The following is a 1,153,433-nucleotide window of genomic DNA, read 5'->3' on the forward strand; positions in this document are numbered from 1 at the left end:
AGCCAGAAATTACAAGGACAGGGTCCAGATACAGGGACTATGACTTGATAAAATTTTGGCATTGGTTACTACCTAATGTAAACCGTAGGAATTAGATAGTCAGTTGACTAGTGTTTTAAGGGAAATGTATTAGCAGAGAAACTATGACTCTTGTAAATAAGGACTTGTAGTTGGCTCAAAGCCTTAGGCCATCTCTTATGCAATCCCTATGCCCTCTGAACACACCAATAAGAATTCTCTTCAATATTGATTTAAGATATGGCCATGGTGGTAATGGACATGAACATTATTCCATCAAGTAGAATTGTTACAGTCAGATTGCAGACCAAGAAAAATCACCTCTGCTGCCAGGGAAAGAAGTCTTTATAAGCCCTGCCCAACAGGAAATGGTATTTGCTGTGCACTGACTGTGACTTCTGTTGGTTATTTCCTCCTTTTCTCATTTTTAAATGTGAATTTTTATTGCAATCCGCCTGGTTTTCTTCCCACCACTATGTGTTGAGCCTGTTGGGTTAGATAAATTTATAATTTATCCATAGACTATTAGATCACAATGAGCCACATTCAGGAAATGTGGTACACAAAGCAGGATGTATAAACGATGTCTGTCTTGGGGTTGTCTCCCACTAAAGAGTGAGTGGCATGTTTTCACTTGAGTGTGGTTCAGTTGAGTTGTTAGATTAAATCGCTTTTTGAATTAATTATAGAAAGAAAGGTATGTGTTTGTGTCTGCATCTTAGAGGTCAAGGAAAAGATCGTGTCATGTAGCTGTCATTCCACACTGTTTCCCCTGCATGCATACTTCTTCTGATTTCCAGTATCAGCCTCCACCTCTGGCCACAGGGATCAGCACGTGATGCTGGACCAGCATATGACAGAATCACATCTTTTTGGCTAAAGTCATTCTTTTTGGGGACCCAAACTAGGCAATCTGAATAATTCATTTGATTTTACTGACTGCAGCTAGTAGGAAAGATGTCTGATCTTTGAGTCATAAGCCATGAAAATGTGAATCAGTAAATGCTGGTGGCCACTCTCCCTGCCTCCTCCCTACCCTCTGAAGAAACCTGTGTGTAGTAAGAGAATGAGGGCTACAAAAGAGAAACGGAGCCAAGGACTAGAAAGAGGCCTGATGATGACTTTACCGGGGTTTCTACATTCAACTGTGTCCAAAGCCAAAGTTACCCCTGGACTTTCCAGTTACATGAGCCTATACATCACCTTTGTACTTAAGCTAGTTTGAGAGAGGTTTTTACTGCTTGCACTAGGAAAAAGCCTGGCTTAGGTTTTGGATAGGACCACCATTCTCCCTGGTGTTAGGTTTAATTTTTTTTTTTCTTAGATCCCAGGATGGACTGAATAGGTTTAATTCTTTAACAGCATGTTTCCTCTAAACATGAGTAAATGTGTATTCTTTATTCTTATTATTATTTAAATGTTTTAATTAATTCTCTGTGTTATCATTTCTTTTTATCATTTTGTTGATTATAACTTCATTACCCTTTTTTTTTTTTTTTTTGTGAGATGGAGTTTCACTCTCGTTGCCCAGGCTGGAGTACAATGGCACTATCCCAGCTCACTGCAACCTCTGCCTCCCGGGTTCAAGCGATTCTCCTGCTTCAGCCTCCCAAGTAGCTAGGATTACAGGCATGCACCACCACGCCCGGCTAATCTTGTATTTTTAGTAGAGACAGGGTTTCTCCATATTGGTCAGGCTGGTCTCGAACTCGTGACCTCAGGTGATCCGCCCGCCTCGGCCTCCCAAAGTGCTGGGATTTCAGGCATGAGCCACCGCGCCTGGCCAACTTCATTACTTTTTTTAAAATGAAGCATTAAAAATGCTGAAAGATTAAAACAACTAATTAGTATTCCAGAGTTTCAACAAAAGGGCCGGGTGCAGTGGCCCATGTCTGTAATCCTAGCACTTTGGGAGGCTGAGTTGGGCAGATCATTTGAGGTCAGGAGTTCGAGACTAGCCTGACCAACATGGTGAAACCCCAACTCTACTAAAAATACAAAAACTAGTTGGGCGTGGTGACGTCCGCCTATAATCCCATCTACTCAGTAGGCTGAAGCAGGAGAATCGCTTGAACCCAGGAGGCAGAGGTTGCAGTGAGGAGAGATCATGCCACTGCACTCCAGCCTGGGCAACAGAGCAAGACTCCATCTAAAAAAAAAAAAAAAAAGAGGGAGCAAGTCAAGGATAAGTGAACTTTAAAAAAAATCAGATTTTTTTTTGTTTTTTCATTTTAAATTCAAATGACAAAATCAGATATATTCTAAATTGAAACTAACATATCAAAGATATTCCACAGCAAAATAGTGCAAAGGTTAAGGAAGGACACCACAGGGCAAAGTTGAAACGGCCTGCCGACCAAGGGGCTTGGAAATAAGACTTTCAAAAATAAAAGTCTATAAGCCGGGCACAGTGGCTCACACCTGTAATCTCAGCACTTTGGGAGGCCGAGGCCGGGAGATCACTTGAGGCAGATCACAGGAGTTCGAGACCAGCCTGGCCAACATGGTGAGACCCCTTGTCTACTAAAAATACAAAAATTAGCCAGGTGTGGTGGTACATGCTTGTAATTCCAGCCACTTGGGAGGCTGAGGTGAGAGGATTCCTCGAACTCAGGAGGCAAAGGTTGCAGTTGGGCCGAGACTGCAACACTGAACTCTAGCCTGGGCGACGGAGCAAGACTCTATCTCAATAAATAAATAAATAAATAAATAAATCTCAATTAAATTCTACACTGCACACTACCACTGTCTCCCCAGATATAATTAGATGCTCTAGAGGCCTTAGTTTCTTCAATTTCCACAGATCCCATAACATATGTAACATATGTATTATATGAACTCCCCAGGTGATTCTGTTGCACACTGAATTACAAATTGATTGAGCATATTATGTAAATTAACTCATAAGAGTTAATTTACATAATACCTGAATTCTATTACTAACCACTTTTTACAAATGAGGAAACTTAGGTACAGAAAGGATAGGTTGCTCAAGATCACACAGCTTAAGTGGCTGAGCCAAGTTTGAAACCTTGGCAGGCTGGTTCCAAAGCCAATGAGTTTAACCACTACAAAGTACCGTTTGGAAATAATGGCCTTAATGCAAAGGCACAGCATTAATGATGACAACTGCAGGTAGGCCAGTAGAAGACATATTTGGGTTCGTTTGGGGTCATTCATTTAACATTTTATTAGTCCCCCTTTTATTCAGTTAGTCCTGCCTTCTCAACTATATCAGAGTTCCTGAGAACACAGGTCCAGTTTTACTTCTCTCCTTGCTTATAACACCCAGTGCAGTACACTGTTAGGTGTTGGCCAGATTTGGAAGTGCTAAATTGGCTTTAGAAATCTGTAAGTTGGATGGGCATGGTGGCTCACACCTGTAATCCCAACACTTTGGGAGGCCGAGGCGGGCGGATCACCTGAGGTAATGACCCCAGGTGGAGGGAGTTCGAGACCAGCCTGACCAACATGGAGAAACCCCATCTCTACTAAAAATACAAAATCAGCCAGGAGTGGTGGCACATGCTTGTAATCCCAGCTGCTTGGGAGACTGAGGCAGGAGAATAGCTTGAACCTGGGAGGTGGAGGTTGCAGTAAGCCGAGATAGTGCCAATGCACTCCAGTCTGGGCAGTAAGAGCAAAACTCTGTCTCAAGAAAAAAAAAAAAAGACAAGAAAAGAAAAAAAGAAATCTGTAAATTTTAGATTCACTGGGGCCTAAAATAATGAGATTTATATTACATGTGATCAGTTCCTACCTTTTTGCAATTTTAGATGTTTAGCTAGATACTTTCTTCCCTTAGTCACATCAGATATCCTTTTGTTCATCTGCATTACTCAAAATTCACATTAATTTTACCAAGTTGGTGCAAGAACGTTCCCTTCCTGCAGCTGAAAGCAGTTCTTGAAAGATTTTTCTTTTGAGAAAGCTTCCAACAAGCTCTTTGCTCTTTGACTTTTGTTTGCTTCCTAGAAATGCACACGCTTGGACAAAATTACTTTATCCAAATGCCAGTGATTGAAAAGACATTCTAATTATCTGTTGATGGTAAATCGTAAAAGTTGTTTGGGAACCCATTTGTTGAGCTTGTGAATGTTCAGAGGAAAGAATGGTCTACCTAGTACCTCTAAAATAAGTCTGGTATTTGTAACTGCTGTAGGCTTGATTGCATTGAATTATAAATTGAATCATTACTAACTTAACCTCTGGGAGGTTTTCAGTGATTGTTTTATTCATCTGTACTGACTATGCTGCCCACAGCAACTCTGGCAATGATTCCCCTAGTGGTACGAAGGGGCTGCCCAGCCCTGCTGCAGAAATTCATGATGGCTGCATTTGCCTGCAGAATTTGGAAAGATCTAAGGTCTTTGGAGACTAGAAATGTGTTTTTTTCCTTGTCTTAACTGGCAGTATGAGCCTCTGGCATTTCAAAGTGCAAGTCATTAGTGTCCACCAGGGTGATGTTAATCTGTCTGTGTTTCAGTCTCAGGACATTTTCCAGTTGCTTCTGCCACAGCAATCTCTGCCATCTCAGTGCTTTTGATGCCCCTTGTGAATTCAGGAAGTTCCACAGTGCTAGCAGGACTTCACAAAAACTAGTTGCTCACCGATCTTTCTCTTCCATCGTTCAAAGTCATCCTTAAAGAAGCCTTGATGCTTGCTTAAAAGGTGGTGCTTTTGTTGGGCATTTAAAAATATAAGCTGAGAGAAAGCTGTGTTTTCAGACAGTTTCATTCTGTCGCCCAGGCTGGAGTGCAGTGATGTGATCTCTGCTCACTGCAAACTCTGCCTCCCAGGTTCAAGCGATTCTCATGCCTCAGCCTCCCAAGTAGCTGGGATTACAGGCACGCACCACCACGCCTGGCTAATTTTTGTATTCTTATTAATAGTAGAGATAGAGTTTCACCACATTGGCCAGGCTGGTCTCGAACTCCTTACCTCAAGTGATCTGCCTGCCTCGGCCTCCCAAAATGCTGGGATTATAGGCATCAGCCATAGCGCCTAGCCTGTTGTTGTTTTTAAATTCTCAGGGGAAAGAAGACTTTTTTGTTTTGTATTTAGGGCTTGAGTCACGTAGTCTGGGGAAGTTAAGCTGATGTTGATAACATTCTACTGGAGCAGAAAGATGTGGGATTGCCAGAAGGCAAACACAAACAAGGCACTTGAATAGTTGGAAGGGACTCAGGAAAGCCAGAGGGTCCAGGTGACACTGAAAATGGGTGTGAGGGGCAGGAATTGCCAGGACATCCTTTCTTCCTCCATCTTCCTGGCATGACTGAGCTAAATCTCCTGCTGTCTGAGCTGTGGTTTGGTGGGGGACCGAAAGCGGGGAGAGTGCTCTCCTCCTGTCAGATCTTTCCAGACTCCCCAGTGCGTTAATATGACATGAAGCCAAACCAAGCCGAAGAGCTAGCTGGCAATTGTGAAGAGCCTTGGCCTTTTATTTAATCATCAGAAAAACCAAGGCTCGTAAGTGCTGGTAAAGTGCCAGATTAATTATTCAGAAACGAGTGACTGAGATTGGACCAAGTATTGTCTCATTAGCATGCAGTGTCCATGCTGGAGTCTGGTTAGAAAAGCCACAGAGACTACAGGAGGGGTCGATGGGAAGGGAACCAGAAGAAAAATAAAACTTTCTCTTTCTTGTACTGTGAAATCTCACACTATTGGAATATTCCCCTGCCCCCAAATATAGGGTACTCTCCAGTAATATGCCTTGGCCCAGACCCTGTTCTGAAAGAGGCAAGACAATTATTCTGCCAGCCCCTTGCATCTGTGCCCATAAACTTGGCCTTCTTTCCTCTTATAATGCATTGTGTTTAAGGCCAGCGCCCCTCTCATTTACATTCAGATCTCACCTCCTCCTCTTGCTTACTGAAGGACATACTTTGCTTCTGAAATTCTCTTTCTCCTGCACAATTCATTCCTCCTCTTTGTTAAGTGATCGCCATCAGCATGCATTCTCAATTTCTATCTTTAAAAAAACCTCTTTAGCTAGGTGAAGTTGCACACCTGTAGTACTAGCTACTCAGGAGAGAGGTTGAGGCAGAAGGATCACTTGAGCCCATGAGTTCAAGGCTGTAGTGTGCTATGGTCACACACCACACTTTAGCCTGGACAACACAGCAAGACCCCACCTCTAAAAAAAAAGAAAAATTTAAAACTCTTTAGACTCTATTTCTTCCTCTAGAAACTCCTCCTTTTTCCCTCTTTACAGTGAAAGTCCTGAAAAGAGTTTTCTCTACTGGTTTATCCTCTGCTTCCATTCACTCTTTTTTGGGGGGTGGGTGGTGGGGGACAGAGTCTCTCTTTGTCGCCCAGGCTGGAGTGTGATGGCGCCATCTCGGCTGACTGCAAACTCTGCCTCCTGGTTTCAACCGATTCTCCTGCCTCAGCCTCCCAAGTAGCTGGGATTACAGGCACACACCACCACACCTGGCTAATTTTTGTATTTTTAGTAGAAACGGGGTTTCACCATGTTGGCCAGGCTGTTTTTGATCTCCTGACCTCAAGTGATACACCCACCCCAGCCTCCCAAAGAGCTGGGATTACAGGCGTGAGCTACCACGCCCTGCTCTCCATTCACTCTTGAACTTACTCCAAGCAGACATTTGTCCCCGCCATTCCACAAATAACCTTCATGTAGCCAACTCCAGGAGTGAATACTTTTCCTAAGTCTGTTTACTGGATTTCATCCTTTTTTCAACCTCTAAAAATTTCAGTGCCCTGGGATCTCTGGGTTTCTTTCCCTTGACAATTTCCTCTAATGCTGTGGCTTTTTAGACCACCTTTATGATGATGACATCAAAATTCCTATCCCACTTCTCCTCTGAGGTCCAGTCCCCAATCCCCACTGGAATGTTTAATAGATATATTAAACCTCATGTTCGAAGCAGAACTCTTCATTCCCCACTCTCCCTGACTCAAACTGCTTCTCCCACAATTTTCTCTTTCTCATTCATGGCTCTTCCTTTGTTTTGTTTGTGTGTTTGTTTTTTGAGACGGAGTCTCACTCTGTCACCCAGGCTCACTCTGTCACAATCTTAGCTTACTGCAACCTCTGCCTCCTGAGTTCAAGTGATTCTTCTACCTCAGCCTCCCGAGTAGCTGGGATTACAGGCACCTGCCACCATGCCCAGCTAATTTTTTATATTTTTAGTAGAGACGGGGGTTTCACCATGTTGGCCAGGCTGGTCTCGAACTCCTGACCTCAAGTGATCCACCCGCCTTGGCCTCCCAAAGTGCTGGGATTACAGGTGTGAGCCACCGCACCCGGCCACATTCAGGACTCTTTCCTTCTCCCACTTGCCACAGGCAAAAACCTAAAAATCATCTCTTTCCTCCCCTCTCTCACACCCAGTGCATCCTATTTTTCAGTCTGTCAGCTCTACCATGAAGACACCATTCCATTCCAAAACACTTCTGACTCTCTGATCATCATCTCCCACCACTGTCAGCTCTCACCTGGACTACTGGAATAGCCTCCTAACTGCTCACCTACAGTCTATTTTCCATATGGCAACCAGTCTTGTGTTTTGTTTGTTTGCTTTGAGAAGGAGTTTTGCTCTTGTTGCCCAGGCTAGAGTGCAAGGGCATGATCTTGGCTCACTGCAACCTCCTCCTCCTGGGTTCAAGTGATTCTCTTGCCTCAGCCTCCGGAGCAGCTGGGATTACAGGGGCCCACCACCATGCCTGGCTAATTTTTTTGTATTTTTAGTAGAGACGGGGTTTCATCATGTTGGCCAGGCTGGTCTCAAACTCCTGGCCTCAGGTGATCCATGCCCCTCGACCTCCCAAAGTGCTGGGATTACAGGCGTGAGCCACTGTGCCTGGCCCAAAGTAATATTTTAATTACATAAATTTAATAATTTTATTCCTCTGGTCAAAACTCCTTATGGCTTTTCTATCACAATTGGAACAAAAAGTCCCCCAAGGTTGCATGAGATGCCACGTCATGTGCTTCCTGTTCATTTCTCCATTCTCACCAACTTGCTAGCTGTTGCCACCTCTTCCTACTCGCTGTAGCCTTCCTGTGGTATCTCCAACACTTAAAGTTTGTGTGTCAGATGACATAGTATCAGTTTTCATTTATAATAACAGCATGTTGAGCTTCAACTATGTGCAAGCCACTATACTAGGCATTTTACATACATAATTTTTAATCCTAACCATGAGTTTTCAGTGTAGACATTACTATCTCCTCTTTGCAAATGAGCAAACTGAGGCTCAGACAGGTTAGGTAATTTGTCCAAAGTAGTACAGCTAGATAGACAGTGGTAGAGCTGGAATTCACATCTACGTGTTTGCGATTTTATTTTATTTTATTTTATTTTATTTATTTTATTTTATTTTACTTTATTTTATATTTTATTTTATTTTATTTTATTTTATTTTATTTTATTTTATTTTATTTTATTTTATTTTATTTTATTTTATTTTATTGAGACAGGGTCTCACTCTGTCACCCAGGCTGGAGTGCAATGGCACGATCTTGGCTCACTGCAACCTCTGCCTCTTAGGCTTAAGTGATCCTCCCACCTCAGCCTGCCTAGTAGCAGGGACTACATGCATGCACCACAGTACCCAGCTAAATTTTCAGTCTTTTTTTGTAGAGACAGGAATCTCGCCATGTTGCCCAGCCTGGTTTTCAACTCCAGGACTCAAGCAATCCACCCACCTCAGCCTCCCAAAGTGCTGGGATTACAGGCATGAGCCACTGCACCCAGCCTTGTGTTCATGATTTTAAAGTCTAAACCCTTTCCATTGCATTATACTACCTGTTTGTGACCAGGATACTGACTTAATCCTCTCAGGAAAATTTCACTTTTTTCTTTCAGGATTGGGGGCTGGGTTTATGTCTGGGTGCTCACCATAAGGCTGACCTACAAGCCTTTGAAAGAGTTTGCTGAGGTAATTGATCCTGTTTGTAAAATCCTTGGATCTCCAGGAGAGAATGTGGAGGAAAGTAGAACATCTTCCCACCTGAGTGATGGGGCCTGCAGGACTGGGGAAAACAAGCTCCTGGGGAACGGCTGCATTGAAGGCTCTCTTTTGTCTCTAAATGCTAATAGTTCTGGATTCAGAATCTTTTCTCTCTTTGACTGGACCCAGAAATAATAAAACAAAAACCTTACAGCATATAATTTGGCAATTTACTGGTATGGTAAGCTCACAAGAATTTTGTTCTCCTTGACAAGGCTCAGCTAATTCTATCAAAATAAATCTCTGAAGGAAAAAAGCTTTCTTTTAAAGTCAATGAGAAGCTTTTTAAAGAACAAAAATAACACTTTAAAACTGATATTCTGTGTATCTTCTTTCTCTTCTCTTTTTCAGAAGAAATCCTGTCCTTTTTGATAATAGAAAATAAGAAATGTCCGGGAGAAAAATGTCAAAATTTGGCATGCTATGAAGAGTGGAAATTTCTTCCAACATTACATTTTGAATTTTAAAGCGTTTTGAGCACAGATTATGCAGGGGTCAGGTTTCCACAGCCACATGTATCCTTTGTCAGTGACCATGCCCATGAATGGCCTCACAGTATTTTTCACTCAGCAGACCTTGACTAAGAAGAAAACCATTATGAAAGCCAAGTATTTTAGCATCTTCTCCAACTGGTCTCTCTTATGTTTGCTCTCTCAGGCTTCATGGACACTTCTCTGTTGTAAATGTGTTTGATCAGAGATGTTTTTCCTGCAGGTAAATCGCACAGCAAGGTTGAGCAGACAAGCTGAATTTTGTATTTCAGTAAAGCCACATCGACTGTGTATGTGTTCAACATTGTGCTAGGTGGTATAAACGCTACAGTGCAGAAGAGGAAGATAGCAAAAACACGTTTATGAAGAGTCTGTTGTGTGCCAAATAATTTATACGATATATAATTTTATAACATATTGGGTAAACATTATTCTTCATGGTTAGAGAAGAAAGGAAGCTGTGACAAATTAACTCACTCATAGGCAAGCTAGAGTGAGGAGGAATGGAGGAGCTAGGACTGAAGTCTAGAATTGCCTGATACAAAAACACCCCACCCTTTCCATTATACTACATTAGTACAAAATCTAAGTTGAGATTCCCTTCCAAATGTGCTATGCTCCAATAAAATTTTGCCAAATTTGCCAAATGCCACTGATAAAGTCTGAAGGAAATTGGAAAAGAGGAAGATGCAAACATGTCTGGATTTCCAAGGAAGGTTTCATGGAGGAGGCAGGGTAGGGGCTGGGCCTCAAAACCTGGCGGGGCTTGTATGACGAGGGAGGAAAGTCACAGCAAAGGAGGGGAATTACAGGCTGGGAATCAGAAGTTGCCAAGAAGTAGAGGGGAATTACAGTGGCATGTGAAGAGTGAAGAGGTCATTGCTGTCACTGCTGCTGAGGGTGCGTGCTGAAAGCAGTAGCAGATAAGGATATGCAGGTATTAGGACCAGATTGCAGAGGACTTTCAAAGCCAGGTGGAGTTTTAAGTAGAGATATGGTGGAAGGTAGTGCAATCAACTGAATGATTGTGTAACTTGCCAATTCGTGTGTTGAAATTTAATTCCCAATATGATGGTACTTAGAGGTGGGGCCTTTGTGAGGTGACTAGGTCATGAGGGTGGGGCCCAAAAGAATGAGATCCATACTCTTATGAGAAGATGCCCGAGGGCTGGGCATGGTGGCTTACGCCTGTAATCCCAGCACTTTGGGAGGCTGAGGCAGGTGGATGGCTTGAGCTCAGGAGTTCAAGACCAGCCTGGCCAACATGGCGAGACTTCATCCCTACTAAAAATATAAAAAATTAGCCAGGTGTGGTGGCATGTGCCTATTTTCCCAGCTACTCCAGAGGCTGAGGTGGGAGGATCTCTTGAGCCCAGGAGGCAGAAGTTGCAGTGAGCTGAGATCATGCCACTGCACTCCAGCCTGGATGACAGAGGGGAGCCCTATCTCAAAAAAAAAAAAAAAAAAAAAAAGAGAGAGAGTCCAGAGAGCTAGCTTGCCCATCTCCATCATGTGAAGATATTATGGGAAGTTGGCAGTACACAACCCAGAAGAAGGTCCTCACCAGAACCCAACCATGCTGTCGCCCTTATCTTAGAACTGTGAAAAATACATTCATGTTGTTTATAAGCCACCCAGTCTATGGTACTTTGTTATAGCTTCCCAAACTGGCTAGGGTGGATAGAACATATGACTTTCAGAGGGGAAAGTTTTATAATTAACTGAACATGATAGAATTCTCAGTGTATGTGAATCTTTTACACACATTGGAATACATATATCATAATTTTGTTTGGTTCTGCAATATAGTAAAGTTATTCTTCAGATAGAATATAAAATATACACAACTATGACCACTTTGACATAAGCGCTCAACAGGACCTTCAATCCATCATCACCAGGGTCCCAGAGTTAAGAGAAACAACTGTGTCTACTTAGCCGATGGTGGTGTGTCAGCACCATGGACAGCGAGGCAGTAGCGACAGACTGCATCTACAGGCAGAGGAATTTAGACTTCTGTAAGGTAGTAGGTCTTTCGCATAAAAGCAGTGGAATGGAATCTTTCAGTGAATTTCAAAGACTAATCTTTTTCCCAGGCTTCCTTTTCTTTGGATTCCCACCAGGGAAAGGAGAACCTCACGTGTGCTGACTCTGAGGATCTGGTGTACAGATGCACACATGTGAACATGCTAGTGTGTGCACACATGCAACTGAAAGCTTTCAGAAAATTAAAACAAATTCATTTTACAAAGACTAAGGACCCTGGAGGAAGAAAATAGGGAAATTTTAAATTGGCACTTTTGCCCTCCTGAACACAGCCTTCCCTGAGTACCAATGCGTAGAACCAAATTGGCCGTGATGTTGAGCATCCTGAGATCAGACAATTCTCCCTGGTCTGAAGCCCTCAGCTTGCCTTTGGCTGAGGCCCAAGATGGAAAAGGACAAAAACAAAACAAAACAAAACTGCAGAGGTTAGGTGGCCTAATTCTTTTTTTTTTTTTTTTTTGAGATGGAGTCTCACTTTGTCACCCAGGCTGGAGTGCAGTGGAGAAATCTTGGCTCACTGCAACCTTCGCCTCCTGGGTTCAAATGATTCTCCTGCCTCAGCCTCCTGAGTAGCTGGGATTACAGCTGTCCCGCACCACGCCTGGATAATTTTTGTATTTTTAGTAGAGATGGGGTTTCACCATAATTGGCCAGGCTGGTCTCGAAATCCTGACCTCATGATCCACCCACCTATGCCTCCCAAAGTGTTGGGATTACAGGCGTGACCCACCGGGCCCAACTTTTTTCTTTTTTGTTTTGGTTTCTTAAGTCTCATTTGCAAACTTCTTGACCAGGCCTAGCTTGAGGTTGAGCCTAAAGAACATCTCAGGGGAAGTGTATAAAATAAAAGGATTTGAGGCCAGGTGCAGTGGCTCACTCCTGTAATTCCAGCAATTTAGGAGGCTGAGGCAGGCAGATTACTTGAGCTCAGGAGATCGAGACCAGCCTGGGCAACACGACAAAACTCTGTCTCTACAAAAAATACAAAAATTAGCTGAGCATGGTGGTGCACACCTGTAGACCCAGCTAGTTGAGGGGCTGAGGCGGGAGGATAGCCTGAGCCCAAGAGGTAGAAGTTGCAGTGAGCCAAGATCATGCCACTGCACTCCAGCCTGGGTGACAAAGTGAGATATTATATCAGAAAAAAATAAAAAGGATTTGAAAGAGGAGTGTAAAGTGATTTACAGTCTACAAAAAGGCATCTGCAGCACATCTCATTAAAAATCAGGGCGGGGTATACAAAAAATTAGCCGGGCGTGGTGGTGGGCGCCTGTAGTCCCAGCTACTCGGTAGGCTAAGGCAGGAGAATGGCGTGAACCCGGGAGGCAGAGCTTGCAGTGAGCAGAGATCACGCCACTGCACTCCAGCCTGGGTGACAGAGTGAGACTCCATCAAAGAAAAAAAATCAGGGCAGGGTGGGCAATTCTGTCACTGAGGGCATTATCAGTTCTGCTGTTGTTGAAGACATTAACACAACTACGATAGGACCACTTTCTGATAATAAACCCTCAGTGGATAATGCAGTCTTATTGTTTTAAGTCTTTAGCATGGCATTCATGGGCTATTGTTCCAGTCTTTGTCTCCGGGCCAGCCTCATACTCATCACAAGTTTCTACTACTTTCCTCTAGAGCTTTGCCCCAATCAGACCTTATGGGCCTCCATGCCATAGTTCTTTCTTTCTTTTTCTTTCTTTTTTTTTTTTTTTCAGACAGTTTTGCTCTTGTTGCCCAGGCTGGAGTGCAATGGCGAGATCTCAGCTCACTGCAACCTCTGCCTCTTGGGTTCAAGCAATTCTCCTGCCTTAGCCTCCTGAGTATCTGGGATTACAGGTGCCCACCACCTTGCCCAACTAATTTTTGTGTGTGTGTGTGGTGGATTATCATAGGCGGTGGAGTTAAGAGCAATGTTTTGCGGGTGGGGGTGGATCTCACAAAGTACATTCTCAAGGGTGGGGAGAATTACAAACAACCTTCTTAAGGGTGGGGGAGATTACAAAGTACACTGATCAGTTAGGTTGGGGCAGAAATAAATCACAATCATGGAATGTCATCAGTTAAGGCTATTTTCACTTCTTTTGTGGATCTTCAGTTGCTTCAGGCCATCTGGATGTATATGTGCTAGTCACAGGGGATATGATGGCTTAGCTTGGGCTCAGAGGCCTGATATTCCTGTCTTCTTATATTGATAAGAAAAACAAAACAAAATGGTGGTGAAGTGTTGAGGTGGCGAAAATTTTGGGGGGAGGTATGGAGAGATAATGGGCGGTGTTTCTCAGGGCTGCTTCAAGCGGGATTACGGGCGGCGAGGGAACCTAGAGTGGGAGAGATTAAACTGAAGAAAGATTTTGGGGCAAGGGGTGATATTGTGGGGCTGTTAGAAGGAGCATTTATCGTATAGAATTATTGGTGATGGTCTGGATGCGATTTTGTATGAATTGAGAAACTAAATGAAAGACACAAGGTCCAAATAAGAGAAGGAGAAAAACAGGTGTTAAAGGACAAAGAATTGGGAGTACCCAGGACATCCAATTACAAAGCGTCCAAGGGGGTTCAGCATAATTACTTGCTTGGTTGGCACAAGTTTAGGCTCTATCCTTGAGTTTTTTTATGTTGTCATATACCATGCCAGATTGATTTAGGTAAAAACAGCATTCTTCATTTAAAAATATACAGTCTTCTTTTTTTAGCAGTGACTAAGTCGAGGCCTTGGCAATTTTGGAGGAAAGAGAAATGCAAAGCCAGCAATTGTTTGTTAAAGAAGGATTAGAAATGGCTAGGAAAGAGTGAGTTTGATATTGTGGTGGAGATAGCTGGGGAGAGGTAGAGGGTGTCATAAGAACGGGAATGAGAATTAGAGTAAGTATAAAAGTAAAGTATAGGACTTCATCAGGGTGAAAGTATTGGAGTGTACTTTGTCACTGAAGATATTCTATCCACTTAAAGAGAGACTTAAGGGTGGCAGTTTGAGGTAAAACCAGGCGCCACTGAATACCAAGAGACTGATAAACTGCTTCGGTGATTTCACTAATAAAGGCCGGTGTGTTATCAGATTGTATCAAGGTGGGAAGGCCAAACCAAGGAATTATGTCTGACAGACGGGAAGAAATGACCGCGGTGGCCTTCTCAGACCCTGTGGAAAAGGCCTCTACCCATCCAGTGAAAGTGTCTACCCAGACCGAGAGGTATTTTAGTTTTCTGACTCGGAGCATGTGAGTAAAGTCAATTTGCCAGTCCTGGGCAGGGGCAAATCCCTGAGCTTGATGTGTAGGAAAGGGAGGGGTCCTGAACAATACCTGAGGGGTAGTAGAATAGCAGATGGAACACTGAGAAGTGATTTCCTTGAGGATAGATTTCCATGATGGAAAGGAAATGAGAGGTTCTAAGAGATGGGCTAGCAGCTTGTAACCTACATGGAAGAGGTTATGAAATGACGACAGAATAGAATGGGCCTGTGAGGCTGGAATGAGATATTTTCCTTGGTCTAAGAACCATTTGCCTTGTGTGGGAAGAGATTGATAGGTGGAAGTTTCAGCGGGGGAGTAGGTGGGAGTGACCTATGATGAGGAGAAAAACTGGCCATGAGGGACAGAAGTTTGAATTCTAGCTGCTTCTTTAGCTACCTTATCAGCATAAGCGTTGCCCTGAGCGATGGGATCTGATGCCTTTTGGTGGCCCTTGCAGTGTATGACTCCAGCTTCCTTTGGAAGTAAAGTGGACTTGAGAAGAGTTTTTATTAAAGAGGCATTAATGATGGAGGACCCTTGTGTAGTGAGGAAACCTCTTTCAGCCCCTATAATAGCATGGTGGTGCAAGATAAGGAAGGCATATTTAGAGTCAGTATAAATATTGACACATAGTCCCTTTGCAAGGGTGAGGCTCCGAGTTAAGGCAATGAGTTCGGCTTGCTGAGAGATAGTGGAGGGGGGCAGAGTGGTAGCCTCAATGATAGATGTGGAAGATACTATAGCACAGCCTGCCTTTGCTAGTGCGTGGCGATTAGGCCGGGTGGAACTGCCATCAATAAGCCAAATGTGATCAGGGTGAGGAACAGGAAAGAAGGAAATATGGGGAAATGGGGTGAGTGTCAGGTGGATCAGAGAGATACAGTCATGGGGGTCAGGTGTGGTATCCGGAATAATGTAGGAGGCCGGATTGAAGACTGGGCCAGGAGCAATGGTAATGTGGGAGACTCAACAAAGAGTGAGTATAGCTGAAGGAGCCAGGGAGCAGAAAGTATATGCGTCAGGTGTGAGGAGGAAAATAGATTTTGGAAGTTATGAGAGCTGTAGAGAGTGAGTTGACCATATTTTGTGATTTTTAGGGCCTCTAAAAGTATTAGGGTGGCGGCGGCCACCACATGCAGACATGAGGGCTAGGCTAAAACAGTTAGGTCAAATTGTTTGGACAGAAAGGCTACAGGGCACGGTCCTGGCTCTTGTGTAAGAACTCTGCACAGCCCTGCAATTCGGCTGTGTGTAATGAAAAGTGTTGGGATGAGTTAGGGAGATCTAGTGTGGGGGCAGCTTCTAGGGCTCTTTTTAAGGAACAGAAAGAGGAGTGGCGAAAGGATTTAGGATCTATGGGGTCAGCTAGGTTTGGTTTTGTGAGTTGATATATTGGTTTTGTTAGGATGGCAAAACCAGGTATCTAAAGGCGAAAGTATCCTACCATGCCCAGGAAGGAAAGGAGTTGTTGCTTTGTAGAAGCGTTTGGGAGATTAGCCGGACACAATCAGCAGAGAGAGCACATTTGTTTTCATGAAGAATTATGTCGAGATAGGTAATGGATGAGGAAGAAATTTGGGCTTGACTGAAATAATGGGGGCTGTCTGTGAAACCTTGCAGTAGTATAGCCCAGGTATTTTGCTGAGCCTGATGGGTGTCAGGGTCAGTTCGAGTGAAAGTGAAGAGAGGCTGGGATGAAGGGTGCAAAGGAATAGTAAAGAAAGCATGTTTGAGATCCAGAACAGAATAATGGGTTATGGAGGGGTTGTGGAGGGATGTATTGAGGATAGGAGAGTATATGGGTTTGACACCACAGGGTGGGTAGGCAAAACAACTTGGTTGATAAGTTGCAGATCCTGAACTAATTGTAAGACTTGTCCAGTTTTTGAACAGGTAAAATGGAATTCTAAGGAGAGTTTATAGGCTTTAAAAGACCATGCTGTAACAGGTGAGTGATAACAGGCTTTAATCCTTTTAAAGCGTGCTGTGGGATGGGATATTGGCATTGAGTGGGGTAAGGGTGATTAGGTTTTAGTGGGATGGTAAGGGGTGCATGATCGGTTGCCAAGGAGGGAGTAGAGGCATCCTATACTTGTGGTTTAAGGTGGGGAGATACAAGGAGAGAATGTGAAGGAGGCTTTGAACCGGGGCAAAAGGCAGCAATGAGGTGTGGCTGTAACCCAGGAATAGTCAGGGAAGCAGATAATTTAGTTAAAATGTCTTGACCTAATAAAGGAACTGGGCAGGTGGGGATAACTAAAAAGGAGTGCATAAAAGAATATTGTTCAAGTTGGCACCAGAGTTGGGGAGTTTTAAGGGGTTTAGAAGCCTGGCCGTCAATACTCACAACAGTTATGGAGGCAAAGGAAACAGGCCTTTGAAAAGAAGGTAATGGGGAGTTAGTAGCCTCCGTGTTGATTAAGAAGGGGTCGGACTTACCCTCCACTGTAAGAGTTACCCAAAGTGTCTGTGATGGTCCAGGAGGCTTCCGAGGTGATTGGGCAGCGTCAGTCTTCAGCCGCTAAGCCAAGAAGATCTGGGAAGGAGTCAGTCAGAGAGCCTTGGGCCAGAGTTCCAGGGGCTCTGGGAGTGGCTGCCGGGCGAGTTGGAGAGTCTGATTTCCACTGGGGTCCCACACAGATGGGACACGGCTTAGGAGGAATTCCAGGCTGCGGGCATTCCTTGGCCCAGTGGCCAGATTTCCGGCACTGGAAGCAAGATCCTGGGGGAGGCGGTCCTGGAGGAACACCTGGCCGCTGTGGTTCAGGCGTTTTGAAGTTCTTGTGTGCTGGAGATGTGGCTGGGGTTTCTCTCACAGTGGAGGCAAGTAATTGCAACTCAGAAATACGTTGCCTCTACTCTATTATTGTACACCTTGAAGGCTAGGTTAATTAAGTCCTGTTGTGGGGTTTGAGGGCCGGAATCTAATTTTTAGAGCTTTTTCTAATGCTGGGAGGGGATTGGGTAATAAAATGCATATTAAGAGTAAGGCAGCCTTCAGGAACTTCTGGGTCTAGGGTGGTAAAGCGTCTAAGGGTTGCTGCTAATGGGCCATGAACTGGGTTGAGTTCTTATATTTGATAAAAAAGAGCCTAAACGCTAACTGATTTGGGAGAGGTCGGATAAAGAAAAAGGAGCATTAACCTTGACTACGCCTTTAGCTCCAGCCACCTCTTTAAGGGGAAATTTTTGGACAGGTTGGGGAGGGCTAGTCGCGGAACAAAACTTTAAGCCAGACCAGATGTGAGGAGGGAAGGTGATAGAAGGATTTTAGGGTGGGGGGAGCAGAGGCTGAGGAAGAATTGGGACCTGGCTTGGCCTGGCCAGGAGCAGCCTGGGGAGAAGGGGAGAGGTCAGATGAGTCCATAGAAAAGAAGGATTCAAAGGACTCAGAGCTTGGGGTGGAGACTGAAGGAACAGACAGGAGAGAAAGAAGAAAGATTTGGGATGAGTCTCACTGGGAGCAGAGACTCGGGCGGGACCAATGTGTAAAAGAATGCCTGGATGTCAGGCACCTCAGACCATTTCCCCATTTTTTTGACAAAAATTATCTAGATCTTGTAGGATAGACAAATCGAAAGTGCCATTCTCTGGCCACTTGGAACTACTGTCAAGTTTGTATTGGGGCCAAGCGGTATTGCAGAAGAAAATAAGACGCTCAGATTTTAGGTCAGGTGAGAGTTGAAGAGGTTTTAAGTTCTTGAGAACACAGGCTAAGGGAGAAGAAGGAGGAATGGAGGGTGGAAGGTTGCCCATAGTGAAGGAGGCAAGTTTAAAGAGAAGGGTAGAGACACGGAGAAGGGGGGTGGGGAGCAGCTCTGGGCTGCAACGTGGGTGAGCAGCCAAAGCAGGCGTCCCCGCAGTTGACTTGCCACCAAGGGAATGTGGGTGAATGACCAAGGCAGGCATCCCCGTGGAAATCAGACACCAATGGAACGTGGGTGAATATCAGAGAGGCATCTCTGCAATGATTAAACACCAAGGGAAGGCTGCCTTCCCAAGTCCGTGACCGGTACTGGAGTTTTGGGTCCACGGATAAAATGTGTGTCCTTTGTCTCTACCAGAAAATGAAAAGAATTGAAATTAAGAGAAGGGAGAGGCCGGGTGCAGTGGCTCACACCTGTAATCCCAGCACTTTGGGAGGTCGAGGTGGGTGGATCACAAGGTCAGGAGTTTGAGACCAGCCTGGCCAATATGGTGAAACGCTGTCTGTACTAAAAATACAAAAAAATTAGCCGGGCGTGGTGGCACATGCCTGTAATCCCAGCTACTCTGGAGGCTGAGGCAGGAGAATTGCTTGAATCCGGGAGGCAGAGGTTGCAGTGAGCCCAGATCGCGCCACTGCACTCCAGCCTGGGTGACAGAGCGAGACTCCGTCTCAAAAAAAAAAAAGAGAAGGGAGAGATTGAAGGGTGGTGCCAAGATTGAAAGGAGAAAGAAGTTGAGGGATAGTGAGAGAGGTTGGAGAAGAGAGTAAAATGAGGCTGCTTACCCGAATTAAAATCGGTGAGATGTTCCTTGGGCTGGTTGGTCTGAGGACCTGAGGTCGTAGGTGGATCTCTTCATGGAGTGAGGGTGAGGACAGGGGACTGGTCTCCTGAAGGAGTCCCACTGACCTGGGTCTTCAGCGCCAAATGTCTCACGTGTCCATGTGAAGAGACAACAAAACAGACTTTGTGTGAGCAACATGGCTGTTTATTTCACCTGGGCGCAGGCGGGCTGAGTCCGAAAAGAGAGTCAGTCATTTTTTATAATTTTAGTAAAGATGGGGTTTCACCATGTTGGCCAGACTGGTCTTGAACTCCTGACCTCAGGTGATCCACCCACCTCGGCCTCCCAAAATGCTGGGATTACAGGCATGAGCCACCTTGCCTGACCATAGTTCTTGCTCTTTGGCCCCTTTGACTGGCATGGTCTAAATACACCACATCTTTGTCTCTTCATAAGGGTTTTACTCATCTTTTAAGCCTTTTGTTTTCATTTACTTCTACTAATCCTTCCACTAAATCAGGACTTTTAAGGCACCAATCAATAATGCATAGCTTTGTATATTGGTACTCTGTGCATTTGAATTACTCTAGCACTAGATTGTTAACTCTTTGAGAGCAGTAATTGTGACTTATGTTGTATGTCTGTTGGGAAAGTTCTGTGTATCAAGCTACACATGCATACCAGTTGTCCAATTAGACCTTCAACATAGACTGTGAAAGCTGAGAACTTCTTAGAAGTGAAGGAAAAAAAGACAGGACCTGAGTGGATTGCCACCAGTCACCCTCTTCTTTCTGCCTCTCTTGAATTTCTTTGCGCAAAAAGAATGCAGTGTTGGTGTCCTCATTTAATCATTACTATGGTTTTTGAGGCTCTTAAAATTAACTTTACCCTAATGCTTTTCTAAAATGCCACTTGACAACAGTGTACAGGTATTTTACATAACTACTGTATACTGGAGGTGTCTTCCATAGAATGTAGTGATCAAAATCCAGATCATACTTATATCCCGTCAGTGTTTCCATTCTAAGCTCCTCTCCGGAAGGATTTGTTACTTATTTTTTAATTTGTATCAGGCTCCAGCCTGACATTGGAGTTCTCGGTCCTGCTATAATGTAAGAATCCTTTTCTGCCTCAAAATGTATATTTTAATCACTACAGCAATTCAACGTGGAATGCTGTGTTTCTCTGCTGGGGAAGCCAATTCAATCACCCACACCTTCTGGGGGCAACTTTGATGGTCAAGGCTGTGGGACTGCTCAGGATCCCCTGTGAGGCATCCTATGGGTTGGATGTCATCCTTGAACCCAAGTGACTCAAGGGCTCTCAGCAACATAAGCCACGTGTATTTCCTCACCCTGAGTCCTCATTGGTTTATTTTTTGTTTTGTTTTGTTTTTGTTTATTTTTGGGTTTGTTTTGTATTCTTTTTTGAAACAGGGTCTCACTCTGTCACCCAGGCCAGAGTGCAGTGGTACTATCACAGCTTATTGCAGCCTTTACCTCCTGGGCTCAAGCCTCCTCCGATCTCAGCCTCCTGAGTGGCTGGAACTACAGGTACATGCCACCATGCCGGGTTAATTTTTTAATTTTTTTTTGTTTTGTAGAGTTGGGGGTCTCACAAAGTTGTCCGGGCTGGTCTCAAACTCCTAGGCTTAAGCAATCCTCCCACCTCAGTCTCCCAAGTAGGTAGGACTACAGGTGCATGCCACTTTGCTTGGCTAGTTTTTTTTTTTTTTTAATTTTTATTTTGTAGACATAAGGGTCTCACTATGTTGCCCAGGCTGGTCTTGAACTCCTGGGCCGAAGCAATCCTTCCACCTCGGCCTTCCAAAGTGCTGGGATTACAGGTGTAAGCCACCACGCCCAGCTGAATTCGCGTGTTAAAGTGCTAAAGACAAGAGACCTCCAGACATTTCCTGGACAGGAGGCCTGAGCTCTTCTCTTTTGATACATGCTGACCTGGGCTAGCAGTGGACTCTCAGGAAAACTGGACACTCTCTGATCCTCACTCTAGGAGTCAGTCTTGTCTTTTCTTTCCTCTAGGTTTTTTTTTGGGGTGGCCTTTGAAGACCCAAGTTTATTATCCCTTCACTCCTCCTAATTCTGAGAACTTTGTCCCCAGCAGGGTCAGGGAGTAAGAAGGGAAGTGCTTGCTTCTCATAGGTCTACTTTAGGGTCAAGGGCATTTCCTATACCTCATCTTCTCTTTTCCCCCAATCCCTATTCCCTTCTGGTATTCAATTTGTTTTTAGGCATCTCTAGTGGATTTTCACCTTCTTTATCTTTACATTGATTTTCCTGTGGTACCTCTGTGGTATCAGAGGGTAGAGAGAGGCAGGGATTGAAAGAATAGAAGGACCAGGTGCGATGGCTCCGACCTGTAATCCCAGCACTGTGGGAGGCCAAGGCAGCAGATTGCTTGAGCTCAGGAGCACAAGGCCAGCCTGGGCAACATGGTGAAACCTTCTCTCTACAAAAAATACAAAAATTAGCCAGGTGTGATGGTGTGCACCTGTACACCCAGCTATTAGGGAGGCTGAGGTGGGAGGATTGCTTGAGCCTAGGAGGCTGAGGCTGCAGTGAGCCATGATCACCTCTCAGCACTCCAGCCTGGGTGACAGAAGAAAGAAGGAAGGAAGGAAGGAAAGAAAGAAAGAAAGAAAAGAAAGAAAAAAAGAAGAAAGAAAGAAAGACAAAGAAAAAAGAAAGAAAGAAAGAGAGAGAGAGAGACAGAGGGAGGGAGGGAGGGAGGGAGGAAGGAAGGAAGGAAGAAAGAAAGGAAGGAAGGAAAGGAAGAAAGGAAAGGGAAAGAATAGAGGGAAGGTAACATTGGCTCTATGGACCAGGTGTGGTGGCTCATGTCTGTAATCCCAGCACTTTGGAAGGCCAAGGCAGGTGGATCACTTGAGGTCAAGAGTTTAAGATCAGGCTGGCCAACGTGGTGAAACCCCGTCTCTACTAAAAATATAGAAACTAGCTGGGCGTGGTGGCAGGTGCCTGTAGTCCCAACTACCCAGGAGCCTGAGTCAGGAGAATCACTTGAACTGGGAGGCGGAGGCTGCAGTGAGCTGAGATTGTGCCACTATTCTCCAGCCTGGGTGACAGAGGGAAACTTGGTCTCAAAAAAAAAAAAAAAAAAAAAAAACCAGTTGGCTCTATTGATTGTTACAACACAAGCCTGCTGTGGGAATTTCTATATTTAGAGGCTTCTTGCTTTGGGAATTTTATCCAAAGACTCACTGTGTAGCTAACGCCAATTACTTACTTGCTTTGTTTCCTCAAATGTCATGGGAGGCGATTCATAATTTAGTGCACTCAACAAACATTTATTGAGTAAACAAGATACAGACCCTTTCCTTATGCCACTCACAAGCTAGCCATGGTAATAAACAATTGAACAAACACTGACGATACAAAAAGGAAGTATAGGCCCAGAGGAAAATGTAACAGGGGCTCTGACTGGAAAAGGCTTAAAGGTGTTTTCCCAGAAGAAATATCATTTTAGCTAAGGCCTGAGGATGAGTGGAGGTTACTTGACAAGAAATGGGGGGAAAAATCGAGGCTGAGGTCCTGAGGCTGAGCAAGTCTGTTCTGTGGAGTGTATTTAATGAGTTGGGTATTCAGAGCAGATTCTTTTTAAATGCCCCCTTCTCTATTCCACAAAATTATTTGGTAAGAATCATAAGATAAAAGAAAGAAAATAATGGCTAGAAAAATGAAAATAGTGAAAAATTTCTTTTATATAATATCATATATATATAATGATGCCTGTAAATTTTATTTATTTATTTATTTATAGAGACGGGGTTTGGCCACGTTGCCCAGGCTGGTCTCAAACTCCTGGATTCAAGTGATCCACTCGCCCTGGCCTCCCGAAGTGCTGGTATTACAAGCGTGAGCCACTGCACCTGGCCTGTAAAATGTAAAGAAATAAAATTAAATAGATACTATGACAGAAAAAGGAAAAGAGTAATAAAATGATGTTTAAAATTCATAATGTATTTTTCAAAGGGGAAAAACTAATACCTATGTATTGTTCTGTAGCTGAATAATAATATTATAATTTCTGTTTTTGAGATTTAACTTCTGCAGATTTATCAATGACTACATCAAAACTGGTTTTATTTGCATGTTCCCATCCAACAATCAGTATAGCTAGATTTTTCAACCCACCTTCACCTACAGTTGATCAAGGAACATTTTTATTCATTTTATTGAAAAGTTTCTTTCACATGAAGCAACAAAAATCAAATAGGGTAAAGATTCATAAAAATTCCACTTCATAATAAATTCCACAAGGTGCAATACTTTTCATGTCTTTTGCCCTCTGACTCTAGACACTTCTGAATGTTTCCATTTGGAGCTTTTGTGTTAAAAATTGTGTTTCTTAGACTTGACAGTCACTGTACTGTTATTGTTATTTCAAGTCTACTGACAAGAGAGGTTGGTACTTTGTACATGTGGACAATTTCTCCTTTCACTAGAATATGTAGTAAGATACATATTCACAGAAATATGTAGTATGCTGGGAGCTGAAGACTTGAGAGCAAGAATGATTCCAAATGATTGTAAACTTACTCTTGAGACAAATACATAGAGCTGAGCTCATATGCATGGGACTTGACTGTATACTTGAGTGTTCCAAAGTACCTTTTACAAAGACTGCAATGATTATTAAGAGATAAGTAATAAAATTGGGCTAATTTGAAAGTTATATATATTAATTATATACATATAATTAAAATTAACAGTAATTGCAGCAATTGTTTAGTACTTAAGACTTACGAAAGATTTGTTGTTTGTATTTTATGAATTCCCTTCAGCCAAAAATGACAAGGGACACAAATTAGCTGGGCGTGATGGTGCACACCTGAAGTTCCAGCTACTTGAGAGGCTGAGACTACGGGCACACATCATCAGCTAATCTGTAATTGAACAAGTTGGGTTTATTATTTGTTTGCATAGAGGGAGGACACACACCATGAGAACCCATGGGATGTCTCAGAAATAGGATATTAGAAAAAACCTATTTGGTTTGGATCTGGGCTTTAGTTGGGTAATTTGCAGGAGGGTCTAAGGAAGCAGGGGTTTACTCTGGATTGGGTGCCATTAGAAAGTGGACGCAATTCTATGATTTGACATTTTAATAAGTCTTATAGTGGGAGAGACCAAAGACCAAAACTGTAATTGATAAAGAAGCTGGAGAGTGGGATATATGGTGCTCTGTGTTGCACAGTGACCATGTCTGAAGTGGATGTTCTGTGAAACAATGCATCCCATTCCTGCCCTCACCCAGGCAGATTGCTCTCACCATTCCACTCTTGGTTCACCACTGCTGATCTGTTTGAAAAATGAATAGTTTCTTTTGTCGGATCAAGAGGTCAAGGAGATGGGGAAGTAGATGACAGAAATTGGTCATGAAGGGCCTAGTCTGTCAAATTAAGTCAATTAAACTACATCTAAAAATAATATGGAACCATGAGAAGGTTTATGTAAAGATTATTAGATTACTATTTTAGAAAAATCCCTCTGTAAGGAAAATGGACTGGGGAGGAGGTTAAGACTAGAGGAATCTTTTCTGCAATAATCCAGGCAACCAGGTGTGGTGGCTCACGCCTGTAATCTCAGCACTTTGGGAGGCTGAGGTGGGTAGATCACCTGAGGTCAGGAGTTTGAGACCAGCCTGGCGAACATGGTGAAACCCCGTCTCTACTAAAAATACAAAAAAATTAGTTGCGTGTCATGGTGCATGCCTGTAATCCCAGCTACTCAGGAGGTTGAGACAGGAGAACTGCTTGAACCCGGGAGGTGGAGGTTACAGTGAGCCAAGATCACGCCATTGCACTCCAGCCTGGGCAACAGAGTGAGACTTCATCTCAAATAATAATAATAATCCAGGCAAGAGATAATGATGAGTTGAACTAAGATGCTGGAGAAATGAGGACAGATTTGAGAGCTGGATGACGGGTAGAATGAAAAAGCCTTAGTGGCTGGCAGTATATAGATTTGGGGGAGTCAAGGATGACTCCAACCTGAGCAGCAGGGTGGTTGGTGAGTCTATTTTCCAAGCCATGGAACACTGGAAGAAGACACGGTTTGGGCTGAGATGGGAGAAATGATGAGCTCAATCTTGGACGTAAGTTTAAAGTTCCCATGAGGCATTTCAATGGAAGTGGGTAGTGGGTAACAGAGTCAGGATATCAGAAGCCATTTCCCAACTGGAGAAACATTAATTAATATGACAACTATTTTTTTTTTTGCATTTGCTATACTATACACCATACCTGCCACAGTCCTGATAAAGACACAGCAGTTAACAAAACAAAATTCCTATCTTTATTGACAAATAAGCGAATAGTACGTCAGATGGTGATAGAAAAACAAAGCAGAGAGAGGGGATAGGGAGAATTAGTAGGATATAGGTCTGAGATATAAGTTTAGAATTAGTTCCTTGGCTTCAAGAATTTGTGATAAATACAAATTCTGATGACCTTCAAGAAATGTCAGGATCCAGTCTCCAGTGGCAAGGTCCTTTCTATTTAAATCCATAACAGGGTCCACTCTGCTATTCGCCAGACTTCCCAGATCATAAGAATCACCCAGGAGGCAGAGGTTGCAGTGAGCTGAGATTGCCTCACTGCACTCCAGCCTGGGCAACACAGCCAGATTCTGTCTCAAAAAATAAACAAACAACAATAACAAAAAAACCTAAAGTGGCTTGGAAATTGCCACTTAGTGATTGGGAAGATTCCAGGAAATATTAATTTTTAAGAACATGGTTTATTCTCTTAGTTTCTTTGTCACAACCCCAAGTAATTTGGCAAAAAATTCTTCCTCCAGGCTAGATCCTATAGGTTGCAAGAGATGATATGCTAACTGCCCTCACAGAACTTACAGTTTAGTTGGGAGAAATGACTTCTGCACATGAAACCAAGAGCAGAGCTTAGATTTAAAATGAAAATAATCACACTTGGACATTGCTGGGTTGTCTCAGTTCCCAGGGGGATTACAATGAAGTGCACCCACTCCAGAACTAAAATGTATAGGACTGAATTGATGAGACTAGCCATCTAGAGAGAGACCCTTTAGTCTGAAGATGGGTGGCCAAACACTGTCAGATACCCTCAGCCTGAAACAGAATCCCCAGAAAAACATTGGGATGGATGGAGCCAATCAGAAAACAACAACAAAAAGAAAAGCAGTGATTTTCCTGGAATCTGGAAAATGGCATGAGGAGAATGGAGGATATACAAGATAAATAAATTCTTACCAAGTGTCTACCAAAGGCCAGGTTTGGGACTACTAGGCAACTGATGTTTCAACCCACGACAAGCTTGTGAGGCTGATTGTGCCTTTCTGCTTTATAGATGAGGAAGCCACCTCAGAAAAATTTAGTAGCTAACCCAAAATAAAGAAATTGCTTAAAGTCTATTTGACTTCAAATGCCAAGGATAACTAGGTAAGATTAACTCAAAGACAAATTTTTAAAGCTACAAGCTTTTTGTCTATGATAGTTTCTCTCTTTCTCTCCTCCCACCCTCAGACTCTTTTAAATATTTTTATTATTTATTTATTTATTTATTGATTTATTTATTTATTTAGAGACAGAGTCTTGCTCTTTCGCCCAGGCTAGAGTGCAGTGGCGATCTCGGCTCACTGCAAATCTACCCCCCAGGTTCAAGCGATTCTCCTGCCTCAGCCTCCCAAATAGCTGGGATTACAGGCGCCCGCCACCACACCCGGCTGATTTTTGTATTTTTAGTAGAGACGGGGTTTCACCGTGTTAGCCAGGATGGTCTTGATCTCCTGACCTCGTAGTCTGCCTGCCTCAGCCTCCCAAAGTGCTAGGATTACAGGCATGAGCCACTGCACCCGGCATATTTATTTATTTATTTATTTTTGAGACAGAGTCTTGTTCTGTCGCCCAGACTGGAGTGCAGTGGCACATTCTTGGTTCACTGCAACCTCCACCTCCCGGCTTCAAAGGATTCTCACGCCCCAGACTCCTGAGTAGTTGGGACTACAGGTGTGCACCACCACGCCCGGCTAATTTTTGTATTTTTAGTAGAGACAGGATTTCTTCCTGTTGGCCAGACTGGTCTCAAACTCCTGACCTCAAGCGATCAGCCTGCCTTGGCCTCCCAAAGTGCTGGGATTATAGGCGTGAATCACCATGCCCAGTCTCCTTTAAATATTCTTGATACTCCTATAGTGTCTGTTGACACGCATGCACTGGCTGTGGGAGCAATTCGGAGCTAGGACATGCAGCAGTTTCTCCGCCAGCTGAGTTGACAGCCTGGTGGACACACTTTTCCCACTTGTTTTTGTGGGACCAGTAGCTGTCAGAGACCTCCACCTCAAAAGCGTGACTTCTCCTGTCATAGGGTAAGGCTGCCAGGAGTCAGATTTTGAGATGAAGTTTAGCAGTGAGTTGATTGATTAAGGAGTGCTCTCATGATCAGTATTTACAGAAAGAAGGAGAAGAAACTGGGATTGGGTAGAAGTCGAGTTGTAATGCCATCCCAACAAAGGCCTCAGTTGATGCCACGGGGAACTCTTTAAGCACTAGGATGACCTCTCAGAGTTGTCCCAACTTAGGCTGATCTTAATACCCCACACTGATAAAAAAAAATCCTGGCAGGAAGTGTGACCTCAGGAGAGGCAATTTTGTTCACGCAAGTGCAATCTTCCTAGGGGACTAACAGCCGACGGCCAAGTTCCAGTAGCACTGCCAGTGGCTAGGGGAAAAAGACCTTCACTCCTAGAGGGGAATCTGGACCATGCATCACAGCGTTCACTACAACTTGCAAAAATTGTAGAGGATCGGCCAGAGTTAAGACTTTAGCCCAAATGACTGTTGCCGCTTTCCATCCATTTCCCATTTCCCATGATTTATCAGTTCATATTTGTCCATCTCATTTTATTTCAGAATACGGCAAATCAAAGCTGATTTTCATTCCTATGCTAAGAGGAGAGGTGTTGTCCAGAAGAATAAACCATCTCACCGAAGAGAAGGGTAAAAATAAGGGAAAATTATACAAGACTGACCCCATTGTTACAGTTGATTGGTTTACAGTGGCAAGACATCAGAACCACATGATGGGTCCACTTAATGGATGGGTTTTTGAGAATGGCTGGTAAGCGGGTGCCATGTTAGTTCTGGGTCAGATTGAAAGGTCATGCCTAGTTCCTTTTCCAGCCACTGTGCGACTCTCTTCAAAATATAGAGAAATCATTGGGGGGAAAAGCAAAGAACACACCCTCACACCGTGACCATTCTCCCACTTGGTTGTCAGAGTCCCACTTTTCTAACCACAGGGTCTCCAGTGCAAGCTCAGAGATGAGAGAGAGGAATAAAATATCTTTTTACAATGATCATAATAATCCCCAATCTCTGCTCTCCCTGGAGGCTTATTTTGAAAATCACAGCGATTTAACTTGTTAGCAGTTTAATTCACTTTTAAAAGATTAACCAGACTAATTATTCATCAGATTTCACCATCATTGTCAGCCTCAATAAGGATCTTTTGTTACAATGATTAATGTGTTTTAATTGTATCTTCTCTCAGAGCAATAATTCGATCGCACAGTATTTGCCGAATCTATGGAAATCTTGGAAATGCTTTGACAGCTGAGCTATTCTTGGGAAATGAAAGTAAAGGAATATATGTAACTAACAAAAAGTGTTTTATAGTGTATCATTAATATGGATTTTCTTCCTCTCTGACAGAGACCTTGCTCTACCAGCTTCAGTCCATGAAGCTGCCTGCTGTTCAGTCAGTTTGCCATTCAGGGACATCATAGATCAACTAATACAGCTGACTAAACTGTCTCCAGTTGGTGTCTTCAAATATATGCTAGTCATAGTAATACTCAGAGCAAATATATCTAGGTCACAGGGAAAGTTAGTCAACTAGCCAGTGTCCATAAATAATCATCCAACTAAGAGACTGGATCCTGTGTTGACCATTTTGTTTTCTACCTAATGCTTCATCCTCATTCATTTAACTGGTGGCTGCTGTCCAAGTTAAGGGTTTTTAGAACAGCAAAAAGGTTTGGAGAACCTGATAGAGAGATGAATTATATGTGGCCAATACTAATTTCAAACTTAAAATGTGTTTTAATATTCTTATTTTTTAAAGCACAGTGGTTCTAAGAGCTTTGGGATCAGATCTGAATTTTATTCTTGGCACTACTACTTATTAATTATGAGAGCTTGCTGGAAATTAGCAGGACCTAGCCTCCCTGAGCCTTGGTTTCCTCATCTCTAAACTAGGTATAATAATATCCACCTCATAGTGAGAATTAAAATGAAGTGTTACATGTAAGACTTAGTATACTTCCTGGACTACAGTAAGCATTCAATAAATTGTTTTTGAAAAAGCGATAGGCCTTCATAGTGCAAGACAATCATATGTACATGAGCATTTCAGATGATAACAATTACCCTGAGATCAGTAAGAAAGGTGTGCTGTTATTGTTTTTGTTTGTTGTTTTCAGACAGGAAAACTGGGCACAAAGAGATGTGGTAATCTTTGTAAATTGGTCATGTATGTTCATCAATAAACTACTTGATCAAGCACGAAGTGTGCTCTACAACCCACAGAGGCTGACTTCCATTCCTGCTTTTTCAACTGCATCCTTGGAGGCACCAAGGGCTCTGAATGAGCAGAGTGGTTGAGAACAGAAGTAATTCATTATTTGTTGACAGACTTTAGCCCTGCTGTTGTGATTACATGAATGTAGTAATTTTTTAAAGCACAGTGGTTCTAAGAGCTTTGGGATCAGACCAACAAAACCAGGCATAACTTCACTTAACTCATGTCAAGCCAAGGAGGTAAGTATCACTCTTCCCCAAATTTGACAGCTGAGGATACTGAGGCTTAGAGATATTTAGTAATGTGCTTTGACGGATTCAAACCCAGATCTGTCTGATTCCAGAGTCTGTTTTAACCATACACTATTTTGCCTCCTGCCAGTCCCACTTAGAAAAATGCAGTTTTAAACAGGGTCTAACTGAGACCTATGAGGTCTATATAGTAACCAATGACCATTTTTTGAATTATTGTGCTAGTGCTTCATACACCCTGACTCCAAATTTTATTTTCTTTTTTTTTGTTGAAACAGAGTCTTGCTCTGTTGCCTAGCCTGAACCGTAGTGGCACAATCACAGCTCACTGTAGCCTCCTTCTCCCAGGTTCAAAAGATCCCCTCACCCCAGTCTCCCAAGTAGCTGGGATTACAGGTGTGCACCACCATGCCTGGCTAATTTTTAAATTTTTTGTAGAGATGAGGTCTCCCTGTGTTGCCCAGGCTGGTCTTGAACTCCTGGACTCAAATAATCCTCCTGCCTTGGCCTCCCAAAGTACTGGGATTAGAGGAGTGAGCCACCATGCCAGGCCTAACATTTTCCTTAATTTCAGGGCCACAGTTTGGGAAACCCATTGTTCCCTCACTTGGGCATCAGCACTGTCTGTGAAAAAGGATTACATGGTCAAACATTAGAGGGTCAATTCTTCCTTAGATATTTGTAACACAAATTTGCATAGTAAAGGCTCTGAGAAACACTATTATTAAAACAAATTGTGTCAGCCGGGTGCGGTGGCTCATGCCTATAATCCCAGCACTTTGGGAGGCCAAGGCTGGCAGACCATGAGGTCAAGAGATCAAGACCATCCTGGCCAACATGGTGAAACCCTGTCTCTACTAAAACACAAAAATTAGCCAGACATGGTGGCGGGGGCCTGTAGTCCCAGCTACTTAGGAGGCTGAGGCAGGAGAATCGCTTGAACCCAGGAGGCGGAAGTTGCAGTGAGCCAAGATCCTGCCACTGCACTCCAGCCTGGCAACAGAGCAAGACTCTGTCTCAAAAAAATTAAAAAAAAAGTGTTAAACCTGATTCCTCAACTTATTTGACCACAAAACCCTTCTTTTTAGTTATAATAATTAAGAACCTATGGGAACTCATTTAGATTCATTTAAATAAAAATCATTGTGAAATTTTTTAGCACCCAGTATACCCCAGACTGCTCTCAGAACTTCATATGTATTAACTCACGTTATAATATTCTTAATGAGGCAGGTATTTTAAAAATAATCTTTTCAGGTAGGTATTTTTATTAAGCAGCTTTCCCAAGATCACCAACTAGTAAGTGGCAGAGCCAGGACCTGAACTGAGGTTGCCTCTCTCTAAAGCCTATGCTTCCTCAGCTTCCATGGAAGAGCTAAGAAATAGTCAGTCATACGCAAAGGTATGCTGTGTTTTTTCCTACTTTAAATCTAGGATAAATATGCAACACCAAATTACCATCTGATCACATGGACCCAACTAAAGGGGAAAAACAACAGGCAAAGCCACTTCTCTGAATCGGACACTCAAAACCATCCGATTTGTCTGTTTGATCTTAATAACAACATTCTCCCCTATAGTGTTGTTTAATTCTTAAATACTTTTCATTTGTTCCAGCTATAGAGGTCTACTTATATTTTTGTAGATGTATTTTGAAGCAGAGGTAACACCCTCTTATCACCGTATCTTTTCCTGGGTAATAATCACTTCAATTTTCCTCCAGGCCAAATGGACCAAGATCAGACAGATAAAAATTCTTACTTAGAAACAATCAGGTGATCACCCATCAGAATTAGGAAAGATATAATTTTCTCCAGGAAGGCAAAAGGCACTCGAATTTTCCTTTCTTTTCTCTTCACTGCTTTTCCTTTTCTTCCTTTTCTTTTACTTTATTCAGTTTCAGGTGGAATAATGCCTTGAGGGATGACAGAGTTTGGGACTCACTCACTTAACAGAAGGTACCCCAGCCTAGAAGGAGGACCAGGAGGAAAGACAGACCTCCAAAAGGGACAGAACACCCCAAGAAAGTTTTCAAGTACTATTGTTGCCTTTTTCTTTTGATCCTTTCTCCCCACAGAGTGGCTTTTATTTTTAAGCATACTTTTCCAAGTTGTTACATTAACAAATTTGCACTGGTTTCTTTATCCTTGTCATCTAAAAGACCACCTTGTCTGTGGATGGTGAACTTTTTCTTCATGCCAGGCCTGCTGTACTGTCTAATGTCACAAGTGTCTGCTCACATTAGCTCCTGGAGACTGGAGAAGATTCCGCATGGGGCCTTTCCAGCAAGTTGATTTGACAGAATGAGTCCCCATGCTAGCTCATGGCACTTATCAGTTAGTCAGCCTTCCGCAGGGACAGGAATTTAGAGTGCACCATATTCCACTTCCAAATCAACTGCTGTCCCCTCAGGAAGCTGTGTGTTGCATTATTAAAAGAGATGCCTTCAACCACAGGACCATACTTAAACATTCATCCACATTAAAAAAAAAAGTAGAGAGTTGGGGAGAGACAACAAAACAATGCCCCAAACCCTTCACTGTGTTAACTCTTTCCCTCCAGGGTTCCTGCCTCCGTCAATGAACAGTCCTGGAACTTTTACTAGTGAGCATGAACATTTGTAATATTGTGAATGTTACCTTTATTCAAAGGGAGTGCTTTTGCATTACTTTGGATGGCTATGAAACATTCCCCGAAATTCTGAGATCTTGGAGGTGAGGTCCCCATCATCTTTGATTTCTCCTTTTTGCTGAGCTCCTGTTACAAAATGAAACACAAAAATGCAGCTGCAAGAAACAGCAGTGACTTTGATTTACTTGTTACCTACTTCTCCTAGTTCAGATAAAATGAGGGAATTAGTGCTTCATTGAAAATCAACAGATCTAAAACTCACACTTTAATAATTAAAACTTCAGATCTTTCTAATTTTAAAAAAATAATATATGTGCCCATTTTACCTTTATCTTTCCAAATGAGAAATTGATGAGATTGCTGGAGAAAAAGAGAGATCCTTTTTAAAGCTGTATGTTGATATAAATATGAAAATGGATTAAACTCTGCTTCCAATTTCCAAACATGTGTACTTCAATGAATATTAAATGGCAGGCCCCTATCACCATCATGACTTATTTACTCACTGGAGTTTTTATCAAAAAGGGACCGGAGTTGCCTGTGGAGCATGAAAGTCTCCTGTAATTGAGTTTAGAGTGGTAAATCCACTAAACAGGCCACAGCCCCAGAGACACCCCCGAAACCCACCTGTCAGCTGGTGTTAGATCACAGCTCAAACAAGGCATGGCTGCCTGCTCCTGCTAAATACCACTGTGGCCCAAAACAAAAAAAAGAGACGTCATTCCCCAGGGGGTGAAGGAGGGCTGGGGGCAAGCCACGGGAGTTGGGAGGGCAGGCGAAAAACTCTCATCTAACAGCTGCCCCATGTCAGCTGGAATCATGATCTGAAACTCAGCTTGGGAGGGGGACAGGCTAGGGCCTTTTTTGGTAAGGTGTCATTTCTTTATTTCAACATCCATTATGTGTGAGCGTAATAGAGTGGACAAGAAGCTTTTTTTTTTTTTTTTAATCATGATTGAGCCATGGAAATCAAAGCCCAGAATTTCAAGGGGGATAAAGATACAGCAGGCTTAAGACTCGTGCAGAAAGGTCCACATCTGGAAAGGGAGAGAAGCCCCAGATGAAGACATGCTGGGTCAGCAACGTTCAGCTCGAGCGTATGAACATTTTAAGCTAAAGAACCATCATTCACCCAATAAACATTTATTAATTGTTTACTAGTGCAGATTACTGTATCAGTTGCTGAGTGTATCAAGATAAATAAGACATAGTCCTTGCCCTGAAAGAACTTAAAATGTAGTTGGGGAAAACATGCAGGTAAGTCAATTTAACAATAAAGCGTCAATGGCTGTGGGAACAAAATTATGTGCTCAAGTTGGTAAGTTAGGAAGGCCTCTTGGAGGAGATGACATCTTTTATGTTTTTGTGTTTTTTTTTTTTTTTTTTTTTTTTTTTTTTTGAGATGGAGTCTCTCTCTCCCAGGCTGGAGTATAGTGGCACAATCTTGGCTCACTGCAACCTCCGCCTCCTGGGTTCAGGTAATTCTCCTGCCTCAGCCTCCTGAGTAGCTGAGATTACAGGCACACACCACCATGCCCAGCTAATTTTCGTATTTTTAGTAGAGACGGGGTTTCACCATGTAGGCCAGACTGGTCTCGAACTCCTGACCTCAAGTGATCCGCCTTCCTTAGCCTCCCAAAGTGCTGGGATTACAGGCATGAGCCACCTGAGGAGGTGACATCTAAGCTGGGTTTTTCAGAATGGGTAGGATTTTGCCGAGCAAAGGAGAAGGGTAGGGTGGGTGTGGGGATGGCGATAGGAATGAGAAGCCCTTACTGTATAGAAAAGACATAATATCAAAAGGGATAGAAGCCAGGTGTGATGGCTTACGGCTATAATCCCAGCTACTCAGGAGGCTGAGGCAGGAGGATCATTTGAGCCCAGGAGTTCAAGGCCAGCCTGGGGAACATAGTGAGACCCTGTTTCTAAAAATAAAAAAAAAAAAATAAAAAAGATAGAATATGGTGCCCTCACAGGACTCTCAGAGGCTTGACATGGCAGGGGCATAGGTGATGGGAATGGAATACAGCTTCAGGGAGATGGGGCTAGAATGGGAGACAGAGAGACGTCAAATGATCAAAGGTTTTAGCAACCTGGCTAATACATTTGAGGTTTATTCTGAAAGCCATGCGGAGCAATGGAAGGAGGTAAAGCAGGGGAGTGACATGGTCAGATTTGCCTGTTAGGAAGGCCCATTTACCTGCTTTGTGAAGCATTTTGTTAAAGAGGCAAGGCTGGAAACGGGAAGGCCAGGCAGGAGGCAGCTCCAGGAGTCTGAGAGAAAGGATGATGGCCTGAACCAGTGATGGAGGGGAGGGGACAAATTGAGAAATATTACAGAAAAGAGTCAGTAGAACTTGGAAGGCAATTGAAAAGGGGACAAGAAGGAGGAATCCAGATGGCTCCAAGGTCCCTGGCTTGCCTCTAGGATTGCTAGATTTAGCACATGAAAATACATGCAATATTTGGGACGTAACGATACTATGACATTATTCCTTGTTTATCTGAAATTTGAATTTAACTAGGAATCCTGTATTTACTCTGGCAACCCTACTTTGGTGACTGGTAAATGGTGGGTCATTTTTCAATCTGGGGATGGCAAAAGGCACAGTTGTGGGAGAGGGGGCCAAAAAGATCATTTTACTTTTATTTATATTCAGTTTGTGATATCTGAGGGATATAGTAGACATCCCATTATCCCTCAATACCTTCCTGCCCTTTTTCTATAACAATGGTTTTAACTGCACATGGCCAGTCAGCTAAAGACTTTACTTCCCAGCGTCCCTTACAGTAAGTGTGGCCATGTGACCAAACTCTGGCCAATGGGATGTAAGAAAAAGCAATGTATGCTTTGCCCTTAGAAGAAGTAGGCACAAGCTCCCTTGACCCTTTTTTCCTTTCCACTGGTTGAAAGATAAATCAGAACTAACGCAGCCACCTTGGGCCTAGAGAGGAGAAGCACAAGTTGAGGACAGCAGTGTCATCTAACTTGCCCTGGGCCGCCTATCTCTGAATTTTAGAAATAAGCTTAGCCTGTACCCTAACTACGATAAAACATCCAAGAAGAAATGTCCAGTAGGCAGTTGGATACACCAGTCTACAGCTTAGGAGAGGGCGTGAGCTAGAGAGAAAGAATTGGGGGTGATTTAGTATGTAGGCACTGAGTGAGGCTTAGTTTAGATGAGCACTCCTAGGAGAAATGTGAGGTGTGAGATGAATGAAGGACAAGAAAGCCAAATACTATCATCTTTTTTTCTTTTGATGCTTTTTTTTGAGATAACCTTAAACTTTATCCTCAAGTAAATACAGATGTTCCAGGAATCCTAGGATGATTTTTGAGCGTTTTGTTTTCATTTCATTTCCTCTATATAGCCATGCGTTAATATTCAGTGCTACTGAATTCATTTGTTTATTTATTTGTTTGTTTGTTTTTGAGACAGAGTCTCCCTCTGTCACCCAGGCTGGAGTGCAGTGGTGCGATCTCAGCTCACTGCAACCTCTGCCTCCCAGGTTCAAGTGATTCTCCTGCCTCAGCCTCCCAAGTAGTGGGGATTACAGGCACCTACCACCATGCCCGGCTAACTTTTGTATATCTAGTAGAGACAGGGTTGCCCAGGCTGGTCTCGAACTCCTGACCTCAAGTGGTCCGCCCACCTCAGCCTCCCAAAGTGGAGTGGCATTCCTGCCAAAGTGGAATTACAGGTGTGAGCCATCACGCCAGGCCCTCATTTGATTTTATTTGGATTTATATTTCAGCACCGGCTGGGAAGAGAATGTGTTCTCATGCCCTGTGGGCATTTGGACACTCTCACAGGTCCTGGTGGGTGTGCTAGGGTCTGTGTGAGGGTCAGGTTATGTGTGTGTGATTTTGCATGTGCCTCTGTGGGTGTGTCAGTGCGACACGTGCCTTCGTTTCTCTGTTCTCGCAGTTGTCTTTTCAAATCTAAAGTGTTTGAAGGAAGGAATCTCCCAAACTTCCCCAAAGATATTTCTTGCCTCTTCTCTATAAGTCTTCCTATTCTCAGACACCAGACTGAGGCTGAATTTTACATAATATGAAATAACCATGATCTGCATGAGGGTCAAGGGCACCATGAAGAGTGTGTGTGTGTGTGTGTGTGTGTGTGTGTGTGTGTGTGTGTGTTATGGAAATTTCTAAATATACTCAAAAAATCAGAATAAAAAGAATCTCCATGTATCCATCACCCAGCCTCAATCATTATCAACATTTGGCCAATCTTGCTTCCTCTCCCCCAACTCTTTTTTCCTTCTAGTGTATATTAAAGCAAATATTAGGTAGTTTGACATTTCGTTTGGAACACTTAAGTTTTAATCTGTAATTGATAAGACTTTTTAATACATTTCACAATGTCATTGTTTACTTAAAAAAAAGAACAATTCCTCAATATCATCTAAACTCAATCCATATTCAAATTACCTGATTATCTCAAAGACATCTTTTTTCAGTTGTTTTTTAAAACTCCACATATTGCATATGGTTGTGTCTTTTTCGTTTCTTTTATTCTGAAGCAGTTCACCCTTGTCACTGATTTGACAGGGAATCAGGTAATTTGTTCTGTATAATGTCTTAAGTTCCGTATCTGTCTGCTTCACTGTGGAGTGGTTAACATATTCTTCCATCCTCCATATTTTCTGTAAACTGATAGTTATATCTGGGCCTTGATTAGATTCAAGGTCAATGTTTTTAGGCACCTATACTTTCTAGGGTGGCATTACTGTGAGACATATAATATTAATATCTTTTTTTTCACTTTTAATACTAATAGGATTGATCAATGGGTTTAGGTAGCATCATCCCATAAAGTTCTCCATTAACCTTTCACCTGATGATTTTAGCATTTGTTGATTGTGACCTAAGTCCATTATGTCATTTCAAGTCTTAGTGATTTAAAAAAATTTTTTTCAGGCCAGGCACGGTGGCTCATGCCTGTAAATCCAGCACTTTGGGAGGCTGAGGCAGGCGGATCACGAGGTCAAGAGATCGAGACCATCCTGGCCAACATGGTGAAATCCCATCTCTACTAAAAATACAAAAATTAGCTGGGTGTGTTGGCACGCGCCTATAGTCCCAGCTACTCGGGAGGCTGAGGCAGGAGAATCACTTGAACTCAGGAGGCAGAGGTTGCAGTGAGCCAAGATCGTGCCACTGCACTCCAGCCTGGCGACAGAGTGAGACTCTGCCTCAAAAAAAAAAAATTTTTTTTCTTCCTTCTGCATATATTATCTGGTATTCTTCGAGCTCTAGAATTTTGCTAATCAAAGGGAATAGTGGAGTTGCCAGGCTCTCAAGGCCAAATGAGGGCCCTGTTTTCTTGGCCTCTTTCCATGTTAAAAAGATTAATCCACCCTCCCCAAAGTGGCCACACCTAAATCCTAGTCTCTAACCGAAGGCAACTCTTTGTGCTCAGATAAGGTGGAAGTCAGCAAGGATCCTAGTAGAGGGGTCTACCCTTTGCTCCAGGAAAAAAGGGGCTCTAGGAGTAGCAGCAAGGCCTTCCCAGGACACAGGGAACTCAAGGCTGCTCAGGAACTGAGGCCTGATCTCCAGAGATCATCATTAGTTTGGGGAGGGCTCCCTTTGTCCACCCCCTTACCCTACCCCGGTCAGGCTCATTCTGGGGCCCTGGATTTCTGCTCTTCTCCAGGGAAGCAGCAGCATTCAGCCACTCACACCAGAAACAAATATCTGGGACTGTGGCTTTGACTTTCTGGTGCTTTTCCCTGTATCCTCAGATGAGCTCCACGTCCTTTGCCACCCTTGGCTTGGGCACTGGGCTGCATACCTCCTGCAGTTGCCCTTCTTTGAGGAGCAGGGACAGAGCTGATCTCCTGTTCCATGTCCCTCCATTAGCCCTTTCCTAGATCTAAGTCTTCCCCAAAAAGCCCTGGGACAAACAGTCCCAAAGGCAGGGCCCAATTGCTGGATTAAATGCTTAACTCCGAAGGTCCAGGATATATTTTATTTATATATATCTCGATTATTAACTCTATCCCAGGCTCCATCCCCGGCTCAGTGTGGATAACTCTCCCCTCAGCAGCCGAATAAATCAGACCATTCTTCCTCTCCTGTAGAAGTTAGGTCTGCATGGAAAAGATAGCACTTACACTCATTTCTAAGAGGAAGATGTACTTTAAGTTCTGTATGAAAACATTGAGTTCCATGGTATACACTGTTGGCATGAAAACAATGAGACTTTTAATTGCTCCCGAAACTCTAATATATATATTAGAGTTAATAATTAATATATAATATAATAGATATTATTATATGTAATATATATATATATATATATATATATATATATATATATATATAAATACTTGAAAATAGTCACCTGCCTTTAGACAGTTGTAAGCCACAGGGGAAACTCTTTGAATTCCCACCAATAACCATTTGGCTTAGAACGACTTTCAGCTGTTTCTAAAAATCAAATTCACCCTGAAACGAGGGTGGTTTGCTCTCACCTCACGATGGTGGGGAGAAGGTGGGCAGCAGTTAAATATGCCGTGGGGCTGAATGTGACCAACACGACAGTGCAGGGAAAGCTCCTTTGTCCCTGCGCGGCCCAGACTGGGACGCTAGATGGCAGGCTCACCTTCTAGATGGAAGCTTCCGGCTCCTTCTAGAGGGAAGCAGCCAGCCCTGGCAGCCCGGCCTCTGCTGGCAGTAGCCACACACTCCTGAGCAGTTCCCAGGGGCCTCCAGTGGGCTCCCCAGGGAGGGTGTGACCGATCCTCAGTGGAAGGCCCCAGAAGTGTCTGATGTGAGAACAGGGAACGCCTGCCTGTCTCCTGCAGCTGCAGTGGGATCAGGGTTAGGGCCCACTTGATCCCAAACCTCATGGTTTGTGGCTATGGTGACTCCACTGGGCTGCCAGCCACACCCTCCTCCCACCTGCCTGTCCCCGTATGGGGGTGAGAAATGTCTCCAGCTTTCTTGGGCTGGCCCAAGGTTCGAGGTCTTTCAGGATGTCTGAAACTTGAGGTTACGCTTTATGCAACCTATTATCAAATAGAGGGTCTGGTGGGGTGTGGTGGCTCATGCCTGTAATCCCAGCACTCTGGGAGGCCGAGGCGGGCAGATCACCTGAGGTCAGGAGTTCTAGACCAGCCTGGCCAACATGGCGTAACCCTGTCTCTAGTAAAAATACCAAAAAAAAAAAATAGAAAAAAAAATAGCGGGGTGTAGTGGTGCGCACCTGTAGTCCCAGCTACTCGGGAGGCTGAGGCAGGAGAATCACTTGAACCTGGGAGGCGGAGGTTGCAGTGAGCCAAGATCATGCCACTGCACTCCAGCCTGGATGACAGAGCGAGACTGTCTCAAAAAAAAAAAACAAAAAAAACAAAAAAAAAAAAAACAGAGGGTTCTACTCTGGGTGTGGGCACTGCTGAGTGCCAGGAAACACTGCTAAGTGCCAGGAAAGAAATGTACAAGCCTGGGCTGACCACTGGGCTTGGGGTCTGTGTTTTCATTAATGTTCACGCCTCAGAGCATTCTTCACCCTTCTTCTTTTGGCTGCCCCTGCCCTCCTCCCATCCTACCCAGGGTTTACCAATAAGTACAAGTTCTCTAAAGGGCAAGAACCTTCAAGGACTTGCTTCTGGATTCCTGTGCCTGCTGCGTGGTGAGGCTCAGTGAATGTCTGCTAAATGAGTGATTGATTGAATAAATTAATGTTGGGATCCAGAAATCATCTGGCTTAGCCTCCTCCTTTTAGAAAGGGTATCAACTAATTGGAAATGTATTATGTTTTCTAGGATGCCTGCTTTCATCTTTACCCTCCTTCCCCTCTCCCATTTGAGATCCCACTCCCAGGGTCTCCATTTGGGAGTGCCTGAACCTTTCTTACATCTAGCTGAAATCCCACACACTGCAATTTGAGACTGATCTTTTTTGCTCTGACTTCAGTGTAAGTCGATGATGGAATTGGGGAATAATATTGTTATGGGCTGAACTCTGTCCCCTATAAATTTTCTACTGGGAAATTTGAGGTACTCCCAGTATCTCAGAATGTGATGGTATTTGGAGACAGGGCCTTTAGTTAAAGTGGGGCCATTAGAAGGTGGCCTAATCCAGTCTGACTGATGTCCTTGTAAGAGGAAATTTGGACTAAAAGATACCACAGAATCACACACAGAGGAAAGACCAAGTGAGGAGACAGCAATCGGGTCAACATTTGCAAGCCACGAGTGGAGGTCTCGGAAGAAACCAAACCTGCTGACACCTCAACGTTGGACTTCCAGCCTCCAGAACTGTGAGCAAATAAGTATCTGTTGCTTAAGCATTCCCCCTCCCCCAAGACTGTAGTATGTTGTTAGGGCAGTCCTAGCAAACTAAGACAAATATGACAGCTACATGATTATGCATGATACCTGATTATGATAGAAAGATACATGATTATAATAGAATATAATAAAAATGCTATGATACAGAATACTTTGCCCCTTTGTCGGCATGTCCAGCATCTATAGAACTATTATCCAGCTGATGTGATGGTAACTGAGGTTTCCACCCCCACCTCTGGCTGCTGGCTCTTGCCAGACAGGCAGAGAGGAGGGAGAAAGACCCCTTAAGAAAGGAGAGATGTTCATAGCTTTAGTCAGCGTGGGCTGCCTGCCTGTCTAGGTTTTTTTTTTTTTTTAGAAAACCAGGCTCAAATGTGATGAAAAATAGGTTGGTACAGCTCCCAGGAGAGGGGGTTACCTAGTAGGACAAAAGCCAAGCTCCCCGAAGAGGTCAGCACAGCCTCAGTGGCCCAAAGGTTGACACATCAAGATATATTAGGTTTGTGGAGAGAGAAAGGAGCAAAAGAGGCAGCTTGTTGGAGATTAGATTAGACCAGAGAAGACTGTGTAAAGGCTACACAACGGGGGGACTGAGGAGATGGGACGAAAAGAGGGAGGGCACAGGGCTGGCTGAGGAAACGACAAAGAGAAGCTGAAACTTTGAAGCAAAATCAGCCCAGTGAACACAGAGCACCTTGGGGTCAGAGATGAGCCAGGGGAAAGCTGTGAAAATCAAGGCAATGTCTCTCTCCTACCTGGGTCACATTTAAGTGGTAGGATTTGGTCTTTTGAGAACTGACTAAAAGTAATTGACTCTCTTTAAAGTGGAAATTCTTTTTTTTTTTTTTTTTTGAGACAGAGTCTCACTCTGTTGCCCAGACTGGAGTGTAAAGGTGCAATCTCAGCTCACTGCAACCTCCGCCTCCCGGATTCAAGCGATTCTCCTGCCTCAGCCTCCCAAGTATCTGGGATTACAGGCACCCACCACCATGCCCAGCTAATTTTTGTATTTTTTTTTAGTAGAGACAGAGTTTCACCATGTTGGTCAGGCTGGTCTTGAATTCCTGACCTCAGTTAATCTACCCACCTCGGCCTCCCAAAGTGCTGGGATTACAGGCATGAGCCACCGTACCTGGCCTAAGGTGGAACTTCTGGAGCACACTGAGAGTGAAGGGGGAGGATGGATGGAGAAAGCTAAAACTGAGAACCTGCTCTCCTGGACACGTAGCCACAGGACATTTCTGGGGCACAGTCAGACCCTCCCTTTCCTTATGCTTCCAGAGACCATTTCTCTCCTCCCGTAAATGTCACAGTAAGATATCATTGGGAAAAAGAGAGAAATTCCCCAACAGGAGCACATGTAGAGGTGAGACCATCATCCACAGACTGTCTCCCGCCTGGCACAGACCTGCAAGAAGGAAATCAGGGAAAGGGGGATAAAATTCAGATGTCCCCTTTGTCCATCCTCTCTCCTCTGCCCCCAATTTCCACCAACTTAGCCTGGCTCAGATGAGGAAACAAAGAATGGGCCTTGGCTCTGCCTCTCAGTGCCCTTGGTCTCTTGGTCCTGGATTTAGAGAAGTGACCACGCTCCCACCCCCAATGCCCTTTCCCTCCTTCTCACCATATTCCTCACTCAGGGAAAGGGATGGAGGAAAACCTGGTCTTGCAGCTCCAACCATGTGTGCACGGGTAGCAGAGTTGGGAGGTTGCACTTTAGTTTTAGTAATACTTGGGTCCCTAAGGAAAAAGAACAAATCTCGAAAAGCTTAGAGATCATCAAAATAACTCCCCCACTTTCTTCATAAAGTTGTTGCATTAGTCCGTTTTCATGCTGCTGAGAAAGACATACCCAAGACTGGGTAATTTATAGAGAAAAAGAAGTTTAATGTACTCACAGCTCCACGTGGGTGGGGAGGCCTCACAGTCATGGTGGAAGGTGAAAGGCACATCTTATATGGCGGCAGACAAGAGATAATGAGAGCCAAACAAAAGGGGAAAATTCCTTATAAGATCATCAGATCTTGTGAGACTTGTTTACTACCATGAGAACAGTATGGGGGAAACCAGCCCCATGATTCTATTATCTCCCAGTGAGTCCCTCCCACAACACGTGGGAATTATGGGAGCTACAATTCAAGATGAGACTTGGGTGGGGATGTAGCCGAACCATATCAGTTGTTGAGACCCACAATGGGGAAAGGACCTACTGAAGGTCACACAGGACCGATCATATTGTCCAATAGGTTTTCCCAAATATATCAAAGCCATGTAGTTCATTTAAAAACATGTCCCATAGAGGCCAGGCACTGTGGCTCACACTTGTAATCCCAGCACTTTGGGAAGCCAAGGTGGGAGGATTGCTTGAGCCTAGGAGTTTGAGACCAGCCTGGCAACATGGCGAAACCCCATTTCTAAAAAAAAAGTACAAAAAATTAGCCAGGTGTGGTGGTGCTTGCCTGTAGTTCCAGCTACTTGGAAGGCTGAGGTGGGAGAATCAACTAAGCCAGGGAGGGCCAGACTGCAGTGAGCCATGATCGTGCCACTGCACTCCAGCCTGGGTGATGGAGTGAGACCCTGTCCCAAAACAAACAACAATGACAACAAAAACCTAACACCATGTCCCATAGAGCAATAGCTTAAATCCAGTCTATTTTCAAAAGGCCAGTTCTTGAAGCACATTATAATCCCCATAACTACTTTATGCCAAATAAAATTGTAACATGCCAAGAAAATAGATGGAATCTGCTCCCATGTAACTGCATCTGGGTGAATGTTCACCTCTGGCCTTGGGTTTTATAAGGGACATCAACGTGGTAGATGAGGGGTGGCTTGACTATGGTGGTGAGGAGTTCAGAAACTAGGTCATACGAGAGCACAGAAGAGAAACTACGGAAATCCAGCCTGTAGAAGAAAATACTGAAGAGAACCATGATGATGAGCTATAGCAGGTGAAGGTTGAATGTAGGAGAGCCGTGGCAAAACTAGAAGTCAGATTCGGATCAAGTGTAAAGAACTTTCCAGGTTAGAGTGTGATAGAATGAGATTTTCTTTCCTCCTCACTCCTCTCTGGAAAGGAAAGGGTCTTTGGTAAGATGTAACTGAAATTCACAAGAGAAAGGCTGTGACCTTGTAGATGATTCCCTCTGAGGGACCCAGAGCCACCTCAGAGACCTCAAGGAACTGCAGTCTTTCCATGGTGGAACCAGCATTCTGTGCAGAGGGCAGATAAGAAGATGGCAGAGCAGGAGAGGAGTGGAGAAAGAGGGGCTCCAGAATCCATGAGTGCTGTGGTACTGCTGAAGCAGCGGGAGCTGGTGGTGCAGTTCAGTCTCAGCTGGAGGTGTGCAGTATGTGAGTGCTCTGAGTACAATGACGTTCCAGTGCTCTCTGTTCAGGGACATGGGAGCCATTTTGCTGGGCACATAGATCTGAAGGTTGGATTGGGGTTTCCTTTGTGCATCACGGTTGCAAATGCAGCAGTCGATATCACGCACACAATATTTTTGAATGGGTTGATGGAGGTTGCACGTTGAGTGCCCTCAGCCCTTTTCAGTGGAGGAGAGTGGAGAGGGACTCAGTGGCAGTAAAGGCAAGGCCACCGTAGGGGAAGAAACACAAAGTACTTGCACCGTCGTTTTACGTACGTTCTCTTTTGCCTTGAAGCCTGGCTGCAGCATGTAGTTGTGTAGGTTGTGCACTGCACCACTCCAGGAGGCATTATTTACAACCTGTGCAACTCTAACTGGCAGGGACTATGTAAAAGCCAATAGCCAGTCCCAAATTGCCATTCAAAAAGACTCATTGCCTTGAGGGGGACAACTAGCCTTTTCACAGACATTGGGATGAGATTAACAAGATTCCACCCACACCTCTGATGAAAGAGGAGTGGCCCTTCCAGTTATTTTCCCACTGGAGAAGACCTTCAGGAAAATCACAATGTCAGTTGTTCTCGAGTTCTAACTTTTTTATTTTTTTGAGATGGAGCCTCACTCTGTCGCCCAGGCTGGAGTGCAGTAGCACAATCTCGGCTTACCTCTGCCTCCCAGGCTTAAGCAATTCTCATGCTTCAGCCTCCCGAGTAGCTGGGAATACAGGCACGCACCACCACGCCCGGCTAATTTTTGTATTTTTAGTAGAGACAGGTTTTCGCCATGTTGGCCAGGCTGGTCTTGAACTCCTGACCTCAAGTGATCCACCCGCCTCAGCCTCCCAAAGTGCTGGGATTACAGGCGTGAGCCACCACCCCCGGCCTCAAGTTCTAACTCTTGATATTTCTATTTTATTTTTTATTTACAACACTCAGAAGCAACTTAACCAGAATGATATGCGGATGGAAAATGTTGCAGACTTGGACCCCAAAGTATAAGTTATAGGCCTAATTTTGGCCTAATGTGATTTGAAATGGGAAACCATAGTTGCAAATAGCCCTGAATGTGATTAAACCCCAATGGGGGTTGGAAATGATGGAGACATGACAGATCCCTTGCAATAGCTCACCCCACACAATAGGCTAATGAAATTACGTGCCCGACACACAGAGTATTTTCTGAAAACTGAAAATGCATCTCTGCAGTTCATATGCTGGGTATTTTTTTCCTATGGAGAACAATAAATTTCGAAAAATTACTTGTTATATCTTTTTAACTTGCAGGAAGAACTGATTTGCCAGTTCTGTTTCCTAGAGAATATACAGTTCTCCTGAAAAAACGTCCACCTTCCTTCATAGGTTAATAAGAGAAATCTGGAAGGAAGAATGATAAATTGGCCAGAATGTTGGGGAAGGAGAAAGTTTGATGTGGACAAAGTCACAAGACTGGGATTAAAATAAGGCATAAGCTGGCCTGGTTTTCACAGAAACTTGGGGTGGAGATTCCTTCAACCACTGAAAGCTCTAGAGTAGACTTAATTTTGGTACAATCTTGACATATTGTGAGCAAATGTGTTTTGAAGACAGTTTTTACACCCCATTTTAAAAAAATCCTTTTTTAATCCTACTACTTTATCTCATTGATCTGTTTCCCTGTATTGCAAAGTTTCTTAAAAGTTCACCATTCCTATTGAAACCACTTCAATGCAAGCTTTTGCCTCTACGACTTCACAAAAACCATGCTGCCTAAGGTCACCAATGGTCACCATGTAATGGAATGTATAATGGAATGTGATAGTTCTTAGTCCCTCTCTTCCTTTTCCTGTTTTTTTTTTTTTTTTTTTTTTTTTTTTTTTTTTTGAGAGGGAGTCTCACTGTGTCACCCAGGCTGGAGTGCAGTGGTACCATCTTGGCTCATTACCACCTCCGCCTCCCAGGTTCAAGCGATTCTCCTGCCTCAGCCTCCTAAGCAGCTGGGATTATAGGCGTGCGCCATCACGCCTAGCTAATTTTTGTATTTTCAGTAGAGATGTGGTTTCACCATGTTGGCCAGGCCTACCTCAGCCGCCCAAAGTGCTCAGAGACCAGCACAGTGCCCACTGGGGTGGACATCTGACCTTCGTGTTGGGAAATGCCTAGCAAGATAGATTTGGGTCAGATGGTGGAGGCCCTTGAATGCCTGTCTCAGGAGTTTGGCCTTGATCCTGCATTTTCCAGTAGGCTTCAGCTTAAGGGGAGTGGGAGCAACTATGAAATTCACTTAGCATAGTTATCTCAGCTGCCTGCCAAGTAGTCTATTTAGTCCAATTCACAGGCAGAGCTTTGTTGAGCATTGAGAAGTCACTTGCTCCATATGAATCCAATCACCACGGCAGGCACACCTCAAAGAGGGAACACACAGCAGCCTCTGAAAAGCCTGCCCCATACTTCAGCAACTCAATTCATGAATATGCTTTTCCAATGTCTGACGCTGCTGCTTAGCAAAGATATTATGGGACAAATCCTTGATTTGACCTTTTGTATCTCTATCCATCCCACTGTGCTAAAAGCAATTATGTGCATCTTGTGTGTGGCTGTTGGAATGGGGAGTCACTTAGCGATGGGTCCTTTTCACACTCCAACTGTCCTCTCGCTCATTCCTTTCCCTCTCTCAAGCTGGCCCGCACAGCAGGCCTCCTCGGCTGCTTGGCAGAGTCTAAAATGGCATCAGGGGGAGGCAAGCAGGGATGTAAACAGGTGGAAACAGTTCCTGTCATGGTGATTAGCATTCTTCTTGGCCAGGCACAGCTATGGATGAAAGAATGGGGCCACAGGGGGAACAGGGAGGAGGAAGCTGCCCAGGGAGCGGGAGACAGAGGAGAGATGAACTCTTTGTCAAAGGCACAGACAACTTCCTGCAAAAACTTCCTAGGAAACAAAGCAATCCCAGTGTCAGGGTGGGTAGTAGTGGTCTCTGCTGGGGACAGATCACTTGTCACTGTCTTCTTTGCCTGTACTAAGTAGACTCGTGTATGCTTATGTCTGTGTGATTAAATACGAAGATTGACGTCTGTGTATGATAGAATGTACAGCTATGTCTTTGCGTATCTTACGTTGATAACAATGTTTGAATGTCTGTATAATGCCTGTGTGTTATACATTTATATACTGTGTCTATATACTTATATGTATATGATGCCTATGTCTATATATTTATATGTATGGGTGCCTCAGAGAGCTCATGTCGGTGTGTGTCTACATATGTGTTAGAGTGTGTATATGGCGCATGAATGCATGCATGACTGTGCGCATGTCATTTCCAGATGTGTTGAATTCCTTTATGTATATGCGTGCGTGGGTGTGCATGCTGGAATGAAGTACTAGAAAAGGACTGAGTGGGAAAGAGCTCCCGTATCCTCTTGCTGGAGCAGTACAGCATGACTACAGAGGACACTCCAATCCTGTCCAGAGAGAGGAGCCCTGATCTTGCTAAATAGGATGAGGGTCTGGATCTTCAGGAACTGGTATCGTTTACTCAGTTCCCCACTTCCCCCAAACGCCAGGCCTAAAAAGTAGGGGGAAGACCCCAGAGCTAAGGAAGATATCCAGCAAGACAACAGAGGGAGAGAGTTAAAATGCTGGAGGCAAGACTCTGGAGGAATTGGGGGAAGATCAAGGATTTTTTCTGAGCTTTTGAATATAAATAATTTACCATGGGAAAGTGAGCCGGACTCTTGGGCAAGAGGTAAATGCAGATATAATAGTGAGTAAAGTGATCTGCTCTCAGCTGAGGCTCACTCCTGATTGAGTTGGGACTTGGCTGCAGAAGGAGAGTAAATAAAACCGGTGCTTGGTGGGGAGTTATCTGAGCTGACCTAGACCAGCACTGCTGTTTGAAAGAGCTGAGGACACAGGAGTTGGTCCCAGGTAAAGTCACCTGATGGAGTCACCATTGACTCTGGAAACTAGGGCAGAAAGGAGAAAATTAGCAATGTCTACAGCCAGAATTATGCCTTGTTACCCAAAAAACTTCCTTGGCCAAGAACTCTGGGAGGCTGATGTGGGTAGATCGCTTGAGCCTAGGAGTTCAAGACCAGCATTGGCAACATGACAAAACTCCATCTCTATAAAAATACAAAAATTAGCCGGGCATAGTGGTGCATGCCTGTGGACCCAGCTACTGGGGAGGCTGAGTGGGAGGATGAATTGAGCCCACGAGGCCGAGGCTGCAGTGAGCTGTGATTGCTCACTGCACTCCAGCCTGACAGAGCAAGACCTTGTCTCAAAACAAAAACAAAAACAACAAAAAACCTCCCAAGCACAGCAGATTTTACTGCAATTGGCAGCTTTCTGCCATACCAACTTCCAGCCATGTGTGACCTGGCATGATCTTACCACCTATTACAGATCACCTTTGGGCCACTCAGGTTATTCTCAAAGTAAGAAGGGAGTGATGAAACCCCAGGGTCCGGCCATTCACTTTAAAAATCATCCAAGAGGCTCATTGAGACAGGCCTTTTATGATTACTCATTAATTGTATGCACATTAAGAATGGAGATATAAAATAAAAATTATCCATGAGTGCCTGTAATCCCAGCACTTTGGGAAGCTGAGGTGGGTGAATCATGTGAGGTTAGGAGTTCAAGGCTAGCCTGGCCAACATGGTGAAAACCCGTCTCTACCAAAAGTATAAAAATTAGCTGGGCGTGGTGGCAGATGCCTGTAATCCCAGCTACTTGGGAGGCTGAGGTGGAGGCTGCAGTGAGCTGAGATTGCACCACTGCACTCCAGCCTGGGCAACAGAGCAAGACTCTGTCTCAAAAAAAAAAAAATTATCCATGAGGATATAACCTGGCAATAACCAACATTTAACATTCTGACAGATAGCTTCCCAGGCTTTTTCCCACCTTCCTTTGTTTTCTGTGTATATAGCTATTCACATGTACATATATATCTATAAGCTATAACTTATTTTCTTCACTTATTAATACATCAAATATCTTTTCGTATCAATACAAATATACATTATATTTATTTTATTTTATTTTATTATTTTAAGACAGGGTCTCGCTCTGCTGCCGAGCCTGAAGTGCAGTGGCCCCATCACAGCTCGCCGCAGCCTTGACTTCCCAGGCTCAAGCGATCCTCCCAGCTCAGCCTCCTGAGCAGCTTGAGCTACAGGCATGCACCACCATGCCCAGCTTTTTTTTTAATTTTTAGTTTTTGTAGAAACAGGCTGATCCTGAACTCCTGGGCCCAAGCGATCCTCCTACCTTGGCCTCTCAAAGTGCTAGGATTATAGGGGTGAACCATACACTGTCAGTTTATTTTATTTGTTTGTTTGTTTGTTTGTTTATTTATTTTTGAGATGGAGTCTCCTTCTGTTGCCCAGGCTAGAGTGCAGTGGTGCCATCTTGGCTCACTGCAACCTCCACCTTCCGGCTTCAAACGATTCTCCTGCCTCGGCCTCCCAAGTAGCTGGGATTACAGGTGCCTGCCACCACACTCAGCTAATTTTTTGTATTTGTAGTAGAAATGGGGTTTCACCATGTTGCCCAGGCTGGTCTGAAACTTCTGACCTCAAGTGTTCCATCTGCCTCGGCCTCCCAAAGTGCTGAGATTACAGGTGTGAGCCACTGCGCCCAGCCTTATACACTGTCATTTTAAATGGCTGCTAAATATCTCTTTGCATGGGCACATTATAATTTATTTAACAGATCTTCATTTGTTAGATATTTACGGTTTTTTCTTTTTTTTTGGTCTGGATTTTGAAACTTGTGAATAATGATAATCCATAATTTAAAACAATAGTTCTTTTATAGTCCCCTAGGTGGTACTGGTGGCAAAGGTGACATTCGAAGCAGAATGTTTGACTCTGGGGTTTTATCACCCCCTCCTCAACTCGAGAATAATCTAAGGAGGTCTGAAGGTGACCTGGGATGATGATAAGATCATGCAGGTCCCATACCACTAGCTTGAAGCTGCAGTTGCAGGAAGCCACCAGCTGCCATGCAATCTGCAGTGTTTGGAGGGTTTCAGAGTGATGGATCTTATCTGATTGTAGACACTGCTAACTTTCTCTAGGAAGCAGCCTTCTTGTTCTGGTTCCATGCACAATGGCAGCATCACTGAGAACCCTATGGAGAACTACCACTCTCTGCCTTCAGCCCTTGCAGACAGCAGAGAAGGCCAGGGCACAGAGCAGAGACTTCAGCAGACTTGCTCAATCTCGGCAAAGAGTTTCATATAGAGGGTGTTTTTCCTGTTCTGGATCAGTCTGGTTGCTATTTCTACCTGGATCTCCTGAAATTTGTTTTGCCTGCTTTGGCCTTCAAGTATTTTCTGAACAGAAGGAGGAAGCAGAGATTAAGAGATACCACAGCTCTCACTCTTCCAGACCCAGGTGAACGCTTCATGTCTCCATAAATCCTCCCAGGCAGGGGGCGGGATTTCTCCGTCTTGGCTCCCACACCTCAGCCCGTACTGCTCTTACCACAGGACTGTCTGCACCTGAGACTGAGAGCCTCTCAAGGCCAGGGACTAGATTCTACTTACCTGCTTGCACGCAACACCTGGCCTAGTGTTGTACACATGGCACAATGCTTAATGAGTGCTGCATAGAAGGGTACGTAGCAGCACGAACCCACCCCAGTTCCACTGCATCATCATTCCAGCCAACCCCCGATGACCAGTCCCCTCTGCTCCTGCGGACGATCTCAGCTAAGTAAGCCTGTAGACTCTGAAGCCAGGGCATGTGGGTTCAGATCTCTTCTCCATTTACTAGTATGATCTTGGGTTACTCACCTAACATAGCTGTGCTTCAGTGTCCTCATCTGTCAAATAGAGGTAACAATAGGACCTACCTCATTATTAGGCAGGGTGAAGATTATTTGGCTAGTGTGTGTAAAGCACTAAGAGCAGTAGCGGGTACACGGGAAGTTCTCAGTCATGGCTAGCTGTGGCCATTCTTTCAAAACAAAAGAAGTGTTCCTTGAGTGAGCCTTATAGCCAACCTTGGAAGACTTGGCTTCTTGTGATTACATCTCTTCTGACTGTTTAAAAGTAGCTCTGCTCTTTCAAGTTTCTCTCTTCCTCTCTCTAGGGGCCTAAACCATGGCTCTCTGGAAGCCATTAAGCATAGCATGACCTGTGCTGTCCATGTTTATCCAATGAAGAGTACCTGGACTTTATTACTCTACTGCATCAGAGGTTTGTTTTTTTGTTTGTTTTTTTTTTTTTGAGACAGGGTCTCACTCCTGTTGCCCAGGCTGGAATGCAGTGGTGCCATCACAGCTCACTGAACCCTCGACTTTCTGGGCTTAAGTGATTCTCCCATCTCAGCCTCCTGAGTAACTGGGATTACAGGTGCTTTTGTAGAGATGAAGTTTCACCATGTTGCCCAGACTGGTCTCAAACTCCTGGGCTCAAGTGATCCACACACCTTGGCCTCCCAAAGTTCTCAGATTATAGGTGTGAGCCACGGCACCCGGCCCAGAGGTGGGTCTCTCTCAAGCACATGTTTCAGGGATTAAAGGATAATCTTTGTCCCCTGACCTTACACAATCAAAATCTGATGCTTGGTTCCAAACTCACCTTTGTAATTTCCCCCCAGGACCCTGGAAGCCCCATTCATGCCAGTAGGGTGTTGGTGGCCTATAGTGACACCAAGACTGTTTGAGGTAGACACAGTGACTCATTGGCACATTGGCTTTCATCAGAAGAAAATGACACATGCTCTAAATTGTACATGGAGGCTTGGGTATGGGCTCATGGAATTGTTCACATTCTCAGAGTCCTTTGTAATATCTAGTACCTTACATTTCTTAAAAAGAGCTTTTCTGGGGCCGAGCATGGTGCCTCATGTCTGTAACCCCAGCACCTTGGGAGGCCGAGGTGGGTGGATCACTTGAGGTCAGGAGCTTGAGACCAACCTGGCCAATATGGTGAAACCTATCTATGAAAAGTACAAAAAATTAGTCAGGCATGGTGGCAGGCACCTGTAATCCCAGTTACTCAGGAGGCTGAGGCAAGAGAATGACTTGAATCCCGGAGGCAGAGGTTGCAGTGAGCCAAGATTGCGTCACTGCACTCCAGCCTGGGTGACAGAGTAAGACCCCACCTCAATAAAAAAATAAAAAATAAAATTTAAAAATTGACTTTTCTGGAATTAGAAAAACCGTGTGGGTCTCAAGCAAGGCAAGTCTTTCACAACATGTGGAGGAGGTAAACTCTGTCCCTAGTACATTCATCTGTTCATTCAAGCCCTGTTTACTGATTCATGCTGTATTTGTTGAGTGACTATTATGCTGGGCAGTGTCATAGCCAAAAGTCAGACATGGAACTTGTGCCCTGGGGGCTCACAGTTAACCGGAGGATACAGGCAATACATGTAGTACAGTGCATAATATGCTCCAATGAAGGAAGTACAAGGAACTATGGGGATATGAGGCTGGGCCATCAAACTCTGACTGAGATGAGTGGGGAAGTGTTCCTGGAGGACTGATGTCTGAAATGAAATCTGAAGAATGAATAGGAGTTAGGCAGTCAAAGGAGTGGGTGCAACATGTTTAAAGCAAAGGTCAGAAAGCAAATGAGAGCAGGGAATGGGGAAGGGCATGAAAGATGTTGGGTGTTGCACGATTCTAGTGTTACAATGGCAAGGGTGATGAGAGATAAAGCTGGGAAGGCAGGCAAGGGCCAGAGCATGACGGGTATTGTGAGCCAGGTAAGGAACTGGACTGTTCTCCCCATTCCATAAATATTGTCCTGTGTCCCATTCTTCCTGATTCCCAGTTACTGTCAGCTGATAAGGCCTAATACTCACTGGGAAGGTGGGGAGGTGCTGCATTTTAGAAAGGACCACAGAGGAGAAGTAAAACATTTTGCCCAAGACAATGAGACTATAATGGTGTAATGACAGGCAGTGGGATGGACATTCCGAAAGTGGGGAATTTGACTGAAATCCTCTTCAAGCAGCACTTTTTAAGTAATTGGCTGCTGCTGAGACTCAGGAGACTGAGTTCTTTGTTTTCGTTTTTCCTAAGAGTCAAGTGGACTAATTTTTGCCTCGTAAGAACACAGAAGCCTTAACTTTGTGCATTGTGCCCAGGCAGTAGCCAGCAAGCACACAGGAGCAGTTTAAATAGACTGAAAGCAAGGGGACATGTGTCACAGGGCCTCTCACAGCAGACAGCACAGAGTAGACACTAAATAAACACTTCCTGAACTTGACACCCTTTTGACTAGCCATCCTCAGATGCTCACTGGCCCCTCCCGAGCACCAGGCATAGTGTGCAGTAAGTGGTACTAAGAAGTACAAAGACAAATTAAGACCCAGGAGTGTGTGGTCCAGTTCAGGAGTTCAGACATCTCCACTTTAAATGCACATGGCACCACATGGCAGTATTGAGGCCCAACAAATGGATGGCTGAGACAAGCAGGGCTTTGGGTGCTGTCTTCTGGAAAGTTTCCTGGAGGAGACAGGACTTGAGGAGGTATATTAGTCTGTTCTCATGCTGCTATGAAGAAATACCCAAGACTGGGTAATTTATAAAGGAAAGAAATTTAATTGACTCACAGTTCTGCATGGCTGGGGAGGCCTCAAGAAACTTACAATCATGGTGGAAGGCACCTTTTCATAGGGCGGCAGGAGAGAGAATGAGTGCAAGTAGGGGAAATGCCAGACGCTTATAAAACCGTCAGATCTCGTGAGAACTCATTCACTATCACAAGAACAGCATGGAAGTAACCACCCCCATGATTCAATTACCTCCCACCGGGTCCCTCCCACGACACATGGGGATTATGGGAACTACAATTTGAGATGAGATTTGAGTAGGGACACAGCCAAACCATATCAGTCTGCCCCTGGCCCCTCCCAAACTTCCTGTCCTCATATTTCAAAACACAATCATGCCTTCCCAACAGTCCCACAAACTCTTAACTCATTCCAGGGCACATTGGCTCACACCTGTAATCCCAGCACTTTGGGAGGCAGAGGTGGGTGGATCAACTGAGGTCAGGAGTTTGAGACCAGCCTGGCCAACATGGTGAAACCTGTCTCTACTAAAAATACAAAAATTAGTCAGGTGTGGTGGCAGGTGCCTGTAATCTCAGCTACTTGGGAGGCTGAGGTAGGGGAATGGCTTGAATCCAGGAGGTGGAGGTTGCAGTGAGCCGAGATTGCACCACTGCACTCCAGCCTGGGTGACAGAGTGGGACTCTGTCTCAAAATAAAAAAAAAAAAAAGAAAAAAAAGTCTGAGTTCATTCCAGCATTAACCCAAAAGTCCAAGTCCAAAGTCTCATCTGAGACAAGGCAAGTCCATCCTGCCTATGAGCCTGTAAAATCAAAATCAAATTAGTTACTTCCTAGATACAATGGGGGTCCAGGCATTGGATAAACACACCCACTCCAAATGGGAGAAATTGGCCAAAACAAAGGGGATACTGGCCCCATGAAAGTCCAAAATCCATAGGGCAGGCATTAAACCTTAAAGGTGCAAAATAATCTCCTTTGACTCCATGTCTCACATCCAGGCCGTGCTGATGCAACAGGTGGGCTCCCACAGCCTTGGGCAGTTCCACCCCTGTGGCTTTGCAGGTTACATCCCCGCTCCTGGCTGCTTTCACAGGCTGGTGTTGAGTGTCTGCAGCTCTTCCAGGCGCATGGTGCAAGCTGTTGGTAGATCTACCATTCTGGGGTCTGGAGGATGGTGGACCTTTTCTCACAGCTCCATTAGGCAGTGCCCCAGTGGGGACTTTGTGTGGGGACTCCAACTCTACATTTCCCTTCCTCACTGCCCTAGCAGAGGTTCTCCATGAGGGTTCTGCCCCTGCAGCAAACTTCTGCCTGGACATCCAGGCATTTTCATACATCCTCTGAAATCTAGGCAAAGGTTCCCAAACCTCAGTTCTTGACTTCTGTGCACCAACAGACTCAACACCACATGGAAGTTGCTAAGGCTTGAGGCTTCCACTCTCTGAAGCCATGGCCTGAGCTGTACCTTGGCCCCTTTTAGGCACAGCTGGAGTGGCTGAGATGCAGGGCACCAAGTCCCTAGGCTAACACACAGCAGGGGGTCCCTGGGCCTGACCTAAGAAACCATTTCCTTCCTCCTAGGTCTCTGGGCCAGAGATGGGAGAGGCTGCTGTGAAGGTCTCTAACAGGCCCTGGAGACATTTTCCCCATTGTCTTGGTGATTAACATTTGGCACCTCGTTACTTATGCAAATTTCTGCAGCTGGCTTGAATTTCTCCCCAGAAAATGGGGTTTTTGTTTCTATTGCATCAGCAGGCTGCAAATTTTCCAAACTTTTATGCTCTGCCTCCTCTTGAGTACTTTGCCGCTTAGGAATTTCTTCTACCAGATACCCTAAAACATCTCTCTCAAGTTCAAAGTTCCAAAGATCTCTAGGGCAGAGGCAAAATTCCAGCAGTCTCATTGCATAGCAAGAGTCACCTTTACTCCAGTTCCCAAGAAGTTCTTCATCTCCATCTGAGACCACCTCAGCCTGGACTTCATCATCCTTATCACTATCAGCACTTTGATCAAAGCCATTCATCAAGTCTTTAGGAAGTTCCAAACTTTCCCACATCTTCCTGTCTTCTGAGCTCTCTAAGTCTCTAGGAGTAAAAAGAGTAGAGAAAGGGGAGGTGACACCAAGGTTCATTAAGGTATATTGACCTGCAGGTGATGAGAAGTCAATATTGATTTCTAGTGGAAAGTTTTACTGTGAATCAAAATCCAAAGTACAAAAGAGTTGTTTGATGTTTTCTATCACAATACAGCTCACTGATGTGTAGGCTTGGCTATAATTTCATTTTGCCTCCTGGGGCAAAGTTTATAACAAGTACATTTGAAGGCAGAAACATGTTCTTTTCCCTAGGTGGGTTGAAAGGGTTGCCTCAGGTCTGGCTGTGTCAGTGAGGGCTGTCATGCAAAAAAGGAAAACACAGGTAACCAATCCTGCGTCTTCCTCCCCGTTGCTCTGCGCTGCTCCGAAAAGTCCCCATTCTGGCTCCCTTTTTCTTCTTTTTTTTAAAAAAAATTTAAAAGTAAACTTTAATGTCAAAAATGAAAACTTGGGGAGGGCAGAAAGATCACACACACGGCAGCCACTTCACACTTGGAGGGTTGCACAGCAGCCGGGCAGAGGTGCTCCTCACTTCCCAGGCAGGGTGGCCTCTGGGCAGAGGGGCCACTTCCCAGACGGTGTGGCGGCCGGGCGAGGCGCTCCTCTCTTCCCAGACGGAGCGGCGACTGGGCAGAGGCGCTTCTCACTTGCCAGATGGTGGGGCGGCCGGGCAGAGGCTCTCCTCACTTCAGAAATAAGTCCCAGAACCAATGTCTCTCTCTGTTCTTTGCCCCAACCTCCCTGTCGCTCTGGTCCTTTTTCCCGAAGAAGCAATAGAAGGGACCCTCTCTGGAATTTGCTTATCTGACTTCTAAGAACGCTTAAATGCAATTGTCTTAAGACTCCCTCCCTGGGGATCTCATCAACTAACCAGGAATGATCAACCATGAGAGAAGAGACTCAAGTCATCACCATGCCGAGGCTGACTTTTCCTCTGTTATGCGGGTAGCTCCAAGAGATTACCCGCAGCGGGGAACTTTAGTTGCATAATAAGACAACCTTTGTTCCTGTGAAGCAACCTCTGTTCCTTACGTTTCTGTACTGGTGGCCTCCCAACGCCATTCGTTCTCCCTAATGATTTACTACCCCTTCAAAGAATTGTCTACAATTCCCATCTCCCCCCTCCCTTATGAAAAAAGGGGAGCTTCTGGACTGCACTGTTTTTTGGGTGATCAGTCTGTAATTTCCTCCCATGCATGTTAATGTTTTTATGCCTTTTCTCCAATGAATCTACCTTTAGTCAGTTGGTTTTCAGTGAATTTTCAGACACTTCCCTGGAGGAGACATGAGGGCTTTAGGTGGCAACCTAGGGAGGTTACAGGGAGCTGCTCTTGGCAACTATAACTGTAAGGGAGTAAGGACTAAGCAGAGAGAGAAACTGAGCTCTGGCACTGTTAATAAAGGCCTCCATTGATCCCGTGGGGAGCTCTGAAGCTGGGATAGTCTTTTAGAATTGCTCTCAAATGGCTGCGTGCAGTGGCTCATGCCTGTAATCCCAGCACTTTGAAAAGCCAAGGCAGACGGATCACTTGAGGTCAAGAGTTCAAGACCAGCCTGACCAACAGGGTGAAACCCCGTCTCCACTAAAAAATACAAAAAATTAGCTCAGCATGGTGGCATGCGCCTGTAATCCCAGCTACTCGGGAGGCTGAGGCAGGATAATCGCTTGAACCCAGGAGGCAGAGGTTGCAGTGAACTGAGATCGCAACACTGTACTCCAGCCTGAGTGACAGAGTGAGACTCCATCTCAAATAAATAAATAAATAGTTCCGAATTGAGGCAAGGGAGCTGAATCCTTGTATCCCTATTTTGACCACTCATTAGATGCATTCCCGTCCCCCCTCCAGGAGGGGTATACCTGAGAAAGAACTCAGCTATATGACTTCTGTGCCCAACATTCCTGGCAGATCTAAAGGGCAAATCTAGATGGTGCACTGCAGTCTCTACTCTGAGGGTCATCATGGAGAGAGAGGTACAGAGTCATCTGTAGAGGAGTCCAAGCTGGTGACTGGTTGGGAGTTGCAGCCTGACCTCAGAAGATCTGCAGAACCAGTATGAGGAGAGGTGGAGCCAAGTCACTACGGAGGAGGTGGCAGCATTCCGGGGGGAACAGGGCTGTGCATTTCCCAAGCGAAGGGAACACATTGTGCTTCATGCCACCCATGATGCCTCAGCAGCAGAGGCAGAGAACCAAAGCCAATGCCTGGAGATAAGTAGGAGAAGGCAGCTCAGCTGGAGAGCACGTGTACAGCAGCAGCCCTTCCCACAAGGCCATGAGGTTCTGTAGGGCCTTACTGCTCTCAGCTACTATCTTGGAAGGGAGGAAGGGAAGCCTTCTCTGGAGGAGAGATTTTAGGGGATATTTGGAAGACTGAGCAATTTACATTTGAACGACTGTAATTTCTCAGCAAAAACTGAGTTAACAACTCTCAATCCCGCCATTTTTTTAAAGCTAGATGTAATAGAATTCGCCTATTTATTTATTTATTTTTGAGACGGAGTCTCTCTTTCGCCAAGGCTGGAGTGCAGTGGTGCGATATCGTCTCACTGCAACCTCCACCTCCTGGATTCAAGTGATTCTCCTGCCTCAGCCTCCCGAGTAGCTGGGATTACAGGCGTATGCCACCACACCCAGATGATTTTTTTTTTTTTTTTTTTTGAGATGGAGTCTCACTCTGTCACCCAGGCTAGAATGCAGTGGCGCGATCTCGGCTCACTGCAAGCTCTGGCTCCTGGGTTCACGCCATTCTCCTGCCTCAGCCTCCCGACTAGCTGGGACTACAGGCGCCCGCCACCACACCTGGCTAATTTTTTATATTTTTAGTAGAGACGGGGTTTCACCATGTTAGCCAGGATCGTCTCGATCTCCTGACCTTGTGATCCACCCACCTCGGCCTCTCAAAGTGCAGGGATTACAGGTGTGAGCCACCATGCCCGGCCCACACCCAGCTGATTTTTATATTTTTAGTAGAGACGGGGTTTCACCATGTTGGCCAGGCTGGTATTGAACTCCTGACCTCAGGCGATCCACTTGCCTCAGCCTCCCAAAGTCCTGGGATTACAGGTGTGAGCCACTGCACCTGGCCAGAATTAGCTTCAATTGGGAAGCTTAAGTCGTCACCTCATCGTAACCATTAGAGGAACTGGGGTCTTTTATTTTTTGTTTTTTGAGACAGAGTTTTTGCTCTTGTTGCTCAGGCTGGAGTACAATGGCGCAATCTCAGCTCAACACAACCTCTGCCCCCCGGGTTCAAGCGATTCTCCTGCCTCAGCCTCCAAGTAGCTGGGATTACAGGCATGCACCACCATGCCCAGCTAATTTTTTTGTGTTTTTAGTAGAGCTGGGGTTTCTCCATGTTGGTCAGGCTGGTCTCAAACTTCCGACCTCAGATGATCCGCCTGCCTCAGCCTTCCGAAGTGCTGGGATTACAGGCGTGAGCCACTGCACCTGGCCTGAGGAATGGGGTCAAGAGAGAAAGAAAAAGTAAGTTACAAGGAGTAAAGAAGCAGGCCTGTGCAGTGTCCCACACCTGTAATCCCAGCATTTTGGGAGACTGAGGTGGGAGGATCCCTTGAGGCCAGGAGTTTCAGACTAGCCTAGGCAATGCAGAGAGACTCTGTCTCTAAAAGAAACTAAAGAATTAGCCAGATGTGGTGGTGTGTGCCTGTAATCCCAGCTACTAGAGAGGCTGAGGGGGAGAGGATTCCTTGAGCTCAGGAGTTCAAGGCTGCAGTGCTTATTTATGCACTCCAGCCTGGGCAACAGAGCAAGACCCTGTTTAAAAAAAAAAGTGAAGAAGCTAATTTTTTCCCCCAGCTGAATTCTGATATGTAAATTTCATCCCTCCCAGTTCCCTCTTTCCCTCAAGCCTTATCCTAAACAACTACTTCCAAAGTTATCTTTAGGAAACACAGGTTTGATCATGATGCTTCCCTGTTCAAACCATTGATGGCACTCCAATTGCATGTAGAACACTACACTTGATCTTAGCCAAAAGGCTGAGAAGCAATTGCCTATAAAATAAAGTTAAAACTGCTAAGCTTTTCATACCCTGTCTATTCCCACCTACCATTTCCAGAGATATCAGCCCTGTCTCAAGACAGGGTTTTGCCATGTTGGCCAGGCTGGTCTCGAACTCCTGACCTCAGGTGATCCGCCCACCTCAGCCTCCCAAAGTGCTGGAATTACAGGCGTGACCTACTGTGCCCAGCCTTGGCTACTTTTTCTTTAAAGTTTTTGTAGAGATGAAGTCTTGCTATGTTGCCCAGCCTGGTATCAAACTCCTGGACTCAACAAACCCTCCAGTGCTGGCCCCCCAAAACACTAGGATTACAGGCATGAGACACCACGCCTGGCCCTAGCACAGTTTTTTGGGTTTTTTTTTCACTGTGTAAGGAATTTTTATTAAAGCAAGAATTTTATAATCCAAATTACGTTTCCTTGCTCAGTTATCAATTCTGTTACTTAAAACAGAACTGACATTTTGAGCTATTTCACAGTAAATAATTATAAAATTAAAGAAAGGAATGCTTTAAATTTTTGTACTTTGCTGAAAATTCTTTTTCCCGGGGTCTATAAAAGATTAATTTGTTTTTATATTTTACTACTTTTTGTGGTTTTTTTTGTTTGTTTTTAAATCAATAAGTAATCTAGGACTAGCATTATGTTTGCTAGACCTGGCATTTGCTCAGTACATAAGGTTCAAAGTTTCCTTTCCTTTTCTTATTTGTTTTATAGTTTGCAATTTTTTTCCATAATATTTAAGTTTTCTGATGTTTAGATATTTCTCTTCGGTGCAGCACAAGTTTCTTTTCATGGTTCCTGATCAATTTTAAACAGTTGAACAGCAGTGGCACTGTTAACTGCTTTCTGGGCAGCCTCTTTAGCTCGGTGGGCTTGTAGTACAGCTACAGCTTCAACAACCTTAGAATGGAGTGACTCTGGAGACTCGAGCATATGAAGAAGTTCTGAATTATCAGTCTCCAACCACATGCCAGTGATTTTACCAGCAAGAGTAGGGTGCATAGCTTGAATAAGAGGAAACAGCCGTTCACCCAATATTCGCTTTTGCTCCTGAGGAGGGGCAGATGCCAACATGGAAGCAAAGGTTCCTTACCTTGTACATGAACAGCAGCAGGCTGTTGCATTGTAACTTGAAGCACAGTTTTGTTTTTTGTTTTTGTTTTGTTTTTTTTTTACCATGTCTTTAAAGGGGTTTATTAACATTGGTAATGGCTGCATTAATTCAGGTGGCAACTTTTATTTATTTTTATTTATTTATTTATTTATTTATTTATTTATTTATTTATTTTTTATTGATCATTCTTGGGTGTTTCTCGCAGAGGGGGATTTGGCAGGGTCATAGGACAATAGTGGAGGGAAGGTCAGCAGATAAACAAGTGAACAAAGGTCTCTGGTTTTCCTAGGCAGAGGACCCTGCGGCCTTCCGCAGTGTTTGTGTCCCTGGGTACTTGAGATTAGGGAGTGGTGATGACTCTTAACGAGCATGCTGACTTCAAGCATCTGTTTAACAAAGCACATCTTGCACCGCCTTTAATCCATGTAACCCTGAGTGGACACAGCACATGTTTCAGAGAGCACAGGGTTGGGGGTAAGGTCACAGATCAACAGGATCCCAAGGCAGAAGAATTTTTCTTAGTACAGAACAAAATGAAAAGTCTCCCATGTCTACTTCTTTCTACACAGACACGGCAACCATCCGATTTCTCAATCTTTTCCCCACCTTTCCCCCCTTTCTATTCCACAAAACCACCATTGTCATCATGGCCCGTTCTCAATGAGCTGTTGGGTACACCTCCCAGATGGGGTGGTGGCCGGGCAGAGGGGCTCCTCACTTCCCAGTAGGGGCGGCCGGGAAGAGGCGCCCCTCACCTCCCGGACTGGGCGGCTGGCCGGGCGGGGGGCTGACCCCCCACCTCCCTCCCGGATGGGGCGGCTGGCCGGGCGGGGGACTGACCCCCCCACCTCCCTCCTAGACGGGGCGGCTGGTGGGGCAGAGGGGCTCCTCACTTCCCAGTAGGGGCGGCCGGGCAGAGGCGCCCCTCACCTCCCAGACAAGGCGGCTGGCCGGGCGGGGGGCTGACCCCCCCCACCTCCCTCCCAGACGGGGCGGCTGGCCAGGCGGGGGGCTGACCCCCCCCACCTCCCTCCCAGACGGGGCGGCTGGCCAGGCAGGGGGCTGACCCCCCCCACCTCCCTCTCGGACAGGGCGGCTGGCTGGGCGGGGGGCTGACCCGCCCACCTCCCTCCCGGACGGGGCGGCTGGCCGGGCAGAGGGGCTCCTCACTTCCCAGTAGGGGCGGCTGGGCAGAGGCGCCCCTCACCTCCCGGACGGGGTGGCTGGCCGGGCGGGGGGCTGACCCCCCCACCTCCCTCCCAGACGGGGCAGCTGGCCTGGCGGGGGCTGACCCCCACCTCCCTCCCGGACGGGGTGGCTGCCGGGCGGAGACGCTCCTCACTTCCCAGATGGGGTGGCTGCCGGCCGGAGGCGCTCCTCACTTCTCAGACGGGGCGGTTGCCAGGCGGAGGGTCTCCTCACTTCTCAGACGGGGCGGCCGGGCAGAGACGCTCCTCACCTCCCAGACGGGGTCGCGGCCAGGCAGAGGCGCTCCTCACATTGCAGACCGGGCGGCGGGGCAGAGGCGCTCCCCACATCTCAGAGGATGGGAGGCCGGGCAGAGACGCTCCTCACTTCCTAGATGGGATGGCGGCAGGGAGGAGGCGCTCCTCACTTCCTAGATGGGATGGCGGCCGGGCAGAGACGCTCCTCACTTTCCAGACTGGGCAGCCAGGCAGAGGGGCTCCTCACGTCCCAGACGATGGGCAGCCAGGCAGAGACGCTCCTCACTTCCCAGACGGGGTGGCGGCCGGGCAGAGGCTGCACTCAGCACTTTGGGAGGCCAAGGCAGGCGGCTGGGAGGTGGAGGTTGTAGCGAGCCAAGATCACGCCACTGCACTCCAGCCTGGGCACCATTGAGCACTGAGTGAACGAGGCTCCGTTTGCAATCCCTGCACCTCGGGAGGCCGAGGCTGGCAGATCACTCGCGGTTAGGAGCTGGAGACCAGCCTGGCCAACACAGCGAAATCCCGTCTCCACCAAAAAAATACGAAAACCAGTCAGGCGTGGCGGCGCGCGCCTGCAATCGCAGGCACTTGGCAGGCTGAGGCAGGAGAATCAGGCAGGGAGGTTGCAGTGAGCCGAGATGGCAGCAGTACAGTCCAGCTTTGGCTCGGCATCAGAGGGAGACCGTGTAAAGAGAGGGAGAGGGAGACCGTGGGGAGAGGGAGAGGGAGAGGGAGAGGGAGAGCAGTTTTGTTTTTTTTTTTAACCTCCCTCTTTTTTTTAACTTCCCCAAAGTGCCTATAGGATTCACTGCTCCCTCTACCATGATTCTATAACACTTTGTAAAGATCTGTTACAAATCCTGACACACTGTAATATCATTTGCTGTGAAGATGCCTGTATCTGTACTCACCCTTAGATTATGAATCCTACGCATCCTTCAAATCCTCACCTCCTTTTTATAGCTTTGTTGTTTGTCTCCTGAATGACTCTGCTGTTCTTACGTACCTTGTCCTAACCTTGGCACACTTAGGCAGGGGAGCAACAGAGTCACTGTAACTGCGATGGGATAAGAGATTTAATTCCATAGATTAAAGAGTTAGAATTTACAAAAGAGCTGGGGAACTGAAGATCCAGAACAGGAAGTTAGAGAATCAGAGAAAGAGTCACCCACCTGTCCATCCAAAGAGCCAACTCTATCTAGTCACTGAGGCAGAGGCATCCATGGGAAGCTGTTGCCTCTAGGTAGCTACCCTCTGTGTCAATTCACAACCAATAATTTGGTGTTGGGGAGGGGCCACTGTTGGTCAGTGGGGCCAGACTGGTCACAGAGAGGGAGAGTGAGAACAAGCTGGAAACTGCTGGGCAACTCTGTGTCTGTTGGTCATCTCATCTTACCATCAAATGACTCTCAGAGAAATGACTCCTCTTCCAAATCTCATGCAAGTTCTTTTGCCCAACTTTAACTCAGAACCATACAGAGAAGGAGACCCTGGGAACACCAGTGTAGCCAACTTGACACAGCACAAACAACCATGACATTGTATTATAGCCATCATTTACTTCTGTCTGTCTGCCCCTCAGCAAGGCTGAGAACTCCCCAGTGTGAGCAAGAATTCACTTACTTTTTTTTTTTTTTTTTTTTGAGACTGAGTCTTGCTCTATTGCCCAGGCTGGAGTGCAGTAGCACAATCTCGGCTCACTGCAACCTCCACCTCCTGGGTTCAAGTGATTCTTGTGCCTTAGCCTCCTGAGTAGCTGGGATTACAGGAGCGCTCCACCATGCCTGGCTAATTTTTGTATTTTTTTTTTTTTTTTTTAGAGACAGGATTTCACCATGTTGGCCAGGCTGGTCTCGAACTCCTGACCTCAGGTGATCCGCCTGCCTTGGCCTCCCAAAGTTTGGGGATTACAGGCATGAGCCACCATGCTCAGCCTGTCTTCCTTTTTTAAAAACTTTTTTTTGGTGTAGTCAAAGCCTAGGACATTATTGGCAGCATTGTAGACTAGATATCAATGGCTATTTTTGGAATTAAATTCAAAATGAAATACACTGAATTGAATAGACAGCAACTGAGTCTTATCCTTGTGTCTACAGCTCGGAGCACAGTACCTGAGGGCTCATGCTTCTCAATGGTGAGCGTCAAGTGGATATTTGTTAACACATGGAATTTCCCGGAGAGTTTGTTTCAGAAGGAAGATGGAATACACTTTGAGTGGAGGGTGAATCTGAGGATAAGTTCCAGCTGTTTCTATTGTTCATTGTTTGATTTTTTGATACTAGCCATTCTATTAGAAGAAAACATAGGAGATATGCTTCAGGACATAGACTTTTTTCATTCAAGATTAATAGAAGACATGGGCAGAGGGGTATGTGTGCGGGGGTGGAGGAATTATGCCCTTTTCCATGGGAATGAGAGAATGTGGAGAATGGTGCCTTGTGCAGAACAGAGCTCAGGGAAGAGAGAGGTAATTGAAACACCTGGTGATACCAAACCGTCATCTCAAGATTTTCTTATTGCTAAGCGCATGTTTAACTTCTTTTTGGTAATTTGGCTGGGAATCTGCCTCTACGGCAGTAGTTTGTCCACTTAAGTATATCTATATAAAATCAGCAGTGCCTTGTTGTTTTAATAACCTGTTTCACTCGACCAAATGAAAAGCCAGATTTTGACAGATTCCTTCTTGATTGGGGGATGTGTGCTGCTGTCTATCTGTAGAGATGGAGAATTGTGATTGGTGTTTTGTTTTTTTTTTTCGCCCCCACAGTTAAAGCATGCTCCTGGCTTAGGAACGGCAAGAAGCCACAGTGTCTTGCAGCTGCTCCTAAAGACTTCTTATCTGGGTGTGGGGGCTCACACGTATAATCCCAGCACTTTGGGAGGCAGAGGCAGGCAATGGCTTGAGCCCAGGAGTTCGAGAACAGCCTGGGCAACATAGTGAGACCCCCCCCATCTCTATTAATAATAATAATAATAATAAAACAAAACCTTCTAATTCTGGGTCAACCCTATACTTCCCCTGACCAGCTGTGGAGCTTTCTTCATCTAGGGCAGCAAGACGTCAAAGGCAGAGGAGAGGTTGACGCTTCCTGAAATCAGAATTTGTCCTCATACAGCAACTCTTGCCAGGCCTAGAAGAGAAAAACCTCTCAAAATTTACCTGCAAAAAAGGGAGAGAAAGAGTAAGAAAAAGTTTACTCACACTGGAAAAATGCCATGGTTAGCAATGACCAACAAAAGCTCTTCCTGGATTAGGAGTGCAGACCTAGATACTTTGGCCTGACCATTGACTGAAATCTCTCTAGTCTGATCTCTTAATACACACACACACACACACACACACACACACACACACACACAAACTCGTACTAGATACATAAGAGTATATTGGCCAGTTGCAGTGGCTCACCCCTGTAATTCCAGCACTTTGGCTGAGATGGGTGGATCACCTGAGGTCAGGAGTTCAAGACCAGCCTAGCCGACATGGCAAAACCCTGTCTCTACTAAAAATACAAAACTTAACCAGTCAAATAATAAAAAGTGTTGGTGAGGATGTGAAAATATTGAAAACTTCATATACTGCTGATAGAAATATAAAATGGTGCCATCACTTTGGAAACCAGTCTAACAGCTCATCAAAAATTTAAACATAGACTTTGCATTTGGTCCAGCAATTCCAGTCCTAGTTGTATACCCAAAAGGAACAAAAATAGGGCCAGATGTGGTAGCTCACGCCTATAATCCCAGCACTTTGGGAGGCCGAGGCAGGTGGATCACTTGAGGCCAGGAGTTTGAGACTAGCCTGGCCAACACGGCAAAAACCTGTCTCTACTAAAAATACAAAACTTAGGCTGGCATGGTGGCACATACCTATAGTCCCAGCTACTCAGGAGGCTGAGGCAGGAGACTCACTTTAACCTGGGAGGCGAAGGTTGCACTGAGCCGAGATTGCACCACTATATTCCAGCCTGGGTGACAGAGTGAGACTTTGTCTCAAAAAAAGAGTATATTGCCTGTGTTATGAGAAGAACCAGTTGTACTTCTTATAAGAGGCTTCAATTTGCATTTCCTTAATGATTAGTAATATTGAGCATTTTTTCATATATTTGTTGCCCATTTATGTGTCTTTTAAGAAATGTTCATTTCAGTTTCTTTGCCTATTTTTAAATCAGATTATTTGGGGATTTTTGCTGTTGAGTTGTTTGAGTTCCTTGTGTATTCTAGATATTAGCCACTTGTCAGATGAATCATTTTCCCCCACTCTCCAGGTTGTCTCTGTACTTTGTTGATTGCTTCCTTTGCTATGCAGAAGCTTTGCCATTTAATACAGTCCCATTTGGCTGCTTTTGTTTTTGTTGCTTGTGTTTTTGAAGTCTTAGCTCAAAGCTTTGCCTAGACCAATCTCCTGAAGCATATCCCCTATGTTTTCTTCTAATAGAATGGCTGTTATCAAACAAACAGCAACAGATACTGGCAAGGATATGGAGAAAAGGGAACTCTTATATACTGTTGGTGGGAATGTAAATTAGTATAGCCATATGGAAAAGAATATAGTGGTTTCTTAAAAAAAAAAAACAACTACAACTAAAAATAGAGCTACCATATGATCCGTCAGTCCTACTACTGGGTATTTATACAAAGGAAAGAAAATCAGTATAACAAAGGGATACCTGAAACCTCATGTCTATTGCAGAACTATTCACAATAGCTATGATAGTTTGGGCAAAGTGGCTTACACCTGTAATACCAACACTTTGGGAGGCCGAGGTGGGTGGCTCACTTGAGGTCAGCCTGGTCAACATGGTAAAACCCTGTCTCTACTAAAAATACAAAAATTAGCCCGGTGTGGTGGTGCATGCCTATAATCCCAGCTACTGGGGAGGCTGAGGTACAAGAACTTGAACCTGGGAGGTGAGGTTGCACTGAGCTGAGATAGCGCCATTGCAACCCAGCCTGGGTGACAGAGGGAGACAAAAAAAAAAAAAAACCTCACAATAGCTATGATATGGGATCAACTTAAATGACCATCAACAGATGAATGGATGAAGAAAATGTGGTATATACACAATGGAATACTAGTCAGCCTTAAAAAATGAATGAAATCCTGGCGTTCACAGCAAATGGATGAGCCTGGGGAACGTTATGTTAAATGAAACAAGGCAGGCACAGAAAGATAAATACTGCATGTTCCCACTCACATGTGGAAGCTAAAAAAACTTTTTTGAGCTCATGAAAGTAGAGAGGAGATCGTGGTATTAGAAGTTAGGAAGGGTAGGAAGAAAGGAAGGATGCAGAGAGGTTGGTTAAAAGATAACAAAATTACAGCTAGTTAGGAGGAATGAGTTCTAATGTTCTTCAGCACTGTAGAGTGAATATAATTTATTGTGTATCTTCAAAAAGCTAGAAGAGAGGATTCTGAATGTTCACAACACAAAAAATAATAAATATTTGAGATGATGGGTATGCGAATTACCCTGATTTGATCATTATACATTGAATACATGTATCAAAATATCACTCTGTATCCATTAATATGTACAATTATTGCATGCCAACTAAAAATAAAGGGAGCAGGGAAGAGCTTTCATTTATAAGGCACTTTTTGCAAACATTATCTTGTTTCATCCTCACATGAGAAAACCGAGGGTCAGAAAATAGCTTGTCCAATGTCACATAGATGTCAAGTGCTGGAGTCTTTTTACTCCAAAACCCATGCTATTTCAGCACCTCAAAAGTGCCTCACACACACACAGGGAGCCAAAGCCACCGGAGGGTTTGTTAGAGGAAAAAAATATTAAAACTATATTTATATGGCTGGGCACGGTGGCTCATGCCTGTAATCCCAGCACTTTGAGAGACTGAGGCAGGTAGATCTCCTGAGGTCAGGAGTCTGAGACCAGCCTGGCCAACATGGTGGAACCTCATGTCTACTAAAAATACAAAAATTAGCAGGGCATGGTGGCATGTACCTGTAATCCCAGCTACTCGGGAGTCTGAGGCAGGAGACTCAATTGAACCTAGGCGACGGAGTTTTCAGTGAGCCGAGATCACACTGCTGCACTCCAACCTGGGCAACAGAGCAAGACTCTGTCTCGAAAAAACAAAAACAAAAACAAACAAACAAAAAACAATATTTATAGCTGGGCATGATAATTATGTGGGGCCTGAGACAAGAGGATCATTTGAGCCCAGAAGTTTGAGGCTGTAGTGCACTATGATTGTGCCTATGAATAGCCACTACACTCTAGCCTGGGCAACATAGCAAGACCCCAACTCTAAAAAAGTTTTTTTAACTTAAAAAACAATATGCTAGGCCAGGTGTAGTGGCTCATGCCTGTAATCCCAACACTTTGGGAGGCCAAGGCGGGTGGATCACCTGAGGTCAGGAGTTTGAGACCAGCCTGGTCTAAATGGTGAAACCCCATCTCTACTAAAAATACAAAAAGCCAGATGTGGTGGCATGTGCCTGTAATCCTAGATACTCAGGAGGCTGAGGCAGGAGAATCACTTGAACTTGGGAGACAGAAGTTGCAGTGAGCCTAGATTTTGCCACTGCACTCCAGCCTTTGCAACAGGGTGAGACTGTGTCTCAAAACACACATGCACACACACACACGCACACGCACACAAAACTATATTTATAACTGGGCACGATGATTATGTGGGGCCTGAGGAAACAAAAAACCCACTATGCTAATAGTGTGACCTTCATCTGTATGAAAACATATTTATATGTATATACACCTGCACAGAAAACAGGAGGGCACAATACATTGAAATAGATGGGTATATTGGTGACTTGTTCTTTTTGACTCTCAGTATAACCTAGAGCAGCAATGTCCAATAGAGCTGTCTGCCATGATGGAAACGTCTGTGTTGTCCAATATGACTAGCCACTAGTGACATGGGTTTATTGGGCCCTTGATGATGTGCTATATCTGTGAAGTACACACTGGGTTTTTAAGACTTGGTCTGAAAAGCAAAATGTGAAATATCTAATTAGTTATTTTTTATATTGGTTAAATGTTGAAATAATAATATTTTGAATATATTGGGCTAAATGAACCAGTGTCAAAATTAATCTTATTTATTTCTTTTTTCTTCTTTTAATGTGGCTATTAGAAAATTTTAAATGATATATGTGGCTCACACAGTATATTTCTATTGAACAGCACTGGTCTAGAGTGCTTTTTTTTTTTTTTTTTTTTTGAGACAAGGTCTTACTCTGTCGCCCAGACTGGAGTGCAGTGGCATGATCTCGGCTCACCACAACCTCCGCCTCCCAGGCTCAAGTGATTCTCCTGCCTCAGCCTCCTGAACAGCTAGGATTACAGGCGCATGCCACTACGCCCGGCTAACTTTTGTATTTTTAGTAGAGATAGTGTTTCGCCATGTTGGCCAGGCTGGTCTTGAACTCCTGACCTCAAATGATCCACCCACCTCGGCCTCCCAAAGCACTGGGATTACAGGCATGAATTACCGCACCCGGCCTAGAGTGCTTTTTGTTGTTGTTTTTTCTTTTAGTCAACTGATCATATCACATGGTCTAGAGTTTAAGTGCATGAAATTTGAAATCAGACAAACTGGAGTTTAATTCCCAGTCTTCACTTTTCTAACTAGGTGACCTTGAGCTGGTTACTTAATCCCCAACCCTTGTTTTTTTTTTAGTTGTCAAACAGGGGTAATGGCTGAACCTAACTCAGATAGTTCTGTGAGGATTAAATGAGTCGCTCTTGTAAAGGGCCTATTACAGGGAATACCTGCCATATATTAACTGCTCAATAAAAATTAATAGTTATTCTGATTTCTAAATTTTCTATGGTGAATATGAATTTTTTATGTAATAAAGAGTAAAAAGAAAATCAAAACAATTAAATTTAATATTAAAGCAATTTATCCTTAACTACAATCAGAAGATAAATATGTTGTTCTAAAGCTGTGTGATAATGTTTGCTTTGTCATGTATTGGGGGTGTGTGTGTGTGTGTGTGTGTGTGTGCGCGCGCAACCCTTGGATGGGAGTGGAGTTGAGGACCGTGACGTGACCATTTATTAGGTAATCTCATTCTTCCCTCTGACCCTGGTCCTCTCTATTCCATCAAGGGGAGGGGATAATTGCATCATGGTTCTCCCTGGCACTCACAACACACCATGTGTTCGCCTATATTTAGCCAACATGAAGTCACTGAAACTCTATGCCCACTGGAGGCAATTTGTGCTTTGTTGTTTGTGGCTCACATGGCTTCTATCCTGACTGCTCTGCATAGTTTATGTCCTTAGATGAATTTAAAGGACTGAAAACCTTTTGTTGGTGGAAAAACTGTGTTTGGGGAGTCAAAACTGAAATACCAAATCAATGAGATCCTTGGAAGCGTCCCTGAGATGAATACCTGATGTTTCTTGCAAGCCAGGGAGACCTCAATTATCCTCTTCTTTGACAGAAGGAGAAGGACCAGGGTGAGCAGGCTGGGGAGGGAGGAATTGTCTATATTCCACTCAAATGGTAAAAGCAACACGTCCATTCAGCGGCTCCCAGTTACAATGCCAACTCTACTCTCCTTCCAGCAATTAGAAACGACACATGGAGGCCCGGCACAGTGGCTCATGCCTGTAATCCCAGCCCTTTGGGAGGCTGAGGCAGGTGGATCACTTGAGGCCAGGAGTTCGAGACCAGCTTGGCCAACTTGGCTAAACCCTGTCTCTACTAAAACAAAATATTAGCTGGGTGTGGTGGTGCATGCTTGTAATTCCAGCTACTCGGGAGGCTGAAGCACAAGAATCACTTGAACCTGGAAGGCAGAGGCTGCAGTGAGCTGAGATCTCACCATTGCACTCCAGCCTGGGTGACAGAGCGAGACCCTGTTTCAGGAAAAAATAAAAATAAAAAACATAAGGGCTGGGCGCAGTGGCTCATGCCTATAATCCCAGCACTTTGGGAGGCCGAGACGGGTGGATCACTTGAGGTCAGGAGTTTGAGACCAGCCTGGCCAATATGCTGTAACCCTGTCTCTACTAAAAATATAAAAATTAGTGGGGCATGGTGGTGCACACCTGTAATCTCAGCTACTCAGGAAGCTAAGGCAGGAGAATTGCTTGAATTGCTTCAACCTGGGAGGTGGAGGTTGCAGTCTGGGCAACAGATTAAGACTCCGTCTAAAAAAAGAAAAAAAAAAAGAAATGACACACAGAATGAAGACACATAGCAGCTCAACAAGCCTAATATTACAAGAGGACAAGAGATGGAGGGGCTGCCCACAAGGTGTGGTTTCAGAAGTTCAACCTGTTGGCTGCTACTTAGATTTTACTCTCAGTGTCTCCTTCCTCTAGCTTGAGGCTCTGAACGTGTGTGTGTGTGTGTGTGTGTGTGTGTGTGTGTGTGTGTGTAGGCAGGTAAACATTGGGAACCTCAGCTTAGCATCTCAATTCTCAATTTTTTGTCTGTCACTTTGGATGAAAATTGTAGAAGAGACTTACTCCTATCAGAGAATACAGTTTTGTTTAACAAACAAAATAGTTTCAAGGGAGTGGGCAAAGAAATAAGGCAAACACTATTATGTATATTTTTGAGACAGGGTCTCGCTCTGTCACGCAGGCTGGAGTACAGTGGTTCCATCATAGCTCACTGCAGCCTCGACCTCTTGGGCTCAAGCGATCCTCCCACCTCAGCCTCCCAAACTGTTGGGACTGCAGATGTAAGCCAGTGTGCCCAGCCAATAAGTTTTAAATAGTCATTTAGTCATTAATTCAACAAATATTTATTGAGTACTCAGTGTGAATAATACTAGTTACATTTCACTTGTGTCATTGCTTTATCTGTTTCTATTAATCATAATTATTTATATATTTTTATTACAAATTAACAATTTATAATTGTATATATCTATAGGGTAAAAAGTGATGTTATGATTTATGAATACAATGTGGAATACGTAAGCCAAGCTAATTACCATATCCATCACCTCAAATATTTATCATTTTTTGTAGTTAGAACATTTGAAATTTACTGTCTTAATTTTGAATTAATTATAATGTTTATAGTTTTACTAAAAAACATGTTTCCAGTCTCATTCTTCTTCACTTCCACTATAGATTTGGTAAGCTTATTAAAAATGTATCCTTGGGTAACATTAAAAAGAAAACAAAAACAACCACATAAGCTCAACTCACTCACAAGGCAATTTGAAGAGGGCCCTGGCTTTAATGCTCTATCATTATATCCCTATGGGCTGTAACAAAGAGGTTATGGACAATTACCAGCACACCTGTTTTCTCTTACAAAGGACGCAAGCAAATAAGAGTCAGGTGAATTCATTTCAGGAGAAACAGTGAGTTAACTCAGATTTATTAAAAAGTAAATTATTTCAAACTTCGGCACTTTATTATTAGTAACAAGTTAATTTCCACATACCTCACACTCTAATGAGAATGTCTGTGTTGGACAGCAACCAGTCATCAACACCTCAGTGTGAATGAGGATCTGAGAGTAGATTGTAAGAGGTGGAATGAGGCACAGAAAACAATGGGTCCTTGGAGTAGGGAGTGGACAACCAGGGGACAAAATGTCTCTAACTTCCTAATTTTGCACAGGGACCTTGTCTCAGGAGTAACTTCCCTATGTCCTTGTCCTACTGGCCTCAAAATCACAGAAACTGAGTTCTTTAAAATTGTGGTTTATATTTTACTGCCGCTAATTGCTATGATTATCGCTACTAATTACCATGATAGAAAAGGAAAGTCTGCTCTTTCTGAAGCTTTTATACATTGACAGTCATTATAGTCACCACTTACGGTAAATTTTTGAATGCTTTAATTGGTTATAGTGAGGCTGGGGGTAAATACTGTTACTATGTTTTTAAGATATAAATACATAAAAATAATAATTCCATTAGTACAACAGTCTCAAATGTGCCACAGTATAATTATCAATAGCTTTTACCGCTATAACTGCATAACAGGGTACTTTTTCAAGAATGTTCTGTAAAGATGATGTATTCCAAATCTGTGTAAAAAATAGATTATTCATTAAATGGGGTACCCACCTGAAAAAGAAAATGAAAGTGAATCTCTATCTTGATCCTCATAAAATACATTTCAAACAATGTATGATTTAAAAATAAAATAAATGAATCACTTCTAGAAGGTAAACTGAGCAAATATTTTTATAGTCTTGGAGTAACGACATTCTTTTTTAGCTGAAATCCTCAAGGAAGATTGTCAGTTGGGGCTTTTTTTTTTTTAAGTGGAAATGTCTTCAAAACAAAATACATAAGAAACAAGGTTGCATCAATGCTGGGGAAAATATTGCAATATTTGTGACAGAGGGATATGATACGATATACATAAATTTACATATAATGACCACAATAACTTTTACATGTAAGAACAAACAATCCTGCCTGGGCGTGGTAGCACACGCCTGTAATCCCAGCACTTTGGGAGGCCGAGGTGGGCAGATCACTTGAGGTCAGGAGTTCAAGACCAGCCTGGCTAACATAGTGAAACCCTGTCTCTACAAAAAATACAAAAAATTAGCCAGATGTGGTGGCGGGTGCCTGTAATCCCAGCTACTCGGGAGGCTGAGGCAAGAGAATTGCTTGAACCCAGGAGGTGGAGATTGTAGTTAGCTGAGATGGAGCCACTGCACCCCAGCCCAGGTGATAGAGCAAGACTTTGTCTCAAAAAAATAAAATAAAATAAAGAACAAACAATCCTAAAAATAGGTGGGGGCGGGTGTAAAAAAAATGACAAACAATCCTAAAAATAAATGGGCAAGGGGCTTGAATAAGGAGTGCACAGAAGTACAATGGTCGCCAAACTATTCAGCACAGTAAGATGTGAGAGCCAGAAACACTTTGGAGATGACCAGCCTAACCCACTGCTTTACACAGGAGGAAACAGAGGCTCGGAGATGTTTGGTGATGTGCCTTATGTCACCTCACCAGTTGGTGCAGATTTAATTCAACTTCACATTGAAACAGTCTACAGGATCTTTACACATCGAATGTGAGGAAAAGCAGATCTAGTTGCAGCCCCCACATTCAGACTTCCACATGTCGCCCTTGGAAAGCATCAGGGACAACACCTGGAAAGAAAATGGAGATCCCAAGGCCCCATTTGCACTCTTGGTTGCAGAACACGTGAGATGTGAGCTCATTTGGCCTGGGCCAGTCACGTAGCAGCTTCAGAGGCTGGGATGTGAGACACTGAGTTAAAAAGACATTCCAGGTCAGCCACCATTTGTTTGGATGACAGCCTCTAGCCCAGCTCTGCTAAAGGTCACTACCTGCAGGGCAAGGCTTTGCTGACAATGGATGCAAAGACCTGGCCAGCAGTCCAGGGCTGGACACTGATACAATCTGAATAGAAGTCAAGAGGGAGGCAAAGAAAGCAAAGGATGTGTCATCCTAGTGGCTGCCACTATCACCCAGGTCAGGGGTTCCCCAAGTCTGGACTGCACACAACTGAGGGCATGGGAAATAATTATTTTAGGTAGCATCCAGATACTTTATATTTAATGGGCTTGTATTTGTTTTAATGTGTGTAAAAACATAACTGGAACATCAAAATCATGATTTCATATATATGGGGTTTTTTTGGTGGTGTTTTTTGTTTTTTGTTTTGTTTTGTTTTCTTTATTTTTTTAGGATGAGGCTGCAGTAGGTATTTAGGTTAAAAAGTGACTTGACTTAGGCCGGGCATGGTGGCTCACGCGTGTAATACCAGCACTTTGGGAGACTGAGGTGGGCAGATCACTTGAGGTCAGGAGTTCGAGACCAGCCTGGCCAACATCGTGAAACCCCATCTCTATTAAAAATACAAAAATTAGCTGGGTGCAGTGGTGCATGCCTGTAATCCCAGCTGCTCTAGAGGCTGAGGCAGGAGAATCACTTGAACCCTGGAGGTGGAGGTTGCAGTGAGCCGAGATGGCGCCACTGCACTCCAGCCTGGGCAACAAATAGAGACTTTGTCTCAAAAAAAAAAAAAAATTGACTTCATTTAAAGAACAATACTAGGCCAGGCAAGGTGGCTCATGCCTGTAACCCCAGCACCTTGGGACGCCAAAGCAGGAGGATGACTTAAGCCCAGGAGTTTGAGACCAGCCTGGGCAACATAGGGAGACCCCATGTCTACGAAATTAAAAAAAAAAAAATTAGCTGTGTGTGGTGGCATGCACCTCTAGTCCCAACTACTCTGGAGGCTGAGGTGGGAGGATCATTTGAGCCCAGGAGGTCGAGGCTGTAGTGAGTTCAGATCACATCACTACACTCCATCCTGAGCAACACAGCGATACCCTGCCTCAAACAAACAAACAAACAAACAACAAAATAAAGCACAACACTAAGCAATTAATGGTGCAGGTGTTATTTGAATACGGTCACAATTGTGAATGAGTTATGCAAATGACTGAAGTTTGGGAAACACTGATATAGTCCATGTTGTATAATTTTTTTTTTATCACCCTGGAAAGAAATGCAGTTATTATTATTATTATTTTTTTTTTTTGAGACAGAGTCTTGCTCTGTTGCCCAGACTGGAGTGCAGTGGTGCGATCTTGGCTCACTGCAACCTCTGCCTCCCGGGTTCAAGCGATTCTTCTACCTCAGCCTCCCGAGTAGCTGGGACTACAAGTACGCACCACCATGCCCGGCTAATTTTCGTATTTTTAGTACAGACAGAGTTTCACCATATTGGCCAGGCTGGTGTTGAATTCCTGACCTCGTGATCCGCCCGCCTCAGCCTCCCAAAGTGCTGGGATTACAGGTGTGAGCCACTGCGCCTGGTCAAGAGATATATTTTATAATGCCTGCCAACCCATACATACATACATTTATGCAGGAGTACAAAGCTTTTGTGAAACAACATTATTCCTGTTTGTGTGATGCACTCTGGACCCTAGATGCATTTGACTTTCACTTTCCCTTTCTTTCCCCTTCTCCTCATATCTCTAAATCCTTTCTGTCAGTTCTGCCGCTGCTGCCTTTTTTTTTTTTTTTTCCGAAAAAGAGTCTTGCTCTGTCGCCCAAGCTGGAGTGCAGTGGTGCCATCTCAGCTCACTGCAACCTCTACCTCCGTGGTTCAAGCGATTCTCCTGCCTCAGCTTACCAAGTAGCTGGGATTACAGGTGCACGCCACCCCGCTTGGCTTTTTTTCTTTTCAGAAACAGGTTCTCACTCTGTCACCCAGGCTGAAATGCAGTGGCACAGTTATGGCTCACTGCAGCATCGACCTCCTGTGCTCAAGCAATCCTCCCACCTCTGTCTCCTAAAGCACTGGGATTACAAGCATGTGCCACCATACCCAGGCCAGTTCTCCTTCTAAAAGGTCTTTATTCATTCTCTTTCTCATCTCCAGTGCTTCAGTCCTGGTCTATGCCCCATCACCTTTCACTTGGACTATATCTTAACTCATCTTGTCACTTCCAATCCAATTTTTCCCCTTCAATAAACCCTCCACACTATTGCCAAAAAGATCTTTCAAAAACTCTGATTTGGTGGGCATGGTGGCTCACGCCTGTTATCCTAGCACTTTGGAAGGCCGAGGCAGGCAGATGGCTTCAACACAAGAGTTCAAGACCAGCCTAGGCAACATGGTGAAACCCTGTCTCTACAAAAAATAAAAAAAATTAGCCAGGCATAGTGGCACATATCTGTAATCCCAGCTACCCGGGAGGCTGAGGTGGGAGGATCGCTTGAGCCCAGGAGTTTGAGGCCACTGGGATCATGCCACTGCACTACAGACTAGGCAACAGAGCGAGACCCTGTCTCAGTAAAAAAAACACAAACTCTGATTTGGCCCTGTCATGCCCCAGGGCACAGGAGAAAGTCCAAGCTACTCAGTAAGACTTTAAAGGAATTTGGTTGCTGGTGCCTGCTGACCTTCCCATACTCAAATGCTGGCACATCAGGACTTGAAACCCTTCTAGATTCTCGAATCGAGTGCTCTTCTCAAGACATCATACTGCCTCCTCAAAGACACTCTCCTGGTTGTTCTCATTCCACATGTGATACCTGCAGAGGTGACTCCTGCCTCTCTGGCACAGGGCATTTTGAGTAAACCCTGTTCTGAAATAAACAGAATGTCACAAAGTAGGTTGGACATGAAGGGTATTGTGTCTTTGAACACATAATATAATCAGTGGAGGTCACAGAATGAACTAGTGATCAAAGTGAATCAAAAGGAAATTAAAAGTGGACCGGGCGCAGTGGCTCACATCTGTAATCCCAGCACTTTGGGAGGCTGAAGTGGGTGGATTACCTGAGGTCAGAAGTTTGAGACCAGCCTGGACAACATGGTGAAACCCCGTCTCTACTAAAAATACAAAAATTAGCCAGGCGTGGTGGCCGGCGCCTGTAATCTCAGCTACTCGGGAGGCTAAGGCAGAATTGCTTGAACCCGGGAGGTAGATATTGCAGTGAGCCAAGATCCTGCCGCTACACTCCAGCCTGGGTGACACAGCCAGAGTCCATCTCAAAAAGAAAAAAAAAAGGGAAATTAGAAGTGTTTATTAGGCAACACTGCACTCACACTGGAGCCCGCCAATACTGCACAATGATCTGTGCCAGCCCCACTTTGCAATTCTCCCACAAGAAGCCAATGTCTCCAGGGAGCAGACAATGACCCACTGCTTATATTTCAGTCTGGATTAGTTCACAACTGAGCTGTCACTTCCAGCGGTCTTCTGTGGGGTTTGATGTGCCCCCTTGCCAAGGACAGCAATGTGAGTCCTGAGACTTTTGGCCCACTGCTGTCCCAGCGGCCTTGGGCATTTCTGGTACAAAGGGTAAGAGTGTCAGAAACCTGTGAGATTGAAAGGCCTTTAACAGCTTCTATTAAATGTTTGCTTATTCATTTATCTAAAAAATATTTATCCAAAAAATATTTATCCAGCATATACTACATGTCAGGCACTAGACTACGTGTGAAGAGATAATGGTGAGCAAGACAGGTGGGGTCTGGCTTTGGTACTCTTGATGCTTCTAGTTAGCTTAGGGTTTAAACAAGTGATTTTCATAAATCATGATTCCAGCTTTGATAAGGGACATATAGAATGGTATGGAAACACAGTGCAAGAACAGCCAAAGCCAGGGGGCTGCGGTAGGAACACTGAGGCCAGGAATTTGAGACTGCAATGTGCTGTGATCACCCATATGAATAGCCAGTATACTTTAACCTGGGCAACATAGAGAGACTCTTTAAAAAAAAGTTAGGGCCGGGCGCGGTGGCTCACTCTTGTAATTCTAGCATTTTGGGAGGCCGAGGCGGGCAGATCACTTGAGGTCAGGAGTTCGAGACTAGCCTGGCTAACATACAGGCTGGTCTCTACTAAAAATACACGTGCCTGTAATCCCAGCTACTTGGGAGGCTGAGGCAGGAGAATCACTTGAACCAAAGAGGCAGAGATTGCAGTGAGCCATGATCGCACTGAGCCAAGATCGCGCCACTGCACTACAGCCTGGGCGACAGAGCTATACTCTGTCTCAAGAGTGGAAAAAAAAATAGGAAAAAATATAATAAAAGAATAGTTAACCAAGTGTGGAAGGAGTAAGAGGTGGCTTCCAGGAAGAAATGATTCTTAACCTAAGACCTCAAGGATGGTGTGTAGGAACTAGTCAGAAAAGGATAGCGGCAGCTATAGCCAGTAGAGGTGCTAGCATGTGCAATGTGCAGAAATTGGCAGCCAGAGAAACAGTTTCAGACTGCATATCTGATTATATCAACCCACACCCTCATAGTGCACACTTTTTGCTGCCTCTCCAAAAGACCGTTTCCCTCTCCCTCCCTCCTTGCTGGCAGAAAACTCCTTCTATGAGACAGGCTCCCTAGTTCCTTCTACTAGGCCTTGGGCACATAACCTAATTGTGGCCAGTGAGGCTGACATAAATTCTCTGCTTGGCCAAACTCTAGTCAGCCTTCTGAACTTTCTCCTAGGCCCATCTGTATACTTCCTTGTAAAATCCAGTTTTAGCAAAAACCCCGCTAAGTCAATTTGGCAAGAATATCCCACTCTCAATGTCTGATCGCCTTTAATATCTGACTGAGTTCCTCATTCTCCATCATCTTCCAGATGATAACTGATAACCATGGGCTGCCTTCAACAAGAATCCTGTCAGGTCAGTTTAGCCAGAATTTCCCCTAACCCACTCGGATGCCTTTCTCTCTCCCTCCCTCCCTCCCTCCCTCCCTTCCTTCCTTCCTCTCTCTCTTTTCTTTCTTTCCTTCTTTCTCTCTCTCCTTTCTTTCTTTCCTTATTTCTCTCTCTCTTTCTTTTCTTTTCCTTTTTTTTGGTCTTTCTTTCCTCCCTTCTTCCTTCCTTTCTTCCTTTCCTTCCTTTCTTCCTCCCTTCCTTCCCTTCCTTTCTATTCTCAGGGTCTCACTCTGTTGCCCAGTCAGGAGTGCAGTGACGCGATTGTAGTTTACTGTAACCTTGAACTTCTGGGCTCAAGCGATCATCCCACCTCAGCCACCTGAGCAGCTGGGACTACAGGCGTGCACCACCATGCCCAGCTAATTTTTTTAGTTTATGTAGAGATGAAGTCTTGCTACCTTGCCCAGGCCAGTCTTGAACTCCTGGCGTCAAGCCTCCCACCTCAGGCTCTCAAAGTGCTGGGATTACAGGTGATAGCCACTGTGTCCAGCTTATGTTTTCTCTTAGTAATTTTCCATCCACTGCCCCCCCAACCACAACCCTGCTTCTTAGCTTAAATTCCCAGTGGCCCTTGCTGTCAGAGTTGAGCTCAATCTCACTTGCACTGGAAAATCCCATTTCAGTAGTCCCTACACCTATGACAATGGTCCTGAATAAAGTCTTCCTTACTGTGCTTTAACCAGTATCATTAAATAATTTTTTTTTGTTAACAGGGCCTGAGGGCAAGTCTGTTTGGGGGTTTCTGGGAAAGGTTTTCCTCCTTTGTAAAAAGTTGCGAGGAAAAAAAATTTAACTTTCTTTGGCTAGATGGAGTCATGTCTATACGATACCTGGGACTGAGGCAGCTACTTTGTGGCCATAAGGTAACAAACCTAAGGACAAGTCCAATAGGCTAAGGATAGTGAAGATAAAAGGATCCTTCATGACAATATTGACCACCCCAAACTACTCTGGAAGCACCTGTCTTTTGCTTTTTGTTATATGAGATAATAAATATCCTTATGTTTAAGTCACTTCTAGTTGGGTCTTCTGTTATATGTAGCTAAAAAACCTTCTCACCAATACAGCCCTTAAATAGTTGGCTGGGCGCAGTGGCTCACGCCTGTAATCCCAGCAATTTAGGAGGCCGAGGCAGGTAGATCACCTGAGGTCAGGAGTTCGAGACCAACCTGGACAATATAGTGAAACCCCATCTCTACTAAAAATACAAAAATTAGGCCAGGCGTGGTGGCTCACGCCTGCAATCCCAGCACTTTGGGAGGCCAAGGTGGACAGATCACTTGAGGTCAGGAGTTTGAGACCAGCCTGGCCAAGATGGCAAAACCCCGTCTCTACCAAACATACAAAAATTAGCCGGACATGCTGGCGGACGCCTGTAATCCCAGCTACTCCGGAGGCTGAGGCAGGAGAATCACTTGAACCCCAGTGGCAGAGGTTGCAGTGAGCAGAGATCCTGCCACTGCACTTCAGCCTGGGTGACAGAGTGAAACTCTGTCTCAAAAAAAAAAAAAAAAAAAAAACCTTTAAATTATGTATGTATGTATTTATTTATTTTAGTAGACACGGGGTCTCAATATGTGGCCCAGGCTAGTCTTCAACTCCTGGGCTCAAGCAATCCTTCCACCTTTGGCTTCCCAAACCCATTATTTTTAGAATGAAGAAGGAATTCTCTTGTGACTCCCAAGGCCCTACTTGACCCCTGGGAAGTGTGCTCTTCTGTTTTCCCCCGCGCTCTAGCACCACTCGCCTTCTTTCACCTCCCTCTCCCCTGCAAGAAAAAACCTTTCATACCCGCGGCTCTCTCTGCCAGGAGAACCCTTCCTCCTCCATTCCCCTACCTGGTTCTCAGCACTTTGAGGTGGTTTGTAACGCAGCAAAACTGATCCAAAAGTAAAATGAGTTTGTGTTTGTTTTCATCAAGTTAAAAACCAACTCATTTTCCTTTTGTGTATCATCTGCAGGGGAAAAGCAATAATGCGCAGTTGACCTTCCCCGACCCCGGGCCCAGCGCATTTCTGGGGCATCTCCCAGCATGCTGCTTGTGTCCTGCAGAAAGCTCCGCAGCCTCCTTCTCGCATTAGCCTGACGGGAAAGTAAATTAGGGCTATTCCACCCCTGCACTCCCTCCCCCGCCCCAGTCCCAGCGAAGCCCGAAGCAAAACCCCAAATCTTGTAGCCCTCTGCGATTAGCCTGGCCATGCCACTGCTTCTCCCTCCAGGACTGGAAATCTGGGAACTGCTTTCATTAAGGGTGCCCAGCCTTGAGGATTGTGTCCCCGCCCAGTTTTAGCTAGAAGTTATTCTGGCAAGAGTTCACGGTGTCTGACTCCTTTTATAAAAAGAAGGCTCCCAGGAATCAGAAGCCAGACGGGACAGCGCAGTAACGCCCAATGGCCCGGATTACGCAGCCCTCGTTTTCCTCTAGCTGAGGTCACGGAGGAGCTTCTTGCCCCTCTGTGGGTTTCTTCCCTTCCCCGCGCCTTTCCAGCGCCGGCCAGTTCTCCCCCAGTTCCCTTCCAGCCGTCCCAGGTCCGCTTCCCCTGGGCCCGGAGCCGCCGCGCCATTGAGGACACTCTCCTCGAGGTGGCAGTAGAGAGCCGTTCACTGCCCAGTCCGCTGACGTCACCTTGTTTACCCGGCTCCGGGTCATTTTTAGATCTAAGATCACAGGATGTTAATTGGGCCAATGATTTCCCATTCATTTGGGCAAAAGGCCCTCCTACTGGGCGTTCGGACAAGTACGATGTCCTTCTTGATACATATTGCTGCGGGGAGTATTTATTTGCAAACACTTGTAGTTTCATCTTCAGGAGATAAGGGTGCTACCAGTGGCTCCATGCTATGGGCTTTTTAGGGTCACTTGAGTTTTGGAGCCTGAATGAGGGTGGCATTAACTGGGGAGAGAAGAAAGGGTAGATATTACAGTGGTGTTTGGGGAGGCATCCTTAGAGCCAGCAGAGAGCCTCCAGAGGGAATCTGCCTTTTTACTTCACCTTCCCTTCCCCTTGTAAAGTAACCACTGCAGTCAGTCAGCAGGAAAGCCTTTGGACTTTGGAACTTGGAGGGAGAAGGAAAGCAGCTGATTTGGCCTAATTGTGTCCTGATTAGTCGTGGGAAGACACCTTGTAACTTAGGGGCCAAGAGGCCCCTGCTTTGGATGCTCTCACCCAGGAATTGGGTCTGAATGCCTCAGAGCCATAAATCACACGTTTCACACACTGGAACTTTTCATCCCAACAGTAGCAAGCACACACTATTTCTTACGGGTCACTCCTAGCTACCCAGCTGCGGATGAGGAAAGGTGAGGCACACAGCAGCTGAATGACCGAGCTCACTCTCTCATCTCCAGGCCCTGCCTAGTTTTAGCAAAAGTAAAAGCATCAAAAGCACCGGGACGCCTGCTCTTCCAGCGCCAGGTTTGGTGGGTGGGGAATGGAAGGAGCTGGGAGTTTGTCTCCGACTGTTCCAGAGGCAAAATAAGCAAATACAAGCAAAAAGGATCAGCTGTGAGATCCTTTACAAGACAGCAGAAGCGTCTTATGCTAAGGAGAAGAAAGAGAAAAGCTATAATGTTAAAAACAAATGAGCCTTAGAAGTTTTTAAAGTGCCTGCTCCTTCCTCTCTACCTCCCATTCCACCTTTTTACATGCTGCTGCAGCTGCCATATGAATACCAACTCCCAGAAAGGGCAAAAGCGCTCTTCCTAGTTTGCAGTCCACTGGAGTGATCAGGCTAGGCTGAAGAGATAGATGGTTTTCATGCAGGCAAGAAGAGAAGGAAAATTCGATTCAGTTCAATTCAACAACCATTTCTTGAGCTCCTATTCTGCGTCAACTACTCAGACAGGCAATTTAGCTTATGAAAACATGGAAAGATACCATTCCTGCCACTGTGGAACTTTGAGTCTTGATGAGTGTATAGACATGGGGAGCTTTTTGTTCCCTTGGTAAAGCACAGGATGAAAGAAGGATGGAGAGAGACATTACATTGCAATAGAAAGGGAGAATGCCAAGTGAATGGCTTTGAAAAGCATTTCTCCACTCTGCTGTGGCATCTGCTTAAAAGTAGTGTTGAGGACAGAACCTGGAAACAGTGGGAGAGCTGCTTGGCAGAGAACAGGAGTCCCACACTACAGGCACTCGGACCTCTAAGGAGGCTGAGAGAGGCTGAAAGAGAAGAGAGGAAGCCACTTGCTCAGAGATCAAACTGGACATTGAAGGGCAGGGATTTTGGCAAAAGTTAAGAAGCATCACAGAACCATGCAAGGAAAGTACAGGGGTGTGGAGCATCCCCTATAGCTGTCCCAGGTGTACGTTCAGGAAAAGCATTTAGACCCAGCCTGAGTTTCTTGCATCTGTGAATAGGAAGAAATATGTGACCAGGAAGAAATAAGTGCTCCCAGGTCCCCTCGTCACCAATAATATCATCTTTTCAAAGGCCTTTTGTTGAGAACCTGGTGATAATTCAGATCCATCCTAACCACAGGGAGGTAGAGAGGAAGGAGCAGGCACTTTAAAAACAAGGAGAAAGCAGACAATGAAAAGTTTTTATTTTTCATGGTTATATGAAATTTTGAAAATATTTCTGAAGCTCTTAAATTGTTAAATTTAAAACAAATACAGACAACAGCATAAAACAAATATACAGCTTCAAAATGCATAAAGCAAACATTCTAGTAACCTTGTAACCACCCATGAGAAGAGATAGGACCATGTCAACCACCCCAGCAAGAACTTTTTAAACCATAGTAACTGCTGTAGGCTCCAAGACTGGGCGGATTACTTCCAGGATGTTATGAAGCCTCCAAGGAAGGAAAGGGCCTTTCAACTATCAATCAGGCAATATGATCAAGTGCATATAATAGTGTCACATACAAAGTGTAGGACCCTATCCCCACACATTTACCTCAGAGAGGTAAGGAAGGAAGAGGACGAAAGAAGAGAGAAAGGACAGGAAGGAGACAAGGAAGACAAGAAAGGATTCAGTATTCATAGAGTGCCTGCTATATGCTAAGTGCTTCACCTACGTTCTCTGTCCCTTTTAATTTTTAATTTTTTTTTTTTTTTTTTAGTGGGGGACAGAGTCTTGCTCTGTATTCCAGGCTGGAGTGCAATGGCATGATCTTGGCTCACTGCAACCTCCACCTCCGGGGTTCAAGTGAGTCTCCTGCCTCAGCCTACCCAGTAGCTGGGAATACTGGCGCGGGCCACCATGCCTGGCTAATTTTTGTGTTTTCAGTAGAGATGGGATTTCACCACGTTGGCCAAGCTGGTCTCAAACTCCTGACCTCCAGTGATCCACCTGCCTCAGCTTCCCAAAGTGCTGGGATTATAGGCATGAGCCACTGCGCTCGGCCTGTATGTTATCTCTGAAGGAGATACATGAAACATTAATCCTTACTACAGTTCTGAGGTTAGTGTTGTTAGGCCTACTTTACAGATGAGGACACTGATGCACAGAGAGGTTAAGTAACTTGTGCAGAGTCACATGGCAAGAATGGGGCAGAGTCGCTCCAGAGCTCCAGTCTTCCTCCCCACTCTAAATAGTGTTATGTATTAACACTATTAGTTAGTGTTAGTTATGTTAGTTAGTGTTAGTTAGGTTAGTATGCTGGATGCTTCAGTTTGCCTTTCTAAATCGACTCGTGATTCTTTTCTACTCTGCCCTATGCCACTAACGGTATCAATGGGCTTGGTTACTCTTTGGCTTCTAGTTGGGTTTAGCCAGTGGGTATCCTAGGTAGGAGATCAGAGGGAAGAAAAGGTGTGGGAGCCCTGGGGGATCACCTCTGGGCTGGCTGTATCCTTTGACACATGGTCACAGCTCTTCTCAGGTGCTGCTAAACATGCAGGGCATACTCTACAGGTTCTGGTGACTGCACCACTCCTGACCCCTTGAGGCCTAGGGTGGCCAAGTTGCTGTTACTTATTACACTACCCCTGTGGTTTCCCTACATCCTGCCTGCACCTTTGTAAATAGCCCCTTTATTCAACTCTTCTCAAATTACTCAATTTGAGTGTGCCATCTGTTTCCTGCCCAGGTCTGGCCTGATATAAATAGAAAGTCAGGAAAGCAGCAGCCCAGAGGCCTCCCCGCTAAGTGGGCAGCATTCCTCAAGGGTACAGGACCAGTCACAGGTGAATCAAGACACCCTCTCATGTGAAGGGCTTCAGGACGCGCTCTGTCTCTCTCCCTCTCTCTCTCCCTCTCTCTCGCTCTGTGTGTGTGTGTGTGTGTGTGTGTGTGTGTGTGTGTGTGAACACATCTTTGGCTTCCATGTAAGCCTAGACATCCTCCCACTGTTTCAGGTTTCTCAGTGTTATGCCAAGGAGCTCTTGCAGTGTCTGTTCATTGATTCAGAGATTCGTTCATTGATCAGGCCTTCACAGTGTTTCAGGAAATGTGAAGAAAATTCCATCTTTGGGTGACCATTAGATGCATGAGACTAATAGGAATTGGAGAAGGAAGAGGTGGTAAGCCAAGGATAAACACTGCAGATGGTGCCGGAATGGTCTCTAATCTGTCTCAACTAGCAGCTCTGGGGGTTTATGGCAGTTGTCTCTGGGTTTTTATGGTCAACTGCCATCCTCGTTTTACAAGGGAAGAAAATGGAAGCTGGAGGGTATGGGATTTATTCATTTCCTTGGGCAAGGTCAACAAGGAGAGGCAGTGCTTGATAGGAACTGAAGAAACCCCCACACTTTCCTACCCGTGTCCTGCAGAGTCTCCAGAAAATAATATTCAGTCTATAACACCTTCCAAGCTTTTACCAGAATCAGTCCTCTCTTGAGCAAGCCAGGATCAGAATAGGGCCAGCGCTCAGTCCCAAGAGCTTAGTACCACCATTCTCTGTCTTTACTGGGCACCACGTGCGTGTGTGTTTGGGGAAAGTATCTGGGGAGGTGATGGGGAAGGGAGAGGCAAACACAGGAAACAGCTCTTTTTGAGCTTGTCTGCAGAGACTGTATTATGAATATGAGAGATAGGATTTCCCTCAGTGAGAAATGCATGAGAGAAGCCAGTGTCAAGAGTTTTAGCCTTTCCCAATTCCAAATGCCATGGCAAGGTTTGCAGGACCAATCCAGACACCCAGTATCAAAATGTCCAAGGGTGTTTCCCATTCCTCCTTCTTGCTTAGAAGCAGCATCCAGGACCTCTCATAATGGCTGCTTTGGATGAGGACAATGGCTTCATTACCCATCCAGGCAGTTTCAGGAGATGGGGTTTCTCCTTTTTGTTTCTTCTATGCCATACCATCAAACCAACTAGTCTTCCTCAGTATGCTTGTCCTCATTTCTTCCATTGTGTGGAAGCTAAGAAGAGGTGGAAAGTAGAGAAAAACATGGAGGCAGACTAGATCTGGGTTTGAATCTGTGTTGCAGGACATAACAACTGGGCAACTTATATAAATTTACCTATGGCTTTAGAGTCTCAGTTTCCTCATCTGTAAAAAGCAAATAATAAAAATCACCTCAGGGAGTTATTGTGAGGATTAAAGTCAATGGTTGTATGGTCCTGGTGCATGGTTGGTGCTCACTAAACAGTATCTGTTATAATAAGGTTCCCACTAAGCTGGCCTTTCACCTAAATACCTCCTATACAAAAAGATCTGTTTAACTAATTTTGTCAATTAGGATGATTTCAGCTATAATAAACAAAAAATCCAACTGAGAATAGCTTAACAATAAGGAACACAGTATTTATTTAGTAAGAAATCCAGAGGTAGCCTCAGGGTTGGCTGATCCATAGCTTAACAATATCATGGATCCCACACATTCTTTCATCTCTCTGCTCTACATCCTCAACCTGTCTGCATTGTCCCCAGGTAGTCTTCTTGTGGTTTCAAGATAATGGGCACAGTTCTAGGAGTCACACGGAAACACAACACTGAAAGATGTCTTTCTTTCTTTCCTTTCTCTTTCCTTTCTTTCCTTTCTCTTTCCTTTCTTTCCTTTCTTTCTTTCCTTTCTTTCTTTCTTGATGGAGTTTCACTCTTGTTGCCCAGGCTAGAGTGCAATGGTGTGATCTTGGCTCACCGCAACCTCTGCCTCCGCAGTTCAAGCAATTCTCTGGCCTCAGCCTCCTGAGTAGCTGGGATTACAGGCTTGTGCCACCACGCCCGGCTAATTTTGTGTTTTTGGTAGAGATGGGGTTTCTCCATGTTGGTCAGGCTGGTCTCGAACTCCTGACCTCAGGTGATCCGCCCACCTCGGCCTCCCAAAGTGATGGGATTACAGGCATAAGCCACCACACCCCACCCAGGACTGTCTCTTTCTATGTCTACCTTTTAAAGCAAGGAAATCCTTCCGGAATCTCCCCAGCAAACTTTTGATCGTACCTCATTCGTCAGAATTATCTCATTTACTTATGTTTGATCAAGAAGAATATGATTACTGCAACTGATTGTTTCAATCAGGTTTTATTGCTGAAACAGGGAGGATGATTATTAGATACCAAATGCCAGGTTTGAGTGTGTCCTCCGGAATTCAAGTGATGGAAATTTGGTCACTGATGGGGAAGTGTTGGGATGTGGGGCCTTAAGAGATGATTAGGTTGTAAAGAGGGATTGATGCCATTCTCACAGGACTGAGTTCATTCTTGAAGGAGTGAGTGAGTTCTCATTATTACAGGACCGGGTTCGTTACTATGAGAGTGTGTTGTCATAAAGTGAGGCTGCCCCTTGTGTTTTGCCAGTTTTGCCTGTGCCCACTTCTCCTGCTGCTTCTCTGTCATGTTATGATGCAGCACGAGGCCCTTACCAGAAGCTGATCACATGTGGTCACCCTGTCTTGGACTTTCCAGCCTCCAGAAACATGAAACCAAACAAACCTCTTTCTTTATAAATTATACAGTCTGTGGTATTCCATTATAGCAACAGAAAATGGACTAAGACATCATTTAACCAATGATCTGCTCCATTTTTTGTCTACAATATCACCACCTCCAAATTTATTGAGCACCTATTATGTTCTCAGGCTTTGGAGGTACAGACACAATAGTTTAATGTCAACCACTGCAAATTTAGAATCTAAATAATGGATTTTAACTCACAGAGAGGGGACTCCCAGAAATTTCCTGTGAAGCAAGGAGCTAAAGGGCAAGGCTGAGGTGCCTGGGCCAAGTTCATAAGTATTTATGGCCAGGCAGCTGCAGTTTTGAAGGCATGGCTTGCTAAGGAGGTGAGGAGCTCCCAATGTTTCAAGCTGGCACTCAGCTCCCAATTACGATTCCACAATTATTAGCTTTGATTCTGTGAGAAAGGAACACATCAAAGCCAGAATCCGATGAATTAAAATGTTGACTAATAGAGCTAATTATAGTTCAGTCATCTGAATTTTCACACAATGAGCTGAGTTCTCATGAAAGCCTTCTCTTGGGCAGGAGGCTTTGATGATGAAGCAGCTATTTATGTCCCAGACCTAGTCCTCCTCACTCTGGCCAGGGGATCTTCACTGAAGTGCCTTTGGTCAACTCAATCCCTTTATGAGTTTGGCCCCAGGTTTCTTAAAAGCTAAGGAAACACAGTTGAGGTGGAGATTACGAAGATGTTGGGAGCAAGACTGCCCTGCCTGGAGAAACATCTAACCAGTGTGTCAGGATGTCATGAAAGGATTCTTTTCATTTTCAATTTTATTCCAGATTTTAAAATACTTAGGTAATTTACATCACCTAATTATACTTTAGGGAGAATCTTCTCAACATGTCTCAGTTGTCAGATGCAGAGTGGTATAATAAATTTTAATCACTGTTTAGATGTTCTTTGCTGCAGAGTTAATAATATAGACTAAGCCTAAATCTTTGATGAGCTAGAATAGGAGAATTCCAGCTATAAGGTAGCTCTTCCAAGAGAGAATTCACTAATTTTAAGCATCAGTTGGGTACCAGAAAAAATGATGTGTTAAGGAGTGGTTCTCAACTGGGGAAAATTTTTGGACCCCTCCTCCCTTTACCCCCTGCCAGGGACATTTGTCAATGTCTGAAGACAGTTTGGGTTGTCACAACTGGGGAGGTGGCAGAATACTATTGGCATCTAAAGGACAGAGATGGTGCTAAATATCCCCCCAATGCACAGTTCAGGCCCTCACAATAAAGAACGGTCGGACCCAAAATGTTGATAATGCCAAGGTTGAAAAACCCTGTGTTACAGGGTGAAAGTTTTCTACTCAACATTAGTCATACATTAAGGTGACAGCATCTTTGCTTAAATGGTGTTACATGCCACCAAAAGATATATTTGGGCAGACTTCTTTACATTTAGCATTTCTAAAAGAGAGCTAAGAATAAAGAAGTGGGTTGAAGACATGACTGTCGTAGTCTTGAGTCTTATGGGAGATGATTAATTCTTCCTACTCAATATGCTTGCTCCTCAGGTAGCCTGTACTTGATGAATGACAGTGATGTCTGTTTATGGATGCACAGGCCCACTGATTAGGCATTCTTCCTGTCTGGATAATTTTAAAAGTAGGTATATAGAACATGATCCACCCAGTATATTTCTGTCCCCAAAATACCTCTTTATTAAGGAAGTTTTTATTAATCTCTATTATAAATATAATATATAAGCAACAAGAAGGTTTAAAATAACACAAGGCCTAGGTACAAATAAATACCCTTGTAATCAGCTGTTATCGAACAGTGCCTACATCAACCAAGACATTTTTACCTTATTCCTGACTCTAATCCCTTCCTATGTTATCCATTGTATTTAGAACTTGAAGTTAATTTATCTTTCTACACATTCTTAACGGTAAAGACTTTCTGTTTTGTCTTATCCTTTTGGAGAAAGGTTACTTCAAAATTGTTTTAATAAATACATAAATATAATTTTAAAAGTTCAATAGTATTAAAAGACCAGTGAAATTCAGCTGTTTCCTTTTTTATTCTTTCTCCCTCTCCCCAGTCTTGTTTCTTCAGGCATTTACACATTGCCATATGTTAAATAATATGCATGTACTATTCTCTTTTGATTAGATAATTTAGATATATGATTTTCCTATTACGGTAAATGAGAATTTAGCACTCTTTTCAGCCATCTCTTCTGTTTTCTCTCCCTAATTCTCCCTACATAATTATATTATAATTTTTGGTTAATTCACTGTGTGTTTACATTATCATATACATGTAAAAAAAGTGGAGCATTGTAGTGTATTATGATTAAATTTCTTTGTTGCATTTTGTTTTTCCTGAAGTTAATAATTGCCTTGTGTTTTCATTAGTGACTACTTTAAATTTCTTCCTTTGCAGTCACTTTGATCAAAAGTATTATACTGACTGGGTGCAGTGGCTCATGCCTGTAATCCCAGCACTTTGGGAGGCTGAGGCAGGAGGATCACTTGAGGTCAGGAGTTCAAGACCAACCTGGGCAACACAGGGAGACCCTGTCTCTACAAATAATTTTAAAAATTAGCCGGACATAGTGGCACATTCCTGTGGTTCCAGGTACTTAGGAGGTCAGGAGGAGTGCCTGAGCCTGGGAGGTTGAGGCTGCAGTGAGCTGCGATCTTGCCACCGCACTCTAGCCTGGGTGACAGAGTAAAATGCTGTCTCCAAAAAAAAAAAAAAAAAAAAAGCATTGTACTTGTCACGTAATTTCTCTTTATCTAGCTGACATTTAGCTAACATTTTAAAGTTTTGGCCCCTGGATGTCATCTCTCTCATGAATCACTAAAAAGAGACTAACCTAGAGGCACAGCCCATTTGCCATATTAGCTTTATTTTCCCGAAATGGGTCATTCTTCAATCAGGGGTTTTCATTGCCATTTAAAAACCTACCTCTGCCAGGCAATGTGGTTGATGCCTATAATCCCTGCACTTTGGGAGGCTGAGGCAGATGGATTGCTTGAGGCCAGGAGTTCGAGACCACCCTTGGCAACATGGCAAAACCCCATCTCTACAAAAAATACAAAACTTAGCTGGGTGTGGTGATGCACGCCTGTAGTCCCAGCTACTCAGGAGGCTGAGATGGGAGGATCACTTGAGTCCAGGAGGTTGAGGCTGTGGTGAGCCATGACTGAGACACTGCGCTCCAGCCTGGATGACAGCAGGAGAGCCTGTCTCAAAAAAAATAATAATAATGACGTTAAAGAAGTAGCAACCCTCTTCTGGCTTCTGGCTTCATTGAGAATGGTCTATCACATCCTCAGGATTTATTGCCCTATTCCTACAGTCTGCTCTATTAGGATCTATGCGGTTGCCAATATCTGAACCCCCAAGCTGGTATTCCTGGCCCCAAGTGCGAGAGGATCTGTCATAGAAGATGAGAACTCCGATATTGAGGAGATGGAACCTCACTAAAAATAGGCATGTTTCAATTCCTCCAGAGAAAAGGCCTCATTCAGCAGAGCATCTCCATCAGAAGAGCTCCTCTCCTGAAGTATGCTGGCGTCTCATGGTGCTGATGGCGGCTTCCTGACTTAGCTGATTTAGCTCTGATCTGCCCACTCTTGGAGAATGCTTGATCATGGATCATGGCAGCTTCTTGGTGATAACTGGCCTTAGTCTGCCAAGCCTATGTCTATTCCTGTACCCCTTCTTATAAAATTTCTTCCCATCCAAAATCAAGTAGTTGAGGGAGGAAGTCAAGCAGTCTACCTTAAAAAATTTTAAAGCATCCAGGTCTTCCCCCAAACTCAATAACGCTTGCTTCTAACAGAACAACAGGCACACACACGCACGCTGAGGCTCAGTAACACTATCTCTTCCTCAGCGATGACCCTGGGTTTCTACTTCTGTATCTCTGCTCACTTCTCAACACAGAACAAAGGGATTTTTGTGGGGGCAGACACACCCCACATTCCTAGTTTACAGAATTTATTTTTGGCCAGAGCTGCATTTAGCAATATATGAGCAACTCTACTAGTAATAAGGAGAGGAAGAAGAGAAGGCGTATGTGTGGATTTATCTTCCTAGGGCTGTGTGGCTCAGGTTAATATTTAAAATGGTCTTGCATTCTCTGAGCACACACTGACTGTCTGATGGGGGAGGCGATGAGGAGAGGGACAGGTGGCATGGGGAAAGCTGACCTAGGATTAAAAATTAATTGTGCTCAATTTTCAAATCAGATCATTGTAGACAGATGGCTATGAATTTTAATGTGATTTCATGTTTAACTTTTTTTTGAGGAGATTTAAACTCTATTATTCACCAGCTAGGCAATTTATGAACTCACATTTCAGCTTTAATTCTACCCCATCACAAGCAGAATTATAGGGCTGGAAAAACTCCACCAATCATCCTCTGTTTGAAAGAACCACACCCAAAGCCAACCAAGGCAACAGGGATCCCTAACACATCTTCTATGCCTTCTAATTTAAGGTATTCCACAGCCAGTTTCTCTTAGGAGCAAATTCTGGTGTTCTGCATTTCTATTCTGTCAGCCTCTGCTATGTTCCCTCTTCCCCTGCTCCATGAAGCTGGGTAGACAGAGAAGGCTTCCACCCACCCCAAGGCTTCATCAGTTTCAGCCTCAGCCTTAACATCGCATGGGGCCTGACATCCTGTTCTGTGGGCTGTGAAGTCAGTCATGCTGAATCGGGCCACAACCCTGCAACAAAAGGGAGGGAGAGTAAACAGGGAGAATCCTGCCCACTTAGGGTATAGGACTTGGGCTGGAAGGAACGAACCCAATCCCAGAGACTGGCCTCCAACAGAACTTGGCCTATTCAAGATGTGGTACCCAAAGGGCAAAGAAAGCTTTGGACAAACAGTGATATTAGGGGGTCCTATTTGGATGGTGGTGTATAGCAGGGAGGGATTCCAGGCGGCAGCAATAAGGCAGGAATTAAATGCAGCAGAGTTGTGGTTCTGGAAGAGCTGAACACTCATGGAGTATATTGGCAAGTAGATGAGGGCACAGAGAGAAATATGTTTTTTGTTTTTAGTTTTTGAGACAGTCTCATTCTGTTGCCCAGGCTGGAGTACAGTGGTGCGATCTCGGCTCACTGCAACCTCTGCCTCCCAGGTTCAAGCTATTCTCCTACCTCAACCTCCCAAGTAGGTGGGATTACAGGCGCCGGCCACCACACCAAGCTAATTTTTGTATTTTTAGTAGAGACGAGGTTTCACCATGTTGGCCAGGCTGCTCTTGAACTCCTGACTTCAAGTGATCCGCCTGCCTTGGCCTCCCAAAGTGCTAGGATTACAGGCGTGAGTCACCACGCCTGGCCGAAATATGTGTTCTTTAAGGAAAAGAAACTGGCAAGAACAAGGCAGGGTATCAGGGCCATGAATAAGTAAGCAGGGGATCAAAATAGCCTTCAAGCTCTGGAGGGAAAGTGGGGCCCCTTGGAGCAGTCATTATAGATGCAGCGCTGCTCATCCTGCCTACTCTGCCTGAGTGCCTCATTACATCGTTGAAGTCAGTGACCTCCAGGATAACTGCCTTTTTTTAGATCTCCAGTCTAGGCCCTTTCCTGGACTTCAGCCCTTCATATCCAGCTGCCCACTGGGCCCTTTCACTTACATGTCCAAAGAAACTCACTCGTTTTTTCCAACCTGCTCCTCTTCCTATACTCTTTATTTTTTTATTTTTTTATTTTTTTTTTTGAGACGGAGTTTCGCTCTGTCACCCACGCTGGAGTGCAATGGCGCGATCTCAGCTCACTGCAGCCTCCACCTCCCAGGTTCAAGCAATTCTCCTGCCTCAGCCTCCCGAGTAGCTGGGATTACAGGCGTGCACCACCATGCCCGGCCAATTTTGTATTTTTAGTGGAGATGGGGTTTCACCATGTTGGTCAGGCTGGTCTCAAACTCCTGACCTCAGATGATCCACCTGCTTCGGCCTCATGAAGTGCTAGGATTACAGGTGTGAGCCACCGCACCCGGCTACTCTTAAGAGAAGCAGTCATTCTTGTCTCTTCCTTCTTCACACCCACTATATTTAGTCTTTGGTCAATTTCAGTTGCTTTGGCCTCCTAAACTGCTCCTACTTCCATTCCCTCTCTGCTATTTCAGTACTAATGTCTTCATTCCAGTCACCATTACCTCTCACCAGAATTTGCACTACAACCTCTTAACTATTCTCCCTGCCTCTAGTGGTGCATGCCCTTTGCCAGTCCTTCCTCCTCAATGCAATCCCAGTTTGATGTCTCTTTTGCTCATACTCCTTCACTGCTACCCATTGTCCCCAGGATAAAGTGCAAAACATATTAGTATAACTTAAATGCTCATGACCTGCCCCTCTTGCCTGTCCATCTTCACCTCTTGTCCCTTCCTACACCCTCCACTTCATTGTCCAGCCATGTCATTGTCTAGTAGGTCCCTGAAGAGCCTTGAAGTCTCCACAGCTGTGCACCTGGGGTTCTCACTGTTTTCATCTGGGCAACTTTTACTCATCTTGTGGGATTCCATGCAAAGGATTATCTTCCCCAGGAACCCTTCTCTGGATAGGGCACCTCCTACATGCTCCCATACCTGCTCAGTCTCCCTCTGACCTCATGCCTGTGTCTATCTCCCTGACTAGACCGGGAACACTTTGAGGTAGAAACCGGGTTTGTTTTTTTTTTGCTGAGGAGCAGTTCTGCAATGGCGAGATGATGGCCTTCGGAATCAACCAGATCTGTGTTTGAAAACCAAATGTAGGTTAACACTCCCTGGGCATGAGTATCATCTCAGGATCTCTGTCTCATTAACTATGAAATAATAGCACTTCCTCCTAAGCAGTTGTCAGGATTAAATGTGGTAATAACACAAAGCACTTGGCATTGAGCCTGACACATCGTAGATGCTCAATATCGTTGGATGAAAAAGTTCAGGAGGAGAAGCTCCAAATAGGCTTATGGGCTTGTGGTCAGTCATGAGAGAGGCTTATGTGAGTCACCGTGGCCTTGGCCAGCAAGGCAGAGAGACAGCAGAGCTGGGTGGAGTTGAGGTCAGAGCCTTTGTCTAGGGAGGAAATGCTAACTGAGCAGGAGCCAGGCAGCAACCAAGACTGATGAAGAGCAAGACAGGGAAGACAGAAAGTTAATGCAGGAGGCCTCGGTGAGATTGCATGGCAGCATCTGGCTGGGCCCTTACTGAAGGTTCATGGCCCAGCTCAAAAGGGCAGGCTTGCCAAATGCTTTAAGCCAGCACTGGGCATTAGGAAGCACATTCTCACCCTCAGTCTTGAAGCTTTGGCCAACACTCTTGCCTGATCCCCATCTCCAGAGGTTTGGCTTCAGGTGCTCTAAGGTAGGCCCAGGATCGGGCATTTTTAGAAGCTCTTCAGAGAATTCACGTGCATTGAAGGCTAAGAATCATCACTCTAGAGTGAAGGCAGCCCTGTACAGATTGGGGAAGGAAGCACCACATCTCAAAGGCTACATGGTCACTGGGTTTGCCCCTGGGCCTCTAGGCTGTTTTCACTGATGATAACTGAGGGGATCAAGAGTGGAAGGTGGCTGCTACTCACTCACCTACCCTGGTGAGGACTAGCTTAGCTAGATCAAGTGTGAGGGAGCAGAGGAAGACAGAGAAGAAACAACGAGGCTGGGATGAATGCACATCCTTCCTTATCTCAGAATCCCAGCCTGCCTGCCCAGCCCCTCCCCAGAGGAGATCAGTTGCTCTTTGAGAGGTAGGAAATCCTTTGGGAGGTGATGGGATGGAGAAACACCTTCTCTTCCTTTGTATTTATTCCAGTGGTAGAGGGGGAGGCCAACGGGAAGTTGCTTTTACTTCTCCTGGGGAATAGCTCAGAGATAGCAGTTTAGAACTCAAGGCCATTCAGATAATTTAAAGAATTTTTTAAGATAAGAAATGAATCCCCAGCCAGATGCAGTGTACTCTTAGTTTGAAGAGGTCATAAAACAGAATGAGAACAAAGTCTTATTAGAAAATTAGAATCAACTGACATTTATTTGAAAAATGCCTACTTCTCTGCTCTGTGGATTTCTACAATCTGTGTATCTGCTCTTTTCAAAAGTAATCCAGAAGATACATATATTATAGTTCACAAGGAACAGACCCACGAAGAAGTGGCATCGCAAAGCGACTTTCAGTAAAACTATCCTTTATTCGACCACCTTGGTTCTCACTAGACCCTGCAAATGTTTGATCATGCAAACATGATCAAGCATCATTGATCATGGGTCTATGCAATTCAAGCAGTCTCTTTCTTAATCCCAGCATAGAAAAGATGAAAAGAATAGCCATGAATCAGTAAGAAGTACAAGTGGGCCCGGCACGGTGGCTGACGCCTGTAATCTCAGCACTTTGGGAGGCTGAGCGGGTGGATCACAAGGTCAGGAGTTCAAGAACAGTGTGGCCAAGATGGTGAAACCCCATCTCTACTAAAAATACAAAAATTAGCCAGGTGTGGTGGTGGGCGCCTGTAATCCTGTCTACTCGGGAGGCTGAGGCAGAGAAGTGCTTGAACCCAGGAGGCGGAAGTTGTAGTGAGCAGAGACCACACCACTGCACTCCAGCCTAGGCGACAGAGCAAGACTCCATCTCAAAAATAAATAAACAAATAAGAAGTACAAGTGGGCTGGACATGGTGGCTCACACCTGCAATCTTAGCACTTTGGAAGGCCAAGGCAGGAAAATCACCTGAGCCCAGGAGTTCAAGACCAGCCTGGGTAACATAGCGAGACCCCATCTCTACAAAAAAATTTTTTAAATTAGCCAGATGTGATGGCGCACACCTGTGGTCCCAGCTACTTGGGAGGCTGAGGTGTGCAGATTGCTTGGGCCCGAGGGGTTGAGGCTGCAATTGTGCCACTGCACTCTGCCTGGGCAACAGAGTGAGACCCTGTATCAAAGAAAAAAAGAAGAAGAAGAAGTACAAGTGGCATCCCCTCCCATCAGCCGTCAGTGCAGAGGCAAAGCCCTGAGCGGGAGAGCACATGAAATAAAAAGTAACACAAGGCATGAGGTCTACTTGTTTCTAACTTCTATGTGTGTTTCTATCTCCCCAGCCCCCTACCCTCAACACCCTTCACCGATGTGCACCTATATAAACACCTATTCCTCTTACCACCTTACACTAAAATCCCTTCTATACAAGAACTATAGCTTTGTGTCAACAAAGCATTGCACCCCTATGCCAAAAACAAACAAACAAACAAAAAACCTTAGAAATGTTGTCATGTGGTTCGTAATCTTCCTGGAACTTACCTAATTGTAAAAAGACCCGAAAATAAAAGGACTTCTGTTCCCTATGGGCAGAGAAGTGACGTAGACTATTTTATAGTTCAATCATCTCTTCCTTTCTGGAAATTAACAGCTCGAGTCTCTATTGATTTAACATGCTGTCCCTGTGATACAGTGGGGGGTTCACACAAGTAATGAGGACAGGCCGTTCTGTGATTATTGAATCCTTCTTGTTCTTTGTTTTGTAATTTTCTCTACATGATAACAACTCCAATACATGGAATAATCTACTAAAGGGAACGAGACCAACATCTGCATGTCCTCTTGTATTTTGAAGATATAGACTGAAACATACTGTAGAAATAAGGAGATTTCAGTCTGTGTCATTGCATTGTGCTTCTGAACCACAGATATTCTTGTGAAAGAGCAGGCTCTGCAATACATTAGGACAATAAGCAAGTGCCTGGGCAGGAAATAGAGGGAGGAATGAATATACTCCTTGATTTTCTTTCCTGGGTCTCTGACTCTTTGTTTCAGAGTACTCTGAGGCTGTGTTTGCTGGGGATGATATCAACTTGCTGTGGGTAGAAATTATGACGGTGGCCTAAATTAGGCACCATGACTTCAGTGTTGGGATGAAGCGGAGGAGGGAGGAGAGGAGGCCAGAGCTGCTGTTTAAAGTACACTAAATGGAGTAACTGTCAGGATCGATCAGTTACTTTGTACCAAATTGAATCTTCAGGGATGATTCTTCCCTTTGTTTTGAGGAAGGAAGAAGCAAAGTCCTTTATTCCTCATGATTTTAAGGACAAGGGAAAGTCTTCCAAATTGTGAGAGGGGAGAAAATAAAAAGAGAAGCCTCGTTACCCTGACTACTTAGCAAATGTTCAATGAGCATCTTCTATGTGCGGAAGCCTGAGCTGGCAATGCAGGAGAAGCCCTGTCTCTGCTGTGGAACGGGGAATCGTGTGGGTGGAGAGGTCACCATGACATCCTGGCTTGTACCATGTTTGGACAGTGTTTCAGTCTCACACACTATTACAAGTCAGTAAAATTGGCTTCCGCAATCCTCCTCCCCACGCTTACCTTGTCTGGGGTCATCCCTGTGTGGTCTTCAGGTTTTGCCCCATTGCCTCCCAACCTGGACCCTCCCCTTTCATTTTCCCCTCCCTGAGTGCACCATCATTCTTTCTCTCACTTAAATGCTGCATGGGGCAGTGGAAAGAACATCGGTCTGCCCTCACTGGCTAAACTTTGATAAGTCGTTTCATTTCTTTGAGGTTCAATATTTCCTGTAAATAACAATAGCAACACTTGTGAGGATTACATGAAATAATGATTGTGAAATTCATTATAGCTAACCTTTTTTTCACTTTTAAAAAAATAGGCCGGGCGCAGTGGCTCACGCCTGTAATCCCAGAGCTTTGGGAGGCTGAGGTGGGTAGATCACTTGAGGTCAGGAGTTTGAGACCAGCCTGGTCAACATGGTGAAACCCAGTCTCTACTAAAAGTACAAAAATTAGCCGGGCATGGTGGTATGAACCTGTGAGCCCGGGTACTTGGGAGGCTGAGGCACGAGAATCGTTTGAACCCGGGAGGCGGAGTCTGTGGTGAGCCAAATGCCACTGCACTCCAGCCTGGGTGACAGAGTAAGACTCTGTCTCAAAAAAAAAAATTATATATATAGAGAGAGAGACTGAGAGAGAGAGAGAGAGAGAGAGAGAGACTCTGGTCTCCAACTTCTGAGCTCAAGTGATCCTCCCACCTTGGCCTCCCAAAGTGCTGGGATTACAGGCATGAACCACTGCACCAGGCCATGATAGTTAATCTTTACAGAAGATTTGGCACATGCAGACATCATGCTGAATGCTCGGTGTACAATATCCCATGTCATCCTCCCAACAGTCAGTAATGCAGGCATTCTCTTCCTCATTTACAGGGAGGAAACTGAGGCTGAGACTCAGTAACTTTCTCAAGTCACACAGCCAGTTTGTGGAAGTGTCAAGATTGAATCAGTTTGTGTCTTATTCCAAAGTCCATGCTAGTAACCACAATACCACACTGCCTCTGTAAATGACCCTGTAAAATGTTATGTCAACAGAAGATAATTTTTACTAGAATCACAGCTAACACATAGTACCATTCCTTTGTAGACAAATTTGAATGTACCAAAGATCACATCATTTACAGATTTTTTTTAAATTCAGGGCAATTAATTTACATACAACCACAGGCTTGTACAGGTGAAAGGGACCTTTGAGATGATCTAGGCTTGTGGTTTTCAAATTTTGCTTCTCAGAGGCCACATATCAAGCTCGGCTTTGATCTGTTTTAGAATGCAGTGTTATTTGTAAGCAGCATTTTGTCTGAAGAATGGTTCTATAGCTTATTCTTTTCTAATCCACACTATTGTTATACAGTGGCCTTTTTTGTGGCATTTTACTGAAGTCTTTAAAGACAAAAAGAGGCCCAAGTTTTCCTGACTTCTGATCCAGGAGTCTCTCCATTCCTCAGCCCTATCTCTTGACACACTGTGTCCAATGCAGTAAAGCATTGAGAATATTAAAAATTAATAATCAAGAAGGACTTTTGGAAAGAAATCTCTCTCTCTCTTTTTTTTTTTTTTTTTTGAGACAGAGTTTCACTCTTGTTGCCCAGGCTAGAGTGCAGTGGCGTGATCTCGGCTCATCGCAACCTCTGCCTCCCTGGTCCTTGTTGAAGCAGTTCTCCGCCTCAGCCTCCTGAGTAGCTGGGATTACAGGCACGCGCCACCATGCCCAGCTAATTTTTGTATTTTTAGTAGAGACGGGGTTTCACCATGTTGGCCAGGCTGGTCTCGGACTCCTGACCTCGTGATCCGCCCGCTTCAGCCTCCCAAAGTGCTGAGATTACAGGCGTGAGCCACCGCACCTGGCCCGGAAAGAAATATCTTAAGAGAGCAAATAGGTCTTGCTGATCTAAGTAAAGGCAATGTAAGTCTCAACCACAAGAAAATGAGGCATGGTAATGGGAATAAGAAAAAAAGATTCTGAGGAGGCTTGGAAATGATGGCAGCAACGAGTATTATGGAAGTTGTGTCCTATGAGAATAAACAGAAAAATACCATTTTGTTACAGGAAAGGGGTCCAGGTACAGACCCCAGGAGAGGGTCCTTGGATCTCGCTGAAGAAAGAATTCAGGGCGAGTCCACAGAGTAAATTGAAAGCAAGTTTATTAAGAAAGTAGAGGAATAAAAGAATGGCTACTCCAAAGGCAGAGGGCTGCTGGTTGCCCATTTTTACGGTTATTTCTTGATTATATGCTAAACAAGGGGTGGATTATTTATGCCTCCCCTTTTCAGACAATACAAGGTAATTTCCTGATGTAGCCATGGCATTTGTAAACCGTAATGGCACTGGTAGGAGTGTAGCAGTGAAGACGACCAGAGGTTACTCTGTGGCCATCTTGGTTTTGGTGGGTTTTAGCCAGCTTCTTTACTGTAACCAGTTTTATCAGCAAGGCCTTTTTGTTGTTGTTGAGGAGGAGTCTCCCTCTTGTTGCCCAGGCTGGAGTGCAGTGGCGCAATCTCGGCTCACTGCAACCTCTGCCTCCAGGGTTCAAGCCATTCTCCTGCCTCAGCCTCCTGACTAGCTGGGATTACAGGCACCGGCCACCAAGCCCTGTTAACTTTTTGTATTTTTAGTAGAGATGGGGTTTCATCATGTTGGTCAGGCTGGTCTCAAACTCCTGGCCTCAGGTGGTCCACCCACCTCGGCCTCCCAAAGTGCTAAGATTACAGGCGTGAGCCACCACGCCCGGCCTATCAGCAAGGTCTTTATGACCTGTATCTTGTGCTGACTAAGTCCTGTGACTTAGAATGCTTTAACCATCTGGGAACGCAGCCAATTGGTCTCAGCCTCGTTTCACTCAGCCCCTATTCAAGATGCAGTTGCTCTGGTTCAAACGCCTCTGACAATTTCATGAGGTCTTTAGGTTCATCCATTCATTCCACCATCATTTATAAACCGTCTGCTGTATGCCAGGCACTGTCGTAGGCAGAGGGACCAAAAGGTGAATAAAACAGTGTCCCTGGCCGGGCACGGTGGCTCTCACCTGTAATCCCAGCACTTTGGGAGGCTGAGGTGGGCGGATCACCTAAGCTCAGGAGTTTGAGACCAGCCTGGCCAACATGGTGAAACCCTGTCTCTACTAAAAATACCAAAAATTAGCCGGGGATCGTGGCAGGCACCTGTAATCTCAGCTACTCAGGAGGCTGAGACAGGAGAATCACTTGAATCCAGGAGGCAGAGGTTGCAGTGAGCCGAGGTCGTGCCATTACACTCTGTTGCCTAGGCAACAAGAGCGAAACTCTGTCTGAAACAAACAAACAAAAAAACAAAAAACAAAACAGTGTCCCTGAGCTCACAAATGGGTGTAGGGTTGGCCATGAGGCTGAGGGGTTGTGCAGTAAAACCAATGATAGGGATCTACAAAGAATCTTAGAGGTACTTAGAGAAGGAACAGATGTTCCTTCTCTCTCATCCAGCCATTAGTGGGGAGAGGTGGTGGTCAGGAAACACTTCCTGGAAGACAGAACACCTGAGAGAATTCAAAATGAGAGGAGATCCACGTGGGTGAGTAGCCTTGTTTTGGCCTTAGGTAGAACAGAATTTAGTTTCTACTTTCTCTGATGAGGCAGAGACGGGCAAGATGGCAAGTCTTCTTGACTGTAAGTCACAAACTGATAAACCCAAACCACATTGTCTCAGGGCAATTGCTAACTAGAATTTCTGCTTTCAATTACTAAAAATAGTTTCTTCTAATAATTTTTTCTCACAGAGATGAAAACAGCTATTCCTCAGAGTCAGAGCTGGGGAGTATCTTCCTCAGTGATCACTTAGATTTTAGCCCCTTTGGATGGCTTCTAAATAAGTGTATGCTGTGGTAGCTACACTACATATCTATGGGATGCTTGCAAGAATACAAAAATGAACTTTACTAGTTATGAGAGACTACATTGCTGAAGCCAATGGACTCTAAAGTACAGTGGTTCAAACCCAATAGAAGATTATCACACATAAAGCAGGGTGAATATTCCAAGTCAGCTGCAACGGTCTTCCGCATGGAAAATCAGGACTGCGAGCTCCTCCATCTGAGATTCAGCTTTCCTAAGGTCTTGATGTCTCTTTGGTCCAGTTAAAGGAAGTGGGGTGGGGAAGGAAGGTGTGGACACTTTCTTAAAGGGCTACGCTAGGGACTGGTACACCATATTTCTCCTTATATTTTGTTGGCAAAAATTAATCACATGGCCACAGACAGCTGCAAGAGCTGCTGGGAAAGTTAGTTCCAGGTTGCGCAACTGCTTCCAGTCATAACTCTATTTCTATGGACGAGGAAGATCTTGGTGAGCAGCTATTGTCTTACTCACAAAAGCTGAGAGAAAGAAAATGGATAAAATGGATAGCCACAGAAAATCTAAGTTAAGTCACTAATAAAAATGCCTCTCTGCTCCAGAATGTTTTATTATTATTTGCTTGGTAATATAAATACCTGACCAGAAATACCCTTCTTAAAAGCTTCAGATACAAGCCCATCCATATATGAGCAACAACCAGGTGATTATATATTGTTCATTAGTTAAAACCCTGGTTCCTTTTTTTTTAATTCCATGAATCTGATAATGAGATAGTATTCACAGCAGGAAGTCATGGGAAGCTGTCAGATTTTTCTAATCAGAGCAATTTAAAAACATAAATATTTTTCAATGCCTTTCCTACACTAAATATTTTGGGGTAATAGTTTTAAAAAACACTGTCATAAATAGATATATTTATATACATACACACACAATTAAGACCGAAATACAAGTGATGTAACTCAGTAATATTACTGATTGCTAAAGGGGTTGTTCAGGAAAAAATGTAGGTCAGAAGGCATGGTGAAAGGAAGATTAGTGCAAAGCCTGAGCTATGGGTAAAATGTTGATAGGTATAACGGATGGGGATATAGATTGGATGTTTGTCCCCCCTTCAAATCTCATGTTGAGATGTGATCCCCAATATTGGAGGTGGGGCCTGGTGGGAGGTGATCGGATCACAGGGGCGGATCCCTCATGAATGGTTTAGCACCATCCTTTTGGTGATAAGTGAGTTCTTACTCTGAGTTAATGAGATACCTGGTTGTTTAAAAAGTGTGTGGCACCATCCCCCTCAACTCTCTGTTGCTACCACTCTCACCATGTGAGACATCACTTCTCCCCTTCACCTTCCGCCATGATCAGAATCTTCCTGAGACCGTCACCAGAAGCCAAGCAGATGTTGGTGCCATGCTTGTACAGCCTGCAGAATTGTGAGCCAATTAAACCGCTTTTCTTTATTAATTATCCAGTCTCAGTATTCCTTTATGGTAACACCAGAATGGCCTAACATGAATGGGAAGTCATTACATGTATCAGAGTTTCAGAAGCAGATGAGAACAAAACATATGCAGGGCAGAGGGGAGATCATCATCATGAATGCAGAAGTTGATAACAGTGACTCATTATGATGGAGATTTTCCATGAATGAGATGAGGGTCGGAGAACAGGAGTTAACCTTCTATTCCCTAGGTGAAGATGAGGCAAAAAGTAGTATGTGTAGCTTAAAAACAGACCGATGACATTCTGTTACTGTCTTCATTGAAACATTATGAAACATCAGTTTAAATATGTTATATTTAATCATTTATTGAAAATGTTTGCTGGGCATGGTGGCTCATGCCTGTTATCCCAGCACTTTGGGAGGCCAAGGTGGGCAGATTACTTGAAGTCAGGCATTCCAGACCAGCCTGGGCAACATGGTGTAACTCTGTCTCTACTAAAATAACAAAAACTAGCCAGACAGGGTGGCACGTGCCTGTAGTCCCAGCTACTCAGGAGGCTGAGGCAGGAGAATAGCTTGAACTCGGGAGGCGGAGGTTGCAGTGAGCTAAGATCACACCACTGCACTCCAGCCTGGGCAACAGAGCGAGACTCCATAAAAAAAAAAAAAAAAAAAAAAAAAAGAAAGGAAGGAAGGAGGAAAGAAGAAAGAAAGAAAGAAATGAAAAGAAAAGAAGAAAAAAAAGTTTGACTTAAAAAAATTTTTTAGCCTGGGATAGATTTCAGGTTTGAAGCACCTGAAACAATTTTCAGATGAAAAATAAGATTCTGGCCGGGCAAGGTGGCTCACGCCTGTAATCCCAGCATTTTGGGAGACAGAGGAGGACCGATCACAAGGCCAGGAGTTCGAGACCAGTCTGACCAACATGATGAAACCCTGTCTCTACTAAAAATACAAAAATTAGTCAGGCATGGAGGCGCGCACCTATAATCCCAGCTACTTGGGAGGCTGGGGCAGGAGAATCGCTTGAACCCGGGAGGCGGAGGTTGCAGTGAGCGAAGATCATACCACTGCACTCTAGCCTGGGTGACAGGGCGAGACTCCATCTCAAAAAAAAAAAAAAAAAGAAGATTCCATTTAGTATAAGTGTGACTGATGTGATGTACTTAGTAAAAGGCCAATAAATAATTGTTATTTAATTGATAAACATTGACAAGCACCTTAAGATAGATTCATAGAATCTATGTAGTAGGCAGAATTTTAAAAGTAGCCACTAAGATTCCTATCCCCTGGCTCTTCAACCAAACACAAATCTAGGCAATGCTATGAAGCAATTTTGCAGGGATAATTACAGTCCCAAGTTAGTTGACTTTAAGATATGGAGGCAGTGAGTTATCTCTGGCTGAGAGCAAAAGATGATGTCGGAGAGATCGACAAGGCATGAGAAGAACTTATTGGGCTATTCCTGACTTTGAAGATAGAGCAGACCACATGAAAAAGAATGTGGATGGCCTTTAGAAGCAGCAAGTGGCCTCTGAGTGGCAGCCACCAAGGAAACAAAACCTCAGTTGCAAGGAACTAGATGCTACCAACAACCTGAATGGAGTTGGAAGATTCTTTCTGAAAGCTTCCACATAAGAGCCCAGTCTGGCCAACACTTTGATTTCAGCCTTGTGAGACTCTAAGCAGAGAGCCCGGTTGAGCCCCTCCAGACTTCTGACCCTCAGAACTATGAGCTAATATGTAAATGTTGCTTTGAGCTGCTAAGCATGTGGCGATTTGTTATATAGCAGTAGAAAACTAATACACATAGATATGTGAATGAGATTCAAGCAGATGGCCAGATGTGGTGGCTCACACCTGTAATCCCAGCGCTTTGGAAGGTCAAGGCAGGGGCATCACTTGAGGCCAGGAGTTCGAGACCAGCCTGGCCAACATGGTGAAACCCTGTCTCTACTAAAAATACAAAAATTAGCCAGGTGTGGTGGTGGGAGCTTGTAATCCCAGCTACTGGGGAGCCTGAGGAAAGAAAATCACTTGAACCCAAGAGGCAGAGGCTACAGTGAGCTGAGATTGCACCAGTGCACTCCAGCCTGGGCGACAGAGCAAGACTCTGTCTCAAAAAACAAACAAACAAAAAAACAAATTTAAGCACAGTGTGGTGGCTCACGCCTGTAATCCCAGCACTTTGGGAAGCTGAGGTCAGCTGATCACTTGAGACCAGCATGGGCAACATGGCGAAACTCCATTCTCTACAAAAAATACAAAAATTAGCCAGGTGTGGTGGCACATGCCTGTAATCCCAGCTGCCCAGGAGGCTGAGGCGGGAGAATCACTTGAGTCCAGGAGGTGAAGGTTACAGTGAGCCAAGATCATGCCACTGCACTCCAGCCTGGTGACAGAGCCAGACCCTGTTAAAATAAATAAATAAATATATATATATATATATATATATATATATATATAGTACAATCTCTGCTTATTTTATATATATATAATTTATATAATATAATATAATATATAATTATAATATATAACATAATATATATTATATAATATAATATATAAATATGTATATTTATATATATATAAATTATATATATATATATATATAAAAATAAGCAGAGATTGTACAATTCAAGACCCAGTTTTAATCTTCCATGAAATCCTTCCTGATCACCCCAGAGTGATCCTTTTTTCCTCTCTACTTTTACAGGACTTAGTTTTTTATCATTCTGGAATCAGATATCACAAATTACCTGGTACTTTGTGTACCTAACTTGTTTTATCCCCCCAGATGATGAGCTCCTTGATGGCAAGAATCAAGTCTTTGCAATTTCTGCTTCTAAGAGTTCGAGATTATAGGAGGAGGTGGTATGCAAGCCAGATTTTCAAGAATTTTCTATCAAAAAATACAAATGAAATGTTCTTGAGGATGAGCAAATGGCTATTGATTTCTCTCAATAAATAAGAACCTGAGACAATACTCAGTTGCTAAGATCAATGTTAAAGATCTGTGAGTGCTAGCCTGACCAGGGTACTATTGCTACATAATGGGCAAACCAGAATGACTGGTTTGACTCATAAAGGTATAATTGAGACCCTCCTCCATTTATGAGTCTGTTTTATTCTTAGTGCCAGTTATTACTCCATAACCATGCTTTCACCCTGTTCCTGTTTGCTGCTGAAGCTGTGATCCTGGCAGGGCATTAAAGCCTGGCTTGCAAATTCTAATGTTTTTTTCTTAGGTAATCATGTGAAAACAGTCCTACCAGCCTCTAGATGCAATATCATTTATTTCCAAGAAGCTCCTTAATTCACATCTTTTTGATGCACATCTATTATAAGTGGATTTCATCCATGTACTTTTATGCATAAGCCACTAATGCAAATAATTTAAATATTTTTAATGTCCACATGTTATAAACTGGTAGACTGATTCTGTAAAGGATTGGCAATGCACTCACATAGTTCTGGAAGGAGTGTGAGAGCCTTCTTGGGACAGATAATTCATTTCTTCTTCCTTCCCCCATGGGTAGCAAAGGAAAAATTATCCCTTTTGAGGAAACCTGCAGTGATAGAGCGAGTGAGGGAGTGATCAGACAATCCCTGAAACAGAATATTTTGCTTGGGATCAGTGGGTTTGTGTGTGTGTGTTTGCTTTTTGTCTTTTTTTTTTTTTTTTTTTTTTTTTTTTGATACAGGGTCTCACTCTGTCACCCAGCCTGGAGTGCAGTGGTGCAATCTCAGCTCACTGCAACCTCCAACTCCCAGGTTCAAGCGATTCTTCTGCCTCAGCCCCCCAAATAGCTGGAATTACAGGTGTGTGCCATCACACCTGGCTAATTTTTGTATTTTTAGTAGAGATGGGGTTTGGCCATGTTGGTCAGGCTGGTCTAGAGCTCCTGACCTCAGGTGATCTGCCCGCGTCGACCTCCCAAAGTGCTGGGATTACAGGTGTAAGCCACTGCACCTGGCCAGGGACCAGTGTTTAACCTGAGGTTAGAATGCCTGGCCAGGTGTGGTGGCTCACGCCTGTAATCCTAGCACTGTGGGAGGCCCAGGTGGGCAGATAACCTAAGGTCAGGAGTTTGAGACCAGCCTGGCTAACATGGTGAAACCCCGTCTCTACTAATACACAAAAATTAGCTGGGCTTGGTGGCGTGTGCCTGTAATCCCAGCTACCCAGGAGGCTGAGGCAGGAGAATCGCTAGAAACCGGGAAGTGGAGGCTGCAGTGAGCCGAGACCGGGCCACTGCACTCCAGCCTGAGCAACAGAGCGAGACTCCATCTCACAAAAAAAAAAAAAAAAAAAGCCTGATTTTAGGAAACTGTCATGGCATTCAATGGTGACTGGACCTGGTAAGTTTAGGAACAAAATCAAATGTGGTTTTCTTTTTCTTTTTTCAGTTAAAAAAAGATTTTAAGATTTGCCAGCAATATTTTTACTGGATCCTCAGCCTCAAGTACCCTACAATTGTTCTTCTACTTTTAGACTAATCTATTCACCCCTTTTCCCGTTTTGCAGTAATTCAGAAAGTATCTTAAAGTCCTACTCAGTCCCTTCCACCACTGCCATATTCAAGTACGTATTGAACAAATCCAGGATATTCTACCTCCAAAATATCTTTCTTTCTTTCTTTTTTATTATTTATTTTTTTGAGATGGAGTTTTGCTCTTGTTGCCCAGGCTGAAGTGCAATGGCACAAACTCGGCTCACCACAGCCTCCATCTCCACCTCCCGTGTTCAAGCGATTCTCCTGCCTCAGCCTCCCGAGTAGCTGGGATTGTAGGCACGCGCCGCCACCATGCCCAGCTAATTTTGTGTTTTTAGTAGAGACAGGGTTTCTCCATGTTGGTCAGGCTGGTCTTGAACTCCCCACCTCAGGTGATCCGCCCGCCTCAGCCTCCCAAACTGTTGGGATTACAAGCGTGAGCCACCGCGCCCAGCCTCTCAAAATATCTTTCAAAATCATTCTCATGTCTCCATCTTCATCCCCCTCCTTTGGTTAAGATCTCCAGTCTCCTGGCCTTTCTTCCCTGCAAACTTGAGCTGAAATGATTTTTCTAAAACATCAACCTAGTCATAACTCTCACTGTTTTGCTTAAAATCCTCCATATCATTTCCATCAGGGTATACTTTAAACTCATGAGCTAGACAGACCATGCCTTTGCCTGCTTTGCCAACTTTAACTCCTGTCTTCTCCCCCTTCTTTTGCTTCAGTATTTCTCAAAGTATAGTCTTTGGACCATCCCCAAAAGAATTGCCACTTATTAAAATTACAGATTTGGCCAGGAGCAGTGGCTCATGCCTGTACTCCCAGCACTTTGGGACGGGGAGGCCGGTGGATCTCTTGAGCTCAGGAATTCAAGACCAACCTGAGCAACATAGTGAGACCTCATCCCTACAAAAAAATTTAAAAATTACTCAGGTGGGGTGGCATGCACCTGTGGTCCTAGCTACTCAGGAGGCTGAGGCGGAAGATCACTTAAGCCCAGGAGGTCAAGACTGGAGTGAGCCGTGATTGCACCATTGCACTCCAGCCTGGGTGAGAGAGGAAGGCCCTGTCTCCAAAAACATTAAGTAAATAAATAAAATTACAGATCACTGGGCCCTGTCTGAGGCCTGTAGAATCTGAAACCATGAAGGTAGGATCCAGAAATCTTTCTGGTTAACAAGCATCACCTCTGAATTGATTCTTAGGCAACATGAAAACAGAATAGCTGCTAGTAGCTACTTCTTCAGTGCCTCACATTCTCTCTTCTTCTTGCCTTTGATGGGATTGAAAATATGCTTCCCCAAAATATGGCACCTTGACATGTAACGAAACAGCAGAAGCAAGCCATAGAAACTAGAAAGAATTCCCTCTGCCCCTTCTCGCCTGATGTGCGCCATAAAACCCAGCTGACCTTCCCTGAAAATAGGTCATAAAACCTCATTCCAGATATTCTGCGGATAGACCCTTTCCTATACCCAGAGGAGAAGACTATCCTTACTCTGGAAGACACACAGAGATGCCAAGAAGACTCTAAGCAAACAGGCCTTGCTTACCTCCCCACAGTGCATTGCCATTGGCTCATACCTTCTGTCCTCTGATCATATTTCTGCAACACTGTCCATAAAAATATAATTTTTCCTCTTTCTTTGGGTCTTCATTTCTGAAGGCTTCTGTGTCACATAAATTTAAATTAAATAAATGTGTATGCTTTTCTCTTGTTAATCTGTCTTGTTATAGGGGCCTCAGCCATGAAGTTTGTGATGGGTGAGGAAAAGCTATCACTGGTCCCCAACACCTTTCTTTGTGCTGTGTGCCCCGCACACAACACATGCTTCTTTGCCTGGCTGACTTTGGACTGCCTTTCTAGAATAGTTTAAATCCTCCCTAAGAGTCACCTCGAGAGGCTGGGCACTGTGGCTCATGCCTGTAATCCCAGCACTTTGGGAGGCTGAGGCAGGCGGATCACCTGAGGTCAGGAGTTCGAGACCAGCCTGACCAACATGGAGAAACTCCATCTCTACTAAAAATACAAAAAATTAGCCAGATGTGGTGGCGCATGCCTGTAATCCCAGCTACTCGGGAGGCTGAGGCAGGAGAATCGCTTGAACCCGGGAGGTGGAGGTTGTGGTGAGCCAAGATCGCGCCATTACACTCCAGCCTGGGCAACAAGAGCTAAACTCCATTTAAAAAAAAAAAAAAGAGTCACCTCGGGAAGCCTTCCCTGACCCTGCTAGGCTGTCTAAGGAACTAGCTTCTGCATTGCCCTTATCAATATTATCAAAAAATAACAATATTTGTTATTGTTGGTGATGATTCTTTTACCACCAGATTAGATGCTTATAAATGGGGACTGTTTCTTTCATCTCTGTCCACAGAGTTTGGCAGAGTTCTGCGGATGTTGTGGTTCCTAGTAAGTATTTGTACATTTGTGAATAAATAAATGTACAATTTTCAGATCTTAGTATCTTCAGTATCTTCACATAATTTGATACGAGGAAAAAATTAAGAGTTTCTTAAACTCAGGGAATTTTGCTTTTTTCTAGTAGACAGTCATTGATTGTAACTCATAGCATCAATAATTCCAATCACTGGTAGACAACAGTTTTGTAGATAAAAACACTTGTTTCTCTGAATTTTTCATTTTTTCCCGAGGATGCCCTGAGCTCTGATGTACTGTGCTATAGGAAAGACAGATGGATCTGGGAGTTGGACAGTCCTGGATTTCAATCTCAGCTCCGCCAAGCGCTAGCTGTGTGACTTTTAGCAAGTTTTTAAATTTCTCTGAGTCTGTTTCCTCATTGTGTGAGTCAGAGAAGCCTTTCTACACATGAACAGAAGTAATGATAGTATGCAGTCATAGAGGGAAAATGGTATGGAACAAAATACAGTGTGTAAGACAATAGCAGGTAGTGAAAAAAGATCATTCTCTTTTCTTTATAGTAAAAAAGGAACTTAAATTGTTACTGCATTTCTGTTGTTTGTTAAGTGTTTTGTTAGATGTTGGAGATGGAAGAGTAATGGATAAAAATAGAGAGATTATATACTTTCTAATTCAAGAGATAGTATTTTTGAGAGAGCTTGTAAGGTATTGAGCATTATAAACAAATTAATAAACCAATTTTATTAATTTTTATACACAAAAAAGTCTCAGCTACAAGGAGACTGCCAGTTGTCCTCTAGAATCCGTTCTCTCCTTCTTCTACAGTAGTAGAATCCTTAACTTTAAGCCAAGTACATGGCCACCTGGAATAAAAAGGTTACAGTTACATGTGACCATATGTCTTACTTTTGGCTAATGTAGTATGAATATAATGTAAGGAAATTCCAGGAAGCATCCTTAAAGAGAAGAATGCTCTTCTTCCATTTTCTTATTTATTTGTTTATTTATTTATTTGTTTGTTTGTTTGTTTATTTGAGACTGAGTCTCACTCTGTTGCCCAGGCTGAAGTGCAGTGGCTCAATCTCAGCTCGCTGCAAACTCTGCCTCCCGGTTCAAGTGATTCTCATGCCTCAGCCTCCCGAGTAGCTGGGATTACAGGCACATGCCATCACGCCCAGCTAATTTTTGTATTTTTAGTAGACGCAGGGTTTCACCATGTTGTCCAGGCTGGTCACGAACTCCTGACCTCAAGTGATCCGCCTGCCTCAGCCTCCCAAGGTGCTGGGATTACAGGCGTGAGCCACCTCTCCTGGCCCCATTTTCTTCTTTTTGCTGATAGATGGTGGACTTGATAATTGGAGTAAGAAAAGTCACTGGGGCCATAATGTAGAAGCTATGTGTTGAGGATGGAGAAGCAGCAAAACTCAAGGAGCTTGGTCCCTGATGGTCTCAAGATGCTATCATATTAGACATATATTGCCTGTGTTTATCTGAGAGACAAATAAACTTTAACTCACTGTTTGGGGGGGGCTTTCTATCACTCACAGCTGAAGTTAATCCTAATGCAAACTAATAGGTATTTACAAAACTTCAAGCTGCCTTTCCAGTCTGGTCTCGAACTCCTGGCCTCAAGCAGTCCTCCCACCTTGGCCTCCCAGAGTGTTGAGATTACAGGCATGAGCCACTGTGCCTGGTCCTTTTTTTGAGTTTTTAATGCAGAAAGGGTTATGTCATAATGGTGAGTTAAAACAATGCAGGAGACAACGTTGTGTGTGCAAAAATACATAGAAGACATATAGGAAGAAAATATACCGAAGTATTAATTTATTGGCTTAAGATAATAGAAAAATGGGTAGGTTTTTTTCCAGTTTCATATTTCTGTATTTCCCCCCAGTTTTTAATTAAAAATTATATTTTCCTTTTTTTTGAGACAGAGTCTCACTCTGTCGCCCAGGCTGGAGTGCAGTGGCGCGACCTCGGCTCACTGCAAGCTCCGCCCTCCCGGGTTCACGCCATTCTCCTGCCTCAGCCTCCCGAGTAGCTGGGACTACACGCGCCCACCACCACGCCCGGCTAATTTTTTGTATTTTTAGTAGAGACGGGGTTTCACCGTGGTCTCGATCTCCTGACCTCGTGATCTGCTCGCCTCGGCCTCCCAAAGTGCTGGGATTACAAGCGTGAGCCACCGTGCCCGGCCTATTTTCCATTTTTTTAGTGGATATACATTTCAGTTCAATTAGTAGTAGTCATTGTACACATCTCAGTGCTTTTGTTATCCTGTAGTTCTAAAAACTTGACGTCATTTCCTATATCTGGAGTTGATCACAGCAAAGTGGTTGAGAGCATGACTCTTGAGTCAGCCAGTCCTGGGTTCAGTATTGCATTCTGACTGTTTGACCTCTGGCAAGTTACTTATCTGGGCTGGTCGCGGTGGCTCACGCCTGTAATCTCAGCACTTTGGGAGGCCGAAGCGGGTGGATTGCTTGAGGCCAGGAGTTCGAGACTAGCCTGGCCAAATGGTGAAACCCCATCTCTACTAAAAATACAAAAGTTAGCCAAGTGTGATGGCGGGCCCCTGTAATACCAGCTACTCAGGAGGCTGAGGCAGGAGAATTGCTTGAACCCGGGAAGCAGAGGGTGCAGTGAGCCGAGATGGTGCAACTGCACTCCAGCCTGGGCAACAGAGTGAGACTCTGACTCAAAAAAAAAAAAAAAAAGAACTCAGGTAAGTTACTTATCTGAACCCCAGTTTCTTTATCTGTAAACTAGGCATGATAATTTTACCTATTTCATAAGATTATGGCCTGAATTAAATAAGGTAATGGGTATAAAAACTGCTTAGCACCATGTGCATAGTAAGCAGTCAATACATTCTGCATAATATAGTTATTATATCTATTTCTATGTATCAATAGAGTCTACTTACTGGCATTTTCACCAGCCACATAATGTCAGTATTTTATAGCTTGCTTAGCTCTGTCCTTACTACTAGAAATGGATGTTGTTTTCAATTTTTCATTAGTAGATGAAATAGACTTGAATTATTCAAGAGAAGAGGCTCTCCCTAGCCAGAGAGTCATGGGTGAAAGCTAAGGTGACTATCTATGATCTGCTAATAAGAAAACTATAGCATTTAAAATCAGGACTGTTTCAGAAATCCTGGAATATTATTACTGATAACAATTTAGCAAGTGGTTAAAAAACAAATGGCATGGTGTTCCAATAAATATGTATTAATTTGTTTTAAATAAAAAATTGTTTCAGTGAGAGCAAAAAAAGCCTTATTTTCAGACAAGTAAGATAATAGGCTAGAGAAGTGTGTGTGTGTGTGTGTGTGTGTGTGTGTGTGTGTGTGTGTGGTGGCATGATTATCGAGGAAGGATCTTGAGGGGTAGTCTGAAGAGTTTGAATTAGATACAAAAAGAGTTCTGGGCCAAGTGTGGTGGCTCATGCCTATAATCCCAGGATTTTGGGAGGTCAAGGCAGGAAGATTGCTTAAGGCTAGGAGTTTGAGACCAGCCTGGGCAACATAATGAGACTGAGTCTCTAACAACAATAACAGCAGAAGTGTTCTGGAATAAATATGAATTCAACTAGTAAGCTTTTCAGTTTTTTCTAGTGTTCCCCTCAGGGTGGTCAAGGGTTTATTTTTATTGGAAATTATATTGTAACAGAAGTACAAAGTAACACATGCTCAATTATAAAAGAAAAATCATAAAAGAAACATCAGGAGGGTTAAAAGTAAAACAAGGAAAGAAATCAGCATGTATTCTTTTGAAACAATAGAAAGAATTCCTATTCATTTTAAATTAAATACTAATAAAGTCTTGCTTTCCATAAAGGGATAAATAAATCTGTTACTATTTTTATTAAGAGACAATCTGGATGATTGGAGAGCTATACTTATTTAACCAGATCCTAAGATAAATTAGTAGTTGTTCACCCAGTATTTCATGTTTCCCAATACCTCCCAGCCTCCTTGTCAGTTTAGGGCCATATGACCAGTCCTTCCTGGTAGACTGTGAGCAGAAGTGATTATGTTTGGGCCACTATACTTAAGCCTGGGCAACATAGCAAGACACCATCTCTTTTTTTTAAAAAAAAAAAGGGATATGAAAGACTTTTATTCACTATGAATACTTTATCATATATATATAATGAACTTCCTCCATTTGATAGAGTACAGGGAAAATTTATTGAGAACTTAATTCAGTGCCAAGCCCTGTTAAAAATATACCATTCTAATATAGTACATTAAATTCTAAGTGAATTATATGTATTAACATTAACTCATTATAGCCTTAAAATAACCCTACAAAATGGATGCTATTATTATCCATTTTACAGATGAGGACAGTAGGCACAGATGGGTTAAAGACCTGCCCAAGAGTACACAGATGGTGAATGATGAAGCCAGAATTTGAACCCAGGCAGTCTTTCTGGAGCTGCATGTACAGCCTTTACTAATTCCAAGCAACAACGTTTTGAATCTATGAATTCTGTGGTTAGATTTTGTGGTTTGCTTTTTTCCCCATGCCTTGCATGCAGTGCTTGAGTCACGTTTCCTCTTTGATGCCTTTGAAAAGTGACTCTTTGGTTTGGAAACCAGTTAAAATTCTTGCCCTAAGAAATGGTATATTTCAAAACATGAGTAAACATAGTATGAGCTGAGGATCAGTGCTTTAATTGCAACCAATTCAATTCAACAAAGTGTTTGTTGAGTAACTACTATATGCCAAGCTCTGTATTGTGTACTGGGGATACAATAGAGACGCTATCCTTGCCTCATAGGACCAAGCCACCATTACTGAGGGGTTTATGGTATTTTCCTCAGGTGTGTTAGTGAGGAAAAAAATCAGGACCATGGTGTTTTCTATCTATACTAAGCTACTAAGGAGGAACTTAGAAATTAAAACTCAGAATTTAATAATGTTTATTTACTCGTTTAAAATGCTAATAAATCAGCCAGTTGCGGTGGCTCGTGCCTGTAGTTCCAGCACTTTTGGAGGCCGAGGCAAGTGGATCACCTGAGGTCAGGAGTTTGAGACCAGCTTGTCCAATATGGTGAAACCCCATCTCTACTAAAAATGCAAAAAGTAGCCAGTCGTGGTGGCATATGCTTATAGTCCTAGCTACTCGGGAGGCTGAGGCAGGAGAATTGCTTGAACCCGGGAGGCGGGGGTTGCAGTAAGCCAAGATTGCGCCACTGCACTCCAGCCTGGGCAATGGAGGGAGACTCTGTCTCAAAACACTAAATAAATAAAATAAAATAAAATACTAATAAACCCATTATATAAACAGGTTGACAATAATGATATGTTTGATGAAAACAATTATTTCCAAAACAAAAAAAAAATGGTGAAAAGAGTGGCATTGGTTTTCTCTTCTTTTGGCTAGTCTCCATAATATCTTACTTAATAGAAGACAGGTAGGTTGTCATACCCACTTCTGCATTCGATCTATTGCAATATGTTGTTTTAGTTGAAATATATGAAGAACATCTGGCCTCACACAGGTAGTTGGAAAAGGAGGGACATTTTAGTAGTCATTTCAGATTCCGATAAGTGTGGATATTCTTATTTGATATTACACCAAAACTTGACAAGTTGTAGTTTCCTAAAGGTTAGTAGCAATTTGAGATCTGACCTTCACATGCTGTTATATTAAAATCAACTTATCTGGCCGAGCGCAGTGGCTCATGCTTGTAATCCCAGGGCTTTGGGAGGCCAAGGAGGGTAGATCACCTGAGATCAGGAGTTTGAGGCCAGCCTGGCCAACATCATGAAACCCCATCTCCACTAAAAATACAAAAATTATCTGGGCGTGGTTGTGCATGCCTCTAGTCCTGGCTACTTGGGAGGCTGAGGCAGGAGAATCACTTGAACTCAGGAGGCAGAGGTTGCAGTCAGCCGAGATCATGCCACTGCACTACAGCCTGAGTGACAAAGTGAGACTCCATCTCAAAAAAAAAAAAAAAAAACAATTTATCTGTCATGCTTTGAATAAGTATTTCACCACTGCATGATTGTACAATATCACACATTGTTCATTCAGAAAACATTGGTCTATTGAGTTATACAGATCTTCCCAATGTTGACACATCTCACTATACAAAACCCAGAAAAATCATGTTCATTAACATCACCACCAATCTCATTGGAAAGGACTTTAAATACGGTGAAGCTGTCAAGTTCACAGTAGCAAACACAGGTTTTCGAAAATTCAGATTTTTTTACTTGAAAGCTCCAATTCGATCACTGGTAAATTTGGAAATACTGTCAATTGTTTTCCCTGAAGTGACAGGCCCACTTTGTTCATTTTTGAAAAAATATCTGCCAAATACCCAAGCATGAATAACTGTAATTCGTCCATCAGTCATTGTTTTAAATCAAAATGGTGTTCCATTAAAAAACAGTTAGTTCACCTTGCCCCTCAAACCACAGGTGCTTTTCCTCAAGATAGCTCCCTAGCTCAGTATTCAGCATGAGGACTTGATGTGTGCTTCCCATTTTGTCACACAACACATTAAAAAGACATGTACTTTAGGACCAAGGTTTAATAAAATTGAAAATTTTACTGCTTCCCCAAGTACTTTTGTTGTTGTTGTTTTTGTTGAGACAGAGCCTCGGTCTGTCACCCAGGCTAGAGTACAGTGGCGAGATCTCGGCTCATTGCAACCTCCGCCTCCCTGGTTCAAGTCATTCTCCTGCCTCAGCCTCCTGAGTAGCTGGGATTACAGGCACCCACCACCATGCACGGCTAATTTTTGTATTTTTAGTAGAGACGGGGTTTCGCCATGTTGGCCAGGCTGGTCTCAAACTCCTGACTTCAGGTGATCCACCCACGTCGGCCTCCCAAAGTGCTGGGATTACTGGCATGAGCCATCACGCTCGGCCCCCCAAGTACATTCTTAAGTGAAACTTGTATTTTAAATTTAATTCATTGTATTTATTTGCTACTAGTGCTTGGCAATAAACAATGTAATGACTGTTATTACAGTTTGGTGCAACTGCCTTCATTGGTGCTAAGGCACCAGCAGTTTTACCCACCATTGGTTTGGTACCATCAATGTTAATATCGACACAATGAAAAAGGCAAACACTGTTTTAGTATAAAGAATAGTTTTGACTTCATGGATTTCCTGAAAGTGTTTTGGTGGCCTCGAGGGGGTTGCAGACCATATTTTTAGAACTGTCATGCTAGAAAATAACTGTATTTCCTCACGAAGACTTTAATATCTGAAATAGAACACCGGGGTAGATCACTGATTACTATACATGCCCTTTTAATAAGATAAACACTATAAAATCACAGACATAAGAAAACAAAAGGATTTAGTACTCATTTAGCTTTTCTAGTGGATGTGCTTAGAAAGCAAACTTAGATTCAAAAGTTTAGAGACTTTAGGCCAGGCACGGTGTCTCACGCCTGTCATCCCGGCACTTTGGGAGGCTGAGGCAGGTGGATCACCTGAGGTCAGGAGTTCTAGACCAGCCTGGCAAACATGGCAAAACCATGTCTCTACTAAAAATACAAAAATTAGCCGGGTGTGGTGGCGGTGCCTATAATCCCAGCTACCTGGGAGCTGAGGCAGGAGAATTGTAAAAGTTTACAGACTTTAAATTTAGATTAGTTAATTCTTTTTGTTTTTAAGCATTAGAAGATCTATTAGTGAGATGGTTTTCTCTCTCTTGTTACTTGTTCTCTAAAAAATAATTATATTAATGAGAAAGGATCCAAATGGACATTTCTCCAAAGAAGACATATGAATGGCCAATAAACATATGAAAAGATGCTCAACATCACTAATCACGAGGGAAATGCAAATCAAAATCACAATGAGATACCACTTCCTACCCACTAGGATGGCTAGAAATTATGAAGTCAGACAACAATAAGTATCGGTGAGGATGTGGTGAAATTATAATCCTCATACACTGCTGGTGAGAATACTTAATTGTCCAGCTACTTTGGAAAACAATTTGGCAGTTCCGTAAACAATTAAACATAGTTACTGGCTGGTTGCAGTGGCTCACACCTGTAATCCCAGCATCTTGGGAGGTCGAGGTGGGAGGATTGCTTGAGACCAGGAGTTTGAGACCAGCCTGGCCAATATGGTAAAACCCCATCTCTGCTAAAAACACAAAAATTAGCCAGACATGATGGCACACGCTTGTAATCACAGCTACTCAGGAGGCTGAGGCAGGAGAATCACTTGAAGCTGAGGCAGAGGTTGCAGTGAGCCGAGTCATGCCACTGCATTCCAGCCTGGGCAACAGACCAAGACTCCATCTCAAAAAAAAAAAAAAATAGAGTTACCATATGATCCAGCCATTCCTTACCCAGGTACATACCCAAAAGAAAGGAAAACATATGTCCGCACAAAAACTTGTATACAAATGTTTATGGTAGCATTATTCATAATAATAAAAATGTGAAAATAACCAAAATGTTCATCAACAGACAAATGAATGAACAAAATTTGGTATATCCATTCGATGACCTATTATTTAGCCACAAAAAGGAATGAAGTACTAATATATGCTACAACATGGATGAACCTTGAAAACATTACGTTGCCTGAAAGAAGTCAGTCACAGACCACATACTAATACAGTTTGACTCATATAAAAGCCCAAAATAGGGAAATCTGTAGAGACAGAAAGTAGATTGGTGATTACTTCGGAGTAGGGTGGCGTGGGGCATGTGGGAGAATGTGCTAGCCAAAGGGATATGTGATTTCTTCTTGAGGTGATTAAAATGTTCTAAACCATCTAAAAGATGGTTGCACACATAAAAAAAAAAAACATTGCGTTGTACACTTTAAATGGGTTAATTGTATGGAATGTGACTCATATCTCAATAAAGCTGTTAAAACTAATTACAGTATAGAAAAAATTAGCGATAAGGTTTTTTTTAGAGAAACTATTTTCTTTTCTGTTTCTTTTTGAGACGGAGTCTCGCTCTGTTGCCAGGCTGGAGTGCAGTGGCGCTATCTCGGCTCACTGCAACCTCCGCCTCCCAGGTTCAAGCAATTCTTCTGCCTCAGCCTCCCAAGTAGCTGGGACTACATGCGCACGCCACCATGCCCAGCTAATTTTTGTATTTTTAGTAGAGATGGGGTTTCACCATGTTGGCCAGGCTGGTCTCAAGCTCCTGACCTCATGATCCACCCGCCTCGGCCTCCCAAAGTGCTGGGATTACAGGCGTAAGTCACCGCACCTAGCGAGAAATCATTTTATAGATGGGAAGACTGATCCCCAGAGAGATGAGGGGACTGACCCAAAGTCACAAAAACCTGGGAAAAGAACCCAGGTTTCTCTTTTTTTTTTTTTTTTTGAGACATAGTCTCACTCTGTCGCCCAAGCTGGAGTGCAGTGGTGCGATCTTGGCTCACTGCAACCACCACCTCCTGCGTTCAAGTGATTCTCCTGACTTAGCCTACTGAGTAACTGAGTAGCTGGGACTACAGGCATGTGTCACCACGTCCAGATAATTTTTGAATTTTTAGTAGAGACAAGGTTTTTCCATGTTGGCCAGGCTGGTCTTGAACTCCTGACCTCAGGTGACCCACCCACCTCGGCCTCCCAAAGTGCTGGGATTACAGGTGTGAGCCACTGTGTTCCGACGAGAACGCAGGTTTCTAATTCCTGTAGTAGAGTACATTTCCTCCCCCAGAATAGTAATACAATGCCCTTTCTTTCACTCCTGCGGTGAAAATGACAATGATCTTACCAAATGCATTCAAACTGGAGTCAGCCTAAGAGGTGAAAAGAAAGTATCTACAAGTACTCTGTCTACAATTCTGCTCTGAACAATGTCACCCTTTGTGGAAAGAAATAGGAAACTGCAGAAAAGCTGAGCAGAATAAGAGAGGAAAAATGAACATCACCTTCTCACTTTCAACACCAAACCACTTATGGGTGGTCTTATAAATGTTGTCATACCAGTGGCATAGGCTTTTGTCAACTCATCTTAAAATAGCTGTCCATAAAAATAGTAGACAAAATACAGCACAAATATTTTGGTACGTCCACTGGGCTAGTAAGTATCATACCCATTCATGTTCAAAGATATAAAGGACAGCAATAGCGCTTTTCTCACAAATGCTTGGGTTGCAATGCTAGTCAGAACTACGGTAATACCTCTGATGTATCATACTTTGAGTTTCAACTTACTTTTACACAATCACATCTGACCCTCAAAACAGCCTTGTGAAATCAATAGGGCAGGTATTATTAGCCCCATTTTGCAGATAGGAAACTATTTTTAGGAAAGTAGGACAAGGTTTATTACCATCCTCATTTTATGAATGAGGAGACTTATTTTACATGAGCAACGTGCTATAAATAGCAACAGGAGAGAGCTTAAACCTGTAGCTGGTACATGAAATTTGGGGAACTATTTAAAACTGGAAACTAAGAGAACAGAGTATGCAGCTGGGATACTCACGAAAATGACAGGTTTATTGCTGCTTTTTATTTATTGCATTCCATAAACTGCTTTTAGGCAGATCAGAACCTGCACTTCCAAGCCCTGGTATGATAGAGAATGATTGACAGGGCTCTGCCTTGCACAACTTCAGGGGACAGCATTCAGATGAAGTGATGCCATCCCCAGAGCATTTGTTACTCAAGTGGAGCCTTGACCCTAAATCAGAGATGCTATATAGATGTCTCAGACACGAATCAGGAAAATCTCTAGACCCATCACAAACTGCACCTCCTCCATGAAATTTCCGATAACTTTTCCTGTCCTAACAGAGTCCATTGTATGCATCATATATTTTGGTATTCAAGTATATTCCATTTTAACTAAAATTTATCTTTTATATTATTCCTCAATGTTTCATCTTTATTTGACTTGTAGTACAAGTTTTATCTTCTTCAAAAGATTCTAACTCTTTGAGGGCAAAAACCATGCTATTTTCCATTTCTTTATGCTTCAAACTTTCTTCTGCATAACGGTAAGTACAGTAGTCAGTAATTCAGTTGAATTCATCAATTTGCCCTCAACAATTTAGTCATTTGATATCATAAGTACAGTAAAAGAATATAAGTAAATCTAGAAATATGTCAATTATTCCATGAATAATATTTGCCTTTGAATTTACTAATTTATTTATACTTCATTTGTATAGCTTTCTCGTGTTTAGATTACTGCCTTAAATCTTTGTGCCCTTATTGGTGAACCATATGGACAAACAAATTTGAATTCTATTCACTAATGCTATTAAGTTTCAAGAGCCAACTGCTGGTAGAACAATTACCTAGTCATTCAAAGGTGTATCTGAATTGCATTTTCTAAGTAAGGAGATGTACATCGCTTATAATTCCAAATAGCTTATCTAAAAGCCATGACTTTAAGGAAAAGTCTAAATTAATTTAAAACAAATAACTCTTTTTAAAAAGTGTATCAGCGGCCAGGTGCTGTGACCACCTGAGGTCAGGAGTTTGAGACCAGCCTGACCAACATGGTGAAACCCTATCTTTATTAAATACAAAATTAGCTGGGCATGGTGGTGGGTGCCTGTAGTCTCAGCTACTCCTTGGGAGGCTGAGACAGGAGAATTGTTTGAACCCGGGAACTGGAGACTCCGTCTCATAAAACAACAACAAGAAAAATGTATCAGCTGGGCACAGTGGTTCATGCCTGTAATCCAGGCATTTTGGGAGGCCAAGGCAGGCGGTTAGCTTGAGTCCAGAGTTCAAGACCAATCTGGGCAACATGGTGAAGACCTGTCTACAAAAAATTAGCCTGGTGCCATGGCACATGCCTGTAGTGACAGCTACTCAGGAGGCTGAAGTGGGAGGATTGCTTGAGTCCAAGAGGTCAAGGCCGCAATGAGCCATGATCATGCCACTGCACTCCAGCCTGGGTGACAGAGTGAGACCCCATCTAAAAAAACAAAGAGAGGCCGGGTGCGGTGGCTCACGCCTATAATCCCAGCACTTTGGGAGGCCGAGGTGGGCAGATCACTTGAGGTCAGGAGTTCAAGACCAGCCTGGCCGAGATGGTGAAACCCCGTCTCTACTAAAAATACAACAACAAAAAAAAAATTAGCCGGGCATGGTGGTGGGTGCCTGTAATCCCAGCTACTTGGGAGGCTGAGGCAGAGAATTGCTTGAACCCAGGAGGCGGAGGTTGCAGTGAGCCAAGATCGTGCCAGTCCACTCCCGCCTGGGCAACAGAGCGAGACTCCGTCTCAAAAAAAAAAACCAAATAGAAAAACAAAACAAAAAGTGTATCAGTGAGAGGTTGACTTTAGCTGCATCTATTATAAATTTGATGTCACTGGTAATCCTAACCAAACAAGGTTTTAGTGTTTTCACATAACAAGATGTCTAGAGGCAGACAGGGTAGCCAACTTTAGGAAATAGAAAGCAGTGAACCCAGTTAAATTTGAATTTCAGATAAACAACAAATAATTTTTTAGTGTAAGTATGTTGCACATACAAGTTTAACTGGGCAACATGCATTTTATCTGGCAATCCTAGGAGCAGGCATGGCTGGTGCAGTTGTTCAAGGATGTCTGCAGACTTCTTTCATTCTATCCTACTGTCCTTTCTTTGTGATTTTACCCTCATGGTTGTAAGATGGATGCTCCACCTCCACATATCAAATTTGTGTTTTAGGTGGGATGAATGGCAAAAGAAAAATGGGAAGGACAATAGAAGTAAGCCAGGTTTTCTGACCCCAGAAAATAAAAGATTCTCTGGAGCTCTCTTTGAATCAGGAAAACAGTACCTTCTCTGGAAACTCCATGCAATAGACATCCACTTACATTTTATCTGCTGGAACTGGGTTGCATGGCCACTACTAGCTGCAAAGGCGACCAGGGAGGTAAATATTTTTAATTGGGTACTCTGCCAATCTGAACAAATTGAGTTTTCATTAGGAAGAAGGAAGAGAAGAGTAGATGAGGGTAGGCAACTTCCAATATCTACAATGAAAGATGAATGTCATTTTCAATGTCCAGTTTCTAATGTTGTGTTCTTATATTTTGTAGTTTATATACACATATATGCATTGTGAATTTTGGAAGATGAAAGACACCCCAAAGGTAGAATTTCCCATTTTTAGTCTTAACTACCTTAGGACCCTCTAACTTTCTAAGAAATTATTGCCCACAGTTTTAAGGATAGTCTTGACTCTAGAAAATTTGTGGGAGGGCTGGGCATGGTGGCTCATGCCTATAATCCCAGCACTTTGGGAGGCCGAGGCAGGTGGATGACCTGAGGTCAGGAGTTTAAGTCCAGCATGGCCAACATGGTGAAACCCCGTCTCTACTAAAAATACAAAAATTATCCTGGCGTGGCGGCACGCCTGTAATTCCAGCTACTTGGGAGGCTGAGGCAGGAGAATTGCTTGAACCCAGGAGGCGGAGGTTGCAGTGAGCTGAAATCGCGCCACTGCACTCCAGCCTGAGCAAAAGAGTGGAACTCCATCTCAAAAAAAAAAAAGGTAAAGAAAAGAAAGAAAGAAAGAAAGAAAGAAAGAAAGAAAGAAAGAAAGAAAGAAAGAAAGAAAGAAAGAAAGAAAATTAGTGGAAAAAAGATTTTGCTGGTAGGCATGACCCGAAAGTGGAAATGGGGTCTCTAGAACCATACTTCAAAGGCTATTGCTAGGAAGATGTGTCTGTTGCCTGGAAGATCCATAATAACTATGTTACTTTGCTGAAGTCTTCAAAGGAAATTCATCTAAAAAATATCGATTAATGATTCCAACTCCACGGTCAAAAATTCTTAGACTTGATAAACTGAAGTCCTCTTATCCTACACAATTTTACGATGAGACTTTGTCCCTGATCTAAAAGTATCATGTGTATGATTTTCTTATCAAGAGACAATTAACTAACACCAGACACCAGCACCTCTCTCAACCTCTTTAAACAATTAGCATCAAATTATGTCTTTTCTTTTGGAAATTAAAAAGGAAATCACTAACAAATGCTACCCAATTACCAATTACAAGATTTTGTTTTTCCTATTTGATAGTGGGCTTACAAATACTAGTGGGTTGTTGTTGTTGTTTTTGTTGTTGTTGTTGTTTTTCCTGGCTATACCATCAGGAGTCTGACAATTTTGATGGAACATTTTCCATCAGCAACAAAAGTATTGGTTCACCTAATTTGACACTATCAAAAGCAGTATCATGTGATGACCTTAGTTTTGTTTTTCTGTACAGATAGAGAGCTATATGTAAAACAAGCATGCAATTTGTGCCATGAGCAATATATTACCATTATTATTACTATATAGATAAATTCTCAAAGAAAAATAGAAATTTCTTTTTACTAAGCTTTTGTTCATTTTGTTTTGTTTTTACAACTTGGCTGCCTGTCTGCCTTTATTAAGATAATACTTATTCAATATCTAGTTAAAATAAAAGATTTATGTCTAACTGAATAAGCAGCATAATTATTTTGTCAGAGAGTCATGAAAATGAACATCTTCTTAATTTTTTGGAATGGTATAGTTTTTACAAGGTATCATTCAGATAAGGTCAGACCAAATAGAAGTTTTGCTCATTGGATTAAAAATAGATCAGCTCAGTGACTCAGCATGTAGCTTATTGCAGTTGCCTACTGAGAACATCCTAATTCTTCCTTGTACTACATTACAGTGGAGTACTCATGTGGCTTTATGGGGATTAGCTTATTTAGCTATTAGAAATAAGATCGCAGTATATCTAGGACATTTTGTGAGACACGACACTGAGTATTACGGGTCAAATTCTGGTTAAGTATACATAGGCGTATATTCAACCTATCTATTTAAATTCCTTTTACTAAGAGTGTTATGGGTAACATTCTGGTTAAATATAAGCAAGCACATAGTCAAAATAATAATTTAAGTTTCTTTTAATAAATTTACAGTAATATTATGGCTAAATTAAAAGTGAAAGGTGGAATCAGGTTACAGAGAGAACTTGACTGTGCTCTGATTTCTAGAGCAATGCCTGCTTTATTATTTCATGAAACTTCCTACCTGATTCTGCTGCTGTGTGGGAAACTTTGGTAGGGGAAGGGGGCTTTAATACCTCTCTTTTGTTTTAAATACCACTGAAGGGAATCAGAATATGCCACCTCAATATGCCACTTTGGCATAAGGACTACTTGAGCTCAACACAATTGAGAAATAGCAGAAACAGGAGAAGCTCTTTGCCTTTCCCCTATCTGCCTAAAAGCAGGGCATTAAATTTTCATTTGTAAAAGTGTCCCACTCTCCCATATAAGGGAGAGGAGAATGACTCCAGAGACAACTCTTATCACCAGGGACAACTTGAATCTGCATAACAAACCTTACTAAACAACCCTTATCTACCACACATTTCCTAGTCACTTTCCCACAGTTTACCTCTCTATAACCCAAATGCCCTTTTTCTTTGTCTAGTCACTTGTCCACAGTTTATTGCCCTTTGTTAAAATGGTATATAAGCCCCCAGGTCTAATCACCTGTTTGGGTTTTCACTTCTTTGCTGTGAATCCCCTTGCACATAAAATAAAATTTGTAGGCCTTTTCTACTGTTAATCTGCTTTTGTCAGTTTAATTTGCATATTCCAAGTAAGGAACCCAAGAGTTCAGAGGAAAAGTTTTTTCTACTTCTATATCCACATTCAGGCAGTGACCAGGAAAAGTTATCTCTAGTCCCAATCAGATAATCTTATGCACAAATGGAAGTTCTCCTAAAAGGAGACAGGAGGAATAGAAGACCCATCCTCCCTCCAAAATATCTCCCTCCAAATTATTGGCTATCAATAGAGAAACACTGGGCCAGGCATGGTTGCTCATGCCGGTAATCCCAGCACTTCAGGAAGCCAAGGCAAGAGGATTGCTTGAAGCCAGGAGTTCGAGACCAGCATTCACTTAAAAATCACCTTTGGGCGGGGTACTGTGGCTCACACCTGTAACCCCAGCACTTTGGGAGGCTGAGGTAGGAGGATCACTTGAGGTCAGGAGTTCAAGATCAGCTTGGCCAACATGGTGAAACCCCATCTCTACTAAAAATACAAAAATTAGGCAGGCATGGTGGCATGCGCCTGTAATCCCAACTACTTGGGAGACTGAGGCAGGAGAATCGCTTGAACAGAGGAGGCAGAGCTTGCAGTGAGCCAAGATTGTGCCCTTGCACTACAGTCTGGGCAACAGAGCAAGACTCCATCTCAAAAAAAAAAATCACCTTTGTACAGCCATCCTATGTTACATGCCAAAGATAAAAAAATGACGCTTCCTTGAGCTCCTGATTTATCAGATCCCTGAGTAAATAGACAGGTAAGTTGTGATGTGAGGGGGAAAAAAAGTATGAATATGAGAAGTAGGAGAATGCAGGTCTTGCATAGCCCTAAAGTGGAGCATCACCTTGAGTCAGCCAGGATAGCAGGCCTAGAAGGAGCAGTTTGAGGGCTCTAGAGGCTTTGAAGAGAGGCATAAAATCAACATGGGGTTCTGAGAGGGGCAGAAAATGAGCTTCATTCTCACAAAATTTGGCCTTGAGCTAACTTTGGAAATATCATCTGGTTTAGTCCATCCTCTCTTAGGTTAGGCCTTCAACAAAACAGAGGTAACTAAACCTATCTTTGGCAGGCAGTCTATATTCCTTTAATATGGCTATTTTTCCTCCAGAATTGAATTTACTGTAATTTCCTCCCACTCCCTGTGGCGTGGAGACCTTTCTTCTCTGCTAATATTATTAATTGATAGCAAGAAGTTATGGAACACTTAATTGATAAGGACTTAAAGTGAGTTCCTTGCTAGTAATATTTGCATTTTAACTCTTCAAAGGAGACCCCTAAAACTGCAATCTAAAATCAGACTATAAGGTTAACTTATAAGGTTATTCTTATTCACTATCTCAAGTCTCTGTCCTAGGTCATAGCCCCCTAAAGTTTCATTGAAAAATAACAGACATATTAAGTAGGTAGTTAGGCAGAGAGGAGTAGGGCAGTAGAGAGCCTCCCTGACCCCCTACCCAGGAATGTCAGGTGACCATCAGGTGATGGTCAGGTGGTTGTTAAGCTGTCTCTCTGAAATAATAATTGGTTGCAGCCAGTCCCAGGGAAAGGCAGTCTCCCAATAGATAGAAAATACCTGACACTGGTGATCAGCAACTTCCCGATAAGATCTCAGGAGCTGGGCAAATGGGCTCAAGCATGCGCACTGAGGCAAAATGGTGGAGTTTAACTACTGTATGACATTCCTCTAGGAACACTTGACCGGTAAGGAAAAAATGCCTCAAATGAGCATGCACGCAATTTCAGTAAACACACTGCACATGCAGACAGCCCACCCCAAGGGAAGAATAAGGGACAAAGAGATGTAAGACCGCGGAAGCATGCCAATGTATAAAACCCAAGTCAGAGGTCAAAAAGTGGCCAGGTGCAGTGGTTCATGCCTGTAATCCCAGCACTTTGGGAGGCCAAGGCAAGTGAATCACTTGAGGTCAGGAGTTTGAGACCAGCCTGGCCAACATGGTGAAACCCTATCTCTACCAAAAATACAAAAATTAACCACACGTGGTGGCAGGCACCTGTAATCCCAGCTGCTCAGGAAGCTAAGGCAGGAGAATCACTTGAACCCAGGAGCTAAAGGTTGCAGTGAGCCGAGATGGTGCCACTGCAGTCCAGCCTGGGCAACAGAGCAAGACTCCATCTCAAAAAAAAAAAAAAAAAATCAAACAGCTCAGCTGAATCTCTCAAGTCACCTGCTTGGCCCTCTTCCAAGTGTGCTTAACTCCTTTTGTTCCTGCTCTAAAACTTTTTAATAAACTTTCACTCCTGCTCTAAAACTTGCCTCAGTCTCTCACTTTGCGTTATGCCCCTTGGACGAATTATTTCTTCTGAGGAGGCAAGAATTGAGGTTGCTGCAGACCTGTATGGATTTGCCACTGCCAACAACATGAGGCAGACTGATTAACAGGAGAAAAAGCACACAAATTTATTTAACATGTATATACATACATAGAAACCTTCCCAGTGAAGACCCAACCTGCTAATGAGGTACAGAAGCTCATATACCATCTTCAAGTTACAGAAAGAATGTGGACTCAGAGTGTGGCCAAAAACAGATTTTAGTGGCAAGATAGGTAATGGGAGGGTGAAAGGAAGAGGCTTGGCTAGTAAAGTTGGTCTTGTTTTTTTTTGTTGTTTTTTTTTTTTTTTTTTTTTTTGAGACAGAGTTTCGCTCTGTCACCCAGGCTGGAGTGCAGTGGCACAATCTTGGCTCACTGCAAGGTCCGCCTCCCGGGCTCACACCATTCTCCCGCCTCAGCCTCCTGAGTGGCTGGGACTATGGGTGCCTGCGACCACACCTGGCTAATTTTTTTGTGTTTTCAGTAGAGACGGGGTTTCACCGTGTTAGCCAGGATGGTCTCGATCTCCTGACCTCGTGATCTGCCCGCCTCAGCCTCCCAAAGTGCTGGGATTACAGGCGTGAGCCACCATGCCCAGCAAGTTGGTCTTGTTATAAAGATGAAGGCTCCTAGGTAGCAGCCCTCAGAGACAATAGATGGTAAATCTTTTTTTTTTTTTTTTTTTTTTTTTTTTTTTTTCAGATTTTGAAAGGTGTCAGATTCTCAGTTAATCTCTCCTAGATCTGGGAAAGGCCTAGAAAGGAGGGCCTGGATGAATAATGGAGACTTTCTAGAGATGCAAATTTTCCCAGTGAAAAATAGTTTCAGAGGGCTACCTTAGTTGGATGGCTTGGCAGCAGCCATTTCAAAATATATTTGGGGGGAAAATATTTTTATTTCCTTCAGCCTCCTAATTTTACTTCTTTCATTATATATCAGTTAGCTTTGTAAATGACTTAAACTAACAAACAAAACAAAACAAACAGACAGGACCTTGCTCTGTCACCCAGGCTGGAGTGCAGTGGTGTGATCATACCTCACTGCAGCCTCGAACTCCTGAACTCAAATGATCCTCCTCTCTCAGCCCTGCAAATACAGGCAAGCACCACCATGCTTGGCTAATTTTTTTTGTTTTTATTGTTTGTAGAGGTGGTATCTCCCTCTGTTCCAGGCTAGTCTTGAACTTCTGGCCTCAAGCAATCCTCCTGCCTCAGCCTCCCAAAGTGCTGGGATTACAGGTGTGAGCTACAGCTGTGTAGGGGAGAAAAAATAATTTTCTTTCTACCTTTCATAATTATTAACAGGGAGTCCCTATAACAAAAGACAGATTACCAAGAGAAAATCAAACAGAAGTTTATTAACATGCATGCCTCATGGATACATGGTGGGAGCCAGGGGCAGAATGCAGCACAAACCCCAAGAAATTAATAAATCTTCAGAGTGGATCTCAAAGAAAGTTTAAACTTCAGGCTTAAATATTACCTTTTTCTGAAACAAAGAAAGAAGGGAAAAATGAGATGGCCAGGAAAAGTACATTAAACAAAGGTAGTATTTATTATGCAGATTTAAATCCATGCCTTCTCCATTGTTCAAGAGTCTCTCATGATTTAGTCACCCTTTTCTTCCTGGTGCAGAGGAGACAGTCTTACAAATGGAGATTTCCTTTACAAATGTAAATTTCTCTTACAAAAGGATAACTATGTCTATAGTTTCTCAAAATAATCAATATGCTAAAGAGACATATTTTGGGGTGGCATATTCTGGTCTTCTACATTTGTTGGGCTGTAGTGTCCTGAGCCACATGAGTTGAGTATAAAAAAAAATAGTTGAGTAGGTAATTTTCTAAACTGTATTTAAAGGTTTATCTATCTAACTTGCCTGGGAACTACTGCTAAGGTAGACTTAAATATATTCTCTGCTCACAAATTCTTTGGGACAGAATTGCTCATAACTTCCAAAAGGCAGACTCATGTGTTGTCTTTGGGCCCCAGACCATTTCTCTTGCCTGACTCTGCTCTGGTTGTCAATGGATTGAACTCCAACAACTTCACATTTTGCTCCTACGTTCTTGGAGCTGAAAGCTGTAATCATTTCATAAGATTTTCTACGTCCTTCTTCTTGGCAAAGGAATTACAAGTTTATATAAATAGAGTTTATATCAGTCCAAGAAAATGACTTGCAAAAATTTACAAAGCAACATAAAATTAGACATAAATAAATACAGGGAAAAAATAGTGTATGATGCAAGTCTGAGAATATTGACTGATCTTTCATGCTAGATGAAATGTAAGGGCAAATGCAAAATTTCCTTCGGTAGAAAAATAAGGGAAGAGTATTTTCTCTCACTTCTTCCTTTTCTTTTGGAGTTTATTTCTCTGTCCTTGTCAAAAGTATGTAAATTATTTTAATGGCTAAATAAGCCACTGGCCAGTCTCACAACTCAGGAATGTTTCCTCAAGGAGTTGGGAGTCATCGCTTTGAAATGTTATCATTTAAGAAGATAACGCACCACCTGATGCCACTCCCATCTTTTAGTTTTGTGGGAAATGATGGACCTGCCTACATTGTCACCTGATTCCAAATTGCAAAACCTATCTAACAGTTTGCATGGATTGGGCTATGGTTCGAATGTTTCCTCCAAAACTCATGTTGAAACTTAATAGCCATTGTGACAGTATTAAGATGAGAGACCTTTAAGAGGTGGTTGGATCATGTGGGCTCTGCCTTCCTTCGTTAGTGGATCGATGCGTTATTGCAGGAGTGTGTTCCTAATGAAAGGATAAAGTTTGGCTCCCATTCCCTCTCTGTCTCTCGTGCTTGCTTGCCCTTCTACCTTCCCTGGTGAGATAACGCAGCACAAAGGCCCTTGCCAGATCCCAGTACCATGTTCTTGGGTTTTCTGGCCTCCAGAACTGTGAGAAAGAAATGTCTTTACTTTCCAATTATCCAGTCTCTGATATTCTATTACTGCAGCAGAGAACAGACTAAGAGAGTTTGTATCCACTTAGCTATAAAAAGAGTCAAATTCCTTTCTAACTTTGCAAACCCTTTAGCAGGTTTCCTGTATTGTGCATCACATTCTGGTTTAATGCTTTTTCGATAATAAAATCATTGTCTTTCTCTTCTACCTTTACGGAGAGGTTTTCTGGGTTGGGAGAAGACTTTGTTTTTAATTATATTTCTCTCAACACAGGATGAGCTGAGCTTTTCTGGCAGCTGTGATATTGATGCCAGGTAGTTTCAATCATGACATTAATCCTCTCTGTTTTCTCTAAGTAATAGAGAATAATTGCAGCATGGTGGTCAAGAATGTGGACTCTGGAATGAAAACCCTTGCCTTCAAATTCTCGCTGTGATTCACCAACAATGTAACTGTGTGCCAATCAATTAGATGTTACGCTGAACTGTCCCCAGTCTAAATTTTCTCATCAGCTCTTCTTAGCCGCAGTTTTCTCATCTCTAAAATGCTGAATTATGAATAGTGCTCACTCTGTAGGGTTGTAAAAATTGGGTGAAACAGCATATGCTTGGTACAGTGCCTGGCATACAGTAAGCACTCAAAAACATGTTAGCTGTTATTTAAATTCTGACAAAGGAATTCATATTAATTATTGCTGTATAACTAGATTATTCTCAAAATGACATTTTTATTCTTAAGAAAGTGTTTACAATTCATTTTATTTTTAAATTTTAATTTTTAACACTGAGCGCTAGTGTTATAAAAAGGAGTAATTGTTTCATCTAAGTAACAAATCTCTCACAGAGATCTAATTAAAAATAGAAACAAGTTTTTATAGTTTTTCCCCTTCCTTTGTACTTTATTCTTAAAACAGGTCTTTTTTAAACCCCAGGTTCTAGGGGTAACTATTAACAGTTTGATGTGCATCCTTCTAGACATATAAGTCCAGTTCCCCACTCCACCTGGATCATACTACACATAGCAATTTGCTTTAAAGACCTAGCAATATATCATTGATATAGTTCCATGTGAGATGATATTGTAACTGTAATAGGTTCATTGCCCAATGCGTGGCAAGTCAATACGCTGAGACACCAGGTTGCAGCAGAGGAAATGGTTTACTCACAGGGCCACCAAACAAGGAGATAGGAGGAAACCTCAAATCCATCTCCCCAGGGAGTTTGGAGCTAGGGATCTTAAGGGTTTTGGAATTGGCCAAACTGTGGAGATCATTCATTGGTTGAAGAATGCAGGGTAAAGTCATGGAACAGGGAAATGAAGAAACTGTATTCTCATGCTGATTTAGTATCTCTATGGGGGTCTTCAAACTGGTTGGTATCAGCTGTTCCAGTGGATTTCAGAATCTGAAACACATTCTAAGTAGTTTTTTTTTTCCTTCTTTCTTTCTCTCTTTTTTTTTTTTTTTTTTTTTGAGAGTCTTTGTCATTTAGGCTGGAGTGCAGTGATGCAATCTCAGCTCACTGCAATCTCTGTCTTGCAGGTTCAAGTGATTCTCATGCCTCAGCCTCCTGAGTAGATGGGACTACAGGCATATGCCACCACGCCTGGCTACTGTGTGTATTTTTAGTAGAGATGGGGTTTTGCCATGTTGCCCAGGCTGGTCTTGAACTCCTGGTCTCAACTGATCCACCCGCCTTGGCCTCCCAAAGTGCTAGGATTACAGGCATGAGCCACTGTACCCGGCCCTAAGCAGTTTTCAAACAAAAACCTTATGATTCCAACATCAGACATCTTATCTATTGGAGCAATGGGGATCCAAATCATCAGTATCTAGTGCTACATGATTTTACAAGGATGTGGGCCAACTTGCAGCCTCATTAATGCTTAATTATAACTATATTTCTGTCCAGAATTCTTGTTAACCCTGTGAGGACAGCTTCAATATAGATAAATTTCATTCTTTATGGCTATGTGGTATCCAATAAGACAAATGTACTTTGATTTACTTAACCATTCAATATTAACAGATATTAAGGTTATTTCCAATCTTCAGCTATTTTAAACCATGCTACTGTATGTCCTTGGAGGAGCATTTCCTTATTTTAGTTTCCAAGGCCGAGCATTTGAAACCATCTGTCAAATTACACACCCATAAATTGTGTACGAACAGAGTAGTTTCCCTTATCGCCATTGCTCGATCTTATTTATTTTCATTGTTGCCAATTGGAAAAACCAATAGTATCTCCTAATTTTTTAAATTTTCATTTCTTTGATTATTCATGATTTAGAATTTTTTGTATTTTTTGGTCACTTGTTCTTATTCTGTGAAATGCCTATTTGTATCATTTGCTTTCTCTCGCTTATGATTTGTCTATTTCTTAATGATTTGTAGGATTCTCTTTTTTTTTTTTTTTTTTTTTTTGGAGACAGAGTCTCATTCTGTCGCCCAGGCTAGAGTGCAGTGTCTCTATCTCGGCTCACTGCAACCGCCACCTCCTGGGTTCAAGCGATTCTCCTGCCTCAGCCTCCTGAGTAGCTGGGATTACAGGTGCCCGCTACCAGGCCTGGCTATTTTTTTTTTTTTTTTTTTTTTTTGTATTTTTAGTAGAGACGGGGTTTCACCATGTTGGCCAGGCTGGTCTCAAAATCCTGACCTCAGGTGATCCGCCCGCCTTCGCCTCCCAAAGTGTTGGGATTACAGGTGTGAGCCACGGTGCCTGGCCTGTAGGATTCTTTATATAGAACATCATTAATGTGTTATCTGCCCTTTAGCTCTGTTTCTGGAACTGCTGTTTGCCTGACTTTGGATCAGTGCTCACCCCTATAACTTTGCAACCTACTTCTGGTCTTCACTTTTCCTTGCCCTCAACTCAGTTTTCCCAACTCTCCCCTCTTGGACCTATTTGGGGCACTCCTTGTGAATTCCCAGTCTTGATCTTACCCTTGTATTTTTCTCACTGAGAACTGTGAAGAGGGAAAGAGTGGGATTACAGAAGGTAGAGATGAAAGTACCAGGAAGGTGGTGAAGGTAGAGATTTGTAATATCTATACCATTGCTCATGTGACTTCCTTTTTTTATGTGCTTCAAAGATGGCACTTTGTTGTGGTGTCCTCACATGGCAGAAGAGACGAACACTGTGCCCTCATATGATGGAATGGGCAAGAAAGCTTTCTCAAGCCTCTTTTATAAGGGCACTAAATCTAGTTTATGAGGGGAAACCCTCATGACTTAATCACTTCCCAAAAGCCCCATATCCTATTACTATCACATTGAGTATTAGGTTCCAACATATGAATATTGAGGGGACACCAACATTTAGACTGTAGCAGACTCCTTCCTGGAGGCACAGCCTAGAATCTGCATACAATCCCTTCCAATATTTTTGCAAGCACTTAATTCCTTAGATTATGTTCCATTTCATGTATTACCATTTACTAGTAAAGTCACCTCAATTATCTGCAAAGTAAGTCCTGATTAATTCATCCCAATTAATTCATAAAACATAGTAAGAATTTTGGATTTTATTTAGTGAAAGGATGGAAGCTTCTCTGAGGAAGCAATGCTTGAGCTGATTTCTAAAAGATATATATATGTTAATTAGTGAAATGAAAGGGGGAGAATATTCCTGGCAGAGGACTTAGTGTAGACACTGTTGTTTAGGAGGGAACTTGGAGAGAGAAAAAATGGCTGTAAGAAGCCTGTGTGGCTGGAGCATAGAGAGTGAAAGGGAGGGAGGCACCAAATGAGGATGGACAATAGGAAGAATGGGAAAGTAATAAGGGAGGAGGTAATAATTTGATCAGATTTGCATTTTGAAAATATTACTCTAGCTTTGGTGGAAAAGGAGATTGGATAGGGTCCAGAGATGATGAAGATACATCAGTGTGTTGGAGCCTCCCAAAAAATACATGAGAAGATTTTGGATTAGCAGCTCACTAGCAGGTGATGAAAGAAGTGGATGGTTGAGGGATTTTGATAAGACTTGGCGATGGGGCCAGGCACGTTGGCTCACACCTATAATCCCAGCACTTTGGGAGGCCGAGGCGGGGTATCACCTGAGGTCAGGAGTTCAAGACCAGCCTGGGCAAAATGGTGAAACCCCATCTCTACTAAAAACACAAAAATTAGCTGGGCACGGTGGCACGTGCCTGTAATCTCAGCTACTCAAGAGGCTGAGGCAGGAGAATCACTTGAGCCCAGGAGGCAGAGGTTGCAGTGAGCCAAGATTTTGCCATTGCACTCCAGCCTGGGTGACAGAGTGAGACTCCATCTCAAAAAAAAGAGACTTGTTGATGGACTGGAGATGGGGGTGAGAAAGAAGCAAGTGTTCAGGATAACTCCTCGGGGTCTAGTTTGCCAGTTGTATGGAGAGCAGTGACATTCACTGAGACAGAAAACCCTTGGAGAGCGCAGGGTTGCTTAGAAAGGAATTTGGGGCTTAAATAACTAATAATTCCGGGGGGTAATTTTGGGATTTACCTCAGGAATAACTGGCTCCAAGGGCTCAAAAAATTACAGTAGAATACACTATATCTGTCTGTCCCTAGGACAGGCTCTCTCCCCATGTGGCAGAGACTATTGCCACCAAATGTCCAAGACATGTTCTCTCTCGCCTTTTTTTTCTTTTCTGTAGGGTTGAGGTCTTACTATAGTGCCCAGGCTGATCTTGAACTCCTGACCTCAAGTGATCCTTCTGCCATGGCCTCCTAAAGTATTGGGATTACAGGTGTGAGCCACTGCACCCAACTAAGACATGTTCTAACAGCTTGGTAACCCTAGTGCACAGCAGAAAAGTTCAAGGTTTGCATTCTGATTGGCCTGGCTTGGATCCCATTCCCACCCCCAAACCAATCAGTGTAGCCAGAGAAAGATGGTGTACTTGACTGATCAGGCCTGGATTATGCGTTCAGCCCTTTAATGGTAGGAAGAGGAAGTTTGGGAAGGTCAGTCCTAGATGAATCTTATGGAAATTATTTTCCAAAGTAGAAAAGTAGATGGGGATGCTAGACAGGCCATAGCAACTGTTGGCAAGACCACTGATAATCTTCTACCACTCAATGTTAAGCTCCTTGAAGGCAGGAGCCATGTCTCACTTAATAGCTTCAATGCCAAAAATAGTACCTAATATTTAATAAGTGTTCAATAAATATTTGCTGAATGAATACATAAGGAATAAATAAATATCATAGGCAAAGTTTCAGAGGTCACAAAGTTGGAACAAGTAATGTAGAGAGTAGCAGTGGGAAATATGACTGAGGTATAGGTTAAGGCCGTATAGTAGGAATGCTTAAAAGGAATTTGTGGATTACTATGTAGACGGGAGGGAACCACTAAAGGGAGATAATAGGATCAGAGCTAAACATTAAGAAGACTAAACCAGTAGAAAGGTCTGGAATGATTTGGTGGTAGGACCCCAACAAATAGGAAGATCTTTCTAATAGAAGGCTATGGCAATTATTTGGTTAGAGCAGTAGCTCTCAACTGGGGATTAAGATTTTTTTCCTCAGGGGATATTTGGCAATGTCTGGGGATATATTTGATTTTCACAACTGAGGGGGGTGCAATTATCAGTGGGTAGAGGTCAAAGATGCTGTTAAACATCCTACAATGCATGGAACAGCTTCTCACAATAAAGAATGATCTTGTCCAAAATATCTATTGCACTCTACTTGGGAAAACCCTGGGTTAGAGGTAATTAGAGTAGATAACAGGAAGTGAAAGAATGGAGCAAACCTGCATGGCACCATGGAAGTAGAACACACAGAATTTTGAAAACATATAGGGCAGAGAGAAGGCAGGATTAAAAAGAAAATTCTAAGGGTTAGAGCTGATAACTGAGAAGATGATGGTGTCACGAACAGAAACAGAGAAATTAGAAGGAGAATCAAATCTTAAGGGGGGCCAGGTGTGATGGCTCATGCCTGTAATCCCAGAACATTGGGAGGCCAAGGCAGGCAGATCACTTGAGGTCAGGAGTTCAACACCAGCCTGGCCAACATGGCAAAACCATATCTCTACTAAATATACAAAAATTATCCTGGTGTGGTGGCACGTGCCCATTCTCCCAGCTACTCGGAAGGCAGAGGTTGCAGTAAGCTGAGACGGTGCCACTGCACTCCACCCTGGGTGACAGGGTGAGAGTCCATCTTAAAAAGAAAAAAATCTTAAGGGAGGATGACGAATTTGTTTTAAGATGGCAACTGGATACCCTAGCGCATATCCAGAGGCAGTTGAAAATGTACTTGCAAAGCCTAGCAAGAGCTTAACACCAGAGATACAGATTTTAGGAGACATTGGCATTGAGTTATTGGATAAGGAAAGGGGAGCATATGAGAGGCTGAGAAAGAGCAAAGAGGAGAAGAGGTCTGAGAACAGACTTGTGAAACACTGGGCAAGAAATGCAAAGATCTGTCAGTCAGTGTAAGGCAGTGATGTTTATAAAATCATATTGTTTTTCAGAATAATTATTTGCTTCAGTGATTAATTTTTCCCCACAAATTTTTCATACTAATTAGACTACCTGGAAGTGAGTCTTTCCTAACTGTTCCTAAAGTCTTGTTAAATCCATATCAAAGAGCCTCTTGTTCTCTTGTTTTTAAATCACGGTTTTATTAAATCCTCAAATCCTCTTATAAATCTCAAACATATTTTCAAGCTTGGCTCAATGGAACAGTGTTTTTAAAGCATTCTTTTCCTTTTTTTTCTGTGACCATCTTTAGTATTTAAGAATTGTTTCAAAATTATTTTTAAGGTCGACCCTCTGCAAAATTGGGAAGTAGGTTATTTGATTTCGGAGCATAACAAGCCTGAGGCTTTTTACCTCTCCATAAAGGAAGGGAGTGTGAGCATGAGAGTTTCTATCTCAGCTCTGCCACCAGTAAGCTATGTGACCTTTGGTAATTTTTTCTCTCTCTCTCTGTTTTTTACAGCTTTTAATTGAATAATACCACACCTACAAAAAAAATCACAAGCTTTGTAAGAGAATGACATAAACATTTAATGTGGTAGTTTCCCATCACTGTGTAATTCATTGCTTGTCTCTTCAGTGTAAATTCCAAGGCGCAATTCAGAAGCATGACAGATTTTCACAAACTTTCCAAAGTATTTTTTGTTTTGTTTTCTCTTTTCCTTTTTTAGGTCTCCCAGGCTCGAGTGCAGTGGTACAATCATAGCTCACTATAATCATGAACTTCTGGCCTCAAGAGACTCTCCTGCCTCAGCCTACCTAGCAGCTGGGACTACAGGCGTGCACCACCACACCTAGATAACTTTATTTTTTCACTTTTTTTTTTTGAGACGAGTCTTGCTCTGTCCCCCAGGCTGGAGTGCAGTGGCGCAATCTCGGCTCACTGCCAGTTCCGCCTCGTGGGTTCACACCATTCTCCTGCCTCAGCCTCCTCAGTAGCTGGAACTACAGGCGCCTGCCACCACGCCAGGCTAATTTTTTATATTTTTAGCAGAAACGGGGTTTCACTGTGTTAGCCAGGATGGTCTCGATCTCCTGACCTTGTGATCCGCCCTCCTTGGCCTCCCAGAGTGCTGGGATTACAGGTGTGAGCCATCACGCCTGGTCTTATTTTTTCACTTTTGTAGAGACAGGATCTTGCTATGTTGCTCAGACTTGTCTCAAACTCTTGAATTCCTGGTCTCAAGTGATCCTCCCACCTTGGCATCCCAAAGCGCTGGGATTACAGGTATAAACCACTGCGCCTGGCCTTCCAAATTTTTTATTTTGAAAAATGCCAAATCTATAAAAAGTTGAAAACAATAATACAACGAGTACTGATATACCATTCACCTAGACTCACCTATCATTAACTTTTATAGCATTTGCTTATCTATCTGCCTCTAACTATCTGTATTTTTTTGTTAAATCACTTGAAAGTAAGTTAAAGATATCATGAAACTTTACCCCTAAGCACCGAGTATATATCTCCTAAGAATTAGAACATTTTACTATATAACCACAATATTATTATCTCACACAAAAAAATTGTGCGTTAATAAAGTAGTATTATCTAATATGTATTCAAAAATTTTAAATTGTTCCCCAGATAAGTTTTATTTATTTATTTATTTTTATTTTTTGAGACAGAGTCTCACGCTGTTGCCCAGGCTGGAGTGCAGTGGTGTGATCTTTGCTCACTGCAACCTCAGCCTCCTGGGTTCAAGTGATTCTTCTGCCTCAGCCTCCTGAGTAGCTGGGATTATAGGATGCGTGCCACCACGTCCAGCTAATTTTTGTATTTTTAGTAGAGACAGGGTTTCTGCCATGTTGGCCAGGCTGGTCTTGACCTCCTGATCTCAAGTGATCTGCCTGCCTTGGCTTCCCAAAGTGCTGGAATTACAGATGTGAGCCACTGTGCCCTGCCATGAAGGCACCATCTTTGAAGCAGAGAGCAGCCCTTATTAGACACCAAATTTGCTGGCACCTTGATCTTGGACTTCCCAGCCTCTAGAACTGTGAGTAACAAATTTCTGTTGTTTATAAACTACCCAGTCTAAGGTATTTTATTATAGCATCAGAAATGGACTAAGACACTTGAGTGTGTTTGTTAATGTAATAGCTATGGTAGGCCAGACATGGTGGCTCATTCTTGTAATCTCAGCACTTAGGGAGACCAAGGGAGGAGGACTGCTTGAGCCCAGGAGTTCAATTCCAGCCTGGGCAACATAGCAAGACCCCGTCTCTACAAAAATAAAAATAAATCCCCACTTGGAGTTATCTGCAGTGCTGTTAAGGGACTGCAGATGCTAGAGGAGTTGCAGTCACCCTACATTCCCAGGCAGATGTTCTCTACTCTCTTTGCCTTCTTTGACCTCACTGCTGCAAACTTCCACTTGTATTAAACATATTTATTGAATATATGTTGAGGAGTGCTACAACATTTTACTTGAATATATGTTGATGAATGCTACATTTCACTGGGGCCTCAATTCACTCCTCTGCAAGATAACTTCAGTAATTTAGAAGCATTATCACTAGTTTTGTAATGTTTCTTTAGAAATGTTAAAGGCATCTATAGGTAGTCACTGAATTGTGAAGAGTATGAGATCAATATTTAGATGAAGCTGAGGTCAGCATGTGTCATTATGAAAGTAATCCTATTCATCATCATATATATATATATTTTTTTTTCGAGATGGAGTTTTGCTTTTGTTGCCCAGGATGGAGTGCAATGGTGCGGTCTCAGCTCACTGCGACCTCCTCCTCCAGGGTTCAAGTGATTCTCCTGCCTCAGCCTCCCAAGTAGCTGGGATTACAGGCACCCGCCACCATGCCCAGCTAATTTTTGTATTTTTAGTAGAGATGGGGTTTCACCGTGTTGGCCAGGCTGGTGGCAAACTCCTTACTTCAGGTCATTCACCCACCTCGGCTTCCCAAAGTGATGGGATTACAGGCGTGAGCCACCGCGCCCAGCCTTGTTATCATATTTTACAGACTCTGTCCATGTGAAAACTAAGCCATTATACCCAGTTACTCCAAGATAACAAAAGTCATTGGGTCTCTTTCAAACATGAAGGGGTCTACTTCAGATTTCCAGAAGTATGTGTGCCCAGGAGAAAAGTGACACAGGTTTGGTGAGTAGTCAAAGGGCTATAAAAGGTTTGATAAATCCCCACTTGGGGTTTTTCCTGGAACAAATGAACAAAAAGCAATATTTAAATATTTAAAAGGTCTTCCTGACTGCTGTGTTACAAGGAAACCTACTGAGGCCTAAACTGAAGTGAAAGCAGGAATCTTAAGAGGTAAAGTGAGTACCAAAGATGGCTTAGTCCTAAGGTTTCTGAAGAACTGTGGAGAACTTGAACTTCTACTCTGAAGGCTGCACAGCGTTTGGGGGACAGAAGATAATACCTAGGGCCTACCCAAGTAGAGAGTCTACTACAGGATCCCCATAAAGCTGAGAACTCCCTGCCCCAAATCCCAGAGAGAAATAGACTTACCACTTAGAAGTGAACAGCAGGCTGGGCGCAGTGGCTCATGCCTGTAATTCCAGCACTTTGGGAGGCCGAGGTGGGTGGATCACCTGAGGTCAGGAGTTCAAGACCAGCCTGACCAACATAGTGAAACCCTGTCTCTACTAAAATACAAAAATTAGCCAGACATGGTGGCGGGTGCCTGTAATCTCAGCTACTTGGGAGGCTGAGGCAGGATAATCGCTTGAACCCAGGAGGCAGAGGTCACAGTGAACTGAGATCATGCCATTGCACTCCAGTCTGGGCAGCAAGAGCAAAACTCCGTCTCAGAAAAAAAAAAAAAAAAAAGTGGTGAACAGCAAACAATTTGCTTATCTTGAACTTGACTCTGGGTAAGGAGAACAAGATAGAAAAATTCCCCCCTGGGCATTTGCTACCACAGACTGGCCTCCAAGTGGATTTTTAGTCCAATAGCATGCTCCCTATGAGGTTTGAAAACCTAAAATGATCATTTATATGGTTTGGCTCTGTGTCCCTACCCAAATCTCATCTCAAATTATAATCCCTATGTGTCAGGGGAGGCAGCTGGTGGGAAGTAATTGGATCATGGTGGCAGATTTCCCCCATGCTGTTCTTATGATAGTAAGTTCTCATGAGATCTGATGGTTTAAAAGTGTGGCACTCCCCACCCCTGCCCCCACCACCTCCTGCCACCATGTAAGATGTGCCTTGCTTCCCCTCCTGCCATGACTATAAGTTTCCTGAGGCCTCCCCAGCCACGTGGAACTGCAAGTCAACTAAACCTCTTTTTTTATAAATTACCCAGTCTCAGGTCTGCCATATTCTCAGGTCTGAGACTGGGTAATTTATAAAGAAAAGAGGTTTAATTGACTCACAGCTGTATAGCAATGTGAAAACAGACTAATAGAGTCATATAACTTGAAGTGGTCCCAGGCTGGTAGTTCCTTCAGTAAATAGGCAAGAGGATTGCAATTTCAACCTGGACCTCAAAGAAATCCTGCCAATAAAATGCTAAGGCTGGCCAGTCGCAGTGGCTCATGCCTGTAATCCCAGCACTTTGCGAGGCCAAGGCGGGCGGATCACGAGGTCAGGAGATTGAGACCATCCTGGCTAACATGGTGAAACCCCGTCTCTAATAAAAATACAAAAAAAATTAACCAGGGCGTGGTGGCGGGCACCTGTAGTCCCAGCTACTCGGGAGGCTGAGGCAGGAGAATGGCGTGAGCCCAGGAGATAGAGCTTGCAGTGAGCCGAGATTGCGCCACTGCACTCCAGTGTGGGTGACAGAGCGAGACTGTCTCAAAAAAAAAAAAAAAAAAAAAAGCTACAGCCAGTGATTCAGCTCACAGTGAAAGATCTAATGACACAAGGAAATAAGGCACTCAAAGCCAAGAAATAGCCAAAACTAAAGAGCAAAATCGGCTGGGCTAGGTGGCTCATGCCTGTAATCCCAGCACTTTGGGAGGCCAAGGCAGGTGGATCACCTGAGGTCTGGGGTTCGAGACCAGCCTGGCCAACATGGTGAAACCCCATCTCTACTAAAAGTACAAAAATTAGCCGGGCGTAGTGGCAGGTGCCTGTAATCCCAGCTACTTGGGAGACTGAGGCAGGAGAATCTCTTGAACCTGGGGGGCGGAGATTGCAGTGAGCCATTGCACTCCAGGCTGGGCAACAAGAGAGCGAAACTCCGTCTCAAAAAAACAAAAAAAAACAAAAAAACAAAAAACAAAACAAACAAACAAAAAAACACTAAACAGCAAAATCAAATCTGCAAAGACTTCAGATGTTGAAATTGTCAGATCCGACATCAAATTACTGTTTTGTATATTTAAAGAAATAAAAGGGTGTTTCAAAATATGAGCAAGGAACAAAAGACTATAAAAATAGTTAAGCCAATATGATAAAGAGCCAAAGAGAATTTCTAGAGATGAAAATTTTAATCATTGAAATTGAAAACTCAATAGATGGATTAAGCCTCAGAATAGAAACAGCTGAGAAGAGAATTTGTAGAAGAGTCCAGTCCAGGGTTATAGTCACATAACTCCAGTTTTGTCCAGGGCAGTTTCAAAATTCCAAATGTGTTCAAAGCTAAATCTTCTCTGATTCTCCAGCTCAGGGCTGCCTCGAGCATCAGAGCCAGAGGTAGGAGAGGCAGCCTTGTCAGCCACTCCTCTCCTCCCATACCACCTCCTGAACTTGCTAACTGCTGTTTCTGACCTCTCCACCCTGTACCAGTGGGGAAAGGGGATTAGGGGAAAAGGCAAACAGTCTTTTATACCTAGTGCAGTGTCCTCTGGCATCAGTGCCCTCTGGGAATGGAAAATGCCCAAAGCTGACTCTCTCTCCCAGGTCACCCCTCTCTCCCCACCTACCCTGACTGCAGTTCCCTGATGCAGACAACACTTCTCTGGCTGTCAGCTTTTGATGACTTCCTCAATTTGGGCTTCTGGTGGTTCCTTCACTCCTTGAGGAGCGAGGAGGCAAGATTCCTCTTCAGTTCATCCCAGGTGCAATGGTTTGAATGTCTCTTCCAACATTCATGTTGAAATGTAATTGCCATTAATCCAGATTAGGTCATGGACTAATGCCATTATCACAGGAGTAGATTAGTTATTATAGGCTTGCAGGCTCCCTTTTCTCTCTGTCTCTTGCACTCTCTTGCTCTTCCACCTTCTGACAAGCGATAATGCAGCAAGAAGACCTTGACCAGATGCAGCCCCTCAGTCTTGGACTTCCCAGCCTCTAGAACCATGAGCCAAATAAATCTCCTTCCCTGATACATTACCCAGTCTGTGGTATTCTGTTATAGCTGTGGAAAACAGACTACAAAAATTGGTACCAAGAAGTGGAGCTGTTGCTATAACAAATGCTTGAAAATTTGGAAGTGTCTTTGGAACTGGATGATGAGTAGAGGCTTGAAGAATTTGGAGGAACAGACTAGAAAAAGCCTGGATTGCTGTGAATGGAGCATAAAGGGAGATTCTGATGAGGACTCAGGAGAAGAGCTGTAGGGAAAACTCTTTGAGATTAATCGATGGCTGTGATCAGAACGTTGGTAGAAATATGAATGGTAAAGCCCATTTTGATGAGGTCTCAGGCGGAAATGAGGAAGAAGGTGATGGAAACTGAAGTAAAGGCCATTCTTGTTATGCAGTTACAAAAATTTGGCAAAATTGTGTTAGTGTCCAAGAACTTTATGGAACGCAGATCTTAAGAGCAATGAACTAGGATATCTGGCAGGAAAAAATATCTGAACAGCAAAGCATCTGGGCTGCTATGTGTCTACTTTTAGTCACATACAGTGAGATGCAAGAGGAAAGACATTAACTTAAATTTATAATTTTTTTTTGGAGATGGAGTCTCTCTGTCATGCAGGCTGGAGTGCAGCTGCACAATCTCAGCTTACTGCAACCTCTGCCTCCCAGGTTCAGGTGATTCTCCTGCCTCAGCCTCCCAAGCAGCTGGGATTAAAGGCGCATGCCACCAAGTCCAGCTAATTTTTGTATTTTTAGTAGAGATGGGGTTTCGTCAGGTTGGCCAGGCTGGTCTCAAACTCCTGACCTCAAGTGATCCGTTCGCCTCGGCCTCCCAAAGTGCTGGAATTACAGGCGTGAGCCACTGCATGCAGCCAGGAATTTATATTTAAAAGCGAAGCAGAATAGAAAAATTTGGAAAATTTGTAGGCTGGTCATGTAGAGAGTGAAAAGGCATTTTTTAGGAGAGCAAACCAATGCTGTGGCCAAGCAACCATTTGCTAAAGAGCTTACTGTAGATAGAAGGGAGCCAGGTGCTAGTTACCAAAACAGTGGGAAAAATACCCTGAAGGCATCTCAGAGAGTTACAAGGCTGCCCCTTACAGCACAGGCCCAGAGCTGTAGGAGGTTTCAGGGGATAGGCCTGGGACACCTTCCGCAAGCTCCTTCCCACGGCTGCCACAGGTCTCTGATCCCAATAGCCTTCCTCAGCTGCCCCAGCTACGGCTCAAGTGGGCCCAGGTGTGGCTCCACCCACTGCTTCAGAGTCTATAACTGGTAAGCCTTGACAGCATCCACATGCTGCTCATTCAACAGATGCATAGAATGCAAGAGTTATAAGGGCATAGCTTCCTCCACCTAGATTCCAAAGGATGTCATGGACAGTCTGTGGGTCCAGGCAGAGACTTGTCATAGGGCTGAGCCACCGCAGAGTCCCCACTAGAGTAATGCCTAGTGGAGCTGTGGGAGCAGGACCACCAATGAGGCCCCAGAACTGTAGAGCTACAAATGTACAATGCCAGCCTGAGAGAGTCACGAGCACAAGACTTCAACCTGTGAGACCTGCTGAGTGGACTGAGCCCACGAAAGCCACAGGGGTGGGGCTGCCTGAGGTCTTGAGGGCCAACCCACACATCAGTGTGTCCAGAATATGGGACATGAAGTCAAAGGAGATTATTCTTTGAGACTTAATGTTGTTTTTTTCTGATGGGTTTTGTGCTTGCTTAGGACCAGTTAACCCTCCTTTTTTGTCTATTTCTTCCCTCTAGAATGGGAATGTGTATTTATGTGTGTCGCACCATTGTATTTTGGAAAAAGATAATGTTGTGATTTCCCAGGCTCACAGCTGGAGGGAATTTGCCTCAGAATGAATTGTGCCTTGAGTCTCATTCATATCTAATTTATTTCATTTTATTTATTTATTTATTGAGACAGGGTTTCACTCTTGTCACCCAGGTTGCAGTGCAATGGTGCCATCTCAGCTCATTGCAACCTCTACCTCCCGTGCTCAAGCAATTGTCCTGCCTCAGCTCCTGCATACCTGGGACTACAGGTGCACGCCACCACACCCAGCTAATTTTTGTATTTTTCGTAGAGACAGGGTTTCACCATGTTGCCCAGGTTGGTCTCACACTCCTGAGCTCAAGTGATGCACTTGCCTCAGCCTCCCAAAGTGCTGGGATTACAGGTGTAAGCCACCACACCTGGCTTTCATTCACATCTAATTTAGATGAGACTCTTTGGAATTTTGAGTTGATGCTGAAATTAGTTAAGACTTTTGGGACTTTGGTGATAGAATGAAAGTGTTTTGTTTATAAGAAGGACACGAAGTTTGAGGGGCCGGGGGAGTGCTATGGTTTACATGTCTCCTCCAAAACTCATGTTGAAACATTTTCTTCCAATTACCCGGTTTCGGGTACTCATGTTGAAATTTAATTGCCAGTGTAACAGTGTTGAAAGGTGGGAACTTCAACAGGCGTTAGTCCTCATGAGTTGATTAATGCAGATGACAGTAGTGGGCTCGTTATCACAGGAGTTTGGCTCCCTTTCTGTGTCTCATGAACTCTCTTGCCCTTTCACCTTCTGCCAGGGGATAAAATGGCAAGACCCTCCCCAGATGTGGCCTCTCCACCTCAGACTTCCCAGCCTCCAGAACCGTGAGCCAAATAAATCTTTTTTCTTTATAAATCACTCAATGTGGTATTATATTATAGCAACAGACAACAAACTGAGGCTGGGTGTGGTGGCTCACGCCTGTAATCCCAGTACTTCAGGAGGCCGAAGCAGGCGAATCACTTGAGATAAGTAGTTTGAGACCAGCCTGGCCAACATGGTGAAACCCCATCTCTACTGAAAATACAAAAAGTAGCCAGGCATGGTGGCACATGCCTGTAATCCCAGCTACTCGGGAGGCTGAGACAGGAGAATCGCTTGATCTGGGAGGTGGAGCTTGCAGTCAGCAGAGGTTGGACCACTGTACTCCAGCCTGGGCGAAGAGTAAGACTGTCTCAAAAACAACAACAACAACAACAACAAAACAGAGACATCCAGCACTTTTTGTGGATTCCACTTTGTTCCCTGGGAATATTTTCCTTTACCCACTATAAATGAAAGTCCACCAGCCTGGCCAACATGGTGAAACCCTGTCTCTACTAAAAATACAAAAATTAGTTGGGCGTGGTGGCAGGTGCCTGTAGTCTCCATTACTCAGGAGGCTAAGGCGGAAGAATTGCTTGAACCTTGGAGGCAGAGGTTGTAGTCAGCTGAGATCATACCACTGCACTACAGGCTGGGTGACAGTGAGACTCTGTCTCAAAAAACAAAAAAAGAAAAGAAAGTCCAGTTTACACCCAATGTGACCTTGCGAACAGGTGAACCTTTGGCCATTTTTTCTACCTTCATACTTGGCAAGGATCAGACCCAAGTCTTTCTTCCTGAAACTCCAGGGGACAAATTCTGGGAGGTCTCCTTGAGGCACCTTTCCTTTGGCGTGAGGTGAGGAGAGGAGGCAACTTTCTCCCTGCCCGCATGTGAAAGTCAGGGGAGGAGAAAGCACTTTCTAAAGAAATCCTCACTCTCGCTCTTTCTACCTCAACCTCCTCATACTTTGAAGGTCAATGATGGGTTCATGAAAGCCAGAAGTGTGTTTATGATCTTAACAGGTCCAGAGTGACTGTGGGAGTACTAGTCCCCAATGGATTGGTCTCAGCTTTTGGGGCCTGACTAAAACAGAGAGAGAAATGCCATTTGAGCATATGGTTCCATTGGATTTTATCCCAAGTAATCAAAATCATTATGTTTTTAAAAGAAGTAGAAAAATGCAAATAAGATGTCTCCATTTCTTTGAAGTCAAAAATTCAAAGCTAAAAATGCAAACCACAGAGGAAGAGAAGATATTTACAATGCATATTACAAAGAGCTTATGTTCAGAATACATAAAGAATTCCTATAAACCAGTAGAAAAATGGGCAAAATCTTGAATAGGCTCTTCACAAAAGAGGATAGTCAAATGACCAATGAACATAAAAATGTACTCAAACTCATTAGAAATCAGGGAAAAGCCGGGCGCGGTGGCTCATGCCTGTAATCCTAACATTTTGGGAGGCCCAGGCGGGTGGATCACTAGGTCAGGAGATCGAGACTATCCTGGCTAACATGGTGAAACCCCATCTGTACTAAAAATACAAAAAATTAGCCAGGCATGGTGGCGGGCGCCTGTAATCCCAGTTACTCAGGAGGCTGAGGCAGGAGAATGGCATGAACCCGGGAGGCGGAGCTGGCAGTGAGCCGAGATTGCGCCACTGCACTCCAGCCTGGGCGACAGAGCAAGACTCCATCTCAAAATAAATAAATAAATAAATAAATAAATAAATAAATAAATAAATAAATAAATATAAATAAAATAAAATAAAATAAAATAAAATAAACACTGAAGCAGCCGGGCGCGGTGGCTCACGCCTGTAATCCCAGCACTTTGGGAGGCCGAGGCAGGCACATCATGAGGTTAGCAGATCGAGACCATCCTGGCTAACATGCTGAAACCCCGTCTCTACTAAAAATACAAAAATTAGCTGGGCGTGGTGGTGGGCGCCTGTAGTCCCAGCTACTCGGGAGGCTGAGACAGGAGAATGGCGTGAACCTGGGAGGTGGAGCTTGCAGTGAGCCGAGTTCACGGCATTGCACTCCAGCCTAGGCGACAGAGCGAGACTCCGTCTCAAAAAAAAAAAAAAAAAAGAGAAATCAGGGAAAAGCAAGTTTAAATTATACTGAGATATACCATTACACACTCACTAGGATGGCTAAAGTTAAAAGCAGAAAACACCAAGTGTTGATGAGAATATGGAGCAACTGAAATTTTTCTATATCAGAGGAGTGGAAGCATAAATTGATCTAACCACGTTGGAAAACTGCCAGGAGTAGCTATTAAGTCTGAACTTTTGACTTAGCAATTTCATTCCTAGGTACTTACTTAATAGGGCATATATGTGGTGTACTAAAAGATATATTCATGAATGACCATAGCAGTATCATTCATTATAGCCCCAAACTGGAAACAGTTCAAGTATTTATAGATAATAGAATGGATGCATACATCATACTGTATTCATAAAATGGAATACAATGTAGGAATAGAAATTAATGTACTGTTAACCACTTAAATGCAAGCAAATCTCACATGAATAAAAGAAGTTGAACACAAAAGTATCCATAATGCATGATTCCATTTATTTATTTATATATATATTTATTTATTTTTTAATGAATGCTTCATAAATTTGCATGTCATTCTTGCACAGGGGCCATGCTACTCTTCTCTGTATGCATGATTCCATTTATATAAAGTTTGTAAACAGGCAAATCTATGATATTAAAAATCAAGAAGGTGATTTCCTTTGGGGAAGAAGGAGAGAATAGCTATTGGGAGGGGGCAGAAGGGGAGTTCTGGGGTGCCAGTCATGACCAATTTCATGCCTTGTTGGTGGTTACATGGTGTGTACACTTTGTGATAATTCATTGAGCTTTATACACTTATGATTTGTGCACTTTTTGGTATCCATTTTATACTTCAATAGAAAAAAATAGTTTCTAAAGGGAAAACAAAAACCAGAACCATCTTAAAACCCCTGCTATAAGAAGACAAAGATGAAATATGAGTACAGAAACAACACTGGTTTTGAGTCGGTGTTGTATCCTTGTTAGATTAATGACATTAAACTTGATCAGTGTCACTGATCACTTGATCATACTTGATGTCGCTGAGCCTCAGTTTCTTCATTTATGAAATAGGAATGATATCACAATACTTTCTTAGAGGACTATTGTGAAGGTCAAATGAGAGAATGTGTACAAATGTGCTTTGAAAACTAAAATATTTGTTTATGAGTAGTCATGCCAAAAAAATCTAAAACAAACATCACATATAATAATACATATATTAAATGACAAAAAATTCAAGGCCATTTTTCCTTCACAATTTGTTCTCTCAAGAAATCATCTATCCCAAGCACAGCTGCTTTTTTTTTTGTTTTGAGACAGGATCTCTCTGTGTCACCTAGGCTGGAGTGTGGTGGCACTATCAGAGCTTACTGCAACTTCCACCTCCCGAGCTCAAGTGATCCTCCCACCTTAGCCTTCCGAGTAGCTGGGACTGTAAATGTGCACCACCACATCTGGCTAATTTTTTATTTTTTTAGAGGTAGGATCTCCCAGTCTTGCCTAGGCTGGTCTCGAACTTCTGGGCTCAAGCTATCCTCTCGCATTGGCTTTCCAAAGGGCCGGGATTACAGGCATGAGCCACCACACTCAGCCCTCACAGCTGCATTTTTAAAAAGAAAAGAAATAATCTAACATCCAATTAAGAATCAGGTAACAAAGGCCTCCCATACTATTTAATCCTCATGAGTCACCAACAGATGTACTGTATAGCCATGCAGATATGTGAGTCTACAGATAAATTTAGAAACTTTTCATGGCCATGAAATAGTGGCATCTTGATACAACTGACTTGTCTCAGTGGACAAGTGTAGGAAGCCTTTTTCTTACTTTTAATCTGGATGTCTCAGTTACAACTATTTTGGTTGCAAATAACGGAAATCAACTCAAGCTAATTTAAGCAAAGAAAGAATGTGGAGATATCTCACAAAACTCAAGGGCTTCTGGAATCAGAAACTCTCAGCCTTGGAGAATCCAGGCAGAGCTGGCTCCTTTCTCTCAGCCCTACCCCTTTAAGTCTCTCTGCTTCATTCTTCTCTCACAACTAACTGGCTCTCTCTCCTTCCCTGGGCACAGAATGGGGAAAGGTGGCCTGAAAGCTCTCTGAGTTGACAGCATTTCCTCTCAAAAGACAAGCTTAGCCTGATGGACATTTTCTTGGTCTCAAATCAAATTTCCCAGGGGAAAAAAAAAATAGTTTGGTCTGACTTAGGAAGAGTGACCACTGTGGTCTGGTCAAATGACCAGACCTCCAGTGTCATTTAGTACCAATGTGTCTGTAGGAGACCCATCCCACTGGGCAGTGGGTAAAATTTTCAGAGGAAGGGGGTTATTATCTGGGAATACACCCACAAAAGTTTTTTCTCCAGACTTTAACTGTAGTAGTTGCATCGATCAAGTTGCCTGGCTTCTGTGTCTTTTCTGTACTTTGAGGGTTGTTTCCACAACCCTTAAAGCCTATCAGATGGCAAAGGCCTTGCTATCCAGGTGATGGCTGATTGGGCCAGGGATTAATATGTAACCCATTATAGGCCAATTATATTTTTTCTGCCAGAAATTTGGAAATGGGATGTAAAGGCTGGGTCAGTTACCCATGGGTCTTGGGTAAGGTAGAAAGTGGATGCTGGAGTAGCCATGCTGATACACATACAGAGGAGAGAAACCAGCCTCCGTCTATGCGTGAGGCAGAAGCAGCTGGACAGAGAAATGGAGAGAAGAGAGACTATGTCAGCTTTTAGAAAAAGAGACTGGTTTCTGACCTCCCAGTTCCCAGTTGCAGAGACATGCAGTCTTAATTACCAACCTGTAGTTGGGTTCTATGAAATCCTCCTGTCTGTTTATTACAGATGCCTATGTAGCTAAACCAACTTAATTAGATTTATGCTCACTGTAACCAGAGGATCTGAATTAATTTGAAAACATCAATGCCTAGTGAGGGTCCTTTTTTTTTTTTAGATGGAGCCTCGCTCTGTCGCCCAGGCTGGTGTACAGTGGTGCAATCTCGGCTCACTGCAACCTCCACCTCCCTGGTTCAAGCAATTCCCCTGCCTCAGCCTCCCTGGGATTACAGGTGCACGTCACCATGCCTGGCTAATTTTTTTGTATTTTTAGCAGAGACGGGGTTTCACCATGTTGGCCAGACTGGTCTCGAACTCCTGACCTCAGGCAATCCACCCGCCCGCCTTAGCCTCCCAAAGTGCTGGGATTACAGGCATGAGCCACCGTATCTGGCCTAGTGAGAGTCCTTTCTACCCCACACAGAAATGAAGTCATTTGCTTTGAGCTCTAGCCATAGTTGTACAAAAGCAATTGCTCTTTCTGGATTTTCCCCATAAATAATCAACAAGATATGAATGGGTGCCTACCATGTTTAGCATAAAAAGCCATAACAGAAGTATGATACATGGTCCTAGCCTCTGGGACTACAGTCTAGTTGAGAAGAGACTACATAACATACCTAATACAATTAGAGACTAGCACAAAACAGTATATAATTAAGTATAAAATTGCACAGCACAAAAACATTACTACTGTAGCTCAGGAAAGAGAGAGGAGATCCTGTAATCTGTTGTGATCAGCAGAGATGATAGAGGAGGGAGAGAGGGGGCTATAGTGAGCAAACTAGCAGGATTGCAGAAGGTGGTTCAGGTTGTTAATTGGTAGGAAATTTGCTTAAAAATATTTCTCTTATGTCTGATTACTAGCTTCCAGTTGGTGTTGAGTTCTGTTGAAGTGTTGGGAAATTATAAGACACATTGCTTTAATTTAAGTTGTTCTTTTCTATAATCTTATAGCATTTTCTATCCAATATACTTTCACTCACTTCAGCTTGAGATACAGAGATTAGGTTTCCTGGGGCCATTCAGCTGTTTGTCCCCATTGAGAAAGTATTTTGCAAAAAATCTAGCAATCATGTCTAATACTTTATGTTGGTTATTCTATATTGTCCTGAATGATGGTGATTAATAGCAAACAAACCATAATACAGTTGCCCAAATATGAACAAATGTGCATATTCATGTAGCAACTGAAATTCACAAAAGTGCTTAACTTTATAATATAATCACCCCACAGTAAGTAAATAAAAGTAACACTGCAAAGTTATCGTAAAAGAAAATTGTTTCAGTGGTTGTATGTAATCTTCTAAAGCACACAAAGAAACATGTCCAGGAGAAAGTAACAAAAATATAAATACATGCTTTTATGACTTATGAAATTATTATAATTATAAAATTGACCTATAAAATTATGAACAATGACCTTTATTTGGTGTATATCCTTGCTATAAATTGTATGATTTGGTATTACAAAATCACCAAAATAGTTGTCCTTCGTGGATAGACATAACTATGATAGAGTTTGAAAATTATACTCAATTTATTGTTTTTTTTTTTTCGAGACAGACTCTTGCTCTGTCGCCCAGGCTGGAGTGCAGTGGCATGATATTGGCTCACTGCAACCTCCGCCTCCCAGGTTCAAGCGATTCTCATGCCTCAGCCTCACAAGTAGCTGGGATTACAGGTGTGCACCACCATGCCCAGCTAATTTTTTGTAGTTTTAGTGGAGACAGGGTTTCACCATGTTGGCTAGGCCGGTCTCGGCCTCCTGACCTCAGGCAATCTGCCCACCTCAGCCTCCCTCCCAAAGTACTGGGATTACAGGCATGAGCCACTGTGCCCATCCCAATTTATTGATAGACAATTGAGTTCCAAAATAATACAATGAAAAACAAGCTTTGGCAGATGGCTTTCTCCCTCTCTATAGCTATTTACTGGGTCAAATTTAACCTTAAGATATAGTGATAAATATAAATCTACGTAGAGAATTTTCTCACCTAGTCTATCCATTTTGCATCGTTTTCTAAATAGTACTCTGAAAATAATCATTTTTTAATTTTTATTTTAAGTTTGGGATACGTGTGAAGGTTTGTTACATAGCTAAACATGTCAAGGGGGTTTGTTGTACATATTATTATATCACCCAAGTATTAAGCCCAGTACTCAATAGTTATCTTTTCTGAAGAATTTTTTTTTTTTTTTTTGTCTTTTTTTAGGCAGAGTCTCACTCTTGTTGCCCAGGCTGGAGTGCAATGGCATGATCTCGGCTCACCGCAACCTCCGCCTCCCACGTTCAAGTGATTCTCCTGCCTCAGCCTCCCGAGTAGCTGGGATTACAGGTGTGCGCCACCATGCCTGGCTAATTTTGTATTTTTAGTAGAGACGGGGTTTCGCCACGTTGGCCAGGCTGGTTTCAAACCCCTGAACTCAGGTAATCCGCCTGCCTTGGCCTCCCAAAGTGCTGGGATTATAGACATGGCCACCACGCCCGGCCAGAATTTTTCTTTTTTTTTTGAGTCAGGATTACGCTTTGTGATTTAGACTAGAGTGCAGTGGTGCAATCATAGCTCACTGTAACCTCAAACTCCCAGACTCAAGCAATCCTCCTGCCTCAGCCCCCAGAGTGGTTGTGACCACAGGTGTGCATCATCATACTTGGCTAATTTTTAAGTTTTCTGTAGAGACTGGGTCTCGTTGTGTGGCCCAGGCTGGTCTCAAACTCCTGGGCTCAAGTGATCCCCCATCCTTGGCCTCCCAAAGGACTAGGATTACAGGCATGAGCCACTATGCCCAGCCTGAAAAGAATTATTCTTTTTTTCTTTTTTTGAGACGGAGTTTCACTCTTGTCGCCCAGGCTGGGGTGCAATGGCACGATCTCAGCTCACTGCAACCTCAGCCTTCCAGATTCAAGCGATTCTCCTGCCTCAGCCTCCCCAGTAGCGGGGATTACAGGCACCCGCTACCATGCCTGGCTAATTTTTGTATTTTTTAGTAAAGATGGGGTTTCACCATGTTGGCCAGGCTAGTCTTGAACTCCTGACTTCAGGTGATCCACCCACCTTGGCTTCCCAAAGTGCTGGGATTATAGGCATGAGCCACCGCACCTGGCCAAGAATTATTCTTTTAATCTTTAATGTCTTATTTTATCTTTCCACTTCAAAGATAATGAGGGCAATTTCAAGGCATTAGCCGGACAATTTTTTTTTTTTTTTTTGAGACGGAGTCTCACTCTGTCACCAGGCTGGAGTGCAGTGGCATGATCTCGGCTCACTGCAACCTCCGCCTCCCGGGTTCAAGCAATTCTCCTGCCTCAGCCTCCTGAGTAGATGGGACTATAGGCGTGTGTCACCATGCCCAGACAATTTTTGTATTTTTAGTAGGAGTGGGGTTTCACCATGTTGGCCAGGGTGGTCTTCATCTGTTGACCTTGTGATCCGCCCACATTGGCCTCCCAAAGTGTTGGGATTATAAGCGTGAGCCACTGTGCCCACCCTAGCTGGACTACTTTATTTTGGTTTTGCCACTAACAGTAATTTTTTTAGTGGAGAGAATGAAAAAGTTGGAAGGAAACATTGATAAAACTGGCTAGATATGGGGAATTATATAGGAGGCTGAATGGGGAAACTGTTATGTCTTGACAGAGGTAATAAACTAGAGTGAGCTTTGGGAAGAGAAATTTTGGTTTAGGGTGTATGTATCAATCAGGATGCTTTTGGTTGCAAGTAACAGAAAATTCAACCAAAAATGCTGGGCACAGTGGCTCACACCTGTAATCCCAGCACTTTGGGAGGCTGAGGTAGGCTGATCACTTGAGGTCAAGAGTTCAAGACCAGCCTGGCCAACATGGTGAACCCCATCTCTACTGAAAATACAAAAATTAGCTAAGCATGGTCCCAGCTACTTGGGAGGCTGAGATAGAAGAATTGCTTGAACCCGGGAGACAGAGGTTGCAGTGAGTGGAGATCGCACCACTGCATTCCAGCCTGGGCGACAGAGGGAGACCCTGTTTAAAAAAAAAAAAAAGAAAACAAAATTCAACCAAAAGAGGCACATAAAATAAGGAAAATTACTATCACGCTTAATGAGAAATTCAAGAGTAGAGTGGTTCCAAGGTTGTTTAATTCAATAGCTTGACAGTATCATCAATGGTGAAGGTCCTTTCCACATTTTCACTCTTTCATGCATAGTGACTTGCTCTTTGTCCTCTAGTTTGGTCCCTTCATGGTCACAAATGGCTGTCATAGCTGCAAGCATCACATCCTTACAAAATAATAATATAGCTAAAATTTGCACAGTAGTTTTGATAAGCAAAAGACTGCTCTAAGTACTTTACATATATTAATTCTTTTGGTCCTCACAGCAACCCTATGAGTTGGTTCTATTATCCTGTTTTACAGATGAGGAAACCAAGGTACAGGGATATTAAATAATTTGCCCAGAGTCACTAGGTAGTGAGTGGCATCACTGAGATATGCTGCAGGAATCTGGGTCCAAGAAAGGAAGAGTGGGTATCTTTTCTCATAGTCCTCATTCTTATGAGGATTATGAGGAACTATTCTTACGAGGATTATGAGGAACTATTCAGGATCCTCCACCTCCAGCATATTCCCTATCAAGTGTCATTAGCCTGACTTGCCTCGCATGCACATTCCTAAACCAATCACCCGAAAGGGGGAATGATATTATCATAGATAGCTTAGACTGAGTAAGATTAATCTCTGGGGCTGGAGAGCAGCTCAGTCTCCCCCAGAGCATACCTCAATTAAGTGAGGCTCTATAGCGGGATACAAGATCGATTTAGGGGGGCTGCCAAGAAGGCAACCAATAGGAGAGAAGTGCCATGGGATGTTGAAATGGACAAATCCAGTAGGTAGCTGAGGACACATCAAGAGGATGGAGCTGGTGCTCCACACTTGGAGCTCAGATGCATTGAGGCAGTAGTTGAAGTCATGAGAATGGGACACATTTCCAAGGAAGATATCAAAATCAGCAGACTAAAAACTGAACCTTAAAAAAATTGGTGGGAGGGATGTTTGAAGCAATAAAACAAAATGTTCAGAATTGTTTAAGCTATGTGATAGGTACACAGGGTATATTATATAATACTACTCTCTAGTTTTGTGTGTGTCTGAAATTTGGAATAAAATGGTTTGAAAAAAACAAATTCAATCCCAGAGGCTTTGCAAACTCTCTCTCAATATGAAGGAGCCCCCTGTCCTTGGTCCCCAACCTCTCGGTAGACTTGTAATTCAACCCTTGTAGAAGGTTTATATCTACCCCCATATTTTGGGACAAGTTCTGGTCCCAGGCGGGGAGACAATAAGAAGCCCTAGTGTGCCCTCTTACTGGCTCATTTTCCAGCCGTTTTTGCTGCTGGTTGGTTCTGGTAACTCAGCTGGGAGTCTCTTGCATCCTCTCCTGTAACCATTTCTATCTGGCCTCAGAGCCTGAACTTTTCAACCCTGATCTCCAATCTTCCTATGCCCAGGTCCTGATAAGTTACCTGCCTCCAGACCAGTTACCTAATTGCGAGGATCTCTGCTTACTTGCCAGAATTAGGCCTCTATGTAAAGGACATTAAATATGGGCCTTAATACAAAACCTTTTTCTTTTTTTTTTTTTTTTTGAGGCGGAGTTTCGCTCTTGTTGCCCAGGCTGGAGTGCAATGGCGCAATCTCGGCTCACTGCATCCTCTGCCTCCCAGGTTCAAGCGATTCTCCTACCTCAGCCTCCTGAGTAGCTGGGGTTATAGGCACCTGCCACCACGCCCAGCTAATTTTTTTGTATTTTTAGTAGAGATGGGGTTTCACTATGTTGGCCAGGCTGGTCTCAAACTCCTCACCTCAGGTGATCCACCCGCCTCAGCCTCCCAAAGTGCTGGGATTACAGGCGTGAGCCACCCGGCCCAATATGAAACCTTTTAAACTAATTGCACTGAAGTCCTGCATGACTCTTTCACCAAGAATTTTCGATTTGCAGGTTTCCTACAACTATATCCCTGCATACTTGTCGAATAATAGACTTGTGATTTTACTCCTATGTTCATCTCCTTGATGTCTGCTCCATGGTGAGTCCGCTGAGATTCCTTTTTTGTTTTTTTGAGATGGAGTCTCGCTCTGTCGTCCAGGCTGGAATGCAGTGGCTCAATCTCGGCTCACTGCAAGCTCCGCCTCCTGGGTTCACGCCATTCTCCTGCCTCAGCCTCCTGAGTAGCTGGAACTGCAGGCGCCCACCACCACAACCAGGTAATTTTTTGTGTTTTTAGTAGAGACGGGGTTTCACCATGTTAGCCAGGATGGTCTTGATCTCCTGACCTTGTGATCCGCCAGCCTCGGCCTACCAAAGGGCTGGGATTACAGGCGTGAGCCACCGCGCCCGGCCGAGCACAGTTTCACTAGCAGGAGAAAAAGAGCTTTCAGACAAGCAAACAGGAAGAGTTGCTGCAGATGTGGAAGGAACATAAGGGAAAAGTAGCGCAATGTTGCCTTTAGGTTTTTGAAGCATGAGCAAACCACCACATTGGATGAGCAAATGGCAATGCTATGATAAAGCAAAGATGAAGAGTTGGCAGAAATGTATACTTTATTGTAAAAAAAAAAATAACAAAATCAATGAATAATGTAAATGAATTTGGGCATAAATGCTAAACTGCTTACACAAATGGCTGTTATTAGAGTTTTCCACAGCCAAGCATATTTAAACATTTAGTAATGTTGCACCATTTATAGTTGGGCTCCATGTGAATAGTTTTCCTGATACCACCCACTGTGTTATAATCATAATCTCAATCATCTTATGTGTATGACACTCACTTTAAAACACAAAGGAGGATCTGGTTCTGAGGAAGCCAGTTTTGGCCTCCTAGGCTGTGGGGATTGCATGTAAGATGGTGATAGCTTGATCAACTTCCTCTCTAAGGAGGAAGCAGGGTTGGGGGACAGGCCCAGGCTTCAGGTCGTAGAACTGAGAAAAGGAAAAATGTCCAGCAAACTACTTGAGATCCTCCAAATGCAATTCAAGAAATACTTATCAAGCATCTATTGTGTATGATTTACAACAAAAGAAACGATGTCCTTGCTGAATTGGAGGTTATAGTCCACAGCAGGGGTACGACCTCCTCCATGCCTTTTTTTGGGCAAAGGGTCCCTTTGGTGAATCCTGTGGATTTCTTCTCAGAATAACATTTAAAAATACATAAAGCTCATTAAGATTATAAAGGAAAACCAATTATAATTAAAGACAGTTATGAAACAAGTACATTTGTGATATGCTTCTTTTTTTTTTTGAGACAGAGTCTCACTCTGTCACCCAGGCCAGAGTGCAATGGCATGGTCTCGGCTCACTGCAACCTCCGACTCCCAGGTTCAGGTGATTCTCCCGCCTCAGCCTCCCGAGTAGCTGGGACTACAGGCACGTGCCTCCACACCTGGCTAATTTTTGTATTTAGTAGAGACGGGGTTTCACTAGGTTGGCCAGGCTGGTCTCAAACTCCTGACCTCGTGATCCACCCGCCTCAGCCTCCCAAAGTGCTGGGATTACAGGCATGAGCCACCACGCCCAGCCTATGCTTCTTTATTAATGCATGAAATAACAAGATCTAGTGATGAGTATAATAATTATAATAATTTCAAAAGAGTGGTGAGTATAAATGACATCTAAAGAGATTGTGATGCTTGGTAAAGACTGGGAATCTCTGCTCTAAGCAACTTGTGACCTCGCAGTTCCCTGATTGTTTGGGCTCCCTTGCAGCTAGGGGTGATCATGTGATTTCCTCACCCAACTTTTTCTACATTACATTTAATATTGTTTTTATTTAAAACTATATATTGGGGAATGATTTGCATTACTAAGAGACTCTAAAACTCTTCATGTGGCTCTGGAGAAAGATGTTACGATTCCCATTTTGCAGAACAAACCAAGGCTCAGATAGCTTAGTTACTAGCTCAAGTCACACAGCTAGTTCGTAGCAGAGCACATTATGATGGTACTCAGGGTTTATGACACATTATGTTTATGATGGTAAACAGCAGTTTTCAAAGTTGTGACTCTTGTTGGGCTTTCTTTAATGGTTTAGTATTTTAAGCAAATAAAGCATACAACAAAGTTAACCTTCAAATCTGTTCTGGGGTGTCTCCATACTTTTTTTTTTTTTGCTCTTGGTGATTGAAAGTATGAATGATATGGAATTATCAGCCCACCTAAATGACTGAGCTTTGTATTTGTTTTTGGGTCAACCAAGGGAAGGTGAGAAGGAAGTCAAGCAAGCCAAGAAACTGTTCTCATGCCTTTCTGTAGTTGCTTGTATTCACAGGACAAGGGTCCCTAAATGTCTTCAGTTTTTTATCCTTAGCATGGTTCCCATTTTAGAAGCTGAGGTCTCAGACTCCCTTCTGCTTACATAAGGGGTGTCAGGCAATGGAGTGTGATTAAAGAAAATTTAATTTTTTTATAAGTCACTTCAATAATACTTCCTGCGGACTGTATGATCTCACGCTGATAATAAAGGGGACAGTGGAAATGTGAGATATACATATGTTCTCCCAACATGCAAAAGTGAGGAAATTAATTTACTTTACATCTGCCTCCATTATCCTGTGCCAGAGGGTCTCAAACATTGATGCGCATAAAAATCATCTGCAGGTCAGGTGCGGTGGCTCACGCCTGTAATCCCAGCACTTTGGGAGGCTGAGGCGGGAGGATCACTTGAGGTCAGGAGTTTGTGACCAGCCTGACCAACATGGTGAAACCCCGTCTCTACTAAAAATACAAAAATTAGCCAGGCGTGGTGGTGGGTGCCTGCAATCCCAGCTACTCGGGAGGCTGAGGCAGGAGAATCACTTGAACCTGGGAGGCGGAGGTTGCACTGAACCGAGATTGCACTACTGCACTCCAGCCTGGGCGTCAGAGTGAGACTCCGTCTCAAAAAAAAAAAAAAAAAAATCATCTGGGGAGCTATTTTAAAATTCACCTTTCTGAGCCTTGTCCCCAGAGTCCCTGATTTGTAGGCATGAGTGGACCTGGGAATCTCTATCCCAGAATCCCAGATGATTCGGATGCTGGTGGTCTATTCACCATGCTGTAAGAAACACCATTCTCACACAAACTTGATGAGTAGGTTTTAAAAATCTGAATTGCAGAGGCGGAGCCGCCACCCTGCCGCGACTTTCAGTCTCCGACCATGGCCTCACGCTGGTGGCGGTGTGCCCGGCTCCCCCGGCCTTGCAGGGCCTCCAGGGCCGCGCGCCGCTGCCGGCGCCCGCGCTCAGGCTCATAGGCGGAAGGGATTCGGCTTGTCTCAGATACCCTATTTTAGTCTTGTGAAGCGCTTAACATCTGCCTGTCCAAATGTATACAGTATATCACGGTTTTATCACACAACCCCGGACAGTAAAACACACAGTGGTGAGAAATATACAGATCACCGATCCTTTCAAATTCGGTTGCAGAGACTTGAAAGGTCTGTATGAGGACATTAGAAAGGAACTGCTCATATCAACAACAGAACTTCAGGAAATGTCTGAGTACTACTTTGATGGAAAAGGAAAAGCCTTTCGACCAATTATTGGGGTGCTAATGGCCCGAGCATGTAATATCCATCATAACAACTCCCGATCCGATGTCCAATTTTCACAAGCTGATTGCTGAGAAGGTTCTAGGCGGCGTCTGTTAAAAAGCATTGCTGTCTGTTAATTTGACATGTGCAAGCCAGCCACCGCGCCATAGCCTTAATTGCAGAAATGATCCACACTGCTAGTCTGGTTCACGATGACGTTATTGACGATACAAGTTCTCGAAGAGGAAAACACACAGTTAATAAGATCTGGGGTGAAAAGAAGATACGGTTTTTTGGTTTTTTAAAATCTCTCTTACCGAATCACATGCTTTTTGGACCGCGTTTGCTTTTTCAGATTTGTCTTATTAAAAAGTAAAATATGCTTGCTCAAAAAACAAAAAAACCCGAATTGCAATTAAGTCTTTGTTTCTGCCGTCCTTATGACGGCCTGGACAATTGTCCTATTACTAAATTTGCCCTTTTCTATAAAACATTGACAGCCCCTAACCTGAATAGCACTCTGTTGGGTCTAAGCTTAAATTGTCTGCCCAAACCATTTTACACCAAAGTAGGAAATAGGTTTAAGTTCTTTTAGGACATTCGGATTAAAAAAAAAATATATATATATATATATATCCTAAGGTAAGTATTAGAATACCTCTATTACACTTTTGTTTCTCGTTTGGAGAATTAACATGGCAGCATCGTCTAATTTGATAGCTGGAGGAGTCATGTCCACTTTCCCCATCGGCCTGTTAAACCCCTATCATTCATTCTTGACTCATCCTGTGTCTTTGTGAAGCCTTTCTTGGTAAACCTATGCACAAGGAAGACCCTTTATGTCGTCACCAGCCCTTGTGCATGTTTCAATTGTAGTACCTATCATCTTGTACTGCGATTGCCTAATTTATTTTTGTATCTCCAGTTCTACATACAGTACCTGGCAAACAGTAGGCGCTCAATAACTGCGAAATGAACAAGTCCATGTCAAGAGACTAGGCTGGGAGTTTTAATATCAATGCCGACTGAGAAACAAAATACGGAAATGTCAAGGGCTGGTATAAAAATAATCTCTAATAGCACAAAATCCTCCTGAAGGGAACACCTGTCCCACTTTCTCACGTTGCTTTCCAGGTTCTTCCGACACCCCAATTTCCCGCCCACTCTTCTCCCTCCGGGGTACAGGTCAGGCAGGTATCCCAGCTCGGCGGCTCTGATAGGTCGGCGATGATTTCATTGTTAGGGAACATCCGGGCCTTTCCCCTCCCCGCAACACCTCCCCAGAGCCCGGCCTTCCCAGTTTCCCACTCTCGCCTGCGCCCCACCCGCGGCTGAAGCAAAACAACCGCCTCTCCCCTGCCCACTTCTTGTCCTCGTCTGAGTCGTCCCTTCCCGTCTCCACGCCGAAGAGAGGCGTTTAGATCCTCCAATGAGGGCCTAGGAGGACTTTCTTAGCCAATCAGTAGCCAAGCCCCTGCAATTCCGGGTGGGACCAGGCGTCCACACCTATAGCTGGACTGCTCGTTGGTCCCTTATGGCGCTTCTTTTACGCGAGGCTTAGAGGTCAAATACAAGGGGGCACGGTCCTCACAGAACGGAAAGGATCCGTACAGACTCTCCGGGTTTGACCGTTTTCTAGGACGAACCAATCGCTTTCCAGATACTTCCCCGCCTTTTGCGCGTTCATTTGAAAAAAGCCGGTGTGACGGACTTGGAAATTGGCTCAGTGACTGACCCGCAAGAAAGCCAGTGACTGGGGGTTCGGATCACGAGTTGGACCAATAAGAAAAGACAATCGCTGGGGCCGGGGCTTTGCTAGGAGGAGCGCAGGTGGGCGTTATTTGATTGACGGAGGGCTCTACTTATGGCTGGTAGCGGGGGCTGGTCCCTGACGTTCGGGAGGTAGGACCTAGCGGAGGCGGGGCCGAATAAAGTAAATGGTAATAAAGGGTTGGGTCTCACTTAGTGGGCGGTGTTTGATGGACAGCTGACCTTGCCTATTGAAAGTAGCCACTGATGCCCAATGGGAAATTAGAAACCCAGAGGCGGGGCCGGGTGGGCGGGGTAAACGAAGTACGGAGGTGCCGAGGGAGCAGCACGGGGAGGGGGAGCGGTGATTGACAAGACTCCCAGCAAACCGGGGGCCGTGAGAGGGCGCGCGGCATCCCAGTGGGTGGCAGCTGGAGGCGGGGCACCCTGAGGGGCGGGGAAGGACTAGGGTGCGGGGAGGGGGTTGCAAAAGGAGCCGAGCGGCTTCTGCTCAATGGCGGAAAAGCCGCCGGTGCTCTGACGGCCTCGTTCCCCTAGCAGTTGCGGGGGAGTTTCCTGCCGGCGCGGCTGGAGTCTCTGATTCTCAGGGTTCGGTGGTTGGAAGATGCTCCAGAGAGACGAGGCTGCGGCGGAGGAGGTGGCGGCGGCCGAATCGGCAACGGCGCTAGGGTGGAGAGAAGGCGGCATCGGCGGCGGCGGCGGCGTGAGGGGCCGGGCGGTGTAAACAGCCCCGGAGGCGGCGGTCGAGACCCCGAGGGGGAAGCGGCGGCTGAGTCAGGGTCGCGCCTCCGTTGGAAACTTGGGCTGAGTACCGCGGCGGGCGCGAGCGAGGCGCCCTAGACATCTTCTCCCTCCCTTGCCTCAGGTAAGGCCGCCCGGCACCCCGCCGGAGGGGAAGCGGCTGACCGGCCGCGCCGCCGAGGCCCCGGGCCCTGGGCAGGTTTTCGCGGTGCTGCCGAGCCGCGGCCGGGGCCTCTGTCCTTCCGAATCCTCGCTGCTTTCCCTGCTGCCGCGGAGCCTAGGCAGGGGAACGCCGGGCCTGGCTCTCGGGTATAGGCCCCTTCCCCGGCCGCCGCCTCCGCTGGGCTGAGGTCTGGGAGAGGCGCAGGGAGAGAATGGGAGTTTGCTGGAACGCCTGGAAGCTGACTGATTCTCTCTTCCCTCCGCTTCAGTCTGCAAGCATCTCTTTCACACGAAAGCACTGGGGCTACCCCAAGCCTTGGCGCTTCTCTTCCTGGTGCATGCCCTGTTTGAAAACACTATCTTTTACCATTCGTTTCCTCATCAGCTTCTGCCCTACTCTGCGCTCCACTTCACTTCCTTGTTAAATCGTCTTTCTCTGCTGTCTATGCGTTCTACCCTCGCCTTCCCTCCTTAGTGGCTTTAAATTGTGTGTTTCTCTTTTCTTCGTACCCCGGCATCTCTTGCCTGTCTTCCCTAGCACCATCCTTTTCGGATGTCATTCCTAACAGTGAAGTTCTTAATTGAAACTGCCACTTATTGTCAGTACCCCAAATCTACCGGAGCCCCATTAAGAGTATAGACTGACTAGCCATATGTGGTAAATCAGTTTTTCATAGTTTAAGCCTAACAACCTTGAAAAAATTGTATTATTAAACGTAAAGTGTGAAAATAACACCGAAAATAATTTTTTAAATGAAGGACTCAGTGAGTGTTGGAAATAGTTATTTCTTCATTTTTTAAACTTGCATGACCTCTCATATCAGATTTAGCAGATCTGGGACGTTTGCCCATCTTATTCGGCAAAAAAAGTGCTTCTTAGGCGTTTGATAGCAGCCCAAATTCATCAATATTCAATTTCTTCTAAGAACAACTTGAAAACTTTTTTAAAAAGAGACGTTAATAACTGGGAAGTTGTTTTGATAGTCACAGTTAAAGAGCTTTTAAAATAGGCTCCACATGTTTAATGTATCAAAATAAAGTTGGCAGGCATGTTGTAAAAGGATTATTTAGGAATTTGAGTAGTCTTAGTGTTATGTAGCTATTTTAGGAAAAACATTCTTTTTCTGTTAACAAACGTTTACAACTACGGTGATGTGAGAATTACTGAGGCTTACTGTGGGATTAACACAGGAACTGTCTTTATTTGAGCTACTGCATGGATGAAGAAGTGGTAAATTGTTCAGAGTAGACAGTGTAAGTCACAGTATGTTCTAGGAGATGGAGAAACATGCCATGGACGCTGAATGTTAATAGATGTTATTTCATTTACTTTCTCTGTTGTGCAATAGCAAAGTTCCTATTGTTGGCCTACTTTTAAATGGGGCATTTCTAAGTAAATAGTGAGACAAGTTATTCTAATTATTATGATAGTCTTTTCCAAGTGTACAGGCCTTTTAAAAATATAGTTGAAGTAATGGTAATTTTTTAAGGAAATGTTTTTGTAGGTCTGCCAAATGGACAGTGTGTTGTTCTAATCGAAATTTTAAAATTAAGTATTTAGAACAGAATATTTTAGTCCACACATTTTCAGGGATAATCTTTATTTTGTGCTTCTTCTCTCAATGCCTTCTTTGTCTTTTTTTTTGTCTTAATGGTTGTTGTGTTTTCGCCTCTTCATTTGTTTTTGCTCTCATGAAGTCTTACAACAGTTTCTGCAGTGGTTCTTTTTGTTGCTGTATATTAGCACGAGTATTTTTATTTGAGCTTTCATACTGTAAGATTTCCCCAGTTTCTAGTACATTATCCTCTGGATTTGTTGAAGTGATTGTTCTCTTTGAAGTGACCAGCAGAGCTTTCAACACCGTTTTCTTACACTGGGTGTCTGATTTCTGTGAAGACTCTAGGAATAGGTGAAAGGCCTTTCAATTTAGTCATGTCAGTAAATACTGTTTTATGTTAGTAATTCACCTAATTACTAAATTCCTTAAGATTACATCATCTGAAGGAATAGTGTAGTGTCCAAGTAACTGTGCTTCTAAGAACAGCTGATTCACAGGTTGACAGGGTCAGAAAAAGTGGCTCTTGTTGAAAGTTATCTTTTCTATAACAAACATTTTTTATGGAATCTTTTGAATTAAAATATGATGCTGATTATGTCTTGGCAGTCTTGGAAGCTTAGAATTGGCCACGGTATCACTTAGTGATTGTGGTGATTCATTAAAAAGAGGCTATATAGGCCAGGTGCGGTGGCTCATGCCTGTAATCTCAGCACTTTGGGAGGCTGAGGCGTGTGGATCACTTGAGGTTAGGAGTTCATGACCAGCCTGGCCAACATGGTGAAACACCATCTCTACTGAAAATACAAAAATTAGCCAGGTGCGGTGGCGCGTGCTTGTAATCCCAGCTACTCAGGAGGATGAGGCAGGAGAATCACTTGGACTCACGAGGTGGAGGTTGCAGTGAGCCGAGATTGTGCCACTGCACTCTAGCCTGGGTGCCAGAGTAAGACTCTGTCTCAAAAAAAAAAAAAAAAAAAAAAAGCTGTATTTCATGAATATTTTTATATGTAACTATTTTAAAGTATTTTGTGACATTACCTAGCATAGAAAGTAGTTAAGTAGTATAATTCTAACTCTCGCTTTTAAAAATGCAACATACAGTATTTTATATTTTCTGTGAAATATGCCTTTCACAATTCACTGATTTTAGTAAAAATTAGCAAACAAATAACTGGTGGCATCAGAATAATAAAAGTTTGTTTAATCCAAAATTATAATAGCAAAATTTATTCAAGTAATAGCATAAAATGTGAAATCATGATTATGGTAAGATAATTTTCAGGAGTATGATATTCCTGAATTTTCAGTTATTCTTCACACTGTACCTGATTTCTTTTTGTTTTTCCCTTGCTGAATTAATTTCAGAATTGGAATGAAATGGAATACTGCTATTATATTAGCAGCTTTAAAGTTTTATTGTAAAATGTATCGTATATTAGCAGAATTGATGGTTAAGTGTACTGACATTTCACTATGCTATACTCAAACATTGATGGTGAAATAGAGTTTTGGGAACTATTTAATTTTTGTAGTTTGTAGTTGGCTGTCATAAAATTTGCAGAATGACAGAACTGATCATCAGCTTCTAGTGGCTGATCTAACAAGAACAGGTGAAGAAAAAGGTACATGAGCTTCATAATGTGTATTTTTTCTTTGTTTTTGTTGGTGTTTACTTACATCAATACATTGAGTTAAAAAAATGGGTTTTCATCTTTTGGATTAATTTAAGTATGCTAAAGCCATTTTAGAATCTTTACAAGTAAAATGTTTCTAGGCCGGGCACAGTGGCTCACTCCTGTCCCAACATTTTGGGAGGCTGAGGCAGATGGATTGTTTGAGACCAGCCTGGGCAACATAGCAAGACCCTGTCTCTACAAAAAATAAAGTTAGCTGGGCTTGGTGGTGTGTGCACCTGTAGTTAGCTGCTTGGGAGGCTGAGGTGGGAGGATCGCTTGAGCCAGGGAGGTCAAAGCTGCAGCGAGCTGTGATTGCACCAGTTTGCTCCAGCCTGGATGACAGAGTGAAACCACGCCTCTATTTTTTAAAAAATTCTGATGTGACTTAATCTCTTTGTGTCCATTTGATTTGAGATGATTGACACTTTTGAACATTTCCATCCATATTCCTTTTCTTAAAGACTACCTAGAAGACTAACAAGCGTGGCCAGGCGTGGTGGCTCACGCCCATAATCCCAGCACTTTGGGAAGCCAAGGCAGGCAGATCACTTGAGAACAGCCTGGCCTGGCCAACGTGGTAAAACCCAGTCCCTACTAAAAATACAGAATTTAGCCAGGTGTACTGGCCGGCCAAAAAAGACTAACAGACCAGATACTGGAATCAGCGTTATGGTGAAAAGAACCCTTTACTAAATTCTTGATGATGTTACAAAATTTTCCAAAAGTGTAATCTATATAGTGTATTTATTTCTCAGAGTATTTAAAGATTTTGAGATTTAGTTTTTAGTAACATATAACATCCTAGGAAACATAAATACTGTACAATAACTTATATACTTTTTTTCTTTTTAGTTTTCTTTTTTCATTTCTTTTTTGCCCCTCGAGATCTCATACTTCGTAGTTTTCCTTCAAATTACAGGGTGCTTTATTTCTCCCCTTTGGTTTAACTTTAATAACAACCATAAACACTTTACTTCTGAATTAATGGTAAACCATGACACAGAAGAGTGCTTAAATACATTTTTTTCTTTTTGTTTTACTATAACTAATCACATCTACAATATCTTGTTATTGCTTGGCATAACATATACCTTTTATAATAATACTCTTCATGGCCGGGCACAGTGGCTCATGCCTGTAATCCCAGTACTTTGGGAGCCCGAGGTTGGTGAATCACTTGAGGTCAGGAGTTCGAGACTAGCCTGGCCAACATGATGAAACCCTGTCTTTACCAAAAAATACAAAAATTAGCCGGGTGTGGTGGCACATGCCTGTAGTCCCAGCTACCCCGGAGGCTGTGGTGGAGAATTGCTTGTACCCGAGAGGTGAAGGTTGTAGTAAGCCAAGATCACGCCACTGCACTCCAGATTGGGCGAAAGAGTGAGACCCTGTCTCGAAACAAAAATAATAATACTCTTTGTAATAACTTGTTTAACCTCAAGAACCTTGTAGCTTAATCAATTGTAGTATTTTAATTTGTTAGTTCATATATTATACATTTGACATGGTTTATAACATTTAAAACACACTTTACTAATTTAAAACTTTTGATTTATCACACAGTTTAATATTAACTTGTAAATATAAAATGGATTCAAACTTTTCTCTTGGAGAATGTTTAAGTATCATCAGTATTCTATTTTTTAGCTTTAAATTGATTCATTTCTTGAAAATTAAAAATCTTAAAGTTTAGAAACATAACACTTCTTGGAAAATTGTTTTGCATCCTTGTGAACAAAAGAAGATCCAGTTAAATCCGATCTCATACTTAGAGGAGACAGACAAACTTTGGAAGCCATGTATTGACTATTAAGGAACTTGTCTTTCTCTTAGAGATGGTACCAATTACTGGTAGTGATATAGGGAGGATAAGACTTGTCTCTAGGATTGCTGTGATTATTGTCTACGTAGAATGGCCTTCACTTCAGAATCAGTTGTGAATGAAAAGTACATTTGTGTGCTAGAAATAGGAAAAAACCTTGTCTTTTATAGAAAACTTTTAAAATGCAGTTATGTTATCAGGTAGATTCAAACGTATAATATACAAGAAAATAAAACAAATGAATAAGTGTTGTTTGCCAGAGAAGAAGCAGTTCTGATCAATAATATGTAGAGTAATTTGTAAGAGTTTGAAGGCTTGCGAAGCGCTTTTAAGCCTGAGAGTAATGTCAACTCATTTTTAAATCTAATCGCATTTTATTTTCTTGATTGTAGGTATCAAGAGCACTCCTCGCATTGAAAAGGGCTGGTTACTGGATGTTCTTATGAGTAGGAGAATCTAGAAGTGTCAGCATGGGTGTTTAACCTATTTGGGCAGTGTTTTTCCTTTTCCTTGTTCTGACTAAAGCATTTATCTCTGAGGTGGGGAAATGGCATTTTCTGTTGAACACAGGTGGCCTTTCTTAGTCCCTTAAAAAGAGGACATGACTGGGCCTGGTGGCTCACGCCTATAATCCTAGCACTTTGGGAGGCCGAGGTGGGCGGATTGTCTGAGCTCAGGAGTTCGAGACCAGCCTGGCAGCACGGTGAAACCCCATCTCTACTAAAATACAGAAAATTAGCTGGGTGTGGCGGCATGTGCCTGTAATCCTAGCTACTCAGGAGGCTGAGACAGGAGAATCGCTTGAACCCAGGAGGTGGAGGTTCAACCCAGCTGAAATCGCGCCACTGCATTCCAGCCTGGGCAAAAGTGAGACTCCGTCTCAAAAAAAACAAAAGTGGGGGTGGGGGAACATAATTAATTCAAAGCACTCCAAATGTTAAGATTATATAGGAGATTTTGTTGAGCTTTGGGAGGCTTTCTGCTTTTATTTACTCTGAGCTACCAACCCACTGAGAAGTAAAGAATTCAGAACAGTCTAATAGTATTTAGTCTGTAACCCTCCAGCCAATTCTTATGTTCACTGAGTGCCTTCTGTGTGCAAAGGCCCCCATTTCATGCCAGTATCTGAACAAAACAGACAAAATCCCAAATCCTTGTCGTTGACGATCTTGCATTCTGTTAACCAGCAACTCACAGTTTACATTACAGCTGAACTCCTTATGTGGCTGGCTTAAAAACTTGAGTGGAAGATTTGGGGTGTGTGTGTTTTGTACACTAAACTTAAAAGCTGTGATTAGAGCTTTACTATTTTTAACAAAAGGAAAGGAAGAGGTTTTCTGTAATTGGATAAAAACTAGACTGAAAAGAGGAAAGAGGAAATATTGTTGTGCCTTAGAGAAAGACATTGGTTTGAGATTTTTTTTTTTTTTTTTTGAGACGGAGTCTCACTCTGTCACCCAGGCTGGAGTGCAGTGGTATGATCTCGGCTCACTGCAACCTCCGCCTCCCAGGTTCAGACAATTCTCCTGCCTCAGTCTCCCGAGTAGCTGGGATCACAGGCATGCACCACCACACCTGGCTAATTTTTGTACTTTTAGTAGAGATGGGGTTTCACTATGTTGGTCATGCTGGTCTGGAACTCCTGACCTCATGATCCACCTGCCTCGGCCTCCCCAAGTGCTGGGATTACAGGCGTGAGTCACCATGCCCTGCCTGGTTTAAGATTAAAAGATGACCCAAAGAGAGAAAAAGAGATCCCTGCATTAGACAGACATGAGGGAAATTTGGGGCCTTCAGGTGTTTCCATTTACTGTACATCCTTGGATAGATGAGTTCCTGGAAAGGAGGATGGGAGTAAAGGTGGAACAATAGGAGAAGGGTGAACAGGATTTTTTAAGTCTGATTTAAATAATTGGGATATACCTATAAAATATATGTTGTCATTTATGTTTAAAAAGCTTTCTGTTCTTACGTGAGTATAGCTGAAGGATTAGTGGTTGACCAATAGTGCCTGGTACTGATTTGTAATGGCTACTTTTGTGCTCTTAGCAAAGATGGCTAATGGAGCCAATTTGTCTCTTGGTTTATTGTGCACAACTTGGTCTATATATTTATCACTGCTTCTCCTTCCATAGCTTTGTTGTATTACTTAACGTCGTGCCTTTGTTTTTTCTGCATGTGAGATGGGCGTATTGCACTTAGATGTGTGAAGCAGGTGCTTAATTTTTGCTTTCTGTTCTTTCTATTGCTTTCCTACTGAACCAGTTTGGTAAAGAGGCCTCTTCTTCAGTTTATACAAACATTGCAAACTTAAGCATAAAAGATCTTTCATCTTTTTGTTCTTATTTTAATGCTTGGTGGTCTTGTGCTTTCATTTATGAGTCAGTTTCATTTGATCTTCATTGCTAAAGTGAATCAAGATTGATTTTTTTAATTTTAAAGCAAATCAACCAACTGGCTGGGGTGCAGTGGTGCAATCTCGGCTCATTGCAGCCGCCACCTCCCAGTTCAAGCGATTCTCCTGCCTCAGCCTCCCAAGTAGCTGGGATTACAGGCCTGCGGCACCACGCCCAGCTAATTTTGTATTTTTCGTAGAGACGGGGTTTCACCATGTTGGCCAAGCTGGTCTCAAACTCCTGACCTCAGGTGATCTGCCCGCCTCAGCCTTCCAAAGTGCTGGGATTACAGGCATGAGCCACCGTGCCCGGCCTAGTTTCATTTTTAATGTATTTTTGTAATTCTGTTACTTTATCAAAATGCTGATATGCAAGAGAACTTGAAATTTTGGAATATATTAAATTTAGTACTGTAATTCAGACCAGATTCATTAAGTTGTTCAACATTTGGCCATCTATCTTAGATTTAAAAATAACCAAAAACAACCTTACTTGAATTTAAAAAAATTATCTCTTGTAACTGGTTTTGTTTATATAATCTAACATTTTATTAAGTCTTTGGTGGTTGCTAGTCCTAAACTTAAGGAAATTGAGTTTGTTTCTATTCATCTGTTCTGGAGTGTTTGGAATTGCAATGTGAAAGTGAAATAACCTTTTTTTTTTTTTTTTTGAGACGGAGTTTTGCTCTTGTTGCCCAGGCTGGAGTGTAGTGGCATGATCTCGGCTCACTGCAGCCTCCGCCTTCAGGTTTTAAGTAATTCTCCTGTCTCAGCCTCGTGAGTAGCTGAGATTACAGGCACGTGCCACCACGCTCAGCTAATTTTTGTATTTTTAGTAGAGACAGGGGTCTCACCATGTTGGCCAGGCTGGTCTCGAACTCCTGACCTCAAGATCTGCCCGCCTCGGCCTCCCAAAGTGCTGGGATTACAGACATGAGCCACCGCGCCCGGCCTACATGTATGTATTTCTAAATAGCATATAGTACTGTTTTAAGAGGTGTATGTACATGACCATATACAGAATTTTTTTTTTTTTTACAATTTGTTCTTGTCACTTAATATTTTTGCAGTTCTTTTTTTGTTCTAGTCCCTTTTTTCCATAGTATTGCATATATATTGCATAGTATTCCATTGTATGATTAGAACAGTTCTTTTTTTTTTTTTTTTTTTAATAAGACAGTCCGGCTCTGTTGCTCAGGCAAGAGTGCAGTGGCTCAATCTTGGCTCACTGCAGCCTTGCCCTCCCAGGCTCCAGTGATCCTCCCACCTCAGCCTCCCAAATACCTGGAACTACAGGCGTGCACCAACACATCTGGCTAATTTTTGTGTTTTTTTTGTAGAGATGAGGTTTCACCATGCTGCCCAGGCTGGCCTCTAATCCCTGAGCTCAAGTGATCCACCTCCTTTGGCCTCCTAAAGTGTTGTGATTACAGGCGTGAGCCACCACAGGCAGCTAGAACACATTTTGTCTAGTCTTTTTTGGAAGGACATTTGGATTATTTTTGTAATTTTAATCAATGGTCTAAAACCATTTACATGCCATATATATATGCGAGAATTTCTCTAGGGAGTAAAATGGCTGAACTGTAGGCCATCCTTATCTTATAGCCCTAACTAGATATTTCCAAAATTCTCTCCAATGTTGCTATACTAATTTATACTCCTACCAGTGGTGTATTTTATATATGTATATATATATATATATATATATTTTTTTTTTTAGACAGAGTTTCGCTCTTGTCACCCAGGCTGGAGTGCAATGATGCAATCTTGGCTCATTGCAACCTCCACTTCCTGGGTTCAAGCGATACTCCTGTTTCAGCCTCCTGAAGTAGCTGGGATTACAGGCACCTGCCACCACACCCAGCTAATTTTTTTGTATTTTTAGTAGAGATGGGGTTTCACCATGTTGGCCAGGGTGGTCTGAACTCCTGACCTCAGGTGATCCTCCCGCCATGGCCTCCCAAAGTGCTGGGATTACAGGCATGAGCCACCATGCCCAGCCAAAAGTTTCTGTTGTTTTAATTTAGTGCTGTCCTATATAAATGTAAGGTAATTTAAATTTTTCTAGTAGCCACATTAATAAAAAAGACATAGGCAAAGTTAATTTTAGTAATGTATTTTATTTAATCCAGTATTTCCAAAATGATTCAATATATAAACAATGAAGTTAATTAGATATTTTGCATTCTTTTAAAAAATATTAAATGGTGTGATTGGGCTGTGTCCCCACCCAAGTCTCATCTTGAATTCCCAGGTGTTCTGAGAGGGACCCCATGGGAGGTAATTGAATCATGGGGACAGGTCTTTCCTGTGCTGTTCTCATGATAATGAGTAAGTCTCATGAGATCTGATGGTTTTATAATGGAGAGCTTCCCTACACAAGCTCTCTCTTTGCCTGCTGCCATCTATGTAAGATGTGACCTGCTTCTCCTTGCCTTCAGCAGTGATCATGAGGCCTCCCTGGCCACATAGAACTGAAAGTCCATTAAACCTCTCTTTCTTTTGTAAATTGCACAGTCTTGGGTATGTCTTTATCTGCAGTGTGAAAAAGTACTAATAAATTAAATATTTAAAATCCATTGTGTATTTTACACTTACAGCAAATCTCTATTAGCATTAGCCTCATTTAACATTCCTACTAGCCCCGAGTGGTTAGTGGCTACTATACCAAACAGCAAAGCTCTGTGTTCTTGTCTGTGTTTGATATTGAGAGTCTCTCTCTCTCTCTTTTTTTTAATCTAAGGAGAGAGAAATGGTGTTTTATTTTGACTTTAATTTTCCATCTTCCTATTAGTTTTCCTAATGACAAAATCTTACAGGCATAAATATGGAATTACTTTGCCGTTGGAATGCAGGTGTTTATTTTGTTAATTGTGTTTAAGAGTTTTTAGATATTAGATATTAGATTTAGATGTTAGTGTGTCTATAAAATGATGGTGCTAATTAAAGACTTTAACCTGGCCGGGCATGGTGGCTCATGCCTGTAATCCCAGCACTTTGGGAGGCCGAGGCGGGTGGATCACCTGAGGTCAGAAGTTCAAGACCAGCCTGGTCAACATGGTGAAACTCCGTCTCTACTAAATATACAAAAATTAGCCAGGTGTGGTGGTGGGTGCCTGTAATCCCAGCTACTCAGGAGGCTGAGGCAGGAGAATCGCTTGAACCCGGGAGGCAGAGGTTGCAGTGAGCCGAGATCCTACCATTGCACCACAGCCTGGGCAACAAGAGCGAAACTTCGTTCCAAAAAAAAAAAAAAAAAAAGACTTTAACCTCAAGTCAACTCTTAAAATATTCCCCAAAATGTGTATTTGGATTGAAATGAATGCTTGGAAGGACAGTACTTGAATGGCAATAATAGGGGTAGGAACAAGGCAATTGCTTAATACTTAAGGGAAACAATCCTTTGTATGTATTTCTTTTCCTTCATATATTTCTCCCTTTGTTTTGCTTAATCTTGATCTTTCTTTCCTCACTTAGGAAGAGTTGGCTGAATGGATCTGATCTAGAGCCAAAGATGTTCTCAAAAAGGGCTACAGGGATAGACTGACTTTGGGAGTTGGGGATACTCTATGCCCATCATCAGGAAACAAACCAAGTAATATAAATTCATTAGTGTGTCGTCTGTCCACAGTAAGTAGGTGTAATTGGCTAGGTGATTTAAATGAATCAGCAGAAATAAAATTGCTGGAAATCAAGGACTGCTTGTACTTAGTAAATGTTGCAGTGGATAATAGAGGTTAATCAGCATTCCAATAGATTTTTAGGTCTCTGCCAATTTAATATTTCTGGGAATGTTGAAAAATTTAACTAGGACATTCTTTCTTGAAGAAGGATCTTTTTAAATTACTTTTGTTTTTTTTTGAGATGGTGTCTCACTCTGTTGTCCAGGCTAGAGTGCAGGAGTGTGATCATATCTCACTGCAGCCTTAAACTTCTGGGCTCAAGCTATCCTTCTGCCTCAGCTTCTCGAGGAGCTAGGACTACAGGCGTGGGGCACCATACCTGGCTAAGAAGTGTCTTTTAAGTTAACACATATTTTATTTAGTACCTACTAGATGCCAAGGTCACGAATTAGGGTGGGAAAGGAGCTAAGAAGAGCAAAAATGTTAAAAGGAATCCAAATGATTTTATAGGAGTGGTGAGATGGTGGTAGGAAGAGTTGGGATGACATCAAGGTGGAAGAAGTGTTTTGTTTTGTTTTGGAGACAGGGACTTGCTCTTTTGCCCAGGCTGGAGTGCAGATCACAGCTCACTGCAGCCTCGATCTCCTAGGTTCAAGCAGTCGTCCTACCCCAGCCTCCCAAGCAGCCGGGACCACGGATGTGTGTCACCATACCTGGCTAATTTTTAAATTGTTTGTATAGACAGAGTCTCAGTATGTTGCCCAAGCTGATTGGTCTCCGACTCCTGTGCTCAAGTGATCTTCCCATTTTGGCCTCCAGAAGTGCTGGGATTACAGGCATGAGGCACCATACCCAGCCTAGGAAATATTATTTCACAGGCACCTTGAAGGATTTGGCTAGCTAAATAAAGTAGAAAAAACTGACTGTGAGGTGGGAATGACCATGATGAAGTTGAGCTGTGTAGAGCCTAGGCATGACAAATTAGAGAAGGTTCTTGATAAGGGTGTAAAAAACCACTGCATCTTTTAGGGACATTTAAGGTGTGTTTTAGGGAAATGAAGCTCATGATAATCTGTAGGTGGATTAGAGGAAGATGGGGTTGAAGTCAGGGAGATCCACTAGGAAGAAGTTAGATAATCAATGCATTATGTGATGATGCTAAAATTAGGATGGTAGGGTGAGAGAGACACTGAAAAACAAGATTGATGGAACATAGTGATTTAATGGTGGTTGAATATATATCAAAAGATTTATGGCTTCTGTCCTGGATTAATACTAGAGGAATGCTGTTACTAATACAAATAGGTGGGTAGGCATATGAAGGTGGCTTGGGTGCAGAGATGAAGTTTTTGATTATGTTATATTTGAAGAGAGATGTAGCATAACCAAGCTTTGTGTTTAAAATCTAGACTAAAATTCATCTGAAGTCAGTGTAGACATAGCTTAAGCCATGAGATTGCATCAGAGGGCAGATACTGTGTTTTGGGTTGAAGGTTAATTATTATCTTGGGACCCCACTTCCCTTTTTCAGAGGGTACAGAAAAAAGAATAAAGAATAAAGAAAAAAGAATAAAGTTTTTTTGATTTGAGAGTGTTTTGAAAGTCAACACAACTGTTAAGAGTTTCCAGAATCGAGGCGTTACCAATAGTTTGAAATGCCACAAAGTACCTTATTTTGAGAAGCTTCTTCTTACGACTGATAGTTGGCTAATTCTACCACACAGGACATCAGTGTTTGAGCTGTTTGGTCAGGAATATTGGTGTTTTGGGTTCTGAAATGGCTGTATGTTATATCGTGAGAAACATTCTCTATGGACGATACTCCAGACATATGGGAAATACTAGTAATTTCTTTTTTTTCTTAATTTTTATTTATTTATTTTTTTGACACAGAGTTTTGCTCTTGTTGCCCAGGCTGGAGTGCAATGACATGATCTTGGCTCATCGCCACCTCCGCCTCCTGGGTTCAAGTGATTCTCCTGCCTCAGCCTCCTGAGTAGCTGGGATTACAGGCATGCACCACCATGCCTGGCTAATTTTTTGTATTTTTAGTAGAGATGGGGTTTCTCCATGTTGGTCAGGCTGGTCTCAAACTCCCCACCTCAGGTGATCCACCTGCCTCGGCCTCCCAAAGTACTGGGATTACAGGAGTGAACCACAGTGCCTGGCCAATACTAGTAATTTATAATTACTTTGTTCTTGATTACCTAATATTTAAGTTTTCTAATTGTGATTTGCTTTTCTTTTTTTACTTTTCTCTTTAGTTTGTTTTGAAATAATAGGTTACAGGTTTCCTCTGTTTAGTAGGCACTTTTTCCTAGTTATGCTTTCTTTGACTCTAGGGGCTTTATTTTTCATACTTTTTTTCTTTCTTATAATTACTTTGTGTAGAATTGGACCGTGATGTTTTCCTGAACTTTTAGGAAGGTAGGGTATGTGTGGATTTTTTTGTAATTTAGATTTTCTTCTTAGCAGTTTTTCTTTAGTGTAGAGCTTCGTCTAACAAGGGAGCATTTATTTCAGAGTTTATGGGATCTAGATTGCTCCAGCACTATCAGATCTTGTTGTATATTGGTCCCTTTGCATGACCCCAGCAGTTGGGTCTTGCAGAATTCCCTTTCAGTTTTAGCTGTTACTAGATTATCCTGTCACACTTTTCAGTGAGTAGCTATTGGTGATGTTGGAGTTTCTCTCATCTCAGGATCTTCAGAAGCCTGTTTTCCTTTTGCTTCCTTTTGCACAAATGCTAATACCACTTGGGTCTTATAACAGTTTGTAGTTTATGGGGGAATAATACCTTTGTTGTTGGATTGCTTTGTCTGGGGGAGGATATTAAAAACCTCTGCTGTGACCACCACTACCATCTTAGACTGTCCCATGTGCATGTTCTTAACTACTGTGTTGTATTACTTGCCAAGTGACATTCGATGAAATCAGACCATTTAGATGAGGAATATCCACATTTTGCCTTGAACATTCTTCCCGTGTGGTTTTGGAAACAAATATCTGCACAGAGTAGGATAAGTAAGACAGAATAATAGGCATTTAACTGGATGGAGAGTCAGTCTCCAGAATCAAGTACAGCTGGATACTGGGATAAGGTTTACATAAGTTGTTAGGTAGGCCTGAATGACCTAAAACCAGAGGAAGCCAAAAGGCCTGCCTCCTCATCACCACCCAGTAAAGCCTAAAGCTTCAGCTTCTTTATTACATAAGTACATTGAAGGGCATACCAGTGAGCCCCAGGAGGAAGGGAGAGAATTAGCCAGAGAGCTTTTTGACCCAACTTTGAGCCTGAGGATGAGATTTGGCTTTGGAATTGGACTGCATGATTTGGTATCTTAGTTTTTTTTTCTTCTTTTTTTCAAGACAGAGTCTCGCTCAGTCGCCCAGGCTGGAGTGCAGTGGCGCGATCTCGGCTCACTGCAAGCTCCGCCTTCCGGGTTCACACCATTCTCCTGCCTCAGCCTCCAGAGTAGCTGGGACTACAGGCATCCGCCACCGTCCCTGGCTAATTTTTTGTGTCTTTATTAGAGATGGGGTTTCACCGTGTTAGCCAGTATGGTCTCGATCTCCTGACCTCGTGATCCGCCCGCCTCGGCCTCCCAAAGTGCTGGGATTACAGGCGTGAGCCACTGTGCCTGGCCTAGTTCTTAGTTTTACCACTTGATAGTTGTGTGTCTTTGGCAAGTTCTTAACCTCATTGTATGTTTCCTTATTTGTAATGTAGTGATTATAATAGTACCTTCCTCATAGGATTATTGTGAGGATTAAATGAGTTCATGCCTGTAAATACGTTGAAACAATTCTTAGCACACAGAAAATGTCTGCTGCTCTAATAGGTATCCAGTGGTTGTTCTTTTTGATAGGACATTGACCTGTTAGCAGCATTTGACGCAGTTTATCACTTCCTCCTCTGTAAGCACATTTTTCTTTGTTGTCAGGGGTACCACACTGTTGGTTTTCCTCCCACAACTCTGGTTGCTGATTCTCAGTAATTTTTACTGCATTTTTTTTCGTCTCTTGACCTTTAAATGTTGGAGTGCTCAAGAACTTAGTTCTTTAGTGTCTTCTCTTTTTAAATTATATTTACTCTGTTCTCAAGGGGTTTAAGTGGAGATTTAATTATCATATAAATGCCCCCGAATTTATGTCTTCATTCTTGATCCCACTCCTGAATGCTTTATTTCTAGATCCACCTTCCTGCAGTATCTCCACTGGACATATAATAGACATCTCTAACTGAACATGTTCAAAACTGACTACTTGATAGATTATGCCTCCCTTCTTCTCCCCTAAGTTGCTGTTGGCACAGACTAAATCAGGGATTCTTAAGCTGGAGCCCACAGACCCACATAGGGATCTATCAGTAAAATTCAGGAGAATCATGTTTTTATTTTCACTAATCTCTAACTGAATTTTAACATTTTCTTCAATTATCAATGTAGTATAGCAATACTTTTTTACTTGTCTTCTTTAGAAGTCAGATATTTCTATATCACTTTATAGTTGTTGCAGGTATCTTAAAATATTATTAAACTCACCACTACTTCAGAATTATGACACTTATTAGACCGGCCACTAGATACTGTTGTGTTAGTGAAGAAGACATGTATTACTATGCCAAGTTTTAAAAAATATTTTGATAATGACTTTAATATTATTGGGTTTTATAGTAATCCTAATTATTGTATACATTTTATGCTTACCTGGCTTCTAAACTGTTTTGCCTGTTTTTACATTTCATTTAAATGGAATCATACATTGTATACTCTTTGATTTCTAGTTTCTTTCAGCATTGTTAATGAGATTCATCTAAGTTCCTGCCTATAGTTGTGTCTTGTAGAATTTGGAAAAGCATGACAAGTGACGTTAAATTAATTCCTCTTGTATGATACCTTGCCCTATGTTGAGAACTGCTACTTTAAAGTTGATTAAGTGGTAATTTTCTGTTTTTGATATAGCCTGAATAAATACTTTTCATAGGTCTGCATGTAGTTTGGTTTTTAGAGCACACTGTATGTATTCAGTGTGATAGATTTTTTTTCTCAGATTAAATTTGCGACTAAAGCAAAATACCACTGTCAACAAAGCTATTTCCATTTTATGAACTATATTTTTCTTGTTGAAAGGCTTGGAGAGGGGTAAGTTACACTGTTGTCCTGAGTTTGAAATTTCTAGCTGAGCTTTTGATTTAGGACAAGAAAATCTAAATTATTCTTGTATCTGGGGTCTCTCACTTATGATTTCAGAGAATCTGATTTACTGAATAAATTTGTTTTCATAATCTTGCTCTAATGTAGAGCTATAGTTTCCAGCTTTTGGAGAATTATTGAAAGTGACTAGCCTATTTTTATCAGTAACATCTCCTTGCCATTGGACCTGGGTGTGGTCAATGCCAATGTTATTCAGCAATTATAATGAAAACTGTAAAATATCTCTTAAACAATTATTCAAGCCCTTTTGAATGTCAGTTATGATTTTGAAAATCTGAAGTGAATGCCACTGATACTACAGTTCATCAGAATTGATTTGGAAGAGGGGAGGACTTAAATAATTTAATTCTGATGATACTAAGAATTGGAAGAAAGGATGTGAGCTACATGTTCTGTTTCTGTGAGTTTACTGATGGGTGGAGTTGTTTTTCTTTTGCTTCTCATTCAAGCAGTATAGGATTTGATGCAGGTGTTTGTGAATGAGTATGTTCTGTAAGGTCCTGGAATGGTGTTATTAGTATGTGACTTTTCAAGCATCTCTTTGAACTTAAGCTGGTTATTAGATTTTATTACTACTATCATTTATTTTAGCAATGTTTTATAATAATGAAAGCCATTAATCTACACATTGTCTAGGAACAGGCTGGAAGTGAAGAGTACTTGGCTATATCATAGAAATATTTCTTGGTAACACTTTGGAGTATATGTGGCATCAGTTAAATTTTGAAGATAGAAGCACATTATTTTAAATATTTCATGTGTACAAGCTTTTTTTCTTTTGAGACAGGGTCTTGCTCTGTCATCGAGGCTGGAACGCAGTCATATCATCTCAGCTCACTGCACCCTCCACCTCCTGGGCTCAAGCAATCCTCCCGCCTCAGCCTCCCAGGTAGCTGGGGCTACAGGCGCACACCACCGTGCCCAGTTAATTTTTGAAGTTTTTTTTTTTATAGAGACAGGGTCTCACTATGTTGCCCAGGCTGGTCTCAAACTGCTGGACTCAGGCAATCCACCCGCCTGAGCCTCCCAAACTGCTGGGATTATTGGCGTGAGCCATTGTGCCTGGCCTGATTTTTAACTAAAAGGTTTATACAACTATTTAATGATTTTTCATTTAGACATTATCATTTGATTTTCTGCTATGGAATGTCAAAGGAATTTTCTGTGGTCTAGTTTTGTTGATGAGAAGTCTCGTGCTATTTGGATTCTTCTTTTTGTGTAGATGACTTTCTAGCTCTACTCTTACCCCCAAAAGCTTAAATAAAATTTAATTGTAGTACAAAAAGCACATAATACAACATAACCATCTTAACCATTTTTAAGTGTACAGTTCCTATCAGGCCATGGTTGCTGCAAAAAAGAAAAATAAGCATACACTGCAGTAGTGTTAAGTATATTCACATTATTGTGCAACAAATCTCCAGAACTTTTTCATCTTGCAAAACTGAAACTCTATGCCCATTAAACAACAGCTTCCCCTTTCCCCTTCTACCTCCAGTCCATGGTAACTATCACTCTGCTTTCTTTTTCTATGAATTTGACTGTTTTAGATACCCCATGTAAGTGGAATCATGTAGTATTTGTCTTTTTGTGACTGACATGTTGTCCATGTTGTAGCATGTGACGGTATTTGCTTCACTTTTTTTAAGGCTGAAGAATAATTCATTCTGTGTATATACTACATTTTGTTTATCCATTCGTTTGTCATTGGACATTTGGGTTGCTTCTACCTCTTGGCTGTTATGCATAATATGGGTACTACGATCATGGGTGTACAAATAGAAATGTCTCTTTGAGATCCCACTGTCATTTTTTTGGATACATACACAGAAGTGGCATTGCTGGATCATATGGTTGTTTTATTTATAATTTTTTGAAGAAGCGCCATACTGCTTCCAAAAGCTTTTAAGTTTCTTTTAATTCTTGGCCATCTGAAAGTCCATAATGATCTGTCTAAACATGGGATCTCTCCCCTACTCTGCCTCTCCGCCAAGCAGTAGGCTTTGAGTCTGAGTATTTGTATCTTCCCTCAGCTCTGAAAAATTATTTTTGTTTTATTGTTTCTTTGATAATTTCATTTCTTCTCAATTTCTGGAATATTTGGTCCAGCATTGCATTTCCTGGATTGAACCTCTGTGATGTTCACCTTTACTTTTTTTTTGAAATGGAGTCTTGCTCTGTCGCCCAGGCTGGAGTGCAGTGGTGCGATCTTGGCTGACTGCAAGCTCCGCCTCCCGGGTTCACGCCATTCTCCTGCCTCATCCTCCCTAGTAGCTGGGACTTACAGGTGCCCGCCACCATGCCCGGCTAACTTTTTGTATTTTTATTAGAGACGGGGTTTCACCATGTTAGCCAGGATGGTCTCAATCTCCTGACCTCGCCATCTGCCCACCTCGGCCTCCCAAGGTGCTAGGATTACAGGCGTGAGACACCGCACCCAGCCTTCACCTTTAAATTTTTTAATTTGATACACAGTCCAGGAGATTGCTTTGGCTTACTTTAACTTTCAAAAACCATCAAGAATTTTTGGGTTTTGTTTGTTTGTTTGTTTTTAAGAAGGGGGATGGATTGAGGCAGTCATGTTTAAATCTGAAAAGCAGTTTTTTTGTACTATGTTCCATTTGTTAACATCCTGTTATTCTATGGAAGCCAGATGAAGTATCTTTTTGAATCTGAGGATTCTGATTTCTGATTTAAAAGAAGAAGTCTTCTTTGATTTAGTTTTTTCCTTCTCTTCTCCCAGTGTTTATCATGGCTTTAGTGCTGCTGAGTTTCTTTCTTTCTTTCTTTTTTTTTTTTTTTTTTTTGAGACAGGGTCTTGCTTTGTTGCTCAGGCTGGAATACAACAGTACGATCATGGCTCACTGCAGCCTCAACCTCCCAGGCTTAAGCAGTCCACCCATCTCAGCCTCCTGAATTGGCTGGGATCACAGGCACGCGCCAGCATGACTGGTTAATTTTTTAATCTTTCGTAGAGTTGGGACTTGCTGTGTTCCCTGGGCTGGTCTTCAACTCCTGGCCTCAAGTGATCCTCCTGCCTCAGCCTTCCAAAGTGCTAGGATTACAGGCATGAGCCACTATGCCCAGTTTGCCTGCCTGCCTGCCTGCTTTCCTTCCTTCCTTCCTTCCTTCTTTCCTTCCTTCCTTCCTTCCTTCTTTCCTTCCTTCCTTCCTTCCCTCCTTCCCTCCCCTTCCCACTCCCCTCCCCCTCCCCCTACCTCCTCCCCCTCCCGCTCTTTTCTTTCTTTTACTGGGATCACATAGCAACAGAGGAAGCAAGATAGAGAGGGGAGGTGCCAATTTGGGTTTTTTGTTGTTGTTGTTTTTCCCCCAAGCACTTCAGCCTTGATCTTCTGGGCTAAGGTAATCTTCCCACTTCAGTCTCCCGGGTAGCTGGGACTACAGGCATGCCGCCACCACACCTGGCTAATCTTTTTGTATTTTTTATGGAGATGAGGTTTCACCATATTGCCCAGGCTGGTCTTGAACTCCTGGGCTCAAGTAGTCCACCTACTTCAGCCTCCCAAAGTGGTGGGATTACAGGTGTGAGCCACCATGCCCAGCCAGCTGCCTTTGTTTCTTCACATGCCTCATTATCCTTAGCTGTTTATACTTATCCTTAAATATGAATAGAGAATTCATCTTAAGTTTCTTGAGAAAAGACAGAACACTTCTGCTTTTTGTCTGTATGAGAGGAGACTGGGGTCGATGGTTCTCTATAACTTAGTTTCACCCTCATTCTTACTTGCAGGCATGATCCTATTTTACTACATCTGTGAACGTACTATGAGTTCTCAAACTGTCTAGGATTCCCTCCGCAGTTCTAACTTGCTAAGCTGCTGGTCCTTCCATTCTTTTTTATTTTTATTTATTTATTGATTTTCGAGAGCCTCTGTTGCCAGGCTGGAGTGCAATGGCGCGATCTCAGCTCACTGCAACCTCTGCCTGCCAGGTTCAAGCAATTCTCCTGCCTCAGCCTCCCAAGTAGCTGGGATTACAGGTGCCTGCCACCACGCCTGGCTAATTTTTTGTATTTTTAGTAGAGATGGGGTTTCGCCATGTTGGCCAGGCTGGTCTCGAACTCCTGACCTCAGTTTATCCACCTGCCTTGGCCTCCCAAAGTGCTGGGATTACAGGCATGAGCCACTGTAGCCTGCCCATTGTTTTTTATTAATCACTGCTTCTATCTGCTTTATGGCTTCCAAAGGCTTTTGATATCTCTACCCATTGATGGCATACCTCTTGCCCCCATTTCCTGCTCTTAATTTTTCATTGCTTCGTGTTTTACACCTTTTTAAAATTTTTCCTTTACTAACATTTTGATGGCATGTTGGGAGGGATTAGAGATAAATGGCTTTGTTCCACCTGTCTTGAACTAGAAACACTTTTATCATGTGGATTATATCGTGTGAATGTGAATGTTTTCATTACAAAAATATTTCACAAAAGATTAAGCTACCATTGGGCATTGTGGACAGATCATTATTTGATACTAGTAGAGTGGACAGATCATTATTTGATACTAGTAGAGAAATTTGAGTTTATTTGATTTTTTTTTTTTTTTTTTTTGAGACCGTCTTGCCCTGTTGCCCAGGCTGGAGTGCAATGGCCCAATCTCAGCTCACTGCAACCTCTGCCCCCAGGTTCAAGCAAGTCTCCTGCCTCAGCCTCTCGAGTAGCTGGGACTATAGGTGCCCGCCACCACATCCAGCTAGTTTTTTTGTGTATTTTTAGTAGAGATGGAGTTTCACCATGTTGGCCAGGCTGGTCTCAAACTCTTGAAGTCACGTGATCTGCCCGTCTCAGCCTCCCAAAGTGTTGGGATTACAGGCGTGAGCCACTGTGCCTGGCCAAGTATATTTGATTTTGAGAAAATATTGAAACTTACTCTCATGTCTTTTTTTCCTGTATCACTTTTTGAAGCTTTTCTCCCCTTTGCTTGTTCTTACTTTTTAAGGCATTTTTTTCCATTTCTTTTGAAAGTAATTTTAAAGAACTCTAAAAAAATTTAGTAGGCAGATACATTTAAATGAGTTGATCTTTTATTTGTAAGCGTTAGACCAGGCGTCTGTTAAAACAGAAGTGACATTTATTTTGGCTAAACAGTTTCTGTTCTACATATGTGTTTACATTGCATTTTCACACTCCATAAATTGAACAGCGCAAGTACCCATATTTTTGTTGACTAAGTTTTACTGTAATATTTATCAAGGAAATGGGTATTTAATGACCATTTAATAATAAAATAAATTGTACAATTATTGTGTTGAAATAAGATTTTACTGAGACATGAACTGTTGTTATATCAGTGTGTGCAGCTTATTTGAATAGTCTTGCAGCATGAACATTTTTGCTTCTTAACATAAGGATCCATGTTCTCATCACTAAGATTTAACAGACATTAACATTTTGCTGTTTGCTTCAAATTGATCTCAGAGGCATGTTAACCAACTTTAAATATTGCCACTTCACTATTTCCCTAGAAGTAAGTACTATCAAGTTGGTCTTAGTAGTTTTAGTGTTTATACAACTCAAGCATGTTTTTAAATACTTTTGCCACATATTCATGTATGTAAACTAATCTGTTGCTTTGTAAATTTTATTTGTTTTTGTTTTTGTTTTTTTGACACGGAGTCTCGTTCTGTTGCCCAGGCTGGAGTGCAGTGGAGTGATCTCGGCTCACTGCAACCTCTGCATCCCAGGTTCAAGCTATTCTCCTGCCTCAGCCTGCCGAACAGCTGAGATTACAGGTGCCCGCCACTATGCCTGGTTAATTTTTTTCTATTTTTAGTAGAGATGGGGTTTCACCATGTTGGCCAGGCTGGTGTCGAACTCCTGACCTTATGATTCGCCTGCCTCAGCCTCCCAAAGTGCTGGGATTACAGGCGTGAGCCACCGCTCCCAGCTTCTGCTTTGTAAGTTTTATAACTTTGCATAATGGCATCACACTGTATGTATCATTTTCCAGCTACTTTGTTTTGATTTACTCATGGTGATACAAGTTAATGTAGTCTATACTTTTAAATTCTGTAGAGATTTACATTGTATCAGCATTATTGTATGCTTCTGCTTGTATATATGTGAAAATTTCTCTGGGTGGATACTCTATAACCAACAATTCTCCAGGAAATTATATGCATTTTTATTCTACCAAATATCACTCTGGAGATTTCTCATGCTGTTTGGGTTCCTAATTCTTTATGTGTGACTTATTTTTTCCCCTTTTTTCCCTCTGGGAAATGTTAGGTTTTATCTTTATCACCAGTGTTTTGAAATTTCAGTTGCTTTTTGTGTCTCTGTATGTGTGTGTGGTTGGTTCTACTTTCAGTCCTGACACTTAGGGTGTTTAGTTCTCTTTCCTTTTCTTGTTCTTTCTCTAATAGCTGTTAGTTTCAGGACTGATCCTGCAGCTTTCTTAGTTTTATTCTTTACTACTTTGAGTCTGTTTGGTTTTTGTGAAGGGGAGGGGTCTGGGGGATTTTACTTTTGATTTTTTTTTTTTCAGTTTGATTTTCTAAACTTTTATTGACAATTTTCTGTCATTTTAATTATTTTTATTTTATGTTATGTTATGTTATGTTATGGTATTGTATTGTATTGTATTGTATTGTATTGTATTGTATTGTATTGAGATGGAGTTTCGCTCTGTCGCCCAGGCTGGAGTGCAGTGGCACGATCTCGGCTCACTGCAACCTCCATCTCCTGGATTCAAGCGATTTTCCTGTCTCAGCCTCCCGAGTAGCTGGGATTACAGCCCACAAACCATGCCCGGCTAATTTTTGTATTTTCAGTAGAGATGGGGTTTCGCCATGTTGGCCAGGGTGGTCTCAAACTCCTGACCTCAGGTGATTTGCCTGCCTCGGCCTCCCAAAGTACTGGGATTACAGGTGTGAGTCACTGTGCCTGGCCTGTCATTTTTATTTTTAAAATGTTTTCTTTAACTTGACATTATAATCTTACATATGTATTAGGTATAAAATGATGTTATAACATATGTATGCAGTGTAAAATGATTGAATCAAGCTAATGAACATATCTATCACCTTACATAATTATTATTTATTTCACCTGTCTAACCACAACTTTCTATCCTTTGACCAACATCTCCCCATTTTGCACCACCCTCCCAGCCTCTGGTAACTACCATTCTACTCTCTGCTTCTATGAGTTTGATTGTTTTAGATGTCACATGCAAGTGAGAATATACAATATTTGTCTTTCTATTCCTGGCTTCTTTTACTTAGCATAATATCCTCCAGGTTCATCCATGTTGTTGTAAATGACAGAATTTCCTTCTTTTTTTAAGGCTGAACAGTATTCCATTGTGTATATATACACCACATTTTCTTTATCCATTCATTCATTGATGGACACTTAGGTTGATTGCATAACTTGGTTTTGGTAAATAATGCCACAGTGAACATGGGAGTGCCGATACTTCTTCCACATACTGAATTCAGTTCCTTAGGGTTATATACCCAGAAGTGGGATTGCTGGATCATATGGTAATTCTGGTTTTAGTTTTTTGAGGAATAGATAGTTGTCCAGAATTACTGTAATAATTTACATAACCACCATCAGTGTACAAAGGTTCACTTTTCTCCATATCCTTACCAATACCTGTTATCTTTTCCTAATAGCCATTCTGACAGGTGTGAGATGATATGTCATTGTGCCTTTAATTTGCATTTCCCTGATGATTAGTGAGGTTGAGCATTTTTTCACATATCTATTGGCCATTTGTATGCCATTTTAATTTCAAAAAGCACTTTTCTTTCCTCTGAATTTTTTTATTTTGAAAAAAATTTTTTTAGAGACATGTTGTCACTCTGTTACCCAGGCTGAAGTACAGTGGCCCATCACTACAGTCTTGAACTCCTGGGCTAAGGCAGTCCTCCCGCTGTAGCTTCCCTAGTAGCTAGGACTACATGTGCTTGCTACTGTACCCAGCTAATTAAAATTTTTTTTCTTTTTTTTTTTTTTTTTTTTGAGAGACAGAGTCTCGCTCCATTGCCCAGGCTGGAGTGCAGTGCTACGATCTCAGCTCACTGTAACCTCTGTCTCTCAGGTTCAAGTGATCCTGCTGCTTCAGCCCCCCAGTAGCTGGGATTACAGGCACGTGCCACCATGCCCGGCTAATTTTTGTAATTTTAGTAGAGATGGGGTTTTACCGTGTTGGCCAGGCTGGTCTCGAACTCCTGACGTAAGGTGATCCACCCGCCTCGGCCTCCCACAGTGCTGGGATTACAGGCGTGAGCCACTGTGCCCAGCATAAAAAATTTTTTTTTATAGAGACAGAGTCTCACTTTGTTGTCCAGGCTGGTCTCGAGCTACTGGCCTCAAGCAATCCTCCTACCTTGAACTCCCAAAGCCCTGGGGTTGCAGGCATGAACTACTGCATCACCCAGCCTGGTTTTGTTTATTTGTTTGTTTGTTTGTTTGTTTTTAATATCTTTTTGGTTCATGAATAGAATACTTTTTTATTTCTCTTAAGGATTTTTTTTTCCCTAGTCCTTGCATGGTTTTTTCCTTCTGATTCCTTTTTCTTTGTTTGATTTATTTTGCTTTTCATGTTGTATGTTTCCTTTCAGTATCTGGTAATCTTTGGATAGCTCCTCATATTTAAGTGTAACCCTGACAGCCTTGACAGGGATGTCATTTGATAGGCCTCGCTGTGGGATGATTGTGGAGACCAAGCATTTTATGGAGTATTCCTGTGTGTAAGTAATCTGTGGGTACTTTCTCTGGGACTAGTGAATTTCCTCAGAGAGCAATAGAGCTGTTGCCTGCTTGTGGTTTCCTTGATTTCTGGGAGTTGGTAAAGAAGGCTGAGCAGGCCGGGCGTGTTGGCTCATGCCTGTAATCCCAGCACTTTGGGAGGCCGAGGCGGGCGGATCACGATGTCAGGAGATCGAGACCTTCCTAGCTAACACGGTGAAACCCCGTCTCTACTAAAAATAGAAAAAATTAGCCAGGCGTGGTGGCGGGCGCCTGTAGTCCCAGCTACTTGGGAGGCTGAGGCAGGAGAATGGTGTGAACCTGGGAGGCGGAGCTTGCAGTGAGCCGAGATCGCGCTACTGCACTCCAGCCTGGGCGACAGAGGAAGACTCCATCTCAAAAAAAAGAAGAAGGCTGAGCAGGCTGAGCATATCAGCATTCATTATGCAAATTTATAGTTTATATCACTGGTTTTCTGTAAGGCTTCTTGCTCTGGTCCTCAGCTAAATCTGCTGTCTCTAAACCCAGAGTCTCTATAGTTCACTCTTTGCAAGATAGACCTCCAGTCTTTTGCTTTTTTTTTTTTTTTTTTGAGACGGAATCTTACTCTGTCACCCAGGCTGGAGTGCGGTGGCGCAATCACTGCAGCCTCCACCTCTCAGGTTCAAGTGATCTTCCTGCTTCAGCCTCCTAAGTAGCTGGGATGACAGGCGCTTGCCACCACACCAGGGCTAATTTTTGTATTTTTAGTAGAGACAGGGTTTCACCATATTGGCCAGGCTGATCTCAAACTCCTGACCTCAGGTGATCTGCCCGTCTCGGCCTCCCAAAGTGCTGGGATTACAGGCGTGAGCCACCCCACCTGGCCTTTTCTTTCTTTCTTTTTTTTTTTTTCAAGAGACAGGGACTCACTGTGTCGCTCAGGCTAGAGTATAGTGGCATGATCATAGTTCACTACAGCCTCAATCTCTTGGGCTCAAGTGATCCTCCTGCCTCAGCCTCCCAAGTAGCTGGTGCTGCAGGCATACGCCACCATGCTAGGCTAATATTTTTCCCCAATTTTTTTTGGTAGAGATAGGGTCTTGCTATGTTGCCCAGGCGGTCTTGAACTCCTGGCCTCCAGTGATCCTCCCAGCTAGGCGTCCCAAAGTGCTTGGATTCCAGGCATGAGCCACCATGCCCAGCCCAGACATGTATTAAAACTACCAAACAGGCCAGGTGTGGTGGCTCACACCTGTAATTCCAGCACTTTTGATGTGGGAGGATTGCTGGACGCCAGGAGTTCAAGGCTGCAGTGGGCTATGATTGTACCACTGCACTCCAACATGGGTGACAGAGCAAGATCCTGTCTCTAAAAATAAAAAATACATGTCTGCAACCTATTTAGTAATCTTCTCCTTTGAGTGGTGGGGTCTACGTTCCTTTGTCTTCAATCTGAACAAGACTTAGTGACTTTCTTGTAACCAATAATGCAGCAGAAGTGACTTCTGAGGGTGGGTCAGAAAATACCATGTAGCTCTGCCTGGGAAACCAGGTGACATGTAAGAAGCCTGACCGTGTTGAAATCCTCAAACTGGAGAGGCCACATACAGAAGATACTCCTTGGGACAGTCTCAGCTAAATTCCTAGCCAGCATCCCTCATCAGCTGCCTATCATGTTAAGTGAGCTTTCAGGTGACCTTCTCCCCAGCCAGTATTTGTATGCAGTAATATGAGAAAACCCAAGTGAGAACTGTCCACTTGAACCCTTACAATTAATGAGCCAATACTGATACATTGTTAACTAAAGCCCATAAAGCCCATTCTTTATTTGCATTTTCTTAGTTTTAACCTAATGTCCTTTTTCTATCCAAGATCCCATTAAGGATGTACCACGTTACATTTAGTCATCATGTCTCCTTAGGCCCCTGTTGGCTGTGGCAGTTTCTCAGGCTTTCCTTGTTTTTTATCGCCTTGAAAATTTTGAGGAGTACTGGTCAGATATTTTGTAGGATATCCTTCTATTGGAGTTTCTCTAATGCTTTTCTTATGATTAGACTGGGGTTATTATGGATTTTGTTTTGGAGGAAGACCACTGAGGTAAAGTGCCTTTCTCATTAGATTATGCCAAGAATATAAACCGTTGATGTCAAGTTTGATTACCTGGCTGAGGTAGTGTTTGTCAGATTTCTCCACTGTAGAGTTATTCTCTCCCTCGTTTTCATTTTGTACTTTTTGAAAAGAAAATAACTGCCCAATCCACCCTTATGGGGTGGGAAGTTGTGCTTGACCTATTTGAAGGTGGAAGATCTACATAAACTGTCTGGCATTCTTCTGCATTAAAGGTTTGTCTGGTATCCCCATTCATTTACGTATTCAGTCCTTTATTTTTATCAGCAAAGACTCATGAATGTTTGTACTATGGGTTATAATCCAATATTACGTTATTTTGTTGCTCAGATTGTTTATCCATTAAAAAAGAAAATGATCTGTCATAGACCAAGAGTGGTTATAACATCTCAGAAATAGAATCACTGGATCGGAATTTCCAATTATTATATAATCTTGGTATTTTTAGGATACATTTCTAAGCCACCTTAGCATGTTTGGCAAAATCACAGGTGGAGAGATTTTCCATAGCCAGTCTACCTTGCTTGTACTACACTGTACTTGGAATGACTTAACTGAGGCTTACCTTTTAGTTTTCATTTTTTAAATAAACTTTTAATGTTGAAATAATTTCAGATTTACAGAAAAGTTTGCAAAGGTAGTACAGAGTCTTCCCCATCTACCCCCTACCCAGTTTCCACTAACGTTAACTTTTTTTTTGAGACAGGGTCTTGCTGTGTCACCTGTCATACCACTGGAGTGCAGTGGTATAATCAGGGCTCACTGCAGCCTCAACCTCCCAGGCTCAGGAGATCTCCCACCCCAGCCTCCTGAGTAACCCAGGCTACAGCCGTGCGCCACCATGTCTGGCTAATTTTTAATTTTTTGTAGAAATGGAGTCTCATTATGTTGTCCAGGCTGATCTCGAACTCCTGGGCCCAAGTGATTCTCCTACCTTGGCCTCCCAAAGTGTTGAGATTACAGGCATGAGCTACCACACTTGGCCACTAATGTTAACTTTTTGCATTTACTGTAGTGCGTTTATCAAAAACTAAAAAAAACTAACATTACTCTTCTGTTAACTAAACTCTAGTCTTTGGATTTCACCAGTTTTTCTAGTAATTCTGTTTATCTGTGTCAGTATCCAGTCAGGGATATGACATTGAGTTGCCTTTTGAGCCCCTGAACATTTATATAACTATTATTTATTTTTTAAAAGGAAGAAAAAAGCTTGCGATACATTAGCCACTGAAGCCCAGAGTTTGAGAATGCAAGATTTAGGCTAGTCTTAATAGGTTCGATTTCTGATTAGCCACTTAGTTGTGTTGTCTGGATACCCTAGGTATCCCAGTTTTCTCAAGGTAAAATGAGAATATAAATAGTGCTAACCTTACTAAGTTGTTATTAGAATTAAATGATATAGTGTATATCAGTATCTTAGTGTAGTGCCTGACATATAGAACTCATTAAAAAATGAGGCATTGTTATCGCTATTTATGTTACTTTTCTAGTCGAAAGAGCAACTTACTAGCCTTCAGAAACCTTTGGGAAAAATTTTATCCATGAGCCTGAAGCATCCCTAACACCACCGCATTTTCTTTGATAGGAAGCAGATGGGATTGACAGATTGTGCTGTTCTTAAGCCACGCTTGCCAATGTCCATGTGCCCCCTCTAAAAAAGTGTGCCAAGTGCAGTAAGGAGGAGAATTTTGAAGTATTTGGTCGTCTTTTCTTGAAGTTTTATGATTTTTTGTTTGTTTGTTTTTGAGACGGAGTCTTGCTCTGTTGCCCAGGCTAGAGTACAGTGGCACGATCCCGGCTCACCACAACCTCTGCCTCCCAGGTTCAAGCAATTCTCCTGTCTCAGCCCCCCGAGTAGCTGGGATCACAGGCACCCACCACCATGCCCGGCCAATTTTTGTATTTTTAATAGAGACGAGGTTTCACCATGTTGACCAGGCTGGTCTCAAACTCTTTGCCTCAAGTGATCCGCCCGCCTCAGCCTCCCAAAGTGTTGGGATTACAGGCATGAGCCACCGCACCCAGCCTGAAGATTTTTTATTAAAGGTTTCCCTGATAATTGTTTGCTTTTTTGATATTTGTTTTTCTAAAGAGTAGAATTTAAATAAGTTAATGTTTGTGAAGCATTTAAGACAGAGCCTACCACAGAACAGGCACTACAGAAGTATTTGCTTGTTCCTTGGTCCCTCAAATAAGATAAAAGCGTAACATAATGTGCCTCTGTTACAAAAATGAAACGAAATAATAAGAGGTACGAGGGCCATTAACTCTCTCAGATTACTTCCCTGGTTGTCTCTGCAGGGGCTTGGTTTCGGACCAGACCTATGTGCAGTCTGCCCCATCATGCTCTTAAGACTGTTGAAGATTCTTACTTTTGGTCATAGGGCTGGTAAAAGTGCAGGTAGTGTCTGGCATTTGTAATTACTAGGGAATAAAGGGAGAATGAATTAGTTTAAGCAGTTTTTTCACTACGTATTTTGCAGTTGAAAATTTCATTACAATCACAAGTATCCCATATATGGCTACTAGGAAGAAATGGTCATGGCCGGGCGTGGTGGCTCATGCCTGTGATCCTAGCACTTTGGGAGGCCGAGGTGGGCAGATCACAAGGTCAGGAGTTCAAGACCAATCTGGCCAACATAGTGAAACCCCATCTCTACTAAAAATACAAAAAATTAGCTGGGTATGGTGGCGCGTGCCTGTAACCCCAGCTACCCGGGAGGCTGAGGCAGGAGAGTGGTGTGAACCTGGGAGGCGGAGGTTGCAGTGAGCCGAGATTGTGCCGTTGCACTCCAGCCTGGGCGATAAAGCGAGATTCCATCTCAAAAAAAAAAAAGAGCCGGGTGTGGTGGCACGTGCCTGTAGATCTCAAAAAAAAAAAAAATAAAAATAAAAAAAAAAAAAATTGAGCCAGGTATGGTGGCACGTGCCTGTAGTCCCAGCTACTTGGGTGGCTGAAGCAGGAGAATGGCTTGTGAACCTGGGAGGCAGAGGTTACAGTGAGATGGCACCATTCAACAGAGTGAGACTGTATCCCCTCACCCCCCAAAAAAGAAAGAAAAGTGATTTAGTAAATACAGCCAACAATTCTGTTTCATTTGCATTTAAGTATCTTTTAAAGTTGCCTTTCAGATGAAATAGCCTATACAAGCAAGCATATAAAAATGTACTTAGAACTAGGCTTTAAAATCATTGTATCACAGAGAATTAAACCAGCATGTTCAAAAGTAATCAAGCATATTCTGTTACATTGCTCTCAGTACAAAATATGACATTCTACTGATAGAATGAAAAATAATTTTTACATGATTTTAATCTTATCCTTTCAGGACTCTTTTTCTATAAATACATTTGTAATTTATTAATACAGTATCACATATAACCCAGGAAAATTATAAAACTGGTATGTAACTTATAAATATTTACATATATATATCGAGTGGTTCATCAGATTTTTTTAAATGGCGATATGTAATTTTATTGTAAAGTTCAATAATGATCATACCTGGAAAAAATCTCACAAAGATACGTAGACCCAAATGGAGGTAAATTGATCTAGACCAGTGTCTCTCAAAACTTTAAATCACCAGCATGCTTTTTTGATGATTCCATCTAAGATCTATTGAAAAAAATCCTTAGGTGTGGGAATAGGGCTATGGAGTCTGCATTTTGAGCAGATATAACAGCAAACATTTTATGGTGTTTATTGTGTTTTAAGTGCTGTTTTAAGCACTTTACATTGACTCATTCTTCACAGCAGCCCTATGAGGTATAGGTACAGGTGACTAAGAAATTTGCCCAAGGTCACCTAGTTAGAGTGTAGGGTTAGCATTGTATGTAGAAAACATACCAGAGAATTCTTTTGCATACTTTTGGGAACCATTACTCTAAGTCTAATCTAAGTCATTTGAAATTGGGAAAGCTTTATTCTATAAAATAGTAAAGTTGGGTAGGCGGGGAGAGGGTGATGCATAGTAGTACTTTCCAATTCTAAGGATTTTAAGTCTTTGTCAGTCAACACTGGGTAGCTACTTCATGGATTTTAAGTTCAGCAAAGTGAAGTCCATTTTTTAGCACCATGTTAAAGGTATGTTTTTAACAGAATCAAAGTAATGATAAGGTTTTCAGTTTTATAGATATATAGTAAAAGTGATAAAACCAAATGTGTGTAGAATGGAGATTTTTATGTTTTAATTGAATTTTGGGGTTGTCTTTAGGTTCACTGGGAGGAGAAATCTTGATTTCAATACTTGCTTTTGAAAGTCTTCTAAAGTATATTAGTATACCTTCCTACCTTGATTTATTGAACAAGATGACTCACTGTTTTGAATATTCTCATTGTCCAGTCTTCTGTAAACTTACATGTCGAACCCTAGACTCACCTTGTAAATTAAATCAGAATGAAATTATTAATGAAGTTTTATTTCTTGTTTTTTCCTTTCTCCTAGAACAGTGGTCTCAACGTGGCTGCACATACAAGTCACCAGAGAGGCTTTTAAAAGATGATATCTGTGTCCCATCCCTAGGGATTCTGATTTAATTGGTCTGATTATTCTTACGCGCTAGGGCTGAGAAACCACTGTTCTGTAGGATGTAGGGGAGGAAATTTCTTGGGCTTTTGTTGTTGCTCCCGTAAATTAGGATAATACTAAAAAAAATACTTGAGGTAGGAGTTACTAGACTATAGAGGGAATATTGTACATACATTTTCTGTCAAATTTAAACATTTAACACCTGCATTTTTTATTTCAGATTTATTGCTAAACATGGGTGCATTTTTGGATAAACCCAAAACTGAAAAACATAATGCTCATGGTGCTGGGAATGGTTTACGTTATGGCCTGAGCAGCATGCAAGGATGGAGAGTGGAAATGGAAGATGCACACACAGCTGTTGTAGGTATTCCTCACGGCTTGGAAGACTGGTCATTTTTTGCAGTTTATGATGGTCATGCTGGATCCCGAGTGGCAAATTACTGCTCAACACATTTATTAGAACACATCACTACTAACGAAGACTTTAGGGCAGCTGGAAAATCAGGATCTGCTCTTGAGCTTTCAGTGGAAAATGTTAAGAATGGTATCAGAACTGGATTTTTGAAAATTGATGAATACATGCGTAACTTTTCAGACCTCAGAAACGGGATGGACAGGAGTGGTTCAACTGCAGTGGGAGTTATGATTTCACCTAAGCATATCTACTTTATCAACTGTGGTGATTCACGTGCTGTTCTGTATAGGAATGGACAAGTCTGCTTTTCTACCCAGGATCACAAACCTTGCAATCCAAGGGAAAAGGAGCGAATCCAAAATGCAGGAGGCAGCGTGATGATACAACGTGTTAATGGTTCATTAGCAGTATCTCGTGCTCTGGGGGACTATGATTACAAGTGTGTTGATGGCAAGGGCCCAACAGAACAACTTGTTTCTCCAGAGCCTGAGGTTTATGAAATTTTAAGAGCAGAAGAGGATGAATTTATCATCTTGGCTTGTGATGGGATCTGGGATGTTATGAGTAATGAGGAGCTCTGTGAATATGTTAAATCTAGGCTTGAGGTATCTGATGACCTGGAAAATGTGTGCAATTGGGTAGTGGACACTTGTTTACACAAGGTATGTAAACTTTTTTGTCATTAAAATAACATGTTAATTTTGAAAAGTTACGGTAGGTAAAGTTAAGCTAACTTAAAATTTTAAAACTTTTAATATTTTCACAGAAGCTGTATATTTTGAAGTACTTTACCAGAAATGAAACCATTGTTTTCTTTGCCATCCTTGTTTGTCCCAGCCTTCTAATTTGAAAATTAAGCTTGATAAATTTGAGGCATTTGTTGTCATTTAAGTACTTCATAGCTTGTTGCTGTAGCAAAAGCATTTACACAGAGTGACTTTTTCTTGACATTGGCAGTAACCATCTTATGCCTGATTATGAAGCAGCTTGATAAAATATGTATATAGTAGAATTCTGTACTAGATATTACTAAAAGATCAAGAGCCATGTGAAATATTGGAAGATGTACTAGATGCCTAGCCTGTATAAAATTTAGTCCTGAGCCTCCTAGCAGTGAAGACAAAAACTGAAATAAAAATATGGGTTGTATATTTCTCATTGTCTTCTAAAAGCAGCTCTTATCTGGCAATACAATCTAAAAAGGATTTACATGTGGCTCTCTAAGTAATACATGACTTGGATAGTATCTTTTGTAGAAGATAAAATTCTTTTCATATAGATGTTTTTATTATTTCTGATTAAAAACCAAAGGCTTCTATAAAACATAATCTTGTGAAAAATTCCTGTGGAACACTAAAGTTTATTTAGATTTGTAATTTTGTATGAATCATTGCTTGATACAGTAATAGAAAAAAAGTCCAGAGTAATAGATAATTGGCAATCCTTTGAATATCTTTAAAATACTCAGTTGTTTCAAGTGGGTTTTTGACAGCATCTATATATAATTCAATTAAAATTTGAGTTATCTGGCCAGTGTCTGGAGTGTGTAAGTATTTGACTGAAAAGATACCAAGGTAAAACTGACCTTTAGTTACATGAAATAAATAAAGGGTTTGACTTATTTATTCTGTCTAGATTAGAACCACTGTATCTCCCTACTCCAAAATGTACTGTGGAAGGTATGGGCATAACCAGAAAGTTTTTCAGAAAGGATCTCTGGGTCTCTGGAAATGCCCAGATTTTGGTTAAATACCGATTTCTTTTTAATAGAATGGAAAGAGGCAGTTTTAAAAACAGAAGATTTAAAGGCCGTTCTTGTCAGTGGACAGCCTTTTTCTGAAAGGATTTTAATGATGGTACCTCTAGCTCCTCTGATTTTTATTTTTAACACACTGTATCTTTTTACTTCTGGATGAGTTAAGTAAAGAAGTATTGATGGTTGTCAGTGATCAAATAGTAAGTGGGTCTAAAATTATGTATTTGTCTTTGAACTCTAAATGAAGCAATTCTGACCTGTAGATTTTTGAGACAAGCATAGGCATATGTTTGTTGCCTGACTAGCTAATGAAAACAGCATTTTCCCCAATTATAAAAAAAAGGTATATACTTACTATTGGAAAAAAAATCCAGATGATGAAGAAAATATAGAGAAACACCCAAAATTTTGCCATCCACCCTAAGTCAGCTACTTTCATTGTTGTGGTGTATATTGTTCCAGTCTTTTCTGCCTGCCTGTGAGTGTGTGTATTTTTATAAAACCGAGATGATTATACTTGTTATTCTACAGCCTGCCTTTTCCAACAATATATTGTAGAGAGATCTCCATGCCTATAAGTATTGATCTGTATCATTTTTCTTGGCTGCGTAGTATTTTATTGAAAGAATGAGGTTGTGAGGGAATAGCCAAAAAATCTATTAGGTCTGTAATTTGGACTAAGGAAAGAAGTTTGTGTTAGTAGATTAACTCACTTATCCATTGAAAGGATGCTAGTTTTTGAGAATTTTGACTCGACCCTTCTGAATGAGGTTTAAATATTTCTGGTGGTATATCTTCACTTGCTAGCTTTTATCAATTTAGAGTGATTAAATGTTCATGTTGATGGTGTTAAAAGATTCTAGATGGCATCCTAGAATCTCAGAAATGAGGAATGATAATAACAGACAAGAAGTTGGGGCCCATGATTCATTCAATGTTAATGGAAGCTGACCATCATAGTTCCTTCTAATGGAGCTGCATTCAAATTGAAATCAGTTTGGAGGTTTGAATTGAAACAAAACAGACTTAAAATTATTTTTGAACCTTTGAAAGTTACTTATGGAAACCTTCATTTCTGTTTAACTTCGTAATTTTGTCTTTCCATTTATTTGTATTGTAAAAGCAAGGGTTAGCAATAAGATCAAATATAATTACTTTGAATTTACTCAGAAAAATTGTAAGTTAAAAATTCATGGAAAGCACTTAGCGATTGCACAGTAGTTACCTGCTGTAAGAGGAGAGGAAACATTAATAAGTAGATGTTTCCCTGATAAGAGATTTAAATGAAGTCCTAGTTTTTTCTAACACCTCCATCACTTGTCATACTTTCATAATTTATAAGCACTTTTATCTTAACTCATTAAATCTTGGGAGGTTATCATAATCATAATCGTGGTAGTATTAGTAAATTATTGCTTTCTGTAAGCCAAACACTATTCTAAATACTTTACATATTTTAACTCATGTAATTTTCACAACCATATGAGGTAGTTAAGATGACGAGGTCAGGAGATCGAGACCATCCTGGCTAACGCAGTGAAACCCCGTCTCTATTAAAAAATAGAAAAAATCGGCCGGGCGTTGTGGTGGGCGCTTGTAGTCCCAGCTACTCAGGAGGCTGAGGCAGGAGAATGACTTGAACCCGGGAGGCAGAGCTTGCAGTGAGCCGAGATCACGCCACTGCACTCCAGTCTGGGTGACAGAGCGAGACTCCGTCTCAAAAAAAAAAAAAAAAAAAAAAAAAAGATAAGCATTTTTCAGGGTTGCCAGTTAATATTAATCTGTAAGTGTTGTATGACTGTGGTCAGGTATTATCCTATTTAAATTAGGTATTTAACTCGAGGGGAGAATGGGAGCTAAGAAAGCAACCCTCCCATTTTATTTGCAATGCTGGCATTTATGGTGTTTACTGCCAACTAATTTCGGGTTGCTTAAAATATGTAACTGCCACGTGCATAGCTTTTCATAACTTGTAAATGATACATACTTATTAATCCTCATAGTAACTTTCTGAGGTGAACAAAATAAAAAGTTTTTTTAATTTGCAAGTAAGGAAATGGAGGTTGTTTGATATTAAAAGATATCCATAAGTCATATACTTGGTGAGTATTGAGGCTGAGACTAGTTTTCTGACTCAAGTTTAGTATTTTTGTTAACAATATTTCCCAGAAGGGCCTGATAAAATAAAGAAGAGTGGGTGTGGGTGTGGGTGTGGGTGTGTGTGTGTGTGTGTGTGTGTGTAAGTGTCTGTCTGTTTCGGTTTTCATGGTCTGAGAAATTTTTCCCCAAGGGAAACATTAAGACTAAATTTTTTTTGTAACAAATACAGAGATGTTTGAAGTAAAGTGATTCCCCTTGATGTTTCTGCTTTCCAGTCTCATCTCACTTAGGGAACCACTGCTCATGGTTTGCTGTATATCTTTCCAAATGGTTCTCTGTGATTATTGATAGAAATGTATAAACGTAAAATAGGATTTTTTCTTTTTTTGTATTTTATAGAAAAAGATCATGCTATGTTTGTTACTTTGTCACCTGTTTTGTTTTTCTTAAATTATAAAAGTCGGTATTCTTTTAAATTGTTCTTTTAAAACATTATTTGATTTTCCAAAATTTCATTTATATACCATCTACCAGAAGCCTATTTATTTTAAAACATGAGATAGTACCTCATAGTTGGATAAAATTGAGGGAAATTATCATTTTCCAAAGGCAACATCATTCTATATTAATTTATATAACATAGAAAATGTAACCCCCTCAATAATTGTTTAGTTCTAAACTCAGGAGAATTGCTTGAACCTGGGATGCAGAGGTTGCAGTGAGCTGAGATCGCGCCATTGCACTCCAGCCTGGGCGACAGAGTGAGACTCCGTGTCAAAAAAACAAAAACAAACAAAAAACTGTATCAGATTGTTTTCTGTTTAAGTTTAGATGCCCTTATTTATGGCAGGGGCACTGGCGTCTTTGATCTGGTACTATGATTATTAAGAGTGTTAACTGCTGTGCTGTTGTAAAAAGTAAAAAGAACATGTAATAATCAATTTTTATATGCAGAGCTAATTTCTTTAGTTATCCAAACTGGATTTAGAAAAAAAAATGTTTTATTTATGGACTTAGTGAAAACTTTATACTGATTATACAAGGATGTTTTGTCTCTAAAAAACAATGGCACAAAGGAAAGGACCTTTTCTGTTGCTGTATAACAGCTACTGAAACATATTCATACTTGGTGTTTAGGGGAAAGCCATCTTTACATAGAAATAGAAGCAAGCCAGGCAAGGTGGCTAAGAAGCAACATCACTGAAATCACACATGCCTGAGATGTAAATATAAATTATTTCCCTTAAATGTCTTTGGAGAACCATAAATTTATTGGAACTCTCTTTCAATTAATTTTCCAAAAGTATTTATATTTTATAACTTACAAAAATCGAATGGAAATTAGATAAGGAAATGTTCCACAATGCTCATGTTGTTGTTACCAAAAACTCAAAAGGGTTAAAAGAAATTAGATTTCTAAAAGTGTAAGGTGTTAATTCCGTTTATGCATAAAATTGCTTTATAAAGTGTAATTATGCTTGATTCTTTTTTTGTTGTTGTGTTTTAGAAAGGGTGTCTCACTGTGTTGCCCGGGCTAGTCTCAAACTCCTGGCCTTAAATGATCCTCCTGCCTCAGCCTCCCAAACTGCGGGGATTACAGGCAGCCACCATGCCCAGCTGTTTGATTCTTGAATATCCATGGTGTACTTTAAAATTATTTTTAATTAAAAATTTTTGCTTGAACTGCCCTTATGACATTTATACAAGTATATTCATATAACCAAACACATACAGTATTTCTAATATAAAAGTTTTGGTGGGTTTCATTAAGGAATGAATTAATTTGGCCAATTTGGAAATGGTTTTTCCAGATAACCGGGAATCTAATGAAATACTCAAGTTGGTTCCTTGTTCCAAAGCACAACAATCTGTGACAAGTTAATTTATTTTGAAGTCTTCTGAAGACCCAACCTTCACTGCCTTCAAACTTTACTCCCATTGAATTAGGAGGTGAAGGCAGAAGTTATTCAAGGCCACCTGTCTTTTGGGCTGTGTCATGTAGGTTCTGAAAGGCATAAGTCTGAACCGAGCCATGCCTGCCTAGATTCTAGTCATAATAACTGAAAAGACTAGAAAGGGTGTGGTCTTGGTTTCTTTCACTTGAGTTGGCAAATTTGGCAAACACTATCAGACAAAATAGCCTACCACCTCCACTGACTTTGTTTTTTAGAGTGAACAGAAAAAGAAAGTTTGAAAAAAATCGTTATTCCAAGAACAGTTTCATCTGCTCCTGCTCTTAGAAACTCAGTTAAAGTAATATACCTTTAGAAAAAGTAATGAGAACGTATTTTTAATTGATTGCACATAATCTCATGGTACTAGAGTAGTATATATGATATGCTTTTTTTTTTTTTGAGAGAGAGTCTTGCTCTGTTGCCCAGGCTAGAGTGCAGTGGTGTCATCACGGCTCACTGCAATCTCCACTTCCCAGGCTTAAGCGATCCTTCCACCTTAGCCTCCCGAGTAGCTGGGACCTGGGACTACAGGTGTGTGCCACTAAGCCCAGTTAATTTTTGTGTTTTTTGAAGAGACAAGGTTTTGCCATGATGCCCAGGCTGGTCTGGAACTCTTGGGCTAAAATAGTCTGCTCACCGAGGCCTCCCGAAGTGCTGGGATTATAGCCATGAGTCACAGTGCCTGGCTTTATGCTTTTTTTTTTTTTTTTTTTGGAGACAGTCTCACTCTGTTGCCCAGGCTGGAGTACAGTGGTGCAATCTCAGCTCACTGCAACCTCCACCTCCCGGGTTCAAGTGATTCTCCTGCCTCAGCCTCCTGAGTAGCTGGTATTACAGGTGCGCGCCACCACGCCTGGATAATTTTTGTATATTTGTGTAGAGATGGGGTTTCACCATGTTAGTCAGGCTGGTCTTGAACCCCTCACCTTGTGATCTGCCCTCCTCAGCCTCCCAAAGTGCTGGGATTACAGGCGTGAGCCACCGTGCCCAGTGTATGCTTCCTTTTTAACATAGGTAATTTGTGATGGTGTGGTTAAAAGGGAGAAATAAAATATGTCCTTAAATTAGCTATTTTAGCCACTTTATAAAGATTCTGAAACTACTTGCGACTATATAGCAATCTGATGTCTTTTCTTTTAAAAGTTATCACATGACTACAGTTGGATCTCAGTTGTCCAGTTACAGTCCCCCCTGTTACTGTGCCCTCTGAATAGTTTCTTGTATTAATAGTTGTGGGGCTGGGCGCGGTGGCTCATGCCTATAATCCCAGCACTTTGGGAGGCTGAGGTGGGTGGATCACCTGAGGTCAGAAGTTCAAGACCAGCCTGGTCAACATGGTGAAACCCCATCTCTACTAAATATAAAAAAATTAGCCGGGCCTGGTGGCCGTCACCTGTAATGCCAGCTACTCAGGAGGCTGAGGCAGGAGAATTGCTTGAACCTGGGAGGCGGAGGTTGCAGTGAGCCAAGATTGCGCCATTGTGCTCCAGCCTGGGCAACAAGAGCGAAACTTTGTCTCAAATAGTAATAATAATAATTGTTTAGTTTAGTATTTTGGGTATTCTGCCGAATAACAATTTTCAGCTATGTTAAATTCATGGAGTCGTAGCATTGCTCTGAGGCAGTTTAAAAGCTAAGCTGGAAAACATTTGCATATGTGTTTGGGAGGATCCATTGTGGACTTAAGCCAGTTTGGGAATAGACAATCTTGAGTGGGAAATAGTTTAGAAGATTTAATATGTATTGAAGATATCTTCATTTCTCAGACTGGAATGGCTGTGGGTAATAATAGTTCACCAGAATTAAAAATACAGAAATGCTTACAGATATACCCATACCTAGACACCTTGTTTCTTCAAGTTGTGTTTTTAGTAATTCATTGGAATAAAAATGAATGTGTTAAACATAAACGTTCTGGATGATTAAATAAACTATAATTGCTTAAAGTATTTTGAAGTAAATAATAGTTGATTGTAGAAATACAATTTTTTTTCTTTTTTTTCTTTAATACACAGGGAAGTCGAGATAACATGAGTATTGTACTAGTTTGCTTTTCAAATGCTCCCAAGGTCTCAGATGAAGCGGTGAAAAAAGATTCAGAGTTGGATAAGCACTTGGAATCACGGGTTGAAGGTAAGACAAATGCTTTTTAAAAATATAGACAGGCCAGGCACGGTAGCTCATGCCTGTAATCCTAGCACTTTTGTCGCCTGGGCGACACACCAAGGCTCTGTCTCAAAAAAAAAAAAATTTAGAGAGGGAAAGTATTCTTTTTGTTTATCAAATGATTATTTTAAAATTTCCTGGTCAGGCGCAGTGGCTCACACCTGTAATCCCAGCACTTTGGCAGGCTGAGGCGGGCAGATCATGAGGTCAGATCGACACCATCCTGGCTACACGGTGAAACCCCGTCTCTGCTAAAAATACAGAAAATTAGCCGGGCATGGTGGCACACACCTGTAGTCCCAGCTACTCGGGAGGCTGAGGCAGGAGCATTGCTTGAATCTGGGAGGTGGAGGTTGCAGTGAGCCGAGATTGCACCACTGCACTCCAGCCTGGGCAACAGAGTGAGACTCCGTCTCCAAAAAAAAAAAAAAAAAATTCCATAGGACAAACAAGTATTTCAAAACAAGTCCTTGAAAAAACACATCTATCTGTCTAAAATTTACTGTCTTGGACCAATTTCTGGGGATTGATTGACAGGGAGAAGACAAATATGTCTGTTTCACCACCAAAGAGAAACATAATTTGAAGGTAGTTCGTTAGAGCTTGCTGGTTTATTTTTTCTTTCTTTTTCTTTCCCTGCGTACATTCCTAGTAGTAAGTGGAGAATCCAGTGAAATTTCCCCTAACAGTGTCATGAAAACAAGTACTCTTAATTCCGCTAATACTAATTCTCCCTTTTCGGGTTAATTATCATTGGAATTCATTACGGTATCCTTTCCCTTTTATTGATAGAGTTAACATTAGTGTTTCAAAAGATTATTTTACATATTTTTTTAAACTTCATTTGGCAATAAATTTTTTTTTTTTTTTTTTTGAGATAGGGTCTTGCTCTGTTGCCTAGGCTGGAGTACAGTGGCATGATCTCGGCTCACTACAGCCTCAACTCCCTGGGCTCAAGTGATCCTCTCACCTCAGCCTCTCCCAAGTAGCTGGAACTACAGGCACGTGCCACCACAGCTGGCTAGTTTTCTTTATTTTTTGTAAAGATGAGGTCTCACTGTGTTGCCCAGGGTGGTCTCAAACTCCTGGACTCAAGCAGTCCTCCCACATTGGCCTACCAAAGTGCTGGGATTACAGGCATGAGCCAGCACAGCCAGCCTAATAATTTTAAACATACAGAAAAGTTGCAGAAGTATTACAGGATCTCCCATGTACATGTAGTGTCCTTTACCTAGATTCCTTATTTGTTTATGTAATACCACGTTTGGCTTATCTCTATATATACTTTCTGTAACATTCTCATTTTCTGTCTCCCTCCTTCCTTCCTTCCCTCTCCACCTCTCTCTCCTCTTATTCCCCTGCCCCCCATATTACTAACCTTTTTCCTGAGCCAAATCAATTGAAAGTTGCAAATATGATATATCAGTACTACTTAATAAAACGAAGATTACATGACACTACATAACTGTAGTATATCCATAAAAATTAGGAAATTGACCCAGCACGGTGGCTCACACCTATAATCCCAGCACTTTGGGAGGCTGAGGTGCACGGCTCACGAGGTCAAGAGTTGGAGACCAGCCTGGCCAACATGGTGAAATCCCATCTGTACTAAAAATACAAAAATTAGTCGGGCGTGGTGGCAGGTGCCTGTAATCCCAGCTACTCCGGAGGCTGAGGCGGGAGAACTGCTTGAACCTGGAAGGTGGAGATTGCAGTGAGCCGAGATCATGCCACTGTACTCTAGCCTGGATGACAGAGCAAGACTCCATCTCGGGAAAAAAAAATTAAGAAATTAACGTTGATACAATATTACTTTGTAATCCACAGATCCCATTTAAATTTCCCTAATTATCCCAGTAATGTCATATGTAGGTCCAGGATGCAGTCTAGAGCATGTGTGCTGCATTTAGCTGTCATGCCTCTTTAGTCTCCCTCAATGGAAAAAGTTCCATAGTCTTTTTTATTTCTGTTGACCTTGACATTTTTCAAGAGTACAGGTTTGTGGAATGTGCAGCTTGGGTTGGCTGATGTTTCCTCTTGATAAGATTTAGGTTATACATTGGCAGGAATACTGTGGAAGTGATTCTAGATTCTTCTCAGTGCATCACAATCAGGGAGGCATGTGATGTTGATTTATAATGTTAACATCTTTTGTGACTTGCTTGGGTTGTTGTCTTTCAGGTTACTTAATTAATAATTATGTTATACCTAATAAGTATTTAATAAATATGTTATACTTATTCATAAGTATTCTATGGGGAGGCACTTTGAGATTGTTAATAACCTATTGCTCATTAAGATTTTAGCAGATAGTTTTAGCATCCATTTGCGATTTTTGCCTGAAGAATGATAGCCAACTGGTGATTTTCTGATTCTGTCTTTTTTTTTTTTTTTTTTTTTTTTATGATGGAGTTTCGCTGTTGTTGCCCAGGCTGGAGTGCAATGGCATGATCTTGGCTTACCGCAGTCTCTGCCTCCGGGGTTCAAGTGATTCTCCTGCCTCACCCTTCTGAGTAGCTGGGATTACAGGCATGTGCCACCACACCCGGCCAATTTTGTATGTTTAGTAGAGAGGGGGTTTCTCCATGTTGGTCAGGCTGATCTCGAACTTTCTGACCTCAGGTGATCCGCCCGCCTTGGCCTCCCAAAGTGCTGGGATTACAGGCGTGAATCACCGCGCCTGGTTTAGTCATTCTTTTTATATGTATTAGCATTTTACTGCAAGGAAAAATGTTCTTTTCTGCCTGTTTGTTTATATGAGCACAGACTCACGGATTCCTGTTCTATTCATTGTATTATCAACTGTTTCAGGCAATGAGAGCCTCTTAAAACTTGTTGTAGCGTCTTTTTGTCCTGCCTGCAGCTATACAGTACTACAGGATTTATTATAGTTTTCTCCCTTTTCATATTTATAACTCTCTTCTACAGAAAGAAACCTGTCCTCTACTGTCAACCCAACAAATCTGTCACGGCTAACTCTCATGCATATGCCTTCCTCACTCCAAATTGCCCATCCCAGTTCACCCTATAGCCATCCTAAAGCTATGCTTACTGTGGTTAGGCATGAATATCCCATTCTGGATCAATTTGTGGCCACTATTTCCCCCTCCACTCCCTGAAAGATTTGTTTTGCTTAGCTAAGCAAATCCAATCGTGTTGGACAAAATTATTCAGGAACATGAGAAGGGAGAAGCTAGTCTGTTTATCTTTAACATAATTGCTGATATGTTTGAGTTTAAATCTGCCGTCTTTCGTGTTTCATCTATTTTTTTTTATCCTCCATTCTTGCCTTCTTTTAGATGTATTCCAGTTCATCCTAGGATTTGCTTATTAGTTACACATTCTTTAAAAAATTCCGTTTAGTAGGCCAGTCATGGTGGCTCACGCCTGTAATCCCAGCACTTTGGGAGACCGAGGCGGGCAGATCACGAGGTCTGGAGATTGAGACCATCCTGGCTAACACGGTGAAAACCTGTAACTACTAAAAATACAAAAAGAAATTAGCTGGGCGTGGTGGTGGGCGCCTGTAGTCCCAGCTACTCAGGAGGCTGAGGCAGGAGAATGGTGTGAACCTGGGAGGTGGAGCTTGCAGTGAGCCAAGATCCTGCCACTGCACTCCAGGCTGGGCGACAGAGCAAGACTCCGTTTCCAAAAAAAAAAAAAAAAAAAATTCCATTTAGTAAAAAGGAAAAAATTTAGTGGTTACCCTGAGAAAATGAAAATTTTTCAGTCTTAAGGCCCTTTTTTTTTTTTTTTTTCTTTTCCACTTTCAACCCTGAGAAGCTAAGTATCATAATCTTAATATAACCTTTTGGTTTTATATATGCTGTTTTTAAGATATGAAATTACTTTTTATAAAGTTAGATTGTCAATCTTTTTTCTTTTCTTTGTGGGAGGACTTTGATATCATACCAAGCTCTTCCACTCAAGGTTACATAGTTACCTGTATTTTCTCCTAACACTTTTATGTTTTGATTCTTTTTTTTTTTTTTGGAGAAAATACATTTGAATGATATAACTTACGATGATGGTATAATAGTTCGTTGAATTTGGCCATTTTGTATATAGTATAATAGCTTTGTTGAATTTGGTCATTTTGTATATAGTAGGCCACAGTAATTGGTGAGAGTTTTGAAGTGTGAAGATGTGTGATTTCTAATATGTAATTACAATTAAAAGTATAAAACCAAGAAGAGAGTCTTTTGCAAATTTGGAGAATGGGGATTTATCTTTTCTGTCTCTACAACTATCTAGCTATGCACCCTAAACAATGTGCTTAAAGTTTTTTTTGCACCTACAATTTCCTCAGCCCTAAATTAATCTTGTTTTTAGGTCTCAATGCTTTTGAGTTTCAATGAGTCCTGCTTTGAGGGTGATGAAAACGTGAGAAACATGTAAGAACACATTGAAGATTATGTCAGATGCGGTCATATTCCTATTGATAATATCATTAAGAGGAGCTGTTTTTATAGGAGTTAATATTTAATGATAAATTGTAGTATATTGGGGTTGCAGATTGCTGACTATAGTTTATCAGAAGGTGGGAGGAATTCTCTTAGTTTCCTTCTTCCTCATTCATAAAGAAACTGGGTAGTTTTTATTTTAGGAAGAGCTCTCTAGTTTGGTCAGCTGGCTGTTATGTGAACTTATCCAACTTGCTTAACCCCTCAAGGCACCAGTTTCTTTATTGGAAACTAAAGATAAAAACACCAACCATAGAGTTTTTTGTTTTTTGAGACAGAGTCTCGCACTGTCACCCAGGCTGGAATGCAGTGGCGCGATCTCGGCTCACTGCAAGCTTAGCTGCCCGGGTTCACACCATTCTTCTGCCTCAGCCTCCGAAGTAGCTGGGACTACAGATGCCCGCCACCATGCCTGGCTAATTTTTTGTATTTTTAGTAGAGATGGGGTTTCACTGTATTAGCTCAATCTCGTGACCTCGTGATCTGCCCGCCTCGGCCTCCCAAAGTGCTGGGATTACAGGCGTGAGCCACTGCGCCCGACCCCATAGAGTTTTTTTTTTTCTTAAATAAATTGTTACAAAAAAAGCTTATTGATGACACTTGTTAAAGATGGTAAGGCAGATATTTTTTCGGGGGTGGGGGGGGCATGGCAGTAGATATAGGGACCACTATGATAGAATCTTGCAGTGGCAGAAAGAAATTAAACTCAACTTGGGGTCCCATAAAGATAAGTGGAATTTATAACTAAGGAGCTGAGTGCTTGAAGGGAGTGTCAGTGGATGGAAAATTATTACTAAGAGGAAGCATCAACATAAGGGGTTTCTGGCTAAACTGACTTGATAGCATGGCAGGCCAGGCTAAAATATCCAGAGTGGTCCTATATCAAGTGTGTGGGGGTTTTCAGTAAACTGACTGAGCAGGATTCTCATTCAGCCTGGTTTCTACAAGGACAGAGAGGGAGCCTAAAGTTCTCCTAGTCAGAAAGAACTCAAGAGTCTTGCTGAAGGTTTGGTCCAAGCAAAGAGTTTTTGTCAAAATAAATGAGAATTATGTTTGTTAAGCACCTATTATGGTGCCTAGCACGTAAGTCCTCAGCAAACTGTAACTTTATATGAACTCTTAACTTCTGTAATAGCCACATTTTAATTTCTTAAAGGTGTGGTCAATTCAGTTTAACATGAGTTAATAATTTAATATTAATTTTCTTCTGCATAGTTAGTAACTTTCTAAAGTATATATTATATAGGAGAGATAACAAATATGTAATATGATCTCTAGGGCCTGTAGCAAATAGTTATTATTAATCAGGAGACAAAATTGTTAGCTAGGCAGCCACTACAAATCAATTTAAGTTGGTACTTAAAATGTAACTTCACAGTAGCTTACACCTATAATTCTTGGGATGCCGAGGCAGAAGGATTGCTTGAGACTAGGAGTTCAAGACCAGCCTCGGCATCATAGAGCTACAAAAAAGTTTTAAAGATTAGCTGAGCATGGTGGTGCACACCTGTAGTTCCAGCTACTTGAAGACTGAAGCAGGAGGATCACTTGAGTCCAGGAGTTTGGTGTTACAGTGAGCTATGATGGCACCACTGCACTCCAGCCTGGGCCACAGAGTAAGAACATGTCTTTAAGAAAAAAAAAAAAGTAACTTTTTATTTGTAAAGCAGTGTTCTTCAGGAGCATTATGTTTCTTCTGGGGTTTTAAATCATGTAATATGACATTAAATTTTGTGGTAAATACATTCTGGTGTACTTGGTAAATCTGTGTGTATGCTTTTAATGATGACTGGTCAGGTGGGAAAGGAATAATATTAAAATAAACAGGGAATAGTAGTTCACCTGAATTGATGAATTATATATTTAATGATTGCTTTCTACATACAGGTTTACTCAGTGTTTATTGAACATGTGTCACTGAGGATATAGCAGAAAAAGAAATCTCATAGAATTTGTATTCTAGTAAAAACCTATTTTTTTTTAATAGAGAAATAAAATAGAGTAAGTAGAGAGCAACAAGGAATATTGGTTAGAAATGTCTCTGTGAGGAAGGATGTTTGAGCAGCCGTGCTTGGAGAGAGAATATCTGAGGGAAGAACATTCCAGGCAATGACAACAGCAAAGACTAGGAGGGAATGTTCTTAGTGAGTGCAGCTGGGTTAGAATAAGCCAGTAGAAAACTAGAGGAAAATTAAGAGGTTTGTAGGAGGCATATCATGTGAGGACTTTGGACTTTGACTTGTGGGAATTCATTGGAAGATTTTGAGTACAAGAGTGATTTGTTCTTTTTTCCAAAGGATCTCTCTTAGTTGCTGTATGGAGAAGAGATTGTATAAAAGGGACAAGAGAAGCCAAAATACCGATTAGAAATTATGCATTAATGCATGGTAGTGGTAAATTGGACTAGAGTAGAGGGGTGTAAAAATGTCTGGTGACATTTTTGGTGTCATAGCTGAGGGGGTGCCACTGGCATCTAGTGAATGGAGGCCAGGGATGCTGCTTAATATTCCACAGCACACAGGACAGCCCCCACAACAAAAAAATTGTCTGGTGTAAAATGTCGGTGTTGTTGATGTTGAGAAGCCTTATACTATAAGACACAGATTTAAGGTAGAAAACTTACAGTCCTGCTTTCATGAAGCTTGCAGTCTATGACCCAATAAACATCGTGTATGTGGGAGTATATAGCATTATGGTATACAGTACATGTCATGCATATGGGAGTGTATTGCAGTGTACCTACTCAGACTTAGGTCAGAGAAGGATTTGAGAATGTGACATATAAAATTGAAACCTCAAGGATGAAAATAGGCATTCATAGCTGGGCGTGGTGGCTCAGGCCTCTAATCCCAGCATTTTGAGAGGCTGAGGTGGGTGGATCACGAGGTCAGGAATTCAAGACCAGCCTGGCCAACATGGTGAAACCCCATCTCTACTAAAATACAAAAATTAGCTGGGTGTGGTGGCACATGCCTGTAATCCCAGCTACTTGGGAGGCTGAGGCAGGAGAATCGCTTGAACCAGGGAGTCAGAGGTTGCAGTGAGCTGAGATAGTGCCACTGCACTCCAGTGTCTCAAAAAAAAAAAAAGGGACATTCACCATACAGAGGGGTTGGATTAGAGTGAAAAGTGTTCCCAAACCAACGAAAAGAGTATGTGAAGATCTAGAAGTAGAAGTCTTTGAATGGATCCTTTGGAGATGAGGGAGGCGGGCAGAGTTGAAAGAGTAGTGGAAGTCAACGTAAGGGTCTTGTGAGGCATGGTAAACAGTTGTTTTGAAAGTAAGGCCTGGGCTGGGTGTGGTGGCTCATGCCTGTAATCCCAGCACTTTGGGAGGCCGAGGTGGGTGGATCACCTGAGGTTGGGAGTTTGAGATCAGCCTGACCAACATGGAGAAACCCCATCTCTACTAAAAATACAAAATTAGCCAGGCATGGTAGCACATGCCTGTAATCCCAGCTACTCGGGAGGCTGAGGCAGGAGAATTGCTTGAACCCAGGAGGCAGAGGTTGCAGTGAGCCAAGATCACGCCATTGCACTCCAGCCTGGGCAACAAGAGTGAAACTCCGTCTCAAAAAAAAAAAAAAAGCTGTAGAATGTAACTATTTCAGGTAAGTATCAACTTGTAAAAATGATTTTTAATTTCTCCCCTTTTTCTTATAATTCTTATCTAGCTAAACTTTTATTATCCTTTAGTAATGGCATTCATAACTTTTATATTGTTTTTACTTAATATTAGATCAGAAGTATTTTTCCATATAGCTGTTACTGTATTCATCAAGACACCTATTTCGTAATTTTTAGTGATTATAAACCATTTCACTCAATGGCTACACCAAAGTTTTTAACTGTCCTCTTGTTGGTGAACATTTAGTTTGTTCCAGTTTTTGCTTTTTATGAATAATGCTGGAATGAACATACATATGCAAATAACTGTTTTTTCTTTTTTCCCCCTGCATAGCAATGTTTCAGTCAATAAGTAGCTTTTTGTATTACTTCTTAAAAATTTTTTGTGTGTTGATGGTAATTTTTTTTAATATATTTTAAAATAGGTACTACCAAATAGTATCTCTTGTTTCACTTCTTGGTGAGTACTGGCTTATCACATTAATTTAGGAACTTTTTTTAAAAAACCTACAGAGATTATGGAGAAGTCTGGCGAGGAAGGAATGCCTGATCTTGCCCATGTCATGCGCATCTTGTCTGCAGAAAATATCCCAAATTTGCCTCCTGGGGGAGGTCTTGCTGGCAAGTAAGTAGAACAAAAAGCTAATTTTGAGTTCGTTCATAATTAGTAATTAAATAATTTGGGGTAAAAAAACTTAAATCAGAAGTACATCAATTATCTAGAGGTGAAATGGGTTAGTGTTTCTTATACTAGAGAAGAACTCTTAAAACTTCAACCAAAAACGATTTTTTAAAAGGAATTATCTATCATACTCTTTGAGTATGAAGGTCCTTCTTTCCTTGCTAAGGAGTACAAATGGATTGTGCAAAATCAGATTCTGAGAGTAAAGTGTAGAAGGTATGTTCTTGACAAGTATAGAGTGTACCAGTTACTTTTTTAGTGTGGTCAGGATGAAATATTGAGATATTCACAAGCTTAAAATTCTGTGTAATTTAATAAAACTAAAGCATGTTTTTTTTTTTTAGGCGTAATGTTATTGAAGCTGTTTATAGTAGACTGAATCCACATAGAGAAAGTGATGGGGTAAGTTTTATTTTATTTCATAAGCATTTGAAGTAATTTCACAATATAAATACTAAATATGAATACATTCACATTAACGAAGTCTATAATAAATTATAGTCTGTAGTAAATTACTACTGCTTTTCATTTTAAAGTGTCAGTTAAAGTTTAAGAAAATGTATTGAAATGAAGGTAGAGATAAAATTTTGTTTTGTAGATAGTTTTGTTGTCACTTTCTGGGCATCAAATGACCTTTTTTGTTTGGGCTGTCTTTATTTCTTCTCTATATGTCTGCTTTTCCTTCTTCTCCTTTAAACCTTAATTTTGAGGCAAGAATGCTCTTTTAAATATCTCAATTTCTCCTCCAGCAGGCTGCTGCCATCACCAGAAGTTAGTGATAGTGAGTGAGTTGTTATTTTAATAACTAGACCTTTCAGTACCCCTGTATGCCCACTTGGAATACCCGAGGATAGTTTTTTTCTAATATTATTGTTGTATTATGGGTACATGAGTGTTGAGCTGAGATAACCATTTCTGTTGTACCTTGCTGTACTTCATCAGAGCAAGACTCTATGCCCTTACCTTTTATTTTGCTTTTCTTCGAAATGTCAGTGAGCTGCCAGCTGCCCCTCTATATTGTTTTGTTTTGTTTTAGTACTATTACCAGGAGACAGAAGTGTCCTTTTTTTTTTTTTAAATCCAAGTTAGTTCAAATAAGTATTTTTCTCTTGGGTTTTCAAGTTTTTATGTCTAAAAATAAATTATTTAATTTTTAATATATATGCTTCAAAGCTTTAAGGGAACCAAACAGAAATGAAACTGATTGGGAGGAAGAGTCCACCTCCAGTCTCCAGCTCCTCTTGGCAGATTGAGAGAGAGAGTATCCATTGGCTAGAAATCATATGTCATCTCAATTGCATTATTTGCTAGGATTCATTGTTGCACAGCAATATAATATGATTTCTTTTCCTTAACAGTAAAAGTTATCCTGGCAAAAAGGAAAATTTAATAATTAATATAATTTTAGTGAGTCATATAAAAGTGATGCTATATATTGCTAATTATAATTTATATCTTGGTCTAGAGCAGTGATTCTGAGTCTTTTTTTGTGGCAGGTTCCTCAGAGTATTAAGAATTGTACCCAAGGCCGGGCACGGTGGCTCATGCCTGTAATCCCAGCAGTTTGGGAGGCCGAGGCGGGCGGATCACCTGAGGTTGGGAGTTCGAGACCAGCCTGACCAACATGGAGAAACCCCGTCTCTACTAAACATACGATATTAACTGGGCATGGTGGCGCATGTCTGTAATCCCAGCTACTCGGGAGGCTGAGGCAGGAGAATCGCTTGAACCCGGGAGGCGGAGGTTGTGGTGAGCCGAGATCATGCCATTGCACTCCACCCTGGGCAACAAGAGCGAAACTCCGTCTCAAAAAAAAAAAAAAATTGACCCAAAGCTGAGAAAATTAATTTAAAAATCCAAATATTTTATGTGATCCATCAGAGAACCCTCAAAGAAATGAGTATAGGATGTTGACATATGACTAAAAGGATGGTGGTAATTTGGAAGGTTGAGAGAAGAGAATCTTAACTCTTCAGCTAGATTATAGATTCTTCAGGGCATCCACTACCTTGATTAGAGGAAATAAGCCCTCAGAAGACAGTTATTGATTCATTATTAGCCATAGAAGTACTCCCATTTCCTCAGGTGTTTCAAAGTGTCAACCCTCATGTGTAATCTTTAAAAATACATATATATATATATATATACCTTGCTGGATTTTGGGGTCCTTCATAGTCTATTTTTACTCCAAACAAGGTTTTCTGTTTAACATATACCAAGGATAACTTTTAAATTTTTTAAAAAGAAAAAATGATTACACATAGTAGCTACATAAACAGGGAATAAATAGGCAACGGAACTATGAAACTGGGGGGAAATGCTCAATATATAAACCTTACCTTAAATAGATTATTATTTGGCTATAGAAATGGGATATATGTACTTAATTACCTTTATACATAAATGTTCTATCAACATCAGCAGATCAAACACTGACAGTGTGTTGTATAGTGGATTCACAGAGGGAGAAGACTAGAAAACGTAAGACGTGACCCCACCTGTGTGTCTAGTGCAGCTTACACTGTAGTTATAAACACACCTTAAATGATCAAAATATTTCGTATAGCTTGGTAACAAATAAATGACAAAATCCAGAATGTGACCATTGCCATGTGACTTGGACAGTGATTGCTGTAAAAGTTCAGCTGCTTAAGCAGGGGGAAAGTCAGCTTCTTAGAGAAAAGATAGTATTTGAAGAATGATTTGAATGGTAGAAATGACATGAGGATGATGACCTTTCAAGTGGACTAGAGAGGCAAGGACAAAGTATAAGATATCTTCAAAAGAAAGGACATCTTTTTTGGCTAAAGCAGAGAACTGTTGTGGTGAAAAATAAGAATTTAGGTTGCAGAGGTACTTGCTAAGAGACCAGCCTTTTGAACATCATTTTAGGGTAATGGACCACCTTATGTTTAGAGCATAAGAATGATAGATTCAAAAAAATATCTGTGGTATTTTAATCTGTTAGAAACATTTACCATATTAGATTAAAGAGATGCAGGCAGTCAGGTAGTTGTGAAATAATTACAGAGACCAAATGGTAACTGTAGACTTATTATCATTACATAGATATGTGGATTAAAGGAACTTTCCTTGTTTACTGTGAAAACTGACTTTACAGCCTAGAATTTTAAATGGGGAAATATTATATGCCTTTCACAATAATCACTAACTTAGAAAAATGTTGAACTATAATTGCAAGTAGCAGAAATGTGCTGAAAAATACCGCAGAAGGAGAGAGAATGAAGAAAATACAGACGTGATTAAATTCTGAGCTCTTAACTTGACCCACTGTAGCAAAAAGCTAGCCGCAAAGGTGCTCCATAAATGCTTCTTAACAGTGTGGATGATGTCGCCGGGAGCTGGATGTTAACTTGCGGGGTGGGAAAGATGAAAGTATGCTAGAATTACAGAAGAGGAGAAAGTTGGAAGGTATTATAAAAATTAAGTTTTTTTAAATAACAAAAATTATTTTTGTTTAGATATTTAAACAAAGAATTCTAGCCAGAGTTAAATCAGAGGGTTTCTTTAGACTCCTGAATGTCTGCTTTATGTCGGAGAGAATTGTTCTGTTGTAAATGATTATAAGTAGTACCACTAGAAATAGGGATTCATTCATTTTTCTTATAATTAAGACATCTTTTAAATAAATATTTTTCAGAAAGTAGAGTTGAGTATAAGTCATAAATTAAGTAATTTTAATATATATTCAGAAAGGTTACTATTTAGGGGAAACTTCTTAAGTTCTTTACTAAATTTGTTTTTTAGTATGTGTTCCATACTAAACTAACTTTTTAGAATGTGTTCCATCTTCTTACCACAAACAATATTGATATTTTCCCAACTTTTAAAATACAAATTTGTAACAAAGGGTTTAGCCAGGGATTCTTAGTCTAGGGATTCACGAATCCCCAGAAATCTTTTGGAAAATTTCCAGAAAAAGCAAAACTACATTTTGCTGTAAGTTGTCTTTATATTAGACAGGGCTCTGGGATCATACTCCTTCCCTTTTTCTAAAATGCTAGTTTGTGTTTTATAATTAGAATATAAATTCTGTGAGATCTGGGACTTGATCTGATTCATTTGTGTCTATAGTCCAAGCACAATCCTGGCATACGGTGAAAGCTCAGTAAATATTTTTTGAATAGGAAATATTTGTATTTATTCATTTCTAGTAATTTTCTTAAGGCTGTCCTTAAGTCATATATTTAAAAATTAATTTGAGGTTACTAATTGGTATGAAAGTCTGTATTTATAGAGTTTTATACTTTCATGCAAAAAGTTCTTCCCTTGAAAAAGACTCATAATGCTTTTGAATTAGTATGCCACTGATCAAGTAGTTGCACAAGTTGGTAATTTTCCAAGGGTAAAGTTGAGCAGGGGGGTGACCTGTATTTACCCAGCTCCTACTTGTGCCAGGCCCCTTATTTATACACACACAGAGTCATAGGTAATCTTCTCAGCACCCTTCTTTTACACATGAGACTTACAGAGATGAGGTAGTTTGCACAGGTCACAAAGCTAAATAAATCATGCAGCCAGAATTTGAATTAGTCTGACTCCTATTCTCTTTACATTATTCCATGTGGCCTCTTTAAGGTAGAGATTATGTATGTCTGTACCCCACCTGTGTCTACCATGCAGGAAAAATCATTTCCCATTCTTTTGTAAATATCATGTTTATCAGTCTTAAGATACTCTATTTTATTGATTGAGACAGGGTCTCATTCTTTGTCCCAGGCTGGAGTGCTATGGCACCATCATGGCTCTCTGTAGCCTCAACCTCCCAGGCTCAAGCGATCCTCCCAGCTCAGCCTCCTGAGTAGCTGGGATTACAGGCACACAGCACCACACTCGGCTAATTTTTTGTATTTTTTGTAGGGATAGGGTCTCGCTTCATTGCCAGGGCTAGTCTTGAACTCCTGGGCTCAAGTTATCTTCCTACCTCAGCCTCCCAAAGTTCTGGGATTACAGACGTGAGCCACTGCATCCAACCACAAGATAATCTGTTTTTAATGGTAAATATTTTATAAAGTTGTTGAAAGGAATGAGTTAAGCCCAATTCCTTGTCAGTTATTTTTCACTTAAATACACATATTTATCTTAATCCAAAAACGGTTTAAGGCATTTTGATCTTAGAGAAGGGAAGGAAAAACAGGATAGATTAGTCTCTTTTTGAGCCCAAAAGAATCTCTGTATTGTTTTCAGATTATTAAATTTTGCATGCATTTTTCTGTTTTACTTTAAACGGATAAATGCAATACCCATAGCTGCTTTTACATTTTTATATCACAGTTTTTAGAACTATGTGAATATTAGTTTTTTCATATTTACTTTTTATTCACTTGTCAAAGCATTGCTATGGAGAAGACCTATACTGTTTGAAAATGCAGGCCGGGCGCGGTGGCTCATGCCTGTAATGCCAGCACTTTGGGAGGGCGAGGCAGGAGGATCACGAGGTCAGGAGATCAAGACCATCCTGGCTAACATGGTGAAACCCCGTCTCTACTAAAAATACAAAAAAAACAAAATTAGCCAGGCGTGGTGGTGGGCGCCTGTAGTCTCAGCTACTCGGGAGGTTGGGGCAGGAGAATGGTGTGAACCTGGGAGGTGGAGCTTGCGGTGAGCCAAGATTGCACCACTGCACTCCAGCCTGGGCAACAGAGTGGGACTCTGTCTAAAAAAAAAAAAAAAAAAAAAAAAAAAAAAGAGAGAGAGAGAGAAAATGCACTAACATTAGTCACTATGTTTTTAAGGTATGATTGACATAACACTTACCTTTGCTATGTGGTCTTGACCATTCAAATGACACTGTCTAAAATTATTCATTAAATTTGACATGATTCTTCAAGTAACATGTAATTTATTAGAGTCTTCATTAGTCATCAATTGTATCACATTTTGTCATACTGGAGAATTTTTAGTTTAAAAATTTTTTTGTCTGACAAGCAGCACGTAGGACTTCATAAGAAACATTTTTACTAGTGTTTACTTTTTCTCTACTGTTATAAGTAGTCATTTTAAGAATTTTGGTTATGGGCCGGGCACAGTGGCTCACGCCTGTAATCCCAACACTTTGGGAGGCCGAGGTGGGCGGATCACAAGGTCAGGAGATTGAGACCATCCTGGCTAACATGGTGATACCCTGCCTCTACTAAAAATACAAAAAATTAGCCGGGCGTGGTGGCGGGCGCCTGTAGTCCCAGCTACTCGGGAGGCTGAGGCAGGAGAATGGCGTGAACCCGGGAGGCAGAGCTTTCAGTGAGCTGAAATCGTGCCACTGCACTCCAGCCTGGGTGACAGAGCAAGACTCCGTCTCCAAAAAAAAAAAAAAAAAAAAGAATTTTGGTTATGAGAGCTGTGTTTCAAAAGATAAATATTGCTGCAAATAAATATTAGCTGGTTAAATTTTATTTTTTAAAATGTGCTTAGTTCCCTTCCCCCTCCTATTACTACTCTCTGCTTGATTTATCTAATTTCTATGTCTTATTTGGTGTAAGTTAGTATTTTCATCATGAGAGATTCGACTTTTAAGCTATGTTAGTCTAGCTGATAGTAAAAGCTTAAAAACTAGGGTGGATGGGAGATGTCCTGAATTCTCATCTCAGTAATTGCCTTCAATTTACTTTACAGAATAATTGTAAACATCCCAGCTGATATGATAGTTTAATCAACATAACTAGTGTTCTATAGTTTTATTAATTTTACTATATTAAGGAAATATAAACTTCAATATGAAATAACCTGTGGTGTTCTATAATAATTTCACCAATATTTCTTTAGTAAGAGTCTTACCTGTATGAGGTACTTCCTATGCAAAAAAGGTCACTCGCCATAATGTATTCAACAGAGCGCAAAGATAGACATTGATGTTAATTATACCTGTGCACAAATCAGAGCCCTGCCATTTACTAAGATTGTCACCGTGACAAATAACTTAAATCTCTCTGAGCTTTAGTTTCATCACTTATAAAAATGATAACTGGAATCCTTACTTTGTAGGGTACCTGTGAGGATTCAGTAAGATTATGTATATAAAGTTCTTAGCACAAATATTATTTTTCCTTCCTTAGATGGTAGGAGGACATAGAATGGAATATGAAATTGTCTTTACTCTAAAAGAGTTTGCAGTCTAAGTGGAGAGTCTTGTGAACCGTTGCAAGGTAGAGTTAATTGCTATAATAGATGTGTAAAAATAGGTGTGCTATATCAACTGTACGAGTTCAGATAAAGAAAGTGCAGGAACCTAGATAATAGGTTTCTCTTCTAATATTAATGAAAGCCCATGAGAGAGTTACATAACAGTGTTTGGAAAAATCAAATATAATGGCTGCGGAAGAGGTTTCAGTCCTCTATTGTCTATCCAGAGTGATGAGAAAATGTAATTTGCCATAAGATAAAATGACTTTTAAGTGTGGTCATTAGCTAAAGTTCTTCTCAATTTAGTGATTCTGTAATGTCAGCCATTGCAAATCCGTGTCTACTTGATTTATTGGTTTGGTTTTCTTTTGCTTTTTATTTTTTTATTTTTCATTTTTTGAGACGGAGTCTCACCCTGTCACCGAGGCTGTAATGCAGTGGTGCAATCTCGGCTCACTGTAACCTCTGCCTTCCAGGTTCAAGCGATTCTCCTGCCTCACCCTCCCAAGTAGCTGGGACTACAGGCATGCACCACCACGCCTGGCTAATTTTTCTATTTTTAGTTGAGATGGGTTTCACCATGTTGATCAGGCTAGTCTCAAACTCCTGAACTAAAGTGATCCACCTACCTCGGCCTCCAAAAGTACTGGGATTACAGGCATGAGCCACCGTGCCTGGCTATGGTTTGGTTTTAGTATGTCTTTTTTTTTTTTTTTTTGAGAGAGAGTCTTGCTCTGTCGCCCAGGCTGGAGTGCAGTGGTGCCATCTCAGCTCACTGCAAGCTCCGTCTCCCAGGTTCACGCCATTCTCCTGCCTCAGCCTCCTAAGTAGCTGGGACGACAGGTGCCCGCCACCACGCCCAGCTAACTTTTTGTATTTTTAGTAGAGACAGGGTTTCACTGTGTTAGCCAGGATGGTGTCCATCTCTTGACCTCATGATCTGCCTGCCTCAGCCTCCCAAAGTGCTGGGATTACAGACCTGAGCCACTGCGCCCGACCTAGTATATCTTTTAAAAAGCAACTTCTCTTCCCCAACTGTCACTACTATAGCAATTCACAGAAATACAGGTGATTAATAATGTAAGTGTCAGTTGGAAAGCGAGAGGTACTTTATCTGTTGAACTTGCCAAAATTGACCCAAATACGACAAATGGAACAACCTTTCATCCAACCTTATTAATAAGTCCACCTCCAAATTGAGTCATGCCATTTAGTCTATATCAGTGATTCTCAACCCTGGCTGTATATCAGAATTACCTGTCAGGCTTTAAAAGAACAACCCAAATCCACTGAATCTGTGTATTTTGAAATGGAACTTTGGCATGTGTGCAATTTTAAAAGCTCCACAGGTAATTCCAATGTGGAGCAAGGGTTGATAATCACTTTATGTGTAAATCTTTGAAGCAGATTTTGTTTTAATGTCCTGTAATTTTTTTTTAATAAAATGGTAGGTTTTTATCTTTTTTTTTTTTTTTTTTTTTTTTGGTTTGGGGGTTTTCGGGGGAAGAGGGTTGTAGGCCCTGCATTAAAAGGTCTTTGTGATATACCGTAAAGTAGAAAATTTCCTCTTAAAGACTGACAAGGTTTATCATTAGAGTATACTTATCACATGTTGTTCCATCTCAACCCTTCCTGAATAGATTAAAATGGGAAACTTTTTATTTATTTATTTATTTATTTATTTATTTATTTATTTATGAATGAATGAATGAATGAATGACAGGGTCTTCCTCCATTGCCCAGGCTGGAGTGTAGAGGCATGAACATGGCTTACTGTAATCTCAACCTCCTGGGCTCAAGTGATCCTCCCACCTTAGCTTCCCAAGTAGCTGGGACCAGAGGTGTGTGCTGCCACACCTAATTTTTTAAATTTTTGTTTTGTAGAGACGGGGTCTCCCCGTGTTGCTCAGGCTGGTCTCAAACTCCTGGGCTCAAGTGATCCTTTGACCTTGGCCTCCCAAAGTGCTGGGATTACAGGCATGAGCCACCAGCCCTGGATGAGAAACTTTATTTAGGGAAACATGTTTTAAGTCCACATAATAAATTTTGCAATTAAATGACAGCTAATATGCTTGTTGTGGAAAATTGGAAAATTCAAAGAAAATAAAGTATCTAGAACTCCCTACCCATTATCATTATATTGCTGTATTTCCTTTCTTTCCAGGTATTTTTACATATGCTAACATGAACAGATACACAGACGTATATGTATCCAAAAAGCATGGGCCATACACAGTATCATCTTTTTTTTTTTTTTTTGGAGATGGAGTCTTGCTCTGTCGCCTAGGCTGGAGTGCAGTGGGTGTGATCTTGGCTCACTGCAACCTCCACCTCCTGAGTTCAAGCAATTCTCCTGCCTCAGCCTCCCGAGTAGCTGAGATTACTGATGCACACACACCATACCTGGCTAATTTTTGTATTTTTAGTAGAGATGGGGTTTCACCATGTTGGTCAGGCTGATCTCGAACTGCTGACCTCAGGTGATCCACCCATCTCAGCCTCCCAAAGTGCTGCGATTACAGGCATGAGCTACTGTGCCCGGCCCAGTATCATCCATTTTTTGCCATGAGGATACTTCCCCGCCCCATCCCCACCACCACCCCGTCTGAGGCAGGAAAACAAGCACTTTTTTTTTCTTTTTCTTTTCTTTTTTTTTTTTTTTTTGAGATAGAGTCTCACTTTGTCACCCAGGCTGGAGTGCAGTGGTGCGATCTCGGGTCACTGCAACCTCCGCCCTCCGAGTTCAAGCGATTCTCCTGCCTCAGCCTCCCGGAGTAGCTGGGATTGCAGGCACTTGCCACTGCGTGCTGCTAATTTTTTGTATTTTTAGTAGAGATAGGGTTTCACCATCTTGGCCAGGCTGGTCTTGAATTCCTGACCTCGTGATCCACCCGCCTCAGCCTAACAAGCCCTTTTTTTTTTTTTTTTTTTTAAGAGGGTCTCACTCTGTCGTTCAGACTGGTGTTCATTGGTATGGTCATGGGTCACTGAAGCCTCAACCTCCTCGACTTAGCTCAACCTCTCGCCTCAGTTCCCCAAGTAGTTGGGACTATGGGCGTGTTCCTTTTAAACATTTTTTGTAGAGATAGGGTCTCATTGTGTTTCCCAGGCTGGCCTAGAACTCCTGACCTCAAGGAATCCTCCTACCCGTCTCCCAAAGTGGTGAAATTGCATACACGAGTCACTGCTCCTGGCCAATGAGGGCAACTTTTTAAAAAATAACATTCATCTGCTCTCATTTTTCTAATAAAACATTGCCATTTATTATATGGCTTTATTAGTGTTATCTTTGTTGCAAAAGTATATGTAATAGTCTCTAAAGATGGTTAAGAGTTTGTGTCACATCAACTGTATCAATAACCTATTTTGTATTTTATTTTCCCAATATTTTAAGATGAAAACTTCCAAATGTATTTAAAAAGGGGATATGATATGTTGGAACAGCTGTATATTGTCTCTCTAGATTCAACAACTGTTAACATTTTGCCATAGTTGCTTTATTTTTCTTTTTATATCTACTGTTTTTTTTCTTTCTTTGACTGAACCCTTTGAGAGAAAATTGCAGACATCATATTTTACCTGTAAACATTTAAGCATGCAGCTCTTAAGAATGAAGATATTTTTCAGCCAGGCACGGTAGCTCACACCTGTAATCCCAGCACTTTGGGAGGCCGATGCAGGCAGATCACCTGAGGTTGGGAGTTCGAGACCAGCCTGACCAACATGGAGAAACCCTGTCTCTACTAAAAATACAAAATTAGCCGGGCATGGTGTCACATGCCTGTAATCCCAGCTACTCGGGAGGCTGAGGCAGGAGAATCGCTTAAATCCTCGAGGTGGAGGTTGTGGTGAGCCGAGAACATGCCATTGCCCTCCAGCCTGGGCAACAAGAGTGAAACTCCATCCCAAAAAAAAAAAAAGAACGAAGACATTTTTCTGTATAACCATAATACCATTATTATACCTAAGAAAATTCATTTTTTTAAATTTATTTTTAATTTTTGTGGGTACACTGTAGGTGTATAAAAAAATAAATTGTATAATATTGAATATCAAGTTTAAATTTCCCTAGTTGTCACTAGAGTGACTATTGTAATTGTTATTTTGAATCCCAGTCTAATCAAGTTTATCAATCAAGCACATTAAACAAGTCTTTAATCAGTCAAGCCCCTCACCTGTTTTTTTCCCCTTGAAACTGACTTTGAAGAATCTGAGCCAGTTTTTTACAATACGTCCTGCATTCTGAATTCATATGATTGTTTTCTCATGTGTGCTCTAACTTGATCCTCTATTCCCTTTTTTCCTGTAAACTGGGAATTAGCATTATTAGATTCATTCTAAACATTTTTTGGCACGAATACAGGACATGACTGTACTTTATAATGCATCATATCAAGAGGCACATACTGTAAAGATATCTTTATTTTAGTCTGTCGGCTTAACTGTGATCAGCTTGGATGATTAGAGCTTGTTCTGTACAGTATTAAGTAGTTACTATTGTAGAAACCTGTAGATTTTCCAAAATTCACTAAAATATGAAAGGATTGAGTAGTTTATTATTCATACTGAGAATACTTAATTTATTTTTATCTAGAGATGTTTTTATCAAAATAAGAGCAAAAAGTAAATACAATTTTTATCCGTAAAAACTCTAAAATCTTTCAAAAATCTGTTTAAATCTATATAGTTTTATGTTTTGTATTTCCTACTTATTTAGCAGAAATGATGAAGAAACTGTTCTGATGGCCTGCTTTTCTGTCCTTTTCCTACTGCTTTAAACATTGATTTTCTTTTGTACTAAATCATATAGCCAAATATTGTTTAAGTAAGTCAGTTTTAGGAAATGCTTGTGTTGCTGTTGAATTATAAAAGCTGAGTAAATTTCAGATTAAACTTTAAATGACTGTGAAATAAGACATAAACTAGTTAATGGTAATTTGCTTAAAATGACTTGAGATTATTATTGGAAGTTTTTATTAATTGATACAGGTAAGAATTGATATTTAATAAAATGTTCTCATGCTTAGACTATATTACTTTTCGGTAGAGAAATTAGTATTTTGCTGTAATGTGTTATGAAATACATGTGATATCCTAGTTTGTCTACTGACACTGGGGTCTTGAATCTTAAAAAAAGGCCTCCGATGAAGCAGAGGAAAGTGGATCACAGGGAAAATTGGTGGAAGCTCTCAGGCAAATGAGAATTAATCATAGGGGAAACTACCGACAACTTCTGGAGGAGATGCTGACTAGTTACAGGCTAGCTAAAGTAGAGGGAGAAGAAAGCCCTGCTGAACCAGCTGCCACAGCTACTTCTTCGAACAGTGATGCTGGAAACCCAGTGACAATGCAGGAAAGCCATACTGAATCAGAAAGTGGTCTTGCTGAATTAGACAGCTCTAATGAAGATGCAGGGACAAAGATGAGTGGTGAAAAAATATGACTTTCCTTTTTGGTAATATTTTTGTGATCTTTGATGGTTTTTAACCTAGGAAGTGTAATGTATGCATTTATATAACTGTTTTGTTATTTGAATCTTGGAAAACTAGTTTTATTATATTCAGATAGCCTTGTTTTTTAAAAAGGCCTTTGCATACACCTTTATGAGATAGTGTAAAATTGACTATTTATAGTACTATGGATTTAATGAAATTATATGTCATTTCACATTGTATGCCAGAAATTAGGCTACCAATTATGAATTAAAGTCAGTAGTTAAATTAATACTAGATAGAATTAGAAATTTTGATTAGAGAGATTATGCTATATTATGGAAAAACTTGTTAATGTAGAATTATACTGCTTCATATTATTTTACCTATTAGTACACTCATAGTTAGCTTTGTAATAAATTTATGTTTTCTTTAATAATTTTAGTTCTTCAAAGAATGGCTGATGCTGGCCTGTAATTTTTCTTTCAAGGATGATAATTTGTGTGTTGTTTGATTTGTTTATATTTTACATCTCTGTAGTTTTATTTTTAGAAGTTGTGAGATATTGGATGTGTGGCTATTTTTCCTTTCTCTGTATTCTTTATGAAACATAACTTTTGAAAAACCTATGTATTATTCATACAGCTTTGGTTTGTATATTCTGTATAGCCTAACTACACACATCAAAATGTATGTCAACCAAGTGTTTAGAATGAAATTATAAGTGTTTAAGTCCAAATAAAGCATGTGATGTGGAATAATCTATGCATGTTGTACTTATTTTTGAATTAATTTTTTAAAAACAACCAAGTTTGGTATATTGGAAGAATACCCATTAGAAATTCATTTGTATTTATATAACATTTAGAACACTTTTGGCTTACCTTTTTTCATTAACAAAAAGGAAAAGTTTAATATTAAAATATATGTGTTGCATACTTAAATCTATTCTTTTTCTTATCCATCTTTTGTGGTACAAAATATTAATCTTTGGACATTATGGGCACACATTAGACATGTGAGAAAATTGCCACAGTGAGCATTTTAAAGATTGCAGAATTGTCCATTTTGTTACAAATTTTTGTTAGTTATTAAGAAATTGAACAATTATGGGCTATTTTTAAAATAGTGGCAGATGAGAGTTTTTGTTTAAAGGGATTTTTAAATTATAGATTTGTCACATAGGGAAAAATATTTTTTAAAAATTATTTTATAACTGTAGAACATTAACTTTTCGTCTTTACGTTTATATTTATATCATGTGTCTAAAGTTGCTTTAAGTTACCATAAATTGAAACTTCGGAATCTTTGGATGTTATAGCTGATGTTTTGATGTATTTTTCCAATGCCAGAATATTTTTAAGTGCTTTGAGAAAGGAAGGCATTTGATGGAGAGGGGAGGAAAATAACCCAACCCAGTTATCTATCCATATTAGATACACGTGTACACACACAATATGCAATACACAACATCTCTCTGTAAAAGTACCCTTTTCAGACAAAGAAAGGAAGGTAATTTGTTCATCAATTTTGTTTTCTTTTGAAATTCAATCCAATCTGGAAGTGGCATAGGTAAATAATAATATTCTTCCTTTTCTCTTCCTGTAGGGTGCTGGAGATCTAGAAGACCCATGGTAGCCTTAAAAACCTTCTAAAATGCTTTTGATTCTGAAAATTGGGGGAAAAAACTTTTAATCACAATTTTCTTCAATACAAGGGGAAAATATTCTTGCGGATTCCCAACGTTTTGTGATATGAGCAGAAAATCATTAGCATTTCCCATCATTTGTTCATATTTGTGTTTTCTGACAGTTGCCACTTGTAGCATTGCCTGTACTACAGTATTTTTTGCCAACCTCAGGCATACTCGTTACATCTGTATTGAACTTTCGGCCCTAGAAACCAGTGGAGTTATTTCACCACAAATCAACAATGTGCCTGAGGTGCATGGGAAATATAGTTAGCTATACTCTGAAAATACATTATGTTTTTTTTCTTTAAACAAAACACACAACATGTAAGCATGTAAGAGTAAAGAATTGTATGATATGTTCCTTTTTTCAGTTCACCAAGTTGGAAGCCTTTTGCAGCTCTGTGGCTTGGAATTTCATTTGAGCAATTTCTATAGGATATGTATTTATTATTGATTGTTATTTAATTTTTTTCCAATTTTACCTGTATTACCAAACTGGGTTCTCCAATAATGTCCAAATTGTAATGTTGCCTTGCTTCAAGATAAAGTGTATTTGGGAATAATATTATAAACCCTTACAAATTTTATGCATGTATCTACTGCATCCTTCAACTCTCACTAGAAAATCTTTTGAAACCAAATGGATTAATTTATGGCTATTTATAATTTGCTTTGACATCTCACTGTTGGAAATTTTTTAAAGATGAGATTTGCCTTTATAATGTAAATTGTGATTTTTGTTTTACATGTGGGTTTCTATAGTTTTAATTTTTTCAGCTTTTAAGATACGAGTTTTGTGTAATTTGGTATTTTTAATCATTTATGTTATTTTAAAAGCTCAGAATATCACATTGAAATTACTATAAATACATTTAAAATTATCTATTTTAGATCTAAGGAAATACTACAGAGATATTTTCATGGGTTCAGTAACTTTTCATTTTATAACATTGGGCACGGTACAGAGTGATTGTCACATAAGGTACTTGAAGATTTATTAGTTTAATTCTATTTTTACAGTAACCTTGAATTCTTCTGAGTTTTGCATGTATTAAATTCAATTAATGCTGAACATGAAGAGTAAAGTATTTATCTGAAAGAAGTTTCTGGGTTAGGAGAAGTAATGAATGTATCCATTTGTACATGGTTTACATGTTGTGGATGCTTTGTAAACATTTTCCTGTATGTTTAAATTGTGTTTCAGCAGGATGTAATTGCCCTTGTGTGTAGTTAAAATGAGTCATCATCTGGTCCTTTGTGAAATGGAATTCATGGTATTTTCTGTAACGTTTTCCTGAAGCTGTTTCTGGAGAGCCACACATTTAAATACAGACAGCTTTCCTGATCATTTGATTTATTGTGCACCTGATTTTTGGTCTAAAAGGAATTATTGCCACAATATATTTTATTTATTCTTTAGATTTTAGCCTTGTAAGTTAAAGTGCTTTACATGATGATGTGAAAAGCTGTTTGTCCCTTTACTGGGTTTGGGGGGTTGTTAAAAGATAGGGAATGAAGAATGCAAAATGGTTTATCGTTCAAACTGTCCACTCTGATCCAACCCTGTACTGATAGTACTTCCCAGTATGATATTGTGATGTTTCATACAATGCAGTGAACATAACCAACTTGTTACCTAAATAAAGAATTGATAAAAACAGTGTGACATATTACTATTTGGTATGATTCAGTTTTTAATGTTATTTTAAACTTCTTATATGGTTGGCATATTTCTGAAAATTTAATTCCAAAGAGGAATTAACCAAACTGTACAGGACAATATTAACCCCTTCTGTACTCTAGAAATATTTATACTCCTTTTAAAAAAACCTGCCTTTGGCCGGGTGCATTGGCTCACACCTGTAATCCCAGCACTTTGGGAGGCCAAGGCGGGTGGATCACGAGGTCAAGAGATCGTGACCATCCTGGCCAACACGGTGAAACCCTGCCTCTACTAAAAATACAAAGATTAGCTGGGCATGGTGGTGCTTGCCTGTAATCCCAGCTGCTTGGGAGGCTGAGGCAGAAGAATTGCTTGAACCCAGGAGGCGGAGGTTGCAGTGAGCTAAGATCGCGCCACTGCACTCCAGCCTGGCGACAGAGCGAGACTCCGTCTCAAAAAAAAAAAAAAAGAAAAAAAAAAACTTTTCCGGCAGGGGGCAGGGTGGGGGTTACTGGTGCTTGAAACAGAAATAATGTATGAGTTAGTAAAAGAAAAACCCATATTCAGTGTTGACTCATCTGAATTTCCTAGCCTGGCTATTCTCAAGTATTTTGGTCTGAGGACCCACTTATACTCTTACAAATTGTATACTCCAGTGAACTTTTGCTTTTGTGGATACTATCGATATTTACTATATTAGAAATTAAAGCTGAGAAATTATACATACTGTTTTAATTTGTTAACAAAACAATTACATGTTAATATATAAACCATTTTATGAAAAATAATTGTCTTATAAGTTAGGATACAAAAATTCAGTGTAAAAAGGACCATTTTTCATTTTTGTGAGCCCTTTAATGTTGAACTGAATTCTTGTTTGTGCTTTTGCGTTCAGTCTGTTGAAGTGTGGTATGGCCCGATGGTTGAAGTTTATGAAGAAACCTGGCCTCACACAGATAGGTAGTTGGAAAACAGGAATATTTTAGTCACTTCAGATAACTGTGGATATCAAAACTTGACAACTGATAGTTTCTTGAAGATTGGTTGCAATGTGAAATCGGAAAGTTTATTAGAGGACTTTTCTTAGTTTGTTATGTTAAAATCCACTGGGTCTGTCTTGCATTTTGAATGGACCTTCTGGCTATGCATGATTTTGTCACATCATGAATTAGTCATTTGGAAAATACTGGTTCACTGAATTATGCAGTTCTTCTAAATATTGATCCGTTATTCTGCAATGATTAAAGTTTTTTGTTAAGGGTAGGCACAGTGATTCATGCCTGTAATCCCAGCACTTTGGGAGGCCGAGGCAGGCAGATCACCTGAGATCGGGAGTTTGAGACCAGCCTGACCAACATGGAGAAACCCTGTCTTTACTAAAAATACAAAATTAGCCAGGCATGGTGGCGCATGCCCGTAATCCCAGCTACTCGGGAGGCTGAGCCAGGATAATTGCTTGAACCCAGGTGACGGAGGTTGCAGTGAGCTGAGATCGTGCCATTGCACTCCAGCCTGGGCAACAAAAGCAAAATTCCATCTCAAAAAAAAAAAAAAAAAAAAAGACTGCTTAGCTGAATGTGGTAGCTTATGCCTGTAATAAAGCAGGAGGATTGCTTGAGGCCAGGAGTTCAAGACCCGCCTGGACAACATAGCAAGACCTGGTTTCTACACACAAAAAAATTCTAAGTACTCTAGCATGGTGTCACATGCCTATAGTCCCAGCTAGTTGGGAAACTGAGGCAGGAGGATTGCTTGAGTTCAGGAGTTCAAGGCTGCAGTGAGCTATGATCCAGCCACTGCACAGCAGCCTGGGCAACAGCGAGACTCCATCTCAAATTTTAAATATATGTCTCTTTTATATTAAAAAAAACTCAAATTTTAAAATAACATTGTGAAGGAATAAACAATCTAAGCAACAAATGCTTCCAAGCTGCTTCACCGTTAGTTTATTAACCTGAGTAGAATTTACCACCAAGAGTCATAATTTCTTAATGCTAAAAGTAGAAATCCACTGGGAGTTGCATTGTCATTGAAAAAAAATTATAATGAAGGCCAGGCGCAGTGGCTCACGCCTGTAATCCCAGCACTTTGGCAGGCCAAGGCGGGCAGATCACTTGAGGTCAACAGTTTGAGACCAGCCTGGCTAAAATGGTGAAACCTGTCTCTACTTAAAAAATAAAAATAAAAAAATTAACTTGGTGTGGTGCTGCGTGCCTGTAGTCCTAGCTACTCGGGAGTTTGAGGCAGGAGAATCGCTTGAACCTGGGAGGTGGAGATTGCAGTGAGCCGAGATCGCGCCACTGCACTACAGCCTGGGCGACAGAGGGAGACTCCGTCTCAAAAAAAAAAAAAAAAAAAAAAAAAGTTGTAATGAACTGGTCTTCCTATATGAAAATAATGGCGCTGTCTTGCTAGTTGTGATTCTTCTTTCTACCCAGGCTTTAAAATGGTTTTTAATAACAGGAGAAATAATATTAGTCGGGGAAAAATGTTTCTATAATCATATTAGCCGTATATTTGAGCCAGGAATTGACAGCCTCATTAGTTTACTTTTCAAACTGCCTGATATATTTTCTGAAACCTTGGAAAATACGCAAACCAGAGGAATATATGGTGCCCAAGTCTTTATCCAGCTTCAATACTTGAAATTAACTGGAACATGTCCATCAAATATCTTTTGCTGACCAAATATTATTCTTCCTTGTCTTGAATTTAAGGTTATATTTTTTAAATGACATCTCACACTGACATTTCCTCTTCCAAATTGCCTTCATTTGTGTTTTGAAGTTCATCTGGTTTAAGTATTAAGGGAAAACGTGATAAGATTTCTTGTGGAACACATTTTGTTTTGAGAAGCTAAATAGTATTTAGTGAAAAATAGCAAAGTGTGATGTTTTTCACATATTAGACAATTCCTAGTTGTGCAAAAAATCCATTATATATGTAAAATAGTCAAATGTTAACATAATTGTTAAGATGAATTCAAGCAATGATTTAATTTCAAAGCAATTCTGAAGTTACTTTTTAAATTCTGTACTAGAAAATGCACTGAAATGAAGTTACTTGCTTTTAGTTCATAATGGGCATTATAACAATTTGCACTGTCGTTTTTATGCTAAATTGCTTTTAAGTTTTTTTCTGTTCAACTTTGGGAGTTATTTTGTAAACCCTAAAGAAAATGCTAAACAAGTGTTTGTTTTTGCCTGTTGTTTTGATGATTCGTGTATGTTACATTATGGTCTAGAAGTAAATAGGTGTAGCTACTAATAGAGAATACATTGCTTTTCAGGCAGCATCACCGCCATTTCTCACTTCCTGCTGGCTTTTCTGGCTGTGGTATTTTCTCCCCCTTATTTCCTGTTTCAGTTTTATTTTACCTGCAAACACCACTTACTAGTACACTGTTTTGTGCTCAGATGTAACTGGCAGATATGCTCTTCTAATTCAGAGGTGAGGGGCACTTAGGAAGTCAGTATTTCTGCTATCTTGTAAGTATCCACAACTCCAGTGGGACACAAAAGAGCCATACCTTTTATGGAAAGGTAGAATGAAAGACTGGGCTTTACTTCTTTTAACTAGTAGACCTAGTCTATAATATTGGCAACAGTGATTTTTTTTAATGATTAAATCTGTGCAACAAATGTATTCTTTCCATATAACATTCACCTATAATGCATTTAAGATGAAGAGGACCAGTACCACCCAGGAGTTACCCTAATGGTGGGTCTGATACCTTCTTTCCCTCTCCTGAGTCGTTTACACTTACTTTTTTGGGCACTGATTATGAAGAGGTGGTTTTGCTTCATTCCTAAGTCTTGAAGTTATGAAATGCAATTTATTATTTATTATTATTTGAGATGGAGTTTCATGTTTGTTGCCCAGGCTGGAGTGCAATGGCACGATCTCGGCTCACTGCAACCTCCACCTCCCGGGTTCAAGCGATTCTTCTGCCTCAGCCTCATGAGTAGCTGGGATTACAGGTGTCCACCACCATGCCCAGCTAATTTTTTTGTATTTTTAGTAGAGATGGAGTTTCACCATGTTGGCCAGGCTAGTCTTGAACTCCTGACCTTGGGTGATCCGCCCGCCTTGGCCTCCTGAAGTGCTGGGATTCCAGGCGTGACCCACCGCACCCAGCCTGAAATGCAATTTATCTTAACAATTAATTCCACAGTGACATGATATAGAGTACCATGGGGTTTATTTTCATGAGATTTTGCCTATGAATAATAATTATATAGTATAAAGCTTATTTTAAATATTTAATATTTGCTATTAAAATTGTAATTAAGACTGCTTATAATTGGTATAGCACTTTGGTTCTACTGAAGTATACTCTTGAAAGTTACTGGGTTCTGCTGGGCACAGTGCCTCACGCCTGTAATCCCAGCAGTTTGGGAGGCCGAGGTGGGTGGATCACCTGAGGTCAGGAGTTAGAGACCGGCCTGGCCAACCTGGTGAAACCCCGTCTCTACTAAAAATAGAAAAATTAGCTGAGCCTGGTGGCGGGTGCCTATAGGCCTAGCTACTCAGGAGGCTGAGACAGGAAAATCTCTTGAACCTGGGAGGCGGAGGTTGCAGTGAGCCAAAATCGTGCCACTGCACTCCAGCCTGGGCGACAGAGCGAGAATCTGTCTCAAAAAAAGGAAAAAAAAAAACATTTTAGGGGGAGCTTGAGCTACATAAACATTCTTAAGTCTAGTTTACTTCGGACTGTAACTAATTTTAAAATGCGAAGTCTTCATGAAAGTTCTGTAGGCTCCTAAAGATCCTATACTCCAAGAGTTAATTAAATCCAATAACTTTAAAATGTATTTTAAATGGTTGTAATAATATATTTTACATGTACAATCAAAAGCCTTAATGTAAACTGAAATTATTTCACTAAAAATCCTAACTGAAAAAAGGAGGGGAGAGGAGGGAGAGGGAGAGAGAGAGGAGGAAAACAAACAAAACAGAAAATTGGCTGGACGTGGTGGCGTGTACCTGTAGTCCTAGCTACTTGGAGGCTGAAGCAGGAGGATCCCTTAAGCCCAGGAGTTCAAGTCTGCAGTGAGCTACAAATGGATCACTGCATGCCAGCCTGGGTAACAGAATGAGACCCTGTCTCTAATACAAAAAAAAAAAAAAAAAAAAAAATCCGGTTGGATAAGCATGAAATAGTATATAATTTGCATTTCTGATTACATGTGAGAAAAACATCTTTCCTATATATATTGGCCATTTGAGTTTCCTCTTTTCTGAATTGAATGCTCACACCACTTGTCCATTTTTCCATTGGGTTTGTCTTTTTCTAATTGATTTGTCTTTTTCTATATAGTCTAGATACCAATCCTTTGTTATGCGAGCTGCAAAACCTCTCAGACTGTTTTTCTTTTTTTCTTTGTTTATGCAGTCTTGCTATTTGTCATTTTTTTGCTGTATGTTTTTCTTGTTTAGGAAATCATCCTCATCCCAAGTTCATATAGTCTCTAATTTTTTTAATTTATATATTTTCATTTTCATATCAGGTGGATAATGTAGTAACAAGGCTGAGGGGAGGCACATCTCATGTAAGTGTGAAAACCCAATCATCATGCTTGTGAACTACAGAAGGATCTCTAATGTTACCTTCCAGCCATTTTAGAAGTCTACCTCCCAAGCACATATATTTAGGTTTTTAATCATTCTTGAATTTCTTGTTACATAGTATGTGAACTAAGGAATCTTTATTTTCCATCCAGCTAGCTAATTGTGCCAACACCATGCCACCCCTGTCAGATTCCCATTCCCCAAATATGTGTGGTCCATTTCTAGTTTCTTCTGCTCTATTGTTTTTTTGTTTTTGTTTTTGTTTTTTTTTTTTGTCTAACCCTGTGGAAATATCACATCATTTAGATTACTATAGCCTCTTAAGTGCTGACATCTAGCAGGTATACATTGTCTTCACCATATTTAAATTTAGTTCCTTTTATTTTTCATTTTCAAGACAAGGTCTCACTCTGTTGCCCAGGCTGGAGTGTAGTGGCACCATAGCGCACTGCAGCATCGAACTCCTGTCCTCAAGCAATCCTCCTGCCTCGGCCTCCCAAAGTACTGGGAGTACAGACATGAGCCACCGCACATGGCCTAAATCTAGTTCCTTCTAATAAAATGCAACTAATAATCCACATTCTAATATAAAGAGCTTGCATCCATTTGGGGATATAATATTGAAAATTGTTCGCCCTTCCTATAATTATTTTGTGTGTTTCTGTTGTACATTTACATTTTTAATTGTACTCTGGGACCATGTTGCTCACTCATTTTAACCTATCACTCCCTTTCCTCCCCCTGTAAAACAGGATTAGTAACTATACCATGCCAAGTCATGTGGGAGCCTAAGGCAAATGGAAAACTCTGTAATGATTATTTTTTTCCCTTTTTCTTTTTTTCAGCAGAGAGTAGATTCTGTCTTATTTAAAATGTTTATATTATGTTCGTCATTTTGCATTAGTTTTGACTTTTTTAATGTTGCATTAAAATATCTAAAATTTAAAAAAAAATTTATCTTGATTACTTGCCATTCCTTAAATTTTGTCCCCAAAGCAAGTGCTTCACCCTGGTCCCAGATGATATGTGAATTCCTGGGCCTTTGAAAAGACAATTTTCCTGATTTAAGGCAGATGTTCCCAAGAAGGAATAACTCCTTAGCCTACTAGTACCCATTAGCATGAAACAGCGTTTTCTGGGGTGGCTCAGTAAAATGGAGGGAGCGCTAAGCTAAGAGAGTCCCGAGCTCCAGCAGCAGCCAGGTGCTGTTGGCTTCCTTACGCAGTGAGCTGTCTCTTAATACTTTGAAAACATGATGCTGAGAGAAAGCAAGTTATAAGGGGATGTCTTGTATGTAAATTTGTCTCCAAAATTAATTCCAAAACACTTCATATTTTAATTTCTTTGAAATTGGGAAGCATCTTTATTTTTATTTTTTTTTTTTTTGAGACGGAGTTTCACTCTTGTCGCCCAGGCTGCAGTGCAATGGCGCGATCTTGGCTCACTGCAACTTCCGCCTCCCGGGTTCAAGTGATTCTCCTGCCTCAGCGTCCCAAGTAGCTGGGATTACAGGAATGCGTCACCACGCCCGGCTGATTTTGTATTTTCAGTAGGGTGGGGGTTTCTCCATGTTGGCCAGGCTGGTCTCGAACTCCCGACCTCAGGTGATCCGCCCCCCTTGGCCTCCCAAAGTGCTGGGATTACAGGTGTGAGCCACCGTGCCCGGCCAGGAAGCATCTTAACAATTGTCTTTGACTAAGGCAGCCATCATGGCATAGTTGCACCAGCTTGGTCATATCTCAATTCACAATTGGGTTTTGTACTGTGTCGGGAATACATGTGTTAATATTTAAGTGCTGTTTAAAATGTCTTCAAGGCCAGGCTCGGTGGCTCACACCTGTAATCCCGGCACTATGGGAGGGCCACCTGGAGAGATCACTTGAGGTCAAGAGTTCGAGACCAGCCTGGCCAGCATGGTGAAACCCCATCTCTACTAAAAATACAAAAATTAGCCAGGCGTGGTGGTGTGCACCTGTAATCCCAGCTACCTGGGAGGCTGAGGCAGGAGAATCGCTTGAATCCAGGAGGCAGAGGCTTCAGTGAGCTGAGATCATGTCACTGCACTCCAGCTTGGATGACAGAGCAAGACCCTGTCTCAAAACATAAAATGTCTTCAAAATGATTATATTATGATTTGGCATATAACACAGAAATAATAGCATATGTAAGATTAAAAAAAGATCTGTCCTAAAAACCTGTTATAATAAGTATTAGAAAATAATCTTTTTTTTTTTTTTTTTTTGAGACGGAGTCTCGCACTCTCGTCCAGGCTGGAGAGCAGTGGCGCGATCTCAGCTCACTGCGAGCTCCGCCTCCCAGGTTCACGCCATTCTCCTGCCCCAGCCTTCCGAGTAGCTGGGAGTACAGGCACCTGCCACCACGCCCGGCTAATTTTTTGTATTTTTAGTAGAGACGGGGTTTCACAGTGTTAGCCAAGATGGTCTCGATCTCCTGACCTTGTGATCCACCCACCTCGGCCTCCCAAAGTGCTGGGATTACAGGCGTGAGCCACCACGCCTGGCCAGAAAATAATCTTAAATGTTAACAAAACATTATTTCGTAGTTTAATTGGCAGCATTTTTTCTTAACATATAAAAGAATGGTACGTAAAATAATGGAATCTTAGAGTTGATGAAATATGATAGGTACAATTTATGGATAGTAGTATGTACATATAAAACACACATGAAAATAATACACATTAACTTTAGAACAGTGGTTACTTTTTTAAAGATATTGGGAAAAGGAGCTTTTTATTTTCTCCTTAAAAAAGGTAAAGATGTCAAAATGTGAAATCTGGGCAATAGGTAAAATTGTTGTATTTTTCTCTAATTTTCCATATGTTTGAATTTTTCATAAAATCTTGAGTTAAATAAAATACAGAAACAAAATTCAGTGTCCTAAATTGCCTTTCAGGAAGAGGGTACACATTTACAATCTTAATAGTATACAAGAGTAGCTATGTTTTTCACTTTCTTACCAGTGTTGCACATTGCCAAGCTGCTGGGTAAAATATTGTAACCTACATTTTCTTGATTTAATTCCCAATTATTTGATTACTAGTGAGTGAAAATGTTTTTCTCATATTTGCTTATTCTTTTATTGTAAGCCTGCTCACACATGTTAATTGGCAGCATTTTTTCTTAACATTAAAGGATATTCTGTTTACATATTTATAATTTTTCTTGATTTGTGAGAGCTCTTTATACATGTAGGATTTTAACCATTATTCTGTTACCTATGTCATGGATTATTTTCCTGAGTTCGCCATTTGCCTTTCAATACTGTAATACTGTGTATGGTTTGTTGTTGTTGTTTTTAAGGAAAGATATTCACAGATTGGACTAAGACCAAAGGACATCTAGCCATACTGAAATGACCTAATTTTTGAAAAAAACACAATCTCAACCTCATAGGGATTTCCCCCCCAAAAAAATCACATCATGCAACTTCTGAGCTTTTTCTTACACAATAACTTTTTGTTTCGATGCCAGCTTTTCCTACAGGCAGAATAAGGGCTTTCTACTCACTATGATTGGAGCGGTACTAGAGAGAGGGCTAAGATGCTCAGAGCTGAAGAGTATAAGAGAGCTCTCCTTGGTCAAAAATATTCCCTTTTACCCTTCATATACACTTTTAAATCAAATAGGATTTATTTTGTTTTATTTTACTTTAAAAGAATTGAAAATTTACATACAGTAAACTACAAAGAGCTTTTGTGTTAAATTTGATATGTTTCAACAAGTGTCATACTTTTACATTCAAAATTTTCAGAATTTTCTTTAACAGTTTCATCAACCTTCAGTTGCATACAAAGACAATTTTTTATATCCTAAGTAAATATTTACATATATTTTAAGACATTGGCCTTTTGAATATTTGTACTTTAATACAACTGGAACTTATTTCTGAGGTAAAAATCTAATATAACATTTTCCTATAGATTTTTCCATTATCCCTTTATACCAGCTGTTACATAAGCCAATCTTTTCTCATTATTTGAAGTTGTCCTTTATGACATATTCATGTATATGCTTGTATTTTTATAAGCATTCTATTTTATCGTTTTGTGTTGTGTGTCAGTACCATGTCATCTTAATTATCATAGTTTTACTATACATTTTATTATCTGATAGGGAAAATGCCCCTTATTATTCTACATTTACAAAAATTGAATGTGTTTATTTTTCCAGATGAATTTTTCAATAACTTGGCCAAGATATCCCTGCCAAATAAAAATCTCATTAATGTGTTGATTGAATTGTTGTATGTGTAGATTAATGTAGGGGTCATTGGTATCTTTAGCCAAGGTGAGTTCCACCAGGAAGATGCTACATCTTTCTATTTATACAAGTGTTTTTAATGTCCCCAGTACAGTTTTGTAATTTTCTCCATATGATCTACACCGTTCTTAAATTAATTCCTTGTTATTTTATATTTCTTATTGCTGTGATGAGTGAACCCCCCTCCTCAGTATATTTTAAATGTATACCTTCTTAGACAACTAGTTTTATTTACTTACCAACCCCAATCCTGCAAGAAAAAAAAAAACCATATATATATATATATTTCAATTTCTATCATATCCACCAGATGGCAGTCTTGGGCACGTCCATCTGTAAACCTGCTGAGAGCTCTGGTGACAAGAAAGGCAGTGGCTGGCAGACCTTCCAAGCACTCAGAAGCACGCGGACAAAAAGGTTTTTTTGTAAACCCGAACGAAAAATAAACCCAGCATTATATAATTATAGTATTTGTACTGCTGTTAACCTTTAATCTTATAACCCATTAGTGGAGACAGAGAAGGACTGTCACTGTGCCCTTCAAAATCATATTTTTTCCTGTCCATGTGATAAACACCTGTGGCTTCTTGGCAGCACTTTTGGTTTGATTCCAGGGACTCTTATGGTTAAAGGCAGGCTTTAATCTGGCGTTGTTTTCCTTCTCCTAAAAGCACCATTTAAATCGGAAGTTACTGGATTTCTAAACGGTTAAGACCGTCTTCCGACTGGTTTTTATCATTCCCAGATCTCTTCTGAAAGGAGGTGGTGTGCATAGTTAATATGAAAGGAACTGGCTTGTTCTACGCGAATACAAATCTGAATAACTCTTATATATTAGACCTTTTTTTTTTTTTACTTTAGTGACTTCCAGTATCTATATTTAGAAGTGTATAATTACTTGAGATATATATATATATATATACACACACACACACATATATAGTGTGTGTGTGTGTATCTATGTGTATATATATACATATACACATGTATTTTTAGGGCTTTTGGCTTTTTTAGGGCGGGACACGTGAATCTGGCAGTTGAGACAGAATTTTTCCTATAGCGGTGTAACAGTGTACAATACTAAACTAATGAAATGTCTTTCACTATCAACAATTTACGTATCCATGCTGATTGCTTTAACACTAGAAAAAATATGCCAAAATAAACTACATTTTCTAGGCGCTTTCACACCAAAAACACACACACACAGCTGCTTGCCCATTTGAGAACAGCCAATAAAGCAAACTCTTTGAATGATTTGTGGTTTTGTGTCCCCAGAAGTTTTAACAGTAGTTCTGAAGATTTGTCATTTGTGTGTGCTTCAAAGATAGAGTAATACATTTTATAGCTGGGCAGATCTCTAACTATATAGTTATAAAATCTCAAAGCTGAGAAAACCCTGAATGCCAGATGATCTTTCAGCAGCCTCTAGTGTGAGTGTCAGGAATGAGTTCATTTCCATCTTTGATCAGCTCTGCCTGTCGTGTTGCATCTCTGCTTCTTCTCCTCAGTTGTCTTATTAACCCTCGGGGCTATGAAAATAAGTATTTAAAAGCTCCTGGAACCCACAAAAAACACTAAGCCTTGAGAGAGATGTAGTTGATCTGAGTCACATATGCTAACAACTTTTTATTTCCCTGATTATTCTTCCTGTTCTGTACAATGACTAGAGAGAATAAAACTACATCAGGTACAAAAACCACCTGCCTTCTTAATTAATGACCTTTGTTATAGATTAACTTCTCCTTTGTTGTCCTGCTTCACTTAGATCAGATGACAGAAAACCCATGACTACACCCTCTGTAAAAGGTGTTCAGTGTACCTTTCCCAAGAGAAACACTGCCTGTAACCAAATTGCTGTAACTATGTGCCAACCTTGTATGAAAAATGTTGCAATCCTGCCAAAAACTCCTGTCTCTGCCTATGGAAATGAAACCTTGAGCTTCCTTCCTTCAGCACGCTGACTCCATTCCTTTGGAGCTGGTGCTCCTGGGTGGGCTGTCCTCAAACTCTGCGCTTGAATTATCTGTTTAAATTAGATTCTGACCTTTTTGATTATTTTAGGTTGATAGGGCCAAAATTTAACCCCACCTATTAGGATGACTTCCAGCATATTCTCTTTTCTGTCCCCCATTATTTCATTGATTACCATTATATATCCTAACGCCAACTGTATTCACCATCCAGGACCCTTTTCTCCCAATGTGCTCTCATTTTCTTGATCATTCTTAAAGTATGCAACCCAGAACTGAACATTTATGGGTAGCAGAACTGTCTCCTCCTTTATTCTCATTAATACTTTTCTGTTCTTCTATTTAACACCGAAATATTGAACTAGATTTTCTGGCAACTGCATGATACTGTTTGAGTCCTTCGAGCTTATTTTTGGTTGGTGTTTTGGTTAACCTATTTTGCAGGACCTTTATTTGTTCCTATTAAGTTTTCTTGGGTAAAATTTATTAACCTTTTGAGTTGGTTGTGGATTTATCTAAGATATGTTAGCTATCTTCTTCTTTCCAGTAACTCCAAAATTTCATACATAAACCTCCCATACTGAATGAAACAGGTCCAAGTACTGAGGCCCTGTGGGAGGCCTCAGAAACTTCTCTTCAGTAGGATGCAAATTGACCAATCTTTTACTCAACACCCATTAGGTAAGAATTTCAGCAATGTACTGATCCACTTATCTGCTCATATTTCTCCAGTTTATCTACAAGGATATCATAGGATTTTACATTCTTTGCAGAAGTCACTTGCATATAACCCAGCTTAAGCGGAGGCTTCACTTTGACCTATTCCTCTAGGTCCTTGCAAATTTTTGGTGTTGGTTTTTGCTTGTGGTATTGCTTGCATCATTTATGCATTTTAAAAATCCTGAGCTTGTTACAATTCTTCCTGTGTAACTGCTGATTTCTTGGTTTTGTTTTTATTGTTGTTTTATTATTTTTAGGTACCTCTGCCTTTTTATTCTGTATGTATGTTATACTTCAATTAAAATATTTTTAAAAATATCCCTGATGCATTGAAAAAAATCAAAACTACAAGTTGCTCTGCAACCTGAAGGCCAACTGTAGCAGTGTAGGTTGGTTAAGGTAGAACAGTGCCTCATCCACAGACACCAGTCGCATCACAGACACGTGGACTTAGATGTTGCAACCACTCTCCAGCAAGTGGCAGGAAAGTGTTCTAATTCTAATGAAACTAGTATAGTTATATTGCAACAAATACCTGACAGGTGGAAGTAACATGACTTGCAAAAAAAGTGCTTTTTTTGGAAGTGGTTTTTCCAATTTACCAAATCTGCCACATGGGCCAGCAGCAGCCCTGGAGCCTTGAATTCCTCTGGGAGAGGAGACGAGGTAGCTCTGCACCCTACATTCTCCCCTACCTGATATATATCCTCTTTCTTAAATAAAAAAAATAAAAAAAAAAAAAGAACAATGGAAAAAGGCGACACTGTAGGACTGTGGCACAGGAATTAAGCAGCATCTGAGCAATCTTAAAGGACCAGTTTTGGTTTCCTAGGCTGGAGTTCAGCCTTTTTGGAAGGGCCTGTGACACACTCAGTATGTCCTTCTACAACTCTTATTCTCTTGACTTCCTCAGTCACCAGGCTGAAAAAATAGCAAATGAGAAAAAGTAGAAAGGAAGGGAATGCCCCAGATGTAGATAGCATTGTAAATTTCTGCAGATATATGTGTTATTTATAATGTGTATATAGATAGTGTATATTTTTGTGCACATTTCGGTATATATGCTATACTTCAATAAAATTTTAAAGAACCTTGAATAATGCAATAAACCTTCATATATATTTATTTATATGAGGTTTCTGTTGGTGGAAAACATGGAAACAGTTGAATAGATGTGGATATGCTTCGGAGAATATGGATTAAAATATAAATTACATGTATGAAAAAGTCACTTTCAGGGAAGGAGGGCACACCTTCCAAGAGACAGGCAACAGTTTAGTCAGGGTAAGCTAACTTGCTATAACAGAACCAAATCTGTAATGTTCAAACATAACAGAAGTTTATTTCTTGTTCATCTATAGACCAGGCTAGGTGTTCCAGGTCAGAGGCTTCTTCTCTTCCATGTGGTGACTCAGGTTTGAGGCATTTTGCATCTGGTGGCTACTATCACCCAGGGCCTTATTGTTATATATATCCCACCAGCACAAGGGGAAAGAGAGCAAGGGAAGGGTACCCCTGCTTCTTCAAAGCCTCAACCTGAAGGTGGTGCACTTTGTTGCTATTCGCACTTCGTTGATGAGAACATGGCCACACTTAGCTGTAGGTGCAAGGTGTGGGGCTGAGAAACTATTCCTGGTTAGTAGCTGCATCGCAGCTACAACTCAGTTACTATGGAAGACAGGAAGCACAGTGTGAGAGCAACTCCTGTGTCTGCCACAGGCAGCCATTCTCCAGAGCAGGTAAACAGGGTCCACCACTTCGGAGAGATGAGGCATACATATTAAGGCACTGTGGACAGAGAAAACGAATGATTCAAACACAAACTTCAAAAATGAGATACTCCACGCACCCACCAGAATTACTAAGATTAAAAAGACTGATAATACCATATGTTGGCGAAGGTTTGTAACAACCAGAACTGTTGGCATTACTGGTGGAAGCATAATGACATAATCATGTTGGGAAAAGTTTTGGAGTTTCTTTTTTTCTTTTTTTTTAATTACACTTAAGTTCTAGGGTACATGTGCACAACGTGCAGTTTTGTTACATAGGTATACATGTGCCATGTTGGTTTGCTGCACCCATCAACTCATCATTTACATTAGGCATTTCTCCTAATGCTATCCCTCCCTCAGCCCCCCCACCCCCCGACATGCCCCAGTGTGTGATGTTCCCCTCCCTGTGTCCATGTGTTCTTGTTGTTCAGCTCCCACCTATGAGTGAGAACATGCTGTGTTTGGTTTTCTGTCCTTGTGATAGTTTGCTTAGAATGATAGTTTCCAGCTTCATCCATGTCTCTGCAAAGGACATGAACTCATCCTTTTTATGGCTGCAGAGTATTCCATGGTATATATGTGCCACATTTTCCTAATCCAGTCTTTCATTGATGGACATTTGGGTGGGTTCCAAGTCTTTGCTATTGTGACTAGTGCCACAGTAAGCATACGTGTGCATGTGTCTTTATCATAGAATGATGTATAATCCTTTGGGTATATGCCCAGTAATGGGATTGCTGGGTCAAATGGTATTTCTTATAAAACAAAACATACACCTACATTATGTCCCATCATTTCCATGCCTAGGTATTTACCTAAGAGAAATAAAACATATGTCCTGCCTAGTGCAGTAGCTCACACCTGTAATCCCAGCATTTTGGAAGGCCAAGGCAGGCAGATTGCTTGAACCCGGGAGTTTGAGACCAGCCTGGGCAACATGACAAAACCCCATCTCTACTAAAAATACAAAAAATGAGCCAAGCGTGGTGACACGTGCCTGTGGTCCCAGCTACTCAGGAGGCTGAGGTGGGAGGATCACCTGAGCCCAGGAGGTCAAACCTGCAGTGAGCCATGATTACATTACTGCATTCCAGCCTGGGCAATGGAGTGTGACCCTGTCTCAACAAAGTAAATAGGCCAGGCGCAGTGGCTCACGGCTGTAATCCCAGCACTTTGGGAGGCAAGGTGGTGGATCACCTGAAGTTAGGAGTTCAAGACCAGCCTGGCCAACATGGCGAAACCAACCCCATCTCTACTAAAAATACAAAAATCACCCAGGTGTGGTGGTGGGTGCCTGTAATCCCAGCTACTTGGGAGGCAGAGGCAGAAGAATTGCTCGAACCCGGCAGGCGGAGGTTGCAGTGAGCCGAGATCGCACCATTGAACTCCAGCCTGGGTAACAGAGCAAGACTCTGTCTCAAAAAAAAAAAAAAAAAAAAAAAAAAAAAGAAAGAAAGAAAACAACATACGTCCACAAAAAGACTTGTACAGGAATGTTCCGAACAGCTCTATTCCTAACAGTGTCAGAAGGAGGACAGCCCAGCTATCCACCAGTAGGAGAATAGATCACTGCAGTATAATCACAAAATAGAATGCTACTCAACAATAGAAAGAAAAGAACTATCACTCTATGCAATGGCGTGGATGAATCCCACAACATTAAGCTGAATAAAAGGAGCTTTACCCAAAGAGTGTACAGCATATGACTATGACTACGTGACTTTTTAGAAGAGGCAAAACTATGATGAAGAAGAATCAGCCTGGTGGGTGCTTCAGTTGGGCAGGGGAGCTGGAGGTTGACTAGGAAGGGGCATGAGGGAACTTTCTGGGATGACAGGAATGTTCTGTATTGTGATAAGAGGCTTGGGCTACACAGGTAGATGCATTTGTCAAAATGTAGCACATGTTCACTTAAGATGTATTCATTTCATTGTATATAAATTTTATCTCAAAGGATAAAATTTATAAATGAATTTTAATCATATGCTTGTTGAAGTATTTAGGGGGGAATGCAGTGTTACCTGAAGTTTATCTTGAAATGCATAAAGAAATAAGAGGGCTGGGTGGATAGAGAGATGTATAGATGGATAGGTCTGTGATAAAACGTTATGAGACATCCAGACTGCTCAAAATGGAGAAACAGGAACTGGACTGAGTCTTTCACATTATGCAAATAGAAAACCAGGCAAAATACCCGAAACAAAGGCTTATAGACACTAGGCTATAGGCAATGTGAAAATGAGATTGCTGATTGAAGGTTAAAAAATGAAGTGTGTCCTTTGGTTTCACCAGCTTCCTGTCTAGAAGCAGTTTCCAGGCCATGGCACAGAGTATGGGAACCCAGACAGAACTGGGTAGTCTTACTGAGTTAGCAAAGAGAAATCCGAATTTAGAGAGCCCACAGTGCTATATTTCAGCCAGAGAGCAGTGAGCTGCATGGAGAGAAAGGACCCTAGAAACCTGCAGAGGTTTCCTTCAAGTTTTTACTTTTTTTTTTTTTTTTTTGAGATGGAGTTTCATTCTTGTCGCCCAGGCTCAAGTGCAATGGCACAGTCTCAGCTCACTGCAACCTCTGCCTCTCGGGTTCAAGCGATTCTCCTGCCTCAGCCTCCTGAGTAGCTGGGATTACAGCCACCACGCCTGGCTAATTTTTTTGTATTTGGGTTTCACCATGTTGGCCAGGCTGGTCTCGAACTCCTGAGCTCAAGCAGTTCTTCTGCCTTGGCCTCCCAAAGTGCTGGGATTATAGGCATGAGCCACCATACCTAGCTTCCTTAAAGTTTGGCTGAGTACTGAGATCCTATACAGGTGAGAGGAAACCCCACCTGAGGCCTGAAACAACTACAGGCAGACCTTGTTTCCTTGTGCTTCACTTTATTGCACTCCACAGACCCTGCATCAAGCAAGTCTTATGAATGAGCAAAGAAAGTGGTTTCTTGAGATGGAATCTACTCCTGGTGAAGAAGCTGTGAACACTGTTGAAATTACAGCAAAGAATTTAGAATATTCCATAAACTTAGTTGATAAAGCAGTGGCAGGGTTTGAGAGGACCAATTTCAATTTTGAACATTTTACTTTGGGTAAAATGCTACCAAACAGCATTGAATGCTACAGAGAACTCTTTCATGAAAGGAAGAGTCCAATGATATAGCAAACTTCATTGTTGTCTTAGTTTAAGAAGTTGCCACAGCTACCCTAACCTTCAGCAACTCCCACCGTGATCACCCAGCAGCCATCAACATCAAGGCAAGACCCTCCACCAGCAAAAAGCTTAGGATTCACTGAGGGCTCAGATCAATTATTAAAACACGTTAGCAAAAAGCATTTTTAAATAAGATGTGTCCTTTTTTAGACATAATGACATAATGCTATTGCACACATAATAGACTACAGTATAGTGCAAACATAACTTTTATATGCACAGGGAAACCAAAATGTTTGTGTGGCTCTCTTTATTGTGATATTCACTTTATTGTGATGGTCTGGAACTGAGTCCACAACATCTCCAAGGTGTGTCTGTACTTGAAAGAAGTAGGCAGAACAATGAATAAAATATACACAGGTCTAGGAGGAGTTTGTGTCCCCATAAGCCAGAGTGAAACAACTTCATAAGACAAGGGGCATCGAGAAGAATCCTTAGAAGAGTGTGGACTTAATAATGGGACTAAGTTAGCCCTAGACAAAGTGTATCTATGGATACATCCTAACAATTCTTTTTTTTTTTCCTTTTTTTTCTTTTTTTGAGACGGAGTCTCGCTCTGTCACCCAGGCTGGAGTGTAGTGGTGTGATCTCGGCTCACTGCAACCTCCGCCTCCTGGGTTCAAGTGATTCTCCTGGCTCAGCCTCCCAAGTAGCTGGAATTACAGGCATGTGCCACCACGCCCGGCTTATTTTTGTATTTTTAGTAGAGACAGGGTTTCATCATGTTGGCCAGGCTGGTCTCGAACTCCTGACCTCAGGTAATCCACCTGCCTCGGCCTCCCAAAGTGCTGGGATTACAGGCGTGAGCCACCGTGCCCAGCAGATCCATCCTAACAATTCTTAAAGTCAAGTCTCAAAAAGTTCAAACCACTGTGAACCAGAACCAAATCTAACACTATTTAAAGGAATACAACAAAACCCAGCAACTACCAATGTAAAAGTCTCCATTTCCAGCATCCAATAACAAACTACCAGGCATGCAGAGAAGCAGAAAAAATATAACCGATAGGCAAGAGACAAGCCAGTCAATAGAGACTGAGAAATGGCAAAGGTGATGGAACTATCAACAGGTAAGTTAACATGGCTACTATTAAATATGGTCCATTTCTTCAAGAAGACAGAGGAAAATATAAGCATGATGAGGAGAGTTGCAGAAAAAAATTTAAAATACAGTATTAGAAATTCTAGAGAAGAAAAATATAATATCTGAAATAAAAATCCGTTGGAATGGATTAACATTAGATTAGATACTGCAGGACAAAAGATTGGTGAGCTTGAAGAAATAGCAATAGAAATTATCCAAAATGAAGCACAGAGAGAAAAATGATAGGAAAAACAAAACAAAAGAAGAAAACATTAGCAACCAGTGAGAAAATATCAAGTGATCTAACATATATGCAGTTGGAGCATCAGAAGAAAGGATGGTGAAAAAATAAGGCCTAAAATTTTGTCAAAGCTGAGAACTATAAACCCTCAGATACAAGAAGTCCAAAGAACCATAGCTGGATAAATAGGAAGAAAACAACACCACATCACATCATAATCAAATTGCTAAAAACCAGTGATAAAGAAAATCCCTTAAAAGACAGTGAAAGACAAATTATGTATAGAGAACAAAGGAAAGAATGACAGTATATTTCTCATCGGAAGCTTCACAAACCTGAAGACACTGAAGAGACATCTTTAAAGCCCTGAATAATCTGCCAGTGTAGAATTCCTTACCTACCAAAAATAACTTTCCAGTGTTATTTGGACAACAACTCTTTCAGATAAACAAAAGCTTAGAAAATTCAAAAACTTTATAATTTTTCTCATTTTTGATTATTTGAAAGAAAATTATTGGCCAGGTGCAGTGGCTCACACCTGTAATTCTAGCACTTTGGGAGACCAAGGTGGGTGGATCACGAGGTCAGGGGTTCGAGACCAGCCATGACCAATATGGTGAAACCCTGTCTCTACTAAAAATACAAAAATTAGCCAGGTGTGGTGGCACACACCTGTAATCCCAGCTACTCAGGAGGCTGAGGCAGGGGAATTGCTTGAACCCGGGAAGCAGAGGTTGCAGTGAGCCGAGATCGCGCCACTGCACTCCAGCCTGAGCAACGGAGTGAGACTCCATCTCAAAAAAAAAAAAGAAAAAGAAAATTCTCTGTTCAATCAAATATAATGTAGGTTGTGTAGCATATTTTTAAGTAAAATGTACGACAAAAATGACAAAAGATAGGAAAGAGGAAATGGAGGTATGAGATTCTTACATAATACATGAAGCTGTATAATATTATTTAAAGGTGGAATGTGATAAGACAAAAGTGTATATTGTAAAATTCAGAGCAATTGATTAAAAAATAAAGAGATATGGCTATAATGGCATTTAATGAAGATAAAATTAAATCATACAAATCAATTCAAAAGAAAGCAGAAAAAGGAAAAAATAAAGAGCAGGTACAACAAATGAAAAACAAATAGATTCATAGTGGGCACAAACCCAACCATATCCATGATTAGACCAAATGTAAATGGTCTAAACACTTCTGTAAAAGGCAGAGATTATCACCTGATGCAGTGGCATGTCCTGCAGTCCCAGCTACTCAGAGGCTGAGGCGGGAGGATTGCTTGAGGTTGGCAGTTCAAGGCTACAGTGTGCTATGACTGTGCCAGTGAATAACCGCTGCATTCCAACCTGACTGACATAGCAAGACCCAATCTCTTAAAAAAAGAAAAAGGGCAGAGGTTATCTAGTTAGATAATATAATCATTTATGGAAAGTTCAACTATATATTACCTACAAGAAAACTTCCTTAAAAATAAAGACACAGATAAAGTAAAAGGATAGGAGAAAATGTACCATAAAAAATACTAATCAAAGGAAAGCTAGAGAAGAACAAAATTGAAGGACTCATGCTTACTAATTTCAAAACCTTACAAACAAAGCTAACAGTAATCAAAACAATGTGATACTGATATAAAAATAGGCATATAGGCTGGGCGCGATGGCTCACGCCTGTAATCCCACCACTTTGGGAGGCGAAGGTGGGGGATCACAAGGTCAGGAGTTCGAGACCAGCCTGGCCAACATGGTGAAACCCGTCTCTACTAAAAATAGGAAAATTAGCCAGCCTTTGTGGTGCACACCTGTAGTCCCAGCTACTCAGGAGGCTGAGGCAGAAGAATCACTTGAACCCGGGGGGCAGAGGTTGCAGTAAGCTGAGATCGTGCCGCTGCACTCAAGCCTGGGTGACAGAGCAAGACTCCGTCTCAAAAAAAAAAAAAAAAAAAAAAAGGCATATAGATCAATGGAATAGAATTCAGAGTCCATAAATAAACCCATACATCTATGGTCAATTGATTATCACCCAGGGTGAAAAGGCCATCAAACGGGGAAAGAATACTCTGTTCAATAAATGGTGCTGGGACAACTGGATATACACATGCAGAAGAATGAAGTTGGATTCCTATTCACACCATATACAAAAATTAACTCAAAATGGATCAACTTAAATATAAGAGCTAAAACCATAAAATTCTTACAAAAAAAAACATAGGGGCAAATCTTTATGATCATGGATTTGGCAGTGAAAGATAGGACATCAAAACACATGAAACTAAAGAAAAATAGATAAATTGAGCTTCATCAAAATTAAATACTTTAGTGCAACAAAGGACACCATGAAGAAAGTGAAAAGAGTCTACATAATGAGAGAAAATATTTGCAAATCATATAGCTGATAAGGGGCTAACATCAGAATATATAAATAATGCTTACAACTCACCAAAAAGACAAAACAGCACCATTTAAAAATAGGCAAAACCCAGTTAAAAATTTGAATAGACATCTCTCCAAAGAAGATATTAAATGGCCAACATGCATACATAGGGATGCTCAACATCATTAGTCATTAGGAAAATGCAGATCAAAACCACATTGAGATATCACTTCACACCTACAAGAATGGCTACGGTTGAAGTGGGGAAAGTGTTGGAGGATGTCTTAGTCCGTTTGTGTTGCCATACAGGAATACTTGAGGCTGGGTAATTTATAAAGAAAAGAGGCTTATTTGTCTCATGTTTCTGCAGGCTGTACAAGAAGCATGGTGCCAGTATCTGCTTCTGGTGAGGGCTTCAGATTGCTTCTGCTCATGGTGGAAGGTAAAGCTGAAGTGACATGTGCAGGGATCACATGGAAGAAATAGAGAGGGGGAAATGCCTAGTTTTTTTCATTTATGTTTGTTTTTGAGACAAAGGGCAAGGTCTTGCTCTGTCACTCAGGCTGGAGTGCAGTGGCATGTTCACAGCTCACTGCAGCCTTGACCTCCTGGGGTCAAGTGATCCTCCTGCCTCAGCCTCCTAAGTAGCTGGGACCACAGGCGTACACCACCACGCCCAACTAAGTAAAAAACAATTTTTTTTTGTAGAGATGGGGTCTCCCTATGTTGCTCAGGCTGGTCTCAAACTCCTGGGCTCAAGTGATCTCCCGCCTTGGCCTCCCAAAGTGCTGGGATTACAGGCATGAGTCACCACAACTGGCCCCAAATTTTTTTTAACAACCAGCTCTTGCGGGAACTAATAGAGCAAGAGCTCATTCATTACTGCAAGAAAGGCAGCAAGACATTCATGAGGGATCCGCCCCTATAACCAGAAACACCTCCCATTAGGCCCCACCTCCAGCATTGGGAATGAAATTTCAACCTGAAGCTTGAGGGGACTTAACATCCAAACTGCAGCAGGAGGATGTGGAAAAATTGGAACCCTTGTACATTGCTGATAGGGATGGAAAATTGTGCAGCCACAGCAGAAAACAATGTGATGGTTCTCAATAAGTTAATCGTAGAATTACCATATGACCCAGCAGTTGCAGCCCTGCACACTTACCCAAAATTGTAGAAAACATTTTGGCTATTCACAATAACCAAAAAGTGGAGATAATACAAATTTTCATTTACTGATGAAGGGGTAAACAAAATGCAGCATATATATACAATGGAATATTATTCGTACATAAAAAGGAATAAGGTACCAATATGTACTACAACATGGATAAACCTTGAAAACATTATAAATGAAATAAGTCAGACACAAAAGGCAAAATGCTGTATGATTCCATTTTTACGCAGTGTCCAGAAGAGGCAAATCCATAAAGATAGAAAGCAAATTAGTGCTTGCCAGGGGAAGAGGGGAGTGGGGAAGGGGAGTGGCTGTTTAAAGGGTTGTGGGTTTGTTTTTGGTGTTATGAAAAGATTCTGGAACTAGATAGTGGTGATGGGTACACAACACTGTTAAAGTACTAAATGTTACTAATTGTAAATATTACATATATCACAAGAAAAAATAAAAGAAAGCTAGGTAGCTATATTAATATCAGATGAAGTAGATATTAGGACAATGACTGATACCAGGGAGAAAGAGAGACATATCATAATGATAAAAGGCTCAATTAATTGGCCGGGCACAGTGGCTAACACCTGTAACCCCAGCCCTTTGGGAGGCTGAGGCTGGCAGTTCACATGAGGTCAGGAGTTCAAGACCAGCCTGGCCAACATGGTGAAACCCCATCTCTACTAAAAATACAAAAAGTTAGCTGGGCATGGTGGTGCACACCTGTAGTCCTAGCTACTCAGGAGGCTGAGGCAGGAGAACCGCTTGAACCCAGGAGGCAGAGGCTGCAGTGAAACAAGATTGCACTACCGCACTCCAGCCTGGGTGACAGAGTGAGACTCCATCTCAAAAAAAAAAAAAAAAAAGACTCAACTAATCAAAAGGATTATAAATATAAACATGTGTGTATCTAATAACAGTTTCAAAATACACAAGGCAAAAGCTGATAGAAGTAAGAAGAGAACTGGACAAATTCACCTTTATAGTTGGAGGTCTCAACACTTCTCTGTCAATAATTGATAGAACAAGTAGACAAAAAATGGATAAGGATATAGAAGACTTGGCCGGGCACGGTGGCTCACGCCTGTAATGGGGAGGCCAAGGCAGGTGGATCATGAGGTCAGGAGTTCAAGACCAACCTGGCCAACATGATGAATCCCCGTCTCTACGAAAAATACAAAAATTAGCTGGACGTGGTTGTGGACCTGTAATCCCAGCTATTCGGGAGGCTGAGGCAGGAGAATTGCTTGAATCCAGGAGGCAGAGGTTGCAGTGAGCCAAGATCGTGGCACTGCACTCCAGCCTGGGTAACAGTGAGACTCTGTCTCAGAAAAAAAAACACAACACCACCAATCAACTTGCCTAAAATGACATTTATACAATACTCCACCCAACAACATGAGACTACATATTCTTTTTAAATGCCCACAAAACATCCACAAAGATGGACTATGTTCTGGGCTATACAGGGAGTCTCACTAAATGTAAGGAAGGTTGTAATTATACAAGGCATGTTTCTGGTCATGGGGAGGATCCCTCATGACTGTCTTGTGCCTTTCTTGCAGTAATGAATGAGCTCTTGCTCTATTAGTTCCCACAAGAACTGGTTGTTAAAAAAAACTTGGGGCCAGGCGTGGTGACTCATGCCTGTAATCTCAGCACTTTGGGAGGCCAAGGTGGGAGGATCACTTGAGCCCAGGAGTTTGAGACCAGCCTGAGCAACATAGGGAGACCCCATCTCTACAAAAAAAAAATCGTTTTTTACTTAGTTGGGCGTGGTGGTGTGCACCTGTGGTCCCAGCTACTAAGGAGGCTGAGGCAGGAGGATCACTTGACCCCAGGAGGTCAAGGCTGCAGTGAGCTGTGATCATGCCACAGCGCTCCAGCCTGAGTGACAGAGCAAGACCTTGTCCTTTGTCTCAAAAACAAAAACAAATGAAAAAAACTAGGCATATCCCCCCTCTCTCTTGCTTCTATGTGATCCCTGCACATGTCAGTTCAGCTTTACCTTCCACCATGAGCAGAAGCAGTCTGAAGCCCTCACCAGAAGCAGATACTGGCACCATGCTTCTTGTACAGCCTGCAGAAACATGAGACAAATAAGCCTCTTTTCTTTATAAATTACCCAGCCTCAAGTATTCCTGTATGGCAACACAAACGGACTAAGACATCCTCCAACACTTTCCCTACTTCAAATGTAGCCATTCTTTTAGGTGTGATTTCCATGTTAGAATTAACCTAGTAATAACTGAAGGATAAAAACAACACACTGCTAAATAATTCATGTGCAAAGAATATATTACAAGTGAAATTAGAAAATACCTTGACTAGCATGAAAATGAAAACAATTTATCAAAATCTGTGGGCTGCAGCTAAGGCAGTGTTTACAGGGAAATTTATAACTTGAAACACATATTAGTCCAGTTGTGGTGCCTCACGCCTATAATCCTAACACTTTGCGAGGCCGAGGCAGGCGGAGTACTTGAACTCAGGAGTTAGAGACCAGCCAGGGCAACGTGGCAAAACCCCGTCTCTACTAAAAATACAAAAAATTAGCCGGGCAGGGTGGCACGGGCCTGTAATCCCAGCTACACGGGAGGCTGAGTCATGAGAATAGCTTGAACCTGGGAGGTGGAGATTACAGTGAGCCGAAATCATGCCACTGCACTCCAGCCTGGGTGACAGACTCTGTCTCCAAAAAGAAAAAAGTAAAAGAAAAAACACATATCAGAAAAAATGTAAGATCACAGATTAATGATTTACCAACTTAAGAATTAAGTACAAGTGCAAGAAAGGAAGGAAACAATAAGAGTAGAAATGGATGGCATAGAATATGGAAAATAGAGGAAAATCAAAACCTGGCTCTTTGAAAAATATGAATAGCATTAATAAACCTCTCTAACCAGACCAAATCAGGAAAAAAGAAAGACACACATTATTAATATCAGGAATGAAAGGGAAGATATCACGACAAACCTGACAGACATTTTTTTTCTTGAGACAGGGTCTCACTCTGTTGTCCAGGCTAGAGTGCAGTGGCACCATCATAGCTTCCTGCAGTTTTTTTTTTTTTTCTCTTTTGAAACGGAGTTTCCACTCTTGTTGCACAGGCTGGAGTTCAGTGGCGCAATCTCAGCTCACTGCAACCTCCACCTCCTGGGTTCAAGCTATTCTCCTGCCTCAGCCTCCCGAGTAGTTGGGATTACAGGCACGCACCACCACACCCGGCTAACTTTTTGTATTTTTAGTAGAGATGGGGTTTTACCATGTTGGCCAGGCTGGTCTCAAACTCCTGACTTCAAGTGATCTGCCCTTCTCAGCCTCCCAAAGTGTTGGGATTACAGGTGTGAGCCACTGCACCCAGTATAGCTTCCTGCAGGCTTGACCTCCCAGTCTTGAGTGATCCTCCCACCTCAGCCTCCTGAGTAGCTGGGTCTACAGAAGTGTGCACCCATTTCTAGCTAATTTTTGTATTTTTAATATAAACAGGGTTTCACTGTGTTGCCTAGGCTATCTGGAACTCCTGGGCTCAAGGGATCCTCCTGCCTTGGCCTCTCAAAGTGCTGGGATTACAGGCATGAGCCACCATGCCTGGGCTAGACATTTTTTTAAAGTTAAAGGAATACCATGAAAATGTTTATACTAATAAATTTGACACCTTAAAGGAAATGAACAAATCCCTTGAAAGGCATAAACTACCAAATTTCACTCAAGAAAAAACAGGTAACTTGAATAGCCCTGTGTTTTTTGAAGAAATTGAATTCATAATTGGATAGCCCTATATCTATTACAGAAATAATTGCCTAGATATAATACTAAATATACATAAAGTCTCCCAGAGAATTGAAGAGGAGGGAGTCCCTCCAAAACCATTTTATAAAATTACCGTTACTTTGATATGAAACCAGACAAATCTATTACAAGGAGAAAAAACTACAGACCAATATCTCTAATAAATATTGTTGCAATAATTTTTAACAAAATTTCAGCAAACTGAATCTAGCACAATACAGCAAGAATAACAGCTTATGACCAAGTGGGATGCATCCCAAGAATGCAAGATAAGTTTAACATTTGGAAGTCAATCAATGCAATTCGACATGTGAAGTTGAAAAAAATCAAAAAACAAAACCATTTCATTGCCTCGTTAGATTCAGAAAAAGCATTTGACAAATATGGGACCCAGTCAAGACAGAAATTCTCAGCAAACTACCAATAAAAGAAAAACTGGAAGCATTCCCTTTGAAAACTGGCACAAGACAGGGATGCCCTCTCTCACCACTCCTATTCAACATAGTGTTGGAAGTTCTGGCCAGGGCAATTAGGCAGGAGAAGGAAATAAAGGGTATTCAATTAGGAAAAGAGGAATTCAAATTGTCCCTGTTTGCAGATGACATGATTGTATATCTAGAAAACCCCATTGTCTCAGCCCAAAATCTCCTTAAGCTGATAAGCAACTTCAGCAAAGTCTCAGGATACAAAATCAATGTACAAAAATCACAAGCATTCTTATACACCAATAACAGACAAACAGAGAGCCAAATCATGAGTGAACTCCCATTCACAATTGCTTCAAAGAGAATAAAATACCTAGGAATCCAACTTACAAGGGATCTGAAGGACCTCTTCAAGGAGAACTACAAACCACTGCTCAATGAAATAAAAGAGGATACAAACAAATGGAAGAACATTCCATGCTCATGGGTAGGAAGAATCAATATCGTGAAAATGGCCATACTGCCCAAGGTAATTTAGAGATTCAATGCCATCCCCATCAAGCTACCAATGACTTTCTTCACAGAATTGGAAAAAACTACTTTAAAGTTCATATGGAACCAAAAAAGAGCCCGCATCGCCAAGTCAATCCTAAGCCAAAAGAACAAAGCCAGAGGCATCACGCTACCTGACTTCAAACTACACTACAAGGCTACAGTAACCAAAACAGCATGGTACTGGTACCAAAACAGAGATATAGATCAATGGAACAGAACAGAGCCCTCAGAAATCATGCCGCATATCTAAGACCATCTGATCTTTGACAAACCTGAGAAAAACAAGCAATGGGGAAAGGATTCCCTATTTAATAAATGGTGCTGGGAAAACTGGCTAGCCATATGTAGAAAGCTGAAACTGGATCCCTTCCTTACACCTTATACAAAAATTAATTCAAGATGGATTAAAGACTTACATGTTAGACCTAAAACCATAAAAACCGTAGAAGAAAACCTAGGCAATACCATTCAGGACATAGGCATGGGCAAGGACTTCATGTCTAAAACACAAAAAGCAATGGCAACAAAAGCCAAAATTGACAAATGGGATCTAATTAAACTAAAGAGCTTCTGCACAGCAAAAGAAACTACCATCAGAGTGAACAGGCAACCTACAAAATGGGAGAAAATTATCTCAACCTACTCATCTGACAAAGGGCTAATATCCAGAATCTACAATGAACTCAAACAAATTTACAAGAAAAAAACAAACAACCCCATCAAAAAGTGGGCGAAGGATATGAACAGACACTTCTCAAAAGAAGACATTTATGCAGCCAAAAAACACATGAAAAAATGCTCATCATCACTGGCCATCAGAGAAATGCAAATAAAAACCACAATGAGATACCATCTCACACCAGTTAGAATGGTGATCATTAAAAAGTCAGGAAACAACAGGTGCTGGAGAGGATGTGGAGAAATAGGAACACTTTTACACTGTTGGTGGGACTGTAAACTAGTTCAACCATTGTGGAAGTCAGTGTGGTGATTCCTCAGGGATCTAGAACTAGAAATACCATTTGACCCAGCCATCCCATTACTGGGTATATACCCAAAGGATTGTAAATCATGCTGCTATAAAGACACATGCACACGTATGTTTATTGTGGCACTATTCACAATAGCAAAGACTTGGAACCAACCCAAATGTCCAACAACGATAGACTGGATTAAGAAAAGGTGGCACATATACACCATGGAATACTATGCAGCCATAAAAAATGATGAGTTCATGTCCTTTGTAGGGACATGGATGAAACTGGAAACCATCATTCTTAGCAAACTATCGCAAGGACAAAAAACCAAACACCGCATGTTCTCACTCATAGGTGGGAACTGAACAATGAGAACACATGGACACAGGTAGGGGAACATCACACTCTGGGGACTGTTGTGGGGTGGGGGGAGAGGGGAGGGATAGCATTAGGAGATATACCTAATATTAAATGACAAGTTAATGGGTGCAGCACACCAACATGGCACATGTATACATATGTAACTAACCTGCACATTGTGCACATGTACCCTAAAACTTAAAGTGTAATAATAATAAAATTTAAAAAAAAACACACAGGAAAACAAATAAACAAAAGAAACCGTAGAAGGTATTTAGGTGGGGTGGGGGAAGGGGTTGTCACTTTTTATTTCATACACTTCTGTATCATTTGAATTTCTAAAAAAAGTTTGTATCAGGATTGTTAACAAAAAATGAATAAGAGAAAATAAATAAGTTTAGAAGGGTCAAAAAAAAAGAGAGAAACTGCTCAACTTGATAAAGGATAACTGTGTTACGACTAAACCTAACATCATGCTGGGTGGTGAATCCATAAGGGTCTGCAGCAACCTCAGTTCTTGCCTCCTCAGATGAAATAATTCGACTAAGTGACAGAAGGCAGAGTGTGAGACTGAGGCAAGTTTTAGAGCAGGAGTGAAAGCTTATTAAAAAGCTTTAGAGCAGGAATGCAAGGAAGTAAAGTACACTTGGAAGAGGGTCAAGTGGGTGACTTGAGAGATCAAGTGCAGTTTCACCTTTGACTTGGGATTTTATACATTTGTGTGCTTCTGGGGTCTTGCATCCCTTCTCTGATTCTTCCCTTGAGGTGGGCTGTCCAAGTGCGCAGTGGCCTGTCAGCGCTTCGAAGGGGTCACACGTGCAGTGTGTTTACTGGAGTTGTATGCATGCTCACTTGAGGCATTCTTCCCTTACCAAAGGTTCCTAGGTCATAGGCCAGTTAAATGCCGCCATTTTTGCCTTCAGTGCACATATGTGAGCCCACTCGCCCTACTCCTGAGATTTTATTGGGAAGCTGCTGATCGCATTTCAGGTTTTTTCTGTCTATTGGGAGGCTGCCCCTTCCTGGTGCCAGTTGCAACCAATTATTATTTTAGAGTGACAGTTAACAACCATCTGACCATCACCTGCTGGTTGCCTGATATTCCTGGGGGAGGGCAAGGGGCCCTCTCCTGCCCTGCTCATGCCTGACCAGCTACCTACTGTAACAATACTTAATGGTAAAAGACTGAATGTTCCCTCTAACACAGGGAACAAGGCAAGAATGTCTGTCTGCTCTCGCCACTTGTATTCAGTATTGACTGGAGATCAACTGCCAGTATAGTAAGGCAAAACAAATAAATAAAAGGAAATAAAAGGCATAAATATTGGAAAGAAACAAAATGGTCTTTATTTGCAGATGACATGATTATGTAAATAGAAATTCATAAAGAATCTATAAATAAGGTATTAATAAGCTTAGCAAGGTCACAGGATTCAAGGTCAATGTACCAGTATGCATTTCTATATATTAGGATCAAACAGTTAAAAATTGAAATTAAAAAATCAATACCATTTACGATAGCATTCAAAACTATGAAATACGGCCAGGTGCAGTGGCTCACGCCTGTAATGTCAGCACTTTAGGAGGCCGAGGCAGGTGGATCACCTGAGGTCAGGAGTTCAAGACCAGCCTGGCCAACAAGGCAAAACCCCATCTCTACTAAAAATACAAAAATTAGCTGGGTGTGGTGGCGGTCACCTATAGTCCCAGCTACTCAGGAAGCTGAGGCAAGAGAATCACTTGAACCCGTGAGGCAGAGGTTGCAGTGAACCAAGATCACACCACTGCACTCCAGCCTGGGTGACAGAGCGAGACCCCATCTCAAAAAAACAAAAAACAAAAAAACCTATGAAATATTAAAGATAAATTTAACAAAATATGTGCAAGACCTGAACCTGGGAAACTACAAACCTTTTTGAGAGAAATTAAAGAAGACCTAGATAAACGAAAAGAGATACCATGTTCTTGGATGTAAGATTAATATTGTTAAGATGTCAATTATCCACAAATTGATTTATAGATAAAATAAAATTCTTGACAGAGTCTCACTCTGTCGCCCAGGCTGGAGTGCAAAGGCATGATCTCAGCTCACTGCAAGTTCTGCCTCCTGGGTTCAAGCAATTCTCCTGCCTTAGCCTCCCAAGTAGCTGGGGTTACAGGCACCTGCTATCACCCCCGGCTAATTTGTTGTATTTTTAGTAGAGACAGGGTTTCACCATGATGGCCAGGTTGGTCTTGAACTCCTGACCTCAAGTGATTCGCCTGCCTTGTTCTCCCAAAGTGCTGGGATTATGTGAGCCACTGCGCCTGGCCAATTTATAGATTAAATAAAATCTAATGAAAATTCTACTAGCCATTTTTTTGGGGTAGAGTTTGACAAGCTGATTGTAAAATGTATTTTAAATCTTAAATAATGCAAGTGACCTTGAATAGCCAAAACAACTTTGATAAAGGGATTAAATTGGTGGATTCATATTACTGGATTACAAGAATTCCTATAAAGTTGTGGCAATTAAGATAATGTGGTTTTGGTGTCAGGATCTATATATCAAGGGAACACAATAGAGAATCTTGAAATAGACCTGTACATATATGGTCACTTGAGTTTTAACAAAAATGACATGGGAATTCAATAGCAGAAAGGAAAGTTCTTTATTTTTTAATTTTTGAGACAGAGTCTTGCTCTACTGCCCAGGCTGGAGTGCAGTGATGCGATCTTGGCTCACTGCAGACTGGTCCTCTGGGGTTCAAGTGATCTTCCCACTTTAGTCTCCCAAGTAGCTGGGACTACAGGCATGCACCACCACACTGGCTAACTTTCATATTTTTTGTAGAGATGCATTTTCCCTGTGTTGCCCAGGCTGTTCTCAAACTCCTGGGCTCAAGTGATCTGCCCACCTCAGCCTCCCGGAGTGCTGGGATTACATGTGTGAGCTACCACGCCCAGCTGAAAAGTCTTTTTAACAAATGGTTTTGGAACAAATGTGTAGCCATATGCAACTACAACAGTAACAGCAAAATCAACCTTGACCTTCTTATCTCATGCCACACAAGAATTAACTAGCAATTAATCACAGACTTAATGACAAGAGCTAAAACTAAAATTTCTAGATGATAACAGTGGAGGAAATCTTTGTGACCTTGAGTTAGGCAACACTCAGGTAAGATACAGAAAACATAAGAATAAGTACCATAAAAGAAATTACTGGTGAATTCGATTTAATAAAAATTAGAAACTTCTACTCTTCAAGAGAAACTGTCAAGAAAATTAAAAGTCAAGCCTTAGGCAACACATATCTGATAAATAACTCATACTTATAAGAAACAACTTTTACAACTCAGTAACAAAAAGCAGAAATAGGTAAAATATTGCAAAATTGAATGAGCATTTCACTAAGGAAGATATACAAATGGCAAATAAACGCTAATGTTCAAAGTTATTGGCCTTTAAGGAAGCACAAATTATAATTTTGCTCACTAGAATGCCTAAAGTTACAAAAACTGGCATTGCCTGTTGTCAGCGAGAATGTGGAGCAATGGATCTTTCACACATTGCTCATGGGAATGTAAAAAGGTCCAAACCTTTTAGGAAACACTATGGCAGTTTCTTGTAAAGTTGAACATTACACTATATACTGGTCTTATGATCCAGTAATTCTATTCCTCAGCATTTACCCAAAATAAATAAAAACATAGCCAGGCACGGTGGCTCATGCCCGTAATCCCAGCACTTTTGGAGGCCAAGGCGGGCAGATCATTTGAGGTCAGGAGTTTGAGACCAGCCTGGCCAACATGGTGAAACCCTGTCTCTACTAAAATTACAAAAATTAGCCAGGTGTGGTGGTGGGTGCTTGTAATCCCAGCTACTTGGGAGGCTGAGGCAGAAGATTGGCTTGAACCCGGGAGGCGGAGGTTGTGGTGAGCTGAGACTGTGCCACTGCACTCCAGCCTGGGTGACAGAGTGAGAGACTCTGTCTCAAAAAATAAATAAATAGCTGGGCGCGGTGGCTCACGCCTGTAATTCCAGCACTTTGAGAGGCTGAGGAGGGCAGATCACAAGGTCAGGAGTTCAAGACGAGCCTGACCAACATGGTTGAAACCTGGTCTCTATAAAAATACAAAAACTAGCTGGGTGTGGTGGCATGTCCCTGTAATCCCAGCTACTCCAGAGGCTGAGGCAGGAGAATCGCCTGAACCCGGGAGGTGGAGGTTGCAGCGAGCCAAGATCGCATCACTGCAATGGGTGAGCCTGGGTGACAGAGTGAGACTCTGTCTCAAAAAAAATAAAAAATAAAAATAAATAATAAAAACGTATGTCCACACAAAAACCTATCTGTACATAAATGTTCACGAGACCCATTATTCATAATAGTCCAAAACTGGAAACACCCCAAAACACCTCCCAAGTAGCTGGGATTACAGGAGTGCACTACCATGCCCAGCTAATTTTTTTTATTTTTATTATTTTTTGAGATGGAGTCTCGCTCTGTCTCCCAGGCTGGAGTGCAGTGGCATGAGCTTGGCTCACTGAAACCCCGTCTCTACTAAAAATACAAAAAAATTAGCTGGGCACGGTGATGTGCGCCTGTAGTCCCAGCTACTCGGAAACTGAGGAAGGAGAATTGTTTGAACCTGGAGGCAGAGGTTGCAGTGAGCCAAGATCATGCCACTGCACTCCAGCCTGGGTGACAGAGTGAGACCCTGTCACAAAAAAAAAAAAAAAAAAAAAAAAAAAGGAAAGAAAAAAGAAAGCTACCATTATAAGGATGAATGTACAAATATATGATGCAGACTGGGCTGGATCAGTGTCTCCTGGTCTGAGGGTGGTGGTAGGGGGATGGAGGCTGGAGCTGGGCCTCAAAGACAGGAGGGAGAAACTGTCCAGAATGAGGTGCTCACGGTCTGTAGTGAGGGAACCCTCGGCAGTGCTGATCGGCTGGAGCACAGAGCCTGATTTGGAAATACTAAGATAGCAAAAAGATTGGAAATATATTTTGAGCATAAACTGTAGCTTAGACTTCTATACTAAGATATTGGCATTTGTTCTCTTTATAATGAGAAGCCATTGATAGCTTTAGAGGTGTGAAATGAGTGTTTTGAGGTTAACAGTCTGACAGATTGTGCAGGGTCAGTGGGTTTTATGTTAAAGTGACACATTCAGAATGGTTTTATACACAAGCCTAGATGTGAATAAAGCAAATTCCTTAAGGTATGATACATTTTGTGTCTTTCCCACCTATATTGGCATGCGTTTCTCTGATATGTGTACTCAGAGTCCCTGACCCAGCACCCAAAGTCATGATGAATCTTTCCTGGCTTTTTATCAGGCCTTGCCATGAGAGTGACCATTAAAGGTCAGAGAGCCATACGGCCTCTCCCAGGGATACTGGGCTGGCCTGGGAATTGAGGAATTCACTCTGCATCCAAGAACCACATTTCCCCAGCTGTAAGATGGCAGAGAATAATGTTTGTGTCCCAATGAAGTTCTAACACACAGTGTTCTCAGATGACGGGCAGCATTTTGAAAGTAACATGTGACTGTGTAATTTATGCTCTTTGAATTTGCAGTGAGACTATTTGTGGCAGTACAATGTCTATCCATGCTCCTAATTAGAAGTTTTCCAGAACAGCTCATGTGTCTGAATTAGAAATATTTGTCACGGGGCATTAAATGCGGTATTTAGCTGTTAGGTGATTTTTTCAATAGAACTTTGTTAAAGACCAGATATAATGTGTCATTGTTTCTTTTGTGATTCTGGATTCTTTTTGAGAACTAAATGTTTAAGCAGTAAAGAGCTGAGACACCCTATGGGTAAGATCCTTTATAAATCAGCCCATTACACCGTGAATTCACTTACATTGTTGGTCAATGACGTCATGTAAGGATCAGATTATGCTTTTCTGTTTGGGTGTGTTTTGTGTTGATTTGTCAAGCCTGGAGGGTTGGCCACCAGGAAGAAGTTGAAATGGTCACTGAAATCCCCTGGCTGTGATTGTCACAAACTTGGGTCTGAGATACACAGAAACACTTGCCTGTCATCAGGCTGAAGCTTTCAGCTCAGACTGTACCAGTGCCTGTTGGAAACATAAATGAAAGCATTTTTACAAGTCATCAACAAAATATCCAATAGCCTAATAAAAAGATGGGCAAAAGACTCGAACAGACATTTCTCCAAAGATGATATCCTAATAGCCAATGAGGACACATGAAAAGATGCTCAACTTCCCCAATTTCATTAGAGAAATGCAAATCAAAACCACACTGAGCTATCACCTCACACTCATTGGGATGGCTACCATCAAAATACAAAACAAAACAAAACAAAAAACGGAAAATAACAAGTGTTGATGAGGATGTTGCAAAATTGAAGCCCCCGTGCACTGTTAGTGGGATTGTAAAATGGGGTAACTGCTATAGAAAACAGTATGAACAGTCCTCAAAAAATTAAAAATAGAACTACCATATGGCACAGCAATCTCACTTTTGAATATATATCCAAAAGAATTGAAAGCAGCATCTCAAAGAAATATTTGCACACTCATGTTCATAGCAGTGTTATTCACAATAGCCAAAAGATGGAAGCAAACCAAGTGTTTGACTGATAAACGGATAAACAAAATGTAGTATATACATACAATGGAATATTATCCAGCCTTAAAAAGGAAAGGCCAGACACAGTGGCTCATGCCTATGATTCTAGCACTTTGGGATGCCAAGGCAGGAGGACTGCCTGAGGCCAGGAGTTTGAGACCAGCCTGGGCAACATAGTGACAGCCCCCCATCTCTGCAAAAAACAAAAATTAGCTGGATGTGGTGGTGCATGCCTGTAGTCCCAGCTACTTAGGAGGCTGAGGCAGGAGGATGGCTTGAGCCCAGGAGTTCAAGACTACAGTGAGCTATGATTGTGCCACTGCACTCCAGCCTAGGCAACAGAGCAAGATCTTGTTTTTAAGAAAAAAATAAAAAGGAAAGAAATCCTGTCACATGCTACAACATGTATGAACCTTGAAGACATTGTGCTAAGTGAAATAAGCCAATCACAAAAGACAAATGCTATAGGATTGCACTTATATATCTACAGTCGTCAATTCATAGAAACAAAGTAGAATGTTGGTTACCCTGGGCTGAGGGGAGGCAAGGGGGAGTTGTTTAAAGGATATATACAGTTTCAGATTTGCAAGATGAAAAACTTCTGGAGATTGGTTTCACAGCAATGTGAATATACTTAACACACTGAACCATTTAATTAAAAATGATTAAGATGATAAATTTTATATGTTTCTACTACAATAAAAATTGCACAATAGATAATTGCATTAATAGCCCAATTTGTAGCCTCCTGTATTTATGTCCTTTGCCTTATAACTTCTTAGTCCCTTCACACACTGCCTCTGGGCTTGGCACATAAAGTACAGTCAAAAACAAGCTATGTAACTTCTGAGGCTAGGTCACAAAAAGGGTATTGTTTCTGCCTTGCCTGCTTTCTCAACTGGGACACTAACATTTGGTACCAAGCCAGCATGCTATGAAGACGCCCACAGTAGCCAACATGGAGACTACATTGAAGCAGTACAGGTATTGAGAACAGAGATGCCCCCAGCCCCACTCCCCACCCAGCTGGCTGCCAGCATCAGCTGCACCAAGGAAGATGTATGGATGGCAAATAAGCACATGAAAAGATACTCATCACCATTAGTCTTTACAGAAGTACAAATTAAAACCACAATGAGACACTGCTACTTACCTACTAGAATCACTGAAATTAAACAGACAACAGAGCAAGTGCTGGCAAGAATGTGGAAGAATTCACACTCTCATACACCAATGAAGGCAACCCAAAATGGTACTGTCACCGGTAGAGGGACGTGACTGCAAATTGTCCAGGTTCTTGGCGTTTTGAACAAAGAATTGGACAAAACACGCAGCAAAGAAAGAATGAAGCAACAAAAGAACGAAAGCAGCTCTCTCGGCTTTCGGCTCGGAGGAGGCCAAGGTGCAACTTTCTTCGGTCGTCTCGAATCCGGGTTCATCCGACACCAGCCGCCTCCACCATGCCGCCGAAGTTCCACCCCAATGAGATCAAAGTCGTATACTTCACGTGCACTGGAGTTGAAGTCGGTGCCACTTCTGCTCTGGCCCCCAAGATTGGCCCCGCGGGTCTGTCTCCAAAAGAGGTTGGTGATGACATTGCCAAGGTAACGGGTGACTGGAAGGGCCTGAGGATTACAGTGAAACTGACCATTCAGAACAGACAGGCCCAGATTGAAGTGGTACCTTCTGCCTCCGCCCTGATCATCAAAAGGAACTACCAAGAGACAGAAAGAAACAGAAAAACATTAAACACAGGGGGAATATCACTTTTTATGAGATCGTCAACATTGCTCGACAGATGCAGCACTGATCCTTAGCCAGAGAACTCTCTGGAACCATTAAAGAGATCCTGGGGACTGCCCAGTCTGTGGGCTGTAATGTTGATGGCCGCCACCCTCAGGACATCATAGATGACATCTACAGTGGTGCTGTGGAATGACCAGCCAGTTAAGCACAAAGGAAAATATTTCAATAAAGGATCATTTGACAACTGGTTAAAAAAGAACGAAAGCAGGGATTTATTGAAAATGAAAGTACACTCCACAGTGCGAGAGCGTGCTGAGCAGTGGCTCAAGGGCCCCGGATACAGAATCTTCTTGGGTCCAAATACCCTCTAGAAGTTTCCCATTGGCTACTTCATGCCCACCTCAGGTAAATGAAGTGGTAGCCCACAATCAGTCTGATTGATTGCAGAAAGCAGCCAACCAGAGGATGACGTGGTTACAAAAGTGACACTCCTGTGCAAACGTATGATTGGTTGCAGAAAGCAACCAATCAGAGGCTAGGGTGAAGTTACAAATTTATACTTCTATGCAAACGAAGACTCCGCCCGCAATCAGTCTGATTGGTTGTGGACAGCAACCAACCATTCGGAGGCTGGAGTGAAGTTACAAAGTTGCAAAGGAAGACTCAACCCGCAATCAGTCTGATTGGTTGCCAATTTCCCATGCCTGGCAGAAAAGGTGGGGGGTTTGCAAAGGGAGTAGCCTCTGGTCCTTTTGTGATTTAGGCATGTAAAGTTAGGGTTTTCCTTTCAGTTTAGTTCTAGGAATGCTGCGTGAAACAGCCTTAGGTTCCCTGCCTCCAATCCCTATATTCTCCTGCCTCAATACAACTACTTTCCAAAACAGTTTGGCAGTTTCTTAAACATTAATTATACACTTACCATATTATCCAGCTATTTCACTGCTAGTTGGTTCCTAAGAGAGAAGGAAGCTATATCCTTAGAAAGAGTTGTACATGATTGCTCGTAGCAATTTTATTTATAATAGCCAAAAACAAACGAAAAAAATCCCACATGCCCACTTATAAACTGTGGTGTATATTCTTTTTTTGTTTTGAACCTCACTCTGTCACCTAGGCTGGAGTGCAGTGGGGTGATCACAGCTCACTGCAGTCTTGGCCTCCTGGGCTCAAGCAATCCTGCCTTAGCCTCCTGAGTAGCTGGGATTACAGGCGCACGCCACCCCGCCCAGCTAATTTTGTATTTTTGAGTAGAGACAGGGTTTCCTCATGTTTGTCAGGCTTGTCCTCAACTCCTGACCTCAGGTGATCTGCCCGCCTTGGCCTCCAAAAGTGCTGGGATTACAGGCCTGAGCCACGGCGCCTGGCCAGGAGCAGAGGTTTAATAGGCGGAAGAAGGAGAAAGACAAAGGAAAATAGCTCTCTCTCTAGTGAGAAAGAAGGGACTTCCAAGAGGAAAAGGTCAGCTGGTGGATACGCCAGATTTTATAGTCCAGCTTGAGGAGGCCGTGTCTGATTTAGGTAGGGCTCACAGGTTTTTTGGGTCAGGTGTGACGTTTACATAGCACACAGGGAAGGCTGGTGGCCCCACTCTAATCTTATTATGCAAATGAACTCTCCACTTGGCCGGTGCCATCTTGTCTGCTCCTTACTGTACACGTGGCTGGCAGAGAAGGGGAGGTGCAGCCGCCATTTTGAACATGTCTAGTCCCAGGTAGTTCTTTCCTGTCGCATCCACCTGTGCAAGCTCCCGGCTTGCTTGTCTATGTCTGCAGCTTGACTTTACTGGCTGCTCTTTGTTAGAAAATGATTTGGGGCATGGCATGGTGGCTCACGCCTATAATCCCAGCACTTTGGGAGGCCGAGTCAGGTGGATCACCTGAGGTCAGGAGTCGGAGAGCAGTCTGGCCAACTTAGTGAAACCCTGTCTCTACTGAAAATACAAAAAATTAGCTGGGTGTGTTGGCGGGCACCTGTAATCCCAGCTGCACAGCAGGCTGAGGCAGGAGAATCGGTTGAACCCGGGAGGTGGAGGTTGTGGGTGAGCTGAGATCACGCCATTGCACTCCAGCCTGGGCAATAAGAGTGAAACTCCATCTCAAAAAATAAAAATAAAAAATATTCAATGGGCATAATTAATAATAATGAGAGGTATCACTGGGTGCATTCAATGAGCCAAGTATTGGGATTTACTCAGTTTTAAATGTAATTTGTCCAAGATCAAGTAGCTCATTCCTCCATACCTCTATACTATACAATGCTTCTAAGCCACTCCACAAAGAGACACTAAGATTAGGGCCCCAGATAACTATCATCATTTAAAAGAAAAAAAAGTCTCATTATCAGATCAAACGATTCATAGGACTGTATGTGCTCCTGATGAAAGGGACATCATAAATCATTACATTCCTTTTTGTTGTTGTTGAGACAGAATCTTGCTCTGTCACCCAGGCTGGAGTGCAGTGGCGTGATCTCAGCTCACTGCAACCTCTGTCTCCTCGGCTCATCTCAGCTCACTGCAACCTCTGCCTCCTGGGCTCAAGTGATCCTCCCACATCAGCCTGCCTCCTGAGTAATTGGGACTACATGGGTGCACCACCATGTTCAGCTAATTTTAAATTTCTTTTGTAGAGATGAGGTGTTACTATATTGTCCAGGCTGGTCTCCAACTCCTGGGCTTAAGCTATCTTCCCACTTTCTCTATTTAACCATGTATAAGAAAAATAATTTCCCCCCAAAGTCATTTTTCTTATACCTGGCTAAATAGAGAAAGCTTTAAGCTTTAAAAAAAGTTGTGGTAAAACATCTGTAACATTTCAGTGGCATTACGTATGTTTATACTGTTATGCAACCATCACCACTATCATCTCAGGAATACTTTTCATCATCCCAAACTGAAATTCTCTGCCCAATGAACAATAACTCCCCATTATTCCCTTCCTCCAACCTCCAGTAACCACGTTTCTATTTTCTGTTCCTATGAATCCTACTACTCAAGATACCTCATCTAAGTGAAATCACACTTGCCCTTTTGGGTCTGGCTTATTGCACTTAGCATAATGTCCTCCAGGTTCATCTATGTTGCAGCATGTGTCAGAATTTCAGTCCTTTATTTATGTATTGGAGACAGTCTCACTCCATCACCCAAGCTGGAGTGCAGTGGTGCTATCTCAGCTCATTGCAACTTCTGCCTCCTGGGTTCAAGCGATTCTCCTGCCTCAGCCTCCCAAGTAGCTGGAATTACAGCATATGTCCCCATGCCCAGCTATTTTTTTTTTTTTTTTTTTTGAGATGGAGTTTCACTCTTGTTGCCCAGGCTGGACCGCAATGGCGTGATCTCCATTCACCGCAACCTCCGCCTTCCAGGTTCAACCGATTCTCCTGCCTCAGCCTCCCAAGTAGCTGGGACTACAGGCATGCGCCACCACACCTGGCTAATTTTGTATTTTTAGTAGAGACGGGGTTTCTCCATGTTGGTCAGGCTGGTCTTGAACTCCCAACCTCAGGTGATTCACTGGCCTCGGCCTCCTAAAGTATTGAGATTACAGGCGTGAGCCACCGCGCCTGGCCTAATTTTTGTATTTTTAATAGAGATGGGTTTTGCCATGTTGGCCAGGCTGGTCTCCAATTCCTGACCTCAAGTGATCCACCCGCCTTGTCCTCCCAAAGTGTTGGGATTACAGGCGTGATCCACCATGCCCAGCCTTCATTCCTTTTCAAAGCTGAATAATATTTCACTATATGTATAACCACATTGTTTATCTATCCATCTGATGATAGCTACCTGGGTTGTTTCCAATTTTTAATTTTTTAATTTATTTTTAGTTTCATTTTATTTTTATTTTCTTTCTTATTTATTTATTTTATTTTTTGAGACAGAGTCTCCCTCTGTCACCCAGGGTGGAGTGCCATGGCTCGATGTCAGCTCACTGCAACCTCTGCCTCCTGGGTTCAAGTGATTCTCCTGCCTCAGCCTCCTGAGTAGCTGGGATTACAGGCATGCACCACCACGCCCGGCTAATTTTTGTATTTTTAGTAGAGACGGGGTTTCACCATGTTGGCCAGGCTGGTCTTAAACTCTTGACCTCGGGTGACCTGCCTGCCTCAGCCTCCCAAACTGCTGGGATTACAGGTGTGAGCCAAGATGCCCAGTGGAGATTTTTTTTTTTTTTGTGGGATGGATTCTCGCTCTTGTCGCCCAGGCTGGAGTGCAGTGGTACGATCTCGGCTCACTGCAACGTCTGTCTTCCGGGGTCAAACGATTCTCCTGCCTCAGCCTCCCGAGCAGCTGGGATTACAGGTGCACACCACCACGCCTGGCTAATTTTTATACCTTTAGTAGAGACGGGGTTTGGCCATGTTGGCCAGGCTAGTCTCAAACTCCTGCCCTTGGTGATCTGCCCGCCTCGGCCTCCCAAAGTGCTGGGATTACAGGCATGAACCACCGCGCCAGTCCCGAGATTTTTTTTTTAAACCTCTGTACTTTTACCCTTTCTTCCTTGGCTGGACTTTGTCCAGCTAGGTTTATTTATAAACCACACAAAGTTCATTAACAAGACCAAGCATTCAGCAAGCCACTCTTCCACCTCCCTTACTGCAGGAAGGCACTCCGAAGACATAAGTCGGTGAGACATGGCTGAAGATAAAAGCAAGAGAGACTCCATCGAGATGAGTATGAAGGGATGCCAGACAAACAACGGGTTTGTCCATAATGAAGACATTCTGGAGCAGACCCCGGATCCAGGAAGCTCAACAGACAACCTGAAGCACAGCACCAGGGGCATCCTTGGCTCCCAGGAGCCCGACTTCAAGGGCGTCCAGCCCTATGCGGGGATGCCCAAGGAGGTGCTGTTCCAGTTCTCTGGCCAGGCCCGCTACCGCATACCTCGGGAGATCCTCTTCTGGCTCACAGTGGCTTCTGTGCTGGTGCTCATCGCGGCCACCATAGCCATCATTGCCCTCTCTCCAAAGTGCCTAGACTGGTGGCAGGAGGGGCCCATGTACCAGATCTACCCAAGGTCTTTCAAGGACAGTAACAAGGATGGGAACGGAGATCTGAAAGGTACATGCCCAGAGATCATTTAGGGTGGGTGCCAGGATGAGATTGGTTTATGGTTCTTTTGTTCTTCAGAACCAAATTATGCCTGGGTTGTTCAGTAAGCACATTCCATTATGACTGGTCATGCCAAGTTGCTCCTTGTTTATGATATTCTTAGAAAATCACTCAGCAGAACCCAGCAGTTATTTTACTAGCTGAAGGGCTATTTGCTGAAGGCCTTTGAGCCAAACGAGTTGTTTAATTTATTGCCCACTAAGTACATACAGTTGTTCAGTCATCAATTCTAACTTCTTAGAGCAGCCTTCCTTCTAAAATCTATGTCCTGTTTCTGGGGACTTTATAGTTGAATATGTCAGGGTGGCAGTTGGGAATTGCTTTCCCAGTATACGAAGCAGCTAGTTTGGCTGTGTGGCTGGGAGTGTATTAGTGAATAAAGCATAAATAATATTTTTTTAAAAATCAAGTGATATCTGTAAAAAGTATAGGCTGAGTCTTAAAGTTTAAATTCTAAAAAAGGAAGGGAAGTAGAAAAGGGGTAGCAGTATGCATTCGTCATTACTTGAATTAAGGATTGTTTAAAACCATGTCCGTATTAGTATAAAACAAGTAAAGAATTAACCAGGGGTAGTGGCGCATGACTGTAGTTGCAGCTACTTGGGAGGCTGAGGTGGGAGGATCGCTTGAGCCCAGGAGCTCTCAGCCAGCCAGCTTAGGCAACATAGGGAGACCCCGTCTCCAAAAAGAAAAAAAAAAAAGTGAAAAATTATTTTTTAAAAGCTAAGTTAATTTCTTGGTGGGTTATGTGTAAAACATCCTTACAATATATTGCTCAAACCAGAACATACTTCAGAGTAAAATTATGCCAGATGGCAGGCATACACTGGGAACTTCTGAGCAAATTGGTTGGTATGGTCACTCTACTTCAAGGCAACAATAGGAAACAAATAAGGAAACTAACAAACTAATGTTTTACAATGATAATTGGTTTGAAGAAAACAAAACAGGATGATATGAATGTGGAAAGTAGGAATGGGCTTAATGTATCTTTAAAATGCTACAAATGAATTCTTGAAACCTGCAGCTTTCTTTAATCACTAGTAGAAGGCTTTTCTTTTTCACGCTCCTATCATTCTCTCTCTTCTTTTTTTTTTTTTTTTTTTTTGTGATGGAGTTTCACTCTTGTTGCCCAGGCTGGAGTGCAATGGCATAATCTCAGCTCACTGCAACCTCCGTCACCTGGGTTCAAGCAATTCTCTCGGCTCAGCGTTCCGAGTAGCAGGGATTACAGGCATGCACCATCATGCCTGGCTAATTTTGTATTTTTAATAGAGACGAGGGTTCTCCATGTTGGTCAGGCTAGTCTCGAACTCCTGACCTCAGGTGATTTGCCCCCCCTTGGCCTCCCAAAACTCTGGGATTACAGGCATGAGCCACCGCATCCGGCTGTATCATTCTCGTTTTAAAAATCATCCTGCATTGTCACTCATTGAAGAAGAGTGTATCTGTCCTTCATGGTGCAGCTCAAACCCATTGCCTTCATTACTCTTTCTTTAGCCTCCCTAATCAGACCATGGGCTCCCCACCCCAGATCTTCGGCTTTGGATGTGTTTCTAGCATCCTTTAATCCTGCCTTGAGTGACTCCCTTTCCCCTGACTCATGACCTATGACCTGCTGCCTTTTGCACATTGAGTGCTTAGGAAAAGCAATGCTCTGACTGCATAGACCTAAAGCCCTAAATCCAGAGATATGTTTACCACTTCCTGGCCCTGCCTTCTTAATAATCTCCTTCTGGATAGGTCCAACATTCCTGTAAACATGGTGGTTTCTAATCAGCTCTGATGTTTGTCATTTCCAATACCTGTTCTTGGAGGAATGTTTTACTTCCTGCAATCCATAGGCATTTGTCTTTGAGGTTGAAGGGATTTCATTGTTGTTATTATGAAGATCCCATTCCAGCTTTGAGTCTGGTTTTGGTGATTGCCCTCTCTCCTTCTAAAATGTGGGGTGGGATCCCTTGTTTACTTTCTCCAGCCACTTTGTTTTCATCCTCATGTTCCTTTGTGCCTCATCATAAGATATATTTTGTTGCTGTGCTGGCTTAGATCAAAACCCTCTTGCTGCCTGTTGATACCGTGTGAGATCTTGCAGCTACCCATATGGGGGAACTGGGGTACAGAGACAGAAATAAGCAGCCTGTCAGGCCAGGCGTGGTGGCTCACGCCTGTAATCCCAGCACTTTGGGAGGCCGAGGCAGGTGGATCACGAGGTCAGGAGATTGAGACCATCCTGGCTAACACGGTGAAACCCCGTCTCTACTAAAAAAATACAAAAAAAATCAGCTGGGCGTGGTGGCGGGTGCCTGTATTCCCAGCTATTTGGGTGGCTGAGGCAGGAGAATGGCGTGAACCCAGGAGGCGGAGGTTGCAGTGAGCTAAGATCGCACCACTGCACTCCAGCCTGGGCGACAGAGCGAGACTCCATCTCAAAAATAAATAAATAAATAAATAAATAAAATAAAATAAAATAAATAAGCAGTGTGTTATAGGGGAAAAGCCCAGATCCCAGGTGTCGAATGACTCTGTGCTTTGGAATTAGTGACCTTCAGCCTGCGGTGTGGCCTCTGACAGTCTAATTCTAGGAAGTCACATCAGGATTACACAGAAAGTTACTGGAGATTGAATTCTAGACTCAAGTTGCTGAATATGCATTTGGGACTCTGAACTAGAAGGAGAAAACACATTATCTGCTCATTATCCTACAAAGTTCTAAATACAAAGTTTCATTTCCACATGTCTTCTCAGCCAAGCCTAGAATTCTCTTCTGTATAAATTCCTGGGTTCCTATATAAGTGAACAAGGGAAATAGTCCAAATTTAGCAAGTTCAAAGGCAGTCTGAGAGTGGAAACAAAGACTCCTCAAATATTGGCACAAACTTACCTTCTGTGTTGAGGTTGCACTCCTTCTCAGACCCCGTGCACTGACAACATTTATCACCTTTTTAAATTAATTGATGCATTTACTTATTTATTTATATTTATTATTTTTTTTTTTTTGAGATGGAGTCTCACTCTGTCACCTAGGCTGGAGTGCAGTGGCACAATCTCACCTCACTACAACCTCCGCCTCCCAGGTTCAAGCAATTCTCCTGCCTCAGCCTCCCGAGTAGCTGGGATTACAGGAATGCACCATCGTCCCCAGCTAATTTTTGTATTTTTTAGTAGAAATGGGGTTTCACCATGTTGGCCAGGCTGGTCTTGACCTCCTGACCTCAAGTGATCCACCTGTCTCAGCCTCCCTAAGTGTTGGGATTACAGGCGTAAGCCACTGTGTCCTGCCTTCTCACCCTTTTTTAGACATGCCCTGTCTATTCTTGCTCCCTCCTTTCCTTTGCTGTGCCTGGAAGCCCTTCACTCTGATCCCCTTTGCCCACACCATCCTGGACCTTCTCTGTCCTTACCCTCAGGGGTCATCAGCTTCCTCTGCCCCTGGGGGTCAAGGGCCAATGCCCTGATGCCCTTAAAGCACTTTCTGCAGCTCTTCCTTAGCTCTTCAGTCTGATCATCATCCCACCCCTGCCTGCAGACACTTCCGAGACCAACACCGCCCAAAAGAAATACAATGGGAGCCACATAAGAAATTGTAAATTTTGTAGTAGCCACATTAAAAAAAGGAAAAAAGAAGCAGGTGAAATTAATTTTCATATGTTCTGTTTAATCCAATGTATCATTTCAACACATAATCAGTATAAAAATATATACATATTGTTATTTTTTTTTGTATTTTAAGACGGGGTTTTATCATGTTACCCAGACTGGTCTCGAACACCTGAGCCCAAACAATCTGCCCACCATGGCCTCCCAAAGTGCTGGGATTACAGGCACGTGCCACCATGCCCGGCCCAGTATAAAAATATTAATGAGATTTTTACATTCTTTCTTTTTGTACAGGGTCTTCAAAATCCAATACATGTTGTTCCCTTACAGCACATCTCAATTCCAACCAGCCACCCTGCAAGTGCTCAGTAGCCACATGTGGCTCTTAGACAGAACAGTGCAGTGTAGACCACATGACCGACAGGGGCCATGCGTTACTCTGCTCTGTTCCTTGACACTTAGCCCAGCAGCTGGCATAGATTAGCTGCTCAAAAACCATGTGTAGAATAAATGAACAATACCACAGTCTTGGTTTTAAATATAAAATATGAGTAAGTCACAGAGATTTTTTTTAATGCTATGTTAAATGTCATCGATTACTGATAGATGACTAATTTGATTTTCTCTTTCTTTTTTTTTTGAGAAAGGGTCTTGCTCTGTCGCCCAGGCTAGAGTACAGTGGTGTGATCTTGAGTCATTGTAGCCTCCGATTCCCAGGTTCAAGAGATTCTCCTGCCTCAGCCTCCCAGGTAGCTGGGATCATAGGCATGTGGTACTGTACCCAGCTAATTTTTGTATTTTTAATAGAGACGGGGTTTTGTCATGTTGGCCAGGATGGTCTCGAGCTCTTGACCTTAGGTATCCTCCCACCTTGGCCTCCCAAAGTGCTGGGATTACAGGCGTGAACCACTACACCCGACCTAATTTGATATTTTTTGTAGAGCTAGATCTTCCTATTTGAATTATACTCAAATTCAACAAAATTCTAAGTATTTTTGCCTTCATGTAAATATTTCTATCTTAGGCATATTTGTTATATTTTTTGTCCTTTAACTAAAACAAAGTAGGGTTTATTCATGACTTTGACTTTTTTCTTCAGGTATTCAAGATAAACTGGACTACATCACAGCTTTAAATATAAAAACTGTTTGGATTACTTCATTTTATAAATCGTCCCTTAAAGATTTCAGATATGGTGTTGAAGATTTCCGGGAAGTTGATCCCATTTTTGGAACGATGGAAGATTTTGAGAATCTGGTTGCAGCCATACATGATAAAGGTAAGTTGAATGGAAAGTGGGCAAGATGGGGATGAGGTTTGAGAGAAGCACTTTTTCAAATGTTTACTTAAAGCATTTCTTCTCCTTAACTGTCATATACTATTTCTTTCCCTCCCTCCCTCCCTTCCTTCTTTCTTTCCTTCCCGCTTTCTCTTTCTTCCTTTCCTTCCCTTCCCTTCTGTTTCCTTTTTTCCTTTCTCCTTTCCTTTTTCCTTCCCTATCTCCTTTCTTCCCCTCCCCTCCCCTCCCCTCTCCTTTCCCTGCTTTTTTTTTTTTTTTTCCAGGCAGGGTCTTGCTCTGTCTCCCAGGCTGGAGTGCAGTGGTGCAATCATGGCTCACTTCAGCCTCCACCTCCTGGGCTCAAGCAATCCTCCTACCTTAGCCTCCCAGTGTATTGGGGTTACAGGCGTTAGCCATTACTGTGCCTGGCCTGTCATATGTTATTCTAATACAATCTTTCCCTAGCATTTGAAATGTCTTTTACTCATTAGGTTTAAAATTAATCATCGATTTCATACCAAACCACACGAGTGATAAACATATTTGGTTTCAATTGAGTCGGACACGGACAGGAAAATATACTGATTATTATATCTGGCATGACTGTACCCATGAAAATGGCAAAACCATTCCACCCAACAACTGGGTAAGTATCAACCTGTCTGACTTACAAAGGGGTAAAAGGCAGATATGTAGTGATTGAACTGATTTAGTAAAACCCTTTTGAGGGAAAAATGAATGAATATAGTTTATCGGAAGGGGGCAAGTTTCTGAAAGAAATAGAAATAAGGTTTCCAGTTGTTATTTACTCAGGCTTCCAATTATTATTTAGATTTCTGATTTCATCATAGAGATGATGTGTTCTAGCAAATTCAAACCTATTTTCTCTCCTTCCACCCTTCCTTCACTTCCTACCCGGTCCAACTTGGATTCCATGTCCCATTAGTTTGATAACCATTTTTCTACTATCCATACCCCTTTGCATTTTTTTTTCTTGAGATGTAGTTTTGCTCTTGTCTCCCAGGCTGGAGTGCAATAGCACAATCTCAGCTCACTGCAAACTCCACCTGGGTTCAAGCAATTCTCTTGCCTCAGCCTTACCAGTAGCTATGATTACAGGCGCGCGTCATCATACTCGGCTAATTTTTGTATTTTTAGTAGAGGTAGGGTTTCACCATGTTGGCCACTCTGGTCTTGAACTCCTGACCTCAGGTGATCCACCTGCCTCGGCCTCCCAAAGCGCTGGGATTACAGGTGTAAGCCACCGCTCCTGGCCCCCTTTGCCTTTCTGACTTTTTGTCTCCTCTGTCTGACAAAACCCTAGCCATGAATGAACCCAATTATCTATTTTCTTTTTGCCTAAACCTTAGTAGTTGAGTCTCTGGAGACATCACACCTTCATTGTCCCCACCTGAACTGAGCCATCCACTCTTCTTGGGAATTTTGCTAATTTCAACCGATCAACTTTCCCTCCCTCCCTCATTTCAAACATCGTATCTGCCTCTACCCCATCTTATCACTCTCAGCAGCAAACTCGACTTCACAGAGAAAACAGAAGCCATCAAGCCTGCCTGCCCCATTCCCACCCTCTTCCTACTCACTCCTTTTACAACAGAAGCCAGATCCCTCCTTTCTGGGGTGACCAGATTTAGCAAATAAAAATTCAGAATGCCCAGTTAAATCTGAATTTTGGACAAGCAGTGCATAAAAAATTTTTTAGTGTGGACCATACTTTCTTTTTTATTTTTATTTTTCAGAGACAGGGTCTTGCTCTTTCTCCCAGGCTGGAGTGCAGTGGCTTGATCATGGCTTACTGCAGTGGCTTGATCATGGCTCACCGCAGTCTTTGCCTCCTGGGCTCAAGCAATCCTCCCAGCTATTCCTCCCAAGTAGCTGGGACCACAAATGTGTGCCACCATGCCCAGCTAATATTTTATTTTTTTGTAAAGACAGGGCCTCACTCTGTTGTCCAGGCTGGTCTTGAACTCCTGGGCTCAAGTGATCCTCCCGCTTCGGCCTTGCAAAGTGCTGGGATTACAGGTGTAAGCCACTGTGCCCGGCCACATGAGTAATACTTATACTCAACAATATGCGTGTTGATCTGAATTCAGATGTAACTGGGCATCCTGCACTTCATCTGGCAGTTCTGCTTCTGTCTCAGGCCAGAGCTTCCCCTTGCCCGGGTTTGTGTTCTCTCCTGCCTTTATTCTGGATCATCCCTCCCTCCTCCAGTCCCTCCTTCTCTCTTCTGGACCTTCTCCATAAATATTTAAACATCAACTTTTAGGTGATCCAAGGACACTCAGAATTGATATATTTGCAGGTCAACTTTGTGATGTGTGATTTTCTCCCTATAACCTTCCGTCTCCCAGGTTCAGTGAATGGTACTACCATGCAGCCTGAGGAACAGGCTGTCAGCAAGTCCTGGCAGTTTCACCTCTTTTTTTCCTCCAGTTCACTGACTTGTTAAAATTGCAATGACATTAGCAAACATTTACAAAATACTTACTCTGTGCCAGGCTCTGTGCTAAGTGTTTTATATTCATTAATTTAGTTAATCCACTCTATAATCCTATGAGTCTGGTGTAATTCCTGTTTTGCAGATAGGCAGACTGAGGTTACTCAGCTAATAAATGACAGGGCTAAAGATGGGATCTAGTCATTTCAGCTCCATAGTCTGCTTTTAAAAATTGCTGCCATACTCAAACTATATCATTTCTTGCTTATAGAATGATCACAGCTGCCTTGTGATCCAGTTTTTCCATTGCTTTTTTAGTTCTCCACTATAGTCAAGGTTGCATTTTCTAATGTAATAGTTAATATGTTCAAAAATATGTATATGTATATGATGGATAAACACCTTGTAGTATATCATATATATAACCATATATTGCAAGACTTCGACTCTAAAAAAATTATTTTTTAGTTTCCTCTATTTTGAACTTTATGAAAAGTGTCATGCTAGGTATAGTCTTCTTAACTAACTTTTTCATGATTTATTCATGTAACTTCAGGTAGCTATGGTTCATACATTTTCATTGTTGTATATTTCACAGTGTGAACAATCCATGGTTTACTTATCCACTCTTCAGTTGATGGGAAGTTGGGCTACTTCCGTTTTTTTTATTATGAACAATGTTACTATAAACACTGTCATTAATCTATCTTGGGGTACATGTGCAAGGGCTTCTTTTTTTTATTTTTGAGATGGTCTTGCTCTGTCGCCCAGGCTGGACTGCAGTGGCGTGATCTTGGCTCACTGCAACCTCTGCCTCCTCAGTTCAAGCGATTCTCCTGCCTCAGCCTCTCAAGTAGCTGGAACTACAGGCACCCATCACCATGCCCACCTAATTTTTGTATCTTTAGTAGAGACAGGGTTTCACCATATTGGCCAGGCTGGTCTTGAACTCCTGACCTTGTGATCTGCCCACGTCGGCTTCCCAGAGTGCTAGGATTACAGGCGTGAGCCACCACGCCCAACCAAGGGCTTCTTTTAGGTAAATAACTAGGAGTAAAATTGCTGTGCAGGATATCGCATGCTCAGCTCTACAGGATAGTGTCAAATTCATTATCAAAATGGTTGTACCAATTTATATCCCCCACAGAAGTATAAAAAATACACATTCTCATTAATTCCTGATATTGCCCAACTTTGTAATTTTTATTTAAAAATTATTATTATTTTGTGTCAGGGTCTCATTCTGTCACCCAGGCTGAAGCATAGTGGCTCAATCATAGCTTACTGCAGTCTCGAGCTCCTAGGCTCAAGCAATCCTCGCCACCTCAGCCTCCTTAGTAGCTGGGACCACAGGCACACACCATCATGTGTGGCTGAGTTTTTTTATTTTTTTGTAAATATGGGCTCTCACTATGTTGCCCAAGCTGGTCTTGAACTTCTGGCCTCAAGCAGTCCTCCCGCTTCAGCTCTCAAAGTGCTGTGATTACTGGCATGAGCTACCATGCCCAGCCCAGACTTAAAACAATATTGCCTTGAGATCTTAATTTTATATTTATTTAATTACTAATGATGATGTGTCTAATTCCTAATACAGTAATTATCTAATTCCTAATGATGTTGAACATCTTTTCTTACATTTATTCATTTAAGTGTCCATTTCTGTGAAACACCTCTTTATGGTTTCTTTCCCCTACTTTCTTTTGAATTATTTATCCCTTTGAAATTGCTTTCTTCAGTTCCTTTTGTATTCTGGATACTGATTTTTTATTGTTTATGTACACTAAAAATCTCTTGCCCTGGTTGTGTCCAGGTGGGCTGTGTGTTGAATTGGAAAGGGTGCATGTCCTTGAAAGGCAGCAGCTACTACTCAGCATCTGCCTGTGTTGCCATGGACATGTGGACTCAGTGTAACTACGTCTTCCAACTCAAAAAGATTTATGTAAAATCTCCCAGTTGTTAAATGTTTTCCAGATGTTCTCTTTAACATGAAATGGACAAAAGGCCTAGGACAGAGCCCCATGAAACTCTCACATTCAAGGGCCCACAGCGTTGACTTAAGGAGTGGCCAGAGATGTGGGAGGGCAGCCGGGAGAGTCATACCATGGGGCCATAAATGTGAGCATTTCCAGACAGAGGAGACCAGCGACATCGTCAACTATTGCTGAGTACCAACACTTGAAGTTGCTTTTTATTCTTGGAGACTGGTAGAGATTTTAAGTGAAGGATTCTAATAATTTTCTGGGGATATAATTTAAATATTCAGTCTATCTGGGCTCAAGCTCCAAGATGAGCGGAATGTTTCTTTCTTCCAAATTGACTACCATTTTGCTTCTCTTCACAAACAAGAGTTTGGATCCTGGACAGAAGATTCAAGAAAATACATTAGTAATGTCAGTTCCTTAAGTTGACCTTGTCTTGGGTTTGAGAACATTGGTTTGCTGTTGCAGTTGTTACAAACAGCATCTACTGTAAAAATACGTTGCAACCATGTTTGTGAGGCATTAGGCCAATGGGGTGGGGGGTATTTGGAAGGGGTTTCTTTAACCTGCTGCTCTCTGTAGAAGGAAAACTCTCAGGATTTACATACTCTGCCTGCAAAGGATCAGGGAGGGCAATGATCTTTATTTGTGGGCAATACCATTATAGGTCACTGATGTGCTGTTTTCTTTGTTTGCCAGTTAAGTGTGTATGGAAACTCCAGTTGGCACTTTGACGAAGTGCGAAACCAATGTTATTTTCATCAGTTTATGAAAGAGCAACCTGATTTAAATTTCCGCAATCCTGATGTTCAAGAAGAAATAAAAGTGAGTATAGATACCCACACAGACTTCTCCATTAATGGAGGTTTAGGTATTTATTTAAAACACTTTATATTGCACAGTAATTGTGTAGGCAAAATCAAGTCTTTAATTATTTGAAATACTCTATAGTTATTTGAAACACTTTATATTGCACAATAATTGTGTAGGCAATAATCAAGCCTGAATTAAATCCCAGGATTAAGCTCTCTGGTGCAAATGTAGACTCTCAGACATGTCTGTGACTCCTTCCTTCATCTAACTCAGAGTACCCTAAATGGAAGGAGTCAGAAACACCTGCCACCCTAGCTCCAAGTTGCCCCGCCACCTGTGACAGTGAGCTGTACGGTGCCTGTGACGGTGAGCTGTGCGGTGCCTGTGACGGTGAGCTGTGCGGTGCCTGTGACGGTGAGCTGTGCGGTGCCTGTGACGGTGAGCTGTGCGGTGTCTGTGACGGTGAGCTGTGCGGTGTCTGTGACTGAGCTGTGCACTGTCTGTGACGGTGAGCTGTGCGGTGTCTGTGACGGTGAGCTGTGCGGTGCCTGTGACTGAGCTGTGCGGTGTCTGTGACTGAGCTGTGCAGTGCCTGTGACTGAGCTGTGCGGTGTCTGTGACGGTGAGCTGTGCGGTGCCTGTGACGGTGAGCTGTGCGGTGCCTGTGACGGTGAGCTGTGCGGTGCCTGTGATGGTGAGCTGTGCGGTGTCTGTGACAGTGAGCTGCTGCAGGGAGGTGGGTCATTTGGGGTCTGGCTCCTGCATCTAAAATGGGCTTCTTGATGGTTATTTGGCTTTCATGTCTTAGCTGTCTCATCTATGAAACACAGTTGGTGGCAATATTTGTCTCATAGGGCTGTTTGGAAGATTAGATGAGATAACACATGCACGACACTTCTGTACTCATTGAGTAAATATTAACATATTGCCTACTCCGTGCCAGGCCCTGTTCTAAGCACTGGGAATGCAGCAGTGAATAAAAGAAGCCTTACCCTCAAGGAGTCTCCAATATACTGAGGGGAAAGCAGGCAATTAGCCACTAAATATATATATGTTAGGTGGTGGTGAATGCCAAGGGGAAGGGGCATCGGAGTGTCAGGTAGAAGTGGCTCTTCTATATAAAGTGTGTAGGAGACACCTTCTTATGATGAGATGCTGTTTGGACAAAAACCTGAAGTGAGAAAGGAACCATGTGACTATCTGGGGGAAGAGAATTTCGGGCAGAAAGAAGAACAAATGGAAAGGTCCCGAGGTGAGAGTGTGGTTCATGTGTTTCAGGGATGGCATGGAGGCCAGAGTGTAGGGTTGCCAAACTTAGCAAAGAAAAATACAGGATGTCCAGTTAAATTTTAAATGAATGATGCAACATTTGAGACATACTGCTACCAAAAAATTGTTCATTGATTACCTGAAATTGAAATGTAATTGAGTGTCTTGTATTTTATCTGGCAACCCTACCAGTATGCTGGAGTGAAATGGGTTAGGGCGCTGAAGTAAGAGGTGGGGGCTGATCATTTCTCACAATACAATTCACAAAACATATCAGCTATGTTCTTGTTCTTGTTCTTGCTGCTCCTATGGCTACAGTGGGCAGAAACTTAGGGGAGTAGGGGAGTCCTCTGAGCCAAGTAGGTGGGAAGGAGACCCTAACAGAACGGGGAGCATTGGGTGCCTTTCCACAGCTCACCACGTCAGCCAGATAGAGTGGATGCAAGCTGTCATGCTGGAGTCACTAGGGGCACCTAGAACCCTTGGTTTAGTTTAATTTTGAAATAACAGTTTAATTGACATATAATTCACATACCATAAAATTCACCCCTTTTGAGTGTGTAATTCAGTGGTTTTAGTATCTTCACAGAGTTTCACAATCACTACTAATTTCTGAACTTTTTTTTTTTTTTTGAGACAGTCTTGCTCTGTCGCCCAGGCTGGAGTGTAGTGGCATGATCTTGGCTCACTGCAACTTGTGCCTCCCAGGTTCAAGCGATTCTCCTGCCTCAGCCTCCGAGTAGCTGGGACTACAGGCATGTACCACCATGCCCGGCTAATTTTTGTATTTTTGTAGAGACAGGGTTTTGCCATGTTGGCCAGGCTGGTCTCAAACTCCTGGCCTCAAATGATCCACCCGTCTCAGCTTCCCAAAATGCTGGGATTACAGGTATGAGCCACTGCACCTGGCCTAATTTCAGAACACTTTTATCTTCTCAAAAAGAAACCCCATATCCATCAACAGTCACTCCTTATGGCCCCCTCCCTTTCTTCCCCCACCCCCTGGGAAACCACAAATCTACTTTCTATCTTTTTACCCACCTAAGCCTCAGTTAGATAGGTTTTGCCTATTCTGGACACTTTGTACAACAGAATCATGCTGTATCTGTATATCCCTGGTAGGTGTCTGTATCTGTGTTTATTTGAGAAACTGCCAAGTTGTTTTTCAAAGCAGCTGCATAATTTTACATTTCCATTAACAATGGGTAAGCGTTCTAATTTCTCCACATTCTCACCAACACTTGTTATTGCATATATTTTTTATTACAGTCACCCTAGTGGGTATGAAGTGGCATCTCACTGGTTGTATTTGCCAAATGGCTAAAGACGTTGAACATCTTTTTATGTGCTTATAGTTCATTTGTATATCTGCATTGTAGAAATGTCTATTTAAATCCTTTGCCCATTTTTATTTCATTTTTATTTATTTATTTTTTTTGAGATAGAGTTTCACTCTGTCACCCAGGCTGGAGTGCAGTGGTGCAGTCTCGGCTCACTGCAACCCCAGTCTCCCAGGCTCAAGTGATTCTTGCGCCTCAGCTTCCTGAGTACCTGGGACTATAGGCACGTGCCACCATGCCCAACTAATTTTTGTATTTTTTGTAGAGATGGGGTTTCTCCATGTTGGCCAGGCTGGTCTCGAGCTCCTGGTCTCAAGCAATCCTCCCTCCTTGGCCTCCCACAGTGCTGGGATTACAGGTGTGAGCCACCGCACCTGGCCCTTTGCCCATTGTTAAACAGGGTTGTCTTTTTATTATTGGGTTGTAAAAGTTCTTACATATTCTTTTTCTTTTTCTTTTTTTCTTTTTTTTTTTGAGACAGGGTCTCACTCTGTTACCCAGGCTGGAGTGCAGTGGCGTGATCTCGGCTCACTGCAACCTCCACCTCCTGGGTTCAAGTGACTCTCCTACCTCAGCCACCCAAGTAGCTGAGATTACAGGTGCGCATCACCATACCTGGCAAATTTTTGTATTTTTAGTAGAGACGGGGTTTCACCATGTTGGCCAGGCTGGTCTCGAACTCGTGGTCTCAAGCAATCCTCCTGCCTCAGCCTCCCAAAGTGCTGGGATTATAGGCATGAGCCACCACACCTGGCCTCTTTTCATATTCTTGATACATGATTTACAAATAATTTTTCCTATTCTGTTGGTTGTCTTTTTACTTTCTTGATGGTGCCTTTTGAAGCACAAGCGTTTTTAATTTTGATGATGTCCTATTTATTTATTTGTTTTTTGAGACAGAGTTATGCTCTTGTTACCCAGGCTGGGGTGCAGTGGCGCAATCTCAGCTCACTGCAACCTCCGCCTCCTGGGTTCAAGTGATTTTCCTGCTGCAGCCTCCTGAGTAGCTGGGATTATAGGTGCGCACCACCATGCCCAGCTAATTTTTTGTATTTTTAGTAGAGACGCGTTTTATCATGTTGGCTAGGCTGGTCTCGAACTCCTGACCTCAGGTGATCCACCCGCCTCGGCCTCCCAAAGTGCAGGGATTACAGGCATGAGCCACTGCGCCTGGCCCAATTTATTTATTTTTTTCTTTTGTTGCTTGTGCCTTTAGTGTCGTATCTAAGAACCATTGCTTAATCCAAGGTCATGAAGATTTACTCCTATGTTTTCTTCTCAGTTTCACAGTTTTAGTCTTACATTTTAGATTGTCTGTGATCCATTTTTTGTTAATTTTTATATAGGGTGTGAAGGTAAGCTGTCCGACTTTTTTTTTTTTTTTTTGCATGTGGCTATTCAGTTATTCCAATCACGTATGTTTAAAAATACTATTCTTTCCCTACTGAATTGTCTGGCAACTTTTGTTGAAAATCAATTGACCATAAATGCATGGGTTTATTTCTGGACTCTCAGTTCTGTTCCATTCATCTATATGTCTGTCCTTATGTCAGTACCACACACTGTCTGAATTACTAGCGCTTTGTAGTAAGTTTTGAAATCGGGAAGTGAGAATCCTACAACTTTGTTCTTTTTCAGTATTGTTTCACTATTCCAAGTCCTTTGGATTTCCATGTGAATTTCTGAGTCAGCTTGACAATGTTTGCAAAGAAGCCTGCTGTGGTTTTGATAGGGATTGCATTGAATCTGTGGTTCACTCTGGGGAACATAGCCATCTTATGTTAAGTCTTCCAATTCATGAACATGAGATGTCTTTCCATTTATTTACGTGTTCTTTCATTTCTTTCAACAATGTTTTGCAGTTCTCAGAGTACATGTCTTGTACTTCTTTCGTTAAATGTATTCCTATAGACTACTTATTTTTAAGACTTTTTTTTTTTTTACTGTATATGTTTGGTGTTTCCAGAATTTGTATGAATTGTTTTGGAATTGGTTCTGGAAGTAAGCACCATGAGTGAGGGCACCTTGCCTCCATGGGGTTGTGGGGTTGTGGGGTTGTGGGGTGGGTAGTTGTAGACATGGTCAGCAGACTAACTAGGGGTTAGTTTTAAACTTCTCTGGTAGCCTGTGGACTCTCCTCTTCTTCATCACCAAAACTCCTTATCACCCACGCCTCATGCTCTCCCCACACATTCTATGTGCTAAGTGCTGTTCCTGGATAATTTAATGCTCAGAATAAGCCTAATTTACGAGGTTTTGTGATCATTTTACAGAGAAGGAAATTGAGGCTTAGATAGGTAAAGTCACCATCCTTGGGAGTCATGGAGCAGGACTGAAATCCAGACACTCGGACTTGAGTTCATGCTCTTAACCACAATCCTACACCTGCTTTGAGGCAATGTATGTGTTTCCCTCTCCATGCTTCACTTTTTCTGCACAGATTTGTCAAGGAGGTTTTCAGTTATAAATTGATAAATGTGAGTATAAACCAGCTGGTTTACAGTTGGTTTATCAGGCAGTAGATTTTTCCAGGCTCCTTGTGGCAATAGTGATGAATTGTCTGGGGATGTTTAGACAAGTGTGATAAATTCTGCAAAAATGTGCCAGCCAATACATTAATTATTTTTTTGACTAACCCAGCTGTGCTCTTCCAGATACCCAAGCCGTGGAGTGTGTGGACAGGATCCTTATTTACTGGTCTTCTGGCTGAAATCCCTCATGTGATGAATCATTAATGCCTCCGGTTGAGAGATTAGACTTTATTTGCAAGACTGGTTTAGAAGATTTACTATTAGAAGTAAATAAGAAATGCTGAGAAGCTGAGAGGAAAGCCTCTTTGCTCCTGGAAAGGGACCTTTGGCATGAAGGAGACTTCTGTCACCCTCCTCCCCACCTTACCCCCAGCAGCGCTTGTTTCTGCAATAGAGTTAAGCAGGTTAATAATTTGCAGCTCAGAGGGTTTGTGTGGAGGCGGCGTTTGGAATGACTTGCTTGCATACCAACTTGTACTCCTGGAGCCTGAGCCCACTTCCTCCCCGCTCCTATCAGATTTTGCTTTATCTGCACAGTGGGAAGCTGGCATGCTGGGGAAATCCAGCAGAGAGCACCCTCTGCTGTCCTTCTCTTTCTCCTCCTCTTTGTACTGGCCATCAGGGGACTTGGCTCTGCTCTGAACCTCTTGGGGCTTGAGTGCTTTCAGCTGAAGAAGTCAGAAAACCTTCTCTGAGGTATCAGGGGTATATATTTGTATAATACTTTATACTTTCCCAATCACTTTGGTTTTTACTGGTCCTCCACATTTCTTATTTGACAAATGAGGAAACTGAGACACAGAGAGGTGAAGTAACCCAGCGGGTTAGCAGCATGGCAAGGAAGAGACTCCAGATGGCCTGGCCTCGTATCTGGGGTTTGGAGTGATCCTACACCTGCCATATGGGAATGCTGAGCCCCAGGGTAGGGACTGCTGGGGAGACCCAGCTGAGAGGGAACCCAGAGCACAGGCGTAGGCTCCGTTCTGTCCCTACTAAGCATGATACTGCTGGAGGCAGCAGCTCAATTCAAAACACAATTCGCTCACTACCTGCTTGATTAGCCATCTCTATGCTTGATAATAATAATTGTGCCATTTATTGCACCTCCTCTATGCCAGGCACTTTATTATAATCATTCACTCATTTAATGATAGGTATTGTGTGTCTTGACCATGTGCTAAGGGTGTGGGGGCTGGTAAGATAGATACCTCTTGTGGCCATCCTGGGGCTTATATTCTGGGGTGGGAGGTGGACAATTAAACAGGCGATTACAATAAAATGTGCCAAGCGGTCATGACAGTAGGAGGTAGGAATACACAGGGCAAGCGCCTAACCTGGACACATTTGCAGAGGAGGTGAGATACCTGAGGAACAGGCATGAGCTAAGTGAAGAGGCATGGGTGGGAGTGTTTCCAGCAGAGGAAAGCGTGGATCGTGACACATTAGAGGTGCTGGGAGTTGTCCAGTATCACTGGGATGTGATATATAGAGCAGGGAGTGACCCGATGAGACTAGAGAGGTCACTGGGGGTGAGGTCAGGAGCACCACTGAAGGCCCTGGTAAGGATTTGGGCTTAAAAGGTCTTAGGTATTTATTTTTTATTTTTATTTTTTTTCAATTTGAGAAATCAGTCTGGTTTTGGAGAAGGGGTTTGAGTAGGGCAGGTTTGGAGGCTTTGGGGCCAGGGAGGAGGATGGTGCAGTAATCGGGAAAGAAATTCTGGTGGCTTTAGGCCAGTGATGGAGGCATAGAGGTGCAGAGAAATCATCAGGGCTCTGAGAGGAGTCCCCTGTGAATCCCAGGTTTCAGATTTGAATATGGGGTGGGTGGCAGAACCATTGTCTGAGATGGGAGACACAGGAAGAGAGAGGGAAATATCTTAGGTATGTAGAGTTGGAGCTGCCTGTGACACATCCAAGTGTTCAGTGGACAGTTAGATATAAGGACACTGGGCTGGGCACAGTGGCTTATGCCTGTAATCCCAGCACTTTGGGAGGCTGAGGCAGGTGGATCACATGGTCAGGAGTTCAAGACCAGCCTGGCCAACATGGTGAAACCCCATCTCTCCTAAAAATACAAAAATTAGCCAGGCATGGTGGTGGGCACCTGTAATCCCAACTACTTGGGACGCTGAGGCAGGAGAATTGCTTGAGCCCATGAGGCAGAGGTTGCAGTGAGCCGAGATCATGCCACTGCACTCCAGCCTGGGCAACAGAGCAAGACACCGTTTTAGGGGGGAAAAAAAAAAGATATAAGGACACGGAGCTCAGGGAAAAGTCTAGTCTAGAGATAAAACTTTGGGACTTGTTGATGTGGCTGATGTCTACAGAGCTCAGGCAGGTGTTTGGTGAGAGAAGCAGGCTGGGTAAGGTGAGCAAGAGGGCCAACTGCAACGTAGCTGGAGCGAATTGCTCACATGTGAATGAGGGCCTGGTGTTGGTAGACCTTCCAATTAAAAGAAAAATCCAAGGGAGCCAGGCTAGCAAATAAGTCAGGGCGCCGTACAGTTGCAATTCTGCTGCCACCACTTACCAACCATGACCTTGTCAAAGGCACATCATCTTCCTGAGCCACAGTTTCCTCACTGGTAAAGGGGGAACAATAATGGTACGTACCTAATGGGGTTACTTGAAGATTAAATGGTTTAACCTTTGTAAAGCACTTAGGATGCTATTTTTTTTACTGTATACAGTACTTGTTAAATAGTCAGTAAATTGGTAAGTAAATAAATACTATTGTGAAGTGCAATGTCGAGAGGGTGTAAGATGGAGCCCCAAGGAGCACTGACATCAAAGAGCTGCAGAAGAGACAGAGAAGGGAGACAAACCAAGGGGCAGGGTATAACGGAGCTAAGGTATCTGAGTGTTTCCAGAAGACGAGATTGGTCAACAGTGTCAAATGATGCAGAGAGATTGGGTAATATAAAGACTGAAAGGGGTCTGGGCGTGGTGGCTCATGCCTGTAATCTCAGCACTTTGGGAGGCTGAGGTGGGTGGATCACTTGAGGTCAGGAGTTCGAGATGAGCCTGGTCAACATGGTGAAACTCCATCTCTACTAAAAATACAAAAATTAGCCAGATGTGGTGACGGGCACCTGTAATCCCAGCTACTCAGGAGGCTGAGGCAGGAGAATTGCTTGAACCCGGGAGGCAAAGGTTGCAGAGCTGAGATCACACCACTGTACGCCAGCCTGGGTGACAGAGTGAGACTCCATCTCAAAAAAAAAAAAAAAAAATTGAAAAGTCAATTGACTCTGGCAGCAATACCTTATTTACTCCATACAGAAACCCTCCATACTATGTTATTGATGGAGACACTGAGGCTTAGCTGGTCTTGCAGATGCCCTATGTCATGCAGCTGGACAGCGAGAGAGCTGGGTTGTACCCAGAGGGTCAAATTCTGAAGTCCTTGATCTTTCCTCTACTTCCTGCTTCTGGAGGAGTTAGCAAAGAATTTTTCCAAGATTTCTGAACATGAGTAGGGTCAGTTTTCTTTCTCTTGCCTCTAAGTAGAGAACCAGTTTCCTCTGTACTCTGAAACATCCTTTCTCATTCCTTCTTGAGATGGACAACCTGTGATTTATGACATTTTCAAGATGATGTCTTCTGTTTGTTTTTTTGGTTTGTTTTTGTTTTCTTAATAGAGACAGGGTCTCACTTTGTTGCCCAGGCTGGTCTTGAACTCCTGAGCTTAAGTGATCCTCCCACCTCGGTCTCTGAAAGTGCTAGGATTACAGGCATGAGCCACCACACCTGGCTTAAGAGGATGTCTTCTCTATCATCCCATGTAAGAGTAGACAGAGCTTTTCCCAAACATGGGTTTTTAGGTAAACGGGCCCCCAAATGTCAGCCATCTGAAAAGGAAAGGCTTGGCTCAAGGTTCCATGTATTTGGATATGTTAACTTGCTTCCTTAATGTTGACTTGCTTTCTTTTCACTCAGAGCAGCGAGCTATTTAAAGAGAAAGGAGTTAAAAGGTGCCCAGTGGAAAAACCAGGAGTGCGTGATGTCATGGGAGTCAGACAGGAGTCAAGGACGTAGTGTATAGTCCAGTTCCCAGAGTCCACGGCACCTACATGGGTCACTAGACCTAGCTGACCCAGGCTCTGTGCCCATTTTTGCATCTGGAACCCTGAGAGACCTTCATGGGAGTAAAGAGGGTTAACAATTAAAATCTGAAGCTCTCTTTTCCCTCCTGGTTGAGAGAATAAATAGCATGAAGCAAATATTTTTCAAGAGCAAACTTTGGATTATCTTGGTGATAATCTGAATTATCAGCATTTAAAATGACTTTCAGAAAATGTCCATCAAGCTTTTACTGTTTTGTCTCATTAAACAATGATATTATTTCTGATTATGCTAGGGCCATAAACCTTCTGTGCGGTACAAGTTTCTCATGTTTAATGTCAGGTCAACATTTCACAATGCTGAGATCCGGACTCCGTAAAGAAAAGGACTGGCTTTATTTTAGGAAATCAGTGCCCAAAAGCTTGATGTTTACACAGAATGGTGCTTAATGTTTTCCCACATTTTTGTCAGAGGCCGCTTGGATGCCTTCAGTTATTCGTGCTCTGCCCCAACCAATGTTCACACTTTTAAAGAACAGCACCACCTGGGTGTGGACCCAGGTTGCGCGGGGTCTGAAGCTGATAGTAAATTAGGGCCTTCTTAAAATAGAGCACAAAATTAAGTACAGAAAAGTTGGTATTTACTTAAAATGAGCAAAGAAGGGGAGTTAGATGAGTGCAAGTGAGAGGTCTTGAAGCTTAAGTTTGGTTAGCTTCATAGTAAGGTCACTCCTGAAGCCACTGAAAACCTGTTCTAGAAATGAGGTGCCTTTCTTTGCCCCACCAGACTTCTCTAGCCCATTCTCTGATGAATGGCTGTCACTTCCTGTTTGCCAGCTGCAAACCCTCCCCAGGGTGAATTGCTGTTTTACCCTCTTGTATTACCATGTTTCTCTCCTTTGTCTCAGCTGTGATTTAAATATTTTTGTGTTGCTATTTGTCTAGCTGGAGATTCTAAAATAATCCGGGAGACCTAGGACTGTGTCTGTTGTATTTTTCTTGTGGTTGTAGTTCCAGGGCTTGCCTAAGTGCCTGGTATACACTAGGAGTTCAAATACTTATTGAATGAATGAATTTGGTAAAAGATAAAGGCACTAGTAAGAACAAATTTGTTTTTTATGCCCCAGAGAAAAATTCCACTGGGTAGAGATTACTGGAGGTTATTTGGGTCACCTGTGCCCATGATAAGAGTTATTCACCCCAGAACTTGCTCTTAGGCATAAAAAATTGATTCAAGCTTCACCATTCAAAATCTCAGCTTAAAGTGAATTGACAGGAGCAGTATTAACCCTTGCATTTAGCTGTTGAGACCCTTGACTTGACTTGAAACCTCCATATTCACGTGCAGATAGAAACGCACTTCAAGTCAAACAAGTTGATATGGTTTGGCTGTGTCCTCACCCCAGTCTCATCTTGAATTGTAATTCTCATAATCCCCATGTGTTGTGGGGTGGAGCAGGTGGAGATAATTGAATCATGGGTGTGGTTTCCTCCATCCTGTTCTCGTGATAGTGAGTTCTGATGGTTTTATAAGTGGGAGTTCTTCTGCACAAACTCTCTCGCCTGCTGTCATGTAAGATGTGACTTTGCTCCTCATTCGCCTTCTGCCATGATTGTGAGGCCTCCCCAGCCCTGTGAAACTGTGAGTCAATTAAACAGCTTTACAAATTACCCAGTCTTAGATATGTCTCTATTAGCAGCATGAGAACAAACTCTAATACACAAGTGAACTGTGGGATAGTTGTCATTTGGGATCTGTGGCTCTGTTTCCCTCCATAGGTGAAAATTGGCTGTTTAGTACTTTACAGATGGTTCTGCTCTAAAATGATATATACATTCCTGTGAAACCTTCCATACAGCAAGGGATGAGAAAAGTAGGGAGAGCCACTGTTCCTTTGCAGAGCTTGTGAGCAGGTGCCGGAGCCGGAGCAGGCCTTGCTGGGAGAGGCTGGCTGTGGGGTTGAGGCAGGTAGCTGAGGCTCAGGACCTCTGCTTTTCACGGTCACCTGGTCCTCCCACCTGTCCCAGTACAGGCCAGCCTCTGCCTCCACACTTGGCTCATGTTGTCCCATTCCCACCCTCCATTGAAATCCCACCAGGTCATCTAGGTCAAGTTCAAGCTCTAGCTCTTCCTTCTCCTGCTGTGCCCACCCACATATTTTGAAATGTCTTGAAGCTCTTGCAGCCCTGTAGGCAGAGGTGTCTCCTCTCATGAGGACCTGCATTATTAGGTAACCATCCCTTGTCCCACATGTCCCCAACTGTTCTGTAGACCTGAAGCCAGGGAACATGCTGTACTTCTGTAATGTTTGGTCATTCAGGCTCAATATGTCATTCTTTCATGCTACAATTTGTTCACTAAGTACCAGGTGCTGTTTCAGAGGCCTACAGACATGTACCACCACACGCAGCTAATTTTTCATTTTTTGTAGAGACAGGGTTTTGTCATGTTGCCCGGCTGGTCTAGAACTCCTGGGCTCAAGCGATCCTCCCACCTCAGCCTCCTAAATTGCTGAGATTACAGGTGTGAGCCGTCACACCTGGCTAGAAAAATCTTTTCAAGGTTCATCCATGTCGTAGCATGTGTCAGCACATTGTTCCTTTCCATGGCCAAATATTCATCGTATGGATAGACCATTGGGTTGTTTCCACTTTCTGGCTATTATGAATAATGCTGCTATGAATATTTGTGAACAAGTTTTTGCGTGGACATAAGTTTTCATTTCTCTCGGGTATATACCTATGCGTGAAATTGCTGGGTCTTATGGTAACTTGATGTTTAACCTTTTGAGGAAATGCCATACTATACAGTTGATTCTTCATACATCAGATCTTTAAAAAAAATGTTAAGTCAGCCCACAGCCTTTTCTGATTAAAAATCCCTCCAGGGGTTTCCCATCACCCTCACAAAAATCCCAGATCTTTCCTGTTAACTACAAAGCTGAGCATGATGAGTTAGTTTTCTTTACCTCCTCCTACTCTTACTTATGCTCCTCTGGCCACACTGGCCACCCCCCTATCCCTGCCACTGCCTTTTTTTTTCTTGAAACAGGATCTCCTTCTGCCACCCAGGCTGGAGTGCAGTGGCATGATCTTGGCTCACTGCAACCTCCGATTTTTAGGTTCAAGCAATTCTCATGCTCAGCCTCCCAAGTAGCTGGGACTACAGGTGCATGGCTCCATGCCCAACTAATTTTTGTATGTTTAGTAGAGGCGGGGTTTTACCATGTTGGCCAGGCTGGTCACAAACTCCTGGCCTCAAGTGATCCACTTGCCTCGGCCTCCCAAAGTGCTGGGATTATAGGCGTGAGCCGCTGCGCCCGGACTAACCACTTATTTGCACCAGTCTTCATCTCTCTAATCTTTGGCTTCAGCATTAAAAATGCCTGGGAACAAGGCAGCCCACGATGATGCTCTCAGGAGCAGGTGAGGCAGGGGAGAGGCTGAGCAGGCAATGACTACCTTCTCTCTAGCAAGGTGTGTTGGAAGAGTAGGGCAGGAGAGGAGAGTGAGCCAGGGGCAGTCATACAATAATTGGGTTTCTAGCACACACCTTTGGAAGAAAGTCTGTCACCAAAGAATAAAATTAAATGTATGAGAACCTGGATTTTTAGCTTAACCATTTGTGTTTGGGATCAATTTATTTGTGAAATTAAAGCCAGTGGAATAATGTAGATTCCTTTTTTTTTTTTTTTTTTTTTTAAAAGACAGAGTTTTGCTCTTGTTGCCCAGGCTGGAGTGCAATGGCCCAATCTCGGCTCACCACAACTTCCACCTCCCGGGTTCAAGTGATTCTCCTGCCTCGGCCTCCCGAGTAGCTGGGATTATGGGCACCCGCCACCATGCCTGGCTACTTTTTGTATTTTTAGTAGAGACAGGGTTTCATCATGTTGGCCAGGCTGGTGTCAAACTCCTGACCTCAGGTGATCCGCCTGCCTCGGCCTCCCAGAGTGCTGGGATTACAGGCATGAGCCACTGTGCCCAGCCCATTTCATCTTTTATTATCTGAGTGTATTCAAGACAACACTAGTATCTGAGTTTTACCACAGGATCGTCACTATTCTTAGTTATTTACTTGGTTGATGGTTGATTCTATTTTTTTTCTGTGTGTTCCTTCCATATTACTCCTAGCAGGAGATCCTTTAATATCTAAGCACTTCACCTCTCATCTGCCTTCCTAGTAAGGAGTGAAATATTTAACTATTGAACAATGTGTTATTTTCTTTGAGTTTGCAGTGACAGTTAAGGAGTTGGGCATGAGGGAGATGAGAAACTTTCCTAGTTTATTCTGAGTCCTATCTTTTCTTATGGTTTCATTCTTTCATTTTTAGTAGACTCTCTAAACTTTGAAAACATCCTTATAACATCCATTACAAATGTAACTAATTGTAATTCTGAATTCACATATGAAGGAGGTGTGGGAGTCGCTAAATGCAGTTAGAGTGCATTTTAGTAAGACAGTTATGCTAAATAGATAAAAATAGACTGTGAATACTGTGCTTGTTCTGTATGTAGATATCTGTTTTATGATGCCAAGTTGTTAACAGTCAAAACTTTGATTAAACGTTGTGATAATAACGTAGTTAATGTAACCAAGCATTTTGCTTCTTCATCTTTAGGAAATTTTACGGTTCTGGCTCACAAAGGGTGTTGATGGTTTTAGTTTGGATGCTGTTAAATTCCTCCTAGAAGCAAAGCACCTGAGAGATGAGATCCAAGTAAATAAGACCCAAATCCCGGTAAAGTTTTATTTTAAACGTTTTTCTTTTGCCTTTTCTGAAAATGTCATCAGAGTGTTTTCTTTCTCAGCCTGAGATACCAGTTACAAAGATGAGTTTTGTCCTGTGTCTAGCAAGTACCCTGATTTATTTCTTTAGGAAATGTGCAAGAGTTTGAAATGCATATGCACTCGATGTTTTTTTCCACTGGTTCCCTCCAGAGCGAGGGATCCCTTGAGGAGTCCTTCAGTGACAAGGGTTCTGAAGACATGGACAGTGTGGGCTCTACCAAGGGCCACAAAATAGAGGACATTTACTCCTGCAATTTTATCATCTGACATAGGCTCAAGTGAGGAGGCCTTGGCTTGGATGAGATGTAATTTTTTGTTTTGATTCTAGGAGATTATTGTCATCCTAGAAAGACATAGAAATGAGACACTGACATAGAAATCCTACAAAGATACAGAAACTAGGAAAAATTTACTGAAACCCCGAGAAAGTATAACAGTTAGGAGAAAGGATAGTGATGGTAAAGAAACAAATTTAAGTGCATGATGTTAATAGTTTTGTGAGCAGATAAAGTATACATGTAATAATGAGCTCTATAACCACTAAGATCTTTTTTTTTGTTTTTAAAAGGGTCTGAAACATTTTGACAATTACGTGTTGAGAACTTTGTAATCAGTGTTTTGCTTGGTAAAATTTATTTGCTAAAATGGGTGACAGTTTATTAGAGAAATATTGCTTAGTAGATTTATAAAGTTAACAACTTGAGCATCAAATGAAGCATTCTTCTCCATCCACAAAACCATGTTTGAGTGTGCGTCTCGCTTGGCTTGAGCCCTTTGAAGAGGTTGTCTACATTCATATAGAGCGAGCTGTGGGCATGCAATGTATGAAATGAGGGTAACCATGTCGTCCTGGTTTTCAAAGGACACGGTCACACAATACTCGGAGCTGTACCATGACTTCACCACCACGCAGGTGGGAATGCACGACATTGTCCGCAGCTTCCGGCAGACCATGGACCAATACAGCACGGAGCCCGGCAGATACAGGTTGACCACGGCATATGCTCTCATTTCTTCCCAGGCTTAGTGTGTGATCTGCAGTGTATCCCTCACAACCAAGTGTATTTGGAGGTTCAAGTAATAATGTAACAAGCCTGCATAACTCTAATTGATTACAGTTTGGTTGTACCAGGGCCTGCCATATTCCTTTCCTGTTTGCTTATTTTGCTGACTTTCAGTTTCCTCTTTTGTAAAATGATGCAGATCACACTACGTACTTCACAGGAGTTTTGTGAAAATTAGGTTAATGAAAAAGAGATTATATTAGCTAAATGTTAGCCATGAGCTATTATTTTTTCTTTTTCAAAAACCAGTTCCAGGCCGGGCACAGTGGCTCACGCCTGTAAACCCAGCACTGTAGGAGGCCAAGGCAGGCGGATCACGAGGTCAGGAGTTTGAGACCAGCCTGGCCAACATGGTGAAACCCCATCTCTACTAAAAATACAAAAATTAGCTGGGTGTGGTGGTGGGTGCCTGTAATCCCAGCTACTTGGGAGGCTGAGGCAGGAGAATCACTTGAACCCGGGAAGCAGAGGTTGCAGCGAGTCAAGATTGCACCACTGCACTCCAGCCTGGGCGACAGAGCGAGACTCCATCACAAAAAAAAAAAAAAAAAAGAACCAAAAAAACAAAACCAGCTCCACCTGGGTGCGGTAGCTCATGCCTGTAATCCCAGCACTGTGTGAGGTCGAGGCTGGTGGATCACCTGACGGTGTTCGAGACCAGCCTGGGCAACATGGCGAAACCCCTCCTCTACTAGAACTACAAAAATGGGCAAGGTGGCACATGCCTGTAATACCAGCTACTCGGGAGGCTGAGGCAGGAGAATTGCTTGAACCGGGGAGGTGGAGGTTGCAGTGAGCTGAGATCATGCCACTGTGCTCCAGTCTGGGCAACAGAGCAATACTCCATCTCAAGAAAAAAATAAAAATACCAGCTCCTTCTCTGCAGTATTATTTTTATCATTGTTATTGGATCTATAGTTTCCTAGTACAGTATATAAATCCATATGTTTCAGCTAAAGTATCAGGAACACAGCTTTGGAATCAGGTAGGTCTGAAGGAGTCCTGCTCTGTAGCTGTGTGACCTAGGGCCAGTTAATTAACATAAGTCTCAGTTGTCTCATCAATAAAAAAGTGATAGCAATAACCTCTATAAGGCTGTTGTGAGATTAAATTAGATAATGTATATAAAGTAGTGCCTGGATCATAGTAAACACTCAATAAAATTACCCATCATTAAGTTTACATAGATCACTCAACAGAATCAATAGGAAGGAATTAAAGAAATTTCATCTCCTTAAAGTAGGTACTCCGATTACTCTGTCTCCATTTTATAGACAAGGAAACTGAGGCTCTGAGCATGTAAGTAATGTCCACAGGTAGGAGTGGCAGCTATGGGATTTGAACTGAAGCAGTTGGGCTCCAGAGACCATGCACTTATCCATAAATATGCTGCCTCAAATAGCTAAAGCCAGCATTGATCGGAGTCATTTCAGGTGAATGTGTCTTCCCCCAGGGTTTTGCTTTCAGCAATTGAGAGTGCACACCAATAATAAGGCAAGATGTTATAGGGACTCCAATACAAGGGGGAAGTTCTTTTGAAGAAAATACCCCACCTAATTTGCAGACATAAACTTTAGATTCTAAATGGAGTGATGAGAATTGCTAAAGAAAGTCTTCATGGATGTCAACGAGTTTTAGTGTCAGGATGTTACTGAATTTTGATTCTAGGAGATTATTTCTCCTAGGATTCTAGGTTTAGAAAGAAAAGAACAGGCTTGGTGCGGTGGCTCATGCCTGTAATCCCAATAGTTTGGGAGGCCAAGGCAGGCACATCATCAGAGGTCAGGAGTTTGAGACCAGCCTGGCCAACATGGTGAAACCCTGTGTCTACTAAAAACACAAAAAAATTAGCTGGGCGTGGTGGCGGGTGCCTGTAATCCTAGCTACTCGGGAGGCTGAGGCAGGAGAATCACTTGCACCTGGGAGGTGGAGGTTGCAGTAAGCCAAGATCATGCCATTGCACTCCAGCCTGGGCAATAAGAGTAAAACTCTGTCTCAAGAAACAATAACAAAAAAACAACCAATATAGACTGAGATCCAATTTTTTTTTTTTTTTTTAAAGACATTCTCACTTTGTTGCCCAGGCTGGAGTGTGGTGGCATGATCTCATCTCACTGCAACCTTCACCTCCCAAATTCAAGTGATTCTCCTGCCTTGGCCTTCCGAGTAGCTGGGATTACAGGCGCATATCACCACACCTAATTTTTGTATATTTGGTAGAGATGTTTCTCCACGTTGGCCAGGCTGGTCTCAAACTCCTGACCTCAAGTTATCCACCTGCCTCGGCCTCCCAAAGTGTTGGGATTACAGGTGTGAGCCACTGCACCTGGCACCCAAATGTGTTTCATTTTTTTTGGGGGGGGTGGATTTTTCTGCCTTATTTTTTATTATTATACTTTTAGTTCTGGGGTACATGTGTACAACATGCAGGTTTGTTACATAGGTATACATGTGCCATGTTGGTTTGCTGCACCCATCAACTTGTCATTTACATTAGGTATTTCTCCTAATGCTATCCTTCCCTTAGCCCCCCACCCACTGACAGGCCCCGGTGTGTGATGTTCCCTGCCCTGTGTCCATGTGTTCTCGTTATTCAACTCCCACCTATGAGTGAGAACATGCGGTGTTTGGTTTTCTGTCCTTGTGATAGTTTGCTTAGAATGATGGTTTCCAGCTTCATCCATGTCCCTGCAAAGGACATGGACTCATCCTTTTTTATGGCTGCATAGTATTCCATGGTGTGTATGTGCCACATTTTCTTAATCCAGTCTAACATTTGGTGACAGCTTGATTATGCTTTCTAGAAGGTGCTAGTCCTATATGGTTAATAGTGTGCATTCAGCCCCTACATCTTGTACATGCAAGATAAGCAGCTGTGGAGTGCCTTCCCAGTCTTCTGACAGGCCCCGATGACACTGAACCTTGTCAACTCTTATAGGTTCATGGGGACTGAAGCCTATGCAGAGAGTATTGACAGGACCGTGATGTACTATGGATTGCCATTTATCCAAGAAGCTGATTTTCCCTTCAACAATTACCTCAGCATGCTAGACACTGTTTCTGGGAACAGCGTGTATGAGGTTATCACATCCTGGATGGAAAACATGCCAGAAGGAAAATGGCCTAACTGGATGGTAAGTCCTCATGACAGCAGAGTACATAATGTGCTGCTGTTGCCTTTGCTGTCCAGTTATCTCTAAAATGCAATGGACCTTTGTCTCTAAGTGACCATCACCTCTGCCTTATTTGGTGATTGTTCAGTGGTCAGGCCTGTCACAGCCTCTGCCAGGTTCTTTTCATTAAGGGAGGGAGACTGCCCACTGAATGGAATGAATATTGAATGAGTGCTTGTCTATGCTCAGAACACTGCTAGGCTTTTTGGGGATGGATATCAAACCATAATTTCTCCCCACATATCTCAGAGTTTATGATGTCAATGGGAAGAAAGAGGATTTCGGGTGTAGAAGAGGTACACAGCAATTCAGGGCAACATAAAACTGTGACAAAACACCAATTTGTGGGGCAGGATGCACTGCAAAAAGCATTTAAACTACAGAGATTGTCGGAGAAAGAATTTCTCCCCCTTCTGTACTACACTCTTGAAAACAATTTTTTTTTTTTTTTTTTTTTTTTTTTGAGACAGGGGCTCACTCTGCACCCAGCCTGGAGTGCAATGGTGCAGTCATGGCTCACTGCAGCCTCGACCTCTGAGGCTCAAGCAATCCTCCCACCTCAGCCTCCTGAGTAGCTGGGACTACAGGTGCATGCCACCATGGCTGGCTAATTATTTTTGTTTTTGTATTTTTAGTAGGGAGGGAGTTTCACCATGTTGGCCAGGCTTGTCTTAAACTCCTGACCTCAGGTGATCTGCCTGCCCACCTTGGTCTCCCAAAGTGCTGGGAATACAGGCATGAGCTACCACGCCCAGCACTAACATTTTTCAAGACTGGCAATACATTACTTCAGTGAAGAACAGAAGATACAGCAATACATACCTGTGGTAACAGACCAGTATTCTCACTTCCACACCCATCAGGGTTGCTTTCCCTGATCTGATTTTTCTGTCTTTGGGTTTGAGTTAGAGGTCAATATTAGGCTCCTTCGTAAGATGTCTGTAGTATTATAGATGTAAGCCCTGCTGCTTCAAAGTCCCACGGTAATAGTGGTTTAAACAAAATGCAAGTTTCTTTCTCTCATATAAAAGACAACCTTTCTTTTCTTACTTTTTTTTTTTTTTTTTTTGAGACGGAGCCTCCCTCTGTTGCCCAGGCTGGAGTGCATGGCGTGATCTTGGCTTACTGCAACCTCCACCTCCTGGGTTCAAGCAATTTTTCTGCCTCAGCCTCCTGAGTAGCTGGGATTACAGGTGCACGCCACCATGCCTGGCTAATTTTTTTATTTTTAGTACAGACGGGGTTTTACCATGTTTGTCAGGCTGTTCTTGAACTCCTGACCTCGTGATCCACCCCCACCTCAGCCTCCCAAAAGTGCTGGGATTATGGGCATGAGCCACCACTCCTGGCCCTTCCTTTCTTTAATATATTATAAATGTAAACTCTAAAATGCCTCTTTAGTCTCGATAATCCTCCATCTCTCTGTATCTCTACCACCTTAGACTGTTTCTGTGGTCTCATCGTTTAGGTCTCAGGTAGGTGTCACCACAGGAAGCCTTCTGGAGCCCCCAAATGAGGTGTCAGGTCTACCTATTGTATACTATAGCACCCGTTCATTCTCTTTCCTTAAAGTCCACACAATTCCACGATGTCTGCTTTCCCCACTAGACAGTTCACTGGTTAAGGGCAGAGGCAGGTTCCCAGCATCCTTGCACGGTGCCCACCTCACACGGAGGTGCTCAGGCTCAGGGTTTGTTTGTTACTGGTGCTGTTGTTATTCGTATGCAGTTCAGCGACTTACCAAAGGTGTGCCTTATATATAGAGAGAGAGTTGCCTTACACTAGTCAATATCTTCTGTTGTACCCCCACAATACCTGTAGGTTTGATCTGGGCCCTGAAAAGTGGTATGATTTTGATACTTTTCGCACAGATCCTGCCAGCTATCTTACACAGCCTGATGAAAACCTGAAAGGATAAAGGAGAAAATGCAGCCTAGGCAGAAAAACACTGGCAGAATCTGTGAACCACAATTAAGCTTATTTCAATCTTTTCTGATGCTTTAATAGGCAGGAATGTGTGTTTCCATTGCCAGAGCCTTTCTCCGTCTGGTGAGGGGAAAGAGGCTCAAATTTTTAGGCATGGTAAAAGCTTTAATTTGTTAAATGTAAGTATTAAAACTATACAATTTTTAAATAACAGCTTTGTCGAGATATAATTCACATACCATAAAACTTTTTTTTTTTTTTTTTTTTTTGAGACGGAGTTTTGCTCGTTACCCAGGCTGGGGTGCAGTGGTGTGATCCCGGCTCACTTCAACCTCTGCCTCCTGGGTTCAAGTAATTCTCCTGCCTCAGCCTTTAGAGTAGCTGGGATTACAGGTGCCCACCACCACACCCAGCTAATTTTTTGTATTTTTAGTAGGGACACGGGGTTTCATCATGTTGGCCAGGCTGGTCTCGAACTCCTGACCTCAGGTGATCCACCCATCTTGGCCTCCCAAAGTGCTGGGATTACAGGTGTGAGCCACTGAGCCCAGCCAAAATTTACCGTTATTAAAGTATATAATTAAGTGGATTTTCGGTATATTCACAGAATTATGCAACCATCACCAATGTCTCATTCCAGAGCATTTTCATCACCCCCAAAATAAACCACATCTCCACTAGCAATAACTGCGCATGGCCCCTCCCTCTCTGTCCTCAGTCTCTGGCAACCACTCACCTACTTTCCGTGTCTATGGATTTGCCTATTCAGGGCATTTCATATAAATGGAGCTATACGATATGGGACTTTTGTGTCTAGCTTCTTTCACTTAACATAGTGTTTTCAAGGTTTATCCATGTTGTAGTATGTCTCAGTACATCGTTCCTTTTTATGGCTGAATAGTAACTTCCATAAAGCCCATTTTGTTTATCTGATCATGAATTGACAGAGATTTGTTTTCACTTTTGGACTATTACGAATAGTGATGCTATGGACATTTGTGTACAAGTTTTTATAAAAACATGTTTTCAATTCTCTCTGATATATATCCAGGAGTGGAATTGCTCCACTGGGCATATGGTAAGTCTACATTTAACTATTTGAGGAACTGCCAAACTGTTTTCCAAAGTAGTTACTCCATTTTACATTCCCACCAGCAATGTTACGAGGGTTCCAATTTTTCCACATCTCATCAAGCCTTGTGATGGTCTGCCTTTCTGATGATGGCCTTCCTACTGAGTGTCAAGTTGTTATCTCATTGCATTTTTTTTTTTTTTTTTGCATTTCCCTGATGGCTAATTTTGTTGAGGGTATTTTCATGTGCTTATTGGACATCTGCATGTCTTATTTGGAGTAATGTCTGTTCAGATTCTTTGCCTATAATTAAATTTGGTTGTCTTTTTATTGTTTAGTTGTAAGAATTCCTGATATATACTGGATAGGTGATTTGCAAGTATTTTCTCCCATTCTGTGGGCTTTCATGTCACTTTCTTGATAGTGTCCCTTGAAAAGCACAGAAGTTTTTAATTTTTATGAAGTCCAGTTGTTTTGTTGTTGTTGTTACTTGTACTTTTAGTGTTATATTAGAAACCATTGCCTGGTCTATTTATTCCAGCACCACATGCTAAAAAGACTATTCTTTGCTTCATTGGATTATCATGGAATCTTTGTTGAAAAATCAACTGATTGTAGGCTGGGCGTGGTGGCTCACATCTGAAATCCCAGCACTTTGGGAGGCTGAGGTGGGAGTTGAGCCCAGGAGTTCAAGTTTGCCTTGAGCCATGATTACACTCCAGGGTGAACTCCAGCCTGGGTGACAGAGTGAGACCCCGTCTCTAAATGTAAAACAAAACAAAAAAAAGAAAATCAGTTGATTAGATTTCCAGACTCTCAGTTCTGTTCATCTATATGTCTGTCTCTATGCCTGAACACCCTGAGTTGATTAGTGTAGCTTAGTAAGTTTTGACATAGAGAAGTATGGGTCCTCCAACTTTGTTATTTTTCAAGATTGTTTTAGCTGTTCTGGGTACCTTATATTTCCATGTGAATTTTAGGATTTCCATATAAATTTTAGAATAGCCAACTGGGATTTTGATAGGGATTGCATTGAATCTGTTTATCATTTTTGGCAATCATGCCATCTTGTCTTCTAATCCATGAAGACAGATGTATCTTATTTAGGTCTTTAATTTCTTTTGATGATGTTTTGTATTTTTCATTGTACAAGTCTTAGACTTTTTGTTCAGTTTATTCCTAAGTATTTTGTTCTTTTGATATTATTGTAAACTGAAGTGTTTGCTTAATTTCATTATTGGATTCTTCATTATTAGTGTATAGAAATACAATAGATTTGTGTATATTGATCTTGTATCCTAAAACATTGCTGAACTTGTTTTTCGTTTCTAATAGTTTATTGTGAATTCCTGAAGAATTTTTTTTTTTTTAATTTGAGGCAGAGTCTTGCTCTGTTGCCCAGGCTGGAGTGCAGTGGTGTGATCTCAGCTCATTGCAAGCTCCGCCTCCCGGGTTCATGCCATTCTCCTGTATCAGCCTCCCAAATAGCTGGGACTACAGGTGCCTGCCACCATGCCTGGCTAACTTCTTGTATTTTTAGTAGAGACGGGGTTTCACCGTGTTAGCCAAGATGGCCTCGGTCTCCTGACCTCATGATCTGCCTGCCTCAGCCTCCCAAAGTGCTGGGATTACAGGCGTGAGCTACTGTGCCTGGCCTTCTGAGGAATTTTTTGTTTTAAAATTATTGCAAAATATACATAAAACAATTTTAAACATTCAAAAGTGTGTAATTCAATGCATTAAATACATTCAAAATGTTGTACAACCATCACCATTATCAGTTTCTAGAACTTTTATCATCCCAAACAGAAAATCTGTACCCACTAAACAATAATTCCTCACTTCCACCACTAACCCCTGATATCCTCCATTCTATTTTCAGCCTCTATAAATTTGCCTATTCTAGGTACCTCATATAAGTGGAATCATAACAATATTTGTCCTTTTGTGTCTGCCTCATTTCACTTAGCTTAATGTTTTCAACTTTCCTTCATACATACAATAGCATGTATGAGATCTTACTCCTTCTTATGACTGAATAACATTCCATGGTACCTATGTAACACGTTATCTATTCATCTGTTGGTGACGTTTGTGGTTTTGCCTCCTTTTGGCTGTTGGAATAATGTTACAAACCAATGGTGTACAAGTATCTGTTTAAGCCCCAGATTTCAATTCTTTTGGATCTATACCATGGAGTGGAATTGCTGGATCACATAATACTTCTTTTGTTTTGTTTTTTGAGATGGAGTCTCACTGTATCACCCAGGCTAGAGTGCAGTGGTATGATCTCGGCTCACTGCAACCTCTGCCTCTGGGTTCAAGCAATTCTTATGCCTTAGCCTCCTGTGTAGCTTGGATTACAGGCATGTGCCAACATGACTGGCTAATTTTTGTATTTTTAGTAGAAATGGGGTTTTACCATGTTGGCCAGGCTGGTCTGGAACTCCTGGCCTCAAGTGATTTGCTGCCTTGGCCTCCCAAAGTGCTGGGATTACAGGCATAAGCCACTGTGCCCAGGCTTTTTTTTTGAGACAGGGTCTCACTTTGTCATCACCTAGGCTGGAGCACTGTGGTGTGAACATGGCTCACTGCAGCCTTGACCTCCTGGGCTCAAGCAATCCTCCTGCATTAGCTCCCACAAAGTAGCTGGGACTATAGGTGCATACCACCATACCTGGATAATTTTTGTATTTTTTGTGGAGATGGGGTTTTGCCATGTTGTCCAAGCTGGTCTTGAACTCCTGAGCTCAAGTGATCTTCCCACCTTGGCCCTTAAAGTGTTAGGATTACAGGTGTGAGCCACTGTGCCCAGCCTTGGATCATATAGTACTTCTGTGATTTTGAGGAACTACCAAACTGTTTTCCATAGTGACTTCTCCGTTTTACATTCCCATCAGCCATGTACGAAGGTTCCAATTTCTTTTCATCCTCACCAACACTTTTCTGTCTTGATTTAAAAAATTATACTCATCATAGTACAAATGAAGTGGTATCTCATTTTTTCATTATTGAATAACAGTTTTGCTGGATATAGAAATCTTGGTTTACAGTTCTTTCTTTCATCACTTTGAATATGTCATCCCATTGCCCTCTGGCCTTCATGGTTTCTGATAAGAAGTCAGTTGCTAATCTTATTGAGACTCCTTACATGTGATGTACCAATTTTCTTTGCTCCTTTAAAGATTCTGTGTCTTTTAACGGTTTGACTGATATGTCTAAGTGTGGGTTTTTAAAAATTTTGTCCTACTTGGAGTTCATTGAGGTTCTTAGATACACAATTTTTAAAAAAATCAAATTTGGGAAGTTGTTGGCTATTTTTTTTTTAAATATTGTTTCTGACCATTTCTCTTCCTTCTCTCCTTTTGAGACTCCCATTATGCATATGTTGGTATGCATGATAGTATCCCACAGGTCTCTGAGAGTCTGGTTTTTTTTTTTGAGACAGGGTTTTGCTCTGTTGCCCAGGCTGGAGTGCAGTGGTGTAAACATGGCTCACTGCAACCTTGATGTCCTGTGCTCAATTTTCCCATCTCAGCTTCTTGAGTAGCTGAGACTACAGGTGCATGCCACCATGCCTGGCTAAATTTTTAATTTTTTTGTAGACATGGGGTCTCACCATGTTGCCCAGGCTGGTTTAGAACTCCTGAGCTCAAGCATCTTCCTGCCTTGGCATCCCAAAGCACTGGGATTACAGGTGGGAGCCACAGTGCCTGGCCTCATTCTTCTTTTTCTTTCTGGTTCTCAGGCCAGATACTCTCAATTGAGTCTTCAAGTTTTCTGATTCCTTTGCTAGTTCAAATTTGTCAAGTCCCTCTAGTAAACGTCTCACTTTAGCTATTGTACTTTTTAACTCTAACAGTTTTATTTTTTCATAATTTCTCTTATCTATTTGATAACTGTTCATATACTTTAAATTCTTCAGGCACAGGTTTTTTCTTTGAATATCAAAATATTAGCTGGTTTAAAATCTTTGTCTAGTAAGTCCAATGTTTGGTCTTCCTAAGCAATATTTGCTATTGACTCCCCCCACCATTATATGAGCCATATTTTCCTGTTTTCTTTGACTGTTTTGTATATTTGTTGTTGTTGTTAAAAACCGGACATTTTAAGTAGTATGACAATTCTGGAAATCACATTCTTCCTTTCCCAGTGTTTGTTGTGCTCTATGTCCAGAAGTCTTGAGAAATCAAAGGGTTTCTTGTCAGAAGATCTCATGACAGTGAAAAGAATAAAAGGATGGAGGCAAAAATTGACCTAATTTTCTGGCCATAAACATAGAAAAATACTTCACAATGGTCTATAAAAACGTAATTATAAAGATCATTTTCATACAGCTAAGGAAGTTAAAAAAAAAAAAACCCAACCTCCTATTTCTTGAATTGTAGCAATTAAGTCTTGTCCTAAGACTCAAGTTCGAACGCTAGTTCTGTCTTAGACTACTACTTGAATAAATGATGTAATTTCTCAGAGCTTGTTTCCTCATTTGTAAAACGGAGATAGTACTTGCTAGCACTGTTGTGTGAAGGAGGGAAATATAGGTGTGAAAGTACTTTTTAAAAAGTAAAGTGCCATGCTCAGCGTATGCACATGAGGGTTTGAGTTGTGGGTTATGGAGAGAGTTGTCAGGTGATTTAAATAAATTCTTATTTAAACAAACTTATTTAAATAAGGGCTAGAATATACCTAGAACGTTTAACATGGAAATATATTTACAAATAGAAAACACTTTATAAAATTTCATCTTGGAGTATGTAAATTCTTTCTAAAAGTTGATTTACTTTAAAAATTTTGTCTGAATAATTCATAAGTCAAAACAATTTTTTAAAAGAGGACACATCAGAAGTCTCTCATGCCTGTCCCTTTCACCTGGGTTCCCTTGTCTTGCTCTCTGCCACAGTTTTGCTTCCTTTCCTGTCAATATTCTCTTATCCAAATATGAGAAAATATGACTATGTACCCTCTGAGTTTTATTTGCAATATCATTGTACAATAAATTCTTATCACCCTTTTCTTGCTCATCAGTGGCCAAGATAATAAATTGGTCAGTTACACAGCAAATAGCAGGCCTAGGACTCAAGTCCAGGCTTGCTAGTACCAAGGTACCACATCTACTTTGTTTTGCTACGTTGTGAACTTTCTGTGAAATAGGGTAAATCTTTCAGAAAACTGTGTATACAGCTGTGTTCTTAAAAATATCTGCCTTTCAGATTGGTGGACCAGACAGTTCACGGCTGACTTCGCGTTTGGGGAATCAGTATGTCAACGTGATGAACATGCTTCTTTTCACACTCCCTGGAACTCCTATAACTTACTATGGAGAAGAAATTGGAATGGGAAATATTGTAGCCGCAAATCTCAATGAAAGCTATGATATTGTAAGTTGAATACAACTTGACTATTCATCACAGCTATAAAACCAAGTATTCATTTTTTATTTTTTGCCAAATCAGAGAACTTACTATCTCTCTATTGCATTGCTGAAAATCATGGTTACTTTGCTTTTCTTTCTTACTGTTAGTAAGAATTCTCAGCTTTCTTGGTGGTCTGAGAGCTTATTTTAAAAATGCTTTGGAGCCATACAACTAAAAGTTTCTTGGGTAGGGCATTTTAAAGATGTTTTCTACCTGATAGGCACATTAAAATTTATTTATTTATTTTGCCAGGAATACTGTGTTGAGAGGCACACTAAAATTGGAGAACCGGTGGTTTAGTTTAGAATATGACTCATTTCCCTCTACTTGAAATGTGGAGTTAGGAACACTTATTTCTTTAGTTCTCATTTGTCCTGTTTGGTCTTGGGTGACCACAGCACAAGGACCCTTTTCTTTTCTGTTATCAGGTGCAGTGCACAGCCTCAGAGTTAAGCAGTTTTTATTTTGTAGCTACAGATTTCAGAATTGTGTTGCTGGGTAGACGACTATCTTGCAACTTTAATTGCCTAGTTAGCTTTCAACTATATGAGATCCAATTTCCCTAATATTTGATTAAGGTGAAGCTTTTTTCCCTCTATCAGCTCCTACATTTGTGTGTGTGCACTCATGAGCAATAATCAGGCTGAATAAACGAGTAGGACAGAATTCATACTCACTTGTACATGGCAGTGTTCTTAAATTCACCAACACTGTACCATAGTAGAAGTCGTGTAAACTGGCAATAGCACATTTTGAAATCCTGTATTATTGATTTTTAGGAAAAAGCAGCAGAGATTTCAAGCATGTATTAAAGTTCGATTAGTATTGTCTATTCAAACTCAAAATGTTATTAGGTACTTTCTAGTTAAAAGGGTGAAACTGGTTTATGTACCGAAAGTTGAGGCCTTTTCATCACAAATGCTAATGAGTACAAACACTAGCTAAGAACTATGGGGAATTAAATAATTATGAAGTAAATCAGGACCAAAGCACATTTCTTCTAATAACCAAACCACTGTTTTCCCTTTCTGGTCTTTTGACATAGAATACCCTTCGCTCAAAGTCACCAATGCAGTGGGACAATAGTTCAAATGCTGGTTTTTCTGAAGCTAGTAACACCTGGTTACCTACCAATTCAGATTACCACACTGTGAATGTTGATGTAAGTATCAGTGAAAATTTTATGTTGATTCTAGAAACAAAGAAATGGGTTTCTACTGAAAGTACACACTCACCCTGAATGTGTCTAAACCTTAACGGATACTCTTTAAATCAATCACAGACTTCCTTGCAGTTTTCCATTTGTAAGGAGTTTGTAAATCATGCCTTTGTGAAAATACAAACTGGTACAAATCTACCAAGTGAAGTGAAGTATCATATAGAATATACAAGTCTTCATTGCAATGACCTTTACTAAGGCCTTTGAGCTATGAAGGAAATTTTATGAAGTTTTTTAGCTAGCCCAGCTGCCTTTCCTCCTCTCTTCCCCTCAAAAGGCAGGGAGAGAGGCGAGTGGATAGGCAGCCATGCAGGCAGTAAGGAGATCAATCAATCAACCCAGAGCAAGGCTCAAATCCACACTACTGTTCTGAAGAAACAGAAGCCATACATGATCCTTAAAGTGGTTGCTCTGGCATACTAATACAACTTTGGCTTTTACCCTTTTTTCTGTTCCCATAGTGATCAAGCACTAATGTCATTCACTAGTGAAAACTTCACTGGAAAACAAACTAAACCAATTTAGGGGAAATGAAATTATAGATGCCACATGGAGATAGTTAAGAAATGCATAGCACCCTCTGCCACACACACACACACACCATGCCCATCCCACTCTACTGAGTAATCTGAGGAAACTCCCCAGGATATTCAGATATAGAAAGCCACACAAACCCTCCTGCTCCCACAGCTCCCTGCTACAAGCACCACTGAGAATTCTTGGATAGTATAAGCTTTGTTTTATATAGTTGTAAGTCTTGAAGACACAAAATATATATGGGTTGAATGCCTCTTGATTCTCATTATGTCTAAAATATTCCCATAGGCCAAGGCCAATCTGAATACAGTATGTAGGAAGTCCTACATAAAAATGCATACCAGCAAAGATGGAGAAAATGCAAATTAAAACAGTGATTTTTTTTTTTTTTTTTTTTTTTTTTGAGATGGAGTTTTGCTTTTGTTGCCCGGGCTAGAGTGCAATGGTGTGGTCTTGGCTCACCGCAACCTCCATCTCCTGGGTTCAAGCGATTCTCCTACCTTGGCCTCCCAAGTATCTGGGATTACAGGTGCCCGCCAGGCGCCTGCCACCATGTATGGCTAATTTTTGTATTTTTAGTGGAGACGGGGTTTCACCATGTTGGGCAGGCTGGTTTCAAACTCCTGATCTCAAGTGATCCGCCCACCTCGGCCTCCCAAAGTGTTGGGATTACAGGCGTGAGCCACTACGCCCAGCCAACAATGACACTTTTTTCTAAGTCATAAATCCCAGACAATGCCATTTTAATAAAATACATCCAAATGACCCTGGAAAGGAACAGAAAATTTAAGTAATTTCTAAAATACATAAAGTAAAATTAGGGCTGGGCACCATGGCTCACAGCTGTAATCCCAGCATTTTGGGAGGCAAAAGCCAGAGGAATGCTTGAGCACAGGAGTTTGAGACCAGCCTAGGCAATATAGTGAGACCTTGTTTCTACCTTCCCCCTACCCCCGCCAAAAAAAAAAAAAAAGGGAAATTAGCTGGGCCTGGTGACATGTGCCTGTCATCCCAGCTACTCAGGAGGCTGAGCCCAAGAGATCAAGGTTGCAGTGAGTTGTGATTACCCCAATGCACTCCAGCCTGGGTGCCAGAGTAAGACCGCCTCAAAAAAAAAAAAAAAAAAAAAAGCAGAGAATAGAAGTGGGAGTCTAAAACATACAGGAGAAAAACAGTTCTAACAGAGACAGCACTGTAGGAATTTCCTGAACTCCTGCAATTTGCCATGGCATAATTTCCCTAAGGAAAAAAAAATCTAGAACTGTTTGGTGATCACATGCATGGCAGAATTAGTAGAACAAAGCCTGAAGCTTCTACAAGTGCATCAAAGAAAGAAAAGAAGGAAAACAAGACCTAACTCTAGCACTGTCCCCTGGCGAGAATTCACTGTGGAATGCTCTCAGAAAGGAGAGCTTTTACTACTCAGCTCAGAGTCACAGACACCAGGAGAAAAAAGGTGGGAATCTAGAAAGCTTATCACCTTCAAGTAGGAAAAGAACCCTACATCCCAATGTCCCAAAGACAAGTCAGACCCACATCCAACTTGGCTTCCCATTATGAGAGGCAGGCAACCAAAGACAGGCAAACAAGGAAGGTCAAAACACAAAAGCAAACAGATCAAGAATCACACAGCATCTGAGAAAAACCAAGGCCATAAAAGGGAGACACCATTCCTAACAGAACACTGTAGAAAGCAGAGAAAATTATAGCAAACATAAGACTTAAATATAAGTATAAATACCCCCAGTAGATTGCTGTTTAATGGAGCTCCTTGACATTCTTTCAAGAAGTGATTAGATCTCTCAGAAGTATAAAAGACTGTCAAACAATGAAATAAAATAGAACATAAGTGCTAATTAGTGTGCTGAAAAATTGATCCAGGGGCTTGTCCAGAACGTACTGAAAAAGACAAAGAATTAAGAGCATAAGAAAAAATCGGGATACATGGAAGATAGATACAGAATTCCGTACATGCAGTAACAACAATTGCACAGGAGAACAGACTGGAGGAAACATACAAAGAAATAAAATACATAACCCAGAGATAAAGGAAGACTTTGTCTTCTTTCAGAACAGGTAGGATAAAGAGAACTCCAAAACTACTCAGAAAGAAACCAAACCTGAAAATAGATTGCCTGAGAAAAGGGTTGAGAATTGGACTAGCATCAGACTTCTCAATTGGATACTACACCACATTAGAACTCTATCTTCAAAGTTGTAATGGAAACGGAATTCTGTATCCATTCAAAGAGCAAAACAGAGATGGAAAAGCAAGGACCCACATTTTACCATGTGTGGCCACTTTCTGAAAGAATAGTCAAGGGACTATCCAACAAAACATAACAATTCTAAGAGATACAATGTATTAAAGAAGGAAAAGGAAATAACTTGATTTAAATAATTTTTGATACACAATGTAAAACAAGGTATTCTGGAACAAAAATCTTAGTGATTTGATTCTATATGGGAAATGTTAGCAGGGAGGGTGTGTGGGTGGGAGGGGGCACACAGGAGCAAGCAAATGAGAGAGCAGTGTTTGTTTTGCACAGGAAAAAGAGTAACTCTAGATTTGAGCTGTTCAGTAGCCATTAACCACTGTGACTATTACATTAAATAGAATTAAACATTTAGTTCCTGCTGGGTATGGTGGCTCACGCCTATAATCCCAGCACTTTGGGAGGCCAAGACTGGAGGATCACTTGATCCTAGGAGTTTGAGACCAGCCTAGGCAACATAGTAAGACCCTATCTATCTCTTAAGAAAAAAATTAGCTGGGCATAGTGGCACACACCTGTAGTCCCAACTACTCAGGAGGCTGAGGTGGGAGGATCACTTGAGCCCAGGATGTTGAGGCTGCAGTGAGCCATGATCATGCCACTGCACTCCAGCTTGGGCAACAGAGGGAGATTGTGTCAAAAAAAAAAAAAAAATTCAGTTCCCATGTCATAGCAACACTTCAAGTGCTCATTAGCTGCCATATTGGATGGCTCTGATATAGAACATTTCCAGCATTACAGAAAGTTCTATTGGCCAGCATTGTTCTAGACATTGAGAAACATTATTTTCAAGTGGTCATAATTTTAATGGTAAAATTAGGACATAAAAATAATTTTCAAAGAATTATTTTCAAAGAACACTAGACATAAAATATAACAATTTTCAAATTTTCAAAGAATACTAGAAGAAAAAAATTATACAGTCAATCCAACAAAAAGCTTAATAGAAAAAAACCCTAAACAATAGTATAACTACAAATAAAATAGGGCTTCCGAATTATGTCTAAATAATACAATAATTACAAATATGAATGGGTTAAATTAGCCTATTAAAAGATAAAACCACTCAGATAACAAAAACAGACATAAGAAACACTAACATAAAACACAAAGAATTAAAATGAAGATATAGCAAGCAAATAATAGAAAGCTTGCAACCCAGCTATAGCTATAAACACAAAAAATGAAGTTATCTTTTGACCTAATAATTCCATTCCTAATACTTAGAAATATTTGCACATGTGCACAATAATACTTAAAGGATCTCAACACTGTTTTTTTTTTTTTTTGAGACAGTCTTGCTCCGTCACCCATGCTCGAGTGCAGTGGCGTGATCTCGGCACACTGCAGCCTCTGCTTCCTGGGTTCAAGTGATTCTCCTGCTGCAGCCTCCCAAGTAGCTGGGATTACAGGTGCACGTCATTATGCCCGGGTAATTTCTGTATTTTTTAGTAGAGATGGTGTTTCACCATGTTGGCCAGGCTGGTCTTGAACTCCTGACCTCTGGTGATCTGTCTGCCTTGCCTCCCAAAGTGCTAGGATTACGGGCCTGAGCCACCTTGCCTGGCCTGCAAAATTTGTTTTTAATAGAAGACACAAGAAATGATTTAAATATTTTATCAACAGAAAACCAGTTCTATCAACTATGGGCCCAGTATGCAGCTTTTAAAAATGACAGTTCTATATACATTGATATGAGACCATTTCAAACAGGTATTCAATAAAGTATAGAATGGTAACATATCACCAACTGTGTAAAGAAAAATATATAAACATATGAAATGATACATTCTGTGCCTATGCAAACATATGATACATTAAAAACAAAAGAACATATAGTGCCTGTCTCTGAGGGGAACTGTGAAGCTATGGAAAGGTGTTGAAGAAAACCTTTTTATAGTATGTATTCTTGTAATTGAATAAAAAATAAAATTACAAAAATCAGGCTTGGAAGTATTTAATAGCAGACAAAATATAGTTCAATATGAAAAGCATTATATGAGACAAAGGCAATTTTCAAAAATTGATAAAACATTCCACCAAAAATCATGACTACGCATCTAACAGCTTCAAAATATAGAAAATACTCAAATGCAAAATCAACAAATCTGCAATTACAGAAAAAGACTTCAACATACTTTTAGAAAGTAGTAACTCAAGTAGACAATAATAGCTAACACTTACCGGGCACTTCTTATGTGAGTGGCACTGAAACATGTGCTTTCATGCATTACCTAAGGCTAGAGAAAATGTTAATAACTTAGACAAGTCATACATGTATCATAAATATCTTTGTACCTGACAAACAGAATAAACATCTTTTTAAACACCATTAGATAATTATTTAAAGACCACATATTGGGAACCTACCCCTAAAGAACAATAACAACCACAATAACAACTATCACCCCAGTAAACATGGCTGGCAAGAATACAATTAAATGAACATTATCACTGATTTGGCAACAGCTCTTATGAAGAATAATTTGGCATTATGTATCAAGTGCCCATACTCTTTGACAAAGTAACTGTCTTTCTGATAATCTATCTTAAGTAATACAAAAATGGGGGGAGGGGAATAAAAATACAAAATATTAGAAACACTATCGTCAAAATGAAAGGGCATGGCTGAGTATGGTACAACCGTTCAACAGAATATTGTCATTAAAAACATTTATGGAGGCTATATTATATAGTCAATAACAGAAAATGCTTGAAAGGTTAGAAGTACATCATCAAATTATGTTTTATATAGCTGTAAAATAAACCCAAATCATCTTTAATGAACACATACTATTATGGTAAAAAAAAGTCTACAATTTCTAACTTTCACCTTAGGCAGCTTTTTATTTTGCATCCTTTTTTTCAACTTTGTCTTCTATTAGCTGTGCAAGAAATACATGTCTGCTAAAGTTACACGATCTTCGCACAACAGCAACCTACACATTAGTCTACAAAGGGGAACAAACCCAAATTCCTCAGAAGTCTGAGTCCACTGTTGCCTTCTTTCTGGCCATCTGGCAGTTACAATATAGCACAGAATGACTATGCAAGTTAAATATTCATCTTAGACATGGACATTTGCTTTGGGACTCCTAAAGTGGAGTCAAATTTGATCTCTACAGAAACTCTACAATGTAGCAGAGCACTGTGCGTACTTATTGACTCCCAGACAAGCCGAAACCCCGAATTTGTCATTTCTATCAGTTTTTATATAAATTGTTCTTACCTACTTATTGATGCTTACAATTTGGCAATTATAAGGGGCAAAATTGGAGCAAGTGTTTTGGGTAAATAACTCCTTACAATATATTAAAAATACTTACAAACAATTCTTAGAATCAAACACTTACGTAAATACTTTTTTAAAAAAATAGGTCCAAAAGACTCAGCCCAGATCGGCTTTGAAGTTATATCAAGATTTAAGTCTACTTCATGCCAATGAGCTACTCCTCAACAGGGGCTGGTTTTGCCATTTGAGGAATGACAGCCACTATGTTGTGTACACAAGAGAGCTGGATGGCATCGACAGAATCTTTATCGTGGTTCTGAATTTTGGAGAATCAACACTGTTAAATCTACATAATATGATTTCGGGCCTTCCCGCTAAAATGAGAATAAGGTTAAGTACCAATTCTGCCGACAAAGGCAGTAAAGTTGATACAAGTGGCATTTTTCTGGACAAGGGAGAGGGACTCATCTTTGAACACAACACGAAGAATCTCCTTCATCGCCAAACAGCTTTCAGAGATAGATGCTTTGTTTCCAATCGAGCATGCTATTCCAGTGTACTGAACATACTGTATACCTCGTGTTAGGCACCTTTATGAAGAGATGAAGACACTGGCATTTCAGTGGGATTGTAAGCATTTGTAATAGCTTCATGTACAGCATGCTGCTTGGTGAACAATCATTAATTCTTCGATATTTCTGTAGCTTGAATGTAACTGCTTTAAGAAAGGTTCTCAAATGTTTTGAAAAAAATAAAATGTTTAAAAGTAAATTATGGCTTATAGGAGCTTATAACTTTATTCAGATAGCATCAATCAGGGATGACCAGAACACATTAGGACCCCAGATTATTCAAAAACTTTAACGAATTTTAAGGGGAAGAATTTTATCTTTTCCCTTAAAATGCAGTCATAGAAATTAGAGGATGACTCACTGCCACAGTGTCTAAAAGCATTTGCTAGCAAAGAGGCAGGACACTAATTTGTAAACTGCTCAACTGTTCTGACTGGAAGGGAGGCCTGGAGCTCTGCTATCACCAATCCTTCCCTTCCCTCTACTCCACATCCTTCTAAGGAGCATGATTTGAAAATTACTTTCCTAGGTTAATGGGCATGTGCATCAATGGAGAGAATAGTATAAGCAAGTGAGATGTAGACTAAGCAAAATTTAGATGGAGAAGCACATTTTAAAAAATTAATAACTTAAAAGTCTCAAGTTATTAATTTTTTTTTTGCTAACTCAATTGGAAGTAAGACTATGAAATATTTCAGTGTGTTTCCAATTCCCAGTTGAATGCAGTGTTTCAGAATTTCAGGTATTTCTTAAGATCCTCGAAAACACTGGTGCTGTCAAGTCCAAGTTCCTCGTACAGGAATTTAATTTGGGCTGTAATCTAAAAGAAACACATTAAAAAAATTAAATAGAAGGCCTTTGTAGTAAAATGCCACTGTTTAAGCTTCTCTTTATCTATCCATCTTTACCTAACCGTGAAGTCAGCAATTTATGGCAAGAATACTTTCATTCGAGAGAGAGGCAGAAGGCTTCCAACAATTAAGATTAAATTATTTTCTTTAACAGAGCTCACGTATCAAGTACAAGAGAGAGACATTTCTCTTGATTGACACAGTGTCCCTCCCTCCCCTCCTGGGTCTCACCCATAGATAGGACATTTGTGAAGTGGCTTTGTCATAAACCTGCTGCAACCACTGAAAATGTGAAAACAACATGTATCTAGTTCGGGAATCTGTCCACTGAGAGGGCCTTGATAACATACCTTTTTGTGAGAATCCTCAATTACATGATTGCCTCCAGGCTGAATATCTAGAATAATATTAGGGGTCTGATAGCCTGGAAGAGTTAACATGTAGAACAATTAGAAGATTGTATGGGATCTTCTTTGGAAGATCGAGACCCATTCCTCCCCTCTTCTTTGAGTACTCAGTTCAAATAATAGTAAAGGAATAAAAAGCAAAAACCACCATCATCAACAAAAAGATGGGAGGGGACAAGCAACAGAAGACAAACTTCTGACACAGCGAAAGCAGGAAGAGGCCGTATGGAAAAGACTATATGGTGCCACACGGACAAGGTTGAAACCCAGGAGATCATCAACCTGCCCTGTGGAATCTGAGAGTCTTATGCCCTGGAAACACCAACTACAGCAATGGATGGGGGTGACAAATGGAGATGAATACAGGGAGACTGATATGGCATGTAGTTTCAAGGCAAAAGGGAGGGATTCTTATCTCATAAAGCTGAAACAGCTAGCTAGAGGAAATTCATGCAGCTAAACAGTTTGGGCACTGATGGCCCAAAACAAAAATCTCAGAATCTGTCTTTTAGAGATTCCCAAGAATAACGGCTCAATAAATATTGTTAAATGAATTAATAATTGTATGGCAGTGCATCTCCAAGTTATATCTGATTCTTAAATTTCCTGTTTCCTTTGTGTCCTGCCTATCTATTTTAATACTGTCCTTTGAAAAAGAGGTGAGGCAGTGTATGTATAGACATGTAGTTACGTACACTTTAACTGGGGAGTCAACATAGCAAAATAATTGTTTGCCCTAAATCCTGGGCAGATGATTTGGCTACAGCCTGAAATATATTCCTCTGAGCAGTGTGCTGTGGGTAGTAGTCTGTTTGGCCATGTTCCCTGCTTCTAGGGGGTCTCCTACCTTCACCTGTGTCCTTAGCATGCTCCGCGATGGCTTCCTTGAGTTTCTCAGTATAACTTACAATTCCTTTCAGAGGTACCCGTTCATCGTTTTCATATGCCGTTATGTGAATTGAAGGATAATGCTGAAAGAAAATACATGCACGAAGAGTTTACATTATTTCTTATGGTCCCTTGCCACTATAGAGACTATGAAAAATAATTACCTCCAATTTTTCCCTGTAAGTGCTCTATGCTTTTTCTCACTTGCTATCTTGAGAGCGCCTCAGTATTACAGTAGTAGACTACTTGTTATCTGGAATAGCCTTTTCTTGACTAAAGGACCTTAGCTAATTTAGTAATTAAGGCATGATAAGTCTATTCCCCTGAGGTATTAAACATGGAGCATGAGCAGAGATGGTGCTGAAGATATTTGGGCATCATAAGTAGAAACATCTCTAAAGCTCCTATTTTTGCTTCAGCTTGGATAAGTTTTTTTTTTATTATCTTCTGTGTAAATTCAGGATAATCTAACACAATTGTCTTTCACTACCTGAGGTTTAATATTTTGATAGGGACAGTAACGTTTTATGTAGTTCTTGTGTTTTTCATCAGATGAAGGATTCCCCCATTCTTCTAATTCTTCTAATGTCAGAGGAAGTGTAGTGTCCATCATGGTGTTGAGAACATCCAAGAAAGGTGCCTAAAAAAAAGGCAAAGAAACTTATACTTCAAGTAAGAGGTTGGTAAGTGAGTTTCAGAAAAACATTCTATTTTATGAATATACATACTAATATGAGAGAAAATAACTCAAGCCATGTAGATTCCTAGGAGCTAGAATACTCAGTCCTTAACCAGGGCCTGTAATTTATAACCTACTTTTAAAGTCTTCAGATTCCTTAAATGACATATAACAAGAAATGGTTTATCTTCTAATTTCACAATATTTATTTTTAGCTTAGTACCTTTTATTCATTTATATTTTTTCTTATATAAAAGCAATAAATGCTACTGTCTCATACCAATTAGGACAGTTAGTTATTATATTAAAACAACAACAACAACAACAAGTATTGGCAGTAATGTGGAGAAACCGGAATCCTGATACACTGGTGGTTGGAATGTAAAATGGGGGAGCTGCTTTGGAAAACAGTATGGTGGTTCATCAAAGAGTTAAGCTTAAGATTACCATATGATCCAGCAATTCCACTCCTGGCATATAATCCCCAAAACTGAAAGCAGGGTCTTAAAGAGATCTGCATACCTATGTTCACAGCAGCATATTCACAACAGCCAAAAGGTGGAAGCAACTCAAGTGTCCATTAACCAAAGAACGAATAAGCAAAATGTGGTATACACATGCAATATTACATGGAATATTATTCAGCCTTAAAAATGAATAAAATTCTGATCCACGCTACAATATGGATGAACCTCAAGGATATAATCTAAGTGAAATAAGCCAGTCACAAAAAATTTTGTATGACTCCACCTATGTGAGGTGTTTGAGTAGTCAAATTCACAGAGACAGAGGCTGTGGGAAGAAGCAAATGGAGAGCTGTTTAATCGGTACAGGGTTTCAGTTTTGTTAAGATGAAAAACGAGTTCTGGAGATTGACTGCATAAGCCTATGAGTGCACTTACCACTACTGAACTATTCACTTAAAAATGGTTGAGATGGTAAATTTTATGGTATTTTACCATAATTAAAAATTTTTAAATGAAAAAAATACACAAGGAATAAAGTCTTTTTGACCAGTTGGACATTTTATATTAAAAGCAAAAAACGCTAAGTAAAGAAACTCTGCAAAATACCCAAGGTGAAAGAAGAGAAAACAACCCATTGGCTTATAATTAGTGTTACAAAATTTAATAAAACGAAGGCTGGGTCGCACATGGTGGCTCATGCCTGTAATCCCAGCACATTGGGAGGCTGAGGTGGGCAAATCACTTGAGCCCAGGAGTTTGAAACTAGCCTGGGTAGCATGGTAAAACCACATCTCTACAAAACAACAACAAACCACAAAAATTAGCAGGGCATGGTGGCACATGCCTGTAGTCCCAGATACTCAGGAGGCTGAGGTGGGAGGATCACCTGAGCCCCAGAGGTCGAGGCTGTAGTGAGCTGTGTTCGTGTGCCATTGCATTCCAGCCTGGGTGAAAGAGCAAAACTCTGACTCAAAAAACAAAACAAAACAAAACAAAAAAACAAAAACCCCACAAAAACAACAAAACAAAAATGAAGGCTGTATTTTTCACTTAGCTTTATTTTCTTCTGTTAACATACTTTTTAGCTTTCCCTCATATTAACATTAACCAAGTATAGTGAGTCATCTGTAATTCTTTTTGGCTGCCTACCATATGAACTTTTTTGCATTTGAAAAACCTCCAACCTTATCAGCTAGAGCCTGCCTCTCACTGTGGAGATACTAAGTGCTAGACTTCTCTTTCCCATTTTTCCCTGCAGCTTGGGAGTAGCTGTGTGACCCATGTGTGACTTGGGTCTATCAACCAGACACATGTGCTTTACACTCTGCATGGAAAGTTAGTGATTCAAAGAAGCAGTGATCACAGATAATTTATTCTGGCAAAAGTGCCACAGCTATATCCAGCTCTAGAAGTTGCACTGGCAGTGTGAGGTGATTTGTGCTTGGCAGTGGCGGCAGTAATAGTTTCATTGGGCCAATTCTATGCCTTTGGCTCTGAAGCCTCTAACACTGGTCTGAAGACACCTACATTTTCCTAATGCCCTTTAATCCCTTTTCTGCTTAAATTAGGGTTGATTTTTGGTGCTTATAAGAAGAATTTGACTTATACATGTATAAAAGGTTGTCTCCTAGTCTTCACTATAATAAGCAACCTAGCATAAATATCCTTCTCATCATTTCCTTTTAAATTTCTAAAAGTCAAAATCTAGTTGCTTTGTCTTTAAACTGTAAATAATTCTGCCATTATCTTTGTGCATAGGCTATTCTCCACATTTTTCTGTTTTTAAAAAATAGACTTACAGGTGACTACTATTTAACACTTATTTACAAGCCCACAGTATAAACTCCCCAACCTCAAAATAAAAAATCCTGAAAATAATTTACTCTCTCCCATCTCAGTCATTATTTTTCAGAGTAACCTAGAAGTAGGAGAATGATAGCAGTGAAACCAACTGCTACAATGTAACTTCGTAATTTCTGACACTGGGAAAAGATAATCATTTTCAGAACAGGGTAAGATATTTCAATTAAAATACGGAAAAACTATGCCCAAACGACCATTAAGAATGGACTATCTAAAAATAAAGAGCCTATAAATCTAGGACTGAAATGTTGATGGGCAGTAGCCTGTCAAGGTGACCAGGAGCCAAAGGACTCAGTGCATTCCAGAGTCACAGCGTGCTTTGCCTGGCTTTCTCAACTGGGACTCATATATGCTTCAGTGCTTTTTCACCAATTCTAAATGTCCTTACAAATACAAATGAGCAATGGAAATAGCCATTAATATCTTTCAGTGGAAAGCCTTAAAGATAATAAAGAACACTGTATCAGAGAAGAATAACGGTTAATAGTTGGATTAAAATAACTTTAGAAGTTCTCCTCAAGCTATAATTCTGAGTTTAAAACTTAAAAGCTTTGTTATACTCCTATGCTATGGTAAAACTGTAACAGAAATGTTTTTCTTTCCTTTTTTTTTTTTTTTTTTGACAATGTCTCACTCTGTTGCCCAGGCTGGAGCACAGTGGTCCACTGCAGCCTCAACCTCTTAAGAGATCCTCTTACCAACAAGCCTGGGTAGGTTTTTTTTTTTTTTTAATTTCTTGCAGAGACAGGGTCTCGCCATGTTGCCCAGGCTGGTCTCGAGCTCCTGGTAAGCAATCTGCCCACCTCAGTTTCCCGAAGTGCTGGGATTACAGGCATGAGCCGCTGTGCCAGCCCAAAAACATTTTTCTTAGAGTAGCCTATGGCTTCACACCTCCCCCATTCTATAAACAGTAGAGACAGAGCGTACTCACCTCCAAAGTCACCGCTCTCACCAGCTCTGGATTAGAATTACACAATGCTCCTGCAAGCACCCCTCCAGCACTGAAAGCAGTCAGGGTTGTTAGACTTGGCTGAGAAAAGCCTTGGCCATGAAGCGTCTTAATGCAAGCCTCTAAATCAGCAAGGCCATTGAGTTTTTTAGTTAGGCGGCCATCAGCGTGCCACTGGAGGCCTAACTCACCACCACCTCTGAAATTGAAGGGCAAAAAAGTTTTAGTGGAAAAAAAAAGTTAATACTGTAGGCTGGGGTCAGCGAACTACACCTGGAGGCCTGTTTTTTGTGTGGCCCTGGAGCTAAGACTGGTTTTTGCTTTTTAAAGGTTGAGTGAAAACAAGGAATGTGCAACAGAAACTGTACGCGGCCTGCAAAGCTTAAAATGTGACTATGTAGCTCTTTAGAGAAAAAGGTTTGCCAACTCCTGATATAGACAATCCAGAATTGATTCAACGAATATATTTTGAGTGCCTGCCCATTTATCAGGGATTAAGTACAGACCTTAAAAGTAGAAACAAACGAAAATCCCCTACCGTGGAGAAGACAGTAATTTTGTGGGGTAAGAAAACAACGACTTACCCAGCAATGTGGTGTCATTGCTACAATACAAGTGTATTTAAGGTATTACAGGAGCAGAGGAAAGAACATCCATCTGCCAGGTGAGGGGTATATACACGAGTCAGGAACACAAATGCTTTTAAGGAGATGATGCCTAAACTGAGTTGTGAAGGAAAAATTTGAGTTTCCAGAGGGCAAAGAAAAGGCATTAAGACACAGATACGACACAGCATGTATAAGGGCAAGGAGGTGACAGAGCATGTCATTTAAAAGACATGACTTTGGGGGCTGGACACAGTGCCTCAAGCCTGTCATCTCAGCATTTTGGTAGGCTGAGGTGAGCAGGTCACTTGAGGTCAGGAGTTTGAGACCAGACTGGCCAACATGGTGAAACCCCCGTCTCTCCTAAAAATAGAAAAAATTAGCCAGGTGTGGTGGTGCGTGCCTATAAGCCCAACTACTCGGGAGGCTGAGGCAAGAGAATTACTTGAACCTGGGAGGCGGAGGTTGCAGTGAGCGGAGATTGCGCCACTGCACTCTAGCCTGGGAGACAGAGTGAGACTCCATCTCAAAAAAATACAAAACAAAATAAAAAAAATAAAAGGACATGATTTTGGAAGGCTGAGGCGGGCGGACTGCTTGAGCTCAGGAGTTCGAGACCAGCCTGGGCAACATTGGAAAACCCTGTCTCTACTAAAATACAAAAAAATCGGGCTGGTACGGTGGCTCATGCCTGTAATCCCAGCACTTTGGGAGGCTGAGGCGGGCGGATCACTTGAGGTCAGGAGTTCGAGACCAGCCTGGCCAACATGGTGAAACCCCATCGCTACAAAAATTTCAAAAATTAGTCAGGAGTTATGGCAGGCACCTGTAATCCCAGCTACTCAGGAGGCTGAGGCAGGAGAATCGCTTGAACCCTGGCCAAGATCATGCCACTGCACACTCCAGCCTGGGCGACAGAGCAAGATTCTATCTCAAAAAAAAAAAAAAAAAAATTCAGACAGTGTGGTGGTGTGCGCCTGTAGTCCCAGCTACTCAGGAGCCTGAAGCATGAGAATCACTTGAACCTGGGAGGCAGAGGTTGCAGTGAGCCGAGATTGTGCCACTGCACTCCAGCCTGGGCGACAAAGCAAAACTGTCTCAAACAAAAAAAAAAAAAAAAAAAAAAAAAGGGTCTGATGCTAAATGCCGCTACAGAGATCCATCAGACCATTAGGAGTATTATACTGGGGAATCTGGACTGTGTTCTAGAGATGGGGAGGTGGAGAAGAATTTTAAGCAGAAATACAAAATAATATTTGTGTCTTGAAAACAGCTGAAATAAAATGGAAGTTAAATGGAAAACAGTTCAGATTCAGAGGCTACTTAAACCTGAATTCAGGAGAACTGAAAGGAAATAATAATATTACTAAATAAGTACAGAGTCTGGTACCTCTATGCAAAAATCCTAAAAACCTATCCTTTTGCTTTTTGGATCAACTAATCTGTTAAAGAATCAAGTTTCACCAGTGCTGGTTTAGGAATACAAAAATTGAATAATAAGAATGAAAAAAATAAGCTTTTGTTCCCTGATATATATTGTTATTCTTGACATCTCTCACAATGGTCTAGCACTTACATGCCAGGTAAAATATACTGACTCACCGAACATGGCAGTATGCTAATATCCATCCATCATCCACCAGGACCCGCCTCTCAGGCCTGAAATTCATTTTCAAATCCATTCCATAAGCTCCATATACATGTACCAAGAGAGGTTTCTTCTGCAAGTCCTCAGAGTCAGTTTTGTGGAAAACAGTCATTGGCACTAATTTTCCATCCTAGAAATGAAGAATTACTATGTATGTAAAGAAGAGTCTTTTATAATAACTGTTTTATCCCAATTTAAAATACATTGAGGTGCACTGTCCCCACTTGTGTGCTACCTACTGATGTTGAGCACAAATTTGTTTAAGAAAAAGAATTATGGTCTCTAAAAATAAATCATGGCTTTTGGTTTCAGCTACCTTGCTGTCCTACAGTATTAACCAGAAAAGAGCAGCAAGACTGGCCTGAAAACATTTTATTAAATGCAGCTTTTCATGACAATAATGTAATTTTAAAGAGTTCTTCACTACCTACTATAATTTTAAATTTTCAGATGAAACCAAAATACTTACCAAGGTTAGAAGTCCTAGTATAGCACTCTTCCTATGCCTAAGAGCTAGATATTGGCATTTTTCACTTTTGAGTATCTACAAATATGCTGACTAAAGTCTTACCAGCTCAATTTTCTATATCCTCTGTAGTCGGAATTCTCAACCATTAAGACCTGAAATCTTACTGATGTTACTGATAACTACCACAATCCTCTTCAAAGGCCCATTTAACTTTATTAAAAAAAATTTAAAGTGGTCTTAAAATTTTTCGGTAAAATTCTTTGTAGGGTTAAAGTAAGTTAAATTATTTGTAAGGTTACTAAGTTACTTGTAGGTTATGTAACCATCCCCCAATGTAGCTCAAACTCATCAGTTCCAGTTGATTGAAACTAGGCAGTCTCTGAACAGACAAAAGAACTAATTCTGATCTACCTTTCACACAAAAAAGATAAAGAAATTGGTTTTCACCCTGCTTAAACTAATGAAATAGCACCGTTTACATAAAGAAAATAAATAATACATCCAAGTCACTCTTCATATTTTCATTCTCATTTTGAAAACTTCACTTTGGGGCAATAACTGGAGACAGCAAAATGTAATCAAATAAGGAGGAAATTCTCCTCTCATTCTTCTTTAAAATACCCAAGTTGTTATGACATTGTTAACTTTCACTTTTAGTAAGATTCACTTTTATAAAACTTGATGTAGATTAATTTCTATAAAACACTCTTGGTCTTTTCACTTCCCAACTCTTCCCCAACTTCAATTATACAATCAGAAAAAGTTGCTTGTTGAAAAGTTTTGAAAGGAAGAGGTAAAACAGTAGCTACTCCTGTGATGGGCTGGATCTGGGTTTGCCAGCAGTACTAAAATGCCTGTGGAAAGGTATAGCGCTTCCATTCAGCAGCTGCTTCCCTTCTCCCCTCTTGGCTCTCCAAGAACATGGTGCTTAACTGTTCTTTCCATCTCGGGTCCAATAATTGCAACATTTTGATAGACTAGTCTAATTCCATGTTTGTAAAACCAAATAAAACCTATCTAAAAGATAATACACTAAGTGGGTAACAATGATTATTTCTAAGAGGTGCAGCAAGCAAATGGTACTGAGAAGTAGTCATTTAAGATTTGTTCTGTATTTTTGCATCTGTTCAACAAGCATGTATTGCTTTTGTAATATAAAAATATTAATATTTACTTAAAGATTGTCAGAGAAAAATAAATGAATTAAAGAAAAAAATTCCTAAGAATAAAAGGCTTGTGTTGTAATTCATTGTGTCAGCACATGTGAAATTATCTGATATATGATATGCTAAAGTCTGAGGTTTCCTTAAATTCAAGGCTATAGTTTACATATTAATTTGTTCCCTACTTGCATAAATTTGTATATTCTGTATATTGAGTATACCTGGAATATGGATATTTGTTATTTCCTTTTCTGTGTCTCATCTCTCTCTACTCCTCACCCTGCCAATCTTCCCTCTTTTACTTGATTTTGGCCATAATGGCCTCCTTTATATTTGTTCTTTTTCTGAGACAGGATCTTACTCTGTCACACAGGCTGGAATGCAATGGCGCAATCACAACTCACTGCAGCCTCAACCTCCTGGGCTCAAGCAATCCTCCCACATCAGGTTCCCAAGAAGCAGGGACTACAAGCATATGCCACCATGCCTGGCTAATATTTTTGGTTTTTGTAGAGATGAGGTCTCACTATATTGCCCAGGTTGGTTTCTAACTTCTGGGCTCAAGTGATCCTCCCAGCTTGGCCTCCCAAAGTGTTGGGATTACAAGTTTGAGCCACTGTGCCTAGCCCTACACTTCTTCTGTAGGCTGGAGAGCAGTGGTGAGGTCTTGGCTCACTGCAACCTCTGCCTCCTGGGTTCAAAGGATTCTCCTGCCTCAGCCTCCTGAGTAGCTGACATTACAGGCACCTGCCACCACACCCGGCTAATTTTTTGTATTTTTAGTAGAGATGGGGTTTCACCATATTGGCCAGGCTGGTCTCGACCTCGTGATCTGCCCGCCTCAGCCTCCCAAAGTGCTGGGATTATAGGTGTGAGCCACTGTGCCCGGCCAGCCCTACACTTCTTGAATTGTATAATTTCTCCCCAAATTCAGGGCCTCTATACAAAATGGAATCCCCTATCTCCTTTCTAGTTTACTCTTAATCATCCTAGTGGTCTTACCTGAGACATAACTTCCTTGGAGAAAACTTCCCTGATCTCTCTAGACTAGGTAAAATCCCTTTGCTCTATGCTCCCACTGTACTCAGTATGTCCTCCTTTGCAGCAGTCAGTACATTATTAATGACTTTTTAAACATGTCATCTTTCCTGCTAGATGTATGCTCCATGAGGGCAGGGACTGTATCAGTCTAGTTTACTCTAGTCAACTACCACCTTCACTATTTTTGCCATAACTACATACCAACTCTATTAATTTTTTCTTAAAATCAACTTTAAAAAATCAGACATAAACAACATGTAAAATAAAAAGTTTGACATGCTATAAATTTTCTTTTTTTTTTTTTTTTTTGAGACGGAGTCTTGCTCTGTAGCCCAGGCTGGAGTGCAGTGGCACGATCTAGGCTCACTGCATGCTCCGCCTCCTGGGTTCACGCCATTCTCCTGCCTCAGCCTCCCAAGTAGCTGGGACTACAGGCGCCCGCCACCATGCCCAGCTAATTTTGTGTATTTTTAGTAGAGATGGGGTTTCACCGTGTTAGCCAGGATGGTCTCGATCTCCTGACCTCGTGATCCACCCGCCTCGGCCTCCCAAAGTGCTGGGATTACAGGCGTGAGCCACCGTGCCCGGCCGACATGCTATAAATTTTCTAATCCATGTTAAAACAAACATGAATATTAAGGTTAAAAAAAATTCACCTATCCCTAAAGTCACTTGGGTATTACTGTGGTCTAAGAAATCTACATTAGGAAACCGTGCTAATGTAACTCCAACAACTGCATGGCATCTGGCAAACGGTATGCTTTCAGTAAATGGGAGCTGAAAGTGAAGATTATAAGACCTACCTTGCTTTTGGCTTCTAGACGTAAAACGCGACTAGTCTTTGTGATTGGGTCTTCATGCCCAGTTTCCTCAAACAGTTTGCCTTCTGCAAACTTGTATGTGTAATATTTTGGGGGACGTATTGGAGAGCAAAGTTGAAAGGGGCAGTTCTTTGGGTCAGAATTTGTATCCATTATGAATCCACAGGCCCAAGGAGGGAGCTAAAGAAATACAACAGCTATTTTTATTCTTTATTTAGGCCACCAAGTATCATTAATTAAATTTCTAAGTCTTCTCCAAACAAGATGATGTGGATATCTCGTTTACTTTTTGTTACCACGTCATGCCTCATTCAAGGATTACTTTATCACAACAACATACATTTCAAATAAAAAACAAAACTGTACATTAATGACCAATAAAATAAGACAAACTATAGGAAAATGATTTATCATGATTCTAGCTTTACATGAAATTGCCTTTAACATAAAAGTTTATTTTGGGGTATAATCTTGGATAATAAAATAGTAAAATGGAAGAATAAGAGCAAATCAAATAGTAATTCCAGAACCCACCGACACTGCCAAGATCTCTGTTCTCAAAGAACGTGAAATTCCTCACATGCGTGTGTTTTTCATAATTTACCCACTAGTCCTTACCCTGCTGCCTGGACAGCCACAGTGATGACAGTTATTATTTCAGGGCTATAAACGGGCTCAGCAGCATTAAGGCATTTGCAATTTGTTTCTAACTTTTAGCTCCTAGGCTAACCATTGTGCAGAACAAAACCTCTTCTGGCACATCTACTCTGAGAGACTCACAGCTATTATACTCAAGGTTCTTAACTTTAAGAAAAAAGGAAAGGAATCAAAATTTATTCTCTCAGAGCAGCAGGGTCCAGCTTCAAGCCTTGCACTAACATCCCTCTTACACCTTTTAAAGAACTCTGGTAAGCAGGTTGACAGAGCGTTAGAAATGGTACCGAGAGGCAGAACATTAAAAGAAAATTGCCTTTCTTTTCCTGAGTAATTGTAGAAAGAGCAAATTCCTTAGAAAATCAGAGGCACAGAAACATCACTGGTGGGCACTATTGAAAAAGGGCAGCCGGGGATTTGTGCGTAAAGGGGATACCATTCCACCTGCAGCAACTACAGCCAGAGTTTACGTTCTCTGAGCAAATCTCTTATTAATAAAAAAAAAAAATCTATTTTCATGAAACACTAGTAAGGACACACATCTGCAATCTCTAAAAGCTCCTAATGTATGCTTCTCACATTGAGGGTTGTTTTAAAGGATAACTTGTCTATTTAAATTTAAGCCATAACTGGAGAGTAAAATGTAAACAAAAATTGAGAAATCTGGTAGCATAGTTATAAGCAAGCAAACTGAGACTTGAGAGGGGAAAAAAAGGAAGCACTGCTACAAACCTCATAACCAGGCCTCAGAGCGAGGGTACAAGGTTCCTTAGCCCATGGAAGCTCAAGTTTTTCTGCCCTTTGATGAGACTTCAGGACAGTCTCTATGTGACCCACGCAGTAAGCTGTCTTAGCTTTAGACCAAGTGGTTCCAATAAATCAAAAAGTATTTTTGGTGTTTTTCTAAAACTAATGGGACCAACATTAATGTTTTAATCATAATAAAAACTGTTTCAAGGCTATGGACTTTTAGAAGTTCATCCAGCTAATGCAGATATAAGTATTAACTAACTCAAGGATATCTTAAGCCACATTTCCTATTCAGATAAGCCTGCAGTGTATCTGTGTATATTAATGGACAGCACCAGAGAGTAAGTAGGCCAGGAGATAGGGAGACATTCCTTAGATACCTGAGAGAAACAGGTTCAGTTTTAGCACTCTACCAGCAAACTATAGTTATTTCATCAAAAGAATAAGACATACATGCCGAAAGAAAATTGGCCTGAATATGCAGACTCCTCCTCTAAATAAAACTGATGTTAGCATACAGCAAAAAACGTCCCAACTGGCCTAAATTAAATATCATAACTTCTTTTTGTGACAAAAAAAAATACTTCCAGAAAATACTGATGGCATGGTGACCAAGGATACGAGGCAAATATGTGAAGGGTTTTACATTTCTGTTGCTAAGATAGAATTTATTTATTTATTTAGAGACGGAGTCTTGCTCTTGCACCCAGGCTGGAATGCAGTGGCGTGATCTCGGCTCACTGCAGCCTCCAGCTCTCGGCTTCAAGTGACTCTCCTGCCTCAGCCTCCAGAATAGCTCGGACTATAGGCACCTGCCACCACGCCTGGCTAGTTTTTGTATTTTTAGTATTCTTTGTATTTTATATTTTTTGTATTTTTAGTAGAGACAGGGTTTTGCCATGTTGGCCAGGGTGGTCTTGAACTCCTGACCTCAGGTGATCCGCCTGCCTTGGTCTCCCAAAGTGCTGGGATTACAGGCTGAGATTGAATTTAAAAAGATCTTTTAATCAAGTGCCCACCAGGCAGAGATACTGCATAAAGAAATATTTTATAATGCACTCACGCTATGGTTAAAGATTTTGTCTTTCGTGTATGGATGGCACTGTCTATGTATATTAATTAATATTATTCAGGCTCATAAAAAGGGTCTGATCTATAAAATTCTCTTTATTATATACCAGGTACTAACCAGAAAGATCAAGAAGTATTTAATTCCACTTGATGATGACTAGAACATTATAAAAGTCGTAATAGGTACTATCATTTGGGAAGGGTCAGAAAATGAAGAGATAGAAGATACAGAATAAATTAAAGACATAATGTTTGTTCCAGTGGAATTTAAAACCATGGAAACTGGGGCATATCTTTAAAATAAGAATACTTACAAAAAATATAAAAGGTCATATTTACTTAGAAGTCAAATCATATAGCAGAGTAAACTCCACATGACATTTCTAACTTTCCTGACATAGAATTTTGTTCTAACAAGTGCATTGCTAGAAATTACATATTCTCTCCCATTCTTATTCATACAGACTGAAATAATAATAGATGCTCCACCAGTTTCCCAACTGAAGATGTCTAAATTTGGCACCAGTTAACATGTAAATGGTTAGCCATAGGCAGAAGATTGAAAACTGGACCCCTTCCTTACACCATATATACAAATCAACTCAAGATGAATTAAAGACTTAAATGTAAAACCTAAGACTATAAAAACCCTTGAAGAAAACCTAGGAAATATAATTCTACAGAAAGGCAAAGATTTTATGACAAAGATGCCAAAAGCAATTGCAACAAAAACAAAAATCAGCAACTGGAAACTAAAGAGTTCCTGCACAGCAAAATAAACTATCAACAGAGTAAATAGACAACCTACAGAATGGGAGAAAATATTTACAAACTATGCATCTGACAAAGATCTAGTATCCAGAATTTATAAGGAACTTATATTAACAAGCAAAACAAACAAAAACAGAAAAAAACCCCAACACCATAAAAAAGTGGGCAAAGGACATGAACAGATATTTTTAAAAGAAGACATACATGCAGCCAACAAGCATATGAAAAAAATGCTCAACATCACTAACCATTAGAGGAATGCAAATCTAAACCACAACGAGATACCATCTCACATCAGTTAGAATGACTGTAGTTAAAAAGTCAAAATATAACAGATGCTGGTGAGGCTGTAGAAAAAAGGGAAAGCTTATACACTGCTAGTGGAAATGTAAGTTCAGCCACTGTGGAAAGCAGTTTGGGAATTTCTCAAAGAATGTAAAACAGAACTACTATTTGACTCAGCAATCCCATTATTGGATATATAACCAAAGGAATACAAATCGCTCTACCATAAAGACACATGCACACATTATGTTCATCACAATAGCAAAGACATGGAATCAACCTAAATGTCCATCAATGATAGACTGGATACAGAAAATGTGGTACATATATACCATAGAATACTACACAGCCATAAAAAAGAGATAATGTTCTTTGCAGCAACATGGATGAAGCTGGAGGCCATTATCCTAAGCAAGCCAACAGAGGAACAGAAAATCAAACACCCCATGTTCTCACTTATAAGTGGGAGCTAAACATTGTGTCCACATGGACACAAGGAAGAGAATAACAGACACTGGGGCCTACCTGAGGGTTGAAGGAGGGTGAGGATTGAAAAACTACCTATTGGGTACTATACTTATTACCTGGGTGACAAAATAATACGTATATCAAACCCCTGTGGCAGACAATTTATCTATTAAACCAACCTGCACATGTACCCCTGAAAGTAAAAGTTAAAAAAAAAGAAATGCTATCTAAAATAATAATATTAAAATTTTTAAAATTAGCAAGTGAAAAGAAATACTTTGCACTCCAGCAGATGAAGACAATAAGGACATCCCTCCAAGTCAGTCACCATTTTGGTTTTAGGACACTTACATAGTGTTCTAAGAGACTGGACATTACATTTGATCTTTTGATTTTAGGGAGTAGCTGGAGATTTCAGTTATTTCAGGCCCTTGTTATTTCTTATTTATACCAATAAAACAATCTCAAAACTAGCTTCCTGCCCCTTACTTCTTTTTGGTTTAGTGTATCCTAATATGGCTGCCACTCCTCAAACCATTCCCCTGCTCAAAAACTTCAAATGTTACCTTTCATAATTAATAAATTCCTCATATTGACACTCACAAAAAGTCAAATCATGACTTCATCCCCCAGAAATGTATAGCGCTTTAATAAAACAGAATAATTAACAGTTTCCTGAACATTTTCTGAATGTCAGAGCATACAGCTTCATTTGATGGCTTTCTCATCTTGGAATACCATCCCCTCTCCACCTGTCAAAATCCTATCTCTCTTCTCTGGTTTATTTCACATTCAACCAACTTTACCAAAAGCTTTCCTGGGCCTTCTTCTCTAGTTTGAGCCCCACAGCACATTTTATGTTTTTGATACTACTTATTCAAATCCATGATACACTTAACCTTTATGTACTAGTTTAATCTTGTGATTAACTATATCTTCCTTAAGGCTAGGATATTCTGCTTTAACAGCTTTCGATTCTATAATGCCCGATACAGTATTGTGCACATGAAAGTTCAATAAAAAGCCACTGAATTGACTGAAATTGCATTTTTACAGGAGTTTTAAGAATATTGGAGTTAGGGAGGTATAAATGGTCTATGCTGTTTGCTCATCAACTGGCTCAGTAACTCTTTTCATATCAAACAAAATGGAAGCCATCCTCTTCCCTTCAGTGCCTACTACCTCAACTCACATGTTAATGCTGCTTTAAAACTAGGCAATAAGGTTGTCATTCACCAATTTTAGGAAGTTCACTTGTGAAGGCAGGTTATCTTTCCTGGTAGCCACAAGCAGTATCAACTAGTCAGCTTGCCAAGCAGTCTTGCCACTATTAGCCTTCTGTGCTGCTGTGGAGACCACTGCTACTCCTACACTGAAAGAAACCAAAGTTTGTTCCCTGCATCCCCTGCGGATAAGAAAACTGGCAGACAGAAGATGATGCAGACAAAAGCATGTAGTGGCTAAAAACACAGTGGATACCACTACTGTCCCTGTTGGGGATGTGGGATGGGGGAACAGCAGTCAGTGTTTAGGCACTAGCTACCAACTTTGGCCTGAGTTTTTACTATATCTCAAGTTGCAGAGATATGTGAGGTAGAGAGATATACAGAAAGAGAAATATTAGCACTCAACTCTACTTGTGAAGTCCATGCCATAAGACACTATCTTAAGTAAAACTGCATAAAAAGCAAGATCCTCTAAGTAATTCTAAGATAACCCTCCTAAACCCAAGAGTGACTTTGCTAAATTCCATTTAAGTTACATTCCTTTCAAGAAAAAGAACACTGCTGCCACTATTCAAAATGTGATGTTCTGTTAAGCTAAACTGCATAAATATTTTGATTAACAGTATTAACTTCTGAAAATTAAACATACCTTTAGAGACCGAACTGAATCATCAGCCAGACCAATCACATTAACATAAAGGAGATTGCTGTGCTTCAGAAATAGAACACAGTGATCCTTAAACATGTCCAAGTCTATCACTTTTGTATTTCTCTTCATTGTAAAAAATAAATCCCAATTCATAATTGCAGGGGTATCAGCCGCTGTTCTCATTAGCTACGTGGAACAAAGTTAGAAGACATATAGGTAAGAAAACACGAAGGCTGCAGCATCCAGAGATGCAATCACTGAGAACTAGACCATACTAGTCCTCACTGTTTTATGAAGAGCTGAAGGAACTAACGCTGCATCAGGGATAAAGTGTGACCATCAACCATATGAATGAGTCCTGACTAGCCTGCTGGGTGGTGAGACAGTATATCCAGTGCTTAGCCAACCACTGGACATTTGAGTGAGGGCACTGACAGCTAGCTGACTACAGATACATCAGTGAGCTTAGCTGATATCAGCAGAAGAACTGCCTAGCTGAGATCAATCCAAATTGCCAACTCATAAAATCACGAGTTTGTAAGTTTGCTCTTTTAAGCTACTAAGTTTGATTTTGTTAACATAAACTCAGGACAGAATATGTTTTATTTACTAACTTTTTAGGCACAATTAAAATATGTAGAGGCATTAGCTCTAAGGGAAAAGAAATGGGATTGGTTATACATAGGAAGGTGGCATCAATTTATAAAACAATGAGCTCTTGGAGCAAGAAATGTTGTTGATCGAAGTGTGACACTTCTTAACAGCCCAAATAGGAACAACGAGCATCCAGGATTACCTTAAATTCTGTAGGTTCTCCAACATTAGTGAGAATGTATAATTCATCATCTCTGTGTTCAACATAGTAAAGGACCCCATGTATTCGCTTCTGGATAAGTACTGGTGGGTCCCAAGGGCTCAGGCCATCTATCAACCACACTTCAGAAGTAGTCTTGTTCATAATATTTATGGTGAGGAAACGACTGTCTTTTGTAAGATAAAGGAAAACAAAGTAGCTAGAGAGAGAGAGAGAGACATGAGATCACAGTTTATTTCAGATGCATGCTACCTTGTTAAGGACAGTATCTCAGAGGTGGTCAGTATACATGTTGATTTATAATGCAGATAGGAAATTAAAATAATTCCTTAGTGAATATCACTTGTAACTTTAACAATTAGCTATTATTTTTCTCATTTTCTCCTAAAGGGCATTCAAAATAATTTACTTCTAACATTTTATCATAAATGTTTTTCAAAAATACAGAAAAGTTGAAAAAACCATCTTGATTCCATCATTGCTAACATTTTGCTACATTTACTTTATTACATATCTATGCACCTATTAATCCATCTTTATTTGGATGCATTTCAAGGTAAACTACAAACGTCATTTCTCAATCACATGAGTAGATAACATAGCTTTTTGCTGAGAAGAGGAAATAAACTTTCTATAGGAGACACAAATAGGGAATAAAAGGGACACGGAGTTATTTTTATTTTCTTCTTTCTCTGCATGCATTTTGGATTTTTTTTTCCTTTCTCCCAGTTTTTACAACAAAATAGAATAGGAAGAAAACCCCTCACAATCTTACTAACGTAACACATTTAAAACATTAACATAGCTATTTTACTTTTTAAATTTTTCCTTCTAAGTTATATTTATATTTCATGTGTGTCTTTAAATAGATGTAATTATAGATACAATTTTTGATTCTGTATTTCTTACTTCATATATCAATTTTCTCCCTACATGAGTTGAAAGTCTTTGTGATTATTATTTTTAAAGGCTACCTAATATTATAACAGGTTTAATGGCTACCTAATATATCATAATTCTTAAAAATTTAGATTTTAATGTTTCATTATAATAAACAATATAACAAGAAACATATTCATGAAGATATTTTCCCCTTCCATGATCTTCACAATTATTTTCCCAAGACAAATTTTTAGAAATGGAAATACTAATTTAATAAGTGTATTTTTATGACTTGATGAATATAATCAAATAATATCCTAGAAGCACTATACTAACATAATGAGTGGCTTTAAATGTTATATTTATATTTTTCCTTATTATAAAAGTAATTTATACTGAAACTACTGAAAAACGTAAAGAATCCCAATGCCCCCAAATAACAACTGCTTATAGTTTGGTAAAATTTCTTCTGTATTGGATCACATTACCATGTTTATTTGTCAATCGTTATTTCTTTTGTGAAATGTGTGTCTATTTTAAACTTTGAATGTAGCTTAAATTATTAGTATGTAAATAGCTCTTTAAAAATTAAGAATATTGGCTGGGCACAGTGGCTCACAACTGTAATCCCAGCACTCTGGGAGGCCAAAGCTGGCAGATCACCTGAGATCAGGAGTTCAAGACCACCCTGGCCAACATGGTGAAACCCCGTCTCCACAAAAAATACAAAAATTAGCCAGGCATGGTGGCAGGTGCCTGTAATCCCAGCTACTTGGGAGGCTGAGGTAGAAGAATCACTTGAACCTGGGACGCAGAGGTTGCAGTGAGCTGAGATTGCGCCACTGCACTCCAGTCTGGGTGACAGAGTGAGACTCTGTTTCAAAAAAAAAAAAAAAAAATTAAGAACATTAACTTGTCTTTTTGTTGAAAACACTTTCCTCCATTTTGTTACCTAGATTTTAACTATTTACAATAGTTTTTGTGGTTTTTGACTTGAGTTTAATATTTTACGTAATCGAGACTGCTACTACCCTTTGTAATTTCTTATATTGATTTTATGTTTCAAAAATATTCCAACCAAGCTGACTAAAAAGCTTATATTTTCATCTTATTAAAAAATTATTTTTCTCAATGGGTTCTTTAAATCTCTTAGGAATGTATGCTGACATATACAATGATGAAAATTATTTTTTCCCAAATAGTATTTCCCATTGCATTATAAAATAACACCGATTCATTTTTCATTAGTTTGTGATGCCTTTTATCATATAAATTTTCACATAGACTAGGATCTATGTTTTAGAGTTATTCTAAGCTCTATTATTTGTCTATCAATTTGTATTATTTTTACTGTTATTGCTTTATATGCTTTAATATATAATTGTAGGGCAAGTCCCCTACCCTACTTTGCTCTTTATTTTCAACACTTTCTTCGCTGTTTTTATATATTTTTGTTTGCTTAGTTTGGTGATGACAAATTAAAAATAAACTACTTGACCAAATAGTTGTTAGATATGTGGTTACAGGAAGTGAGAACACAAGTGGCTCTAGGGTAAAATGTGTCTAAGAGAATATACGAAATATAAAGAACTAGACATTAATCTTTTTTTCCAATTATTTCTATCGACAATTATTTTTAAATTTAAAATGTATTATAAAAATAATAATGCTTATTACAAAAAGAAAAAAAGAAAAGTAAAAAAAAAACCATTGTTAGTACTTTGGGTGTATTTCCTTTCAATCTTTTAAAAATGCATCTTTTTTCCTTGATACCCAATTGAAACCATAGCATATATTTAATTTTTTCACCTAGCACAATAATACATTTTTGAGTTAGTTTTAATTTATAATTTAGTAGCAACACATACTTTAAATTCTTCTATATATTACTAAGAATTTAATGGTTAAAAGGTACTCAACAATCATCAGGAACAAGGGGTTTTAGTTTGAAAGAGAGATACCTATCTAAGTATATACCATTTATTTAAGCAATAGATACTGACTAAATAGCACTATACAAACCTGGCACCCTGCTTATCAATTAAGATGCAAAGGTGAAACAGACTCAGTCTGTTCACAATCTAGCAGTTCTAGGTCATCTTTATGAATTTACATGAATGAACTATGTTGTAATTCACAAAATCAATTTCAGTTTTTAATAAAATATTAGTGATATATCTGTATTTACTCTGATTTTGAATATTACCAGACTCCAATTTTGAATACAAACAACTAATAAAAGAATGATCGTTTTAGCCTTATTATTCCTGGTTCCAACCAAAATAAACGTTTTAAGTCAACCAAAGTCAGTACTTTAAATAACTGGAGGAAGGTTCTGGAGAGAAAGATTTAATTATATTATTCTAGTACCTTGGGTCTTTTTCTGTGTAAAAGCGTTCATTACGTTTGTTATCACCAAAAGTGGCTCGATATACGTCATGACAGCGAAGGTTCCTCTGGAAGGTGTAGAATAAAACATCTTCATCTTCCTCGTCCTTTACCCATTCTGAAAGAAAATAATGAGATAATTATACATAATCACCTACACTCCATTAAAAAAAAAAAAAAAGCACAGCACATTCTAATTTTGAATGCCAGTGAGAACATGTGCAAGTTTATCCCTGGAAATCTAAATATTTGACTGTATCTAATCTGTGCTGTATATAAGCCAGAGAGCTTTCCTGAGAATAAACCACTACTACACCATTCCAAGGTTTCAAGTAGTTATCAGTCTCAGGGTACTCAGGTTTCTAAATAAGAGCTAAATGCTCAATATTTAGGAAAGACATTGGTAAAGTCACATTTGCTTTTAGGAGGTGAATTCCGTCTCAATCTACAACTTGAAACTGTAAGTCTGAAGGAATATTGCATCTTTCTCTCATGTGTAAACCTTCTCTGTCTGCTTTCAAGCCACAGGATATCTCCAACTACCAAACACAATTTAATGCTGATTCTTGATCCCACCAGAAGCTGTCAACAGAAGTTTGCACACAATTACACCATGACTGCCACCTGGCTGACAGTGATTGTAAGTCATCATTGTATAATATGCACCATGATTTTAAAGGTTATAAAATGTACAAAATATATGTCTTAGAATTCAATAGTTAGGGTATAATTTCAATTCACTGCAACAACATTTAGTTAAACAATGGAGAAAATGATGGCTGAAAATGAAAAGGGAGGACAAAATGTAACATATGTACCACTCAATGATAAATTTAAAGTTAGTTCTATTACTAAAAATGTCACAGCTTCCATTGATAAACAGGTTAGTTCAACACATACCAAGTTCTTTGGTAGTGACTTTATGCTGTAACAGCTCTATAAGATAACATGAAATTAAAAAAATACATTCAAGCTTAAAGTTGAATAAAATATTAAGATGCAACTTACGTGTAAAAATTTATTCTAGATAATAATTTGGCAAATAATTCTGATAAATCAAAACATATTGTATGACATGGACTCTAATTATAACACTTTTAAAAACATGAGTATTTTAAAATTACCCATCTAGATATATAATTAAATAAGGGAAGGTCTCCTGAATAAGAGGTACATAGGAAGATGTATAGTCCATAGGGATACATGAATCAGGCATTCACCTTCTCCCTCCCTCACATGCGACAAAAAAATGTTTCAAAAGTGTTACCGTTGCCTTTCAACACAGAGGACTATTTTGGTTGGTGGCTTACCAAAACTGGACACATTCGGGAAAGAAGCTTCCATTACGGGCTGATCGCTGAGCTTTATAATTACACAGGTAGATGCTTCAGAATCTTCAGTTCTTATCTTGGCAGCCACATATTTTTCATCTGGAGCAACTCTGATACAATCAATGAAGGGCTGGTCTAACTTAAGTTCCTCCAAATTGAATAAAACTTCATAATTATCATTGTCTGCTGTATAAAGAAAAATACGAAAGTGATAACTTCAAAGGATGTACTTTAAAAAATTAAAACTGTATTTTAATGTTTTAAATTAGAATTCCCATTCTGTAAGAGGCCATATCCTAGCTTCTTTCAACAATGATGGCAGCTTAACTTGCACATCAACTGACAATAAGTTATTTAATATTACCTTATACTATTCAATACTATTCTGTGCATCAACCTATGAGACATTATTTGATATTGTTATAGTCTAGTTTAGTATTTACAGACCATACAGAACCTAGAAAGTAAGTGAATATAAATGACAATCAACAATATATGCCAAGTGCCTAGCATAGTACCCAAGACACAGCAGATGCTCAAAAAATGCTGGATGCCGTCTCCATTCTCCCTGCCAAAGCTTCTGAGTCTAACTATATCTTACACAAACCCAGATATTAAAAACTAGTCATTAAAAAAAAATTCAGAAATAATCTTTAAAAAAATCTTTTCTCTATCTTTGAGAAATTAATAAATTTCCTATAAAAAATATGAAATCTGAAAATTAGAGCACGTAAAAAGAAAAATTGTGGTGTACCTTCTTCATCTTTGGAACGAACCAAGCAACAACCTTCTTGGTAATAAACAAAACCACCATGTTTAACCTGACAAAAGAAACATGCAGTTTACTTAATAATAATTTAATTAACCTTTTCATAGTCTGACTATTCAAGATGAAGATGAAATGAAGACTCTTATAAAAAACAGACCTGTTGAAGTATATGAATGAACACATATGAAATATAAAATTGACCATTTTTACAATGTAGTTGATAAGATATGGTTTTCGTATGTTCATAACCACTAGAGGGGTTTTTAATACATAAATACAAGAGGCAATAAAGAAAAGGTATAACAAAATCTGTCAGTTCTCACAACTGTACAAACCACTTCTGCTACATTTTAGAAACATCTGATACCTGTACAGTGGGAGTCAATTAACAGAAATCAAGTGGCATCTTTAAGACAATCCAAAATGATGCAGATGAGGAAACTGTGGCTCAGACTAGCCTGAAAACCCAGTCTATAACTTTCTGAGACTCCTTCCTTTAAAATATGCTGTCACCAACAACTATACACAGTCTTGACTTAACACAAACTATTTCACCTGCTGTAGGGTGACAAATACAATTTGAAATTGAGAGAATTAATATTACCCAAATATAAATAGTGTTCTTGTCTAATGCCTACATATTAAATGTAATTGATTGGTTGATATGATTTCAGTGGCTTACGTTTATTATCTGTTAGTTGGTGGCGTAATTTGAATCTGGAGATCCTTATTCTTAACCTACTATTTCCACTCTACTATGTATGTGATTTTCACCTATTGCGGTTCAATTTTCCAATCTTATTGAAAAATTCAATTCATTTTTTCTTTTTTTTTTGAGACAGAGTCTTGCTCTGTCACCCAGGCTGGAGTGCAGTGGTGCAATCTTGGCTCAGGGCAACCTCTGCATCCTGAGTTCAAGTGATTCTCCTGCCTCGGCCTCCTGAGTGGCTGGGACTACAGGCGCCTGCCACCATGCCTAATTTTTGTATTTTTAGTAGAGATGGGGTTTCACCATGTTGGCTAGGCTGGTCTTGAACTCTTGACCTCAGGTGATCTGCCCACCTTGACCTCCCAAAGTGCTGGGATTACAGGCGTGAGCCACTGCACGCACAGCCCTCAATTCATTTCGACTGACTATTTATGACTGTGATAACCATAAAATGGTTAAACAGATACTTGGCTTTCATGGTATTATACTACTTAAAGTGAATTCCTTTTATTAAAAAATTTAGACAAAACAATCAAGTAATTTTCAAATAATAACAAAGTATGAACTACTTTCATTTGAACTTCTCCTTAGAATGATTAAAAAATTTTTAAATCAGTGCTGGGCATGGTGGCTCACACCTATAATCTCAGCACTTTGGGAGGCTGAGGTGGGAGGGTTGCTTGAGCCCAGGAGTTCAAGATCAGCCAGGGCAACACAGTGAGACCCTGTCTCTTGAAATTTTTTTTTTTTAAATCGGAACTGATTGTTTGCAAAAACCAGAATTAATATATTACAGTTGAAAATTCATCTTACTTTCGATCTTTACATTTATTAAAAGATGTAAAGGATCACATTCTGTGATCACAATCTCTGAAATCTTTGCTTTTTAAGTTTTTCAGCATATTTTAAAGGCCAAAAGCAGTATAATCTTGATGTGGACTATGTCTCTAAATCACCAAGTATCTCATTTGCATCTTGATTGGTAATATCAAAAATTTTTTTTTAAAGACATGAGATATCTTACTTCCACATTGATGATTTCATATTCTTCTTGTGGCTGTGTTTCTAATTTTGTTCTCACTTTTTCAAATGCATCCATGTTTTCTGGAAGGGGTTTTTCGTTTTCTTGTTTAACAGGCTGAAGATCCTGGAAAAAGTTTTGTTATGATCAAAATATTTCAAACTAGGGAAAAAAAACTTTTGCTTTTTAAAGATAAGTAGGTCTATACCGTAGACTTAACGTTGTACAAAAAAGAAATAAGATTAAATAGTAGGTATTTCACAGATTGTAAATGTTCTTTCCTAGGCTCATCAATAAAATGATCTTTTTCGTTAAAAAAAGTAAACAAAGTAAGATAGACATTTGATGGTTATACTATTATTTTAGATGAATAAGTCCTTAAGAAGCAGGAATACTAAGAAGCTCAGAAGAATGTTCAGAAATACTATGGGGAAAATTTATACACAATTAAGGAGAAAATAAAATTCCATGAACTTTTACATATTTAATAGGAAAATCAGGTAGAGAAAAAAATCTTTCGCGTTTAGGAAGTACTGAAGTACTTCCTAAAAGAAGGGAAATATCAAAGAAGTGGAAGACATTATCACTACTAATAAATGTTCACTATTATTTTATTCACAGCCAGAGTGATAAGAAATATTTCCCTACTTCATTAACTATAATTTTTTACTTTTTAAATTTTTTAAATTTAAATGGGTCTGAGAACCAAGGGATATAATTTTCTTTTCTTGTGGGAATAACTAAGCCCCAAAACAGAACTGTTTATCACATCAAAAAGTAAACTGGCGAGGCGCAGTGGCTCATGCCTGTAACCCCAGCATTTTGGGAGGCCAAGGAGAATGGATCACTTGAGCCCAGGAGCTCAAGACCAGCCTGGGCAACATAGCGAGACCCCGTCTCTATAAAAAAATACAAAAAAATTTAGCCAGGTGTGGTGGCACACACCTGTAGTCCCAGCTACTTGGGAAGCTGAGGTGGGAGGGATCACCTGAGCCCAGGAGGTTGAGGCTGCAGTGAAGCATGATCATGCCATTGCACTCCAGCATGCAGAGTGAGACCCTGTCTCAACAACAACAAAAAAAAGGGAATTAATGCCTAATGAAACAGAGCTTCTTTTTCAGTTTCTTTGAGGAAAAATAACATGTTCACTTTATGAAAGGAAGAACCAGGAAAAATAATAGAAAATAATGAACATGAGTGGAGATATAGATGAAAGCTAAATAAGCATTCACTGTGTCTTATCAAGAGTGACTAATAAGCTGACAGCTTTATTTGAGTTCTGGTAAGCAAATTAATATCATATAAATCATTACAATTTGGATAAAGCAAAACCTGTTATCAAATTTAAAAACTGTTTAATAATTCAACACTCCAGTGGTTTGCCTTGTTTAAGCAAAAGGATTCTGGCCAAGATATTTTACTTCAGCTCTCTGCCAAAGATGACAATTGTACAGTGATTTGTACCAGAGGGGGGACTTAAGTCTTTGGTAAGGATCGCCAACAGCTGGAAAGTATTTATTGCATAAAATATGTCCATGATACTTTACCAACATTGTAGAGAATGTAAGCTATAAATACAGTTTATATTACAAAGAGTTTACAATCTAAAATTAAACACAAGAATATAACGGAAAAATCACCAAAACAAATTAAATGGAAAATAATCATTTTCACAAAGGTTTTCCTTTTAGATTTTTTTGGGACACATTATTATTTGAATTAGATTAAAATTAGCAATAATGGTTGTTATGATAGTCTCAATCATTTAGCCTCTACTTACTATCATATAATTTTCTGAATTTTTTTTAAGAGACAGGGTCTCACTATGTTGCCCAGGCTGGACTCAAACTCCTGGGCTCAAGCAATCTTCCTGCCTCAGCCTCCCAAGTAGATGGGACTATAGATAGGTGTGTGCCTCCTCATTCCATACAGTTAATTTTTTGAGTAATTATTTGAAGATCAAATACTGGAGGCTTATATATTTATTTTTCATTCATTTTTAAAGCATTTCTACAAAATCTACAGTTGATCTTTAAAGTGGTGAGACATGATATCTGTATCAATAATCCCCTCATATCACCATCATAAGTCAGAAGATGACTAAAAATCTATTCTGAAACTGTAAAATAGCAATAGGAGCTGCCTTTGCATTTCTAGATTCAGGATTGTCTGTTCTGTAATTTCCATTAAAACTTTTGAAGTAGAGTCAGGATTATCTCTCTACTACCCTGTAGCTTCTAGCACATTCTAGGTCATGGAGCTGGGTTCTGTCACTTTTAAATACTCATTCTTACTGAGAGTCATAGCCAACACAGAGCCAAAAGCAACAGAGCGGGCTCCAAAACTCATCTTCTTAACTTTACATTCCTTCCTGATTAACATTTTTTCTGTCATATATCCAAATAAACTGAGCTTATCTGAACCAAAATAACTCTGAAAGCAATAGGATTTTTGACTCCCTTAACGAAATTCAAGCAGAACTCAACAGCTTTCTAAGTAACTCTTCTAAAGGAATTACTCCCATGGAAACTGAGGTTTTATATAATATTCATTAAGTACTCCAGGTTACTTTTGGTTTTTGTTGCGTCCCAGGGATACCTGCTCAGTGTTTTAAGCTTTCATTTCAATTTCAGCTAGCAATATCATTAGCGTACACAGCTAAAGCCATCCATTTTAGCCAGGTATCTTAGTCCAGTTGTTTCAAAGGCATATACTACCCAATGGAGCTGAGGTAAGGATGGCTTTACCTTCAGATTTTGAGAAGGTTACTGGTACAGTATCACTCCATTAGTGGTAAAAAGAAGCACTCCTTCCCACTCCCCAAGTGACCCACCACTAAATCATTTTAACAATGAAAGCTGTTATAAAATAGAAGGAGAATGATATGTGTTAACTTTATCATGGCAAAGATGCTGAACTCTAAAGATAGAAAAAATGGTGAAGTAGAAAGACACCGGACAGCCCTTCAGTCAAGACTAATTAGCCATTAGTAAATGGCTAATTCTAAGGCTAGAGCAGGGAGAAAATACATGGTAGGTTTGGGAAATCTTATGCCAGAAAATAAGGAAGTGCTCAAAGTTTAATGGAGACATGTCAAAAGAATACAAGTGTCAACTGAAGGGGTTTCTACAGGCCACATTTTGGACAACTGGAGCCTCAAAAAGAATAATAAATAATAAATAATACATTGAAAAAACATAAATCCACAGCAATTGAAAAACAGAATGCAATATGAAGCATTTCAATTTAGGAAAACAGAAAAAGAGTAAGTCTTAAGGAAGTAGAAGAAAGGTAAGAAAATTAATTTTTGAAATTAAATTGATAACAAAGAAACTAAAGAGAATCAAATTAAAAGTTGGTTCTTTTAGAAACCTATTAAAAAACAAACATCACAAAACTGATAGAAAAAAGAATACGAGGCCGGGCGCGGTGGCTCACGCCTGTAATCTCGGCACTTCGGGAGGCCAAGGCGGGTGGATCACGAGGTCAAGAAAAAAGAATACGAGGAGAGAAAAAGGCATAATTACAGATACAACAGAGATTTTTAAAAATTACAATAAGCTTTATGTGAATCTATTTGAAAATAAATGAAATGGGTAATTTTCCAGGAAGAAAAATTACCAAAATTGACCCAAGAAATAGAAAAGCTATATAAGTCACTAACTCTTAAAGAAATTAAATTGCTAACTAAATGTCCCCTTCTTGAAAGAAACACCAAGCCCAGATGCTTTCAAATGTAGCTTTCTTGGATCTTCAAGAAACAGCTAATCTTTTCATACGTCAACTATTTAAAAAAATAGTAAAAGAGGTAAAACTACTCATTTTATTAGGCTAATATAACCTTGACATCAAAATTAGACAATGATGATATGAGACAATTAAAAAAATCAATCTTATTCTAAAATAAAACTTGATAAAATCAAATTTTTAATTTTAAAAAGCACAAAATAAGAACAGTAATAGTAATACCAATTAAACTTAATGTGACCAAGAAGGATTTTTTCCTAAGAATGAAAGGATGGTCCAACATCAGAAAAAAATCTATCAATGTAATCTAACACAAATAAAGGAGATAAATCTTAGAGCCATTTTTGATAAATGCAGGGAAAAAATAAAAAATAATCACACTTTAAAAAAATGATAAAACCTTAAATTAGGAATAGAGAGGAACTTCCTTAATAGTTTCTGTCAGTTATCTTACACAGAAATATACTAAATCTGTAATCAAAATACCTGAAATTAATTCATATTAGCATATACATGGTATTTAGCAACCATGAAACACCAATGAGATTTCCAAAATTTTAATAATGTTCATGTAAAACAACTAATTGTATTTGCTGTTAACTCATTTTATTTTTTAAAAGCAACTGTTAAATGAAGGAAACTTGTTCCTTTCATCTTCTGCCTCCAATTCTTCTCCTTACCCCTTCTCTAGAGCCCAGACTTTTGCTCTTCTTATGCCACTGACTGCTCCTGTCAAGGTCACTCAATGGCTACCACATTGCAAAGTGCAAAAGTTAATGTTCAGTATTCATATTACTTGACCTGTCAGGATCATGATACAATTGATCACTTCCTCCTCCTAAAAACACTTTTCTTTACTTGGCTTCCAGGACACCTCATTCTCCTTGTTTTCCTCTTACTTCACTGGCCCTTCCTTCTCAGTATCTTTAGCTAGTTCCTTCTCAACTCCCTGGCTTTTTTTTTGTTTGAGATGGGATTTCGGCTCCCTGCAACCTCTGCCTCCTGGGTTCAAGCGATTCTCCTGCCTCCGCCTCCTGAGTAGCTGGGATTACAGGCACTTGCTCACCACGCTGGCTAATTTTTTTTTTTTTTTTTGTATTTTTAGTAGAGATGGGGTTTCACCATATTGGCTAGGCTGGTCTGAAACTCCTGACCTCAGGTGAACCACCCGCCTCAGCCTCCCGAAGTGCTGGGATTACAGGCGTGAGCCACTGGGCCTGGCATCTCCCTGGCTTTTTAACACTGGCAGAGCTCAATTCCTGCACTAAGTACTTCTCTTCTTTGCAGTCTGCACTAATTCCCTTGGTGATCTCATCCAGTCATGACCTTAAATACCATTTATATGCTAAGGACTCCCAAATTTACAGCTGTAGCCTGAACAATCCTGACCAAGATGAACTTGTATATCCAACTGACTACCCAACATTTTTACTTAGATGTCTAATATGCCAAAAAATGTCCGAATCTGAACTTTAAATCTCCCCATATATCCCTCGCCCTATTAAAAAAAAAAAAAACAAAACCCTGTTCTCCAGGCAATCTTTCCAATTTACATAAATGACAAATCTGTCCTCCCAGCTACTCAGGCTTAAAAACATTACAGTTGGATTTGTCTTTTTCTCTTGCCACAAACAACTGGTCTGCTAAATCCTCTCAATTCTACTTTCAACATATATTTAGAATCTGACCACTTCTCACACTTGGACTGGACTACTTGGCTAGTATCATCATCATTTCTCCCTTGGATTACTGCAAAAGCCCAAAAGCTTTCTCTGCTTCTGCGCTTGCCTCCTGGTCTATTTTCAACAAAGGAGCTTGTGTGAGTCTGAAGTCAGATTATGTTACTCCACTCAAAACCCTCCAGTGGTTTCCCATCTTGCTCAAGAGGAAAAGCAAAAATTCTTACAATGGTCTACAAAGTCCTAAAGAATCTTGTCCCATTACATTGCTGACCTAATCTACTGCTACACGCCAAGCCCACTTATTCCAGTTAATCCATACTTGATGTTTCTTGAACATATCAAGCTTGCTCCCATATCAGTTTCTTAGAACTTGGGCCCTATGCCCAAATACCTCCTTAAAGCTATTGCTCAAATGTCATCTTCTAAGTTAGGCCTTTCCTAACCATTTTACTAAAATAACACCCCTCCCTATCCCCACACTGCCTATTCACATCTTCCCCGTCTTTTTTTTCTTTTCTTCTTCGCCATAACTATCGCTTTTGACCCACTTTGTATTTCATTCATGTAATTCTTTTTATTTTTTTGAGAGATGAGGACTTGCTTGTGTCCACCTCAGCTGGAGTGCAGTGGCATGATCTCGGCTCATTGCAACCTCTGCCTCCTGGGCTCAAGCAATTGATCCTTGATCTCAGCTCTCAAGTAGCTGAGACTACAGGCGCCACCATGCCCAGCTAATTTTTGCATTGTTTGTAGAGACAGGGTTTTGCCATGTTGCCCAGGCTGTTCTTGAACTTCTGGGCTCAAGCAATGAGCCCACCTCAGCCTCCCAAAGTATATTACAGGCATGACCCATTGCACCTAGCCTTGTTCATGTAATTCTTTATTCTTTCTCTTTTCCTTTCTCAAGTAGGATGGTAAGCTTCACAAAGGCAGGGATTTTTGTTTATTTTGTTCAGTGTTATATCTCCAGTGCCTAGAATGGTGCATAGCAGGTGTTCAACAAATATTTGCTGAGTTGAATAAAATTCAGACAGCATAAAACATAAAATGAAAAAAACATATTTAACAAAAGATATCACAAAGTGAAAAAAATAATAATAGAACAAATATGGAGAAGATATCTACAGCACATATAAAAGACAAAGGACACGTAAAGAAATCTTATGAATCAGTAAGAAAAGGACAGACAATTAAAAGAAGGTCAAAAGACAAGAATAGGCATTCAAGAAGAAAAACTATAGGATCAATAAGTGTAAGAAAAGATGCTCACTGGCCATGAGTGGCAGCTCATGCCTGTAATCCCAGCACTTTGGGAAGCTGAGACAGGAGGATTGCTTGAGCCCAAGAGCTTCAGACCAGCCTGGGCAACATAGCAAGACTCTGTCTCTATTTAAAAAAGTTTTGGATTTTGGAGCATTTCAGATTTTGTATTAGGGATGGTCTACCTGTACTACAAGATATTAAAAAAGAAAGGTACTGTGAATGAGGCTAACTTAGGTCTACTTCTGACTCTACTAGTTTTCTTACTTAACTTTAGGCTCTGTGGCTTTAGTTTCTTCATTTGTTTAGAAAGAATACACACGCTTCCTGATTTTAAGACTTATTACAGGCCAGGCGCAGTGGCTCATGCCTGTAATCCCAGCACTTTGGGAGGCCAAGTTGGGCAGATCACCCTGAGGTCAGGAGTTTGAGACCAGCCTGGCCAACATGGTGAAACCCTGTCTCTACTAAAAATAAAAAAAAAATTAGCTGGGCATGGTGGCAGGCACCTGTAATCCCAGCTACTCGGGGGGCCTTGGCAGGAGAATTGTTTGAATCTGGGAGGCAGAGGTTGCAGTGAGCTGAGATGGCACCACTGCACTCCAACCTGGGCGACAGAGCGAGACTCCATCTCAAAAAATAAATAAATAAATAAATAAAACTTATTACAAAGCTATAGTAATTAAATGTGTAGTACTGGCATAACGACAGACATATACAAAAATGAGATGAAAGTGAGAGTCAAGAATAAACCATTGAATTTATGGTCAGTTGATTTTCAGAAAGGACACCAAGACAATTCAATGGAAAAAGAACACTCTTTTCAACAAATGTTGCTCAGACAATGGATATCCACAAGCAAAATAATAAAGTTGTACCCCAATCCCTTGCACTATAAACAAAATGAACTCAAAATGGGTCATAGGGCTGGGCATGGTGGGTCACACATGTAATGCCAGCACTCTGGGAGGCTGAGGCAGGAGGATTACTTGAGCTTAGGAGTTTGAGACAAGCCCGCACAACAAAGTGAGACCCTGTCTCCACACACACAAAAAATCAAAAAATTAGCTGGGCATAGTTGTGGGCCCAGCTACTTGCAAGGTAAGGCAGGAAGACAGCACGAGCCCAGGAGGTTGAGGCTGCAGTAAGCCATGTTTGTGCCTCTGCACTCCAGCCTGAGCAACAGAGTGAGGCCCTCTCTCAACAACAACAACAACAAAAAAAGTATCAAAGACCTAAAGAAAGAGCTCAGATGGGATGATTTCTGGGGTATGTTTTCTAGCAATAAAATTTATGGTTATATGAAAAGAAAAAATGCATTAATTTAACTATTAATTCATTCTATAAACACGTTGCTTATCTACAATGTGGCAGTCGTTATGCTATGTGCTGGCAAGATGTGTATTATAAAATTCTTGTCTTTAAGGACCTCCCAATATAATGGGGAGACAGGAAAAGTTTAAAATGATGTAGTAATAGCAGAGAGGTAAATATAGTGATTTGACTCCTATGGCTTCAACTACTATCTACATGTAACAACTCTCCCCAAATTCCAGACTCATATATCCAACTGCTACTGAAATCTCCACTTTACTAGTGAGTTATATTTATCCTTTCCTCCTCTCTTTTTTTTTTTTGAGATGGAGCCTCGCTCCCATCACACCAGGCTGGAGTGCAGTGGCACGATCTCAGATCACTGCAATCTCCACCTCCCGGGTTCAAGTGATTCTCCTTCCTCAGCGTCCCGAGTAGCTGGGATTACAGGCATGCGCCACCAGGCCCGGCTAAAATTTTTGGATTTTCAGTAGCAATGGGGTTCTGCCATGTTGGTCAGGCTGGTCTTGAACTTCTGACCTCAGGCAATCCACCCGCCTCAGCCTCCCAAAGTGCTAGGATTATAGGCGTGAGGCGCCACGCCCGGCCTTCTTCACCCTTAAGATCTGAATATCAGTAAGATTACATACATGACTGTGAAATAAGTCCATCTGAAACATAAAGATAAACCAGGTACGTTTTAGAATTTTGAGATTTTGGAATGTTAACTGGGTACCTTATCTCAGTTTACAGGGGAACAACACTCTAATCAAATGCAGTAACATTTTAGAGCTAAACATCTACTAATTGGGATAAAGATCATAATAGCTTTGTGTCAGTTTAGGTCAGGTTTTGCCCATTCTCAACAGCCTCCAATCAGTTAAAAAAAATCATTTGTTTTCTAACAGGCTTTTGGATTTTAGAATCCAAAGAGATGAGGAATTATCACTCAAGCTCTCTAGTCTTCCATTAAGATGTCTCAAATAAAATGTAATCAGGGCCAGCTGCGGTGGCTCATGCCTGTAATCCCAGCACTTTGAGAGGGCAAGGCAGGTGGATTGCTTGAGGCTGGGCTTCCAGACCAGCCTAGCCAACATGGCGAAACCCTGTCTCTACTTAAAATATAAAAAAATTAGCTGGGTGTGGTGGCACATGCCTGTAATTCCAGTTACTCAGGAGGCTAAGGCACGAGAATCACTTGAGCCTGGGAGGTGGAGGTTGCAGTGAGCAGAGACTGTGCCACTGCACTACAGACTGGGTGACAGAGTGAGACACTGTCTCAAAAAAAAGCAATCACCCTGTAAAGACTCTCATCTTCACTCATCTGAGTTACTGACAAGGCTTCCTACTTCCAATTTATTCTCTATTCTGTCAGAGTGATTCTTCTAAAATGCAAATCTGATTGCGCCTACATTTTTCAATAACATTCTATTGCTTAAAAGGATGTAGCTCAAACTTTTTGCAAGATATACAAAACTACATATTATATATATATATATATATATATATATACACACACACACACATATGAATATGAGACTATTGCAGGAGCTGCTAACCTGTATTGTAGAAATAGGCAAATGACATGTTTAACCAAAGGATTTAGTCTTCTCTCTTTAATTATACAATTTCATTTTGTATCTTGTTCAAATTATCACTATTAAAGATTTTGGGAATTATTTTTTAGGCAGAGCAGAGCAGGATGATGTGGAAGATAAAGAAATGTGATATCTGGATGGATGGATGCTAGTCTTTGAATATCACTGGCTGGCTTGTAAGTATAATAGAGTAAGTTCATCTTGCCATCTGGCTAATGTAAAATGGAAAGCAGAGGTACTTGCCAATAAGAACTGCAGAACTGAATGAATTCAATAAGGTTTAGATCGGCAACACTTGATCATCAAACATTTCCAATTTCTAAATTCAGGTCCAGTGTCAGTCAAGTTGTGAGTTCCAGAATTACCTGATGTGAACTTCAAAAAACAGATCTGGGGCCGGGCATGGTGGCTCACTCCTGTAATCCCAGCACTTTGGGAGGCCGAGGCAGGTGGATCACCTGAAGTCAGGAGTTCGAGACCAGCCTGACCAACGTGGTGAAACCCTGTCTCTACTAAAAAATACAAAAAAATTTAGCTGGGCATGGTGGTGGACGCCTGTAATCCCAGCTACTTGGCAGCTGAGGCAGGAGAATTGCCTGAATCTGGGAGGTGGAGGTTGCAGTGAGCCAAGATCATGCCATTGCACTCCGGCCTGGGCAACAAAGCAAGACTCCGTCTCAAACAAACAAACAAACAAACAAACAACAGATGTGTAGGCCTCAACCATAGAGATTTTCATTACGCAGATGTGGGGTGAGATCCAGGAATCCGCATTTCTAAAAAGCTCTCCAGGATTTCTGATATACAGTTAGACTGCAGAAGTTGATACTGAAGAGTCCCCAAACTTTTAGGCAGTAATTTGTTGCTAAGGTAACAAGAGGTATAGAATCATGAAATTTTAGCACCTCTAAGACTTTCTACAGAATGACAAGTTGAAACTCCCTATTTTTTTTTTTTTGAGACAGGGTATCCTTCTGTCACCCAGGCTGAAGATCTCACTGTGCCTCAACCTCACTGCAGCCTCGACCTCCCAGGCTGAATCAATCATCCCACATCAGCCTTCCAAGCAGCTGGGATTACAGGCGTGCGCCACCATACCCAGCTAATTTTTAGTCTTTTTGGTAGAGTTGGGGTTTTGCCATGTTGCCAAGGCTGGTCTCGAATTCCTGAGCTCGGACAATCTGCTCGCCTTGGCCTCCCAATGTTCTGGGATTACTGGCGTGAGCCAGTATGCCTGATCAGAACTCCCTATTTTTTTCAGTCAGGAAAATTAGGAGTCCTGATTAGTTCAGTCACACCAATCGTGGCTGGATCTTTTGCCTTCTAACATTCCCACTACACATGCTACTTTTCTGTTCCTTAGTTAACTTATATAGGTAATAGCTCTTTAAGCAGACATTTTAATTTACCTAAAAGCAGTAACTACTTTTTCTACTTTATTACACCCTATAAAAGTGGACAGAGTTGGAAATCAGTGGATGCTTGCTGAAAGAAGGAAATGTGCATTCTTCTCTACAGGTGTTTTCACAGCTGCCGGGGCATCTTTATAAAGCTTCCCCAGGTCTCAGTGATAAAGACCATGGCTTTTACATTACATCATTTCTCATAGAGGGAATGGTTGATACATGACATGTGACAGCAGGATTACTTTATCAGGTAAAGGAATTACTAAATGAACTATTAATACTTGGAGTTATTGAGTCAGGTTAAAGTTTCCAGGTAGTGGGAATCTATAAAAGAGAACGGAAAAGTTGCTTCAGGAACAAATGGAGGGAAGAAATAGTCAACCTTCTGTTTAGAATGTGAGCTAATATCACAGCTGTTACTCTGATGGTAATTCCTGTCTACTATTTATAAACTAAGTGTTAAGACAAAGTACGACATGACAAAATGTTCTAAACACAATGCAAAATAAAATAACCTAAAGGTCCAAAATTTAGTTCAATAGGTGAAATTAAAAATTTTATCTTTCTGAAGTAGGAAAGATGTACAAAAAACACAAAAATGAAATAAAAAGAAGTTATAAAGAATTTCTAAATGAGTAAAGAAAGTACTAAACTAAGGCAAGACACTACAAAAAGGAAAAGAATTTCAAAGACTAAAACATAAACAGTAAAAGTCTAGGAAGACTAGGGGGCTAACATATAAAATGTTAAAAGCAAAAGAGACACACACAACACCTAAATAGGTATCAGCTAAGATAGCGGCAAAAATTGAACAAAAACTAGAAAAACTGAGAAAAATTAGATTGAAAAGATAGTTTCTAAAATGAGAAGAATCTGCCCAAGTGTCCATCAATTACAGGAATGGATAAACAAAATGTGGTTTATACATACAAAGGAATATTATTCAACTATAAAAAGAAATGAAGTTATGATACATGCATACAACACAGATGAACTTTGAAAGCCACTGAATTGCATACTTTAAAATGGATCAAGTGGAAAACTTTGTTATACATATATTTTACCCGAAGAAAGGAGGAAGCCAAAACAGACTAAAAGAAAAATCAGTATGCGACAAAACCAGAAATTAAAATAAAAAAAATATTAAAATCATAAATTTGTGAAACTATTGCAAGAATACCACCCCCAAATATCATTAAGGAACCTAAGGAACATAAGAAGTAAAAGGTAGGAGAGGGATGTCAAAGCAGCAGCAGCACAAATAGATCATTTAATCCTACTTACTGTAGGATGACCATATAATTTACCATTCTAACCAGGACACTTTTGAGAGGAAAGGGGACACTATTAATAATTACACAGGGACAACAGGTGTAGGCTGGAGCTGTGCCAGGCAAAAGTGGTTATGTGGTTACTCTCTATATAAGGGCAATCAGGTCCTTAAGGTTGAGTTCACGCCCACAGCTTGGGGTCTGGCAGAAGTACAATACTCTGACAGTGTCTTCCTGAATGACTCAAGTGGTCAAAAACGCAAGATTATTTTTCATTTTTTTACAGAGAAATAAAATACAATTCATGGCCTTTACTGAAGTTTACTGATTTGTGATTCATAAAACAATTAGCGTATCATTAGATTTTATTAAGAGCTATAATTTAGTGTTCTAGGAAATTTAGAAGGCCGAATTATACTTTGAAATGCACTGGCAGGCATACTAAGGAAGTCCTGAGGTGAATCATTTTTTATAAACCTACATTTTTATATATTACATTAGAGCCCTATAAATATATGTATACACTTTTTTTTTTTTTTTTTTTTTCAGACAGAGTCTCCCTGTCACCCAGGCTGGAGTGCTGTGGTGCGATCTCAGCTCACCGCAACCTCTGCCTCCTGGGTTCAAGAGATTCTCTGCCTCAGCCTCCCAAGTAGCTGGGATTACAGGTGGGTGCCATGACGCCTAGCTAACTTTTGTATTTTTAGTAGAGACAGGGTTTTACCATGTTGGCCAGGCTGGTCTCGAACTCCTGACCTCAGGTGATCTGCCTGCCTCGATGTATATACTCTTTTATACTTACTTTTGACTAGAGACAATTGAGACTTGAAAATTAGAAAAATCAAGTTAGAATTACTGAGAAAATTAGTAGCTCTGATATTCTACCCATTCTTTATTTTTAAATTAAAATTAATCTTAATGACCTACAAATAGGTTAACTTAAACAGTCCATACCTTACATGAGAAGCTCCGACTTGGGATGTTTCTTGCTAACTCTGATATCTTGGGTTTATTCTGAAGACACTTGGTTAGGTGATATTTTTTCAATTTTATTCTATTGTAACAATGATCAGCGAAGTTATAGTGATTCAAATGCTGTTTCTGCATGCATTTTCCAAGGTGAGGAATACTATACTTCAAAGCTTGGAGAAATAATTTGGTCTTCTGCTGCATGATATCAAAGTCCCTGGTTTATGCTCCTTTTGGGGCTGCCAGCACACGAATGATTTTATAGGTATGATTACAGAGTAGTGGGTTCTCAGAGTAACTAAGATCAGCAGTTCTCATCCCTCCTTTTCAGGGCCATGCCCCACTTAGGTTATGAATAACTTCAGACAGCTGATAACTTAGGCTAACTAAATCTAAAAACCTGTGTAAGTTAAAGTTTCATTCAAATCATAATTCTTGGCAGATGTGACTTAAATGTCTCATTTGTAAAGTTAATCCTATCAGGCTCAAACTATGCAGCACTGACTCTGGCACACATAGGGGTTAAACTAAAACAAAAAACAAAACAAGAAACAAAATATAAATTTGCAAATAAGTACACAGACTTAATGGGGTATCTCAGGAACTCAGGGCTGTAAAAGGTAAAAAGCCCTTTGGTCTTACATAATTATGAACGTATCTTTGGTATATATGTGGAAGATAAACTGGAAAAGCCTAATTATTTAATAAAGGTGGGGGAGGGAAGATTAATTATTGTTGAGTGTTAACTAACTGCCAGGTGCTTTTATCTTGTTTGTCTAATTTAAATTTTATATGGACTTAATAAAGTAGATATTACCATGCACATTTTACAGGTTGCCAAACTGTGGCTGTGGGAGGTTCTAAGCAACTGTTCCAGGTCACTTGTACAGTAAGCTGTATAGCAAAAAATCCAATTTGGTTCGGTTCCAAATACTGGACATACTCAACTTCGGATTTTTAATGTTAAAAAGGTATTTAGCGCTTTAATTAAAAACAACAAAAAACCCCTGCAAGATGCACAAATAAAATGTAAGGCCATCTCTGGTTTGTCAGGAGGTAGCTTTTATTAACCTTGATTGCTAATAAGTAGTTAAGAGTCAGAGAGACCTGGGTTGAGGTCTTAGCTCCTACACTTAACTGTGTCTCCGGGCCTCAGTTTCTTCATCTGCAAAAATGAAATGACACCATTTACCTTCTAGGGTTGTTGTTGTAAAGACAAAATGAGACAGCTTAACATTAAGACCATACAGTGCCTGGCACATAGTGACCACTCAATAAATGGCAGTTGCTATTATTTACGACAGGAATAATCTAGGTATGTTGCACACCGCTGAATGTCATTATGGAAGTCTTCCACAAAATGCCCCCTGGTATCAAAGGTAGAATGCTGCGTCAAATTTACCATAGATCAGATGCGCTACGACGCCCCCGCCCCCCTTAATCCCTTTCCATGTCGCAGCAAAATAATGGGCGATTGGGGGTAGGGGAGCAACACTAGTTTACTAGCCGACACTAGTAAAAAAAGGGGAAAAAAGACCCGAATAACAAGGACCTGCAAAGGTCCTACATCACCACGTTCCCACAGCCTTTATCCATCCATCTTTCATCCCCAAGAAGACAGTATGCAAGGCTAGGATGGGGGTGGGGTAGATAAATGGGTGTTCTCAGGAGAACCTATTCGTTTACCCCGTGCAACTCTCCACCCCAGGGATGAGGCGATCTGAATGCAACAGGGAGAGGGACCAGGTGACACGCACGCAGTGCCGGGACATTAGTCAAAAAGCGAGGACCTGGGGACTGAGGGGTGGGTGGCTGGGCGGGGGGAGAAAGGGGAGAAGGAAAGAGACCAGCACACCCCCCATACATACGCAAATTGAGAGAATCAGTCCGGCTCTGGACACAAACCAGTGAAGGCAGGCCGGAGAACCTGAAGCTCTCAGAGGGGAGCAGGTGTCACCGCAGGCAAGTCCAGCCGAAGTCTGCGTTCCGCAGCCCACAGAACGACAACTTACCCAGAGCCGCCTAGAGCTGGTTTGCAGCACGCCAATCTACGTAACCTCAATCTAGCACGAGCAACAGGCAGATTTCGCCATCTTTGTTGTGGTCAAGGAGTCTTCTTGGGTTCCTGGGTTCTTTAGTCTCGAAATATATAAGACTTTTCGTTCTTCGCTAGTCTTCTGAGCTCGAGATGAAGCACAGAAGGCTAAAACAATGAGGGACAGCGTTCCAGTAGCCCTGCCACAGCTCTCTCATCCTCTGGTCCGCCCTCACTCAAGATGGCTACCAGCAAGAATGGTGCAATGGCGTGACAGCTCGGCCCTGGTTGCCAAGGAGATGCGAGTACCGGAAATGCGGAATTCGGGGAGAGCGCGCATGCCTGGTCCGGTGGAGGGAGGGTGCCGGGCGTCACAGGTCCTGACAGGGAAGAAGTTGGCAGGTCCTGGCAGGGGACGAGCTGCGGCGGTGGCACCTCCGGGTGTGGAAGGCTCCAGTGAGATGGAGTCGCGAGTCGCGGACGCTGGGACCGGCGAGACCGCGCGAGCAGCGGGCGGGAGTCCGGCAGTTGGCTGCACCACTCGGGGGCCCGTAGTCTCGGCGCCCCTGGGAGCCGCCCGGTGGAAGCTCCTGCGGCAGGTAAGGGAGAACCTGCTCGCCTCACCTTTGCCTCTGGTCACTCCTCTCTCACGTACCGGGGGAGCGACTGTTCGCAGTTCTTTCCTCTTGGCAGCTCTGGGAGACCCTTCTCAGTTTGCCGGGAGCCACCTGCGAAGCTCCCCCTCGCTTCACCTAAGCGTCCCATCCAAGAGGAGGAATCATGTGGGGTTGGGTGGGGAGCGGGACAGCCAAGGCTGAGCTCCTGGGAAACTCAGATCGAAGTAGAAGAACCCCTTCTAGACATTTTTGTGCGTCTGGGGGACTTTTCCCCTTCTCGCCAGTCTCTGGTGCGCCCGCCGCTCCCCACTGCTCTTTTCCTGCTTCTGTTTTGCCTCCTTCCCCAGTTTCTTCTAGCTTAACTCCCAGCCTGGTTCGAGTTACCGATATTCGTCTGCACCCTCTGGCCCCGTCTTTTGCCCAGCGTGGTTGACTATGCCGGGACTGAGACACGGCATGCGTTCCCTCGGCATCTTCCGTACAGCGGAGCGTGCAAGGAGTAGGAAAAGCTGATACCCTCTCTCACTGAGGTCTCAAAGTTAAATGATTATCTTGTAGTTTGTAGTGATCAGCGAGATTCTCCGTGTCCAAGGTGGGCTAGTCAAAGTGTGTTCGTTTTTGAATGATGGTATCTTCTGGTACTTCAAAGTTTCTGCTGTTACTTACAACTCCACTCGTGCAAGCTTGACGGAAGTTCTGATTTATGATCACTCACATTCTTCGCTCACTTCTTGAAGTGAAGTCTGGTTATTGTTTTTGCATAGCAGTGTTATGCCTCTGCCTGAAGTTTTCTGCCGAAAACTTTACTCAGGAGGACATTTTTCCATTTCTGACAGTTGTGTTTGGAAAAGAGTTTCCCAGCTATTGCCACTTTACTTGAGATTGTGCTTTTAGTATTTTGGGGATCACTTTGTTTGCAGTTGCCTTGAGTCACCTTTTCATACAGTGGTCTTTTAGTGCTTTTAGAGTTATGAGTTAAGTAGATCATCAGAGTTAATTAAGATTTATTTGCTGATACATTGACAGTCTTTCCAGACCAGTAATGATCTGGTTTTGCTATTGTTACAAATGGTATTACAGGATAAGAAAATGCATGTCCTCACAGATCATCATAGGAAGTATCTATAATAAAGTAAATATCTAATTTTTTTTAATAGTGACCACTGAAATGAGATCTGGCGTGAGCTGGGGAGAGTGGACTCAACCCCCCTTCCCCCCTCCTTTTTTTTTGAAATGGAGTTTCCCTCTTGTTGCCCAGGCTGGACTGCAATGGCTGCCATCTCCGCTCACCACAACCTCCGCCTCTAGGGTTCAAATGATTCTCCTTCCTCAGTCTCCCCAGTAGCTGGGATTACAGGCATGCACCACCACGCCTGGCTAATTTTTTTTTTTTTTAAGTAGAGACGGGGTTTCTCCATGTTTGTCAAGCTGGTCTCGAACTCCCCACCTCAGGTGATCCACCCACCTCGGCTTCCCAAAGTACTGGGATTACAGGCATGAGCCACCGTGCCCGGCAACCCCCTTCTTTTTTTTTTTTTTTTTTCGATACAGAGCCTTACTGTGTTGCCCAGACGTGAGTGCAATGGCGCAATCTCGGCTCACTGCAGCCTCCGCCTCCCTGGTTCAAGCAATTCTCCCGTACTCAGCCTTCCGAATAGCTGGGATTACAGGTGCTCGCCATTACGCCCAGCTAATTTTTGTGTTTTTAGTAGAGACGGAGTTTCGCCATGTTGGCCAGGCTGGTCTCAAACTCCTGACCTCAGGTGATTCACTTGCCTCGCCTCCCGAAGTGCTGGGATTACAGGTATCAGCCACCATGCCTGCCACGCCCACCGCCCCCACCCTTCCTTTTTTTTTTTTTTTTTTTTTTAAATAAGATAGAGTCTTGCTTGTTGCCCAGGCAGGTAACTCCTGGGCTCAAGCAATCCTCCCACCTCAGCCTCCTGAGTAGTTGGAATTACAGGGGTATGCCATGATACCTGGCTTTCAGTGATTCTCAGTATAGTAAAAACTACAGCACTTATGTTCATTCTAAATTGCGGTCTAAATGAAAACAGTGACAAGTTTCAGCTGTGGCTGTTACATGAAGTCCCCACACGTTCTGACATCGAAACTTTTGGTATATATCTGCCTGCTTATAGTCTTTTTATCTTCTCTACTTGGTGAATGATTGTTCATTCTTCACACTTCCATTTCAAACTACTCTTCTGTGAAGCCACCCCTAATGCCTCTGGGCTAAGTTAGACCCTCAGCCAACTCTACCAATGAGCCCTTTATATTATTTTATGATCATGTGATCAGGGTCTCTTTTTCTTACTAGAATGGGCATTCACCCTGGGAAAAGGTGATGTTTTATTAATTTACATCCTCTGCACCTAGCACAGGGCCTGGTTAATTGATTTTTAGTAGATGTTGTTCAGTGTCTGTGGAAAGCCTGAGAGTAAGGACAGTCTTTAAGTGGCGCATAGCACCTAGTCCTTAGTGTATTTTATCAGTAAGCTATTGCTAAGTAAGAACCGCAACATCACAGTGGCATACAACAGTTAGTATTTATTTTGTTGGTGCATCTGGGGGCCACCTGGGAGCTGACCGACATAGGCTGTAGTCATCTGGGTATCTCTATGATGCACATGTGGTCCATATGTCTCTAATCTTTGGACTAGTGGGCTGAAGTCCTCATGGTGATAGCAGAGGTATAAGAGCAAGCCCAACCACAGAGACACATTTTAAACCCCTGCTCACATCATGTGTTTATTTCCTATTGGCCAAAGTAAGATATTTGGCAAAGGCCAAATTCAAGGGGCAGGGAAATACAACTCCTTCCTTGGAGGTGACAAAGAGGAAGTGAATATTTTTCTATTACAATTTAATCGATCACATATATTAAACATTTACAAGCTCTTAGTAAATGTATTTCAAATGAATGAACCATTCCTATCCTATATGCATCTAGTACTGGAAAACTATAAGGAATCTAAGCAGTGCTAGAGATATGTGACTCCTTTTCTCGCTCGTGGGACATCTGAAGAACATCTGCTCTGTCTACTTGTTTTTTCCTTTAAAATTCTGTCTTTCCATTACCCTATAGAGCTCCAAGGCTGTCTCATGGCCTTTTACTTTATGTTAACTATTCAGTATTTTCTGTGTTTTGTAATTAACAAAACATAGGTTTTGAGAGAAAACCTGGTTGACCTAGTGCATCATTTGGTTCCAGGTTACATGGTAAGTTGCCAAGATTTGAGTCAAGCGAGTACTTAAATTAGATGAGGTCTGGAAGATGATGAATCAATATCAGTAGAGGTTATGGATGTTGTTCTGTTTTCCTCTTTGTTGAGTCTCATTACATGTTGACGAAGATGGCCACTGGCAACTCCGGGCTTTCATATCCATCCAGCTAGTAATCCAGAAGAAATAACTCTTTTCCCCAACATCCAAATCATTTCCTCCAAAGGACTCTGATAGGCCAAGGTTAGACCAATTGCTGTGTCCAGAATGGGGCACTTTGGCTAACCTGGGTTATCAGCCTACCCTGTGGCAGGTAAGGTAACAACCTCACTAGAATTACATAGAGTGAGAGAGGGGCAGTTCCTAAAAGGAGGCAATGTAGGGCAGATGAAAAAGTAGCAATGACTGTTACACACGTATTTACAAACCACCTACCGAATGAAAAATGTTGCCTAGAGGTATGAATACTTGGCTGAAGAATCTGATTATGGAATATTTCACAGTTCAGTTTATATCAAAGCAGGATGCTTTTTCCTGGATTGGCTAATTGAAAAAGTTGGTTAAGAGGTGAATTGTAATAACGATACATATTCCAAGTGAAGTTATTTTCTGAGTGTCAAATCTTTCTAGGTATTTGTAATTCTTCAAATGTTTATAGTTGGCTTCCAACACCTAAACTGATAGTAAACTTTTAAGCAACTTACCTTTATCTTTCTCAAACATTCAACTTGGCTTTTAGGGTAACGTTAACTCCCTTTCAGCTCTATGTTATTAGTTTTGTAATATTTAATTAATGACAAGTTAAATATTTAATTGATGACAAATTTAATTTGTTATTTTGAAGAATAAGTAGAATAAAAAGGTTTGTGAAGAAGCACAGTTAACTTGGCAAGCATACAACTTGACACTGGCGTCAGATGCATCTAAGTCTTGATCCAGTCCTAGGTCTACTACCACGTACTGGATGCTCTTCACTGATCTATATCAAGTATTTAGATTGTTTTGGAATGTATTTTTGTTTCACCTTTATTCTTGACTTTGTTTTATATGCTTACTTTTGCTTTCTCTTTTTCTTCATAAATGTTATCTTGTTGTATTGTTCATCTTTTTAAGCCATCTTGAATCCTTTTGGTAATAGTTGTCATATAAGTCTTCCATAAGTTGTTGGAATTTGGACAACTTTTTACTTTCTAACCTCAGTTTTCTCTTCACTTAATGGGAGTGATAACACATACTTTGGAAGGTTGTTTTGAGTATTTGAGATAATATTTGTAAAATGTTTAGCTTGGAATCTGCCACATCATAGACTCAAAATAAATAGCAGCTATTGTTATTATTATTATTATTATTTGAGACAAAGTCTCACTCCATCATCCAGGCTGAAGTGCAGCAGTGTGATCTCGGCTCACTGCAACCTCCATGTCCTGGGTTCAAACGATTCTTGTGCCTTAGTCTTCTGAGTAGCTGGGACTACAGGTGCACACCACCACGCCTGGCTAATTTTTGTATTTTTTTTGGCAGGGATGGGGTTTTGCCATGTTGCCCAGGCAGGTCTCGAACTCCTGAGCTCAAGCAATCTGCCCACCTCAGCCTCCCAAAGTGCTGGGATTACACGTGTGAGCCACCATGCCCGGCCTGTTGCTGTGTCTTAAAAACGGGAAACACTATAGCTTCCGCATGTAAAGGATAAGGTTTTCTGGTTTTTACTTGCATCCCTGAGCATAGATTCATATATAAATATAGGGATTCAGAATTCTGTTAACTGTCCTTTTAACTGTAGGGTAACTGGAATTGGCCATTTTTGTTGAGTGGATCCCAAATGTCAGTATCTACAGGTCTTTTTTTCTTGTTCCAATATCCGAGAAAGGAAACCTGGTTAAGTATCCCTAATACAAAAATTAAAGATCTTAAATGCTTCAATATCCGAAACTTTTTGAGAGCCGACATGTTGCCACGAATGGAAAATTCCATGCTTGACCTCATGTGACAAGTCGCAATTAAAATACAGTCAAAACTTTGTTTTATGCATAAAATTATTTTAAAAATTATATAAATTGCCTTCAGGCTATGTGTATAAGGTATATATGAAAAACAAATGAATTTCATGTTTAGACTTGGGTCCCATCCCAAGCCTTCTCTTTATGTTTTGCAAATATTCCCAAATCCAAACAAATCCAAAATCTGAACAAATTCAAAATCCAAAACACTTCTGGTTCCATTTTGGATAAGGGGTACTCATTCTATATTGCACTCTCCTCTCTGGCAGGCAGATATAAGACTAGCTGCCTATTATCTGGAAGCTAAGTGAAGGAAAGGGATATTGATCAGAATGAAGAGCCTGTTATACTACTTTAAGCTGTACTCGATGTTTAAGATCAGAACTGTTACTCATCTTCTCTAGAAATGTATCTATCAAAGTACCATTGTGGGGAAGTGTAGTTGCCTGGTGTTGATGATGTAATCAGGGCATCTAGCTACTCTTCTAAAAGATTTTCAACCAATACTTTTGTGTTTAGCCTTACTCCTCTACCCATCTGGTCTTCATAAGTGTTTCTGTATAGTTATGATCAGTTTAGTTAGTTCTGGAGTAAACAAACATTTCAGGTTAATAAATGGGTCTTTGACTTCCATTGTGTTCAGTTGCATACGTTGTTTACCTAATGGGTTTAGGGACCTTAGGACTTGATGTCTTTTTTTTCTTCTTCTGATACTTAATCTTTTGACATGAACTTATTTGGTATATAGCATTGATATTTGACTAAATAGCTCATTGACTTACTTAGGAGAATGAGAAAATGCCTTGACTATTCCTTCACCCCAGATAATTTCATTTGAATATTATTTAATTATATAACATGGGTATTTGAAGGAGGTCTTCTAAAAGTGGTAGATGATAAGGTTATAACTTGATGGGAGATTTGAGCATCCCTTCAGTTCATTAAACTACCAATATTATTGATGGCCTTAAAATAACTGAATCTTCTTTTTAAAGCAATGTCAAAAGTAATTTGACTTGATCTCCTATTGCAATTACTTTTACCTAACATGGATTATATAAATGTCTTATTTGTTCTAAATATGTTGCCTGTTACTTTCATTGAGTATTAGCTTGTTGTCGTATTGTCGATCATGTAGATCACGTTGTCATACTGTAGATCATGCAGATCATACTAAACTATGTAAGCCCCTTCCAGTATTATACATGTGGTGACTTAAATTATTTTTTACATTAGCGGTTTATGGTACCATTACCTTGACATCAGAGTACCTTGGTGCCATTACCTTGACATCAGAGTAATTTAGACTATTAAAAGGTATTTACTGTTTGGAGTTTAATTGGGCAAGATTGAAGATAATTTATAATGTCTACATTTTATATTTTTAAAAATTTAATACTTTGTTTTTTCCTAAGAGTAAGCTCTGTTGAGTAGTTTGTTTTTCTTCCTGTTGCCCATAGTTGACAGACTATAATAAGACCCTGTATTATTATTATTATTTTTAAACAGAATCTTGCTCTGTTGCCTGCGCTGGAGTGCAGTAGTGCAGTCTGGCTCAAACAATTCTCATGCCTTCTGTGCCTTCTGCCTCCCAGGCTCAAGCAGTTCTCGTGCCTCAGCCTCTCAAGAACCTGGGATTACAGGTGCATGCCATGCACCACCTAATTTTTGTATTTTTAGTAGAGATGGGGTTTCATCATGTTGGCCAGGCTGGTATCGAACTCCTGGCCTCCAGTGATCTACCCACCTTTGCCTCTGAAAGTGCTGGGATTACAGGCATGAGCCACCATGCCTGAACAAGACCCTGCTTTTGATTAAGTCTTTTAAACAATTAAAAATAAAGAAAACCTTCAAAGAGAGACTACCTTTTCCGATCCTCCATTTAAAAAACTAACCTTCTAAAACTTCTACATAGTATATAAAATTTAAACATTTTTCCTATGAAATATATTCATACTGATATATTTTCTTGATTATTTTGATCTCAGTTTGCCCTTCTACACATAAGAATTATGCATCTTTGGAATAAGTGTTCCTTTTTTGAAAATAGAAACCACTCTAGCTACTTTAAGCAGAAATGGGTTTAGCATAGTGAATTAAGTGCTTACAAAATCACTGGAGAAACAGTCTAAGAGTGAATCCCAGAACAACAGAGTGCCAGAACAGTATAAAGCTGCAACTGGCCAGCCAAGTGAAATACTACCTCTACCACAATAAAGAACCTGAAGCTGTCTCCAGGATTATATCACTTTAGCTGTGATCTTTGGTGAACAGGAAGCTGCTGTGCCATAACTATAGATTCTAGAAGCAAAGTATGCCATAACTATAGATTCTAGAAGCAACCAGGAGAAGTGATGCCACTTGTGCTCCCTCTCACTCTCCATTAAATTAGAGAGTCAACACTGGAACCTCTGTTAAAGCTGCTTCAGAAAAACCAAGTATCTTTACAACTATTCTAAGCAGCACAAGTTGGTTGTGAATTATAGTTAACACCATCTTTCCTTGTTTCAAATCTCATGTTAGTGCATCTGATTAGTTAAACCAAAATCACATCTGAAACTTTGGCTGCTACGGATTCCAGGAAATACAGCTTCTAGCTTTCCAACTCTATAAAATAGAAAGGTATCTTGGAAGCTGGAATGGATAGGTGATGCCGGTTTATCATATTCTCTACAAGCAGAGGTGTTAAGAGTTTAGGGTCTGTAGTCAGGCAGCCTGGATTTTAACCTTGGGTTTGACTCTTGTGAGCTCTCTGACGTTGGGCAAATTGCTTAACTGCCCTGTGTTCTAGTTTTTTCTCTCACGTAGTAGGTATCTATCCCATAGTGTTGTTTGAGTATTTAATGAAGAATGTGGTAAGACTTGCATTAATTCTTACTCAGACATGTAATGTAATTTTCTTGTAAGCAATCTGGGCCTGGAGTTTTCTTTGTGGTAAGTTTTATATTTATGAATTCAGTTTTTGAAATAGTTTAGACTATTCGGATTTTCCGTTTCTTCTTGTGTCAGTTTTAGTAGTTGTGTTTTTCTAGGAATTTGTCCATTTCATCTAAATTTTTAAAGTTAGTTTTCATAAATATCCCTTTATTATTATTTTTTAATGTCTGCAGGATTTATAGTAACCTCCCTGTATCACATTGATAGTTCTTCCTTTTTTCTTATTAGTCTTATTAAGGATTTATCAGTTTTATCAATCTTTTCAAAGAAACAACGTTTAGTATTATCGATCCTCTCTCCTGTGTTTGTTTTCTACTTCATTAACCTGTACTCTTTTAGGGATCTATTTTGCTTATTTTTCAAATTTTTGCAATGAATGCTTATTAACTTTTGGCCTTTCTGTATTTTTTTCTGTAAGCCTGGATTTAGCTGCATGTCATATGTTTTGAAATGTATTTCTATTGTCATTCAATTCAAAATACTTTATAATTTTCTTTGTTTTTTCAGAGATAGAGCCTCACTCTGTTCCCCAATTTGGAGTGCAATGGCTTCATCATTGCTCACTACAACCTCAAACTCCTATGCTCAAGCAATCCTCTTGCCTCAGCTTCCTGAGTAGCTAGGACTACAGGCAGACACCACCACATCCTACTAATTATTTTTATTTTAAAATTTTTTTGAGGCAGAGTCTCGCTGTTGTCAACCAGGCTGGAGTGCAATGGCACAATCTCGGCTTACTGCAACCTCTGCCTCCTGGGTTCAAGCGATTCTCCTGCCTCAGCCTCCCCATCAGCTGGGATTACAGGCCCCCGCCACCACACCTGGCTAATTTTTGTATTTTTAGTAAGGATGGGGTTTCACCATGTTGGCCAGGCTGGTCTCAAACTCCTGACCTCTGGTGATCTACCCACCTCAGCCTCCCCAAAGTGCTGGGATTACAGGCGTGAGCCACTGTGCCCAGCCTATTTTTATTTTTTGTAGATATGGGGTCTTGCCATGTTGCTCAGGCTGGTCTGGAATTCCTGGCCTCAAGCAGTCCTCCTGCCTCAGCCTTCCAAAGTGTTAGGATTACAGACATGAGCCACTGCACCTGGCCTATAGTTTTTATTATGTGTTCTTTTTCTGTTTCACAGGTTATTTATAAGTACATTGCCTAGTTTCCAAATATATTTGGCTTTTCAAATATCTTTTTCTTTATTTTTGTTTGCTTATGAGTCTGAAGTTATTTTATATCTAAGATTTTTCTATCATGGGAAATATAAAACATATATAAAGCTAGAGAGAACAATACAATAATCATTCAGGTACTGATAAGCTTCAACACTGTTAACTCATGAACAGCTGTGTTTATTCTCACTTCTCCCATTGCCCCACCACCATTATTTTGAAGCAAATCTCAGATGTCATTTTTTCTTTAAATATTTCATTATGAACTTATAAAAATGACATTAAAAAATCACAATACCACATCAACCCAGAATAATTAATTGATGTCATGAAATATCTGATCAGTTTTCAAATTTTCCCCATTTTGTCATAATTTTTCTTTATAATTTGATTATTTTGGAGGAGGATCCAAATAAAATCCAAGCATTATTATTGGTTGATATGCCCCACACTTAAAAACCTGGCTTTTAGCAACACCAGCAAAATTATTCATTATGCTAAAACATACATACCTTGCATACTCAATATACCTCCCCATTCCTAGGTAAGCTTTGAAATTCAACTTTTCTCTCCTAGCTCCATAGGTTGTTAAAGAAGCAGCTTATCTTCTTGGTTCTTTCTTTTAGAATTGACACATATCCCCAGGAGAAAAGTGGTTGCAAAAGTCAGAGTAACCTTTGTAGGTTTTCTCCTTTTAAAGATATAAGACTGCAAGCCAAGTGCTGTGGCTCACTTCTGTAATCCCAGCACTTTGGGAGGCCAGGGTTGAAGATCACTTGAGCCCAGGAGTTTGAATCCAGCCTGGGTAATATAGGGAGACCCCATCTCTACAAAAAATTTAAAAAATTAACCAGACGTGGTGGTGCATACTTTTAGTTCCAGCTGCTAGGGAGCCTGAGGTAGGAGGATCGCCTGAACCCAGCTGGGTGACAGGCTGGGTGACAGTGAGGCTGCGTGACAAAGTAAGATCCTGTCTCAAAAAAAAAAAAAAAAGATATCAGACTTGTAAATCTTCACTGTCTTTGCTCTCTGATGTCTTCAAGTAATGCTTTAAAATATTTTGTTCATCTTTTATAGTTATCTTCAGTAGGAGATATATCTGAATTATCTAATCTGTCATTATTAGAAGGGAAAGTCCCCTTACCACTTAAATTTTGAACATTTTGAACACTAAACTTACTATATGTTTAGATAACATGACTGCAATATTTGGCTTTATTTCAAAGGTTCTGAAGCAAAAACACCTGGATGATTGCCTGCGACATGTATCTGTAAGAAGATTTGAATCATTTAATCTGTTTTCAGTAACAGAAGGCAAAGAAAGGGAAACTGAAGAGGAGGTTGGTGCATGGGTCCAATATACAAGCATCTTCTGTCCTGAATACAGTATCTCCTTAAGGTAACCATTATTCTAGTTAAGATTTTGTAAACACTAGATTTCTCTTGGATAAGAAAAACAATCTAATAAGAATCATCATTATTTATTCTATTGAGTTTACGGGCAATCTTTTTCAGAACTTAGGTTTTACAACTTGTTTTAGGAAATCCTGCTATTTTAACTGGGTCTTGCTGTATTATCAGACTAAAGGAAACAAGTTCTCACAAATATAGTGGCATTTGAAGATAAGGTGGTTGCAAATCAAAGGGTTCATTTAAACATTCTGTCATAACATTTGTTTATGACAAAAAGCCATGTTTGTTCTGAGGCAAAGAAGGGGCTGAAAGTGAAAACAGAATTTTTCCAAACTACCCTTCAAGTAATAATCTGAAAAATCAAGCTTTGGTATTTTTTCCATTTATTTATTTTTTTATTACTTTCAGAATAGAATCAATCTTAAGACTAAAGGAGAAAATTCAACTGAAAACACTGATATTGTAAGAAGCATATGGACTGTTCTGACTTTAAAAATCATTAGAAAAGAGACAAGAGAGTTACAGACTGCAATAACAAGATACCATTTTACTGAATTAATTTTCTCTCACAGTTATGTTCTAGCATGTTGCAATATTACTGTAGGTGTTTGATTTTATAAAATCTGCCTTTTCTGACAGTATTTCACATTTTGAAAGGGAGGGAGGAGCACATTTACAGTAACTGTAAGAAGAGCAAAAAACATTTTAAGTGTAAATGTGACTGAATAAGGTTTAGGTGAGGCTAGGAATAATTTTAAGAAAAAAATTTTCACAAAGGGTATCTTTTTATAGTATATGTTTCTCGAGCTATTTTAGTTTAGAATATCTAAGCTTTAAAACATAATAGCTAAAAATTGGGATTTGGATAAAAATTGACTAGGTTGGGCAGGAAAGAACAATTAGAATCTGGTTTTATAATACTATTTTACTGAAAATGCCGGCTGGGCGCAGTGGCTCATGCCTGTAATCCTAGCACTTCAGGAGGCCAAGGTGGGTGGATCACTTGACCCTAGGAGTTCAAGACCAGCCTGGGCAACATGGCAAAACCCCACCTTTACAAAAAATACAAAAATTAATTGGGCATGGTGGCATGTGCCTATGGTCTTAGCTACTCCAGAGGCTGAGGTGGAAAGATTGATTGAGCCCGGGAGGTTGAGGCTGCTGTGAGCTGTGCCATTGCATTCTAGCCTGGATGACAGAGTAAGACTCTGCCTCAAAAAAAAAAAAAAAAAAAAAAAAAATCAAAGTAAAGAAAATGCCAAATAAAATATATAAACTTACAGATTTTGGGGTGTACCTGTACATTAATTATGAGATTCTCATTAGGATACCCCAACTGCTTTGCCTTTTGATGGAGATAATCAGTTTTGTCCTTGGTTAGAAAGGAAAGAAAGGTATATGCTTACTCTGTGTCAGGTACAGAGCTAGGTGTTTTGATGTATTCCATTTCAAGTGATCCTTACAATAACTTTGTGAAGCAGGAATGGAAATGATTAAACATTTAGAAGGAAATGAAAGACAAGAAAGGACAGAGTGATCCAGTAGGGGTCTTTAGGTATAAAGTTCTAAAACTTATCTTCTGCATCCACTGGTGAAAAGAGACAATAAGTATAAATTATAGCAAGAATAATTTCCTGACATCTTCAAGGCCCTGGTAAGGGTTAGCCAGTGAGAATGTGAAATAGTCTCTTCTTGAGATCTTTCAAAGCAAGTCATGGTTATCCACTTGTAGAGATGATCCTCATGTAGTACTATCCAGAGCCCAAGCTATAGAGTAAACTGGGACTCCTTTCCAACAGCATTGTTCTTTGTGATATATCTTCTTGTGATATATGAAAGAATAAATGTATATCTATACAAATATGACATTGAGTTGGAAAAAAGACACGTGACTGAGCTAAAGTGTTGGCTTCATTGGCTGCCAAGATTTTTTTTTTCAAACTAGTTAGTATCTGTCCACATTAGTGCAAAAATAACAGTACTTTGGGAGGCCGAAGCAAGACGATCACTTGAGGCCAGGAGTTCAAGACTAGCCTTGGCAACATAGGGAAACCCTGTCTCTACAAAAAATTTTAAAAATTAGCCAGGGGTGGTGGTATGTGCTTGTAGTCCCAGGCACTCAGGAGGCTGAGGCAGGAGAATCCTTACAGCCCAGGATTTCAAGGCTGCAGTGAGCCATAATCATGCCACTGCACTCCAGTTTGGGCGATAGAGTGAGACCCCTTTAGGGATTACAGGCTTGAGCCACCATGCCTGGCCAGGGTTTCTGTTTTTTTTTTGTTTTGTTTTTTAATATTACTTGGAATAGCCCAAAGCAGTGGTTTAGAAGTAGTTTTGCAATGAAGTGGAGTACTCTCATCTTCCTCTATATTTTTTAAGTTTGTTTAATCAGCAGTAATGATGATTGAAAAAAAAGGGATGAATAGTGTTAAATTCAAACCAATAAATATTTAATAGCACCTTCTATATATATATAAAAAAACAGAAATAAATATAAATATACAATACTATGCTTAAGGAGCTGAAATAGATAAAAGTTAAATAATAAAAATAATTAAATAAGGAAAGTTAACTATTCAGTGTAAGAACTCTCACCAGGCTGTGCATAAGTACTTTCAAAATGAGTGGAATACTCACACTTAATAGAAGTTTAGAGGTAGGAGTGAGTTTTGGAAATGATTTTTAAAAAAACTGGATCTGGAAGTACTTGAAAGTTCTGGGAGAAGGGGATGCCCAGATGATGGCAAAGATACTAGAAAATACACAGGGTAAGAAAGAGCAAGACAGAATCATCAGAGGCTACTGAGAAGAGGCCATTGCAGTCTTTAGCTGGAGGAATGATTATCAATATATATTATATGGTGGATCTGCTCCAGGTTCTTGGTTTTTTTTTTCTTTTTAGAGAAGGAGTCTCAATCTGTCACCCAGGCTGGAGTGCAGTAGCCCATTCTCAGCTTACTGCAACCTTTACCTCCAGGGTTCAAGTGACTCTCCTGCCTCAGCCTCCTGAGTAGCTGGGATTACAGGTGTGTGCCATCACACCTGGCTAATTTTTTTGTATATTTAATAGAGACAGGGTTTCACCATGTTGGGCAGGCTGGTTTTGAACTCCTGAAATCAAGTGATCCACCTGCCTTGGCCTCCCAAAGTGCTGGGATTACAGGTGTGAGCCACCACGCCCAGCCTGCTCCAGGTTCTATTAAGGGGCTAAGCATTGGAGATTTTGGGCTGGGCACAGTGGCTCATGCCTGTAGTTTCAGCACTTTGGGAGGCTGAGAAGGGTGGATCACTTGAGCCTAGGAGTTTGAGACCAGCCTGGCCAACATGCTGAAACCCTGTCTCTACTAAAAATACAAAAAAAATTAGCTGGACATGGTGGTTCATGCCTGTAATCCCAGTATCCCAGTTACTCGGTGGCTAACACATGAGAATAGCTTGAACGTGGGAGGTGGAGGTTGCAGTCAGATGAGATTGTGCCACTGAACTCCAGCCTGGTGACGAAGTGAGACTCTGTATCAAAAAAAAAAAAAAAAAATAGACACTGGGGATGTTACAAGTTCCTCACAAATCATAATTGTAAACCCCATTTTCACTTTCTCAGTTCTTATCGCCTAAGATCACCTGCCACAGCTTAACAGAGATAACACACACAGGGTGATCAGCACTTGTTATCAATACCTATTAGTTTTGTCTATCTTAAACTTTTGCTACCCATTCATTTCTGTCTCCTTAAAGTTTTATTAGAGTTGAAGTGAATACCCCCAAGAGGGTTAATGCCTAGGTATTTGTGAATTCAAAATACCTAGTTGTATCTTGTTTATATAAGCAGTGACCTTAAAAACTTTGACCATTATTTTCTGTCAGCCTTACATGATAATAATTAAAATGAAGGAATAATTTTCCCTTAGTGACTTTTCATCTGAAGCTAAAGTTTAAACAATGTAAAAGTTAGGTTACAAAACTCCCAAGGTTTGTTGTCGTCTTTGTCTACCTGTGGATGGTGACTCTTTGTTTCAAATTACGTGTTGAGAGTTATGAAATGAAAATCCAGGGTATGACTCCTGGATTTTGTTCCTTGACAAACTATTCTTGCCTTTCTGGTACTTTCTTTCTTCCTCTTTTTTGAGACGGTCTCACTCTGTTGCCCAGGCTGGTATGCAGTGGCATGATCATAGCTCACTGAAGCCTTGACCTCCCAGGCTTAAGCAATCCGCCCGCCTTAGTCTCCCAAGTGGCTAGGACTACAGTTACATGCCACCATGCCCAGCTAATTTTTGTATATTTTGTAGAGATGGGGTTTTGCTGTGTTGCCCAGGCTGGTCTCAAACTGCTGGGGTCAAGGGATCTGCCTGCCTTGACCTCCCAAAGTGCTGGGATTACAGGCGTAAGCCACTATGCCTGGACTTTGGTACTTTGTTTCTTAGAACTTTGTAGAAGAGGCTCTTGTTATTAGATAGATGCAAGTATATAAGCTAAGAGACACCAGGAGATGTTTATACCAAAATTCTTTGATTAAAATTTCCTTTTCCCTATCTCATAAACTATAATATATTGTTGTATAAAGCTTGCTGTGTAGATACAAGAAATTGTTCCTATCTCCCATATTTCAACTTAATTCCAGCACAGCAGGAATTTGCATATTCTGGAAGCTTTAAATTGCTTCCATTATATATGGAACCATAGAAGTGCCTGAGTTATTCATTTATAAGTGTATACGTGTCTTAGGTATAGAGAAAGCTGAGAGGCCTGAACTGTCCTTCTTTGTTTGAAGAAGACTACTGTTACTATGGTAATTGCTGAATTAGAAGGCTAGAACTCTTGACTTTTGCCTTGTCCTGGGAACTTAGAATGGGCAAAAAGTCAAGAATGACTTTGTCTTTGACTGTGTTGCATCTTTCTATTATAACAAATGCACTACACCGAGATCATACCTTCCATTTCTAGGGAAAGAAAAAGACAAACCAAACCCTCACCTCATTATTTTAGTTATATAGCTTGTGAATGTTCAGTAAATAAAAACTAGTGATTAGATGGTTTGCTTATGAAATTAGATGTATGGCAGATTATTTTTGTATGTGTAGTATAACCTAGGTACGTATATAGAGCTTGGCGAGGCTGGCATCTAAGACAAATACGAATACTGCATCTATATTTAAAAGCATAGTTTTATTGTTAGTAGTGATATTAACAACAGAGGTGATTATAGCAATAAAACAACGTTTTTTAGGACCTTTAAAATATGATCCGTAGTTTCCAGAAAACTGTGAATTCCATTGTGTCACATTTTTATGGATCTTAAATCATAGATATGGGCTAGTATAACTTAGTTTTCTAATTTGTTTTAAATTTCATTGCAATTTTTTATGTAACGTGCTTACATATAAATATACTGTTTCAGTAAATTGAAATGTTCCCTTAAACATTTTCCAAATCCCAATATAGTACATGTAGAAACCATCTACTAATTTCCTAAAACCCATGAGACTGGAAAACATCTCTTTAGCTATTTTTAAAATTTGTAATTTTTAAGCACTTATTTTTGAAAGAACTCCAAAGCATCTAGAATTAAGTTTGTTTGTTTGTTTGTTTGTTTGTTTGTTTGTTTGTTTTGAGACAGAGTCTTGCTCTGTCACCAGGCTGGAGTGCAGTGGTGCAATCTTGGCTCACTGCAACCTCCGCCTCCCGGGTTCAAGCGATTCTCCTGCCTCAGCCTCCTGATTAGCTGGGACTACAGGCATGTGCCACCACGCCCAGCTAATTTTTGTATTTTTAGTAGAGACGGGGTTTCACCATGTTGGCCAGGATGGTCTCGATCTCTTGACCTCATGATCCACCCACCTTGGCCTCCCAAAGTGCTGGTATTACAGGCGTGAGCCACCGCGCCTGGCCTAGAATTAAGTTTTTAAAACCTTCTGAAAACCTCTCCTCTTTGTTCTTCTGCAGCCTTTTAGGACCCACTCCACTCTCTGGCTTACTTTGTATTTTTGGATCAATTTTCTTTTACTCACAATACAATTTACATAACAAAATTTGCTATTTTAATCACTTTAAAGTATGCAATTCAGTGGTTTTAAGTATATTTACAATGTTGTACAGCCTTCACCACTATTCCAGAACTTTTTCATTACCCTGAAAAGAAACCCCATATACATTGGCTGTAACTCCCCATTCTCCTTCTTCCTCTAGTCCCTGGCAACCAGTACTTGACTTTCTGTCTCTATGTGTTGTCTGTTCTGGACACTTTATGTAAATGGAATCCTACAATATGTGGCCCTGTATGTCTGTCTTCTTTCACTGAGCGTAATCTTTTTAAATTTAAGATTCAGCCATATTGTACCACATAACAGTACCTCATACTTTTTTTATGGCATCCCACTGTATGGCTAATGTATTTTGTTTTTTTCATCAGTTGATGAACATTTGGATTGTTTCTAATTTTGGGCTATTATGAATAATGCCACTATGAATATGCATGTACAAGTTTTTGTGTGAACATATGCTTTTAATTCTCTTGGGTATGTACCCAGGAGTGGAATTGCTGGGTCATGTGGTATCTCTATGTTTAACTTTTTGAGGAATAGCCAACTATTTTTCATAGGGCTGTACCATTTTATATTCTAGGAATGTATGAGTGTTTTAGTTTCTCCCCATACTTATCAGTGAAGCACTTGTTAATTTTTCTTCTTTTTTAAAAAATATTACAACCCTTATAGTGGATATGAAGTGATATCTCACTGTGGCTTTGATATGCATTTCTCTATTGTCTAATGATGTTGAGTATCTTTTCATGTGCTTATTGGCCATTTGTATTTTTTTTCTTTTTTTTGAGAAATGCCTATTCAAGTTCTCTGCCTGCTTTTTTTTTAATGTTTTATTTTCTTTCCAATGGGACTTTTGCACTCCTGTCTTTGTGTTTTTAATTGAGCTGTCTCTTTTTATTGTCAGAGTTATTTTTATATATTCTGGATATTAGACCCTATCATACATGTGATATTTGCAAATATTTTCTCCTAGCCTGTGCATTTTCTTTTAACTTTCTTGATATGTAGTATCTTTTGATGCACAAAATTTTTAATTTTGATGAGGTGTAACATGTCTATTTTTTCATTTGTTATCTATAATTTTAATGTCATATTTATCCATGGCTTGCTTTTCACCTCTAGTTTCAACCTCTTGGCATGTTTAGGCTTCAGATTTTTCCTCTAGCAGCTTTTCTTTTTCCCTCTTCAAATAATTATCTGCCCCAATGACTCGTTCCTCAGTCCTTACTCAGCAGGCCATTTTTAGGAAGAAACTCAAAGTTCCTCAGTTCTAGGATAGCTTTAGGTGCTTGTGAAAAAAATGGTTTGGCCCTGGGGAGAAGAATCTGGCCATTGTTAATGGTTTGGGATAAAGCTTTGAAGTTTAGGACAAAGATAGAGTGAACTTTTTATACTCTGAGTATGTTGGCAAAAAATCGTAGTTGTCACATAACATTAATTACAAGTATAATGCTAAGACTGAAGTTTTTAAGAATTTAAGTTTGAGCAGTTTCTTTTGTTATAGGCATTACTAGCGAACCACAGAGATCAGACAGGACCTAGGTAAATAGTTGAAAAACTAAGACTAGACAAGAGCTTGTAGACTTGACGCTTGAATAAAGTAGATGACTCAGTGAAAAAGAACAGTCCTTAAGTTTGGAACAAATGAAATGGAACTTGAAGTAACCAAACTGAATCTTTGTCATACTATATTGATAGCAGTTTTCCTATAATTAGAACTAACTTCTTATAGTTTTGAAAATAGTGATTATTAACATTATTCTTTCATAAGATGCCATCTTTTAGGGTTTTTAAACCCTGATAACTTCATGGATAATTGATTTCATTTTTATAAGTATCTTAGAGGTATAGGATGAGGTTTACTGTTTCTCCACTGCCTACCCCCTTAAAAAGGTCATATGGTAAGCATTCTGTTTCTTTAAGAAATAATGCTTTCGGCCGGGCATGGTGGCTCACACCTGTAATCCCAGCACTTTGGGAGGCTGAGGTGGGTGGGTCACGAGGTCAGGAGTTTGAGACCAGCCTGGCCAACATAGTGAAACCCCATCTCTACTAAAAATACAAAAATTAGCCGGGAGTGGTGGCAGACACCTGTAATCCCAGCTACTCGGGAGGCTGAGGCAGGAGAATCGCTTGAACCCGGGAGACAGAGGTTGCAGTGAGCTAAGATTGCGCCATTGCACTCCACCCTGGGTGACAGTGCAAGACTCCATCTCAAAAAAGAAATAATGCTTTCCAGAATGACAAGTTTTGCTTCAGTGATAAGTTGAAATCAAATTTTTTATTTTGAATAGTGTTTTTAACTTTTAAAACATGTACTTAACTTCTATTATCTCAGTTTGTTTTTTAGAAATTAAAAAAAATTACCATTATTACAAAATATGTGCATGTTATTTCTACTTGTTTCAGATTTAATTACAAGTATTTATTTCATCCTGATATATGAGAGACAGAGAGGGAGAGAGACAGATGCAAGAAGAAGAGAATATTCTTATTAAAATTAGGCCATAAAACAATTCCACTTTTAGCAATGTATCTTAAGTAAACAATCAGAAATAGATTTGATGTTTTCCACAAGAATGTTCACTGCAGCAGTGTGCACAATAGTACAAAATTGGGCACAATCTTAAAATCCAACATAAAGTTCTGGTTCAATAAATTATGGTGCAGACATCCATTGAACTTGGCAGCCATTAAAATCATATTATGGGATATTACTTAATGATGTGGGAAACTGTTTATAATACATACTTTGTTATAATTGGTGAATAACAAATTGCAAAACAATATGGACAAGTGCTTTCAGTTCTTTAATAAAAGGAATATGTGAACATAGAATAAGATTTGAAGGCTGCGTACCAAAATTCTCATGTTATCTCTCCATGTTAGGATTATGAGCAGTTTTTTCTTGAAGGAACCGTATATTGCTTTTATATTAAAACTTTTTTTGGATTTCAATACTGTATTGTTGATAATTTTAATAGTTTTATCTTACACTTTTTTTTTTTTTTTTTTGAGATGGAGTTTCGCTCTTGTCACCCAGGCTGGAATGCAATGGCACGATCTCGGCTCACAGCAGCCTCTGTCTCCTGGGTTCAAGCGATTCTCCTGCCTCAGCCTCCTGAGTAGTTGGGATTACAGACGCCTGCCACTACACCTGGCTAATTTTTGTATTTTTAGTAGAGACAGGGTTTCACCATGTTGGCCAGGCTGATCTTGAACTCCTGACCTTAGGTGATTCTACCTGCGTCAACCTCCTAAAGTGCTGGGATTATAGGCGTGAGTCATCTTGCATTTTGGAGGTTAAATATTTTGCTCATTTTCATCTTTTCTTAGTATTTACTGTAGTTTTCCATATTAGTGTAAATAACCTCATCTCTACCTAGAATCTTATAGGCCCAGAGAAGACAAAGAATCATTATGTTATTATGATTGTTTTATTTGTGATTGGTGACTTTGTTTTTTCAGATTATGATACTTTGGGGCCTAGTGCTTATTTGGTCAGTCATATTGCAAATAACTTTTTTCTTTTTCTTTTTCTTTTTTTTTTTTTGAGACAGAGTCTCGCTCTGTCACCCAGGCTGGAGTACAGTGGCGCGATCTCCACTCACTGCAAGCTCCGCCTCCCGGGTTCATGCCGATCTTCTGCCTCAGCTTCCTGAGTAGCTGGGACTACAGGTGCCTGCCACCACGCCCAGCTAATCTTTTTGTATTTTTAGTAGATACAGGGTTTCACTGTGTTAGCCTGGATGGTCTCGATCTCCTGACCTGGTGATCCACCCGCCTTGGCCTCCCAAAGTGCTGGGATTACAGGCGTGAGCCACCACGCCCGGCCAACTTTTTTCATCTCATTTAATTACCCTGTCAAAGGACTGGGCCTCTGTGGCAGAAATAAAGAAAAGCTCTATTTTTATGGAAAGGGTAATACAGTTTACACGTATTCTCTTACTATGTTTTAGTTTGCTTGGCTGCCAAAACAAAACACCACATACTGGGGGGCTTAAACAAGAGAAATTTAGTTTCTTGCAGCTCTGGGAGCTAGAAATCTGAGATCAAGGTGTTGGCAGGTTTGGTTTCTTCTGAGGCCTCTTCCCTTTGGCTTGCAGATGGCCGCCCTCACACTGCCTTTTCGGAGGCCATTCCTCTGTGCATGCATGACCCTGATGTCTCTCTGTGTCCTACCTCCTCTTTTTTTTTTCAGTTGATAATTTATTTTATTTTATTTTAGTTTTATTTTTTGAGGCAGAATCTCGCTCTGTCACCCAGGCTGGAGTGCAGTGGCGTGATCTCAGCTCACTGCATCCTTCACCTCCCAGGTTCAAGCAATTCTCCTGCCTCAGCCTCCCGAGAGGCTGGGACTACAGGCGCATGCCACCACACCCGGCTAATTTTTGTATTTTTATTAGAGATGAGGTTTCACCATACTGGCCAAGCTGGTCTCAAACTCCTGATCTTGTGATCCGCCTGCCTCGGCCTCCCAAAGTGCTGGGATTACAGGCATGAGCCACTGCACCTGACCCCTTTTTTTAATTTGTAATTTCAATTTTCATTTTTTTCCATAAGTTATTGGGGTATAGGTGGTATTTGGTTGCATAAGTAAGTTCTTTTGTGGTGTTCTGTGAGATTTTGGTTCACCCATCAGCTGAGCAGTATACAGTGTACCATATTTGTTTATCCCTTGTACCCCTCCCACTCTTCCCCGCAAGTCCCCAAAGTCCATTGTATCATTCTTATGCCTTTGCATCCTCATAGCTTAGCTCCCACATATCAGTGAGAATATATGATGTTTGATTTTCCATTCCCGAGTTACTTCATTTAGAATAATAGTCTCCAATCCCATCCAGGTCACTGCAAATGCCCTTAATTCATTCCTTTGTGTAGTATTCCATTGTATATATATATATACCACAGTTTCTTTATCCACTCGTTGATTGATGGGCATTTGGGTTGGTTCCACGATTTTGCAATTGTGAATTGTGCTGCTATAAACATGAGTGTGCAAGGGTCTTTTTCGAATAATGACTTATTTTCCTCTGGGTAGATACCAAGTAGTGGGATTGCTGGACCAAATGGTAGTTCTACTTTTAGTTCTTTAAGGAATCTCCACACTGTTTCCATAGTGGTTGTACTAGTTTTCATTCCCACCAGCAGTGTAGAGGTGTTCCCTGATCACAGCATCCACGCCAGTATCTATTGTTTTTTGACTTTTTGATTATAGCCATTCTTGCAGGAGTAAGGTGGTATTGCATTGTGCTTTTGATTTGCTTTTCCCTGATCACTAGTGATGTTGAGCATTTTTTTCATATATTTGTTGGCCATTTGTATATCTTCTTTTGAGAATTGTCTATTCATGTCCTTAGTCCACTTTTTGATGGGATTGTTTGTTTTTTTCTTACTGATTCGTTTGAGTTCGTTGTGGATTCTGAATATTAGGCCTTTGTCAGATGTTTAGATTGTGAAGATTTTCTCCCACTCTCTGGGTTGTCTGTTTACTCTGCTGACTGTTCCTTTTGCTGTACAAAAGCTCCTTAGTTTAATTAGATCTCAGCTATTTATCTTTTTTTTTTTTTTTTTTTTGCATTTGCTTTTGGGTTCTTGGTCATGAAATCCTTGCCTAAGACAATGTCTAGAAGAGTTTTTCCAATGTTATCTTCTAGAATTTTGATAGTTTCAGGTCTTAGATTTAAGTCCTCAATCCATCCTAAGTTGATTTTTTATAAGGTGATATGAGTATCCAGTTTCATTCTCTGCATATAGCTAGCCAATTATTCCAGCACCATTTGTTGAAAAGGGTGTCCTTTCCCCCACTTTTTGTTTTGTTTACTTTGTCAAAGATCAGTTGGCTGTAAGTATTTGGATTTATTTCTGGTTTCTCTATTCTGTTCCAGTGGTCTCTGTGCTTATTTTTATATCAGTACCACGCTGTTTTAGTGACTGTGGCTTTATAGTATAGTTGAAATCAGGTAGTGTGATGCCTCCAGATTTGTTCTTTTTGCTTAGTCTTGCTTTGGCTATGCAGGTTCTTTTTTGGTTCCATATAAATTTTAGAATTGTTTTTTCTAATTCGGTGAAGAATGATGGTGGTATTTTGATGGGGATTGAATTGAATTTGTAGATTGCTTTTGGCAGTATGGTCATTTTCACCATATTGATTCTACCTATCCATGAGCATGGGATGTGTTTCCAATTGTTTGTGTCGTCTGTGATTTCTTTCAGCTGTGTTTTGTAGTTTTCCTTGTAGAGGTCTTTTGACGTCTTGGTTAGGTATATTCCTAAGTATTCCTTTTTTTTTTGCAGCTGTTGCAAAAAGGGTTGAGTTCTTGATTTGATTCTCTACTTGGTTGCCGTTGGTGTATAGAAAAACTATTGATTTGTGTACATTAACCTTGTATTTGGAAATTTTGCTGAATTCTTTTATCAGTTCTAGGAGCTTTCTGGAGGAGTCTTTAGGGTTGTCGAGGTAAACAATCATATCATCAGCAAACAGTGACAGTTTGACTTCCTCTTTACTGATGCCCTTTCTTTCTTTCTCTTGTGATTGCTCTGGCTAGGACTTCCAGTACTATGTTGAAGAGCAGTGGTGAGAGTGGGCATCCTTGTCTTGTTCCTGTTCTCAGAGGGACTGCTTTCAGCTTTTCCCCATTCAGTATTATGTTGGCTGTGGGTTTATCATAGATGGCTTTTATTACATTAAGGAATGTCCCTTGTATGCCAGTTTTGCTGAGAGTTTTAATCATAAAGCAATGCTGGATTTTGTCGAATGCTTTTTCTGCATCTATTGAGATGATCATGTGATTTTTGTTTTTAATTCTGTTTATGTGGTGTATCACATTTATTGATTTGCATATGTTAAGGCATCCCTGCATCCCTGATATGAAACCCACTTGATCATGGTGGATTATCTTTTTGATATGTTGTTGGATTCAGTTAACTGGTATTTTGTTAAAGATTTCAACATCTGTGTTCATCAAGGATATCAGTCTGTAGTTTTCTTTTTTGGTTATGTCTGTCCCTGGTTTTGGTATTAGAGTGATGCTGGCTTCATAGAATGAATTAGGGAGGGTTTCTTATTTCTTTAGCTTGTGGAATAGTGTTAAAAGGATTGGTACCAATTCTTCTTTCAATGTCTGGTAGAATTCTGCTGTGAATCCATCTGGTCCTGGACTTTTTTTTGTTGGTAATTTTAAAATTACCATTTCAGTCTCGCTGCTTGTTATTGTTCTGTTCAGGGTATCTAATTCTCATGCTTTACTGACTGGGCTAGCTGGGTGCCTCAGGGTATCTAATTTTTCCTGATTTAAGCTAGGAGGGTTATATTTTTCCAGGAATTTATCCATCTCTTCTAGGTTTTCTAGTTTATGTGTGTAAATATAGTAGCCTTGAATGATCTTTTGTGTTTCAGTGGTGTCATTTGCAGTATCTCCTGTTTCCTAGTGAGGTTATTTGGATTTTCTCTCTTCTTTTCTTGGTTAATCTTGCTAATGGTCTATCAATTTTATTTATCTTTTCAAAGAACCAGCTTTTTCTTTCATTTGTCTTTTGTATTTTGTTGTTGTTGTTTCAATTTCATTTAGTTCTGCTCTGATCTTGGTTATTTTCTTTCTTCTGCTGTGTTTAGGTTTGGTTTGTTCTTGTTTCTCTAGTTCCTTGAGGTGTGACCTTAGACTGTCAGTTTGTGCTCTTTCAGTCATTTTGATGTAGGCATTTAGGGCTATGAACTTTCCTCTTAGCATCACCTTTGCTGTATCCCATAGATTTTGATAGGTTGTGTCATTATTGTCATTCAGTTCGAAGAATTTTTTAATTTCCACCTTGATTTCGTTTTTGGCCCAGTGCTTATTTAGTAGCAGGTTATTTAATTTTCATATATTTGCATGGTTTTGAAGGTTCCTTTTGGAGTTGATTTCCACTTTTATTCCACCATGGTCTGAGAGGGTGCTTGATATAATTCCAGTTTTCTTAAATGTATTTAGGCTCGTTTTATGGCCTATCATATGGTCTGTCTTGGAGAAAGTTCCATGTGCTGTTGAATAAAAAGTTTATTCTGCAGTTGTTGGACAAAATGTTCTGTATGTATCTGTTAAGTCCATTTGTTCCAAGGTATAGTTTAAATCTATTGTTTCCTTGTTGACTTTCTGTCTTGATGACCTGTCTAGTGCTGTCAGTGGAGTATTGAAGTCCTCTACTATTATTGTGTTGCTGTCTATCTCATTTCTTAGGCATTAGTAATTGTTTTATAAATTTGGGAGCTCCAGTGTTAGGTACATATATGTTTAGGATCGTGATATTTTCCTGTTGGACAAGGCCTTTTACCATTATGTAATGTCCCTCTTTGTCTCTTTTAACTGCTGTTGCTTTAAGGTTTGTTTTGTCTGATATAAGAATAGCTACGCCTGCTAGTTTTTGGTATCCATTTGCATGAAATGCCTTTTTCCACCCCTTTAAGTTAAGTGTGAGTCCTTATGTGTTAGATGAGTCTCTTGAAGGCAGCAGATAGTTGGTTGGTGAGTTTTGATCTATTTTACGGTTCTGTGTCTTTTAAGTGGAGCGTTTAGGCTATTTACATTCATTGTTAGTATCGAAATGTGAGGTACCCTTGCATTAATTGTACTCTTTGTTGCCTGAGTACTTTGTTTTTTTTTGTTTTTGCTTTTTAACTTGTATTTTTGTTTTATAGGTCCTGTGTGATTTATGCTTTAAAGAGGTTCTACTTTGATGTGTTTCCAGGATTTGCTTCAATATTTAGAGCTCTTTTTAGCAGTTCTTGTGGTGGTGGCTTGGTAATGGTGAATTCTCTCAGTATTTGTCTGAAAAAGACTGTAATTTCCTTCATATATGATGCCTACTTATATGATGCCTTGTTTCACTGGATACAAAATTCTTGGCTGACAATTGTTTTGTTTGTTTGAGAGGCCCCAGTCCCTTCCGCATTGTAGGGTTTCTGCTGAGAAATCTGCTGTTGATCTGATAGGATTTTCTTTATAGGTTACCTGGTGCTTTTGCCTCACAGCTCTTAAGAGTCTTTCCTTCATCTTAACTTTTGATAATCGATGGCAGTGTGCCTGGGTGATGATCCTTTTGTGATGAATTTCCCAGAGCTTCTTGTAGTTGGATGTCTAGGTCTCTAGCAAGGCCGGGAAAATTTTCCTTGATTATTCCCCCAAATATGTTTTCCAAGCTTCTTCCTCAGGAACACCGATTATTCTTCAGTTTGGTCATTTAACATAATCCCAGACTTCTTGGAGGCTTTGTTCATATTTTCTTATTCTTTTTCTCTTTGTTGGATTGGGTTAATTTGAAGATCTTGTTCTTGAGCTCGGAATTTCTTTCTTCTACTTATTCAATTCTATTGTTGAGACTTTCCAGAGCATTTCACATTTCTAAAAGTGTGTCTGAAGTTTTCTGACATTTTGACTGTTTTTTCTTAATGCTATCTATTTCCTTGAATGTTTCTGCCTTCACTTCTTATATTGTTCTTTTGGATTTGCTTGCATTGGGCTTTGCCTTTCTCTGGTGCCTCCCTGATTAGCTTAATAACTAACCTCCTGAATTCTTTTTCAGGTAAATCAGGGATTTCTTCTTGGTCCGGATCCGTTGCTGGTTAACTAGTGTGATTTTTTTGGGGGTGCTAAAGAGCCTTGTTTAGTCACATTAACAGGGTTGTTTTTCTGGTTCCTTCTCATTTGGGTAGGCTCCGTCAGAGGGAAGGTCTAGGGCTGAAGGCTGTTGTTCAGATTCTTTTGTCCCACTGGGTGTTCCCTTGATGTAGTACTCTCCCCGTTTTCCTATGGATGTGGCTTCCTATGAGCAGAACTGCTGTGATGTCTCTCCTGGGTTCTAGCTACCCAGTGAGTCTACCTGGCCCTGGGCTGGTACTGGAGGTTGTCTGCACAGAGTCCTGTGATGTGAACTGTCTATGGGTCTCTTAGCTGTGGATACTAGTGCCTGTTCTGGTGGAGGTGGCGGGGTGGGGGGTACAATGGAGTCCGTGAGGGTTCTTAGCTTTGGTGGTTTAATGCTCTCTTTTTGTGCTGGTTGACCTCCTGCTGGGAGGTGGTGCTTTCCAGAGAGCATCAACTGTAGTAATACGGAGAGGAACTGGTGGTGGGCGGGGCCCTAGACCTCCCAAGAGTATATGCCCTTTGTCTTCAGCTACCAGGCTGGGTAGGGAAGGACCATCATGTAGGGGCAGGGCTAGGCCTGTCTGAGCTCAGAATCTCCTTGGGTGGGTCTTGCTGTAGCTGCTGTGGGGGATGGGGGTGAGATTCCCAATACCTCCTCTTCTTATAAAGAAACCAGTCACATTGCATTAGGGCCCACCCTAATGACCCTATTTTAACTAAATTACCTTTAAAAGCCCTATTGCTAAATATAGTCACCTTTCGAGGTACCAGGGTTAGGGCTTCAGCATAAGAATTTGGGGAAAGTGGGAGGCACACTTCAGTCCGTAATTCTATATATCACTTATGACAAGTTTTAAATGACAAAGTGAATGTTGAAGTAAATTTTTATGAATTATCAATGGTTATTACAAACTTTTATAACATTCTAAAGAACTTCAGCTGTAAATTATATGGGAGAGAATGTAGAGGATTGTAGATGGATTAGCACTAATTTTTTTTTTCCCCTGAGAAACTCAAACTCTATGACCTATTGCACAATTGAGTCTATTTGTATATAACAAATAGTATTTTTCATAGGTATTAATAAAATATCAGTGTCAAGTCAAATATTTAAAAGAGTTGTTAACTGAAGCGGGATTAGAATTAAAGGCATTAGAATTAAGATTAGTGGGCAAAAGATACAAAAACTTTGCTCCCTGACATTCATAACTGTCTGTAGATGGAATAGCAGACCTGAAGATTGGCTATTTCTTTGTGACTGAAGTTCTGAATTTTTTGTGCTGTTATAGAGTAAATTTATGTATTGTTGAGTGTGGTTCTGGAAGGTGATGATTTTTCAGCTTGATTCTCTAAGTATACTGTGTGGGTTTTTGGCTTTAAAAAGGTTAAGAACTTCCCTTTACATAATGAAAACCCAACAAGTAAATATTATTTGTTAGTACTTTAAGATGTAGATTAATCATTTAAAAAGTCATTATGTTAAATATTCTGAGGACCATACTGTTATTTCTTTCCTTCTCCCTCTAGTGGGCAGAAAATATTCTTAAAATATAGCATGGAATAATTTATTGCTATTGGGTATACCATAATATACAGTCTCAGTCTCAGCTTTTTTGAATACTAAAAATGTTAACATTTCAGAATCATTAAAGCAAACGCTTTACTCCTTTCTAGGCATAATAGTGGATCCTTGAATGTTGAAGATGTCCTTACCAGCTTTGACAATACAGGAAATGTTTGTAAGTTATACATTCACTCTATAGAAATATATTTAGTGTTTTACAAAGTGAATTTATAGTTGATGTTTTCTTCTCACTAATATTTATTATACTCACTAAATGTATGCATATATGTATATATAATAGAAAGTTTGACTGTCTTTAGCTGCAAAATAAGCCTTGTATAAGGTACACCGACAAAATGGGATACTGCAGTTTCTAAACTTCGCAGGTGTGTGTGTGTGGGGGGGAGGTGGGGGAGGGAGAGAGAGAGGGAGATGGAGAGAGTAGGTCAGAAAGAACACTGGACACTGAAGTACTGTCCCTTTTATTTTTGTTTCCATTTTGACCTCAGTTAATTCAGTAGTGGGGCTGTTTCTTCCTTCTTTGCTTTGTTTCGGGTGCTTTCTTTGCCATTCCCTGCTTCTTTACTTTCACTGTAGAATAAACCCAGAACATATTTTTCTTGATGCTACTATACATTAATACCAGAGTGTTTTTGTTTGATGCAGTATTACAATATTACAGAATATATTGCCTTTTCATCAAAGCTTCTGATTAATTGGTGATAGATTTGTCCACTGAGAAAATCACTTAAATATTTCTTATAATTCTTGTAATTAATTTCATGTGATGAAAGACATCAGCCAAGAATACCTTTATGTCACTGAGTTAAACAGCATACCATCATAGGAGCTATGGACTTTTTATGTTTTTTGTATAGGACATTTCTCTTAAGATAGTGAATTGTCAATGAAATATGAGCATTTTAAATGTAAAAATAGTACTCATACTCTTTTTCTCAAAGAAAATTTCAGAACTGTTAACTTTTGGCTGAATTTAGGTAGTGTCTTTGGCTTAACAATGCAGTTTTATCAAATAAATAGATTTGCATAGAATTGTGTTCAGTAATACTCAGACAACACTTTTGTTCTTATGTCCACATTATGATAAGCTTTTGATTTTATAGAAAAATATTTGTGGTTCACTAAGGAATCTATAAATGTCCTTAAATTATCCTAAATACCTAAAATAATGTAGGTTTCTTTTTTATGGATAGTGACTGATGTGCCTTTTAGTTTCTTTCTTTTTTTTTAAATTTTCCAAACACCAACTTGAACCCGAATGCCTTTTAGTTTTTCCATGTTGGCATTTAGTGAATTCTCTCCCACTTAGGTGTATCTCATATTTTTATTAGGTCTAGGCAAGGACTGGGCAAAGCATACCAATGATGGTTGAGGATACATACTCTTTTAGTTCTGGGGTAATGTTAAATATCATTGAGTCAGGCTTAAACATATGTAATTTCAGAAAATGATTCTAGAATGTTAAATGTGGAATTTTTGATTCAGTAATGTAAAAGTCAAGTATTGTTCCCAGTTGGCTCCGTATGAAATAGGGCCACTAGCTGACAGCATTATGTAAAATAAAAATAATTTCCTAAAGGCATCAATTATTATTTTAGGCATGAATGACTGTCTTAGCCTTCTCTAACATTTTTTCCCATCAACTTGTTCCATACCCCGTGTTGTTGTTGCATGAACAAACGGAAATATTGCATATTCAGGGTGTTTTTTCACTGTTGTCTCTTGTTTGGTAGAAAGGTTTAAGACTTTGGAATGATACTCACCTGCATTTGACTTCTGGCTCTGAAATTCATCTTGAGCAATTTGTATCATCTCTATGAACCTCAACTGTTTTCATCTCTTAGGGCTGGCTGTGTTATAAAGAAAGTACGTACATACTGCATGGCTGAGAGTTGATATGCAATAAAAGTTATTAATTATTACTGGCGATGAGTACCTATATAACCTCTTTTGGTTTTTTCCTAATAAAGAAGATAATATTATTAGGATTATTCTGTCTTATACTATTTTAATTGAACTAACAGGGCAGAAAAATTAGATAAAATTAGCAAAATAGCTGTTTATTAAAATGCCTCATTATAAATGTTGCCTTAAAAACCTGGATATATTGCTGAGTGATAGAAGTGGTGACAAAAATAAGACCTCTTAAAATATGTTGTTTTGTGTACCTTTTATGTTTACTTTTTATTTTAACAGAAAAATCTATATAGATGTTTCATTTAATGATAAATTGGTAAAGTCCTGTTCCAATAAAGTAAATATTGATTATGACTTTTATATAATCTTGGACGTAAAGTAACCATGGACTGAAAAAGTGATTTTTCACTTGATGCCTCAAAAATTTGATTTTATTATGCCAATAGTGATATTGAGTTTGTGACTAGAAAACCCAGCAGAGGGCGCCACAATCATAATTCTTTGTCATAGCCCAATATAATTAGGATAAATAGCTCAAATAATAACCCTAAGCTTTTACCATGTAGACATATAAAGATGTGTCTAAACATTTCTATTTGATTCATTTATAATATATTTAATATATTCAGTAATTCAAAAATACAAAAAAATAGATTTTTCCTGGCCGATTTTTTAATTTTTAAAAATATCAGTTTAATTTTTCTACTTCTAGCTTTAAATAAAGAAGTACTTTTGATAGAGAGTGAAAGTTCCATACAAGAGTATCAGTTCATAAATCACCACCATGGTAGTATGTTAAAGGACAATTAGAATGAGGAAAAAAGTTTCTAATAGATGAGAGAACCAAGAGATGGAATTATCTATTTATTTTAAGAATTTGTTTCTAGGTTAATAATGCTTCCTAGTAATAGAAAAAACAGCTTAACTAAAACATTTTCTAGTCACAAAAACCTGATATGTGTAGATACAGTAAAAAAAGGTATGGTCATGGTTTAGTAGAACCATTAATTTCAATTGTAAGTTCATTTTGAATATCAGGGGATGATTATATTCATTGCAAATTTTCAGAGATGAAAGGATCAGTCTTACCTTCTGAATTGGTTTATGCTCTAAGTGAAAAGACGTGGAAAAATCTCTTTAATTTTGGAAAATAAACCTCTAGATAACTTATTTACTATTAGAAAAGATAATTTTTTTGTATTTACTTTTTTGTATAGAAGTTTTGTGGTTTTAAATGTATGAACTGCAAAGTGTTTTATATTTTTGAGGTAACTTTTCATTGCTTGAATTTCTTCGAATGTTGTGGGAAGAAATTAAGAGGAATCTCGTACAGAATGAATCACGTCTGCGTATTGATTTATTGCTGTGTGATATACGACCCAACCTTCTTTTTATATATTTATATTTACTATGGTGGAAAACAAACCATTTTGAAAGTGCTTACCTTTAACTAGGAATAGGTATGTATATTTCATTATTTGGTTTCTACTACTTGAGAACCTACTTTCTTTTGAGATATCAAAGCTTCTTGGTCAGGAGGTTGTGTCTACTATTGATTCATTGTGCCCAGAAAGACATGCTGACAAGCTACCTAGGGAAGAGTATAGGATGACATCTTTCACCTCAGATGAGGTACTGGCTGCTTCTGTGTCTCCTTTGATATGTCGCTCAGATACCTTGGGTAACAAGGGAGTGCTCTATAAGCATTGTAGCAGATTTCTTGCTTCTGCTTTTTCTGTGGGCAGGGACTCCTTTCTAGCTTGTCCTCTGACCTCTGGTCAAAGAAGCTGCACCATGCTGTCTCTTCCAAAATCATTTTCCTTTTCTCCAAAGTTATTTCGTTCCACTACTGAAAGGAATTTTTAAAAATGTAATTCTCAGTGCTTACTTGATCCAAATTTGGATACCATAGTATCTAATTTAACTATTTGTTGTTTATAACATCTCATCTTATGCTTGGGTCTGTAGTAGATTCATTGGAACATTTTAAGCACATCATCCTTTGTTGAGTAGTATGAACAGAAGTGTTAGTACTTCGTATAATTTATTATAAACTATGTACAATATAATGTATATAATCCTTTAAAGGATAGGAGGTCAGCAGTTAAATCATTTCAGTAATATCATTGTGAAGCAGGATTCCTGGCAAATGTTGCAGCTTAAGTCTGGGGGATGTATTGGTAAAACTTCTCTACTATTCTTTGAAAAAAATTTTTTTTCTTGGTTGAGCTCCATGACAGGACCCTGTGGTAGTTGGTGTCACATTATCTCCTGGAGGAATTTGTAGACCCTCTGCCATATATACTTGTACATGTGACAGTGGTGATTTTTGTTTTCCCTAGTGAATTCTAAGACTGACCAGGATTTTTTTTTTTTTTAATGGAGTTTCACTCTTGTCCCCCAGGCTAGAGTGCAATGGTGCAATCTTGGCTCACTGCAACCTCTGCCTCCCAGGTTCAAGTGATTCTCCTGCCTCAGCCTCCCGAGTAGCTGGGATTACAGGCGCCTGCTACTATGTCCAGCTAATTTTTGTCTTTTTAGTAGAGACGGAGTTTCACCATGTTGGCCAGGCTGGTCTCGAACTGCTGACCTCAGGTGATTTACCCGCCACAGCCTCCCAAAGTGCTGGGATTATAGGCAAGAGCCACTGTGCCTGACCTGACCAGGATTTTTAATGCACACAGCTATAGACTTTGCTTCCTAGTGGTCTGATAGCAGAATCTGTTTGTCTGTTTGTGATGTATCTAAAACTGATCTCTTTTGGGGTGGTAATCAGTTATTATTGAAAGCAAGACTCATTAAAATAAAAGTCAGGTGTGGAGGTATGTTCCTGTAGTCCCAGCTACTCAGAAGGCTAAGGCTGGATGATTGCTTGAGCCCAAGAATTTGAGGCAAGCCTGGGCAATATAGCAAGACTTTTCCTGTAAAAAAAAGACAATCAAATATTTATCTTCCTGGTTTTTCTAGAGGAAAAAAAATTATATGTTTTCACTTTTTACTTGTATTTAGGAAACCAAAGGTAATAGTTTCTTTGGAAATATGGTCTAAATTTTTAGTTTTTCTGTTTCATTGTTGTTATGTTATAAAGTTAGGGTTTGGAATGTTGGTGAAATTATCAAAGCTTCAAGAATGTCAGCTTGGATTTTAAAATGCTATTCTTATTCAAATAAAGATGTCTATATATGTAATGCATATGTATGTGTATATGTATATGTAGTTATATAATGCATATATGTAGCATGTGTGTATACATATGCATATATACATATATGTAGTATATGTGTATACATGTACATATGCAGATATATAATGCATCTATGTAGTGTATGTGTATACATATGCATTATATATACATGTATGCATTGTATATCTATATTTATATACAGATATATACATATACACAGTACAGTGGTTTGATTAAAAAATGAAAAAGTTGGGCTTTTATGGGTCATTGCTCTGTTTTTAATTTAGAGTGGTTATGGAAGGTACATGGGATATGAAGTTCAGGTTTTAGCTCTGCGGGTTATTAGCTGTGTAATTGTAGACGAGTCTTTGTACAAGTCTTAACTCCTTATGTAAAATTGAATAGGAAACAATAAGTACTTTATAGTGAGGTGAACATAATATTAGATAATGTGAAAGTACCAAGTAAACTGTAAATAGTATTTGTATTTTTTATGGTTAGTAATATCATCTGCCTCATTCTTGAATTTTTTCAGTACCTTTGTTATTCAAAATAATACAAGATAGAAGATATTTTTGGTATGTGCCATTCTGTTTTAATATCATACATTATTTTGTTATGTGAAAACAATGTAAAGCTACACAATTAAAATAGTGTGGCATTATTGCAGAAATACACATATAAATCAATATTTTTAGAATAAAGTGTTCACAAAGACCTAAATATATGTGACTTAACATATGATGAAGATACAATTTTAGTAAGAGAGGAAAGGATGGATTCTTTAATAAATAGTATTGGGACCATTGCCTAGGAATTTAGGAAACTAATAAAGCTGACTCCCTCCTATATACTATATGCCAAAATAAATTTAATATGGGTTAAGTATTTAATTAAAAACATAACACTCTTAGATATTTCAGATGAATAATTTTAATATATTGAAATCAAGAAGGTCCTTCTAAGTGCGAGTCAAACACCATGAATTTAAAGGTTAATAGATTGACTAATTTAAGATTTAAAGACCCTTTATTCAAAAAGCGCATCAAAAAAATTGAAATACAAATTACACACTGGCAATTATTATTTATGACATATATTCAGATGAAGATGTATTTTCTTTATAAAGAGCTCTTACAAATCCATAATAAAAAGACAATCTGAAAACCTGTAAGATAGAGAAAAACGTAGCCAAAAATTTAAGAAGAGGTATTTCACAAGAGAAATAGCAATGTTCTGTATGTACATCAAATGGTTATTTTATTAGGAATTGAAGGAATGATTTTTAAAAGTGAGATAATTTTTGCTTATCAGGTTGGCAAAGATGAAAGAAGTTAAGCAGTAATCAGTAAATTGTAGGGAACTGGGTATTCTCATACACTGTTGGTGGAGGGGGGTAGGTAAATTAATTCTACTTTTCCAGAGGCAGTCTGATTATATCTTTCATAATTTTAAATATCCATATCTTTCAACTAATGATTACCTTTCTAAAAAAAAAAAAAAGAAAGAAAGAAAGAAAGGAACCAGGATGGGAACTGTGGCTCACACCTGTAATCCCAGCACTTTGGGAAGCCAAGGTGGGCGGATCACAAGGTCAGGAGATCGAGACCATCCTGGCCAACATGGTGAAACCCTGTCTCTACTAAAAATACAAAAATTAGCTGGGCGTAGTGGCGTGAGGCTGTAGTCTCAGCTACTCAGGAGGCTGAGGCAGTAGAATCGCTTGAACCCAGGAGGCGAAGGTTGCAGTGAGCCGAGATTGCACCACTGCCCTTCAGCCCAGGCGACAGAGTGAGACTCCATCTCAAAAAAAAAAAAAAAAAGAAAAAGTACACAATATTTTGTTTTAAAATAATACTTTTCTTGAAGGAGCTCACAGCATGTTAGATGTTAATGTATTAGTCCCCCATTACACTTATGAGATAAGGAATCAGAGATCAAATCATTTTAACCCTTTCTTAGGTTGGGAAAGTACAAAGAGGTTAAAGTCAGTCAGTGGCAGAATATTGAGCTTTGGGAATAGAAAATTTATAAGTTGTGTTACAAAATAAATATTTAAGGTCATCAATGCATTATGTGGTTAGAACGCATGGGTAATGATCAGCAGCCCTGAGAGTATAGGGGACCTGAAAGCCAGTGGAGCACTGATGGTATGCAGCATGGCAGTGGATTCTTAGTCCCTCTTTAGCATCGTAATGTACATGTAGTCTTTGATTCTTAGTCTGTGTTAGAATTTTTGAAGGTTGGCTTCGGTTGCTAGATGGCAATTTCCCTAGCCATGTGTCTCCAACTTCTTAGCTCCACAGTTGTCAGGACGGTTTTTTCTTTTGGCTCAAAATCAGGTAAGCGTGCCCCTAATTCATAAACAGAGCCCTACACGTTTGTTATCAATTACCAGAGAAGGAAAAAGACACATTTGTTATCAATTACCAGAGAAGGAAAAAGACACATTTGTTATCAATTACCAAAGAAGGAAAAAGAAGTCTCTTTTTAATGTATTTTAAAAATTTCTATTTGAAATAAGAAACCACAGAATTGGAATGATTCTTTGACAGTAGAACTTGGTGCTATCATGGGAACTGACTGAAATAAACCCTATAATCCTTTGTAGATTCATATGCCTTAATCAGTGCAATAATATAGAGAGGTAGCTCATGTCTTTGTCATAAACCTGCTAGTTTCTCCCTCTTTTAAATATCTAAAGGGATGTTTCTAATTTAGGTACTTCCAAGTTTTAGCACAAGATATGCCAAGAAAGTCTTTTTATTTTTCCCCCGAGCAAATACTGAGTAGTTTTCCTTTGTCTGTCTTTTAAATAGCTACCATTACTTTTGCATCCTTTACAGTATTTGTCAGGAGCTTTGTAAGTACTGTCCCGTTTAATAATCTTAACGTCTTTACAAGGGGTGAGGAAACTGATGTCCAGAACAAGGTAATTTGCTTAAAGATTTAGTAGGTGGTGGCACAGGAATTTAACTATTCTACTTTATTTCTTAAAGGCTACATTTCTCCAAAACGGCGAGAAATGAATTTTAAAAGTTTGTGATGGGAATTGAAACAGAAAGTGGTAACTTGAAGGGCTAGAAAATAACTTTGGCAAATGGAATTCTGTGCAGCAGATTGTGTCTCAGAGGAGACTGATTAAAGGTCAAGAAAAATGGGCTCTCCAGGGTTTCTGCAAGGTAGTTGACAATCTAATGGAATGGGGATTTGGGGAGTGTGGATAAGGGACAAAGAATGCGTTTTCTTTTAATAGTCTTAAACCAAATGCGGGCTTTGTTTTACTTCAGTTTCTTTCTTTTTTCTTTTCTTTTCTTTTTTTTTTTTTTTGAGAAGTGCTGATTTTTGTAACGATAATACAATAGTAATAACAAGTTATGTTTTAACATAGCCCCTTCTCTAAGGTACTTCTCAAGCTTATGGCTATATATTTTAAAAGTGCTTACATAAACGTAAATCACCCAAAGAGCTCAACTAAAAGGATGTTCTTGATTTTTAACAAAGTTGTTTGGATTGTGGATAGCCTTTCCACAGAGAATTGTTATATTTGACATTTATATGAACTGTGTATATTGCACTGCTCTTGTTAATGCTTGATAAGAACAAAATATTTGATGATTGAATGAATTTAGTGTTTGTGTGTATATACTCCATGTTAAAAAAAATTTTCTCTTCTCTGAACTTTTACTCTCCACTCAGCCCTGAGTCTGAATATTTTCATTATTTTCTGGGAGGTGGGAACAGTTTGCAGGAAGGAATAAGGAAAAGTTTCCAATCATTCTGTGTGTATGAGATTGAAAAGGCGCATGTTTTGTGTAATTATAGATACGTCACATGCTCACAATCTGCTTGTCCTGGTATACTGGATCAGGTGTAGTCTTTGCTGCACATGGTAAATTCATAGTTCGTCTTAAGCCTTTGCCCTTCCAGGGTTTTGAAGATCAGACTTCTGTATCACTTAATTTCTGATTGATTTTCTACAAAAAAGTATTGTTTTTAATTGTGTGATAGTCAAACACAGACAAATAATATTTTGGTTAATCCTGGACTTTGTTTTTATTTTAATACTTGGTGACTTAATCAGAATTTAGTGGGGATTGACTGCACTGCCATTAGATACAAGTAAGAAATGATATGTGTGGGATGAAAACCACAAGTTCTCCTCTGCTTGTGCCTATCCTCTGAATTTCTTTAAAAGAGAAATTAATGTAACAATAAATTTGTTGGGGGAGGGGGCATTGATTCTTATTGCCCTCTTTGATCTTTCTCTTATTTCCCACAGATTTGTTACCATTTCCCTTTTTTCCCTCTCTCATCTCCTGCCATCTCACATTGCTACTGGTTCTACACCTCTTAAATACAAAATAATCAAGAAAAAAAAAAAGCTAAGAAAAAATTCTAACTCTTGTATCCATCATAAGAAAACTCTTGTCTTCCATTTTATCCCCTTTCCTTCTGATTTCGTCATGATAGAATTGAGGAAGACGGCTGTCAATGTAGGATTTTTCTTGCAGGAGGTGAGCCTGGGGTAGGTAGACTGGAAGAAGAAGAGACAGAAACAGACCAGGTTCTTTTAGTTAGGGTGACTGTACAGCCTCGTTTGCCTCCAGTGGTCGCAGTTGTTCTTATCATAATTATTAACAATGCTTACTTTCACTCCCAAAAGTGCTCTGATTTGGATGATAAATTATATGTGTATGTTTAGAAGACAAGGAAAGAGAAAGATTGGAAGCTTAATTATTTATAGTCATTTATAACTCTTTATCCCAGCATAGTACCTTTCACAAAGCCTGACCCAAGTGGTATTCAGTAAGTATGCATTGATTCATTTGAATCCCAAGTCATACCCAAACAAATCTGTTCATTCTACACAAGTGTATTTATATTTGATATGTTAATATGTTCTATATAATGGAGAGGTAAATCTAAGTTTCAATTTTAGAGGACATATACCACAAGCCCTATAAACTAATAGAAACTGAGTTCAGAACACATACATTTTTTATTTAGGTAATACAATAATTTTTAAAAAATTACAACCAGGATTTAAAAATCAGAAATATTCACATAAAAATGTCGATTTTTCAGTTTCTTTTAGAGAAAAAAAAAATGATCTAATGGCCCGAGTCTGAGCTCACATGGTAATTATTATATGGAATGAGCAGGGTCTTTATTTTGCCTTGGCACTCACCACTCTACCCATGGACATTCAGATTTGCAATCCCTGATGCATATTGTATATTTGGAAGCATTTAAGATGTTAAACTTTGTATATTTAGTTATCTACTTAAGATGAGCCAATTCTCATTAGTCATGTTGTTTATCAAAGCTATTTAAATGAAATACTTAAAAATTCTTTTGGTGATAAGCCTTTTTAAAAAAATTCAACAAGTTAATCATTAATCTTTGGGAAATATTTTTTCCCATACCATCCATGAATGGCAACAGCTATTAACAAATATTTATATTATTTTATTGAATAAAAAATAAGCTAACACTATTTTAAATATTTTTCAACAGCCAGTATCTTCGAGAAAGCGTATTTTTGAAACATACTTATTTGAGTTAAAATTGTGAAATGCATTTAAAAATTGAAATTGAAAGTAGAACTACTGGAGAAGTTTTAAATATTTGTGAGTACATGTATGTGTGTATGTGCATGTATACTTATGTGTGTGTATATATATATATATATATATATATATATATGTATGTACATAAAATACATAGTTAACTTGTTCTTCATTTGGTTCTTGTTTATTTATAGATTGGAACAGAAAGAGCAATCTCCACAAGTGTTTATTAAGTTCCTATTATGTGCTGTCCTGCATTTTCAATTCTCAAATGATTTATCAACTTTGAAGTACAAAGTAGTAAAACATTCTTTCTACACATGTTGAAGAAACTACTGCAAGTTAAATTTGGATAAATATCTCAGTATCTGATGCATCCAGGTACTTGGATGATTTCTGTGAACTATATCTGACTTCTCACCAGCAAACATGTTTTAAAAATAATACAAAGACGGGGCACAGTGGCTCACGCCTGTAATCTCAGCACTTTGGGAGGTGAGGCGGGTGGATCACCTGAGGTCAGGAGTTTGAGACCAGCCTGGCCAACATGGTGAAACTCCATCTCTACTAAAAACAGAAAAATTAGCCAGGCATGGTGGCGGACGCCTGTAGTCTTAGCTATTCAAGAGGCTGAGGCAGGTGAATCTATTGAACCCGGGAGGCGGAGGTTGCAGTGAGCTGAGATTGTGTCACTGCACTCCAGACTGGGTGACAGAGACTCTGTCTCAAAAAAAAAAATAAAATAAAATTTAAAATAGCTACATTGCTTCACCAATGAAGAATTTACCCTGCTAACAATTTTTAGAATTTTGGCAAAAAAATGGCTTGAATAACTACATTAAATATGAATTTAATGGCTTGAACATATTGTCTCAGGACATGATTTTATTTGTACATTTTTAAGGTTTAATATATTTTCAGTTAAAATTATCTATATGTAGATCAATTTCTTGCTTTCGGAGTCTTTTCTGAAGCCTTCTGATGTCTTCCAGTTTGACCTCTACACCAGCAACAAGCATCTTGACATCTTCCCTCACTATCATCTTGAGGATTCATTTCATTTCTTTTGTTTTGTATCTCGTTCTAAATTCCATGGCTTCCTTTTTGTTTGGTCTGTTGTTTTGGAGGATTATAAACTCCAGTAGCTTCCTGAGAAAGTAAGGGGAAGTAATTTTTTGAGAACTTGTGATACTTTGGTTGGATATAAAATGATAGAATTGGCCGGGCGCGGTGGCTCACGCCTATAGTCCCAGGACTTTGGGAGGCCAAGGCGGGTGGATCACCTGAGGTTGGGCGTTCGAGACCAGCCTGGCCAACATGGTGAAACCCCGTCTCTACTAAAGATACAAAAAAATTAGCCAGGCCTGGTGGCAGGTGCCTGTAATCATAGCTACTCGGGAGGCTGAGGCAGAAGAATTGCTTGAACCCGGGAGGCAGAGCTTGCAGTGAGCCAATATCGCACCATTGCACCCCAGCTTGGGTGACACAGCAAGACTCTGTCTAAAAAAAAAAAAAAAAAAAAAGATAGAATTTAAAACAATTTCCCCTTCAAAGTTTTACAGTAATGTGTCATAGCTTCTAGAGTTGCATTTGAGTAGTCCAATGCTATTCTAACTTATCATTTTTATGAAACTTGTTAATTCTCTGTTGATTGAATCTTCTGTTATTCCCATTATTCCAATATTTTATGATAAAATATCTTTGTGTGGCTGTATTTTCAAACATTGTGTTGGACATTTCTTGGGCACTTTTCAGTTTAGAAAGTCATATTTTTCAGTCTGGAAAATTTTTTTGAATTACTCTTTTAATGACTTTCTTCCATCTGTTTTCTCTGTTTCTTTCAGAAACTTCCATTTTTTGAATGTTGTGCATCCTGGACAGTTCTCTAATTATCTTTTCATCTTTTGTTTTGCTGTTTTTTTTTTTTTTTTTTTACTTTTTCTTTACTTTTAACCTTTCTGTTGAGTTTTTTATTTCTATTTTTACGCTTTTTAATGTCCAAAAGTTCTTTTTCTCTTTTCTTAGCTTTTTCCCCCATAGCATTCTTTTCATATTTCTTAATTGCCTTTCTTGCTTTTTTTGAAGATATTACTGAAAGTTTTTTTTTTTTTTCTGTCTTTATAGTCTTTGTTTCCTTTAAATCGCTTTTTCTGTTTCTTTTCTTTGGTCTCTGTCTGTTACAGTAGAGGCTTTCATTACATTTCTGATGATCCTTAAGAGTTGTGTACTACAAAACTGATTGGAAGGGACACTGATATTACAGTTTCCTCTGTGGGATGATCTGGTTGGGTTGATTCTTAGGGAACCCTGGCTGTCCATATGGTGTTTCCCTTGAGCTGGCCAGTTTATCAGAGAAAACACTTTTGAGTTTGCTGCTTTGGGCAGTATGTATACCTTAGCAGCTAGCATTTTGGAAGATGGATAAGAAGAGTCCTCAGTTACTCAACCCCCTGATTCAGTTACTCCACCCCCAATTAAAAAGTATTTTACCTTCCTTACCACCACCCTCCTTGAGCTGCACGAATGCCTTCCAGTCTGGAGAGACTAGACCCGAAGACATCTGACAGGATGGAGCAAGGGTAGTTGCACAAATCTTTGGAATAAGAGATGAGATTTCAAGATCTAATTGTTTTGTAAGTAGATTTTCAACAAATTCTTCTGTGTTTAGTCCATCCTTGTACTCTACTCGTAGACATGTAACTCCGGTTGCTTCTTAGCTTCTCACTACTGCTGATTTAAGATTCAGCTTTTTGTGCCTTTATGAACCTTCATTTTGTTTCTAAATGTACTTACTTTTATTTTAGGTGGGGTGTCAGGAAGAGAGGGAAGCTAATAGGTAGATTCACTCTAACATCTTTAGCTGCCATCTTTAACGCATACACACATATATGCACTCATATACATTAATTTCACATAAATGCTATAATCACTTAAAAATAAGGTAATAAAATTTTTAATACTTCATTTAATTAGACTACATATGGTTCTTGTCAAATCTACACTAGAACAGCATTTCCAGTTTACATGTATTGAGATAAATCACCAAGGCTTTGCATAAATTTTAGAAATTCTTTCTTCCCTAATTTCTGAATTCTTCAGCCTTCAAGATTCAACTCAGATGTCACCTATAAAGCTTTTCCTGACTCTCCTAAGCTATAGTTTATTGGTCCTTTCTATGTTTACCTATAGACTTTTTAATTTAATATACCATTAAAACATATCACATTGTGTTATAACTATGTCTAAATCACTTACTAGACTGTAAGCTTCCAGAAGGCAGGAGTGATGTTTTGTTTGTACAGTGCCTGGCATATAATGAATACCCAATATATGCTTTGTGGATTAGTGAACTTATTATTTAAAAAAGCAAACCACACTTTAAGTAAATAAATTAGGATATGATTATTTTAGAAAATATTCACTATACAAAATAATTTACAATGCATTTAAAATTTCATTACATGGCTTGTTTTCCCCTCCAGGAACATGTTCATATTAGTATCATTTTTGCATATGTGTGTACATATGTATGCATTTTCCATTGTTCTTCTTTAGTAGGGGTGTTACTCGTCTTTTAAAATACATACGTGTTATTTTGTTACATATTGGCGATATTTTCCCCTCCAGATATCTTTTGCTAGGAGAGCACTAAGTTGCTATTCATCTAGTTTTTTGATCAGTGCAATATATTTTAAGCAACTAGTTCAAAAATACATTCAAATAGCATGCCCTATTCCTCATGAATTGCTATTTCTTTGCTTAAATTTCCCACTCAGACCACCAGCAATCCCTTAAGTACTTTTCCTACCAGCTAATGCTAGCTTTTAAAAATCTACTTAATGTTTCTCTTTTCTTTCTCTTTGTTGCCTCTGTCACTTAATATACCTGTGTGCCTGTCTCGATATTGTTCCTTCTCAAGGTCTTTTTATGCTTTTAGGATGATCTTTCCTAGTTTCTTTTTCTACTGTCTTAGATGCTTTGATTCTGCTGTTTCTCCATTGCAGAGAGCTTAGTGGAAGGAGGAAGTGAATATTAAGAGTGTCTTTTTAAAAAAAGATGTTATGTATAATATTAAAGAGAATATAAATGCTGGTGGTTACTATATAACTAGTGCTCCAAAAAGGATTTTGATAAACTTTTAGAGTCTTTCATGGAGGCAAAAATACGAAAATGCGTTGTGTTTAAATTTCTTAGACAAGGGGAAAAGGGAGCATTGAAATTGGGCAATTGTAAAAAATGAATGATAGATACATGGGAGTTCATTATTTTCTATCTCTATGTTTTTGTGTATATTAAAATCTATCTAAATACAAGGTTTAAAAGAGGTTAAGTATCATTTTTCATTTCTTTTGACCCAATAATCCCACTTTTGGGTGTCAGTCCTCTAGCTCATAAAGACAGATGAGCAAGGATGTTAAATATAGCACTATTTGGACTGGAAAGGAACATAACTTGAAAACAGTCTGACAGCTGTACTTCCATTACTAATGGAATTGTTGGATAAATTATAGTGTGTCCATACAATATTATATAGCAATCAAAAAGAATGGATTGAGTTATATGCTATATTCTGGAGGGATGTCCAAGATGTATTTTTAGGTGTTGAGTAATGCATAAAATGTAATTTCATTTTAATAAAAAGAAGCTATGAATATTGCAAAAAGCTGTGAAGGCATATATACCAATTTATCAAAGTTGCTTATTTTAGGAAATCGGAACTTGAAGGAATGGGGTAGAAGAAAAATTAACTTTATTAATCTTTGTACTTAATTTGTTTCAAGTATGTGTTACTTTTGGGGAAAATGTAATGAAGATTTGAAAAAAATTTAAAAATAAAATATTTAAAAAATGAATGTCAATTCATCCAAGATAATAATAACTCATTTTTAAAGCTGTAAAGAGACACAGAAAGTGATATGCATAAGAAACTAAATGATGAATTAGATCATAATTTGCCTTTGGAAAGAAACATAAATGGATTGATAGCTCATGCCTATGAAATGTATATTCAACTCTGATTCTATTCCCAAACTTCTAACAGAAATTGCTGGGTAATAATTAGAAAGGAGACTTTGGCCTTTTATATATTAATTCAGTATTCTCCTAAAATCTGTGCCTAAACTTTAAGCCTTTTTGTTATGGTAACTGAACCAATCAATTTCATAGTTAAAGATGTCCCATTTTCAACAGACCATATTTAACTTGGAACCAAGGGTATCTAGTTATATCAGTTAGGGTTCTTTGGTTGTGAGCAACAGAAACTGAGTCTAGCCAACTTAGACAAAAAGAAATGTATTGGAAAGATACTAAGCAGGTAATAGAATTCATGTTTCACCTGACAGTTGGGCATTTCTTTTTGTGTTTTAGTATGCCTCTAATTATATTCTCTGCTTTCAATTATAGCATTGCTCCAAAAGTTCCTAACCAAGCGCCTTTGTCATTTTGCCTTAAGTCTTTTTTTTTTAATTACCATTTTTTAAAAGGGGAATTTATATAACATCTGTTGTTCAAATTGTGCCCTAGTAAATGTTGAGTTTGGAGTTATAATAAGTTTGATTTATTATAAGAGATATTCCTATTCAGATACTTACAGATAGTTTCAACCTACATATTTTATTTTAGAATTGTCACCCTTGAGTTTCTCTTTAATACCACCCCAGTGTCTTTGTGTGTGTGTGTGTTTAGCACATTTGTTTTGTTTATCTTTTTTGTTGTTGTTGTTTTATTGGTAAGTTTTCTGGGGAGATTAATTGTAAAATGTTTATTAACATTAAATTATTATTATTTTTGAGACAACGTCTCACTCTGTTGCCCAGGCTGGAATGCAGTGGCACCATCATGGCCTACTGCATCCGCAACTTCCTGGACCCAGGTGATCCTCCCACCTCAGCCTCCCAAGTAGCTGGGACTATGGAAGCGCACTACCAGGCCCTGCTTGTTTTTTGTATGGTTTTGTAGGAACGAGGTTTCTCCATGTTGCCCAGCCAGGCTGGTCTAGAACTCCTGGGCTCAAGCAATCCGCCCACCACACCACATCTTCCCAAAGTGCTGGGATTACAGGCGTGAGCCATTGCGCCCAGCCAAATTATTTTTTTATATCTATGCTATTCTTTATAATTTCTGTCTACTTAACTGGAACAGTCTCTTGTGCTTTTTAATTGGATTCCAGACATCGTGTGTAAAAGGACAGCAGGGACTAAGGTAATAAGATTCATGCCCAAAAGTGGTCATGCCTCTTCTGTTAGGTCATTAGTGTAGGAGATTAAGTCAATTTAGGCAGTAGTGAAACTGAGTTTGGTTTTGTTGTTGCTGTAGTTATCTGCAGTTGTTCTGGTGGGCTATCATTATCTTGTGCTTAGTTTAGAGCCTGGGGTCTTAGAGAGTTTTTTTCAATAATTTTGCTCCCTTCACAGCTTTCAGCAGACTTTGCACCCCTGTATGACAGATCTCTGTGCTCCTGAGCCTCTCTAGAAGTAGACTGTTAAGTTGGTTCAAGGCTTGTGGTAGGGCCTGGAGGGCTCATTCTTGGCCATACCCTGTGCACATGAGTCTCAGGGGTTAGACGTTTTCAATGTTTGTGCTTCTCCCCAGACGGCAATACACTTTTGCTTTGTATTAGTGCAGGATCCTTGGCATGAGTGGGTTTTCTCCCCTTTCACAGCAGCAGGTGTCTTTTGCCTAGTGTCAGGGCAAGGTAAGAATGAGGTGGAGATTGTCTTGGCCAAGTTAACCTTATGAACCTCTGCAGTAAAATGGAAATGATACTACTATCTGATGTAGCAGTGAAACATTTAGTTTACTTTATTTGGTACTATACAGATGTTTGTTAATTAGGTAATATTTAATGCAGAAGATATGGGTTGAGCCATGGCTAAAAGGATTAGGACTTAGATGGGCAGACTGAAGGCAAGAGGGCATCTTGGGTAGGTTAAGATAAAATAATGATAGGCAGCTGCAATTTGATGTGAAAGTATTTTTTCTTAAATCAGTTATTCTATACCTCAAGATGTCATTCATTCATTCAGTTAGTCAGTCATTGTCTCTTGCTGCACTTTACTAAAAGTTGGGGCTTCAGAAGCATATGGCTCAACTGTAATAGTAAGTTGTACTAATAGATTTCCCAGTATACTGGGAATGATCAGGGAAACTTAATTGAGGCCTGGGTTGGTTTAGAGGCAGAAGACAACAGTAGAGCATGTCTTTTTTTTTTTTTTTTTTTGAGATGGAGTCTCACTCTGTCCCCAGGCTGGAGTGCAGTGACGTGATCTCGGCTCACTGCAACCTCCACCTCCCAGGTTCAAGCGATTTTCCTGCCTCAGCCTCCCGAGTAGCTGGGACTACAGGTGCACACCACCACGTCCAGCTAATTTTTGTATTTTTAATAAAGATGGGGTTTCACCATATTGGCTAGGCTGGTCTCGATCTACTAACCTTGTGATCCACCCACCTCGGCCTCCCAAAGTTCTGGGATTACAGGCGTGAGCCACCGCGCCTGGCCGTCTTTTACTCTTTATAGATTGCTATAAAGAGTTACTTGTAAGTAAAGTAAAGATAATGACAATAACAGTAAAATGATAATAGTAGCTCTAGTTTATAGAAAGGTTTCTTGTTTTTTATTGTTTGTTTTTGTCTAGGCATTGACCTCTTTTATTAAAGCCCTGCAATACATAAATTATTATTTCCTATTTATTTCTTTACATCTTCAGATGAAGAAACTGTATCTCAGAAGAGTTAAGTGAGTTGCTCAAGGCCACTCAGCTAGTTTAAATTAGAGCATGACTTTGAATAAGGTTAGTATAACTTCAAAGTCTGAACTCATTTTGTTTTATTACTCTGCCTCCCAAGACTCAGATATCTAGTAAGGAAAGCTAGTATTCAGAAACATCCAATCAAGAAGCTCCTATGTTAAATTTAATTAATTAATTAATTTTTTTGAGACAGGGTCTTGCTCTGTCACCCAGGCCAGAGTATAGTGGCATGATCATGGCTCACTGCAGCCTCAACTTTCTGGGCCCAAGCAATTCTCCCACCCCAGCCTCCTGGGTAGCTGGGACTACAGGTGCACACCACCACACCTGGCTAATATTTGTATTTTTTATAGAGACAGTGTTTTGCCACGTTGCCCAGGCTGGTCTTGAACTCCTGAGCTCAAGCGATTTGCCTGCCTCGGCCTCCCAAAGAGTCAGGATTACAGGCATGAGCCACCGCACCCAGCCTGCTTCTATATTTTTAATTTTTAGTTGTTATTTCAGCCGATATATATATATATATATATATATATATATATATATATATATATATATATATATATATATATATATATATATATATATATATATATATATATATATATATATGTATATTGCTACATAAAGACAACTAGCCAAAATTCAACGTAGTATCCAGCCAGTGCTTTGTTATGAATCCGGCATTCTTGCAGGTATGTATTATCTTAATAGTTAGTTGACATTTGGACTCCTAGAGATAATCATGACTTACTGGTGATTTCTACCGTGACATTTGTTATGTTCTTCAGACTCAGAAACATTTACACTTTCATATCATGTGGGGTTGTATGATTTACAAATTAGGTATTGGCTGGTTTTTTATCTCCTCTTGAAATTTCACATGAATCTTGGTTTGATTCTAAAAGTAGATGTTATTGCGTTATCACAAATAAGTAAATTTGGAATTTTGTCAAGTTTTTATATACTTCTTTGGCCTCAAAGCATATCTTAAAGCCATTTTATAGTAAGACTAGCAACTCTTACAGTGGCAGATTTGGATGGCTAAATATTAAAAAACATAGAAGACTTGACATTGTTGTAAAAATGTGAGATCATACATTATGTCTTAAGATGGTAATAGAAAACATTTTATCTTTAATTGTGGAATACTCTGTAATTTATAGATATTTTAATAAAATAATTCATATGGAAAATCACTGTTTTTTTAATTGTCAAAATGCAGAGAAGCAATATGATGGAGATGTATGTAAGGACTGTGTCGTTTGTTCATTCAGTAATTCAGTTAACCAATATTTACCATGCTAGACAATCTGTTAGGTCCTGGGGTATAAAGAGAAATAATATCTGGTCCTTGTTCTCAAATGGTTTAGAGTTTAATGAAATAGACAAATAATTTGATGAACTATAATATGTTTTAATAAAAGTAGGAAATAACTGCTGTGGAAGTATAGAGAAGAGCTGAGAGCTGTGTATAGTTTTTAGTATGTTTTCTTTATGTAGCATGGTTTTTATATATCTGTAGAAAAGTATGAAACTGGTAGGGGGTATTTTTCAGCAGTTTCTTACCATGTACTACCAAAGAAGCAGAATGTGAGAGACCAGTAATCCAGTAGTAATACGTGTATCCTGACAAACTTAAGTAATTAGTCAGGTATCAGTATATATATATATATATTTTTTTTTTTTTTTTTTTTTTTTTTTGAGACGGAGTCTTGCTCTGTCGCCCACGCTGGAGTGCAGTGGCGCGATCTTGGCTCACTGCAGGCTCTGCCCCCAGGGGTTCACCCCCTTCTCCTGCCTCAGCCTCCCGAGTAGCTGGGACTACAGGTGCCCGCCACCTCGCCCAGCTAATTTTTTTTGTATTTTTAGTAAAGATGGGGTTTCACCTTGTTAGCCAGGAAGTATATTTTACAAGACTCTTTTTGTGATTTATCAGCATACTTTCATGCCAATGTAAAATGTGGGAGATCTTAAAATTGAGAGGTACAATCAACCCTGAAATTCCAAATCTATTGAAAGCCCAACATAGACTCTGATGACTGTCATTTCACCTAAAGGGAACATATTCTAATTAATTCAAAGCAATATGTCAGTTGCCTGTTCTTTAATATGCTAAAAGACGGATATAGTAATTTGGAGAAATAACTTCATTAACAAGTGAAGGATTGCTGAAGCAAAGAGTAATTGTCTGATACTAATGGGATAGCAATATACCCAGAGATTAAAGAGTTTTAAGAGGTTAAAAACAAACAAATTCTGTTTAAGGATTGGTGAATTTTAGCTCCCCACCCCCCATCTAAAAATGAAGCAATTACTTTTTAAAATGAAATGTATCATTATGTATAAAATTAATTTTTAAAAGTAATTGATAGTTCTAAAGTAATAAATAACTTTTGGTTAAGATGTTCCTATTGGGATTATATACCTTAATAAAGGAAATGTAATCTTTTGAATACCCATCTTGAGTGTTATCAGAAATGGCCTTTACTGTCATACCCATTAGTTCCTACTTGTAGAATTTCTAAAAGTTGAAAATTTGATTTAGTTTTTTAAAATACTTCTCTTGTTTGAACAAATGTAATTTGCGGTCTTTATAGACAAAACCTTGTACATTATATTCCTGGGCATCCAGATTTGTTAGGGTAGGTATTTTTGTGAGTAATATTCTGGCTAGCTGAGCATTCATTCGTTTACTCATTACATATTTGAGTGACTATTGCGTGGCAAGTACTAGGCTAAGCACTGGGGATACAAAGGTGAAAAAAAGACATTGTCTTATAGAAAAGTGACATTTGGTTTATAAAGTTTCTGAAGATTTAGACTCCAAGGAAATGTATACTTTATACTCAATTGCATGTATTAGAAAATTTGACCTTGGTCATATGTTATCTCTAGATTTTAGCTCCCTCATTTATGAAGTGAATGCATCTGGATTAGGTAACCTACAGATTCTCAGAGAGATTTTAATAGTCTGTCGGTGCCTCATGATTCTGAATAAGGGTTAAAATTTAGAAAAAAATCCTGAGTACCAGACTTTTTTTCATATTTTATTCATTAGTATATTGAATATGCAAATAAATACTGCCTTGGACAATGTAACATTATTGTCTTTCTCTTATGTATTGTATCCTTTCCCCAAGTTTTGTCTCAAGTATTTTTGTAAAATTCCATTCATCAAACTATTTTTTAAATGGTTTCCACCAGTTGCCTTAGTTTTTTTAAAGTCATCATTCAAGGTAGTCTTTTTAATTTTTTTTAAATTGGCATCCTGGGGGCTTCAATTTCAGCTAAATCTTTAACCTCTCTTTCATTGTTGATTCATTGCCCAAAGTATCATTAACATTATTAAGAAACTTTGGCTTTGGATACATAACCAATTAATATGTAACATGAACATTCTCTTCAATTTTTTTTTTTTTTTTTTTTTTTTTTTTTTTAGCAGACAGTGTAGATTTGCACTGAATCCTCCGTAATTCTTCAGCCAGGACTCTTCTAGGATAAAGACATTATCAGAGAAAACACAGCATATAAAAGTAACCACAAGGAGATGGAACTGCTTGTCACGCGCATTACGTTTCAATGTATTGACTCCAATAGCTAGTGATAACCCACAAAGAGTCTGTCCATTTATTCTGTACACCCCCTGCGATGCCTGTTCTACTCCCGTACATACAATGGGGGTTCAAACCAAAATAATGGCTAGCATATCTTTGACACAAATTGTTTTTGGGCCATTATAATGTTTGTTTAAGTTTTTTTTGTTTGTTTGTTTTTGTTTTTGAGACAGAGTCTGGCTCTGTCGCCTAGGCTGAAGTACAATGGCACAATCTTGGCTCACTGCAACCTCTGCCTCCCAGGTTCAAGCAATTCTCCTGCCTCGGCTTCCCGAGTGGCTGGGATTACAGGTGCCTGCCACCACGCCCAGCTAATTTTTTGTATTTTTAGTAGAGACAGCTTTTGCCATATTGGCCAGGCTGGTCTTAAATTCCTGACCTCAGGTGATCCACCCATCTTGGCCTCCCAAAGTGCTGTGTTTACAGGCGTGAGCCACTGGGCCCAGCCAGGTGAGTCTTTTGACTCAATACATTTCATTGAATTACTTACAAGCCTTCTAAAACTATTTTGACACTGAATAAGTAAATAAGCAGTAACTTAAGCAATAGGAAACATCCTCAAAATATCCTAAAAATTCAATTTGGAATGTAGTTTAAAAATAAAGAGGCTGGGCACGGTGGCTCACGCCTGTAATCCCAGCACTTTGGGAGGCGGAGGTGGGCAGATTACCTGAGGTCAGGAGTTTGAGACCAGCTTGACCAACATGGTGAAACCCCGTCTCCACTAAAAATACAAAAATTAGCCAGGTGTGGTGGCGTGCGCCTGTAAACCCAGCTATTAGGGGGGCGGAGGCAGGAGAATGGCTTGAACCCGGGAAGCAGAGGTTGCAGGGAGCTGAGATTGTGCCACCACACTCCAGCCTGAGCAACAGAGCAGGACTCCATCTCAAAAAAAATAAAATAAAATAAATTAAATAAATAAATAAATAAATAATAAACTAATGGTGTTATCTATTCTGTACAGTTCTCTGGGGGCTGATTACAAGTGCTGAATGGCAGTATTAATCTCTGTTGTTTTTCACTTGAGTGATCCTATACATTAAAGTCACAGTGTACATTGTTTCTCTGCTTGATTTCTCCTCATCTCAAAATGTAGGGTCAAATGAAAGAGGCAGGTAGATATTTAGAGAAGAGCATTTTAATCTAAATATAACCATCACGTACTATTAGTAAAGAAATTAAGAGGCCAGGCATGGTGGCTCATGCCTGTAATCCCAGCACTTTGGGAGGCCAAGGCGGGTGGATCATGAGGTCAGGAGTTCAAGACCAGCCTGGACAACGTAGTGAAACCCCGTGTCTACTAAAAATACAAAAATTAGCCGGGCAGGGTGGCATGCGCCTATAATCCTAGCTTCTTGGGAGGCTGAGGCAGGAGAATCGGTTGAACTGGGGCGGTAGAGGTCACAGTGAGCCAAGATTGCGCCACTGCACTTAAGTCAGGGTGACAGAGTGAGACTCCGTCTCAAAAAAAAAAAAAAGAAAAGAAAAAGAAATTTAAGAAATGGATCCATGGGAAATATATACATTTGTTGAATTGAAAATTATTTTTCAACACTTGGCTTATATCTACTGTGTTGTTCACTTAAAAAGCAGGCAAAATGAAGATGATGCTTTAAAAGGAGTTATAGTTAGAAATTTGGAACTACCATACTGTTCCAGAAGACTTGATTTAATATCTGGTCATGAGTTGCACAATTAATAAATTTTAGACCTCATTCAATATATTTTCATGCCTGATTTATCCTTGTTTGAGAACTCAATACAAGATTCATAGTAATATTTTAGCTTTCTAGACAGGATATTTAGTAGCCAGGCTCAGGGTGGCATTGTATTGGTATGCCAGTTGGTAGGCCTTTTGACTATACATTGGCAGGATAACTTGAATGATACCCTCTCCCAAACCTGTCCCACATCCTCATATCTCTGGCAACTCTATTGTAGAGTAGTTAGCCAGAGGTGATTGCTTGTAGGGGAATATAATGGTTATTTTCTGGTTGTTCCAAAGGAAAGAAAATATTATCTCCATGTATTATTTATTGCTATATAGCACATTGCCCCAAATTTAGCAGCTTAAAACAAATATTTATTATCTAACAAAGTTCCTGAAGATCAGGAATTTGGGTATGAATGGTTCCTATGGTTCTGGCCCAGGGTGTCTTTATCAGGTTGCAGTTAAGCTGTCAGCTGAGGTTGCCGTTATCTCAGTGCTTGACTGGGACTGGAAAATCTTTCCGGGGTCACTCACATGGTTGTTGGCAGGCCTCAGTTTCTTGCTAACTGTTGATTAGATGCTTCAGTTTTTCACCCTGTGGGCCTTCCATGAGGTTCACAATATGGCAGCTTCCACTAGAGTGTAAGATCAGAGAGACAGAGAGTGGACACCCAAGATGAGAGTCATAGTCTTTTATAACCTAATTTCAGAAGTGACATACCATTACTGCAGCCATGTGGTGATCATACAGACCAACCCTAATCCCCTGAGAGAGGGGACTACACAGGGTGGAAATATGAAGATGCAAAGATCATTGAGGACCATCTTGGAGGCTGGCCACCAAACTCCTCGTGATGGATATCATCATTGGTAGTTCTCTAGCTGGCTATCTGTAAGTCTCCAAAGCTACACTTGAACTGTCTAGCATTTAGATTAGTACAGCTAGAGGAGCTAAGTTTGAATTTTTAAAAAATCGGCCAGGCGTGGTGGCTTATGCCTGTAATCCCAGCATGCTGGGAGGCCGAGGCGGGCGGATCACGAGGTCAAGAGATGGAGACCATCCTGGCCAACATGGTAAAACCCCATCTCTACTAAAAATACAAACATTATCTGGGCATGGCGGTGTGCCTGTAGTCCTAGCTACTCAGGAGGCTGAGGCAGGAAATCACTTGAACCCGGGAGGCAGAGAATGCAGTGAGCTGAGATGGCGCCACTGCACTCCAGCCTGGTGATAGAGTGAGACTCCGTCTCGGAAAAAAGAAAAAAAATTCTGGGTATTATTCTTACTAGATATGTGTCAGATTATCAGATCACTTGGTGTTAGGCCTGGTATGTACAACTGAGTTACTAAAAGATTTCATCAAGTAGGTAGCAGATATTTAGGAAGAGTACTTAAAGAAAATGACTTGTTTTTAAATTTTCCTTCTTTATAGGTCCAGGTTTAGTTCACTACAGAGGATAATTTTGTTTGCTTTGCAAGACAGCCAGACTAGAGGTTAAATGTTTTTTTTGACAGTATGTGGTTACAAATCAGTCTTGCCAGTCCTATGTTAATTCGTTATTTCCACTGTCTCCAGACTCTGGTGATAGTGATACAAATTAAGATAATCACATGAATAAATTAGTGGCAATAATTTCTTTGAGTCTTTTTCTTGGCCTTTAAGTTGGTCACTTTGCATTACTTGTATAAATTTCTAATGTAAACAGAGAGCAAATTGTGTGTGTGTGTATGCACATGAGTGAAATCTATAATGAAATCACAGTTTAGAGAAGGAATTATACGTTTAAAGTCTTCAATTTTATGAAAACAATGATTCCACATTTCTTCAAGTGGCTGCCATAGAATGGAAATTGAAATCCCTGGGTGGGAAGTGTGCTAGAAATCATAGTATTCCTTTTCAAAGTATTTTGCATCCCCTTATACATATATTCAGTACTTCATTTCTAACCCCTACACACTAAATCATGCTGTGATTCATAATACTCTGTTATGTTTTAAATTCAAATATTGTTTTTAAAGGGAAATTGCTACTAATGTTGGCTAAGCTGCACGTAATAGTTTAGTAAATGGTTGTAGGTTTGATTCTTCTCATGTCAATCTAAATGTGAACTAACATTATTCAAAATCCTTTTAAGATACTGAATAATTGTTTCAGTTAACTAAATGCTTCATCAAGTAATATCAATTTATGAAGTATGGTTGGGTTTAGGGCATTTATTATTTAAAGAAAAAAGCAATAGGTACATACCTACGTAACAATGTTAATGGATATGTTTTGGGTGCCATGTGTTTGAAGAAAGAGGGATTTTCATATCTTAACAGAACAAGTATAGATCATTGAAAAAATTTAAAAGTAATGTATGATTTAGTTTACTCTTATTTAATTTGTTAAAATATCAGCTTTAATGAGATATAATTTACAGAAATGCACCAATTTTGATGTACATTTTAATGAGTTTTGAAAGTTTTATACATTCATGTAACCTATGGAACATTTCTATCACCCCAGAATGTTTTCTTCTGTTTTTCTTCCAGTCAAATACTACTTCTCGGGTAAAAACTGATCTACTCTCTGTCACTATTGATTAGATTAAACTCTTCTCGTGTTTCATATAAATGCATTCTTATATGTTCTCTTTTTTTTCCCTAATATATTTCACTTAGCATGATTTTTTTTTTTTTTTTTTTTTTTGAGATGGAGTCTTGCTCTGTCGCCTAGGCTGGAGTGCAATGGTGTGATCTTGGCTCACTGCAACCTGTGCCTCCTGGGTTCAAGTGATTCTCCCTGCCTCAGCCTCCTAAGTAGCTGTGATTACAGGTGCCCACAACCACACCCGGCTAATTTTTGTATTTTTAGTAGGGACAGGGTTTCACTATGTTGGCCAGGCTGGTCTCTAACTCCTAACCTCAGGTGATCCACCCGCCTCAGCCTCCCAAATTGTTGGTATTACAGGTGTGAGCCACCGCACCTGGCCAGCATGATGTTTTTGAGATTCATCCATATTGTGGTGTGTATCTGTTGTTCGTTTCTTTATTTTTTTCACTTTTTTTAGAGACAGGGTCTCCCTCTGTTGCCCAGGCTGGAGTGTAGTGGCCTGATCATGGCTCACTGAAACCTGAAAATCCTGGGCTTAAGTGATCCTCCTACCTTAGCCTCCTGGGTTGCTGGGATTACAGACATGTATCATCATGCCTGGCTTTGTTTCCTTTTTATTCCCGAGTAGTATTGCGTTGTATAAATATGGCCACACTTTGGGAGGCTGAGGCGCGGATCACGAGGTCAGGAGTTCAAGACCAGCCTGACCAACATGGTGAAACCCTGTCACTACTAAAAATACAAAAAAAATTAGCTGGGCGTGGTAGTGCACACCTGTAATCCCAGCTACTCAGGAGGCTGAGGCAGGAGAATTGCTTGAATCCGGGAGGCAGAGGTTGCAGTGAGGTGAGATTGCACCACTGCACTCCAGCCTGGGTGAAAGAGGAAGACTCTGTCTCAAAAAATAAAAAATAAAAATGAAAAATAAATATGCCCACAATTCATTTATGTATTCATCTATTGATAGACATTCAGGTTGTTTCCGGTTTTGGGCTGTTTTGCATAAAACTAGTGTGAACATTCATATACAAGTTTTTGTGTGTGTGGACATGTGTTTTTCTTTCTCTTGGGTAAATACCTAGGAGTAGAATTGTTAGATTGTATAAGTGTACATTTAACTTTGTAAGATATTACCAAACTGTTTTCCCAAGTGGTTGTACTATTTTACATTGCCACTAATAATGTATGAGAGTTCCAGTTGCTTCACATTTTTGCTAATGCTTGGTACTGTCAATTATCTTTAACCATTCTGCTAGGTGTGTAGTGTATCTCATTGCGGTTCTATGCAGATTCCTGATGACGATGACGTTGAACATCTTTTCATGTGCTTATTGGTCATTCATATATCTTCATCTGTGAAGTGTATGTCAAATGTTTTGCCCATTTTAAAAATCAGATTGTCTTAATGAGTTGTAGGCCGGGCATTGTGGCTCATGCCTGTAATCCCAGCACTTTGGGAAGCCGAGGCGGGTAGATACCTGAGGTCAGGAATTTGAGACCAGCCTGACCAACATGGCGAAACCCCATCTCTACCAAAAATATAAAAAGTAGTCGGGCATGGTGGCACGTGCCTATAATCCCAAATACTCTGGAGGCTGAGGCGGGAGAATCGATTGAACCTGGGAGGCAGAGGTTGCAGTGAGCCAAGATCGCGCCATTGCACTCTAGCCTGGGCGACAAGAGCGGAACTCTGTCTCAAAAAAAAAAAAAAAAAGAATTGTAAGAGCTTATTATATACTCTGAAGACAAGTCTTTTGTCAGGCATGTACTAAGAGTATTTCCTCCTTTGTGTATCCTGTTTAAAAAAATCTATGAATTTTTTTTTTTATGTGTTCTTCTAGAAGTTTTATAGTTCTGGCTTTTATATTTTTAGTCTATGGTCCATTTTGAGTTAATATATACATATAACATGAGGTAGAAGTTAAGGTTCTTTTGTTGTTGTTTTTGTTGTTGTTGTTTTTCACGTGGGTATTTGGTTGTTTTGGTATCATTGATTGAAAACACTGTCATTTCTCCATTAACTTACTGTTGCACATCCTTTTTGAAAATCATTTACCCAAATACGTGTTAGTCTTTTCTAGAGTCTGTATTCTGTTTCATTGATCCATCTTTTATGCCAATGGCACTACATTGTCATGATTATTATAGCTTCATAGTGAGTCTGGAAATGGGATAATGTAAGTCCTCTGAATTTGTTTTCGTTTTTTCAAAATTGTTTTGTCCATTCTAGGTTCTTGCATTTCCATACAAATTTTAGGCTAAACTTATCAATGTCTGCTAAGAAGTCTACTACAATTTTGATTGGATGGCACTAAATTTGTAGCTGAATTTGGGGAGAATTGACATTTTAACAATATTTGGTCATCCAATCTATAAACCTGATATGGTTGTCTCTTTATGTAGGTATTCCTTAATTTCTCTTAGTAAAGTTTTGTATTTTTCATTTTACAGGTCTTGCCTATATTTTGTTAAATTTATTCCTAAATATTGCATTTTAAAAATAATATTTTAAATAATCTTTTAAACATTTTAATTTCCTGGTTTTTGTTGCTAGAAATCAGTTATTGAAACAAGGAAATATATTTCAAGCTAAATTATTAGAAAAAGCCCTTTTGATTTAAAGTATGTGCTATTTATGAGATCTGAAGAAGCAGGCAAACTAAAACTACTTTTCCAGATTCCGTCGCAGCTAAGGTGCTAAATATGAATTAGGTTGTACCACTTAGATGCACTTAGATGAGATTTGAAATGTGGACCTAAGATGATGCCTTGGCCAGCTCTTTCTGCTGGAAAGCACAGTGATGGACATGTTGAATGTTTCTACAAAAGCATTCCAGTGTTTGGTCATTAGCTTCATGGGTGAAAGTGGAAGGTACGATGGCAGCTTCCTGATCCCTAAATCTCAGGTATGTATTCTTGAACTCAGCAGTTCTAGTGGTGGCCTCCTATTCCCCCATCTGGAAGAGGAAAGAAGGCAGCAGTGAGCCAAAGGATGTTCGCAGCTTCTAGAAGCTTGTAATGGCAAGGAAATAGATTCTCCTCTAGGCCTCTAGAACAGATAGTAATTTGCATACATCTTGATTTTAACCCAATGTTGTTGTTAAAAGACAGTCTCGCTCTGTCACCCAGCCTGGAGTGCAGTGGCACAGTCATCACCGTAACCCTGAACTTCTGGGCTCAAGTAATCTTTCTGCCTTAAACTCCCAGGTAGCTAGGACACAGGCGCATGCTAAAAATGTTATTTTTCCAAGAGGCAGAGGCTGAGGTAGGAGGATCACTTGAGCCCAAGAATTCAAAGCTATTGTGCACAATGATCACACCTGTGAATAGCCACTGCACTCTAGCCTGGGCAATATGGTGAGACCTCCCCTCTTTAAAAAAATTTTTTTTTTCTTCTGTGGTTGCTAATATCTTTTTTAAAGTGCAAAGAGTCGTCTCACAGTCATTAGACACAATAGATGATGTAATGCCATTGTTTCTTTTTTTAGTATTTAGAGCTTTTTGCCATCTGAAAAATACTCATACAAGATTGCTGATCGCCCAAGTTTAGGTGAATACTCAGGAGAGGAAATTACACAATTATTTTAGATAATTATATGTAAAGATTTATTAATTGTGTAAATGTAATGTGAGTTTAATAATAGGATATAGCTTAAATCTCTGGCTTCTATTTGAAAAATTTCTAAGGATCACATCCAGGCATATGAAATAAAAAGGTGACATGTTAATCTGTGTATAATTTGTATATTTCTGCATAATTATATGGTCAAGTCTCAGACTGTTTTCTAATTAATATTTACTGTTGCTTTCATATTGTTTTTATCTTTCTTTAATCTTAGAATCCAACCAATACTTTTCTCTACATTGCTAGAGGGGCAATATATATGTAGAGATAAATAATAAAGTTGACTCTTGAACAATGCAGGGGTTAGGAGTGCTGACTCCTCCCTAATCAAAAATTTGCATATAACTTTTGACTATTAATAAACCTACAGTTGACTTTTTTATTGATGAAAATCCATGTATATGTGGACCTGTGCAGTTCAAACATGTGTTGTTCAAGAGTCAACTATATATATATATATTTTTTTCTCTTCTTTTTGTGAAAACTGTCCAGGAGTCAACTGTGTATAAAACCTGGGAGCAGTGAGGCACCTCCCAGACAATATCTGCATTATTACTAAACCCTAGAAGATAGTGTGGATAATTTGGAGCTAAAATAATTTAATTATATTTTTTAAAATATTTGTTGATAGGTTTGTACCCAGGGCTTTCATTCAAGATAGAGTATCATTTATTTCATAGCCTATATTCCACTAGCAGAAGCTTACTTTTTTTTTTTCCCCCCTTGGGTAATTTTTTTTAATTGTCTAAGGGATTAACTGTCACCTCATTATCTTTGTTAATCACTTTCAGAGCTTTTCGCTATTGTTCATCACAGTAGTCAAGAGGATCACAAAGAAAGTGCTAAATCCTTATTTACAAAGAAAATTGATTCTCAGCTTTGCTTATATCTGCTATATATTTCCTTTGAATATTTGTTAGGGTAGCAATGGTTAAAATTAAATATTTATTGAGAAGTGATTTTTAATGTTGTGGGAAAATATTTTATGTCAGAAAAATATTGAATTTCAAAACCATGGAAAATAGAAAAAAATCATTAAGAGACTTGACTAATGTCTCCTCAGAATGGTTTACAATATTCTGCTATTCATTTACTTTCTTCATGAGCAGTGATCTTGAAAGTTTTGAAGAAAGACTTTTGTCTTTTGTTAAATACTTTGGAATTTTTTTGGCAATGTGAAGAAATTTTATTTACATGTTTGATAAGAACATCCACAGACATCTCTTTTAAAGATAAAAAACTTCAATATGAAAATTGAAGTTATAAACTAAAGATCCTCTCTCAGCTAAGAATTCCTTTTTAGAAATGTATAAATACAATTATCCTTTAATAAATAAACATATCTTCAAATTTTCTCAGTAATGTGTCACTGAAACACATTAAAAGATGACATCGCTACTCACAATAACAGTACAAAATGAAGAAAATAATTGAAACATAGATCAAGGATGTTAAAGATGGGTGAAAAAAATTATCTTGCTTTTTATAACTAAAGTTTGTTTAATATTCATAACAGGCTTATAGAATTCTTAATTGTTCCAGGTAAAATACCTAATTTTCTTTGTTTTGAAAGCATTCTCTTTTTCTTACTAAATCAAAAACAGAGAAAACTTAGGGTACACGAATCAATTATGGTTTTTAGAACAACAATGGATAAGAATGTTTTAAAGATTTAGGAATCTTTTAATCTCTGTGACGTTTCATCATTTCCATTCTGTGTCGAGTTTTTGGTTGCAAAGTAATAGAAACTGATGTTGAATAACTTGAGTAGAAATAAATTCATTGGATATCAAGCAATTCTCAGAGTATATTTTGAAGGCTGGAAAATGGGACTTGGGAAATAAAGAGGAACCAAGGCAGGCTAGGCCCAGGAACCTCTACACAGATCAACCTGCATGATACAGTTTGGATATATGTCCCTGTCAAATCTCACATTGAAATGTAATCCCCAGTGTTGGAGGTGGGGCCTGGTGGGAGGTGTTTGAGTCATGGAGGTGGAGTCCTCATTGCTTGGTGCCGTCCTTGTAATAGTGAGTACTTACAGAATCTGGTTGTTTAAAAGTGTGTAGCTCCTCGCTTGCACTGTCTCATGAGTAAAAGCTCCCTGAGGCCTCACCGGAAGCTGAGCAGATGCTGGTGCAATACTTATACAGCCTGTAGAACTGTGAGCCAATTAAACTTCTTTTCTTTATAAATTACCCAGTCTCAGGTATTTCTTTATAGCAATGCAAGAATGGACTAGCACATTAATGTTGACTAACTTATGTAGAAATAAATTTGCTGAATATTGGGCAATTCTCAGAACCTGGGAAGGCTAGAAAATGGGGCTTGGGAAATACAGAGGGACCCAGCCAGGAACCTCTACACAGATCAACGTGCAGGATCAGTCTTGTTGTATGGATGCTCCTCTCAGACACACATCAGTGCTAGCACTACTGGATTCTTAATGCTACTTCTGCTGTTGCTGCTGCAAATACTTTATCACCTGTATCTGTATTTTGCCTTACTCCCTCAAGATTCAAAGTCCAGAATTGGACTATCCAAATATATTGGTCATTAGTTGGAACATAAATTTCTTTTTTTTTTTTTAATTTTCAAACATCTCAACAGCCAGATGGAGCATAAATTTTATCTTGTAGATCAGTGTTTTACTCTCACAAAGTTTTGTCTCCCAGTTGACACTCTAATGGAGTTTCCAGTTCAGCTTCTCTAAGAGGTGAGCTGCTTTTTGATGAAGAGATACATAGAACCAGTGAATTCTCTGGGTTATCAGCTCATGGCTTTATTTTTATCACTGTAAGGTGAGCTCCTTGTTCAGAATCAACGTGGTATGGTATACCAAATGTCCATTACACCTTCAGTCTCAGATTTTCTTTCTCATCTTCACTCTGTATCTTCCACCTGCAGCAGCAATAAAGGTATCACAAACAATTATTTTTTAGAATTCCTCAAGAGGAATAATATTTGTTCTACTGATCATCCTGGTTTCAGTAGAATTATCCTAGGAGTGAGCAGTAATCATATGCACAGATTCAGACATCAGGACTCTATTTTATTTTATTTTATTTATTTATTTTGAGACAGAGTCTCCCTCTGTCACCCAGGCTGCAGTGCAATGGTGCGATCTCGGCTCACTGCAACCTCTACCTCCTGGGTTCAAGTGATTCTCCTGCCTCAGCCTCCTGAGTAGCTGGGATTACAGTCATGCACCACCACTCCTGTCTAATTTTTGTATTTGTAGTAGAGACGGGGTGTTACCATATTGGCCACACTGGTCTCGAACTCCTGACCTCAAGTGATCCACCTGCCTGCCTTGGCCTCCCGAAGTGCTGGCATTACAGGCATGAGCCATCGCGCTGGGCCAAAACCCTTAACTCAAATAGCACTTCAAGCATCAGTTCTCTGTCTCCTCCCTTTCTGTTTTCCTGTGCTGCAGAGATGCCATCTTATAAATAATTCTGTGAGCCTAGTTATCACAATGAATTGTAATTTTGTTTTGTACATCATCTTCCTCATGGACTATGAACTGCTGGAGAGCAGGAAGTTTTAATTTGTCTTTGTGTTTTCTGCACTTAACACTACATTTGGGACACAGTAATGGCTCAGTTTTTAAAATCAAAGTAAAATATACATACAGTTAAAATAAAATATATTGAAGGCTTTATAATGAAAATCAACAGTCTCCTTTTCTAACCTGTCCTGCTTCTTAGAGGCCAACATTTTTAACTTTTCTAAGTAGTCTTCTGGCAGTTATTTCCATATTTCTTTAAAAATATGTTTATCATGGTATTTCTTGATTCATCAATTTTAGAAAATTTATTGACCACCCGCCAACATTCCTGAGATATGTATGTATGTATGTGGGTGTGTATGTAGCTGTTTTTGTTTTTATGAATAATTAGCATGTATATTATTTGAACTATGCAAATTACATTCATTACAGAGCCAAGTAGTGTTTTGTAATTATATTTTCCATCTTACACAGCTTTCTTTTCTCGTCCTCTTATACTATTTGCTATTATATTTCCTTTCTTATGCCACTTCTATACCTTATATATTATCTAATGTTTCTGTACCGTATGTATTTCTTAATTTTTTTCAAGCCCTCCTGTAGTGGGAGCGGTCGCAGACAAAACCTCTTGGACACCGGTTTTAGGAAGGAATGGGCTTTAGTCAGCTGGGAGCATCGGTAGACGCTCATCTCAAGGTCCAAGCTCCCCAAAGTAAAGATTCCTGTCCCTTTTATGGGCTTACAACTCTAAGGGGTCCATGTGAAAGGGCCGTGATACATTGCGCAAGTGGGGGCTATGTGACTGAGGGCTACATGCATCAGTGATGGGGGCTAGCAGAACAGAACAGAAGGTTTCACAATGTTTCCTCATACAATATCTGGAATCTATAGATAACACAAGCAGTTAGGTCAGGAGTTGATCTTTAACTACCAGGCCTGACGGAATACTTCTCAGCCATAAAAAGGAACGAATTAATGGCATTCACAGCAACCTGGATGAGATTGGAGACTATTATTCTAAGTGAAGCAACTCAGGAATGGAAAACCAAACATCATATGTTCTCACTCATAAGTGGGAGCTAAGCTATGAGGATGCAAAGAATGACACAGTGCACTTTGGGGACTTAGGGGGAAAGGGTGAGACGGGAGTAAGGGATAAAAGACTACAAATTGGGTGCAGTGTATACTGCTCGGGTGATGGGTGTGCCAAAATCTCACAAACCACCACTAAAGAACTTACTCATGTAACCAAACACCACCTGTTCCCCAATAACTTATAGAAATAAAAAAATTAGAAAAAGAACACAGAGTGGAATGGGGACAAAACTGTAAAGTTTTTGGGATATACATGATCTAGAACATGAAACAAAAAAGTACCCGTTTTGATAAATAGATTTCATATCCTCCTGTAATATTCACAATTAGAACACATTCAATATTGTGACTCAAAGTTAAAGAATAAAATGTTGCATATTTTCAAATTGCATGGACTCCTTTAGAGATTCTGAATCAGAATAATAAAATAATTAAAAATAAACATAAAGAATAATGAAAAATAAAGCTATCTAACAATAGTTAATGGCTGGGTTTTTAAATGAATAAAACATTATCTTATCATTATCTTACCAAAAGACAACAATATTTCAAATCTACTTATGAAGACATTAATGATATGACTATCTAGTGTCTACTAACCATTATTATAACAACCATTTTGGTGGAGATTTACTACCTTGTTAGAAGAATATCATGGCTAAAAGAAGAGAAATAGCAATTGCAAGTTATCGTAGAAGTATAAAGACAAGGTCATTATAGACTGATAGTTAATAGAGCAATAGAAAAATGACATTTGATATGAACTGTTTTGATTACAGAAAAGGCTGAGACTCATTTTTACATTCATATATTTATAAGAAAATTCCAGGTTTATAAGATTGATCCTTCAATTATTTTTTTCTTTTTTGTAACATACAATGAGTAATTGATGTTACATTTTTCAAAGGGCAAAAGATTTGTTAAATCAAAAGCCGTATGTATAAGGTAGAGAGTATTTCAGGGAGACCAGTGTATTATCTCTCTGGTTCTATGTAGTATTCTATCTTTTTTTTTTTTTTCCGAGACAGAGTTTCACTCTTGTTGCCCAGGCTGGAGTGCAATAGCATGATCTTGGCTCACTGCAACCTCCACCTCCCGAGTTTAAGCCATTCTCCTGCCTCAGCCTCCCAAGTAGCTGGGATTACATGCATGTGCCACCATATCTGGCTAATTTTTGTATTTTTAGTAGAGAGGTGATTTCACCATGTTGGTCAGGCTGGTCTCGAACTCCTGACCTCAGGTGATCCACCCGCCTTGGCCTCCCAAAGTGCTGGGATTACAGGCGTGAGCCACTGTGCCCAGCCAGGATTGTATCTTTTAAGCAGAAAACTTAATAGCTTTGTTCATGACTTAAAAAAAATACCATGAGAATCATTTTACCAAGTAATTTACTTTATACAAATAATTAGAAATTATGCTATCACTAAAACATAGTTTAAATATTTTTGAAAATAACTTAGTGTTGTCATAAAATAGAATTGGAAAAGGCGGGTAAATCAACATAATTGGTAACTGGCAAAAGTTTCAAGCATTCTGCCTAAGAACTGGAGCAAGACAAGGATGCCCATTCTTACCACTCCTATTCAATTTAGTACTGGAAGTCTTAACCAGAGCAATCAGGCAAGAGAAAGAAAGAAAAGGCATATAGATGGGAAAAAATGAAGTTAAATTGTCTCTCTTCATTGACCATGTGGTTCTGTACCTAGAAAACCCTGAAGATTCTGCTCAAAGACTCCTAGACCTGATAAATGACTTCAGTAAGGTCTCAGGATACAAAAGCAATGTACAAAAATCTGTAGCATTTCTATGTACCAATAACATTCAAGCTGAGAACCAAAACAAGAATGCAGTCCCATTTACAATACACATACCTAGGAATACTTGTAACCAAGGAGGTGAAAAATCTCTATGAGGAGAACTTAAAACACTGCTGAAAGAAATTATAGATGACACAAACAAATGGAAAAACATTCCATGCTCATGTACTGGAAGAATCGATATCATTAAAATGCCCATACTGCCCAAAGCAATTTACAGATTCAATGCTATTTCTATGAAATTACCAATGTCACTTTTCACAGTATTAGAAAAACTATCTAAAATTCATATGGAACCAAAAAAGAGCCCAAGTAGCCAAAGCAAGCCTAAGCAAAAAGAACAAAACCAGAGGCATCACATTACACAATTTTAAACTAAACTACAGGGCTACAGTAACCAAAACAGCATGGAACTGGTACAAAAATAGACACATAGACCAATGGAACAGAATAGAGAATCCTGAAATAAAGCCATATACCTACAACCAACTGATGTTCTACAATGTCAACAATGGGGGAAGGATACCCTATTCAATAAATGGTGCTGGGAAAACTGGTTAACCATATGCAGAAGAATGAAATGACATCTACCTCTGACCATATACAAAAACTAACTTAAGATGGATTAAAGATTTAAATATAAGATCTCGAACCATAAAAATTCTAGTAGAAAACCTAGGAAATACTCTTCTGGACATTGGCCTAGGCAAATAATGTACGACCAAGTCCTCAAAAACAAATGCAACAAAAAAATTGACAATTGGTCCTAATTAGACAAAAGAACTTCTGCACAGCAAAATAAACTATCAACAGATTAAACAGACAACATACAGAATGGGAGAAAATATTTGAAAGCTACACATTTGACAAAAGACTAGTATCCAGAATCTATAAGGAATGTAAACAAATCAACAAGAAAAAAAATGCCATTGAAAAGTGGGCAAAGGACACGAACAGATACTTCTCAAAAGAAGACATCCAAGTGGCCAACAAACATGAAAAAATTCTCAACTTCGTGAATCTAGAGGGATGCACATCGAAAACACAATGAGATACCAAACCTTAGCACCATACAATATACTCATGTCACAAACCACCACAAGTATCCCCTGTATCTTAAAATGTGTATATGTATTTTTTTTTAGCCTTCAAATGTAAATTAACATGGAGCCCAAGAGGCCAAAAAACAGCTGCTACAAAATATACCAGATTTGTATTATATTGAATTTGTGGCCCAAACCAGACCATATATTTTTCTGCTTGGTAAAAATGTGATAGTGAAATGGGAGAGTTCCTTTGACCCCCTCATGGGACTTGCGACAGGGTTGGCTCGTTTGCTCAGCTGCCGTGCCCAAACCCCTTGTGGGAAAGGGAGCATACAGGTGAGGGGGTGCAGTCTCTGGGGTGAATGTCTTTGGGCACTGGCAGGAACAAACCTGCAGCAGCCTCTAGGGGTTGCCCACAACCTCTGGAGCCCCTAAGGGTGTGTGTTACAAACAATGCTCTTTTAGCATTTGCCTTCTACTGTTGGCTAAGTGTTAACCAGCTCAGTGGAGGGTCAGGGTGACAGCTTTTTACACCCTGCCCTCTTGGTACCTAGGTTCTTGTCCAGTGTCCAGGAAGAATCAGATCACACGGACTTGAAGGATGGTGAATGCGGAGATTTCATTGAGTGGTGGAAGTGGCTCTCAGCAGGATGGAGAGTTGGAAATGGGGTGGAGTGAGAAGATAATCTTCCCCTAGAGTTCGGTCGTTCCCAGCCCAACTCCTCTTTGACCATAGTCTCTGATGTTCAGCTGCCTCTTCTCTTCTCGACGTTCAGACACATCTTCTCTTCTTTCCTTCTCTGTTGTGCTGCCCTGCTCCTCTGCCAATGGAGGTTGTGATTTTTATGGGCACATGATAGGAAGTGTGGGGGGCAAAAAGGCAGCACTAGGGTAGGAAAGCGGAGATGTGAAGTTCTCATTTAGGGCCGCAGGTCCAGGCTCGAGGGTGGAACCCTCGCCAGGGACCCCACCCTTTTCTACTCAGTATTTCCCTGCCTCCTGTCCATATCAATAGATGTTGGCAGTTCTTTTAGTTAACATAGTCCAAGGTTTTTCTTGAATTTTTGTATGTTTGTGTATATGTATATTTTATATGTATGTATGTCTGTATGTATGTATATATATCTTCAATTTTCTCAGACTTCATACCACAGCTTAGAGTTATGCAGTCACGTTAACCATAATAACTCAAATTCCACCAGATACAACTCCAAATGCAAGTTTATGATGACTCCATGAGTTTGTAAAACTGTTACAGACTTTCAAGGATCTCAAAGCACGGGCAGAAGGCATTTGTTTCTGGGCAATGTGCTCTGCTTGTTGGAGTGACCCAGCTAAACAGAGCAAGAAGTTATTTTGCCTTTTCCTGCCATTTCTCCATGCATTTGGGGGCTTTAAGAGTGCTTTGAGTCTAAGAAATATATTTGAAATATAGGTTGGAATCATCTTTGTTCCAGTCATGTTGAACTTAAGGCTAAAGTCAAAGAGCCCAACTCTTCTTACAGGGCTCCTTGAGCCCCACCAGTGAAATTGTTTCTTATCTGACCAGCCTAGACATACCAGAATCTCACTTAGACTCAAACTGACATCCCTACCCTACAAGCTGTGAAGCTGACTTTGAAGCAATGTGGAATGTGTTTGCTTTGGTGACTCAGGAGGTTTTATATATATGTGTGTGTGTGTGTGTATGTGTGTGTGTGTGTGTGTGTGTGTGTGTGTATGTCTTATGGATGGTGAATTATACTGTTAATTCAAACTAATATTTCTGGATAATACATATTATATTCCTACTACTGTTTCGGTTTGTTCAATCTGAAATAGCCCTAGCTGGACCTGTATCTCTTTGCTTCTTTCCTGGTCTCTATGTTATCATACTTACTTCAACATCATTTAACATAATGGAGCTACTAATGACTCTTCCAAGGTTTTTGTTGTTGTTGTTTGAGATTGTTACTTTAATGGGACCAAAAGAAGAACGTATAAGACAAAAGAATAAGGTCAGGAGATCGAGACCATCCTGGCTAACAAGGTGAAACCCCGTCTCTACTAAAAATACAAAAAATTAGCCGGGCGCGGTGGCGGGCGCCTGTAGTCCCAGCTACTCGGGAGGCTGAGGCAGGAGAATGGCGTGAACCCGGGAAGCGGAGCTTGCAGTGAGCCGAGATTGCGCCACTGCAGTCCGCAGTCCGGCCTGGGCGACAGAGCGAGACTCCGTCTCAAAAAAAAAAAAAAAAAAAAAAAGACAAAAGAATAAAACCTATCAGAGTCAGGTGCTAATTTACCCATAATTATGTAGGGTCTCATTATATGATCTTGTTAAAGTTTGTGATAGTGATTATATATATGTGTATATATATGTATTGAGACAAAAATCTCTAAATGATAAAAATAATTAGTAATCCAGGACTCTTTATAGAGAAGCTCTCTATAAAGATGAGAGAATTTTGGGGGGAAATTATGACTTCTTGATACTTTCAATGGGCTTTCGGCTATGAATGTTTGAGATTCTCATGGTGCTGCATTAAGTCAAAGTATTCCATGTAAAACAGTGGTACTCTTGGTGGAAGCTAAAGAATAACCTGCCTTGTAGTCTCTGATGTTTCAAAAGAATCTGCCCAAACATATGATCTCCATCAACTGTAAAGTTAGGGCCTGGAATCACACCTTTCATTTTCTTTTTGTCTCCTTTAGCAGCCCTGAAGAGTTTTCACCAAATTGCAAACTGGAGTCAGGTAATAATGTTTGTTTCTGAGCTTTCAGAGGAAGCTGTTTATTTTAGTAGGCAATTTTCATGTGTGATGAAGTGAAATGTTGAGAAGGCAGCCTCTCATCAGTGGACAAACAATGCCTAAGAATTTAGCTAATGGCCCCCCTTCAGTGCAGAGAATAGATGGTAACAATTGGACTTGCATACTAGACCCAGAGCTACTTGTTTGGCTGCTAGGTGTTAATGCAAATTTGTTCTTCAGCTCATTCAACCCTGGGGCTCCCATCCTTTGATTTAATTAAATGTAATTGGTTACATTGCTCCTCCCAGGCCCCCGAGGTGTTTTTGTTTATTGCTTACTCTTTGCAATAAAACTTCAATTCATGGCACAAAATGCTGGATAAATAAGAGTCTTTTTTTCCTGTGTTGGATTTGTTGGGAGATTATTTCTTTCAAATAGTTTGGCTTTACTGTTAAAAGTAAATGACCAGTGAAATAAACTCATTGGGTGGCAAATGTAGCATATCCAGAAGCAAGGAATTAAGTAGGGTAAATTACATGAGATTAGGAAAAGATAGGAAGTTGTAATGTTAAATTAGTAAAGATTTGCAAAAGTACTATAAGAGCTATCAACACTGTAAACAAAGCTTTAATAAGTGAGATTATCATTTTTGTAGCACGTTATTAAAAAGTTACTTTAAAATTTCAGTTATGAAATACTCAATTTATTTTGTAATCATACATAATTCTCTTACAAATATGCAGGTGGCATTGATTCAGGATAAAAGTGAGAATAATATTGATTTAAATTAGGTCAGCACAATTAACCTATTCTTTTTAATGAGAGATATTTTCCCTCTGAAGTAAGTATATATATTTTTTCTACCTGAAGATATTATAAATAACATTTTTTGGTAAACTGATACTTTTTTTTCCCCTTTCAAGTTTTAATCTTAATTTGAGAAGTGGGGTAAATTAACTTTGTATTAACTTCTGAGGAATAACTCAGAAACTTAGGAAAATTGAGAAAATATTATTAGCACTTCCCAATTCAATTTTAAGTACCAAATTGTATAAATGACTTTTTTCCCTTTTTGTTACTGTCAATGGGATAAAATGGCCTCCAGAAGCTGCCATTTATTATAGTGCTAACTGGTTAGTTCCTTTGTTGCTTTCTTCTTTCCCTGGTCTTTATTTTTCCCTTTTTTACTGTAGAGGTAACATCAGTGACATTTTCATTAGTGCAATAGACTTTCTAAATCTTGCTGTGTCACAGGCCTAACTCATATCTCTTCTGATGGAAAAAATGAAAAATCTGTGATAAGAACCTAGGTATTCCCAGTGCAATATGAAGCTTCAGTTTCCCACAATAGGATTGTTTTGCAGAAATTTTTTTCTAGGCTCCTCTCACATTCTATTGTTGAGATACTGGGGTTTTAGGCTTATCATCTTGTGCTGTCGGGTTAGGCCTTTCTTCTGGTGGATGCCCCTGATGAAAACCAAGTGGTAATAGACAACTAGAAAACACTCCCATTGGGAAATGGGGAACTAGTCTAAGATGTTAGCTCAATTGTAAGTGTTCAGAGAAGAAATCAAGTACCCAATTTACTTCCTGGAAATGAGCTGTTAAAAAGGCTGTGCTTCACTTTCAGAGCAAGCTTTGTTCAGCTCCTACCAGCTCAGGTATAGGCAGAAAACCCAACTGTGGTCCTGGGTCCAAAAATCTTGGATGGAAATTACAGGCTTTCTTGACAGCAAGGCCAGGATGATTTAACTTCTTGGCTGGTTTAGTCGCATCTTAAAATAACTCTTGCCCCACATACAGAGAAATAAGAATGTTTAAAATATTATAATGTAGTGGTTACTGAGGGTTTCCTTTGTAAATGAATGTAATGTCATAGACAAAAGGGAGAGAAATGTTCCAGTGGTCTTTTAGATAAAACCAGATACTCCTGTACTTGAGTAATTTTCCTCCCTGCACACGGGTAATAATAAGCCCATTGCCCATCCCCTGACTCTCCTGTGACTCTCCTGAATCCACAGCTTTGATTGGAAACTCTCAACCCCTGACCAGCCTTGGGAGCACTGATTACGAAGGCACCCCACATACTTCCTTCATAAACATTTGGCAGATCAGGAAGTGCTGAAAAGCAATGCCCCTGGGTCTCAGAAGAGAATACTGGTGGGAGAAGAAATAGAACATTTTCCCTCTTGCAGCTGTCAAAGAGTGATTATGTCAAATGGGTTTTCAAGGAGCCACGAAGTAATTACAGGGTAACTTCTTGACATTATTTTCCAATGTTTGACTCAGCAGATGATGATGAATTGATGCATATTATTTTATGGCTCTCTGAAACTTTGTTTGATACTTCAGATAGAGGCAGAGCTAAGTCTTCACTTAGACTAACATAACAAAGTTGCCTTAAATTTTAACATGTTAACTCTTTCTTTGTAATAGATGATTTCCTAAACTAACTGGTCTTCTGGTTGCTAATAGAGACTGTGTTTGAGCTAACTTTTCATGTAAATTAAAAAAAAAAAAAACATATGCTTTCCAAGTAGTGTTTCATTCTTTTACTAAGATGTTACTGTTAATTTTCCGTGGCTATTGTGAGAATTAAATGAGTTAAATAATGAAAAGAGCTTAATAGTTGGCACATGGTAAATGCTCAGTAAATATCAGCTATAATAAAACATGACATAGTAATCATTAAACTCAGAAACGTATTTCCTTATATTCTCTCTCAAATGTTGTCCTTTTGGCAGAGAGGAATTTGAACACCCAGCTCATTTTCTTGTGTAGTTATGTTACATTAGAGCTGGTCTATCTATTGGTTTATATCTTTTTACAAATTTTAGTTCAAGTTAAAATAGTTGGGAGTATTTAAATACAGTGGACTTGAAATACATATATATATCCTTTTCCAGGGTGTATTTTATATATGAATGTCTAATATTATTTGATTCCAAGCAAGTAATTGATTCAGGTAAGCCAAGATCTGGACATTCATGACTGATGCAATAGAAGTGAAGAAAGATGAATTAACATAGTAAGTAATACATATCGTGGAACTTTTACTGAGTTTGTAAGCTTTAAGTGTATTTTTTTTTCAAATCCAAGTTGTCAATGATATAAGCATTTTGTGATCTTAGGGTTTTCATAAGTTTGTATACGAAAAGATGTTTTGTAGCCAGAATGTTTCTTATAAGAAAAATGGAAGTGTCTGACATTATGAGAATTTGTAACACTTTTTGCTTAGTCTAAATTAAAAAAAGTCTTAAGTTTTATTTTTGCCTTTGTTTCATGCAAAATAAGTTCTATATGCTGACCCTAAACTGTTGATTAAAAAATAATTATACTGAGCATGATAATGTCATATGAATGACTTGGTATAGCATGAACCACTAATATTTGATTAACTTTTGAAAACATGCTTACATATGGCTTATGCAAGTAAGTGCTTTTGAGTAGAATTTTTTAAAAATTCAGTTATCAATGTTTATTCAAAGTATTATTTTTCCTCAATTTAAGAGAAATCTTTTAGAATCAAAGATCTTGCTATAGTGGGATCTCACCATGCCCTTTTACATACCAAATACATTCATCTGTCTGGTGGTGTGTCTGTGTGCCGTGGTTTGTAAATAAATGTGTGTTTTGTAAACAAATGGAGTAGGTGAGTTGTTTGTAAGCTGTGCTGCTTCTGCCTGCCAACTAGATGTATCATCAACATTCCAGGTACAAAAGATGTTTAACCAGTTCAACTGAATAGTCCTCCTTTGTGTCCACACGTATTTCACAAAGAAAAGATGCTGCTTTCATGGTAACAGAAGGATGGTAGTCTAGGGTTTGCAGTGCCGTCTTCATTATGTGTATGCTGAATGAAAAGAAACCAAGTATTCAACTGTGGGCTGCTGTACGTTTGTGAGGGATTTTTTTTTTTTTGGTGTTGGTTGAGGTTTCCATTGATAGAATATTTTAGACTTTTAAAAAACCATCTGTTTATCTGAAGCACAGGAAGTGCATCCGTCTGTTGACTTTATTAAGTGTATTGCAAATAACAGATGGCTTAGTATTAGGTTTGCTCTTCTGTAGGAATTTGTTGCTTCTAAAAGTAACAAATTTTTGTCTTTCAATATTAACTCATTTAGGATATTTGGACTGATGTTTGATTTCATTCTAAAATAAAGCTTTCATTGACAATCTGACCTAAGCTCTCCATTTATGCCCTAATTGTAATATTGTCCTACTGTATGGTAATTATCTGCTTACTTGGCAATGTCCTTAGCAAAGAAGGTAGTGACTTTGTCTTATTCAATATTGTCTCCCCAAGATCAATTAACACAAGTATGTTGAATGAATGAAGCAGCTTTGTGTGTGTGTGTATGTGTCTGTGACAATCCAGAAGAAACATCCAGAGATGCTGTAAATTCCTCTGATTTAGGGATTGGTGAAATTCAGCTATTTTGTGAAAGCTCTCCTCCCATTTTTAGATAAAGGTTGCTAATAGGTTTCCAACAAAAAATGGCAGAAACCTAGACTGCTAATTTACTGTTTATGTTTGCATATATTAAACTAGGACCCTAAATGAAAATATCAGAGTAGCATGTTAATCACAATTTGAGGTCAAGTCAATTAGAAAACATTATAAGTAAGTTTGCTGTTATTTCCAACTTCATATAATGGCATCATTGTCTCTGGGGCACGTATGTTTTCAAATATGAGCATCGTTAGGTTCTTTTGAACAACAGTACACCATCTAATGAATTTACATACGTAAATACTACTAATTAACATTGGTTTATTATTTTGCATTTCACTGCTATTTACTAACAGATTTCAAGACAATGGACAATTTTGTAACCTCGATTTTATAAAAACCACTAGTATTTTTGGTCCCTAGCAACCATTTAGTATGTAAATTAGGTATTCTCAGGCTTAATGTACTTCATTTTTATAAAACAAATACATCATTAATCTGATTAAGTTCTTGGGTGGAAGTGCTGTCCTCAGATCATTGTGGATTATTTATTGTTGGGCACGCATCCAAAAAAAAATTCAAGCATGGCACTTACAGTCTAGATTTAGGAGAATTGTTGAAACCCCCTAAATGACATTTTCCAGAAGAATAGAAAGGCACTGCTTACTTACAATTGCAAGCATTACCTAAAACTTAATGATGTTCTTATCCTTAATTACAACTCAGTTGGATGATGATTCAGTGCCTGAAATTATGCCATGTTTTGCTTTGATGTTATAAAATGTATAATGAAATAAAGGTGATCCGAGTGAATCAAAAATAGATTCTGGCTTTCCAGTAGTGACTTAATCACTATGTTTCTGACTTCACAACTTGCTTGACTGTCATGGCTATTATTTGGTATGTCTTTAGCTTTTAGTCAAATTTACTACTTAAGAAGTGAGAATGTTTAATTTTAAGGTTAAGGAAAGTTCATGATGTTCTCATTCACATAGCAGAAGGACCTTTTAAAGAAAGCTTAAAATTATTTGAATTCTGCCTTTTTAGTTCATAGTTTACCAAGTTGTATATCTTCCTTTTGGAGGTAGTCTTTGTCTAATGGAGCACGACATAATAATGGTTTTCATTTACTGAATGTCTCCCATAGTACGTCATTCATTTTGCCTAGAAATCCTGTGAAGTTCGTTATGTTTATACCCATTTTACAAATGATTAAACAAAGGCTCTGTGAGGTTAAGGAGATACCCAAGGTCATTATAGATAGCATGTGCTTAATCTAGGAATCAAACCAATTCTTTTTTTCTTTTTTCTTGTTTTTTGAGACAGAGTCTCCCTCTGTCACCCAGGCTGGAGTGCAGTGGCGCAATCTCAGCTCACTGCAACCTCCACCTCCCAGGTTCAAGCGATTCTCGTGCCTCAGCCACCTGAGTAACTGGGACTACGGATGTGCGCCACCATGCCCAGCAAATTTTTTTGTATTTTTAGTAGAGACAGGGTTTCACCATGTTGGCCAGGCTGGTCTCGAACTCCTGACCTCAAATGATCTGCCCACCTCAGCCTCCCAAAGTGCTGGGATTATAGGTATGAGCCCCTGGTCCGGCCAAACTCAATTCTCACTTCAGAGCCTCTGCCTCCTCAGATAGGGCAGATAAAGAAAGGGGACACCAATTTCCAAGGCATGCTAGGCTGGGATCATTTCAGACAAGGATTGGGAAACTTTTTCTGTAAAAGGTCAGATAGTAAATATTTTAGGTTTTGAGGACCACACAGGGTTTTTGTCAAATATTCTTATTTTTAATTTTTTTTTTTTTACAAACTTTAAAAAATATAAAACCACTCTTAACTCCAGGGCCATACAAAAACATTCTGAGGGCCAGATTTGACCAAAAGTACTTAGTTTGCCAACCTCAGATTTAGGACTGTGTCAGTAAGCCCTATAGGTATCTATTCTCTCAGGACTATGTGATTACAGTCAACAATAAAATAACTTATATCCATAATAGTGACTTTTAAACACTAAGAAAATGGATAAATTATGGTTCTCTATGCCCTATTTAAGAAGGCTTGCAAGTATTACATCTTAGATTTTCATCAAAAAAATAAAAATAAGGTTTTGGTGTTTATAATGATATTTTAGGTACCTGAAAGATTCAACTTTTTGAAACACTTCATTTCATAACAGATAAAATGAAAGGTATTATTACAAGTGGATTTTGACAGTTACAGAATTTATAACATACCATTTTAGTTTCATACCTGAGCGTTTAATTTTATTTTTAAAAATCTTACCTCCTTGATATTTGAGTGCTTACTATTCTGTCCAGATTTTTCATATTGCAGACTGTTACTTCCTTACCCACCCCCCAACAGTATACATTTTATTGAAGAATACAAAGGAGTAGCTGAGAAAATGGTTCTTTATCCTTCTTAAGAAAAAAGCATTTTATAACAATAGGTATCAGTTATCTGAGATTTTTGCTGATAGATTAATGTTTATATACATATGAATGTTTCTTTCTCCAACTCCTTAATTCATTAACCATCTATTTTTGACAGGCTAAAGTGAATCAGACTTCTGCTTCAATCCCTTTGCTTAAAGAGGCCCCAAGCAGGGTTACTGGGGGGATAGTTGTTCTGTTGGGGAATAGGGGATGGCAAGGGACCTGGGGCCGTCAAACCAGTAGTTGAAAACGTTTTTTATTTAATTCCTTTATGTCCATGTTTTTCTGATTTCTTTGTTTTTCTTCAAGCCATAAGCCGTTAGTAGTGTTCTTTTGAAAAAGTCAGTATTGGCTGATCACAGTGGCTCACGCCTGTAATCCCAGCACTTTGGGAGGCTGAGGTGGTTGGATCATTTGCACTCAGGAGTTCAAGTCCAGTCTGGGCAACATGGTGAAACCCCCGTCTCTACAATAATTATAAAAATCATTTGGGCGTGGTGCATACTTGTAGACCCAGCTACTCGGGAGGTTGAGGTAGGAGGATTGCTTGAGCCCAGGAGTTTGAAGCTGCAGTGATTCAGCCACTGTACTTTGGCTCAGGCAACAGAGCAAGACTCTGCTACAAAAAAAAAAAAAAAAAAATGATCAAACAGGATTCAGATTCAGAGAACTACTACCTTCTCTGAGTCTTCTTTTCTATGTTTGCTCCTCCAGAGATCCACCAAGTAATGTGTGTTTTTTTTTCCTGCCACCTCTACTGGTTTTTTAATAAAGTAAAAAATACAGACAGCTTCTTATTCCATGTTCTAAGCTCTTTATATGTATTAGTTTACATTATCTTGGCAGTAACTCTTTGAGAAAGGTACTTATAGCCGCATGAGAAAACTAAGGCACCAAGAGGTTAAGTAATTTCTTAACTAGATCAAGGTCACTCAGCTAGTAAAATGGGGAGCTGGGAGTTGAACTCAGGCAGGCTAGCTCCAGTGTTCATGCTCTTAACCATTCCTCTAAACTCTTTCTCAACTATAATACTAGACTTGCATCTTCCTACTATTAAATTCAATATGAGTGAATTTGTTTCAGTAAAACAACATTATTCATTACATTAAATTGATAAGTTAAGTTTGAATATAATTGGTTTTGAAATTTCATTTGTGTTTAGTTTATAAACTTGTTTTGGTTTCATGGTTATATAAAAGCTATAACTTTGAGGAAGTTTTACTTGTTTTTGTGCATAATAATTATAATTACAAAAATAATAAGAGTTAAAGAGTAGTCCTCAACAACTATAAATTTTTTCCTATTCATTTACATAACATTGCTTAAGTTTAGGAAACACTAGTCTGTGACGTAAAGTTAGGCTCTTAATGCAGTATAGAGTTCCTTAAAGATATGATCCCTACCTGTCTTCAGTTTGATTTCTCACCATTTCCACCTTTATACTTTTTGACACTGAACTACTCAGGTGTGTGTTTTTTGTTTGTTTGTTTTGTTTTTTTTGAGATGGAGTCTCACTCTGCAGTGCAGGTTGGAGTGCAGTGGCACAATCACGGCTCGCTGCAGCCTTTGCCTCCCAGGTTCAAGTGATTCTCCTGCCTCAGCCTCTTGAGTACCAGGTGTGCTTTTTGTTTGCTTCAACTCACCCTTGCATAGGACTGTCTCCTCTTATCTGCCCCTCCTACTGGGAAAATGGACACGGCATCCCCTTAACCCCTTGCCTGATCTTGGTTGGTGCCCTTTTTTGGTAACCGCATAGTGTCCTGTGCACCCTTCTCTCATTTTACTCACCACATTGTTTCATAATTTTTGTACCTGTTTTAATTAAACTGATGACCTGAGCAAAGGGACAGGTACAGAAGAAACAGCTATAGTGAAAAGTAACCATACTTTCCTGGCCAGTTAGTTTCATTTTCTTGAAGCCACCATCTTTTTTTTCTCACTGTCTTTTGGAACCCAAATTGAAACCACCATCACTTGTTATTAAAACATTAAGAACTCTCATTGGGACACAGTTTATTATACTACATTCTTTCTCGTATAATTAGATCCTTCTCTTACCACCCCAATGACTTTATCCTACAATTAATCCTCTCTCTCTCCTACATCCTTAATTCCTCCTTCTTTGTAGAGTCATTTCCATCAGCAAACAAACATGTAGTACTTCCCTTCTTAAAAATAATTCTCTCTTGACCCCATTTCCAATCTAGTTGTTGTTCCACTTCCCTGCCACCCACCTCCTCTTTTGATTCCTTTTTATAGAAAAACTTTTTGGTAGAGTTAGTTCTAGTTGCTTCCCCTCACATTCTTTCTGCTGATACTGGATTCAAGAAATGCCAATATGGGCCGGGCGCAGTGGCTCACACCTGTAATCCCAGCACTTTGGGAGGCTGAAGCAGGTGGATCACGAGGTCAGGAGATCGAGACCATCCTGGCTAACACGGTGAAACCCCGTCTCTACTAAAAATACAAAAAATCAGCCGGGCGTCGTGGCGGGCGCCTGTAGTCCCAGCTACTCGGGAGGCTGAGGTAGGAGAATGGCATGAACCCGGGAGAGCAAGACTCCATCTCATAAAATAAATAAATAAATAAATAAATAAATAAATAAATAAATAAGAAATGCCGATATGCTGGGAGGACTTACATCCATCTGAAAACGTTTCCAGGGCTTATGAATGCTATAAGTCAAGAAATGTCAGGAGCCAACAACAGAGTTACTGAATGAAACCCCTGAAGATAAATATTTTCTACTTGGAGACAAAGGTCTCATTGGCAGGCTCAAGCCTCTCATCTTTTCTGACAGTGCCTCCATCTCATGGGATATGGCTTCTTATGGCGCAGGTCAGAATGAGAAAGGAGAGTGCTTAGAGGTAAAGAGTGTTGAATTAGAAAGGGTTTTATTTGTTGTTGTTTGTGTTTACTTATACAGGTCTTATAAAAATGTACTCATTTGAGCTGGACTTGGGATGCTGCATCCTCTAGTCCCATGATTCTAGTGCAGCCCATGATTTCCTTGAGTTTCCTGAGGTTCTAAAAGCCAACTTGGGCTCTTGATGTAACCTCGGGACCTCAGGGAAATCACACAAAGAGTGGGTCTTGATAGCAGTAATAGAAAATACGGTATTATTTTATTTTTTGGATGAAGAACCCAACATTCAGATTGTCCCCAGGGCACCATGCTAGTAAATACTAGTAAATGTCAATGCTGGCATTTGAAAACCAGATCCTACCTCATAGCATGTGCTCTTCCCACTCTTTCACCTATAAAAGATACACAAACACTTTAAGTCTTAAGCTGCACTATCCAATATGGTAGCCACTAACTCTATGGCTTTTTAAATTCTAAATTTAATGAATTATGATAAAATTTAATTTAATAAATTAAATCAAAATTTCAGCTCCCCATTTCACATTTCAATGCACATTTCAAGGGCTCAGTAGCCACATGTGGCTACTATATTGGACAGGAATGATATAGAGTATTTCTATCAGAAAGATGTATTAAGACAGTGCTACTTCCTTTCCAAGACATTAATTTTCCACAGTAGTATCACATACTCTTAGAATTCTGTGCTATTGGTATTGATCGTAATTGTAGAACCTTTTATCCCTTATTTTTTTTATTATCCATTTTTAATATCATGGTATTATTTTTCACAGAATCCCTCTTTTACTTGGTGTAGTCAGAATTCTCCATTCCTCCTCTTAACTTACATTTTCTCTTTTCTTAAAATGGCCTGTTTGGAATTAGCCTTGCCACCCCTACTAATTTGAATTCCACATCATGAAATGAAAGTTCCTACTTTGTGCTTACCTGGCCAGTACCTGGGGGAATTCACCTATTAAATCATATTCTTCCCCTTAATATATTCCTTTGGTTCCTCTTCCTTAACAATTTTTTTCTCACTTATTTGGTGTCTGTTAAATATCAAAACACTTTTCCTGTGACTCAATATATGTTTATATGCCAAGTCTTTTTTTCAGTTTGAGGTACTTGAAGTTCGTGCCTTTTCATTTGACTTGCTGGAAAATAGTTATTCCTTCCCTACATCATGAGTTTTCAGGATTAAAAGGTTTTTTGACCTTTAAATTGTAACTAATAATTTGCCTAAATCAGTGTTGCTGGGTGATAACATCTAGGATAACAAGTGAGTTACAGGTTCACAGTGATGACTCGGAATTAATCCTTAGCCTGTGTCATCAAGCTTGCAAATAGAGGAGTCTTTAGAACTAAGACTCTATCTGCTTTCTCTCATGGCACACGGCATAGTACCAAGCATTTCATCTTGTGCACTCAATAGATGTAGATGATTAACTGTATAAAAAGACTGCGCTATCTTAGGGTAGGGTTAACTATCTCTTGATACTTCTTTTTTTTTTTAAACCCAACACAGACTGAATAATATAGTGCCTTCGAATATCTTTCAGATTGGTGCATTGATATTTGTAGATATAATTTCAAATTTAGAAAGTGCTTGGTCTTCTGCCATATCACTCTGTAGGTATGTATTCTCCTTATATAACTAGTTGTACTGTAGAAGGTGATTTGGAGCCTTACAGCTTTAAATCATTCTTGCCTTTTTAATATTTATAAGGAACCACAGTTTTCTGTGCATTTTGACATGGTAGCTTTTATACTTGAAATAATATAATGGCAAGGAAAATATCCTCTTTTATCTAGACTTCTAAGGCTTAAGCTTTGTTTTTTGTTTTTTCATTTTCTTTCAGCACCTGCGGTATGCAGCTATATACAAGGCTGATGGAGAGCAAAAGAGGCTGCCCGATAGCACTTTAAAGAAAAGTTATTAGGCTGGTCTTCAAATTGGCCCTTGAGAAGCAGGTAGCTCCCTTGCTACTAAACAGATGTGCTGGTAGCAGCTTGGGAATAAAGAGCAGCAGCAGAGTCTGGCCCAAATACTCATTTTTACCCAAGCAAGACTCCAGTCTGAGAGAAAAAGAACTGCTTAGATAAGGTGAATGAAAGAGAAGTATGTATGACTCAGTTCTTTCATTTGCCTTGCAAACCCATCTGTGGCTCTAGTGGAGAGCAGGTCAGAAGCCCAAGAGCAATGGTTATCATTTCCCATAGAGTTGTGTGTATATATATACACACATATATAAAGCAAAATTATATACATAAAAATGATATATATCTCTCTATACATACATGTTCGTATACATATTTTACATCTGCTCATTTTGCTTTGTTAGTCTAATGCCAAGGTTTCTATGAGTATGGCACCCTTGTAGTCCTTCACAGAACAGACTTGAAACCTATGGTTTCTAGGCACTAAACGTTATCTCTTGCTACTAAGCCATATTGTATTCCTCACATTCTCAGGTCAAACCTTTTGATGACTCCTTGCATTTCAATATAATGTTAGCTCTGTCTTCAAGGGCTCCTCTTAATTCTCTGACCGACTTCTACTGATGTTTCTAAATACAATTGAAATGCTACCTTCTTGTTAAAGCCTTTCCAAATTCCTTCAGGCCAGTGGTTCTATCCCTTGTGCTCCCAAAGTACTTAGTTCATCCTGCTGTTGCAGCACTAGGCATCTACTGTAATTATCACTTTATTTGTCTGTCATCCCTCTTTCTGATGAGCTGCTGGAGCAGGGATTGTTTTCATATCCTTAACATCTAGCACAGACCTAGACTTCTTAATAGGTGCTCAATAAATGAGTGACTGCAAGAATAAATGAATGAATAAAATATACCACCTCATGTTTGAAATGTACTTGAATTCTTCCAACCAGCCTTTTCTTTTGTGCTGCTTTTCTTTATCTTCTTCCCGGCAGCACGTTCTTCTGTCCTACCTGGTAGATTTTAGAGCTTAGGAAATACGTGTTTGAAGATTTAAAATATAGTTCTTTGAACTCCTTAGAGGAAAAGTCTATGAATAAATAATTAGACTCATTTCACATCAAAATCTAAAGTGTGAAAAAATGTTCGTATCATTTGGTGCTTTATTCACTTGTATGGTAATCTAATGGCATACCCATTGTTAACACTGAACTGTACTGAAATATTTTACTCTCAGGGCTTTTCATCTGACAAAGGAGGCTTTTTGAAAATGAAAAATCACAGCTCCTGTCCCTGGTATGCTATGGGGAAATTTATTAGTTTTGTAATGCATGGGTTAATATTACCATTTTTTTATATTGAATATTACTTGAAAAAATTACTATTAATATCACTGCAGCATGTATGTATATAAGTCCTGTCATCTTTGGGGTATGTAAATCAGGAATGTTGCTGAAGAACTACTTAGCATTTTCTTGGGGGTGAAGTGCTTAGTTTTGGAATTTAATTGTAGGTTTTACATTTAAGCTGCTCAGTATTACTCTTCTAAAGGTTCTATAAATTTCTTGCTTTGTAGTTTAACAGGTTTAGTCACCACAGTTGAAAGGCATCATCCTCATAATGAAGCCAGAGAAGAATAAAGGTTGATCATGCAGGGCTGGCTGGCTGTGACATTGAACAATAGAGCTTGACTTCTTCATGTCTGTTAAATTAGACTATGGGGTGTGCTTATCTTGCTGCAATGATACTGAATTGTAACATGAAAATGTTATGTTGTGCAGCTCTGCGAAGGGAGTTCATCCGTTCTCACCTCATATGTATGGCAAAAGCTTTAAAATACTACTGAAGCTGCCTAGTGGGCTTAAAGTCTAATGGCACAGAATTGGGCATAATAATGAAACAAATAAAGAAAAAGTGCAAAGGCTTTTAAATGTCTTGTACAATTTTATTTATAGTAGTCTTTTAAGGGTCTAAGGCAGAACACAAGAAGGGTATGCTGGAAAAATTCCATTTGGAAGAGGTCTTTGAAGGAGATAAGTGTTACGGCCTGAAGGAAAAGTAAGAAGATATGTTGCGTAGGTGAGTGATTTATTCTAAACTTTTCTACACGTGTACTTGATACATACAACTCAATTCTTTAAATATTGATAAAATACCTACTATGTTCCCAGCACCGTGTTGGATACCATAGGAGATTTTGAAAGAGCATTAAATTCAGTCCTGCCTTGAGCAATTTAGTATTTTTTGAGGCGACAGAAATGAAATCCATGAAATAATTTCTTAGAATTGTCGGATATGTGAATGACAGTATTATAAGCTGTCAAGATCATGTAAAATTTTGATTCTGTTATTATATGTATCATTCCCAGATGTGTCACATGAGCTTTTGATAGGCATACCTTTTATGTTTTCAAGTCTCTGATAAAAATGTTAAAAAGTCAAGGCCATGGTTAGGTTAGGGGCAAGAAAGAGCCTTCTGACACTTCCCATACTTGTTCTTCACACATGCTTTTTGTCTACTTTTGAACCTGTGTTATTTTCTAAATGTGTATAAGCCACAAATTAGTAATCTGTTACAAAATTTTATCGTGGATGTTAAGCTACTGTTCAAGTTATACACACATACATGTGTGTGTAAAAATCTGGATTAATATTCTAGTTCTTTCAGAGCAATTATCCTGCAAATCCTGCCAGGTGATGGGAATAAATAGGGTGCCCATCACCCAGAGGTTTCCTTTTAGGGGAAGTAAGAGCATGGGAGCTAACCAACACCAAGCACCATGTACCCAAATCTTAGCAAGCATAACTATAGCTACCAGTTATCTGGGCATGTCACAGGACATCCAAGGAGGACTCAATTCCACAGTTTCACCTGGGCATTCGGCTTATGAAAAGGAGTCCATGCAACCCCCCAAGACACATTTTTGTCCCAAATTCAATTCCAAGCTTTGGGTCAAAGCCCTGGGAAAGAAAACTGGATCTAAGGGATCTAGAGGCAGATGATAATAGAGGTTAAAAGGCACAGTGCAGGTGAGCATGGCTAGTTTCTGCCAATTAAGCCAAGCCTCCCATTTCATGGATAAAGGTCAAGCTAATATTCATGGCATAAATGAGGTCCCGGGAACTCCAAGGCTACTGACAGTAGCAGGGATAGAGACATAGGTGAGAGCAGATAATTCCTATTCTCTAGGCCCTCCCTGCTTCATGGCTACAAACTGCTTTGGCACCCATGAGTGGCACCTGTTATGGTTTCTAGGACTCAGGGATGCAAGGATGGAAGAGGGAAAGAGGACTCACTTCCTTCTTTCCCTCACATACCCCAGGTATTTGCTAGGAAGAGAAGGGAACCAGGGATGCCTGCTCCCCTCTTTCTAGATGAGTAGCCATTCATCTTCAGTTTGTATCCCTTTCAAATGCATCCCGAACCCCTGGGATTCCCTTGAAAAATGCCCTCTTTTTTCTTTTCTCCTCCTTGGTTCTCTCTTCACAGATAGGTAATTGTGTCTCCATACTACGGGACATTCCCCTAAGATGCACCCTCCAAACTGGGAAAAGTTAATTTCCCAAACCTTAAACTGGTTGGCTTAGGACTGGGCTCAGGGGAAGTCCAACATGTCGGCAAAAGGGTAGTTTTTTTTTTTTTTTTTTTTTTTTTTTTTTTTTTTTTTTTTTTTTTTTACCAGTTGGGCTTTTGGTCTTCCTCTCCCCATGCAAACTGGTAAAAGGCCTCAGGATTTTTGAGTTGTCCTCAGCCCCCTCCTCTTGTTTCATTTTAATACATGTTTTCTAATAACCCAGTTTGTCTCTTCTTACTTTCAGACCATCAAACTCCAAATGGTCATGCAACCAAAGTCTTGAAGTCTCGGACAATGACCCCTTCTGCCAGGAACTCTTAGATAGGCTTCTGACTGCCATTTTCCCCAAAACAAGACCCTCTGTCAGCAGGAAGCAGTTAAGATCTGTCTTCATCCTTATCTTTATCCTTATTCTAATGTCAGTTAGACATACTTCTTTAGAGGGGGGAATGTGACAGCCAAGTATAAAGGGGTCGCTAGAGAACCTCTGGGACTACAGGTGTGTGCTACCACACCCGGCTAATTTTTTGTATTTTTAGTAGAGATGGAGTTTCAGCATGTTCGCCAGGCTGGTCTCGAATTCTTGACCTCAGGTGATCGGCTCACCTTGGCCTCCCAAAATGCTGGGATTACAGGTGTGAGCCACTGCGCCTGGCAACAGATATTTACTGAATGCCAGTTATGTGTCAGGTTCAGTTGCGTTGATTATTCACTCTCAGAGCCTCCCAGATTTGGTCTTTCCCTTATATTATTTATTTATTTATTTATTTATTTGAAACACAGTCTCGCTGTGTCACCCAGGCTGGAGTGTAGTGTTGTGATCTCAGTTCACTGCAACCTCTGCCTCCTGGGTTCAAGCAATTCTCATGCCTCAGTCACCGAGTAGCTTGGATTACAGGTGTGTGCCACCATGTCCAGCTAATTTTTGTATTTTTAGTAGAGACGGGGTTTTGCCATGTTGGCCAGGCTGGTCTTGAACTCCTGGCCTCAAGTGATCCACCCACCTCTGCCTCCCAAAGTGCTGGGATTACAGGCCGCGCCACTATGCCCAGCCTTTTCCCTTATATTCTCATTCACTTCAACAACTTAAGTTCCGACCTAGAGGCCTCCATCTCAGTCTTCCACCACACTGTATACCTTGTTGTGCTGCCACAGGGTTTGTGGTGTCAAAGCAGGCATCTCAGTCCAGCATTGAGGCCTTTCATCATCACAGTCTTTCTATCTGAAGTTTATCTTCTGTCATTCCTCATCATACCCACAAGATTTGGCCATACCTGTGTCATTACCTTTGTTGTTGTTGTACATACACATGTTATGATTTACATTTGGGCTTTTCCTTATTCCTTTTCCACGTTAGCATTTATGAAGGTAGTCTATACTTGATTACCCAGGTGTTCTTTATTTAATGTAACTCGTATTCCTGACAAGCTTATCTGCACAAAATTTTGGTACATTGGACCATTTAAGACAAGAGTAAATAATCAATTTTAATTTATCTTTGTTTAAAGTTGGAGTTTTATTTAGTGGAGATATGATGCATCTGTATATTGCTTTGTGCTTTGTTAATGTTCAGATAAGGAAACTGAGGTTCCTAGTGGTTAAGAGATTGGCATAGGACATTTGGCTAGTAAATAGAGAGAGTAGGATTAAAACTCACATTTTATAACTCATTGTCGAGTATGCTTTTCACTAGAATAGTTGATTTCCTTTTATTCTCCTCGTTTTATGTAATTCTGTTATAATATCCCTAAAGGTAAGAGCTGTATTTTGTATCATACCCCTCCTCCAAATATTCATAACATTAGTGCCTACCGTAGTTTTGGATAAAGAGATTTAATTGCCATGTTGATATATGTGAATGTATCAGTCATAGTGGGATAGGTTATGTTGCAATAATAAACAGCCCATCCCCCCCAACCTCAGTGGCTTACAACACTAACATTTCTTTCATGTTGCATGTTTATCTTGGGTTTATTGTGGCTATGTTTCATGTTGTCTGCAATGTGCAACCTGGGATCAGTAAGCAACTTCTTGAACACTTGTAGTGGATAGAAAAAGGGCACAGTAACCCATGTACTACTTCTCAAACAGTAATGTTTTCACATCTTATTGGCCAGAGCAATTTACATGGTGAAGCCTGTTGTCAGTAGGGCATAAAAGTATAATCCTTCTGTAGGTAGGGGCAGCAAATATTTTTGAAAAATAATACTCCGCCCAAAAAATCTGTGACCTTACATACAGAGCATTGAGCAACTTGTATTTTTCAGTTTATGGCATACTATCATCATTGGTCCCTGTCTGGCCACTTTGTTTTTTAATTCATTTGTCTGTCTGTTTTAATGTATTCTTATAAAATGCATTCTATTGTTTGGGATATGTATTTTAAATTTATAAGTGGTATAATGCTAGAGATTGTATTCTGTTTCTTAATTTTTTTTCACTTAACATTTATTACAAGATTTATTCACGTTGCTGCACATTCATCCAGTTTGTTGCATCTGGTGAATATAGTTGTCCCTTGGTACATGTGGGGAACTAACCAGTTCTATACCAAAATCCACACACAGTCACATCTGAAAGTTGACCCTGCAGAAACTGCATATATGAAAAGCACCCCACCACCCACTGCTCCTTACGCACGGGTTTGCATCTGGGGAATGTTGTATTTTCCATCTGCCTTTAGTTGAAAAAAAATCCACATATAAGTGTATCTGCACATTTCAAACCTGTGTTGTTCAAGGGTCAGCTATCTATAGTATTGCATGATAAATATCCACTACACTTTACCTGTCCACTTCCCTAGAGGGTCTTCAATTCTGTACTACAATAAATGGTGCTGCGTGAGAATTTCTTTGGGCTGTACACCCAGGTATAAGATTGCTGGGTCTTTGGACATACATATATTTAACTATTTAAGTATTGCTTTCTTATTGTTTTTGCTAAGTCTTCACAGCTATTAAGCCTTGGTATTATGAGAGTTTAGTAATTGTGTATTCTATCTTGTAAGTTAACCTTACTAATTCTGTAAAAAAAGTCCACCCAACTAAGAACACACGTGTAAGTAATGTGACATGTAATTCACCTCTGTAAACATATTTTTCACTAATGATTATGTATATGCGTATGTTATAAACTGTTATTCTGAGGCATTATTTTGTATCTCTGTAAATCAGTGAGTGGATAAACAAAATGTAGTATATTTATTCAATGGAATATTTTTCAGCAATAAAAATGAATGAATTAATGATACAACCTGGATGAACCTCAGAAACATTGTGCTAAGTATAAGAATCCAGTCACAAAAGACTATTTTAAGATAGCATTTATATGAACGGTCTAGGACAGGCAAATCTGTAGAGACAGTAGATTAGTAGTTGCCTCGTGCAGGAAACTAGGGAGTATGGACGGAATGGGGTTTCTTTTGGGGGTGATGAAAATGTTGAAAAATTGATTGCGACAATGTTTGCACACCTGTGTAAATACACAAAAAACTATTAAGTTGTACCATTTAACTGGGTGAACTTTGTGGCATGTAAATTATGTCTTAATAAACCTGTTAAAGACAAAACAAAACTTCAATCAGATCGTTTTCCAAGAAGCAGGCTAGAAATGAGTTAAATGTTGACCCCTTCATGTAGGGGGAAGATTTTCTCCCCTTGTGAGAACCTGAAGGGAAAAAATTGGGACAGTTTTATTCCCAAACTCTATCCTCAAGTTGTTTGAAAATAAACCCATGCATGTTATTTCAACTGACTATCTCTGTGCTGATATACCCTCAGCCCTGATAATTTGTTTAACTGTTTAGTTATCTTCAGGATATTTTTACTTGTATAACCCACCACTAATTTTCTTCCCAATTATCCAATTTCTGCTGTCCTTTCGGTTTTTTATATCTCAGTAGTTTATATCTCCATAAATCTTGGTGATCTCTTTCTTTTTTCTCATTTCTAGATTAACCTTTTATCATGTCATATCATATTATCTTGAAATTATTTTTCACATATGCTTCTTTTTATTCTTTAGACTTTACTCTGCCCAAAAGGAGAAAATAATTTCTTTCTTCAATGTTTTAGAAACAATAGCATTGGCAGATGTATGCTAATTAATACTTGCTTAAAAACAGCAAGGAAATTTCTTCTTTCAACACTATTAACAAGTATCTGACATGAAATAACACTTTCACAAGTAAAAGGGATTCTGATATTTTACGTTCCTTAGTAAATCTTTGGGGAGGGGGTTAGTACTAGAAATTTTTTTCCTTTGGAGGACTGGTAAATTCAGTTCTAATTTTTACATTGTTTTACATATGTCCTTTTATGATCACTATAACATTTGTGTTTATCAAATAAGTTAAAGTATAGTAATTTTTAAGTTAAGTAGCGAAATCCATGATAATCCAGAGATGCTCAAGTGACTTGAATGCTTCAACTTGAGATGGGTCAGCTTTAGGGGTGAAGTTGTGAAGAGAAAGCCATCACACACACTTCATCAACACTGTGGAATGAGGGACCGATGCTTTTACTGAGCAGTGGATTTCCAGTGAGCATATAAACTAATTGGTGGGTGAACATACCCCAGGAGCAATGATTTTAAGGTCATAGCAGGCTCAGTGAATAATGCTGACTTACACTGCGTCTCACTGATAGCTGATCTTACCAATGAGCAGTTTAGAGGCATTCAAGCCTGAGCTGTCTTCCATGTGCCTTGAATGGCATGTCAGTGGTCACTGTTTTTGACATCCTTTATATTTGTCCAGTCAGCTCTAAATCTTTAGGTTCAGCTTCAGAGTACTCAGGAAAGAAAAGAGAGAAGCAATTATTTTCAGTCATTGAGTTTTGAAGATCTTAGCGTTAATTATGCCAAACATTGTTGGTTCATCAACAAATACAAACCTTAAAAGGGGTTATGAAGCATTCTGAACTTGCTTAAACATAGTTTATGGTGATTAAGAGAATCTTGTATACACTAATATATTTTTAGTTACACTTTCACCCATATATTTTCATATACAGTTTCAAAACCAAATATTCAAATTAAAGCTAATTTCAGTTTTGGTTAATAAATTTTGAAATGCTTATTCACTTTAATTAGCATTTCTTTCGTATTTGAAAAAAGAGGAATAAAAAAGTACAATTCACTATTTCTCTGTGGAGTCCAGAGTAATTTTGGGTGTGAAAAATATTTCAATAAAACAAAAATCACAATGTCATAGCTCTAGTAATGCTATTTAAAAATTGATTTAATAGTGGGCTTTGAGATTTAGAAATTTTCTCCCACTTAAATCTTTAATTTATCAAAGATTATTTGAGCATTAAAAATGTGCTTTGCCTATTGTTTTCCAACTCTCTGTGCTCTCTGACTTGTTGAAGTTTTGCAGGAAGTGCCCAATCAAAGGATTTGAGGAAGCAGTACTGGACATTCTTTGGAAGTGTTCATCTGAGAAAATGAAAGTTAGAGGCTAAACTAGTTTTCTTGTTTGCAACTCAAATTTTAAATCTAATTTCCCATGTAAATAAAATAAGTGAAAAGCACAAAGGATGTAAACTTCCTAAATCTGCCAGAATCTTGTGTCTTAATTAAAAAATAATTTTATCATAGCAAAAGAAACACATTTAGTTCCTAAAGAAAATACCATGGGTGGTATTCTTTTGTTGTATTAGAGGTTTGAAGTAGAATAGTTGTTTCTCATGTACATGTATTACAGTAGACAAAGTGTTGAATAGTTTTCATTTCTGATACATTAATGATTAGAAAAATCGTTACCCTAATCCTTTTTTTATAACTCAAAAACAAACTAAAAAGGTTTTTGTTTTTTTGGAGGATCTGTTCTTTCCAAGAGGCTGGTGTTCTTCTACCTTTACTGTCCTAACCTTGCCTTTCAAATTAAGATATAATAGTTAGAATCTACTATAGAATTAATTTAGATTCAGTTGTCTCTATTAACAGAAAGTGATATGGTTTTAAAAAATGCAGATGATCATTTATGAGAATCTGGCTGTAATCAAAAGCAGTAACTACTATCCTTAGCAGTTCTTTATTCAGTAAAGAGTTATCCTCTTTTTGCTATTCTTTATTTCATTTATTCTTGTGAAATATGTTTACCTTTTTAACAAAACTTTCTATTTTACGTGGCTAGATATGTGATAAAACAAACACGGTAAAATGTTAAGGATAGAATCTAGGTGGTAGGTATATGGTCTTCTCTGTAAAATTTGCTTCTCTTTCACATTTGCTGTATGTTTGAAATTTTCATGAGACAATTTTAGAGAAAAAAAGCTTTCTATTTTGATTGTAATAGCCAATAGCCAAAAACCTTATTCCATTTTTGAAAAAAAACCTAGATATTTTAAGTTTCTTTTACTTATCTAAGCATAACAATGCAAATACCATATAATATATATTGATAATATCACACATTTAGTGAGTTAGAAAATATAAAACTGGCTTTTAATTGTTAAATATGTATACTATATACCATTCATATTTTAGCTGGTGGTTTAAAAAGCTAACTTAGGCATTATTTAAACTGAATTAGGGTAATTACATCAAAAGTAGTTTCTTAGCCAGAATAATTTTCCATTTTGTTAAAGGAGCCATGATGAAATGAAGTGTTTAGAGAGTTTTAGGAATAAAATGTGGGTGTGTATTCTTTAACATAGAATGAATATGCTTTCCAGTGGACTTTGGAATGGGAAAAGTATCAATAAATAATGCTTATTAAGCTTCTAACTAGGCATAGCGCCAGTTATCTCATACTTGAGAGAGAATTTTTTCCTTAAATAAATGCAACCATTGCATTTTGGGGGTGCTTTTCTTACTGTCTTCATTCAACTGTTTGCCACATGTGTGCCTGATACATTATTGAATCATAGAAATAATGTTTAAATATATGTGGGCTCCCCACCTACCTCCTTTTTAAAGAAATAGATATTAAACACACAAAAAAATATTACTATTGTTTCTTCCCTGAAATCTTTCATGGCACACTTGGCTTACAGAGTTTAATTTTGCTGAAATAAGAGTTTATAAGTCATTTTACCTTTGATATTCCAAAGTTGGAAACCTAGAGATAATTTTTAAGTAAAATTTATCTTTAACCTTTGTATTATAATCTGTATTTACATGAGTGTGCAAGTAGCCTCTCTTTATTAATGAAAATAAAGACTAGTGAAAAAATTTTACAAATGATTAACCTAGTTCTTGCATTCATTAGGTATATTTACAAGTCATCTGTGATCAGTTTAGTTACCATCCCTTTGATATCCTGCAGCCATTATTGGATGCCTTTGGGGTTGTGATATCATGCTGGGGAAGAATGGTTCGGCTGCAGGTTTTATGTGTCTTTTTATAGTTGTTCACAATATCCCATGCTAAATTATATGGTGAATTATTATACATTTGCTAGTTTAAAAGATGTCTAATTGATTTACTATGCTAAAATATCAAAGACTATATGCTGCAGGAGTGATGCTTCCAGTTAACAACTTATCATGTATTCATGGAGACGACAATGCTTGCTCACATATTGGCACTATTGTCTAATTTGGTGTGCCTTGTGTTGTAATTCAATCATCTATTATTAAAAGTAGATGTGGCTGTAGGGAGCAAAACCACATACAAATCCATAAACATACATATGTGCATATTTACTTATACTCACATATATGTTCAATAAGGTTTTTGTTTTACCTGCTATTAATGTTTGTACTAGTGAGTCATAAATGGAAAATATCTATTAGCTCTAAGGTAAAATAAAATAGGTTTTGATTTAGTTCAAGTGAACCATCTCATTTAAAATTAGCCCAGGGGTCTTGTAAAGAATGCAAGTAATCTAAACATAATAATGCACATTGCCCAATTGCTTCTGTGTATGATACAGGTTCAGTGCTGTAGTGCTTTGACAGCCCATTACTGAATGTAATGAACAGCTATTTTTAAACAGAAGAAATTCAAGTTGACAGCTTGGCAATGAAATTCAGCTAGTGGGATAATTTTTGTCATCTTTAGTATAGAGAATGGATTCAGTTTGGTTTAAGCAAATTTGTATCATGTAGTTTATAGCGCAAACATTTTTATTAAAAGATAATTTTATTGTCCATTTTGTGGAGAGGGGCAGATGTTACTGTTAAGAATATGTAATCAGCTTTTAATGAATACTTTAATGAATTACTGAAACATCATTTCTAGAACCTAGGTTTAAAATGAAATTTCTCATTTTTCTTTCCTGCCATGGGTGAAATAGTCTAATAAAACGACTATAAGATTAAGAGGTGTTTTTCTATGCTGCTTTTTAGTCTTTCAGAGTTTAAAACAAGTAGTTTTAAGAAATAAGATAGTCTTTGGAAATGGATATAAAGCTTGAGGCAGTGTTGTCTTAATGGAAGTAAGAATTAGACAAAATACCATTGAGAGAGAGAAGGAAAATGTCTGCCTGACTATATTTTAGAGAAATTCTTTTACTAAGAATAAGGAGACGGTAACATCTGATTTTGACAACTCTTAAAAAATAAGTTGGAGAAGCTTCGTCTGCAATTCTTAAATAAAACATATATTTTTAACTCATACTATGAAAAATAATAGGGTAAGTCAGAGTGAGTTATTTCATTCTCTTCTGTTTACAGCAGAAATTGTTTGAGAATTCTAATTGCTATTTTTTCTAAGTTGAGCTAATTGCCAGAGCTTTTAAAATAGAGACTTCAGGTTCAACGTTGTGCATTGTGTTAAATGTGGCTTGAAAAATACATTACTCAACGAAATCTGGGTGAACAAAGTAAGTAAACTGAGTACTTTACCCAATATCCAATAATGTTTCTGACCCTACCAGTAAAATAAACTAAATATATAGCAGTGGTGAAAATTTTAAAATTGTCAGAAATCCCCCTCTAAATGCATTGCCAGAAAGCTTTGTTCATGGGTCTTCATTACCCCTTCATGCTTCCAGGGCACCTCCTCTGGGTTCCCAAGGCACTGGGAACTTAAAAGTTAGCTTTGCTTAGTAACTATGCCTTGAAGTAGGATAATAAAACAAATCATTTTTAATAGTCAGTAGATTTTTTTTCCATTTCTGATCTGTTTCTCTATTTTACTTATCTCTTGGACGGCATAATGGCCCCAAACCTAATATAGCAATGAATCTGTGTAGAAGTCAAGCATTTTTGGAGAGGCTTTCATGTTAGGTCACTACTGTACTCTTTAGAATTGTATTGTATCAGTGAATCAAAAGAATTTCTTGACATGAAAGAATTGGTACACATCTATAAACATTTTATTTAAACCTAGAGAGGATATTATTTATCTAACAGAATCCAGCTTACTTCTAGCAACAGTACCATCAGTTTGTAGCCTGGTCTTTGAACTCTTGATTTTGTTGTGAAGTGACCCTCTTGAAATCTTAATTTACCCATGGATAGAGGACGTTGTATGAGGCAGAAGGGCATCATCACATTAGCCCTGCTTCTCTATGGCATCATGAGATGCTAAGATAAGCACTTGAAAGGTATTTTAACTTTCTTGATCTCAGAATAACTTGAGAAGAAATTCATGGTACCCACATACTGGGTTAACAAAATAATTAGTCGCATTTGGTTATTTGTGAGGAGGAAACTGTGAAACGTGAAAGTAGGACTGGGGATTCCAGGACGAAGCCTAGAGATAGATTTTTTTTAGAAGGAGGCTTATCTCTGAAGATGGGCAGGATGAAAGAAGTCACCAGCGATTCCAGTGGATGCTTTCTGTGTTATGTGACTACATTTTTCTTTCTGCTTGCCCTTTGAACTTTGAGGTCTGAGCAGTGCAGGAAGAAGAGAAGAAATTGCGTTGCCATGATACACTGTAAGGGCTTCAGGAAAATGGGATATGGCAGTGGTTTGAAAGATATTGAGAAGGTTTCCAACCCAATTGTCATTCATTGCAGCTGTAAGAATTTAATGGGATATGGTCTAATGAAGCATACCCATTGAAAAATTCTTAAACTAGTGTCTTGAGAGTCAAAATTGTTTGCTGGTTAAGACACATTCTGTCTGGAGCTTGACTGCCTGGGCTTAAGCCCTATCACTAGCTGTGTAACTTTGACCAAGTTATTTAACCACTTTGTGCCATTGTTTCTTTATTTGCAACAAAAATCACAACTCCCAGGGTTAGTATAAGGATCACATGGGTTAAACATTTAAAATTCTTAAAAAGCTATTTTTTTTAATGCAAAAAGAGCTTAATTTGTGTAATCTATTGTTGTTGTTTTAGAATTCATTGTAGTTGGAATGCTGTGTGTCAAAAACGTTGGTCCTTAATTAAAGGTTAAAGTTATCAGGAATCCTAACTTTGAAAAAGGAAAGTCTAAATGAGAATTCAATTCCATTTGGTTAATATTTATCATTCATAAATATTAAGTAGCATGGGATGGGATTTATAAAATATTGAAATCATAGCTTCTACCCTACTAATAAACTCTTTGAGGATAGGGAACATGCTGTATGCTACCAGTCTTGTAACCTAAATGGTGCCTTGTGTAATTCAAATATTTGTTCAGTAAAAGTCAGGTCAACATGAATCCAAATATATTGCTAGTACATATTAGATACTTAATATGTGTAACTTAAGTGAAAGGATTTATTTATGTGCGTGAGTATGAAAACAAGTGTTCATTTTCACTAGTGATGAAGGACTTGAATTACAACAAAAGAGTTACAGGTTATAAATAGAAGTAATCTGACTATAGGGTTGGTAAACATCCTAGTTCTTTCCTAAGAGAAATAACAGAATCTATATATTGTAAAGAATAGGTTATCAGGTGACATTTAACTGTCTTTATTTGTTGTAGAAGAATATTTAGGTCTTTTAGCCCTCTTACCCTCTATTTCTCAGAATTATTATATAAATATGTACATTCTTGTGAAAGAAGAAACAAAAAGACCTTGGAATGAAAAGCTTTAACTACAGCCAAGTTTACCTTTTCTATACATGTCATCCTTTCTCTTTTAGGGGAAGCAACCAGGGGAAAATGAAGATATCACCATCAGTAGTAACTCTTCCTTTTTTGTTTAAATGGTAAATATGCCTGGGGAGATGGGACTTATAAGAAAAGATGTTTTGGCCAAGGCATCCTACCTCTGCTTGTCTTCATGATCTTCATTACAATCATAGCAGAAATCCTCATGCTAAATGTTTTTCTTTTCCTTCTTTTCTGGGAGATCATTAATCAGCTATCCTATTTTCCTATTTTACGATTTCTCCTTCTCCAGCCCAATTATGTTTTCTACAAAGCTAGTGTCTGGGATACTAACTCTTAACTCATTCAAGCAAGCTTCTCGGCTATATCATTACAATAAATTCTATTTAAAATACTTAGTGAAGTACAGTATTCATAAGCCAGTTATTGCATTAGGTGTAGCTGCAGTGACACTGATTAGCATTCATCATAAAGATAGTTGAATATGATTTATTTATATTTGTATGTAAGTATATATATTTTGAATATGTACTATGCTCATATGATTCAAAGTTCAAAATGGCCTCAAGAGTATAAACTGTGAAAAGTCTCCTTTCCATCTGTCCTTCATCAACCCAGTTTCCCTCTCTGGAAATAACCACAATGACTAATTTCTTTTGTATTCTTCCAGAGTTATTTTCTGCATACAAATAAAAACATGTATGGTTGCATATATTTCTGTATACTTAAAAAATGGAGATGACTCTTTTGTTTTTTGGTTAACATCACTTTCTGGAAGGCAAAAGATGATCATAAATTCCTTCTGAGAGTACCAACTTGCCAACTTACCTTAAGTCATATTTCTTTCTTTTTATTTTCTTTCTCTCTTTTTTTTTTTTTTTGAGACAGAATCTTGCTCTGTCACCCAGGCTGGAGTGCAGTGGCATGATCTTGGCTCACTGCAACCTCCACCCCCCGGGTTCAAGCGATTCTCCCACCTCAGCCTCCCGAGTAGCTGGGACTACAGGTGCGTGTCACCACGCCCGGCTAATTTTTGTATTTTTAGTAGAGATGGGGTTTCACCATGTTGGCCAGGCTGGTCTCAAACTCCTGACCTCGTGATCCACCCGCCTTGGCCTCCCAAAAGTGCTAGGATTACAGGCATGAGCCACCGTGCCCGGCCCTTAAGTCATATTTCTTAAAAGTGCCTAGTGTACAAGAGTCTTTGAAACTAGAAATAAGTAAGAAGAGAAAGCAAAGATAGATTAGAAACCCTCAATATTTGTTTTCTTCTTTTGGAAATTCTCAACAGAAATTCCAGATGTTACAAAGTTGAATTAGCTAGTTCCTCCATGGCTGCTTGGTGATGGATAAGCCATTCCCCTGCAAATGAATAGTGAACCCTCAGATTCTCTTGGAAGCATGGAACAGCCTGCACATTAGTGTAAAGAACATCCCCCATTTTGGAGTCAGATTAATCTGGGTTTGGAGACACAGATCTAGCATTAGGACTTTGTAGCTTTGTGACTTTTTTTTTTTTTTTTTTTTTTTTGCCAGAGTCTCGCTCTGTTGCTCAGGCTTGAGTGCAGTGGTGCATTCTCGGCTCACTGCAACCTCTGCCTCCCCGGTTCAAACGATCTTCCCACCTCAGCCTCCCACATAGCTGGAATTACAGGCATGTGCCATCATGCCCGGCTAATTTTTGTATTTTTAGTAGAGACAGGGTTTCACCATGTTGGCTAGGCTAGTCTCGAACTCCTGATCTCAAGTGATCCGCCCGCCTCGGCCTCCCAGAGTGCTGGGATAACAGGTGTGAGCCACTGCGCCCTGCCAGCTTTGACTTTTAGCAAATGACTGAGTCACCTCGTGAAAACTCTGTAAATAGAGAGTAATCAAACCAAACCTGTGGTATATTTCACACGGTTAAATGAGATCATGTAAGTGAATACTGTCTGGACAAAAAGTAGGTGCTCAATAAATGTCAGCTTCTTTATTCGCCATTCTGCCAGTACATTTAAGATGAAAAGGTCTGCTTTCAGGGGTTTGTGCTGTTCAGTCTTACTGTGCTTCTCAGAATTGAAAACAGCATTTAGAAAGACGTTTTTATATAATTATTCATCTTGTAAGGATGCAAGTGTCAGAATCTATTTTTAATCCAACAACCAGCTTTTCTGTAGTGTTTTAACAGTTTACAAATGTTAACTTTCCATTCTCTCTAGGGAGATGAGAGAAATCGATAAAAGGCGATTACAAGTGAATACTCCTATAGCAATACTTGATACATTAAATTGTTTAAAAGTGTTTTTTTTCTTCTTCCTCTTCTAGTTGCAGTAATACGAGGTTTCTAAAGGCCATACGTAACTGTGTACATAAAGAGGAAAGCTACTTGGGATAGAAGGACTCTCAGATTGGGTTTTAACTTCTCAAGTATAAAAATAAGACAAGTAGGCAAAAATATCACATTCTGAAGTTTTAAGTGACAGATAAACAAATTCAACATGCACCACCAACTTTTTGAGTTTTAGGTACACTAACTTATTGTGGGATCTGGGCCAGCTGCTCTACCTCTGTAGACATTTCTAAGTGGGAAAAAAAAAAAAGATTTAGGAATAGTACCCTTTTCAGATTCTCTCAGAATTATAGTTGTAAGCACTATGTAAATTCATAGAACATAGTTTTGAAGACCAGCTTTAGAATTTCAATAGTTATTGTATATTCAAAACAGCTACACAAGCACTTTATTTTCATTTTAAAGATTTACAATTAAAGTCATTTTATGTATACCTCAAATGCCTGATTATACACAAACCCATTACAGGGTTTATACACACATTAAATCCCTTCTTATTATGGGGTTTTGTGCACATTAAATGCCTGGTTGTTATAGATTGTTGTTTTTCTTGTTACCATTAAATGTAACATTTCCCTAGGTGATGAAATGTATTATTATTTAGAACATTTATTTTAGTGTGTGTTCTGTATTTTAAAAGAGAAAGGTATTTAAGCAGCAAAGATGTAACTGTTATGAAATTTATTTTTATAAATAGCTTTCAGCAGAAATCAGAACAGTGCTTTAAAATTACAGTTAAAAAATCATTTAATCATCACACTCCTTGATGGCTAATAGAGTAGTAAGTGACTCCCCCATATCCCCCGCAATAGGCTATTCTCGATATGCTCACTTAAGTGGCCCTAAGAATAGTACTAGTATATTTTATGTTAGCAAGCCTTGATAGCAAAGTGCCAAAAGTTCAGGGGGCATTTGTCTCCTTTCTCAAAAATTCATTTAAGTCTTGCTGGAGCTTTAACTGGGGCAGACAGCCATACAAATGACTTGAGATAAAATGAAAATAATGGACTGAGCTGGGTGCTGGGGATGGTAGTTATGCTGAGCACACATCAATAAGCTTGGAGTGTGATTCTATGCTAATGCAAGCCTGATGGATCAGCTTTCTCTTTTAGCCTGGAGGACCATTAAGCTCTGGAAGCTGAGTCAAACTGATAGAGTTGGCAAATACAGCCCATCAGTTAGCAGCAATAGTTAACTGACTGTGATTCCTAATATGCGAAACTAACATTGCTTAAAAACCCTCCATGTTCAGGACATAGATCAGAAAGGAGATAATAGATTCTGCTTTAATTTGCATAATCAAAGCTTCTCATTTTCCCACCTTATAGTTAACAGAAGAGGGAAAAAAAGCCATGGCTACCTTCATTTTGTTGTTAGTCTTGAATCATAGCAAATAATTTTCATAAAAATGTAAATAACTTGTTTCAAAATAAAAGAGTATATTTGAAAGATTCTCTGTGTTATTTCTTTGGAATTAAACTGTAGGCACAGTTACATGGGTTGGGTAGTAAGTGTCTTGGGGATATGAAAAGTAACAAAGTCTTAAAAAATTGTGAGTCTTTTTAGTGATTGATTATTTTCATATATAATTTATAAAGTTCTATACTTTTACTTGAGGATATTGGCTTTGCAAACTTATCAAAAACAGTTCAAATTCTGTTGAATTCATATTTTTGTGTTGTGAGGACTTTCTGTTCATTTAAAAACATTTGTTGAGCACCCATTTATTTCAGGCACTGCATTGGACACTGGTGATGTGGTTGTCCTCTTGGAGCTTACTTTTTTTTCTTTACAGGGGAGGTAATAAACTAGTAAACAAAGACATAATACAGTTTCAGTGAGTGATAGATTCTTTTTTTTTTTTTTTTTTTTTTGAGACAGAGTCTTGCTCTGTCACCCAGGCTGGAGTGTGCAGTGGCATGATCTCCACTTACTGCAACCTCCACTTCCCAGGTTCACACGATTCTCCAGCCTCAGCCTCCCGAGTAGCTGAGATCACAGGCGCATACCACCACACCCAGCTAATTTTTGTACTTTTGGTAAAGATGGCTTTTTGCCATGTTGGCCAGGCTGGTCTCGAACTCCTGGCCTCAAAGTGATCCACCCGCCTCAGCCTCCCAAAGTGCTGGGATTATAGGCATGAGCCACCATGCCTGCCCTGAGTGACAGATTCTTAAGTAGAGCCTTCTCCATCTGAGAGATTCTACTCTGACCAAGTTTTTGCCAAATAGACTCAAACATTAAATATGCTGTTTTCAATCACAGGTTTCCAGACGGTCTAAAAAATTTGTAAATGTAAGGAAAATAATAAATAAATTTGTGTTGAAGAAAAATTAAGGGCTTTTGTGTATACCTCGTTGTAATCCAGACTGACATCTCTGTGAAAACCCTAATAAAAGTCTATATGCACGACTTTCTGAGTGTTTAATATGTGCTGGCTCTCTTCTAAGCAGTTTACTCATTAAATATCTCATTAAAAAAAACCTCTAAAGAAGGTACTATTATTCCCAGATGAGGAAATTGAGACAATAAATGTTAAATAACTTGCTCAAAGTTATATAGCTAGTAAGTGGGTGAGGTGGGATTAAAACCTAGGCAGTTTGGCTCCAGAGTAAGTGTTCTTAATCACTGTTACTCTATGGCAACCTGAAGAAATTTGTTTAGCTGAAAATGTATTGCTACTTTAGAATGCAAGGTTTGAGAGGACAGGGAATGCATCTGTCTTGTTCACCTCTAACTCTGCACTTAGCACTGAACCTGGGTTATAGAGGGTGGCCAATAAGTATTTCTTGAATAAGTGAGTGTAAATGACTACTATTATATGTTTAAATTGAATAATATTTCATACAAATTCTTTTCAAAATTTATTTTGCTACATATGTTTTTCTGGTGCCCTAAATTAGTATATGCCTTATATGTACATTCCAGTGCTAGTTAGAATGATAATACGATCAATTCCTATGGATGGGGTAAGGGTAGGGCCAGAATTCCTTGACCTACATCATTTCTATAGCCTATCTACCCTAGGTATATGGGATTTCTCAGTGGATCACATCACATCGAGCTCATACTGTGTTCTTGTATAATACCTGCTACCCTTGACTCACAGAATGTTTTGTGTGATGTCAAGTAGCAAATGCTTACATATTTCTACTTCCAATTATGTTTCCTTTCTCCTTATATCTTTGGAGAAGACAATAACATTATTCTGTAAGTATCAAACTGATATTAAATGATTGAATGAATGGGGCTTTCTCCTGTACATGGTTTGTTTTTAGAATATAAAAATGAAAAATAATTTTTCTAAATATAATACACAGGACAACTCATGTAGAAAATTCAAATAATAAAGAAAAGGGTAATAAAGTAAAAATAAAACATATTCTCATTACTCAAAATAATTTATGTTATCACTTACATGTATTAATTCTCAGTTAACATTTTGGTAATCATCCTTTCAGATAACTCTATGTATACATAGACACTTACACATGATTTTAAATAAATGAGTTTATAATGTGCATATGATTGGATAACCTGCATTTTTTCACTCAATAATGAAACTTGGAAATTTTTTTTCATGTCAATGAACATTATTATAGTTTTTAATGACCTACTCTGTTGTTTGGATTTATGATTATTTAATTGGCCTTATAATAATAGATCTAAATTCCTTTTTTTGCTTTTATTTTTGATGTTCCAAACAAAACTGTAGTGAATATGTATTCATATATCTATATGAATTGTTGCTGGGTCAAAGGTTTTATTTTTTGGGTCATGTGTAATCTGACAGTTTAAAATTATACAAAAATGTGCTGAAGTCCTTGCGTTCATTGCTTAGGGAGTATCTGTGTGCAAGAGGAACATTATATGAATGAATAGAAATATAATTCAGGTCTCAGCTATTTAGAAAAAAAAATGCTTCTTAATTCTCTTAATCTAAAGATTTCTTCTTTATCTCCTTTTGCTTTTTCTCCTTGCACTTTGTTAAAGAAACTATTGTTCTGTAGGTTTTCCTGTAGAGTCTGAGTTTTGCTGATTGCATCCCCATATTGTCATTTAACATGAACTGCTACCTTCTGTATTTCCTATACATTGATCGTTAAATCTAGAGGCTTGAGCCAATTCAAGTTTGATTTTATTTACTTATTTATTCAAAGCTACTTCATAGGGAGAGCTTTTCTTCTCTGCCAGAAGGCCACAGTATCAATCTTATTGTAGTATTGTAGTACTTACAGCCATTCTTGATCAATGCCATGGATACCTATGTTAATGTCTTTGCAGTCCTTTAAGTTGTTCCAGTTTGGATTTGCATAACACACCACTTCAAAACTTAATGGCTTACAGTAATGTCAGCAAGAATAGGAAGCCCTAGACCTTGTTTTCCCACAAAGACACTGACTTAACAATATATGACCCAAAAACATTTAGGATAGCTCCAGAAGCCAGTTGTGAATTCACAGCACCCTAGGCAGGATCAAAGCCATGAATAGTTCTATTGAAAGAGATAAGACAAGTAGTTCCATTTGAATGATGTCAGCCCCTCTCTTAAGCCAGCATAGCTCATAATAGGGAGGAAAAGCCCAACTCATGGCTTCTGCCTTGAGAGGAAAACAGAAAAGTGAAATGTACATGCAATATACTAGCTTTTTAGGGGGTGAAAAAGTAAGGGGTTGGGTGGGAGTTGGGCTGCCCAGAATGTTGATTTCAGTCTTGCCTGACTCAGAGTGCTAGCTGAACCAGCATACCTTGGATACCTGGGGTCTACAGTGAACAAAAGAGAACTTAGTAGCTTTTTGCAGCACCAAGAACCCTGCCAGTACCACAGACAGGCGCAAGAGGGAGGAAGAAACTATAAACCGAAAAAGAAACTGACAAACTTCTCTAATTGGGAATTTACATGCAGAGAGTGAGAGAAGATACATCTCCCCATAAAAGGATTGAGAGGCTGTCAGATTCTCTGGCTGTGCTGTTTGGTGAAGGTCTTCCCCTATAGAAAGCCAGTATGTAAAGATTGGGAGAGGTGGCTGTTTTTCAAATGCAAAAATCACAACAAAAAATAACAAGGCACACAAAGAAACAGGGAAATCAGTCAAAGAAACAAAATAAATCTCCATTAACTGACTCCGAAGAAACAGAGATCTATTAGTTACCTGAAAAAGAATTTATGATAATCTTAAAGAAGCTCAATGTGTTACAAGAGAATACAGATAGACAGCTAAATGAAATCAGGCAAACAAAGCATGAACAGAATGAGGATATGAACAAAGATATAGAAACTATAAAAAAGAACAAACTAGAAATTCTGGAGCTGAAGAAAACAACTGGTTAGGAAAATTCACTGTGGAAGACCAACAAGAGACTTGATCAAACAGGAAAGAATCAGCTAACTCAAAGACAAGTCATTTGAAATTATTGAGTCAGAGTAACAACAGCAACACAAGAATGAAGAAAAGTAAAGAAAGCCTGAAGGACTTATGGTGTACCATCTGGCTGACCAATATATACATTATGGGAGTTCTAGAAGGAGAAGAGAGAATAGGACAGAGAGCTTATTTGAAGAAATAATGGTCAAAAACTTCCAAAATCTGAGGAAGAAAATGGACATTCAAATTCAAAAAACTCAACAGACTGTAGATATGATGAATCAGAAGAGGTGCACACTGTGACACATTATAAACTGTCGAATGTCAAAGACAGAATCTGCAAAGCAGCAAGAGAAAAGCAACTTGACACATACAAGGGAGCTCCCATAAGTTATCAGTGGATTTCTATCAGAAATGTTACAGGTCAGAAAGAGTTGGAAGATATACTAAAAGTGCTGAAAGAAAAAAAACTGCCAATAATACTGTATCTGGCAAAATTATCATTTAAAGATGAAGGAGAAATAAAGACCTTCTTGGATAAACAAAAGCTGAGGGAATTCATCATTTATCATCACTAGACCTTCTTTACAAGAAATGCTAAAAGGAATCTTTCAAGTTGAAACAAAAGGATGCTAGACAGCAACACAAAAACATATGAAAATGTAAAGCTCTCTAGTGAAGGAAAATATATAGATAAATACAGAATCCTATAATCTGTTATGAAGTGCATAAATCACTTAATTCCAAAGTGATTCCAATTTAAAATTGGATATTTATCTTTTAAATTGGATTATCTTTTAAATTCCAATTTAAAAGATAAAAGCACTGAAAATAGCTAACTATAAAACTATGTTAATGAATATAAAATATAAAAAGATACGTAATTTGTGACACTGGTAACATAGAGGGAAGAGATGTAAAGGAATGAAATATTTATATGTGATTTAAGTTATCAGTTTAAAAGAGATCATTATAACTATGTTTTATGTAATCCTCATAGTAACCACAAAGAAAATACCTACAGAAGCTGCACAAAAAAAATGAGAACAGAATAAAAACACATCACTAAAAAAATCAATGAAACAGGCTGGACGCAGTAGATCACTCCTGTAATCCCAGCACTTTGGTAGGCCAAGGCAGGTAGATCGCTTGAGGTTAGGAGTTCAAGACCAGCCTGACCAATATGGTGAAACCCCGTCTCTACTAAAAATACAAAAATTAGCTGGGTGGTGGCGCATGCCTGTACTCCCAGCTACTCGGGAGGCTGAGGCACGAGAATTGCTGGAACCTGGGAGGCAGAGGCTGCAGTGAGCCAAGTTTGTGCCACTGTACTCTGTCAAAAAAAAAAAAAAAATCAATGAAACATAAAGGGAGACAGCAAGAGAGAAAAGGAGAGACAAAATAACTGGAAAATATAGAAATAGTAAGTTCCATGGGAACGGTGAGAGCTTCTCTATCAGAAGTTACTTCAAATGTGAATGTTTACTTTAAACTCCTTAATCAAAGAACAGAGAGTAGCTGATTTAATTATAAAAACTTCAAACAATAAATGCTGTTTATAAGGCACTCACTGTAGATATGAAGACTTAGGCTGAAAGTGAAAGGATGGAAAAAGATACTCCATGCAAATAGCAACCAAAGGAAAAAGGAGGTTAGCCCTACTTAGACAAAATAAACTTTAAGTCAAAAACTCACAAGAGACAAAGAAGGACATTATATAATGATAAAAGGATCAGTTCTCCAGGAACTCAAAACAAGTCTAAATATATATGCATCTAACAGTAGAGCACCCAAATATATAAAGCAAACACTAGCAGAATTGAAGGAAGAAATAGTAACGCAGTTAACAGTAGGATATTTAAATATTTCACTTTTCATAAGGGATAGATCAACTAGACAGAAGATCATAAGGAAACAAAGGACTTCAATAACATTATAGTCCAATTGGATCTAACAGATATACAGAACACTCCACTCAACAACAGCATAACACACATTTTTCTCAAGCACATATAGAACGTTTTCCAGTATAAATCATGTTAGGCCATCAAAAGCGGTCTTAACAAATTTAAGTAGATTGAAATCACTTTATGTATTTTTTCTGACCACACTGAAATAAAACTAGAAATCAACATCAAAAGGGAAACTGGAAAATTCATAAATATGTGGTGATTAATCAACACACTCTTGAACAACCACTGTGTCAAAAAAATCACCAGAGAAATTAGAAAACATCTGAAGGCAAATGAAAACGAATACACAACATATTAAAACTTACGGAATGCAGCAAAAGCAGTACTCAGAGGAAAGTTTATAGTGGTAGACACATTAAAAAAGAAGGCTCTCATATCAACAAAATAACTTTACACTCAAGGAACCAGAAAAAGAACAAACTAATCCCGAAGCTAGTAGAAGGAAGGATATAATAAAGATTTGAACAGAAATAAATAAAAAGAGAATAAAAATGATTTTAAAAAATTAACAAAACTAAGATGGCTTTTAGAAAATATCAACAAAATTGACTAGCCATTAGCTAGACTTAAATAAAAAAAGACAAGACTCCAATAACAAAAATCAGAAATGAAAGAGCAGACAAAACAACGGATGCCACAGAACTGAAAAGGACTATAAGAGACTACTATGAACAATTACACAGCAACACATTTGATAACCTAGAAATGGATAAATTTCTAGAAACATATAACCTACCAAGACTGAATCACTAAGAAATAAAAATAGGCCAGTCACGGTGGCTCACACCTGTAATCCCAGCACCTTGGGAGGCCAATACAGGAGGATTGCTTGAGTCCAGGAGTTTGAGATCAGCCTGGGCAACATAGTGAGACCCTGTCTATACAAAAAATAAAAGCAAAATTAGCCAGGCATGGTGGCACATAGCTGCAGTCTCAGCTACTCAGGAGGCTGAGGTGGGAGGATTGCTTGAGCCTGGGAGGTCAAGGCTGCAGCAGTGAGCTGTGATCATGACACTGTACTCAGCAAGACCCTGTCTCCAAAAACAAAAACAAACAGGTGGCTCACGCCTGTAATCCCAGCACTTTGGGAGGCCAAGGCAGGCAGACCACCTGAGATCAGGAGTTCGAGACCAGCCTGGCCAACATGGTGAAACCCTGTCTCTACTAAAAATACAAAAATTAGCCAGGCATGGTGGTGGGTGCCTGTAATCCCAGCTGCTAGGGAGGATGAGACAGGAGAATCCCTTGAACATGGGAGGCAGAGGTTGTAGTGAGCTGTGAGCTGTGATTGCACCACTGCACTCCAGCCTGGGTGACAAGAGCGAAACTCTGTCTCAGAAAAAAAAACAAAAAAAAACAAAGCCAAACCAACAAACAAAAACTCACCACCACCACCACCAAAATATACTACAAAGCGACAGTCAGCAAAACAATATGGTACTGGCATGAAAACTAACATGTAGACCAATAGAATACAGAACCAAGAAATAAGTTTGTGTATCTATAGCCAACTGATTTTTGAGAAAGGTATTCCAAAAATATGTTGAGGGGAAGGACAGTCTCTTCAGTAAATAGTGGTGGGAAAACTGGATATCCATATGTAGAAGAATGAAACTAGACTCCTAGTTCTCACCATGCACAAAAATCATCTCAAGATGGATTACGGACTCAAATATAAGACCCAAAACTATGAAACTACCAGAAGAAAGTATGGGAGAAATGCTTCAGGGCATTGGTCTGGGCAAAGATTTTATGGCTAAGACCTCAAAAACATAGGCAACAAAAGCAAAAATAGACAAATAGTATTATATAAAACTAAAAAGCTTTTGCACAACAGAATAAACAATCAACAGAGTGAAAAGACAACTGGAAGAATGGGAGACAATATTTGCAAACTATCCAACAAGAGTTTAATATCCAGAATATACAAGGAACTCAACAATTCAACAGCAAAAAAGCAAATAATCTAACAAAAATGAGGCTATAATCTGAATAGATATTTTTCAGCAGAAGTCATATTAAAGGCCAACAAGTATATGAAACAATGTTCCACATCACTGGTCATCAGGAAAGTATAAATCAAAACCATGATGATATATCATCTCTCACTCCAGGTACAATGGCTGTCAACGAAAAGACAAAAAATAACAAATGCTGGTGAGGATACAGAGAAGGGGGAGCTCATACACTGCTGGTGGGAATGTAGATTAATACAGCCATTATGGAAAACAGTATGGAGTTTCCTCAGAAAACTAAAAATGGAACTATCATATGATTCACCAGTATCACTGCTGGGTATATATCCAAAGTAATTGAAATCAGTATATTGAAGAGCTATCTGCACTCCCATGTTTATTGCAGCACTGTTCATAGTAGCCAAGATATGGAATCAATCTGTGTTCATCTAGAGATGGATAGATAAAGAAAATATAAGGCCAGGTGTGGTGGCTTATGCCTGTAATCCCAGCACTTTGGGAGGCTGAGGAGAGAGGATTGTTTGAACCTAGAAGTTTGAGACCAGCCTGAGCAACAAAGCAAGACCCAGTCTCTACAAAAATTACAAAAATTATTTGGGTATGGTGGTACATGCCTATAATCCTAGGTACTCAGGAGGCTGAGGTGGGAGGATTGCTTGAGCTGGGAGGTTGAGGCTGTGGTGAGCCATGATTGCTCCATTGTACTACAGCCTGGATGACAGAGTGTGAGACCCTGTCTCAAAAACAACAACAAAAAAACAAAGGAAAAGAAAGAAAAATGTATGTTCTCACTCGTGTGGAAGCTAAAAATGTTGATCTCATGGAAGTAGGGAATGGAAGGCTAGGAAGAGTAGGGTGAAGGAAGGTATTGGGAGAGGTTGGTTAATGTATACAATATTAAAGCTAGATGAGAGGAATCAGTTCTAGTGTTCTACAGCACTGTAGAGTGACTATCGTTAACAAAGAAATGATATATGTTTGAGGTAAGATATACTAATTACCCTGATTTGATCATTACACATTGTACATATATATCAAAGTATCATACTGTATCCATAAATGTGTACAATTACTATGTGTTAGTTAAATATAATAATAATTTTTTAAAAATTAGCTTATTTTTTCATTGAGTGTCTTAATCTATTTGGCTGTTGAATCTTATTAAACCTGATTTTTTTTTTGTTATAAATAATTTGGTCATGTTGTCTGAAAATCCAAAGATTGTGTATTTGGTGTGTGCCCTTTCAATGCGTAGCTTTAAGTATATTTCTTTGTTTATAAATTTTAGAAACATTTTCTTGGATGATAATTCCACATTTGTTGTAATCCATTACTTTTCTTTTTCAGGAGCTCCTCTTACATGTATGTTAAATCTTCTTCTTTGTGTTTCTTTATATGTTACTTTATCTCATGTTTATAATTGCTTTCTTAATTTGTTTTCTTTCCAAATTTTTTATTGTGTTAAAATGCACCTATCACAAAATTTACCATCTTAACCATTTTTTAGTATTCAGTGGTATTGAATACATACATAATGTTGTACGCTTATCATCACCATGCATCTGTCTCCTCACATTTTCAGTTTTTATTTTGTCTTTAATTGTATCCTTTTCATCTTCTATTACTTTTAAGGTATTATCAGTTACGTTTGTTTGCTCTCATGTTCCTTCTGGTTTTGTTTTCATTTTTGAAAAAAATTTCTTTCATTTCTAATTTTTTTTTGCATTTTATCACCTTATTTCTGGGTTTTCTAATTCTGATTTATATATTTAAATATCTTCTATTGCTTTCTTAATTTCTTCTAGCTTGTTTGGACATAATAAGTTAGATTTTCTATATAGATATTTTCTGTATCTATCCATAGATATAATTTTTCCCTTTATCTTTTTTTTTCTCTCTAATAAGAACTTTCCATGAGATTCAACTGTAATATTTCCTGCGGCTCATTTTAATGTAAAAGTAGTTATTCTAAATATTTAGGTAGGAGGGTTGTGTCAATATAGCTTTTGTAGCTTTCCAGTTCTAACATTCTCAATTCTGTTTTTAAAACTATGGCCTCATACTGTGAAGTTTCCTGGGTTTTCTCCTCTCCCATTTTTACCTGGGTCATTTCTTTGCTTTAATTCTATTGCCCCATCCTGCCCAATTTGCATTCCACTACCAGCCACTTGTCCTTTGTGAGGGCAGCTTCAGACCCTTTGTACTCTCACCTGTGAGTTGGAATGGGCAGTAGTGTCTCTCATTTTCAGTTGCTGTTCTCAAATTGGCCCTCCATGCTTCTCAAGGAATACCTTGGAAGGAGTTTACAATTTGGAGGTGTCTGGTTTCTTCCCACCTGTTTGTATTTTGTCATTCATGGAGATACCTTGTTATAGCTTTGTTGTAGATTGTCAAGGGGGTTTTGGTTATTCTACTTAAAAAGTACGTTTACTGTCTTTATTTAAGAAGCTGATTATTGAATTTTGCTATACATTAATAAAATGATATCCAGACAAAGTCATTGCTAATATATATGCATGTCTGTTTTTTCCTTCTCCAACAACCTTGCGTATTATCTGTCTTTTGAAATTGTCAGTTGGCAAAAAGTAATACCTTATTGAGTTCTTATTTACATTTATTGATTACTTATGAGATTAACCACTTTTCATGTATTTGAGGTCCACTTGCATTTTTTTCTATTGTAAATTAATTGTTCTTTTGTCAGTTTATCTGCTATGTTTATCTTTTTCTTATTGGATTTTGAGAGCTCTTTGAATATTAGGAATATTAATGTTTTGTTTTTCACTATTGTTAATGTTTCTTCTCTCTCTCTCTCTTTTTTTTTTTTTTTTTTTTGAGACAGTTTCGCTCTCTCACCCAGGCTGGAGTGCAGTGGTGCGATCTTGGCTCACTGCAACCTCCGCCTTCCGATTTCAAGCAATTCTCCTGCCTCAGCCTCCCAAGTATCTGGGATTACAGGCACCCGCCATCACACCTAAGTTTTGTATTTTTAGTAGAGACGGGGTTTCACCATGTTGGCCAGGCTGGTCTGAAACTCCTGACCTCAGGTGGTCTGCCTGCCTTGGCCTCCCAAAGTGCTGGCATTACAGGGGTGAGCCACCGCGCCCGGCTCTAATGTTTCTTCTCTAGCTGTTTGCTTTTAATGCTTTAAAAACATTTTTTTATAAAATTTTATGGAATAGCCAGGCACAGTGGATCACTTGAGTCTAGGAGTTTGAGACCAGCCAAGGCAACATAGCAAAACCCCGTCTCTAAAAAATATATACAAAATTTAGCTGGTGGTGGTGGTGGGTGCCTGTCGTCCCAGTTACTAGGGAGGTTGAGGTAGGTGGATCGCTTGAGTCAAGGAGGTGGAGGCTGCAGAGAGCCATGATTGTGCCAATACACTCTAGCCTGAGTAACAGAGCAAGACCCTGTCTCAGAAAAAAAATTAACTAACAAAAGAAAGAACATGACCTTGGAGTCAAGTAGTTAGATGGTATAGCTTAAGCATTTACTAGCTATGTGAGTTGAGTCAAATCACTCTTCTCTGATTCTTGATGTAAAGTATGGAGTCTCACTCTGTTGCCCAGACTGTCTGCAGCCTCCACCTCCCGGTTCAAGTAATTCTTGTGCCTCAGCCTCCCGTGTGGCTGAGATTAGAGGTGTGCACCACCACGCCTGGGTAATTTTTGTATTTTTAGTAGAAATGGGGTTTCTCCACATAGAGAAGACTGGTCTCAAACTACTGACCTCAAGTGATCCACCTGCCTGGGGCTCCCAAAGTGCTGGGATTACAGGCGTGAGCCACCATGCCTGGCCTAAAGTACTATTTTCAAATAGTACTTTAAGGGGTTGGTATGAAGATTTTCAAAAGAACTATTTATGATTCTTCCTAAAAGAATTAAATGGGCAATTATTTTTTGCTTTGAGATGGAGTCTCGCTCTGTTGCCCCGGCTGGAGTGCAGTGGTACAATCTCGGCTAACTGCAAGCTCCGCTCCCTGGGTTCACGCCATTCTTCTGCCTCAGCATCCCGAGTAGCTGGGACTACAGGTGCCCGCCACCACACCTGGCTAATTTTTTTGTGTGTTTTTAGTAGAGATGGGGTTTCACTCTGTTAGCCAGGATATTAAATGGGCAATTCTTTTTTAATCAGTGTATGAAATTTGCTTTGGAATTTCATTTGAATGATTATTTTTTATTGTGAAGAATAAATGAGATAATGTATATAAAGTACATACCATAGTAGTCAGCGAATAAATTGTAGCTATTACTACTGTTGCTGTGAGGCTCAATCTAATAACTTGTCTAAGGTTCGAACTTTTGCATCAGCCCCCAAAATCCTGTTTGTACTAAAATATACTATCTAAAAACATTCATAATACAAATATTCCATATATCCTCTTTCATTTTTAACAAAAATTTATGGATGATACAATGTAAGCAAGAACCTGAGGATACAAAAAAGTAAGACTTGGTGCCTGTCACCTAGGAGCCCACAGTTGGTAGAGAGGACGGGCAGATATAGGAAAGAAGAAATTGCTTTTCCTAAATTATGCATCCCAGAAAATAGCATTCTGGAGTGTGGTTTTGAACAGAATTCTATTCTGCAGATAGCAAAACATAAGTTACATGTTGATGAGATTAAATGTTCAAATCAAATAATGAAATATATTTATTTAGATACATTTAATGTCTTCTTATATAAGTTATCAAGTTGCATTTTTTCTAGCTGCATTTAAATCTATGTGCATTTCCTTCCTACTTCTCCTGAGATTGATATGCAGCCAGCATTTCAGTTACCAGCGTGAGGAATAAACCGGGAGAGAGGAAAGATAGTGAAGCAGCTGTCTTCCATTACAACGTGTCTAAATGGATAGTTCTACCATGATGTTTCTTTCAATTCCTTCCGGGTTTGGGTGAGAGGGGTGGAAGGAATGTTTCCATTGGTGAAATGGTAGCTGAACTGCCAAATGGTATGACCTGCTATCAACACTACTAAAAAGAAAATCAGAGACATGGATTATTATTGGCCAACATATGTTTTTTTGTGGGCATTTCCTTTGTGTTTCATTTTATGAAAAATGATAGGTATCGCATTAAAAAATCAAATAATTTATAATAATTGGAACCTCATTAGTAGATTTTACATTTTATATACCAAAATGTTAACAATCTATGTTTTAAAAATTAAACCTCCAACCACTAACAAATCAGAGCTAAAGAAATAATCCCATTATTGAAGAAGGATCATTGTGGTAGATTGAGTGCCAGAATTTTTTTTAAAAACAGTGCTATGTTTAGTACATTTTAGAAATAATTCCATAAAATGGTATGTTTTATAAGCGTGGATTTAGAGATAAATTATCTTGGGAAGGTAAGTTAACGAAGACAAATTCTGTTTAATATGTAATAACCAACTCTGGACAATGAAACCTTTCCATCCATGACTTTACTCTGTGTGGAATTTTTTAGTAGATACCTGAAGTTACAAAATATAAAAACAATCCTCTCTCCTTGGGGAAGTTACAGTTTAATGTGGAATAAGTAAACTCCACATTTAATGTAGAATAAGTATGGTAGAAACCCAATTGACAAAAGTTAAAACAGTTTATGCGGTGAGAATTCAACTACCTAGAGACTTGTGGACTTTCTAGAATCATTGTCTTCTGTGCCTGATCTTTGGTTATTACTGGGATACCCGTCATTTATCTCTGCCCTTCTTTTACAAACCTTTCAATCCGTAAACTGGGACCAGTTGTTCTATTTAGAGATTACCCATGAGGCACCATCCAAATTGAATACTACTAAGCAGCAATTACATGATTTATAGCAGAGATTATTTGGCTATTTGCAGCACAAGGCAAAGGAGAAGGAATATAATCTCCATTCACATATACCTGTGTGCATATACATGGTATATGTGCATCATAATAAACATCACAGTTCTTCTTTGGAATTGTGAAATATCCTCTGAACTTAATAGAAATTTAGTAAGCATTGGGCCGGGCGTCGTGGCTCACACCTGTAATCCCAGCACTTTGGGAGGCCGAGGCAGGCGGATCACCTGAGGTTAGGAGTTCATGACTAGCCTGGCAAACATAGTGAAACCCCATCTCTACTAAAAATACAAAAAATTAGCCGGGTGTGGTGGCAGGTGCCTATAATACCAGCTACTCGGGAGGCTGAGGCAGGAGAATTGCTTGAACCCAGGAGATGGAGGTTGCAGTGGGCTGAGATTGTGCCATTGCACTCCAGCCTGGGTGACAGAGCGAGACTCCGTCTCAAAAAAAAAAAAAAAAAGAAAAAGAAAAAAGAAATGTAGTAAGTATCGAGAGGTAAGTAGTGAGTAAGAGAGAGATAAAGAGGGAGAGCGAAATGCTAATTTTTTTCAAAGGAAATATAACCAAGTCAACATGAAAATCATTCTGTTACTATTTAATTCCTATATGTCTATCAACCCAACTAGACCTATAATCTCTAAGGCAGTGACTGCTTCCTTTCAGATTCAAATTCAGCAAACAACTGTGTTAAATGTTATTCCTGACCTTCCTCACTATGCCAGACCAAATGCTCCTCCCTGTACTCCAAATAACATTGCTTGATATCTCTATTAATTGCACTAACAGCACTGTAAATACATGGAAACCCTCTATGCTGCAATTCTCTATTTCCGTTTTTGCTCTCTATTCTGCTAAAATGTAAGCTCCTCATACTAATAACTTTTCTTTATTCAGTGCCTGGTATGTAGAACTGAGTAATATTTATGACATTCATCGTGAAAGACTGGCCAGACACAAGAATGACAAGAAAAGACCTGAGACATAGTGATAGATGAAACTCGAGAATGTATTATTATTTGAACAAACTTGATTCTAATATTTACCAAAATGATACAGTTGAAAAGAGTCAAAATGTAATCCTTCTATAGCATGTGGCTTAGTTTAATATCCATGTTCCATTATTTCTTTTGTATCCTCTTGAGTATTTAATAAATTTTATTAATATCTGATTTAAATTTTAAAGTAGATAAATTAGGCTTTAATAAAAACAAATGGAAACTTTTAGTAAGTGGTTGGACTTGTTCTGAATAAAGGAATATAGAATGGACCTTATTTGAAAAGTTGAAGTTTTTAAATAGTAAGAATATAGGTTGAAATTTTTTTTTTTTTTTTGAGATGGAGTCTTGCTCTGTCACCCAGGCTGGAGTGCAGTGGCGTCATCTTGGCTCATTGCAACCTCCGCCTCCTGGGTTCTAGTGATTCTCCTGTCTCAGCTTCCTGAGTAGCTAGGATTACAGGTGCGTGCCACCACACCCAGCTAATTTTTGTTGTTTTAGTAGAGATGGGGTTTCACCATGTTGGCCAGGATGGTCTTGATCTCTTCACCTTGTGATCCGCCCGTCTTGGCTCCCAAAGTGCTGGGATTACAGGCATGAGCCACCGCGCCTGGCCTATAAGTAGAAATTTTTGAAAGGAATAACTGGTGTGGCAAGTAGAGCTGGCAACATTGTGTATATTACAAGGATGGCCTTCAAAAGGCAGAGGACTGTTGGATACCTCACTATTTTAAAGAGAAATTTTATTTAAAAAAGAAATCTTATGCATGATCTCATTTCAGTGTTGATTTACTAGAAGCATATGATGGACCTACGAACAGGACCCTTCAAATCAAAATGTATCGTTTAGGAATATTCTGAAGGGGAAAGTCTGTGACTGCATTCTCTGAGAACCATCTGCTCACCTACTTATGTCCCTTAAAACTGAAGCTTTAGGATATCCTTTGAAACCTTTTTGTTTCTTATCATATAATGTATGGTACCATAAATACCATTGCATTTGATTTTTGTGTGAAACAACACTAAATCACTATTAAAAAGGAAAGAATGAGGTTATCTTGCTGACAATTTAAAGAAAAGACTTCTTCATAATATATTTACGACATCTAAAATGCCTTTTGTCCTCAGGGTAGCACTGTAGTTCTTCGGTGCTTGAGTTGATACTGCAATTTAATACTGTACCTACAAAGAAAATTACAGTTTTTAAACTGTTTATTCCAAGTGCTTTCAAAATGAAGACACTACTAAAGTGGTGAAAGCATGTGGTTGGAAAAAAAAAAGTAGTAGGAGATTATTAATTTCTTAAAGGTAAAGATTATTGCAAATTCAAAAGATCCCACTCATTATCAATATGTGGTCCTTCTACAGTTTTGCATAGTATAACATATTCTTAAAATGGGATACATAGTGACTTTGTAGCATCAACTATTTAAATTTTCTAGCTCCTGAGTCCTTTTCTTGCTGTGAAATGTGTTCATTTTATTGTGTGATGATATTAACATATATCAAGAATATAAGTGAAATATTAAATCTTGTCATGTTCAGGGTTTTAGGGTTCTTAAAAATGTGTAAAGGTGTTTTTACACTGTGTAAAAAAAAACTTTATATGTTTGTGAGATTTTGAGTTACCTAATTTTATAAACTAAATTACTTTGTGAAAAAAAAAATGCTTAGAATCATATGTTCCATGTAGCTCAATATTGTTTTCTGGAATTGAATTAAATTATATCTACAGTTGCTTAACAGAAAGAGCACTTAATTTGTAATCCACAGACCTCGTGGTCTTAGGCAAGCCATGTAATTTACTTGTCTTTCAATTTCCTCATCTGTAAAATGGGGATAATAACTCAAAGGATTGGTCTAAGGATCAATGCTTATGAATAAAAAGCACCTAGTACATGACACATGGTGGGTGCTATATCCCAGCTATTATTATTATCCAAATGGCTTATTACTGAAGTAATGAAAGAAAGCTTTTATACAGTCATATCAATGGTAGTTCTGGGTTATAGTCTCAGAGACATCATTACTATGAGGATATAGAGAATTTAGGAAAATTTTAAAAATTATTTAAACAAAATTTGAAAAACATTGTAGGCATGTATTACCACATACAATTATATCTGCCTACCTATGTATTTAATCACTATCTTTTAGAAAACACACAACAAAAGTTCAGTTTGCCGTAGTTCATTATAGAGTTAATAGGAGCTTGGAGATTTGATCTAATAACATGCACTTCATAGTAGAGCAAACCCATGATGTTATCAGAAATTTTGGAGAAGTCCAGGATTGGGGTGTACAGGTGTACCCACCCTGAGAACCAGTGGATCTATATAAGTCTGGTGTATTGGTTTCAGTACAATGATATTTATATACAACTTTGTATCAAATAAGTTTGCTAAGCCCTATTATAAGTTAAAACTATTTTTAAACCATATTTCCCCACCCTGGTTTGGAAATTGATAAAACAGTTTAAAGCTGAAAAACATAAACTACAGTAACTCAATAAACAATTTAAAAATAAGTTGTGTAGGTAGCTGGAAAAAATTATAAATCTCAAAAGTATAGATTTAAGATAAAGCCCAGTTATCTAGAATTATAAGGTTATAGTACATTTTTGGTTGAGCACATTTAGCTTTTTCTATTCCTCCATTTTGCCTAGCTGCCATTTCTTAACTATGAAAGGAATTGAAGAGTCCATCAGAGCTTTTGTTCGCACTAAAGAATAGTCATTTGAAGAAAATGGTGCCAGGCCAGACATGTAAAGATATTTAAAGAAAAGAAGGAAGGTGATAGGCCTAAATTCAGGACTATTAGCATATTCACAATGGTACAGGTATAGGCTAAGCTTGGTCACAGGTGAAAGGCAGTAGTGTGAGAACTCATGGAATTAACAAAGCTACTTCACACAAAGGGACGGATGGTACTTCCTCCATGTCCATTCCTTTCTAAGATTTCAGTGGCAAACAGCGTATGTAAGGCTGCAGTGACAATTTGTTTCAGTGGCCCTAAAAAATACCTATATGTACCATAGATTTAATGTGTAAAATTAAAAGCAATGTATATTAAATATTTTCTAGGAATCTGTGATTTTGTGACCAAAGATCTGAATATACTTAAAAACAAATCCTAATTTTTTTCTAAAGAAACATGATAAATATCTGGATAGCTGGCTACATTTTGAAATATTCACCCAATATTTCTGCAATAGTCAGCATTTCAATAATAATTTTATTTGCTTTTTCATGGCTTTGAATTGGGTATTATTTTGTTTCTTTGTTTTGTTCTAAGTCTATATATTTTTTTTCTTGCCACCATTTGCTGTGATTACAGATATAGGTTTAGAGTTTAGCCTTTGCAATATCATCAGTTGATGGCATGTCTACAGCAATATGGTGGATAATATTTTTTATTTTCATAGTATGAGTGCTACTTGACTCTGACTGAATGATTTTCTGTTACAAGATTTTCTTTAGTTTATAGACCTACTTTACCTTGGCTTCTGAATATGCTGAAATCCTTCTGCCCTTGGTTATAACACCTTTTATTTGTTAACATTTAAAATGCTTTCAAATCTTTAACAATAATAAAGGCATTAGTTATTTTAATTAATTTGTATGGATGGAATAAAACCAAAGGGAAGGTGTCATTTTCTGGTTGCAATAAAAAGATATAAAAGTTAATTGCTTTTCTTTTCTTCCTTTTTTTTTTTTTTTTTGAGAGGCGTCTCGCTCTGTCGCCCAGGCTGGAGTGCAGTGGCACGATCTCGGCTCACTGCAAGCTCCACCTTCTGGGTTCACCCCATTCTCCTGCCTCAGCCTCCCGAGTAGCCGGGACTACAGGCGCCCGCCACCACGCCGGCTAATTTTTTGTATTTTTAGTAGAGACGGGGTTTCATCATGTTAGCCAGGATGGTCTCGATCTCCTGACCTCGTGATCCGCCCGCCTCGGCCTCCCAAGGTGCTGGGATTACAGGCGTGAGCCACCGCGCCCGGCAATTGCTTTTCTTTTCTAAGAAAATTTTGCTGACATCCTTGGTACATATTGCTATTCTTAAATGTTTGAGTTTACTAATCCTCAACAGTAAATATCTTTAAAAATGTATAACCTTGCTTAATATTAGTTACCTAAGAATGCCACAAGAAACTGGCATCTTTATAGTTACTTTATATTACAGAGTGTAATAAATTCTAGAAAGATGGGACTAATTATGGTAACAGACATTTTATACTCAATAAAAACTTTCCTTAATTTCACCCTTATGCAGGGAGTCTCAGTAGAGTACCTCTCTTTTGTGTCTTGGTTGGTATGGCATGGCACTAAGTGACATTAGATTAGCAACTGGGGAACAACTTTGTGAAACTGTTTATGGAAGTGAATTTTCAGAGTTCACGGTTGTGGGTTTTTTTCCTATCTCAGATCACCTAGCAACTTTAGATTCAGGCGGAAGTTGGAGTTTATTTTACAAAACATGAAAAAGCTTTTAAACCAACATTTTTGAGGTAAATCTGTAGCAAAAGTGAGGCCACCTGCTGTTAAGAAAAGTGCCTACACATTCATCACATTTCTGTCCCCAGTAGAGGGTACTGCTGAGTAAAACACTGCCATTGTTGTTCAGATCCTATAGGTGGCAGCAGTTCCTACAGTTTCAGAGCATAACAATGGCTCGATTTGTGGGTCTAAGAATAAAGCTGTCACGAACTCATGGAATCTTTATACTGTAAGGGCTCTTCTTTGAAATGTGATACATGAGAAAATTACCATTAATGTTTAGTTTCCCTTTTAAGATTTAAGTAGCTTATCTTTCTTTTAAGTTCCATTTTGTATTTGAAAGTGTGTCCCCAAACAAGTATTGACAGCCGTAATTTTATGGTGTTAAATTATGAAGTATAAATTTTTAGGTAATCTCAGGGAAAGATATGATGTAAACTTTTTTTTCTTTTCCTCTCCCACCCTAGCCTTCCACCCCAATTACAAGAATCATCCATTGTTAATGTTGACTGCTGCTGCAATCTTGAGAAGGAAGTCCTAGTTGCTATACAAGCATAATTTTCTCCATGTTCAGGAGCTGAGTGCTTAATGGTTTTAACATTGCCATTCAACTTTTAGGAGGCTTTGAACCAAATTGTAGCACCTATCAAAGAGTGATTTTATAACTCTCTTTAAGAAAAAAGATTTGAAACATACTGTAGTTTCTGTTAGGCGACACAGAACTGAGGATGTAAGTACTGTACTCTTAGAGCAACTCACCTTTTGCCACTCCCAAGCAGCAGAGTGCTTGTTACTTCAGTGGGTCACTTGCACACACATACACACACCCTCCACACATCCAGAATAAACTCCATATTAGGTATAACAATTGTAATTCATTCAGTTTTAACGGTCAAGTGAACATTAAAAAAATTTTCCCTGCTAATTATTGTGTTTAGTTCAGAGAGTTGCAAAATGCTAAATAAAACTAGTTTTTTGGTTCAAGTCAAAATAGAGTTAAGCCTATCTCTAGAAATGCCTATTCAGAAATTCAGCAACCCTTGTCTTATTGCTCAAATTAATTATCCAGAAACTGTATTATGATCGTTTACTCAAATTAATATGAAAATCTGAGAATTCTATCTTTGTTTTAAATTCAGGAAAGACTAGATTCTTTTTATTTATCATTTGAGATAACAAAGTAAACTAATGGCAATGTATGAGTATCTTAACGTATTTTGAAGGGAATAGGTTAAACTGTTACTCTTTTGGAGCTGATCTCTTTGTATCAATTAGGTACATTTGTAAACTCTATATTTTTGAACCATATTTTTGGAACTAATCTAAAGCTGTGAAATGAATACATTATTTCAAATTAAAACATACATATTTATATGTATTATACATATCATACATAGAGATGCATATATATATTTATTGAAGATAAAGGAAATGTAGGTTTTAGGGTTGTAGAACATTTGGATCATATAAATAGGAGATACATGCCTATACTTTCTATCATCCATATTATGTGTGTGTGTGTGTGTATGTATATATGAATACATTTATTCAATAGTATGTTCAGAATGATGTTTTTCATGAAGAATTATTAGTGTCACATATGATTCCATTTCCCATTTGGTGGATGTGAAAGGAAACAGAATTATATAAGCAAAAAAGTTTGCTGGGAACCTCACATGCTCTTAGTAATTATTTTGTGCATTGTCAGCTACTGAAAAAATTATTTGTTTTTAAAGGAACTACTAGGAGCAAAGTATAAATCAACTTATTTTTGAACACTTGTAATATTATATGTTCATATAAAATCTATTTTTGATGGCATAATGACAGTTTAATTATGTGCATTTTTTTGTCCTTGCTGTTGTTTTTAGCATATTTATAATAGCTAGCTGAATAGGAAAAAATCATCACTTAAGGCAAGGCTCTTCAGGTCATCTGTGAACATTCTGTCTATCCTTTCTTTAAAAATATTTTGAACACCAAGATATGACAAGATAAATTCCATTTTTATTTTTGCAATTCTCTTTCAGAAGCTTATGTTAAAATTAATTTCAGTTTATATTATTTTCTTATGTAACTTATGAACATGTAAGGATGATCACTTTGTTCTAATTTGTAAATTTTTACAAAGTATTTTAGTAAAATGATATATGTCCTTCAGTGAATTCATATTGCTATTCAACAAAACATTCCCTAATGATAAAGTTGATATTTATGTTTTGTAAGTAAAATCATTTCGATGAATGACAAAGCTTTTGATGAATCAGATACTATCAAAGCTTGGAGTTGTTTTCAGAAATTGAATGTATGCTGGTTTAAAAAATAAGCTAAAATATATTTTTAGGTATCATACATATGGGGAAAAAATGAGATATATAGTTAAGTTTGAACAGCTTAGACTCATTTAAACCCGGGTTTTAGAAATTTCAATTCCTTGTAATTAAAAATTCTGTTGATCTATTTAAAAATGAATATGTATTTAACTTTCCCATATTTAACAATAGTAAACTTTAATATTAGTAAAATATTACCTAAAAGATGTTCACAGAAACTGTTGACATGTTTGAAAGGATAGAATATAATTAACTCATGCATTTTGAGGGGAATTTTAGGGCTTAGAGAATTGCATAATAGACTGATAGGGAAAGACTTTCAGGAGAGGGAGCACAGTGACTGATATGCCTGAATTTGAGAAAGCAGCAGATACAATAAATGTCTGATTCTATGTAACAAGTAGTAAATGGAATTTTTCACTAATTGAATTTTTCTGTTTAACCTAGTGTCCATGTGTACGTATTGTACATATGACTAGTTTTGTAAGCATTAGAATATAATAAACTTAATCTTAAACATACACCCAAAACAATTACTTCCAAAAATTCTTCAGGAGGTCTATTGGAATCTTTAGTGTGAATGATTATCATTGTGAGCATCTATTGCTATTTTAGAGTCTTGCTTATGGGGAAAAATAATTTGATAATGATTGAGCTTTCTGATTACCTGGGTACTACATAAATAAGAGTGTTAACACTAATTTCTGTACATTTAGGTAAATATATTTACTTATAAACATTTAACGAAAATATTATTATTAAACATAGTTCTATTTTGAGTAAATAATTTAAAATGCTGGGACCGTTTTCTCTGAGTGGCCTTCTTCAGACTTCTGGACCCTAGAAATGGCCTTATACTTCACCCTAGGAGGGCCCTTTTTTTCACAGGCCTGAAACTCTGTAGAATCCATGTTGGATATTATTAATGAACATGTTTCTTTTTGTAGAGGGGAGAATGATGATTAGAAAGGTAAATTAGTATCATAAACACTCCAGATATTTCAGCATATGCGTGAAATTATTCTCTCTCTTCATGGAATCCATTGTCTTCATGTGCATCTAGTTTCGTGACCTACAAAAGAGGACTTCTGAGCCATGGGCATGTACAATCAGGTTCTGCTTAAAGTCAACATTTCTTATAAAGGCACCATCTGTATTACAAAGAATCATGATGCCAATGCTGTGGCTTTGAGTGCTGTCCAATGGAATCAACAAGTACATATAGCATGCATGTTGTGGGCAAGACATGTGCTTAGCACTATATAAAAATACACTAAAGGCTCCTACAACTGACATTTTCCCATTCAGGCCTGACTCTTCAGCCCTCTCTACTCTCTTACCTGAATAGATATGTCACCCTCAGTCAGTGTGGGGAGAATAAAGCTGAATGTGAAATTTAGCTGCCTTAACATTTAAAGTCAACTTTTCATTTAACTCATTTTTTTCTTCTGTGCTTTCAGAAAAACAATGATGAGATCAAAATTAGTTACTCATGAATTCAACCACAGTTATTAAACTTTACTATTTTTGAGGTATAGGGATCCAACAGTACCTGTTCTGAAGTTCATTTTAGTCTAATGGACTTTATTAGCCTTAAAGATGTTATCTAGTTAATGCAATATATTACACATAGGCAGTGTAATTGCTCTCCTCTGTTTAGAGAGTGTATATGAGTAGTCATAAATTCTTGATGGCATAACCCAAACTGGTATCCTAAATCCTTGACTTCTAATTTTAGACCATTGTACTTCTAAAGTTTGCTTGTAATTTGAGTATTAAGAAATTAAAGGACAAGAACATATGAAGGCCATCATGTAGCTCAAGGTCTAAGGGAAAATAATGCTGTTTCAGTTCTCAATATAAAACAAAAATAATTATATGAGTAATTATTCATTTTGAAAACTGATCTTCAAGTAAAACTGGGCTTAATCAAAAAAGGAGTAAGCCCTGAAGACCTTTTGCATTGTAAAATTCTAGCAAAGTTGTGATTCCCGTTGATTTTAAAGAGTGATAGGAGTGGAGCTTCTGAATATCCCCTGAGATTTTAGAAGTATATGATACTGGCAGTTGTCACAAAAATATATTTCTAGAGAAGTCTGAATAATTGACTCTTTAAAAATTATGTTTTCTTGCAAAATCTCTAAGGAACTGAAGAAGTTTCTAAGAATCACAGGCATGCTCTTAAAGCATTACCATGAGCCTTTACTCTGAAATACCTCATAGTGGTACCTCATACCTTCTTTGCAGAAATGAGTGCCTAAGTCCTAATGGGGAGAAATGTACTCCAAAATGATCTGAAGCCATTGGCAGGGAGACAGAAGAGATACTATTAGCAGAGCAGAAACAAAAATAGGTGGATAGAGCCAATGGGTTTTTTTTTTTTGGTAGAAACTGACAAACGATTTTAACGTTTATATGAAAATGTAAAGAACCAATAATAGTCAAAATCATCTGGAAGAAAAGGAAGAAAGTTGGAAGATTTACACTACCAGATATCAAGGCTTGTTATAAAGCTACAGTAATTAAGATAGCGTGGTATTGGTGTAAGGATTGATGAAAGTCAAATAAAATGATAAGGAGTCCAAAAATATACCCACATATATGTGGAAACTTGATTTTATAACATAGGTAGCACTGCAAAACAATGAAGATGGATGGTATTTTTAATAAAATATTCTGATTCAACTGGATAACCTCATGAAAAAAAATCATGGTCCTCTACCTCATACCATATACAAATATCAATTTCAGATTTCTATTTAGACTATAAGTCTAAATATAGAGGGTAAAGCAGTAAAGCTTCTAACATTAATGCATAAGAATATCTTCATGACCCTGAGTTAGGTAAGGATATCTTAAATAGGACAAAAAAAAAAAAACCATACAGAAAAGATTGATAAATTGGTCTATGTTATAATTAGGAATTTCTGTTATTGAAGGACACTATTTAGAAAGTAGAAATGTAAGTTACAGAGTAGGAGGCGGTATTTGAAATGCATATAACTAAGGACTTATTTTCAGAATATATAACAAATTCTTACAAATCAACAGGAAAAAAAAGAACCTAATTTCACAAATGTGAAAAACATGAACAGGCACTTCACGAACAGTATATCCAAATGGCCGATAAACAGAAAAAGATACTAAACCGAAATAGTCACCAGGTAAATACAAATTGAAACCAAAATAAGATACCAACATATTTCCAACAGAATGGTGAAAACTAAGACTGGCAAAACCAAGTATTGATAATAACGTTGAGCAATTGAAACTCATATACACTACTAATGGAAAAACCATTTTGGAAAACTGCTTGACAGTGTCTGTTAAAGCTGAAAGTATATGCATCCTGTTTCCTGGCAATTTCGTTCTCTGGTATAGTAGACCCTACAAAAATGTGTGCACCAAAAGACGTATGCAAGAATGTTCATAGTATTTTTTAATAGCTGAACACTGGAAATAACTCAAATGCCCATCAACATTAGAAAAGACAAATAAATTGTGGTTTATTCATATAATGGAATATTTTTAAAGCAAAGAAAATGAATCAACTATTTCCACACACAATATGCTGTACAAATCTCACAAACATAATGTTGAGCAAAAGATGACAGACTCAAAATAATACATACAGTCATGCATCACTTAACAATGGCGATACGTTCTGAGAAATGTGTCCTTAGGCAATTTTGTTGTGCGAACATCATAGAGTGTACTTACACAAACCTAGATGGTATAGCCTGCTGCACACATAGGCTATGTGGTATAGCCTGCCGCTCTGAGGCTACAAACCTCTCCAGCATGTTACTGTACTGGATACTGTGGGCAACTGTAACACAATGGTAAGTATTTATGTATCTAAACATAGGAAGGGTACAATAAAAAACTGATATTATAATCTGAAGGGACCAACATATATGTGGTCCTTCTCTTACCAAAACATCCTTATGCAACAGATGACTATACTATATGATTCCATTTGTATAAAGTCCAAAGGATGGCAAAACCAATCTGTGGTGTTAGAAATCAGGATAATGCTTACCTCTGGGGAAGAGAGAAAGGGAACAAGGGAAGCTTCAGGAGTGCTACTAATATTCCATTTCTTAAACTGGGTGATGATTATGTGGGTGTGTTCACTTTTTTTATTTTTATTTTTTGAGATGGAGTCTCACTCTGTCGCCCAGGCTTGAGTGCAGTGGTGCGGTCTCAGCCCACTGCAACCTCTGTCCCCTGGGTTCAAGCAATTCTCATGCCTCAGCCTCCTGAGTAGCTGGGATTACAGGCCCGTGCCACCACGCCTGGCTAATCTTTGTATTTTTTTAGTAGAGACGGAGTTTCACCATGTTGGCCAGGCTGGCCTTGAACTCCTGGCCTCAAGTGATCCACCCACCTTGGCCTCCCAAAGTGCTGGGATTACAGGTGTGAGCCACCGTCTCTGACCTGGGTGTGTTCACTCTGTGATAATTCTTTCAGCCATGATCTTATTTTTTTACTTTTCTGTATGTACATTGTACTTCAGTAAACAAGTTTAATAAAAAAGAGAGGTAACAGAAGTTGTGTTTTGTTTGTTGTTTGTTTGTTTGTTTTTTAGCTTTTCCAATACAGAGCAGAGGAAAAGCAGTCTGGAATGTGGATAAGAAGCTCTGGAAGCTTTTTCTGATTTGAAAGAGGTGGTTCACGAGATAAATATTTTTAACTTAGGCACAAACTCATAGTGTGTACTGATGTTGGTCATAGAATGCCTCAATGTTGCAAGGTTCTTCGGGCTGTGGTTCTTTACCTACACAGGATAGTGTTTATGAACCTGAATGTTGTTAAAGGAACTTTAGTCAGAGAGCTGAAAGCCATTGAGCATATATGTTGCTCAGCACAGATACCGCTTCTTCCAGAAAGCCTTCCCAGGCCCATCAGTTTGGGCCAAATGCTTTCCTTCTATGTTCCCACAAATCCTTGGTGTACCCCCCAAGAAACCGTAAGCTTCCTGAGTGAAGTTGTCTGTGTTGTCTGTCCTGAGAGACATTGTCTGTGTTGTTTATAATTTAGATTCCAGTGCCTAACATTGTGCCCAGTACTGAATAAAATAAGTACATGAATGAATGTTTGTAAGTCAGTCGTTCATAACATGAAATATGCTTAACTATGTGTTTCACTATTTTATAGATAGATTTGATCATTTTGGAACATGTAATTCTTATCAGCACTGAATATTAGGATGAGGAATTTGGGACCCTTTTGTAGGCACTAGCCTTTTGTTACTGTAGTTAAATTTTACGATAAACTAAAACTTGAGGATAAGTGGTCAAAATAAAAAAAAGTTTATGTTAAAGTAGAAACTTAAAAAGGCCTGGTATTCACTGTTAGAACAAACTACTTTTCTCAGAGTAACATTGTGCTCATCTTTAAGTTACTTTATAAAAATGTGAAATCAGCTTTTTTTTTTCTGATAACATAGAGCTTAGTGATATTTTGAAGTTGCTCTTAAATCATCTACAGCTTAAAAAGAACTTTCTAGCAAAGTCATTATAGGTAATGATTTCTCAAATGTTTTGAGTTTTTAGTATTTGTTTATTATATAAAGTTGAAATATGTACTATCATGATAATTATAATCAAATAGAGAGGTCAGACTTGAATTTTATATTTCTACCACTGACATGCTTTCTGTCAAATTAACAGGTTTTTTTTAAATAAAGTTTTGACATTGGATTCATAAGGACTGATGTCTGTATCATACTACAAATATAAACTGTTTAATTTAATGACAATGCCTAAACCAGGTAACCGGAGTGAAGACAAATGAAATTCTTCCTTTTGTACTGGTCATTGTGTGAAGGCAATCATAGACACAACCTGTGTCCTGGGATGAGATATGTGAAATGGATGCAAGTCCTCAAATGTTATCATTTTATGCATTCAAATGGATAGTCAGAAGACCCATAAGGCCCCTAATTTAGAAATTCCCACAGTTCTCAATAAAGTGGCTTTCCACTAGTTTGAGTTGTCACCTTTTCCAAAGACTTGACACCACATCTTCCTCAATGAAGTAATTCTGCTTCAAGCAGGTAGATTTTCATATTCATGGCCTACAGGCCAGATTTCAAATGCTCTTTAGTATTTTCTTTATGTCATAGCACACTTGGCTTTTGGGTAGTTTCTGCCTCATTTTCATACTAGCTTTGTAAAGATTTCTGTAGTATGTAAGAGAACTCTAAAATTGAGGCTTATGTAATTAAATGAGATATAGTTTAGACTTATGAAAGAACGGCATGAAGTATGTGTCTCATACCAATATCAATGACATTAAAGTCTCCATATGTATCAAGTTATCTATCTTTAGGGATATGAAATGTGTAAGTTTGCCAGTATATAATTCAGTAATATTTGAGTGTGTTGGCCGGGCGCGGTGGCTCACACCTGTAATCCCAGCCTTTTGGGAGGCCAAGGCGGGTGGATCACCTGAGGTCAGGAGTTCGAGACACCAGCCTGACCAACATGGTGAAACCCCATCTCTACTAAAAATACAAAAAAAATTAGCTGAGTGTGGTGGCGCATGCCTGTAATCCCAGCTATTTGGGAGGCTGAGGCAGGAGAATCGCTTGAACCCAGGAGGCAGAGGTTGTGGTAAGCCAAGATTGTGCCATTGCACTCCAGCCTGAGTAACAAGAGCAAAACTCTGTCTTTTAAAAAAAATTTGAGTATGTTATTAATAACTTATTTGTATACAGAAATTAGCCAGGCATGGTGGTGTGCACCTGTGATCCCAGCTACACAGGAGGCTGAGGTGGGAGGATCACTTGAGCCCAGGAAGTGAAGGTTGCAGTGAGCCATGATTGCTCCACTGCACTCCAGCCTGGGTGACAAGCGAGATCCTCTCTCAAATCAAACAAAAAAAAAACTCACCCCAAAAAACCCAAACTTATTTGTAAAGTGATGTTCAGTTGCATTGTTATGAAATATGGAGTCATACTTTTTTTAAGCACAAGGATACTTATTAAAAATTAGAAAAGCCTTAGGGTATTTGTGTGTGTGTGTGTGTGTGTGTGTGTGTGTGTGTTTTAAGAAATGGAGTCCCTTTCCATTGCCCAGACTGGAGTACAGTGGCACAGTCATAGCTCACTGCAGCCTTGAACTCGTGGGCTCAAGGGATCCTCCTGTCCCCCCGTCCTGAGGAGCTGGGACTGCAGGTATATACCACTATGCCTGGCTAAGTTTTAAACATTGTTTTAGAAATGGAGTCTAGCCATGTTGTCCAGGCTGGTTTCAAACTTCTGGTCTCAGGCAATCCTCCTCCTGCCTCAGCCTCCCAAAGTTCTGGGATTACAGGCATGACCCACCAACGCTGGACTTTTAATTTTTGACGTTTTTAAAATTCTTCCTCTAGTCTAATGGTTTTCATATTTATTTGTTCATGGAATACTATTTTTTTTTTTTTTTTTTTTGAGATGGAGTCTTGCTCTGTCGCCCAGGCTGGAGTGCAATGGCGCAATCTTGGCTCACTGCAATCTCTGCCTCCCAGGTTCAAGCAATTCTCCTGCCTAAGCCTCTTGAGTATTTGGGATTACAGGCACCCGCCAGCATGCCCAGCTAATTTTTGTATTTTTAGTAAAGACGGGGTTTCACCATGTTGGTCAGGCTGGTCTCGAACTCCTGAACTCAGATGATCCACCTGCCTTGGCCTCCCAAAGTGCCGGGATTACATGTGTGAGCCACTGCGCCTGGCCGGAATACTTTTTATATTCTGATGTCGTGGAAGAACTCCAAAATGAAGTAATGAGGTATAATAGTATATTGCAATACTTGGATTACAATTGACAGGAAAATAAAACCTTGCAAACTAATTGCCGTGAGAAGTAGCAATTGTGATTCTTATGCTTTGAAAACTTTAACAGAATGGAAAAAATAATGGTAACATATTAGAAAAATTGGATTATTGTAAAAAGAACAAGAAAAACCTAATTTAAAATGAAATTAAAAAAACACTTTCAATGAGAACAGTGTTTTTATGTCTTATCCATACCCATCTAATATAAGGAGAACTACTTATTGGGTTCCATGTTCACTATTTGGGTGAAAGGTTCACTTGAAGCCCAAACCTCAGTATTATGCAATATACCCATGTAATAAACCTGCACATGTACTTGCTGAATCTAATGTATATATTAGATTAATACACACACACGCACACTCACACACACACACAAATATATGGGCAATGTTTCACTGTTGGATCTGCATACCAGATGCAACATCCAGTTATAGTATTATATATATTTTTAATGCAGACAGATGCAAAAATCCTTTTCCACACAGATATGTTAGAAATAAAAGGAAAAATATATAGACTTTTACAATAGTTAGGTACTCTTGAATCAGACCATTCCAAAGTGTTTAATTATATAATTTTCAATAATAGCTCATTTGTCATCTTTCTTTTTCTTGTCTTTTTCTTTCTTTCTTTCTTTCTTTTTGAGATGGAGTTTTGCTCTCGTTGCCCAGACTGGAGTGCAATGGCGCGATCTTGGCTCACCACAACCTCCGCCTCCCGGGTTCAAGTGATTCTCCTGCCTCAGCCTCCTGAGTAGCTGGGATTACAGGCATGCGCCACCACACTCGGCTAATTTTGTATTTTTAGTAGAGATGGGGTTTCACCATGTTGGTCAGGCTGGTCTCGAACTCCCGACCTCAGGTGATCCACCTGCCTCGGCCTCCCAAAGTGCTGGGATTACAGGCATGAGCCACTGCACCCAGCCTTATCGTTTTTCTAGAAACTAAAATCTCCACATATTTATCTTCATTTTGAAGTATTCTGGATTTCAAGTACTCATGTACTTGAAAGTTATATGTATTATAACTTATGTTGTGAGAGCAGTATTTTACTAGATGAACAGTATGTATTTCTCTCCATTCCAGCCTAATAATTCAATAAGATCTAAATTCAGCTTTACTATTTTCTTTATAAAGTGCTTAAAATTGAACAAACAGGAGGAGAAAAAGGAAGAGAAGAAAACAGCAATGAAGTCATTTAGGAATGATAAGCAAATGTGGCCAGGTGAGGTGGCTCACACCTGTAATTACAACACTTTGGGAGTCCGAGGTGGGTGAATCAGTTGAGCTCAAGAATTTGACACCAGCTTGGGCAAAATGATGAAACCTTGTCTCTACAAAAAATACAAAAAAAATTAGCTGGGCATGGTGGCATGCCTGTAGTCTCAGCTACTTGGGAGGCGGAGGTGGGAGGATGGCTCAAGCCCAGGAGACAGAGGTTGCAGTGAGCTGAGAGCACGCCACTGCACTCCAGCCTGAGCAGTAGAGCCAGACCTTGTCTCAAAAAAAAAAAAAAAAAAAAGGTAAATGCAGAGTATTCCAGAGATTGTGACAAACTCTTAGCTATTTCTATGTTTTTGAGATTTCCAGCAAGGTTGTGCCAATGGCTGGAGGGGATAGAAGAGGTGGTCCATTCTAGGGCAATGAAGTGAGTTAGATAATTTTTCAAAAAAAATAATAAAATTGAAAGTTGTTCTGCTTTTAATTATCATATGTGCCTAAAATTTTTTTAAATGCCAGTGGTAAAATACCTCTCCCTATCCTTATTCATGTAGACCACTCCTACCATGCCGTACCTTTTGGTACACCATTGGCTTCCAGGATATTTAAAAACTGAAGAAAATACCGAAAACAGGGTTACAAAAATTTTGGAATATTTTAAATGTGTTAATTTAATAAAGTAACTCTTTGTACAAAGGCAATTTAATTGAGCTATTCATAGGATAGTTGTATAATATAGAAATATGTAACTTACACTGCACTATGATAAATGCCTGACTTTCGGCCCTGTCAGGTTATCACTTGTGACTATACATCTGACCTTTTTTTGATTTTCTTTATGGCTATGAGGGCAGACCATACACTTTTCTTGTTGCTGTTCTTTTACCTATTGCACCCCCTTAACCAGAATGGGCCCTTTTTAATTGGTAACTAATTGCCTTAAAGGTATGTTGAGAATATAGCATTCTTTGAAGGTATCAACAAATTTATAAGAAAAGTTTGTAGAGCATGAAATTCAGGAAATGTTTTCTTTCTTTCTTTTTTAATCAATTAAGTAATTAGATTTAGTTCTACTAATATTACTGATTTACCTTAAATCGTGAATCCAGCTGATGAACTTTTTGAAATGTGAAGCACTGGTTAGGAATTTGAGAACTGCAGATGTGAGACTCATCTAGATCTTAGTTATGATTTTATTGTTCACTTCATTTGAAGGACAGAGAAAAAAAGGCAGGGGTTGAACATAAATCTCAGAGACTGTATGAGGATTAATGAAATTATGTCCCTTATAAAACATTTGAGTTTTTTTTTTGGTAGAATGCCAGTATGTGAGAATAAAGGAGGATATTCACCAGTGTCTTCTAACATTTAAAATGTTAGGAGAAGCAGATCATATTTGAAAATGAAATTTAGTCTGTGGTTAATAGTTTATTTCCTCTTAAAATTGTTATCAACTTCCATAAATGTAAATTATATATTTTTATTTTCATATTTTTTGATAGTCAATACTTGTTTCCAACATGGACAATATTAAACTGTAAAGTTTCTGAAGTACTCCAGGTTTCTCAAATACTCTTATTTCCAGGTAAGAATAAAAAATGTAAAAAATATTTTAAAAGTTAAAAAAATAATATTGCAAGTAAGCAATGTAGGTAAGGTGTTTTGCATCTGAGAGTGCGTTTGCCCAACTTAACTAATAGGGCAAAAGCACTATTGTGATGACATCTTTGACGAATCTTTCTTGGACCCAATATCACCGATGATGTTGGTTTGTGGGTTGGGCCTTCTTCACTGCTTGGTTTATCTTTGGTGTCAATCAGTGGTAATGATACAATCCATGACAAAATATTTTTTGTTGAATATTTATCATCACTCAAAATAGGACACAGTTCTTTCTAAAGATAAAGGCTTTCTCCTAAGGCATTTGTTCCTACTTTAAGGATTTACTGTAGCAGAATATGCTTCTTGGATTTTATTTATTAGAGCTAAGTTATCTGATCTTTGGGGGACATATTGTATCTTTTTTTTTTTTTTCTTTTTTTGAGACACAGTCTTGCCCTGTCGCCCAGGCTAGAGTGCAATGGCATGATCTTAGCTCACTGCAACCTCCACCTCCTGGGTTCAAGCGATTCTCCTGCCTCAGCCTCCTGAGTAGCTGGGATTACAGGCATGTACCACCATGCCCAGCTAATTTTTGTAATTTTTTTAGCAGAGACGGGGTTTCACCATGCTGGCCAGGCTGGTCTCGAGCTCCTGACCTCGTGATCCACCCACCTCAGGCTTCCAAAGTGCTGGGATTACAGGCATGAGCCACTGCACCTGGCCTTAATATTTTGCTCTATTAAGCACTGGTCAACAGGAAAAAAACATGAATTTACTTTGAATCCTAAAAAAGTTATGACTTTAGAACTAAAGTCACCTGTGCCAGGTACCTGAGGCCTCAGAAACAAATATCTGCCTATATACTGTATATTTGAAAACAAAGTAGCAAAACTTTTTGTTTTTAAGTTTTAGTTCTGGACTTCTACTCCTGCAGCCCGTTAGAAATCATTCTGTCTTTCTCTGTCTCTCTCAAGTCTAAACAACCCCAGAGGATGTACTGTTGTTTTTATTTGTTTTATAAAGTGCTAATCAAACTATTGATGGTTTAAAAAATTATTTGATAATAATGATTTTGCTTTTTGTTTTTATTCTTCTTCATGAGATGTGTTTTTCCCAGGGCAAGTTGATAAAGACATTTTTGACCACCTGATTTTTGCCTGTTGCCATTGACTTTTCCTTTTTGAAGTGTGACTAAACTTTGAGAGCTCCTTCTTTGGTAATTTATAGAAGAAAAAGCCTTGGAAAAAATATTTGTACTTGATTTTAAGGGGTAACAAAATTTCTTTGTTGTTTGTTTTTTGGAATTGTGTTAAAGAAAATTACGAAATTGTAATGACTAAGTGCATATTTTTGAAGGGTTTTACTTTGTTTATTTCCTTCATCAAAAAAATAAGCAAACCAGTAACTGTTAACCCTAATTTATTTTTACTCTTCAAGTGACATTACTTTTAACTGGCTACATTTGGATAATAAAAGCCATGGATTTTAAACCACTTAGTAATTTGGTTTCATTTTTAACACAAATAACACCTTTTCATCCATTTTATATAAACTTCAAACAACATATGTTTTAACTTACTGCCAAATAAGAAGAAATGTGTTACATTAAAGTGCATGTTGTTTGCCTGTGCATTTGGAAATACCATTCATTTTATAGCAATTTTGAGTTATTTTTCTGTCACTTTGTATTCCTATTCAAAGAGACATACAGAAACCCTCGCTCAAAACAACTCCCTTAGGGTTTACTCTTGGATGTCAGTAGACATGAACGGGAGGTACTGTATACAACAAGCTTAGGTGATGGAAATGTCAACTCTTGTTGACTTGCATTTATTATTATCCTTTGAATTGTGTCCTCTTGAGATTTTGTGAGTGGTATTTTAATATATTTCTTTTATGTTTGAGGTGGGCAAAAGAGAGAGACCACCTCACTTTTTTTCCCCCCTCTTCCCTCTGTTTACGTACAAAAATGAGATACTCTCATTCTCTAGAATTTGATCCAAATTTTAAAACTGTTGCTAAGGGATAATGGTCATGCAGAATGTGAAATGTTAATAACATAAAACACTAGGACATAAAAATGGAAACATTTTCAGTGCTAACATGCAATTCAAAGTGTTGGATTGTTTTTAAATTAATGAGAAAGTATTTTTAAAGCCCTTTTTCTTTAGGATCTTAAATTGTACCAAGAGAACATGGATTCTTTTAAAGAACACAGGTTAGAGTTAGTTAAAACCTACCAATTAGTATAGGAAAGAGAGACTCCATTATGACAGATAAGGTTTAGATAGAATTATTATTAGTAAATTAGAAAATTTAAAAACATCCCCAGGAAGCTTTCTCTGACCTCTCACCTCCTGCCCTTGTTGGGTTAGGTGCCTGCCACTCTGTGAAGCTCAAGTAATCAGAGCACTGTGCTTAGCACATCCTCACTAGTCTGTGAGCTCTTTCAAGGCAGGTACTGTATCTTATTTGGCTTAGTTTTTTCATCCATCTCACACAGTAGTTGCTCAGGAAGTATCTGTTGAATGAACGTGAGATGTAGAGTGATGATGGATAGACCCTAATTATGTCCACATCCATGTAATAAAATAAGCAGTATATTTAGGTTTGAGAATAATCTCACTACTTTTTTAAAGAAATAAATGCCTCTGCAATCTTTCTAAAAATAATTGATTTTTATTTTTAGCCAGGTTCTTGCTCTGTCACCCAGGCTAGAATGGTAGTAGTGTGATCATAGGTCACTGCAGCCTTGAACTCCTAAGCTTAAGCAATCCTCCTGCCTACGCCTCCTGAGTAGCCTGGACTACAGGTGCATGCCACCTGCCCAGCTAATTTTTTAAATTTTTTTGGTAGCGGTCAGGATCTTGCTATGGTGCCCAGGCTGGTCTTGAACTCCTGGCCTCAAGCAATCCTCCTGCCTTGGTCTACCAAAGTGCTGGAATTAAAGATGTGAGCCACCGTGCACAGCCAAGAATTGATATTTATTTTGAGGACTGACTAGAAGTTTTAAAATTAAAAAGAAAATTCATTGCAGTTTTGTAATATGTGAAAAAAATCATGAAAATATATTGTTAAAAATGTCATCACAATTCTGGTAATCTAACTTTGGGTTTCTAAAAGCTTTTGTAGTGTTAATGTTAATACTGCCCTTTATTGTAGGCCAAGGATGTCAATTGGAAGCAATTCTTACTACTGGTTGTTGGCAAGTTGCATGAGCAAGGCAGATTTGGACCCAGCCTGAAATCTCTAGTCAGCTCCATTCTTTAGCAGCTGTCACAGTGTAGTTCCAGCAGTGGTGTGTACCTTTCTTGTTCCACATTATGAGCCCACAAAGAAAGCCACCAGTGAACAGGACCAGCTAAAAGTTTTATTCTCCTTCTATTGGGTTGCTTTTGAGTAGATCCAATTTCATTTTTATTAGTGATTCAGTTTCTTCCACGTATAATCACATGTCTTTGGCAGAATCTCTTACTTTCTTATGAATACCTAGTAACTCAAAGTAAAGAACAGTGAATAATCCTTAAATACAGAGTATTTAGTTTTTTTCCCTCCTGCATTCAGAGTAAGGCCATGGTTGCACTAGGCCATACCCAAGTTAATAATTTGTAAAATGCCAAAGCATTTGAAGCTTTTCAGATTTCTATTGTAAAAGTCCTCAGTACAATTTTACACTGTCCTTTATATTGACCAATCTAAAGATTTGACTATTAATTTAACCAGCATTATTGTACTTTTCCTCTGGAATAAATCAGGGCTTTTTAAATGAATTGATCCCTTACTGTCTTATAACAATAAAGCATATTCAGCGTCATATTTTTCCGATACTATTGCACAATATTGTCAATACTTGAATAGAAGAACAGCTGTTGTCTAGGGAGTGAAGGTTAAAGGTAAACACTCCCTACTGATTCAAAGAAACACGGGCACCCTATTTATTATGTATTTGTAAGTAGAGCTCTGCAGAGTATTGCCACATTTAATGTATATTTCATAGAGTAACAAAAGCATTTTCCACTTTTGACTAATACAGTTTTTAGAGCCCATCCTTGTAGGTGACTTGTACGTATGCCTTACAGGCACACAATAAATATTAGCTGATGATGAGAGATGAATATCCTTGCTTTTCACTTCTGAACATGAGATAACCAAGCCTTTTAGGTAGAGTTAATTAATATCTGGTGGTCTTCTACGTTCCTAAGGGAATATGACTTTGAATTCTCTCTCTTCATCATAGATAAATGTGTAGTCACAAATGTGGTGTTCCAGTTTTGGGCTTGGGAAATGAAGTTTAAATGAATAATGGTAATCCATGGTAATAGAAATGCTTAGTTCTACTGGGTATTTAAGTCTAATATGTAGGCATCTGGGGACTCTGATACACTGATTTACTTGTAGGTAAAAACGTTTAGAGCTGCTGGCAGTGTTTTTTGTTGGGATCATTTGTTGCATTTTTAGTGTAACAGTGGACTTAGAAGTTAAATGTCAACCTTTGGCCGAAATAATCTGCTAGTCAAAGACCTTGGACATTTAGGGGTTTTTAAATTGGAAGTGGAAGGGTATCCTCATTTATTATTCATAGCTACAGTATGTTAGTTATTATTCTTTTGTTAAAAATGTGACAAAATTAAAGGCAAATGTAGTTTTAAAGGCTCCAGAGTAAATTAGAAAACTGATTTCGTACATCTGCAAAAATTTTATTAGCTGATTATTTTACCTCAATTAATATTGGGAATGTTGACAGATAACTACACATCGCTGTTTCACAAGAAATATTTTGTGTATGTTTATTCTTTATGATCAGAAAAATAAATAGTGTAGATTGGACAGTGTTCATTTTTCATAAATGGAAAAGAACATTGTTCTTTTACTAGCCAGAGTTGGAAGAAAGTACTTGGGATAAGAAATAAAAATGAATGTGTACATTTCAGTATGTGTAGTGGAATGGATTCAGGAAATTCATTCTTTCATATTAATTTTTCTAAACATTTTTTATGTAGGGATAACAGATAAGAGAGAGTAAAAAAAATCCCATTTAGTAAAAAAACAAACATATTTGTATAGATGTAGTAAAGATACACCTGAAAGTTACATACCAAATTATTAACTGTTCTTTTGGGGGAATAAACCTCTAACCAGGGACCTTTTCTTTTTAAGAATTTTTATACCTCCATATTATTTGATTTTATTTTGAGGAGCATGTATTATACCTGTAATTTAAAAAAATTAAGCAGGCAAAGAGAGAGAGAGAGAGAGAGAGAGAGAGAGAGAGGGATAGTATATGAAGGGCTATAGGCAGCCCCAGAAGAGCAAGAAAGGCAAAGACCAAGCAGGCATCAGAGCTGGATCCTGACATAGCAAGCAATTCAGACACCTGCCGGGCATCGGGGCAGGGTGAAGTCTTCTTACCAGAAGAGAAATCTGGAGCAGGGAAGTTGGGGGACCTGTGTGGGGTAGGGAGTAGGTTTGTAAATTGGAATGTTGTGGTAGAGTAAGACTGGAAAGGTTAGGTCATTCATTATGGAGATAGTCTGAAATAAAGACATCAGGGATCATGGAGTGTAGTTAGGATATAAGCATTTTGTACAAGAGTTTGATGCTTGTTTCCTTTATATTTTTACCCTGTGGAGCCCTTGGGAGTTCAAGTATGTGTCTATTGAGAGAGATCCATCATAGCACCTTTATTTATTTATTATTACTATTTATTAGAAAATGAGCAATGCTTAACCTCTCTAGATAGCTTTAATACAGTGACATGACTTCATGTTGTGGAGTTGGACAGGTTATATGAACATGCAGAAATGTAGCTATTCAGTTTCTCAGTTTTGGTGATGACCCATGTCAAATAATTTTTAAATTGTCTAATATGAGATTAGGCTCTTACACTGAGAAATTAAAGTAAAACAAGCTATTTATTAACAGAGTAGGTGGACTAATCCTTTGCTAGAGTAAATATGAGGAGCTACATCAACACACATATACATTCTCTACGTAAGGTTAAGATGTATGTAGCTAAATATATTCATTAGTATTACTTAGGAGATGCTCTTTCTTTTGTCATGTTTCTTTGGCAAAAGCTAGCAGTTCTGTTAGCAGTGGTTTTGATGATAAAATCCTGTAATTCAAGAGGTTGGCTTATTCAACTAAACAACTGCTACCTTGGGCAATACTGGACCAACTGCGAGGGGACTGTTTTCTTGAGACCTGGAAAGCTGTTCTGTTTGCTAAACAAAGGAATTGTTGATTTCAGTGATTTAATTCCCCTTTTGGCTAAAGGCTGCTGAATGAAAACAGTGCTTGTTTGGGAAGGAATCTGTTGCTAAGGCAACTGATATCTCCTTAATTATTGGCCAATATTCCCAAATGAGATTGGTCTCTTTTGACTGTTGGAAATAACCAAATTATCCTGAGCACTTTCAAGTCTTGAATTTTGTGGTAATGGCGGGGGTTGGGGGAGGGATTTCTCTCAAGTATATAAACAGATATCTCCCATTTGGGTTGGCATAGTGTGAGCACTGTGTTTATGAGGGTAAAAATATAGATGATATTTGCAAAACCTCTTTTATTGTAAGAGATCTTATTACTTAAGACGAGTTGCAATTCTGAGATGAGTGACCTATGTTTAATCTTTTTTTAAAAAATGAATTATTTGATTTCTGTAAGAAAATAGAATACATCTAATCATTTATCCTCAAGAATAGGCAGATATATGGAGAAACTTGTAAGTATTATTTGAATGATGCTAACAAGGACTGTCTTCAGAAGCGTCTGCAGCCATTTATGTGAGGTTCTTTACTTGAATGTTTCTAGCACTGCATATGCTGACCTTGGAGAGTGACCTCTTTTCTGTCTATTACTTTGTAGGATCATGTAAAAGACCTGTGGTTTCTTGTCTCTTGGCAGTACAGTTGTTTGATCATTTAAAATTAATTGAAGCTTTGAATATAGTCAGGCTCAAGTTCTAGTGTATTCATATCATACTTTGTAATTGCTCTCTAGTGTGAAGGACATACTAAAACATCAGTACAGTTCTTACAAAATGGGAATTTGTCTTTATAATTTTATTGTATGTCTTTTAAATTCTTATAGTGAATCATAGAGATCACACATTATTATCTTATATCCTTACAACAAAACGGGAATTCACTGTTCTTTGGTACTTGTCCTGTGACAAGCCTGGTGAGTATTGATGAAATTCTTCTAATATTACTTGGGGTATCCCAGATCTTCCAGTTGAGTGAACATGAGGTTCTGAAGTGTGACTGTTTATGATTTCTGTGTTGTAGAACCATGAAAATTTTGTAGGAGTCTCACATGAAAGGCTTTTGGCACAATAGCACTGAGTAAAATCTGTTTTGTGATACTTCTGAATGGTTATAGTTCTTACTTAGGAGTAGTCTTTCCATGTTTCATTCATAGAGATGACATTGGGTTTATACCTTGGGTTGAATTGAATATAAAAAGCTTTGTGTACTATGTATTGGAAGAATACTTGAGTTGGATTTCATGTACATATTTATTATCTATCCTAGATTTATGAAATTTCACTCTTCATTTTAAATAGCTTCAAGAAGTAAATACAAGATTCACTTGATGAAAATATTAAAATACATGAAAAGGACAATATCCTGCGAAACTGTTGACTAAAATATAAGCACAGAACCACAGAATATAAGTTCAAAGCTGTCCCTACATGTCTCTAGAGTATCATTAATCTAGTTCTCACTAGGGTTTTAGAGTATCTAAGTAGGTTTTACACTATCTACTGAAGTTCTTCCATATCAGACTATAAATATAAGCATACAGTTAAATCTGTGATACATTTTGAATTAGCCTCCCTTTTTAGGACTCTTTTGAGCTTGTCTTATTTAAAATATGTTGAAGTATGAACTATCAGACTTCAAAAACATTGTTCTTTGAAAAACATTTTTGTGCTGTATTTTTAAATTCCTTGATATTTATAATTATTTAAAAGATTTTTGTTGTAGTCATCTAGTTTATAAGATTAATTTTTTCCTGGATTATTGTAGGAAAAAAACAAGTTTTTAAATAAGATAATGTAAAGAGAATTTATATATTTATGTTGATTAGATCATAAAAATTTGACCCAAGTTATTATATATGTTAAATTCTATGAATTTATTACTTTGTTTTGTCACATATTAGTTGACTCAATTTTCCAACATTTCCAGCATTTTGCCCTTTTCTCAGATACTTTTTTTTTTTTTTTTCTGGAGTCTTGCTCTGTTGCCCAGGCTGGAGTGCAGTGGCACAATCTCAGCTCACTGTAACCTTTGCCTCCTGGATTCAAACGATTCTCCTGCCTCAGCCTCCTGAGTAGCTGGGATTATAGGCACGCACCATCACACCCAGCTAATTTTTGTATTTTTAGTAGAGATGGGGTTTCACCATGTTGACCAGACTGGTCTTGAACTCCTGACCTCAAATGATCCTCCCACTTTGGCCTCCCAAATTGCTGTGATTACAGGCATGAGTCATCATGCCCAGCCTCAGATTAGTTGAAGATCAAAGATATAGAGAGAATATTTTGTTAGCAATTTCTTAGCTTTTTTTTTAACCTTATATATTTTGGTTTTTTTTTTTCCTGGAGACTTGTACTTAGTACTAACTTCAGTTTGCATAATATATATTTATATATTCAATGTGAATATTTTATATACATACCTATGACAAATCTTAATTTTTATATACAAATATATGGCAGTGTTCTTTTTCTTTCTGCAATGGTAGGTTTTTTCTTCAATTCAAGACTAATTCAGTATTTTATTTACCTTTATTTATAACCACGTGTGGTATCTTTCTTTTGAGAAAGCATTGACACTCTATTGCTATTAAACACTTTCACTGGGTGAGATAGAACTGTTGTTGACTGTACATTATGTGTGTGCCAGAGAATATAAAGGAACAATGGAGAAATGTCCCATCACAATTTTGAAAGGGTCTATTTTAAATGCTACGTGTTTCTACTAGAATATAGAGCTGTAATTTGGAACAGGAGTGAAGAAAGAGACTTGTAGAATTTAAGTTGCCTATCTCCTATCTCCTAACTCATTGGGAGGCTGGGTCTTCATTGTGAAGTCTCTCATGTATACCTGTTAAATGAATTTGTATGCCTTTTGTCCTATTAAAAAATTAATTAATAAAGGGCTCGGACAAATTGAAACACTGGGTCTACTCAGGAAATATTTTTATAGGTGCAGTTCGAATGTTTGAATTAGGATGTAACATTAGAAAACGTAAAGGAGCTGGGCATGGTGGCTCGTGCTTGTAGTCCCAGCAGGAGGCTGAGGCAGGAGTTTCGCTTGAGCCCAGGAGTTGGAGTTGAAGGTTGCAGTGAGCTATAATTACATCACTGCATTCCAACCTGGGCAATAGAGTAGCGGGGTGGGTTGGAGGCGAAACAAGAATAAAATGATACAACAAAAACAAAAAAGCAAAACAACAAAAAGAGAAAATGTAAAGGCTATGTAAGGCTTGCCTCAGGCAAAAATTATCAAATAGGCCAGGCGCAGTGCCTCACACATGTAATGTCAGCCTGGCCAACATGGTGAAACTTGTCTCTACAAAAAATACAAAATATTAGCTGGATATGGTGGCAGGTACCTGTAATCCCAACTACTCAGGAGGCTGAGGCAGGAGAATTGCTTGAACCCAGGAGGCAGAGGTTGCGGTGAGCCAAGATCGCACCACTACACTCCAGCCTGGACAACAGAGTTGAAACTCTGTCTTTAAAAAAAAAAAATTACCGAATAAATATACATTTATCTTTGGTGTTTCCCAACTTAGATTTGAATTGTTGTATCTCTCCCCTAAACCCTGCCCTGTGCTCTTGTGTGCCCTGTGACTGATTAGTATCCTTGTCTCTGTCACTCCAGGTCTGCTCTCTTTTTCTTTTCCCTTTCTGCACTTCAAGCCTTCCTTACCTCCCATGCCCTTGTACCCTTTTAACTTTCTTTAAAAATGGCCAGTGCTTTATTTCAGTTTCACTGTGTCCATTCTCTAGAAATTAATCTGATGCACTAATCACCATTAAATTGATAATGCTTGATAATGTCTTGCCTTGATCTGGTTTGCCATCTTAATTAGAATTTTAACTTAGCTTTTTAGAGGAGAACATTTCAAGACATACCACCTTGATTGTTGAACTTGGGTTAGGTAATATTTCAAGGTGGTTCATAAAGGTATTTATTTTAAAGGAAAAAGAACACTGAGAGCCCAGCATGCATATCCACCTTCAAGATTTAATAATTTGAGATTTCAACTGTCCCTTAAGGAAAGCTGATTTTAGAAGAGAGAAGGTAAAACTATTCAATAATTATTATCCATAATAAAATATATTATAGTTCCTTTTTCTTAGCCAATTAAAGGAAAATACTATGTATTAATAGGATATGTAATTTGGGGGTATAGAAAACATTTTTTTAACTCATCTAATTATTTTTAGTTTTTGTGATGATGACTACTGATTTGTCCTGTGCTACATATAATTCTTTGTCACAGTTTTATTAGCATATATTATAGCCAAGTGCTTGCTTGGCTATGAAGAGGGCATTTTTATTCTGTTCCATGTTATTTTTCTTACCAAAAAATGCAACAAAAAACTAAAGTCTATTCAAAAAAAGCTTATTTCATTATTTAAAAAAATTCTTTCCCATATTCCATATTTCTTTTGTTAGTGTAATAACCAATTTTTTTTTCCAGAAATTTAACCTCTCCCCTGCTTGTGTCATTCAGGTTTGGCCCAAAAGCAAACAATGGAAGTACTTCTGACCTACCTTTGTTAGAAACTTTGCATATCTAAATCATTGCTTGCAAGAGTGTGAGGGAAAGTAAGAGTAAAGAGGATAGAATATAAGAGATTGCTCTGTCCTAAGATATTGATGGTCTATTGGGAAATCAGATAACCACATATGACACACTCTATCAGCAAGCCAGATTACTTTTAAGTTCTAAGATATGTGAAAAAGTTAATAGTATCAGTCTTCAGAGAGAAAAGAGAAATTACAGCAGGCTTGAGATGTCATAGAAGTTTTAGACTAAACTTTGGTGATAAAAGGGAAGAGGACCTTTGAGATGAAAATTTTCAAATATTCCTATCAGAATTCTCAGCCCAGAGATGATACATGCAGCAAACTGAGAAAAAGAGGAAAAAAGAATCGCTTCTAGGCTTCTTCATTTGTCCACGTGAAGTCTGTCCAAACCCAGTGTGACAGAGTTGTAGTTTCAAGCACGCTGTTCTTAGATCTTAGACTGCTGTGACAAAATACCTTAGACTGGTTGGCTTAAACAACAGAAATCTATTTCTCACACTTCTGGAGGCTAGGAAATCTAAGATCAAGGTGCCTCCAGATTCTGTTCTTGCTGAGTTCGTCTCCTGGCTTGTCCTAGAAGGGCTGTCTTATCCTTATGTTCTTACATGGCTTTTCCTTGATGAATTTACTTGTGGAGAGAGGTAGAGAAAGAGGAAAAGAGAGAGGGGAAGAGCGGGTGGGGAGAGAGAGAGAGAGAGAGAGAGAAAACGAAACGGGAAGGGGGAGAGAGAGTTGTCTCTTTTTGTAAGGGCCCAGATGCTGTTATGAAGGCCCCATCTTCATGACCTCATCTAAGCCTTATTACTTCCCAAAGGCCCTATCTTCAAATACCATCACATTAGGGATTAGGGTTTCAACATATTAATTTTGAGGGACACAAACATTCAGACCATAACACAACCCAGAACTCATCTGTGTTATGGTGAGTCCCACCCTTGCCTTAATTCCCTATCTTCCCCCAGAATCCTAGAAGATAAGACACACTGCTCAAATGACTTAGGACTTAGTTTAGGGCACTCCCTTTAGGGTCATATGTTGTATTAGTTCAGATTTCAAGTATTTATAGATATTTTTGAATTTATGTTTAATTCTTTATTCAAAATGAGCTTTTTGAGAGCTCATAATTGGCTTACCTTATGATTCCATAAAAGTGAATATTTGGCTTTAGACAAGTGTAATTTGTTTATTTAACAACCATTTAATGGATGCCTATGATGTGCTTCTTTCTGATTTTTGGCCTAGGGGTTTGTTCAATTTCCTATGCCTCTTACAAGGGCAGAATTGAGGTGGGGCCTTTTAGTTTTTCTGCGTCCTTGCCAGCCTTTGGTGTTGCTGTTATTTTTATTTTAGCCATTTTAATAGATGTATGGTGATATCTCATTATGGCTTTAATTTGCATTTCCTTAATGGCTGATGTTGTCAAAGATCTCTTAATGTGCTTATTTTCCATCTGTATATCCTTTTTTGTGAAATACCTGTTCAGTGTCTTGCCCATTGTGTTAGTCTGGTTTTTTGTTGCTATGAAGGAATATCTGAAGCTGGGTAATTTGTAAAGAAAAGAGGTTTATTTGGCTCATGGTTCTACAGCTTGTACAAGAAGCATGGCACCAGCATCTGCTTCTGGTGATGGCCTCCAGCTGCTTCCACTCATGGCAGAAGGCAAAGGGGAGCCAGTGTGCACAGAGGTCATGTGGTGAGGGGTGGGAGGAGAGATGCCAGGCTCTTTTTCACAACTAGCTCTCACTGAATCTAATAGACCAAGAACTCACTTATTACTGCAAGGATGATACCAAGCCATTTGTGAATGATCCCATCCCTGTGAACCAAACACCTCACGTTAGGCCCCACCTCCAACACTGGGGATCAGATTTCAACATGAGATTTGGAGGGGTCAAACAAACCATATTGAAACTAGAGCACCCACTTTCTAATTGTTTTTTTTTAATAATTGAGTTTTGAGAATTTGTAAATATATTCTACATGCTACTCTTTGTTGGATATGCAGTAGTTTGCAAATGTTTTCTCTCAGTCTGCAGCTACTCTTTTCATCTGCTTAATAGGGTCTTTTGCTGAGCAAAGGCTTTTAGTTTTGATGAAGTCCAATTTATTTTTCTTTGTGGGTTGTGCTTTTGGCATCAATTCTAAGAACTAGTTTTGTAGCTCTAGGTCCTGAAAACTTTTCTTCTGTTTTTATCTGAAAGTTTTATAGTCTTATGTTTTACATTAAGTCTGTGGTCCAGTTTGAGTTAATTTTTTGTATAAGGTGGGAGTTTTTGGTGAAGATTCACTTTTTTGCTGATGTCCAGTTGCTCTATTCTTTATCATAAAGGTCTTCATCCTCATCATCTTACCATTGAATAGGCTGAGGTGAAGGAGGCGGAAAAGGAGGAGTTTGTCTTGCTGTCAGAGGCGGAAGAAAATCCATGTGTAAGTGGACCCGTGCAGTTCAAATCCGTGTTGTCCAAGAGTCAACTGTGCTTCCTTTATAAAATGTCAGCTTGTTCCTGTTACATTAAGGAGAAACAAGGAGTTTATTTACTTTATTTATTTATTTATTTATTTATTTATTTATTTATTTATTTGAGACAGAGTCTGGCTCTGTTGCCCAGGCTGAAGTGCAGTGGCGCGATCTTGGCTTACTGCAACCTCCTCCTCTCGGGTTCAAGCATCCTCCCAGCTCAGCCTCCCAAGTAGCTGTGCATCACCATGCCTGGCTAATTTTTGTATTTTTTTATAGAGACAGGATTTCACCATGTTGCTCAGGCTGGTCTCGAACTCCTGGGCTCAAGCAGTTCATTCCACCGTGGCCTCCCAAAGTGCTAGCATTACAGGCATGAGCCACCGCATCCTGTGAAACTAAAAGTTTAAATCTGTGCTTTTTTCAAGGAAAGAAGGAGCAAATGGTAAATGTTCCTAAGCTAAGTGGTAGGGGTATAAAAGTGAGAAAATGAAATAAGGAAAGTTGAAATTCAAGGAGAATGAGTTGAAGACTACTTGTATACCTCATCTCTTCTACACAATATATTTATTTCTATTGGAGAATTTTTCTCATGCCTTAAGGATTTTGTAAATAAAGGGATGATTCTCTTCCTTGCATGTGAGACAGTTTTCAGCGATTTTCATTTAAATATGTGAGTTATTTTTCATATTTCTTTCTGATTATACTGTTTTAAACATCTGGGGATAATAGTGGTTGGTTTTAGTCAATATCTGTATAATTTATTCTTTGTTTATATTTTGGGATAGATATTATGTTAAAATCCTAGTTATGTTCTGGTCGGACAGAAATAAACGCCATTTCTCAATGTAGGGGGACTCTATGAATACAGATACTGGTAAACCCAGATTTTTAGTGCTAATAATGAATAACAACATGAGACATTTCACATAGTATAAATATAGTTCAAGAAATCCATCTCCTTATACCAAATTGGATTTCTGTAATAAGTGTGCTTTACTGACTAATTTTCTTTCAAAATTAACTCTGTTTAAACCGTTCTTGCTTTTTGTCATATTTCAAAATGTGTTAGCTAATATTACTTTAAATAATCAAGGTATCATTTTTATCTTGCAAATTTATGCTGATCAAAAAATCTTCAAATCTGAAATGTTTATAAAAATGACTATGTGACGGAATGGCAAACATACTCTTTAAAACGTTTTAATTCGAAAAGCTCACAAGGCATTTAGAAAGGTAGTGCCTACAAGAAAATTCTTATCTTCAATATTATTTACCTGTTCATTTTGGAATTCATAAAATTTGTGCAATCTTTTTTTTTTTGAATATGTGTGTCCTTATCAGAAAGGAATAGAAAAATTGAAGGCAGTTTGGAGCTGAATAGAAGTTATTAATGAGCTTAACTTTGACTGAAATGACAGATTAATGGCTAAATTTTCTTCTATAGCAAGTCTGTTAGAACTTCTACCTTGCTTCAGTAAATTCTTTTTGTCATTACAAATTGGAGGCAAAAGGCAAAGTAGGTTTAATTTCAATTTTGAAACTCAGACCTTAAATCTTTAATGACCTTCACTCAGAACCAGGATTGGTTGTACTTCTTTGGAGCACTTATAAAAAAAACCTTATGGATAGTGTGCATCATGGAACACATCACATTTTCTCCTTTTTATTGACTGCAAAAAAGCACTGAACCAAATTCATGGTGGCCTACTTCTAATTGGTGTACTGTACCATGTAGTATGCCTTTTTTGTAATGACCCTGATTTCATCTCATTTTTTTCTTGTCTATTTTCTGTTTGCAGTGATCTCCTCATCATTTTAGAAGTCCTGTTGTGATAATAGTAAAAGTAATAATTATTCATATTTATTTAGTTCTGTTTATAAGCACTCTACATGTTTCATTAAGTTTAATGTTTAACATCGCTTTGTGATAGTTACTCTCATTATCCCCATTTTACTGATGAAGTAGAGTAGTGCTACTCAAAGCACTAGACTGAGAGGAGTTTAGCAGCTTGTACCAGAATTAAATCAACTTACTGCTTCCTTCATCAAGAAAGTCATGCTGTGAAAAAAGTGTCAGCCGAACTAAACAATGTGCTTAATGATCTGCATTCTGATGCAAGAAACTTACCTCGGCACAAACTGGCAACAGACACTTCATTGTCAGCCTGGACATCAAACTTTGAGTAGCACTGTTCCAGAACAGTGTTTCTCAAACTATCTGTGGTGAAGGACTTTTATGCATGTGTTTAAATGTTTAGCACTTATGGGCTGAGACTTTGATAAAGTAAAAACGTTGTGGTAATGTGAAAAGTTTCTAAGTACTTTAATGTAATGACCTTGTCTTGAACAAGTAACAGTGACTTTAAGGACTGGCATAGGTAGACCCTGTTTTGAGTAGCACTGGTATAGAGTGAATTAGTGTATCAATTGTGATTGATTCTAGATCCTAGGGAGAATCACAGTGCCTTATTCAGCATCAACACATGAGAGTTGCCTAATTTGCGTAAATGTAAACCTATAGCCACATTGGTGGGAAATAGCAGAGCAAATATCTAGGTATTAATCCTGTGGCATCAGCACCTTAGGTTTATCTGGTTTGCATATAGCCAGTCACAGCAAGGGAGTGAGTAGGCAGTATACCTATAGGTATAGAACCAGTTACAGGAAGGGAGTTCCCCACTACAGTGTTTAAAAATTCCGAGCTTTCATGCACAATGAAAGCATGTTTCTTTCCTTCCCTCACACTCAAAGGTTGTGAACATCCTACAAGAGACCATTGTAGACATCCACCTAGAGGTTCCAGTACTGTGGCTAAACGTTTACCTTATCTCAAAGGAATACGTATGTGTATATGTAGGATGTGTAGTAAAAGGAAAGTTTGGCCTGGATAGATTGAATAACTTTCTATGGGATTTTTTTTCCTTTAGGTAAATAATCCTATGATAAATATAAGTAATCTGGTTAGGATATCCTTATCAATTTCTATAATATTATGTTAAAGGCAGTGGAAAAATATGATGTAACTTGTATGTCTTAAATTGTATGTCTCAGCTGGGTGTGGTGGCTCACGCCTGTAATCCCAGCACTCCGGGAGGCCAAGGCAGGTGGATCACCTGAGGTCATGAGTTCGAGACCAGCCTGACCAATATGGTGAAACCCTGTCTCTACTAAAAATACAAAAATTAGCCGGGTGTGGTGGCATGTGCCTGTAGTCCCAGCTACTCGGGAGGCTGAGACAGGAGAATTGCTTGAACCTGGGAGGTGGAGGTTGCAGTGAGCCGAGATCATGCCACTACACTCCAGGCTGGATGACAGACCCAGACCCCATGTCAAAAAAAAAAAAATTATATGTCTTAAATTCCTGTAGCTTTAATGTGAGAACACTGAAGCACAGAAAGGTGACAAGAGCTAATGAGGGACTGAGCCAGGGTTTCAGCTCAGCCAGGATTTGAGCTCAGGGAACTGTCTCCAATAGCCTAATTATTTTTCTTTGTTTTTAACTTTTAGTTATTTTAGACTATTACAAAAAAAAAGTTTTTTGTTTTTGTTTTTTGTTTTGTTTTGTTTTGAGTCAGGGTCTCTCTTTGTCACCCAGGCTGGAGTGCAGTCATCTTGGCTCACTGCAACCTCCACCTCCTGGACTCAAGTGATCTTCCCACCTCAGCCTTCTAAGTAGCTGGGACTACAAGCACATGCCACCATGCCTGGCCAATTTTTTGTGTTTTTTGTAGAGATGGGGTTTCACCATGTTGCCCAGGCTGGTCTTGATCTCTTGAGCTCAAGCAATCTTCCCACCTCGGCCTCCTGAATAAAAGTTTTAAAATAAGTATAATTCCTGCTGTGGTTTGAGTATGTCACCAGAATTCATGTGTTGGAAATATGGTCCCTGGTATGGCAGTGTTGGGAGGTGGGGCCTTAAGGTGGTTAAGAGGGATTAATGCTGCTCTTGCAGGACTCGGTAATTCTCATGGGAGTGAGTTGTCACTATTGTAGAACTGAATTGGTACCATGAGAGCAAGTTGTTATAAAGTGAGGCTACCCTTTGTGTTTTGCTCACTTCCTTTTTGACTTCTGTGCTATGTTACAACGTGGGACAAGACTTTCACCAGAAACCAACCAGTTGTGGCTGCCCAATCTTGGGCTTCCCGGTCTCCAGAACTGTGAATCAGAATAAACCTTTTTTCTTTGTAAATTACCCAGGCTCAGGTATTCTGTTATAGCAATAAAAAATGGACTATGACAGTTCTCAAATACTTTTCCCCTGGCTTCCCTGAATGTTAACATCTTACATTACCATAGAATAATTATTGAAATCTCAAAATTGACATTGATACTGTTAACTGCTCTACAGAGCTTATTCAAATTTCACCAGAATTTTAGTTTTTCTATTAATATCCTTTTTCTGGTCCATGATCCAATCCAAGAGCACATACTGCATTTAGCTGTCATTTTATTTTAGTCTCTTTAAATCTGTGGTAATTCCTTAGTCTTTCTCTGTCTTTCACGGCCTTGATACTTTAAAGAGTACTAGTCAATTATTTTGTAGAATGTCTGTTAATTTGAGTTCATCTGATGTCTTCTCATGATTACATTGAGATTTTAAAGTTTAAACTAGAATATTACAGAAGTGATGTGCTCCTTCTCAGTGAATCATACTGGGGCTACATGATTCTAACATGACTCAATTACTGGTAATGTTCACCTTGATCACTTGGCTGAAGTGGTGGATCCTAGGATCCTCCATTACAACACTACTATTTTCCCCTTTGTAATTAATATTAATAAATATCTTGTTGAGACATACTTTGAGACTATACAAATATCCCATTTCTCATTATACTTTCCCTCTCAGATTTTACATTCCACTGATTCCATCGCCTACATTCTTTTTAAAAAACTTCATTTCAATAGTTTTCGGGGTACAGATGGTTTTTGGTCACATGGATAAGTTCTTTAGTGGTGATTTCTGAGATTTTAGTGCACCCATCACCTGAACGGTATACACTGTACCCAGTATGTAGTCTTTTATCCCTCACCTCCCTGTCAACCTTCCTCCTCGAGTCCCCAAAGTCCATTATATCACTTTTTTTTTTTGAGGTGGAGTCTTGCTGTGTTGCCCAGGCTGGAGTTTCGTGGCATGATCTTGGCTCACTGCATGCTCCACCTCTTGGGTTCAAGTGATTCTCCTGCCTCAGCCTCCCAAGTAGCTGGGATTACAGGAATGTGCCACTGTGCTCAGCTCATTTTTGTATTTTTAGTAGAGACGGGGTTTCACCATATTGGCCAGGTTGGTCTTGGGCTCCTCACCTCAAGTGATCTGCCCGCCTCAGCCTCCCAAAGTGCTGGGATTACAGGCGTGAGCCACTGTGCCTGGCCCATTATATCAATCTTATGCCTTTTCATCCCCATAGCTTAGCTCCCACTTTTAAGTGACAACATACGATATTTAGTTTTCCATTCCTGAGTTGCTTCACTTAGAATAATGGCCTGTGGCTCCATCCAAGTTGCTGCAAAGGACATTATTTCATTCCTTTTATTTTTTAAGACGGAGTCTTGCTCTGTCACGCAGGCTGGCGTACAATGGCGCCATCTCGGCTCACTGCAACCTCCGCCTACTAGGTTCAAGCAATTCTCATGCCTCAGCTACCTGAGTAGCTGGGACTACAGGTGTGCACTAACACGCCTGGCTAATTTTTGTATTTTTGGTAGAGACAGGGTATCACCATGTTAGCCAGGCTGGTCTCAAACTCCTGACCTCAGGCAATCCGCCTGCCTCAGCCTCCCAAAGTGTTGGGATTACAGATATGAGCCACCACGCCTGGCCTATTTCATTCCTTTTTATGGCTGACTAGTATTTCACGTCCTACATTCTTAATCGTTACATTGGACTTTTGTAAATTATCTGAAAGTAAAAAGGTACTTCAACTGAGGGCTGAGAGATCTGCCTCCTAAAACCATCTGGGGCTCTTGCTCCCTCCAGCTGTTCCCTCCTCCTGGACTGTTCTTCCCTCAGATTTTATCTTTTGGTTGGGTCCCTCACTTCAAGTGTTTACACAAATTTGACCTTGTTAGTGAGACCTCCTTGACCACCCTATTTAATAATACTGCAAACCAATCTGTCCAACCTGCTTACTCTGCCCACCCCCCATCTTCTAATAGTACTGTACTTTGTGCTTACCTAGGCTGTCCCTCTTGTAGCTCCTTGTAATTTCAGACTTTAGAACAGGTATGAATGAAAACGTTCTGAGAACTTTCTCTGCTTGTGGGTGGAGGAAGGAGTGCACAGTGAAATTGTTCTTCCGATTGCGTCTTCCTTACGTCAGCCATGACACTTGTAGTCACTGCTGCTACCACTTACCAAGGAACTCAGACTCCAGGCTGCCACTACCTTGCAGGACAATATTAGCTGATGCTTGACCATGTCTATGTAATTTTGTACACAAGACAAAAAAGGGGCAAAAAGTTACTAGCTCCTCCCCTTAGCCAACATTTTGACTTTGGACAAATAAGTTCACCTTTCTGTTTCTCATTTTCTTTATAAACTGAGGCTAATAAATCATAGGTTTGCTGTAGGGATGAAATAAGAAAACATATAAAGCACTTAGCATAGCACCTGGCATGTTGTAAGCATTAAATGAGTGGCAGCCATTATTATTATTTTCTAGCTTTTATGGATGTATTTTACACATGGCACAAAATTGTACTTTCATTTATCTCATTTTGACAGTATACCTCTTCTTCTGACCTACAGGTACCTAAATTTAAAGAACAGTTTTTCCTACCCTTTCATTGTTGCTAGCCTTTCAAGAGTCTCCTACTTTTTTTGTGCTTTCTCAATTCCTGTATGATGTTTCTAAACTACAATAAATTAAAGCTAGTATTTCTTCTCTATTGGAAGGCCAGCTGGTTAAAGACAACATCAAAATATCTATACCTAAATCTGTATGAAATTTTGAAAGACATGATGTATAGTCAACTTACAATGGGCTTCATTATACTTGCTTAAAATTATATTTTTATTTGATTTATATTTTCAATGTTTTTTTCTTAAGATAAATGCAAACCAACTTCCATTCTCAAAGCAAATAAAATAAATGTCAGTATTCCTAGGATCTCCTGAAGAGCTTGGAATGATATGATGTATGCTGTCCCCCATCTGTATGGATGAAGCCAGTTCAGGAAAACAAAAACAAAATATCTATTTAATTACATTTGGTGTTAATCTTTTCACAAGCAGTCCTGCATTTTCATGGAATTAAAAAACATTCTGATGAGAGCTTTGGTAATAAAACATTCTGATGAGTGCTTTGGTAATTTGCTGTATGTGTTTATTTTCACATCTATGCTAGCTATTGATCACAATTTCCAAGCCATTTAGAGGGAGAAATGCCCTCAGGCCGCTCTTCTGTGTGGCCTACTGCAGACAGCCAAATTACCCCACTGACAGGCCCCTTCCTGCACCCACCCCCACCCACCCAATACCTTATTCTTCACACAGAATGCGACAAGGGCCAAAGGAGAGGGGGACTGGAACATAGGAGTGTGACTAGTACATAGTAGTAGCTCGATAACTGTTGTTGAATTAATGAATTAACAAATGAACAAATTATGTTTCTAGTACACTATGACTGCTAGTAAGGTCAGAGCTCAATTTGCTATTCCATTGCATCAGCTAGGATAGTGTCTGATATACCTTATCTCTATTCCTACTTGTTTTTGAATTTTTATTATCCTGCTTATGGATGCTTTAATATCATAAGCTCCTTCCCATGTTTGGACTGTGAAACTTAAGAAAGATGTTTCAAGTTCTTGGTACACAAGAAAGGAGAGCTCCTCTCGGGACCATAGGCCAGTTCCAAATGCGCCTTCTTCTAATCATAGCCCACAGAACTTACTTCTCTTTCCCTTCTTGGGTAGGAGCACTGGAAAGGACATCTTCAATCACTATGGATGTTGACTTATTCTGACAGTGCAGAGCAGTGTGCCGTAAAATCTGGGGCAGACATTTCCCCCAACTTCCAATATAGAAGAGAAAAAATTACTAAGAAAATCCTGGCCAGGAATGGTGGCTCACACCTGTAATCACAGCACTTTGGAAGGCTGAGGTGGGCAGATCGCTTGAGCCCAGGAGTTCAAGACCAGCCTGGGCAACATGATGAAACCCCGTCTCTACAAAAAAATGTAAAACTTAGCCAGGCATGGTAGTGCATGCCTGTAGTTTCAGCTATTTGGGAGTCTGAGGTGGGAGAATCACCTGGGTTCGGGAGGTGGAGTTTGCAATGAGTTGAGATTGCGCCACTACACTCTAGCCTGGGTGACAGAGCGAGACCCTGTCTCAAAAAAAAAAAAAAAAGAAAATCCTTCAGTGCTTAGAGAAATCAGAGGGTGAATGGTTATATAGAAGCCAGCAGGAAAAGCATCATTAGAGGAGGTGAAGAATCTGAATTAATTGTCCGGGGCTAGGACCTATATCCAAGAAGGGCAAATGTGTTTAGGAGTAACATAAAACTTAATGTTTATGCCAGATGATGTAGGAAAAATAACTTCTGCCAGACCTTGGTGACTGACTAGATAGAGAGGCTGATAAAGAGGTGAGCCTATTGAATGAAGCATTTTTAGTATGGCATGATATAGGTGGCCCAGAGTGTCTCGAGTTTGCCCAAGCTTTTTCCTCTCTAAGAACTAACCAAGCCTAGTGCTTCTTTGCTCTGAGAGCAGGCGGACATTGGTTTATGGTGGCTAGTTTGTACTAGGTAGAAAGGCAAAAGAGGGAATGCTACATGGATTAATCAAGGATGTCCAATTCTAAAACAAAGGATGCTGAGATGACAAGAAAGGCCAAGGAAGAACTATTGAGATTGTAAATGCCCTGAGAGCAGGGACCTTTTCTGTCTTGTTCACTGCTCTGTTTCCAGCTCCTAGACTAGGGCCTGACACATGGCAGATAGAGTAAGTAAGTTTGAATGACTACATTAATAGGAGAAACTTTTGAAAGATAAAATGCAAGGTCAATTATATGCAACGGTTGTTGCTATAGCAATGATATTCGTGCCTAGATTCTTCCCCATATCCTTCCTGAATATTTTAAGATAAGTATATATAAAAGGAATATGATGGATACTCATAAATCATAGGATATGGCTGCTATGACTTATGGGATGGGACAGATGAGAACTTGGTATATTTACGAGAAAGGGAACTGCATAGCCTCTGAGAAGTTGGGTAGTCCTGTGTAGACCACTCACTTATTTCTACCAGGCCAAGAGGCAAATAAAGCTGACCTGATATACTTTTGTGTCTTAATCTCTATGTTTTAACTCTAAGGGGTGGGAGAAGCCAGTGGCTAGGGAAAGACAGAGGTTTTAGGATTAACATCACAATATTAGCTACAGAGATTTTACCTAGAAGTAACTGGAGCCTCATTTGTGTTTTGAATTTCCATAAGGGAGGGTTTGATATACTGCCAGATCAGTACTGGCTTTGGTGTCTGAAAGCTTTTTGGGAGAGTGGCTCTGGTCACTAGTAGAGGCTTTTCAGTGGGACTGGGAGGAGTTAGGTAGAACTTTGGATTTGGGTATAAAGGGACTTGTAAAACTCAGTCAAAATGCTTACAATCTGGCAAAGGTAGCTCTTCAGGCTCTGGTAAGGGATATCTATAATCTCTGTGGAATATCTTAGAACACATGGGATTAGGGGAGTTACATGATCAATGGAATAGGCAATTCATTCACCTGTCAGTCACAGAGATCTTACTTCTAGGGAAAATCTGAAATTGGAGGACTTACTCTGTTACATGAATCAAAGATATGACCTTGAAAAATGGGAGTAACCATGGCACCAGTGAGTGAGTCAGTGATTTGGGAGGGGAAACTGGTTTGGGAAGAAGGATTATCATTTCGGTTTTAGAAATTCTGAGTTTAAAGCTACAGCACATGTTGAAATTTGTAGTAGACAGCTGGGAGGAACTAATGGAAGCTTAGGTGAGAAGACAAGTTAGGGGTTGTTAGCTCTGTCTTCTTCTTTGTCCAACTCCTCTGAGAAAGCAGAAAGTAAAGATGCCAGCTTTAGTCTGTGGCTACTTAGTTTTTAGGCCCTTTACCTATTTTTAGTCTAAGACATTGCTGGGATACATCAAATGGGGAGAGCACAAGCAGTTGCATCTATTTATGAGAAAGAACAAGTCTAAAGAATGAGAGTCACGGAGAAGCAATTTTCTTTGCATTTTATTTTTATTTTTATTTTTTGAGAACTTCTCATTATTACCAAGCTTCTGTCAGGAAATATGTACTAGAAGCCAAACAAAATTATTTCATTGCTTACGGTGAAATGTACCAGGGGTGCTGATGGGCAAAAAAGAGCGCCTCATATGAAACACCAAATGTTCCAGTAATCCTGTTCCAAACCATGCCCGTTTACTTAAAATTTCTTTCACAGTTCACGTTAGACTCATGCAGTAAATAAATTAAGTACCTTTCCCACTGCGAGTTTTTTAGAAACACTTAATGAAGTAAATGCCACAGTGTTAGGCCAGGGGGAAGCCATGCAGTTAAATTATTTTTAGCATGCATTTTCTAGTTTAATTTTTGTTGGTTTCTTTTGATCTGGGCTTGAGTCTTAGCCAGATAGTGTGATTCAGGGGACAGAGGACATGGATGAAAGAGAGGTTTGTCTTTACTGCCTAGTGAATATAACTAAGGGAAGCTTCTTTTTTTTCCCAAATGTTAAAAAATTTTGTCCCTCTCTAAATATATTTAGGATTGCCTCTCTAAATATCAAAATAATTCTATTTGGGATAGCTATAAAGAGATATACTATTAACTCATTACCCTTGAATATTTAGAAAAGCTCTGTATGTTTAATTTTAATTATATGGCCTTTCAATAAAAGTATTATATATGCTATTTTTAAAATACTTAAAAACATAAGATTATTTTAAATATAGTTTAATCTTTCTAATTAAGGATGTTTCTTGAGATTTTTTTTTTTTTTTTTTTTGAGACGGAGTCTCACTCTGTCACCCAGGTTGGAGTACAATGGCACAATCTCAGCTCATTGCAACACCCGCCTCCTGGTTTCAAGCGATTCTCCTGCCTCAGCCTCCCGAGTAGCAGGGATTACAGGCATGTGCCACCACGCCCAGCTAATTTTTGTACTTTTAGTGGAGATGGGGTTTCACCATGTTGGTCAGGCTGGATTCAAACTCCTGACCTCAAATGATCCACCTGTCTCAGCCTCCCAAAGTGCTGGGATTACAGGCATGAGCCACCCTGCCCGGCCTTGTGGTTTTGAAGAGCTTGAATCATCATTTTGAGAATTAAATGATTATTATATTATAAATGTGCATAAGTGTTTGTTAATGAAATTTCTGATTAATATTTCCTTTTAAAAAAACAGGAACTATAACCACATTCTTTTAATAGCTAAAAGCATTTGTTAAAGTGACCAAAAATAATTGTTTCAAAAATTTTTTTTTGAATGAAGACAACGCAAAAATGTATCAGAGAAGATACACTGTGTCTGGAAACAATCTGTGTCTAGAAAGAAGTCTTCAATTTTGATTAATATGTTTTATGAGCAACTTAAGAATTAATGCAATATGTTAGGTAAAATACAGCAATAATTTTTCATTGCTAAATTGTTCAGCAGACTCTCCTAATTTTCAAGGGGTGTGCTGTTGTGAGTATGGGATTTTATTCTGAAGGAACAAAAACCAAAGTCAAAAAGATGGTTTCCTTTTTGCACAGAACTCTCTAATACCTCTGTCACTATCTCAACAGGGAGTGGTGCTTCTTATTTTAACTTGAAGAGTATAGTGAGGACTGTCCAGCCTTTCTGCAATCTCCAAGTAATCAGAAAGTATTGAAAGGTGTAATAGGAACAAAGTGGAAAACGGCAGTATCCTCAAGTTACAGGCCAAATTGGTAACCCTAAGAGAAAGATTTTGACAGCCATAAATATTTCATCTCTCAAGGCCCTGATGCTACTGTGTGAGAGCAATTTAGTTAGAAAGATCATCAACAATTAGTTGACATCTCTATCACACCTATTACTGAGTTGAAATTTCACTGACATGAATAATAAGGGGTCTTGTTTGACATTTAGCAGTTTAATTAATTTGTTTCCTAAAGTGAATGATGTTTTACACTGTGATTTTTCAATACCCCGTCTCCATACACTTGAATTTTTTTATTTTGCTTTTCTTGGGGAAACCAGTTAATTTTCCTTTTCACTTAACAAACTACCTACCCATCTTGGCTCTGGTGCCAGCCAGTGTTTTGTGGGGCTTAGGGGGCGGGGATAGTGTGGGGAAATTGAGGAAGTGCTGCAGATCATCCTCTACTATTCAATTTTGGAGGAGAGATAATGTAGGAGTATGGAAAAGGAAAACAAAAACACTTTTTTTTTTCAAGAAAATTTAGTACTTTTTGGCATTATTGTTAGACAAAAATACAAGTCTTGTCTCTCTGGTTATTCTAGTCATCGAGAATCAACAAGGAAGGGGCCGTTATGGGTAGTCATTGCCTGCCATGTGGCATAACTATTTGCATTATTCTTTATATATTACTGGCTTTATTGGTTTCTGTACACCTTCAAGATATGTTGTATATTAATGTGATTTCTGTAATGCTATTTTTGAAAATAAAAAACATAATGTTTGCTAAAGGTCACTTCTAAAACAGCTGATGTGAAAGTAGGAGGAATAATCCAATGTAACAATAGAACACATGAATCTACTGTATATTCTTACAGATAAAAATAGACTTTTGAAAAATTAGTCAACTCAATTAAATTATTTACTCTAATTACCTCTATACAAACCCCTAAATACCTACCTTAAGCTGCTTCCCTTTGCAGAGTTTTTTAAAAACCGAAGATATGTGGAAAAGCTATTTCTCTCCCACTCTAAACTGTAGGTCATGAAGGTAAATGATATTCTGTATTCGCCAGAGTGCAAGTGTCCTTAACTACCTGATGATGATGTATATTTCTGATGGATGGGGCTTAGCTAGGTAGACGTACCCAGATGAAATCAAGTGAGTGCATATTCATGACACATGTGAGTGGGAAGAATGTCTTAGAACATGTCATGCTGAAGAGACAATGCTGAAGTGTTGAAGGTTGAATGTTAAAAGGGGAAGATAGGCTCCAGCTTTTGGAGGAAAGGCAGTCCAGTATATACCTACCATAATGATACTTCTTTCCGTGTTGTCGGTTCTTATTTTATAATGGTGTCTAAAAAATAAACAGGTACCACTACTTTACTAACCTGCTTTTAGACCAAATGTAATGAAAGTGATACGGAACTGATTTTTAACTATTGAACCTCTAGGATAGATGAACTCTTAATGCTATCACAAACCACCATGAGATACTTCAGCATAATAGAGTGCTAGCAAAGTTGAAATTGCTGCTATTGTGTATCTCAGACTTGTTAAAGCTGTTCCAGACTCATGGTGAAATAGATTGCTTTCTTCTACTGGTGGACATTGAACTTTTTCCCTCTATACATGTGTTTATAAACAAACAGTGACATAAACTTTTCCATTGGAACATATTTTGAAGCAGAGATATGTGTTTGTAGAGAGCATTATATATATCATTTAAATGTATTTTTTTTCCAAAACAAGTTTCCAGGTCATAATTTTGAACCTGTATAATTTTCATTATGATTTTCCTGTCTGAACTGAAAGGCCATGCAATAAGTGAAAATATTTTATGTTTATTTTTGTTAAGTACCTCTCCCTCTCTGCCTTAGTACGAGGCATAGCAAGGAAGGATTAAGGATAATTTCATAAAGATAATTAAACATAAGCCTTGAGTGACTTCTTTCTATCAGAAAGACTTCAGAAAGGAAAGAGTTGAATTAGCATGGTATGTTTAAAAACGAAACAAAACAAAAAAGTGTGACTTAGGACACAGGAGATGTACGTTACTAAAAAGTTTTACTATGTGCCGGGCACTGTGCTTCAAACTCAACATGCACTATTTCATTTGGTCCCAACAACCCAGTGAGGTAGTTGTATTATCTTAATTTTGTACATGGTGGCATGATCATAGCTGAGAATTCCTGGGCTCAAGTGATCCTTCTGCCTCAGCCTCCTGAGTAGCTGGGACTACAGGTGCACAGCATCATTTCCAGATAGTTTTTAAATTTTAGTTGAGATGGCCGGGCGCGGTGGCTCATGCCTGTAATCCCAGCACTTTGGGAGGCTGAGGCGGGCGGATCACGAGGTCAGGAGATCGAAACCATCCTGGCTAACACGGTGAAACCCTGTCTCAACTAAAAATACAAAAAAAAAAAAAATTAGCCAGGCGTGGTGGTGGGCACCTGTGGTCCCAGCTATTCGGGAGGCTGAGGCAGGAGAATGGCGTGAACCTGGGAGGCGGAGCTTGCAGTGAGCCAAGATCACGCCACTGCACTCCAGCCTGGGCGACAGAGCGAGACTCTGTCTCAAAAAATAAATACATAAATAAATTTATTTTAGTTGAGATGGGGTCTCGCTATGTTGCCCAGACTATGTTGCCCAGTTCTAGACTAGTCTAGAACTACTACCCTCGAGGGAGATCCTCTTATCTATCTCAGCCTCCCGATCCGCCTGCCGTGGACTCCCAAGTTGCTAGGATTACAGGAGTGAGCCACTGCATCCAGCCCTCAAAGCATTTTAAATTACTATGCAATACTTCTACTCATCAACCCTCTATCATTAAGTGGTTATATCATCATGAGTGAATTACTTAGGCTTTGAGAGAGGTAATTTCTTTCCCTATTAAGTGATGGTCATGGTACCTGCTCCTCTTATTTCAAATGCAACATGATACAATGGAAAAGGCAATGGACTTAGAGTCAGAGAATATGAATTCAAAGACTGACTCTATTAGTTATTAGTTGTATTATCCTGAATTATGCACCTAATCTCTCTGATGTGGTTTGGCTTTGTGTCCCCACTCAAATCTCACCTTGAATTGTAATCCCCATAATCCCCAAGTGTCAAGGTAGGGACAGGTGGAGGTAATTGGATCATGGGGGCAGTTCCCCCATGCTATTCTCGTGATAATGAGTGAGTCTTATGAGATCTGATGGGTTTATACATGTCTGGCATTTCCCTTGCTTGCATTCATTCTTTCTCCTGCCGCTCTGTGAAGAGGTGGCTTCTGTCATGACTGTAAGTTTCCTGAGGTTTCCCCAGCCATGTGGAACTGTGAGCCAATTAAACCTCTTTTCTTTATAAATTACCCAGTCGTGGGCATTTCTTCATAGCAGAGTGAGAACAGACTAATACACTCTGTAAACTTGGTATCTTCAGCATGTACCATGGGAATAATATCAGCACAACCTATCTCCACAAGGTTGATACTGAAGTTGAAAGTGACATAATGTAGGTGAATATGGCTTGTGGTAAATGGTATGGATTTACGTTTATTAGATGCTCTGCTCATGGTAATACTGTTTTCAACAGCATTTTACAATTTATCTCTTTTATTTTGAATGACTTTATGTTGTAGGCACTATTATCCCAATATTTTTTTTTTAATAGACAGAGTCTTGCTCTGTTGCCAGGCTGGAGTGCAGTGGCACAATCTCCACTCACTGCAACCTCTGCCTCCCAGGTTCAAGCGATTCCTGTGCCTCAGCTTCCCGAGTAGCTGGGACTGCAGGTGTGCACCACCACACCTGGCCAATGTTTTGTATTTTTTAGTAGAGATGGGGTTTCACCATGTTGGCCAGGATGGTCTCAATCCCCTGACCTCGTGATTCACCCGCCTTGGCCTCCCAAAGTGCTGGGATTACAGGCCTGAGCCATCACGCCCGTCTAGTATCCCAATTTTATAGTTGAGAACACTGAGGCATAACGAGGTTAGGCAACTTGCCTAGAATTATGTAGCTAATAAGTGGCAGAGCCACTCAGTTTGAATGTAGTAATCTCCCTGCAGATCCCATGCTCTCAGCCTTCCATAAAGACAGGTTATAATGTCAGCTACTGGGCTGACTGAGATGGGAGTATCCCTTGAACTCAGGAATTTGAGGCTGCAGAATTTGAGGGTTGTACCATTGCTCTCCAGCCTGGGCAATAGAGCAAGATTCTGTCTCTAAAAATAAAAATAAAAATAAAATAAGATAGAATTGTGGTAAAATACATGTAACATAAAATTTACTAATGTAACCATTTTTAAGTGTACAGTTCGGTAGTATTATTAAGTACATTCACAGTTATGCAACCTCTGTTTTCTCTTCTTTTCTTTCTTTCTTTTTTTTTTTTTGACAGACTCTCACTCTGTCACCAGGCTGGAGTGCAGTGGCACAATCTCAGCTCACTGCAGCCTGCCCCTCCCAGGTTCAAGCAATTCTCCTGCCTCAGCCTGCCGAGTAGCTGGGACTACAGGCACATGCCACCACTCCTGGCTAATTTTTTGTATTTTTTTAGTAGAGATGGGGTTTCACTGTATTAGCCGGGATGGTCTTGATCTCCTGACCTCGTGATATGCTCGCCTCGGCCTCTCAAATTGCTGGGATTACAGGCATGAGCCACCGAGCCCGGCCCCTCTTTTCATTTCATATTCTATCTGTCTCTTTCTGTCTAAACTGATACAATTCCTTTAAAAATTTTGTAGGTTTACTGTGTATGTTACAATCTATCACATTAGACAAAAGCCACACTCACTAATAAGCACTTCTCTCTCTTGGGCTCCTTGTAAACCTGCTGTGGGGCAATCCCCTTAAGATACTTAGAACCCCTATTGTTATCACAGGAGGTCTTCTACACATAGCCTTAAGATCTTCAGAAGTTCTTTTGTCTGTCTGAAAGGGTTTATAATGCATTACCTTAAATCATTCTGGGGTCATTGAGGGTTTTACAGCCACACTCTGAGATGCTTTCTTGATAGGACCTGGGATTTTATTTTTACCTTGAAGGCATTTCTTAATTTGAGAAGTATTTCCTGTCTGAAGAGTCTGGGAATGAGAAACAAATTTAGTTTTTTAACGCAGCAAGTCCTGGATCCTTTACATTACCTCTAAATTTTGTTTGAGAATGGAATAGTTCATTCTTCAGTTCATCTTTCTCCTCTGACATTTTATTATGGGGAGCAAGAATAAGCCAGGTAGCACTTCCAGTGTTCCACCTGCAGAATTCCTTAGCTAGATCACAAATTTATTAAGTACATTTCCTTTTTTCATACTACCAAATTTCAAGCTGTTACACAAGGATCTTCTTTCTCCTAAGTTCCAGTAACATCTTTGTTACATTTTTTATTTATGCTTCAGTGTTAGCCTCTAGAGTACTGTTCCAAAACTAATGCCATGTGTTTTAGATTTTGTTACAACAGCACCAAACTTTTAGTAATGAAATTTGTTCTGGTTAGCTTTGCTGCATTAAAAAAAAAGCCTACCAATATTAATTGTGTAAAGTCACAACTTTTTAACTTTGCTCATAGATTCTGTAGGTCAAGAATTTGGGATAGTCACAGCAGGCATGTCTCTTCTCTGCTACATGATGTCTTGGGCTTCTGCTGGGGTCAAGGGGACCCACTTTTTTTTTTTTTTTTTGGAGACAGAGTCTCACTCTGTCGCCCAGGGTATAGTGCAATGGTGCAATCTTGGCTCACTGCAATCTCTGCCTCCCAGGTTCAAGCAATTCTCCTGACTCAGCCTCCTGAGTAGCTGGGATTACAGGTGCCTGCCACCACACCCAGCTAATTTTTTGCATTTTTTTGTAGAGAAAGAGTTTCACCATGTTGGCCAGGCTGGTCTTGAACTCCTGACCGCAGGTGATCCACCCACCTCGGCCTCCCAAAGTGTTGGCATTACAGGCATGAGTCACCACACCTGTCCAAGGGGACCCACTTATAAGATGATTTCTTTGCTCACATGTCTGGTAACTGAGCTAGGATGACCTAAAGGCTTAACTGGGACCATAGACTATAGAGTACCTGTATATGACCTCTATGGGGCTTGGACTTCTTGCATGATTGTGCTGGGTTCAGAGAAGAGCCTCCAGAGAGCGAGCATTTTTTTTTTTTTTTTTTTTTTTTTGAGATGGAGTCTCGCCCTGTCACCCAGGCTGGAGTGCAGTGGCGTGATCTCGGCTCACTGCAACCTTTGCCTCCCCGGTTCAAGTGATTCTCCTGCCTCAGCCTCTTGAGTAGCTGGAATTACAGGCATGCACCACCATGCCCAGCTAATTTTGTATTTTTAGTAGAGATGGGGTTTCATCATGTTGGCCAGGCTGGTCTCAAACTCCTGACCTCAGGTGATCCGCTCGCCTCGGCCTCCCAAAGTGCTGGGATTACAGGCGTGAGCCACCGTGTCGAACACAGAGAGCAAGTATTCTAAGAAGATCAAGTACAAGTTGTGTAACCTTTTCTGACCTAGCCTCAGAAGTCACAGAGCATCACTTCCACTGAACTCTATTGGTCAAAGCAGTCACAAGTCTGCCTAGATTTAAGGGATGGGGACATAGAATATAAAAAAATTGGGGGCTCATGTTTTAAAACCACCACAGGGGTGGTAAAATTCAAGGATAATACAGTCCATCTTCGTAGCCAGTAACATTACTCCCCAATCCCCCCATCCCATAACCAGGAGTTGCTTTTTTCCAGGACTAACGTTGGATGCTTGGAGATAATTATTTTATTAAGAATGGGAACATTTCTACCCAAAGGTGCATTATTATTATTGTTTTCCATTTTGCTAATGGTCTTCTCCTTTTTATTTTTCTTCTCTTCTTCCTCTTTCTTCTTTTTTCCTTCTCCTCCTCCTTTCTTTTTTTTCTTCCTCCTCTTCTTTCCTTTACCATTCTTCTTCCTTCCTCTTCCCTCATCTTCATCATCAAGCAGTGTACACTGGACATCCCTTAGCATCTGTTTTCATTTAGTTTTGCAGTTAGCTATGCCTTACTTCATGCTCCAGAAATACTTTTTATATCCCTCTGTTAGCCTTTATCTCATTCTGTTGGAATTATTTGTGTATTTACCTGTATGTCACAATAACTGGGACTCCTGATGGGCAAAGGCCATGTCCTGTTCATCATTAATCCACCAGGCCTTGGCACAGTACTTGGAATCCAGCAAATGTTTTTGGAATGGTTAAATCATTGAATGGCTTTTTTCTGCCTATCTTCTATGCAATAGATATTATGCCTCCTAAGATCTTTTGTTTTTACTTTGAGCAGTTTAAGAGCCTCTCCATAAGTGCAAATTTCATAAAAAAAAAAAAAAAACTTAGCTTGTTAATCATCCCTTTTGTATTATTTTCATTAAATATTCATTTAAAGCCTTTTATTTTATATGAGGATAAGTGAGATTAAGATAGCACACGTTAGTAGTTATAGTAGTAGTAATACTGGAAATTTTTCAGGCATTTATATAAATTTTATAGGTTAGATGACACAAAATATATAGTAAATTAGATTATTATTTTAGAACTGTTCATGTTTAGCTTGTTGATGACTGAAATCCAACAGTAACTATTATAAAATTGTCCTAAAATTACTAAAGAGATATTTTTTTTTTGAGATGGAGTCTTGCTCTATTGCCCAGGCTGGAGTGCAGTGGTGTGATCTCAGCTCACTGCAACCTCTGCCTCCCGGATTCAAGCAATTCTCCTGCCTCAGCCTCCGAGTAGCTGGGACTACAGGTGCTTGCCACCATACCCAGATAATTTTTTGTATTTTTAGTAGAGACAGAGTTTCACCATATTAGCCAGGATGGTCTCGATCTCCTGACCTCGTGATCCACCCTCCTCGGCCTCCCAAAGTGCTGGGATTACAGGCGTGAGCCACCATGCTGGGCTGAGATATTCTTTTCTTTTGAAAATATTACTATACATTTTCACAGAATAAATTTTAATTGTTTCTAGTTTTTTGAGTATAAGCTGGTTTATACCATCGTATGTCATGCAGTTCTTTTCATCATCTTATTAGGTGGGAATTAGTGTACTTATTTTATAGATGAGAAACTGAGGCTGGAAGAGGGTAATTCATTTGTATGAGGTCAACAGCTAATAAGTAGCTGAGCTAAGATTCAAATCTGGATCTATCAGACCCAAAAGCCTCTTAAGCAATATGCCTCTTTCCCAAGAATTCTTTTCTTTTCTTTTCTTTTATTATTATTATACTTTAAGTTTTAGGGTACATGTGCACAATGTGCAGGTTAGTTACATATGTATACATGTGCCATGCTGGTGTGCTGCACCCATTAACTCGTCATTTAGCATTAGGTATATCTCCTAATGCTATCCCTCCCCTCTCTGGATTAAGAAAATGTGGCACATATACACCATGGAATACTAGGCAGCCATAAAAAATGATGAGTTCATGTCCTTTGTAGGGACATGGATGAAATTGGAAATCATCATTCTCAGGAAACTATCACAAGGACAAAAAACCTCTTTCCCAAGATTTCTTAAGCAATATGCCTCTTTCCCAAGATTTCAAAGTGAAATTTTGTCCCAATAAATTGAACATAATCTGAATAATTTTATGAAATTAATATTGTCTGCCTAGAAAATGTATAATGCTAAGAGCATTCACTAGTAATTTCCTATTTTTATACATGTAGATATAAAATTTCTATTAGGGTTCTACAGAGAAATAGAACCAGTAGAGTATATATAGATGGATATACAGAGAGAGATTTATTATGAAGACTTGGCTCAGGCAGTTATGCAGGCAGAGAAGGCACAATCGATTGTCTGCAAGCTGGAGGCCCAGAAAAGCTGGTCATATAGTTCCAGTCCAGGCCCTAGGGACCAAGAACCAGGTGGCCAGCAGTGCAAGTCTGTAAGTCCTGGTCTGAGTCCGAAGGTCCAAGAACTGGGAGTCCTGTTTGAGGGCAAGAGGACGGATGCCCCAGCTCAGGTAGAGAGAGAGCAAATTCACCCATCCTTTGTCTTTTCCCTCTGTTTGGGCCCTCAACTGATTGGATGATGCCCACCTACACTGGCAAGGGCGATTTTTTTTACAGTCTACTGATTCAAATGCTAACCTTTTCTGGAGGGTTCCCAGGCACACCCCAAAATAGTATTTTATCAGCTATCTGGGAATCCCTTAGTTTATGCATAAAATTAACTATTACAAAAGCCCCCAAATATTTTCTTTTTTATAAGGACTTCAGTAAGATATAGTTCATACACATACCATACAATTAATCCCTTTAGGGTGTATAATTTAGTGGTTTTTAGTATGTTCCTAAGGTTGTGCAACCAGTTTTAAAACAATTTTACAACCAATTATAGAGCATTTTCATCACCCAAAAAGAAACCCTATACCCATTAGCAGTCACTGCCCATTTCCTCCAGCCCCCTTATTCCTTGACAACCACCCCCAGTTTTTTTTTTTTTTTTCTTTCTAAGACAGGGTCTTGCTCTGTCACCCAAGCTGGAGTGCAGTGGTATGATCACAGCTGACTGCAGCCTTGACCTCCCAGGCTCCAGTGATCCTCCCATCTCAGCCTCCCTAGTAGTAGCTGGGACTACAGGTGAACGCCACCATATCTGGCAATATATATATGTTATATATATTATATATATATAATATACATATATTATTATATATTATACATATATACATATATAATACATATATACATATATAATATATATACGTATATACATACATATAATATATAATATATATGTATATACGTATATATATTATATATATATATATATTTTTTTTTTTGGTAGAGATGAGGTCTCTCTCTGTTGCCCAGGCTGGTCTTGAACTCCTGGGCTCAAGACATCCAGCTTTGGCTTCCCAGTGGGATTATAGACACAAGCTACCACTCTTGTTTAATGTCAAATCTTTAATATCCTACAATATTTTAAAGATTTACTCACTGAGACAATAATAGAGCTTTAAGAAGCAGCAGTGTTCTGATTTTGTGCAACATGTTCATGAGTGTTTTACAGTTCCTTTTTTTCTTTTTAAAATACTTCATTTTTTAGAACAGTGTTAGGTTCACAGGAAAATTAAACACAAAGTACAGAGCATCCTCATGACCCCCTCCTCCCACATGTGTACAGCCCCCCCCCCCATTATCAATATACTCAATGTTTGTTACATTTGTTACAATTGATGAACCTACCTTGACACATTATCACCCAAAGTCTATAGTTTACATTAGGGATTACTCTTCCTCTTTTGACATTCTGAGTTTTGACAAATGTATAAATGACATGTATTTGCCATGACTGTATCATAGAGAATAGTTTCAGTGTCCTAAAAATCTTCTGTGCTTCACCTATTCGTTCCTTGTAGTTCTTTTAAAAACTACAGAATTACAGAAATTCGTCGTGGGAAGGTATTGAGAGATTATTTGGTGCAGCAAACCAGTTGGGAAGGATGTAGTCAAAATTCCCAGTCTCTTCAGCTGAATTTGTCCCTTTCTTTCTTTTGTTGATTGTCATAAATATAAGCATTTTTTTTCTTTTTTTGTAGTTTCCCCTTTCTTACCACAAAGGGTCATTTCCTAACTTAGAATGAGCCAGGCAACAAATTTTAGAATTTAACAAGAAAACAGTTATTTCCTTAGTTCTTGTTTTATGAAAAATAAGTTATTTATATTAGAAAAATTTAAAAATATACAAATAGTAGAGAGCACAAAAATAGTTATCCATTCCCCAGTTACCAACACTTGGCCAATCTCTTTTCATTTGTCCTTCCACTCATTGCCACCCCCTTAACTGCATTATTTCAAAATGATTTATAGATATATCATTTTATTTGTATGTATTTTAAAAGATACACTTTAAGAGAAAAAAATTATCACAACCATTATACTGTAATACTGCTAATTCCTTAATACCACCAGATTGGTAATCATTATTTAAATTCCCCCAATAATTCATAACTTTTTCTTTATTGTCAGTTTGTTTGAATCACATCCAAACAGTATCCACACATTGCATTTGTCTCTTTCAATCTATAGCTTCCCTCCCTTGTTTGCTTCTTCTCCCTTGCTTCTTCTTTGTTGAAGAAACTGGACTATTCATCTTGTTTCTTGCACACAGGATTTGCTTATTGCATCTCTGTGGTATTTAATGCATTTTTCTCCTGTGAACTGGCAGGTTACTTAAGAAGTTTGATCTGATTCCAGGGTGTTTTTTTGTTCTGTTTTGTTTTGGTAAGAATACTTCATTGATGGTACACTGCATTTTAATTTCTACTAAGTTTCTGTTTGTCTATTTTATGATGTTAGTGGCCATTATTTCGTTAGGGGTTTGCAAAGTGGTGATATTCTAATGTGTTTATCTTTCTTCATTTATTAGTTGGACTATTTCTATAAAGAGAAACTTATCAATAACCTGAGGTATAGTTTGTATAGAAAAGGCAGATTAAATGCTTGATTTCTTTCCCTTTAACCGCTAGTTTTCAGAATAATGAATTGGTTCACTAGCATCCTCCAAAGGAGACCAATCAGGTTTTGTTTGGTTTGTTTCTTTAATATCATTATGAACTCCTAGATTTTTTAACCTATTTCATGTGTTTCAATCAAATACAGTTATTATTCTACTGATACTCAAACTTGAAAATCACCATAAAATTTAAAAATTGTATCACTTAAAGGTGGTTTTATTATAAATTATTTCCCCCTAGAATTTATGAAAATGAAAAGCTTCCCTGTGTAGTTACACATGAATGTTCAGGAGTATACCTACCATGTAAAGTGGGTTGAACTTTCACAGGGGTTTATTTATGCATATACACTGAAATAAATGTGTTAGTGTGGTTATCTAAGACAGTCTATGATACTCTAAGGAATGAATACATGTTCACCTTTATACAAGAAATCTGGAGTCATGTACTTTGGGCTAGGGTTGCTTCTGAGGTGGCAGCCATTCTGCAGCAGCCCTTCTGTACCTTAAAAACCAGCACAGTCTCCTTGGAACACATTCTTCAGCTCTGACCACAGGAGACCAGCTGGGCTAACACTCAGTGATTTGTCAGATTTACCTGCATTTTCATAGTATTTCTATCAAAGAAATTTGTCCTAAGTGTCAAATTGCTGATTTTTCCAGTAACTAAAAGGTTTCATGTGGACTTCTGTTGTTATTTACATGTATATGGAGAAAATTGCAATCTGTGAGTAATTTGAGAAATTTCAACACTTTCAGCAGTAGTGATCTAGAAATTAAATGGGTTTCAAATACAATGTTCCAGTGCAGTGCCGCATATATAATGTATGTGCAGCATATGCTGAGGTCTTTTTCAAAACATTTACATTAAACCTGTCAGGTATTTATGAATAGCAAAAATTAATTTCCCCTAGTTCTGTCATCAGTTAGAGAAATGGATTTCAGCATGGAAGACTGTCAATATTTCCTGCATACTAGAACAGCTCACTTCAATGTCATAGTATTACACCAGGTGGCCTTCTAAGAGTCAGCTTAATGTGATTTCAAATGATAGGGTAGTGAATGTGAGGGAAATTAAAATAGTATCATACTTATGATTTAAAAGCAAGTTAATTACAAGGGCTTGTTAATAAACAAAGAAAAATTCTGAATGTATTATCTGTTATATAGCATATCAATAACAAGTGTGATGCTTTGAAAACAAAAAACTCTACCACTATGTGACTTTGAGATGACTTAAAAATATTTAATTAAATTGTTGACAAATGTGTTAATCTACTAATGGCCTTATAGCATTTGAAAGAATTTTTAGATATTCATTTAGCTCTTAAGGCACTTCTAAAAGCATTGTTTAACTGAAAAGATTAGCTACATTGTTGGCATTTTATCTAGAAAATCACTGATGTGTTTGCTGTGAATGATCCTAACAGCACTGTACTTTGTCAATGTTCAGTCAATGCATTTTTCCCAATCGGGTACTTTTAAGGTTCTTATAGGGCCAAAGCATGTGCAATATCACTATTACTAAAATGAGAGACATTTTATTTGATGAATTATTTAGTATTTTTTGATGGTTTTGGGTGATGTGCCTCCACCCTGCCCCTATCTTATATATTAGGGGGAGGAAAAGGGAGGATATCTGATGCATTTTAAGAAATTATTAACGTTCTGATTTTTAAAAATATTGTGAAATTTTAATTTTAGAAGGTATTAAAAATGTCCACTATTTATGAACCTGTGAAAATTTCATAATATTTTTAAATCTAGAGGTTTAGAAACAATTATTATTAATAATTTCATAGTGTGGTAGCCTTAGAAGGAACAAGATATGATGACAAAGATCTTCCCCATTGTGCATATGAACTTGCTGGGAGTCTGATATATATATACATATATGTATTAATAATTAATATGAGGAACACAGGCTGATTTTTTAAATATATGGCTTATGAAAATCTCATTTTCTAGTCACAAGACAAACTGAGGATAATTCTTCCCTTCCTGGATTATACTGTTATGTAGTTAATAAACCTATTCTTTTAAAGATTATTTCAAGGAATTTTAATAGTTTTTGTTCTGCGCGGTTTTTAAGATTAAAAATTAAGCCCAATTCTTAAGAGGTTGCCTTTTAAATAATGGGTCTAATACACCAGGGTCACATAGAGTTCAAATCCTGGAAATATATGGCTCTACTTACACAACGTTTTATGTGGTTTTTCTTTTAAAAATTGTCCTCTTTAATATACTGTGGAATAATGTGAGTCTGTACAATCCCATTTTAAGGACTTCTTTGTAAAATCCAGCTGTTTTAAGGTTCTTTAAATATCCTGGCTGACAACCACAACTGACACTGCTGTGCTGATGTGGATATAAGAAATTTCATTTGAATGAGAAGGACAGCTGACATTATATTCATAGTTTTATCAGCGGCCATAGGGTTATTAGTCATGGGAGCCAATACTTTGTTCTGGTCATGTATCCCTTTTTTCATAGGGCTTTCCACTTTATGATTATTGTTTGTTAACATTTTATCTTTTAAGTAAATAAACAGTGATACTGCAAATCTCTGTGGTACAAATCTGCATCTGTTTTACTTGAGGATTGTCTATGTTATTGCAATTTTGATAAACCTTTGAATCTCATGATATTACACTTGTATTTCCTTGGTTATATACAGATTCCTTTTAAGAAAACTAAGGCAAATATTTTAAAATACATTTAAAAAGAACATAATTTTTGCATGTTTTGTCTTATCACAGTTTTAAAGTGCTATAATTCTGAGGCTTCTTCTAGAGGAGGTTAAGCATTACAAAATAAAAGGCAGGAAAGGACAATTTTAGGAACTGTGCAACTAAGTTAAAACAAATATTATATCCTAGTAATTGAGGATTAGGACTCTTGATTCCATTCCTTGTAGTGCTCTCCTATAGACCTCTGTACAGAATGTGTATATGTAGGTATGTACATGTATTTTCTGAATACGGCTACTTGCTGGTATAGTGTCATTTTAATCAACATTTTAATCTAGTCGTTATTAAAATGCTACTTACAATGTAGAGAGAGGCTGGCTATTTGCTTTTAAAGTGTCAACAAAAATGCTGGAACAGTCACATGTTTTTGTTGATCAAAGAATGTACAAATGTCTAGGAGATCACAATCACTATTACCATATATGGATTATGTTGACAAAATACCTGGGTGTGTGAATTCAAAAGGGAATAAATCTGATGATCTGTTAATTTGCAAACAGAAAATTATTATAAGAACTGTGCAGCTGGAGTGAATTCAAAAGTTAAGGAAAGTTTGAATATCTGCTTGCATGCTATAGCACTTGAAATACATTTAGACCTGTGTCACAGACATTGAGTTCCTACTATAGTCAGCTTCTGTATTTGGTGTATTAGATGAGTATGACAATTTGCCTCCCCTCAAACAGCTTAAACCATACTGGGGAAAAATGGCATGGAAATAAACAGTGACAATGCATAATAGCTGTAATAGGATGCATACTTTCCAATGGGAAAGCAAAAGGGGGCAAATTTATTTTTATGTGGAAGCCAGAAAAGACTTCACCAGTAAGGCACATTTGTAAGGGAGGCACAAAATGGAAATAATGAAGCTGAAAAAATTTATGAGGACTTCATAAGATCATGTTAAACAATTTTACTTTTATCATGAAGGTAACTGTATGCCATTAAAGTTTTTTTTTTTTTTTGAGACAGAGTCTCGCTGTCACCCAGGCTGGAGTACAGTGGTGTGATCACAGCTCACTGCAACCTCCGTCTCCCAGGTTCAAGCGATTCTCCTGCCTCAGCCTCCTGAGTAGCTGGGATTACAGGCATGCACCACCACACCCGGCTAATTTTTGTATTTTTTAGTAGAGACGGGGTTTCGTCATGTTGGCCAGGCTGGCCTCGAACTCCTGACTTCAGGTGATTCACCCACTTCCACCTCCCAAAGTGCTGGGATTACAGGCATGAGCCACCGCTCCTGACCTAAAGATTTTTAAACGGAGTAATAGATCACATATCTGTGTTAGAAATACAACTTTAAGATGGCAGATAACTGCATCTTTTTTCTGAGGGGCAAATCCAGTAATCTCATTAAAAAATAATTAATAACAGATTTTTTTTTTTTTGAGACAGAGTTTCTCTTTTGTCGCCCAGGCTGGAGTGCAATGGTGTGATCTTGGCTCACTGCAACCTCTGCCTCCTTGGTTCAAGCAATTCTCCTGCCTCAGCCTCCTAAGTAGCTGGGATTACAGGTGCCCACCACCACACCCAGCTGATTTTTGTATTTTTAGTAGAGACAGGGTTTCACCATGTTGGCCAGGCTGGTCTTGAACTCCTGACCTCAAATGATCCATCTGCCTTGGCCTCCCAAAGTGTTGGGATTACAGGCATGAGCCACTCCATCCAGCCAAGAATATTATATCTGGCAAAATTATTCTTCATAAATGAAGGAGAAATAAATTCTTTCCCAGGCATGCAAAAGCTGACAGAATTCATTACCACTAGGCCCTAGAAGAAATACTTAAGGGTGTCCTAAACCTGGAAGTGAAAGGTTATCTACCATTGTGAAAACATGTGGAAGTATAAAGCTCACTGGTAAAGCAAACACACAAATGAGGAAGAGGAAGGACTCAAATGTTACCGCTAAAGAAAAACACTAAACCACAATGATAAACAATAAGAGATGAAGAAAGGAACAAAGAATATATAAAACATTCAGAACACAATTAACAGTATAACAGGAGCATATCAATAATACCCTCAAATGTAAGTGGATTAAATTTTCCACTTAAAACATAGAGGCTGGCTGAATGAATTACAAAACATTACCTAACTATATGCTGCCTACAAGAAACTCACTTCACCTGTAAAGACATGTATAGACTGTAAGTAAAGGGATGGAAAAATATATTCCATGCAAACAGAAACCAAAAGCAAGCAAGAATAGCTATACTTACATAAAACAGACTTTAAGTCAAAACAGTAAAAAGACACAAAGAAAAGTTATATAATGACAAAGGAATCACTTCAGCAAGAGGATATAACAATTCTTAATATATATGCACCCAACACTGGAGCACCCAGATTATAAAGCAGATATTACTAGACCTAAATAAAGAGATAGACTTCCTATACAATAATAGTTGGGAATTCAGTATTCCACTCATCGTCTAATGCAACTAGCATTAGACAGATCATCCAAACAGAAAATCAACAACGAGACATTGGGTTTAAACTGGACTTTATACCAAATGGGCTTTATAGACATTTATACAACATTTTACCCAACAGCTCCAGAGTGCACATTCTTCTCATCATTATATTGAACATTCTGCAGGATAGAACATATGTTAGGCCAGAAAACAAATCTCAATAAATTTTTAAGAATAGCAATCCTATCAGTATCTTCTCAGATCACAATTAAACTAGAAATCAATAGAAATCAACAATAATTTGAAAACTATACAAATATATGGAAATTAAACAACGTGCTCCTGAATGACCATTGACTAAATGAAGAAATTAACATGAAAATCAAAAAATATCTTAAATGAAAATGGAAACACAACATAACAAAATCCTCAGGATACAGCAAAAGCAGTGCTAAGAGAAGTTTATAGCATTCAATGCCTACATCAAAAAAGTAGAAAGATTTCAAATAAATAATCTAGCAATGCACCTCAAGGAACTTGAAAAGCAAGAACAAACCGAACCTAAAATTACTAAAAGGAAAGAAACAATAAAGATCAAATCAGAACTAAAGAATATAGAGATTATCAAAGAAAACAATAAAAAGGATCAGTGAAATGAAAAGTTGGCTTTTTTAACATATAAAGTTGATAAATGGCTATAACCAAAAATTGCTATAACCAAAGGGGAGAGGGGGAGAGAGAGAGAGAGAGAGACCCAAATAAAATCAGAAATGAGAAAGGAGATATTACAACTGATACCACAGAAATACAAAAGATATCAGAGGCTATTATGAACAACTGTATTCGAACAAACTTTAAAACCTTAAGGAAATGCATAAATTCTGGGGCATACAACCTACCAAGATTGAATCAGGAAGAAATAGAAAACCTGAATAGACCAATAACAAGTAATGAGATTGAATCAGTAATAAAAAGTCTCCCAACAAAGAAAAGCCCAGGATTAATGGCTTCACTGCCTAATTCTACCAAATGTATAAAGAAGGACTCACTCCTCAAACCATTCCAAAAAATGCAAGAGGAGGGAATACTCCCCGACTTGTTCTATGAGGCCAGCATTACCCTGATAACAAAACCAGTCAAGAACAAAACAACAGCAACAAAAACTACAGGCCAATATTTCTGATGAACATAGGTGCAAAGGTTCTCAACAAAATTCTAACAAACTGAATTCTACAGCACATCAAAATGATAATACACCATGATCAAGTGGGATTTAAAACAGGGATGCAAAGATTGCTCAATATATGCAAATCAACAAACGTGATTCATCACACCAACAGAATGAAGGACAAAAATCATATGACCATTTCAATAGGCACAGAAAAAGCATTAGATAAAATTCAGCACCCATTCATAATAAAAACTCTCAGCAAACTTGCTCTAGAAGCAACATACATCAACATAATAAAGGCCATATATGACAAGCCCATGTAACATCATACTGAGTGGGGGCAAAGCTGAAATCCTTTCCTGTAAGAACTAGAATAAGACAAGGTTGCCTACTTTCACCACTCCTATTCAACATAGGAACAATCAGGCAAGAGGAAGAATTAAAAGCATCCAGATTGGAAAAGAGAAAGTTACATTGTTCTTTGCAGACAAAAATAATTTTATATTTAGAAAAACCAAAAGACTCCACCAAAAAACTCATTAAACTGTTAAATTCAGTAAAGTTGCAGGATACAAAATCAACATACAAAATCAGTAGCATTTCTATACACCAATAATGAACTAGCTGAAAGAGAAATCAAATAAGTAATCTCATTTGCAATAGCTGCAAAGAAAATATCTAGACATAAATTTAACAAAGGAAGTGAAAGACCTGTATTAGAAAAAGTATAAAGTACTGATGAAAGAAATTGAACAGAACACAAACAAATGGAAAGATATTCCATGTTTGTGGGTCAGAAGAATTAATATTGTTAAAATGACCATACTACCCAAAGAAATCTGTAGATTCAATGCAGTCCCTATTAAAATACCAACTTTTTTTTTTTTTTTAAGGTGGAGTCTCACTCTGTTGCCCCGGCTGGAGTGCAGTGGTGTGATCTTGGCTCATTGCAACTTCTGCCTCCTGGGTTCCAGTGATTCTCCTACCTCAGCCTCCCAAGTAGCTGGGATTATAGGTGCCCGCCACCGTGCCCAGCTAATTTTTTTTGTATTTTTAGTAGAGATGGGGTTTCACCATGTTGGCCAGGCTGGTTTCATACTCCTGACCTCAAGTGATCCACCCGCCTCAGCCTCCCAAAGTGCTAGGATTACAGGTGTGAGCCACTACACCTGGCCTCCAACGTTATTTTTCGTAGAAATAGAAAAAATAATCCCCAAATTTGTATGGAACCAAAAAAGAGCCTGAATAGGCAAACCAATCCTGAGCAAAAAGAACAAAGCTGGAGGCATCATACTACCTGACTTTAAAGTATATTACAAGGATATAGTAACCCAAACAGCATGGTATCAGTATAAAAATTGACGTATAGACCAATGGAACAGAATAGAGAACCCAGAAGTAAATGCACATATTTACAGCCAACTGATTTTTGACAAAGGCAACAAGAATATACATTAGTAGGACAGTCTCCTCAATAAATGGTACTGGGAAAGCTGGATATTTATATGCAGAAGAATGAAACTGGACCCATATCTCTCTCCACGTACCAAAAAGCCAACTCCAGATGGATTAAGGACTTAAATATCAGATCCCAAACTATGGAACTATTAGATGAAAACATAGGGGAAACAGTTTAGGACACTGGTCTAGGCAAAGATTTTATAGTTAAGACCTCCAAAGCATAGACAACAAAAACAAAAATGTACAAATGGGACAATATTAAACTAAAAAGCCTCTGCACAGCAAAGGAAACAATCAACAGAATAAAGGCATAACCTTCTGAATAGGAGAAAATATTTGCAAACTATTTATCTGACAAGGGACTAATATCCAGAATATACAAGGAATTCAAACAACTCAACAGTAAAACAAACAAACAAACAGTTCCATTAAAAAGTGAGAAGGGACATGAATATACATTTATCAGTAGAAGACATACAAATGGCCAGTAGGTATATGAACAAATGTTTCACATGACTAATCATCAGGGAAATGCAAATGAAAACCACAATGAGATATTGTTGTATCTTACGTCAGTTAGAATGGCTGTTATTAAAAAGACAAAAAATAACAGATGCTGGTGAGGATGGAGAGAAAAGGGAACTCTTTTTTTTTTCTTTCTTTCTTTCTGAGACAGGATCTCATTTCTGTCACTCAGGCTGAGTGCAATGGTGCAATTATGGCTCACTGCAGCCTCGACCCCAGGGCTCAAGTGATCCTCCCACCTCAGCCTCCCAAGTAGCTGGTACTACGGGCATGTGCCAACACGGTCAGCTAATTTTTTATATTTTGTAGAAACAGAGTCTTGCAATGTTGTCCTGGCTGTTCTTGAACTACTGGACTCCAGTGATTCTCCTGCCTTGGTCTCCCAAAGTGTTGGGATCACAGGCGTGAACCACTGTGCTGTGTAAATTAGTACAACCTCTATGGAAAACAGTATGGAGGTTCCTTAAAGAACTAAAAGTAGATCTACCATTCAATCCAGCAGTCCCACTACTGGGTATCTACCCAACGGAAAAGAAATCATATGAAAAAGGCACATGCACACATGTGTTTATAGCAGCACAGTTCCAAATTGCAAAGATATGGAACCAATCTAAGTGCCCACCAATCAATGAGCAGATAAAGAAAATGTGGCCGGGCGTGGTCGCTCACACCTGTAATCCCAGCACTTTGGGAGACCGAGGCGGGTGGATCACGAGGTCAGGTGTTCAAGACCACCCTGGCCAAGATGGTGAAACCCTGTCTCTACTAAAAATACAAAAATTTAGCCAGGTGTGGTTGTGGGCACCTGTAATCCCAGCTACTCGGGAAGCTGAGGCAGAGAATTGCTTGAACCCGGGAGGTGGAGGTTGCAGTGAGCCAAGATTGTGCCACTGCACTCCAGCCTGGGCGACAGAGCGAGACGCCATCTCAAAAACAAAAAAAAAAAAGAAAAGAAAAGAAAAAAGAAAATGTAGTATATATACACCATGGCATACTACTCAGCCATAAAAAGGAATGAAATAATGTTTTTTGCAGCAACTTGGATTGAGTTGGAGGCCATTTTTTAAGTGAACTAACTCAGGAATGGAAAACCAAATATGGTTTATTCTCACTTATAAGTGGGAACTAAACTATGAGAATGCAAAGATACAGAGTGATATAATGGACTTCAGGGACTCAGGAGGAGAGGTTGGGGTGGGGGTGATAGATAAAAGACTGCATATTGGCCACAATATATACTGCTAGGGTGATGGGTGTGCTAAAATCTCAGAGTTCACCACTGTGGAATTCAACCATGTAACCAAAAACCACTTGTACCCCCAAAGCTATTCAAATAATCATTTAAAAAAAGTTTTTTAGCTTCAAACCCAAGGAAAAGTTGCATACCATTTACTTACACTTGTATGCCCTTTATAATAATACCAATTATTACATCTGTCCCATTTATTATATACCAAATAATTGGTATACCAATTATTTGCATCTACACTTTTCTTTCTCTCTCTTTCTGTGTGTGTGTCTGTGTGTGTGTGTGTGTGTGTGTGTGTGTGTGTGTGTGTGTGTGTATGTATATAATACTTCTCGGCTAGGCGCAGTGGCTCACGCCTGTAATCCTAGCACTTTGGGAGGCCGAGGTGGGTGGATTGCCTGAGCTCAGGAGTTCGAAACCAGCCTGGGCAACATAGTGAAACCCCATCTCTACTGAAAATACAAAAACTTAGCCTGGCATGGTGGCGGATGCCTGTAATCCCAGCTACTCAGGAGGCTGAGGCCAGAGAATCACTTGAACCCAGGAGGTGGAGTTTGCAGTGAGCCAAGATTGTGCCACTGTACTCCAGAAGTCTCAAAAAAAAAAAAAAAAAACCCAAAAAACTTCTCTATATCTCTTTATATCTTTTAAATCTATTTTAATCTGTCTATATTGTTTTTCTGAACCATTTGCAAGTAAGTTGCAGACATGATATCCCTTTACTTAAAAGTATTTCAGTGTGAATTTTCTAAGAACAAGAATTTCCTCTTATGTAACCACAGTACAATTATCAAAATCAGGAAATTTGATGTTGGTGCAAAACTGTGATCTAATCCTTAAACCATATTCAGATTTCATCAATTGCCTCAATGATAGTCTTTATAGCTATTTTTCTTATGCTAGTGTCCAGTTCACAATCATGCCTTTCCTTTGCTTGTTGTGTCTATTTACTCTCTTTTAACTTTGAACAGTTCCTCAGCCTTTCTTTGGTCTCTTTTGCCATTGACAGTTTTGAGGAGGCCAGTTATTTTGTTGAATGTCCTTCATTCTGGGTTTGTCTTCTGTTTTCTCATGACCATATGCGGGTTAGGCACTTTTGGCAAGCATATTACCAGAAATGATGATGCACTTTATTGGCATGTCATATCAGGGAATGACATTGATGTGTCTCATTATTGGTGATCTTGACTGTGATCAATTGGTGATGACAAAGGTGATGGCTTCCAGGTTTTCCAGTGTAAAGTTACTGTTTTTCTTTTTATAACTAATAAGCAATCATGAGGCGATACTTTGAAACTATTGAAACATATTGTTCCTCATTAAACTTTCAGTTTTAGCATACATTGACAAATAATCATGCCCAAATCAATTATTAATATAATTGTTGCCAAATTGTCCCTTCTACATTCATTAATTGGCATTCTGTTATAAGGAGAGGCTTCCCATTTTCCCTCTCTTATATATGTATATACATATATATATATGTACATATGTTTTAGTATGGATTAATTGATTCCTGTGTTATTCAGTGGATTAAAATCTTTGCTTTCATTATTTATTTTGATGTTCAAATTGTCCCAGATTTTGTCTGTGAGAACCCCTTCAAGCTGGTCCCTTTGTCCTTTTATCTTACCATTCTTTGTGTACTTTTTAACTTTCTAATACAACAGTGTGTTCCAGGATCATCTTGTACTTTCTCTGACATAGCCATGGAACCAGTGAGTCCTCCAGGGAACATTGATTCTTTTTAGTGGAAAGTGTTATTTAAAAACTCAGATACGAGGCCAGGCCAGTGGCTCATGCCTGTAATCCCAGCACTTTGGGAGGCCGAGGTGTGCGGATCCCTTGAGTTCAGGCGTTCAAGACCAGCCTGGGCAACATGGCAAAACCTCATCTCTAAACAAAACACAAAAATTAGCCGGACATGGTGGTACATGCCTGTAGTCCCAGCTACTTGGGAGGCTGAGGTGGGAGGAACGCTGGACCCTGGAAGGGCAAGGCTGCAGTGAGCTGTCATTGTGCCACTGCACTCCAGCCTGGGCAACACAGCAAGACCCTATCTCAAAAAAGAAACTCAGATATGGGTTCTAGATATACTCATTGTTACTGAGATGTAATTGCTTTTAGGCCCCCAGAGGGGACAAAGCTAAAAAAATTTATATTTATATATGTGGATCTGTGATCCATTTGAAGTTTATTCTTATGCATGATGTAAGATATGTGTCTAATTACATTTTTTCCAAATGGCTCAGCAATTATCCTAGCATCATTTACCAAAAAGTTCATCTTTGTCTCAATGATTTGACATGTCATTTTATTATATACTAATTTCTATATGTACATGGGTATATTTCTGTACCTTTTGTTCTATTCTATTGGTCAGTCTATTTGTGTGCCAGTATCACAATGTTTTAGTTATAGAAGCTTAATGTTTTAATGACAGTATGGCTAGTCCCATCTCATAGGTTTTCATTATCAGTATTTTCCTGACTAAACTTGCATGTTGTTGTTTCATATGAACTTTAGTACCAACTTAGTTCCATTTTAAAAAAAGTGATATTTTTATTGAGATTGCATTGAATTTATAAATTAGCTTAGAGAGAATAGACATCTTTATGCTGTTGAGTCATTCTGTCTTATAGTAGGAGATGTCTTTCCATTTGTTCAAGTCTACTCTTGGGGCTTTCAGAAGTCTTTAAAAATTTTCCTCACTTAGGTTTTGCCATTTCTTTTTATGTTTATCTATATTTTATTATCTTTGTTGCTATTAAAAGGAAGTTTTCCGGTTATTATGTATGTACAGTATTTGAAGGCTATCAGTTTCTGAATATAATTTTATATCCTGCTACCTCACTGAATTTTTACTGTTGAAGGATACATATATATATGCCTGGGTAACATGGTGAAATCCCATCTTGACAAAAAATACAAAAATTAGCTGCGCATAGTGGTGCATCCTTGTAGTCCCAGCTGCTTGGGAGGCTGAGGTAAGAGGATCACTGGGTCCCAGGAGGTTGAGGCTGCAGTGAGCCATGAGTGTGCCACTGAACACCAGCTTGGGTGGCAGAGTGAAACTCTGTCTCAAAAAAAAAAAAAAAAGGATACATATATATTTTTACTAAGACTATTACTTCAGAAAAGCTGTAAAAACAGCCATATCGGCCGGGCACGATGGCTCACGCCTATAATCTCAGCATTTGGGAGGCTGAGGCAGGCAGATCACCTGCAGTCAGGAGTTTGAGACCAACTTGACCAACATGGAGAAACCCTGTCTCTACTAAAAATACAAATTAAACCGGGCATGGTGGCACGCGCCTGTAAATCCCAGCTACTTGGGAGGCTGAGGCAGGAGAATCGCTTGAAACCGGGAGGCGGAGGTTGCGGTGAGCCGAGATCGTGCCATTGCACTCCAGCCTGGGCAACAAGAGTGAAACTCTGTCTCAAAAAAAAAAAAAAAAGGCCATATCTTTGTCTCTAACAGTATAGTCAGCTCAAATCTAAGTCTTCCCCTGTGAACATAAATTATTTTCAGATACTGTTTGGTGCTTAAGGAGGCACATAATTTCTTTCAAGTCATTTGGAGTTTATGCAGCAAGCATAGAGTTGTCATTGTACAAATAAATGTTTTCCATATAGGGCCCCCAAAAATCAACTGGAAAATTCTCAAACCAGTACTTACTGAGATATTTCCATGCATAAACACTGCTAGGCATTTGGGTGTTGCAACAAAAAAAATAGAAGATGCTGACAGCAAAGACCTCCACTCAAGTTGCTTAGAGTCTAACTCAGGAGGTAAGACACATACACATACACACACACACACACACACACACACACACACACACACACACTCTCTCTCTCTCTCTCTCTTTCTCTCTCCATATATGTATATATTTCTATACATGTGTAAAGAAACTTGGCTGGCAATTCAAGGCATTATATAGAAAGATCTAAATGAGTTAGTTGCAAGATAAGAAGAGGTCAGAGAAAGAAGGAAGAGGGAGAGGGGAGGTTTCCTGGAAGAGGCAGAACCACTGTCAGGCCTAGAAGCAGGGACAGTATTCCGAGAAACTGGGGTCTCAGGATAGCAGTTATGGGGTACTTAAGACAGAGACCAGATAAAAGATCATCCCAGAATGGCTTCATCTGGTGAGCTGTGTGTGGGAGATAAAACTGGAAACCTAGACTAATTTAGGTCAGATGGCGGGAGATCCTGGGTGTCAGGTTAGAGAGCTTAGACTTTACTTCCCTTCATCCTCCATTCCTCACTATTATTAAGCTTTTAACAGTTATACTTACTTATTAAAATAGAGAACCGAGTTTAAGTATCATATAGCTTCTTAGATGCAAATTATCGTTTACTAGTATCTTTAACTAGGGGAATAAAGTAGGAATAACCTGGAAATTATGTTCATTTATATGTGATTTTCCTGCTTTTTAAATTAATGCTTTGAAGCAACTGGGGCACACTTTCTCCCAATTAAAGAGAAATCTCATTACTTACTGAAGACCTTAAGAGAAAAGCTGAGAATCTACAGAAGTGCCTTCTTTTAGTGTAAATAGTGGCTCATTTAGTGCCTTTTAGAGCCTCTATTTCTTCCAGTATGATTTCTGCCGTGTAAGTGTAGCCACCAGCACAAATGAAAAGGATGCAAAGACATTTCCCTGTATTAAAGCAATGAATTAATAAAGAGAGCTCTGTTCTGGATTAGTTATGCTTTTAATTTTAATATAAAATAGTCTCTTTAGAATCAAATGCCCTGTGGGACCTATATCTAGAAGGAGGAAGAATGAGCCCCCAGGATTAAGGCTACAAAGAACTGACTGTGGTGCTGAATGTAAACATCAGCTGAGATTAACTATGCTAGTATTTTTATTAGTATTGTTATTATTTTTCTTTATGTGCCGGGTAGAGTTTTGAGTGGTCCAACCCAACCCTATTTTTCTTATAAGCCATATTATTATTTTTTGGTGCATAATTTTTGAGAATGCAAGGATTTTCAGGAAAGCTAGGTGGTTGGTTTTACAAGATAGAAAATTAGAAAATACCAAATTTTTACACAACATAGTTGATGTAATGTAGTAATCATGTATTTTATTTCTCTGGAAATTGTATCCTCACTTATGAAAGCCAGAATACTATTTTAGTAGCATTTATCTATTTAACTTTCATTGTCTGTTGACAGATGTATTTAGAAAATCAAAGTTAATGTAGGATAACCTGGTCGAGTTAGCATTTATTTTAGTTTCTGTTCAGAAGGTAGCAAATATTGGTTTAACCAAAGCTCAGGGGCTAAGATAGGTCAAATGAAGTTTATGAGATTCCATACACTTTCTGGACAAAAATCTACTATACTACTCTTGGAAAAATAATTTGAAAAAGACGTTTTTGAGTAGGCTTAATGTTCTTAATTTAGTGCTCCCCAAAAGAGGAGTATGAGAAAAACATTTAAATTTTGGTATTATGTTAAATACATCCCATGTTTATACCTAAAATAGTCAATGAAATTCTTTTCCTGTGTCAATGATTATTTCAGTGATTACCTGGACATTTGGGAAAGTTAGCAATTAATGCCAAGGGTTATTTATTTTGTCACTGGTTCAGAAATGCCTGTTTATACAAATCAAGACTTCCAGCAGCTTGAGCCTTCTTTTTCTTTTTGAGCTGGTAGAGTCAATGGTTAAAGGACAAAAATTCTACAATTGATTGAGTTACAAATGAATACAGTGTTAATTAAGCCAGGCCATTGTCTTTAAAGTGGAGTCAGTACATTGGAAGTCAGATTTCTCTTGCTGTTTAGTCAAACTGCCTAAGGCTGCAACTGCTTCCTTATTAGGTTACTAGCTTTGGGGAGATGTCATTGTTTGCTGCTGTAGCTAGGCTTTCTGTTAAAAATCACAGCATGAGGCTTAAACTGCTGCAACCATTATCCAGTGCTAACATGTCACTAAAGGTCTGCTAATAGAACAAGAGGAAAAATATCAATCTTTAATTTTAGATCAGCCAAGTAATCTGTAGCACCTGTTCATTTTCTCTCATCAACCCATTTAAAACAAGACTAGAGTGATTCTTTGATGGGCAGGCTATAAGATTCTAATATTTTTTGCCTTTTCTTATCAGAGGAAAATTTAGACTTTAAGACTAAAGAATAGAAAAAATAAACTGTAAGTACATTTCCTTTAAAAATTTTATTTAAGAGGTAGAATTATCTGATGTAATCCAATGATGACTAGGTTATTATAAATAATTTTTTAAAGAATAATTTTGTTTAATTTTCTGAAATTTACTTTTTAGATAAAAGCTAATCAATGAGGACATAATACACTGGTCCAAACAGCAAATTTTCCATAGAGAGCAGAAACTCTTTCAAGCTTTAGATGACAACCAACTTACATTTACCTATTCAGATATAATAAACAGAATTAGAACTTAGCAGCTGCTAGCTTTCCCTTACATAGACCTCAAGGCTCTGTCACGGTATGGGGCAAAATTAAAGAAAACATTGTGTCCTGCTCTTAGGAGAGGTGAAAGGATTGCTTCTGCAAACCACCATTAGCAATGCGAGTTCCAAAACATTCCCAGTGATGCTAGACCAAGTACTACACTTAGCAAATAAACATATAATAAGAGAAACATAAAACTTAGTAAACCTTTACAGTCCCCAAGTATATCCATCTTTTATTTAAATTAAAAAATCAGTTACTACTCTGAGCCTGTCTCTTTACTAGGCATTGAGAACATCAAAATGAGTCATAATACATGTACCCTGCTCTTCCTCGTGGAACTTATGGTCTATTATTGATCCTCTGTATAAAACCTTTCTCAGAGCTAGTACACATGCAGTTTTTGTTTTGTTTTGTTTTGTTTTTGTTTTTGTTTTTTTTGCTGGTGAGGAAGTTGAGATACAGGGAGGTTGTGACTTGTCTATGGTCACAAGATAAGTGGCAGAGTAAGGATTAGAAGAATCCGGTGTTCTAACTTCTAGACTCGGTCTTTTTTTTTTTTTTTTTAACTATATCAAGATGAAGATACCGGAGGGGAGAAGGGGATTATGAAGGCACAGTTTTAATGGACACCTTGTAGAATAATACAAGAGTGGAGTGACAGTATGGGAGCCTTTGATTAAAAAATTAATTCTAATGATGAAAATCTAGAAGCCAGATATAATTTAAGTATCTTCAAAAGGAGGGATCATCAACTCATTTAAAACAAGTCTACAGTGATCCTTTGATGAACAAGCTATAAGATTCTAATATTTTTTGCCTTCTCTTATCAGAGGAAAATTTAGACTTTAAGTAAGACTAAAGAATAGAAAAAATAAACTGTAAGTAAATTTCTCTTAAAAATTTTATGTAAGAGGTAAGATTAGCAAATTGCATCTTTTATATAGAGAGTTATCTTTTGTCTATAACATTCATCAGTATCTGATCATATTCTTTTGGATCTGGCTATCTTAGACTGCTAGGACACACACACACACACACACACACACACACACACACACACACACACACATACATGCACATACCCCTATACCTATGACCAATTTCACATCTAAGTTCTGACATTTAGCCCTAAAATCTCCTTCTTAGCCCAAAGCCGCTGTTGGCCTTGTCCTGGAAATTCCAACTTTTAGCATTTTCTTCAGTGGTCACTTGTGTGATGCATCTCTCCTGAGGTCTACATCAGAGCAGGCTCAGCCTCATTCTGCCACGACCATTTCCATCATCACAAGTACTTGATCTGTTTCACGTTTTATGGAATCGATAAATCTCATCCCTAAAGAGTCCAGCAGGCCTTTGATTCCTGACCTGACATTTGCTAATGCTATTCCTGATGACCTGCCACTACGGATCTGCAGCACTGCACTCTTGTGTTTGACAACACTCATAATATGAATCAATATTCAGCATTCAGTAAGTGAGCTGGGGAGTCATTTCACTGCTGCAAAAGGCTGCGTTGCCCCTGGGCAGCTGTCAGAAATGGGTAGTTATTAATAGCCCTCTCTTTTCACTTAGCATAGTCAGTAGGGGTCAGGCATGAAATGATTTAATCAGTTTATGATATCTGTGACAGAGAGCACTTAAAATGTAATCACAAAATTTAGGTAGAAGTGTCCCTGGGCTGTTGTAATGTTTTTCTCACTTAATTTTCCCTAATGCTGATACAGTGTAGTGCACACTGAGAGACTGACCATACAACAAAATGACATATGAGTTGGTGTTGGTTTCATTTCTCTCTCAGTAAAGTTGCCTTTTTAGTGGGGGTTTTTACTTCACAACATAGACCACAAATCCTAAGGGTAAGTGAGTATAAATCCCTTGGGTTGGCTTGCTTGGCTCTGCAAAATGTGTCCAAAATGTGTTGAGGGGTCCTGAGGGTGGGGAAGAACTTGATTGAGCAGAAAAATATCAAGCTTAGGTTTTTTGTTATTGTTATTTTCTGTATCCTCAAAGAAAATGTTAATGTGCTAGGATTCAGAGGACATTTTCCAGGTACACAAACCTAGTTGAACAATATCAGTAGTCTTATTGGGTCCTCTAGCAGTCACTTGGAAATAAGCTCAGCAGAAGTAAAAGTAAAAACTGTTCTATGCTGATAGTTGGAAAGACAGTACCTCAGCAGGGATTGGTCAAGCTGGGAATTCAGGGTTCAAGTAAGAAGAGTGGCTCTAAAAAATGTTAGATGATGCTGACGTGGTGGTGCATGCCTGTGGGGCTACTCCGAAGGCCGAGGCAGGAGGATCACCTGAGACCGGGAACTTGAGGCTGTAGTGCACCATGATCATGTCTGTGAATAGTCACTGCACTCCAGCCTGGGCAACATAGTAAGACCTCATCTCTAAAAAACAAGAAAGATATGATAGGTGAAAGATGACCCTAAACTTAAAAGGCAGTGAAAAAAATCATCACAGGTGTAAAAGTTAGCAATGCATGGAACAAGATTAGTACAATGTTTAGGTCTTGGGGTCTGGAATACCCAGGTTCAAATGCCATCTCTGTACTATCATTTCCTCATTTGAAATAATACCCATTTCATAGGGTTACTATGAGAATTAAATACGAGCTTATGTAATATATCTGACACATAGGAGAAGTTCAAATAACATTACTTCTCTCTTTCCTTATCTCTAACGGCCTAAATTTGGTTAATTATAATGCAAAAGGGAGGGCAAGTTTTGAGCTGAAGCTGCAGTGGAAAGGGATCATCAAGACAGCTGTCCTTGAGTGTCCCTCCTGCAGTACTGTCTCTCATTGGCTGCTTGCCCATCAGAGGCACACTGATCACTCTAAATATCCTGGTAGAGAGTGGGGAAAAACTTGGCCCTGGACATCTTCCTGCAGATTTAGGGAGACAGAAGAAAGAAAAAAGCACAGAATATGCTGAGTTCAGATTTGTGATTCTAATGTTAATTAATGCTTGCCTTCAAATGGGCTTAGTTCTTTTATTCAACAAGTATTTACTTAGCATCCTACTATGTGCTTTCTATGTGCTGGCAAAATTTATGGGAACAACCAGCTCGAAGTCCCCTCCTGCCTCATTCCTGACTCTGTTGGGTATCATAGGATGAACATTAGACAAAGACATACGCCTTCTGTGTTTCTCTGTGAATCCAGAGCCTTAAAAGCTCTGGCATTGTCTAAGACCCACTTATCTCTAAGTGCTTTGGTTTGTACTGGTTCTTTATCTTTCTAAGCTAGAAAGCCATGGTCTCACATGAAACCACAAGCCCTGATAACAGGTGTCTCCTGTGGTAGGCAGAATTCTAAAATGGCCCCCAAGATTCCCGGCCCTGCTGTACACACACCCTCTCCCAGGTATTTAGCCATACGTTATCTAGATACTGCTGTGGAAGGATTTTGCAGATGTAGTTAAGGTCCCAAATCAGTTGACCATAAAGCAGTGACATTATCTGAGTGGATCTGACCTAATGACATAACCCCTTTAAATCTGGGTCTAGAGGTCAGAGACGGGAAGTCAGAGACGAAGCAGGAGAAGGATTTGCTGGCTTGAAGATGGAGGCAGCTACGTAGCAAGGAATTTTTTTAGCTGAGAGTGGCCCTTGTTTGCCAGCCAGAGAGGAAATGGGGACCTCAATTCTACAGCTACAAGGAGCTGAATTTTGCCAGGAAGAATGAGGTTGGAAGCAGAACTTTTTTAGAGCCTCCAGATGAGAACTCAATCTGGTTGCCACTGTTATTTCAGCCTTGTGATTCCCTGAGCAGAAAACTCAACCATGCCATACCAGACTTCTGACCTAAAGAGTTGTGAACTGATAAATGAGTGATGGTTTAAGCTGCTAAATTTCTGGTGATTTGTTATGCACCGATAAAAAACTAATACATCTTGTTTACATCTTGCCTGTTCCACATTTGTTTCCTCCGAGATCAGATGGAAACATGATCCCCTTTTTCTGTTTTCAAATCTTATGTCTCTTTCTGGTACATCGGCTAAGCTCTTCTTTCTGTTGGAGAAAAATGTTCTATATTCATTTGCCAAAAGAGATGATTGCAATCTTCTGAATCTGGTGAATGCCTGAGGCTCTCTCACCAGTTTACCAGCTCTGTCCACTTCTTTGGGCTCTCTTTGGTGACTAATCACTCAAGCATCCTCCTTCCCAACCCCTATGGGAATTCTCTGCCAGATTACTATGATTATAGTTTTATAATCCTAAAAAAAAAGACCTGAAAATGTACAGAGTGACAAACATAATTCACCCCAAGGGAAGAGAAGAACCTCTCTCACACAGCAGGAAGACTCAGTTTTTCCTGTCCAGTCACTTGCCACAATGTCTTGAACTGAAAACCACAATTACTTTTGCACCAACCTAAAATGTATATATAATTTTTTTTCTTTTTTTCTTAGACACAGGGTCTCACTCTGTTGCCCAGGCTGGAGTGCAGTGGTGATCATAACTCAGTGCAGCCTCAAACTCCTGAACTGCTCATATATTTAAGAAACACTTCGTGGCAGAAGATTATGATACTCTTGCTTATTTATTGGCTTAAGGATTAAGGATCCCCAAAGTCTCAGACTTCAGTAAGTAAGCCTATGTCCTACATGATGTCTGTAAACTCCACTCCCTCTTAGACTTACATCCTAGAACAAAGACATAGGGGGCTTCTTCAACTGTGGCCATACATTTTTGTCCCAGACCCAGCTTCATTGTGTTAAAAGTCTTGGTGTTATGTGAAGAGTGTCTTTATCCATCCTTCCGTCATTCAGTGTAGAGTTCTAGGATTTTTGAAATAGGATAGATTCATTCTGACCTGCCTGAATTGAAAGTCATATTAAAATGTGGGCAGGGAATCGGGAAGGGAAATGTGGAGAAAAGGAATGTGTGTGTAGTCATATTCACAAAAATACCTTGATAAAGAGCCAATACCAGCACAAAGAACATCAGCATATATGTTTTTAAGACTGACAGCCACTGGGCGTGGTGATTCACATTTATAATCCCATCACTCTGGGAGGCTGAGGTGGGTGGATTGCTTGAGCCCAGGAGTTTGAGACCAACCAGGGCAACATAGGGAGACCCCGTTTCTACAAATCATTAAAAAAATTAGGCAGGTCTGGTGACACATGACTGTAGTCCCAGCTACTCTAGAGGCTGAGGCTTAAGCCTGAGAGGTTGAGGATTCAGTGACCTATGGTAGTGCCACTGCACTCCAGCCTGGGTGACAGAGTGAGACTCTGTCTCAAAAAAAGAAAAAAAAAAAGAAAGAAAAAAGACTGACAGTCATGTAAGATCACATTTACATATAAAATGCATATATGTAACATTTCTTATATGAAGATGAATAGTAAAGGAATTAAATCAATTTAATTTCTACTAGTATAGAATTAAATGTCTACTATAAAGTTATCACTAAGCTGAGCTCTTAGGGAGACACTGAACCCAAGGAATTTATAGGCTCCGTCTATCTTTTTTCTATTCCATGTGGTGTGAGAGAAGTCAGTTACCAAGATCTATTGACCATCTATCCACTCTTTTCTGAACCAAAGGCATACTCTAAAAGCTTGCAGTGACTGGATGAGTCAAATTCTGTCACTTCCTCTTTACAAGTTGTTTTGTAATGATTAAACCAGTGATACATTGTATCATACATTGATTGAGGAGGCATTTAATACTTAAAGTGAGAACTGTTGCAAGTTATCAAAGGAACTGTGGGTGTTCTGTATATTCTCTGTATATCTTCATAGAGACTGCCGAGAATGGGGCTTGAGACTAAAGTTTTAAACAACTCATTCATGAATGTCCATCTACCTAAACTTCTGTACACAATATATGACAACTTGCAAGACCTGGAAACCAGATGTTTTTAAAATTGTTTTCTTCAGTGTTTTATTGTAAAAAGTCTCATCTATTCTACCTAGCCACATAATTCCAGGTGGTGTTCTAGGGTTCAGGGTAGAGTACGTGGCAGTAATGTAGTCACAAGATTATGTAGTCCTGTTTAATGGGGCAGAAACCCACATCTGCAAGATCTTTATTCTCTCAGATTGCTGAGACAAAGAACTGGATACGGGGCTTTACACAGTGTCATGCAGTGCGTGGGCATGCCTTCTATGTCACATTAATTGTATTTATAAATTTACTCCAGAAACCTGAGCATGAAGACTCTAAATTCTCACTGTTCAGGTGACTCTAAGCAGATGGCTTATGCATAAGATTGGAAGGATTGGAAGTTCTAAAGGGAATTGTGCGTGTTGCCCTTTGTGTTCCATAGGCCATTACCACTGGGCCTTGAAACTCCCTGGAGTTTTATGCATAAGAAAGAAAGATGTCAAATTTGCCTTCTTGAGTAGTTTTATCAAGGTCACCTATGATCTGTATTTAACATTTGGTTGCAAGGGAGAGTTCCCAACAAAAAGATGCTGGAACACAGCCAGTCCATTAGCATTGAGGCCATGCTTTCTTCAAAACATCCTGGGCTCTATACCAAAGTATGCTTTTTAAATGGCAGCAGTGGAAAAGATTTGTCGAAAACTCATGTCACTGTAGATGAATTTGCTCTGAAGAATAGAGATCATTATCAGCCCAGTAAATTTTGAGACATCAGAGTGAAGCACTGTACTAAGTGCTTTTGTACATGTCACTTCACTTCATCTTCATAATAGTCCTGAGAATCACATAATTATTATTCTCATTTTACAGAAGAGAAAACTGAGTCCTATATATGACATACCTTGTATACCTATGGAGAGCTTTCCTTTGTTGGCAATATTATACCAGAAACAGTTTAGCTTACTCAGGGCGAAGTGTAATATGGGTTTCTAACATATAGATTTTTTTTTAGTTTTCATTTTTTAATAGATTTAGAGGGGGACAAGTGCAGTTTTGTTACATGGACATATTGTGTAGTAGTGAAATCTGGGCGTTGAATGTAAGCATCACTTGAATAGTGTACATTGTTTTACCCATTAGGTGATTTCTCATCTCTCATCCTCCCCTCCGAGTCTCCAGTGTCTATTATTCCACTCTATGCCCATAGGTATGCATTATTTAGCTCCCGTTTGTGAGTGAGAACACTAACCTACAGTTTGAATGTATGTTCACAGTGATACACAATGATATTTCGATTGTACTCATTATTACTTTTGAGTCTTTTAAATAAAATTCAGAAGAGAATTTTATTTAAAAGACTGTGGCTTTCTCATTAACAAGACAGGCAAACTGAACCAATTCATTTACCTATCTAGTGCTTGACATGGAGGATTTAAGAAATCCTAGAAAAGATTTCTAAAATGGAAGATTTTACTTGGTGATCTTTACAGTCAATAACAACTCCAAAATCCTGGAATCTTATGCAGATAGAGTCCTTTCATACAAAATACTGTGGCAGTGCTCAGAATCTGGTGTGAGGTCTGAGGCAACCACTCACCTCCATATTTTCCATTTATTGAGCACTTACGTTTCAGGAACCATGCTAAGCGATTTACATACATCATCTCATTTAATTCTTACAACTGTTCTGCTAATATTATTTCCATTTTACATATGAGGAAACTGAGATACAGAGAGGCTTAAGTAATTTGTCCAAAGTCATATGGTATGTGATGGTAGAGCTGAGATGTGAAAACCAGCCTGTTTGACCATCAAGCTAGCCTCTTACCATTGGGCTATTTACTTTATTTATTTATTCAGCCTTAGGGACAGGATAAGTTTATGTCATTTAGTCAGGACCCTTTCCCCTGATAATCTTTGGACAAATCAGCAATAATTTTAAAAGAAAGAGACAAATATTTTAGAGGAAGGGAATAGGATAATTGGAAAGAAACTAAGAGGGTGCTGTGAAAGTATACATAAGGCGAAAGGAGGCTTAGCCAAAGAGTTCAAAGTCAGAATGCTCCCTTGTCACAGAAATTAAGTACTAGATGTGTGCTATGATTTAAATTTTCATGGCACATTAAAGTCTTTTGTTGAAAAACCTGTAACATCTTCAGCAAGTAGTAGACACTATTTAAGTACCTGTAATTGACCAATACGATACTATACTACTGGTGTTCTGTTCACTGTTGACCCAGAAGGCCACATGTGTAGATAGCATATGAACCGTCTTCATTTTATACTCTGTTCTCTCATACAAGTGCTCTAAAGTGACTTTTAATCTCTGTTATATATAGTTTTATCCATTAAGAGGATATGACATCTTTTCATTCAGAGTGAGACACTTTTTTTTTTTTTTTTGGGACAGTCTCGCTCTGTCACCCAGGCTGGAGTGCAGTAGCGCAATCTTGGCTTACTGTAACCTCCACCTCCTGGGTTCAGGTGATTCTTGTGTCTAAGACTCCTGAGTAGCTGCGACTATAGGCATGGGCCACCACACCCCACTAATTTTTGTGCTTTTAATAGAGATGGGGTTTTGCCATATTGGCCAGGCTGATCTCGAATTCCTGGCCTCAAGCCATCTACCCAACTCAGCTTCCCAAAGTGCTAGAATTACAGTTGTGAGACACCGTACTTGGCCACGTTTTTGTTGTTGTTGTTAGAAATGTGCTCTGAGACTGGCATTTCCTCTCTGTGACTAATCAGCATTAGATGGGAAGATAGTCAACTGTTGCATTCTTTTTCTATTCTAATTATTGTCATGGCTCTGGTAGTATTTCTAACTATAATTTTACACTAAAATAAAAAGAATAATTTATCAAATGAAGCTATTTTAGTGAATTTAAAATGTATGACATCCCTCTCATAAGGTAGCTTTGCTTGGTTACTTTTATTGTTTTGTTGAGTATTCTGATTCTATAAAACATAACATTTAAAAAAGAGGTTGTAGGCATTAATATAATATTAAGTGACTTGCAAATAAAGAAGTATGGAGACTCTTAGGAGGTGGGTGCCTATTTATCTCTTTAAAGAACACAGTTTTAGAAATGTTTGCTTTATCCATTATGACCTTTTGCTAACTCATTCATTCATTCAGTAGACATTTAGTGTCTGTATGTTCAGTCGGAGTTCCTGGGGTAAGAATTAGACATTCAAAGACAACTAAGATAGAGTTTATACCTTTGAGAAGCTGACTGTTTTGTGAGGGAGATAGACAAGGGAGGAGGAAAATCCAGTAGTTAGTTAAACATTATGATAGAGGTATGCACTGGATGGTGTGTGAGCACAGAAATCTTCCTAGTAACCCAGATTGCCTAGGTTCAAATCCTGGCTTTGCCACTTGTTGACTATGGGTCTTGGACAAGTTACTTGACCTTTCTGTGCCTCATTTTTCATACAGCCCTTAGAACAGTACTTGATACACAATAAATATTCGCCGGGCACAGTGGCTCATGCCTGTAATCCTGACAGTTCAGGAGGCCAAGACAGAAGGATTGTGTGAAACCTGGAGTTCAAGACCAGCCTGGGCAGCATAGTGAGACCCTGTTCCTACAAAAATTTAAAAAATTACTTGAGCATAGTAGTACATGCCTATAGTCCCAGTTACTTGGGAGTCTGAGGTGGGAGGATCACTTGAGCCCAGGAAGTCAAGATCAGCCTTGGCAACATAGTTAGACCTTGTCTCTATAAAATAAAAAATAAAAAAATTACCCAGGTGTGGTGGCATATGTCTGTAGGCCCAGCTATTTGGGAGGCTGAGGTGGGAGAATCGCTTGAGCCCAGGAGGTCAAGGCTGCAGTGAACCATGATCATACCCTGCACTCCGGCCCGAGTGACAGAGTGAGACTGTCCTCAAAATAAAATGAAATGAAAACACAATAAATACTGCATTAGGATCTGTTAAATAAGATATTTAAAGCAGAATGGATGAATAGGAATTAACCAGATGAAGGGCGTTCTGGTTGGGGTGGGAGTAGGGAAGATAGGATGGTTTTGAGGAAACTGCATATATGGAAGGCCTTGGCAAGAGGGATCTCGGAACTGTTGAAAAGGGTGGAAAGGGGGCAGCAGCAAAAGAATAAACTGGAGAAGTAAGCAGAAACCATATTACACAGTCGTGTCTGAAAACATGGCAATAATTTACATTATTCATTCAGGTTCATATTTTTACCATATTTTCATGGAGGATGGATTGGAGTAGGGAAACCAGTCAGAGGCTGTTGACATGGTTCAGATAAAAACTGATTGAGACCTTAAACTAGGGGTATTGGTGGTAGGGATAGAGAAGAAGTGAATTGATTAGAAAGCTGTTGAAAGTGTGGGATAAGGGACAAGGGACAGGTGGGAGTCAGACACATCTGACGGTTTCTGGCTTGTTTGACATATTGCTGAAGCAGGGACTACAGGAAGAACAGATTAGGGTGAGGATGGGGAGGGAGGATGGGTTCCATTTTAGATATTTTTGAGTGAGTGGAGCCTGTGGGACAGTTAGAAGAGCTTTCCCAATAGGCCTTTGGCTGTTGAGAAGGTCTAGGCATCAGGAGAGTGGTCTCATCTGTAGAAATTGATTTGGGAGTCATCTTCAAATGAATGTGGGTTGAAGCCGTGAGAGTGGGTGAGATTAAGAAAAGGAATAAAGAAAGAATATAATAGAATTTAGGATAGATTCCTGGTGATCACTAATTTGAGGACTGGGTATATAGACTGAAACAGACTGAAAGGTAATGCCCAAAGAGGAGGAAAACCAGGAGTTGTCATAGAAACCAAGGGAGGAGAAACTTTCAAGGGCAAGAGAGTGGCCAACCATGTCAAATCCTGCAGAGCTTTTGGTTAGGATGGGGACAGAAAAGTGTCCATTGAATTTAGCAACAAAGAGGTCATTATTGATTTTGGCCAGAGAGGCTTCCAGCAGGGAAGAAGGAGTGGCAGCCAGATTGCAGTGGGCTAAGGGGTGAGTGAATGGGAGGAGCAGAAGTATAGCTTGTCTAAAGGAAAATCAAGACATGGGGCAGCAGAAAGGGGAATGCAGGGTTATACCTGTCTGTGTTATAGGTAGCATCTTCATTGCAAAGTGAAAGGCTATTTAAAAATACCTACAATTTTTTTTATTTTTTATTTTTATTTATTTACTTATTTTGAGATGGAGTCTTGCTCTGTCACCCAGGCTGGAGTGCAGTGGCGCCATCTCAGCTCACTGCAACTTCCGCCTCCCAGGTTCAAGTGATTCTCCTGCCTCAGCCTCCCAAGCAGCTGGGATTACAGGTGGCTGCCACCACACCTGGCTAATTTTTGTATTTTTAGTAGAGACAGGGTTTCACCATGTTGTCCAGGCTGTTCTTGAACTCCTGACCTCTGGTGATCCACCTGCCTCGGCCTCTCAAAGTGCTGGGATTACAGGCATGAGCCACCGTGTCCAGCCAATTTTTCTTTCTTTTTTTTTTTTTTTTTTTTTTTTTTTTTTGAGACGGAGTCTCGCTCTGTCGCCCAGGTCGGACTGCGGACTGCAGTGGCGCAATCTCGGCTCACTGCAAGCTCCGCTTCCCGGGTTCACGCCATTCTCCTGCCTCAGCCTCCCGAGTAGCTGGGACTACAGGCGCCCGCCACCGCGCCCGGCTAATTTTTTGTATTTTTAGTAGAGACGGGGTTTCACCTTGTTAGCCAGGATGGTCTTGATCTCCTGACCTCATGATCCACCCGCCTCGGCCTCCCAAAGTGCTGGGATTACAGGCGTGAGCCACCGCGCCCGGCCCTCTTTTTTTTTTTTAAAGGATTAATCCGCTAGGCACAGTGGCTCACGCCTGTAATCCTAGCACTTTGGGAGGCCGAAGCAGGAGGATCCCTTGAACCCAGAAATTTGAGACCAGCCTGGCAAGATAATGAGACCCCGTCTCTACAAAAAAAATTTACAAAATGATACAAGTGAGGATGATGTAAGTTTATTTCAGGGAGAAAATGCACAGGAACTACCCACTCCCTGCTGGAATGCAACAGCATGCAAAAGTTTTATCTTTTTTACTTTCACCTATGTGGTTTGCTTTAACTCTTTTCACTGAGGAAATGCCTTGTTTATTAACTTTTCTAGACATAGGATTCATTCATCATTAATGATAATGTGGTTTCCAAGTATTATTTGTCAGAGAAATGTCCACTAGAAATGATAATGGTACTAACTGTGTCCTCTTTCTGCCATCACTTTAATCTTACTCATATCTCTGTGGGAGGATGGAGCTGAAAGATAAACCTTTGGTACATTTTCTAGTTTTGTTTCTGGCTTTTTTTTTTCCTATTTAAAAGTGTTAGTACATTCTCTTATTTGAGGAAATAAAACTAACACATGAAACAAATAGGAAGCAAAAATAAACGGTGCTTAAGAAGGTAGTTAATTTTATGGTACAATAAGGGCAGGCCATTGGTTGGTTTCTTTGTTTAGAGGGCAGTCCTTTTTTGAGGAAGGGGAATATTAGTGGAATGGTCTGGTGATGTTGCTCCTCATCTTGACCTGAGGGAATGTCTTGAACAAGTCAATTAACTTATTTCTTCCTTCTTTCCTCCCTCCTTCCCTTCTTTCCTTCCTCCCTTCTTCTATGTGTAAAATAGAAACAGTAACAACAGTAATAATCTCTTTAGAGAAGCTTGAGAAAAAAAGGTTTCTAAATAAATAGAAGAATGGTTAGCACCATATTTCTGAGTCCTTGTCCATTTTCTTGTTACCGGGAGGTGATCACTTTTTGTGGAGAAAGTATTTTTAAGTCACTTTTTTTTATTTTCTACATTTTTCTAATTTCATGTTGCTGTTTTTAAAATATAAGGAATAGACAAAGAAGGAAGTTTAAGATTAACCATTGCTCTCTGCTCTGTATCAATTTAGGTTGGTCTCCACTCCCCACTGCGCATGTCAGTCAGTTTAAAATATCTGTTATCAGGACCCTGATTGGCATTAAAGGAAAACTTACATAATGAGTTTCACCCAGGGATGATCAACTGCAATACTATTGTGAGTTTTATTTATTTATTTATTCATTCATTCATTCATTCATTCATTCATTCATTCATTCGATGAGATCTTGCTCTGTCATCCAGGCTGGAGTGCAGTGATGTCAATATAGCTCACTGCAGCCTCGAACTCCTGGGCTCAAGTGATCCTTCTGCCTCAGCCTCCTGAGTACCCACCACCACACTCAGCTAATTTTTTAAATTTTTTGTAGAGATGGCATCTTGCAATGTTGCCCAGGCTGATCTTGAACTCCTGAGCTCAAGTGAGCCTCCTGCCTTGGCCTCCCAAAGTTGTAAGATTACGAGAGTGAGCCACTGTGCCTGGATAATTGTCGGTTTTCTAAGAGCTCTATTGCATTGCCCCAGTTTCCTTGGTACTTGCTAAGTTTAGACCTCGGGTGGACCAATTTACATATATGGGAATATGCAGGAAATGCTTTTATCATCTGTTGTATCCTCAAAAGATAGTTCCTAAGGCAGAAGTCTATCTTCAATAGATAGAGTTCAGAGAGACAAATTAATTAATTCTCAGAGGTGGATTGGATAAGGAAATTGTGGTACATATGCCCCATGGACTACTACACAGGCATAAAAAAGAAGGAAATCATGTCCTTTACAGCAACATGGATGCAGTGGGAGGCCATTATCCTAAGCAAATTAATGCCAGAACAGAAAATCAAATGTCACATGTTCTCACGTATAACTGGGAGCTAAACGTTGAGTACACACAGACTCAAAGATGAGAACAATAGACACTTGGGACTCCTGGGGTGGGATGTGGAAGAGAGGTGAGGGTTCAAAAACTAACTATTGGGTATTATGTTCACTACCTTGGTGATGGGATTATTCGTACACCAAACCTTAGTGACACTTGAATTACTCATGTAACAAACTTGAATACATACCCCCTGAACCTAAAATAAAAGTCTGGAAAATGTGTCTCTGTGTGTGTGTGTGTGTATGTATGTATGGATAGATAGATAGATAGATAGATAAACAGACAGACATTATCTGTCTATCTAACTATCTATCTATCATCTATCTAGAATCCAAAATAAAATTAATTCTCAGTTTCTACAACAGATGGTTCTTCAAAGGCTTAGATCCACTAAAGCTATCCAACTTGAACACTTTTGGATTAGGGATGCAACTTAGTGGTGGTGCTGTTTTAATTAGGACACACTATTTGCAGAATCATGAAATGATGGTGTTGGAAGGGACTGTATAGTCCTCTATTGCAGCTTCCCCTTCAGTTGAGGAACTCCTCCGAGAGCATCTGTCACAGACTTGTGAGCATCTTCACTAATAGGAAGTGCATTCCTTTTGAGGTGGTACACAGTTAAACTGTTGCAGGTGTGAAGAAATGTTCTTCATCAAGAGCCTATGTGTTCCTCTCTGTGATAATGTACATTCTTTGCTCTGCTCTCTAGAGCACCACCTTATTTTCATGACAGTCCTTCAAGTATTTCATGACAACTCTCATGGCTTTTGTAAACCTTTATTTCTTCAAACTAAGAATTTCTATTTTACATAACCACTTTTTTTTTAATGTGGTCTTCAGATTTTTCACCCTCTTCTCTACCAAATCTGTTATCCCTTTGAAAGATGTGTCTTACACAGGGTCTAGTTGAGCAGACTAGTATGTCTGTAGAGCTGAACCCTCTATCTACTTACTGGAGGATAATTATGGAGGAGGGGAAAGAGTCTAGCTCAATGCCTGAAACAGTTATTGATTTAAATTTACATAAATGGTTCATGATAAAGCATTTTATGACTATTCAGAATCAAGTTTTTTATTTGAACTGCTAGCAAACTAGGTCTTGTCCAATTTGTACATGGGACCTAATTTTTTGTTTAAGATAAAAAAGCTTCTCTATGTTTTTGCCTGCAAAATTTCATTTGACTTTGAATAATATTGGTTTTTAAACTCATTTTTATATTGACTTTGAATAATATTGGTTTTTAAACTCATTTTATGCCAATCAAAGTCAATTCAAGTTTTTATTCATCATCTGTATTATTAACTAGCCCTCTTGCTTTGGCTATTGGGAAATGTGTAAGTTTGCCTTTGAAGTCGCTTTTCAAGTTGTCAGTAAAATATTTGAATAGGCTAGAGCTAAACACAACACACTGGGAGTTTCTGTTAGGAAAAATTGACATCCATCAACTGACTTGGCCAGTTTTTCTTAGTCTTGTCCATAAGAATCTATCTGAGGCTTAGTTAAATGTCTTCTTGGAACTAAGAGATACTCTAACATACTTGTTTTTTAAAATTTATTTTCTTTTAGAGATAAGGTCTCACTCTGTTGCTCAGGCTGGAGTGCAGTGGCATGATCATAGCTCACTCCTGGGCTCAAGCGATCCTCCCACTCAGCCACCTAAGTAGCTAGGACTACAGGAGCATACCACTATGCCCAGCTAATTTTTTAATTTTTTTTTTCTGGAGACAGTGTCTTGCTATATTGCCCAGGCAGGTCTCGAACTTCTGGCCTCAAACAATCTTCCTGCCTTGGCCTTCCAAAGTGCTGGGATTATAGGCGTGAGCCACGGTGCCCAGCAGGTGGCATCCTTCTAATGATAGACTGATTGACCAGTCTAAAAAGAAAAAAGCATGCTCTCATTTATTAATATCTAATATTATATAGTTTGAGGTGGTATATTTAAGCTCTTTGGACAATAGTTAACCTAATCTAATTTTATCCTTCAAAATCATCTGAACAAAGCCTACCTATGCCCATCTCCATTTCCCTGGCAGCTCCCCCATTCTTTGGGATGTCTCAAAGTTACTAATATTGATTTTGCACACTTGCCCTCAAGTTGTTTCAGAACCCTGGAGTGTAATTTGTCTAAGCTTGAAAAGTTGAATTCACTTGAAGTGACTTCATGCTGTTTTCCTACTATCTTACACCTTAGATGGGGGCTTTGAGTCTTTCTTTTTGATTCTTGTTCTACCATTTTCAGAGAGAAAATTAAATCTAAGCAAAACAGGAATTGATAAGTATAGCTGCCTTCCTGTCACCCTTTATTATTATGTCATATGGCCTGACCACTGGTTTTGTAACATTCTTGTTTGTCTTCTTATTCCAAACAACCTTCTTATAATCTTTATCATTTTTTTTTCTTTCTTCTTGCATGCCTCAGCATTCTGGAATTTAGCCTTTCTGATACTGTGTTTTGTAAGTTCCTACCAACTTGGCAGCATACTCCTGGTGAGGTGAAGCTCCTCAACATTACTACGTCTTACCAAAATCATGGTTTTGTATCTAGACTTAGAAATAGATTATCTGAATTCTCCATCTAGCTGGTGGTTTATAGTATGTGTACTTCCACAAGACTACCATTACTGTTTTCCTTTCTTAATCTCCACTTTTTCTTTCCTTCTTTGTGTTTGATTTTTACATAGATAAATATATTCTGAACATACAGTTTACTTATTATTCATCACTATGAATTGATAAATAAGCATGTGACTTTCTTTTCCTCGTTGCTTTCACTTGGGATAACCTGGTGACATTTCCCAATATAATTCTTCTAAGTCATACCTGTAGGCCTTTTTATTAATATTCCCATTTACTCTCAATCAATTCAGCTAGTTTTTTGTCAAACATGTTCTGCTCCCTTTTCAGGAGGTGAATGATATCTCTTATTAGGAGTTTTTCAATCTGCCAGCTTAAGCTATAGATAGACAACAATATTATGGGGTTTAGAGCAAGTTGCACTTAAGACATTGATGAGGGACCTTAAGATCTGGTCACATTGGATCCCCTCACTCATTTCTGATAAAGAAAATAAAGTAGATCTGATACTGCTAAATGAACAAGGAAGTGGAATTGTCTGTAAGAGTCTTTGAGGACATGGATGGGTCAGGAAAAGTCAAGGAAATCACTAGGCGATGGCCAGGTAGGGAAGTGAGCCATGGACAGGGCTGGAGAATATAAGAGGGAGAAAAAAGTGAGCCTCCATTCCAAGTGATGGTGATGGTGTGAAGCAGTTGTGGTGGTGGACTTGCTTGTGACAGGTGGTGAACTTGTGTGAAATGAAAATAGAAGATCAAGCTGATGCTTGGAAACTGGGTAGGAGGTTTATTGGGGTATTCTGCCAAGGGCTTTGTAACTTGCCACCCAGCTGCTGTCTTTGAGTAGAAAGTCCTCTAGTGGTGAGCCAGTGAGAGGGGCTAAGAGCCATGTCCCCCTTCCCATTCCACTCTGTGTTCTACATCAGAATTTCAGGTCCAGAGCAGTTTTTACAACAAACGAATTCTATTTTTCTTGGCACTATCCACAGTCTCTGTTTACCCTTCTTTCTTTTCTAATCCATTTGCTTATTATAATTATTATTACAACAGAAGCATAACCATTAACAACAATAATAGCTAGCACTTTATGAGCTTTCATTATATGCCGAATATAAGTATTAACTCATTTAATTCACACAACATCCCTGGGAGGTGAGTATTATTATTTCTATTTCACAAATGATGAAACCAAGGCTTAGAGAGGTTGGGTAACTTGCCTAAGGTCACACAGCTAGTAAGCCGTGACTTCAAAGCCATGCTCTCTTTTTTTTGAGACAGAATCTCACTCTGTCACCTAGGCTGGAGTGCAATGACACAATCTCAGTTCACTGCAACATCCATCTCCTGGGTTCAAGCAATTCTTCTGCCTCAGCCTCCCGAGTAGCTAGGATTACAGATGCCTGCCACCACACCCAGCTAATTCTTGTATTTTTAGTAGAGACGGGGTTTCAACATGTTGGCCAGGCTGGTCTCAAACTCCTGACCTCAAGTAATCTGCCCGCCTGGGTCTTCCAAGGTGCTGGGATTACAGGCGTGAGCCACAGTGCCCGGCCCAAAGCAGTGCTCCTAATATCATATTCCCATCTGCCTCCCCTGCTCAAGAGGACCTTACTCTCTCAGTACTGGTGGTATTTGTGGTAAGATATGGAGAAAATGATAACTAAGTATGTATTTCACAATATGTAAAGGTTTTTTCTTTTTTAACAGACATTACATTATTTGATCTAACCAACTCCTATGCCATAACTAGTGTTATTCCTATTTTATGGAAGAGAAAAATAAGGCCGAGAGATTAAATTAAAACTTACAAGGTTTACTTTTATTGAATTAATTTTTAAATTATTGTTATAAAAATAATCCTACAATCCCACAACTTAGAGGTATCTACTCTTATCTCTTCGGGATGTATTTCCCATAGGTGTATATACAAATTTTTGTTTCTTTCTTAAAAAAAGGATTATACTACCTGTACTGTTTTATAACCTGACTTTTTTTACTTCAAAATGTACTATGAATATTTTCAGTGTGATTAAATTTTCTTCTACAATATTATTTTAATAGTATTATTGTTTTGCCTTATGTAGATATTACCATTTGTGCTCCTGACACAGTAAAACAGTAAAGATGATAATATCAAGGGAGAGTATAGTCATTAGTTTCTTTTTTTTTATTATTATCCCCCATACTTTAAGTTCTAGGGTACATGTGCACAACGTGCAGGTTTGTTACATATGTATACATGTGCCATGTTGGTTTGCTGCACCCATTAACTCATCATTTACGTTAGGTATATCTCCTAATGCTATCCCTCCCCCTTCCCCCCACCCCATGACAGGCCCTGGTGTGTGATGTTCCCCACCCTGTGTCCAAGTGTTCTCATTGTTCAGTTCCCACCTATGAGTGAGAACATGCGGTGTTTGGTTTTCTGTCTTTGGCGATAGTTTGCTCAGAATGATGGTTTCCAGCTTCATCCATGTCCCTACAAAGGACACGAACTCATCCTTTTTTTATGGCTGCATAGTATTCCGTGGTGTATATGTGCCACATTTTCTTAATCCAGTCTGTCATTGATGGACATTTGGGTTGGTTCCAAGTCTTTGCTATTGTGAATAGTGCCGCAATGAACATACATGTGCATATGTCTTTATAGCCGCATGATTTATAATCCTTTGGGTATATACCCAGTAATGGGATGGCTGGGTCAAATGGTATTTCTAGTTCTAGATCCTTGAGGAATCGCCAAACTGTCTTCCACAATGATTGAACTAGTTTACAGTCCCACCAATAGTGTAAAAGTGTTCCTATTTAGAGTCATTAGTTTCATATTATTTATACAGTTGGGGTTCAAAGCATACTAGTTGATCAGAACTTTTTTTTTTTTTTTTTGAGACGGAATCTCACTCTCTTGCCCAGGCTGGAGTGCAGTGGCTCAATTTCATTTCACTGTAACCTCCGCCTTCCGGGTTCAAGCGATTCTCCTGCCTCAGCCTCCCAAGTAGCTGGATTACAGGAGCGCGCCACTATGCCCGGCTAATTTTTGTATTTTTAATAGAAACGGGGTTTCACCACCTTGGCCAGGTTAGTCTCAAACTCCTGACCTCAACTGATCCACCTGCCTCGGCCTCCCAAAGTGCTGTTATTACAGGCGTGAGCCACCACACATGGCCTAGAACTTTTCTCAGAGTGAATAAAGGCCTGCATTGCTATTATTTGCCAAGCTGATAACACATTTTGTTTGTTTGTTTGTTTGTTTTTAGGCAGAGTTTTGCTCTTGTCACCCAGGAAGCTGGAGTGCAGTGTGGCACGATCTCAGCTCAGTCTCCCAGGTTCAAGCGATTCTCTCCTGCCTCAGCCTCCCGAGTAGCTGAGATTACAAGCATGTGCCACCATGCCCAGCTAATTTTATATTTTTAATAGAGATGGGGTTTTACCATGTTGGCCAGGCTGGTCTTGAACTTCTGACCTCAGGTGATCCACCTGCTTTGGCCCCCCAAAGAACTGGGATTACAGGCGTGAGCTACCACACCCGGCCCAAGCTGATAACACTTTAAACCTTGGTTGGACTTGGTAGTGTCATTACATATATGCAGGTATCCACTCTTGTCTGTAAGTGAATTTCATGAACTAAGCCACCCTGTTAGGGTTGTGCAAGATGAAACCATAGTCCAAAGAGATTTCCAGGGCTATCCACTGTTTCCTCACTTGGTCTGCCTGGCGTTGCTGTCATGTGTATTCGTGTCCTAATTTTTTTCTACTGGGTTGAGGGTTCTTCGGAGAAGGCATCTTTCTCATCTTTGTCTCTCACATTTCCTAGCATAGTGCTGGCCAAAGGGACCCCCCAAGTGGTTTAACTTTATATTCACTTAACTATGGCAAGGGTGGCTTGATGGCAACACCTTCAAACATTTTTATCCATATACATTTGATCTATAAATTGGATCAAGAATGCTCAGAAAAAGAAATAAACATTAAAAAAATAATAAAGTAGGCAATGTGGTGTCCTGGAAAGAACACTGAATTGCAGCAAGAAGATGTAGCTGTAAAGCTTTGGCACTAACTTCTGGAGAGAACTTGGTAAAGTCACTTGACTTCTCTGGTTCTCCATCTCTCCTTTTGAAAAATGAAGGAGAGATGAGATACTTTTTTAGATCCTTCCCATTAGTGATGTGTGAGGATTACGTAATTTAATATTGCCAGAGTTTGTGCTTACTTTACAAAAAGCAAGAAAAAACTTCAGGAATAAACAGATTCTAAAGCAGTTCTTCTAAAATTTGGCTACACATTGGAAGCACATAGTGAGCTACAAAACAAAACAAAACAAAAAAACGATGCCTGGATCCTACTCAGAGAATCGGATCTAAGTAACCTGGAGAGTGGTCTGAGTCTGGAATTAAAAAAACAAAAAAAAAAACAAAACTCCCCAGGTGATTTTATGTGGAGCCAAAACCACTGTTTTAAAAGTTTTCCCCATTGTCTTATTCACAAGTGATCAATTACTGGGCAGGGCACAGGTATTACTATTTTGACCCTAAAAATAAATAGGAAGGCTGACTGTTCTAAAGTTGATGATGCTATTTCAGATCTTTTCACACAGATGTCACTTGCCCTACAATATTGTTTTGTCATGCCACAACATGTGTTTGTGTAACCGCACATGCATGTGTACGTGGCTTGTAAATCTGTGGGGTAAATTAGATGGCGCTAAAAAGTAATTGAGGATTACAAATTATCTCTACCGGCTGTTGAATATTTTATGTCAATTAAACATTTGTAAAAACCAAGTATAGTATTATGATCTACTCATAACTATTAGAAGACTGGCACATCTCCATACAGCAAGAGCCATTGCTAAGGCTACTGTACTACTCTGGCATGAATCATAATAAATTGGGATCCCCCTGGACATAATGAACAGTAATATAATTTTGTAGTTATCCTCCTAGCATGATGAAGCAGCAAGCCAAATTGAGTTTCTAGATAAATTTTGACATATGGGTCTTATTCCTAAAGAAAAAGAGCTATTGTTGCTTTGGCTTTGTTCCAGAATTCTGCAGAAATCCACATGGTAGCTTATTGTTGTATTACAAAAAGGTACTACAAGTATTTTTTTATGAAAAAGAATAAATTGCTAAGTTCAATTAGTCCTTTGGGGCAGAATTTGGAATTTCTTTTCAGTCAGGCTGCTGGGTCGTATGTGAACTATTGTTTGACTCACACAGGGGCTGTCCTAAAGGCCTGTGAGCCATAAGGCCACCGTGGGGGCTTCTAGTTGATGGTGGAAGGATCAAGCAGCCCTCTTTGCCACAGCAGCAAAAAATGATGTTGACATCATTTAAAAAAAAAATTAGCCATAGGAAGGAGGTTAAGAAGTTGTGGCAGAATTGAAACAAATCTAGGCCTCTCAACTGACAAGCTGAGAACCCTGCTTGACATTTATGAGTGGATGCGTTTGAGGAATTATGTAAGAATAGTAAGTTAAAGGATGCTTTTAATTTAAAAAATTAAGATAACCTGAAAACATACCTGTAAAAACATTTCAGTTGACACAGTCTCTTATGCTTATAACAAGGATTACTGTTAATGTGTTTTTGCGGAGTTGGGCTCTGATCTGTAAATATTTCTCAGGGAGATAAGAGTCTATGGTTAAACAGTCGTAGTAGTAGTAGCAGAATTTGGGTGTCATTGTATAGCCAAATTCAGAAGCTTGGGGGAAAAGAATAGCTACCATAGGAACCAGTATTTCAGAAGCAAGTTCTGCTTGTGAGAGTTATCAGTTGACCAAGGGATTCCTGTGTAGGTTTGTAAAGAGTGTCAGATCTGGCATTCTCAGTATGGAATTACTGGCATGATGCAATGGAGGAACAGGAATTTTTCTGCAGCTCTTTCAGTAGTATTGGTTTGGTGTTGGGTTATCCAAATAATGCTCAGATTGTCCTAATTAACATTAATTCATCCCCTCTGTTGGGCTCATGTGACATATGCAACCCGACCATCAGTCAGTGGCGTATTAAAATGCTCTCCACAGGACCACAGAGCAGTGGGTGATCTCTGCATGGACGTGATCTTTGTTGAGCAGGAATACTCATATTTCTGCCCTAAGCACAGAGCAACCGGCTATCAACTGGGATAGAAAAATTATGTTCATTCAGGAGACTACTGAAACATCTTGCTTCTCTCCCATGTCAATCCTTTGTAATAGAGTAAGGGAAAAGTACATACACTTTTGAGTAACAGTTTCCATACAAATGCTCTGATGAAAGTAGGGTCCCATTTGGAGGAAGCTCAGTTCAGGGCTCAGCTTGTTTTCTGGAAGCAAAAGACTGCTATTAGACAGAGACAGACATGGGAAGGATGAGAATTGAAATAAGATAAAAAGAGAGGATTTTCCTTGTCAGGTTTCTTCTGCAGTTATGTCTTGTCCTGTCACGTCCTGCTAGCACAACTTTTGGCAGAATCCAAAATTTGGGAGCCAAACTAGACATTAACAATGTTTCTTCAACAGCTCAGCCATAGAAGCTGATTTCAAAGTTAACAGTAACTGCTCTCTTTGGATCGAGAGTCATTCATTCATTCAGCAGTTATTTATCGAGTGCTTACTTAGCACTGGGGAAACTGGTGAATGAGGTAAAATGCTACTCCTGTTCTTATTTACAAGTAAGTACTGGGGACCAAGGTTAATTGTTTACTTGCAGTTATGATAAGGGTCGCTCTTAGAGCTTATAATAAGGAGCTCTAACTTTGCCAGGGGCCAGGGTGGGGGTGGGTGATCAAAGCATGCAACCTTGAGGAAGTAACAGTTGAGCATAAATCTGAAGGATGCACTGGAGAGCGAGATGAAGGAGTAGGGCAAAGTGTTCTAAACAATGGGAAGAGCATAGGCAAAGTCCTGAAATGAGCAAAACGAGCAAAACAAGCTGAGCCTGAATTGAGCTTCCTCCAAATGGGACCCTACTTTCATCAGTGCATTTGCTTGGAAACTGTTACTCAAAAGTTTATGTGTGTTGTGTCTTTTGCCTTAGTCTATTACAAGAACTTACATAGGAGAGAAGCAAGATGTTTCCAGACCCTCCTGAATGAACATAATTTTTCAATCACAGTTGGTAGCTGTTGCTCTGAGCTTAGGGCAGAAATATGAGTATTCCTGCTCAGCAAACATCATGTCCATGCAGAGGTCACCCACAGCTCTGTGGTCCTGTGGAGAGCATTTTAATATGCCACTGACTGATGGCTGGACTGGATATGTCACATAAGCCTGACAGGTAGCAAGGAGATTGGTTTTAGAGGAACTGAAGGTCTAAAAAGGCCACCCTGGCTGAAGCAGGTCAGCATAACAGGAGAGGAAGGAGAAGGGGCCAGACTGTGGGTCCATGAGGGCACCTCATGGACATGGCAGGGGTTTTTGCCTTTATCCTAAAACCAATAGGAAGACATTGAAAGTACAAAGCTGGGGAAGTGACATGTGCAGCCCCTGCTTACAGAGGGCACAAAAGACTAAGGTTAGAATAGGGTGTGGGTTCTGAGAGGCCCTGTGGAGGCTAGTGCGGAAGCCCAGACCACAGAACAGGAACGAGGGAGATGGCAGTGGAAGAGAAGTGGAAGCATGCAAGCTACATTTCCAAGTTACAAGGGTCAAGTCTTGGCTTAGAAGCAATGGTGGTGGTTGAAATGTCAGTCTCTAGGGCAGTGTCAGAATTCCACCTGATGGCTCTGGCCATCACATCTCAGTTTCTGGATTGTTCGGGTTAATGCTAGACAGGTAGAGCCCCAAACTAAGTATGTGCTCTGAGAGACTCTGCCTCATGAATAAAAATCATGCTGTCCTGTGATTTTTATTCATGGAACAATTGTACCTAGAGACAACTCAATAGGAAAACTATTAATAACTGGTGATAATATCATCTCACTTCTTCAAAATAAATGTTTTTCATTTTCAAAAGTTCTAAGTTCAGTTACTTGCAATATTTCTGCTTACATGGTAAAGGTCTATAAATCAAGATGCAAATATCATCGGCTTCTTACAGGGTATTATACGAATGGCGATTTTCTAGGAGTTATTTCACTAAATTTGCATATGTAATCCAATGGAATATATTCATTGCAAATGATTCTGAAAATCATTTTCTTTTTTTATTTTAAAAATGAGTTTTTGTTTAATAACCTTACATTCCCAATCTGTGTACTGTTACTATTGTCATTCTCCTTCAGTAGTGCTGTGAAATCTCTTCCAACTCTCAGATTCCATGATTTTCCTTTGTCCCTGCCTCTCTTATTATCTTTCATTGCATCTCTTCTCTCAGTGTCCTGTCTTTCTCTCTTTGTGGAGGTAGTAGCTGGCATGATAGATGGAAGTTAGAATGCTGAGGAAGGGTAGTTATCAAGGGAAGCTTGGGCCCTAGTCATCGCCAATCCTCTTTCCTCTATTTCCTCTGTGCATTAGCTTCAAGTGCAGTCATTACTCATTTAGTCCTCAAATAAAATGCTCTTTGTTGCAATGACAATTTTTTTCTAGTATAAGGCAAAATGGCATATCAGTCTGATGATGTGGATTTTATAGCAACCGGCAGATTTTATTTGTGTAAGGAGTTTTTATAGTTGTTGGTTACCTTTTTTTTAAGTTGCCATTTGGATCAAGGAGGATTTTATTTCTTAACTAGGATTATTCCTTTATCGGATATTAACTTAGCCTTTTTTCTCTAAATACCAAATTCATAGAGATGCTACATAGTTAATTTTTTTCTTTGTAACTAGATTATCCCCATATCAGGTATTTCATAAAGCCAGGATAAATGTATTTAACAGAAAATATCCATCTTATAAGTAATGTTTCCCCCAAATACAATGAGGTCCATTTAAATGAATGTCTGAAATAAAAATAATCCTAATGATAGATCTAATGCACTTTGTATCAGACCCATTGAGTTTCTTTAAACTCTATTCAATAAATGCCTGATTAATAAATAATCCTGTTAAATGAATAAAACCCCAGTGTGCCAAACGGAGACATACAAAGCAATCATGATCAGACTTGTTATGGGAGAATGATAGATGAATAAATCTACTGTGCAATTAATTTATGACTGAACTATGATGAAATCCCAGTGGCAATACTAAATCTGTTAGAGGAATAGATTTATCATCTTCTTTCAAACAATTACATTCCAGGAACTTTACAAAAATACTATTATCTGAATCTTATCATAATAGAGATATCTGTTCATTTACATGGGGAAGAATTCCTTCTGTGCCGTCAGAGCTAAATTAGTGTTTATTATTTTTGATGCTAACCAAAACAGAAACAATATAGGACAGAAACTACTAATGTGGTTAGCTATTCTTATCTGCTTCTGTTTCTTCAAACTTGATTAAAATTGCCTAATTTTTAGACAGTTTTTTTGTTTGAATAATTTTACTTTTTAAAAGATGAAAAGCAAACGAATAAAAAACAGGTTATAGGCTATTTTGAAAGCAATCTGTGTTACTTCATAATGTGGTTACATGTAGGTTATGAAGGCACAAATTTGGGGACCATGTTTTAAGAAGATCATTGGGGATTGGTAGTATTTCAGGTTATTGTTACATATTTTAGCTTCAAAAGACAGTCGACTGTATTTTAGTGCTGTCGTTCTTTTAGACAGGCACTTATTGATACCAAAAAACACCACGAAAAGTAAAAAGGAAAACCCAAACCACAAGAAACATTTTGATTTAAAGGTTAGATAGTCTGAATTCATGAGAACTTAGATTCAGAGCATGGCAAGGTTAAAAGAAATTTTATTAGGATCAAGACACAAACCATGTTTAATGCAGTCTTTTTGTTTTGGGGGAACTAGAGCTGATATTTTAAATCTAGTCGTTTTTACCAATGTAAGGGAATTTAAGAGATAAAATTTGAATAGAAAGGTAAGATTTGTATAGTGATTACAAAGATGTGACCTTTAACAGAGGGTTTTGTTGTGTTTGTTTTCCACATAAAAGAATGAAGAATTTGTGAGGGTGAGGTAAAAGAGAAGGGGTCTCCTTAAAACTTGAGAGAAGGAAAGAATTTGTCCCATTGTAGCAATATTTGAAAACAGGTTTTATTAAGGTTTTAATATGTGTTGAAGTAAATAATTATGCAAATTGAACTAGAAACTTCTTAGTTTAAATCTAGTCTGCTATTTACAGTGTTAGTAGCTGGACATCATACTTTTTTAAATTAATGTAATATTGATAAATAGCAATCCTGTGTATTCTCTTATTTCTCAGACTTAATAACAAAGACTTTATAAATCCACATATGTAGTGGGTTTCAGTTGTTTGCACGTTATTCATGACCAATATTATGTACATAGCATTGTTCTAAGGCCTTCTTTGATCTGATCTTGGGTATAAAGAAACAAAAACAAGCCGGGTGAGGTGGCCTATGTTTGTAGTCCCGGGTGCCCTGGAGACTGAGGCAGGAGGATTGCATGAACTAGGGAGTTCGAGACCAGCCTGGTGGCAACACAGTGAGACCCTGTCTCTAAAAAATAAAAATTAAAAACTAAAAAAGAGACAAAACAAATAACAGTTATTACTTGCAGAGCTTATACTTGAGATGATATTAACATATGAAATAACAAATTCGAACACTGACACATCACTCATTTGTGAACTACCTTCATGAATTATTACCAAAAATCCTATTTTAAAATATTTTTTATCATGGTAAAACATATATAATCTTTTACGTATCTTAAGTATACAATTCAGTGGCACTAAGTATATTTATGTTGTTGTGCAACCATCACCACCATCCATCTCTAGAACTTTTTCATCTCCCCAGACTGAGACTGTACCCATTAAGCAGTAATTCTACAATCTCCCCTTCTCCCAGTCCCTGGCAGCCACCATTCTACTTTTGTCTCTGTGAATTTCTTTTTTAAAAAATTTAATTCTTTTGTAGAGACAGGTTCTCCCTGTGTTGCCCAGGCTGGTCTTAAACTCCTGGGCTCAAGCAATCTTCCCATCATGGCCTCCCAAAGTGCTGGGATTACAGGCGTGAGCTGCCATGCCTAGGCTCTATGAATTTCATATAAGACGAATCATACAGGGTTTGTCCTTTAGTGAATGACTTAATTCACTTGAGATAATGGCATCAAGATTCATCTGTGTTGTAACGTGTCAGAATTTCATTCCTTTTTGAGGCTGAATATTATTCTATTGCATGTATATATTAATACTATATTTTGTCAGTCCATTTATTCATTGATGGACATTTAGGTTATTTCCGTCTGTTGGCTGTTACGAGTAATGCTGCTGTGGACACAGGTGTACACATGTCTGTTGGAGTCCCTGCTTTAATTTTTTGGGGTCTATCTCTGGAAGTGGAATTGGCTGTTATGAGTAATGCTGCTATGTTGGCTCTTATGAGTAATGCTGCTGTGTTGGCTGTTATGAGTAACGCTGCTATGGACACAGGTGTACACATGTCTACTGGAGTCCCTGCTTTAATTTTTTGGGGTCTATCTCTGGAAGTGGAATTGCTGGATCATATGGTAATTTTATGTTTCATTATTTTTAGGAACCACCATAGTGTTTTCCACGGTGGCTACATCGTTTTACATTCCCACCAGCAGAGCACAAGGGTTCCAATTGTATCTCTTGTGGTTTTTGATTTGCATTTCCCTAATGATTAGGAATGTTAATCTTTTCATGTGCTGTTTGGCCGTCTATATCTTAGTAATAGTAATCTTTTCGTGTGCTGCTATTACTGTTAGTAATAGTAATCTTTTCATGTGCTGCTATTAGTAAAAGTAATCTTTTCATGTGCTGTTTGGCCGTCTATATCTTAGTAATAGTAATCTTTTCATGTGCTGCTATTACTGTTAGTAATAGTAATCTTTTCATATGCTGCTATTAGTAATAGTAATCTTTTCATGTGCTGTTTGGCCATCTGTATATTTTCTTTGGAGATATGTCTATCCAAGTTCTTTGTCCAGTTTTCAATCAGGTTTTTTGTTGTTGAGTTGTAGGAGTTCTTTATAATATTATGAGTAGTAATGTCTTGTTAGATATATGATTTGCAAATATTTTCTCCCTTCCTATAGGTTGCTTTTTCACTCTGTTTTTTTTTAGTGTATATTATCTTTTATTTACCTATGTAGTGACTTTAATCAGTGCTCATTATTTCTTTGTGTGGATTCCATTCATTCTGTTGATAATGTCTTCTGATGGACAAAAGTTTTTAATTTTGATGAAGTTTGATTTTTTAATTTTCTTACTGCCTGTGCTTTTGGTGTCATATATAGTTTTCATTTTGTAGTTTCCTTTAAGTCTTCTGGCTTTTGTGTTTTGTTAGGGAGGCCATCTACATCATAAGATTATAAAAATATTCTCTGAAATTTTCTTCAAATACTATTGTAATTTTTTTAAACATTTGGTTCTATAATCTCATCTGGAATTTAGTTTTGTGTATGATGTGAGGTAAAATTCCAAATTTATTTTTTCTATGTGGATATTCATTTGTTCAAACCAAATGTATTAGTTTATTTTTTCTTCACTGTTCTGAAATACAACCTCTACCATATACTGTATCCACATATGTAAGTATGTCTATTTCTGAATACTCTATTATGTCTCACTGATTTGTGAGTTTCTGCTTTAATTATTTTATAGTTATGTTTTGATTTCTGATAGGGCAGGTCCCTTCTGATTATTCTCTGTAAATTTTTTCTTGAGTGTTTTTATTTATTCTTCCAGATGAACGTTTGAATCTACATATTGGATTTTTAGAAATACAGTAGTATATTACAGTTTACCCAGGATTTGTTTTAATCAGGTTTGGTAAGACATGCAGACGTGGACATAATTATCATGAAGGAAATGTTTAGACTTATATATCCCTAGAAACGGCTATTATACAATGCCACTCAGAGCCACATGGGGAAGACCAAGATTGGGCAAGAGGCAGAACCAGGGAGCATGGCCCAGTGCCTTTATTGGGGTTTTCACAGGATCGAATGGGTGAGGTAGGGTAGGTATGTTGAATAAGTTTAGGATTGGAGAGTTTGAGTAATTTTGGTGGGCTCTGGGTTATAGCTGCGGCCCCTAATTATCTGATATCTAGCCCTAGGCAGATTTAGGCTGGCAGGAATATTGGCTTGGTGTGTGAGAGTTAGTTACAGGAGATGGTTGGGGATGTGTGGTCTGGATTGGTTGACTTAAATATCAAAGGTGCACTTGCAAAGAAATCCTTTGTCTTCTCTAGGAATTAGCTAGCCCTGAGAGGGGCAATCTAAGATGAAGACTCCAAAATGCCAGAGTATCAAGAATACAGGGGGAAAAAAAAGTCAAAACAAGCTATGATTTTTTTTTTTTGACTGAGGTTGCGTTGACTTATAGAGTAATTTGATAATGAAATGACATCATTACTACAGAGTGCTCCCATCTAGGAAAATGATATGTCTTATTAATTAATTAATTAATTAATTGAGATGGAGTCTAGCTCTGTCTGCCAGGCTAGAGTGCAGTGGCGCGGTCTCGGCTCACAGCAACCTCCATCTCCCAGGTTCAAGCAATTCTCCTGCCTCAGCCTTCCAAGTAGCTGGGACTACAGGCATGAGCCACCACGCCCAGCTAACTGGCTATTTTTTCGTTTTTGTATTTTTAGTAGAGACCAGGTTTTACCCTGTTGGCCACACTGGTCTCGAACTCCTGACCTCAAATGATCCACCCACCTTAGCCTCCCAAAGTGCTGGGATTACATTGTGAGCCACCATGCCTGGCCATGTTTCTCCTTTTATTTATTTTTTATTTTATTTTATTTTTTGAGACAGAGTCTCACTCTGTCACCCAGGCTGGGGTGCAGTGGCGCAATCTCGGCTCACTGCAACCTCCGTCTCCCGGTTTCAAGTGATTCTCCTGCCTCGGTCTCCTGAGTAGCTGGAATTACAGGCACATACCACCACTCTCGGCTAATTTTTGTATTTTTAGTAGAGATGGGGTTTTGTCATGTTGGCCAGGCTGATCTTGAACTCCCGACCTCAAGTCATCCTCCCACCTCGGTATCCCAAAATGCTGAGATTACAGGCATGAGCCACCACGCCCAGCCCTTCTCCATTTATTTAGATATTCTTTTATATTTTCAGTAACATTGCATATTTTTCTTCACATAGGTCTTGCCCATTGTTGTTATTCTTATAAATATTCCTAAGATTTTTATCGCTATTCTTTTTTTCTGTATGGCTTTACCAAACATGACACCCTTACAGATCTTGTTCAATATTCAATCATTCATTTATTTTCCCAGAAAATATTTGTTGCCAGGTGCATTGGCTCACGCCTGTAATCTCAGCACTATGGGAGACTGAGGTAGGTGGATCTCTTGAGCTCAGGAGTTTGATACCAGCCTTGGCAACATGGCGAAACCCCATCTCTCTACTAATAATGCAAAAATTAGCTTGGCATTAGTACCAGCTATTCAGGAGGCTGAGGTGGGAGGATTGCTTGAGCTTCGGAGGTCAAGACTGCAGTCAGCCATGTAACTGCACCACTACACTCCAGTCTCGGTGACGGTGAGACCCTGTCTCAAAAAAATTTAAAAAATTGTTAAGTGCTTGTAAAGTATGAGTGAGACTCTAAGGTAGCCACTAGGCAGTCCCCTTCCTAGTGACTTATTATATCCTGATCTGGGAAATGTTGAACATAGAGAGGGCACAGGTGGTGAAACTGGTCTCAGAGAAGTTGAGAAAACATGGGTTCAAGAACGCAGGTGGGAGGCTGGGTGCAGTGGCTCACGCCTGCAATCCCAGCACTTTGGGAGGCCGAGGTGGGCAGATCACCTGAGGTCAGGAGTTCGAGACCAGCCTGGCTAACATGGTGAAACCCCATTTCTATTAAAAATACAATAAATTAGCCAGGCGTGGTGGCACATGCCTGTAATCCCAGCTACTCAGGAGGCTGAGGCAGGAGAATTGCTTGAACCCAGGAAGCAGAGGTTGCAGTGAGCCGAGATTGCGTCATTGCACTCCAGCTTGGGCAACAAGAGTGAAACTCTGTCTAAAAAAAAAAAAAAAAAAAGAAAAGAAAAAGAAAGAACACAGGTGGGAGAAAGGAGAAACAGAAGCAAAGGAAGACACAGGGAATCTGAAGTAGAGTATAGAAGTTGTGAGACATAGTGTTCAGTAGCCTCAATATATTTCAATAACTTGGGAAGCAGTCATCTGCTAAAAATGAGAGGGCAGGGACAAGTCTTCCTGGTGGAGAATAATTTGTTGTAATAAAAGCAGCTTGTTAGATTACATGAGGGTCCAGCGTGAATGTGATCAGTGGTCAAAGTCAATGTGATTTTGTGACTTACACTGATAGCATTCAGCAACCACAGGAGTAGGTGAGGACAGTGTGGTTGGTGAGATTATTCAGGTCTGAGGAGTGGCATGTTAGGATTAGTGAGAGAAAGGTCAAAAATAAAAGTAAGTGTGCTGTGGAGGCTAGAGTGCTACCATTTGCTCAGAAATAGCCTCACTTGCACAGTTTTAAAAATGCAACTCAAAAGATAATTATTGACAATTAAATAGCCCCATGGCTTCAACACTAATCATAACAAAACAAAAATACTGCAAGGAATGTTCATTCATTCCATTTTTGTGGAAAGAATACCTGTGTTAGATGCTGGAACTGTTTTCAAGGAGCTCATTTCTAAAAAATTTACTTTCTTGGACCATTTATCCAAAGAAGAAATGCCGTTTCTTCAAAGATGTGTGTTTTTCAAATCTGCACTATCTTCTGTAAGCATTCTGGTTAAATAATTCCCCAGGATAGGAAAGTCACTTTGATGCTGGTTGTACAAGGGAAATGCCATGAATTCCCAGATGCTTTTAAAATACAGGTGGGTTATAAAGACAAAGGTGATGCAACTTGTTGAATGTCTCATTTTTAAATTATAACTTTCAAAGGAGTGAAGGACTTGCCATCCCAAAATATGTCAAACTGGCATATTAATTATTTTGAAAACATTGGAGAAATTGTAGTTTCAGAAAGGGGTAGCTGACCTGCATGCAGCAAGCCATAAAGCTTCTTCTGTGGCTCATGCCTGTAATCTCAGCACTTCGGGAGGCCAAGGCAGGAAGATCGTTTAAGTTTAGGCATTAGAGACCAGCCTAGGCAACATGATGAGACCCCATCTCTACAAAAAATATGGAAATTAGCCAGGTGTGGTAGTACATGCCTATAGTGGCAGCTACCTGGGAGGCTGAGATGGGAGGATCATCTGAGTCTGAGAGGTCCAGGCTGCAGTGATCTATGATCACACCACTGCACTCCAGCCTGAGAGACAGAGTGAGACCCTGTCTCAAAAAAAATGAAAGAAAGAAAGGACGGGGAGGGGGAGAGAGAGGGAGAGGGAGAGGGAGACAGAGAGGGAGAGGGAGACGGAGAGGGAGAGGGAGATGGAGAGGGAGAATATTCCTTTGGACGAGATCCTCCCTTTACTAGAGCCAGGAAATAGCTCTTATCAACCAGAGGCTGGGAACAGGGGGCTGCAGTGGACCCAATTAAATATATTTTCCAAAGTAACCCTTATCTTCTACTAGTTTTACACCCCGCTTGTATCTCCTAGTGACTCCCCTAGGAATTTATTGCCCGTAGACAGATCGCCTTTGTCCTATCATTTCTTCTTAAGTTTATTATTCTTCATCCAAAAAGTATAAAAGCATCTTGCTTTGGCCACTTCTTCAGACTTCACTCTCTTGTGAAGATCCCCATGTACATGTAAAACTAATAAAATGTGTATGCTTTTCTCTTGTAAATCTGCCTTGTGTCAATTTGGTTTCTAGATCCAGCTGAAGGGCCCACATGAGAGCTCAGGCGGGTTGGAGGTGATCTCTCATTACCTACACGTTATATAAATTCAGCATAGGAATAATGGTTGAGGGTAAATTAACATTGTTAAAAAGAATACACCGTAACATAAAGTACTTTAACATTTATAATATGAGACCATTTATTAAAGAAAATACCATTATATAATAATGAGGCTAATAATTTCATATGGAAATAATACTGTATTAATTCGATGTATTCATACTAACAGTGAACATGATATTTTAAATTTTGCTGTCACATAATTATGCTGCTGCTTTATGAAATGTTATACTGTCACCTAGAAAAACCCTTATTTGAGTGTAGATCTGCGATCTTCAGCCTCATATGGCAGGTTGTAATGTGTTACTGAGGTATTTTTAAGTGAAGAGGTGGGAAAAACTCCTGGCTGAGTCATAAAACTGAGGATTCTTTCTTTCCTAATCTGCCTGGAGCAAAGCTGTCTAGGCTAACACTGGCCTTTAGCAAAGAACTGAAACACTTTCCTAGTTCTACAAGGCAAATTGGGTAATGGGATGTGGTATTGGGTAATGGGATGTGGTGTTAAGTTTGGAATGAGGAGATATCTTAGGGTTGTGAGTCATGGTCCGTATTATTTTTAAGTTGTTGCTTAAAAATAAAAAAGCAACAAAAAGCAATCAAAGGGAAAGTGAGAGTTAGAAGAAGTTGAAGACCAAATAATTTTGTACTAGTCAGTAAATAGTAGTATTGTGACTACAAATGACTATTTGGTACAGGCATCTTAACTCCTCAGCTCTGTTAGCACTGATTAAAAGTGAAAAAGTTGATTCATTGTGTATTGGAATAAATAATGTCTCAAAGTTTACGCAGTGGTGGAAGTGAAACCAAAATACAAAGCTCCATTTGTGACTGAAGTTTGCTAACATTTCAAGAAGTAGGTTGAAGTGACAGTGGGTAATAGGAAAAGCAGACATATTTCTTTGCCATGAGATTTTATAGCTGTCATTGGCAGTGTGTTTTCTTAAACTGATATCAGCTACCATTTATACACTTAACAATTTCTGGTCAGATTAGGGCAGAAGGTTGTGGTACCCACATATATAAAATAGTATAATAATGTTCTATTTTTTTTTTGGAACAAATTTGTTACATGAAATGTCAGATGAGTCATTTTGCTCATGTCAGGTATTTAAAAGTAATGGAAAGATGCCAACATGGAAGCCCAGTAATTCATGCGCTGGTGTAATGGAGCAAATGAAATGCAAAGCTCTTGTACAGGTCCAATTTCAGCACCAAACGCTTACCTGTCAGTCAGCAAAATTGTCCCTGAATAAAAATGAACCCCATCTGAGAGGCAAAGCATTTTAATGTACATCACATTCTTTGACTCTATTGCGAGGTAGAAGCTGCATGGAAAGAAAGAGAATGCTGTTGAAAAAGACATTTAACAGCAACCTCTGAGCATGCTGAAAATCTCACTCGCATTACTGCCCACAAAAGGTTTTTGGTTTGCCCTTTCTCTCCTGAGCTATTGACAAACTCTTGAGCATTGCTGCCCTCCCCGGCTCTGTGTCTCTTATCTACATGGAAAGGCAGCTGATTTACTCCAGACAGTGAGAGATTTGGCCACTCAGGGATGTGGAGACCAAGTTTTAGACAGGTAACTTTATTGCTGCCTGGGTGCAGCTGGGGGATGTATTTATGGACGTGACAATTAAAAGTGTGTGTTGCACAAATCGAAAGTCAGACATACCCTTGTATAAATGATTATTGTGGTCCAAAGTGACTGCCATTTCTTTTGGAAAGCCTTTCATTTGGAATCAGTTCCCAGTTTTCTATATGAGCAAGCATCTTACAGAAATGAGGTGTCCTAGTTTTTTTTAGACCCAATTCCTGTGGTTTTTAAAAAGCAAATGGGAAAGTTAAGAATTTGTGTGCTTCAGTGCCCACGCACCCAGGGATTCTTGTACCCTACCTCTAGGAGTCATGATTTGTTCTACCTTTGAAATGTCTGTTTTCCATTTCTGTGTTTTAAGACTCTAAGTGCTTATAGGAACCCAAGCAGCTATTGAAAACCAGTAATGACTAGTTCTTCTAAATGCTAATGATTGAGAATGAACTAGCAATCAGGGCTCAAAAATAAAATAAAATAAAATAAAGTAAAATAAAATAAAGTGTGCTGAATTAGAAACGATAATAATTAAATCAAGCCAAGGTGCCCTATACTTATGACTGCACTAATGCTTGAAAAATTATGAGTACAGAGAAAATTTACATAAATCCTCTTTAAATGATGTATGTGAAAAAAAAGAAAGAAGGAAAAACCATGGTCACAGGACTGAATTTATTTTAATCCCCTGGTTCAAGTGGTCCTAGAAATAATCATACTTGTATCAATCTATATTGCATGACTTTTGTAAGATGTGAAAATAGTGTTTTTCACTAAATTGTCACTTATTATTGTTCATTTAGGGCCACTAACATAGAAAAATTTCTCAGCTACAGTGTCAAAAGAATAGGGACAATTTGATGTTTTCTTTTGATGCTGTTTGTTGATATCTAGACCACTGTAGCTTGATTGCCTAACATTAAACCTATAATAACAGTGCAATCATAGCAGTATCATCATGAATGTTGTTACAATAGAAACAACATTTACACGGCTTCAGAATGGTAATTATCAAACTTTTTGTCATGAAGCGCTTATTTGCTAGCATTGATCTGCCCCGGTCAGTTGTTAGCTCTTCTCATCTGAGGTGTATTGATTGTATAATCAGTAGATAGAGGCTGTGGGCAGATGAAATTCAGTGTTGTTGGGCAAATTATCGGCTGCTTGCCTGTTGACCTGGACCCTGCTGGTTGTACCTTAGATGCTGGTGGGATTATTACTCATTTCAGTGACCCTACTTTATGACAGAGCACTCTGTATTATTATAAAAGATAAATGCCATCCTGCTTGCTGTGGTTGTGGTTGACTACACAAATGTCAGAATATAGCTAGTCTGCAAACTAGGCAGTGCAAGTATGTTTCCGATGAGATCAAAAGGAGAAATTTTCAAAGATTACCTTTTCTGAATTTGTCTCTTTGTAAGAATGTAATAACAAAAAGCCTATGTGTATCTAGCTGATGATAATAATGAAACCTTTATGTATATAGCTGTTTATCATGTGCTAAGGATTATGACAAATCACTTAATATTTTGTTTTACCAGCAAGAACACTGAAGCCGACATTAAGCTAAGCAAATGGGCTAAGATCACATGTCAATGAGCAGTAGAGCTTGGAATTAAATCTGTTTCTTCTGAATACAAGTCAAGTTTGTTATATTCTACTGCTCTGTCTTATTAGGTTATCCAGGCTGACCATTAAATATGTGTATACTGACAGATCTAAGGTTTCATCCAACTGGATTAAAAAATAAAGACCTCAATGTTACTTAAATAAATTATTGCATTGGGTAATTTTTGAGACTATTTGAGCTATTAAATAATTATAACATTCCAAAGCCCAAGGTCTAACATGGGATTACTTTTATAGACAAAATCATTTTATATAAAGAGCACTGTAAATTTTATAGCTGGTGGCTGTTTTTAAAAAATCTAGATGGTTTTTGCCGGGCGTGGTGGCTCACGCCTGTAATCCCAGCACTTTGGGAGGCTGAGGCGGGTGGATCACAAAGTCAGGAGTTCGAGACCAGCCTGGCCAATATGGTGAAACCCCATCTCTACTAAAAGTACACATATTAGCCAGGCGTGGTGCCGCGCGCCTGTAGTCCCAGCTATTTGGGAGGCTGAGGCAGATGAATCGCTTGAACCATGGAGGCAGAGGTTGCAGTGAGCCAAGATCGTGCCGCTGCACTCCAGGCTGGGCAACAAAGCGAGACTCCGTCTCAAAAACAAAAACAAAAACTAGATGGTTTTAACAGAATGTTTTGTTTATATGAAAAAATTCTCAAACGTTATTTATGTTACCATGTCCTATTTTCCTTGTACTTTAGGATCATTCTATCCATCGTAGGTAAGTACAGGATGGCATCACATCCTAATACCTAAACCGGGCCTTTCTGAAACTACATGGAAGAACAGAAAGAATGTCTTTAGTCTATTTTGACATTTAGATTGCTTCACAAATACATATATGTGAACTTGACAGTGTTCACAGTGTCATTTTTGCTCTTTCTCTCTGAAAAGAAAAGAGCATAAAAAGGATGTACCTCACTAACAGTGCAATGCCATAAAAATATTAATGTTTTGGTGCTGATCATTCAAATTCCCAAATAGTAAAATAGATGAAGCGATACTTAAACATAATTCTCCATTTCTAAATGCACTCAGTTGTGCCTGGTAAGCTGTCTCATTCTTTCTGCCAACTTCTGGGCCATTGTTTTATAAAGGTCAGTGGTTACCTGCTCATTGTATTTTAAAGGCACACTCACAGCACATAGTCCAATAAGCAAGTCCAGCAATACCACATTCCTCTTTGGTCTTAAATTCTGCAGCTGTTGAATCATGATTGGGCAATGATTTTTTTTCCTCCTAGTTAACTACTTTATGTTCTTACTTTTAAAAGACTAAGTGACTGATCTCTTACCCAAAATGTTGGAGGAGATAATGGGTGGAGTACATGAAAGTTACATGCAGAGGTGGCTTAGAGTTGAGATATTTAGTAGTTTCCCTCTCTGTGAATACCAGAAAACACAGCTGTTTGAGTACTCCCTTAACATTGCTTACCTAAGCAGGGGAAATAACTAAGAAAGTGACTCCCAGTTTCTAGCATTGTAAGCTTTTCGAGAGAAGCCTAAATTTGTGTGTATATTCCTTTCCTTTATCTTTTGGCTGCTGAAATACATACTATCAGCATAGTATTTCAACAAAAATGATGATCTTTTTTGGAAATTCGAATTGTTCTGATACTCCCCACAAAAAACCCTTAAAATACATATAATACATAATAGTCATTATTTGGGTATTGATCCTATTATACTGTTAGCTCTTCACATCTGACCTATTTTAGTATTTCCTGCATTGCTCACTACTATGCTTTGTGTATAGAAGGAGCTTTATTGATTAAAATGGACTGGATATTCATTCAACAAGTATCTATTGGATGCCTACTAGCTATGAGGCATGGTGGGAGCCATCAGATACAGTAATCAATGAGCAAGACACACACACAGTCCCTGCTCTCAAAGAGCTCATGATGAGAAAGATGTAAGACAGGCATTAAGTGACCAGTTACATAATTTTTAATGCAAGTTTTACCTTAATATTATATGCTTAAATAAAATTCAGGATGTTAGAGGATTCTTCAATAAGAAATCAGATCAAGTTTATGCTTCTCCAGGACAGGGACCTTTAAAAATCAACACTTAAAACTCAATTTTTTGCACTTAAAAATAAAATGAGGCTGAGGACCATGGCTCACCCTATAATCCCAGCACTTTGGGAGGCTGAGACAAGAAGGTTTCTTAAGACCAGGAGTTTGAGACCAGCTTAGGCTGGTCTCATAGGGAGATTCTGTCTCTACAAAAAATAAAAAAATAGCTGGGCATGGTGGCACACGCCTGTAGTCCTAGCTACTTGGGAGGGTGAGGGGGAAGGATGGCTTGAGCCCAGAAGTTCAAGGCTGCAGTGAGCTATGTTTGAGCCACAGCACCGCATCCTGGGCAACAGATCAAGACCCTGTCTCTGAAAAGAAGAAAGAAAGAAAAAAGAAGGAAGGAAGGAGACAAAAAATAAAATGCACACATTGCAAGTGTACATTTCAATGAATTTAGACAAGTGTATACAAATATCCATATGTGAGTGAATAGGTAGAGATGAGTATATATGTATGTATAAGCATATACATATATAACTGTATACATACCCACACATCCCCTCATTCAACATACAGGATATTTACATGACCCAGAAAGCTTCCTTTGTGCTCTTTCCTTGAGTACAACTCATCATTTTCCCCAGGCTCCTGGATTGTTTTTCGAGTTTCAGATAAATGAAATCACATAGTATGTACTCTGTGTCTGACTTCTTTTGCTCAGCCTGATGTTTCTGAGATCCATCCATGTTCTTATGTGTATCACTGGTGTTTTCCTTATTATTACTGATTAGCATTTTATTTTATAGATACACCACAATTTATTTATTCATTTATCCACTGACTGACAAAAATAAACCTTAATTTATTGCTCATAAGGTAAGATGAAAGAAGTGGTACATTTTTATTTATGAGCTGTGAAAATGTACTAGAGGACCTGGGATATTACCTTATATTCACCACATATGAATAGTGTTGGCCCACACTGAAGTAATTTTTATCCCCAAATGAGCTATAAAGACATGTCCCACCTGAAAAAACAGTTTCATTGATAATTTATGGATAATATAAAATGCTTCCTAAGTTGTTGAGTAGAATGCTGAACTAACAGGTAAAACACTAAAATTAATCTGATTCTGTGTATTGTGGGCTACTTACAGAATGCAACAATTATTTTTGGAATTCAAATTCAAGTCAAAAAATATTTATGAATGTCTGCTATACATAAAGCATGGTATTCAGTTCTATAAGGCAATAGAAGATAAGCAAGATGGAGTTCCTTCCTTGGAGGTCTAGTGGCCTAAAGTGGGAAATTGGGTGTCTGCATGAAATAATTAAAAAAAATAGTAGGCCGGGTGCGGTGGCTCACACCTGTAATCCCAGCACTTTGGGAGGCTGAAGCGGGTGGATCACGAGGTCAGGAGATCAAGACTATCCTGGCTAACGTGGTGAAACCCTGTCTCTACTAAAAATACAAAAAAATTATCCGGGCGTGGTGGTGGGCGCCTGTAGTCCCAGCTACTTGGGAGGCTGAGGCAGGAGAATGACATGAACCCACGAGGCGGAGGTTGCAGTGAGCCGAGATCGCACCACTGCACTCCAGCCTGGGTGACAGAGCGAGACTCCGTCTGAAAAAAAAAAAAATGTAAAAAGGCTTGTTGATTAAACCAAAGTAGTTTTAGTGCCCAGCTTTTTAAAAGGGGAGTAAATTATACCTCCTATAAGCCAGTCAAGTTAATTTTGATACCTTTAAAGATTCTGCACTAGATGAAATCATTGAACAATCAATTAGTCACCACATAGGAGAGCATGAAGCACTGGGTAGTCACTGTCTTGGCTTTGCAAAGAGCAAATTGTACCAGATCGATTTAATTTCCTTCATGAAGAGATTGACAGTTTATACATACATTTAGGAAGCAATTCAGCTGAACTTCAGAAAGGATTTTGATTCAGCCACACATGACATTTTAGCACTAACTCAAAGGATGTGGTGTAGGCCAGACCATATTCCTGTAGGAAGTGGCCTGCTTCTCTGGGGGGTTATATTTGAAAAGTGTTATGAAGGGCTTAGTGTCAACCATGAATCTTGTTTTATAAATACATATCCAAATGCTGGAGTTATTCTGAATTTCTGTGTCATGCATAAATAATTGAAAATAAACTCATATGTTGGCAAAGGAAAACCTTGATATGAGTACTCTGGAAGATTGTTATAGATTAAATGAAATGATCTTAAACCATAAAAGTGACAATTGTGTACTTTATGAAGGGCTGTAAGATCAAGTTCAAGTAACATGCTATGGTGATCCTACGCTTTACCAAAGATAGATGGAAGATGGGAACAGCTAGGCCATAAATAAGACAAGAGACTTAGGAGTCATAGTGGAATTCAATCCATATATTGCTGATCAATTCTGTGTTATTATTTATAAACAATGCATAATTTTAGAGTGTGTAAAGGGGAATATGATTTGCAAGCATATGGAGCCCAAAGGTCGTTACTCTGCAATAGTCAATTTTAATCACAACTCTCAGACTGTTCTAATTTTACACTACAGGGAAGCTAGAGGGTCCAGAGAAAAACATTCTAAATATACAAGAAGATAAATAAATGTTTCTTTAAAGTTCAGACTAGAGAAGAGAGACCACTCTTCAAATCGTACAGAGGTATGTACAGAGGTACGATTTGCCTATTCTGTTTGGAAACAGAATAGGCAGCCTTCTGCCCAAGGTGGCATAGGTGTTAAAGGCTTGGTTTAGTTTAAGGGTTCCAAAATCTGATAGGGTTTCAGGATCACTTGGATAGAATTTTTTGAAACACAGCTTTATTGAAGTATAATTGATTTGCTATACATTGCACGTATCTCAAGTGTACAATTTGATAAGTTTTAACATATGTATATATATATATATGTTAAAAGGATTCCCTATTTAATGAAACTATTACCACAATCAAAATAATGAACATATTTATCACCCCCAAAAGTTTTCCCCTGCTCTTTTGTAGTCCTTCCTACCCTTCCCTAGGCAAATATTATCTGCTTTCTCTCACTATAGATTCATTTTCATTTTCTAGCATTTATGTAAATAGAAGCAAACAAATTGTATTCTTTTTCATCAGGCTTCTTTCACTCAGCATAACTATTTTGAGCATGCTTTCACTCAGCATAATTATTTATATTTAATTCTTGCATATTGTAGTGTGTTTGAGTCTTCCATTCCTTTTTTATTGCTGAGTAGTATTCTGTTGTGTGCAGTTATATGCAGTATATTTATCCATTTATCCATTGATGGACATTTGGGTTGTTTCCAGCTTTGGGTTATTATATATAAAGCTGTTGTGACATTTATGTAGAATCTTTTATTTAGACATATGCTCTTATTTTTCTAGAGTAAATACATAGGAGTAGAAATGCTTAGATCATGTGGTAGGTATATGTTTAACTTTTAAAGAAACTGCCAAACTGTTTTCCAGAGGGGTGGTTCTATTTTACATTGCCAGCAGCAGCATGGGAAAGGTCTGTCAACACTTGGTTGGTGAGTCCTTTCCATTTTAGTCATTCTAGTAGATGTATTAGAATCTCATTGTGGTTTTAATTTAAACTTCTCAAATGATCATCTTTTCATTGCTTATTTGTCATCTATGTATCTTCTTTGGTTGAGTGTGTATTCAGGATTTTTTTTGCCCACTGTTAAATTTGATAATTTGTTTTCTTGTTATTGAATTTTGAGAATTCTTTATTCTGAATACAAGTCCTTTAGCAGATTCTGATGAGAACTGCATTGAATCAATAGCTTAATTTGGGAAGAAGTGACTTCTTAACAATACTGAGTCTTCTAATCAATGGACATGGCAGATTTTGCTGTTATTTTAAATTTTAAACTTCTTTCAGCAATATTTTGCAATTTTCAAAGTACAGGTTTTACATATCTTTTGTCAGATTTACCCCTAAGAATTGTATATTTTTTAATGCTATTGTAAATTTTATTTAAAAAATTTTTAGCTCTCCCTCTCCCTCCCCCTCCCCCTCCCCCTGTCCCTCTCCCTCTCCGTCTCCCTCTCTCTCCACGGTCTCCTTCCACGGTCTCCCTCTGATGCCGAGCCAAAGCTGGACGGTACTGCTGCCATCTCGGCTCACTGCAACCTCCCTGCCTGATTCTCCTGCCTCAGCCTGCCGAGTGCCTGCGATTGCAGGCGCGCGCCGCCACGCCTGACTGGTTTTCCTTTTTTTTTTTTGGTGGAGACGGGGTTTTGCTGTGTTGGCCGGGCTGGTCTCAGCTCCTGACCGCGAGTGATCCGCCAGCCTCGGCCTCCCGAGGTGCTGGGATTGCAGACGGAGTCTCGTTCACTCAGTGCTCAATGGTGCCCAGGCTGGAGTGCAGTGGCGTGATCTCGGCTCGCTACAACCTCCACCTCCCAGCCGCCTGCCTTGGCCCCCCAAAGTGCCGAGATTGCAGCCTCTGCCCGGCCGCCACCCCGTCTGGGAAGTGAGGAGCGTCTCTGCCTGGTCCCCCATCGTCTGGGATATGAGGAGCCTCTCTGCCTGGCTGCCCAGTCTGGAAAGTGAGGAGCGTCTCTGCCCGGCCGCCATCCCATCTAGGAAGCGAGGAGCGCCTCTTCCCCGCCGCCCATCGTCTGAGATGTGGGGAGCGCCTCTGCCCCGCCGCCCTGTCTGGGATGTGAGGAGCACCTCTGCTGGGCCGCAACCCTGTCTGGGATGTGAGGAGCGCCTCTGCCCGGCCGCCCCGTCTGAGAAGTGAGGAAACCCTCTGCCTGGCAACCGCCCCGTCTGAGAAGTGAGGAGCCCCTCCGTCCGGCAGCCACCCCGTCTGGGAAGTGAGGAGCGTCTCCGCCCGGCAGCCACCCCGTCCGGGAGGGAGGGGGGGGGTCAGCCCCCCGCCCGGCCAGCCGCCCCGTCCGGGAGGGGAGGGGCTCCTCTGCCCGGCCGCGCCTACTGGGAAGTGAGGAGCCCCTCTGCCCGGCCAGCCGCCCCGTCCGGGAGGGGGGGGTCAGGCCCCTGCCCGGCCAGCCGCCCCGTCCGGAGGGAGGTGGGGGGGTCAGACTCCCTCCCGGCCGGCCGCCCCGTCCGGGAGGTGAGGGGCGCCTCTGCCCGGCCGCCCCTACCGGGAAGTGAGGACCCCTCTGCCCGGCCAGCCGCCCCGTCCAGGAGGGAGGTGGGGGGTCAGCCCCCCGCCCGGCCAGCCGCCCAGTCCGGGAGGGAGGTGGGGGGTCAGCCCCCCGCCCGGCCAGCCGCCCAGTCCGGGAGGGAGGTGGGGGGATCAGCCCCCCGCCTGGCCAGCCGCCCCGTCCGGGAGGTGAGGGGCGCCTCTGCCCGGCTGCCCCTACTGGGAAGTGAGGACCCCACTGCCCGGCCAGCCGCCCCGTCCGGGAGGGAGGTGGGGGGGGTCAGCCCCCCGCCCGGCCAGCCGCCCAGTCCGGGAGGGAGGTGGGGGGTCAGCCCCCGACCCGGCCATCCGCCCCGTCCGGGAGGGAGGTGGGGGGATCAGCCCCCCGCCTGGCCAGCCGCCCCGTCCGGGAGGTGAGGGGCGCCTCTGCCCGGCTGCCCATTCTGGGAGGGAGGTGGGGGGGTCAGCCCCCCGCCCGGCCGGCCGCCCCATCCGGGAGGTGAGGGGCGCCTCTGCCCGGCCGCCCCTACTGGGAAGTGAGGAGCCCCTCTGCCTGGCGAGCCGCCCCGTCTGGGAGGGTGGTGGGGGGGTCAGCCCCCCGCCTGGCCAGCCGCCCTATCCAGGAGGTGAGGGGCGCCTCTGCCCGGCCGCCCCTACTGGGAAGTGAGGAGCCCCTCTGCCTGGCCAGCCGCCCCGTCCGGGAGGGTGGTGGGGGGGTCAGCCCCCCGCCTGGCCAGCCGCCCCATCCGGGAGGTGAGGGGCGCTTCTGCCCGGCCGCCCCTACTGGGAAGTGAGGAGCCCCTCTGCCCGGCCACGACCCCGTCTGGGAGGTGTGCCCAGCGGCTCATTGGGGATGGGCCATGATGACAATGGCGGTTTTGTGGAATAGAAAGGCGGGAAGGGTGGGGAAAAAATTGAGAAATCGGATGGTTGCCGGGTCTGTGTGGATAGAAGTAGACATGGGAGACTTTTCATTTTGTTCTGTACTAAGAAAAATTCTTCTGCCTTGGGATCCTGTTGATCTGTGACCTTATCCCCAACCCTGTGCTCTCTGAAACATGTGCTGTGTCCACTCAGGGTTACATGGATTAAAGGCGGTGCAAGATGTGCTTTGTTAAACAGATGCTTGAAGTCAGCATGCTCGTTAAGAGTCGTGTCACCACTCCCTAATCTCAAGTACCCAGGGACACAAACACTGCGGAAGGCCGCAGGGTCCTCTGCCTAGGAAAACCAGAGACCTTTGTTCACTTGTTTATCTGCTGACCTTCCCTCCACTATTGTCCTATGACCCTGCCAAATCCCCCTCTGCGAGAAACACCCAAGAATGATCAATAAAAAAAAAAAAGAAAAAAAAAAAAGAACGAAAAAAAAAAAATTTTAATTTCCAATAGTTTGTTGCTGGTATATAGAAATACAACTGTTATTTGTGTATTGACCTTGTGTCCTGCAACCTCACTCAACATACTTGTTAGTTCTAGTCAGTTTTCTGTACATTCCATCAAATTTTCCACATGGACGGTCATGTTGTCTGCTAATATTGACATTCCTTTCCCATCTAGATGCCTTTTATTTCTTTTCTTCCCATACTGCATTGGCTAGAACCTCTAGTATAGTGTTTAATAGAAGCAGCAACAGAGAATATCTATGTCTATGGGGGATATTGGTCTGTAGTCTTCTCTTTGTCTTTGTCTGGTTTTTGTATTGGAGTAATGCTTTCTTCATTAAGTAAGTCAGAAAATATTCTTCCTTTTCAGTTTTCTCAAAGAGTTTGAGAAAGAATTGGTGTTATTTCTCCTTCAATATTTGGTAGAATTCACCAGTAAGCCAGCTAGGCCTAGAATTTTCTTTGTGGGAAAGTTTTTAAACTACAAATTTCTGACTTTTTAATGATTGCCATTCTATCTGGCGTGAGATGGTATCTCATTGTGGTTTTGATTTGCATTTCTCTGATGGCCAGTGATGGTGAGCATTTTTTCATGTGTTTTTTGGCTGCATAAATGTCTTCCTTTGAGAAGTGTCTGTTCATGTCCTTCACCCACTTTTTGATGGGGTTGTTTGTTTTTTTCTTGCAAATTTGAGTTCATTGTATATTCTGGATATTAGCCCTTTGTCAGATGAGTAGGTTGTGAAAATTTTCTCCCATTTTATGGGTTGCCTGTTCACTCTGATGGTAGTTTCTTTTGCTGTGCAGAAGCTCTTTAGTTTAATGAGATCCCATTTGTCAATTTTGGCTTTTGTTGCCATTGCTTTTGGTGTTTTAGACATGAAGTCCTTGCCCATGCCTATGTCCTGAATGGTAATGCCTAGGTTTTCTTCTAGGGTTTTTATGGTTTTAGGTCTAACGTTTAAGTCTTTAATCCATCTTGAATTAATTTTTGTATAAGGTGTAAGGAAGGGATCCAGTTTCAGCTTTCTACATATGGCTAGCCAGTTTTCCCAGCACCATTTATTAAATAGGGAGTCCTTTCCCCATTGCTTATTTTTCTCAGGTTTGTCAAAGATCAGATAGTTGTAGATATGTGGCGTTATTTCTGAGGGCTGTGTCCTGTTCCATTGATCTATATCTCTGTTTTGGTACCAGTACCGTGCTGTTTTGGTTACTGTAGCCTTGTAGTATAGTTTGAAGTCAGGTAGTGTGATGCCTCCAGCTTTGTTCTTTTGGCTTAGGATTGACTTGGCAATGTGGGCTCTTTTTTGGTTCCATATGAACTTTAAAGTAGTTTTTTCCAATTCTGTGAAGAAAGTCATTGGTAGCTTGATGGGGTTGGCATTGAATCTATAAATTACCTTGGGCAGTATGACCATTTTCACGATATTGATTCTTCCTACCCATGAGCATGGAATGTTCTTCCATTTGTTTGTATCCTCTTTTATTTCATTGAGCAGTGGTTTGTAGTTCTCCTTGAAGAGGTCCTTCACGTCCCTTGTAAGTTGGATTCCTAGGTATTTTATTCTCTTTGAAGCAATTGTGAATGGGAGTTCACTCATGATTTGGCTCTCTGTTTGTCTGTTATTGGTGCTGGAGAGGATGTGGAGAAATAGGAACACTTTTACACTGTTGGTGGGACTGTAAACTAGTTCAACCATTGTGGAAGTCAGTGTGGCGATTCCTCAGGGATCTAGAACTAGAAATACCATTTGACCCAGCCATCCCATTACTGGGTATATACCCAAAGGACTATAAATCATGCTGCTATAAAGACACATGCACACGTATGTTTATTGCGGCACTATTCACAATAGTAAAGACTTGGAACCAACCCAAATGTCCAACAGTGATAGACTGGATTAAGAAAATGTGGCACATATACACCATGGAATACTATGCAGCCATAAAAAATGATGAGTTCATGTCCTTTGTAGGAACATGGATGAAATTGGAAATCATCATTCTCAGTAAAGTATCACAAGAACAAAAAACCAAACACCGCATATTCTCACTCATAGGTGGGAATTGAGCAATGAGAACACATGGACACAGGAAGGGGAACATCACACTCTGGGGACTGTTGTGGGGTGGGGGGAAGGGGGAGGGATAGCATTAGGAGATACACCTAATGCTAAATGACGAGTTAATGGGTGCAGCACACCAGCATGGCACATGTATACATATGTAACTAACCTGAATATTGTGCACATGTACCCTAAAACTTAAAGTATAATAATAATAATAAATAAATAAATAAACTACGAATTCATTTTTTTTATGGGTACTGCAATATTCAGGTTATTTCTTCTTGAATAATCTTTGATAGTTGGTGTCTTTCAAAGAACTTGTGCCTTCCATTTCATCTAAGTTGTCAAACTTACTGGCATAATGTTATTTATAATTTTCCTTTATTATCTTTTTACCATCTATAGAATCTATAGTGATGCCATCTTTCTTATTTCTTACATTGGTCATTTTTGTCTTTTCTATAGCTGTCTTGGTTATCAGATTAATGGTCCTCAGTGCTTGGGTTCAAGTAACCCTTATTTTACTTAATAATGGCCCCAAAGTGCAAGACCAACGATGCTGGCATATTGTTATAATTGTTCTGTTTTATTATGTTATTATTGTTAATCTCTTATACTATGCCTAATTTTTAAAGTAAACTTTATCATAGGTATGTAAGTATAGGAAAAAACATAGTATATACAGGGTTCAGTCCTATCTGCGATTTCAGGCATCCACTAGGACCTTGGCTTGTATCCCCCAAGGATAAGGGAGGACTACTGTACTTTGTGATCAGAGAACATATTTTGCATGGCTTAAATCTTTTTAAGTGTATTGTTTTGTGGCCTAGAATATGGTCTAGCTTGGTAAAGCTTCAACTGGCATTTCAGAATACTGTATTCAGCTCTATTGGGTGGTGTGTTCTATAAATGTCAATTAAGTTGGTTGGTAATGTTATTCAAGCCTTCTATGTCCTTACTGGTTTCTGTATACTTGTTATATCAATTATAACATGTTAAAATCTCTGACTATAATGATAAGTATTTATAATAAATATTCTTGAGTTTTGTTTTGTGAAGCAGATGTGTTACTGGGAAACAGCTTGATCCTTTCAGATCTTGCTTTTAAGATTTGTTAGGTGGGACCAGCAATATTTATGTAGGGCAAATTTTTCCACACCACTGAGGCAAAACTCTTTTGTGTACTCAACTCAATGTTCAATGCATTAAGAAGTTTTTCTTGTCAGACTGGCAGAAACATGCACAATTTCCAGTTCTTTGTGAACACTGGATACTATTTCCTTTAATCCTTTCTGATAGGTCTTTCCCTGGCCTCCTGTAGTTTTCTCAGATACATGTGCTTATCAATACTCTGATGAATACTCAAAGGGAGGCATTTTTCAGATATGCTGGGTTCTAACTCTTTGCAGCTCTGTACTCTCTGATACTCTGTCCTTTGAACTCTAGCCACATTGTTTTTTCCAGACTTTCAACTCTGGTACTCTGCAGGGCTCCATTTGGGTTCCCTGTCCCAATGCCACAGCCCGGAATCTCTCTTAAACTTGAGATAATTGTTGGACTCACTCACCTCATTTGTATTCTGTCTCCCAGGGATAACTGTCCTTCCTGCCTCCTGCCCACTGTCTTGAATACCATAGTTTCATTTATTATATTTGATTTGTAGTTGTTTTAGGTGAGGGAGTAAATCTAGTCACTGTTGCTCCAACTTGAATAAAAGCAGAAGTCTCCCTGGGGAATTTTTGAAAAAGACAACTTCCTTTTTTTTTTTTTTTTTGAGGCGGAATTTTGATCTTTTTGCCCAGGCTGGAGTGCAATGGCGTGATCTCAGCTCACCACAACCTCTGCCTCCCGGGTTCAAGCGATTCTCCTGCCTCAGCCTCCCAAGTAGCTGGGACTACAGGCATGTACCACCACGCCTGGCTAATTTGGTATTTTTAGTAGGGATGGGGTTTCTCTGTGTTGGTCAGGCTGGTCTCGAACTCCCCACCTCAGGTGATCTGCCCACCTCAGCCTCCAAAAGTGCTGGGATTACAGGCGTGAGCCACCATGCCTGGCAATTGCTACAAAGAGAATAAAATACCTAGGAATACAACTTACAAGGGTTGTGAAGGACCTCTGCAAGGAGAACTACAAATCACTGCTCAAGGAAATGAGAGGACACAAACAAATGGAAAAACATTCCATGCTCATGGATAGGAAGAGTCAATATTGTGAAAATGGCCATACTGCCCGAAGTAATTTATAAATTCAATGCTATCCCCATCAAGCTACCATTGACTTTCTTCACAGAATTGGAAAAAACTACTTTAAATTTCATATGGAACCAAAAAAGAGCCCGTATAGCCAAGACAATCCTAAGCAAAAAGAACAAAGCTGGAAGCATCACGCTACCTGACTTCAAACTACGCTACAAGGCTGCAGTAACCAAAACAGCATGGTACTGGTACCAAAACAGATATATAGACCAATGGAACAAAACAGAGGCCTCAGAAATAACACCACACATCTAAAACCATCTGATCTTTGACAAACCTGACAGAAACAAGCAATGGGGAAAGGATTCCCTATTTAATAAATGGTGCTGGGAAAACTGGCTAGCCATATGCAGGAAGCTGAAACTGGATCCCTTCCTTACACCTTAGACAAAAATTAACTCAAGATGGATTAAAGACTTAAATGTAAGACCTAAAACCATAAAAACCCTAGAAGAAAACCTAGGCAATGCCATTCAGGACATAGGCATGGGCAAAGACTTTATGACTAAAACACCAAAAGCAATGGCAACAAAATCCAAAATTGACAAGTGGGATCTAATTAAATGAAAGAGCTTCTGCACAGCAAAAGAAACTATCATCAGAGTGAACAGGCAACCTACAAAATGGGAGAAAACTTTTGCAATCTATCCATCTGACAAAGGGGTGATATCCAGAATCTACAAAGAACTTAAATTTACAAGAAAAAAACAACCCCATCAAAAAGTGGGTGAAGGATATGAACGGACGCCTGTCAAAAGAAGACGTTTATGCAGCCAGCAAACATGAAAAAAGCTCATCATCACTGTTCATTAGAGAAATGCAAATCAAAACCGCAATGAGATACCATCTCATGCCAGTTAGAATGGTGATCATTAAAAAGTCAGGAAACAACAGATGCTGGAGAGGATGTGGAGAAATAGGAACACTTTTACACTGTTGGTGGGAGGGTAAATTAGTTCAACCATTGTGGAAGACAGTGTGGCAATTCACCAAGGATCTGGTACTAGAAATACCATTTGACCCAGCAATCCCGTTACTGGGTATATACCCAAAGGATTATAAATGAACTCCCGACCGCAGGTGATCTGCCCGCCTCAGCGTCCAAAGTGCTGGGATTACAGGCGTGAGCCACCATGCCTGGCAATTGCTACAAAGAGAATAAAATACCTAGGAATACAACTTATAAGGACCTCTTCAAGGAGAGCTACAAACCACTGCTCAAGGAAATAAAAGAGGACACAAACAAATGGAAAAACATTGCATGCTCATGGATAGGAAGAATCAATATTGTGAAAATGACCATACTGCCCAAAGTAATTTATAGATTCAGTGCTATCCCCATGAAGCTACCATTGACTTTCTTCACAGAATTGGAAAAAGCTACTTTAAAGTTTAAAAAACTACTATAAAGACACATGCACATGTATGTTTATTGCGGCACTGTTCACAATAGCAAAGACTTGGAACCAACCTAAATGCCCATGAATCATAGACTGGATAAATGAAATGTGGCACATATACACCATGGAATAGTATGCAGCTGTAAAAAAGGATGAATTCATGTCCTTTGCAGGGACATGGATGAAGCTGGAAACCATCATTCTCAGCAAACTAACACAAGAAGAGAAAACCAAACACTGCATGTTCTCACTCGTAAGTGGGAGCTGAACAATGAGAACACATGAACATGGGGCTGGGGGGGCATCACACACTGGGGCCTGATGGGAGGTGGGGGACTGGGGGAGGAGTAGCATTAGGAGAAATACCTAATGTAGATGATGGGTTGATGGGTGCAGCAAACCACCATGGCACGTATATACCTATGTAACAAACCTGCATGTTCTGCACATGTACCCCAGAACTTATAATTTAAAAAAAAAAAAAGAAAGAAAAAGACGAATTCTTGGCTGGACACAGTGGCTCACACCTGTAATCCAAGCACTTTGGGAGGACGAGGTAGGTGGATCACTTCAGGTCAGGAGTTCGAGACCAGCCTGGCCAACATGGTGAAACCCTGTCTCTACCAAAAAATACAAAAATTAGCTGGCGTGGTGGTATGTGCCTGTAGTCCCAGCTACTTGGGAGGCTGAGATGGGAGAATTGCTTAAACCCTGGAGGCGGAGGTTGCAATGAACTAAACATGTGCCACTGCACTCCAGGCTGGGTAACAGAGCGAGACTCTGTCTCAAAAAAAGAAAAAAGAAAAAAAAGAAAAGAAAGAAAAAGACAAATTCTTACATCCATCACAGACCTACTGAAACCCAGTCTGTGGATGAATCCAGAAATCTCTAACAAGCCCCCCATCTGATTCTGTAGTACACACATTTTAGAACCACTGATTTGATCAAATGTAATCTCTTAAAGTCCAGTCCAATTCATCAAGCAGCCAAGGCAGTGGCATCTCTCAAGAGACAATGAGGTCATGATCAGTTTCTCAGTTTCAACTTTGAATTGTGCTTGCATCATCACAGACCTACACCAGTGAACCGTGGAAATCTCACCCCGAGAAAATCCCAGGCAAAAAACTCTGTCAGGAGACTACTGGTTATAAAAATTCTAAGGTTTACTCAGTCATTAAAATTATGCATATATAATAGATTCCTTTCTATTTTCATTGCCAACAGAAAATTGAACATTTGCTTCAACCTTCATGAAATCAAAACTTAGAGAAAAACGATCTTTTTATAAGGAAAATGAGTTATTCCATGTTACTAATTAGATCTTAGCTGTTAAATTTTGGAATGATTAAAATCCTTTTCAATAATTGCAAAATTTGCTTTGATAAAGTCACCCTAGAAGTTGATTATGCAGTGTAGTTTCAAGTTCGTCATGTTGTCTTCTTGGGGACAGCTTTCTGTCTGGGGGTGTCAGTAGTGGCAATCCCCTAAGTGCATGATGGTTGTTGGGTTGATGTAGCCACAAAAGATTTGATAAACTGTGATATGACTGCTTTTATACAGGTCCAACTTCCACATAGACTAGTTAACTCTCTATATAACTAAGTTCCGTCCTTGGCAGATGGATTAATTTGTGAATAATGAATTTCCCTTAGCTACCTCCATACTTCCATTTTGGTTTACTAAATATAGAATCATTTAAGAAATCTGTCCATAATTATTTCCAGTGAATCCACAATTAATAATAACATCAGCCAGTGATATACCAACTTACACAGGGAGCATGTCACATTCTGAACTCTTTGTCAATCCTAATTTACATTCCAGTGAAAATGTGGTAGATGGTGTGTAAGTATGCATATTATAATCCCTTTAGCTCAGAGGTTCTTAACCCTTGCTGTGTCATGAGCCCCTTTGGTATCTTGTGATTCTGCTTATGGATCCCTTCTCAAAATAATGTTACAAGTGTGTTAAATAAAATCCAAAAAGCAATTACATTGAAATACAGTTATCAAAATATGTTTAAAATACAATTGTGGTATAGTAACATATATGCTTCCTTATTATTTTTTGTTTGTTTGTTTGTTTGTCTGTTTTGAGATGGAGTCTTGCTCTTCACCTGGGCTGGAGTGCAGTGGTGCGATCTCAGCTCACTGCAACCTTCACCTCCCTGGTTCAAGCGATTCTCCTGCCTCAGCCTCCTGAGTAGCTGGGATTACAGGCATGCACCACCACCCTGGGCTAATTTTTGTGTTTTTAGTAGAGACGGGGTTTCACCATGTTGGTCAGGCTGGTCTCGAACTCCTGACCTTTTGATCCACCTGCCTCGGCCTCCCAAATTGCTGGGATTACAGGTGTGAGCCACCGCACCCAGCCTATGCTTCCTTATTAATGCCATAAAATAATAAGATCTAGTTGTAGCTCTAATAATGATTATAATTTTTCATTAAGAATGAGCTACTAAATATCATTTCCAAACAAACAATGACAAAAATTATAATGTTAGATGAAAATATTACTGTTCATAGCCTACACTTGTAATATAAGGAAATGCTAAATTTGGTTAGTTTAGTAAAAATAAGAATATTTTTTCCTTGCAAGTTCATGGACCCCCTGAATTCTTTCTATGAATCCTAAGAACCTCTGCCTTCCTTCTGTTAATTTTTAATGAAAATTTAGATTTTAGTCACAAAAACCAAGTTATGCAAAAATAGATTATGAAGGAATATGGGAGAAAAGAAATGAAGTTCCAGTTTTCTCGTGGAATTGGTTGAAAGGCTTTATTCAACATTAAGATATATACACTGTGCATTTTTTTTACTTTCCATTACTTCCTGCTGGAATTAGCATTGTCCTCTTCAATGAGTCACTAATGAACAGCCTGACAAGTATGACTTAATCATACAGCACTTTTAGTCTATGAAACCTACTTAGAATGTTAGCACAAAGTAGAAATACAATGATTAAAGGAGAAACTTATATACTATAATGAAATCTTAGCTCAGAAGAACCTAATTTGCAGCAAGCTTAGGACCTTTAAAATCAGAAGTCCTTTGGGTCTTGTCTTAGCAACTTACTTGTTAAAGGCTCTGGGTGGGGAGGTGGTTGTGAGGCGATATAAGAAAATGAAAAGAAGGAATAAATAAAGTCATGGTTTCACAATGTGAAGTTCAAAAAGGCTATATACCATCACAGGTGTTCAGTACATATACCAAACCTCATATTTACAAGTTGCTAACTGGAATTGCATGATTAGATTGAGTAATCACACGTGTCGGTAAAAAGCTGTAATTACCTAAGAAAAGCATAGCATTTTTGTCTGTGCAGGGCTCACCTATTTCGTATGTCTTTAAAACTTTGACCAATTATAAATCTTTTAGCAAGGTAGAGAGTAAAATCCTATATTTTCTGTGGATGTTGACACATGTAAGTTCCTGATCATTATTTATTAAACAATTAGCTTTAACATGTAAGATGGAATGGGAAAAACATTTAAACCTAATGTGAATTGCCTAGGTATGAGAAGCCTTAGAACTTTGTTAGAAATTTCTGTTTTCCATTTCTCAAATACTGTGACCATAACTCATAGTTTATTTATAAATAGAAAGTGACACTTCATAATACCTGGCAGCTTTCAAAACTAGATTATATCTGTCTTTGCCTGAAGGGCTCCAGTAACACTATTGTACAATATTTTCTTCTGACCATCTGGCAGTTCTTAGGAACCAACCTCTGTCAACATTTTATAGCTACTGCACTGGTTACAGCTAATCCTTTCAATGAATGAGCTGGAAAAAATGTAGATACATCAATATCGTTTTCCTTTAGAGCCCATTTAATACATGCCCTGTTATTATTTTGTTTGATAGGGCCATTATCTTCTGTGAGAATGAAAAGTAATTTGTCAGAAGCATTTTTTTAAATTTAAAGATCAATCTATGTAAATTTTTCTTAAATAAAAGAAACCACAGCTTTTTAAAAAAAGAACCTCAAACATAATCATTAAGAGTCTCAGAAATGGGAACTTAGGGCTTAGATTCCACAAACATTTTTAGCTATTATTTTCTAATCTGGGTTCTAACATGTTTAGTCTAATAACCAAGCCTGGATTGGGCTATTTCTGAGAGGATTTTATGTTAACAGTGGAGTTGACACCTTGGCAAGGTTTAAAAAAAAAAAAAAAGTGTATGTTTCTCTTGTTGTTTGCTTTAAGAAACTAGGAAGCAATTCATTCCAATGTGGGAATTTTTATGAATTTTTCTTCAAAACGATTTGGTACTCTATGGACTTTGAATAACTAATGATTTTAAAGTACTTTATTTTGCAGTTTATGAATAAAAGTTGTGGAAACTTTCCAATGTTCTCATTCTAACCTATCTTTACTTCATAAAAACCCATGTTGGTTGAATAATTTTCTTAGAAAGGCTGTTAGTTATTTCTGTATTCTGAAATTTACATTTATCATTGAATTGAAATGGGAAAAGATATTGATCTTTTTTTCAGATTCAGAGTTTAAAACTCTGCTCATAATAACAGATGATAAAAGAGATTCTCCTCAGCTTCACCATTCCATTACATACCACCACTATCATGAGACCAAGATTTTTTTTTTTATTTTTGATTTTTGTGACAGAGTGTCGCTCTGTTGCCCAGTCTGGAGTCCAGTGGCACCATCATAGCTCACTACACCCTCAAACTCCTGGGCTCAGGTGATCCTCCCACCTCAGCCTTCCGAGTAGCTGGGACTACAGGTGCACACCAGCACACCCAGCTAATTTTTGTATTTTTGGTAGAGAGACAGGGTTTTGCCATGTTGCTAAGGCTGGTTTCAAACTCCTGGGCTCAAGCCATCCTTCGACCTCAGCCTCCCAAGCACTGGGATTACAGATGTAAGCCATGGTGCCTGGCCAAGATCAAGTTTTTGACAGAAACCTTTTCTCTGTAAATGTTTTGCACTTTCATATTTAGGTACCTCAACTTGGGCAAGGTTGTTCAGTTAACATATACAGATACAGACACACACGCATATGTGTCTGTGCACACAAACTGTTCCTAGGTTGTTAGATGAAATTGGTTTGTTATTCCTATAGTTTTTTGGTATCAAAATTAATGTTTAAAATTTCTTTAGAGAGTTTTATGGTGACTTTTAGAAAATGTTTTCCCTTTCTTTTCTATCAGATGGAGATTAAAACTACTACAATTATAGTACAATGTTGAGTAGACTCGGGAATTTATGTAAGATGTGGCTAACAATTTTGATAACTGTACATTAGAGTGTGTCAAGACAATGAGGCTTCTTTGATATTGTCTTTTCTTCTTCTAATTACCAGGTTTCTGTCATATCCTAAATTTAGGGAGGGAATAATATTCATCTCCAAATTAAGTATAACATCTAGCTATATTTTGATACTTTTTAGTTGATACATATAATATAACCAATATCAGTTAAAAAGTACCAAAATATAGCCAGATGTTTTACTTAATATATATAAAGGTATGCCATTACTCTTTTAGAAAAAGTCATATGGTGGCTCACGCCTGTAATCCCAGCACTTTGGGAGGCCAAGATGGGCAGATCACCTGAGGTGAGGAGTTTGAGACCAGCCTGACCAACATGGAGAAACCCCATCTCTACTAAAAATACAAAATTAGCCAGGCATGGTGGTACATGCCTCTAATTCCAGCTACTCGGGAGGCTGAGGCAGGAGAATTGCTTGAACCCTGGAGGCGGAGGTTGCGGTGAGCCAAGATTGCGCCATTGCACTCCAGCCTGGGCAACAAGAGTGAAACTCTGTCTCAAAAAAATAATGATAATTAATAAATAAATAATAAATAACAAAATTTTAAAAAATCATAAAATTGGAAGAAACCTAAAGAGGTCGCTAGTATAATTTATTTTCTTGGAGATACTATGTTTCTGGTAAGAGGAAAGCTATAGCCTCTGTTCTCACATGTAGTGACTTTTGTTATCAAATAATTCCATATAGGTAAATAAACTCTTTCTTACTATTCTCTAAATTCCATTCATTATTTTATTTTTTTCTTGCTCTAAGACATTGAATACCTTTGTTTTTTTAAGTTATTTTTAAAACCAGAAGATTTAAACTTAATATTAAACATTTCCTCTCAATTCTCTTAATTACTTTTTAATTTTTCCTACTAAGAAGGACAGTTTGGAAAACACAAAGCTAAAAGGAAAAGTAATCATGATTCCATGTCTAGAGGTAATAGCTTAACATATGTCCTTTGATTGTTTTTTCTCTATATCTGTACTTTTTAAGTTGTGTTTTACAAAAATGATACCATATTGCATATGCTATATTGTAGTCTGCTTTTTAAAAATATATTTATTTATTTATTTATTTGAGACAGGGTCTCACTCTGTCACCCAGGCTGGAGTGTAGTGGTGCCATCTCAGTTCACTGCAACCTCCACCTTTCAGGCTCAAGCGATCCTCCCACCTCAGCCTCTCTAGTAGCTGGGACTACAGGTGCACACCCCCACACCTGGCTGATTTTTGTGTTTTTTGTAGAGATGGGGTTTCACCATGTTGCCCAGTCTCGAACTCCTGAGCTCTAGCTCCCAAAGTGCTGGTATTAGAAGCATGAGCCACCATGCCTGGCCCTGCTTTTAGAAAATTTATTAGCCAATTTTGATAATAAACATTCCTCCACCTATTATTTTTAATGACTACCTAGTATTCTATAGTGTGAATGCACCATAATTTACTCAACCTGTTTTCCAACATTTTTATTAAGAGAACAACAAAAATGTTAAAATAATTTTATAGTAAACACACATATATCCACCATTTAGATTTTACAACTAACATCTTATTATACTTGCTATTAGTCTGTTCTCACACTGCTCTAAAGAACTACCTGAGACTGGGTAATTTATGAAGAAAAGAGATTTAATTGACTCACAGTTCCACAAGCTTAACAGGAAGTATGACTGGGAGGCTTCAGGAAACTTACAATCATGGCGGAAAGTGAAGGGGAAGCAAGCACGTCTTACTACGGCAGAGCTGGAGAGAGAGAGAACAAGGGAGGAAGTGCCACACTTTAAACTATCAGATCTCATGAGAACTCCCTCACAAACATGAGAATAGCATGAGGAAAATTCGCATCCACGATCCAGTGACCTCCCACCAGGTCCCTCCCCTGACACCTGGGGATTACAATTCGACATGAGATTTGGGTGGGGACACAGAGACAAATCGTATCACCTGTTTTATCACATACCAGTCAAACTAGCTATCTCTCCATTATTTTTTGTGTATTGCCAAGTAAGTGGTAGTCATTAGTATATTCCTCTCACCCAAGTATTTAAGCATCATTAACCAGAGTTCAGTATGTGCTTATGTACCCAACCTATATATACACACACACACACATATATAGATACACACACATATATATATGTGTTTATATATATCTTTGTTTTTTGAGACAGAGACTTGCTTTGTCACCCAGGCTGGAGTGCAGCAGCATGATCTTGGCTCACTGCAGCCTCTGCCTCCTGGCTTCAAGCAATTCTCGTGCCTCAGCCTCCTGAGTAGCTGGGATTACGACATGTGCCACCACACCTGGCTAATATTTTGTATTTTTTTAGTAGAGACAGGGTTTCACCATGTTGGCCAGGCTGGTCTTGAACTCCTGGCCTCAAGTGATCCACCCACCTTGGCCTCCCAAAGTGCTGAGATTACAGGCATGAGCCACCAACTGGACCCCCAACCTATATTTTAAAGGATTCTTTTACATTTATTAATTATACATATTTATTAATATAACTGGATCAGCTATATATTGCCACACAACAAAATACCCCAAAATTTAGTGGCTGAAAACAAACAAATACTTTATTTGCTTTTGATTCTGTGGGTCAGCAACATAGGCTAAGGTCAGCTGAGTGATTTTTCTGCTTACTTCACTAGAGTTTTTCATGCAATAATAGTCATCTGGCCATTCCACCAAGGCTGGATGGAGAAAGATGGTCTCACTTGATAAATTCCTGGAATTGGAGTTACTTAATAAAAAGGTATACATACACATAGTCAAATTGCCCTCTTTAATTATTTAAAATGTATTCCCCTGCCCCAGATTCTATTTGCATTCTTTCAATTCAAAGTCAGTAATTTTTTGAGATGCTGGCTGGATTCATTTTAATGAATATATTGAGTATCTCTTGGCTAGGTATTGAGAAGGATACAAGAGAAAGAAATACAAGATATTGACTGTTCTTCAGGAATTTATAATCTAGTTGTGTAGATAACACCAACACTAATAAGATGGTCAAACTGAATTATAAGACCTGGTACAGTTGTCAAATTGCTTACCTCTTTCTCCTCTTCTCACAGGACAGGCTATGTTAATTACTTGACATCTAATAAGTATTCAGTAAATAATTGTTTAGTGTTTATCACTGAATTTAAGAGAAGCTCTGAGTTAAAGTCCTCTAGATGAGGGGTTTTGTTAAAGAGGTGGGCCTTGATATGGCCCTTGAATTAGAGGTACAATTTAGAATTAGATCAAGGAAAGGAATACAGATTTAGTAATCATTTTCTTAAAATCTGTTTTATTTTGTATGTATGGCTAGAAATTACTTTTCTTGTTTGTTTACTATAAACACAAGACTATCTGCTAAATATTTCCCTACTGAGTTCATAACTAAGATTGCCAAAGTGCTTGTTTCACTACCATATTTTAATTTCTGACCATCCTTTATCATACAAGGTGTGACTAGAAGGGAAACAACCAATTTTCTCAAACAAATTCAGAAACCCTTATCTGAAAACCCCATGTAGTAGGGTAATTCAGAGTCGGAAGATTTTCAACATATTGGAGGAAATAGTTAAGGGAGGGTTGTGGGTATAAGCAAACCTATGAAAGCCAATCTGGTTTTTTTTTTTTTTTTAACATTTTTAAAGTAAAATATCAATTTGGGCACCCTAAATACACATAGTAAAATAGTTACAATGAGATTCTGAACCATTAATATACATTTACTATTTTTTCACTGTAAACTTTCAGGATCTCCATCTTCCTTGATTTCCACTCTATGCTTAGAAGTTCAGGTTGCCTTGTTGCTGAGGGTGCTTATACTAAAGGTTTTTGCTTTTTTCCTGAATGTAATTGTCAGTCCTCCAGGAAATTTTATGACACAGAGTTGTTGACTTCCATTATCTGATTCCCACTATGGTCTCAGAGTCAAAGAAAACTGAACAAATAGGCTGTTTGTGGCTCACTTTCGTTAACCAACCTGAACAAGTATTTCTTTCTGCCTATTTCAACGTGTTATTTTCCCTTAGTTCCAAATGGAGTGCCATCAGTCCCTGATGAACTGAGATAAAAAGTTGAGGACATGCAATTACAAGGCCCTCATATACTTTTTCTCACCTTCTGTCTGTCTTCCAAAAATTCATGGTAATAATTCTGTTCTCTTCTCCTTTATTTCCCTGCTCTTTTTCTTAATTATTTGTGTAATAGGGAGACAAAAACTCTTGAGGATGAAGAAGCCGTAAATAAAAGTGAATTTCACTTAAGGGGAAATCAAGGTTGAGAAATTATTATTATATAGTGGCACTTATCCATACAGATGAGTGTTGCCCTCTTCACATTTTTTATCTTAGCTCAACTGTGCTGCTGTTGCTCAAAGTATGTTTTTGTTATGGCCTTTACAAACTGTAGCACATTTTTTTGAACATACTTGGTGGTGGCATGTCTTTCTTGAGGGTGAGTTTTGTTTTGTAAACAAGTTATCTACAATCAAAATTGGTGATTTTGGCAGATGGAATCACACTGCATAATATGTCTACCCATATACACGTTCATATACACACAGGTATATCATCACACATACATAAAGTAATGAGAATAACTCAGAGTTTGTATATCATTGAAAAAGTGTAGTTTCCTAAGTGTTTGGGGACAACATTTTTTATTTTTAAGAATCAAAAAGAACTGAAAGAGCCTTGGAGGTCATTTATTTCAATACCTCAAGGAAACTAAGACACAGAACAAGAAAATGACTTGTCAAAGTCTCATGGGCAGTGATTGCGAACTCCTTAGATTTCAGTTTCTTTGTTGATGATCACATATCTTGCTTGTCCTAATTCCTTTGAGAGTGAGTGCTGAGGGAATACAGATTAGAGTCTTGCATGTAGAGATTCCTAAGAAATTATTATGTTGGCATAGAAGGAAAAAAACCACTCATACATAGAGCTTCTTTAAAATATTTTAAAAGCTCCAAATTCTATTGATAGAATTATAATAATCTATAGGCAAAATTTCCTTTCAATCAGAAAAATACTAAAGAAAGTAAGAATTCTATATAGTTCATGAACCATTTGAATAATTTGAGCCTGCACCTAATAATTCCTGAGTATTGTTCAAAATGAACTACTCCAGGAACGTCAGTTAAATGTTTTTGTGTTTTGTGAGTGTTTGTGGCTATGTTTTCAAGCATGTTTCTTTTACAAAATCAGCTGTCTACTACTTTCCCCAATCTGGACTTCTAAAATAGCCACTAAAGTATTAGCCAAAAGTGATCCCCATTGCTGTCATAAACTATGTATCTGAAATACCTATTTTGTTTGGAAAAGAAAACAGCTCATGAGGAAATTAAGTGATAATATATGATCATTCAGAGAAATGGATTGGCTGAAACGATTACCTCTCAAAATGACAAATATCTTTTTCCATTTAAATAACCTAGTCAATCTAACATTTAGAGAGTCAAAGGTCTTTTAGACCTTATGATTCCCACTCAATGTTGGAAGAGGCTGGAGTGATGGCATTCAAACACCAGATCCACAGACTGGTACTAGCCTATGACAAGGAGTCTGTGACAGCATTTTAGCCTATCAGTAGTGAAATGAGGAAAAAGAAGATGATATGGTGAGCTTATTAGAAAACTAAATATATCCAGCTTTTTATTATTTAAATATCATTTTTGAAATGGTAGTGATAATAGATATTTTTTGTTGTTTGTTTTTATCATGTTCTTACCTTAGCAAAGGTGAATCCCCAAACTTAAAAAGTCATCCAATTCAATGTTCTACCCTTTCAGAATATAAACAAAGTGCCTGCTATAGAATTTGAGTTATTTTATAAAAGTAGAATAAATGACTTAGAAATTTCTTAATGTGACCCCCCCCCCACCAAGATTACTGTGAGAGTTCAGTTTATCTATAGTTTATCATTAAAAGTTTACTGCAGCTGGTTCTATGCAGTGATTCCCTACCCGCCCTTCCATTTTCATGACCGTCTTGAACCTTTCATTGAAGCTCAGGCTGCTTAGGTAGAGTCTGAATTGTTTTGTCAGTATTAGTAGCTCATAATCAACATTGTGATTTGTCACATAACACCTCTAACTGCACTATTCTATGGTTTCAAGAAGTTATTTTGGTAGCAGTTCCTTTATGATCAGAAGGAACATTTTGCTACAATAGGAAATGCATTCTGTGCAGACAGGCTGCAAATTCCCATGACAGGGCAGGCTCATCTGTCAAAGAATATTTTTTATTCCCATTTACCTCTTTGATTACATTCAGAATGCCCCAGTAATGCTGATGAGATCATTCTAACTCTTAAGAACATTTTCCTCATGTTTTCTATCATCTCCAATAACATTAAAATGTTTATCACAGTGGAAATGGTAGAGAAATCTCTGTTTTTCTCTTTAGGAAGCTAATTTGGGGAAGGAAGGTTGGTATATGAATGTCTAAAAAGTATTTTTTAAATTATCAGTACCAGTGTTTATTATTTAACTGAACACTAAATTGCTCTTGCATGTGTCGCATTTGCATATACTATGGTTTCTAGTAGTGAACATAAAAGCACCAGTGATTTACTCAAAAAAAGATATTTTCTATTTATTTTCAATTCTACCTATACTATATTGAAAGACTAGGAAATACTATGAATTATTGATATGTTTTTTAGTGAAATATGGTGTTTTATGTACCATAATGAAAACCAAAATAGGTAAACACTTGGTTACAGTGATTTAAGTGCAGAAATGTGTAATTGATGCAATTAGGTGCTTCATTGGCTTTTTAAATGAAGTCTGTATTTCTGCATATGTAATTATAATTTGAATATATTCTGATTTTTTGTCCTCTACTTTTTTCCAAGTTATAGTGTTATATATGCTCATTACTTTATTTTTAAAAAACTTTTTATTATGAAATGTAAACGATTCAAAAAAGTAAAGAAAATAGTATAGTGAGAGCAATATACCCATTACCCAATATACCCATTAGCATGACTGATCTTATTCCACTTATATCTCCATTCACCACCCTTCTCCCACCACTAGATTATGTAAAATCACATACCAGGTATAATTTTATCCTTAAATACTTTCATATGTAAACTGTATACCAATAGATATTTAAAATATATTTTCCTTTTTTTTTTTTTTTTTTTTGAGACGGAGTCTTGCTCCGTCGCCCAGGCTGGAGTGCAGTGGCAGCATCTCGGCTCACTGCAAGCTCCGCCTCCCGGGTTCACGCCATTCTCCTGCCTCAGCCTCCCAAGTAGCTGGGACTACAGGCACCCACCACCGCGCCTGGCTAATTTTTTGTATTTTTAGTAGAGACGGGGTTTCACCGTGTTAGCCAAGATGGTCTCGATCTCCTGACCTCGTGATCAGCCCACCTCGGCCTCCCAAAGTGCTGGGATTACAGGCATGAGCCACCGCACCCAGCCTATTTTCCTTTTTTGTACTTTTAAGTTTTATTTTTTTAAAATTGACAAATAATAATTGTACTTATTTATGGGGCACCTATTGACATTTCAATACATGTAATGTATAGTAATCAGATCAGGTATTATCGTATCCATCATCTCAAACATTTATCGTTTTCTTGTGTTGGGAACATTCAGTATCCCTTTCTAGCTATTTGAAACTATATAATGTATTATAAAATATATTTTCTTCATACCATCAAATATTCAAAGAGTTAAGTTTTCCTCCCTCTTGATTATCTCTCTCTCTTTCTCTTTTTGACAATTTGTTTGAATCTGGATCCAATCAGAATCCACTGTATTTGGCTGATATTTCTCCTGAATCCTTAAACTTAGGTTTCCTCCTCCTCCCTCTTTTATTTTCTTACCAGTCATTTTTGAAGAAAACAGGGTCATTTGTCCTGTAAAATTCCCATATTCTGGATTTTGCTGATTATATTCCCTTGTGGGTATTGCTAATAGGTGCCTCTAAGCTGTTAGTTTCAGTATTTTAAGATTATTTTCCAGTTTTTACTTTGAATGTAAATCTCAACATGTCTTCATTTTTCTATTCAAGTAATTTAAATCTCTATTCAAGTCCAATCCAAAATCTACCTTTTTCTTGCCATACCAGTCAATCACTTTTGCAGTATTTTAAAAGAAGATTGCACATGAAAAGATTGCTTTTCCACTTGTTCCTAGACCTCAAAGAGAGATTAATTGAAAGACATATACTGTAGCTCGTGTCCTAAGAAAGTTGATCTCACCGAAGTAGAGGGTAGAATGGCGATTGCCAGAGACTGGGGTGGTTAATGTGGAGGGAGAATGGGAAGATGTTGGTCAAAGAACACATAATTACAGTTAAATAGGAGGAATAAGTTCAAGAGACATACTGTACAGTGTGGTTACCATAGTTAATGGTGATATATTGTATTTTTGAAAAATGCAGAGTGGATGTTAAGTGCTGTTATCACAAAAATGATAACCATGTGAGGTAATCCGTTTGTTAATTAGCTAACTATTCCATAGGTGTATATACACAATTGTCTGTCAATTTTTAAATAAAACACTTTTTAACAGAAAAAATAGGAGCTTAATCAATAAAAAATTTAGTTTATTAAGTTATGCCACATGTGAGTGGCATAGACTGCTACAAGGAATATAAAGGCCATTTTAATCCCTGTGGGTAAAAGTCTTCAAAAGTGACTCCTAATGTGGCCATAAATTCTTCATTACTAAGTGCTTCTTGACCATTGCAATTTTATAGGATTTGATTTCTGAAATTACAAACTTTGTTCTGATGAACTCATTCTCTCCTCTTCATAACTGTTCTAATTTAGTGTTTTTCTGCTTGCTATGGAGGGATGGAGGAGAAATGGCTCATTTCCAGAAGGGTGGATTGGAATCACTCATAGGGCTCTTAACGCCTCCTGCTGAATTGATGATTACTGTTGCAGTGACCCACTGCTACTGATGGAATTACAAAACATCTTTCAGATGTGCTGGGGTGGAAAAACAGTTGAAAACCATTGTCAAGAGTCTCTGTAAGACTTTCATGACAAAGTTGCTGTATAAAGTTGTAATATACCTAGTTGACTTTCAAAGGCATCTTAGCCTAAGGCATTGACTGTCAAGAAAATAAAAAGGTCACAGAACATAATGACCTCTTTTTCCCCACTAAGGAAGGAGGTTTATATTATATACCTTGATTATTAGTGAAGAGGCTACATTTCTGAATATAGAAATGTGTTCATTGAGAAGAGATTTATTGAGCATCTATTTAACTGCATTGTGTAAGTCTCTGAGGAAAAAAGGAAATAAAAGTGTAAAGTGTCTCTTGGTTCCATGAGAGCTTATAGTCTATTAATAGTTGAAGAGAAAGGCATATAGGGTTAAAAGAGTTAAATAAAAATGAAAGATACTATTAGATTAAGCATTAGAATTTGGGATGATAAAGTCTTAAGGAAGCAGAATAAAGGGAAGAATAAGGACCAAATAGGATTTCTGAAGAAGTCTGGGGTGTCTCCTATTTGGGAGGTGGCACTTTTATCATGTGAAGTGGAATGGATGACCCTCTCCAAAACCTCTAAGTTTCCTCCATATTTGTGATTCATACTAGAATATTATCAAAATCTAAAGTTTCGATGGACAAAAACTGTCAGTATGACCAAAATAATGTAACCCTTTCAACTAAACTGACAAGCTACATTTGCAACATATTTGCCAAAAATAAATGAAATATCTCAAAGTAAAAATAAGTATCAGCAGTAAGCCCCAATTGTGTCATTGTTTAAATGAAGTTAAAAATATATAAGAGTTCTTAAACTTTTTGTGTTGAGTCTGTAGAGAATTGATGAAACATATAGAACTCTTCTCCTGAAAAATACTTATATTTACATACAGAATATTGTACATATTTCAGGGATTCATGGACCCTTTAAAACGGATCCATAGACTCAATTTTTGAGAATTTTGACATATAAGAATAAAACAGAATCAAACTTTCTAATCTCCCTCAAGTCATGAGAATGGAAGGGCTTAAAGCTATAGACATTTAACAAATTGGGCCCAAGAAACAGTGTTAGTGGGCAGAATAAAGAGAAGTAGATAGAGAAGGGCTTATCAGAGCAAAAGCAGGAGTGGTCCAGGGAGGATAATAGTCTCAAGATAGTATCTGAGATTGGGTTTTCTTATTCCCAATATGTTCCTGAAGGCATATTCTATGGTTAGGCTGAGTCCATTTAAAGAGTATCTACTCAGGGCTGGGCATGGTGGCTCATGCCTGTAATCCCAGCACTTTGGGAGGCTGAGGTGGGTGGATCACCCGAGGTCAGGAGTTGGAGACCAACCTGGCCAACATGGTGAAACCCCATCTCTACTTAAAATACAAAAAATTAGCTGGGTGTGGTGGTACACACCTGTAATCCCAGCTACTCGGGAGGGTGAGGCAGGAGAATCACTTGAACCTGGGAGGCAGAGGTGGCAGTGAGCCGAGATCGTGCCATTGCACTCCAGACTGGGGGACAAGAGCAAGACTTTGTCCCCAAAAGAAAAAAAAAAAAAGTATCTACCCAGATACTTTTAGGAGAATACAGAACAATTTTGACTACAATTAATAGTGAAAAAATGAAGAAATTACAAAGTAAGTCACATTATTCCTAGCAGTTTTAATTTAAGAACTCGTGTTCTGGAACACCCACAAAAGGGAGTTTAAATAATATTTTCTTCAGCCCTTTAAGCATGGTGTATTAGGCCATTTTTGCACTTCTATAAAGAAATACCTAAGAGTGGGTAATTTATAAAGAAAAGAGGTTTAATTGGCTCATGGTTGTGCAGGCTTTACAGGAAGCATGGTGCCGGCATCTGCTTGGCTTCTAGAGAGGCCTCAGGAAGCTTCCAATCATGGTGGAAGGTGAAGGGGAGCAGGCACATCACATGGCAAAAGCAGGAGCAAATGAGGTTGGGGGAGGTGCCACACACTTTTAAATGACCAGCTCTTGTGTGAACTCAGAGCAAGAGCTCACTTATCACCAAAGAGATGGTCCACGCCATTTGTGAGGGATCTGCCCCCATGATTCAAACACCTCCCACCAGGCCCCACCTCCAGTATTGTGGATCTCAACATGAGATTTCAGTGGGGAAACATCCAAACTATATCATCTGGGTAACTTTCTAATAAACTATGTATGTGATGTCAAATGTAATTACCATATGTAATTTTAAATTTTAAAAGCCTTTTACTTAACTTTTATGCACTGGAATTGTGTTTTAAACCTAACAGGAAGCCGTTATCATTAGAATGATCAAAACCTGATAATAGTAAACAAAAGAGAAAGTTAATTTATGGGAATAATCATTCGGGCAATAGAATAACCAGCATATATTGCTGTCTTAAAGGGGAGTAGCTGTCAACATGTGTTACTAATAGTTAAAGGTTTCCAGAAAATTTTCAGTATCTCCCTGCCAATCAATAAAGATAGCATCACACTCATCACCATAGCTTTAGTTGTCAGAAATGGTGTATTTATTGACTAAATGCAGCACTTTGAAAAGGCAAAAAGGAGAGTTAACTTTGAGGAAGTAGTGATTACGGAATTTCAGTAGCAGTAATTTCCTCTCACTCTGAATAATATTACAGTTATGGATATTTCCCTATTCTTAGGACTAAATACTTATTTAGTAGTTATATAACTTTGGAAATACAGCACAATACTTTATTAGTTCCTATCATTAAAAGGTCCATGAATAGAAAATGGCTTACTTGCATTTGGACCAGCCCACCAAAAAATCAACATTGGCCAAATGCAGATGAAAGGTTGATTCTGGAGTTTAAATGCAGAGTTTATTAAGTAACATGTTTATTAAATTATAACAGGGACTCAAAAGTGATATAAAAACTCATTGAACTGATAACTAGTAAGACTATTTTAATTATTGTTAAGCTTACTTTTCAATCCCCCTCCTTTCCTTCCTCTTTTTCTCTCTCACTCATTAACGTCATTGACTTTTAAAGCCTAAGTCAAGATTTTCTCTAGACTTGAATAGGTCTTTGCCAGTCTACAATTTCTGTTGTCTGCATACACATTTCTTCCAGATACATTGTCTGGCAATATGGGTAATGGTGAAAGGAAAAGATGAATGGGTAGAAGAATATAGGAATCTATGGTATTCTCTTAAATTTACATGAGATTTCAATGAGTCTTTTGGGGAGCAGTAAAAGATTTCTGTATTTGACATTATTTTGGTAACATGGAAATGTCACTGACAGAAAATTTTAACTCTTATGTTTGTTTTTTATTTATGTAATTAGCATTTGCCTGTCTACTATATGCAGCAGTCAGCTGGTATACAGCAGAACAAGGATACCAGTTGTTAAAATACTGAAATATTTCCTTACTGGTAGAGAAATGGCACTTTCTTGAATGCCATACCCCACCTCTCAGGCTCTGGAAGTCCTAGATCCTCCTCCAGAAACCTCCAGATCTCCCTGTGACCCAGAAAATAAAAGGAAAATGAATAGCACAGCAGCAGGACTTCAGGACCCTCATCTAGTGCCAGGGCAACATCATTCTGATTGGTCAGGACTGTATGCTGTGCCAGTTGTTAAAATATTTAATATTTAATATTACCTTTGGCTATATGCAAAGCACTGTGTTTAACTCATCAGGAAATAAAAAGGTGAATAAGTCACATCCCCTGCTCTCAAGGAGCTCACAGATGAATCAGTAGTAATAATTATACCAACGGCTGACATTTACTGAGCACTTACTAGCAGCATTGTTCTAAGTACTTCTCATATATCATCTCATTAACCCTCATGATATCCTTAGGAGTTTATTTTCTCTTTTACAGAGGAGAAATCTTAGACATAGGGAGATTAAGTCCATATCAGCCAGTCTGACTCCTTAAAGAGTATTGGAGGAAGCACGTGGAGTTCTAATTTGTCACTAGTCATGTGATCCCCTTGGTTTTCACGTCCGTCTCTATGGAATGAAGAGGTTCAATTACATGATGTCTAACAGTCTTAAAAACCTGTTATTCCATAACAGTGATAAGACAAATATTAATTAAAGGCAGAAATCATAAGCATAACTCAAGGCAGAATATGAAAAGCCCTATAAAATAGATAAATACAAATGTAGAAGGGGCTATACATAATTTGTTTCCAGAAAACCTATAATGCTTTTCTTTCTCCCATTTCTCCTTTTCAATTAAAATAATTCTTAGAAAAAAGATCACACATAGTTTCTTTTGAAAGGTTGTATTTGGACTAGATATTGAAAGTGAAAAACAGAAGAGAGGGCATTTTGGGCAAAGAGGATAGCATGAACCAGTAAGTGTTTCACAGGGGAAGAGAGAGATGGGTTTATGGAAACTTGAGTGTCTTCCCTGTGCCAGGGACTGTGTTAAGTGTAAGGAACACAAAACTGACTGAAATACAGTTCCTGTCTGGTGAGAATGACGGAGAAGTAAACCAACAGTAATGATACTGTGACTGGGGAACAGTTGCATTGCATTCTTCATATTTGTCGAAGGCACATATTTATTGAATGTGCCTGTTTTCCAGGCACATGGAAGATGCTGGAGATACACCAGAGAGCAAAACGGACCAAAATCTCTGCCTTCATGAAGGCTATACTCTTATGAGCAAGATAAGCAGAACATAAATAAATAAAATATAGAGTATAACAGATGGTGATAAGTGCATTGGAGAAAAACAAGGCAAGGAAGGGGATGAAATCTGCTGGAGTTGAGAGAAATGAGTTGCAATTTTAAATACAGAGGTCAAGAAAAGCCTCATTGAGGAGACATTTGAATAAAATGCTGAAAGCCACAAAGAGGTAGCAAGTCCTGTGACTCTAGAGTGAAAGATGTTCCAAGCAGAAAGCTGTGTCCCCTCCAGAGTCTTGTCTCAGTATGCTTCACACACACCAGCAATTTGCTTCTTTTTCTTTTGCATCATCAGTCTGCTACTACTGTCCCGTGCACCACCCAGTCTGCTACTACTGACCCTTATTCACTCTAACCAGCTCTTTGGTCTCCTTGCTTTTTTTTTTTTTTTTTTTTTTTTGAGACAGGGTCTTGCTCTGTTGCCCAGGCTAGAGTGCAGTGGTGACATCATAGCTCACCTGGGCTCAAGCAATCCTGCCATCTCTGCCACCTGAGTAGTTGGGACTACAGGTGCACCCCACACCCGGCTAATTTTTAAAAATTATTTTAGAGATAGGGTCTTGCTATGTTGCCCAGGCTGGTGGCAAACTTCTGGCCTCAAGTGATCCCCCGACCTCAGCCTCCCAAAGCATTGGGATTACAGGTTGAATTACTATGCCCTGCCTGGTTTCCTTGCTATTCCATTAACATGCCAGATGACTTTCACATCAGGGGGTTTGCATTTGGCTGGTATATAGAGAATGAATTAGAAAGATGTAAGTCCAAAGTCAGAGAAACCATTTGGGGCCGGGGAAGAGCAATAATCAAGGTTAAAGATGATTAGCAACTGAATTACGGCTATGGCCAGGGGAATCAAGAAAAGTAGACAGATTGAGAGAGATTTAGAAGGAAAAAAATTACTAGAACTTGGTGACTGCTTGGATATGGTAACCAAAGGAGAATGGAGACGCAAGATAATTCCCAGGTTTCTGCCTTGGGTAGCTGGCAGGATGATGATGCAGTTCACTGAGGAGGGTACAGTTTTGGAGGCATTTAGGTGAGATGATGGATGTGGTTTGGGGAATATTACATTTGAGGGGCATTGGGCATGATTTGAGTTGGTATACCATACAGATTAATTTCTTGTCAATATTTTTAAAGTATTGTAATGTGTTTTTTTAACCACACCCTATAATTTAAGTAACAATAGGATCTCCAGAATGAGAATAATAGGGGGACCCATAGAGAGATGGCCTCTCAAAGGCAGTAGCCTTTTAGTGGGCTCTGAAAGATGAGAGATGCCAACTGTGCAGTTAGGGAAGACTCCAGGCAGAGGCACAGCAGACATGCAGGCATTCATCCCATGTCACCAAAACATCCAGTATGTTTTCAGCAAATGCTGAAAACTGAATTACAGCCTATTCTCTGTCCCTTGCTCTCCCTCTAGTTTCCCTAGATCAGGGTGGAAACTCTCCATCCAGCCAACCGTGCACTTCAAAAACCCAGAGGTCAGCCTGGACACCTCTTCTCCCCCGACCTCCAGTCATAAGTCCTGTGGATTGTCCTTGAAATCTGACTGTCACTCTGCTCCCTTCTGTCCTAGCTGCCATCTTCTGTCTCTTGAACTGTGCAGCAGCCCCCTGCCGGTGCCCTGCTTTCATTCTTGTGCTCTTCCAACCCAATCTCCATATTCAGCTGAGTGATCTTTGAAAAACACAAGTTTGCTCCTGTCATTCCCTGTTGCAATGTATTTTTACAAACACATCCTAAGATAGTTAGTCACGTACCAACTTTTAGACCTTTAAAAATTGCATTTATCTGCCAAGCAATTGTTCCCCATGGAAGAAGAGCTCTAGTGACTACTTTGTTCCTTTGTTGTCTCTAATTTTAATATTCCAAAACCCACATTTTTTTTTACAATTGTCATTTGATTTAGATGACTTAAAAGCTTTTTATTACAAGCCATATATATACTAATAGAACAACCTTTAACAATATATTTTTTTGATTCACCAGAAAAGGTGATCATTTCTTGATCACAAGCAGTAAGGTTTCTTGTCCTCAGCTCAACCTCATTATAACTATATATTTGAACAAACTAAGATATCCTCTGAACTGAGTCACCTCATCCCAGGGTTCAACTGACATGGGGAATTACCTTATTTTAGTCAGAAAGCCTTAATTAGATTAGGTTGGCCTTTCTGAACTTTATGTGTTGCTACATACAGGAGTTAAAAACCTTGATCTACACATATCACACAAATCAGGAGAAAACGAAAGCAGAAATGAGCTCATGTTTCTATATGCAGCTGCTTTGATGAAGACATTTCAAATAGAAACCAGAAAACCAAAAGCACAAAACTGAGGAGATAATAGCCAATGAAGGGGAGAAGTGATTAATTCAGATCAGGAAAAAAAGCTGCAGAGTTCAAAGAGACTATGATGAAATTATTAGGGGCTGTTGGAGATGTAATCCATATCTCCTTGTCACATGTGTCCTACGTGATAGTGCCGTGAATGTCATGGGATAAAATTAGTGCCTTACAAAATAAACATGTTTAAACTTTGTGAAAAATACCCACACAAGAGACTGATATACATACATTCAGAGGTGGACACATTTGTCTCTAGAGGGAAATTCATCTGCTATGTGGTGAGAGCAGCTGATAATCAGGAAACTCAAAGTCACATTCTAGCAGAAACTTTTATTAATATTGACCCATAACTGTGGCTCTGCAGGAGTTTTTAATCTCATTGTATTTATGTAGTGTCTTTTGTAATATGATAACACATTTCAAAATTATTATTGTTGAATTGCCAACAAAATGCATCCTAAACACACACTCCTTAGGTAAGGGAAGAGACCCCATGTATGCTGTCCTCTGCTATTGGAAACAAGTTAAAAAAGAGTTATCCAGTAATCTTTTTCTTAAAAACAGTCACAACATCTTGATGATACTGATTCAATTGTAAATTATTTTGGAATAATTCAAACTATAAAAGCTCTAATCTTCAAGATGGGAGGCTTGAATGTGGGAATGTAAGCACAGATGTTTATCTAATTTTATCCAATAGTTTATACTGCACGATGGGCTCACTGAGCCATATTTCCTCACTTTGAAGTTACCTGGAGTTCTACCTGGTCACAGGCTTGCCTGATTTATGTGAGTGAGGAAGGAAAACCACTTAAATGAAGAGTGTGGCTTTAAAGAATATAGTGCATTTTCTCTGAGTGAGCATTCGTGACTTCTGCAGGAAGGTAGATGATATTGGACAACAGATTACTTTGTTTTGATTGAAGATTGAATTAATATTACAATACCAATGCTTTGTCTGTTCGCAGGCAACGAATAAATGAGTGTGTGATACTGAAATGAAAAAAATAGGATATAGATGGCTTATGTAAGAGCCAAATATAGCAGAAGCATACAACTATCAAACTTTATTCAGACATCAAGAAAGCATCATATCTGAGCTATTCTTTTCATCTCCTTCCTGTTTCTTTGTATACACTTCTAGTAGTTAAACTGATTTTAATGGATGAATTTTCATTTAAAAGTAAAAAATGATGTTCTCTGCTTCAAGCAGCAGGTGTGTTTTTAATCTTTAATAGGTCACCTTCCCAAGTGCAAGCAGGCAAGCTGTTATTGATCAAAGAGGTTTTGTTGGGTAGCTCTCAGATTATTGAGTGACAAACTTTATTGAATTTGACTTAACAGAAGTCAGAAGACAGCTGAAGCATAAGAGCTTGCACTGCCATCAGAGTCATTTTACGACAGCCAGGGAGCAAAGCTCAGAGATGGATACTGAGCTTTTTGCTGGCCCTTGGAGATTAACTGAACAGCCTTCCTACCAATTCCCAAGCCTGTCAGCAGAACCAATTAGATTTTCAACCAGTAGACAAGAAGGGTGGCACTTGGGGACCTTTTTGCTTTAGGTCGAAGGCTTTTCAGACTGCGATGAGATGACATTGATGATGACACGTTGAGCATTGGTTGGTTTTAAGACAAGTTAAATTAGCAGTCTTGAAATGATTCCAACTGTCTCCTGACTTCTCACTGTTGCCATATTCAGTGGATCCTGTCAGGAGCAAGTTGATGACTTAATAGTCTTTCTTGAGTGGATTTGAGCACTTTGGCTGTGTGTTTATGTGTAGTTGTCATGCTTAAAATATTCATATGAAGGTTTGAAATATTTATTTGAAGGCGCCTTCTGCAGAGTTCAGCAGTAAGGCTCTCAGTGCTTCTACCTACTTTTTATTTTTTATTTTTTGCTTCTCTAAGCAGTTATTTTGTACAACTACCTTTTATTCTATTTCATGTATAATTGATGACAATGTTTCATGTAATTATTGATAACTTCATTTATGATAAACTTAAAAAGCCTTTCTGACATCATGCATTTCTCCCAGACTACTGTAAATTCAGATCTACTCATAAATAGTTTGGAAATCACTGGGGATTAGGAAGGGCACTATTGTTTTTATTCTGTGACCTTTGGTCCAAGAAGACTGAGGCAGATTTTCATGGAAGGGATATAAACAGAAGGATGGAAACATAGATGTAGTACTAATACACGTAAGATTGTCTTAAACGATGGAAACAGGATATCTTTGAGAAGCTTCATTTTTGACCTTGAAAAAGTTCTACAGGATACTTATTTGAGGTATTGAAAACACCATTACTCAAGTCTGCATTTGAACTTAAAGATTACTGAATAGTCTTAACATCTACTAATATCAGAAAATTGTTATGAGTGTACTTCTGTGTTATATAGATAATTGAGATTTTAAATTCTCAAATTTAAAGTTTTTGGTATTTAGTAGGGTTACCTGGCAAATAACTTAAATATAATAATTTGTAATTCATTGCACCTACTCTTGTACATTTTTATAAGTGAGAATAATTTTAGCTGATTATGTGTGTATATATATATATATATGCATCTGCAAACACATATGTGTGTGTATATATAAATAATTCATGTTTTGTAACAAAGTTCTACATTTTCTACAGTTACATGCTGGTGCTATCACTTGGCAATTGCCGACCCTCCAAAAGGCATGAAAATGAAAATATTTTACAGTATAAATTCTTTCAGGCTACTAGAGAGTACTTTTTGCTAAGCTAGACTTGAAATTTTATAGCTAGCTCCTTGGCAACCTACAGTGGTTACGTCCTTTTTGAAGAGCTTGATTTATAAACAGGGCATTCTTGGTGTATGCACTTAACATTGGATTTAGAATTCTGACCCTATGGTTTCATACCTATACAATGCTGTGGATAGCAATGATGATATGTAGGAAATAAATATTTCAACATTAGACTCATGTTTTCAAAGTGGATTCTTCTAGATGCTTTTTAAGATAGCCACATTTGGCCAGAACCCCATGTAATCATCACCCAGTCCCAGTAAGTGACAACCCATGCCCAGTCTTGCCCGCTGAAAATCCCATTCAGTACTTCTTTTATATTATTTTGAAGCAAACCCAAGATAATCATATAATTTTTTCCATAAATATTTCAGTGTCTATCTCTAAAAGATAACCACAATACCATTAACACATCTAAAAAGACTTAGCAATAATTTCTTAATATAATTAAGATAGAATTAGTATTCAGATGTCATTTATTGTTATTCAGAATTACCAGTGATTAAGATTGTGATAGATTTTTTCTAAACACACCTATTTTTCTTCCCAAATCTGTTATCCTATTGTCCTTTGATACTTTTTTTTTTTAAACTCCTTTTCGTCTTGCCCAGCCAGGACCGTACTGTTGGACATTTCAACCACACTCTTATCACTACCTTTAATTCTTTCACCCCTTGACCCTCTTTTATGCTTACTCATCCTATCATTAACCCTACATAAAGCTAAAATTGGTTTTCTCTGTGCCTGGGCTGTCAAAAGCTATTGAAGAAAAATGCATAACTGTTGATGGCACCATTACACATTTATGATTTTCAGCCTCAGGTGGCCCCTTTGTACCACCTGGTGGTCATTTTACCCATTCCCCATTGAAACAGGAACTATTTCAAATCCATACCTCTTTAATTCCTCAACTTGGCCTCTAGCCAATTTCATCAGGCATCATAGATGACTTGAACATCTATTCTGTGAGAAAGGACAATAGTTGTGAGTTATTTCACACTTCTTCCTTACTCTATATTTATTTATCTTTAATTCCTACCCTCTGTTTCAAAACAAACAGATTCTTTCTTCCAAAAAAGTTAATGTTTAATACCATGGATTCTAGTGCCAGATTGCCTGTTTAGAATTCAGGCTCCACCCCTTCTTAGCTATGTGTCATTGGGCAAGTTATTCAACTCCTTTGTGCTTCAGTTTTCTCATCTGTAAAATTATAGTTATTACAGTTCTTGTCTTTAGGATTGCTAAGAAAATAAAGTGACAATACATGTAAAATTCTTAGAACAGAGCCTGGAGCAGGCCGGGTGCGGTGGCTCACGCCTATAATCCCAGCACTTTGGGAGGCCGAGGCGGGCGGATCACGAGGTCAGGAGACAGAGACCATCCTGGCTAAAACGGTGAAACCCCGTCTCTACTAAAAATACAAAAAATTAGCTGGGCGTGGTGATGGGCGCTTGTAGTCCCAGCTATTTGGGAGGCTGAGGCAGGAGAATGGCGCCAACCCGGAGGCGGAGCTTGCAGTGAGACGAGATCGCACCACTGCACTCCAGCCTGGGCGACAGAGCGAGACTCCATCTCAAAAAAAAAAAAAAAAAAAGCATAAGAAAGCACAACCCATGTAACAGTTGTTGTTACAGTTATATTTCCAAAACTCTACTCATGTTCCTGACTCAGGGTCTTTCCAAGGCTCTACCTGTGTTCCTGATTGTGAAAAGTAAGATACAAGAAAGGGATGGGGGAGGCTGCTTTACATTGGATGGCCTGGCAGGCTTCTCTGAGGAAGCGACATTTGAACTGAGATCTAAAGGATGAGAATAGACCAGTCAAGGGGAAAGCTGGGAGAACATATTCTAGGCAGAGGAAACAAATACAAAGGAGCTGAAAGAAGGAATGTGTTTAGTATGTTTGAGGAAATGAAAGAAAACTAATTATGGCTGAAGTGTAGCAGGAAGGGTGAGAATGGTTCAAGATGAAGTTGGGGAAATAAGCTGGGTCCAGATCATATATGGCCTTGTAGGGCAGAGTAACGTGTGTGGATTATATTCTTAGTTCAGTGGAAAGCTATTGGGGGTTTTAACCAAAGGAATAGCATGATCTAATTGGTATCTTGTGAAGATTATTCTTTTTGCTCCATGGAGAATAGATTTTTAGGACAAGAGTAAAATGGGGAAAAGTTGATAAAAGACTATTGCATTATTCTAAGTTAGAGATGATAGTCATTTGGATTGTGGTGGTGGCAATAGTAATGGATTGAAATACATGAATTCAAGATGTAATTTGGAGGTAAAAGGTGATGGATTAGATGTGAGGGATGTTGAAGGAAAGATAAGAATCAAGTATAACTTCTAAATTATTGGCTTGAACAATAAGGCAGATAGTGGTTTAATTTACGTAAATCATTCTCTAGGAGAGTCAACAATCTCCAGGCACCCAAAGGTAGTGGTAAGGAATAATACAAGGTCAACTACAAAGTTACTCATTTTGGTTTCAAAAATGGCCTTGGCTTCTCGTTCCTCATAAATTGGTAAATCTTGAGGAAAACTTCCACTTATTTATGTCTGGTGTCTTTTTAGCTTTTAAAAAATCAACTCCATAGAGGTAAAATTTGCATATAATCAATGCACCCATTTTATTTTTTATTTACTTTTTCTTTTAAAAAACATTTATTTTAGATTCTGGGGAGTATATGTGCAGGTTTGTTACAAAGACATATTGCATGATGCTGAGGTTTGAAGTACACTTGAACCCATCACCCAGAAAGTGAGCATAGTACCTAATACGCAGTTTTTCAACCCCTGTCATCTTCCTTCCCTCCTTCCTCTTATATTCCCCAATGTCTGTTCCCATCTTTGAATCTGTGTGTACTTAATGTTTGGCTCCCACTTATAAGTGAGAACATGCAGTATTTGGTTGTCTGTTCCTGCATTAATTTGCTTAGGATAATGGCCTCCAGCCGCATCCTAATTGCTGCAAAGGATATGATTTATTTTTTATGGTTGCATAGTATTCCGTGGTATATATGTAACATATTTTCTTTATCCAGTCCACTGTTGATGGGCTGGTTTGATTCCATGTCTTTGCCACTGTGAATAGTGCTGTGATGAACATAGAAGTACATGTGTCTTATTGGTAGAATGATTATATTCCTTTGAGTATATATCCAGTAATGGGATTGCTGGGTCAAATGGTAGTTCAATTTTCAGTTCTTTTCAGAAATCTCCAAACTTCTGTCCATGATGGTTGAACTGATATGCATTCCCACCAACAGTGCATAAGCATTCCCTTTTCTCTGCAGCCCTCACCAACATCTGTTATTTCTTGACTTTTTAACAAAAGCTGTTCTGACCAGTGTGAGATGGTATGTCGGTGATTTGCATTTCTCTGATGATTTGTGGTGATGAGCATTTTTTCATGTGTTTATTGGCCATTTGTATGTCTTCTTTTGAGAAGTGTCTGTTCATGTCCTTTGCCTACTTCTTAATGGGATTATTTGTTTTTTGCTTGTTGAATTAAGCTCCTTATAGATTCTAGATATTAGGCCTTTGTTGGTATAGTTTACAGATATTTTTCTCCATTCCGTAGGCTGTCTGTTTACTCTGTTGATGGTGTTTCTCTTGCTGTGCAGAAGCTCTTTAGTTTACTTAGGTCCCATTTGCTGATTTTTGGTTTTGGTGCAATTGCTTTTGAGGACTTAGCCATAAATTATTTGCCAAGGCTGATACAGAGGAGGGTATTTCCTAGCTTTTCTTCTGAGATTTTTATAGGTTGAGGTCTTCTGTTTAAGTCTTTAATCCATCTTGAGTTAATTTTTTTATATGGTGATAGCTAGGGGGCCAGTTTCATTCTTCAGCATATGATTAGCCTGTTACCCCAGCACCATTTATTGAATAGGGAGTCTTTTCCTCCTTGCTTGTTTTTGTCAACTTTGTTGAAAATCAGATGGTTGTAGATGTGTGGCTTTATCTCTGTGTTCTTTATTCTGTTCCATTAGTCTTAAGTGTGCATTTTAATGAGTTTTAATGAATGTATATACCAGTGTAAACACCACTCCAATCAAGTTATTGTTTCTGCTGTATTACTCTGAAAATTCCCACATGTCCCTTTTCAGGCAATCCCCTACTCCACCACCAGGAAGCTACAGATCCATGTATTGTCACTATAGTTTAGACTGTTGTAGAATTATATATAAATGGAATTATACAGTATGTAATATTTTATGGATGCCTTTTTTCCCTCAAATCATTATTTTTTGAGATTCATTCATGTTGTTTGTTTTCTATTAGTAGTTTAGTCTTTTTGAATTTTGGAGTAGTATTCCACTGTATGAATTTACTACCACAGATTTGTTCATCCATTCCACCCAACTGTTGATAAAACAAAAATTGGCAAGTGGGACCTAAGTAAACTAAAGAGCTAAGTAAACACCATCAGCAGAGTAAGCAGCCTACAGAATGGGAGAAAAATGAATACTGTTGATAAAAAGTTGGGTTGTTTCCAGCTGGAAGCTATTGTGAATCAAGCTGTTAGGGACATTTGTGCACAAGATTTTTTGTGAATATAAATTTTCATTATTCTTGGGTAAATATCTAGGAATGGAATGGCTGGGTTTTTTTTCTTTTTTCTATTTCAAATTTTATTTGTCTTTTTTATTATTATACTTTAAGTTTTAGGGTACATGTGCACAATGTGCAGGTTTGTTACATATGTATACATGTGCCATGTTGGTGTGCTGCACCTATTAACTCGTCATTTAGCATTAGGTATATCTCCTAATGCTGTCCCTCCCCTGTGCCCCCACCCCACAACAGTCCCCAGTGTGTGATGTTCCCCTTCCTGTGTCCATGTGTTCTCATTGTTCAGTTCCTACCTATGAGTGAGAACATGCGGTGTTTGGTTTTTTGTCCTTGCAGTAGTTTGCTGAGAATGATGGTTTCCAGCTTCATCCATGTTCCTACAAAGGACATGAACTCATCATTTTATGGCTGCATGGTATTCCATGGTGTATATGTGCCACATTTTCTTAATCCAGTCTATCATTGTTGGACATTTGGGTTGGTTCCAAGTCTTTGCTATTGTGAATAGTGCCGCAATAAATATACCTGTGCATGTGTCTTTATAGCAGCATGATTTATAGTCCTTTGGGTATATACCCAATAATGGGATGGCTGGGTCAAATAGTATTTCTAGTTCTAGATCCCTGAGGAATCACCACACTGACTTCCACAATGGTTGAACTAGTTTACAGTCCCACCAACAGTGTAAAAGTGTTCCTATTTCTCCACATCCTCTCCAGCACCTGTTGTTTCCTGACTTTCTAATGATTGCCGGAATGGCTGGGTTTTATGGTATGTATGGTATATGTTTAACTTTGTAAGAAACTGCCAGACTGTTCTCTAAAGTGATTGTACCATTTTACATCCCCCAGCAGTGTATGAGAGTTTCAGTTGCTTCACATCCTTACTAACGCTTGGTATGATTAGTCTTTTTAAATTTAGCCATTCCAATGGCTATGTAATAGTATCTTATTGTGATTTCAATTTGCATTCCCCTAATGATTGCTGATGTTGAATTTTTTTCATGTGTTTATTGACCATTTGTATATATTTTTTGGGACATGTTCAAATCTTTTGTACAGTTTTTAGTTGAATTGGATACCTTTTTATTAAATTGCAATAATTCTGTATATAACCTATACAAATACATTTAATAAATACATATATTTAACAAATCAGTTGTTAAATGTAAGTATTGCAGATTTTTTCCCAGTCTTTGGCTTGCCTTTTTATTTTATTAATACTGTCTTTTTAAGAGCAGAAGATTTTAGTTTTTATAAAATCTAAGTTATCTTTTTTTTCTTTTATGGCTAGTGCATTTTGTGTTCTAAAAAGTTTTGCTCACACAAACATCATGAAGATTTTTCTCCTATGTTTTAATTTGGATATTTTAAAGCTTTAGCATTTATGTTTAGGAATGTGATATATTTGAATATTATTTTTAATACAGTGTGAGGTAAGGGTCGAGGTTCATTTTTTTTCCGTACCGATATCCAGTTGTTCTAGCATTACTTGGTGAAAAGATCATCTTTTCTCCCATTGAATTACTTTTACATATTGTTGAAAATTAATTGATGTAAATGTCCAGATCTCTTACTGGACTGTCTTTTCTATTCCCTTAATCTGTATGTCTACCATTATGCCAATACCATACTGTTTTGATTACTGTAGATTTACAAGTCCTTAAATCAGGTACTGTAAGTCATCTAATTTTGTTCTACTTTTTCCACATTGGTTTTGGATATTTTAGGTCCTTTGTATTTCATATAAATGTTAGAATCAGGTTGGCAATCTCTAAAAAATCAAAAGAAGAAGGCTGTTGTGATTTTAATTGGGATTGCATTGAATTCATAGATGAATTTAAAGAGAAGATAATTCACATCTTAATAATATTGAGTCTTTTGATCCATAATAATGATATCTCACTCCATTTATTTAGGTCTTCTTTAATTTCTGTTAGTAGTGTTTTGTAGTTTTCAGTGAACAGATCTTGTACACCCACTCCGATGTGCATAATTATTCCTATTATTTTGTTTTCTTTTTAAATGCTATTGTTAATGGTATTGTATTTTTATTTCATTTTCCAATTGTTTAGTGCTAGCATATAGAAATACAATTGATTTTTATACTGACCTTTAATGCTGTGACATTGCTAAATTCACTTATTAATTCTGATAGCTTTTTAAAGGATTTTATAGAATATTTTATGTATAACAGTGATTTAGTCCATTTGGGCTATTATGTCAAAATACCATAAACTGGGTAGCTTATAAAAAACAGAAATTTATTTCTCAGTTTTGGAAGCTGGGAAGTCCTCAAGGCACCAGCAGATTAGGTGTCTGATGAGGGCCCATTCCTTCTCGACTGTATCCTCACACGGTAGAAGGGGCTAGCTAGCTCTTTGGGGTCTTCTTTATAAGTGCACTAATTCCATTCATGAGAGCTTCACCCTCATGACTTAATCACCTCCTAAAGGCCATACCTCCTAAACTCATCATTTTGGGGGTTAGGATTTCAACATATGAATTTTGGGGGGACACAACATTCAGAACATTGCACGAGACCATGTCCTGTATGAATAAAGACAATTTTACTTCACCCTTTCTAGTCTGTATGTCTTGATTTCCTTTTCTTGCTCTAGTGCACTGGCTGGGAGATCCAGTGCAGCACTGAATAGAAGTGTTTACAGTGGATATCCTTGCCTCGTTTCTGATCTTAGGATAGGGATTTAGTGTTTCACCATTAATTAAGAAGTTAAGTATAGATTTTTTTGGTGAATGTCCTTTATGAGAGAATGTCCTTCTATTTCTAGTTTGTTGAGAAATTTTTTCATAAATGTATGTTAAATTTTGTGAAATTATTTTCCTGCCTCTTTTGAGATGATTGTATAGCTTTTCTCCTTTACTTTGTTAATGTGGTAAATTACATGATTTTCTAATGTTAATTCAACCTTACAGAATAGGGATTAGATACTGTTTTATCATAAGGTATTATCCTTTATAGATATTACTGGATTTGATTTGCTATTTTGTTTAGGATTATATGATTTTATTAAGGGTGGTGTCATCTATGTTCATACTAGTTACAGTCTTTTTAAATAAGTTTTATTATAGTTTCTTTTTGTCTGGTTTTGGTATCAGGGTATTGCTGGACTCGTAAAATACACTGGCAAATGTTCTTCCTTCTTATGTTTTCTGAAAAAATTTACAGAAAATTGCTAGTAATTCTTCCCTTAATGCTTGATAGAATTAATCAGTGAATCCATCTGAACCTGGAGTGTGTTTGGGAAAAAAAGTTTCGTTCACAGATTCAATTAAATAGACATAGGCCTCTTCAGATTTTTTACTTCTTCTTGTGTCAATTTTGACAACTTATATCTTTCAAGGAATTTGTCTATTTCATGTAATTTTCCAAACTTATTAGCATAAACTTATTTATAATGGTCCCATTTTATCCTTTTTTTTTTTTTTTTTTTTTTTTTTTTTTGAGATGGAGTCTCACTCTGTCACCTAGGCTGGAGTGCAGTGGTGCAATCTCAGACTCTGCCTCCCGGATTCAAGCGATTCTCATTCCTCAGCCTCCCGAGTAGCTGGGACTACATATGCGTGCCACCACACCTGGCTAATTTTTGTATTTTTAGTAGAGACAGAATTTCACCATGTTGGCCAGGCTGGTCTCTAACTCCTGACCTCAGGTGATCCACCCACCTTCTCGGCCTCCCAGAGTGCTGGGATTATAGGCATGAGCCACCATGCCTAGCCCCTTTTTATTCTTTTAATGTCTATAGGAACTGTAGCAATCAATGTTCCCTATTTCAGTCCCAACAGTGCAAGTAGCTGGGACTACAGACACATTCCACCGTGCATGGCTAATTTTTAAATTTTTTTGTAGAGATGGCATCTCACTATGTCACCCAGGCTAGTCTCAAACTCTTGAGCTCGAGCAGTCCTCCCACCTTGGGGTCCCAAAGTGCTGAGATTACAGGCATGAGCCACTGTGCCCATCATTAATTTGTATTTCATCTCTCTTTTTCTTCTTGAGCAGTCTAGCTTCTAGCTTAAGGTTTATCAATTTTATTAATTTCTTCAGAGAACTGGCTTTTTGTTTCATTGTTTTTCTCTATTGTTTGTCTGTTTTCTATATCTTTTCTTTCTCCTTTTATCTTTTCAGTTCCTTATTTCTAATTACTTGGGGTTTAATATAGACTTTTCTAGCTTCCAAAAGCTAATTATTTGGGGCTTAACGTAAATTTTTCTAGCTTCTGAAAGTGAAAGCTTAGGTCATTGATTTCAAACCTTTTTTTCTAAGTTTTTTTTTTTTTTAGATACAAGGTCTCACTATGTTGTCCAGGCTGGTCTTGAGCTCCTAGGTTCAAGTGATCCACCTGCCTCAGTCAAATCTTTTTTCTTATGTAAGCATTCAAAGCTGCAAATTGACCCTGTAAGCCCTACTCTTCCAACAAATTTTGATATGCTATATTTTAATTTGGTTCAACATATTTTTAATGTTTCTTATGATTTATTCTTTGACCTATACATTTTTTAAACAGTATATTGTTTAATTGCCAAATATTTGAGAGTTTTCAAGACATCTTTTTTGTTATTGATTTTCAACTTAATTTTAGTTTGGTCAGAGAATAGAGTCTGGATAATTTCAATCTTTAAGTTATTGAAGAATTGTTATATAGCCCATCAAATGGTTTATCTGGGTAAATGTTTCATGTACACTTGAAAAAACATATATTCTGCCCTTGTTTGAGGTCCTGTTTTGTAAATATCAGTTAAAACAAGTTGGTTAATAGTGTTATTGTCATATTCTACATCCTTACTCATTTTATGTCTACTTGCTCTGCCAATTACTGAGAGAAGAGTAGTGAAATCTCCTATATAATATATACGTATGTGTCTATATTTCTGTTTATTTCTATCAGCTTCTGCTTCATGTATTTTGAAGCTCATATTTGTTGCGTACATATTTATGATTGTTATGTTGTCTTTTTGATGATTTGACTCCTACGTCTTTATGAAATGTCTTTCTTTATCCTCAGTAATATTTGTTCTTTGAAGTCCGCTGTGTCTGATATCAATACAGCTACACTAACCTCATGATTAGTGTGCACATGGCATATCTCTTACTGTTCATTTATGTTTTACCTACCTATCTCACTGTGTATGCATTTCTTTCTTTCTTTCTTTTTTTTTTTTTTTTTTTTGAGACAGGGTCTCACTCTGTCACCCAGATTGTAGTGCAGTGGCCTAATCTTGGCTCACTGCAATCTCCACCTCCACAATGGCTCAAGCAATCCTCCCACCTTGACCTCCCAGGTAGCGGGGACTACAGGTGCACACCACCATGCCTGGCTAATTAACAGAGAGCCAAATCATGAGTGAACTCCCATTCACAATTGCTTCAAAGAGAATAAAATACCTAGGAATCCACCTTACAATGGACATGAAGGACCTCTTCAAGGAGAACTACAAACCACTGCTCAATGAAATAAAAGAGGACACAAACAAATGGAAGAACATTCTATGCTCACGGGTAGGAAGAATCAATATCGTGAAAATGGCCATACTGCCCAAGGTAATTTATAGATTCAATGCCATCCCCATCAAGCTACCAATGACTTTCTTCACAGAATTGGAAAAAACTACTTTAAAGTTCATATGGAACCAAAAAAGAGCCCACATTGCCAAGTCAATCCTAAGCCAAAAGAACAAAGCCAGAGGCATCACACTACCTGACTTCAAACTATACTACAAGGCTACAGTAACCAAAACAGCATGGTACTGGTACCAAAACAGAGATATAGATCAATGGAACAGAACAGAGCCCTCAGAAATAACACCACATATCTACAACTATCTGATCTTTGACAAACCTGAGAAAAATAAGCAATGCGGAAAGGATTCCCTATTTAATAAATGGTGCTGGGAAAACTGGCTAGCCATATGTAGAAAGCTGAAACTGGATCCCTTCCTTACACCTTATACAAAAATTAATTCAAGATGGATTAAAGACTTAAACGTTAGACCTAAAACCATAAAAACCCTAGAAGAAAACCTAGGCATTACCATTCAGGACACAGGCACGGGGAAGGACTTCATGTCTAAAACACCAAAAGCAATGGCAACAAAAGCCAAAATTGACAAATGGGATCTCATTAAACTAAAGAGCTTCTGCACAGCAAAAGAAACTACCATCAGAGTGAACAGGCAACCCACAAAATGGGAGAAAATTTTCGCAACCTACTCATCTGACAAAGGGCTAATATCCAGAATCTACAATGAACTCAAACAAATTTACAAGGAAAAAACAAACAACCCCATCAAAAAGTGGGCGAAGGACATGAACAGACACTTCTCAAAAGAAGACATTTATGCAGCCAAAAAACACATGAAAAAATGCTCACCATCACTGGCTATCAGAGAAATGCAAATCAAAACCACAATGAGATATCATCTCACACCAGTTAGAATGGCAATCATTAAAAAGTCAGGAAACAACAGGTGCTGGAGAGGATGTGGAGAAATAGGAACACTTTTACACTGTTGGTGGGACTGTAAACTAGTTCAACCATTTGGGAAGTCAGTGTGGCGATTCCTCAGGGATCTAGAACTAGAAATACTATTTGACCCAGCCATCCCATTACTGGGTATATACCCAAAGGACTATAAATCATGCTGCTATAAAGACACATGCACACGTATGTTTATTGCGGCACTATTCACAATAGCAAAGACTTGGAACCAACCCAAATGTCCAACAATGATAGACTGGATTAAGAAAATGTGGCATGTATACACCATGGAATACTATGCAGCCATAAAAAATGATGAGTTCATGTCCTTTGTAGGAACATGGATAAAGTTGGAAATCATCATTCTCAGTAAACTATCGCAAGAACAAAAAACCAAACACCATATATTCTCACTCATAGGTGGGAACTGAACAGTGAGACCACATGGACACAGGAAGGGGAACATCACACTCTGGGGACTGTTGTTGGGTGGGGGTAAGGGGGAGGGATAGCATTGAGAGATATACCTAATGCTAGATGACGAGTTAGTGGGTGCAGCGCACCAGCAAGTCACATGTATACATATGTAACTAACCTGCACGTTGTGCACATGTACCCTAAAACTTAAAGTATAATAATAATAATAGTAATAATAATAAAAAAGAAAGGAAATACAAATCAAAGAGTTTAAATAAGAAAAAAAAACAATTTTTTATTTTTTTTGTACAGATGATGTCTCACTTTATTGCCCATGTTGGTCTTGATCTCCTGGACTCAAGCAATCCTTCTGCCTCAGCCTCCCAAAGTGTGATTAGTAGCATGAGCCACTGCTCCCAGCTGTGTATGCATTTCTTGCGGACAGTTGTATAGTTGGGTCTTGGATTTTGAGCCCATCTGACAAGTTTTTCTTTTTAATTGTACTGTTTAATTGAACTGAATTTAATTATTGATATGGTTATGTTTAAGTTTACTATCTTGCTATTTGTTTTCTGTTTGTCTTTTTTGTTCATTATTCTTTTTACCTCTTTCCTGTCTTCTTTTGTATTATTTTTTATTATTTCAGTTTTCTCTACTCTTGGTTTAGTGGCTATACCTCTTTGTTTAGAATTTAGGTGTTCCCTAAGGTTTAAACTATATAACTTTAATTTATATTCACCTTCACATAATATTATACTATTTCACATATAATGTTAGAAGCTTTAAGAATATACTTCCACTTCCCCACCCTCTCCTTTATGCTGTTATCGTACATTTTACTTCTACAGATGTCATAAACCTCACAATACACTGGCATTATTTTTTCTTTAAATGGTTAATTTTCCTTGAAAGCAACTTAAAAAAAGAAAAATGTTTGTATTTACCCATGTACTTACCATTTTCAGCACTCTTCACTGATTTTTATATATACCTGAGTTTCTATGTAGTATTAATACCATTTTCCTTTCACTTGAAGACCTTCTTTAATTATTTCTCACTGTGCAAGTCTGCTAGTAATATCATCTTTTGTTTGTCAGGAAAATTTTTATTTTTTCCTTTATCATTGTAGTAACTTTTCAATGAACATAGAATACTGAGTTGATGTCATTTTTTAAACACTTTTCTCTGGATAAATTATTTTTTATTTTTTGAGGCGTTAGTTTATTTTTCAAAATAAATTTCATCGTATGTATTTGAGGTTTACAACATGATGTTATAGATACACATAGATAGTAAAGTTGTGACAACAGTGAAACAGATTAACATGTCTATAATTTCACATAGTCACTTTTTTTGTGTGACAAGAGCAACTAAAATCCTACATATCTAACAAAAATCCCTAATACAGTACAGTGATGGTTAATACGGAGTATCAACTTGGTTGGATTGAAAGATGCAAAGTATTGATCCTGGGTGCATCTGTAAGGGTGTTGCCAAAGGAGATTACCATTTGAGTCAGTGGGCTGGGAAAGGCAGACTCCCTTTAATCTGGGCCGGCACCATCTAATCAGCTCCCAGTGTGGCTAGAATATAAGGCAGGCAGAAAAACATACAAAGACTAGACTGGCCTAGCCTCCCAGCCTACATCTTTCTCCTATGCTGAATGCTTCCTGCCCTCGAACATCAGACTCCAAGTTCTTTAGTTTTGGGTCTCAGGCTGGCTCTCCTTGCTCCTCATCTTGCAGATGGCCTATTGTGGAACCTTGTGATCATGTGAGTTAATACTTAATAAACTCCCCTTTCTATATATATATCTATCCTATTAGTTCTTTCCCTCTAGAGAACCCTGACTAACACAAGTACAATTTTATTAACTGCGTAAAGAATTTACTTTGATTTTTTTCTTTAATACTTGAAAATTTTCATTCCATTGTCCCCTGGCTTCTATTATTTCTGACGAGAAGTCAAAAGTACACCCATTTTTGTTATTTTGAATGTACTGTCTTTGGGGAGTGGTGATTATAAAAAAGAGAACTTTATCACTGGTTTTTAGTAATTTGATTATGATGTGCCTTAATGTTATTTTCTTTGTGTTTACTCTGCTTTGGGTTTGCTGGCCTTATGTATCTTTGGTTTTATGATTTTCATCAAGTTTTGGGCTTATTCCTTTGAATATATTTCTGTGCCATTTCTTTCCCCATTCCTGTGGGGCATCAATTATGTATATGTTAGGCAGATGTTATTCAATATGTCACTGAGGCTCTGTTGTTTTTCGTTTTTTACCCCTTTCTCTTTCTCTTTCAGTTTGGTTAGTTTCTATCACTCTTACCAATGTTTACATCTGCACTGACTAATCTGATGTTAAGCCTATCCGACAAAATTTTAATTTCAGGTATTATATATTTTTTACTCTAAGAGTTCATTTGTTTTCTTTCTTTTTGGTTTCTATTTCTCTTTTCATTATGTTTCTATTTTCCTTTAATCTTTGAATATGTTTGTATTATCCTTTTATATACTTGTTGTTTTGCTAAATCCATCATCTTTGTCACTTCTGAGTCCACTTCTATGGTTAAATTTTCTTGAGTTTCTTTTATCATACTTTTTTTCTTCTTTAAACATCTAGTAAGTTTTTGAGGATGCAGGATACTGTGAACATTACATTGTTGAGGGTCTGAATTTATTTTTTGTTTTGGTAGTCAGTTAAGCTACTTGTGGATCAGTTTGATTCTTTCAACACTTATTTTTGGTTTTGGTTTTTGGGGTTTTTTTAAGCTTTTGGAGGACATGTCTAGTGTGACCTTTACTTTATGCTAGTTTAACCCTACTATTAAAGCCTTACCTTTTGGTGTTTTCACTGAATGCCTCTGTTATTTAATAATATCTCTCTACTATGGCTAGAAGTAACTGGAACATCTTACAGACTATTGTTTTTTTGCCTAGCCTGATGGAGTCTCACACTGCAACACACAGCTTAGTGCTCAGGCAAAGATTCAAGGAAGACTCTGCATCGGTTTCTGAAACTCTACTTATGCATAGCTCCCTCTTCTCTGGTATTGTGCCCTGAAAATTCCAGCCACCTCAGCCTCCCCTAATTTCATCTCTACCTCCTCAACTTAATGAGTCATCCACTTTCTGCTTGTAGTGATCTTAAGTCTCACTTCACTTGTTTCCCTTTTCTCAGAGATCGCAGTCCTTTGCTGCCTGTTGTCCAATAGCTGAAAACAATGGTTCGATATATTTTGTCCAGTTTTCCAATTGTTTATAATTGGAGGTCAACTCTAGTACCAGCTTTCAGTCATCACTAGAAGCAGAAGCATTTTAATGCCTTTTAAATATAATAGTATATTGTTTAGAAATTTACTTATACATCATACCACAGTGATTTATTGAGTACCTACGATGTGCTAGGTACCATGCCAGGATTTGGGGATACAAAGGAATAACTCTTTCTATCTTCAAGGAAGCTCACAGTCTGTTAGAGAGGACAAACATGTAATATAAATAGTTAGAAAGGTGTTTGGGAGCTCAAATGAGGTCATAAGTAACTATATGGTGTGGGGTAGAAGTATTTATGAAGCAACTAGTCTGGTTTTATAGGTATTCTCCAGGTTGAGGGCTAGCCAAAAAAAAAAAAGCATTCTAGTCAGACAGAGCAATAAATGGAAAGGTAGAGAGTTATAAAATAGCACAGTGTGTTTATAAAGCTAGTTTCATTAATTAATCATTCATTTAATAAATGTGTCTGTAGGGCTGGGTGCAGTGGCTCATGCCTGTAATCGCAGTGCTTTGGGAGGCCAAGGTGGAGGATCGCTTGAGCCTGGGAGTTTGAGGTTACAATGAACTATACTTGCACCATTGCATTCCAGTTTGGATGACAGAGTGGGACACTGTTTCAAAAACAATAAATAAAAGAAGAAATATTAGATGCTATGCAAGGTGTTAAGTGTTGAGCATCCAAAGGGTGAGTATGATGTTCATGACTTCTGCCTTCATAGAGCATACAGTCTACTGTTTAGTGTGAATGGAGCATAAGGTGTCTAGATAAGGATAGTATTTATGGACAAGGTAGCAGGAATGGCCAATAGAAGGCAGATTGTAAGCTACCTTAATTGGTACCCTAAGGGGCTAGTTATTGTTATGAAAGCTACTGGCCTCCAAAGTTTTCTGACTATATATCCAGCCTATAAAAATTTCACATATTTACCCCAACATATGTATACATTTATTAATAAACTCTATAATGTATATTATTGTACTGATATATACACTGTAAAATACACCAAAAAATATAAATGAGATAATTTAAATATAAATAGACAAGCTAGTATTCTCTTCCTGCATTCCATGCTCCATCTTGCATATCTTGGGTTCACGCACCTTACTTTGTAAACTAGCAGGAAATGGGAAGCATTCAAGCCTCTTTTGCAGCAAAAAGATTTGATCAGAATTCTGATTCATAAAGATTCTGAATATGACTTTTATTTTAGTTGTGCTGAATAATGTTTTTAAAAGCATAGGAGAAGCTGGGCTCATATGATTCCTTCCAGTTCCAGGGTTTTGTAGCTGGGGGTGCTCCTTAGAAGAGGTTAGCAATCTAACCTAGTGTTGTTGATTAGTTGTGTTATTAAGATACAATACACAAGACTAACGAAGTGACTTAAAATAGACTATCCAATATGGAGTTGGTATTCCCTGCAGTGAAACTGACTTTGTTACTTGCAAGTCACCACTTTATAAATAAATGAGTCACAGCAAACAATCCAACTGGTTTCCTATATAGATATTTCAGTGGGCTACGTGTCAGTTTTCATACATAGGCCATGCTTTTTTATATTAGAAAAACACAAAACCAAAGAAGTTGATTTGTATAAGGCAGTGCTTCTTAAATGGAAGTAATAAATCTGACAGGAATATTTTTTTCCTAAATAAACTTTGGCAAATTACTTTTTGATTCATCCATATTATACCTGGAAGTGGAGAAATAAAGGTGGGGCACACTATCCAAAAAGCTGGACTAAGGGAGCAGAACTGGGCAGTTTTAGAGGTCCCAGAAATCAGTGGTACAGGATAGCAGAGACATAAGGCAGATGAGATGCCAGGTTGTTTAGAAGGCTAGTAACTGGGAAGACAGAATTAGGATGAGTTATTCCAAATCAGGAAGACACAATTACCAGAGTTAGGACCCAGATGTGCAAGAGTTTGGAGAATGCATGTAAAGAACCAGTCCCGAGGAAAACCTCAATGACTGAAGAGGCGGCTTGCTTCAGCTCAGCAGGTCTCTGTGCAAACACTAAGGCGGTTACCAGTGTAACTTAGGTGCAGCTGAGAACCTGACTGGAATGGGACACAAAAAGGCTGAAAGAAAGATGGTTTGCAAGAAGTCAGTGTGCCCCAAATTCATCTTCCTAATGAAACATTTATATTACTTATTTCTGAACTTCCAACGGTTCTTTTATGGTTTTAAAAATATTCTCTCATAGAATAAAGGGAAGTGTTCTTCCTAAATTATATGAGAATGTATTAGCTGTGTCTTTATGTATACATTTCCTATGCAGTTTAAGAGCAACAATACATAAACTCATTTTACCAATTGGAAAACTATGACAAGAAAACTTAGGTAGGAGACGGTTCGGTTTGTTTTTGTCGGTTTCCCCCCAACTTTGATTTTGTTCCCTGTCTAAATACTGTAATTGCTTTGTAGCAAATGCACCTTTCTCTTGCCCCACTTTACCTCACCTCTCTCAAACAACTGAGGTAACATCACATCACAAGCCAAGAACATTCTCATTCTGAGTTCACTTGGCAGTAGATAGAACAGTACTCCAACTTGACAAGCATTATAGCAGGTAAGAGGGGAAAAAAAATGGGTTACTGATTTGACATACTGCTGTTGAAAACTGTCCTAAGGCTAGTGGGTGTTCGCTAAAACCAAAATGGGCCATGGCTAGAGGCACCTGTAGAATAGTTAATGACAGTCATTTAGCTTTCATTCATTTTTCAGTTCAAATTATTTTAGAATACTTTGTTAGTTCAGAACATGTTTGCTTAAGTCATTTCAGTAGTAATGCTTTTCTACAGGAGGCAATTAGGTATTCTTCATTTTACAGCTCTTGAATAATAGCTAAGAAAACTGCAATTGCACAAGCAAAGTGCAGATAAACACCAGATTATCATATTAAAGTTCTTATTAGTCTGTCAGAAGAATTTTTTGCACTGAATGCTTTTTAGTTTTTTTATTATCCATTTTTTAAAGTCAGACTTTTCCCCAATGTTAGTTTAGTTTTAAATAAATTAATCAGTCTACATTTTTACTAGGAAACTAATCTTTACTTCACGTCCCTGCCACCATTAACTTCAGCCTAAAATAGCAAATTTCCCTTCAAAATTTTAAAAATATGTATAATTTTAATTTTTTTTTTCTGGGCTACCCAATGGCTTCTCTACTACAAGCTGTATTAGAAAAGGTGAACCTCTCCCTATGTCAGGTGTGATTGCTTTGTTAAGAAGCCTATTAGTAATCCTAAACCCAGTATGACAGTGGTCTTTTAAAATAATAGTAAGTTTCCCATGTGTTTGCAGAGTTTCCTAGGTATTTGAAAAGCCACCAGCCAGGCACGGTGGCTCACGCCTGTAATCCCAACACTTTGGGAGGTTGAGGCGGGCAGATCACAAGGTCAAATGATTGAGACCATCCTGGCCAACATGGTGAAACCCCATCTCCACTACAAATACAAAAATTAGCTGGGCATGGTGGCACGTGCCTGTAGTCCCGGCTACTTGGGAGGCTGAGGCAGGAGAATCGCTTGAACTCGGGAGGCAGAGGTTGCAGTGAGCCGAGATCATGCCAGCCTGGGCGACCGAGCGAGACTCCATCTCAAACCAAAAAAAAAAAAAGAGAAAAAGAAAAAGAAAAAAGAAAAGCCACCAAATTAAAGTGTTCTTAAATTTACATGAATATTTATGTTTTGCCTATGAAACTATATATACTTTCTTTTCAACTATGGTTTCATCTTCTGGAAGGGAGAAACTGTATCTTTGGCAACTATTTCTCTTGTTTCTTTCAACATTCAGGGGAGTGTTAAGAAAGTTAGACTATCAGTTAATATTTCTCAGTTTCTATTTGAAATAGGGTGTTTTTTTCCCAAGATCTGAAGAGAATACACAGAGATTCCCCCTCGTAAAATCTAAAAGCAACCTTCCCTTTACTGCAGGCATTATTGCAGGTTAAAAACAAAAGGAAAGAAACTGAAGTTACCTTAGAGTGTCATAAAAAATTACCAAGAAGTCTAAAATCCTGCCATCTGCTTTACGTGAAAACTCTTCTAGTGAGAACCCAAGGCAAAAACTGTGTGTTTCTTCTGTAATACTTCCTCAGAGTATCTATTGTCTTTCAAATGGGGCCAAGGCTTCTCAAGGGAAAGGAAATACTCTAAAATAAAATTGTAGGGTGCAACATAATTTGTGATTTGTTTTCTTTTATGAGTAAAATTACATGGTATTTTGGCCACCTGTTTATAACTGTGTAGGTCCTCCCATGAGGAATATTGTTGGGTCCAGAAGAAAAATAGACAAGTAGGAGGCATGCACCGTTCTTTCAGATACCATCTGATTAATTGCCTCTGACATTCCCTGACCTTTGTCTGCTCCAGCACGTGTTGTCAGTGACAGAGGCCTTGGACTGCCAGTTTTGCTATCTTTGCTGGCAGAGGGGCAGAACCGACACTTTTGTAGCCACTGGCAAGACTAAGCCTTCAAGTGGGGAAAAAGATTATTTCTGGGTTGTCTGAACTGCCAAGTTAGCTCCCCAAATGGTTTGTGCCACAGCAGGTTTGATCTTTTCATTGCATCCTGAGTTACATCGATTTCCTTTGGCTTTTTGACATGGAGAAAACAAGACATAAGAAAATGAACCAAGACCAGTTCTTTAGTATTTAAGAACTATTCCAGTCAAAACGAAATAGTCTGGGTATATTGACAAAGCTAGCTTGGAATATTAACAAAGTTAATTCAGGTCAGGATATCTGACAGAAATAACTAGTCAGTGGGCAAGGAATTAATTTATTGTGTTCATCTGAACTTCCAATGAGCTTATATCAAGGTAATGAATATGACCAGATTATGGTTTGCCTGTTGCACAAACAGCAAATGCCATCTTTCAGATTTCCTGGGGGGTTATATTCAGTTCTTATGGACAGCTTAGCATAGCAGTTAAGAGCACAGATGCTGGAGTCAGACTGCATGGGATTCAATCGCAACTCTGCCACTTTCTAGTAAATTTGGGCAAATTAATCTATGCGCTTCAGTTTCCTTATCTTTAAAATGGGGATAATTATGGTACCTACTTCATAAGGTTGTAATGAGTTATAATCAGTGACTTGCTAGGTATGAAAGCACTTTAGCTTAGTGCCTGATATTGGGAAAGCACTATACAAGTGTAGCAGTAGCAGTGGGTGGTTTATATATGACATACATGTCATTGGAACAACTTTCAGCACCAGCTCCTATCTTTTGTGGTTGGATGCTGGATATTTTGAGGACATTTGGGGAGTATGTCAAGGCTGGTTTCTTTTATTCTGTTCAACCTATTTTTCAGGGTGCCTTATTTAATAAAAGTTGATTTGTTGCTTTGGAAATACAAGCTAATTTTATGAATTATATAAGGACATCAGGGTAACTTAAAAGCACATAATGCATTTGTAAATATTTGGGATTGGTTTATGTTTTGGATTGTCAGAACAGCTACCCTTGACCCCATCTTGGTTGACCCAGTGAATGCATGTGAATTTATAGCAGTCTTGGGTTTTTGCCTGGCAGGAAGCATCTATCAAGTACCCAGCAAATACCCATTTCCCTCCTGCTTGAAAACTGAGCTTTTCTTGTGGAACACTTATCCTTGCACTTAATATCTGGTTTCTGAATATTCACATTAAACAACAGATAATTTGAGTTATTTTACTATTGATGTGTCATCAAATAGGAAGATGACTATCAATAATATGACTTTTGGTAAAATGGAATAGAAGGAGTACTTTAAATAGAGGCATCATTAGAAAAATGAACACTGGTTCTTAATACTTAAAAAACACTGGTTTTAACAATACAATACAAAGAAATATCACCTATGATTTTGTTCCCCTTTTATGTAGAGTTTTATTTTGAAAGGTCGCATTTTGAGTATTTGAGAGACTGAGCTCCTCTGCCTGGATAATCTCCAGGTGCAAAACATAGGAATGTCTGTGAATACACACTGGGTTGCACATAATTTAACCGCATGGGCTTTGGAATTATGCTGCCTGTCCTCATATCCTGGCTTTGCCACTCTCTGGCTGTATGGTTTGTCCAAGTTACCTAACCTCTGTAGTCCTCAGTTTCCTCATACATAACAGTGTTGTGAGAATGAAATGAATTAACAATATAAATGAAGCACACCACACACTGCCCAATTGGTAGTAAAAATTAGTTGCTGCTACTGCTACTTACTATTACTATTATTGGTGCTTTGCTATTATTAGTACTACTAATAATAATGTCGTTATTCAACCAAGTTTCTTTCCCTAACAAACAAAATCACCAAAAAGTACTGTGTGGAGAGCATGCCCTCTGTAATGTTGCTATTGAAAAGATTAGAGATATTCTCAAGCTTCTTTAATATCTCAATGTTAATCCACCAGCCATGAATTTTCCCAAAGCCTTTTCGAACATCTAAGCATGTCCAGCTAGTGCTGCCTCTTGAAATCATGAGTTCCATGATCTTCCTGGGCTATATAGAAACTGACATAGAGTGACCAAGGCCACTTGGTTCCAGCGTCATGAAGTGGTGCCTCCCTCCTTTTTATGTTACAGACTTGGTGAACATATCACTTTTGATCTCTTTCAAACACACAGAGTGATTTTTTATAAATCCCTGTTGCCCCCCTTTTATCTCACACATTATCTTCTAAGCCTAAAGAATCTTTCAAGTAATGGTATAGATATATAAATATCTTCTTAAATGGCAGCTTTTCCCCCAGTAAAATGACATTCAAGAGTAAGGCAGTGGTTGTTTCTCTATCATGATTTCTAATTTTTCTAGATTCTAGCATAGATGACCTACGGTTGCCTATTCTTTTTCTAATGTACATCTTTTTAAGCTCCTTTCAAAGAATTATAGAGAAAGACGGTCTTATGCACCCATTTAGTCTGCCCCTGACTTGGGCAAACATCCCTTCTATGTATTAGGAACAGCAGTTTTCCCAGCTGAGGTGATAACAGTCCTAGTCTTGCAAAAACCCAACCCCAGACCTAAGGCAGTAGACTCAAACACATGCATGTGACAATCATTTTTTGTTGCTGTTATAGAGCCAAGTTCCATTGTTCAGAATTTTTATGATATTTTATATATATATATATATAATTTTGAGACAGGGTCTCACTCTGTCACCCAGGCTGGAGTGCAGTGGTATAAACTTGGCTCACTGTAACCTCCATCTCTTGGCCTCAAGCAATCCTCCCACCTCAGCCTTCTGAGTAGCTGGGACTACAGGTGCATGTCACCAAACCAAAATAACTTTTGTATTTTTTGTAGAGATGGAGTTTTGCCTTGTTGCCCAGGCTGGTCTTGAACTCCAAGGCTCAAGTGATCTGCCCGGCTTAGCCTCCCAAAGTGCTGGGATTATAGGCGTGAGCCACCACACCCAGCTCTGATGTATTTTTATCTGATCCTCAACATGAACCAGGACTTTAGAAGAGAAATGCCATCCTTGCGCCAATATTAACTATCACATTTCCCAGCATCTACTGAGCTGTCTTCACCCATCTTGCCACCTGACATCCTGAAATTTGGGTGAAAGTCTTCTCTGGCTTACTATTCTGAAAGGCTTGTATTGTTTCCAGACCTCTTACCTTATTTGTTTGTATTTTATCATACAGACATAGTAAAATGGTAATGAATATGCTATTTTATATTTTTTCTGCCTCCTATATAAAAATAATTAGTGGAAACTATTTGTAAAGGAAGATACATTTACCTTTGTTGGCTAAAAGTTATCTTGATTGCCAGTCTGAATAGTGCCATGGATGGTATAGGCAGGCCTGGGGCATAGATGGGAACAAACCTAAAAGATAAGCAAAGAATGGGTGGAGAGAAGATAAGGGTGCAGAGAAAACAGAGGCTCATCTGGTAGAAAGAAATAAAGTGCCCTCTGAAAGTGTCTCAAGTGCTTCCTAGTGGCACTGGTGCCATAAGGCAGCTGTGTTGAGTCTAAGCCAAGTATCTTCCTGATCTCCACTGCTTCCTGCGGCTGAACGGGGCACAGGTCTTTCATACACATTTATTGTAATTTAGGGAGTGAACATGGTCCAGGTATTTGAAAAGAAGACTGGTTGTCAGGAAGCATTCCTTCTGCTTCTCTGCATTGTGTGTCTGTGATTATGTGTGTGACTTTATGAGAAGTATCTGACCTTCTCTCTACACAATTCCTCCTGCTTGTGAGATAAGGTGTGCCCTGGCTGGGGTGTTGGCAAGCCTGGTGAACATGTCTAAACTACTCTGGGGGAGAGAATTGTGAGAGTGGGGAGGGGGTGCCCTTGGGTCCAGCCTTCCCAGAGCATAAAAAGAAGTGACACCCTGGGACCCAGCCACTCTGAGGCTCAGGGAGGGCTTGGTAAATGACTTCATCCACGGTATGAAATGGTTAATTTTTCTTTGTCTGAATAAAGATAGAACATACAATTACCCATGGATGATTCTCAGGTAAAGGCTCATATTGAGTGTCCGCTGTGTTTATGGCATGGTTGTAAGCCTAATGGATAATTAAGAACACCTAATCCTCACTCTAAAGGCAAAGACAGTAAAATAGGGGAGGGGTAGGCAGACTGACAGGAAACACATACATAGAACCCTATAAATCAGTATTATTTTATCAGTCAGTGACATGTCTCTTTAGCATTCATTATACTTTTTAAAAAACTCCCAATTAAATTATTGTCTATGAGTATATTGAAAGCTCTTCTATTTTATTTGTAAAAGTTTGGCTACTTAATATTCCTTCAGAAACATTAATGAAAATAAGATTTTCCAATTAGTCAAGTAAATTCAGGAGCACTGTGTAAGGCATGGAGAGGGTAAGAGTTGAGGGAACTCAAATTAATTTATTGAAACATTAAAGAAACTGTATGGAACTACTAACAAATAACATGAAAAGATACATAATTCTTTGCAAGTATAATGAATGGACTATATTGAAGTTATCCAAATGAATGGAATATTGTGATAGGTTGGAAAAGTGAGAGAGGTCTAGATGGAGGAAAAAGAGCTTGAACAGTTCTTAAAAGACAGGTAGGAGCTAGATCGGTAAAGATGAGATGAGTTTTCTAGCTAAAGGAAATAACTAACCTATAAAATTGTTTTTAAAATTTTAATAGTAAAAGCCATACTCATTCTTACTTATTACTTGCTGGGAAAGAATAAAATATTTCCAAAGGAATTTGGGTGTTTGAAAAAATTGTAGAAATATTCTGTATTTTTCTCAGAAAAAAATTAAATATTGTATTTAAAAGTGACCATTAGCCTTTCTGGTGTGACTCAGAAATGTTTCTGTATTTAAATATCATTGCAACTTTAGTTATATCTTTTCCCTGTGAGCCTGGAAAGACAAGATGCTGGTATCATACCTGAGATCAATTAACATTTTTATAGTGTGTCGATATGATTGATATTAATACATTATAATAAAACAGACTAATTAGAGTTAGCGACAAACTGTTGAGATGGTGGTATTGATGAAATATCTCTGTCCATTGCAGGAGAGTTGCAGCAATCCACTCATATAGTGATTACACCTTGTGACAAAAGACAGTATCTTCATATTTCTTCATTTTAAGTCAAAGCGTAAATGTAGGCAGAGATGTTTTTAACTAACATGACTATGATCATCTATGTGCCATTATCTAATTGCTCACAGAAATCAAATTGTACAAGTGCCGAGGAATCTGAATCCAGTCTTGAGCTGTCAGTGGAGAATGTCAGTCATTTCAGTAAATTGCCCCCTTAGGGTCATCCTGTATAATTCTTTAATTTTAGGCCCAAAAAACTATGAAAGGAATTTTGTGTAAAATGTACCAAAAGAACTGTCCCATTTAAAACATTTTATGCCATGCTTGGAAATGAAAATGGACCCTTCAAGAAGTAAGTCTATAAGTTGTTTTATCAACTTATAGATGTTACTCAGATGGAATGGTAACAACTTGGCTTGTGTGTTCTCTAAAAAATTATCACGTTTTCAAGTTATGCATTTAACCTGTATTGACATATGGAAGTTTTGATGTAGTTTCCTTTCTCAATCAACTCCAAAGAGTCAAAAGTGATTATCAAAGCTGAAAAGGCTTTTGTATTTTCTTCAAATGTTAAAGCCATGTATGTGAACAACAAGGCTGATGAATTTGCTGTTTTATTTCGTTGACATCTTAATTCAAAATGTAAACTGAAGTTTCTTTTCATTTCTTTGCACTGTTAATATTATTCTGTTTTTGGTTAGGTTGGGTAAAAACTGTTCACTGGTGTCATTTTTTATAATTAGACTTTTATAGCTTGGGGTTTTTGGTAAGCAAATAAATATTTTAAATGTAATTGGTGCAATTACTGTATGTGCACTGAACAACTTTATATTGAGCTTCATGTCATGTCACATTTTTATGCTAGTGGTTTCTTATGATTTTTTTAATTGTATGTGGTATTCTTCTGAAATATATAATTACCAACTCACCCTGAGTTGGAGAAGCAAGAGTTCTGTCGTTCTCTCAAACAGACTTGTATTGAAAGATATAAAAAAGCTTGCTTTATTCTAACATTATTTCCCCATCGATAAAAGTGGTTCATGTCTATGTTATTTTTACATCTTGTACAATCCCAGCATCACATTGTTCTAGTAGGAGTACAAACAGATAACCCAAGCTTAGTCCAGATTTGATTTGGGAGAAACTAGAAGGCTGGGAAAGGTAGATGGAAGGTTGTGATGAGTAGGAGGCCAGGGGTAAAAGCAGAAGGAAACAAGAATAATGTAACCATTAGCTAAACATGAAATTTTACCCCTGCTCCTGCCTTCGTGGCATCACATAACATGGAGAGTTTTAAGATGGCATATTTGTTCTAGCTTCATCTTTTCTCAGAATGCCAACCAGCAGCACATTCAGGCCACATACAAACCACAGCGGAGAGGCTAGGGCAAGGATTAGTGTGAGGGTGAGCCCAAGGAGAAGGGGAAAGTAGTAGCACAGCCCTGGGCTCTAGGAAGTTTTGGAGAGGTTTTAGAATGGCAGGATGAAAAGTAGTATCAAACAAAACCAAAAGGTCCTTATTAAAATCAATTAGCAAAAAGAATCTAGACCGGGCACAATGGCTCACACCTATAATCCCAGCACTTTGGGAGGCCGAGGCAGGCAGATCACTTGAGGTCAGGAGTTCAAAACCAGCCTGGCCAACATGGTGAAACCCCGTCTCTACTAAAAATACAAAAATTAGCCAGTCATGGTGGCAGGTGCCTGTAATCCAAGCTACTCAGGAGGCTGAGGCAGGAGAATCGCTTAAACCTGGGAGGCGGAGGCTGCAGTGAGCTGAGATTATGCCACTGCGCTCCAGCCTGGGCAACAGAGCAAGACTCCATCTCAAAAGGAATCTAAGAGGAGTCAAAATCTAAGTCTAAGATAATCATTCCCAAATACTCTCTTCCAAAGGGTAGGAAGACTGACAGTGTCCTACTGAAGGGCCAGAAAAAGAAATTATCTTTGCTCAGTGTTGAACTATTCTGTTATAAAGCATTGTAAACATTATAGCAACACTTATGACCATTATAACCCTACATGTGTTCCCATTGCATGTTTAATAATTTCTCTACTTTAAAAAAATTGAGAACTAGATCGAGAAGACAACTGATTGTAGAACAGTCAGAGAGCTTCGTGCTGGTGAACATTAATAGAGCTATAATAGTCTGCCAAAATTATGATGAAATCACTGGAGGCATCAAGGCAAAAAAACAAATCAAGGGGAAGCTATTAACAGTTTAGCATTTCTAGTTTGTGTGAGAATATGGATTCCAGCTAGCAGAAGAATACTTCAACTCAGATTGGCTGTTAGGCATTGCTAGAAATCTTGTTTGTTTTTGTTTTTTGTTTTTTTTTTCAAAAACAATATTGAATTCTATACTGGTTCTGAAGGTCACCTTAATAGGAGGGCTAGTTTACCTGTCTCATAACGTTACAGAAAAATATGAGCCTAAGGGAAAGAGAAAGTTCAACAAACTTCTTACAATTCCATCCAGTGATTCTGAAGCTGAATTAGTACTGACTGCAATAAAACCTAGTAGATTATTTCAAATCTTCACTGCCTAGATGTGCGAAGTCCTGTCAGAATCTCCTCACCAAATCTGTGCACTTTATACTAAGGTGAACATTTGCCCAGCCTGTTCTTTAAGCTAGCCTAGAAAATCTTCCCACAAGAAACTTTCTACCCTTTTTCCCCAAAACCATGAATCTCAATAATCTTACATTGATTATAATTTGGAAACACTTTATTCAAATTGCTTCAAAGAAAACCACCACCAGGCCCCCAAGTTTCCTTAGTGAGAAGCCAAAGACTTTAGAGACACTAGATTCTCCAGGAAGGTATATTAGTGCTTTTTAAAGAGCTGCATGTTGTCTCTGGTTAGTAAACGATGGTTCATGTCTTAGATGAAAGAAGGATGAGAGCCAATGGGTCTGTGCTCTTCTCCAGTTGGAAGGTGAAAGTGATATGAAAAGGCTATTAGGGAAAGTATATTTTTCTGCTTACTTTTCTTATCAATGGTATATTTTAAAAGTATTCCTTGGCCGGGCGCGGTGGCTCACGCCTGTAATTCCAGCACTTTGGGAGGCCGAGGCGGGCAGAACACGAGGTCAGGAGATCAAGACCATCCTGGCTAACATGGTGAAACTATGTTACTAAGTTCCTCTAGCTACATAGCTAGCTAGAGTCTCCCCAGTGGCAGCAATTGTCAACATTCCTGTGGTCAACTACAATAACTCCATTGACATTCAATTCAAATTTTAATTCTACTGTTCTCACTTTTAGTTTCTTTGTTGTACCTTCCTTTTTGTTGGTCAGTTTTCCTTTTTCAGTTACCCCTTTTCGTAAAGTGTCACGTTGGTTTATCACTGGGAGACAGGGAAAAGCAAAACTACATTCTTTGCTGTCTGTGCATGGACTGAATAATGAAGTGCAGTGAACAATCACCAACAGACTTAAAAGAAGTGATGTGATTGGTCACTGATCATGATGCGCATGTGTTATTTACATAGCAATTTGTAGAGACCAAGCAGTGAAGTTTGTACTTCATGCAGTTACTCATAGTTAACATTCTGTGGTAACTGAAACTTGAACTGTGTTGCTCGGGGGACAACTGTGATAACTGAAATTTGTGAATATTGAAACTATGGGCCGGGCACAGTGGCTCACACCTGTAATCCTAGCACTTCGGGAGGCTGAGGCGGGTGGATCACGAGGTCAGGAGATCAAGACCATCCTGGCTAACACGGTGAAACCCCGTCTCTACTAAAAAAATACAAAAAAATTAGCCAGGCGTGGTAGTGGGCGCCTGTAGTCCCAGCTACTCAGGAGGCTGAGGCAGGAGAATGGTGTGAACCCAGGAGGTGGAGCTTGCAGTGAGCCGAGATCCCACCACTACACTCCAGCCTGGGCGACAGAGTGAGACTCCGTCTCAAAAAAAAAAAAAAAAAAAAAAAAGAAACTATGAACAGCAATGATTGCCTGTATAAGGATGTTCACTACACCATTATCTGTATTAGGAAAAAGTGGAGATTAAAAACCCGAATGAAGAAACAGTTAAGTAAAAGTTAGCACATCTACACTAGGCAATTGTTAAAAAGAATGAGGTCAATCTTATATGTATTGACAGGGAAGGGTGTCCAATGACATGTCATGAAAAAAAAGCTTGTTGTAGAACATTATGTATAGTATAATGCCATGTATATAAAAAAGAAATATTTATGTATATTTGTTTATTTTTATATTTAGGTTTGATAGAAAAAGCTCTGGAAGGCCCACCTAATTGTCAGCAACAATTACTCCTGCAGAGTAGAAATTGAGGACTGGAGTTTGGTGGTGGGCAGACTTTCAAATTGTATTCTCACACTTTTTAATAATTTTTTCCCCAATAAATGCATGATTATTTATTAAATTTTCAAAAAAAGTACAAAAATTTAAAATCTCATATGAGGAACCATTTAAGATATTTTGCCTGTCATGGAGAACATGATGGCATTCTTCAAACATTTGAAGGGCCGTCATTGGAAGAAAGATTACATTTGTTCTGAAAGATATTGAACAGCTGATATGGGACCAATGGATGCAATAAAATCATTTCTTAAACTATAAGAAATGTAAAATCCTTTTAAAGACCATACACAGGGCTTTCAGTCAGAATGCCTGAGTCTTAACTCCTTCACCATCACTTACTAACCTTGGGTGTATTTCTTAACCTTTCTAGGTCTCAGCTTTTGTATCTGTGAAATGAGTAATCAGACTAATGCTACCTTTGAGAGCAGTGATATCTTCAAGGTGAAGTTAGCGTTGCTTCATAACCCTTCTATAATCTCCACCAGCTTTCTCCCCTAGACTACCCCAAATAAATATACAATCTAAGTAAAAACAAAAACATGAGCCAGCTAGGTGAACACAGCTTCCAGACAAGTACTATAGTCATCCACTTCTAACCAAATTACTACTATAAACCCTTTCTTTATAAAAAGTCATCTAGAGCTGCCACTGCCTCAGAAGGTGTTGAAGGGATTAAATGAGATATTTAATATAACACTTCTAGCGTGATGCCTAGCACATAGTAAATACTAATGAAACAAAAATCACACATACACATATCCCACTAAATCATGATATAAGTGAGATGACATTTTAACTGGGGGTATATTGAACAGGTTTTTCCCTTCAGTGAGGGGGGGAAAATGGTTTGATAATTAAAAGCCTAGCACACTCTTGTTGCTCTTGGATCCTGTTTCCTTTCAGTTTTCCTGCCCTTGAGGTTCAGTGACTTTTCTCATTCTTTTGTTAATTCGGCCACCATTTATTGAGTACCTACTGAGTTCCAGGTTCAGTCCTAGGTGCTGGCCGTACTAAGATGAAAAAACAGGGACTCTGTGCTCAGACGGCTCTAGTCAGAAAGAGAAGGAAGTTGGATAATTGCAATATGATGTGATCTGGATTAAAAATAAAGGTCTGTAAATGACATTAATGGAGCAAGCAGAAAAACATACTGAGGTCAGTCTGAGGGAGCCAGAGAAAGCATCCTAAAGGGAGAAACGTCTGAACTGGAGCTTGAAGGGAAGACAGGCATCTGCTGGGTAGAAATCCTCTTCATAGGATGTATGCAGATGCTGCTTGATGTGGGTTGTGAAATTTTCCATGACTGTTCATAAAGCTGAAATGACAGTAAATTTTGGCTTCTCTTTTTCCCAACATTTGGCTGTAGTGATGGAAAACCGAACAAGTAATTATTCAAATATGTTAGAGATGTGATAGAACAAACTCACCCATTCCTGCTCTCCTGTCCTTACCCTGTGGCTTTCATTCTTAGTATCAAGCGGGTCACTGTACCTTTAGCCAAGGCCTTCTCCCTGTGAAGCTTTGTAATTTTATCAGGAAGGAAAGTCTTTCCCCTAAATCTTCCACTTATGTCTCATTAGACAGAATGGTGTCACGCAGCCACCATAAGTTGTGAGGGAGGCTGAAAATTAATCTAGCAAACTACAGTGCCTGCCAGAGCAAGAAATACAACTTCTCCATAATTCCTATCTGGTTTGGTCTTATTTTTATAGTTGTAGCCATTTGTTTTAGTTCTCTGGGGTTTCTTTAACAAAGTACCACACACTAAGTTACCTAAAACAACAAAATTATTCTTTCACAGTTCTGGAGGCTAGAAGTCCAAAGTCAAGGTGTAGAGCCATGCTCCATCTGAAACCCCTAGGGGAGTCCGTCACTGCCTCCTTGTAGCTTCTGCTGTCAATCTTTGGCGTCCCTGGGCTTGCAGCTGCATCACTCCAGTCTCCACCTTTGTCGTCACCTGGTGCTCTCCCTGGGTGTCTCTCTGTCTTCACGTGGCCGGTCATATTGGACGAGGGGCCCACTGTACTCCAGTGTCACCTCATCTTAACCTAACTAACAATATCTGCAGTGACCCTGTTTCCAAATAAGGTCATATTTTGAGGTATTGTGGGTTAGGTGGAGGGAAGGAGATCAATCCATAATATCATTGCTTTGTGCTTAGTATATAAATAAGAAATGCTCTATTTCCAAGTGACGTTTCTTTATACCTAGGATTAGTAATGAACTTTTAAAAGCCTTATTTTTATTCCTAGTTTGAGAAACAATTACTTTAACTACAAAATTGTGGCAATATGAAAGATTACTTGATAAACCATTTTCAAATAACTGGTTACAAATTTAGAAGAAAGTTTAAAAATCCAGACTATACTGTATGCCAAAAAAATGTACACATGTGTTAAAGAGTTAAATATTTTATAGAATTGCAGGAACTGGTCTTTTGAATATTTGTGTGGTTATAAGAATCAGTAAAGATTATAAAAGATTCATAAGTCCTAACTGTATAAAGTTGTAAAACTTATTGCACAAGAAAAAAAAAAAACAGTGGGAAATGACAGACTGGAAACATTACAACGAATAATTCAGACAATAGACATGAACAATTCATACAACTATTAAGACCCCAATAGCTAGCTGGTCAAAGGATGTGGCCAATCTAAAAACACCAGGTTTGTTAAGCAAGCATATGGGAAAATGTTCAGTAATAGTTTAAAAGTGCAGTTTAAAGTGAAGTGTGACTGATAAATTACTCTATTGCTGATGGTGATATAAATTGATATAATCCTTCTGAAGAGCATTTGGCAAATACATCCAGAGCTATAAAATGTTCATTCAATTGATGTTTCTGGGAACTTACCCTAACTAAATAGGCTAAAGAAGAAAAAAGCTGTGTTTATGAAGCTGTTAATTGCAGAACCATTTGTAATAAAGTGAAAACTTGGGAGCAATCTAGTTACCTGAAAGTAGAATAGTCAACTGACTTACGCATCCTTTTTTTGGAATATGCAGACATCAAAAGTTCTTGTAATGACCTGTGGCAACATGAAGAAATACCTGTGTTTTAAAGTTGCATGTTTTTTAGCCAGACGCCGTGGCATATGCCTGTAATCCCAGCACTTTGCTAGGCCGAGGCGGGTGGATCACCTGAGGTCAGGAGTTTAAGACCAGCCTGGCCAACGTGGTGAAACCCTGTCTCTACTAAAGATACAAAAAAAGGCACTCTAGCCTGGGTGACAGAGTAAAACTTTGTCTTAAATAAATAAGTAAAGTTGCATGTTTTTAGAAAGTGGCATCTATGATTGCAGTTATGGTAAATTTAAAAGTATGCATGTGGAAAAAGTCAGCAACAGTGAGATAGTGAAGTGTGTAGAAGGTATTAGGGAGCCTGGAGTTGTGTTAAGGTGAATGATTACGAATCCTTTTCCCAACTTTCGTATAATTTAAAAAATATTTAAATGTATTCAACTTACAATGAGTTTAAAATCCTCCTGTACTTTTTGCATGTTAATGAAACCATTAGAAGGAAAGAAGAATTTAATGAGCTTTCTGGGAAAAAAAATAATTTTGCTCACAGTAGTATTGTAAATCACACCAGATGTTTTTCTGTCATAGAAAAGTCTGTACTATAGTGGGATTATTCTAATGTGAAAAAGTGACATTTGAAGAAAGCTTTTTAATACAGTATATGTGCATTATATGATTAATGGTGATGTTTTTGACTGGTGAAGTAATTATTTTAATCCTGTCTCATCATTCACTGTAGTTTTGTTTTGTGGCTGAGATTTTAAAGCTATGTTTATAAATAAAATAACTCTACCCACAGGCTGGAGAGAAATAGTTTTACTTTCACCATGACAAATGATCTCTTCTGACTTTCTAGTTATGACTTAATAGTGTGGATTTAATGGCAGGTGATCAATGTAGTTGATACTATTTTAGCAATCCCTTTTACTTGTGTTCTTATAAAGAGGACTTGCCCCTCGCTTCTCAGAGTCAGAGTTTATGAGAACTGTAAAAACATGATCATTAGCCCTGTTCCTTGTTCCTGGTGGGGCACCCCTAGCATGTTTCCTAGGCTTGCTGAACTGCTCAGCGTCCGCAAGGGAACACAGGTGCTGACTCTCTTTGGGGGTGTGAGAAGTAACCAGGGATGACAACCCCTCTGGGGTCTCCACAGGTAAAGCTTGATTATGCCTCTATGGTTGACTAGGCTTTGAATTCACTGGTCTGAATTTACTACCTGAATATTAAGGTTGGGTGGTAGTGCATCTCACCACCACTGCCTCCCCCTCTCCAAAGTAACAAGCGCATGCACACACGTGCGTACAGACACACACTCTTGGACACTGGTTTAACGTGAAACAATCAACATATCCTTTAAGAGAAAAGGCGGGGTCTAGTGGGAGGAGTGTGGGAGTGGGAGTGATGATGGAAAGGAGTTAATCCGTATCTCCGAAATAAAGACTAGACAATGAGGAGCCCTGCAAAGCAGTGCTGGACAATTGACATCCACTGACTCCCTAGTGAAATGCAGCCTGCCCTCAGTTATTCAGAGACCGAGCATCTAAAGTGTGGATTATCCAGGCCATATGCTTCTCCTCCTTTGCCATCTGGCTGGTTGCCTGCTTCCCTTCTTATTCACATGGAAAATAGTCAAAATACCTCAGTCCATTTCTGCCAAACCTTTTCTATTACCTCTATCAACCCTCCCTTTAAGCTTATTCTGTGCACATCCTGGTCAAATCTGGTCACTTGGCATATTCTGATTCCTCCCAGGACACATTGGCTAGTTTCTAACGTACAGTCTTGTGCTTGTTGATCCTGGCTTCATAAGAGTCTTTTTTTATTATTTCTCACTTCACTAGCTCGTGAGCTCCTTTAAAGCAAGGGACATCTCCTCTGCTTTTAATATCCTCTTCAACTGGCCCAGAGAGCTCCTCTTCACAAGGCAGGTGTGGGACAAGTGTTGTTGGCTAAGTACTATTCATTGTCATTTCAACCAGATAAGTAATAAGAAAGTCACAACACAGAGGAGAAGTAAGCTGAAGTGCCATTTGCTGTAAAAATCAACCAAAAGAGAATCGCAGACTTTTAGAATTGGAAGGAACATTAGATATAGTTTTATCTCATTGATAGAGAAACATGGGCCCTTAGGAGTGAAGTAACTTGTCCTTGGTCACCCAGAGCATTTGTAGCAGAGCTAGGACTAGACTTCACCTCTTTAGAGCCCATTTCTCTTATACTCCAGTCATCCAAGGATTATAAAGGAATGGAGTTATGCAGAAGGTATGCAGAGAAGGAGTGGCTTAGGTTAGGTTCCCAGGAGGAGGAGTCTACATTAGTGACAGGTGACCAACCAAGATTAATGAAAAATTTTATCCCCCTTTTAAGTAAATTAATCTTTTGGGATTGTAGATATAATAGCAATAATTTGGAGTTATTTTTATTCATTTTAATGACTGATCTAAAACAAGAATTGAAAAGATCTCATCGAGTGCCTAGAACAAAACTGACACATAGTAGACATCAATTAATATTTGTTGAGTGAAAGAATGAAACCAAAACTGTCACATTTTAGCCTAAAGACTAGGAGTATTTTTCAGTTCCAGTATAATCAAACCCATTTATGAAAATTGTTAGAGTCTTTCTTTGAATTAAAATTTTCTTAGTTTGCCGTGTATTTTAATTGACTCTGGACAAATAATTCAGCCATGAGTTACAATGAACTTATAAATACCTGTTTTTGGATGCTGTAAATTACCAGAGAAAGCTAGTGCCCTGTCACTTACCAATGAAATGTCCATTGAACATTTTATGATCTTAGCCTAAACATTTCAAATAGGATTCCTGTAAATTTCCAAGGTAAATCTCAAACATCAGATAACATTTCCAAATCCAGTTGTGGGGGAATGTAATTCTATGTAATTTACATAGAATTTAGGTTTAGAATTATATAATTCATGAACCTTTACATGAAGGCAAAATTGAATTCTATTGTTTTCTTTAAGTTTTTTACATTACTCAAATAATACATATTCATGGTAGAGAAAAATTAGAAAATATAGGTAATCATGAAGAAGAAAAAAACTACTCTTAATCCTAGAAGCCAAAGATTAACTGTTAACAATTAGTTGTATGCCCTTTAGACCTTTTTACACATATTCATGGGGTCATATGCTACAAACCATTTTTCGTTTTTGTTTTTTTGTGAAACAGAGTCTCACTGTGTCACCCAGGCTGGAGTACAATGGCATGATCTTGGCTCACTGCAACCTCCACCTCCTGGGTTCAAGCAGTTCTTGTGTCTTGGCCTCCCGAGTAGCTGGGACTACAGACGTGTGTCACCATGCCTGGCGAATTTTTTGTATTTTTTGGTAGAGACAGGGTTTCGCCATGTTGGCCAGATTGGTCTCAAACTCCCGGCCTCGAGTGATCCACCTGCTTCGGCCTCCCAAAGTGCTGGGATTACAGGCGTGAGCCACTGCGCCCGGCCTACACGCCATTTTAAAACAACTTTTTTCATGTCTTAGGAATATTTCTCAGTGTCAATAAATATTTCTAGGAACCATTCTTAATGGTTGCAGAGTATCCTGTTATGTACATGTACCATAATTTGTCTAACTAACCCCTTGCATTTGGATATTTAGGTTATTTTCCATTTTTTTGCCATTATAAATGATGCTGTGATGAACTTTCTTATTTATATATCTTGACTCACGTGTTCAGTGATATTCTTAGAATGCATTCTGAAGAGTACAATTGCTGAATTTAAAATATATCCAGTTTTAAGAGTGGAAAATAGGAATTTTTAGGTGTCAGAGATCACTTTCATGTAGACTTTGAAATGCTGGCTTTTAGAGACTTAGTACTTAATTTTGGCTCTTCATGGCAATAATAAACACATTTTTATTATGTATTAATACAATTGTATTTGATAAATGATAAGCTCCCAAATGCATTGTTTTAGATGGTTTTCAAACATTTAAATGCTTTAAATGCTGGTATTCTTCTAGTAATAATAATGATACATTATGCCTATCAGTTTCCTCATTCTTTTCAAAGCCTGGATGCTTTATTTGGCTAGTTGACATGAGGCAGTTTCTTGCTGGAGGCAAAATGTCATTGGACCATGAACTAATCTCCCTTCCCCCTCCCCATTTTACCCACTTCTAGGCTGATTATATAAACAATAATGTGTTGTCTTTTTAATTAAGTGAAAGTGACTCATTACAGGTGCTTTTCAACCATCTGAACTTATCTCCTAAATAGGCCTTGCATTATCTATACGCAAATGAGAATATGATTATCCAGGCAAGGCCACTCTAGAAAAGCATTTAAAGCAAGGAGCAGAGAGTCTTCTCCAGTTTTGCACGCGATAGGATGTAAGAGCAGAGCTATCCAATTAGAAAAGGAGACAGGGGAGGCGGGGAATGAGGCCATGCTTACCGAGCTTGTTCAACTTGATGACATTATGGTTTTCATGATAAAGTCTGCAATAACCTTTATCTTTTTGCATTCAATTTAATGGCCTTGGAATCTGGAGAAGCCAGTAGGACCTCATTTACCATGTAGCAAACATCAGCCTCTTCTGGTACAATATTTTGTGCTAACTAAAAGAGACATGAAATTAAAAATAGGTCAGAAGGCTTTCCGTTCCAGTTTTGTTGATTTAAGTGGGGCAGTGGGGAGGGTAGGCAAAACATTAGTTTCTTTTAAGTGATATTATGGAGAAAATAATCTATTAATGAGTGAAAAGAGATTATAGCACTATGAGAAAAGTAAAGATTATGTTTTGTGAAAAGAGCTCTTTCTGAAGCATCAGAGAAGCATAATTCCCAAAATGATTTCAAGTTATCTACAAGTAGTTTTGGCTTGAAGAAAGTAAGGGAATGTTATTTATTGGAAATATTTTAATTGTCTTTATGTAAGGCTGTGATGGAAGAGGTGAATGTGTGTTTTACCAAATCATTTCTTCATTCATAAGACAGTACATTTAAATCCTGTGAGAAACTTTTCTCAAAAGGAATTTTTTTCTTTTTTTTTTAAAAAAATGAACAAAAATAATGCTGCTTCTGAAAGTATGTTTAGAAGGCCCTGGCTTCTCAATAAGAGTGGATAAGGAATGTAAACTCAGGTACATTACAGCTTTTCTCAAAAAGAATTTAATTATAAGAGTGTGGATAATAAATGTAAATTCTGGGCCATGGCTACATGACTGTAATGAAACACATTATAGAAATACAAATAGCTGTTGACATTCTAGGTGAGTTATTTCTCCCTTCTCCATTCCACTATGACAGTCGCTCTGTTTCACTGAGCACGCTGAAACCCATTGTGCCCTCTAATTATGATGCTAAAGGCCTCTGGAAAAGGTCCCCCCCACCCCACCTTTTTTTTATTGGTCACTAACAAATCCCTCATTATTATTCCCAAATTAAGAAAAAAACCTTATGGCAAGAGTCAAAGTGGGCAGAGATGACCTTCTGACAGAAAAAAAGTTCCTATTTTAAATGAGGTAGCACACTTAAACTTATATTCGAACAATGTGATCCCTCTCAAATACACTGGATAAATATTTTTCTGACACTGCAAGCAGGAAGATAAGCATCTCCTTATACACCAGGGCCACAAGTGCTCTCAAGAAGCACCTACTATCAGAAAGAACCACAAAACTAAAATGATTGATTTTTGACAGGGACATTCTGAATCCAGACTGGGTCACATTAATGTGTTTAACAGGTTGTTTCAGATATCCTTCAGATATCTGAGGATACAGGCAGTTGCTAATTTGTTCTAATGTGCTGGTCAGAGTGCAGCCCCACCTGAAATCCAGTTTGTATGAGAGCCATATGAAGGCCATCCCGTGGAGAGGTCAGGACCTCTCAGAGTTGAATTTTAGAAGATTCAGATAACTTCTTCAATTTGAGGTTCCTGGTACATTAAAGAACTAAAGAAATGCCAGAAGAGTGTTGCACAAGTTAATTGATTTTCAGTGGTTACATATAACATATCAATGTCTAACCTGACTCATTTGGAGAGGGCTTTAAAAGTCTTAGCATTGAGGATCCCCATGAATATTGTGAACCTGAAGTTCAGAATGACTCTTCCACCCTCCCTATGAAAGGATTGGCAGATCAGAAATTTGGTTACATGTGCCATCAAGATATTTCTGGCCAAGGTCATGCCTTCCATGCTTTATGGTATGTAAGTTTGGAATTAAACTAAGTCTTCAAGTTCATGAATAGATGGACATAGAACTTTTTTCGGAACAATTCATGTCCCTGACTACAAGTGTTCCTGGGGCCACGTCTGAAAGCAGCTTATCACTTCACTAATACAGCAAAAGCAAGGCATTCTGTTGTTCAAAATACATCTTTGCCAGGTACATGCTTACTACTTTGTAGATTTTTAGGACCAAAAAAAGCTTATTTTGGTAACCGAATAACTGACAATGATGGATTCTCAAACATTTCTGCTAACCAAAGAAGGAAAATGAGATTGTACCCCTTTAGAGCTGGAGTCCAAAATAGTATGGCATACTTAACGTTTATCTAACATCTTAGGTGTTCATTTCAAAATTCATATAAATGTCTCATTTTCCTCCATACTCTGTTTTTATATAAAATAATGGTATCTCTCTCCTCAAATTATTTTTCACACAGATTTACTCTCCTGAATTTTCCAGAAATGTAGATACTTTTAAATCAAAGGAAGGCTGTATTTTGTTTTGTTCAGAACTTTTCTATTCCAGAAAATCATGTCAATTGACAGCAAAGCCACTTGTGGTCATTGAGCCTCCTGTGTAAAGCACCGACGTCATTCTGTAGTTGTCATCACTGTATTCAGGGTGATTCTACACGTAGGAGTGAGCATTTGACAGCTTCCATGTCTTCTAGTGCGGCTGAGAATTTACATATTAAGATACACATTATTTATTATCAATTACTTTCCTGTTTCAATGTCCATTTAGAGCACTAAAAATATCTTTGTAGGTAGTTGATATTACTTATGAATTTTATTTCAGGAGAGCAAAGGAAAATACAAGATAGTTGTATGAAAAGGGGGCACCGGGTGTGCTAGAGTGGCTCACCACCGCCCTACACAGTGGGCTAATTGGCTGGAGAGTAGAGCTGACTCTGCACAGTTGCATGCTGACCCTCTGAAGAATTTTTTTACAAAAGCGTGACGTCGCGTGAAGACCTTGACAGAATTAGCAAAGCGGTTGAGATGCATACTTTGGAGTCAGACAGACTCCAGTTCACATCTTGGCTTTTATACTTACAGCTGTATAACCGTAGACAATCTATCTACCCTCTGGCCGACTCCATTTCCTCAATTATAAGATAGGATAACTTGTGAAATGCTTTCCACAAGATTACTATTGCATTTATTCTCCTCACCACTCTTAATGAAGAGAGTCTTGTAACAGATAACTCTAATTGTCTTCAGAGTTCAGGTCCCCAAGAAAGATTATGCCTTCTAAAAGCTAGTCTGTTTCCTTCCAGTGGGAGCCATTTCATTCATGCTGCTCTACTCTTTACTTGGACTGCTAGCAAACATGGAGCTAAGTACTCATGCTTAATTTCTGTGGCTTTCCTCAAATAGGGTTTCAATACTATAGTTTGCCCTCACTCCATTCCCTCCTCCAATTCCCCCTTACTGCTAAATTTTGGTCTTTCATCCCATGTTGTTAGCTGTTGGTCCTAGTGATCCTGTGGTTTTTATTATAAAACCACTTTTGTGTGTGTGTGTAGTTTTTTTTTTTTTTTTTTTTTTTGGTAAAATGATTATCTTAAATCATTTAGAAAAAGTAGGTGAGGCTAGGCACAGTGGCTCACACCTGTAACCCCAACAGTTTCAAGGCCAAGGCAGGAGGATTTCTTGAGCCCAGGAGTTCAAGATCAGCTTAGGCAACATAGTGAGACCTTATCTCTACAAAATAAAAAATAAAAAAATTAGCCAGGTTTGGTGGCTACATGCCTGTAGGCCCAGCTACTTGGGAGGCTGAAGTGGAAGGACAGCTTGAGCCCAGGAGGTTGAGGCTGCAGTGAGCTGTGATTATAACACTGCACTCCAGCTTGGGCAACAGAACAAGACCCAGTTTCAAGAAAGAAAAAGTGGCGGAGGGCGGAGTTCAGTGGGTCATGCCTATAATCCCAGCCCTTTGGGAGGCTGAGGTGGGAGGATCCTCTGAGCTCAGGAGTTCTAGACCAGCCTGGGCAACATAGGGAAACCCCATCTCTACAAAAAAAAAAAAAAGAAAAATTAGATGGAAATTAAATAAGTAAAATAAGAACGAAATAATAAAGTTCCATTCTCTTTATGGTACTTTATAGTATTTATTTCTGTAGGTGGCAAAGTTACTTTTTTCCCTTAATTTATACTGTCTATTCATGGTAGTATTAGATCTTTACTGTATCACTTACTTGGGGAAATATGACAATAACACTAAGATGATATTTTACCTAAAATACTCATCTATAGAGTTATTTCAGCATAAACTATTTATTTCTATTTTCTTAGCAAAAATCTGAAGAATAGCACACATTGCTGTCTCTCATCATATTATTATAGAACAGTAATTCTCAAGATTTTTGGTCCCTGGACACCTCTTTGCACTTTTAAAAATTATTGAAGACCCAAAGAACTTTTGTTTATATGAGTTATATCTATCAATATTTATTGTATTAGAAATTAAAACTGAGAAATTTTAAAAATATTTACAAACTCATTCAAAATAACATTAAACTCATTATGTCTTAACATAAATAACATATTTTTATGAAAAGTAATTATATTTTCCAAAACAACAATAATGGGTAAAACATTCTTATAGAAGAGTGTCATTATTTTTACAAACCTCTTTAATGTCTGTCTTAGTGGAAGACAGCTGGACTGTCTTATCTGCTTCTGCATTTAGTCTTTTGCCATAACGTATGTTATGTGGCCTCATGTGAGAATGAGAGTGAAAAGGGCAAATATGTATCATTACTATTATTATCGTTAAAATAGCTTGGACCTTATAGATCTCCTGGAAGTGTCAAGGGGATGCTCCAGGGTCTGGACTACACTTTGAGAACTGCTGCTGTATAGAAGATAGGCAATGCATATTGCAACATAAGAAATGGAAATAATATTTTGCTCACATTTTAATTTTTAGTGGTTTCAAAGAGCCACTAAGTTTTAAAAAATATGCCTCTTAATCCTTCCTCCAAAGTCTACAGAAACATTAAGGGTCAAACTATGGTTGACAAGAAAGTTTAGATTTTTTCCTTGAAGATCTGGCCAATATATTTTTTTGTTTGTTTGTTTTGAGACAGGGTCTCACGCTGATGCCTAGGCTGGAGTACAGTGGCACAATCATGGCTCACTGCAGCCTCAGCTCAGGTGATCCTCTCACCTCAGCTTCCTGAGTAGCTGGGACTATGGGCACACACTACCATGCCTGGCAAATGTTTTGTGTATTTTGTAGAGACAGGGTCTCACTATGTTGCCCAGGCTGGTCTTGAACTCCTGGGTTCAAGTGATCCTCCCATCTTGGCCTCCCACACCTGGCCACCACACCTGGCCAGGCCAGTGTATTTTGAAAGGTACTAGCAATATATGGCATCAATGTTATGTTTTTGGGAATAGTTTTTTTTTAAATATATGTATTGAACAGGGATGATCCTTTTACTTGTGGTATATAAGAAAACTTAGCTTTTTTACCCTTCCAATCTATAGTGGTAAAGTTGCTTTATTAAACCATTATTTTTATTTGTGTGTGTTGCTTGTTGTATCATCTTTATACCATTCAATAATGAGAGTAGAACAAATCGATTTCTCTTATTCCTGCTGTGAGATGGTTCATAATGAAAGGTAGATGGCTTGCCTAATTTACAGAGTGGCATTAGGTTCAGAATGAGTTAGTACAGAAGAATAACACATTTTATTTTGCTCTATTTTATTTTTCTTTATTTAGGTAATAACAACAATGGTTGTGAGCAGCCTTTTTTTTTTTTTTTTTTTTTTTGAGACGGAGTCTCGCTCAGCTGCCCAGGCTGGAGTGCAGTGGCATGATCTCAGCTCAGTGCTACCACTGTTTCCTGGGTTCAAGCGATTCTCCCATCTCAGCCTCCTTAGCAGCTGGGATTACAGGCACTCGTCATTATGCCCAGCTAATTTCTGTGTTTTTAGTAGAGAAAGGGTTTCACCATGTTGGCCAGGCTGGTCTTGAACTCCTGACCTCAGGTGAGCAGACTTTAAGCCTTGGTATTGCTATAAGACTAAGGATGGCAGCTGCACTTTCAGTGTGATAGAATCTCCGTTACAGTGTGATTTTGCTAGTTTCATTAATTACTTGTGTTTTGTTTCTCTTTCCATGAAAGAACAATCTTAAACTATCAAGCACTTCCCCAGGAGAAAATGGATCACTTGCCCAACAGTGGCATTAGAGTTAGGTTTAGGATATTTTGAAGTGGCAGAGGTATTAAGTAGTCTTAGTAGACACAACCCAACTAAATTTCTTTGGGTTTCAGACAGGTGGTGGTAAAATAGACAAGGTCAAGAAGTGTCAACTACTATCTCTAGTGACTACATGAGTCCTTGCTGGGCCCTGTGAATCTCCTTTATATCACATCAGACTTTTCATGGAAGATTAGATTATGCCTTCACCTAAAAAATAGCTTGCCCATATGAGTCTATATCTATCACTGTATGCAACCCTCATGATTTGGGACAGCTGTAATTATTGGGAAAGGTTTTTTCCCAACTTAATCAGAGACTAACAGATACTGTTGTCCACACTATAGTACCTCAAGTGTTTGAAGACAGTTCCCATGTTTTACTCTTGGATCTGCATGAGCCTTCTCATCTCCAGCCTCAGCTCTGTTCTTTATATGAAAATGTTGCCAGTCCCTTTCCTACCCTTGTTCTCTCTCCTGTTGTCCTGTTCCAGTTTTCATTGTCCGTCTTAAAAGTATGATGCCTAGAATGACAATCAGTGCTTCTGATATTGAACGACTATAAGAGGAGAGTGGGGCCAACTGCTTTCTTACTGCCATTGTCTGCTAATGAAGCTGAAGATCTGGCTTCTTTGGCAGTTGTATCACAGGAACTTGTACTGTGTTTACTGTCAATGGAAATTGTGTCTTAGTCACATCAAACTATTAAGCTATATTTTCCTCATCCTGCATTTGGGCAATTGTACGTGCACATTCAAAACTGAATCCATTGAAGTTTCACAAGAAAGTGTTCTTTTTTGTTTTCTGTTTTTGTCAGTGGAAATAACATTTTATTTAATTTTTTTAGATATGGGGGTCTCACTTTGTCACCCAAGATGGAGTGCAGTGGTGCCATCATATCTCACTGCTCAGGTAATCCTCTCACCTCAGCATCCTGAGTAGCATATGCATCACCATGCCAGGTTAAATTTTAATTTTTTTGTAGAGATGGGATTTTGCCATATTGCCCAGGCTGGTCTTGAACTCCTGGGCTCAAGCGACTTTCCTACCTCAGCCTCCCAAAGTGCTGGGATTAGAGATGTGTGCTATTGTTCCTGGCCTAACTTTTTATTTTGCTGTAATTTTAAATTTACAGGAAGGTTTCAAGAATAGTTCAAAAGATTCCTATATGTCATTTGCTTTATCATTCTCTAAATGAATAAATATAGATTAGATACACATATAAATAATTACATATAAGTTTTTTCTGGACAATTTGAGAGTAAATTGCAGATTATCATGCCTCTTTAAATATTTCAGTTTATTTTTACCAAGAATAAGAATATTTTCTTAAACAGCCATGGTATAATTATAAAATCAGGAAATTTAACATTGGTATAATACCATTATCTAATCCATGATCCACACTCAAGTCTCACCAATTATCCCACTAAGGTCCTTTATAGTGTTTTTGGAAGTGGGAGGGTTTCCAGGTCCAGAATCCAATCTAGGATCATGCATTTCATTCATATACCTGCTAATTTCTCCACCTGAGAAGAGATGTTCTTATCCTTCAAAAATTGGATAGTAGCTGTGTGGATTACCCACTCCTTTGTCCATAGCTTCTACATCATTGATTCGCAAACATTCCACTACCATCTTCAAGCAAAACCAAAACAAATAAATCAGTCTGTTCATCTTTGAGCTTCCCCTTCTGTGAAATCTTGTTTAGTATCTTAACTATGGACATTTCAATGTGGACATCAGAGAGTAATAACTTTTAAAAGGTTCATTATTCTCCACTCAAGTCCATTTTCAGAAGCTTTGCATTCAGTGAGCCTTTCTTCTCCTTCCTGCAGATGTGGCATGGCTGTTAGATTGTCCTTTTGCCCTGAGGCTCCCATGTCAGTTATGCCCCAATGCCTATTCTCATGGGGTTTTAATTGCCTATAACATTTTATTGTTCACCCTCTTCAGTCTCCTAAACTCTATTTATTTCTCAAGGTACCATCTTGTTCGTGAATCTTTCCATTCATTTATATAACAAATGGTCACCTTCTATGTGGTAACATTGTTCTTAGGTGCTGGGAGTACAGCAGTGAGCAAACCACAAATAGTCTTGCCTTTTAACACTTACATTCTTGTGGGGGAAGATAAATAAGATAAATAAAATTTATGGTAAGTGAGATGGTAATAAGTCTAAGGAGAAAAAAAAATAAAGGAGATAAGGAGTGATGGGGGAGGTACAGTTTAAGTTGGGTGGCCAGGGAAGGTTGCTAAGTCATTACTGCAGCAAAGCCTCTGAACTCTGCTTTTTCTGAATTCTTCAGTCTGTAAGTAGTTAATCTCAATTAAACAGTTGGGTTATAGTTGTTTCATGATAATCTGTTTATTAAAAGCAGCAGAGTGGAAAGCACTTGGTTTCTGAAATTAGACATAAGTTTGAATATACATTTAGTTGCCAAGTAAACTTGGATAAAATATGTAGCCTCTCTAAGACTATACTTTTATGATCTATAAAATGAGGCTAATGATGCCTTATAGGTTTGTTAAGAGGACTAAATGAAATAGCAAAGATGTAGCATCTAACATTGCTTGGAACAAACGTTAGAAATTTAACAAATGTTAAATTTAACAAATGTTAGAAATCCTATTGTCTCCTCTATGTGGAATCCTATTGTCTCCTCTTGGTGTCACCCACAGGAGCTAAGCTCAGTGCTGGGTATAGAATAGATGTGTAATAGACATGTTCGGTAATCAGTGTCCTATTATTGGCTCAGCTTTTATTTCATTAATTTAGTCACATGACATTTACTAGCACTTTCTGTATATAAGGTGCTATGAATATTAATACAACCCTAAGGTGTTTATAATTTAAGAGGAAATAAAACAAATACATAAATTAAGCTAGAATGTAAAGATAAAAGTAAAGACAAATACAATAAGAGAGGCAGGCACAAATTGATATTGGTATTCACATGAGATTGCCTCCTCAGTGGAGAGAAAGTTTTAAGAAGAGGTGACATTGGAACTGTGTCCTAAATTTCTGAAAGGGTTTTAAAGGAGATTTCAAAAAAAAAGCAGACAGAAAATGAGCAGAAACTAGTGGATGGAAAATAGCCTTCAGAATGCAAGAAACTGGCAGGTGGTTCAGTGTGGGTCACAGTGATTCTCAGCTCTGGCTGTAGAGTAGATACTGGAAGGGCCCTATAAAAGATACTGCTATTCATTGCTACCCCCCAGGAATTCTGATATAGTTGGTCTAGTATGGGACTTAAACATTGTCAATTTTAAAAAAAGAAGAAGTTCTCAAAGAGGTTTTTTTGTTTGTTTGTTTTTTGTTTTTGAGACTGAGTCTTGCTTTGTTGCCCAGGCTGGAGTGCAGTGGTGCGATCTCGGCTCACTGCAACCTCTGCCTCCCGGGTTCAAGCAATTCTCCTGCCTCAGCCTCCTGAGTAGCTGGGATTACAGGCACCCGCCATCATGCCCGGCTAATTTTTGTATTTTTGGTAGAGACGGGGTTTCACCATGTTGGCCATGTTGGTCTTGAACCCCTGACCTCAGGTGATCCTCCCGCCTCTGCCTCCCAAAGTGCTGGGATTACAGGTGTGAGCCACCGTGCCCGGCCTCAGAGAGGTTTTAACGTGCAGCCATGGGCTGAGACCTCAGGCCAGAGTATACTATAGGGGAAAGGTTTAAGATCAACCAAGAACCTTATATTGAGGCCATATTGTAGAGGCCTTGTTTCAGATTAAGGAGTTTGATTTTAATTTAGGAAATCATTGCCCTTGAACCAGGCAATGATAGCTGGACCACTTCTGAACTTCCTGGATGGTTGATCAGATTTTTAAGGCATTTGTCCCTCAATGCTCCTGTCTTCATTGTATTACTGTGATTTGGGTACATTTCTTATATGCCCTATAAGCATACCAAAGGTGAAAAGGGGGTTGTACTCATCTTTCCGTCTTCTTCAGTACCTAATATTGTCTTACATTTATATTCCCTGTAAGTGTTTGTTGAATGAGTGAATGAATTAGTCAAGGATCAGAGCTGCAATTCGATTTGGGGTCCATACATCAAATCAGTAGACTGCTGCAATATGAGCACCTGGGTAAGAACACTGGCAGCAGGGATGGAGAGAAGACACCCATAATACCTGCTGCAGAAGAAGTGGTTCTATTTTGTCCTTTAAAGGTGGCCAAATCACTCACCCGTCAAACTGACTCAGAGTTAAAGCGGACTAGGAAAAACACGGAGATAATGAAAGAAATAGGCAAGCCATGTGAATTTAGGAGAAGATAGATTTTAAATCGTTTGCATTGAAACTTCAGAGATACATCCAGATTGAGCTGTTTCTCAGGCAGATGGAAATGTAGGTTTGATCTTTGGAAAGAGGTTAAGAGATTTACATTTATAACTTAAGCATAGATAAGGAAAAAATGAAATGTGAGGGAAAAAATTGTTCGACCTGAATAGGCAGATGGAAAGTAGTGGTTCTGAGCAAAATTTCAGACAGTTTCATCAAGTCATTGATTTTCTAAAAAATACATACTGTTATAATTTGGGGCTTTCTGTTCTTTACCTGAAACATAACTAAATTCTGCTTTTTCTTTATCAACATTTTCCCACTGCACTATCTATTCACAGCTTGATGAAAAAGTCCAGGACCCCCCCGAGCCCTTTGGCCCCCAGAATGCGATAAGCAGCCTAAGCCCAGCCTGGTGTCCTTAACTTCTCCTCCTGCAAATAGGGTGAACAGACAGACACCAAGATCTAAGTTCAGGAAGGAGAAGCCACCACGTTCTCCAGTCCAACTTTATTAGTAATAAAACTGAACTTGTATTTTGATCTCCTTTTGGCTCCTGGAATCTTTTTTTTTTTTTTTTTGAGACAGAGTCTGGCTCTGTCACCCAAGCTGGAATGCAGTGGCACAGTCTCGGCTCACTGAGCCTCCGCCTCCTGGGTTCAAGGGATTCTCCTGCCTCAGCCTCCAAGTAGCTGGGAGTACAGGCGCGAGCCGCCATGCCCGGCTAATTTTTGTATTTTTAGTAAAGATGGGATTTCTCCACGTTGGCCAGGATGGTCTTGATCTCCTGACCTCGTGATCTGCCCGCCTCGGCCTCCCAAAGTGCTGGGATTACAGGTGTGAGCTACCACGCCCAGCTATGTTCTTAATTTGTTAAGAATCCATACAGGAGGAGAAGTAACCAATTTGCCTACCCCCAAACCTTCTGCACTTATAAACCTTAAATCTTTGTACAGCAGTCTGGTCATATATTGAATCTAAAGATATAGCCATACTCATCTAGGGATTTGATAAAATGTTCTGAAATGGACATTTTAGCTGCAGGGAGGCAAAACCCGAGAGACCTTTGTATCAGCTTGTGTTCTTGGAAAGAGAGCCTCCAATTCAGACCACCCATCGCTGGGAGCTTTAGGATCCAACAGTTCCCTGAGGGCCTTAGCTTCTAGCTAAAGTCTCCTGACTAAATGGATTGATTTCCTATCTTCCCATAAGGGACTATGTTGACTCATTCCATCCACCCCGTGTTTACCTCTATCACCAGCAGATGATATCCCCATCCGGCTCTCCCCTGAGGACCCTGCTTCCCTTGCTGCCCTCTCAGCAGCTGAAGAGGTTTCTTTCATCCTTCCTACTGTGGCTCCACCTTGCCACCTTCACACATTTCTCCTGTCTCAAGAACTGTAGACCCTTTAAAGCACAAGTTGCTATTATCCGCTAATGTTTAAGACACTCCCTCTTATTTGCTGAAGATTTTAGAACTTGGCTCACTATCTTCCTCTTTGTCATTATTCTCAAAGTCTTCAACATCCACATAGATAGATCATCTATCTGTAGTTTGTTATTCCTCCCCGTTATCTCCATAGTTCTTTCCCTGCACACCCTCTTAGCTACCTACCCCCGCAGTCATACCCCAGACCTTGTCATCACCAATAACCACACCACCTCTGAAATCTCCAGGTCAAGCATCCCATTCTCTGATCCCCAACTTCTTTTTCTACAGCTCAGGTACTGTGATAGCTCCACTCCAACAGTGTTTCATTTTGGACCTCCACTCCAACACCGTTTACGTTTTTCATTGCTCATCACTCCCTCCTCCCTGCCTGCCTCAGGTTCTCATTTATCTTCTTCCCTATTTAGGTTCCATGCCCATGACTAGGTATTTCATCCTCGACACTCAGCCTCTATGCCCCTTCCTCTCTCACTTCAACAGTCCAGCTCTAATTAAACTCTGAGCCTGTCCCTGAGCAGCTGACTGTGGCAATCAACCATGCTGAGTGGCTTTGGTTTGAATAATGACCACAGATCTCAAATCAGCATTTGAGAAATCCTGCTACATTTCCCTGGTAAATTTGTTCTTCAAACCCCTCCAATATCTCCTCTCCTATTATTCTCAGCTGATGACCTGGCTGATCTTGCATTGAGGAAACAGAAGCAACTACACCAGAACTACTTCATTTCCCATCACTAGAGCCACCTGTCCACCTGTGTCTGTGTCGTGTCTCCTCCTTTTCCTTTGGTAACAGTGAATGAATGGACCACCCTTGCTCCTCACTAAGGCTAGGCATTCTTCTTATGCTTCAGACCCCAGCTCTCCTCGCCAGCTTAAGTATTTTGCTCCTAAAATTATTCCGTTTCCTTCATTACCACATTCCTCTCTCTGCTGATCGACTCCTATCACCATAAAATCATGTGGCAGTATCACTCGTCTTCAGAAAAGGAAAGACAAGACCCCTCTTGACTCCACAGTGCCCTCTAGCTATCTTGTTTCTCTGCTCTTTTTCATAGCAAAGTACCTTGAGTTGTCTATAGTGTTCTATTGCCTCACCTCCAGTTCACCCTTATTTTTCTTTACTTTTTTTGAAATACACATACAAGACAGCATATATAATTCGTAGAATATTACCAATGTTTTTAACACTTTGTGCATCCTTTCCCAATAGTGTGCCCTTACCTCCACTGCTTAAGTAACCACTCTCTCAAATTTTTGCCATCATTTACTTGCTTTTCTTTTTTCTTTTTTCTTTTTTTTTTGAGACAGAGTCTCACTCTGATGCCCAGGCTGGAGTACAGTGGTGCAGTCTTGGCTCACTACAACCTCTGCCTCCCAGGTTGAAGCAATTCTTATGCCTCAGCCTCCCAAGTAGCTGGGACTACAGGTGCCTGCCACAACGCCTGGCTAATTTTTTTGTATTTTAGTAGAGGCAGGGTTTCACCATGTTGGCCAGGCTGGTCTTGAACTCCAGAGCTCAGGCAATCCACCCACTTCAGCCTCCCACAGTGCTAGAATTACAGGCGTGAGCCACTGCACCTGACCCCCACTTGTTTTTTGTTTGTTTTTGTTTTTAATAATTTTACAATATACATATGTATCCCTAAATAATACATTTTTGTTTTGCATGTTTTGGACTTATGTATATGGAATCTTATTATATATTCTTCTGTGAATTGCTTATGTTGCTCACCTTTAGATTTTTAAAAAATTCATATGGTGTATAATTCATTTTTACTGCAATATAATATTCTACTGTATGATATTAGTTTATTTTTCCAGTGTATTGTTGATGGACACTTGGGTCACTTCAGGATTTTTTGCCATTACAGACAAAGCTACTATGGACATCCTCGTACTTGGCTCCTAGCACATGTGTGCAAAAATTTCTGTAGGGCATATACTGAGGAGTGGAATTAGTGGGTTGCCTTTACTTGATGTTACCTAATTATCCTCTGAAGTGTTGTATCAATTTATACTAATATAAGCACTGGATGAAAGTTCCCATTCCACCATATGTTTGTCAAAACTTGGTGCTATCTGACTTTTAAAAATTTTGCTAGTCTGTTCGTTAAGTAATGGCATCTCATTATGGTTTTTTTTTTCTTTCTTTTTCTTCAGACAGGGTCTCGCTCTGTCACCTAGGCTGGAGTGCAGTGGCACAATCCCGGCTCACTGCAGCCTCAGCCTCCTGGGCTTAGGTGATCCTCCCACCTCAGCCTTCCAAGTAGCTGGGACTACAGGTGTGTGCCACCACATCTGGCTAATTTTTGTATTTTTTGTAGAGACGAAGTTTCACCATGTTGCCCAGGCTGGTCTCGAACTCCTGGGCTCAAGTGATCTGCTCACCTCAGCCTCCCAAAGTGCCAGGATTACAGGTGTGAGTCCCTGTGCCTGGCTCATTATGGTTTTAATCTGTATTTCCCTATTTACTAATCAGCTACTTTTCAATGATTATAGGCTTTCATGTTTTCTCTCTTGTGAAATGCCTATTTGTATTTTTGGCCCATTTTTCTACTGGGTTAATTGTCTTTCCCTTATTGATTTGTAAGAATGTCTTATATATTCTGAATACTAATCCTTGATCAGTTATGTGTTACAATTATCTTCTCCCAGTTTTTAGCTTGTCTGTTTACTGTTGTTATGGTGCCTTAATGAACAGAAATTTCTTGAACTATAAGAAATTGCTTATATGTGATGATTTTCACTTACACAAACTATTCCATGTGGTTCCTGGAGAGCTCATTAAAACACAGACTGGGCTGGGTGTGGTGGCTCCACCTATAATCTCAATACTTTTGGAGGCTGAGGCAGGAGGATCACTTGACACCAGGAGTTCAAGACCAGCCTGGTCAACATAGGGAGACCCCATCTCTAAAAAAATCACTGGAGTGCAGTGATTGCACCACTGCACTCCAGACTGGGCAGCAGAGCGAGATCTTCTCTCTAAAAATAACAATAAAAATTAGTTGGGCATGCTGGTGCATACCTATGGTCCTAGCCACTCAGGAGGCTGAGGTGGGAGGATCAGTTGAGCCCCAGTGTTAAAGGCTGCAGAGAGCTATGATCATGCTACGATAATGCCACTGCACTGCAGCCTGGGTGTCAGTGAGACCCTGTCTCTAAAAAATAAATAAATAAATAATAAAAATTTAAAAACACAGATTGCTGGACCCCACCTCCAGAGTTTCTGATTCGGTAGGTCTGGGATGGAGCCTTAAAATTTGCATTTCTAGAAAGTCCCTAGGTTATGCTGCTGATCCAGGAACCACACTTTAAGAAACGCTGCCTCAGCCAGGTCTGTCTTCTGAACATCTTTCGCCAATCCTCTCTCCATGGTTCCTTAGAGATTACACTCTATTGCCTAAAATATAATCCACCTCTTCTGCTCTTGACCTATCAATTTTTGGGCCCTGGGTCACCTTAATTGACTTTTTACCAGGCCTTCTCAATCCTGGGTACAGATAGCTAGTTGCCTAAGGAATGCTTGCAATATTAATAAATGCTGCCTTTTTGTTCAAAGTTAACAGGTAGCTTTTAGAATGGCCTAGTATTATTGATTAGCTGACTTTGTAGTCTCCTTTAGGAGTATAAGTGTGCTGAAGTTATTCTGATACAACGTTAAGTCATGAATCAAACTCATTGTCCTTCCATGCTCCAGTACCTAGTCTCCTTCCCCAAAATCCTACCCCCTTTTTTCCTTCAAAATTGCACTTCAGATCTGCATCCTTTCCTGTCATCAGTTAGTCCCCTAAATCCCCAGTCCTATTTGTGATACCCATGTATTTTTCTGGGACATGAATAACAACCTCAAACATCTTAATAATAAAGCCTCAGATGGGTAACAGGAATACACTGCAAAAATTAAATTACAATATTTAAGCCTTCCTTGTAATTTATTTAGAGCCAGGTTTCCCAGCAGTGACACTGTTGGCCTTCTGGGCAGATGACTGTTTGTTGTCTGGGCCTGCCCGGTGCACTGAGGGTGTTCAACAGCAGCAGTGGCCTCCACTCACCATGCCAGTGGCTCTCCACCCTCACCCCGTGTGGCCACCCCAAATGTCCTTTGAGGGCAAAAACCTCCTCTGGTTGAGAACCACTGATTTAGAGACATCTCATGCCTTATTTGAATTTTCAGGGATTTTTTTGGTGTGAAGTATTGTCAGCTGGTTTGGGCCTTTTAAAATTTCAACTCCCCAAGCCCTTTTAATCTTCTCCATTTCTTTTTTATCATATATTTCTCTTTGTTTCTGGCTAAAAGAGGGCATTGTATTTTCATGATTTTTTGAAAACCGATTCTCAACCACATTTCTCCAAGACAAAGGGCAGTTCCCACCAAACACACAGAAGCAGACCCTAGGACACACTTCAGATTCTTTTCCTGCCCTTCCTGCAAGTATTACTCTCACCATAGGATGGTGGTAGTTACTGTGATTAATATACTTTTAACTGTAATGCGATTATAGAAAATCATGCCAAAATTGCTAGAGCTAAAACTTGACCTGCCCCGACAGGATGATGAAAACTCAATACCATTCTCCCTGACCCTCCCCATCCGCCTCACTCCCCAAATAGTCTTGCTTCTTAATGAGTAAGAGTAGTTTAAGCTGCAATTATTTCCTCTTACACTGACTGTCCTTTTCACCCTGATTACTCTTTGGATGTATAATGGGGAGATAGCCGCATGCAGACTAGCAAGGAGGTCTGGTGAATGGCAGCAATACATACTTACTCGGGAAGAGTGCATTCCACTCTCAGAACAACCTGCCCAAACTGAATGCGGCTCACAAGTGGAGTGGGCAGAGCTTTTTACAATTTCAATTTGAAATGCCACTTTTCTAGTTTTCGTGGCTAAAATAGTAAATAATTTTGTGGGTTTTTTTTTCAGCTGCTCTTCATTTGACATTTGCTGAGCCCCTCTTGAATTTACTTTTGCAGAACAAGACCATTTGTACCCCAACTATTTGTACCATTAGGCCACTGCTCCTTTTTAGTTGCATTTAGGGACCTTCTCCAATTCAGTCTCTTTCTACATGAGCAGAGCACCTATTCATTCAAAGGGAACACCATGACACAGCCAGAGACTATGCCCCGGGAGTATAAAGAGCTTTGTGTCTGCTTCCCAGTTTCAGAAACTCATAGTTGCTTATTTACCAGATATCAACCAAGCTCTGGGTACCAGGCACTTTTGTACATTTCTAGTTTTGTCTTAGCTGAGATAAATACCAACTACCCTGAAGTACTGTAAGATGTACAAGTACCTTATTAATCATCCAAAAAAAAAGCCTAAGCAATAACAGTGTTTTATATTAGTTTGAGGGTTAGATGAATTCTATTTTTAGCTATATTTTTCTAGGTAGCAGTTCTAATAAACAGACATTTCATAACTACTAATCAAAATAAGTCAATGCCTTGGTTATCTGTAATTTTCTCTTACAACAACTTTAGACACTGGAATAGCACTGAAATAGGGAGTAATGATCTTAATTGTGTATTTCTTGGTAAATGACAGAATTCCTCCATATATATGATTTTGTTTGATTTTTTTAATTGGCACTACGGGCAAAGGAAGAAACTTTGGGGCAATGAGTGGTTTTAAAAACATAGGCTGGGCGACGTGGCTCATGCCTGTAATCCCAGCATTTTGGGAGGCTGAGATGGGAGGATTGCTGGAGGCCAGGAGTTTGCAATCACCCTGGTCAATACAAGGAGACCCCATCTCTACAAAAATTTCAAAAAGTCAGCAGGGTATGGTGGCATGTACCTGTGGGTCCAGCTACTTGGGAGGCTGAGGTGGGAGGATCATTTGAGCTTCAGAGGTCAAGGCTGCAGTAAGCCATGATTGCACGCCACTGCACTCCAGCCTGGGGGACAGAATGAGACCCTGTTTAAAAAAAAAAAAAAAGAGAGAGAGAAAGAGAAAGAAAGAGAGAGAGGAAGGAAGGAAGGAAGGAAGGAAGGAAGGAAGGAAGGAAGGAAGGAAGGAGGGAAGGAAGAAATCTATACACCCAAAAACCTAAACATCATCCCTGATGAGTGTGACCAGCTTGCTTATCAAAAGGCAAAGAGGGGTTCTCATTTGGTGGCGGTAGCTATCTAAACCAAGGCACTTGCTGCAAAACCTAGAAACATGGGAAAATGACAAATAAAGGAGCCAAGCAAAATAAGCGTTAAGGAAAGGGGGAAGAAGAAAATATGAAGACTGCAGGACAAAGAAGGGAGATGACTGGAAAGAGAAGTGAAGATTTCAACACTGATGTGAGAAAGTGACAGCATAAGTTACAAAGAATTTGGGAAAGATTAAATACTTCTTCAGGGTGGGAACAAACAGCCGAGCATAATGGAACAGTCTTTTAGGACACCCAGCCCTCAGAGCTCCAGACACCTCACTTCATACCAGTTTAGCCCAGTAACTGCTCTTCATAGCAAATCTCCTTCTTGCTGAAGAAAAGTTTGAATCATGTTTGCTATTTTCATGCACCAAAACCTTCAAAATTACCTAAAGAAAAAAAGAAGTTTGCTTAATTTCCCCTGTAATGAAAGTCTGTGTGGAATCACTTATTGTCTGACAGGTCTCACTAAATTTGACGTTCCTGTCCTGGATTTATCAGGATACCTCATTACTTCATCATGCTATATGTAAGAGTCAACTAGAATATAGTCAACTCATTATTGTTTGAATGATGTAAGAAGGAAAGGTTGATAATCCAAAAGGGTATGCAAACCCCTGTGATTTATACTTGGTTATTTGCATTTGTATTTTGATATTATAAACTTGCCCCTTTGTATTGTAACAATCTGTTAACCCATCTGTCTCCTCCACTAGACTATCAGCATCTTGACTGCAGGGACCATCTTAGTATCCAAAAGCTAGAGCACAGTCTCTGGCACATAGCTGGGGTTCGAAAAATGTTAAATAAATGAAGAAAAACATGTATCTGATCTGAGAAATCACTGCAAACAAAGTAATGCCTCCACACAATGAAAACACTCAGTAACACCTGGAAAGCTTAACTGCTTGTCTCTCAGACTGCTGCGAAGCCCCCAACCTCAACCAAAGTGCCCTACTGTAAATCTTTTCCCAGAATAACGGAAGTGGTTAAGTGTTCAGGTGTCAAAATGCTACCCTGCTGGGCTGCAGGCCACATACAAAGTTATATTACATTGAGTTTGAAATGCTAACAAAGCAAGTAATTAAGCTGAGTAAGTGCTAACTTGCTTGCAAGCAAGATTTGAAGCTGATAAACCAAAATGCTGATAATTAAGAGTTGATTATACAGCTTTGTTGTTTCTCTACCCTGCTAATAGCCTCACATTCTTGGCATGTAATGATTTCTTCCCCACAAGGAAAAAAAAAACACACAAACTATCAATCTTCTCCTCCTGTCTCCCACCCTGAAAAAGGTGTGACTCCCTCCTTTCTTAAGCTAAATCCTCTCCCTGTGGTCTTGATCCTTCTCTCTATTGCATCTTTTACCTCTCACTCTCCACGAATTTCTTCTTTTCTGTTTGCAAACATGCTCGGGATTTACCAACCTTAAGGGGGGGAAAAAAAAAAAGGCAAGCCAGCAAATGATAGTAGGAGAATCTTCCCTTACTCTACATTCCCTTAATTCTCTCCCATCTTTCTCCTCTGTATCCCCTAACCTCTTGGAAAAGGAATCTGTGTTCCTTGCCTCCTCAACTTGATGGCTGATTGCTTTTTATTCCCTTAAACACTTCTCCTGGTTTCAGCACTCTAATGAGGCTCTTTCAAAAGCTATAAATAATTCTTAATTGTCAGATTCCGGAATCTTTATTTTCTTCATCTCTGCAATCTTTCACATGGTTGACCTGCCCCTTTGGTAGAACTATTAAAGGGGCTTTTATGACTTCCATGACATTCTTACCTTCTGGTTTTCTTCTTCCTTCTCTTATTACTCTCCTCACCCTCCCTGTTCTCCTTCTTTCTTTTCCTTCTTCCTTTCTGGTAAGAGAGGAAAAGAAACTAATATTTATTGACATACAAGACAAATTATTTGTCAGATGTTGTGCCAAGTTTTCAAACGTCTTTTATTGTCACATCAACCCTAGGATATAGATATTCTTATCTCCATTTTAAAAATTATTTATTTTTAATTGTGGTAAAATACACATAATGTAAAATTTACCATTTGCATCATTTTAAGTGTACAGTTCAGTGGTATTAATTATATTCACATCATTGTGCAAACATTACCACCATCAATTTCCAGAGCTCTTTTCATTTTCCCAAACTGAAACTCTGTCACCATTAAACAATAGCTCTCCATTCTCCCCTCCCCCAGCCCTTGGCAACCATCATTCTACTTTCTTTCTTTGTGAATTTGACCACTCTGGGTACCGCAAATAAGTAAAATTGTACAGTATTTTTCTTTTTGTGGCTAGCTTGTTTTACTTAGCATGATGTCCCCCAAGGTTCATCCATGTTGTAACATGTGCCAGAATTTCTTTCGTTTTTAAGGCCAAATAATATTCCATTGCATATACATACCATATTTTGTTTATCCACCCAACTTTCAATCATCCGCATATAAATGGTGAAACTGTGGCTCAGACTAGTGCAGTAAACTCATTGAGGTTGCACAGCTTTTCCCTCTGGGGAAGCATTCTTCTAAATTCTATCCTTAGTCTTATTTCCTCTTTCCCTCTCTCGCTCTCTCTCTCTTCCCTCTCTTTGCTGATCTACTCCCATATTTTTAATTTTAATCTCCATCCATGTGGGTGTTTCTTAAATGTATATCCCAAATTTATCCTTGGTACTGAATCTAGTTCCATATTTCCAGTAGATCCAACCAGAATATTCCCATATTGCTTTCAATTCACTATGTATAAAACCCAAATGCGTTATCATCTGATCCTCAAAACAGGCTTGACTTTCTCACACTCCTATTGTTGTTAATGGCACCACAAATTTCCCAGTCATCTGGACCCTAAACCTCTGAGTCATCCTTAAGCCTCTTTCTCCACATCTCCCAAATTCCGTAAATCCTAAAGTCAGTCTTGTCAGTTGGGTCTCCCTAATCATCTTCATGCCCATTCCAGCCTTGCTGTGCCTGCAGAAGGGGTCCTACAGTCTGGTGGGTCTAAGAGCTTGGGTTGGGCTTAAGTCCCAGCCCAGCCACTCACTGGCATGGAGAGGACGGAAGGTGTTTGGCTAGTCACCTGACCTCACTGAGCCTCAGCTTCCTCATCTGAGAGAGAGAACCTAATGAGCAAGGTATGTTGATCCTTAAATGAAATAGTATTTATGAATAGTTCAGCACAATGCCCAGCATTTAGTAGATGCTAAGTAAATGGTTATTTTTTCTTCTTTTTTAAAAAATTCTGTCTTCCTGCTTCTAATTCACTAGCCTTCTTCCCTCATAAGGATTTTTTTTCTCTCTCTCAGAATTCTCTGCAGGAAACAAACCACTGTATTTTAGCATTATGTTTTATTTTACAGTGCCCTTGATTCTTTATACCTGTCTGAGGACAGTGACTGTGCTGACCCTTTACATTTGTGTTTCAACAATCCTGAAGGGGATTTTCATCTCCTGAACTGCTTTATCAATATTGTTTTATAAACAATTGTGACCTACAAAATTTATTGAGCCCAACCTCATTTTTTAAAGGACTGCTATAAAGTCAGTGGAATAGCATTTTCATGATTAAGAGCAGTCGGAGGGATTAATGGAGAGGCAGCATGAGCTTATTCCTAACTTTGAGTGTGCCAGGAGTTTTAACAGGGATAAGAGGAGTCACCAAACATCTCTTCCCTGTCCCTTGTATTATTTTGCAAGAACATAGGCAAACTTGTGCATATTTCAGCAGAAGGGATATCTGGGTAGAAGATTGCATTCAGTTTGTGGAGTAAGGGCATGCAAGCAATTAAATCCCAACTTCCTCATCAGCAGTCTGTACTCAGGAGAGCTGTCCAGAGTAGCCAGGCCACATCCAGCCACATTGGAGATAGGAATTCCATGTATATGGCAAAACCCTATCTCTACTAAAAATACAAAAATTAGCTGGGCATGGTGGCGGGCACCTGTAATCCCAGCTACTCAGGAGGCTGAGGCAGGAGAATCACTTGAACCAGGGAGGTGGATGTTGCAGTGAGCCGAGATGGCACCACTGCACTCCAGACTGGGCAACAGAATTGAGACTCCGTCTAAAAAAAAAAAAAGCGTATTTACTTTTAGAAGGTTGTGTTATTTTTTACAATTCTCTTATAACAATGCACCTCCTTATTGCCCGCACCTGGTGTACTCCATTCCAATCTCCTTGCTCTTGGGGTGTGTGTGTGTGTGTAAAATGTCTGGCATAAAACACAAGTGTGTGTGAGAGTCAATGTGTATGTGTATTTCACAGCTGGACTCATGCATAACACCCAGTTAATGGTGTCACTAAGGAGTACAATTAGAGGATGTATAAAGAAGAGAGAACTGACAAACTTTTCTGTACTATGAAAATTTTACAATGGGAAATAACTCTTTACAATACAGTTTTTTCAATAAGAAAAAAAAAAGGAATTCCATGTATGAATCCTAAACTAACTGTGTTCCTTACCTAGCTGGGTTGCTGCGTTTCCGAAAACCCATTAGCAACAAAAACACCAACAAAACCCCAAACAATCTTTATGAGTAGCTTGGAAAAAAATTTTTTAAATGCGTGAAAAAAGTAGACTTGTGATGGTGCACTTCAGATTAATTCTTTCCATTAACATTTTGAAATGTTAAGTAAATAGGTAGTGAAATGGGGATGGTGCTAGTTCTTCATCTTGTGTTAGACATCCAGGTCTAGCCATGTCTGTACTTCTCTAAATGTGACTGTGTATTCACTGAGATTGCTGCTGAGCCTACCTGAGATCATGAGGCTGCTTACTCATCAGTGAACAGCATGACCACCCTTGGTACACACTCCAGCTTCAAGCTAATGGTTCAGGCATATCTAAAATGGCCAATCTCTCCAAACACTTGGGCTGAATTCATTACTCCTGCCTCATTCCTGAAGTGCATAATCAAATTCTAAAGACCAATTGCTTGATATTCATATTTTTTTTCCTACAGCAGGTTTTACTCAGCAAAAAACGGACAATACTACTCAATGGATAACTTAGTAGTTCAGAAGCCATGTTATGTTTTGTGCTTGTATTTTTATCTCATGAGTAAGACTGTAATTGTGAATGTTTGTATATTGTCTTCTGAGTGTTCTTTTCTCCTGATAGCCTTCCTTCTCATCTTTTCTCAGTCTGTCTCTTATGAGTCCTGAAAGTGGGAGCCCCTGGTATTCCATGTACCTGTTTTGTGAAAATGGCAGACTCTGCTACTCACTTTTCTTTATTCATAATTATCTATCTTGGCCCAAATCCTATTTTTCTCCCATTCTAATTGAGAAATTTGGTTCTCTTCTCTCTACATTGAGTTGAAAATCCCCAGGAACCCAATAGCAGACTGGTTGTTAAGTTGATTTGGTCCCAAAAGAACCTTAACAAAATCCTCTTTCTACTCTTATGAATCGAATTCCCAAAACTCTTTTGAATAAACCATCCTGGTTTCCTCTAAGCTGATGGTTAGAGTTGGGTCATGGAGTTCAGGGTGGAAGTATTAACTCAGAAAGTCAAACTCCAGTGTTTTGGGGCCTGTGGGTGAATCAATGCTTGAGGAATATTGTGACCATTTATTTGCCTATTCTCTTTTGTCCCTGCCCAAAACCTCAATATAGTGATATTAAATTTTATAAATGTGGCTCAAAACTTGACAACTATTATATTTGATATTGGACTGCAGCCATCCTCTCAGGGATCTCTGCCCTCATTTTTTTCCACTCTGATTACTTGCCTCCGAGTGAAGGGTTCAAGAATAAATGCATTACCAAAATGAAGGGAAACAGTCTTTGAACTTCTGAGTGGAGAACTGTAAAGTGACCAAGAATTTGATTACTAGTCAGGCTTCTAGATGGTTTATTAATGAAGCAGTGCATTCTCCACGAGGGGAAAGAAATGCCATTAATGTTATACCCTTGGCACGGAAGTTCCTATTTAAGGAAAAGTAAATGCATAGCCTGCGCCATGTCAGAAAACTAATTTTAACGTTAACAATGAGTTGAGTATTCTTATAGTTATGAGAAAATATTCCAGCCTTCATTGCCTTCCACAAATAAGTTGCTGGAAGTAAACGAGGTGTGCTATTTCAGTACCAATTTAGCAATACCTCTGCTCTATTATCAGCAACATGCACAGTTGGTTCATGGCAGAATGCAAGCCACTCTTGTCTGTGAATAAGCATCAGGCTGACTGTGCAGGATGATAATTGCTCTGCCTGCACTTCCTTTGGCACCTACTGATCTCCGCTAAGTGGTTAGTAAAACATATTTTTGAAGGAATGTCAAGCACTTCTAAAAATTTGAAGGACTTCATCTTTGATTGTTCTTTTTCTTATGTTTAAGTTTGAAGAAAGTTCACACCAAGCCATTCCACGGCTGCCATTACTCCTAGCAAATGTCTGAAATAGCAGGGTGCCAGTGTGTCTGTGCTTGGCATCTTTTAATCAGCGGTGTTTTCTTTTTCATGATACTGTGACACTGGCTGGATGTGTTGGGATATCAAGTGACGGACTTCAAATAGATGGCAAATTCACTAAAGTGAAAATGATTGTGGTAGTTCCCTCATTTCCTCCTGCAGTGTATGCAAAACTGACTTTTAAAGTGTTTAGTGGATAATAGATCATGTAAGGTCAGTGCTAGCCATGGCAGCCATGGCTATTATTTTCCCTTTTCATGGGAGTGTGCTCAGCAAAATGAGATTGTCACACTCTTTTTTTGAGAGGACAGCGACAGACAGTTAAAAGCCTCTTCATGTAAGGATGTTATTTCATAAGGACACCAGCACTGGATTATCCCCTTCACTTTAAACTTCTGCCAGCTTGTACAAAGAGATAAAACAAAATAGCCCTGGTCCCAGGGGTGGGGAAGTGCCGGCCAGCTCAGCCTGGGTCCACAGGCTTTCATTTTGATTCGTCACATGTGAGGAAAATTCACTTAGGCTGAGAGGTAAATTTAATACCAGTTATGCCCATGCTGTTCATATCACAACCATTTTCACATGATGCCACTTAATTCCCTAAGAAGCAGAAAGGTAAATCGGTGGCTGGCCAGCAAAGGTGTCACAATGCATTAAGACCAGGACTCGCTGCAGGGGATAATGGTTCTGATTGCTGTTGACTCATGTCTCCACCAACTGCCTCATGTAAAATAAGTGACATTTAAAAGACATCAAGATGTGAGAAGAGGTAAGGGAGAGAGAAAGAAAGAGAGAGGAGGGTAAAAAGTATGCGCCACTAAACTTGCCACCCGAATGTGCAGTTTCTTTTCCACCCTAAGTGGTAGGAAATGATAACTCGACATGCCATGGGTGACCTGCGCTAAGCCTTTAACTTCTTGTCTTGTGTTTTTAGAGAAAAATCTGTAAAATTGCTTCTGGGAACTGCTCCAACATGTTATCATTTATTTCCAATTTAATTTTTTTTAAACTCTTATTCTTTTGCCCTCACATATCAGTCTATTCATCTCTTTAAAAGCTTTAGGCTGAATCAAGTTAGGCAGTGGTAGACAACAAGAGGCAGGCTACTTTCTGAAGGCCCATTTATGTCTATTTTTATAAAGAGAATCAAATTCCAGTTTACAGTAAGCATATGCTTCAGTTGACATCTGTTTCTAAGACTTGGACGCTTTGTTTGCATAACAGTCACCAATAAATGGCCTTGTTTTAAGTCTGCTCACTGAGTTGTATGTGGGTTGTTCAGCTGGGGATTTTAGTCGCAGCTGATCCCCTACCGCTCATAGCTGATAGGAAGGGGGAAAAGCCGAGAAGCCCAGTCCTATTTATTAATGCAGATTTTAACATTCTCAATGAACCACTTATCCAGTGTGATTCGGCAACCAAATCCTTATTTGCTCAGGCAGAGGAGGGGGTGTTCTTAAAGTGCTGAATTAAAGCTCTTACCAGCTTTTTTTTTTTTTTTGGAGGGGGAGGGGAATGGGGAAGAAGAAGCAAGAGCAAGGTCCTTTCTTTAGCCAGTCTCTGATAATTTGGAGTACAATGAGATCGAATCTTTAAACAGGACATCATAAACCAAGCTTATGTTTAATGTATTTGTTGTAAACTAAGATGATCAGATGTTTGCAGAGCCCTAAATGTTGGCCCTTTGTGCAAAGTCTTGATGATTTTATTTAATACCACTTAAATATCAGTTTAGAGTTTGATAGAACAGGGTTATGTTTCCTTCATTCATCTGGTTTTTGTTTCATTTTAAAGCATATCTGATTCTGCATACGTGGGAAACGGACACAATATTAAAATATTTCAAGATATACATGTGACTGTCTTTAGAATCGTTACTGCTAATTAAAGAAGTTACTACTTGTGTTAAGCAGCTTCAAATACAAAGCTAATCCTCGGTCTCGATAAGTCTGCCCTTTTTTCTCTGCCCCTGAAAGGCATGCCAGCAGTTAAAAATATTAAAAGTCCAAAGATGGGGTCGATGTGCCTTAGAGTGTAAACCTGATTAATAGAGGGCTTCCCTTTAATTCCCTTTTTTACATAGAAGAGATCTAACTGTAATGTATTTGAAAATATGTGTTCACTGACAAATACACTGAACTTTTTCCCCTGAATTATTGTATAATATTCAGTAATCGTTTATGAAATGTGTAACATTTTTCAAGGGGATTTACATATCAACTTTTCCTAGTGGAATCAACAACAGTAGCATGAAATGTATCTACTCCATTTACTCTTATCCAGTGCTCCTACTTTCTTTTTCCCTTTAATTTTTATATATGGTAAAAATTTCATTGAAGAGAGATTTTAGATGACAGGACTGTAATTTTAAACCCAATAGAAGAGGTGTAAGCAATTTGAGCTTAGCTGAAGCATAATCTTAGGTTGTCAAGAAGAAACCCATTCTCCCTATGCTAATCAATCAGTGTATCAACCAACCAATCATCTCTTCAGCTTAGCATATATCCTAAGGTTTGATATATCTATTAACTGCCCATCATGCAGCTGGTCTCTGGATGATGAGATTCCCCCTATCTTGGCATTTGGCGGCAGACGACCGAGCTATCACAGCCTCAGATAAATACCAAAGTGGAGATTTCAATCCTGTTCCTGAGTGCAGAGACAATCGAGAAACGTTGAAAATATTCTTAGAAGAGAATACGCAGAAAATTACATTTCTCAACACTGTTGTATGTGAAAATTGTATATATTACATGATTCTCCCTCCCTAGACACAACAATGTAAAATAAAATTACTCTTTTATTATGATTGGAATGCTGGTAATCAAAAGAATTGTTGGAATCTGCTACAAACTCTTAATTGCAAGACAAATTACATGTAGACATCTGAATAAGTAAGACTAATGACCGTGTAGATGATAAATTTCCTGAAAACAAACAGAAGCCCAATTATATAAAGCAAGGCACACAATCATTATAATTCTGGAGAAGGGGGTCACTATTTCTAAAGATTTTATATTGCTTCCTGGCCTCTATTCAGAGATTCTGATATTAGGTAAGCTGCAGCTGAATGTATCTGTAGCCTCTTCCACCAGCCAGTGTATTGGAGCATGGAAAGGAGGCAGGGTTTCTATAAAACTGTTTATTGAGAAATAGAAACCAAAAAAAAAATGATTTAATTGCTAAGCATCTGTGAATATGTTGAAATTGGGATGAGTATGATTCATTTCTTCAAACACTGATATCCACCTGGAAGGTAAAATCTCTCCACAAGATGCAAACTCAAATCATGTCTTTCCCACACTATAGTTAAAGTCTCATACTCTGAAAAGAGAACCATAGTGAGGTATTAGGGGACTGAGGTTCTAGCCCAAACTCGGTCATTAACTAGCTAGCCTCTGTGTGCTAAGCAAGCCCCTGGATCCTTTAGACCTTACTTCATAAATTGCAATGTCTCTAAAGCACCTATGAAAAACAGTAACGAGGCAGGGCGCGGTGGCTCACGCCTATAATCCCAGCACTTTGGGAGGCCGAGGCGGGCGGATCGCAAGGTCAGGAGATCAAGACCATCCTGGCTAACACAGTGAAACCCCCTCTCTACTAAAAAAATACAAAAAAATTAGGCGGGCGTGGTGGCGGACGCCTGTAGTCCCAGCTACTCGGGAGGCTGAGGCAGGAGAAGGGCGTGAACCCAGGAGGCAGAGCTTGCAGTGAGCCGAGATCGCGCCACTGCACACCAGCCTGGGCGACAGAGCGAGACTCTGTCTCAAAAAAAAAAAAAAAAAAAAAGAAAAAGAAAAAAGAAAAAGAAAAGAAAAATAGTAATGAATTACTCTCCTGATAAGTAAACACGATTTCATATTCTTCCAAAAGGTTATTGTTTTTCATGTCACTAATGGTATGAATGTAGACTTCCACCATAGTATTTGCTCAGCCAAAATCTCTTCAATGCTGTTGGGCAGCATAAACAAATGAGAAACATATTCTAGCCTAAATACAACGTTCTGGGTTTGAAGCCATTGTTTCAATCATTTGTTGAGGGTGGGGCCAAGGAGGAGAAATGATGGAGTTCACAATAACATGAACTCTTTACTGCTGGAGAGAGAAGGAAATCTGTTTTCTGTCCTGAGAAGTCCAGCATGAGTTCATAGAGACCGTGATGACTTCTCCGTTCTCAACAACTCAGCCTGTGCACTTTGATCTCAACTTAAGAACACTCGTGTGTCCTGGTGTGAAAGGGCTGATAACAATATAACAGCTCTAGAATTTTTGTATTTTTCCTAACAGAAGGATAATTGTGGTGTCAAGTTCAGAGCAAGAGTTCGGTTTAAATAGTGTATTTTGAAAACCTTTCTCGAGGAGTTGTGATTCTAAGAGAAAACAATTTTCTATATGGCTTAAGGTTACGAATTTTATCATAGCAAAGAGAAGGGGACAAAAAAAAAAACCTAGACAGAATCATTTTCTCTCTCTCAAGTCACTTAAAGCGTCCATTCTAGGACTCATTCCAGGCTCCTATGATTAGAGACCTGCATGTTTGTAGATATCCCCAGATAAGCCCCAGATATGAGCACCCATGACATGGTCTCTGCTGAACAAAGCAAAAGGATTGATTTAGAGAAAGATGGCCTATTGAATGTGGATTCTTCCATGTTGCTGGCCTGGAAACTGGTAAGCATGCACCTTTCAGGCCCAGGGCAGTCCTCCTCCCCAGAGGATCTATCCTGTCTATTGGTGATAATTGTCCTGCCAGGTCTACAGATTGTGGATATAGATAAGAAAGTCAGTGAAAGTGGATTGAGTGCAATTAGAAACTTACCCACACAAGAACTGACCTGTGATTGCATTTGTAGGTAGAATCAGGTCTGGAGTAGAGAGACAGCATTTAAAGCTCAGCAAATAGATCTTGCAAAAGAAGAGGGATTCATTTTTTATTGCTGAGTTCTAGGTTTAGAACAATTCGTTGCTATTCTCCATGAATACAGCATAACTTCATGTGCATCGTGTAAACATGCCCCCGAGAAGAAAACAATGAGGTCCCTGTCCTCAAGCAGTTTATGTTCAAAGACAACATAAAGAAAGAGATCAAATTATTTTAATGAAACCTTGAAGGTGGGATCAGCAAATTTTCTTTATCAAAGTATGATTGATTTTTGCTTTTTAAAAGAAAGGTTTGCTCTTATGTTATGAATTCTCTCAAATAGAAAAAGTGGGCACTAAAACAGACGTGAGGATGAAAGTGAAAAGAAGGAGAGAGAATGAGATGGACAGAGGGAAAACTGAGGGAATCAAGGGAGGGAGAAAGCAATGGGCAAAGTGAAGGGAGGGAGTTCTTTCAGCTTAGAATACACTGGGGCTGGAGAGTGAGTATGCACCCAAACATCAGGCACCAAGGTTTGACCACCAGTTATAGCTAGAGAGAATCTCCCCAAAGGTGTCCTTTCCAACTTGCTCTTGGAGAGACCACCATTAACCAGTACAAAGCTTATGAATCTCTGCAGGATTCTAGAAGCATTATGCTCAGCCATTAAAACAGTGCAGCAGACAAGGGAAGAAAGCAGGCACAGAGAGGAGAGGGAACATAGTGAATCCTTTATAAACACTCTAAATGGGGGGAAATAATGACCTCTGACTTCTTTGTGGTTCTCAACTCATGCTGCCACAAGATTGGTTATAAGGTCCATATCACACTGTGATATGAAAGTATTAATTGAATAGGAGCAATCAGCATTTCTATGTGAATAATGACTTAGAAATAATATTCTGCCCATTTCAACAATGGAACAGGAAACCAAGGCTTCACCTGGCTACACAGTTCTTTTGATGAGGTCAGATTTTTTTTTTTAACTCTGAGGTATATATATTTTGTGTCCTCTTTTAACACTTCAATCTGATACGCATTTCTTTGGAGTAACTTAAGAAGATGGAATAAAATTAAGGGAAGGCAATATATGATAGATGATAGTATTGTCCTTTAAGTTCAAATTATGACTTTCTGACAGACACCTTCATCAGCTCTCATCTGAATAGTGACTCTTCTATTAAAAGCAAAGCCTTGGCCAGGCCCAGTGGCTCACGCCTGTAATCCCAGCACTTTGGGAGGCTGAGGTGGGCGGATCATGAGGTCAGGAGATCGAGACCATCCTGGCTAACACGATGAAACACCGTATCTACTAAAAATACAAAAAATTAGCCGGGCATGGTGGCGGGCGCCTGTAGTCCCAGCTACTCGGGAGGCTGAGTCAGGAGAATGGCGTGAACCTGGGAGGCAAAGCTTGCAGTGAGCTGAGATCATGCCACTGCACTCCAGCCTGGGCAACAGAGCGAGACTCTGCCTCAAAAAAAAAAAAAAACAAAACAAAAAACAAACAAACAAAAAAACAAACCCTCGTTTAGTTCATAGTAATGAACCAATGTCAGTTTCTTAATTTCGAGAAGTATAAGATGTTAACAATGGGAGAAACTGAGCGAATGCTAGGAACTCTCTACTATCTTTGCAACTTTTCTGTAAACCTAAAATTATTCCAGAATAAAAAGCTTATTTAAAGAAAAAAAATGCAACCATGTATATGGGCTTTGCCATGAACACGTTTGAATAAGAAAGCCCTCAGTGCTACATTTATGGGAGCATTTTCTTAATCTTTCTGGAAATGAACGCTCATTGGAGTTTGATATCCTGAGAAGCTGATGACTAACCCTATGCTCATGTATACCACCAGACAGGTCACTAGCTGATCAGGCTGAAATGCTCACTTATCCAGTGTTGAGTCAGAAAGAGAGGAGAATTTAAAATTAGCTGACTTCTTGGACTGGCACCTAGCACTAAAATAAAATAATCCCTTAGCATGTTTACTAGCCAAAACATACTGTATCACATTGTAAGTTGCTTTAAAGTTTGTATTTTCTATTAAGCTTGCTGCATGGTGATCATGTAAAAGTGTCTAATGGTTACTGTAAAATTAGAGGCTGTCCAAACGAAACTTAAAATCCTGAAACTTTCTCTCCAATGTATGATAATTCTTGGCTACACTAGTAAACAGTTTGACATGTGTTTAAACATAATTCAATTTTTTTATCAGATCGTCTTTTCTTAAAGGTATGTCTAATGAAGTGTGTGACTGTATAATAGAGGAGACAGTATTTGATTTTTAATTTTTATGTTAAATGGTTTCCACTGTTGTATGCCCATTTGAGTTTTTACAATAAAAGACAAATATAAAAATGTGTATCTATATCACTGTGCTTACCATATTGTTTTACTGATGTTTTTGTGTTCATCTTTTCCCTTAATGAGTGAACTCCTTGAGAGGAGGGGCTGTGGTCTTAGTATCTCGCCCAGTGCAACATATAGTAAGGATTCAGTAAATATTTGTTTGGATGAATAAATGAATGAAATCACATTCAAATGCATTATTTCTCCTTTGAAGGGAACCAAATAGCTGCCAGTCAATTTGCTCCCTTCACTGCCCTTGTTTTAGGGTGGCCTCACAGTTTGGACTGGTTTTTATCATTGCTATCATTCAGCCACATATACTAACCTTTCAAATCTGCAAAAAGTATTTAAAAGAAAGAGAAATTGTTCATGTTTCAAAACCTATTATAATGCATCTTCAAATATGTCAGACACATCTTTGTTAAAATTAAACCAGGGATTGGTTTTGAGCGAATAGCCCTATATCCTTACAGATGCTGTGGATGGATGCATCTAAGCTGCTTATTATATTGATGGGTTTTGCTGCTCTGCAGCAAATGAAAGCAGGCAGCTGCTTCCTCCATCAAAGCAAAAAGCAGCCTGAGTTTTTATTAACCGAGTGTTCATTTCTTCTATTGCCAAAATTCTTACACAAAACAAAAGAGCAGTTTTAGCACATTATTGCTTAACTAGACATGAACAACTGACAGCAAGTGATAAGCCTGTCTGCTTTTCACAACTGGTAATCATTTTTGGAATAGATGTTTTAATATAGTTGAATATAAATTTTGTAATTTACATCTACAATGGTACGTAAATTTATAGATCCAGTTTGTTGCAGGAGAATGAAGGCTATAATCACAAAAGGCTTTTCCCAGTGTTGTTTAATTTTTAATGACTATTTGAAAACTGGGGAAGGAAAATGAAATCAAATTCATTTCCTTAACAAAAAAAAAAGGTGTTAAAGACAATCATACAAGTTGGTTGGAGACATTTGTAGATGGCCCCAACAGAGCAAGACCGCTGTGTTTACAGCCAGGACGTGCTTAGCACTACATTTCCACATTAGTTGCAGTGAGCTGCCCAAGTTAGTGCAGCAGCAGAAATTTTTGGAGAGCAGACTGTCACATTTCCTTCATATCAATGAATAATGATGAGTGGAGATACAGGAAGGACAGAGTCCTGGCCATTTTGCACAGCTGAGATTGTCAGCCAGCTCTCATACATATATATGTGTATATATACACATACATATATATACATATATATATATTTTAGCAATCTGAATGTCATATATTTAATTTCAGATGGCATGGCAAAGTGAGGTTTGTTTAAAGTAGGTTTAGACTAAACCCCAATGAGATGTTGCCCTACTTACCATGTAAATTTGCTGAGTAGTGTTTTACCTTTTGGAACTTGCTAATGGCAATTCCTGCTGTTAGAAGGGGAGGCAGTTCTCCTCCTTCCCCCTTCCCCACACAGAAATGATTCTTTCCTCAAGACCTAAGAGAGGAAACTTGGAATAAATGCAGTGTGATATGCTGGGACGTGCACCTAAACAACATTGCTAAAATAAGTTATGCTGCCTAACAGCCTGATACCAGGACTGTTTAATGAATGTGTTCTGTTCTTGCATCTGGAACATGCACCTCCTAAATACTATTTACTCTCCAGGAAACCTTGCATAAATGTGTAGAGCATGCATTCCACATGGAACACATGGCTTTCAATTTGTTTGGAATTTAGCCATAGTGTTTACCTGCAAATGAGATAAAGCTGGACTCCGAGGCAGGAAAATGCTTTAGAAATCAAATTCATGAATCACAGGTAACTCCAGGGAAGAAGCTCACTTTTGCTATTTTGGTATGCCCTGTAACAAGTATGTGTCTGTGTTCGGGATGTGGCTGAACACCTAAGACAGGGAACAATAACAATTATTCCTAATACTTTATTTCCTCCACTCCATTGGCACATTGCTGCTCTTACGTGCCTTTTCAAGACATGACCCAGCACTATTTTTTATTTATTTATTTATTTATTTATTTATTTATTTATTTATTTATTTTGAGACAGGGAGAGTCTCGCTCTGTTGCCCAGGCTGGAGTGCAGTGGCATGATCTTGGCTCACTGCAACCTCCGCCTCCCCGGTTCAAGTGATTCTCCTGCCTCAGCCTCCCTGTAACACGGCACAGTTTTAAAAGGGAAAAGGGTGATCTCATCAGAATGATGGCCTGTTCATCCCACCCTGAGGACACTCAAGCACAGCAGGGCCTTGGGGGAAGGCATTACTTCCCCCACGTAAAGGAATAAAACTGACAATGAAAGTGTTCCTTTTTCTTCTTCTCTTTTTTGTTTTTCCACTGTGGGAAGGACATGTGGTGTTTCTGGGGAAATCCATGTCATGTTTTCCCTCCTGCTAGGAACTCTGTGGTCTGATTTTCTGGGTCCACCTGTCCTAGACATGCTTCTTCTCACTTTCTGACATCCTCTCTGACCAATGGAGATGGAGCATTTTCTCACATAGGCCCAGATAGCTCACATCAGGAGATGTTCTTCTACCTGTGCTTTGAGACCTCAGGAGAATCTCTTCTGCCCTTAGGTAGTTTTGTTACACTGAGGAGAAGGAAATTCTTCTGAGGAAAAAAATACAGCAGAGAGCTGTGCTCAATATTGGAGAGGGAAAATCATACTTGAAGATGTTTTCTGTTATTAATATGCTTGATTAACTAAATAAGCATTCACATCTAGTTTATATAGGTGTAGGGCAGTTATTTTCTGAAGCTCTGAGATTTAATTAACAAAGGTAGTTCTAATTCCATTGAAATAGACATGTAATGAAGATTTAACTTCTAGGACCATTTCGAAACCCATCTAAAATATTTCTTGGTAGAGGTTTAAATTTGAGATTATAGTGAAAATAAAATATTTTAACCAATCTAATTTCTTTAAAATGTCACAGGCTAGAGCCCACTGGTAATTTTATAGTTTTCATTTGGAAGTGTACACATATAATGATCTCTAGTCATTGGATTTAGAGTTGGAGGAGGCCTCAGAAATCAATTCAACTCTTCCATTTTTATTCTTGAAGTGAGAGCCCAAATATGATTTGTCCAAAGTCCCCAAATTAGTTATTGACAGAGCTATGAGAACTAGCAACTAGTTCTCTTGATTCTAGGACCAGCCATCAGGGTTGGGGCACAGAATGCAGTGATGAGAGACTGGGCTCTAGAGTTAGAGTATGTGGGCCTAAACCCTGGCTGTGCCGCTTCAGCTTACTATTCTGTTTATGCTGTATTTCACTGTGCCTTTTAGCTGGTCATAAGGATAATGCATATCTTATAGGGGTTGTTTTAAGGATTAAATGTGATCATCCATGTAAAGTACACAGCCCAGTGTTTGCCAGGTAGTAAGTGTTCAACAAGTGATGCTGCCACTGCCAATAATAATAGCTGGGTGTGGTGGCTCACGCCTGTAATACCAGCACTTTGGGAGGCTGAGGTGGGTGGATTACCTGAGGTCAGGAGTTCGAGACCAGACTGACTAACATGGCGAAACCCCGTCTCTACTAAAAATATAAAAATCAGCTGGGTGTGGTGGTGTGTGCCTGTAATCCCAGCTGTTCAGGAGGCTGGGGCACGAGAATCACTTGAACCCAGAAGGCAGAGGTTGCAGCGAGCCGAGATCGCCCCACTGCACTCCAGCCTGGGCAACAAAGTGAGACTCCATCTCAAAAAAAAAATAACAACAATAATAATAATACTAGCAAACACTAACTGAGCACTTACTAGCTCCTATTCTGATTAATCCCCAGTCTATAGTATGGAGTAGGTAGTATTATTACTTTCAGATAAGGAATCGGGGAAGGAGAAGTTAAATGACTTGCTGAGGTCACAAAGATATTAAGTGTGAGAGGTGCCTTCCAAGTTCATGTCTTCACGCTCTAAGCCACTGCGGTGATGGCTATGACCGCCGTGCATTTCTTTTTCTCAGCAGTGCTTCCGTATCCTCTGGTCCTGTCTCCATTTCTCATCTGTCACTCAGCTGCTTTCTCAGCATCTGCTGGAAAACTGACTATCAGCCCTACGACCAGGGCCTCGGGGAACGTTGCCTGAAGGCTGTCTTCCCCTCCCTGCTTCAGTGTCAGGACATGGCTGGGACCTTGTCCATCTTTTCTTTACCTCCTAATCGTCACGTTAATAGTCTGAGTTAAAATGGACATTTTAAATTTTAATGCATTTTTAATCAAATCACACCCATAATAAACAGGCCATCCTATAGTCCTAGAAGAATTTATTGTTGAAATACTTGAGTAATTTTTTATGCCCCTTCATTTCTCCTGCTTCCACATGCTCCTTATCTGCCCTTCTCTCAGCTCAGGTCAGTTGGCAATCAGATTGGACCCTTGTTTTTGTAATCTAGTGAGAGGCAGCAGATCCCAGAGGTTAAGAATAACAGGTCTATAATCAGATTGCCTGGGCTCAAATTCCAGCTCTGTGACCCAGTATCTGCATGACTGGGGAGAAGGTTTCCAAACCTCCCTGTGCCTTGATTTCCTCCTCTGCCTCATAGTCCCTGGGCAGCATCAACGTTCCATAAATTATAGAGTGTCACAGGGCAGGCCTCCACCTGCCCACCTGCCCACCATTCTGGAATATTCAGACATTCTCTCCTACTCAGATGTTCTTTGTGACCTGGCTCCACAAATATAGGGAGGCCTGCACTTAATCATATATTGTACAGAGTGAGTCTGCTAATGGGTCAAAGCGGGAGGACAAGTATAGAACATGTATTGTCCATATACATGTAATGATTGTTTTGGATCCATTTTCAAAGCTCCCGTAACAAGGGCACATTTATCCAAAGTTCAGTTTGTTTTGATTTTGTGGGTTATCAATGAGGAATAATAATATCCCTGAAAGTACCATAAAAATGTAATTCAGGTTGATAAAATTCCCTGAATAGAAACTTGTCACAACAGTAATAGCAGCAGCATCATTTCTGTTTTTAATAGTAAAAAAAAAAAATTACTCTATGTTAGGCACACTTCTGAATGTCTTACATGCATTATCTCATTTAATCCCCACAGCACCCCATGAGAAGGTACTTTTATTGCTTGTACTTAACAAATGAGAGAAGTGAGGCATTACCCAACAATCTGGCCAAAGTAGCCACCTGTCCCACTCCCATAATTATTCTCTATTTCGTTAACATGTTTTATTTCCTTCACAGCACTATTCACTGTCTGAAATGATCTTACTTGTGTCTATTTTCCCTATGAAAGTTATTTAGGCAAAGGCCTTGTTTTAATCACTGCTGTATCCTCAGCTTCTAGAACAGGCCTGGCTGCCTTGATAATTGTATGTTGCATGAATAAATGAGGCTTAAAAAGTTTAAATACCTTGCCCAAGATCACAGAACCATAAGAGCCAGTATTCAAGCTGCACTGTAACTCAGGAAGATGAGAGCTGGCTTTCTGCTGTAGCTTTTTATAGTTGAAGACCCCCCAGACATAATCTAACCCAAGGCTATCATTTTGCAGATGAGGTTACTGAAGCTCAGAAAGGATAAATTACTTTCTAATATCTTACAGTTTGTTAGTGGCAGAGCCAGAATCAGACCCCAGATCCCTAGGTAGTGTTTTTTTGCACCATGAATTCAGCCTCCTCATTTCATATAAAATTGAAGGAAAATCCTATATGCGTCTGCTGTACATCATCCGCCCACTTATTCATGCCATAAACCTAAGTCATACTTGACACTTCCCTCTCCGTTACCACCCCCTTCATCTAATTAACTAGTAAGTCTTGTCAGTGTACCTTCTAAATATATCTCAAATCTTTCCACTTTTCTTCATCTCTGCTAACCATCACCCAAGCCACCACCAGCTCTCATCTGGATATTAGTAGTAGCCTCCTGCCTAGTTTCTCCCTGCCTCCTCTTGCCCCGTTTCATCTAATTTCTTAGAGTAGCCAGAATTATCTTCTAAACAGTATTATAAATCTGGTCATACCACGATGCTGCCTAAAACGTATCATTTATTCTCAGGTGTGACTTAAAATTCTTAACATGGCCTCTGGGCCTGAGGGGTCTGGCCCCTCACCACCCCTCCTCCAGTCTTATCTTGTATTACTCTCTTCCTTTCTCATTTATTCTAGAGTTCCACTGACCTTATTTCCATTCCTACAACATTAAGCCCTCTTGTTAAGACTTTGTTTCATGGAGCTCCCCTTCTGTGGACCACTTCTTCCACTTTGTCCTCCTCTTCCTTCTTTATTGTGTTCTTCCCCCTCTGGGTCTCAAACTAGACTGAAGCCCCAGTGACCATGCTATCTCCATCCCTGTTGATCCACAGGACCCGAAACATTGTAGATGCCCAATAAATATTTGAGGAGCATTCTGTAGTCCTCTTGTGGATTTCTGCACTGGGTTGACACATCAGTGACAAAGCAGAAATGTGAGTTGGATTAAAAGAAAAGGAGACAGAGTACAAAGACTGAAATGAGCCCAGGAAGCTTCCATACTCATTCCAACATGAGCAGCTTTTCTTTTTAGTAACATCTACCCGTGCATTTATTCTTCCAGAAGGTTTGATGGCTTAGCTAAGTGTGTGTTGGCCTCTCCACTTGAGTCTCAGATTTGAGAGAGGCCTTTTTTTACTGACTCCTGTGTGATAGGCTTGATCACTTCCCTTGAGGGAGCTAGAGAAAGGTGCTGCTTCGATGGACATCAGCTGATCACAGAAAAGCTGTATGTCTGCTGTGAGAGCTAGATGTGTTGTCATCATGGAGCAAGTACAAGCAGTTGGTGGGGAGGAGGGAGCCAGCAGTGCTGCTTGTTGGATGCTGTCGATCAAAGCCTTAGGACTGTCCTCCAGGACGAACTATGAGAAGTGAAAAGCTCGCAAATGGAACTGATCTAGAAGGCCCCAAGCTTAGCTGGATCCTCAGGTTACTGAATTTTAGGATTTGCTCAGTCTTCAGGTTAATCATAGTTGTGCTGTTTGTTTCCAGATTAACTATGAAACTTGACATTTAAAATAATTCTAGGCCAGGTGCGGTGGCTCATGCCTGTAATCCCAGCACTTTGGGAGGCTGAGGCAGGAGGATCACTTGAGCCCAGGAGTTCGAGACCAGCCTGAGTAACATGGTGAAACCCTATCTCTACCAAAAATAGAAAAATTAGCTGGGTGTGGTGGTGCACACCTGTAGTCCCACCTACTTGGGAGAGAATCACCTAAGCCTAGGAAGTCAAGGCTGCAGTGAGCCATGACGGTGCCACTGCACTCCAGCCTGGCTGACAGAGTGAGATCCTGTCTCCAAAAATAAAATAAAATAATTCGAAACTAGCTACTTCACTAACAATAACAACAACAAAGTGGTTGCTTATATTAAGTAGATCACATTGCCAGTTTTCCACCTCACTCTTGCTACACAGACAGCTGTTTTAGTGTTGGCTGGCTATAGGCTTTCTAAAGTCTGACAAATTCAACAGGCCCAGTTCTGACAGAAGCAACTGCAGGGAACCAAGCCTTTGTTCAAAAGAAATGTGATAAAACAAAATGACCATAGATATGCAAGTATAGTGTAGTACTCTTCCTTTTCCAGACAGAACTCTTGTTTAGCCAATGCTTTTATGGAGGCCCAAAGGATGAAGGAGGCCTTTCCTCCTATGAAATAAACTCATTTGATTTATACAGAAAGCACTAAAGAATAGGAAATGATATGCTTCTTAATAACGTTTATAACGTGTTTAGAGAATACTTTACCTAGAATAAACTATTAATTTAAAGTTTGGGGATGCTTTTTTAGATTAACACTTTAGCTACTATAAATGCCACTTTGGGCATTCTGCAGCACTTCATTGAGTGACGTCAATAATGTAGCAGAAGTGCTATAATTTTCAGATAAGCATTATAATCTATTTTTTTAAACTTTTATTTTAAGTTCAGAGGTACATGTGCAGGTTTGTTTTACAGATAAATTGCATGTCACGGAGGTCTGGTGTACAGATTATTTCATCACCCAGTTAATAACCATAGTACTATAATATTATTAAGGGAACATAAGAACCTTGGGATCTCATCATTAGTGTTCTTGTCTTGTACGTCCTTCTCCTAAAAATTATTCTCACCACCTTTCCAATGAATTTCTCTCTAGTCTATGAAGTCCCCCTACTCACTATTCTTCCAGAATGAGTGAATGAAACCCCACCATTCTGAGCTTAAAGCATTGATGCTAAAATGTACTCTGGAAGAGATAAGAATATGTCTTGGATTCCAGAACTGTCCTACAAAACTATATTCAAAAGACCATGCATTTCTAGGTTTCAGGTAAACTTGGAGACTGAACAATGCACTCCTTTAAGAAACCTCACTAAACCTCTACATAGGGATGTTTTTTAAGGCATAAACCCACGTGAATGACACATTGGCCATTTTAAGGGGCAGCATGCAATAGCAATAAAATTTTGGAAGCTGGAAGGCAAATGCATTGACTTAGCAGATATGAGAAAGCCAGCAGTTGGCAAAGCTGAGAATCAACCCAATTTAAACTTCTGGAGCCTTGAAGGCTCGGAAATCGGTGGCATCAGATGTAGCTGGTTCTCCGTATCCATGGATTCTGCATCTGAGGATTCAGCCAACCTCTGATCCAAAATATTCAAAAAAAAAAAAAGACTAAAAATAACACAAAAATTTTTATTTTATTTTATTTTTTGAGACAGGGTCTCACTCTGTCACCCAGGCTGGAGTGGAGTGGCGTGATCTCGGCTCACTGCAACCTCCAACTCCCAGGTTCAGGCGATTTTCCTGCCTCAGCCTCCCGAATAACTGGAATTATAGGCGTACACCACCATGCCTGGCTAATTTTTGTATTTTTAGTAGAAACGGGGTTTCACTATGTTGGCCAGGGTTGTCTTGAACTCCTGACCTTAAGTGATCTGCCCGCCTCAGCCTCCCAAAGTGCTGGGATTACAGGCGTGAGCCACTGTGCCCGGCCAAAAATGTTTAAAAACATTATAGCAAATATTTACATAGCACTTATATTGGATATGCATGCAAATACTACATCATGTTATATAAGGGACTTTAATATCTGCAAATTTTGGTATGGAGTGGAGGAGTCCTAGAACTAATCCCCCACAAATATTGAGGGGCAGTTGTACTTCTAAAAGAAGGAGTTGAAGGGGATGAAACTAAGGAGAATTGATTGAAAGTTGTTTAAGAAGTAGTTATATCCCCATTTCAGGTGACTGGGCAACTCTTCTCCCTCTACTCCAACAAAAAACTGGAGGTTTATTCTTTGGAGAGGGTTAAACTGGGGATTTTGGGCTTGGGAGACACCAGGTACAGTTGAAAGCAGAGAATACGAAAAGCCAGGTGGAGTGACTAAGTGAACATATGCAGACTGAATGATGAGCCCCACACCCTCACCCCACTCACCTACACTCAGCCTTCTTTACTTCCAGAATTACCAGATACCTGAGGGAAGCTTTTAATGTGACAGATAACAAAACCAAGAAACAGAAAAAAACAACTTGAAAAAAACAGACTTTATAAAGATGAGAAAACTTAAAAGAAACTATAATTAATACTTTCAAATAATTAAGACATTGCATTCATGAAACAGGAATAGGATGCTTATAAAAGAAACATTCAGAGAATGACCATCAATAACAATAGCATATATTAAAAGAACAATAAAAAGGTTAGAAGATAAAGTTGAGGACATTTCCAAGAAAGTAGAAAACAATAAGAGATGCAAAGCAAGAAAGAAAAGATTTTTTAAAATAAAAGGATGAGTTCAGGAGATTCAACATCCAAATAATAACAGTTGCAGAAGAAGAGAACAGAGAAATATGGAGTAAGGAAATAATCGATGATACTTTGTAAGAAACTTTCCAAGAACTGAAGAACATGGAGTTTCTGGATTGAAATTACCCACTGAATCATGCAAGTTCTTAAACATTTACCTCTCCTACCCCCTTTTTCAAGAAACTACTGGAGGACGTGTTACACTAAAATGAGGGAATAAACCAAGAAAGAGGAAGACAATGGGTAGAGGAAACAAGAGATGGAACCCAGGAGAAAGGCAAAAGGAGCCTGGGATGATAGTGAAGATTAGGCTGTCAGCTGTGTACCAAGCATAGAGGGCATTCAGTCCAGACTAAGGCAGGTTAGAAGATACCAGGAGAGATTTCCTCATAAGGTTGATAGAACACCCATTGTGAATGAATGTATTGAGAGGAGAAATTGACAACTGAAGTTTGAGGTTGCCTAAAAATCTTAGCAAATGAGGGGGGAAAAGACCTTTATAAACTCCAGAGAAAACAAAAATGTGTGCATGAAAGAAAAAACAATCATAGTTTACTACATAGCTGTTTTATTTCCTAGTCATAATAAAATCAACTGGGGAGTGATCTTACCAAAATTTTAACATTATAACTATTATTGTAATATTAAAATATAATATTAAGCAGATGGCGTGGGGTGGATAAGGGGCACACATATGTGATGTGGGAAGAGGAATAGAGATAAAAGCAAAAAATGCTAATTTTGCACAGTGAGGGGTCAGTAGATTTTGCTTGAAACTGAAAAATCAAGAAGCAACAATACAAACTTATTATGTAGAAATATAAACACAATTACCAGAAGAGTTAGCTAAAAGAGTTGAAAGTAATAGTTTCTGGGGAAGCAGAAATACTGGGGAAAGGGGCTTGGTGCTACTGTTTGTCTTAGCCATTCTAATAGATCCCAATGGCTCTTTAAACTATGTGTCTCTATAACTAATTTGAAAAGAAAATCTTTTTGAAAGGCAATTTTATTCCCACAAATAAGAATGAGAAAACTTTAAAAAGTAGCAGCTTTATTGAGATATAATTCACATACCATACAATTCATCCAGTGGTAGTTAGTGTATTCACACACTTGTGCAACTGTCACCACAATTTTAGAATATTTTGTCACCTCCAAAAGAAACCTTATACTCATTGGCAGTCATGCTCCATTTACACCTAACCATTGTTGCCCTGGGCAGTTACCATGCCACACTCCATCTTTATGAATATACCTATTCTGGATATTTCATATAAATAAAAACATACAACATGTGGTCCTTTGTAACTGGTTTCTTTCACTCAGTACAGGCATACCTTGGAGATATTGAGGGTTTGGTTCCAGACCACTGCAATTAAGTGAATATCACAATAAAGTAAGTCACACAAATTCTTTGCTTTCCTGGTGCATATAAAAGTTTGCACTATACTGTAGCTTAAGTGTGCAATAGCATTATGTCTAAAAAGATGCACATACCTTACTAAAAATACTTTATTGCTAAAAAATACTAATGATTATCTGAGCTTTCTGTGAGTTGTCATCTTTTTGCTGGCAGAGGGTCTTGCCTTGATGATGGCTGCTAACTGATGGTTAGCAGGGTGATGGTTGCTGAAAGTTAGGGTGGCTGTGGCAATTTCTTAAAATAAGACAATGCAGTTTGCCACATTGGTTGACTCTTCCTTTCAGGAAAGATTTCGCTGTAGCATGCGATGCTATTTGACAGCATTTTACCCACAGTAGAACTTCTTTCGAAATTGGAGTCAATCCTCTCAAACCCTGCCACTGCTTTATCAACTCAGTTTATGTAATATTCTAAATCCTTTGTTGTAATTTCGACAGTGTTCACAGCATCTTCACCAGGAATTGATTCCATCTTAAGAAACTACCTTCTTTACCCGTGCGTAAGAAGGAACTCCTCATCCTTTCAGGTTTGATCATGAGATTGCAGCAATTCAGTCACGTCTTCAGGCTCCATTTCTCATTCTAGTTCTCTTGCTATTTCCACCTCTCAAAATCATCCACGAATGTTGAAATCAATTCTTCCAACTCCTGTTAACACTGATATTTTGACCTCCTCCCATGACTCACAAATGTTCTTAATGGCATCTAGAATAGTGAGTCCTTTCCAGAAGATTTTCAACTGACTTTGCTCAGATGCATCAGAAGAATCACTGTATTTGGCAGCTATATCCTTATGAAATGTATTTCTGAAATAATAAGATTTGAAAGTCAAAATGACTCCTTGATCCATGGACTACAGAATGGATGCTGTGTTAGCAGGCATGGAAACAACATTAATCTCCTTGCATATCTCCATCAGTGCCCTTTGGTGACCAGGTGCATTGTCAATGAGCAGTATATAATATTTTGAAGGGAAGTGCTTTTTTCGGAGCAGTAGGTCTTAGCAGTGAGCTTAAAATATTCAGTAAACCATGCTATAAACAGATGTACTATCATCCAGGCTTTACTGTTCCATTTATAGAGCATAAGCAGAGTAGATTTTGCATAATTCCTTTTCTCTTATTTTTTTTTTAAGAGACAGGGTTTCACTATGTTGTCCAGGGTGGAGTGCAGTGGCTATTCACATATTCAATCCTAGCCCACTACAGCCTCCAGCTCCTGGGCTTACTCAAGCAATCCTCCTTCCTCGCCCTCCTGAGTAGCCCGATAGGCACCTGCCACTGAGCCAGGCTAGACTTAGCATAATTCTTAAAGGCGCTATGATTTTTAGAATGGTGCAGAGCATTGGCATCAACTTAGTCACCAGCCGCACTAGCCCCTAACAAGAGACTCAGCCTGTCCTTTGGATCTTTGAAGCCAGGCAGTGAATTCTCTCTAGCTACCAAAGTCCTAGATGGCATCTGCTTCCAATGGAAGGCTTCCAATGTTTGTCTGCATTGAAAATCTGTTGGTTAGTGTAGTCATCTTCATCAGTGATCTTAGCTACATCTTCTGGATAACTTGCTACAGCTTCTACATCAGCACTTACTGCTTTGCCTTGCACTTTTGTGTTACAGAAATGGCTTCTTTATTTAAACATCTTGAACTAACCTCCACTAGCTTCAAACTTTTCTTCTGCAGATTCCTCACCTTCAGCCTTCATAGAATTGAAGAGTTAGGGCCTTGCTCTGGATTGGGCTTTGGCTTAAGAGAACGTTGTGGCTGGTTTGATCTATCCAGACCACTAAAACTTTCTCCATATCAGCAATAAGGCTGTTTTGTCTTCTTATCATTCGTGTGTTCACTGGAGTAACACTTTTAAGTTCCTTCAAGAACTTTTCTTTTACATTCACAACTTGTCTGTTTAGTGCAAGAGGCCTAGCTTTCAGCCTATCTCAGCTTTCAACATGCCTTCTCCATAAGTGGAATCATTTCTAGCTTTTGATTTAAAGTGAGAGACATGCAACTATTCCTTTCACTTGAACACTTAGAGACCATTTGTTAAGTTTATTAATTAGCCTAATAATAGGGAGGCCTGGGGAGAGGGAGAGAGATGGGGGAATGCCGACTGGTGGAGAAGTCAGAACACACACAAGATTTATTGATTAAGTTTGCTAGCTATCTTATATGGACGCAATTCATGCCGCCCCAAAACAATTACCATAGTAACATCAAAGGTCATTGATCACAGATCACCATATCAGATATAATAATAATGAAAAATTTTGAAATATTGTGAGAATGACCAAAATCTGTCACAGAGACACTAGTTGAGCACATGCTGTTGGAAAAATGGCACCAATGGACTTGCTCGGTGCAGGGTTGCCACAAACCTTCAATTTGTAAAACTGTAGATATGCAGCATCTACAAAGCACAATAAAGAAAGCTGCAATAAAATGGAGTATTGCCTGTATAACGTTTTCAAGTCCCATCTATGTTGTAGCATGTATCAGTTCTTCTTTTATTGTCAAATAATAATCCATTGTATGGACGTACCACATTTTATTTATCCGTTAGTCAGTTGATGGACATTGGGGTTGTTTCCACTTTTGGGCTACTAAGAACAATGCTGCTATGAGCATTCGTGTACAAGTTTTTGTTGGACATATTTTGATTTATCTTGGGTAGCAGTGGAATTGCTGGGTCATATTATAATCTACATTTAACCTTTTAAGGAACTGCTACACAATTTTCCAAAGTGGCTACATGATTTTACATTCCCACCAGCAGTGCATCAGGGTTCCAATTTCTCCACATCCTCACCAGCCCAACATTCGTTATAACCTGACTATTTGATTGTAGCCATCCTAGTGGGTGTGAAGTGGTATCTCATTTAGGTTTTGATTTTCACTGAGATAACTTTTAAAAACTTAGATTAGCAAAAATTAGTTATGTTGAAAAAATCCTATCTGGGCAAGGCTTTGAGGAAACAAACACTCTGATTAGGAGTGTAACTTGGTGCACATTTTATGGAGGTCAGTTTGATATATTTAAATGCAAAATATATGTAACCTCTGACCAGATATCCCATTTCCTAGTATTTGACCTAAGGAGAAAACCATAGGTTGGGAAAAGATGGGTTGTCATATTGTACTACTGTTGATGTTAATGGCAAAAACCACAATTACTTTTGCATCAACACAATAATCTCATCATATCAACAACTTTGAAACTAACTTAAATGTCTGTCAAGAGGAAACTGGTTAAATGAATTCTGATTCACACATAGAATGTCTAAGCAATCATTATAAATAATGATGCAGGTAAAGTACATTTTTATTTTCTAGTAAAGCTATCTACCACATATTGAATGAGGGAAAATCAGGTTATTGAATATCTTCATGAAAAGATCCCATTGGTGTAAAATATCTGTTTGCCTAGAAAGATCTTTTGAGATGACGTCCAAAATGTTAACAGTGATTATATCCTAGTGGTCACATTTTACGTGATTTTTTTTTTTACTTTGTTCTTTGTATGTAATTTTGTTAAAAATCAGCCTCTATAATTTTTTGAGACAATTATAAAACTATTACAAAGTACTGCATTTTAGAAGTCGCATTTTTGTACTTAATCAAGGCTTAAATTTTAGTTAGATACTCTTTGTCTATCATTTTTTTAAAACCTCAAGCTAAAGGCATAAAGAAATTCATTATAGTGGTGATTATGTTCACTTGGTGTAGAGCATTGTCTTATGCTCTTCCTTCAGAGACTTTTATTTATACTTTGGTCTTAATAGAGTTATTTTTATGTGGAGATATGACCGGTATTAGGATTTGCAGTAACAGGTCAAAATGGTTTTCCATTTTTCTGGTTATTGGGATACGAATTTTGGATTCACATATTCTCTCTTCCACTCTTCCATCCCTCTTTGCTGGAGAATAACATTAACAATGCTTTCTTTTTCTTTGATCTTATTATGTGTTAGGAACCATTCTAAACATAGGCATGTATTTTACTCATCTCTCAGGCCAGTCCTGTGAGGTTGACAATACTGCAATGATATTTTACAAATGAGGAGCATGAGGGATAGGCAGGTTAAGTAACCTGTCCAAGGTCACTCCACAGGGGAATGGCAGAGCTGGCACTGGAGCCCAATAAGTCTGGTTCCAAAATATCTGTGATCTTAACTGCCACATTCCACTGCCTCTCTTACTTTCCTCCTAAATATGACTCCAAACACTTCTTGCTGGTTTTCCTTGTTTCTCCCTCAAGCTGTCATTCCTACCAGAAATGCCAGAGAGGCTGAGGTAGTGTGTACACCTGACTGGGCTTCCCTGCAACAAATGCTCTATGGAGACACCTCTTTGCTGTTTATATATTTACCCCCTGAATCTCTTAGGAGTTTACTTAACATTTCTTTAACACCCTCTTCTCTGAAATGTTTGGATTTCTTAGTCCTCAAAGTTGGAGGTTCATCTAGGGGAAAAAAATTAAGCCTTTTGTAGATGTTTCAACCTTGCATTAAGACCATCAGCAGAGTGCTTGGTGTTGAGTCAGAGAACATTTGCCACCCGTTCCCAGGACTGCATGGTGCTCTCAGCCTTAGGAAGTGCAAGATGCCTGGTGCTCTGACTGATCTTTGAGTTTGATTAATTGGGGGAAAACATAATTTTTATAAGGTTATAGTTTATTCTAATTATAAGGGTAGTATATGCTTATTGTAAAAATTTTGGAAAATACAAAAAAGCATAAAGAAAAAAATTAAAAACACTTATAATCCTACCATCCTGTGATAACAACTAGAAACTACAATTTCCAAGCATGTTTGTCTTCTCTTTAAGCAATTCATATCCATTCATGAAGACTAAGTATTTGAAATCAGTGATTTATGGATGACAATTTTAGAAAATGTCCATCCATGCAATTTAGCAGGTAGAATTATTGTTAAATTTAAAGATGTACCAAAGTTGGTGAAATTAAAATTTCTTAATCTTACACAGCAGTTTGATTTTATTTAACTGAAGAAAGACATAATTGTGGCCAGGCACAGTAGCTCACACTTGTAATCCCAGCACTTTGGGAGGCCGAGGCAGGCAGATCACGAGGTCAGGAGTTCGAGACCAGCTTGACCAACATGGTGAAACCCAGTCTCTACTGAAAATACAAAAATTAGCTGGGCGTGGTGGTGTGCACCTGTAATCTCAGCTACTCAGGAGGCTGAGGCAGGAGAATCACTTGAATCCAGGAGGCAGACTTTACAGTGAGCTGAGATCTCGCCACTGCACTCCAGCCTGGCGACAGAGCAAGACTCTAAAAAAAAAAAAAAAAAAAAAAAGACAGAATTGTGCATGTTTAAAAATATTAGCATGGAATCAAACAAAAAAGTGTAGTGACGTCAGTGGTTTTGTTTGCTCCTGTGTGTGATCGTCCCATTTATTTTTGCCTAATATGGGCTGCATATATAAGCAAGTCTTCAACTGATACTAATTAATTTTATGTGCACAAGATGAAGATCTATGTGAAGTACCATCAAAATTTAACTTGATATTTGTGATTTTGGTTGTTACTGTTTTGGCTATCTTGTGATCAAAATTTAGTATAATTTATTTAGGATATTTTTCTATTATCCTTGGGAAAGAGTTATAAATCTCACCACTATAAAAATAACAACAATAAAAGACACCCGTGACATGACATATTATAAGTAATAACAATGTTGTTTGATTGAAGTTGAAATAGCTTGTACTGAACATTATTTTTAAAAGCCGTTTCTTAAAAGAATGACTTCTATAATCAAAAGGTTTATCCTCTTGTGTTTTCTAGGCATCTGGCCATCTGAAGAGGTTTTGGCTTACTACTGCCTCAAGCACAATAATATATTCAGGTACAGAGCTGCACTTAAGATATTTTTTAGCCCATCACGGATATTGAATCAACATATTAAAAATTGCCATGATTATATTCTTCAAATTAAATTGTTAGAAAAAAATATAAGAAAAGAAAAACAGGAAGAAAAGGAAAACAGAAAGAGGGGAAAAAGTTCACAGTGAACACATGTTGCTTCTCAAGTGAAATCTGAATTGCCTTGGGTACTAATATTGCACAGCAAGGTTTTTGCTATATGTCAAAGGCTTTTGATTTCCACTCAAGGCATTTTATTTCACTTTGATTTGGGGGAAACAAAAGTGAAGCTCCAATCAATCCTTACTGATTGTGAAGGTCAAAAAAAAAAAAAAAAAAACCAATAAAGACATTCTTTAAACTTCTGCTGGGGAAGTCACTACAGAATGTCTGATAGATAAATACCTCACAGCTATTATTTAATGATGCCATCCCACCCCTGGTTTTAAAGGTAGTTTTATATATCTAACAATATGTATTTGTGAACTATAAATTACCATTACGGATTCATGCTACGGAAATAAGTGTTTTCAACTGTTAGTGTGCATTACAGATCGAACCCATGGATGGAATTTAGGAAAAAAAAAAAAAACTTTATTTGAAAATTCTAAAGATGTTTGGTAGACCCAGAAAATATAGGTTTTTCATTTTAATTCTCATTTTATAAAAGTCATTCAATATATACTTCCTGAATAGCTCATTATGATAGCAGATAAGCCGCTAGTGATCATAGCGTGTGTTTTAACCGTATGTACTTACAAGATTGGGTCAATAATATGTATTTTTTTAAGCTCTATGGGTCCATATTTACCAACCAGTCTACAATTGCTTTAAACAACCAAACACTCATTAAGTGTGTTTTGAAATATTAATGTCCTTGCTTGGCTTCTTCTCCTCCCTTTCCCCCTCTTCCCACCTCTCCCTCTCTTTTAATTTTGCTTTTTTTCTCCTCTTGAGGTAATAAACTTCCCAAACTGGGAAGAGGAAACAATCCTAAGAGTCTAAGCATATAAATAAGAACAGGGCAATTTTGAATGTGGGCTGCAGAGCTGCCCTGGAAGTCTGGCATTTGTTCATCTCGCTGTGCTTAAGCTTGACTGGAGCTCCAATCAGCGAGCAGTGGGCCAGGGCGAGAATGTCACACGTTAAGGGCTGATATTTAGGCACAAAGGGGAAGGTAAGTGCAGAGTGCCACCCTAGACTGTCAGCTTTAACTCTGAGCCGCTTTACTTTTGAGCTGTGAAGTCAGAGCCCAGTCATTACTTTAGCCTGGGTTTGCTGGCTTAACCATATTATGTCCCTGCATTGTTTATTCACTGTGTTGTGTTGGGGTCAATTGTGATTTAAGTGTTAATTGCTAAATGCTCTTTGTGTAATTGTTCTTTATGGGGACTGTTCAGCTTTCCAAAATGTTTCAGTTTGTTTAAGAATTTTTTTTTAAAATTCAGGATTGCATCTATTTATTTTGTGTGTGTTGTTTGTATGTAACTATAATATAGGTATATACACACTCATATATATTCTTCATTTACTTGTCTAACTGTTTTTGAAGGAATGAATGTGGATTAACAGTGTTATCCTTTCCTAACACTTCTCTTTCGCTACTCTAGCTAGTTTAGTTCTAAAAGACAGCGCCATTGACAAGGGAAAAAAAGGGAACCTTCTCAGATTTTTCAGCTCAGCGGTGGTAATGTTGCAGTGAACACTAATGAGGGAACCCCCACTGATTTGCCTGCTTTGTGACTTTTCTATTTCATAATTATTTTTAAAACGCAAAACGACATGAGGTAGCCTAGTCATGTCTCTACAACTTCCTGGTAGCGCCGTTCTTACTGCAGATGGCAATTTGTTCTTGTAACATATATCTCTCTCTGACCATTTTCATCTAATTTGTATGGGTTCTACCATTTCTTTTCTCTCTTTCAGGGCCCTTGCTGTGTGTGAGCTAGGGGGTGGCATGACATGCTTGGCTGGGCTCATGGTAGGTCTTTTCTCCATTCCAATCCCATTCAGAGGGAGGAACAAAAGGAAAAATGTTCCAGGGCCTCCAACTGCTGGGTCAGAGAACCGTCAACAGCATCAGCTGCGGTCAAGCTGCCGGGTCTTGAGAGACCTTCTAGATTGACTTACTTTCGGATCATATTGATTTTATGGTTGCCTCGATGAGCAGAAACATTTTACCTCAGTGTAGTCAATATTGCTTGTTGTGACATTCCAGGCCTCGCACAGTCTTTCTTTGCCATAGCGAAAGCATTTTTTTTTTTTTTTTCAGATTATAGTCCCATTTGCTAAGATACAGGAATAGCCCGGCGAATCACAGTTGGAGCACCATGATATAGCTGCTAATGTTTTGCCTGCATTATTACACCAACAAACATGATCCAGAGCGCTCAGTAATTAGATTCTTTTGAATTAGATTGGCCATTCAGGAACGTCGTTCCCCATTCTCTGGGTTCTGAGTCATGTATTCAGGAGATATTATGTAGCAGCACAGTGCATTAGACAAGTTTTTATGTCTCTACAAATAAAAGCATATTGTTACACTGATTGGCATTTGACAAACCTGTCGCTCTTATACAATGTGTCGAGGTTACAGCCCAATGTGCGAGCATGTCAAAGCTCACAAAAAAATTACCCTCACAAAGCCATCTGCCTGCAATGCAAAGTTATATGAAGGGCATCAGGCAGTCAGACAGAAGCAAGCTGAAAGGCAGAGTGACAGCCTTGTATGATGGCTCTACTAGATAAACAGAAGCCCACAAATGAAAGCCTCTCAGAATACCATCATCCGCTGTCACAATGCAATTACCGAACAGAATGATAGCAAGATAGAGGCTCCCGCAAATGGAATGATAAAAGTATTGACTGATTTGATTGAATGATTAAAATAATGCAGACATAAAATGAAAAAAGATTGAAGATTGTTACAGAGAAATAGGTGAGGAAGCATGATACTGAAGGCTTGTCACTCCTGTCTTCACTTCCACACAGACAAGCATATTTGCTCATTGTTTGCTGTGCTCCCTTTTTTTTTTCAGGTTGCTATTTCTGCAGATGTCAAAGAAGTTCTGTTAACTGATGGGAATGAAAAGGCCATCAGAAGTATCCTTATTCAGATAGAAAACGGGTTTGTTGTGCTCATTCCTTTTTCCTGGCTGAGTAACAATTGATATAAAGAAAGACAGCATGGGGTATTAAAAGAGAGTTTCCCCCCTACATACATGATAAGTAATTAAGAAAAAGTAGAAATATATGAATTCCTTGCATACAACTCCGTAGGTTTTTTTCTTTCCATAGATTTTTATAGACATCTCTCATGAAAGGAGCCTATTTTTGTGGACCTCCCGAGGCAATAAGAAAATTTGTTTCATAATAATTTTCAAGCATTCTTGTTCTTTTATTTCCATTGGAATTTGCCAGTGTAAAACAAATTATTTGGTATTTATTGTATTTGGATATTGCTGGCAAATATTAACTTCCAGCTTCATGTTTGTTATTACATTTATACACTTGATATTGTATGTACTGTATAATATTGTGCCTGGTCTAATTGCTGAGGGTACCTATATCCCCCACTGGAACAGCTGTCAGTTCTTCATTATTTCCTTTTATTTAGGATTTTATTTAGGATTATACAAGCTATCTCTATTTTTCTGCTATGCTATTGCAGTTCAAACTCCATTAGATTATGCTTTACTAATATGTACACAGAGTTCATGAAAATTGAACTGTACTTTAACTAAGAAAGCAAGCATAAATGTAGCTACTTTAGCAGTCGAGCTGATTTGTTCAGGGGCAGTTAACAGCTGTTAGAAACTGAGAGGAAAAGTGGCAGATATGTTTGCTTTGGATTTTTTTTTTTTTTTTTTTTTTTTTGGTGTGCCTTACATTTACATTATGAGGGAGACAATCTACTTATTTGAATTTTAAGCTCCTAAACTGCCAAAGCAGTTTTGATTTCTGTGGCATCTTACATACAATCTATTTCTGATTTTCTTTTTCGACTTCTGCCATATGATTTTTTCAAAATATGCAGCAGCTTCATCAAGCTGCTCAAACAGGAGAAAGGAGGAACGAGAAGCACAGTAGCTAATATTGTTCAGTAACACTTGTATGCTCTACAGAGCCCCACCCAGCTAATTGCCTGACAGACTTAAAAAAAATTCAGGAAGGAAAAACAGCCAATCACAATCTTGGCCTTTCACACAAGGGAAGGAGATCACAAAAGGTGCTTCCTTTTTTTAAATGCAGGATTTTAATCACGTTCTTGAGACTGTCTCAAGTTTTTCAAAATATTCCTGAAGATGAGCAGATGTTTTTTCATTCACTCTGCTTTATTCTGAGTTATTTCGTGCATGTATCCATGTATCATTTCACTGTGCTCCTCCTCCTTATGTCAGGGAATACAGAGCAAGAGGAAGCTCAGGTATGCCAGCTCAGCCCCAGAGAATTTTTAGAGGGTGGGGGGAGCAGGATTATTGGACAAGAGAAGATTATTTTAGCCACAGAAACTTTCAGCTTGGGCCCGGTAACCTAAGGTTTTTTTCAAGTCAGCAGGTGTCTTATTTAATAGCGTCAGAAACCAATTAGAACTTTTATCAAACTATGGGAAACATCTGTAGTCAGTATGTAAGTCTAATTGTTCTAAAATTATTATTGAGCTAAACTACAGAGCTTCCAAAGAAGGGAAGCAATGCTAATGTCATTAATTAACACACCTTTGCTTTAAACAACAAAGATGCCATGCCAGCTTTTGAAATCAGAGAGGAAATCTCAGATTCTGTATTCATTCTGCCGGCCTTTCAAAGAAATGATTGGTACAGCCCCCTCCCAAGAAAATGGATTTTTAACATTTGGTCCTCAGAAGCTCAGCCCTGAGAGTGCTTTATTGTGCTGGGTTTTACAATGGGTTTAATATAGCGGGGTGCCAAAGGGCAGGAGGGGAAGAACTTTACAAAGTAGATAAAGTAGGTCTTTTCAGGATGCAGACCAAAACTGGTAGTGTGTTTTATTTCATCTCTTAGGACTTTCCTGATGGAGTTCCGTTTTTACCATGCAGTTGTTCTGTGTTTGTATGCCTTTTTCTGTTGTAACCAGATCTAATTTTTTTTAATTAAGAGAAAAAGCATGCATAAAGCCTTAAAATTGGCAATGTGTTTTTCCTGCTTTTAATACTAATGTTATTCTTGATTTGCTAACAGAGCTTACAATTGGCATTCGTTGTCATCTGTTTTACTGACTGAGGTTAATATGAATGATTTTTTTTTCTATTTGCATGCCCACTTTCTGTAAGAATAACTAATTCACTGAATCACATACTATTGATGCATATAGATTGAAACAAACTTATTTAAAAATTACTGTTTACATCTTTCCTTTAAAATTTTAGGAAGTCTAAATTATATAGCAGTTGTAGGATATTATTCAAAAATTACTTTCTAAGAAGTAAAAGTGGATGTCAACAAAAAAAGGGGGAGAAACATTGCCAGAAGCCAGAAAATCTGTTAGTAAAGCTGCTAATTATTCTTAATGGGCAAGATGAGCACATTAAGAAACAAATGAATACATCAGTGAAATGTAATTGAAAATTGGCCTGGCAATGGCATATCGCATCTGAGTATTGGCCTGTATATTATTCTTATCATTTTAAAAATTATTTTTTTTGTTCTTGGCTTCTGAATTTAATGAATCCAACTGAATCTTCTTAGTCTCTTAAGCTTCTAAGATTCTGATTTTTACCTTTTTTTAAAAAAAAAAACAGCATTTCCTGATATTTCCTTTTAATTTTATATTATTTCTATTTGTTTTAGTATGTGAGGCAATGAATGGATTGGTTCTGAATCTTTATATCACAGAAGCATGTCAACCAGTTTTGAGTTTATTTATTATCTCCCTAAAATGTATCAGATGGATTGCCTATGTCTTCTTGAGTTTTCCAACTTGACTCTGAAAAGCTAGATGTTGATCTGAGATTTATTAAACAGAGATGTCTGGAAAGATATTAAGACTTGAGGTAAAAATTTTTAAGTCACAAATATTTTCTTAGATTCATGGGTAGTTTTCCCTAAAGTCTCCTTGATCCTTAAACTGCATTGCTGGGTCTACGAACTCAAAGCCCCCACACCTGAGAGCTGCTCTTCCCTACAGATGCCATTTTATCTGTACCCCAAGAGAACAAAGGATAAATTAGAAATGGGATCATTTGGTTTGTCCAGTTCTCAAATTTATTCTAAAATAGTGTGAAACATGTTCCTTTTCTTTTTTTTTTGGCAATGCCCCTTTAGTGTCAAGAAAGAAATCTTCAACTGCCCACATATAATAATTACTCCATAAGGTTTGTAACTTGTGATAACAATGACCTAGGAATAGGAGAGAGACATGGTATACTGAGTTATTATTGATGCTAAGCCTCTTCTAAATTATAATGAATAAAAGTAGAACTCCTGAAGGTGAGCAACCCTCTCTGGCTACAATCACTAATGTGCCCAGCACAAGCACCCTGCCTTAGTAAACATCTAGCAGTTCTATGCAGAAAATTCCAATGTTTGGTGACCCATTTCTCTGTAAGCATCTTATCCCCAAAGTATGCACAGTGTGGATCATGATCTTGAACTTAGGATTCTCCAAAAATGGGTAAATCCCCTGTGCTTTTTAAAGGAGACACCCCTGGTTTAACATTATTTTTATTTAATACAATCCCTGACTTGAGTAACTAATAAGTGAAGCTTCGTGTGGGCTGTGCAGCCTGTACCATAGATGGTTAATAACACGGAAATCCCGGGCCATCTTCCTGTGTCCAGGCTTCTTCTTCCAATGCCGGCTGTACTTCCATCTACTGATGAGTCATAAGTAAACTATATGTGCCTCAGATTGGGTAGCAGCACAACAAATATGTATTTTTTGGAATTAAATTAAAATTAATTCAACCAATATTAATGGCATGTCATTACAGGTGCTAAAGATACAATAGTGAACAAGATAGGTCTAGTACCTATCCTTGTGGGGCACAGATTTTGCCTTGGCTAGAATACATTTATATACATGAAGGGCAGAAGTTCTTTGATAACTTTGGTTATTTAAATTCTACAGTATAAATGTTCACATAATTAATTCTAACTTTTTTTCTTCTCCTTTTTGTGGAGAATGAGGTCTTGCTGTGTTGCCCAGGCAGTCTTGAACTTCTGGGCTCAAGCTATCCTCCTGCCTCCACCTCCCTAAGTGTTGGGATTACAGGCGTGAGCCACTGTGCCCGGTTCAGGTAATTAATTCTAAGCAGCAGGAAAAGAAAATAAAGTGTAACTGCCAAACCTCATGTTAGTTACTTTACCCACCTCTTCACCCTACCAAAGCTTTTGCCTGAATTATACACTAAGATAATGAATTGACGTGAATTGGGCACCTACTGTGTGCCAGGCCCATCACACGTGATACTCCATTAAGCCTAACAAATAGGTATCATTACTTCTGTTTTAGAGATGGAGCTCAGAGAGATTAATTTATCCCAGGACACGCAGCCCCCAAATATTAGAACCAGCACTAGAAGCCAGGTTCATTTGACTTCAAAGCTTATGTTTTTTCGACTTAAACCATTCTGGGTCACCAAAAACTAAAATGATTTGGTGAACGTCATCTTGCATTTCCTTACATGCTCTGGAAATAAAGGCCTCTCATCCACGAACATAACAATTGGCATTGCTAACAGAGTTTATAGTACCTCTATGGTATCTTCTCAATTCATATGAGTAATAAGCACATTTAAGAATATTTTGCAGCCTTAAATTAGCAAATATTGCCACATTAAGCATTAAAAAAAAAACTTGAGAGATCAAAATGAATAGGGTTTATATTATAATCTCATAGTTTCCTACCCTCATTTTTGGTATTCCAGCGAAAATAAAGATAACATAAACCAAGAAAGTGGTGCTTTGTGAATCACAGTGTTATTATTTTTGAAATATCTTCTTGCTTAAACAACATGCCAACTCTCAAAATATATATATAACTACTGATAAATAATTGCTAATTGCAGGAGGAGGCTGATATTTTTAACAATATGATGCATACATATAACATGTATATAATTTGTTTAAATTACTATTATATAAAAATATTTTTTAAGAATAAAAATCAACTGAAACAAAATTGAAATGGAGCCCTACCTCTGAACGGGGCTTTATTTGAGAAGAAAACCTAGAGTTAGAATTCCGGTTTCTTTTTAGCCACAAACATATATCCTGTAGCTCTGGAAGTCCAGTTGCCTAGACAAGGGGATTGGAGGCAATTACTCTGTATTCATTTAATCAGAAATCACATTAAGGCTTTCTTTGCACCCAGTCCCTCCCACTGAAGTCCTCCAGAAGGTGGGTGCGGTTCAGAGAACACGATTTGGCCCGTTGTGTTGAACACTATCCTGGACATATCGACTCAATGTGATTGGATTTCCTTTATTACACTGAGGTGACACAGAAGAATGATAAAATCTATTATTGGACAACACAGTGCCGTCCAGAAGAACCATCAAAATCTGACCTAAAGTAAGGGGTGGGGAGCAGGATGTCTGAATTTATCTCTTAAGGTAATATTTTAATATACTGTTGACATTTTTTCTTCTCATGCTCATTTTAATATTTAAAAAAACCTCTTAAACCACAAAACTTATTTCCTGTCCAGTTCTAAAAATAAAGCAGCCTAAATACTGCTGTCGAATTTTTTTATTTAAAAAATTGCTTCTAGAATATAAATACATATGTTTGCTTCAGCCTGACCACCTGGAGTCACAGGTTTATAAATTGTATAAAAGTATATAGTGTTAAGATGTTTACTAAAAATTATTAATAGGTTTTCTGAGTTATATAATTTAACTTCCCTGAGACTATTTTATAAAAAGTATTACCTCCACTAACAAAATAATATGTTTTGCTTGATAGATTAGTCATGTACTCATACGACTCTACAGGTGTACTGGGCACATTATGGCATGCGGTTGGATGCCATGGAAACTCTAAGGAGGGTGTGGCCAGAGTGTGGGGGAACTTAATCAAAAACAGTTGTCAGCTGACTCTTTACTAATTTTGTTCTTCTCAGAATAAAGATGTCAGCTGTCCTTTTCTGCAAGACATTTCATTTAGAAGACTTTCCTGAAATAATTTCTTCCTGAAATAGACAGAACTGTAGGCCGATGTGTCATTTTAGTTAATCAAAACAAGTAGGCAAATTAGTCTCTTTTATTTTTTTAATGAATGTAATTTAACGGTATTTAATTTGCATACAGGAAAGTTCACCCAGGAAAAAAAAAGTCTGCATTATAGCACTTTTGTAAACCTCAACAAAGCCCTTCATTAGCAGACCTAATTGATTTTTCCTACCCACCCCTGGGGGAAGAAAGCTATCACAGTACCTGCTTATTCACTCAGAGAAGAAATGGGTGTGCCTGGTGGTTCAAGCAGAGATTTGGGTTAAAAAGTCCTGTGGCTCTGTTTTTGCAGGGAGATCTTGGTCAATGCTTGCTTTGAGCATTCAGGAAATTTGTTTTTCTGAGCAATAGGAGAACATCGCTTGTCTGCTTGGTGTCCTCCCCATGGGCCCAATTTAGTTCAACTTGCAGCCTTCACTGGAATTATTTTATTTCTTGTTTATGTAAACCTGCCTTATTCCAAAAGAGGGATTTTGAGGCTTCTTACCATGACACATAGAATATATCATATAAAATGAATGGGAAAGTGAGGGCAGTTGGAAATTGGAAAGCCAGGAAAATATGATGAAGCCAGGAATAGAGGTCAGTAGAGAAAACATACGCAACAGGGTCTTTTGTGGTTGTTAGAGTTAGGCCACACATTTGGCTCTGAGTTGCACAGGTGCTGGAGCAAAGAAAAAGAGGATCAACTCTAAGAGTTATAGTGCCAGGAAGTGGAAGCAACATCCCTTGATCTGCAGACCAGCCTTTCCTGGTGCTGAAACCTGACTATTTTTTCCAACAGGCCCTTGTAAATATGGCGCTGGGTGATGTAATGAACCAGCTCCTGAAAACATGTCTTCCATAAATGTGGCTCTTTTGTACAAGTCCTTCCATGCCAAAGGCCATAGCGTAAGTCTGTAAAGACAGTTCTTCAGGGGACTTTTCACTCAACTGACTTTCTTCAGTAATTCATTTTCTCTCAAAGATTCTCCAAGATTTTCTTCATCTTTTTCTTCTCACTTCCTCCCAAGTGTCATCCTGCTGCTCCTCTCCACCCCTCCCTAGCAGCATTTAGGAGATTGGAAATACTTCACACTGGAAAGTCTCAGGAGACTGACATTGCTCTCCCTGCTGACAGAGAGGCTTGCCTTTGGACTCCTTGCCCTTTTAAGCAAGTAGGACATGGCACCTATGGGACAGTCATTTCCCACCAGCACTCATAACTCTGGGGCTTGCCATGATGATCCATCTCAGGTGATAAAATGCAGCCCAGGGAAGTAAAAGAGCTTGCCTGTGGCAAGTCAGCATCCTGCTTCACACCTCACATACAGCTCTTCTCCTTTCGCTGTGCTCATCCCATGTATGATAAAAAGATTGGCCAGGCGCAGTGGCTCACACCTGTAATCCCAGTATTTTGGGAAACTGAGACAGGTGGATTACCTGAGGTCAGGAGTTCGAGACCAGCCTGGCCAACATGGTGAAGCCCATCTCTACTAAAGATACAAAAATTAGCTGGGTGTGGTGGCTCATGCCTTTAGTCCCAGCTACTAGGGAGGCTGAGGTGGGAGGATCACTTGAACCCAGGAGGTAGAGGGTGCAGTGAGCTGAGATCACGCCACTGCACTCCAGCCTGGGCAACAGAGCGAGACCCTGTCTCAAAAAAAAAAAAAAAAAAAAGATAACTGTTTCTGGACCTTTTTTTTTGGTCACTTCACAATCAGTGCAGATGTTTTCTTAACTGTGTCCTGTAGATGTGCAAGACATCATCACAAGGAATCAGAAGGCTGGTGTGTTTAAGACCCAGAAAATATCAAGCTGGTAAGATACCTTTCTGCATTAAAAAATTCCCATTGAAATTGCTTTTCTTGATACTATGGATGGTTATTAAAAATAATAATAGCTAACATTTATTGAGCACCTGCTGTGTGTCAGGCACTGTTTTAAGCACTTTACAAGTATTATCTCATTTAATGCTCATTGGAATACTATGAGGCAGACAGACACTCTCATTAGCTCCAATTAATAGATGAGAAAACAAGATAAGTATATTAAACACTGGGTTGGGGATGATTTATGATTATACAGTATGAGGTTGGGAGAAGCCAGGCCTGGGAACTCCTTAAATGGCTCTCTTCCAGTGAGTCTCAGCCTAGGAGCAGTTTTGCCCCCAAGGGGACTTTTGGCATTCCCTGGAGATATTTTTTTTTGTTGTCATGACTTGGTAGGAGAGCGGGGAATGTTGCTACTGGCATCTAGTGGTAGAGACCAGGGATTCCACTGAACATCCTATGTTGCTTAGGACACCCCCGTACAACAAAGAAACATCTGGCCCAGAATGTCAATAGTGCCAACACTGAGAAACCCTGCTCTGTTTCATGATTTTAAAATAGTCTAGGTGTCCATTCGCTTTTAGATTCTGTTAATTCTTATACAAACTAGGAGGAATGCTTGCTCTTAGCCACAACAATGGTGTGTTCTGTGATGCTACATTTTATTTTTGCCCTGTTGGTAATGGATCTAGAGAAGTGAGTAATCATTTCATAGTTTTCACATGAAACAGCTGTATTTGTGCATTTTTTGTCATTCATTTAACCACAGACTTTATTAGAATAACTCTCTGTTAAATTAATTGTTTTCTTTATTACTGTGAAGCTGTCATCATTTGGTATTTTGAATTTTCCCTATGGTAAAGACACTTTCCCACCCCAACTTCCCAGTTTGATTTTTTTTATTAGTTATATAAACTACTCATTAACAGACAAAGCCCACAGACTGATTTCTCTTGGACACACCCACGATACAGCCCCGGCAGCCAGTGATCTTGGTGTGCTGGCTTCGGACATGAAAATAGCTACAATGCTTAAAAACCAAAGTGATGACACATATTGGTGTGAGGCTATGGAATAGCAATAATTTTTTTCTCTTATATTAATTGGTGAATGTAATGAAGTGTCCATAGTGTATTTTTAAATCCTGTTTAAAATGTTGGGAGTAAGCTGGTGGCACAGGGGACAGCATATTCTGTGTTTCTCATATAAATGAACAAACCACTTCTGTTTCCCAGAAAACCTGGGGTAGGTTGAGAGAAAGAGAAAGGGTCTGCCGTTACCTGTGGGGTCCTCATTGTTAGGACAGCCTTTCCTTCACAGTGCAGACGGCCTTACCCTTCTGGAGAGGACTTCGTTTTTGGACATGATTTTCAACCTGGTCTTTTAGTTATCAATCAAAAGTGCATTTTCTATGTTGTCCTCATTTACATTTATTTAATGTTTAAGGTCATTTGTGAGCATTTGAGTGTATTTCAGCATATGGAATCAGGGAATAATAGATTTCAGCTTCATGCTGTGAAGAGAGATTGTGTTTTTACAAGACATAATGTTGTTTACTGGGTGTTAATAATCACTAATTAATAAACATATCTAGACATCTAAAATGTTGCATTTTGAGGAACAAAAATGTCAAGTGTTTAACTTATGGAGTGCAATGGTATTTTCTGTCATCTCTTCATAAAATAATTAAGTTACATAAACAAGCAAAATGTCATTATTCAACAAAGGACATATACCAAATGCTTAATACATGGCCTTTGTTTCTATTTTTCTGTTCTCAAAAATGCTATTTCTAGATATATTGCTCTGATATGTACCTGGACATATAGACTATATGTCAATAATAGTCATATAGAAACCTCCAAGATGAGGATGGGCTTTTTTTGTCATCTTCATCTCATACTAATTGTGGTCAGTTTCTTTTCTTTTGACCCCTGTAAGCATTTTGTTCAAAGTCTACTAAAGCACTTTCTAGTGAACAGGTAGATGAGTTAGTCCTTGAAATGCCTTGATCTTATATTAAGGAGTGACCTGATCACTTAACTGTCAAGAAGCTAAGAGAAATGGCCAGCCACTGATGTAATAATCAGTATTCTCCCTCCATCCACTGCTTTCCCACCCATAACCAGTACAATGTGATGAAAGTATTAGTTCCATGAGAGAAGAAATAAAAGGAAGCCATTCACAAAAGAGCTAAGATAGAGTTCAATATTCTTTTTTAGTGCCTCAGTGCATATGCAGAATTTCTCCTCCAAATTGGAGATGTGGAATAAGAGTAGTGACAGATAACTAAGAAGTATTTACCATAGCTATAAAGCCCACATGTGAGCCAAATATTTCTGCTATTAAATAGCACTTCAAAGCTTGACATGAGGTTTGTAACAGCTGAATGTCTCTTGTGACTTCATTTGCAAAGAAGATGTATAAGCTGAAAGGAAAGTCGTGGTATGAGAACTATAAGCCTAAGAAATGGTATTTAAAAAAAAAAAAAAAAACAAGCTGCCCAGAAATTTGACTGGCACCCAAGCTCCTATTCCCACTACTCCGATGATGTTCTCAGTAACTATCAGCATTTCTCCTGCTACCAACCTCTTCCTACCTCTTACACAGGGGCAGACCCAGGTTGTGTGGGGCCTGAAACTTATTTTGAGGGCCCACTTAGGAAGAATGAATTCTATTATACCTTACTTTGATAAATTTTACAGAAATATATGACCATGTGAACACATTACTAGGGCTTGTCCAAGGGCCTTGGAAGGGGCCTTGCAAGAGGCTCTGACGCTGAACCTTCATTAGCTTCACAGTCAATCCACCTCTGCTGTCATAAGCACCACCATCCTTGCCTAAAGTAACTCTTCTCTTAGCTACCAAACTTTCCTGCTCCCTCTATCCATTTTAATCATAGTCTGATTGTAGCTAAATGTGAAAGACATGCTGGTGAAAGTCTGGAAGCCTTAGCCCTAGCTGAATCTAAGATCCACATATATGAAGAATTATATTCATTACATCTCAGCTTAATGCAGTCATTTGGTTTATTTGTTGTCCATCCATGCAGCCATCCATTCACTTAACAAGTATGTCCAAAGTACTCTGCTTTTGAGAATATAAATATGCAGTTATCAAAAATAATTCTTGAACAAAGGAAACCATGCTACTAAATATAGCTAGAGATTGATGAAAGAGCAAGGATATTTACAGTATCTCAATTGTTGGGTTTATCTAAAGCTGTCTTCAAAATTGTGACTGTTTAACAAAGAACCATTTGGAGCTTTTGACGTCTACGTATTTCTAGGTCTTCCAGAATTAGTGAATAGCGTCATTCTCTGGTTAATATTAGTTGAGAGTTCTTAAAAAGTCTATTAAATTTACCCTGCTGTGATGATGTAAGTAAGTTTCACTTAAGAATGTATGTATCTTTGTGTGAAAGTTGCTAGTGAATTCAGGTTTATGACCTTTATTATTCTTTGATAATCCATGAATTTTAGTAAACTATGGAACTTGTGTTAAGACTTTTTTTATAACCCAAACTTTACCTTTATGTGGGCCCCCAAGATTGGTTATTGGTCCCATTGCCCTATTGCTTTTTAAAGATTTATGCCTCCTCTGAGACTCAGTTTCCTTTAGAGGTTAAAATGGGGATGTGGAAAATGATTTTTGAAAGGTACGTTCCAACCAAGTAGAATCCAGTGGTTGATTTTCCTGGGCCTTCTGCAGTCTGCCCTTATATCCACATCTCATCTAGCTGCTGCCTCCTCTTTTGGTTACCCTGGACCCCTCACTTGCCTCCGACAGATATGATCTCTCCATCTCTAGTCTTTGCCATTCTTGTTTCTCTCCTCTTCTCCATCTAAATCCTTCCTTCTAGGATGGCTCCACTGCCATTTTCCCCTTGCCTTCTCAGCCTACCCTAATCTTTTTAATTTCTGCTGCCCTTAGAATAGTACCACAGTTGAACATGGCATAGTTTCTTTTTGTTCAAAGCATGTTGGCTTTGTTTGCATGTTCACTGGTTTATCTACTTGTTGACAAATATTTTGACCACCTTCTGTTTGCCAAGTCCTATTCTAGATGCTAGAGATGGAGTGGTAAACAAGATGGAAAAGGCCGTGCCTTCTTGGAGTTTATGTCCTAGGGAGGGAAACAGATCATGTTCTTGAAGGCAAGAATTCTGCTTAATATGTTTTTGTACTCCCTGAAGCAATTAGTACACTTTATCCTTGGTATATGAAAGCTTTTAAAATTGGTATTTAGAGAACATTTTGAAAGACATGAATCCATAAGGCTTATGGAACCAAACCATTTTTAGTAGAGGAAAGTCAAGCTCTAGAGAATCAGACATCCATTTCTACATCAGATAGCTGACTTTCATTTCAGTGTTGGCCTCTTCTCAGGCATGCGCATGTAGTGTCTGTAGACAAACTGACAGTGTGAGTAGGCATTTATCTGTTCTTTGTCAGGTTGAAGAGGAAGGTTAGTAGAAGGTAACTGAGATAAGGAAGCTGAAGGCTCTCTTTAAGAAATTTTCTGATAAAATATACCTGTTAGTGAGTTTTGCTAGAATTATAGTAACAGAATCCTGAAGACCGCTGAGAATTCTAGAGATGCCACACTCCTGTTTCCTTCTGTTGCTATCTTGGCTATGACAAAATGAAATTATCATGTGTACTTTCTGTTACTAACATAACACTGTTGATTTGCTTAACAGGTTTATAGATGGGCTCATATCCCTACTATTTAGTGTTTTGCACTGAAGACACCAACTCCCATAAGAACGTTAGCCGGTTCAGCTATTTTTGATAGAGTTATCCTTTTTGTATTAAAATGAGCCAGACTTTAAAATAGGAGGATGCTGTATTTTTAGGGACCCTCTTAAACTACAGTCAATTAAAAATTAAGGCCTTTTATTTTAGAATAACATTGTATTGATTCTTTGGATTTGCCCACTTCTACTTTTTACCAAGGTCAAAATCTCACTACCAAAAATAGGCCAGGTGCTGTATTGATAGCTAGGTATGCAAGTCAGACTACTGTATTCTCTGTGAAAATGTCTTCTGGTTTTAAGAGAGAAATCCTTCTCCCTTCACAGAATTTTATATTGCAGAAGTTACATATCAATAAAAATATTTTTATTTTCAAAGGAGTTCTTCACTTAAAAATAGAGCCATCTTAAAAAACTTTTTTAGAGAATGGCCACATGATAAATCATTGTTAAACAATCATTTATTTTTTACCTTAATAATGGACATTAGTTTGTTTTCAATATTTTGTTATTATAAACTGCTGCAGTGAGACACATCTTTACATAAATTATACATTTGCAAGTGTGTCTACACAACAGATTTTCAGAAGTGGATTGTGTCTATTTGTACAACCCTACCAAACTGCATAATTTTTGTCACTATAACTTTGTAATATATTTTCATATTTCATATTTACTAAGACTTGACATTTTAAAAACTGGGAGTCTTTCTATGCAAGAACAGGTATTCTCTTTTTAAGTTTTTAAAGGTGTTTCACTAGCATTTTTATTTCTCTTAAGTTTATTTTTAGAAACTTTTTGTTGGTCTTACAAATAGGGTTTTTTCTTCGATTATATTTTCTACTTCCATTATGTTTTACTATGGGGTTTGATATAGTAAGCGTTTAGTCACCTCAGTGGGTTATTGTTTTGAATATTTTGCAGGTTTATCCTCTTGAGTTTTCCAAACAAACAATCACATCATCTGCAGATGATGACAATTGTAACTTCTTTCTAATTCTCATACCTCCTTTTTCTCTCTTGTATAATTTTATTGGATAAAAATATCCACCATGATTATTAAATAATAGGCATCTTTGAGTCTGACTTTGTTGGGAATCTACTAATTTTTCACCATTAAGTATGCATTAGCTTTTGAGTTGAGATAAATATGATATTTTTTATCTTCTTAAAATTTCTTAAGAGATGTTATCACAAGTAAATATGGAACTTTAGCAGATATCTTTTCAGCACCTATGGAGATGTTCAAATTGCTTTCCCTATTTTATTTGTAACTATGACAAATCATATCAAAAGGTTTCCTAATATTGAAACATCCCTGCATTTCTAGTAGTTACTTATTCACAGTGTCTTAATTCTTCTTTTAATATGCTTCTGTGTTCTAATAACAAATTATCTGAGATTTTTGAAAATTACAACTTTATTGAGATATAATTTACTTACTATACAAGTCACCCACTGAAAGCATATATAATTAAATGGCTTTTAGTGTATTCACAGAGTTGTGCAAGCATCACAATCATTTTAGAGTATTTTCATCACCCCCAAAAGAAAGCTCATACTTGGCCAGATGTGCTGGTTCACACCTATAATCCCAGCACTTTGGGGTGCCGAGGTGGGAGGGTTGCTTGAGCCCAGGAGTTCGAAATCAGCCTGGGAGTTTGAAATCAGCCTGGGCAACATAGTGAAACCCCATCTATTGAAAAGAAAAGAAGAGGAGAGGAGAGGGGAGGGGAGGGGAGGGAAGGGGAGGCCCTCATACTCATGCCCCTTCCTCACTCCTCCCTCCTCCCTTCCAGGGCTAGGCAACCACTGATCTATGTTCTGTTGCTATGCCTTTGCTTATTCTGGACATTTCACATAAATGGAAGTGTATAATATGTGGTCTTTCACATCTGGAATCTATTGCTTAAAATAGTGTTTTTAAGGTTATTCATGTGTAGCATATATCAGGGCATTTGTCATTTTTGGTACTATTCCATTGTATGGATAGACCACACTTTATCCACTCATCAGCTGATGGACATTTGAGATGTTTCCTTTTTCTTTTTTCTTTTTTTTTTTTTTTTTCTATTCTGGATAATGCTGCTATGAACATTTGTGTACACATTTTTGTGACAAGTTTCATTTCTCTTGGGTTTATATGGTCACATGGTAACTATATTTAACCTCTTGAGGACCTGCCAGACTGTTTTTCAAAGTGGCTGAACCACTTTAAGTTTTCTACCAAAAAGTATATGATGTTTTCTGAGCTGCTTGCTTAGATATTCATCAGTAAAATTGGTCCAGAATTTTCTTTATTGTGCAATCTTTGTCTGATTTTAAATAGCACTGACATAATAGCTATTTAAAAGAATTTTGAAGTTTGTCTTATCTTTTGAACCACCTCTTAGTGGGTTGCCCTACACTGCTACCATAATTCTAGATCAGAACAATTTTTACCCCATTATTTTGTACGTGATATTTGGAGATATAGTGGCAAGAAAGAACAAAATTACATTAAAAAATGCACTGCACTTGAAAGTATGTAAGTTTGAAACATTAAAAAAAGGAAGAAAAATAAATGAAAACACCAAAAAGCAATAAATAATTTTGTGATTTCATCTGAGATGGTATATAATTGTACTTTCTAGTCCATTCATTCTAATATTTTGTTGTCACTTTGTTTTGCTACTATGTAAGTTAATCAGCTGTCATAGGATCAGAGATACTTGAAACGGAAAATATAATTAGTAAAATAATTAGTACCTTTCATTTCAAGGTCTTGAAACCCTTTCTAGTCCTCTTTAACCAGTGCAGAATATACTGGTCCCCAGCATGAGGGGGGTCTGAATGTTAGGAAAATATCCCTCTTTTGGACTCTGAAATAAGTTCATTTCTGCTAAATTCCAAACAAAAACACAGAGCTGGGATCAGTTTTAAAGTCAGTCCAGAAAAATGTAAGTGATAAGCTGGAACAACAGTTCTCAAACTTTGTTCTCAGAATCATTTGTAGAGCTTGTTATGACACATTCTAGATCCCCACACCCTGAGAGACTGAGGCAGGCCTGGGGTTTTGCATTCTAACAGGTAACTCTGACGCCTGGTCTGGAGCCCTCACGTGGGGACCACCAAACTAGAGTTCTCGCTGAGAGCTTCTCATTCAATTCTGCAGTGTTCCATTGCTTTAAAATTGTTCAAATTTTCTTGCCGGGAGTTGTAGCTCATGCCTGTAGTCCCAGCACTTTGGGAGGCCAGGGTGGGTGGATCACGAAGTTGGGAGTTCAAGACCTGCGTGGCCAACATGGTGAAACCCCACCTCTACTAAAAACAGAAAAATTAGCCAGGCGTGTCGGCGGGCACCTGTAATCCGAGCTACTTGGGAGGCTGAGGCAGGAGAATTGCTTGAACCTGGGAGGCAGAGGTTGCAGTGAGCGGAGATCACACCACTGCACTCCAGCCCAGGAGACAGAGCAAGTCCATCTCAAAATAAATAAATACATACATAAATAAATAAATAAATAAATAAATAAATAAATAAATAAATAAATAAAATAATAAAGTTGTTCAGATTTCCATTCATTGAAGCCACTTCCATCCACTGTATTTTCTTGCTTATTTCGTAGATGTTATGCACTTACAAGAAAGGAAAGGACCTGACTTACAGTCAGCTCTCATTTGTCTGGAATTCATTAATCTTACAGGTCTTCTGAGGTAAACATTTCATTGAGACCTAATTTTTCTTCCCCCTCGCCTTTCTCCCAGCCTTATTCCTAGTCCAGAAATGTAAAATAATTTTGTTTCATGATAAAATCAATGAAGTTGATCAGATAATCTGTTTCAAGGAATTTACATATGTGAAATCCTGTTTTGGTTAATCTGTGATGTTGCTTCCTTCTCTGAGATAAGGGAAGTGTTCTTAATCAAGTCTGTCCTTAGGGGAACTGTCACTTCTCTGGAATGGCACTTTCTTTAAATGCTTGGGACTAAAAAGCCTAGGCCTGTGGCTAAAGAATGTTCTAGCCAGGTGCAGTGGCGTGTGCCTGTAGTCCCAGATACTAGGGACGCTGAGGCAGGAGGATTGCTTGAGGCCAGGAGTTCAAAGCTGTAGTGTGTCATCATCCTGCCTGTGAATAGCCACAGTACTCCAGCCTGGGCAACACGGCAAGATCCCCTCTCTTAAAAATTTTTTAAAAAGAATATTCTAAATGTAAATTCATACAGGTAGAGATCTTCTGAAACGAGATTTTCAAAGTGGTTCATGACCCATCATCACCTGTAGTGCTAATTTTAAAAACAGGTTTCCAGACATCACATAAACCTTGCTGAAGCAAACTCCATAGAGTTGAGGTTCATTTGAACAATCCGACATTTGAACAATCTGACAGTTGAATCACCTTCTCAGGTGATTCTAATATATCTGAAGCACAGAGCATGCTTCGAGAAGCCCATTTTATATCCCTGGATTGTTGCTCAGATGAGTAAACTGAAAGCGTGAGAGTGAATCCATGGATAGCCTCTGTTTGTCATTAGAAGAGGCATTTTTTCACTCTCATGTGAGAGCTTTACTCCCCACATTGGACTCTGAATTTCTATGGTATCATCTTAGTGAAGATGTGACCTCAGTGGAAAGGGGAAAGTTGTATAGATAAGAAAGTAATTCTGATTCGTTTCTTGTCTACATCACAGCTTTTAGTTGTTGGGATTCAACAAGAAGCACATATCGGAGGTGGACAGGCCTGAGGGGATAGTCCAACCACAGCTCTCAACCAGAAGTGGACTGTGTGTCCACCTCTGCACTGTTTGTAATCATATGGGACATTTTTGTTTTATTGTCACAATAGCTAAGTGCTATTATGGTACTGGGAAGAGCAGCAACTGTAAATATTCTGCAATGCAAGGGACAGTTCACCACAATGAAGAATTGTCCTGTTCCTCAAGACTATCCCAGCTGAGAAATATTAGTTCCAGACTAGATGAGAAATGGAGATCCAAAAATATTGCCTGGATCTCTTTTACAGCATTGTCTTGCTTTCTGGACGTGTGTGTGTGTGTGTGTGTGTGTGTGTGTGTGTGTGTACCTGTATGCATGTGAGTGCTATATCGGTCTTACATACATTCTTCTTTAAATAAGGGCATGGAATTGATTTTTCTAATGAATAAAAGTTTTTTGCCTAAAATATTTTACTAAGTTGCTATTCTAGTCCAACTTTTATTATTCAGTTCAGTGCAATGAAATATAATTTAGTGTCTGCTATGTGTAAGGTACTATGATGGGCTTTTTATGGGTTATAAAGATTAAGGTGAGGTTTCTGCCTTTAGTAAGCTCAAGATGTCCAGACAAGAGATGGACATTTCCCCAGCTACCAAGTTACAAGACAGAGTCTGCTCTAATTGAGTTAACCATGCTATGTGAGTATAAAGAGATCTGCCAATTCAAGGTGGAAGGATCTGAGAAAGCTTCATGAAGGAGGTGGACCTTGAGCTGTGATCTAGCAAATTAAAGATAACGAAAGGAAAGAAGTTGAAGTGGGCATTCCTGGTATAAAAGGCAGGGAGGAAATAAGAGGTAGAAGTAGAAAAGATGTGTCCAGCCAGATTTAGCTATTTGTGATAAATAGAGAGAGGCTAGAGGCAGAAAGACCAGTTAAGAAATCATCACACTGGGGTGAAAGGGGAGATGAATGAGACAGAGCACATGAAGGGACTTCTAAGGTTCCAAGAGAAGTTCTATTTCTTTTTTTTTTTTCAACTTTTATTTAAGATACAAGGAGTACATGTGCAGATTTGTTAGATGGGAATATTGCATGATGCTGGGATTTGGAGAACAGATCCCATCACCCAGGTAGTGAGCATAGTATCTGATAGGTAGTTTTTTAAAACTGCCCCCCACCTTCTAATAGTCTGCTGTGTCCATTGTTCACACATATTTATATCCATGTGTGCTCAATGTTTAGCTCCCACTTATAAGTGAGAATACGTGGTATTTGGTTTCCTGTGCCTTTTTGGTAGAATGATTTGTTTTCTTTGGGGTATATACCCAGTAATGGGATTGCTGGGTCGAATGGTTGCTCTGTTTTAAGTTCTTTGAGAAATTTTCAGACAGCTTTCCATGGTGGTTGAACTAATTTACATTCCTATCAACAGTGTGTAAGCGTTCCCTTTTCTCCACAGCCTCGCCAGCATCTATTGTATCTTGACCTTTTAAGAATAGCCATTCTGACTGGTGTGAGGTGCTATCTCACTGTGGTATTGATTTGCATTTCTCTGGTAATTAGTGATGCTGGCATTTTTTATATGTTTGTTGGCCGCTTGGTGTATCTTCTTTTGAGAAGTGTCCGTTCACGTCCTTTGCCCTTTTTAAATGAGGTTATTGTTTTTTGCTTATTAAGTTCCCTAGAGATTCTAGATATTATGCCTTTGTTGGATGCATAGTTTACAAATATGTGCTCCCATTCTGTGTATTGTCCATTTACCCTGTTGGTAGTTTCTTTTGATATACAGAAGCTCTTTCGTGTAATCAGGTCACACGTGTCTATTTTTGTTTTTGTTGCAGTTGCTGTTGGAGACTTAGCCAAAAATTATTTGCCAAGGCCAATGTCAAGAGAGTATTTCCTAGGTTGTCTTCCAGGATTTTTGTAGTTTGAGGTCTTACATTTAAAACCGTAATCCATTTTGATTTAATTTTTGTATATGGCAATAGGTAGGGGTCCAATTTTATTCTTCTGCATATGGTTAGCCAGTTATCTCAGCACCATTTATTGAACAGGGTGTCCTTTCCCCCTTGCTTGTTTTTGTCAGCTTTGTTGAAGATCAGATGGTTGCAAGTGTGCGGCTTTATTTCTGAGCTTTCTATTCTGTTCCATTGGTCTATGTGTCTATTTTTATACCAGTACCAAGCTGTTTTGGTGACTATGGCTTTATAGTATAGCTTGAAGTCAGTAGTGTGGTGCCTCTGGCTTTGTTCTTTTTGCTCAGGATTGTTTTGGCTATTTGGACTCTTTTTTTGGTTCCATATGAATTTTAAAATAACCTTTTTCTAATTCTGCGAAGAATGACATTGGTAGTTTAATAGGAATGGCCTTGAACCTGTAAATTGCTTTGGGCAGTATGGCCATTTTTACAACATTGATTCTTCTCATCCATGAGCCTGGAATGTTTTTCCATTTATTTGTGTTGTCTTTGATTTCTTTCAGCAGCGTTTTATAGTTCTCCTTGCAGAGATCTTCTACCTCCTTGGTTAGCTGTATTCCTAGGTATTTCATTTTCTTTGTGGCTAATTTAAGTGGGATTGTGTTCCTGATTTCACTCTCAGCCTGGACATTGTGTAAAGAAATGCTACTGATTGTTGTACATTGATTTTGTATCCTGAAACTTTACTAAAGTCATTTATCAATTCTAGGAGCCTTTTGGCAGAGTCTTTAGGATTTTCTAAGTATAGAATCATATCAACAGCAAAGAGAGATAGTTTGACTTTTTATTTGGATACCTTTTATTTCTTTCTCTTTGCTAATTGTTCTGCCTAGAACTTCTAGTACTATATTGAATAGGAGTGGTGAGACTGGGAATCCTTGTCTTGTTCCAGTTCTCAAGGGAAATGGTTTGAGCTTTTGCCCATTCAGGATGATGTTGGCTGTGGGTTTGTCATAGATGGCTCTTATTATTTTGAGGTATGTTCCTTCTATGCTTAGTCTGTTGAGGTTTTTTATCATGAAGGGATGTTGGAGTTTATCAGAAACTTTTTCTGCATCTATTGAGATGATCATATGGTTTTTGCTTTTGATTCTGTTTATGTGGTGAACCACATTTATTGATTTACATATGCTTGTTTGTTTTTAGAGACAGGGTTTTACTCTGTCACCCAAGCTGGAGTGCAGTGGTGTGACCATGGCTCACAGCAGCCTCAACCTCCCGGGGTCAAGCATTCCTCCTTCCTCAGCCTCCCAAGTAGATGGGACTATAGGTGTGTGCCACCACACCAGGGTATTTTTATTTTTATTTTTTGTAGAGACAGGGTCTAATTTTGCTGCCCAGCCTGGTCTTGAACTCATGGACTCAAGAAATCCTCCTGCCTCGGCCTCCCAAAGTGCTGGGATTACAGGCGTGATCCAGTGCACCTGGCTGTTTTGTGTATGTTGCGCCAGCCTTGCATCCCAGGAATAAAGCCTACTTAATCATGGGGTATTAATTTTTTGATCTGCTGCTAGATTCAATTTGCTAGTATTTTGTTGAGGATTTCTGTGTCTGTGGTCATGAGGGATATTGGTCTGAAGTTTCCTTTTATCATTGTGTCTTTGCCAGAGATTGGTATCAGGCTGATGCTGGCTTCATAGAATGAGTTAGGGAGGAGCCCCTCCTCCTCAATTTTTTGGAATAGTTTCAGTAGGATTGGTATCAGTTCTTCTTCATATGTCTGGCAGAATTCAGCTGTGAATCCATCTGGTCCAGGGCTTTTTTTTGTTGTAGGTTATGACTGACTTAATTTCAGAAGTTGATGTTGGTCTATGCAAGGTTTCCATCTCTTCCTGATTCGATCTTGGGAGACTGTGTGCTTCCAGGAATGTATCCATTTCCTCTAGATTTTCTAATTTGTATGCATAGAGTTGTTCATAGTAGTCTCTGAGGATCTCTTATATTTCTGTGGCATCAGTTGTAATGTCACCTTTGTTGTTTCTGATTGTGCTTATTTGTATCTTTTATTTCTTTTTCTTTGTTAAGATAGCTAGGGGGTCTATCCTTTTTTTTTTTTTTTTTTTTTTGAGAACCAACTCTTGGTTTCATTGATCTTTTGTATGGATTTTCTATTTCTTAATCTGGGTGGTGGTTAGAAGGGTGTTTGCCTGATAATAGTTAAGGCATGTATTTATTCCGTGTGGTTTACTGTGTCTTATTTCACAATACAACATGTCTTTTGTTTTTTTAAAAAAAAAAAGCCATTTCAGTAGTACCGGAGAGAGAAAAAGAGGGAGCCCCAGCCTGAATGAGAGTGGAAAATGGTGAGCAAATACGGGGTCATTCCAGAGAAGTGACTGTACGTAGAATGTAAAATAGAGGCAGAGTAAGAGATAGCCATTTGGAAATTTACATTTGAGGTGGCAGTAGAATAGATATGTGACAGTAACTACAAGAGGTTAGAAATAAAAGTTCAGATCTCAGAAAAAATATTGTGCTAGAAGATTTGGAGATCAAAATCAAGTGATCAGAACATAACTACGGGAATTGGAAAGTCAGAAGAGAAGATGACCAAGGACAGAATCTTAGAAAATGTCTGTGTGTCAGGAGTAGTAAAAAGAGCCAGAAAGGGATACTAAGAAGGGACTGGAGAGCAAGGTTGATGGCTCAGGGTGGTACGGTATAATACCACTTCTTAATGGAAGAAGTCCAAGAAAGCATTTCAAGGAGAGTGTGGTTGGCTGCTGCAGATTACTGAAGGTAGGTCAGGCAGATTGCAAAGTAGTTCAGTGACTGTTGGAAGAAAGGTCATATCATCAGGGCAGGTGAAGCAATGGGAGTGTCCACTCCCATAAGAATGTTGGTGGCAAAGGGAGAGAAGTTGTGTGTGTGCTAAGGGGAAGCTGAGGTGGAAGAGTTGAGCATGTGATCAGGCAAGCCGCTACAGCCAAGAAAGAAGAAAGAAGAAAGAAGTGGAGACAAGAAAGGGAAATATTTGATGAGGCAAAGATCTAGATCAGGGCTTCTCAAAGTGTGGCCCCCTGACCAGCACCACCAGCATCAGTTGTATACTTGTTGGAAATGCATATTCCAAGGCCCCACCTCAGACCTGCTGAATCGGAAACTCTGGAGTTGAAGCTCAGGAATGTGTATTTCAACAGACTATCTAAGAATTATGATGTATGCCGAAGTTTGAAAACCACTAGGGAAGAGGAAGGGGTGGCTTTATCCAGCACACAGATGGAGAAGTTCTCCTTAATGAGAAGAGTGACCCTACTTCCTTTTAGACAAGAGGAAAGGAGAAAAAGAAGAAGAGGAGAAAGATGGTATCAGATAGATAGCCTCAGGCTTTCTGTAAGGTCACCTGCTGAGAACAAAGACTTGGGATATTTGGGGAGCTTAAAGCGTGAGTGTGTTCATTCCAGCCTCCAAACCCTGGCCTCTTCTTTAGGCTTTGTCTGATATGTCCTCTTGCTTCTTCATTCCCCATCCAGATCCTGTGTGTAAGATCACATGCAGTTCCACCTTCTTCAGGATACCTTCCCCAACTTGTCCAGTCCACAGTGATTACTCCTTTGGTAGTACCTTACTTACATAGGGCCATCGGTAATTCTTTTGTTTCATTTGAATGTCTTGTCTTCCGAATATGACTGTATGTTCCTTTTGACGATTATGATTTTGCTACTTGAGGAACATGTCCTCATTGTACTGCTGCTCACAGCATCCACTGAGGCTTCAATAACATTTATAGACAGACGACTCCCAAATTAGGAAGTCAACGGATCAATATCCCCTTTCATTCTGAGTTTTCAATTCCAGATTTAGATGGTGTCCTTTTCTCTAAGTGTTTAAAACACTTTCTTAGAGAGGCTTCTATGATATGGAAGTTTAAAACTCTATAAAAGATAAGGAAAATTGGAGGAGAAAGTGGCAAATAGGAAATCATTTGAAAGAAGAGAAGTGATTCACTGGTTTGGGTAAACACTGTAAATGACTTGAACACTGTAAACACTGTAAATGGCCCTCTACAAGAGTGAGCTGTGCCAACATAGACTTTGAGAAGTGACATAAAAGAAACTGTGGGAAAGGATACTGGAATCCTCTGTAAAGAATGCCTATAATAGCCATACAAAGAACATGGCTGCCTTCCCTACTGCTGGTAAGATAGCTTGTTTTTGAAGTTCATTACATTTAGCAAGCATGATCAAGAATTCTATCAGTGCACTACTTTCACAAATACACAAGAAACTACCTTTTTAACAGCAGAGTTTAAAACCAAGACTCAGCCGGGCACAGTGGCCCACACCTGTAATCCCAGCACTTTGGGAGGCTGAAGCGGGTGGATCACTTGAGGCCAGAAGTTTGAGACCAGCCTGGCCAACATGGCGAAACCCCGTCTCTACTATAAGTACAAAAATTAGCTGGGCATGGTAGCACATGCCTGTAATTTCAGCTACTAGGGAGGCTGAGGCAGGAGAATTGCTTGAACCCAGGGGGCAGAGGTTGCAGTGAGCTGAGATTGCGCCACTGCACTCCACCCTGGGTGACAGAGCAAGACTCTGTCTCAGAAAACAAACAAACAAAAAACAGGACTCACTCCCCTACAGCCAGGAGTCTGAAAATATAAAGGTAAACAAAGAAGTACTAAACATGAGAATATGAGAAAATAAATTCTTTAAACCTCTATAGGGAGAGTTATCTGTGATCACTGCAATGAAATACAAATTAGGGTGAACCCATTTGACATTAGGTTTTATTACAAACTTGAAACAGAGACTCTCTGTTTGAGAAATTCTTTCAGTGTGAGTTTTGCATCACAAGGTAAAAATCCTATCAGAAATTGACTTGGTTTTGTTTTTCAGATTGAAACCCCAAACTCAAAGCCAGAATGAAAGGACATAAGTTAGTACAAGAATAAGGGAAGGGAAACTAATATTTCTTGAGCACCTATAATGTGGTTTCATTTACTCCATCTCTTTCAATTCTTAATGAGTCCTGTGATGCAACTCTTACTGTCTCTTTTTTACAGATGAGGGCAATGATACTCAGCATCTCTCATCTTCACTGCCTTGCGTTTGAACTCAGAGCTATCCAGCTACAAAGCCCATGCATTCTTTCTGCTATACTATACCTGTTAAACTTCATAGGTTTGGCATGTCCATAGCTGTTATGATTTTTCTTTATTTTTAAAATTAGAGACAGGATCGTACTTTGTCATCCAGGCTGGAGTACAGTGGCAAGATCATAGCTCACTGTAACCTCAAATTCCTGGACTCAAGTGATCCTCCTGTCTCAGACTCCTGAGTAGCTAGGACAACAGGTACATACCACCACAACTGGCTAATTTTTTATTTTTTTTGTAGAGACAGGGGTCTCACTATGTTGCTTAGGCTGGTCTCAAACTCTTGGCCTCAAGCAATCCTCCCACCTTGGCCTTTCAAAGTGCTGGGATTACAGGCATGAGCCATAGTGCCCAGCCAAGATTTTTCTAAAACATGGAGAATTCTATAATGATTATTGATTTTGTAATGTTTCTGCTTACAAAATTGTATTTTACTTTGTAATGAATTTTGAATGGAAATAAGATTTTAATATTGTGATGAAATAAAATGGAGAGAATATAAATTTTACTTTGGTGTCAGTGTAATTACAAGCAACATGTTGACATGATTTGATGTCTGGTAGAACCATCCTTTACATGTCTTCGCACATGAATGTTATGCTTTAGATGGTAAAACTTATATAGGTAAGGGTCCTACTTGTATGCGCCTTGCTCTTTTTCAGAAAGCATTTTCTGTTCAGTTTGTTTAAAAAACAGTTTTGTAGCTGGGACTATAGGCACATGTCACCATGCCCAGCTTGGAGTTCTAATTTGAATTTCCCTAGGGACTAATGATGTTGAATATATTTTCATGTACTTATTTGCCATTCACGTATCTTCTCTGGTGAAGTGTCTGTTCAAATGCTTTGCTCATTTTTTAAAAAATTGGGTTGCTTGTTTTTCTTATCATTGACATACTCTGGGAGTTCTTTATATATTCTGGATATAAGCTTATATCAGATACTATATATGATTTGCCATTTTCTTCCAGCCTGTAGCTCGTCTTCATTCTCCTCACAGGATCTTTCAAAGTGCAAATGTTTTTAATTTTAATAAAGTCTGATTTACCAATTTGTTCTTTTAAGGATCAAGACTCTTGTGTGTGTCTAAGAAATCTTTACCTAACTCAAGGTTACAAAGATTTTCTCCTGCATTTTCATCTACAAGTTTTATAGTTTTGGGTTTTACATTTAGGTTTATGATTCATTTTGCATCAATATTTGCATATGGTGTGAGATATAGATTGAAGTTCTGTTTTTAAAAAATGGAGACTCAATTGTTAAAACATCATTTCATCCTTTGCTCACCAAATTGCCTCCATTTACTTAGGTCTTATTTAATTTCTCTCATCCATTGTCAGAATTATCTTTAAGTGTTTCATATTTTTATGCTATTATAAACAGAATGGTTTTTTAATGCTGTTGTAAACAGTATAAAATTGGAAATTCCAACTTCCAATTATTTGTTGATTTTATGAAGAAATACAACTGATTCTTGTACATTGATCTTGTATCCCACAATCCTACTAAAGTCACTTATTAGTTCTAGAAGCTTATTTTTGTATATCTCTTTATACAGAAAGGGACTGTAATCTCCAGTGCAGTGTTGAAGAATGAAAGAAAACATACTTTTCTTATGCCTGACGTTAGGAAGAAAGCATCGGGTCTTTCACCATTAAGTATGATGTTAACTATAGGTTTTTCATAGATGACCTTTTTCAGGCCAAAGAATTTCCTTTCTATTTTTAGGTTGCTGAAAGTTTTTAGCAGGAACAGACATTAATCTTTGTCAGAAGCATTTTCTGCCTTTATTGAGATGATCATATGTTTTTTCTTTTTTGGCTTGCTAATATAGTAGATTATATTGATCAATTTTCAAATGTTAAACCAACCTTCTTATATTCTTAAGATAAGCCCCACTTGATCATGATGCATTGCCATATGTATGTTCATATGTATATTATGGACAACTTTGGATATGTTGTATTAATATTGCATAAATATTATCCTCTTAATATTTATGGACTCTGTATTGATGGCACCTCTCATATTCATGATATTGGTGATTTATATCTTCTCCCTTTTTTCCTGATAAGTCAGGCTAGAGGTTTATCAATTTTATTGATCTCAAAGAATCAGTGTTTGGTTTCATTGATTTTTCTCTATTATTTTTCTGTTTCCCTTTTTATTCACTTCTGCTCTAATCTTTATTACTTCTTTTTTTTTTTCTGGTCAAGTTTAACTTACTCTTCTTTTTCTTGAATATTTAGCTAGAAACTGAGTTCACTAATTGAGACCTTTCCTAATAATAGCCATTTAGTGCTATTAATTTCCTCTAAGTACTTCATTCGTGGCATCCCATAAATTTTGATGTGTTGTATTTTCATTCAACGCAAAATAATTGTCAGTTTATGTTTTCATTTATTCTTTGGACCCCAGGTTATTTAGAAGTATATTATTTATTTTCCAAATATTTGAGAATTTTACAGAGATTATTGATTTCTAGTTTAATTCCATTGTGGTCAGGAAACATTCTTTTTTTTTTTATTTTTATTTTTGAGACAGGTTCTCGCTGTGATGCCCAGGCTGGAGTGCAATGGTGCAATCTCAGCTCACTGCAACCTCTGCCTCCTGGGTTCAAGCTATTCTCCTGCTCCAGCCTCCTGAGTGGCTGGGACTACAGGCATGCACCACCATGCCAGGCTAATTTTTGTATTTTTAGTATAGATGGTGTTTCACCATATTGGCCAGGCTGGTCTCAACTTCTGACCTCAAGTGATCCACCCCCTCAGCCTCCCAAAGTGCTGGATTACAGGGATGAGCCACCATGCCCAGCCAGGGAACATATTTTTTGTATGACTAGAATCATTTTAAATTTATTGAGACTTACACTATGACCCAGAATAGGTATATATTGGTAAATGGTCTATTTGAAAAGAACATCTGTTCTGCTATTGTTGAGTGTATTCTATAAATATCAATTAAGTCAAGTTATTGATAGTGTTGTTTAAGTCATCTGTAGCTTTGCTTATTTTCTGTCTACTTGTTCCATCAATTACTGAGAGGGGAGTATTAAAATCTCTGACAATAATTTGGTTTCATCTGTGTTTTTTTGTAGTTGTACTTCTATCCATTTCAGCTTCATAAATTTGAAGCTCTGTTATTCAGTGCGTGAATATTTAGAATTGTTATGTCTGCTTCTTGACCCTTTAACATTGTAAAGTGATCTTCCTTATTCCTAGTACATTCTTTGCTCTGAAATCTACTATGTCTGATATGAATATAGACACTCCAGCTTTCTTTTGACTAGTGTTGCTTGGTATAGCTTTGTCCATCTTTTTACTTTTAACCTAGTTGTGTCTGTATATTTAAAATGCATTTATTGTAAGCCACATGTACTTCGGTCTAGCTGTTTTGTCCAGTCTGACACACTCTGCCTTTTAATTGGAGCGTTCAGACCATTTTTGTTTAGTACAGTTACTGATGGGGTTAGATTTAAATCTGTCATTTTACTATTTGTTTTGTGTTTCATCTATTCTTTGTTCCCCCTTTCATCTTGTTCTGCTTGCTTTTGGATTAAATGAGTTTATTTTCTTATTCTATTTTATCTCCTTTGTTGGCTTATTAGCTGTAACTCTTTGTTTTTTATTTTAGTGGTTGCTTTAGATTTTATAGTATGTATCTTTAACTTATCACAGACTATCCTCAAATGATATACCATTTCATGTATATTATTAAAACCTGTGGCTGGGCATGGTGGCTCATGCCTATAATCCCAGCACTTTGGGAGGCCAAAGTGGGCGGATCACTTAAGGCCAAGAGTTTGAAACCAGCCTGGCCATCATGATGAAACCCCATCTCTACTGAAAAAAAAAAACAAAAACAAAAATTAGCCAGGCGTGGTCGTTGGTGCCTGTAATTCCAGCTACTCGGGAGGCTGAGACAGGAGAATAGCTTCAACCTGGGAGGCGGAGGCTGCAGTGAGCTGAGATCATGCTACTGTACTCGAGCCTGCTCTGTCTCAAACAAAACAAAACAAAACAAAACAAAACAAAACAAAACAAAACCTTACAGTAGTATACTGCCATTGGTCCCCTGCCAGTCTTTATGCTACTATTGTCCTACTTTTTATCTATACATATATTATCACCCCACAATACTTGCTTGTTTAACCAATTATATTTAAAGAGGTTTAAGTAATAAGAAACAGTCATATATATATTTACCTATATAGTTAGTATTTCTGATTCCTTCATGTACATTTCCATCTGATATAATTTTTCTTCTGCCTTAAGGATTTCCTTTAACATTTCTTGCAGCATAGGTCTGCTGGTGATTAATTCCTTCAGCTTTTTGTATGTCTGAAAACATCTGTTTCACCTTGTTTTGAAATATATTTTCACTGGCTATACAATTCTAGGTTGACAGTTGTTTTTTATTCCTTTCAGTACTTTAAAGATGCTGCTCCACTGTCTTCTAACTTGCATATTCCTCACAAAAAAAATATGCTGTCATCCTTATCTTTGTTTTTATATAAAACATCTTTTTCCTCTGGGTGCTTTTCAGATTTTCTCTTTATCACTACTTTTAGGCAATTCGATTATTATTATGTGCCTGCTAGTTTTCTTCATGTTTCTTGTGTTTGGGCTTGTTGAAATTTCTTGCTGAGTTAACAGTTTTCATTAAATTAGGACATTTTTCAGCCATTATTTCTTCAAATATTTTTTCTGTTGTCTCCCTTCTCCTATTTTTTGAGAAGTCCAGTTTCACATGTATTGACCACTTAAAATTGTCCCACAGCTCACTCTTTATTTTATTCCTTTTTTTCTCCATATATTTCATTTTGGATAGTTTCTATCACTATGTTTTCAAGTTCACTAGTCTTCTCTTTTGCGGTGTCTAATCTGCTGTTAATCTTATCCAATGTATTGTTCTTCTCAGGCATTGTAGTTTTCATCTCTAGAAGTTTGATTTGGGGCTTTAAAAGGTATCTCCCATGTCTCTACCTGATTCTTAGAATATATTAAAGACCATTATGATAACTATTGTAATGCCCGTGTCTGCTAATTCTGACATCTCTGTCAGTTTTCGATTGAGTTCAGTTGTTTGATTTGTCTTGTCATTATGGTTTCTATTTTTTCAATTTTTTATATGTCTGGCCATCTTGGATTATATACTAGGTATTTTGAATTTTACTTCGTTGGGATCTGAATGTTTTTATATTTCTGTAAATGTTTTTGAGATTTTGCGTTTGTTTTAGAGACAGAGTCTCACTCAGTCATGCAGGCTGGAGTGGAGTGGCACAATCACAGCTTACTACAGCTTCAACTTCCCGAGCTCAAGTGGTCCTCCCTTCTCAGCCCCCCAGGTAGCTGGGAACACAAGCATGCACCACCATGCTCATCTAATTTTTGTATTTTTTTGTAGAGATGGGATCTTGCCATGTTGCCCATGCTGTTTTTGAACGCCTGACCTCAAGCAGTCCTCCCACCTTGACCGCCCAAAGTGTGTTTTTGAGTTTTGTTCTGGGATACAGTTAAATTACTTTGAAATAGTTTGATATGTTTGGGTCTTGCTTTTAAGATTTGTTAGGCAGAACCAGAGCAGCATTTAGTCTAGGGCTAATTATTCCCTACTATTGAGACAAGACCCTTCTGAGGACTCTACACAATGCTTGTAAATTATGAGGTTTTCTAATCTGGCTGGTGGAACACTCACTATTCCTGGCCCTGTGTGAGCACTGACCTACTCCCCTTCAATTTTTTGACATGATCTTTCCCCAACTTCAAGTAGTTTTCTCACATACATGCATGATCAGTCATCCACAGAATATTCTAGGGGGACCATCCACAGATCTCCAGAGTTCTCTCTCTCTCTCTTTCTCTCTCTCTCTCTCTCTTTCTCTCTCAAGTGCTCTCCTATTCAGTATTTTATCCTGGGAACTCTGAAGTTTCTTAGACTCTCAGTTCCATCTTCTTTTTTTTCTTTTTTTTTTTTTCTTGAGATGGAGTCTCGCTGTTACCCAGGCTGGAGTGCAGTGGTGTGATCTAGGCTCACTACAACCTCTGCCTCCCAGGTTCAAGCGATTCTCCTGCTTCAGCCTCCCAAGTAGCTGGGATTACAGGTGCCCACCATCGTGCCCAGCTAATTTTTTTATTTTTAGTGGAGACGGGGTTTCACCATCTTGGCTAGCCCAGTCTCAAACTCCTGACCTCATGATCCACCCGCCTCAGCCTCCCAAAGTGCTGGGATTACAGGCATGAGCCACCATGCCTGGCCCCATCTTCTTAACTCAGGCAGTCCACCTGCTTCTTTCTCATTTCCTCCATCTATGCTATGGCCTGGAAACTCTCAAGGCAGTAAGCTGGGGTAAAGGTAGGGCTCATTTCATTTATTTCTGTCTTCTTAAGGATTACTGTCCTGTGTTGCTGATGTTCAGTGTCTTGAAAACTATTGTTTTATATGTTTTGTGTAGGTTTTCTGTTGTTGTTTTAGACAAAAAGCTAAATGAGGGCCTTGTTACGCCATCTTTGCTGGAAGCAGAAATCTTTAGAAAGCATTTTAAGTGGACTTCATATCTAGCTAATCCACACATTGTATTCAAAGACCAATTTAACAATAGAAACCTCTATTTCTTGAGGGCCTTCTGTGTGCCAGGCACTGTGCTAGGTACATTCACACACAATTCATCCATATGGCATATTTATTGAACAGCTATTAGGTGCTAGGGACTATTCTAGACATTGGAAATACATCACTGTACAAAACAGATTTTAAAAATCTGTATCCCTGTGGTGCTTATATTCTAGTGGGGAAAGAGAGAAGAAACAAAATCAATAATTTAGTTATATTGCACATTAAAGGGTAATAGCTGCTACAGAAAAATAAAGAGCAAGATAAGGGGGTTTTAGAAGTGCTGGACTGAAAATAAATGATTGCAGTTTTAAAGAGGATGGTCAGGGAAGGCCTCCCTGAGAAGGTAAGACATATACACAAAGACCTGAAGGAGGTGACGGAGTGAGCTGTAGCTATAGAGATATCTGGAGGAAGAGCATTTTGGCTGCTCAAGCAGCCAGTATTAAGACCCTAGAACAGAACCATGCTAGTATATTCAGGAAAGCATAAGGAGGCCAGTGTTACTAGAGCAAAGAGGCCAAGGAGGAGAGTAATAGTAGATGAGGACAGAGTGGTAACCAGGCCCAATTGTGTAAGGGTTTTCAGGTCATTGTAAAGACTTTGGCTTTTGCTCTGAGTGAAGAGAGAAAAGGCTCATGATCTGATACATGTTTTAAAAGAATCACTCTGGCTGCTCTCTTGAGCAGAGATTGTTGGATGACAGATGGAAGCAGGGAGACCAATTAGGGAGCTATGAAATAATTCAGATGAGAGATGATAGTAGTTTAGACTGGGGAGAGCAGTAGAGATAGAGAGAAGTGGTTAGATTTTGATATATTTCAAAGGTAGAATGACCTGCACTTGTGGCATATTCAATGTGGACTGTAAAAGAAAGAGTCAAAGATATATTCAAGGTCTTTGGCCTGAGCAACTGGAAAGATGGAATTACCAATAACGAGATTTAAAAAAGACTGAATGAAGTGAGTTTTAGGGAAAATGATTGGGAATTCAAATTTGGACATGTTAGGTTTGAGATGTCTAGTAGATACCCAAGTGGAAATATTAAAATAGGAAGTTGGATATATGAATCTAGAGTTCATGGGAGAGGTTCAGGCTGATAGGTCAAGTAAGATAAAGACTAAGAACTGACCTAAATTTAGCAATGTGGAGATCTTTGGTGAGTTTGACAGCAGCATTTTTGGTGGAACGGTGGGGACAAAAGCCTGGCTGGAGTGAATTTTAAGAGAATGAGAGGAGAGGAATTGGCAACAGAGCGTCAAACAATTTTCTCAAAGAGTTTTGCTGCAAAGGAGGAATAGAGAAATGGTGCAATAACTGTCAGGAGAGGATATTTTACAAAGGGGGAAATAACTCCATGTTTGAATACTGATGGAAGTAATCCAGAGAGAGAAAAGAACTGATATAGGAAACAGAAGGGAAATTGCTAGAGCACGTCCTAGAATAGATCAAAGGGGATGGATCTAGGTGGCATAAGAGAAGGTACTGGCTGTAGATAGGAGTATAGATAGTTCATCTATGGTAATGGGCAGGAAGGCAGAATGTGTAGATGCAGATGCTATTAGGAGCATAAGTGTGGTGGTAGGAGTTTATGGAAGTTCTTAACTGATTGCTGCATTTTTTTTTTTTTTTTTTTTTGAGAAAGGGTCTCATTTTTGTCACCCAGGCTGGAGTGCAGTGGCTAGATCATGGCTCACTGCAGCCTTGACTTCCTGGGCTCAGATGATCCTCCCACCTTAGCCTCCGGAGTGGCTGAGACCACAGGTGTGTGCCACCACACCCAGCTAATTTTTTGTATTTTTAGCAGCGAGGGGGTATCGCCATGTTGCCCAGGCTAGTCTCGAGCTCCTAGGCTTAAGCAATCCACCCGCTTCGGTCTCCCAAAGTGCTAGGATTACAGGCATGAGCCACCGTGCCCGGCTGGATTGCTGCAATTTTGACAGTAAAGCAAGAAGCAGGGTCATCAGCTGAAAGTGAGGAGGAGGGGAATAGTGTCAGAATTTTGAAGGGAGAGTACAAAGTGCAAAATAATGACCTAGGATAGTGGGAAACTAAATGGACAAAGGAAATGTAAGTATAACTGCCAGATGTCATTAAGAGTCCACTTGAGGTTCATAGTCATGAATTTAAAGCAAAGCCAGTGAGGATGCTTGTGTGCTGTCTCTAGCCACATTCAGGTGCACAGGTGCAGTCATGGACCAGGCAGAGAGCTGGATTTAACAAATACGAGGAAGTAAGAGAGGGACAAGGAAGTTGAGGGTGTATGCAAGGGAGTAATTACAATGATAAGTCATGAAATTTAAGCTGAGCAAGAAAGAAAGATAAATATTAGGGAAGTGGGATAGTGACATGGTGATAAGATCAGTGTGGGCCAGTGGGACTGAAGAGTACCTTCTAGAAAGAATGAGCTGTGAAAGATAGGAGGGGTTGGTCAGAGATTGGCTAGAGTTGCAGTAACTGGTAAAGATAGGTTTGGAGGAGTGCCACTCAATGAGTAGGCCATGGACTGGTGCCAGTCTGTGAACTGTGTGTTACTGATCTGCAAGGAGATAAGTTCAGAAATTGAAAATAAATGTTTAGAAACACTGCTGCGACATCCAAGCATATGATCAGTGGACTTGTATTTGGAATGCCTTTGTGTTTTTAATCTCATTTTTGTGACTATATTTTACAAAAGTATTGGTCTGCAACAGATTAGATACAAACAAAGTCTGGTCCTCCCCCACAGTGGAAGCACATGCTCTCACGAGCATGCATGGGAGTGTATCTCCAAAGGTGGAGGACAAGGTCACTGGAGGAGAGGAGTGAACAGTGAACTCACCATCATCTCTAGTCTTCCAAGATAGCAGGCTGCCTGACTGCACAGCTCCAGGAAGCACCATTCTCATTGTATGTTACATGAACAATACAACTCCAGGTACTGTATGAATGGTGCTCTTAGAATGTTCAAGGAGATAGCTAGTGTTATCCCCATCTTACAGATCAGAAAACAAGCTCAGAAAGGTTAAATAATTGCCTAAACTCATACAGCTACTAAGGGGAGGAGCCAAGATTTGAACCTAGGTCTGTCTGCTGTGCTAAAGCTGAACTCTGTCCACAATACCACTCTCTTTCTCTGTCACATGCATGTAGCACAGCCATAAGCCTCATGAGAACTGGGGAAAAATACCTTTTAGGAATGTGTTATGGTCCATGTGACCAAGCCAGGCATTTCAATTTATTTTAGAGTCATGACTCATTACAGCTGCTGTGGGAATCCATACCCAGTCGCTGCTTAGACCCCTATCTCTCCAGTTTGTCTTTGTTGAACCAAGGGGCTGAAGCACCTCAGGAATACAGCATCCACTATCACCACAGGATTTCCTGCAGTCTGTTCTTGTGCTTTAGTAATTGCATATGTATTAAAAGCAAATTCTAAAGAGACATTTATGGAATGGTAAGATTATGAGTAATTTTAATACTTTAATCTTTTTTTTTCAAAATTCATATGATGGATAGATACATTACTTTTCTGATCAGAGAATGTCTAGTATAGATGTATACTTTAAACCATCTTGCTCATGGTTCAAGTCTTAGACTCTAAAACTCAGGGCTGTGATGAGGGCTGGGAAGGCCCCATCTCTCACTGAGCCTGAGTCCCAGATACACTGGGAGCCTCAGCATTTCCAGAAAAGTTGGTGTTTGTTGCTTCCTGCTCTCCCCAGGTGCATGGAGTTTCTGAGAAATCCGTAAACAACGTAAGCATTGATCTCTTAGGATTTCCTAATTTCCTTCATTTCTTGCCTATCCAGTAGGCCTCAGCAAGTACAGCAACACTAAAGTTAATTTGTAAAGCTTATCTGGGTGTTACTGGACTTGTGAACCCTGAGGTAACCCACTGCTTCTGGAAAGCCCTCCCATGCTCCAAGTCTGTATATTCACCCAATGCATAGGATACAGCGTAGGAATTGGGGGTTTCTGTGTCCATATGGCCCATCAAGCTGCCCCTGTGAAGGCATGGTCTATGGCACAGCACAGGACCTGACACACAGTGAGGAGTGGCTCAGTAGGAACGAGTTGGACAAGTCAATGAACAACTGCTGCCCAGCGTGTGTAGGTATTTTTGTGGTGATGTCTTTAATCTTTTCTACCTTGAGAAATTTACTGGCATTAATATATATTAATGTATTGTATATGAAAAGAACTTTTGGGCTGACTGGTATAAGACTTATTATTACATTCAGACACATGACTTTTCACCTAGGGAAGATATAGAAGAAATGAATCCACCAAAATAAGCAAATATAACTGGGCAGGGTAGGACATGTTCAATCCGGTTAGGTTTAAAGAATCAAAATAGAAAATAGGAACAGAATTTTACTTTGAAAAATAGTACTGTAAATCACAGTTTTGGTGCTGTGGTAAGACGAATCATTAAAATACTTGAATATGGTAAAATGCTAATCATCACAGTTATTAATTGAGAGTAACTAAAAACCTCTGGTTGGCCTCATAAGCATTAGTAAAGTTTTCAAATGCATGTTACTAATTATTGTTATTAATGTGAAGTTTTAAACCTGATCCCCTTTGGGAGACTAAGTGTCAGTGTGGGTGAATTTTTCACTATGCCTAAAAACCAAGAACTACCAAATGAAATTTGACTCTTCTTTTCTTCCATCTTACCAAATTGCTCATTTCATCAATATGAAAAGCAACTGATATGCCAGGCAGTATAGATATAAGCTGTCTCACATCATTTATTTTTATAAATTTGTGTTCCAGTCAAATGTGGAATACTTTGGTTTCAATATGTACCTTATTGATGTTAAGGGTCTAGAATCATTATAATGACTACGGTAAAGATAAGATATTTTTCTCTAGTTTGTCTACAAAAACCTATAAAAACTAGCAAAAAGGTTAACTATTTTATTTAAGTAGAGAATTCTTCTTCTAGATTTGAATACTAAATAAAACACAGAAGACAGTTACATCCTATTTTTTATTATACCTTTTGAAATAATTTGTATATACCTTTTAAATAATTTCAAGTGCCACAAAAAAATAATGTTAATAGCTCAAAATCAAAATTTAAAAAAAACCCTATGTATAATTTTTAAAATCTTTTTCTCCTCAAGCGTTTTACGATGGGATAATGAGACAGATGTCTCTCAACTGGAAGGACATTTTGACATTGTTATGTGTGCTGACTGGTAAGTACATAAAAATCACAAAACTCCTGTTAGAAAAAAATAGCTTTGCTGGAGTAATTGGGCTGTGTTGCTTAGCTGACGGCTAAGCAAAGTCAACAAATGAAGCACAAAGCCACCTTAACCTCAACAAATTAATATTCATCTCCATGTGACAGTTATAAGGTAGTCTTCTATCACACAGTAACTTCTACCACATTATTTCCCAAAGATTGATTTTGAGAAGCATTTCCATTTTCTGGAATTGCCTCTGTTTCATGCTTGACGTATCAGTAAATGGACGACTTAGGCAAATTGCAAATAATTATGGCTCGGAGAGGAATAGTCTGGAGAAAAAGGAGTTTATCAACACAAACAGCTCAATTAGCTTACTTCTTAGGAGAGATCTGACTATTGATATAAGGGAAAATATATGTGTGTGTGTACACACACATACTCTCTAGCAAATAAACATATCTGTGGAATATCTTTGGGGAAATAGCTTTTCTTAAAATATATGTTTGCTATCTAATGTTTTCAGTGTATTCAATTATAATAGTTAATTATACCTAAAACAAAAATTATAAAATTACATTTTATTCTTATGCAAATAATAACATGACAATCTCTGTCAGGTGCCTGCCTTTTAAAAATAATTTACATTCGGTATTTTGCCCTCTATTTTAGCCCAATCTACTTATTTGTTAATGAAAGTCTGATCGTAAGTTACAGGATAAATATGCATCAGACCTTAATAATTATTTCAACTAATCTTATGTATTTCTTCATGCAGTTTGAATAATAATTATTTCAGCTTATGGGAAACATTGACAATTCACAAGTATTTTCCCTGTTAAGAGTAAGATCTTGTTTGAGGTTTTATCATGATGTTTATTAGGACACTTTAGATTTGAAAACACATTAAGTTCAGATTCTGAAGAAGTTCTGTTATATTGATAAGGCCAATCATAAGATCCAGAACTCAGGGAAGACTTTCCCTAGAGGAGAATTGAATGAAATTTTCAGGAAGTGGGTTTTGTTATTATTATTATTTTAATAAGATTTTCAATGGATAACTTTTCTACAAAAGTCATTGGAATTAGGTTTGCTTTTTTTCTTCAGAAAAAAAAACACTTCTCCATGAAAAATAAATATTTTGTCTATTCTTAGCTGAGAGTTTCTAGTTTTTCATAGCCCTTTTAGTCTTTTTGCACCCAATTTCAGAAAATCTTGTTCCAAAAATAGGAGAAACCTGGATTTCTGACTAATCAATGATAATGTGCCTCAATGCTGCAGCCCTCATCTAATCAAAAATAAGGAGCTAAAACCTCACCGTATGATTCGAGCAAGTAATTTAGTAAATGCCTTTCCTCACCAAATATGAGAAAGAATCCTCCAGGTTTCATTGCACAGATGAAGATAATGCTGGCAGGATTAGATCAGATTAAGCATGAAAGTCAGATCAGAGAGCAGCGGCAAAAGGGAAGGGGCAGCATCTTCCTGAAGCTTTAGACAAGGGTCACACGTGGATGGGCTCTGATTATATGGGGAAGGCAGGTCTGGCCAGGAGATTTAGAGTTAAATTTGTCCCTTACGCAAATATCAAAACAGCCTGGCTTTGTCATACCTTGTGTTATGGACACTCTCACCATGTCATCCTATTTGTACCAGAGGGAAAAGCAGAGGAAGTAAGATTTAAGCTCTTTTCTGATTAATGTTCTCAGGTTAAAAATAGCCACACAACATGTTTGGAAAACATTCTTTTTTCCCTAGCCGACAACAGGGTCACGTACACTGATATACATAATGCATATTCAATTTAAGACTTACATTACACACACATAACATAATATTATATGTATACACACACACATAGATACACATCTGGTAGCTGTGTGAGAATTTATGGCTTCAAATGAACTAAATACACCAAGCTTCATTTTATAAATGGCTTTTCCATGCATGAATTGTTTTTTTTTTTCCCCTGGGTGTTGTAAATGCCAGAATGTCAGCCTGTTTATACTTTCCCATTTGTAAATGTGAAACATTAAGCTACTCTCACTGCGATGCTGATAGTATTTCCAAAAGAAATGCTTTGGTAATGGTCTCTCTTCATATTCGCGGGGATGGGTAAGCTGCTTAGAAACTTAGAAAGTACAGTAATATTTCTAATATGCACGTTGTGCATGTAGCAGTGAAGCACAGGATTCCACGAGTTCTTTATGTCCTGTTGGTGTGGTGTTTCTCTGTAAGAGTTATTGCATGGATGCTGCTTCTAGGGGCAGGCAGGCAGGCAGGCAAACCGTGCTACATATTTTTAAGAATGTCACTGGGGAGGAAAAGAAAGCTCTCTTTAGACACTACCTCCAAGACGAAACCTGAAATCCTCAGTGTCAGGAAGAGGTGCCACACATAAATAGATCACATTAAGTCTCACACCATCCTTTAGTCATTGTCAGCAATGAGATCTGGATTAGGCCACAGGAATATGAAGCAAGAGTCGGAGTTCAAATATTAGGTACATGGATTAAAATCTTATTGAAGCGTTTCCAGCAAGGGTGGCATTGTCTGATTCCCTGAATAGCTAACCAGTGGTACTGCTTGATCCCATTTACATGAAAACAAGCTCTATTCACAAACCTATTCCAAACCCACATTGTGGTTCAAGTAAAATGCACATGATTACAACAAATGGTGATATGTTTATGTTCTTAAATCATTCATATATTCAGATATTTACATTCAAACATTCAAAAACCTGTAGGCAGTGGGGGAAATAACTTATTTCCCAGAAGAGACAGTCTGTTAGTTCACAACTAAATTTAGTAGCTCAACTAGATTATAAAATAAAGAGGCAAACTGTGAAAGCTAGTCATTATTTCACCATTCAGCATTTTTGACAATGAAAAATAGTTTCATGGTTCAGCAGTTCCTAAATAACTTGTAAAATGTCAACTTTGAAATAAACAGAAGGAAAAAATGAGGTGCAGCCATACCTGCAAAAGGATGCTATTGACAAACATCAAAATATTAGAATATTTAACCACAGGTGTAGAAAAAAAACCTGCCTATTAAGTTCCTCAGTTGACTTGTTTAATGTTGAGTTTAATATAAGGATTCCTTTCTGCTGGAATGCAGTCCAGCCTGGTCCTTGCTGAGTTAGAATAGTGAGTGATTGTTAATTTTAAGCCTGCCTTTCCAGACTCCTGTTCAATCACAATATAATCTAAGGGTCTGGAAGTAAGATGTTTTTTATCCAATGAACGCTTTCATTCAGTGTTTGAACGGCCCTCCAGTTTATTGTAGCTCTGCAAAAATAGAAATGACTCTGTGCATTTGAATTCTCAAAAGGCTTAGAAAGCATATCTGAAATGCCACCCATACCCTGACCGGCCCATTGAGCTGGGTATGCAGGACAATCAGCACATCTGTGTGCCTGCAGCCCGAGACTTTGGAAAGAAATAAGGGAAAGTACATTGGCCTGTAGCAACCCACCCCGATTGCTCTCTCAGCGTTTTTGCACTTGCTATATACTCTAAATTGTTTCTTTTTTTTAGTCCTTTTTACTTTGCTCTAAATGATGAAAAATGTTTGATTTTTAAGCTGATTTTGTGAAAATTTTTTTCCCTCAAAATGGAAATACTGTAGGCTCTAGAATTTGTTTTCTTTCAGATGCTGTGATCATGGACAGCTCCAAATCACAACTCACGGAAGTTTACACCTGAAAATATCTTTCGCCCAAATATAGTCAGCCCTTTCACCTGACACCTGAGAAGACTCAGTCCCAGAGAAAATACATGAATCACCCAAGATTGCTCAACTAAAGGGGTAGAGCCAAGTAAAATTAGAATACAGCATTATTCTGAGCTCTCATAAAAATCAGTTGGTAAATACTGAAAGAGGTCATTCCTTTGCTGAAGTTAAATCTAAAACAGTGACTTTAACTCAGCACATTTCACATTGAAAATTACATAGGGGTCTTCCTTTCTGTGGCTATTGACAGAGAAAAATGTCTCCTTGTTCTCTGCACTAATTAACTTCCCTATGAGAGGAATTACAGATGCTCTGCAGTCTGCATGAAACTGATTCTAAGGGAGGTGATGAAAATGGTCTGGCACCTTTCCTTTGTTGGAAAATCTGTGATTCAGATCAATGGAAGAAAGCAAGTGTTGATCCACAAGTGAATTATATAGAGGTCTGTGTGTCTGTGTGTGTGTGTGTGCATGGGTGCCCTTTAATGGTCAAACTAGACTGCCAATGTATTTTGATCAGTAACTGAAGTGAGAGTTAAAATGGTATCTCTGTCCCCATCACTGACCCACTCAGCCTTTTTTAATAGATCCACTTAAGCTACTGCTGTTCTCTCAGCCCATTAAGACTTATTTAAGGGGTGAATTTTCAGGAGATTATATATCATTCCCTCTAAAACACATTGAAATTGCTCAGATGACATACTCTACAAAGTGTTATAAATTCTGCATCAGAGCTAAGTAGCAAGTGAGCTTACTTGGAATAAAGATCTATTAGAGAACTACAAAGAATTAATTTTGGGAAATTTGATTTGGAGAGATGGAGTAGACAGCATTACCTTTCAAATAAGTCTGTTTGGAATGTGTGCCGTGTGTTAAGCTGTGATGTTAACATCTTTGTAATCCTGACCAACTTTAAGGGGAAATAGCACTTTATAAGGGCATGTTTGAAGCTCAGTTCTTAAGGTGCTGTTCATTTTTTTTTTCTAACGATCTTACCGGTTTTAGGATGCACAGATATAAACCGAGTGTGGTCCTTTGCTTAAATGCCGCATGTCCCAACCAGCCAGGTTTCCCGTAGGCCTGGGTAACTGACAGAGATATTTTCCTACAATCATAATCTTCTTTTAAAAATCCAGAATGCTTAATTATTAAAACTCAAGATATTGGGCCAGACGCGGTGGCTCATGCCTGTAGTCCCAGCACTTTGGGAGGCCGAGGCGGGCAGATCATGAGGTCAGGAGATCGAGACCATCCTGGCTAACACGGTGAAACCCCATCTCTACTAAAAATAATAAAAAAAAAATTAGATGGGCATGGTGGTGGGCACCTGTAGTCCCAGCTACTCGGGAGACTGAGGCAGGAGAATGGCATGAACCCGGGAGGCGGAGCTTGCAGTGAGCCAAGATCGCTCAAGATATTATTGCCTCACTAAGGAATAAAATAGAGAGTCCTGAAGAGCGAATATTTTAAAGACATACTTATAGTTTGATTCCTTTCTCGTTAATTCTTAATGGTTATTAATTACTGTTTAATATGACTTAATGGCAAGTTTGTGTAGCACTTAATTTACATACATTCTGTGCTCCAAGATTTGAGAATGTAGTTTTGGGAAAGATAAAGTCTTTCCATGGGTAATAATCAGGTCATCATGAGTGATGGATGGAATGGGATGAGGTTCCATTCTGGACGTGGTTTCTAGCTCATCTGAGGATTCTTTTCCCATTGCTCAAAGTGACCTTCCATAGAAGAACCTTCCATGGAACCTGTGATGACCAAAGACACTCAAGCAATGACTTTTTGGAAACTTCTTATAAGCTGCTCTCCTCAGAGGAGAAAATCATCAGATCGGAAGAGAACCTAGTCTGTTGAAATATCCTACCTGAAAGTTGGTTCATCCTTGACAGTATCAGTAAAGGAGTGTGTACTACCCACTTTAGGGACATTGAAACTAACACCCTACATAAGCTCCTCAATTCCAAGGACTGTGATGATCTGCCAGTCTGTCCACAAGTAACTGCCAGTCTGTGTGTACGCTGTGCTGGAACTATTAATAGTAAAGCAAAATGAAGACAGAATGGAAGCTCCTTGAGAATGGGAACTTTGTCTTATTCATAGCTCATCCCCAGTTCCTAAATTTGCCCTTAGTATATAGTAGATGCTCAACAAACCTTTATCAACTAACATATCTTATTAATTTGATGTCCACATAGTCATATAGGTGGGTGTTTATTGACAAGGAAACTGAGGCTTCACATGAAGTGACCTGCCCAAAGTCACACAGCAGCAACATCAAAGCCAGAGCTCTTTAAAACCCTGAACCAAGTTCCTCCCTTGTCTGAAGTACAGCTCCACGCAACAGCCCCCTCTGAGCGAGGACAGCAGCCCTCCCACTGACAGCTGATACCCACCCTTAGCTAAAAAGAATGATGCAGGGCCCTAGAGTAGGTGGTGCTTACTCTTGCTGTGTGAAGAGACAGGAGGCCAAATCAGAAGGGTCTGACCTGCAGCATTAGAAATGGGAGTAGGGGGCCTTACTTAGGCCCCTCATGGAGATGGCTGATGCACAAGGTTGCTGAGTGTTCTAGCTTAAGGTAAGGGACTCACCGTTAGAGAAGAAATTCAAGTTGTGAATGGAACAGTTTTCCATATTACTTTCCAAACAAACGTATTTGAAATGCTGTTATGGGTTAAGAGGTTTCAAAAGTAGTTTTGCTGTCACTGCTTTTTTTTTTTCTCTCTCTCTCAAGACAAAGTCTCACTCTGTCACCCAGGCCAGAATGCAATGTCACGATCTCAGCCCACTGCAGCCTCCGCCTCCGCCTCCAAGGTTCAAGCGACCCTCCTGCCTCAGCCTCCCAAGTAGCTGGGATTACAGGCACACACCACCACGCCTGGCTAATTTTTGTATTTTTAGTAGAGTTGAGATTTCACTATGTTGGTCAGGCTGGCCTTGAACTCCTGACCTCAGATGATCCACCCACCTTGGTCTCCCAAAGTGCTGGGATTACAGGTTTGAGCCACCGTGCCCTGTCTGCTGTCCCTGCTTTTTAAAAAGACATCGTTGTCAATTTTTATTAAGTAGAAGACAGTCCTTTTATTTATTTATTGCTTTGCAAAAGACACAGCCTAGAACTGATGGCTCTAAAGCTGAAGATGTATGTCTCATACACTCCTCAAGCCATACACTATCACTATAGTGACTACCTCTACAGCACGGCTGTTCTTCCCCAGGAATCAACGTTTTCGTCTACTGTGTCCTCAGCTGTTTTCCAAATGTTATGAGAGAGGCAAAGAAATGCAAAGATGAGGCCGGGCACGGTGGCTCACGCCTATAATCCCAACAATTTGGGAGACTGAGGTGGGCAGATCACCTGAGGTCAGGAGTTTGAGACCAACCTGGCCAACATGGTGAAACCCTGCCTCTACTAAAATACAAAAATTAGCTGGGCATGATGGCGCATGTCTGTAATCCCAGCTACTTGGGAGGCTGAGGCAGGAGAATCGCTTGAACCCAGGAGGTGGAGGTTGCAGTGAGTCAAGATTGTGCCACTGCACTCCAGCCTGGGCAACAGAGTGAGACTCGGTCTCAAAAAAAAAAGAAATGCAGATGCTCTCTGCCTTCAAGAAGCATAGCAGCTGAATGAGAGGACAGCTGAATGAGAGGACAACAATGAAATGCAGGGACCTGGGAGAACCTCCAAATTCTCTACTTCTTGTACTGAGCTTGGAAAAGGGAGAGATCACTATGGATGCAAGTAAACAGGGATGGCTTTCTCGACCAACCCCGCCTAACTCTAGTCATCTGATGACCTCCGTCTTTTGCCTAAACCAGTCAGTGCTCTCTTCCGTACATTATTTCATGCTCAGGAGTAATTACAATTAGATGTGAGAGGCAGTACCAAGCAGTGGCTCAGAGCACAGACTCTGAAGCCAATATGGTACAGAGGTGAATCCCAGCCCTGCCAATTAGTAGCTGTGTGACTCCAAACCTCTCTGTGCCTCCATTTCCTTAGCTGTAAAATGTGGACAATAATAATAATGCTAACAGTAAAAACTACCTCATAGGATTGATGTGAGGATTAAATGAGCTATGAAAACCTCTTAGAAGGTACCTGTTAGCTAGTACTCAGCTCAGTGAGTATTAACTGTTTTGTTATTAAGACGTGTGTGTCTCTGCCATTTGTATTTAACACGTGTCCTTGTGCCTGGCTTACCTCCCTGTTATACTGTAACCTCCGTAAGGACAGGCATAGTGCCCCCTTCTTCCTTATCTCTTTACTGCTTGTATTAGTCCATCTTGCGCTGCTACAAAGGTACACCTGAAGCTAGGTAATTTATAAAGACATGAGATTTAATTGGCTTATGGTTCTGCAGGCTGTGCAGGAAGCATATTGCTGGCATCTGCTTCTGGTGAAGACCTCAGGAAGTTGCCTTATGGCAGAAGGCACAGGGGAAGCAGGCAGTCACATGGTGAGAGAGAAGGAGCAATAGAGAGAAACAGGAGGTTCTTTCAACCAACCAGATCTCACGTGAGCTCATTACCACGGGGAGTTCACCAAGACAAGGATGAAGGATCCGCCCCTATGACCCAATACCTCCCACTAGGCCCCACCTCCAACACTGGGGATCACATTTCAACACAAGATTTGGAGGGGAGAAACATCCGAACAGTATCACTGCTTTTCGGTGCTGTATATACAATTTGGGCCCCATGGTTTTGGCATCCTGGATATTCCAGTACTGTTCAGATTTCAGAGATTCAGCTGTACTTTCTAAGCTCAGTTATTATGACCTCAGTTCATAGTTACTATGTTGGTGCAAAAGTAATTGCGGTTTTTGCCATTAAAGGTATGGCATGGCAAAAACCGCAATTACTTTTGCACCAACATAATATCAGATCACGTATCCCAATATGGGGTTCAGAAAAAAAGTCCCTATCAATAGGTATCATTGGCAGCCTCTAGCAGCTTTGCTTTCTCTTGGCAGAGTGCTCTAGCAATGCCCAGGAGCCCTTCTGCAGAGGCTGGACAACTCTCCTGGTGTTTGGCAGCCAGCTCTGTTCTGCATGCCTTCGGCACAATATGCTTTCACCTGTCCCCACCCTAACCCCACCCACAGAATCCTTTCCTTGGTTTTAATAAACTTCCAGCTGTCTTCGTCCATTTTCTGCTGCTATAACAGAATACCACAGATTGGGTCATTGATAAAGAACAGAAATGTAATTCTCACAGTTCCAGAGGCTGGTAAATCCAAGATCAAGGCACGGGCAGGTTGGTGTCTGGTGAGCATCTGGTCTCTTCTGCCAAGATGACACCTAGAATGCTGCATCCTCTGGAGAAGAAGAACACGTGTCCTCACATGGCAGAAGGCAGGAGGGCAAAAAGGAGCCAAACTCCCCACCTCTCAATACTGTTGCATTGGGGATTAAGTCTCCAACACATGAATTTGGGGGAAACATTCAGACCATAGCATCAGGCATGGCCAAGTTAAGTAACTTGCCACCTACTGCCAAGCAACCCAAACTCAAAGGTCTGCGACCTGCAAGTTCAGATAAGGAAACTGTCTCAAGCTTCCAAGATAATAACTGGTGAAGACAGAGTCAGACTGACCCAAGCAAAGGGGTGACAGAGCTGCATGAACAGAAATTCTCTAAAGATCAGGGATGGAAAATGAAAAATCAAAATGAACTATAAAAACATGAACCTGGGTTGGGTACAGTGGCATGTGCCTGTAATCCCAGCACTTTGGGAGGTTGAGGCAGGAAGACTGCTTGAGCCCAGTAGTTCAAGACCAGCCCTGGCAACAGAGTGAGACCCTGTCCCTACAAAAAAAAAAAAAAAAAAAAAAAAAGAACTAGCTGGGCATGGTGGTGCACAACTGTAGTCCCAGCTACTTGGGAGGCTGGGGTGGGAGGATTGCTTGAGCCCTGGCATTTGAGGCTGCAGTAACTGGATGACAGTGCAAAATCCTGTCTCAGAAACAAAAAAAAAAAAAGAAAGAAAGAAAACAAAGAAAAGAAAAAAAACAAAAAATCAATGTAGAGGCCCAGAGAGGAAAATCCAAAGTTGCCATGGTCTCTGTGATATATTGTCTGAGATTGTTCTTTGTTTTTGTAGCTGTTCACTCCTAAGTCAGACGTTGAATCTAACCTCAGTGCTGTTTCTAGTCACTAAACTCTATTACCTCCTGAGATATATTTCATGGTTTGGGTGTCATAGGGCTGGTGGTTTGTGGTCTGAGGGCAGCCACACAGCACCCTTGGTGGGCAGAGGGCCCAGGTCTAAGGGAGACTAGGCTCTAATGACAGGAAGTTGCCAGAGTGCTTCATCTCAACCAGATGGCTACCCCAAACAGCAGTTTGGAAATTGTCCCTGTAACATTAACACATGGCCCAGTCACGTGTGAATCCTGGCCCATTGCATGTTGACAACTTGGCTTTAGTTGGATAACACTGACCACAATATCTTCTCCCCTCCCACCCCCTCCAGTGAGACACTTGAATGGTAGGAAACAATTTCTCTTTTTTAGCGTTGGGTAAACATGTGTAATTAGCCTTGTACTTATCTCCATTAGTATCATTAGACTTGAAAACCCAGTTTAATCTGGATTCTGCTCTCTTCTCAATGTCAGCCTGTTTCTGGACCAGTACAGAGCCAGCCTTGTTGATGCAATAAAGAGATTACTCCAGCCCAGGGTAAGTATGTTTCTATTTTCTCCTGAACACTGGCTACAGAATAATTAGTCTGTGCACAAAGATGGAGAGAGTAATGGAATGGCAGGATTAATGTCATGTAATACTTTAATACTTATTATGTCCAACTTCAATTGGGTCTTCTGATCTATTAGATTCTTTCCTAATCATAACTAGGAAACTTCTTACCCTTGGCCTTCTGATAAGAAACACAGTGGGTAGTGAAATAAATGCAGCCGCTTCAAAGATAGTGTGAGGTTATTTTTATCAAAGAATTTCTTGAGTCTTTTCCCTTGATAACAATATCTTCATATTAAAGTTGAAGTATGATATTGAAAGTTTTCTGTTGACTTCTGTCATTTTCAATTCCTTCAATGGCAACCTTTCTCATTGGTTATTTATTTATTGCAAAATAATACTTTTTTCTTTTTATTTCTGTTTATATTAAAGAAAAAGGACTTCAGATGAATCTGTATATTAATAGTTCTTTGCTTTAAAAGGAAGTCATTATTTACATATTATAAACATTAGGTCACAATGAAGCCAAGCATGGCATAAAATATTGTGCACATTTTTACATTTATATATCCATTTATGCCGGTGAGTAAATTACAGAGTTTGTATCCACTCTTATTTTGTTGGACTGTTAAACTAAGCTAGGAGGTCCTGCAGCCTAAACGGAGAGTTAATATACATCTATTTAAAGTAAGAAAATGAGTTTAAAGCTCATGCATTAAAAAAAAAAAAACCTTATAACTATGTAAGACTCTTGCTGTGCCATAGGAGTTTAAAATAGGTTAACAGTATTAATACAGTCGAAGATAGGAACGCATATTTATCTGAGAACACTGAAGTGTGTGTGTGTTTCTAAAGTATTTTTTTAAAAAGGTCCACTCTAGTCTTCTGACTCAGTGAGACTTACAGACCAATACCTTTCAACCTTTCTTTTATATCTTTTTTATAACCTTCAGTGGTTCCCAGAGCAATCTGATAATCATCCTTTGCCATACACTGTTGCTTTTTATTTTGCTATCTCTATGTAGCTCAGAAACTTAAAACAGGTGTCTTGGAGGAGTAGCCATAGCTTCGTAAGTGGTAGTCAGTCCAATTCAATTGGCCTCCTCAGTTCCCCTGTGAAATGGGCACCAGATCTTGAGGCAAGGAAGGGGCATGTTCCAAGCTATTGACGGCCACTGCATGGTTGAATAGGCCACCCAAGTTGAGGACAGAAGAAGGAATTTTGGGTTTCAGCATCCCCCCACCCCTGTCGGCCTTGGGTGATTCTTGTGGGCATTTGCAAGACTAGGATTTTCAGGGGCGGCTCAAGATTCTTGAATATGAAGGCCTCTATGAAAATGTATCATACATAAATATAATGCTTTCAAGGACTCCTGAATCTCACACTGTACAAATAGTACTTCACTCATCACCAATACCCCTTCAAAGCCCATTTGTGGCAAATACTCCATTTTGCAGCAGATTTGCATGATTTACCTAGGATCTATTGTAAATCATTCGCATGATTTACAATAGAAAAGTGCCCAAGCTATGAATAGACCTAAACGCAGATTAGACTGGAATCCAGCAGCTCTTCTGTACCCTCTAATAAACCCTGAACACACTCCCTCCATCTGAATCGTGGCCACACGCAGCAGCCCCCTCTGAGCAAGGACAGTAGTCCTCCTGCTAACAGCTGATACTCACCCTTAGCCTAGAGAAGGGTGAGGCAGGGCCCTAGGGGAGGTGGCACTTACTCCTGCTATGAGAGGAACAGGGAGGCCAAGTCAGAGGGGCTCACACTAACCTGTAGCATTAGAATGGCAGTGGGGGGGCCTCACTTAGGCCCCTCTTGGAATGGCTGATACTCAAGGCTGCCAGGTATTCTAGCCTAAAGTGTAAGGAGCCCACCATCAGAGGGGAAATCCCAGTTGTGGATGGCACATGGACTTACTGAAATTACCACCCAGGAACCTCATCCCCATCAACAGGTCTGGGGTAGTGGGCAGTTGTCCTCCCTGAGCCTCCACCCAAATGGACCACAGAAGGACCATGTGGGCTTGCCAGTGAAGAGCCCAGTCCCACATCCTGTGTTGATGGGCTAGGAGGCTGTCCAGAGCATGGGAGCAACCAGTAGAAAACTGGACTTTTCTTCTTAGCTCTCAGGGCTGGCTGTTTGGCTTCTGGAGGACCTCCCCCTCTGAGTATACAGTCCAAGACTAAGAAAATGGTCAAGGTTTTATTTCATTACAATTAGAGCTGGTTTTAGTGTCCTCTTGAGCCCAGACAACAACTCCATGGTTTTGTGGCCCAGAGGCTGAAGGTGTCACAAGAAGCCCACAAAGATGGCCGGGCACAGTGGCTCACACTTGTAATCCCAGCACTTTGGGAGGCCGAGGCGGGCGGATCACAAGGTCAGGAGATCGAGACCATCCTGGCTAATATGGTGAAACCCCGTCTCTACTGAAAATACAAAAAAATTAGCCAGGCGTGGTGGCGGGCGCCTGTAGTCCCAGCTACTCGGGAGGCTGAGGCAGGAGAATGGCGTGAACCCTGGAGGCGGAGCTTGCAGTGAGCCGAGATCACGTCACTGCATTCTGGCCTGGGCGACAGAGCAAGACTCTGTCTCAAAAAAAAAAAAAAAGAAAAAGAAAAAGAAGCCCACAAAGAAACAACACAGGGGCTACATGGTGGATCCTGAGTTCTTGATGATTCAGTGCAAGATACAGCAAGTTCTCCGTGCACTTCCAGCAAATGCAAACACTGCACTTCCAGCAAATGCTTCAAGTTCATAGTGTGGCCCCAGTTTCTGAAGGTCTAGTGTAGTGGGTGGAAAGAGTCAGAAAAATCTGCATACAAACCCCAAGTCTACATTAACTACCTTGTCTCTCTGAGCCTGCATTTCCTCACGTGTCAAAAGGCAAGGCTAGTGCCCACCTTGTGGATTGGTGTGAAATATTTACATATGTATAAATCCTTGATCTGTGCCTGGCTTACAGGAGGTGCTCCTTAAGGGGAGCTGCTTCTCTTTTATTGCTGTAGAACTTATCAAGGTTAATCCACATGAGATGTTTATCCAGGGGGATGCTGGCTTGGCTGATGGGATGCCTGAGTTCCAGGCCTAGTGTGGCCCTAACAGGCTCTGGAACCGCCTCTTGCTCCATTATCCCCAAAGAGGGAAAATGAGGGAGTTCACCTGTGCTCTCATAGAGTTCTATCAGCTCTGAAATCCTGCATTCTCCTCGCAGAGAGAAGGTATACATGGGCTGTGGAGGCAGAAAGCTTAGGCCCAAATCTGGTCTCTGCCACTGACTGAATTAATGTCTGGAAGCCTCAGTTTCTCATCTGTAAAATGGGGAGTGAAAAAGCTGATGCACTGTAATGCACATGATTGGCTCTGAGTATCTATTCAAGGCTAGCTCTGGTTACTTTGGTAAATACAGACTATGGGGGCTTTTTTTTTTTTTTTGAGATGGAGTCTCGCTCTGTCACCCAGGCTGGAGTGCAGTGGTGCAATCTCAGCTTATTGCAACTTCCGCCTCCCAGGTTCAAGCAATTCTCCTGCCTGGGCCTCCTGAGTAGCTGGGATTACAGACACGCACCACCATGCTAGCTAATTTTTCTATTTTTGGTAGAGATGGGGTTTCACCTATGTTGATCAGGCTGGTCTCGAACTCCTGACCTCGTGATCCACCCCTGCCCCGACCCCTTGGCCTACCAAAGTGCTGGGATTACAGGCATGAGCCACCACGCTCGGCCTTATGGGGGCCTTTTTCCAAGCATTTTCCTGGAGAAATGCTGGTGGGAGGGGAAGACATGATTTTCTTGACCTGGACTTTGAGAATTTCTGCACATAATTGGCACACTGCATCTCCCCTGCACATGTATCCTGAACACCTGTAGCAGGCCCTGTACTGGTTCTGGGAGGATTGCCTACCTGGATGAAGATGACACTTTACTATAGACGGTCCCCACGGAGTGGGGGAGAGTACTCTACATTGGCAAGACAGAAGTAACTGCAAAATGAAGGTTCAAGTGTCAAGCTGTGGGAACAAATGAATTCTGCCATCTAGGGGAGTATGGTTGATTTCTACCTTGAGCAAATCAGTTGTCTGGAGTCAGAGGGTCCAGAAGCAAAGAAAGTAGATGGAGAGGGGGAGTTTCCCTGCCTTTCATTTTCTATACTGGAGCTATGAATGAAGAGAGGTCCCCAGAGAGACCTTAGCCACCAGGGTGGGCTCCTTGCTTGGCCCAGGGGTGATGTCAGATCCCAGGCTGAGCTTAGATTCTCAACCAAACAGGCACCTGTGCCTGAAAAGTCTTTACAGGAGGCCCCAAATTTTAGCAGGGAATATTTGTTACCACCTGAAATGCAGGCTTTCCTCAACCTGCTAGTCTAAAGAAACTGTAAAGATAGTTAACTCCTGTCATAACACTACAAGGGACTCTCCAGCAAACTTAATAGATGAAAACAATAGAATAGGCATGAAAAAGGAATGAAATCAGCACATTTTACGCATTCCAAGAAGCAATGTCCCCCTCAACCCCCCACTCACTTTTCCCTCTGGTGAGTGGCTTGTTGTTGCTGATGATTGATAGGGTGACTCACTGTCATTGTATTCCTTAAAAGTCCATGACAACAGCAGTGTCCAGTATCAGAGGACCCAAACGTAATTTAAAATATAGGCGCAGCAGCCTGCAAGTTGAACTTTCGTCCAGAAATGACAACCAACAAATGGTATCTACTAATATTCCTCTGAAATGACTTTGGGTACAGGGAGGGGAGCCAAGCCAACCAGACAGCATGAGTTTACTCAGGACCAGAGGATAGAATATTGACAGTAATCCAGCTTGTTACCACTGCTAACCAACTGTCAAGAATTCAGAAATATCACTGTGGAATTCACTTAACCTTCTTCAGAAATTGGCCCTACCCGATCACCAGATTCCCAGAGTCCTGCCTATCTCCAAGGTGTGCTATAAATGTAAATCATAAACTCTCATATTATAAAAGCAATTTTTTGGGGGGGAGGACAGGGTCTCACTTGGTCACCAGGCTAGAGTACAGTGGCACCATCACTGCTCACTGAAGCCACAAACTCCTGGACTCAGGTGATCCTCCTGCCTCAGCCTCTCAAATAGCTAGGACTACAGGCATGCACCACCATGCCTGGCTAATTTTTGTATTTTTAGAGATGGGCTTTTGCCATGTTGCCCAGGCTGGTCTTGAACTCCTGGGCTCAAGCAATCCTCCTCCTTGGCCTCCCAAAGTGCTGGGATGACAGGCATGAGCCACTATGCCCAGCCAAGTTCTTTTTGCTCAGATACTTTCTCATCTTTTTTTTTAAAAAAAGTCTAACATCTCTGCCCACTTCTGTACAAACCTTTTTGTTTGCTTGTTTCAGGGAAATTGCCTTGTGTATGTGGGATCAGTACCGTGAACTGAAATGGTGCTGAGACACTTGGGTTCTTATCTGCTTACTGAGTCAGAGACCCAGCGACTCCTCACCAGTGCTTGGTGAGAAGTTAGCTCCTACAGTTGTAGGATTCCCCTTGACACAAGGGTTGTAGCTTATAGAGAGTCCTCAGATGGTTTTAAGACCCTCAGTGCAGGGGCCCAGCCCTGAGAAGTCCTTTTCTAATATCTACCCAGATGCTGTTCAGCACATACAGTAATGTGTGCTTAGCAGAGAATACCAAGACATGAGGTAGAATCTCTGCCCCCAAAGACGTTGCAGTCTGGTTGTGGAGATATAACATACACACAGGTAGAACTATAGCAGACAATGTAAAATACAGCCCAGTGCTATTTTTATTTGTTTTGTGAATCTTTCGAATTTACGCCTTAGTATTGGACTCTGTCCTGATTCAACAAACATTTGTTGAGCAACTGCTATCTGCTTGGCACTGACGCCATTCCTATGCGCTGAGGAATGTGGGCTAGGAGAATGAATATGCACTAGGAGCACTGTGGGAATCTCATAGTTTAGCAGGACAGATGAACACATGAACTCCCAGGAATTACAGTGCAATATGGTGGGTGCCAGGAAAGAGGTACCAGGAGAAAGCACCAAGAGTGACTGCCTGAGGAAGGTTTCCCTAGAGGCAGTGGTGTCTGACTTTGGTCTTAAATAGTAAGAAGGGCACTTTGAGTGTGTGGAGTAAGAAAAATCATGGTGTGTTTTGGGATCAACAAGAAGTTTGCTCTGGCTGGAGTGTGAGAGTGTCTGTGGTTTTGAGGTTAGGGTTGGGGAAGGGCAGGAAGATGAAGTTAAAGAGTTATGAATGGCCATCGAGACCATCCTGGCTAACACAGTGAAACCCCGTCTCTACTAAAAAATACAAAAAATTAGCCGGGCATTATGGCGGGTGCCTGTAGTCTCAGCTACTCAGGAGGCTGAGGCAGGAGAATGGTGTGAACCCGGGAGGTGGAGCTTGCAGTGAGCGGAGATTGCACCACTGCACTCCAGACTGGGCAACAGAGCGAGATTCCATCTCAAAAAAAAAAAAAAAAAAAGAGTTAGGAATGGCCAAGAACATTGTGATGAAGAGACCAGGCTCTACTGTATGGGTAACGGAGAGCCATTGAAAGTTTTTGAGCAGTGGTGTGGTCAGGTGTACCTTCTAGAAAGATCACTCTGCCCATAGCATAAAGGGTAGATTGGAGTAAGGGAGAGCTTGAAAGCAATGAAGCTCCTCAGAGGTCCAGTGTGGACCAATATCCACCTGGAATCATCCATTTAGGAGCTAGTGAAGACCTGAAAATGGAGAAGAGGACAATGAATGGATATTCACTGAGCGTTCCACTCAGCAAACATTTATTGAGTGCCTCTCAGATGCCAGTCACTGTGCCAGGCCCCGGGGATAGAGTTAGATATGACCTAACTCTACACTGGAGGGGCTTACAGTCTAGAGACAAGCAAGGGACGATCACCTGGTGGTGTGTGATTGGCACAGCAGAGGTGTGGGCAACCCTTGGGGGCAGGGAGTGGAGGTGGCCAACTGGGGAGGAGGCACAGTAGGGAGGCCAGAGAAGTCAGCAAAGGCGTCACAAGGGCAGGGAGTCTAACCTGGGTGCTGAGGGATGAGTAAGAGTAACCAGGCAGACAGAGAACTGGAGGTGAGAGAGGCATTCCACTCAAGGGGAGCATGTGCATGTTTGAACACACAGGATACATAAAAGAACAGATGGGGGATGTGATGAGGTTGGCCTGACTAGAGCCCAAGATGTGTATGAGGGAGTGGCAGGAGACCAGGCTGCGATAAAGGCATGGGGCCGGTCACGTGGGGCTTTGCCTGCCATACCAAGAAGGTGGGACCTAAGTCAAGGTTTTCAAACCCTGTTTAAATGGCAGAATGTTTTGGTCAAAATTTTTTAGCCAGCACCCCAATTACAAAACAGATAAAAATGATGCAGCTTTAGTTAAACTAAATGTGAGACTGGTACTTCCTCTGTCTTGGTCTTCCTCTTATCCCTCCAGGCCACCCCTGAAGCAATTCAGAACACAGTTTGAGAACCACCTGCAGTAAGTGACAGTGATGCAGGTAGGGGGATGTGGCACTGAGAGGTCTTGAAGGGCAATGCCATGTTTCCCAAGTTTCCAGCTTTATTTCGAAAGTGACAGATACGGAAGTGCTTGGTACCTAAGAGGTACTCAGCTTGCATATCTGAGTGTATGCGTGTGTGTGTGCTGCATTTGATGGATCCTTCCCTGGGAAGGGTAGGGGTTAGCAGTCAAGAATATTGAGTTTTATTTTGGACAAAATGGATTAAAGGTATTTTCAGAATACCCACATGCAGAGATGTAGTAGGCACTTGAAAATGTAGGTGTGAGCCCTGGGCAATGGTGAAAGCTATAGTTATAGACTTGGGAGTTATTGGTCTATAAGTGATAGCTGAAGCCATGGACATCAGTACAATTGCCAAGAATTAGATGGAACGTGATGAAAAAGTAGGCAGAGCCCTGAGGACCACTGACAATTAAAAGACAGGTCAGAGAAGAGAAGCTACAAAAGGAGACAGAGAGACTGAGAGAGATGCCAGGAGAGGAAGCAAGTGAAAGCTGCATTTCAGAAACCAGGTAAAGAAAATAGGCTGGACACAGTGGCTCACATCTGTAATCCCAACACTTTGGGAGACCAAGGTGGGAGAATCGCTTGAGGCCAAGAGTTCAAGAGCAGCCTGGGCAGCATAACAAGACCTCGTCTTTATAAATGACAACAAAGAAATAGAAAATCAGCATAAGCTTAAACATAGAATTGGTATTTAATAGTTTGGTTGCTAGGAAGTGAAAAAGGAACAAACTAAATGTGAGACTAGTGCTTCCTCTGTCTTGGTCTTCCTCCCCTAATGCATTTTATTGGCATAGCATATTCCTTTTAAAATAAATCTGAAGCTGGGGGGAGTGGGGAGGGATAGCATTAGGAGATATACCTAATGTTAAATGACAAGTTAATGGGTGCAGCACACCAACATGGCACATGTATACATATGTAACAAACCTGCACGTTGTGCCACATGTACTCTAAAACTTAAAGTATAATAAAAAATAAAATAAAAATAAATCTGAAGCATACCAATTTTTTCCAGAAGTACACTCCCTTTAATGTGTAAGTATAGATTAGTCTAGCAAAATAACAACAACTGAGCTCACAAGGTAAGCAGTATCTCTGTGGTTTAGTGGAACTTCTCCCTCTCCTCTCCAGGAATAAATGAATTCTCTTAAATTTCTGCTCATCAGTCAAAGTGTTACATTCAATTGAGTATTCATTCTGCGTTTAAAATAATTCTGCAACGGAATGCTTAGAAAGTTGTGCTTTGGCAAATTGAAAATAATTTTTCTAAAGTGATGGGCTAATTTGAAATCCATATTCCTTTTCTGGTTTTGATTTGTGCAGCTGAAATCGTAAAGCATATCCCTCTGATGGTACTGTTCCCCCTGTGACGTGTTCTCTCCCCTGGGGATACTGGGGTCTAAACCCATTCATTATGGGGAGGGGGAGATGCTGGCACTCAGTAGGGCTCAGTGAATGAATGGATGATGGGCTCTTTTCCATCCTAACTATTAATCCACCTCTCAAAGGTGTCTGTATTCAATGAACTGAAAAAGAAAACAAAACTCCTAAGTAGTTAGAGATTAAAACTACTGCCCAGTCTTTCTCTTTCTCGTGGGTACAGTGTTGTGCACAGAATGCTGCTCTCTAAAACCCCATCATAGCAGCTGACTCTGTAAAAGCTTCTCGGGAAAATCTTTTCAAAGGAATAAGCAATAGAACGTGGCTTTTGAATTCCCAAAGACTCAAATTCTTTAGATTACTCAACTTCTGGATTTAGTTTATTGTCTCATCAAATATTGACTGAGTGCTTACTATGTGCTAGGCACTGAGAAAACGTAGTGAATAAAACATTAGAAGATCCTGTTGTCACGGAGTATGCATTCCAGCCAGAGAAGACAGGGCAATAACAAACAAGGATACAATGTGTGTCCCTGGTGGTAAGTGCTAAGAACAAAAATAAGCCCGGCGAGGGACTGGAGAGTGATGGGGCAGGGGCTGCGTTCTGAACAGGGTGGCTAGGGAAGGACAGGTAAACTGAGAGCTGAAGGAGGAAAGGGATGTTTAGGCAGAGAGTGCTGTCACATGCTTAGCTGCTGTCACTTACAGCTTACCCCAACCAGGGCATGTGGAGATGCATTGCTTTGTCAATGCAAGGATCAGCCCAACCTAGAAACCTGTAGCCTTGTGAACATGATGATATGCAGCTTAGATAATAGCTGTTAAAAACCGACTCTTCAAGTGTTACTGTGAGACAATTTTTTGCAGGTGACTTTTAAATAAAACAGCTTCCATTATTCAAAAATCCAGAATGGCAACCAGCTCTTAGAAATGACTAAAATGACCTACCAGCATTCCCTGTTGTTTTTTTTTTTCTAATGGAGACTTTTGCTGTCCTGCCGAGACCATGTATTATATCTAGTTTCACATAAAAATGAATTTTTGCTGCTAAGTTTGAAAACTGCCTGAAAATAGCAATTAATATTGAAAAAGCTGACAGAACCTTAAGTGTAGTGGCATGATTGGTGCTGCTATAATTATGTGCCTGAGTGTGTACAGGCTGATGTAAACACAGTATGAAAACACACTTGATGCTCAGGACAGTGTAGCCACGTATTTTCTTACGGGTAAGTGAGGGCGAAGGGGAGAGGGAGAGAGAATTGATAGCATTTTTAGAGCACTGTTAGGTGGTGTAGATCTTTCTAATCTTACATCAGTATAATCTTTCTAATTATTTTCACATTCTGTATTTGATCCTCACAATTTGTCGGGGGGAAAAAGGCAGGGCAGGCTTTGTTCTTCCCATTTAATGGATGAGAAAACTCAGTGGATCAGCGAGGATGGGTTAAGGTTCTTATCGACAAAATGGAGAGATTGGACTACATTATTTCCAAGCTTCCCTCTAACTCAAAAGTTCTATGATTATTTTCTGATTGTCCTGAGGTGACACCGCTGTTTAATGGTGGAGACTCCCCTTAAGTCCAGTCCTTTCTGCCACAGTTCCTCCTTATATTCTTCAAATCCTTCACTGTATGTTTAATCATCTGTAAAATGCAATGTCTACTGTACAGGTTGTTGAGAAGATCGCTGAGGGGATTAAAGGAGGATTTGTGAAGCACCTAGCACAGTGGTAGCTATCATTATCATTGTCATCACTGTTACTAATAAGGAGACATGTAGTGTAGTGGAGAGAGCATCAGTGCTGGGGCTTCTGATCATTCACTGACAGAGTTGATAATACCTACAACATAGGGTGGTTTAAAGACTAAAGGAGGGTTGGGCACGGTGGCTCATGCCTGTAATCCCAGCACTTTGGGAGGCCAAGGTGGGAGGACCACCTGAGGTCAGGAGTTTGAGACCAACCTGGTCAACATGGCGAAACCCCATCTCGACTAAAAATACAAAAAAAAAATTAGCCAGGCGTGGTGGACTGTGCCTGTAATTCCAGCTACTCAGGAGGCTGAGGCAAGAGAATTGCTTGAACCCAGGAGGCAGAGGTTCCAGTGAACCGAGATTGCACCACTGCACTCCAGCCTGGGTGACAGAGTGGGACTCTGTCTCAAAAAAAAAATGTCTAAAGGAGATGATGTTTATATGAATGCCTAGCCCAGTGTCTGACTACACTATACCTACAACATAGAGTGGCTTAAAGACTAAAGGAGAGGATATTCATATGAATGCCTAGCACAGTGTCTGACTACCAGGTGCTCAAGAAATGGCTGGCTGGTGTGAATGATAAACCACTCTTCATAAGAAACTCAGATATATTTTCATGATTCCCTCAAAACCTAAAGAGGCATTTCACAGAGGTGAAGTGTAACCTTGAGAGTAACAGAAGCATATAGCCATCTTTATTTTTTTTTTTAAAAAAAAAAAAGGAGATTCTGAAGTTTGGCCATTCTGTACACATCTGAGAGGGAGGAAAAATCCGCATGCATCCAATAGTTAGCAAATGGTCATTGTGAAGTTTCATGTCAGATGGTCTTCTGAAATCCAGTACATACTTTATTCAGTTCCTCCCATTCTCCCCACTGCAACAATCACATAAGATTGTGTGGATTATTTAGAAAAGGCTGTTTACCCTCATTATACCACTTTCTTTGAAAAGCAATCATGTGAATACTATGAGGAACTGCTTGGCTATAGTGATGACCATCATGAGGGATTCAATAAAGTTGGAAACCAAGATCCTGGAGCCTGTATCTGACAGCGTGGTCACAGAAAAGGCTAGGGCAGGACTGAAATATGAAAACTCTCCAAGAGGAATTGTGGTTACTTGTCTCTATGAAGGATTTCTTGGTACTGAATTTTCAGGGTGCAAAAAACTAACAGATGTAAGCATCTGTTGTCACATGCCCCAGGACTGTGTTGGGGAAGCGTTGGCAGGTGCTAAGGAGTCACAAGGTGAATGGCACTGCCCTGGACCAGTTACTCTAAAATCTAGTCAATGGCTTAACCCACTGGACCTGAGACAATGCATATTGTTCGGAACACCGGCTTTCAACCACATTTTGTTTTTTATAAGTATTATTTGAAAAAGATAAAACACAGCAACTGGCCATTTGGATGTGAAATCGATTCTTATATGATATACATCTCTCCTGGAAATTATTCTCACTGTGAATGTCCATCCTGCATAGACATCTCAAGAACAATTGAGTTTTTCTACTTGAGAGCAGTACATTAAATGCTTTGACCAATGTCTGTTATGTTTGGTTACCTTCCAGTTTTAAAATATGTGAATTTCCTTTTTACTGTTCTAGGGGAAAGCGATGGTATTTGCCCCACGCCGAGGGAATACTTTAAACCAGTTTTGCAATCTAGCTGAAAAAGCTGGTTTCTGTATCCAAAGACATGAAAATTATGATGAACACATTTCAAACTTCCACTCCAAGGTTAGTTTTCTGCTTGTGTTAGATAACACTTTAATCCGCATTGCATTTTGAAGAGATCATGGTCTTTTTGGCAGGTAACCTAAATATTTGATTAAAGTACTCCTTAGATGTGTTGCTTCTGAACAGCTATTTGTATCTGATTATTTTGTGTGGTAAAGCCATCTTTTATCTTTGCATGTCTAGAAGGATTTTACAGAAACCATTCCTGTTTACTCTTTTCTCTGAAACAAACTAATCTTTTCATTCATAATAGACTAATTTGTAGGATGTAAGGGGAGGTGGCATAGAATGAATAACATGCATTTATATTTTAATGAAAAACCTTCAGCTTTTAAGTAGGTTAAATGCTTAGCCGCACTGAAATAAATAGAAGGTGAATGTCTAATTGTATCATGTTGGACTGTAAATCTTTATCTCTGCTTGCTTTATAGCTGGGTCAGTTGGCAGTTTGAGACTGTTAAATCTCATACAGAATTTCACAGTTGTGGGGTTATATGTCAGATGGAGGCACTACAAGATTTAGGTCAAAAGCACTTATCTGAGAGTGATTTCTAAGCCTGCTTACATAAAGCAATGTTATCAGCCTTTTTATTATTTATAGGTATAGACCAATATAGGACACTGAGAGGCGAGTGTTTCACTGAAAACTTTTTAGGATTCTCACGTTTGCTAGTAGTACATGTCACAGTGACTAGTATAACATGTATTATTTCAGTAATTTTGTGCCTTACGGAAATCTCCCTTCACTGAGCTAGTCTGACCTTGGCAAGAGACTTTAACTTGTCATGATTTCACAAGTTGTAACTGCAGAAAAATAAAGGCCCGAGCTTAATTTTCTCCTGGGACAATGTGAACAGCATCCTTTATTACCCAGGACTGTAATATAATGTAGAAGTGTGTTGGCTTTTGGAAAAATATATGAAAAATTAATCTGATCTTCCAAGCAAGAGAAAGAAATTCTCACTTTCTGAAAATGAATTTATTTATTTGAATCTTTAAGGTTCCATTTAGCCTCTGGGGGAAAAATGGTGCTTTGTGAACTGAAAGAGTTACATTACATCCTCTCACTGGTGGAGTCAGGCCCATTGCTCATGATCAGAAAATAAAAACAGGATGGTATGTGATTCAGATCTTACCAGCCTCTCTAGAATGATGTTTTCCCCTTTTCAATCCCTCCCCCTAAAAAAAAGCGGGTCTTTACCTGGTAGGAAAAGGGTCCCTCCTGGCTCCCTGGACTCCTCCACCCAAAGGAATAATGTGGCTTTCTCTCCAGGGTCGGGCTGGAACTACAAGGATCAGCTGACAGCTGCTTCAATGTCGTGCCATTCACTTTCCCCCTAGAACAACAAATGCTTTTAGTTTCCCAGTGACAGCTCAGGAGAGCAAAGGCTTGGGTTTCTCCACCAGCAAAGACGTTCAGCATTGTGCCTGATACCCTCCGTCTCCTCCCTGAAAGACCTGAGGAGCGTTGGGACATGCCAGGCACGCCCACCTCTCCTCTGTCTGGAACTTTAGAGTGTTAGCGCCTGGTGGCCAGCACACCTCCTCTTTTTATTTCCAACGTTGTACACTACCCTGCTAAGTGAAGCACATAAATAAGTGGCTTTATTTTTTCTCTGGTCATAATTGCTGAAAAGTCAAATTCACAGTTTGCTGACATTGGTACATTGGACTAAGAAATAGTTGTCTTCGTGGTTGGGGGTGGGGAGAGTGTAGAACCCTAGGAGAATATTCTGCAGAGTTGGCACATCCTGGATAAAAGGTATAAACGGGCGCCCATGATATATATATATATATATATTTTTTTTTTTTTTTTAATAATGAGAGCTATTTCAGCTGGTGTGGGGTTCTGCTTCTAGCAAAAGAATGCCTCTGGTCCCTCCTGTACCTGCCCCAGCAGCGGGGATACTGTGTGCTGACCGGGCTGGCACGTGCAGTTGTGCTCCTTTGCAGGAGAAGGAGCTCGCCCAGAGGCCGGAGCAGTGAGCCGGGGGCCACGCTGGAGGGAGCGGGCAGCGCCGCTGCTCCTCGCCCATCCCCATGCCCTGCAGCAGGGCGCGAAGGCGGAGGCCCAAGGCAGCACCCCTGCCCCTCCAGCCCTGCCCGCCCGCCCGGGGCTCCGGGACGCGGCCGCCGGGAGCCTCCACCCTGGCGGCTTTTGTTGGCCGCGTGCTAATAGCCAGGGCTTAAAAGTTTTCCATCTTGAGCGGCAATCAGCTTTCTTCCTCTCCATCTCTGGCCAAAGCCCCCTCGTCCCTGGGACGCGCTGCTCCCCAATGGAGGAGCGGCGTTTTCCTTCAGGCTGCGTGTTATCCTCTTAGCCCTACTGTGTTGGAATAGAGCGTAACCAGCTGGAGGACTGTAAGACGCCTGATAATGCCGCTCTTTTCCGCTGTCCCGTCTTAATCTTGTTACACAAATGGTCGTGAAGAGATTCATGAATTTTAATTTTGCCCTCTGCATTAGTGCCTCGCGTCACTCATACACAGCTGCCTTCGAAGCCGAGTTTTTCACCCCTCCTCTTACAACAGGGGAAAAAATTAGTTACTTGGCAGTAGTGCAAGGTAAAAAAAAAAAAAAAATCTACAGATTTAGGCAACCACCCATGAAGCTGATTAACAGTCAGTGATCAGGAGGAACAGCTTTGCCTCTTAAACTTTTCACCTCTCATTGTTAACTGTGAAATTTTATTTCCGTTAAAAAGCAAGCCTGTAATCAAAACGGTGCCATTCCGCACTTTTCTGCCAGTGCTTTTGTTAAACTGTGCCCACACCATGCAGCCAGTGTGCTCAGGAACCAGGCAGCCAAAGGTGTAGCATGTTTTAAAAATATTGCTTTTCAGTCCATCCTTGCAAGGGGAGAAAAATAAAACACTTCCCTCTCCTCCCCAGCCTTTTGGTCTCCTCAAGGCTGAGAATCAAATTCATTGCCCTCATAGTGTGGTTCAAAACCTTTCGGATAGTAAGATAGCAAATCGTTTTGTAAGGTAGAGATGTGACTTCGAGATTACAGCTGGCTTGATGCTAGTTGGTAAAAATACTCTCATTCATGCAAATGTTCTTTGAAATATAATTTTACATGCCGTGGGTTTTTTTTTTATAAACTTTCGCAAAACCACCCTGAAGTGTTTATTTTTCTGTATTTTTGTACATAGCTCTGAAAATAGGCTTGGGCTGGGCTGTGAAGTCAGTACATTGTGTTAAAAACACGGCCATATTGCACTTCTGCTTATCTATTCAAAATGCCACATTACAAGTGGCTGGTGCTTATAATCTGTGTGGTGTGCTGTTGATAATTGTGGATACTGTAAAGGGTAAACAGTCTGAACTCCACTCCTGCTGCTGCTGTTCACGCCGTAGTAAGGCTGAGCGTGTTACATCCAATTATGAAGTAAAGCATAATGCTACTAATAGCAGCTATATAATTTAGTTTAGTCCTCAAAGACCCTGTTTTAACCTCTGAAATTGGAAAATTATTTTATTCATGATTTGCTTTTTCTTCATTTTCTTTCAAGGTGCCTTTTGATATTTGTCAAAATTGTAATTATTAATTGGGCAAGGAAGTACAGCCTGGGTAAATGGAATTATTCTTAAAACTCATAACATTCCCCCATCGAAGCAAGTATTGGCTAAGAGCTTTGTGTGTGTTCAAGTACCCTCACATAACAGACTTGCTTGATTCAGAAATGATCCAGGGCTGGGTTATAGTGTTGCCTTTGAGGGTTGTCAGCTCTTCCCCATTGTGGAAAGGTCTCACAGGCAAGACGGGGCTGGCCCCTGGCCCCTTTCAGCAACGAAGCCTCCACTTTGGCCTCCAGAGGTCAGCATAGAATCCAAGTTAAAAGTGATTTCTAACCCATATTTACAGAAGAATTATTTATCCCACATATTACCTCAGGGACTTTATAAAGAGCTCATTTGAGTCTCTGTATATTAGTGCATTGTGAGTGAGTAGGTCAGCTGACTGCCACTGAGTAATCAACTTTCCCTTATCCCCAATCCCCAAGGAAAGAATTGAGCTAGCTTGGTCCTCTCTTCCCTCTGTAAAATACTTCAGTGAGCTCCCTCTATCACTAGGGCAACTGGCAACAAAAGTATTTACAGTGGTAAGTCCCGGTCAGTGGGTATGGACTGGGAAGTTGGTGAAGCCATTTTCTCAGCATTTTCTAAAATTAGACTAAATAGTAAGGTTGGAGGACCTGTGTTTAGGCTTAACACTCTCGCTACTTTGGTAGCAGCAAAAATCCACAAGGATCTTCCTAAATAGACAACAAATCATCTGTACACAGAACAAACTCTGTCTAAGAAAACAGAATGAAGTCACCTCAGTGACTGTACCACCATCAGTTCTTGGGAAAGTAGATTGGAAAGTGGATTAGAAATTAAAGGCTGAATTAGCTTTATGTTCCCCAGCGGAAAAGGGGAAGTGGGCTCATGACTCCTGTCCTTAATAGTGACAGCATGTCCATGTCATGGTTTGGGAATATGATTTAGAAGGAACATGCACTTCGAAAAGATTCAAGTTAACATGCCCCAGAGGGACCAACCTGGGAGAGTGTGATGTTGAGGCCATTCATTTTGCTTTAGGGTGGGTGGAGTGGGTGGTGTTTGACTAATTTAAACAATAAAGGAATTGACTCCCTGTATAATTTAAAGAAATATTTATTTTTTTATTCTTATAATCTAAAAAGAAATTAACAATTGGCTCATAAATTCCAACTTCAAAAATATTAATTTTGTCTTTATAAATAGCAAATTTTTATTTGCTAGAATAAATATAAATATAACTTTAAAACTATTCCAGCTGAATGAAGAAAAAGTGTACTTCATATGTGAGAAACCTAACTGGATTTTAAAATCTTATCACAGAAATATCCTCAGAACTTCCCTGCACAGTATGAACAGGAATGTTGCTAGTCTAATTGTTGGAGTATGTTCTCCTCCTCAGAGAAAAGAATTTTTGAGTGACTTATTATTAATGTTAAAACCCCTAAGAAGCACCTGGAGAGCCTTTGCAGTGTCTTGGGCCCCACAAGCCTTTCCCTGTGCCCAGATGTTGCCACGGACTCCAAGCAGTGATCTGAAATGCCCGCCTGCCTGAATAGTGTGGCATTGGTCAGAGGCAGAGGGTACAGAGAGCAGAAACTTCTATGTCAAATGCCCAGTCAGGTGATGATGAATGAGCCCCAGCTCTGCCTTCTGTCAAGTGCCTCACAGTTTATAGAGGTCAAAGTGCAGTTTGGGTATTTATGAAAAAAACCCTACCCACCCCCACCAAAAACAATCCCCATGTTAATGTATAGAATTGTCACATTAGTGCCACTGAGAACTACTTTGAGTTGCTTTTCTGTGATTTATTTTTCCAGAACTATATATTTTGGTGTAAAAGTCATCATGATACTCAACATTAATATTGACTGGTAAAGATCCCTAATTGGAGTCCCCTTACCTTTTTCTTTCTATTATTGTTTTCAGTTGAAAAAGGAAAACCCGGACATATATGAAGAAAACCTTCATTACCCGCTTCTGCTTATTTTGACCAAACATGGATAGAAGATTAAGCTTCTCAAAGACGAAGAAACGTATCAAGTGCATAGGGAATATTTTTACAAAAACGGAAATCTGTAAGGGGTATAATCGCCTGCCTGCGCCCTTTGCAGCATTTCACGTGTGGGCTATGGACTCCACCTGTCCTCACCCACGTTATTCCCCAGCTGCCCTCTCCAGCTCCCTCCCCGCCTCTTTTTACACTCTGCTTGTTGCTCGTCCTGCCCTAAACCTTTGTTTGTCTTTAAATGTGTATAAGCTGCCTGTCTGTGACTTGAATTTGACTGGTGAACAAACTAAATATTTTTCCCTGTAATTGAGACAGAATTTCTTTTGATGATACCCATCCCTCCTTCATTTTTTTTTTTTTTTTGGTCTTTGTTCTGTTTTGGTGGTGGTAGTTTTTAATCAGTAAACCCAGCAAATATCATGATTCTTTCCTGGTTAGAAAAATAAATAAAGTGTATCTTTTTATCTCCCTCCAATTAATTGTATTAAATCCGCCATCCCTTTCTCTGTCCCTCTCTCTCCTTCTTTTTTTCCTTTTAAACAGTATGTTTTTTTTCCTATAGATGTATAAGAAATGACTACATCAGCCCAAAGCCTCATAAACTGACCGTTTGTCCTCTGGACACAATAGCGTGGCCAGCCCTCTGCTCCTCCTCCCCAATTATGTGTGATTAGTCTCAGTGTGCTGTGTCAAGGAGGGGGAGTGTGCTGAGTGCTTATTATCTGTTTAGGTACAAGAAGAGCACATTTAGGCTCTGACTATGAATGAAAAGTGAGCCTTTATCAGGGCTTAAATCTAACTGCTGCTGTTCTCCAGGCCTCTTTCAAAATAGGTCCTTCCCAGAGAAATTTTGAGTAAATGGTTGATAAACCAGATTGCAACCAGGGGGAGTTTTTTAAAAACTCAATCACACAATTATCTTATTTAAAATAAGTATATATTGTTATATGCTGTGATTCAAGTGTATGGTAAACATTTAATAGGTGCTACCTAGGATTAAGAGAGAATGACTTTTCTGCAGGGAACCCAAGCTTATCCTTGCCTAGTGCATCCATGAGATGCTCTAATGCCTTTTGTGGAAATTCAGATGTTTATCTGTAAGGAATCATCTGTGCCCACTTTAGCAGTAATGTCATTAGTAGGTTAGCTATATATCCTCATGTCTTTAGTACAGGCAAAAACATGTATTCAGTGTGATACAATTAAAGTGATAGGTGAGAGACTGGGGGTGCATCCTTTTGCATGTTAAACAAACTTAGCTGTCATAAAAGCAGCGACTCTCAAATGTCTTCTCTGCTCACTTCTATCATCAAACAAATTTTTCACCATCAGTTTGCATGTCCTTGTATTCACCACTTTTTCTGCTCCATTAGAGCACCTAGATGGATCTCAGAAGGCATAGGTCAAGTCGCAGTTAGATCATACATTTCTTTCTCACAAAAACTTGAATTGCAATGCCAAGTGATGGGCTAACATCACAATAACAGCAATTTATTCCTCTTTGGATAAAACAGCAGTCTATTCTCAGTGCTAGATAAAGACCAGGGCAATGCAAACCAGCCATTTAGCTGAGTAGTTCAGCTAGTGGCAGCTCTCCTTTGGTGACTGTATAGGTTGCACACTGGCTTCATATTTTCTTGTTTAAAAATTAGAATTTGGCATGTTTTAAAAGGCAACACAAGCCATTCCATTTATACTGGTGAAAATACAGCAAAATTATTTCCTGTGTAAAACCTGCAACTAACTCTGCCAGACAAAGAAAACGCATCCCTGTAGTAGCACCTAAGATGGTCTATTCTTTTTTCTTTTTAAATATGGAACAGCAGGACTATGAGAATATTTTCTTTTTTCTCTCAAGAAAATACGTGAATTGGCAAGAATTCAATTTGTATTTGTGTGTTGTGGGTGGAGAAATCCAGTGTTTATGTCTCTGGGAGATACTATATTTTAAAAAGTAAACTAGGAATGTATTTTTTTAAATATCTGAGAACAGTGTTTCAGAATTGAACTGTTGCTACCAAGAGATACGTAGTAAGGAAATTCACTTATTATGTAATTAAAACCTAGAGAATCTCCTATACAATGTTAAGGGTTTCCTAGATCTGCTCTTCATGGGATCCTCACCTGGAAATCTCTGTAGTCCAGGTTCTTTGAAAGTTTGTAAGAAATGTTCTATATTATTGAATAATTTTAGTTTTTATTTTCCCGAAGTTTAATGGAATGCCGATACTGAAAAGTGAAATAGAGCAGCTTTGAAAGTTTGTCCATTTACATTTCTTTTGAACTTTATGATTATTTCTATGAGTCAATTGCAATTGAAATGGCCCATTCCATAATTGCCTATGTAATTATGCATGTGTTTGTTTCAGAAAGGAAGCCTGTCTGCTTAGGAAATCCTAAGAATAATATTTCTTTTCTTTGTGTACCTTTATCTTCTGATAAAACTCATGATTTTCCTTTGTCATACTAAGTAGATTTGGTTGGATGAAAGAATGTTTCTAATATTGCCCGTGGTCAGTTCTAATGCTGTGAGATGAATAGCTACATACAAGTTGGTTATAAGAAATATATTTTACTTTATAGCAAGACATATGCCATGAATTGGGATAAAAGTGCTAGAAAAGACTACCTAAGAGGTTGATGCTATTTTGTATAAATTGTGTATTTTGTTGGCTTTTTGACTGAGCATGAAAATGTAACTTCCATTAGGGAAGGGTAATTTAGGTGCTCAGTATTCAGCAGAAAACTTGTCAGGGCCATAAAAGCTTTTCTGGCTAGTTCCTCGGGTGTTTTCAGAGAAGAGCTGCCCGCCCCTTGCTGATTTTCCCTTTGGCTTCAGTATGGGCTGAATTTACCACTGCATACCTGTTGAATCAATTTGGGGGATCCAGCAGTTAACTGAGTGAATGGAAGGATTAGTTGCCCTCTGGAGCCCTATTTCAACAGCCAGGTGTCTGTCCTAAACTAGTTAACTGCTTTTGACAGCTGAAGAACCTGGTTTTAATACCAGAGGCAGGAGGTAGTGGTGTTTTTTTCCATCTCTCTGCTACCAAAGTGGGGCAACCTGCTCATGAGGGTTAGGTGGTTTTTGTTTTTTAATAGGAACCTAGCTTCCATGGATTTTCTTTGTGCTTAGTCAGCATTTGACTTGTTTCCAATCTATGCCAGACAATTCATTAGCATTGTCTGGCAAGAACCTCTCACTGGACTCTGGGGGTGGGGCAGAATGCCCACATAGGGGAGAGAGTCAAAGTATATGTACAAGCATATACACACACACACTCACAGGAAAGATTAAGCTATTTAGACCCGAGATCTGGGCTCCAGCCGCCAGATTCCAGGTACATCCCCACCCTAGATCAAAATCCCCTGAGTTCAGGCTGTATGAAACATCATAATTATGTTGATTGTATACCATAAAGAAAAAATGGATTTGAAAGTCAGGCTGATTTTAGGCAGGGTAAATATGTTTTCCTGAGTGGACTACTTCCAAATTAGGAAGGATCCTGTTAGTGTTTATCAAACCATTAAGCCTGAAATGCCACTTTTAATTCTCACATTTCATTTTACCCAGAGAGCTTACCTTCCAGGCTGTGGCTAAATGCTCACAGTGTTCTCTGCCCTGGAAGTCTGTGCATTTGGAGTCTGTATTTTGCTTTTTTTGTCCCCCTGACTTTTCAATTAATACATTTTTTAACAGATAAAACAGATCATACCGTGACTTTTAAAATGTCAACAAGCTTGTAAACAGAAATGTAATAAAATGGCTAATAGGAGATTCAATAGTTAATAGAGGGCCTGAAGTGTGAGCAAATACAGTAGCTGTATATTGGAAACTGTGCAAGTGAAGATGGCTTTAGTATTGCAAACTGAGGAAGAAAATTGTTTTTAATTAGCACCTTCATAAGAACTGCTGATTAATACTGTTTTGTTTGGTGAAAAGCTTTCAGCTGAGTAATTTGTACAGCCATTACAACAGTTTTGTTAGAGCGGGACTCCTGTTGTTAAACACAAACAGCAGATGATAATGGTGGAAGATGAGTTTGTCATGTAACAATTTACCTTATTGAAAAAAGCTTTATATAAAACCCAATACAGTAGGTACCAGCAGAAATCACATATTTTAAATCCTTCCAAAATTGCAGTGTGCCATGCTTATGGTTTGTTTTTTCCTCAGGGCTAGAAGCAGATTTTATATCATTTATAAAATTATATACACAATTTAAAGGTGGTGTAGCGTGGACAGACCACTTTCTTAGCAGCAGTTTACATTGGAGCAGTAAACTGGCATGTATTCAAACATTTCCTAACTACACAAAGAAGGTGGAAAAATGGAAGCCTAATTAAATAATGTTACTCAAATGTCAATTTGCATTGCGACTGGATGCAGGGAAATAAGAATTGGTGTTTCTGCCTTAAGTGGGTTTATCATGTATAGGATCTTAAAAAAAAAAATCTCAACAGAAGTTTAAGTAACCCTTTTTTTTTTTTTTTTTTTCTGGTGATGTTTTAACTGACCCAGAGGAAACAGTGCTCAATCAGTGAGACCTGACCAGAGAATAAGAGGCCGATTTCAGTGAACTCCCATAAAATGGATATTTTGCTAGCCAGAAGCATGGGAAATTGTGTGTGTGTGTGTGTGTGTGTGTGTGTGTGCTTAAAATAAAATCCAATGGTAAAGCATATTTGCATTAAAATATTACGCTAACCAAGGCTGGTAAGAACTGTAAATTATTGGAGTGGCGTAATAGAGCATGAGATTTTTTTTTTTAAGACAGGCCTTCGGGGTAATAGCAAGGGTTGAGGCTCACGACAGTGCCAAATAAGCTTTAGACAGCATAATAGTCTGCAAAGAAAGCCACAGAGCACTAATGTGAAGGAAGAGCTGTCCACCACATGCAGCAAAAATCACCAAAGGTCATTTTATGGTAGCAATTGTGACATAAAATTGGTGGTCATGCTACATGTCTAATACTCAGCACAGCTTTATAAATGATGGGCCCCTAGCGATGGCTGTCATTAAGTGCTTTCATCATAATAAACTTTAAACTGTTGGCTTTATGAATCGCCAGCTAGCTTCAGCTGTTCGTTGGATGGAGCTTGCAGTGCCTTAAGTGTGACAAGACCTATTAGGAATTGCAACCATGTTTCAAGCGTACTTGGCTTCCCCACTCCTGGGGTGATTGCTGCCTATTAAACGGCGTCTGGGAAGATTTTCCTCCAGCAATCTCTGATCAAGAGCTTTTTTGGGCTTTGACCTGCATTTCCTTCAAGACTTTCTCTGAGGAGTTTTATAAGAGCAAAACTCCAGAGCATTTATAGCCACTTCTGATTAATACCTTTCCAGTTTTTCTAGCAACTCTCCCACTGCTGCATAGAGAAAAGCTTTCATTGTTCCTGAGGTGCTTATTTGTGACCTTTTTTCTGCTTCCTGATTCCCTCTAACGTGTTCTCTCAGTGAAATCCTCGGGGTGGAACCCAGACAGTTGGTGAAGTTGTTACAGCTGGAGAGACAGAGAAGGAAAGAGAGAGGCTGTTATATTTTTAAAGGATTACATGCAGAGCAGCCTGGCCCCGCCCATTTAAATACTAATGTGACGTCACCTGCCGCCCGCTGTACCAAACGCATCCTTAATGAGCCCTCGGTGTAAATTGAGCCGACACATAAAGATTTCATGATTCAAATTACACTTTCATTAACCTTTAGCATGGGAAGTCTTTTAGTTTCTATAAATCTTACAGTGGCTTACCGTCTGTCCTACTGATGTGAATAATAGATGTTCGGAGAATCACTCTTTAAAAACCAGTGTTATTTAATTTACAAGGGCTAAATACATATTTCAGACTCACTTAGCAAGAACTTTATTTACTTCTTGTTGCTTGTTCTGACTTTGAGGCCACCCCTCATCCTCCCACCCCGTTTTCTTCTGCTTGACTCAGATGTTTTGGAGATGGTAAAAGCTTTCAATGTCTAAGTCCCTGTCTTAATACTCTTATTTGTCTTTCTTTTAGGCTAAGTAGTGTCCTAAAGATAGTTCAGGGAATGTCTCAGGTGTGGACCATTACACAATTAAATTAGCAAACCTCAGAGGGCTTGGATTAGAACCCGGCAGGGAACACTTGGGGATTCGAGGGCAGAGCCAAGCTTTCTGAATGGCAGTGGCTCTCCCAGGAACAGCAAGGGTTGGCCCGCTTGGTAGTCTCAGTCACAGACTTGTCTTACCAGATAAAGTATTGCAGGCACTCTTTTTTTCTCCTGGGAGTGAACAGGAAATACATTAGTGAATGTGTCAAGCCGAAGGGAAAACAGGAGTTGGAGGGCTCGTGGCTTTTCACATACAAAGGCATCCGCCATCCCACCACGGGAGCCGGCCAAGGGTGGACAAGTGCATTTTGAGGCTGCTGCCCAGGTGCAAGGGGAGGGGGCGGGGCGGGCCGCAGAATGCCCCCGAACAAAGGCGCCTCCAGGGGCCTGTGCAGAGGTCACCTGCTGCCTCCAGGGCAGATTAAGGAGGACTGCAGAGGGCATTTGGAGGAAATGGTGCTGTGCTTCTTTGGGAAATCAATTCGTCCCACCCTTAATAGGGCATTTTGCCCTCCCTCTTTGGGAGTCCCAGGCGAACATGCTTCCAGGTCTCTCAAAATCAGTTATAACAGACCCACGTTTGAAGAGGCGGCACCTTTCCCTGCCTGCGTTCCTTCAATAGCCTGTGCCCCCTGAGAATCTCTTTCTGCTCTCTGCAACATCTCACTTCCCTTTTCTCTCTTCTTTGGGCTCCCCCGCCCCTCTCTACCGAGGCCTCTTTCATAATTAGGCTGAAAGTGGAACTTTCCCCCACTCCCTTACTTTGAGATTTCTTTTTTCCCAGTGACCTGGGCTGCACTTTGCCCCCACTCCCTGCCTGCCAATCTCTTCAGGGTTAGGGCCTCTCTCTTTCCATTCTTGCCGCTCCCCCTCCTTGAGAGCTCCGGGAGGCCCAGCCTCCCTGAATCCGATCGGCTTCCAACACAGCAGCCCCCCTGTGGAGGAAGGAAGAGGCCTCCTCAGAATGAATGGCTGGTAAGGAGGTTTTTAATTTGTCTGGAGCTACAAGAAAAAGGCCTCAGAGCAGCGTTCCCTCCCTCACCTCTGCCGCCCACGCTGGGCCACTCTGCCTTCCCGGTGGGCACCGAGGCCGCACCATCCCAGGCCAGGTCCATGGTGAAAGCTGGGCGGTGGGATCTGAAAATGTTGGCTTGTTGTCTGGGCATCACCTGTGCAATCTAGAATAAGGACTCGGCTTTGTATATGAAATTCTACTTTTTGATGGTTTGCAGCCTACCAATGTGAGAAAGGTAGAAGCTGAACACGATGTGACTGTCAGACTAGGTCGGAAAGTGAGCTCAGGCCATCACTGTCTTGATCTGCAGTCTGCCTTCTGATGGCCGAGCTCTCCTTGAGCTTCAGGGAATGTCACCATGCTGTTCCCAACCCAGAAGGCAGTACATTTAAAAGCTTTGCCCACCTGACCTATGGTTCCACCTCCAGGTACATTAGCCTTCATTTTCCTCCACAGGCTTTATTTTTAGGAGCAGAGGCCACATCCCTGATCCAGCCTACATTTTGAGTGGATCTCTCACTGTCCCTCTGTCTCTCTCTCAAGCAGCATCTCATGATGCCAAGCGAGAGCAAGTATGAAGCAGCTTGGAGGAGAATGAAGCCGCTCACAGCTTCTGAGTGTCCAGAGATCTTTCCTCTCTCCAGGGATACTCCTGGTTGGCCCACCTTCTGCCCCATAAGATGAGAACCTCGGCTCTGGGCTGGGTGACAGAGGTTTTGAGTCTCCAGCTTGCATTTCTGCCAGCTGTTAGTGGTTTTCCCTCACCTCACAGCCAGGTGCTGCTTCTGGGTCCTCTCACACACACCCTCACCCCCAAGAGACTAGATAAACCATCAGTGGTTACAATAATCTCAATATGAATATGATACTGTAGGTATTTATCCAGCTCTACCCTTGTGGTAGATTGGTGGGGTTGGGGAATAGCAACAGTACTTTCCAGCTCCTTCCATCAAGAAATGGACTCTTTCTTCACTCCTTGATTCTGAACTTGGCTTGGCTTGCTTTGGCCAAGGAGACATTAGTAAACATGAGTACAAGCGGAGGTTTGAAAATCACTTGTGCATTGAGGTTTGTCCTATCTTGATGTTTTTGGAACCCAGCTACCATGTGAAAAAACCCAGGCTGTGCTGCTAGACAGTGGAGACATGTGGCCTAGTCACCCCCATTATTCAGCCATGAGCCACTGAACGGCAGTGGCTCTCCCAGGAACAGCGAGGGTTGGCCTGCTTGGTTGTCTCAGTCGCAGACTTGTCTTACCAGATAAAGTATTGCAGGCTCAACTCTTTTTTCCTGGGAGTGAACAGAAAACGAGGACCAAACAGCCCCTGGGAGATGCAGCTCTGGCTGCAGCTGTGTGAGTGGGCCAGGTGAGCCAGCAGAAGAACTGCCCAGCTGAGCTCAACCCAAATTGCCTGCTCACAGAACATGAGCTAAAAATGGTGGTGTTTTAAAGCAACTACATTTGGGGCAGTCTGTTAACTAAGTGATGAGCAACCGATAACTCATGCAGTTCTAGATCTATTCTCTGGGGGTACTTTTCTGCGTCCTTACGTTTAACTTTTGATACAATGTTTTGCCTAAAATGTGGTGAGTTACATAGTGACTAACATTTCAAAAACACAAAAATAGGATGCAAGTACCACAGGCCTCATTTACCCTTCAGAAATTGAACCTATTACAGAGGCACATCACTCTCAGGCTACTGAGAGAGGACACCAGAGAAAGTGGGCTACAGGAGAAAGAACAATGAACCTTGAATCAGAATACCTAGTCCAGCCTGGACTCTACCAGTACCAAGCTGGTGATTGTAGGCAAGCTGCTTAATCTCTGTGGACATCAGTTTCCTCTTCTGTAACATAGGAGAGCTGAACGACATAATTTGAATTCCCAGTTCATGCTAACTTCTGAAGTATTTGAGATAAAAAACATTCTATTATGAGGACCAGAGATATTGGCCACCTCAGGGAGTTAGAATTCTCTGGTACTGTCAGAGAGTTGTCAGACATTTAGCTTGGCCCTAGAGAATATGTAATACATTGCAGGGGACTTTCTCCCATGAGGTTCTGGGGTGGATCCCAATGTTTCACCTTCCTCTGCCCCAGGCTGAACATTGCAGGGCTACCTCAGGTACCACTGCGGGGGAAGGGAGGAGTGGTGGGGGCCCAAACTCCTCCATTTTTATTCACTGATCTAATCAATACAGACATACTTTTATCACACTTAGGAGATAATTGCATTTTTTTTTTTTTCCAAATTGAAGGTCTGTGACAATTCTTTGAGCAAGTCTATTGGCTCCATTTTTCCAACAGCATGTGCTCACTTCATGTCTCTGTCACATTTTTGTAATTCTCACAATATTTACTTTTTCACTATTAAATTGTTATGGTGATCTGTGATCAGTAATCTTTGATGATACTATTGTAATTGTTTTAGGGCACCACAAACTGTAGCTAGATAAGATGGTGAACTTAATAAATGTTCTGGGTGCTCTAACTGCTCCAATGAAAGGCTGTTCCCTGTCTCCCTCCCTCTTCTGGGCCTCCCTATTCTCTGAGACACAACAATATTGAAATTAGCCCAGTTAATAACCCTGCAATGGCGTTTAACTGTTCAAGTGAAAGGAAGAGTTGCATGTCTCTCACTTTAAATCAAAAGCTGGAAATGGTTAAGCTTCATGAGGAAGACGTGTCAAATGTTGAGACAGGCTGAAAGCTAGGCCTCTTGTACCAGTTAGCCAAGGTGTGAATGCAAAGGAAAAGTTCTTGAAGGAAATTAAAAGTGATACTCCAGTGAACACAGGAATGATAAGAAAACAAAACAGCCTTATTGCTGATAGGGAGAAAGTTTGAGTGGTCTGGATAGAATATCAAACCAGCCACAACATTCCCTTAAGCCAAAGCCTAATCCAGAGCAAGTCCCCAACTCTCTTCAGTTCTATGAAGGCTGAGAGGTGTGGAATCTTCAGAAGAAATGTTTGAAGCTAGTGGAGGTTGATTCATGAGGTTTAAGGAAAGAAGTCATTTCCAGAACATAAAAGTGCAAGGCAAAGCAGCAAGTTATCCAGAAGATCTAGCTAAGATCACTGATGAAGGTGGCTACACTAAACAATAGACTTTCCATGTAGATGAAACAGCCTTCTATTGAAAGAAGATACCATCTAGGATTTTCATAGCTAGAGAGAAGAAGCCAATGCCTGGCTTCAGAGGACAAGCTGACTCTTTTTTTAGGGGCTAATGCAGCTTTTGGTGACTTTAAGCCAGAGCCAGTGCTCATTTACCATTCTGCAAACCCTATGGCCCTTAGGAATTATGCTGTATCTATTCCACCTGTGTTCTGTCAATGGAACAATAAAGCCTGGATGACAGCACATCTGTTTACAGCATGGTTTACTAAATATTTTAAGCCCACTGTTGAGACCTACTGCTCAAAATAAACATCCCTTTCAAAATACTCATTGACAAAATATTCATTGACAATGCACCTGTCACCTGAGGGCTCTGATGGAGATTAATGTTGTTTTCATGCCTGCTAACACAACATCCATTTGGTAGCCCATGGATCAAGGAGTAATTCTGACTTTCAAGTCTTATTTCAGAAATACCTTAAGCAAGGCTATAGCTGCCATAGATAGTGATTCCTCTTATGGATCTGGGCAAAGTCAATTGATAACTTTTTGGAAAGGGTTCATTATTCTAGATGCCATTAAGAACGTTTTTGAGTCATGAGAGGAGGTAAAAATATAAAAGTTAAGAGGAATTTGGAACAAATTGATCTTAGCATTTGTGGATGATTTTGAGGGGTGCAAGACTTCAGTGGAGGAAGTCACTGCAGATGTAGTGGAAATAGCAAGAAAACTAGAATTAGAAGTGGAGCCTGGGCCGGGTGCAGTGGCTCACGCCTGTAATCCCAGCACTTTGGGAGGCCGAGGCGGGCAGATCATGAGGTCAGGAGATTGAAACCATCCTGGCTAACATGGTGAAACCCCGTCTCTACTAAAAAATATAAAAATTAGCCGGGTGTTGTGGTGGGCGCCTGTAGTCCCAGCTACTCCAGAGGCTAAGGCAGGAGAATGGCATGAACCCGGGAGGCGGAGCTTGCAGTGAGCCGAGATTGTGCCACTGCACTCCAGCGTGGGCGACAGAGCGAGACTCTGTCTCAAAAAATAAATAAATAAAAAGTGGAGCTTGAAGATGCGACTGAATTGCTACAATCACATGATGAAACTTGAGTGGATGAGGAGTCACTTCTTAGAGATCAACAAAAGTCATTTCTTGAGATGGAATCTACTTCGGGGTGAAGATGCTGTTGAAATAATGACAAAGAATGAAGAATATTACATAAACTGAGTTGATAAAGCAGGGGCAGGGTTTCAAAGGATTGTCTCCAATTTTGAAAGAAATTTTACCGTGGGTAAAATGCTATCAGTCAGCATTGCATGCTACAGAGAAATCTTTCCTGAAAGTAAGAGTCAACTGATACAGCAAACTTTAGTGTCTTATTTTAAGAAGTTGCCACAACCTCCCGAACCTTCAGCAACCACCACCCTGATCTGTCAGCAGCCATCGACATCGAGGCAAGACCCTCCACCAGCAAAGACTGTGACTCACTGAAGGCTCAGATGAATGTTAGCATTTTTGAGCAATAAACTATTTTTAATTACAGATGTACATTTTGAAGACAATACTATTGTAAACTTAATAGACTACAGTATAGTGTAAACATAAGTTTTCTGTGTGCTGGGAAACCAAAACATTCATGTGACTCACTTTATTGTGACATTGGCTTTACTGTGGTGATCTGGAATCAAGCTCACAATATCTCTGAGGTATGCCTCTACCTGTTGTGTGCTAGGCACCCTGGGGAATCTAATACTGAACACGAAAAACCCTATTACATGTTGGAGCCAAGTGAGAAAGACAAAATGACCGCCCACACATAGCTTGCATTTGAAATGTGCCAGTGCATTTATAAAATAATTATAAATTACCAGCCAGGTGTGGTGGCTCACGCGTATAATCCCAGCACTTTAGGAGGCCAAGACAGGTGGATCACTTGAGCCCAGGTATTTGAGACCAGCCTGCGCAACATGGCAAGACCCTGTATTTATGAAAAGTAAAAAAATTTTCTGGTTGTGCTGGCGTGCGCCTGTAGTCCTAGCTACTCCAGAGACTGAACTGGGAGAATCGCTTGAACCCAGGAGGCAGAGATTGCAGTGAGCCGAGATTGAGCCACTGTACTCCAGCCTGAGTGGCAGAGTGAGACTCTATCTCAAAAAATAATAATTATTAGTAAATTATATGATAAATTCTATGAAAAACAGATAAGGTCCTATTGGTAGAGAATAATAGTGGGGCCCTACTTCAGACAGGATGGTCAGAGAAAGCCTCCCTGAGGAGGGTCTCAACTGGTGAGAAGGAGCCAGTCCCGTGAAGAGATGGTGGTGGGGCGAGGAGCCCAGACAGAGGGAGTGGGTGGTGGAGGCCCTGGGGGAGCTGAGTCTACTGCCTCTGAGGCATGGGAAGCTGGCCAGGGTGGTGGGGGCCCCATGCAGAGGGACTTGAGCTGGGCAAGGGCCAGAATGTGCAGGATTTAGTGAGTTTGGATTTTATTTGGAGGCCGAGCAGCCATTGAAGGGTTCATAGTCATGAGAATGACATAACGAGGTGCACATTTTTTAGAGGTCACTCTGAATGCTGGATGGAAAGTGGGCTAGAAGTGGAGAGTCCAGTTAGGAGACTCCTATAACGTAGGCTTGGTGAGAGAAAATAGCAGCTTGGACTGGCGACGTGAGTGACAATGGGGAAAGGGGAGCAAACCACTTCTAAGTGTGTTTGACCCCAAAGAAAGAGGAGTTGCTGGCGGTTCCTCAAAGTTTCAGGTGAAGATAAGGTTGGTCAGCCTTATCTGCACCTAATGCTGTAGGAATTCAAGTCCCTTTGCCTGTGATCTGCCTCAGCCGACCCCACCCCACCTTAAGGCCTGGGATAGGCAGAGACGTGAGAGGACGGGCCCTGGAGAGGGGATGGACCCTCCACATGCTTCCACTTTCTGCTGCACAGGCTGCAAGTTCATAGCACTTGGGAACATGGAGGGTGGGGGGTCTTTGTATCCCATTGCCTTCTTGGCCCCCGAGATGGGCCCTGTCTAACATCCTCTTATACTCTCGGAGAGGGAGGTGGCAGTGGCTAAATAGGTTGGGGCCACAGGATAAGAAGTCCATTTCTGCTCTTTCCATAGATAGAAACCCTAGGCTTTGATTCACATTGTTTTTCTGGGCATCCAGCACTGCAGTGGAAATGTCTGCTCTTGGGGTTTCTCAAGGAAAGACCCATGGAGGCCAGAGCTGGCCTCTGTCCAGGTCGTGGCACCCCACATTGCTGGAGAGATGCAAAGCAAGTACTTGCTGATGTGGCAAGATTTCAGGAGCACAGGAAAGCTCTTGGGTGGGAAAAATGTGTCACTGATGTGAAAATTCCACCAAGAGAACATCTGCCCCTTAGCTCTAGTGAGGGGTTGCTGTGAGCTAGGCTGTCCTCAAGAGAGGTAATACTCTCATGGTCCTTTGTGTACACGAGCTGAGAATAGGCCTCACTGTGGGGGAGGGGAGCAGAGGACACTGGGAACCCAGATGAAGTAAAGGGACCCCAAGAACTGGCAAAGGAACAGAAATGGGAGAATTTTAGTGTGAAGAAACCACTCCTGGCCGAGCATGTGACTCATACCTGTAATCCCAGCACTTTGGGAGGCTGAGGCAGGTGGATCACCTAAGGTTGGGAGTTCAAGACCAGCCTGACCAACATGGAGAAACCCTGTCTCTACTAAAAATACATAATTAGCCGGGCATGGCGGTGCATGCCTGTAATCTCAGCTACTCGGGAGGGCTGAGGCAGGAGAAGTGCTTGAACCCAGAAGGCTGAGGTTGCGGTGACCCGAGATTGTGCCACTGCACTCCAGCCTGGGCAACAAAAGTGAAACTCTATCTCAAAAACAAAACAAAACAAAACAAACATTCATCAGCTTCACAGAGTGATCTGGGGCCAGGAGGGCTGTCCTCATTCAACCTGGCACACACCTTCTGCAAGTCCTTCCTGCACACAGGAATGTGAGAACAAAGCAGGTGGAAGGCCCTGCCCATGTGGTGCTTATAATCTAGTAGGGGAGACAGAGCATGTCCTCAAATATGCCAGATCAATGGAAGAGGAGGGGACTGGCTGAGGGTTGTTAGAGATCAGAAGAAGGAGCAACTACCTTATGGGAGAGGAGGCAGAATTGGTATTAGCCTTTGAAAGTTGTGGAAGTGGAAAGAAAGGGCATACCAGGGGCTTGAAGCTCATGAGCTGAGGCCCACAGGAAGATTTCAGGAAATGTTTGACTTGGCAGGAATGTGGAGTTCAATGGGGTAAAGATTATCCATTCACTCATCTCATAGATACTCCCTGAATGCCTAAGAGGTTTCAGACAGTCCGGGGAGAGCAGCGAACAAGATGGACAAAGTCCCTGATCTCAAGGAGCCAACACTTCAGTAGGAGGAGAAAGGCAACAGAAATGTAGACAAATAAGACTGGTTCAAATTGGGATAGAGGCAGTGAGGACAATAAAACGAGGTGATGTTTTAGAAAGTGACTGGGCTTCCTTTGGATCCGAGGTCAAGGAAGCTGTCTCTAAGGCAGCAGCATTTTAGTTGAAACCTAAATGACAATGAAGTCAACCTTTCAAGATTGAGGGGAAGGCCATTCCAGGCAGAGGCAGTGGCAAGTGCAAAGGCCCTGAGGCAGGAGCAAACCTGCAGACGCGCAGGGAGCAGAGCAAGGCATCTGCCAGGGAGTGGCATCCGCCAGGGAGTGTGCAGGCCCAGTTGTGCAGTGCAGGACCTTGTAGGCCATGGAGGGGAAGCTGGACTTCATTTCAATGGGAAGCCACTGGAGGATCCTAAGAAGGGGAGTGGCATGGTCTGATTCTTATGTTTATTTTTTATTTTATTTTATATTTTGAGATGGAGTCTTGCTCTGTCACCCAGGCTAGAGTGCAGTGGCATGATCTCGGCACACTGCAACCTCCGCCTCCTGGGTTCAAGTGATTCTCCTGCGTCAGCCTTCTGAGTAGCTGGGATTACAGGCACCTGCCACTGTACCCAGCTAATTTTGTATTTTTAGTAGAGGGTTTCGCCATCTTGGCCAGGCTAGTCTCGAACTCCTGACCTCGTGATCCACCCACCTCGGCCTCCCAAAGTGCTAGGATTACAGGCATGAGCCACTGCGCCTGGACTATTTTTTTATTTTTTTGAGACAGAGTCTCACTCTGTTGCCCAGGCTAGAGTGCAGTGGTGCGATCTTGGCTCATTGCACCCCCCACCTCTTGGTTCAAGTGGTTCTCCTGCCTCAGCCTCCTGAGCAGCTGAGATTACAGGCACATGCCACCACGCCCGGCTAATTTTGTATTTTTAGAAGAGATGGGATTTCACCATATTGCCCAGTCTGGTCTCTAACTCCTGAGCTCAGGCAATCCACCCACCTCGACCTCCCAAAGTGCTGGGATTATAGGCCTGAGCCACCACGCCCGGCCTGATTCTTAGAACCTTACTCTGGCTGCTGTGAGGAGAATGGGTGAGGAAGAAGGCCCAGTGAGAGGCTGTTGCAGCCACGCTGGCAGGTAGTGGCGGGGACAGGAGGACACACAGAGCCAGCTGAGGGCTGGGGAGTGAGAAAGGAGAGTAAGAACGCTGGAATTTATTTGGGAGCAATGGGGGCCCTGGGGGCTGCTTACCTGATGTCACCCATCCAAGGACCTGGAGTGATGATGCTCCTGCACTGGTGGGTGCAGATGTGGAAGCACAGTCCTAGGTCTGTCTTTGGTGTGTGTGCCGAGTGCAGGAGTGCAGGACTTTCCTAGGGCTCCCTGTTAGACCTTGGAGCCCAGGGCCGATGTGCTGCCCGGAGGTGGGGTCAGTGCCTCACTCGCTGAGGTGTGGCAGCAACTGGCACCTGGTGAGCAGTCGGTACAGCATGGCTGATTGACAGGAAGGCCAGAGGGAGGAGGCTGGACAAGTGCCCACTCAAGACATATCTCTGGCTCCATCTCTACCCTCTTTTCTGAGCTGCATTCCGGAGTTGGTGAAATGTCACAAGCCTCCTAAGAGCAACTCTAAAAATTGTCTTTGGAGGTCACATTTTTTATAATCATGGAACTATTTAAAGGACAGAAAACACTGGCTGAGAATTGGAAGGACCCCAAGGGAAATAGGAGCTCAGATTCATTGGGCACCTAACTGTATTAAATCAGGAAAATGAGGCTCAGAGAGGTGAGACAACCTACCCAAGGAGAGGCCAGTTGGCTGCCTGGCCACCTCTGCCCAGATGAATCCTGGCCACTCTGCCTGTGACCTTCTTGCCCAGAGGAAAGGCCCACCTAAAAAGAAGGCTTCCAGGTGAATTCAAATGCAAAGGAAGAGAAGGGTGGCATCACCCATGCTTGGTTCTCAGCCTGGCAGCGCTGTTAAAGCAAACGAAGAGTTGAAAACTGTTTCTGAGCAATGAGCCCTTAGAGCTGGGGCTGTGATGTGTATGAGTTGGGCAGATGTGAGACAGTCTATCCCACCAGATGCAGGCACATCTGATTCTCAGCCACCATCTAAAGTGGCGTGCCAAGCCTTCATTCCCTGCCTCACACATGGTGCTCATGCGCACACCCACACCCACACCCTGCCTGAAAAGAAGCTTTCCCTGGGCTTTAGGCTCTGGCCTCCCAAGACCTCAAGCAGTAGCCAATGGTTGGGTGATCCTGGTAGCCATCTCTAAAATCACCTTAGATGTCACTTTTGCCTTGGGACTTGATTGCCAACCCCTGAAATAGGTGTTGGGAGCGTGGTTAGAATTTCTCCTGTGATATCAGCACTGCTCCAGCAGCTGCACCCACCCACGTCGTGGGGTCACTTGCGGCCTGCACAGTAGGACCAAAGTGAGGCTCTAGAATCTCCAGGACAGCAATGCCAAAAGATATTTCTTTCCCATATTCCCTTCCATTCTTCATTGGCAAGGTAGAAACCAAATTTTTGACAGAGAAATTAGATGTGTCAGTGATTCACCCCCTTACAGTGTGATTAAGCTGCTTTTGATCATCTGTGCTAGATGTAAAGACTACGAAAATTCAGGAAAATAGAAGTGTTAAGGAAATAGAGCCAGCACATCAACATGTTAGGACTGATTTCCATCTTCGGGAGGACAGAACAAAAGATGGGTCTTCACCAGGAAGCAAGGGACAAAAAGAAGCCCAACAATCAGCTGATGTGCTGTGAGTAGGGACAAGAAAACTGCACAGAGAATCTGCGGATAAATTATTCCTGGGTAATTCTGACTCTTGATGCAGAGGAGCCCACACAGAACTCTGTCTCACAGGTGCTGGTTGCCTGGCTGCCTGGTTGCCAAGTAGAGAAGGAAGATACAAAAAATTCTGTTCCCTTACAGTGCACTTGACGTCACTACAGTAATTTTTTTTTAAATCAAGCACATTTAGACATTTCTTCCTTTTAGACATTCTCTTTGAAGAATCAAAGAGGGAGGAATTTGGGTGCGGTGTGAGGCAGCATACAATTCTCAGAGGACCCCTGGGCTGCCTGTGCGTCGTGAGCAGTGGGCTGGGGGAGAGAGCTCCCATCCTAAAGGCTTTGTAGCTTGCAAGGCTCAGAACAAACAGATTTTAGTTCATTGCTTATCTGATCAGTATTCACTTCCTAGATTTTTTTTTCAGTTAGGACTACATTCTTTATTGTCAATTGAATATTAATGATTTGGAATTTTCCACCTTTGATACTGGCAACGAAAGGTGCTAACCTGACATCAACAACCCAGGACTCTTCCCTTGAGTTTGCTGCAAGGGGTCTCCAGAAAGGGGCTGATGGGAGTGAGGTGTTTACCCAGCTCCTTCCATCCCAAATTAAATATTCAAATTGGGTTTGTTCTGGGGCATTGTTAAGGCTTGAGCTTTAATTTAATGGAAATGGCATTGTCCCTGGAAGAAAGGTTTCATTAGGCCAGGCCGCAAACTTTTCCCATTATCCTCTGGAGGAAACAATCTGGGTGACAGCCTGCCCGTCATAATCCCCGCTCCAGATTTATGGTGACAAAAGACTCTTAATACTGAAAATGTTCGGGGGGAGGAGAAACACTTCCCAAACAAGAAGTCTCTCCTTTCCAGGCCAGGTAACAAAGGGTCAGGAGGAATTTGGTGGGGGCCTCCTGGCCACCTGCCGGTTAAGCCCATGGTCAGTAGATTAACTGCAGCTCTGACTGAGTGTTTAGAAAGGCAAGTTACATGGCAGAGCAAACAAAATTCAGACTGTGCTTTACACATGGTAATCCCAAATTTAATAAGGCTTCACCACTGGGAAGCCAGAGCCCAAAAGGTAGCTGAGGTGTGGGGCTCTATTGTTCCCAGCCAGGGTTGTCGCCATTGGTTGTCTGAGCAGCCTCTGGGCCCACCCCCCTGGGGGTCTGTGGCCTCAGCTAAGAAAATTCCTCCTGGCCCTTTGGGGGGAGTCTGTTGTTTTCCTTCCTGCCAAGCTTCACCGGCCTTGTCCAGAGTCAAGTCACAACTTTGCCTGAACAAAGTCCCTGCAGAAGGCTTGGGTGGTCAGAAGGCCATATGAGCTTCCAGCCCTGTGGGCTGCACCAGAATCCGCCTCCCTGACCTGTGGGCTCATCATGGATGGGGCTGAGGCTTCACGAAAGAGTCCTGGGAAGTCTGTGATCCAGCCTTGGTCAAAGCTGCTGAGGGCCCAGATGTTTGTGCCCTGTTGAATTTCAGGCCTCTAAGGTGGGGGGTATGTGGGGTAGGTGTGAGTTATTTCTGAAATTATAATGAGCTGAAGGAATGTTTCTCTGTGGCCATCTTCCTGATTGTATTAGTCCATTTTCACACTGCCGATGAAAACATACCCAAGACTGGGTAATTTATAAAGAAAAAGAGGTTTAATGGACTCACAATCCCATGTGGCTGAGGAGGCCTCACAATCATGGTGGAAGGCAAAAGGCACTTCTTACATGGCGGTGGCAAGAGAGAATGGGAGCCAAGCAAAAGTGAAACCCCTTATAAAACCATCAGATCTCATGAGACTTATTAACTACCACGAGAACAGCATGGGGGAACCGCCACCATGATTCAATTGTCTCCCACTGGGTCCCTTCCACAACACATGGGAATTATGGGAGCTACAATTCAAGATGAGATTTGGGTGGGGACACAGCCAAACCATATCAATGATCATTCTTCATTGAGCAGCTATTTATCACCTACCTGCTATGTGCCAGGCACTGTGTTCAAATGCTCAGGACATTAAGGTGAAACAGAAAATAGACATGATCTTGCTTCACAAGGACCACAAACTGAGCTAAGTGCTGCAAAGGAGAGAATAATTGTCCCATGAGCCCATACAATACAGGGACTTCACTGAGTCAAGGGGAACAGGGAGGACTTTTCTAAGGAAATGAGCCACAGCAGAGATCTGAAGGGTACCAAGGGGCTAAGCCAGGCTGATGATGGGAGCAGAAGGGAATGCAGGGTGAAGGGAAGCCCACCAGTGTGGTAGAGTGTCTCAACAAGATGTGTACAAGTTGTATACAAGGAAGCTGGCCTCCTTCATTCTGACTCCTGGGGATCACAAGCCTGCACAAGAAGAAATGTGGGAAAAGCAGGGAATCTGGGAAAAACTAAAAATACAAAAATTAGGTGAGCATGGTGGCTTGTGCCTAGGAATCGCATCTATTCAGGAGGCTGAGGCAGGAGAATCGCTTGAACCTGGGAAGTGTTCCTAGTTTATGTGTATCATTTGTAAGAGGGCCACGGGATGCCGAGAATCTGTAAACAATTCCTGAGGAAACCCTAAACCTCAGGTGAACCTCCTGGACCTGGGCACCAAGCTGCTGAAAGATGAAGCAATTAAAAATGAAAAAACAATGTTCAAAAAGATAGTTTTCTGAATCTCCTTATTGTTCAAGATGGAAACCCAGTACACACATTTGCCTCCCATCTTTCCAGAAATCTTGCTGAAATAGTTTTAGAATTCCAAAAAGACATAAACCCATAATACTAAGGAGAGGAGGAGGAGGTCACCCACAGATAAGAGATGTAAGCAGATTTCTGGAATATGTGAAGTGTATGGGAGACATTATTAGAGGAAACAGCTGATGACGGCCACATAAAATGCTCTATGGAGGGGCAACAGAGAAGATGGAAGCCGGTTCACCCAGGAAACCTCAGAAAGATTCAGGAAAGGTATGTACACAATTGCACAGTAAATCCACACCATCTATAGTGCTTTTATTTTCCAAAATTTGGGTTTACTGTGATGACTGAGGAGGCATAAATGGAGAAATGAGGAGAACCATTTGCATGAATGAAATATATGAAAATAAACAAGCAGTTACCTAGTGCAGTGGCATGTATCTGTAGTCCTAGCTATTCTGGAGGCTGAGGCAGGAGAATCACTTGAGCCTGGAAGTTTGAGGACAGTTTGGACAATGTAGCAAGACCCTATCTCTTAAAAAAAAAAAACAGAAAAATATCACTTCTGGGGAAACAGAACTTAAAGAACAGATTACTCAAAAATTTTTTTAGAATTCTCGAACAGAATTGGGAAGATAATACATTCTAAAAATGGGATCTTGAGAACAGAATGAGCTCTTGGAAATTAAAAATGCAATTGGTGAAATAAAATAGTAGAAGGACTAAAAAGTTGAAATATCACAAAGCATAGAGCAGAAAGACAAAATGAGAAAATATGAGGGGGAAAATAATAAAAGACATATGTAATAATCCAAGATCTAAAAGGCATCCTAGAAAGAAAAAAGAAGTAAAGGGGAGAGAATTCTCAAAGCACAGAAGAACATTTCCTAGGGCTGAATGAGAATAGTCCTATGAAAAAGATCCACAACTAGACATAATCCAGGTAAAATTTCAAAACATGAAGTAAAAAGAATAGATTGTAAAAGTCTCCAAAGCAAAAGAGCCGGACACCTACAAATAAGCAGCAGTCAGAATGGCATCAGACTTCTCAGCAACACTAGATGCTGGAAAATAATGGGTGCTGAGGGAAAACGGTTTTCAGTCTAGAATCCTATACACAAACTATCCACCAAGAAGAGGACAACAGGAGAGTTTTCAAACAAACAGGTACAGAAAGTTTACCTCCAACAGGCCCTTTCTTAGGAAGTTGCTGGAGCAAGTTACTCCTGCAAAAGCAGGACATAAGATGGGAGAGAGAAGAAAATCTGAGGTTGAACTTAGGAAAGCCATAAAGAGTCTCAAGGGGACAGCTGTGCAGCACCTTGGAGAGCAGCCAGCCATACTGCTGTGGGATCACAGAAGACTTAAGAGGAACAGGGGAAAGGCAATTATTAGTAGATTAGAGAACATAATTCATTTAAAATTCAGATTTAAAATAACACAGAGCTGAGCATGGTGGCATGTGCCTGTAGTCTCAGCTACCCAGGAGGCTAAGGTGGGATGATAGTTTGAGCCCAGGAGTTCAAGCTCAGCCTGGGCAACATAGCAAGACCCTGTCTCTAAAAAAAAAAAAAAAAAAAAAAAAACACACACAAAAAAACAAAAATGAAAAGAAAATTAACATAATAGCAAATAATGCAAGCAAGAATAAAGGCATCTGGAAACCCTATGGAGAAAAATTGGGTTAAAAAAAAGTCAAGCTCTGAATATGAAGCAAACTAGGAGACATGATATGAAGCAACTGACGAAGTATAAGCAATGAGAATCCTTTTGACTTGGTGCTGGAAATACACTCTTTTTAGAGGTCCAGTGATCATGACACTGAACTTGAAGAGCAGGAAGTATAATCCTAATATTACTATTAGTAAATAAGAATTACATAATAATACAATGAAGCCAATGTGATCAGTTTCCCATTTTAAGACTCAACCTTTAAACAAAGCTTAGAAAACTAGGGTGTGTGCATCTGACAAAGGGCTAATATCCAGAATCTACAAAGAACTTAAACAAATTTACAAGAAAAAATTAACCCCATCAAAAAGCGGGCAAAGGATATGAACAGACACTTCTCAAAAGAAGACACTTATGCAGCCAATAGACACATGAAAAAATGCTCATCATCACTGGCCATCAGAGAAATACAAATCAAAACCACAATGAGATACTATCTCACACCAGTTAGAATGACGATCATTAAAAAGTCAGGAAACAACAGGTGCTGGAGAGGATGTGGAGAAATAGGAACGCTTTTACACTGTTGGTGGGACTATAAACTAGTTCAACCATTGTGGAAGACAGTGTGGCAACTCCTCAAGGATCTAGAACTAGAAATACCATTTGACCCAGCCATCCCATTATTGGGTATATACCCAAAGGATTATAAATCATGCTGCTATAAAGACACATGCACACGTATGTTTACTGCAGCACTATTCACAATAGCAGAGACTTGGAACCAACCCAAATGTCCATCAATGATAGACTGGATTAAGAAATTGTGGCACATATACACCATGGAATACTATGCAGTCATAAAAAAGGATGAGTTCATGTCCTTTGTAGGGACATGGATGAAGCTGGAATCCATCATTCTGAGCAAACTATCACAAGGACAGAAAACCAAACACCACATGTTCTCACTCATAGGTGGGAATTGAACAATGAGAACACTTGGACACAGGAAGGGGAACATCACACACCGGGGCCTGTTGTGGGGTGGGGGGAGGGGGGGAGGGATAGCATTAGGAGATATAGCTAATGTAAATGATGAGTTAACAGGTGCAGCACACCAACATGGCCCATGTATACATATGTAACAAAACTGCATGTTGTGTATATGTACCATAGAACTTAAAGTATAATAAAAAAATTTAAAAACTAGGGTGTGTGGCAGGACAGAATAGAAACTTTAACCTTAATAATGTAAAAGTACAACTGTAGTGGCAGAAGGTGGGATGTAGAAAGGAAAAGAAAGGTTAGAGGAGAGGATATTTGTAATAATATCCTCAACTTGCAAAGCAGATAGTCAAGAGGCACTGGGGAAAGTTGACGGATCCATAAATATAGGTTTAAACATTTTATCAAAGTTACAAAGGCAAACCATAGAAGACAGGAATATCTAAATACTGAACATTGAAATTCACACTCAGAATTCCACAGATACCTGAAAAAATGGTAAATGAAGAAGTAGAAATAAAAGTATATTACAAGTATAATGGGTATATGTTATATGGGGAAATCCACCTAGGGCCAGATAAAATATAATATTATGCAGTATTTGGGACGTATCTATTCATTGTTTATCTGACATTTGAATTTGACAGGGCATCCTGTATTTTTTTTTTCTCCTAAGTCTAGCAACCCTAGATCCACTAGAGGAACTAAAAATCAAAAGTGTGCAGGCTGGGCACGGTGGCTCATGCCTGTAATCCCAGCACTTTGGCAGGCCAAGGAGGGTGGATCACCTGAGGTCGGGAGTTCGAGACCAGACTGACCAACATGGAGAAACCCCGTCTCTACTAAAAATACAAAATTAGCTGGGCATGGTGGCACATGCCTGTAATCCCAGCTACTAGGGAGGCTGAGGCAGGAGAATCACTTGAACCTGGGAGGTGGAGTCTGCGGTGAGCCAAGATCATACCATTGTACTCCAGCCTGGGCAACAAGAGCGAAACTCTGTCTCAAAAAAAAAAAAGTATATACTACTTGATCTGTAACTGTAGGTTTGCATTATTTTGATAAGAATAAAAAATTTCAGATGTGTTCAGTGCATTTAGGAAATCAATCCCTTATTTTGAATATATATAGGAAGAGGCATATTTATTAAATCAGCCTTGCCCTGTCCCACTTAATACATTTTAAGCAAGTATTTAAAGAATATTAGTTTGCAAGGATTCCATTTGTAAGCCTGTCAGGCACCAACAGGACTTAGGTGCTTTGGTCAAGTATGTGCCAGATGCTGTGGGAGGTTGCTGGGTCTAGGAACTGGCGAAGAGACAAGATATATATTGTGTACAGAACAGCTAACTCTTTAAGGGAGGTTGGCTTCTATTGAAGTCAGATGATTGCGGGAAAATGGTGGTAAAGGTGGTGACTGCTAAGTGCTACAGGGGCTGAGCTGAGGGAGCAGGTGAAAAGCAGAACAGGGTTGGTGATGAAGATGAGGCTTAGAGGAAGAGGAGGAGGGTTTGGAAAAGGAAGAGGCAGCGATTCTAGCGCCTGCTTTTAAAGACCCTGATTTAAACCACACCTTAGGGCTGGGCGTGTTGGCTCAAGACGGTAATCCCAGCACTCTGGGAGGTCGAGGCAGGTGGATTGCCTGAGCTCAGGAGTTCAAGACCACCCTGGGCAACATGGTGAAACCCTGTCTCTACTAAAATATAAAAAATTAGCCAGACATGGTGATGCTCGCCTGTAATCCCAGCTACCTGGGAGGCTAAGGCAGGAGAATTGCTTGAGGCCAGGAGGCGGAGGTTGCAGTGAGTCAAGATCATGCCACTGCACTCCAGACTGGGTGACAGAGTGAGACTCCATCTCAAAAAATAAAAAAAAAAGCCACACCTTAGCAAAGCATTAGCTGTCTGCCTGCCCCCAACCTCTCCCAAATGCACCCCAACGAGCACCCACTTTTTGTGGGTCTCCAAACCTTCAAAAGGCTACTCAACCAGTGGATAAATGTCCAAGAGACCTTCCAAAGTGATGAATCAATGGTCAAGAGGTGATGGGGAACCACTGCTTTGGCTGGGTCTAAGCAAACCCTGGCTAGAGGTCTCCCAGGCCTGGCGGGCCGAGAAGATTAGCCTAACCCCTAGGGAAAAGTCCCTTCCCTGATCAACTCAGTGCGAGGTGTTAACCTTGTTTGAATCCTGATTTGAAACACCATCTGCCAAAGTTCATTTCTAAGCCAAATGAGGAAATTTGAACATTGCCTCAATATTGGTAGGATTGAGAAACTACCGCCAATTTTTTAAAGTAATGAACTATGGTTGTGCTTTTAAAGGAGACTTTAAATATTCGGAAATACTTATATCTACATATTTGAGAATTAATTTAGTATAATCCAATGTGGTCTTGCCGCAGGGGGTTGTGTGTTAAAACTATTGGCTATAAATTCTTGTACTTTAGTATGTGTTTAAAATTGTCAATAATAAAATTCCTCACTTAATATTCCTTGCTCTCTCTATAGATAACAGTCCCTTAGACTTGCTTAGCATGTATGGGTTACATTTATATCAAATTACCCTCGTGATCCCTGGAATACTCCAGTTGGGCAGTTAGGAAGTTTTTACTGATGAGGAAACAGAAAGACAAAGGCACACGAAGGGCTGACTTGGAGAGAGGTTCTCCCTCCTCTCTCAGGACACCTAAAGGTGGCAGGAAATACCTTCATGGCTTACAGAATATTTTACCTTTCTGAGTGCTCAATAATAAGTACTCCTGGCACCACTTTGTTTCTTTATTCAACATATAGCTGTTGAGCATCTGCTGTTTGTCATACTTTCCAGGGTGGCAGAGATAGAGATACCAGACATTTTTCCTACTTCCAGTTCTTCAGATATTTTTCCAAAATCAGATGGGATATTTTGCCCCAAATCTGAAGACCCTTTAACTAGAAACTCCCTAGAGAGGAAAAAACCACAGCCCTAGCCCCTGCCCATACCCAAGAGCCTTAGCTCATTCCTAGATACCAAATCACAGGGCAGGCCCCATTGATTCTGACTCCTGCAATTCCTGTCCTTCCCTCCCGGGAAAGACTCAGCAGGGCAGGGAACCTATGCTTGGGACAAGAACATCTTCCCCATGACCTTCACTGGAGGCCCCCAAAGCAGAACTTGAGCACCCCCTTGGTCTGCCGCTGTCTTCCATGTGGCAATACCCAATTGCCCAAGGGCAACAAACATTCTAGGACCTGGCCCCTAGGCACCTGACAGGCAGCCACCTTGCCACTGCAATGGCCCCAGCTCCCACTTCCCTGGGTTGCTGGAGGGTTTCTTACGTCAGCTAGGTTGCCCCTCCTCCACCCCGTAAACACCCCGTAAAAGAGAGACTCCAGCTGTCTCTCTTCCTTGGACAGCCTCCGTCAGCCAGGCATTTTGTGGTTCCTCCTCAGCACTCAGCACTGTGCCACCATCCTCCTCCTCCCCATGGGGCTGAAACAGCCATGGCTGATGTCTCCAGGGAGCATCTCATGAAGAGACCCCATGATGGGTGGTGCTTAGACAGCCATTGTTCCTACTCTGGCTTCCCTAGCCTGCTTTCCTCCAGCCCCGCATACTGTTCCCCTTCCCTTCCCTCTGTCTTCCTCAGTCAGTACCTACCTTCTGTCCCACAGGCTGGCCAATGACTTCACTGTCCCATCTCCTCAGGGATCACTCTGGAAGACCCTCTCATAGCTGAGGGGGCTGGCCTCCGAGTTCTCCACAAGTGGTGGGCTCTGGCCCTCTTCCCGCCATGTACCAGCTTGTTGGCCTGTCCTTTGTCTCTTCCTTCAACTTAGCTTGAGCCAGCTCACTGAGTAGGGACAGTCACATCCAATTCAAGACCTTCCCACTGTTCATGTTTCTTTTCCTGGAGCCAGGATTTTAAATTTGAGGTGGATTTATTGGGCATTTACTATATGCTAGGAAATGTGCTAAATACTTTTGTACATTATTTCGTGTAATCTGCCAAACAATGAGGTTTTTAAATTAAATTTCCTCTAAGACATCTGAAGATACTATTATCTTAGGCTTAGAGAGGGTAAGGAGCTTGCAGAACCAAGGTTTAAACCCAGGCGGTTCATCTCCAGAGAAGGCTTGAAGGCTGAATAAAGTGAGTAGCAATTACATCATAAATAGAACCACCCATGGACATAAGGAGATCCAAACTCTACTCTCACCTCTGCCATGAAACAGATGTGGGCAAATCATTTAATCACTCTGAGCGTCACTTTTTTCATCTTCAAAATGTGCATTGGAGAAGCAGGGCTAACAGACACTCTCTCGTGGGATGCAGTGTAACACAATGATTAAGCATGTGGATTCTAGTGCTAGGTTGTCTGGGTTCAAATGGTAGTTCTATTCATGAATTATGTGACCAAATTGCCTTGTGTCTCAGTTTCCTCATCTGTGAAATGGGTATGATGATAACAGTACCTATGGCATAGCATTATGGTGAGAACTAATTGGTGCATATCTGGTAGAGCAGTGCCTGGCATATAGCCACCATTAATATCATTATTATTATTATAACGAATGGTCTCTTCCATCAAAATTCTATTATTTTAGGATGCATTCAAATTTTTTTTTTTTTGAGACAAGAGTCCTGCTGTGTCACCCAGGCTGGAGTGCAGTGGTGTGATCTCAGCTCACTGCAACCTCCTCCTCCTGGGTTCAAGCGATTCTCCTGCCTCAGCCTCCCAAGTAGCTGGGATTACAGATGCCTGCCACCATGCCCAGCTAATTTTTGTATTTTTAATAGAGATGGGGTTTCACTGTGTTGGCCAGGCTGGTCTCGAACTCCTGACCTCAGTGATCCGTCTGTCTCGACCTCCCAAAGTGCTGGGATTACAAGCATGAGCCACCACACCCGGCCTGCATTCAAACTTTTAGCACCATTCTTAATGTAGCCAGAGTTTTCATGTTTAGAAATCAGGAGTTAAAGCCTCGTCTTTAATAAGAAAAATCCTCACACTTATACAGTAAGTCACTCCCTTCAAAACACATGCACATATAATTTTACATTAGGACCTCATAATTCTGGTAAGTCAGCAATAAAACTGTACATTTGTGCAGCTCTTCACAGTGACTGATGCATTTGAACCCACTTCCATTCACTTTGGCCCCACCCCACACTATGAGGCAGGCAGGATAGGCAATGTGGCCACTCAGGGACAAGGAAGCCTTCAGTCAGATGTAGTAGGTGACTTGCTTGAGGTCACACATTAATGGGCAACTGAACCAGCCTTGATGCTGAAAGATCCTAATTTCCAGTCTAGAAATCTCTCCAGAAAGAAATCTCTCTCTGTTCTGCAAGGTACTTTGTGCTTATATGTGTGTTGGGTCCCCGCAGACCTGAACCAGAATGTGGGTAGAATTCACCCCTGGCAAAAAGAGCTCCTCTCTTGTAACCACGGACTTAACCAGTCTTTATCTAGAATGGAATCCCCTTTTCTAGAGATTGTAGGTACCTAGGGTCACTGTTACCTCACAAAGGGTGGAAAAAAGAGGGGAAAAGGCCCTGGGCTCAGAAACACCCCTGTTCTCATCCCTGCGCTGGCCCTTGATAAGCTTTGTGGCCTTGGGCAAATCATGAGAGCTGTCTAAACTCTCTGAGAAATGTGGACGGGCACAACCACTTTGTCGGGAAGCTGAAAGCATTAGCAATGACACGTCGTAGGCATCAAGGAGGCGTTCAATAAATGGTAGTTTAAAAACAAAACAAAACAACAACAAAACTCCTTTCTCCAGAAGGCCAGTATGGCTGACAGACCAGCCTCTGGCCTCACTTCTGCCCTTGGAGATGCTGGCGCCCAGAAAGGCAGCAGGCAACGCAGACAGGTGACTTTCAGTCCTGAAACATATATTCTCACGTTGGGTACCTGCTGTTTTTAATGACTAATTTTTTCCCCCTGATACAGCCATCATTTAGCAAATACCAGGGCTAGTTATTAATTTAAAAACACCTTCAGCCTGTGCTTACAGAAACTGCCATTTCCCCCCTCGGGAATGAGTTTTTCGTTATGTTTTTAAAATTAGCTGGCGCTTGAATTTCATTTTCCATCCAAGCTTCCCTGTTATCTGTAAGGTCACAGAAACACATAGGCCGCGGACAGTCCAATCCCAGATATTAGGCTCCCGGAATTAAAAGCTGAAATAAGTAAATAAAGAGAGAACGCCCAGGGATTTTTTCAGAGCAGAAAGCCGGTCCCCAGCGTGACGCGGAAGCCAGGTTGCCTCCTCAAGTGACTCTTCCCTTACATTTGGAGGTGAAGGCTGAGGAAGAAGAGGTGACAGAGAAGGAAAAAGGCCTGTGCCCTATATCGCCAAGATCTGTTTCTTCTCCGCTCAGCAACGTGAAAGAATGAGAATGCATTCTGGAGGAAGAAGGGAAAAAAAAAAAAAAAAAAAAAACAAGCGCTGATTGTCCCTTTAAGCCATTTCAATCACAGTCTCGCAGTTAAAATAATGCTCACCTACTGCGCTTCCAACTGGGCCATCTACCTTTTCCGCCGGGTCAGGCCCAGTCAAGCCTGAGGAGGCGGCCGCGGCCCTCGTGAGCCCGCTCTAGGCCCGGTTACACCTGTTTATCACCAAGTCGCTTCATTTCCCTTCCCCTCCTCCCTGCTTGAAAAGGAGCATTAATTAAACCGGTAAACAAGCCGGCTCCCATTCTAAATCAGAGCTGCAGGCAAAGGAGAGATAACTTAGGCTCCGGAGAAGAGGGATTTTCAGTTAATTTATGGAATCCACCGTCACACTCTCTCCGAGCAGCCAGCTCCCCGCTTAACGGGGAAATTGAAGCAGACAGCCTTTGTCTAAACACTTCTTTTGCCCAGAATATCTTAATTTTCCTATTTGAATGTTTAATAAGGTTTGGGGTGCAGCAGCTTCCTTTTAATTGTGACGGTGCGGCCGCTTGGGCGTGATCCCTTGGCTGGGGCTGCAGGGGGCCCGTCCTCCAGGGGCGCAGAGGGAAGGACCAGCGTTTCCAAGCCGGGCTCTGGCCGCCGGCGCGAGAGCGAGGCCAAGGTCTGGGGGCAGTTCAGGGGGACCCCGAAGTCGGGACGGCCCAGAAACGCTTTGCCCACAGCCACCGCCCTTTCCTTTGTGAGTTTCCCCAAAGCCGTCGGTGCGACCCGGCGCCGACTCTCCTCCTCTTCTCCCTGCGAGGGCCCGCGCCGCCCGGGCCCAGTCCTGGGGGATAGATCCCTCGGGGCCCAACGGCTGGGCCACCGCCGGTCTCCGGCCACTGCTGCGAGGACAGGCGCTGCCTAACTAATTTCTCCTCTAAGGGGGCTGTGCGTGCGTCTCCTTCCCAACTGATGTCTGGAATTTCACAGTGTAAGTGGGATTCCCACTGAAATTGTAGTTTTCCTAAGATTACAGACAGTCCAAGAAAAACAGCTCGGTACGTCTTTGTCATTTCCTCTGTAAACCTTCAGGAAACAACACAGGAACGTCTTACATAGACTTTAAGTCAGCCTGCTTTTCCGGGTGGCGTATCCAGTAATCATGTTGACAAATTAATGGTAGAGAATTAGTTGTACATTAAAGATTTAAATTATATTATGCAGCACATTGTCATAAAGTGATATAAAACAATAGGAAAATAAATGTAAATGAATTCAAGTTACTGACATGTAAAACGCCAGACTGACATCTGTACACTTAGCTACTCGCTCAGCCGCGGTGGCGGGGCCCGCGCGGTCCCTCCGCAGACTCGCGGGCCGGGGGAGGCCCTGCTGCGGCGCCGCGGCGTACCAAGGGTTAAGCGGCGCGGCTCGCGGCCCTCCCGGCTCCCCTCCCCTGCGTGTTGATTTTCAGGCCCACCGAGCCGCCCGAGAAAGTTTTCAATTCGATGGGGCTGCAGCGTCTCAGGGGCTGAGCTCCTTAGAAAGCTTCGGGGGCCCCCGAGGGCCGCCTTGCGGGGAGGGGGCGGCTGCCCCGTCCGGGACCCGCTAATTACAGGGATTCGGTTTCCCCGCTCTGAAGGAATGCATTACCTGCAGCAAAGGAGGCGCGGCCTCTCAGGAAGGCCCCGAGAGGAAGCTGAATGCCCCAGTGCATTCCAGCCCCATCCCTAGGTTTATACCCGCAACCTCAGCCCATGCTGAGAGACTAATCGCTGGGCCATTGTCAGGGCTGTTGTCCAATCAGCCCCTGAATAGGAAAACTTCACAATGCCGAGTATGAATTAGAGGGGAACAAATGTGGATGCAGACTTTTTTTGCAACAATACCTAACTGAGCCTTTCAGACAGGACAACGGATGCACAAAAGCTCGACGGAAATTGGAGTAACTTTTGGAGGCCCTTGTAGCTGCCGTCAATAAGCGTCAGCCCCATAATGGCGGCTGCGCCTCCGCCACCAATTCCCCCCCAACGCTTTTTTTTTTTTTTTTTTTTTTTTTTTTTTTTTTGTGAGATGGACCAGTTGTTCATGGGGTGGGGGCAAACTGTTGTAAAAATTGGGCATTTTTGTTGTCCTTGTCTTGGAAACGGTGGCTCTCTGTTGAACGCAGCCAAATGGATTGTCTCTTCCTGACGTGGATTGTAGATTTGGTCATTATCTAGCCCACATAAAGTACTGACAATGTCCCCTCCCTCCGTCTGCCCACCCCCAAAAGAACAGAATAGCTTCTTGAGCTGTACAAATGTCAGGTCTCTGTTTTAAAATTTAGCTTTGTTTACCCAACAGAATGGAATTCATTACTGTGTAAAAGTGGCTCCATTTTCTGATCTTTTTATTCAAAATGTTGAGAGTATCAAAAAGCTCATTTGAAGGTCACAGGTTTATGTATCTATTCTCTTAAGTGTTTTAGAAATTCATAGGGAGGACACAAAAGGTGGAAAATGTGAAAACATACTGTTCATTGTTTATCCTAACCTTGCCATGGTTATTAGATAAATGAGTGTAGGGGAAAAAATGGCATTAAAAGCCATTGTGAACTGGGAATTTTTTTCCCCTGAAGACTGTTAATTTTAGCCCTTGATCTGTACAGGTCAATTTCTAATTCTTTTTACTGTGCAGTTTATATAACTTCTGCATTTCAAGTCTATAAAAAGCTTTTGCAGACTTTTCATAATGTAAGTAGCAATTTATTTCATTATGGTCTGAATTTTTTATGTAATTCCTATGGACATTCTGATGAAATTGTCAGGCTTAAAAGCTGTAGTGCTTTTCATTTGGGGATATGTGGACTTTTTTTTTTTTTTTTTTTGCTCCGGTCCATTCTTGCTGGATAATTTAAAATTAGAAAGATTAATCAGTTCAGTGATTTAAAAGACCACACTTTGGTTGGAACAAGGTCTGAGGCAAAATCATTTTTTTATTAGTAAATGATTTAAAAGGTCTTTTCAGCTAGTTATCTGAAGCTGATATTTAACTGTTACTTATTCCACTAATTTCTATCTTTTGTTAAAAGAACTTTCCAGCCTAAATCTCCTCGCTCTGTCCCATGCTAATTGCAGCTTACATTATATAAATGGCTTTGTAAAGAAAACTATAACTCCAAACCTTGAAAGTTGCGTGTTTCTATTTGCTCAAACTTGATGCACTTGTTTGAAGAGGGTCATTGCAGGGAGAGCTGTGTAGCCTGTAAGAATGTCCTGGATAACAAGCTTAAACAGAACCTTTTGTTGTGCCTAGTATTCTCAGGACTCCAAAATGAGGCCTCCTTTTTCTAACTGTGGGCTGAAGTGGTTCATTACTGCTGTTTCCTCCGCCAGGCCAGGGCTCAGCCATTCCCACTACTGAAGGTCTGTAACTTCCTTAAAAAGGAAGAAGGAAAACATGGCCCAGAAAGGTCTTGTTAGCACTTCCTATGTGAAATTAGCAGCTTTCTAAAAGGTACAACTCCAATTACCTCACATTGTGGAGGCGAGCACAAACTCAACAATATGCACAGCCCAGCAAGTGACATTCTGTCTTTCTAGAGTTACTTCCCTAATTAGGAATGAAGAAGCTCTATTCTGCTGAGTGCATCTATTTACAGTGGCCACAATGCTTTAACTTGAGCATCCTTCTCAAAGACCAGTGTTAAAAAACACAAGTGCTCTTTTCGCCGAGCAGGCTATGGTGAGGCGACACATTCCTAACGGTTACGCCCTCGGGGGGGGGAGAAGAAAAAGTGTAGCTGCTTTGGCAGCATTGTTAACACTTCAGGATTCATTTTCCACAATAACGCCCCTGCCCAGAGAGCTCTGGGAATTACAGTGGACAATGGGGAGGCATTCTTAGGAGGGTCTAATGATGGAATAAAAAGAAAAATATTTATTGCTTTTGACAGTTCCACAAGGGGCAAAAATCCTTGTCGTGGCTAAAGTTTCCCTAGCTGTTGGAGGAAGGCGGCTCACTGGGACTCAAACAGTTCCACTTCCTTTGTTAGGAGGCTGAGTACCAGGGCCAAGCTGGGAAATTAAAGATTAAGTTCATTAAGGTAAGATAATTGTGCGGAGGCATTGTTGTTGATACAGGTGGAGTGATAGGGGCTGGGGTAGGAAGCCCATTTACATGTAGGGACGACCCATTAAACAGGCTTAACAGACGTGCGAGGCAAATATGTTTATTATTTGCCTGATGGCTGACCTATGCTTTCACTGTTGCATTAGTCAACGGCCCCCCCCCCCAAAGGAGGGCCAGGACTCCCTGCCGGGAACCAGGTGGAAGTGAAGGCAAAACAGTCTCCAGCGAGCAAAGATACAGTCCTGTGGGCCCTTGGGGAAGACTGGCCTTTCTCCTCCCTCCAATGTCCTGTTACCCTGCTACCCGAGAGGACCAACGCCCCTCCAGCTAAGGAGAGGAGACAGTGCTCTCCCACCTGAGGGATGTCTTTAAATCTTTCTGGATGCTGACAGGAAACATTTGTGCAGAAGCGCCCTTTGGATGTCCTTCTTAAAGAAGACCTCACGCTCTCTTTTCTCCCTCTGATAGGAGGGAGATACCCTGATTTTCCATCAGGGAGCTTCTCAAACGCTTCCTTCCCCAGTGTTACTGACCTCCTCAGAATCTGACTTCGGGAATCTGGGCTGCCTACCTTCCATTTCATTCTTCTAAGAAAAACAAACCAAACATCATTCCCTGTCCCTGCCCTATCTGTCCCACACGCACAGATCCACCCTGCTTTGTTATTGAAAACTGGAGTTTGGCTTTGTTGGGAAGAGCTCCACCCTGCCCCCTTCCCAACTTGGAGACCTATAAATACTGAGAACTTTAGAAAAACAAACAAAAGTATGGGATGGATGGTGGAATTTTGGGGAGCATGGGGGTCCGTCCTTGCGATCTGTCCGAAGGGAGGGAGAAGGTGGAGAGAGAGGTGCCCAGACTGTGCCCAAGTGGCTGAGAATGTGCCCGGTGCAGTGTTCAAGAAAATTATTTCTTCACAAGCACCCTTATTTTTGCTGTGTCTTGGGCAGGAGGAGAAAGATCTGCATTTACTTTTGTTGGGGTCACTAGTTCATCATCTCTGGTTCCTGCACTTATTTTTTCTATTTCTGGTGAGGAACTGAGAAACACAGTTAAGGGTTGGAGATGTCTTTGATAATAGATATCCCGAAAGAAATTCACTTGTTTATTTGCGTGATAGGGTCACCTCTTACACAAAAACTCACCTGCCGTCCTCTCTTTCCCCTCCTGCCCTCCCTCCAGTCCCCCAGGGAGGAAAATGAACAGTGGCATAATGATTTTGGTAAATAGAATTCTTTTTAAAGCCATCTGATCACGGGGAGACATTCTGAGAAGACCCTAGGGTTTAGTCAGTGCTGATGTGTAAAAAAAAAAAAAAAAAACGACTTAATTTCAGAGAGGTTTTTTAAAAATATATGTAGATGCAATCACATGGTGAGAAGAGTTTCAGGAGTTAAGAATAAACGTATTTTGATTCATTCAGATTCTATGATCTCTCCCTACTTGTTGCTGCTGTTATTTTCTCTGAACGGAAAGATTGTTGATTTCCTTTAGCTCACCAAGCATCCATATTGTAGAGTGATGCGGAGAGTCCTTTGGTTATTTTCATAGATTATATCAGAGAAGTTTTTGAATGAAGCATTCTCAGTATTATGTATCTGTGGGTTTGAGTAGAACTTGAAGTAATTCTCAAGCAAGCAAGCAACATTTACCAATGTTTTTCTCCTCTTGTGTTGATGTCAGGAGTTCTTTTTATTTATTTCTATAAAGCGTCCTTTGTCCTTGAGAATGTTGAATAGACTTCTTACAAAAGTTATCAGAGGCCAGTCTGATAAATCAGACGAGAAATTAGGAACATCTGAGTTATTTTCTAAGATGGGTTAATGAAGAGATGAGGATTTGCATTTTCTTTTAAAGACCTAAGGAGGGAGGCAGGGTCCTCGGCTGTCACATTGTGATTTACCAGAAAGCAGAAAGGAAAATTTCATACACACCAGATTCCAGGCTGCAGGTTACTCGGAATGTATTAACTTTTTGAGAACAAGTGTGTAATCACTGGCCTTTAACGACTAAAAATGAAGTTTGAAAACCTTGTACAATGTCCTCAGAATGTTTGTGTGCAAGGAAACATTTATCTCCATAAACAGCCCTTTAACGGAAAAGAAAAACTGTTTTGCCAATAATCAGAAACGAAAAGATTGCTCTCTAAACTGGAAGAAACGACATTTATATTTTCAACCCTACTGAACTACTGAATTGAGATTGTTAAGAGGCTTTTTCTTTACTGCATTAAAAAAAATAGCCTGTCATCACATTGTCATAAAAGGAGGGAAGTCTCGTTTTGGAAATTATTTACAAGTTTGACGTCCTTAGAAATACCACCTTGAATCTGGAACTGTGATTAAAGTTGGTGAAAGGATGGGAGTGGAGAGACTGCACGTCTGTGTTCTGGCACTTGGAACATTTCTCGGATGGGGAAGAAACCCGGAGACTTCTTTCTCTTCCTTCCCTTTACAGTGTGATGGGAACATGGTGGGGGGCGCAAACTGGAGCAGCCAGGGAGGGGTCTGCAAAGCCCTGTAAACACCTCTCACTAAGCCATGAGTCCTTTACATATTTCAGGCTATTATTTGCATCACAGTTTCTGGAAATTCCGTTGTAACTTTTAAATTTTATCTATTAAATACTGATTTTCGTTTTTAAATAAAAAACTTCCTACTTTATGTTTTTAAAAATTTTTAAATAAAAAACATAAAAATGTTTATGGGCTCTTTTGTACTTTACAGTGGATATGAAAAAATGAGAATATACCTTGTTGAATTTAATGAAAGGTTGCTATTTCCTAGTCTGTGCAGTTCTTTTAAAAATGGAGGTGAAATTTACATAACATCAAATTAAACATTTTAAAATGTACAATTCAGTGTTATTTAGTACATTCACAATGTTTATCTGTAGTTTACTTTCTAGTTATAATTTTAGTTACAGAATCACCAACAAGTATTTGTAGAGTTGTTATTAAATATTAATATTCATTCAACAAACATTTATTGAGCAAATTGTTACAAGAATGGCACTAGGCTAAGCCATATGGGGTTTATAAAAATGAAAAAGGACTATCATATCCTCATATTTTTTTTAATCTACGAGAGGTTGTGCTAAAGGCATCAACAACTTTATTCTGGAAATATTTATTGAATTTATTAATAAACATTATTTGGCCCCACAGAGTCTTATCATTCTAAAACATCACAATATTGCTAAACATTTCTCAGCAACAATAGCCAATATAATTAAACTACCTACAAAGAGTTGAGAATATTTACTGTACTATATTTCTCAGAGTGATTTTATTTTCTCTGACACATTCCAGAGTTTTCAAAACTTATAATACGTAAGTTGGACTTGGTTCAGTATGTTTGCTTTGATGGGCATTGACTTTGTTTGGCTAGGTCTATTATTTCAAAGTGAAAATTTCTGTGTAGTTTTTTGTCAAACTCCAGCTTATATGGCTGAAAGAGGGTAGCAGGAGGCTCCAAGAGGATAGAAGTCACTTAACTTTGCTGGAAAAGCCATGCATGTTTCTCAAGGGACTCTAAGGCAAATGGTTCAGCACACTAGAAGAGTAGTAATATAGGTAATGAACCCAAGAATATTTTTAGCCGCAACTAGTTTTTAAAGATTGAAATTGTTTAATGTTAAAAAAAATGCTCTGTTAAAGCATTTATCTTTTCCTTGAAGGTATCTGTCCTTCAAGTAGAATCTGAATTTTGATGATGATGATGATGATGTTGATGATGGTGGTGGTGCTGGTCCTGAGGTAAGGGAGTTGGCACAAAGGAAACGTGACAAAGACCTCGTCTCATTAAGGCTAGTTGATACAACTTTGTGTGATCAGTTAGTTGAAGGGTCTTCTTTGGCCTCCAATATAGGAAGAAAATAACAAATGGACAAATATTAATTGAGTCGCCTTTCAGGAAAGGCTTTGCGTAGCTTCATTTGGGGGAATAAGCGCAGTAGTGAAAAGAGCTCAATGGTTGGGAGTTCCAGTCCTAGTTCTGCCACTTTCTAGTTGGGTACTTTTTGGCAAATTACTTGTCTGCTCTGAGCCTCAATTTCTTCATCTGGAGGGACAGTAATAGCTGCCTTGCATGGTCCCCTGTGAGGATCAGCACTAGTATGATGCTAAGTACATCCTCCATTCTCAATAAATCAGTAATTGCTGAGACAAATACACATACCAGGTCTGCTTGCCATGCCTTTCAATGACAGAACAAAGTAGAACATTCCACCGGGACAAGCAAAGCACCTTTTGGTGTGAGTTTTGCAAACCATAAAACATCAAATTAATTTCTCATAGTGTGTATGACTATGAATGGAGGCATGGAGGCTTCAGAATTAGTATTTTGAATGGGAATGTTAGAATCTATACCTCTGTTGAATACCATCTCTTGCTGCCACTGAAAGCTTACAAATACTACCTGAAAAATTACATCAATTTGCCATCAGACTGGAACCATCAATTTATGCCTGAAATGTGTCAAAATGTTGGGTATTTCTATAATGATAAAAATGATTGGAATTGCCATGTTTAATTAAAATGTTAATCCACTGTCATCTTAAATGATCTCTATTTACAGAGAATTTTCTGTTTGCTGTTAAGATGTTTTATTATTAAACATAAACCTTGCTGTTTAGCCAATGCCTGACACTAACTTAAGGAAGAGGTGACAATCTTCCAGGAGTGGGGAGAGGTGACCCCTTCATCAGGAGAGTGTCTCGTATAGGTTGGAGGAGGAGTGACTGCTGCGTGGGAGCCAGAAAGACCACCCTGGCTCTCAAATCCTCCACAGCCTCTGCTCCCTTATGTTCAAGATCTTTTAATGGTAGAGTTGACTGAAATGCAAATATTTTTGGAAAAAGGAACACCAAAGTTTGAATTTGCAAAAGGATGTAAGATGCCCAATACCAACCCCTTTTCTGGGAATGAGGTTGAGAGGTTTGAGGGTTACAAAATGGGAAGAAGTCTATCTGCAGAATTTATAACTGGCTGAAATTGACCTGAATCCGAGGAAAACTAGATTTCCTCTGTGTGTGTTGGTGGGAAGGTGGGTGAGTGAGGAGCAAGGGGCACTGAAACTTTGTGCCCCCCTTTTTTTTTTTTTTTTTTTTGAGACGGAGTTTCGCTCTTGTTGCTCAGGCTGGAATGCAATGGTAAGATCTTGCCTCACCGCAACCTTCGCCTTCCAGGTTCAAGCGATTCTCCTGCCTCAGCCACCCGAGTAGCTGGGATTACAGGCATGCACCACCACGCCCAGCTAATTTTGTATTTTTAGTAGAGACGTGGTTTCTCCATGTTGGTCAGGCTGGTCTTGAACTCCCGACCTCAGGTTATCCACCCGCCTCGGCCTCCCAAAGTGCTGGGATTACAGGCGTGAGCCACCGCACCCAGACGAAATTTTGCCCTTAGGGAACTGATATTATGTCTACTTTCTGGCCCAGGGGATGGCTGGGTACAGGAGCAGTCTCCCTTGAGGTACAAGAAGAGATCCGGAAAGAGATGTGGGAAGAGATTTGGAATAATTACAAGGGTCCCTGCTTGGTGTGGCCGCCATCTTAGATTGGATGTAGTCCGTTCTGCCTGGGTTACTCTGTACAAGTACCCTTCCCGTGTGACTCTTCCAGAACTTGGAGGATGTCTCCACTACACTGCGCCTTCCCTCCCTCTCCAGATGGCCACACTCCCTCCACACCTTGGTTAATGCAGCGCCCCCTCCCGCCCCCGGGTGGGCTGCTCCTCTGACTTCACTGGACTCACTTCCTCCTGTGATTTGCAGTTCCCCTCCCAGCCCATTGCTTCTTGGGGTGGTGGCTCCGTGATAGGACACCCGCCACCCACTTCCCACTCAAGCCTTTGTCCCATGCTACTCTGTGCAGCGTGGGCACTTTCTTCCTGGCCTGCAGGACAGCTCCACAGCAGGTGGCGGTGCAGCCGGTCAGCCTCAGGCCCACACGTCCCCTGCGTCCCCTGCGTCCCCTGCGTCCCCTGCGTCCCCTGCGTCCCCTGCGGAGCTACTGTGCTTGTGAGGCTCCTGGAGCCCTGCCCTTCCCGCCGTTAGCCTGTTCTGCTTAAAGTTCTTCCTCCATCTCCCCCAGCCAAATCCTACTCAAGTCATACCTCCTCCGTGATGCCTTACTTGACCTTTCCAGCCTTCTCTGGATAACAATCATTTTTCCGAAATTGCGGTAAAAATACATAACACAAAATCTACCCTTCAGAAACCTTGTTCCCACTGAACACTTACGTCCACTCCCCCAAGCCCCTAGTCCCCTCTAATCTGCTCTCTGTCTCTATAAATTTGCCTATTCTAGGGATCTTATATAAGTGGAATCAAAATATTTGCCCTTTTGTGTCTAGCATATTCTTTTTTAAAAAACTGAGATAGGGTCTCACTCTATTGCACAGGCTGGAGTATAGTGGTGTGCTAATGGCTCACTGCAGCCTCGACCTTCCAGGCTCAAGTGATCCTCCCACCTCAGCCTCCTGAGTGGCTGAGACTGCAGGCTCGCACCATCATGCCCAGCTAATTTTTAAATATTTTGTAGAGATGGGGCCTCACTGTGTTGCCTGGGCTTGTCTCAAACTCCTGGGCTCAAGCAATCCTTCCACCTTGGCATCCCCAAGTGCTGGAATTACAGATGTAAGCCACAACATCTGGCCATGTATTTCACTTAGCATAATGTCTTCAAGGTTTGTCATGTAGCATATGTCAGAGTTTCATTCTTTTTTAAGGCTGAATAATATTCCTTTGTGTGTATGTACTACATATTGTATGTTCATTCATATGTGCTGGACATTTGGGTTGTTTCCACCTTTTGGCTGTTGTGAGTAATGCTACTATTAACATTGGTATACAAATTTGAATCCCTGTTTTCTGTTCTTTTGGGTATATACCTAGGAGTGGAATTGCTCCATCATATGGTAATTCTATATTTAACTTTTTGAGGAGCTTCCAAACAATAATCATTTTGAGAGTGAACGATAGTTCACATTCACATGGCACCTTATGGTTTACCAAGTGCTGGCTGGTCCATTGGCTTCTCAGAACAAGCCTGTTTGACAAGTACTGTCATTAACATCACCTTTACTCAGGTGAAGCAAGTGAGGCTCAGAGAGGTTCAGTGACTTTATGAGTCACAGAACACATTGATGGGGACTTTACCTCAAAGTAAAATTGTGTGACTGTGCTACCATAAGTTTTCCAAGGCTGCATGCTACCGTATAGTGTTCCCTCATTGCTTTATCCCAATGCTAGAGTAACCCTTAAGTCACCATGATTATGAATGTGTCTTGACTCCCTCGCCAGGCTGCCAACCTCAAGGACAGGGGCTATGTCATGATTGTCTCTCCCATACTGTGCAAGGGCTGATACATAATAGGCTCGCAATAAATGTCAGTTGAATGAATAAGTGAATGAGTGGGTTCTTTATGGAGAGGGAGGTGAAAAGAGGGAGGAATGCCCCAGAGGGCTTCATGGCACCTTTCTGTTCTGCCCCAGACACAGAGGTGGAGCTGATGTCTTTGCATTGGCAGTGACCTCCACCATCAGTGGGAAGGTTATCAGAGAGAATACAGGACTCCCAGTTAAACTTGAATTTCAGATAACTGATGAATAATTTTCTTTAGTATAATACATGCTTATATGAAAAACTTATTCATTGTTTATCTGAAATTCAAATTTAACTGGGCATCCTGTATTTTTATTTGCTAAACTGGCAGCCCTAATCACTAGGTACGTATTACTTACTGTCACGTCACCAAAATCCTCAGAACTGCTGAGGACGAATAGGAAACTGGCTTTCCAAAGCTGAATTGCTAACTACTTTTTAATTTACAAAATGCAAATGGGGGGGCATTTTCTCCTAAATGGAAAATAATCCTACACCTGCAGTGATTTAATTCCCATTTGAAATTGCAGTTTCTGCTGCCTCCCAGATAGCTCTGCTCTGGTGTCAAAATAGTGTCTGCCATGCCTTTGGCTAATTCTGGCGCCCAAGCCATTCACGCTGGGAAGGTGCCTGCTTGTGGCTATTTGGGACATTCCCTGAAGGCTGACACACAGGGATCCCCCTCCACTCACTACTATTCTGACATGTGGAATTTATTACACTCCAATTTCTGCAAGATCTTTTGGGCTTGTCTGTTCTATAATCCAGAACTTCCTGACCAAGACTTAATTAGAATCCTGACTCGGTTCCCCCATAAGCCTGTTTTAAATTGTGGCACTGGCTAGAGACGCTGCCTAATCTCCCTGAGGGTCCTCTCAAGTTCACCCGAGACCCCTGGGATCAGTTCTTCTCACCACATATGTCTCAGACATCTGGGAAGGAAGGAGGTGAAGGAATCTAGGTGAGGTGTACAGTCACTGTTGCTTTGACCAGGTTGGTGTCTTTGGGGGCTGGGGATCTAGGGGGCTGAGACTCAGGGTGGTGGCAGAAAGGGTTGTCAGGATGACCCAAGGGAGGAAATAAGACTCTTGCATTGGTGTTTACTCAGGGAGTATCCTCCTAAGTAGTGAATGATCACCCTTCCCTGCTGCTTTTCTAACTCGTCTAATTTAATATTGCCAGGATGCAATTACTTATGCGTCTGCTGATTTGGGGACTTTATTTTTTAAACATTAGCTTTTCAGACTTAGAAGCAGCTGGGCTAGTGAAAAGTCACACATTTGGGGTCAGGGAGTGGTGGAAAGAAGGTGGCGGTGGCTCACCCAGGGCCTTGTGAACAGCAGCCAGGCGAATGGAGTGGCCAAGAGCACGGATCCAGCAGATACTGCAGCTGCTCTGCAACTCAGAGCACTTTCAGAAGTTTGGGGTCCCACCCAGAGAGTGATGGGGTGGGGAAAGGGCAGAGAGATCACACAACCTGGGGATGTCCCTGTTATTTAACATCCAAACTTGATATCTTGATCTTAGAAAGTTCCTGGGCTAAGGGACTGAGAAGTCTGCATTCTTCCAGGGCCTCAGTTTCCCTTGTGCTCCAAGTGTAGAGGACAATCTCCCACTGTCATCTGGCCAGGGTGAGGGGGCACGGCAGGAACTGCAAGAGGGTCTGGCATTTTGCATATTTAGGAAGACAGGTATCATCCAAAGTAGAGTTGGAATAGGTACAAAGTGAACAAGGTGGAGAATGCCCTTCCAGAGCCATGCAGGGGGTGGGGGAAGGCCAGGATGTACAGTGGTGCCGTGAAGGTTGAGTTATTCTGTGAGAGCTCTGCTCCCCTCTGGAACCAGGAAATGGAATTTGCCTTATAACTTAAAATCCCAGCTATACTTGGGCTGTCACTCATTTGAGGGGACCTGGTGGGACCTGACTGATGTGGGGCAAGGCAGTCCAGAGAAATCAGCCTGCCCTGTGGGACTTGTCACAAAATCCCTAAATGTCCCAAACACCAGGGCTGAGGCTGAAACAGAGCACTCAATGGGGAACTCATCACCGGATATCCCATTCCATCCCATCTCTGGAGGGGAGAGTCATCTGGGGTAAAGTAGCCCTAGGTTGGGTTTAGAATCTGTGACCGAAAAAACTAATTTTGCTATCACGAGAGACCCAAAAAGGACATCCATGGAGATTTCACCCCCTGATTACAACCACTTATCGGATTATATAGAAGACCTGACATGTGAGCTGCCCCCTGGTTAACCAGTCAACAAGGAAGGGGCAGAGAGGAAGAGGGAAGATCACTAAGAGGGGAGAAGGCAGGGTAGGTTCTGTGGGGACTGTTAAGCCCCACAGCCCTTGCCCCATTAGGAGGGGCCTCCTGGTAGACACACAGGAATCATCGAGAGACTTCTGAACCCTCAGGAAGGGCCAAAGAATGGACCAGGTCTCAGTCCTCCAGAAGCCTGAATCCAAAAGACAACCCCTGTCCTCTTCCTGGACTTCCCTTCCCAGCCAGGACCCTCTCTGACCGGATCAACAAAATGTGATTATTTTGCAAAGGTCTAAGAAATCAGATGATGAGGTTTTATAATCCCAACTTCTCCATCCTCTTCCCTTTGTGGAATGTTATGTTCATTCCAAATTAGTATCAGGAGTGGCTTTGCTGGTGGCCTATGGGACAGAAGGTCTGGCTGGTATGGAGGGGGGCTGTGAGCAAGCCACGTCTGTGACTGGGGGGCCACCTGGGTGAGGTAGAGTGTGGCCCCTCAGGATGCTGCTGTGAGTGGAACTGGAGAGGAGGCAGGGGGCTGAGGAAGGGAGCAGATCACTCCCTGAGGTCTCCACTCCTCATTCCCCTCAGCCCGGGCCTCTCTCCCAGGTCCCCTTATTCCTTGCCACTTGTGCGTTGATGATGTGAGGATGGCCAGAGGGGAGCCAGTGTGCTGGCCTCTTGTATAATCTGATAATTGGCCATAATCTGTGTACGAAATATTTGGAGATCTGCCTCCCCATTAACTCCTGCTTGAAGAATAATCACATCTCCACATACAGGCCTTTGGGCCAAGTTCTCCCTCACATCTCTGAAGCTCCTATCACAGCTTCAGTGCTACCCAGGATTTTTGTAATTGCCCACACCCTGTTCATTTTTAACTTTTACCACACATTTTTAAAGAAATAACCTTTAAAGAGAAGGCCTTCCATGGATGTCTTTGAGTAAATATGGGAGTATTAATAAAATTCTTTTTTTTTTTTTTTTTTTTTTTGAGATGGTGTCGCGTTCTGTCACCCAGGCTGGAGTGCAGTGGCATGATCTTGGCTCACTGCAACGTCTGCCTCCCGGGTTCCAGTGATTCTCCTGCTTCAGCCTCCTGAGTAGCTGGGATTACAGGTGGGCGCCACCATGCCCAGCTAATTTTTTATTATTAGTAGAGATGGGGTTTCACCATGTTGGCCAGGCTGGTCTCAAACTCCTGACCTCAGGTGATCCACCCACCTCAGCCTCCCTAAGTGATGGGATCACGGGTGTGAGCCACCACTCCTGGCAATAAAATTCTTAGAAGCTGACAGGAAGGGGGTCTGTTAGGCAGAGCGTGCATATGCTCCACGGGACCATAAGAGGGTCTTAGTGAGAATCCTGGGCGTGGGGATAAAACACTGTGTGTGGGGATTTGTGTTATAGATGTAGAAGGACAGCGATGCCTTCGGTTGTCATGGAAACAGCACACGGAGGTTGTTGAGATGTGGGACAGTTGGGTGGCCGGCCTGACACTCTGGGGTAGCCACAGCAAGCCAAGGACGGGGTAAATGTGGAGACGCTGGTCTAGAGCCCCCTTCTCTGGGAGCTGGCCTCTGAGTCTGCTCTTAGTGTGGGAAACCACTTAAGGACAGGAGGAGAACAGAAGTGAGAACCAGAGGGGCTAGGGACCCTCTCAGGTGTTCAGTGCTGGTGATGTCTGTACAAAGAGAGCTTTTCAGCCCTTCAAGAGCCCCCCAGGGCAGGAGGAAGCAGCCCGAAGCAGGACAACCCCAGTAGGTTTGAATCAGCCTGGAATAGCGTGTTGAGTTGATGCTACATCACTGTGTTGATTTATTGATTCATTCAGGCAGGGCTGGCATTATAGGGCAGATGGACTGTAGGTGGTTCATAGTTGATATTTGAGGGGAGGGGGGTACCAAAAGAGCCCTTCTGTTCCCAATTTCCCTCCAGCACTCATCAATGTTACCATCTGAGTTTTATGCCTTTGGCTGAAACATATCCCTCCTGGGGCTCTTCCTCTCCATTGCAGGCTCTCCAGGAGGAGCCCCACATTGAATCACTGCAACCTCTTGTGGACTATTTTATCAAATGCTTTGGCAGGACCAGAGCAGCCTGGACTCTCAGGGAACCTGGCTTGGAGAGTGCGTGCTGGAAGAAGGGAGAAGGATGAAGAAATGGGAAGTGAAACTTTCCAGAGGTAAACTTTTCCATTCTCCCAATTTGTCCATCTGTCCCTCAAGGCCCTGGTGGGTAGCAGAGATGCTGTGTGCACGGCATTGCCTACAGTTTCCGGACACTTCTCTTTTCTGCCATGCTTGGCCAGTTCACTCAGGAGGTTGAGGGGAGGCTGCTCTGAAAGGAGGCCGTCGCTACCCAGGATGTGTGAGCTGTGAGCTGTGACATCCAAGCATTAGGAAGGATCTGCTGTGGTGCCTTATTCCAGATGCTGCTGCTCGTCTCTTCCTGCGCTTGGCCTGGGATGCCCTGTGAGTAGATTTGCCAGATTAAATGCAGGAGGCGCCATTAAACTTGAATCTCAGATCAACAGCAAGTGAATTTCTAGTATAAGTATGTCCCACATATTGCATAGAACATAATTATTGCTGTTTATCAAAAATTTGCATTTAAGTGGGTATCCTGTATTGTCATTTGCTGAATTTGGCAACTCTAGCTGTGAGTAACTTGGAATTCCAGGGCCCTGCTTGGCCTTCCTTTCCTTCAACATGAGGCTGCCGTGAAGATAAGCAATAGTTTCTATCCTTGCCCCTCACCCCCACCATCTCCTGCTCCTTTCCCTGCCTCCTGTCTTTTTCTTCCTGTTTCCCTTCCCCCAATCTCTCTCTCCAAGAACAGAAGTTTTAGAGTCTGACACACCCAGACACAATCTTTGCCTCCCTATTTACTGCCTGCATGATCCTAGAAAAGTAACTTTACTTATTTGAGCTTCATGTCCCTTAAGTAATATGGAAATGATAGTAAGGCCTCATGAGGCCACTGCTAGGATTAAGTGAAGTAATAGAAAAAGAAAAGGCCAATTATGGGGTTGATGTCATTAAACCAGCAAACAGCTTTTGAGCTGACAGCTCTCCACTCCAACTCAGGGATTTATGTGCACAGGTGCTGTCTGTTTTCATCCCAACCCAAGTGCACACCCTGGCACCTCTCACAGTCCCCAAAGAGGCTTTTCCTAGCACCATTTGTGAGTAGTGGAGACTGCATTACGAGAAACAGTGATACCACTTACTTTGCAACCAACCTCAAAACTCTAGGAGACTTATGTTTCCTCCATTGTCACTCTGAGGTTTCTTTATTGCTTTTTCTCTCTTTATTAACTCTTCCCCCTTCTGCATGTGGTGGGCAGCCTCTCTCTCCTGCTCCCTCGCAGTGGTGATGCAAATCTGGCACTTCACACTCTGCAGCCAGTTAGCAGCCAGCTTTTGCTCTTGAGTTTTCCTTTCCTGCCTCACCCTCCTCTTGATGTCATCTAGCCTTTTGATGTCATCTAGCCTTTTGATGTCATCTAGCAGATTTCCTCCAAGCAGGCACAAGGCTCTCACCGAGAGGAATTCTGTGGAAGTTGATTTTCTGCTTATCCTTACTCTGTGTGATAGGGCCCAAAACACTTGCATGTAGGATACTCATTTACATTAATCCTTACAGCAACTCTGTGATGCAGGGATTGTTAGTACTCCCATTCACAGATGAGGAAACTGGGGCTTAAAAGAACCCCTACAAATCCACAAGGAAATGATCTACAGTCCAATAGAAAAGGAATTTTCAAAAGGATCTGTAAAATATGGTACCCATCATATAAAACTTTAAGCCTGTGAAAGCAGCATATATTTTTATACAGAGGTTCCCCCAACCTTTTTGGCACCAGGGACTGGTTTCGTGGAAGACAATTTTTCCATGGACCAGGGGGTGGGGGGATGATTCCAGCACATTATATTTATTTTGCACTTTATTTCTATTATTATGACATTGTAATAGATAATGAAATAACTATACAACTCACCATGATGTAGAATCAGTGGGAGCCCTGAGCTTGTTTTCCTGCAACTAGACGGTCCCATCTGGGGGTGGTGGGAGACAGTGACAGATCATCAGGCATTAGATTCTCATAAGGAGTGTGCAACCTAGATCCCTCGAATGCACAGTTCACAATAGGGTTTGAGCTCCTATGAGAATTTAATGCCGACACTGATTTGACAGGAGGCAGAGCTCAGGTGGTAATGTGGGCAATGGGGAGTGGCTATAAATACAGATGAAGCCTCACTTACTCACCCGCCACTTACCTCTTGCATGTATGATACTCATGTATGAACTGTGTACTCCAATTCCTAATAGGCCATGGACTGGTACTGGTCCGTGGCCTGGGAGTTGGGGACCCCTGGTTTTATTATAGATACTCACATATTCAGTAAGTGTTTTTCAAAATGCACTGGAATAATAAACACCAACTTCAAGAAACTGGTTACCTTTGGAGAGGAAGGAAGGGGAAGAGAAGAGGATTGTTTTAGCTAATTGTTAACCTTTCAATTCTTCTTTCAAAAAAGGGTGATAGGAAGTAACTATAATGCAATGTTTATGTCTTTAATGCTAGTGGAAAATACATGAGTACCTCATATATAAATGTAAAGATTATATATAAATACTTGTTACATAGTTCTCTGAAATATTTTGTCAATAAACTGAGACATTTTAAGAAAAAAGAGATTAAATAACCTCTTAAGATCACCCAGCTGGGAAGAGGCAGATTTCAAGGGTTAGATTTGAACTCAAGTCCATCAGACCCCAGAGATAAACTCATAACCACACACCTTATGTCTCCCTTAATTTATTGACATAAGTATTCAATTAATGGTCTTTCTCTTTGTGTCTCATCTGAGAGTTTATAAACAAGAGTAGAAGTGAGTCCCTGGGACCCAGTGTTCCCCACAGGCCCTGCTGGTGTCAAGCAGTTTTGCTCAGGCAGTCCTCAGCAGTTTCCTGGGTTCTGTCCATTCATGTACAGAAGAAGACTCAGGCCTGCCCCCAGGGTTCACTGACACCATAGGGTCCATCAGAAGACAATGCAACAGCCAGGTGCGGTGGCTCATGCCTGTAATTCCAGCACTTTCAGAGGCCGAGGCAAGTGGATCACCTGAGGTCAGGAGTTCGAGACCAGCCTGGCCAACATGGTGAAAACCCATCTCTACTGAAAATACAAAAATTAGCTGGGCATGGTGGTGGGCGCCTGTAATCCCAGCTACTTGGGAGGCTGAAGCAGGAGAATTGCTTGAATCCAGGAGGTGGAGGTTGCAGTGAGCTGAGATTGTGCCACTGTATTACAGTCTGGGTGACAAGAGTGAAACTCCGTCTTGAAAAAAAAAAAAAAAAGGCAACATAAGATGCTGGCAAACAGAATATGTCAAGATGCCTAAACGTAACCTTGACATCTCAACAGGCCTGGTGTGAAGACAATGGCCTAGGGTCGTGCAGAGGCATGGGCTCCATATGGGTCCTTTTAGACTTTGTGGAGCCACCCAGGAAGCTTCCAGAAATTTTGTTTTCTGAGTCCTCATTGAAAGAGTATTTCCTCCTCCTTGTCTTCCCCTCAAAATAGCACCCACCAACCATTCCTATCATCCTTGTCCTCTCAGAAGAGTGGGGAACCAAACGGGAAAGGGGGCTCCTGCCAGTGCACACAGACCCTGGGCATGGTGTACATACAAAGCTCTCCTCCCACCACACCCTACCTCGAAGGCCATGATGGCCAGGCCCAGGGCAGATGGGAGTCAGTGCTCCTGCCCCTAAGCCCTTACTCTCCCCGGCACCCATGTGCCTCTCACTTCCAGAAATGCCTTCTCTTTTGTCTCCTTTGTTCTATCCATCTTTTAAGGCCTATTTAAAAGCCCACCTCCTCTAGGAAGCCTGCCCCGATTCTTAGCCCACAGTGGCCTCTCACCTCAGAACTCCCACAGTATTTGCTATTCGGAGCTCTCGAAAGCTCCTGATGCATTGCTGGGTTCCGTACTCTTTCCCCTCTGCTAGTTTGACCTGTGCGTGACTGCAGCTCAAGGCCTGAGCTTCATTTGTTCTTTCCCATGGTACTTGGCATGCCGGGCACACTGTAAGCGTTCAATAAGTCTTTGCAAATAAACCGATGAAGGAAGAAACGAATAAAGCATATTTGAAGAAGCTCTGAGAAGTTATTCCTAATGAAGGAGACAGCCCCAAACCAGGTCAGGTGAAAGTCAGCCCATCCCAGTCTGGCTTCCAGGAAGACCTTGGACACCCTCTGCCTGGGGGAGGAGCTGCTGGCCTTGGAGGGGCAGGAGAGAGAGAGAGGGAGGCGCAGTGACCAGACTGGATGCGGATGTAGTAGGTGCAGGGGTCACTTGGGGGGGTTGAGGGGAGACCTTGTCCTTGACCTCCCCTCATTATATTTTTGTTTATTTTTCTGTTTTTGCCCAATTACCTCAGACAATGCCCCATACTGGCTAAGAAATGTGAAAACAGCTGAAGAAGAAATAAAGCAAAAGAGAAAAACAAGGAAAAAAGGGTAAACAAAGAGAGAATTCACCTTTCACTCGCCTGCAAAGTCCTCGGTTGGAGAATGAAGTTAAGACACAAAAGCTTAGCAACAACAACATTGTGGGGGAAGGCACGAGAGGGAAGCCGAACAGCCATTAAAGCAATTAAGAAAAGATTAAGGTCGCTGGTGGTGGAGAGAGAGAGAGACCCATTAATCAATAGGCCAGAAATCGCAGCAGGCTACAAAATTATAAAACTAGGCAAACTGGAGAACCACAGAGGCTCACCTCAACCAAGATGCCTGAGTAACTCAAAAACAGAAACATTATATTCATTTCTCAAGCTTGGGGAAAAAAAAACAGGTCTTAGAAGAACTCTTTCCTTTTAATCAGCTAATGGAGACTTCCTGAGGTGGGGGTGAGATCCATGTTGATTTCAAGGCAAATTCTAAAGCATCAAGGTCTAAAGAAAAATTTGTAATAATGAGTGATAAACAATGTTAGTGGGCTGAGGGGATATCATAGCAGAAAGCTGTGCGGTAATCTTAGGCAGGGTCCTAAAATGCCCTAGGGTAGGTTACATTATTGTTCACAAATATTTGCTGCCCCTGCCTGGGGAAGACATACATCCCAGCCCCACTGACAGCCCGCTTGGCTCTCTGACTTGCTTTGGCCAATGCAGTACGTGTCCCTTCCAGGCGGAAGCTTTAAGAGCCAGGGGCACATGGTTTGCCATATGCTTTTTGTCCCTTTGCAATAATAGCACAGCAATATTCTAGATCCAACTTGTCCAACCTGCGGCTGGCTGGCCACCTGTGACCAGCTTTGAATGCAGCCCAACACAAATTCATAAACTTTCTTAACACATTATGAGATTTTTGTGTGTGTGTGATTTTTTTTTTCTTTTCCCTCATCAGCTCTCGTTAGTGTTAGCATATTTTGTGTGGCCCAAGACAATTCTTCTTCTTCCAATGTGACCCAGGGAAGCCAAAAGATTGGACAATGCTGTTCGAGATAGATTCCCCAGACTGAAACTAAATGGGGCAAAGGCTCAGCCGACAGGCAGAGGACCTGTAACCTGAGCAAGAAATAAATTTTGTTGGCTTAGTACTGAGAAATGGGGGAGGAGTGTTTGTTCCACAACCTATCCTGATTAATACATTTCCCTGTGACATGTCACTGCCACACAGAACCTTCATTGGCTCCCTATTTCTTACAGGATAAATCCTGAACTCTTGGTCTTGATATCAAGCCCTACTCCCTGCACCCATTCATCTTAGATTCTGCATTTCTCTTTGTGTCTTGATTGACTTGTTTCCTCACTGTGCCCCACACATAACTTTTTGGGCAAGTGTTGGTGAAGTTCTCCTCTGCCAAGAGATCCAAATTGTGCAGGCCTTTGATCATGCTCTCTCTGACACCTGCTCTGTAAAGCCATTTCTAATCATCTCCATCTCAAAGCTATTTCTAGATCATTCCAGCTTATGATATCTGCCATTCAAATAACACTTATTTTTACTTAAAAGACACATCATGTAGTCCTTACCAAGTGCGAGACATTCTATTCAGAGCTTTATATATTTTAGTACTTTTAATTTTCACATAACCTTGTATTCCCATTTTATGGATGAAGAAATAGAGGCCCAAAGTAAACTCATAAAGCTGGGAAGTGCAGACTAAAGATTCAAACCTGGGCAATTGGACTCTGTGCCCTTAACCTCTCGAGCACATTGCCCACCTGCTTCTGCACTGTCTTACCCATGATCAGCCTTATCTCCCCAACAAGATGGTAGAACCCCAGAAGGCCCCTTCTAGACCACTTGTATCTTCCCCAGCATTTAGTCTCATAGCTGGTCTATCAGCTCCAGGCCAGTATTTGTTCTTTGATTTAAAATCTAATGAATCAGTTGACTTCATGCATTCCCTTGACTCCAGGTAAAATAGAGGCAAAGCCATCCATTATAGGGGAGGCTTCCTGAAATCTAGCTCAAGTCTCTACTGCTGCAACATTGACTTGTTTTTGTTTGTTTGTTTTAGGCTTTCATGAAGATGGATAGCAGATTAATAGATCTTTCTTATGACAACTATCACATCCAAAAACTATTATTTTATTAATTCCTTTTGAACTCTGCCTTGTTCCAAAAAGGATATAGGGTGGCTAATAAGAAACCACAGGCCGGGCGTGGTGGCTCGTGCCTGTAATCCCAGCAGTTTGGGAGGCTGAGGCGGGTGGATCACCTGAGGTCAGGGGTTTGAGACCAGCCTGGCCAACATGGTAAAACCCCCATCTCTACTAAAAATGCAAAAGTTAGCCAGGTGTGGGGGTACTTGCCTGTAATCCCAGCTACTTGGAAGGCTGAGGCAGGAGAATTGCTTGAACTTGGGAGGTGGAGAGGTGGAGGTTGCAGTGAGCCAAGATTGTGCCATTGCACTCCAGCCTGGGCAACAAGAGTGGCACTCTGTCTCGAAAAAAAAAAAAGAAAAAAAAGAAACCACAAAATACAACAGAGAATACATATAAAGAGTGGGAAAGAAACAAAACAAAACACATTGTTACATTATTAATAAAAAGCAATTGCAAAATAATGCATACTGTGATCATGTATACAACTCATAGAAAAAATCTAACCACAGATTTCTATAAGCACATATAAATATTTGTTATTTTAAAAAGAAATATTAGAAGCAAACTCAATAGTGGTTGCTGCTGGGGTGGTAGGGGTGTGGTGGAACAGTTTTAGAGGGAGACAGATGGCGTTCAACTTCATGTAATGTTTTATGGGTTTGAAGCAAATAAAATAGTAACAGTTGTCCATTTTGTATGGCAGGGATCAAGTATAGTATTATTTTGTATATTGGAATTTGAAAAGTTTCTCCAGTTTGAAAAAAAAAAGGGAAAGAAATACAAAAAGATTTGAACAAATATCTCAAGGCTGTGTTTCTTTGCTCTAGGGAGCCACTCATTTTTCTCTAAGCTGTTTTTTTGTTTGTTTTGCTTTTTTGAGACAGAGTCTCACTCTGTCGCCCAGGCTGGAGTGCCATGGTGCAATGTCACCTCACTTCAATCTCCATCTCCTGGGCTCAAGCTATCCTCCTGCCTCGGCCTCCTGAGTACCTGGAACTACAGTCACACGCCATCATGCCTGGCTAATTTTTTGTATTTTTGGTAGAGACAGGGTTTTGCCATGCTGCCCAGGCTAGTCTTGAACTCCTGGGCTCAAGTGATCTGCCCGCTTCAGCCTCCCAAAGTGCTAGGATTACAGGCATGAGCCACTGTGCCTGGCCCTGTCTCTAAGCTTTCTAACAGCCAATATAAAGGAAGGAACCAGGTCAGTTGTATAATTCCCAAGGTCTGGTCATGAGTGTCTTCAGTGTGGAAACAGATCCAGGCTTTGGGAACCCAGCTACCCTAGTACTAAGAACCCTAGAAGCAGTGGCAGCTCTAGAATGTCCACACAGGAGGGTGTATAAGCCAACCACTGGGCGTTCAGGAGTATGTGTGCATGGAGGACGGGGCTGTTTGTTAGGAATCTGCATTTGTATATCTCTTCACCTAAACTTGTTTGTAAGAAAGGCTCAGGTGGGGACCACCTTTGGTTCTGCTGCTGTGTGATGTCATGAACAGCCTCCCCTTGACAGCCTTGCCACCGACCAGTGACCAGTTTATTTGAATGGTATCCGGCAAGGTTCAATCCCTAAAGCCCGACTCCTGTAGGGCAGACCCCCAGCTCTCTGCTGAGCTAGCCTGGCCCAGGGGTGGACTTTTGAACCCCTGAAAGAGTAAAGAGGACATGCATCCTTAAAGCAAGTACAAACAGTATATCCCTCCTTTTGGCTGAGCTTGCCACAAAGGCAGAGGAGTGGTAAGCTGAAGGGTGTGCTGCCTGGCAGGCACCTGGGAGGTCACCAATATCTTCTTCCCCTTGTAAGATAAGACAGTCAAGTTGGGAGCAGGCATGGCTGCACCCTTGTGGAAGCTCAGGAGATTGGGGGCTTGCCTCTCTAGACTGCCATCCCACCCCCTCTCAAGAGGAGCCCAGGGGGTCTCACGGCTCCACCAGGTTTGTCTTTGGGAAGCGTGTGGAGTTGGCTCCATCGCACAAATATACGGTGATGGAGGCATCTGGGGTCTACTCCAAGACAGTCTAGCCTGAAAAATGTTTAACGCAGACGTAACCAGATATCCACCCCCACCCCCACCAATTCTGCCAAAAAAGAATTTGAGAATGTTTGCCCAGACGCCCCACTCTTCCTGGTGTGTCCCCTGGGTGCACTGCTTGGGAAATGAACTCCACTGTGACAGCATGAGGTGTGAAGCTGACGTTTGACAATCGGTTTATGTGGCTTTCAGAAGAGTTGCTCTATTTCCTTGCCCTGTGGCAATAATTAACAAAGAGAACCAACTGCCTATTGAGGCCTCGCCCAGAGCACTTATTCTCTAAACAGCTGCTCTGCAGAGCGAGGGTTCTGGAGCCAGAATCCAGCCCCACCCCTTCCTAGGTGGCAAATTACTTCAACTTGCTGAGTTTCAGCATCCTTATCTCTAAAGGGGAGATAATCATGTACCTGCTTCCCTAGGTTGTTGTGGGAAGTGCGTGAGTGGGCTTGCGCTAATCATAAACATTTACTATTATTATTATTTATGTGGGTGGTAGCATTTCTACCATCGAGTCCTTCCTTCTACCTTCTGCCCTCCAGACAAATCTCAATCCCTCTGTGACTCGACCCTCCAGGCCTTGAAATGCTTTCCTTGATTTGATACTGGCAGCAAGTCATTCCACCTCTTCATGGCAACACCAGCTCAGACAAACCATGCTTCAGTCTGGGCCTTAAGACAGTTTCCTGGGTCAGATGGTTTCCAGGGTTCTGGGGTTTGTGTCATTGAGCGGAGGTGGAGTGGGGGTTGGCAGCGCCAGGCCCCTCACCCCAGTGGCGGCTTTCTGAGAAGGGCATCCCCTTTTCCCTCACTCCTTCTCTCCCACTCTCCCCACCATCTCCAAGGGAGAGTGAAAATTGGGATTCAGTTAATCCTGAAGAAAACTTCCCTCAACTCTTTCTTTGGAAAAAGGGTCTGTGAGCTGAGAAGTCCTGGTTGCTGGATTGGCCAAGTTGTGTGGAATGAAACAAGTAATTTCTGAGGTGATAAGAGAGACTCACAGGCCTCTACAAAGAAGAAATAGGAAAGGCCTGCTGGATATTGTGGGGAGGATGCCCAGGGACCCTCGCTAAGCTCCCTTCTGCACACAGCTGGTCTGCCTGCATTAGCATGCCAGTGCTGAGGGCCGCTGGGAGCCACACTTTATGGATTATCTGGAGCTAAGAGTAATCCCAAAATTCACAAACACAGGCCCCAGGAATAACAGAGAGATGAAAATTGAGTGGGTAGGGTGAAGGGGCACTGACTCCTGGCAAGCAAATAATATTATGTTCCCATGAAAATATTCTCAAACTTTTAGGTTTCAGAACACGTTTTCACTCTTAAAAATTATTGAGAACTCAATAAAATAAAATAAAGAACTTTGTTTTTATGGGCTATATCTGTTGATATTTACTGCATTAGAAAGTAAAACTAAGAATATTTAAAATGTGTATTTATTTACACCAAGAATAGCCAAATAAGCCCATTACGTGTTAGTACAAATAGCATGTATTTATGAAAAATGACTATATTTTCCACAGCAAAAAAAAAAAAAAAGAAAAAATCAATGAGAAGAGTGGCATTGTTTTGCACTTTTGCAAATCTCTTCAGTGTCTGGCTTAATAGAAGACAGCTGGATTCTTCTACCTGCTTCTGTAGTCGGTCTTTCGTCATATTGCACATTGCGTAGCTTCTGGAAAACACCAGTGTATACTCCTGAGAGAATGAAAGTGAAAAAAACAAATAATATCTTAGTATTACTATGAAAATAATTTTGATCTCAGGCCCCCACCCCCACCCAGGGGTCTCCAAACCACACTTTGGGAACTGCTGTTCTAGTGAACTCTGGAAATAACTCTTCCACCCTTCAAAGATTCCAAAAGTTTCTTCTCACTTTGTAGCTTCCTTCCGTTTTATTCTTTCTCTAACCCTGGTCTGCATCCTAGACCGCTGGGCCATTGGAGAATCTCAGACAGGGAGGCTAAAGGCTGAGAATCAGGAGATTTGAACCACTGTCCAGGTGCCAGCTCCGTGTAGCCTGAGAAGTACCAGTGGTGGCTGGGATTCTGTAGCACCTCCAGTGAAGCACAGAGATGGCCTTGTTGGGACCCTCCCCGTATACTATGATGGGAGAAGACTCAGGACAGCACCAGACTGGAAGATGTGTGTTTTGCCTGAGTTCCTGGGCCAATCGGTAGCAGGACCAATATGAAAACTGACATTGGCTGGTCCTAGCACCTTATCTGCCAACCCGCATTACTCAGTTTCCCCACGTATAAAATGGAGATGATTGTGCTGTCCATTCCTAGAATTTGATTTTGCCCTTTTTTTGCCTGGGTCGTTGATCATCTGTTTCAATACCATTATTTTATAGATACTGAAATTGAGACCAGAGATCAAGTGACCCATCTAAACTCACATGGCCAGTACTCAAGCTCCTGGTTTCTGCACTAAGGCCAATTTTTTTTTTTTTTTTTTTTTTTTAGATGGAGTCTTGCTTTTTCGCCCAGGCTGGAGTGCAGTAGTGGCACAAGCTTGGCTCACCGCAACCTCCGCCTCCTGTGTTTAAGCGATTCTCCTGCCTCAGCCTCCTGAGTAGCTGGGATTACAGATGTGTGCCACCACACCCAGCTAGTTTTTTGTATTTTTAGTAGAGACAGGGTTTCACCATGTTGGCCAGGCTGGTCTTGAACTCCTGACCTCAAAGGATCCGTCGGCCCCAGCCTCCCAAAGTGCTAGGATTACAGGCGTGAACCAATGTGCCTGACCTTAAGGCCAGTATTTTTTTCACTGCCTGGCTCATGCCTGTAATCTCAGCACTTTGGGTGGCCGAGGTGGGCAGGTCGCTTGAGCTCAGCAGTTGGAGACAAGCCTGGGCAACATAGTGAAACCCTATGTCTACAAAATATACAAAAATTAGCTGGGCATGGTGGCACATGTCTGTGGTCAGAAGGCTGAGGTGGGAGGATCGCTTGGGTCTGGGAGGCAGAGGTTGCAGTGAGCGGAGATCACATCACTGCACTTCAGCCTGGGTGACCAAGTGAGATTCTGTCTCAAAGAAAAAAAAAAAAAGGGAAGAAAGAAAAGGAGGAACGGAGGGAGGGAGGGAATATAAAATGAGACAGTTGGACAAGAATAATCTTCAAGTCCTTTCCAGCTCTGGAGTTTAGCAAATCTCATTTAACTTGTGCTGAATGCTGGCCCAGTTTTCTGGAAAAGTTCTTGGTCATCGTGTCCTAAGTGAAGTGTTTGCTGCATGTTCTGTAGACAAAGCAGCTTCCCTCTGCGGATTTTTCACTGCATGATCCTAACAGAAGAACAGAGACCCCACAGATACTGCTAACAGTTACAGCACTTTCCGAAGATATGGCTGGGGGAAGCTTGAAAACTTCTCTGTAATGAAAAAAGAGCTAGAAAACGAGATACTTCCTTACCCCGGTGAGACCGTATGCCTCTCCACCACTGTTGTTTCTCTTTGTGCTGCTTCATACCTGCATCCGCGAGACTCAGGCAAGACCCCAGGAGTGGAGAAGGCTCCATAACGGCCCCTTCACATCTCCTGGTACAAGGTACAGGAGCACCTATGATCAAATGAGTAGTCAGTGGTACATAAAGGAGCAAAATAATACATTATATCCAAGAATAATCGGATCAAGCAAGTGGAGGGGGGAGATTAATGAATTAGGAACCAAATGAGAGTGGATGGAGAGCCTCAGAAGGCTGGAATGAGGCTGATTGAAAATCCATTTCCCATAAACCAACTGCCTTCTCTGCAGAGGCTCAAGGCTGTGTGGACAATAATATGTAGATTGGCGGGAAAGCTATCCTCCTTGCAAGCTGGAGAGAGACAGTGTTTTTTTGTGGCACTAGATAAGAAAGAGCGGCATGAAGAGAGAAACAGATCAACGGAACAGTAGGGGCCATTTGCTTTTCCACATCGTTCCGTCTGCTCTAGGTTCTGGGGTCTCTGATTAGCTCTGTGTCTTGCTGGGTGATTTAACAGATTTTTTTTTCTGACTTACTGACAAGGAAGCTCCAAACTTCCAATAAACCTGCCATGGAAGCCAGCTGGGACCCAAGGAGAGAGCCACAAGGGTGTTTTAAAAGCACCTGGCTCTCTGGGGAAGCTGCTGAGATGTAGGTGTTAGTAATTCTCTCTCCGACTGCTTCTTGCTGCAGGCTGGCCAGCCTTGGCTTACCCCAGAGGGCGACAGGGACTTTGGCCAGAAGAGTCAGGGAAGGAGACAGGGGTGCAAACTGGGTGAGACCAACCTTGATCACTGTAGGATCCCAAGCCCTCAGAGTGGGGCCAGGCCTCTGGGGTAGGCCCTCGGTCATGGGCCCAAGTTGCAGGAGGACTCACTTGTTATAGGACGCATCTGATTCTTCTGCAAGGGAGATTCGTGTCCAGAGGAGAGCCATAACTTGCTAGGGCTGGAGTCGATTCCCCGTCCACACCCACCTCCTCTTATATGTGTGTGATTCTTCAGCCACTGTTACATGGAAGCAGAGATGAAACATTGCCTCTGGTATGAGAATACAGGCCTTCTTACACTGCTGCAAAAGTATGAATTGGTAAACTCTGGTGGGGGTTAATTTGGCAATACATGACAAAAGCCTTAAACAGGCAATGCTTTCCCCCAACAACTGCATTTCCAAAAATATATTCACAGGAAATAATCAAACAGCATTTGAAAGTGAATGTACAAGGGTGCTTTTGTATTGTTGATTATCACAGCATCAGAACACTGGGAAAGCTCTCGACATCCACCAATAGCGTTGGTTAGTAACTGAGGGTATAACCATGCCTTGGAGTAGTAGATAACCATTCAGAATGATGCTGTGGTGCCATATGTGTTAACACGGACGCATATTTACAGCATGTTGGATTTTAAACGGCCAATTACAAAACAGCATTGCATGATGTCATTCCTCTTGTTTTAAACAAATAAATATCACACATATGCATGAAAACAGTCTGAAGGATACATATGACATGTTGACCGTGGCCATTCAACATGCTAGGGTTTCAGATGGTTGTTTTTCTTTTTGCATGCCCATTCTATATAATAAGGATATATTTACTTGTGCAGTGTTTAAAGGGTAAGCTGGGGAAAACCTGGGTCTATTGCTGGTCAGCTCCTAGCTCTGCTGTTCCTCATTGTTGAGCACAGGAAGGCAAGGCTTAATCCACCTTCCCGAAAGACCACCAGGAGACACAGTCTCATTACACAGTGCAGGCAGCTCTGGTAGAGGGACCAACCCAATTCCAGAAAATCCTCAGGGGCTCAGAACCATCCTCCCCTTTCCTCTAGAGATGGAAAAAGTCCACCAGGGCAGGGACCCTGAATCACTTGTCCCCCTGCCTTCAGAGGAAGCCCGGAAGCCCTCCCAGGCTCTCACCATGCTGCCCAGGTCATGGGTAGGGGAAATGTGGGAACAGCAGGAGGGAAATAGAGAATAAATGGCGTAAACTAAATTTGTCTGATGTTCCAGCAGAGAAAATCTTGTGATGAAGCCGACAAGCATTAAAAAAAAATTTTTGCATACAACAACAAAACATTTTGATCCCAGTGCCTGTTAACCTTTTCTTTCATCCACCAAGGAAAAACCAAGACAGAAGTCTTTAAGGCATCTCACCTTTTCACTTGTGATAATTTAGGGGACGTGCAGGATAAAATCATTGGTGAACAAATGTATAGTTCCTTTCCACATATATTGCATCTTTAGATTCTAAGCCTCCCAAGCATATTAGAGTAAATGCCTCCTTTCTGAGGTTCTGATGGACTAAAGAGCAGCCCAAGGACTAGTGACCAATTGTGAAACAAAGTGTGGCTTTAAGAGTCACTGGCCTGGGCTGGGTGCGGTGGCTCATGCCTGTAGTCTCAGAACTTTGGGAGGCCGAGGCGGGAAGATCACGACGTCAGGAGTTCGAGATGAGCCTGGCCAACATGGTGAAACCCCATCTCTACAAAAAATACAAAAGTTAGCCAGGCATGGTGGCCTGTGCAGAAGGATCACTTGAACCCAGGAGGTGGAGGTTGCAGTGAGCCAAGATTGTCAGCCTGGGCAACAGAGCGAGACTCCATCTCAAAAAAATAAAAAATAAAAAAATAAAAAATAGGAGAAGAAGAGACTCTGGGCCAATACTGGCTTCCCCCAAAACAGGGCTCTGATAAAAGCAGGGCTGGAGAACACGGCCTTAGACTTCCCATCAAAGTGTCAGCTGCTACTCCTTTTCCCCAAATCTCTGCCTATTCTTTCCGCAGAACCCAAGGATATGGTGCTAGGAAAGGCCAATTTGAAGCACATTTGCTAGAGAAAAAAAGAGCAAGCCAAGACAGTAAACCTGTCTATGCCTCCAAAGTGGAGCAGATAAGCCAGCTGGGCTACCCAAACCCCATGGTCAGGCAGAGGCAAGGCAGGGAGTGAAAGAGGAATGAGCAAAGTGGTCATGAATCTCTCATGTAGAGGGACAGTTCATCTCTGGCAGTCTTTCCTCCCCCTGTAGGGAGAGAGCCCGGACATGGGAGCATGAATGGTTTCGCAACACTCACCCCAGTGGGGAAGAGGGCTGAGAGAAGTTCTGTCCCCCATACAGACAGAGGCAGAAACAATGGGAGGAGAGGGACAAGTTTCCTCGCTCAACAGCAATGCCACAGCTGATGGAAAGAAAAGGACTGAAGGTCAGCCTTGAGACACCCTCATTCATCCCACCTTGTGTCCAGACCAGCCCTAATCTCTGCTTTTCTGATTGACCTGCCTTGACTTGGAGAGAACTTCCCAACGTCTTCTTCCTGCCTGTAGATCTGCTCAGCCTTGTCTCTCCATCTCCCTAGTTGACCTGTCTGTGCAGCAGGGACTCTGTAGCCACTCCCTGGGAAACCCTCAACTTGCTCAAAGAGACAATCGTCCTTGGTTGCCAGTCTTGTCACACTTCCTGAAGTGCTGATGAAAGACAGTGAGGGCCTAGGCGTGGTGGCTCACGCTTGTAATCCCAGCACTTTGGGAGACCAAGGCAGGCGGGCAACTTGAGACCAGGAGCTCACGACCAGCCTGGCGAACATGGCAAAACCTCGTCAATAATAACAATAATAATAATAATAATAATAATAATAAAATTAGTTAGGCTTGCTGGCACGTGCCTGTAATCCCAGCTACTCAGGAGGCTGAGGCACAAGAATTGCTTGAACCTAGGAGGCAGAGGTTGCAGTGAGCCAAGATCACATCACTGCACTCTAGCCTGGGCAACAGAGCCAAACTCCATCTCAAAAAAAAAAAAAAAAAAAAAAAAAAGAGAGAGAGAAAGAGAAGATCAGACAGGAGAGGAGACGAGGGGTTGGGCCAGAGGGATGAAATTTTGTTCCCAGGACACAGAACTAATCCCAAAATCAAGTTTCATAAATGACCTGCCCACTCTCTCCTTTAGACAATAAGCAATATAGATGATTTAATAAGGATCCCTAATAACCAACCAGAGGACTCCCTCCTATTTCAGAAAATGGCCTTAGTTATGAAATAGCCATAGATAACATATTTGGAGGGCCGGCCCCTTTTCTGGGAACTAAATTCTGCCCACAGTCCCTCTGCAGGGGCAGGTTTAGATGGCCATGACTTGCCTTAGGTTATTTTCCCCTCCCCTCCAGCTGCAGTTGATTGGACCAGGGGTGGTCACCTGATTTCAGAGAAGCTAATATAAGTTGGTGAGTTCAGCCAATCAGATTCTCCCTTGCATATGCAAAATGAGAGTATTTGGTGGTGGGCGTTTGAGAAAGGCCTCACAGAATGGGAGTTAGAGTTAATGACAGGGAAAACCCAAGCCACATGCAAGACAAAATTGGAGGGGAGAGGGTGGCCAGAGGAAGTGGAACAAGATGGTTTGCAAAGAGAATAAAGCAGACCAGGCGAGAAAAGCCAAGGTTGAGGAAAAATGGGAAGCGAGAAGAAGCGGGAAAGAGGATGGAAAGAAGGAAAGAGAAATGCAAAGAGACAGAGATATGGGAGGTGGTGGAGGAGGGAAAGAAATCTTCTTGGCTTCTTGTGGCTTCTCCATTACCAGCTTTAGTTTCTGAAAGGCATATCTTTATTTCTATTTCTGTAACCTGATTCCATGTCCTTTTAGTCATCATCTGTTTCTTTAAGTTTCTGTTTCTCACAACCATTGAGCTCTGACTCAAACTATGATCTTAGCCATTGTAGCAGGATGGGGCAACTTGAGAGAGTTGCAATCTGCCACTGGACATGCTCCATCAAGTGGAACAGGCACTGGAGCGACACAGCCAGTTGCAGGGACTAAACAAAATCAGGGGCAGGTTCCACATGGAAATCTGGGCAGATGAGCAATTGGCATCTGCAAAGAGATTGGCAGAGAACTGGGTCCTGGGCTGAGAGACAAGAAAGGGCAGGAAGGGAGAAGGGAACTGGTCAAGTCAAAGCTGGGTTCTAGTTCTGGACATACTGGGTAGGGATTCACCCAGATGGAGCCCATAACCAGAACCAGTGGCCAAGAGCTTGGGCGTTATCTTTTAAAGACCTTTATAGGAAAAAAAACTCTTAAAAAAAACAATAAATACCATTTTTGTAAGTGTCTCCAAAGGCACCACAGAGTTGGTGTCTTTATTTAAAGTGGTAGCTAATGCCAAGTCATTTCCTGCAAGCTTTGGAGGACTTGAACTCTAACTCCAAAGTGCCTGGGGCCTCTATCTCACTCCACAAATACTTTATCCTCTTGTAGTTTATTGTTGTTATTTGCAGTAGTTATGTTCTATAAAGTTGCCTCCAATGCTGAATTAGCAAACACTAAGCCATTGCTCCCAGGGGAAATATAGGGTTAGGTTCCTGCAAGCCTCTGGCCACATTTTCACCAACAGATCAATACATAACCTTATTTTGTGTGTGTTTTGCTTCAAGATGCCATATTTAGTATATATTGTTGCCTCATTAACAGTGAATTCACAGCCAACAGTGCAATAACTCATACCTGAACAGTTCATCTAATAAATGTATTTTCTTTAGAAGACCCCACTAGACAGCCCAACTGAACATTGAGGACCCCTGCCAATTTCTTGTACTCTCCTATGCTTCTGGGCCTTGCTACATGTTATTGCTGCTTCTCTAAGTATCTTTTCCAATCCTCCCTCCCCACAGACTCTTTCTACAACTTGCCCTGCCCCCTAATACCCTGACAGCTGGTGAACATCTACTCATTTTTCAGCCTTGGGTCCAGCACTACCTCCTCAGTGAAACTTTTGCTGAAAATCTAGAGTGTCAGAGGTTCTCCCTCACGATCTGTTTCTGTATTAGCACTAGAACTCTTACCATGCTAGTGGTATAATTCTTTACAAATGTGTAAAGAACTCTGATTCTTTTGGGGAAGAGAGCATTATGAATTATTAATTCTTGTAGCCATAGTGCGTAGCACAGTACCTGGCTCCTAAGAGTCACGCAATAAATATCTGATGAAAGAATCATCCAGGCTGGAAGGAAGCCCAGAGTCTGTGCTGGGCTAATAGCAATGGGGACTGTATCTGATTCTCAGCGAGCTTACCTGCTGATCAGACTTGGTCCTATCAGATGCTGAGCTTGCAGGAAGGGATCCAGCTGAGAAGAGAGGGGTCAACACCAGGTAGGGCCTGGGAGCATTCATCATTGCAGACAGGTGAGTACAGGTCACCATTAACTTTCAGTTGGAGGAGCGCTCATGTGCACTCACAATATGGGCAGCCAAGTTCTAGGCCTCGGAGGATCAGGCTGAATTGGTGGAGGGATCGAGATGTTGCAGCTGGAAATAAAAAGAGATACACGTATTATGCAATTGCACTTACTTACATAAAACTACTGAGAAATAATTTGCTTCATTACCATGCTACTAAAACTGCTAGTTGTAATGTTGGGTCAAATAAATAAGTTATACAAAAAGCCATATGTACAGATCATTGCTTTCCTAACTTTTTGTCTCCCTCCTTTTATTAGTTTACCCCCTGACCTCTATATTTTAAAAGATACTGTCATCCATCAGGGAAGTGGCATTTTTAGTAACTCTTTTTCCATTATTATTAGAGATACAGAACTGCCAATCAAGCTTCTGACCACCAAGAAATACCACTTGGATTTGCTCTATTCCAGCCAAAAGTAAAGAAGCTTGCTATTTACTCTCCTTAAGGTGGTTAAATATATTATTTCTACCTGGCTTTTAAAATATTGAAATACAGTTTGGGAGGTCGAGGCTGGCAGATCGCTTGAGCGAGCCCAGGAGTTTGAGACCAGCCTGAGTAATGTGGTGAAACCTCATCTCTACAAAAAAAAAAAAAAAAAAAATTTACTCTGGAGTGGCAGCATGCACCTGTAGTTTCAGCTACTCAGGAGGCTGAGGTGGGAGGATTGCTTGAGCCCAGGTGATAGAGGCTGCAGTGAGCTGAGATGGCACCACCGCACTCCAGCCTGGGCAACAGAGTGAGACCCTGTCTCAAAAAAAAAAAAAATTGGAATAACTTCCCTGTTACTCATTACTAAGAGTGTCATGGACCTCTTCAGAAACGCTGGGTTGAGAAAAACTGAAATCGATGTCTGAATTTGCTAGTGGTTCATGATGGTGGCAGAGATATGTGAAGACGCTACTTGGGTTTTTGCCCATGACTCACCCAGCCCAGGTTGAGGAAAACTGAAATCAACGTCTGAATTCGCCAGTGGCTCATGACAGCAGTGTAGATAAGTGAAGATGCGACTTAGGTTTTTGCCCATGACTCACCCAGCCCCGGTAAGGTGACTTTCAGCCTCTCTCCAGTGCTTTGTTCTCAATAGATCCAGATGATCCTCCTCAGCTGTCCCTACCCTTGGCATGGTGAGCTGTGAACTTTGGTTTTTCCTGTATTTTCCGCAGCCCCCTGCACAGTGGCAATCAATGTTGATTGAATGATCACATCTTCAATGGTGGCCCACAGCTCCCTGTGGTAAAGTGTAAAATTCTCTTGTCTAAGGTCCCTCTTGTGATGTTCCTAGGGTCTCTGGGCGCTTTTTGCTGAGAAGATGTACAAGAAACGGCCAACCCTGTGCTAGAGAGTTCAGAAAAAAAATTCCAGGAAAGCTGTGGGGCACAGCGGAGATGGAGCAGGCTGCCATCTCATCGTCAACTGCACCAGTTCGAAGAAGTAAATTACATAATTATATGTTTGAAAGCTTTCATAGGCACATAAGATGAAATTCCTTGGCAGACCACTGTTCCTATCCACAGGGAGAAGTTCCTGAGGTCCTTCTGCTTTGTGGTTGACACTTGCTAGTTGGACATTCCTGTTCCCTGAACTCCTTCTCTGTCACCTCCTCCCTGCTGCCCAGAGTAGCCTGTCAGCTCACCCAGGCTGGGCCTCTGAAGATCATGGAAACACCTTTGGCTGAGGTGCCAGTGAGGCCTGGGTGCTGATTCTAGACAGACAGAAAGCACTGAATTGGGAGGCAAGGCCCCAGGCTCTGCTTTAGCTCTGAAATTTACTTATCTGTGGGGCCTCAGTTTCTCCACCAAGGGTTGTCTGCTCTGGAGAAATGCAGTCCCCTCTTCCATGGTCCTGTGAATCTGGTTGGAGCAAAGCACATAGCCATGCTGACTGGCCTCACTTTCAACTCCTCACCATGAGTCTCAGGTGGGCGCTCAGCACTGTCTAGAAGTCCTCACACATTTCTCCACGGGAGTTCCTCTCCCTTCTTCCAAACGAGTGCCCCCTACCTTCTCTGCTCTTCTCAAACCTCAGATCCTTTCCCCTTGCTCATTAGTATCAGCTAATATATGGTTTATTTCACTGAAAAAAGTAGAAGCATCAAAAGGGAACCACCTTTCATCCTGTCACTGATCGGCCAACCCACCCACATCTGCGTCATCTGCTCGGCCTCCCCTGTCCCTGCAGCCCAGGTCTCTAAGGCTGAGCCTCCACTAGGGTGACCAATCATCTCAGTTTCCTTGGGTCTGAGGGGCTGTCTGGGAGGTGGGACTTTCAGTACAAAGAATGGGCAAGTCCTGGACAAATGGGGATGAGTTGGTCACCCTACCTTCCCCCGTACACTAGATTCCACCTCATCATGTAATCAGGGGCTCTGCTCCTGTAATTGTGTCTTCTCTTTCCTGCACTACCATTTTTTCTTTCTTGTCTTAATGAGTCTCATTAGCACATAGACATGCCGTGAATTTACCCATCTTTGGAAATCTTGGGAGAATCACTTGAGTCCAGGAGTTCGAGACCAGCCTGGGCAACAAAGGGAGACCCCGACTCTACAAAAAGTACAAAAGTTAGTTGGGCATGGTGGTGTGCACCTGTAGTCCCAGCTACTCAGGAGGATGAGGTGGGAGGATTGCCTGAGCCTGGGAGGTCGAGGCTGCAGTGAGCCATGATCAGGCCACTGGACTCCAGCCTGGGCAACAGAGTGAGGTGCCACTCTCTAAAACAAAAATAAAAATCCTTCCTAGGTCCCACTTTCCCCTCAGCTCCTGCTCCATCTCTCTGCTTGCCTTTAGAGCTAAACTAGCAGTTAGCCAGGTCCTACTTTCTCCACATACTGGCTTGTGGGCCTTCAGGGTTAGCGCTGTGAGCTGGGTGTCATGGGCCTTAACGCTGACTCATAATGTGAGCCAGTGCTTCCCATATTACAGCTAGGGGTGCCAGGGGCCTGATGAATTGGGGTCATTTGGTTATGTGTCAGTCCTTTTCACCTCTGGCTATGAACTCCTTGCCTGGGGCCTTGCTCTGCTCATCTCTGCATGCCCATTATCTAGGACATTGCCAGAGACGTAGTAGGAGCAAAATCAGTATCTGCTGAGTACATGACCAAACACGTAGATGAATTTCAGGCCCAGTTCAAAGTGTCTGACCACTTCGGTCACACAGGCCTTGCCTTCCTCTGAACTTCTGGAGCACTTCTTGCCCTGGCTAGGTAGGTGACACTTAGCCACAGTTCCGTGTCACATTTTCCCTATTCCTATGTGGCTGTTTATCTCCAATGGTGTACTAACTCGCAGGCGCCAGGCTTAGCCTTCCTGGATAAAGCTCGCTAGTGCCTTGTAGGCAGCCTGTGCCTTCCACGGCATCGACAGCAGTCAATAAATATATGTGGAATGGCGGAATGCATCCGTCCACTGATATAAATTGTGAAATATTCTAATTGGTACACTCTTCCAGGTACTGTGGGCCATTCCAACAAAAGACATGGCTATTTCTTGTAGGAGTTTGCACAATAAAAGAATGAGAGGTTGGATAAAGAATGACAGAGGCCTATTGTTGCCACATAGGAGCCCACCTTTTTTTTTTTTTAATTTTACTTGAAGTTCTGGGATACACGTGCAGAACGTGCAGGTTTGTTACATAGGTATACGTGTGCCATGGTGGTTTGCTGCACCTGTCAACACATCTTCTAGGTTTTAAGCCTCACGTGCATTAGCTATTTGTCCTGATGCTCTCCCTCTCCTTCCCCTGACCTGACAGGTCCCGGTGTGTGATGTTCCCCTCCCTGTGTCCATGTGTTCTTATTGTTCAGCTCCCACTTATGAGTGAGAACATGCGATATTTGGTTTTCTGTTCCTGTGGTAGTTTGCTGAGGATGGTGAGGATTCCACCTTTTGACCTATCCCAGGGCTCAGGAAAAACAGATATTTGGGGCTCTGGGGAGAGCCAGCAGCCTGCAGTGAAAAATCATTGAACAATGCTTGGGAGATGGGCTCATCAGGCTTCCTGGTATATCTTGGAAATATAATAAATCTGACCCCAGAATACATCACTTGGATGGGCCTGCTTTTAGCGCATTCCCCTAAAATGTCTTTTCCTCCTGTGATTGCAATGTTTGGTTGTGGTTATAACAGCAGATTTCCCACCAAAGAAACATTTCAGTCCTTGCCGGATGAGGTTGGTTGTCTCTAATTTCCTCTCTTAAAATGCTACCCTCTCCACCTGTGACTGCCTTCCTCCCCCCAGTCTCCAAAGAAATACCCACTGAGGCGCTTGGGTACCAGCCTCTGGCAGCCTTTTAGCTCTTCTCTTCCATGCCTTCCATTTTCTCCTCCCCTGGAAAGGCACCTGCAGCCCTAGCAGAAACGTGGAAGTCAATTTGTGTGGCTGGTGCAAGCGTTTTAGCATATTGAGTGGTCCAAATATTTAAATATCTATGATATAGGAAGCGTGGAGAACATTAAAAACCATTTTCTCCCTGCTGATTGCAAGAGAGGAAATACACACAGTCCTGCTCTCCTGCACAGTTGCAAAACTGCTGGCCTAATCATATTGCCTACGTAAAGAACCTCTCCCGCCTCCACGAATCTGGCTTTAGGTTGCATTTACTGTAAACAAAGATGTATTTGGGGGGGGCAGTTGGATTGAGTTTATTGTTTATGTAAATCTCTCAGAATGTGACATAGCAAGATAGCTTCCTATGTTGTGTTGATCCACATTTTAGGCCAACAGCCAGAGTATTTTATCTTTTCCTTCATTATAGTGATCTTCCAATTAGCCGTGGTCTGTAATACCCTGATTTTGGTGGCAGTGGTTTGGACAGGATTGTTTGATAGTTCTGCTCGAGAGGCAAAATAAGGGGCCTTATTATAGAAGTGCAGAGGTTGTGCAGGAGCTGAGTTCTGTTGCAAAGTTTGCCGATAAGGGGAAAACCGGCCCTTAAGCGTCCATTCTGTTCTGTATATTAACACTTCTAATCTGCACTGCTGATAAAACTGCAAGCCATTTGCCTTTGGAGGAATTAGTTCTGCCTCACTTGTGTAACCAGGCGATGGTGATTAACCTTTAAACTGTCCAATATTCCCAGCAGCCTCCTGCTCCAGATTAGAAACTATTTAGTTATGACCAACTAAATTAACAACACTCCCTTCTCTGAAGAATGAGATTTGGAAGGTGGATGCATTTTAAGGTGGAATTGTGTTTTGAATTGGTGATCCATCCTTCTAGGGTGTTTATTTCCTCATCCTTAAAGTTCAGGCTGCCACACTGGGCATGGAAGGCTCAGCTGGGGAGTGGGGAGGTAAGTAGAACGAGAGGGAGACCAGTTGTCCTGGTTGGATTTGTAGACACAAGGTTTTATGGGCACAAAAGAAACCTGCCTTGGGTTCAGATTTCCTTCCTTGTTATCATCCCAGGTGAAAAGGGGACATTAGCTCTTCTGCAAGACCCAAACCATGCTCACAGTGGGACTGAGCAGTTGTTGCTAATGGGGAGATTAAGGAATAAATAAAGTAGCTCCCTTACTCCCAATTTCTTCCTGGAGTTGAATGTCAGGAAAAGAGGCGCTAACTAACTTTCATGTTCCAGACATAGGGATATGCCCACCGCAGGTGGGTCTACCCAGTTGAGCTGCAGCCATGCTAACAATCCTGGTTCAGCCCTCTCCTATCTGCCCATTTCAAATGTGTAATTTATCAGTTGAAACATACCCTCGGTGGTGAGGGCCAGGCAATTATGTAATCGTGTCATGCCTTAAATCCCCAGATTGTTGGTCCTCCCTGGATAACAAATAAAATGGAGCAGCAATCCTCACCACCAGTACCCCACCACCACCCAATGCTGGTAGCGACCTTTTCTGTTTTACCAGTTTCATATTAGCTACCTCCTTAAGAACTGCTAATCTAGATACTGCATTAGCAGGATGTCAGTCAAGCCGTAGTCCACGGCAAAGCCTTCTTCATATACCAATTTAAATCATTCATGGTCTTTTCTTTGGCATTATTCAAAAGATCATAATAATTTTCTTGTGCCCACAGCACAAAAAAATCAATTATTTCCCCACAAAGACTTGAAAGTACTTAGCGAGTGCGGCAAGAAAAGCTGAGGGTGATATCAAATTGAAATTGCACTCATTACATACAACACAATTAGTTGCCACTAGCCTGGCCGGGCTTTAATTCTAAATGGCATATCTTTATTATTACAGAAACAAGCATGCAAATGGCATTGTTCAGGATTTGCCGAAATCAATAGGATATAGTGCTGTGTGTTTGGTGGCCACTGTCACTCACGCTGCTGTGGATGCGAGATAATGTGTGTGTTTGAATTAATGAAGGGAGCAGGCAACATCATAAGTGACACCCAAATAAAAGAAATGGGTACATGATATTTGTAATTATTCTACTTGTGTTTTTGTTGTAAATACTTGTACTTTTTGTTTTTTAATCAAAGGATTAATTGCATTTTAATAAGGCATTATGATTTGCAGAGCTTTAGTTAATTAAAACTTGTAGTATATAATTATGAAGTGATGCTGAGATTTTCTAAAGATCACCTATATGTTTAGAATATGTATAATTTTTCTGTTAAGCAGTGGCAACCTCCCCTCCACCCTTTTTTCCTTGGTCCCTCCCCCAGCAACGGAAGACATGGATGACTTACGTGAAATGTTGGTGAATTGACAATTCTAGGTGGATCTCTGTAAGTGACAAATAGAACCCAATTTAGGTTATTGCACAAACTAAAATGATTCTGAAGGAGCACTCATGTGATAAACTGTAGCAGAAAACTTTCTCCTTGACACTTGCCTTGTCGTTAATCTTCCTGAGATGTAGCACTATAGAAGCTTGGGGAGTTGATGTGAGTTTTAGAGTGCAAACATTGAGATTTTAGACCTGGGTGAGGTGATCTCACTGAGTTGGAATCTAATTGGTTCTCTGCAGCTAGGCCAAAACCCCGGTGGAGTCACTGAACCCCAGCTTGTCCTCTGTGACACTCAAGAGCTTATTTGGGAGGAATGGGATGGGGAGAGGGGATGCTGAAAGTCAAGGGAGCTTGGAATTCCCTAGTGTTAACACATTAGTAATTCACAGTGGAATCCAGCCCAGAGATGTGTAATTGCGTTTCCTGTAGGTGTGTATTATGTGAAGACTGATGGATTAATTGCTAGATAGATGGAATAGAGCTAAGGTAAAACATTATTAAAAAGTTTTAAAATCTTAATGTAACATTTTGAAGTTTGCTTTGGGGATTATTTTTCAACTCAGTCTCCTACTTTCCATTCTCTCTGGGATCAGGAGTGGTAGTTGTCTTTGCAGAAGGAGGGGTCCATTTGTTGAGAGCTTAGTATGTCCTTTGTGAAGGTCAGGTGGCCCTGTGAGGGCAGGTGGATGCGGGAGCTAGGAGCTGGATCTCGTGTGGCCAGTGATGTGACGGGATGAGCTGACTGCAAAAGCCTGGACTCCAGTTACCCTTTGGGGTATTGCCTGGACACCAAGGGCTAATTATTCCCTCCCTATAAACACCCAGATGCTGCAATGAGTAGTATCAAGAATCTCCCCCAACCCCCTGCAAGACAAAGTGAAAGATGAAGTTGAAGGGAACATCCCACGATGTTCATGTCCCAAGCCTGGTTCCCTGGGATGCCCACAACAGTGCTCTAAGTAGGGTGGCCCAAAGCTGATTTAAAATCTAATACTCTCAGGTTGGTCATGGCTTCCTACTTTCACTCTGAAAACCTAGAGCTTGAAAAGGTGGTTCATTCAAAGCTTGCTAAAATATTTGCTCAGCAGCACAATGGTGTGTGATGGAAAATAAGCTCTTGTGGCTTGCTTCATCCTATCAGCCGCGGCCTGCAGCAGGGAAAGAATGAGGGGAGGTCAGTCAATTATGTGTGGTAATCACCGTAAGCATATTATCTGAGACACAGATGTCTTCTATGACCCCACACGACATGGCTATTAACCTCGGAGCAATATAAAAATGGAGTGGGCTTTGGGGGAGGTGTGGAGGTAGGCCAGACTTTCAGGCTAGCCTTGTTCACAGGCTCAGAAAAACAAGTTCTGGACACGAAGACTATTTTCAGAAACCCATCCAACAAACTGACCCCGGCTCACTGTGGCCGGATCCTCTCACCCCACCTTGCTGGAGACCTTTCTGTAGGCCTAGTCATGTGCTTAAGGACTTGCCTCATCTGAAAATGAGACTGACAAATTGACTTGGGAGATATCTTGGACACACAATGGCTCTGGAATGCTACTTTCTGTTCACTAGAGAAAAGGAGAGAGAGGAAAGCAATTGGGGTGTTTGTGTGTGCGTTTAAATAAGTCCCCCTCCAGTTGTGGATGTGGGTGGTGAGGGAGGACAGTGGGGTCACCCAGGCACGTTGGGGGGACCCAGCAAGGCCGCCCAGGGGACACGGACTCTTGGAAGTCAGCGTTGTTGTGCCTAATGGGCTTTTACCCCATATCTAACCCTGATTCTGTGGTCTTTCCAAAGAAGTTCATGCTAGAGCCTGGCACGGGGCTGGGCACAAGGGGATATTCCTTGAACGCTGTTGCTGGTTTGGCGACTGGCCCCAGATGCACACATTTAGGTAAATGTTTGACCTCTTAAACACCCTGGAGCAGGTACTGAGGACTCAAAAATAAATAAACCTGCTTCCAGTGCCCCAGGAGCTTAGATTCTACAGGGGGGGGGATGGAGGAAAGCCTTGAACATAAATGAGTGTAAAAGACATGTTTCAGATGGTGGAAGAGGCCTGCCCAAAGGGTCCATGTAGAAAAGAAGAAAGGATTGTTCCAGCCAAGGGGCTTGGAAAATTTCCCTAGAGGAGATGATACTTGAGCTGGGATGCCTGAGTTGATAATAATAACCATCTTTCCGGAGAACTTGCTAGGAGCAGGGGACTGTCCTAGGCACGGCGCGATCTCGGCTCACTGCAAGCTCTGCCTCCCAGGTTCACGCCATTCTCCTCCCTCAGCCTCCCGTGTAGCTGGGACTTCAGCCACCTGCCCCAACGCCCGGCTAATTTTTTTTGTATTTTTAGTAGAGACGGGGTTTCACCGTGTTAGCCTGGATGGTCTCGATCTCCTGACCTTGTGATTCGCCCGCCTCAGTCTCCCAAAGTGCTGGGATTACAGGCATGAGCCACCGTGCCCGGCCCTGGTTCTCACAACAACTCTGCAAGCAGCATTGGACCAATCAGGAAGCTGAGGCTCCAGGGCGGGTAAAGCTACTTGCTCCAGGTGTCAAAGCTGGTGAGCAGTGTAGCTAAGATTAGAATTGGATCCAGTTGGATCCAAACTCCACTAAAAAGGACAATGTGTTTGCCTGTTGTGCAAGAGGGACAGCATTTGAGGTGAAGGGAGGAGTGTAGGTAAGAGTTGGAGGCATGTCCTAGGAAGTGCAGGAACCACTGAGGGTTCGAATAGGCAGTTGTGTGACCAGCAATCCAGCGAGGTAGTCAGAGCCAGTCGTGGGGCCATTGGCTTCATTCTGTCAGCAACAGAAGGACAGCATTGTCAGAAGCATGTTTCTAAAAGGGTTGAGAGTTGCAGGGCAAATGAATTGGAGGGGCTGAAGATTGGAGACCAGAAGCCAGTTGGGGAGCAATTGCAGCTAGTCCCACTGCAGGTTGTGAGCAGGATGATGATGGAGAGGCAGCGATGGAGGCCCCATGTGTTAGAGAGGGGCCAGGAGGGCTTGGCAGCTGACGGGATGTGGTGGGGAGGGAAAGGGAGGAGTCCAGGATGACTCAACCCCTTATGTGTCATTCAGTGGATGCTACTTTCACCTCTTTTTTTGTGATAAAGAAATCGAGGTTCAAAAATGTTGTCAATTGCTCAAAGTCAAGTAACTTGTCTTTTCTCCAAGTCAGGTTTGTAACGAAGCCTCTGGCTTTGCAGCTAAGGCTAGTTCTTGCCCACTATGCTCTTCTGTCCGTGTGTGTGTGTGTGTGTGTGTGTGTGTGTGTGTGTTTGGGGGCTGGGTGGGGGGCAGCAAATTACTCCTTTAATCCGTGACCTCCTGCCCTTTCATGTGCCTCCTTCTTTCTTCCCTTTCCCTAAACTTTCACTACTGAAAAAGAAGTTTGGTGGCATGTTATCAAAACTGCAGTGGCAACCCCAGCTACTTTTATATTTAAAAGCTGTTATGAGAAGGTGATATTGCCAAATGGGCTACCGAAGAGATTGTGTTGTAACATATTAGAAAAGAAACTTAAAATAGCTGAATGTGCCCCTGCCACGGTGAGCTTGACTTGTAAATGACCCTATTGAATTTGTTTTTACAAAGTCATAGCAGACATGCTAGGAGGTCATTTCAGCATCCTCTCTACTACTTTCCATCTTCCTAACAGAGATGATTTGGTTCAGATGTCCACCTGACTTAGTGTGGCCTTCTGCTTCTGGGGAAGCTGGCTCTGGTCTTAGCCTCAAAGGGCAAATCTTGATTGGTTCAAGCTAGTCATATGGTCCCCTGGGCCTGGGTGGGTGATGTAATGAAATGGTCAACGAAACATGGACAGATATGCTGGAAGCCTTCTGGGAAATGTTCCCTGTCTCCTGAGGAAATCCCTCTGTCTCAGTCAGTTTGAGCAGTTATTAAAAAATACCTTAGACTGGGTAACTTATAAACAATAGAAATGTATGGCTCACAGTTCTGGAGGCTGGGAAGTCGAAGACCAAGTTACCAGCAGATTCAGCCCATTCCTCATAGATGGTGCCTTCTATGTGTCCTCACGTAGAAGGGCAAAAGGGCACTAATTCTATTCATGAGGAGGCCCCATGACCTAATCACCTCCCCAAGGCCTCCCCTAATACATCACGTTGGGGTTTAGGTTTCTTTCTTTCTTTCCTTCTTTATTTGGAGATGGAGTCTGGAGTTCAGTGGTGCAATCACAGCTAGCTGAAGCCTCAAACTCCTAGGCTCAAGCAATCCTCCTGCCTCAGCTTTCTGAGAGCTGGAAATACAGATGCATGCCACCATGCCTGGCTAAATTAAAAAAAAATTTTTGGCCGGGTGCAGTGGCCCACGCCTGTAATCTCAGCACTTTCGGAGGCCAAGGCCGGCAGATCATCTGAGGTCAGGAGTTCGAGAGTAGCCTGGCTAACATGCCGATGCCACGTCTCTACTAAAAATACAAAAAAATTAGCCACGCATGGTGGTGTGCACCTGTAGTCCCAGCTACTCAGGAGGCTGAGGCAGGAGAGTCACTTGAACCTGGGAGGCAGAGGTTGCAATGAGCCGAGGTCAGGCCAACTGCACTCCAACATGGGCAATAGAGCGAGACTCCATCTAAAAAAAAAAATTTTTTTTAGAGATAGGGTCTCACTCTGTTGCCTAGGCTGGTCTCGAACTCATGGGCTTAAGTGATCCTCTCAAAGTGTTGGGATTACAGGTGTGAGCCATGGCCTAGGGGGTTAGGTTTCATCATAAGAATGTGGGGGGTGGGGGAATAAAATTCAGACCATAGCATCCTCTTTCCCCAGGAAAAAAGGGTCTCTTTTACCTCTATAATGTGTCACGTTTGGGTGTGGTGTGTACAAATGCAGTGTCCATCCTATGATCACAAGAAGAGCAAGATACACACTCAGCAAAGGCAGAGCAGAAAGATGAAATGACCTGAGTTGTCGATGATGTAGCCACCAAGCATAAACTATGCAGTTGGCCTACCTGTGGACCTTGTGTGAAGTGTGATTATTTTAAATTTCCTTGGTAAGTCATGTTTTGAAAAAATTGTGGTAAAATATAGATAACATAAATTTTACTATTTAGACCATTTTAAGTGTATAGTTCAGTGCTTTAGTAAGTACATTCACATTGTTGTACAACCATTACCACCATCCATCTTCAGAACCTCCACCTTCGAAAACTGTAATTCTGTACCCATTAAACACTAACTTCCTATTCCCCCTCGCCCCAGCCCCTGGCAACCACCATTCTACTTTCTCACACTGTGAATTTGACTACTCTAGGTCCCCCGGATAAAAGGAATCTTACAGTATTTGTTCCTTTGACTGGCTTGTTTCATTTAGCATCATGTCTTCCAGCTTCATCTATATTGTAGGATGTGTAAGTCACTTTGAGATGGGTTTTCTGATACTTGCAATTGAAGGCCTCACAAGTCATCAACCCATCAAATCAAGGTTTAAATTTGGTCTTGCCGTCACTGACTCTCAAGTGTAATGGTTAAGAGCATGGACTCTGGAGCCCAAGACCCTAGGCTTACATCCTCACTCTACCACTTACTAGCGGTGTGAACTCAGATGATGTGCTTACCTATCTGTGCTTCAGCTTTCCTAACTGTAAAATGTGAAAAATAAGATTTATTCTGGCACAGGGTTGCTGGAGAACTGAGTTATTACATATAAAGAACCAAGGGGGTGGTGGCTGGCACACAGTTCCTCCTCTCCTTTTTTTTTCTCCTCCTCTTTTTCCTCGTCCTCTTCCTTCTTCCTCCTCTTTCTTCTTCTTCCCCTTCCCCTTCTTCTTTGGCTTCTTCTTCCCCTCCTCCTTCTTCTTCTTTTTCCTTCTCCTTCCTGTTCTCCTTCTTCTTCCCCTTCTCCTTTTCCCCCTTCTTCTCCTTTGTCTTCTCTCTTCTTCTTTGCTATGAGCAGGCAGCCACTTTAGCAGCTTTCCCTGAATGTCCTGCATGAGTTTGTCCTACACCCAGCCTACCTTTAGCAGATGGAGGGTCTGGAATGGCTCACCTCCCCTGCCATCCATTGTTGCTCTGCCTGGAATGAAGATTCTGGGCCTTCTCAGTCTTTCTCTTACTTGAGTCTTTCTGCTCCCATCTGAGCAACATATCCAGCTTCCTCCTGTTCCCCATTCAATTCTGGAAGGACCAACCCAAAGGTCTCAGGTCCCAGAAGTCTAGAGGTGGCTGGTGCTGGAGACAGAAAGCTGGGTGGGCTCAAGGAGGGAGGTACTGGAGTCATGGTGTTGGACCTGGGCGCATGGATGGGAAAGAGCAGAGTGAGCCTGGCTCCTTGCCCCTCTGTCTGGGAATCTGAGGAGATGAGATGCAGCAAGAATCTGGTGGGTGAACTGAGGGAGGATCAGCGGCACAGAAAGCTCCACAGACTGGGGTGTAGACCCAGACACACTTGCTTTGCCTCCAGCAGCTCTGGTAAAGGGTCTAAACAGCCCACTGTTGTCATAGTGGCACTAGAGATGTGACTAACGAAGGAGGAGAGAATAAGGAAATTGCCTTAAAGAGTAGAGGGTAGGAGTCAAAGAAGCAACTCTAGAGGTAGAGATAGGGATGTGTGTGTGGGGGAGGGGTGGGGAGAGAGAGAGAGAGAGAGAGAAATGTGTCTCAATTTCCCCGTCTGCATCAAGGGGATTAAAAAAATGGCTGCCTTTCTTATATTAGGAAGATTTTTCCAAGAACAAATTAATGCATTAGAAAGCACGTTGCAGGCCAGGTGCAGTGGCTCACACCTATAATTCCAGCACTTTGGGAGGCTGAGGTGGGAGGATCACTTGAATCTAGAAATTTGAGACCAGCCTGGGCAATATAATGAGACCTCATCTCTACTAAAAATAAAAAAAATTACTCCGGTGCGGTGATGCATGCCTGTGGTCCCAGCTACTCGGGAGGCTGAGGCAGGAGGATTGCTTGAGCCCAGGAGGTCGAGGCTGCAGTGAGCCGAGATTGCACCACTGCACTCCAGCCTGGGTGACAGAGCAAGGCCCTGTATCAGAAAGAAAAAAGGTGCTTTGCAAAGAACAACATTTAAAGGACATCATTTGGACCTAACCTCACGATGACAGAAGGAAATCTGCACTTTGATGTGGTGAGGACACCACCTTGTTTGTGCCACATTTAGCTGCCAGTGGAGGGAGGCACAAAAAGGCATCTTAGGAGACCTACATGCTGATTTTTCACTATCTCCTCTACAGAAACACTCTTGTCTGCAGGGTAGGCTCTGGAGTGCCGGGTTGGGCTGTAACTCTTGGGAAACTCAGTTGTACAGAAGGGAAAACAAACTCAGATTTTATTAGTAGGAGGGAAGCCAAGAGGGGCAAGTGCCGCTAGATGCAGGGTGGCTGCCTGATAAACTGTATATTTGGTGGAGGGACAAGAAGGAGATAAAAGATTAAAAAATGTAATAGAAGATTTGCTTACACTTCTTGGAATGGTAATTAAATTTATTTATAGTTATGGAAACTTTGGGGAAGGGAGGAAAAGCAATTTAAATGCCGAGTTTTCACAGGGCAACTGCAAATGGCTTGCTTTAACGGTGCCTCGGAAGGTTAACAGAATGGCAGGGAGGTCAGACTGAAGTGCATATGATAAGTGACAAGTGTTAACATGGCAAATCATGTATTTAAAATTACTCTGAGCTTTATCAAATGTTTCCTCTCGAAAATAAACTATCCTGGAAGGAAAGGTTAACAGAGGAAAGAGTATTACTCTAATGTTCTCCTGATGACCTGGGGGAGGGGCTGGAGATTCTGTAATGTGGGAGAAGTGATGATAAATATAAATAGGTTGTTATGTTATTAACAGCAAAGAAACAAAAATATTCAACTTACAGTACACTATGAGGGAAGGCAAGTGAATGTTCCTTCCCCTCTTATTCTTCCCTGTCTACATTAGCTAAGCAGCTTCCCAGCCAACCCTTTGAGTGGAAAGGAGACACACAGCCAATGAGATACTAAAGAAAGAGTAATAGCCAGTGCCTCTGCAGCTGGAACTGTCCATGGGCAGCTTTGGCCATTAGGAGGAAGTCATCAGATTCTCTGAAGTCCTCCATCCACTGCTCCTCTCACCTGGTCTCCATCTGTCCCAGGATTCTCCCTGCCTCTGTCTGGAGGAAGGGCTAAGATGGGCAACAGAGCAAAGCAGAGGCATGCCTGCAACCCAACCTGGCCAATGGGACAAACTTATGGAGTGTTAATGAGGGTCATGGACTTTGCCACCATCTTTTCCTCTTAGCCTCAGTTTCTTCCAACTTATTGGAGCAAAACCTCAAGTGGTTGGATGAAGCAGTAGGAACAACCTCAGTAAAGTCAAAAATGAATCAGGGGCCGAGTGTGACATCTCATGCCTATAATCCCAGCACTTTGGGAGGCCAAGGAGGGTGGATCACTTGAGGTCAGGAGTTTGAGACCAGCTTGGTCAACGTGGTGAAATCCCGTCTCTGCTAAAAATACAAAAATTAACTGGGCACGGTGGTGCGCACCTGTAGTCCTAGCTACTTGCAAGGCTGAGGCAGGAGAATCGCTTGAACCTGGGAGGTGGAGGTTGCAGTGAGCCAAGCTGGTGCCACTGCACTCCAGCCTGGGCAACAGTGTGAGAACTCTGTCACAAACAAACAAACAAACCAACACAAGTCAGGAATGGTCTTTTTGATTGCTATTAGTTAATACTGTCCTGGAAGAACCGTCCAGCACAATGAGACAAGAAATAAATGAAATTATCATTTGTTTTACTTACGATGTTACTTTTTTTTACAAGAGGGAATAAACCAATAAGAGAATCAACTAAAAAACTGCTACAATTCAGTAACATGGCCGGGTATAAAGTTAATGTAAAGAAATTTATGGTATTTCTAAATAAAAGTTAGAGATAATGCAAGAAATGATACTATGAACAAACGAAGGAAGGTTCAAGAGATGGATCATTTAAAATGCTAATGAATGGCAACATAAATCAAAAAAGATGTGAACAGACAAACCCCATATTCTTGTAAGGAAAGATTCAACATCATAAAGATGTTAATATTCCCTAAATTAATCTGTAAATCCCAATGACTTTTTTTTTTTTTTGGCTAGGGCAAGGAGAGTATCAGAGAAGCAGACACTAAATTTCACATGGAAAAATAATCAAGTGAAAATAGCCAGAAAAAATTATAAAAGTGATGAGGGGAACTGGCCCAGCCAGATATTAAAATATATTATAAAGCTGCAAAATTAAAGCAGTCAAGTACTGGCACATAGACAGACCAATGAAACTATGTATAAAAATTAATTTGTACTCCTGTCTTGTATCTTATGCTTAAAGATCCAGATACCCAGATAGGTCAAAGATCTTACAAATGAAATTTAAAGGAGCAAGAAGGAAACAAGAAAAGTTTTTTAATGACCCTGGAGTGAGAAAAGCATCTCTAGGTATGCCATAAGACCCAGACACTGTAAAAAGAGAAAAAATGATAAATGTATAAAAATTGAAGTTTATGCATGGGAAGAGACACCATAAACAATGTCAAAAACAAACAGAAAGCTGGAAAAAAAATTTGCAATCCATATCTTCTAAACAAAGGACAAATTACCTTTTTTGTTCTTACTGTTATTTGCTTTTAGAGATGGGGTCTTGCTATGTTGCCCAGTCTGGTCTTGAACTCCTGGCTTCAAGTGATCCTCCCACCTTGGCCTTTCAAAGTGCTGGGATAACAGGCATGTGCCACCAGGTTCCACCAGCTAATTACCTTAATATGAAAAGTTTCCATAAGTCAGAGAGCAGAAGACCAACTAACAAAAAATAAAACATAAATAATTTTTTAAAGTGAAAAGAGACCTAATGGCTCTCATAATAGAAGAGATATGAAATAAAACGACCATAAATTACCATTTTTCACTTATCAAATAGGAAAAAAGTTGAAAATGTATTGGAAAAAGTTTAAGGAAATAGAAACTCTGCTGATGGGAGTAAAAGTTAATATAATCCTTATGAAGAGCAAGTTGGAAATGTCTATAAAGAGTAAAAATTGAACATTCTCTTTGACTGAGGAATTTAGTATCTAGGAATTTATTCTATTGATTTCTTTGCACAAGTACATATAAGAATATTTATTGAAGCATATTTGTAATAGCCAAAATGGGAAATAACCTAAATGCTCATCCCTGACATTGATTGAATAAATTATTGTTCTTTCATGCAGTGCTATGAAACAATCTCCAAACTATATTTGTAAGTGAAAAAGAGTGAAGTGCATTCTATTCAACGTAAATGAATCCTAAAACTATAATATTCTGCAAAAATTTAAAAAGTAAGACCAAAAAGAATACACAAATATGATTCCATTAATATAAGCTTCGAAACCAGATACGGCTAAACTTTATTGTTTAGAGATACAGTTAGAGGAGGCAAAGCTGTAGGGAAAAGCAAGGAAATTAATATCACAAAAGTCAAGATAAGGCTCTCTCTGCAAGGAAGGAACCGATGATGAAGGAAGAGCAAACAGGAAGCTTGTGGAGTGCTGACAATGTTCTGCTTCTTGATCTGGGTGCTAGCTACATAGATGTACAGTTTTTAGTTATTAACTAAACTCTACATACATGTTTTTTTGCATTTTATGTGCGCATTATTTTCCCCAATAACTTTTGTCCCAAAAAGTAGGTGCAGAACTATGTATATTGTATTATATCATTCATTTTCTAAAATAAGATATACATATTTGCTTGCCTATGCATAAAATAACCCCGAAAGACAGACACACAACTGATAGCAGAATTTGCTTCTGGGGAACTGAGCTACTTGAGGACAGAGATCTTTCTATAGAAAGCAGGGAAATCTACTTTCCATTGTGTACCTGTTAGTGTCTTTTGAATGCTTGACAGGTGCATCTATTACCTTTTCAAAAACAGTTTTAAAAGCACTGAATAAACTTTAAGATGATCCATACTAAAGATTGGTAAACATTTTTAAGTGGGCTTTTACAGAAAGGAAACTAAAAACATAATGTACCCTGATTCTAGGGAAATAGCCATAAAAACAATTTAGTCTATTGGTTAGGGCATTGTAGGGAACGGAATTCACTGTAGCAAGTTCAATAGAAAGGAGTTTCTTGGAGGGTATTAAATACCTCACAGGATCATTGCACTAAAGAAACAGACTCGAGGTTGAGCTTTCAGAAACAGTCCCCAAAGTCACCCTAAATTGGGCCACCAAGATAGCTGCTGCCTCTTACATGATCTGAAGCCACCATGATCAGGAAGCTGCCCCTTTGGTTTACACCAGCCAAATGGATGCCCTGTACCCTGAAGACAAGGGACCAGACCCTGGGACCCCTGATAATGCTGCTGCAGAAAACAAATGCCTCCATTTGTTGTAATGCTGCTAGCTAGCAGGTGCAACAGACCCATGGCCTCTGCCTTACTTCCCCTTCCAGATTTCACATAAGTGCATCTTATTGGCAGAATCAGATCATATCTGGAACCCTAGATGCAAGAAAAGCTGAAAAATACACCAAATATATGTAAGTTGTACCACCACTAGGTATACCAATTTTGTAATATCTAATAAAGTTGAAATTGTGCCTACCTTAAGACAAAGAAATACTACTTCAAAGTAAATATTCTTTTTTTTTTTTTTTTTTTTTTTTTTTGAGATAGGGTTTCACTCCCATCAGCCAGGTTGGGGAACAATGGCACAATCTTGGTTCACTGCAACCTCCACCTCCCAGTCTCAAGCGATTCTCCTTCCTTAGCCTCCTGAGTAGCTGGGACTACAGGTGCATGCCACCACACCTGACTAACTTTTTGTATTTCTTGTAGAGATGAGGTTCCACCACGTTGGCCAGGCTGGTCTCAAACTCCTGAGCTCAAGCAATCTGCCCGCCTTGACCTCCCAAAATGCTAGGATCACTGGTGTGAGCCACTGTGCCCAGCCAAAGTAAATATTCTAAAGAAACTCATACACATTTGCCCAAGGATCTACATATAAGAAAATGTATTCCAATGGTATTTGTGACAGTAAAACATTGGAAACAACCAAATATCCATCAACAAGAGAATGGATTGTGGCACGTTTACTCAATGGATACTATATAGCAATTAAAGATAGGATCTAGCGCCATACAGGCTAAAATAAATAAATCTCAACATAATGATATTGAAAACAATGTTGTAGAATTACACATATATCATTTATATAAAAGTTCTAAAACCACAAAGCAACATTATATATGAGTCATGGCAACATACATATGTCACATGGATGGAAATCATAAATGCCAGATTCAGATTAGTTCTTGCCTCTGGAGAGAAAGAGAGATGTGGGACCAGAGTTGGGTACATAGAGTTTTTAGCCACTCAGTAATACTTTATTTCATTATAAAATATCTGAGGCAAACATGGCCAAATGTTACATTCAATAAAACTAAATAATTACATTGATGAGTGTATTATTGAGTATATGTACAACTGTCCATGCATTTTAAATATTTTAAATATTTCATAATAAAAAATTTAAATTTATGAGTAATCATTACAACACTGAAAACATGTCATTTCCAAATTAGCAGAGAAAACAAAAATAGTTGGGATGAAGGAAATGTCATCAATCAAATAGTGGACAGAAAAAGAATAGAAAAATAACCCAAGGGAAAACATGGAGAAAAGGAAAATAAAAAGTACATAGAAATAATTCCACATGTCAGTTATAATCATAAATATAAGCAGTCTAAACTCGAACTATAAAAAACATGAGACTGTTACATTTTATAAATCCAAATATGTGCCCCCTACAAGTACAACCCAAACCAAAATGATAGAAATATTGAAACCAAATGGACGGCAAAAGGTATACAAGACAAATACTAATCAAAATAACCATATCAGACAAAATATTAATTTAAGACAAGAAGCATAAATATGATGAAGTGGGACGTTGCATAATGGAAAGAACAATTCACAAATAAGATAACGTTTATCATAGAATTGAATGTGCATAATAAGATAGCCTCATATAAATATGTAAATTATTATATATCAATAAAAGAGAAAAAAGCCTCAAAATATATAAAGTAAAAAAGGTCAGACATAGTTACAATGAAAAATAAATCCAAAATTGCAGTGGGAAATTTTAGTACGCCTCTATCAGATGAATAGATTAAGCAGAAAATAGAGTATTTAAATAATAATATAGGGTGGTAAAAGAGGACGTAACTACAGATGTAGTGGAAATGTTAAAATCATAATCTATTGGCAATTTATGCCATTAAATTAGAAAACTTAGATAAATAAAAAATTATCGAAACTGGACTAAGCATGGTGGCTCACACCTGTAATCCCAGCACTTTGGGAGGCTGAGGTGGGTGGGTCATCTGAGGTCAGGAGTTCGAGACCAGCCTGGCCAGCATGGTAAAACCCTGTCTCTACTAAAAACACACAAAAATTAGCCGGGCATGGTGGCACTTGCCTGTAGTCCCAGCTACTCAGGAGCTGAGGTAGGAGAATTGCTTGAACCCAGGAGGTGGAGGTTGCAGTGAGCCGAGAATGCGCCACTTGCACTGCAGCCTGGGTGACAGAGCAAGACTCCGTCTTAAAAAAAAAAAAAAAAAAAAAATCAAAACTGACTTAGGAAAAATTGATCATTTTCAGGGACTTGTAATCATAATCATTGTTAAATAAATTAAAGCAGTACCTAAGTCCATTATCAAAACAAACTGTACGAGAAAACAGAAAATTAGGAAAAGCTAACTCATTGAAGAAAGTTAGTTTCACCTTGGTGCTAAACCTGGACAAGGATAGTGGGTTAATAGAAAAATTATATGATAATGTTACTTATGAACGTAGATGTAAAACACTAAATTAAATTAAGCTCAGAGTTTTTTAAAGCTAATAATATGTCCTGACCAAGTAGAATTCTTCCCAGGAATCTAAGTATCACTCATTAGCAGAAAATAAATCAATGTAATTGACCACTTATCAGATTAAAGGAGAAAAAACATATGCTCATCTCAGTAGATGCAGAAAATATTTGATAAAATACACTACTCTTTCATAACTAAAAGAAAAGAAAGAAAAATGCTTATTTAACTAGAAGTAGAAGGGACTTTTTGATTTGATAAAGAGTAGGATCTAAAAATCTACAGTAATGTCTTTCTTAATGGTATTTTTTTTTTTTTTTTGAAACAGAGTCTTACTCTGTCACCCAGGCTGGAGTACAGTGGTGCAATCTCTGCTCATTGCACCCTCCGCCTCCCAAGTTCAAGCAATTCTCCTGTTTCAGCCTCCCGAGCAGCTTGGATTACAGGCGCCCACCACCACGCATGCCCAGCTGATTTTTTGTATTTTTAGTAGAAACGGGGTTTCACCATGTTGGCCAGCATGGTCTGGAACTCCTGGCCTCAAGTGATCTGCCCACCTTGGCCTCCCAAAGTGCTGAGATTACAAGCGTGAGCCACCGTGCCTGGCCGTTAATGTTTAAATTTTAGCAAGATTTCCTTTGAAGTCAAGAACAAGATATGAATGCCCATTATTACTCCTCTTACACAAGATTATACTGGAGGTCCTAGAGTATGCAATAACACAAGGAAAAAGTAGATAGAAGGAAGGAAAGAAAAAAATATTATTTGCAGAAAACATAATTATCTACATAGAAAATCCAAAAACATAGCCGGGCATGGTGGCATGTGCCTGTAATACCAGCTACTCAGGAGGCTGAGGCAGGAGAATCGCTTGAACCTGGGCGGCAGAGGTTGCAGTGAGCCAAGATGGTGCCACTGCACTCCAACCTGGGTGATAGAGTGAGACTCCATCTCAAAAAAAAAAAAGAAGGTGGCATCCAGCAGGGCACAGGGTGTATACAGCTGAGAACCCATGACAAACTGGAAAGCAGAGTTTGGAGCCCAAGCCACCCAGAAGCACACACCACACTGAGAGCTTTTCCCAGGCATCACATACAGCCTTCCGTGTGAATAAAGACCCCTTTCCCCACAAAAAAAAAGAAAGAAAGAAAGAAAGAAAATCCAAAAACCAAACTCTTAAAACTAATCAGAGCATTTGGCAAGGCTGCTGGGTACAGCACCAATATACAAAAATTCTAGACACAAATAATAACCTATTAGCCAATACTTGATATTCAATGTAATTTCAAACAAAGTTCAAGAGGATTTTTTACAGAACTTAATCTGATTAAAACATAAAAGTATAAGGGCATAAGTAACCAAGATAAATCTGAAAAAGAGGAAAGATAAACAATTTACTCTATAAACTATCAAGACATATCATGAAGTTGACCAGTTCACCAAACACCAATTTGTCAAATGGCCAATTCCATGAATGGCCAGTTTGACAAAGGCCAATTTCCCAAAAGTCAGTTTGCTAATGAATTAACTTCACAAATGACTGATTCACAGAATTTACAAGATGTACTGAATAGCTACAAATGTGTTTTAAGAAATATTGACTTCTAGTTTTTCTTTAGTCAAAATTCTAAGAAAGAATATATTCGACATAATAGATAGCCAAGGATCTATTCAAGACTATATACTTCAAAATATATTCTTCATGAATATAGTAATGTGCCATATAATGACGTTTCAGTCAATGATGGACCACATAAAATCACAATACCATATTTTTACTGTACCTTTTATTGTTTAGATATGTTAGATACAGAAATACTTAGCATTGTGTTACAATTGCTTACAGTATGCAGAGCAGTAGCATGCTGTACTGGTTTGTAGCCTAGGAACAGTTTGGTATTGCCCATAGCCCAGGTATGTAGTAGGCTATACCACCTAGGTTTGGGTACGTACACTCTATGGGTTTGCACAAGGATGAAATTGACTAATGATTCATTTCTCAGAACTTATCCTCATCATTAAGCAACACATGACTGTATAACCAATGACTTCATAATAAGACAGTCTTTATTAACATATTCTTATAAGCAATATACATGAGAAAAGATCAAATATATACATGAATATATTCGAGACTACATTAAATATATTCTGAAACATACTTTTCATAACTCAACCTTTGATAAATTATTTGTTCAGTGCTGCTAAGAAAAATGCAAGTTAGAATATATATAACCTATTTGTGAATATAGGCTTAAGAATATTGTCATACTTCTAACATATTTGAGAAGGCTGTGTCTTAAAATTTTTGATATGTTAGTAAATTTAATAACTTTAGCAAATTGAACATTAGATGGAGTGACTTAAAACTGGCTTTTACAGACGCAAAAGACCACATAGTGTGCGATTCCATTTATACGATTTGTCTAAAAAAGGCCAATTTATAGAGATGAAAAGCAGATCAGTTGTTGCTTAGGGCTGGGGGAGGGGTGAGAGGAGTGGAGATTAACTGCAAAAGGGCATGGAGGAACTTTATGGGGTGATGGAAATGCTCTAAAACTGAATTGTAGCAATTGCAAAACTCTATAAATTTACTAAAATCATTGAATTGCACATGTGCAATGGATGAATTTTATGGTGTGTAAATTATAACTCAATAAAGCTGTTAAGAAGGGAAAAATTGGCTTTCAGTAAATTGATTGCCAGCATATTAACCTAGGACTATTATTACAAAAATAAAGTAATTAAGACAGTGTGATGTTTGTACAGGAGTAGATGAAAAGAACAATAGGGTAGAATAGAAAGCTCAGAAACAGACTCAAGTGTGTGTAGGATCTTGATCTATTAACGAGATAGCATTAAACAATAAGTGGGGAAAGAATAGACTATTCAATAATTGGTATTGTACCACTTGGCTAACCATATAAAAATAAAATAAAATTTTATATCTTTATTTCATTAGACACAAAATTAAGCTCTAGATTTATTAAAAAGCTAAATGTTAAAAATAAAACTAGACTTCCAGTTTATAGCCTAGTATATAAAGAGGCTAGAAGTCTTTACTTTATCCTAACATAAAGTAAAAACTTAATGAAATATCAACAGCTCTTTTTAGATCTGTCAGAGAAGTGAGGTCACAGGGCAACCACTGCTCCCAAAATTGGAAAGACAGACAGGTGGATACAGAAAATCACAACTTACTTGAGCCAAAATTTATGAGTGGGAACTTCTGTGGGAACCAGTACTGGGATAGAAACACATTAGTTGTAATTGACAAATTGCTGGAGGCTCAGTGTGGACAAGCTTAAGAGAGAAAAACTCCAGGTGGACCCAGTCAGTCACAGGGGGAGCTGCGCACTATTGAGTTTTGCTTGCAAGAGCTCTCCCAGCTCCTTATAGTAAATAGAGAAAAATCTCTTTGTGCTTCTGGCAGCGGGGAGAGGAAAAGGAATCATTTTGAAATATGCCAGCACATTCTGTTCTTTGTAACAAGACCTGCCCTCAAGAGAAATTATTTTAACAGAGCCTAACCTGCTGGAAAAGGAAGATATTCAAATCCAGGTGACTCTAACCTTCCACATGGTGCAAGAGAAAGCCCCAACTGTAGCTCCCTCTAGGCTTCCACGTAGGGGAGGAGAGTACACAACTCTAGTCCCCTTCTGCTATCTGTCTCAGCTATGTAGGGAGTACTGAGGAGCACTAGTGAAGTTGGCAGTCCAGGGGCATAGGCTCACCAAAAGACTGGGACCCAATTATATGCATATAAAACACTTTTTCTTCCCTAACACCTTACCGTTTCATTACTAAAAGCCTGCTTACTAATTTTGTTTTCCTAGTACATCCTGTCTGCCTTTCAAGAAAAGATTACAAGGCATATTAAAAGGCAAAAACACAGCTTGAAGAGACTTAACAAGCATCAGAGTCAGATATGGCAGCAATGTTGGATTTTTCAGACCAGGAATTATAGCAATTTATGATTACTATGTTAAGGGCTATACTGGAAAAAATAGGCAACATGCAAAGAGATGGATAATGTAAGCAGAGAAATGGAAATTCTAAGAAAGATTAAAGAGAAATGCTAGAAATCCCAAACACTGTAACAGAAATGAAGAAAGCCTTTGATGGGCTTATTAGTCGATTGGATAGAGTTGATGATATGACAATAGAAACTCCCAAAACTGAAAAGCTAAGAGAACGATGACTGAATGAAAACAGAAAAGGCTATCCAAGAACTGTGGGAAAACTACAAAAGGTGTAATGTATGCATGATGAGAAACTCAGAAGAAGGAGAAAGAGAGAAAGGAACAAAAGCAATATTCCAAGCAATAATGATTGAGAGTTTCTCCAACTACTGTCAGACATCAAACCACAAATTCAGGAAGCTCAGAGAACACCAAGTAGAGTAAATGCAAAGAAACCAACAAACAAAACCAAAAACTACACATAGGCATATCGTATTTCATATGGTTTGGATATGTGTTCCCTCTAAATCTCAGGTTGAATTGTAATCCCCAATGTTGGAGGTGGGGCCTGGTGGGAGGTAATTAGATCAAGGGGTGGATTTCTCATGAATGATTAACATGATCCCCTTGGTGCTGTCCTCATGACAGTGAGTGAGTTCTTGTGAGATCCGGTTGTTGTAAAGTGTGGCACCTCCTTTCCCACTCTCTTTCTTGCTCCCATTCTTAACCATGTGAGATGCCTGCTCTCCCTTTGCCTTCCACCATGATTATAAGCTTCCTGAAGCCTCCCCAGAAGACAAGCAGATGCCAGTACCATACTTCCTGTAAAGCCTGCAGAACCATAAGCCAATTAAACCTCTTTTCTTTATAAATTACCCAGTCTCAGGTATTTCTTTATAGCAATGCACGACAATATTCAAAGTTAAGAAAATCAAAGATAAACAATCTTGAAAGAAGTAAAAAAGCACCTTACTTATAGGAGAGAAAATAATTAAATCCAACTTCTCCTCAGAAACCAGGTAAACAAGAATAGAGCAGGGTGAAATAGTTAAAGTATTGAGATTAAAAAACCACCAGCCTAGAATTCTGTACCCAGCAAAATCATCCTTTAAAAGTGAAGGAAAAATAAAAGACTCTCATACAAGCAAAAGTTGAGGAAATTTGTTGCCAGTAGACCTGCCTTGCAAGAAATGTTAAAGTAAGTTCTTCAGAGAGAAGGAACATGATATAGGTCAGAAACTCAGATCTACATAAAGAAAGGAAGAGCATCAGAGAATGAATAAGTGAAGGTATAATACAAATATTTTGTCATTCTTAATCTAACATATAACAGTTTGTTCAAAATAATGATAACAGTGTCTTTGATTATACTCATGTATACATATATACTTATGTATGCTTATGTATAAGTGAAATGATTGATGGCAATGATAACAAAAGAGGGGAGGAAAGAATTAGAATTATTTTGTTATTATAAGGTACTTGCACTACCTGAAAACAGCGTAGTGTTATTTGAAAGTGAACTTAGTTGTAAATGTATGTTGCAAATTCTAGGACAATGAATTAGAAAGTGAAAAAGGAAATACAATTGATATGCTAAGAAAGGAGATAAAAAAGAATCATATAAAATGCTCAATTAAAACCACAAAAGGCAGAAAAAGTGTAAAAGACAAAAATAAGAACAAGGAGAACCAATACAAAACAGTAACAAATCTGGTAGATATTAATTCAAGTATATTAATAATCCCCTTAAATGTCAAGGTTCTACATATACCAATTAAAAGGCAGAGACTGTCAGTGGATCAAAATCAAGACCCAACTGTATGTTGTCTATAAGAAATCCACTTTAAATATAAAGACACATATAGATTAAAAATAAATGAATGGAGAAAGATATACCACTCTAACATCAATGAAAAGAAAGTAGGTGTAGGTATATTAATTTCAGACAGAGGATTTCAGAGCAAGGAAATTTATCAGGGATAAAGAGGAACAATATGTAATAATAAAGGAGTCAGTACTCCATGAAGACATAATAATCCTTAATGTGTATACATCTAACAACAGAGCATCGAAACACATGAGGCAAAAACTTGACAGAATTGCAAGAAGTAAATGAATTCACTATTATAACTGGAGACTTAAAACATTCCTCTATCAGAAATAGACAGATCTAGCCGACAGATCATCAGTAAGGACGTAATTGAACTCAACACCACCGCCAATCAACTGGATATAATTGACATCTATTGATTACTTTATCCAATAATAGCAGAACACACATTCTTCTTAAGTTCACCTGGAACATTTACCCAGATAAACCACATTTTGCGTGATAAAACATCTTAACACATTTGAAATAATAGAAATCATACAGTGTCTGCTCTTAGAACACAATGGAATTCAACTAGAAATCAATAACAGAAAGAAAGCTGGAAAATCACCATATAGTTGGAGATAAAATAGCACACTGCTAATCAACATATGGGTCAAAGAAGAAATCCCAAGAGAAATTTTAAAATATTTGAACTAAATAGAAATGAAAATAAAACTTATCAAAGTTTGTGAGATGCAGTGAAAGCAGTGCATAGAGGGAAATTTATGGCATTGAAAACATGTATTAGAAAAGAAGAAAGATCTAAAATCAATGGTCTAAACTTCTACCGTAGGAAACTAGAAAAAGAATTAAATGCAAAGTGAGCAGAAGAAAAATAATAATTAGATTAGAAATTTATACAATTGGAAACAGGAAATCAATAGAGAAAATCAACAAAACCAAAAGCTGTTTCTTCAAAAAGATCAGTGAAACTGGTAAGACTATACCAGCATAAGAAAAAAAATTGAAGGACGCCACTGCACTCCAGCCTGGATGACAGAGTGAGATCCTGTCTCCAAAAATAAAGAAAAAAAAGACATGAATTATTCCTATCAGAAATGAAAGAGTAGACATCACTATAGATCCCATGGACATTAAAAGGATAATAAAGGAATATTATGAACAACTCTATACTCACAAATTTCATAACTTAATAAAATGGAACAATTCCTTAAAACACACAGTCTGCCAAAAATGCACACAAGAGGACATAGACAATCTGAATAGGCCTATTTCTATTAAATAAATTGAATCAGTAACTAATAACTTTGTAAAACAGAAAGCATCATGCCTACATGTGTTCAGTGGTGTATTCTACCAAAAATTTAAAGGAGAAATTATACCAGTTCTCTACAATCACTTCCAGAAGATAGAATCAGAGGGAGTACTCCCTAACTCATTCTGTGAGCCAAGACATTATAAGAAGGGAAAACTACAGATCAATATCTCTCATGAACATAAATGTAAAAATCCTGAATAAAATATTAGCAAACTGAATCCAGTGACATATAAAAAGAATTATATACCACAACCAATTGGGATTTATCCCAGGTGTGCAGGGCTGGTTCAACATTCAAAAATCAATTAATGTAATTCACCACATTAGCAGATAAAAGAAGAAAAGTCTCATGATCTCATCAATAGATACATAAAAAGCATTTGACAAAAATCCAGCACCCATAGGTGATTTTTAAAACTCTCAGAAAACTAAGAATGGAGGAGAACTTTCTCAATTTTATGGAGAACATGTACAAAAACCCTACAGTTAAAATCACACTTAATAGTGAGAAACTTGAAGCTTTCCTGCTAAGATCAGGAACAAGAAAAGGATGTTCCCTCTCACCGCTACTTTTCAACATTATACTAGAAGTTCTAGCTAATGCAACAAGACAAAAAAGAAGGAAATAGAAGGTATACAGATTGGGAACAGATGGTATGATTGATTGTCTCTGTAGAAAATCTGAAAGAATCAATTTTTAAAACTCCTACAACTAATAAGAGATGATAGCAAGGTTTCAGGGTGCAAAATTAATATATGAAAGTCAATCACTTTCCTGTATACCAGCAATAAACAAGTGGAATTTGAAATTAAAAATGCATTACGATTTATATTAGCATCCCTCAAAATGACATACTTACATATAAATCTAATAAAATATGAACAAGATCTATATGAGGAAAACTACAAAACTCTAATTAAAGATATCAAAGAACAACAGAATACATGGGAGAGATATTCCATGATCATGGATAGGAAGACTCAATATTGTTAAAATTTCAGTTTTTCCCAATTTGATCTATAGATTCAGCACAACCCCGATCAAAATCCCAGCAAGCTATTTTGTAGATATTGATGAACTGATTCTAAAGTTTATATAGAGAGGGAAAAGACCCAGAACAGCCAACACAATATTGAAGGAAAAGAACGAAGTTGGAGGACTGACACTACTTGACTTCAGGACTTACTATAAAGCTACAGTAATCAAGACAGTGTGGTGAAAAAAAATAGACTAATAGATTAATGGGGCCTAATAGCCCAGAAATAGACCCATGTGAACATAGTCTACTGATCTTTGACAAAAGAGCAAAGGAAATACAATGGAAAAAAGACTGTCTTTTTCAACCAATGATACTGGAATAACTGAACATCCACAGGCAAAATTAATAATAATAATAATAATAATAATAAGGAATCTAGACACAGACCTTACAAAATTTATCTCAAGATGAATCACAGACCTAAATGTAAAATACAAAACTATAAAACTTTTAGAAGATAATATAAGAGAAAATCTAGATGACCTTGGGTATGGTGGTGACTTTTTGGATATAACACCAAAAGCACAATCCATGAAAGAAATAATCCTGAACTTCATTAAATAAGCTGAACTTCATTAAAATTAAAACCTTCTGCTCTGTGAATGGCAATGTCAAGAGAATAAGATAAGCCACAGAATGGGAGAAAATATTTTGTAAAAAATATCTGATATAGAACTGTTATTCAAAATGTACCAAGAACTATTAAAACTCAAAAATAGGAAAATAAATAACCTAATTAAAAAATGAACAGATACCTAAACAGATACCTCGGCAAAGAAGATATACAGATGTTAAGTATATTAAAAGATATTCCGCATTATTTGTCATTAGGGAATTAAAAATTCAAACAGCAAAAAGGTACCGCTACACACCTATTAGAATGGCCAAAATTCCAAACACTGACAACACCAAATGCAGGTGAGGATGTGGAGCAATGGGAACTCTCATTCATTGCTGATGGGAATGCCAGATGGTATAGCCATTTTGGAAGACAGCTTGGCTGTCTTACATAACTAACATACTCTTAGCATATAATCCAGCAATCATACTTTTTGGTGTTTACCCAAATGAACTGAAAACTTATGTCCACACAAAAACCTGCATGTAGATGTTTATAGCAGCTTTATTCATAATTGTCAAAATTCGGAAGCAATCAAGATGTCCTTCAGCAGGTGAACGGATAAATTGTAATATGTCCAGACTATGAAATATTACTCAGCACTAAAAAGAAATGAGCTATCAAGCCATGAAAAGACATTGAAGAAACTAAATGCATATTACTAAGTGAAATAAGCCAGCTTGAAAAGGCTACACACTGTGTGATTCCAAAAACATGACATTCCATAAAAGGCAGAACTATGGAGACTGTAAAAAAGATCAGTGGTTTCCAAGAGTTAGGAGGAGGGAGGGATGAATAGACATAGCATAGGGGATTTTTAGAGCAGTGAAATTATTCTATATGAAACTACAATGGTGGGTACGTGCCACACATTTGTCATAACCCATAGAATGCACAACAGCAACAGTGAATCCTAATGTAGTCTATGGACACTGGGTGATAATAATGTGTCAATATAGGTTTGATTGCGATATATGTACCATTCTGGTGCAGGATGTTAATCCTAAATGAGGTCGTGGGTGTGTGGGGACAAGGGAGTTATGAGAACTTCGTACATTTTGTTCAATTTTGCCATAGACCTAAAGCTGATCTAAAAAATAGTTTATTAATAAAAAATAAAATAGAACACATTTTTAATTATTTAAAGAAAATATAGAAAAATACATTTATTATTCCCAAATAAGGAGTGATTATTTTCAGATGAGATCTGGTGCGTTCAGGGTGGTATGAAGGTAGGCAGGAGTGATTATTTTCAAAGACACACACACACACACACACACACACACACACCATGAATGGAGAAATCATAAAAGAAATCATAAAAGAGAGATTGCAAAAAAAAACCCATCAAAATTGAAAGCTCTGTGGAATAAAAGACACCATAAACAAAATTAATAGCCAAGCGGTAGACTGGGAGAAGGTATTTACATCATATGTAACAATCAAAAGATTACCATTCAGAATGAAGCATTACTAACAACCAAACAGGAAAATGTGTGATTCATGTAAGAAGAAACTTGGAGAGCCTAAAAACACATTTTAAAAAGCTTGGTTTCCCTAGAATCAAGGCAGCACTAATTAAATTCACAATGAGAGATCATTTCACACACATAAGATTAGCAGAAAATAAATTCTGATTGTTGAAAAGGATATTGGGAAACAGAAGTCTTGCACAATGCTGGTGGGAATGCAAATTGGCATAACCACTTTGGAGATCAACTAGGCAATATCTAGCAAAATGCATAATATGCATATCCTATGCCCCAGCAGATCTATCTCTAGTCAAAAACCCTAGAAAAACACTCGCACATGCATTCAAGAAGATGTCACAAGCACAGGTGTTCAAGATGTTATAAGAATGTTCATTTCAGCATTGTTTGTAATAGCAAAAAACCAGAAACAATCCAAATGTCCATTAATAGAAAAAGGAATAAATAAATTGTACTATGTTTAAACTACTATGTATAATGGGGCCAAAATTCATTGACTGTATTTAAAGGTATCAACATGGATAGAAAAAAATATAGAGGAGAAAAGAATCTTGCAGAACACTACAAACCATATGCTTTCATTTAAGTAAATTTTTAAAAATATAAATCAATATGATACTGGTTATGACTTTACATGTGTGTAATAAAACATACAATTATTGTGGATATCCTGTCAGTTAGGATCTTTTAAATACAAGTAAAATAATCCCCAGCTCAAGATGGCTTCAATAATCAAGAGATTTATTATCTTGACATAACAAGAGATCCAGAAGTAGGACAGTTCCAAGGTATTTAATCCAGCAGTTTAAACATCTTACCAAGGACTTAGGATTGTCCATATTTTCATTCAGCAATTTAAAATGTGTTCTCCTCAGCCTAACCCTTCTTTTGGACACCATATGGCTACCATAATCCCAGGCACCACATGTGGAAACAACAAGATCCAATGAAAGAGAAAAGAGCACGTCTTTGCTGTACATCTCTATCATAAAGCAAAGATCTCTTAACCAGACCACCCAGTAGACTTCCCCTCCAGACATCTCCATTGGCCAGAACTCTGTCTCCCAAACCAATTACAAGGGAAATAGGATCACCAGGACTGGCTTAGATCATTGGGTTACATTGGGGAAAGGTCAGCAGAACAAAATTGGGGCTCCTCATAGAAGAAGGGGGAAATTTGGATGCATAGGCAATGATATCGGCCAAAGATTAGGAAACAAAATCTATTGTAGAGAAATAGGTGCTTATGAAATCTCTGGAGGGTTGAGGGAGCAGGCTATGGGTTGAGCCTCTAATGACTTCTAGAACATCATAGTCCAGTTGCTACTATCTCTGGCATAAAAAGAAAAGCAGGGCATCAGGCAGCCACCGGGGAGCTCTTGATTCAAGAATACACAGCCATAGCTATGATCCAGGATTTGGGAAGCTTGTATCCAGAAACACTGCCATAGTCACAACTGCCAGCTGTCACCAACTTTGCAAATATCTTTCAGTACTGCCCCCACCACCACACACACACACACACACACACACACACACACACACACACACACATTGGATACTGGACCTTGGGATCTCTACAACCTTGCTTGCCATGAGAAAAGAGCCAAAACAGCTTGGAAAATGGGTGCTGTTGCAGGATTATTTTCTAAATATCACGTTAAGTGCATGTAATTGGTAGAACTTAATTTTCATGCAGAACCCTAACTGCAAAACAGTCCTGGAGATTTAGTTTTAACTTTCCAGCCTTTGCAGTAGAGGATGGCATGTGGGAAGAGGTGAGGATGGATGCTGTGTGTCAATTGATTAGTCCTTCACGGCAAGAAATAATGTCTACTACAGTCCATCCCTTTGCCTACCCTCACATTCAGCATAAAAAATGCTCATACCTACATAAAATACATTCATCCCCCTCACAAGAAAGAGATGACTCAAAATCTCCTTCAGTTACGGCATCCAGATCCAGGTCCAGGATCTCTGAGTGGGGTAAATTCTTGTCCATCAAGTCCCAGTATGGTGGGACCAGATGGTGCTGGGCGAGAGGAGATTGGAAAACATTTGCAAAGTAGGTTGCATCTGAATAGTATCTACCTTCCAAACAGTTGTGACTATGGTCCAGTGATAGCCATGTTCAAAATACCCAAAATAGAATAAAAACTCCCAATCAGAAAAGGAGGGGGAAAGGTAGACACACATGCACACACACAGTAATCACTGATCCATGTTCCACAGCATATATCATCAAGGTCTGCTGGGCTCTACGTCCTGTAAATGTTGTAAGATCCTTTGTCAGCTAGTCTGGCAGCCCTCAGTTCTGCTCCCTTGGAGAATCTCTCTTGTTCTTCATCCTTATGGCCACATCTGAGATGGGCATTAGGGAGAGTATCTCTTCATTTGGGGCCGCACAGTTTTAAGAACACATTACTTTTGGTGCCAGATCAGGAGCTGAGAGATTGCCTTAGAGGCTGAACTGTCATGGGTTGCTGTGAGTAGTCTTGGCATTTCTTTGGCAATACAGTTCTTTTAGCAGGTTTCTCATGTTTTTGCTTCAGGGAGTTATATGGGCTAATAATCTTAAGCCAAAATCTTGTCTGGATACAATCTTTGGTCCTGATAATACCTTCTCCTAGCCATGTCCAACCCCTGTCCTTCGATCTATTGGCCTCTGTCTTAATTGTCTTAAGGCAATTCTAAACAGTCCTGAGTGCCAAGACCCAGTGTGTCAGGAGAGGACTGGGAGCTTTCTGACACTTGCTGAGTCTTCCTCTTTTCTCTGCTACAGGGATGCCTGTGGCCATCTATATCCCGGAGGACTTTACCAAAAGCAGTAAGCAGTAGCAACACACATACCACAATTCTGAATTTTTTCCTAATACTACAGCCCCTATACGTATGTGGCCTAAATCCCAAGGAACAGGGAGGGACACTTGTTATGAATCAAGGGTCCCCAACTTCCCAGCCTCCTCTTTCCTACCACCTCCACTCAGCCAATTCCATGTTTTAGAGTCTGATACTTGCAGCACCCACTTCCTAATAAAAAAAAAGGGAAATTATTTTGGCATAGGCCAATAAAACACACACACATACACACACACAAATTATAAAAACATTAACTGGATACAAACCAAATTCATTATAGTAGTTGCCTATGGGGAGGACGAAACTGGAGAAGGACATAGGAGAATCAATGTTATCTGTAAAAAATTCATCTTATTAAAAAAGATCTAATGTGGAAAAAATACAAAATATTTTACTGTTTGGGGTGACATGTACCATCACTGCAATGAATGACAGAGCATTTGTTATATTATCCTCTATGCTTTGCTGTGTATTTTATGGGCAAGTTGGACAGAGCCTATGACCCATGGGAAAAAATTCAGCAAAGTGCTTAGTCTGGCACAACAAGCAAGCAGCTGGCAGCCAAGAAGTTGTGCCCTCTGCTCTGCCTATCTAAATCCTGGTTATCTTTTCAGGCTCTGCTGAAGTCCCACTCCTCAAGGAAGCCTACCCGGACTATTCCAGCTCACAGTCACCTCTCCCTCTACTGAACTATCAGAACCCCTCGAGCCACTACTCCCCCAGTGTGTCACTAATTCTTCATTTCATGAGTTTTAGGATGGGGACTGCATGGTAAATGCATAGTCTTACTTAGCTGGGGAACACTGAGGAGAGTTACTATTTCTGATTGGGCCTGACTTTTTCCTGTTCCCCACCAGTGAGTATGTCCAGGGCCTCCCTCTTGCTCCCCAAACCACAAACCATTACTGGCAGGCAGCCTCAGACGTCACCTGGCTGAGAACGTGCAGCTGGCAGAAACAGGCCCATTTGTCACAATTCATCAGGTCCAGCTCTCAGCTCGGAGGAGCCCCGATCCCCTCAGAACGCATTTTCCTTTTGTGTGATGTATGTAAAACACTCCTAATGTGAGGATCCTCAGAGAGAGCTCACACTGCCTGGCTAAGTGTTTTTTAAAGAATCAAGCTCTTACTTTTTAAAATTACACCAGGGTGGTATTGTTCAAATATGTAAGACTGACTACTCCAGAAAGCGGCAACAACAGGATACAATGCACTAATTTTACCCCACTTTGACTTAGAAAATATAATCGGTACTTAGAAAAATTGTAAATACTAAAGAATCAAGGGAATAGGATTATTCTAAAATAGGGCGCTAATACAGCAAGCAAAATAGCTTTCCCTAGTCTTAACTGAGGGCCATTATCTATCAGAGAAGATACACCTCTGGCCTGTAATGTAAAGAAACACAAATGACTAAAGAAGCTTGCCAATATTTCTAGGAGGAGGAAGAGAGGAAAGAGTCTGTAACAAGACAGAAACTTGGAAAAGCCAAGAGATGCAACAGGGTAGGCAAACAGCCTCCAGTGTGCCTGAGAGGGGGAAAACCCAGGCCTGGTTCAATTCCCATCATTTCCATGGAGTCTTTTTCCTTCTCCTCTCTGAACTGCTGTGGCTTTCACACAATCCCAGGACTTCCTTATCCTTGGTGGTGGTGTCCAGTCATTGCATGTATCTCCCCAACTAAAATACAGCCCCTCAGGGTAGAAACTGTACCCTATATTTCTCTCCTATATCAGCTCATATCATCCTACTTTCTGACCAGCAAACCTAGCACAGATTGGCCATCCAGTAGCCTTGAGCCTCAGGGCATAACCTACTTTCTTCCTCTTCCCGCCTCCCTTTCTGTGATAAATGGAGAGGATTTTGAGACAATCCTCCCTACAGCCCTGGTAGCCAATGTGGTAGCCACATTGTGTTCCCGCAGGTACGCAGAGATTAGTAGGAGGCATTTAGCTTGGACAAAATTTCAAGATAGAAAGGTGGGATATTCTAAATAGAAAAGATTTCAGCTGCCAAGCGCTACTGAGGTAGAGTGAAGATTTTGTGTTTAGAAGATACTAGTTTAATTACAGTGGGGATCAAAACTGTTGGAGAGTTGATGGACAAGTGTGAGGAGAAGAGAGCCCAATCTTCTTGTTGGAAACTAGAGGCTCATTGGTAATGACCAAGCAATGCACAGCGTGTCCATTTTTATTAGTATCCTTACTCGTATGGGCACCACCCAATCTCCTCAGTGGCCACAAAATCCATCCCCCTGATGCTACACCTAAACTTAGTTGCAAGAACACGAGGTGGAGCAAATCATTACCCATCATACTTTTTGTGCTTCTAACTTTTTGTGTGATTCTCAGTGGAGGAATAAAAAACGAGTAGAGGAAGCTTTCATTTCATATTGCATTTGTATTATATGTGTGTGTGTCTCTCTCTGTCTCTCTCTCTCTCTCTCTCTGTGTGTGTGTGTGTGTGTGTGTGTGTGTATGAGTATATGAGAGAATTCCTCTTATTTTTGTTCTCTATACCAAATCCAGTTCATTTTTATCCATGCGCATCTGGATAGGTCTACATGTTTTCTTTTCAACAATCAAATGCAAAACATATTTATTAGCTCTTGATTCTAAAAGAACGCCAAAGCCACATGTGGTGGGCTCATGCCTGTAATCCCAGCACTTTCGGAAGCTGAGGTGGGAGGATTATTTGAGCCCAGGAGTTTAAGACCAGCCTGGGCAATACAGTGAAACCCCATCTCTACAAAATATTTTTAAAAATTAGCTGGGCATGGGGGCACCCACCTTTTGTCCCAGCTACTTGGGAGGCTGAGGCTGAGGATCCCTCGAGCCCAGGAAGTTGAGTCTGCAGTGAGCTGTGATTGTGCCACTGCACTCCAGCCTGGGTGACAGAATAAGACCCTGTCTCAAAAAAAAAAAAAAAAAAAAAAAAAAAAAAGAGAGAAAGAAAAAACCCCACAAAATCAAAATAAATATTTGCTAGATTAAATATCTATGTCATATTTCTTATTTGTCATTGTTAAATTTGCTATTCATAAAATATTATATTTGAAAATAATTCATAAAATAGATTTGCCCCTTTCCAGAATTCCTGAGTAGACACCATATTGCCAGACATAATTGACATATTAATTGTCATTTATGACTTAATTGAGTTATTCTTAGCCAGATAATTTTAAAGGCAAAAGTTTAAAAGTATAAAAAAAGATTTGTGAAAAATGTTTCATACACAAAACACACGTGTAACGTGAGTAAAACTGCATTTTAATATGCTGGATATGATGTGTGGTGGGACTCCAAATTAAAATTGTCTTTTGTCTATGATGGTTTTAGGGTGACTGATGGTGCCAGCTTGGTCTCTATGAAAAATTGCTGTCTTGGTTCCAATGAAAGACTTAATGTTTCCATTTACTTTGTGTGTGTGTGTGTGTGTGTAAAACATATGTAAGATAAAATGTGTAATTTTAGCCATTTCATTTACTTTTTAAATAAATACAAAATAGTATTTATGTTGCCTGTATCATTCTTTTGGGCATGTGATCATTCCTGTTCTAGGTTGTTCTGTAACAGGTGTTTCTAGTCTTTCCTCTAAGATGGTAAGCTTTTCAAGATAGAGTAAGTGGCTTCTTTCTTTCATGAGTTATAGGGTTAAGAACAGAACTGAGTACTTAAATGGAATTCAAAAAATAGCAACTGAGTGAATGAATATGTGAATAAATGACAGAAATTTGATGACACACTTGATTCAAGGCTGTGCGGTGCCCCACTGGTTTTCAAACTCTGTTTCGTAAGGGAAAAGCCAATGTATCTAACTGATTACAATGGAGAAGCTCTGAACCAGGATGATCCAGGATGGAGAAACTGATACCACCTCTGCCTCTAAGTTTCTGGAAGCCTCCCTAAATCATTCCAGACTGGAGCATGTGTTCTAGGATCCAAACCCCCCTAAGAAATTCACAGGACTCTCCCTGGCTACCGGGAACGTCTGCTTGTCTAACTTCCATCTATGTCCCTATAGTAAAGAGATGACCACAAATCATAAGACACTCCCTTTCCTAGGACAAGTAATTCCCATTCATTTACCTTTCCCCTTGATGTTCATCTTAAAACCATTAATAGACATTGTCCCTCTCCTAACTCCTTCCCTGGTTCTCACCATCTGTTTACATTCTGGGACCTGCATAAATGCACAGATAAAGACTGAACTGAACTCATGACTCAGCATCAAGTACCTAGAGTCAAAATTCTAGCTCAGGCACTAGCTGTGTGACCTTGGACAAGTTACTTAACTTCTCTGACCTTCAGTTTCCTCCTTTGCCACCTGGGATTGGTAATATAACTCACAACTTATGGATTAAGTGAGATAATGTACTTGAAATCACTTGGCACACAGTAGATGCTCAATCATGGTTGTATTTCTTTTTTTTTTTTTTGAGATGGAATTTCACTCTTGTTGCCCAGGCTGGAGTGCAATGGTGTGATCTCGGCTCACCGCAACATCTGCCTCCTGGGTTCAAGTGATTCTCCTGCCTCAGCCTTCCTGAGTAGCTGGGATTACGGGCATGCGCCACCATGCCCGGCTAATTTTGTGTGTTTAGTAGAGACAGGGTTTCTCCATGTTGGTCAGGCTGGTCTCGAACTCCCGACCTCAGATGACCCACCCGCCTCGGCCTCCCAAAGTGCTGGGATTACAGGTGTGAGCCACCGCGCCTGGCCCATGGTTGTATCTCTTAATGTAACTTAGTTATTGCTTCTGTTTCTTGTTCTTCTGCTTTCGTCAGTCCCTTCTGGTTCCGCATGATTCTTGCTGAACACACTGGTAGTCCCTGGTCATTTCATTAACTGCTGCACATAGTTTTGAAATATTTATTTATCTATTTGTTGCCTCTTTAGTGATAGAATTAGAGGTGGTATTTAGATTTATGCCATCTTCCAAAGAACTCCTTATGAACAAGCTGTAAAATTAACTTGTCTGACTCGGGAACATGTTGTTTTTGCCTCGTCAGTTGCTCTCAACGGAGTCCTCCCTTTCTTCTCTGTGTCAGAAGTAACATAATGGCAGATATGCATGAGTTCTCTGGAGAACAAAGAGGGACTTCACAGAGCTCAATTTGGGAGAATACACAAGTGTTGTCATAGAGTGATAGTCTCATCACACTTGCAAGTAGAAAATGAACTGGATACCAGATGAAGTGAGGGAATTTGGGGGGAGATAAACTTTCCTCCAAAGTGAACAAAATGAAAAGGCCTGCAGCCAGGCAGAACTGGGCAGAGAATTCTATAGATGCGGTGTGCAAGTTAATTAACCATCCACCCCCAACTTCTGCCACTGCCACCTTGGCCACCACTGTAGATGATTACTCTGAACTCCTGAGGGCAAGGTTAGTTTACTGGGAACTTATTTTCTTTTCCTTGTCTTTTTTACTTCTTTTTTTCTCTCTTTTTTGGTTTAATTTAGGGGTGGGAGTCATAAGTACCTCAGTCCTTGAGATCTCTAATAGCTTTTTAGGGATCAATAATTCTTCATTCAACAAACATGTATTGAGTAACTGTATGAAATAGACAGATCCTGGTTCACCCAAGTAGTCAGCCTTGCGGGTGACAAACTGATTCCCTGATGGGTTGCAGGGAAACTCTTTTCTTCTACTTTTAACCTTATCGACTTTTTTTTTCTTCAGGTACTATGGTGAATACATCAGTTCCAAATTCCAAGTCGGTCCAATTCAATTCCAAATCTTGTGTGAGTGTATCTAGTTAGGCAGAACCTAATTCAAATCCAGAACTGGGCCAGGCACAGTGGCTCATCCTGTAATCCCAACATTTTGGGAGGCCAAGGTGGGCAGATTACTTGAGCCCAGGAGTTTGAGACTAGCCTGGGCAACATAGTGAAACCCCATCCCTACAAAAAAAAAATACAAAAAATTAGCCAGGCGTGAAGGCACACACCTATAGTCCCAGCTACTGGGGAGGGTGAGGTGGGAGGATTACCTGAACCCAGGAATTCAAAGGCTGCAGTGAGCCATGATGGTACCACTGCATTCCAGCTTGGGCAACAGAGTAAGACCCTGTCTCAAAACAAAAACAAAAACAAATCCAGAACTCTACTAGCAAGAAAATTCAGAAATCAATTTTTAGCTTTTGAGTCTCTCAAGCTACAAGGAGGCTGGAGGGAAGGCTGAGTGAGCCATTCCAGAGTGTATGGCACATTAGTGTACCCTAGTCATATGAAGAAGATGGGCTTTGAAATAGGCCTCCGAAATGTGTAGGATTTGTTTTAAGAGGGACTCTTTTAGGGAAGAGAATTCCTGGTGGGTAGAGAGGAAAATTAAATAGAGATAATAAGAATAGCTTAGCTGAACTGGACTGGAGTGGGCATGCTGGGAAGGCATGAGGTGGTTGGGAACCGAGAGGACTCTTTAGGGGAGACTGAACTTGATCTTCTAGGCAGGGGAGTGGAGGAGACATTGAAGTTCATTAAGCATGGGAGTTTGAAGACTGTAAGTTAATGCTACCATTCCTATTATCTTAATCAGTCTATACCTATTAAGTGGTGATCTCTACCGTTCAACTTTTCTCTAGTTCTTTAAATCTATCAGTAAGTTACTACTATGATAATCACTGATATGAGTTTCCTGGATGAATATATTGAGTTTACTGGTGTAATATATTTAGAATTAGTATGCAATCCTGAGAAATAGAGAAATGCTTGAAAAAGCTAGAGGATAATGATTTCTACCCTAGAATTCTATACCTAGCCAAACTATCAATCAAGTATATAGGCAGAATAATGACATTTTCATTCATATGAGAGCTCAAAAAAAAATTCACCTCCCCCTTATCTTACATATATTTTTACCATGATGCTTCTGAAAAAATAAACCAAGAAAAAAGAAGACATTGGTTGCCAAAAACAGGGAATCTAATACAAGAGAAAAGCTGATAGAATCACCAGAATAATCCCAGGAACAATTCCAGGACAATAACTCTACAATAGGTTAGGAAATAACCTGCCCAGATTGAAGCAGGAGCAGAGAGAGCTATGAGATGCAAGTCTCTAGGAAAAAAAAAAATAAAATGGATAAAATATTTTGAACATACTGAGAGAAGATTTACAACGTTTAGGGTTGAATTAGTGTTAAGTATGTCAGAAAACTGAGCAAAAGGGAGAGAATTATTAACTCTACTGGAAACAAAGAAAGGAAATACGAGAAAGGAAATATAATCATAGACTACACACAGCTCCACAGGAAATGATATTTTCATAATCATAGCAATATAAATGATAAATATTGACTCTATGGGAAATTAGGATACAACTATGTTGTAAGCACCAGGCCAGAGAGGGTGTTGGTAGAGAGGGAGCAGAGGTGAATGGGGTGGTAAGGGGATGTAAGAAAGCCAGCTCCTCATCTTCCTGAGTAGGAAGCTAGTAGACAGTGTCTAAAATAGGAAATTCTAGAAATAACAGCACAAGCATGTCATTTAGCAATATGGAAGTAAATAATAGAAGAAGCTGCTAAAAATGTGAAGTGGTGGCCTCTGGAAAATGTGAAAAGGGAGTTGGGTAAATCCTTCTAGAATCATATTTTTAAAAAACTTTTTAAACTATGTACTGTTTAACTTTGATAAAAAATAATGTTTTGCAAAGGTTTACAGTAAATGCTCAAGCTTAATTCTCCAATCACAGTTTTCCTGTCACCAATCCCTGCGAGTCCCGAGACCTGTCTATCTACTAGCTACCAGCTACTTGCTGGCCATTTCTATCAAACCACAGCCTCCCGCTGGCAAATGGGTAGCTCAAACTTTGTTGAATTCTGTATTTGCTGCAAAATCAGAAGCTTCAGGAATCTCTTAAAACATGACTATTACCAGTGACCTTAGCTTGTTGCGTGCAGCCAAGGGACGACAAAAAATGGCATGAAGAAAGCAAGCCCACAGTAGTAACAGATGTTTTTCTTTTAAAGAGCCGCTTGGGTCATTATATACCTTAGCTGGGGACAAAGCATCTTAAAAACATTGTAAATGTGGGAGGAACAAAGATATAACACATTCTATAAATTAATTTTAGTCCGTGGCATAAAATTATGCATCCTATCCCTTCAAAACAGGCTGCAAAAATAATGGGTAATTGCTCAAGGAAACCAATAAATAGCTGCTCCTGGGCGAAAAATCAGGAAAACTGTGTCATATTGTCAAACCTTCCTCTAGCTGTGTTCTATCTTTCTGTAGTTCCCTTGGATGGCGTGACTTTGGGAAGAGGGGGAGATAATCATTGTTGTTCAGGAGGGAGGGAAAGCTATTTGTTCAATATCAGAAATTTAGAAAAAGTGTTTCATTTTCTGAGCTCCTCATTACTAATGTATTAAATTCTCTGAAAAATTCCCTTCATCATTTTCTGCGATTTTTAAAATGCAGCATAAAGCTCCAGTAGAAGGCAAAGATGTTTCCTTGTCTGAATTACTGCCACCGTGAAATAGATTGAAAAAAATATATCATTTTGTATCAACCAGTAGCATCCCCGTCCACGGAGGGGTGTCTCCTAAAGCCATCGAGATAGCATCAGGGTATTAATCATTTCTGGGACAGTGAGAGCCCCAACACCAGCCAGCACCCACAAAGACTGCAACCCCAGGGCCAGCTGCAGCCATCCGTGACAATCTCAGAGCTCTGTGACCATGAGCACATGGTGACTGACTCCTGATATTTGACTAAAAGGCTACTGCCAGGCACTGCGGCTGAGTGGGACCCAACTCCTCAAAGCTGGAGACTCACAAAGCCCTGGTCATTGCTAACTGTCAGGAAGGCTGGAAATGGAGTGGGACAGACACGTGGGATTGCTGCAAAGATACCCATATACCATACCAGTGTGCGCTAAATCTGCATAATCAAATATCTCTTTTGTGGATACACACTATGTGCAGGCTGGCCTCACGTGAAGCTGTAAGGCATAGTGGTTAAGAGCGCAGCTTTAGGGTGAGAGTGGTTTCAACAGTCAGCTGACAGTTCCTTAACTTCTCGAAGCCCGTTTTCTCATCAGTAAAATAGGGATAATAATACTGCTCACCTCTGAGGGTCTTGTGAAGATTAAATGAAGACCTGATGCCCCGAATAAAAGTGATTCAAGTAGAGGAATATCTGATTGAATTGTTTCATTTCCATGGGGGAAATCTTCAGTGTTCCACTCTCCCTGCCTCCTTCTAGCCCCAGGGAAGATTCTGGAAGAACCCTCCCAATTCATTCAGAGCCCAACCATGGTTCCCTGAGGTAGTGCTCTCTTGCCTGCCTGCAGCTCACTGTGTGACCAGAGCTCAGGGGCCAGTGGTGTAGGGTGAGAGATTTTCTTTTTTGTGCCAGCCAATGAAACAGACTTTAGAATCCAGCAGCCCCTGGGAGGAGGTAGTGATTTACCATCAAGTCGGAAGTCTTTCTCATCCTTCGTTACCACGGAATCCCTACATCCCACACTTTGCGGGTAGGGGTTATTGGCCTCATTGTACATAGGAGGTTAGGGTTACGGGATATAAGGTGACACAAACTAGTTAAGGCTATGCAATCTCTCAGCTTCTTGGCTAGGGGTTTTCCCACCACTTGGACCAAGATATGCATCCAGACCCTTTCCCATCACAGGCAGTCTGGGCTGGGATTGTAAAATGAATTCACATGTAGTTCCTGCTATCAGGCAGTTTGCAGTCCCCAGGTGAAATAAAACACACATATGTTAAAAGGTAGCTGACCAATTATTACTCAGTAAATCATTGGAGTCTCACATGAATGATGTGTCGCTGGGGATACAACAAGGTGCCACTCCTCTGCCCTCGGGAGCTTATGTTCTAAATTATCCAAAGAAGGCCGCAGGCAAGTGTGAAAAGAGGGTTAGATGGTGGACAGGACAGGGCACAGACAGGGCTTGCAGGGGCTGGGGGAGTCAGGAGACAGCACAGTTTGAACTGGGCTTGGACTAACAGCTGAGTGGAAAGAGGCCTTCTGGGGTTCCAGACGGGAAGAAGATAAGCGGGTGTGGTGAGCCACGGGTCCACCTTCCGGGACCAGAAGGGTCCTGTGAGGAAGAAGTGGACGATGAGTGAGGAAAGGTAGTTGGGGCCAGACTATGGAAGTAATAGAGAGGGTCTTGATGTTTGCCAACATGAGAGTGGAGTAGGAGGAGGACTCAGAAGGTGATGGCAGCACAGAGGCCAGGTGTGAAATGATGTCAGAGGAAGGAGTTGACGAGGCCCTGGCCAAGCAAGAGCCGTGGTACAGTGGAAGTAAAGGAGAGGTGAGTTTATGCTTGGTAATCAAGAGATAGACCCGAGTGGCAACCCCAGGTGTGATCCTGGGCAAGTTACTTTACCCCAGGCGTGATCCCAGGCAAGTTACACTCTGAACCAGGTACATACCTGCCTCAGAGGGCTGCTGTGACACTTACGTGGGATAAAGCATACCGAATGCTTAGGACAGTGCCTGGCCTGTTGCAGCTATTATGACTATTGCCAGTACCACTGCTATTGTTATTATTATTTTTGTTAATGTGAGGACAGACAGAGGTTAATGACATGAGACTAAGGATCTGTGAGACTGAGAAATAGGAGATTCATAGACAGGATGGTGGCTGGGGCAGAGATGGACAGCCTCAGTGTGCCCTGTGGGGAGGTTTGGTGGGGTTGAATATTCCCCAGGCCAGAGCCCTTGGGGGCTCCTCTGCAGAGCAGAAGCCCCTCCCTGGTCTCAAGCCCTCCTTTCCTCCCTCCCACATCCCACCTGCCTCCTGCTTTTAGAAATCAGGCTTCGTTCCCTGTGGGATGAGCATGTGTCTTCCTGGGGAAATCGAATTCTACCCAGAAAGGCTTCACCCTTTCTAACTCCTTCTCCCCACTCGAGACTAAGGGAGCGAGAGGATCGATGAAACAACCTGCATACTCAGAACCAAGGCAGCCCCTCGCTCAGCAGCGCCGCGCTCAGAGGCAGCTGGAGCGCCAGGCCGAGGGCTTTCCCTGTGAGAATCAGTTTCAAATATGAGGTTGATTTTATTTTCCCCGGTTGCAATTAACTGAAAAAAATATTTCAAAGCTGTATAATTAAAGGCCGGCATTTTATTAGGGTTTAAAATAGTCGCTATGAAATTTGCTCCTGCCATTGGTAATTACAACGTACATCTTAATATCCCCCTGCTTGCCAGCCCCGAGATAACAGCGCTGTGTGTGCTGCATTTGGCTTTGCAGAGAAGGTAAAATCCTTATCTTATCTCCATCTGCACACAACAACCAGCCTCTCTTCCAATTCAACCCTAATCTTCTTAGTAAATAATACTGATATTTTTCACCATAACAAAATGGAGCTGGTGCCAGATTCTCACTGATAACACCTCTCGTTTACACACCATTCTCTGTCAAAATCGGCCCGATTTTTCTTAATCTCTTTAACTTATCAAAAAAAATACTTTTTACATTTGGCCATAGTAAGTTCTTTTCTACCAAATAATAATATTATAAATAAATCCCTTTGCCTACAGCTGACTCATTGAAAAGATACTCAGCCTCCTCATTTTCTTCATGAATGGAAATTGTTCTGCTCTTCAATTTTCCTCCCAAGTTTGGGGTCCACACCAAGGGAATTGTTCCCAGGCAGGCCCTGAGCCATCTTTGTATCTTGCAGGGGGTCATCTTGGTCCAGGATGTGCATGCTTCTCTTTATTTTCATTGTCCTGGACATGGTGGGCTTCCTATAACCCCCACCTACATCCACCTCTAACTCTTGCCGCCCAGGGAAAATGCAGAGATTTAAGGCAAATCCTGGCAGGCTCTTCCCCCACCCTGTAGACCCCCCCACACACACTGGGACAGGCTTTTGCTCACTGTAGACCCCCCCACACACAGAGACAGGCTTTTGCTCGGCGCCCCATCTTGGCAGAAACCAGGAGCAACCGCCTTCTCCTGCCGCCTTTCAATGTGAATTGCAGAATTGTCACACAACCAGGGCAGGGAAAGCTGAGAAGTGTTCAGCACACAGCACGTATTTATTTGACCAGCCTTAGCCTGGTAGGGATTCCAGAGATGGAAAGCACAGTTGTGGCTGGCCAGGACCACATCACATATAGGTTCGCTCCAGGCGTGAAGAGAACTTCCAATGGAGGAGGACTGAGGTTTAAGGGATTTAAGATGTTACAGGAAGAATAGGATCGGGACAAGGAGATTGACAATGAACCCTTGGAAGCCTTTTGAATATTTGTGTAATCACTAAGACAAAGCAGAAAGAAGACAGTAACAAAGACACTATCAATAACATTTTACACAGTTCAAATTAATAATCATCAGCACTGTACCGGGAGATTCCAATTTCCATTTCCAATTTCCTTGTTCACTAGAAACTTTCTATGATTTCCCTCTCCTGCAGTTTCCATAATATGCTTGTAAATTTACTTGACTTTGTTGCAGATAATGCACACCTAGGAGGGGTTTTATTTTCTGCATCTGTCCTCCTTCCAAATGTCCCGCGCTTTCCTATTTGAGGACTCTCCAGTCCTTGGCAGCTGCCTCCTATCTCCGGGGCCTTGACTCCCCTGAGGCAGGAGTTCTTCTCCCTCCCGCAAGACCCCAGTGGATCCAGATGCTTGAAACAGGAAAGGCAGGGAGTGGGGGGGGGTGTACCCTGTGTTTAAGCATTTCTTAACTCCACTTGGCTCCTAAATACTCAGAACTATCAAATGTGGACTCTTCGTGGTATCATCTTGCCAAAGCACATGGCACCAGCTCCTTTGACGCGTGTGCGTCCTGCCCTTGCCTTGCAAGCTAAGGATGTGTGTTTCTGCAGCTGTGTTTATTCCCCTTATCTTCCTTTATCTTTCACAAGGTACCAGTAAAAACCCTTCCATTCTTTCCTTATCCATCTGACTTATATGCCTTTTTTATTCCCAGTACCCAATTGCCTCATTATCTAGGGGGCAGGAGGATGTAGTTATTAAGAATCAGAATCAGACAAACCTGAATTTTAGTCCTAACTCTGCCACTTGACTGCTGTGTGACTTTGATCAAGTTACTTAACCTCTCTGAGTCTGTTTCCTTATCTGCAAAAATGGACATAATAATGGGATCTATTTCATTGGACCAATGTAAAGTATTTTATGAGATTATTTAATAATCTGTCTATATACCTGATCATAGTAAAGGCTCAATAAATGATAGCTATGTTAACAAAGCTGTTAATTGAAACTCAGAGAAGAGAGATATCAGTGTGAATATCCTTGGTTGGGAATCTATCCATAGTGAAAGAGCATCTGTGAGAGCTGATCATAGAAGACTAGGCTAGTTGTTTAAAGAGGCCTCTTGGCATTTTGGTTTGGAAACATCTTCAGAAGCTTGGTGTTTTCTGGACCCACTCACCTCTCAGGAACAGCATGAAGAACACAGACAGTTCAATAAACAACTTTGTGCCTCAGCTGATAATAATAAAGACAAAAAAGGTACAAAATTTGTTTTTTGAAATGAAGTTCTTCCTAAGCGTTCCAGGAAGTCAGTTTAACCCAAAGCTTATCTACAAAACTCTCCAGGGTCTTGAAGCTGCTGCTTACACGCACCTCTCAAGCAGTTGTTGTGCAAAAACAACTAAATAGAGATGAATCATAGTGCCAGACCTGCCCCCTTCCTCATCTTCCTGGGACACTCATCCTACAGACCAGTTGCTCTTGTATTTCCACTTCCAAAGCCCTTTCCAGCTGCTCCTCTGAGATTCCTTCCTCCTCTCCTTGCACCAACAAGGTTTAAGCAGGAGATAATCCAATGTGTCAGTCACTCACTAGCAGTCCTGTTGGGATGTGTAATAAGTGCTCTCTCTATCCCAGGCACTATGCTAGACTCTTCACATATGCTAGACTGTTCACCTCATTCAATCATCCAACAACCCTGTTAGGCAGGTACCCTTATATTATCCCATTTTACTGGTAAGAAAACTGAGACTTAGGAAGATTAAGTAATTTGCCCAAGGTTACGGGGCTAGTACTGACAAGCAAGTTCAAAACCAGTTTACTGCAGCAAAGACGGAGCCTCTATTTGAGGGGTAAAAAAGGAAAAAGATTAAAGCAAACAAACAGGAAAACTTAAAGAGATAACATTATATACTTTCAAGGTGACATCTTACCAGAACACTGCACTCAAAGATGCAAAAGCTTGCTTAACGAATTGATTTTCAAGGAAAATGTCCTCAGGTCACCCAGGCCATAAGAAAGTCCCATAAGGAAGACCTTAGCAGCATTGTGGGAACCTCTTAGGGGTGCCCTCTGTCAAGGGGGAAGCCGCCGCCCTCATGGCAGCCCTGTCTCCATGCTGCTGCCGGGCTGGGAATCATCTTGTCTACCCCTTCAATGGGAACCTACATGGTTCCTTTGCTGTCCTTTAAAAGTCTCACTCCTCAGCCTGGCTTGGTGCCTCTCTATGTGACATCTCACTCCTCCCCCAGTACCTGCTGGCCTCACTGCCCCGCTGTCCTCACCATGCCCCCAACCCTCATCGAGCATGTCCATCTTAACTCAGCCTTCCACTGGTCCTCTCCGGAGATTTTTCTCCATCTTTGAAGACCCCACCATGTCCCATGGACTGGAGCAAAGCATTTTAGACCTTCTTCAATCACCATGGTGTCTCCCTCCCTGACCTCAGGTCACTGTGACATTGTTATTTCATTGAGAGGTATGTGTTGTGCTTTTGTTCCTGCAAGATTTTGAGGCCCCCTTGAGCACAGATCAACTGTGGAATCATAGACCACTAGGGCTAGCAGTCTTGTCAGGCATGATTCATCCAACACCTCATTTTGTAGATGAGGACACCAAAGGCAGTCCAGGTGGAATATGTTTTCTTTTGTATCCCCTGTGACTTCCTGCATAGGACGGGTACTTAGTAAATGCTCAATAAATACCGAGCCCATCTGTTTGGATCCAGCCCTGCTCCATAATTTACTATGAAATCTGTGATACAAGCTTTTGTCAAGAACTCATTTTAATTGACCGTATTAACAATAAACACAACATAAGAGAAATTCCACTTTAAGAAACTCTAATATGCTAGCTTCCTAAACCAGATGAACTAACATGAATTATTCATTTTAAAAGCTGAGCTCCTTTAAATAGCTCCTATAGTTATGATAAGATTGGATTTGAACACTTTGAATGTAAATTGAACTTTTCGGCCACATTATGAAACTGTAGAGAATAGGGTGCTCTTGTACCTCACTTGCCTTGCAAACAAAATGGATCCTTTTAGGAGCTCAGAGGCCAACAGATTTGTCTCTGAATCTGAACTGTACTTGAAGAGTCATCATCAAACCCAGGCTGGCCAGAAGCATGGGCAGCTAGAGGCAGGGATGTGGACCTGAACGCTGGGGAGCTGGGTCTCCAGATAAAAAGGTGGGAGGCAGCTGGGTCAGAATGGGGCCCTACTCAGCTGGGGTACTGCTCACACACTTGCTCAAGCATTGCAGCAACAGGATTGCCTCCTCAAGGGAGGCTCCGGCTGAACACGCTCCCCTCTTCTTTCCTTGCCTGTCTCTTGCCTATCCTGGTCTTTCCTGGTGTCCTCCTCTCTCTATTCCCAGGCTCTGTTCTCTTTTCTTTTCCCTCTCCCTCGTACCCTCCTCTCCCTCACCCTCTCTCTGTGACTATGTATGGGAGATGGGAAATAACCATGTAACAGTGTTTAACATAGATTTTCTATTAGTTGGGCGGTTTTTAAATGTTCATATATGTATTTTAAAGGCCCCGGCTCCTTTAAGAAGTCAGTAGGTAAATAATGGAAGCTCTTGAAGCACAGATAAGGCAATTCTGAGAAGATTAATTAGAAGTAAACTGCTGACACAGGGATATTCAGTGCCTCTGTGAATTTCCTACCCTTCTCAATCATCCACCCTGGGAGAAAGCCTATTCTATTGGGCCGAAGTTACCATAAATAGTCCCCACTGTTGACCTGATTGTTGGAGCCACAGGGAATAAATCTGCCCCAGAGGAACCCCAACCTTTGCCAGTGCCTGGAAATGACCAGCACCCTTTAGGATCTGAAACAGAAATTCTTATGTGAAACCTGCCTCTTCCAGGCAGCGTTTGTTGCTCAGCCCCACTTTCTCTCTGTGAACCTCCTCGCATACGAATGTTTTAATGCCTTGCATTTAATCCGCACCTGACTGTTTTGCATTTGCTGCCATGTTGTTCTGTGATTATTCCCTCCTCTTTCATGTGGTTATATTTCATTTACTTACCCAACTAGACCATGAGCTTAAGAATAAGAAGAACAAACGTTTATTAAGTGACTCTAACGAACCACCCACTGTGCTTAGCACTTGGCAAATATAATATTATTTAATTCTCAGACAATTCAGAAGGTAAAGATGATGCTCTCGTTTTACAGATGAGGAAACGGAAGTTTAGAGAAGGTAAATAAATGTCTGAGCCTGACACTACACCTTTGTCCCAGCTTTCTTCACTTGCCTTTGACCCTGGACTGTGCACATCACACTCATTTTGCAAGTGCCACCAACTGGGAGTCAGGGTCCCCATCCCCAGCTTCCAGTCCTGGGGCCTCCAAGCCCAAGTTCATGAATATTGAGATGTGTCTTTCATGGCCGTGTTGGGGAACTCGGCACCTGGGCATCCCTCCCCCCTACTCCTTGCTTACTTGCCTGCTGCAAGTTCTGGGGTAGTTAGGCTTATTGTACGATAAAGTGGCAGCCCAAACATGCCTGGAAAGTGACGTCTGCTCACACGGAAGAAGCAGTTTCCAAAATGTGAGACTGAAAAATGGCTGGAGTTGTGGCTGTTGTCTCGGTGGCAGAAGCAGCTGTAGCAGCCCCAGCCTGGGAATGCTGGTGAGGGTGCTGGGGACACTCTCCAAGTCAAGGGCAAAACCTTCTCAGCGTGGCTTTCCCTGCCAAGTACGGACCCGCCCTGCATGTGGCAGCCTTAGTTGGACCCTCGTTTATTATTGTAATGAGGATCCCTTTTCTAACGTGTTTTCCTAGCCCTCATGTGGCTGAACTGTTATTTTTCTCACTTGACTTTTTGCCTGTGAAATGTTTTGGATAAATATGCAGCTGAAATGGCTTGTTACTAACTGTGTACATTTTTGGTTGAATGAAAAGTAAAGAAATACAGCATTTCGCATGTAAAATATTCTGTTAATGTTATATAATTTGGCTGTGGAGTATCATTTTGCTTTTATGAAAGGGTCTGGTGAAACCCTCAGGAATAGCAGATGGCTAACATGTAGTAATTATCGGTTACTAAATATCACTTATATCACACTGATCTATTCATACAAGTATAACCACATTAAATGTATATTTTTTGAAAAGACAATATGTAATGTGAGTGCTTGAAACAATGGTGGGACCTAAGTAAAATGGAGGAACTAGTCTAAGGTGTAAGTGATTTTAGGAGCCTTGTTTCAGCGACAGTGCCCTCCTTTCCCCCAACCCTCGCCCCATCTCACTTTGCCCTCTGCTCTAGGTTTTCACAGGGAGCTGGTCTCTGCCTGCCGACAGACAGCTGGGCAGGGCGGGAATATGAGGAATGCAGTGTGGAGGTCAGCACTTGAGCAGATGTTTTGAATTCTCTGCCTGGAAGCTGATGTTTAGGACTGGCCATGACTGCCGTTCTTGGCATCATTTCTATTTGGCTGTGAGTCGTCCGCTTGATGCGTGGTCCACAGCTGATTTTCATGCCCCAAACAATCCCCATCGAAGGTCACACAACGTCCAGTTCTCCTGCCCTTCTCTGTCACTCTGTTCCCAGAAAATGAAGCCCCAGTCTAGATAAGTCACTACCATGTTGGGAAAGCCACATTGCTCCATACAGTAAGTGCCTGATCAGTGGTTGCTGCCTCATTGTCACAGGGAAGGGACTTCAAAGCTACATCAAAGTGGTTTTAAGTTGCCTGCTGATTTCAGATGAGCAAATCGCAGGGTGGCAAGTAGGTTTTAAATCTTGGACCAGTTTGGATCAATCAGGAGGGACTTCTTGGAGTACTCTTCTTGAGGAATCTGAAGTTGAGTCCTGATTGGAGAAAAGGGGTGCCATAATCAGTTAGGGATTTCTGCTATGGAAATGGGCATGAGGGAACAGCAATATATTGAGAATGCAGCTCTGCTTATCCTTAAATCTCACCTCAATGGTCACCTGCTCGGGAAGGCCTTCCCTGACTTCTCAGCAACATAGCCTGGGTTTTGAGAGCACAGGATCAGGGTCCACCATCAAGGCTTGAATTTTGACCCTGCTACTCACTGGCTTTCTGACCTTGAGGAAAACATTTCACTTCTTTGTGCAGCAGTTTCCTTATCTGCAAAATGGGACCAAAAATAGCACCACTTCATGGGACTATTGTGAATATTAAACACGTCGAGACATTGATTAATGTCACCTACAATAGTCAGACACAGAGGTAGGCCCTCCTTAAGATGTACCTAGCTAGTATTACTTCCAGGCTAGCCCAGGGGCCACTGTTGTCCTGTTGACAGAGTTCTCTCTCCTTGATTGTACTAACCCAGTGGTATTTTTACATTTGTAGTGTGAGTATTGGTTAATGTCTGCTTCTAGTCATCATTGTATGGCCAGTGCCTGGCACCAAGCAGTGTCCAGTAAATATGTGTTGAATGAATGGATGGTCTCCTGGGCTGGTTGACTCATCCAGCAAGGGAGAAAGAACTGATGGCTTCTGGGGGCACCCTAAGCCTTCCTCAAGATGATTCTCTATTCTAACTTAAGATTGTGCCAACATTGCTGCAGGAGAAAGATCTCAAGATCTTTCCCCACAAGATGGTAGGGAAAGAAATGAGGTAGTGGGGAGGAGGAGGAGGAAGAGGGGGAACAATCTGTAGAAGTGAGAAAAGAAAGCTAGAGACGGAGAGGAAGGAAAGGAAGAAAAAGAGGGGACCACCTTTTAAAATACGGGAAACAAGAAGGATGAGAAAATTAAATAAATGAGAAGAGGGGAAAGGAATAGAAGGAAAATTACCAAATGCCTAAGGCAGGCAAATCTGTTGATGAAGGTGACATACCGGCCCAGGGAACAGGCAACCAGAAGCTTCCAGCAGACTGAGAATCTCCTTGGCCTTGGGACCAGTTCTCTCTGGAGGGACCTGCTTAGAGGGTCTGTACTTAGATACCTGAGTATGAATCCTGACACCCCCACATACTGCCTGAGTAATGCTGGTCAAGCCACTTATCTGAGCCTTGGTTTTCCCTCCGATCAAACTCTGATGAAAATTGCCTATTTTATAAAATCATTGTATTATCGAGATAATCCATGTCAAAATTCTTAAGTTATTGGCACACAGTAAGCTCACAATGAATAATAATAATTGCTATTATTGGAAAATGCCAGGTGGGCAGGAGTGCCTCTAGTCAATCCTCCCTGCTTTATGGTTTGACCTCCTAGCCATGCTTTGGCTAGGATCCCTGGAGCACTAAGCTTGCAGCACCAGTGGCTAGCTCATATCAGCACCTTTTATTGAGGACCCTTTGGTGTCAAGTTCCATCATGGGCCCTGGGGATACAGGAAAGGCACCAGGGACCACTTTGGACCCTTGGCAGGTCCTGAAGCCCATTCTTAGCTTCCATCTCCCTGGTGACATTGGGCCTTCTCATTCTCAGGATAAGTCTTCACCTCCAAAGTGGAAGGTGAGGGTCAGAAGCTGTGAACTGACTGTCAGACAGAGGAGAGCCCAGGAGAAGGAGGGAAACAGGCTCACAATCAGAACGCCCCGATTCCAGCCCCAGCACCTCCCTGATACTACCATGAGACCTTGAGAGAATCTGTTAACCTCTCTGAGCCTCACTTGGTTTGCACTTTTGTAAATGGAGGAAATAATGCCTGCTGTAGCCTACTTCATAGGATCACAAAGACTGTGAAAATAGCAGGATTCACTCAATGCCCAAGATTTTTATTATTGTAATAATGATCTGTTCTCAAAAAGATGCTAAAATTTCGAGCCAGGATAGAACAATCTTTTTGAAGAGCTTTTTTTGGGGGTGGGTAGATGGGGGATAGAGGCCTTGACTGTCATGGAAAAACACTACAAAGGGGGCTCAGGTGGGTGGAGGGAATGAACTCACAGGGGAGACGTGCTTGGGGCACAAGGGGGTGGCCGGATGGTCTGTAAATGTTGAGACTGGATTGAACCTTTGCCCCTCTCTGAACTTCCTCCTTTAGGGACTGGACAGGAAGACAAGATCCTGAAATACCATAAGAATGGTGTTTCTCATTCCTCTCCAGTCCAAACAAGGAAGCTGGGAAATCTTGCAAGGGCACGCTTTAGTTCAAAGGCCTCAAGTCCAAAGAGCAGAGTAAGTTCAGCTGGAGTCAGGAGCCAAGGCCTGGAATGCTTGAATAGTCTTGCCCTAGGCCTCTGGGTCTTCCCAGACACCTTAGCTTCTGAGAAGCTGTTTAATCTGAACCACTAATATTTTGATTGACTCAAGTGTCAATCAAAGTAGTGGCTGGTCAGCAAATGACTTGTCTCACTATAAAGTTATATGAATAATTAAAAAGCATTCATTCATTTGTTCTTTCAACAACTATCTGCCAATAAAGGTCATAGAATTTTAGAGGCTAATGATTGAATGGATATTAATAAGAATACTGGACTTCTCTCACAGCCTATGCTCATGTGGCTACAGTGAAATGTTTCTTTAAATATGGAATCACAGAACTAGAGGGACTGTTTGGCTAGTTTAAATTTATTCCATTTCCAAATTACTTTTCAGAAAGGCAATCATATTTATAATTCAGTCCCACGAAAGCTTCCCTCATGTACCCTTCCAGTCGATACTGCCCCTCACCACAAAAAGGTGACCTCTATCACCAAGAATTCATTTTTTCTGTTCTTGAGATTCACATAAGTAGAATTGCACAGTATGTACTCTTTTTGTGTCTGCTTACTTTCACTTAACAGTTTGTCATTGGATATATCAGTAGTTCTTTTTTATTGCTGTGTAATACTCCATTGTGTGAATACATCACCTTTTATTTACCCTTTCTACTGTTGATGGGCATGTGGGTTGTTTCCAATTTGAGACCACTATGAATACAGTTGCTATAAGTATTCTCATGCATGTCTTCTTGTTCGCATAAGAACTCATTTATGTCAAGTGTGTTTACTCACTCAATGTTAACTTTATCAATCTGAAATGGGCCTTTGTGGCCACTTAATTCAAGCAATGCCTATATTCCCAGGTGAAGGCAAATACCTTTGGATTCCACAAGTTTTACAATCTAGTACCTGAGCAGCCGTTCTGCTCAAAGACTTCCCATGTTTCTTCTATTCTATTCCATATATCTGAAACCACAACCAATTTTTCTTAGGCATAATAGTGCCCAGCATATACTCAGGAAATGTATAGTCTGCCTCACACAGTCATATTCAGGATTCTGAGTCTCTGTGCTGTATCAGACTCAGAGCCATTTAAAAATCAGGGCAGAAAGTCATTTTTCACACTGAGATTTAACTGGCCTGCTAAAACCAACTTTTGAATGTGACCCACAAAATCCTGGGTAGATAAAAGGAGATCAAAGCTGAACAAACCCTCACTAAGTTGATGTAGGTGGAGAGCGAGGTGAAAGTGTTGGTCGACCTTCTACCCCCTGGAGCAAGGCCCTCTTTTATGTTTTATCGTTATTAGTGAACTCATTGTGGTCACTGTCCTAAGCAATTTTCCTAAGCAGAGGCCTCATGAACAGCCTAATGCCCCTGTATTTTCTGGTCTGTAGTATCCAAGGGCAGATGCCTCATGAACAGCCTAATGCTCCTGTATTATCTGGTCTGTAGTACCTAACATTAGTTGATATGAAAAATCTTTAATTATTAATTATAGACATGTCATTGTCATTTTTCTTCTCTGCTAGTGAGAAGAGGGAATTTGGACCAGAGTTTGAGAGATGAGTAACAGTAGTATGAAAGCACCATCTTTTACTAAGCATGGTCACTATGTAAAGCATCTCACATTGCTTACCTGCAGTCTTGTAGCTCCATTCTCACAAATGTGGAAACTCAGGCTCAGAAAGGCTAAGTAGCTTGCCAAGGGCCAAACTGTTAGTGTGTTAGTCTGTTCTCACACTGCTATAAGCACTTACTTGAGACTGGGTAATTTATAAAGGAAAGAGGGTTTAACTGACTCACAGTTCCACGTGGCTGAGGAGACATCAGATCTCATGAGAGCTCACTCACTATCATGAGAAGAGCATGGGGTAACTGCCCCCATGATTCAATTACCTTCCACCAGGTCCCTCCCATGACACATGAGGATTATGGGAACTACAGTTTGAGATGAGATTTGGGTGGGGACACAGCCAAACAATATAGTTCTGTCCCTGGCCTCTCCCAGATCTCATGTCCTCACGTTTCAAAACACAATCATGTCTTCCCAACAGTCCCCAAAAGTCTTAACTAATTCCAGCATTAACCCAAAAGTCCAAGTCCAAAGTCTCATCTGAGATAAGGCAAGTCCCTTCCACCTATGAGCCTGTAAAATCAAAAGCAAGTTAATTACTTCCTAGATATAATGGAGGTACAGGCATTGGGTAAATACATCCATTCCAAATGGGAGAAATTGGCCAAAACAAAGGGGTCTACAGGGCCCATGCAAGTCCAAAATCCAATACGGCAGCCATTAAACCTTAAAGTTGCAAAATGATCTCCTTTGACTCCATGCCTCACATCCAGGTCACACTGATGCAAGAGGTGGGCTCCCATGGCCTTGAGCAGCCTCCACCCCTGTGGCTTTGCAGGGTACAGCCCCCTCCCTGCCCCAGCTGCTTTCATGAGGTGGTGTTGAGTGTCTGTGGCTTTTCCAGGAACACAGTGCAAGCTGTCAATGGATCTGCCATTCTGGGGTCTGGAGGATAGTGGCCCTCTTCTCACAGCTCCACTGTGTTGAGGCTCCAACACCACATTTCCCTTCTGTACTGCCCTAGCAGAGGTTCTCCATGAGGGCTCTGCCCTGCAGTAAACTTCTGCCTGGACATCCAGGAATTTCCGTACATCCTCTGAAAATCTAGGTTGAGGTTCCCCAACCTCAATTCTTGACTTCTGTGCATCCTCAGGCCCAATACCATGTGTAAACCACCAAGGCTTGGGGCTTGCACCCTCTAAAGCCATGGTCTGAGCCGTACATTGACCCTGAGTTGTATGTTGCTCCTTTTAGTCATGGCTGGGACACAGGGCACCAAGTCCCAAGACTGCACAAAGCAGCAAGGCCCTGGGCCTGGCCCACAAAACCATTTTTTCCTTCTAGGCCTCCATGCCTATGATGGGAGGGGCTGCCGTGAAGGTCTATGACATGCCCTGGAGACATTTTCCACATAGTCTTTGTGATTAACATTTGACTCCTCATTACTTATGCAAATTTCTGTAGCTGGCTTGAATTTCTCCTCAGAAAATGGGTTTTTATTTTCTGTCACATCGTCAGGCTGCAAATTTTTCCAACTTTTATGCTCTGCTTTCCTTTTAAACTAAGTTCCAATTCCAAACTATATTTTGTGAATGCATAAAACTGAAAGCCTTTAATAGCACTCAAGTCATTGTGATCACTGTCCTAAGCAGTTTTCTAAGGGCAGAATGCTTTGCTGCTTAGAAATTTCTTCTGCCAGATACCCTATATCATCTTTCTCAAGTTCAAAGTTCCACAGATCTCTAGGGCAGGGGCAAAATGTTGCATCTTTTTGCTAAAGCATAGCAAGCATCACCTTTATTCCAGTTCCCAAGAAGTTCCTCATCTCTACCTGAGACCACTTCAGTCTGGACTTCATTGTCCATATTACCATCAGCATTTTGGTCAAAGCCATTCAACAAGTCTCTAGGAAGTTCCAAACTGTCCCACATCTTCTCTTCTTCTGAGCACTCCAAACTATTCCAACCTCTGCCTGCTACCTAGTTCCAAAGTTGCTTCCACATTTTTGGGTATCTTTATAGCTACACCCCACTCTCTGTGGTACTAATTTACTGTATTAGTCCATTCTTATGCTGCCATAAGGATATAACCGAGACTGGGTAATTTATGAAGGAAAGAGGTTTAATTGACTCACAGTTCTGCATGGCTGGGGAGGCCTCAGGAAACTTACAATCATGAGAGAAGGGGAGGCAAACACGTCCTTCTTCACATGGCAGCAGGAGAGAGAAGTGCCAAGCAAAGGGGGAAAAGCCCCTTATAAAACCATCAGCTCTCATGAGAACTCACTCACTGTCATGAGAAAAGCATGGGGGTAACCACTCCCATGATTCAGTTACCTCCCCCTGGGTCCCTGCCACAACATGTGGGGAGTATGGGAACTACAATTCAAGATGAAATTTGGGTGGGGACAAAACCAAACCATATCAGTTAGTAATCTGCCACCCCGGGATTGAGGCCCAAAGTGCCTCCTAAAAAACCCAAGCTCTCTCTACCTCAAGCTGCATTTATGTGTTACTTTCCAATTTGCCAAGCACTTTTTTAGACATTTGTGTCATTTAATTTTCATTATAAAAGATATTGTGTCATTTTAATTTTCATTACAAACACTTAATAGTGTCACACAGCTGGTAGGTGGCAGAGTCAAGATTTGAACCCAGGTTGCCTGGCACCAAATCCCGCTCCTTTTCTACTATACCACAACTACCTTCCCAAAAAAACCTTCTTCCAAAGTTCCTAAAACAAGTATCGTTTCAACACACTGCATTTGATGACAATCCAAGTTACCTAGAAAGTAAGGACAGAAATTTCTTGCTTTAAGAGTATGGCGCCTTAAGAAAATTTTAGGCTCGCAGCTGTGTTGAGGGTTGATGGGTGAATATCTTCACTGAGGTCAAGGAAAACAGAGTACTGGCATAATCAAAAGGACCAGGCCTGGAAGTAAATGAGGTGATCAACAGAATAGATTTCCCTTCCTCAAGAGAGATGCTGAACTGGTAAGAAAGAAAGCCCAGGATGCACGTATTGCTACCCAGTCTCCTTACCCCAATCAAAAATTATTCCTCTGACACACTGTTCTGTTCTCATTCTTTGAAAGATATTATGTGTTGCTCATTGAAAGGTGCTTGCTCTTTGAAAAGTGCAATGTTCCACATAAATGCAGGGCAGTGGTGTCTTTATTGTTATCGTGATTATTTCTGCAGGGGAAGAAGAGGAGGAGCCAGGGGAGCTGAGGTTCTTTCCCCAGAGCCCTCCCTCCTGCCGCGTCTGCTGACTGATCGGCAGGATGCCTCTGCTAGGTGTCGATAGAAGAGTCAGACTGAAAGTATTGTCTGAGGACATCACGAATAACGCAGGCAGAATGAATCAAAGAGAAATCAATGGTCCTAAAAATAGCAAAGAGACGTTCCCAGAATAAAGTCTTAATGGGAAAAAAAGGGGGTTGAATGATGTGTTATATTGTAAAAAGTCAAATGTTTTAAAAATGTCTATATAGAAAGATGAGTGATCAGCTTATAACAGAGTGACATCCAGGCTGAGAAGGTCCTGGAATCCAGCCTGGGAAGGGCCCACTGGGAGAGAACTTGCCCTTCTTCTGTTAGCTGCAACTTCTTTCTAGTACCTTGGGGGAAGAAAACCATGGGGAAGGTGGTCATCTTCTGATAATAAAAATCACCTAGGGCCCGGGCTCAGTGGCTCACATGTGTAATCCTTGCACTTTGGGAGGCCGAGGTGGGTGGATCACCTGAGGTCAGGAGTTTGAGGCCAGCCTGGCCAACATGGTGAAACCCCATCACTACTTAAAAAAAAAAAAAAAAAAAAAGAATTAGCCGGGCATGGTGGCAGGCACCTGTAATCCCAGATACTCAGGAGGCTGAAGCAGGAGAATTGCTTGAACCTGGGAGGTGGAGGTTGCAGTGAGCTGAGATCACGCCATTGCACTCCAGCCTGGGTGACAAGAGCTAAACTTCATCAAAAAGAAAAAAAAATCACCCAGGTAATAAGGAGCATGCAGCCATGACAAGGTTTATTTGTGCACACACACACACATACACGCTCACCTGCTCTAGTTTTTATTGTTGGGTCCGTTGTATTGTGTTACACTGTGTTGCATTGAATTGTGTGGGTTTGGTTGGATTTCATTGAACTGTGCTGAATTTGAGATTGTACTCTGTGTGGGTGTAAAGCAGGTGAATATTCCCATTTTCAACCAAAGAGTGTGAATCTTTAGATAAGAATCTTGAAATTTGAAGAAGAGCCAGTTTGCCAGGGTTCTTTAGAATTCTTTCTGGCCTTGCTCTCTTGGGTAATGACTCAGAAGCTTAGAGAAAACATTAGCAAGAAAGTTATCTTACTCCTGAAGATAATATTATTGTTGCCAAGCTAGCTAAAGTAATGGACCTTTACTGGCATTAGTAACCTAATGACCAAACACGGTTGGCAGGTTTTATTGGCAACGTACAGTGTATGTGGAGGCCCATATGGAGAGTTTTTAAGGTGTAACATGGGAGACCTTCATACCCATTAGTAAGCTTTCAACTTCAAGTAACAGAAGATCTAGCAGTAGTTTAATGATAACAATGTTTATTGTTTATTCAAAATAAGTCCAGAGGTTGGTGGTCTAGGGGTTGGTTTAACAACCCAGTACTGTCATCAGGGACCAGGCTTTTGGCATCCCTTATTTCATTGTCTTGAATATCTTGGTTTTTGTCCTCAAGTTATTGCCTCATCGTTACAAGATGGCTGCCACTGCTTCTTAAGACGTGCAAGGAAAGGAAAGAAGGGGGCAAAAAGGTTTCTTCCTTGTGCTGTTCTTTTGCCAGGGAGGGAATATTTTCCCAGAAGCCCCCCTAGATTTTCCTCCACATCTAGAGACAGGGGAGAGGACAGAAGTTCTGAGGTCAGACTCATATCCAGGTTCTTACACTTATCACCTGTGTGAACCTGAGCAAGTTCTCTGCACCCAAAAAAATGTCAAAATAATAGTGCCTATCTCTAAGGTTGCCATGAGAATTAAAGGGTCAATATACATAAAGGTCTCAGAACAGTGCCTGGTATATAGCACATATACAATACGTGTCAGCTATTATTTTTAGTAACATTGTCACCATTCTCATTTTATTGGCTAGATCTGGGTTGTAGGTACAAGAGTGTCTCTCAACTCAGAGGCTATGAGGGTAGATATATCAACAAGGATTCAAATCTTTCAACCAAAAATCACAGGCAAAGAACACCTTAAGTATTTGACTTCTGATACTTTATTTTATTTTTTTCTGAGATGGAGTCTCACTCTGTCACCCAGGCTGGAGTGCAGTGGTGCGATCTCAGCTCACTGCAAGCTCTGCCTCCTGGGTTCACGCCATTCTCCTGCCTCAGCCTCCTGAGTAGCTGGGACTACAGGCGCCCACAACCATGCCTGACTAATTTTTATATTTTTAGTAGAGACCGGGTTGCGCCGTGTTAGCTGGGATGGTCTCGATCTCCTGACCTCGTGATCCACCCGCCTCGGCCTCCCAAAGTGTCGGGATTACAGGCGTGAGCCACTGTGCCCGGCAACTTCTGATACTTCAGTCCAAGAATTTGATGCTCAAATAATTTTCCTAGTTAGCAGCTCACTGGGAACTAGGCTGGAGGAAAACAGATGAAAGAGAAGCCCCCAGGAGGCAGAGAGCTGAGGGCAGGGGATCTCAAACAAAAGCCATGCGGTCAAACTTGGCCAGCTTTACAGTTCTGTCCAGTGTGAAGGAAGTATTCAAAGGATATACTGTTATCGACTTCACATATGACTATCCTCTGCAGAGTTACAAGGACAGTACAATTCTAACCTTGACATTGACCCAGAAGATTATGGAGGCCAGGGAGACCCAAAGACAGGATTCCCTGGAGCCTCACTGACATAAATCTTATTATGCCAACCAAGCTGAGTTCCTTCAAAGCAAAGACCATTGATTTCTCATTCTTCTGCCATCCCTACAGCACCTTAAATAGATATAATAGTGTTCAATATTTACCAGTTGCTCAGTGTCCAATATTTACCATATTCCTCCAAATAAGAGCAGGTGTCCTGTATTTCTAAGGGAGGGTAACTGGTGCATTAAAGGCAGCCAAATAATGTGAACTAGGTTGGCACCCATCTGGATCCCTTGGAGAGTTGAGGAGGAGAGATGGCTAAGAAACAACCAATATGCCAAACACTCTTCCAGGTCGTCTGTGACCATTATTTGTTTATTTCTCACAGCAATCTTATGAGCTAGGTACCATGATCCCCCTTTGTAGATAAGGAAACTGAGGCTTAGGAAACTTGTTATTTTGTAATTAGGCTATGAGGGTAGATACATCAACAAGGATTCAAGCCTTAAGTGGCTGTGTCACTTAAGAGATTGAAGACTTAACCTCAGTCTACCTTGCTACAAACACATACCTTCTCTATGCTGTTTCTTGCAGGTAATCCTGGGTGAAAAGGGAAGGCATCTCAAGTTTAACATTGGGGTGCTGCACATAAATCGAAACCTGTGCTCCTGTGCCCTGATGTCGTATGTGTTTCTGGCAGATGGTGGCCAGGAGACAAACTGTCTAGGAACCCCATGAACTTAACTTTTGACTCTGCCTCCCAAAACCAGCTTTATCCATGAACAGTAGATGGCAGTCCTTCCCCTGATGCCCACGCACACGTCTGTAGTTGTTCATGTTAGGCTCAATGTGCGGTTAATGTGCAGGTTGGTTCCCAGGCCTGCAAGGTTAAACCCAGCCATTGTCCCTGCAAGTGCAATGCACTGAGTTGCATTCACATCCAAATTCCACCCCTCCCCAATGGGTGGCAAACAAACAGATTGGGTGAAGTTGACTGCGTCCGCAGCACAAGGAGTTCAGAGGACAGCAGGCCTAGGTCAGACCTCAACAGTTGGTTAGGAAGTGATTCAATCAGAGAGAAATTCAGAACCTTTGAGTGGTAAAAGCTACCCTTTCCTTTCCCTGGAGTGAATGAAGAGTATATTGCCTTCTTTGTTTCTGCAGACATCTTGTGGCTATCAGGGTAGCCAGCCCGTATACCACACCCACACACAGAGAAGGATAAAGCCCAGAGAAATGCAGAGAAATGGGATTGAAGCCCTAATCAAAGAATATCTAGGCCGGGTGCAGTGCCTCACACCTGTAATCCCAGCACTTTGGGAGACCAAGGTGGCGGACACCTGAGGTCAGGAGTTTGAGACCAGCCTGGCCAACATGGAGGAACCCCATCTCTACTAAAAATACAAAAAGAATTAGCCAGACTTGGTGGCAGGTGCCTGTAATCCCAGCTTCTTGGGAGGCTGAGGCAGGAGAATCACTTGAACCTGGGAGGCAGACGTTGCAGTGAGCCGAGATCACACCACTGCACTCCAGCCTAGGTGACAGAGCTAGACTCCGTCTCAAAACAAACAAACAAACAAACAAACCAAAAAGCAAACAAACATAGAAATCAAAGAACATCTAAAGCTCACCCGCTCTAAGCTTTACATTAGACAATAAATCCAAGTCATTTTTAAGCTAGTTCTATTGGCTTATTTTTTCCACTGGCAACCAAAAGCATCCTAGCTGATATACCCCAGCTTCCTATGCACTTACTTCTGGGTTTCATCTGAAGGATGGGTCATTTCTGGTGGGCAACACCTGAGGAAGAAGCATAGCTATCCTATGGAAAATTGAAGAGATGGGCCCTACTTGGAAATGTGAATGAGAAAGCTATGTTGGCCGTTTAGCACTTTGGGAGGCTGAGGCGGGTGGATCACCTGAGGTCAGGAGTTTGAGGCCAGCCCGGCCAACATGGTGAAACCCCATCTCTACTAAAAATATAAAAATTAGCTGGGCATGGTGACATGCACCTATAGTCCCAGCTACTCGGGAGGCTAAGGCAGGAGAGTCCCTTGAACCTGGGAGGTGGAGGTTGCAGTGAGCCAAGATTGCGCCACTGCACTCCAGCCTGGCGACAGAGAGAGACTCCATCTCAAAAAAAATAAATAAATAAATAAAAGAAAGAAAAAAAGAAAGCTATGTTGGCTGTTTTAGTTCCTTACACTTTCTATGTTAATTTTCATTTGGTCCTCTTCAAATTTACTAAAGTCTTTAGGGTGCTTCCCTGACTCAGATATGCTGAGGCATAGAACATGAAGATATATGGTGAATTGCACAGCATCCATTCCTATTTCTTTCTTCACAAACTGGAGAGGCTGGAAAACCAAAAACAACAGATTTCTTTGCACTTGGGGTTCTAGGTGTCAATTTCTTTCTGCCAGTTATGTGCACTGTCGTGAGACACAGAAGATGAAGTGGCAGAGGGGCATCTTCCCTCCTTCTGGCACTAGCAGGAGAGTGAGAGGCAGCTGGGTCGGAGGGTGCTCCCTGATTCCTGGATCACACCTTGGTGACATGTTCTGTGCTGATTCTGGTGCTGGCTGCCAGATCCTCCCCCCTCCTGATGTGCAGAAGCAGCAGCTCCTTGGTGGATCAGTTCTGTGATGGTGTTCTGGGAATTGATCCTGGAGTCCAGGGTAGTGCCAGCTCCTGTAGCCCTTCTCATGGTTTCACAAGTGCTTTGTGTCAAGTACTCTGCTTAAAATATATAAAATGTCTTATTTCTTGGGTAACTCAACTCTGCATGATAGAGGAAGTAAAGGTGAACATAATGTTTCTGCTGAAGACAGCATCAAAGGACAGAAGCATTCCTCAGAGCCTACAATGAATTCAGCAGGAGAGAATTAGTGTTGTGAGATCAGCTGGCAGATTTTCCTTCCTAGACAACATCCATGGAAGGTCTGGACTTTGTTTACTAAAATCAGCATCCCCTTACAGACAATAGTGACATGATTTTATGCACTTTACCATTTGTGTGGCATTTCATCTGCATGTCCTCAGTCAATCATCATATTCTGTAACTCTGACAGAAGTTAAGACACAAGCCTGTTGTTACAATCCCCATTTTACCAATTAAGACACCAGTCTTCAGAGAGTGTGATCCAAGGGAACCTGACAAATATCTCACCAGAGTCCAAAACGTCAGATCTTTCAGTGTCTACCAATTCCACCATTAGAGGCTCATTCCTCTGGCTTACGCACGGATCTCTACAGGTTCTTCTAAAACCAATTTTCTAGGTTCAAGGGCCATACATTGAGTTCCTAATAGGCCACTATAAATGAGTTTATGATCTTGTCCTTGATAAAAGGGATGTGGCATCATAGAAGCACTCAATGCCTACAGAGTAGGGGTGGGGTGAGTTTGAGAAGACTCTTGCTGAGAAATTTCTATGCCATATTTCTTGGACACTCTTCATAACTTTTCTAAGGGCAAATCCTGCTGTCATTCATCTCCCTTCTTCAGGATGGAGAATGTCATGGATCTGCTGGAGGGACAGTTACGGCAGCTGGGGTAGAGGACTCAGGGGTGGATGTGAGAGTGTGAACTGGCACAGGAACCTGGCACCTTCCTTTGCCAGGAAGCTTGGCAGAATTAGGCCCCTAGAAAACCCTGTGTGGTCAAGGACTTGCCAGGGACCCTGGAGCTAGAAACAGCAAAATTACCAGACTAGGTAAAGAGGCAACGGCTGGGGAGGATCGACTTGTCAGCAGTTTGTTGGAAGATTTCCCCATCCTCAGACCAGGTGTCCTTGGGAGCAGCCTCGTCCATCTCCAGCAGGCCTCTCCTTTCTGGCAACCTGCAAAGCAGCAGTGCCTGTGGTCACTTCCTACTATCCTGGCTGACAAAGAGAACTCACGGGGGCCAGCCCACTGCCAACCGGTAGATGCTGCCTCAGGAAGATGTAACTGCAGACAACACTGCCTGAGTGAAGCCAGCTAAAACTTCATTTCCCCCTTTATTAACGTTTTCCAAAGAAGGCTCCTGACTCAGGGGTGGCTCACAGAGGAATTTGATAGGAAGATGTGACACCTCATCTTAAATTTCTTCACCACATTTCTGAAGTTGACGGGAGTGTCGGGAAGTGAGGCTGATAAAGTCTGCTGTCCCCTCCAAGTAGACTAATCAGACGTGAGGTCTTGGCAAGAGATAACCAGATTATAAGAGAGCCAAAATGACATCGCATCAACTCCATTTCAGATCCTGTACACACCAGTGCCTATCACCGCTCCAGGTGGCTGGCATCTTTGATGCACAAGAGGTATTTTCAGACCAGGATGTCTGTCCCCCATTACCCTATAGCTGTCACTCACCGGTATGCTGGGAACCTGTTTGTCACTATGTGTAAAGCCACACACATTAAGGGGTGGCCACTCTGTAGGTGAAGGCTGCTTTGTACTGCCCTCCCCCCTGCCCAGGCATTTGTGACAGAAAGACCTTGCCCTGGGCATCCAAGACAGAGACCAGGGGTTGTACCTTCCTGAGTCCACACACCCAGATAGTAGGACAGGCTTTCTCTCTGAAGAGTTATTCACATCAATAATGAATTTTGAATAATTTATTCACGTCAGGAGTAAGTGGTTGGCATACAATCCTTGCCACTGGTTTGTGGAGATAATTGATTTCATGTAGTTTAAAGATGGGGAAAAGAAACAAATGACAACTGGAACAGGTTTGGAGGCAATTGTGAATGCCATATCAGTTTAATTATAGCTCCATCTTTAGCTGACATGGGTTCTTTCCTCTTCAAATTAAAATATCCAAGCAACTTGAAATGTAACAGTGATGAATTTTTCATGTTCTGCTCCCTACCTTGCATCCTGGCTCAGGGCACTGTTACAAGCACACTTCGAGCTTTTTTCAATAGATAGTTAACGTGACATGGAAGAGTCGTCTGCGTGACATAGATAACTCAGGGGAACAGCACAAAGTAAATGAGATGCATTAGTGTCTGGATGGGAACTGAAGATAGAAGTTCTCAGAACTTCTTGTTTAATTTATAGAAACGGATTTTCCTCCTGTGCTTAAGATTTCAAAATAGTAATCATATTCTGAAGAGGAGATGTTCCCACTCCAGGTACGAATATCAATATGTAAAAGAAAATCATTAACTGGATGTACCTCTCAGCAGCACCTATTATATGTCAACAAGCTAACTGAGGTGATAAAACAAACTGTTAGTGGAAATTTAATTACTAGCCATTGAGATTTGGGCAAGGAATGGGGATTCTAGATTCATTACTCTGGCACCAGAGGCTGCTGGAAGCAACCATCTGCCCGGAACAAACATTTTTAATAGGTGTTTTCCTTCCCTCTCAAAAATCAGAGCACCAAAGGCCAATCAGGAACTTTTCAAATTCGGTTCCTTGGGGAAGGCAAGGGCAATGTGGAAATGGAGGCTTATGTAAAAAATAAAAGAAAATGAAACTGCTTCCAACCACAAATCTTGTCAACTCTGGGGATGCTTGGGGGCCTTTGAGTTCATTTTGTAAGTGATTTCTGCACATTTAATTATGTCAGATTCCTGGCCGATAGCCACTTTTCAAGCTGGCGTGATTTATGATTTATAGTGTGATATAAAATGGGGTCCTGCCCTCTGTGAAGCTAGCTGAGCCTGTTTCCCTTCTCCGGAGGCCCCATCTGTGCAAGCCTAGCCACCACCAGTCCTGCCCCTACCCCAGTGAAGCGCTTAAGAGTACCTTCTCTGCAGTAACTTTGTACTCTCCGCCACCCCCACAATCTTCATCCCCAAAGGAAATGAGGGTGGGCACAAAGTCTGACAAGTAGCAGGTGTCCAATAAAAGGCTGAGTGTGTGATGGATGTCAGTAGTGTTACCAATTGAGGGTAGCTGTGCAGATTCTTGGCGTTTTAAACAAAGAATTGGACAAAAGACACAAAACAAAACAAGACAGTGAAAGCAGACATTTATTTTAAAGGAAAGTGCACTCCACAGGGTGGGAGCAGGCTGGAGCAAGCCACTCAAGAGCCTTGGTTACAGAATTTTCTGGGATTTAAATACCTTCTAGAGGTTTCCCATTGGCCCACGACCAGTTTTATTGGTTGTGGGAGGGGACCAATCAGAGGTACTTTCATTTTTCAACTACCACACAGAAAAAGGAGGGGTTGCAACTGCCAGCAGCAACAGCCCTGCAGAAAAAGAAGGTGCTGAAAAGTGGAGAGCCTCTGATATCTAGTCAGCATGAATCAGCCTTAGGTTCCCTTCCTCCAGACCTTTTTCTCCTTCCTCAGTAGGGCTCAGCTGTCACCTGGAGCTGCCTTGCTCCAAGGTCTAAGATAATCATGGCATCAAACCACACCAGTTCCACCAACTCCAAAGCCCTCTTACAAGATATCTGCAAATTCGTGGGGAGCTTATCATCTCAAGGAGCCTTCAGCCTCTAGAGATTTGCTAGTATCCCGCACTCTTTCAACCCTGGAATGAAACTCACCTGTCCAGTTTTCCAAAGGAAAAAAGTTATTCGTATCAGGTATTTTTGAATTAATGAACTTCCGTGAAATTAGGAGGGTCCTTAAACTGTACACTTCTATGGCGGGACCACAGGCCCCATCCTCTACTGTTTTGTCTCTTCACTCCCTTAGCTCCTTCCTGTTCTCTTTCCTGAAATGCCTGGAAGCTCATCCCTCCTTCCATTATGCAGAAGAACTGAACCAATGTGGGTGGGCAATAATAGGGTGACCAACCTTCCTTATTTGGCTGGGACTGAGAAGTTTCCTGCGGCATAGGATTTTCCATGCTAAAACTGGGACAACAAACTGGATTGGGGTCACCTGAGAGGTGACTATCCCAGCACAGATAGTGCAAGTTATCAAAGAGATGATGTTGTCTCCCCCATGTAATATCAGCGTCTTCCTCCCTTGCTCACCTGGGAGAGTCCTTTAGAAATCATTGCTCTCAACCTTAGATGTACCTTAGAATCATCTGTGAAGATTTAAATCATCTCAGTGTCCGGTACTCATCCTGGAACAATTGAATCAGGCTCTGTGGAGGCAGGAACTAAGCAGCAGTGCTTTATAAATTTCTCAAGGTGATTCCAATGTGTTCCCGGGGTTGAGGACCAATGCATTGGAGAAGGGATTTCAAGGAGCTCTTAAGGTTGGGCTCCTTTTGGGCGTGTCTGTTCAGCAGCCTGAGCTATCTTGGGTGCTTCAAAAGAAGTCTGTGTTTTGGTAAAATGAATGATGTAAAAATGTGCTGTTTCTTTTTTCTTTTTTCTTTTTGAGATGGAGTCTCTCTGTCGCCCAGGCTGGTGTGCAGTGGCATGATCTCAGCTCACCGCAAGCTCCACCTCCTGGGTTCACGCCATTCTTCTGCTTCAGCCTCCCCAGTAGCTGGGACTACAGGCACCCGCCACCATGCCCGGCTAATTTTTTATTGTATTTTTAGTAGACACGGGGTTTCACCATGTTAGCCAGGATGATCTCAATCTCGACCTCGTGATCCACCCACCTCGGCCTCCCAAAGTGCTGGGATTACAAGCGTGAGCCACCGTGCCCGGCCAAAAATGTGCTGTGTTTCTAACTGAATCTACTGACTGCATTTTTAAGGCCTCATTAAGATAACTAGACTCGTTTTATCGCTCCCTTTTCCCCTCCTTAAAGAAAAAAAAAAAAGTCTTTGGCTTCTAACTTTCTTGGCGGGTGGCTAGAACTGATTGACATCTTAGGCAATCCAAATGCAAATGACATGAAACCCTGAGGCCCTGCCACAGGGGACCTTTTGTAAGGGGAGGTAGGTGATGGCCGCCCTAAAAATAATTACCTAGCTACCTGGATGACCTTGACAAGCCCAGGTAGCTCTCAAACCAAGGCCAAAGTCTTGTCAGTCTCTTCCTGTGCAGAACTTCTGAGGTCTGGGGTCTGTAAATTCTCTTTAGGAAATCCTACTCAGATCCTAAGACTGGAAATCCCTGACTAAGACTTTTTAAGCAGAGAGAAATGTCTACTTTTGTGTCTGTTTCTGAAAATTTGATTGATGCTTCTGCTGCTGCTGTGGATATAGGTACCAAGAGACTTTCCCAGTTAAATCAAATGAGTCTGGGTGGAGACTGTAAGTCTGTTAAATTCTCTGTGCCTCAGTTTTCTCACCTGATATATGTTAGGATGCTAGTAATGAATGTGCCCACTTGGAAGCAGAGTTTGAGGAGAAGGGTTGTGATGGAGATAAGGCTGTCTTTCACATGTGAATTCCACAAACATGCATTGCAACTTTAGTATGTAAATAAACATGAGTAAGAAATTGTCCCTGCCTTCAAGAGTCTTACAATCTAGTAAATGTCTAGTAAGAGCTATAAAAGTACTCGGCACAGTGGAATGTGCCATATTAAGTTGAGATAGTGGTGTCCTTGAAAGGAGACCTTAGGAAGCTGATGTAGCAACTAGAACAATTGAGTTTAATCCAGGTGAATAGATTAGATTGGCTTACCCTTTTGCTATCTTGGTAGTATCGTTTAAAATAGGATATATTTAATATTCACTAAGTGCCTAAAGAACCTGAAACCCCTTGCTGATATGGTTGGATAGCATATCTCTAGCACTTTGCAACTCTTCAGGGGGCCCACAGTCAAAAGTGTCTATAGGCCGGGTGAGGTGGTTCACACCTGTAATCCGAGCACTTTGGGAGGCTGAGGCGGGTGGATCACCTGAGGTCAGGAGTTCAATACCAGCCCAACCAACATGGTGAAACCCCATCTCTACTAAAAATACAAAAATTAGCCAGGCATGGTGGTGGGTGCCTGTAGTACCAGCTACTTGGGAGGCTGAGGCAGGAGAATCGCTTGAACCCAGGAGGCGGATGTTACAGTGAGCCGAGATTGCACTGCTGCACTACAGCCTGGGCAACAGAGCAAGACTCCGTCTCAAAAAAAAAAAAAAAAAAAGTGTCTGTAACAGTGACTGACAACCATTGTGTCAATTTCATAGATGGGCACACTGAACCAGGAGTAAAGAAAAGGTGGTAGCCTGGGAAAAGAGCTCCAGAAATAAGTTCTAGCTTTTCAGGCCAATATCTCCGTGCTTCACAAGAAAACATCTTCCTTAGCTCCTTTTTTTCAATCCCCAGAGACCAGAAAGACCCATAGCACTATTAACTTGCTGTCGTTTTACATTTGCACCTCGCTCTTCCTTCATTTTTCTGCCTCTTCTTGACATTCAAGCAATTTCTTGATATTCAGGTCTTAGCTTAGCTCAGATATCACCTGCTCACCTGTTTCCAGGCTCAAGTAGCCTTCCTGGTTTCTCTCTATCAAATCATTCTGTTTTATTGTTTCCAGAGCACACACTATTGTCTGAAGTTATCTTGTCCATTTACTTGTGTATTGTCTTCTTCTCCTAAGAAAATGGAACCTCATGGCTGGGCATGGTGGCTCACATCCATAATCCCAGCATTTTGGGAGGCAGAGGCTGGTGGATCACTGGAGCTCAGGAGTTTGAGACCAGCCTGTGCAACATAGTGAAATCCCATCTTTAAAAAAAATGCAAAGATTAATCGGATGTGGTGGTGCATGCCTGTAGTTCCAGCTACTCAGGAGGCTGAGGTGAGAGGATTGCTTGAGCCCAGGAGGTAAAGGCTGCACTGAGCTGAGACTACACCACTGCACTCCAACCTGGGCAACAGAGTGAGACCCTGTCTCAAAAACAAACAAACAAACAACAACAATGAAAGAAAGAAGGAAAGAAGAGAAAAGAAAAGGAAAAAAAGAAAAGGGAACCACTACAAGATTAGGACTTTGTCTCATTCACTGCTGTATCCACAAATGGCTGGTACATAGTAGATGCCCATTAAAAATTTGTTAAATTATTTAGTATGTTCATACTCTCTGAGATGCCGATGACAGGAAGGTCAGCGAAAAGAGAAGGGAAGTGTTTGTCCCAGCCACTACAGCGAGGAAGTCTGCAGCCAGTCTGTGCCTCAGCTTTCTTGCCTGTAAAATCGGACCCAGCAGAGGATCTGAGAAAAGAGGTTCTGAGGACCAAATGAGAAAATGGTGGTGAAAGTACTTTGACAAGTGAAAATGCAAGTTAAGTGGGAGATGTTATTATCTTCCGCTATCTGCTTTACTTTAATCTTTTTTCCTCTGTAAGCGGACCTATTGATTGTAGCTTGCTGAAGGAAGCTCTCACTGTCTAATTACTGCCCCAGCTCAGCCTGTCACTGTGTCCTCTGCAGTCAGCACGTCCTGACACTGACCCCTGATGCCTCAGCCCTTTGCAGAGCAGCCAGCCCTGGCACTTTGCACCCAGCACAGAGGGGCAGATCTCCTCGGCGCCGTGGGAGGGCTGCTCTCCTCTCCAGGGAGCTGAAACCCCAGAAAGGCGGACAGCCCAGCTAAGGAGATGCAAGGACACAGGTGCTGCTGCAGCCAGAGACGGCAGGAATGCGATTCTTCCCTGGAGCCAGAGCCTGCGGCCAGACAGGGATGTGTCCTGTGATGACACACGGTTTTGAGCATTCTCAGACCGTGGCTTCCAAGATAATAATCCCTGCACATTTTTTTCTGGCCTGGGATATCATGAGTGGGGGAGAGGTTGAGAATAAGTCATTTGTTTTTCCTTTCTTTTTGAGATGGAGTTTCGCTCTTTTGCCTAGGCTGGAGTGCAGGGGCGTGATCTCGGCTCACTGCAGCCTCCGCCTCCTGGATTCAATTGATTCTCCTGCCACAACCTCCTGAGTAGCTGGGATTACAGGTGTGCACCACCACGCCTGGCTAATTTTTTTATTTTTTGTATTTTTAGTAGAGATGGGGTTTCATTATGTTGGCCAGGCTGGTCTTGAACTCCTGACCTCAGGTGAGCTGCCTGCTTTGGCCTCTCAAAGTGCCTGGATTACAGGTGTGAGCCACCATGCCAGGCCGAGAATAAATCATTTGTAATACTGGGCAATAATAATTCCCTGCCGTCAAATTGTAGAAAGTTTCCAAATTTCCACGGTATTCTCATCTGCATTACCTCACCTGACCCTCACAATACTCCTGTGATTAATATTCCCGCTTTGTAGGAATGGGATGTGTGGTCTTTGGAGCTGAGGGGTGTGACTTTCCCAAGTTCAAATATCCAAGTGGAGAGGGGAATTAGAATGCAGGTTTCCTCTCAGTCTACACTGTTTAAAAATGCTAAAGGAACTAAGGCTTTTTTAACCAGCGAGGGAAATGAGGATGTGCTAGAAAATATATGTTAGTTTTATGTCAGTCCTTTAGAAGAAAGAAAAAGGCTGTATAAGCAAACAGCACAAGATTTATTTTTATAAGTTTAAATAAACCATAATTTTGTATTGAATTCAACACCTCTGGAAACAATTGAACCAAGTAACCCCAGGCTAGGGAAGTGCTATGTAGAACATGCTTGGCAAATCCTTGTTGAGAGAATGACTGAATATTGACCTGAATTATAAATCTCCTTTGCTGGCTTTTTTCACTCATCTTAATGAAGAAGAAAATATATTTTAACGTGATACAGTTTCACAAAACGCTCTAATATTGGTATACTGCTATACTTTTTAGTTTAAGAGATCTTTCCTTTGGGAGGCTGAGGTGGGCAGATCATGAGGTCAGGAGTTCAAGACCAGACTGACCAACGTGGTGAAACCCCATCTCTACTAAAAATACAAAAATTAGCCAGACGTGGTGGCGGGCACTTGTAATCCCAGCTACTCAGGAGGCTGAGTCAGGAGAATCGCTCGAACCTGGGAGTCGGAGGTTGTAGTGAGCCAAGATCACGCCACTGCACTCCAGCCTGGGAGACAGAGAAAGACTCCGTCTCAAAAAAAAAAAAAAAAATCTTTCATGTGGAGCATCTCAGTTGATCCTCAAATGACCCTCCAAAATAGACAATTTTATAGGTGAGAAGACTGACGTTTGGAGAGATCAATTGTTTGCCCAGGGTCAGAAACATAGTAGGCAAAAGAACATTTTTAAATGTGCTAATAAATTGGAAAGAAACTAAGAAATACTCAGAATCCAGAAACCAGAGGAAAGTGAAAATCCACAGAAATAAGTGGAGCACTAAAGTTTGCTTTGGTCTTGAGGATATTTGCCAAATCAGGTAAACTTTAGTTTTTAGTTTTCACAAGTTCACAAGGCCAGAGGGAAAGGAGAAAAAGCCTACTATGTACCCAAGCGGGGGAGTATAGCTGATATTCCCTATCCATAAAGCTGACACTGGCCGGGCATGGTGGCTCATACCTATTATCCCAGCACTTTGGGAGGCAGAGGTGGGAGGATAGCTTGAGCTCAGGAGTTTGAGACCAGCCTGGGCAATACAGGGAGACTACTCTCTCTACAAAAAATACAAAAATTAGACAGACTTGGTGGCATGCACCTGTAGTTCCAGCTACTTGGGAGGCTGAAGTGGGAGGATCATTTGAGCCTGGGAGGTTGAGGCTGCATTGAGCCATGTTAGTGTCACTGCACTCCAGCATGAGGGATAAGACAAGACCCTGTTGGCCAGGCGCAGTGGCTCATGCCTGTAATCCTAGCACTTTGGGAGGCTGAGGCAGGTGGATCGCCTGAGGTCAGGAGTTTGAGACCAGCCTGGCCAACATAGTGAAACCCCGTCTCTACTTAAAATGCAAACAATTAGCTGGGTGTGGTGGCAGTCACCTATAATCCCAGCTACTAGGGAGGCTGAGGCAGGAGAATTGCTTGAACCCAGGAGGCGGAGGTTGCAGTGAGCCGAGATTGCACCATTGCATGGCAGCCTGGACAACAAGAGCAAAACTCTGTCTCAAAAAACAAAACAAAATGAAACCCTGTCTCAAAAAAAATAAATAAAATAAAAATAAATAATAAAAATAAAGCTGATATCCAAAGTTATTGCACCATCAGTGTAAAGATGGAGGAGAAATAAACCAGACTGTACTCTCACAACAGGGACTATAAAAAAAATCATGCCTCTCTGACTTTGACCCTAAATAGAGGAAGATAATTATTCTGAGAATTTATAACCATAAACCAGGCCTTCCTTGGGTTTGTGCTCATTTCATACTCCCTGGGTCTAAGAGGCCTCAAATTAAGAATTTGAGAAAGAATCTCTAAGTTAATAGTAGCCCCAGGCATCTAGGGGATAATGTGCTATCTCTCTGAAGGAACTTTAATCCAAACCTCAAAGAGTTCCCACAGATAAAATTTCAAAGATATAACTCATAGTCAAATATCCTAAAGGACTCAAGGAAGCAAAGCACCATGAGCAAGAGCCAGCAGACAGCAGAATTGGATCCACAATAATGTTAGATATTGAAAGTATCAGGTATAAATATAAAATAATATGTTTAAAATAAATTTAAAGAAATAAAAGGATTAAAACTATGACTAAGAAAAGTCTATTGAGCTGGGCACGGTAGCTCATGCCTGTAATCCCAGCTGTTAGGGAGGCAGAGGTGGGAGGATAGCTTGAGCCCAGGAGATTGGAAAATGATTCAAATGGAGCTTTCATTATTAAAAAATATATAATCATTGAAATTAAAAATTCAATACATGGCTTCAACAGGAGATTGGACATAACTGAAAGGAGAATGAACTAGAATATAGATCTGAAAAAGAAAATCCAGAATGCAGCTCTCAGAAAGACAAAGAGAGGGAAAATGTGAAAGAAATGTTAAGAAGCATGTAGGATAGAGTGAACATATCTTACATGCATCTCAAGAAGATTACAGGGGAGAGGAGAGGAAGAATAGGGCAGAGGTAATGTTTTAAAAATAAGAATTTTTCACAGATTCTGAAAGCCTCCAGAATGCCAAGAGGGATAAATGAAAGATAAAATTAGATGGCAGAGTAGGCCCTACAAGTTAGTATGACTTACAGAGATATTTGGGTTCTGACCTTGTTCTAGTCTTACATCACAAGTTTAAGACCAAACCGAGAGTGATGAATAAGAATTGTGTTCATGCACAAGAAGACTATATTATACTGTACTGAACTTTGTGGTCATGTTACATATTGTATAGCACCAAAATTGTACACAAAATTGGTCTTAGAAGGGGAAGGTGTTTTTCTAGAAAGTCTGATATGACCTTTGCTCACTTAGAAATTGTCATCTACAACAGTGTACTCCTTTGTGAAAATTTGGTTCCAGAATGTATTAGTCCATTCTCACACTGCTATAAAGAACTACCTGAGACTGCATAATTTATGAAGAAAAGAGGTTTAATTGATGCACAGTTCCACAGGTTTAACAGGAAGCGTGACTGGGAGGCCTCAGGAAACTTACAATCGTGGTGGAAGGGCAAAGGGGAAGGAAGCAGTGTCTTCACATGGTGGCAGGAGGGGAAGGGGAAGTGCCACACACTTTTAAACCATCAGATCTTGTGAGAACTCACTCCCTATCATAAGAACAGCATGGGGGAAATCTGCCCACATGATCCAATCACCTCCTACCAGGTCCCTCCCGCAACACAGGGAATTACAATTCAACGTGAGATTTGGGCGGGGACACAGAGCCCAGCCACATCACAGAAGCTTACACCTCTGTCTTTCTCTGCTGTGTACTCACTATGCTGACTCCTATCTGTATCATATAGATAAGCAAACCTCATCTGAATTATCTGTGTGATGTACGTGTCTGGTTTTTCTACCAATTTGAACCTACTGCTGATGTTTTCAATTCAGGGGCCATGCACATGCCCATACACATCACAGTGCAATTGCAGAACACAAAAGACAAAGAGAAAATCTCAAAGACAGCCAGAGAAGGCTTGGTGCAGTGGCTAATGCCTGTAATCCTAGCACTTTGGGAGGCCAAAGAGGGCAGATCACCTCGGGTCAAGAGTTTGAGAACAGCCTGGCCAAAATGGTGAAACCCTATCTCTACTAAAAATACAAAAATTAGCTGGCCGTGGTAGTGCACACCTGTAATTCCAGCTACTTGGTAGGCTGAGACAGGAGAACTGCTTGAACCCAGGAGGCGGAGGTTGCAGTGAGCTGAGATTGCATCACTGTACTCCAGCGTGGGCAACAAAGCAAGACTCTGTCTCAAAAAAAAAAAAGCAGCCGGAGAGAAAAAAGTATTATTTTCAAAGGAATGATAATTAGAGTAGTGACTGCCTTCCCAGCAGCAACAATGGAAGCCAGAAGATAATGGAAAAAATAGTATCTTCAATGTGCTGAAAGAAAACGCCTGGCAACCTGAAAGTCTATACTTAGAAAAAGTATATTTCAATGCATTTCCAGACAAACAAATTTTTATTTCAACAGACTCTCACTAAGGAAAATTAGAAAATCCTGAAAGATAAACTTCTACATCTCAAAAATTGTGGGACACAGCCAAGGCAGTTCTTAGGAGGAAAATTCTAACCTGACATGATCATATTAGAAATGAGCTAAGCTTCTGACTCAAGGAGGTGGGCAAAGCCAGGGATCTGACCTCAGCCTGAGTCCTTGCCACAATCTGAGGTAATTATGTCTGAGAGTGAATTGCATCTAAGAGCACTTAGAGGGGTTGGAGCATAAGTAGCGATGAACTGATGGAAGCCCACACAGTAAGAGATGACACTGTATTTTCATGTTCCCAAAGATTTTGGTTCTGGGAATTGGAGTGGCAAGGATGGACATAAGGAGAACCTGAACTTGAAAAATGGGGGCAGAAGTAGAGCCCTCTTGCTCTTCCCTCAGGGTGAGGGGCTCTTATATTCTTCCTGTGTCCTGGCCTCTCTGAGCCCAGGTATCCTGCTCTGCAGGAGCCAGCAGAGGCCCATGAGAGTGGAGGCAGAATGATTCAGAACACTCACTAAATGCAGAGTACAAATATAAATGAGGCACTGTCCTTAAAGGGTGAGATTCCCTTTCTGAGGTAAGGATTGCACGTAAGGAAACCAAACATCTCTTCACTACACTCAGGAAAACATCTGTCTCTGGTCCTTTCTAAAGAAGGATGTGACTTCACTGTCTGCCTTTGGAGGGAATCCACAAGCGGGTGGGAATCATCCTGACGTGATTCACAGCGTCTGGTGGCCAGAGTTGGTGGAGGCTATTTGTTTAACACCCGTTCCCCTGGGCACCTAAGTCTTGTGTCTGACACTGATTGGCTATGTGATCTTGAAACAAATTGCAACACTTCCCTGGGACTCCCAGTCTCAATCTGGCTGATGTTGTAACTGTAATTGAGCTAGAAATGTGCTTTGCTGGGAAGGTTTATGAAATACAGGATTCTGTCCAGGCTCCGTGGCTCATGCCTGTAATCTTAGCACTTTGGTAGGCCAAGGCAGGCAGATTGCCTGAGTTCAGGAGTTGGAGACCAGCCTGAGCAACATGCAAAACCCTGTCTGTACTAAAAATTCAAAAAAATTAGCTGGGCGTGGTGGTGTGCACCTGTAGTCCCCGCTACTTGGGAGGCTGAGACATGAGAATCAATTGAACCCGGGAGGTGGCGGAGGTTGCAGTGAGCCGAGATCACGCCACTGCACTCCAGCCTGGGCAGCAAAGAGAGACTCCATCGCAAAACAAAACCAAAAGACAGAAAACAAAAAACAAACAAAAACCAAGATGCTGTTTGTCACCAAAGCCTAGCCTCCTTTGGGAGTCTGGCAGAAAGCCCCAGCTCTCTCCTGGCATCCCGCAAACACTCCTTCCTGTCAGACCCAATGGTCTGATCCAACAATTTGAAAAAGGAGTGAAGTTAGGAAAATGTAATTCTTTGTGCCCTGAAAGAATTCACATCCCTCTGAATCTCTCATTTGCAGTTGTTTTGCTTATTTGTTTTGTTGTTGTTTATTTTTATCCCCTTTCTCCATAAAAATAAAGCGTTTGGATCAGAGGAATAATTCTTAAATTCCACTTCATTTACAATCACCTGAGAGACATTCAAATGCGCTGTCGCCTGGGCCCATTCCAGGCTGGTGGAATCAGAATCTCTGGGTGAGGGGCCCTGGCTCTGGTATTTTTTATAAGCTCCCCAGTGGCTTCTGATGCATGGCGAGGGCTCAAAGCCCCAGCCTGGGGGATGTCTGCAGTCCTTTCCAGTTCTCTGATTCTGTGACCCACCTATCTAGAAGGCTGCAGCCTGTAGCCCATTGGGATGCAGCACAGATGAGTTGTGTGAGTCATACCGCATATGCCCTGAACACAATGCACTCACCTTGGTCAACATTCTGAGAGTCATTATCCCAGACCCCCTCAACCTCTACAAAATTGCCCTCTGGTGCCCCTAGTCAGAGTCAGAATCCTGACTTATAGGGCCACTCCGGTGTTTTAAGGCACAGGAAAACCAAACCTAAACTAATAACTGGACAACTGCTATGTACCAGGCACATACATCTATAATTGCTAATCCTTACAACCACCTTCCAAGACAGGTTCTATTATTTTCATTCTACAAAGGAAACAAGGGGCTCAGGAGGGTTAAGCAACTTTAATAAAGCAGTAGCTGGTGAACTAAGGCTGAGATTCAAGCTCAGGTTCTGGATCCAAACCCCACGTTCTTTCCATTATACCCACTTGGCCAAAGCTAGGGCCATGACTTGGGCCAGGAGAAGACAGCGTTACCTAAGGCAAAACCATTGGGTTCAGCTGCGTCGCTGGCTATTAAAGGTCCGAAGCCCCACAGTCAGGTGTGAGCTGGGTCCCATGGCCTGCTCAGCTCCAGGCCTCCCCGTGTGGGGAGACAGTCCCCTTGTCTAATACACATCAGGCTGCCAGCCTCAGTTTGTATTTTTACAGTCCACTAATTAGGCCATTTTAACTAATTTGTTTGCATTTTGTATGAGCAAGTTGGGCTTTTGGATTGACTAATGTAATTGCAGCTGGTTTCTGCCAAATACAAATTACTCAGTCTAGTGTGGGCTAGGGAGAAAAGCAAATATTTAATAGACATCAATACCCTTGTAGCTTTTTAGTGGAGCCTTTTTTTCCCCTATGGAAAGTTGAAGTAATTTCTCCAGCATCTGATTGAACTTTCATGTTGGGGAATTACTTTTTAATCATTTTTTTAAAAAATAATGAGACAAAGGCTTTAGTGACTCTGTTGGGTTTTATCTCTGATCCATTTGCCCCTAAGCTTGGGAAACTCACGGGACTTTTACCCGTCCAGCCTGGCTCCCCACAATCCCTTTCTGCGTGGGCTAGTCCAGCAACTGCGAATCGGTCTGCGTCACAAATTGTCACAGCCGAAAGGGGCCTGAGAGATCATCTAGTTCAGTAGTTCTCCAAGTGTATTCCTGGGCCGGAAGCACTGGCCACACCTGGGAACTTGTTAGAAATGCATATTCTCAGGCCTACTGAATCAGAAGCTCTGGGGTTAGGGCCCAGCAAACTGTGTTTTAACAAACCCTCCAGGTGGTTCTGATGGAGGCTGAACTTGAGAACCACTGATCTAGTTCAAGCATTTCATTTTACAAATGAGGAAACTGGGGCCTGGAAAGAGTCTATGCTTCTGGTCACAGCAGGGACTGTGCCTGTTTCACTCATTGTGCATCCCCCAACACACAGGGCCTGGCTTGTGGTAAGCACTCAGTAAATCTTTGCTGAATAGATGAATAAGGGAATGAATAAGCCAGAACTAGAAACAACATCTCTGAGTCCTAACTCACTCCACCAGAGCTTTCTCTTGCCCCAGGGAAGGATGGAGGCATGGGGGAAGAACTGCTTCTTGGTTCTTGCTTTGTGAGAGGCTTGAAGCATTGTATCTGTGGCCTGTCCTGTAGGAGGATGGCAGCTCTACCGCCAAGGTCTTGCTCCCCAGCCACGGGCCAGTCTTGTTCACTGTCCCTGCACCAGTAGTTTGACCAAGCCCATGCCCCACTAGGAATTGTGTCTGTTGCTTTCATAGATCCTGTCACTGTCTGAGGCATAATCAGGCCCCCTGCCTAGGTCTTAGATTCCCTGACCAATAAGCTCAGCTCAGAGAGTGAATGGGGAGAATTAAAGTGAGATCCAATTCATGAAAAAAGAGATTTCTAAGGCAAGGGTCCTAGGAAGGTGGGTCTTCAGGTTCAGTTACTGGGTCCTGTGAAGCCAAGGAGGAGGGGGTGGGGAGAGGGAGGGAGAGAGGGAGAGGAAGAGAGGAGAGAGAGACAGAGAGAGAGAGAGAGAGAAAGAGAGAGAGAGAGTCGGTCCTCAAAGTTTTTAGTTGCAGACATGTAGAGCCATGTTGCCTGGATCTGGGTGGCGTACCCCTGGCTGCCTTGGTCCCCCAGCCCTGGCCTGCTGACCCTCTCTGAAATGAGAAGAAGGGGAAGGCAAACAGGATTCAAGAGTTTTTAAACAAAAAAGGAGATCTCCCAGGGCATGAGTGACAGGCTTCTGAGAAGGTTCCTGGGTCCCTGATCCTGTTACATTCTATGAACTAACTACGCAACTGAAAGTATCAATCCACATGGATCCAACCACTCAAGGAGCTTATGTTCTTCGAACCTCAAGTTCAAATGGCTCTCACGCCATACTGCTACCCAAGTGCCTTATCTTTGATTGTCTACATGCCTATAGTCCCCACAGAAGAGCAGAGTGATCTTTCCAATGTTGATAGAAAACTCTTTGGATACTCAATGCCTTCATAGTTATTGCCACACTTCCCTGAGACCTATCCTTAGGAAAGAACTTGATAAACTCATTCACTTACAGGTGGTAGCAACCAGTAAGAGCTGCCTTTTCCATCCCCATGGAAGATTTAAGCTGATGATTTCATACCTTAGTGCTAGCTATTAATTCCTAACTTGTGGTTGACTAACCCACAACTTCTTCTCTGGGCCCTGCATATTTTGTATTTTTTCATGCTCTTTGGGGCTCCCAGTAGAGGGATAAAGAGATTCCTAGTTGCAGACAGATTCTTAACTTTATGTGTTCTTGAGTTAAAGAGCTCTATTGTAAAGGGTAACTTTACTAACAGATAATTATTGGGCACCTACTGGGGCAAGGCAATGTTCTAGATGCTGACAGTGAAAAAAGACAGATGAGGTTCCTGCATCCATGGGTTTACATTCTAGATCAAGGAAATGGAAAATAAACAAGTTAACAAATAAGTGAGGAACATAACTTCCAAAGGCAAGAAGTGCTGTGAAAACAATAAAGCGGGATGAAGTAGAGTGACTTTAGGAGCCAAGTTAGATGTGTTCCTCGGGGAAAGCCTCTCTAAGGAGGTGCCATTTGAGCTAACTGAACAGGAAGGAGCCAGGTCTGGAATGTGAGGGAAGAGCATTCCGTCCGAGAGAAGGGCCTGGGTAAAGGTCTGTAGTCGGGGGTGAACTTAGTGTGTTCAGAAACAGAGGCCTGTGTGGCTAGATGTGCATGTCCTTGAGAAGAGCAATCTTAGGGGAGGGTTGGGGGCAGGTGGCAGACTATGACAACATCCTTAGTTCTTTGCAATTGTTTTATGATGAAGGGAAGCAGGTAAATGGGCTGGAAACTGGAGGAGGTAATCAAGTTCAAGGGAGGAATCTGTTGTGGTGATCTGGTTTGTGTGTCTGTGTGTGTGCTTTGTTTTTTGTTTTTGAGACAGAGTTTTGCTCTTATTGCCCAGGCTGGAGTGCAAAGGCACGATCTCAGCTCACCACAATTACCGCCTCCCAGGTTCAAGTGATTCTTCCGCCTCAGCCTCCCGAGTAGCTGGGATTACAGGTATGCATCACCACACCCAGCTAATTTTGTATTTTTAGTTGAGACGGGTTTCACCATGTTGGTCAGGCTGGTCTCGAACTCCCGACCTCAGGTGATCCACCCGCCTCAGCCTCCGAAAGTGCTGGGATTACAGGCGTGAGCCACCGCAGCTGGCCAGGTTTGTGTGTTTTTATGGAAGAGGGTTGGATGTTGATAGGGATGATCAACACACGTTCCTATGTGAGAACTCCCAACCCTGACCCTCCTACCCTCCGTGGAAGGGCCAGGCAACTGACAAAGACCCCCACCTACTGCTCCTTCATCCCTGCATGCTGCCTACACCGGCAGACACTCAGAGAAGACTTTCAACCCCCTATTTGTGCTGACTGCACACCATCTTGAGCTGCAGTAGATATTGGGGTCACCTTGGAGCCCCAGTCCTTGCAGAGACTTTCCCAGCTGAATCTTATTATGTCTACATGTCCTTATCAACCTGGTCAATCCCAGGAGCTCAAGCCACCCAGTCCCTTTGCCAGATCTCACCCAACACAGCCTTGTACATCCTAACCTGGCTTAGGTTCTACCCATGTCTTCCAATCCTCCAAACCCTTCCACTAGGCACACTGGAAATCAACACAGCTCCTATTGCTTCAGTAACTTTCCTGCATGCTTTTCTCCTCTTCTCACATAACTGAAGCCCATTCTCTCTGAGGACTTGCCACCCTGTCACGTGGAGGTTATTTTATCTCCCCTATCTCCTAAACCAGTGGGTCTGGAGGTGAGATGGGGCTGTCTTGTTCCCATTACTACTTCCAGACCAATCTCCTCTCTCCTTCAGAGTCCTTAGCTATTGAGGACCTAGACCTGACTCACTTCCTCTCCACAATATAGACTGTCACAATCTGGGTGGCCTCCCAGTGTCTTAGCTCCCTTGACTCCCTCACTTATCTCAGCCTTCCTCTCCCACAGTCATATCCCCAGACCCTGCCATTACCAGAAACTGCCCCACCTCTGGAATCTGGACGGCAGGCACCTCACTCTCTGAGCTCCTATCTTTTGAGCTCTCTTATTCTCCAGAAATGCTTTGTTCTCAGGGAGACCTCCAATCCATTCATTCACCCCACCACATTCTCCACTGTCCTTCACCTTCCTCTTTCGTTATTACCCTTCTCACCAGCTTAGATTCCATGACTCACCTTTATAATAGTCACCCCTTGCCCATTTAAGTCCACTGCCCCTCTCTCCCTTTATTGTACTTGCCTGGCAAAACCCCAACAATGATTAAACCCAACATCTGACTCACTCTATGCTTGCACCAGAGCCCACAAACATTGATGAAGAGTATCACACCATGGTGCTGCTCACTGCGTGCAGGTTAAATTCATGACCACAGCACTGCCTAAGCATCCTAACAAAATGTCCTCATTTGCTCATTTCCCCACTCTCTACGATTTCCCCTTGGTCCTTAAACCTCCGTTAATCCCTGCCCAAACTTTTAGCTTGTTTCACACTTCATTAAGACAGAGCTAATAGAAACAATGGGTAGGAGGCCAGGCGCAGTGGCTCACGTCTGTAATCCCAGCACTTTGGGAGGCCGAGGTGGGCGTATCACCTGAGGTCAGGAGTTCGAGACCAGCCTGGCCAACATGGTGAAGCCCCATCTCTACTAAAAATACAAAAATTAGCTGGGTGTGGTGGCACATGCCTGAATCCCAGCTACTCGGGGGGCTGAGGCAGAAGAATCGCTTGAACCTGGGAAGCAGAGGTTGCAGTGAGCTGAGATGGTGTCATTGCACTCCAGCCTGGGTGACAGAGTGAGACTTAGTCTTAAAAAACAAAAACAAAAACAAAAACGGGCAGGAGGTAGAAATGCCATCCTTTTCCTGTCTGCATTTGTTCTCATTTTCTGCTTTGCTGCTTGTTACAGTGGATGAAGTGTCCTCACTCATGAAGACCCATTCCTTCACTTGTGTTCTGGAACCTGTTGCCTGCGTCCTCCCTGTGGCTTTTGTTTCTGCAGTCCTCGACTCGCCCCTCTAGTGCTAGAATCATCAGTTTGTCATCTCTACTTGACCATTCAAACATCCTCTATAATCTAAAACAGGGATTAGCAAACTCTGTAAAAGGCCAGATAGTAAACATTTCAGGCTTGATGGGCCACATGGTCTCTGTCGATTGGCCTTGTGGTTGTAGCAGGAAAGCAGCTACGTATAATGTGTATAAATGAATGGCCATGGCTCTGATCCAATAAGATTTTATTCACAAAACAGGTAGCATGAGAATGAATTTGTTCCATGAGCCAAAGTTTGCCTAATCAAGAATAGTATATAGACTCTTACTGGGTTAAACAACCATGTGCTCTGTCAATAAAATTATGATAGAGGCTAGGTGCGGTGGCTCACGCCTGTAATCCCAGCACTTTGGGAGGCCAAGGTGGCAGATTGCTTGAGCCCAGGACTTTGAGACCAACCTGGGCAACATAGTGAGACCATGCCTCCACAGACAATAAAAAAAACTAGCCAGTCGTGGTGGCGTGTGCCTGTGGTCCCAGCTAGTCAGGAGACTGAGGTGGGAAGATCACTTGAGCCCCGGAGGTCAAGACTTCAGTGAGCCAGATAGCTGGCAGGGAGAGAGGTGAGAATGTAAAGGGTCCAGGGTGATTTTTGAAGGTAATGGTTATGTTTTTATTTTCATGGATGTTTTGTGCATGTCCATAAGTTATTTTGGATATAAACGGCAAAATATAGGAGATAGCCACATCCTATTTTTATTATTGGCAATTCAATTGGCTGTTTACTTTTTTCCATTATTTCTTTTAGAAAACACTTGAGTAGTTCTTTCCAAAATTGGTGGAGATTCTGCTATCTCTCACGTGATGATCATGACACCTGGATTAGGAGTTGGACTCCAGATGAGATCTATGACTGTTGGGTTCCCTGGGATGGGGTTGGTTTTGTGTGTGTGGGTTGTGGGGGGAGGTGTGTGTGTGTGTGTGTGTGTGTGTGTGTTGTGGGGGGAGGTTGTGTGTGTGTGTGTGTGTGTGTGTGTTGTGGGGGGAGGTGTGTGTGTGTGTGTGTGTGAGACAGAGAGAGAGAGAATGTGTGTACATATGCAGGAGGTGCTCTGGAAGGGTCTCACCTAACAAAACAGCCTTCACTTTTAGCCCACAATTACAGTCTGCATGCAATAGTTATTGCAAGGTTGACTTTAAAGACATCCTCATACACTCTAGATAGCTCTCTTCTACTTAGCCATTTCAGAGCACAGATTAGGAAAAGCTTTGCTGAAGTCCCTTTGGTTGGATATGTTCTCTGCTTGGGGAAACCATGGCCACTATGAATAGAACCCTGTTTGCTGTCTGTTGTCACTCTCCAATAGTATCTCCAGGGCTAAGACACTATTGTAGAGAGTTGACATGTCTTCTCTTCTTCTGTGATGTCTCGACCTGCTGAGAGCAATTGGTGCAGGTATCCCAGGGCCTGAGTTAGACCAGGATCCATCTCATCTCTGGGTAGTTAACCTGGGTCCTCTGCCCTCTCCCCCTGCAGGGGTAGTGAGTGTCAACACTCTTTCTGCCCTACCATGCCTGGCCACTGGGAGTATAACTGATTTCTTCTCTTTATCCTATCCCTTCTGGAATAACTAAAAGATTTCAAAAAGAACTCAAAACTGAGACACAGTAAACACGCACACAAATTGTGGCATTTACAATTTTAGATTATTAGACTGTTGAATCTCTGTGTGGCCAAAGACCTGTACAGGGGGCTTTGGAGGGGTCACAGGGGGCCAGGAGTCAGAGGGGATGGTTTCTCAACCCAAGAGACAGGAGATCAAACCTAAAGGAGAAGAAAAGCCAAGGATGATGTTAGAAAAAAAGAACAAAAACAGAAGGGAGCCTGGGAGGGGCCCAAACTAAGGCGTCTAGAACGAGATATCAAAATTAGAGCTTGAGTAGGGCTTAAAGAGCCAGAAGTAAAACTAAAGCATCTCAATCTGTAGCATCTCGCAAAAAGTTAACCTGGCTGGCACAGTTTTGGGGAGTACAATGCTTTTCCTTGGCTTCAGGAGACCCCCTTTCCCAACTCCTTTGACCTTCAAACATCGATTGCAGAATCAATGTTCATTGATTATTGTGCTTTCATTGGGACACAGCGCAGACACGCACAAATCAGCCAGCTCTTCCCTGACTATGGTGGTGGCCTAGTCCATCTGGGCTGCTATAACAAAATACCTTAAACTGGGTGGCTCATAAACAACAGAAATGTGTTTCCCACAGTTCTGGAGACTGGGAAGTCCGAGATCAAGGAACCGGCAGATTCGGTGTCTGGTGAGGGCCCATTTCCTGGTTCACAGATGGTGATTTACACGATGGAGGGGGCAAGGCAGCCTTTTTTATGAGGCTCCCCCTCCATGACCTAATAAAGTCCCAAAGTCCCCACCTTATTACACCATCACATTTGTGATTAAATTTCAACATATTAATCTGGGGAAGACACAAACATTCAGACCATAGCCGGTGGGCAAGGGCTGAATCCCCCTTGGCGCACAGCCCAGGGGATTGAGAACATTTGGAAAGGGAGAACTGGAGTGAACAAGCCATGTTGAAGGGTGAGTGAGTGCCCAGAAGCCATAGTCCTGGGAGTAGCATGATGGCAGTGGACAGGCACACAAACAGGAAGAAACTGGCAGGTCTTTCCGGTGGTGACGTGAAACTCAAAGCCATTGGAAGGATGGCCGTGTGTTCTGAAAATGAATCACCAGGGAGAAAGGAGCCTCTTCCACCCAGACATACAAGATACATCTCACCTACCCAATTATGGCCAATATTTGGGAGCCAGGATTTATGATTCAGAGTCAGTTTTCTTTTTCTTTTTTTTTTTTTTTTTGTGGGGGAGAAGTCATGGTGATTTTGAACCTTGGAGGAAAAGAATAAAGCCATTATGGAGAAAGCTGGGTGTATGAGTGGATTATAAGCCTGCATGGTGGCCTGGTTGGGGCTGTCACCCCCTTAATTAGAGTCACAGATTGCTCATGCCTCAAATATCTTGAGTAGGAAAGGAAGGAGCAAAAATGGAATGAGAATAATAATAATAATAATAATAATAATAAAGAATTTGCTGATATCAAATGTTTTCTCCTTGGTTTCTGCTTGCCCAGGTCTGAGTGGTGCAGCTTATAATTAGTCTCTGCTTGCAGAAGTGTGGTTCCAAAGACTTGAGGATTAAAGACAAACTCTAGAATTTCTCAGTACCTGACAAGCTGTAACATGAAAAGCTACACTTAGTCCATTAAAGATTTTTCACAGTGACACTTGAGTGCAGCTTCAGAAATATGCCACCTTGCCATTTATCATTTTCAGGGCACGGGTGTCGGAAAGGAGTTTGCTATGAAGAACAAAACAAAATGGATTGCATGTGTAGAGGTGAGCTGGCGAATACTGATAAATGTACTTCACTGAATGTCAGCAAATGTCACTTGAGAAGCCATTTGCAGCTACCATAACAGCCTCCCAAACCCAACAAAGAGTAGCAAAAACGGGCAAAATGAACTGGGCGTCTTGCTTCCGCATGAATAAGCAATCAGCCCTCTCAGAAGTTACACCAGAAAGTTGTTAAACTTGATAGAAGAAGCTTTTCCAACCATACTGATGCATACTATAGATTGCTGCAGAGGGCTGGAGACCTTCTGAGGACGTCAGCGCTGTGACTCTGGGCAGAACTTCACAACCCCTTCTCTTCCAGGTAGGTGCCTTCCTTTTGTATGTGCAGCCACTGGCTGTCTCTGAGACATATTTTCTGGGTTTTCCCACACCAGCTTGCTGCTTTTGCTGTGTCTACAGACCCCTCTACTCCCTACCCACTCCTAATCTACCCTCCCTTGCAGTGTAATCTGGGAGTGGCTGCAGATGTGACGTGGGATGCAGTCCTCACATGCCATATAAAGAGAAGACCCAACAGAAACACCCTTGAGCCAAAATTTCAGTCTCTCACTCAAGAAAAGAATTTTCAATGTGTCTCCTGGTTAATGTGAAAATTGGAGTAATGGACTCAGCTTCTGGTTCATTCTTGGTGCCCTGGCCAAAACTTTCCCTCTATGTGATTTAGGATTTCTGGAAGATGGGGCCAAGTGTTCTTCAGAATTCAGCTTGGGTTGAGATGTTCCCTTCTTCCTCCTCAGCTTGGTGAGTCTCCAGACTTTCCTGCAGAGAAGTAAATGGGAAAGAAGATCATATTCTCAGAAAAGCTCTCCATGGAATGTGAGATTAATTAAAATAAAATTCCAGCCCCTCTTCATTTTCTAATCTCTGGGGGCTCCTCCTCCTCTTTAACACATACGAGGTCATCCAATACTTTTTTCCTCCTTCATACCAAGAGACTTTAACAGAGTAGCCTGAATTTGTCTGGCCTTGTGAAATATACCACACACACACGCACGCACGCACGCACGCACGCACATTGCCCATACAAACTGAGGTCAGTTAGGCTTTCATTGGTGCAATGCTGTGGTATAGGGCTCAGATACAAGAAGCCCTTTGTTGAATGTACATCTCAGACTCTGTCCCTGAATGTGCTAATGGACACACTTCCCTCTTCACACTGTTCTGCCATATGTTTAGCCTGTGTACATTGGAAATGAACACATTTTACAACCAGGAAAAGATGGGCTCTTGGGAAAGTGAGCTTCCCTCAGATGAACTCGGAGGGATGGTGCAGGAAGGAGGGATTGGAAGCTAGCTCCTCTTCAGCCACACTCCTTGCAGAGTTCTTAATTCTTGGTGTTTCCTCCTTTTAAATTAGGTGCTTCCCATGGAAGGGCCTTTACTTGGGTCTCGGGAACTCACAAGCCATCTGCTTATTACTGAAATTGAATTGCCCTCAACTTGTTGACTTTCATGTCAACAAGTTTAGTTTAGGAAGAAACGGTGGCATGTTTAGGAGAGAGAAAAGGAGAAGATGAAAGCCAGATCTCTGGATCAGAGGTGGAGGTGAGGGAAAAGTGGAAGAGATCCTCCAGAGAGAATGAGATGTGAAATGTTCCGCTTGAGGCAGGACCCATAATACAGCCTGGCAGCACTTTACTCAGTTAAGGCACTTTCCGAAGAGCAAATCTCTGCTGTGTCCCAGCGTGGAATGTATGTCCCAGACCCAAAAAGCTACTAAAGCATAAAAAGACATTCTAAAGAAAAGACAATATGGGTGCAGATTTCTCATTGTGCCAGTATTCTTTATTTTCTTAGTTGCTGTAATTTTAAAATTTGTATCTTAAAGCTCAAGCTAATAAGCATCTGTTCCCTGGTGTGAAAAGAAACTGTTCATAATTGATTAATATCACACGCATCCTGTAATTGCTTGAGGCTAGAGCTATGTAAAAACCTACCTTCCCATTGTTTTGTCTTTAAAGAACAAAAACAAAAACTGTGTCGTATAGACAAGGGTAGCCAATATTGTCTCTTTCAGTGAGAAAAAGCAAAGCTGATTTGGGTGAGCTACTTTACCCACTAATTAGTGGCAGTAGCAGGTTTCCTTGTTTTTAATCCAGAAGCTGTTTACAGTGGATTCTTCTCTGCTCTATTTAAAAACCTAACAAGGCCCCTTTAACCATTTTGCATTCTGGGATGTTTCAAACAAAATGTTAAATTGCTACCACAAGAAGAAGATTTGTTTAAAATACAAAACTGCTTAGAATTGCAGTAATCCCCTCATTCTTGCAAGAATGTAAACAGGACATCAGTTTAGGGAACATTTGCCCATGGAAAAGTCTCCTCTGAGCAAGAAACTTCACCCACTGCATGGGAGCAATGGGCATCATTTAATCAGCTCTAGACATTCCCAGTTTCAAACTGAGTTCCCCTGTCCTTGAAGGAGTGGAAAGATACATTAAAGTGGGAGATAAATAAGCAAATTTCAGGTTAACACTGCAGACAGGCCATCCTAAGGAGAAATGTTTAGAGGAATTTATTATCAGACTTCCACATAACTTCACTCACGTATTCATTCATTCAAGTAGGCACTTTTAAATGCCTACCTTATGTCAGACCTGACATAATATCTTACCTAGATAGCAAGTTTGCTTAGAAGTCACACTCTTTGCCATCTAGAATCACACTCTTTATGGCTCAGCTCAAACCCCATCTCTTCCTTCTAAGGTTTCTCCCATGCTTCCCTGTGTGCTTCCAACCAAGACACCCATAAAGCAGCATTGTTCTGTGCTGTCCTGAACTGGGTACATCTTTCTCCACAACAAGTGTTAGTTCCTTGAAAAAAGGGTCTCTATCTTATCTCTGCATCACTGAGATAGTCTTTCCTAGTCTGCTCTTTAAAATGAGATTTAAGGCACTGAAAACTGGGTTATCTCTCACTCACGTAGAGATCTAAACCACTTTGGTGTGAATACATGGGAAGCAGCCTTCTCCTCCTTGGCTACTGATAGTGTCTGGATTCAGCATTCAATGAAGGTTGTACCAACGATGTAGGTTGGGGAGGAAGTGGATGAGTCCATCCGGATAATCTGGGTGTCATGCAGGCAACATCAGACTGGTTAATTTGGAGGAATAGGAGCTGAATTATCCAAACAATTGTGTAGATGCAGCCTCTGCTGGCAGAGCCATTTTCCCCACCTCTGTATCAAATATGCTTTAGAGATTTGGGAGTTGACACCGCATCCAGATATAGTGGGAGAGAAATGGAGAACATTCACATTTTGCTCTGCAGTTGCCAGACTTGAGGAATCCAAGCTTCTTTCCTACTACAGTAACTTATACTATTTCGCAGTGGGAAGAGTTTGGTGTAGGAATCATTCTATCTTCCCTCTCTTGTTTCTGCCTAGGTGGTCACAGGGGAGAGAATACCTAGCCCCACCAACCCCACACAGCCAATTTTGCTATTGAAATCTAAGATTTTGCATGAGATCCGCACATGTTAATGACTTTTGATGAAGAGATTTTCTTTTTTAAATCAGGGATTCAGAAATTCCCTTCCTTCCTTGTGACGCCTATTATTTTCATGTGGGCCTTTCAGGGAAGAATCTTTAAAATTTTCAATCTTTTAAAGCAGAGTCCCCCAAGCAGGCAGAATACATCCTGTCAGAGCCAAATGTCAGGCCAGAAGAACCTGTGCTTCGAGTCACTTGGCAAATGCGCAGAGTTTAACAAGCTCTATTTTTTCCCTTAAAAATACACAAAACTCACTTAACATAATTCATAGTAACACTTTCTTATTTCAAATATTTCATTTCAGTTCCTTAAAATGTATTTGTTTCCCTGCCCAGTTGGGTGGGGGGGGGGGGAAATCTGCTTCAATTTTAAGAAGAAAAATATAAAGTTTCTAAAAGTAAGGATAGCTGAAAAGTTTTTTCCCCTCTTAAATTGAGATTCAGAAAAAATAAATTTCTATATTCATTTACTTCTGTTGTGAGAGCAGAAATGCCACCTTTGTTCAAAGAAAGTTTTTGAAATGATACAAATCTACATGTGCATGTTTCTAGAATTAATACCCATATGTTCACTGTAGCGGTGGGATTTTCTACTAGGGGAATCCGCATTGGGAGAAGTATCCCCGCCTTGGGAGCATTTAAGGAAATTTTAATATCCAAACAAAAGCAGTATTACCATCACTACCCACTCCCTCCCTTCGAGGAAAAACAATTAATAATTTGCATATGCTCATGACACAAATTAAAGACAAAGGGCCACTCACAGGCTGTGGGCACTACATAGCCCTCCGCAGGCTGCAGAGTCCCAGCGCCGAACGGTTCTAGCTTCCGAATGAATAGCATTAAGCTGCACCACTAAAGCGAGGTGTTCTGGGCCCTCTGGCCCATTCCCACAATAGAATCGAGTTTCCCCAATCAGAAACATCTCCCAATCTTTCCGTAAGCTTTTAGGGGGGAAAAAAAGAACATACAGTTCCAAGGGGGGAAAAATACATATATACTTTGCCCTTTTTATTTTAATAGCCAAACATGTAATGCTAGCTAAATAGAAATTCTTGTCTGTTAATAGGTTCCTTTAGTTTGTAATAAATAGGAATGCTAATGAGTAAAATTTGGTATTTGGTATGCATTAGCTTTTGTGAGCTTTTCTTTACAGTCCTCATTGACATGCAATATGGCAAGCTTCCTTTGAAACATATTTATAAAATAACCACAGTATAATTAAACCAACAAAGCCACCTTTTAAGTAAGCTTAATAGCACAGGTTTTTTTCACCTCGGTAAAATTTACTTTAAAAAAGAAAAATAGTTATGCCTCAATCCCACTGTATATTTTATTCTGTGCATCTAATATTTCCTTTGCATCTACAATCTATGCATATCTAATTCTTTTTGACAACTATGATTATTAATAAAGTGCTTGTGAAAGATATGCTTCATAGCTTCTTCAACAAGAATGATGTTTTTTTGTTAATGGAAATTGTAACATATCTTGACAGATACAATATATGATGTGCTTTTTTCTTAATTGTTAATATTGCTATGCTGCATACACAAGGAGCAGATCAACAGATATGGCAGGTAATAATCAGAGTGGATGCCATTTTACACAATGTAACTAAAAATATTTTAATGATATAAAAGCAATAGATACATAAAAGCAATTATGTTTAATTTTGCTTTTGGTGTGCCGGCAACTTTTGGTTGTTGCTGCTGTTGCCAGTGCGCTTAGCAGAGTAGGAAGCTCGAAGCGCAAAGCAACCGGACCGAGGCAGCTCTGCCTTCTTGCAGCCCAAGGGTCCTGCAAGCCGCTCTTTCTCTCTGCGCAGCTTCAGCGATCCAGGCGCGCAGGGCCCGGCTGAATGCTAATTTGGGATACACAGGAGCGCAAGTTCACCGAGTTTTCCGCAGTTTTGCAAATCCTTTTCCCTCTCCCCATGCCTCGCGGTTTAAGACCACGCGATTTCCCAAAAAGAAAAACTCAAAAGATGCCAGGCGCCGGGCTGGAGTCACTTAGAGCCAGCTCTGGCTGCTCCTCCGCCTCCCCGACCCCCGGCCGCCGCTCCGCCCTGCCCCTCGCGCCTCGACCCCTTCTCCCGAAACTCCGTCCTCTCCGCCGAGGGGCTGCCTTGCCCCCAACCCACCCCCCGCGTGGAGAATAAACACAGTTGACATCACTCTTATAATCTTTATTTAAAACTGTTTCCAAGGTTACAAATTGCCGAGCCTCGTATGCAACAGGTTCCTCCAAAGCGGTATCATTACAGATTAACTGTAATGTGTAGGATTAGAATAAAAGCATAAGGGATTAGGTAAAAGGGCGACGCTCCAGACATAACGCCCGAGCGCATCTCGACTGAGTCAGCCTAGGGAGACTGCGAAGGCGCAGGGTGTCGGGGCGCCACGGGGCCGCAAAGCCGGACTCGGTTCCTCCGCTCCCGGCCCTGGCCCCGGCCCCAGAGCGGTCGGGACAGCGGCGCCGGAAGGCCAACGCGGCCGAAGGTTTCGGAGCCAGGCTTCCCGGGCGTCAGGGGCTAGGGACGGGTCCCCGGAGCTGGGGAAGATGAGGGGCCGAGAGGCCGTGGAGGCGGAGGACGCGGGCAAGCCACGGCCCGGCTGGGAGCTTCGGGAAGCGCCGCGCCCGGGACGCGGTCTCCGGGCGGGGCGAAGCGCAGGGAAGGCGGCGAGGGGGTCCCCACACCCGCACGGGGCACCGGGTTTGTCCATGTGGGTGACACTGCCTTCAAGGCCCAGGCCCGATGGGGCCCTTCCTGGCGTCCTCCTCACCCCCACTCCGCCGCGCCTCCCCTGTCCAGCTGGGGCTGGGGACAGCGGCAGGGGCTGGGCAGCCGCGCAGGCCGCCCGCACCCTTCCGAGCCCAGGCCTCGGGCCTTCGCCGCCCGCCCAGGCCGTGCGCCCTATTGGACCACCTTCCCCCCGGCCTTCGCCTGCCCCTCTCGCGCCAGGAAGGCCCTGGAGCTCCCTCTCCCCCTCACACCGCTTCCTGCGGGGCCAGGGCTCGCCGTGCTGGCCCCATTTGGACTCAGGCCTGACCTGGGCCACGGCCTCAGGCCGCTGACGCAGCCCCGAGGGCTGTTTGCGTGTTGGGGTGGAGGGCGCGGGGCTGGAAAAACAAACAGGGCGGGGGCGCGGAGGTTTGGGGTGGGGGCCGCAGGGGGCTGGAAGGAAGTGCGCAGTGTGGCGAGAGCGCGAACAAAGCCCTCTCCGGAGCCCCGTCACCCCTCGGTGACCCCAGGCCCGCCCCGCTGAGCCGCGGGGCTCCCGGGCCTCGCCTCCGAGCAGGCCGCACCGCCCGGTGGGCGCACGTCAGGCCTCCGCGGCCGCCCGGGCCAGTGCTCCCCTCGGTCCCCGCAGGCCGAGCCCGCGGCCGGCCCCGAAGGCGCGAGGGACAGCGCGGCCGGCGGTGGAGCCTCACTCAGGCACGGAGCCCACAGAGCGAGGCTGAGGAGGACTCCATGCTGTTGTCCGTCGGGAAACCGGACTACTCTGGGGCGCGCTGGAGCCACCATTCTGCCAGCAGCCGGGGAGGGGCCGCGAGGGCTCCCAAGTGGACGGAAGTAGGCGACCAACTTCGCCGCGACTCCTGCTTCCTAGAGAAGGGCCTTGGCTGAGGAGGCGGCGGGAGGGGACTGTTGCAAACAGCTGTTCCTCATACATATTTCATTACACAATCAGATAATGCGTCCCACCACCTTCTCAATTATTCACAGATAAACATTTTCAAGACGTTTTGACATCTGTCTTAGTGCCTGCTATTAATTTAGTAATCACTGTAGTTAAAAATGTATGGGATTTTTGCCGTCGGAGCACCTCGTATCCGGCGCGCGGGCCCAGTGTGGGACTGCGGCTGGGAGCCCGGGCCCTCCGGGAGTGAAGATACCTTTGGAGGTGAGACGGCCTCTCTAGCGCGTTGACACTGTTGATGGAAGGGATTAAAGGGGTATCAGGTTATTTTAATTTATTGTTGAAGATGATGACTGCCCCCTCCCCGATCCGCATACCGTCCTCACTTTCCCACCCCAACCCTAGACCCGACAACACCGTTCAGCCCTTTGCCCCGGGCAGCGGAAATGGTTAGCTTCCTCTAGGAGTTTCTGCTGAGGAAGGCGCAGGCAACCCTAGTCGGCTTAGAGAGAGACAACCGCACGCGATCACCGAGCACGATTTCTCCCAACAAAAAAACTAACAATAATAGCGATCCACACACTCAAGAGGTCTCAAACCTCCGAAGTTTTGCCCCGAGTCTTGTGGCCCTGGCAGAGGTGACAAGGGCATTTGGGAAAGACAGAGAAAAATAAATTCGCTCCAGTGACTGTACACGGGGCATTTGAGGCTGTGAGAAAACGAGTTGCTTTTCTGCTTGAGTGATAAATGTTGCAACGGGCATAGCTATGTAGAAGCAAACAGTTTTTAAAACCAGAGAAGCAGAGTTTGACGAACCTTGTAAGGCTGAAAATAATAGCATACATTTCCAACTTCAAGATGCTGTGATTAATTGTTGGGAAAGCTCTAGATAAATTACCCAAACGGGGGAAATACTCAAAGGTAAACGAGTTTGTTTCTTTGTGTTCTGAATCTCAGCTGCCAGGAATGAAAGTTACACTTTTAGTTTGAGAGTGATGTCTATTTACTTCTCTTCCTTCTGTCGCAGTCTCTTTCCCAGGTGAGTTAGCAAGTGGACTTTGATTTTTAAAACTACCTCATTTGGGAACGAGGAAAAACAAATCTGGTGAAAGAAAATGGCCCTGGAAGAAACTGCCCTTCTAACGAAGATTAAGTGACTCCAAAGTGATTTTCACTCTTTATTGTTCAAAATATCCACAAGAACAAACTCGCTAAAATTTCCAGGAATTAACTGTATCTAGAAAAAGAAAAGGACATAGTGTTTGCCCCCAAAAGAGAAGACATTCACACCCCCATACTCTTCTGTTTCTAGGGCAACTACATCTGCAGAAACATGTCCTCCTGTGGCGTTTTCCGGGTAGTTGATTTCTTCTTCACAAAATGGGCCCTCCTCTGCCCCTTGGAGGGTGGTCATCCGACTTGCTGGCCCAGAAAGTCCTTTTTTTCCACCTTCTTTGTCTAAATGAATCTTCTTGGACTTACACTCCACTTTCAGATGAGAGAGCGAGGCTCAGAAGATGTGCTCAAAAGAGAGAAAGTTAGGAAAGGAGGTGAAGTGGAAGCGAGGGCGCCCCTGCTCCCAGGGAGCCTGCCTCTTCTGCAGGAAACCGGGAGGTAGCCACTAGAACTGGTTAGGCAAAGGGAGCTCACACTAAAAACAAGCCTATGTAGAGTAGTTTCTCAGGCCTTGCCCAAGAGCCACTCTGGAAACTCCTCTTGGCAACCCCCCAACTCCGCCCGGACACCGTGCTCAGCCAGAGACAGGGGAGCAGGGGGTGAGGACTTCCCAATATATCACAAAAAATTTTTTTAAATAAACTATGTAATTTGGTTTACTTTGAAGTGTGTTCTTCTGCAAACATATCTGACATACAGGGTATTGGGGTGGAGTTGGGGGCAGGAGGGTGTGGATCCTTTTGAATGATCAAGTTTAGGATAAGAAGGGTGAAAGGGGCAAAATAAGGGCCCTCCAGCTTCTCAGGCCATGGTTAGAGCTGAATGTTCCTATTAAGAATTATGAATCTCCCAGCAGTGAGTGAGAACTTGCATACGCGCCACCCAAATCCTTTTTCAGAATGCAAACCCCTAGGTCAAAAATAATAAGAAATAAACAATAAAAACAATCTCGGTCAAAATGAATCTTTCCTGGATTGTCCTTTTCTGGGTATCTCCAACAGAGCTGAGAGGAAGGCTAAAAGGTTGGCTCTGAGTGGATGAGGCCTTGGTTCTTTCTAGTGGCCAGGACTTGACCTGAAACCTTTCACCCAGTCGGCTCAACAAAGTTTCTCCCTCCGAGCCAACGTCCCTCTAGCAGGAAGCCCCCTTGGCCTTGCGGCCTGCGTCCTCATTCGGCGAACTCTCCCGTTCACGGCTTCCTGTACATCTGCCCTTGTGGTTGGGGTCACTCCTCGCAGGCACTGTGGCTTTTGTCTGCATCTGGACAACAGGGTGTGCACCCGTGTATTCAAATAATTATGCCTGTGGGCACTTCTTTATTCCTCAAATTCCTGTTAGTGTTCCTTTAATTCTCCCGTAGTGTTCCTTTAATTCTCCCATGTGTATTCGGTACGATTGCCTGTACGTTCCAGGCATAGTCAGGTGACTCAGCTTGAGTCTGAGCTCAAACGTGCGCGACCCCCTGGGTCTGCATGGGGAGAAGGAGGTGTGCACGTGCAAACGCGGGACTTTGGGTGGAGTGTGAGGTTGATAGGGCTTTCGGCCCCAGGGCCCTCTAGGCCTCTTTTAAATACCTTCATCTGCCCAATTTCTTAACCTTTCAGGACAAGGAGGGAGACCCTCCGCGATCCTGCGCCTTGCCACCCTTTGGGAAGGATAGGACCATCATCTAGGGCGTCTCTCGGTGGACTGTGGCTGGGCCGGGCTGAATGGGCGGGCGGAGGTCTCGAGGTCGTCTCCTGGCTCTCGATTGCTCCCATCACCCAAGCCACCTCGAGGTCGAGTGCGCCCTGGGGCTATGTCTGGGGAGGTCATGGCGTCTCGGGGCGAATGATATGCACGTTTTGGGGCAAAACTCTCCTAGGCCTCGCAGGAGCAGCTGTATTTGTAACTTGGAATTGGCCTGGGCCCGCCTCCCTTGGCCCCTCCTCCAGCTCCTACCTCAACACGCAGCGCTCAGCGGGCTGCCAGAGTGAGCTTCCCGGACCACCCCCAAGCACCCTGGGGCCTCACCATCCTTCAGGGTCCCTGGGGCATCCTAGAGGCCTGGATCTGGAAGAATGGGGGCCAACAAGAGTGGCCAGGGCTCTCCTGGGGCGGTTTTGCGATGTATTCCTCCGCTAGAATTAGCCTTTCGGGCCTGCGCGCCTACAGGTTTCAGAGGCCAGCGGGAACGGTGGCCTCGGGTGTGTGGGGGTGAGGGGTGTGGTGTGTGTGCACGTGTTCACGCGCGACTAGAAGCGGTTCCTTGTGCATTTCTAGAATCTTGTAGATGTGTTTTCTCGTGAGAATGATGCAGACTTACTGCTGACTTAAGGTCAGTTTGTTTGAAAAGGGAGAACGTCAGTCCGATGGTCGGTGGTTGTGTCTCTCCTGAGCATTCGTACAAAGTGAAGCCACCTCCCCTCCGCCATGCAGTCTCCCAGACCGGGTCAAAGGACCCAGGCTCCAGGTCGCTGAGGCCTGGAGGGCTGAGGCCCTTGCTGTGCGCCCTGGTGCTCTGATCCCAAGGCCCAAGCTGCCCCGGTACCCACTTAGGGTCAGGGTGGAAAGCCTACGTGGGAAAGGGGGACCTGGAGGACTACCCCCACGCCCATGGCAGGGTGGAGTCCCGACCTTGGCATATTGGACCTACTCACTTGGCATCTCCCTGCCCCGACCCCGTCTGGGATCCGTATTGGCAGCGACGAGGAAGGGAGGAATGGTAAGGGAGTTGGGTCGGTACAGGACGGAAGTGAAGATGGAAAGAGAGAAGAAAAATAAACAAAACTGGGTAGGGACATGGAGATGGGTGAGGCAGGGGTAGGGGTGGAGTTGGGGCTGCCTCGGGGAGCAGCGGCTTTTCACCCTGCTATAGGGAGGTGCGTTTGGCTGAGCTGTCCCCCCACCAAATAAAGCTAATGATGTAGTAATTTAGGAGGGGGAGAGGGGCTGGGCAAAAGGAGAGAGGGGAGAGGATGGGGAAACGCGCGCCCCAAGAGCAAAAGCAAACAGCTGTGGAGGCGCTGCCCGCGGCTCAGGCTTCCCAACAGGTTAGCTATACTGGGATCCACCCGGCATTTCGCAGGAAGGGGTGGGGGGAAGACAGAGCGAGAGGGGGAGAGAGGCTCACAAGAGGACAGAGGGAGGGAGGGAAAGAGAGATAGGAGCCAGAGAGCGCACCGCGCGGCTTAAAAGGAGAGACTTACTAATGAATATTTATCCGCCGCTGCTCCGTGCTCCCGGCTTCCCTTACCTTTCGGCAGGTAAGATCCTCCCTGTGCCCCAGCCCCGGGGGCCCTCCTAGCTCCCCAGTCGGGGAGCCTGTGGCTGGGCGGGAGGGCTCTCCGTTGGTGGGGGTGGGAGGGCGGCTCTACTCTGCGTTCACTTTGGGTGCCCAGGCATGCGACCCTGCACGACTAGGAACCGCGTGCGTGGGCTCCATGTGTGGAATGAGTGTGAGCATGTAAGAGTGTGTTTGTGTGTGTGCGAGAGAGAGACAGAGAGACTATGCGCCCGCAAGCGCGCGCGCGCGCCTGTTTGTGGCGCGCTCTGGAAACATTTTCCGACTTTTCACTCGGACGCCCTGGATTTCTCGCCTTTGCCTTTCTCTGCTTCCCCTCCCTCTTCTCTCGCCCTCCCCTCCCCCACCCAGGTCTACCCCACCCTACCCCACTCCTACCCCGGCTGCTGAGGCGCTCTTCTGCCGGCTATTGTACGGCTGGCGCGGGCTCCCCCTGGCCACATCCCGGGCCTCTCACACAAGAAGAATAGTTCTGTTTCCGCCGTAAACCCCCACACAAAGGCTGCCCGGCCACCGGGTCCCCTGTCCCCCTTCCCGGGGACTTCGGCTTTTGAGGTGCTGCTGCGCGTTCTTTCTCCCTCCCCCTCTCAGGGCGCCAGGGCCCAGACCAAGGAGCTAAGAGTGATCGGGACTTGGGGGTACCGGGTGGAACTCCTTGGGGGCCGCCCGCCAGGCTTCCTGGGCTGCAACTCGGAGCCCAGAGACCCCCAGGGGAAGGGCGCCTCTTCCCCCACCACCACCCCAGCCGTCGCCTGCGGGAGGAGCACGGGGAACCCGGCCCAGCCAAAGGGGGAAGAGGGAGGGGAAAAGGAAGAAGGTCGGGGAGGGGCTGACCATATAACCAGAATTCTTTAAACGGACTTACCCGGCCACCTGTTGAGAATCCATGTGGGGTCGGCTGGCTCCGGAGTTGCGCAAGGTGGACACACAAAACCAAAAGCCGGAGTTGGGAAAAGAAAATTCTTTCTCTGACCATGCCAGACGCGGCCGGTCAGGCTCGCAGCTCCGCGCTAGGATCGGGCGGCTGTACAACCAAGATCGACTTTGCCCTGTCCCCCAACGCCCCCCTCATCCCACGGCTCCACGGCTGGGAGGCTCCGGACTCAGAGCTCGCGGACTCGGCGCTCAGGGTCAGCACCAGCAGCTCGGCTTAAGCCGGGGCAGGCTCTCTAAGCCCTGCTCAGAAGTCAAGAGCAGCAGTGCTGCCTCTCCTCGCCGCCTTTCATGCCGCGGCCGCTCCTTATTCTTGTGTCTCGGCCTCTCCCGGCCCCCTCGGACAAAACCCCCAGAGCCCGGCCACTCTCTTCCCGCTAAATCCCCTTCGGGGTCAGTGCTCTACCAGCACCGGGCCGCGCGCCTCTCCTGCCAGCCGTGTGGCTCTTAAAGAGCTGCACCCCTCCTCCGCCCTGCGCGATCCCCCGACCCCCGCCTCCCCTCCCCTCTCCTCCGGATCTAGCCCCCCACGCCGACGCCTGAGGTCCCTGCTGCCCCGACCGATGCCTGCGGACTCCCAGCCCCCTCCCCTCGCCTCCTCCCCTGAGCAGCCGGTGGGCCTGGCCTCGAGGCCACAGGGCTGAGTTCTACCCTCGCCTCAGGTCCCCTTTCTCACCAGCAGCGCACACCCCTCCCTTCCCCGCCCCTACTTTAGCCCTCTGGGTCGATCAAGGCCCGGGCACCGCCTTTGCCCAGCTCAGAGGTGATGCCTAAAGATTGCCAGTTTAGGGTTAAGTTAGGGGGTTATGTGATGGGAAATGGGGCAGGGCATGCTAGCGGAGCTAGGGAGAGAGAAAGGAAGAGAAGCAAACCAGATGGACTTGGAGGGCTCTCTGTATCCCAGGGCCTACCTGGCCTTTTGGTTCCTTTCCACGACCTCCCAGAGACGCTCACGCGGGCACGGGGTCCTGAGGTTACCAACCTGACCAGGCCCACTGTGTGTCTGAGGGATCCTGGGCATGTTTGTGTTTGTGTGTTGGGGGGTGGGGTCCAGAAAGTCCTGAGTGTGGATTTGGAGCAGCCTGCTTCCCAAGCCCAGAGCATTAATTCCCCCCAAAAGTAACCCTTAAGGGCCCAAGAGCTGTGTATGCAAGGAGGGAGTGAAGGACCTTGAGCTCCGACTGTCCAGGGAAAAGGGCATCAGAGGAGAGGGGAGACAGAAAGGGAAGGAAGGCTACACTTCCTGAGGACTGAAGCACAATTTTTAAGAGGGTGTCTTATATTTACTGGCCAGCCATGTCAGCTGCCCCACTAAGAAAAGGTGAAGTAGATGACTGCTTTGGTTTCCCTTCCTTCCAGGGCTCTGGCTCTCTGCCTCTCTGCCAGGCTGCCAGGCCAGTCTTGCAGGGTGGTCTTGCCTATAGCACTTTTTTTGCCAGGCCTCCCTGGGACTAGAAGCCAAAGAAGGGATACCTCTGTTGAGGGGGAGTGCAGGACGGGCTGTGGTCCCCTGCCTTCCCTACTGCCACTTGTCATAACATGTGACTGGGCTCTGTGAATGGTGGAGGCAATGATGGGTTAGGGAGGGGAGCTGCCCACCCTTTCTCAAATCCAAGTCCTGGCACACCAGGTCTGGCTGTTCAGAAGGGGAACCTTGGGAAGAAGTGTGTGGCCTCTGGGCAGTGGAAGCCAAGGGAACCTAAGGTGATAGGAGGATGGAAGGCTGACCCTCAGCCACCCCAGCATTAGTCCAGATGCACCTTTAAGGAACTGGAGTGACTAATTGATTTGCAATTGGTCCACTTGGGAGAGGCTGGCAGTGCACTCCCTGGGCTGGATCCTGAGACAGCAAAAGCCTCTCCTGCCACCCGCTCCCCTCCCTGCACTGCCCCCAACCAGTATGGCTCACACCTCCCAACTCTCCAGCCCCTCTCTCTTGGGAATGGGTAACTGCAGGCAGCTAGGCTGGGTTTGTGCCCACCCTCCTGGGCCTGGCAGTGGGAGGTGCCGTGGTTCAAGACAGAGCCAAACTTCCCCTGTTTCAGAATGTGGGGGGTGGAGGGTCCTTTAGAGGGCGGCGGGGCTCATTAGGCAGAGCAGGGTGCCGAGAGGTGCGCGTCGCCGGCCCCTGAGGCCGCCTTTGAGCCGTCGGGGCGGCTTCATTAAGCTGCGCTAACAAGGCGTACAAATGCCGAGCCCAGCAGCTTTCTTGCAATGCCCGGCCTTAGCAGGGCGCCGGACTAATGAGGGTCACTCAAAGGGGCTGATCAAATATTCAAATTTCCCCGCACGCCAGGAACTTTTATGCATGGAGAAAGTTGAGGCAACTGAGCTGTGTTTACTGTCCGGGGCGACAATTGCTTGGAGCGCCAGTCCCCGGAGGCTAAGGCGGGGGGCGGGGGTGCGGGGAGGGAGCAGTTGTTGTTGTTGTTTTTCAAAGGAAAGTAATCGGGGTCCTTGAAGGGCTTCGCGGCCTCCCCGCCTGCGTGCTGCGCTCCCCTGCGCCCTCCCTGGCCGCCCGCGCCAAGCGCCTCAGTTTGCAGCTTGCGGGGAGGCCCAGACTACGGGCCACCCGGCCAGCCTCCGCCTCCCGACATCCTGGGAGCCGGAAGGGGCGTTGCCCCCACAGGGCAAACCTTCCCCCGGCCTCCTGGTCGGCTGTTTAGAGCTGAGCAAGGCCAAGTGGGTGCAGCTGCCCCAACCCTCCGGATCCTCGTCTCCCGGAGGCCTGCAGACCCGTTGGCTTTCCCTGTAACCCAAAACAAGGAGAGAGTGGGAGGTCTCTCGGGCGTTCTCCAGATGTGGTTGAGACTTTCCCAGTGCTGGGGTGGCGGGTGACATTTGTAAATAAATGCCAGTTGGTCCGGGTACAAGGAGAACACTATTTAAACCCCAAAGACATCTTTTCTCCCTGCCCCACCTGAAGGCGATATTTTAGATCGCCGGGGCCAGGATTGAAGCGGGGATGATGGCAGCAAATTTGTTCTGCACAGGTGACCCGGCCTGTACGGGCGCCAAGTCCCAGATCCCGCAATCAGAGCGGCCAGAGAGCAGAGAAGAGACCTAGAGGATCTGCAAGCTGACCTATCCACCCGAGACTCTCCGCTCTGAGCGACCCCAGGGTGCAGGCGCCCTCCACGCGCCACCTCCTCTAGCGGTCCCCCAGGGTCCCTTCCCAGTCCTCGCACTGCCCTAGGGCTTGCTTGGTTCCCAGACCAGCGTGGAAGGCCGCTGGGCCCCGGAACCCAAGGTCCCTCTGCTTCTGCTCCACTCCCCAGTGCCCAGCGCCTGGGAATTTGGGAGGGGAAGCTCTGGCGCTCCACAGCCCTGCTTCCCACCCAAACACGCACTCAGAACCCCTCGACTGAGATCCTATGGAGCCTGCGCCCCCAGCCCGGCGGGGAGCCAGTCCGGCCCTCCGCTCTGGGACCAGCCGCCCCGCCTCCCTGCCCTGCTCTCCGGACTCTCAACTTACCCGCTCCAGGAGGCGGGAGTACTGCTTCAGGCCAGAGCCGAAAGGCGCTGGCGGCGGCTGGACCGCGAGGTGGGCTCGGTGGGCGGCGCCGAGCTCGGCTCTGCTGGGAGGCGCGGACAGCCCGGGGCTGCCACCTGCCCCACCGGGTCCTGGCGCACAAAGCTACACGCCTCTCTGCAGCCCTCTGCCCTGCTTCGCGTTCCGGAACCGCGGTCGCCACCCAAGCAGGCGGGGTGCGGCAGGGCGGCAGGGCGGCAGGCGCTGGGGCAGAGGCTGGGGGGCGGGGGTGTCGCCAGAGTCTCAGCCCCACTTGCCTCAGTTCTCCCTGAGTGGCGATGGTTTTTTATTTCAGCGCTTTCGGCAGAGCCCGCAGCACCTGCCCAGCCTCCCTCCGGGGCTGGCCGGGCAGTGGCAGGGAGAGGCCAGGTCGCCACCACCCGGAGGCGGGGGTTTCGGGGACGGGGAGGGGACTGACCGGGTTCACCCGCCCGCCCGGCGCCTGGGTCCCCGGCTCCGGGGGATGCAGTTTCGGGGTCACGAGCTGCTTTCAAAAAGTTGAACACAATATTCGGAAACCCACCCGTAGGAATTCTCCCCCCACACGCGGCACAATACCCACTCCCCTCCCCTTTTTCATTCCTTCCTCCCCCGCTTCCTCCTCCTGCCCCTTCCCCCTCCCACCCTTCAGCCTATAATCCTTCCCCTACGAGAGAAAGGGATCGGGAAGAAAACATGAAGTGTCTGTTTTTGTGTCCCAACCTTTGGGCTCTTTCTGGGCCCTCAGTGAATGACCGCCCAGAGCTTTCAGCTGCGTGGAGAAGGACTCATGGCCAGGAGGAGAGGAAATATATATGGAGTGGAGAGAGCACTGAAATGGGGCTTGGCAGGTCTTCCCTTTGGAGGAATATTTTTCTGCCCCAGTCGTCGTGTTGAAGACCTGCTACCCCACGGCTGTCTCTGGCTAAGTGAGCCAGTATTGGCCCCTCGCCGGACCCAGGGCCTCCCTGCCGCCCGGAATCCTCCAAGGAGGCTTGCACTTGTCGGCTTGCTCTTCTCCCCGGCCCTCAGAGGCCTGGCACTGCGGGAGTCAAGGCCTAAGCAGGGCTCCAGCTCGGGGTTTAGGGGCTGGGACACTCACAGCCCCAGTCACGTTAGGTTTCCCATTTAAATTCTCTCTCAACCTCTCTTTCTCTCTTCCCTCATTGAGATCACCAAAGTGGTGTGGACACGGCGCCTTGCCCCCAGATCTGCATCGGAATGCAGAAAAGATCTTTAAAAAAAAAAAAAAAAAGTTTTGAATTCCTCAATGATTTTTCTTCTGGAAAGGCAGCTTAGGATAATTATTTCAGCTTTATTGAGGGCAGATTAGTTGAAGTCTGGGCGCTGCGTTTCAATACGCGTTGTACACGGGCCGACAATGTGGTCATTGTTGGCTACTGTGTGTGAATCCATTCAACATATACACTTTTTAACACCAAACCGAGTCCTGTCTAAATATACACAGTGCTCAGGGAAAGACGTCTCTGACCCCGACAAATCTGCGTAAATCACACTTCCATAGTTACAGAAGCCTCACAAAGGGAGGCCCGGCTCAAGATGCTGATTACAGCTTCTTAAAAGCAACATACCTAAGAATAAATACCCATGCCTGGCCTAGGGGCTGTGGTGGCCAGAGGCAGAGAGGGCCCTCTGTGTTCTATGGGCCTTTTGGCGTCTGTTTTAGGCTTTCGATGTTACTTTCCCTAGAGAAATTAGACAGTTTAAAAATAATAATGGTAATTATTATTATTTTACAATACGAGCAAACAAGCAATTTTCAGGCCTTATTCACTTCATCCGGGTGGCTGGCCTCCAAAGTTTGAGTGCCCTCTGGGGCTGGCAGGCAGGACCAGAGCTCCTTCTGTTGTGTGGTGAGGAGTGGGCATCTGTAGGACTTTTCTGGGTCCAGAGGGCTCTTGGGCTTCTCGGCTCCCGCAGCTCCTCCACCACTCCTCAGAGAGGCAGCTGAATTCTGGGAAGAAACAAAGAGTTGAGTTGCTTCTTAAGATGGAAAGAAGTGTACTGTTTGGACTGTTATTTTAAAATACAGGGTGGTGGGGGAAATCGAGGCTCCTTGGCCGGGGAGGGAGTAAAGAGAAGCCTAATTGATGAAGAGGGAGTTGAGGTGAATGCGGTCCATGGGCACCGATGGGGGAGGCAAGAGCGGCCTCCAGCACCCTGGGAATTGGGCTCAGGCTCCCTGGCGCCAGATACCCTCGGAATCCGGGATCCCCGGCTGGCGCCACGGCCCGCTGGGCCAAGGTCGGTGCTTGGTGGGCCCCATGATCTCATCTCTCCTTTCTTCCTTGCCACTATTAGTGCTCACATAGGCAGAAAGAGGCGGCCCGACGTGCAAACCATGTGCAAACCGCGCCCGCTGGGCTGGTCAGCCGTCTTTCCTTGCCTGCCGACCTGGACTATGTGGAGCCTGGGGGACCCTCTTGCCTCCCAACAAAATCCCCTCTCTAATTGCACATCCCATTCAACAACTCTGCCCAGGGCTTTTCGAATTTCTGGATCAACTTCTTTAGGAAAAAGGGAAGAAGAAGTCTCAGAGACAGCGGTAGAGAAAAGAGGAGAGAGAGGGAGAAGAGAGAAGAGAGGAGGGGGAGGTAGCGAGATTAAGAGTTGCAAAGATAAAAAAAATTCTCTTTATCCCCCCACTTCTCCCTCCTTCCCTGCTCTCCCCCTCCCCCCGCCCTCTGGCTAAGTGGTAAAACCGTCCTTACGTTCTCGGTATTGATTGGCAGGGCTGACAGTGATTGGCAGTGGTTGCCGTGGCAACGCCACAACGACACGCCACAGACCAATAGAAAAGCGAAACAAAATGTTTCAATGCTGCACTCACTGTGGATTTAGGGGAGATATTATGAGGCTGTTGTCATTAGGGCGATTGCGGTGGAATCGCTGAATCTTGACTCGGCGGTGGTTGGCTCTCCCTCTCCTCTCTCCCTCTCCCTCTCCCTCTCTGTCTCGGGTTCTCTCTCTGCGCGCGCGCACCGGGCCGCTCTCCTACCTCCCTCTCTATGTGGCTGCGCGGGTGTGTGTGTGTGTGGATGTGTGTGGGGTGTGGGTGTCCCTTACGCCCTTCCTCCTCTCCCTCCTCCTCCTGCTCCCCCCTCCTTTCCTTCTCCTCCTCCCCCCTCTCCTCTCCCTCCTCCTGGTCCTCATCGCCCCTCTCCTCCTCTTCCTCCCCTCTCTCTTCCTCTCCCTGAATTTTCTCCTCTCCTCTCAGGTCAGTCCATGGTATTCCGCTCCCCCCTAGACCTCTATTCCTCCCACTTCTTGTTGCCAAACTTCGCCGATTCTCACCACCGCTCCATACTTCTGGCGAGTAGCGGCGGCGGGAACGGTGCGGGAGGCGGCGGCGGCGCGGGAGGCGGCAGCGGCGGCGGGAACGGTGCGGGAGGCGGCGGTGCTGGCGGAGCAGGCGGCGGCGGCGGCGGCGGCTCCAGGGCCCCCCCGGAAGAGTTGTCCATGTTCCAGCTGCCCACCCTCAACTTCTCGCCGGAGCAGGTGGCCAGCGTCTGTGAGACGCTGGAGGAGACGGGCGACATCGAGCGGCTGGGCCGCTTCCTCTGGTCGCTGCCCGTGGCCCCCGGGGCGTGCGAGGCCATCAACAAACACGAGTCGATCCTGCGCGCGCGCGCCGTGGTCGCCTTCCACACGGGCAACTTCCGCGACCTCTACCACATCCTTGAGAACCACAAGTTCACCAAGGAGTCTCACGGCAAGCTGCAGGCCATGTGGCTCGAGGCGCACTACCAGGAGGCCGAGAAGCTGCGCGGCCGCCCACTCGGCCCGGTGGACAAGTACCGCGTGCGCAAGAAGTTCCCGCTGCCACGCACCATCTGGGACGGCGAGCAGAAGACGCATTGCTTCAAGGAGCGGACTCGGAGCCTGTTGCGGGAGTGGTACCTACAGGACCCCTACCCCAACCCCAGCAAGAAACGCGAACTGGCGCAGGCCACCGGCCTCACTCCCACACAAGTAGGCAACTGGTTTAAGAACCGGCGGCAGCGCGACCGCGCCGCGGCGGCCAAGAACAGGTTAGTGGCGGGGCCCGCGGCCTGGCTACAGCCTCAGAGGCCTGGGAAGGGGAGAGGGGTTGAGATGGGGCTAGCGGAGCGGCCGCTGAGAGCCAGGGAAGCCGTGACTCCTGGCCAGTCGGAGAAAGTTTCCGCTTGTCCGGGACGCGCGGAAGAGGGGGCCGGGCTGGCTGTGGGTGTATTGATTGCTTTGACCAAGAGGGGCTTTCGTCAGGGCAGAGAGTGTGTGCTTGCGACCCGAGTACCCGCAGCCCCTGGGAGACTTAGCCCTGCGCTGCACCCGTGCCTGCCTCCTCAGCCCTGCCGCCAGCTCGGCGATCCTCTGGAGCCTAGAGACAGGGAGGGAAGGAAAGCACTCTTTGCCATCTGGTTCTTATTTCTGTGCGTTGCAAAACCCCGAGAGAAATCCACTAGCGTCAGAGAGAGGAAAGTGAACCTGGGTCCCTATCACAAGGGGAAAAGGCCAGAGGCCACTGCGCAGCGGGCCTGTTTCCCCGCAACGCTGCACGTTGCCTGACCGGGAGCAGGAGAGCCGGGCTGGGAGTGGAGAGGCCTAGCGTGTGCGTGTGCGTGTGTGTGTGCACGCCCGTGTGCATGTACTCGCCCTCCTGTTTCAGCCGAGGAGAATCCCTTTGGTCCTCTAAGCTGGGAAGCGGGCACGAGCAGCCTCGTTGCCGGCAAGTTGGCCACAAAGTCACAAAATTGTATAGGGCTTGACCAACATCACAGGAGCTGGGCCTGGGGGAAGGAGAAAAAGAACCAGAGGGAAAGAAGTGGATAGGCGAAAGGAGTGGGGAGAGAAGGGAGAAAGAAAAGAGGAAGTTGGGTGAAAGCCCTGATGTGGAGCCTGTGTCTTTCTCTATCCAGCCAGGAAGGCCCAGGGCCTGGTGTACTTCAGGGAGCAGGACCCCCAGCTGCTGACAGCTGCCCGTGGGTGGGGGCTGGGTGTGAGTTTCTGGAGGTGTGTTCGAGTTTAGGCGGCCGGGACCTGAGCCCATGGCCCTCTCACCCCTGCCGTGGAGCCCACTTTTCGTCTGATGAGGGGAGCGCCCAGGGTCAAGCCAAGGCCTCCTTGTGGAGAGAATTCCAGACACCAGGTCCAGGCAGAAGGTTCCCGGTGGGGGAAAGGGCAGCTGGAGACTGCTCTGTGCGCCTCTCTTGCCTTCTCCTTTGCCCCTTTTCTGTCTCCCTGCTCTTTCCCCACTTTTCCACCGCCAGCTTTCCTATTTTCTCTACCCTCGGTCCTGCGCTCTGCGCTGGCATCCAGAGAGCAAAGTATGCAGTTCTACCCGGAGACTGGCCGGGCGGTGGGGAACCCGCAGCTCCCGGTGTGTGTTTGAGGGAGCAGGGACGGGGTTACTAGGGGAACTCGACCGGTCGCGGGGCAGCCGGCTCAGTTTGAAGAGCCCCAGGGACTGCGGAGGGAAGAAGCGCCCGGCTCCTCTCCGACTTCTGCTTCTCCAGGGCTTGGCGTACTTTGTCGCTTGCACCCAGGCCTCCCCAAGCGGCCGGGCTCGGGTTCTGCCTCTCCTCCGAGGCCAGCCTCTATCTGAGAAGACTTGGGATGCTCCCGAAAGCGGAATGGGGAGCGGCGGCGCGGGGGAGCCGGGTGGCGGGCCTCTGTGTCAGGGCGGGCGCGGATCTCTTTCTCCCGCAGGCTCCAGCACCAGGCCATTGGACCGAGCGGCATGCGCTCGCTGGCCGAGCCCGGCTGCCCCACGCACGGCTCGGCAGAGTCGCCGTCCACGGCGGCCAGCCCGACCACCAGCGTGTCCAGCCTGACGGAGCGCGCAGACACCGGCACCTCCATCCTCTCGGTAACCTCCAGCGACTCGGAATGTGATGTATGATAGCCAAGGCCGCCCTCCTCCCTCTCCTTCCCCTCCTCCCCCACTCCTTCCCCTCCGCCTCCTAGCCCTCCTCCTCTTCCTCCTCTTCCTTCTCCTCCTCCATCCCCAGAACAAACCGAAATCAGGATACCCAACCATACACACATACAAGTCCACACACACTCCCACCCCAGCCAAAAATATATAAAAAACAAGAAAATAACAAATTAACCGCAAACTATCAACAACCCCCAACCACCATCTACCACTACGGCCACCCCAAAGGACCCCGACGCCAACAGACAGTCAAACGCTGATGTTGCGGGCAGAAAACATAAAAGAGGTGACAATTGTATACTTTCTAGGACAAGCACGGCTTCTCCTTTCGGTTCCCATGGACCCGGCACCCCACCTGCATGACGATTTATTTGTATCTGGGAAAATATTCTCTCTAGTTAAAAATGATTTAAAGAGTCGACTATACAAAAATCAATCACCACCACGAGGACAAGAGGGCAAAAGCAAAACAGACAAAAAGAAAAAAAATCGCCGTCTCCGTTCCGAATTTGTTAAAAAAAAAAAAAAAAAAAAAAAAAAGGACAGGGGGAAAAAAAAAAAAAAAGAACTCCTGGAGAGGGAAATAGCAAATGTGTCTTGCCTTTTGTTGCTCTCTCTCTCTTTTTTTTTCTCTCGCTCTCTTTCTTTCTCTTCTTCTCTCTGTTTTTAAGTCAAGTATTGGTCAAAAAAATGCAATCTTCTGTTTTTTGTTCAGCAGACAATCATTTTCTTCGTAAGCACCTTTTTCTCTCCACTCTGTCACTGCCTGTGTGGGTACTGGTTATAAATGTGGAAAAAGAATAGTTATGACTGTAACAGATTTTTATTTTTATTTCAAAATTTTATATGAATTATGTATATCTTAATGATCGGTCATTTTCCCAGTTTGTAATATATGTGTAGAAATTGCCTGTATATGATATTGCTTTTTCTCCTCTCCCTTTCTCTTTCTCTCCTCTCCCTCTCTCTGTCTTTCTCCCCGCTCAACTGTCTCTTTTCTTTTTGGGGTTCTCCTCCCACTCGGTGCTCCTGGTGTCGACTTGGCAGTCAAGGAGAGGCATGGTGGCCTGGGTTAGGAAGAGGGACCCTGTCGCTAGCAAAAGCGGAGAGTGAGATTGTAGTATTCTTATGCAAAAGCTATTTCCAGTATTTCTTAGCAGCTTCAGAGGTATCTCTCACTCCCTGTAGGGCGCTTTTACTGTTATCTTAAACTGCGTGTTTATCTATATGTAAAAACTTTCTAAAGCAAATACAGTATTCTCCATTTTCTTATCACTCCCAGAGACTGGTGTTTTTGTCTGCCCCTGGCCCGCAGCCGCGGGGTGCTCGGCCTTCACTTCCACTCCTGCTCACCTGAGCCGGGGCAGAATTTCAAGGCTGGATCTCAGCATTTTTTTTCCCCCCTGAGGGCATTGGGAAGACCAGAACAGGCCCTCCGGAAAAGAGCCAAAGCTGGATCCTGAGCAAAAAGGCAAAGATGGTTCAAGGGTTGGGAGCGGGAGGCTACCGCCAGTTTCTTCAGAGTCAGAAGCTAGGCCCACTTCACCACAGTATGCATTCAGCCGGAATTGTAGCCTGCCAAGACCCTGTGGGTCCTTGGGGGTGTGCTGGGCGTCTTTCAGTTGTTGTTGCTTTGTTTTTTAAAAGGAAAAACATACAAGGCCGCCAAACCCCAGCATCCATCCCGAGTAGAGCTGACAGGTTTTGTCTTCTTTTTGGGGGGTGGGGTGGTGGTGAGGACAGTGGCCTGAGTGGGGAAGGCAGGAGGAGTGAGGGAGGAGGTCGCTTGCAGAGTTTAGGGTCTAGAATCAGGATGGACTCCCCTCCTCACCTCCTGAGTGTGTGTCTATGTGACAGTGTGATTTGCCTTACGGCTCTCGATCTGTCTCCCTGAAATTTCTTCCCATCTCTGGGGTTCAGCTGGAGTCTCTCGAGCCCCTAAGACATTTCAGAGTTGGTTTACACTTTAAAATGAAAACAAAAAAGTCACCACCTCTTACTAACCATGTTCCCACTGGCCCCAAGGCCTCCATGCCCTGGCCGGGGCCCCCACAATTCCCTGGGATGGCTTGGCTGGCCGTGCATCTGCCGCTCTGGGCCAGGGTGGCCTGCACCCAAGGAGGAGCAAAAGGGGTAATTTCAGAAAACTTGCTTTTACTTGAAAGTCCAATTTCCAAAGCAAGGAGGATTGGGGGAAACATGCCTGGAATTTTGCATCCGTTTCCAAACTAATTTTGACTTCCGATTTCCTTTTGTCCCCATCCCCAGCAGCACCAGCACCAGGGGGTTTAGGAGGGCCAGGCTGGGCAGAGAGGCTGTCTGGCCCAGAGGTGCCCTGAGTGTTCCAGTGGGACCTTGCATGTCCAGGGCGTGCATTTGCCAGGCAGGGAAGGTTCCTGAGTGCGCCCCTACTTAGAACCAGAGCATCCAGCTGACCTCCAGAGCTCCCAAGTTCTGTGGCCTGGCACATGGTGTCAGAATCTCTGTGTGTGTTCACTGCTCGGGAAAATATTCCTTGTCCTGCCACATTTCAGGCAATATCGACCAGGTGGTAGGAATTTGGGAAAAGGACTGCCTGGATTCTACCCAACTTGAGCCTCTGTTCTGGGATGAGGAGCTCTGTCACCCACCTTTGCTTTTAGATAATCAGTCACATACTTGACACAGAGCTTGGGCCTGGAAACCCAAAGAAGTGCCTGCCTCAGTGTGGAGAGTCTGGATGGACACTGCTCAGCCAACTGACCAGAATTGACGGATGAAAGGCAAGAAGTTGCTCTGCTGGAGGGTGACTCCTGGAAGGGCCTGCCTAGATAGAGGACATCAAGGAGCAGGTGCCTTTTTGTCTAGGGGACAGGAGACAAACCTGGAAGTTAAAATGATTTCCTATCTCAACACACGGTGCAGAGAAAGCAGATTTGGGGCATCCAGTGCCCACTCCTTCTGTATTGCAGAAAACTGTCCATCAGACTCCACAGCAGCCTTTAGCTTTGGAGGGCCTGGGCCTTACTGGGTGTCAGCAGCCTGTTGTCTATCTGTCTATCCTGCTATCTATCATGTATCACTCTCTCATCTCCTGTGTTTCCATCCAGGTCTGCACGAATACCAATACTCTATGCTTTGTACTTTCTGACCTTACATATAGGTTCCCTGCAGGAAGGACATGTGTGTTTGTTGTGGGTGTGTAGATGTGTGCAATTCTGGATGCTGGGCTTTCAACCCTCAGTCAAGGTCTGAGGGCATACAAAAGGATGTGTGTGTGTGATGTTTGGTATAAATGTGTGTACAGTGCATTGGTGTGTGTCCAGTATGTTTTCATGTATACTGCATAGCACAGGTATTTGTGTATGGCTTAGCCAGTTTCTCTGTCCTTAGTTCTGCAAGGAGTGCATATTGGGGGGCTCCAATACACCTACAAGGTACTTGGGCATGTGTCTTGTGGGTCTTGGGTCTAGTGTAGACATGTGTGTGTTCCCTTGTTCTAGGCACTCCCTAGATATGACTGCCAGGCTGCCCACCTCTAACAGGTCTTCCTGTCCCTTTAAGACTTAAGGGATCTCAATGGGTATTCATTGGCTGGAGGGCAGAAGGGGATTGGGCTCTTTGGCTATCCCAGTCCATCCTTTATTCTGTTTGATTTACTGGGGATATTGTGGTTGATTCGGCCTTTGCCCCTTTAAACATCGGAGTGAGAGAATAGAGGCCCCTTTCTGGCCAGATCTTGCCTTTTACCAGCTGCTGGCCTAGGCCTAGTCTTTTCTGGGCCCCTCAAAGCCCTGGCCAAAGCGGTCAACACCCTACGGGCCACTCAGACAGAGCTTGAGGGCAAGGCCAGGCTGAAGTTCCACCTGCAGAAAGCCATCTCAGTCACTGCACAGCCCCCACCTCCTGGGAATGCTGCAGGTTGTGCCTCGGCCAGGAGAATGTGTGCATTGGTGTGTGCTCTCTCGTGGGTCTTGTGAGCCTGGGTCAGACCCAATATGCAGGCCTAAGTGCTAACCATCTGTCCCCTATGTCTGGGCCATGCAGCAGCCAGTAGGCTGGCTCCTCTGCTTCTGGCGTTCCAGTGAGTCCGCACCCACTACCCTGCACGCAGCACACTTCCGCCTGGCATCCCAGCGGAGTGTTCTGGCTCGGAGCCTTCCCTGTGTGCTTAGACCTCCTGTGTACCTCAGTCACTTACCGTAAGTTTCCAGAGGCTTGAGGAATAATAGCCAACTTGGCTATTTTCTCAAAGAAAAATAATGACAATCCAAGATTTGCATTGGAAACCTGAACAGGCAGAATGGGGTGTGAAACTGGGCAAATCTGTATCAAAGCCTTGACCCCTAGATGTGCCTGCCTGAGGGAAGAGGCCCGTCTACCCCTTCTGGCCTGCTCACTCTCTCCGCACCCAGCCCTCTTCCGTCCCTGCCCCTAGCCCTGGCCCTGAGCCCCCCACCTGGCCTCTCTTCTTGCCCTCCTTGAATCCTGCGGAATCGACTGCCCAGTGCCAGTGCAGTTGATTATCCCCGGCGAGACACACAACTGATTAAAATGAAATGACCCGGAAGCTGCCACGGCGCGGGGCGGAGATGCCGATCAATAGTGGGGCTGGAGGCACGAGTCTGGCCAGTCCCGGCTGGGAATGGGGTTGAAGACGAAGGGCCCAGCCTGGGGGTGCCTGAGACTTTGGGCGGGGAGACGGTTCAGTGAGGCAGCGGGAAGGCCCTTGCCTGGGCTTGCCGAGGGGGCTGTGATGGTGGAGTGGCCCCCAGGTTCTTCTGCAAGGAGAATAGGACAGCCTGGTACATTCTCGACCCAGCGCATCACCCGGGACCCCGGAGCTCGAAGTCCATTCCCAGGCCTGTGGCGCACTGGATGCACTCGGCGTCTTGGAGCAGTCTCTTCTCCCTCTCTTCTTCCTCTGCCTCCGTGGCCCTGTCAGTCCCGCCTAAGCCTTTGTGTGGCCGTCACCTGGAGCACCGGCTGTGCCTCAGGGACTTTCCCGGGCCTTCCCCTTGTCCTCTCTGTCCCCCAGCGCTGGAGCTGAGATGCCCGGCCCGCGGGACGCTCGACCCCCTGGTACGCGCGCTGAGGCCCCCACGGCTTCCCACCGCTCCGGCCCTTTCCGGCCCCAGCTGAGCTGAAGCTCCCTGGCCCCAGTGTGCGGGCCCCGGTGGCCGTCTGGCCCGAGGGAGGGCGGGGGCAGGCGAGAGGGAGCCATGGAGGAGGGGAGCAGTACTAGCCCGGCTCCAATTTCTCCGGTCAGCTGAGCACAACTTTCCATTCGAGTGTATTCATGCAGCGGCTGATTGAGCTCCACTGTGCCGGGCGGGGCTCGGCGGGAGCGGGCAGGAACAGCCAGGCTGACAGAGGCTACACACACACACACACACACACACACACACACACACACACACACACACGTATGTGCAATTCATCTCATCTACATAAACATGCCCTCTATGTTATATCACACCTCACCTCCAGCCGTGCCATCATAAACACAGCCGAGCCCCTTCCCTCAGGCACCTACCTGCCCTCAGAGCAGTTTCCCAGCACCCATAGACCTGCTTCTCTACACAACATAAGGCCTGCCTTTCTGATTTTCCCCTTATGGATTCTACACCGGTCCTCAGATACAAACACAAGAATCCTTCATCTGCCTTTCCTGCAGGCACACTCTCCAGGATGCATGCACTCCAAATCTGTACAGTCGCACGCACAAAATGCCCAGGCTCACAATCGCACCCTCCTACAGAGCTACCCAGATTCACACAATAGAAATACACATCTGCATAAAATGGCATTAGCACCAATAGACATTTAGTGCACAGCCTGTTGTAAGTACACAGTGTGCTGGGGCTAACCAAAAGTTTAAACACAAGAAAGGGAGAAAATGAACAATAAATCCAGTCAGAGAACACAGCCACTACACAGTCACCATGACAAACACACAGAGGAAACCTTCGGGCACACACACATACCTGTGAGCCAACCCAGAGACATAAGACATGCCACCCAGAGGCATGCCAACCTCCAAACCACAGAGCTTGACTCTAGGGACTCACAGACCACCCATTCATTGCACGCACACACACACACACACACACACACACACACAAACACACACACACACACTAGGCTAGGGCCCAAAGAAGATAGGTAGGGAACTAGATAAGCACCTTGAGAGAAGCATGCCTGCTGTTGGGAGTGAGCAGGTAAACAGAGGCCTCTGTGTTACAATCCACCCCTAAACGCCCATGTTATGCTGTTCTGCAGAGCAAGAAGGGAGAGTGAAGAAGAGGGCTATAAATTATAGAGTGAGGATAAAGGCAAAAGGAAAAGGGAGAGAAAGGAGAGGGAGTTGAAACAAAAAGTGAGGAGAGGAGAGAACAGGGAAGGGGCGGGAGCCGGAAGGGTCTGAGGGAAGATGGGGAGCAGCTTCCCAGGCTTAAGCAGGGGGAGGGCCAAGGCTGGTTGGGGAGAGGGTGCCATTGCAGCAGGAGAGCAATTCCTTCTCCAAGAAAGCGCCTAGGGGAGCACGTTGACTTGTGGCCGGCTGGACTTGGGAAGTGGGACGAATACTGGGGGTGCACAGCAGTTTGGGGCCCAACAGCACCCATTCCCCTTGTGGGCTGGGGAGGTCATGCAGCTTCCTCTGCCCAGAAGAGGCCCACCCAAGAAAGCACCCACCTTCCCATGCCTCCCTTCCCTGGACTCAGGGGCAGCTTTTCCCCTCACACTACACACTCTTAGAGATGCCCCCAATATGATTCCATTCGTAAGACACACACAGTCACTGCTCTGCATGCACACACACACACACACACACACACCCCTCTGCCTTCTACAGTGGGCATAGGCAACCACCCACTTCTGCTCAGGGATGCCGCAAGGGACAGAAGCATATCTCCACTCCTAGCAACGACTCCCCACTTTTTACAAATAAAACCACGACTCTAACTGGTTTCTACACACACTCTTTTTGGAAAAGAAAAGGGCTTTAACCTGCAGGAGTCTAACCCGTCAAGACGTCGAGGACCTTTACAGAATGTGCTGGCAAGAAAGGAGAGCACAGGCAAGTCACACACACATGCATGTGCCAGGCTCTGCCTACACTCCAGCCCCGCCAGGCTGCTCACGGCAGGCTCAGTCAGGGTGGAGGCCCTCTCTGCCTGAGGATGGAAATGGCTGTGTGGCTGGAGGAGCTACAGACCAGCCAGGCACTGGCTGTTCTCTATCTTTTATTTTTTATTTTTATTTTTTTCTGAAAAGATGAGGCTTGGCAGGAGGGGCGAGTTCCCTGGGGACTTCTCGGATCCCTGCAGGCAGGAAGAGTGTGCGGGGCCCAGGAACCGAAACAGGAGGTCCGAGGGACCAAGGCAGGGTCCAGACGTGAGGGGGAGCGCGGCGGGGCGTGGGGGACGCGGCCCCCGGGGCAGGGGTCCGGGATCTGCGGACGTGGCCCGGTGGGGAGCGCGCCCCTTGGTCCCCGCTCCGCCCTCCGGCCTTCGCGGCGCTCTCTCGCTGGGCCTTTGTCCCCACCTCTCAGGCTCGGACTCCGTCTTTCTTCTTTCAGGCCGCTGGGAGGCGCTGTGGCCGAAGCCCCGGCCTCTCCCAGCCTGATGCCCTGGTCCTGCAGCCGCGCCGTCTTTCTCCGCACCCGGTTCCCGCGGGGCTGGGCTGCCTCAGGCGATGGCCCGGCCTGTGGCTGGGCCCGCACTGCCTTTGGTTTGTTGGATTTTGCGATATTTACCATAATAATTAATTTGCCGCCATTCAACAGAATATCTTAGCAAGGCCCCTTAACGACTGGAAGCGCTGCTAATTCCCTGCGTATGCGCCTCTCCCTCTGCAGCCCGGGACAGGCGCAGCCGCCTTTTGCCTGCCCCTACCTCGCCCGGGACACACTGGCGCCGCCTGGCCAGGCCCGACTGGGAGGAAGGACAGAGGACCGACGGACACTTGTACATGTGCGGGCGCACGGAACCCAGGCCCCGGCCACCGCTGCCTTTCCCCTGTGTGTCTGAGCTGAAGCGGCTACGCTTATACCGGGAGGTGAAACGGAAGCTCAGAGAGGGCCATAATTTGGCCACTGTCACACAGCCAACCTCCACCTTCACCCGGCTACACCAACACACTCGATGACCTTCTCTGTCTTCCTCGCCGTGCGCTCCCGATAGCGGGGGAAATACTTTTCTGAGACGCCTCTCTGGGCACGCAAGATGAGGCAAAAGCGGGAGAAGGGAGTGGGATAGGACCGGGAGCGGGCGGCCCTGGGCTCTGCCCTTCTGGGCGCGCCATCGCTCCCGCCACCTGCACTAGGACTTTGCAGGAACGCGCCTCCTACGCGCTGCCTAGGAGGACCAGACGCGAGACAAGCGCTCAGCAAGCAGCTACGTGCAGGCAGACCTACCAAGCCAGGAGAAAGAGCGGGGATTTCAGGGGCCTCCGCTCCCACAGCGGACCGGCCTCCGCTTAAACCACCAGCACTTCCCAGTGGGCCTGGGAATCGAGGATGTGAAGTGTGTGGATACATGTGAACGTTGTTGAGTGTGCAGTGAGACTGTTGTGCAGATTCTCATGAATTGCAAGAGAAATATTTACCTTGTGCGGGTGACAAGTCTACCTGCAGATGAGCCCGGGGGCTTGTCCAGTGCTTGTGAGCATGATGCAGAAATATCAACTAAGTTCTCGAAGAATGGAGGGGAGAGGGACAAGCACAATTGAGCCCTGTCCTCAAGTTTCTCACGATCCAGTAGGAGGGACAGTTGAGGTCACCACTTAAAAACAAACCAACCCCGTGGAGTTGCACACAGTGTTTCCCGGAGTGTCAACTTCGCAATTAATTACTACAACTTTGGCGGTGGGGATAGAGAGGGCTTCTCTGAGTTCTCTGAGCAGATGGCACTGACCCAGAAGGATGAATCGGATTGAGTGGAGGAGATTCTAGGCAGGAATGGCAGGTGGGAAGGCATGGAGGAGGTGTCAGGTCCAGTGGGGAGCAGTGCAGTGTGGCTGGCCCGCCGGGAGTACTGTAGTGTGGGGCCCATGGGTTTTTGAGAGGTTGGTAATTGATTCTGAGGGAAGAGGGAGTAGGGATTAATTACAAGATCAGGCAAGTTGTGTGGCCTTGATCCCATGGGTACTGGGGAGCCAAATAAAACTGTATGAAAGTGGCTGGGCGCGGTGGCTCACGCCTGTAATCCCAGGACTTTGGGAGGCCGAGGCGGGCGGATTACGTGGTCAGGAGATCGAGCCCATCCTGACCAACATGGTGAAACCCCGTCTCTACTAAAAATACAAAAATTAGCTGGGGGTGGTGGCACATGCCTGTAATCCCAGCCACTCGGGAGGCTGAGGCACAAGAAGCACTTGAACCCAGGAGGCGGAGGTTGCAGTGAGCTGAGATTGCCGCACTGCACTCCAGCCTGGAGACAGAGGGAGACTCCGTCTCAAAACAGTCAAACAAACAAACAAACAGACAAACAAAAAAACTGTATGAAAGCTTAAGTGGTAATATCCAGTGTCCTGCTTAAGGACTGTAGTCGGGGGCAGTGAGGCTGTAGACAGGAAGGCCCCTAGGAAACTATTCCAATAGGCAGGACTGAGCTAAGACGCCAGAATGGGTTAAAGGCATTTCCAAGGAGGAATGGTGAGGACTTGATGACCAGCTGCAGACCTTATAGGCTGCCCTCCGACCTTCAGCTTCCTGTGCGCTCACAATTCACGTGCTCACACGTGCTCCTTAGAGGGGTCTGTCGGTGGACGCCGCGAACCAATCAAACCCTTGCACTTTGTTCCAAAACCCATTCCCTACCAGAATGGGAGTCCTGTAGGGCCAGGTCTCCTCCCATACCCACCCATTTCGGCCTTTGTTCTACTGCACAATAACAGCTGGCACTGGGGTGCGGGAGGACGGTGAAAGCTCGAGTCCCAGGCTCCAAATCCTCCAGGAGTAACTGGGGTGACCCGAGGAGAGCAGCGCACTGGGTGAGTGGAAGCGTGGCCCGTGAGAAGGGTACCGAGGGTCAGAAGTGTCGCAAGGGACCCAGGACGCGCGCGCCTCCGAACCCCTGAGTCTTCGCAGGCTCTGCGAAACTTCAGTGCGCGCAGCCTCCTGCACACCGTTTTCGCGCGACCTCCTTGCCTCGGTCTCCAGGGGTCAAGCCAACCCAGCGCGGGAATGTTCCATTTGCCCTTTTGGGACATTCAGAGAGGCTTTTCCGGGCTGCCGCGGCGCTTCCACGCAGAGGAGGCGTCGGCTTCCAGGCAGCTTGGCGATCTTGTTATTGGACACGCGAGAGTTTAGAGACCCAGAGAAATGGAGTGAGTCAAAGTCAAACTCAAGTTTCTCGGCCCCTAGTCCTGCGATTCTTCCATTGCACATTGCACCCCTGGGCCTTTCACATCTGCTCCTAGCGAGCTTGGAGTGTAGGTGCGACCAGGGCGCATCTGTGCCAGTGCGTGTCTGCGTGCGTGGCCTTTGGGTGACTCCACGCCCGCAACTGTCTCCGACTGTGTGGGCGCGTGTGTGGCAGGTACCCAGGAGCAGGACAGGGAGGGAAGCCTCAGCTTCCAGACCCGCTCTCGCGTGCTGGCGGGAGCGGTGGGTAGGAGCAGGAGGTATGTGGTGAAGGATGTAGGCGGACTAGGGCTCTGTCCCCGCAGAAGAGTCCAGGACGCAACCCCTCACGCCGGGCCAGCGGGGAGGCAGGAGTATGGTGGACCCGTTCCCCCAGGGATGGGAGAGCTGAGGAAGGCTGCAGGTCGGATAGCTAGATTCCATGATGCCCCCAAGAAGTTGCCAGACTCCAGTCTGGGAGCTCTCAAGAGCCAGAGACCCAGGGAAGTCCCCTCTTTGGCCTCCGAGGACCCCGAAGCCTGGCAGCAGTGCTCAGCCTTGGACCCCGCGGTTCCGCGGCCGGACGCCCCTCGCGCTGGCTGTGCGCACCCTGGCGCAAAGCACTGCAGGTTGGAGGCGGAAAGCAGCGCGCTCTGGGGCCACTGGCGGGTTTTTGCTGCCACCTCGCGGCGATGGTGCATAGCATGCGAACCCTCCGCACCGCGGGCCTTGGTAGTGCACGTGGGTGGTGTGGGGGGCCTTGCCCTGCCGCGCTGTCCTTTTCTGCTCGAGTTTTCGCAACACCTCTTCCACCGGGATAGCCTGCTTCTCCTCTTGAGGGACTGCGCGCTGTCTTATACCAAAGTCCACCATTTTGCGTGGGTAGGACCCTCCACCCTGGCCTGTGGGATTTGGAGTCACCTTTCTAGCTCCTTTCTCTTGCTTTACTACTTGATCCCGTGGCTGCCCACCTGGACTTGCAATAGGTCTCATGCTAATATTTCCCTTCTTCGGCACTATTAACTTCTTGTCTTGCAGATAGATGCCTCTAGGTCTCCTACAGCGGGAGTGTGGGGCTGTCTTCCATGGTGATAGGCTGTCTGGTGGGAAGCCATGCGGAGCTAGTACCCTCTCCTCTCCACAAGGGCTTGCTGAAGGCCTTCCATATGCCTGACGCTGCCACACCTTGGAGACAGCCAATGGCAGCCTAGACCCTGGCCCTGCGATTATAGTTTAGTGCAAGCAGAGAAACACAATACACAAATTATCATTGAAGCTGCCATATGGAGGTATGGACAAAGTGGGAGCCCGAGGAGGGCCTTTGAAACAAATCTTGATGGATAAGCATGAGTTTTCCAGGCCAGTGAGGAGGGAAGGACAGTCAAGGGACTGGGAAGTGTGTGTCCAAAGACACCTGGGTACAAAAGAGCATTGGGTGCTGAGAGGGACAGCTGTTTCCTGGGGTGCTCCACAGTCTGATGGTGAAGACATTGCTTTGCTCTGGACAGCATAGCCAGCCAGCTTGGGCGAATGTATTGATAAGAGTATCAAGTGTCAGCAGTGAAAGGAATATTTGGAATTGCTTCGTTTTCCATTTAAATAGACAAGGAAACCGAGATTCTGGCTAAGTCTCTGTCCTTAAGTACAAAGCTAGTTAGGTGGCCGATTGCTCTATAGAGTCCACCATGGTGCCTAAGGGAGGCTGCGTTCCAATGCCAGGTGGTCTGGAAAGAGGATGGTGGTGGTGGTGGTGGGGAGTGGTTAAGAGGAGCCATCACAGGCTCTTTTCCTTTTCTCAGCTACAGTTTTGCTTGCCTGCTTCTCTCTCAGGCAGCATAAATACTAACCATTACTCTCTTCTCTACAGATGCAATCATTCTAAAAGCTTTGGGGTTTTTTGTTTGTTTGGTATGTTTGCTGCCAAAACTATTTGGCAGCCAAACCTGACCTAAACAGTATGAAGCTATTTATAGTCTTTATTTATCCTGCTTGTCATAGATATCAGATGTTTCACTGCAGAAATGCTGATGTGTTGGATTACAGGTACTGCTCTGGACCCCCTTGGGTGGTGTTATGTAATACAGAATATACGGACCATTATAGGTACCTTTCTGAAATCTCCAAAACTATGAATTTCCCAGGGTTTTTGGAAACGGTTTGCGGTCCTTTGGGATTGAGCCTGGATTGTCTTATGATAAAGAGGTTCATGGTGGGAGAGGAAGTCAGGAGAGACTGGGAATTTAAACAACGTAATGAGACAAACCATGATTGGTAGTTTGCAGGAAGAGTAGGTCAAGTTGGCTGTGGGACAGGGTCACAGGGCCAGCCCAGCAAAGCTGCTGGCATCCTGGAGGGCCTCAGGGGCTAGGGTCTTAAATTTCTTTTTTTCCTTTGAGACAGGGCCTCGCTCTGTCACCCAGGCTGCAGTGCAGTTGCATTATCATGGCTCACTGCAGCCTCACCCTTCAGGGCTCAAGCAGTCCTCCCACCTCAGCCTCCTGAGTAGCTGGGACAAAAGGTGCACACCACCATGCCCAGCTAATTTTTGTATTTTTTTAAGAGACAGGGTTTCACTATGTTGCACAAGCTGGTCTCAAACTCCTGGGCTCAAGTAGTCTTCCCACCTTGGCCTTCCAAAGTGCTGGGATTACAGACGTAAGCCACCGCACCCAGCCCTTAGATTTCTACACAAGCTGGAGAAGGTAGATAAGATCCTGGCTCCAGGCATTTTTTTCATGGCCGTTCTCTCCCAGAGTCAGACTCTCCCCTTGATGCCAGAATTCTCCCTTTCTCCAGACCCAGGGAACACCTAACTCCACCTCTCCGGGTCAGTCAGGTAGGGGCAGCCAGATGCTCACCCTATCCCCTGGATGTCCTGGGGGAAAATCCGTCTCTATCATAAAGCCATAGTAAGTGCCTAAAATGTGAAAACTTTACATGAGAAAGACAGCTGCGAAGGAGAAAGAAAGTGAAAATTTATGACTGAATGCTTTCTAGGCATCCAGCCATGTCCTAGGTTCTTACACCAGCTTATTTTTTTTTTCATCCTTGCAGCATCCTGGGAGATCAGTATTTTCATCCTCATTTTTATAGTTGAGGGAATTGAGGGCCTGAGGTTATAGGATTCTTGCTAGTCCTCTTTCTCCCCCTGAAGTCCCCCTGCAATAGGGTAAGAAGTTCTAGTCCAAGCTTTCCTCTCTTCCATCTTCCAGGAAAGCGGAGAGACTGGAGCCCTGGTAGTGTGTGTTGGAGGGGAGAATGTGGGTCCCTTGGAAGGGAGTGGCTGGGGGCCCTGAGCTCTGGGGGATAATCCAGGCCAACCCTGTGGTGCTCCTTTCCCAAAGCTCCATCAGAGACAAATAGAATTGTGACATATCCCCTTGTCCCTCCAGGGAAGGCTGCTCCCTCCTCAGTGGGTGTCACCTCCGTCTGCAGCTGTTTAGCTCTTCCTTCTGTGTCAACACTCCCCCCTTGTCTCTTTGTGAGAACTTCGGTTGTATTGTTGTTATTCTTGTTGTTGTTTTTGAGATGGAGTCTCCCTCTGATGGAGTCTCCTTCCATCACCCAGGCTGGAGTGCAGTGGCTCCATCTCAGCTCACTGCAACCTCTGCCTCCTGGGTTCAAGTGATTCTCCTTCCTCAGCCTCTTCAATAGCTGGGACTACAGGTGCACACCACCACGCCCAGCTTATTTATTTATTTATTTTTATTTTTAGTAGAAACAGGGTTTCAGCATATTGGCCAGGCTGGTCTTGAACTCCTGACCTTAAGTGATCTGCCTGCCTTGGCCTCCCAAAGTGCTGGGATTACAGGCATGAGCCACCGTGCCCGGCCGGCTGTATTGTTTTCTATGTTTATTTAAAACTAAAAACTTGCAATGATGCGAGTTTGGAACTGCATGCCCCAGGAACATCTGGGCTCCTGAGTCACTGGAGAACAGCTTAGAGACAGGGTGGGGACAGTAAGCTAAGCTGGGAAGAGTGACTCAGAGATACCAGAGTCATCATGACCTGTCCAGAAGCAGAGGAAACAGCGACCCTGCAGATGGGCCAGAAGGAGCTGGGATTTTTCAAGTAGCAGGAGAAAGGATGCACCTCAGGTGGTGGGGGAAGTGACAGTGCAGAAAATGGTGCCCTCATGGAGCTATCCTGGCCAGCAGAGAGCCCCAGACCACATTCTGCCTGGCTTTACTGTGATTGCAGTGCATGGCTTATTTCTCCTGCTAGACAGGGTATGGGGCTGTGTTAAATGCACCTTTTGTATTGCCCACAGCACCTAACACAAAGCCAGACTCTGTTGATTGGATGGGTGAGTGAATGAAAAAGTACCATAGGCTTAAAAACCAGGCAGTGCCGGGTGCGGTGGCTCATGCCTGTAATCCCAGCACTTTGGGAGGCCGAGGTGGGCGGATCACGAGGTCAGGAGATGGAGACCATCCTGGCTAAAATGGTGAAACCCTGTCTCTCCTAAAAATACAAAAAAATTAGCCGGGCGTGGTGGCATGTGCCTATAGTCCCAGCTACTTGGGAAGTTGAGGCAGGAGAATCGCTTGAACTCAGGAGTTGGAGGTTGCAGTGAGCCAAGATCGTGCCACTGCACTCCAGCCTGGGCGACAGAGTGAGACTCCATCTCAAAAACAAAACAAAACAAAACAAAAAAACAGGCATTACCAGCCTGCCACAGAATATGCCTAGAGAAATCTACAGGTGACCCTGATGGGGCATGCAGAACCCAGAGCCGTGGAAATCACCTAAAAGGAGGGGACCACCTAAAAGGAGGGGACAGGAGAGCATCTGAGCAGACTGTCTGTTGCCTGGAGCAACAGGAGGACTCTCTGGGGTCAGCTGAAAGGGAAGCAGTCAGGGGACTTGCAAGGGGGGAGTACCACTCGGGCAAGGGCAGGAGAATAACAGGCGGTGCCCTGGAGGAACACTGCATGCTGCTGAGGAAGGAGGGCGGCCTTGGCGATGATGTCACCATGAAGCACTTGGAATTGAGACAGAACATTCTCACTTGGGGTCAGTTTGTACCCTCGTACTGAAAGTTACTCCCTGGTGCTATCTGTACTCATCATATTTTGACACACTTTAGAGTAACCCTTCCATCTCTCCCTGCTTCTTTTTGAATTTAAACATCAAGCATTTGAACACAAGTCTTCATGTCCATTTATCTCAGTGTAAAGAGGAACAACTGGGCTGGGCGTGGTGGCTCATGCCCTCTCTTGGTACTTGATATAGTCAGTTGCCTGACTGCAAACCCAGGCCTACCCTGGGTAGAAAGAAAAGGGAGTTGTGACAGTTGCCAGGAAGATTTCTCTGTGGAAGCAGCTGGTGTTTTTCTGAGTGGAAACTTTGTGGAGGGAACTAGCATTTAATTAAAAAACAGGCTGGGCGCAGTGCCTTACACCTGTAATCCCAGCACTTTGGGAGGCCGAGGCGGGTGGATCACTTGAGGTCAGGAATTCGAGACCAGCCTGGCCAGTATGGCGAAACCCCATCTCCAATAAAAATACAAAAAATTAGCCAGGTTTAGTGGCCGGCACCTGTAATCCCAGCTACTTAGGAGGCTGAGGCAGGAGAATTGCTTGAACCTGGGAGGCGGAGGTTGCAGTGAGCCAAGATCGGGCCACTGCACTATAGCCTGGGCAACAGAGTGAGACTCCATCTCAAAAAAAAAAAAAAAAGGAATAACTGATGGGATCACGTTGACTTTCCCATTCTCTCCTCATAGACATGTGCTCAACAACTGCCTCTAGAGAGGAAGCAGGCCTGGTGGTGGCAGCTGTGGAGTAGGGACACGGTGGCTGGGATGGGGGTGGAGTTAGGGAGTGGGAAGCCGGGGGTCTATCTCCTGCCCATGGGCTTTTCCTATCTAGCCACATGGTAGATGAGCCCGTGCTCCTGGCCAGTTCTGCCCTCCTTGCCTCCATTTCATTTCAGGATTCCTGGCCACTCTCTCTGGTTGCCAGCCCAGCACCAAGCCTCCCAGACATTGATTCTCTGCTGCTCTGTGGCATAGAAGACTACAGTGATGGGCTCTGCAGACTTCACCTTGGAGTCCCCCTTTCATCCCTGCTCATTAGTCTCCTCCTCGGTTGTTTGGTTGAATGTTTCCTAATGCCAAGGGGTAGGGGCAACGTATGATATCTTCACTTTTTTACATCTCAGCATGACCCTGGCTTCCCCTCCTTCCTCCTTCCTGCTGCCTTGCCTTTTTACCCATCTACCTCCTGCTCACAGGATGGACACTGCCTTGTCCCTAGCAGCTCCAGCAGCTCCCTTCTCCAAATGCCCCCCTTCTCTAGGTGGCCCTTTCCGTCATGTCCTGGCCTTTGGATGTTGGTTCCCATAATGCAGATGAGAAGGTGGAGGCAGAGAGAGGGGAAGAAGCCGGCCAAGGCTGAACACTGAAGCACCCTCAGGGCCAAGGCAGGCATTCTCCTGCTGGATCGAAGGGCCCCTGGGAGACCCAGGATGCCCATGAAGAAGGTTCCCATCCCTGGGGCCCTGCTAAAGCTTCCCAGTGGGGGCCACATGTCTCCCACACTTCTAGGGCAGTGTTTCCCAAACTTACCTGACCATGAGGGGCACCTGAGGCTCTTGTCAAACGGTCACAGTTCTGAGTCCTTATTGCATTGGAATCCCCAGGTGCTGGAGGTGATTCTTATGAATAGGCAGGATGGGAAAATACTGCCTGATGGCCTTGTTCCTCAGTGCAAGGGTGAGGGAGGGGTCCTAGCAGCGCTAGTACCTCTTGGGGACTCGTTAGAAACGCATTTTAGAGTTTGAGACCAGCCTGGCCAACGTGGTGAAACTCTGTCTCTACTAAAAATACAAAAATTACCAGCATGGTGGTGCTGGCCTGTAGTCCCAGCTACTTGGGAGACTGAGGCAGGAGAATTGCTTGAACCTGGGAAGCAGAGGCTGCAGTGAGCCAAGATTGTGCCACTGCACTCCAGCCTGGGTGATGACTCCATCTCAAAAAAAAAAGAAAAAGAAAAAAGAAAAAGAAAAATGCATTTTAACAAGATCCCAGGTGTTTTGTAGGCACAGGGGTGTCTCTGGGTTGGAAATTCTTCAAGGTGACACCTTGTGTCAGGGAGAAATGCAGGCCTTGTAACCTTGGTCCTGTCATTTCAGCAATCTGAGCTCTGGTCTTGCTCCTCTGTGAACTGGTGGTGACAACAGCTGGGCACTGGTTGTGATGACCAGATTGGATGTGGGGCTGGAAACATATCACCAAGTTTAGAAATGTGGTCTGCCCCTGGTGTCTGGCCCTTGTCCTTGGCAGCTGCTCATTTCACTGTGGCCACCCCAGGACTCCCTATCCCATCTGTCTTCTCACAGGTGCTGCCCTCCCTGCCAGCCCCGGCCGCAGTGGGGCTCTTCGACTCTTGCAGGTAAACTCTTGAGAAGATGGCCAGCCTCTGGGGGGGGTCTCCGCCTTGGCCACAACCACAGCCCCTCCTTCCTACCCCCACCTCTGGTCATGGAAACCAGACGCCCCAGTCACTCAATGGACAGATGCTGAAGAACTTGGAGAATAATCACAGACAGAGCCCCCTTCCCAGAGGGACAGACCCATTGCCAAGGCCTCAGCCCAGAGGGACTGTGCTGGTCCCAGAAACAGCCCACATAGAAATGGTTTGGACGATTGGCTGGCCTTGTAAGGGTGGCTGGACGGGGGCCAGCTGGTAAAACATCGCGGTGGTGAGGAAAGGTGCCTGGAGCTAATGTGTATAGATAGGAGTATCATTGTGCCACCGGGCCAGGCATTCCCCACCCAGCTGACCTGATTATGGATGGAGGACAAGATGCTGCTGCTGCCAGCTTCCCCAGACCCCCAGACCATGCAGCACTTCCTGGCCTCAGACAGTTCCTCCTCTATGAAGATTTGTCCAATCAGAGCAGCCACAGGCTGCCCCAGCCTCTCTGTATTCACATCCTGGACCTTCCTGGCCTGACACCCTCAATTTTATACTGCATCTTGTTTGCTTCCATAAATGTCATCCTGTGTGTCAGATCACATGTCCCCCTTTTTTTGGTCTCAGAAAATAAGATTGTTATATTTACATTACTTCATTGAGTTTTATTTTGTGGAAGGCAGAGGGAGAGCGTAAGTAATGAGTTTGTTGTGTCTTGCTTTCCAACCCATTGTAGATTTCCTATTTTTTCTTTCCTGTTGTAAATGTTAATCAATCAATCTACAATCATGTATAATAATAATGCTTATACTTTCGGTTAGTGGCTCTGAGTTCTACTGACTTAAGTCCCATACACCCACCAGCCTGGAATTCCTTCCAGTGGGGCTACCCCACAGCTTTCTGGGGCACAGCCTTGCTTTCTCTCACAGTCTGGTCACTGTTGAAAAAAGCCGACATTGTCTTCTTGATTCAAATAGGCCTTCTGGAAAACATTATTCTGAACAATCTCACAAAGATCTATAAAGAGTTTTCTTTCTTTCTTTCTTTTTCTTTCCTTCTTTCTTTCTCTTTCTTTCTTTCTTTCTTTCTTTCTTTCTTTCTTTCTTTCTTTCTTTCTTTCTTTCTTTCTTTCTTTCTTTCTTTCTTTCTTTCTTTTCTGAGTTGGATTATCTTTCTGTCACCCAGGCTGGAGTGCAGTGGCATGATCTTGGCTTACTGCAACCTCCACTTCCCGGGTTAAAGTGATCCTCCTGCCTCAGCCTCCCAAGTAGCTGGGACTAGTGTGCCCACCACCATGCCTGGCTAATTTCTGTATTTTTAGTAGAGATGGGGTTTCATCATGTTGGCCAGACTAGTCTTGAACTCCTGGCCTTAAGTAATTCACCCGCTTCAGCCTCCCAAAGTGCTGGAATTACAGGCATGAGCCACCGCACCCAGCCAAGTGTTTTCAAAAATTGTGAACCAAACACCCAGCACCTTAAAGTATGTGAGAAGTTTAACATTCCACAATTAGACCACTTGATCTCCACAAGGGGGATACTGTGATCCCAGGAGAGCCTTGCCCGGGAAGCCTGGATTGTTCTAAAGCTTGGAAGTGACATCCCAGGTCCACACTGTAGGTTTCCTCTCAGCTCTGGGTCTGGGGGCCTTTGTCATGGCTGCAACTTGCAGAGAGGTGTCTTAGGACTGGGATGCCGCTGGCTGAGGCCCTCTTGAGGGTCCTTTTTCCCTTTCTACAGCCACATATTGGATTCTCTTATCGGAGCTTGGCAAGCTCTTCCCAGGGGATTTGCTGTTCCTGGCTACTTCCTCTCTTCCTCCTCTCCCCTTCCTTCTTAAGTCCCCACCCTCTTCATCTTCCTCTTTTCCCTTCTTCTCCCTTTTCTTTTCTTTCTTTTTTTGAGATGGAGTCTCGCTCTGTCGCCCAGGCTGGAGTGCAGTGGCATGATCTCGGCTCACTGCAACCTCCACCTCCTGGGTTTGAATGATTTTCCTGCCTCAGTCTCCTGAGTAGCTGGGATTATGGGCACACACCACCAGGCCCAGTTAATTTTTTTTTTTTTTTTTTTTTTTAGTAGAGATGGGATTTCACCATGTTGGCCAGGCTGGTCTCAAACTCCTGACCTCAGGTGATCCACCCACGTCGGCCTCCCAAAGTGTTGGGATTACAGGCATGAGCCACCAAACCTGGTGTTCTTCCCCCTTTTCTTGCCCTTCCCTCATCTGCCTTTCTGGACAGCCCCGCCCAGTGTTCCCTCTCCCTGGGGTCTGTGTTCCGTGTGACAGCCCCCTGCAGGTGGAGGAGCCAGCTCCCCATGTCCTTGCCTCCCCAGTGCTCCAGCCTCCCTGCCTGGCTCAGCCGCCTCGGCAGATGCAGGCACCCCCTGCATTGTTTGCTGTCCTGAAGACGAGCAGCTGCCGCACTAATTGCCACCAGCAGGGGGGCCGGGCTGTGCTCGCACTCCTCCTGCCGATTAGGGGGCGACAGGGGGGCGGTGGGGGGGGGGGCAGTTTTCAGGAGCCGAATGAGCTGAGCCAGTGTTGAGCATTATTCCAGGAATTTTAAACACTCGTTAAAGGCTTTGCCATGTCTCACTTCAGTACACATCATGCTCCAGTTACTGCTGGGAACTGCGGGGGCATCAGCCCGGGCAGCACTTATCAATATTTTAGCACGAGAAAGGCAAATGATGTTGAAACATTGAACTATATTTCCATCTGTTCAAACTGAAATGGAACAAGCTTAGCTCAGGAAATGGAATCTCTCCTCCCCAGCTGCCTTGGAAGCAGCAATACCCACTGGCCTGGCCTTGGCCCTTGCCTCAGTTTCCCCTTCACCTCTCTTCTCGATTAGTCCCCAGTGTTCATAGCTTATGGGCATGATATTGAGCAGGTGTTAGGTTTGTGGGTAGAGCAGGAGTGGTGGCACCTCAAAGAACCTGAGAGGGACCCCCGTTCTTGTTAAAACGTGCCTTCCCCATTGACTGACAGAGAACAGTGGGGTCAAATGCGGTCTGTCTTAGTGCCAGGGGACATCCTCTCCATCCCCTGCACGGGCCTGTTTCAGTGTCTCTGGACTGTCCGTCCTGCAGGAAGACCCAGGATGGCTGGCTGGATGTGAAAAGGAAAGCACTGACCATATACAGGTGGACGAACACCGTAAATACCACACACAAATAAAGCATTTATGGTAGAACCCTGTTTCCCCTGGAACAAAACAGAATTTATTGGCAGGAAAGAAACTTAAGAAATATTGGCATTCAGTTGTCTGGGAAGAACAGAGAAGTTTCTACAGTGTGGAAAGCAGGGTGGCTGATGTGGGTGGAGATGAGTCATCTCATGTGATTTAGGGGAGAGCCCATGGGATGTCTCCTCCAGCAGGGCCCCCAAAAGGCCTGTGGTTAACAGTATTCAAGGAAGAAGGAACCCTTTTGTCCCCAGCCCTAAAGCAGAATGGGGGATTGCTTCTTCCCATTTCCCCTCAGACTGTCTTTTGGCAACCTCTCCCTTTGAGGCTGTTCAGTTTAATTTGGTTCATCTGCAGGGAAATAGGGGTGGGGTGGGTGAAGGGCATGTGGTAAGAGATGGGCCCAGAGCCTGCATTCCCCAAGACTCACCCTGCTAAGAGGGGTCCTGGGGACTGGTGTGGGGTATATACTTTTTGTTTCTGGCATCAACTGAAGAATAATTGCAAGACATTCGTCACCCAGGCCCCCATGCAGGCAGCTAGGCTGGTGACAACTTGCCTTTTGGGGAAGGGGTTTCCACTGTGACAACTGTAGCAGCAGCAGAGAGGCTCTTGTCTGTCACAGGAGATCGAGGGCTGCAAAAGCCCGAGAACCCACTGATTTCATCCCTCTCTCTTTTTGCAGACAAGGCCACCTACATCCCAAGCCAGCTGGAGGAGCAGCTTCCAGTCTTCAGAGATGGGCCCCTCTTCTTCAGTTGGCCTTGGTAGTCAGGACAGAGGACAGAGGGATATATTGTAACATATATTGTAAAATTTGAGCCACATACACGGGATAAATGACAACGCAAATAATCATCTCCGAAAAGAAATCTGACATCCGACGACTTAGAGGCCAGAGCCATTGCTGACGCTCCTGGGGAGGAACATTCTTTGCAAGCATTTGTGCCTCAGTGAGGGTGGTGGGGAGCCAGCAAAGTGCTGGGCTCTGCAGAAATCTAGGGGGCTGCCTGGGTGATGTACAAATGCAGACCTATTACATCAATAGAAAAATGTAATGTGTTCATTACTATCAAGGCGGAGTGCTTTTTAAATTCACCATTTCTGAAAGACTCAGGATTAATGTCAAACTGTATGAAAAGACCCAGCCTTTCACCTTTCTTTCTCTTGACCATAGAATGCGGGTCTAGTAGGGGGAGAGCAAAGGGGGCACTTTAGAAGAATTGTGAAGCAAGCACAGACAGGGTCACAGAGAGCCCTGGTATAGCAGAGGTCCACCCCCACCCTGGTGTCCTCATACACATTATCGCACTAAGGAACTAGGCAGAACTCTAAGAAGGGCTGGTGAAGGAGAGAAGACACGGGGACTCAGCACATTGGCTGTGCTGACATATGTGAGCCTGAGTTGGAAGATGGCGTGAATTAAGACTGAAGCCAAGACCCCCTCCCTCAAAAACAGCACTTATAGATGTTAGAGGGCAGAAAGGCAAAGTCAGAGGAAGCCTAAGGTTAAGTGAGTACGTACCCTGCACCGGGCACTATCCAAGGTACTTTACATGAATTCTTAAAGAGCTTCTGAGATATAAATATTATTATAAAACCCATTTGACTAATGGAAACCTGAGGGTCAGAGAGGTTAAATAATGCACTAAATGACATACTTGAGGTCACCGAGATAGAGAGTGGCATATTCAGAATCGGAAACTAAATCTGTAATACCTCCCAGGCTCATGTTCCTTTTATGCCACATGCCATGTGTAGCCCCAATGTCAAGGGCTAGGGGTGGGGAAAAAGAGCAGACAGCAGGCAGGATGAGACTCCCTGGAGGTCTGAGGGAAGGAACATCCTGGTGTAGGAATATTGTGCCTGCAAGGTTGCTGAGATATGTCTGTACACAGCCTGGTGAATCTGGAAGTGTTGAAGAAATGGCTTTTGTTTTGTTTTGTTTTGTTTTTTTAAACAGGAGCCAGAAACCAGAGGGATCCCTAAGAGGACGAAGACAGCTGCAGAGCAAGTCCAGGTTACCCTGAAACTGAAGGTGTGAAGGTGCAAGCTCAGAGCCCAAACCCAAAGGCCACCATACAGATGGGGAACTGGTGGGACACCAGCATTCCTGGGGCTCAGTGTGAGTGCAGGCAGCATGGACAGGGGGTGACAACATACAGTGAGGGTGGGGGCAGGCCATGTCCTGGCTTCATGAGACAGGCTAATGTTGTTTGCATGCCCAGCTATTTACAATCAGGAGACTGAACTGTGACTCTGCAGAGGCTTATACCAGCTATATACAGGAGCCCTTTTTCTTGTATGCTTTGCCCACTGTAGACACTCACGACTGTAGGGATCCCAGGTAGGAAGGTAATGAGGGAGACTAGGCTCCATCTAGCAACCATATGTGCAGAAATGACAAAGAAAACAGGACCTAGAGTTTGGAGAGAGGGTAGGTGGGGTTCTTCTGACTTCTCAGAGTACAGAGTCACATGGTTTCCCAGAAAGCAAGGTTCACAGGACACATGCATATGGACATGAACACAAGAAGAGTCTCGATCATAAGGCTGGGCCTCCAGGAACCTGAGGAAAGCTGCCCAGCCATGCCTCATGGAGAGTGAATGTTTAAAAATCAGAAGGTCATTCAAGACTGAGGACATCTCCGGAACCAGGTTTTAAGGCTGTCCTCTTAGCGGGTGGGTTTTGTCCACTCTTCAGCTCCACCGCTGACATTATCAGACTTTTTCCTGTAGGCACCAGAGTCACGGGGCCTATGACAATGTTTCAGATCTTGAAAATACATTATGAGTCCAAAATATGAAACAAGAACTATAAAAATCCCATTGATACACATTTTATTAGTATACCCAAAGTTCATTAATTTAATATTTGTGCTGGGTGTGGTGGCTTTACACCTGTAATCTCGGTGCTTTGGGAGGCCAAGGTTGGAGGACTGCTTGAAGCCAGGAGTTTGAGACCTGCCTGGGCGACACAGGGAGACCCCACATCTCTACAAAAAATAAAGATAAAAATTAGCTGGGCGCAGTTGTGTTTGCCTGTTGTCCCACCTACTCGGGAGGCGGAAGTGGGAGGATCGCTTGAGCCCAGGAGTTTCAAGTGCAGTGAGCCATGATCCCTTCACTGCCCTACAGCCTGGGCAACAGAGCAAAACACTGTCACTAATAAATAAATAAATATTTAATATTTGTAAAATATTTGAAATCAAATTGTAAGTTAGGATCTCATATTTCCCAAATATGCCCAATGATTGAGACATCAAAGCCAATCATAAATGAAATGTGTCAAGATTCTATACACAGAAAATTGTAAGCAGGAAACTTAATGTGAGCATGGTGACATTTTAGTGTGTTTGATGTGCAGCCTCTGAAGCTCTTCAAATTGGCCTGGAGGAGATTCAGCACCTTATGTGAGTCAATTCAACATTGTTTATTAAGCACCTACTATGTACTAGGCATTGTTCCAGAAACTTGAGTGACATCGATGGACCCAAAAAAGATGTGTCCTCATCTCTAAAGGGAAACAGTGAAAAGGAAGCAAAATCAATAAGTAAAACATGTAGTGTGTTTGAAGGTAACAAGGAATAATAAAAAGTGAGGCCAGGTAAGGGGACCAGGAGGGGTGGGGTGGGGTGGGGTGGGAGAAAGCAGTGGCAAGAAATGGAGTTGTCAGTTTAGGCCTCTGTTAAAAAGTGAGATGTGAGAAGGACTTGAAGAAGGTGAGCCAAGGAAATATCTGGAAGGAATGTGTTCCAAGAAGGGCGAACAGCTACAATAAAGGCCTAAGATATGCCTGCTGTGCTTGAGGAACAGCAAGGGGGCCAGTGTAACTTGAAGTGGGAGGCACAGAAACAATGTTGGGTCAGGGTGCAGGTCCGCCAGGCCCTACAGGTCATCACAGGGAATTGCTTCACACTCAAGGAAATTGGGGACCGTAGGAAGTTCTGCGCAAGTGGAAGGTGGGAGCTGCCATTGGCAGGAACTGGGAGAGTTGAGGGTGAGAGTGAGGCATGTTTGGGGTAGGAACAGGAGCAATCAGGATTTCAGGTTGGACATGTTGAGTCTGAGCATCTGTGAAACATTCAGATAGAGAGGTTAAGTGGGCAGTTGGGCCTATGAGTAGGAGCTCGGGAGAGGTGGACAGGTTCGAGTTTTCGGCAGATTTTATAGAGATGATGTTTAAGGCCACAGAGTGGGATGACCTCACTAAGGGAGAGTGGAGAAGGAGAAAAGAAAAGGAAAAAGGCCAGAACCCTGGGCACTCCAACTGTTATGGGCTGGGGAGAAGAGAGACGAGGAAGAGCCAGCAAAACAAGCTGATGCGTGACCGGGGACACAGGAGGAAAACCAAGAGAGTGTTGTCCAGGAAGTCAACGCAGCACAGGAAGGCAGAGGGCTGCCATGATGAACATACAGGAATGCAAGTGCAGGTCTGAACAGGGCTTGGACATATGAACAACTCAGCAAGTGATAGCTATTTTTTTTTTTTTTTTTTTGAGACAGTGTCTTGCTCTGTCACCCAAGCTGGAGTGCAGTGGTACAATCATGATTCACTGCAGTCTTTACCTCCTGGGCTCAAGCAATCCTCCTGTTTCAGCCTCCCAAGTAGCTGAGACCACAGGCATGTGCCAATACAACCAGCTAATTTTTTAATTTTTTTGTAGTTGTACAAAAAAATTAAATTTTTAAATTTTTTTTTGCTGCCCAGGCTGGTCTCAATCCTCCCACTTTGGCCTCCCAAAGTGCTGGGATTACAGGTGTGAGCCACTGTGCCCAGCCATCATTGTTATTTGAATTACTGTACGAGTAGTGTTACGTGAGCACTGCGTGAGCGGAGGAAGGTGGAAGGCCTGGCAGAGAAACGAGCTCTTTGCTAATCAGATTATCATGGCTAAGAATCTACAGTCAACCAGAGTCTGATGGAGGGGCATCTTTGCTTAGCTACTCGCAGATTAAAGCAATTCTGCCCTGAGGAAAAGGTCCCAGGTTTAGAGACAGGGCCTTTCTGCTCCTTCCGGCCCCCTGCATTCCCCACGGTGGGGAATCTGCAGGCAGGACACTGTTCTGCTGGTGCTCGGTATTGTCCCCCGGCTTGAGCTGTCAGATGATTCCCTGGACCCCTTTTGACCTCTGCCTTTGACCTGGGGATCAGGTGATGTGTGACTGGAGGCAGGTCTGCGCATCCTCTGAGGTGACAGCTCACTTGAGCTCCCCCTTGTCTCTGCCTGTCACCAGGAGAAAACACCCCCTGTTGGGTTTTCTAAACACGCATCAGCTTGGGCGGTGACCCAGCCATAGACACTGAGGAGCGGCTGAAGCAAGGTGTGGCGAAGGTTCCAGCAGAGCCTGGGGAAGGGCCCCCAGAAAGTCAGATTCTCCCCAAGGCCATCTCTGGAGCTTGGCTTGAGTGTGGTTGTCTGCCAGGCTCTGGGGGCCTTGCAGTGGTGACTCATGGGCCATTTTTGGAGCCCAGACAACTGGAGAGATCATCAGACGGTTTGCTGGCTGTCTCATGAGGCTGCACGTGTAGCTCTGCCATCCGTCCGTGTGTCCTCGGCAGCTTGCACATGCCCGTAAGTGCTCAATGTGGGACGCCCATGAAGCCCGGAATGCACGACCCTCTCACTGCCACCCGATCCTTAACCCTCCCAGGCAAGATCTCCAGCAGGGATGGCACTCTCCCATCTCAGCTCTTGTTCCTAGATGTATTCACTTGCTATAGGATTCTGTGCTTTTACTGAGATGCTCCTTGAAGCAAGGGAGCTTCACAGTTAAGGGTCTGTGTTTTTAACATGCGTTGGAGGTGATTCTCATGTGCAGCCGATCTGGGACCTTCAAGTATACCCAGACCTTCCTGCCTGGGGAAGTGCTGACTGGCAGTACCAGTGATTGTTCTGTAGGCTAAATGAGTCCCCAGGTGGGACAGGGAGCGAGATGGGGTGAAAAAGTGCCAGAAAACTCCTCTGTCCCCAAAGATGCCCTCATCTAACCTGCCAATCCCACCTTCAATCCCACCATGGGGGATCACTCAAGCCTGTGGGGCTGAGTGCTGTCCTCTCTAGAACCTCTTAGAAATGCAGCTCTCGGCCGGGCGTGGTGGCTCACATCTGTAATCCCAGCACTTTGGGAGGCTGAGGTGGGCGGATCACGAAGTCAAGAGATCAAGACCGGCTGGGCACAGTGGCTCATGCCTGTAATCCCAGCACTTTGGGAGGCCAAGGCGGGTGGATCACGAGGTCAGGAGATCGAGACCATCCTGGCTAACACAGTGAAACCCCGTCTCTACTAAAAATACAAAAAAAAAAAAAAAATTAGCCGGGTGTGTTGGCAGGCGCCTGTGGTCCCAGCTGCTCGTAGTCCCAGCTACTTGGGAGGCTGAGGCAGGAGAATGGCATGAACCCAGGAGGCGGAGCTTGCAGTAAGCTGAGATAGCACCACTGCACTCCAGCCTGGGTTGACAGAGCCAGACTCCGTGTCAAAAAAAAAAAAAAAAAAAAAAAGAGATCAAGACCATCCTGGCCAACATGGTGAAACCCCGTCTCTACTAAAAATACAAAAATTATCTGGGTGTGGTGGTACACACCTGTAGTCCCAGCTACTTGGGAGCCTGAGGCAGGAGAATCACTTGAACCTGGAAGGCAGAGGTTGCAGTGAGCCAAGATGGTGCCACTGCACTGCACTCCAGCCTGGTCTGGGGACCGAGCTAGACTCCGTCTCAAAAAAAAAAAAAAAAATGCAGCTCTCTCATGAGAGTCCATTCTTCAGCCCCAAGGATAGAGGCTGCAAAAACTGCCCACGTCATCTGGCCCAGGACACATCCTGCCTGTGGGGTGGGCTGACCTCATACCTGCCACATACTGGGAGCCCAGAGTCCTCCCACTCCAGCCCAGCCCAGTCCAGGGCCACCAGCTCTTAGGTTCTGAAGTAGCCCTTTGAGAGGGTGAGGGTGACATGCCATGTCTCTCTGTTCCCATCCTCCTGCCAGTCTTCTCTCCACCCTAGCATTTCAGGCAAAGGAACAGAAAGCCAGTCTGTGCCCCCACCTGACACTCTCTCCAGGAAGTGTCAGGGAGTGGGCTCTGCTGCCTGGCCCCTCACGCCAGGCTTCAGGATGAAAGGAAACTCCAGAATGACAATTTGGGATTATCTAGTGCCCTGGGCCAGATAGTCTCCTGTGAGGATTAGTGGCATCTTTGAAAAGCAGCGGCCACTCCTTTACACAATACCTCCTCTTCAGGGGATCTCCTCCCACTCTCCCATACAGGGAGCTCTGAATCTGCAGAGGACAGCTTATCTTGGAACACCTTTGGGATGGGAAACTGATCACCTTTCAAGGAAGCCCAGTCCATCTGCATCTGTGCTAGAAAGTTCTTCCTTCTACCGACTCAGAAGCAGTCTCCCTGCTGTTTCCTCCTTGCATCACGGAGCAAAGCCTGCTGCTTTTTCCAGGAGCAGTGGGGGCACGAAATGTCCTATTGTTTACGTACCCAAAGAGTGCTTGCTCTAAGCTCCTTCTCCACGAGAACTCTGCAGCTGCCGCTGACCACAGGATGCTCGTTTGGACAATGAAGCCCCTTTCTAATGGGAGGATACTTTCAGGATTGTTGCCCCTAGTGAGCTTCCTACTCCTCCCCTTCCGGTTGCCCCCGGTGTGCCCTCAGGCTCCTGGCAACTCCACTGCTTCACTCAGCCATCACTCCAACTAGCTTTCTATATCTCCATGCCCCTGTGTTCAGTCCTAAGTGGAGCTACTGGATATTTGAGCCTCTCACTCAGCAAGCCTTGGAGCTCCTTCCCTTAAGCCCTACTAGCACCCTTCCCCCATGCATGTAGGTCCCGGGGCCCAGCCACCACTGCAGGCATGGAGGAAGGGGGTGGGCAGTGCACAGGTATCCATGGCAAAGGGCCAGCGGGCTGTATCTGTGGAAACAGAATCTGTAGCCTCCCTCACTGATCCTCTCTGAATCCCCAGCGCTGGAGGGTGTAATTTTTTATTGTGAAATATATATTACAAAAAATTTGACATCTATCTTAGTCCATTTTCTGCTGCCATATCAGAATACTTGAGCCTGGGTGATAAAGAAAAGTAGTATATTTGGCTCACTCACCGTTCTGGTAGCTGGAAAGTCCAAGATCAGGTCTCTGATGAACCAGGGTGACACCAACCAGGAAGCCTGGTATTTTGCAAGAGACAGTGTCTTAACCCAAAGCAATGCATCTATAACCGGGGAATGTCAGGCACCGGTAATGGACAAAAGAGAGATTTGGGGTGAAGGGTCCTCAAATCATACCTCTTGGCAGTTACCTATTTTGATAGACTCAGAAGCCCCAGATTAGGGAAGGTGAAAGTCATTTACTCTAGTACCTCTTCCAGTCCCAAATCCTCTTGAGCTCACCCAGCCTCTGCCTGATCACCTCCAGTGACTGAGAACTCGTCACTTCCAAACCAGCCCAGCCATCTCTGGACTCACCTCTGAAGAGTTCTTTCTTCCTGACTCAAAGTCTGTTCCTATAGCGCCCTCTATGGGTCCCTTATCTACCCCTGGGGCTTCCTCAGGATGAATCCCATCCCATTCCTAGAAGTAGTGAGGTACCCCTTGAATTAAAGACCAGCATTCAGTCACTCTGAGGCATTCTGTTTTCGTGTAACATCCTGAGCTTTGGAAACTCTTCGTTCTAGAACCCCATTTTGGTCTAAGGTGTCCCTTGCCTAGACCTGACCACAGAATCTCAGTCCAGCCACAGCCACAGGGGCCTGTTTTGCCGGAGGTGGCTTGGTCCTTCTCCTCTCCTAGTCCCAGTGCTGAGAAGGGTGTGGAGGAGGAAGGGAGAAACACCAGACTCTGCTGAGTGCCGGCAGTTGTGGAGTTATGTTCTGTGCTAGGCTTTTGCTATGGTCTCAATGTTTGTGACCTCCCAAGTTTCTTTTTCTTTTTCTTTCTCTTTCTTTCTTTCTTTCTTTTTTTTTTTTTTTTTTTTTTTGAGACGGAGACTTGCTCTGTCACCCAGGCTGGAGTGCAGTGGTGCGATCTTGGCTCACTGTAACCTCTGCCTCCCAGTTCAAACGATTCTCCTGCCTCAGCCTCCTGAGTAGCTGGGACTACAGGTGCGTGCCACCACACCTAGCTATTTTTTTGTATTTTTAGTAGAGATAGGGTTTCACCATGTTGGCCAGCCTGTACTTGAACTCCTGACGTCAGGTGATCCACCCACCTTGGCCTCCCAAAGTGCTGGGATTACAGGCTTGAGCCTCGGTGCCCGGCTGACCTTCCCAATTTCATCTGTTGAAACCTAATCACCAGTGTGATTGTACTAAGAAGTGGGGCCTCTGGGAGGTGATTAGGTCACAAGGACAGAACCCTCATAAATGGGATTAGTGCTTTTATAAAAGAGACCCCAGAGAGATCTCCTGCCCTTTCCACCATGTGATGAACCAGAAAGGGATCCTTCACAAGACGTCGAATCTGCCAGTGCCTTGATCTTGGACTTGCCAGTTTCAGGTCCCTGAGAAATAAATTTCTGTTGTTCGTAAGGTTGGCATTTTGTTATAGCAGCCTGAGGGGACTAAGATAACTTTTTGCATGTATTATCCCATTTAAGCGATTAGTCCCACTTTACAGGTGAGGAAACTGAGGCTGAAAGAAGTTAAGATTCTAGGACTCTTGACAAAAGTTTTGTGTAAACAAGAGTCGCTACAAAATCACTTTTCTAATAGCAGCAGCAGCAGCAGCAGCAGCAGCAGCTTCCTATTTGCTCAAACTGGGAGGTAAAAGCAGAGGGAGAAGATGGTCTTTATATTTAGAGTTACCTAAGGGACTTCCTGAGCTGGGAGGGGGTGAGCGGGATTCCAGTGCTTCAGAGAGGAGCTGCTGGGCTGTGGGCAAGACCCTGGCTGGTGTGGAACTATGCAGCCCCCAGCCCTGGCTAAGCCCCGCCTCTCAGGCCCTGGAGGCAGAAAGCTCCTCAGCCTGGCCCCTCCGGGATTCTGGATCCAGCTGTCCTGGTTGCTGCCTAACTTTCAGCCGTGTGTCCAGCATATCTGTGAACTGATCTGGGGCCAGAGCTCAGGGAAAAACAGAGGTAAGTTGTGGTGGGGACCTCCCCAACCCCTACGCACACACACGCACACACATGCGCAGCAAGACTCCTCCCTGGAGGTGGAAGTAGCGGTGATGTCAGGCTCCCGGACTTGTGTATTCAACCCGGTGAGTTAACAGGAGAAAGAGCAGAAGCCGGGGGCGGGAGGATGTTGAGGCTCCTCTCTGTTCCCGCCTCTCTACCCCTTCTCCAGTCCCCTTCAGTAGTGGGTCAGGATCCTGGCCTAGACATGGAATTCCCTAATCAAGTAGAAAGAGGGGTCTAAATAAGCGGAATTGGGGTGGGAGGAGCCGGGCCAGTTCTGGTGGGGGAGAGGCCGCCTCCTGCTCCCTCGGCTGCCTCCTCAGCCTCCCTGCTTGTTGGCGGCTCACACACCCTTGGCCAGGTGAGGCGGGCGTGGGCCTGCAGCCTGGGCCTGCTCAGCTGTGGACCTTGATTGTTTCTTACTAGATGACCTGTTTCTCACCACTGGAGCTACTGAAGCTCACAACCAATTTGGGAGGGGACAGGCATAGTGACTGTTTGGCCCATGGTGGCTCGTGGTGCTGTGGTCATTAGCCGGGAGTAAACGGAGTCTGTCCCACCTGGCCCACGAGGGCACCATGTCAGGGTTTGGGCACATAGTGGTATGTGATAATGAGCTTTGTTACACATTCCCTTGGTACTTCAGTTTTCCTATCTGTAAAATGAAGGCAACAATATCCACCTTATGGGTTTGTTATGAAGATTAAACAACAAATCAAGACACGAAGCAACTGCCTGGCACTTAGTAAGTGCTCAGTCAATGCAGGTTACTATTGTAGTTATCATCATCATTATGACAAAGATTATGGTTATTATTCTTGCTTGTCCTTTGGGCACATACTTCCCTCAAGAATGCATTGGAAGCTGGGTGCGGTGGCTCACGCCTGTAATCCTAGCACTTTGGGAGGCTGAGGCAGGCAGATCTCCTGAGGTCAGGAGTTTGAGACCAGCCTGGCCAACATGGCAAAACTCCATCTCTGCTAAAAATACAAAACTAATTAGCCAGGTGTGGTGGCACATACCTGTAGTCCCAGCCACATGGGAGGCTGAGGCAGGAGAATTGCTTGAACCCAGGAGGTGGAGGTTGCAGTGAGCTGAGATAGCGCTGCTGAACTCCAGCCTGGGTGACAGAGTGAGACTCCGTCTCAAAAAAAAAAAAAAAAGAATGCATTGGGTTCATTGGGTTCAGACGCTCTTGGGCTGTGGTCTTCCAGCTGTAGCCTCCCATTTCTATGACCTAGCATGTCTACATTCACACTGACTATTTTTTTCCTCATCCTTTGTGGGAAACCTGCTTCTCCTCCTGAATGCCCCAGTTTGGTGAATGGCACACTATCCCTTAATGCATGGCGTCCCTTCCGTATCCTTCCCTTCCCTCAGCCCGCTGTGCTCAGCCAGTGTGCAAATCACATCTGGGCCCAGCTACCCCACTCCAGGAGGAGTTGGTCACTCACTCACCTGCACCTGGAGTGCTTTTCCATAAGGCCAGAGTAGTGCTTGTCACATATGCTGTCATTTTTGTTTTTAAGCCTATCTTCCCTGTACAGAATGCCTAAGGGTTACGTCTTCTGTTTCTTTTATGAGGCAGGTATCAAGGATGGCTGGATAGGAAAGAGGGTGCAGGGAAGCATTGTGAACCTTGGGTCTAGTGACATCGCTATCATTCTCTCTAAACTTTAATGACCCCTCTTTGCGGTGATTAAACTGAATCTGCTCTCGCTCCTTCTAGACACTCAGGAAAATGAAGCAACCATTTCCTCCCTCCACCAGGATATGTTGATCCTAAGCCCAGAAAGGTTAGGCGACTTGCCTAAGGACACAGAGCAAATAAAAGGATTAACACATCTGAATGCAAGACATTGAGGAGTTGACACTGCCAGTTCCTCCCACTTCTTAAACAAAGCATCAGTGTGCTTCCCTGGCACCATCCACAAAGGGTGGGTGGGTTGAGAAGCGGGAAGATGTAGAAGTATGGGGGTTGCACTCAAAGCCATAGGTTTGGGGGACTTGTCTCAACACACACAGGAGAGGGGAAGGACAAAGTCAAAACAAGTTCCAGACTTTTTCTGGCAAAGAAATATGCCAGAAAGATTTGAACTGTTCTAGGGAAGGCTTGCTGGAAGAAACCATCTCTCTTCTCTGACTAGGCACCCACTCCTCTGTTCAGGCAACAGCCAGTAGCAATCTTTAAGGAAGACATAATCAGGCCCTCTTTTGCATAGCTGGAGATACTGAGTGAGCTATTTTCAGATGCCCAGTTCTGGGAGAGTTAGGAGATTTAGGTGTAAGCAAGATTGGGATGAGTTGGAAAAGGAGGGAGGAGAAGTGTGGCCAGGCCAAAATGACAGAGATTGACAGGGAAGTAGAGAGACAGTGCTGGTATGGGGCCACTGGAGCAGAGGAAGGTGTAAGAGTGATGGCCACTGGCATTTACTAAGCATCCACTGGGCACCACAGCCACGCCAGGGGGATGGTAAACTCATTTTACGGAGGTAGAGACTAAGGTTAGGGGAGGTTGAGTAAATCACCTGGAATTACAATGGCAGAATCAGCATTGGAACTCAAATCTCTGACTCCAGATCCCAGGCTCTTTCCTTTGTTCATATAAAGGAGAACTTTGGGGTTGGGTCTAGGGACCACAGGGCCAGGGTTTGTTTGCCTGAAGGGGTAGAGAAGGATTTCATGACAGGGGCCATCTCTCCCAACTCTGTCCTCCAGACACACACACACACACACACACACACACACACACACACACACACACACCACACACATGCCCATTCCTTCAACTGGCTGGAAAGTGCAGGATTTGGAGTTAGAGATCAGGTTCATCTCTGAATTATTGAGTGGATAGCCTTTCTATCTCTGCACTTCATAAAATCATGACCACTGTCAGGCCAGGCGCAGTGGCTCATGCCTGTAATCTCAGCACCGTGGGAGGCTGAGGCAAGTGGATCACTTCAGCCCAGGAGTTTGGTACCAGCATGGGCAACATAGCGAAACCCTAACTTTACAAAAAATACAGAAATTGGCCTGGTATGGTGGCATGCGCCTGTAGTCCTAGCTACTCTGGGGGCTGCGGTGGGAGGATCGCTTGAGCACAGGAGGTCAAGGCTGCAGTGAGATGTGACAGCACCACTTCACTCTAGTCCGGGTGACAGAGTGATGCCTTGTTTCACAAAACAAACAAACAAACAAACAAAAAATCGGATCTCCCAGAGAATATATGATACACCTAAGTCTTTAATAACCATATGGTTCCTGATAGAAGTTCATAATATTTAAAATATTAATGCTATATAGTTGCTATTGCCACTGCTCACGCCATGTTGAGAATTGAGGGGCGTTTTTTTTTTTTTTTTTTTTTCCCCTTGAGACAGAGTCTCACTCTGGCCCAGGCTGGAGCGCAATGGTGCGATCTTAGCTCACGGCAACCTCTGCCTCCTGGGTTCAAGCAATTCTCCTGCCTCAGCCTCCTGAGTAGCTGGGATTACAGGCACCTGCCACCACACCCGGCTTTTTTTTTTTTTTTTTAGACGGAGTTTTGTTCTCGTTGCCCAGGCTGGAGTGCAATGGTGTGATCTTGGCTCACTGCAACCTCTGCCTCCTGGGTTCAAGTGTTTCTCCTGCCTCAGCCTCCCTCCGGAGTAGCTGGGATTACAGGTGCTCACCACCACACCCAGCTAATTTTTTGTATTTTTAGTAGAGATGGGGTTTCACTGTGTTGGCCAGGCTGATCTCGAACTCCTGACCTCAGGTGATGCACTCGCCTCAGCCTCCCAAAGTGCTGGGTTTATAGTCGTGAGCCACCATGCCCTGCCCTAATTTTTGTATTTTTAGTAGAGACGGGCTTCACCATGTCAGTCAGACTGGTCTCGAACTCTTGACCTCAGGTGATCCACCCCGCTCAGCCTCTCAAAGTGCTGGGATTACAGGCATGAGCCGCCGCGCCTGGCCGAGGGATAGTGTTTTAAGAGGCCTGACCTAACCTCTTGTGAAGAGCACAGGGAAGACCAAGTGGACTTTTCTTGGTCTCCATTCATCACTGAGGTAAAACAACCTGGCCATCTCATCCATCCCCCTGCCTCTCAGCTACCTCCCTGTCGCTCCTCTCCTCATTTATCCAAGCATTATCACTTCTTTTAAACTTTTCCTTGAAGGAAGTTCTGAGTTATTCTTGAGGATTAATTTCATACCTTTAGAGCAAGATTCTTACACTTTTTTGTGTGCCATAGCCCCTCCTCCCTTCCCCCCTCCTCCCTTCCCCCCTCCTCCCTTCCCCCCTCCTCCCTTCCCCCCTCCTCCCTTCCCCCCTCCTCCCTTCCCCCCTCCTCCCCGGGCAGTCTGAATAACACTTTCAAACGCACAAAAGATAATACATAGGACATCAAAGGAAACCAATCATTTTGAAATACAGTTATCACAATATTTTTAAAGCAGTGATATAGTAATATGTGCTTCTCCATTAATGGATTAAAGAATAAAATCTACTGGCAGGACTAGTAACCACTGGAGTTTTAAAACACGGATAAGCATAGATGATATTTGCAGAAACCTGCCACTACTGTAATGGGATTGGAAAATATCTGTTATCACTGCTGTTATCACTACTGTGGTCTGTTACCTACATTCATCATTTTTTAAAAAGCTAAATTTCAGTTGGAAGTTAGTGAAGATAAAGACGTAAGCCTTTTCCCAACCAAAGTCATGGACCCCTTTGAATTCTACCTATTAATCTCTTGGTGAAGGGAAGGGGGTGTCTGTGGACTCCAAGTTAAAAGGATTTGTTTTAGAACAGTGTTTCTCGCAGTGTGGTTCCAGCACCAGCGATATTAGCATTATCTGGGAAACTATCAGAAATGTAAATTCTTGTCCCCACCCCAGCAGATTTACTGAATCAGAAACTCTGGGGTGGGGCCCAGCAATCTGTGCTTGAATAAGCCTCCAGGTGAGTCTGCTATGAGCTCAAGTTTGAGAACCACTGCCTTAGAGTTGGGTAGGATACAATCTCCGAAGCAGAATGCATGGCCAAGATGACTCCTTCCCCTCAAAGTCTTAGAGAATGATCTATTGCCTATTTTCCTGCTCCACTTCCTTCAGACTAACTCTGAATCTGGGGTAGACTGTGGTTTGGAGTTTAAAAACCCGAGATCCTTGTTAATGCGTAATGAAGTGCTACAAAGCAGCTTCTGTCACAAGGGTGGTATAAAATACAGCTGCAGGGACAGCGGTTAAAGTTTCACTCTTTTATGGACATAAAAAATAATTGGCCTTCTAATTATCTCCATAAAAGTGAGAAAACTTGCCTGGCTTATTGGCATCTTTATTAGCACTAGGAAATAATTAGACATCCTTAATAGCTTTCTAATGATCCCTAGAGGAGGGAGCCATTTTTAGGGCATCTGCTGCCATGATTGGGTCATTATGGAGCCCTTCAGACCTGGTCTACACAGAGTGGAGTGCTTGCACATTCATCAGTGCCCGGTACTGGCTTTGGATCTCTGATGGCTCACGTGCCAGGAAAGGCGTATCTCTCATGGGCCCATGACTCTTTCCGGAGCCTTGGCAGCATCTGTCCCTGGTCTGGGAAGAGGACCCTCACTATGGTGGACTGACAAGGGGGGCTGATTATTTATGGATAGGTGAACCTCCTCTGGTCCTATCTTTTTAAGGAACTTGGAGCATGTTTATTCTATACCAGTCTCCTTTGGGAAAGATTGCTAGGCTTGTAACATTGCAATTCTCAGACCCCAAAGCACAAGCTTTGAAAAACTGAAGTCGTATTGGTAAGCAGGACAGTGGTTTTCCACCTGGTTGGTACATGGCACCCTTGCAGGTTTGGGGTCTCTGGAGGATTGAGCTTTAGGGCTGAGTGTTAGGGAGGAACGGAATCTCCAAGTGGAGGGAATCCGAGCCTACGTTTCTCCAGCAGGTGGCGCCATAACTTTACCTTCCGCGTCTCCGTCGCCTGCGATGGAAGCCGAATTTGCAGGCAGTGATGTGAGGCAGCTGTCTGGGAATCCTCTCCTCTGTATTTAGGGCTTTAATATCTCATAGAAACCCACATCATCTTCTCTCCAACTGACCTTCTCCAAGCCACTCTCATCCCCAAACCCTCGATATTTCTGATTCTTTATCTGAGAATCGTGAACAACCCTTCATAAACATGTCAGAAATACTGACGGTCCTTCCAGACCTGGAACACTGTGGAAGAGTTTGGGCAAGTCATAAATGATGCTCTCGATCACTCCCACATTCTGCGACTGTCCCCAGACCCTCCGCCTCTTCTCAGAGGTCTGCCATCAGGATCTTCAGCGTGTATGATTTGCTTACTTTGTCAGCCTAATCATAAGGTAACTTGAGCTCATAGCAGACTCACCTGGAGGCTTATTCAAGCACAGATTGCTGGGCCCCACCCCAGAGTTTCTGATTCAGTAAATCTGCTGGGATGGGGGGCAAGAATTTACATTTCTGATAGTTTCTCAGATAATGCTAATATTGCTGGTGCTGGAACCACACTGCGAGAAATACTGTTCTAAAACAAATCCTTTTAACTTGGAGTCCACAGACACCCCCTTCCCTTCACCAAGAGATTAATAGGGTTTTTAAACATCTCTCAGGGGTTAGGTAAAGCCACAAGGCAGATGATCATCTGGATTTCACTCTGAACAGTGTTTGGAAAGATGGACTCTGGACCGATAAGGTTGGAGCATACATACATATGTGTGTGTGTGTGTGTGTGTGTGTGTGTGTGTATATATATATATATATTTTTTTTTTTTTTTTTTTTTTTTTGAGAAAGAGTCTCAGTCACCCAGGCTGGAGTGCAGTGGTACCATCTGAGCTCACTGCAACCTCCACCTCCCAGGTTCAAGCAATTCTCCTGCCTCAGCCTCCCGAGTACCTGGGATTACAGGTACAGGCCACCATAACTGCCTGATTTTTGTATTTTTAGTAGAGATGGGGTTTGACCATGTTGGCCAGGCTGGTCTCGAACTCCTGACCTCAAGTGATCTGCCTGCCTCGGCCTCCCGAAGTGCCAGGATTACAGGCATGGGCCACTGCGCCGGACCAAGAGCATATATTTTTACACATGTTTACACCTTACTACATGAGTTAGGACTGATCCTGGTTTTACAGAATCTCAGAGTTCACTTACCTAATTCAATTGCTTACCCAATGCAGGCATCCTTCCTGCAATTTGACAACTTGATAGCAGCAGGGTCCCTTCCAGTTTGCAGATGATGTTCATAGCTCTTTAATGCTCACTGCAACCCTGTGAGGAACACTGGTGAAGTGACTCACCCAAGGACTCCTAGCTACTAAGTGGCAGGATTTATTAGTGTCATCTGACTTCAAGGTCAGCACTCTGTGCAACACAGCTACCTCCCCATCATGCTTGGTAAATGTTTCTCCACTTCTTTTCTTTTCTTTTCTTTTTTTTTCTTGAGACAGAGTCTCACTCTGTCGCCCAGGCTGGAGTGCAGTGGTGCCATCTCAGCTCACTGCAACCTCCACCTCCTGGGTTCAAGCGATTTTCCTGCCTCAGCCTCTTGAGTAGCTGGGATTACAGGCATGCGCCATCACCCCTGGCTAATTTTTGTATTTTTAGTAGAGATGAAGTTTCACCATGTTGGCCAGGCTGATCACGAACTCCTGACCTCAGGTGATCTGCCTGCCTCAGCCTCCCAAAGTGCTGGGATTACAGGCATGAGCCAATGCACCCGGCCCATCCAATTCTTAGTGAATACTGATACAATGGCCACAATTACTCCCTCCTAAGGTGGTGAGTCCCACTGTTTGAGACCTCGGGTTTTGAAAAACACTTTCCTTATTGTCTGGTAATCCTCTGCTGCATAACCACTTTACCCCAAAACTTAGTGATTTAAAACAACAGGCTGGGTATAGTGTCTTACACCTGTAATCCCAGCTCTTTGGAAGGGTGATGTGGGAGGATCGCTTGAGTCTAGGAATTTGAGACCAGCCTGGCCAACATGGCGAGACTCTATCTCCACAAAAAGTAAAAAAAATAGCCAGGTGTGGTGGCACACACCTGTAGTTACTTGGAAAGCCAAGGTAGGAGAATGGCTTGAGTCCAGGAGGTTGAAGGTTCGGTGAGCTGTGTTTGTGCCACTGCACTCCAGCTTGGGCAACAGAGTGAGACCCTGTCTCAAAACAAAACCAACCACAACAAAAAACCCCAAAAAACCAAAACCAAACCAAAACAACAACCGTGTTCTTCTATCTCATGATTTTGTGCACGAGGAATTCAGAGAGCACTCGCTTGGATGATTCTTCTGTTCCGTGGGGCATTTAGTTGGCCAGTGAGCTGGTCTGGAGGGTCCAAGACAGCTTCTCTTGCACATCTGGTGCCTTGGCAGGGAGGGCTGGAAGGCTGGGCTGGTCTGGACCTATCAACTAGAGCACATCATGGGCCTCAGGGCAGTTGGGCTTCTCTCAGGGAGGCTCAGAGCTCCCCAAGTGAGCGAGGGAGAGTTCCAGTAAATGAGGTGGAACCTGCATACCCTTTTATGACCTAGACTTGGAAGTTACGTAACACCACTTCCACCACATCCTCATTGTCAGAGGCCTGCCCAGGTTGGAAGAGAAGGGAGATAAATTCTGCCTCTTGATAGGACAAGTATAAAAACTTTTGCCACCATGCTTTGAAACCACGTTATTTAATTGAAGTTAGCTTTTCTGTATCTGCCTCTAGCTGTACACTTTCTAAATCTAGTCTTTATTCTCTATTTAAAACCTTTTTGTCAAGGTTCAAGGCAGCCTCTCTAGATACCTAAGGTCGATGACTCAGTCCACAAAATGATGCCTTGGGGTGAGACACCAAAATAACAGAACTCTCATTCGTATTTTAATTTTACCTAAAGAATGTAAAGTGAGCCTTTACTAATGTTTTATATAAGATTTGACACTGACACCCACCTTCAGGCTGTGTTTCAGGTGGGTATTTGTTACCTGCTATACACAAGCTATGCCAAGGGAAGAGGGGGTGTTCCCCAACAGGATTGCAAGTGGGGACTTGAGCCATTTGTGTGCCTTGTGTTACAGAAATGCTTGAGTTTATGGGTGCCAAGACAATGGGATCTAGCTTCAGTAAAATTACCCATCCCCAAATGGTTAAGAAACTTTCAAAGATTTTTGTAAACAATCTTTAGATTGAAAAACTAGACAATTAATACAATCAAACAATGGGAAAAAAAATGACAGAGTAGGCATTTCAGCTCCTGGCTTGGACACTTCATCTGTCATGTTATGAGGTGAAAACAATAATACCCTGGTCAGATCAGACAAGGCCAGACCAAAAAAAAATAAAAATTATGGAGGTTATTTGAAATATGAATTTGCATCTACTATTGGTATTGCTGTTAAATTTGCATCTACTATTGGTATTGCTGTTAAAAATAAGATATTAAAATGTTAGAGCTAATTTTATACCTTATTCAATTTTAATAATTTTTATGTGGTTTATAATGTACATAATATCGTATACTATATATTTAAAATACATATATGGGTCATGCTCAAATATTTTTTTCTGATTCAGCATATGAACAAAAACTTTGGAGACCAATGGAATCTATTTCCATCTTTCCATTAATTTAGCAGATATTTATTAAGCATGTACTATACAAATGTACATAATATACTAAATATTAAATATACAAAAATAAGTAAGGTCTTTGCCTTCAGGTATTTTGGAAGATATGTTTTTTTCAAAATTACAGCTGGACGTGGTGGTTCACACCTGTAATCCCAGCACTTTGGGAGGCCAAGGCGGGTGGATCACCTGAGGTCAGGAGCTCGAGACCAGCCTGGCCAACATGGTGAAACCCCGTTTCTACTAAAAATACAAAAATTAGCCGGACATGGTGGCACGCACCTGTAATCCCAGCTACCCTGGAGACTGAGGCAGGAGAATCGCTGGAACCCAGGAGGCAGAGGCTTCAGTGAGCTGAGACTGTGCCACTGCACTCCAGCTTGGGCAATAGAGTGAGACACTGTCTCAAAAATAATAAAATAAAATAATAAAATTATTTGAAATAAAGTGTCATGATAGAATTGTTCACAAAGTACTGTGAAACACTCAAGTAAAAGTACGTCAATTCAGGATGTGCGCGGTGGCTCATGCCTGTAATCCCAGCACTTTGGGAGGCTGAGGCGGGTGGATCACAAGGTCAGGAGATTGAGACCATCCTGGCTAACACGATTAAACCCCGTCTCTACTAACAATACAAAAAATTAGCCAGGCACGGTGGCGGGCGCCTGTAGTCCCAACTACTCAAGAGGCTGAGGCAGGAGAATGGCATGAACCCGGGAGGTGGAGCTTGCAATGAGCCGAGACCACACCACTGCACTCCAGCCTGGGCAACAGAGCAAGACTCCATCTCAAAAAAAAAAAAAAAAGTAAGTCAATTCTACCTAGGGGAATCAACCATGGAGGACTTCACAGAGGAGGTGACATACGTAACAAGTGCATGGTGGCAGACACTTGCCTTCTTGTTCTTTCTCTTCTTTGGACCTTCTCCAGCTCTGTTATGGCTTCCTTTGAGCATAGTGATCCATTTTGCACACAGTATTCCAAAGAACAGGGAAGAAGAGTATTTCCAAACCTCTTCCGGTTGACATTTGGAAATAGGCTATGTACTCCATGATGTCAGGGTCCACGTTATGCACATAATTGCAAACTGGCACTGGGTATGATGCCTGGCACATCATAGACTCTTGATTAATATTGTGCAATTGAATTGCATTGGACTTCTTGACTACACCAGTTCATTAGTTAATGTCTTTGGAGAGTAGCTAAGAATAATCTGTGTGCCTTCACCTTCAGCTCCCAACTCACACATTTAGGTGGGTTATTATCCATCTCCAGTCTGGCCATCACTTACCTCAGTTTACTGGTCTTTTTCTCAGGAGCCTTCATGAGATCTTCCTGAATTTGTTCACATCCTCTTGGTCCTTCACTCCCTCAAAAGCATAGTGTCTTCTGAAAATCTGGAGATTTTATCATATTCTTCCAGATTATTCATAAAAATTAGGTAAAAATATTTCTGGTACTGATTCAATAGGCTGGAAAGTGGAAAAATTAAACTCTCTCTGTTTTTCAATAGCTTATCTCCTCCTTAGCTATGAAAAAAAAAAACAGCTGTGGGTTTTAAACAGACCTCTTCTACTTCTGGGCTTTTCCTGAGAGAGGCAGCCTGATAAAAATCTGAACTAAAAGTGAGAACATCTCTGGAAGTCGCCTGAGTCCACACAAATTCATCTAGGGATCTATGTGGCTGAACACTTCCTGCATCCAGTGCCTAGCTGTATTGCAACTTACCTGTCCATAATACCCTCTGGTGGGAACAGCATGCAATGGGAAATGAGGCGCTGCACCTTCTTGGCTAAGCCCATTCATTGCCTTAGGCTGTACTTTCAACTGAGTCATATAATTTTTCTGTCCGTTTTTGAAGTAAGAATGGTCAGACTTAATACTATACCCCAAGGAAATATTAAGAGAATGAATGCAAATTACAGAAATAAAAGGACTGTAGGGTTCCAGGAGAAAGATTATGCTTTTTGAATATGGAAAGGTAGTTTTGAAGTTAGAATTAGATGCAAGCACATGTGCCAGAAAACCCAAGAAATTGATAACTAAAATAAGATCAGAGTTTATCTCTCTTTTACTTAAATGAAGTCTGGAGTCAGAAGTCTAGGGCTAGATAGCTACTCAAAATCATGTAAGTTTCAGGCTCCTGTCTGGCTGCTCCACCAACTTTAGCATACTGCCTCTTGGTCCAAGGTGGCTGTGCAAGCTCCAGTCATCATATCCGTATTCCTGTCATCAGGAAGGAGGAATGGAGAAGAAAGGAATCTTCTTCCTTGAAGAACACTTCTAGAAATTTGCATACAACACTTCCAATTATATTTATTAGCTGAAACTTAGTTACATAGTACATCTAGCTGCAAGGGAGGCTGGACAATGTAGTTTTATTTTGAGCACCATGTACCCAGCTACAAATTGCAAGTTTTATTATCAGGAAAGAAGTGGAGACTAAATAAAGGAGACTAATAGCAGTGCATGAAGTAGGAAGGTGCAGATCATTGCCAGAAAGAAAATTATACTAATAGCCTATCAAGCACATACACAAAGTACTAAGAAATATGAAAATTATTGCTTATTTTATTTTAATACACAAGGGGGGACCTCCTTGTGTATTAATCCATTTTTGCAGTGCTATAAGGAAATACCTGAGACTGGGTAATGTATAGAGACAAGAGGTTTCATTGGCTCACGGTTCTGCAGGCTGCACAGGAAGTATAGTGGCTTCCACTTCTGAAGAGGCCCCAGGAAGCTTCTAATCATGGCAGAAGGCAAAGTGGGAGTAAGGTGTCTCACATGGCAGGATCAGGAGTGAGGGGTGGGGGTTCTACACACTTTTAAACAACAAGATTTCATAAGAACTCATTCATTCAGTATCATGAGAACACCACCAAGGAGATGGTGCTAAAGCATTCATGAGAAATCCACCCCCATGATCCAGTCACCTCCCACCAGACCCCACCTCCAACACTGGGGATTACAATTCAACATGAGATTTGGGCAGAGCCACAGATCCAAACCCTATCACCTTTGGTCACCTAATGGGTCTATACTGGATTCACCTTAGAGGAGCATCAGGAAGTTTCTTCTCTCTGATCTTTTATTTTCTTCCCTCCTCATTGCCACTCACCCCCATCTTTTCACACTCTGATTTTCCCTCAAAGTCTTAATTCTTCCTCCTCTTAGCCTCTAGCTCCAGCTGTCAGTCATCACTCTGGCATAGAAAATGCAGGAAGATAGCCCTTCCCAGGCCAGCTTCACAGAATACAGCAGCAAAACAGACCCCTATGTTGCTAATACTGATTGCTTCTTAGAGCACACTATGATAACTGAGCCTCTATCACTTTTTTATTTTTTCTTTTCTTTTTTGTTTTTTTGAAATGGACTTTTGCTCTTGTCACCCAGGCTGGAGTCCATTGGCATGATCTTGGCTCACTGCAACCTCCACCTCCTGGGTTCAAGCAATTCTCCTGTCTCAGCCTCACGAGTAGCTGGGATTACAGGTGCCCACCACCACACAAGCTGATTTTTGTATTTTTAGTACAGATGGGGTTTCACCATGTTGGCTAGGCTGGGCTCAAACTCCTGACCTCAAGTGATCTACTCACCTCGGCCTCCCAAAGTGCTGGGATTACAGGCGTGAACCACCGTGCCCAGCTTCTGTCACTTTTTTTCTATCTCATCAAAGATCTCCTGTTTTCCTGATTTGGAGATAAAGTAATTCTCCCTGCTCAATTATTGAGAAACTAAATATCCCACATGTGGATTTTCCAAGTTCTCATTGGTAAGCAATGCCCTCATTACACATCATATGTTATCTGACTATAGCACATTCCAGAAGTGGGTAGGATATTTATAAATAATGGGTATGGGGGCAGAAGCATTGCCTAGGAGGATTCCAGTCTTAGGAAACTGGCTGGGAGGCATCAGAGCTAAGAATTCAAGAGATCTTGTTCTAGGATAAAATTCCCTGTTTGCCGTTGGTATTTGTTTGAAGCGTCACCCCTAGCACTCTGCAGAAGGTCAGCCTGGGTTTCCTTGATGAAAGGAAATATGGGATAAGGGCCTGTGATTTCTGACAGGATTGAAGCCAGTGGAATGTGATGTCAGTAAGATGCTTTTGGTCCCAAGAAACAGAATATCCAATGATGGGAAAATGTTTTTGGTTCACATAAATGAAATATCTAGAGGTAGGGCAACCTTCAAGTATAATTGGATCAAGGCTCTGGCTTACTTTCTCCAGAATTCTCAAAAGTCAGCCGTCCTCAGTGTGGGTGGCCTTGCCCTCAGGCTATCTTCCCTCTTGGTAGCAAAATGACTGCAGCAGTTCCAGATCACAAACCTCATATCACTCAGTCAAAACAGAGAGAGAAAGCAATCTTCTCTTCCTTTAATGGACTTAGGTCCTTAAGTTCTGCACTTCTCTGTGATTTAACAAATCTAAACCAATCATGACTGCATGCAGACTGCCATGTTGATCTAGGCCTGGGTTACATGACCATTCTTTTAAGCAATTACTGTGGCAAGAGGGGTGGAGTTATATTGTTGGTATTAAGACAATCAGGATCCTCCCCTGAAGCTGGGGCTGGGGTCAGTATGAGCCAAACCTACATGGCTGCTATGCAAGGGGGAGAGATGAGTAGCCAAAGGAAAATCTATGGGCTGTTAGGAAGAGATGGGAGTCAAGGAATGGTATCTGGTATAAGTGACCCTACCAGGGTATCTTATTTCTGGGTTCTACCGAAATCAAAGGACTGTCAAGAGGGAAGGGAAGAAGTCCAGATGAGCAACTAAACCAGGTTAGTGGCCTGAGGCAGCTGTAGGGCTCTAAATTGGAGGATGAAGCCAGGTGGGCACAGAACCAAGAAGGTAGCAGGAAATATTGGAAGGAACCATTTTTAGTAAAATCCTTTTTGAAGTTCTGGCAAAATTTTAGCTGTGTTATAAGAACAAGGGTAAGGCTGGGCATGGTGACTCAATGTCTGTAATCCCAGCACTTTGGGAGGCCAAGGCAGGTGGATTACCTTGAGTTTGAAACCAGCCTGGGCAACATGGCAAAACTTCATCTCTACAAAAACATACCAAAAAATTAGCTGGGCATGGTGATGTGTGCGTGTCGTCGTGGCTACTTAGAAGGCTGAGATGGCAGGACCGTTCAAGCCCTGGAGGTGGAAACTGCAGTGATCTGTGCTGGTGCCACTGCGCTCCAGCCCAGGCAAGACTCTGTCTCAATAAAACAGGAACAAAAACAAAAAAACAAAACAAAGATAGCGTTTATTGCTGGGCCAGTGTCAAGCCCTGAACTGGCCCTTGGAGCTACCATGGTAGTGTTAATCAGCAAAAGAAAGTATAGAGGGATGTGGCCAGGGTTCTGTGGGCCAAGACCCTATGCCACCAAGAGATTCTACCTCTCATGTTGACTTCTATATTTCATGGTGCAAAAGAAGATGACATTGCTTTGCAACTTCTCTGAGGTATGGGAATGTGGCACCTCCCATTCTAGGAAAACTGTTAGTTGATTATGGATAAATCCAGGTATCCCTGAGCTTCCTGACTCCTCACTTTGACTCCTCCTATATCTTCCTTTCCTTCTTACCTTATACCTCTTGATTCCTCTTCTGTCTTCTTTTTCCTGTAAGCTTTTTCTTTTCTCTTTTCCTTTTTTTGTCCAGTCTCTTCATTTCTCTTCATTCTGCTTTTTCCTTCTCTGTCTTCATGTTCTCTTCTCTCCATCTCCTTTTTTCTTTCTTCTGATATTTCACAGATGTCTGACTAAATTATCTCTTCTATATAGATTTGAGCTTGATTTAAAAAATGATTATAGAGGGTGGAGGAAGGAGGAGTCAACAATGCCTGTGGAGCCAGGACAACCAGCCACCTGGGTAGGTTCAGGAAAGTCACTTCATCTCTCTGAACCTTAGCTTTCTCAACTGAAAAACTGAGAGGTGGATTATATGTTTTTTTTTCCCCAGGGCCCTTGTACTGCCCTTTAGGACATCTGGAAAAGGAGGCTAGGGGCCAGTCCCTCTGAATCTAGCCCTGGGTTTGTTTTTATTTGGGGTGAGTGGGGGCAAAAGTGGCATCTCTAATGGTGGGGGTGAAGATTAGTGACTGCTAATTGGCAGTTCAGGACAATGACCAAACTGAGGACCATGGCCTTTTCCCATCCTGGTAGGAGAGTCATGGTTTTGTAAAATAGTATTCAGTGTAAACTGGAGGCTCATTTCGTAGCACTTGAGAATATTGTCAGACAACAAAACTCACTTTATCTGGGAATGTCTAATTTCTCCTTCATTTCTGAAGGATGGTTTTGTCAGATGTAGAATCTCAGTTGAGAAGTGTTTATTTTTCTTTTTTTCAGCACTTTGAATATGTCATCCTACTGTCTTTTGGCTTCCACGGTTTCTGATCAGAAATCAGCTGCTAATCTGATTGAGGGTCCCTTGTACATGATGAGTTGCTTCTTTGTTGATGTTTTCAAGATTCTCTCTTTATCTTGCAACACTTTGATTATAATGTGTATCATCATGGATCTCTTTGGGGTTTTCCTGCTTGGAATTCATTGAGTTTCTTGGATATGTACATTTATGCTTTTCATCAAATTTGGGAAGTTTTTGTTCATTATTTTATCAAATGTTCTTTTCTGTCTGTCCCTTTCTTTCTCTTCTCTCTTTCTGGGACTATCATTATGCTTATGTTGGTATGCTTGATGATGTCCCACAGATCTCATACGTTCTGTTCATTTTTCTTCATTCTTTTTTCTTTCTGTTGCTTAGACTAAATAATCTCAACTGACCTATCTTCAAGTTTGCTCATTCCTTTGTCTGCCAGATAAAATCTTCTGCTGTATTCCTCTAGTAAAATTTTTCAGTTACTGTACTTTTCAACTCCAGAATTTCGATTTGGTTCCTTTTTATAGTTTCTATTTCTTTATTGCTATTTTCTATTTTGGTGATACATCATTCTCATGCTTTCCTTTAGTTCTTCTTTTAAACATTTTTTATTTATTCATTTGTTTATTTTTATAGAGATGAGGCCTCACTATGTTGCCCAGACTGGTCTCAAACTCCTGGGTTCAAGCAATGCTTCCAAAGTGCTGGGATTACAGGCATGAGCCACTGTCCCTGGCCTCCTTTAGTTCTTTAAACAGAGTTTCCTATAGTTCTTTGAACTGATCTCAAAGTCCTTATCTAGTAAGTCCAATGTATGGGCTTCTTCAGGGTCAGTTTCTATTGATTCCATTTTTTTCTGCATGTGGGAAATTTTTCTTATTTCTTTGCATGCCTCGTAATCTTTTATTAAAGCTGTATATTTTCAATATTATGTGGCAACTCTGGAAATCAGATATTACCCTGTCTCTAGCATTTGCTACTGTTGCTGTTTGCTTAGTGACTTTTCTAAACTAATTTAGTAAATTCTGTATTCTTTTTCATATGTGGCCACTGAAATCTCTGTTCCATTAGCTTAGTAGTCAGCTAATTAGACAGAGATTTCCTTAAACACTTGGAACAATGGCAACAACAAAAACACCCGGTCTTTGCAGAAGGACTAAGTGTGTATGTTGGGCATGTCTTCAACACTCAGCTAGGAATTTTACAACACTGCTTTACATTCTGCTTGTGCACAGCCTCAAGGTCAACCAGAGATAAGAACCCTATTAGAGCCTTCTCAGGTCTTACCTGGGCACACACACAACCTTGGGTATGCACATGGCCTTCTAGATTCCCAAGAATATATTGAATCTTTACAAAGCTCTTATTTCTCAAAGCATCTCACTCCCCAGCCTTTCCTCCCAAGCTTTTGGGTTAGCCTATTGTGTGCCCAACCATTATCCATTGCCTTAGGCAGCAGAAGCTAAAACATTTGCCTATAACTGTTATTGATAAATGCCTTTTGGTAGTGACTTTGGCATAAGACAACTTAGGCTGGCAAGATAAAGTCAAATCTTTTCAACAGGACTTCTGGGAGCCACCACCATCAACTAAGGACAATTTGTAAACGAGGTCCATCTGCTCCCTCCTGTATTAGTTCTGATGTGGGCTATTATTTTCAAGACTACTGCTGAGATGGTGAGCGTGGGATGGAACTAGGGGTAAGTCAAAATGTCACAAAGCTCTTTGTTCTTACTGAGATTCAGCTGGCTTCTTGAATAAGTGCTCCCTGGGTTGCTGCAAGCTTTTATCTAGTTTCCAGAGTTTTAGAAAGGTTGATTCTGACAGTTTTTGCTAATTAAAAAAATTGCCTTTATGGAAGTGTGGGCTTTTGGAATTCCTTATTCTGCCATTTTCACTGCCATTAAACTGGAGGGTTTTCCCCAAGAAACTCATTTTAAAATCCCAGCACAGCAGTTCAAAGACAGTAGGTTTAACTAATTATTTTCCAACCCAGTACTTAGTGTGTTAGTGTGAGTACTGCTCTACTTTATGTGACTTCTAAAGGACCAATGCTTTTATCCATGTGATCATTCTGAAGGTCTGTCTTCCAAAGATTTTAGGTTGCTTTCTGTGCTGATCATATTTCCTCTGTCACATCTATGAAATAAGAGGCTATGGACAGTCCTCTTTCCCATTATTATCATGGAACTGAAGTTCACAGAGTTTGCTGACTTGCTCACGGTTGCACAGGAAGGTGAAGATGGAGGTAAAATTCCAGACCTCCTGATTCCCCATCTAGTGCTCTCTCCGTGAGATAAAGATGGGAGACGTGTGCAGGTTGCTCTGTGTGAGTAAATCAGAATTTCATCTTTTCCATTAACCTTAAGTGTTGGCCTCAGTTGATCTCTCCCTATACCCACTTTCTCTTTACCCCACTCCCCCATTTCCATCGATCATGAAGAAAAGAATTCCTTGGACTCTTTGACAGGCTGCTACCCTCTCTGGCTTTCAGGGAAAGAACATTCTTATTGAAAGCATTGATTCCAGAAGAGTTTACTCTTTTAGATTCTCTGCTGCCTGCTGTGGTCTATCCCAGAGAATCACACATGTTAGAGTTGGAAAGGATGCCTTTCCACTTTATAAATGAGGACACAGATCCAGTCATCTATCTACATTGGAGATTCTCTGCCTAGAATGCACATCACATTTATCTAGTTTATTAATTTGGCTGTTGTGCTCCAGGGGCAGATAAAGCACAGTGTGAATGGTGCCTATTGGGGTTGGTGATACTCTGGAATTGAATTAGACTAAATTACTGTAGGAAATAGATCCCAAAACATGTTGGCTCAAACACAAAAGCAGTTTATCTCTTCCTTTTTCTGGGACAGCTATCCCAGGTTGCGGGAGGGAGGTTACTCAGTGCTCCACTCCATGTAGTAATTTAGGGACCCAGGCTAACGATAGCGCTGCCATTTTCAAAGCATGACTTCCGAGGTGACTCTGGTTTTTGCCATTCAACAAGGAAATGGAAAGGGAAAAACAGTATGGGGAAGCACAGGTGGGAGATCTTATCGGCTGGGTCTTGAAGTGGCTCACAATGTGTCCACTCAAACATTTCTTTAGAAAAAACATGGTCTTAGGGCTACACTTAACAGCAAAATAGGCTGGGAAAGGTCATGTAGTTGGTCAGCCATATGCCAGGCTATAGTTGTTTCCAATGAAGATGGAAAAATGATGTTTATATCCTCATATCTGGTACTGAGCACACAGGTACTTAGAAAATATTAAGTTATGGGATAGATGAACAAGGGAAATGTTGAATAAATGAATGAAGGAGTGGGGTGATTCTTCCTTGGTTGTACAGCTAGTTACAGAAATTTTTCTGCAGACTTTACTATTTTTATTAGCAATGAAAAAGGTTACAAATCCCCCCAATATTTCTCCACATTTGCAGAAAACATTGTCACATGAACGCATGGGAAAATAACAATTGTCCCACTCTAAGGAAATTCAGTGGATAGAATTCTGAAACTACATTATATATATTTGGAGATATTCTTATTGATGTGATTTTAAACTTTACAAATAAATTAGCCACGGGTTATTGTTAACAAATTGATGTAGTGCTGTTTTTTAAGCAACTTTTTAAAATATACAATTTGCTATTATTTTTGTGTTTGTGTTATTGGTTTTATAGAAAGTCAGAACAACAATAAAGGTCCTTGGAGATAAACAAGTTCAATTCCCAATGAGTTCAGATACAATGTTCTTTCCTTCTTCAGCAATAGGATTTTAGTTGTATTAATACATGGTTGTCCCAAATAAAGCCCATATTTCACAGTCTTCCTATAAGTGCAGTGTGATCCTGAGGCTAGGTTCTGGACAATGGGATGTTGTGTAGCAGCTTCTAGGAATCTTACTTAAGAGACAGAATGTATGTGACTTTACCTTTTTCTTCAGTCTTCCTGGTGTCATCTTGGGACATGAGATTGAGATTATATACAGTGGAGCAACTAAGTAGGAGGAGCTTGACTTTGCACCAAACCTAGACTGCCTACCTAGACTTTAATGTGTGGGAGAAATAATCTTCTATTTTGCTTGAGACCTCTCATTTGGCTTTTTAAAAAAATTACTTCCAGCTGCAACTTGCCCAAATTATTACTCTATGCAACAATGAGGAAATGAAATGACTTGTGGTCACTTGTAGGAATTGGATCTCATGCAGTACCTCTATGTGCATTCTTCACTACAGAAAAAACAAGATAAGAAAAAAAAAACCCACCCCAAAACAAAACAAACAAAATACAATCCCCAAAACACTATGCAAACACCATGATAGTGAAAACAGCAACACTAATAACTACACATGCATAGAAAAAGGAAATTTACAGAGCACTGTTGCTTCTGTTCTAAAATCACTGAGAACTGACTAACATTTCATACACACTCAGTAAATCCTTTTCCTGGGATTTTTTTTCCCTGGCCACACAGGTAGCTCCATTTTCCAGCTTCCCTTGCAGTTGGTTGGTCATGTGACAAAGCTCCAGCCAATTGAATAAGAGTAAAAGTGCCGTTTTCTTGGTCAGAGGCGCCAATTTGACTCACAGGCAGGGCATGATGGTGGTGGGTACAGACACCTCACTGGCGATCTCCTCCCTCCTGTCCCTGCTGCTCTTCACTGGGATGCAGATGTAGATCCATCAGCTGGCCTCCACCGAGTGGCTTACCATCCAGGGTGGCCTGCATGGCTCAGGTCTCTTCGTGCTCTCCCTCACTGCCTTCAAGATTCTGGAGAATCTTGTGTTTGGCAAAGGATCCCAAGCAAAGACCTTCCCTGAGATTCTCCTGTGCCTCCTGTTGGCTCTCTTTGCATCTGGCCTCATCCACCGAGTCTGTGTCACCACCTGCTTCATCTTCTCCGTGGTTGGTCTGTGCTACATCAACAAGATCTCCACTCTGTATCAGGCAGCAGCTGCAGTCCTCACAGGACCTTGGCTCTTGCCAAGGTCACAGGCAAGAGCAAGAAGAGAAATTGACCTTGAATGTTCAATAAAGTTGATTATTTGTTTAAAAAAAAAAAAGAGTAAAAGTGTACCACTTCTAAACCGGCCCCCACCTCACACCTCCCATGCCTGTCCTCCACACTCGTTACTTATCCAGCAACTAAGTGCAAAGGATTCTAAGGTCCTAGGTGAGGATGGAACCATTTGATAAAAGAGCCTGGGTCCTTGAATCTCCCTGTGGGAAACCACCTGCTCACCGGAAGCACTCCTATTGAACTTTTGGGTGGGTGAAAAATAAGCTTATGTTTTGGAATTTATTTGTTACAGTGACACCTTATGTAGTCTTTTTTCCTGTTCTTTACCTCAACTCCATCTGGGTTGGAAGCTGACCTGTGTTGGGCAGATTTTGAGTTTGAGGTAGGTTTTTGTTGACATGCTACCAGGTATGTTGGGATTTTAGTCTTTCCTGGTCTCTGGTTTGGTGCCCAACACATCTTAGTTGTCTCTAGGTGATGTGGTGCTACACGTTTGTGCCTTCCTTGGCTCCTTCCTGGTCTCTAGGGAGGAAGGTGCTGCTGGCTGACGCCTGCCTGACTCCAAGTTTGTGTCTTGGCTCCAGATATCCTGGACTCTCACCTCCATCACCCTTTGTCATCACTCTTGTCTTCACTCATTCCTTGCCCCTAATTCCCTTCCCATTTCTTGCCATTGAATATTATTCGCCTTCAGGGCACTTGATTTACCTACTCCTTTAAGGTATAATAAATAAATTATAAAGTGATTCTCAGCCGGGCACTGTGGCTCACGCCTGTAATCCCAGCACTTTGGGAGGTGGAGATGGGCGGATCACCTGAGGTCACGAGTTCGAGACCAGCCTGGTCAACATGGTGAAATCCCGTCTCTACTAAAAACATAAAAATTAGTTGAGCATCGTGGTGCATGCCTGTAATTCCAGCTACTCAGGGGGCTGAGGCAGGAGAATCGTTTGAACCCGGGAGGTGGTGGAGGTTGCAGTGAGCCGAGATCGCACCACTGCACTCCAGCCTGGGCGACAGAGTGAGACTCCGTCTTAAAAAACAAAAACAAAAACAAAAACAAAAAAAAGTGATTCTTGACGTCTACACTTAAGGCTCCAGACCAACATCAGGGTCTAACCAGGGTCTAGGCTTTCAGATTAAACAAAAGCCTTGAGTCCCTTCTCATTTTCTCCAGTTACAAAATCTGCAGCTCTTTGGGCATCACCTACAAAACCTTGACCTTCTAAGAAAATCTCTGGCTCCAAGCTCATTGGCTGAAAGCTTTAACTGACAGGTCTCGAGTCCAGTGACAGAACAAAGCTCTGGTTCTCAGTTCTATCCACTTCCCCAGGCTTCTCTTGTATGGAAGTGGCCTCAGGCATTCCTTTTAGTGATTTCAGAGGCAGATTGTTCTGATTTTGAGATACTTTTACTTTAAGTCTCTGTGGCATCATCTAGACCTCCATGATGGCTGCCATCTCTCCACATCCTTCCCCCAATCCCAGGAGAGCAATCTTTATTCTTTGGGCTGGTTTGGTATCTGCTCTTTCCCCAAAACTTAACAACTCACCTCAAAAGTAGAGTGTAGAAGAAAGAGCCTCCATTAGCTCTGGGACCTCAGGAGAGCCACACATAACATCTTGAGCCTCAGTTTCTCATCTGCCAAACATGGACCAGAATTACTTTCCTGCCTACCTATATAATTGTGAATATTAAGCAATGAGAATTTTGTGAAACCGTTGAAATTCTGCAAAGTACCACATAAAGAATGCTAGGAACTATTCATATTACTTTGCTTTTTGAAACGATTCAGCTTCACCTTCTCTGCTTTTCTAATTCTCTCTGGCCACCTTCCCCACCCCATCAGTGCCAGGGCTCTTCCCTGGGAAGGAAATGGGAGGAGTACTCACACTTCTGGGTTTATCTCCTTAAGTTTAGCATCACCCTTAAGTTTAGCTCACTTCGCTAGGCTTGGATGGGTGACCTCCTTCATCAGTTCATGGTAGCTTTCCCGTGTCACCAAAAGCTTTGCCTCAGGACAATAGCCTATTTCATACACTTTATCTTAAAACTGATAGAATCATCTAGCTCTGGTGAAATCAGAGAGCTTGTACCACCAATATCTCCGCAGGTGGAGAAGGGGATGAAGGCTTCCAGTGGGGCCTGTGTGAGGCTGGGGGAGCAGAGATGGCCAGCTCTGTTCTGGTCTTTAGAGAGCAGGGTCTGGGTTCCCCCTCCCTCCCTGGCCTCTTTGCTCTGCAGTGGTAAACCAGAGTGACTGGAATGATGCTTTAATATACTGGCTCCCAGACAGAGAACTTTGCCCCCAACCCACCAGTGTGGGATTAATGGGGTAGGGTGGGGTGGGGAGAGGAGGACATCCCACAAGGACTAATGTCTCAGCCCTCAGGGTCCTTCTATCATCCTCAGTCTCATCTTCCTGAGCTGAGTGGCTGAGACCAGGTGGAGGTTGCAGAAGGAGGGGAAAGAGGGAGATAGCAGCAGGCTGACCTTGGGGTTCCACGGTTCCATCTTTACTCTGGAATAGCCAGCACTGGTAGAAACCCCTTCTGGGCTGCTGGACCGTGAGTCATGTCTACACAGTAGAGAGCAAGTGAGGAAAGAGTAATTTTGTGAATTGTTGAGGATATAAACTCTTTCACAGGATTTAAGCTATTTAAGGTGATCACTGAGGCTGTGAGTTCTGTTACCACCCCTCGGTCTACGTTTCACATAGCCCCAGAGCTGCTGATCCCTGCCTTTTTCATGGCCAAAATTGTATTTCCTACAAGGACTAACTGAGGATTGAGTAGCACGGTGTTCTCTCCCCACATCTAAGAGCTGTCCAGATCCCCCCACCGACCCCGCACCGTGGGAGTCACCACACCCGCCCCTGCTATCCAGAGCTCCTGGACCATGTGGGGCTCCAATCTCAAGCACTGAGCTCACTCACAGGCAGTCGGCATCCTGGGAAGAAAGTGGCTGCAAACTCTGAGACTGAGTTCAAATGCTCGTCCTGCTGCTGTAATTAATGTGTAACTCCAGCAAGTTCCTGATCCTGGCACCTTCGTTTCTTATACTGGTAATAATAATTTCTTGGTATGGGCTCTGTGAGAATTAAACAGATACCAAGTGTCTAAACTGCTCTATGCACATAGTATATGTTCAATAAATGGTAGTTATACACCAGGTGCAGTGGCTCACCCTCATAATCCCAGCACTTTGGGAGGCTGAGGTGGGAGGATTATTTGAGCCCAGGAGTTCAAGACCAGGGTAGGCAATGTAAGGAGACCCCATCTCTACAAAAAACTAAAAAAATTAGCCAAGCATGGTCACGCGCCAGTAGTCCTAGCTGCTGGGGAGACTGAGGCAGGGAGGATCATTTGAGCCCAGAAGTTCGAGTGAGCTATGATCGCACCACTGCGCCTGCACCCTGCGGCTGCTCTTACCCTCCTGCCCCACAGACCGGTTACTCTTTAGACGATCTCAGGTAGCTTAAGTCTGACTCTCGGGCTGGAGCAGCCGAGACAGCGCTCCCCAGCGGGACTACAGAATCCCGGGTGTCGGCCTGGGGGCCCTGGATTGGCAGTGGTGGAGTCTTCTGAGCCTAACAGCTACTAGGAATGACAGAGTTGCAGATGGCTTTGTCGCCCGCGGGGCGGCTCAAGCGTCCTGGGTCCCAGGCCTCTGTCCTACGGCCAGGCCGCCGGCTCAACGGGCCGAAGGGAATCGGGCTGACCAGTCCTAAGGTCCCACGCTCCCCTGACCTCAGGGCCCAGAGCCTCGCATTACCCCGAGCAGTGCGTTGGTTACTCTCCCTGGAAAGCCGCCCCCGCCGGGGCAAGTGGGAGTTGCTGCACTGCGGTCTTTGGAGGCCTAGGTCGCCCAGAGTAGGCGGAGCCCTGTATCCCTCCTGGAGCCGGCCTGCGGTGAGGTCGGTACCCAGTACTTAGGGAGGGAGGACGCGCTTGGTGCTCAGGGTAGGCTGGGCCGCTGCTAGCTCTTGATTTAGTCTCATGTCCGCCTTTGTGCCGGCCTCTCCGATTTGTGGGTCCTTCCAAGAAAGAGTCCTCTAGGGCAGCTAGGGTCGTCTCTTGGGTCTGGCGAGGCGGCAGGCCTTCTTCGGACCTATCCCCAGAGGTGTAACGGAGACTTTCTCCACTGCAGGGCGGCCTGGGGCGGGCATCTGCCAGGCGAGGGAGCTGCCCTGCCGCCGAGATTGTGGGGAAACGGCGTGGAAGACACCCCATCGGAGGGCACCCAATCTGCCTCTGCACTCGATTCCATCCTGCAACCCAGGAGAAACCATTTCCGAGTTCCAGCCGCAGAGGCACCCGCGGAGTTGCCAAAAGAGACTCCCGCGAGGTCGCTCGGAACCTTGACCCTGACACCTGGACGCGAGGTCTTTCAGGACCAGTCTCGGCTCGGTAGCCTGGTCCCCGACCACCGCGACCAGGAGTTCCTTCTTCCCTTCCTGCTCACCAGCCGGCCGCCGGCAGCGGCTCCAGGAAGGAGCACCAACCCGCGCTGGGGGCGGAGGTTCAGGCGGCAGGAATGGAGAGGCTGATCCTCCTCTAGCCCCGGCGCATTCACTTAGGTGCGGGAGCCCTGAGGTTCAGCCTGACTTTCCCGACTCCGCCGGGCGCTTGGTGGGCTCCTGGGCTTCTGGGCTCACCCTTACACCTGTGTACTAAAGGGCTGCTACCCTCCCGAGGTGTACGTCCGCCGCCTCGGCGCTCATCGGGGTGTTTTTTCACCCTCTCGCGGTGCACGCTTTTTCTCTCACGTCAGCTCACATCTTTCAGTACACAGCCACTGGGTCTCCCTGCCCCTCCAGCCTTTCCTAGGCAGCTTTGAGGGCCCAGACGACTGAAGTCTTACTGCTAGGATGGGAACACGATGAAAAAGGAAGGGGCCCAGTCAAAAGTCCTCTCCTCTTCGGTTTTTCTTCAACTGTCCTTCACAAAAACATTTATTTCTGTCCCAGCGCCCTGGCGGATTTCGGCAGATGGGCCCTAGGGGGTTGTGGAGGCCAAATTCCCAGGATGCTGGTCCTGCCTTTTTCATTGGCCAAAACTGTATTTCCTACAACGACTAAAGATAACCAAGAACTGAGTAGACCCTGTTCTCTCACCAGATCTCCCTGGCTCTGTTTAACTTTTCCTGGTGCAATGCGATGGCACCACCAGCTCCCCAGGCAGGCACCACTCCCTCAAGATACCATTTGGGGTAGGGATTTGAGTCCTGGAGAGGGTCAGCGGGGCGCCGGGGTGGGGGTGGGAAGGAGACTGACAGGGACACACCGCGAGCTCCGCATACTCTCCTCTGCCCCCTGTAGCCCGGGGCTTTAATGACCCCAAGCAGATTTCCTGTCTCTGGTCTAGCCAGCTGCCCCTAGGGCTGGATTTTATTTCTTCATGGGGTTTCACCCTAAAGGGCCCCCTGGTCATGGGACCTGGTTGGGAACAAATGAAAGATGTCTTGTAGCAAATGCTTTCAGGGGAGCAGAAAAGAAGATTGGGCACTTCCAGTCACTTGGTCACTTTAGGTGGCTGGAACAAAACTGGTGACTTTCACGACTGCTACAGGGTGAGGGGGTGAAGGGTGGCAGAGAGGTGACAAGCCACTGGGAATCCTATTCAGTGGGGATGCCGACAGGGAGTGGCTGTAATCAACTGAGCAACATCTGTGTGAATGTTATTCACAGGTCAGGACAGCAGCTTGGTCTTCCCAGGTGAGGAACTGAGGACTGGCCTGCATAGATTTGTGCAGTAGGTGAGTAGCTTCCAAATTTATTTTCAGAACTTCCATGTAGTACCTGCCTCTCCATTTAAATATTTTTTAAAATTTTATTTATTTAAATATTTTCTTGGTTAGCTTTCCAAGAGGGAGGAAAAGAGGGGAGTTGCAACAAGTAGTGCCCCTATGCTGGGATTCATTTTCCAGAGTAAAGCCTGGGACTGGCACCCTGACCCCTACCGGCAGGTGAAAACTCCAGGCAAACTGCTGAGATCCCACCTGGGCTGGCTGAGATAGTGCCTGGGGTGCATCCCTCAGCAGCTGCCACCTGGGCCCTGGGGCCATCTCTTTCTCTGGCATCAAGCAGCCAGGTGTCAAGGCCTTCCCAGCAATCCATGCTGCATGGCTGGGTCTTGTTCTAGCAGGTCGATGGGCAGGGACTGGTAGCTTAGCCAGGGCACCAGTGCGTGGCTGTGGGTTTGTGTGCTTCTGTGGAGAAGCATGATGTGTATGTGTGTGTGTGGGCACAGGCATGAGGAAGGGTTCATTTGTGCAGGTATCTCCCATGTATATCAGTGTGGGAGAGTGCCTGAGGATGTGTTTGTGTGTCTGAAAATGGGCGGAGGGTCTGTTGTGCTAATGTGTGCAGGGGTGAACATGTGTGTGACAGTCTGTGTGTTTCCCTGAGTGGTGGCTGCGTGAGAGGGTGAGGGGATTTGGTGTTGTCTACCATGCCCGGCACATAGCAGGCTCTTAATAATCTTGAATTTAATTAATGTTAAATGTGTATGTTCCCATCCTTGTGGAAGTTGGTATAGAGCCTGTTTTCCTGTGATTGTGAGACTGGAAAATGGGGGACGGGCAGGGGCGAGACAGGATACAGAGGCTACTGTTTTCTTCCTCCCTAGAAGTAAGTACATAGAAGAGTGGGCTCTGGCACCTCACGGGACATCACCAAGTCCTGTGTGGCTGGCTAGGCTGTCCCAAGGTGGCTTCAGGCATCACTTGAATCTTTTGAGACCTTCAGGCAGTAGCCTGCCATTCACCCTGTCAGTCAGCAGAAGTTGGGCCCACACAGGCCATAGAAACACAGAGCAGTTCCCGGGAGGACCTGAGCTGTCCCTGAGAGCAGAGCTTCCAGGAGAGGCCGCAGGAACTGCCTTGACCGGAATTCCTCTTGGGGTGCAAAGGTGGAGGGACACATGGTGCGACCCCAGGCAGAGGACTGCAGCCACTCCGTGCAGTCCCAGCCTCTGGGGTAGCCCCTTGACCTCCAGGCCTGCACAGATCCAAGGCCGAGGTCCAGGCTCCAGCGCCAAATTAGCTGGCCTAGCAGCCTGCAGCCGCTCTAATCTCAACTAGGAAGGAATCCTTGCGCTTAGAAAGTCCAAGCGAAAGGGTATTCTGATTTTATCCCGGTTTTACCAGAAAATGCTGAAAGGAAAAGCCCCGAGAGGACACAGTGCTCTAGGAACTCGGGGCGCCACGAGCGCCTCATCCCCTCCCTTCCGCCCGGCCGCGGTGCCCTGGTCGCTGAGGGACGCGGTCAGTACCTACCGCCACTGCGACCCGAGAAGGGAAAGCCTCAACTTCTTCCTCTCGGAGTCCTGCCCACTACGGATCTGCCTGGACTGGTTCAGATGCGTCGTTTAAAGGGGGGGGCTGGCACTCCAGAGAGGAGGGGGCGCTGCAGGTTAATTGATAGCCACGGAAGCACCTAGGCGCCCCATGCGCGGAGCCGGAGCCGCCAGCTCAGTCTGACCCCTGTCTTTTCTCTCCTCTTCCCTCTCCCACCCCTCACTCCGGGAAAGCGAGGGCCGAGGTAGGGGCAGATAGATCACCAGACAGGCGGAGAAGGACAGGAGTACAGATGGAGGGACCAGGACACAGAATGCAAAAGACTGGCAGGTGAGAAGAAGGGAGAAACAGAGGGAGAGAGAAAGGGAGAAACAGAGCAGAGGCGGCCGCCGGCCCGGCCGCCCTGAGTCCGATTTCCCTCCTTCCCTGACCCTTCAGTTTCACTGCAAATCCACAGAAGCAGGTTTGCGAGCTCGAATACCTTTGCTCCACTGCCACACGCAGCACCGGGACTGGGCGTCTGGAGCTTAAGTCTGGGGGTCTGAGCCTGGGACCGGCAAATCCGCGCAGCGCATCGCGCCCAGTCTCGGAGACTGCAACCACCGCCAAGGAGTACGCGCGGCAGGAAACTTCTGCGGCCCAATTTCTTCCCCAGCTTTGGCATCTCCGAAGGCACGTACCCGCCCTCGGCACAAGCTCTCTCGTCTTCCACTTCGACCTCGAGGTGGAGAAAGAGGCTGGCAAGGGCTGTGCGCGTCGCTGGTGTGGGGAGGGCAGCAGGCTGCCCCTCCCCGCTTCTGCAGCGAGTTTTCCCAGCCAGGAAAAGGGAGGGAGCTGTTTCAGGAATTTCAGTGCCTTCACCTAGCGACTGACACAAGTCGTGTGTATAGGAAGGCGTCTGGCTGTTTCGGGACTCACCAGAGAGCATCGCCAACCAGAACGGCCCACCCGGGGTGTCGAGTCTTGGTAGGGAAATCAGACACAGCTGCACTCCCGGCCCGCGGGCCTTGTGGCATATAACCATTTATATATTTATGATTTCTAATTTTATTATAAAATAAAAGCAGAAATATTTCCCGAAGAACATTCACATGAGGGCATTACGGGGAGACGGCAAGTCGGCGGCTCGGGGGGCGCGCTCAGCCGGGAGCGCTGTAGTCACAGTCCCGGGAGGAAGAGCGCGGTGTGGCGGGGCCTCGCCAAGAGAGAAGGAGGAGGGGCGTATGACGAGGCGGCGTTTAGGGGCTTCTGTGGCGCTGCCCTTTCTCTCTCACTTAAGTTACTAGACGAAAAGCTGACACCTGCAGCTCCCACTGACCCACATGGGCGAGGGAAAAGGCCTCAGGAGATGGCCTAGGTTCAAAGTCCCTGTATTTTCTCTCCTCTTCCCTCTCCCACCCCCTACTCCGGTAAAGCGAGGGCCAGAGGTAGGGGCAGATAGACCACCAGTCAGGAGGAGAAAGACAGGGGTACATACGGAGGGACCAGGACACAGAGTACAAGAGACTGGCAGGAGAGAAGAGAGGAGAAACAGAGAAGGAGAGAGAAAGGGAGAGACAGAAGGAGAGAATGAACGGTGGCAAGCTAGAAATCTAGAAGGAAAGCAATACAAGGAGAGGGAGAAAGACAGAAAGCAGAAAAAAGAAAAGAGAAGGAAGGGAAAGGAAGAGGAAAGGGGGAAAAGGCAAGACAAGAGAGGGTAAAAGGAAGAGACAGAGGGAGAGAGAGAATGACAGTGGTGTATAATTTATTCCCTTCTGTGGTTCAAGACTCAGTCTCCAGCCCCAAAAGGATCCTAAAAGTAACTTGTTGAAAATAAATCCCAAACAAGAACCAACATAGACAGCTATCTGCCCTACCCGGCTGTTCTACCCGCTCAGCCTGCGGGTCTTTCAGTACCTGGTGGGGCCGCAGGGGCGGGGCGCCCCTGGACACCGCCACTCCACGTCCCCAGTGTCAAGTCACAAAAGGCAAGCTCATCAAGGCAAATGGGTTCTAGGAGCCCAGGTCCACGAGGTTGGCTGACATGGGGTTGAGGATGGAGTCCTGCAGGCCATGGTGGTGTTGCAGTGGGTCCGCTCCACCTCCGCCTGGCACCGGCACTGGCACTGCGCTGGGGCCCGGAGGGTGGCCCAGGCTGTGCAGGGACGGCAGCCCAGGGGGCGGCGGGCTGAGGAGCAGTGCGGGGCTGGATGATGAGTGGTCTGGCGTCCCCGATGGAGTCTTCTCATCCTCCGAGCTGCCTAACACCGACTTGCCGCTGCCATTCAGCGGGTTGTGGCTGTTAGAATTGGAGTTCTCGTTGTTCTCCCTGCAAGTGCGGGAGCAAAGCAGCGGGGTCAGCAGGGACATCGAGACCACCCAGCGCCATCTCAGTCACAGTCAGAGCCAGCCACCAGCCTCGGGAGACAGATCCCGGGCTTGTGGCCTGCGGGTGTTTTCGGTTTCTACCATTTCCTCGACCTGGTCTGGGTTCTCCTTTCTGCCCGTTCTCTCCATCTCTCAACACCCAATTTCTCTTGCCCCTCTGCCCTTATCGTCCCCACCTCTCATGCTGTCAATCTCATCAATATCTTTTCTATATTTCCTCTTTCCCCCCTTCCCCAATATTTCTTTTCAGGAACAGAGGTGCAGGAGAACAGGGTTCCCTGAAGTTGTGGGGTGAGCCGGGAGGAAGAGACGATGCCTGGATTTTCAGATCACTCTAGGCTCCACAAGCCAGGTTTGCTGGGTAGATGTGGGGCTAGCAGGTTAAGGAACCCTGGATCCCAGGTCAAGGGATTTAGGGCCTCTCACAAGACTTCATTTCCCTTTGCTTTTTCTGCCCGAGGGAGACCCCTGGCTGGGAGACAGGCTCCTGGGGCTAAGCGTCCTTTCCCTGTAGCTCCAAACTGGGCAGCCCTGTGAGGGCTCTCCTTGCTGGGCCTAGAGACAAGGGTCCAAGGATGGAGGACTCCCTTTCCGTGGTGGTACAGTGAAAACGTCAGCTCGGAGACCAGAAGCTTGGGGGATAAAGGGCAGCCCCTGGGAGAAGGCCGAGGCTTTTCCATTGTAACCAGCCACTCCGGGAATCTGCAGCTCTCATCTGGGGCCTGGTCTGAGAACCCAGGTTTTCAGGAGTCTGATCACATGCCGGTTTGGGTGGAGGGGGACCCAGCAGAGAGAACCCACCTCCTTCTATGCCTTTGACTGACAGCTCCTCCCCAGATTTGGATATTTAAAATCCTGGGTAGGATCTCTTGTCACCAGCTTCGGGAGGGTTTTTCTTTCTGCTTTCCTGGGAGGGAGCTTCCCACAGGGCTGGCAGCTGAGACCTCACCACTGTGGAAACTCCAACCTCAGGGTCTCAGATACCTGGAAGTATCTGAGCCTGCAGCACTCCCCCTAAGATGTTTCTGGTTCAGCACCCTCACCTCTGACCCTGATCATTCAAACTCAGGGTGGAACACACCCCATATCACCAACCCCAGGTGTCCTGTTTTGCTCTTACCCCGGGCTGGATTCTGTTCCCATAATAAGTTTCTCTCCAGGTTTGAGGTCCTGAGGGGTTATAGGGCAGGCAGTGGCAAGGGCCTAATGATCAACCTTTAGGCTGGTTCAGGAAGTCCTGGTTTACCTGAGGACATCCAACTCCCAGCCCCTCTGTGCCTCTCAGCTCACCGCAGACATTCCGACCTACCCATCAGAGGTAGGGCCTAAGGAGAGAGGCATCAAGGGCCTGGAGTGCCAGGGAAGGGCGGCTATCTCTAGCAAGGCAGAAAACAGGGCATGCGTCTCTTCTCTCCCAGAACTGACACTTCCTCCCTTTCACCTCTGGATCCTTTCTAAGGAGATAAAGGACCCGCTCTCAACTCCATGTGACAACGAAAATTCATGGCCTGGCTTTTCCCCATCCAGGTCATTCTAGGGAAGTTCCAGCCCCAGTCCCGACCCCATCACACTTTGGCCTGGAGCTAAGGCTGGGGGGAAATGCCGGGAAGCACCACCAGCAAGAAATCTGCAAATCCCCTTTCATCTGGGCTCAAACCCCTCTGTCCTGAGGATGACCAGACCTACTGTGCCTGCCTCACAGGGGATACAGGCCCACAGTTCTGCGCTGCCCCGAAGCTCTCTGCTTCTCCACCCTTTTCCTCTAGCGACCGAGTAGTTAGTTGACAACTTCCTGAATTGCTCTGCCCGCTTTAGACAAATCCCTGCTCGCCGGGTCTCCGGCATAGAAAGGCCTAAGCATCGTCCAAGTCAGGCCGGGCTGCCGCTGGGCTGTGGCCGGGCCTGGGGGCCCAGTTTAGGCCTCTCCGGGGGACCGGCAGAAGCCCTGCGAACCCCTCCCTTGGGCCCCGGGGAGCTGGCGCCGAAGAAGGTCTACTTACTCGTACCTTTCCTTGGCCTCGGCCGCCCGGTCGCGCTGCCGCCGGTTCTTGAACCAGTTGCTGACCTGTGTGGTGGTGAGGCCCGTGGCCTCCGCCAGCTCACGCTTCTCGCGGGGTGAAGGGTAGGGGTTGTGCGCGTACCACTCGCGCAGCACGCTGCGACTCTTTTCCTTGAAGCAGTAGCTGGTCTCCTCGCCGTCCCAGATGGAGCGCGGCAGCGGGAATTTGCGGCGCACGCGGTATTTGCCCACGGCGCCCAGGGGTCGGCCGCGCAGCTTCTCCGCCTCGATGTAGTGTGCCTTGAGCCACAGCTGCTGCAGCTTGGCGTGGTTGTGCGGCGAGAACTGGTGGCTCTCCAGGATCTTGTAGAGCTCGCGGAAGTTGCCGCGGTGGAAGGCCACCACGGCCTTGGCCTTGAGCACGCTTTCATTCTTGTGAAGGTGCTCGCAGGCGGGCAGCGACCACAGGAAGCGGCCCAGCCGCTCGATGTTGCCGCCCTGCTGCAGCACCTCGCACACGCACGCCACTTGCTCCTGCGTGAAGCCGAAGGTGGGCAGCATGGACATGGTGCCGGCTGCGTCCCCGCCCGCCCGCGCGCGCCCTCACCGGGCCGCGCGGTCCCGCATGGGAGCTTCCTCGCCGGGCCGTCCGGGCCGAGACGCGGGCGGGGCTGGCCCCCTGGCCCGGCACTGGCCCCCGGTGAGCCCCGAGTCACTGCCGTACGTCCCCGCGCCGGCCGCGGGTCCCACGAAGCTCCGAACCCCAACGGCCCGCGCGCCTGGCCCAAGCCCTCGCCCAAGCCCGGGGGCCGCCCGGGGCGCCGCTCCGCATGCTCCGCGCCCGCCCGCCGTTCCCTCGCTCGCTTCTCACTCGTTCTCCCTCCCGTCTAGCTGGCTCTCAGCTTTCTTAATAATATTATTCTAAGCGGGCATGAGGCGCGGCGGCCCGCGCCCTGATTGGTCCGGTTATCTGACCCGGGGCCTGCCAGCGCCAGACAATAGTCGGAGTCAAATTATTCGCCATGGAGACGCTGTCAGTCACTGGTAACCCGAGCCTCGGCGGGCCGGGCGGCTCCCCCCGGCCGGCTCCGCTGACAGATCGCCCCGCTCCGCGCAGAACTGAGGGCGGCTCTACTGGAGCCTGGGGCGCTCTGAGAGCCTGGGAGGCGGAGAGGGGCCGGGTTGGGGCCGGCGGCGGCGGAGATTGACGGGGCGGATGCCCAAAGAGGGAGGGAGGAGGAGGACAGGAGAGCGGGGGGAGCGGGCGAAGACGAAAAGGGGTGGATCGAGGTGGGGAGAGAAGAGGAGAGAAGGGAAGGCGGAGACCGTTTAAGGGGGTGTCCAGGAGGAAGGGGAGGGAGAGGGGTGGAAGGAGACTCCAGGGGAAGAAAGTTTGGGCAGCTTTGGCTAGGAGAGGGCTCTGCAGCCTCGCCCAGACCCTACAGGGTTCCCCTTCTCCCCAGGTCACCGCGTCCCTCCCAGGCTCTCTGTTCACCGGGCACATTCTACCCCGGCGCAGGCCAGTGGGATGGGAGAGTTTGGACGTGCTCGGGTGCCGCCCAAAGACTTGGCTTTTTCTGCTGACAGCGCCCCACCCCCATCCTAGAAACTCTGGACTCAGCGGTCCTCGAGGGAAAAGGGGAGGGAGTAGACGAAAGAAATGGGGAAGATTTGGCAGTGGCCGCAGGCGGACGCCGGAGAATCGACTTCCCGGAGGATCCCGCCTTTCCTCCCTCTCCTAGCCCCGCCGGCTGCCTGGCGGCCTGTACCGCCCCAACTCTGCGCTCTCTGCTCCTCGCCGGGCGGGGACTCAGACTTAACCCCACGGGTCCCACAGCCCGAGGAGCGCCAGGCAGTTCCGTGTGGCCTCTATGGAAGCTGACTCCGGCCGGCAGCTGCGACGCAGAACCCCGGACGGCGCAGACCCGCAGTCTGCCCACCGGGGCGGGGGAGAGGGGCGACGGCAGGGACTCTAGGACGGTGGTGGGGCTTCCCCGGTGGGTGGTCGGGGAGGAGAACGGAGGCAAGATTCCCAGTCCTCCCGCTTCGCCGCTGGGGATCGGCTCGGCTCCTGGCCACTCCAGCCTGGGAACCGGCTCGCTGAGCTCCGGGATGAGGTGCTTTAAAAGGGGGTCCTGTTTTTTGCTTCTTTGTCAGGGTGCCAATGGAAACATGTGGTGCTGGTCCTGTGGGAGAAGGGCTCGCACAAAGGTGGGAGAACTGAGGATGGGTGTGTTCTTGCTCTACGTTTTGAAAAGCCCGGGGCTTAGCTCCTTCCCGGACATGTCCTTTCCACTTCCTTCAGTTTCCTCCTCTTCCCCCCTCAGCTGCTGCAGGCCAGGAGCTCCTAGGGCCATACTCAGTGCCTGACCCAAGCCAGCACAAATCCTGGGCTCTGCCCTCAGCCAGTCTAGGGCTATGGAACCCGAGTCTAGGCCAGTTCCTTCTTTCCCACCCTTTTATGCTTTCTATGGAGTTTGTGCTAGGAGCGCGGAATGGGAGTCTAGAGCCCTGGGTTCAACTTTTGGTTTTGCTTGGTGTCTATGGTAAGGCATATATTTATGCCTTTGTGTTTATTTCCTTCTCTGCAAGATTTCAAAAATTTTCCCTGTGCTGCAGCATTCCGGAAGTCCTTTGGGAGTGTTGTAGGCATGAGAGAATGGAACCCTGGGACTCCTCTTAAGACTTTAGCTTCCAGGGGCCTACCCTGGCATGTTGAATGAGGCCACAGGGCTGACAAAGTAGGTCCCAAGCCAGTGCGGGTGCAGAAAGGGGAAGCTTTCTGCAGAAATCCAGGTGGCATCTTTAGAGTCTGTATCTGTGGGCTGGGAGGAGGTCTGCTGTGTCCAGGCCACCCTATCCAGAGTCCTATGCACTGCTGCACAGGGGCTGCCCCAGAGTTGGATCTAAGGACCCTGGGAGACATGGAGAAGAATTTACCGCAGACTGTGATGAGGTTCAAAGCCCAATTTGCTGACCTCCAACAAAAGTGCAACGTACTCTTTTCAGCACGTCTCCTTCAGCTACGTGGTTAAAAGGATTCACCTGGCTGGCTGGTCCCAGCCCTGGCAATGGCCATCTTACATCTTAGCGTGCTTAGGCTGGGGCTGCAGAGGAGCACCCTGGTCTGGTGTGGGTGAGTGAGACCAGGCAGTCACTTCCTGGTATGAGACCCTGGGCCAGTCCCCAGTCTGCTCTTCATTCTCTTCCACTATTAGATTGAAGCCTGGGTAATCTCTCAAGTTCCTGCTGGTTCTGGGATGGGGTGGGTCTAAGAACACTAACCCTGAAAAAGCATACAATCTCTGCAACCTCAGCCACAGCCTTCACCATGAATGTGCCACTCCTCTGACCCATGAAGCTTTAAGATTAAACTTCCCCCAGGACTGGGTCCCGCCTATGTTCAGTGAAAGCAGATTTTTCTGGAGCTTCAGACTCACTGTTCCTCCAAGTGCTGCCCTCTTTGCAGCCCCTGGGCCCTAAGCCCATGAATCAGACCTGCCAGGAGCCTCCAGGCAACACTAAGCAGCACAGAGAGAACAGAACAGACATGGGGCCTGCCACCGTGGATAACATACTGTGTGCCATATGAAAAGTCATTACAGAGGAAGCACTGAAAACCTGGAGCACCGTTACCCGATGTATGGGTGTGTGTCAATATGCCCCTCATTCTCCTCCTCCCCCATGTATGTAGAAAACTGGTTCCAGCACATCTGGGCCAGAACCTCTTGGTAGCAGCAGTAGCTGGGTTACATGCTGAATGAGGGTCTCCTCACACTCCTTAGCCCCTTCCCTGCCTGGCCCATTCCCCGATAGTCTTTGCCACAGAACAGAATACTTGGGAGGTGTCTGGATGAGGATTTAATAGCCAGCCTGAGCCAATGACAATCTCAGCCCCCTAGTTGCAGTGCCCAGAGCAATTGCTGAGAGGCCTACGGGGTGCCGAAACTTTTGGTTCTACCTCACTCCAATCTCCGGAATCCCTGTCCTCCTTCCTGTCCAAAGACCCATTCCCAAGAGGCTTGTGCTTGCTTTTTATCCAGCAAAAACGGGAGAAACTCCATGGCTAGGGGGAGAAACCTTTTCGGAACCATGGAAATTTGAGCTTTACTGAAACACCTCCTTTCACCTCCAAGCTTCCCTGAAGTCCCTGGGAGGATGAGACTTTCTGGAAAGCAGCAGCAGGGGTGGGTGGGTGCTCCCCAGTGATCTCAGGCTGATGGAATAGCTTTGTCCCAGACGAATTGTCAGGGACAGTTTGGGGTCTTTGTGCCTGGAGTTGGGCAGGAAGCGCCCAGGACAGAGCCAGAAGGCACCTACTGTCCGGCGCCCATTGGGCAGCCCAGGGCTGGCACACCGCGCCCAGCGGGTGCACTTCTGGGCAAAGGAAGAAGTCAGCCCACTGGCCTCCCGAGGGCTTCCCTGGTTTTGGGATGGGGCCGTTTCGCAAAGAATAGGGTAATCTAGGAAGAAGGAGCTGCTCTCTGGCTATTTCCAAGGCCAGCGGATGGGTAGGCCTTTGTTCTGGGCAAATCAGAAACCTTGTTTGTGACAGAGGGAAAAAGAGAAGGGGGCGGGTGCTCGGTGCCAAGTCAGGGGACCAGAGCTTTTTTTTTTCGGTTTGTTTTTGATCTTTATTTTTCCAGCCTATAAAGGCGGCAGAAATCCCCTGGGTAGACTCTGGCCCTGGCGCCGCCCGCCTCGGGCGCTCCATGCTGCTCCGCACCTCGGGCTCTGGGATGCTCCGGCCTGGATGGAGGCTCTCCGCCCTCTCCCAGCTCCGAGCGCCCCAGCCGACATGGGCCTGGCGCGTTCCCCAGACAGTCCCGGAGTTCTCTGGGCCTGGGCGACGTGTTTCGTTGAAAGCGGGCAGGTGGTGCCGGGCGGGGCTGCGCTGAGGCTCCGGTGCCTCCCCACCTGCCCCTCGTACCTGCCGGTCTGTCGGGTCCCGGCGGACGCAACCAGCTACTCGCAAACCCTGCACCAGCGGTTTTCCGTGTTGTCCTAAGAGGGGCAGGTCAGGGCGAGGCCAGTCGGCTCACACGAATTCTCTGTGTCGGAGAACACGCCCCGCGACGTTCCGAGCCCGGGCAAGGTTGAGAGGCGCTGGGCTCCGGGCGGTCGCACTCTTGGAACCGCGCGAACCGCGGCGTCGCCCGCGCCGCACGTGGCTGGGGCAGTCACAGGCCCCGAGAGCTGGAGCAACGGGGTCACCGCCACCCCTCTGCCCTCCAGGCCTTCACCTTGAGACCCACGCGGCAGCCTGGAGGGCCCACAAGAGCAAACGGTTTAGAGGCCGCGGGCTCACGAGGGATCTTGTTCAAACGAAAAGAACGAGCACAGGGGCTCGGGGCCAGCCTGGAGGCCGGCACAGAGGCGAGTCGGCCCGGGTGGCGCCGGGACCAGGCGGGATTTGGGGCGGGTATCCGGGCCCGGGCGCTGGCAGCCTCCCTGCGACCCCCGGCCCTGCGTCCCCGCCCGCGGTCCCGCCTTAGTCCTGGAGTCCCTTCCTGGGCCCCTTCGCCTGGGTGCGGAGGGGCGCGGGCGCGGCGGGCAGGGCCACGGGGCGAGGGGACGGGCTCGCGGCTTTGGGTTCAGGGAGCCGCGGAGCTCCACCGCCGGGTTGTTTTGCAATGGGGCTTTGGAGAGGTTGCGCGTCCCGGGCCCCATGGCTCCGCCGGGTCTGCACGCCAGCGCCCCCACGCGGCGGGCCCAGAGTTCAGGCCGGCGGGGCTGCGCGCTCGGCTCCCCGCAGGCCTGTAGCCCAGGAGGGAGAGGAGGGAGAGGACGCGGAGAGGGCCCGCTGGTTCTTCCCTCCTCACCCCAGCACTGACCCGCCTGTGCGCTGGCACGGAGGGCTCGAAAATCGGGGCGCGTCCGCGAAGAGCGAGACCTCGGAGACAGACACACAACCCAGAGGTGCACTAGGTTGCCAGACGGTCTGATCACAGGATTCTTGGGGGGATAGACGCTGGCTTTTCTCCATCACACGTTTCCCCTGCAACGTCTGGGTGCCCAGGAAATGTTTGAATGGATGCCTGAATGACCAATCGGGTTTGACTGACAGCAACAGCTGGGAAGTGACCCGGCCAATAGGAGAATGGCCCTCTTCCTCCTCTTTCCTCCCGCTCTTCTCTCCCAGCCCCCCCTCTTACTCTCCTGTTCCTTGGAGGGGAAGTCTCAGAGAGTGGACGCTTTCCTTCAACCAGGAGCCCTGGGTGCTGGAGTCTCCCCAGGGCCCGAGGAGCTACAGACTGAACTCACTGCCCTTAGAAATTCCAGGTCTAACTGCCTATAGCATCACCAGGTTCCCATTCTTCTTGGCTCAGACCCACCACTTTCTGCAGGAAAGAAAGTTTTCTAAGTAGAGTTACTCCAATTTTTCTGGGGCTGCCGTCTTCAGTTGCATTTCCTTACTTTACAAAAATCCTCTGTAGGCAACGAGTAGATCAGGTTTCCTGTTAGAAGTGACTTTTTTTCTTCTTTCCATTACCTGAAAGAAACTCTATCCTGTCGTAGAGATTCCTGGCTTGGCACTTCTCTCATGTGGTATCTATTTTTATTACCATTAATTACAATGCATCAGCCCGACTCATCAGTGATACCCCCTCCTGCCTGGCTGGTGACTACTGTTCGCTTTACCCATTTGGGTAGCGCCTGGGCAAGAGGCAACTCCCACCCGGCCATTGGAGGCAGCCACATAAGGGTTTCTACCGAGTTCTACATTTTTAAAGGGAACCTAGAAAAAGCCAGCATTGTTCTTAACTTGGAAATCCAATACTTTACTTTGTTGTCTCTGAATTAAGGCTAAAACCCAGGGGCTGTTTCTTGTAGAAGAATATGTGCTAATTAATTTATGCACAGTGCCGTGAGAACACTCTAATGAAGCAGGTAGAAACAAGATGCAGCCCTGCTGGGTAGGGCAGATCGCTCAGGGAAACCTGCGCATGAGCCTGCAGCAGTGGGACCTGGTCAGAGTTAGCTGCAAAGAGGTGTCTTTCCAGTAGCACTGTGGTATTCTGGTTTGAGGTGACAGGTAGAGTCAGCTCTCTTTGTTCCAACTCTTGTAATGTAGTCACACTATTATAAATGCTGTCACACACACAGAGAAAGGTACGGTGAGTAGAGTGGAGAATGTGGGCTTTGGTGTCAGACAGGCCTGGGTTCTTGACCCAGACCCACCCCTTTAGTAAGTTACTCAATCTTGGAGCCTTATTTTGTGCATTCGTAAAATGGGGATTTTAGAGCCCAGTGTTTGGCACGCAGTAAGCATTCAACAAATAAATTGTTGAATTGAATACAACCACTTTGGGGATTAGAGAGAAAGTTTATGAAACATCTGGTACATAGTAGATGCTTAGTAATTGACGCTTTTGTCACTAGGGCTGTGATCATGATAGTGTGTTTAGAGTTGCATACAATTAATGTTATTTCAGAAAGCACCTGACTTCAATATCAAAAAATGGATTGACTTTCCAGGTGACAATTATTATCAAGACTCTATTAGATGCCCAGACCTGGACTAAGCACCCTGGGAAATGCTGAGATACGTGACTGGAGGTCCTCGGGGGCAGTTGGAAAGACAGGAATGGGTACAACAGGAGACCACCTTGGCGTCTGCGGTTCACTATCCACAGCAACCGTGGAAAGAGTGTGGGCTTTGGAGTCAGGCTATCTGGGTTAAATACTGCCCCTGCCACTTAATAACAGTGTGACCAAAGGTAAGCAACTTTATCTTATGGAGTCAGTTTCCTGGTCTTGGTAGATGGCAGAGGGAATAAAAGTAGGTGTAACTGGCTGGGTGCAGTGGCTCACCCCTGTAATCCCAGCACTTTCGGAGGCAGAAGCAGGCGGATCACTTGAGGCCAGGAGTTCAAGACCAGCCTGGCTAATATGGAGAAACCCCATCTCTGGTAAAAATACAAAAATTAGCTGGGTGTGGTGGCACAAGCCTGTAATCCCAGCTACTCAGGGGGCTGAGAACTGCTCAACCCCAGGAGTTGGAGGTTGCAGTGAGCTGAGATCATGCCACTACACTCTAGCCTGGGTGACAAAGCGAGATTCTGTCTCAAAAAAAAAAAAAAAAAATAAGATGTAACCAACACCTTGCTTCCAGGGGTTTGAGAAGAGGAAATAAGCTAATGTATATGACAAGGCTGGATTCCCTGTGTGGAGACAAACTGGAGAACTTCAGCTGCCATCATGTTTTACATTATCTGATAGTATTTCCAGGATTTTGGTCACATTAGAATAATTCTCAGAAAGCAAAAGGCAGCTGCATACAAATGTAGTATTGCATATTTCGATGGGGTTGAGATGAAGTTTTCTGCTTCTATTGTGTTTGTTCTCAGGACTGAATACAAAGCAGAACTCATACTGAAGGCTCTGTAGGTGTGTGTGGACTGGGATTGTGACCAAGATAAAATAAAGTGACTCCTCTTCCCTTCCCTAACTCCATCCTCATCAGCCCCTGAGCCCTCTGAGCCTTGAGAGAGAGCCAGGTGTATCTGTTGAAATAAAAAATAGCTTCCACTAATAGAGTATCTTCTATGCACAAAATGGTATATTAAGGTAGAGTGGGTACAATAATCCTGTAATGTGGGTATTATCAGCATTTACAGGTGAGGAGACAGGTTCAGAGAGGTTAAGCAACTTGCCCAAAGTCATACAGCTCATAAGGAGCCTCTGGAATTTCAGTCTTTGATGCCAGAACCCGTAGTATAAACCATAAGCCTTGCTGCCCTTAGTTCCTCTGTAACAGCAAAAGTAATGATAGGAAGAAGTTACTGAATTCTTATTATGTGCTAGGCATTGTGCTATTTCACATAATCTCAAGTACCGGTATGAACTGGATGTGATTAGCATCTCCATCTTACAGGTGATGACGCTGGGGCTCATAGAGGTAAGGTGTAAGTCTGGCAGCTATGCTAGAGCTGGGTTCTCGAACCCAGGCCATTTGGCTGCAGAGTGCATGCTCTGACCCACTACACTGGGGCCTGGTTTTCTACCAAGCTCTCCTCCTTCACCCACGAAGCCATTCCTCTCTCTGAGCTTGGGTTCCCAGACACTTCCAGCTTCCAATGGTTGAGAGAGTTCCTTCTAGGTATCAGGAAGATAGGTCTAGGTTCTAGGAAAAGCCATCCCTTGTCCTCCTCAAGTCTCAGCCCCCCAGGCCCTGAGATTTTCTGAGATTGGTGACCTTCAGTCCCTGTTTTCGCCTGGTGAGAAGGAGCCCACTGTGACCAGGGCAAACAATCCCGCAGCATCCTCAGCCCCACAGCTGGGAAAGTCTGGACATGCTCATGGCCCCATTGAGTTGGTATCCATTATGCCTGGGGTGAGCCTGGGGGACTCAGAGAATTTGAATGTCTTAGTCAAGGTACTTTGAAGCACAAGTCATAGAAATCCACTGAGACAAACAGAAGACACAAAAATAAATGTATTTTAAGGATTCAGGGGTAGCATAGCACATGCATTCAAGGGTAAGGAACACCATTGTCCTTAAAAGAAGTGGAACAGAACCTGGGAAATAGTTGGAAATCAAGGCAGGCACACTTTCCCCCACTCTGGATGGGAGAATGGTCTCTTTTCTGTGTTCCCTTCCAAGCGTCTTTGTTCTTCTCTCTCTGAAGAGCAACTTGCCCTGGGTGCTTCCCTAGCCTTTGTGTGTCCTCCTAGTTCAGGCACTCCAGAGGCACTCAGAAATCTCTGCCCCTGCTCCAAATTCCTGAGGGAGGGTATGAGGGTGGAGAGAGAGAGAATCTTATAGGCTCCTCTTGGGTCAGTGATTCCCACTCTGATCAGTGATATTCAGGTTGGTGGGTGGGAGGGATTCTATAGCCCACTGCCCAATCAACAGGGACTGTGAGCCCAGACTTGGAAGAATGAAGTGACTGTACCACTGCGATTCATGTCTGCTATCAATGTGAGAGTCTAGTGCTTGGTACATAAGACGTATTAAATAAATATTGATTTCCTTTCTTCCCCCTTCCTCCTCGCTCCCCAATGTCAGTCCTTTTCCAAGTTGCCCATCACAAATCAGCCAGAACAACCAATTTAGAACACAGATAAGATTGTGCCACTCTGTCTTTACATTCCTCTCATGGCACCTATTAACCTCAGGATGGTATTTAGCCTCCTTACCATGGCTAATGGGGCCCTTTGCTATTGGACTTTGCACATATGAGCAGCCTACCTCTCCCCACTGCCCACTTCTTCCTCAAGGCTTCAGCCAGCCTGAATAATTTGCAGTTCTTGGACTCTTCCACCCCTTCTGCAGCTGTGCATCACCACGACCTATGCTCCTGTAGAGAAGCAGAAGCCCCAGCCTCATTGACTCTGGGTTCAGTTGTGTGACAGGCTTTGATCAATGAAATGTGAGTGGATGAGCAGAAGCTTTTAGAGACATTGCAAGTTGCCACCATGACGCTTCCTTCTTTGTCCTGCATACCCCAGATAGGTGCTGCTCCAGCCTGTGTCACAGAATGAAAAGGAAGGTGGTGCAGAGCTCCATCCTGAAGCAAAGTCACAGATGCCCTGCAGCCTACGTTCAATATGAGCGAGGAATAATGTGTATGATTGTAAACCTCTGAGGTTTGGGGGTTGTTGGTTACTATGGCAAAGCTGAGTAATGTATTTCCCTCTCTCACCTCAAATCTCCCTAGAAATGTCTCCCTCCTTTCCCAATCTCTTAATCTTTCAGGACTCAGATTAGATGTTACTTTCCCTGGAAAACTTTCCTGACATTCTTCTTCCCCAGGTCAGGCCATGGCCCTACTCCAGTTCCCATATGACCTTCCTGTCCTCACCCCCAGCATCACACTTATGTCACAGTGCTCTCACCCCTTGATTTCACACCTGATGGCACCATGACTGGGAGCTCCTTGAAGGCAGGGACTATATCCTTCTGGTTCCTCACTCCTCACCTTTTAAGTCCTCAAAAAAGATTTGTTGAAAAAGGAATGAATTTAGTTGTATGAGTAATCTTCTACCTGTGTGGTAGATTTTGTTTTCTAAAGATGACTACAACATCTCCCATCCCATGTGCTTTTCTTTTCTTTTCTTCTCTTTTTCTTTTCTTTCGTTCTTTTTTTTTTTTTTTTTGAGACACAGTCTAGCTCTATCACCCAAGTTGGAGTGCAGTGGTGCAATCTCGGCTTACTACAACCTTCACTTCCTGGGTTCAAGCGATTCTCATGCCTCAGCTTCCTGAGTAGCTGGGATTATAGGCACATACCACTACACCAGTCTAATTTTTATATCTTTTTAGTAGAGGTGGTGTTTTACCATGTTGGCCAGGCAGGTCTCAAACTCCTAGCCTCAAGTGATTGGCCTGCCTCGGCCTCCCAAAGTGCTGGGATTACAGGTGTGAGCCACCGCACCTGGCTCCACATGCTTTTCTTTTAATGTGACTTTGACATTGCTCTAGTTGAGAGGTGTGTGTGTGTGTGTTTCTCTTAAATCTGGGTGGCCTTGTAAATATGGCAGAAGTAACACAATGTGACTTCTGAGGCTAGGTCATGAAAGGCAGTACCGTGTCCGCCTAGTTCTCTTGGGACACTTGTTCTTGGAACCAGCCACCATGCTGTAAGGAAGCCCAAATAGCCTGTGAAGGGGCCCATGTGCAAAAGAATTAAGGCCCCTTAGGCTTGAACTCTCAAGCAAGCACCAGCACCAATTTGCCAGGCATGTCAGTGAGCCATCTTGAAAGAGGATCCTCCACCTCCAGTCACGGTGTCCCAGCTGATGCCACAAGGAACATAGAGAAGCCATTCCTGTCAAGCCCTGGCCACATTTTATCCATAAATAAAACAAAAAATTGCCCTTGTTTTAAGCCACTAGGTTTTGGAGTGATTGCTACACAGCAATACATAATCAGAACTTTTGGCTTTCCTCTTAGTAATCCAGTTTTCTCGTGGATCTGAGTACCTGTCCTGAGCTCCAGACCCCTGCCTTGGGCCTTAAGAACTGTCTCCCCTGGGGATCAAATATTATTCTCACACCCCTAGCCACTAGCTGGGGCAACTCTCGGATGGATCTTAGCCTCTGGAACTCTGTGGCTGCCCCCTATCTGGCTTCAGGTAATACATTCCCCAGTGTCTGTTCCCTACACTAGGGGCAGGCGCAGTGCAAAGGTATCACAGGGAAATGAGCATAGGCAGAGAACAGATTCAGACTGGGAAGGTCATGAGCCCTTCATAGGGTGAGATTTCCTCTTGGGAAAGGCTTACATTAAGCCTACAAGGTTATTAAGTGATGTCTTTTGCAGCCCTAGCAAGACTATTTAGAATTCTTTTTAAACTTTTCTTCCTTTTTTTTGAGACAGGGTCTCACCCTGTTGCCCAGGCTGGAGTGCAGTAATGCGATCATAGCTCATTGCAGCCTCAAACTCCTGGGTTCAAGCAATCCTTCTGCTTCAGCCTCCTAAACAGCTGGGGCTAATTTAGAGTTCTTGCTGAAAGGATATAGAAAGGGACTCACACACATAAACACACACATAGAATCAAATACGAATGTACATGCACACATGTAAGTAAACATACATATAGGCAAGTATCTGTCTCAACACATACATATAAAAATACATTATAATTAGTAGGAATGATGGATATGCATATTCATAGTCACATGCAGATATAATTTCTGAAGCCATGGGGACTGGTTTGCCTTCAATGTGCCACATGTTTCTGGGTCACTCCCAAACCAGTTCTTTATAAGGGACTTTAGTCACAGTTTCTAGTGATGGTTTTGGGGGAGGGAGACTTGGTTGGTAAGAACAGTAGAACCTGAAACTAGAAAATGTAAACAAACGGCCAGGCACTGTGGCTGACACCTGTAATCCCAGCACTTTGGGAGGTCGAGGCGGGTGGATCGCGAGGTCAGGAGATCGAGATCAACCTGGCCAACATGGTGAAATCCTGTCTCTACTAAAAATACAAAAATTAGCTGGGTGTGGTGGCACGTGCCTATAATCCCAGCTACTCAAGAGGCTGAGGCATGAGAATCGCTTGAACCCAGGAGGTGGAGGTTGCAGTGAGCCGAGATCACACCATTGCACTCCAGCCTAGTGACAGAGCGAGACTCCGTCTCAAAAAAAAAAAAAAAAAACAAAAAGTAAACAAACTCAGTTACTGAACTTTCCCCCTTCTCAATAGCTAGCGCTCTTAATTGGGAAAATTTGTAAGCTCAATCTGTTATAATCTTTGTAGTTGGGACTGTGGTCATGTAGCACATGGCTGGGGCTGTGGTCATTCACAAGGAATCTGTAATTTCTACTACCTTTTTTCTAGCCTATATTTAATCTGAGAAGTTTCTAGGAGGTCATACGTCACCTACGTCAGTACTTACAATGCCCACCAGCAATTCAATCCAATCTAATCTCATTCCATTCCAGTCAATGGACAAATATATACTTCTTTTCCCACAGTATAAATCTGAGGAGTATTTACGCTGCCTCTACTCTATACCCAGCTCTGTGTTAGGCTGTCAGAGGGGGAAGGCTAGCTGGTCAACAAAACTCACCTGTGTGAAGCAGAAGAGAGCAAGACCACCCACCACTCCTCACCACCATGATTGGGACACAGGTGTGCCTAGGTGGGCAAGGAAGGCTTCTCGGATGGGGAAGGTGGTCTTGGTCTGGGGTTTGAACAAGGAGAATTAGGATAGGGGAGGTGTGCCCCTGAGGCTGAACAGGTCTGGGCGAACAGGAGGAAACCATACTATTTCCTTTCTCAGCTCAGAGACTAGGCACATCTTGGCCTTGTGTTTGCTTCTGACTTTGGATCAAAGGAAGCAGGGAACCCCAGAGTCTCCTATTTAAGACTATAAGCTCCGTGAGGTCAGCGTGTGTGGCTGTCTTGTTCGTCATGGGGTCCCCTGCGTCTGGCTTGGCACCTGGTGTGTGGCTTCCTTGCTTCTTCTCTTCCCAACAATTCTCCACCGCAGTCCTAGTGACTTTCAAAATGTGTCACATTACTTTGATGTTTAAAATTATCTGATAGTTCCCCACTGCCCCCAGCACAAACTCCCTATGGAGATCTCCAAGGGCGAAGGTGATCCAGCCCCTGCTTCTCTCTCTCACTGCTTCTGATGCTCTTTCTCTGTCTCTTTGCTCATCATGCTTCTGCTGCCCTAGCTTCCTTCCTGTTCTTCAAATGTGCCAAACTTGTTCCCACCTCTAGGCTTTTACCTTGAGTGTCTCCTGCTCTCTCCACTGTATAATTATGTTTTATCTTCACACTTACCACCATCTGAAAGTATCATGCTTGTCTGATTATCGTTGACTGTTTCGTTCTTAGAGTATAAACTGCATGGCAAAAGGGACTTTGCCTGATGGACTCATGGCTATATCTCCAACATCTGGAACAGTGCATGGCACACAGTAGGTCCTCAATAAATGTTTGTTGAAGAAAGGAATGACTAGCAGTATTATGGTGCACAATGACTTGTAAATGACTGCAGGCTTCAGTTCCAGCCCTAACTGGGTCAGGTGAGGAGGGACTGCTGCCTTCCTGATCTACCTTAGCCGTACCTGAGAAAGCCTGCTAGGCTTTGTGTTTGTCGCCTATCTCCCTCCAGGTGTCCAAAGTGAGAGATTTCTGGGAAAAGCTGAAATACGTAGAAATATACAGAGTCAACCAATACACATTTACTCTGGCCATATCAGATGATGGTGATGGATGGCAAATACAGTCTGGTTGAAGAGAGAGGACTGGTGCTAACAATATCATCTGAGAATCATGCTGGACAGGATGAAGTTAATGCATAGAGCAGTGGTTCTAAACCTTTTGAGGTCAGGGACCCCATTGAAAACATGAAGAAAATGTGTCTTCCCAAGAAAATTCTCACATGCACATAGACATGAAAGGCAGCCTTCAATGCAGGGACTCACAGACCCCAGCATCCCTCCACCAGCCCTGAGCTCACCCCTGGATCCATGGTGGGGGCAGGCTGACAGAGCTTCTAGATCCACCAGTAGAAGGCCTCCTGCTTCTTCCTCGGGAGTCCTAGCACCCCTTTGGATCTAGAACAGGGCGTTTGTGTCCCTTCATAGCCACTAGTATGACAGGCATGAGAATGGGAAATAATCTTCACACTCCCTCACCCCATCCTACTGCACCAGGGGTCTGCCATCTCATCTAGGGCAGAGGCCATTCTTAGCCTTTAGTCAATACTGTCGGTTTCCTCAGACATCAAATACTTTTCCTTTCTCATAACTGTTCATAATTTACTGGATTAAATAATTTCTCCCTCCCTTCCTTTGCCCAGCCATAATGAACACAGAAATGGTCCAGCATCTAGCATGGCAACTTGTACCCCGCAGAAGCTTTTTAAAAAGTCTTTTTGTTAATTTATAAATAGTAGCTGTCTTTTATTGAGTGCTCACTATGACACTGAACAAGGGGCTTGAGAAGAAGGATTTGTGACTCCCCTGACAACTCTCTAAGGTGGAGACTGCCATTAGGCCCATTTTACGTAATGGAAAGTGGGTACTTGGGGTGCAGGGAGGTTAAACTAGGGACAGAGAAGGGAGTTGAAGCAAGGTCTGCTTGCAGAGTCTGGGCATGTGGCCACTGTCCTGTATTGCTACCCTGAGCAGCAGGACTGTTGAATTCATGTTGAATGCACTGACCATGCTTTGGATTCGGCAGGAGCAGAAGGTAGGAGGGGAGAATCCAGGTGCTGCTTGGTGGCCAGGTGGGCTAGTCAATGCCCACATGACCAAGCCAGGCTGCCAGGCCAGGATGCTTCTCCCCTCCTCCTGGCATGGTCCTGGAGCCCGGGCCACCTGATCTGGGATGCAGCGACGGGTGGATGCTATGACACTTGCTGGTATTCTGTATCAGTGGTAGCCAGGGCAAGAGGGAAACTGCCTCAGTGGCAGAGCTGGCTCATTCTGGAATGGAGATTGATTTCCCAGTGTCCCCTCCTGCCTCTCCGGAGCTGGTTGGTGTCAGGGAGGATATTTTTGTAAGGATGAACTGTTCTTGAATGTTTCCTGCAGCTGCTGGCCCAGGTCTCCCTCCAGCAGTCACAGGGCCTGTTATGTACACCTCCCTTTGCTTCCCAACATATTCAAATGAGAAGAAGTCCCCTCTCTGAAGAGCCCCTGGCTCTCAGGAACCAGCGGGATGCAAGAGTGGGAGCAGGCACGGTGGCTCCCCACCAGCCACCTGTGGTGTGGGGGCTCAAAAGAAGCTGTGTATTTACAGATTCTTCCTTTAATACAGGGCTGCAGCTGTTTTGAGGAAGGATTAATTTTCATCTTTCACCAGCTCAGAGAGGTCCTGGGCAGACATCAGGGAGAAAGAGTGACAATTTGGGGAACCCTAAGAGGTTTTGATTTATCTGGTCTCAACTTTCTCATCTATAAAATGGGGTTGCCAAGTCCATCAACAGGAGGTGCTCTTTCTCCATCCCTGACTGGTTAGAAGGTTGGCAGAGTAGCTCACACTTCAGGTGCCCAGATTTGACATGGCTGGGCTCCGAGCCTGGCACAGTGACATCACAAAGTCAGCTGGACCCTCTGTGCTTCCTGCATGACAGAATGAAAGTGGCTTTTTTTTTTTTTCATTTGGAATCCAAGATGCTGAGTCATTCACCAGCTCAGAAGAGGAGATTTTGTTGTAAAACAATCCAAAAGGCCCCTCCCCGCGTCCTTGCCCAGCACTCCAGGCCTCGCCCCAATGTTAATTCTGAGGGGATGCCTCCAGGAAAGCATGACAGCAGATGGAGAGGGCGGGGCTGGATGAAGTAGATTCTGGGAGGAAAACCAGGGTTTCAGAGTTTCCTAGGGGTGAACCCAAGCCAGGCATGTGCCCTGGGGGACCACGTATACTTACTTTCTTCAGATTCTATGTTATTCTTAAAGTCTTTATTGATCATCTATTGTGTGCCCAGCCATGTGCTTGTCTTTGGGGACCCTGAAAGGGAATACAGTTCCTAACCTAGATGACCTGACCATTTAGCTGAGGGTGGGGGAGACAAATGTAGCTCACCAGATACGGTGCACCTCCCGAAGAGTATGTGCTCAGTGCTTGGTGTGTGTTACAGGCAGGCCCGGAGAAGGTGGGGGGAGCTGGATGAAGGGAAAGGGACTTGGAGAAGAGGCAGAGGGCACAGCGGAGGGCATTCCAGGAAAAGCTGTCAGTCTGAGCAAATGAGTAGGAATGGTTTTGATTAGTAGTGGTGTTAAGGACACTGTGATGAGATTAACCAGAATTGAAGTAAATGGCAAACATTGGAGCAGTGTAGGGTATGGATTATGGAGGACTGGCTATCCACCGAAGACTTTTGAGCAGGAGAATATCTGAATAGAGTTGATTTTGGCTGCATAGCAGGCATGCAGGATGGTGCAGGTCCCCAGGTTTCTGAGTCTAAGCCCTAACTTAATCCTGAGTTGTTGCTCTCCTGGCTTTCTAAATGTAGCAACCATCCATCTATCCATTCATTTATTATCGATCTATTTATCCATCTATTAATTACTCATCCATCTATTTATTCATCCACTCATTCCCTTATTTTCCTCTTCACTGGCCTCTAGTGTAAGATCCTTCTCTAGGCCAGAGACACTGTGTTCCCTGCCATATTCCTGGTTTCTAGCATCGTTCCTGGTACATAGTAGGCCCTCAATAAATATTTTTGAGCAAATTCTCTCGCTGAGCATTCACTCACACATGTACACTTTGCACAGGATATTGAGTCCATTCTGCTCTACTTTTTGGGGGAGCCATAGCTGGTTATTTGAGGGGGTCCTAGAATGGTTCTTCAGTATCCCAACAAAGTCCTAGAGAGATCCTTTCCCCACTAGTTTAGACAAGAGCCTTGAGCTTTGAGAGGAGACCTGAAGGCTAGTCCCAGTTTTGCAAAGACAAAGTATGTGGCCTTGAGCACTAACATTTTCCCTTTGTTTCTTTGGCAGATAAATGAATAAGCTTGGGATAAGAGAGCTTTGAGAGTCATCAGACTCTGACAGGTTATAATTCTATAACCTTAATCCTTCTCATTATAGGGCAAATAAAACTATGTTAAAAAACTGTTGGAAATCAGGCAAGGTGGCTCACACCTGTAATCTCAGCACTTTGGGAGGCTGAGGCAGGAGGATTGTTTGAGGTCAGAAGTTCCAGACCAGCCTCGGCAACAAAGTGAGACCCTGTCTCTACCAAAAATAAAAAATTATCTGGGTGTGATGGCGCACACCCGTGGTCCCAGCTAGACAGGAGGAAGAGGCAGGAGGATCACTTGAGCCAGGGAGGTTGAGGCTGCAGTGAACCATGGTCATGCCACTGCACTCCAGCCTGGGTGACAGAGCAGGACTCTGTCTCAGAAACAAGAAACAAAACAAAGCAAAAAACAGCAAACCTGCTTGGATTCAATCAAAGGAAAGTTTCCCCAAATTCAGCAATTTAATAGGTTTCTCAGCAACATGGAGTCTCCATAGCTGAGTAGCTAAGTGTTTTTCAACCCTGGAATAGAATTATCTTCTGGTAGTCCCAGTATGAATGCAATACCCCACTCATAATTAGGAGAATCCAGCAGTGCCCAGAAAGCAACTTAATTGCTCTGAGACTGAGTTCCTTTCCCTGATTAAGTCACTTAATAAATGACCACATCAAGTAGCCTGAGGCTGGACATTTCCAAGGAGGATCTAAATCCCTTTTAATTTTCAGGGCTGTGTGCTTTCCTTTTGCAGCCTCGAGCTGCAGTGCCCAGCCTGCCATCTGAGAAGCATTTCTTCAAGGTGTCAAAAGGATGTGTCATGCATTTGGAACGAGGGCTAAATTAAAAGGCCGTACGACACATAGTTACATAAATTGAGGTATTTGGGCTGTTTCCTCCAGTATAAACTACTCATTTGGCAGTTTTTTCTGGAGCAGAAACACAGTGTGCAGTGGGACACTTGCCTGACGTTTACACCTCCCCACATGCATACGCATGCACAAGTGCACACACATGCGCAAGTGTACACACATGCAGTCAGGAAGGGAAGTGCAGGATCCCCTGAATTGGACATATCCATTTGGCCATATGGATTTTGTTGCTCAGAAGAGGCAAAGATTGGTGACTGATAACTTGGCACTTCTAATTTTCATACTTGCTTCTGGGAATGGCCCTGGGACTTGGTCCCCTTGCCTCTTGAGAGACTTGGGTTCTGTGATGAACTCATATAGCATGTTATATTTCTTATTTTTATTTTTATGATTTTTTTGAGACTGAGTCTCACTCTGTCACCCAGGATGGAGGGCAGTGGCGCGATCTTGGCTCACTGCAACCTCTGCTTCCTGGGTTCAAGCAACTCTCCTACCTCAGCTTCCTGAGTAGCTGGGATTAAAGGCATGCGCCACCACGCCTGGCTAATTTTTGTATTTTTAGTAGAGACAGGGTTTCACCATGTTGGCCAGGCTGGTCTCGAAGTCTTGACCTCAAGTGATCCACCCTCCTTGGCCTCCCAAAGTGCTGGGATTACAGGCGCGAGCCACTGCACCCAGCCATATATTTCTTAACTCGGAGAGGAGAAGAAACTTAAGTGATTTAATCCAACTGCCTCAATTTTAAGATGAAGACACCAGTGCCCACTAGTGCATAGCCCGAGAAAGCCAGAGCCAGTGCCAGGCCCCAGGTTTTTTGGTTCTTTATACCACATTCCCTCCCCACCAAGGTTTAGAGGGCATCATTTGCACCAGTCAGCAAAGTGACTGTCCTTGTCACTTTAGCTTTTGCTTTGCCTGGCAACTGGGCTGATGGGCACAGCCCCAGCCACACAGCAAAGGCACTGTAGTAGCTAGTCTCCCCAAAAGCCTCCCACTATGGGTCAACCCTCCCAGAATTCACACCAGTCCCTCCTACACTAAATCTGGGCTGGCCCTTTTAATCACCAGAATGCAGCAGAGGTAAGTAACACTTTGTGACTTCTGAGGCTGAGTCATAGAAAGCCTTGCAGCTTCTTCCTTGGACTCTGGAAACACAAGTTCAGGGAAAAGCCGCTACTGTGTAAGAAGTCTGATACTCCAGACTGCCATATTGTGAAGGAGCTCAAACTAGCCATGTGGCAAGAATGTGTGGGATGTGTGGGGGCCATCATCCAGTGTTCCCACTATCCCTGCCCAGGTGCCAGACATGTGTGTAAAGAAGCCTTTTGGGACACAGCCTAGTTGAGGCTTCAGATGTCTTTAGCTCCTGCTGACATCAGAAGAGACCCAAAGTGAGAACTGCCCAGCTGATCCTATGCAACCCCCAGAACCATGTGAAATTTATTTATTTAATTTTATTTTTAAATTAAAAAAGTAAAAAAATTTTTAAGAGACAGGGTCTCTTAAAATTCTGCTACCCAGGTTGGAGGGCAGTGGCACAATCATAGCTCACTGCATCACTCAAACTCCTGGGCTCAAGCAATCCTCTTGCCTCAGCCTCCTGAGTAGCTAGGACCAAAGGCATGTGTCACCACACCCAGCTAATTAAAAAAAAATTTTTTTTTTGTAGAGACAAGATCTTGCTATGTTGCCCGGGCTGGTCTTGAACTCCTGGCCTCAAGCTATCCTCCCACCTCAGCCTCCCAAAGTGTTGGGTTTAGACGCATGAGCCACTGCACCAGGCTAAGAAATTTAAATAAATTGCTTTAAGCCACTGTTTTGGGGGTGATTGTTACACAGCAACAGACACTGGAACTGGCACGAACGCATGCCATGGGTTCTCTGCTCTGTCCTGCCTCTAGTCAGGACCCCCTTTTTCCTTTCCTTCTGTACCCAGTCCCCCTCTCCCTCATCCCGGAGTTATCCCAGCTCAGATAGGCCACAAGACAGAAAATTGAGAGCAGACTGCCTTGGCTACTGATTTTACCCCAGGGAGAATACAAGTGCTTGTGGCCAGCTGAGAAGTCCCAGCTGCTCACAGCATGCTCTGAAACTGTGGGCTCCGGAGAGGCTGACGGCTTTGCTTCTACTTCATGCCGGTAAGAGACTTCTTCCACCACCTGCCAGGAGCTTTCAGATATTTTGCCATGTGCATTTCTGCTCTTAATCTAGTTTTGAAGGTTGTTTTTTCTTTTCATTTAAAAAAGTCACCGTTTTCTCCAATTAAACTCTTACTGGGTGGGAGAGCCTAGGGCCAGCACTTCTGAGACAAATGAGGGTGAAAGAGCTTCTGAGCCAAGCTCAGCTTCCAACCCAGGAATGAATGAACCTGCGGAGAGAAAACCACCAAACCTCCTGGGCCCTTTGCCCAGACTCAGTACCATGCTCTGTCAACCTCTTCCTGGCCCTACAGGGTGGAGGGACCATCTGAGCTAAATGGAACAGGAGTTTACCTCTGAAAAGCCTGGACAGTGAGAGACAAGTTTCTGGGCACCCATTACTGCCAGGTGCTGAACTGAATGCCTTCTCCTTAGGTATTTAATTGAAGGCTCCCTGAGATCGGGGGCACCTGGCCCTGGATTGACCTCAGGCTGAACTTTGGAATGCTGTGATCACTCATTCTCCCAATAGGATCCATCACAGTCTCTCAGAGAATGCCTTCCAGCCCTGCCCCTGGGGACACCAAGGCTCAGACAGGCTAGTTGTAGGGCTCCTGAGCTCTGAGGGCTGCTTCCCCTGCTCCCGTTCCTTTGTCACCTATAGGAGGGTGGCAGATTTGGCAAATAAAAACACAGGTCACCCAGTTCAACTTGAATTCAGATAAACAAATATTTTTAGTATAAGTATGTCCCATGCAATGTTTGGGATATACCTATGTTCAAAAAAATTATTCATTGGTTTACTTGAAATTCAAATTGAATTGGGTATCTTCATTTTATCTGGGAAGTCTAACCTATAGGGTTCTGCATAATTCTTCATCTGACTAAAGGGATCGTGCAGAGTGAAAAGACAGTTGAAAGTTACAAATCAGTAACCTAAATCAAGGTCAACCCAGTTACTTTATTATTTTCCAGGAAAACTCAGAGAAGGGAAGTGACTTTCCCAAGCTTACCCAGGGAGCCAGTGTAAGTTGGAGCTGGAAGCTGCTCTGTTTCTAGTCTTTGCTCCAATGTCACCTTCTCAATCAGGGTACCTCTGATCTCCTCAATTTAAAATTGCATATCTCCCATCCCTGAGGACCTTCCCTGTTTTATTTTCTCCGTATTTTCTTTCTTTCTCTTTTTCTTTCTTTCTTTCTTTTTCTTTCTTTCTCTCTTTCCTTCCTTCCTTCTCTTTCTTTTTCTTTCCTTCTTTCTTTCTTGTTTCTTTCCTCTCTTCTTCTCCATCTCCTTCTTCCTCTCTCTCTCTCCCTCTCTAGAGTATAATCTCTATGATGGGAGTCATCTTACTTGTTCACATCTGTGTCCATAATGCCAAGAAAAGGGCCTGGCCCTGTGTTGGCTTGAAGTACATATTTGTTGAAGGAGGAATGAAAGAATCCGGGGCTCAGCTCACCGCGGGAGCTCTTCTCCTTGCAGCCCTCGGTTTTCCCCATCATCTCTTCACTGCCCAAATCTGCCTAGTGTAGAGGGAATTGTTTGCAACAGCTTCCTTGGGGACTGTGTGAAGATGAGTTTTGGGGTGGAGTGAGGAAGGGCCGCCCTTGGAGTGTGCCCTTAAATCCCAACCCCTCCTGCCGTCCTTCTTGGTGCCCCAGCTGCTCTGGGGCAGGCAGGAGAGTGAGTAGATGACTCCCAGGAGGGTAGAAAGAAGGGAGGAGTGTGTGGAGGAGGAGCTCTCTCTGTGGCAATGAGAACTCAGCCAACTGCAGTTGCTTCTCCTCACAGCGCTGCTGTCTACTGAGAGTAGAGAGGCAAATGTGTCTTGGAAAGAGGTCTGGACTAGAGCTGGAAAGAGTTGATGGGGAATTTTCTCTTACTTCTCATACTTGGGAGTCACTGCTGGCCTGGAAATCTCACATGGGGAGGGCTGAACCCCTTCTGCCATCCTCACCAGCCTCCAGTGGGACCGGACATAGTTCCCGGTACTGCCTTGCCGCCTACCCCATTGAACTCACTGCGAGGTGAACCTTTATGAGAGCACACCTCACAGGGTGGGGAACCAGCATGTGGGGCCTATTGCTTCTCAGTCTGAGGAGGTTCCCCATTCCCTTCTCTTAGCCTACTCTCTTGGACTCGATAAAAATAACAACAAGGCCTGGTGTGGTGGCTCACATCCATAATCCTGGCATTTTGGGAGGCCAGAGCTAGAGGATCGCTTGATGCCAGGAGCCAGCCTGGGCAAAATAATGAGAACTTGTCCCTGCAAAAAATTAAAAAAAAAATTAGCCAGGTATGATGGCACATGCCTGTAGTCCCAGCTACTCAGGAGGCTGAGATGGGAGGATTGCTTGAGCCCAGGAGGTCGAGGCTGCAGTGAGCCATGATCGTGCCACTGCACTGCAGGCTGGGGCAACATCCTGTCTCAAAACAAAACAAACAAAACCCCAAAACCAAAACAAATGAAAAAAATCAGCATCTCCCTTTTACTGAGTCCTGGCAGACACCAGCTATAGTGCTAAGTGCATTACACATATTAGTTTATGTATAATTCCAACAGTATTGTGAGGCTGATACTACTTCCTATTCCCACCTAATAAACAAGGAAACAGAGACTTAGAGAGATCAAGTCCCTTACCCAGAGTCACACAGAAAAGCCCTTGCACCTGACTCTACTCTTGTGGGAGGGCCTCATCTCAGGGCAGGACAAGAATTCCACTTTTCTTTTTCTTTGCTACTGAATGACTCTGCTGTGACTTTGCAAGAGCTTTCCTAAATTCTAGCCTCATTAGCTTAACATGAAAACAGATGCCACCTGAGCTTTGCAGCCAGGGGTCCTGATTTATTCTGTTAATGATTCCATTTATCAGCAGCTTTATTAACATATTCTCTGAACATCCAGATTACAAAATTCATGAAGACTAGAATTCTTATGGAAACATGTCAGGGGATTACAGGTGAGAGTTGGTTCATTATCTTTCCTTTCCAAATGGAAATTGACCTTAATTGTGAAATATTAATCCACTTATTTTATGCATTACATGAAACCGTCATTTTTGGCATGCAGAGCAAAGAAGGCATGACTGTGGCTACATAATTGTTTTTAATTTAAATGCATCAGTTAATTAATACTTGCAAAAAACCCAAGGTTTTTCAGGAAATGTACAATTATAATCAATTTAAATGTACAGCTACATTAATATGGTGACAAGTCCAATAATAAAACCTAAATGATTGCAGGCAAGTGCTGAACAGATGTGTGAATAGGCGTGCAGGCTTTGGGTTGAGTACAGATCATAATGGAAAGTGGGGCAGAGACTTCCACTCCTGGGCCCCTGCCTCCAGCCCCCAGTCCTAGGCCCCAGCATCAGCTCCAGCCCCTAGCCCCTTTGTATGATTGGATGGCTGGCCCCTTGAAATAGGCCACAGATAGACCTGCTCTCTATGTTTTGATTAATACACAACACACATATCTGACACTGATCTCCTCATTTTATTCACTTCCTAGCTATCACAGAGAGTTATTTCTCAGTGCTGAGAAGGTAGGTACCTCTCAAACTATCTTTAGAGCCCAAAATGGTCAGAGGGGTCCAAGGAGCCCACTAGAGCAGAGATGACATGGACCAGGAAGGGTCCCTTCTCCTTCTCACCTCCCTCCTTCTTGGCCCTGCTGCCACCTTTCTGTAGACAATCATCAAGGCATCACCCTGCAGTTGCCACATAGGAGAGTAAATCCTGTACAGGGAATTGGGATTACTTCTGACTTGCTGTTTTCTTGGCAACTGCGTGCCGTTGGGCAAGTCCACTTACCCTTTCTAAGCCTCAATTTTTCTATCTGTCCAATGGGGAATCGTGGCAATATTAAAATATGTTGTGTAAATTCTGGGCTCTCTTGTCATTGAGAGGTGAAAGTTAATGTCCCTCATCCTTGAATGTGGGCCAACCTTAGTGACTCACTTGAAGCCAATAGAGGGCAGTTGAAAGTGACACTGCATGACCTCAGAGACTAAAATTAGAAAAGGCCACAGAGCTTTTCCCTGGTTCTTCTGGGACACTCACCTTTGGAGCTTGACCAGAGAAGAAGTTCAAATACCCTGAGGCCGGCATGCTGTGGGGAAGCCCAAACCACAGGAAGAGGCCATGTGTAGGTGTTCGGGCCAATGTGCCCAGCCAAGTTCTCAGCTGACAGTGGGCACCAACCGGTAGAGGACTCCATCTTTTAGCTGAGGGCCCAGATGTCATGCAGCAGACTCAGGAGTATAATAACTTCATTTCCAAATGTGCTGGGTTGCTGTGAGGTACAAAGGCAACTATATACAAAAAAGCCTTTGAAAAGGTGATTTAAAGATAATTATTATTTTTGTGGCTATTTTTATAATCAGGTTTAGTCCTGCATTAGGTTATATAAGAAGAATATAAAAAACAGAGGAGATAAGGTCTTTGCTCTCAAAGAATCTATTCTAGTTGGAAAAGAGAAGACCAAGAAACAGAAAATTACAGCAAATAGTACAGAATATGGCTAAAAGGACCAGGTGTGAGGTGCAGATTAAGTGCTTTAGTTGTTAGTAGGAGGAAAAAGGGGATGGACCAAGAAACGCTCCTTGGAGGATGTGTGCACCTTGAAGGATGGGGAAGATTTAGGTTGCTTGAGAGGAAGTTGGGGAGAGGGAGAGGCCTTGGGAAACCAGTTGAGTAAAGGCACAGACAAGGCAGGCTTGTCAAGGTGAAGAGAGGGCTGCAGGCTGAGGGAACCTACCTGTTAAGCGTGGATGAGGTCCCCAATGCCAGCCAGGAGTCAGGGAAGCTTTCCATGTGTTTTCTGAATCCACGTGGGGAGGATTTCACGGCTCCTCTGGCTGGCCCTTCCTGATATCACTGTGGACCTTTTCTCAGAGGCAGGGAAGCAGCCTCCCGGCTCAATGATCCCCTTCTCTAGAAACTTATTCCCTTGCCCCTTCTTGGTATCTTTTTCATGCGCGTCCATGTGAAGAGACCACCAAACAGGCTTTGTGTGAGCAACATGGCTGTTTATTTCACCTGGGTGCAGGTGGGCCGAGTCCGAAAAGAGAGTCAGCAAAGGGTGGTGGATTACATTAGTTCTTATAGGTTTTGGGACAGGCGGTGAAGTTAAGAGCAATGTTTTGCGGGCAGGGGTGGATCTCACAAAGTACATTCTCAAGGGTGGGGAGAATTACAAAAAACCTTCTTAAGGGTGGGGGAGATTACAAAGTACATTGATCAGTTAGGGTGGGGCAGGAACAAATCACAATGGTGGGGTGTCATTAGTTAAGGCTATTTTTACTTCTTTTGTGGATCTTCAGTTACTTCAGGCCATCTGGATGTATACGTGCAAGTCACAGGGGATGCGATGGCTTGGCTTGGGCTCAGAGGCCTGACATTCCTGCCTTCTTATATTAATAAGAAAAATAAAACAAAATAGTGTTGAAGTCTTGGGGCGGTGAAAATTTTTGGGGGGTGGTATGGAGAGAGAATGAGCGATGTTTCTCAGGGCTGCTTCAAGCAAGATTAGGGGTGGCGTGGGAACCTAAGGTGGGAGAGACTAAGCTGAAGGAAGATTTTGTGGTAAGGGGTGATATTGTGGGGTTGTTAGAAGAAACATTTGTTGTGTAGAATTATTGGTGATGGCCTGGATATGGTTTTGTATGAATTGAAAAACTAAATGGAATAAGGAGAAAAACAGGTATAAAAGGTCTAAGAATTGGGAGGACCTAGGACATCTGATTAGAGAGTGCCTAAGGAGATTCAGTATAGTCCTGCCAGCAAAGATTATTTATTTACTTCAAGAGTTAAGAGGGGCAGTTTGGGGATAGCACGAGGAGATATCAGCTGTGATGGCTTGGAGAAACAGTGTAAACCGGCAGTGTAAACAAGAGCAGGGCATGTATGAGTAGTTGAGAATGGTGAATAGGAGTATGACTAGACAGAAAATAGTAGGGATGACAAGTTTTTTTGGGGCACAGTCTAAATTGGTCCGGTGTCTGGAATGAGACTGGGGCCTAATAAAAAGGAGCTCAAATGGGCTATACTTTGCAGCAGTCTGAGGACAGGCCTGAATTCTGAGAGGCGAAAGTGGTAAAAGTATTGTCCAGTCCTTTTTAAGTTGGTGGCTGAGCTTGGTGAGGTGTGTTTTTAAAAGACCTTTAGTCCATTCTACTTTTCTTGAAGACGGAGGACCGTAAGGGATATAAAGGTTTCACTGAATACTAAGAGCCTGAAAAACTGCTTGGCTGATTTGACTAATAAAGGCTGGTCTGTTATCGGACTGTATAGAGGTGGGAAGGCTAAACTGAGGAATTATGTCTGACAGAAGGGAAGAAATGACTACAGTGGCCTTCTCAGACCCTGTAGGAAAGCCCTTTGCTTATTCAGTGAAAGTGTCTATTTAGACTAAGAGGTATTTTAGTTTCCTGACTCAGGGCATGTTGAGTAAAGCTAATTTGCCAGTCCTGGGTGGGGGCAAATCCTCGAGCTTGATGTGTAGGGAAGGGAGGGTGCCTGAATAATCCCTGAGGAGTAGTAGAATAGCAGATGGAACACTGAGAAGTTATTTCCTTGAAGATAGATTTCCATGATGGAAAGGAAATGAGAGGTTCTGAGACGCGGGCTAGTGGCTTGTACTATAGCATAGCCTGCCTTTGCTGGTGTGTGGCGATTAGGCCTGTTGGAACTGCCATCAATAAATCAAGCGTGATCAGGTGAGGAACAGGAAAGAAGGAAATATGGGGAAATGGGGTGAATATCAGGTGGATCAGAGAGATACAGTCATGGGGGTCAGGTGTGGTATCAGGAATAATGTGGGAGGCTGGATTGAAGTCCGGGCCAGGAACAATGGTAATTGTGGGACTTAACAAAGAGTGAGTACAGCTGAAGGAGCCAGGGAGCAGAAAGTATATGCATCAGGTATGAGGAAGAAAATAGATTTTGGAAGTTATAAGAAATGTAGAGAGTGAGTTGAGCATAGTTTGTGATTTTGAGGGCCTCTAAAAGTATTAAAGCAGCGGCAGCCACTGCACGCAGACTTGAGGGCTAGGCTAAAACGGTAAGGTCAAGTTGTTTGGACAGAAAGCCTGCAGGTTGCGGTCCTGGCTCTTGTGTAAGAATTCTGACCGAACTAACCATGCCTAGGAAGGAAAGGAGTTGTTGTTTTGTAAGGGATTGAGGTTTGGGAGATTAATCGGACATGATCGGCAGGGAGAGCACGTGTGTTTTTATGAGAATTATGCCGAGATAGGTAACAGATGAGGTTGAAATTTGGGCTTGACTGAAGTAATGGGGGCTGTCTGTGAAGCCTTGCGGCAGTACAGCCCAGGTGATTTGCTGAGCCTAATGGGTGTCAGGGTCAGTCTAAGTGAAAGCAAAGAGAGACTGGGATGAAGGGTGCAAAGGAATAGTAAAGAAAGCATGTTTGAGATCCAGAACAGAATAATGGGTAGTAGAGAGAGGTATTGAGGATAGGAGAGTATATGGGTTTGGCACCATGGGGTGGATAGGCAAAACAATTTGGTTGATAAGGCGCAGATTCTGAACTAACTTGTAAGCCTTGTCTGGTTTTAGGACAGGTGAAAAGGGGGAATGGTAAGGAGAGTTTATAGGTTTTAGAAGCCCATGCTGTAGCAGGCGAGTGATAACAGGCTTTAATCCTTTTAAAGCATGCTGTGGGATGGGATATTGGCACTGAGAGGGGTAAGGGTGATTAGGTTTTAATGGGATGGTAACGGGCATGTGATCGGTTGCCAGGGAAGGAGTAGAGATGTCCCATACTTGTGGGTTAAGGTGGGGGGATATGAGAGGAAGATGCGAAGGAGGCTTTGGGTTGGGGAGAAGGGCGGCAATGAGATGTGGCTGTAGTCCAGGAATAGTCAAGGAAGCAGATAATTTGGTTAAAATATCTCGGCCTAATAAGGGAACTGGGCAGGTGGGGATAACTAAAAAAGAGTGCATAAAATAGTGTTGTCCGAGTTGGCACCAGAGTTGGGGAGTTTTAAGAGGTTTAGAAGCCTGGCCGTCAATACCCACAACAGTTATGGAGGCAAGGGAAACAGGCCCTTGAAAAGAAGGTAATGTGGATGGGTAGCCTCCATATTGATTAAGAAGAGGACGGACTTACCTTCCACTGTGAGAGTTACCTGAAGCTCAGCATCCATGATGGTCTAGGCGGCTTCCGAGGCGATCGGGCAGCGTCAGTGTTCAGCCACTAAGCTGAGAAGATCTGGGAAGGAGTCAGAGAGCCTTGGGCCAGAGTTCCAGGGGCTCTGGAAGTGGCTACCAGGTGAGTTGAACAATCCGATTTTCAGTGGGGTCCCGCACAGATGGGACATGGCTTAGGAGGAATCCTGGGCTGCGGGCATTCCTTGGCTTGGTGGCCAGATTTTTGGCACTTGTAGCAAGCTCCTGGGGGAGGAGGTTCTGGAGGAATGCCTGGCCGCTGCGGTTCAGGCGTTTGGAAGTTATTGTGTGCTGGAGATGTGGCTGGGGTTTGTCTCACAGTGGAGGCAAGGAATTGCAACTTTTTTCTATTACTGTACACCTTGAAGGTGAGGTTAATTAAGTCCTGTTGTGGGGTTTGAGGGCCATATTCTAATTTTAGGAGTTTTATTTAATGTCAGGAGCAGATTGGGTAATAAAATGTATATTGAGAATAAGACGGCCTGTAGACCTTTTAGGGTCTAGGGCTGTAAAGCGTCTCAGGGTTGCTGCCAAACGAGCCATGAACTGGGCTGGATTTTTATATTTGATGAAAAAGAGCCTAAATGCTATCTGACTTGGGATAAAGAAAAAGGAGCCTTAACCTTGACTATGCCTTTAACTCTAGCCATCTTTTTAAGAGTAAATTGCTGAGCAGGTGGGGAAGAGCTAGTTGTGGAACTAAACTGTAAGCCGGACCGGGTGTGAGGAGGGGAGGTGATAGAAGGATTATAGGGTGGAGGAGCGGAGGCTGAGGAAGAATTGGGACTTAGCTCGGCCTGGCGACGAGCAGCCTGGGGAGGAGGGGAAAGGTCAGATGGGTCTGTAGAAAAGGAAGACTGGAAAAACTCAGCGACGCTTGGGGTTGGGACTGAGGGGACAGGCAGCAGGGAAAGGTGGATCTGGGAGGAATCGCATTGGGAACAAGGCTAGGGAGGGAATGAAGTGTGAAAAATGCCTGGACGTAAGGCACCTCAGGGCATTTGCCCATTTTTCGACAAAAATTATTTAGGTCTTGTAGGATGGAGAAATCGAAAGTGCCGTTTTCTGGCCATTTAGAGCCATTGTCAGGTTTGTATTGGGGCCAAGCGGTGTTGCAGAAGAAAATAAGGTGTTTAGGTTTTAGGTCAGGTGTGAGTTGAAGAGGTTTTAAGTTCTTGAGGACACAGGCTAAGGGAGAAGAAGGAGGAATGGAGGGTGGAAGGTTGCCTATAGTGAAGGAGGCAAACCCAGAGAAAAAAGAGTGTAGAGACACGGAGGGAAGGGGTTCAGGGTTCTTACCCTCCAGAAAAGCGGGAAGGGGTGTTGGGGCACAGAGATAAGGGATTGAGGCACAGAGATAAGAGGTCGGGGTGTGGAAATAAGGGATTGGGGCACAGAGATAAGAGGTCGGGGTGTGGAAATAAGGGATTGGGGCACAGAGATAAGAGGTTGGGGTGTGGAAATAAGGGATTGGGGGTTCTTGCCCCCTAGAAAAGTGGGGCTTGTCACTAAGGGTGAAGGAGAAGGGGTTGAGGGGTACTTGCTCCTCCCCCAGAAAAGCAGAGAAGGGGTAGAGACACGGAGAGAAGGGGTTGGGGTACTTGCCCCTCCTCCAGAAAAGCAGGACTTGCCACTAAGGGTGAAGGACCAAGGCAGGCGTCCCTGCATGGTCTGACACCTTTGAAACGTGGTTGAATAATTAGGTGTCCCTGCAATGATTAAACACCAAGGGAAGCCTGCCTTCCCAGTCCGTGACCGGCGCCGGAGTTTTGGGTCCAAGGATAAAACGTGTCTCCTTTGTCTCTACCAGAAAATGAAAGGAATTGAAATTAAGAGAAGGGAGAGATTGAAGTGTGGCGCCAAGATTGAAAGGAGGAAGAGGTTGAGGGATAGTGAGGGAAGTTGGAGAAGAGAGTAAAAAGAGGCCGCTTACCGGATTTGAAATTGGTGAGATGTTTCTTGGGCTGGTCGGTCTGAGGACCTGAGGTCGTACGTGGATCTTTCTCACGGAGCAAAGAGCAGGAGGACAGGGGATTGATCTCCTAAGGGAGGTCCCCCGATCCGAGTCACGGCACCAAATTTCATGCGCGTCCGTGTGAAGAGACCAGCAAACAGGCTTTGTGTGAGCAACATAGCTGTTTATTTCACCTGGGTGCAGGTGGGCCGAGTCCGAAAAGAGAGTTAGCAAAGGGTGGTGGATTATCATTAGTTCTTATAGGTTTTGGGATAGGTGGTGAAGTTAAGAGCAATGTTGTGCAGGCAGGGGTGGATCTCAGTACATTCTCAAGGGTGGGGGAGATTACAAAGTACATTAATCAGTTAGGGTGGGGCAGGAACAAATCACATTGGTGGAGTGTCATCAGTTAAGGCTATTTTTACTTCTTTTGTGGATCTTCAGTTACTTCAGGCCATCTGGATGTATACGTGCAAGTCACAGGGGATGTGATGGCTTGGCTTGGGCTCAGAGGCCTGACAATCTTTGTCTCCGCTCGTGCCCATGACCTGCTGGCCAAGCTCACTGACCTTGGGAGTACACCAAATCAAGCTGGAATAGTCTTTTTTTCCCCAGGAGTTTTGTAACTTTGATTCACTGAAGCCATAAGTTGGCACCAGGTGCCCTGGAAAGTCCACAAATCCTGCTGCTCAGGCCTCACTGCCCTGCTTCCTTTTCACCTGGGGTGCAGCTTTTTATTGCATTCTGATAGTTCTTCTAGAAATCGTCTAGTAAATATAAAACATTCTCCTTGCCTTCTGGATTGTTTCTTATTTATTTAGCCAGCAGCTGTTGGTGTCCAGTACTAGTGACTACAATCACCTTAACCAATACCAGCCACAATTGAAGCATGGCTTAGTGCTGAAGAGGCCAAGCCTGCACTTGAATCTTGCCATCACACTCACCAGCTGTGTGACTTTGGGCACATCACTTTTTCTCTGAGTCCCAGTCTCCTTATCAAAATGAGGAAAATAAGCCCCAATGCATAGATTAATTGTGTGGATTTTCTGAGATAATCTATGCTTGGCATGCATTACATTCTGAAAAAAACAAAACAAAACAAAACAAAACGATTAGCTGCTGTTATATTATTATTTGAGTTTAAAGGGTTGCAAGCAGGCTCCCTGGAACTGGGAGCTCCCATTTACCATGCTTGGTGTAGCACACTGATAACAAACACAGATGATAAAGGGGGCTAGACTGATTTTTTAAGTGGCCTTTTGACATGCAGTGGAAGGCACTTGACCTCTGACAGCAGATTAATTTCTAGAACAGAGTCCCAGGCTTGGTGTCCCTTCTGGATTATCCAGCTATTTACATCACAAAGGGGAGTCATGTGGGTGTGCCAGCTCTGTGGATTGGAGCAGAGTCTGAACTGATGAGGTCAATGTTTGAGCATACAAACTGAAGAAGTTCTTTCCAGGCCATAGACTGCATACCCTTTTTAGCCATCCAGTATGTGCAGTGAGGATGCAGTCAATGGCCTGGAAGAGTATTTCTCACCTGGGGGAGAGTGTGGTTGGCTCCATGGAACCCCTTGCCACTGCTGGAAAGAGTCCAGAATGTTTGCTCCTAGCTGAGTGTTTGGCAGGGGTTGTTAGTCCACTGGGGTTTCAGGTACTGAGGTGTCTGGGGTATGAGACTTGGAGATAGTGTCAGAGAATTTTGCTGCTGGTAATAAAATAAAACTCCAAGTAGATTTAGCTCTGGAAGGGCTTTCTTGATGTGGGAAAAACAACTGGGACCAAATGGCCCTTGTGTGTCAATGCTAGTCATTCTTGGGGCTTGCCACTACCCACCCCACTGCCACCCCTTGGCTCCCACTACCTTCTTAGGCCCAGTAGCTGAGGTTGCTATTTTATTCTTTTTTTTCCTCTTTTTCTGGGACAGGGTCTTGCTCTGTTGCTCAGGCTGGAGTGCAGTGACACGATCATGGCTCATTGCAGCTTGGAACTCTGGGCCTCAAATGATGTTCCCATGGCAGCCTCCTGAGTAGCTGGGACTACAGGTGTGTGCTACCGTGCCTGGCTTCTTTTTTTTTTTTTTTTTGAGTAGAGACAGGATCTTACTATGCTGCTCAGGCTGATCTCAAACTCCTGGGCTCAAGCAATCCTCTCGCTTTGGCCTCCCAATGTGCTGGGATTACAGGCATGCCCCACCGCACCCAGCCTGTGGCTGCGCTTTCAATGCCCCAGTCCAACTGGGCACAAACCCTTTGTCTTATCTCCCTTTAGCTCAGATGTGGCAGCTGGAATTTCTCAAAATCTGGAAATCTTAAGGGAGGACCCAGAAAATAAGAGTAGAAGAAGAGTAAAAACCAGGCTGGCTTCAAGAGAACAGAGACCTCCTGCCCACCTGTTTTATTCCCAGAGGGTCCCAAGAAGAGATTTATTTCTCCCTTCTTGTCCCAAAGGGTTGGGCCACCTCTGCAGGCACTTGCTGGCTTTCCTTCTTAGCTTCCTCTGGGCTTTCTCCAGGGAGTGGGCGCTAAATCACCATCCCTACCCAGGTAGCCTCTCCTACACAGCTTAGCCCTCCTTAGTTCTCCCTTAATATGCAAGGCTGGAAGGACCCCAGGAAAAACCTCAGGTCTTCAGAGGAGGCTTTGTCTGCCACAGACTGGAAGCAATGCCGGCTTCATGCAGGTCTGCAGTTGAGGCAGCAACTATCTAAGTGTTACCCACCAAGTCCAGAGGGCTGTTTTCTCACAGAGGTTTTAGGTACATGTTTCTTTCATTGGAAAACTAAAATTCAAATGTGGTTAAATGACATGCCCAAGGTCACTGATTGATTCTGAAATTACGGTTCAATTCATGTCCCCTGATGGCAAGCCTTGTTCTCTTTACCTTATACACACACCCTGAGATTGTATTGTTTCATGCCTGCCTTCCCCACTTCTCTCTCCTCTCCTCCCCCAGAATTCACTGTCCCATGACCAAAGTCCTTGGAGCTATTTTGATTTACAGATGAAGGAAACATTTACAGAAACTCAGTGGACACTCAATAAGTCTCAGTTGAATGACATTGACAGAAAGAGTTGTTGATAATCGTAGAGATAATAATGCAACTAAATGATCCATTTTAAAGGGGAAAAAGTCTTTCTGAAAAGGAATAGACAGCAGTGATTTAAAATCTGATGACTCTGTGGTCCCAGGGTAATTTTTCATGGCGTTACATTCTGGCTTCCACAGTGCTTTTGGTAAGGGGACATACCTATTTCACAAGAGTGGAGGATAACATAATAATTAATATTAAACATTTTTCTTTGAAGGTTCTGCAATTGAGTAACAAAAACCAGCAAAGCTTTAGTATGAGAAGCCAGGGAATCATGGCCATAGGAATAACATTCATATTAAATTGATTTAAATGACAGCCTCAAATACAATGCGATTAAAAGAAATACAACAAACATGTGGTGGAGTTTAGAGCATCTGGGTCTGTTTAAATTGCTCTTGTTTTTCAAGATCAAGGGTATTATTGATAAAAACAAAAATCTTTGTAATCACTAAATTTAATCCAACTAACGATGATGAGAAGACCGTTGTAAACATGAAACATAACTTGGGAACTAAATCTTACATATTTTCCTTTTTGGGAAAGGCATGCTTTCAGTCACTTGCACTGGAGAACGCTGCAGGACCAGCAAGGCAGGGTTTATGGGCTAATCAGTTGCCAGAGAGACAGCCCCAACCAGCCGGCACTTCAGAAGGTTGGAACTGTTAGCCACAGCAACGCTGAACAGCAGCAGGGAATTACCTCTGGTCTCATAAAACCTGTAGGAGGAAAAGAAGCAATTGTGCATCTTCCTTCCTTCCTTCCTTCCTCCCTCCCTCCCTCCCTCCCTCCCTCCCTCCCTCCCTCTGTCCCTCCGTCCCTCCCTCTCTGCTTTCTTCCTTCCTTACTGTCTCTTCTTTCTTCCTTTCCTTCCTTACTCTCTCTTCTTCCTTTCCTTTCTCTTTCCTTTCCATTTGCTGAGGCTGGGCTCACATGCTCCTACTGCTTCAGCCTGCCGAGTAGCTGGGACTATAGGCATGCACCACCACACCCAGCTTCAACCTCAGTATTTCCTACATTTTTCCTTTGCATCCACAGCAAATCTGACCAGTCTTTTCTGAACCTCATATCCCAACACGACCACAACTTCCCTGAAACTTCAAAGCATTGTGTTTGCTCCTCTTTGACACACACATCTGTTCAGCTTTGTACTGACTTAGTTGTGTTTCTTACATCCTATTTAGATAATACCCTCCTTGAAGTCAAGGGCTTTCTTACTCTTTCTTTACTTTTTACCTCTGCAAATCTTGCACAGGGTCTCACAGTGATAAGTGCTCAAATTGCACACTTGTTGGATTAACTTGGATACCAGACTCCAAGTGCAATGCATTGAGATGAGCTGAACTGGTCCCTGCCACTGCTTCTGGTTTGGGGGTCCCCATTAGACCTGGCTCCCAATCTCTGGAGAGGCCTGAGGAACAGGAAGATGAACCTTAGGTTCTGTTGGTTGTAAGAAACAGAGACTCACTCAAGTAACTACAGGAGAAGGGAGGATGGCCCAGACCAGAATGTGATGTAGAACCAAGGAAGCTGGCATAGAGTTTTCTCCCATAGGTGGCCTGGTCTATTTGTATCCCCATGTTTCTGCTGCTTTTTGTGTGTTTTTTCCATTCTCCTTCTGGTAATTCTTTGAGTCTAGCTTCTGTTTACTTATAATTTCTGTTCCTATGTAACTTTGGCTTTTACTAGATTATCATGGCTTCTCTGGTTTCTTCATCCATTACAAATGTTCTGTTTTAGCCTCTTTGGTGATTACATCCTTCACTTGGCATACCTTGGTTCAAATGCCTTGGAAAGAGACTAGGATGGGCACAGCTCATCTTTGGGATTGACTGCCCTTGATCTAGGTGTCTGCCTCTGGTCCAATCAGCAATTCCAGGGCTCAAGATGTGGAAAGGGCAGGTCATTCATTGCAAAACCATAGCTCCTTAAAGATTATGCATAACACAAGTAACTTCTGTCAGAACAGCATTGAAGGTGTGGCAGGCATTCTGAGGCTGGGTCTGTCCAGTTTGGGGATATCCTCCAGGGCTGTCTTTTGCTGCTATGTTGGGAACCAGAGCACAAGTAAATGCAGGAATGGTCAAGAGAAACAATCTTCTAGTTGTCCGGAATCTCCATCATCTCACAACGTCACATCTTCCTTTCCCCAATACACACCCTCACCAGAGTGTTTCCTGACATGAGATGTGTAAAGAGGGGCAAGATGGAAGAAAATCAGCAAACCAAGCAGTCTTAATATTAATGTGAGGAAGCGCTGTGAATTTTACAAGTGAGAACATCAGTCTCCACTAGGAAGATCACAAGGAGAGAAAAAGAAGATAGACTGAGCGGTGAACTTAATACCCAGCCAATTCAGAGGGTGAGAGAAGCCAGGCCCTCAGGATGCTGACAGGAGAATCTAATAAAATGGCAATTGATGTAATCAAGAGTAACTACAGCTTTAGATGTGAGAATGAATTTTAAAAGGCTGAGTACTGATTTTCCAACACTAGTACAGTGTTGACCAACAGAAGGGACACCATCCTAGCCTTTCCATTTGCAGCTTCAAGTGAATTTCATAAATTACCAATGAATTTCTCCTTTTTGCAATGCCTGAATTTTCTCTGGATATGTATACGGAGATACTTTAAAAGAAAAAAGCCAACAGTTATAGATCAACCTTTATTCTGTATTTAGAAGCAACTGCAAAGTCCTTCCTTCCATTCTTCCTTCCTTCTTCCTCTCCTCCCTTATTCTTTTTCCTTTCTTCATTACTTCTTTCCTTCCTCCAATATTTGTGAACATCCTTTTTGTGTAAGTCATAGTATGCATAAATAGAATTTTTATTCAATAGCATAAGAAATACAAATATATACAGTAGTACAACAAATCCAACATTTATTAAAGGCTTTCTGTGTCCTAGGTGCTATTCTAAGCTCCTAACATATATCAGTTAATCCTCTCAACGGCCTTAAATGTGGGTACTAATATTATCCTCTCTTGTAAAAAAAAAAAAAAAAAAGAAAAAGAAAAAGGAGTAAGTGGATCAATGACTTTCTCAAGATCATTGTCTTAATCTGATAGAGCTACCATAACAAAATACCATAGACTATGTGGCTTAAACCACAGGCATTTATTTCTGACAGTTCTGGAAGCTGAGGAGTCCAAGATCAAGTGTAGCTGATTCGGTTCCTGATAAGGACTCCCTTCCTGGTTTGCAGACAGCTGCCTTCTAATGCCATGTTTACATAAACTTTCCTCAGCGAGTGATCTCTCTCTCTCTACTTACAAGGCAACTAATCCCATATTGACCGCCCCACCCTCATGACTTAATTTAATCCTAATTACCTCCCAAAGGCCTCATCTTCAATGCTGTCACAATGGAGGTTAGGACTTCAGCATATAAATTTGGGAGGGAGGACACCAACATTAAGTCTCTAACAATCATACAGTCAGAAAAGTGGAAAAAAAGTAATCAGCTTCAATGTTAGTAGAACCATAAGCAGTGTGAGTGGACCACTCAGGCCATTGTGGGATGTAGAAGGAGAGGAGCTCAGGGGGAAGGAGAAAGAGGAGGAAGAGCCTGCATGTCTGCTCACAGCTGACCCAGAATTGCTTTCTGGAGGGAGAAGTTTCAGGAGGAGGGTACGGGAGAATAGTCTACCACAAGCACAGGCCATTAAGGAATGTGGAGGCTGTTAGGTTCAAGCCCTGAACTTGAGTCCTGCCTTTACTACTTCCCACCTGAATATCCTTGGGCAAGTCTTTTATCCTGTCTTTCCACAGTTGTGTAGACCATTTGAGGAGGCATCTTGTATACTGTGAAAAGCCATTTGGATATTTCATTTGAAATGGCCATAGCCAGGGGAGACATGATTTGAGCAAAACTGATGTCTGTAGCAGTGGCCAGCTCTTCTTGGTCTGCACTGTAAGCACAGGCCTGGACCACAGTCCTCAACCAAACTGTGTCTACTTGTGTCGACCTGTTCCCTTTGATAAAGCTGAGTCCCCATAGGTCGTGGGGCCTGGACCAGCCACTGGAGGAACACTCAGGAAGAGAGAAGCCAATGGGCTTCCTCAGGAGAATTTGCTCCAGGACTGTTACCATTTTTCCCAGACTAGTGACTTCTAGGCCTTCTTAAGAAATTAGTGAAGCAAGCCTGCTTGTGGCAAGATAAAAGAGAAGGGAAGACAGTCACAAAGAACCACATATTCTATAATTCCATTTACACAGAATAGGCAAATCCATAGAGACAGAAAACTAATTTGTGGTTACCAGAAGCTGGGGGAGAGAGGGAGTGATTGCTGTGGGTATGGGGTTTCTTTTTGGAGTGATGAAAATATTCTGGAATGCGATTGTGGTGATGGTTGCACAACCTTGTGAATATACTAAAAAGGATTGAACATAGGGTCTGTAAAAAGATGAATTTTATGGTATATAAATTAAATCACAATTTTATAAAAGTTAAGAGAGGAGGCCCCCAGCAAGGTTCCTATTGTTGTGGGAGATTTCCTTATTGTGGATGTCCCTCTGAGTGGAGGGGACACCACAGGGTCCCAGAGCTTCAAAGAAGGTAACCCTCTGCAGGGTATGATGGGGGCAACTCTGAGGGGGATTCACAGACAGGTCCCTGGCACAGATGGCCCGTGGGAAGAGAGGCAGATAGGCCTGAGGTCAGGTCCTCCCTGAGCAACAGTCCCCAGAAGACCAAAGTGATGTCAGCGTGGCAGAGGGCACACGGGGTGGGGGGAATTCCTGCCTCTGAAAGTCCACCCCAAGCACTTTAAGATGGTCATTGGAAGAGGAAACCATGACCCAGACTGGGCACATAGCTTGTGGTTTGGTGGGAGGAAGGGCACTGTGCTCGTGTCAACCCCAGTCTAGCATGGAGGTCTTGAAAGGCTGCCTGGATGCTTTGCAGCTTTGCTTGTGGCTTTACCTCCAGCACATGCACACCCTCTCCTCCCTTTAGTGGAGGTCTTGGGAGGATAATTTTTGCATTTTTTTTAAAAGGAAATATAGCAAGTATTCATCTTGATCTGCGAACTCAGGTACACACACACACAGAAATCACTTTATATATTTTCTTTAAATCAGCTTAATTCCAACTCTAAACCCTCATCCTGTGGGCTGGTGGGAAATCCATTATGGGCTCCACCTACCACCTGGCCTTGGGCAGCACTAGGATCTAGGAAGTTTATGTGGTGTCTGGAGAAAAGGAAGTGCCTCCACCCCTTAGTGAATCAAACTCCAGGCATGAGTGTTCCCTTGAAATCTCACGGCATGGGCCAGGGGTCTTGGATGGGGCAGGGACTCTCTCAGTTTTCCCTGCTGAGGGCTTACCACCTCCCTAGGAAGCTGCCCTGAGCTATGTGGGAGACCCTGCTCCCGCAAGGCACACCATGGCCTGTTTTATCCATTAGATACTAAAGCCCAAGAGCTTTGCAACGGCTTAGAAAATGTCTGATCATTGGAAGAAAGTCCATGGGCTTCAAAATTTAAAAAGAGAACTGCAAAATGGAAATAAACACATGCTTAATTGTGTTTACGAAATCTAATACTGTCATCTTCATTAATTGTTAAACTTAATATTCTTGAAAACATCATTCTATTTGAAAACAATTTGCTGGTTTATCTCACTTTGCAAGAATTTCTGAGTATAATAATGTTGGCTAAGGGGTCATTCTTGGTCAGGAAAAAAGAAAAGCAACACCAGGGAACAACTTCTGGAATAATGAAGAAATGATATTCAAACTATGCCAGGTTTCTTAAAGCAGGGCTTCTCAAATACTAATACGTGCCCATGAGTCACCACCTGGGGGTCAAGTTAAAATGCAGATTTGGATTCAGTAAGTAGCAGGTGAGGTAAAGCTGATACTGGTAGTCTCCAGACCACAGTTTGTTTAGCCAAGTTCAAAAACATGCTTTCATTTACTGCTTTTATTCAAGAATGTCAGTACTTTCAGCTGACCTGATGGTTAAGCAGAGTCCTCTGGCCCCATTAGATAATGGCACTTAGATACTGACCCCTCTTTCCACTGGGGTCTCACTGATCTTCTGTGTCAGCATGCTTATTCCAGCTCCCAGGCCTTTGCTCCGGCCATTTCTCTGCCTGTAATGAATGCCTCTCCCTTCTAATCTCTGCCAAGTGAGATCCCATCTACCCTTCAGTATCCAACTCTACTGCTTCCTCTATGAAATTTGCCCCAAACTTGCAGCCAGTATTGCTCCCGTCCTTCCCTGAATTCAGTATTTGTAACCCTCAGTTTGGCTCTGATTATACACTCCGTCCTGGTTTTAGATAACCTTTCTGAAGATATCTGTCTTATTTCTCTGACTAAGGTGTGAGGCCCTGGTGGACAGTGTTAATGTTTCCCACTTTTTCTGCAGTCTAGACGTGGCCCTGCCATTTATTTGCCACATGATCTTAGAAAAATCACTTCCCTTCTCTTGGGTCCTTCATTTGTAAAATGAGTCAAACTAACTTGAGACCTCTGAAGGTCTGTCTGCCTCTAAAATTCCTTGGTTCCATGTGGTTCTGACTGCTACACGTTGCCTAGGACATGGTTGACGTTCAAGAACACACCTAGTAGATTTAATTAAGCTGAAATTTCCAGCAAGGAAAAGCTTTATGTCTCCAGAGAGGCCCGGGATGAATGGCCCTGGGCAAGGCAACACATCATGGCGCAGGAGGGGCTCCTCCTTCCCCATGCCTCCCCCACTTCTCCTAGGTCTGTCCTTGGCATCTGGAATTCGCCATTTCTTCTCAGTACCAGGCCTTCCCTCCTTGCATTCTTTACCAGGAACACAAAGAAAACAAAATATGATGAGGGAAATGTGGGCCCAGGGGTGTGAGAAAGGGGAGAGGGGGAAAGGAAGAGGGGTGGGGAAGGGGAGGACAAGAACAGAACCCGAGGTCATAATCTGGAGGAATCAGACGTTTCAGAAATCATCTGTCACAGCACCCCGGCCACCAGAAGATGTAAATAAATTAAGGTGGTAATTCCATCTCAGATTTGCAGTGATGTGAACAGCCCTTCCAAGCCCGGCTCTCACGGTGTGTGATGTCACCCACATGCCTTGATGGAATTAGAGCCCTAATTTATTTATGGTTGGGGATACGCTATTCCTTATGGCATTGCAATTGTCTTTATTTTATAGGCTGCTTGAAGCAATTTAATATGGTTCGATCCCACAGAGGATGCATACCGACAGAAACTCAACAAGTGAGAGCTGGCTTGCTGAGGGCACCACAGCACCCCCGCCTTGTAGACAGCCTGCTGCCCAGGGCTGTGGCGGGTCTGCCAGAACCAGGGGTTTTCTTCTCATCTCCCTCAGGGAGCAGGGAGCTCTCCCGTGTGATAATGAGCAGCAGTCGCAGTGGCGGCGTTCTTCACAGAGACCTGGCCAGGGCACCTCTTGGAAACCAACCCCCGGCGGGATCAAAGAGGGTCAAACTTCAAGAGGATGACTCCAGGTTCACGGTTGAAGCGGGTCTTTGTTCAAACTATTCCACACCTGAAAAGAGGACCCTAGAGCAAGAAGCGCTGTGGAATAGTGTAAGAATTTGGAGTCAGGAGTCCTGGGTGCAAGTCTTGATTTTGCCACTGTGTTGTCCTGTGCAACTCACTCCACTAAACCTCAGTCCTTATGGGTAAAATGAAAATAATATTATCTACTGCAGAAGGTTGTTGGGATGTCCAGATAACAATGTAGTAAAGTGTTGGTCATCTCTGAGTGCTGCATAGACAGATGGTAGCTTCAGCCTAGGGAGGCAAGTGTGAATGACCTCCTTGTAACACAATCTCACCTCTGGAAGCTCCTGAACTCCCAAGGAAACCCAAACTCAAGACAACGAAGTCCCCTACTGCTACCCTGCATCCCTCGCCCCTGAACCCACGGTCATGATGGGGACTGACTGAGTCCTGACACTGGACTTCTCCCGGCTACAATGCAGGGGGACCTTAGATTCTTTATGGGCCAGGGTTCTCTCCTCCTTTGTAACCTCTCCTTCCACCCCTCTTCCAATAAAACGTAGAAGTAGCGCATGTTTTATTTATTTCGTGGTTTCATACCTTAATTTGTCTTTCTTGAGTGCACCGAAAACACTCATTATGTCTTGGAGAAACACTTCTTTTTAGGCTCCAAGTTTCTAGAATATTCTGAGGTCTCACTGGAGGAAGAAATAATGAAGTGCAGTAAGAACTGTACACTGACAGTTAGAAAACCTACTACATCCTAATTACTATGGGCTGTGGCTATTTAAAGAAATAGTCAAATGAAAAATAAACAAGTAAATAAAGATTACACAACTGTCCGCCTTAGCATACACAGCAATTTCTTCACCTATGAAATGAGAAGTTTTGACCAAATGACTCTGACAGGATAATATTCTTTAGATCTGTAGTGTATTCTATCATAGGCAAATATGTTATATAGGGTCCACTATCTGTAGCAGACACCATTAATTTTTTTTATTGTACTTTAATTCTGGGATACATGTGCAGAACGTGCAGGTTTGTTACATAGGAATACGTGGGCCATGGTGGTTTGCTGCACCTATCAACCCGTCATCTAGGTTTTAAGCCCCACGTGCATTAGGTATTTGTCCTAATGCTCTCCCTCCCTTTGCCTCCCACCTCCCGACAGGCCCTGGACACCACTAATTAACCACGGCACTGTTCTCCTCTGCTTCAAACAATCCCTTCCCAAATCATATTACCACATGAGATGAAGCCCATTTGCCACCCAGGTGTACTCATTCAGTCATCAAGCTATTGTTTAATAACCTTCGTTTTTTCTTCTTTAAACAATTCATTTTTCCATCTCCCCTATTTCCTTACTTTCCCCATGACCATTACCCTGAGGGAAGTTCCATAAGAAAAATACAAAGTTCAGTGGATAAAAATATTTTTGGATGAAGAATGAGGAATGGCATTATGGAAAACGTGGCTCTTGAAATATGATTATTTAAACAATACTAATAACCACTTCCATGTAGCAGAGGGCCTGCCCCATGCCAGGTATTGAGTCTGCCCTTGAACTTACCAAGGCTGACAACAACACTTTCAGGTACAGTACTTGTTATTTTTTCTATCTTACAGATAAAGAAGCTGAGACTCGGAGGAGTTAAATCACTTGCACAGGCCAGGCACAGTGGCTCATGCCTGTAATCCCAGCACTTTGGGAGGCCAAGGCAGGAGGATCACCAGAGATTAAGAGTTCAAGACCAGCCTGACCAATATGGTGAAACTCCGTCTCTACTAAAAATACAAAAATTAGCCAGGTGTGGTGGTATGTGCCTGTAGTCCCAGCCATTTGGGAGGCTGAGCTAGGAGAACTGCTTGAGCCCGGAAGGCAGAGGTTGCAGTGAACTGAGATCATGCCACTGCACTCCAGCCTGGGTGATAGAAGCGAGACTCCATCTCAAAAAAAAATCACTTGCTCAGGGTCACACAGCATGTGAGCGTCAGAGCTGGGACCCATCTTTGAAGCCCATGGTGGATTTTCAACGTAGAAGTAGAGGGAAGGGCAGAAGAGGACATAGAAAAAGGAAAGTATTTAACTGTTAATTTATTTCTCTTTCAATTTTTATTTTAGGTTCAGCGGGTACATGTGCAGGTTTGTTATATGGCTATATTGTGTGCCACTGAGGCTTGATGTATGAATGATCCTATCACCCAGGGAGTGAGCATAGCGCACGATAGGTGGTTTTTCAACCCTTGCCCCCTCCCATCCTCTCCTCTCTGGGAGTTCCCAGTGTCTATTGCTCCCATCCTTATGTCCATGTGTGCTCAGTGTTTAGCTCCCACTTGTAAGTGAGAACATGCGGCATTTGGTTTTCTGGTCCTGTGTTAATTCACTTAGGATAATGGCCTCTAGCTGTATTCATGTTCCTGCAAGGGACATGATTTTTTTTTTTTTAATCACACACACACACACACACACACACACACACACATGCACTATCTTTATCCAGTACATCACTGATGGGCATCTGGGTTGATTCCATGTCTTTGCTATTGTGAATGCTGTTGCAAGTGAATGTGTCTTTTGGTAGAACTAGGTAACTGTTTAAAACATACTGTAATTAATATGCCGTTGGTCCATGCATAATGAGATGAGCACACAGGATAACTGGCCCATTTGAAAGTAGACGTGTGTATCCCAGAGCAGAGAGAGCCACCTAAGGTCATTGAGTACTCACCTAGGCCATGAAGAAGAAGCAAGGAATCCACAAGGAAACTTCTGTAGACTGGAAGCCCAGTGCCTCAACTTCTGCATTCTTGCTACAGAAGGGGGCAGGCCTCAATGCAGGGCTCGTGTGCTGCCTCTGCTAGATGGGTTTGAGGACCAGCAATGGCCAGATGGGCAGGTTCCAGGATGGAAAAAAGGCCCACCATTTCAGGATGCAAAGAAGGATCCTGCCTCTTTGTGGTCAGAGTAGAGAATAGAATGCAGAGAGGTTGGTGGTGTTCTGATGGAACCAGGGATGTGCTAGCTTTAGTAATGTCATTCTCTGATCTCTCCAGGTCAGAAGCTGAGAGGGGTGTCTCATTCAATGGCCCCATAAAGTCCAGCTACTAAGAGGTGAGTTGGTGTGACCAGGTCAGGCTGAGCCAAGTTAGTGGGAGGTAGAGCCTGTTCTGCAAAGTAATTTCCTGAGGCAACTCTGAACATTGTGGGCAGGGGCTGAGGGATAAAGGAGAGTGTGAAATTCCATTGGGAAATGACTGAGCAGGACGACCCCCATAGTGTTCTCTTCCAAATGCCTGAGGGGACAGGGGTGGGGGGGGCAGGGGTGAGTGGTCCCATGAGCAGAGGGTAAAGAAATTGGAGGCTGCTTCCAAACATGTCACTAAGAGCATTTTAGGGTCTTCTGCATGAGGGGCAGAGTCAGAAAATGGCTCATGAATGGCTGACCAGTGTGGATGACTGGCCAGTGGTTGTCTGACATGATGGCTGGTACCCTCCTCTGGGGAAGATGAGAATAAATGGCTTATGTTCCAGTGAAAGAGATTTGAGAGGTATCCTGAGGGTGAGAAGCCTTGTTCCCTGAGGACTCCCCACCCTGGCTCGAGTTTCTGAGGGGCTGCACGCCCCCATCCCTTGAGTAGAACACAAGCATGGACTTTTTTTTTTCCAGGTAGATTTCAGGCCTCTCGAAGGACCTCAGCCCCAAGTCTCTCTTGACTTGGAGATGTGGCAGACCTCGGGTCCATTTCTCTTTCCCACCCCACCCACCCATGCCCTTCCCGTTATTCCTGTGTCCAGGCCCTCCTTGCTGGCCAGCGCTCTCCAGGTAGACATGCCTGCAGGTCTAGCCACTCTGAAGGTTGCTTTGTGTTCACTCTGCACAGAATTCCTGTCTCTTTGCTCATTTATTTGGGATTTATTGAGCATGTCTGCTGTGTTCCATCAGGCAGGCATGTCGTGTGGGCACCCTCGTGTGACACAGGGGGAAGAACAGCCAGAGTGATTGCTTTAAAACTTGAGTCAGATCAAGCCATTCCGCACCCCCGACTCCCAAATTCCCCCACCCCTGCAATCATCTCATGCAGAGCAAAAGCCAGAGTCCTTAGGCGCCTGCGAAGCTTTGCACTCTGTGATCACTCCTGCCCTGCATAGCCTCCCCGACCTCCCCACAGTGTCTCCTCACTCTGCTCAGGCCACACTGGCCTTCTCAGTGTTTCTGCAACTTGCCAGGCACTTCCTTGCCTAAGGGCCTTTGCACCTGAGCCACATCGCTCATCCTTTCACCTCCTCAAGGCCTTTGCTCATATGCCGCCTTCCTAGAAGACCTTCCCAGCCACTGTTGTCAAAAAGTCTCCCCCAAAACCCCTTTTCTTCTAACACTCGCTTCCTTCCTTCTAACACCCCCTTCCCTGCTTTAGTTTTCTCTGTAGCACTTTTCAGCATGTGATGTGCTATATGTTTTTGCTTACTTAATTTGCTGATTGCCTGCATCATGCCACTAGATGTGAGCCACATGAGGGCAGAGATTATTGCCTGTTTTCGTTCAGTACAACAGTTGTTGAGCTGTATAACTAGTTGTTGAGCTGGAGACTTCGGCTGTGATCCTGAATAAGGCATTAACTAACGATGTGTTATTGGGCCAATCAGTTCCCCTCCCTGGGCCTCATTTTAAAATGACACATGGAATAGGTAACTCCCCTGCGTTCCTTCCCACTACAGGGTTGGTCCTGTGAGAAGCCACAGAAAGCCCTTGTCTTTAGGGAACCTGGAATCTGACTAAAGAAGCTCAAGACAGAACATACTAGTCTGTAAATGTGTTGCACAGACATTGAATGTCAGGGTGGGGTGGGTGGGGGGCGGCGGTGAGCTGGGGAGGCCAGTGAGCTGGGGGCTAGGGGCTCAGGGCTCAGGCCAAATCGCACAGAAGCCTCTGATTGGGAGCCAGGTCAGACTCTGACTTGTGCTTGTGAGCTCTTCCCCAGGCCCACAGCCATCGGTGGCCTCTCCCGCTTCTCACAGTTGGGCGAGGGGCCCAGGTTGGGTGATGGGGGAGTTGAGAGAGGGAGCTGCCTGCTCAGAGACCCCACCCTTCATGAGTGCCAATGGCTTCCCTGCCTCTTTCGGCCACAGAGATGCTAACCTGCAGGCCCCAGTGGTGGCTCAGCCCACATCTTGAACTCATTTTCCAGCATGAGGGTGTCTGGTTTTATGTCACAGTCCAAGGCACGTGTTTACTCAGCTTCTCTGCTCCCCAGCCCAAGGAGAGATAACTGAACTTGATGGATAACCACTAATTGGATCATTACCTTCATTTCGAAATGATTGCTCCTAGCCACTGGGGGCATTAGTTCCAAGCTGGGGCCCTGCAATCCGGCATGCTCCATCAGCCCAGACCCCAGCAGGATTGTAACCCCACAAGGGCTCACAGCTGTGCTCCTGTCTAACTATAACCTCTAACCAGCCCCCTCCCTACGCTCTCCCAACTCAGTGTCCAGCTGGTCATTGTGCACCTTGCCCCCACCGACTCTCTCCTCTGGAGTGCCCTCTCTGTTGCCAGGGCTCCCAGGAACACCAGTTCCCACCACACCCTCCTCTCTGGCTACCTCTCTGTTCTCTGATTGTCTGATAGGCGTATAGTTTGCCTCTCCAGACAGAGAACAGGGTCCTTGAAGGCAGGGCAACCTCTCTTCTTCCAGATGCTCCTTGTATTGCTGACACTGGGCTGGGCACACAGTGGTGGCTGTTGGTTGATTGATGTTATGAGGCAGGAGGGAAGGGCCGGAAGGGAGTGCGATTGATTCCAGCTGAAAATGGGGAGGCAGGGGCAGGCAGAGGGTAATGATGACTCGGGGTGGGGGCAGGTGGGTCAGGAGCTCCGAAGGACCCACCCCCACCCCCACCCCCACCCTACCCTTGTGACTCTGACCTGGGAGCCTGAGTTTAAAAAAAATAGTTTATAGAAGAATCCCTCTGAGAGTGGTTAAATAAATTACCATAACTCCTGAGATGAAATATTACAGCCATTAAAAATGTCTCGAAGGATATTTAATGATCACACTAAATGAGTGAAAAAAAGTTACAAAAAGTAATGCACAATATGATTCCATTCAAAGATGTTGCTAAACACACTTATAGACAAATAGCAGGTGGTATTTATTGAGCTCTTACTGCAAGCCCTGCATTGTGCCACGGGTGTCCTGCGTATCATCTCATGCAGTCTTCATATCAATCCCAGGAGCTGGGTTGTTTCTTTATCCCCATTTTACATGCGTGGAAACTGAGGCCCAGAAGTGAGGTGATTTTCCCAAGGTCATACAGCATAATCGGTCTCCCTTAGTGCTGAAGTTTGGACAGGTTAAAGTCTTTGAGCTCTGAACTTCTTATGCTGTCAGGAGGTCCCTTAGGCAAGAGGAATCAGGTCAAAACGGTGTCAAAACCATGTGGTAGGGAGAGTAGCCAGAGGGCATGTGCACCTGCTCTGTGCGCTGAGGGCCCTGGAGCCCAAGACCACATTTTTCAACATTTCCCACCAAGGGCTACCAGGGAGAGCTCGAGCAGTGAAACAACCTCCTGGAGAAAGGGCATGCTTACCCCAAACAGTGTTATCCTGGGGTTAAACAGTGTTATTGACTGGGGGTAGGGAGATTGGGGCAGGGAGATGGAGTCTGTTCTGTGTTCTGGCCTTCCATGGCCTCCTGAGATGTTGCATAAATCTGGCCATCCTGGGACTGGGAGGTGGGACAGGGGTGGGGTGATGAGGGTGGGGAAGTGTCATCTGAGGGAGAGGGTCAGAGAGTCCACTTACAGTTTTCCAGGCAGCTCCCTGACTTTGAAGAGGGACATTGGGATGAAAAATAAAGCTACAGTATCCCTGCACTCACAGTGCCTGCTGCTGCTGATGGTGGGGTTTGGTAGCACAGTGGATCCTTGAACATCAGGGTTTGAACTGCATGGGTCCAATCATATGCAATTTTTTTAACCAAACATGAATGGAAAACATTGTATTCAAGGGATGTGAAACCTGTGTATATGAAGGGCTGACTTTCTGTACACTTGGGTTCCACAGGGCTGACTGCAGGTCTTGAGTATGTGTGAATTTTGTTATATGTGGGAGTCCTGGAACCCATCCCCCACACATACTGAGGGACAACTATATGAATCAGCCTGTCTTGATTGCCTACTAATTGAGTATCTGGTGTGTGTGTGTGTGTGTGTGTGTGTACCTGTGTGTGGGCACATGTTTGTGTGTGTGTGTTTGAGGCATGAAGAGAAGGCATGACTCCACTCTGGGAATAAGACTGATCCAGGAGGGAACTGTTCACAGTAAACTTGAAAGGCTGGATGCCACACTCTGTTACAAGCAAGGGAGACAAGAGCTGCTTATCTGCCTAAACTCATGTTGAAATTTAATTGCTATAGTAACACTGTTAAGAGGTGGAACATTTAAGATGTGATTAAGTCATGAGGGATCTGACCTCTTGGGTGGGATTAATGTCTTTATAAAAGGGCAAGTTCAGCCCCCTTTTTCCTCTTTGCTCTTCTGCCTTCCACCATGCGAGGATGCAGTGTTTGAGGCACCATCTTAGAGTCAGAATTGCCAACCCTGCTGGTGGCTTGATCTTGGACTTCCCAGACTCCAGAACTGTGAGCCAATAGTTTCTGTTCATTATAAATTACCCAGTCTTGAATTTTTTTCTTAGAGCAACACGAAACAGACTAAGACATGTGCCCTCAGATGTAGAAGGATATGTTGTGAAGACTGACATAAGTTTGAATACTGGGCAAATTGGCCAACTCCTTCCACTGAGTTACTCGCCTTCCACCTCTCCCCACCTCCTCTCTTCTTTTTTATTCCCCTCTTCCCTCAACTTCAACCTATGGGGAAGCAGTCCTCTTATTCTGCCCTGTACATGGTGTTGTTTTTCTTTTGGGGGAGGCCTCAGGGAGGGCCTAGGGAAACTGGGAGGTGGCATTTGCTTGTATTGAACACCTACTATGGGCAGGCCTTTGTGTTAGGCATGCCTGTGGGGGACAGAAGGTGAGTAAGTCATGGTCCTGGTCTTCATGGAGCTCATGAGTGGCACAGCAGAACCACAAGGCTTAAGGTGATGGAGTGTAGGGCTTGTGGGTAGGTGTGGGGAGGACTCAGAGATGGCAATAAGGCCCCACGCCTGGGGACTGAGTGCCTGAGCAGGGGTAGGGAGTTTGGTGGATGGGGGACAAGGATGAGGATAAGATGATGATTTTGGGGAAAGTGGGTCAGGGTTTGCCTAGGCTGACTTTTGAGGGTGAGCAAGCATCACCCATGGTTAGGCAAAACAAGATGGCAATAAAAACTTCTGTCCAAGCCCCTGGAATGCTTAATGTTTCTCATGGACCCTGGTATGGTCTGGCCAGGTAAGGATGCAGTCTGACATCTATTAATAACTAATCCTCTGCTTCCCCTGCCCCATCCTTCCCTGATATCTGACCGTCTACCCTGGAATTCTTCAGTTATTTACCATGGGGCCCTGTGGGAAGCATCCAGAATGCCAGCACACCCAGGATGCCCACCCAGGTGGGGTGCTGAGAGCAGCGGGAGGCTCTGTGGACTGACCTAGTAGTGGTCTTTGCTCTTCCCCACTGAGGAGTTGCCCCCTGGGTGTGAGGAGAATGAACATGGAATGGCTCAGCCTAAACAGGTCTGATTTCGATGGCCCCTTGGGCCCATTTGATGTGGCCCAGTGCTGAGTAGTGCCCACTTCCTCATGTCCTCTGACATGGCCTGCCCTTCTGGATCCTGGGTTTTTTCCCCTCGTCCTGACATTGCCTTCCTCCTTTCCTCAGAAATCTTGCGCCCAGGAAGAATTAGTTCATTTCTGGAGTAGGCCCCATGGACTTTGTATACAAACTTTGATGATAGCTTCTCTGAATTCTCCAGCCTGTTTCAGCTGCAGAAAACCAGTCACTTCCAGTTTCCATACTCTCCTTCAGGCAGCATAGTCCCCCCTCTGTTAAGTGGTCCCCTTAACATTGCTTTACTGGGATGATCCTAATTTTTGGCATGACTCTAACCTTGTTGACCAAGGTGCCAGTTCCCCATTACACAAAGTCTCTTTAGCCCTTTTCTCTCCCTCTCCCAGCTCTTTCTTGGTACCCATCTGGAGAAAGGAGGGAAAAACACTCAATATATGTCAGACAATGAGCTGGGTGTTTGACCATTTTTTTTTTCTCATTTAAGCCTCTCAATATCTCTCCTATGTATTGTTATGCTTTTTCACATAGAGAAGGAATCTGAGTTTCAGACAGGTTATCTCAGTTTCCCAGGATCTTAAGGGTGGTGAGACCAAGCAGGATTAGAAACGCATCTCTCCAGCTCCAGAGTTTCTGCTTGTTTTTTTTTTTTTTTTATTATACTTCAACTTTTAGGGTACATGTGCACATTGTGCAGGTTAGTTACATATGTATACATGTGCCATACTGGTGCGCTGCACCCACTAACTCGTCATCTAGCATTAGGTATATCTCCCAGTGCTATCCCTCCTCCCTCCCCCCACCCCACCACAGTCCCCAGAGTGTGATATTCCCCTTCCTGTGTCCATGTGATCTCATTGTTCAATTCCCACCTATGAGTGAGAATATGCGGTGTTTGGTTTTTTGTTCTTGCGATAGTTTACTGAGAATGATGATTTCCAATTTCATCCATGTCCCTACAAAGGACATGAACTCATCATTTTTTATGGCTGCATAGTATTCCATGGTGTATATGTGCCACATTTTCTTAATCCAGTCTATCATTGTTGGACATTTGGGTTGGTTCCAAGTCTTTGCTATTGTGAATAATGCCGCAATAAACATACGTGTGCATGTGTCTTTATAGCAGCAAGATTTATAGTCCTTTGGGTATATACCCAGAAATGGGATGGCTGGGTCAAATGGTATTTCTAGTTCTAGATCCCTGAGGAATCGCCACACTGACTTCCACAAGGGTTGAACTAGCTTACAGTCCCACCAACAGTGTAAAAGTGTTCCTATTTCTCCACATCCTCTCCAGCACCTGTTGTTTCCTGACTTTTTAATGATTGCCATTCTAACTGGTGTGAGATGGTATCTCATTGTGGTTTTGATTTGCATTTCTCTGATGGCCAGTGATGATGAGCATTTTTTCATGTGGTTTTTGGCTGCATAAATGTCTTCTCTTGAGAAGTGTCTGTTCATGTCCTTTGCCCACTTTTTGATGGGGTTGTTTTTTTTTCGTAAATTTGTTTGAGTTCATTGTAGATTCTGGATATTAGCCCTTTGTCAGATGAGTAGGTTGCGAAAATTTTCTCCCATTTTGTAGGTTGCCTGTTCACTCTGATGGTAGTTTCTTTTGCTGTGCAGAAGCTCTTTAGTTTAATTAGATCCCATTTGTCAATTTTGGCTTTTGTTGCCATTGCTGTTGGTGTTTTGGACATGAAGTCCTTGCCCATGCCTATGTCCTGAATGGTGATGCCTAGGTTTTCTTCTAGGGTTTTTATGGTTTTAGGTCTAACGTTTAAGTCTTTAATCCATCTTGAATTGATTTTTGTATAAGGTGTAAGGAGGGGATCCAGTTTCAGCTTTCTACATATGGCTAGCCAGTTTTCCCAGCACCATTTATTAAATAGGGAATCCTTTCCCCATTGCTTGTTTTTCTCGGGTTTGTCAAAGATCAGACAGTTGTAGATATGCGGCGTTATTTCTGAGGGCTCTGTTCTGTTCCATTGATCTATATCTCTGTTTTGGTACCAGTACCATGCTGTTTTGGTTACTGTAGCCTTGTAGTATAGTTTGAAGTCAGGTAGTGTGATGCCTCCAGCTTTGTTCTTTTGGCTTAGGGTTGCCTTGGCGATGCGGGCTCTTTTTTGGTTCCATATGAACTTTAAAGTAGTTTTTTCCAATTCTGTGAAGAAAGTCATTGGTAGCTTGATGGGGATGGCATTGAATCTGTAAATTACCTTGGGCAGTATGGCCATTTTCACGATATTGATTCTTCCTACCCATGAGCATGGAATGTTCTTCCATTTGTTTGTATCCTCTTTTATTTCCTTGAGCAGTGGTTTGTAGTTCTCCTTGAAGAGGTCCTTCACATCCCTTGTAAGTTGGATTCCTAGGTATTTTCTTCTCTTTGAAGCAATTGTGAATGGGAGTTCACTCATGATTTGGCTCTCTGTTTGTCTGTTATTGGTGTATAAGAATGCTTGTGATTTTTGTACATTGATTTTGTATCCTGAGACTTTGCTGAAGTTGCTTATCAGCTTAAGGAGATTTTGGGCTGAGACAATGGGGTTTTCTAGATATACAATCATGTCGTCTGCAAACAGGGACAATTTGACTTCCTCTTTTCCTAATTGAATACCCTTTATTTCCTTCTCCTGCCTAATTGCCCTGTCCAGAACTTCCAACACTATGTTGAATAGGAGTGGTGAGAGAGGGCATCCCTGTCTTGTGCCAGTTTTCAAAGGGAATGCTTCCAGTTTTTGCCCATTCAGTATGATATTGGCTGTGGGTTTGTCATAGATAGCTCTTATTATTTTGAAATACGTCCCATCAATACCTAATTTATTGAGAGTTTTTAGCATGAAGGGTTGTTGAATTTTGTCAAAGGCTTTTTCTGCATCTATTGAGATAATCATGTGGTTTTTGTCTTTGGCTCTGTTTATATGCTGGATTACATTTATTGATTTGCATATATTGAACCAGCCTTGCATCCCAGGGATGAAGCCCACTTGACCATGGTGGATAAGCTTTTTGATGTGCTGCTGGATTCGTTTTGCCAGTATTTTATTGAGGATTTTTGCATCAATGTTCATCAAGGAGATTGGTCTAAAATTCTCTTTTTTGGTTGTGTCTCTGCCCGGCTTTGGTATCAGAATGATGCTGGCCTCATAAAATGAGTTAGGGAGGATTCCCTCTTTTTCTATTGATTGGAATAGTTTCAGAAGGAATGGTACCAGTTCCTCCTTGTACCTCTGATAGAATTCAGCTGTGAATCTCTCTGGTCCTGGACTCTTTTTGGTTGGTAAACTATTGGATTATTGCCACAATTTCAGCTCCTGTTATTGGTCTATTCAGAGATTCAACTTCTTCCTGGTTTAGTCTTGGGAGAGTGTATGTGTTGAGGAATTCATCCATTTCTTCTAGATTTTCTAGTTTATTTGCGTAGAGGTGTTTGTAGTATTCTCTGATGGTAGTTTGTATTTCTGTGGGATCGGTGGTGATATCCCCTTTATCATTTTTTATTGCGTCTATTTGATTCTTCTTTTTTTCTTTATTAGTCTTGCTAGCGGTCTATCAATTTTGTTGATCCTTTCAAAAAACCAGCTCCTGGATTCATTAATTTTTTGAAGGGGTTTTTGTGTCTCTATTTCCTTCAGTTCTGCTCTGATTTTAGTTATTTCTTGCCTTCTGCTAGTTTTTGAATGTGTTTGCTCTTGCTTTTCTAGTTCTTTTAATTGTGATGTTAGGGTGTCAATTTTGGATCTTTCCTGCTGTCTCTTGTGGGCATTTAGTGCTATAAATTTCCCTCTACACACTGCTTTGAATGCGTCCCAGAGATTCTGGTATGTTGTGTCTTTGTTCTCGTTGGTTTCAAAGAACAACTTTATTTCTGCCTTCATTTCGTTATGTATCCAGTAGTCATTCAGGAGCAGATTGTTCAGTTTCCATGTAGTTGAGCGGTTTTGAGTGAGATTCTTAATCCTGAGTTCTAGTTTGATTGCACTGTGGTCTGAGAGATAGTTCGTTATAATTTCTGTTCTTTTACATTTGCTGAGGAGAGCTTTACTTCCAAGTATGTGGTCAATTTTGGAATAGGTGTGGTGTGGTGCTGAAAAAAATGTATATTCTGTTGATTTGGGGTGGAGAGTTCTGTAGATGTCTATTAGGTCCGCTTGGTGCAGAGCTGAGTTCAATTCCTGGGTATCCTTGTTGACTTTCTGTCTCGTTGATCTGTCTAATGTTGACAGTGGGGTGTTAAAGTCTCCCATTATTAATGTGTGGGAGTCTAAGTCTCTTTGTAGGTCACTGAGGACTTGCTTTATGAATCTGGGTGCTCCTGTATTGGGTGCATATATATTTAGGATAGTTAGCTCTTCTTGTTGAATTGATCCCTTTACCATTATGTAATGGCCTTCTTTGTCTCTTTTGATCTTTGTTGGTTGAAAGTCTGTTTTATCAGAGACTAGGATTGCAACCCCTGCCTTTTTTTGTTTTCCATTTGCTTGGTAGATCTTCCTCCATCCTTTTATTTTGAGCCTATGTGTGTCTCTGCACATGAGATGGGTTTCCTGAATACAGCACACTGATGGGTCTTGACTCTTTATCCAATTTGCCAGTCTGTGTCTTTTAATTGGAGCATTTAGTCCATTTACATTTAAAGTTAATATTGTTATGTGTGAATTTGATCCTGTCATTATGATGTTAGCTGGTGATTTTGCACGTTAGTTGATGCAGTTTCTTCCTAGTCTCGATGGTCTTTACATTTTGGCATGATTTTGCAGCGGCTGGTACCGGTTGTTCCTTTCCATGTTTAGCGCTTCCTTCAGGAGCTCTTTTAGGCAGGCCTGGTGGTGACAAAATCTCTCAGCATTTGCTTGTCTGTAAAGTATTTTATTTCTCCTTCACTTATGAAGCTTAGTTTGGCTGGATATGAAATTCTGGGTTGAAAATTCTTTTCTTTAAGAATGTTGAATATTGGCCCCCACTCTCTTCTGGCTTGTAGAGTTTCTGCCGAGAGATCCGCTGTTTGTTAGTCTGATGGGCTTCCCTTTGAGGGTAACCCGACCTTTCTCTCTGGCTGCCCTTAACATTTTTTCCTTCATTTCAACTTTGGTGAATCTGACAATTATGTGTCTTGGAGTTGCTCTTCTCGAGGAGTATCTTTGTGGCGTTCTCTGTATTTCCTGAATCTGAACGTTGGCCTGCCTTGCTAGATTGGGGAAGTTCTCCTGGATAATATCCTGCAGAGTGTTTTCCAACTTGGTTCCATTCTCCCCATCACTTTCAGGTACACCAATCAGACGTAGATTTGGTCTTTTCACATAGTCCCATATTTCTTGGAGGCTTTGCTCGTTTCTTTTTATTCTTTTTTCTCTAAACTTCCCTTCTCGCTTCATTTCATTCATTTCATCTTCCCTCGCTGATACCCTTTCTTCCAGTTGATCGCATCGGCTCCTGAGGCTTCTGCATTCTTCACGTAGTTCTCGAGCCTTGGTTTTCAGCTCCATCAGCTCCTTTAAGCACTTCTCTGTATTGGTTATTCTAGTTATACATTCTTCTAAATTTTTTTTCAAAGTTTTCAACTTCTTTGCCTTTGGTTTGAATGTCCTCCCGTAGCTCAGAGTAATTTGATCGTCTGAAGCCTTCTTCTCTCAGCTAGTCAAAGTCATTCTCCATCCAGCTTTGTTCCGTTGCTGGTGAGGAACTGCGTTCCTTTGGAGGAGGAGAGGCGCTCTGCATTTTAGAGTTTCCAGTTTTTCTGTTCTGTTTTTCCCCATCTTTGTGGTTTTATCTACTTTTGGTCTTTGATGATGGTGATGTACAGATGGGTTTTTGGTGTGGATGTCCTTTCTGTTTGTTAGTTTTCCTTCTAACAGACAGGACCCTCAGCTGCAGGTCTGTTGGAATACCCTGCCGTGTGAGGTGTCAGTGTGCCCCTGCTGGGGGGTGCCTCCCAGTTAGGCTGCTCCGGGGTCAGGGGTCAGGGACCCACTTGAGGAGGCAGTCTGCCCGTTCTCAGATCTCCAGCTGCGTGCTGGGAGAACCACTGCTCTCTTCAAAGCTGTCAGACAGGGACATTTAAGTCTGCAGAGGTTGCTGCTGTCTTTTTGTTTGTCTGTGCCCTGCCCCCAGAGGTGGAGCCTACAGAGGCAGGCAGGCCTCCTTGAGCTGTGGTGGGCTCCACCCAGTTCGAGCTTCCTGGCTGCTTTGTTTAACTAAGCAAGCCTGGGCAATGGAGGGCGCCCCTCCCCCAGCCTCGCTGCCACCTTGCAGTTTGATCTCAGACTGCTGTGCTAGCAATCAGAGAGACTCCGTGGGCGTAGGACCCTCCGAGCCATGTGCGGGATATAATCTCGTGGTGCGCCGTTTTTTAAGCCGGTCCGAAAAGCGCAATATTCGGGTGGGAGTGACCCGATTTTCCAGGTGCGTCCGTCACCCCTTTCTTTGACTCAGAAAGGGAACTCCCTGACCCCTTGTGCTTCCCAAGCGAGGCAATGCCTCGCCCTGCTTCGGCTCGCGCACGGTGCGCGCACCCACTGACCTGCGCCCAGTGTCTGGCACTCCCTAGTGAGATGAACCCGGTACCTCAGATGGAAATGCAGAAATCACCCGTCTTCTGCGGCGCTCACGCTGGGAGCTGTAGACTAGAGCTGTTCCTATTTGGCCATCTTGGCTCCTCCCCCCTCTGCTTGGTTTTTGTTATGGGTTGAACTCTATCTCCCAAAAAGAAATGTTGAAGTCTTAACCCTAGTACCTATGAAAGTGACCTTCATCAGAATTAGGGTCTTTGCAGATGTAATCAAGTTACCATGCAGTCATACCGGATTAAGGGTAAGCCCTAATCCTATCACTGATGTCCTTATAAGAAGAGAAAGTTTAGACACCAGAGCCAGAGGCACAGGGAGAATACCGTGCGAAAATAGAGGCAGAGATTGGTGCGATGCCTCTACAAGCTGAGAAATGCCTAGGATTGCTGGCAGCCACCAGATACTGGGGGAGAGGCATGGGACGGATGCTCTTTCTGAGCACCCAGATGAAACTGCCCCAACCAACAGCTTTATTTTGGACTTCTTGCCTCTGGAACTGTGAGAGAATAAATTCCTGTTGTCATAACCCACCCGGTTTGTGGTAATTTGTTATGGCAGCCCTGGGAAAATAATACAGTTTCCTATCCCTCACTGTATTAGTCAGGGTATATATACATATACATATAATCAGGGTATATATACATATACATGTACATATATACACATATACCCTGACTAATACTTAATAAACTCCATATATATATATATAAGTACTTAACAAACTCTATAGATATATACATGGAGTTTGTTAAGTATTAGCTTACATGATCACAAGGTCCCACAATAGGCTGTCTGCAAGCTTGAGGAGCAAGGAGAGCCAGTCCAAGTCTCAAAACTGAAGCACTTGAAGTCTGATGTTTGAAGGTGGGAGGCATCCAGCATGGGAGAAAGATGTAGGCTGGGAGGCTAGGCCAGTCTCGCCTTTTCACTTTTTTCTGTCTGCTTTATATTCACTGGCAGCTGATTAGATTGTGCCCACCAGATTAAGGGTGGGTCTGCCTTTCCCAACCCAGTGACTCAAATGTTAATCTCCTGAGGCATTGCCCTCACAGACACACCCAGGATCAATACTTTGCATTCTTCAATCCAATCAAGTTGACTCTCAGTATTATTAACCATCACACTCAATTTATTGTAAGAAGAATGTTTCTTTTTCCTGGACTAAACAGGGGACTCCTTCAGAAATCCACTGGTTTCTTCTCTCTGGGACCCACCTGGATTTGGTTAAGAGGGTATTGTATGAATCCATCATGAGGCAAGAGAGGACAGTGGATAAAGAAATGACCTATTCTTGAGGCCACCAGAAAAGACTTATGGAGGCAGAAGCATGGCAGAAAACAGAACTTGGAAATGTAGGATAAAGAGCTAATTTGAGGAAGATGGGAGAACAGTGCGTGTCAAAGCACTTGGCATGATAAAGCATGGTGCCTATCACATTGTAGATGCACAATTAATGTCAGTAACAGAACGTTAAAGAGTGCAAGATGCCTTAAAAGCAGTGTAAACCATCCTATTGCATATGAACTGCTGTACATTTGCTGGATACAAGTTTTAGGCAAGAGCATTGTTACCTAAATTGGTTTGAGTGAATTGTCAAAGGTATACATCTGATGCATTGGGGGAAACCGAGGTTCTGGCCTCAGAAATCTGAGTTCTGGCTTTGACTCTGTTGGCTCCTATTTGTGTGACCTTGGGACCTCATTTGCAAAGTGGAGATAATAACTTTCTTTTTCTTTGTGGAATTGTGGAGATGAAATGAAATGACAAAGAATTTGAAAGTTCAAAGCATAATATGAACATTAACTGCAACGCACAATGTGAACATAAAGGATTATTATTGTTGTTGTTATCCATTTGCCAGTCTCTTTACTGCTCTGTGAATGCCCCATAACCATTTGAGCCTTTGCTCATGGTCTCTTTACGCACTTGGAAGTCTCTCTGTGTAAAGTTAGGATTAGGTTTAGATACAGTTAACAAAAAACTCAAAATGACAGTGGTGTGTTTCTCTCCCATATGCTAGTCTAGATGCACTCCAGGGCTGGTAAGGGTGACCCAGGATTCTTCTATCTTGATGTTCTGGTGTGCGTGGTTGCCATTTCCAAGGTCACCTTATGGCCCAAGATAGCTGCTGGACCTGCAGCCATTACAGCCGTATTTTAGCAAGGAGAAAGGAAAGACAGATGGCAGGCTTCCTGTCTTTAAGGACATTCTCTGGGAGTTACATATGCCATTTAAAAATATATCTCATTGGTCAGAACTTCATCATGTGAACACATCTAAGTTCTGGAGAAACTGGCAAAAATGGTTTTTATTCGGAGTGGTCATGTGCCCAGCTAAAAATCAGGGTTCTAATTCATAATCATACTTCAAAATCAAATTCAGTTTATCTGCAAAATAGTTTGTATTAGGCAAATAAAGAGCTCGTCCATAGTACGGTTTCATTATGCTAGTAAATGAGTGAAACGCTTTACATGGATGATCTCATTTAACCTGCAGCCCGGACCTGTGGGCTAGGCACCATCATTGTCTCAGTGTTCTAGATGAGGACCTATGGCTCAGAGTTGTAAAATGTCACTGCTTAGGTTTCCTGTGAAGCAACAACTCTGAGATGGAAATTAGCAATGAGTAGGCAGGATGTGTATTAGAGAGTGCTTTGGGGGATTAATACCTGCAAAAAGGAGGAGGGCATGGAAACAGGATAGGGCAGAGGGAAAAGCTGAGTTTCCGTTCATTTCAAGTAAGGGTCTCAGCTGACTCCCCAGGGACCTCTGGAGCTAGGATTGCCTTGCAGAGTTGTTCCAAGGCACTAGAGGGATCCCTCTGCTGATCACTCATTGGACACAAGCTGTCCTGGAAGGGAGCCTGACCCTGGGCAAATCACTCTCTCGGGCTGAGGCAATCCTTGTAGGAGGCTGACAGCTGAGGACTTTCTGCAGGCAGCTCTCCTGATGGCTACAAATTTAAGTCCTTCCTTCTTGAAACAAAATCCTGTAGGGATCAGAGAGCCCCCCCACATGAAGCCATTTGACTAAGCTTGCACTAAGTAGCAGGTGACAGAGCTGGGACTAGTACCCAGGACATGTGACCCCAGCAGTTGGGATCTTCCTGCTGTGCTGAGGCTTGCGGCAGTTAAACAGCTTGCTGAAAGTCACCGCTAGCAAGTCAAATCCATAATCCCAGCACCCTCCTGTGGGTTCTAAATCAGTTTACTATATCGTCTCCCTAGAGTCTCTGTTGGTACTTTCTCATGGGAAATCTCCCCTGTTTCCTGTGTTGCATCTTCTTTCTTCTCTCTAAACAAGGTCTGGCAGTTAATAGAGCTCTGGTCTCCTAGGGGCTCAGCCCTCTACCAGGTGGAATGGAGTTCTGAGGACATGATCCTGCCCCAGCAGGGTTGCAGGCCACTTGGTGAGCCGAGGTTATCACCCACTGCAATGTTGGCGATTGCGGCAGACAGAGGAGTACTGGGTACTGCCTTGTGAGTCATGTCTGGATGTGCCGTGGGGTTCAGAGGAAGGAAAGGTTCCCCGAGGCTGGATGAGAAGATTTGTGCTCATGCCAGCTCCACCCCCGCTCTCACCACACAGACTCCAGAGGCTGGAGCCATATTTCTCCTCTTTCAGAACCCATCAAGTGCTCAATAAGTGGGAAGGGATTTTAGAAACTTAGAACTGGAAGAAGATGGTCAAGTTTCTTAACTGAGAGATAGGAAAATAGAGGCCCAGAAAGCAGCATGGCTTGCCCAAGGGAACACAGCCAGGTGGCAGTAGCATGGCTGGCTTGAGAACCTGGGTTTCCCAACTCCCAGCTTCTCCACCACCATGAGCTGCCCCTGCTGAACAAGGACCATTCAGATGGGCTGGACACAGACTCCAGGCTGGTCCCTGCTTTCAGACATTCTCAGCAAAGCACTCAGGATCATCACTGTCACAATGAAGAGAGAAACAAAACACCGAATTGTAACTAGATGGCCTGTGGAAACACTCCACAGAACTCTGTAACTGATTTCTACCAGGCCCAGCTGCCTCCTTGTTAGTCCAAGGCAATTGCTCCAACAAAGGGGGATGGGGGGGAAGAGTAAAAATGTTCTATTTTGGGCTTATCACCTGGGACTTTCGACCATGGCGAGTCTGCAGAGAAGATTTAGGAATGATTCTATAGGAAGCCAGAGTGTGATAATCTTTAGATCGACAGTTCAATATGCAGAAAGCTCTTGCCTACCGCCCAAGAGAGGCTTCCTAATACACTGTAACCTGCATCTTCCTCCTAAAACATCTTAGCTCCATGAAGCAATAAAACAGTCTGGCCTAAGTTACTGAGCTTCTTTGAAGTCCCAGAGAGGCCCATAAATAAGGTAGGTACTTTGGAAGGGGGGGGCACTCATTTTGAGGGGTCCCTACGCAACTCTTTCAGAGCCACATTGATTTGTAGCTGCCTCTAAGTCAATTTCCTGGGGCTCATAAATCTTGATTCGAGCAAAACTAAAATGCCATCAATATTTATTTGATGCATTTATTGTCACTCCACAGAAAAAAAAATAAAAAGTCAGCATTCTCATCCGCCACCCCGGAGAAGGTATGGAACATAGCCATCCCTGGCTCCTCACAGACCATTTCGTTGTGAACCATAAACCCCACCCAGGTAACAAATGTACCATTTCATGGTCAGCAAGAGCGGTAACTGTCACTGGAGAAATAAAACTGAGTTATTGTTTCCAGTTTCCAAAGAACAGCAACAAGTATAAAAAAAAAAACCTGTATGTGATCCCTGTCCTCTTCCCCTCAAGACACCTGCAGCCGTCTAATGTTTCACTGAATCCTGCCACATAAATGCATAGCTTCACTCACTAATCCATATGGCTCCAGAGACCACTGTTACATGAGAACTTAAACTGATGGGGCCAGGCAGCCCAGGGCAGCTTAATCTTTTTTAATTCAAATCGACTGAGTCCCATGTGGCCCGGAGATGATACCCTATATGCTGCAATCAGACTGACCTAGACTTCTTGTGCTCTAAATGATTAATGAAACTGCCTCGAGTTTGTTTCTATGGTGACTGGAAACCCGACCCGGACAGAGGAATCTGCCATTCACGGTGAATGGAACGGAAAGAGGGGAACAGGGGGACCCTGGCTGCTGGTGCTGGTCTTGAAGAGAAGATGCCCAAATGCCTCAACTCCTCCCCCAGGCCGCTGCTGTGGGTTCAGAAATTGCAGTGAGGGGAGAGGAAGAAAATGGCCCTCCTAGGGAAGTTTTAACTCAACAAAACTGCAGAATTATTTTATTCTCCCAAAGTATTCCTAAAGCAAATGACCAAAGAAGAATTGAGGGAAGTTAGTATTTAATTCACATTTGGTTTCCTAAAATAAATACATGAGTAACTTAAAGAAAACAAAACCATAAAATCTTTGATTCCTTCTTTAGAATGAATGGTTTTTGTCTACTATGAACATGACAAGAGCTGCTGAGTATTTCGCATGACCTGTGCACTCTCTGGTTCTATGTAGTTTTATTTGTTTCCCCTCCTTATTTAACATAGGCTGAATTTGGGCTTCATGCAGCAAAACTTTGCTGTCAGAACTGTCAGAGGCCAGCTGAGCAGAACTTGGGGGGAATTACATGCAGCTGGTGGAGAAGCAATGGATGTGAAGAGTTTGTGCCAAGGGTTACCTGCTGCCATCCACCTGGCACGACAGTTGGGTCCTGCTTCAGGATGGAGTTGATCCTAGCTTTCTCAGCAGAGCCTCCAAACCCTGCCAGGTGCCCAAGTGCCACAAAATACGGAACCTTTAGAGAGGTCTCATACAGGGACCACCAAAGGACAAATGTGAACATCTGAAATCTGATGCCTCGTCCAATTGCTATTGACCGAGGGATGGTGAGTATGGGAGTTCATGGGGGCATCCTTTCCTGCTTTCTTCCCTCCTGCTCACCTACCTTTCTTCATTTGATCTCTAGCTACTTCCTTCAACACTCAGTCCCCCTGCACATCAGCCTGTGATGCCTTGTATTTCCCATAGAAGAAATTCCAGACTTTTGTAAGACACATGCAGGTACCTACGAGGTTCTGCCCACCTTCCATCCCAGCTTCGTCTCCCACTCATCTCTGCTGACTGACTGTTCACTGCCTGACCTATGTCCATGACTTGCCAGTTCTCTGCCTTTGCTTGCACTGTTCCCTCTGTCTGCAATGCCTTCCCCATCTCCATCTGTTGGAATGCTCCTTTTCCCCACGTTCCAGCTCTGATGCCATCTCCACAACAGGCATCTCAGCTCCTCAGGCACAGGGTCTCTTCCCTGCCTCTCTTCCCCACTGTGGTATCTTTTATAATAAACAGTACCCCTGACTCTGCCTTGCATGATGGGAAATCTTGTTCTTGGTCACAGAGCTCGGCACATAGCACGTGCTCAATCTGTGTTTGCCAACTTGAATTTCTATTTCCAACCTTACTTCTAGCTGGTAGGGTCATCTGGCCACACTATCTGTTATCCCCATGATGGTCACTGCTTGCTGTCCCTGAGTCAACAAAGGCTTCAGGACTTTGTGGCTCAGAAAACAGTGAGGGATGCTTCTGGGAAGGCAACCAGGAACTGCTCCACTCAGCTCTAAGCCTCTCTTCCCACCAAGCTGGAGCTCATCTGGCCTAAGTTTCTGCAAATTGAAACCTTCCCTGTTGAAGGCCTGAGTGGTCTAAACCAGGGCTCAGCGGTGTTCAGAGGGTCTGGCCAAGCCCTGCCTCCCATCCTGGCCCCTCTATGGCGGCATGGTTGGCTGCCGGCAGCCGGGGCTGGGCCACACCTGTCGGGCAGGGCCCTCCCTCTGCCCTTGGCAGGAGGAGAACCTGAGTGGGAACAGGCCTAAGCCAGTCTCTCACCCATCCACTTAGACGTTTTTGCAAGCCACTTCCTGGTGAGGGATCCCTTTGCCTTATCTGAGTCCCCTGTGGAAGTGGATATCATGTGTGCCTGCTCTGCTCCCTGAAGACACAGGTGGTAAAACTTGGGTGTGGGGCCCTGGCAGGGAAGGAGTAGTGTTGAGATGCCTAGAAACAGATATTCGGGTGAGCAGAGTAGAAGGGAAGAGTATGTTAACACAGGGTGACTGTCTGTCCTGGCAGGTAAACCTGGTGGGGAGGGTTACGTCCACAGCATAGGGTCCACTTTGCCAAATTATAGACCTCGCCCCATCCTGCTCATCTGGAGTCACCCCATGCTGCAGCACAGAGCTCAGAGAAGGCCCCTTACTCACTGTCCTGGCCACTGCTTCTTCATTTGTCTGAAGGACAAGCTTGCAGCCCCTGCATCTGTAACACTTTGTGAGTGGTAAAGAATCTCTCTCCCCTGTTCCCCTTCATCTCCCCTTGTCAACCCCCTTTCTGCCCTAAATGCAACCTGTCATGGCTATTCATTTTTTCAGATTGCATTTTATTCTGAAGGGCTCCAAAAAGCCCCTATCCTCCATCCAGAAGGCTCTTTCAGGGACCCGAAGAGTGCTCTGCCCAGGCCTGGCGTGGCGAGTGGACTGGTGGGTGACCTCAGACAACGTGGGGACTGAGTCAGCCGCTGCAGGGAGGAAAGTGAGACTTGCAGGAGACACTGAGAGGGAAGTGAAGCCATGAATATTTAGACAGAGGGAGAGTGGAATTCAACCTGACACTGATACACAGGAGGATTGGATTGATAGCAATAGCCTAAAATTAGAAGCGGTCTACGGGGGAGTTCGGAGTTCAGGCTCTGGAGACAGACTGGGTGAAAAACTCTGAATTGGCCACTTACTAGCCCAGTAACCTTGGGCAAACTGATCAACCTGTCTGTGCCTCAGCTCCCTCATATGTAAAGTAATCTCTACTTTACCTTAATAGACTTCCTCTACGGGATCGTTGTGAGGATTAAGTGACTTCTTGCAACAGTGCTTGGCACATGGTAAGCACATACTTGTTGCATTATAACAGAATAAAGATCCTGTCTTAGGTCTGTTGGGATCTTTCTTTCATCTAGAGTGCCTTTTGCTGCTTTCCAAATCCCCCTTCCACCCTTTTATTTGTTTTGGAGGAAAGAAGTGTGCCATGGGCTGTGGACTGAAAGTTCGTGTCCCCCACAAAATTCATACATTGAAATCCTAACCCCCAAAGTGACAGTATTAGGAGGTGGAGCATTTGGGAGGTGATTTGGTCATGAGGGTGGAGCCTTCATGCACGGGATTAGTGCCCTTATCAAAGGGACCCCAGAGAGCTCTCTAGTTCTCCCTCTGCCATGTGAGGACACAGAGAAGTTAGCAGTCTGCAACCTGGAAGAAGGCCCTCGCCAAAACCCGGCCATGCTGGCGTCCTGATCTTGAAAGTCCAGTCTCCAGAACTGTGAGAAATAAGTATTTGTCTTTTAAGCCACCCAGCCCATGGTAATTTGTTACAGCAGCCCAAGAGGACTGAGATAGATGGTCTAGATCAGCACTGTCCAATAGAAATACGCAAAACACATATGAAATTAAAAATTCCTAGAAGCCACATTAAAAAATAAAGAGAAACAGGTAACATTAATTTCAATTACATATTCCACTTAATTCAATATTTCTAAAACATTATCCTTTCAATATGTAATCAATACAAAGATTTGTCAAAGAGCTACTTTGCTTTTTTTTGTTTACTAATCTTTGAAATCCTGTCTATATTTTACTTATAGCACATTTCAATTCAGGCACTAGATCATCATCTGAAATACTTGATTATATTTAGATTTCATCAAATTGACAATTGAACAAGTAGATCCACATACCCAAGTTGTTCCATACAACTTCCCAGTAACTGAAACCAGTATCAGTTTTTAAAGTAAAATTAGTTAAAATGAAATGAAATTCTAGTTCTTCAGGTGCACCAGCCACATTTCAAGTGCTCAGGGGCTACATGTGGCTACTGTATTGAACAGTGCAGGTCTAGAGGTTGCTATGGGGAGGACTTAGCATGGAGAATGGTGTCTGGCTGTAGGAATCTCAGGCACAAGGAACTTACAAGAACAGAGACTCTGGCAACATCCTCAGCTTGTTTCTATTATGGTGGGAGGCAGGTAGGGTGGTGTGGGGACAGGGGTGTAAAGAGAATTGCTTGTTCCTTCAAGAACAAATGCATACCACTACTCACTGTCTACCAGCTGCTGCCCTGGGTGCCAGGGATGCGGTGTGAGTTAGCAGGGAGAGAAGGGACCAGACAAATCCAAGTATTTACTGGAGATATTGATGGAAAGACAATAATACCAGCCGTTGGCATTTGTCTGTTATGAGAAGCCTTCCTGGCCACCATCTCTTTTGGATCTTCACAGCAGCTGAGACTCAGGGAGGGCTCAGGACGTTAAGTGACTTGCCCATAGCATGTGTGGGGAGGAACAAAGGGCAAAGTGCAGGGCTTCTGAACCCAGGTGCAGGCTCTGTGACTTGCTGTCTTCACTCTGGACAAAGGGCTGAAAGGCCGTCATGTGTGGGGCCTCCTGTTGCATGATTTGTAACCATGGTGGTGGGAGGGGTCTCTGGGGAGGCAAACAACTTCAGCTGGGCAGTGGAGGCCTCCCATCCATGATGTCCCCTTCATCTAGGGCCTTTTGCGGTACACAAGGTCTGGTTCCTGCCTCAATTTGTTCCTATGGTGAAAGAGTTATAACTGGAGACACAGAGAATAAAAACTGAAGGAAAAATGAACAAGTAGGGCTCCTCCAGGTGCCCCTGCAGAAGTGCTTCTGGTCTCCCTTCCCCATCTCCCTTGCCCTCCCTGCTGCCTCCAGGTGCATTCTGGAGAGCTGTACCTTTTGGGCATGGCTGTTTAGGGGGCAGCCTTTGCTTACTCAGTGTTGTGCTGGGGCAGGGATGAGAGGGATTTGGCACAAGGTGGTAATCATATCTCCACCACAGGACCTCATCAGCACAGCACAGGGTGTTTGCAGAATAAGTGGGTGAAGGAAACAGAGGATCACCCCAAGCTCTTCATCTAACGAACCTAAGCAGATCACTGAAGTTCTCTAATTGGTGACCCTCCACACATCCCACTGGCTGGGCAGTGATCTGCAAGCCAGGCAAGACCACTGTCCCTCTGCTTTCAAGATGTCTGGCTCTGATTTCCCTACTTATATTAGGCCTGTCCTTTCCTCCTAACAGAGTCTAGACAACAAAGGTTTCTCTTGTTCCCTCTTTGACCTGGGACTTAATTCGACAAGAGGCCACAGAGCCCATGTGCTGACTTGGTGAACACAGCATCCCAAAGAGACTGTGTGGGGGGAGGAGCCAAGATGGCTGAATAGGAACAGCTCAGGTCTACAGCTCCCAGTGTGAGCGACGCAGAAGATGGGTGATTTCTGCATTTCCATCTGAGGTACCGGGTTCATCTCACTAGGGAGTGCCAGAGAGTGGGCGCAGGTCAGTGGGTGCACGCACCGTGCGCGAGCCGAAGCAGGGCGAGGCATTGCCTCACTTGGGAAGTGCAAGGGGTCAGGGAGTTCCCTTTCCGAGTCAAAGAAAGGGGTGACGGACGCACCTGGAAAATCGGGTCACTCCCACCCGAATATTGCGCTTTTCGGACCGGCTTAAAAAACGGCGCACCACGAGATTATATCCCGCACATGGCTCGGAGGGTCCTACGCCCACGGAGTCTCTCTGATTGCTAGCACAGCAGTCTGAGATCAAACTGCAAGGTGGCAGCGAGGCTGGGGGAGGGGCGCCCTCCATTGCCCAGGCTTGCTTAGTTAAACAAAGCAGCCAGGAAGCTCGAACTGGGTGGAGCCCACCACAGCTCAAGGAGGCCTGCCTGCCTCTGTAGGCTCCACCTCTGGGGGCAGGGCACAGACAAACAAAAAGACAGCAGCAACCTCTGCAGACTTAAATGTCCCTGTCTGACAGCTTTGAAGAGAGCAGTGGTTCTCCCAGCACGCAGCTGGAGATCTGAGAACGGGCAGACTGCCTCCTCAAGTGGGTCCCTGACCCCTGACCCCGGAGCAGCCTAACTGAGAGGCACCCCCCAGCAGGGGCACACTGACACCTCACACGGCAGGGTATTCCAACAGACCTGCAGCTGAGGGTCCTGTCTGTTAGAAGGAAAACTAACAAACAGAAAGGACATCCACACCAAAAACCCATCTGTACATCACCATCATCAAAGACCAAAAGTAGATAAAACCACAAAGATGGGGAAAAACAGAACAGAAAAACTGGAAACTCTAAAATGCAGAGCGCCTCTCCTCCTCCAAAGGAACGCAGTTCCTCACCAGCAACGGAACAAAGCTGGATGGAGAATGACTTTGACTAGCTGAGAGAAGAAGGCTTCAGACGATCAAATTACTCTGAGCTACGGGAGGACATTCAAACCAAAGGCAAAGAAGTTGAAAACTTTGAAAAAAATTTAGAAGAATGTATAACTAGAATAACCAATACAGAGAAGTGCTTAAAGGAGCTGATGGAGCTGAAAACCAAGGCTCGAGAACTACGTGAAGAATGCAGAAGCCTCAGGAGCCGATGCGATCAACTGGAAGAAAGGGTATCAGCGAGGGAAGATGAAATGAATGAAATGAAGCGAGAAAGGAAGTTTAGAGAAAAAAGAATAAAAAGAAATGAGCAAAGCCTCCAAGAAATATGGGACTATGTGAAAAGACCAAATCTACGTCTGATTGGTGTACCTGAAAGTGATGGGGAGAATGGAACCAAGTTGGAAAACACTCTGCAGGATATTATCCAGGAGAACTTCCCCAATCTAGCAAGGCAGGCCAACGTTCAGATTCAGGAAATACAGAGAACGCCACAAAGATACTCCTCGAGAAGAGCAACTCCAAGACACATAATTGTCAGATTCACCAAAGTTGAAATGAAGGAAAAAATGTTAAGGGCAGCCAGAGAGAAAGGTCGGGTTACCCTCAAAGGGAAGCCCATCAGACTAACAAACAGCGGATCTCTCGGCAGAAACCCTACAAGCCAGAAGAGAGTGGGGGCCAATATTCAACATTCTTAAAGAAAAGAATTTTCAACCCAGAATTTCATATCCAGCCAAACTAAGCTTCATAAGTGAAGGAGAAATAAAATACTTTACAGACAAGCAAATGCTGAGAGATTTTGTCACCACCAGGCCTGCCCTAAAAGAGCTCCTGAAGGAAGCGCTAAACATGGAAAGGAACAACCGGTACCAGCCGCTGCAAAATCATGCCAAAATGTAAAGACCATCGAGACTAGGAAGAAACTGCATCAACTAACGTGCAAAATCACCAGCTAACATCATAATGACAGGATCAAATTCACACATAACAATATTAACTTTAAATGTAAATGGACTAAATGCTCCAATTAAAAGACACAGACTGGCAAATTGGATAAAGAGTCAAGACCCATCAGTGTGCTGTATTCAGGAAACCCATCTCACGTGCAGAGACACACATAGGCTCAAAATGAAAGGATGGAGGAAGATCTACCAAGCAAATGGAAAACAAAAAAAGGCAGGGGTTGCAATCCTAGTCTCTGATAAAACAGACTTTCAACCAACAAAGATCAAAAGAGACAAAGAAGGCCATTACATAATGGTAAAGGGATCAATTCAACAAGAAGAGCTAACTATCCTAAATATATATGCACCCAATACAGGAGCACCCAGATTCATAAAGCAAGTCCTCAGTGACCTACAAAGAGACTTAGACTCCCACACATTAATAATGGGAGACTTTAACACCCCACTGTCAACATTAGACAGATCAACGAGACAGAAAGTCAACAAGGATACCCAGGAATTGAACTCAGCTCTGCACCAAGCGGACCTAATAGACATCTACAGAACTCTCCACCCCAAATCAACAGAATATACATTTTTTTCAGCACCACACCACACCTATTCCAAAATTGACCACATACTTGGAAGTAAAGCTCTCCTCAGCAAATGTAAAAGAACAGAAATTATAACGAACTATCTCTCAGACCACAGTGCAATCAAAGTAGAACTCAGGATTAAGAATCTCACTCAAAACCGCTCAACTACATGGAAACTGAACAATCTGCTCCTGAATGACTACTGGATACATAACGAAATGAAGGCAGAAATAAAGTTGTTCTTTGAAACCAACGAGAACAAAGACACAACATACCAGAATCTCTGGGACGCATTCAAAGCAGTGTGTAGAGGGAAATTTATAGCACTAAATGCCCACAAGAGACAGCAGGAAAGATCCAAAATTGACACCCTAACATCACAATTAAAAGAACTAGAAAAGCAAGAGCAAACACATTCAAAAGCTAGCAGAAGGCAAGAAATAACTAAAATCAGAGCAGAACTGAAGGAAATAGAGACACAAAAACCCCTTCAAAAAATTAATGAATCCAGGAGCTGGTTTTTTGAAAGGATCAACAAAATTGATAGACCGCTAGCAAGACTAATAAAGAAAAAAAGAAGAATCAAATAGACGCAATAAAAAATGATAAAGGGGATATCACCACCGATCCCACAGAAATACAAACTACCATCAGAGAATACTACAAACACCTCTACGCAAATAAACTAGAAAATCTAGAAGAAATGGATGAATTCCTCGACACATACACTCTCCCAAGACTAAACCAGGAAGAAGTTGAATCTCTGAATAGACCAATAACAGGAGCTGAAATTGTGGCAATAATCCAATAGTTTACCAACCAAAAAGAGTCCAGGACCAGAGAGATTCACAGCTGAATTCTATCAGAGGTACAAGGAGGAACTGGTACCATTCCTTCTGAAACTATTCCAATCAATAGAAAAAGAGGGAATCCTCCCTAACTCATTTTATGAGGCCAGCATCATTCTGATACCAAAGCCGGGCAGAGACACAACCAAAAAAGAGAATTTTAGACCAATCTCCTTGATGAACATTGATGCAAAAATCCTCAATAAAATACTGGCAAAACGAATCCAGCAGCACATCAAAAAGCTTATCCACCATGGTCAAGTGGGCTTCATCCCTGGGATGCAAGGCTGGTTCAATATATGCAAATCAATAAATGTAATCCAGCATATAAACAGAGCCAAAGACAAAAACCACATGATTATCTCAATAGATGCAGAAAAAGCCTTTGACAAAATTCAACAACCCTTCATGCTAAAAACTCTCAATAAATTAGGTATTGATGGGACGTATTTCAAAATAATAAGAGCTATCTATGACAAACCCACAGCCAATATCATACTGAATGGGCAAAAACTGGAAGCATTCTCTTTGAAAACTGGCACAAGACAGGGATGCCCTCTCTCACCACTCCTATTCAACATAGTGTTGGAAGTTCTGGACAGGGCAATTAGGCAGGAGAAGGAAATAAAGGGTATTCAATTAGGAAAAGAGGAAGTCAAATTGTCCCTGTTTGCAGACGACATGATTGTATATCTAGAAAACCCCATTGTCTCAGCCCAAAATCTCCTTAAGCTGATAAGCAACTTCAGCAAAGTCTCAGGATACAAAATCAATGTACAAAAATCACAAGCATTCTTATACACCAATAACAGACAAACAGAGAGCCAAATCATGAGTGAACTCCCATTCACAATTGCTTCAAAGAGAAGAAAATACCTAGGAATCCAACTTACAAGGGATGTGAAGGACCTCTTCAAGGAGAACTACAAACCACTGCTCAAGGAAATAAAAGAGGATACAAACAAATGGAAGAACATTCCATGCTCATGGGTAGGAAGAATCAATATCGTGAAAATGGCCATACTGCCCAAGGTAATTTACAGATTCAATGCCATCCCCATCAAGCTACCAATGACTTTCTTCACAGAATTGGAAAAAACTACTTTAAAGTTCATATGGAACCAAAAAAGAGCCCGCATCGCCAAGGCAACCCTAAGCCAAAAGAACAAAGCTGGAGGCATCACACTACCTGACTTCAAACTATACTACAAGGCTACAGTAACCAAAACAGCATGGTACTGGTACCAAAACAGAGATATAGATCAATGGAACAGAACAGAGCCCTCAGAAATAATGCCGCATATCTGCAACTGTCTGATCTTTGACAAACCTGAGAAAAACAAGCAATGGGGAAAGGATTCCCTATTTAATAAATGGTGCTGGGAAAACTGGCTAGCCATATGTAGAAAGCTGAAACTGGATCCCCTCCTTACACCTTATACAAAAATCAATTCAAGATGGATTAAAGACTTAAACGTTAGACCTAAAACCATAAAAACCCTAGAAGAAAACCTAGGCATCACCATTCAGGACATAGGCATGGGCAAGGACTTCATGTCCAAAACACCAACAGCAATGGCAACAAAAGCCAAAATTGACAAATGGGATCTAATTAAACTAAAGAGCTTCTGCACAGCAAAAGAAACTACCATCAGAGTGAACAGGCAACCTACAAAATGGGAGAAAATTTTCACAACCTACTCATCTGACAAAGGGCTAATATCCAGAATCTACAATGAACTCAAACAAATTTACAAGAAGAAAACAAACAACCCCATCAAAAAGTGGGTGAAGGACATGAACAGACACTTCTCAAAAGAAGACATTTATGCAGCCAAAAACCACATGAAAAAATGCTCATCATCACTGGCCATCAGAGAAATGCAAATCAAAACCACAATGAGATACCATCTCACACCAGTTAGAATGGCAATCATTAAAAAGTCAGGAAACAACAGGTGCTGGAGAGGATGTGGAGAAATAGGAACACTTTTACACTGTTGGTGGGACTGTAAGCTAGTTCAACCCTTGTGGAAGTCAGTGTGGCGATTCCTCAGGGATCTAGAACTAGAAATACCATTTGACCCAGCCATCCCATTTCTGGGTATATACCCAAAGGACTATAAATCTTGCTGCTATAAAAACACATGCACACGTATGTTTATTGCGGCATTATTCACAATAGCAAAGACTTGGAACCAACCCAAATGTCCAACAATGATAGACTGGATTAAGAAAATGTGGCACATATACACCATGGAATACTATGCAGCCATAAAAAATGATGAGTTCATGTCCTTTGTAGGGACATGGATGAAATTGGAAATCATCATTCTCAGTAAACTATCGCAAGAACAAAAAACCAAACACCGCATATTCTCACTCATAGGTGGGAATTGAACAATGAGAACACATGGACACAGGAAGGGGAATATCACACTCTGGGGACTGTGGTGGGGTGGGGGGAGGGGGGAGGGATAGCATTGGGAGATATACCTAATGCTAGATGACGAGTTAGTGGGTGCAGCGCACCAGCATGACACATGTATACATATGTAACTAACCTGCATAATGTGCACATGTACCCTAAAACTTAAAGTATAATAAAAAAAATAAAAATAAAAATAAAAAAAAGAAAAAAGAAATCCATTACACCAAAAAAAAAAAAAAGAGAGACTATGTGACTCGAGGCAAGTCAACCTACCTTTATAAGCCTCTGTTTATCCTTCAAAAGAGAATGATGGTATTTATAGCAGACATTGCAAAAGCCTGTTATGATGAGCCAATGAGATACAAAAAGCGCCACAAAAAGTTATGCATACGCAATATTATTTAAATATCTTATTAGTAAACACATACCCTGCTCTGCCACGTTGCTTCAAAGTGGGCAAATGTGTTGCTCAGGCACAATGTGGTATTAGTTTAATATCTTATTAATAAATTAAACCATCTCTGTTATTTCGTTTGATGCTCTTGAGGGATTTTTTCATTAGGGAAAAAGTTGACAAATTTTATAGACTAAACCAAAGATGGGGTTTGGGGAACAAGAAAGATCTGTTTTGTTCAGGAACTGAGCATTGTGGAAGGAGGGAACGTGAGAACTGTGCAGAGTGTGGAAGGGGTGTTAGAGCATGAAAGGATGGGCCACTCATGGATACGAGGTCAGCAGTGGCTGCAGGAATGGGATGGGGTTGAGCTGCAGCATGGAGACATTTAGGGTAAAGATCTGGGGAAATGTCTCTGAGCAGTTTGAGGAGCTTAAGTTCAAACCCCAAGGACACCCCTCGCTGCCAGGTTCTCCAAACCCAGCTCTGGTCAGCTCACCCAGGCCTGCAGTGAGCTCAGAGGAGCTGGAAGGTGACCTGGAAGGAGAGGCTGAGAAGAGGGGGAGGAGAAGACCACCCTTAAGAGCAAGGGGAGGGGAAGCCCCTTCCTCTCAGGTCCTGGGGGGCCCTCTGCCATCTGAGGAGGGCTGGAGCCTGCCAGGGTATGGACAAGGGACCCAGTCATGTCAGATTTCTAGGAATGGAGCCTGACTCAGGTAGGTACCCAGAATTTCCACTTCATGCTAGCCCCAAATTCAAAGTTTCCCCAGAAAGAACTGAGCCCACAAGATTGGGAAGGGAAGCCCTGCTCCGTCTTTGCCCAACCAGCATGGAAGGGGTCGGGGAGGGAGTTCCAGCCCTGTTGTCTGTTCATTTGAGGAAAACTGAGAGCCCAGCCCTGCCCTGAGGGCATTTCTAGGTTAAGAGGTGCCAGTTCACAAGAGGCAACAAATGGTATGGACTAGGGAAAAGGATATTTGCCTTTTGGGGTTTGGCATATAGACTAAGGAACCAAATCACCCAGGTCTAAATCCTGCTTTGTCATTTAAGCTATTTAACTTTGTCCCTCAGTTGTTCCATCTGGAAAATGGGGGTAATAATAGTACCGATTTCAAAGGGCTGTAAATGAGGCTAAAATAAGTGAATCTTGAAGAGTATTTAGTATGGTGCTTGTCACATATGTTTGTTAAATAAATAAAATTTTTCAAAGCCGCTACTGACTATTTGATTCACTGCAGTATCCCCAGCCCCTGGCAAGTGATCAGTAAATATTTGTGTAATGAAGGAAGTGCTCTCAAGGAGGGCTTTGTAACCAGTTAGAAGGAATAGTTTGACAAGCCACAAAAGGCACGTGCTTCAGTTGCAACTGGTGGTTGCTAACCTGTCTCTGGGTGGTGATGTTGGCTACGAACAGTGGTGGCAGCGTCTGTTCACTGCAGATCTGTTGCTTTGCTGAATGGTGGGGGGTGAGACTGAGCAGTGTTCCCTGCCCTTCACCCACTGCTCTTGCTGTTTCCTCCAGATGTTTAATGAATTTTTAAGCCACCAGTTTCAAGGAATGCCCAATGTGAGCCTGCCCAGGACACCTTGTCTGTCTGAGCCTGCCTGTTGGCTTTGTCTGCTTCTGGGTAAACCTCGGGGAGTGGCAAAGACTAACTGGGTGATGAAGGAGACTAGAGCAAGGAGTTTGGCCAAACTTCACCACATCAGGCAAAAGCTCCTTCTAGATGGTTAGACTAAGGAGAGCAATTCAGAAACACAGACCATTCCCCCAAGGTCACGGGAATTGAAGCCACACTGAACATCACCATCATGTTTGGGGGGATGTTGGGCCATGGTGGAGGGTGGGGTTGAATAGAGAGAGCAAAGATAAAATGGATCTGCCAGCTAGGTCCCAGGGCTGGTGGTTGGTTTGGAGGTGCATGCATGGCAGATGGTATTATTTAACATCTCACGCCCGTGTGTTGTCTGGAGTGCTTCTGAGAGCTGGCCCGTCTATCACTCACGCTTCTGTGAGGCTTCCAACAGCACCCATGCCACCCTCCTCTCCCTTCTCCCTGCAGCATGGACACATAGGAGGGTCTCAGGAAATACCTGCGTTTGGGTGGACTGATGACCTATGCAGGAGGTCAGCTTGCTTTATAAAGTTCCAGGTTGATCCCATTCTGCCCAGGTCATAAAGTATCCACCAAGGTTCTGCTGTGTCCACTTTTGTGCCCTACATAGTGCAGGCCACTGTGGAAACATCTGTGGGGAAATAATACCTTGGACCCAACCTTGACTGAGCTCTCTGACACTGGGCTGCTCTTTCTTCTGCTCTGACTGGATAAGACAAAAGGCTTTACTCCCTCAATTAAATCTTTATCAGTCTATCTTTATCCAAACAGATGGCGAAACTATTTCACCACTAAGCAAATTAACAGCAATAATAGTATTGAGCACAGTGAATATGCATGGATCACTTACCACTTGCTGAACATGGTGTCCAAGTGATTCATATGTGTCATCTCGTCTAACTCCTACCACAGCCTGTTGAGGTAGTTTCTACTGGAAAGACTGGGGTGTGTGGAGGGTTAAGTGCCCGCCCTCTGGTACTGGGCAGCTTGGATTCACCATTTCCAGCTGTGTGATTTTCAGCGCGTGCCTTCGCAGAGCTGTAAAATAGGGATGCAAGTCACAGGATATTTTTGAGAATTGAAGAGACAATGATGCATGAGCTTAAAAATGTGCATACTACATTTTAACAACATTTTAGCTGTTATAATGAGTCCCCATTTGATAGATGAAGAAGCTGAATTAGAATAATTCAGTAGCTTGCACAAAGTCACAGTAAGTGATACGCTAAGATTTGAACCCTGCCTGACCTCCAAATCCTTGTGTGTAATCCCTGTACTACACTACAGTGAATACAAGTTTATTCTTCTTTGCCTCAGGTGCTGTGCTGGTCAGTTTGCAACCAATTATCTCACTTAATCTTCCAAATAATTCTATGAAATGAGCTAATCTCCTGGCCAGGGCAGGGCCTAGGCGGGGCTGCCAGCTGGGCCAGTATGTGGAAGGAAGTTCCCTCCACGATGTGAAAGGGTCACCCCGTTAGATCCACCCAGGGAGTCCTGTCCCATAGGCAGATGCGGAAGAACAGGGCCACAGTAGTTACCGAGGAGGGGCATCCATACTGCTCAGGAGGTCAAGTTTTTCTGAAACAGACATTTCACCTAAAACCATTATAAACTCATTGAGAACAGGTGTTTTCGTCTGTTTTGTTCACCAGTACATACCCTTTCTCACACAGTACCTGACATATAGTAGGTGCTTAATAAATGTCTAGTAAATAAATGGAAAGGGAGCTCTACATTGTGGTTCTAGGGCGAGAGGGCCATGTGTGCAAAGGCACAAGGTGGAGGGGGACAGCATGGCCCACTGGAGGTATAAGTTGGTTGAGCCTATTCTAAACCATGAAAACAATGCTCTAATACAGGTGAATGCTCCTGCTGGGACAGGACAGGAACTGAAGGCTAAGCAGGGCCCAGTTCACCTAAGGGCCTGGGATGGACACCTGAGGGAGAGATGAAGAGGACTGTCCCTGGGGCCCTTAGGCACAGGCAGGGTGGTGAAAGGAGGCAGATGGACAGACAGCCACGGCGAGGTGGTGAAGGAGCCAAGCCCCAGCTCCACAGACACAATGTTCATTAAAAATTCAGGGAAATAGCAGAAGTGCGTGTCCTAGAGGGTGGTAACTGTCAAATGAATGTGAAAGACACAAGTGTTCTTCTTTTGGGGTGGCATCGGTTGAGAGGAAGTTCATCTAAACAAGTGCTTCTTGATTGCCTACTGGAAAAAGACATACAGTGAGGCCCTCTTCACCACCCCCCTCCAACCTTAACCTCTCTTCATTTAATTTTTTAATTTGTGCCCCTCCCCTCAAAAACAACAGAACAAAACAGGTAGCCACTGTTATTAGTTTCTTGTATATACTTCTAGAAATTTAAAAATATATATAAATCCAAGTAATTTTTAAAACATACGAATTTTATTATTCCGTATCCATTGTTCTTCATTTTGCTTTTTACCCCCACCACCCACAATATATCCTTGGACTCTTTCTATATTAGTACATAAAGAGATTTTTCATTTTATTTACTTACTTATGTATTTATTTATTTTTTTGGAGACGGAGTTTCCCTCTGTCACCCAGGCTGGAGTGCAGTGGTGCAATCTCGGCTCACTGCAGGCTCCGCCTCCCAGGTTTACGCCATTCTCCTGCCTCAGCCTCCCGAGTAGCTGGGACTACAGGCGCCCGCCACCACGCCCGGCTAATTTTTTGTGTTTTTAGTAGAGGCGGGGTTTCACCGTGTTAGCCAGCATGGTCTCAATCTCCTGACCTTGTGATCCGCCCGCCTCGGTCTCCCAAAGTGTTGGGATTACAGGCATGAGCCACGCTTTTTCATTTTATTTAAAATTTACATAGCATTCCATTTCATGGTTGTACTATATTTAACTGGTTCCCTATTGATAGACATGTTTAAGTTTCTCCCAGTCTTTTGCTATTACAAGCAGTGCAATAATCAATTATCTGGTATTTAAGCAACTGTAAATGTGCTTCTAGAATTCTTACTATAGAAATAGCATTTCACATGCAAATCAAAACTACAATGAGATACCATCTCACGCCAGTTAGAACAGTGATCATTAAAAAGTCAGGAAACAACAGATGCAGGTGAGGATGTGGAGAAACAGGAACACTTTTACACTGTTGGTGGGAGTGTAAATTAGTTCAATCATTGTGGAAGACAGTGTGGTGATTCCCCAAGGATCTAGAACCAGAAATACCATTTGACCCAGTAATCCTATTACTGGGTATATACCCAAAGGATTATAAATCATGCTACTATAAAGACACATGCACACGTATGATTACTGCAGCACTATTTACAATAGCAAAGACTTGGACCTAACCCAAATGCCCATCAATGATAGACTGGATAAAGAAAATATGGTACATATACACCGTGGAATACTATGCAGCCATAAAAAGGAATGAGATCATGCCCTTTGCAGGGACATGGATGAAGCTGAAACCATAATTCTCAGCAAACTAACACATGACCAGAAAACCAAACACCGTGTGTTCTCACTCATAAGTGGGAGTTGAACAATGAGAACACAGGCACACAGGGAGGGGAACATCACACACCAGGGCCAGTTGGGGGTTAGGCGGCAAGGGGAGGGAGAGCATTAGGACAAATACCTAATGCATGCAGGGTTTAATACCTAGATGATGGGTTGATAGGTGCAGCAAACCACCAGGCCACATGTATACCTATGTAACAAACCTGCACATTCTGCACATGAATCCCAGTACTTAAAGTAAAATAAAAAAAAAAAAAAAAGAAGAAACGAACAAACAAAAAAAGAAATAGTATTTCACACGCACGCACAATTCTTTACAGTTTTGTTTTTTAATTAAACATTTTATTTTGAGATAATTATAGATTCACATGCAGTTTTATGAAATAATACCCTTTACCCAGGTTTCCCTAACTGGGTGCAAAACTATGTATAATAATAGCACAACCAGGAAATTAATGTTGATATAACCCACTAAACTCATTCAGGTTTTACCAGTTTTCCATGTGTGTATTAAGTTCTACACAGTTCTATCACCTACAGAGGCTGTAGTATCCATCACCACAGTCAAGAGAGAACAGTTCCATCATCACAAGGATCCCTTTTCCTGGCCTTTTGTAACCACATCCACCTTCCCCCCTGGCTACTGCCTCCACGCCACCCCTACCCCGTCCCTAACCTTTGGTAACCTTGGAACTTTGGCAATGTGTCCTAATTCTCTGTACTTTTGTCTTTTCAAGAATCTTATGTAAATGGAATCATATCATACAGTATATGATACCTCCTGGAATTTGATTTTTAAAAATCAGCATAATCCCCTTGAGATTCATCTAGATTGTTGCATGTATCAATAGTTTGCTCCTTTTTATTGCTTCGTAGTTTTTCATGATACAGATATACCACAGTTTTTTTAACCGTTCACTCATCGAAGGATATCTGGGGTTCTTCCAGTTGTTGGCTCTTAGGAATAAAGTTGTTATGAACATTTATGTAGAGGTTTTTGTGTAAACATAAAACACTTCATTTTCCTGGGATAAACACCCAAGGGTACAGTCGCTGGCTTATATGGTAATTGCATGTTTAGTTTTATAAGAAATTATCAAACTTTTCCAGAATGGCTGTACCATTTTATAATCCTACCCACAATGGATGAGTGATTTGCATCCGTGCCCACATGTGGTGTTGTCACTATTTTATATTTTAGTTTTTCTGATGTATGTGCGTGGCTTTTAAAATTTCTCACCACATTCTTCCAGCTTTAAGTCTCTGGCTTTAAATCCAGGACTTCAATAACAATAACAGTTGCCCTTTATTGAGCTTATGCCATATTCCAGGCACTGTTCCAGGTATTTTACATATACTGCCTTATTTAATTTCACTTATTCCTCAGTATAAGCCTGGGAAGTAGAATCCAGCTGTTCATCACAGGCTTAGTCATTTCTGAAATGGTTGGTGGGCTTTAAATCATTTGCCTCTCAGTGTATCTTTTTCTACGTCCCTTCTCTTCTCTCAGCTTACTGTTTTGGCCTCTCCTTAGGGAGAAAGGAACCGGGGGTATTCAGGACTTTACTCTTGCCTTTAAGACAAGTACCAGATGGATGGGAACAGGCCAGAGAGCCAAGGGGCCAGAGTGTAGTAGTGATTGATGGGCTTCTGGTGCTCCCCCCCTTCCTGGTTCATAGCTACGGACTAACCAGCAAAGCTGGTGGGCTGGGGAGGAGGACCGGGAAGGAGGGAGAAAGGGTATTCTTCCCTGGTTGCCATCTATATGCTCAAGCCCTGAATTAAAAATACCTATGGTCCTTCATGTGAGACAGGGTTCTGCTCACTTGCCCATGATCTTCCTGTGGCAAATGAAAACCCTTGACTGCTCCCAGTCCATGAGTTGAATCCAGGCCCACACCCCAGAGCAGCAGGGAAGGAAAAATGCACAGCTGACAGCCGCGAAGTCCCAACGAAAGCTTAGGGGTAAAACTGGAAGCAACTCTATTCTCTGAGCTAACAAAATGCCTGGAAGTCAATGTGGGTAAATAGTACTGCAATCAATTAAAATTAATAAACATTTTCCTGCACCTTCTGTATACAAAGGCCTTTCACAGCATGTCTGAGCTGGAGGGGACCGTAGGGCCATCTCCATTTTCTCCATTTTGCAAATAAAGAAACAGAGTCCATCTGCGAAGAGACCAAAAGTAGGGATGGGATACTTGTATTTACTCCAAATCTTATCTTTTCCAGGCCATTTCATCAAACCGTGAGATTGTTCTTGTTTTATTTTAGTTTTGGGACAAGGAAACTGAGACTCAGCAAGTGTAAGGAACTTGTCTACCGTCTCCCAGCAAATTAGCAGTGCCACCAGCCACCAGCATTTGAAAGGAGTCCCCAACCCTGATCTGCTTCTTACAGATGCATCCATGCTACAATAACTACAACAGCAACAAACAATAGAAGGAGTGCTGTATCAAGAGCTCAAGTCTCGCCGTTACCTTGTTGGGTGATCTTAGACAAACTACTTATACTCCTTAGGACTTGGCTTCTTTATTTGGGAAATAGAAAAGCTGGAGATAGCCCTTCCAGCTCAAAAACACTGTGTGGCGGGGACTTAATTAAAGAAGGTCTTACCTGTTGATTATCCAGTGAGGACATCTGCAGTGTACAGCTCCCAAACAGTGGAGACCATCATGATGTGCCTCTGAATTCTGGAAGCCCCACGAGGGCAGGTGGCATAATAAAAGTACAGGGAGATACATTTCGAGGATGTTTGGGTTCTTATCTCATCTAGGGTGTTCATTTGTTAGGCTAGGAAACTAAAGACAGCTTAAAACCCTGAGCTTTTAAAGCGCCTGGTTTCCCACCCGCTGCCAACACTGATTTTATTTCCCATGTGCTCTGTACCCAGCTCTTCATTCGGTTCTGCATCAGCCCCACAGCTGCACACGTGCATACGTTCAGGCCCCAGACTTAGACAGTTTTGGTTCCTGTAAGTAGCTTTGACAGAGCTCAGCGGTATTCCTTGGGTAGGAGCTGTTTTCTTTTAAAAAGCAGATGTTGATGACAATAAGGTCTAAAGAGAAGACTGCAATGTAACGGAATTTTAAAATCACTTCTATTTAGAGGAATCCACAGGATATGTTTTAAGAAAATACACCCTCCCATGTTATTATATTACTAGTTTCATTGATGAAAAGGCTCAGCTACATTTGGCTTAACATCCTTAATACAAAGGGGCACCTCAAAACACATTTCCAGGCCAAAAATGGTGTAGATTTCTTGTCCTTTTCAATTAGACCTTACTTTCTATCAATGGGGTTCCCTTGTTACCTCTTTTTCCTTTTTTAAAATTTTATTTTACTTTAAGTTCTGGGATACATTTGCAGAACATGCAGGTTTGTTACATAGGTATACACGTGCCATGGTGGTTTGCTGCACCTATCAACCCATCCTCCGGGTTTTAAGCCCCACGTGCATTAGATATTTGTCCTAATGCTCTCCCTCCCCTTGACCCCACTCCCTGACAGGCCCTGGTATGTGATGTTTCCCTCCCTGTGTCCAGGTGTTCTCATTGTTCAACTCCCACTTATGAGTGAGAACACGCGGTATTTGGTTTTCTGTTTCTGTGTTAGTTTGCTGAGAATGATGGTTTCCATCTTCACTCATGTCCCTGCAAAGGACATGAAACATGAACTCTTTCTTTTTTATAGCTGCATAGTATTCCATAGTGTATATGTGCCACATTTTCTTTATCCAGTCTGTCATTGATGGGCATTTGGGTTGGGCCAAGTCTTTGCTATTGTAAATAGTGCTGCAATAGACATACGTGTGCATGTGTCTTTATAGTAGAATGATTTAAAATCCTTTGGGTATATACCAGTAATAGGATTGCTGGGTCAAATGGTACTTCTCCTTCTAGATCCTTGAGGAATCACCACCCTCTTTTTCCTTTTTCAAAATTAAGAAAAGCAAGTAGTTTTTCACTTATGAGAAAATAAAAAAAAGAAACAGAAAAGAAAACAAGGATTTTATTTGGATATTTAACTATTTTTTAAAAATAGAAAACATATTAATATGATTAAAAGCTCAAAAAAGTCAGAAAGATAATCAGCAAAAACTCTCCCTTCCGCCCCACTCCACAGACACAAAGTTCCCCTCCCCAGAGGCAATCAGTGTCTTTACCCTTCCAGAGGTATGTGATGCATAAGCAAACACACATTCCTGCCCATTATTTTTTTCCTTTGACCTATTATATCACGCACACTATCTGTTGTTTTTTTCATTTAGCAATATATCCTGGGGTAATTCTCTTTCATTATATGAAGAGTTTTCTTTTCAGCTGTATAATATTTTGTTGCAATTTATTTAGTAAGTCCCCTACTGATAGCTATTTGTGTTGTTCCCAATCTGTTGCAATTACCAAAAGGCTTCAGAAGTACCTTGTATATGCATATCCTTACATATGCTCGGATAGCCTTAGAAGAAATTCCTTGAAACAGAAGTTTAGAGTCTACAAAATTAGCCGGATGTGTTGGCGCATGCCTGCAATCCCAGCTACTCAGGAGGCTGAGGCAAAAGAATCTCTTGAACCTTGGAGGCGGAGGCTGCGGTGAGCTGAGATCACACCATTGCGCTCCAGCCTGGGCAACAAGAGTGAAACTCTGTCTCAAAAAAAAAAAAAAAAGTTTAGAGTCAAAGATAGGAGCATTTGTAACAGTGATGATGAATTAGACTTTCATTTTATTTTACGTTTTTTTTTTTTTTTTTGGACAGAGTCCTGCTCTGTCACCCAGACTGGAGTGCAGTGGCATGATCTCGGCTCACTGCAACCTCCGCCTCCCAGGTTCAAGCGATCCTCCCACCCAGCCTTCTGAGTAGCTGGGATTACAGGCACGCATCCCCATACCTGGCTAATTTTTGTGTTTTTTGTAGAGACGGGGTTTTGCCATGTTGCCCAGGCTAGTCTTAAATTCCTGGGCTCAAGCAATCCGCTGCCCTGGCCTCCCAAAGTGCTGGGGTTACAGGCATGAGCCACTGCGCCTGGCCTACACTTTCATTTTAAAATCACCTGTAACCCCTTCTTCAGTGTTAGTCATACTAACATTTTAATGTATAATTTTCCAGAAACACCCATTTAACAAACATATACCAAGTCCCGAGGGGCTATGTGTTCTAGTAGGCCCTGAATACAATAGCATAGCACAAAGCTGGCTTCTAGAACGGAGGAAGAGGCACCCAGTAGACGAGAGAAACTGTTATGAGTTGCTCCACGTCACTCGGGTGTGAAATTTTCTCCCTAAATCCCATCAAATCTGGATCTCAGCTCTACCCTTGCCAAAGTCTGCACCAAATTCCACATTAGCGGCCGGGGTCATTTCCTTTCCCATGGATCGTACCAAAATCCTGGGGTTTTTGTGGCCAGAAAATTGGAGGCAGCTCTCACATCCTCAGCCCACTGCTGTCACAGTTTCTGGGGTTGTCCTTGGGGGACCTGCTCCCTGGGGGGCTGGAGATCGCTTGCTCAAAGCCCTCCTCTGTTCTATCAACCCCCAGGTGGGTTCCCACCATGGAGACATCTGCTTTGCACCCTCAGAGGAAATCCCTGCTCCCACTGAATTCTGCACCCAGGAGTTTACTCAGTTTCCTGGTGCAGTATTCTTTTTAAAAACACCAGCTTCCACTCCTTCCTTTCCTTGCCCAGTGCTAGCCCCTTCCCTAGAAACTCACCAATAGCTGGGAGCTATGACCCTCCCAAAGAGCCTAGACTGGTTAGACCACACAGGTTCAGCTGCTTTGAGAATTGGGAGAGGGGAAATCACATTTTCCTTCCTGGGGTTTCTGTATCCACAGGAATAAAGCAAAAATTAATATCTAAGTGATTGATCCTACTGCATAAAGGAATAAATAAAAATAAAATGACAAGCTCTGGTAAGCCTTGTTTTGTCTACTGCTGTATTCTTTGCACTTAGAATAATGCCTGACACATAGTAGATGCTCAGGAAATACTTGTTGGCTGAAAGAATGATGTGTTAGGAGGAAAAAGAATGGGGGAATGTGTAAGGGAGAACATTGGAGCTAGTGGATGACTGCTTTAGACTGGGTGGTCAGAGATAGTTTTTCTGAGGAGGTGACATCTTGATGGGTTTTTGAGGATCAGAAGGAATCAGCTCTGTGAACTGTACTGGGAGGAGCCATCCAGGTAGAGGAGGGCATGGAGGGCTTCAGAACTAGAAGAGAGTTGTAGGTGAAGTGAGCCCAGAAAGAAGCCTTGGACAAAGGCAGCAGGTTGTGGGGGACCTTGCAGGATGTGTGAAGGCATGTGTAGAGCGCATGCAAACTGCGACGCAGAAACTTTCAATGACTTTGAGCAGGTGAATAAAATGATTTCTTTTTTAAACTTCTTTACATTTTTAAAGATCTTCCGGGCAGCTGCTTAATAGTAGATTTGAGCAGACAAGCGGGTAAATCAGATCTGTAGAGAGGTTACTGCTACTGTCACTGAGATGACATGGCTGGAACTGGGGTTGGTGCTCGGAAACATGGAAAAGTGTGGGTAGATTTGAGATAAATTTGGAGGCAGACGAAACTCCATTATGGATCCAAGGCGGGAGATGAGAAAAAGAGGGAAACTATAAGAGTTATTCCCAGGCTTTTCCCTCGGAAGAATTGCAATCTGGGCATCACTGGGATGCAAAGTGAGGGTGGGGCAGGCTGAGGAACGCAGGCTGGGGAGTTTGTGACCATTGTCTACATAACATTGATGTGGTGTTAAGAATGGGGGAGAGTCAGACAGCAACGTACTAGTCCTGCCTGTGCCAGGGCAACTGTGGGATAATGGGCAGGTTACCCAAACTCTGTGCCCCAGGTTCCTCATCTGGAAGGAAATAATAATAGTTCGTTTCTAAGTTTTTATAAGGATCAGTGGAGATAATCTATGTAAAATGCTTACAGTAGTGTCTGTCACATAGTAAAGTATCCAATTTAGCTATTTTTCTCTACTTCTATACTGGAATTTAAGATGGATGTACAGTGTTCCATTTTATGAATCGAATATTTATCCAAATCCCCAATTGTATTCTTTTCAGTGTTGCAGCTTATTAATAGTAGCACAGTGTTAAAAGCACAGACTTAGGAGCTAAACTCCCTGGATTCAAATCCTGACCCAAGCACTAACTAGATGTATAACCTTGGGCAAGTTAACTAAGCTCTTGGTGCCTCAGTTTCCTAATCCCTAAAATGAAGATAATAACAATAGCACCTACTAGTACAATCTCAGAAGTGATTCTATTCCAATTAAATCATTACACTCATATATTACACTCATTAAATTAAATGAGTATAAAGGTCTCGCTCTCTTAGAACAATGCCTTAGAACTTGAATATATTAAACATCGTGTAAGCATTGGCTTTTATCATTATGTGCCAGCTACTCTTTTACATGTGTTATGTGTATTTCCTCATCTAATATTTATAATACCCCTGTGAAATAGCTATAACTATTATGCCAATGTTATCAATCAGAAAACTGTGGTGCAGAGATTTAAGCCTAGACTCCAGAACCCCTTGCTTTAACAATTACTATTTATGGCACATCATTTTATATGTATTTTTGCTCATCATATGCCTATTTCTTTAGGATAAATTCCAAGAAATGGAATTTCATAATTTAAAAAACCCTATTTTAAGGTCTTTGGTGCATATTAACAAATTACTTCCCAGAGTTTGTAGCAATTTATAATCCCTTGAAAGCAATATAATAGCTATGCTTTCTCACAGGATTGCTTTCTTTAGAGTTAAGTAATTCTTATTAATATTGCTATACCAGTTCTTTTTTGGTTAATATTTGCACAGTATGTAGTTCTTCCATTCCTTAATTTTAATCTTTCTGTGTCTTTATTTTTTAGATTTACATCTCGTAATCAATGTGTATCTAGATTTTGGCTTTTTATCCATCTGAATACTCTATTTATCATAAAAAGAAAGCTTAATTCATTACTTTCACTGTGATTACCGACATAGTGGGACTTTTGTCCCGATATATAATTTTGCATTTTTAATTTACCATACTTCTTTCTTTTCCTTTCCATCTTTTTAGTCCTCTAATGGATCCACTGAGTTTTCTTTATTCTTCCTTGGTTTCCTTGACTAGTTTGAAATTGTATAGTCTATGTCTATTTTTTAAGCAATTGCTCTTACATTTTTAATATGCTTATTTAAGTTAACAAATTCTGTCTTCGTCCCAAGCAAGATTGGCATCTTTATGTACATTCATTGCAAATGATCTGTCCTTCACACATCTATGATAATATTGCTAATAGACTAACTTTATTAATACATTTCTCTCTCTCCAATTATTCTTTAACAAACATTCATGCAGGACTTCTGGCTATGGCCTAATGAGGAAACTGGCAACCTCTCTTCCCATAAAACCAACTATGAAGCCAGCAAAATTGATAAAAATAACCTTTTCAGTACTTTGGAAACTGATCAAAGGCAGACCACCTGAGAAGCTTTTATGCTTGAAAAACTGCTAAACTTCGGGTATGGACAGTGGCAATCTGTAACGTCTTAGCCTGGGGCTGCTCCTCTCCCCAACTTAGCTGATGTGAAGTTTGCCAGGCCTGGGCAGGTCAAGAATACTGGCAGCTTCTCTGCCAGGATTGTAGGGAATTCACCAGATTTGGAGCAGTGGGCAAAGCCCATAACCAGAGGCATTGTTGGTGAAGTGACCATGCCAGCACAGGTAAGTGGGTGGGGACAGTGGTCTACTAGCCTGAGGCTGTGTGGTTGGGGCCAGTGTATTCCTAGCTGAGGCTGTGGGTATACACAGCAGGGAATGAAGAGGGCTCAGAATCCCCCTTCAAATTCCCACTCAGAATTCCATTGTCATGTCTCCCTAGTATCTTCCAATCTGGGTTAGTTCCTCAGTCTTTTTTTCTTTTCATGGTCTTGACACTTTTTTTTTTCCCTTTTTCAGGCAAGGTCTCGCTCTGTCGCCCAGATTGGAGTGCAGTGGTGCAATCTCGGCTCACTGCAACCTCCGCCTCCTGGGTTCAAGCAATTCTTGTGCCTCAGCGTCCTGAGGAGTTGGGATTACAGGCGGGCACTGCCAGGTGGACTAATTTTTGTATTTTCAGTAAAGATGGGGTTTCAATATGTTGGCCAGGCTGGTCTTGAACTCCTGACCTCAAGCGATCCGCCGGTCTCAGCCTCCCAAAGTGCCAGGATTAAAGGCGTGAGCCACCATGCCTGGCAGATCAGGGCACTTTTGAAGAGCACTATTCAGCAATTTGTAGAATGAATGCTCCTCAACTTGGAATCAGACAAGGATAACTATTAGGAATGTGCTAGAGAATGTATAGGAAAAGATGGATAGAATGAGTAAAGAATTATATGGGAGTATTTCAGGAAAGAATTGGAAGCACTATAAAACCCAATGAAAATTTTAGAACTGAAAAATACAATATCTGAAATCATGTCTTCAGATGGGATTCATAGCATCTGGGACATTGGGGTATTCAGAATGAAGGATCTGTGAACTTGGAGATAGGGCAAAATAAATTATTCAAACTGAAGCAGAATGAAAACAAAACTATTTTTTTAAATGAACAAACCGTCAGTGACATGTGGAATAATATCAAGTAGTTGACATATGTAATTGAAGTCACAGAAGACAGAACATGACAGAAATAAAATGAAAACAAAAATGATGGCCGAATATTTCTTAAACTTGATGAAAAACATCAATACACAGATCCAAGAAGTTTGACAAATCCCAAATGGGATAAATACAGACACATCATGGTCAAATTGTTTAAAAAGATATGAAGAAAATATTAAAAGAAGCCAGAGGGAAAAAAGAAAAATTATCTACAAGGTGACAAGTATTTGTATTGCTGTTGGTTTTTAAAATTAGAAACAACAAAAGCCAGAAGACATTTGAAAAACATCTCTAAAGTGCTGAAAGAAAAAAACCTTCAACCTTAAATCTTGAAATGATATATCCTTAAAAAATTAAGAAGGCCAGGCGCAGTGGCTCACACCTGTAAACCCAGCACTTTGGGAGGTTGAGGTGGGCAGATGACCTGAGGTCAGGATTTTGAGACCAGCCTGGCCAATATGGTGAAACTTGATCTCTACAAAAAATACAGAAATTTACCTGTGTGGTGCCACACACCTGTAATCTCAGCTACTCGGGAGGCTGAAGCATGAGAATCGCTTGCCAGGAGGCGGAGGCTGCAGTGAGCCGAGATTGTGCCACTGCACTCCAGCCTGGGCAACAGAGTGAGACTTCGTCTCAAAAACAAAAACAAAAACAAAAACAAAAAAATTAAGGTGAAATGAAGACATTTTCAGATAAACAAACATTGAGAGAATTTATAGCCAGTAGACCTTCACTACAAGAAGTGCTAAAGGGAGTTCCTCAAACCAAAGGGACACTATACCAGATAGAAACACATGCGACCAGGAAGAAATGAAGAGTTCCAGAAATAGTAAGCATGGGGGTAAATAGAAAAGGCTTTTTTCCTTTCCTTAATTTTCTGAATGTGCAATTGATAATTTAAAGCAAATGAATGATAACAATATACCATGGGGTTTATAACATATGTAAAATAAAATATGTAATCATAATACTACAAAGTACAGTAGGAGGTAAATGAAGTATGTTGTACAGTTTTTATTACATGTGAAGTAGCATAATATTAATAAGTTGCAGTCTGTAAAAAACTAAAGTTGCATATTGCAATCTCTAGAGTAAGAGCTACAGATAAAAAAGAGGCATAACTAAAAATCCAATGGAGGAGATAAAATAAAATACTAAGAAATAACACAAAGAAAATCAGAAAAGAAGAAAAAATGAACAAAAATGGGGGAAATAAATAGGAAGCAAATAACATGATAGTAGATGTAATCTAAAATAATTGTTTATCAATAATTACATACATGCAAAGAAGCTAAGCACTTCAATTAAAACCTCAGTGCCTTAAGCACATATCTGGTTCTAATAACTTCACGGTCGATTTGGTTTTTAGTTGGTTTTTACAGCTCTGATTTTAGCTTTCTTTTTCTACTTTCCAGTACTTGTGGATTTCCTTTGTATGTTTTTGAGATAGGCTGAATATGAATTGTTTTTAAATAAATATATAATATTTACATAATTTTATATATATATGTGTATATATGTAATATAAATCACGGCTCACTGCAGCCTCGATCTCCTCAGGCTCAAGTGATCCCCCCACCTCAGCCTTCTGAGTAGCTGAAACTACAGGCACACGCTACCATGTCCAGCCAATTTTTGTATTTTTAGTGGAGATGGGGTTTCTCCACGTTTCCTAGGCTGGTCTCGAATCCCATGGCTCAATCAGTCTGCCTGTCTCAGCCTCCCAAAGTGCTGGGATTATAGGCATGAGCCATAGTGCCCGGCTTTTAAATATATATTTAAAGCATAACTTCCCTGTGTTTGGAGGTAGGGTAGGGAATCTGGGAGCTTCCCGCAGCAGTTCAGTCTATGATATTGGCAGCTTTATTTAAAAAATGTAAATAATGAATCCCAGCTGAATTTATTCCATCTTAAGCTAATAATAAGTTTCTAACTTTATTTTAAAAATAATTGGCTCATTGCCCTCATTTGCTAAATAACCTAGCCTTCCTCCACTGATTACAAACATTTGGGTGCATTGCTGTATTTCTGCTCTGTCACCATGCTTCTCTGTTTTTGCACCAGTAGTACAGTCTTACAATTATTTCAGCTTTCCATTATTTCATTCAGTCTTAGTGTCTGCTAGGTAAAAGCCCCTACCATCACCCCTATTCCAAACATTTTGGCTATTCTACTTAGATGAACTATAGGATAATTTTGTCAAGTTAAAACATTTTTTGTTTGGATTTTATTTGGGATAATGTTAAAGATGTAGTATTACTTGGGCGAAGAATTGGTATCTAAGTGGTCTTAGATTTTCCCACCCAGAAACATGACATGCTTTTTCATTTATTCAAGGCAAGAATGTCTCTCAATGAAGTTTTGCAGTTTTCTTCGTGCATGTTCTGTCCATTTTTTCATAAGGGTATTCCTCCATCCCTCTTCAGTAACTGTGTTTTGCTGAGTAAGATCTCTTTATCATATATGTAGGGTTTCTTGTCTTGACCTTGTGTTTAATGAATAGAGTATTAAAAAGGTTTTTCTTTTTAAACATTCACTAACATGGTAATGCATTAAAATTCTTTTTCTTTATTTTTATTTAACTGTTCTGTTTTGTTTTTTGAGATGGAGTCTCTGTCGCCCAGGCTGGAGTGCAGTGGTGCAATCTCAGCTCACTGCAACCTCCATCTCCCTGGTTCAAGCAATTCCCATGACTCAGCCTCCCGAGTAGCTGAGATTACAGGAGCCCACCACCACATCCGGCTAATTTTTTTTGTATTTTTAGTAGAGACGGTGTTTCACCATGTTGGCCAGACTGGTCTCGAACTGCTGACCTCAGGCAATCCGCCCACCTTGGCCTCCCAAAGTGTTGGGATTACAGGTGTGAGCCACAGTGCCCGGCCTATTTAACTATTTTTATTGAAGCATAAAATACAATAACATACAATAAACTGTGCAGGGGTACTGATCTTATGTGTTCCTCTTGGTGAATTTTTGCATCTGTATAATCAGGTCAAGATATGGCTCTTTCCAGTACCCCAAAAGCCCCCTTTATGTTCCACTTCCACCCACACCAACCCCTGAGGTAACTACTGTGTATTTCTATCAACAGGGAATAGGTTAGCCTGCTTATGACCTTAATATCAATCAAATCATGCACTATGTACTTTAGTGTCTGGATTCTTCCATTTAATATAATAGCTTAAGGTTCACCTGTTTTGTTGCACTTATTAGTACTTCATACCTTTTATTGTTTTGTAGTTTTCTATTGTATGTTTGTGGGTGCGTATGTGTTTATATATTTGTGTGTACACATGCACGTGAATATTTATGTACACACACCTATATTCCATGATTGACGTACCCATTCTCCTGTTGATGGGTCTGTGGGTTGTTTCTAGTTTTTTGCTATTACAAATAAAGCTGCTATGAACATTCTTGTGCATGTTTTTTTTCATGCACATATGTGCAGCTTATTGTTGGGTGAACACAATGGGTGAATTTGCTGGATCACAGGGTATGCACCTGTTGACTTTAATAGATGCTACCAAATGATATTCAACAGTGGTTATGACATTTTACATCCCAACCACCAGTGATTGAAAGGTCCAGTCGCTTCCTATCCTCACTAGCATTCGGTAGTGTCAGGCTTTTAAATTTTAGTTATTCTGGTGGGTGTGTAGTGGCATCTCATTATGGCTTTAGTTTGCATTTACTTGATAAGTAGTATAACGTGCAGTATTTTTTCACATGCTTGTTAGCCATTTGGATATTCTCTCCTTTTAAGTGAAATATTTTTACACATTTTAAAATTGGTTTGTTTTCTCGTTGATTTGTAGGAGTTGTTCATATATTTCAGATATGAGTCCTTTTTATTACCTGTACAAAGATATTTGTCTGAGACTTGCTTTTTTATTCTCTTAATGATTTCTGTTGATGAACAGAAGTCTTCAATTTTAGTGAAGTTCAATTAATCAGGTTTTTTTTTTTTAATTTAAGGCTACTAATTTATTGCATCCTAAGAAATCTTGGCTTCCTCCAAGGTCTTGAAACTATTCTATTTCCCTTTGGAAACTTTATTGTTTTATCTTTCATATTTAAGTCTATGATCCATCTCACATTAATTTCTGTGCATTGTAGGAGGTAGGGGTTCACACTTAGTTTTTTTGCCCTATTCAAGTTTCAGCACCAGCTGTTGAAAAGATAATTCTTTCCTCCACTGAATTACATTGGTATTGTCTTTGTGAATCAGGTGAGCATATATGTGGGTCTATTTCTGCACTGAATTTTATAACACTGATCAACTTATCTATTCTTTCACCAATACCATGCTGTCTTAGTTACTAAAGCTTTGTCATTTTTGTAAGACTCAACATTTTGTACTGTAAATTCTCCAATTTTGTTCTTCAAGGCTGTCTTAGCAATTCTAGGTCTCTTGCATTTCCTTGTAAAATTCAGAACCAACTTGTCAATTTCAACAACCATAAACTTTCTGGGATTTTGATTGTGATTTTATTGAACTTATATATCAGTTCAGGAAGAATTAATGTCTTAACGATATTGAGTCATCCAATCTGTGAACATGTGTGTCTCTCATTTATTTAACTCTTTTTAAATTTCTCCCAGTAATTTTGCTGTTATTGTTATTTTTTCAATATACAAGTCTTGCACATATTTTAACTTTATTCTCAAGTATTTCATAAATACATGTTTATAAATATGTACATAAATATTATATGTATATATATATATATTTAGAGACAGGGTCTCACTCTGTCACCCAGTCTAGAGTGCAGTATAACCATAGCTTGCTGTAATCTTCAACTCCTCAGCTCAAGCCATTCTCTCACCTCAATCTCCCAAATAGCTGGGACTACCACCATACCCAGCTACTTTTTTTTCTTTCTTTTTTTTTTTTTTTTTTTGTAGACAGGGTGTCACTATGCTACTCAGGCTGGTCTTGAACTCCTGGCCTCAAGTGTGTTCCTCCTGCCTTGACCTCCCAAAGTGTTAGGATGACAGGCATGAGCCACTGGGCCCGGCTTATTTTATATTTTTTGAATCCATTATAATGGCTTTAAAATTTTTCCTTGCCAATTGTTTGTGGCTATTTTATAGAAATGCAATTTTATAGATTGAGTTTGTATTAATGTACTTATTAGTTCTAATAGTTTGTAATAGATTTTTTGGAATTTCTACATACAAAATTAGGGCATTTGCAAATAAAGACAGTTTTACTTCTTCCTTTCTACTTTTTATGGTCTCTTATTTATTTTTCTTCAGAAAAGACTTCCAAATATTCTCTCTGTAGACTGATGGTCCTAATTGAAGTCATATGTAAAATGGCTATAAAAGTGCCAGGACAAGGAAGGCTTCTTTGGAAAGAATATTGGATAATTTAATTGAAGCAATGATCTGAATATGATTTCTCACTGAATGCCCCGTTGATAGAAAATGTTTACATACAAAAATGTATGCAATGTACATACATAATAAATATGTATATCAACAACAACATGGTGAATCACCTTCATAGCAAATGAAAAAAAAAAAAAAAACACAAAAAACCAACAACTTTGCCTGAAGGAAAATTCTTGTGGAGTTACCACAAAATGCTCAAAAGCTTGAATGCAGAGGTCTTAAAACAAACTTTGCTCCTATCAAACTTTGCCTCTTTATGTCTCAGGACTTTTTAGAAAGCAATTTTCCCTGTATTTATCCACATAAACACACAAGATAAGGGCAGGATTTCTGTCTTCTATTTCTAAGTTGCACCTTGCCAATTAGGTGTTCCATGGACGTTCCTTGAATGAGTGAATGCATGAATAAATGAAAAGAATGAATGAGTGGATGAGAGAACTCAGACCCAATCTTCAGTTTTCTTTGATAACTCACCCTGTTGGACTTAGAATTTATTTGCTATTTTCCATATGCTGTTCAGATAATCTGGTTTCCCATTTACAACTTGATTCCATTAAAGGAATGTTCCCAGCTGTAGTAAACTGTTTTCAAAGATTGTGCAACAATCTCTTTGCCCCCACTTGCCACATCTACCCTATTTCTCAGAGGTTACCCCTGGTAATAGTCAAACAGAGAATTAGAAAAAGTAGATTGGACAGAATTTGACTTTTTTTTTTTTTGGAGACGGAGTTTCGCTCTTGTTACCCAGTAACTGGGTAACCATTGCACTGGAGTGCAATGGTGCAATCTTGGCTCACTGCAACCTCTGCCTCCCAGGTTCAAGTGATTCTCCTACCTCAGCCTTCCAAGTAGCTGGGATTACAGGCACCCATCACCATGCCCAGCTAAATTTTTGTGTTTTTCTTTAGTAGAGACAGGGTTTCATCATATTGGCCAGTCTAGTCTCGAACTCCTGACCTCAGGCAATCTACCCACCTCAGCCTCCCAAAGTGCTGGGATTACAGGCACCCATCACCATGCCCAGCTAAATTTTTGTATTTTTCTTTAGTAGAGACAGGGTTTCACCATATTGGCCAGTCTAGTCTCGAACTCCTGACCTCAGGCAATCTACCCACCTCGGCCTCCCAAAGTGCTGGGATTACAGATGTGAGCCACTGTGCCCAGCCAGAATTTGACTTTTTTTAAAAACTAAATTTGGTTGTATCAATCGTTCTGCATGCATTGTATAGTTATGGTCCTGGAAGTTATGTTATAATTATCATGCAGCTTCAGTGAACTTCAATCCACCATCTACATGCTCTGACCTCTCTACTCATTGCCCCTCCATCTACATTGAAACAGGTGCTCCCACTCTCTGTCTGCACTCAACAGTCCTGCCAATGTCTATCAGTCCTCTATTCCCCATAATAGTTTACTCACTCACCCATGTACATGATCATCTCTCTATATAATTTCCGTAGACCCCAAGGGTCCCAGTGCAGTGCTTTGCAGAAAGTAGAACTTTAGAACAATACTTGCTAAATGCACAAAGTAAAAGAGGAGATGGACAGACGGGTAGACATCAAAGATGGGATGTAACCAATACACAGTCAGTGTTACAATCAGCAAGATATAGTATACATACATTAAATTACATTGGATTGTTTTCTAGTAATTACGGTTCTGGGTTTATAATGGTTTTGAGAGAGGCATTAGCAATTCCTACCTTGGATTAGTCACAATGTTTAGTTTTCTGTCGGAAGGCACATTATTTATTTAATGTCACAATACTAAAATCATTTCATTCTGCAATGTTCAATAAACAGAAAAAACCCGCCTAACATCTATATTAAATTGTTGCTAAGAAAGTAAACATTTCTCCCCCTGTTTTCTCTAAGTTGATTAAGCACCAGTATATTTAAAAATGTTTCCCAAGCCTGAGAAGGCTCCCCTCTGTACTTACAACTATTCGGTGTAGAATGTTTTTCCTACCACTTGATTACAATTTGGCAGTAGTTTCTGAATAATTTACAAATTTTAAATTTCTGTGCCCCAAACACACATGTGTTTGCAGCTAAACAGACTTGAAAGAATATGCAAATTGCACTTTTATGTCAAAAATGAGTGAATGCAGCTTCATGCAGAGAAAAAGCTAACTGTCACCCTTGTGTTTTTGTTTAGACTAATCTGTGTGCTGTCGCCCCCACATCAGACTGCATCAACATTTTCTTTGGGATATTAGACATAAATGTTTATGGCTGCAAAGAGCCTAGGAGGGATTGGCACTTATTAAAAACGACCCTGGAGTATTTTCTTTGGTTTCCACATAAATATCCCGGGGAAGCATTCAATGGAATGAGACTGCCAGGTAGAAGGAAATGAGCATTGCAGCAGGGTGCTGGGGTCTCCTGGGTCCTGTCACATGAGAGGCCTCATCCAGGAGTGCAGCAAGAAGGCTGAGACCAGAGAACTGGGTGGAGCTGTCTTCTTCTCACTGTGGAAGATGATGTTGCTGCTGATGGGAAATGTCTCCCCCTAAGGCCAGGAATTTCCGCTTCCCCTGCCCCTCCCCAAAACTTCAATTTTAAAGAGTCATCTAAAGACTAGATACCATATGTAGATTTCATCCCATCTTCAATGTGGAGGCCAAGCCTTGGTGTGTTATCAAGATGGGGCAACCTCCTACACCACACTCAGTTTCATTCACAGGACGAAGTAGGTGAGAGCTCACTATGCCTTCTCAAAGGTTGGGAGCTGGTTCCTGAAGTTGACACATGGAGGTGTTCTTTCTTGATTTTAGAAAAAGCTAAGAATTTTATACGAGCATCTCAGACATTGAGGACATGATTCTAGTCCTCTCTGATTCAACCAAAATTTATCAAAAATCCACTATACAAAGGCCCATTAAGTTCTCCTGATATTAACCTCTCCAATGTAATCACTGTCCTCTAGCTTTTACCCCTAGACTGCCTGAAATTTAGGTAATGTCATTGCACTCCCAGTTGTCTTTACCTCATATCATCCCACTACAGTAGCTATCACCAAGGTCACAAACCACCTCCACAAAACCAAACCAAATGAACATTTTCCAGTTTCCATCTCACCTCTCATCAGTATTGGTGCTTTTGATCACTTCCTCCTTTTTGAAACCCTTTTTTCTCTTGACTTCAATAACACCACACTCACTTTTTCTCCCTCCTATTCCTGGCAGCTCCTGTCTGTCTTTTTCTTGCAGGCCCATTTCTCTCTACCCAGTCTTTAAATGCTGACAGACTAGAAACCGCACAGTCATCTCAAGAGGCACAGAAAGAGCATTTAACAAAGCCCAACATTCTTTAGTGTTGAAAACACTCAGTAAACTAGGAAAAGAAGGGAACTTAACCTGACAAAAGCAAGGAAATGGAACCTGCCCTAGAGCCTCCAGAAAGGAGCAGATCCCAGACAACACACTCCAATCTAGCCTGGTGACACCATGTTGGACTTTGAATCCATTGAACTGGGAGATAAGAAATTTATGTCGTTTTAAGCCAATTTATCATAATGAGTTATAGAAGCAATAGAGAACTATTATAATACAGTCATCTATGAAAAACTCTAATAATACAGTATAATAATACAGCCATCTGTGAAAAACCCACACCTAACACCAACTTAAGGGTGAAAGACTGGATATTTCCCCCTTAAGATCAAGAACAAGACACGGATGTCTAGTCGCAGCACTTCCATTCAACATCTAATTCAGGGTATCTAATTCACGGTAATTAGGTGAGAAAAAGAAATAAAAAGCATCCAGATTGGAATGGAAAAAGTAAAACTAGCTCATATTTGCACATGAAATCATCTTGCATATAGTAAATCCTAAGAAAAGCACAAAAATTGGGCATAATAAATATGTTCAGAATAGTTGCAGGATACAAGATCAATATGCAAAAATTAATTGTATGTCTATAACTAGCAAGAACAATCAGAAAATAAGACAACGATTTCATCTATAATGACATCAAAAAGAAGAAAGTACTTAGAAATAAATTTAAAATAAGTTCAAGACATATATACTGAAAACGATAAAACCACTGAAAGAAATTAAAGAAGACTTTAAAAAATGAAAAGTTATTCAATTACAATTGATTGGAATATTTCAAATATTATTATGATATCAATACTCCCCAAATTGATCTACAGATGCAGCGCAATCCCTATCAAAATTCCAGATGGCTTTTCTGTAGGTATTAGTAAGCTCATTATAAAATTCATGTGGAAATTCAAGGGACCCAGAGGAACCAAAACAATACTGAAAAAGAACAAACTTGGAATACTCACACTTTCTACTTTAAAAACACAAAGCTATAGTGATCAAGACTGTGAAGTATAGGCATAAAAATAGACATACACATCCACATCGACGGAATAGAATTGAGAATCCAGACAAAAAAAAACCTCTTACATTTTTGGTCAATTGATTTTTGACATGGGGGAAATAGTCTTTCAACAAATGTTGCTGAGACAACTGATATCCACATGCAAAAGGGTGAACTTGGATCCTTATCTCTCTATGTACAAAAGTTAACTGAAAAGGGCCAGAGACCTTCATGTGAGAGCTGAAAATACAAAACTTTTAGAAGAAAATATAGATGTGAATCTTCATGTCCTCAGATTAGGCAATGGTTTCTTAGCCATGACACCAAGAGCACAAGTTGCAAAGAAAAATGTAAATTGCACTTCATCAAAGTAAAACACTTTTGTGCTTCAAAGAATATAATCAATAAAGTGAAAACCCACAGAATGAGAAAGAAGTTTTGTAAATCATACATTTCATAAGGGACTTGTATCCAGAATAAAAAATGTATATACAATGCTACAATAAAAAGAAAAATAATCCAATTTTAAAATGGGCAAAAGATTGGAATAAGCATTTCTCCAAAGAGGATATATAAATGGTCAAAAACACATGAGAAAATGCTCACATTATTAGGGAAATGCAAATCAAAACTGCAATGAGATGTCACTTCATGTCCACTAGGATGACTATAAAAAACAGACAATAACAGGCGTTGATGAGGATATGGAGAGCTTAAACCTCATACATTGCTAGTAGGAATGTAAAATTAATGCAGCTGCTTTAGAAAAACAGTTTGGCAGTTCCTCAAAAAGTTGAACATAGAATTGCCATATGACCCAGCAATTCCACTCCTAGGTATATAAAAAAATTGAAGACATATGTCCATACAAAAACTTGTATATCATTGTTTATAGCAGCCTTGTTCATAAAAGCCCTAAAATGGAAACAACTCAATGTCCATCAATTGATGAATGGATAAACAAAATGTGGTATAGCTATACAATGGAATATTATTTAGTGATCAAAAGGAATAAAATACTAACACATGCTACAACATGGATGGATCTTAATATCATTATGCTAAGAAGCTAGACATAAGAAGTCACATATTGTACAATTCCACTTATACGAAATGTCCAGATTAGGGAAATCCACAGATACACAAAGTAAATTAGTGGTTGTCAGAGGTTAGGAAGATGATGGAATGGGGATGAATGCTAATGGGTGTGTGGTTCGTTTTTGGGGTGACAAAAATATTCTGGAATTAGATAGCAGTGATAGCTGCATAACCCTGTGAACTTATTAAAATACTGAATTGTACACTTAAAAATGAATTTTATGTATGCAAATTATATCTCAATAAAGTTTTTATATATTAACAAGACAAAACAAAACAGTGGATGGGCCTCAAGCTTTGGTCCCAAGTCTATTCTTTTTCTGTATTTTCCCTGGGCAATCTCTTTGACTCCTATGGCTTCAGCTATAACCGAGGTACCTGTCAATCTCAAGTTTTTATCTCTATCACAAATCTCTCCTCTGAGTTTCTCTGAATTTCCTACTTGAAGGTTTCGAAAGCACCTCTCATTTGACATAACCCAGGCTAAAATTTTGCTTTCCTTTTCTGCACCAAAGCCTGGTCTTCCTTCAGTGTTGCCTATTCAGCAAGTGGCACCACCATCCACTGGTTTACCAGAGTTGGAAATGGGAATGACACTTTCTTGTTCTTATGCCTTGTTGGTGTTTAGGAGGTACAATAAACGACAGTCTCTTTCCTCTGCTCAAGTTGATATTCAGTGATGTCAGGTTGATATAGAAGAAGATCTTGTCGTCAGCTTTATTACTGATAAAGCCAGTACTGGAAAATATGGCTTAGTTGCTTGGTACCAGGTGATTTCCCAACACTGAGCCCCAGATGTAGGCACACTGAACACTCATTTATAAGCAGAACCAGCAACTGCAGCCTCCCCAAACAGGGCCCTGTCTCTGCCTAGCTTAGGGCAAACAGGAGCAGACAGAGATATGTATTTTCAGTGGTCAGAAAGAGGAGGGATCTGGGAGACAGACATAAACTTGGAATTTGTGGGTATCTCAACTGTAGCTCAGCCATAAGAGTGGGAGATTGCCTGGGGAGAGTATAGAGAAAGAATAGGATTCAAGACTAAGGCTTGAGGCTGGTCAACTTTAAAGGCTGCATAGAGGAATATGAGCTTTTGATGGAGACAGAGCACCAGCCAGAAAAGGAATGAAGTAATTGTGGTGTTGTGAAAGTCCATGGAAGAGTGTTTCAAGAAGGAAGGAGGTATCAAGCATCTTTATGCAGGGCCTTTGCACCTGTTGTACTCAGCTGACTGTTCTTCCCCACCTTTTTAGCTGCTTTAATTACTACTCATTTCTCCATCTAAGTGGCACTCCCACAGGGAAATCTTCCCTTATTCCTGACTACCAGGCCTGGGTTAATCTCTTTCCCCCTTTACATGCTCTTATGGTCCCTGAAAATTTCCTACAACCCCTTGTGTTGACTGAAATATGATTAATACAAATGTAATTTATTAATTGAAATGTAATTAAATGCACGGGTATCATTCATGTCCCCACTTCACTGGTACTTCCGTGACAGTCTATTCACCTCTCTAACCCTTTGCTAAAAAATATTGGTGAGTATATAAACAAATCAGGGAACCATTGTAACAGTTTCGCATAATAAGGGATAGGTTTCAGGCTCATGTGTGGGTGTTATTTTTGGAAATAGTGACGCTCTGCAGAAAATGCACTTGCCTCCTATGATTCATATTTTCTACTAAATAAAGATAGGGAATAAAATGTATTTGGACTTGAGGCCTGAATTTCAGTGAGCTTTCCTTTCAAGAGGCACCGGGGAGATTATCCTGCGAACTGTTGACCTTCCTGGAAGATTTTGAAAACCCACACCTGCGAATGGGAAGACCCTTTGTGCTTCATGAGTGTTTGGTGAGTGACACTGAGTGCTTGACAGTGGGGAGGTCTGGGCTCTTTTCTATAAAGATTTTATGGCAGTGACAATGGGATGAGAGCATTTCTCACATGCAGCAGAGCAGAGTTTGTCTCGTGTAGCTCTCCTGTGCTTGCAGCAATGAACCTTTGAGGATCGTCCTGCCATCTTGAACAACACATATACCTTCTTGTGCTCATTTGGACATCTTTTTAGTCTTATTGGGCTCTCTCTAATGGAGAGACACAGTGACCAATTTCACAACTAGGTATGTGGTCATAAAAAACTCATGAGCCGAAGTCCTCTGATGTTTGCAGTTTTCTTCCTCCACTTGTAAAAGTCAGCTTGAAGTTGGGTGATTCTAGTCACCCACTGGGTGTGAGCTGGGTTCCTACATGGACCATGTCTGGGACTTCTTAGATGTACTGATGATTGGGTGATGATGGAAATCTGGACCTGCTCACCCTTAAGACCTGTGTTAGCCCTACTTCACACTGCTATAAAGAACTACCTGCAGCTGGGTAACTTGTAAACAAAGAGGTTTAATTGACTCACCGTTCTGCGTGGCTGGGGAGGTCTCAGGAAACTTAGAATCATGGCAGAAGGTGAAGGCGAAGCAAGGCATGTCTTACATGGTGTCAGGAGAGAGGGAGAAAGGGAGAGGAGGAGAAGGGGAGACGGGGAGAGGGGGAGAGAGAGAGGCAGGTGAAAGAGGGAGGGAGGGAGAGAGAGAGACAGCGAGAGAGAGCGAGAGCAGGGGAAGAGCCGTACAATTATCAAACAACCAGATCTCGTGAGAATGCTATCACGAGAACAGCAAGGGGGAAATCCACGCCCATGATTCAATCACCTCCCAGCAGACCACTCCCCCAGCATGTGAAGATGATAATTTGAGATGAGATTTGGGTGGGAACACAGAGCCAAACCATATCAAGAACCATCTGTGCTTAATATGCCTCTGCTCATTATTGGGATTTAACTCAATAGCAGTATAAGTTACCGTGAATATTTGCTGAAAAGCATAACCTACTGACCTCTGTGGGGACATTAAAGGTATACTACCAGAACTCATAATTTTGTCCTTCTTTCCAAAGCTTTCCTGGAGTAGCCTTTTACTAGGGGCAGAGACGGAGAAGTACAGAAGAATGCATTTTGAAGAATCATTTTCTCCTCTCTGTCTCCTTTGGCAAGGATTGATGGGTGTCTGCTTAAACAAGCGGCATCCTGTACACCCTGACCTCGGCCCTTGCCCCTACCTCCTCCTTCAGAGCCTTGGTTGTCCCATAGTTGCTACCTGTACCCTACCTAAGGCCCCTGCCTTTCATGTGGTCCAACTCACACTGTTGGGGACCAAGAAAAACAAGCTTAGCTGGTAATAGCACAGTCTTAGGAGTCAGACAGACTTGGGTTTGAATACTTGGTGACCTTGGGCAAGTTACTTAGCTTTTCTGGAACTCTGTTTCCTCACCTGGAAGACTGAGATAATAGTACCCACTGCCTCATGAGGTAGTTGGAGGAATAAATGAACTAATGCAGACAAAGCAGAGTGCCCGGAACGTCAAGTTGTCAAATAACTGTCAGTTATCATCATTGCCTTCATCATCATCATCATTATATCCATCAGTAAATTTTAGTTACAAGTGACAGAAGCACAGCTTAAGTGAATTTAAGCAAAGAAAGAAAATAGTTTGGCTTGGTTAACTGAAATGTCCAAGAACAGACTTAATCTAGAGCTTCAACAACATCATCCGTGCTCAATCTGTCTCTGAATCTCACTTTGCTTTTTTCTATCTTGGCTTTATCCTCCAGCAGGTGGATAAAAAGATAACTGAAGGACCCTAGCCCACAGAGGCTCAATCTCGCTTCTCCTCCAACCACAAGGCCTGTGTATATGCATGGGGACACTCCAACCCATGTGTCCAAGCTCCAGCCACAAATCTATCTCCCAGAATACAGTCTCCCCTTGTTCTCAGAAACGCAGACTGTGGAAGAAGCCTCCATGGGCCCTGAAATAGGCTCAAGACTCTTTGGGAAGGAATTCCAGGGTCCTGGGCATCAGGAGCATGGTGTAAAAGTGGGAACGGAAACGATGCAGGCTCAAGATGGGCATGTTCAGTTGTTCCCACAGAATTGTCACCCCATGGGGAAGGGTAGGGCCAGATGAGGGCCAGAACAGAGCTTTTTAATGTGCAGGCGCCCTGGTTCCCAGGTCTAAGAGAGGTATTTACTTACTAAGGAGCATATTTATTCACATAGTGATTGCTGTGAAACAGTCTAACACAATGCAATCCAGGATATAATTACGTGTTGTGGAGGTTTTAGAGAAGAGAGGGATGGATGCCAACAGGAAAGAGGGTCTTGGAGGATGGAGAGATTGGGATAGGCCCAGGGCGACACTAGGTCTGCCGTATGTAGGCACAATAGGGAGCCCAGCCTAGTAAGACAGAAGGTGTGTGCGGGATAAATAGGAGAAGGCTAGGGGGTGGGGTGGGAGTGAGGGGGCTGGAGGAGACATTTAGCAGGGCTCTACGGGGGAGGTCAGCTCCAAATCTGTTACCATAAGAATTACGGAGTCTTTGAAGTTTGTGAATAGAGGATGATGGTTGGAAGTGGTGATTGAGAAGCTGGAGCTGAAAGCATGATGCTGGTGGATAAAACGGCCCAGAGCTGAGATCTAGGCTAGTAGATGAGGAATCAGACCAGGGCTACTGTGAAGATGACAAATTAGGGGGAAGTAGAGAAGGAGGAATGCTCATACATAGTCCACGAAAGAGGCTACACTAACAAAGTGACCACATCCAGATCTGATGTCCCCAGAAGAACCAAGTACCTAGCACCAAGTGAGTTGCACACGAATGTGTTGCCAAGTTCAGCTGTTGCAGTAGATGGGATGGACACATGTCCAGTCTTATTTGGTGGTTATGACGACCATCTTAACTGCATGAGGTGTTGAATTTTTTCTTTTTTCTGTTTTTTTTTTTTTGAGACGGAGTCTCGCTCTGTCCCCCAGGCTGGAGTGCAGTGGCGCGATCTCCACCTCCCATGTTCACGCCATTCTCCTTCCTCAGCCTCCCGAGTAGCTGGGACTACAGGTGCCCGCCAACATGCCCTGCTAATTTTTTGTATTTTTAGTAGAGATGGGGTCTCACCGTGTTAGCCAGGATGGTCTCGATCTCCTGACCTCATGATCCGCCGGCCTTGGCCTCCCAAAGTGTTGGGATTACAGGCGTGAGCCACCGTGCCCGGCCAGTGTTTGCTTTTCAATTTTATTCCAGTCTCATGATGGGCAAATTAAATGCAGTGAGTCCATGGGGCTTGGCCTGGCGAGGGTTACCACCTCTGGGTGTCCCATGGACAGAGCTGGCACCTTGGGCTCAGGCTGACACACTGGTGAGGTTCCTGTGGCCAGAATGGAGAGCTTTTCCCTGGATGGCTTTGCTGGGCAGTTTGTAGGGCCCTGTTTGTTGGTAAGGGGTGAATGTGTACTTGAATGCATTTGTAAAGGGGGCTTCCAATCCTGGACTGTGCCCACTGGCTTCTCACATGAGGAAGGGTCTCCACAGTGCCTGCCAGCTTCATGACTAGAGCGCTGGTGCCCGCAGGCCCAGGTGGGTCCCACCAAAGCCTTGGCTCCTACAGCATGGGGCATACACAGGGACTCAAGGGTATTCCTGGGAGTGAAAAAATCATGCACGGCCATGTGTTGCAGATCTAGCCTTAAAGCTGGGCAATTTTTAATTACATGGTGTCAGTCAACCCATAATTGTTTATTGATCACCTACTGTGAACTCTGCATTGTGTTGAATGCTGCATGAGACACAGAAGAAATTCAAAGGACTTCTAAAGAATATAGAGGTTTTGAGTCTGAGGACTTGGGTTCAAGTCCCAGCACTACCATTTACTGGTTATGTGGACTTTATTAAGTCTTTCAACAGTTTCCTTATCTGTAAAATTGGCACAGAAACACAACCTATCTGACAACATTGATAGAGAAATACATGAGATAGCTATAATGATATCATAAGCTGACAGATATTTATTCTAATTGAATACGTGGAGACTAAAAAATTGATAATTTTCTAATGTTTAATAATAAAAATCCTCCAGTTCTATAATTCAATAGTTCTATGAAACTTTTTCTCGCTCCCAGGAAACATGTCATCTGACTGTAGGAATAAAACTAAGACACGTGTATAAGAGCAATGAATACAAGAGAGAAAATATCCATATTTAATGAGACAGAGCATAAGAGCCATTTGGTATTTTCTCAACTTTGATGTCATTTTCTTCCTTCCTGATTGTCACATTTCTAGAAGTATCTGGTTTCTCCATAGGCTCCTGAATGTGGAAAGTATCTGTAGCTAAGAGACAATTAGAAGCCACTGTCTCCCCAGCCGCCGTTTACAGATGGGGTGACCAAGGCCTAGGGAAGAGAGGAGTCCTGCCTTGCAAAGATGGTGCCGTTAGGAAGTGGTAGGACCAGGACTTGACCTCTACTGGTTCTTTCCAATCTACTCTGCTGCCCTCTGACCTGGCAGTCATCCACAAGGTGTGAGATCTGGGTGATGAAGGGGCACCTCCCCACTTCACTGCAGGCCACTCTTTGCTTTCCTGTCCTGGGTGGTCCGTCACACATAACCATGTCTTTATAATAATTTATTTTGGCATGAACACACACACACACACACACACACACACACACACACACACACTCACAGAAGAAAGGGAATTTTCAAGTAGGAAATAGGTGGGGAGATAGGTAAGCTAGCCCTCAGCGCTTCTGTCCCCCAGCAGGGTGCACTCCCCCTGACCTTAGGCCTTCTAGGCCCACACAATCCTCATCTCAAGGAAGGATGGCCCATAGCTGCTACTCTCTGTGTGATCCCTCACCAGAAGAGAACGGACCATGAGATCCAGGAGAGAATTTAAAAAATGCCTGACTCTGACCCTATGAGCTGGAATGGAAGAGGAAGGCGGGGCCGCCAGAGCAGCTGCAGCAATAAGAATTTGCTTTAGGTGCTTCGGTGGCGGGAGTGGAGGGGAGCAGTCGTTAGCCTCCCCTGGAGCTAAGCACTGGAGCAGGGGGCGTCCAAGTGCTGTTCTTGGTTTTGCCATTTTCATATCTGGCAGGAGCTACTAATCCTTCATTACCGAAAATAACTTCTTTATCCAGGACCCAATCACTGTGAAACCTCATATTATCAGGATGCTGTTCCTTCAGTTTCTACAGTAACCTATTTTCCTAATGATGTCCCTGAGGGCCTGCAACGCCCTGGAACGCCTTCTGAATCATTGAGGAGTATGCGGTTGTGTTCAGTCTAGTTTCAATGTGAAGGGATTCTTACTGTGTTTTTCCAAAGCACGAAATAAATGGCAACTCATGGGAACTACTCAAATGCTCTAGAGAAACAAAAGACACCTGTCTATGGAATGACAGTATGGAGCAGTCATTTCAGCCACTCTGGACGTCCTGACATCCATCCTAATCTACATGTACCTGCATATGGTGAATCCATGTGTATCTACCTCAGCTCTGGTTCTATCTATGATGTTTTGTGTTTGTTATCTGGGGTTTGAGGACATGCATTTTTTGCTTATCCTGCTTTGCTTTTTGACGGCAAACTCCTCAAGAGTGTGAAACATCCCTCATTGGTTCTCTGTCTTCCAAACATGCTTCTCTGCTGACGGTGGTCACCCAGGTACTAAGTCCATGGAGCTGCTAAGCTCACTACAGGGCCATCTCTAGTCAGAAAACTGCCAGTTCCCTCTAGACAAGTGTCATCTGCAGAAAAATAAACCTACCTCCCAAAAGTGATCAGTCCTTGGGTCTGCATTTCCCAAGTACTTTGGCTCTTTTTCCTGGAAGTCAGTCTGCCAGCAGATCTCCAAGGAGAGCTATCCACATCACAGTTTCTGCGTGCTGTCTTCACATACTGCCTTAATTACATTATTGCCTCCAGGGACAGGAGGTGGTGAACTGAATGGGGGAAACAGCAGGCAGGGCAGAGGCAATAAGGAAACCTTGGCAATGATATGATAGGGGGCACAGATGTGGCCTTGCATTCTTTCTATGAAATGACCTCTGTAACTCAAGAGGACAAGAACCTTATGTGTCCAGTTCCCCTTTATATTCTTAGCACTGAGGTGAGTGCTCAGTTTATGTTCAATAAATATCTGCTGAAGGAATGACACTTGGGCTTCCAAGCCAGTTCAGCCCTTCATGAACTCTCCGGGTCTTTTGCTTTTCCTCATCTCTAAACTGAGAGGGCTGCTGCTGTAGTTCATTTATACTGCTGTATTATATTCTACTGCATAGATCTCAGACATATCATGTTGAGTGGGAAAGAAAAGTAAATATTAGATAATGACATGCAATATTAATTACCATCTTTCAAAGCTAAAAAAAAAAGCAAAAGTAAACAATATGCTGTTCAGGGATACATAGTATATCAGTCAGCTATTGCCACAATAATGCTGCCTAACAAATGACTCCAAAACTCAGTGGCTGACAACATTCATGTATTCTTACCCAGGTGTCTGTGGATTGGCTGGGAGTTGGTTAATCCAGGCTGGGCTCAGTTGCACTTAGTTCTAACTTCAGATTGGGTCCAGGTCTTCCCCATAGGTCTCTCATCCTCCTTGGAGCAGCAGGTGACCTGAAGCATGTTTTTCTCATGGCAGAGGCAGAAATACAAGTGGGGAATGTGGAAACAGGTGATTCCTCTTAAGGCCTGGGCTCAGAATTTTCACCGTCACAGCCTGCAACATTCTACTGACCAAAGCAAATCTAACATCTTGGGCAGAGAAATGTATTTCACTTCCAATGGAAGGAACTGCCAAATTATATGTCAAAGGAAGGATATTTAACTCAGAGCAATAATGCAATCTACCATGCTAACATATTTGGCAAAACTATAAAAATCATTGTGGGGGGTGGGGCTATAAACATAAAGTCCCGGACAGTGGTTATTTCTGTTGGGGAAGTAGGAGGGACATCAATTGTAATGGTCTGGTTCTAAGGTTGAGTGGTGGGTTCACAGGTTTTATTATTATGCTTTATAATTTGCATACATATTATCCTGCACATATCAAATGTTACATAATTAAAACAGTACATTTAAATAAATAGGTAAAGGGTGTGATCCAACTATACGAGAGGTTCTTTTCAGTGGTAACATTATATGTTCTACAGTTCTAAGGTAAGCAGGAACTAGGAGCTCACCTCTGGAGATGGAAAGCTCCTGAACGTTCAGCAGGAATCCTGGCCACCCGGCACCCAGGCTCAGACAGAGGCCTTTCTTAGTGTGGGAAGGTGAGAAGATGTATTCCTTGCCTAGAGAGCTATGAGAAGTCTGTAGGAAACAATTCAATTCAGATGTGAGATAGCACAGAGAGCCCTTGTTTCAACTGCTGGCTGACTTGGCTGCATATCCCAGTGGATACTCTGGCCTTGGGAGAGTTAGGTTATCCTCTCAGTCTGTTTCCCTGTTCACGGAGGAGAGGTCGCTATGTCATATCTCGGAGGATGGCTATGAATCTTAGAATGAGGGAGTTTCTATTTGATTTCTGATGTTGAGCACACAGGCCGTGAGGCACAGTGTGTTGCAAAGTTGAATACCTGTGTCTGAATCTGACTGTGCTGCTGGTGAGATGGGGATGGGTCCTCAGGCAGTAAGTTAACTTTTCCAGTTCTCCGTTGCCTTCTGTAATGTAAAGACATATGTTCTGTGGTTGAAATGAATGCTATGTGTTATGTAGCTGACACATAGAGGGGAGGGCTCCATAAATGTTAATCCCTTTCCCCTCCCACTTCCATCCTGTACGCAGCTTCCTTCCATCGATGGCACAAAGATGGTGGGGGAAAGAGGTCGAGTTCATGACCAGGTGTCTTCAGGAGGAGAGACGGCATGGATGTTGAATCCAGGCTCCTTGGTTGAAAGGGTGTCTCAGGTGTGGGTACTGGGAGGGGGTTGGGCCTAGGGAAGGATTATGTTTTCCATTATTCAAACATCTCCAATTTCAGCCTCCAATTTGGGGAAGCAAAATAATTTTGGCCCCCCAAGCAGTATCTGTCTCTGGAACTCATTATCTGCTTTGTTAAGTTCAGAGACATTCTGATAAGGGTAATTGAATTAGGCTTCTCAGGACTCCTACAAGCAGGCTGGCTGCCACAGTAGGGGGTCTTGCTGTCCAGGCTTCTTGACACGCAGGCTCTCCCTCCACTGTTCTGCTTTGGAGTGGGCCCTCCTGGGGGTTGCAGTGCCTTGGGCTTGGCCTTTGAAGATCTTTGCATTGCAGGGAAGCCTCTCTACACTCCAGAGTCTCATCATGCTTCCCAGGGTCCTGCTTTAAATCTCTTCCCAGCCCACTTTGGAGGCCTCTGGAAGTGAGGGGGGCAAGAAGTCTTCCCTTGAGGTGGAGGAATTTCTGGAGGTCAAGGAAATGTCCACCCGGGGACAAAAGAGCAAGAGGTCAAGGTTCAAATGATGTTGACCTAAATTTTTCCCAATTCCAGAAGGTTTTTTTTTGTTGTTTTTTTTTCCCTCAGGGAAACTTGCTTCCACCCTTCTCACAGATTTGGCAGGGCTCTGACACCTGAAATGACAGAAGCCTGGTCATTTGGAGATATTATTATGACAGCAGCCACTCAAGTTTTCAAACATCTGCAATAAGAGTTACATGACCCCTGTCAGAATGTGTGCAGACCAGGCCTCTATTTCTCACACCTTGGCCATGGTCTCTATACTCCCACCCATTCTTCCTCTTCTTGTGACCTGGCACTAAAAAACCTCATCAGGCCTGTTTGCCGCACACCTCTTAGGAGTTGTTTTTATTTCCTCCCATCGAACCAAGGCCTCATGGAAACTTAGCATAAAGGGAATAGTAACTATGCAGTGTGCCCTTCAAGGTCAGAGCAAGACCTTTCAGTTCCATGAATCTGTTAGTCCTGCCTCATTTCTCCAACCTCTGCCCACCAGGCAGCCCTACGTATCCATCCCCTGATGAGCCCACTGAGCTCCCATCAGTATTATAAGCAAAAGTAATGTATTTCAGAGACCACTAGAACAGATCTGGGTTCAAACCCCAACTCTAGAATTTACTACCAGTGTGATGTTTGGTAACCTGAGAGGATTAGCATTACGCAGAGGCTCCCGAACTTCCTCAGTTCATAGTGTCTTTAGCATCTCAGTAATTTTTCACAGTATCTCTAGGCCTTAAGAAAAATGTGTTTCATTTATCAGGAAGTTAGAACCAAACTATGTAATAGGAATTTATGTCCTGACAAAGTAATTACATATAAATTGAAAGAAAAAAGTTAATAGTTTGATTTTATTTTATTTTATTTTATTTTATTTTTTTTTTTTTTTTGAGAAGGAGTCTCACTCTGTCACCCAGGCTGGAGTGCAGTGGTGCGATCTCGGCTCACTGCAACCTCTGCCTCCTGGGTTCAAGTGATTCTCCTGCCTCAACCTCCTGAGTAGCTGGGATTATAGGCATGCGCCACCACACCCGGCTAATTTTGTATTTTTAGTAGAGATGGGGTTTCACCATGTTAGCCAGGCTGGTCTTGAACCCCTGACCTCAAGTGATCTGCCCACCTTGGCCTCCAAAAGTGCTACGATTACAGGTGTGAGCCACCGCGCCTGGCCGATTTTATTCTTAAGTAGTAATGATTGCTTATTAGTGGGATGCAGACACCTATTGGGCACTGTACAACTTCTCAGACCTTGGAATCTGACTGAACATTGCTTCCCTCATCTCCTGTTACATATTGACTTTCATTGCTCCACAAAGATGTGACATCATCAAAAGGAATGCAGTATGATCTAATGTTGAAACTGTGAACTACCTTGAGCTAGTAGTTTGCACAGTGTCTAACAGACATTAAGCATCATGATATTACCCTCAAAAATTTAAAATAATCCACGGTCTCCCTACAAATTTGCTTTGGCATCCAGAGTGGGAACTGTAGCAGTAGTGTTTGAAAAGTACCTAACATATTGTAGACATTTAAAAAATGGCAGCTATTATGACTTCTCTTTGAACTTTTAAAGTCACATTTGGTTGCCCTATGACTAAATTGCCGTGCCACCAGGCTAGACTACAGTCTCCCTGAAGGTTGACTTATCTAGGTATCCCCTATGAATGGAACAGAGTATGTGTTGGGTAAATGTTTCTTTAATGGTGGATGGATGGATGGCTTTTGGACCGCTCATCTCTTGGTTCATCTGTATTTACAAGCATGTGTGTATCTATCCATTATTGCATCTATGCATCCTATAAGCAGCGGAAACTTGACTTCTTTGTCAGCTGGAGCTGCCTCTCAACCCCTGTCCCATTCTAATGGATGGTGTTGACTCCTCTTCCTCTTTCTGTCTACCTCATGTTGCCTTGAAGAACCATCATCCTTTGGGCATCAGCTCTAGGATTATCTTTCATGCCTGTAGCTTGTTTTCTCAAAGTCTCTTCAAATTCTTGTAGGATAGAAGCAGGCCTAACTCGCCCATGAATTCCTGCATTTTCTGGTGTGGAATGTTGCTTACAGGGCTGACTGTGGACTAGGTGCTCAGTAAATACTTGCTACATGAATGACTTGATTTATGTTGTGGTTTTATGCAGAAACCAATGTCAACATTTTGATAAACTTGTCTAGTGACTCATTAATTACAAAATATGCAGCAAGTGAGAAGCCAGTACAGCCTCATGGCTCAGTGAAGGAAAGAAGAGTCAGGACAACTTCAGCAGTCAGCGAGGGCTTCACTGAGGAGGGGGCCACAACTGGATGTTGAATGGTGGGCAGGATTCAGAGGAGCCAAAGGAAGGAGGCAGGCTTTCAGGACTGGGATGATAGGGCACAGCAAGAAAAATGGCCTGGAGGAAGAAATGGGCTGGGTGCATGAGGGCCCAGAGAAGCAAAGGGCTTACTTGTATAGAGAGAGAATGAGATGGAATTCCAAGGAGTAACGTTGGCTAAGAAAATCCTAAGATCTTGAAAGCTAGGAGGAAGTACTTTAAAATGTGAACATTAGCAGTTAACTGGAAGGTATACTACAGAGTTGGCTGCATAACGGTGGTTCCACCATATTGAATCACTTTACCTAGGGAAAGGGGACAAGGGGTGGAGGGAAAATTAAAATAATATGCCCAGTTACAGGAGAAGTCCAAATGAAAACATTTTGCTTGGGTTTAACTGGCCATAGGTCTGATGGTTTTCTATCCACCACACAAGTAAATAGCTCAAGGGCAGGCTGCCCACCAGCATAAGCCTTTGTGTGGAAAATACTGCCAGTGTGGCCATGGAAAATGCCCTCTTGCTGACCATAATTATACAGAATGTGTGCAAATAAAAGCTGAAAGAAAACCCTTTTGCAGAAGCATGGTTTTTTCTGTTCTTATTTTGACAGAGTGGAAGAGAAATTCACAGACCATTTTCTCATTCTCCTAGTTGGGGCAGAATGAGCTCATGCTGCATGGCTGGGCTGGGGGTTGGGTTTCAGTGAGAGGCCTAAAAACTGGTTTCTCCACAGAGGCCTACATTGATGGGTCTTTCAGTCCTGAGATGGCTTGGTGTGGGGATGAGGGTCATTGAGGAGAAGGCCGCAGAGGCCGTTTCTTTGTTTAGCTCTGATTAACCAGAAAGGTTTGATCTTCTTCAGCCAAAGGGAGATGGGAGAAGTTGGGGGTGTTTAAAGCATGTATCTACTTTTTAAGGTGAACTTCAGCAGAAGGTAATTCTTCTGAGTCCCCAACTCTTTCGTGTGGTTCCCATCAGAGACAATTTCTGACTCTGAATAAGCCCAGAGCATGACAAATGTCTCCTAGAGAGAGTCCTCTTTAAGCCACAGGATAACAGATTTTGTTCCTTCAAGTTTTACAACTGCCCTTCCAGAAAACTGCCCGTCCTCTTCTTCTCTTGGATATTTTTAGGAACACTTGAGTGAAAAACACTTGAATGAAGAGTTGGTATTTGCCAGTCTGGCAGTGATGCATGCCTGGATTACCTGGTCCCATCAGGACTGGGCTCCAAAGTGCAAAGAGGCAAAGGATCGACAGCTGCTTTGGTCCAGCTCTGAGCTGCAAGGAGAAGAGAGATACGCTCAGGGTCCCTGCAATTATAGAAGATTTATTGCAGGACACACATGCAGTGGAGCTGGAAATGGTCTAGGAACTAGAAAATTAGAAGAATCCAAGGTAACCCTGGAGACCAGTCCCCTTCCCAACATCTCTTGGTCTGTCTGCCTGTCTGGCTCATTCTCTCTGCTTACTCATGGATTCTTTACTTCACCTTGCCTAGGGCCCATCACGACTGCCAGCTTCCTTCACTTCAGCAACTCTCTGTACAACTTTTGGCCTCTATCTCCAATGTTATCTGGCTATTTCTCAGTTTCTTTCTTTCTTTTTTTTTTTTTAAAGACAGAGTCTTGCTCTGTCACCCAGGCTGGAGTGCAGTGGCACAATCTCGGCTCACTGGAACCTCTGCCTCCCAGGTTCAAGCAATTCTCCTGCCTCAGCCTCCCGAGCAGCTGTGACTATAGGCACGTGCCCAGCCTCAGTTTCTTAAGAGAAATATAAAGGGCTCAACTAGCCTTGATCATTTGGAGGGGGGCAGGGTCTAATGGTCTGGTCAGCTCATGGTTTGGTTGCCCTTGTGTTGAGCACCCACCCAGAGCGCAGTTCATGGAGGGGTGGACAACATAAGGAGCAGAGGTTATGAGTTGGGGTGTGGACAAAGCAAGGACCACTTGCCATATCTATTACAATAATCATTCTGAACAGCACTGATAGGGAAGGCTGTGGTGAGACTACACACATTGTTTTGATCAGTTTAGCTAACATTTATTTCAAATGTAAAAAAAATATTTTTTTGGCCAGGTGTAGTAGCTCACACCTGTAATCCCAGCACTCTGGGAGGCTGAGGCGGGTGGATCACTTGATGTCAGGAGTTCAAGACCCGCCTGGCCAACATGGTGAAACCCTGTCTCTACAAAAATATACAAAAATTAGCCAGGTATGGTGGCACATGCCTGTAGTCCCAGCTACTCAGGAGGCTGAGGCAGGAGAATCGCTGGAACCCAGGACGTGGAGGTTGCAGTGAGCCAAGATCATGCCACTGCACTCCAGCCTGGGTGAAAAAGTGAGACCCTGTCTCAAAGGAAAAAAATTATTTTTATGAGAAGAAAGAACCTGATAATGAATACCAGGGGACTGTGACATAGTCTAAGACACACAGGTATATTTGTACCCAATAATACCCAAATAGCCTGGTAAATAATCTATACTTCTCACTTCAACTCTTTAGTGTCATGTTGGAGAAAAAACCTCATATTCCATCAAAAACAAAGCAAACCTTATTCAACTGGCTGTTCGCATTTTTAAAATGTGTTTTGTGTTTTAAACATATCATCTATTCAAAGGAGATGAGAGGAATTATAATGTTCAGGTTAAAACCCCCATTTCTTTTTAAACTTAACTTCTTGGGAAGACAACCCTACTTTGTCATAAGCAATGCCTCAGGATATGTAAATGCAACCGTGACCTGCCAACATGTATTTAGCATATTCTGGACTCTGTGACAGGTCCCCTTAGTTACAGCAGATGTTGTATTCAGGCATGGCAGAGGGACATGGCAAAGTTTGGGTATAGAATTTAGGATTACATTTTGCTACTAGTAACACATATCCAAATAGCACTAGATAAGACAAAGAAGTTCATTTTTCTCCCGAGTCAAAGTTTACAACAACCCATGGCTTTGCTGTGTTCATTCCAGCCTTGGGAACTCCAATTCTCAGGGGTGGTCCTCCTCCTCCTGTGGTCCAAGACAGAGCTCCACCTGTTGAAACAGCTCTGTTTCAAGCAGTAGGAAGGAGGAAGAGGGAAAGAAGTAGCACAGGGCATGTGCTAGCTTTGTCTTAAGGAAGGTCCTGGCCAAGCAGAACTTTGGGAGGCCGAGGAGAGAGGATAGCTTGGGGCCAGGAGTTTGAGGCCAGCCTGGGCAACATCATGAGACCCTGTGGCTACAAAAAATAAAAAATTAGCTGGGCATGGTGGTGCATGCCTGTAGTCCCAGATACTCGGGAGGCTAAGGCGAGAAGATCACTTGAGCCTAGGAGTTTGAGGATGCAGTGAGCCATGTTTGTGCCACTGCACTGCAGCCTGGGTGACAGAGCAAGACCCTGTCTTAAACAAACAAAACTACAAAAAAGGTCCTTAGACTGTGCTACATGGACTTCTGCTTACACTCCATTGGTCAAAGCTTAGTCATATGCCACACCTAACTACATGAGACAGAAATGTAGTCTTTATTCCAGAAAGCCACTTGCCCGATAAAATAACTATGCGTATGAATCAGGGTTCTCTAGAGAAACAGAATCAATAGTTTGTGCAAGTCTATGGAAAGAGACTTATTATATGGAACTGATTTACATGATTATGGAGGCAAGCAAGTCTAAAATCTGCAGGTGGGCTGGCAGGCTGGAGAATTCTCTCTTGCTCAGGGGAGGCAGGTCTTTTGGTTCTATTCAGGCCTTCAACTGATAGGATGAGGCCCACCCACATTATGGAAGGCAATCTGTTTTATTCAGATTCCGCTGATTTAAATGTTGTTCATCTCATCCAAAAACACCCTCACAGAAGCAGCCAGAATGACATTCGACCAAATATCAGAGCACCCCAAGGCCCAACCAAGTGACACACAAGATTAACCATCACACATACAAGAAAGGAATTAACCTTTACATTATGGAAGAAGTGGAGCCGGATATTGGGGACAATAGCAGACTCTATCACTCTGGGAACCAGCAACCTCTTTTTTTCTTTTTTTTTTTGAGACAGAGTCTCCCTCTGTCACTCAGGCTGGAGTGCAGTGGTGCGGTCTCGGCTCACTGCAACCTCCACCTCCAGGTTCAAGCGGTTCTCCTGCCTCAGCCTCCTAAGTAGCTGGAATTACAGACGCCTGCCACCATGCCGGGCTAATTTTTGTATTTTTAGTAGAGACAGGGTTTCACCACATTGGTCAGGCTGGTCTCGAACTCCTGACCTCGTGATCCACCGGCCTCAGCTTCCCAAAGTGCTGGGATTACAGGCATGTGCCACCACGCCCAGCAAGCAACCTCTTTTATAAGCAAGAATGTAAAATATCTGAGGGCAATGATTGTCGCCATCATAATTGCAATTTTCATGATACTTTGCACAATAATGGTAACCAACAAATATTTGTTGTGTTAATAAAGAACATATTCAGTGTGCAGAGATGATTAAAATGAGCTGGAACCACAGAGGGGAACAAACTCAGCAAACTTTTTCTAAAGGCTCAGAAAGCACATATTTTCAACTTTGTGGGCCATGTGGTCTCTGGCCCAGCTCTCCAACTCTGCACTTGTAGATGAAAGCAGCCACAAGATAATATGTAAATGGATGGATGTGGCCAGATTTGACCCAAGGGCAGCAGTGTGCCAAACCCTGGACAAGACTATCAAACTGGGAAGGATCTAGCATCTCATTTTATAGGAAACCGGAGCAAATTGTCTTGCTCAAGGTTACACCTTGGTCAGTGGCAGCAGAACCAGGACTAGATCATAGGTCTCCTAACTCCTTGTTCAGTACTTAAGACTTATCACTCAAAAATTAATTTTTGAGGGTTAACAATGTGTAATGGACAGCTCTTATTCCTCACTCAATTTCACAGACCTTGGAATAACAGATGTGATGTGTGTGTGTGTGTGTGTGTGTGTGTGTGCACGCACGCTTGTGTATGTGTGTTAACAGCCACGGGGAAGGATCATTGTCCTGCCATGGGCCTGAGAGGGCACAGGTGTTTCATGACAACATCACATCCACCTCCATGGATTCCTTGTCAGAGGAAACAGAGCATAGTATGCCGATCCCACACCTACCACCTCCTGAAGTCATTCATGCCTTAACGAGGGGCATAGACTGAGACCTGGTCTTATCTGTCAGCTGTCAAACTGGACAGGATACCATATGAGAAGAGGATGCCAGGGCAGGTGCATGCTGGGAAAAAGAAAGCCGGGCCCACTTTCCAGAACCTGAGATGCTATCCATATAAAGCAACTTCTGCCACTGTGGCGGCCATCACTACTCTATGGCTGTGCTGTCCAATGTGGTAGTGTGTGTAGCTATTGGGTAGTTGAAATGTGGCTAGTGTGACTGAAGAAGTGAATTTCAAATGTATTTCATGTTAGTTCATTTAAATTTAAATGTAAAAACCTAATACTTGATGAAGTCATTAGAAAACTTTTAAGTCTGTGTGGAACAACTTGCATATGTGAATCTACTTTTTCAATGGGATATTTTATGAAATCTACATATGGATCAAGTTTTTCTGATGCAAATTTAGCATATGAGTAGAGATTTTAAATACACAACAGGATCTCACAGTGTTAATGAAAAATAAACAAATTTAAAATATCTCAATAGTTTTGTATTTTAATTACATGTTGAAATGATAGTTTGTGCCTCAGAAGAAGGAGAAAAAAAAAAAAAAAAAACTGGCTGGGTGCAGTGGCTCATGCCTGTACTCCCAGCACTTTGGGAGGCCAAGGCAGGAGGATTATTTGAGCCCAGGAATTCAAGATGAGCCTGGGCAATATGGCAAGACTCTGTGTCTATTTAAAAACAAAATTGTTAAAAAGGAAATGATACTTTGGATATTTTGTGTTAAATTATATTATTAAAATTAATTTCAACTTTTTAAAAAACTTTTTTGTGGTGTGGCTACTAGAAAATGTAAAATGACATAAGTAACTCGTGTTATATTACTAAGGGACAGTGCTCTCGTGGAGACACTAGCCTCTCATCCTTAGGAATGACCTGGTTTGTTCCTTGGCCCGCAATTTCCCTCTTAGCACCTATAGCAAATTTTGTCTAAACCAGGACTCCACAATATCTCTGCCTGATCTCTAATTGTTTCATAAAATCACCCTTCTCTCCTTCCTTGTTGAAAGTGGAAGGAGGGAAGAGACGTCATCCTCAACAGAGTAGGGTCACACTAAGGAGGTAATTGGAATGATTCTTGAGCTGGGGATCTGAAAACTGGGACTTTGCACCAATTTCATGGCAGTCATGAGACATGCCAGTTAGCACACACGACAGTTAACACATGAGAAAGCTGCTTTACCCCTCTAGATTTCAGATTCTCCATCTACCAAGTGAAAGTAAGATTTCTTGCCCTCTTCTTAGGGCTATTTTAAACATAAGAATTAATATCTGTGGAGAGCTTGAAAAAATGAAAGTGCTATTCTAATGTGAAATAATTTGCATTCACAAAGTGGAGGGATTCTGCTCTTTCCCACCCTCCTTCTCTCCTTCTATCCATTTAGCAAATGCTAAACTTCCTGTGGGCCAGGGCTGCACTTGGCTTCCCTGTGCATCACAGAGCATCTTCCTTACCTGGCCCCATCCTATCCTCTTCCTGCTAGGAGAATCCTGGTTGTCTAAATGGCTCACTCCTCACCTTCTGTAATCACCTCCCATTCGCAAACACAGCTTTGGGGCCAACAGTGGTTTATCCGATTTCATCTTCATCATGAACCCTCCATGAATCTCTGAGGAAGAAATCAGCTCACACGCTGTGTTTCAGGCCCACCATTACTCTCTGCATGATGAAATGTACACAGAGACTCTCAAAATTGGTGTTAAAAGCACATAAACCTCTCGGGTTGTTGAGATTCTTGCCCAAGTAGGGAGAATGTGTAATATCACTAAAAGCAGGTATGATGGATAAAAATGAATGATGGCCCCTTCTAAACGTAAACGGAGCTGCTCATCCTTCAGGGCTGTTTATAAATAGAGGGGAGTCCATTTGTTTGGGATCCCGAGGACAGGCCGGCACTCCATTTAGATAACGACCACATTTCGTGCCCAGCCGCCACTCTCTGGCTTGTAAGGTGGCGATTAATCAAACAGTGTTTTGGTTTCTCCCGATATACATCTAGTCCTTCTGGTTGAGAGTGAGCTGAAGATGGCTTCCACAGTTTACAGAACAGCTGGGGCCTGCACATTAGAAAGTGGCCAGGACGAGGGCCTATCAGGCTGGACATTCCAGTTGGAATTTTTGGTTGGGAGCAGCTGCATGGATGGGAATTCCAGAAGTTTAATCTAGTGTCAGCCTGGCCTTCTGGGACATCACTGACTTGTGCTCAGTCCGAGTGAGGGAATATCCCTTCTCATTAAGATGGAGACCTTGAGGTGAAGGAATACCAGAACTGGAATAATTGGAAGACATACCATTTTTCTGATAATGTCATTTGTCAGACATAGATCAAGGATAACAGAGTCTCTCCCCTGGCCTCCCTGCCTCCATCAGCAGGAGTAAAGAGGGGGTCCCAGTGTTCTGGGTGCTCATGCAACACACTCCCACCCCAACATGCCCAGGCTTATGACCACAGTCTGCCTTGCAGACCATCAAAGCTTATTTCATCAAGCCCCTTACTCTGCTTATGTCCATCACACCAAGAAGCCCAGGGCTCCCAGATCATCCTTTACCCCTTAACTCTCACCTCCAGACAACTCCATGAGGACCCTAGTCTTCATCTCGTGATCCATGGTCCATCTCATGGTCCATCAGAGGTAGAATACTTCCATCCACCGCCTCCCCTGAATGCTCCCTCTGCCTTCTTGCTGTAACCGGATGCCGGCTTTCCAGCAAGGACACTGCTTCCTCTATAGCCCTTCCAAGTGGAGGATGTTTCCTCTCCTCCATCCCTCATGCCACTAAGTCTGAGGCTGGGGTAGGGTCTTCTCTGATACCTCAGTGCTGCTTGGGGACCATAGTCCATCCACCCTCTGCAAAAAGCCTGCTTTGAAGCAAATGCCATCAGCCTACAATCCTGCAATAGCTTCCCTTACAGTTATCTACTGAACCCTGGCTCACTGCACTGCTTTCCACGCTCTTCTGTTATATTTCTTGGTGGCTTCAGTAGTCATGATGACACTGCTTCCAACATTTGGACTTTTCTGTTTCTTGACCCATCTCTCCTCCAATGACCTTGTCCTCCCAGCTATCACAGACACTCATACCTTATAACCATCCATGACCAATGACTGCAACACTCTCACAATGTTAATTTCATCTTCCCACTCTAAAATCACCCCTGCTGTCTTATAGCTCAACCCTCTAGTACCTGGCCCAAACAGTTCTTTGACTCAAGTTGTCATGAACAGTTGTGCATTTTGTGTATTGCACAAAAGTCCTTGGCCAAGGGACAAGTAGGCCCTGAAACCCACCTCAAGTTCTAGGAATGACACTGTGTTCTCTGCCTGGCTCATGGCTTCATCCACCCAAAGGAAGAGGCAGCTTTTTCTTTGCATAACTGCAGGACTGCGTCACCTAGAGGGGAAGCATTTATCTATTTCACTCAAGACACTCTGTGGACTAGTGCCAGCTCTGACTTGGCCCCACTGGGACCTATGATTCATTGCTTTCATTACCATTCCAATCTCCTCATCCCCCTCATGCCCTTTCCTCCTTTTCCAGCTGACATTTAGTGTTCCATGATTAGAATCTCTCCTTTGCATACACTTTCAAACTCCCTGGCTCCTTCCTCCCTTCTTTGGCAAAATTGTTGTTCCTTTTAAAATGTAACATTCTGTCTACTTCATGCCTGCACCCATGCAGTGGAATACAGCTGGAGGAAAACAGACACATTTTACATTCCCATTCACGGCGGCTAACTTTAAGTGGACCCTTACTTCTGCCTGGTAAGCCTCGTCTAGCTACTCTTTTGCTCTCTCAGACACCAATCTGTTGGGATACCCAGTAAGAGCCCACTTCTTATTTATCCGAGAGAATACAAGCAGTCAGAAGAGAACTTCCACATTCTCCCAGCACCATCGTCACCCATGTATCTGCACCTGTACCTCACACGCTGCCTTCCCCCCATTACCGTAGATGAACTGTCCCTGCTCTTATCCAAAACCAACCCCTCCACTTATATATTAGATATCATCCCTTTTTCGTATGCAAGGCCTTTGCTCCACTAATAATCTCTCCTCTCTCCTGCATCATCATCACTTTTTCCTCTCTCTACTGGATCGTTTAGATCAACATATCAACAAGTTGTAATACCTCTTCTATTTTGAAAAATTCTTTCTTGACTCTGTGACCCCTCCAGCTACTACACCACTTATCTGCTCCATTTTATAGCAAATCTCCTCTCAAGAATGGGTTATCCCTGCTGCCTCTTCTCCCATCCCCTCCTGAACTCACTCCAGCCAGGCTATTGTCCTCATCACTCCACCAAAACTTTTCTTGTCCAAGGTTATCAATGAATCTCATGTTGCTAAATCCATTGGTCAATTTTCAGTCCTCATCTTACTTGACCCAGCAGCTTTTGACACAGCTGATCACTCCATCCTTCTTTACTTGGCTTCTAGGACTCCACTTGGTTTCCTTTTACTATGTTGGTCACGCCCTCGCAGACCCTGTGCTGGTTTTTCTATGTCTCCTCAAGCTCTGAGCTGTGACACAACCCTGGAAAGTTCTTGGACCTCTTCTCTATCCACACTCATCCCCTCTCATGGCTTTAATTATCATCTGTATAATGATGACTCCCAGAACTCTAGACTCACATATCCAACTGCAAACACAGTGTCTCCACTTGGATATGAACGGGACTCAAACCTAGTGTGTCCAAAGAAGAGCTCCTGATTCCACCATCCTTGCCAAGCTGCACATCCTCCACCCTTCCCTAACTCAGTCAATGGCAACTCCATCCTTCCAGCATCTAGGCCAAAAGCCCTGGAGTCATCCTTGATCTCTCAATCTCTCTCTGTCTCTTTCTTCACTTATGAATTACCAGCAAAGTCTGTCAGTTCTGCCTTTAAAATTGATCCAGAATCCAACCACTTTATACCATCTCCATTACTACCACCAACATCCAAGTTACCACTATCTCTCATCTTTGTTTCCTGTAGTAGCCTTGACTGGGGACTTCAGCTGGGGCTGTGATCAGAACACTAACATGTAGCCTCTTCACAGTGGCCTGAGCTTTCTCACAACACTGTGGCTGGTCTATGGGCAAGTTTTTTGTTTTTGTTTTTTCTCTCCAAGTCTGGAGTGGAGTGGCATGATCATAGCTCACTGCAACCTCAAACTCCTGTGCTCAAGCGACCCTCCTGGCTCAGCTTCATGAGTAGCTGGGGACTACAGGTGCCTTTTCTGACCTAGAACTACTAAGTGACAGATACTACATTAAGCACTGAGGACATAAAGATGAGTAAAAAATAGTTCTTGGGTTCAAGGAGTTTATAGACTTGAAGGGGAGATGGACAAGGGAACTCCATGTGTTAGAACTTAACATTCTAAATGCTGTTACACAATTAAGCAGACGGTGCCTTGGGAAATGAGGTGAAGGGGGATAAATCAGCGGAGATTTGAATTGGAATTACACTCTGGAGGAGGAGGAAGGGGCTTCTGCATGATGAAAGCTGCACTTATGCTAGGCAAAGAGGTTAAAGAGGAAGCTATGAGGTTAACAATGGACACACCATGGGATGAATCAGAACAAATTCAAATCCTCCCTCTTACACTTCCTATTTAAACATGGGGAAATTATGTAATCTCTCTGATCCTGTGTTCTCATTTATAGATTGAGAATTACTCTTCAGACTTGAGAAAATTATCACAGTGTCTAACACTTCATAGGCATCCAATAAATGATGATTTTATAAAAATTAGTTGATTCAAATTGTCTGACATAGGTTTTTTTTGCAGTTTTTTTCTTTCATGAGCCCTATTCCAATAGGTCCAAACAATCTTCAGAGTTTTCATTTAAGAAATGAAAGAAGAAATTTTGGGGGCAGAGAAACAGAAAGATTACTTTTCTCCAGCTTCATTACTTTTCTTCATCCTCATCATCAGAGCTGCACAGCCTGATTTGCAATATCTTCTTGCCCTTATTTCCAATGCAAAAATTCCTTGCAGCAGGCCTTGTATTTGATTCTGGGGGCTAATCTGGGAATGTTTTCCCGGGATATGGACTGGCAGATGCGGCAATTTCCGGGTCATGTTACCTTCTGTGTTAGCCGGGGCAGATAGGGAGAGGAGAGGAAAAAAAGTGGAAATAAAAGGTTTCTTTTAAATTCAATTTTGAAAGTCTACGCTGTCGAGAATAAAGTACATAACATCTGGTCCCTGCCTTAAGATTCTTACATTAAAGCGGGAGACTGAAACCTAATAATCTTGTGTCCGGAGGTGGTTCCTTCCGGTGGGTTCGTGGTCTGGCTGACTTCAAGAATGCAGCCACGGACCTTTGCGGTGACTGTTACAGCTCTTAAAGATGGCACGGACCCAAAGAGTGAGCAGCAGCAAGATTTATTGTGAAGAGCGAAAGAACACAGCTTCCACAACCTGGCAGGAGACCCGAGCGGGTTACCCCTGAAGGCTGGGGTGGCCCAGCGTTTATTCCCGTATTTGTCCCCGCCCATTTCCTGCCAATTGGTCCATTTTACAGAGCGCTGATTGGTCCATTTCACAGAGTGCTGATTGGTCATTTTATAATCCTCTAGCTAGCTACAGAGCACCATTTGGTGCATTTTTACAGAGCGCTGATTGGTGCATTTTACAAACCTCTAGGCAGCTACAGAGCACAGATTGGTGCATTTCTACAGAGCACTGATTGACGCATTTTACAATCCCTTTGTAAGACAGAAAAGTTCTCTAAGACCCCACTGGACCCAGGAAGTCCAGCTGGCTTCACTTCTCAATCTTAGTTAGAATCATAGGATATAATCAAGTGCTTCAAATGTCAGAATGGAAGATAGAGACACAGAGGCAGGGTGAAGGTGGGAGGCCCCTATCCCCGCTGCAGTGGCAGAGGAGCCCCTAGCCTGTTTTACCAAGTCTGGCACTGCTGGGGCAGATGGTGCCTCTATACAATCACCTACTTTTTTCTCAGCTGTTCATTCCAAGACTGCAACTTTCTAGAAAGGAAGACTCAGCTGGACCCTAAAGCCATTAGGCCAGATCCACCAGAAGGCCTGCCCCACATGCTCTGAGGATTAGCACTGGTCTTATTTAACAATCTAATTAATGTTTTGATAATTTAACAATTTTGTGTGCTTTCTGGAGGGCTTTCGAGAGGAGCGACCTTGGCAGACAAAGCCACATTTTCTTTCGTTCTTAGACAGATGCCTTTTCTGATCCTATTAATGAGAAACACCCTTCCTGTCTGTGCTTGGCCAAGTGAGTAAGAAGAGGCTTTCCTGCAGTTGGGAGGGGGTGGAGGATCCCCAGCAGCTGAGCCAGTGAGGGGTGGGGAGGTGGGGGTGAGCACAGGAGAGCAGCAGCCGTGTCCTTAGCCCCATCACACCAGGGCCATGCAGGTTTCCAGCTGCAGCTCCACCAGGCAGTATGGTGCTGCAAAAGGTGCTTCAGGCGCTGCATGCAGACACCAATTTCCTGAGTTGCCTTGGACTAGGCTCTTCCTTTCCCTGACACTCAATTTCTTCCTATTTCAAATGGTCATGGCAGTCCTTATGTTACCTGCCTTCATGACTGATGAGTCAACCCATTCCTCGGCAGCATACAAGGGATTCCTAAATCACTGGGGAAAGGGAAGGAAGTTAAAATTAGACCTAATTTGAAGATCCCATGTAACCTAAGGACAAGTAATGTAAGAAGCTGCAAAAGCCCCTTTGCATGATGAGGTTAGCTTTCCAGGGAAAGACACAACTACCTTTCTCCTTCCAAATCCAGACCCAGTAGAGTGGCGGTCAGAAGTGCAGGCTCCTAGACTGGGTAAATGGAGTTTGAAGTTTTGCTCCATCACTGCCTGGCTGTGTGCCCCTGGGTGCCAATTAGTTGGCCTCCCTGAGCCTCTTGATCTATAAATGGTTACAATAATAGCAATATCTTCATTCTTTGTAAAGTTACCAAGAGAATTAAATGAGATAAAAAGCAGGCAGTTCCCCTTGGCGTAGTTCAAATAAGTGTGCATTTCAGTTATCATGGTTTAGCTCAATAACCCTGGTCCTCAACAACATACTTTAAATTTCAGTAACCATGTGCATTACCTGTGAGTAAACACATAAGAGTACAAACTTCTCTGCTAGCTCTCCAATCCACAAATCTCTGTGTAGACAACACAGGCATATCATTATCAGTGACCACTTATATCACCTACGGTGCATCTGCTATTCAGTAAATGCACAGACAGCAAAGCATATAGCTGTGTTGCCTCTTGGGTCCCAATAATGAACTCACATGATATTTTGCAGAAAAGGATACTCAAAAGAGAGAATTGGCCAAGAAAGAGGAAAGTGCAGCAAAGAAAAAAAAGTGATAATAATGGAAGTAAAATTTTAATCCAACATCGAAGGAGTTTATAGAATAAATGACCATGGGAATATTGACTTTGCCATTATTTGAAAGACTGTATGCAGCTGAAGAAATTCAGTGAAGGTGAATTTAGTGACATAAATGAGAGTGGTTGTGATGAAAAGGATAATGATGTCTTAGTCCATTTTGTGTTGCTATAATGGAATACCTGAAGCTGGGTAATTTATAAAGAGGTTTGTTTGGCTCATGGTTCTGCAGGCTATACAAGAAGCATGGCTCCAGCATCTGCTTCTGGTAAGGGCCTCTGGCTGCTTCCATTCATGGTGGAAGATGAAGGGAGCCAGATGTGTATGAAGATCAGTTGGCAAGAGAGAGGAAGCAAGAGAGAGAGAGAGAGGGGAAGTGCCAGGCTCTTTTTAACAACCAGCTCTCCTGGGAACTAATGGAGGAAGAACTCACTCATTACCTTGAGGACAGCACCAAGCCATTCATTAGGGACCCACCCCCATGACCCAAACACTTCCCATTAGGCCCCACCTCCCACGTTGGGGATCAAATTTCAACATGAGATGTGGTGGGGTCAAACAAACCAAACTATATCCATGTCCCAGAGGAAGTGAGACCAGCAAAAATCTTCCCATGAAAGGAAACCTCAGAGATTCTTTTCAATATTGAAAGCACAAATAAGAAAATGTTGGAAGCTGATCCAAACTTAGAGAACATAGAACAGTTTGCAAGGCATATAAAAGGGGCTTACTCTGTATCATAAGTTCTACAATGAGAAGCCAGCAAGCACTGTTTACACTTACTAGGTTTTTTTTTTTAAACAAAGAAACAAAACATTTTAATTTTCACGCTTTTAATGTTTTAAATTATAGTGTATTGAGTAAATATTGGTTTTACTATAGTTTTCAATTCACTATACTTTTATAACTGAGGGTAAGAGTGTTTTTAATGTTTGACAAAATTTTTAAAGGTCACAGAACAATTATAATTCTCCCCCATGATTGTTAAGTTTGCCTTGCAGGGTTTCAGCTTATACTTCATTTTTACAGTCCCCTACTTCCGTGCTGTCTGCATCTAAAGTTAGATACTGCTAAACGGTTGCTGCCTTCATGATTATATTGGCTCAGGAAGTCCAGAGAGAGAGCAAGAGAGAGGAAGTGACTGAGAACTGGGAGGTGCCAGGCTTTTCTTAACAACCAGCTCTCACGGGAACTAATTGAGCAAGAAGCACCAAGCCATTCATGAGGGATCTGTTGACTCTTCCATTGCTCTTTCTCCTCAACCATCAGATGAGAACCTGGCTGAAGAAAGTCTGAGACAATAAGAAGTTGTAAACATTGAGAGAAGGGAAGGTCCTGAGCTGGCTGGCCTTACCCAAAGAACATTCTAAACATTCTACCTGGAGCAAATAAATCTGCAAACCACAGGCAACGTGGCTGGTGGAAATTTGCAAATGCTTTCCTAGCATCTTCAAATGCTTGGCATTTGGTGGGATCTTTCAAATCCCACATTGAACTTCACTGACAATAGAAGAGACAGAAAGTTTCTGGGCAGGTTCAAGATCCTAAAACGAACCCCACCCTCACCTTACTCTCAAAAGAAGACGTCTGCAGAGGGTGGTCAAAGGCTTAAAGCACAGACTGGTTCTGAATTTCCAACTGTCTCTCATTTCTCAGGTGAACCAGTCAATCTAAAGCATTTATTTTATGCACAATCTGGGCAAAATGGAGGTGTGTGAGTTAGGGGGAAGCTTCCTAGCTGAATGGTTTATTGTGTTCTGGTTTACTATGTATTATGTTTATTGTGTAGCTTGCAGTATAATTTGAAGTCAGATGATGTGACAGTGGGGCTGCAAATAGCTTAGCAGGCAAGCTCTGCGTCAAACTGCTACCTTGAATCTGAGGGACCCTGGTTACTATCCAGAGTTACTGTCCTCCTCATACCTCAGTTGCCTCATTTGTAAAATAAAGATAATAATATCTACTTACACAGTTGTGAGGGTCCACAAGTCATAAGCTATATAAAGCCCTTTGCAAGTCTCTGGCATATAGTGACTGCTCTATAAATGATTGTTATTAGAAAACAATTAGTGGGGGGAGGAGGGGAAGTATTCACATTCATGCAGAAAGTTCCAGAGAATCAGATTTTCACCACCCTCTAAATAAATGAATTCAATCATAAATTGTGCGGTACAGAGAATTTGTGTTGGTTGCCAGTATAAAGAATTGAACATCAAAGCCATTATTGGTCAGCAGACCTCTATGCCCAGTGGACACTTTACAGGACCACCTATCTGTGGGCTCCCACTTCCTCCTCACCAGAATTAATTGTTCTCATCTTAATGAGACACCAGTGAGTTAATTATTTGTAATAACAAGGAGCTTCCCTTCATCTCTCTTCGCCAACAGGGGGTACATTGGTGGCTATTTTATTTATAGGGATGGGGGCATTCAGATCCTCTCCCAACCCTCCTCACCCTTCCTTCTTTTTTTTTTTTTAATCAGGAAAGTGCTTTTGTGAGAGGGCTGGCTAGGGTTAACGGATGATCTGTTGGGGGAGATGGAGAGCATGACCTTGTCTGTGAAGTTCTGACTGCTCCAGCCCACACAGAGCCCTTCCTTCCCTGGTTTCTTGACCACCTACCACTAGCCCTTGCTGGCACTCAGCATGTAACACGACTCTGTCTACCAACCCTTGTCCACATAGGCAGATGTTCCCTTCCGTGAGGGTACAGCACCATCCTTTCCTGTCTTACTGCTCACACAGTGGGTTCCCCATAGCTGTAAGCAGAAAGAACCTGCTGGATGATTGAGAGGAGGGACCTCTTAGGGAGGTGGGATTGAAGCTCTGGGGCTGGGAATAGCCCAGAGGTGAGGGTGCAGCTTGCATACCCAGAGCCTGCACCTAACTCATCTTTATCCCTGTAACTGGCAGTCTGGACAGAATTTGCCACTTCCCATAGGGTCTGCCTGGAGATGTGTCTTGGGTGACTTCATGGTTCTATGAAAATGAGAGTTGGAAATGGCGGGGGGGTGTGCTTTTTTGAGACAATGGGAGGAAAGAGCCTAACCTCTTTTTTTTTTGAAGTTTTATTTTAAGTTCAGGAGTACATGTGCAGGATATGCAGGTTTGTTACATAGGCAAACATGTGTCATGGGAGTTTGTTATACAGATTATTTCATCACCCAGGTATTAAGCCTAGTACCCCTTCACTATTTTTTCCTGATCCTCTCCCTCCTCCCACCTTCCTCCCTCTGATAGGCCCCAGTGTGTGTTGTTTCCCTCTACATGTCCATGTGTTCTCATCATTTAGCTCCCACTTATAAGTGAGAACATGTGGTGTTTGGTTTTCTGTTCCTGCATTGGTTTGCTGAGAATAATGGCCTCCAGCTCCATCCATGTTCTTGCAAAGCACATGATCTCATTCCTTTCAATGGCTGCATAGAATTCCATAGTGTATATGTATCACATTTTCTTTGTCCAGTCTATCATTGATGGACATTTAGGTTGATTCCATGTCTTGCTATTGTGAATAGTCCTGTAATGAACATACACATGCATGTGTCTTTACAATAAAATGATTTATATTCCCTTGGGTATATACCCAATAATGGGATTGCTGGGTCGAATGGTATTTCTGTCTTTAGGTCTTTGAGGAGTCGCCACACTGTCTTCCACAATAGTTGAACTAATTTACATTCCCACCAACAATGTATAAGCATTCCTTTTTCTCCACAACCTTGCCAGTATCCGTTAGTTATTGACTTTTTAAATAGTAGCCATTCTAAGTGGTATGATATGGTATCTCATTGTGGTTTTGATTTCCATTTCTCTAATGATCAGTGATGTTGAGCTTTCTTTCATATGATTGTTGGTCACATGTATGTCTTCTGTTGAGAAGTGTCTGTTTGTGTTTTTTGCCCACTTTTGAATGGGGTTGTTTGTTTTTTCTTGTAAATTTCTTTAAGTTACTTATAGAGGCTGGATATTAGACCTTTGTCAGATGCATCGTTTGCAAAAATTTTCTCCCATTCTGTAGATTGTCTGTTTACTCTGATGATAGTTTCTTTTGCTGTGCAGATGCTCTTTACTTTAATTAGATCCCATTTGTCAGTTTTTGCTTTTGTTGCAATTGCTTTACATGTCTTTGTCATGAAATCTTTGCCCATGCCTATGTCCTAAATGGTATTGCCTAGGTTGTCTTCCGGGGTTTTAATAATTTTGCATTTTACATTTAAGTCTTTAATCCATCTTGTGTTAACTGGCATAAGGAAGGGATCCATTCCCAATTTTCTGCATATGAGCCCAACCTCTTTAAGGACTAACCACACAGCAAATCAGGCCAGCTGCATAATCTGTGGCACCTGGTGCAAAATGAAACTGTGAAGCTCCTTGACCAAAAATTGTTCAGAATTTTAAGATGATGACTGTAGAGCATTAAGCCAAGTGCAGGCCCATCTGAGGGCGGGGCCTTGTACTGCCCAGGCTTCATGTCCATGAAGCTGGCCCTGCAACAAATCCAGGAGCTCCTCCTAGCTTGGGCATGGCACATCAACTCACCACTCATACATCTGAACTCCTCAGTGCACCTGGGACTCAGGGACAGAGGAGGAAGGGAGGCATCAGGCTAACAGCAGCGTGGGAAGAAGGCTTGCTGGCAGGACCTGTGTCTGTGCCCTCAGGGGAAGCCCACCACCCCCGGCTGGAAATGTTCAACACAGTCTGTGTTTATCCCACCCCATTGTCGTGATGCGTGACTAAGACCTGCCTGCAACTCTACACTGGGTGTGCGCAGGAGGAATCAACCTCGCCATGACAATATTTACTTCACTGTTGCCCCGGGGAACTCTACATTCTGAGAATGGCAGGGCTTTTTTTTTTTTCTCAATCTTTACCCTCAGGGGCAGCTTCTTTGCCCCCTGAGAGTGTTCTGGTTTGAAACAAGAATGGGGTGCACCCCAATGGGAGAACGAACACCCAGGGAAACCCAAGACCTTCAAACTTTTACTGTGTCCAAGAACGGGGAGGGGAAGAGGATACTTATGCTCAGTTCCATTTGCCCAACAGCATTGAGCTCGTGAGTGTTTTGTGTGTCTCCTCTGAGCTCTTTGAGATGAGAGCAGGGTCCACACCTTGCCTTTCATCTCTGCCCCTCAGCCTCTGGGCCATATGAAGGTGCTCAGTTTACAGAACAGAAGAGGAAGGGAGGAACGGAGGCCAAGAGGTCACTCTCTTATGCTAAGTACTTTGGGCCTTACGAGCTGGGCTAGAGGGTGGTGAGTGACCAGGGCCTGGGAAAATCTGCTCTTCCTGAGACCCATTCATCCTTAGCTCCTCAAGGCAGACCCTGCTGGCTGGAATTCAGGTGTCGACTTTTGCCAAATACTTTAAGAGGAATAAACATTTAACAGCTTTGTGAAGTTCCCCACAGAGGCACCAAGGTTTTCCTAAGGATTTAGTCTGTCGTGAGTGCATAACACCTAAGAAAACTCTGCTTTTGAGGGTGATGTCCCAGAAAAGCCAGATAAGACAGGGAGATGAGCCTCCTGTTTGCGGGTGCCTGGAAACATAATGTCCTTTTGCTGTATGTAGATACTTCTATTCCCTTCTCATTCTATTCCCTTCCATTCCCTTTGTGGCAATACATTTCCTGAAGTGATTTCTGTGTGTCAAACCCATCAACCTACATTACTGGAATTATTGTACAGGTGTTACTTTGATAACATAAACTGATATATCTAACTTACATAAAGGAGGCATAACAAAGAAAGTAATTTGTTATAAATTGAAATACTACTTTATTCTATGTAATACATATGTGATACATTGTTATACATGTCATGTGTTAAATGTCAATGTTGTATATCTTATATATTAATATTTCACATATATACCACATATATTTCACATGTGTACCATATATGTGAAATATATTAATAGATATGATAGTATTTCATTGATTTAAGTTACTTAGAGATAACTTAGATTTCCTTTTTCCAGAGTTTCAAATACCTTCTGTCCTGATCAGTGCCTTGATGTCACAGGCACCCACTGAAGAAGAGAGGTTTCGTTTTTCAGCTGGTGGCTTTATCAGATCACTAACCATTCTATCCCATTTTAATGTGACACAATTACATAACAGCATATGTCAACAAATTATCATTTGCTCTTTATCTTTGCTAATAGCTTACCAGTACTCATTTCATCTGTAAGGAAGATTAGCTGCAAAGTACTTCATGTCTTTACGGACGGGGCAGGTAATGGAACACATATGCACAGCAGCCAGTGTCTCAGGGGTGACCACGACAATCGCAGCCGTCTCCATGGTTTTAGCCAATTTACGGAACTGAGTAGTAAACAGAACTTGCTACAGGACCAACTTGATACTCTACTACTTTCTTTTTTTTTTTTTTTTTTTTTGAGACAGGGTCTAACTCTGTCACCCAGGCTGGAGTGCAGTGGCACAATCTTGGTTCACTGCAACCTCCGCCTCCCAGGTTCAAGTAATCCTCCCACCTCAGCCTCCTGAGTAGCTGGGACTACAGACGCCACCACCATGCCCGGCTAATTTTTGTATTTTTAGTAAAGATAGGGTTTTGCCATGTTGGCCAGGCTGTTCTCGAACTCCTGACCTCAAGTGATCCTCCCACCTCGGCCTCCCAGAATGCTGGGATTACAGGCATGAGCCACTGTGCACCACGCCCGGCCAATTCTCTACTACTTTCTTCATGACTTAAAGTTTTCAGGCTTGGAGGGGTTGGGGGATTTTCTTCAAACAAGGCACTCAGTATCCATAATTGCCAACCTATACCCCACCTCCACCCACCCCACTACTTCTGAACTTTGTTTTCTCCACTGTTAACACTCATCTCAAATTAGAGATATCCTCTACATACAGAAAAAGGAGCAGACTTTTGGTGGCCTCTCCAGTATCACCCCCTCCATTGCTTCTTGGTGAATAGTGCCTACCTCCCATCATGAAGGTTCCATGCAGCAGTCTGGGCTTGGACATGTGACCCAGTCCTGGTCAATGGGACCTGGGGGGAAGTAGTCTTGGGGCTTCTGGGAAAGATTTCCCTCTTTGAAAGAACAGCAAGGGGAAACGGCAATTCCTGCACTTGGGTGTGGAGCATGGTGACTAAGAAAATGCACACACTGAGGATGATGGAGCAGGGAAATGGCAAGAGCCTGGGTCTTTAATGTTGTACCAAGTCTCTGCAGTGCCCACTCCTGCTCTTGCCCTGCCCCTCCGCTTCTTGTCACGTGAGCTCCTAAATGCCCATGTTGTTCAAGATGCTTTTGGCTTTGCTTTTTGTTTTTTTTGTTTGTTTGGCTGTGTTTGAGATGGAGTCTCAGTCTGTCATGCAGGTTGGAGTGCAGTGGCGTAATCTTGGCTCACTGCAACCTCCGCCTCCTAGGTTCAAGTGATTCTTGTGCCTCAGCCTCCTGAGTAGCTGGGATTACAGGCACGTGCCACCATGCCCGGCTAATTTTTGTATTTTTAGTAGAGATGGGGTTTCGCCATGTTGCCCACGCTGGTCTCAAACTCCTGACCTCAGGTGATCCACCCGCCTCGGCCTCACAAAGTGCTGGGATTACAGGCGTAGCCACCGCACCTGGCCTTGCATTTTGTTTTGAGAGCATCCCTCCCAACGAAGAGCATCCATTAATTAACAACATACAGAGTAGATGAAGGACCTTGTATAGGGTACTAACAGGGGGGATTAAAAGGAAACCGAAAACATTTATCTCTTTCAATGAGATCATAATCTATTGAGATAAATAAAATATACTACAAGTGCAACATGAGAATGACTGCCCAGTGTCACATGTTCATGTGCAAAGTGCCACAGTGTAGGCTAAATAGCAATGGCAAAAATATTTGCAGTATTGACTTAGGTTATCTGTTTTCATCAGAATGTTTTCACACTATCAACACTATTAAGAGAGCACCAAAGAAAAATATAAAATGCACTCCCTTTTCTTGCGCGAATCTGCTTGAAAGTTGACATTGCTATCTTTTAAATCACCTACTCTGATATTGTTTCAGGAAGTGCTGGGACATAAAATAGTTCTCAGAAATAGAAATTCACCCATAAAGCCTGCTGAACACGTACACTGTTTCTGATGTCAAATTTGCAAGCACTTTCTCTATTTAAGAATTTATTGCCATCAGATTCATGATCTCCACCTGATATGTAGGGAGCACATCATAGGCACCTTCATGGTTTTTTAAACTTGATCTGTGGCTGAGTGGTTATTCAGTGTTAGCACAAATGCAAATTTGATGGTCAAAACTAATAATTTCATAGATTTCTGTTTTCTTGGAGGCCACTTCTATTAGGTGTTCGTGGAAATGGTGACAGAGTATAGGTTCAGGTTTGTGTTACACAGCAGCAATTATGGTGACAGCTTTGGCTCAAACTTTCAAAGTTTGGTGAAATAAGCCTCATTTGGCCTTACTATCTTCCCAGAAATACCATGAAATAGTACTATGACCTAAATTCCCCTAGAGGAGTTGCAAGGAGACTGGCTGCTGGAGGGCAGCTCTACACCAAAGAGCATCAGGACTTGACCGGACCCCTGTCTGGTGGAGGAGGAAGTGAGAATAACAGGAGGTGTTTTATAGATGCTGGTATTTACACTGTGGGCACACAGCCTAGAAGGGGACTCAACTGTAGAACACAAGACCTACATGAACTCCAGAACCTTCCACCGATCCCTTCTGCTGCCTCAATTTCAAGTCCCTCACCCCAGCTTTCTGTCTGCCCCACCTTTAATCCCATTTATCTCTCTCACTCATCCTCTGGAGGGGGCATGTTCATTCCTGCTTACCTGCCTGTGCTCATGGGATGCCCCCTGTCTGGAATGTCCTCCCTCATCCCATTTTCCTTCTTTTATTTATTTATTTATTTATTTATTTATTTATTTATTTTTTCAGACAGGATCTCACTATGTCGCCCAGGCTGGAGTGTAGTGATGCAAATACGGCTCACTGCAGCCTCAATCTCCTAGGCTCAAGCAATCCTCCCATCTCAGCCTTCTGAGTAGTCATGACTACAGGCATGCACCACCATACCCAGGTAATCTGTTGATTTTTTGTAGAGATGAGGTCTCACTGTGTTGCCCAGGCTGGCCTTGAACTCCTGACCTCAAGCAATCCTCCTGCCTCCCAAAGTGTTGGGATTACAGGGGTGAGCCACCATACCTGGCCCCATTTTCCTTTTGCATCTCTACTCTTTGCTTTTTCTTCACTGCCTAGTTGAAGCCCTGTCACTTACAGACTATCCTGGCTCTCATTGAACTCTCTCTTCTCATAATAATAGTAATTATCATGTATTGAGCATGAAGGATATGCCTGGCAATTTACACACACGATTGATTGATCATCCTTGCAGTGCCCTTTGCAGGTAAGTAATCTGAAGAAGTTAATGTCCTGAGAAGTTTTACCTGACTTGCAAGAAACCATGCAGGTCAAAAGTGGCTGAGCCCAGATTCCCAGCAGGTCTCTCTGGCTCCAGCTGTTCCCATTCCTCTATCCTGCCTCACTGCACAAGCTTCAGGGCTAATATGCAAACAGCTTTGCCTGCGTGGAGAGAGAAGAAATAGAAGTTTAGCCTCACAGAGTGCTAAATCCTCCTAAGTCATAGGCATACATTGTGCTGTAGTAGACAGCATGAGTGTGGGGGTGGGTTCTGGAAATGAAAGTCCATTATGATGGGATGGGGTTTTTCTACTCTCCATAGGCTGCTTCCATCCCTTCCCACCTTGGAACCTGGTACACACTGTCGAAAGGGCCCTTGGTAATGCAACTCAAGGAAGAGGACAATTAGAGCTCTTTAGCGAAATGATGCTCAGGTTGTCTTGCAGGTGTTCCACCTCTAGGAGCTAAAGGCCCCAACCCACTCAGAAAAGAATGAGATGGAAGTGAAAGGCTGACAACATTTATCAGAGCTAGGGAGAGGCTGTTGGACGCAAGGATTAGGAGACAAAGGATTAAAGTGAAGAGACTCCATAGACAGTAATGACTTGGTTCCTCAGGATAGACAGAGGGATAGCCCATGGGGCTACCCAAAGAGCCATGATCAAAGAAAGAATCTGCTGATATTCCACGCATTCTCAATAGAGGCTGAATAGGCAGGGGAGCTACTCCTGAATTCTCATTCTAGTACAGGCGGTGGGTGAAAGCTCTACTTGAAAAAGAAGAGTTGTTTGTTTGTTTGAACTGTTGTATATTTAGTTTAAGTGTCAGGAAAAATTGTCCTAGACTTGAAAATTGGCAAAAGAGATGACTGGGTGTCCTTCGAGTGGGCACTGCATGTAACTGAGTGGACCATCTAGGGATTCTCTGACCCAATAGGGGAATGCTCCTTTGATTGTCTGTCTGTTGACTCAAATTAACAGTTTTGTAGAGGTAGAAGTTAAATGGTAGAAAATTTTTAGATGCCAATGATTTGAATCTATAGGAGTCAAATAAAATTTTTCCAATAACAATTATTCCCTCCTTGATTGATAAAATGATCTCCAACATCATTACACTTTGTTGTGTTACAGGATAATAACTAGTTTTGCAAATATTTAGCATATTTGGCTCAGATTTCTGATTTCGTGCGTGTGTGTGTGTGTGTGTGTGTGTGTGTGTGTGTGGGTATAACAATACATATAGAGGACGCGCCGGCGCTGAGGGGTTGGTGCAGCTGCTGGAGCCGTGCAGAAAAGAGAAGCGCCAAAAGAGGCAAACTGAGATGAAGACAAACGATCATCTGTATGCTGATCATTTTGATAAGAACGAAACCTGTCAAAAAATACTACCCTGAAAACTTCATAAATACTATGGTGTGAAGAACCCTCTGTTTATCTTCAGTTTATCATCAGATGTCTTAGGGAGGTTTGATAAAGAACAGCAGGAAACCAAAGCGATCGTCATGGCAGACGGGAGGCAGGACTAGATTGCAGCTCCAACTCAGAGGGACAGAGCAGTATGCAGTGGCTTGCATCGTGAATTTTAGCTCCAGAACTACTGCAGGAATAGACCAGGAAACCCGAGAGGACCCACAGACCCTCTGAAGGAAGCAGACTGCTCCTGCAGGACCCAGGAGACACCCCAAAGACTGTGAGTGCCCAAACTGCGGAAGTGGGAAAGGGAGATCCTCTGCCCCTGAACACACACCCCGACTAGGGAAACTGAAGGTCTAGTTTGCAGAAGATTCTGACCTTACCTGGAGCTGAGTCAGTTTAGAGAGCCGAGTGAAATGCAGGGGCAGAGGAAGCAGCTGGAAAGGCCCTGGGAGCTCGCTGGGTACCCAAACAGGCCGTTCCTGCCCAGCATCACAGGGATCCTTTGGGAGGGCAGCCAGGGGCACGGAGAAAACGCCACAGGGAGAAGGAAATCTCCAGCTGAACTTTGTAACAATTTGAACCGAGGTCGAGAAGCCTCCTGGCCAGAACTTGGGGGAGGGCATGAATCCAGCTTACAGACTCTACAGGTGGGAGAAGAACTAAAGCCCTTCTCTTTTGCAGCTGGGAGGCAGGTAGCCTGGGACAAGTTCTCAGCACTGCTCGCCCACTGCCTGGAAACAGACTCTGTGCTGTTAGGGGTGGCACAGTGGGAGTGAGACCAACCCTTCAGATTGTGTGGGAGCTGGGTGAGGCCTGTGACTGCCGGTTTTCTCCCACTTCTGCGACAACCTGCATGACTAAGCAAAGGCAGCCATAATCCTCCTAGCCACAGCTCCACTGACCTGGGAACCTTACCCCCATCCCCCACAGCAGCCACAGCAAGACCCACCCAAGGAGAGTCTGAGCTCAGACACGCCTAGCCCTGCCCCCACCTGATGGTCCTTCCCTACCCACCCTGGTAGCTGAAGGCAAAGGGCATATCTTGGGAGTTCTAGGGCCCCGCCCACCGCCGGTTCCTCTCTATACTCTTCACAGCTGATGCTCTCTGCAATGTGCCACCTCCCGGCAGGAGGCCAACCAGCACAGAAATAGAGCATTAAACCACCAAGGCTAAGAACCCTCACAGAGTGCATTTCACCTCCCTGCCACCTACACCAGAACGGGTGCTGGTATCCTCGGCTGAGAAACCCATAGACAGTTCACATCACAGGACTCTGTGTGCAGACAATCCCCAGTACCAGCCCAGAGCCTGGTAGACTTGCTGGGTGGCTAGACCCAGAATAGAGATAACAGTCACTACAGCTCACATAGAATACACATTCTATTCAACACCACATGGAACTTTCTCCAAGATAGACGGTATGATAGGCCACAAAAGGAGCCTCAATAAATTTAAGAAAATTGAAATTATATCAAGCACTCTCTCTGACCACAGTGGAATAAAACTGGAAATCAACTCCAAAAGGAACCTTCAAAACCATGCAAATATATGGAAATTAAATAACCTGCGTCTAGATGATCATTGGATCAAAATTGAAATCAAGATGGAAATTAAAAAAAATTTCACACTGAATGACAGTAGTGATAAACCCTATCAAAACCTCTGGGATACGACACACGCAGTGCTAAGAGGAAAGTTCATAGCCCTAAACGCCTACATCAAAAAGACTGAAAAAGCACGAACTGACATTCTAAGGTCACATCTCAAGGAACTAGAGAAACAAGAACAAACCAAAACCAAACCCAGCAGAAGAAAGGAAATAACCAAGATCAGAGCAGAACTAAATGAAATTGTAACAATTTCATGAGTTGAAAAATTTGTCAAATGAAAAAAAATACAAAAGATAAATGAAAGAAAAAGCTGGTTCTTTGAAAAGATAAATAAAACTTATAGACCATAAGCAAGATTTCAAACAAGAAAAGAAAAAAAGAGAAAAGAAGAGAGAAAAATCCAAATAACATCAATAAGAAATGAAATGGGAGATGTTACAACTGACACCACAGAACTACAAAAGATCATTCAAGACTACTATGAACACCTTTACCTACATAAACTAGAAAACCTAGAAGAGATGGATAAATTCCTGGGAAAATACAACCCTCCTAGCTTAAATCAGGAAGAATTAGATATCCTGAACAGACCAATAACAAGCAGCGAGATTGAAATGGTAATTTAAAAATTACTAACAAAAAAAGTCCAGGACTAGATGTATTCACAGCAGAATTCTACCAGACATTCAAAGAAGAATTGGTACCAATCCTTTTGACACTATTCTACAAGATAGAGAAAGAGGGAACCCTCCCTAATTCATTCTATGAAGCCAGCATGACCCTAATACCAAAACCAGGAAAGGACATAACCAGAAAAGAAAACCACAGACTGATATCCCTGATGAACATAAATGCTAAAATCATTAACAAAATACCAGCTAACTGAATCCAACAACATATCAAAAAGATAATCCACCATGATCAAGTGGGTTTCATACCAGGGATGCAGGGATGGCTTAACATACGCAAGTCAATAAATGTGATACACTACATAAACAGAATTAAAAACAAAAATCACATGATCATCTCAATAGATGCAGAAAAAGCATTTGACAAACTCCAGCATCGCTTTATGATTAAAACTGTCAGCAAAATTGGCATATGAGGGACATAAGGCAATGTAATAAAAGCCATCTATAACAAACCCACAGCTAACATGATACTGAATGGGGAAAAGTTGAAAGCATTCCCTATGAGAAGTGGAACAAGACAAGTATGCCCATTCTCACCACTCGTTTTCAACATAGTACTGGAAGTCCTAGCCAGAGCAATCAGACAAGAGAAAGAAATAAAGGGCATCCAAATCAGTAAAGAAAAAGTCAAACTGTCACTGTTTGCTGATAATATGATCATTTACCTTGAAAACCCTAAAGCGCTCTCCAGAAAGCTCCTAAAACTGATAAAATAATTCAGCAAAGTTTCCAGATACAAGATTAATGTACACACATCAGTAGCTCTTCTTACACCAACAGCAACCAAGCAGAGAATCAAATCAAGAATTCAACCCCTTTTACAATAGCTGCCAAAAAAAAAAATACTTAGGAATATACCTATCGAAGGATTTGAAAGACCTCTACAAGGAAAACTACAAAACACTGCTAAAAGAAATCATAGATGACACAAACAAATGGAAACACATACCATGTTCACAGATGGGTAGAATCAATATTGTGAAAATGACCACACTGCCAAAAGCAATCTACGAATTCAATCCAATTCCCATCAAAATACCACCATCATTCTTCACAGAATTAGAAAAAACAATTCTAAAATTCATGTGGAACAAAATAAGAGCCTGCATAGCCAAAACAAGACTTAGCAAAAAGAACAAATCTGGAGGCATCACACTACCTGATTTCAAACTGTACTATAAGGCCATAGTCACCAAAACAGCATGGTACTGCTATAAAAATAGGCACATAGACCAATGGAACAGAATAGAGAACCCAGAAATAAACCCAAATACTTACAGCCAACTGATCTTTGACAAAGCAAAAAAAAACATAAAGTGGGGAAAGGACACCCTTTTCAACAAATGGTGCTGGGATAATTGGTTAGCCACATGTAGCAGAATTAAACTGGATCCTCATCTCTCACCTTATACAAAAATCAACTCAAGATGGATTGAGGACTTAAATCTAAGACTAGAAACTATAAAAATTCTGAAAATAACATTGGAAAAACCCTTCTAGACCTTGGCTTAGGCAAAGATTTTATGACCAATAACTCAAAAGCAAATGCAACAAAAACAAAGATAAATAGCTGGGACTTAATTAAACTAAAGAGCTTTTGCATGGCAAAAGGAACAGTCACCAGAGTAAACAGACAACCCACAAAGTGAGAGAAAAATCTTCACAATCTATACATCTGACAAAGGACTAATATCCAGAGTCTACAACAAACTCAAACAAATCAGCAAGAAAAAAACAAACAATCTTATCAAAAAGTGGGCTAAGGACATGAATAGACAATTCTCAAAAGAAAATATACAGATGGGCAACAAACATATGAAAAAATGCTCAACATCACTAATGATCAGGGAAAGTGAAATAGAAATCAAAACCACAATGAGATACCACCTTACTCCTGCAAGAATGGCCATAATCAAAAAATCAAAAACACAGTAGATGTTGGCACGGATGCGGTGATCAGGTAATACTTCTACACTGCTGGTAGAAATGTAAACTAGTATAGCCACTATGGAAAACAGTGTGGAGATTCCTTAAAGAACTAAAAGTAGAACTACCGTTTCATCCAGCAATCCCACTACTTGGTATCTACCCAGAGGAAAAGAAGTCATTATACGAAAAAGATACTTGCACATGCAAATTTATAGCATCACAATTCACAATTGCAAAATCATGGAACCAATCCAAACATCCATCAATCAATGAATGGATAAAGAAACTGTGGTATATACATGTGATGGACTACTACTCAGCCATTAAAAGGAATGCATTACTGGCATTTGCAGTGACCTGGATGAGATTGGAGACTATTATTCTAAGTGAAGTAACTCAGGAATGCAAAACCAAACATTGTATGTTCTCACTGATATGTGGGAGCTAAGCGATGAGGACACAAAGACATAAGAATGATACAATGGACTTTGGGGACTTGGGGGGAATTATGGGAGGGGGCAACGGACAAAAGACTACAAATAGGGTTCAGTGTGTACTGCTTGGGTGATGGGTGCACCAAAATCTCACAAGTCACCACTAAAGAACTTACTCATGTAACCAAACATCACCTATACCCCAATAACCTATGGAAAAATAAAAAATACTTTAAAAAATACACACACACACACACACCTGTTCTTTACATCCTCCTTTGAATCAGTTTTCACATCTTAGTAGCTCTTTAATTTAATGTGTTAAACAAAATATTTAACACATGCTCATTTTGCTTCTGTATGAGGGTCAGTGTGTTTGGCTAGCTGAGGGCATCTAGTGAAGACTTCTGCTTCACTTTCTGCCCATGGTGATGGCATAATGCTGAGCTCACAAATGGCAGTGGATGCAGGGCCTCTTATTTTTCTCTTTCAGCTGTCATACTTCAATATCTATGGGAAACATCAAGAAATCTTTATACTTGGAGTACCTTCCCAATGCATTTTTAGCCCTTTTCTCCCTCTCAAACTAGCTGCGATAAAGAACCAGAATTTTTATCTCCAATCCACTGCAGAATAACATTTTTGTCAAATACAATAAAAGTGAATTACTAGAAAAATAACCATGTGCTGAGATGTTACAATGTCAAATTGTTATAGAAGTTGTTAAATGCTAACTCTGAATTTGTATACTTAGCTCATGGTTACAGACAGTTTTAGTGCTGACACCAGTCTGCAGTCCACATTTTGAGGAGTACTGCTTTATTAAAAGTGCAGAAAAGACTTTAATTCCCTGGACCAACTTGTCCTGTAAAATCCCACCAGACCAAAAAGGCCCAGGTCTATGCAGTTCTTTCCTGAGGTTGGGCAGCTTTCATTGAGTAGTACAGAGTATGGGAGAGGCAAGGGCTCAATCTCTGAATGTCTCAATCTCTTCCTTGTTCTGAATCAATGGCCCTTCCAGTCTTAGACTTTTGCAAGGAGGGTCCCCCATGAACATTCTCACTCTTCCAACTGTTCTCCTCCAAATCCAGTTTCTTGTCTTTTATTCATCTTATTCTCCATATTAAGTAGAAAACAAGTCTAGCTCCGGTAATAAAGACCAAAATAAGAATGGCTTAAATAAGGTAGGAGTGTTTCTCTCTTTAACAGTCTGAGCATGAACAGTTTGTGTCTACCAGACATCTTGGCAGTGTGTGAACCCTGACTCCTGTCTTGCAGCTCTGCAGTCCTCAGCACACAGCTCCCTTTTTGTGATCTAGGAGCCATTCCAGCTTCCCTGTCATCATGTCTACAGTCCAGTAGGAGGAAGGAGGATGAAGGGAGAAGAGGAGCCCATGCTCCTTTTTCTAGGGATGTGACCCAGAATTTGCACATATTACTTCTGTTCACATCCAACTGGCCAAAGTCTAGTCACATGGCAACACTGACAGACAAGGGAGCTGGAAAATGTTGCCTTTAATCCGGGCACCCACGTGCCCAACTAAAACTCTGGGATCTGTTATTAAAGCAAAAAAAGAGATGGATATTAGGAGGCAGCTAGCGATCTCTGCCACCATCTTCTTAAATTTCCAGAGTCAGGTGCTTCTGTTCTCCCTTTAGTAGCACCCCCTCCCAACAAAAAGAGGAGGTGCTGCCCCTTAGCACCTTGTTCCTTGCAGAACTTGGGTCAGATGCTCATGAGGCTTTCTTTTGCTTGTCACACACACTCTAAAGGGGTGGACTGTGCTCTGCTCTTATCAGGGTGAATGTGGAGTCTCCAATTCCAGTTCAATTTCCTTCCTAAAAAGAAAGACTGGCTATTTTACTTACCAGAAGAACTGAAGACATCTCACCAAGGCAATTCTTTAAAATGGAAAGGCAGCCCAGCGTACTCTCACATGGTGGGAGGACTATTTCTCACTTAGCATGCTTTGGCTCTGCCTGTTTGGGAACAATAGACCTTGTTATTCCTGTTAAGGAGAACTGGATTCTTCCTTGTTCTGCCTGAGCCTGCTCATATTACTCTCCTTTTGCCATCCAGGAAGGAGGACACCAACTCCTCTAAAATGGTTTGGATCTGTGTCTGCACCCAAATCTCATGCTCAACTGTAATCCCCAGTGTTGGAGCTGGGGCCTGGCAGGAGGTGATTGGATCATGGGGGCAGCTTCCTCACGATGGTTTAGCACCATCCTCTTGGTACTGTTCTCACGATAGTGAGTGAGTTCTCATGAGATCTGGTTATTTAAAAGTGTGCAGCACCTCCCTGCTCACTCTCTTTTGCTCCTGCTCCTACCCTGTGAAAGCTTCACTCTCCCTTCACCTTTTGCCCTGATTAGAAGCTTCCTGAGGCCTCCCCAGAGGTAGAAGCTGCTATACTTCCTATACAGCCTGCAGAACCGTGAGCCAATTAAACCTCTTTTCTTTATAAATTAACCCAGTCTCAGGTATTTCTTTATAGCAGTGCAAAAACAACAAATACAACCTCATTCCATTATTTTTTAATTTCAAGAATGAGTTGATCATTGTGATGATAATATACAACGATAATAATAACTAAACTTGATTGAGATTTACCAAGCACCAGGTGCTCCTTTCAGTGCTTTACTTGCTTTACTTTATTTAATCCTTACAAGAACCCTTTGACGTTAGCAGAATTACTGTTGTTTTTCCACTTATGAAAACAAACAAAAGTTAAAAAGGGTTAAGTAACCTGCTCAAGACCATACAGAGCTAAACTCCCTGGTTCAGATTTTTAAAAAATTTGTATTTTGTTTTATTTTTAAATGAATAGTTACTGGGAATTTTTCTAATGATCAATTTTCACTGCATAAAAAAGTATGAAAAAAAATCACCCACCCTATCATTTTCACAAAGCTAGCCACTCTTAAACATATTGCTGCCACTGTGTTCCAATTTGGGTACATTTTGTGACTGTTCCAATTTGGGTACATTTTGCTAGACTTCTGGGGCATGAAAAATATTCCCAGGAGGCCAAAGAGAATAAGATGAAGCATTTTCAAGCTCTCTTTTCTCTGTGAAAAAAATCTATCATGCATTATTTAATGCTCATTCTTCTCTCTGAGCTCTTTTTAACATTTATTGACTGTTAGCAAAAGATGCCTTCTTGCGTCAATCATCTTCTGAGTGCATTGGTGGCCTGTCCTCAGCAGTCAGTGGTGCATTCATGGTGGCCTTGCTTATTGTCCTCAGCGTCACCCTCATAACCGAGCAAGATATTCCAAGCACAGGGGCTGCTCAAGAGATTATTTATTTCTGTACACAATTGTAGAGGAAGAATTCCTGCATCTAGATATTGCAAAGAACTCTCTAGACTGACTTCTGGGTGCCCTCTATTCCCCATTTCATTCATTCAATCCTCACAATTCACTGTGAGGGTCCATTCACCCCTTTAAGAAGGAGGAAGCTGAAACTCAGATAAAGTGATTTGCCCAAGGACCCTCAGAGACCAAATGGCAAAACCAGGGCTGGCAGCGAGGTTTTCTGACCCCAAGCCTGGCCTTCTTGTCCTGATATGACAGCTGTTCACTCTCTGCCACAATTACCAGGCTGTGGGAAAACCCTGGCATTGTGGGGAGGGGGCAGAAGGAGCACATCCACGGCTTGTGTCTGCATTGCTTGGTCCACTAGCTCACCGTGCGAGGCCCGGATGGGGCTCCATGGCGCACTCCTAGCAGCCTTCGGCTCCTCGTTTTTCTAGGGAGATTCTTTCATTCCTTTATCCCTGCCCCCTCACCTCCCTACTGAATACAGAAACGACCCCAGGAATAAAATGCGAGGGCTCCAGCAACATAAAGCAAAGGTTAGAAATTGAACGCCACCCCTCCCGAAGCCAGGAAATTCCAGAGACGTGGTTCTCATGGCAGGGGGACTTCAAGTTACATATTTTGCAGTCTGGCTAACGGGTTGTACTTTTCAGTGTGAGGCTTAAGACAGGGTCTGCTTGTGCCACAAGGGTGCCTCCGGGCTCTCAGACCCATATTGGATTGCACACAGGCTGTACTGTGGATTAGCTGTGAGATTTGCAAATGTATAGTTTACAATGCGGTAAGAACCTGGCGGCCAGGGAGCGTGAGTGAACTCGGAGAGCGTTTACTGTGGTTGTTCATGTTTGGGGAGGCCTGTTCAACCCTTGAGGCTGCATTAGCATAGTTGGGGCCTATACAAATCAGTCTAAAGTTAATTTACAGTGAGTTTCAGGAGTTCTCCCTCCTCTCCAAGGAACTGGCTGTGCTTCCCTGGGTAAAACTGTGAATGCCTCAGAAGTCTAGATAACCTGGGATGCCCAAGACTTTAACAGACTGTTCTATGCCTGTTGTTTGACATACATTGTGCTCTTGATCTTCCCAACAGCTCTATTGTTGTCTCCTTTTACAGAAGAAGAAAATGAGTGGTCTTTATTAGAAGCGGTTTCTTAATCAGCTGTGAGCTAAATCTGGGGGTTCTGTGGCTCACCTCATCCTGGCCTCTAGGTTCCCAGTGAGTGGGCAAAGCGCCGGTTCCCAATGTCTAAGGCTGACCGCCAACCGCCTGCCCACTGCTCCTCTCCCACCAAAGCAATGCCTGGAGAGTTCTCCCACCCATTGCAAGGCGCAAGACAGACCCTCACCCCAGCCCGAAGAATGCAGAACCCCAAGAGTTTCTCTACAAGTCACCCTAGAGTGGAAGCCTGAGGTTCCCGTGACTTCCTTTCTCTGCTCCCTGAGTTGTTTCACAGGGCAGGCCCCAGGCCTCTACTCATCACTTCTGGATCTTCAATAGTCTCTGTTTCAGCAACAGAAGCCAAGCCCAGGGGTCTCATATGCCTCCCCAGATCAGCACTTTGATTTGGGGATCTTTCTCACTTCTTTCCTACATCCCCCTTTCCCCTGTATTCCTCCTCTATTTCCCTGTGGCTTCCTGTGCCTTCTAGATCCCAGCAGCCCTTGCAGGCCAGCCTGCCTTGGACCACACTCTCATGGGGGAGGCCTCACCTTCCCTTCCTCCATCCCTCCTCCCCAGGCCTCCTGCCAGACTTCCTCCCAGCCAGCTGTCACTCAAAGAAAGATCTGATAAAATCAATTAATAATGACTGCCACTATAACCAAACTGCTCTATAACAGAAAAATGTATTTAACAAACATTCTCTCTGAACTCTCATATCAGCCTGCAATATCATTCTCCTCGTTTCACCAGTAATGAAGGAAATAAATATCCATCTCTCCAAGAGGTTAAGTAACCTGTCCCAGATCATGCAACTAAGAAGTGTTAAGATTTGAATCCAAGTTGTCTTATTCCAAATACCTGGCTCGCTCTTTCTTTTCTTTTTTTTTTTCTTCTTTCTTTTTTCTTCTTTCTTTTTCTTTCTTCTTTTTCTTTCTTCTTTTTCTCTTTTTTCTTTCTTTTCTTTCTTTCTCCCTTTTTCTCTCTCCTCTCTCTCTCTTTTCTCTCTCTCTCTCTTTCTCTTTCTTTTCTTTCTGTCGCTATCTCTTCCTTTCTCTCTCTTTCTCTCCCTTCCTTTCTCTCCCTTTCTTTTCTTTCTTTCTCTCCCTTTCTTTTCTTTCTTTCTTTCCTTTCTTTTGTTTCTCTCGCTCTCTCTTCTTTCTCTCTCTGTTCCTTTCTCTCCCTTTCTTTCTTTTTTCTTTCTTTCCTTCTTTCTTTCTTCCTCTCTCTTTCTTTCTTTCTTTTCTCTCTCTTCTTTCCTTCTCTCTTTTTCTTTTTACCAGCTGCTGCTTCCTCACCACTGTCCCACTGAGGGTTAATGCCTGCATAGGACTTAATCTGGTTCTTTTCCCAGCGGAGTTTGATCCAGTGCTTGGACCAGGAGAGTAAGCCAGCATTAGAGAGAGGCTGAGGGGCGAGCCTGGAAGGGCCTTTCCAACTCCCTTCCAAGCAGCCTCAGAGCAGAGGGCTCCCGCTTGACCTGCTCAAGAGAGAAGTGGCCATGCTCATGCAGAGCTTCTGAGGGCTCTTTTCTGCCAAATTCTAGAAGGCAAAGCAAGGGAAGGAAGACTTTGCTTGCTGTACCATTCTGAATGGCAAGCTGACATTACGGAGCCTATAGACTCTTCTTCTCTTCCTCTTCTCTTGATTTCTGGAGGTTAATTCTTCACTGTGAGGCAGAGAGACCTCTCTCAGAGACTCTGGCTGTGTTTGCAAAGCAGGTCCTGCTGCCCAGGAGGCTCAATCTGAAGTGTGAATAAAGCTAGTAATACCTGCCCCTCCCCACATTCTGCCAGAAAGCCCCCCCCCCCCGCCACCCCTTATTAAGTATTTGTTGCATGAATAAATGAATGCTGCTCTACCTCTCCGTTCATGGAGCTAAGTCACCCAGTCAACTCATTCTTACAGATGGGGCCTTAAGAGCTTAAGAGGTCACTTTTTTGCTGGAGGAATGCTCAATTGAAAAAAAAAAAAAGATTACTAATGTGAAATTTAAAGGCCCCATATCTCTTGGCTGTAGAAGCTAATTTTATCAGAAGTCATTTTAGTTTACAAGCAAATCTCATATGCAGATGAACATTGATGCAGGCTGCCTTTTACATAATTGAACTAGATGGTTGGCCATTTGGTGTAACTGGAGAAGGGCTGGAATATCTCCTCTACCCTGAATGTCACTCACACTGTTCTGTCTCATTGCCTGGGATCCTCCATTGGAGGTGCACTACCTTGTCATCTTAAGAGCCTTTGAGATAAGTGTTGTCAACAATTCAACATGTGGTTGGCATGACACTAAATATTCAGATACATGCATCTCCATTACTGGGATTGTATAAAGATAGTATCACTATCCTAACCAAATTAAAGAAAACCTACCCAAGATGAGATTCACATGCTTCTTATTTTCTGAAACTGAAGGTACCTCATGTCTCCAGAAGTGCCATGAATTCCAGGCCCCAAGCCTAGAAAAGGAAGCAAAAGTGTAGAAAGAAAAAATGGCCTTGAAATTAGAGTGGGAAACAAGAAACAAGCAAGGAGTAGGAAAGAAGAGCGGAAAAGGAGATGCTGGCAGTGGTGACAGCAAAGAGAACTATGGTGCCCATTTTCTACAGGGAAGCAATGATTTGTTCCTCATGAGCCATGAATCCTTTCTCCCTGGACTCACCTTATTCCACTTTGTCTCAGGGCCTGGAATCCCACCTTTAGGGATGAGCTCCTTTGCACACTTAACAGCCTTTTAGCAGTCACTGTTTAGCCTGGGGCTGGTTCCATGCACTTGCCAGTCTGTAGGCATCTTCTGCTTCTCTGACTGAAGGTCACATCAGGTGAGGCTGGGCTGTGTACACCTAGTCACTTGTGTAGATGCTTCGTTCACATCTTCACGGCTGTGACAAAAATGTTTTAGGAAAAACTAAATGCGTGGCTTAGATCTAATCAAGTTGCTCAGTGAGATTATTTACCCCAAATGCAGGGAGCTGGAGTTAAAGACAGGGGGTTCATTCAGCAATGACAAAGCAATGCATTTCCTCATTTGTAGCATCTGGCTTCCAAGCCTCTGTTTTCCCAGTTTTCATTCAGAGCCAAGGATTAACTGCTCCAGAGAATCAAGACGATAAGCAGATGTTGCTTTGCCTGTGTTCTTTTCTGAATCAAATCTGTTTGTAGATATTGGGTGTATGAAGATCAGCCCTGACACAATACTCTCAGATGTCAGGGCCATGCACTTGTCCACCACAGCAGTGTTTTCTAAAGCATTGGCTCTCCAGCGCAAAAGAGAGCTTCAGTCTCCTTAGCAAATGGCTACTGCCATAATCTGCAATGGGCACAGCATGTCTCACCTTTAAGCTTCTGCCAGGACTTCTGGACTGCGGGGGTAGGAGAGAACAGAACATGCAGCTTGACTCTAACTTTCAAAGCATTCTTCATGGTTCCAGGATGCTCTCTCCTCTTAACCCTGAAGAATCTCATTTCACCTCCTTTAGATCTCTGAAAATGCTCCCCAAAACTCAGGAAGAAGACTTACATCTTTAGCGTCCAACTTTTTTTTTCTCCCAGTTGCAACACACTACAGCAGCAATTTTCAAACTCTTTGGTTTCAGGACTCTTTTTCATGCTCTAACAATTACTGAGGATTCCAATGAGCGTTTGCTTATATGAATTATATCTATCAATAATTTCCATATTAGCAATTAAGACTGAGAAAAACGGACCAGTTATTACCTCATTAAAATTTGAACATTACTTCATTAAAAATAACAATAATAAATCCATTATGTATTAACACAAATAACACTTTTATGAAAAATAACTACATATTCAGAACTAGCAGCAAAATCTAGTGAGAAGCCTGGCACGGACTTCAGTTTTTGAAAATCTTTTAAATGTCTGATTTATTAGAAGCCGGCTTGATTCTCATATATGCTTCTGCATCCAGGGTGTTGTGATATAACACATCATATGAGCTGTGGAAAATGCCAGTGTACACTCATGAGAGAATGAGAATGAAAAAGGCAAATCATGTCTTAGTACTGTTATGAAGATAGTTTTGACTCATGGACCCCTTTGGGAACCACTGCTTTATAGTGTTAGAGTTGTTAGGCTTCCCAACACCAACCACTTCACCCATGTGCGTGACCACACACACACATGCACACTTGCATGTGCTTGCCTACTATTTTTGTTTTGGCAATATCATCATGTTCTTGGGATAACTGAAAACTGCACTGAGAATCAACATTCTGCTCTGCTAACTAGTATCAGAAGAGAAGTTATGGACCTCATTTTAGAGCCTCATAGTCCTGGATTTGGATCCTGTCTCTGTCACTACTAAACTCTGTGGCCTGGGGGAAAATTACATAATCTTTTTAAAGCCTCATTTTCTTCCTCTGTAAAATGGAGACAACAATAGAGCTGTTGGGAGGATCAAGAGCACAATGTAAGTCAAACAACAGGCATAATATCTGGTAGAGAAAGAATAGGTGCTTAATACATAGTAGATATGATTATCATCATTGTTATTATTATTACTCAGTAACAGTGTAAGCTCCATGAGTGTGGGGGTTTTGTTTGTTCACTGCTATAACTAAACTCTACACCTTTAGTTAGTGCTCAAGAAATATGAATGCACGGACTTTTATACAAATTCAACTTCCTTCAGAACCTACCATCCTGACTCGAGGTAAATTTAGTCACATAAGAGAAGAACAGGTGGCCCCTGTCCTGT

The 1,153,433-nt window shown here is 41.6% G+C and overlaps 6 protein-coding genes, 10 long non-coding RNA genes and 6 pseudogenes across 56 annotated transcripts, besides 72 other annotated features; 13 read left to right on the plus strand and 9 right to left on the minus strand.

Moving 5' to 3' along the window:
- Positions 39,230 to 39,279: an enhancer, noted in NCBI's record as "active region_15682". NCBI's record gives its function as "activates an Ori minimal core promoter by ATAC-STARR-seq in GM12878 lymphoblastoid cells {active_cell/tissue: GM12878}" and the evidence as "EXISTENCE:reporter gene assay evidence [ECO:0000049][PMID:35858748]".
- Positions 55,295 to 55,830: an enhancer, noted in NCBI's record as "NANOG hESC enhancer chr2:44287458-44287993 (GRCh37/hg19 assembly coordinates)". NCBI's record gives its function as "activates a minimal SCP1, AML or CMV promoter by ChIP-STARR-seq in naive and primed H9 embryonic stem cells {active_cell/tissue: H9 hESC(naive and primed)}" and the evidence as "EXISTENCE:reporter gene assay evidence [ECO:0000049][PMID:30033119]".
- Positions 56,666 to 57,239: an enhancer, noted in NCBI's record as "OCT4-NANOG-H3K27ac-H3K4me1 hESC enhancer chr2:44288829-44289402 (GRCh37/hg19 assembly coordinates)". NCBI's record gives its function as "activates a minimal SCP1, AML or CMV promoter by ChIP-STARR-seq in naive H9 embryonic stem cells {active_cell/tissue: H9 hESC(naive)}" and the evidence as "EXISTENCE:reporter gene assay evidence [ECO:0000049][PMID:30033119]".
- Positions 102,268 to 102,317: an enhancer, noted in NCBI's record as "active region_15683". NCBI's record gives its function as "activates an Ori minimal core promoter by ATAC-STARR-seq in GM12878 lymphoblastoid cells {active_cell/tissue: GM12878}" and the evidence as "EXISTENCE:reporter gene assay evidence [ECO:0000049][PMID:35858748]".
- LOC124907757 (uncharacterized) lies at positions 102,313 to 103,321 on the plus strand. The gene is made up of 2 exons (XR_007086300.1): positions 102,313 to 102,442; positions 102,648 to 103,321. It is a non-coding gene; the product is annotated as an uncharacterized LOC124907757 (long non-coding RNA).
- Positions 120,358 to 121,059: an enhancer, noted in NCBI's record as "NANOG-H3K27ac hESC enhancer chr2:44352521-44353222 (GRCh37/hg19 assembly coordinates)". NCBI's record gives its function as "activates a minimal SCP1, AML or CMV promoter by ChIP-STARR-seq in primed H9 embryonic stem cells {active_cell/tissue: H9 hESC(primed)}" and the evidence as "EXISTENCE:reporter gene assay evidence [ECO:0000049][PMID:30033119]".
- Positions 129,710 to 130,583: an enhancer, noted in NCBI's record as "OCT4-NANOG-H3K27ac-H3K4me1 hESC enhancer chr2:44361873-44362746 (GRCh37/hg19 assembly coordinates)". NCBI's record gives its function as "activates a minimal SCP1, AML or CMV promoter by ChIP-STARR-seq in naive H9 embryonic stem cells {active_cell/tissue: H9 hESC(naive)}" and the evidence as "EXISTENCE:reporter gene assay evidence [ECO:0000049][PMID:30033119]".
- On the minus strand, positions 149,765 to 149,871 carry RNU6-566P (RNA, U6 small nuclear 566, pseudogene; annotated as a pseudogene).
- On the minus strand, positions 156,160 to 163,768 carry PPM1B-DT (PPM1B divergent transcript). Of its 3 annotated transcripts, none has more exons than XR_940034.3 (2): positions 162,274 to 163,768; positions 156,160 to 156,322 (listed from the first exon to the last, which is right to left on the minus strand). It is a non-coding gene; the product is annotated as a PPM1B divergent transcript (long non-coding RNA). The 3 variants fall into 3 exon arrangements; XR_940035.3 differs by lacking the exon at positions 156,160 to 156,322 and adding an exon at positions 161,568 to 161,851; XR_940036.3 differs by lacking the exon at positions 156,160 to 156,322 and adding an exon at positions 161,568 to 161,882.
- On the plus strand, positions 161,265 to 161,674 carry PDSS1P2 (decaprenyl diphosphate synthase subunit 1 pseudogene 2; annotated as a pseudogene).
- Positions 163,552 to 163,881: a silencer, noted in NCBI's record as "silent region_11430". NCBI's record gives its function as "represses an Ori minimal core promoter by ATAC-STARR-seq in GM12878 lymphoblastoid cells {active_cell/tissue: GM12878}" and the evidence as "EXISTENCE:reporter gene assay evidence [ECO:0000049][PMID:35858748]".
- Positions 163,851 to 241,904, plus strand: PPM1B (protein phosphatase, Mg2+/Mn2+ dependent 1B). 8 transcript variants are annotated; one of them, XM_011532936.4, is made up of 6 exons: positions 163,851 to 164,250; positions 196,162 to 197,021; positions 204,186 to 204,303; positions 212,943 to 213,054; positions 213,456 to 213,513; positions 239,204 to 241,904. In XM_011532936.4, exons 2-6 carry the CDS (start codon positions 196,176 to 196,178, stop codon positions 239,384 to 239,386), a joined length of 1,317 nt encoding a protein of 438 aa, XP_011531238.1. In that variant the 5' UTR covers positions 163,851 to 164,250; positions 196,162 to 196,175; the 3' UTR covers positions 239,387 to 241,904. The 8 variants fall into 8 exon arrangements, with proteins under 8 accessions (XP_011531238.1, NP_808907.1, NP_001028729.1 ...); NM_177968.4 differs by lacking the exon at positions 239,204 to 241,904 and adding an exon at positions 227,292 to 229,622; NM_001033557.3 differs by lacking the exon at positions 239,204 to 241,904 and adding an exon at positions 224,969 to 226,448.
- Positions 164,202 to 164,411: a silencer, noted in NCBI's record as "silent region_11431". NCBI's record gives its function as "represses an Ori minimal core promoter by ATAC-STARR-seq in GM12878 lymphoblastoid cells {active_cell/tissue: GM12878}" and the evidence as "EXISTENCE:reporter gene assay evidence [ECO:0000049][PMID:35858748]".
- Positions 178,266 to 178,560: a silencer, noted in NCBI's record as "tiled region #13633; HepG2 Repressive non-DNase unmatched - State 15:Elon". NCBI's record gives its function as "represses a minimal TATA promoter and a strong SV40 promoter by Sharpr-MPRA in HepG2 cells {active_cell/tissue: HepG2}" and the evidence as "EXISTENCE:reporter gene assay evidence [ECO:0000049][PMID:27701403]".
- Positions 179,279 to 179,378: an enhancer, noted in NCBI's record as "active region_15684". NCBI's record gives its function as "activates an Ori minimal core promoter by ATAC-STARR-seq in GM12878 lymphoblastoid cells {active_cell/tissue: GM12878}" and the evidence as "EXISTENCE:reporter gene assay evidence [ECO:0000049][PMID:35858748]".
- Positions 183,298 to 184,190: an enhancer, noted in NCBI's record as "NANOG-H3K27ac-H3K4me1 hESC enhancer chr2:44415461-44416353 (GRCh37/hg19 assembly coordinates)". NCBI's record gives its function as "activates a minimal SCP1, AML or CMV promoter by ChIP-STARR-seq in primed H9 embryonic stem cells {active_cell/tissue: H9 hESC(primed)}" and the evidence as "EXISTENCE:reporter gene assay evidence [ECO:0000049][PMID:30033119]".
- Positions 228,890 to 229,391: an enhancer, noted in NCBI's record as "H3K27ac hESC enhancer chr2:44461053-44461554 (GRCh37/hg19 assembly coordinates)". NCBI's record gives its function as "activates a minimal SCP1, AML or CMV promoter by ChIP-STARR-seq in primed H9 embryonic stem cells {active_cell/tissue: H9 hESC(primed)}" and the evidence as "EXISTENCE:reporter gene assay evidence [ECO:0000049][PMID:30033119]".
- Positions 229,392 to 229,891: an enhancer, noted in NCBI's record as "H3K27ac hESC enhancer chr2:44461555-44462054 (GRCh37/hg19 assembly coordinates)". NCBI's record gives its function as "activates a minimal SCP1, AML or CMV promoter by ChIP-STARR-seq in primed H9 embryonic stem cells {active_cell/tissue: H9 hESC(primed)}" and the evidence as "EXISTENCE:reporter gene assay evidence [ECO:0000049][PMID:30033119]".
- On the minus strand, positions 234,544 to 234,637 carry LOC124906174 (uncharacterized; annotated as a pseudogene).
- Positions 265,509 to 266,131, plus strand: RPL12P19 (ribosomal protein L12 pseudogene 19; annotated as a pseudogene).
- Positions 270,456 to 317,413, plus strand: SLC3A1 (solute carrier family 3 member 1). Of its 2 annotated transcripts, none has more exons than XM_011533047.4 (10): positions 270,456 to 270,941; positions 275,692 to 275,871; positions 276,363 to 276,517; positions 281,008 to 281,133; positions 294,947 to 295,066; positions 295,979 to 296,103; positions 299,119 to 299,314; positions 307,562 to 307,729; positions 308,811 to 308,927; positions 313,094 to 317,413. In XM_011533047.4, exons 1-10 carry the CDS (start codon positions 270,512 to 270,514, stop codon positions 313,169 to 313,171), a joined length of 1,695 nt encoding a protein of 564 aa, XP_011531349.1. In that variant the 5' UTR covers positions 270,456 to 270,511; the 3' UTR covers positions 313,172 to 317,413. The 2 variants fall into 2 exon arrangements, with proteins under 2 accessions (XP_011531349.1, NP_000332.2); NM_000341.4 differs by having other exon boundaries at positions 315,175 to 316,470.
- Positions 281,660 to 282,215: an enhancer, noted in NCBI's record as "H3K4me1 hESC enhancer chr2:44513823-44514378 (GRCh37/hg19 assembly coordinates)". NCBI's record gives its function as "activates a minimal SCP1, AML or CMV promoter by ChIP-STARR-seq in naive H9 embryonic stem cells {active_cell/tissue: H9 hESC(naive)}" and the evidence as "EXISTENCE:reporter gene assay evidence [ECO:0000049][PMID:30033119]".
- Positions 312,583 to 356,838, minus strand: PREPL (prolyl endopeptidase like). Of its 17 annotated transcripts, none has more exons than NM_001171603.1 (15): positions 356,500 to 356,838; positions 354,473 to 354,726; positions 341,244 to 341,366; positions 339,496 to 339,562; positions 338,721 to 338,927; positions 337,393 to 337,528; positions 334,123 to 334,339; positions 333,327 to 333,512; positions 327,435 to 327,632; positions 323,913 to 324,088; positions 321,688 to 321,904; positions 318,238 to 318,387; positions 317,707 to 317,830; positions 316,803 to 316,876; positions 312,583 to 316,421 (listed from the first exon to the last, which is right to left on the minus strand). In NM_001171603.1, the coding sequence occupies exons 2-15, from the start codon at positions 354,689 to 354,691 to the stop codon at positions 316,332 to 316,334; spliced, it is 2,184 nt and encodes a 727-aa protein (NP_001165074.1). In that variant the 5' UTR covers positions 354,692 to 354,726; positions 356,500 to 356,838; the 3' UTR covers positions 312,583 to 316,331. The 17 variants fall into 17 exon arrangements, with proteins under 17 accessions (NP_001165074.1, NP_001361204.1, XP_016860874.1 ...); NM_001374275.1 differs by lacking the exon at positions 356,500 to 356,838 and adding an exon at positions 356,393 to 356,470; XM_017005385.2 differs by lacking the exon at positions 356,500 to 356,838 and adding an exon at positions 356,393 to 356,470 and having other exon boundaries at positions 354,473 to 355,014.
- Positions 326,806 to 326,979: a silencer, noted in NCBI's record as "fragment chr2:44558969-44559142 (GRCh37/hg19 assembly coordinates)". NCBI's record gives its function as "represses an EF-1alpha promoter that drives an FKBP-Casp9 reporter gene in an ReSE screen in K562 erythroleukemia cells {active_cell/tissue: K562}" and the evidence as "EXISTENCE:reporter gene assay evidence [ECO:0000049][PMID:32094911]".
- Positions 355,842 to 356,736: an enhancer, noted in NCBI's record as "NANOG-H3K27ac-H3K4me1 hESC enhancer chr2:44588005-44588899 (GRCh37/hg19 assembly coordinates)". NCBI's record gives its function as "activates a minimal SCP1, AML or CMV promoter by ChIP-STARR-seq in naive H9 embryonic stem cells {active_cell/tissue: H9 hESC(naive)}" and the evidence as "EXISTENCE:reporter gene assay evidence [ECO:0000049][PMID:30033119]".
- Positions 355,842 to 357,630: a biological region, named in NCBI's record as "BRD4-independent group 4 enhancer GRCh37_chr2:44588276-44589475".
- Positions 356,113 to 357,312: an enhancer, noted in NCBI's record as "BRD4-independent group 4 enhancer chr2:44588276-44589475 (GRCh37/hg19 assembly coordinates)". NCBI's record gives its function as "activates an origin of replication core promoter dependent on BRD2, P300/CBP, MED14 and CDK7 cofactors, and independent of BRD4, by STARR-seq in HCT116 cells {active_cell/tissue: HCT116}" and the evidence as "EXISTENCE:reporter gene assay evidence [ECO:0000049][PMID:35650434]".
- Positions 356,549 to 357,018: an enhancer, noted in NCBI's record as "active region_15685". NCBI's record gives its function as "activates an Ori minimal core promoter by ATAC-STARR-seq in GM12878 lymphoblastoid cells {active_cell/tissue: GM12878}" and the evidence as "EXISTENCE:reporter gene assay evidence [ECO:0000049][PMID:35858748]".
- Positions 356,737 to 357,630: an enhancer, noted in NCBI's record as "NANOG-H3K27ac-H3K4me1 hESC enhancer chr2:44588900-44589793 (GRCh37/hg19 assembly coordinates)". NCBI's record gives its function as "activates a minimal SCP1, AML or CMV promoter by ChIP-STARR-seq in naive and primed H9 embryonic stem cells {active_cell/tissue: H9 hESC(naive and primed)}" and the evidence as "EXISTENCE:reporter gene assay evidence [ECO:0000049][PMID:30033119]".
- Positions 356,923 to 767,568, plus strand: CAMKMT (calmodulin-lysine N-methyltransferase). 11 transcript variants are annotated; one of them, NM_024766.5, is made up of 11 exons: positions 356,923 to 357,121; positions 367,692 to 367,864; positions 385,217 to 385,281; positions 699,259 to 699,319; positions 701,263 to 701,317; positions 702,375 to 702,438; positions 710,263 to 710,329; positions 738,598 to 738,672; positions 749,031 to 749,094; positions 761,406 to 761,537; positions 767,012 to 767,568. In NM_024766.5, exons 1-11 carry the CDS (start codon positions 356,984 to 356,986, stop codon positions 767,087 to 767,089), a joined length of 972 nt encoding a protein of 323 aa, NP_079042.1. In that variant the 5' UTR covers positions 356,923 to 356,983; the 3' UTR covers positions 767,090 to 767,568. The 11 variants fall into 11 exon arrangements, 8 of the variants coding, with proteins under 8 accessions (NP_079042.1, XP_011531413.1, XP_047301834.1 ...); XR_939723.2 differs by lacking the exons at positions 749,031 to 749,094; positions 761,406 to 761,537; positions 767,012 to 767,568 and adding an exon at positions 718,705 to 718,792; XR_007081736.1 differs by lacking the exons at positions 749,031 to 749,094; positions 761,406 to 761,537; positions 767,012 to 767,568 and adding an exon at positions 736,212 to 736,400.
- Positions 377,453 to 377,653: a silencer, noted in NCBI's record as "peak3688 fragment used in MPRA reporter construct". NCBI's record gives its function as "represses an SCP1 promoter by STARR-seq MPRAs in K562 erythroleukemia cells {active_cell/tissue: K562}" and the evidence as "EXISTENCE:reporter gene assay evidence [ECO:0000049][PMID:32103011]".
- Positions 385,288 to 396,087, plus strand: LOC124905998 (uncharacterized). Its single transcript, XR_007086301.1, has 3 exons — positions 385,288 to 388,504; positions 395,749 to 395,861; positions 395,996 to 396,087. It is a non-coding gene; the product is annotated as an uncharacterized LOC124905998 (long non-coding RNA).
- Positions 396,109 to 416,889, plus strand: LOC124907759 (uncharacterized). The gene is made up of 2 exons (XR_007086304.1): positions 396,109 to 396,182; positions 406,989 to 416,889. It is a non-coding gene; the product is annotated as an uncharacterized LOC124907759 (long non-coding RNA).
- Positions 438,016 to 462,582, plus strand: LOC124905999 (uncharacterized). The gene is made up of 2 exons (XR_007086303.1): positions 438,016 to 438,287; positions 438,568 to 462,582. It is a non-coding gene; the product is annotated as an uncharacterized LOC124905999 (long non-coding RNA).
- Positions 457,836 to 458,437: an enhancer, noted in NCBI's record as "OCT4-NANOG-H3K27ac-H3K4me1 hESC enhancer chr2:44689999-44690600 (GRCh37/hg19 assembly coordinates)". NCBI's record gives its function as "activates a minimal SCP1, AML or CMV promoter by ChIP-STARR-seq in naive H9 embryonic stem cells {active_cell/tissue: H9 hESC(naive)}" and the evidence as "EXISTENCE:reporter gene assay evidence [ECO:0000049][PMID:30033119]".
- Positions 458,438 to 459,037: an enhancer, noted in NCBI's record as "OCT4-NANOG-H3K27ac-H3K4me1 hESC enhancer chr2:44690601-44691200 (GRCh37/hg19 assembly coordinates)". NCBI's record gives its function as "activates a minimal SCP1, AML or CMV promoter by ChIP-STARR-seq in naive H9 embryonic stem cells {active_cell/tissue: H9 hESC(naive)}" and the evidence as "EXISTENCE:reporter gene assay evidence [ECO:0000049][PMID:30033119]".
- On the plus strand, positions 470,767 to 488,940 carry LOC124907758 (uncharacterized). Its single transcript, XR_007086302.1, has 2 exons — positions 470,767 to 487,430; positions 488,550 to 488,940. It is a non-coding gene; the product is annotated as an uncharacterized LOC124907758 (long non-coding RNA).
- Positions 539,032 to 539,810: an enhancer, noted in NCBI's record as "OCT4-NANOG hESC enhancer chr2:44771195-44771973 (GRCh37/hg19 assembly coordinates)". NCBI's record gives its function as "activates a minimal SCP1, AML or CMV promoter by ChIP-STARR-seq in primed H9 embryonic stem cells {active_cell/tissue: H9 hESC(primed)}" and the evidence as "EXISTENCE:reporter gene assay evidence [ECO:0000049][PMID:30033119]".
- Positions 548,466 to 548,760: a silencer, noted in NCBI's record as "tiled region #6726; HepG2 Repressive non-DNase unmatched - State 23:Low". NCBI's record gives its function as "represses a minimal TATA promoter and a strong SV40 promoter by Sharpr-MPRA in HepG2 cells {active_cell/tissue: HepG2}" and the evidence as "EXISTENCE:reporter gene assay evidence [ECO:0000049][PMID:27701403]".
- Positions 584,198 to 584,897: an enhancer, noted in NCBI's record as "NANOG-H3K27ac-H3K4me1 hESC enhancer chr2:44816361-44817060 (GRCh37/hg19 assembly coordinates)". NCBI's record gives its function as "activates a minimal SCP1, AML or CMV promoter by ChIP-STARR-seq in primed H9 embryonic stem cells {active_cell/tissue: H9 hESC(primed)}" and the evidence as "EXISTENCE:reporter gene assay evidence [ECO:0000049][PMID:30033119]".
- Positions 591,720 to 591,769: a silencer, noted in NCBI's record as "silent region_11432". NCBI's record gives its function as "represses an Ori minimal core promoter by ATAC-STARR-seq in GM12878 lymphoblastoid cells {active_cell/tissue: GM12878}" and the evidence as "EXISTENCE:reporter gene assay evidence [ECO:0000049][PMID:35858748]".
- Positions 675,445 to 675,993: an enhancer, noted in NCBI's record as "OCT4-NANOG hESC enhancer chr2:44907608-44908156 (GRCh37/hg19 assembly coordinates)". NCBI's record gives its function as "activates a minimal SCP1, AML or CMV promoter by ChIP-STARR-seq in naive and primed H9 embryonic stem cells {active_cell/tissue: H9 hESC(naive and primed)}" and the evidence as "EXISTENCE:reporter gene assay evidence [ECO:0000049][PMID:30033119]".
- Positions 782,595 to 783,095: an enhancer, noted in NCBI's record as "H3K4me1 hESC enhancer chr2:45014758-45015258 (GRCh37/hg19 assembly coordinates)". NCBI's record gives its function as "activates a minimal SCP1, AML or CMV promoter by ChIP-STARR-seq in naive H9 embryonic stem cells {active_cell/tissue: H9 hESC(naive)}" and the evidence as "EXISTENCE:reporter gene assay evidence [ECO:0000049][PMID:30033119]".
- Positions 783,096 to 783,596: an enhancer, noted in NCBI's record as "H3K4me1 hESC enhancer chr2:45015259-45015759 (GRCh37/hg19 assembly coordinates)". NCBI's record gives its function as "activates a minimal SCP1, AML or CMV promoter by ChIP-STARR-seq in naive H9 embryonic stem cells {active_cell/tissue: H9 hESC(naive)}" and the evidence as "EXISTENCE:reporter gene assay evidence [ECO:0000049][PMID:30033119]".
- Positions 784,928 to 785,631: an enhancer, noted in NCBI's record as "OCT4-NANOG-H3K27ac-H3K4me1 hESC enhancer chr2:45017091-45017794 (GRCh37/hg19 assembly coordinates)". NCBI's record gives its function as "activates a minimal SCP1, AML or CMV promoter by ChIP-STARR-seq in naive H9 embryonic stem cells {active_cell/tissue: H9 hESC(naive)}" and the evidence as "EXISTENCE:reporter gene assay evidence [ECO:0000049][PMID:30033119]".
- Positions 795,891 to 796,691: an enhancer, noted in NCBI's record as "OCT4-NANOG-H3K4me1 hESC enhancer chr2:45028054-45028854 (GRCh37/hg19 assembly coordinates)". NCBI's record gives its function as "activates a minimal SCP1, AML or CMV promoter by ChIP-STARR-seq in naive and primed H9 embryonic stem cells {active_cell/tissue: H9 hESC(naive and primed)}" and the evidence as "EXISTENCE:reporter gene assay evidence [ECO:0000049][PMID:30033119]".
- Positions 796,692 to 797,492: an enhancer, noted in NCBI's record as "H3K4me1 hESC enhancer chr2:45028855-45029655 (GRCh37/hg19 assembly coordinates)". NCBI's record gives its function as "activates a minimal SCP1, AML or CMV promoter by ChIP-STARR-seq in primed H9 embryonic stem cells {active_cell/tissue: H9 hESC(primed)}" and the evidence as "EXISTENCE:reporter gene assay evidence [ECO:0000049][PMID:30033119]".
- Positions 797,756 to 798,588: an enhancer, noted in NCBI's record as "OCT4-NANOG hESC enhancer chr2:45029919-45030751 (GRCh37/hg19 assembly coordinates)". NCBI's record gives its function as "activates a minimal SCP1, AML or CMV promoter by ChIP-STARR-seq in naive and primed H9 embryonic stem cells {active_cell/tissue: H9 hESC(naive and primed)}" and the evidence as "EXISTENCE:reporter gene assay evidence [ECO:0000049][PMID:30033119]".
- Positions 797,756 to 800,576: a biological region, named in NCBI's record as "VISTA enhancer hs541".
- Positions 798,406 to 800,576: an enhancer, noted in NCBI's record as "VISTA enhancer hs541". NCBI's record gives its function as "enhancer in: forebrain[6/9]" and the evidence as "EXISTENCE:transgenic organism evidence [ECO:0001131][PMID:17130149]".
- Positions 799,610 to 800,129: an enhancer, noted in NCBI's record as "NANOG-H3K27ac hESC enhancer chr2:45031773-45032292 (GRCh37/hg19 assembly coordinates)". NCBI's record gives its function as "activates a minimal SCP1, AML or CMV promoter by ChIP-STARR-seq in naive H9 embryonic stem cells {active_cell/tissue: H9 hESC(naive)}" and the evidence as "EXISTENCE:reporter gene assay evidence [ECO:0000049][PMID:30033119]".
- On the plus strand, positions 811,948 to 817,683 carry LOC105374573 (uncharacterized). The gene is made up of 3 exons (XR_940038.3): positions 811,948 to 812,186; positions 812,313 to 812,475; positions 816,455 to 817,683. It is a non-coding gene; the product is annotated as an uncharacterized LOC105374573 (long non-coding RNA).
- Positions 828,653 to 828,762: an enhancer, noted in NCBI's record as "active region_15686". NCBI's record gives its function as "activates an Ori minimal core promoter by ATAC-STARR-seq in GM12878 lymphoblastoid cells {active_cell/tissue: GM12878}" and the evidence as "EXISTENCE:reporter gene assay evidence [ECO:0000049][PMID:35858748]".
- Positions 857,697 to 857,798: a silencer, noted in NCBI's record as "fragment chr2:45089860-45089961 (GRCh37/hg19 assembly coordinates)". NCBI's record gives its function as "represses an EF-1alpha promoter that drives an FKBP-Casp9 reporter gene in an ReSE screen in phorbol 12-myristate 13-acetate-treated (for megakaryocytic differentiation) K562 erythroleukemia cells {active_cell/tissue: K562(+PMA)}" and the evidence as "EXISTENCE:reporter gene assay evidence [ECO:0000049][PMID:32094911]".
- Positions 874,764 to 875,490: an enhancer, noted in NCBI's record as "VISTA enhancer hs149". NCBI's record gives its function as "enhancer in: midbrain (mesencephalon)[7/10]" and the evidence as "EXISTENCE:transgenic organism evidence [ECO:0001131][PMID:17130149]".
- Positions 916,056 to 934,175, minus strand: LINC01833 (long intergenic non-protein coding RNA 1833). 2 transcript variants are annotated; one of them, NR_147194.1, is made up of 3 exons: positions 933,799 to 933,864; positions 930,256 to 930,414; positions 926,097 to 926,453 (listed from the first exon to the last, which is right to left on the minus strand). It is a non-coding gene; the product is annotated as a long intergenic non-protein coding RNA 1833 (long non-coding RNA). The 2 variants fall into 2 exon arrangements; NR_147195.1 differs by lacking the exons at positions 926,097 to 926,453; positions 930,256 to 930,414 and adding an exon at positions 916,056 to 918,555 and having other exon boundaries at positions 933,799 to 934,175.
- Positions 921,811 to 922,371: an enhancer, noted in NCBI's record as "OCT4-NANOG hESC enhancer chr2:45153974-45154534 (GRCh37/hg19 assembly coordinates)". NCBI's record gives its function as "activates a minimal SCP1, AML or CMV promoter by ChIP-STARR-seq in primed H9 embryonic stem cells {active_cell/tissue: H9 hESC(primed)}" and the evidence as "EXISTENCE:reporter gene assay evidence [ECO:0000049][PMID:30033119]".
- Positions 931,857 to 932,390: an enhancer, noted in NCBI's record as "H3K4me1 hESC enhancer chr2:45164020-45164553 (GRCh37/hg19 assembly coordinates)". NCBI's record gives its function as "activates a minimal SCP1, AML or CMV promoter by ChIP-STARR-seq in naive and primed H9 embryonic stem cells {active_cell/tissue: H9 hESC(naive and primed)}" and the evidence as "EXISTENCE:reporter gene assay evidence [ECO:0000049][PMID:30033119]".
- Positions 932,391 to 932,923: an enhancer, noted in NCBI's record as "H3K4me1 hESC enhancer chr2:45164554-45165086 (GRCh37/hg19 assembly coordinates)". NCBI's record gives its function as "activates a minimal SCP1, AML or CMV promoter by ChIP-STARR-seq in primed H9 embryonic stem cells {active_cell/tissue: H9 hESC(primed)}" and the evidence as "EXISTENCE:reporter gene assay evidence [ECO:0000049][PMID:30033119]".
- Positions 932,797 to 932,876: a silencer, noted in NCBI's record as "silent region_11433". NCBI's record gives its function as "represses an Ori minimal core promoter by ATAC-STARR-seq in GM12878 lymphoblastoid cells {active_cell/tissue: GM12878}" and the evidence as "EXISTENCE:reporter gene assay evidence [ECO:0000049][PMID:35858748]".
- Positions 933,871 to 934,000: a silencer, noted in NCBI's record as "silent region_11434". NCBI's record gives its function as "represses an Ori minimal core promoter by ATAC-STARR-seq in GM12878 lymphoblastoid cells {active_cell/tissue: GM12878}" and the evidence as "EXISTENCE:reporter gene assay evidence [ECO:0000049][PMID:35858748]".
- Positions 934,342 to 934,843: an enhancer, noted in NCBI's record as "H3K4me1 hESC enhancer chr2:45166505-45167006 (GRCh37/hg19 assembly coordinates)". NCBI's record gives its function as "activates a minimal SCP1, AML or CMV promoter by ChIP-STARR-seq in primed H9 embryonic stem cells {active_cell/tissue: H9 hESC(primed)}" and the evidence as "EXISTENCE:reporter gene assay evidence [ECO:0000049][PMID:30033119]".
- Positions 934,844 to 935,343: an enhancer, noted in NCBI's record as "H3K4me1 hESC enhancer chr2:45167007-45167506 (GRCh37/hg19 assembly coordinates)". NCBI's record gives its function as "activates a minimal SCP1, AML or CMV promoter by ChIP-STARR-seq in primed H9 embryonic stem cells {active_cell/tissue: H9 hESC(primed)}" and the evidence as "EXISTENCE:reporter gene assay evidence [ECO:0000049][PMID:30033119]".
- SIX3-AS1 (SIX3 antisense RNA 1) lies at positions 935,130 to 936,854 on the minus strand. Of its 2 annotated transcripts, none has more exons than NR_103786.1 (2): positions 936,686 to 936,854; positions 935,130 to 935,809 (listed from the first exon to the last, which is right to left on the minus strand). It is a non-coding gene; the product is annotated as an SIX3 antisense RNA 1 (long non-coding RNA). The 2 variants fall into 2 exon arrangements; NR_103785.1 differs by lacking the exon at positions 936,686 to 936,854 and adding an exon at positions 936,164 to 936,483.
- Positions 936,112 to 936,638: an enhancer, noted in NCBI's record as "H3K27ac-H3K4me1 hESC enhancer chr2:45168275-45168801 (GRCh37/hg19 assembly coordinates)". NCBI's record gives its function as "activates a minimal SCP1, AML or CMV promoter by ChIP-STARR-seq in naive H9 embryonic stem cells {active_cell/tissue: H9 hESC(naive)}" and the evidence as "EXISTENCE:reporter gene assay evidence [ECO:0000049][PMID:30033119]".
- Positions 936,678 to 941,047, plus strand: SIX3 (SIX homeobox 3). The gene is made up of 2 exons (NM_005413.4): positions 936,678 to 937,886; positions 939,544 to 941,047. Exons 1-2 carry the CDS (start codon positions 937,081 to 937,083, stop codon positions 939,734 to 939,736), a joined length of 999 nt encoding a protein of 332 aa, NP_005404.1. The 5' UTR covers positions 936,678 to 937,080; the 3' UTR covers positions 939,737 to 941,047.
- Positions 937,721 to 938,445: an enhancer, noted in NCBI's record as "H3K27ac-H3K4me1 hESC enhancer chr2:45169884-45170608 (GRCh37/hg19 assembly coordinates)". NCBI's record gives its function as "activates a minimal SCP1, AML or CMV promoter by ChIP-STARR-seq in naive H9 embryonic stem cells {active_cell/tissue: H9 hESC(naive)}" and the evidence as "EXISTENCE:reporter gene assay evidence [ECO:0000049][PMID:30033119]".
- Positions 940,735 to 941,241: an enhancer, noted in NCBI's record as "NANOG hESC enhancer chr2:45172898-45173404 (GRCh37/hg19 assembly coordinates)". NCBI's record gives its function as "activates a minimal SCP1, AML or CMV promoter by ChIP-STARR-seq in naive H9 embryonic stem cells {active_cell/tissue: H9 hESC(naive)}" and the evidence as "EXISTENCE:reporter gene assay evidence [ECO:0000049][PMID:30033119]".
- Positions 944,859 to 944,958: a silencer, noted in NCBI's record as "silent region_11435". NCBI's record gives its function as "represses an Ori minimal core promoter by ATAC-STARR-seq in GM12878 lymphoblastoid cells {active_cell/tissue: GM12878}" and the evidence as "EXISTENCE:reporter gene assay evidence [ECO:0000049][PMID:35858748]".
- Positions 947,193 to 947,242: a silencer, noted in NCBI's record as "silent region_11436". NCBI's record gives its function as "represses an Ori minimal core promoter by ATAC-STARR-seq in GM12878 lymphoblastoid cells {active_cell/tissue: GM12878}" and the evidence as "EXISTENCE:reporter gene assay evidence [ECO:0000049][PMID:35858748]".
- Positions 950,103 to 950,809: an enhancer, noted in NCBI's record as "H3K27ac-H3K4me1 hESC enhancer chr2:45182266-45182972 (GRCh37/hg19 assembly coordinates)". NCBI's record gives its function as "activates a minimal SCP1, AML or CMV promoter by ChIP-STARR-seq in primed H9 embryonic stem cells {active_cell/tissue: H9 hESC(primed)}" and the evidence as "EXISTENCE:reporter gene assay evidence [ECO:0000049][PMID:30033119]".
- Positions 950,103 to 950,869: a biological region, named in NCBI's record as "H3K27ac-H3K4me1 hESC enhancer GRCh37_chr2:45182266-45182972".
- Positions 950,680 to 950,869: a silencer, noted in NCBI's record as "silent region_11437". NCBI's record gives its function as "represses an Ori minimal core promoter by ATAC-STARR-seq in GM12878 lymphoblastoid cells {active_cell/tissue: GM12878}" and the evidence as "EXISTENCE:reporter gene assay evidence [ECO:0000049][PMID:35858748]".
- Positions 967,308 to 968,175: an enhancer, noted in NCBI's record as "NANOG-H3K27ac-H3K4me1 hESC enhancer chr2:45199471-45200338 (GRCh37/hg19 assembly coordinates)". NCBI's record gives its function as "activates a minimal SCP1, AML or CMV promoter by ChIP-STARR-seq in naive H9 embryonic stem cells {active_cell/tissue: H9 hESC(naive)}" and the evidence as "EXISTENCE:reporter gene assay evidence [ECO:0000049][PMID:30033119]".
- Positions 970,128 to 970,903: an enhancer, noted in NCBI's record as "H3K4me1 hESC enhancer chr2:45202291-45203066 (GRCh37/hg19 assembly coordinates)". NCBI's record gives its function as "activates a minimal SCP1, AML or CMV promoter by ChIP-STARR-seq in naive H9 embryonic stem cells {active_cell/tissue: H9 hESC(naive)}" and the evidence as "EXISTENCE:reporter gene assay evidence [ECO:0000049][PMID:30033119]".
- Positions 970,904 to 971,679: an enhancer, noted in NCBI's record as "H3K4me1 hESC enhancer chr2:45203067-45203842 (GRCh37/hg19 assembly coordinates)". NCBI's record gives its function as "activates a minimal SCP1, AML or CMV promoter by ChIP-STARR-seq in naive H9 embryonic stem cells {active_cell/tissue: H9 hESC(naive)}" and the evidence as "EXISTENCE:reporter gene assay evidence [ECO:0000049][PMID:30033119]".
- On the minus strand, positions 991,388 to 991,880 carry KRTCAP2P1 (KRTCAP2 pseudogene 1; annotated as a pseudogene).
- Positions 991,417 to 991,896, plus strand: LOC124907760 (keratinocyte-associated protein 2-like; annotated as a pseudogene).
- Positions 995,056 to 996,029: an enhancer, noted in NCBI's record as "H3K4me1 hESC enhancer chr2:45227219-45228192 (GRCh37/hg19 assembly coordinates)". NCBI's record gives its function as "activates a minimal SCP1, AML or CMV promoter by ChIP-STARR-seq in naive H9 embryonic stem cells {active_cell/tissue: H9 hESC(naive)}" and the evidence as "EXISTENCE:reporter gene assay evidence [ECO:0000049][PMID:30033119]".
- On the minus strand, positions 1,000,158 to 1,004,428 carry SIX2 (SIX homeobox 2). 2 transcript variants are annotated; one of them, NM_016932.5, is made up of 2 exons: positions 1,003,527 to 1,004,428; positions 1,000,158 to 1,001,461 (listed from the first exon to the last, which is right to left on the minus strand). In NM_016932.5, exons 1-2 carry the CDS (start codon positions 1,004,084 to 1,004,086, stop codon positions 1,001,146 to 1,001,148), a joined length of 876 nt encoding a protein of 291 aa, NP_058628.3. In that variant the 5' UTR covers positions 1,004,087 to 1,004,428; the 3' UTR covers positions 1,000,158 to 1,001,145. The 2 variants fall into 2 exon arrangements, with proteins under 2 accessions (NP_058628.3, XP_005264157.1); XM_005264100.4 differs by having other exon boundaries at positions 1,003,521 to 1,004,428.
- Positions 1,000,762 to 1,001,305: an enhancer, noted in NCBI's record as "H3K4me1 hESC enhancer chr2:45232925-45233468 (GRCh37/hg19 assembly coordinates)". NCBI's record gives its function as "activates a minimal SCP1, AML or CMV promoter by ChIP-STARR-seq in naive H9 embryonic stem cells {active_cell/tissue: H9 hESC(naive)}" and the evidence as "EXISTENCE:reporter gene assay evidence [ECO:0000049][PMID:30033119]".
- Positions 1,001,306 to 1,001,849: an enhancer, noted in NCBI's record as "H3K4me1 hESC enhancer chr2:45233469-45234012 (GRCh37/hg19 assembly coordinates)". NCBI's record gives its function as "activates a minimal SCP1, AML or CMV promoter by ChIP-STARR-seq in naive H9 embryonic stem cells {active_cell/tissue: H9 hESC(naive)}" and the evidence as "EXISTENCE:reporter gene assay evidence [ECO:0000049][PMID:30033119]".
- Positions 1,003,123 to 1,003,896: an enhancer, noted in NCBI's record as "H3K27ac-H3K4me1 hESC enhancer chr2:45235286-45236059 (GRCh37/hg19 assembly coordinates)". NCBI's record gives its function as "activates a minimal SCP1, AML or CMV promoter by ChIP-STARR-seq in primed H9 embryonic stem cells {active_cell/tissue: H9 hESC(primed)}" and the evidence as "EXISTENCE:reporter gene assay evidence [ECO:0000049][PMID:30033119]".
- Positions 1,004,901 to 1,005,500: an enhancer, noted in NCBI's record as "H3K4me1 hESC enhancer chr2:45237064-45237663 (GRCh37/hg19 assembly coordinates)". NCBI's record gives its function as "activates a minimal SCP1, AML or CMV promoter by ChIP-STARR-seq in primed H9 embryonic stem cells {active_cell/tissue: H9 hESC(primed)}" and the evidence as "EXISTENCE:reporter gene assay evidence [ECO:0000049][PMID:30033119]".
- Positions 1,007,764 to 1,008,584: an enhancer, noted in NCBI's record as "H3K27ac-H3K4me1 hESC enhancer chr2:45239927-45240747 (GRCh37/hg19 assembly coordinates)". NCBI's record gives its function as "activates a minimal SCP1, AML or CMV promoter by ChIP-STARR-seq in naive and primed H9 embryonic stem cells {active_cell/tissue: H9 hESC(naive and primed)}" and the evidence as "EXISTENCE:reporter gene assay evidence [ECO:0000049][PMID:30033119]".
- Positions 1,029,566 to 1,030,067: an enhancer, noted in NCBI's record as "NANOG hESC enhancer chr2:45261729-45262230 (GRCh37/hg19 assembly coordinates)". NCBI's record gives its function as "activates a minimal SCP1, AML or CMV promoter by ChIP-STARR-seq in naive H9 embryonic stem cells {active_cell/tissue: H9 hESC(naive)}" and the evidence as "EXISTENCE:reporter gene assay evidence [ECO:0000049][PMID:30033119]".
- Positions 1,034,540 to 1,035,739: an enhancer, noted in NCBI's record as "CDK7 strongly-dependent group 2 enhancer chr2:45266703-45267902 (GRCh37/hg19 assembly coordinates)". NCBI's record gives its function as "activates an origin of replication core promoter dependent on BRD2, BRD4, P300/CBP, MED14 and CDK7 cofactors, with strong dependence on CDK7, by STARR-seq in HCT116 cells {active_cell/tissue: HCT116}" and the evidence as "EXISTENCE:reporter gene assay evidence [ECO:0000049][PMID:35650434]".
- Positions 1,034,540 to 1,035,909: a biological region, named in NCBI's record as "CDK7 strongly-dependent group 2 enhancer GRCh37_chr2:45266703-45267902".
- Positions 1,035,410 to 1,035,909: an enhancer, noted in NCBI's record as "H3K27ac hESC enhancer chr2:45267573-45268072 (GRCh37/hg19 assembly coordinates)". NCBI's record gives its function as "activates a minimal SCP1, AML or CMV promoter by ChIP-STARR-seq in naive H9 embryonic stem cells {active_cell/tissue: H9 hESC(naive)}" and the evidence as "EXISTENCE:reporter gene assay evidence [ECO:0000049][PMID:30033119]".
- Positions 1,059,689 to 1,060,307: an enhancer, noted in NCBI's record as "NANOG-H3K27ac-H3K4me1 hESC enhancer chr2:45291852-45292470 (GRCh37/hg19 assembly coordinates)". NCBI's record gives its function as "activates a minimal SCP1, AML or CMV promoter by ChIP-STARR-seq in primed H9 embryonic stem cells {active_cell/tissue: H9 hESC(primed)}" and the evidence as "EXISTENCE:reporter gene assay evidence [ECO:0000049][PMID:30033119]".
- Positions 1,066,734 to 1,067,235: an enhancer, noted in NCBI's record as "H3K4me1 hESC enhancer chr2:45298897-45299398 (GRCh37/hg19 assembly coordinates)". NCBI's record gives its function as "activates a minimal SCP1, AML or CMV promoter by ChIP-STARR-seq in naive H9 embryonic stem cells {active_cell/tissue: H9 hESC(naive)}" and the evidence as "EXISTENCE:reporter gene assay evidence [ECO:0000049][PMID:30033119]".
- Positions 1,067,236 to 1,067,735: an enhancer, noted in NCBI's record as "H3K4me1 hESC enhancer chr2:45299399-45299898 (GRCh37/hg19 assembly coordinates)". NCBI's record gives its function as "activates a minimal SCP1, AML or CMV promoter by ChIP-STARR-seq in naive and primed H9 embryonic stem cells {active_cell/tissue: H9 hESC(naive and primed)}" and the evidence as "EXISTENCE:reporter gene assay evidence [ECO:0000049][PMID:30033119]".
- Positions 1,070,901 to 1,071,565: an enhancer, noted in NCBI's record as "H3K27ac-H3K4me1 hESC enhancer chr2:45303064-45303728 (GRCh37/hg19 assembly coordinates)". NCBI's record gives its function as "activates a minimal SCP1, AML or CMV promoter by ChIP-STARR-seq in primed H9 embryonic stem cells {active_cell/tissue: H9 hESC(primed)}" and the evidence as "EXISTENCE:reporter gene assay evidence [ECO:0000049][PMID:30033119]".
- LOC107985809 (uncharacterized) lies at positions 1,111,446 to 1,138,306 on the minus strand. 2 transcript variants are annotated; one of them, XR_001739190.2, is made up of 3 exons: positions 1,138,179 to 1,138,306; positions 1,116,427 to 1,116,499; positions 1,111,446 to 1,113,019 (listed from the first exon to the last, which is right to left on the minus strand). It is a non-coding gene; the product is annotated as an uncharacterized LOC107985809 (long non-coding RNA). The 2 variants fall into 2 exon arrangements; XR_001739189.2 differs by lacking the exon at positions 1,138,179 to 1,138,306 and adding an exon at positions 1,134,920 to 1,135,078.
- Between the last annotated feature and the right edge of the window lie 15,127 nt (positions 1,138,307 to 1,153,433).

This window comes from Homo sapiens, chromosome 2, assembly GCF_000001405.40.
Source record: "Homo sapiens chromosome 2, GRCh38.p14 Primary Assembly".
NCBI classification, from domain to species: Eukaryota; Metazoa; Chordata; class Mammalia; order Primates; family Hominidae; genus Homo; species Homo sapiens.

Coding starts and splice junctions, on each gene's coding strand:
- PPM1B (NM_002706.6), top strand. CDS start 196,176: ATGGGTGCATTTTTGGATAAACCCAAAACTGAAAAACATAATGCTCAT. Junction 204,304..212,942: donor CTTGGAATCACGGGTTGAAG/GTAAGACAAATG, acceptor AAAAACCTACAG/AGATTATGGAGAAGTCTGGC. Junction 213,514..225,388: donor CACATAGAGAAAGTGATGGG/GTAAGTTTTATT, acceptor TCTTAAAAAAAG/GCCTCCGATGAAGCAGAGGA.
- SLC3A1 (NM_000341.4), top strand. CDS start 270,512: ATGGCTGAAGATAAAAGCAAGAGAGACTCCATCGAGATGAGTATGAAG. Junction 276,518..281,007: donor CCATTCCACCCAACAACTGG/GTAAGTATCAAC, acceptor TTTGTTTGCCAG/TTAAGTGTGTATGGAAACTC. Junction 308,928..315,174: donor ACCACACTGTGAATGTTGAT/GTAAGTATCAGT, acceptor TTAAAAAAATAG/GTCCAAAAGACTCAGCCCAG.
- PREPL (NM_001171603.1), bottom strand. CDS start 354,691: ATGCAGCAGAAGACCAAATTATTTCTCCAAGCTTTGAAGTATAGTATT. Junction 337,529..338,720: donor CCCGAATGTGTCCAGTTTTG/GTAAGCCACCAA, acceptor ATTTTCTTTCAG/AATGGGTAAAGGACGAGGAA. Junction 334,340..337,392: donor TACACAGAAAAAGACCCAAG/GTACTAGAATAA, acceptor CTCTCTCTCTAG/CTACTTTGTTTTCCTTTATC.
- CAMKMT (NM_024766.5), top strand. CDS start 356,984: ATGGAGTCGCGAGTCGCGGACGCTGGGACCGGCGAGACCGCGCGAGCA. Junction 385,282..699,258: donor TGACAATACAGGAAATGTTT/GTAAGTTATACA, acceptor TGTGTTTTCTAG/GCATCTGGCCATCTGAAGAG. Junction 702,439..710,262: donor GAATGAAAAGGCCATCAGAA/GTATCCTTATTC, acceptor TGTGTCCTGTAG/ATGTGCAAGACATCATCACA.
- SIX3 (NM_005413.4), top strand. CDS start 937,081: ATGGTATTCCGCTCCCCCCTAGACCTCTATTCCTCCCACTTCTTGTTG. Junction 937,887..939,543: donor GCCGCGGCGGCCAAGAACAG/GTTAGTGGCGGG, acceptor TTTCTCCCGCAG/GCTCCAGCACCAGGCCATTG.
- SIX2 (XM_005264100.4), bottom strand. CDS start 1,004,086: ATGTCCATGCTGCCCACCTTCGGCTTCACGCAGGAGCAAGTGGCGTGC. Junction 1,001,462..1,003,520: donor GAGGCCAAGGAAAGGTACGA/GTAAGTAGACCT, acceptor CCGCACTTGCAG/GGAGAACAACGAGAACTCCA.